This window comes from Temnothorax nylanderi, unplaced genomic scaffold, assembly GCF_030848795.1.
Source record: "Temnothorax nylanderi isolate EJ_2023f unplaced genomic scaffold, tnyl_v1.0 TNYL_tig0016_pilon, whole genome shotgun sequence".
Lineage (NCBI taxonomy): Eukaryota > Metazoa > Arthropoda > Insecta > Hymenoptera > Formicidae > Temnothorax > Temnothorax nylanderi.
This window is the reverse complement of record NW_027249078.1, coordinates 1-1,104,767: the sequence shown is the minus strand read 5'-3', so window position 1 is coordinate 1,104,767 and position 1,104,767 is coordinate 1. Positions and strand designations below refer to the sequence as shown.

Genomic DNA, 1,104,767 nt, shown 5'->3' with positions numbered 1-1,104,767 from the left:
CAGCTTAGGGACCTTTTCGAGGATAACGCGCGAGTTCCGTTATCGCACGGCATCCGTGCTGCAACCGTTCGCCATGACACTTTCCGCATTATGCGACGATTCGGTAACGTTTAGCTTCGTGTTTCCACTGCGATCGGCAAGGAGAAAACCTCCTGTCGAGCTTATTTCGCTTTCGAATTAACACAAAGGTAGATTAACGCAGTGTTAGACCGTAAAATGAAAGACATTTAAGATGATAATCGACAATTTGAATGTGGAATTAGATTTAGAATAGTCTTGGAGCTTGTTAATCTTTCAGTCGTCAAATAGGCAAATTAATAGCTGTGCCAATGAAACCCGCTTGTTTGTTTCTTGCGTGTCAAAGAGGAGAATACATTTTTGCTAATGCAAAAGTTGAAAGGACGGGACCATCTCATGATTACAACATTTTTGCTTTCAAGACCGCTCGCCTGCCTTTTGCTCAAATACGCTTTGTGCGAACGAACTTTCTCGCAAAGTAAACCTCTCGGAGGATCGAGACGGGAGAGACAAAACCGCGACGAAAGTTTTCTGGAAAAAGGTGTAATTTAACTCTTTCGCGGCGAGTGCATGAATTGTCAACGGAAATACAGAAACTTTTGGCGAATTTCTTTTAGACGAGACACGCGAATTCGATTTGCCGCACAGACAATTTTGCTCTCGAATTTTTGACAATTCCTATTACAATTTATTTGTTAATCTTATAACTAATTTTGAATTTTTCTCTCGCAAAAATACATCGCACGAAATGTAAGTTGCGTGAAGCGAATCACGATTATTTTCACCTCGCTCCGCGTTTATGATATTATGCTATACCGATCTTTCGTAGGTGGTAGGAAACGCGTGACTCATTTCTTTTTGTTCACCGTGTTACATAAATATTACATCATACTTCCATCATACTATATGACAGCGATCTTTTCTGTTCTGATTCGCGCGACACATTGTTTGCGTCGCACCAATACTGTGATAAAGTAAACAATAAATATAAAAGAAATTTAAAAAAATTAGAATTTATTATAAATAAAATGATCGAAAATGCATAATACAAATGGGAAGAAGAGAATTACTTATAAAAGAATAAAAATAAGCAGAATAAGAGACAAAGAGAATAATTAATTCATTTCCCGCATTATTAAATTTGAAATTTCCAAAATCAATTTTTGCGACAAAGAAAAATTATTTTAAGCTTTTTATTTATTGAAATCTCCGTTTTCATTATGTATTTTATGTATGACTTGATGTACGTTCCGTTTTGTTTCTAACAAGCTTAAGAATCATTTCCTCGATGTTTTTTTTTAAAGAGCAGGAGAGTGTAATTAATAAAAAATGGTTAAATATATACATTATTTGTTGCGTGAGTCGGTGCCGATTCTCTTACGTTAGCTCAATTCAATATACAGAAATTAATAATGAATTAATTTGCGATAATGGAAGCGAATAAACTTCAGCTTTCACTAGTTGCTACGCCGCAATTGATTCGATACCTTCGAACTACCCCTGTTCGACGTGCCAATAATGGCTCGCGAGTGGTCCAATTTCGGCAGTCCCGGCCGCTAGTTCAAGCCAAGTCGATCGACAAAGGTTCGAGGCACTCCGTGCCTCGACTTCGTTTGGTCGAGATCGAATAACGGGCGACGTGACTGCCAAGATTGCTTCCTCGCGAGATGAAAACTGGAGAAATAGGGATAAGCGCGTGTCGTCGCTCGTGCGAATAAAATCCGTAAAGGCGTAAAGGAATTCAAATCGCTTTTGTCGACGATATCATACGGCCCCGAAATGCCTATCGCGAACCGATTTTCGATCCTGCCGGTTTCGAGAACGTGCGGAACGTGACTCGATGTAAGGCGGGCGACATTCGTCTCCAAAATAACGTGACCCGAAACGAATAAACCTTCAATGTTTCTAGTGCGTTCTTCTTCCTTCATTTACTATCTAAATAAGATCACGAACACTTATACTTAAAACATGAATTTTATTCTGCATTTCATTAATGTTTTTCTAACAAAATTTTACCGGAAATGATTTAATAACTATTTTGCAGCATCTGAGTTGAATCTATAGATCCTAAAAAGTCTGATCTTTATTTTTCTTCTGCTATACAGAAATAATGTATTTTTGTTGAAACATGCATGGCAAAACGTTAATCATCTTTATCGCACAAGAAGAATTTCTTGCGTTTCTTCACGGTTCTTCATCATGAATTCAGATGGCAGTACTTGGAGATGTCTGATTTAATGTCTTTCGCTACTTCGCTCTTATATTGAATAACGTCTGCTTATTTTTGTCTTCGGAAAGTGTTAATTCGCGAATAATTAAGGAAGAAATAATTTCTTCTTTGTCATCTTTATTTTATTATTTTTGGAATATATTTTAATTTAACACAGAAAGTTTTATAAATTATTATTACTGTTAATGCTATATATTGTTCTATTCGTTATATCGAATATTAGAGCATGTGTGTGAGTGTGTGCTTGTATATATAAAAGATTGAAGATTGGAAAATGGTATTATTGTTAATTTTTATTATTAATATCTTATTTATTTTATACTTTATTTATTTTAATCTTTCTATATTAATACGTGACGTATTTATTTGGTAACAACTTCTTCGTAATCAATAACACTGTCTAAATCTTATAAAAGCTTTACTTATGTTAGTCATGTCACGTCAACACCTCGCGTCGAACTTAAGGGTAGAATTCTTTCAAAATTCGACAACTCCGTTGAAAGGTTGATGGCTATTCGCGAGAAGCGAATCGTATTTCAGAGATTTAGGCCAACACGCGAGAATGGAAGTACACGCGGTACATCAGGTTGCTCTTTTACCAGATTCTAATGTCGTCACGGCGGCATCGTACGTGATCGTCGAAACAGGTCGGGAATTATAGTTTCCATTACCTCGCGGCTCAACGAGACGGATAGAAATTAACAGGCTGCCGCGCGGATGTAAACGCAAGTTAACCAATTATATGGCCGTGACCGACCGCGTTCAGGGAAAATGGTTTTAAGCACGTTCTCCATTTTTTTTTCACAGCATTCACCGAAAGCTTCCAATGCAGAAAATATCCGCGCATCGTGTGTCGGTCGTAAATTCGTTATCAAGCTCGACTGTCTGCCCGTTCATCACAACATTAAAAATTTTTTGTTTGCTCGAACACTGTTTTATGAAGCATCAAGAAAGTACTACGGGAATCGTAAATAGGAATTATAATTTTAATACTATATGTGAGAGACTAATGACGTTAATGTGAGAAAAATAGCAACGTTCATCAGTGATGAATGTAATAATTTACAAGATTTACAGTTAGTTTACGTGCGTTGCATTATACTCGATTATACTCGATTATAATGCTTTTATTATTTAGTTCTTAAACAGGGAACGCTGTTTTTAGGAAAATTTACAGGGAAATATTTCTATGCCAGAGAGATTTCTATAAGCATTGTGTCGAAACATAATAGAGCATGACTGAGCATAATTGAGTAATTTTAGGTAGCCACAAAAACGAATCCTTATATAAATAATAGCGCGATATTATAACAAAATATTCCTACTAATAATATTCATTATTAATATTCTATATTCTAATAATATAGAATATTCATAATAAATAATATAAAGTATGATGTGTGAAATAATATAATATATGATAAAATAATATAATATGAGAAGCATAGAATTAAAGAAAATATGATATATTAATCACGTGCGAATTTTTTCTTTGAAATTATCGCATTGAGCTATAAAAGTCTGTAATTTCCGAGTTTGAATACAAAATCTGACCAATTTTCCTTCTCCACGCACAACCCTTGCGCGATCTCAGTTTCTAATTTAAATTATTACATCTCTCGGAATGGTAATAAATATATTTATCTTGATTAAAATTTGTTGCGCAGATTGAGATGGCTTCTAAAGCACAAGTTCCGCGATGCGCGGAATTCGGGAACTTTGCGCGAGAAAAGGTTGCATCTATTTCGGTTTCCGCTGTAAATTCTCTCTCTCTCTCGCTCTCTCTCTCATTCATTTCTTTCTTTCTCTCTAAAGTCGATTCATTCTTCCATCGCTACTTCTTCCTTTCCTTAGTCTCTCTACTTCTCGTTCTTTCACAACCGCGATTCTTTTCTCTTCCATTTCAATTTGCGCCGCTTTTTAACAGATCTGTCTCTTTCTCCCCGTTTGTTCTTTCGTTTACGCCATTTTTCGTTAGTTCCGTGTCCGTGGAGTCGAGGTTGGTCGTCTTAATCAGATTTTATTCGTTCAAAAAGGAAGAGGAAGGAAAGGGAAATAATTAATGTGCACAAGAGTGGGATCTTTTCCCAAGATAGTCTTTCTAATTATCCGGCGCCCTTTCCGAGTACGCGTTTATCGCGCCTCGCTCTTCGGTGGATGCTTATCGTTTTCTCGATTTCCTAAGTGTTCGCCCTTCTCGTCGCATACGCAGAAAATAGTGCGGCTACGAGTGAAACCGTTAATCTTGCAGTGAGTGCGGGTGAACTTTCGTAGACATTGATTCTGAAGTGTTTGCCAGTTAACTACTCTCTCTACTTTACAAAGCATTTAATATATATTTTAATATAACTATTATATGTGACATAACTTTCCTGTTATGAGAATCTGAAATACTTATAAAGACACATGAGTTTCCGTTTCGTTAATAAAGGTTGTTTGTAGTACGAGAAAATATATAGAATGCTTTTAATAAAGAATTCCTATAATTACTGGCACACTGGAATGCGTAAATGGGCTTTCACTAGAATGCTGCTCGTGCTTATCGGATAATGACATTTTTCTAATTACGATCTTCGAGAATCAGAAAAGGACTCTGAACGATTTTTTTAGCGTAGAAAATTCGAAATCCCAGGTAAATCTTTGTACTCGTGTAATATCGTTTCATCAGCTTGTGACTATAGATGCGGCAACACGCTTATATCCGTAGATTGCGTTTTGAGATGGAAAATGTATGATGTACTGAAGATAAGCGAATGGCCGGAAAATGAATGGGATTTGTCGCCGTCGAACGCAATGAATTTTATTACCTCGATGTTGAGATGTACGCGACCTACGTTTCTCCGTCGTAAATATTTGCGAATCGCGAGCTGCAAAGCAGGCTTCCGAGAGGGGAAAATTGCAGTTGTTTGGTAGCCGGCATACCACGGAAGCCTTTGTGCTGCGCGCCTCCATCGCGATTACATTCTTGCGTTTATAACGCGCTACCTCTCGAAAATTACAAGTTACAGAACAAATGGAAGATCGCGGTCGCATAAAAACGATTCTAGCACGAGAGAATTAACGTCGCGGTTATCCACCCTTTTGCGATTCAATCCCTTAACTGCGAACGCGCCGCACACGTATAGTCCAACAAGGATTGAGACATTTGCGGTTAAAGAAAGTGAATTCAGAGCGATGGATTAAGGAGTTTCTCGTAACTCTCTCTAAATATAAAAATAATAATAGTGTTTTTCTGAATAACATGAAAATAATATCGATTGTCGATTAACATGATGGAAATTATTTTATTTATTTTCAGGATTTATATGAAAATAATAAACTTTTGTGGTGGATTTTTATTTCGCTTGTTTCGATAATTAAAAAAAGCTTCGTAATAAAAAAATTAATAATTTAGCATTGCAATTAAAAATCACTGTTACATCGTCATAACTTTATGACTCGCCTTTACTGACTCCAGTGGATTTTTTGGAGCGTCATCGCGATACCGATAATGTTTATAACGAATCTCGCGGTCATCGCGCGTATCTATTCATCGCTCCGATGCTCCCAAATATGTTTCGAAATTACCGACAACGGGCTCGAAATTCTTCCTGAGCTTTCAGCCGAGAAAATTGCAGCTAACGAAACGCCGCGCGGCTTTTTGTATCAGCGTTGCGATATTTCGTCTCATCGCGCTCGCTCTTCAACGAGAACGCCGCGGTTGTTTGCAACGTCCGCGCATTTACGCCCGCGCACGAAAACAAGAGAGTTATTCGCGGAAAACGTGCAGCTTATTTAACGTCGGCCTTCCGAAAGCACGACTCGTTGCTCCACGAGATTAGCCCGCTCCGATTTAATTTCCCTTGAACGATAAGGATTTTTTACACACGCAAATATCCGGCACATCGTTCGGGATTACGATAATTACGCGGCGCACGTCTGCGTAAATTCCACGCGAGTAGTATGCAGCTATAGATATCGATTATGTATTTATCTTTCGGAAGGCGGGACATGGAAATGCATTCGTTGATGCGACCACGAATATTTGAACCTCGACCCACGCCCACTCGAAATAGTTTGATCTATTCAGACAGTCCGAAGGAGACTCAGATAGGGCGGGCCGGTCCTCTATTCAGAAGTCAGAACTATTGGAAAACTGCTCGAACCTAATTGAGTATTCGATTTGGTCTCCGATCGACAAATCGGCAGTTCGCGTTTGCAAACGCGCGAGCTACGCCGTGCATACCCACGCCATCGATTAATCGAGTTATTAACTTTGCTCGGGGGGAGAGATGACGATGCATGAAGGTACCGAGACTACCGAGGCTCTTGCTGTACAGGACATCCTAGAACCATACCACCGGATGTCCTTTTCATTGAAGATGTTTTGCCCAGTGCACTCGAGTGCGTATTTGGAACCGGTATTTTCTCGACGAATATCAAAAGCCACTTGTAATTTTTTAAATCAGTCTTCACTTAAACTATTTTCTGCCTGGATAATCATGGTATTGAGTTTCGCAAATATATACGTTCCATTAAGAATTGATTTCTAAAATGTACCAAGAAAGATTACTAGTAATGTGATCAGTTCGTATTAAATCAAATAAGATAAATATTCGATTAGAGTAGTTGACAGAAATTGTTTAAAAACAATATCTTTAAAGATATTGTTGATGACATTTCGGAAAGCTTATTATCTAGAAATAGGAATCCCTCGAACGAGAACTCGAGTGTGTAGACGTTGGATCATCTTTTATTCTAACGAAAATAGACCGGCTCAAGTATATTATTCTATTATATTTTAACGTATGTCCCTATACCTTGGAAATATCTTTAGACCATCCGATATTGCGGACGGTTGAGACATTCGAGGTATTTGAATATTCAGGTATTAAGATGTTATACAGACGTGTTAGAGACAGGACGAAGAGACGAAGGATTATAGACCCGTTCAACTGACTACATATATCCCAAGATATGGCAGCTCGATATACGCGGAGTACATACCTTCGCGCCGCTAAACTACTAAACTACCGTAAAGCGTTTAATAGATCAGAAGTTATATGCGAATTGCTTGGGAGGTTGGGAGCTACCGTGATTCCAACCGTCCGCGCGTTACGGCTCGCAGATATGTATTCAGTTATTTAGTCTATTAATTTCGTTTATGTTTCGCGATTTATTATCGCCTGTCCCGCAGTGTCTCCGTGCCAAATATATTCGTCGCATCGCAATCTGTTCGTCTCGTTAAAGAGCCGCGACTCAAAGAAAAGTACTCGCACGTCTTTTCCCTCCGCAGATTCAACATCGTCTTCAGTAAATTAATCTTGATCCATGTGGGACGAACGGGAACGGTCGCGCTACGACGACGGCGACCGTGTTCGCATTTAGAACGATTATCTTTAATGAGAAACCCAAGAGAAATCGTGGAATAAGGGAGAGTCGCTTTCCGCGTCGTCATTCCACCTTCGAACTCGATTTAATGCGTTTTGAGATAACGCCCGTGTTTCCGATAAACAGGAATAATAACGGCGCTGAGGCGAGAGACGCTGACAGCGAGTGGACGATTAACTCCTTAGGGAAGCTGTAAAGCGAATCGACTATACGATGATACTCCACTTAACTTTCTACTTTTCAGTCGCGGTAGCGCGCCGCGGGCAAGAAACGGAAATGGGAATTTCGTGCCAAAAACAAAAGCGGCGCTGAAGGAAGCTCAGATGTGCTCAGCTTCCCTATTCTCTCTCGAAACTTCCTGCAAAGACGTTATATTATATGCACATCCGCGTGCATTAGTGGCGCTTGGAGTCGGCGGTCAATTCCTCTGTAACATTTAGTCCTTCCGATAGTGCATTTGCTTAGAGATTTGAATTATTTCGTGCTAGAAATAAGATGGTCGGAATATCGTCAGATCTACAGAAAATATTAAAAGTAAAAAATATACTAAAAAGTACGTGGTTTCTTTTGTTAATACATCTGGGTGGTGAATCAGTCTCTCGAAACCAAAGACTGATAAGTTTCGTGTTCGTGAAATCTCTCTTGTTTAGCACCGCGGGTATCGCTGCGTGTCGCTGCGAAAGATACGAGAGAAGCGACGAGAAGAAAAAAATCACGTTCGTAGGATAACATTTTCAACACGCGCGAGAAGCAACGCGAGAATCGACGCGAAAACGATTCGGGTAGGAAAAAAGTCGTATTTCGGTTTAAACTGGGCGCAAGGCACGGAGGAAAAAGGACTACGCAAACCAGTACTCTGTATCCGCGTGGGCAGATAGTAGGTAAATGGACACGAGGCTGTCGACGGTGATATCACACGAGGGATATTGCGGATTATATATACAGGTGCACGTGCGATACTCACCGTTTCCGGCTGCTCGCCCCCAAAGTAATGTACACACACTAACACGCAAGGCGCGCACACCATCGCGAGTGGTACAGCGGCGCGATATTACGTTGCTTTTCGATACTCCGAGAGGGGCACCTTTGCAATGTGCGCGCATACCACGTTGCACTCCCGCGCGCGAACAGTCTCGTGCGATTATTTCACCTTCCAACCAGCTTTGAAGGGAAACGAATTCGCTAATATGTTAATATTTGACTCGCGCGTGCTTCGCGCATTTTTGTTTTCATCGTTTATGCCCGTGGTTTTATATATTTCACACGTTCCAGTTATAAAATTTGATGGTAAAACCGTGGTATCATTACGAGCTTTAAAACTGTAATTCGTTTTTAGTAGCGATCACATTTTTCGCATATTTTTGTATTTTTTAAATTAAAATTATACATATTTCATCTACTGTTTTAATTCGTTTAAATTGCTAACATTTTCCAATCTTCTAAATATACAGTTTTATTTTAAGAGCTGTACTCCATAACTTCCAAATTTCATTTCTAGTTTTCACTCCTGAAAATGTCAGATCAGTCGTGAGACAGGAAATTAGAAATATGATTTATGAAGGTTTAACTACTAATCTCATTTGATAAGAAATCTGCTTTTTCTCTCCAAATTATGATCAACAAGTATATCTGTTATAACTTTAACGATTTGCTGGCGACTTTTAGCGAAGACTTTCAATCTCGTGTGTCTGTTTTGTTACAATCGTCAACGAGAAAATAAGATATATGACGCGTAAACATCATATTTTGTTCATTATTACTCGCGAGTGTTTCATTAAAACGCAATGAATCGATAATCGCATAGTATAATTCAAGATACACTTTTAACGACCATTAGTGATTGCATTTTCGTATCTGAATTTCTATATTTGTCCGCAAGTTTGTCGAGTTGTTCTACCTAGCGGTCGATTGGTCGACACGAAAAATTTATGAGAGCCAGATTGTCTTAGCACCCGAAATCGATGCACACCTCATCAACGTACTTCGCGAACAGCTGAAGCGCGCAATCGATACTCATAGATATCTATCGCGCGTATCATTCACCGCATTTATCGGGCAACGAACTCGTGCAAATGTCTTTGTTGATGGATGGTGCTCGCGATAACGAAGACAAATCTGCGAACATTATGAGGGGATAACGCGTGGGTGTTACATCGGAATCGAGATGCTGATGCAGGAATTTGGATTATACCGCGAAATGATCGGGCATCCCGATGGGACTGCATTTGCAAATGCACTTTATTCCGTTGTGTCGGTATCAGGCTATGCTGGACCAAGCATATCAACAGCTAGACTAACAGCACTAACAGTTGCGATTTCACCGGACGTGGAATAAATTAATTCGTACGATAGCGAACTGTGGAATATAACAGACTATACTACATAAACGCGCAGATGTAAAGAAAATTCTGCGGGGTAGTTTAGTATCAAAATCTAGATGGTGGACGAAATTTAGACACAGAACTGATGCTAGGCGAGCGATCTCTTAATAATGTGTTAAAAATCGTGTGTCTCAAACGAGGTGTGACGATGACGGTGGTGGGAACGTCAGTCGTTCAATTTTTGGGAATTTATCTTGATCATGAAATATCCCGGGTGCATGCGTGTGCCAATGCGATAACGCAGGTTATTGCATTTTGAAAAATTGGAGAAACAGCTGAGGCGTGATGCAGTTAAGCCGAAGTAGTAACAAAAGTGGAATCACGGATTATCGTACGTTTTCCATCACGCGATCGAAGTGAGCGATACATGATATTTCGTGTGATTTCAAAGTCGGTCGCGCACGCCACGTTGAATACGCGCGGATCCATAATTACTTATCTCAGCTAAAAAATTCATGGTTACGCAATGTGACCGGTATAATCGAAAATTCGTTCAGCCACGACATTTCGATTTGATTCATTAATGACCAATGTCTCATATTGTTTGAACTTTATTATATGGATAAAATTATTTTATATATTAATATCTTCCAGAGAGAGATAATCATATATTATTTAAAAAAGGTTATCATAAGCGATACCTAAAAATTTTATCTTGAATAAAATTATATATAATAAGTCAAGAATAATTTTTCTCTCGTGCATTGCAGTATATCATTTTTAAATGTATTAAAGTTTACCAAAGGAATATATAATCACGCATTTTTAGATATTTTTCAAAAAATTGTGCTAGAGAGACAATATTTGACATTTAAGCCGGAGGTTTTGCCGCGGTCAAACTTATACGATATTTAAAGTATTTAGCTTGATCTTTTTAATTGGTATTAAAACGGAAAAACAGGTTGTGCTATATTTAGCGCGGAGGCGAAAATATGAAAAGCGAAGGATGTATCTCGCGTATGATTTTATTATTACCCGATCGCGCACGCATCTTGCAACTTGCTGATTATAATTATGCGGCGTTCTATACATCCGTTACATAAGAGCATATTATACTGTCGGGATTACAGAGTCTATTTACGCTCGTTTTACTGACATATTTACACGGATATTTGTGTACCACGGCGCTAATAATATTCGGAGCTTTATTGCGTCTGTAGATTTTCTCCGTGCTGGGATTTATTCGTGACACTAGGATCGCATTGCTTGCGAAATGCAGGATGAAAATTTATATTTTGTTTCTGTCGCGCCATTGTTTTTAACTCGCCGTTGATATGTACGTTCCGATAAAGCATAGCGATGCAGCATAGCAATGCAACAAAATCTGCAATGTCCGGAGTAACCCAATTACAGCGCGCGCGCGCGTCTCTTTTCTTTTTAGAATTTTCCGCGTCGCTTTTTTCGACCCGGTTTTACCATTATCCGTTTGTTGGGTAATGGTTCTTATCGCATATATTTCAAGAATTCATCGTGAAAATATTCAAAGAATTCGGAGCACGAAAACGAGCTGCATAAAAGATCAAAACAAAAGTTGTTTTTACCGTTAATATAATCGGTTTTCAATTTTGAAATCTGAAGTGAGCGAGCACGAAAATTCCGGTGTACCGTTAATGCAATTTTTTTCTGGGTGTATCCACATTGCGCCGCGTCACGCTATGACAAACATTTCCTTTTTTTTATTCACGTATCTGATTTCGTACCGGTGGAGACAGAAAACGCGCAGGAAGCACGTAGCAGAAGAACAAATGCCACATCGAAATAAAAACTCAGTATCACGGTTTGATTAACGTTTCGCCTTCAATGTCGATTTTTCGGTCGCTGACAATTCGTGCTATTAAAACGAACGAGAACATTATCTTATACGCCGCGAAAGTATCGATCCGACACGAAAAACTGGATCTCGAATCGTTTTTCTGAACTGAACGAGCTTTCAGGTCCGCCCTTGACGGTGATATGGGAGCGGTAAGTTTTTCGTTACGATTTTCGTTGCACATCCTTCCTACTCTTGTCCTTTTTTTTCTCTCCTTCTCTTCCTTCCCGTTCCACTTTTTAATCGACAACAAGCCATTGCAGGGGTTGCACAGCTCGATCGCGGCTGCAGTTTCAATTGAATTACGCAGAGTTCGAGGGTCCGATCGTTCGGTACGCGAAAAGTTTCGCGTGCGGATTGAATGTTCATGCGGGTGCGGTCGGGGGTGTATCAATGTATTCCCCCGCGCGGATGTTACAATGGTTAACTAGCGGTGGAAGCGACCGTGAATACACCGAATTGCCTTCGCGATAGATTCCATCGCCAAGAACGGTACGGCCGGCGAGAGGGAAACGCTGTTCGTTTCGGGTTTCCGATTTCTTTGCGCTCCCTTTGTGTGTACCGTCGTCTTCCGCAACCCTCAACGGATACCATAAATTTTGTTAAGCTCTCGGTACCGCGGTCTAACGATCCTATTTAAAAGAACTCATTAAAATCGGAAGATTTATAAGGGAATGTGAATGTAACTGCGTTTTATTCTTTGTATTTCGCTGTTAATTACGATATCGTTTTTCTCTTTTATGCCATGGGATACTCGAGAAATATTTTATCATACTAATTATCCATGCGTAAATTATCAGCACAAGAAATTTATTCGTGTGTACGAAAATCCGAATAAATTGTTGTTCTTAAGTTAAAATTGAATACTGCAAATTTTGAACGCAGGCTACGTAAATTAAAAAAAAAAATACTTCTGTTTGTCGTTACGTAGAAATTTTGGCGGATATTAATGAAACGTGTAAGACATAAAAAGTGAAGAGATGCGAGAAAATTTTAATCATACCGATCTGATTCGATAAAATATCAACGTCTGTCAGACATCTCTCGAATCCCTTATTTCGGGACTCAGTGGAGGCACAGATTTTCATATCGTTTTGCAGTTCGGCAGGTCGCGAGATTCTTTAGTCGGCATTTCGTGGTATTTCGCGGTCGTAGTATATATTGTTTTTTTCTTTCGATCTTATGGAAAACTAATAAATCCCCGTATGATTGCTCGCATCTGCATCTATGCTCGTCTCGACGGGCGACTCGCAATTATTGCGCTCCGCCGACCGCAACCGACTTTCAGCATCGCAAAACTTCGCGAGGTCAACGATCCCGTTTCCCGCTGCATCGCAACGCCGAGGGTGTTATACAGGGTGTTACCAAAATTCATGAACTAACTTTCCAGGCGTACCGTTGAATCGATGGAGCAATAGTTTGCAGGGCCTCTTTTCTTTAGCGAAAATAATAATTATTACGAAAACGCCGAGATGTTAATTAACCACCAAATTATCATCGCGAACGGAAAAATCCGTCTAAGAATTTTAACAACAATCTATACATTCGTACGACTTGTTTTATCAACTGAGTGATAAACGTAACATATAACTGAAAATATAACCCAATACCGAGAAATAAATGAAAGCGGCGCAACGGAATGATGGCTTTAGGATGCGGATGTAGAATGAGAAAGGGGATAGGGGAGAAACTGGGAAATAGTTCCTGTCGAAACCACGCGACAGGAACGCATATCATTGACCTATCCTTTCAATTTCTCATTTTCTCGGCATCGTGAGAGGAATCGATGACTGCGAATAATGCCATGTCGACTTCTCTTATACGCGTGTCAAGGGGCGTCGGGTAGATTTCGAAAGTATCGTCGTTGGCACATCTCTTCCTATAATTTACTTTCTCGAAGCGAATATTTTGGCGACGGTGAGAGAACTTATGATATCCGTTTAAAATTTGGATACAAGCAAATGTTCCGACAGTACTGCGTATGAAATTCACGTGACGTAAATCACGCACTTTTTCGTGTCAAAAGAATAAAAAAAGTGAACCTTACGGAATCCTACCATTATGAAAATGCAATCCCCCATCCGAAATATGATATGTTTCGAGGTGTTATTTACCGCTTCTTTTCGTATAAAATATATCACTCGTATATATCCGGCACAAAATTTGTCTACGGTGAAGGATTAAAAGCGGGACATTTTTGTCAATTTAAATAATAATTGCGAAAATACGGACCAGTGATTTTTGTATTCAACTAACAATATTGCGGTGGGTTTTAAAATTTCGACGCGGCACACAGCTCCGCGCGTGTGCTATCTTTAACGTTGAAAATAATTCCTGCAAAACAGACTCGTACACACGCGATACCACGCGATACGTATGCAGATAATACGCGCGCACAGTATGCAGCTCACTCGGAAATCCGAAAAAATGTGTCTACAGCCGCGTTCAATCATAGATTAAAAGCGGATAAGGGAACGTCCTACTTTTCCCTCGCTCTTCTATTATCTCTGTGTAAAAATCGCGCGATACGAGCTTCGATCCATCGAAGTGAACGTCAATTAATTAAACCTGATTCAATTAAATAACGACGATTCATTCGCGATACATTCTGCGACGACAGGGGGATATATAATAATTTCTCTGTCAATGTTAATTAATTCCTGTACTAATATATTGATTATTGTTTCGCACGACTGGTTCGTGAATTAATTCACCGACTGTCCTTTGTAAATATAGCTGAATAATGTAAGCACGCGTTCGGATGCGAAATACGGTTATACGGAGGCCTGCGAGAATTTTAACTTCTAACTCTGCTATATCTATCAAGCATGCGAAAAATTTATGATTGCCAATAACAACGATCCACCGCCGAGAGACACCATACTGGAGTTGAACGACGATAGCGCGACAAAGAGGAGTCGTGCGAAAAAAGGAAAAAATAAAGTGTCGTTTCCAGGATGGCTCTGATGAAGCTTTCCAGAGCATCTGGCACTCTCGTTAGACCGTCGAGAATTGTTCAGCGCGCGCGTCCTCCAAGACCGAGCCGCGCGCGTTCTGGGTTATTGGTATTTAAATTTCTTCCATTTCGCGGGAATGGCGTTGTCGGTTGTAGGTTGTAGGTTAATTACACACCTACGTGGCCGCGTGGGACGTAGTAATTATATTGTCGCCGTGAGCGCGAGCGGCTTCGAATGGCGGAGATAATAATGGGGCCCGCGGCACGATGTCTCGCGAGCGAGAAAAATTGCTCGCGTATTTGTAAAGCGGTCGTACGAAGCGATGAAATTAGAGCAATATGTTTCGATTGCGAACGATTGGACTAATTGTCTAATTAGTTCTGTCGCGTAGACCGACGTTCGCGACTTTAGAGAGAGATTCAGTAGTATAGGAAAGTCGCGGGTCAGACGTACGAGGGCTCCGCTGAAGGATTAAAGTCATTTTCGCTGCCAGCGTTCTTCGCATTATGGTAGTTGTTCTACAATAGATATAAAGCTGTCAAGATTTCTCTCTGGCACAAGTTTTCTTTTGTGCGTACTTAGCAACAAAGAAACGCGACATTGTTAAAACAGGGAAGACCTGTACATGTACTTATATTATCATTCCATACTACGAGATTTAACTCAACAAAAGCTTTTCATAAGCTGTTTTATATTTCTAATATAACATTACATAATTATATTAGATTTATGTAAATTCTTATAAAATTATAAAACTATCGTGACTTGTAAGAATCGTGTAATACAAAATTTTTGTAATTAAATTTCTTTCTCAAGAAGATTTATATTCGATTTAAAAGTAACTACTGCACATTTAGCCTATTGTAATATAATATTGTATTTTTATAAAGACTCACATATTTCACAATTAATGGCTGATATTTACTGCCAGCAACTGTCAGTACTGAAAATCCGTAGTATACATGACTTAAAATATAGAAAAATATAGATTTTTCAGTACTGACAGTTGCTGATAGTGAATATCGGAATGCAGCCTAAAAATTAAATAATCTTTCATCTACTAGACTATTTTTGCGATTTATTCGCTAGTACATTTTTCCCTCAAATTTCTGCAATTTTTTTTCGTCAAAATTTTTGAAAATTCCAATAGGAGATATCTAAATATTTTGGCACGAAAAATCTTGTCTTTCCTACGTTTACTTCGGCAACGAAAATATTTGCAAGGGAATCGATAGCGTTCATTTTGTGAAACGATATTTCGTCGACGTTGCGCGAAAATACACATTACGAGATTAAAACAAACGGCCGGAACAGATAAAAATGCACACGCTTGTGCACTCTTTATTTCGTTCGGCAAACAAATTGCGTAGTGATACTTTCGTGTAAACAGTGCAGAAGAAAACACAAAAAAATAATCGATCTCAACTGCACTCGGCTTGACACAGTTCGAGAGGATTTCTCCGTAGTTTCTTAGCGACAAATCTTTTTTTGAAATTTTTCTAGCAGAGCCGAGGAGATGGGTCAGATATGGATCGATATTTGTTGGAAACGCGGAGAGACGCGTCCTTACATATTGTCCTGCGTTATCGTCGAAGTTTCCCCCAGCGTTTTCAATTCTATTCCGCACGTATGCATGCACTCGTATATCGGGTGAACAAACGAAAATCCAAGGAAAATTTTACGCGACTCGAAGTGCTTACGTATCTGGAACGAATTGAATCTTTATATTAAAAAAAATATATATATATGTATATAAATTGATGCTTACGTAAAAATATGAGCTAACAGCGAAGTAAAATAGAACAGCGTACATACAAACTTGTTCTTTACATAATATCAGTTATATTTTACATTTCAAATGCTAACACATTCGTATAGCGCAGCTACAGAAAAGTAAGCAGCAGAGAAGTTGTGTTCTAGAATCATGCTTTTGATAATATTACGATTATATGTTAGAATACAATCGGTTAAGAACGGTTTCGCGATCGAAGAAATGTTCCAAATAAAAGTTTTCTCAAATCTCATTCTCTTGGAATTTCATCCATGCTGTGCATACCAACGATATGTGCGGTCTATGTGCGGTCTTCGTTGAACGAATCTGACGTTTCTATCTGACCACCCGGTATCAGCGCAACGGACGAAACTCGGAAGTCACAATCGGGACATATTTTCCAATGCGAGATCGGTCCGGGGATGTCGGCGTACATTCGACGAAAACTTTTGCAGCTCGAGCGTGAGCGGTCTTTCTGTCTTGCAGCGTTTTCCAAAGTACCGCCAGCTATCAGGTAAACACATCCGTTGGATCGACCTACTTGCCGGGATTTAGGGGACGGTTTACTGCGATCCATCAATACGGCGGACACTGTCCGACGGATAAAACACTAACGAGAAACAGGGGAAAGACGTGTGAGCGACGCGATTCATCTTATGTGTAGACGACTTAAGGGCCTATGCCAATTTGTGATCTAACAATCTAATTACTCCCGCGGGTCCAATATGTCGTCGTCGAGTCAGCAATCACGGTAGATCGATAGGCCGACGAGTGATTTGAAAAGAATCGCGGCGAACTTGGAGAGTGATGGTACAACTGTACGTGATTTTTGTGAGCAAGAATAATAACCCAGCAATAAATCTATCAACCTCCGGGTATATAATATATATCCCCGATTTATATAGATACGATATTAATATATACAACGTTGATTAATACTTCGAATCCGGAGAGCATTTAACATCACGATGGAATTTGCAGTACCCCCACCGGACTCAAAGTGTTAATTATACTGAACGACACGGACTAATGGGAGCTATTATCTCGAGGTATGCGAGCATTAAATTAGCGTTAATGATAATCAACTGTCATAACTGATATATGATCTATTTTCTCCTCCTCCTAAGGATTTCATCGTTAAGATTCTATGCGAGTCTAAAAAATAAAAGTCCGAATTTGTTAATCGAACTTTTTTGGAAGAACAGATCGACAAAGATTAATTTTGAGATGATTAACAGTTAAACATCTTTGTTTTTAATAAACCAATAACTTATAAGCGCGCGGATGTATTTACGAGCTCACGCTATCGCAACGCAATCGAAAAATCGCCGATTCGGGTCGACGTCGAAAGCACTCGACGGCTCCTCGAATTTCTGACCAGGCGAAATCGCCGTTCAACATTTCTCCGTTCATGTTGTATCGTCCTCGCGAATCGGCGCTTTCTGCCGATTGGCCACACGGTGCTTTCTCAGCATCGAGTCACGCGCTTTCCCACATTTCGACTGACATTTACACCTATCCCTCTATTCACTCGGTCCAGGGAACCACCTTTACGCGGTATCTTCGCGCAGCATCTTGCTCAGTTACCATTTCTTTTATTTGGGCAGCTGAATTTTTCGCATCCTGCCACCCATCCTCTTTTCGTCTCTTTTCATTGTTACTCCCGCGTCTCTTTCTCTTGTTTTAGCGAACGGACAATTTTTCCTTTTTATCACCAAACTAAAGTAAGCCAGGAATTAATAAGTGCTTATCTAGCTAAAATGACTTTGTTTATTAATACGAGATTTAGTTACAAAGATGGATAATTTGAAAATTCTTCATTATACTAGTCACATTTTCAAAACAATTTGTGCGTATGTGTTCAAGTTACGTTAAAATAAAGAACGAATAAAGCGAAGCAGGAAAATATTGCAGTGCTTTTTCAACACTGCTAGGATAGTACGATAGTTTTTTTTTATCTTTAACGTTTCTCATTCATTTTATAAACGAATACATGTAGAAAACTCTGAATAATAACTATATTTGTATGATACTCTTTTAAAATGGTTCTCTCTCTCTCTTTCTCTCTCTTTTTCTTTCTCTCGCATCTCATATCTCTTAATGGAAGAGAGTAAAAAACATTGTTTCTTTTTCCCCGAGCATATCCCTTCGACATAAAAAATTGAACATTCGGCATGGTCGAACCTGCGATACGGTGTCGTGATCGCATTTCTTCATTGGTCTCTCTGTTGGTATCGATCGACGATTCATAGAACGTTTCCCGTATAGATCAGCGGCCCTAAGAACGCGCTTTGCATTAAGGGTTTCTTTCGCTCTTCGATCGCGGCTTCGCTCAACAATTTTTCCGCGCTTCTCATCGCTAATGTTCTGGCTGGAGGAGTAAACCTGAGCGCAACCCCTTCTCGTGCACCCCGCGTGCACACCACCACATCCCTCCGTCTCTCTGCGCCCTCACCTGTGTCCCAGCGTTATACAACGACAGACAGACAGAGAGACAGACAGACAACGATAGGCACCGACACGAAGAACAACCCTCTCGCACCATCGCGCAACCCTCTCTTCCTCCTTCGGTCTTCTCCCTCGACGCGCGGCTGCGCAGAGGAACGGCGCGAGGCGTCGGCGTCGACGTCGTCGTCGGCGTCGGCGTCGGCGTTATGCCGGGGGCGTCGCACCATCGTCGTCGGCAGCGAGCGTCTCGACCGAGCGTCGCCTCGTCTCGCCAGGCTAGTATCAAGCCGAGAGCCGTCGAGAGGGTCGATCCACCTCCGGGAATCGGTCTACCAGTCGCGATCAGCAGTAGCCACGACGAGAACGGCGAACGGGATTTACGTGGTTCTCGCGCGCGTCGTTCCAACGTATACGTCCGGTTTCGCCAAAGCCTCCGGGTGGCGAGAGAAAGAGCGAGCGAGCGAGCGCGCGCGCGAGAGAGAGACAGAGAGAGAAGGAAAAATGGAGCGCGCGGCCGGATCGATCGCGATACGAACGGATGGCTGACTCGAGAGTGAACCGCGAGCGAGTAACGTAGTCGTTTTGACTCGGCCTGACGAGCGGGATCCGTGCCGTGCCGTGCTGTGCCGGCGCCATTGAACGTCACCACGAGCTTGCCACGGGGAAAACGGCGACGTCGCGAACGCGCCGAGTGATCATCCCCCGGCATCTCTCGCGATTCTGCGTCGCGGACGGCGGAGAGGGAGGGACAGAGCCTGGTGTGTGGTGAAAGTGCTCATCGCGTGATTAGGTCGAGGTCGTGTCGCTCGTCGCTGGGACCGCTCTCCTCTCTCCATCCCGGTGACCTTCGCTGCCGGGGATGAAGCGCGAAGTCAGGTGACGGTCCACGCAATTTGGATTTTGACTTGCTCGCGTCGAGCCATTCGCGGCGAATCGCTCGCAATTCCGAGACGTGTATCCCGCCGAAGGAGCCGCGGTGAAAGTGTGTCAACGCCGCGACGCGACGCGTCGCGACGCGTTACGAGACGACTCTCGAGGTTTGGATCGCGACTTAGGCACCCTCGACACCAAGTGTCGATATCTCGATATCGTAGAAGTTGTCTATGCATTGCTATGCGCAACCTATCTAAGGATTCTCTAACAATAAAATACGGAAGCTCTGAGAAACAGGAAGAAATTGAAAGTCGCATCAACGATCTTCTGACAGTTATTGAATTTTCCATATCCTTACCTTCTCGATAGAGACTGTCCAGTCTAGACTCGAATACGCAGTTAAAAAACCTTCTCAGCAACCAACGTACGCACGTGATTTATTTTGTCATCGATTCCTGAAGAGCTAACTTCTTCCTTGCTGGTTATGTCATATGTTACTGACGGCGACTCTATCAATGGAATGAGTCCGAAAAAATAATTGGTCATCTACTCGAAAATCAGAATCTTGGAGAAAACAAAAAAGCGTTAAATGTGTCCTATGATTGATTATAAAGAAAGAAAGTCTGCTCTGTGAGACATCTGAGCAATACGTCGATATTTCTTCCGCCCCATCAAATATACAGTGACTATGATTGACATCGATTGGTTTTCTGTAAAAATATAATGTTGGTACAAGGAGATTGAATTCTACTCTAGTCAAACCAGTGCATTAAGCAGTAAATTTAACTGGTGTTCTTCGGAGGAAAGTACATTATCCTAGTCTCAATCTCTGGTTGATTTTAAATCATACAGAAGTAATATAATAAACGTGTGACTAAAGCACTTGTTCCTCGAGAAACTTTTCGTTGTCAATCGATTGGTGTACATTATATATACGTACATTATAGACAAAAAGGTGTGGATTCTTTCGTTGCGTTTTCAGTGCTTTTAGAGTGAACTCGGGAGGTAATTTACAAATCTTGATGCGTCCAACTAACAGACTGAACTTGAAATTGAAAACATATCCAGAAATATCGACTTTTATGAAAATTAACGAACGAATCTCATGCTAATTGAAATAATTTTATTGGAGATAAGGTTTAAAAGGGTATCATTTTATGAATAATTATTATCGAAGTTTTCATAAGCGTTTATCGTTGTAACTTATCTCGAAAGAGGGATCCTACAATTTAATAACGAAGATAAATCACAATTTGGAACGAACGTGACCGATCGTTATCAAGTTCATTAATTTTTCGAAACGGTATTGGAAACGACTTTCCCGCTCGACGAGTTTGTTCAGTAAGAGCTTACGAGAAGCTCAAGGAGCCGTCAATCGAAAACACATAGGTACGCGGAAAAAGGAAGAAAGAGTAAGGGATATAGGAGTACGCACGAGACAGCGCGTACGCTCACAAAATCGCATATCACACCCAATCCACGCACGATTCGCGCGTGCGTGCTCACGTGCTCACGGATGCAGCCGGGTGGTGCAACGTGGCCAGCGTCACGCACCCACGCCTCGAACGCCCACGCGAGATGTGTATGAGCGCGTGACGTCCTTCGCGCGCGTATACGAGAACGGCCCGACTGAGCGAATGAACAGGATCTAGCGGGAGATTTAGTCCAAAGAGTGAATCATGCATCCTACGCATTTGCCGACGCCGCTTCTGCTGGCGGTGCTGTTCGCCTGCCAGGCGGCCCGGTCCTTCCTGCTGGAGGGCTCCGCGACGAGCTACGCGCAATTTCGCAAATGGAACGCCGGCCTGAACGGCACCCTCGAGTTCGAATTCAAGACCGAGCAGGGCAACGGGCTGCTACTCTACACGGACGACGGCGGCACTTACGACTTCTTCGAGGTCAAACTGGTCGAGAGCGCTCTCAGACTGAGGTACAATCTCGGCGGCGGGGCGCAGATCGTCACGGTTGGCCACGACCTCGGCGACAGTCACTGGCACAAGGTGCAGATCACCAGGTGCAACGAGAATACCACCCTGACCGTGGACGGGGTCGGCGCGGTCTCGACGTCGCGCGGCAAGGAGTTCGAGTTCGGCAAGCTCGCCGGAAACTCGGACGTCTACGTGGGCGGTATGCCTAGCTGGTATAACAGCAAGCTGACGCTGTTGGCGCTGCCTAGCGTGATATTCGAGCCAAGATTCAATGGATTTATTAGGAATCTCGTGTATGCCGACGGGGAGAATACTGTGCCCAGGAGGCAGGAGATGAAGAGTCGAGACGCCAAGGTATGCGAGAGCTCTACCCATCTCTTTTTACCCCTATTTCGCTCGACGTTACGATGTTCGCTTCTTGATTTGTTTGCACTAGGGGATATTTTAGCGCGAAATTCTATAAAAAACTACACAGTCCTAAAAGTGGCGATTTTAAATCCAGATTCGTGCTGTCTGCGAATTCTCCACGCGACATAATTGATAAACATGATAATAATATTAATATTATACAAAATTACATTGTGTTCATGTCTTTTCTTTATTGTTTTCCAAGTTACTTATAATCTATTATATACGGCCCAATTTTTTCGCGCGCACTTCATCGCGAAAGGGCATTTCCGTAATGTACGTGACCGAAATAAGAGAAAGGTTTGTTCGCTTCGAGATCGAAGGTCGCCGGCAAATTGGGAGAGTGCCAATCACGAATTATATCGGACAGTCCGATTTTGTTAATCGAACCGCACATCCTACCGGCGCAATTATACTGAAAAGGAAAAATATCGTCTAACCCAAGATTCGTCATGTGGAACAAATCTGATATTTTTCCAATCAGATGAATTATTCTATCGAGGAGCATCGAGGCGCATCTTCCTCTCGAGAATTGCATACGTTTATTAATTAGTATGGTAATTGTACCAAGCGATGCTTTATATATTTATGACGCTTTCGTTATTCTCATCAAAAAGTATGATTATTAAAGAAACTTACTACCTACTTTTTACTCGTTTGTACATATTTTTTAATCCCCTTTCTGATTGCAATCTATATTAACGTTATAACAATATGAAACGCGGATCGTAAAAGTTGTCGTCTTGTATAAAAAAAATCGATACACGGTAGTCAGAACAATACACGTTGCACGTCTAGCGGTGTCATTGGCCGTGTGCAACACCGCGCGGCCGATAGCTGAGTCAGGTTCATCGAGAGGAGAGATTCTTCTTGACGCGTGTTACGCGAAAAGCGCGTGCGTGCGCTCCGTCAGCATAAAGTCGAGACTTTCCCTACCGCGAATCGCATACACGAGGGACTAAAAATAAATCCCTCCCATTTAGAGAGAAAGAAGGCCCCTCCCTTCTTTCCTCCCGCGCTATTTTATCGCTCACTTCCGACGATCGATACTCCCTCCATTGTCTGAAGGCAACATCTTCGAGATAACAGTCTTTTCTTCTTCAATTTTTGTGCGTGCGATAATTAGCAGGCGGATAATCCGTTCTAAAAGTTTGCCTGTCCCCAGTCCCCGGAGAGTTTCGCCAAGCGCTTATCTACGCAAGGATCTGTTTAATTGTTGGGTGTATTATTCAAAAGTTGAAAAAGTATTTATATATTTTTTATAATGTAAAACATTCTGCTGTCTAGGTCTAGTCTAGATATCGACTCTTCAGTCTGTCTAATTGTAAGTGAATTAAGACGAGTTCCTTTCTTTTTATACTATATAATACATTTCATTTCAATGCGTCTGTCTGTTGGCACCCCATGACAGAATTTATTATGTGTTACCGTGGAACCAAGTTCGGTTCATATTTCTCCCAATGGCCGTCTGCCAAGAATTCCTCCATCTACTCTTCGGGAATGTATCTCGGCATCTCGCTTTGTCCAAGTATCCCCGGAATCTTGTATTCTCTTCCGAAAGTAATCTTGTACTTAGCAAATAGCGGTTGGATATGCTTGTTATTCTCGCGACGATGGTCGACATCTCGATATTGGGAAATATAGATTGATATTTCGTTTTCATGCATATGAAGATTTAGAAGATGCCGAGTGAAAAATCCTGCCTCTCCTGCCAAGTATTTTAAAAACGCGGAAATTAATTTTAAGACAGATTTCTAATTTGCAATATTTCTATTAAAAAGCTGTCACAACTAATTTTACATGAATTTTCTGTCTCAGGATTTAAAATTCAGAACCTATTTTATCTGATAGTTTTAATAATTAACAGAGAAGTGCAAAATATACTTCTACAAAATAAAATAGTTTAATTTTTCTTGAACATTTTACACAGTACATTTTATGCTTATAAGTATCGGTTTAACTCTTTGAGCAGTACAAAGATACATTTATGTATATTTTAAATTCTGTGCCAAAGCAGTATTGCTCTTATAATTTACTAATAAAGATAATATTTAAAACAGCGAACGAAATTATGTAACCTAATTTAAAAAAATGTCATTTCAATACGCGAGAAAAGTCACTTCAGATATTCGGCTAGCACTATGAAAATTCGGTCGTTTAAAGGGTTAAATAAGGCGTACGTATTCGTAAATTTAGTCACCTTGCTGCTCGATTGGCCACACGCGGTTACGAGGCGCGCATCCGCTTACGATTAGATAAGGCGACAAATCGAGAATATCCGTCAGGAGGATCGCCATGCGATTGCCAGTACAACGATGTAACCCGGTCGACGTTATCGTTCTCCGTACATCCATACGTGACGTTACGGCAACGCTGATAGATAACCCAGATTTATCAGTGCGCAAGAAATTGCGGACAACACATTATTACTTAATTACTTCCTCCTCGCGACTGTAAATTACAATAATTTCTGACAATTATTGTGCATTTGAAATTTATGAGCGCATTCTAATTAAATTAACAAGGCCATGTAATATAAGCAGGGTCCTGCGAATTCATCATTTCCGAGCTCTAAATATATGAGGAGATTCGCACGAGAAGATTGTAATAGAATATGTGTAGCAGGAAAGTTCCAATTATTATTCTTCAATGGAACCTTTCTTTTAAATCCGATCTTGATTTTCTCATTACGGCGCTCGTTTTACATTGTCTCCCATTATATACGAGCAGAGAAGATAAACGAGTTACGCTCGGTAGAAAATCGCCATTTCCGCGCGAAATGCCTCTCCAACTGCGGTTGCTTCGTATTAATATTATTTTTCTGTCGTTAACGTTGTAATGCACGCTCGGCACGAAAAGCGATTATCAGACGTACGCGGAGTAAGCGCGATCGTCTACGGGCTACTACAAATGACTGTCGTGGAAAAAGCAAGCAATTACTCGTAGGAAGCAATTATTTCGTACCTGTTACACCTCCACCGTGACTATATCGCGCACAGAATGAATTAAACAGTCGCCGAGTAAATAGAGAGAATGATGAAAGGATTATTTGTAGCACTGTATATGAAACTTCGAGGATTTCGAGCAACGTCGCTTCTATGTCAAATCATAGAAGAGTTAGTTCTCACAATAATCTACACTATTATTGCAATTAGTAACATGCTATATGAGACAGGGTTTGATTATTCAAATTAAGATTGCTCTAAAAATGCATATTGAAATGTGTAATTGTGAAATTTGTTCAAATAAAAAGGTGCTGTCAAGTAATACGTTTTAATAACGTAACAAGCGTGTCTTTAGCGCTTAGATATATCTACACAGCTCGAGCTGCCGAGAGAACAAGCGAGGCAGTTACAGTTCGTCGCCGTTTAGGTGATTAAACGGATTAAACGAGAAGATAAATTAATTAATTTGCACGGGGAGGATACTGCAGTAGCGAAACTGTGAAATTCGTTTCGCGGTAACATTGTATCATTTCAAGGAATGCATGCGTGTCTCGAGCGCAGGTGGCCTTAATAATAGTTGCGTTTCAAAGAACGGAAAGCAGTCAAGATAGATCTTTATCGGATAATAATGTGGAGCGACAACTCCGGTGGACAGTACAAATTGCAGGGTAGACACGCTAAAGCGCACCGTCACACTCGAGCCAAAACGAAAATAACATATTGCTCATGCACGACAAACACAATAAAGCCTGCATATACCAATGAAATGCATAATAATTATCGAATAATTACTATTACATGCATATAATATATAAATATTGGATAATTAGAAAAATTCGATCTCATTTTCGATAAATCTGTCTTCGTTAAAAGTTGTAGCAGTATTGTTTAAAATATTTTATACTGTAGTTCGCCGGTAACAAACTTTAATTGTCACTGGAACTAGTTTGCTTTGCCTGAGACATAAAATAATTAAAATGATCAAACTGAATCTTGGAAAGCAGTTATAGATAGCTATTCTATCTCGAGTTATTTGAATTATGAGAAGATTAAGCGCTTCTGCTTTAAACATCTCCAGTTTAAACAATTATTCGACTGCAAAACGTGAATAGAATTACGTGTTAGAAAATAGGTTCAAAATTCAAAGGAAGTAAATTTAATCTTTCCGATCTCGATCTGCTCTTCAACATTACATATTTATGATAAATATTATTTACTGAACTCAAATCCATAAATAACGATTCAAGAAATTGCTGACATGATGAAAACCGATTTGATTTTTTCATGTAAAAGGACTAAATTAAATTTTTGCAATTATCTAATAAATAAATATATTAATAAGGTATTATTAAAATGTGATATTTTTCGATTACAAATATAAAGGATAATATTAGATAGCATTAGTAAAATTATGCAAACATTATACATATATGATTTTAATACTTTATTTAACGCCTAAAGGAGTTTTCATTATTCACTGCAATGTAGAAAAAAAATATCAGTTTGGGATGACAATTAATTCGCGATTATCAATCAATGTCGAAGAGAAACTTATTATAACAGCAACGCTATTCCTCATCGCTCTATTAATCACACTTATCTTTTCTCTTTTTGCTTTTCGATTTAGTATCCTCAAAACCGCGACGTGAATCGAAAGACGCGAACGTCTAAGCAACAAAAAATATCGCGTTTAATTAATTATGCTCGCTTGACGTAATCGCGGAGTTTTTTTGTCGCCAACCGTATTTCTTCGTATGTAATCATGCGTTGAGTGACGTAAATGACTACACACAACGTTTATTACGTTGACTACCCAGGATTAATGAATGCGCGGATTTGTAGCTAATGAGATACGATATCACATTTCGCCGCCTCGCAAACACGATTCCCGACACAAAATATGCCTGCGTTGTAACGGTGTCGATATAATTTACATTAAGCATACCGCAACAAAAATTATTATGCAAAAAAGTACCTGTTAAAACGCCCTTCCTATATTTGTACATTGAATATAGATTATGCAAATTGCAATATTCGACAAGGCATCGTGAAAGATATCGTCAATGGTTGTTACATCTCTAAACTCTTCTAAAATCTTAATTTGTCGTATAACTATCGAGCACAAATCCGTATGGAAACATAAAAGACTTAAATCTCACCCCAGTCAAAAGGATACGTTTAAAATTTGCTGACGCTGCTTCCCGTTTCTTCGATGTGCTACAAGTTAAAGTAAATTATACCCGGACGCAATGATATTTGGTCAGACGTATATGAGCGAGCTGAAACGCGCTGCGATAATTAATCGAGAAACTCGTTAATGAGGATGGCTGAACGAAATTCCGCACACATGCTGAGATAGATACATTCACGCACACACATTTCTGAAAATAACGAATGTGTGGTCGAGACGATGTCTCGCAACGAGAGGAAGCACATACATACATAGGGATAAATTAGCCTCATCGCGAAAATGAGAAGCGAGGAATGGATTTGCCCGTTGCAAAAGTTTGCGTCTCTGTAATGATCTGCGCCTAATTAATTTTTATTGCATCCTCGAGTTATCCGCCGGCGGTCGCCAATAAAACATATAAGCGGCCTTGCATATTTATCAATTTCACTATCATTTATTGTTTCGATATATTCGTGCGGAAATATTTTACACGAAGAGGAAGACTACGCGATGTAAATTTCTATCAAGAGTTTCGATACATGAGAAATATACGTATTAATTTTGATTTAGGCAAAATATAAGCTCAAGAGTAATTCTATTTAATATATCTGTGTTATAGTCTTAGTATAGTAACATTTTAGAAATGTAATTTCCGCTGACCTTCTTTGCTAAAAGATTTAGCAAGGATAATAAAAATAGACAGATATAAAAGCTAAATTCGACATACCGCTCGTACAAGTATTGATTTATTTATACACGTCGAAATGTAAAAATAAATGATATAATCGTATACTATCAAGTTTAATCGGGACACAGTTCACATTCTTGCAATCGATATCCTCGGTTTCTTCTTCATCCCTGACTCGATTCTATACTCGGCGTCTCTCGTATGTAGTTCCTACGATTTAGTTGCTGTTAAAATCGTTACCACGAGAATGCACATATTGTAGCAAAGTCATTTACATATTCCCAAGTACGTAATAGCGGACAATCGATGACATAATTAAGCGGCGGTGCTGAATTCAATTGCAAAATTAACAGGAAATCTATAAGGAGACCCACGTTCGGCAATTGATTAATTACTATGGAAAAATTCACCGACACGATTTCTACGTGAAACGAGTAGATTTAGCCTGTTTGCATACCGAAAATACGAGAGCAGCTCTCTTTATCTCTTTTCCGTAATGGGCACACCTATATATAATAACGAAATATCCGGAACTGCAAATCCGACCATAATAAACCCGCGCAATTAGAGTTCTTGTGTATATAATTTTTTTTGCTTTAATTAAAACAGTATTTTCGTCTTTTATAGCGTGCACAGGTCGCGGTTACTGTCCATCCCGGATAGCAGACGTGCATTTAAACGGGCGGTTTAAACGGGGCACTCGCTGGTCGGGGCGGGGGGGGGGGTGAGGGGTGGAAAGCGCAAATGTAAGAGGAGTGGTTGTAAAACTGAATTAATTTCTGTTCCGAGCGCGGGGTAACGACCGGCTATTCCCGTCAACTGCCAAAAATGAAAATCCTCGCTGACACGGGGCCTTTCGATGATTTACAGTCAGCGGGGCTGCGCCAATCGAGAGAGTAAACGTTTCACGGTGACGCTGCTCGCATTAATCGGCTACACTGTAAATTACTTATGGTTTGCACAGGCCGCATTTATGGCGTCGGGAATTTGCATTGTGACATTTACATTATTATTCAGGGCGTTATTATACGCGGAGAATTGTGCGAGAGAGAATTGTGCGATCGATATTCACGTTCACTTAAAAACGAATCGGAGCACGAAGTAGCAGTGACAGCCTTTGTGCTCGAAACTTGAAACGCAATGTCAATGTCCTGGTCTGTTAGACGATTTCGCTGAGGGAAAATGTCAGCGATTGGACGTACTGGCGGAGCGTTGATCGGAAATCGATTCGAACGTACGCCGTAATCTCGCCTATACAATCCGATATTTACAATCGGTCATTAATATCACGCGAATATTTTATATTAAGTGCATATTTTTTAAAGTGTCATAATGTCGAACATTTTTATTCTGGCTTTGTTTTCACGAAAATTCTAAAATAGCATGAATGGTTGTATTTAGATTTTATTTCTAGGTTGTTATTTATGTTTGTGCTTTTATTTATATTTTATAGAGTAAAAAAATTATGCTTCTATGTACACTTTATTTATATATCGAAACAACGTTTATGATTAAATAATTTCAATTTTTATTCTAAAATTGGTAAATCGATATTTGTTTTACAATTAAAGAAAAGATTTCGCGCGTCTACGAAACAAAATCGAGCCGTTTAAATGAATTTTTTACACTTCTTTATCATGCTTATATTTGTTACTCGTTTGCTGAGGGGAAAATGGTGTTGCGCGAATCGTTTCTTAGCCTTGGACGCGCATAATAATAAAAGATCGCGTAACGAAGGGCAAAGAGAGCGACAAGAAATAGCATTCCGACGGCTTTAGGTGGCGAGAACGGACGAAGACGTATCGATTATCCTGCTCGACTTTGCGCAAACGAGACCACATCGCGCCGCGAAACGTGATCGAAGATAAAACCACGCTTCGGTCCTAGACGGGAAGAGGGAGTTCAAGTCTTCATTGTGAAACTTTTTTCCATCTTTCGAGGATAAAACTCCGGGGACGACTTAATCATCGCGAGAGGTGGATCACGAACGGATAAAATGCTGTTCTCCCTTCTATCGGCCGTGAATCTGTCGGTAGAGGATCGGATTGTCATTCTCCGAAATTTTTATGCGTGCTCTCTGTATATTAAAGATTTATCATACAATGCAAATTTAAATGTAAACAAATATAATGAACGTGATAGCTATTTTTTGTAAATGAAGGAGCCGTGGGTTACTTTTTCATTTATAAAAATTTAATTTTCTTCTGAGATATTTAATTTTCTAATTAATTCTGATTAATGTTAGCCACCTCGATTTATTTATCGTAATTATTTTACATTATAATTGTCAGAAAGACATCTACAGGGATTTTAAATTATCTGACGGAACTAGAAACACGATATATATGTATATATATATAATCGGAAGTAGCATGTCCTGGGAATATGGTGGGAATTTTGCCGGAAGCGGAAAGCAATTCCATTCTTCCGCGTCGCGACCGCTCGGCAAATCATCGACAAAACCGAGCGTCCTTCCTTCACGTCCTTCCCTCGTAACTCGTCCGCCATCCCGACATGTTCCGAGTTTCTCAGGTCATATTTTTGACAGGAATATTACATTTTCCCAGAACAATGCATACCGAAGTAAATTTCATACAAATTTACATAAGTTTGTTTTCAACACAATTGTTTTATGTAAAAAGAGCCATGTATAGAAACAGAATCATGTTCTATTTTTTGAAGCTGCTTTGAAATTTAAGGCGAGAAGGGAAGAGAAGGGAAGCATATTTATTGATGAACTCTACTCGTACTGAAACACACTTTTAAACAGGAACATATGTATTCGTGTTTTTTAAATAAAAACAGATTAATTTAGTACTAAAGAACTAAATTGAAAACTTTTACGAAAAATATTTATATAATGTGATATTCAACATTATTTTAGCGTATATTTAAGTATGTATAAACGTTTGGTCTCGATTTAACTATAAGCAATGGTATAAAAACAGCTTTTTATTAAAGTTATTGACATGTAGAATGGAAATGCACTGTAATTACGAAATACCACTCCCGTTTATTACTTCCATATTGAACAGCAGAAAATAACGATGTCATAAGCTAACAACAAGAAGCCTTAATCGATTAATCACTCAAAATTCTATACTTGCTTTTACTGCAAATGTGTATACTCGCTTTCTCCTGGACGCGCATACATGATGGCGTCCGCAGTTAAACAACTGAAAGGGTTAAGAGTTAAGATCCAACATAAAAAAAATAGTCAGCGATATTTCCACGTCGCTTCGCTTGGTTTGTCCGCGCATCGTGTTTGTCGCATACACGCAAAACTCAGAAATCACGTATGAGCGCTCGTCACTTTTATGCCCGTCGCGATAAAATAATAAACCGCATTTGCGGTATCGCGGGTATGGTTGCGCGAGCCTCTCGCGTTTCGAAATGACGGCTTGTTTCGGCCGTCCGCGTAACGAGGGGACGGAAAAACCGCGCGGTTTCCTACCATCGTCAAACCGTATGCTGTAATAAACAGACGAGCTGGATGAGAGAGACGCATCGAATTATTGCCACGCTAGCGAGTTCTGGGACCATTTTGTAGAGACGATATTTCGAGTACTTTTCTTTGAGACTATAATGATGCGTAAACATGTTTCGCGGAAGTATGATTCAGTAGCGTTTTGGTGGATGAAACGATCGGAATTATTCTTCCTAGAGAGAGTTCGTAGAATATTTCTCACGTAATAGCAATAATATTTCTCAGTTTATCACTTATCTCTCGATAATTAATAATAACAATCTTCTAAAAATCCTGTTAGTTAAAAGACTTCTTTTCATTTGCTTACGTAAACACACTTTGCATACAATTATCATTATAATTTGCGCAGAACAGGAAAATTAAAAAAGTCTACATTACTTGTCATATTAAATTATGATTTAAATCAACAGGAATAGAATTATCCACGAGTCCTGTATTGCAGTTCAGAATTCCCTTGATTTGTAAATCTTCTCTGGTAATATTATGCATCTGCGCATAAACTATTGCAATGCACGTACAACACTTGTAATATATTATGCGAGTTAATAGTCACGATGTATATAACTTCCGTAGCTATGAGTTCCTATGTATCGATCGTTAAGTTCTTTCTCTTTCTTGACGAATACGATTCCATAAAACTGCAAGTTAATACATTTTTCTGGTGAACGTTTCATGTTAGTAAAACAATGAACTTTCTGAAAAAGAAACTATCTTGTTCTTTTTCCAATTTTTACTATTTCTCTCCTTCTTAGATTTGATCAAATTTCATTTCGACTTTTCTCAATTATTTGCTGCACTCGCTCGCAAAAGTACGTGTATATGGGTGTGTATACGATGTGTAGATATATATAAGTGTCCGCAGTTGAGCTCGGGTACGTGGGTTCACTAAACCCAAATGACTGTGCGAATCAGTCACCCCTGCGAAAGTCACAGCGTTTGCAGTGAAGACTATACGAAGATGGTATCGCCTCGAATGCAGTTTATACTGTGCCATCTACCGTTTACTCTACCATAAAGCCAATCTATGTCACCTATATCTAGCTCTTCGTGCATAAAAATATTTTTACAGCTACAGTCAATACCGAACGCAAAATCTCTGACTGCGAGAATCTTTCTTAACGCTTCAAATTTGTTAATGGCGATTTTAGCTATTTGAAGTACAGTTGTTAAGATATTCTATTAGTATTATTATTAGTATTATTATTAAACGCAATTAGACAAGTACGAACGAAATATTACACAGTACATTTTATGTTTCAGTGCGGTGGCTTTCCCTGCGTCGAGAGCACCAATAAACGCAAGTCGCCGAGGGTGAGTAATTAGAACTTCTTCTAACAACCCTAGGATATAACCTAGGATATAATATTAGATCAGCATGTGTAACGCTAGTTTGCGAATAGAATAATAGGATTAAAACAGGCTTAAAGAGATAAAATAACGAGTTCTTCTCGCTTCACCGAAAATCGTCACGTGCTGATAAATTGTCGGGTGTTGCACGATAAAAAAAAACGCGACCACGCGAGGCAATAAGAATTGTCGTGGGATAAAGAGTTATTCGGTACGCCGCCGGGCTCTTTTTCATTTTTCAAATGGCTGCGCCATGAAACTACGCGAGCGATAAAGCCGGCAAACAGATTTCATGCACGAGCGAATACGCCTGCCTCGCGGGACCCGCCGCATATCGGCTTCTCGATCGGGCGTTGTTGTACAACGATTTTTGTTGTTTTCACCATGGCGTTACCAATTCTATTGGTACCTATTCTACGTGATGCGGGATGACCGGGTTATGGCTAATATCTCGTAAGACAACCGTTATATAACCGCGAATATAGGCTGTATGCTGTGTTACGTTCAATCAAGTGCGCTCCGAATTTGTCACTGGCAAACAACATGGTTTCCACGTACATACGATCGTTAATTACGATCGTGTGCATACAGACTTTGAGTCGCTGTCGCATCGATGAGCTACTAATAGGATTCAGGTAATTCGATTATACGTAACGAAGATGTCGCCAAGTCGATCATAGGTGAGAAAATACAAGATATTTGCCCAAGTTTTAGCCAAACTTTCTATCGGCGTATATTACTAATTGCATTAAAAAAAAAAATTTTTTAAACAGAAAATATATATGTTTCCGACAGTGTATTTGTTCGTCTGCCGAAAATGTGCGCGCTCTGTCGCGCGGTGTTTTCGGCGGAACAAATAAGCGACGTGGAACATCATTACGTCAGGGCCAAATCAGAGCAGCGCAAAGCTAGCGAAACGACCGCGACGTATCGTTATTCCTTCCCATATAATGCGCGCATTGTACGCCGTGTAACGCAGTTACGTATATTATGCAGCGGTATGCAAACGGTGTACCAAGCCAGCCGTCCTCTCCATCTCTGTTATCTCCTCTCGTCTCCTTCGTATTTCGTTCCTTGTCACTACATCTCGTGAAAGTCGAGTCTCTCTTAATCATGTAGCGGTGCGTATACATCCGTGGACGTATTACGAGCTGTTATGCTGCAATCGCGGCATGACAAATCCGCAGAAAGGGCAAGGAAAAAAGAAAAGGAAAATACTAAAAGAAAGTACACGCTGCGTTTGCTTTGGTCCGGAGATTCCGCTAAACGTTATTTTCTTTTATAATTTCAGATTTTTTAAGTGAATACCTCGACGATTTAGCTTCAAATTACAATTAAAATAACGTCCGCTTGTAACTGAAAGAAGAGTTTAATGTAAAACTTATTTCTAATTTTGTTGATAAAAACGTATTTAAGTTTGACATATTGTTTAATTTTCTGTATTGTGACACAGAAGGATTTACTGTAAAGTGGATATTAGATTTTATAACCTAAAAGAATTATGACATACGTTATAAATTAGTAAAAAAAAAAATTATGTACCATCTTACAAGCATCTCAAGATATAATGTATAATGCATAATTTTGTTGGTCTTACAAGCTTCTAGACCTAATGTATAATGTATTACGTAATCCTAATTTTTAGGTCATGAAACTTTATATGCGGAGCAGAGTGCAAAGTTGCTAAAACAAAACTCGATGAAATATTTATTAAAAAGTTTAACGTCCTGGTTTTTTCCAAACTTTACGGAACATATGCCGTGGTAGCGTACGGGAATGGGGGGAAGATTTTTGAACACGCTGCGGCAGCTGTCTACATATCGTTCGCTCAAATGACAAATCTTCGCTGTTAGAACCTGATTCTCATGGTCCCTTTGTCGAATTGACACGCCGGCCATTTCAGACGACGTCGCATCGTCCGAGACGGTGGAAGCCATTACGCGCGTTTTCCAGCTCGTTCATAATCGCGTTACAAGATTCCTCGGGAGCCGTTAACGTTAACGCGATCGATCGCGCCAAGTGAATCGCAGCGTTCTCGGTGGGGTCTCGAATTATTCGTCGTCTGTGTAGAAAGTGGGGCGCAGGCAAGGTTGAGAATCGTTAGGAGAAATGAAAATAAATTGCCTGGGTGGGTTCTAAGTAGGCCGTTGGCGATTTGAGTGAGATCGGAGAAATGGCGCGCGATAAAAATGCACAGTGTTTGTTACGTCGTTAGACGTAATTGACTTTGCCCTCTCATTAGGTTAACGCACGTAAATTCACTTACCTGTTTTCTCGTTAAAAAACAAGAACCGCCTTCCCAGTTGTATCGATTAATCTGAATCCAATGGGATATCAAAAAGATGGTATTCCCGGTGATTTCGCGAGAAGCTTAAACAATCTTCATTATATAAAAATTATAAAAAAAAAGTCTTAATGTCGCGTGTATAACGCAAGTCGGTGACAATAAGCTTCGTGATTACGAAATTGCAGTCTCGTTTGTTCGCGGGAATAGAAAACAGAGAAGACTCGGGATATTTGATATCCCTTTTCTCGCTATAATCTCGTCGAATTTCAAAGTCGAGGACAGTTAGCGAAACTGGCAAAAGAATCTCGGCGACTTCTCGAACATCCTTCACGCGACTCAAGGAGACGGATGTCGAGAATACCTTTCCGAGGAAAGTTAAAACGCAAGAGAAGGCCATCGATATCGAAGATATTGAATATCCGTGGATTATGTTTTGTTTAAAAGACATCGCGAGCTATATAAGCTCCTTTATTTCATGGATGAGTTCGTATTGGCTAATAATTCAATTTTTGACATTTTATTCTTTCTCTACTGCAAAAGCCGAAGATTGAAGAACATAAAATATAAACATATGTTTGTACGGAGAAAGATGTACACAGTGACAAAATTGATGTGCAAAACGCACGTGCACGTTTTTAAAGTTGTATTTAGTATATAAATCATTTTTATAGATATTTTTTTAATGATGAAGACTCGTAAGAGTATCGAAATAATGAAGTTTATCGGAAAGTCTGAGTGCATTGAAAGTAATAAGCTATTTTCTATCGCGAACTTTTCAATAATAAGAAAGTCCTTAATGCTGGCTGCCTTTTCTCCGTTTAAATATTCATTCATGCTCGGTGAAATCCCCGGGAGAAAGGGCCTCTCAGTAATTTAGCGAATCGATTTAATTCCCGTCTCCCAAATATAAATAATCTCGCGAGATTATTGTTCGTTCGATAAAACTGTTAAATATTAAACTCAATCCTCGTACAATACGAGATTCTCTCGTAAAGCTCCCGACTGGATATGTCCTATACAGATCTCACGGGACAAATAAAAACTCGTTAAGTAATGTAGTAATATCCAAATGTCAATTTTATGTTTGACGCTCGTGTCACAATTCTTCTCGCGTTTATTTTCATGCGGAGAAAAAGTTATAGATACACAATAATTATCGTGAACAAAGCCATTTCGGCAATCGATCGGCGTAAGTCTCTTTTGCAGCTGACAATGAGCAACCGTTCATGACCTATCGCGTAATGGGAGCACCGAAATCACGGTTTCGCGTTTTGTCGTTCTTTTTCCTTTGGCCTACAAAGCGTGATCGCGAAAGAGGTGATGTACCATGCCGGATGAGAAAATCGAATATCGATATGAAATTCCCCATTCAAGCCTACGCTCGTAAGAAACGTGCGATTTTATCTATTGGCCCGGAATATAGTTGGATTAAGGTCCGTGATACCACGAATCGAACTTAACGTTCCCGAAGAATATATCGTAATATAATGGAAAGGTTTCGCTGCGTTATCAATTATATATCGCTCTCGTATAAATATTTCATTGTTTCTTATACACCCGTCGTTTAAAGCCATCGAACTGCGAGTGAAATCATAAATCAGCTGCATATTTCTTCATCGTACTGATATTGACGTACTTTTTCTAACTGCAAACATAAATCGCGAATTATGATATAGGTAAAATAATTTGATGAAAAGTTGGTAAAACAATTGATCAAGTTTTATATTAACGTTACTTCATTGTTAATTGAAATTAATATAAAATTACATAGAAATTTTATATATTTTATAATAAAAAATTCGAAACAGTGAAAAATTTCAAAGCGAGATTTTTACGTATTATTAGAGCTATAGGCTAAATTAAATTTTATAATTCATAGGAGTACATATCTCAATAATAATTAATTGTGAGCCTATTATTCAATTTTGTTTAACCTATTATTAAATTGCGTTTAATCTTCTTATGCTTGTAATTGTAATGATACCTACATTGATTTTAAGCAACATCGCGATTTTAACGCAAAGAATATATCAGGTGTAACGAGGGTTTCGGTTTCCCGCGAAAGTTATTTCTATATTATCCTCCTGCAAAATATGCCCACTGATGGTCGATGCGACAGAATGACTTCGGAATTCAATTTGCGAGCCGACTGCAACGGTGGCGTTTTAAAACTGCACTTCAAAGTGGACACGTAATATCCGCTGGATCGATTAACGTACATTTTGTGTGTGTGTGTGTGTATATATATATATATATATATATAAATCCAATTCTCTTACATATATACATATATGTGTGTACACACACACACACACACACACACACACACACACACACACACACACACACACACACACACACACACACACACACACACACACACACACATGTGTATATAAGAGAATTGGATTTATCACGTAACACCATTCGTTTTAAACAAACTGGATCAAGACTGTCGTGACTATCTTTCGCGTTCCCATAATCATCGAACTGCTGATTGGCGTAACACGATAGCTTATCGATCAAAATATCTGTGGATGTTGCATAGATGATAGTACATGGAATGTAATACTCGATAAGTTAATTCGATAATATTCCATATCGATATCTTTCCTCTTTCGAGATATCTTGCCTGTTACAGATGGAAGAAAATGGAATATTTTATTCGTATTAGTAGCGAGATACGACATCAAGCGTTTTTCCTGACGCACGTTTCACGATAGTGAAAACCTCGAGTTCTTAAATCCTAAAGTCTTATGCTATGAAAAATTCTACTCGACATCGGTTAAAGAATAATCTCTACCGCGCTGACCCGGTTTCGGTTAAAAATAAGAAGGTCCACCGGAATACGCGAAACTTTAGAAGACGACGGATACGAAGAAAATCTCTGGATCATTCATAAATCACTTAGCTATCAGACTGGTCCATTTTGTCACCGATGCGATCGGGCCTCCGTTCACTCTAGATTGAGATGAATCTCAAGGCGGCGCAAATTAAATTCATGCTTCATTATTCATCGTAGACGGCGGTGCGGCTCCATTAAAAACGTATTAGAGTCGTTCCGCGTACGCGAGCGCCGGTGGAAGAGATCTCCTTGGACAGATCTCTATAGAGAACCACAAATTCATTAGTGTGTAATCGTCGATCCTTCTTTTTAACTTGCTGAAAGTAACGCGTTTGTCATGTCATTCGTATCGGTGAATTTTTTCCCGCGGCGAAATATTGCACGTTGTACGCGCGTTTGATTAAATAAATGAACGGAAAGGTTTTTCTACTTCGATTACCGATTAGCGCGCGGATTTGCGCGAATTGATGAACCAATAATATATGCAAGGAAAAAGATGAAATAAAATCACGCAGATTTATACAATCTGCAAGATTGAGGCGAAATCGTTCTGCCTATTTTCTTTCGGTCGTTTTTTTAACCTCAGCCGTTATATCGTGCAGTTTTCACGAGAAATACGGATACAATCTCTTGCAATCAAGAAACGTAATTAAGGTACTATCCTCAATCATTTGATTTGCAAGATGCGATAAAATAAGAAAGAAGAATCGCCAGATTTTTCAACACCAAATTAAGATCGAAGTGGACGCGTCGTACACAATCAAGAGACCCGTAATATTAAACAAATTAACGTGCCAATTTCAATTTGCCCTTGCGAGTTTTCATTTTAACGTGTGTTAGAGTTATCTATTAAATCATAATAATTGGACAATCGATAAGAACAAAATGAGAAAAACGAAACTTGTGTTCGTATTTTGTGGTAGATATATGCATGATGAAAACAAGAAAAACGATGAAGAGAGAGAGAGAGAGAGAGAGAGAGAGAGAGAGAGAGAGAGAGAGAGAGAGAGAGAGAGAGAGAGAGAGAGAGAGAGAGAGAGAGAGAGAAAAAGAACGGAATTGAACAATTAAGGCATGTAATATTTCTTCCACGATCAAAAACTTCCTTTTTCTCCAAACAGATGTTGTTAATGAGCATGATATATGAGCATGAGTGTAGTTTGCAGCTTCTTAATACTGCAGATGTTAGTAATAAATCTAACGAAAGGAGGTAAGACATGTACATCATGTGTGCAAATGCGACTGCGAGTTCACAGAGAATTGAGGCTGATTCTACAGGCGTTTGCTCTATTTTAACAGGCACTAACCGCTATTTCATTAGCGCGCATTCGGTGATATATGCGTGCGTTGCGAACCTGAGAAGAACGTATTAATTAAGCCACACAAGGAACTTAAACGCATCCAAGGCCCAATCAGTCGAAATTATGCATTCCATTAATAAGGAGTCGAAATTTCAGCGACTCGTTCATTAAGTTTGCCTTTGTTAAGATTATACCTTTGACATGATTATACATATTAAATGAAACGTATACCTTGTATGGTACAATATATAATATATCAATCTGTATATGGATCTGTACAACAGATCTATTTTACACTGGTTCTCAATTCGTGCAGAATTTTGAATACGTTATGTTACGTTAAAAATATTATTGTAATAAGTGATCAATATATCAAAAACGATCTTCTATTACTTGAATTATTCGATGTTGCAATTCGTATGTTACTCTGCGTTCTTAATTCGGAAGTAACATAGACAAATTATAACGAAAATCGACGAAAAGTTAAATAAATCGAAAACACGATTAATTTATTAAAATTTGTTTTTGTTCTTTTGTTGCCTCTTATATTGGGCGTATTTTACAGTTCTTCCTACGTCTATCCCTTCTTCCTACATTATATAATCCTGATTTCTGCTTTCTTGTCAGTGATTTATCCGCGTCTCATCCTCAGCATGTGCCAAGGAGAATACTATCACCGGTGCTTTATGCAAACCACCGGATCCTCAGCATAATGTGCCTTGTAAGCTTGTCTACGGTTGTCTTACCTCTTACAGAAAACGGTGGTTAGACGTTGTATTTGTTCTCCTCTGCAGGATAGACATTTCTTGCACTTCCGACGTTATAGTCTCAAAAGCACCGTCGTGTTTCTCGAACTATCATATTCGAGCTTTCCGACGAATGATCGTAGATGAGTGATCGCGAATAGCTATAAGCACGATGTCTTATTATGTCGAGTTGATTGTGCTCGGTGTGCGAAGTTGGTACGAATTGTCCGTGAAGTGAATAGGGGCAGTCGCTTCACTGTTTCTCGGCGGGATCTTCTATTCAATATTAATTTATAGCTTCTTTAAGATAGATAGAATTGTTTAGGGATTTAGGCGAATAAAATAATGATTTCTTAAAAATCTAGTCTATGTAAAGTGAATGCTCTATCTACGAGAGTGGATGTTCATCTAGCACCCTCATTATCGAGATTCACTTTTTTAATTATCGAGGAATTTTTCCGTTATCTATGAGCATAGCGTTGCATTGTCCAGCTGGAAGAGAGAAAAATGGATGGGTGCATTGTTTTAACCCGCATCAAGATCCGCAGTATTCGAATATAGCTTTGACAAATCGGAGGAGCGTTCTTTGAAAGTACCGTGGCGAGAATCGAGCGGCCGAGTGAGGAGCCGCGAAGAAGTGGAACGGGGTGAAGGGACGGTGATTCCACTCCGTGGGTTAAGGACACTGAAATAGAGGACCAAGACAGTGGACCCGCGACAATGGGTCCGTCAAGCAATTGTGCCAGCCATGCCTCTTCGTGGGAGTTCACGAGATCGATAGAGACCAGGTCGCCTTTCATCGAAAGGAGGTCCAGGTTGAATATCGCATCGCCCATCGCACCATTATACAGAACCGAATAGTCCGAGGCAGTTTCGTGATTCCCGCGTGCATCGCGAGCTCGAGTTTGACGTACTTGAAATTAACGTCGCGTCGCTCGTATGTAAAATGCAAAGCAGAATGTGTCGGAAAGTTCGCGCGTGTTCTACTAGACGACGGTATTCTCTTAAATGCATATCGCACAGTGAGTTGCAAATTTATGCAAGAAGATCTACGTTCTTCGGTGATTCACGGTTTTTCCATTTCGCTAGTCATCAACACTTAGTTAGCAAGGAGGGCGAGGAAGGGGGGGATCGACGAAACCGTCGCAAATGCGATTATCGCACTTTTACTCCAAAGAAATATTCTCGTTTAATATTTAGTACTTGTTCGGTTTAATATCTTGTTAAAAAGTTTTAACTTTATTATATAATATATTAAATCTATTTTTACGCAATTCTTCTTTTTTAAGGATCAATACTGCCAGACAGTTTCTTACTGAAAGTGCAAAGATCGCACACTTCTTGCTCATTATGCTTGGCACTTTTCGAGTCAAACGCGCCTTATTATCGCTTCAAGAGGAAGCCGGAGATTTTCGCTCTTCCTCTCCTTTCTCTGCAAGCGGACCTGCTCTCGAGAATTACTTAGAATCGAATTGTTGCGTTTATCTCCTCTCTTTGTGAGATAATTCCCTCTTCGAGGCTTCCTTGTATCGTTTTGCTCTTTATCCCGCGATCTTTGTTCTCCCACTCAATGAACATTCAGTTGAATGCTGCAAGTTGTCAGCGTCTAACAGTCATTGTAATGATATGGCTTGTTGACCGAATTGAAAGGCTTTATAACAAACTACGTATTCCAATATCGAAGTTTTGTTCCGCCAGAGCATTGAAACTTTTTACAAAGAAGTGTCTCATCAAAGACGTGATTATTATTATATATTAATTTATGTAAATGTCACGTAGGTCGAATAATAGAAAATTAAAAATTACATATCTTAGCCATATTATTTACAGAACGTTATGAAAAATATACAAAGATATATAAATGTAATTTTATATTGTACTTTTAGTAATTAATAATTTTTAACGCACATGTAAATCTGGTCGAAGAGTTACATTTAGCAAATACTTCACATTGATTTTAAAATTCACTTTCATTATTTCTTTTATCAGTTTATCTAGTAAATTTGCATAATATAGCGACGAGTATCATGGATGTGTTTCTCGCGAACGCAAAGGAAAATGCAAAACGATACCGTAACTCTATTAATGCCGCGTCCCAAGTCATCCTACAGTCCTCTTTCAAGCGGAAACGCGGCGAAGAGGTGCCTTGCGGAGGCGCTTCGCAGAGGTAGATCGAAGTGAAAAGGAGATAAGCAAGTTAAGACGAAGAAGAACACCTATCCGGGAATGGTGGGAAAAAAAGAAAGATAGGAGAGTGCCTCTTCTCTCCGTAGACGTCGGTTCCTTTATACCATCCAACTACTCCTCCTCCGTCGGGTCGTCCCGCTTGCACTCGCTCCATTGTCTTCGGAGCACCGCAAAAGGGTTCCCAAACACGCCCCATCCCGGCCGACGTCTACTCGTCTACTCTTCTAACATCTCCCCGCCTCCCTCCTCCGGGATCCAAGATGAAAATAGGTTGATGCTCGAGAGAGATCCGAGGAGGTCGCGCGCGGCTTGGAGGAGGTCGTAGGTCGTCGAGAAGTCGCGAGCTTTCAGCGACGTGTGTTGTACGTGTGTGCGGGTGTATACGTATGTCGTGTGTGCGAGCATGCCGCTTGTGGATTATCGTCGTACCGCTATTTTAACGCTTGTCATAGCTGCGCTGATATATATGCCGTTGTCTTAAAACTCTCCGAAATAAAACGGACGATCTCTACTTGGTGTATCTCACGCGAGCAACTGAATTATTGCATCAATTAAACTTGCGAAATAAACTTATAAAGACTAATCTATCATTTTTTTTGTAGTTACATGCACGCTATACATGCATTTTTTTGTACTTTAGTATTCAAATTAGAAATCAGGAATGATGGACAGAGAACATGTAAGTTTTCGTTGAGAAAGTTGAAGCGCGTTTTTGGAAATATAAGAACTTGCTAAGAAAACTTGTTACATTGTTCACATTAGTATGTTGATATATACAATTTCGATTACACGACAGATTATGATATACACAGCTGCCTGACGTTATAACGGTAAGACGTGATAATCTAGCACTCTCAGAAAAGTAGCGAGAATTTTATTCTCTTATAAGAATGTAAAGTAATGGGGAGAACGTGGCGAAATTGAAAAGTGACGCTACACCGTCGGCGAAGGTCTCTCTTAAGAGGGAACTCAAGCTATCCTGAATCCACGAAAGAGGCGACGGATATACGTCCGTTGGTTCGATTCTGCCGGTGGAACGTCCCGGATATGAGTTACTGACCCGTGCATAAATGGACGTTATGAATTCTTCCAAAGAATATTCATCGGAACCGAGGCATGGCGCGGAATCGCCGTGGCGTGTCGTATAGAGGAAATCGAGTATGAGCCGAAGGGGCGATGCGCCCCGACGGCGTTAAGGTACCCCCGCGAGCAGCGGAGGGAGCTTTTCTATCTTGCCGTGAGATCGAGAGGAAATCTTCGGATCGTGGAAGACGGGGGGGGGGGGAGATTGCCACCCTTCCAGGACGGGAATCGGCGGGAGAGATAGGCGACGGGGTTGCGCGCCCCTCGTCGAGGCTCGTCGATGAAAATCGCGCGATTTACCCGACCGCCATGCCTCTGCGGAATAATGGATAACGTCTGGAATCCTCCCCTCACAATATTCGCTCTCGAGGCGTGCTCACGGCTCGAGGAGAATAATCAGGCGTATCTGAATGCGCCGGCGCGGCGCGGCGCATCGAGTCGGTCATCCGACCAATCGAACGTTTTATCGACTTTCATTTCTTTCGTGGATTAACCCTCGTTTAAATAAAAAATTGCCGAAAGTAAAACACCTCGGACATACTTGCGATTCTTTATTTTCTAAGGGGAGAAAAAGGTATTTAATTCTTTGCATGGGTGACGAGATCAATTCGTCTTTCGCGAGAATCTTTCCTGGAATCTTTTCTTGAAATTTATTCCATCCAGCCGGAAGAGTGGTTGGATGAAATAAAGAAGTCGTCCTCTGTCTGCCGCTGTCATCTTTTTGTTCCTTCTCGCGTGTACTCGTCTTCTTAACTCGCTTATCTCCTTTTCTATTCGATCTGCTCCATTCACAAAGGGATTCGCGCTTCTTCCGTTTCCCTGCTATATACGCTCTCCCAAATCTTCTATTCCACGGTATTCTACCTCACGGTGTATCGATCCTTTTTCATTTTTATCTCTCTTTTATCTGCTATGATCAAAGAAGTTTCGAGGTTCTCTTGGGGACTTCCGCGCATTTTGCTACGTCGCGACGAGACAGCGAATACTTAATATCGTTACTGGATATTCATAGATAAATATGATCGATGAAAAATGTAACAAGTCCAATTTCATCTCAGTTTAAACAAAAATGTTTGACAAAAAAAACTGGACGCAACAAAAGGACTACACGAATCTTTTGATTTGTGTTTTCTTCTAGTTACACAAACTCTTCAAAATGTCATATATCTCGAAAAGTGTTTAGAGAAAGAAGATCGACGTCTTTATCTCGAAATTATGCGTAGCGAAAAGCTATGAGAGATATTAGATGCATGCGTTACATTACGGGATTAGAATCGGTATTACAGTGACATTATCGGGACAAAGAATACGTCCGCGATTACGTCGTTCCAGCATATTGTTTCGTACAGGCGACAATCTATACAATATTATATGAAGTTAAATCGATTATGCGACGCTTTGAGCGGGGTATTATTTCATCAACACGAACTAAACGCTCGTCGTCATTGTGCTTGCATGGAAGACCATGTCAAAGGCGACGAGGGCGATCACCTTAATTAAGCGGTTACTGGATTGGAGCGATAATACCTGGGACGTATAACCGTGTATCGATGCATCAATATCCTCCGATGTAGCGTGATCGATGGTGCAGTGAAAATCTACATCAAAGAAAACCCCGTAACAATATCTAATTAACGTCATCTTTGCATGCAATGCAGGTGGGCAACCCAAATTTCCTCATTTGCTTGCTATTTTGCAGCGTGAAATTTGCCCGATATTTATCCCTTTGCGCGCAATCGGATAAAACCCTTGTATCCTTCACCACTAAGAGTTATGCGAAGTAAATTTTTTATATAAAATAAGCTCCCTAATTAATATCACAAGCTTTCTAATTAATTACAAACTAATATCCTGCCTTTTTCACAGTAAATTTTTTCCGAGATACTTTTATAATGAAATATAGCTTGCGTCTGTATAAGTTATACTCTCTAAATCTGAATCAGTGAATAGTCACTGATATCAGTTATAAGTATACCACTTTCATGAATCAGTGGTATACTTATAACTGATATCAGTGGCTATTCACTGATTCACAGTACTGATTCAGATTTAGAGAGTATATTTTTAGACTAATTTACTTCTACACTTTCTCTAGCGTGACAATCTTATAAAAAAACAGCATGTTCTGGATTCTAATATTTTATTTTTCTCACCATCTCCCCACTTCTTCGTCAAATTCTTATTTTCACACGTTAGACAGTATTCTCGTTGCTCGTTTTCCAAGGACGATGTCCCAAGTATCGTTCAAAGGACTCAAGTCGGTTGTAAGGACGCCGTCTGAAAGACCGCGCTGCGGCGGTCTGTTTCCCGGTCTTGCCGGTACGCTAAGTTCCATTCAGCCGTTTTCTTTCAGCGCGTCGAGCCGAGGCAAGTTTCGCGAAGAAGGGAAACTGGGAGCGAGCAGCGACAGCAACGTCGGGAAACTTTCAATTACGTTCGCGTAGCATGTCGGTATATCCCGATATCCTTCTGGTCCCCCGGCTCGAAGTCCTTTAAGCTCCCTATCCCCGGGGGATCAGGTCCATCTGATTACCGGTAATGGGGTTGTGTTTTAAGCTACCTTCGTAGTCACGCGGGGAAGCGCGGGGAAGCGAGGAGCGAGAGGCGCGCGTCTTTCTTGCTCAATAAGTCCCGGGGAGAGTGCATTGTTCTTTTTCTCGCGTTCGCCCGATGAAATTCCAATCTAGTTATACGCGCGATACCGATCGCGAAGCGTGACGGAGGACGATTTAGCGTCGGCACTATGTTGCGCCGGATTGTAGATGCATATTGAGCTACGTTAGGTAATGATCTTTTGAGTTCTAATATTTTAAAGAGAGCCTCGCTCCATCTTCTGCATTTGTCTTCTACACCCTGGTTACAAAACGTATTACGTAATAAAATTTCGTACATTATACGAAATTTTATTTCTGGTAGGATGATGTAGAGAAAACATAGAACAATATTATAGGCGCGGAGACTGAAAGCAATTACTATCCGATCCTGTACCTAATTACTTTGAGCCTGTAGCGCCGAATCTGCCGACGTTCGCCGAAAACTTGCATCGCACTGTCGAACTGCCAATAAATAAACTGGTTCTCAATTAATTTCATCGACGCGCTTGTGTGTGACTCACATGATCGCCTATTCGTTCACGTCGACGCTCACGTTTCATTAACGCGAACTTCCGTGTCTCTTTTACATACTTTTTGCCTTTTTCTGCTGTTTTTTCGGCTTTTCCTATCGCTTTCTGATTCATTTTACGATACGTTAGCCAATTTCGCGGCCAAATAAGCGGGAGGAATTTTTCGTCAATTATACCAAAATTATTACCACGAATATTCGTACGATATAGATTGAAAATCTGCCGTACTTCACAGCACATTGAATGCTTTGTTAAACGATTCACTTTTATAAATAAAAGTGATATAAACTTTAAGTGGTCGTACGTACAAAATGGCGCAGATAGAATCGGCATCTTTCTGACCCATTTAGCTCCTATTTGATATTTTGCATGAATTTACAATTATAATTTTGTGAAATTTGATAACCAAAACCTTAACGAAAATGCAAACTTTTGAAACCGCAAAAATCCATTAATTTCTATTAATCGATTAATTTATATCAATCTCTTGGCAATGTAAATACATATAAATCCACACATTGTATTGAATTAGTTTTCTGCAGTTCTCATCCGGTTCTATTCTGGAATGAATTCTATTTTATTTTACATGTAACGTAAACGAGCAGGTATGATATATCGTAGAATAATACAGAGTACTGGTTTCAAATTTCATGCCTGAGTGAACTCTGGTTGAAACTTCGCTATTCGAATAACTGTCTCGGGAAATGTACAATTGGAAATAATTCTTAGGACATTTGACAATTGGAAATTTCAAATGCAATACTAACATGCAAGAAGACCTTGTTTCTTTTTCGGAGACAAAATCTTGCTGCTCAGTTTCGATGAAATATTGAAATCATTTTTCAATTGCCACGAGAATAAAGACCGCACACCTTCGAATGTGACGTTTTTAGTTATTTGTATCCTTTTGAGAAACGTACAGAGATACTGAGAAGTACGTGTGCTGTCAGTTTGCATATACAATAGCGCAATATGCGGTTTGCGAACAAATATGCACTTCAGGACAGACAGTCGACGCGAAGCTTTATGACGTACCAAGGACCGACATTGCTGGTTTGTTACATTCAGCGACTGGCTCGTTAAAGATTTAATCTTGACAGTTACGAAATATTCTTTAAGATCTGCTTCGCGATGACGCAAGTAGTCGCGTCTTCAAGGATCACTAAAGAATTTCTATCGACTGTCAGTTTTTTAACACGTTAACAACCCACATAAATAAAGATCTATCACGATGTTTCACTTGATATGATTATTTAAAATATCTTGCGGATCAAAATTTATTCTTTTTGCGAACCAGTTATATCATGCATAAAGCTTTCAGCGCATTAAACAGATCTAATTTCAACGAGAAAATATATGTACCTGTGTATTTGCACAAAAAGAAATGAAAACATATGACAATTTGTTATAAAAATTGGCTCGGCTAATTGTACTAATGAGACAGGCGAGGAACATTTTCATTTTAAACATGTATGGCGTATATAACTGTTTACGCAACTATAATGCATATTCTCGTACATGGATACATGGGTTTGCATAATGTTGTGTATTAAACGACTTTGAAATTGCCTGCGGATTAACGCGGAGATAACGACCCTATTCGCGACTTAATCCGCGAAATGTCTTATAACTGCGATAACTTCTCGACGTCATATTTATTGTAGTCGCTCGGACTCCGCTCGCGCTCACGTGAAAAACACCCGTAAACAGTGTTTAGGGCAGTTCGTTTTTCGCATAACGGTTTTCCCCGAGGAAAATAGCTTCCTTAAGCGCGTTATGCTGTAATTTCGCAGCAACGTTTTCATCCTTATTCTCATCTCGCGACATTTCGCGCGCCGCTTCGAAACTACGACGGCCAGATTATCCGTGAGCCATTTATTTACTTTTACGAGGAACGAGAGAAAATTCATTGCGTGCGACTACCGCCGATTCTTTCCGTCTACCGCGCACCGTATGCCTGGAGTTCGCTGAAATTGAATCGCGTTAATTAACTACGAAGAATCGGCGAGTCGCCGAAGCTCGCATCACGAGCTTCCCTCGTTGGCGTACCTTGTTAGCGGCCGCAAACGAAAACACTGGGCGTTATTAACACGACGGATTTACGGACATCCTGGAAATATTGTCCTTGTCGATATCCGCTACGTCGGAAGTGCATTTTCCCGATGAGCTCGCTCGAGGACTTTTTGCTTCTTCGGCGTCGCGACGGAGTAGAAATTACTACGGGCTCGGTTTCACCGGAAATAAAAAGATCGCTCGCGAACACGGCGAGCCGTACCCGGTGTTGCGAAATAGTATGTGCGATAGCGGGTGTACGTATATGTTGTGCACGTGTGTGGCACAGCGGAGGCGGTAACAGGTGGGGCAATGCGGCGAAAATCGTTGGCGCAATTCCAAAGCGGTTTTTACGTCCGTCCCCTTTTCGCTGCCAAAAATGATTACACGGCCGGAGGGAGAGATATCGTTCGTTGCATCTAAGCTCATTCTTAATTATCGTTTATCGGGATCTGGCAATCCGTTGCCTGAATAAAAAGAATTTTACCAGCTCTTCGCAGTGATTTTACGTGAGGTGAAAGACAGTGTCCAGTGTCATACTATACAAACGTAGTTCCTATATAAACGTAGAATTTCCATTTTCTTTCCGTCTGTAAGAAGCTTGTCTGAAATATTATTATCAATTTACCTTTTGTCCTATAAATTTTGTATGATTCATGCTTCTTCTTACTACTTTTGTGCTGACAAATCACGAATAAAGATAAAGATCGCAGTAATTTCTAATAACAAGAAAGAATTCTTTCTTCAATAAAGCAGAAGGAAAATAATGTTCTAGTTGTCGTTATATATGAGCAGTATTATTATAATCATTATTCAATGTGTCTTTGAGGAAATATTCAGCCCTACCGTGAATTACAAAATCCTCGTAGGTGAGAGAAATTAACCTATGTAAACGTACGCTCAACAAATTTGCGGTGATAATTACGACGCGGCCGGGCAAAGATGAGTTTATCAAAGGAATCGTTCGTCGCTGAAGTATAGGAAATGTTACCGCATCAATACAAAGGCGTGCTACTCGCTTGATCATACGCTAGCAACTGCCGCCGGCGGCTTTGCTGCTAGTGCATGATTTGCATGTAGAGTACGAATGGAGCTCGGTAGATGAGTATACGTTCGTGCATCTGCATACGATTATGCGGCTACGTGTTGCTCTAACTGCCGACAGTGCCGACAACACTGCGGCGTCTGCTTACCATTTTGTGCGTCATTCCAAAAACTGTCAGTTATGAAATATGTCGAATGGCAGCCAGGATTGTTTCATTCTCAAGATGGAATATCGATGCGACAACGTTTTTCTTTTTACCCGTGAGTAACATTCAAAAAATTCACTTTTCACACTTTAATGAATAATTTTCTTATTAAAAAATATTTTTCTTTCTAATTTTATTCATGAGAGCCTAGGATTAAAGTTAAAATTTTTGACCGCTTCTTCGTGAACGTTGTAATCGAGAAAATTAACATTGCGGTTCACCAGACCGATATTATCCTTAACGACGAGAAAAAACATATTACGTCCGGAGGGTTAAATTGAATTACTTAATTCAACGGTCGGATTTTGCTGCATAATGCAGTCGTCGATTCAGTGCACGTATTAGTAGATTAGTACTTCAGCGGTTCTCTAGGCGAATTCTGCATAGGCAATAGTTAATACCGTGTGATCCTGCCGACGATTGCGCTTTTCTGTTTGCGCTCGCATTACGTTGCGTACACTAATAGCTCGCGCGCGATTTTGTAGTCGAGTGCGTCAGCGTTTCGCGAATCGTGCCACGAGCACCAATAGAACGCCCGACAATATCAGCGAAAAGCTCTCTGCCCTCTCTGCGATAAGTGAGAAAGTGTGTTCGCGCGATATCAAATACGCGTGTTTCCGCCGTGGGCCCGTTCAATCCGAGGAACGACCGATGGCACGCTTCTTTTGTCTTTTTAATGCGCTTTGTCGCGGATGCATGTTCCGCGATATCAATCGCATAAATAATGCAGCTTGCACTCTCGATACGATGCGCTCGCAAGACCGAGACTTTTATCCATTTTTCTAGAGGCACAAGACAAGGCCGAAGTATTAGCTTTTCAGTAGAGTAAATGGTATTTCGCGGAATTTATTTCATCAATGTGTTTGTGAAAATTCGTGTATAACTTGAATATAATTCTTGTTATTTGTATTTTTATTTTTAAAAAGTGAGGAAGAGAGAAAGAGTCTATTTTTATTTTATATTTCCATTTCAAGCATCTCTTGTGAGAAAATTATTGCAATAAAAAATATAACAATTTTTTTTATTTGCCAACTGAATTGTTGTAACAAGTTATATTGGTCGCATTCACGGATATAAAAATTTTCAGATTGCTGAACTTCACTACTCATCTCCGTAAATAATTGGCATGACGCGTTAAGTGAAGTGAATTGAATTTTTTTAAAATTATTTTTCTCAAGGGGCAGAATTTAACATGATAAAAAATCAGTTAGCTGTAATGTCGCTTTAACTAATATTTTTGTTTAATCACACGAGATTTAAATTATTTAGTTATCACAAGCTATCACATATAGATATCGATGCAGCATGTGTGTTTGTCGATATTTTAATTCGCGCATTAAATGATTTTATTCAGTTGATAATCGACAAAATTGACGCTCGTGTTTACAGCGTAATTATATACAGACAACGTTATTTCATGCCAGATGTCGGTTGCCACTCACAATTTAATTTATGAAACATAACGCGTGCATTCAGGTTGACCTGTGCATCTGCCGAACAATATAGATAATTTCCGCGAATACGTATAAACGCGCGCGTTCTCTGCTCTCGACGCTGCCCTCGACAAAAATTTTGAGCGCTAATTGTTATTATTACTTATAGCTCGATTATTATTACTTTTTCGCATTATTATTACTTAATGCAAACAATGCATTGTATCGTTATTTATAATGCGTACTGTTGGTAGAGCACGTTTAAATTTAGTCACGTTGATTCCTATTAATTTTCTGCTTTGTTCGTACTGATGTTACTGATGAATTATTAACTATCCATTAACCAGTTCAATCAGTTCTATCAATTTCAATTGTTTTGGGAATAACTGGTTTATTGGATATGTGATTCTACACCATTTCCACTTTCCTCACCTCGCTGCAAATATTTGTATTTATAAATTGCCGTACTATATCAAATCAAACGCTCTAAACAAATAGAGCGTATATTATAGAATTGTAAAACGCTCGAGGAATAAAAGCGTCGATTTAGTCTAGCTTGGCTCTTGAGAGGTTGAACGCAGCGCGTCTCGCATGTGACAGCATGTTAATACGAATGAACAGGACAGCGGGAGATTCGTAGGCTCTCCTCTCTTTATGCAGATGCGCGATATGAAGTTTTAATTAAGGGAATTTATGAGCCGCGCCGCGACGTTTAACGGTGTCACGGAAGTTATCTCTCGTTTTCCCCGCACGTTTTGTTCCTCCTCTTCGCTCTTCAGCTTCCCACTGTGATCTCAGACGTTCATTCCATACGTCCATGTTTTCTCGAGACCTACTGTCTAAACACGGAATGATTTTTAGAGCGGATTCATAAGATACTTTCGTAATGAACATCAATATTCCAATGAAAATTAAGTACTGAATTTTGTTACAATACTGTATAGTATATACAATAGTTATTCAATTCGAATTATATACATCACAAATTTTTCTCGAGCAACATTAGTTGCTAAAAGTTAGTATCACATAAATTTTAAAATCATAATTAATAAAAATTTCATTTCTTTTTTCTCTTTTCCCGTCTTTTTTTCATTTCTCTTCTTTTCTAAAAGAAAAATAAAAGAGATTAATATGTTTGTTTTCCAGATTCAAATTTCTTTGTTACAAAACTTGGTCGGTTTAATTTTCCGCTTTCTATTTTTGCTTTTATTTTAACGAAACGCGTTTTCCAATAGACAGTCACGTGGCATGATGCTCTGACAGAATGAGGGTATATATTCTGCTAGCTTGTCAGGCGTAAGAACGTGGGTCTTCGAGTGAATGTCTACGAGGCATAACAAGGATACGGACTGGAAGGAAAGTGGGCGTGAAGCAGACTTTGATGTAGAGAGGGAGGATTTCGCGGTTGGCTTGGATGGAGCAGGAATAACCACTGTTCTCCTCTCTTGTGGCATCTTTAAGCTAGATCTTATAAACTTAAATATAATAATTAATTTACATTTATATTTTGCTGCACAAATATTTTTAAACTGTAAATTTTATATTTATGTTTGCTAAATATATTTGGTATTTTAAGTTTTTATATTCAATATCTATGAATAATTTTCCATACGTGGGACAACACTCTTATAATTTTATACGTTTTATTATATTTTTCATTATATAACTTGAAAAATGAATTAGCGAGCTTATCTTTTCATGCAAGTTGCTACTCTTTTACCGAATATCGTTGCGATTAGAGATATACACTGACGAGATTTAGCTTTGAAATTTTTTAATTAAACATAACTATATTTATAATTTTACATTTAAGTTAAAATTTCATCCGGCAAAAACGAAACAACTTATAGGAGCCCTCTAAAAATTTAAATCGGCTGTTCTTTTTCCTTTATAATCATGTATTTTTTATTTTTTATTTGCTTATTATGTTTTATAAAATTTATTTTACATCAAAAAGCAGTAGAAAAATTACAATATAGAACAGAAAATACAATAAAATATTGTAGAAAATACAATACAGTCACAAAATGCAATTTAAAATATATATATTATTTTTAAATACAGTTAAAATGCGTATAATAATATAAAATTTTTACGGTTTATATATGAAACATATCTGTAACTGATATCAATATATGAATATTAATTACATTTATTACTATTATATTTCGAGCTGCAATAAAGCTTATTAATAAGCTTTTAAAATGTAACGTGAGAAACCGCGAAAAAATTATTAATAAAATATCGACTTTGTTTCTCAATCATAGGAGAAAAATACTTTAAATATTAGTGTACTTTACAAAATTTTCAAGAGAATTCAATGTGCGAAAAGATAGGCAAAGTTTCGGTGTAAGTCAATAACGAAATAATAAGATGAATCACAATTTAGTTATAAAATTCACTCGAGCAAATGCAGCGAATAATTCGAACGATGATACTAACGATACCTGATTACAATATGGGTAATTTTTATAATGTATTTTCCCGATACGAATGAGTCCTTCATAATTATTACTGTCCATCGCGATAATAAATGTGTTTCGGTAAACATTGAGCGAGTTTCTGAATCTCTACACGATCTCAATAGTATATCGAACAAACCGAAGAATCGATCATGCATATGACATCTAATATCCGCTTTGACTTCTACGGGCTTCAAAAATCGCGAGAAATGATCGAGTTATCGGCACGTTCAGTGGAGGATAACTGATCCAACGATTTGACGAGATCAAGTTTCCTCCGCGCCAAGTGGCACACCAGTTAATATCCGACACAAAGAGGAACAACTTTCATGATAGAGAACGAGCTCAGTGTGCCCTGTTTCGAACCTACATCGTAGAATTAATCGGAGAAGAAAAGTTAAGCGATCCGTCAAACGTCAGAAACTCCGCTGCAGGAGGGACCGAATCCTAAATCTTCCGGACTGCTTTCGTCAGCGGTCATTTTGGCAACAAATTAAAACGATAATCTCAATTTTCCAAATCTTTGCATAATACAAATATTATGCAATTATGCTGAATATTTTCACATTAATTTAGTCAATATTCATCAGTATTTTTTATTGTACGATCAAGTTATGCGCGTGAAAATACATCTACATTTGAATTAAACAACAATACTGCGAAACGGATTTGGCAGATGGCGGAAGAAACAAAGAAAAGAATGCGGGTCTCATGAATTCACGGTATAAGGATGCAAAGTTTAATTCAGGGCACGAATAAATGTTTAAATTTTCATGCAAATGTTTAAATTTTCTGACGGTCATTGGTATATTTCGGCATTTGAGAAAAAGAATATAGTATAATGAAGCCGTCGTTTTCGGCCGCGCCGGTTCAATATTTTACGTGGAAAGAAAAGAATCGATTCGAGTTTATTCATTTCCGAATTTGAAACGGATTAATATGAAGGGAGGTGCGGAGATGCTAAGAGATACGGGAAGCTTGGAAAACTTTAGCGATCTAACCATGAAACTTGTTCCATAAAGATTCCCCTCGAAACTTTCTCATTGCCGTATAAAAACTCAGAACTGTCGCGAAAGAGAAACGGGCTGGATACAGGATGTAGTTAATATAGTCGTCCGGTTTTGATTTATAAGATGAAAAATTAGTGACGGAATAAATATGTGACACGTAAAAGCTGCGAGATTTATTTCGTAAATGGCAAAAGGATCGATTTTTACTAAAATTACCGATGTTACTCTAAAAATAGGATACGAGTGGCCGACTTGTCCATTTCGTGGTAGATTTATCTTTGTCGCGCATTGCAGCTTGCATAGTGGGAGAAAATAGAAAGCTGATGGTAGAATTCATCGATCACTTTAAATAGATTGATGTGGTATGATGAAAAAAAAAAATGATAAATCCAAAATATCTTTATAAAAGTATGAACAAATATGTTATCGAAATCTTATTATAAAATCGATTAATTTGAATTAAAGTAGATCAGAATTTGTGGAGTTGTAAAGGTATCTCCGAGTGCCATTGAATTTTATAAACAAGCTTAGTTGGCTATAAATGAATAATCTGGAACGGAAACTAATCTAAACTCGAGATTCCAGCGCAGATGGATTGTGTTGGAAAAACGAGCGCAGTTACGTCTTCTAGAAATCGATTGGCAGGCGAGGGGAATGAGAATTCCAGCTACGACTCCGGAATATAATGTAAGGAGAACCGCAGCGGTCTGGTAATGGGATGATTTAATCTGTGGTCGATGGTACGAGACGAGGAAACTGGTGTGACCAATGATATTGGATGGGGAATACTCCGCTTCCTATTCTCGAACTGCCGTATATCGACAACGTGATATTTGATATCTTTCGCCTTGTCGAGACGTGAATTAAGAATCCTGGCAGTTATTACCATCTTATATTTTTCACAAAAGATTACAATATAATTATTACATAAAACTGTTAAAATTGCTAGAAAATATCTGTACGTTATTTTTAATATCTTTCATCGTTCAAACTGTGTAAGAAATTATATTACGAGTGATGGAAATTTTCACTGGTATTGGAGAAAAATATTCTCTCTGACTTTTTTAAGTGGCACCTAATGTTAAAAGGAAGCGAGAGATTTGTACTGTTAACTTATTATTCTTAAACAAATATTTTAACGGAATTGCGTCCTTTTGAGAATGATTTGCATAGCGTTGGGTTGAATTCTCTATTAAATCGTCTCTGAAATTAATACAACGCGCCATGACTCTTTCCCTTCCCCGAAAGAAAACTAAATTAGTGAAGAAAAAAGGGACATTTTATAAAGTTGTAATTAAACCTGTAATTAAGTCAGTGAATTATCTTTTTTATATAAATTTTTGCATATAATATAATATATTATAAAAAAAACTATATATATTCGCAAATCTTTTGTTATAACATAATTTAGTAGACAAGTGATTTGTTATAGAAATAAGTTATTAAAATTTATATAAACTGTTCAGGAATAGATCTAAATAGATTTAATATGCATGAATGTGAAATAAAATGCTTCCTGTTTGATTAAGTAATATAAATGTCTGGGTCGCGTCATCTCAAAATGGATTGGAAATAAAAATAATTCCGCCAGAGACAGACATTGATTTAATAATTATTCAATTAAAATTCCACTTGAATCGAACGAATTTGCCACTCGCTCTTTTACCGTATCCTATATTTGCAGAACTGGACGAATGAGGCATAAAAGTGAATATTCCGATATCGCGAAGTCTGCAAATTGATTAAAGTCACTCAATACTTCTCGTTCTCGTTCTCGTTCTCGTTTCCGCTACGCGTTATGCGCGTGCTCGAGCGCTTACTTAATTCCGCAGTCTGAGTATTTCGCGTATAGTCCGACTCCTGTGGGCGCGAGCCGCCGCATAACGAACGAACTCAACTTCGCGATATATATTCGGAAGTCGTGCCGGCAGTTTCAATTTGCTCACGGCGGGATAATTCACGCGCGAAATCGCGGTGGCCCATTTTTTATTGCGCGCGAACGAACTTGCGCGCGCCATTGTGCAAAGTCCGCCAAGGATTTGCAACTTTCAGGCGGCAAAAGCCGCGGTCTGACTTCCTTGAAATGTCTCGCACGTATATCCAGTCGCAAGTTCTTCGTGAGATCGACAAAAGCTCCCGAGGTGCATATATATGTATGTGTGTACCGCGTACGTGTTCGCCGGCAACAATGAATCACTCTTAAAACGTATTTTATTCGAAAAGACATTTCTAGCGAAATGGGCCAACTGTTAAAAACCTCTGACATGAATATAACATATAATTCTGACATATTGCACTGCATAGAATAAAATGAGGTTCTTCTTCACGGGCTGTCTATGAGCATCCGCATTTTCTTTTAACGCCAGGTACCATCCAAAAAGCCAGAGAGAATATTTTAAGGTATAAGCTATGCTCACGCGCGTAGCAACCAGCGAAAATTTTTGTCGCTCAATGACATTGTAATTTCGTACGGGATTAATGAATTATATGTTAGAATTAAAAAAAAATAAATTAAATATTGACAGAACATTCATATTAAAATATATATCGCGATAACTGTACAGGTTTCTTCTAAAATTGCTACAATATTTTTAGTATTTTAGTATTTTAATATCATTTTACATAACAAAAAAAAATTGTTTTTTTTTTCGAACAACTATAGAGATAAGTCTTGTTAAGACAAGACTAAATAATGATTTACCAATAAATAAATATCGGTGACGCTTGAACGATCGTCATGTTTTACAAAATAAAATTTCCTAGTAAACTGCATCAACCATCTTTTTACGAAGACGCGGGTTGTTATCGTTACTGTTACAGTTTACTCGCGCATAAAATGTTTGTCATTAATTTGTTGAAAGTTCGCAAAGTTACACTGCCGTATTCCGCGGTAAGATTTTTTCTTTCGCAAAGTTACGGCGACGGTCCTGTTTCTCGGAGCAGCTAACTTGGCAACAAACAATAACCATTATCTCTTTGCGAGAGATTATAAATTATTATCATTATCATTATTATTTTCTCTAATACGCCATAACACGGCTTGTCGGCGCAAAGTTGCACGATATTGTGTTTTTTTTTTCCACGCGATGGTCGAGTTTCTCCGAGTGGGAAACCCAACAAACAATGTCGAGCAACTCTCTCCACGGTTGTTGCCGAGCCCTTAGCGGCTTTAAGGGTGGAGGCGAGTCGTCCTTCCTGGCAGCGATGGTATACTCGAAACGTTTGTACTCCTGTTAAGGCCGTGGAAAATCTTTCTCGACGGTGGTGTCGAGCGTAACGAGGGGCGACCCTCTCAACCCTCTTCGTCATCAGGTACGAAGGCGTTCTCCAATGCTCGCGTTCTATGCCAAGCGCACTGTAGCTTTTCCGTGTATCTCAAATAACCGCAACACGGTGAAACTGACATCGATTGTTTGTACGTTTATATAATAGATCATGAAAATTTGTAGCGGCGAGATGACGAATTTTTTTGCATTTTTCGGTCGTTTCGTTGCGCGGCTTGCCGATTAAAGTCAAAAGCGTCGCGATTTACGAGTATTAACGAAAATCCGATGTGCTACAAACGAAAAGCAATTAAAAGCTCTCGAGTTAGGTATCTCGAGCAAGACTTGTGTCTAAGCGTTGATTCCTCTTTCCCGAAGACGTCACAGTGATCGAGCCCACTCGAAAACTACTTCAACGTATCGCGCAGCTGAGGGAGTTCAAATTTAATTAAGTTGACGAGTCACACACATTATTCGACGATGCTCGACGGTCGTTAATCCCACGTATCGAGATGCGGTGCCGGATACTCCAAGAATCTTGTGCACTCTAAGTTGCGCTTGCAATCCGCAGTAGGATTGCACCTATAGAAGCGCGCTCGAGAATCTACTGAATTTCCTGCCGTTGCTTGATTTTCGAAAATAATTCGCTTTAGAAGCGCAGCTGTGAACTATTACTAATTGTAGCGAATCTAAAGCGTTGTAGCGTGGCAGCGTTGTAGGACGATTACAAACGAGTTCTTGTAATTATGAAACAATTGTGAAAATTGTCTCATCTAGGGTAATGCTGTTTGCATTATAGAAATATGATATCGTTACGGGAGATTCCGCAGACGCTTAAATCCCTATCTAAACAATCTACGAGAAAATACTTTGTGCACGCTGTATAATGACGCATGATAAAAGGCTAAACGTTAGTACATATGTATACATATGTCAAGTAATACTTTTACTTTTTATACAAAAATAGATTCTTAACAAATTGAATTTTTCATATATAAAATTTTTGATACAGGATGCTAATGAGAGAAAAGGTTTGAGTTATTGTAATTGTAAGCAACCCCGTGCTTTAAATTGCGAAATTGTTCGAGGCCGATGTTCGAGGCAGGGGTCGTTACATTCAACCGCAGGAGCGCCGGGGATAACCGATCCTGCAGGATTCCCGGGATAACCGCCGGCTCTCCGACTATGCCGATTAGTTTCGTGTTGACATAGCCGACCGCATCGATCGTTAAGCTCTAACGACCGTTCCCGATTACGATTTCTTTGCGATGTAAATGCCGTAGTTTTAACGAACGCGCTTTCTTTTAATGAACGACTCGGCACAATCGTTGAAAAAGCTGACTTTTAAAAATATATAGATCTTGTTTATCAGGATTATTATCATTTAGGAAGAAGATTTGAAACAATAAGTAATTAATGCGCAACAATGACAGATTTCAAAAGTGAATATCTAGACATGATTTAAAAAAACTTGAAACGATAGATTTTAATGACCCGTCTGGTGTGCATAAATAAAACAGTGAATTTAAATAAAAAAAATGGTGTCACTAGCAGCCACCTTCAACACGGGGTCGTCACGTTCACCTGACCCAAACGAGAATATCGTGATGTGGGCACTTGCCGCATCATAAATCCGTTCTTCGCGTCCAGCGTTCCGCCCCGGCGACACTCGGTAGCCCGCGTCGAATTTCACTGTTCATCGATTTTCTCTTTTCCGGATCGTGCACAAGAGAAGGAGAGAAAGAGGGGGGGGGGGAGAGAGAGAGAGAGAGAGAAAGAGAAACAGGGATGTGGAGGTAGGGACTAGGGGTGCATGATGTAGTCGAGCGGCTTTGATGCGCGGTGAGTGTGAACGCGGCGATTAACCCCATATCACCCCTCTTATCAAGCGCACCCCTATCCATCGCATCTTCCAGCCCGTCTCTTTCGCGCGGCGGAAGCGGCGCGTTTGAGCGACCTACGAAGCGTGTTGCAAATCTTTCTGTCTACATACCTATATATTTTTTTTCTTTATTTCCATTTCATTCGCATTTCCTACTCTGCCTCTCGTCCTTCCTTTTGCTGCCCGTATATGCAATGGAATTTTTAAATCTTTTTTTTGTCGAAGCTTTCAATATAACAAAGGATGTTTGAAATATCGGTTAAAAGCATCAAAATTTCTTCTTTTTTTACACTGATACATAAATAAAATATCTTTTCGAAGGTTTTATTGCAATATTACGATATTATTAACAAAATTTTTTCTTCTCTGTAACGACAGATATACTTTAGTTTTCTTACTTTAATTAGTTTCTATGTAAAATAAATAAAAATTAAACTCTTTTCTTTTCTTTAATCATATGACATATAATCTGATTAAAATTTCTGCGTCGTTTAATATCATAGTAATTTTGAAAGTTATCGAAATAAAATAAAAACGATATTTCTCCATAAAAAAATTAAACAATACAGGTAAAGTTTTTAAGTGAAATGTTTAAAAATAATTCCTTTGAGAAATCGACTAATTAGAATAATAATATTAGCAAAGAGTTATTAAATCAGGAATAGTAGTAGTGTAAATGGTACTATTGATTATGGCACCATTAATGGTTGTGATGAAATAAAAACTTTGACGGAAATATAAGTGATAGAAGGCAACAGCAAGTACTGAGAATGAACATAATAATCAAGGGAACACAATGGGAGCCAGTAAAGCGTTTCCGCGAACAAAGCAGTCGATAGCATTCGCTTTATCTGACCTTTACCTTTGCCGCATATCCACTACTACTACCAGCACCATTTTCAAACCACCTCGCGTTCATCCATGCATGCAATCTCTCGCCTCCGCTATCGCCTCATCCCTATCCGCTCTTTCTTTGTCTCCGTTCCAGGGTTGGAAGGGTGGAGATTGGCTCGTTTTGGCTACATGGGTCCAAGTTAGAACCTGAGAATCGACCTACATTTACCGGCAACCTTCGAACCAATGCAGCACACAGTGGTGCTTAGGCGAACAAAATCTGAATTTCTCGAAGTTTAGGAAATATATAGAAAAATATCGACAAGAATAAGAAATTGAGTATAAAGTAAATATCATAAATAGGGGGGAGGGAGAGGGTGCTATTAAGTGGAGAAATAAATTTTGTGTCAAAAATTATTATATGTGAAATTGTAATTATATGTAACAAGAAACTGAAAATAATATTTTTTGAAAATATTATTTAAATATATTGGAGTGCGAAGTCACTGCTACGTATGAAAACAGAAAACCAATTTAAAATGATAAATTATTAAATTTTCCCGTTTTGTGCAATTTGGCGCTCATCCTATTCATGATACTTATAACAATCTATATATTTTAAAAAAATTTAAACAAATAGAAAATGACATCAAGAAGTACGTGTCGATATAGAATCTGGATATTATTATAAATTGATATATTTTTCAAATAATTAAAAGATTGCAAGCTCTTGCAATTCCTCTTCTCCTAGGCACCACTGCGCGCGTCGCTTTCGTGTTCAAGCGCAAAAATACGCTTTATCGTTTTTCTGCCTAAATGTGCGCCATGGCCGCACACGCGACCGAGGCGAAATGTTAAAGTACGCGGATGCATTTCCAGCGATAGTCGGCGGGCTGCGATTAATGCTTCGCGGAAGGGAGGCGTGACTCGCGGAGAAGTAGACCACGGCAACCCGAACTTCGAATGGGTAAAGGCCGCTTTTTAGCGGCTATTTTTAGCGATCCAAGAATGTAATACACAAAAAAACACATGCAGGAACAAATTTTTCTGGAATGAATTTTTTGACGTTTTGTCTACCTCGATGTCACTGTACAACACTGATGGCACGTTGTCACGTAAGTAAACTATATTCGTGACGCTCACCGAAATTGTGATACGCTATTTCGACGGATAATCGCGAAAAGTGAATTGCATCGGCGAACCACTGCGCAAATTATGCAGCAGGGACAACTTGACTAGCGTACACTCGAAACGTAAACGTAACGTAAACGTGTGCACTTAGGTAATGTTATTACATGTATTTACATAATGCGTCGAGACGTGCCTCATGTATGTTTAGTATAATGTTGTATACCTGGCTGGAGTATTCTCGTGCTTCAATATGGATGGATGGATTATCACCGTGTGATAATTCGTGTGCGAACGAGTTCAAGCCGCATGCGAAAATGTTAACAAAACTTTTAATTATACGGTTATATTAAAATTTTTTAAGCTGGGATATCACTTTTATTTGTAAAACTCTTATTTTTTATGAATTAATTTCTGCAATAATTATACAGTTAAATAATATTTTACACTTTGTATCACAAATAAACATTTCCTCGTTCGTAAAGAAAAAAAATTCTTGCTTACAGAATTTGACTTAAGTTTAAATGATTAAATTAAAAAGATTCGGCACCATCTGCATAATTTTTTATAAATGCTTTAAAAAAATTGTTAATGCATCGCTGTAGAAGAAACAAAACGCATAATTTTGCAATTGATCCGGTACCTGCAGCAAATCGTGACCTTAAATATTTTGCGAGGAAAAGCGAAGATGAGAGAAGCCCTGATGATCGCAGCAGTCGGAGGAAAGGGCAGCAGCAGCAGCGGTGAAAAAATTGAATGTCTCCGCCGGAAAATGTTTTGCCGCGCGGCAACACCATTTCCGCGCAACCGGCAGAGATAAGCAAGAAATGTTGTTAAGAAGAAGCGTAGTTCCTGATTTCGTGGCGCACCTCTTTCAGAAACAGCGCCGGAATAGAATTGTTTTCAGGCTTGTGTATTTTCTTCTCGCTCTCCCTCTTTTATTTTTTCATTTCCCCTCGTTACATAACAGGGCTGCAGTATCAGGGGAATGAGAGGAGCGGGGATGACGGGGACTGGAATGGGACGGAAATAGTTTGCGATATCGATCCAAGTCCGCCCGATGCGCGCGAATCTTAATGTAATTATTTTTAACTAAATGCGAGAGTCGAAAAACAGTACCGCGATAGCCGTGGCTGCAGCGCTGATAACGTTGCATGAATAAACGCGTTTGCTCGGGCGCGGCGGAGGTACTTCGTGATTAATTTAAGCAATTCGTATCGTGTGAATCGATTTAAAGACAGTACACGTTCGCTACGCGCGCGCGCATATTTAGATTTCTCGAAACCATGCGACGTATTCCGCTCGTATCCGCGAAATGCACAAGTCGAGGGTAAATGTTTCAGCTCTTGCTTGCATAGAATAGAATAGATCGTAGATCGTCTGACGTGTATTCATTGAAAAATATTACGTTCAATGGGAAGACTATAACGTGTAGGGCTGCGACGCAGTAATATATTAAAAATAGATCGAACCGCGGGATAAAATGCCAGGCAACGCGCATATATATGTAGGTATGTGGCATTCTTTATATAAAATAGAGTGCTTCCTTTTATATTTATAATATATATATATATATAAAACATTTTTCCGCGAAATTTTTATACATATAATTTATTTGGGTTTCTGTATTTGAGTTTCAATGATATTTTGTATATATTATGATTTCTGCGAGTTTTCGATAAGTCAATTTCTTGTATATTTTAAATAAATGTATATATATGATTCTTTTTATATTCTCAAAGACTGTGGCCTAGCCTATCGTTAGCCATCGAGAACTCGGGTATTTCGGAGTTACTAATCCCGTATTCACGAATGTGACCTCTAGAGATAGTGTCCTAGAATCGCCGGATATCTTTGTAACTGAGTTTAAAATTAAGGTGTTACAAGATCTACTTAAAGTTAACTGAAGGTTATAATTTTGTTACTTTTTCTTGATCGTGGAATTTAGTTTACCAGAAACTCCTTACTTTTAATCCTTCATTACTTGAAAATTATAGACATTTTTATTGAAGAAATATTGATTTTAAATCGACAAATTTCAATTTTCAAGTAATCTAGCGAGAGTAACGAGAAAGATATTTGATAATTTGTATTTAAATATAAAGATACAGCGTATAGCTCGTTAAACAATAAATGTTCTTTATATCTAGTTTATTATATCCCGTATATCCCGAATATCTAAATATTCTGAACTGCGCTTCTTACATTAGTCATTCTTTATTTAGCCTTAATATTCTCATTTCCGTATTTTTTCAAAGTAAATAATTTAATTGCAAATAATATGCCTTGAATTATTTATATTAGATATACATGATATTATATTTTATTGCTATAGATACATATAGTCTACTAATAATTAATCTGTCTCTCTATTAAAGCAAATATAATTATCACGAAGAAAATTGCAGATATTATCAGTAGTCTTTTAATCACACTTGGAATGTTATGAAAATATCCTGACATAATTGTACGAGTCTATTTACCATAACGTAAGTGCGGTAACGCTGTAAAATAACGATGTTATTGGAACGACGCGACGTACGGAATTAGTCGCTAAAAATTCGCTTAGGAGGAAATAATGATTCTTTCGTTGCCACGTCCTTCGTCGAAGTGGATCATTATCTTCGCCCAAAGGACTTGTTTTATTTGCACGAGCTATAGGGATTCCGCGATCGATGTAACGGACATTTCAGGTTGTTAAAGGTCAGCGGTAAAGGTAAAAGCGTATAAGTAAAAGCGTAGTGTAACAATGCAGTATACCTGAGTATAATCGACTAGCCGTTGCTCGCGGCCCCCGTTGGCATTTCCGTTTATGAATTACGAATACCCGCATAAAATGCACGCCATCCCATGCACGCGTAAACTGCGAATTTATTACGCGGACCGCTACAACGAATGAATATCGATAGTCAGATTAATCCGTCTATTGCTCCCTTTGTGCTATTTATTGTTGCGTATTGCGTCGGATCTCGATAGGTCCTGGTAAACAAAAATGACAGTACACTGTCGTGCATATTTCGAGCAAAACTGTGATAGCGCAGGTGCATTGATGACTGCAACCCCAGCTTCCTGTTTCGAGAATTGCCTCATATTGCAAAATCCATCTTGATTTATGCAAACAATTCATGTTCCGTAAACGGGACGATTTTAGAATTAATGGAGACTTACGAATTTATATATAGATATATGTAGAGGGGAAAAACGAGGAAAAAGAGAGAAAGGCAAAAATGCTATTATTTTTTTCATCGTACTATAAATCCCACATTGTTGAAAACTTGGCTCGCAATTTCCACTTCACTGAAGCAGAATTCGAAAACTTTTACACATAATTGTTGCTATCCACAAGCCTCTTTATGTGACGATTTAATTACTTGTTCGGTATCTGAGCTCGATTCGTGGATGGCTTCTGCAATTTCTCGTCGAGCTCTCACCGCTAGACGTGCAACGAGATATCGTTTCCTTCCGCCGTCTCGTTCTCGGCGCGTACCCGTAATGCCTTTTCCCACACTGACGTTCGTGACTGGAAAACCGCGCGGCCGGGCTGGAAAACCTTGGCTGGAAACCTTTGACGTCAAGAAAATGTCCACCCACTCGTTGCCCCTGCCGTTTCCTCCTCCTTGCCGCGTTGTCCTTCCCTTCCGTGGCATGCGAGTGAGGAATGCTTTATGAGACGGAGAATTTTGTTTCCCACGTTGCAGTATGTTATAGATTTTTTTGTACCGTGAGAGTAGAATTAAAGTGCGCGAGGCGATAGCGTTCGCGCTTCCACCGAGTCAAGAGTTTCTTTACGCGTTTAGAAACGTAACGTGACTAGTCTTCCTCCGAGTCAGCGGCTCCTTCAGTTTTTAATTTACCTCAACTCAGCACGTATCGTCAAAATAATTGAATGTACATTTTGTCTTTTTTTTTATTTACGCAGACGGCAATCAGCGAAAAGAACGCTGATTTGTGCTTCTAAAATTTTTTACTTTGGATTTGAGCAAGAGCATTCGTCGCAGTTAGATTCGGTGCGAATGTTTCTCGCACACAGAAAAATCTTTCGCAGCGACGAGATATTTTCGAAAGCGACCGATGGTCAGAGTTGACAAGAACGTAATTTGAAGGGGGTTGGCAATGTACTTCGGCTGGCTATTGTTGAATCTACCGTAGTACATTCATCACGGGAATTACTCGGGACGAAGGCTCCACTCTATGGACGATTTTTCAAAGGAGACGCTGGACATTTCTACGTACTCACCTGCTGGTAACCGTATATGTCGTACGACGACTGACGCATCGGAATAGCTCTCCGAAAGCGAAGCTTCGTAGTTCTGGAACAGCAACTCCGAAGCTTACTCGATCCGAAAGACATCCCCAGCACCGTCCCATCATCGTGAAATTACGTGCGCCGATCAATCTAGATGATTTATTAAATGCAACGCATCGTCGGCTAATACATGTGCCGTGCGGCGCAGTTAAGCTGAAATTTCCATCGCATTAAAAGCATAACCGTATGTAGTAATCGAAACTGGAAATTTAATCCGTCGCCGACCCGCGTGTTTTTCGAGTTAATCGAATTGAAGACCCGACGGCACAGAATTAAATTTCATGTATTTGATTAAAACGAGAACGAGCGTAATATTGCGATTAATCGGCATGTTTTTGCCTTGAATACTTGCACATTGATGTTAAATAAAAGAATACAGTTATTCACATTAAAAAATATTACGCTGCTTTCGTTATGGAAATAAAGTAGGTATAATCAAGTGCATAAAAAATATATATATTGTTTAACAATTTGATTAAACTGTCTATTTCGTATATTTTAATAATTTTTCATTATTTATGATCAATACACAACCATAATGAGTAATGTAAGCTGAAATTTCTATTTCTCTCTTTTTCTTTCTCTCTTTGCAGTAGAAAAATAAAATTTTATAATAATTTTTAACAAATTATAATTTCCTGTTTTATAAAATCTTTTGAATTATTAAACTAATGATATTGAGTAACTACGAGTTCTATCTACTTATTGTCACTTTACAATTCCGATTGTTTTCTCACTAGCTATTATAATTACTCGTGCTCAGTGTTTCCTATTGCTCTTCCCTTTATTAAAAATCGATATCATCCATTATATTTCGATTCTTGCTAGTTGGAAGGGCACGATACATCTTTCGCACCCATATCCACGCTAAGATAGACGCGGTAGTTTGCCCGCAACGTTGCCCTCAATTAATCTTTGCGCTTGACGTATCGGCGCGTTATGTTGGCATTATCGAAGAAATCGTAGGGCACACTAGAAGAGGGCACGTATCAATAAAAGAAGGATTGGTCTATGATATTTGCGCCGATTTTTTTCGCGCTGATCCGAACGAAATATATCGTTATTTATCAAACTTTGCAAATAATCGCATCGATCCATCACAGTTTCCTCATGTCGCTAGACGGAATTTGTAATTTGCCGCACCGATTTTTTGCGCAAGGACGCTTCGTGCGTTCAGAATTGCAAGAATCTTTGTGCTTTTGGTGCACAAAGTAGAACTTAGCTAAGTCGTGGCGCGCGTCGGGTCAAACTCGGCGAATTCGGAAATAATGGTCGCGAAATTCCGCGCCGCATTCCCAGAAACTTCCCGGCGATCTTTAGTTTCTATACGCGTGGTGTTTTCTTGGTTTCTATATACTTCACGAAATCCCAACAATACATCAAACTTCGTTAACGGCTGGTTATTAAAGTCCGTGCTCCACTATTGCCACATTTAGCTGCCTGGTAGTTATTGTTTCCTCGAAATCGTGATATTGATCCAATTTGTCAGTCGCTAGTAACGGGCATTTCACTTTACTTTAGTTGTCGTTGTTGCAGTTGAAAGTTTCTAAAGGCAGTATCTTGCCATTTGTGTCTCTAAACTGATATGATGGCTTGAGGAGTAACAAAAGTAACTTACGATCTTGCAATGTTTCTAAGTGATCTTTCAATGTTGCCAAATGATGATCTTTTATATAGAATGCCCGCGGCAGTCCATAGAGTTCTTCCAACTTTCTGTTTGATCGCTACCGTCTCGGTTTACTGGTCCAAATGTCTCTTTTAATATTTTTACTTGCTAATTCTCAGGCGTTCCTCATCTCTCTTCGTCAGACGAGTCTCTGCACAGGTCACAAGTCCGACGACGGTTCTATAGATTCGGAGAGTTTCGGTCTTCTAGATAGTTGTGAGGGGACTTGAGTATGGGTTAGCAACGAAGTAGTTTCTGTTTCCGGCAGTTACTCGGACTTTGAATAACCATTATTGAATACGGCACTCTATTATTGATAGTGGTAAAGTATCTAAGAAACCGTGATAGCTTGTATTTAATGCAAATCGAAATGGAGATGGCATTTAGACGATAAACTCGTGCTTGAATTTAAGAATTTTAAATAAATACAATTTATATAATATTTTGTGAATGAGAGATATCTTTTGGAAATGTGTCGAGATATGACAGTTATTAATATAGAGTATTTAAGTGCAGCGTTAAATAAATAATTATTTCCAAACCGTTTTATATCTATATTTAAAGAAAAAAAAAAACATAATGCTTATACAAAGATATTACGAATTCTGTATTGTTTTCACGTAACATGTAATCTATATTTTTTAGAAATGGATGATTTAAGGAGAGTTTAAAACTAAATTCTTCACTTGTTCTACTGCATTACGCAAGCATTTAATTCTTATTAATTTCTCGAGAAAAAGTTTCAGAGACTAGCATTCATCTCTTTAACGACCATCCTTCGCCATCTAGTATGACCTTTAAATTTTTTAAGAAAATTGCATAGCGATGAAATGCACAGTATGCTTCACGACCTTTTGGCAACCTCTAACCTTTCAGAGACTAAGAATTCGGTCCGGAAATCCAGGATCAAGCCTCATCGATAGGTCGAAATTAATCGGGGCACACCGTGGGTTATTTTTTTCTATCTCTCCTCCGTACCGAAGCGCATCGATGCCGCGAATTAATCTGATCGTAATCTGTGCCTGTGCACTATCAATCGTCTTTTCGCTTCCACACGTTTAAAATTTAGTGAGCGTTGAAAGAATAATAATCGTATTCATTATTAAATCATTTATGTGCGATTTAGTAAGCGAAGATAAGTTTTGCTTCTATATTAATTAACTCGATAACTATGTACTGAAATAAAAAATCGGCTAATAATTACAATTTATATAATTATTAGTTGAAGAATAAGATCTTATTTGCATCCCCAAAACACTTACAAAGTAAACAAGACGCAATATAACAGCATACTAATGTTTTATATTGTTATTCGTTTGAACACGTTTAATTTTAACATACATTTAAAATAATACTCGTTAATATTTTTGCATCCTCAATTGTTAAAATATCAGATTCAATATTCTGTTGATTGTTTTCGAGATAAAAAAAATTAAAACCTAATTTACAATGTTCATAATTTACACGAGAAGTAATATATGCGTCAACGAACATATACGTAAACCAGGTACGAATTGATATAGCGTATAATAGAATCTTGAACGATTTATTTCTACAGCAACTTTTTTACAGCAACGTCTGTTAAAAAAACTGTGTTATTAGCTATTTAAATAGTCGATACTAGACTCGATTTCGAATGCGGAAAACAAATCTCTGTGACAAGAGAACTCGATAAAGGGAGCTATTAGTCGGGTGGAAAGGGATTAAGTAATTGGCGAGAGCGGCATCCCTGCAATCTCGTACAAAAAGGAAATACAAAATTGGAGTCGCGAAAAACGATCGGGAATCACGGATGTACTATTGTTGGGATTTTGTAGAATAGCTTGCTTTGCAACTAATGTCAAAAGGGGATAGCTGCGAGGGTTTCTAAAGCTATAAGGGTGAGAAAGCGATATTACCGGCCGTTGCACGTAATGCTCGGGAAGGCATCGATCCCTTCCCTTCCCTTCCTTTCCCTTCCCACCTATCTCACTTTCTTGGAAAGTACAAACAGGAAAGCGAGTGGAAGATAAAAGATGACGCGTGGGAGGGTAATAGGGTCGAGGAGGAAGGAAAGGGTCGAATGCATGACTGTTGCGTTTCTTTAACCCTAGCCCTAGGATGTACGAGTGGAGTGGTTTTTTCCCAAGCGCAATATTTAATATTTCTCTCAAAAATAAAGAAGAGTTAAAATAAAAAGTTAAAAAATTGATATTTATTTTCTTATTTATTATTTTGTTATAGCCAATGAAATAAATTCACTCCGACCGGGGATGGGAACATATTGATAAAACAAATAATATATCGTAGGGTTAAAAAATATGCAAAGAAAAATAAAAGACATGGTGTTTGTATGCAAAACATTGCAAATGTATATTCTTGGCACAGTTTGTTTTTTGAAAGAACTTCTATATCGCGGCGGTGAAGAAATGGCATTTGCTTATCAACGTCTGAATACGAAAGTGAACGAGGATAAAATGCACAGAAATATTCTTTAACCTGACATTTAACTTATCTAAAAGACATTAAAAGACGTTAACTGTAGCAACCTATAGGATCTGAAAATCCTTTTCAAGAAGAAAAATATCTCTGCGTTGAACCATTAACACTCTGTTTACATTGAATAAATTTAGCTTTCTTCTCTTTCAAATATAATTTATATTAATCTATGGATACTGTAATTAACTACTAATTGGGGAATTAATATAATGCAAACTACGATACACATTATTGCGAATGACAAACCATACATCGATTAAACAATCACGATATTTGGACAATTTGGCAATGATATAGACAGTCCTCAATCTTAAAGTTAATCAATTTTTTGTAACACTCACGTCGCTTCGTCTGTCAACGTGTTTGAATGTCAGGACGCAGAAAATTGTCAGGGGAAAAAGACGCGGCAACGTCGCGGTAACGGCTGCAGGGGTGGCCGAGACGCAGTAGGGGTTGCTGCGAAGGGGCGCCGATCAATATGGCGGCAGGGGAGGGTGTGGCAGGGGAAGGAGGGGAACTTTCGGAAGACAGGGTGGAACGGGAACCAGGTACGCGCGATTCTGTCGCGTTTCAGTGACCTTGAGCCTCCTCCTCTCCCGAGAGAAACTCTTTCCACGGCTATCTGTTTCTACACATACACACACACACACACACACACACATTTATCCAAAAATTTAACCGATATGTTTTCCGGACACGCAAGGGATCTAGAAATGTTAGGGAAGAAGAACTGCATTTTTCAATAAGGTGATTTTTTTTCAATTAGTTATTTCGCAAGGGGACGGAAAGCGTAATGTTTCAATGCAATGCAATATCCGTTACGTCTGCTAACTTCGGCAGTTAGGAACTTCCGGTGCAGCCATGCCGCGAGAATTTCTGAGCAGCAGCTATATAGAATGTTCTAAGAGCGACACGATTCTAGTTTGAACGGGAAATATTAATATCATAATACATTAGTATTACTCTCCGTTATTATGATTTATTATTCTACACCACACACACAGCATGTTTTATTCATTAGCTGTAGCTACAGGCATTAAATTAGCAGAGACAACTTTTATATCTGCTTTCGTTTTGTAACTATACTATTATTATTTCTTTATCACTAATATTAGTATTGATATTGTTAGTAATATTATTTCACTAACACAAATATGCCATTTTCTCCTCTAAAAGATTCTTTTTAAACATTTCCGTGAGATTACAACCATATCTTTCAAAGCGCCCTGTATATATATTTCGCAGAGTGAGCTCTAGCGCACCAGGATAAAACACGCGAGTATTGTATGCTTACTTTGCGCTGCAGCAACGTTGGTGCCCTGAAAAAATAATTTTGCAGCTAGACTGTCGTAAGTCGCGATAAAGCGTAAGAGAATGAACTGTGTGCCGGAAGTGGAAACGGCGACGATATACGCTCTACGCAACGATACCGAATTCCACCCTCCTCCTCATCAAGTCCTTATCTTTATCTCCGAAGCCAAGCTCGTTTGCTCTGTTCCTGACGGCGCTTCCGTATTCTACCCCGGGATGATAAGATATTTCAAAAATGTGAAGCAGTAAGTTTTCGAGCTTTTCCCGAAGATAAGATAATAATACTTGATATTTTATATTCCTTTTACATGGTACATATATTAATTACATTATATTTTATATGGTATTTTGGAAATTTAAAAGGTTATTCTACGAAGCGTATGTGTGTAGCAAATATTAAAATAGGTATTCATAAATTATTTAAAATTAACTTTAACATTTATATGAAAAAGATAATATTTGTATCATCTATTTATAGTTCTCGATACATTTATTTGTAATGTATCGAATATTTGTAATGCTCAAATACAACTGTATGTTTTATTGTAATATTTTTGCGCATTGATAAAATTTTATGATTGTCTACATGATACCGTATCCACTTAGTTGTAATTTTTTAGTCATATTTTGCTTCGTCACAGCTTTTAAAATTTCCGAGGTTTATATTTTTTCGCGCTTTCATTATCTTTCCACATTCGCAAATTTTTCATTTGCAAGTTATGTTTATTCCGTCCTGTTTGCTATGTGCTACGTTTCGTCCGTTTTGTTTCAAGAAATAAAGCGTATGTAGGTAAAGGAGATATTTGTTTTTGCAAATTTTTAAGTATGGAGGGCTGCTTTTTACTGTCAAACATTAAAGTAGAAAAGGGATTTTGGCTACGGAAATATCGTCGAAATTCGGCGACACCGCACTGCCAAGTAGTATGAGTCAATATTTTGTCGGGTCGTCGTTCCTCGTTTGTCGAAGCTATCGATTGGCTCGTCTTCTTTCGCCGTTAGCACTTCGCTGACATCCAGACTCGTCGATGTTCTCTTCCTTTTTCAGGAAAACGACGTTCCTTCGCCCTACGAGTTTACAGAGTCGCTCGATCGACCGTGAATATATTTCTGGCTCTCGAGAACGAGAGTCGTTTCGGGCTACGAAAATTGGAGGGATCGTACGTTATCGGCCTAAACGAGCGTCCTTTTCACCTTGTCATTTCACGACGTATAAACACTGTTATGTTTCGCGTTACTCAAGTGTATAAATCAGTACTCAGTAGTATACCTTATTTGCTCCTACAAGGTGGTCAAAAAATTGCTGCAACGTATATAATGACAGATATGAAAATAGAACAAGTTTCATTTATGTGAGAATTATTTCCGTTTCAGTTTTCTTGTGAAAGATTTCACACTATCTTTTATTTCAGTACAAATATTAGATCATTGTTATTTATAATTTTGCAAATGCAGTGAATATTATAATTTAAAATTTTTTTAAAAATTATTTTGTAAAAAAACAAAAATAAAATAAAACGTGGATAAAATTTACCTCCAAAAATGGCAGTGTATCTAGTTGATATTCATTTAACAATGTGAGAATTTTATATGCGATGATATATTTCATCGATTACCATTTTCGATGTTATCTGATCGAACGATATCACACAGAGAATAAACGATCGAACGAATCATAATTCGTGGCCTTACCCCTCCAATTAGAAGCTATATGCATGACTAGATTACAGAAATGCAAGCACGATTTCAATTAGTACAAACTTATCGATTGGAAGAATGTTACCCTGTCGGGATGGACGATAAATTCGTTAATTAAACTAACGAACATCGAAATTCCGCGCGGCACGTGAAGAAAAGACGAAGTTTAAGTTATCGAATTAACGAAGCTATTCAGCCGACAAGAATATTCCTAATCGCGTCCTTGATTTCAAGCGTAATATAAACTGCCGTTCACTTATTTTGCAATCAATAATGCCTGATGCGGTTCATCTGCGCCTGTGCATAATTTTAGTAAGGAAAACACACGACACCTATGCACCGATGTGAAATCTAGGTCCTGACTAATTAAGCTTCAAGTGTTCAGATGAATAACAAGAAAGTCAAATTTAGCAATTAATTTCGAGTAAATTATTTTGACAGTAACTTAATTCAAGATTTAATTTCCGAGATATTCAATAAAGATAAATTAAATAGTTAATTTCTTTATATCTCGAGCAATGAATAATGAGTCAAGTCATTGTTGCTAAGGAAACATCTCGATTGAAATGACAAATGTCACTTCGTTTCTTTAGCATGTCTATGTATCTCGTCTCGTCAACAGTAGTCTTTTCTAAATATTAGGATACAAATTATGGCTGTCTGTTCGAGATGAGACAGCTTGTATAGTCATGTATAAAACGTTGATGGCAATTTGCTGAGGGAATGTATACCGCGGTTTAGGGGGTTAGATTTTGAAATTGCTGGCGGTTGTATGAGATTGCACGAAGGTAGAAAGATGATATTGAACATGAAGCTGCTTGTCCGCGAGCTTACGCCTTACGGGGGTCAGGAGGGAAGCTCTCGTGACCGAAAAGAATCGCCGTTTCCACGGGCAAACGAGCTGCCATCATTTCCACGAGGTAGAATCTTGCATGGAACGCGCCTAGATGGAAGAAGGTCAGGTGGAGGAAAGATGGAGATTCTCGGCGAAAGGCTCGAAGCTTTGCGATCGTGTTTGCTCGGACTTTTCGCGCATATTTCATACCTAGACTGCGTCTCCTACCCTTTTTACCTTTTCTTTCATGTTTTCATGTCTTGCGCAACGTTTGCCGTACGTAGAGCTTTTCTCTCATTGTCTCGTTCGCTTATTTCACCAACTTCGTAAAGCAATTCCATCGAGAATACATGGCAGCTTTCTTGAGCCGCGCGCGCGTTTATTATTAATTTTTTCAAAAATACTGTTATTGTTATACTAGTTTGGACGATCATGTAATTGTATGTAATCATATGAATAAGTAAATGCATATCGCTACTCGAATTTAATATTAAAATATTTTTAAAGAAAGACTTGATGGTATTATAAGAATTTAATTTTATTTCTTTAAAGAGAAGGAGAAGAATGGAGAAAATGTGTGATTTCAATAATAATGAAATTTTTATTTTATTCAATATTAACGTTTATCAATTTCGTTGTTATTAATTCGGGACGCTTGATTTTTTTGCATAAATGGTCACCTGGAGTGATTTTTACAATATGTAATACATAAATTTACTTAACATTTTCTGAATCAAGTAAGGGAAAACCAAAACAATATTTAAAAAACGAAAGAAGCACATTAAAATTACTGTGACGTAATTAAACCTTTATTTTCTCGATACTGAGGTAAAAATCCCCGCGCTCGTTCCCGAGTTAATGCTGTTTAACAATATGAATAGTACTAGATTGCATTGGTAGAGGTATTTTAATATCGTATTAGAGCAGCAATATGTATCTTCTAGGGCTTGCTGCAACTGACGATAATTATATCTGTTACGAATAACGTACTATCCTACATTATTTGGCAGTGTATCGAATCACATTGCTCTCACAATAGTATGCAATTAAACGATATCATCAATACAGTCGAATAAATTGCAATGGGGAACTTAGGATAAATAAACACATGGAGGAAATTAAAAGTAAATACACGACTTATCCGTTCGTTGAATAATCTTTTAGATGAAATGCAAGATGTTAAACTAGAAATAACCTCGCTATTATTTCCTTGACATTTCGAGTGTCTGACGGTTATAAATTTTACGATTATTAACTTTCTGATGACCGTGCAACACGCGTTTGAATTACAGCACGGTTGTTGTAGTCGATTTTGCATTTTCCGTATATGCAATGCCACGCCACGCCGCGCGCCGTAGTCGACATTATGCAACACAACCGTATGTACGATTTCGGCTGAGACATTAGAGTAATTCGCCCGCTGCGGTTTGCGGACAACGAGGTGTGCTCATGACGCTAATTATAACGAATGCCTTCGAGTGGGTCATGCTAACGCTGCGTTGCGAGGTGCGCACCGAATATTGTTCAGAAACGGTGCCAAGTCATATGTTTTAATGCGGCATATAGTCCACTATATAGATGCAAATTTTATATTACGCATTCTGTCGGACAGCACAATCGAGCGTGTTGAGAGGAAAATTTCGGTATTCATTAATTAATTAATAGATCTCGGCGTGAAAGATTAATCGCTCTTTCATTAAGACCCGTTTTCAAATGGACCTTGTTGAGCTTTTTAGAAAGTAAATCGTAAAATATCCTTGTGGATAAAAAGAGATGGAGTTGAATTGGATCGAATGATTCTTCTTAATAAAAGTTACTTCGAAACTGAGCGATTTCGTCGTGGACTTTATTTGAAAAATGCGACAAATCTTTGCGCCAACTTGATAAAATCTGCAAGTTCACAAGTAAGCTATATACAGCAGGGAGAATAAGGTTAAGAAACAGATATTCTCTCGGTTCTTTTCCTGTCGATCGTGAGACCGGCTATCTTCCGAGCCTGCAGCTGCGAAGATAACGGATCGAGAGGCGGAATTTATGACGGCGAGTGGATAGCGAGCCAAGGATGCATCGCATTCATGTCGTCGCATGGCAATGCAAGTGACCGTTGCCACTGCAGCTCTAGTTTGATATTGTGTTCAAATGCGCGAGGTTGTCTGCCACTGACAGGCAGTAATACTGCGTGGCGACATGTTCCAAACTGTTTTGTGAACAACAAATGTTGTATCGCTAATTAAAACCGAACGCTACATTTTGAGCTATATAAAGCTCTACAAAAAGGGTGGATGGGTTCTGTACATTGTTATTTCGTGAGAATTGCTTTTGCATCCCTATATCTATCTCTTTACAGATAAACTAGTATGAAACCTTTTAACACAGTTAACATAGTGGTGACGAACAGTTTAAAAAGGATGAAAAGTGCCCGTATGATATTTTCGGCTGGATTTTATATTATTATCATGTATCTTCTAAATCTTCTAAAAAGATACATATCAGATTAAACTAATAGATTCGTTTGTACATTTCTCTCAGTGAATATGCTAGAAATTTGATTTATTGGGCATATAATCCATCAATCTGTCTCTCTCTTTCTCTCTCTCTCTTTCTCTAAAAGACTTAAGACCATCCCCCTGATTATGTTTTTACTCTGAAGTCGGCTTCTTTCAACCCGGAAATTACTTTCATCCCGCCCTCTTCCTGTCCCACCCTCCATGCTCACCCGCTCCCTGTCGATCCTTTTTCCTTCTTTTTGTCCGTTTTATCGCAGATTTCCCGGAAGGTAATACCGTTTTATGCCCCTTACGACCCTCGTTGAACGACTATCCGGCTACAGATAATCGAGTACTTCGACTGCCAGGCAAATAAGTCGAGAGAAGGGGGGGATCTTTGAAGGTATGTCAGTCTCTGTGTTGTATCCAGATTTGCGTATATTGAAGTTTTCACAAAGCATGTTTGCTCGCGATATGCTATGCGAATCGATAAACTAACGTATTGAAATCGGAATGTGATAAAGTCTTGCTACAAATTCAATCATAATGTTAATCGAAAACGTATAAAGCTGCTTTATATTCAAAGAAAGATGTAAGACTCTGAAATCCAATAATCTCGACGACAGAATATGAAAAATTAGACAACTACAAACTTCAAAAGTTGAACCAGCTTTAGAGCGCCAAGACATCGAAGTCTTTCCTCTAAGTCCTAAGATATCGAAGATATAAAATCTCTCGTCATATTTTGTTTTATTGTTTATAAAATGAGACGGTAGAGTCTCGCATATATAAAGAATGTAATAAATATATAAATAATGTAATAAAATCAAATATCATATCATTTAGTCTCTTCCATTTCATTATTAATATATTAATCTCTTTCAATGCCGTGTAAATTGTTGAATGGCATCTGGCTAATTATTTATTGAAAATACTTTAATCGCAGTAAATTTCTCTCATTTTTCAATCAACGCTACTATCGGGGCGTTTTGCAACAATATCTCGATAATACTCTCAATTTTACACGTAACATTTACCTGGGTCGCTAAAAAAAAATCGGATTAGTGTGACTCGCGTTCAGAATACCTCTCGTTACACCTAAATATTATTATACTCTCCTCGTTTCCGCTCCAATTGCCGACACTTTTCACGCTTCGATTTTCACACATGCCGCGCTTCGATTTCGAAGGTAAACCGACGGCACACACACACGCACGCACACAGACACACACACACACACACACCCTGTTCCTTCCCCTTCCCAATCTTCTTTTATTCGCCGGCGGGCGGAATCGAAGATATATGTATGTATTCCGCCTGGCTTCATACCGGCGGCCTTCCAATATTCCCGCAATATCGTGACACCACGAATTGTTGCCCCGCTTCCTTATTTTCCTCATGCAAATGCGTATATGCGGGATCATCGTGCACGCACGTTCCTTGTGATTTTACGGGATATCGCTCGGTTGATCCAATGACATGCAAAGTCGACAGCTACTCGCAATATGACATTCGTCCTTTTTTTCTTTTAGCTTTTCTTTTCTGATTTTTTTGACAGACTGCGACGTGTTCTTTGAACGTTACAATTTACATTGCAATGTTAATATTATTGTAACGTGAAACGTCTAATATTATTGGTACCGGTATTACATGTGAGGTTGATAGTTGATGCCTATCGAAATTATTAATAATGTTCATTTATACAACTAATGTAAATAGTATTTTGATTATTTTCTTTATTTTGGTTTATTTCCGCGATTCAGACAATTAATTTTTTTTATAATCATTGCCTATCATAATCACGCTCTGTTTTTACTTTCTCTTTTTCCTTTTTCAAATAATATCGCAATAGATCAATAATATATAATTATAATATAGTGAATTTATATTTAATTATTATTTCTCATACACAACAGTATTATTTACATCAGCTATATCATGCACGATTTTGTTTCAAATATTGAATATCATTACTGTTATATCAACATATTAATGTTAAGTATCACGTATGAATATGATATGAAATGGAATATTATTATATAGGCTTATGAAACATTTGCCTGAGGCTTCGAGACCAGTTCTAGAACAGGATTGGTTTCAATATGTAAATATTATTATTTTTTTTCAAATTTTGCTAACTGTTGTTAAAAATAATATTTCACATTGTTACCTTAATGTTACCTTAATCACTAGATCGAAATAGAGCAGTGTAACGTAACTGATTTAAAAATTTTGAATGTTAAAAGTACAAAAAGCGATAATTACAATAAACATAAAACAGTAATAAAAATGTATAAAAATACTATCCGCTACTAAACATGTATATATAACGTAATTATGATAAAGTAATTATAATTAAATCTGGTAAAAAGATGCCGTTCCATTTTATTTTGATGCGAAAGGAAGAATGTAATTTATTTCGCTTTAGAGGGATCATTGCTACTTTGAGAAAATAAGCGCCGACGGAATTATTTAGAATTTCGTTCGCTTTAAAATGAAAGTATCGGGGTTGTTTGCCGTATGTACACGAGAAAAAGAGAAAAACATAGCGAGAGGGAGAGAGCGTAAAGATAAACTCAATAAATGCTGCAGGCACGTAACGGATCCGTTGTACGCACGAATGTTGTGGCGGCTGAATCTTCATTACTTCCGATCTCAGACACATTTCCACGATTCCTTCCAAGACGGAGCCGGAAGAAATAACAAGTCCGGCGTCGCGATGAAGAAATCCACGAGATTTGCCGTGTATACACAAACAGTGTGGATACGATGCAGCCCCCACAATGTAGTCTCTTTAATAGCGCCACGATCTTTATTATTTCGATGTAGAAATTGCGCGCGGCGAGCTCGTGCGAGCAACGCTTTTGAAGATGATCAAAGCCCGAAGTTGTTTTGAGATTACACAAGGACGCTCTGATATCGCGATATTTGTTACGACGAGAACAAAGAGCGATTGACGATCGAGTTGCATAAAGTGATAAAGAATGTAAAAAACTTTCTCAGAAATGAATCCTAAATTAGCCTCTATCAATACTATCAAAAAGTATGATTGGGTGATGACAGAATACTCAGTTAATTTTCGAATACAAATATCAATATTTTCTTTTGCTAACAATTTTTGTTGATTTCTTATAAAAATTCAAGTGATAATAGTTCATGTAAATGATTTATTTGATTTCTTGATGCTTGAATCACAACTGTAATGATTAGCGAGGAAATGACTTAGGATGTTCTCTTATTATGCCGTCAATCTCGATCTTGTCGCTACGGTGATCAACGTCGAAAGCAATTCTACGAACGCGGATATATATTAATTTGACAGGAACTACACGCCTCTCTCTTTCTCCTTTCCCTCCTGTCTCTATCTCTCCTTCTCTCCTTCTCTCTCTCTCTCTCTCTCTCTCTCCGTTGTAATTTGTTACGTGCCAGACTAAAGACATCGTATTTCCACCAGGAGCTTCATAACCGCATCTCTTCCCACCTGTTCGTTTCTAACTCCAGCTTCTCCCATGTAATTGAGTCACTGTCAATTATATCGCCGTTTAATTGGGCCAATTTCTCGAACGAGCGGGAAATTTCGGGCGTAACGCGAATTTTCAATCTCTCCTGCTCTGCAGATGGTCCACGGGACAGCTACCGGCATAAGATAAACGAGCGAGAGAAGCAGCCTACCTAAGCAGGATCCTGTCTGCGGATCGCGATAACGACCCCATCCTCGTTATTCGTCGCTCCTTATTATATCTCTAGCACGCCATATGTCACTGTCGGATCAATTTCTGTATGTGCTCGCGCACATGCGAGACGTTCGGTGGAGAGAGAGAAGACTCGAATAATTCCTTGCACACAACGTGACGCGGACGAACATGAAAAATATTATATGTTTAATTCAATTTCGTGCGCACGAGATGTATTTCTGACATATTACATGACGCAAAAGTTGAACGACGTATGAGTACCGTATATCAGCGAACGCGAAACGTGTGCCCCACAGCATATATCCCGGAAAAATAGAGTTTTCCCGTTGCTTTGATAAAAATTTGGCGAAAATATGTACATATATAAGTGACATTATTAGAGAATTAAACTTTTCTGGGTAATTTAATCTCTCACCCTCAACGCTAAATAGCTCATTATTTTTTTTTATTATTTTGAGAGTATTCTCAACTTAGCGTTTCTAAAGACTTACCATTTTAAATACGAAATGTTAGAAAAAGAGAAACAATATTAGTCAGAAGTTGCAGTAGAAGAAACTGAGTATTTTTCTTCAGCAATACATTTACGTGAGAAATTTTGTAGAACATAAAATCATTTAATATTATTATGAAACATATATAATAAAATAAATACGGTTTTAAGAGTGGAAGGGAAGTGTGATATCGCGATAAATGTAAAATAAAAAAGTGTAAATGGAATTTAATAAATAAAATAAATTTTGGGATATAGTATATCACAGAGAGGTATTAAGCTTAAAATATTTCTATTTCTATAAAATCGTTATTGAAACATTAAACATTATTGCTGTGGAAATAGCAGCATTATATTCACTTTTTGATCCTCATTTTATATAGATATATATGTTTTCGCAATATCTCTTTGGATATTTATTTATTAGATTTAAATTTCAGATTAACTAAAAATAAATAATAATATGACAAAGTAAAATATAAAGAATATAAAGAATAAAATATAAAAAATATTTGTAAGAAAACTTTTGTTTTCCTCTGTTTTGTTTGCAATCAATTACGTATTGTACAATCAATTTGAAGATCGAAAGACCAAGATTGTTTGCGGAAGTGTACAATGTGCATGGAACAGATGCACAGAGACGCACGGTTACAAATGCGCGAGGAACTTCATTGTCGATGGTGCACTGCGGTCGGACGATCACGTTTCGCGGCCGTGCCACGTGTTATGTGTGGCAATCTGGCATGTGCACATGCACCAAACTTCTATGCTCGGACACACTTTCCCCGCTTCCTTGTCCGCGTTTCGGGAAAACGTTCGTGCCACGCGAAAGTTCATAATAACCGCGGCGCGACGGTAATTTCATGTCCCGCAGTTACAACAAATTGTAAAAGTTCTGCGGAAGCTGTCGAATTTTCTATCACGATAGCCCTTCGCGCGAATTTTCCACGTAATTTCGTACACCCCGACGATTAACTGTCGAGTAATTCATCAGCGGGAGTTGACGGTTTTAGGCAATAACACGCAAAGATTAATATCGGCTGTAATTTCCTTAAGATTTAAATGTCATAAGTCAGCGCTGATACCGCTGATCGTTTATTCGCAATATTTTTATCCTAATTTTCTATCAGTCAGTAAAATTTGAAATTACATAGATACATTTGGACAAACTCTCAAAAGTTTCGATTTCGTTCGGCCATATAAATATGTATATGCATCGTCATACGACGTTGTCTATGATGTATGCCCAGAAAAAGGATGCATGCAGAGCCGTAAAGTTCTGACGATGCATACGGCTTAAGTAATCCACGGACGTACCGCATGCAACCGCCGTTATAGCAGTCGTCAGATAAAATATGCAGCGGTCCAGATGCTATCGATCTATCTCTACCCGTATGGTATAGATTCTACACTAGTGTAGATGCATATATGCACTCGTATACGGAACAGCGTGTCAATAAAATATCACATTGTGACTGGGAACCTCGATATACACGGAATTGATATAAATGGAGGCTTTTTCTCGAATATCAAGAAGCCAAATTTTTCATTTCGGATCTTCAGAATTGCGCGAGAGAGGAATAATTTTAACTGCCATTTCAACTGCCAAGCGTTTTTCATATTTTATTACAACAGTTTTTTTTTAGGGGCAGTTACCGTGACTAAAAGCGAGCAGTTAACATTCATATTTTTGTTCTATAATTTGAAAACAATAGCTTAGTTATCTATTCAAAAGTTTCTCGAAATGAAAGCAAAAATTTCCGGTTTGTTTCGACATATCGAGATAGTTAAAAACAATTCTCTGTACATTCGTTCATTTATGCCGACATCATCGGTTATATTGAATATCGAACGCTTGTTTCACGAATATACTTTCAATTCATATTATTTCTCTGTGCACAGGTATTACTGCATTTAATGTAAAAATCGATGACACGAAACTGAATTTCAAATAATAATCGTGTAATTACATCGGCTGCACATCTTTTGTATTAAAAATATAAAACATTAATTCTATCTAATTTTGAGTACGCTCTCTTTCTCTCTGTATGAGAGAGAAAAAGAAAGAGAATTATTATAACGTATAATAATTAACAGCGTAAATGTCAACGTGTCATACAGTTTTTTCATGCGCAGTAACTTGCATCTATATACTATCAAATAAATATAATTATAATATAATTTTTATACACTGTCAATTAATTAATTTAATATTATAAAGTATTAATTTCTTTTATATGCCTTAGAGTCGTTTCGCTACTGGATAATTAATTAATTAAAAGAACGTGTGATTTATGCTCGCAATTGAATCACAAGTTGCATGTCTCGGCGTAAGATTCAGGCTACCTTATGCGCTAAAATCGACTGCTGTCGTCTAATAGATTGCGACAGAATCCGCGAGACAGCATTTTGTAATTACAGCGAAATTATCCAACTTCTAATCGCAACGCGTAATTAAGCAACGCTGACGAGCTATGCCGACAATTGAGTCAGAGCACAATCTACAAAAGAAACCTGTCACTCAGTCTCACGATATCCGATAGACGACACGGAATAAAAGTGAACTGTAGTTGTTTATTGCTTTAGAGGGAGCATGCAAAGTCCATTTAAACTACGTTGTCGCATCGCAGCATTCGTTGACACTCAACAAGATTTAGGCATCCAACCTGCCATTCCTTAATTACGTCAAACTTCGATAAACTTAATAAATATCGACGACAAAGTCGGCAAACAGAATTATCTCGAGAGAAAAGATAGCCCAGCAAAAAGTGTCAAGTCTGCGTTGCAAATATCGTCAAAGATTCTTCGTAAATTTTCGTTAATACATATCTGCGAACATTTTTACCGTATGCAACATATTTCTAAATACAAATATTACGGAATTTTTCATTAACTTGAATTTAAAATTTTTACACAAACTTGAATAAAATATTATATTTTTTTGTAACTTTTTATGGTCTATTTTTAAAATAATTTTAAAGATAGCTAACTTGGTTTTTGATTTAAAGTAGTTACATACCGTAGCGAAGCACAGGCATCAAGCTAGTATTGTATAAATTAAATTAAACGTTACGAGGAAAATTTATTTTCATTCTTATCAATCTCACTCAATAATAAATATTATAATTATTAAAAATCGAGCCACAATTTCTACCTTCCAGATTTTAATCAAGTAAATTTATAAAGAATCGATTTGTGACTCAGGAAACGCATATTTTCAGAAAATAAAATACAAAAATATCGCTCCTTCCTTCCTTCCTTCCTTTTTTTTTCATCGAGATTGGCTGGAGACAAAAATGCTTCGAGAGAAAGGATCCGAGCTGATAATTTCCCCGGCGACAGTGAGAAAGAACGCTCGTCGATTGTTCTTTATCGGGAAACACGGGCTAGTGGTTACAACGCCGATGGTTCCTCATCCATCTTGACCGCGGCCGTGGTAGACAAAAATGACAGGAGGAAAGAGACGATAAAAGAAAGAATCGCGAAGAAGAAGGAAGTGGGGAAAAAGAATCGCAAAGAATGCGTTGCTTGGTGCACCTGTGGAGAGAGAAAAGCAGGGAGCAAGGAAATGTCCGCAAATAATTACCAAGATCATCCATCAACGGATCCCTCACTTCTTTTCCCTCTCCTTCTATCTTTTCTTCTCTCTTTCGTCTTCTTAATTTACGTCTTCCCTTTTTGTCAGTATCAGACATTTTCTCGAGGCGAGGAACCGCGATAGTCTCGGGAAAAGGACATCGAGGAGGAGAATAACGGAGACGAGTTGGGAATGACAAAACGGTGGAAGGAAATGCTTGTTAAGGCGTCGTTGTATACCGGTATCCTTGTTAAGTTGTGAAACTGATGTCGGATATTAATCACATTTGTAATTGAAACTGGAATAAAATGCGTAACAATATATGCATTACCAGCCACTAACAAAAGAATGGTAAAAAGTTAGAAAGAGGATTACCAATAACAATAGGTCTGTTTATTCTAACTACATTTTCTTGAACTATCTGCATTTGAAGTAAAATGTATATTTAAATATTATATAAAGAGAGGAAAAACGAGAGAGGGAGAGAGGAGACAAACAAAAATAAGAAAATACAGTTTAATCAACACATAGCAAGTGTGATATTATATTTTAAATTTTATTTCACTATATAATGGCGAATTTTATGGTCCTATTCGTGTTTTGCGTACAATAATTTTAAAATTTTTTACGTCAAAATTTAATAAAAATATCGAGAAATATATATTTTATTATACAGTCATAAAGTATTTTAAGTTTGCCATGTTTTTTAATCATTGGATGTGGAATTTTATTGCAAATTATTATAAAAGGTACTTTAATAAAAAATTTATTAAAGTTCCATATGCGTATATACATTTCATATACATATATACTTTGCGTAATATTTTACTGGAGGCATATTAAAATTAAAATTAAAATAAAATTTTGGTCAGTAAATAATAAACATTTAAATAAAACCGCTCGATGAAGAACCTGAGAAAAATTTAGAAAAGAAATAGAGAGGAACGGTTTTTATATTAATATAGATAGATATATCACACATATCGCACATATCTATGCGCTATACCTATAAACGGTATACGTTTATCTGCACGAAACGTATCGACCTCGGCGCGTACAACCGAGCGAGAATCGAGCGAGAAGAGACAGGGGTGTATATGCTCACGTAAAAAGGAAAAAAAAATAGCCGGGCAAAACGACGAGTAGTCGGTAGTGAAAAGTGCAACAACAAAATGCGAGCTGCGCAAAAAGAAGCTTTAGCTATCGTACGAAAAACGTATGGCTCTATACCTGGTCGCGTCCTCCAATAAATCGAATGTATTTACCAGCACGTGCGCATAGGCGCACACCTACGTTACCCGACAATGCATATGTTGTTCGTCATATATGTGTAGTTCACAATGCACATCGCGTTTATTCGTCGAACAACCGCGGATCTATCCACTTTCATCCGCGGTTTACACACCCACACGCTCGCCGGACAACACTCGGAAGCCCTTTTTTTTCTCTCGTCCACATCTTTTCTCGATATTAAAGCGTTTAATATCGAGAGGCGAATTGCTATGAGGCCAGATTCCGCGTGGCCGATCGGTTTTACCGAGTTGGGAATTTCGGAGTAAATTCTTCCCGCGCGAGCGCAGTCGTTTCGACAAATCGAGAAGATGTTCGTCGTGATTGCCATTTGCTTTTAGTCGAACGTTATTGATCGCAATGACATCGTACACTATGAATAAAGCGGAATCACACGAGTTCCATCTTTCCGTCAAATAAACGACCACCTCACGCGAAATCTTGTGAAATAATTATAAATTCGTATAAGTAGCGTTTTTTTTATAGTGAATAACACATAAGAAAAATAAACAATTGAAAAGCACATCCGGTATTAAAAATCTGAAGAACGCGCAAGTTTGCTCGAATAATGTTTATAGATTGTGTGACAGTTTTCATTTGTGAAACCATCCGAGTAATACGCGGATAGAAATTTCTCCGGAGACTCGTTCCATGGAAATTACAAACAAAGCCGGACGAAGATGTCTTTTCGAGAATAGTTGTAATTCCATGGCGCGCCCACGAGCAAACTTTGCTGGTTGAAAAATAATAAAAGCCATGGCTCGCGATATCAGCGGGTAGTACCGGGAGGAGACACGCGACGACCGAATTTGCTCAGAAATAGCAAAACTCACCATTCCACTCGAGAGATAGTCAGCTTATGAATATTTACCGGTTGACCCTGCATTCTTCTGAACGCGTCCGAAAATTTTGTTTCAGACTGTAGAACGCGAAGATCGAATACAATTTCATTAAATAGAAACGAGAGAAATATCCACACTTACATAATTTTCATAGCCCATAACTTCCATCCCTTTTCAATCTCTTGCGTTTAGTATTATTTAAGATTTATTTGAATATTAAGCATCCTGAAAGGTGAAGATAAGAGCTTCAGGGATGCTGGATGAATACGTAATATAAGAGATTTAGATAAGCTCTATTTCACATATCCTGTTACAATTTAGACAGAAACATCTTATGAGTTAACTAATACATTTATGAATCAGTACAAACATTTAGACATACCTATACAAATATATATTGTATAGAATACATTTTATAAGAGAGTAATATTTATATCCAGAAGATATTTTTTAAATAAAATGTTTGATAAAAGGGTTAAAAGATAAAATTTTAAAAAGAGAATAAAGAGTGATGATTTTAACCTCTTCCAACAAAAAAAATTTCCGAAATAGATTCTAGAGTGAGATGAAAATTTTTATCACCTATAGGATAAAAGACATTAGCGTTATACCGTGATAAGTACTTTCGCATATAACTTAATGATACCCGCGGCGTGTGTGTGTGTCAGGACCATCCATGGACAGTAGAGCAAGTATAATTCGCGATAATGCTCGCCTCTCAGCTGAAAATTCCAATTTGGGTAGGCGAACGTGCGGCGAGAAAAATTGGTGGCAAAAATCCGCCGCGTTCGAGATTGTTTTCGTCGTTGCGCGATCACGACGCGGATGGAATTTTAATAACTACTCGGTAGATTTCCCCGGTGTACCACTCGGCTCCTTCGCGAAGAAAAAAAGGAAACGGCCACGTCTGCGCTTTATATTCGTTTCCGGCGATTCATGCGAAGGCAATTCGCCTTGCGAAGTGAAAACTTGTTCGGCGAGAATAAATCGCGATTGAAATTTTACCATTCGAGCAGGAAAACGTTGAATTTACATTTTTCTAAAAATTATCCGCCACACAAAACATGGCGAACAGAATATCATTATCGAACTTTCGTTCGAGTCGTTTATTTGAAAATTTATTAATTAAATCTGTTTATTCACGTACACGGAAATAAGATCAGCTGTAATTTGAATACTCAGGTTAACATATCCTCGACTTTGAAAATCGCTTGAACGGAGAGAGCAATAACAATAAATCAACAACAATCCGGGGGGTTATTATCATTCCTTCTTAGAAAAAAAGAAACTGCGCCTGCTCTCATGTATTTTATATTCGTCCTGGGCTGCTTTTGCTCCAGTTCGCGGGTGCTGCGAGTGAAAACTCGCGGCGGACGAACTTGCTATAACCGCACGATTGAAATTTTATGGCTGCGATTACCATATTTATGTTATGTAAAGTTATTCATATAGTGCTGGAGACTATAAATCGAAACTTATCGTTGTTATTACTGTGCTTCCACTCTTGGCTTTACTATTATCTCGTATAACTCGGTGCTTAATAATTTAGGTGGTTAAATATAATTCGTCATATTATTTTTAATTCACGTGGCGTTAACGTTAACGCAATTTCCGCGTTAATCCGGTGTAAATAAATAAATTTCGACTATTACAGGAGCAAACCTTACGAAATATTTTTACGGGAGTAATCTAGGTCCTCTGTCTCTCCTTTCTCCAAGAAAGTTAGAATAAGTTTATATTTAATAATATAAAAATGTTTTAGCAATTTATTAATTAAGAAGATAGAAGAATAATGGAACTAAAATAAGTGTAACGTTTCATAAAAATGAGGAGATAAATAAAATACAAAATGATATTGAGATTGACATAACGAATAATTAAATCAGATTTCTTTCTCTTCTAAGATATTTTTTCGTGATATTTTCACAAAACGTCTTTTTTACACGTAGTGTTATTTATTTAAAATTTTTTAATTAAAGAAGAAAATAATAAAATTTTTCACTTTTATAACGAAAGAGCAAGCGAAAGAGTCTTGTTCAGAGAATATTCAAGTCTAAGCCTTAATATCTTTTTGAGGGAGGGAGGAAGATTTTCATAGTTCAAAGTTTATATTACTTTTGGCAACTTATTAAGTCAACTAGTGCAAACACGTAAAAGCAACTTATAGAGTATAGACGATTGACGTATCTACGAGTTTTTTTTTTCCAAACCTCATTGTGTTAATACTCTTATTTAGAGATAAATAATTCTGGCATGTAATTTTCTGCAGTGCACGTGTAAGTAGAAAGCTCGACTTAATTAAGGGATTGCAGTCTAGTCTTCCTCGCCGCGCCCTACCATCCCCCCGGTTTCGACCGACGGCTACCAACATTATCTTATTTTCAATTAACTTCTTTTGTTGTCCGATTGCCACCGTCTGGCAGTCGGCACGCTCGAGAAAAAGAGACGCAGATGGAACAGAATGGCGGAATAAGCCGTCGTTGGATGTATCTGCAGCTGGTCCGAGGTTAATCTCGCCTATTACGAACCAGAAAAAGCGAGCTAAAACAAAAAGTATATCTACTCCGTTAACGCTACTCTACTTATTTATTTCATGCTGTAATATTCGTAGCGTTTTGTTCAAAGTTCGGTTTCCGAAGACGGATATCTTATTGATGACGAAGCCGAAAGTTGCAATACTATAATATGGACAATATCATTTATGAGAGCGGACATGATGCGGCATAATTCTCTAATAGTTTGCCACTCAACCACTAAACTTTAGATCCTAATAGTTTCCGGGTTCTGACCTAGCGATTTTGCTAGTTCACATCGAAAAACAGACCATTACGTAATAATAGTTATCCTAATAGTGGACGGAATTGTTTAAGCAGTAAGGGACCATAGAATGTTATTTATAGCAAAATAAGGAGAAGCTTCCATAATCGTGATATATCAAAGAGGAATGTAGGTAAAACTAGGTGAATCAAACCAGGTATCTGTCCATTTTCGTGAGAGACAGAGAAACCTAATATCTCGATTGAAATGGTAATATTGCCACGATTGCCCTATTTTCAACGATGGATATATACTCATTGCAAGTGCAAACTAATTGTTACGTAAATGGCTTTTGTAGTAATATAATGCTGTATAAGTGGTATTGCGTCAATAAGGGGATATGATTGTAAATCTATTGTTATAACATCCGCTTATTCACGTAATATCACTTAGATCTAAGAGAATGATTGTTAATATGTAGAATATTCGCAATCTTAATGTGCAATATTAACCATAAGATTATCTAATGAATTTGAAAGGAAATTTTCGTTAACAAGGATATCGGAGTATCTATAATTTTAAAGTTAGAAATTATTGAAAAAGGATTTTTCGCGAACTAAGCTTCGAAGAAATAAATATACCGTATATTCTTTACTAAATTTCGACATTACTTTTATAGAATTTTATCAGGAATTCAGTATCCCATCTTTAAAATGATGTCCTGGTTTGATTCATCTGTCCCGTTTCTATCTTCCTGCCATCTTCTTGCTGCAAGCTGTGATAAACTGAAAATTAACTTTTTCACTAAAAGGGTCTCGGCTTTGCTGCTATTACGTCATTAGCATGAAGAACATTGGATATCACCTAACTTCTCACTCGGATTGAATGTTTCAACAAGAGAGATACCATCTTAGATTCGTCGCGACTAAACGTGACCCATTTCGTAGCCTGGTACCTTGCGATATGTGAAACATTAATGAATCTGAAACTCTCGGCCGCGGCCTGATACTTCAATTAACGTAATAGATCTATTATCGTCGGAAGAATCAGCCAGTGACTACCTATCTTAATTAATATTCGAGGAGAAAATAATCTCTAATTCGCAGTATGCAATTATAAATTGTAACATTTATTGTTAGTGATCAACTTTTCAAATATATCCAATATTTTACATATGTTCGCATGGTCAAAATTGCAATATAATCAAAATAATTAACATAGCGTAGATAAGCGATTGTGAAATTTACTTAATCTGAGGAAGAAAAAATTGCGATTACCTTCCTTTTAAGATTATCTAATTTAGCCCCTCAATTGAGCGCCTATAATCGGACAGGATACTAGCAAATACCCTTGTACTAGCAAATACACCGTCGTTTATTTTCATTTATTTCGCAAAACAACGGAACTTTTGCGACGATTTAAGTAAGGTGAACTCGATTTCCTCGGAGCGACGTTTATGGCGACAATACGAGCGTTGCAAACGAGCTTCACGGTTGTTTCAGTCGCCCCGCGGAAATCGTTCGGAATTATAGTCAGCCCGATAAAACGACACCCTGAATACTCGACTGCCTTTATTCTCTCACGAGCGCGGCATACATAAGCGACATGCGCATTGCAAAACGTATGGTTCTTACGTGCGTTTCAATTCGCAATTGCATGGAGCATGGGTCAATATTTGTAATAAAGGTTAGTTGTATCCATAAATGGATGTAGTAAAATTTGGCATTAATCGTATTTGCGTTATACAAAAAATACAATGAATCAGAGGAGAAATAATAAGAGTCGTGTTATGTAGAATTACACGTATAACATGACTATAAATATAATCAATCAACTCTCTCTCACAAATCACATAAATTATAATTTTAATTAATCTAAATTTAAATATTTATAATATAAACATGTTTAAATCCCTTTTCCTCGCACGATTTTAAAGCGTTGAAGTTTGCTCCAAATATCTGATTATAATTCTTGTATTATTATAGAGTGTTTCTTATTTGTGAATCATAATTACATTGTTTGTCTAACAATCTCTCTGCCTAATTTAATACCAAAATTATCCTTATTTTAATTAGAGAGAAAAATATTGAGAAACAAAACGACTGTGTAATAAAAGACAGTATATATCCAAATTTTTATTGCGAAAGGATCATCTGTGAGACTGTCAACAAAATCTGAGCAAAGTGAAATAGCTCTGGGACATGTATACGCGCTGAGAAGTTGCACAAGTTTAAACAGGAAGCTTTTAAGCTGACGTACGTGTACACTCATACCGTTACAGTGCACGCGTGCTTCAATTTGGATGAACCTTAACTGTGTCATTCCTGTTATATGTACACATTCTCTCAACCATCCATGTATATAACCATCTGCCCTTTCGTGCTCACCATATTTGATTCCCTTTACGTTTGACCTATTGAGCGTCTAGGCAAAGCGGTATTTTCATCAGAACTCTAGTAAATAATTGTTTACGTGTCTACGTCAAATGAGATGTTCATTTCACGTGCATGCAGTAGCATTTCTACACATTTTGTTAAAGCTATACTAGAATCGAGCTGTCATGATTAAATAACAACAATAGTGAGATTGCAATAAGCTGATATTGCGTGAAATAAAATTTTATATTTAACTTTTCTTTGGAAGTATTGATTTTCTTCAACTAAGTTTTTGATAAATAACAACTGAATGTTATACGGATATTATTATTTGATCACGTATTTAGTTGAAATATAATTATATCTATAAATATAAATATAATATATAAATATAACATATAATATTTTTATATTTTAGATAAATATATTATCTTTGTACATTATTGTTTATTGTAATTTTATTAATTACATGGCTTATATAGACGAAACTTGTTATTTGTGATTTAGAATTGCGGTAAATGTCATGAAAAAAATTATTTCTATAATTAAATATATATGTATATATATTTCACTTATATATGCAAGTGAAATTAAACTTCTATACCTTATACTTCTATAACTTTTGATTCGATCCTAACTAGACTTAAAAGTTCTAATTACGATGACCAAAGAACTTGATGAAAACTGTTAACCGGCGCGTAAGTGCTGAATCAAAGGCTAAGGATCAATAAAGTTTCCTAAAGTTGCATGAAGACCAGGTCGAGCGGATATTTTCGAAAATACGGGCACGAATGGATTAATATCAAAGGTAGATTCGGGTTCGCGTGCCTCGAATTTGCTGCAAATTAGAAGGTCCGAAGTCCTGATTAGTAAACGATCAGGTTACAAGGCATATCTTGGTGTGTAGATTTTGATAATACTGCGCACGGTACAGACACCGTGGCGTATCTCTAATCATTCCGATCTTAATGGGTCGAACGATAAGCTAATGTTCAAGGGACGCTCGATTAACGGCCGATCATAATGAAGTCGCCCAACGACGTGCAGGTTCAAGACTTGACATCACTCAAGTGAATGTCGTGCCGAGTCCCGCATGGAATTCTCGTGATTCTCGCATTTAAAAATAAAAAAATAATAATCGCGATTTAATTAAATATATTTTAACTTTATTTACATGCTTTTAGATTTAATTTATGTAAGTTCTTTATTTTCTTTGCATATTTTTCTTATACCTTTATTAGTAGAAATATGAAATATTTCTATTTACATATTAAAATTAATCATTTGTAGGATAAAACGTTTTTAAAAATAGAGTTTTTATTTAGTTTACATACATTATCCACGTAAAAGCGTATTTTTTCGGTGTGAAAAATTTTGAGCGTGTGAGGCTTGTCGCGCTCGATATAAATTTCTTTGTTAAAGTTGTACTCGGAAGTCTGTTCATAGCGCCAATAAATCAGAGTGCACGGGCATACTGAAAAGTTAAGCGCAATAAAAGTACTTCACACGGAAAGGCACTTACGATGAGATATTTAGTCATAGCGGGTCGAGTAACGTAATGTAATACTTAGTTGCATCGTGCCGCATTGCAGTAGAAAAAAATGGGTTAGCTTCGACGTCGAGTCTATCTACCACTCGAAGATGGAGCTCACCTGCGGAACCATCAATCCCACGGTATTACATCGTCCCGTCGGGAGAATGATTACACTGTCAAACGAAGTTACACGACTTCACGCCGACGTGGAAAACGAGCGTTGTCGATACGATACAGGCTTCATTACGATCACCTGTTAACGAAGCGTCACCCGCCGACGTTATCCCACAGGCATGGCTTTATCTTCCAACTCGTATTAAAGTACGAATTCACATTAGGCTGATTGGACCTTTGAGACGTCTAACGACCCACATAAGTGAGCTTCTAAATTCTACATCGTGTAGGGATCTTACTTATAGATTTATATGGCAGTTACTTGTTAGAAGCAGAGAAGAGATTGTAATTTATTTTTATATGGCAATGTCACGCCATTCGCATAGATTTATCGTTTTAATTGACTGTTAATGAGTGGAATTCTCTAACCACAATTATCTTTCTTCTCAACTGTTTGACGAAGTGTGAAGGAGCATGTGAAAATAAACAGCGGAATAAAATGCAATCCGAAATGCGCACCAAATAGGCGTACGTGGGTGTATAAATACTTGTTGGCACGGGCGCGGGAATTCACGTTCGTGGAAATTGACTAAGTTTCGCGGGAAATTGCGCGGCAATTTATAGCCGCACGATTTAATAACCAGCCCTGTTGGCGACGATGGGGACGATGTTTAAACCTCGCTGCCACCTCCCCGAATTCGTGTCACGGCGCCCTTGATCGCGCGGGGCTCATTTTCTGATTTCATTTCCGTGCTTATAAATCTCGCCAGTTAAGCTCGCTCGCGTAGAAACTGAGTCGCGTATGATAATTGTCGATCGAAAATATTAATGCTTTGCATTCCCCGATCTGAAGAGCTTACGAAAAATTCATTTTATTCATCAAAATATTAGACTGCAGCGTGCAAATATGGTTAATGTTGAATAAATATTAGTAAATTTACGTATATGTATTATTCGCAACAATCTTCGTCCCTAGATACTCATAAATCAGCAATACTCCTATTTAATGAGCGCCACTTTACCTTGTTAAGTAAATATGTGCGCGCCACGATCAGACGAGGATCTACCTCAAGCTTCTCCCTTGGGTCCATTACTCGTTACTTACTAAAAATTTCTAGAAGCTGTTACATACGTAATAGCGTTTGCATTTTTAACGCGGTATAATTAAATAGAGTAGAGTTAATACACTGTTCGCGCAACAACAAAATAAAAGGAGCGATAGGTCAAGGAAGACTCGCTTCAACGTGGAAAAACTCGAACTTTTACCTACAAAGTTCCGGTAGCTTATAATTATGCCGGCGCCGGCGCCGCCGGTGCCGTGACTGAAACAGTATCGCCGAATTCCCTTCGCGAAAACGAGTCTTCCAATCTCCGTCCAGTTTAAGAAAGTTCTAGCGTAGCTCCGGGCGGACACCTCACACGATTATCCCTTTGAGCCAACTTCGGCCGAAGCAGAACCATTTAATCAAGTTGACAACTTTCGTAATCACGCCTGTAATACGGCCAAGCCATGTACAGAACGAAGTTAGACGCTCCCCCCATTGAATAAAGATACCGCGAAGAGAGCGGAAAAAAAAGATTGGCCGTAATTAAAATTTGTTCAAGCATTACGATAAGTCCAACCGAAAGTTACGTTATAACTGCACGATTAAATGTTAAGGTTTTTGGTTTCTACGATTGCAGGTGTATTGTATTTGTCAGGTCAGAAAAGATTAAATATTTCTATCTTGCATTGCACGTCGAAATAAATTAGTTTATTTGCATGTTACAATTTGAATTCAATCGATTTATACTGGATTCTTTTTTCATTTTGTAAATAATTAATAAATAATTGCAATTTCGACTATTAGTTCTAGATGGAAATGTTGATTTTAGATGGAAATGTGGAATAAGTGTTAATGATGTAGAATAAGTGTTAATTAAAAATTAAATAATACAATTATCTAATAATGAACTTAACTAAAAAGAGATCTTCTCGGCATTTTTTATTAATATGTGCTACATATCGAATATAATTAGGAGCAAGTGTGAAATTATATAAAGCATTGCAGTAATGAAATGCTAAAAACTTTAAGTGGTAAAATTCATATCGTGATTTCTAGGGATCATAAATATTATAATTATATTAAGAGTAATACAATATCAATATACGTTGATTGAAATACAGTAAAAAAAGAAGATAGAAAAAAAGAATTTTGTTCTATCATTTCTCACTTCTTTCACAGACATATCACCATCAATCATCCGATCACGGAAATCTTTGACGGATCAAAAAATTCACATTCGATAGAAAATGCTGCAGCACGTTCGCGACAAAATGAATATATAATGAACTCTCAATGAAATAATGGAACTCGTATTTGTTCGAAAACTTTGTGTCGCTCTTCGCGGGAAACGTCCGGAAAGCTAATAATATCGATTGTCCGCGATAAATAAATCAGAAGCCGTCGAAGGATATTATGCGGCATAGAAAAAGATTCGATATCGAACAGTAGTTATTTAATTGCAAACAACTGACCTGAATAATGACTTTTTGTGAAGTAAATTTTTTCTACTTTCGGAAAGACTATTCTTGTTTCTTCGACTAGAGATCAGAAGAGTTAAAACTCCATAATAAAACAGTATCATTGAATAATGGACCATTCGCGTAAGAATTACACCACGTTAAATTAAATATTACTTCTCGAAGCTATAGTGCATTCCAAATTCGTAAAAACGAGTAATGGTATTACGTTCTCGATCAAATCTGCAACTGTATTTCAACGTCGCGTTTCTTCCTCAATCAGGGCCGGGAAATGGGCGATAACGGCTGGTAATATTAGACAGTAATATTCATCAGGTGCGCGGCGAGAACGGCGAATGCACGCCTCTGCCCTACGCGAGAGCCTGTAATGGGCCGCAGTAAACGTATTTAGTTTCCGGCCTCCTCCAGTTATTCTCCGGCTGGAGGCTAAAGTACTTTGCAGTCGGGGACGGTTGTTATACACCGCAATCTCTGCAACTCGTTAAAACAATTTTCACATGCTACGAGATTCTCCATAATTTCGCGCGGATAATGACGAAAAAAAGGGAGATACGGTAACGGCCCTGACAATCTCGTTCAACACGCAGCGAATCTTTTCATCTTTTTCTTTTGCGTCGCAGTTAAAACCAATTAATAATAATGACTGTCCAGGCTGTTAAACGTAACTAATGTGCTTAATTACGTTTCGATCCGACTTGCGATTGTACAATACAGAATAAAAATAATGAAGTCATATACTTTCGAAAACGTGTCTCTTATATTTTTTTAGTTCTGTGATTTATTAATCTTTATATGTAGCTAATCATCCATGCAGTCGCATATGTAATGCTTTGAAAGAAGGTCAGATGAAATTTTCATTTACAAAATACAATATTTAAGCGATAATTAAAGTTTTTTCGCAAAAAGGTCTTTAATGCACTCACTGCCAAATTCTTTTTGGAAAAATGTGATATTATATATTTACAAAATGTTTTATATTTATTTTATTAATTCTCTGCGTCGAAACCTATATCTAATTTGTACTGGAAAAATGCATAAGCTTAAGACATATTGTCCAAATATCTCACGTAAATTTTTTATTTGACGTGTAATAATATTAACTATGAGGGCTAAAACTAGAAGTACACAACAATGATTAGAATGTCTTCAATTCGATCCCACTAGCGTGGAAACCCTTTCCAGAGTCCTGACTGGCCGGTAAATTTCGTTGCGCCATCGGCAACATCTCGAGGAAACGAGATGCCGGCGGTGCACAGGAATTGGATGGAAACTACGGGCAAGAGGTGGGGATATATATCGTAAACTCCGTGACAAGTCTCGGAATCGGTTTGCAAACTTTCGCCATATCCCGTGCGTGAAGGATCGTGGGCCCAAAGATTTACCACGTATTCCTTAATGGAAGCCGACGACAAGGCTGCCTAGGAACAAATCCGCGAATTCGAGCGGCTAGACTGCGGTATCGAAGCTTGGTGAAACTCGAAGCACCGCGACATTGCGTTCAGCTGTTATATCGTCGAGAACTCTGCGAAACACTCGCCTAACATCTCAAGCAACGTTACAGCAGTATATACGCGTTTGTATTTCGTGCCTCTTTGAGCGCGCAATTTACTATTAAATTCGAAATGCACAATGCGGTGAGGCTAAATGTTCTTTGCTCTTTGTAACACAGATTTTATATGAATGTGCGCACATCGATCGTATCAATGTGGGTATCGTTAAATAAATTTCGTATTTATAGTACAAAGAACGGTTTTGCTGAAGTATCTAAAAATTTAGCTAGATACAGATCTAAAGATAATTTTGTTGGACCATCAAAATAATTATGTAGGACACTTAAACTGATGCTAAAATGTCAAAACTTTTTACAGCATTATCATTATATTTCAGCGACCTATCATAATTATTTTGATGGTGCAACAAAATTATTTTCAGATCTATATCTAGCTAGTAGATACTTCAGCAAAACTGTGTATTTGTAGAGCATATATTTTTAACAATAGATTTATGATGTAGAATTTTTATTTCTCCATGTAGACTTTTTTGCGGTTTTTTAAAATAAAATTATGAGTTTATATTAAGAAATCTTTTCGAATAAATACGGTAAATTTATGATGCTACTTACCTATACTTAAAAAAATAAGGATTTTGTATTTCTAGGTACTTTTTTTCTGTATTTTTAGCGGATAAAAAGCAGCAGATAATAGTAGTCGATAAATAATAACTATATAAAGGCAAAAATATATTGCTTGAATGCATTGTGCAAACTTTAATAATTCTTCAGAAAACATACATTGTTCATTGCATTGTGATATTGCGATTTGATTACGGTGTGCATTATATTAATTAAAATGTGTAAACGAAGCAAAGATTTCACGTTAATGTAATATGTTATATGGGTTCTCGTATGAAATACACGTATTTTTATCGAATAACATCATCTGCAAGATTTATACATCAGCCTGTTATTAATGTTATGTTACGATGTTTTCAAACATCTCAAATAGTCGCAACCATTGCATATAGTACGCATTCAGAACTTTAATATGAATTTTTATTAGGACCGCGTCAGGGAATCGGTCGAGTTTAATAGAAAGATTTAAAGTTTAAGACGAGTAAAGTTGCAGACTTTTCCGATTTTAGTCAAAGTCAACGTCAACTTCGTTATAGACCTTTATATGTTTATTTAATCGAATATTATGAAATCGTTAAGCTGTAATTTATATCCTCTAACTTCATATTTTATGTGTAATGCACAATAACTTGCAGAAATCGTGATGAAAACAAATTAATAAACATGCTTGTATATATCTTTGTGTATCTTTATATTGTAATATGTGATATCGGCTAATAATAATTAATGCTACTTTCATAATTAAAATAGCAAGTTCTTGGGGCATTTTTTTCATTTTGATTTAAAATCAAATAAAAAATGATAACGACGATATTTTTATCTTTGTTACGAATCAACTTTTTGTGGGAAATTAAAGGGAGAGTTAATTTTGTAGATGTGGTACTTGTTCACGGAGCGACAGTAATCAATGAAGTAACGAATGAATTATGCAATCAGCAGGTTGGCCCTATCGCACTGCATTGATGCTAACGCGGTTAGCCATCGCGGTTGTTAATTCGATAAACTGCACCGCCGAACCCTCCCCGAACTTTGGCGAACGAGCGAGTTCCCTTTGACGCAACTTATTCTGTATCTCCGCTGGTTTATGCCCCGAGGTCGCGCAACGCTTGTCCGGGATTCTCATGTTCGCGGTCAAAACCAAATAGCGCAGTTTTGGCACGGCGCAGTTTCGTCGGCATGCGGAGATGCAGTTTGCTCCCGCAGTTGCGCGGAGGGTGCCTTATTTATTGCCTTAGTTTCTGTCGACAATCTGACGGGTCGGGGTACAAGACCCCTTCTTCCGACTTTATCAGAGTTGCTGCGGCCCGAGTTCCCCGGCGTATTTCGCGGTACGCTCTGCGGTCGGAAGAATGCACATTGCACCTGGGATGTGCATCCTCGGAGTCCTCGGAGACAGGATGACTCGTGTCGCACGAAAATTGTATCGTTCCTGGCGACGCATACGTAATCGTTCTGCATCTTACGACTTACGTTATACGTGTTTCACAATAGTCACGTTCAACGCTTTGTGGAATCGCACGTGCACGCACGTACACGGAGAGAATTTACCACGCGCTTGGTGTGTAATAACGTTTCCGGGAGTGATAGATTTTCGATTCATAATCATCGTAGGACAAAAGCTGACTGCTCAGTTTTAAGAAGATTTACCAAATTTACGACCCGTTAATCTATATAGGTATGGGTAGATTACTGTTATACATGTCGGAATAGAAAACTTGCCGACATGAGGATGGGCCGATCGCGCCGTTTAATCCCGTCGAAATTAAATCGCTTGATTTATCTGAGTACCTACTTTCCCTCGCGTTGCGGTCGGTATAGCGCGATAGACATACTTTGCGCAACTATGCTGCGCATAGTTCATAAACATCATGCAGCTTTTGTCTTTACCAAATTCCGTCGTGCACGCTGGATTAATTGCAGTTAATTAATTTTGTTCCAAAACAAAGGAGATAAAAGAGCTAGTGAACCAAGCTGGATGTATAATACGTACTAGATATACATATATTATAAATTAAATGATGTGACAAACGTCGATCTGAAATAAGGTCATCTTTAGTGCGCGATCATGAAAACTGATTTGTATAAACCGATTTTGAAAAAAATGTAGTTATACGGAAGGCTGATTTGTGAAAGAGCAAAATTTAGAAAATTATTTTCATCATCTATTTATTATCTAAATCTTTAATTGTAGGTACTAGGTACCCTTTTCTTGAATTAAACGAAATTAAAATTACGTGAAAATAATTTTATACAAAACTTTATTTTATTCCGAATGAAAAAATGGTATTACTTGTTCTTCTCTAATCATAAATTCTCAATTTATTACTTTGTTACCTTTATAAAATAAAATTCTAATCTTAATAATAATTAATCTTATTATTTAAAGCTGAAAGTAATATTTCATTGCAACGCAAAAAATTAAAACAAGTACATTTAATTAAAATAAACGACCAATTAATATAATATATCTGGTCCGGAGCGCCGAAATAATCAACTGTGTTATTTTGCTAACTACAGAAAGGGCAGGAACGGCTAAGCTGGGGTCATATCGAAAATGCAATTTGCCGCGACTAGACGTCAATTAGCTTTTCTCGCAGGAAATCTCGTTAACAATCCTCTGCGCCGTGTGGTCCAATATGATTAATGCGGTCGACTCGTTAAGCAGGCTTGGTGGCCATATTCGTGCAGTCTATACTATACTCGTTAGTCTAAGTTTTTACCCCTTTATACCTTCGCGCAAAAACAGATATATTAGACAAAATTTCACAATGCTCAATTTTATTTATTAACACTCGATTGAATTTGTAATTAAAAAAGAATATTACTTATCGTATAATTTTCTATTGTCGACATTGTACTGGATAATTAAGCTTGAAATTAAATTTCTATTAAAAGCGAGCGTGCTCAATACTACAAATGCTTGCAAAGAAAACCAATTCAAATAGAATTGCGCGTTTTGTATAAAACTCATGCACTGTAATATTCCTTGTGCACCATCTATCTCTAAAACGGTAATGTCTGAATTTAAAGCTAATACGTATTCTTCGATAATTTATGGTTAAGAAAAAAGCCCAATTTCTTCATATATGTATATGCTGCCATTCACATGTTCAATGCACGACGCAGTTAACCCATATCGTCTTCTTTCGTTTCGCGTCATCGCTAAGATTACCATTTCGTATTCTGCAATGGCCATTTGCCAATTCTCGAACCCAACCTGGCCGCGATAATAGAGCACAGCGACGCGATTGACCCCGTGACCTGACACATGCATCCGCATCGCTCCACTGACTAAATTCCTCGCGATCGAGCCATTGTAAAAAATGTCGAGGAAAATTTTCCGAGGGTGAAAGATAATTAATAACTCGCTGGCTACTAAGAAAAGCCTGCTATTAATTAGACTAATTAGGCCATTATTTTCTGAAAAAGTAAGAGAACAATGCAACTTGCACTTACATTAGCAGTTAATTTAACCACAAACGCGCGAGTGATTTTCTAGCAAATAGAAATTACGATGCATCCTTGAGAGACTGGTAGTTCAAATATTTATATCCGCCGGCCAACAGGTACATACCGCCAACTTCGCCGGTGGAAGTTGGCATCGCGAGCGAGAGATGAGGATCGTGATCTACGTGGTTGTCTTATCAGCCGGATTTGCGGATGTTTGTTGCGCAAAGATAAATTCACTCGCAAGTTAGACGCTGTTTTCGCGAAAGTTAAGAATGTTTCATCTGACCCTTAACCCTTCGACGGAAATACTGACGAACTTTTCGCGAAGATAATTAGGGATATTTTATCAATCGCTGCGAGATCATCTTCTTCTATGAAATATCTGGGAAATAGTGTAAAATTTCTAATTTTAAGCCGTTTTAAATAAAAATTTTCGAGTTAATGTGAGTGTATTCGTCAAACGTAGCTTTTGTGCATAACAAATCGGATAAATAGACAACTACAAGTATATACATAAAGATTATGTTGTAGCATGTCCTGAATATCGAAACCAGAAATCTCGTGCAGTTTTTGGAAATTAGCTCACATTGAAGTAAAGTGATCCGCGGCGAATTCCTTCTATCTAATTCTACAAACTCAAATCGAGTTGGGACCAACGTCTAAAGAACTTCAAGAATAAGATCAACGTCCCGCTTATTCTCAGTGCAAAGAGCATCCATAAAAGTCGGTTGCGGCCGGCTCCTGGGAGTGAAAAAAATCTCGTTTGCGTGACTTAAAACGCGACGGCGCGGTGCAAAGTGAGTTGCAGTGCTGAAAGTGCGCTGTCAAGATAAATGAATCGTAAAAAAAGATGTTTACCGCGGCGGCGCGTTCCGCGTTCGTTTATTATTCGTCGCCCCCGAACAACAGCGCATAAGGTCGCGAAATAAAGATAAATGTAAATTAAAAAAATGCGAAGCTCTTCTTCTAACTAAAGTACGTTATTTTTCTACCTTCTCTTTAATTTTCGTCGCTGCGTAATATCACAATGAATATTGCTAGCGATATTGCAAGTGAGCGTATCACACAGATATATTATCTATTATTTGTTACACAAAGGGAAAGATATTTTTGCAACAATGTTGCTTAAATAAAAATTTTATGTGGAGTATCATTAATGCTTAAGGAAAATTTATTTAAAAGTATTTATCACACTTTATATGAAGAGAGTCCAGTAAAAAAGCATAATTAGTATCTCAAAAACGAGATTTATCTTAATGCATTTTTAAATATTTAAATATGACCGCGTCAGCTGAATGTCGAAATACTGCAGCAAATATCGCGTAAAGCAGAAAATAAAAAAATTTTACTTCCATGCCCTTACCTATACTTATTGCACTCTGAATCTTTCTCGGATTCATGTTAAGAAGTTATATTTCTAGCTAATATATCCGTGCCAGGAAATCTGTCTGCTGCATAATACGACGCGAAAATTGTAGCGCGCAATAGTAGGAATAATTTCAGAGCATTTGCATTATATAAGACATCTTTAAAATATACTTATAGTTTACTTATTATGCAGTTTTTCTGTGATATATGACGCAACACATTTAATTAGATAGTGAAAATAGGCTATACTCTTTTCTATTTTTTATTTCTCACATTCAGTTGTATTATACGTTAATTTAATTACGCTTGTATACTAATGCGTATAATCATAAATATAGACAAAAAAGTTTTCTTCTGCGCGATGAATTTTTTAAAATCATACATAGCAAATATAATTTAAATTAAATATTCTGTTTAATGTTCGACGTGAATATTCCCTCGACGTAATGCTTGCACTGTGCAGTTGCTAATTTGAAGTTAGAATTTTACTACTCATGATCTCATTAAAAATCTCATCACGAAAAAAATGTATCGCTATTTGAATGCTTCTATTAATAATTTGGATATCCAATATTTGTTGTAACGTTATGGTTTAATGTCTGTTACAGAGTTTACGCAATATGGCGAATACGACGGATGCTTGCGAGACTCGCGATCCGTGTCAGCACGGTGGCATTTGCATTTCTACGGACAGCGGACCGATCTGCGAGTGTCGCACCGGCGATTATGAAGGCGCATACTGCGAGAAAGGTTAGTAAAATTAACTTTTAATAGTCTGAATTTCGAAACTAATTGTAATAAAAGAATAGCTTTATATTATTAATTATATTTTATGTTAAAAATTAATTTATATTTTGCTAAAAGAACTTTGTTGATGTTAAGTTTAAACTTTTCTAATTTTTAAAAATACAATATACGTGTATGTTGCCGTGTTGATTATTAACATTAACGTACATTTAGAAATAATTAATTTAACAATATTGAGACTATAGGTGAAAAAATATATGGATTAAACTACTACTTTTTCGTACACGTTTGCGAGTCATACTTTTTATGATTAAAAGAGCATCTGTGTACATTTACACTTAAAAATGTTTGAACAATACGAGAAAAGAGAAGTAAACTTTTCCTATGTCATCCTTACGCATAAAAACAAAGCATAAAATCGTTGGTAAAAATGCAAAGTAGAAACAAGCACACATTTCCATGAATTCATTTGTGTGCATTGAGCATAATATAACTGAACGGAGATACAAATGATTTGGATTCGTTCGAAACTATTTCATATGTATACACAGCTTTAATCAAAGACAGAGTCTAACAAATAAATCTTGATAAATCAAATAATTAATTACTATTTACAGATTAGAAGATTGAGAATAATATTCAAGATGCTTTAGTAAAACAAAGTTTAATAAAACAAATTTAAAAAATACCTTAATAATTATAATTTATAAATGATGAGAATTAAATTATCTTCATCAATTTTAAACTGTCGAAATGTTTGGTTGGCCACAAATTATTAAAAAGGCGCTCCATATCTCTCGCCAAGGCTGCAATTATTTATTTCACTTTTGGTATTTATCCATCATACAAATTAATTTTGTGTGGTTTTGATATTACTTTCAGCAATTTATACATTTCATTAATTTACGACCTATCCGCAACATTCTTTCAATTTTTGTGTTCTTAAATTTAAACTGGTAATTTATTAACGTCGCAGAACGTGTTCCACTAAATTCAATATTAATCATTCACTCAAGGTTTGTGAAAACGGAAAATATTTCCTTCGAATATTTATTTCTTCATATTTTACGTTCTGTCACGGAGCAAATGCGGTTACTTTAGCCATTGCCGTTTTTATCCTCTTTTCTCATATTCCGCTCGATCGATCGTTGCCTTCAACAATAAACTGCTTGGACGCAACTATACGGGCGTGCATCTCTCGTTAATTCCTACGCGTACTTATTTGCGAGAGAACGCGCGTCACTTAATGAGGCGTAATTGTAGACAGCTGCAGAAGCGAGATAGTGTTTCTGGAATGATTTTTCCTTCTCGTAAGCCATTGGCAATTAGAGAAGCCGAGCAAGTCGGGGTCGTTCCAAGACGTTTCACCGATAATTACAATCAGACTTCTTCCCCGTTAATGAGGTGCGCGCACAAGAAGTCATTAACGGAGGCGGTTCGGAAATCGCGAATGTGCAGAATGGCAAAATATATGAAAGTTTATGCATTTGTTCCTGTCACTCGAAGTGGCTAAAAGAAAACTCGGTCGTTAGAAAAAAAAAGTTCGAGGTCAGTTTTAATAATTTACGGAGAATTTTCAAGCGTCTGCATTATAGAGATGTATTGGAATCTAAATCGGAAAGATTTATTTCAGCATGGATTCTCGTGACGTTATTGCAATGAATTATATATAATTCATTGCAATGATATACAGCGCAAACATTAATTTCAATCGATTGCAAATATTACAACTGGTTTCAAACTCTCCTACGCTATCAGCAAAAATTATTTTTTTTTTCATAGTGTCAGTAAAAAGAGAAATATAATATTATTGTATTAATTTGCAACATACATTCTGACGGGACACGGATTTTCCTTCTTACAAAATTCAGAAAGCCGTGCACTCGACAGGTTTAATAGCGAAAAGCGAGATTACATTTCTCGCGGATAAGCAACACACCGGATCTATTTTAATTACGATTTACTCTCTGCGATAAAATTCTGCATTTTCTCGAGTTTTCATGTTGTTCAACAAAAACAACCTTTTTGGACCATGCATTAGTGGTAATTTTATACTACTTGCGTATTTTCCATTACTGCACGTGACAGATACACCGTTTCAAGATATATTTATGATGTAAGTACACTGCAAAATCGTTTAGCAGTAGATTTTCGCAATCTCGTGTAACTAACAAATAAGCATGCAAAATTATCATTTATGTTTTAATTGATTAATTAATTATAATTTTATTATGCATTATTCTTTCCAATGATGGAAGAAAGTATTAAAATTCATTTATATAAAACTGTTTTTAAATAATATTTAAATTGTTCGATTTCTTCCTTTCATTACTTGATGCAATAAGCAAATATACTAAATAAATTGGATTCAATTCACGATATTAAAAGTTGAGAGTTCACTACAGAAAAAGGGTCTCTTCATGCCCCGAATAAACAATCTTCCTTTATCGAAAACTGCAGCGTGGAATGTTTATTCAAAGGTTTACTTCACTGATAATTGCGAATCTTTGCGAACTCACGGCCGAGTCTTTTGTCGCTACCGAGACATCGTCCAGAAGAACGCAAAACTTCAAAGACGATTCTTTGCCAAAGGAACCAGGACAATTTCATTTTAATTCCTCTCTTAACAGCTTTTTGCAGGCGCGATTGTCCTCGTCGTGCCTGACAGGCGCAGTCGTTATACGCGATATAATGTAATTTCCAGCCTTAATGACCATGTTGAAACGAATGGAGGAAAAAGAAAGAGGAAAATGGGAGAGTGCAGAAAGGATGAGAGTGTTACAGACGCGCAAGATAAAATAGCGAGGCTAGAAATGAGGGCTGGAACACAAAGAAAAAGGGGGTTCAGAATTTATTAGGGTCAAAATAATCAATTTATCAAGATTTCTTAACAAATATCGCGAAAAATTGAAGGCTGCGAGCACTGAGAAAAAAGAAAGTATGCATATGTATAACATGTACATTATACATGAGAAGAAGGGAGAAGAAAAGAAATTCGATAACTGATATACATTGCGTCGCGTAGCAAGCTTGTAATTAATATTACTTTTATTAATGTCAATTCAATATTAATATAATTAATATTGAAGTAAACTGTAATATTGATTAATATTTAAAATTATGACTGTTTAAATTTTCTTTAATTTTACAAGATAAAAACGTAAGTCGAGAGACTAATCGTCGAGTGAATATAAAACAAGCTACGGTAAACCACTCGTTTCGCATTATCTATTTCAAACTGTATAATCAAGAGTTTATGCTCGCAGCGAATCGTTATCTGGACAAAGTGATTCAACTTTGCATGGCACTCCGCACGGAGAAACTTCGTTATTTAACACTCGATATTCACGTTAGAAGAACTGTTACTACAGGAAGGTAATTTTATAACAATCGCGCAAAAGTTTTTCAGCGTTTAAATTACCGAGCGGGACTCCGTTTCTTTTTCTCTTTTTTTTTTCTCTAGAAAATGCATAAGGATCTTTTCGCGAATGATCGAGGCATGGTTCGGTTCTTTACTTTCGTTCTTTCTTTCTTTCTGTTCTTACATAGAGGCATGGAGCACGGTGCTGCCCACGGCGGGTGATGGCGATTACTGGGCTTGGGATTACAGTGAGTGTCTCACTAATTACAAAACCAAAGTATCCACAATAACGTGGTATGGCGGTGGTAGAGATATCAGTACGAGTAATCAGTAGATCGTAGCTCTAGTTAAGATGTTTCTATATATAGACCCTTTGAGCACCACTGAATAGATTCTTTATTAACGCGAAATTGAATGCAAGTTAAATTGTTATTAGATCATAATTAGTCCCTGCGTAATTTCCATTAGTGCATTATAAAAATAAAGTAAGATTCTTGTTATAATGAATGTAATCGCCAAACCTCATCACAATTTACCCGCTATCCTATCTTCGAATTTACGTATTTAAGTAATTGTGTATCTGTATCTAAATGGAATAATAATGAAACCGCCGTAAGGAATAAAAATCAATAACAAACATCCGATATAAATCAATTAAAATGAATAAACATCGTTCAGCGATGTCATATCTAACATTAACAACGTGGAAATGGAAGAAAAATCGGATGACATATCCGAGACGAAGTAGTTATTCAAATGAATAATCATCGACAGAAACGATTACAAAATCTTTATAAATTTTAATATCAATATAAATATCTCGTTACTATATTACCTCTTGTACACTATTTTAGAAAATTAATTTTAATATAATACATCATGATGATTAAAAATTTTCATCTCATTAGTCTATATTTTAATACATTTGACATGTAATCAATTAACTTTAAGATAATTTATATAAAAACCTCTCTTGGTCCGCAATGAAATTTTAATTTAGATCTCATATCATTTTATTTTGTATCAAATGACATTTGATACTTAAAACATTATTGAAAAAATATAAATAGGCTATGGAAAATCAGGTGAAATGTGCACATTTTTATAATAAATATTTAATAATTATTTATATGTTCCTAATTAAATAAATTAGTTGGAATGTGCAAGGCGATTATGAAATACTCTTTAGCCTCCTTTTATTTATGTTGTATGTGTATAGAATTATACATATATGTTAGATCTCTTTGAATATATTTTTTGTGCCATTTTATCTAACATTTAATCCTGGAAGGAAGCCAAACGCAGACTTCAAATTCTATTAAAATAATATTGGAAGAAGGAAAAAAGGGAGAAGATAAAGAAACATAATTAAAAATGAGTAATTATTTCCTGTTGTATATAGTACTAATTTATATTTATTTGAAATATACGAATATCATAAAAATACTTAAATAAAACTTTTATTTTTAAGAAACATCAGTAATTGATTTCTCATGATTCTATTTCATTTATTTGTCTATTCTCTTATTTTTCTATTTACCTAAATAATAATTTATTAATCCAAGTAATAAACTCTAAACTTTAATTAATTATAATTTACTTGCGACGAATAATACACTGATTAAACCGACCCAAAAGATATATCGATAATAATAAGCTTTATGAGCTTCGAATATGTGCATTCTTGCATGCACAATTGATTGACAGTTGTATATGTCCCAGGATTAAATGTTAATGCTAATCTGCCCTAGCCCATCCATTTATGGTAATGGATCTAATTATAATATCCTCTCTTTTAAGCCTTTCAAATCAATACTAATTCAATATTTTTTAGATGTGATAACATGACATATAGATTACATAATGTAAGAATAAACTAATATATACATCTAATACAGTTTTTTCATAGATCCATTACCTTAATATGAAATAAATAATTTAAAAGCTCACAGATCTGACGCGCAGCAGCGGAGTTGTAACACAAACGATGACCTGTAAATTACAAATATATTCAGATTACAACTGCGTTCCAAATAATTAAAATTAACAATTTTTCAAATAGATATTTCATATTAAAAATAAAAATAAGTATCTAACATTTATTTAAAAATTGTGCCTGATTTCTTAAGAATGCTTAAAAAATTTATATAAATTTTTTATTAAATATCTTCTCTTTAAATCGTCCAAAAGAGCTTTTTTGGACATTGATATAAAGTGGCGCGCAGAAAATGAACGAGCAACGCAATCATCGGGGAAATGAGTTATTTGTTCTGCATGTAATAAATCGTGACATATAACATATAATAAATAAATAAATATTACTCACCATACACGGTTGGTTGCGCTCTTCCAAATTTATTTTATGCCAAAGGAACGGCATGCTGTTGCACTTACAGCCGAGATTATCACATCGCGAGATAATATATAAGTACCTACGAGTAAATGCTTGAGTCAAAACCAGAGACAAATATCTGCGGAATGTAGCATCAAAAAATATGATTATCAATTGATCGCGCAATCCGAATTACAATGAGACGAATCTCGTGAAATACATGCCAGGACAAATCATCACCGGTATATCAATGCCGTATTTATGCCACTCGGCTAACAAATATTGAAACGCGGGACTAATTCCGATCGGTTACTCACTAATCAAACGTGTCACGACGCCGCCGGTCGCTTGCCTCGACCGATCCGCTCCGTATTTGCGACGCTGCGCAAGTGACCGAGAAGTACGAAAGCCTCGCCGGCATTGATCTGAAAATACACAACATTAAATTGAGATACACAATGATGCACTATGAGCGCGTAAATCCCGCTCAAGTGCGCGCCATTAAACAACCATGCATCGCGGATTTCCGTTACTTGAACCCCTCGGTCGGAGCAATTCGCGCATTAATCCGCGCCTGCGGTTCGGAAAAGTATCGGGCGAATTACGCTTATCGACGGGAAACTCGGAGGTATGTACATACATCTGAATACGGGCGTCGAGGAGAAATGATAATAAATCAACGAATAAACCAACACTCGTTCCCCGGCACTCTTCGACGAGTTTCTACGACGAGGAAATGCGCGCGAGATATATATCTTTGGGCGAATAACAATTACCGGCCACGGTTGCCCCGCTGTCGCCCGATGCCTCCCAGGAGTCCCAGGCCTCGTCCTCCTCCGTCGGCCCGTTGTCGCACTCACTTCACGACAGTCACGACTCATGACGCGGTGCGGCGACGATGTTCACGCAAAAATCAGCGATATCGTCGCTTATGATCGCGCGACACTTTGCACGGTATTTAATCTCGCGACACGGCGCGTACTTAGTTGCACGGCAACGGAAGAATTAGACGCCGGAGAAGCTACGAACGATCCGCTTGACGTCCCGCAGGCAGACAGGTAGACACATGCTAACATGGCGCGGCCGGCGCTGGCCGGCGCGGCGGAGTCGGAGTCGGCGGAGAGCAGCAAGTGTAGCGTCCTCCCTCGCGACGTCGCGACGGTTGCTCCTGGCGAGTGAAGTTGGCCGCGCGATTTACGAAATTCGCTCCGCCATCTTAGCGTCTATCTGCGAGACGCCAAGCGTCATGGGCGTCAAGCGGATCGTTCGCAGCTTCTCCGTCGTAATTTTTCTGTTGCCGTGTCGCGAGATTATTACCGGTAGTGTCATACAAAGTGTCGAGAGTGTCGCGCGATCATAAGCGACGTTGATTTTTTCGCGTGAACGTCGCCGCGTCGTGAGTCGTGAGTCAGTGCTCCGACGGAGATGCAATCAGATGCAACAACGGACCGACGGAGGAGGATCGAGGAGAGAAGGACGAGGCTTGGGAGACATCGGGCGACAGCGGGGCAACCGTGGGGGGTGCCGGGTGAGTATAATTGTCGATAATTCTCGTTTGCGCGCTTGGCCAATTCGCTTATCGCTCAAGTCTTACTCTTATCTTCTTAATTGTGTTTCCTCTGCTACCGTTATTTAAATTAATATTTCTCGATACGTGGCAATGCGGCATATTTGATCTCGGCTGTACGATATATTGGGTGTTTTGTTATTCGGGAATGAAATTTTTGACTAATATCAGGAAAGGAGAGCAGGAATTCATCGCGCTGGATCGTTAAATTACGGCTCGGTGTTAGTCCCGATCGCGATATAAGCCCCTCGGCGCGGAAATCAGATCGGCGCAATCACGTAAATCACCAAGAACATACCGAGAGTCGTGCATCGTGCAGCGAAACATGCGGTAAACAACGGATAGGCGACGGCGTGAATCGAACGGCAGTTTGGCCGAGGCTAGGTCGGCCCTTCGTATCAATAGCGGTTCTGCATCAACAGAGAGTGTTTAGTCCGCTAATCCGCATACCTTGCGAGGTAACAATGCATTCCACTTGTCCGCCGGTTATACCCGCTCAGAATTAGGCTCCCGTACGACTCGGGTACTCGGCGCACTCAAGAGTCCGAACGGTTTCGCAATGACTCGCGATATCGCAGGATCGAGTCCACTTCCGTTATCGGAGCTCGAAGATTCGTTCGCGATTGAGGAGAGATTACGGAAACGATTCTGACTCTATAGCGGAGCGAGTGAAAACTGGATTAAAAAGCCGCGAGAGCGATTTTACGGCTCTTCTTTCGGCAGAGAAACGTCTGTATAACGTTAGAGTACCTTTACGTAAATCGAAAGATTCACAAGTGGACGAACGTGGTATTCGCTTGCGAATAATATCTCTCGGTTTGCGTGAAAGCCATCGTCTCTGTTGAATGCAACCATTGCAACCGGCGCGGCGCGGCGTCACGTGGCGGCGAAGAGCAGCCTCGACCAACGAGGTTAATAACACGGATTACGCTTCACCGCGTCCCTTGGCGACTCTCCACGGCCGTCGTCGCCCAAGGTATCACCGACAAAGAGTTATCCGCGTCCGGTCGGAAAATCCATTTTCCAACGGCATCTCGTCCGAGACGAGCAAAAAGCCCGTCAGGAAATAGTCGGATACGTGCAGGCGTCGGGTCGTCGGGTGTGGACGGAGGGGGAGGGATGATAAGCAGGGGGGGGGGGGGATGGAGGGTCTTCGACGATAGTCGGAGTTAAAGTTCTCTTCGTGGCTACACACCGGGGGAAGGTAATATTCTCTCTGCGCCGGATTTATGCCGCGGCGCGGTCGCTCACCGTGGTAGAAGGTAATTGCGACGCGCGAGGGATCGCGTTGGGAGGCGGGCCCGTCCTCGTGGATTATGAACGGCCGTTTTGTCGCGTTGTTAGCAGATATCCGACGCAACTACGAGGCAAGAGACGCTAATTAAGTTTTTCGCGCGCGGCTTCGTGCGCCGCATCTGCACGCTGCGCCGCGCGCCGTCGAGATCCCGGGGGAACGAACCTTTCGTCGTTTAACAAGATACGAAGAGACCTTCTCTGGTGTAAGTTTTACCTGACGTATTTCGTATCTAAAGATTCTTATGGACGCAATATACGATAAAATACTTTACTCTCATTCGTTTTCCCTCCTGAAATTCATTTCACTAAAAATCTCTTATTTTTAACATTTAATTACTTGAAAATCAAAAATATCTCAATACTTTATGAAAGAGAAATCGATTTCGTACGTGTCAAAAAATTGATGAGATTTGGAAACGCTCTGAATATACCTGAATTATACGTCGCTCGTAAAATTGATGCCGGTATTAAAGTATCGCGACCGCGGTTTTAAGATCCTTCGAGTTGTCAGAACGACCGACGGAGCGACGACGAGGAAAATAAAGTGAGGAGGGACTTGGAGCAATTACTCGTACGTTCTGGTTGCGAAGAATTATGGTCTCCAGTGCGGCAAACTCGCGACGAACTTTACCCGATCCTTAATTCCTTAACGCCTCGACCGTGCTAAAACTGTGTAAGAACGATATATAATTCATTAATGCACTCGTCGTCTACCATTCCGTTAATTATTAATGAGAACCGAAGTCAGAAAACAAATTTTATAAGTTCGAATTGCGTTAGTTCGTGTTATAACGATAGTTTGATGAAAGTTAGATTAGAAAGAAAAGAACTCCGGTGAAATGTATATGCCGCAGGACAATCCGATAATTCGCGAGTAAATAGTAATCTGATAGACATCAAAATTAAGACCCATTATATTAGAAAAAACTGTGAATCGCAAGATAATGTGTTTCATAAATAAAACTAATTCTAAGTACAATTGCAGTAATATAATTTACAAGTATATAGAGAGTAGTTGCTTTATAGAGTAAATATATTTGTGAAGTATACAGGATGGATAGTAATTATCGCCAAGAACACATTTTTTATTTAAGAACAACATGGAAATCCTAATAAAAACACATCAAAGCGGTAACTTTTAAGATAAAAAAGAGAGATTTTCTGGTATAACTAAGCTTCGGAAAATGACTTCAAACAGATAATGAAATCTCATTCTCTATTAAATTTTAAACTAATTTTATTCTTAAACAAGTTTATAATTTAAAGATTAAGTATAAAGATATTTAATTAAATCAAAAACCCGCTTCAAATTTAAATCATGACCTTTTTTCTCTGAGAAATATTCGACTTATCAACAAGTCAAACAATTCAAATAAAAGATAACTTGCCCAGCGCGTGTCTAAAACGTATTTTACACTGAAATATAAATGAAGCTCGTATCTTCTTGTTGGTTGATGACACTAATTTGCAATGAACATTCCTTTCGGCAAAAAAGATTCGTCCATCTTTTTTCCAAGAGACGAGACTTTTAGCTTAGACCAGACTTTTTTATTACATTTAACAGTCTAGGCCACTTTGCGCCCGTCGCATCAACTGGGTCACTGGATAGAGGCGTTTGAGGCCAGTGAGAAAAACGGTTTTATTAAATTTTGGGGCTTAGGCCAGTTTTACACGTACAGTCTGACGATTGCAATTTTCCGCTGCAACGATACAAAGAGATGCTGCGAAGAGGGTCGTTCGGCTCCCACTTCTACCTATAAACGAATTGCTTGCAATAACTGCCGCGCGATAAGTAATCCATATTTATGGAACGTCCGGAACGAGAAAACTCGGCATTCGGTGATATGAGGTGCATAGTAAGCAAAATTATTAAAGAGCCGCGATAATTAACGGACATATCTGACCGAATTTTCAACATTGTGCACGGTCTGTTACGCATGCATAACGTACGGTATTATACATATCGTATCGAGTGGCAGACTATACAGAATATTCGAATAATTCATTCACATTCGGTAAACAGAATCATAATCCTTATCGAAAATTGAAATAATTTTCTCCCAATAAAAGCCTTAAAACAAAGTGACCTAATTAAATGAAATTATTAGTATACAATTATTAGTACTTTTTAGTTTTTCATAAGTTGCAGACGAAGACTATTCACGTTAGATGAAAAAATAATATTGATATTAACAAATAACCGAAGGGCAAATTCCTATTATGCATTAACAATTTATAAGTATGTAACCAACGAAAATCATTTTGAAACAATAAGTTTGATTTGTATGAAACATAATATAGCTGGATAGTTCAATTACATCAAATTTGTTTGAAATTAATTTACTCCGAACAACCAAGTTAAAAACGAGACAACGAGCCAGAGAGAGAGAGAGAGAGAGAGAGAGAGAGAGATTTTCTTCTTTAAAATTTATGACAGTTAATATGACAAGTACAATAAATAATATAATTTTTTGTTTGAAATTCTGCTAAAATGATTTATGATTTTGGCTACAACCGTTCAAAAATTTTTACATTAAAAAGTTTAGATTTTTTTATTACATTTTTATATTTAAATATCTCTATACATTTTTCTATATGCTACCGTGCGCGCGACGCACTGAAAATGTGATATAAAATATAAATAAAATATTTTTATGTTATATATTGTGGCCTTTCAACTTCAACTGGAATATTTATTTGCACCTTCATTTGTGTTCTACCGACGTTACCACCTTTCGATTTTCGCATCGTAACAATAAACAATTTGAGCTGAATAATTTACTGCTCGTTAATTAATGACAATTATCGCCGTTTCTTGTTACCAAATTCATTAAGCGAAACTGTTTTCGGTGTTTCATCACAACAGTTTCGCGCGAAATTTTCACTCTTCTCTCGTCTCGCACACTTATGTTCCGAAAACGAGCGACGCTTTATTCCAACGCTTCGCTTCTTGGAAATACAAGCGTCTCACGTGCAGAAAAGAGAACAACGAATTTCAGCGAGGTGGCGTCACAGGATGCACTACTCCTGAGATGAGAAAAAGTCTGTGTCGTTTCCCGGGGGATCTCGTTACTCCTCGAGGCTCTTCGAGAGATTACTCGGCTAATCCCGCAGGGACGACGACAACGTCGAGCATGAGATCGAACGACAGCGTTAATGCCGCTTTTATCGTGCTGCAAAAATTTATTAAATAGGTCGCCGCAATACTGCGCACATACATAACGTTCCGACTTCATGATGTTTAAACTTGGAAATAATTTTACAAGAAAAAACAATTTTTAATCCGCTTTATTTTGCTTTTATTTCTTCTAATATTATTTAATATTATATAATAAAATATTTACATTTTATCTATTTTTTTTAATGTTGGCAAGAAGCACAAAAAGAGAAATTAGTATTGATTTTTTAAAGTAACATTTGTCATAAAGTAAATTCATTTTAACGTTTTTTCTAAGGAAAATTCGACTCTCTAAATTGGCCAAAGAATTTATCTATTCTATTGAAAATATTTTATTCTGGAATATAACATCTTGGAATATTTCCAAGATATCCGAAATATTTTCGATGTATTCTATTCGCAACAATTTTTATATTTGAATTCCTTGATTCTCAATTTTATAAGAAAAATTCGGACTAAAAAATTCGTAAGGGCAAGTCTCGAAAAAGTTAAATGGCTTTGCTCGAAGGCTTGCCGCGTGCGCAGATTTCGTGCTACGCCCAAAGAGATCCTTGTCGCAGGAGTTTTATAGGCTCGCGGTATAAATCAGGCTAACGCTTCCGCTTCGTGGAAACTTTTGTAATATTCCATCGCGCGGCTGATGACAAGCATTATTCGATAGATGGCCTTCGGTCGCGCGAGCGGCTCGGGGCACTTACGTAATTTTATATCCAGACGTCTGGATTCAACCATTTTTCGCGCTCCCTTGAGAAAGCTTCTCGACGTGAAAATGACCAACCACCCGTAAGGTATCGTGGGGCTTGTTTACCTTTATTGGCTGCTTATACTCTTTACTATCGTCGTGCGCGCGTATGTATCCTTATACGGGGATATTCCCGGAGTGTTCTAGCAGACTGTAAAAGGCGATAAGTCGCAACGAAAATTGCACTTTATTGAAGCATGAAAAATACGATCTGTGTACATTGATGGGTTTTCGTACGAATTGATACAAGATGAAAACTGCAACGTCTGCATTTTATGGCAATTTTTAAAGATATTTACGATTTAATTAGGGATGAACTGAAGATCCTCTCGCTAATCAGTTGTCTTAAATAGAGAATCTAATGCTTTGATTTGTTTACTCACTAATTGCCGAAGGACGTTGCGAAGCGTGCGCTTCAACATTTGCGCAGCTGGCTATATTCGTGTTTACACGAATTTACCCTTTATTGACAGTTGTATATATACGTAATATTTGATTAATGTTTGTAGCGCATCGCTCATGGCGGTTTTAAAGTGGCGACGAGAGTTTGAGCCTCTCCGTGGTAGAAATTATTACAAAGATTTTTATTTTTTGCGAGAGAAAAAGTACGTTAAAAATTACTTTTATAAGGAAAGTGATGAATATCGAGTCTTGTCGAGCCCCGGGTTAGATTCGCGTCACGTGCTCCAAGTTATCTTGGAAGCGTTCTCGCGGACGAGCCCAGGATTTCGATTCGGCTGCATCCTCGCAGGATCGAGCCTTGAAAGACTTTGGTCGCGCGTCTGTTATGCAAGAGAGTTCCCGGCCCATTCTCTCGCGGTTATGACGAATGCGCCCGCGCCGGGAACGGATCGAGGGAGTTCCACGCCACTCGCAGAACTCGATATAGCCGGGACTCCTAAGCTCGAGCGTACAATTGTCCGGATCCGCGCGCCAGGGTACCACGACTGGTAATTTCCATCGCGTTCTCTGTGTCGACGAATGTGTAGCGCGACGCCTCTCGTCACGCGCTCATGCGTGGAATTGGTGTTCCGCCGCGTCGCCTTGCCCTAATAACTTGTTCTCGCACTTTGTCTCGACGCCGAGGGCTTATTTAACCCCATCGCAGGCGCGACCGAATTCGGGATTTTCTTCCTCTGTTTAGTTGTGGAACTCTTTAGGAACAACTTGTTAGTAAGTTGGTCTTTATAAAAAGAATCCGGAAATTTACTTTACAAATTATATACATTATTGTGTACACACTTTTTAATTTTTTGTTATAAAAATTGATAGAATAAATATATAAAAATTATATACTAATAAAAAAAATGCATATTGCTTAAAATAGAATTGTCAGGAAACTTTGATTGTGATAATTGATATCAAACTATATATATTTGGTATTTTGATTGTGATAAACTATTATACAGTCTACATTATTTTCTCTTTACTTTTTTCTTCTTTTTATTATATGACACTATTGTTAAAAATTGCTGACCGAACGGGACGAATAAACTCAGTTCGATTTGCGGAGTTGCGAGACATTCTACACAGTTCGCAATGTCAAGCATTTTGCAAAATCCTTAGGGGATTAAAACGCGATCGGTATTTAGACCGATGTACTAAGGATGTAATTTTCACGTTTCTCGCTCGGGGTTTCGAACGTACATCTCCACGCGCCAAGTTTCGCGGCGAAGCGACGATATCCCTTTCTCAAACGGAGTCACTGGTTGAAGCTGGGCCAGGAATGGCCGTGCATTAAGGAGCCCGGAGCGCGCAGGCCGCAACGGAGCATGCGATAGTAAAACGACGGCTCGTACCACCTTGGTAGTTTCCGGTGAGCGATGTCATCACGTGTCGCGCCGACGTGACGCAATATACATGCTAATACGATAGCTTGAGCTGGTTCATGAGGTGGATACCGGTGGAAAATGCCGCCGCGAGATTCTCTCTTCGGCCCTTTGACGCGACTACGAAAGACGCCGCCGGCGACCGGCCACTCGCCCATGAATTTCAAGCGGCTCTTTTCTCTCGTTTTACTGATTTAAGGAAGTTAGGAAAAGACTATCAGTCTCTATGAAAATTTCTCACAGTTCATTCTAATGCAATCACGTGGCGTAACTAACGCTGTATGGCAAGAATAATTATCGATTAGGCAAAGTGTTTTGTATTGTAGATCATCCTAATGCATCCCTTTTGCTTTTGTTTTTGCCAAGAGAAAGAAAAGTAATGAGAAACTTTGTAAATGTTAGGTTTATGCGGTATAATTTACGATATCACATATATGTGCGTCTAAACCGCCTCGACTTGCTATACATATATGTATATATTCGTACTATAAAAATAGACGACTGTTGATTTCACGTTATACCCGCAGCTATCAAAGTATCATCCAATTTCCCTCATGTTGCGCTCACAGCATTCAAAAAGGTAGATACTTTTCCCGGTTTCAGCTTTAATACCGAGAAACTTTTCAATGGCGATAGTAAAAGGCTTTATTGTTTTAAAGGATTTCCGCGTGGGCTACAATATTCCCTACAGTCAGAAACACAGAAAGCCGAGGTCTCCGGTTATGTTTACGATGTGAGTTGTAAAAGCGAAAGCGAACCGTTTTCCGACTATAATTAAACTGCTAGTAAACAAGCATGTTTATTAATGTCTCAAATTAAATTTTGAGAAAAAGTATTATAAAATTAAATAAAATTTGTGGTTGAGAGCGTAGAGGAAAAAATATAATGAATAACATGTAAATATATACCTAATGTAAAAAGCGATTTTCGCAAAATTAAGTTTATTTATTCTTATTTACAGATTAGTTTCATTTACAATATGTAAATATTTTGTAAGATTTTAATCAAATTTATAATTCTTTTACGAGAGACTTCAATCGAATTTTCTTAAATTCAACATAACGTTAAATTGATGATTTAAATTTAATGTAATGTAACATTAAATAGTATTGCTTTAACGTAATGATTAGATATATTGTCACTCTTAATAAACTTATATTATTCTACGTGAAGAGATTGTCCAAAATTTATCATAACTTTTACAAATGTTATGCAACAATTTAAATAATGTTGATAAAATTATTGATTGTTAACTTTTTTAATCTCGTTATACGTTTACGTTAAATTTCTCTCCCTCTCTCTCTCTCTCTCTCTCTCTCTCTCTTCGTTTATTAAATATTTTATATTTTAATATGCATTTGCGTTGTGGTGAAGGATTGCAAATTACTTTCGCCGGAAGCGCTTCTCGTGCAGCAAATTGTTTGCGAGGATTAACTCGGCAATCCTTTAAATGCAGGGAGAATACCGACGTAGAAAGATTCGAAAGTGCAGGAACTAAATAAATCGGACGACGTCCTTAGCACGCTTTTATCCGCGTGAGCCGTCGAGATTTATTAAACCTGCATATACTTCCGCATCCACTATCTTAAGCTGAAGCTTCGATACGGTTTATTTTACTCCGGCCAGCAAGTTTCCTGAAATTCAAGCTAAACAAATGAGCTTTAACACCTGCTCAAGAAAAACAGACGGTTTTCCCTCTTAGACGCCGGTTGAATATTAGATTAAATTAATACAATGTTTGTCTTTTGTATTTTGATAAAGATTGTAATTCGCCCTCCAACGCATTGTTAAATCACATTATTTAATATATGTTTAATAAAAATTAAGAAAATTTCAAGTTGTTGTTAGTTTTTAATTCAGTACAGTTAAACAATAATAAAATTATAAATAAAAAGTAATTTATAAATAGAGTAAATAAAACTAAATTATAAATAAAACGTACAAACAAAATGTAGCATAATAAATAATTTGGTATTATAGAACATGCAAGAATTATATGTAACCGGCAAATATTGTTTGAGTTACTTCTAAATAATAATTAATACTTTTATTAAATACTTGCGATTTAATCAGTACAATAGCTCATTACTGAGCAATTAATGCTATATGAAATTAAAAATAGGAATACAAAAATTAACATGTTTTTGAATAAAATTATAGATGTCTAACAACGTTGCGGCCGTTATGTAACACCGATACCTTGTAACGCATTGCCTGATATCGGCATTTTCCCGGTTATTTTTCTTCGCCAATGTTATCGAGTAAAGAAGAGATATTTCCGTCTTTCTCTCTTCAGATATTGATATTTCCAGCAACGACGTAACCCATTAGACGTTACGAATATATTATTTTTCCTCTCTTTCTTCTTTTTCGTTTTTTTTCTCTTTCTGCTTACTTTTTCCGTCTTTAAAATTTGGACCGATTGGAGAAAATCTCTTTTTCTTTTTCTTTCTTTTCACTATTAAATGCGATTAAATACTTGACAAACAAAGAAAAACAGGACGACAAATAAACTGTCGACTCTTAATTTTACGATTTAATAAAATCCTTATTATTTACATAGATTCACCGATACAATAATAGTATGATTTCCATGTAGTTTTATAACTGACATAAAAATAACAAGTCACACGCATTTCATATACAGTTTGAATTGTTTTCTATTTTGTTGCGAATTGCACCGTGTGCTTCTTGTTTCACTGGAAATTTAATTTTCAGAAAGATGGGGCGATTGTTTAACTCGCGGAGTAATTACGCGCGGCTGATGTTAATTATCCGGTGCTTGCGTTATATGCGCGAATACTGCGAAATCGGCCGATCGATTTAGTTGAGACGCCACGGAGTGCCAAATGATCCCCAATGGAGCAAAAACAACCCCGGCAACACCAATCTGCTGGATATCGCGTAATTATCTAAGCAGAGTAATATGCACGCGCGAGATGCCACGTTTTATGGTAATTACCTTTCATGCCCCATGCTACTTTGTGCTCAACAGACATTGCCTGTTCTCGATAATACTGTTCTAGGAAATTTTCAAATGAGCCTGTAAGAAAAGTCTCATTTTCCGACGTTTTATGATTATAAAAAAGCACTAGTACTTAGAAACTTTCGTTAAGAAAACTGATTTCAATCATTGAAGAATTTGTCATTTTAAATATAAGATAGCAGTTGTAAGAGAGAAGGGGAGAAAGAAAGAGAATATTATCAGTCTTGTATTACACAGAACTGATTCACTCGGGCAAGATGTTATTCTACCAATCGGGAAGTCTTACGACTTGTTCCTTTTAACCAATACCTTCTTGTTTTGCATCTTTTATCGCGCATAGAAGAATACGTTGACAAAGTCGCGCATAAATCGTGGCTGAGTGCGCCTTCGCGCAGCCAATACACGCGCCTCCGCTAATCCGTATTAATCGCCAGCCATTCATTAGGAAGTCAGCAATGGGTGCCGCGTAATTCTGCACCTGGTTCACTCTCGCGATCAATCGCGTGCGTTCCCCCCTTACCATAAATCTTGCCGCTAAACTGCCGTTATACGCCCGCAGAAGACAATGACCAAGTAAGCTCAACGGCTGCTGAAGCACCCGGTGTATCCCTACAAGCCAGCTGAAAGAAACAGAGAGCGATTGCGTTTTCTCTTCGAGATAATCAAAGCGGACTTCGATAAATTTTTATTAAAGAGTATCGCTATATACGTATTAAACACGTACATTATCGAATATTTTATAAAATTGTATTAGATATGTGATAATTAAAAGTGCAGAGAAATACACAAGCTAAATTATTTTTAGAATAAACTATTTATTAATATATTATAATACTGGTAATGTTTCATTAAATAAATTGGGAAGTGTTGATCGTTTCTGTACGTTCTAGAAATTGAATGCGTGTTTTCCGCTTTAAACGCATTTCAAACCTTCCTTCAGCCTCTTTGTTAAGTGTCAATATCGGCTTGTTACGGATTCGTTATCATTTAAAGTGCTACAAACAAGTCCCGACGCTCTTTATTCGATTCGACGAGGACATTTAATCGGATTTTGAGATTTCGCTCGTGAGGGACCGGTCGCGGACGGGCTCCCCGTTATTTTCCATCTTTCATTGTTATCGCGACGAAACAAAGGTAAGCGCGGTCGCGCAAAAAGGCCGTAAGATGGGCTTAATGGTACTGGCACGTCGCCAAATCGCGCCGCGGGGTCGAATGCACCGATTGAAATGTTCATTACCGCCGCAAATCATCCGGCAGATCCGCGTAAAGAAGAGCCGTCTGTACTATATATATCCACCACTTCGTATCTCTTTCAGCTCGCTCAACTGCGCTAGAAACGAATTGCCACGATAAATCCGCCCGCGTCGATTTTTCTCGAGAGGCGCGTCGTTCCCAAGATGATGAGTTGGGATTCTTGGCGCTTATTACTGTGATTCGCAAACTTCCGAGAGAAGACTGAGAAATCTCGTCATTTAACACAATCTCAGAAAGATACAAAAAAATATTACTCTTTTTCCCTATTTGTTGATAATAGTTTTAAAAGTATAAATATAATTAAATAATAAATATATTTATATCTCTTTATGTGACAGTCTGTTATTGAAACAATTCGTATCCAATAATTGATTATTTAAATTAATAATTCTTCCGTTATTTTCAACAAAATTGAAAATATTAATTTCAAAAATTGTATAAATGGATAACAGATTAATAGGTACAATAGATAACATATTTTTTGCAAAGAGGGAATTGCAAAGGGAGTTCCAATAAACGAGGATTTATTTTTTTTAGTTTGTACCGATAATTCGCTAAGCGAGTCTATAGCGAAAAGCATTGTGGTGAATTGGCCGATTTATAAGCTGGTGGCCTTTTTTTGTTCCAGACAAAGCTCCTTCGGAAGCATCCTTCAGAGGGACTGAGTATCTCACGATAGATTTGAGCAAAGGAGAACCCGTGCTCAGTACACAGGAATCCATAAGCCTTCAGTTCAAAACGAGACAGCCAAATGGACTTCTATTTTATTCCGGTAAGTACTTCCTGTGTTCATGGCGAACGATTTCTTTTGTCAATTATAATAACTTTCCTCTAACAATTTATTTCCACTTGCGGATTTTTTAATTTTTGAATGCGTTTTCTGGCAATTAAGAAAACAGGTCCTTGATAACGGGAGATATTCGTATATCCGGTGAACAATTAATATGTGAGTACAGAATTAGAAGCGTGAAAATAACAATTGAAAATATGGATTAGCATTCAAAATTATTGCAAATTTTCTGTCCTGGAAACGATCAGTCGTGGTACGATTAATTGAAAACAATTCGAGAAGACCAACAATGGATTCGCATATAATCGAGTAACTTACGGATGACCGGATATCCTTTGAGAGAACGTAAATAGACAATGGAACCATCTTGGACAATGGTCGCATATTAAATCTTTATGATTGCTCCTCTTCCCTCGTGGCGACATTATAGCCAATTAGAACGTTTCCGTGGTTCGGATACCGGACGTACGGCCAACCAAAGAAATTTTGTCTCTCTCTTTTTTTCATTTTATTTAACATCCTTTTCTTGTTATTCCTTTTCCCCCGCTATTTTAAAACGGTGTTACATAAGATTTTGTTCGACCTATATTAATCTCCAAAAATGTTTTATTTAACGTTTCCTGAGAGCAGAATAGTTCACGGCATGTATACGTTATCACTTTAGGATATCGAAAATCGATAAAATTATTTTATTTATCTGTAAACCTGCAAATACACTTTGTATCAACAATTGTAGGATTTCTAACTTTATGCTTAGCTACAACATAATTTCGAGAACATATATATATTATTCAAAGCAATAACCGCAAAAATGATTAGATTCTACATTTCAATTATAGTTGATTAGAATCGATTCTTTTTAATACGGAAAAGAACGATAGTTTTATGTGATAAGTGTTTGAGTTTGAAGAGTTCTTTTAGCAAGTTTTAGATAGTAAAATAAATCATCGATGTTGGTCTTCGATATTAATTTTAAAACTTTAACAAAATTTTAGTTTGAAATTGAAAATGCAAATTTGTAAAAATACATATAAATTAAATTTAATCAAATTTGCGCAAATTTGCTTAATAATCATAGTAAAAGTAGCTGAAGTCGAAATAAAAGTTTGTTTCTTACTTGCATTTCGGTCAGATTTCTGATTTATTGTGCCTTTAATATAGTTATCTGGCATATTATGGCTTCTCCTCCGATGCACATGAACTTTCAGTTTATAGTATACTTGCGTAATGAACGGTGGAATCAGCGCAAGATGGCAAGACTGCACCATCCGCAGTAAAAGGAGGAGTTTGCACCTCCGCTGCTCCGGTTGCAGCGGCAACTCGAAACCTATATACCGGAGCCGCAATGCCGTACCCCACACACACACTCACATGTGCGATCACACGTCCGCATTCGCATATCCGCACCCACACAACACACAAGATGCATACGTAGCATTCGTTTCCCTCTCTCGCATCTCCGCAGCGCGCTCACACCGGGTTGCTCATTTGTTCCCGAGATAAGCTATAATATAACCGCGCACTCGCCGTGCATTTGAATTGCATCTATTTCCGGGGGGCATAATAATCGTCATGCCACGCAACTTTTATTCTTCCAAATCGCGGTATCGTATCGCGGAAATTCCCTCGCGAAGCGGTAAACGTAACAGCTCCGCTTCGAGAGTCCCGCCGCGGCCGATACGTGTCTGACCATCTTCGTCTTTTGCTACTTGCGCCGTTTACTTCCACCACTTGGTTCGCTCACGTGCCGAGCTGCGTTAAATTCGCATTGGAATGATTTCGCCTGCTTTCAGATAACTATCTGCAATACGATTATGCAAAGATATTTCTCAAATATAACGGGATTTGCAGGGATAATTCGCGTCCAGGGAATAATTAGGCAAAGTACATTCAAATAACGAGCGAACAATGAATAACAATTCCGTGCATGCGTTCGTGGATGTATTGGCGACCAACGACTATTATTCTTGATTCTAAAAATTTTGTTTGCTTTACGGTGATTAAATATTCAGTACCGTATGCGCAACGTTGGGAGAAATGCGTCACCTATGGGAATTTCGACCAGGAGATATAATCATGACGGAAACGCGCAAGAGCTCTCGCTGCCGATTTCTCACCACGTATCCGCCACGCAGGCGCTATCTTCGCGGCGCGTAGCGCGTGTTATCGTATTTGTTTTCCGATAGCGATCCGCGATGCGCGACGCGCCGGCGATAGTAGTGGCTACACGAATAAAAGCGCGATACGTAACACGCGCGTAATGCACTTAGGCGCATGCTAATGCGTCGCGCCGGCAGCAATTAAGCCCGAAGTACTGTCTGCATCTTTTATACGCTCGAGTCCCCGGCTGTCCGTGGGATAATTAGTATGCGGTCGCGGCTCGATTTTAAAGCGACTGCGGCAATAACCAACGGTGGCGTTTGCGAGATTCACGAGCGTAACGGCACATCTCGTTTGCGCCTCTCTCGATGTGTCTTAAGCATCTAATCTACTCGCAACGACGAAAATTATAATTTCGGCTACATAGCGCACATATTAATGCTTCTTACATTTTTTCTTATTATTCGCTACACGCACCGAGTAAATTAAAAAAAAAAAGGCTCAAAAACTTGAACCTTTTTCCCTTTAAATTCCGTAAATTTAATCAAATGTAACAGCTTGAAAAAAGTAAGACACTATATATTCACATAAAGGTGTTTATTAAGCATCAAGACTGCATACTAAGAGAAATTTTCGTTAGTAATGAACAATTTTTTATTTTTAGTGAAAAATTAATTTTTTGTAAAAATAATGAATTTTTGTTTCTTGTTTTTCTCTTAAATTGTATATTTTTATATTCTATATCTATATACAAGAATTTTTTTATGATACTATATAATCGCATTCGTAACTTTTAATTGCAAAAATTGCCGTTTCACCATCAGAATCGTCTTAATCCTCCAACTCGTTACAAGTAATAACATAATCCGAGGATTTCCTATAGTGAGCCCGGTACGACGGACTCACTATAATTATTAACGACGAACGTTTTAACCGGTCACCTGGATACTAAGTGCCCCGAAACTAATGGTTAAGCGGTCGTAATCGATTTATATGCGTCGCATCGCGCTATAAATCCGGCGGGCGAGCTCGACGAAAAATGGAGCGAGCGAGGAAAACCGATGGTGCGACGTCGCCGCGGGGATTAAAAAGTTGCGTCGGAATTTGCATGCGCCGCTGCCGATCTTTTTTTTCTGCAGGCAATGCGTGCGACGTTAACGCGTCACAAGGGTTCAAATGGGCAGTAATGTCCCGATCGTATCAACACATACGCAACTAAAACGTCCGTGACGGCTGCGAGCGTTTTCCGTTTTCGACAATCTCGCGTCAGCCACGATTAATTCAGCGGCATTATTTGCGCTTCAAAAGCGAGATAAGAGTTCATTTGCCGTGCGATGTATATTAAGCACCTGCGCTCACGGCACTCTCCACGACTTCATTAGTCCCGTTTTTAATTACAGGAGAGGGCGATGATTATCTCACCATATCGCTGAGAGACGGAGGTGCCGCGGTCAGTATGACCCTAGCCAAAGGAAGATTGGATCTGCATATAAAGCCAACCAAGCTGCGGTTCGACGATCACCAATGGCACAAAATCGTTGTCCACCGGAAAGTTCAAGAGGTAACGATCATTATTATTTTAACTGTAGGTACATCCGCGAATAAACGATGTGAAATAAGCGTTAAATACGGAAGGGTTAAAGACAGAAATTCGACTTGGGAATGAATTATCGTAGGAGATTGGACATTTTCCAATATTCATTATATATATTTGATACGCTTAAATCGGTATATACCGTCAGCTCGCGTTTCGCTTTTAAATGTCTAATTTTAATGAGCGGAAGGCGGAAAATCCATCACAGTACGGACGTTGAAGGCGTTAAATTTTCACACTGTCGCGATTCAAATGGATCGGCGAACGGACGTGAGAGCAATTTCGTTAATGTCGTGGATATACACTGGCATTTATTGCGCATTACGCGCAGTAGAATAGATAACGCAATTATTTGTGCGCTACCATCGCGGGTACCGTGAACTGCGGAATGACGTGAGTTTATCAGTTTATCGCCGCGAAATATTGGCATCCCTTGTCGAATTGTAACGCATACTGTGCGAATTGGCTGCGATAATTAAAGTAAGCTAATACTTGTTCTGGAATGCGTTAATTTTATAACAACTGATTGTTAATTAAAAACACTGTTTCGTTCGCATATCTCATTTTTAACGCAAACAACATTGAGGCGTGCATTAGAAAGTATTAAAGTTGGACTGTTAATTTGATATTTTAGACATTCTCAAATAGTTTGAATATACATATATTGAGATAAAATTAGAAAGGCATAGAGAAAGTTTTAAACTAACCGATGCTGGTAAAAGCAACTATTATATGGATATAGATACGCTTCATTATGCTCATTGTGCATAGAGTAACTCGAACAATGAGAATAGCGTCACATAATTGAATGCATTAAACATTAAAGTAATATATATATATAGTGAAAGCTTAAGCTTTCAAAGATAAATTTAAATTTATCTTTTTCCCATTCAATTTATATTATCTCTATCACTCTCTGACCATTTATAAAATGTCTGAAACGCAATGAATCAGAGAATCTTTGGTACTATTATTTTTTATCAAGTACATTTTCTTTGTGCTTAGGATTCTGAAAGTTTTAAATTTTCCAGAGAGTCTTTTATTCTCAACATCAGTTATAACTAAAAGAGTAATTTGTTTGACGTTTCTGCAAAGAAATCCAAAATAGATCAAAAAATTTGCGGTTCGAGGGAAATCTGCTTGAATGACGCGGATGAATACGTGGAATTTTCTAGGTTTATCTATTTCTGACCAGCCGTTCATTATCTTACATCAGAATCGGAATGCGCCACTCCGTACTACATATACAGTTACAATTTAAGGGCTGCAGATGTGCAGCGCATCGAGAATTAGGTCGAGAATAGCGTATAGTCCGACTAATGTCCGCCGCTGCTTTGGATAATTTTCCTGAGCACACGTTGTTCGTTTGTGTCACTTCCGCAGCTGTGTAAACGAGAAATCGATTCTCCGAACATGTGCTGCCGAAGGATCGTCCTCTGCGCTGCGGGGCTAGACCAGATAAATATTTATCCAACATTGTAATACCAAGATTTCTCTGTTTTTTTTCCTGTGAGGAAAAAATATTTTTAGTATATTTTTAGTATAATTTTGATATTATAAACCATTGGTTTAAATATCCTGTAACGATAGCACTTCTCCAATGATGATACTTCTTGTCATTTGAAGCTGAACTCAAAGACTAATAAAGTATGGTTCGTGTTTTCCTCCACGATTCTGACTCTTGCGGTATGCTTGCTTACCAGAAAGCTGTAAAGGGTTTCAACGATCCTATCGTTCCGATTTTAATCATTGACTGACGTAATAATAAATTAATCAATACCTTAGTCACGAGCAATCAGGAAGGTATATACGACATGTATGTCGCGTTCAAACGCATATTATTTATTATCGCGCTCCAGTTATCTCTACTTACGCGATGAGTGGCGATATCTCTCCATGTGGCGTTTCAATATGCGTTGCACGCGCACATCGTGCGATATATGCAACTGTTCCCATCGCGTTACAAAGCGCATGTTTGCGACATATCTCGGGCGCAGCTCAAAGCGCCAAGTAATTGTGCACATTTTCAATAGTGAAAGATAAATAGTAAATTGCGAATAGAACGGGGTGTATCGGCTGTGTATGATTATTTCCTGGGTTTGTTGTTTCGCGATGCACAGTTATGGTGGCACGCGGTCTCTCGTTATAAAAAGAAAAACTATTCGAGTTTATCTCGAGTAAAACACGCACGACGCGTTTCCCGTTCAATATTATATGTCGGCTTCGCGGAAAGTACTGACCCGGTGCTACTGACATGACTTATAATTATACTTAGCCTGGAATTAATAATAATTAATAATAAAGATAGACTATACCAGTAAAAACCGTCAAGTCATCGTGATATTATAAGATATTAAATTTGAAATTACTGTGCCAATTTTTTTTAGAAATAATATTCCGCGAAAAAAATCAATATCTTGCAGCTCGAAAATTATCTATTCTGAAGATCTCTTCAATAAGAATGGATTACGAATTTTACAAAAAATTTCTGCTAATTTTAGGATGGAATATAATTATGATATTTTTGGATCATGTGAATAACTATAATGTTTTTTACTTTTCACACAAAATATTTTAAATATTTATCTAACCAAGATCGTTGTGGATAAAGAATAATCTACATCGCGCTTTTAATAGAGACCAAGCTTTGTGGACAAGAGTAGGAAGTAGGAAAAATATGTATTCAGCGAGATTAGTCGTTGCCCCAAACAAGGGTTCTCACGCGACGCTCTTCAACCCTTCTATTCTACGAGCGGCGTGACTATGCGCGTTCAAACAGCAAAGAGGGATCCCGTTCACTCTCGAACATTGTCCTTCGACCAGTTACTATCGCGATACGTGTAAAGGTTAATACTGTCGAGAGAAAGGAGGAAGGAAGGGAAAGAGAGTAGGAAGGAAAAGAGATTGGGTGTCTAGACACCCCTACCCTTCAGTTAAACTTGAGCCCTCGAGGTGCGAGCTGCGAGAATCGACTTGCAGCGCGGATTGCCTATTACGTTCCTCCCGCGAGCGTTTACACCCGCCATATGTTGCCCACACGGACACTATTATCTCGCTGATGGTTTAATTGCGCGATTACCACGAGCGCTTTGCCGTTATATATGTTACGCGTATATGATAGACGAGTATAAGTGTCTTTTACTTTCCACAAAGATTTTATTGAATATTTTATTTGTCTTTTAGTTGTTGTAGAGTTTTGATGGAATACCTTACTTGTGTTTTTTACTTTCTGTAGAGATTTTATCGAAGATTTATCGAATATCTTAACTCATCGTAAGAGAAGAATAAAACGAAGTTTATTTATTTTATACCATCCAAATATTGATAAAATTTACAATAAAATCAAATTAATTAGAATAAAGGAAAAGGGGAGCATTTTGCAACATTCCTAAATTCTTAAACTCCGTTGATAGCAGAGAATCTTAGTATACATTTTTAGTATTTTTAGAAACGCTTGTCTTTCTCGAGATATCTCCCTTCCTTTCTCTTCCTCTCTATTCCCTTCTCTCGTATATAAAATATAAAAGGGAAACTCTCTATCGCAGGGTAGAATAGTTAATTTTAGATTCACGTTTGTTCAGTAAACAACTGAAAGTTTCCAATACTCGATGTATAAACGTTTTACACGCTTGTTGGTAGAGAATGCGAAAGAAACAATTTACAATCGATTCTAATTCTATATTCAATTAATTTATCTGTAGTTTAGCCTTTTGCTACGTACTTTGCCATCAGCTCCATTTGTTAATGAAAGAAAAAGAAACGGTTAATACGAATATAAACTTTTGTTTCTATTCGTGGTGAAGGCTTATGCTTATATATAAAGGTATATTTTAACCGTTTTAACGTATCCTGGATTCGAGTCACGTTACGCAATCGAGCAAGTGGTCGGATTATTTTTCATACTCAAGAATGCCTCGAACTCGGAAATGCAGAGAAAACAGAAATTCAGCTGGCTGACATTACAATGGCACGCACGAGTGCACTTAACGCACGACACTTCGCGGTAACGTTCGTTAGTATCGACCAACATGAATATTCTGATGACGTTCCGCATGCGAACTTCTGAGATTTCAATCGATTATGTCACCCACGAGCGCCATAAATTAAGCCCTTAAATACAATTCCCGACTTCCAGCTCCGAGATAAGCTTTATCGGCTAATCACGTAGGTTTTATTAAATTTAAGATAATGTATCGCTGTAAATGGCGGTTTAAAGAAAAAAGAAAATAGAAAAGGATACGATCCAATAAAGACAGTACAATATTTTTCATTATTGCTTTCTGCTAATTGCTAATACAAGCGTAAACGCATTTATGTTATTACATTACTTATATCTGCCGCAATTTCATTCTCGTGGTGTGTAGATGAAATTAATCTAAAAAGTATATGTAACGTATGACACACACACACACACACACACACACACACGCACACGCACACGCACACGCAATTATAAATTGTGGTTGAGGAAACTACACTTGTATTCCAGACACTAAGAGTTATATTCTTCAATGTATTTCGCGAGTAGAAACGGAAAATAAAATCCGGTCTGGCATCTAGCACGAGGGATGCCTTAGAATGAACAGGGAAAACGCACGCGTATAGTCGATTCGAAGATCCTCAAAGGGCGAAGCCTGCCACGATCGCGCGTGCTCCACCCGAGAGATTCCACCGATCTCTGACAGAGAGATTTAACACCGTATCACCTCGGAGCGTATCCATTCGCCGCGCTCGGTGCATACCTATGAGGGCAACCCGTTCGTTCATCGCGTTCCACCTCGCAACGAATTCTTCCCGCTTTTACACGCGCGAGCGAGCACGGAGTGACGGAGGCAGATCGCGTCTCATCCTTCGTGTGTCACTAGATCACCAGGTATCCCTTAGGCACGAGTACTTTCATCTCTCGTTGCCACACCCCCGATTTTTCGTGACGACAAGTGCATCGACCGGAAGGCCTGAGCCTCGTATTCGTGAATGAACAGAGTGTCTCGAATACGCAGCGATAAGATGCTTTTTATTTAATTTATAGAATTTGCCTATAATGCAATGTTAATCGACATTCGCGATTTAAGATTTTCATATTTTATCGTAAATTTTTATTATATCCATGAAAATGAAATTTGTCGTAGTGTACTTATACTTGTAATGTTAAAAATGAGGAGAGTGCGATAAATAATGATCTACTTGACATTTTTCCTAAGGAAAAGTCGTCTTTAAACTAACCGAAAAAGCTATGGTTACAAAAGAAATCGGGCCTTTTCGAAACGTACTCGATAAATTGAAGTTAAATTAAAAACTTCTGGTAAAGACGTATATCCAATTCTGGGTAAGAAAAAAAATTAACTTTCTTTTGAAACGGAACTTTTCTACTGCTTCTTCTTGAGCCACCCAGTACGCGACTTGAGCGAAGGGATTCGGGGTCGTATATATCCTATATACCATAAATCAAGATTTCAATTCGTCGCCTGCCGGATCGAACTTATGTGCATCGATAGCGCCTCGCTTCTCTTGTCACGCTTGGCTTTCACAACGTGGAGACTTCGGGAATTTACTATCGAAGTATGTCATCTACGATACGTTTGTTGACGCGATCGATTCCTGCTGGAGGAGGAAACAGAGAATGCTAGTGTAATAGTGCTCGTTGAACGCGAGAAAATTTGTGCAATGCGGACAGATTAAACGCGTGCGTGCGCATGCAAAGGGATAAAGAGCATGATAACGAGAATTGTTTGAAAGGCATAGAGAGAATTTTTGTGGGAAAAATTACGCGATAAGGAATACGCGTTAATGCGCATATTAAACACGCATTATTTATAATTATCGTAGTACAATTTTATTAAAAAATGTTTGAAAAATCGTCTTTACTTTCTAAATTATAACGTCGCGTGATCTACAGTAGGCAAATGCCGTATAACGTTCCAAATCGGAGCCTCGAGGAATGAATATGATTTGTTAGTCCAACGTTTGTGAAATATCCGGAGAGAGATCATCGCGAATTACGGCGGAATAGAAGGATCTACGATCCTTCGTTTGCGGAATGTTTGGCGTATACGATCTAAATCCACGGCATTAAATCATTCTCGTGAGTGAGAGAGGCTTGCAACGCATTCGAGCAATTTTCCGGGAAACGTTTAATTCGTTACGTATGACTCAGCTGCGCAAACATTAGTTTATTCGAATCCGGAGGGCCGGAGCTTTTCTTTGATATGCTGCTGGCGCAAAGTAGTCTTTAAATTCACGACGTTTGGTGAAAATTTCACTGGAACCTCGGGTCGCGTAATGCCAATTTTATGTAAAATTCGTTGCCCTTCATAGATTTGATATTAAGAGTATCGTTGCAGTATCATAAATGATGTAAATTGTAGTAGATGGATTATTTTAATGCATCGTAAATAATGTAAATTGTAATAGATGGATTATTTTAATGCATCGTAATATAAGTAAAATATTGTACATTAAAAGTAAAGCTGATACTTTGTATCTCATATTTTATTCCACCATCTCTAACATAATAAATTATAAAATGCCTCTTAAAACATTGACTTCTCGTTATTCGTAAATTTGCCCAACTCTGTAACTCGCGTGGACCCAGAGCGTTAAGCTTCATGGGACAAAGCTTATACCGAGTTCGTCGTAATCCCCTTGTTCCCTATTTTTACTCGGCAGTATACTCAGCATATAAATCTCATCGAATGTTACTCGCTTGAACCCAAGGGCGATCTAAATCGAAAGCCAATTAAGCAGATAACTGATGGGCAAACAAAGGCAAACATAAGCGTATCGACCTAGCTTGCCGAGATATTAACATAATGCCGAATCAGAAGCCATTCGTACATACGGCTGACTGTAAGCCTTTGGAAGCTATTGGTTTGCCAAAACGATACAATCCTCAAATTGACTATAATGTATTAAATTTGATACATTATTATAATAATTACATGAAACTGTATTCTCAAGCGATGTTATATGTATAATAATATATTGTACTTGTCAACTGTGTTTCGATAACACGTGCTTTCATAATCTATTATGTAATTTTCGCACAAATATTACGCACAAGTAATCTGACGAAACATATTGTAATAAGTACAATAATGAGTAGAATACATATTAAATGTACAGAAATTTATATGAATTATATTATTAATTATGAAATATACACATAACGCAAAGATAATGGACTAAATTTAACATAAATAAAATAGTCAATCGTACATAATAAAAACGTTATATAAGTTTATAATCACAGTGTATCGGTTTGACGCGCACGCAACTGCACTTAATAACTGCAAACGACAAAGAAAGTCGACAACGATCGTTCGATTCGTGCTTCATTTAAAAGTTCGTGTGCATGGCACGCGGTATATAATCGTCATATAAGGAGAGATACGTGTGCGTATGTTTTTCGCGATCATTTCGGAGCGCGCAAAGCAAGAGCTTTGTCACCGGCTTTCTCTTTCCGGCTGTTGCCCTTCTGTCAGTCGTTTAATCGCCGCGTGATCAAAGAGATTCCTTAATAAGGCTCGCACACAACCCCAGGCTCGCAAACCGCCCGCGTTTAGAAAGCAAATGCCCTTTGTGTTACACGCACGTTCGAAGCATATCAATGATGGGAAATTTTACGGGTGAAATCTTGAAGTTCTTTAACCGTTCACCTAAAAGCGATCGGAAATTTTCATCTCGTTCGCAAACCCGCTGGAAGGATGCAATGAGCGGAAATAAGGTAAAATGAAAACGAAAGGAATATTTTTCGAGCTATTTATCTTTCATGAAAGCTATCTCTTTTGAAATGAGAAGAGCAAGGAAGAGTATTTTTCGAGTATTGCTTGGATAGCGATTTCACAGACTGATATTGCATTATTACCATCTGAAAGATGGTAAGATGATTAAGATCCTAATGAACTTCTGCAAAAAATTCAGATTCCGAGCTTGACTCGTACCGCCAGGCGGAAGCTTTCGTGCATCAAGCTGCGAGCCTTCCTCGCGAGGAAATGAAAATCGGTGAAGTTTCTACAAATACGTAAAATACGTTTGCGTTTTTCTCGAGCGACGTTATTCTCGCGGCGTAGCTATTCTCGCATTAAAAAAGTTCTTATGATAATCCGGAGGAAAAGTTTCGCTCGGCGTCGAATAGCTCGCGAGCTCTCGCGGCGATCAGCTTCGAAAGCTTCCGCACGTCGGACAACTTTTGGACTTTAATTGCCGGTGTCGCTCGGAAACGCGTAAAACTGTACACTGTACTCTGTACTGATTGCACATTTATGCTTTCTGTTTCAGATCTCTTCAATAACCAGCTTTTGCAGGGTGAGTGTATGATTTTTATTGTACCGCGTATTGTATGCATGAAGCTTTGATGCGGCCAATCCATTGTTTCGATGCAAATATTATCGCAAAAAAAATACAAAAGAAAAAAAACAGCGAGCAAAAGAATATTACGGTCATTCCAATTGGATTTGCATTATTTAATTGATTAATCACGATTCTCTTCTCTGTGTACTTTTTTCTATAAAGCTCTGTTTTACACTTACTAATTGATATTACTTTTACATTTTATCAAACGACAGATTTATTTTACTTCAATTCGATTCAATTGTTGCTCATAATTCCTATGTTTTACCTATAATTATACATTGGTATTATATTTGCGGAAAAATACAAGTTTTATTCTGAGAAGAAGTCATAGAAATTCGTTTAATGAAGGATATTCCAACGGAATCTTTTTTATTTTAAGTCAATTAAATGTTAGGCTTGATCAAACCGTTCTTTCCGCTTCTATCTTTATTCCTGCCAAACCTCTTGCAAAGCAACTTTGCAACGGAGGGCGTGAAGTTGCCTGCATCCCAGAGAAATGTCGAGGCATTTTTAACAAGAGCTCAGTCATCCATCCGTTTAGGTCCTCCGGCCACGTCCTCTTATTGCTCCACTCATGTCCTACCGGGACACGCGGGTGATCTCGAGATCTCCATTCGAGTCTCGTCCTCTCGCCTACGTGAACGTCGTTGTCTCGCCCACTGTGCTTCCGGGCGGAAGGAATCCCGTGTGAATTTTTTATTGAAAGTATTTCCACGGGAGTGGCATACAGAAATAAGTTGACAAATGTTCCCGTATTATTTATCCTAGCTCAATGCCACTAAACTGTAAAATATGCGGAAGGCTTTTACTTTATAAATGATGTTATGCCGTGACAAGAAATTCTTACATTTTGGTCTGACTGAGGAATGATTAATAAATGGTAGATTTTTAACGAAACTTCAAAACGTATCATAGTTATTAATTATAACTTAAACGACCATCATGCTTTGCTTCTCTCGAGATTGAAGTAATCGAGTTTCTAAGAGAAAAATTTTCCACAAGAAAATTTCTAATTTGAAAAAATGAAATATTTTACAATTTATATTAAAAATATTACAGCAAAACATTATAAATTCTGTTTTATAATTAATGTATAAATATAATTAGAGAGAGACAGAGAGGTGTATACTTAAAAGTTTTTTTATAATTTTAATAAATTAATGATTTAGGACGATACATATTTTTTATACTGTAACTAAACTAGGTGACTAAAACCAATTTTCCACACTATATTTTTGTAATGCCGACATCTCAATTGTTCATATAAGAAATAAATTACTTCATATATTGTGAGCTGAATAACATTTCAATAAACGATGAATTTTCCATCGCCTGTCTGTCTCAAAGAAATATACCGACGATTTCGAAGAGACGACGGAAAAAGTTGCAGCTGATGCATCTCGCCTGCACTTGACTGCTTTCAAGCGAGGAGTCGGAAAAAGATTCTGAAATGCAAATGGGCGCGAAACCGATCGATTGCATAATTTACGGTGCAGCCCGCGAGCTGAAAATACTGACGTTATCACGAATTTCTTGTCACGTAAACGTAAATTACTTCTTTTACTTATCGCTGACAATTTCCCATTAGCTAAATACGAGTATTTCCACCTCATATACTTTTTCTTCAATGAAACATTATAGCGATAAACATTGATGATCTTATTAAAATTATGAAAATTACAACGTAACATAAAATAGCATTTTTAATTTTCAAAAATATTCTCTTTAAGTAATCTACAATTCAAATGACTATCACAAATATAATAGTTTCCATTTTGACATTTATTTTTAAAATATAAATAGAAATTAGTCTATGTTACAAGGCTTTTTCACTTCCTTGAAATTATATTTTATGTCATATTGACACGACGCTATCGCTCTAAAAAGTAAGAATAAATCATTCTTGATGCAAAGAGCAAAGAGATCTCGTCCTGATACTGCCTTTTTCTTCTTTAGTGAGTAGATGCGCGTAGAAGTTTTCACATTTCCCGTCTTTTCACCTCAATGTTTGAGTCTGAACCGCTCTTAAGACTCTCGCGATGCTCCAGTAAATTCGATGATGACGTTTCTCCAGTTTTCCCCGGTTTCCCACGAATCTTTTTCCTTGTTTTTCACTCATTCTGCAGGCAGCCTTTCAGGGTGTCGGGTATAATTTACGATCTCGTTAAAAACGTAGAAATCATTTATTTCCGCGGTACGACGTAATGTAGAAAAACGATCGGCGGAACGAATGAAACCAATAGTGAAACGGGATCATTTTGCAGCTTCCATTTTTAACATTGAACAACATTGCTATTAGTTACGCATAGAAACGTCGGATTTTAAAACAGATTGCAATTGTAAGCATTGTTAAAAATATTATATTAGATTGTTAACATTTATAACATTTTAGTATCAAATATTTTAATAAGAAAATGTAATTAAGATATTATTTGAACATTAATCTTTGATTCTATAAAAATTTCTACAAAAATTTCTATTTCTTGGTTTTTATTTTAGTTTTCAAATTTAGTTAAATTTTTTAAATCTCTACTTTTAATACCTAATGTCTTTAACTTTTTAAAACACTTTTAAGTCTATAAAAATTTCCAGATTTTTATTTCATAAGATATATGATTTTTAATGCAAGTTTTTTATCACGTATTAAAGAAGCAAAATTCAATAGTTATTTTCTTACATTTTATTTTATTTACGATGCGATTTGTGATAGACTCACGAGGCAAAATCTAAAAATCGTTAACGACAACAAAATGTGATGCACTTTTGCGTCCCCACGGACGCGTACAAATGCACAATGTCCGTCATCCGTGAGCGGCTAAGTAGAGCTCACGTCTGGTTGTAATAAATAGTCTACTCCATCCCCTTGTCACTCCGTTCGCTCCATATTCGTCAAACGAGGATCAGCATACTCGTTGCAAGAGGGACCCTCTCGCGCGTACGTTTCCTCCGGTGGGTTTGCGGCCCACTTTCCCGGCTACGCTTATTGTGTTGCCCCAAATACGTTGTGCACACAACCGAGGAATGTCTCCTGACGCTCGGTGGCTCACGATTATCACGAAGCGGGGAAAAAGGTGCTATTAGAAGGCCCGCTTCCCTTAAACGAAGTTCGCACGACTTCTTTCCGCGCCAACGTTCATTTAGGTTCTAAAGTAATATGTATATTATAAAGAGTTAATTTTAGTTACATTGCATGCGTATAAAATCTTGAGATGTGGAACTTTCTTATATGCAAAATTTTATTTAAAATATATAAAAGTTTGTGCTATTATTTTATGTATTATCTAATCTTTTAAACTGTTATATATAATGCAGAATTAATAAAGAAAACACAAGAACTCATAAAATATTAATCACCGAACTTATAGCAAAAAGTGACAATAACAAAATGCGCATTTTATTTTAAAAGCGACGGATCATAAATTATCATGCTAGCTCAATTTCGGAGAAAGAAAATAGTTGCCTGTACAATGAATTGCCAGTTCAGTTCACATTGGGACACTGTTATAAATGTTTAAGACGACCATTAGCACGAGTCAGCGAGTCCAGAAGCGGTTAATGAAGATGGAAAATTAATTAAGTCGGAAAATTAATTTCTTCCTCGTGATAGAGCGAGATATTGCGGTTGCCCGATTCAAATCAAAACTGCAAATTTTGATTTACTTTGACTTAATTAAATTTCCACCTGAATTAGCGATTCGCCAAAATGGGCTAATCTACCGGCGTAATATGAGCCCCGCGGGAGATGTAAAATTAAAAATTTATAAAGCCAAGTCTATATATTTAAGATAAATAGGTACATTTTCCCTATATAAAACAATTTCATTTTAATAATACCTCTGTTAATGGTTCTACAAGGAAATCGGTGATCGATAAATAATAATCAGAAACACATAACATAAACGAACATTGAATAACTTATTATAGGAAGCGATTTGACTAATAGTGGTTTGCCATTCATAAATTGATCATGTAAATAATTAAGCATGTATAAATTTATTATTTATGACTACGAATATTATTTTCATAGGAAAATATTATGCGCGTTTCTTATTTAAAGTTACACATTTCAACTATGCCATATCGTTTCGATCGGGACTACTATAGTAAATTTTGTCATAAATATATGCAATTGTGGTTAAGTAATGACAGAAGCGCATTAACGTATCTTTATACTCTTTATGCAAAGTACGCTTTACGGTGCGGAACACCGTTACTCGCAGACAGTTCCTTAATTTCATCGCGATGAGCTTGAGATCTATTTGTTCACTGAGAAGCATCGGAGATAAGGCCTCGAGGATTATGAAGGAGATTGCTCGACTGCGGTCCAAGGAAGCGCCCTCGACAAGAGAGCTACCTAATTACGATGAGGGAAGGCGGAAGCGCCGAGCAGGGCCGGCCCTATATACGGCTTTAATACTTCACGTCATATTTTCGGAGCTAAATTAATTATAAAGAAATTATTTTTTACCTTATTTTTCAAAGTCTTAGATCTATCTTTATTATAGTTTTATTTTATATTTTGTTTCACTGCTTTGTGTTACATCTTCGTTTTTTAAAACTACGGATTTAAAACAATTTGCACTTAAGCAATAATATACTTTATTGTTACAGAAAAAATTAATAGTTTTATATAATAATCTTATTCAGTTTGTTTATTATACAGTAATCCATTTACAATGTACTGGCCGTTATATAAACGAATATAACGTTTATTCTATTATTAAATTCACACAGTCGCGCATTTGAAGATTTTTAATTTTACATTAAAATAAAACTTTCCGTTCTTATGTTATTATTAAATTAAAACAACGAAGTTAAATTAATATTTTTACTGATTATTTCAATTTTGTATGAAGTGTAAATATGTGTAAATTTTCATGATTGCATTAAACAAAAGTTTACATTACAAGCTCTGTAACAATTAACATTTTGCATACAAAACTGTGAATTGCATATAAAACTAAAGATTCTAATTTTTATATTATATCTATATTTTTAAGTACGTTTAGTGTAAAATTTAAGATGTTTGAACGTTTTATTTTGTATATGTGCAATTGCTTAAACAGAGAGTCCCAAGATTTATTATTTTTTGCCACTAAAAATCTCGCGGCTGCATCGTGGCGGCCCTGGTGGTAAGCGAAGATGAAGAGTAGTAAGAGGATAGTATCTTCCTCTCAGTTAGATACCTCTGAGAGGTACGGCGAGAGGACGTAACATCCTAACGCTTTAACCCTGCTCGTTCTACCCGGTTTCCCTTTCTGTTGGTTAAAGCGTATAGACGAAAAAGGAAGCATATAACCGGGAGATAACGTCTATCGACACCACTGCTAAAGTCGTAACGAACCGCTCCTCAAGAACGGCGCTTGTCTAAATGCTAAACTTTACGGCATGCCCGCATGATCGTTCCGGAAACTTTAGCCGCTCTTTTTCGGAGATGTGGAAGCGCGTTACCGACGTTAATGCTGGTTACTCTTTCGAAGAGCAAGATATAACGACGCTTGCAATTTACCGATCCGGCAAAAAGTTACGGGCGGAATAAATAAGCCTTTATTTAAGAGATGTAGACTTTTTAAATAAAAGATTATTAGAAAAATCATGAAATACTTCTACAGCGCAACAAAGCGAATACAACTCTTAAAGATTATGTTAAAATTATAAACATTTATTTTTTAATTCGAACGTACCAATTGCATGCAGAAAACAAACTAAAGTATAATAGAGTTAAATTTAATTCCATAATTCGTCGTGAGATGGAATTTTTATCATACCGCTCTTTTTCTGTTATAGCTTTCTGCTATTGTCGATGGGATTTACGCTGAGCACGGTCATACCGCGGGAACGTTCACACATTTGGCGAGCGATCGACTTCTCGTTGGTGGCGGCGCTGATGCGAGGTCCTTGCAGGGCGCCAAAGGGATCAACAACTTCGTCGGATGTCTGAGAAAGGTTGGATTGGCAGCATGATTTATTTATACCTTCCAGTAACTTTTCCGTCTTTACACCGCAAATAAGCTTAACTGGAATCAAAATTGCATAAAGCGTAATAGAAGCCATTAACCATTTTAATGCTAGCTTTCTTCACAATCTACGAAAAGATTACAGTTTCAATGTTCTGCAAGAAAATAATGTAAAAAACTATTGGTGAAACTATTTTTAAACGTTGGCTTTAAAGAAAAATCGAAGATCTTAAATAACGACAAGTAATATAAATTCTACATAAGATAAAATTACTATCTCTACTTTAAGAAAAAGAATAAGTGATTATAAAGCAGAATGATAAATAATTAGTGATTAAAACAAAACGTATCTTGCAGAATAAATTTCAAAAGAATAAATGAATTACAAAATTATATTCTTTAGTCCAATTTCAACGTACTTTATTTAAAAATTTTTAATTTTAGTTATAAAAATAAGCTATGTTAAATGGAAAATTGCATTAAGTGATGATCTTTGACATTTTCGTTGAGAAGAATTAACTACGAGCTTTGCAATAAATTTATAACTAAAATTTGATTCATTTATTTTAATATATTTCGTATTAAGTATCTCTCAATCTCGTGTTAAGTATCTCCCAATCTGACCTGATCTCTTTTTTTTAATTATATGTTAACGTGCTGAAAATAGCTTAATTATAGGTGACTGATTCATTGTGTGCCCTTTTATTTGCTTTTATCGCAAATGGTTATTTTTCCGTGCGAGAAACAATAATAGCGATGACAAACGAATCATACTGTCGTCCGTCGTAATCACGAAACTGCCATTTTGTGCTCTTTTAATCGAGCATCGAATAAACAACTTTGATACCAAAATTACACTGCCGATGGCAAATCGAAATAGTACGTTATTGAACATTTGACGAGATACATAGTGCCAGTAAAGAGAACAGAGAACGTAATCATATAGACTCGCCGAGTTCTTTCGAGAGCATACATGTTGCTTAAGCATTCTGCGCTATAATAAATTTGATTAAAAGAGTAACTCTTATATATACGTAGTATAAAGGAACATAATATGATGCACTTATAAAATAACGAGATTCTTGTTAACTTTGCACGAATGAAACAAAGCTCAGGAAAATGTTTGTCAATTCTTTAAGTTTTGATTATACAATGCGCTTCTAAAATACTCATTTTTAAGAATTAACATAGCAAATAATGTGCGTAATTACGTATGTAGTTTTAATAATCTGCAGAAAGAATCTAAGCTTTGTCAAAGTTATCGAAACTTTTCGGTGAGCAACAGTAAAAGTTGGAGTGATTTCTATAATTAAGAGCCTTTAAGTAAATGATCATAATACCCATTAAACTTATTAAGTACTACGTAAGAATATTTTTAACTAAGAACTTTCACACTTTAAGCTCTCGAAAACTCTGGAATTATTTCTATCGGCTAGGACGACGCGCATGAACTTTCTGTATGAACCAATAAAAATGTCCACCCAACAGGGTGTCAACGTGGTCATCGTAACGCAATGAAATATTCATACCAGCAACTTACTTGGGGGAGTTTCGCCGTGAAGTAAAGTCGAACTAACGCGCCATGGGTGGCGACAAAGAAACGCGAATGAAGTGATAAAACTTGTCACAATATAAAACGCATCACTGAGGCAAAAGGTTAATGGCGACTGTAATTTGCTGACTGTTTGCAGCTTAAGCAATGCGATGCGAATCGCCTGGTGAATTATTCCTACGAGTTTTATTTACGAGCGTACGCGCGCCTGCGATATGTAAATTGTTCGGAATTCCATCGCGGTAAAGTTTCGACTTCTATCTAAGGCTCTTACCCCCCGTTGCAATCATACTGCATTATGACGTTAGAGGCGAAAAATCGTATACATTTTTCTCTTGCGTTATACGTCAAAATAGATTTGTTTTTTCTTTTTTTTCCCACATTTGTCCACTATCCATATTTGCAGATCTTTATTGATTGAATATTTTTTACTAGCATATGTTTCCTTAAATTATTCGATCAGCCTGCAAATATAACATAAACACTCAAGTTTTCTGATTTTATATAGATTAAAATATTTTTTTTTATGTGCATCAAGTGCTTTTGTACATTTCTTAATGAACAGTAATCTTTATCAAAAGTAAGATATTTCATGTAAGATAATTTTCCATTTCTTTGCTTATCTGGATCTTTCTTCTGAGAATAGTTTGTCCCTAGAAAAACGAGCATGATATGTATGCAGCTATGTGTTACAAGGACTCCGGCTGTTTATATTGCCAGTCTAAATAAGGAGATATTTGTAGAAGATCAAGATTTGACAATAATTTCTCTTTTCCAAGCGCATACTAAAATTTAAACTAAAGCATCTAATTCCGAGTAAAATTTTAGAATGCTGGGCACAGCTCAATAATTAATATAAGAATTTAAATTAGGAGCGTATGCTACGTTTTAAGAGTACTTACAGATAAATTTAGAAATTCAAATTACGTTTAAATCTTCGGATTAAAGAGAAAAACAATAGCCAAAACGTGCACTAATTCTCGTGACCATATGTTCGCAGGTGGAGTTTGCCGCGGAAAGAATCAGAATGGAGCTAATTGAGGCGGCCAAAAGCGGGGCGGCGGGTGCCGCAGCTTGGGGAAAGATGGATTTTCACTGTCGCGAACCCAGAACCACTGATCCGATCACGTTCACCACCAGGGACTCGCATCTCGTGAGTATACTTTAGTTATTTGTAGTGATATGTAATGTCCTTAATCAATACCTGTATACGCACACTCATGTTGCAATGCTAATTACTTATAAAAAGGAAAAGCAAGACTATCTCCTGGAAGAATTTTTCTTATTCTAAATACAGTAAACCTACAGACATATGAGAAATGATTTTCTACTCTTAAAATGTCGTAAGTCTTTTAGAGAAATTTGATAAAAATTCTCTTCAAATCGATGCAGCTTTTAACGCTTCTCCTTTTAGACGAATGTGAATCCACATATTTTATGTATAATCTATATTAAACTTAAAAGCTTACAGGATATTTAGAACAGAGAATCAAATATGTAACAGAGTTTTTGTTACATATTTGTGAATCGAACGTATCTGCACCATTCTGGAATCATTGTTTTTGCTCAAGAATGTAGACGGATCCGCGGCAGCGCGGCACTTAAATGCACGTGTCTCTTAAATAATGCAAAGGAGAAATACGATCCGATTCCATTATCGAGTAGAATCGTGACGATGGAAATATCCGATTAAATCGGGAATGCACTCGAGGAAGTTTTTTGCGCGAGTCAAGCAAGCTGCAAATAGCCGTTCGAAGCAACGGCGCAGCTCGCTTTCGAGTTTTCGCGAATATCTCCGAAAGTAGCGAGGTCAAGGAAACTTCGTGAATGTCCTCGTTCTAAATTACTATAGGTCTTCTTGACTTTTTTTTATATTGGGGGGCGTATTTGAACTCTTGCACATAGCGCGCGTAGTCGATTGCCGATGCGCGGTTTGTAAGTTTCGCGGAAAGAAAAAGAACAGTAGAAGAAATATTAACCAGGCGTATAAGCAAATACATGATCCAATACATGTAATTAATTACCTGAAAAAAGTACACGTTTTTTAAATCACATTATTGAGGTATATAAACATAAAGAAACAAAATGAGAGTACGCCATGTAGGTTTCATACTTGAAACTGTCTCTGGCATACCAAAACTTCGATATTTCGTTCTTTTCTACCTATGCATTACTGCTATACAGCGATATTAATGTTTTTTCGATAAAGCACTGTCGATAATTTTCGAGCACATCCCTCGCCGATACTTATAAATAGACGCAGGTTACCTACGTATAAAATTTTCAATTCTTTTTAAATACATGCAAGCTTGAGAATCGATTCTTTGAATGTTACCGATATGAAGAAAATTCGACGTAATACGCCGATTTTCCTCGTTACAAAAATTCTTGTAAGTCTTCTCTTTTGTCGTATCCCCGAAGACACTCGGACGTGTCCGTGTTACTCCTCGTAGAGTATTAGAGCACTAACGCAAATGCTCTGCGCACAGCGCGTCCTCTTATGCGCTTTTACAGGCCACGAAACACCGTCGTTACCATTGCAAATCCTTGTTACACCGGCCATCACGGTGTCAAAAGCCAAGAGGACGAGGGCAAATGTACGTGCCCTCTAAAAGCGCATTTCGCTCTCGTGCAGGAACTTGTTTATGAGCATGACCGTTCTTGCATTGCTCTCCATCGCCGCGGTTTACGCAGCCGGTGCATTAGTGTATCCATTCTAGGATACGCTCTTTTCCCCTTGTAAGTCCAAATGATGCGGATCATCTCGAAATCACGACGCCCGTTGTTTTGTGTATCGACTGTAATGCAATATAGAATATTATTCGCAAATTATGTAATAATTCATATAAATGTAACCGACCTAGAAAAAAATCATTAATTAATCGGTTTTTCTTTAATAAAGTAATATTCTTGCATTGCTTTAGATAGACAGAGCTCTTTAAAAGTCATTTATGTTTGGTAGTTAATCACTCGGAAACTATTGATTCATTGCTTTTCTTTAGGAAAAATTAATTCCAAATAGGTCACTGAATCCGTAATGAAAATTAAATTTGGCATTTGTAGTTTTTGGTCACGCTGTCTAAGCTTCAAGCCACTATTCTATCGTGCAGCTTTTTATCATGCATAATGTGCACACGATAATGAAGCCAGCGCACGTGATCCTCTGCAACTGCTTTGGGTCATCGAGATTTTTAATTTAATAAGAAATTACCCTCACTGGTACTTAACATACGTAGTATGTACGATACCCATGAGCCACTTTAATGTAAAATACACCGCACCATTACTTAGAGTTAATGAATCAATGCTTCCGAGCATAGGAATATAATTAAATCATTATATAATATTCAATATAATTAAACATATAATTCAATCAGGATGCATCTTAATGTAGTCAACGATATCAGATAATATTTGATTAAATTTAAAAACATAGATACCAATATAAAATTAATTCAGTAATAAACAAAATAAATAAAAAAGATTTATTCTAATAATAGAACTGTTAAAATATAGCTAATATACGTATGAGTAAAATATATCAGAGCCGATTATAAATAATACAATATTTTTATCATTTATCATTGAAATTACGCATTGTAATTTTAATAAGCGTAAAAGATCATCTCCATCAATACGATAACGCAATCGATATTATCTTCGATCGCCAGATAGTATCTACGCATTACAGTCGTTACGGCGTGCAGATGGTTATTCAATGCACTCGCATTCGTGGCTCAGTTATGTTATAATTAATATCGATATCGGCGTACAAGTGCAATTATCTTCGGCGCGTCCCGCGCTTATAATCGTAATGCTGCATTTGCACCAGATTCCTGTCCATTTGGCAATAGTAAGGGAACGTATATAAATTATACGAATGCCGGTATTGTTGGCGCGTTCATAATTAGATCAAAGGCTTCGATGCCTGCTGCGTTCAGATATCGACGTTACATCTCGAGTTACTCTCGAATCAAGGACCAGGTCACGGCCGGGCGGGGATATATTTTCGTATATGTATATAATACTCGCAATACTCACGATGGATATTGCATTTGCAATGCTCTATATACCCAGATTAAAGCGCTGTAAATTATTCCATGAGCATATGTATCAGCAATAAAATTGAAGAAGGATCTTTTGCGATGAAAATTTTGCTAGTTTTTTCTGTTTCAAGTGAATTAAATTTTCGCGGATCTCGCAAATATTTAACATTTGAAACGCTATCGTTACGTATGTATACGTAAATATATTTAAAAACTGAAATTAATTATATCTACAATATTGTTTTTTAGACGTACAGACCTGAGAATCGATTTATCGCTTCATTATAATTACTCATTTCGTAAATTCACGATTTCTTTGCCCAATGGGTCTTTGATTCTGCATGTTTTCCGTTTGCCGCACCTCATTAATTTTAGAGTTCATAGGATTTTAAGGATCATCGAATGACATTTTACTGCACTTTATCCTCGTTCGCAACCGTTCGCGACATTTGAAAATTAGTGTTGAAACATCACAGCGACCACACGGTGGACTATTTTAAGGATAGTAATTAGTAGATGAGACGTCTGCGAGAAACTCCCAGATCGAAGCGCTCGTTTGCTGGATGGCGCAGTAGTCCAAGCAAACGTCAATGCAGACGTTACAGTGGTTACGTTTTAATTATCGAAAACTGCTACAGCCTTGCTCGGGTGTCCTCTAAAGTTATTCCCAGATTCGTCGAATATACTCGTATTGAGATTTTATCGTGGATCTTTCATTTATATTTCTTACTATATTTTCCAAGAAACTTGTTACAACAAAATATGTATATATAGTATGTATGTGTACGAGAACATGACAAAAAAACTATTACTGCTCACTAATATCGAAATAGTTTAAAGTTATATAAATTTGAAGTTATTTACATATTAATTTAACCGTGAAAGGGCGCCCGTCGTCATTTATAGCTCGGTTATTTTAATTGAAACTCGTTATACTCGAAATTACTCCCATCGCACAGTATCTGCATTATCGCATTATCATATTAATTCTGTCATTTTCATTTGTCAAAAGCAAATTGTACTTGCTATTAACAATTAAAAATGACATTTGATCGATTTTCCGTAATTCTTTTCGGGGTATTACAGAATTACAGTACAAAAATTTAAGAATAATTTGAGTGAAAAACGTGAATATAATTATCTTATGTCATTTAAGGTTAAAGTAAAATCGATATTGTTATGTGGCGAACACTACAGATTACAACGACAATGCAAAAGCGAAAAGGGTTTTGCGAAATCTGGCATAGAATTTTTTTTACATTTTGCGGCGTACGTATACGGCCGCGCGCGGTGGGTTCTTGTTCCCTCTGCTGCATTACGTGCACCGAACACATTTGCAGTACGAGCGCGTTGGATGCATCGCTGTTGTTACACGCCGATTTTCCTCGTCTACACGGCAACGCGTCCCTGATTTATTCTACGGAACTTCCCGTGTTCGGCCATCTAATGTACCATAGAGTCATATAGCTATCCCGTTTCCCGTTGCACACGTGGCTACATGCATCAGCTAACTACGAGGCTGCACTTTTTCATCCGTCCATTCCCTTCCGGCTTCTACGAAATTAGTGTCGTTAATAACGCACCTTGATTTATAATTAACGAAACGGGCAATTTCCATAAAATAAATGTTCAATTATGGCTACTAATTTTTTTAATATTGCCAAAATTAATTATTTTTATAACGAATATCGTCCTTTAGTTTTCTTTGAAAATTATTAATACAGTTATTATTTATACATAGATAATATATGAATTATTGTGTTAAATTTTTTTTTAAGAGTTCGTTAAAAAAACGTATAGTTTTACATGCCGCAAAGTTTGCCTTACGTGCCTGCATAGATCATGAAAATTCGTTGTCGAGGAAGTCGAAAGCTGGACGTCCCGATTCACTTATTTACTGCAGCAACAGAGCAAGCGCCATTAGCGGAAAGTTAATTCCAGTTAAAGTAGAAAACTCGCAAAATTACCGCCGAGCTGGGCAACATATTATTAACCAGGTTGCAGTCGTTTTCGCAATATTACATGGTTGCTTGCGGTACATGTTATAAATGCAAAATGCACAGAATGCCAGCAGCAGAGTCATTCTTCAAAAATTTCTTAGATTTAATTTACGAGTGTAGGATAAAGAAGCAACAAACAGTAAAATATAATTCTACTTGTAGTAAATTATGAGAGAGACTCTTTTATACAAAAAATATCTAAGTATTATTCGTGTTACTGTTACAATTCTTATGTCAGCAATAAGAATGGTCCAGGAAAGATAAAATACTAATCTGAAAAGAACGAAGAGAGAAATAAAACATTTCGCAAATGTTTTCTTATCACTTGTACAAATATACAATATTTCAAGCATCCCAGCGATGTAATAAAATTAGTTAAAGTCTTGCAAACGACAAAGACTGCCTAAGCTAACTGCGTGACGTCAATAGATGAAATTGCTTGTGTTGGCCGGTCGTGTCAAATAGTCAAATAAATTTAATCTTGTATTCCGCTGCCACAATTCCCGTTTTCGTCTGCGTTTCGCCGCGAAATACAATTTAATAATAAGAATTGTTTCCGCACGCCACAAAACGACGAAGCTAACGTGGCAAAAATCGGGCGCCCCATAGCAAGAACCCCGGAAATGCTCGGCCGACCGGGAATGCACGGTATGCCTTTATAAGCAAAACACTGGAATCTCCAGTAATCCAATTAGGCAAAGACGCGCGAATTACCGCGAATCCCCTTTCTCGGATTCACGCTTGTTCCTCGACACAATCCCTCTAGCTTCCCATTCCCCCGGTTAACTCGAGAACGATTCAACCTCCTATTTTGCAACCCTCTGCCTATAAACGGCGGGGCAAAAAGCTTACGAGTCTCGAGTGACTCTCCGGATTTGACGAATGCGACACGTTTGTTATCGATTCAAAGCAGAATGTGGATTTTACACCTCAGTTACATAGAAAAACCACTGATCTTTTTTACTGGAGATTTGTGTAACTCAATCTGTATTTTCTTTTTTTACACACTTTTTGTTAATTATTTAAGTCGTACAAAGTGATAGATATTTTCGTTCAGTATCTTGTATCTAAATTATACAAGAATATTGAAATTATGCTGCCAAGATTTGATTTAAATAATTTCGAAATATACTTCACATCAATTGAATTTCTTTCTTTTGCATTTCCTCCGTTTCCACTCGAACGAGACGTTAATCCCATCGAGATCAATCCGCGCAGCAATCTCGCAAAGATCTCGCAGCATTCGCCCCCACCGCAAAGGAATTGAACAAGCATTTATGATTTTATTCCGTGGCTTCTCACGCGCACAGTTTTACGCTTGGCGATTTACGATATCATTTCTATCAGGAAGGTATAGGGAATCAACCGTGTCGCCGTTACGATGGCGCAAACGTCGTCGTTATTCAACGAGATTAGCCCTTCGGTTTCATTCTCTCCGGTATTCTTTTTTTCCTTTCTCTCCCTGCATTGGTCTCACTCTTTCTCCCTTCTCGACCGCTTTTGCTCGTCCTTTCCAAACATTTTCGCCCGGATAGACGACGAATCTCGGCCGGCCGGAAAATATACGTCCCTGCTAAATAAAACATTGTCGGGACTGGGTGCGAAGTGCACCGCGAGGATAAATGGACGAGAAAGCTCGCGACGGGGTTATATCTGGGAAAAGTGTCGGGAAAGAATAGTACGGGTGTACCGCTCGTCTCGCCTACATCCCTGATTTCTCCCTGTCTCTCCTCCTCTCCTTCTACTCTCTACGCTTTCACGCGCATTTGCTTCTCTTATTCGCACAAGTTTCCCACAATGCACGCGCGATAAGCCGATTTTATCTTCGCTACATATTGAGGCTTTTGTGCCTTCGAAACAACGATATTGCAATTAAGCCGCGTATCATCAAAAGTTCACTGAATTATTCTAGAGTTTTTGTGTATATTGTCGGTAATTGCATGGTAATGCTTATTGATTGATGTTTTATGCATTAAAACATTTTTCTCTTTAGTTGCTATAAATAAAGTTATTGATTTAAATATTCTCACCTTTTTTTCAAAAAAGGCAGAGTTTAAAAAGCTATTTTCTAGAAAAAAATATATTAGTATTTAATGTGATTAATTTAGATAAAAATTGATGAAAATTCTGTTTCTAATTTAATTAAACGAATGTAATGAACCTTCTACATCAATCTAATAATGTATATAAAAATTATTCAATTAAAGATTATAAAACGTAACTTATTAAAAAGATCTGTTGAGTTAGCTAAATAATATTATACTTTCACGGATCACGCTGCTCTTTTTAAGTAATTACATGTTCGCATTGTGCAATGTAGGTGGTTCACCTCGATCGATAGTTACCTCGTGATACGCTTGATCGAGAGTTACGAGTCACGATTCTCGGTGGGTAAATCCAGGCCGCATTCGTAAATTTTGCGCTCAGCTCGGGCGGATATAACGATTTTCAGGGAAATTATGATTTCGCATTCCGTCGACAAATCCACGCTTTTGATAAATCAGTCAATAACTCGTAAAATGCTCTGTTTCTTTCAGTCCGTTGCATAATAGGAAATTCTCCAATAAAACACTCTTCCTTCCTGAGTTATGAAGAATACTCGAAACTATTTTCCTCAAATCTTTTATTTAACAATGAGTAGGAAGAACAACTCTAACAAATAAATCTTATTATAAAAGCGATCTTAAAATAGGTCGCCAAGCTTTAGGAGTGCACTCTTTGACAGATTTTTTTTCTTTAAGAAAAGTTTAATTGGACTCTACAGTTTTTTCATAACTTTTTAATTTTCAGCATTAAATATCCTCGAAGTCCACTTGATACTAAATCAAAAATAAAACTTTGTTATTTATCATTAATCCGAAAATATTTTTCGCATAAAGTCTTTTTTATTTCCACTTACTTTTAACTCGTAAATTATTGACATTTGATTATTTTCATCGAAATAAAAATCTATACGGTTATTTAAAAAGATGAAATATGTTATTCAGTAATTTAATTTACTTATATCAAGAGGAACACTTTTATCTTTTATAACCCAATAACCCAATTTCAAAAATAGTTATTTTTATACAAATAGAGTGAACCTGATAATTTGTACTGTATTATTGAATTATTTTATTCTAAATATGTCTTGACTCAGAAATACACATATGTGTACAAGATACATGTACGTTCAAACGCAGAGAATATTATTTTATTATTTCATATTAATAAATCGCTTCCTCTCCTTGAATTCTGACGTTAACAGCATTTCTAAATCAATGCTCCATTTGTTTCTTACGTTCCATCTTTGAGTAGCTTGATCTTCCTTGAAGGACTCGCAGCCGAGTACCGTACGTCCCTTCCGTTTCATAGTGCCAGCAATCAGGACGGTTGTAAGACGCTCCTTCCGCCTTTTAATTAACGCGCCAGCCGTTTTCGGTACTGCTTTAATTAACCGAGTGAACTTCTCTAGAGGGCGACCGAGTTTCAAGAATTAATAAGCGCGAGTGTAATGTTTACAGGTAGCATAATAATTAATTTCTACGGTGACTAAATTTCGCGGCACTGTCGAATGCGTTGCGAAACGTTATTCAAACAAGGGATATTAATTTGTTGAATATATTTGTCGTTAATGATATCCGATATATTATTCTAATTGAGGAGTTTATTTTGAAACATGGACAGTACACATGTACAAGCTCTTTACAATTTTAATACCGAATAATATCCATTTTCTAAAAGTATTAAAACGGTTTGAGAATAAACGCACTTTAATTAAAAATCGGACGTACAAATTAGACGCCAAATGTCAGAAATTGAAGTGTCGAAAATATTTATCCTTTCATTATGTTAAATAATGCTTTATGGATAATGATATTTCTCACATGGGCTGTAAATGATACGCTACAGCGCTGTTGTCCCACTTTGGGATATAGGGAGATAAATTTATTCATATTATTTAATAAATAATGTTATGAAAACATGGTTCTCGTATTGTCTTCGATTATTAATGAATAGCGGTAAATTATCATCGAACTCTCTTCATTAAATGTTCAATAGTCTTTTTATGCATATAACGATTTTACTTGCATATTATGTGTTGATTATAATTCACTGATTAAATTGTAAATACATCTGTGAGGAGAGCGCAATACAAATCGCTCGGGGAAGAAAGAACTAACCTGAAATCTACGTGTACGAGTTGACGTGTACAAACTACATTTATCGGTAACGATCGCTCCCGTTCGTTAATTAAACATTCCGCGATGTTAATTCTCAACCTCAGTCAAGTTTGAAACTCCGCAACAGAATAAAAAACCTCGCAATTATATTGAAGTATTTTGTGTTTAATTTACCAAGAAATCAGTAGCGTTCTGCGCCACTTAAGGCACATTTGTAACTTTACGATCTTCCTGGAAAGACGCGGAAAATCGGCGAACGATGAAAAGGATGCGCGGCGAAATTTTCTAAAGACCTTCGCGCAAAATTGGCTGGTATCTGGGTTAAGTCGGATCCAGGTATATTTTCTTATTCATGTGCGTGCTCGTCGAATAATCCGGCATAATCTGTCACGAAATCGCTAAGCCTCGAGTAGCTCGAGCTTACGTGACGTCTCGAAAGCGTCTCGACGAGAGATGGCCGCGATATTAAATCCCCCAGCACAGGTGTATTTTATTCCACCGCGGTATACCGAAGGTATTTCTCGTGTACTTAGATTCGACTCCGGAATGCTCATATATTTCCGTCGATGTTTTGGTTTTTAATATCGAGAATCTTGATGCCGGGACGTATTAATATCGATCCGATCGTTATCGCTCTCACTTTCCCGCCGTACTTTCATATCACGTTGCTCCACACATTAAACTCATCACGTTATTTACGGACGGGAAGCGCCGTCATTCGTTTTCCACCGGTAAATTTACTCGCGCTCGCGTAATTTCGCGACGCTCTCATTTTGTGCGCGAACTCTGCGGCTCGCTGCAGAAGTTTTACGGGTATTCAAGACGAACGCGTGTCTCCTCATATTTATGACAAGCACCTTAATGCCCGGGCACGATGTGCCGACACGAACCCCCTGCCACCGGGACTTTCAGCGACTTACTCCTCTCGTTATACCGCCCGAAAGATAATTCTCGTCTTAAAGTGACGCATTATACCCCGCGACGTGTTTAACGATGCGCCTTATACTCGTTTCGTTCCGGAGACGGCTCGTTGCGCGCTCCGTCCTACAAAAGGTTGCTTAGAAAGGAGCTAAGTGCGCTTGTCGTGCTTTCGATGGTAGTAAAAATTTTTAACAAAGTATTCTTCATATATAATTTAAAACCGCTCTCTTTTCCGCTAATTCAACAACGGGAAAGTTAGCAAAAAAAAGAAAGCGATATTTCGTCATGTATTTTTTCGCATACTTCTACATTTCTATTCATGATACTTGTATAAATCGAAACACGAGAGAGTGTTCTTTAATTATATTTTATCAGAAATATTTCAACCTTAATTTTATGTCAGTTCTTCGTTGATTGCTTTAAAAATTCAAATTTTTCTCAATATATCGCTATACCAAAGAGTGTTTCAAAAGTAACTGAAAGTATAATAGTAAAAGTTTGACTCAAATCTCATGATATGCATATCTTTTTGATGGGCGCAATTATATTCGCAAGGGTTACTGCGTCAACCCTTTCTGCGAAACCTCGCGAACGAAAGTTGCGCTACCTCCAAGGATTTATTCGCCAGGGATGTGCTCAACAATAAACGTTCTTAAACTACTGTTAAAAGTCGTACTTACTTTTATACCACTCGCGAATGAAACTTTATAGTCTCGTCCGCAATTTATTCGTTCACAAAGCAACTTGGCAGTCAACTTATTTAGAATTTAGCATTCGGCTCTGCGTAAGGTAAGAAGTTAAAAGTTTAAATGAGAATATATGTTAAATAGCCGCCTTCTTTTCGCATTCGTTTCGTTTGAATTACGACGGTTTTATAGAACGCCAAATGCGGAAAGGGGAGATAAGATCTCGCGTCATTCAAAGCAGATAGGCTCGAAAATTAATTCCCTTGTGGGAATATTCATATAGGAGAATCGGTAGGAAATTACGAGTATCTCTCATAAGTCTAGACGAAAATGAATTTCCGAGATCGACTGTCAATGTCGCTGTCAGTCACGCGTCCCGGCTTCCTTCCTCCCGTCGAAAAACGAATGGCGTACGAGAAATTCATTTGAAACGCGGCAAGAGACAAATTGGTAGAAAAGAACGAAATATTGAAAACGTCGTTCACGCCAAAATACATTCTCCGACTTTGCAATTTTCTCTCACGTCGTGAAACTAATATTGCGATGTGAAAAAATAAAAAGGATGAAAATCAAATTTTAACTCACACTTTGCAATCTATGTATATAGTTATTTTCTTTTTACTTATATTTTGCATAAATATTAAATCAGCCATTATTTTATAAACACCGAAACAATGTATATTTTCTGTTTCGGACTGATACACGCACTAAGATTAATTGCGTAAATAGAAGCGAGAGATTATTAACATTTTTCTAACATAAAACTGGCACCGACGGTTAAGAACCATGCACCACGCAATGAACGCATACGTCGCGCAAAAAAAAACGCATGCGACGCCGATCATTCTAAAATCGATTCTCGATGTTGCTGACCCTCGTGCGCCCACACGTGGTCGAACTTGGGCCAACGCACGCTATTGGACTGCCATTTTAAAGAAGGCCGGATCAACGGCAAACAGGCGACTCCACGGCGCTTTGGTCACCTTCACCAGCCCAGAGTCCCACCTGGTAAGCCTCAGTATCCAAAAGCTTGAAAAAAAAAATCAGCAAGTGAAAGAGATGAAGCTGAGAGCTCAGCTCGCGAGCTCTCGTTTGGCCCGGACACGCACCTGTATATACCTAATTGGCTAACTTTCACGCGAGAACTTAGCTTCTTAGAGAGGAGTGGTCACCAGAGCACCTTCTTCTTCTTCTTTTTCTTCTTCTCCCTTTTCTTCTTCTTCTTCTTCTTCTTTATCTTCCTCTTCTTCTTTTTTCTTCTTCTTTTCTTCTTCCTGTGATCGATCTTCAAAAAGATGCTGAATAGTGACTGAATAGAAAGATAAAAATGTTCAAATATATTTCAAGATTTTCTTCGGAAATACATATGTATAGACGTGTGATGTCACAATATAAGATTAAGAGAATTTCTTGTTATTGAATTTCTTGTGGCATGTTGTTGATTTGTAGATAAAACAAAAATACCAAACGTGCACGATACTGTTTCTTATGACGATAATAATGGTTTCTTTAAGAAAACCGTGTTTTCTCTACGAAAGAAGCTTGTACAATATTGCTCGGTTTAAAAATACTACAAAAATACTTATACGAGTGACGTAAATTTTGCAATTCACAAATCGAAAAAGTAACAATTTTTTGCTACGTACAATAAAAAATTTTTAATAACTTAATTATGCTAGATTTTATGAATCGTTCATTTTAATTGTGTTAAATTTATAGTGTAATAATTTGATAAAATAAAATAATAATAGATAAATGACAATAAAAAATGATAGGAAAATTAGGCAAATTAATGAAATTAAATTTAAAAAGTAGGTATATGTATTTATATTATACAATATATTATTGCAATTGCTACGTTTATAATTATTCGCTGTCAATATATTATGAATTAGTACTTCAGTTATTAATATATGGATATCGTGAGTCTTCGTATACATATAATTTTAGAAAGTCACGTGGGATATTGGAACGATCGAATGTTTCAATATTTGAATGCATCTATCCTATTTATTGATACGACTCTCGTCCTACGTCCAACTTTATTATTTCTATTTCTGCTATTCTCTTTTCTCTTCTCTTTATTTCTATCAAAAAGACACGCAGCTTGTGAAAAGGATGATTGATACGACACAGAATCTTTTGCTGAGTTTGTGAAAATCTTTAAGACAACAGAGAGAGAGAACGAGAGAGATACTTTGAATCGCTATTATATATTACATCTATAAACAATAAGATATTTAATCGTTAGCTGCTACGAACGTATATGAATACATAATTTCAAAACATAGTGTTGATTCTTGAATTATATAATTAACAGCGTATTTTCTGTTATACATTCAATTTTTCCTTTAATCGTCGTATCGAGATAATCCTTTTCATGAGCTCTTTCTTGAGAATGGTTAGGAGATCAGCCACAATATGTACATAGCTCACGCGTGAATAATATACGCACATAACACTTAAGCTAGCTCTATAGGTACACCACTGGTCATTGCACATGCACGCAACAATCTACGTTCCTCTTACCATCATCTCTGTCATCAACGTGATCTGTAATATCTTTGCACGCGTATGATACGATCTGATTCGGAGCTAGACTGAAATTTTTTGTTATTCCTCGAAAGAAAAAGAAATATCGTTATTTCCTTTTTTAAAGAAAGAAGTAAAGATATAGATAAGCAATCTTCTTGCAATAAAAGTATTTTCCGCACGAGTTTATAAATTAATTGTCGATCGCGACTCGAATCCATTTTATCTACTTTGAAATGACTGTGAGCGCGATTAATAAAATTGAATTTCTCGGAGAGTGTGATTAACATTTAACAGATTAAAGCTCGTTCTGGTTTTAACTGATCGGTAATGAATAGTGGATCATTTCATCGAATCATCCTCTCTGCCTCACGGAATGAGTGATCAATGAGCGTCTGACAATTGCCTTTAGCTCGAGCACCAAGCTGCATGAGGAAAGGAGAACGAACGAAAAGCACCCGCCTGCATGTTGACGCCAAATATTACGTCTAATTGTATTTTCAGGACGAAAGAGCAGATCGACGTCGATTGCCCCCCCCCCCCCCCACTGTTACCGGTTATGCTGAAATATATTTGTTTCACGAAAAACATACACTAAGAAGCAGATTGAATTGAGTCGAGTCTTTTAAAATTATAAGATTTAATATTACAAATCTTAAAATTTTCATCTTAAAATTTGTAACATAATGAATTATTTCAGACTTTATAGTTGTTACGTTTATTTGTAATTAAATTAATCTTTACGTAATTATTAAATTAATTTTTGTCTAAATATATAATAAAACAGACATAATTTTTCAAAGCATAGATTTAAATATGTACAATTATAAAAAAGTTGTCTACATCACGTTTATTCGATACGCTTTATAATTGCAATGCATATAATTTACGTTGTAGCATAATAAAATTTAATAAAGTTAATATGCAATATAATAATGAATAATGTAATTATAATAAAAATTGGAAAACACTTGGATATTAAGTACAAACGTGTAGACATTTTCTTTTCTATTGTTATATTTATAATCGCAAAATAAAAATAATCTGTAATAAAAATTATAAAGATCAAGCATATAGACAAAAGATATTTAATACATATATTATCATCGATTATATTATTAAAATATATAAGTGGATGTTAAAATATTAATTAAATTAAAGGTTTCTACAGTTCATGGAATTTACTACGTTATCTAACAACGTTGTTAGAAACTTCAAATCTGCTTCTAACTAATTGTAAGTTACACAAATATATCATACTGTGTCTACAGTATTAATCACTGTATCAGCATTACTCGGCAACAATGGGAAAAACGCGTTATATTATCAATATAATAATGTCTATCGAAAAGATACGGAAAGAGAGAAAGAGAGGGAAAAAGATATGAAGTGTGTATGTGTATGAGAGAGAGAGAGAGATGTTTCAAAAATCGATCGAAATATACCATAATCAATAATAAATTCCAGAATCAGTCTCAGCCCGTCTCACAGTCGTTTCACACGATGCAGACACGCAACATACACATACGTAACATGATCGTGTACACGTTCCACTTTGTTTCTCCCATCCCTCGCGAATGAGATCGCCCTAAATTCTCGTCTATTTAGCCTCGTCGTATATGTATGCCGCGCACACTAACCACGACACCAATATCGTAACTCTTGCGCAGCTGCAACACGGTGGGGCTCTGGGTAAGAAAACACTTGGAATAACTTTGAATATATATTTTTCGATTACTCCGTGCCAAAAGTTCCTTCACCCCACCTCATTCCGGCAACAACCCCCAGGGTACTCGTCTCTTGCCCTATCTTTTTTCTCTTTGAGATTTCTTCTTGAACTTATGAGATTGTATTATACACGTTTCTTTTATCAATATATCTTTGGGCTTCGAGTGGATCTTCTTTTTAAACCTGAATCGAACATGTTTATTTATTTACTTAAAGATCGATACAATTGGCAAATTATTTTACCAATATTTGATTCTTCCAATCCTTTTTACACTTAATAAATTTTGACCCTTATACTTATCCCAAATTTATTTTAAACAATTCCTAATTGAGAATTAAATTTAGGATTTTATCCATAATTTTACATATCATATTGTAACCATAATAATCATGCACAAGAAAATAATGTTACATTACTTGTGAATTATAACTATATGATACATGTAATTACATGGCTGCACACATGTGCTGATTTAGATTACTTCTCATAGATTTTATATCTAAGTCTGATTCCATCATCTTCTGTATTATACGACATATCAAAATTATATTACATATATATAGTTCTGTTCTAAACTTTGCCGTAATTTATAGATCGCTTAAAACGAGCTTTATGCCGAAATATGACATAATTCTTGCTTCTCTCGGCCAATATTCAAATGTGTGTTAAAAAGTGTTAAAAGAAATCCTTGCTCCCAAGTTTTAGGAGAAGTCCCGTTTTTTTCCCTCGACTCAGTCTTCCCGAGTTGTCTACGATGTATTTCAGGATTCTTGATCGCTCGCGTGGACCTGCTCTTCATCATCGATGGAGCTTGCAGGTGAGAGATCATTTAATCGATCTTTTGAGGCGGGATACGAGCCCCGAGCGTAAACACTTGACTTTTAACAAAGCCACCGTGTTACGGAGCACGACACAGTTACTGCGGTTGTAAGCCGGGCTATAACGTTTCGCGCATCAGACTTGGAGTAGCTTGCAGGAAGCAGCTTGCGGTTTCTGAACTCTGGATAGCTTTGCTCGGAGCTCGACAGGCAAACACAGAACGTGAATTAATATGTACAAAGGCTGTCATGTGTGACGTTTAAAATAGCGGATAATTGAACCGCCAATCGCGTATATCGTTATCCCGATTATCGTTATGAATTAGTACATGTTATATCAAAGTGTAACATTTATTGCCTGCATTCCGCGTACGTCATTTTGATCAGTTACCTTTAATTACTATTCGTACCGCTCTGTCCACGAGCAGTCGGAATAATTCCATAATTTAATTTACAATTTCAAAAAAGGAAGTTCAATATCTGTCGCATTATCTGAAGAGGTTGTAATACTGTATGAGTCATGAGCTATATTTTCCTACCGTGAGATTCTCCTGAAAAAAATTGCGATGCATCTTTAATAACCTACGAGCAATTAACATATGATGAAAGTGGCACAGTTAGCTAGTCCGGCATAATTAACTTCGCAATGTACACGACTAGGACGAAATAACTCTACATATAATCGGACGAGCGCGACGATTAGTTTAGATGAGTACGCCAGACGATCCACGTTGACGTAGTTGGGGAAACTAATCAGCCAACCTACGCGTATATGTACCAGGCGACCTTAATCCGTCAGAATCGGTTCGCCAAGAAGGAGACGTTCCGACATGTTATCCGATAGCTCCCGATATTGCCTGCACGCTGACACATTTCCATTCGCTGGAAATCCTCGTGGGTCGTGTAACGCAATCAGATGGCTGGCAGGTACTCCCACGTGGACATGACCTACCTGCCCGCACAACAGGTTGTCTATTTACTTTTCTGGATTGCGTCCTGGACGCATTTTTCTCCTTTATCAATCCTGAAAGCACCCTTTTTTTAACCGTTTTGACAAGCTGCGCTTCGCTTAAGATTCAAGTGCAGCGTTGTCGTAAGTGATTAATTAACTTCAGAATTTCAACTGAAACTTTTAATGTATTGATAATTATTGTATACTGCTTTAGAGTAATTTCACTAATTTCATGATATAAACTTTTACGATGTCCCTTCCGTATCGCACGAAGAAAAGATCTCTCCGAAAGACTCTGAAACAGCCGAAGTGCTCACGGTATAAAAGCTAATCGGCAACACTCGCCATAAAACCCGCATAATCATAATTGACATTTGCTGACAGACGCGAGAATTCGAGAGAATTGGTGAGCCGTAAAATGGATGGGGCGCACGAAAGGGTATCACCCGCGGATTAGTAAATAATTTATTTCAGAAAGTAATTTAACTTTTCTAATTGATCGTCTACTCGGCCGAGAGTTTCGCGGAAAAGGTGAGGCGTAGCGGGCAGGCAGAAGGGTGAATGGAGGATGTAGCTAGTTTCGGGATGAAATATCCTCGACGAAGCGCCACTTTGTGCAGCGAACTAGCTCGAGATGAATTTCTCGGGCGCGACTGCCTCGGTCGGATGAGATACCCGGTATCTCCGCATAATTCTCGAGGAATGTCGAGATATAACGAGATCCATGATCGAGCCTACGCGTCCGTGAACAGAACGTGACGTGTGTGTGTGTGTGTGTGTGTGTTCGTATATGAATATTATTTTTAATAATTGATGCAATATCCAGTGTCGCAAATATTGGCAAATGGCTGATTGACACGTTGATCGTCATTCGATCGATACGATATCTGATACTGAAAAAATAATCAGGGTATCTCTTGGATTGCGACATAATATGCTGCGGATATCTATTTAAATTCTGTTATGAAAATTTATATGACTACAATTACACGCCGTGCTCATTTTCGTCCAGAATATACGGATATCATTCGCGATGCTGTTTACTGTTAATTTATATATCGGCTGATAATCGGACAATAGATAATTTATATAATTATGCAAATTGCACGAATTGCACGTTTTACGCGCAACATTATTGTAACGCTCAAATTTATCAGTTAATAAAACGATGCTATCGATCATAAAGTAATCGCGTTCCGGGTCACAGCTCGGCAGTTCGCTTGTTCGTTTGTTAAGAGGGATCATGGTTGAAAGCCGTTTTCGACGGTAACGCGTGTCCTGCGGAAACTTGTTGAAAGCGAGAACGAAAAAGTCCCGGAATGAACAAGAGAGAGAGAGAGAGAGAAAGAGAGAGAAAGAGAGAGAGAGAGAGAGAGAGAGAGAGAGAGAGAGAGAGAGAGAGAGAGGGGGGGCGTAGAAGTACCGTACTCCGGCGCGGTCTTCGGAGTTGTTGTTCGGAGAGATATTCGCTCCGGCGCGGCGGAAGAACGTAAGAAGTACCCGAAGAAGAGTCTCGAAGATATGGCACCCGAGAACGAGTCACCCGAGATCGATCTCTTCGATTCTTCAGGGGGAAAAAATTTAGGAAGATTGCCATGAAACTTAAAGGAGATTTACCGCAGTTATATTTCGTTGTCGTCATAGATCTTTTTGCCACTGACCGTCCGACCTTTGCAATTTTGTGGTTTTCTACTCCTCCTACGACCGCGATTAATATAGTTACGAACGTGCTTAAGTCCTAGTATTCGCGTATAACGTTGATGACGTATTCCTGAAATATTCATTGTTACTCAGACAATATTACTGCGGATGTTACGCCGCACATCGAATATTGATGCAGAAGTTAAAGTGAAGATTCCGCGTTTATACATTCATTGACGGTCCGGTTGGTTCACCAACCGGAGAAAGGTGATAATTTTACATATAAAAATAATTCGAAGATGTACAATGTACCACATAAAGAACCCAAGGTCTGTATATGATCTTTGACATTTATATTGGGACATGACATTAATAATTGGGAAGTTCGGTGCAGAGGCTGTGTACCAATATTAACTTTACAGTAGTATCTACTAAAACTACGCGGACGTTTTATTGTTCTCGCGTCGGATTTCCACACATCCAGAGGAAAATCATGCATAGAACCTGTTTTCTTCTTCGTATTGCAGGAGAAGTTTCCAGGTTCAAGATAACCGTCTCAAAGTCTCGCGGCAAGTTACGGGTTCGTTCCCAAAGGTGAAATTGGAAAAAGTTTTTCCGTTTGCGTGTGGATGCTTTTGCGGGCAGTATCAATCTCGCGGACTTTCGGTATTTCAGACTCTCTGGAATCTCTATACTGATGTACGTAATGTTCCAAGTATTTTAGTAACTGATTTTAGATCGGGGTTGAGAAAGCCGGTGGTTATTTTAATATCGCTTTATTTGAATCGCTTTTCGACTGTTTATCTATTATCGCGTATTCTTTCGCCAAAAAGAAGATACGCTTGTTTATTCTTCTTGAGATTCTTCTCTGCGAGTATGAAATTTGAGCGTCCGGGGAATATGCGGATTTCGTGCACACACTGGAGGCATGAAGTGTAATTGGAGTTTCATGACAGCGGGGCTAATTTCCCTGGATGGAAAGCTGGACCGAGAACTCTCGGTGGCGGGACTTATTATTTATTTTTCCTGCCATGTCACGCATTCCCATGTCTCCCCTCTCCCTTTCCTCTAATTGTGACTCTCACAGTTGAAATATAGCATGCAGAATATTTCATTACTAAGTGCATTTTATTCAAAATTTTTTGCGAAAATTAAGAATATAGAAGTATTTTTTTTTACAAACGTTTCTGTCAAAAATTTCACGCGAGAAGGAGAATCGTGAATTAAGAAAACGTCGATACTCATTTTGCCATGCTCATTTTGGGTCACGCTTTATGTGCCTTAAAACAAACACGCCGTTTATCTCTGAATTTAAATACACGTATTACATATAGCAAGTATTTGAAGAGCGACATGGAGGGATCGAGCTGAGCCACGGCCATCTCATTGGCCGTTGATTAACGGCGACGGACGAAATCCTTTGTTCATTTCTGTTTCAATTGAAAGATATTGCTGGCCGTTCTTTGTTCCGCAGATGGCCTGTACGAAGTAGCCTAATTACCGCATGGCATTTAAACCAAAAAAAAAGAAAGGGGAGGAAAGAAGAAAGCCGGGAAAGTAGCCAGCCCGTTTTTTCCGACGACTCTTTTAGATTGCAAATATCTCGCCAGGTGCCTCATTTAATTATGACAGAGGCAATGCCTCTTCATACGGGCGTTGTTTTCGCCTTAGTTGCAAAAGGAAAGAAACAATCGCTCTTTGTGTGTTATTTCGTCGTCGTTATTTTTTAAACTCTGATCTTCCCTTGGCATAAGTTTATAAAGTATTATATCTGCACTCTCTCTTTTCTAGGCCCGAACAGCTTTATTTCTATATCTTCTTATAAATTTTTATATTATTATCAACATCTTTCTAAAAAGTTTAATAAATATATTGTCTGCATATAATTAAACAATGCCTCGAAACAGGCATTTAACTGTCGGATGGAATGACCAGCGTTTTGTAAAAGTAAATATGCATTTAATTTTATGCGAAAATGATGAGACATACATGTATATATGTAATTGTTCTTTTATAAAATAAAGCAACAAATCGTTCGGCATAAGAAAACGCGAAAAACAGACGTATTCTTACGACAGCATCTTGCGGTTGCTTATGCTGAATCTTTACGGAGCTGAAAAGATAGAGAAGAAGTATGAGCTACAACGGGAGGGCCCATTTCGTCTGATGCTGATTCATAGCGGTTAGGCGTGCTCTGCATTATTCAAAAAGCGCACCTAACCGTGTAACGTCGCGCGACTTTAAATATGGCTGCATCACTTTTGACTGTCAAAGCGGATAATGTGGCACGTCGTACACTTTTCTCCCAGCTGCATCGATTGCTCGCCAAATCGAATAAAGGAGATGCCACAGGGCTTATGAGAGACAAAACGAGGCGGATTTGTAGCCGGTGTATTTTATTATTTACACACCCCATTTGTTTTTCTATTTATTGCTGCTAATTAAAAACGTTGTTCTCTACAAGACTAATTCGGGAATTTCGTATCACTCGGTAGAAAGAATAATGAAATAGATAAAATAAAGGAAATTTTATAATAAAAGAAGAACAGCAAAGTATCTTTACCTAGTTTAGTTAAATTTACTAGCTTATACTCGCCAAAAGAAACTGAATCTTTTAAATGTTTCGGAGATTATCAGATAAGATAGTAAGGAGGAAACGAATAATAAACTATGTTCTAGATAGTAATATTACGTACTGGCAGTTACATTTGCATTAATGAATTAGTATCTGATTAGAAATTAAAACAAAGATCATCTAAGCTAATGAAAGGTTTATAAAACCCATAAGACGTAATTGCAGGACAAAAGTAGTATAAGAACAACGGGATGCTTTTATTTAAATTTGGATATAGAGTTTATTCTCGCGAATGTAGAAACGGCTACACATACTCCGCGCGCAATATACGAACGCAATCCTCTATTTCGACCAACTATTTCCGGTCTTTGCGCGATACTGTCCGTGCAGAATGCGACATATTTTTTTTCCTTGTTTTCCCCGATTTCGTTGAAACATTCTACGTGTGGGCGTGTGTATGTGTGGGTGTGTATCGCTCGCTTCGCTACGGTAGCAATTCTGTGATTTTCTCGAATTTTTCTTCACGCATGTTTGTCAACGTTTTATTATTTCGCAAACTGTTGACGCGCGGAATGAGTTTTATACTTGGAACTGGCAAAGATACATTTTTTTATTTTTTATTTCGTACAGATAGGAAACGCACGTTTCGCTCGGGCATTGTTGATTCTTTAAACAATCGCTGTAACAAGTACTATGTAAAAAAGAAGATATTTCTCGTTTCAAATATTTTGTTTCTCGAAAAAAATATTCTCACTATACACAATTGATAAAGGAAGGGCTATTGCATTCGGTAAAAGTGCAACAGGCAGATATTTCTGGGACTATTTGAAATATTGAAGGCAATAGGTAAAAATTGGTAATTGGAAAAAAATGTCCAATAAAACAAATCTCTATATTTTATCTCTATATAGTAATCTGAAGTGTAAAAACATGTGTGTGTAAGTGTGCGTGCATGCGTATGAATTATGTTTTTAGCGGCTAATCACTAATCGCTTAAAATAATTTATACATAAAAGATCGACTGTGCTGTATGTATTCGCAATTTTATTTACATATGTGATTAAATGAAAGATTATCGTCACATTGTCAGCTTTAAAGTGGCAATTAAAACTGCAGTCAAAATCTTTTAAGTCATAAGATGTTAAATATCAATTACAATTACCCAAATATTGTGATTGGATATTTGCACCGACTGAATTCATATAATAACGGCTATCTTAAAAAAAGATAGATTTAAGATATCTATTTGACATTTCAAGTAAGTAAACAAACGTCCGCAAATTGTCACTGCAAACATTATACCGATGGCGAAAATTTCACCCGCGCGCCGTCGCTCATGCCTAAACGAGTGATCTGATTCTTTCAAGAGCTTTATGATGAATGGCGGATTCGTAAGATTGCACGTAGAGATTGCGGATGCTGGGCACGACAAGGCTAGCTCGTCCATTCTCCTCGAGGACGACGCGGCTTCTTCCGTTCCGCTCTTCCACACCGCTTCTTTTTTCTCCTTAGGCCCCGGAGCGACGTAGTAGAAACCATCTGTCTCATTTGTTTCAGGTTCTGCCACCCTGGAAAGCCGCCAAGTCCGGAACTATATCCTTCAAAATTCGTACGAACGAGCCAAATGGATTGATCATGTACAGCCGCAGCGGAGCGCACACGAGGGTACGTCGCCTTATTCAGCTCCCTTTTAATTACAATAATCATTGTGACGAGAAAATCAAATGGACAATAAAATATTAAAATTTTCTCTTAATGTATTTGCGAAAAACGAGTAATTTGTTGTGCAAAAAAAAAAGTGGAATAATACAGAAGGACTTCGGACAATGAAACCAAATATGGCTGTCAAAGTGCGATTACGCGTTCAACAATTATTGGCTACTAAAAACGTTTTTCGAAATAACAACCCGCTTTTGTCCCAAAACTCATTTCAGTCGCGGTTGCACACTCGACTGACAGTAATTTAATTATCGATGCACAATTCCACCCTCCTGTGACACTCCGACGATCGATGAGTTCTGGCGGTCAGCGACCTTCGCGTCTGAAATTTACGATTATTTTATATTTTGAGACATTTTCCAAATACTAAATACCTAAATTCCTTTTAATGTATTATAAAATTCAGAAAACTGCACAATTTTTATAATTATTCTTTTTTTTAAATTAAGTTAATGGTTATAGCCGGATGGGTATAGATGCAAAGAATAAGCTTGTAGAGATAAAATAATTTCTTATTATAAAAAAACAAATAGATGAATATTAAATAATTTCTAGAGTTAGATATAATTGAAATATTTTATATAATTATTGTATATTTTGTATTATATATTTTTTTTTATTAGAAAGGGTTATAGAGCATTGGATTTCTAAAAAAATATGAACCGGTCTGATGTTATTTATCAAACGTTATTTACCAAAGTTGACAAGTCTTTTTCGATGGTTGGTAAACTTGGGTTGCCATAATACATCTTCATTTACCCGTAATCCTATTAACAACAATGATACGCCGACATAATATATCTTCATCCATCTAGCTAGGGTAACAGAAACTCAATAAATTGCGACAATGAGCTGTCCTTTTTATTTTAGACATTATAGATGAAAAATAAAAATCTCACATTTGGCTACAATTCACAAAATATTCAGGAAACCTTCTGTTCCATTTTCTCTTTGTACGAAGTATAAATATACTTTGTCAAATTGATAGTTCCATTTGTTAATTAAATCAATTTTTACTAAAAAGTCAAACCGATAATAAAAGTAAATACATTGACGTATTTTGATCATAGGAAACTTGTGTGCACGCAGGAATGGTTTACTTTACGTTCAAGTGGCAATATAATATAATATAAATGGATCCGTTTCTACTTATTACAGCAAGATCTGTTTGCCTTCGAGATTCTTGGCGGACATCTTTATCTGCACGTCGATCTCGGGAGTGGCCCCATTAAAGTAAGATCGTCAAAGACACGCGTGGACAATGGCTCTTGGCACGACGTTGTCCTAAGGAGAGTCGAGAGAGATGGTCGAGTCACTGTCGACAGCAACACAGTCGAGTTTCGTACGCCAGGTAACGAATGTAACTCTTTCTGCCTGACATCTCATCTTTTCGAGATATATCACCGAACTCAAAAACCGCAAAAAAAAAACAAAGTTCTTAAAATATAAAACATGTATGAGTATAAATTACGTAAGATAATACTCTGACTTAAAAAATATATTAGTCGCGATTTCGTAACGTAATATTATATTTCGCAGAAGGCAATTTATTAATAATTATTTATATTTAATAATCTCTTGATATTATTTATATTTCCGGAACAAGAACGTTTAATACCTCTCTTAAAACACGAACTACACCATCGATGAATTGCCGATGCTTATCGCAGTGTATTTATGCGTGCAGTAGCAGTTTTTCAAAAAGAGCTATCTCACCGTATACATAAAGTGTCTAACCCGGCCTGGCAGATAAGTGTCCTCGAGCGTGTAACTCTGAATTATGAGTGGCTCGGCCCGCTCAGCTCACCGTTTACGTCGGTGGACCACGATGTCCAGAATTTACTCACCGCACCGTGGCTAAGTGATAAAGCACTACGTATGTACGGCCGCAAACACGTGAACGATACCGCAAAAACGATAAAAGGAATTTCATTGAGACAGCCAGGATCCATATATCCTCTCGCAGATAACGGTGACTTAGCTCGCTGAAGATATTACTGTAGTACTTATTGTCGCTGGTTCCTTTTTTAAAAAGATTTAGCAAACTTGAAGATTAATGTGTAATACCAACAGAGAAATTGTGTTGAAAATAATAACACAACTAAAACAGGTAAAAAAGCAGAAATGAATAAGGAACTTTTGATACACACTTCAATTCATTATTTACACAAAACAAAATATCTAAATATCTAAAAAAAAATCCTTAATCATTAATTACACAAAAACGATAAGTGTCTCGATATATTTAGACAGAAAAAATTTATTCCGATTCAACCGTAGAATTTGTAGCGACTGTAGCGAGACCGGATATCCGATGAATCCAGAACAGCTTGCATATATCCACGCATATTTCAACGTAACAAACATGTACATGTATTCCTGTAATTGAAATGCCATTGCATTTAGAAAAGACCTTGCATTATGCGGCGATAATACATACCTCACTTTTTTAATTGTATTTCAATAGAACATCTATCTGGCTGAATTAAATGATCAAACATTCTTTGTTATTTTCGTTACATGAAATGTACACGTGTTTTTATAATTCTCTGGTAATGTCAACTTTTGCCTAACTCAACTGACTGTCTAAAGTCAAATATTAATTAACGCATAATAAATTATTAACTGCGCTGTACAGAATAGTGGTAGGTTTTTTCTCTGAAATTCACCGAGCGAAGGACTAAGTTATCCACTTGTTTCCGCTGTCCTGTTAATTCTGTCGCTCATCAGCAACTTCCCTGCACTCTCTACATTTTCCTCTCAATTTTTTTTTCATGTAGGTTAAAACAGACAATTTACCATTGCCACACACTACTACGTGTTAAATGTCAAACTCAATAATACTTTTATATTTGAAACAATCTCTTGTGTCAGATAATCGCAGAAACTTTGTGCTATTTTCATAAATAGATCAATACGCTGTAAAAGAATATTGTGAAATCAGAAAGAGTATTATGTGTTAATCAAACACGTACATTCGATAACCTACTTTATTAATTGGTTTATATGTCACGTTTTATTTATTACATGGCAGATTGCATTGAATTGCGTTGTTCGAGGAAAATTATCCCGAAATACGCAATAAATTTCTCCGTCTCTTTCTGTCTTTCCATTTATATACCTATTTGCCTACCTCTCTTTCCGCTCTCTTTCACTTCTCTCTCACCGAACACATTCGGTGAGAGATAAATTTATAACTTTAGTCAGACTGTCACCGTTTTCATCTTACCACGACCAGAGCCTGTCGCGGTTAGCCGAATTACACGGACGGTTAATTCGCCGACAAAACTCTCCTTTGAATCATACTAACGTAGCTCGGAGCAATTCCGTCCTTGCGCTCCTGTAAAACCGCGAGCAAATAACGTGGATCACTGTTGAGCACAGAAAAAGATCTTTGGCTTCCGCGTTCTCTACGAAATAATTTGTTTAACCGCGATATAAAGGAAAACAAAATCTGCACCGAGATTTTAGAACTAGGAGAATATAAACATAAGAAAAAGGTACAGGGGATATACATATAAATATGTCAAAACTGTTAAATGTTAAATTTAATAATTTTAAGGTTTTGATATGACACGAAATGTCGAAAGTTTCAAATATTAGAAAACATGAAAAACTCCCAATTTAGTCGACGTTTCATAAAAGTTCAGAATCGATGTTGATGTCACACAGTGTATACATTTTTGCACTTTATTAAATGTCAATCTTAATTGATCTATCGTGCTCGCTAAATATATGATCGACACGCTGCATAGATTGTTTCTTTATTCATTATTTGTTCTGTTCCGGTGATTATTGAAAATGATTAAAATTTTTCGTATAACGCTTCCAAGATTTTTGTTGATTTCTTTATTAGTTTCTCTTAAGTATATAGTTTATTCTATATCTATACTTTAGGATTATGTCACGCAAGTAGTCCATAACAATTTACGTATTATTTTCAATATTTAAATGAATACACATACTATGTTATATATTTTCTGATTTATAGTTTTTGATGGAACGCGTATTAATAATGCAATTAATTGCTGACAGGAGATTCCACGCAATTAGATTTGGATGGCTTGTTATATATTGGTGGTGTGGGTGCGCCTTTTGCGCCCTTAACTGTTCCGCCCGTTTTGTGGACGGGCGCCCTTCGACAGGGCTACGTGGGCTGCATGAGAGATCTCGTCATTAATGGACATCCAGTAGACATCGCGGGATATGCGCAGCAGCAGGATTCGGGTAAGCGAATTAAATTTTGACATTTATTCTTAAAATGATACGAAACTAGCAAAAAAATTCTCCGCCAAAAAAGAATAACGATCTGACTGATGGCAAAAAATAATACGAAATCTACGTAATAATATTAAAATTGTAGTTCTTGATTACATTTATTAGATAACATTTACAACAGGATTGTCTAAATATTATCTATCGCAGGTTATTATTAATAGATATCATTAATTATGCAGGTTTTTTTTAAATATAATATCTTTAAATAATGTTTAAATTAACATAACACATTTATTCGAGAGCACTGATATATAATAGATCTGGAATAACGTAATTAAAAGTAACAATCAAACCATAGTTACTTGTTGTTGAAATATTATTCTGTTCTACACGAGATAACCATGTTTGTTAACTATTTATTACTAAAAACATCCTGCGGCATGCGGTGTTGCTAATATTTATACAGGACGAGTAGAGGCGATTTTTTTATTATCGGAAAAAAAGGTTCGTTGCAGCACATTCAACGCCTGACAGGCGTTATCTAATTTTTTTTTTTTGCATTTCTCGATTAAATACACGATCAGTATTTTTAATTATTATAAGAATTCAGAAATATATTTTGACAGAATAAATAAAAATTTTGTTTACTTCTATGTGAAAACTTTTAAATAGAAAATATTTCCGGATAAATCGCATAAATTTGACTATTTTCTACTGTTTGTTCTTCTGTATTGATATTTAAACTGCATTTTTTGTTTGACACAAAAAATTATGAATACGCGATATCAACTAATAATAATTTATTTTGAATTGTAAAAGTTCCTAATTTAGAATTGTTTGACTAAAGTAACGTACACAAATGACTACGGTATGAGTAAACTTTTAATTATTTATTACTATAGACAATAAATATACTCTTTTGCATTGAGTTGACTAATTCTTTAATATTTCTCGATGTTTGTTCATACATTTTACAGGTGCAGTGAGACCCGCATGTCACATTCAACCCCCGCATTGCACTTCGAAACCGTGTATGCATGACAGCACTTGTCTCGAAGGTTGGAATCGATTTCACTGCGATTGCACTGGCACGCCTTTTACGGGACCCACCTGTGGCAAAGGTAAATATATATTTTTTAATTATGTATAATTTTCAAAATAGCTCTTTGTCTCAAAATGAAAATATCCTCTGATATGCTTTCAGTAAATTCGGCTTAAAAAAAAAACTTAATTATAAAATAATAATCTGATAAATCTGAGATATCTTATGCATCTGAAAGCTGAATGAATTTCGCGAGTTCGTAATTTACGAGTTTTCTAATAAGTACTAAGTTATTATATTTTGTCGCAGATGCGTCGACATTGCATCTGAACGGCACGCAACAAATGACGGCGTTGATGCCGGAGGACTCTAGAACGCAGGCGGAGGAAATTGTCGTGCGATTCAAAACGACGAGACCGCGCGGGCTTCTATTAGCGACTAGCTTCGAGAACAGCGCCGATCGTTTGCAGATTTATCTAGATGAGGGCAAGGCGCACTCGCTGATTCACATCGGAGATCAAGAAAAGGTAAGATTATTCAGAGATATTTAGCTATAATCTACAAGATAAGAAAATTAATTCGCGATAAGTATTTACGTTTCCTTCAGAGTGATACAATAGACTGTTGGATATTATTAAATGCAAAAACTTTAAAGATGATTTTCTTTGAATTAATTACCGTTTTATATCTTTCTCAACAACCGTCTTATTTCGCCGATTTATAACGTCAGTTTAATGTCATATCAGATCGGACATTGCTAAGAATTTTTTTGTGAACGCTAAGTTTTATTATAAATGTTATTTAAACAAACCTTATCGCGCGAATAAAGACACGTTGTTGAAAAGACAAGATATTGGATTTATCTTGGACAAATTCGATCCACTTAATGTCAACGAGCATCAGAAGTTAAAGGACTTTGCGTGGTCCATGAGGATTTACATTCCCGAAGCATCCCCGATGTTGAACGTCGTCCCAATATAGTTGATGTAGATCGTTCTCCCGTTGCGAACAACATCATGACGTTAACTTAATACGTCACCCGCAGCAACATCCGCCAAGTAAACGGCTGGCGGCTCTCATCTCCGTGTAACGGAATATTCTTTTTGACGGTAATGTTGAACGCATAAAACGTATTCCCGGCAATTGCTCGCGAAGTATAGAATAACGTGCAATGATTTTCACGCTTTGCTACATTAACTCTCTTTTGGTCATGTAACAGAAAAGATTTCATAACTAAACACAATAATACAACCTACCTAAGATTCAGGAACTTTTATATTTTTTAAGAATAATGCTATTCCCCAGGATAAGTAAATCCGCGAAGACAATTATTTAGTAAAATAAGATTACGAATAAAATATTCAAGTAATTTTAATAATCATCATGCTAGATACATAGTAAATCTGTTATAAAATTGTTATAAAATATTTTTTCTCAGGCAATTAATAAATTTTATCTAAATTTCGAAGAGTGTTATCTCAAGGTCGTGAGGCGCGTTTTCGTGCTGCTCCATCGATCGTTTTCCCGGGAGCCAAATGCATTTCTGAATGCATCCTGCAATCTCTCGTTCACGCAATCTCCAGCACTCCATCCCTCCCTTGTACCGTCCGCATATACGTGGAAATACATAAGCAATTCTACAATCTCGACGCTTCCGGTCGAACGAGCAGTAAATCGGCCGATTCGATTTCGCAGCTATTTCATTAGATGATGCGTAAATGTACTATTTATTTTCCTCTTTGTCTTATCTTCCCTTACATTAGCACTTCCGAATATATTTATTTCTCATGTGTGTGAAATATTATATGTTATGTTCGCCATTGATTGGTTTGACTGGTATTTAATAATAAGACGAAATATGAAAAAAGAATTGAACGTAATTGTACGTCTATAATTGTAGCCCGAATATACATATATGACTAGTATAACACAAAATTGTTCTCATATAGTTATAGTTTTTGAAGTTATATAGAGCTTAATTCTGAATTCTATCTCGGAATTATGGATCATCTAAGCTAAGCGTTGAGGAGACCTTGTCAGGAAGCAGTGATCAAACGTGCGGCATTATTATTACGGGTATTAAATAGATATTGCGCTAATCTAGAATTAACAATCTTGGGTCGAAGTCATTTGGAACTCTCGTATCGCGCGCGGATGAGCAGCCAACGTGCAAGGTCTACAAGTACACGCGTATAAGCGCGAGCGTACAAGGCGCACGGTAATTTACGGTAATGTTTCAATCTCTGTACCTACACGGACTCGTTAATTGGACGGAATAATTGATACGATAATGCGGCGCTCGATTAGTCTACGGAAAACCAGATTTCCGCAAAGTTCCTGGGAAGTTCGAGAACATTTCAACGAAGATTTCTATCGCGGCGGCTTCGAACCGCAAGCTTTTCTCGAACGCGAGATTATCCGCGATTTTCGATAATTTATTAATCGTTTTTATTGAGGGCAGCAGGAAATTGTATAAATCATGATGGTAAAGTAGGTATTTTATTAATTGAAGCATCACTGTTACTTTTATTATAAAAACATTATCACATTTATCCGGTTATTCGATTTTTCCATTCTATTATTCCGATATAATTACTTTATTCAATTTTAATTACTTTATTTGACTTTGCCCATTATATCCGCGTTGAAAGAAAGATAAAATTTTACAAGCGCATTGTTATTGTCCCGGTTATTAAAGCAGTTATTTAGTGGCACAGTGTTGTATTTAATAACATTCTAAATTAAAAAATTATTTATGAAATCTATTCTGGTGAAATCTCTTCCGGGAACTGTACTTAATTTTACGATCTACATAACATTTGTTACGCATATATGTATATTATCGTGTTCTACGTTACATAAAGTTAGATTTGTCACTTGATATACAATTCGACTTTAATTTAAATAAAGCTAGGACAGTTTCGAAGACAGCGCGAGAGAAATAGTCTGATAAAAATACTGTCCAATTTATGAGGTCAATTTATCATGTATTGCAAATTTCGTTTTATCCACAAAGACTCGGACGAAAGTTAAAATTGATTTCTTTTGGAAAGAAAATTTGATAGAAAGCTATTTTAAAATGTTTACTTATTAACCGTAGAGCAAATATTTTTAGCGACTGACACGAATTAAACGATAAGCTAGTACTTGTGATAATGTTCGACGGCAATACCAGCGATGCATAGATGACGTTAGATGACAAACGTGCGTCAGGTGTCACACAACGCGTGATATCGTATATTGCAATGGGGACTGTGCCAGATAGTGACGAGTTGCTTGGATTTATGGGACTTGGCCGAATGACAGGCATCTCATAGAGGTAGTTTATCGATAGCGTTAAACCTGCGACACGATGACGTTGCCACGTTGTAAAAATGCGATAAAATTTGGAGACCTCAGTGCGTATACATATATCTACCGACTTTGTTTCAATAAATTTTTAATAAAATAAAAATAAAGGAAAAGGAGAAGGATTCTGTTATGACAAAAATATTATAATTACTGAATTTTCTTCAAAACTTTTTGTACAAAACTACAATTACTTTAACATTTTCTTCTAAAATCAGTATAATATAGTATTTATATTTGATATAAAAAAAGAGAGAGAGAGAGAGAAAGAGAGAGAGCTTTTTATTAAATAAAGGGTGCAATAGCTTTAAAGATATTATTTTATTTCAGTTATTGACAGCTGGGCAAGGTCTCAATGATGACTTGTGGCATACACTGAGGTTCTCCAGACGATTCAATTCACTTAAATTCCAGATCGACAGTGAGACTGCAATACGAGGTATGTATGAATAGTAGGATATCATACATGAAATGATATCACTAACAATAAGTGCGATAGCGGCCGAAGAAGCATTATATTCCAGAGGAACGTATACTTTATTAAAGCCAATAAATTACATCGTTGGATACGCAATGCGTATTTTCGTAGGACGAGATTTCAAAACTCATAAAGCGGTTTATTGATGCCGAACGTGCGTTTTGTATAGAGTGTTAAAATCATAGTAATATCGAGAAATAAATGGTTTTGTGCAAAATATAAATTGAAAATTTAAAATAAATTTCTTTTACATGAGATTTTATTTTTGACAACTGGAAAATGAATAACGTTTCTCCCGCAATTTAAATTGATTTTAGACTTGAATAAACATATATTTATATATATTAAGATTTAAAAATTTTTGCTACAAATTACTTAATATATGTTTTTTTATATTTAATATTTTACCGCTTTGTGCAAATATGTATTAAAGATTTTCGAAAAGAATTCAAGCATACTCTGTATAATATTATTGCTGGAAATAATTTATGAAATAGTTGAACGTAAAAACGACAAAATATTAAAAATTGAAAGAAAAATCGATAAGCTTAAACACGAACTACATTATTACGGGAACAGGATGCCGTGTAAAGTGCAGCAAATTGTATGTCGGTACCAGATGCAAAACAGTTGATTGCTTTCGTGCTGCAGCAGTGCAAGTGGCGTCTTCGATCGCAAGGTGTGAGGAATAGCGAGAGGAAAAAGACGATTCTATTTCAGAACATTGATGAAAGAAAGAAAAACAGAGAGAAACGCAAAAGCCAAAAGTGCTTATCAGTTTCCGATTATGTAAAAAAGTATCTCTATACGTTAGATGTTATATTGGAACAAAAACGTGAAGTTTTTATTTCTTTTATTATTCATTGTTAATTAATTTTCTATTTCCGTCGCAAATGGTATTTTCAAGCAGTTTATTGTTTAATAGATATTAAGAAGAATGAATTGTCTTTTCAATGTGTTATTGTATTCATTAAAATAGAATTTCACGAAATAATCACTGGCGGAAACGCCAGGATAAGTCCATTTAAGTGACGCTCTTATAAATGCTCGAAATATGATGGATGATAGCATTTACATTTATAATCAATAGACCGTTTTCTCGTACTTAAGCTTTTACACGCGGTTTAAAGTTGCCTCGTAATTAAACCTAAATTCGTAATGAGCTTAAAAGCGAGTTATGCTTCGAGAAAATTAGAATTTCTATATTAACTTTCCACGGTATTCTGATCCTTTAGGAAACACTTTTCAATTTGCAGACAATAAGTTGTGATCGTAAAATGAAGCTAATGCTTTTTATTTGTTCAAAAGATATTAAAGAACTCGTTTATTCTTGAAGCTATAAAGTGTTTAATTTTACTAGTAAGATTATAGCGAATACGATGAAGATAAAAACATTGTTGTGGTTGAATTATTGATACGCTATCAAGATAGTGTAATAGCTTTTGCTTTAAAATACAAAACAAGTGGTCGTTTTATTGCAAAATCAAAAGACTATTCATTCGAGATTGCTCTCTTATGCTTCATGCTTTTATTACACTTCCATTTTTTACTTTATGCTTTTACCATGCAGGATATGCTTTCTCTTTTCGCCTCTCTTTCTCCCCCGTATTATGTGCTTTTACTTCAAAATAATTACTTCCTTTCCCATCTTTCACAAAAAGCATTTGCTTCACCTTTTTTCCACATTACAGTAAAATGAAAATCTACAATGTATATAAATCTCTGTTTTTCAAATATTAAAAAATTCGATATATTATTTGAAATTTTAAATTTATATTTTGAGATCGTAAAGAAGAAGCATGATTTTAAAGCAGATTGATATAAGTTTATTCAGTTCTAAAGTAAAAGTTAAAACTAAGTGTTAATATGCAACAAGAAAGTAGTTGTTTGTGAAAGTTTGACAGTGAATCTCTTCTTTCTATCTTGTGAATTATAGTCTTCTTGTTTTTAATTATTTATAACACAAGATTAAGATTACCTCTTTCATAAAAGAAAAGTTAATTCAAGATTAATCAATAAATATTCGAAAAAACTACATTTAGAGTATTACCTCATATAAATCAATTTTACAGCGATGCGCCAAGTTATCGAAAGAAACTTATTATACGGGGACGCAGTAATTTCTTTCTCAGCGATAAATCAAATCTTATACGGCGTGTTGCAAGTTTCGAGGGGGAGGGGAATTTCCCTGTCATGACATTTCGAAACGGGGGTACTTTGCACGTCGCATCGATTGCGCCGGCTCGAAGGATCCTTACGTATCGTTTGCATGCGCACATTCGAACTTCTCGCCAAAGCGAGAGCCCGTGCAAGGGAGCAATATCGTAGATATTTCGAAATCCCTATTTAGCATAAATATGTGGCGGCGACCGCGAAAGCCCCGCGGCGAAAGTCACGGAGTGAGAAAAAAGTCGCGGAGAAATATATAGAGATATAAGGACACACATGGAGACTAAAGTCGACAGATGTATATGAGAGGGATCACGTTTAACACATTTTAGAATACGATGTTTTCAATCGCGATATATCCAACAGCAATATTGTACGGCAAGATTGAAGGAAGGAAAAATTATTGATACAAATTCCGATATTATTCAGAATATATAAATATAAACGAAACTTTTATTTTTGTAAGAAATTATATATTTGATTGTTCGCTGTTTGCTTTTCGCTATTTTCTTCAATTTTTGTCAGCAATTCGGAATGACTTTTATATAATCTTTACATGTTTACACAGTCTTCAAAATATTATTCGAAAAATATTTTTACATGACAAAAATCTTATCGAATACTCGAGCATACTAGAGAGATAATTACTTCTGTAGTAGATTCTCTATTAAAAAAAAAAAAAATTACAACCGAACATTCACGCGGAAAGATAAGCAAACAACGATGGATGCGAATGCCGATCTTAATTATCTCGTGGCAGAGTTATGGCGTCCTCGAAATTGGAAAACAGAAATATTCGGCTGGAGTCGAGTATACGCGCGTACGTGTGCCGGTGTATGCCCGGCGAGAAAGCGTAGAGTACTAGGAGAGGATAAAGAAGGGAAAGAGATAGGAAGAGAGAAAGAGGGTAAGGATTAACTGCACCGTACGACCAAAATTGCCCCGGGCGTATAAATACAGGTGTACACGAGGCGAGGGTGGAGTCGCGCCATGGAGAATTCCTGTCCGATAATCAATTTCCAGATCGAGATTTATCAGTCGGTGGATTCACCGCGGCGGGATCATTCGGTCTACCAAGATTTATGCGAGCGCCGTACGACGCGCGGCTGTGGCCTCGCGCAGGAACGACGCGCGACGCTCTCGCGTGGAAAATAATTTTCCGCCTTCTCTCGATCATCGCCCGCCGCGCGCGATCGCTCGCCCGTGCCCCGATATTAGTGTTGTTATTTGTCGGACCGACGAGTCGGGGAAATTGGCACGGCGAGCATTTCGGAGCTAAATCGTCCCGTCGTTTTCGACTATCGCTGTTGGCGATGATCGAATGAGTCATTAGGTGTGACAGTTTTACAAATCTTTCCCTTGTTTTGGAAAATCCAGGAGAATTCGCGCAAATTATTAACGTAAAATCTTTTTTATTTTTATATATAAGGAATATAGTTATCTCGTAGTTCTATAAATATAATACAATTGTATTCCGTTTATCTTTAGGACCCAACTTTAAAACGTCAAGAAAAAATTTTGTCGTTATTTTTTATGTACAATAAAACAACATGTAACACCTTAGATTAGTCTACATACTTTTTAAGTCTGAAATTGGCAGATGTTCTTTTTTCATATATGTGAAATATAATTATGTAAAATTTAAGTCTCATGGAGTATTCTTAAAAAATATTTTTACACATGAAAGATATCTTCGGATGGTTCGTCAAGCTACAAGAGTAATTGCGTCAGTTTGGTCGCTCCATGGATCTGAATAATTAATGAAAATCGCTGAGAAAGTTTCGCAAGATCGACGAGCGGGCGCACGAAATTAAAAATTTCTCGGGCAATTTTTCACGTAAGTTTTCGAGACCTCTCTCATCGCCACTCGCCTCGTAAGTTGTGTAAATGGGACAAATGGCAAATTAGAAACTACTAGTTTATTGCAAAATACTAGTTTCCCGAGACTAAAAACTTGAGACATACGTTACGGCTTATCTGACACTTTAAACTGTCGATATAGGCAATATTACAAAACTTAGAGAGATTGATGTCACTCTATAGTAAAACGAAGAAAAAAAAGAGAGAGAAGCAGAGAAATATTTGAATACAGATTTTTCAAGTATTTTGTATTTTTATATACATAAAATATATAATATGTATTATTTATACTTTTTTCAATAGAACTGCAAGCTTTTATTCTTTAAATAATATAAATTAAATAGTATTTGTTTAATGCTTATAAAAATTTAATACTGATTATTATTGGATTATTCAATAATTGATTACGAATAATTGATTACAGTCGGTTGTAGTATATTCTGAATGTTTATCTAAATTTTGAATAACATATACGAAATTAACAAACGATTATTTAACGATAAAAATGATTTTTTGCTTAACGCGTATCTGACAAAGAGAATCACCGAATTGCATTTTTCTGCTATGCGACATTCATATGTAGATTTCATAATTTCGTTGCACAATCATTCTGAGCGAATTAATGTGTAATTATAATAAAATAATTAATTATACAGTCTCCCGCATATGCAAATAAGAGTATGTAATTAATATAATACAAATAATTACCAGTTAATGAATAGTTTCCTTTGTGTGCTTGATCAATTTCAAGAAACGGTTAAAAAAATTGCACTATCCTGTTCGTTTTTTAGGCATTACTATATCGCGGCTTCAATTTTGATAGAGCTTAAAACTTCACCTTTTCCGATTGCACTTCCTCTATCGGATAAATTACAAGTTTCCCGCGGGTGCTCTCGCGCGACCCTCCTGCAATCACAAATTCAAAATGCATCGCGCAGTGCGTCCGCTTTTGCATTCCGTCGGCGACCCTTCGAATCGAGACACTCTTATGAATGCTAATCGAAGATTTTCCAAGGCTGCGATTGTTATTGCACCTAGTAGTCGTGAAAAATATATCAGCAGACGGAAATTCTGTTTGTAAATGCTAGAGATATGTTTGTCAGTATCAGTCATAAAGCACATCGCTGGGGCGATCGAGCGACAAAGTACAATGAATGAGATATATAAGGCAGATTAATTTTTAAGTAGGGGTAAAAAGACATTTTATGAGTGAAGGAGAATGCTCCTGCTTAGAACCTCCTAAAAAGTAACGTCCCCAAACTCAATATTTTTATAATGAACCACGGAAGTGAAATTTTGTGTAAAAAGAAGTTTTACTCTATACGTTTTCGGGTATATTTTGCGCCACTCCGAGCAAGCGTATGATCAATAGCAGAAGCACGCGTTTTCTTCCATAGATTCCACCTTCCACCCAAGGCAAAGAACTATTCTCGTCCGTGCGCGCGAGCGCGTTTCCGAGACCGTCGATTTTTCTCTGTTTACGTCGATTCGCCGATCGTATTATTTACGAGCGGTAGATACGAGTCAGTGCCATCGATTTTCCGACATCCAGCGAACGGATTACAAATCGTGGGCATGCAAATGCGCTTTTTATCGAGCCGACTTCTCGAAATGCTCTTCACGCTGCCGCCGGCTGCGCAACGAGAAAAGTGCATCCGGAATCGGCGCGATGCAATGGCGGGGGTCGACGTCTGCGACATTCGAGGCACTCCGTCGCAAAAGCGACGTTTCAAGTATAAAGTAAATTATATCCCCCGCGCGATTCCATCAACGATAAACCGCTTCGCAGAAATTCCTTCGGGACTCTCTCGTTGCGCGCAAATTCCGCGGTTAGCGAACGACGGACGCGCTATACGGATGAGCAAACAATATCGATATATCGGGGATCTTAATACGATCCTCGTGGGAGTCAATATTTTTGATACCGGTATTATCCGTTCGATAGCATCGTTACAACCGTTTGCGCCTTTGCCAATATCGCGAGCATCGTGTCGGTAAACCATTAAGGCCACTGTGCTTAAATTGACGTAAGACCGTATGGCTCGGGGAGGATCGTGAAGAATCGCTCGGGGAGTATCACACAACCAGTGATTCTATTTTAAATATTCCGCGTAATGTGTGTATTTATGCGAGAGATAATGTAAGATAATGAAAGCAATTAGCGATACTTGAGTGGAAACGGAACGCTGACGCAATTGAGCACATCCCGGTCGTATCTTATTAATATCGATAATATGAACCGCACGTGATTGGCTTACCAATCAGCCTGGCCCGAATCGGCCCCTGCAAAACAACCCCACCGCAGCGGCCACCGTGAAACAGCCACCCTCGCAAACCTGTCCCTCGGATCACCCTATTAAACTGACGGCGAGTGCCGGCAATATTGAGTTAGGTGGCAATAGCCTAAATTGCAGTAGCCCTGCACGGCCTTTACTTCGGCGCAATCGATCGCGCTGGGACGATAATTGCTGCACAGCGAAACACATGTGGTTCCTGTCTTAAGCCCAGCGTGGTTCAATAGTTCACTTTAAACACCAAAGTTTCATGTATTTACAAATCTTTGCAAATTTCGATCAATTTATTCTTCATCAAATTCTCTCGCAAACACTCGAGTATATATAAATACTCAAGTAAGATACAATATACTATACTGTATATCGAATAAAAAAATAAAATCTAAAATAAAAAATATCATTAATACAATTATATGTAATGCATTTTATTGGATTTAAGATTTTCAATATCGAAACGCAGTAATAAAAGAATTAAGTTTGTATGTTTTAAGAATTGAGAAATGAGGTGCGCATAATTATTACTAGCGCAACTCTCTGACATCGTTATTTTTATTTAAAAAGCAGATTTAAGCGATAAGACTGTAAATGTTTTCCAAATTTCGGTATTTTCCACTCAAACTTAATTCGCGTTTCAATCCCTTTCAAATTCAAGTGACGAACTAACTTGTTTGTGCGCGAATCTAGCGGAAACGCAGCTGGGGAAGCAGGGCGTCTTGGAATTCCGCACTCTCCATGTAGGCGGATATCTTCACGCGGGCGAGGACATACCACATTTTGTGGGCCAGCTGCAGCAGATCTGGTTCAACGGATATCCATACTTGGAGATTGCGCGCAGCGCTGGAAGCCATCAAGCCTCACATCAGGGCGTCACGCCCATCATCCGCGTCACCGGCAAGTTTGGGAAGAGAAACCATCCGGTTCACCATCCGGCGACCTTCACCTCCAAGCACACTTACGTAGGTCTACCGGTGCTCAAGGCGTACGTGGAGACCAACATCTATTTCCAGGTGAAAATTGATATTTTTCTTGCGAGTCATGGGCACTAAGCGATTCTGTTGAGTCACCCAGAAAATAATCGCGAAGGAAGGTTTATTTTTTACTGTGTTTTTCCTAATTTTTGGTAAAATCTTAGTTAGCCAGAATATCTATTAATTATGTAAAATTAATTATGTAAAGAGCTCAACGCGCCTTGCAGATGCATCGCAGCAACTAGTAAAACGTAAGATCGTAGGAAATTAGAAATTATTAGATTTTTGCACGTTTAATAATCAAATGATGGAAGTTCTATGTTCAATCGTAAAAAGGATATAATTCAATGAAATTGCAGAGAGAAAGAGAGAGAACTCATTGCCTTACACTTATAAATTACTTTTCAGTTCAAAACTCGCGAAGCAAACGGCTTGATCCTTTACAACGCCGGAAGAGAGCACGATTTCATTGCGGTCGAGCTGGTAAACGGACACGTGCACTACGTGTTTGACCTAGGCGACGGAGCTGTCAGGGTCAGGGACACTTCGAAGTCCAAGTTGAACGATGGCAAATGGCACGCTGTCAGTATCGGTAGACCTGCCTCAAAGAGACACACTCTGGCTGTGGACGATCATGTGACCGCTGTCAACAGTCAGGGCAGCAACGAGAATCTCGATCTCGATGGCATTTTGTATATAGGTGAGTAAAGAAAGAAAAAATAACATACATGTATATAGTTTAATTCTACATTTTAAATATTTACTTGCTGCACAAAAATAAATTTGATTAATATCACTAAATTAATCTAACGATGGATTTTGCATATGAATATAATTGGTCGTTAATATATATAGTCAATACTAAAAATTCTTTAAAGAATATTTCCTAATATTATTAGTTTATTTTTATATAACGTTCAGTTGTGATAATCTGAACGTCGCATTTTCTTTATTTAGCTCACCCGTTATGTAACGCGCGGCGATACAATTAATCAGGATTCTATTCGACAATTTCATTTGAGAGATATTACTACAATAAAATAACAGCGTGTACGCGATATTAATTTAATTTAATTAGTCAGTCGTGATTTACATTTGCAATCCGTTTATTGTGTAAGTTAAATACGTCATTTATGTATTGGTTTCTTAATTAGTTTAATGAATTATATTATAACCACATTCCCATTTAGCTTACCGTATTTGTCATAAAATCTGTTTAGTGATAAGACTGCTAACAAATGCGAAATTCTTAAGTTCTTTAATCTTACCTCTAAAAATGTTGGGTCACTTCTTTTTGTCTTTCATTATTGAACAAAATATTTATACACCGTATAAATATATCGCACGATTTAGTTCTCGCGCTTGGAAACACATTTATAAGTTTCAAAAATATCGATAGTCTTGCTGAATATATAGAATTTATCTTATGTATTGAAAATTACATATACGCGTGCGCGTATACCAGAATTTACTTTTAACTCCTTTTGACAATTTATAAAACTTTTATAACTAATTTTATAAACAAAATATAAGACTGTCATATCAATTAAATAAAATCATATTTGATCTGTTGAATATAGACGCGTAAAAAATGTATTAATTTAATATAGCACTTTATTAATAAAGGCGAAATAGTTGTGTACATTTTCAGTACGATTTTATATATAAGGTAAATACCGGCAATTGGAGAGCTTCAATTATTTAACTGTTTTCCTTTTTGTCTTCTTTCTCTTTGTCTATCTCTTTTACGTCCTATAACAAAAGTATAAAATTGATTATTAAACTCCTGTACCGAACATATTAGGAATTCGATAGTTATATTCCACAGATTAAGCTACTTAATAATTTTCGTATAAATACGACAATATCCTAAACTTTTGGTCATAATGTTTATATTAAAAACTCTGGTCGTACACAATTTAAGGTTTATTCTTTCTTAAACTGAATGCAAATATTAACAGTTTTAAAGTTAAGGGAATTATATTACGCAAACTAAACTTTTAGAAAACAATCCAATAACAGAACATTATTATTCACCCAGTTTTAGTAGAACAATACTTTTAAAATATTTAAAGCCGAGATTTAATCGTTAAAATATCTCATATCGAATATTGACAAGAAGAAATAATTTGTTTCAAAAATCTTTTTCCCATAGCAAAATTTTAATTCGTCAAAGAATTTATCATTAAAATTAAAATTTAGGGATTTCTAATGTAGTAACCATATTATTTAAATATGTATTTAAGTCGTGTATTTTCTGTTGAGAAAATATTACTTTTTTTTGTAATCAAAGATTATCATCAAAGATATATAAAAAGAAAGAGGTTACTCACATGACAGTTCTACAACGTCCTCTACTATCTTCTCTTTGCCCTGCCGGACAGGATGAAGGTAATGCGATAATATTTCTGGATCCAATCTGCGGGATGAACTCATCAGGCATCACGATATTATCCTGATCTCGCCCATTCTCTTCCTCATTTTCTCTCGCTTCCATATCGCCATTCTCAATTCGCGGGATTTTCTTCTCGTCTTTCGTCGATGTCACCTTTGCCGCATCACTAATCGATTTATGACCGTATAAGATTATCCGCATTAGCGACGCTATTATAGCATTAGCGATGTGCACTCGCCGTCGTTAATGCCTTTCAGTTCTGGTTTACAGATTTCCGGATCGAACACGTCGCGTCTCATACATTTTATTGACTAAAAAAAATTGGAATTAATTTTTTTACTGCTTAATTTCATGTTCTGTAACTTGTTATTTATTTTTTTAATCATTTCTTTCAGTCTTTTATGTATATATAAACACTTAAAATATTGAGTTGTCAGATATAGTTCTGAATATATTAGATACGATACATTCGATCCAAAAATGCCTTATATGACGTGTTCAGATTGCGTGACTTATCCCGTATATCGGACACGCGATGCGCTTTCTCGGAAAATCCAATAAACTCCGAGACATCCCACGTATTCGTTCATCGTACGTATCGAAAACACTAGTCTCAGAGTTCTCAACTAATCCATCTCGAGCCAAACGAACATGTCTTTAGGAATATCGTCGTCCATACATACGTACTAGTAATCTTTGTTTGAGTATTTGTACTCATTGGTGAACATCCAATTCTCGTCCGGCGAGACGTGACCCTTCAACAGTTGTATCTCGATTTGCGGCGCTTTAAACTGCGGATGCCCCATTCTCCATCTGTCTGGTATACCTTCCAGACTCCTCGCTGATTCCGGCCAGAGCCCCACGATCAACAATCTCTGCGGCCGGATGACCGACGTTGTCGAGAAACGAACGATCGACATTAGCAGAACGCAAAAGGCGAGATCGCGAGGAGACATGACGACCGATAACTTGTGAAAATAATAGTTATTGAATTTCCGCGTTTCGATTAGTTAGTTATATATCTCGTGACGTGCTGCAACGACTATGGCAACGTGATCAGCGAGTCCGGGATTTGACGAATTATGGCGATCCGCGAGAGTGATAACGTCGCTATTATCTTCTTATCGCGCGCCGAGTGATTTCTGCCGATTCTCGTGACGTTGTCTTGGCTCTTCGAGCTTGATTGCACCGACAAGCTCGATTGACAATTCGAGCGCTCTATGAATTCGCGCACTTTCGATAATGATGCATAGACGACTGCTTGAAAATGATCGGCCCCCGTGATTCGAACTAACTCAGCGAGTCGCACATCCGGCATTCGACCGCAGCGCACCCGCAAATGTAAGATTAAATTTGTGAGCAATAAGACCTGCCGCGTTACTACGGTTTAATGATAGCTCAACCGAGAGTATGCCGTTTGAGATAAAAACGATATTAGCTGATAAGAGCGCGACCGGTCTAGTTTTAATCATAAAAGTATAAAAACGCACTTGAATGTGATTAATCTCTATAATAATTTTTTAAGTCGCTTATACAGGATAGCCTTTTATTAATACTTAGAAGTTATGTATGAAGATGTAAGCCAAAAATGTAAGATAGAGCTTTCTTATAAAAGACTTTTCGAGAAGCTAAAATAACTTCATCTAATTATCTTAAAAGGTTGAAAAATTCAACATTCTATTAAAAGATGTATTAATATAACTAATATAGAATATAACTGAAATCGCTCTATGGATATTTATAAAATATTGACACTTTTATTTTCTTAGATGTACAAATATGCATCATGAGTCACAAAATGTTACAAATATATTCATATCATCTCATATCGTTCTACGTTTGATAAGGTAGCCTTACTCAGGGTAATTATTTATACTGTATGCCTTCGATAATGCTAGCCTTGACATATATTGTAAAGATGTAAATGACGATTAGAATTTTTTGCTTTTACGTCACTGGTCAATTTTCGAAATACTTGCGTGAATCCTCAACATTTTATATTTCTATTTTTTAGAATTATCTATAATACACTACTATAATATATGTATACGCGCCAATGAACCGTGACTTATCTCTATTTATTTTATGAACTCATATTTATATTTTGATTATCGGCGGATGAATTACTGAGCGTTATCTTTGGTGCTTTGTTTGTATAATCGTCATTATCACGAATTTTTGAGCATTATCGACAGTAAAAAAAAAGCTGATCGACTTACCTTATTAATTTAGGTATCAAATGTAACTTGATGCAATTTCTCTGTCACGATAACGTGTACCATTTCGACCGTTTTAATTTTTCATTGCCGTTCGCCGTTCCATACGATGCGACGCGGATAATTATTTATCGTCGGAATTCTTTGCGGTTCTGATGCAACTGCACGATTAATCTGAAGGCTACAGAAAAGAAGTAGACTTTGCGAAGAGATGTCACGTGACGATTATTACCGCGTTGTGTAAGCGGATGACTTTTCAAACAACAAATAACGTAGTAAATCCAAGTGGGGAATTAGTCGATTTTATCTTTGTAATAAACACATCTATGGAACCATTCTGTTATCTACAATATCTTGTCTCATTCTCCATTATTCGCGGTACTTACGGAAAGCAATGTCGCAACTACAGCGAAAAAGCTTATGATTTTAACGATAGATAATACAGTTTGATTTTCAGAACGTCAAGCATCACGATTTTACATAAACGATAATGTCGGCTAACAAAAAAGCGTTTATGATGCAAATATTTTTGCATTTCTAATTAATAGTGAGTAGATCTTTGGATGTATGTCTGGACTAACGATCCGAAATTCAGTTACCGTATCAGCATAGCGCGCTATGAATCACCATTAATTAGCTCCATATCATACCGTTCCCGTTGCTTAATTCATTAATAAATCTATCGATCACCGTCGGGCTGACATAAATTGGCAAATCAGCTATTAATTATTCTTCAATAGCGATTGCCAAACCGCGTCGCGACATCGGTTCCACGCAAAAATTGCAGCTGGAATTTCACTCCGATTGAACGTACATGTTCACTGTCGCATCAAGATATTCATAGTAGCTTCCAAACATAATGCTAGGATAATTCAAAGTTTATTATCGAAATTTATTGTTTAAAATTTATTTTATGTATTTTTACATGTTACAATAGAGAGAAAAAGGATGCTGCGGTATCGCATTTTGTTTTATCCGTAAAACCTCTCTTAAGTACATTAGCATTCTGAATGAGAGACTTTCGTACTGCATACGAGTTGATGGGCCGCGCGGTTGAGTTTCGAAGTTCCTGCACGCGGTATCATACGAGGTATAATGTGTGACCGTCGAAATAATTTTCGGCGATCCCGCAGGATTTATGACGGCGAGATCGACCGGACGTGTGGTCGTCTCGGTTCGTCGGGCACCCGCGGCCCGCGATATCCGCGATTGCCGAGAGGCCTGTGGATATCACAAGGCTGCGAGAGAGAGAGATGATTTCGATTTAACTACCGAATTTCGGTTTCGATATTTTACGTCAAACGCCGACATCCTGTCTGCATTTCGGCAATTTTATCTCCGACAAGCTCTATGTCGCGACTCGCAATGCAAACAGATGTAAAAGGTTTAAATGTCCGTTCTTTTGAGGTTTAATGATTAAGGGATATTTTAAATAAATTTGAAGACATAAACAGATATATTTAGTAAAAAAGAGAAAATTTCTATTTTTTTAAATCAAGGATGATTTCATAAAAAAGATTTAACATTTCTTTCAGGTGGAGTGGAGAAAACGCAATATGGCATATTACCAAAACAGATTCTCAGCCGTCACGGATTCGAGGGGTGTCTGGCGTCGTTGGATCTCAGCGGGGAAAGCACCGACCTTATTACCGATGCCGTCGTGCCGAGTTCCCTCGTCACATCCGGATGCGACATTTACACCAACCTGCATCCGGGCAAGAAATGCACTCATGATCTCTGTGCCAATCATGGGATATGCGTGCAGCAGTGGAATAGCTATATATGCGACTGCGACATGACGAGTTTTACCGGACCAACTTGTAACGATGGTAAAAGAATTGGAAAAAAAAAAGAGAAAATATATAAGGCAGCTCGTACTTGCACTTAAGAGAGAAAGAGAAAGGGAAAAGAGATTATCTGTGCTGTTCTCTTTACAAGCAGAATTGCTAATTAATTAATAGCTAATATTTTATTATGTGTTTATTAACAATGCTATCTCTCTTGATATCTACTCATACAACTCTATATATGTCGTATATATTTTAATAATACGGCCTATAAAGTTACTAAAGTTTGATGCTATTATCGGATTATTCTGTAGTATAATAAATATTACAAGAATGTGAAACTAATTCATAGTTTGGATAGAATCGATTTCTCTTATCGGATATATTTTCCGGGACGATAAATATTTTCCCGAATAATTAATCGCGGTTATTGATAAAACTTAATAAATTTTTTAGAAATTTGTCGAAATAATTAGAACACTTTTCGAAATACACTAGAGTTAGAATGAAAATTTAATTAATTTTAGTTATGCGGCATAATGATAATTAAACTGACAATACTACAACGAAAACAGTCTCAACAGGCATTGAAATTTAATATGTAACATATGAAATGTTATATTTTAACGACGGAATGTTTCTCATTTTGCAGAGGCTATCGCTTTTGAATTTGGAGCCGGAAGAGGAATTATCACGTATACCTTTCCGCCTGATCGTCGGCCGGAAATGAAGATGGATACTGTGGCTTTGGGTTTCGTCACTAGTGTTAATGACGCTGTACTGCTTAGGATAGAATCTGCATCGAGTAACGATTATCTCGAAATCGAAATTGTTAGTATATGATAAAATTGAATATATTATAGAGTATTATTATTTATTATTAAGTATCGTATATATGTGTGTATATATAATTTCTTTTCCAATAGTCACAAGATATATACATATATATATCTATAATTATACATACAATTTAATATGTATATGTATATATAGATATATTATATTATTAGCTAAATTGATTTTTTGTGGCGTATAATTAGATCTGTAATAAGAATTAGTATGTTATATATCAATTATTCAAGCATTCCCTTTAATCTATTAATTTATTTGTTTCTATAAGTTTCTATTCCAATGATTTAATCCGATTGGAATCAAGAACTAAATGTCACTGTAATAGAAATGAATAATTTATTCATGTCGCAGGTGGAAGGTAACGTCTTTGCGGTTTATAATATGGGCACCAACGATCATCCGATTGGCGAGGTTGGCGTGAAAGTTAACGACAACCAATATCACGTGGTTAGATTTAGCAGAACTGGGCCGAACAGCACATTACAAGTCGATGACTACAATTTGCAATCTAATCACCCGTCGGGTAAGTAATTTTTACATAATATATACCGTGGGAACAATACTACGACACGCGTGATAAGCTATCACCGATCGATCGTCTCGTCAAACTTATGTTCGACGTGCGATAAAAGATTATCTGCAAAGTGTCGTTAAATATCAAGTACAGCTTCAAATATTAATAAATATTAATAAGTTAGCACCACACATGACAAAAAGAAGAAACTTCACAAACTTTCTCGATACATAAAAGAGAGAATAAAGTAAGAAAAGCGCGATGGATGATCTCCGCGATTATTACGATACGTTTGTTAATTATGGGCCAATTCCTTTTAGCGACACAAGTCGACACAAACATCGTTCTATCCTTCTTGGCATTCAATGAATAACAAAGACAGAACGACACTTGTGTCGACTTGTGTCACTAAAAGGAATTGGCCCTATATTATTATAGAAATTACAATAATTAACGTGAATAAGCGTGAATAACATTCAGAGCGCAAGAACTGCGTCAAAGTCGATATCGCGCATACGTGCATTAAATGCAAGACGATCCAAACAGCACGAGAACTGCCGCGAAACTGAAGACGAAGCGGTCCCATGTGCTCTTTTATGAGCATCGTGGTGTCGGCCATTGACCCATTCCAACCATGGGAAACGGCCTTGATCGGTCGTTCACGAGGCCCGGCCATTGTCTCCTCCTTTTCACGAACGCAAAGGCCGTTTGCCGCTCCCACGGAAAGGCGTCTTGCTCGTGTTGGGAATGATTTATCGATTGACTGAGAATTATCAGGCGATTATCCGGAAACGCTCCTCCCTCCACAATTGCACTCGAATGCATTGTTGAGTCTGAAATTTATGAAGGTCTACACCTAGCTCTCTCCTTGAAGCTACGTAACATTTTTCGTTGATACGAGTAAAAGATTTAAATATATTTAACTTTAACACATATTTAATCCACTAATTTTTGTTCAATATCGATATTGATTAAATTATTGAAATAAATTAACTATTTATCTCTACATATATGTGCTACAAGAGCTAATATTGTTCATTCCATAAATCGAGATATTGATTGAAGGATTATTCTTAGGAACATTCATCTATTTTAGTAATTCCATTGTTAATATGATAAATACGGGTCTTCTATAATTAACGGATCAATTGGCTGAATATAAGCGTGTAAGTGCAGCTAATAAGCGAATTTTAAGAAATATTTTCATGAATATCATGCGGAAAATATATAGATACCAAATCGAGGTCACAAATTTTACAATCTTCTCTTTCAAAAATAATAATCCGTTTTATTATATCTGCATAAAAGATATTTTCTCACATGAAAGTTTCTTTCATATAAAATTGTCAGATTAAATTTTAGCTTGGAAAATCTGTTTCTTTTTTAAATGCTTGATTTTCTGACTCAAAATAATTATTTATATATTTTTTTTTTATTTGAGTTTATAAAAATCTTGTGATCATTATCACATTTCTATTACAATATTATCTCACACTTTTACAACTGTTATAATTACAAATGTGATATTTTTAATACTTTTAATTATCTGTCTTGATGCGCGCGTAAGATGGCATCCTTTTCGTTCCGTTGACAAGATGAAATCCTGATGCTTAACCAAGTGATCGAAGTTTTATCGAACACAAGCTAAGTTTATTTACTCTTGCAGGCTTTGAAATTTCCATCCATGATATGTTGTCCTGATAACTTGACCTTTAAAAAACGCTTTCGCTTTTCTAACAAGAAGCCTGAGCTCATATCAGTCCTATTTCTAATACCTGCGCGGCCGTTATCCTTTGAAAGAAATAAGGTGAATTAGTCAAATAGATCGATTAACTCTCACCAGTACCTTTATAAACTGCCTACATTAAAAAGTTGATCTATATTATTTTAATTGAAATTTTGTGTGATTATATTGAACAAAAAACATAATCAAGTAATATGATTATGTATATATACGTATATTTATTATATAATATTTATATATTTATATATGTACATCGCAGTTGGAATCTATAAACATTTTGTTTTTTGTTTTTTGCCCATGTTCTGCGCCTGAAACGTTGGAATATTAATTGCATTTTACTCTGTCAAAAATTTAAATAAACGCCGGTGAGCAAATTAATTAATTACTTTAAAGAGATATGTACAAACAGAAAAGAATTTCTACGGCAAACGGTACGTATTTAATTAGCAAACGGCAAAGTGGGATTTCTATTTTCCGTATGCAATTAATTTTATAATGTCGCCCATATATCATGTTTACTAGGAATTGCATTTGTTCGTGCTGCGGCCGCGCGCGTTAATATAATTAAGTGCCTCACTTAGTTATATTACTCAAATTGTTTACACACATATATAATAAACTGTCGGTTTACTTAATATAATTCAATACCCGCCTATCTACGTAAGCTTGCTAATACGGTTTGTTGCACTATTCAGCATTTTTTCTACCAAATATTCTTCTAACATTTTAATCAATTAATATCATAATAAACTGTCGGTTTACTTAATATAATTCAATAACCGCCTATCTACATCTAAGCTTGCAGATTAATACGGTTTGTTGCACTATTCAGCATTTTTTCCACCAAATATTCTAACATTTTAATCAATTAATATCAATAATATCATTTTTACGCGTTGCTTCGTGAAATTACATTATCTTATTTATCATATGGAACAAAGGCTTAGAACGATATTTTATGAGTATCTGTATATCAAATTAACTTGCGCAGCTCTATTGACTGTCATATTTTTTCATTCAACCGTGCCAGACAACTAGATTTACTTCGCCGTGTAATCAGATGGTTCACATATCTGTTCGCGTATTCCCGCACAGATATTAATTACGCTGCAGCATTGCGCGTAATAGACTGCGTTGCACTCGTTTTCCTGACCCAGGGAAATTTATCGTCGACTAATGCACGATGCATTTTCATAAGTGTACGAGCTTTTCGGTCCCGGGAGCATCGTTTGCGCAGTGCGAAACTCTCGCAAATACGCACTTGCGTTTAATATTTAACGAATATTCACCAAATCTCCTGTCTTTAACTCGATAGTATAATTTATTAATGTCGAATGAATAATTTTCACGCGACTAATAATTTCACACATCTAGGAAAATATATGTGAGATATAATTTATTTTTATATTCTTGTTACCCCTAATAGTATTACGTTTTATTGCCTGAATTATACTACTTGTTTGAATAGTTTATTTGTTTTTCTGTACGTTGAAGATAACAGAGTTATAATGCAAATGAAGAACAGATATTGAATTAGAAATATAGATATAAGATTTCTTGATCCTTAAGTGCAAAAAAACCTTATAATTACGAATTTTTTAAAATAAACGATTCAAGTTAAAGAGTTAAATTATTATACACACCTTTCAATATAGAGTGTAGAATATATTTCTAAATAAGCAAATGCTAAAAGTTACTGAGAATCTCTAAGGAAATCGTGTGTCACCTCTTTGTGTGGAATTTTCGTCGGTTAGACGTCATGGGAGACCTTTGACCTCATGGAATATATGCCTTTGTTACATTAACCCTTTGAGTCTATCGCCGCATCTGAATTGCCTGCTTAGCGGTGTCGCACAAGCGAAACCTATCTTCTGACCAACCTTGCTGTCGTGATAGCTTCCTAAGTCATTTGAAATTCTTTAGAATTTGGTAATTCTTTCCTGCTTTTCTAATAAAAGTTAATGACGCGAAGATTTGATTCAAACGTTTTGCAGAATGTCCTGAACAGTATAAATTAATTTCAATTGATAATTGTCAACTAGTTACTTTATAACTGATTCAAACGGCCGATATATTTTTGTTTAATTACTAGAGTAGAGATATTTGCAACGATAAATAATATTTTAGATAATTACAATGCGAGAACTGAGTGCTGACTCGAGAAGGAAACATATTTCAGTAATATCCTCATTTTTATATTTTTAAATTTATTATTGCAATGTTTATTTATATGGAGCCATAGCTTCGCGTGGCATTTATGCAAATAGATAAAATTGTTACCAATAGAGTAATGGTATCGAGAAAGAAAATTGTGGATTTGTAACATTTATAGTTAATAATTAGGGGTAGATTATTTCACGCGTGGTTTCAGATACCTGCGCATAATTCGATATGTCTATCTGTCTAATAAACATAAATGTAAACAATAATTGTACTAAATAACGCATTTATAAAATGCATTTACCCCAAAAATTTACCGCGAAGCTTTCTATACATATTGCGTATGCATTAGATGTCCTAGTCCGACGACTTTCATCCTGCTGCCTTCATTCAGAAATTCGCGCGAGCTTAGGAAGTTCGATCCTTTCTGGAGCACGCACGGTGCCGCGATTCTCCCTCCACCCCATGTGACTCGCATATCATGCGGCTTGCAACGAAAGCGAGAAGAGAATCCTCTTCGCGCTTTCTACTGCTCTGCTTCATGTGTGGAAGGTCGCTTGTCCCCAAGCCACGTATTCTCTCTTACGCGCGTATCGTCTTCTCGATTGTCATACAGGCGAAGATATACGTACATTCCAAAAAAAAGAACATAAATCTTTTAAGATATAGGTAATAAAACATGATCATAGACATCAGACGGCGAAATTGTTTCTCAAGAATACAACAAAGAATAATTATGTTAGATTGATGAAAAATTAAAAGCACTCGAAGCATAAGAATTATAAAACAACGTTCGGGCAATGCAGAATATACTTTAAAGTTTAAAGCATCAGCTGCGTGACAGATAAGTTTTCACTTCAAATTATATTCTTCTCTTGTTTCTGAAAACAAGATATTTCTGTTAGAGATAAAATTGTTTATCTCTCCACTTTCAACAAATTGTTATTCTTCAAAACGAAAGAGAATTCCGAAATATCACCAGAATCAATTTGAGTTCTATTATTCGCGTTTTAAGAAAAAAAAAGAAGAAAATACAGAATAATCGACAATTTTCAAACTGAACGATCGACACGCTGAGAACGGAATATACATTGCTCATTAAAGACATGGTCGGCAATAATAGGTCGACTACCTCAACTGAACCACCCTTTTGAGACTAATTGAAACCAACCCCTTTAGAGGAAAGCTCAGGCGGAACCTTCTTACGTCGCATGCATCTCTGATGGAAAAGGTCACGTGGTAGGCCTTTTTTCTCATTACATTCCTCGCTCTAGTGCCCGCGTGTTCAACCCCTGTGCCACTTCTTACCCTCCATGCTATCCTCGTCGTAAAATAGTTCGAACGACACGTGGTACTTGAATATTAGAATTCTGCGATTAATATTTACTTTTGCGACTGCATAAATAGATAATTTTAGATATGATATTCAAATATATGACTGGACGTGTTAAGGATATTCTTTTACCCCAATGTAGCACAAGTATGCGTTATGAGTTGATTTGTTATTTTAAAATTAACTTATTCATATTGTTGTAAGATTATGACATATTAATAGACGAAACAAGTAAAGGTTTATCGATCACGAAGGTGAGCGAGGGTTGGGAATAAAACCCTCGACATCCTGCGAGGATATCCCGTATATCCTCCTTGATCATCCTATCTTCCTGATATCTAAGTAGATCAACTCGCCTAGAAGGATCAACCCTTTCACTTCTATGGAACCCCGAACCTTCTGTAAACCATGTTATTACTAAAAAAAACAACCTACCGACTTTACTACTCGTAAATTCGACGAAATTAGACAATTCTCATAAAATTCACGCAACGCATCGTTCTTCTTTCAAATAATTTTTACACCATAGCGACATATAATAATTCTTTTGATAAAAAAAATAAAAGGTAGAAATAAATGTATTGATATTCCGCATAATCGAAATGAATCCAACGTTTTTATTCCTAAAGCGCGTTTTGTTATCGCGATAATAACGCGATTTGCGATGATTTTTCAAGTATAAAATTATTTGATAGCCACGCCTAGGACTCGAAGACGCTTCTTCGAATTCCATACTACCCTGGTCTCTAATTAAGGAACTCTATTCATGGTGTACCCTGGGGGTAATGTAATCCGCGTCCCTACGGGAACGCCTATGCATTCTAATGTAGGAATAATAGCCTCTTCTGCCCATTATTTCGCGTCGTTTTAACCCACCCATATGTACCATTGATGCTAAGTGAAAGTTCAACGCCATAAATGGAAGACTTCACCCAAGTACATCTACTTACGAATTTATTGTAGTTAATTACAGCTGTAAAAATGTGATGAAAAAAATTTTTTTTTTTTTTTCATTTCATTTAAGTTTTATTTATGTTATTATTTTAAAAAATGATAAAAATTATCTGATCGTAATATATAAATTTAAATTAAATGTTATGTCTCTGATAACATGTAGCATGCATTTATTATTGATAATTTTAATTAATTTTAACATTAAAATTAATTAAATTTAATTAATTTTTATGTTAAAATCATTGTACCTTATTTTCCATTATCTTATGCTGTTATTATTTGTTGAACTTATCAATAGCTGAATATAGCTACAAGGTACCTATAAAAAAACATTTTATTAAAATGATATATAATTTATATTGCTTATTACATTTAAACAATAGTTTTTAACAGAATTATAGGTTAAACAATTGTTTTATTTTCAATATAGTTAATCTCGAAGAATGACAGACAAGACGATACTCTTCTTCAATCATGGAAATGTCGGTCAGTCATAGAAGTCCGAGGTATTAAATTTGTGTTCGACATTTTCCGTCGTATTCTTATTTTTATTTATACAAATGCGAGCTTCCGTTTTTCTTAATCGTCTCATCAAGCGCGTCTTAAAGTTTCTTCCTGCGTTGCCCTGGTGTCCTAATACCCGATCGACGGAATTTGACCGTGGGCGAGAATCGTTCTCACGCTCGAGGCAGGATCTCGGCGTCCTCGACGAAGGCGTCCTCCGATATAGTCGAGGGGTCGTGAGAGGGTTCGAACCTTGGATCCTCCTTCGCGATCTTCCCTCCGCGCGCGGTATATAGACGAGGACCTTTGAACCCATAGAATTTCATGTCGATAATTCCCAGCACGGTGAGGGAGGCTCGATGTCGCGCCGAAATAATCTACACCGTGAAACAGACATTAAGCGATAGGATACTTTGAAATTTTTCTCTTCGATAGACTGTCGTCTTAAGGATGGGAGATGGGAAAGTCTCTGCGACCCTTCCGATGCGATTTATTTCCACGAGGGATCTTTGTAACATGTAAAATGCAATTATCTTACCAGTACAAAGCGAATAAGATCTGAATTTTTTATGCATCTGTGGGTTATTTACTAAAACGATATCTCTAGAATATGATATCTCTTCGATCGTTGATTGTTGGAATATTAGGGAAAAAATATGTTCATCTAACAGAGGTGACTTATATATAGCACAAAGTTTTCAGAGCTAAAACAATTTGGATTAATAAACAGTTTCTCTTATCATTATATGTCATTATCACATGTTGGATGAAATTCTTTAAGACAAAAAGATTGCGAAATCTTGTCCATAAAGTTCTTTTTAAGCGCACCTATATGACTTTCATGATGTCCACCCTCACTCGTGCTGCGTTGAAAAATCCAAGGTATCAAAGTTCTCGGAAGATACTATGGATCTCTTTTTCTTTTTCTTTTTTTTCGCGGAAAGGCAAAGCCTCATCCGTTAGGCTCGTGGGAATCGAAGGACGAGTCGCAACAGGCGTGAGAAAGCAGCTTCGAAGAGAGATCGAATCTTCTCAGGGTTACTAGGGAATCATTCGATGCCAAGAAGCTTCTTCAGGGCACAGGCACCCGTAAGGCCGTTATTAAGTAATCCCTATTAATTACGCTTCCGTAATTAGCCAGCGCGTGAAGATGAAGAACGTTGTTTACTTGTTGTTAATTTTTTCAACTAAGATTGCTAATGTAATGACATTCACTCGAGATTTCATTCGGGATTGTTACACATCAACATAAAATGCAAAACTTGAAAAACGCGCTTTAATTAATTCTATACATCTCTCTCTAGATTTATCTTTTAATTTCAGTTGGTATTAAAAGTATCAGAACTATAACATGCCAATAACTTATACGAGTAGTGGCGATGAATCATAGTACCCATGTGTATAACTTTAAAAGTAAAAGATAAAGGTTGCAAACGTCTCGAAGAGTTTTGTGACTGCTGAAAGTTTGATAATTCTGATAAAGAAAAGAGGTTTGAAATATTGATTCTCATGCACGTCCCCTCTTATAAATCTTTTTAGAAGATTACTGATATATGCTAGAAAGATATCAAACTTATTTTTTGAAGCAAATTCCTTAGCGTCATATGACTACTGTTGTCCCTATTTTTCTAAATTGATAGTTATCAAGAAATACGATTATTACGTTTAACTCTTAATGAAATATAATTTCTTAACTTCTTTAATAATTATATTTATATATAAATAATCTATATATGTGCGATCCCTCCTTGAAAACCATAATTACACGTAAAATATTTTAATTAAACATTCCTTTTAATTTTTTTAGGAAGCTTCCATTACTAAAATTATTAACTAATTAATGTAATGATTTTATTTTTGAACATTATATACTGAAAAAGTTTTGAAGGAAGACGATTTAATTACGGAAATTTTTCAATTTGCGACAAAATTTTGTTCTGTTTTCTATAGTTTTTTTAATTCTGTTTTCAATAATTTTTATACTTTTATGTTAGAAAAACTAGAAGAATATATTTATGTAAGAAATGCACAGCTTTATTTTAAGGAAGCGCAATTGCACTTTGTAAATTCGGAAAAGGTCGGTTTATAAAAAGATATAGCATTAAGTCATGCAAAGTTTTCCATGATGAATTTTAATGAAATTAATTTACATGATAAGTTTTGCCGAGGTTGTGTTTATGTGACATTGTTTCGCATACAGTTGCACACGAAGATCCTTTCCAAGTACTTCCATGGTATTCTGTTTTCCCAATAAGAATGACACGCTCGACTGATCTTTCTTGAAGAAGCGTCCATTAATTAATAGCTTCTTGTCGAAACCTCTTTAACAAATCAAACTTACCTTCTGCGCATTGTTCTGTATGATATTGACTCTCAATTGTTACCAGTGACTTGAGAGAATGTAATTAAATTAGTGTCATATTCATCAACACATTTTCTGAATGTATAAAGTAATATCGTAATTGTATTGATTCTGAACTTCAATCCATTCGCAACGTTGCGAATCTTGTTACATTACAGACTGACATTTTCAATATACGTAGAAATCACTTCAACAGAGTTACGAAATTTTTTTATACTGTTAATAAGCACAATATAATTTATTATATCGCAACGTATATCTAACGCACATTATTAGATATTAATAATGAGAGATTAAATCGATATTTAATCAATCGTTTATTAAAAAAAAACTTGAGATGTGAGTCATAAATCATCACAAAAACTCGAGAAATAACATTAAGAAATAATATATAGCCAGTCGTGAATTACAATTAAGCAGTCACATGTTCATGAGTCACTGTCATTCAGAATTTATCTTAATTGCATTTATCTTAATCGGAATGCGTGCTGCTATATCGTTCGTGAATCATTTAATTCAATCAAAGATAATTCTATTGATGAAGATAATGCTTTCCTATCTCTTTCTACATATAGTCTCTTCTTTTAACGTTTTAGATTATAATATACATATATATATAAGTAATGTTTAAAATAAAAGAAAACCAAATGTTTTATTCTAGTTTTCCATTTTAAATTTCCACGTTGCAATATTCTACTTGTAACACATTTTAAATTCTAATCTCTATGTAATGTCGTCGAAGGGACTCTGAGAGCTTTCTTGCATTACGTTTGCAAATGAGAATGTTCGGTACCGGCTATGGTCAGAATCCTAACCGAGGGATACCGACAAAAATTCACCTTTTCTATAATATGTGTGTGTGTGTGTGTGTGTGTGTGTGTGTGTGTGTGTGTGTGTGTGTGTGTGTGTGTGTGTGTGTGTGTGAATCGTGTCTCTCTCTCTCTCTCTCTCTTTCTCTCTCTTCTCTCTTAGTATGACGTTCTTGACGTTTCCTGACCTCCTGGTATTGGGTGTTCGATTAATTCGTGTTTACAACGTTCTTCACACCTCGATTCAGCCCTTAACATGTCATTAACGATGTCATTATCAATACGTTTTAATATCAGATGCAACCGAACAAAACGTAATCAATGCGGCATTTCGTATCTGTGCTACGCCTACTGCCGCGTGCGTGGATGGATTTTAGGTGACGTTGCTTTCTCGATGACATGCATACCTGATAGGAGGAGGCTATAAAATTTCCGTTAGCGCACTTTTTCGATATAACACAGCGTTACATAAGATGTATCCTCGGATAAGATGAACATCGTGATTGCAGGATTACAAATCAAAATTATATAGGAATTTAATTCGAATTTTCTACTGGTTAGATATTCACCGGAAGCAATTAAATTTGATATTGGCAGATAAGAATTATGAATAGGATTAAATATATTTAATCGCTTCTTTTTACTTGTGAATATAATAGCAGCAAACACTGCGAATTTTACATACAGTTTTATACGAGCCGAAAGTGCACACGTAGTTCAAGACAACTATGCGAAGAAATAAAAGTTAAAGGCGAGAAAACAAAATATATACGAAAAAATATATATATAATATATAATATATGTATGGCTCGATATGTATCATTAATACTTTGCGGCATGCAAGTGAATGAGATACACTACGAGAGAGAAATGTAAATCCTGCATGCGGACGCGCCTCTTCTAGCATAGCAATTCGTGACCTTTTTCTTCAAGCATTTAGGGCCCGGTCAAGATCGAATTTCGTCAAGAACCACTTCGACGTTTCTGCTAGCCTAATAGAAAATCTTGTACTAATTTATATTTACAATGGTTTTCACGCCTCTCAATGAATTACGGCGGTATAATGAGTCGGTGGCCGTTACGCGATCTTTCTTCGGAGCAATATATTAGCTGACCACAAATTGGATATTATCATTAAGAGTTCTCGCCCATCCCGCGGGAGATTTTTTAACTTTCTGTCATTTCTACTGCCCTGCTCACTGGAATACACGAGATATCCGTTGAAAAATATTGGAAAACGTTTCCTTCAATTCCATACAATTCTTTATTATGATGAAGTATTAAGAATTTAATACTAAAATCACGTGTTTCAGTGAAATGTCAAATATTCGTTAAAATATATTCCACGTAAGATTAGTATAAAATTACTGTTTTTAAATATAAAGATAAACTAATACTAATATTGTTGATATTTGATATTCTTATTAGACGAACAAACTACATCTACATTAATTTCAATTGTCACTGGTACTTGGAAATTTACTTTTAGATATCTTCTGTTAGCCTGACACCATTGTTGACATATGTCATTGCAATGAATAGGCTCATTCAGGCAAGCGTCTTCTTCTTACGATATTCTTAGGGTCCGCACAGACCTAAACCCTCAAAAAGGCCACGAAGAAGCATTGATTCATGTTGCCCTATTCCAAAAGGGGATCAACCGCCTCGGGCTTATAATTTTTTTCCTAATTCTACAGCCAATGCTTCTTTAATAATCTTCTCCATAGTTATATACTAAATATTATTAATATTAAATCTCGTTGTCAGAACTTATGTAGAATTGTAAAACCGTATTTTCTTATGTCAGAAAATCGTGATGTACAATAAGTATAATAAATTTATTACAACAAGTACACATCGTGAGAGTCAGTACACAGAAATACGTGTATAAATATCACAGTCGTAAAAATTAATTTATATAATTAATATCACATGTATATACTTACATGCAATCGAATGATATATCAACTTGATCAAGAAATCGCGATTTCACCCGATTTTTAAATGCGAATTTTACATCGCGCGTTCGTCCATTCAATCCCACCTGCTTGATTACATGGGGGGGGGGGGGAGTAGTAAAAGGGTCGTAGGGGGATGAGTGATGCAAAAGACATCGAGGGTACCCGTAGTGCTTGTTGGGCTCTCATGATACCCTGGTATCAGAAGCGCCACGCGCCTTCGTGGTTTTCCCACGAGCCCTCTCCAAGTTCTCACGCGGACTCCTTCCCTTCGTCCACGTGTGCCTCGGTACGGCCGCATAAAAAAGGCACGAGCGAAGGAGAGGAAGGAGCGGAGAGGGTCGCGGCGAGAATAGTAAACGATTTCCTCGGTCGATCGAGTCGCACGATCCGATATATTCTTTTTTAAGCGCCGCCGAAAATGGGACAATGCGAAGTGCAACGAGCATGTCTATTATTTTGCCTTAAAATCGCACAGCGCGATTCTTCCATTTTCTTCGAAATAATTAGTTGAATGCATCGAAATCGTGCAAGATTATAAAAAATATGAAAAATATTTGTTTTTTGGAAAAGTATGTATTTTTAATATATAGAAATTATTATTCGTTTAACATATAGATTTAAAATTTAAACAGTACAAAAATAAAATAGTAAATTCTTGAACTAATCTCGCTTTTATAGAAGGAAGGGGAATGATAATCTTTAGTTATAAACTTAAAACAACATACGTGTGAAACACATGAGTCCAACTCCTTTTTAAATATTTTTTTGGATATTTTACGGATAGAAAATGTGTCTAAATTCTGTACTCATAAACCAAGTTGTGTCGTAAGATATGTGTTATATTGATTTATTATCTACTAATAATATAATTTGGAGAAAACGTGTCATTAATTAGTAATGAAATAAAAAATAATAATTCGGGACAGGTAAATAAGTATTCAAATATGATGAGAGGGGTGAGAGAGAAACTTCCTAAGAGTGGATGAAGTCCTGGCAGTCCCGAGTCTCGCGTTCTTGCGTTCCTGGAGAGACTCTCCCACGGTGCGATCCCGTGGGAACAATTTAATTGGCTTAAGAAGCCAGCCTCTTGTCCCAAGACACCGCTTTATCCTCCTCCCACCGTGTCGTCCTTCTTTCTCGGTCTCTCCGTCGAGCGGCTGGTCATTTTAAGCCGTTTAACCCCCCGTGTCGAGGATCGTCGACCTCGAATTGAATGCCCCCCTCGTAAAGCTTGACCCTTATCATGATCCATTCCTTTCGGACTTCTAATTGTACGGCTCGGCGAAGTTGATTGTATCGTATACCGAATGACGATTTCCGTTCGCGGAAAGCGAAGGGATTACTCTTATTTCGTTGCGCGCGAAGATAAGAAGACACGTGTGGATTTGTTACACGTGGGAATTGGACATTTGAGTTTCGAGCCTTGAAGTCCGCACGCGGCTTCGATTCGCAAGCTGATAAATAAGAGCACCATCCGCGAAACTCTTTCGCTCGTCTGCAAGCCTACTACCGAACCAGATCGCTTGGCTGGCCTCAGGGACATTCTGTCTCACGTTGCTACGATCAGCCTGTGGGAATGAGCCCGCGTCTGGAATTCGTGAGAAAATTTCAACCGGAAGCTACGCGTGACACTGCGTCTTTTCAGCGGTCGCGATGTGCCGAGAGTGCAAATACGTTCTCTCGAACTTAATTTTAAATGATCTATAAAGTTGTAACAAGATTCGGGACGAAATTTTGGAATCTGTAAATGATTTAAAAAGTCTTATAATATAGAGACTATAGAGAGGATATATATATATATATATATATATATATATATATATATAATTAGAACTCTTATTTATTTTAGTCTTTATAAGAGCATATAGCAATCAAGTTTCTTCTTCAGTATTTAACTCTGCCAGTAAAAATTATTTCCTTCATTTTAAGATAATATCATACTTTAATAATATCGTATTATATATAAATTGATAAATCTATTCCAATAGCCAGAATATGCCAATTTAATTAAATACAATATCTTGCATAGAAAACTAAATATATACTTTATTAAATCTTAACACTTCACAAACAGCTCGTTTGGCAGCTTTAATTAATTTCTGCCGTTTCGTTGAATGAAATATCGAGTTTCTTTACTTATGCTTTAATAATTGCCATTATGAAATAATGTATATCGCAGGATAATTAGGCATTATTCGTGCTCGAAGAAATAAGGAGGAAATTACTACTTCTAGAGTAGAGATTTTCTCGAGAATAGAGGAAATCTCTCACGCGTGGATGGACTTCTACATTTTTCACGTTACTTTCTCATGTAGGGTCGTCGTCGCCAATAACAAATCACCCTGCACGCGACCTCCGCGGCTAGAAGGTAAAAGAGCCTTCCAAAGGACACGTGATAGGAGTCGCTCCTGTACTTTGATACGTGCCTGGTGCACGGAGCGACGATTTCAGCCCCAAGTTCAGCATCTTCTCACGCTCGAGTCTCGCCGTTGTGCCTCCGAAATCTCATTATTTTTTGTATCGGTAAGCGATGAGAAACGCTCGTGCGCGCCATGAGAAAGCCGAAGAACGCGATGCCGAAACCACGCTACGAGACTTTTTTTCTCACGATTTCGGAATCCGTCACCTCTAGGATCATCCTTTTTCCGAGGGGTAGGGAGGATTTGTTAGAGTCTGTTAGATCCAACACACTGAGTTTATCTTGCTCTGGCCACACCTACGCTGCAACATGAAACGACCTAAAAGATATATGACAAGAAACGATCGGGGACATAACAAGAGGTGCATTAAACGAGTTGTCTCCTCCCTTTTCCCTTCTTTCCCCTCGTTTTCCGAAACAAATTGCCTCTTCTCTCTTTTCCCTCGATGATCTAAAACGATTAGAGTAAATCTTTAACAAACATTTATTTTAGTTCACACTTTTGAGTAATATTGGTTTGAAAATTACTAATTTAATAAAATAAGGCGACTAATTAATTGATGTAAATCGTCCAATTTGTCAATTTATTACGAATAATTTATTTTAATATTACTTACTAAAAGTGCCGTTACGATTACTATTAAAAATCGATGAAATTGTATGCATTATTTCGCGAATACTTTTTTTAAAACTCGATACAGTCTGAGCTATATTTCTTCTCATAGACACGATATCAATAGTTTCATAAGATTTTGATTTCGATAGTTTACACAATGCATGAAAATATAACGCATTTTAAAAATCTTTGTTAAAAAATCGTATCTTCCTCGACGTCCATACTATAACACGTTACCAACAACAATAGATTCAGCGGTAATATCCGCGCTTCATCAGACAGGTTAGTCGTTCTAAGTTACATGCTTAGAAGAACCAGGCAAGCATAGCGAGATGGTAGTCGACCTAAGCTGCGCTCGTACGCTAGGAACAGCCTTGGAATCTGAAGGTCGTTCTAAACCTACCAGACAGGATTCAGCGACCGGTCGAGCGCGCCGATTCCCGCGGCGCCTCTTCGCGTATTGCTTTTGTTGGTTGGAGACCGAGACACCAAAGTAGAGGAAGGTTTTACACAAGAGAAACCTGAAGATTCGCGATTCTTATTTTCTATACAGAAAAGTTCAAAATAAAAAGATAACAAAAGATGCACTCGCATTGGTTTTTTTTATTCTCACAATAAATTTTAAATTGAAATTTAGTTGATTGTAAAATACATTTAAATGAACGTGTTTGTAAATTGTACATTAGCAAGCGCGAAGATTATAAACACTTTTGTTATTTAATTTATCATAAACTGTTCCTCGACTGCGTGTCTTCCGCGCGAAAGAATTATCGGATAAATACATACTTCAAAACTGCAATAATCTTAGAAAATTCTAAAATCTGTAATTAACTGCGAATTAGCACCAAGCTGGCTTAACACGCAAATATATGAAACTCGTTTTCTTGAGCTCATTAATCATCGTCAGCTGGCACGTGAATGAAGATGTGAAGATTAATGGCTCGGCAGTAATTAATTCTGATGCAGTGATAACGCGCTACCGGTCGAAGACGATCGAGTGGAATCTTCCGTCTGATTAATGCCGCCGGGACCTTTACCCACCAGCCTGACGAGACGCAGGTTGATTTGCGCAAGCTGCGCGATCTGCATTTCCGATCCTTATCCTCAAATATTTGCCGCTTCTTAAGTGCCCCCTCCGGTAATTACGGAATCGAATGCGATCGAATTGCATTGTCGATTGAAAATGAAGACGCAAACACGTCCCACGATCCGAATCGTGCCTGAGGTTCCCGAGCGTGCACATTTGTCTCGCGCCGCAGCCGGACAAGCGACAAGACCGGCCGGTGTACGAATGAAATGTACGTGCACGTGCGCGGCGCGTTTACATTCGCTGTTCACGTTCGTATACGAAATGCCTGCTACCACCGCCTGGGAATCATCGATGTTTCCCATACCCAGCGCTTCGCCGTTCTCACCGTAAAACCGACGGTTCCCAAAGCGCGTCCGTGAGACTCCGTCTTAAAAATTCGGGCCCATCAATTTCCGCGGGAATTAATTCCAACTTCGATCCCCCCTCCTCACTCCCAGATTAAATGTAATGTCCATCGATAAAAGTTTTTTAACACACGTTTATTTTATTTCTTATCAGATTTGTTATTTTGTACGTACTCCAAGGAACGATGGAAGTTTTTTTTATTGAAACATTCATTAATATTAATAATGACAGAAGCTAATTAATTGTATTATGTATAAAATTTCACACGTAAATAAGCCATAGTTAATAACATTTTATACATTAATTAATAATGTAACATTATAGTACAAATTAATGATTTTCTGAATTCGTTTGGAAACGAATAAATTGAGAACATTTGAGACATGCGTGTATAAAAATAACGAATTTCCCCGTAGTATAAATGTGCGAGTATAAATATGCGAATATCGAGCATTCTCGTCTCCTGATTCCACTTTAGCCGAATGTGCCACTTGTCTAAGCATAACGGCCCAAGTGGCCCAACTCACTTTCGGATTCGGCAACTCCCCGCGCATCATACTTCCCTGTCAGTTTACTTATCAATTTAGATTATGTCGCGAAAGAGCTAATTATCTGAAAACCCACCGTTTTATTTTCGAAATTTAAATACGACAAACTGAAGTTTATAATAATGCCAGAACGCTTCAACGTTTTCTTTTGTTAAAAAATTATGACATTATTTTTTACATAAACAGTTTTAATTTATGACGTTCTTTGCCAAAAATGTATTTCGTTATTCTCTAAAACCTTACAAGATGTTGAGCAGGAATAAAGAAGGAAATTGTGCTAATAGCCGTGCTAATAGGCGACTTATTTTATATCGAGGTCGCTAATTTCGCTGTAGGTCACTTATCTCACTGGTTCTACGACTTCTAAAGATTTGGCTCCGCGCCTCTATTCCACTCCCGGGTGTCAGCGGGACCACGCCCGTCGTCTTCATGCTCCCCTAGTAAAGTGATAGTTTATTGGGCTTCTTCAGATCGGAATGCGGCGTCAATGACATCCTTATCTCGATACGATAGAGAGAGTGAGAAAGGAAAGGGGGGAGGAGGAGAACAAGTCCGAGCAGTTAATTCGCGTGTCGTATGCACATGACACTTTTTATATTACTGCTCGTACATGTGGTCCCGCTTCTCATCACACAAAACTGATTACACGTCGGATGTATCAGCTGCATTTTTATGCCACGCTGGCGACTGACTTATCCCTTTGTTGTACAAATTTTTCTGAATATATCTTGCTGAATTTTAGTATATATACGAGTTTTTGAGGTTGTTAATTACAAATCTGAAATTGAAATTTAATAAATCAAAATGACGAATTCAATATAAAAGTTATGTTTAAAAAAAAATTAATTATGGCTTATATATGTATGTATAAAATTTCATACATAAAAGTCTTTTAGATTTCTGATATTAAACCAATAGCCAGTACAAAATTGCGGATCCAATATCGAAGAAATTTTTATTTTTTTTTAATGGAAAAAATCTTGCTCTTTAATTATCAAGCATAAAAATTTGTTGTACTGTTCAGCAATAATATTACAATGAACTAAGGCAGTACTAGGATTTAGTAATAACTTTCAGTTACATTTCATGACTCACTGCCCTCCTCTCACCGCTCACGCCTTTAGTCGAACGCACGTAAATAAAGGAAAAAGCAGCCTCAGGAGTTTCAAATATAAATATATCGTAAATATGAGTTAAATATAGGTTAGTTTTTAAAATTCTTACGTAAAAATATAGGAAAATTGCAAAGAAATAAGTGTTCAAATATAGGTACACTATATATGCAACAAAGGATCTGTCACCAGCCGGTGCCGGCGAGTATCAACTGTCAACTATTACTCTTCGCTCTCTCGTCGTTAAATCACAATAATCACATGTTTAAAGAACGCTACGCCACACCGGCCACACGCCACGGTCGCCACGTGCTTCTGTTGGAATGTAGAGGGGATTGGGGACGATGGAAGGGAGACAGACGGTATTGATCGCTCTTGGTAGTTGCTGCGTTCGCCGCTACGCTGCGTGCTTTTCTCGTATTTAAGTTTCGACATGGAAGTGTATATAAAGGCTGCAAAATCCAAGAATTGCTATCGCTTCTCGGCAATTTATTGCTAAGATCAAAGTGTAGTATCTGTTCTTATCAGCTTAATATCTGATACAGTCCTCATAGAGGACTCAGAATATTAAACTGATTTTTGAACCTAGGGGAGGTCTGGAGCTTGCTCCGACCACTCCACAGGTCGACTCGGCTTTGCAGTACTGCTGAGTTTGGCCTAATAATACGAATAAAGCATAAAAATTTTTTATTTATATATATATTAATATGCTTTTATACCTACGGTTCGTGAAGTTGCTCTAAACCAAGCGAGAAGCTTGTTTACGTCGTCAACGCCCATGGGGTCTGGCAGACTCGAGCATCTTCATCTACTCATATCTCAGGCAAATATTCGTATTTTTTTATTTCCTTTTCTTTAAATCGAAATGCCAAAGCCGGCTTAACCGAACTGCATAAGCTTCATTTTAAAACAATAAATAGAAAAATAGTTATAAAGGTTTAAAGTAAAGAAAAATTTTTATATAGCCAGAAAAATAATCTTTTCGTCAAAAATATATTATGATTAATACTTATATTTAAAAAGGCTTAAAACGATTTATAGTATCATAAATTATAAGGTTGAAATATTATAGAAAAAAAATGTTTTTTGCTACAATTTAAATAATTTAAATATCATGTGTTTCTTTTTCCGATTCGACATCGCTTAATCTTAAAATTCTTATGTACGCGTATATTATGGAATGAATAAAAGTTATTAATATAAATAAATATAAATTTATGTAATTATATTTATATTTATAAACATAATTTACAATATATTTATAAGTATAAATTAATAAAAATTTCAACTCACAATTTCACTGGCAGAACCTAGGATTTTGCAAAATCACAAGTAAGATTGTGTCATTATTATTCATTCCACAACATCTCGATATTTTTGTGGATTCTCTAAGAATTTTGCAAAAAAAAAATAAATTACATAAAATCCTTGCAACATATACATATATATACCTATTTCAGAAAGGTTTATATATCAATGAGGAAAATTTTCTTCGCCAGTGGATAAATAACAGTATAAGAATTCTTTGACGATAACTGGCAATTTTATACATTTTAATTAAATTGCCAGTTATCGTGAAAGAATTCTTATACTGTTATTTATATATCAATACATAAAGTTAGCGATTAGTTAAGTCTATCGATAACATGAAGAGGTCCGACGAAAATAAATTCAGGGGTTTTATGTACTTCTCAACAGGTCATCAACTGACAGTGTTCAACAGCCAGTCCACCATTCAAGTAGGCGGCCGATGGAATCGCAGCAAGGGCAGAGTGGAACGTCCATTTCTAGGCGTGATAGCCGGACTGGTAGTTAATGGTGCCAGGATTTTAGAGTTGGCGGCGGGTAAAGATGGCAAAGTTACAGCCAGAGGGGACGTGCAGCTTCTGCCGGCCGGAAGTCTTTTAGATCGTGCCCCGCCGCTACAAAGAATGCAACAGGTATGCCCTTTTGAGCTAATCCAGGTTCTAGTAATTTCAATGGCCGTTAATCAATCTAATTTGTAGACGCCCGCGTCCGGTTTTCCCGGCGTCATGGACGACCTCATATTCTCTGGCGCCGGAAGTGGCTGCGCCGGCGACGACGAGGACGAGGAGTGCACTCCGATCTACGAGTCAGGTTCCGGTAAGTGTAAGTAATATTTCCGAAGGCGTAAGTAATCTATTCTGCACGTTTTCCCCGCGAGGGTCTTGTCTTTTCCATTTCAACGTCGAATTATACGCATCTCGTATTAACGAATGTCATTGTATTTCGCACGTTTTCAACGGAGCAAAATATTTTACAAATCCATCTCGATTCCGAAGGCACTTTCTCTTTTCAATCTTTGTCCGAAATATACCGCATGTTTTTATCATTATACGCGGTATTCAATTGTAAAACAATTTGCAGTGTGCATCTAATAATTGTAATTAAAAATTCTCAAAAGTACGTACTACTTCAGCTTTATTTTTTCACGAGTTTAATATTGTATCTTCGTGTAAACATTATTGATCGTTTTGATGTTTATCCATAGAAATAGGTCTAGCATGAAGTAAAGGTTGAATTCTAAAAATAAAAATAAAAATATGATTTTTATTTTAAAAACTTGTCATAATATCATTATTAAAATACACTTAATAAAATATATTTATTAAAATATACTTATTAAAATTCTATAATATATAAATATATATATATTGAATTCACATGTACATAGATAAAATTTATATAGTGGAGTACATAATGATATTTGCAACAAAATTTTCCTTTACGGTTTTGCAAGAGGATTATTAGATCAAGATTTATTTGCAAAAAACTTACTTTCTCGATAGCGCTCGTGAACCAGTCGCTACATATATAAGAGACCGAGTATCGATCTCCGTTGTGTTGTATGAAAGGAGAGAAGTTTAGCACTCCCCTAGACAAGGATGGATTACACATGTACTGGTAGGCACTGTCGTCAGTTGACGGCACTTACCACACATTTTTTTTGCTTATTAATAATATCAACAGTGAAATTTGTTCGATTATGAAGTAGGATATTTTAATTTTTTAGCTCATTTTATTTCTTTATAGACAAAGTGATCATATTTTTTTCTATTGATAAATTGAATAAACTGTCGTAGTTTGTTACAACAATAAAATATGTGGTTACGACTGAAAATTGTTTAAAAGTTTAAAAGTTTCAGATTTTTCGTTTCTTCTGTACATACTAGAGATACTCGGGAATGATTAATATTTAAAATATTTCGCAATTTTGTTTTCAATCATATATAACAAAGAAGAGGAGCTAATAATGAAGAATTTGTCATATTGATGCGAACAAAAAATATATTAATACAAATTAAACTATTAATAAGTAGTTGTGCGCATACAATTTGCCATTAAATAAACCAAATCTAATCTCTCACTAAATAAATCGTATTAATCAACCGAAAAACTTGCTTTCAAACCACTTTAATTCTATATGTTCAAAAGTGAAAATTATATTTAAAAAAACCAAAGGTGTAATCTTTCGTTCCTATAAAATGTACATCTAAAAGAATTATTTTAAATTAAAATAAGAAATAAATTTACTTATTTTGATTGATTAGATTCTGTTCGCAAAACTCCTCTTAAGTTGTCATTGATATCGATTCCTTTTTCCGCATTACATCACGCGAGGAAGGGCGTCCCCCCGTTATACACTCACGCATCACATACTCAACACGCATCGCACGTATCGCTTGGCATGGCCCACCTTTTCGTCTTCATGCTCGCCCGGTTGTATCTTCGATTCATTTACATATTCGCCAGCCGGAGAAATAAAACCTGACTCTGTTTCTTCTTCTCTTTTTCCAACAAACCTCTTGCAACGGACTGAGGCCCCGCTTCAAATTCCTCTCCGACTAACTAAAAACTAAATTAACATCGTCACGTTAATGAGACACGATAACTATAGATGATGGTCGAACGTTACATCCGGTCGCTTCGCAACGCAGCGAGATACGCATCGCGAAATTTCCGCGCGATCCAATTATCCGGGATAATTGGAGAATCCCTCAAAAGGAATTTATACTTTGAATCATTACTTTACACGACTTATTTTTTATAACATCATTATTCTTTATTTTTGGACGGTTTGTAATTAAACGGTGCAAGCGATAGCTAATAACTATTATTTTTTATTATAAAGGATAAAGAATAAATAACATTTACGGTGCAGAATACGAAATTTTGTTGTGTATGTAATTACTGTGTGTCGTGTTACACATTTCGTTCGTCCCTACATTATGATCGTACGTTCATCTTAATAATTGCGTCGTTTCTATTTCCAGATGACATCATTACGCCAGTATACGTGGCGCCCACACGATCGCCGACGACATTGAGGCCGAGGCTACACAAGGAAAATATTCAAGAGCGTCCATCCTGCGACGACGAGGAAGACTGCGAAGAGGGCTCCGGTGATCCCAGAACAACGGAAGAAATTTTTGTCACCTCAGCTACCGGTCCGTATTTCATGAAGATCGTTCTGCCTAATAATTCTAAGTATCTTTCTTTCGGCAGACAGTCGCAAAAAAATCAATGTTTCATAAGTCCTCCTTCTTACATTTCGAAGACGAGACTTCGCACAATTATGAAGAATTTATTTCTAAACCGCTTTAAATTCATGCCTTTAAAAAAATTAATATTATATTGTATATAAATTAATATATGTAACCTATATATTATAGAAAACTCATCATAAAATCACACGTAGACAAGCATCGACCTATCTCCCAGTTATCGGCTTTAAATACAAAGAACCCCTCCTTACGGAAATACGACGTAGGCGTCTTCTTCGTGTTCGTAACGACTTTTTGTGACGCGCGCAACCATCGCCTACCGTGAAAATAACACCACTCTGTTGCCGGGGGCGACATTCCTTTCAGTAATAACATTCGCCCCGTCGAGTCACGACGTCAAACCGGATACTCTGTCCTTAATTCGATCCGAACGTAAAATCACGTGAAAACATCTTTGAAATCCAAAACATTTCGTTTAATACACAGCATTCATAGAGAATTCTTTATTGCGTCTTTTTGCACGTATGTCTACCCGAATTTATAATTTTAATACGTGATTGTGAAATAGTACGTTACTAAAATAGAGTGCGTGTATTGTTTAAAAATCGATACCGAAGCACAAAGCCTAGCGTGTTTAAACTCTAAGACATCCTTATGAGTTTGATATCTAAAGTAACGCAGATATAAAGAGTTCCTTCGTTGCAAGGCAGCAGATAATACAAACATATGGTACAAGTGGTAACTTATTAAAATGACTTATCGTCAAATGTCAGAAAAGATTATGAAATTTGTTTACACCGGACAATAAATCCGTGTTACGTATAGATATCAGAATTAGAGAAACCTAATTATTGCTGCCTTGAAATGTCACTTATGAGCTTCATTTTAAAAGAAATGTCGCGGTACGCGGTAGCGTATCCAGCATCTGAAATACGAGACTATGTGCTAAACGCGAAACATGATCCGCATGTAAAGTACTATTTTTGTTCCTGAAAAAATTGATAGATGAGTAGATAAATTGGCGTGTTACTTTAAGAAACGTTTCGCTCAAATGCATATGTATGATACGATACGTTCCTGACGCCTTCGGGACCGCTCGGCTCGTAACGTTTCCTGCTTACGCACGCGTGAATATTTGCCGGCCTACGCACGCGTAAATATTGCCGCCTCCGCACGTTTCACATCCCGTCCCTTTCGCTTCCATGCCCTCCTCCCTACCTCCTCCACCTCTTCCGCCTTCCTCCTGTACGCCTGTACCATCCCCTCCGCGCGATAGAACGAGGCGAAAGCAGCCCTCTGACGCACTATTTTTTTTCCTACCCTCTTGCTTTCTGTCGCAGATATCAGCTCGGTGACGTACACGACGCCCCGCGAGTACTCGACGAGTCACATCAGCACCCAGACGACGTCGGCGTCGTCGACAACATTGAGCCGCGACGTCGTCGACTCCGTCCAATACAATGTGTCGACCACAGACCTCGAGACCAGCCATAGCAGGTGCGTGCGTCTGTCACCGACGTTAACGTTCGCAATTGAGCGACGGATAACCGGATAATCATTCGCAATCGCTCATGCACATCGATTAGTCGTTACTGGGGGGAATCTACACGTTTTTCGCATTCGCGGAATCGCCATAATGTCCAATTTCCACCAGAATCTCATCACGTGGAACGATTTAGTCTAAATTATTCCCTGATCAATTAATACGTATTCATAGAATCCTTTAAAAGCTTCCCTTTTACGTTGAATATTGGAAAAGTCTCAAAATTGCAGGCATCGTTAACGAGGCAAAGCTCAATTAACGGGATCAATTTGCCTCTCTTAAAAATACATGTGAATTGATACACGTCTCAAGTTTAAAAATTCAGAGTTGTAAAATTTAACGTTAGCAGTTTTCAATCCGTATTTTGATCACGATTTGATTCATCGTAATCGAGTAATTTGCCTGCAAAAACTCATATTTCTGCGCGTTTGAACGAGAAATGTTACTAACATATGTCACGCAGCAACCGTCCATGATTGACGATAGAAAACCGCGGAATTAATTAAAACTGTGGTTTATCCATAAACGTGGTTAATTCCGAATGATAATTAAAATTAAATGGTCGTCGCTTACGCTTTGCAGCAGCGTCGTGACGCATCGATCGACAACTGTGACGACGCAGACGACCACGACGGAAATGACGGAACCGCCGCCACCGCCTCCGCCGCCGGTGTACCCGCCGATTCCCACTCCGCCCAAGAACAACAATAATAAGCGGATCACGTCCGAGGCGGCTGAAAATGCCGCGCTTATAATCGGCATAATCGCCGCCGCGCTGATAGCGATCGTCCTGATCATCCTGATAATCCTCAAGTTTAAGAACCGGCCGGAGACGAGCTACAAGGTGGACGAGACGAAGACGTTTTGTCAGGATCCGAACGCGGCCCTACTGGGCGCCGCGAGCTCCGGCCAGCCCTTCAACGGCGCCCTGAAGAACGGCGCCAACAGCAGCAAAACCAACAAGAAGCGAGAACTGATAGACATTAAAGAGTGGTACGTGTAAAGGGGGGTATCTCCACACTGGGCAGAACGTTGCCTTGTGCTCGAGATTTGTGTACAGGACGTGGCCAAGAACGTCACCTTTCGTCGTTGCAAAGGACCGAGGATTGAGAGAGGCGCAGAAGAGTAAGCGAAACGATTCTTCACGTGTCTCGCGGGTGTGCAAAGAAAATGTGCTCGCTAATCGGAGCACTCTCGGGGAGGACCTTTATTTCAATATTAATCAAGTCTAGACGAGAATCTCCCAAGATTCCAGAGTCCCTAAGGATCTGTCTTGAAGCTCGACGATTCCGGTATAACGCGAAAAGTGATCGAGTATTCTCCGAGAGAAACTTCCTCGAATTGATCATTGCGTAAACGATTTTCATGGAAATGCCTCGTAAAATCCGATCAACGGTGAATACTACGTAGTTGCGCGTGCGAGAACGATCTCTCGGTTACGAGTGAAGAAGAGCACGTTTAGAAAATCCTCGTGATAGCTTACAGGAGGACCGGTGTAAAAAAAAATTACGATTCAATAAAAATCCTCTCGTACTCTTCTATGCGAAAAGGATCAAAACGTACGAGAGACGATCAGCGATCAGGTATCCTCGATAAAGTACGTTTTCTAAGAACTTTAAGATCAGGATCGATAGGTTATACATCTAGAAGAAAGAACAATGTTTGCTCTTCGAGGAAAACATAACGAAATCGGAACTATGCTATCTTGGAAATGCACGAAATTTCTCTTTAATTCTAATGCGAATTAAAGCGAAATCGATCGCACTTAGGAAGGTCGAACTACACGCTCTCGCAAATAGAGCCAACGAGTCGCGAGGTACCGATTAACGATCTAGCGCTGTTCCTCTTGTTTCCTCGACGCGAAATCTCAGAACAAAATTTAGGCACGTAGGCAGGGATCGAGCATCGATCACAAACGTTCCAAAAGGATTTTTTTCTTTTCTTTTATTTGTCGCATATTTTTTCAAACTACATTTTCCGAATAACGCTTGTTAGCACTGCTCGATTCTTTGTCGTAATTAATACTTAATGACAAGGCAATCAGAAGATCAGCATTCGTGTTCAATAAGAGGCAGCTTTTCTGCCTCGATCTAGAACGATTTCCCCACGAGGAACGAAGAGAAAAAACGGACGCAAAGATCGTGGAATTAATCATAGGAATTAATTAAAAAGAAAGGAACGTTGAAGGTGATATTAGCAGTGACTGATTCGGACGAATCTTAGAAAGCAACTTGCACCGATGTAGGTAGGCTATTTTTATTATTTTACGGATTTTACTTCCAACATCCTCTCTGTGAGTGCGACATTAGATCGTCCCCAAGTACGTCGAAATATATTAACTTTGAATTTATGTAATAATCTCTATTTATCCCCATTTTATGGAGTTAAATTATCTATCCATTAAAAGTTAGATAATAAGATGTTCGAAAGTGATTTGTACGATCTTTTAAATAAAAAACAATGCTTTAAGTAAGAAACTAAAAGAATCGTGCATAAATGTTTCATACTGTTTATTACTGTAAGATTTTATGAATGTTATAAAAGCCCGGAAAAGTTAATAATGTGTGGAAAGAGGAAGTATATTGTTTTACATAAAATATTTATTAATTTAATTTAATTTAATATATGAAGAATGTGTTGATGTGACTTGTGCAGATTCATTGATTTAAAATATAAAGAGCTGCATAGAAGAAGGAATATTTTAATTTTTTTTACTGCAGGATTATGTATATTTTATCTAAAAAATATGTTATTTAATTATATTTTTTATAATTAAATATATGTGTATTTATGACCATAAATATTGATAAATTACGAGGTAAATTATAAAATATGATATCCCTAAATATATTTTGTTAATTGGCTAATACATGGATAAAGTGTTTAAATATTATTTATACATACGTAATATTTTATGATAGTAAAATTTAAAATTGCGTTCTATTCTCGACGTACTGTTTATGAGAATAAGATGTTGGAAGTGAAATGTTAGAGACGGAAGCGTGCGTCATAATCGAATGATGATCGCATTCTATTCTATTCATACATTCATTATTGTATAGAAAGCGAGCAGATATATATATGTATATGACACACACATACTTATTGATTATGTTATGCGTGTATAAATTGTTTGACGAATTAAATAGATTTTATTAAAATCTGTTTTCAGTGAAGAATACATGACGCATATAATAAGAGTTCCGTTCTCGAAGAATTCGAGTGTGAAATACATTTATGAGGAATGTCATACCTTTAAATTTATCGAGAATATTTGCATCTCATACAAATATATTTATAATCTCTATTGTAGTGTATGCTTGTAAACAAGAGACACTGGTTTTAACTTTAACCATAATCTTTATATTTCTCCGTTATAAATTCGCGATTATATTTTCAAGGAATAATTTCGTTGGAAAAAATGGGATTCTTTGCATGGAAGATTTTTATTAATTTTACAAAAAATAGATATTACGAAGTTTATTTAAAATAGCAAATTTCATAAATCTATACCGTTATATTCTACAAGTAATAGATTTCTCGTTGATGTATACAAATGTTAGAATAAATTACTTTAGAGGCTATATTTTCTCTGTAAATTCATGTAGCTCATTCGATGTAGCTCATGTGTTGTCGCGTATTAATTAATATGCTCGATATTCCTCATTCACCTATATATTGCACACTCGAATGTGTTTCATGCGAGATTGTACGTAAGTGACTCTTATACATATGGAAAGTATTTGTAAGTAATCCGAGAGGAAGGACAAACTTGACGAATAGGTGATTCATATATAGCATACGCAAATATGCTTATACATAAATACAGGGTGTGTGAATGCAGTATTGCCAGTACGAGTTAGGTGACGTTTGACCGAGTCGTATAATCACGTCGAGCATGATTGCACGGCGCATCGCAAGTGCACCGAGTCGTTTCTACCAAATTGCATCGTCTCCTCCTAATTGAGATTCACGATACGCTCGTTTTTTTTATACAGGTCTACCTAGGTATCGCGCATCGTTTTTTCTCGGCTATAAACTCTACGATATAAAAGTCCTTCGATCAGCATTACAATAACATCACGTCATCTCCATTGAAAAAGAATCCAAGATTCTTGTTGAATTGATTCTTGAAAATTGATAGGAGAATTTATAGACGAGGATATTAGCGGTACTTTGGTGCATCCTGTGTAATAGCTGTATGTTGTTAACTTAGTATTACTATTAACAAGGTTAATCGTTGACGTAGTTGGCGATAATAAAGATTTTTTAAAACCTATTCTGTAAAACCAAGATCAAACAAGATATGTTAAGGATTGAAAGATAATTTATTATCCCTCCATATATTAATGTAGTTAATCAGTTATACGATTAATGTTTTAAAGAACGGTTTATAAAGAAAACGTACGCTCTTATGTAAACTGAAACGTAATTAATCTAATTATTATTATTATTAACATAATTGATCTTTAACACAATTAGCGAAAATGTTTAGTTCATAAAAAACAGTGAAATAATTTACAATTCAACAGACGAAATATTAATAACGATAGGTAATGCAAATTTCCAAACAGATATGGTATAATTTACGATGTTATTAATTTACGATTTTCAAGTAACTTTATTTTTACATGATTAATAGTATTGCCATTAAATTATTAAAAAGAAACTAAAAGAAACTTTAAAAGAAAAAACTAATCAATTTTATCTAAATCGAACTGGCAACAATAGCAATCTTTCAAAAAAAATTAATCACGTTTATTTTTACTTTCTCGTAATGTGTGCATGGTAATTGATTCGAGGTAAAAGAATCGATCGTTACTATTAACGCGGCTGACAATTAACATGGTTAATAGTAATAACAAGGCGACGCTTGTCGCAGATAAAGAAGCAATAAATAAACCGGGCTTAGCATTTAAGCTGATCAAAAGTGCGGCAGCACGTTTGATTCCCGTAACGTCGCTCCGCCCGACTCTCGAGCACTCGTGACAACTCTCCGCATACATGGGAGATCTTGTTCTTTGTGGTTAAATTTTTTTTACGCCTGTCCTCTTCCGTTTTAGTTATGGAAAGCGTAAAAAAGTACTACCGAGAAGAACGGATCTTCAATGGGCGAATGGAACGGAAGAGAGTGTGTGCAAATTGTCATTCAAACGCACCTTCACGCCAGGGATGAGTAAAATACCAAGAGATATTTCCAAAAGAAACGAATATATACCTTTTAAATATTTTTCATAATTTTCTGCACGCTTACTCGAGAAGCATATAAATAATCATTCGATTATTACCTAACCATACAGAGATATTGCATCGGAATTAATCAAATTTAACTGAACACGGTTTTCGGTTATATGTGAAGGTCTCTACCTCTTAATTTACAAAAAAGGTTTGTCGACTTCTGTAAAACATATACGTCTTCAACGTATTAATCATTGTAAGAATTTATTATTGAAAACTCCTTCATTTTATAAGAAAAGAATAGGAGAGCTCATTACTCTTGCGGGATATCCCTAATATTTTGTATTGACAGAATAGTACTGTAGATCGAATAGGCATGTCATTGAAGCGAGCTACCTCTAATATTTGAGGATGGAAATAGTACTTTGCCCATCACTGGTCGAGACTGTCCCTCGGCGATTAATCGAAGGCGAAAGAAAAACGTCCGATTGTTATAAAGTGCTCTCGAATATTTTGTAAGTCGTGATCCTCGTTCTGTAATGCACTCTTCCTACGAGCGAATCGTTCTTCTTTAGATTAGATCACGCTGTTCTACGAGATCTTGAAATCGGTTGCTAATATCGATAGCTTCTCTATCTCTTTCTCTGTCTCTCTCTCTCTTTCTCTGTATCTATATAGCTTATTCGCCGTCTCTCTGAACGGTGAAATAACAGATATGATTAACAAGTCGATAATACGCACGTATCTCGAAGTAACAATCCTCAGGGAAGAACAATTAACGCGATCAATCGGGATTAATCGATTATTGACTATTAGCAGCGATAGATATTTACTGATTGCGGATTTTTTCCAAAAGTCCCTCTATCGAGTACTCTCTGTCAAGTGACGGTCGTTCTGCTTTAGCTCAATTCACAGATTTACAATCCATTGAGAATTTTATTAATCAGACTTGTGTGAGGTAGATAATAATTAATTTTTCAAATTGGTCCGTATCTCTATCTGGCGAGTAAGTCAATCTTCAACGAGATTACGATAGATTCAGCGGCGAAACGCGTACACATTCCTGCAAGCTGACGCTTCAAATAAGCTTCTTTAATCGCACAAAAGCTCAGATCCATTTATGAGGCAAAAAGTGCCGTTCTCGATCATCGCAATCCGCATTTTGCGCGGATCGTTTTTACGCTTAACGAGACACAATAAATCTTAACTATCTCGTCTTCGCTAAACTTGCAATCGTTCACCCCCCACACACACCCTCTCGTCTCATCCCACCTCTCAAAATCATTTATGGATAAGCAAATCGATGTGTGAATTTTGTACATGTGTTTATGTGGCTGAACCTTGCGTGTATGGGCAGTTTTAACGATACATCGCTAACAACGATATTTCGTGTGAAAAGAAAGTTTCTTCAATCTCGCATATGTGCGCTTTCCGTTGATAATCGATTGATTTTTAAGTGATCGACATTTCGTGTGAAATGAAAACTGAACTATGATTGCTGTTCCTTAATGATGATCTTCGTGAGAAAATGCCGTCATTAAGAAAAATCTTTCTTCTTTCCATTCTCTTGTTCCTTAAGAGAACGCGCTCTTTAGCAACAAGAAACTTTAGACATATTGTTATCACTGCCCTCCAATTCTCTATCTGCATATCCTTCGATGTACTGACGACTAACGTTTATACTAAACTAAATTAACTTCTATAAAGATATATTTAGTGAGCAGTGTTACTCTAACTATTAACTTATACACTATGTCGAACTTAAAAATGTGTCGCGTATAAGCGCTGGAGCAGTCGGATTCGTTCGTAACTGAGTATATTAATTTCTATTTATTTTCCTCATTTGCGCGATTCCACGGATAAACGTGAACAAAAGTGAAGCTTCTATCCAAATATTTAGCATTCACGAATATTTCGCAAAAGATATTAAATAGAGAAATATTTTCAACTTTTTTTAAGAAACGAAAGAGACGAAAAAGTATCCCGATTTAAATGAGAGATGTAATAACAACTAACACGTCCAAAACCAAAGATAGGAAGTTATAATATGATTATTTGTTGAAAATAATTATTTATAGCAGTGTTAACAACAAACGAGAAATCTTTTATAATAATAAGAGAAGAAATCGCGTGATTAAACATGAAAATGTCATGATAATTATAAGATATAGTTAACATTGTTTTAGTCAAAATATCTCTGTTATTAATATGATAATAATAATTATTATATTGTTATTTACATAAAATTTTGCTGTCAATACAATTATTGATAGCGATATTATTTATGTTATATATATTATGTGCGTTGTTTATTATTATGAAATTACGAAAATATTCAAACGGCAAGTTGTTCGAGTATTGGCGGCTCTGGCGAACGCTTCACACAAGCTATCGATTATCCGTAGTATGACAAGAGTTGAAATTTTTACGATTACACGAATCGTAAGAAGAGAAAACGGCGGTATCAGATCGCACGAAAATTAATCGCGAATTTTGTAATCCTAACTTTGCTATAGCCTTCATCTAATAAAACAAATATGCATTTTAAAACTCTCTTCGTATATTAAATGTTGCAACAAGTTGCAACGAAATGTAAAATTTCTACTATAAATTTCAAAGAATTATTCTCATTATATCAAAAATACTATAAAAGTTACTTTTATCATTAAAAATAAAATAAAATTGTGTCTTTTCATAAATAATCCGGATCTTTTGAAGATAACTATATATAGTTTTAAGAAGGATGTTAATGAACAATGAGAATAATACTTTGGATATCAATAACTCTAAACAAATTGTTGCAACATTTGATAATTAAACCTAGAGATTACTACTAGAAGTGCATATTTATTTATCGTCGATATGGTAAAGTTGCCCGAAATGTCACCGCTGTTTAACGGACATACAACCCGATAATACCTGGAAAACGATAAGAGACGAAAAAAAAACGCTCACTCACAGCTGTATCTAGAGTTGCTATAGCTAGATGGAATTATATTTTACATTGTACAGTCGTACGTATATGAATGCACTATAAATTATAGATAGTAAACTACATTGGGGCGAGACGAAGAGATAAAAACGGAGAGAGATCGAACTAAGAGAGAGATATGTTATAGCACGAGAGAAATGAATCCTGCGAAGTTCCACAGAAGCGGACACATTTTTGTTGTCGGCTGACTGCGAATTTCATACGACATGTGTATGTATAATAGAGACGTGTATACACACGCAAGAGGCTGATCCGTATCGATGAAAGAAATCCGCCGTCGAGCGGATCGTGTTATGCAAATCGGGGCTACGAGTCACTGCGAGAAACAAGAGAGAAAAAAAAGATATATGCGATGTCCACTACTGTGAAGACATGATCAGGCAAGGATAAAAACTGATATAATTTTGCCCGAGTTCAGATTCGGATAGCACGGGTTCGCGATTATGACGTTCATGATATCGTGTATATCAATATTTGCGAATAGCTGAAACGCAAGATCCTTCCTCGCATATCTGCGACATTGAGAATCGAAGGATTGTGCGCCGTTTTCGATATCTTATAGTTTCCCGGTGTCCGTCGCAATTTATTTATAAGGGGACATTTCGATCTTCCCGGTAAATTTCATCCCCGTAGACTCAATCTCGTATCTCGTTTTTTCTTCGCGAGGACAAGCCCCAGTGCGCTAACACGGTCCCGCGACGGTATCGGAATCGGCCGTTGAACGTTCCAGGTTACGTGAAGTATAGATAAAACGTTAAATATACGGGATATAGGCGCAGTTAGATTTTTTACACGTCAGAGAAGTCACGTTCCGTTGGCGTTCGCGTTTTTAAGCGGCGTATATCCTAAACTGCGTCCCGCGAGAGAGACCGATTATCGCTATTATTTCACCCGGTGTATGGTTTACGAAGACAAACGGAGCTGAGTGAAACGACACACACTATTCTTATATTTACGCGACCTTATAGCGACCGGTGAGCGACAGCGTTTAATCCGATGCTTTCATTGTTATTATGAAACATCCGCGATTTCTTCGCGCAACGCGGGAAGAAGCAGAAACGAGCTGAGTTCGCTGTATCGGTTAAATATTGAAATAGCGCTTTCATCAGTCTCGAGAATGCATTTTCACGTTAATCTTGCAAAAAGAAGGAGGTACGCAGATACACGGGCATATACACACACATACATACACACGCGCGCGCGCGCACACACATATACACATACAGTGAGTACCGTAGTGCGCGCGCACTGACGCATTACAAAATTCTCCTGAGATTGGGGACGTTGTAAATACAATAGGAATAATGCCGTAACTACGAAATTATATGAATAAAGTATTGAAACTGTACACGGAACGCTCCTTTCTCCCTTTCAACATATCGATAATTCTCGAGGCTAAACCTCTTCGTCTTTCCAGATCAATGATCCAAATCCATGGTATACTCTAAAAACAAAAATTCTGCAAAGATTAATAAAAAATTCGTGCACGAAGCGGAGGGATGTAAACGAAGATGTAAAAGCTCACTTTACATCCGTTAAATAAATCTGTTATTTATATCTCAGAAGTAACGGGACGGACAGTTCATGGAGATGAACGGGGTTATAAGAACCATCTTTTGCTATGCATTGTTTTATTCCGTAAGATGCAAATGTAACGTATATTATTTGTTCTATTAAGTCTACGACCTACTGTACTACACAATCACAATCACAAGTCATATCAATTGATAAAAAAGAATTATTTCCCACGATTACATCGTTTTACTTGGCGGTCAGCGTGTGCTTACAATAACTAGATATGATGATATTAACGAGGATGTAAAAGGTGCACGGCGTAACTCGGGCTTTATTGGTGAAACCCTGAAAAAATGCGACGAAAGGAGGACACTTATATGGTAGGTATGTAAGTGGACGATGTGATGCTGCTCCTCAACAGCGTGTCCGAGGTGTGTTGCGCGCCGGAACCCTTGCGAGATGCGCGCTTATGCGGATGAAGATTCAACGGGGGTAAGTTCGGATGCTCGATTCTCGTCGGGGAACTTACGTGCGGACGAAGGGTTCCTCTCTGAATCGTAAGTATCCCTAAAATCACATGAGATTCATTATTACTCTATATAAAGGTAACACACATGGCGTGTCCGTCCAGAATTTGTTTCTTCCATGTAAAAGCTCACATTGTGTGCATACTCATATATTCGTGCTATACGGAACCTCTAATTCGCGAGCTAATTAGCATTAAATCACAGAATTTACAGTTTAGTTAATCTGACGTTAATTAAAGGGATCCGTTATATACGTTCGCTGAAAACATTTTATTGTGTTCTTAAAATGCATCGTTGTGTCGAGGTTGGATTACCGGACTCATTCGGTTCCAGAACGTCGTTGAGCTGATAATATTCAGTCTTGATGGACAATGGTTCCTCGTAATCTACGAAAGCAGTGTTATCAAAAGCTTTGTCATCTTTCGGACGATTTTGCACCGGGCTAATAGGTGGTGGATCGGCATACGTCTAGAAAATTATTAGTTTATATTCACACATGTTCTATACGAAATGGATTCACTTCATTATCTTAATTAGATATCTGGCAAGCAAAATTGAACCATCTTTCATGCCTTATAGAGACGAAAACGTTGATAAGCCAATGATCTCTAAATAATAAGGCATTGAAAACAAAGGAGAATTTTTCTCAAAAGCCAAGTTTTAATGCTAGAGGATAATGTACCCCCATTGAAGAATTTGAAGTTCATTTTTTAATAAATGGATAATAAAGCATTATTCTTCACTTAATTGCGTTTAATTTTACCTCAAATCTTATTTAATTAACTTTCCCATTGACAAAACTACAACGTAACAATTAATAATAGAAATATTTAACGTTTAAAGTTAAAAATTTATTTTATTCTTCAAAAATGTACCTTTGCCAGGAAAGATAAACTCCAATTTAATCAAGAAAAGTCAGAAAGAATAAGAGAATAATAAATAAGCATATCCACGAAAAGGCCCACTGGGGAAATTTTTCTAGAATATTTTGCGCATGAAACAAATAATTGTCGTGTAATACAAACGTATTGTTAGATTGCCTTGAGTTTTACATGTTCGGTTGGTGTAGTCGAACAGGCACGTTTGTGGAACTGCCCACTGCCGATGGTTTCATACGTATGCTCCTCCAGATAGTGCCTCGTGGTCCCGCGTGGGGTAAGGGTTGCCCACATGACTCGACTGTCCTGCATGGTGTCTGCCGCACAAGGGTAGAGCACCGCCTCGTTCTGAAGCCGACCATTTTTCGTCTGCATGCCGGAGGTTGCATTCGGCATGGAGATCACTCCGCCTTTCCCGTTTCTGTTGCTATTATATTTATTGTTTATTTTATTTTGCATTTTTTCACGCACAAGAAAATGACATACCAGGAACATCGCGAAACTAGACTACTGGAATTGTCTCAAATCTGTTATTATTATCACTTTGCAGTAACGTTGATGTGTAGGAATAAAATTCGGCTTTAATTCATTATTGATATCTTTTAAGCATCTTTCAAACAAATATAAAAGTCTTAAAGATAAACTAGATATTATACTTGCTATTTAATTGTTAGCCCGAATTATATTTACTGGTATATCATTTCAGACTAGTTTTCCCTATAAAGTAAAAAAAATACTTACAATTTGCATTTTAAGAGCAACGTCGCGAGTACTATGCCAATAAAAATGACACCGACGCACGATGATATTAGAATCAGGAGCCACGTATCGTCAAAGACAGTCCCTAAAAATTTGTACAGATATGTTTTACATCCAAATTTAGTTTAAACAATTTACATGATTCGATTGTTATCAAAATATCTACAGAATAGTTATCAAAGTGAAATATATTAAATTAAGTCTCGTCTTTTCATCTAAAAGAAAATAGTCGCTTCTTCGCTAACCTTGTTGAGGCATTTCTATATATTGAACTCCTTCGGAGCGCCGGTCGCAGAAGTGCTTGCAGGGACTGTCATTTAAATGCGGTGGGAATGGTAGGATGTCAGAGCTCGGATAAAAGTCGGAACCTTGCTGAAGAATGGCCGGGAATGGTGGCGGGGGTATGTGAAGGATGTCGGGAGGTGGTTCGAGTGTACAGTAAGCGCAAGTTGAATTCATAATTGTGTCCAATGCTCTCATCTGTAAATTCATAAATTAACGAAGCTCGATTTTTTGTAATAATAAAATATATACAATTTTCAACGAGTGCTATATGTCGATTATTATATGTAATATCAATTAGAAGCTTTAGACAACCTTAATACGTCAGATTTCAAAATACAATGTCTTAATACATGTATTTTAATATATTTTATGCATGTATGTGTGTGTATTTTTATTCTTTAAATGTTCTTTGTATTATTACACGGCATATAAAGTTATAAATAAAATTATATACTAAATTCTAACACAAATTGTAGATTGCCTGAAAATGATCTTAATTGTAATCTTTTATTCTCTATGTCTGTGATCCAATAAACATTAATTTATATCAGACTGATAATTAATTCTCTATGCCTAAGTGATTGACAAAGAGTTATTAATATCATTATTGTAAAAATAACAATATCTAATATCTATTTTGAAAATTATCATGCAAATTATTTCTATCAAAGTGTGAATCTTTCTGCTTCTAAATAAATGAAATAATTGATAAACATGCAACAAGTTTTTGTAATAAAAATTATATTAACGATAAGAATGATTTTTCAAATAATAAATATTATTATGTATCTTTAAATATGTGTATATTTCTATCTAAACTTACATAAATAAGTAAAATAAGAGAAATAAAAATATAAATTTAAAAAATAAAAAAGAATATTGTTATAACATGAGCATTTAAACCAAAATGTCTAATAAATTAAACCAAATAAATATATGTAAAACCTTCAAAAGTAACGAGACAACGTTAAATCTCCAGTGTGTCTTTCATTCCGTTTCCTTCCTCGACTTCTCGATTGTGCTTCCGCGTCTACATCGTCGAATCAAGCATCGATCTCACGCAAAAATAAGCCGAGGATGTTCAAGTAAATTCGTCCATTTTCCACACGTCACGGATCACTTCGTACGAGCACAATCAAGAAGAATATGACCGTGATAAGAAAATTCACTCTTACCATTGAGCACTAGCTGCGAGTCTGATAGCCGAGGGTAGTATCGGACCAGTACAGAGCGCACGCGCGTTTTTATTGAACGTAAATGGCAAACATAGCCAGTTACAAGAGTGAGCTATAGGCACCCAAATCCTAAATTCCAATGTAAAAGCCGTTCTATTATACAAGAAAAGTATATTTTTTATTTTACATTTTTTTCGTGCTACTTGTGAATTGATTTCATTGCGTATTTATTATAATATTTGTGTTAGCATTTTATTATTTTTTAGATAAAAGAACTTTAATATAGATTTCATATAAGTTAATAATTCTCTTTTATTAATTTCTGGTAATAAAAATATAAATTAGATTTCCACAATCTAGCAGTTATAATAATATTGTTGAACATAATTAACATATGATTGAATATAATCTTGAGTAATAAATTTTACTTAACGGTCTTGTTATTTTATTATTATTATTATTATAACATTAATGCTATCTAAAAGTGTATAAATATGACGATTTGTATAGTTGTATGTATTAATTGTTGCATTAACTCACGCTATCGTGTCTCTTAATATAATATTAGATACATATATAGGTGTATATATATATATGTTCATATATAAATATGTTCATATATATATATAATTACGATATTTTTCTATCAAGCATCTTACATTTGTTTGTATTGCGGTATTGAATAACACTCCTATTAACAAGATATAGGGTATCTCCGTCAGTATAGAAAACAAGAGCAAAAGTAGCTGATCACAATATATCCCATACTTGAAACAAACGGAAATAAAAATTAAGAAAATATAATAAATATAATATAAGTTTCTTAATTAAAATTTACGTATTGTGTGGATCTAACGTAAGACGAATTACGATAAAAACCATGTTTCTCTACTTTTTCAGGAAGATTACAAATAATAGAAATTATTATATTATAAAAATGATTCAGTTCAAAGTGTCCGCATCATGCAGTTTGAGCTTATTCGGGGAACTTGTGATGAGGTATGACAAATCTATTAGGAGGTCTGCCACGACTCCTTCTAGTTCTATTTGTAAAGGCAAGTTCGTCATCTGTAAGTATGTGTAGACATTCTGATGAAACTATCAAAACAACATGAATACACATTAATGTATAAAACCCATATATAGTCGTAAGTAATACCTCTGAGTGTGTGTGTGTGTGTGTGTGTGTGTGTGTGTGTGCGTGCGCGCGCGCGCGTGCGACGATGAGCGTTTAGAAAATAAGTTCCAATCAGCCATAAAAAGGAACAGCAGTTAAAAATCTTTTATTGCAAACTAAAAATGCTTTAATACGCGCTTAAAAATGGTTTCTATACCCCCTGACTTCTTCATCAAAGCTTTTAAAATAAAGTGACAACTCACTCGCGACAGATTTCTTTGATATCGATCCATAAAAGAAAGAAGCTATAACGCCACGCTTGAAAACAACGTAGATTTTAGGGCATATGTTTAGAAGACCCTCTCTTCCTAAAATAAGCCAAGGAATATTCCCTCAAATTTTCTAACTAAACACCCTGCATATTTATAGTCTATAAGATACAAATTATATCGGGGCGGCAGTGTGGTCTAGTGGTAGAGCGCCAGACTCGTAATCTGAGGAACCAGGTTCGAGTTCACTAGAGCCATGGAAAGTTTTTTCCGAAAGCTGCGCCCTCCGTGCAAGATAGGTCTCTTGTGCGGGGCAAACTGGGCTCCGTCTTTCGGAAAGAGACGTTAAGCCGTTGGTCCAAAGGGTTAAAGTGAGAGGAGAAAGGGTAGTAGTGTGAAGGTTTGGGTAACGTTCCTTACAAAAACGCCTTGCAAACCCTGCGGGGATAAGCAATAAAGATAGTTTATACAAATTATATCTTACATGTCTGCAGATTGCGACCGCGTCTGCGAGGTCTCCCGCGACTACGTGGAGGTAAGTCGTTCGTTATAATATTCTCCAGTAATGGTTCTGAATCCGACTTTGATTCGGCAATAATCGTTGCTATATTAATTAAATAGAAAAGATTAGTAGAAAATAAAAGATCTTCTTTTATATGTTTTAAAATATAGATATATAGGGTTTCTATAAAGTCTGTTGCCACCCCTATATTTTGGAAACGGCTCAAAATTATAAAAAACCGCGAAATACGTGTTCGATCATTTTGAGGGGCTACTCTTTTAAGGAAGATGGAGAGGTTGTCCCCCCCAAGGGAGAGTCCCAGGGGATCTTAAAAATTTCAAATGGAACCCCCCTATATCGTAGTATATCATTTGAAAAGGCATAAAAAAAGAAAATTTTTGAAAATTGGCTTTTTCGAACTTTGACCCTAAGTAACTCCCGAACGGATCAACGTATCGATCTCTGGTTTGCGCCAAAAATTTTCTTTTTTTATGCCCTTTCAAACGATATACTACAATATAGGGGGTTCCATTCCGAAATATAGGGGTGGCAACAGACTTAATAGAAATCCTGTATATATATCATACGATATCTATACATATACATACATTTATAAGATATATATGCAGGCATAGAGATAAAATTATTAGGCACACCCTTTTTTTCTTCTGAATATCTTGGAACGAATGAGTTTTTTGTTTACGTGTTGTTTTCATCCTTATTGATCTCGTGAATTGTTCAAACAGTTGAGGTATAAAGCCTATTACCTATCATTTTAGGGAAACAGCAATATTACTCAGAAAACTGTTTACTTCGTATTTCGACTTTGATTAATACAGACGCAATTATTTCCATTTCACAAACAATTGCTAGACTTTTTGTCTGTTCACTGCCTACAGACAAAAAAAGTCTAGCAATTGCTTGCAAAATGGAAATAATTGCGTCTGTATTAATCAAAGTCGAAATACGAGGTGAACAGTTTTCTGAATAATATTGCTGTTTCCATAAAATAGGTAATAAACTGTACCTTAATTGTTTGAACTATTCATGAGATCAATAAAGATGAAAACAATAAAAAGTTTACTCTTATTCAATTCCAAGATAAAGAATAAACACCGTTATTATCTTAATCGTCTTCTATCGATTTCGTATAATATATCCGGCATTAGTATCATACAATTTCAAATTTATTACAATTTTCCTTATAATTCCTTATTACAATAATTTTCTTATAAATAATATTACATATAATTAAGTAATATGATGTAATATTACATAGTTTTAATATACTCTTTATAGAATTACATATTATGTAATAATTTTAAAATTTATTACATAATATGAATGGTAATATAATAATTAAATAATATTATATAATATTACTTAGCTATAACATATTTGAAATTTACTAAAATTTAATTTATTACATTATCCTATATAATTAATAGTACGAGTTACAATCCCTTCGTGTTCCTACCTACCCGAAGTAATATCTCTATGCATGTATATATTCCCCGCCTATCCATATTTCTATATCTTCATATACCTACCTAATATTTCATATTCCTACCATATTTCTATTTACCTAACGCGTTATTCCTGCCCACCCGAATTTATTAGTTTATTTCGAGGTTTATTTAGTTTTATTATTATTAGTTTATTTTATCAATATTAATTAGTCGCGACCGCGATACCCGAAATTAAAGAAGTAAAGATTTTTAAAGGGAGTTTAAAAGATTTTAAGTTTGCGATTAATTGAGATTAAGCTGGAGACGTCATTTTTCCGTCTCCAATTACGCGTACACATATGTAAAAAATATTACCCTCCCTGTATGCACATTATACACTAAATTGGTGGTGTTCAACACCAACCTACCTTGTGTAGATCTTCTCTCCTTTGACCAGTTTGACCATACCATTTCATGGCCAAATCCATTCTGGCAAAGCCAGAAACAAGAAGGAATACACCTTCCGTTGCCGCCTAATCATAGACGGCAGATGAGCGTAATGATTTTACGCTTTTTCCCACGATGCGCGAAACACGACCGCGTCGCGAGAAGGGCCATTTGTAACAAAATTAAATTAAGTAATTTTAAAATTACTAGCGTTCAAAATCTACTTATTATCGTATAAACCATAATTTACGCAAGTGATCATTTTCTCGATTAAAAACAAAAATGATTTTAATTAGTTATAGAAGCTCTGTTAATTTGGAAAAAAAAACCTTTTAATCAACCGCGTATATAATCATTTTACGAATAATAGAAACTTTAATTTAAATCTGATATAAGCATGCAGGACTTAAATAAAAATGCAAAATGGTAATAAATAACAATATTGACTAACGCAAACTGAAAAAATCTAAGGCCCATTTTTTTCGATATCGTTTCGCATATCGAGTCTCACCTCAAAAGGGTGAGAAATAAAGAATTAATGACGTGAGATCCGAAAGAGATAATCAAGTTTCTGCACAATATTGAGCTAATGTGAATACTTCATGCACTCGAGCAAACAATTTGAATTTTGATAGCTACATCTTATTACGATAATTATACTACTACTTAAAAATCAAGTATTTATATTAACGCGAAATTAAGTAATCAAGTTTAAAATAATTGTTACAAAAAATTTTCTGTTTCGCAAAACATCATTTATTAGATCTCACGTCATATCGCTTTTTAACTAGTATGAAAACCAGTTATCAATACATATGAATAGATCGTGAAAGCTTAGGCTAAAATTGGTGCGTTATAGGAACAGATAATTTTAAATGATGATCGTGAACACACACAATTTTGTTAAATAGATTACGTAAAAAATATATTAAATAGATTGTATATACATAACAATAAATGATTTAAATAATGCAAGGTACTTTTTATATTCAATCGTGATATATGCAGGCTAAAAGCATCTCTAAGCGTATATATTGCAATCTTGCACCAATTTATGTAACACTTAATCCTGAAAAATATTTGGGATGGAATTTACAATGACAAAATGTACGATAAATCAATTTATGTGATTTATCCAGGATTAAATGTTAAATCCTAATCTGACCCAGTCATTCCATTTTAAGACAACGAATCTATGAAACATAATATATGTAATAATTTATTGTGATAACTTGACTCTGCAATATATTTGACGTAATTGTCATAAATTCGTTACCTTAATCATAAAATTTTAATCATCACTCACCGACCGATGCGCAACAGCGGAATTATTCTGCAACGTCGCTACGATGATTCTGTAACAAACAAATGTAGAATCCGAATTAAAGCAGGGTACAAGAGAGAGAGAGAGAGAGAGAGAGAGAGAGAGAGAGAGACAGTCAATATTTCAAAAAATGATTACTATATAAACACTAAATTTTATATTATTGTTTATTAAGCAAATTTAATGAAATAATCTTGTAATTTCTTAAGAATACTCTATCCATTGAACATAAGCTTCTATAGAATTTCTAAAATAATACTCTTTTTCTGTAACTTTATTTTCTGAATAACTATCCGGTTAAAAAGTAAATGACCCATCCGTGTAAGATATAATATACGTATATGTATAAATAAATTATATTTACCGCATGTTGTTCCGCCGGCGCCTGATGCCTCTTCCAGGCCTTCACCTCCTCTCAGGCTGCTCGGGATGTCACTCGTGTTCCCTCGATGCGAAGATGATGCTCCTTCCCGCGCGGATATTTTCTGTAACATAAAAATAATCGAATCGATTAAATACGTGTCACGCGCATCGAACATCTTATTCGTTATTCAGATTAATATTATATTTTAAATTACTTCTTCGAAAAAGGTTTCTACGTTAGAATCAACTTGAATCAAATTTTTCAAAATATTTTTTTTTACTAATTTAAATTCCGAAACACGGTTTAATGTAGGAACTGAATAAGCACAAAGAGGGATTCTATAATAATCTTTAAAAAAAATGAAAAGTAACACTTACCAGAAGTGTTGGTACGCCGATGCCCGATGCCTATCCTAGGCCTCCTCCTCCTCTCAGGCTGCTCGGGATGTCAGCTTCGCAGGATTCCCTCGCTGATCCGATGTCATCTTCTGCGTCGTTATTTTCTGAAACATTCAAATGAACGATTCGATTAAGTAACTTTGTAAGCGTAAGCGTTGACGCGCGACGGACCGTATGAGCGAGCGAACGGTATGAATGTCCCGCGGCGCGGCGGGGGGACACGCGACGGACCGTATGAGCGAGCGAACGGTATGAATGTCCCGCGGCGCGGCGGGGGGACACGCGACGGACCGTATGAGCGAGCGAACGGTATGAATGTCCCGCGGCGCGGCGGGGGGACACGCGACGGACCGTATGAGCGAGCGAACGGTATGAATGTCCCGCGGCGCGGCGGGGGGACACGCGACGGACCGTATGAGCGAGCGAACGGTATGAATGTCCCGCGGCGCGGCGGGGGGACACGCGACGGACCGTATGAGCGAGCGAACGGTATGAATGTCCCGCGGCGCGGCGGGGGGACACGCGACGGACCGTATGAGCGAGCGAACGGTATGAATGTCCCGCGGCGCGGCGGGGGGACACGCGACGGACCGTATGAGCGAGCGAACGGTATGAATGTCCCGCGGCGCGGCGGGGGGACACGCGACGGACCGTATGAGCGAGCGAACGGTATGAATGTCCCGCGGCGCGGCGGGGGGACACGCGACGGACCGTATGAGCGAGCGAACGGTATGAATGTCCCGCGGCGCGGCGGGGGGACACGCGACGGACCGTATGAGCGAGCGAACGGTATGAATGTCCCGCGGCGCGGCGGGGGGACACGCGACGGACCGTATGAGCGAGCGAACGGTATGAATGTCCCGCGGCGCGGCGGGGGGACACGCGACGGACCGTATGAGCGAGCGAACGGTATGAATGTCCCGCGGCGCGGCGGGGGGACACGCGACGGACCGTATGAGCGAGCGAACGGTATGAATGTCCCGCGGCGCGGCGGGGGGACACGCGACGGACCGTATGAGCGAGCGAACGGTATGAATGTCCCGCGGCGCGGCGGGGGGACACGCGACGGACCGTATGAGCGAGCGAACGGTATGAATGTCCCGCGGCGCGGCGGGGGGACACGCGACGGACCGTATGAGCGAGCGAACGGTATGAATGTCCCGCGGCGCGGCGGGGGGACACGCGACGGACCGTATGAGCGAGCGAACGGTATGAATGTCCCGCGGCGCGGCGGGGGGACACGCGACGGACCGTATGAGCGAGCGAACGGTATGAATGTCCCGCGGCGCGGCGGGGGGACACGCGACGGACCGTATGAGCGAGCGAACGGTATGAATGTCCCGCGGCGCGGCGGGGGGACACGCGACGGACCGTATGAGCGAGCGAACGGTATGAATGTCCCGCGGCGCGGCGGGGGGACACGCGACGGACCGTATGAGCGAGCGAACGGTATGAATGTCCCGCGGCGCGGCGGGGGGACACGCGACGGACCGTATGAGCGAGCGAACGGTATGAATGTCCCGCGGCGCGGCGGGGGGACACGCGACGGACCGTATGAGCGAGCGAACGGTATGAATGTCCCGCGGCGCGGCGGGGGGACACGCGACGGACCGTACGAGCGAGCGAACGGTATGAATGTCCCGCGGCGCGGCGGGGGGACACGCGACGGACCGTACGAGCGAGCGAACGGTATGAATGTCCCGCGGCGCGGCGGGGGGACACGCGACGGACCGTACGAGCGAGCGAACGGTATGAATGTCCCGCGGCGCGGCGGGGGGACACGCGACGGACCGTACGAGCGAGCGAACGGTATGAATGTCCCGCGGCGCGGCGGGGGGACACGCGACGGACCGTATGAGCGAGCGAACGGTATGAATGTCCCGCGGCGCGGCGGGGGGACACGCGACGGACCGTACGAGCGAGCGAACGGTATGAATGTCCCGCGGCGCGGCGGGGGGACACGCGACGGACCGTACGAGCGAGCGAACGGTATGAATGTCCCGCGGCGCGGCGGGGGGACACGCGACGGACCGTACGAGCGAGCGAACGGTATGAATGTCCCGCGGCGCGGCGGGGGGACACGCGACGGACCGTACGAGCGAGCGAACGGTATGAATGTCCCGCGGCGCGGCGGGGGGACACGCGACGGACCGTACGAGCGAGCGAACGGTATGAATGTCCCGCGGCGCGGCGGGGGGACACGCGACGGACCGTACGAGCGAGCGAACGGTATGAATGTCCCGCGGCGCGGCGGGGGGACACGCGACGGACCGTACGAGCGAGCGAACGGTATGAATGTCCCGCGGCGCGGCGGGGGGACACGCGACGGACCGTACGAGCGAGCGAACGGTATGAATGTCCCGCGGCGCGGCGGGGGGACACGCGACGGACCGTACGAGCGAGCGAACGGTATGAATGTCCCGCGGCGCGGCGGGGGGACACGCGACGGACCGTACGAGCGAGCGAACGGTATGAATGTCCCGCGGCGCGGCGGGGGGACACGCGACGGACCGTACGAGCGAGCGAACGGTATGAATGTCCCGCGGCGCGGCGGGGGGACACGCGACGGACCGTACGAGCGAGCGAACGGTATGAATGTCCCGCGGCGCGGCGGGGGGACACGCGACGGACCGTACGAGCGAGCGAACGGTATGAATGTCCCGCGGCGCGGCGGGGGGACACGCGACGGACCGTACGAGCGAGCGAACGGTATGAATGTCCCGCGGCGCGGCGGGGGGACACGCGACGGACCGTACGAGCGAGCGAACGGTATGAATGTCCCGCGGCGCGGCGGGGGGACACGCGACGGACCGTACGAGCGAGCGAACGGTATGAATGTCCCGCGGCGCGGCGGGGGGACACGCGACGGACCGTACGAGCGAGCGAACGGTATGAATGTCCCGCGGCGCGGCGGGGGGACACGCGACGGACCGTACGAGCGAGCGAACGGTATGAATGTCCCGCGGCGCGGCGGGGGGACACGCGACGGACCGTACGAGCGAGCGAACGGTATGAATGTCCCGCGGCGCGGCGGGGGGACACGCGACGGACCGTACGAGCGAGCGAACGGTATGAATGTCCCGCGGCGCGGCGGGGGGACACGCGACGGACCGTACGAGCGAGCGAACGGTATGAATGTCCCGCGGCGCGGCGGGGGGACACGCGACGGACCGTACGAGCGAGCGAACGGTATGAATGTCCCGCGGCGCGGCGGGGGGACACGCGACGGACCGTACGAGCGAGCGAACGGTATGAATGTCCCGCGGCGCGGCGGGGGGACACGCGACGGACCGTACGAGCGAGCGAACGGTATGAATGTCCCGCGGCGCGGCGGGGGGACACGCGACGGACCGTACGAGCGAGCGAACGGTATGAATGTCCCGCGGCGCGGCGGGGGGACACGCGACGGACCGTACGAGCGAGCGAACGGTATGAATGTCCCGCGGCGCGGCGGGGGGACACGCGACGGACCGTACGAGCGAGCGAACGGTATGAATGTCCCGCGGCGCGGCGGGGGGACACGCGACGGACCGTACGAGCGAGCGAACGGTATGAATGTCCCGCGGCGCGGCGGGGGGACACGCGACGGACCGTACGAGCGAGCGAACGGTATGAATGTCCCGCGGCGCGGCGGGGGGACACGCGACGGACCGTACGAGCGAGCGAACGGTATGAATGTCCCGCGGCGCGGCGGGGGGACACGCGACGGACCGTACGAGCGAGCGAACGGTATGAATGTCCCGCGGCGCGGCGGGGGGACACGCGACGGACCGTACGAGCGAGCGAACGGTATGAATGTCCCGCGGCGCGGCGGGGGGACACGCGACGGACCGTACGAGCGAGCGAACGGTATGAATGTCCCGCGGCGCGGCGGGGGGACACGCGACGGACCGTACGAGCGAGCGAACGGTATGAATGTCCCGCGGCGCGGCGGGGGGACACGCGACGGACCGTACGAGCGAGCGAACGGTATGAATGTCCCGCGGCGCGGCGGGGGGACACGCGACGGACCGTACGAGCGAGCGAACGGTATGAATGTCCCGCGGCGCGGCGGGGGGACACGCGACGGACCGTACGAGCGAGCGAACGGTATGAATGTCCCGCGGCGCGGCGGGGGGACACGCGACGGACCGTACGAGCGAGCGAACGGTATGAATGTCCCGCGGCGCGGCGGGGGGACACGCGACGGACCGTACGAGCGAGCGAACGGTATGAATGTCCCGCGGCGCGGCGGGGGGACACGCGACGGACCGTACGAGCGAGCGAACGGTATGAATGTCCCGCGGCGCGGCGGGGGGACACGCGACGGACCGTACGAGCGAGCGAACGGTATGAATGTCCCGCGGCGCGGCGGGGGGACACGCGACGGACCGTACGAGCGAGCGAACGGTATGAATGTCCCGCGGCGCGGCGGGGGGACACGCGACGGACCGTACGAGCGAGCGAACGGTATGAATGTCCCGCGGCGCGGCGGGGGGACACGCGACGGACCGTACGAGCGAGCGAACGGTATGAATGTCCCGCGGCGCGGCGGGGGGACACGCGACGGACCGTACGAGCGAGCGAACGGTATGAATGTCCCGCGGCGCGGCGGGGGGACACGCGACGGACCGTACGAGCGAGCGAACGGTATGAATGTCCCGCGGCGCGGCGGGGGGACACGCGACGGACCGTACGAGCGAGCGAACGGTATGAATGTCCCGCGGCGCGGCGGGGGGACACGCGACGGACCGTACGAGCGAGCGAACGGTATGAATGTCCCGCGGCGCGGCGGGGGGACACGCGACGGACCGTACGAGCGAGCGAACGGTATGAATGTCCCGCGGCGCGGCGGGGGGACACGCGACGGACCGTACGAGCGAGCGAACGGTATGAATGTCCCGCGGCGCGGCGGGGGGACACGCGACGGACCGTACGAGCGAGCGAACGGTATGAATGTCCCGCGGCGCGGCGGGGGGACACGCGACGGACCGTACGAGCGAGCGAACGGTATGAATGTCCCGCGGCGCGGCGGGGGGACACGCGACGGACCGTACGAGCGAGCGAACGGTATGAATGTCCCGCGGCGCGGCGGGGGGACACGCGACGGACCGTACGAGCGAGCGAACGGTATGAATGTCCCGCGGCGCGGCGGGGGGACACGCGACGGACCGTACGAGCGAGCGAACGGTATGAATGTCCCGCGGCGCGGCGGGGGGACACGCGACGGACCGTACGAGCGAGCGAACGGTATGAATGTCCCGCGGCGCGGCGGGGGGACACGCGACGGACCGTACGAGCGAGCGAACGGTATGAATGTCCCGCGGCGCGGCGGGGGGACACGCGACGGACCGTACGAGCGAGCGAACGGTATGAATGTCCCGCGGCGCGGCGGGGGGACACGCGACGGACCGTACGAGCGAGCGAACGGTATGAATGTCCCGCGGCGCGGCGGGGGGACACGCGACGGACCGTACGAGCGAGCGAACGGTATGAATGTCCCGCGGCGCGGCGGGGGGACACGCGACGGACCGTACGAGCGAGCGAACGGTATGAATGTCCCGCGGCGCGGCGGGGGGACACGCGACGGACCGTACGAGCGAGCGAACGGTATGAATGTCCCGCGGCGCGGCGGGGGGACACGCGACGGACCGTACGAGCGAGCGAACGGTATGAATGTCCCGCGGCGCGGCGGGGGGACACGCGACGGACCGTACGAGCGAGCGAACGGTATGAATGTCCCGCGGCGCGGCGGGGGGACACGCGACGGACCGTACGAGCGAGCGAACGGTATGAATGTCCCGCGGCGCGGCGGGGGGACACGCGACGGACCGTACGAGCGAGCGAACGGTATGAATGTCCCGCGGCGCGGCGGGGGGACACGCGACGGACCGTACGAGCGAGCGAACGGTATGAATGTCCCGCGGCGCGGCGGGGGGACACGCGACGGACCGTACGAGCGAGCGAACGGTATGAATGTCCCGCGGCGCGGCGGGGGGACACGCGACGGACCGTACGAGCGAGCGAACGGTATGAATGTCCCGCGGCGCGGCGGGGGGACACGCGACGGACCGTACGAGCGAGCGAACGGTATGAATGTCCCGCGGCGCGGCGGGGGGACACGCGACGGACCGTACGAGCGAGCGAACGGTATGAATGTCCCGCGGCGCGGCGGGGGGACACGCGACGGACCGTACGAGCGAGCGAACGGTATGAATGTCCCGCGGCGCGGCGGGGGGACACGCGACGGACCGTACGAGCGAGCGAACGGTATGAATGTCCCGCGGCGCGGCGGGGGGACACGCGACGGACCGTACGAGCGAGCGAACGGTATGAATGTCCCGCGGCGCGGCGGGGGGACACGCGACGGACCGTACGAGCGAGCGAACGGTATGAATGTCCCGCGGCGCGGCGGGGGGACACGCGACGGACCGTACGAGCGAGCGAACGGTATGAATGTCCCGCGGCGCGGCGGGGGGACACGCGACGGACCGTACGAGCGAGCGAACGGTATGAATGTCCCGCGGCGCGGCGGGGGGACACGCGACGGACCGTACGAGCGAGCGAACGGTATGAATGTCCCGCGGCGCGGCGGGGGGACACGCGACGGACCGTACGAGCGAGCGAACGGTATGAATGTCCCGCGGCGCGGCGGGGGGACACGCGACGGACCGTACGAGCGAGCGAACGGTATGAATGTCCCGCGGCGCGGCGGGGGGACACGCGACGGACCGTACGAGCGAGCGAACGGTATGAATGTCCCGCGGCGCGGCGGGGGGACACGCGACGGACCGTACGAGCGAGCGAACGGTATGAATGTCCCGCGGCGCGGCGGGGGGACACGCGACGGACCGTACGAGCGAGCGAACGGTATGAATGTCCCGCGGCGCGGCGGGGGGACACGCGACGGACCGTACGAGCGAGCGAACGGTATGAATGTCCCGCGGCGCGGCGGGGGGACACGCGACGGACCGTACGAGCGAGCGAACGGTATGAATGTCCCGCGGCGCGGCGGGGGGACACGCGACGGACCGTACGAGCGAGCGAACGGTATGAATGTCCCGCGGCGCGGCGGGGGGACACGCGACGGACCGTACGAGCGAGCGAACGGTATGAATGTCCCGCGGCGCGGCGGGGGGACACGCGACGGACCGTACGAGCGAGCGAACGGTATGAATGTCCCGCGGCGCGGCGGGGGGACACGCGACGGACCGTACGAGCGAGCGAACGGTACGAATGTCCCGCGGCGCGGCGGGGGGACACGCGACGGACCGTACGAGCGAGCGAACGGTACGAATGTCCCGCGGCGCGGCGGGGGGACACGCGACGGACCGTACGAGCGAGCGAACGGTATGAATGTCCCGCGGCGCGGCGGGGGGACACGCGACGGACCGTACGAGCGAGCGAACGGTATGAATGTCCCGCGGCGCGGCGGGGGGACACGCGACGGACCGTACGAGCGAGCGAAGCGTTAATAAACGTCCCGCGGCGCGGAGGGACGCGCGAACGGACCGTACGAGCGAGCGAAGCGTTAATAAACGTCCCGCGGCGCGGCGGGGGGACACGCGACGGACCGTACGAGCGAGCGAAGCGTTAATAAACGTCCCGCGGCGCGGAGGGACGCGCGAACGGACCGTACGAGCGAGCGAAGCGTTAATAAACGTCCCGCGGCGCGGAGGGACGCGCGACGGACCGTATAAGCGAAGCGTAATGTCTCGCGGCGGCAGACAACGCGACGGGAGCGCCGGACCCCATTGTACCCTTCACTCCCAGCGAACTGGGAGGAGGGTACGGTGTGCTCGTAGACCCTGTACCTCCCCACCGGGCCCTCCCTTCGGTAAAGCCGAAGGTACTGCCCCAGTGGATCGTTGATACAGGGAGCCCTCTCACCACGGCAAGGTGGCACACCACGAGAGGGACATTTTTTACACGCTTAACTTTATCCGTTGTCCTACCTACCCGTATTACAATTTAGTATTTGTTAATCCATACCTCAAAGTGATCACTTGAGATTTGGGAAACGTAGAATTGAGAGTTATAACGTGCGCGATTGGAATTTAATTGGGGATGGGGATTTTCCAATCTCGCACATATGCGAGAAAATATAAAGAAAATAGTCCTACTTTGGGCAAATAAACTGCTCAAGAAAAATTCCTTCAATGCCGGCTGATTAACAGCGCCGGTAGACGATTATAATGTTGCGGTCGATTACGAATCGTTGCGATCGTTAATAAGCGCGCGTTAATCATATCGGAAAAAAATAAACAACCACGTTGGATCGTTAATAAAATCTTAATTAAGTGACTTAATTTTGCTTTTAATTTTACAATGATACGCGTAATTAATGTATTCGTCCAAGAATTAATACACAGCAGCAATGGAAAGTAAAACAGAATTATATTATCAAGAAATGAAAGAATTTTATGTTAATCGCGTTCTAATAAAAATCGTCGTGATTATATCTCACAATTAGTCACAAATATCTGGATTTCAATAGTACAATGTAGAAACACGAGACAACAGAAATTTAAAAATTAATCGATGACTCGATCAATCAATTATTTATTAATGAATGGACAAACAATGTTTGGTATAAAAGTATAAACCGAATCGCGAACCGAACCGCGAACCGAATCACGAATCACGAATCGTTACTTAATCTCACTTTAGATATCAATTGAGATATTCAGACTAAATGACGTGAGATCCAAAGGGATTAATAATTTCTCCATATAATTAATATCGCAATCAATATAATGAATTCATCAAGTTCTTACGCTGTAACATTTGTCTTTACAAATTCTTATATACATATTTATATAAATATTTCGTTATTATAACGCAAATTGTTATCAAATTTATATTTATAATATGACATATCAAAAATACATATATCTACGATTATATTATATATTTTAATGTAATATAATTGATATGAAAACTATCAATTTTGAGATAATTCTACATGAAAAATGATTCTGTCCCGCAATAAAATATTCACTGGATCTCACGTTATTTTATTTTGTTTTGTTTATACAAAGCCAAGCTACATATGGATAGACTATAAATATCGTCCAAGACTATAAATACGATTAACACTTTTTAGTGTGATCTATATATGTACCTATGTACAATATAAGATTCATGTGGAATATATGCAACGTGAATCAAAATATCTTTTGGTCTTTTTCATTTGTAATGCATGCACATTGAATTTATTAATACATTTTGCTTCTTTGCACCAATTTATGTAATATTTAATCCTGGAGGAATATTTGGAATAGGGAGAAAGAAAGAGAGAGAAAAAAGAAAATGAAGAAACACATTTAAATTTTCTTATCTATATAATCAATTAATTTATTTTATTTTATTAAACCTATCTGTACTCCATCTACAGATACTTATAGCTTTTATTATTTCTTAATTCCATAATTGTAATTAAACTATCTATTGTCTATCTATAAAACATTATTTTCTATTTATTTCAATTGTATATAAAAAATATAAATATTTTTAAAATTTTTATTCTACACGAAAAATAAAAGTCACAAAAAACTTAAATAAAATCTTATATTCGAAAAACGTTATAAAACTTTATTTTAGTTCTTTGTCTTTTTCTGTATTTCTTAATAATTTTAAAAATAAATTTAAAAAATGTAATTAATGTAATAAATCTAAATAATTGATTTTAATATTGCACAAGAAACTAATATCTTTATATATAATAAAATATACATCACCATCATCGTTACTTATTACTCGTGTCCGAGCGTGGTGACTTCTCTTCATATACATGTGTTGCACACGTAGATTATACACATTGTATATGGGACCTACAGTTTAACGCCGATTCCGAACGGCTATGTTTTTTTCAGAGAAGTGTTCGTGGCAAGAATACTCTTCGGTGGTTTGCCATTGCCTTCCGAGAGGAGAACGAGCGAATATAATTTTTCTAGCTCTACCGGGAATCGAACCCGGGACCTTTGGCTCAATAGACCAGTGCGCTGTCTACTAGGCCATGCTCGGCCTCAATAAAATATACACAGAGAAAAAATAATGTTGTATCAACAGCATTAGTCTAATTGGAAATAATCTTGTTTTATTTTATTAAAACAAAAGCATAATGTATTGAATTAACAAGATTATTTCCAATTAGACTCAGGCTGTTGATACAACATTATTTTTTTCTCCGTGTATATTTGCCAAATTTAAATAATTGCCTATAAATTTCAGGCGACTGGTATACTTCGCATGTTCTGCGATACAAATAACATTAGATGCATTAATAAATAATGCATCGACATAACGTATGTGCTTATGGATGCATTCTCCCGTAAGCACAATAAATAATGATGATGCTCCAGGATTAATTATTTAGCATAGTCTGATCTAGTCTATCCATTTTAGAGCAACGAATTTGTAAGAAGTCGCATTTATCTTACTATTATATGGATACAATACATAAATATATCTAATATAGGTCTCACACACAAATTCGTTACCCCATACTATTGTAAAAAATTCGTCACTCACCGATCCGATGCGCAACGGGCGGAGTAATTCGGCCACGTAACTACGATGATACTGTAACAAAAACGAAAGATATAAATTAAAGAGGCGCTGAAAATGATAAATGTTTCAAAAGATACACATAATTTTACGCGCATCTAAATTCGTCTTTCAATTAGATTCACTGATATAATTATCTATTTTCCGGAAAAAATATTTACAAAAATAAATTTTTATAAAATTTTGAATAATTTCTTTTTTTCTAATTAGTTTTAGCTTATCGAAATAAAACTCCGAATAAATGAGGAAAAACTATTAATTTTATGCAGATAAAAGGTGATACTTACCCCAAGGTTGCTCCGCCGGGGCCCGATGTCTCTCTCAGACCTCCTCCTCCTCTCAGGACGTCAGGCCTCCTTCTCTCACCGCACAGGACACTCGCGAGAAACACTCGCGGATAATAAACTACAATCGCGCGCGGACTAATTTTAGTAAAAGTCTTTCTCGCGCGATACTGTACGGCACTCCCGTTTAAAAAAGTCCTTTAGTCCGATTACTTGAACGGCACTCCCGAAGCAAACGCGACGAACCGGCTGCGGTTCGTTCATTCAATTAAATCGGCGGACGAGGGTACGTTAGCTTCCCCGTCTTTAGATTTTTATCCAAGCAGAACGAGAGTTTTGCTTGGGTAAAATCCTCGTACTGGGTACTGGGCCTTCCCACCTCGCCAAGGTTGTACCCATGGGAAGGAAGTACTTTACTCTGTAACATAAAAGCAGGTAACATAGATTTTTCGCGCAAATTTGAAGGAGTCGCGACGCCGATTGCCCCGATTCGTTCCGCGTTTCATCACTGCGTTGCAGTCGCGTTAATGGCGACGAAATGTTCGAAGATCTTGACGCGAGATACTGCGCGAATCAAGTGGACAGTTAGTAAAGACACACGCAGTTGATTAAACCACAATTAAGATTAAATATCGTACGCACATTTTACGGGATCGAGCACGTAAATCTCGCGAATGTAAGTAGTGTAAGAGTACTATTAATGCATGCTTTGCACAACGAGGAGTCGCGATTACGCGGCACGAAATACACGAGTCACGAAAATAAGAAATATATTCATGAACGAGCGTTGTATGTTGCATCACAGTGTGCCATTACTTGAATCACTTTTACTTGAATCACGATACGCGGATTTCACGTTGTCACTCGGCCCTCTTTCCGCTCTTCAAAAAGAATCGGGAATAATCGCACGACAATTCCGGCACAGCACGTTCAAAACACGACACGATTCGAGGTAATGAATGCCATGCACATTCGATAGTCCAAACATATGGCGGCCCGGGACGGGACGAGCGATTATCGCCCGCGAATATCATGACGAAACTGCAAATCACTCGATCACAATTCACAATTACCGTACCTTTGCCTCGATATATGATATATGTTTACTATTGTAATACTATATACATTTCCGTAGAAAAAGATATGACCTATACAGGACCCAAGAAAACACAAGTATATAATATTTCTGATGTGCCCGTTATAGTGCAAGGTACACATATTGTTGAAATAAACAAAAATTAGTTATAGTAATATAATATTAACATGTGTAAATATTGTTATAGGCTCTATTCGATCGTTTGAAAAGCAAGAGGTGCAAGAGAACTCGAACATAATAAGTATGTATAAATATATACGTACAATGGTTAAGGCCATTGCATGTAACAAAATTTTAGTGATAATTGTAAGGCCGTAAGAAGATTGACCAATCATAATCGAGTATTCTCCTTATGGTCGAAAAATAAGATAGTGATTGGTAAATTTTCTTACGGTCTTACGGTTATGACTACAACTTTTTTACGTGCAATGGTTTTTATTAATAAAGTAGTAGCAACATGCATTATTTACATGTTATCTATACGATATATTATTACTTAGGTATAGTATATACAATATATTATTCGTTGCATTGTAGAATACCTGAAAGAATTAATACAGAAGCAAGCAAAGTCTAATTTAATGTTAGAAGACGTGAAACAACGGATAACCAATGTAGAAGAAGTTTTGAGGAGCCGCGCCCCTGTTTCAATATAATATATGTATGTATATATATGTATGTATTCTTAAGCATGATTCGAATATATCGACAAGAGCATGCAAACTGTTTCTTGATTTGAATTTATTTTCTTAAATTATAAATACTATAAATTTATCGTTGTATCCATGCACATTTTACTATTAACAAGTTTCATTAATAGAAAAATAATATTAGTATTACTATTAATGAGAGAACATATTTAATGAGAAAAATAAAATCTTCTCTAAGAATATAATAATTAATTCGGCGGTTATATATGAAACATGTGGTAATCGTTATGGACTTACTGCCAAAACCACTGGTTCCGGAAACTGCTAAGAAAACCTGGGATTAATTTCGTTCCTGCAACGGTAGCTCCCAACTTTCAACTAGACGCCGAATTAGACGTCGCGGACAGATCTCACGAAAACCGACGAGAAAATACTCATCACAATCATCTGACGTGAGGGACAGCGATAAGGCTCATCGCCGAGGCAGCAATCGCGATCACGAACGTGGAAAAAACACGGTGTTCGCATAGCCTTTCACAAATATTTACCACGGAAAGAAATTTTGGAAATTAATTTAGTTCTAAATTAATTTCCTAAATTTAGGAACAAGCAATTTCGCGACTTTTGACTCGCAGCTGACGATATAATGCTCTTGAGGATATAACTCCTAAATCGGAACTATTTTCTCGAATACATTCGCGACTCAGTAAAACGCAGATGTCAAATTTCACGAGTAGAAAGTTAATATTCGATCATTAGCTTAGCATCTTTCAATCAAATCTTTGTATTTTTATTTAGATAAAAAATTCTTATTGTACATTATAAAAAAATTGGCGATAATTTCGCTATTAAAGAAGAATCAAATAGAAAGTTTTAAAAATATATATTTAATAACGTTTTAATTTAGAAAAATTTGTGTTATATACGCGTTTCCAGATTACACAAATTAGACTTACAATTTTGTATACAATTACATTCTATACAATTTTATATACAATAAAATGTAATGCTTTGTACATAATTCTTAAGTTTATATTATTGCACTTTTATAGAAATAAATTTAAATTTCTTAAAATTATAAAATACATTAATTTCTTTTTGTCGTCGAATCTCTCTCATCCCTCCCGCATCCTTACCTACCCGATTTTTATCTAGTTTTTACCAGTATTTCTACCTACCTACATGAATAATATTCCTACCTACCCGTGTCTTTATCTAGTATTCCTATAGTCACGATCGCGATTATCGAAAATTAGAAAAGTGCGCGCGAATATCGTTTTAAATCAGAACCGTTTAGGAGTTTTTATGGGGAGTTTAATTTTTAATTTACGCGAAATTAATTCGGATTTAAGTCAGATTTAGTTCTAGACGGCATTTTTCCGTCTCTGATTACGCGCAACCGCACGTATACAAGAAAACCTTACCATTACCATGTACCTTTTACAAATTGATTGGTGTTATACACCAACCTAAAGTCAATGCGTTAAAATAAGTAATAATAGTTTATGTAAGCATGTACCTTTATGAAAAAGCTAGATCAATAAATTTAATGAAATATATTATGCGATATATATATATATATTTTTTTTTTTATGGTTTGGTAGATGTCAGTACCATTTCGGAGACGTAGTGATACATATCGGGACATTTGTCACATATTGGGTCCGACCCGGTATTTTTTATATTTGCCGAGACCGGTACCAATTTGTTTAAAGATATGTAATGTATAAAACCAGAACCAAATTTCTTTTTATATATTACACATTAGGAGGACCGGTACCAGTATTTTAAATATATGCTTTGTAAGAAAAAGGGTCCTCTCTATATAATTTGCTCCATTGCATTAAATCATACAATTTCTGTTAATTTGTACATTTCTCAATAGACTAATCTCTGTCTCAGATTAATAATGATCTATTCTCTTGTTTTCATACAATTAACATGAGGACAGTTAATATTGGATTATATTTATAATTAGATACTATATAAATAAAAAATGTAGCTATATCATTAATAAATATATTGTTACTTCTTTAATCGCAATTTATACATAATACAAACATTATTTTTAAAGAAAAAATAAAAATATAGCATAAATATGGAAGCATGAACTTAATTTAGAAATATCAACAACGTAACGACACATATGGGGTCCAATTTCTTCGCTGTAATGACAAAAATCGAGATCAGCCAATTGAACTATTACTATTATTAAATATTACCAAGATTTATGAGTTTCATGAGCATATCTTTCTCATTATATACATTGAAGAGTTCATTACCTATTCGTAGACTACTTAAAAATTTGAAGATAACATTTTAAAATGTTGTCTTCGCAAATTTTTATCTAACCTATGAACCAGATAATGAATAGTTTAATTTATATAATGACAACGATATGCTCATGAAACGCATAAATCATGGCAACATTTAATAATAGTAATAATTTAATTGGCCGTTCCTGATTTTTGTCATTATATCGAAGAAATTGGACCCCACATGTGACGTCGTTGATGGAAATTTCTGAATTAATTTCTTGCTTCGTATTTATGATGTAATTTTGATATATTACTTAAGAAATAGTATTCGTATTACACAAATATCGAGATTAAAATAACACACAGTTTTATATGTTTATTATTTCGTTATTATTTGTGAATCTTAGCTTTCAAGCATAGATTAATCGTCTTTTAAAATGTTGTTTTCGACAATATTTAATTAGCCTACGAGAAGCTAATGAACGCTTTAATTTATATAATAAAAATGGTATACCCAGAAAAAGCATGAATTTTGTTGAAAATTATCTAAAAGTAATAGTTAAACTGGCCGGTCCTGCTTTTTGTCATTACGTCGAAGGAGTCGGACTCTGTATGTATATAACGTTACGTCATGAAAATTTTTTTGCTTTTTTATTTATGCTGTACGTTTGCATATACTTTTAGATATTGTATTTGTATTATACACAGATTAAATTTAAAGTAACACAATGTACTTACTTTATTATATTTATAAATCCTAGCTTCCAAGCGTAGACAATCTTTTAAAACGCTTTCTTTGTTAATATTTATAAACAAATGTTATAAATATTTATAAATATTAGCAAAGAAAACGTTTTAAAAGATTGTCTTATACGATTGATGATGATAATCGTAAATTGGAAGCTAGGACTATTAATAAAATAAATTGTGTACACAAACAATGTGTTACTTTAACTTCAATCTGTGAATAATACAAATATTTAATACATAAAAGTATATGCAAACGTAGAGCATATATAAAGAAGAAAAAAGTTTTCATCAGCAAAGTAAAGTCACATTTGTGTTTGACTCCTTCAATGTAACGACAAAAAGCTGGACCTGCCAGGTAAACTATTATACATTTCAATTTATTTTTAACAAAATTTTTGCTTTTTCTGGGCATACCAATTGTATTATATAAATTAATGCGTTTAACAGTTCCTCATAGACTAATTAAATATTACTGAAGACATAACGTTATACACAATCATCTATGCTTAGGAGCTAGGATTCATATATATAATGAAATAGTGAACATATAAAATTGTATTATTTTAATCTCAATATTTGTGTAATACGAATACTATTTCTAAAATAATATGTCAGAAATACATCATAAATACGAAACAAGAAATTAATTCAGAAATTTCCATCAATAACGTAACGTCACATACGGGGTAGGTGAAATCTCGGTCAAATTTAATAAAAGCAATAATTAAATTGGCCGGTCCCGATTTTTGTCATTACATTGAAGAAATTGGACCCCGTATTTGACGTTACGTTATTGATGGAAAATTCTGAATTAATTTCTTGTTTCGTATTTAGATGTATTTCTGACATATATTTTTAGACATAGTATTTGAAGTCATTAGATATGGAAATTAAAATAACACAATGCTCATATATTTATTGTTTTAATATATTTATGAATCCTTGCTTCCAAGCATAGATAATCATTTGAAACGTTGTCTTCGATAATATTTAATTAGCCTACGAAGAGCTGATAAATGCTTTAATTTACGTAATAAAAATGATATGCCAATGAAACTTATAAATTTTATTAAAAATTATCTAAACATAATAGTTTAATCTGCCGGATCTGTTTTTTGTCGTTACATCAAAGAAATCGGACCCCATATTTGACATTATGTGATTGATAAAAACGTTTTGCTTCTTTTACATATGCTATATACCTTTGCAGAAGCTAGGATTCACAAATATATGTTTGTGAATCCTAGCTTCTGCAAAGGTATAGCATATATAAAAAAGCAAAGCATTTTTATCAATCACGTAACGTCAAATATGGGGTCCGATTTCTTCGATGTAACGACAAAAAGCAGAACCGGCAGATTACACTATTATTTTTAAATGATTTTTAACAAAATTTATAAGTTTTATTGGCATATTATTTTTATTGTGTAAATTAAAGCATTTATCAGCTCCTTTTAGGCTAATTAAATAATATCGAAGACAACGTTTCAAATGATTATCTATGCTTGGAAGCAAGGATTCATAAATATATTAAAACAATGTATATATGAGCATTGTGTTATTTTAATCTCCATATCTAATAACTATAAATACTATGTTTAAAAATATATGTCAGAATACATCATACATATAGAAGCAAGAAATTAATTCAGAAATTTTCATCAACGACGTAACGTCACATATAGGGTCCAATTTCTTCGATGTAATGACAAAAATCAGGACCGGCCAATTAAACTATTACTATTATTAAATCTTACCAAGATTTATGAGTTTCGTGAACATATCGTTCTCATTATATAAAGAGTTTATTATCTGTTCGTAGGCTTGTTAATATGAAGAAAAGATTTTAAAACCTTGCACGAAAAATGTTGACTCTGCAAAATTTTTAACTAGCCTACGAACAGATGATAAACGCTCCAATTTTGACAATGAGAGCGACATGTTCATGAGACGTACCTAAAGAATTCGAATGCTATGATTGGTTGGCAACCGGCAATAGGCACAGAATTTTCAACGTGACGGAAACTCTGTGTCTCTATTGCCTGTGTCACTGTTTATTCTGCATTTATACATGATTTCTGATTTCTATTCCCTGTTCCTATTGCCTGTTGCCTGGCATTGTGCAAGGGGCTTTATAGGTACGTCTCATGAACATGTCGCTCTCATTGTCAAAATTGGAGCGTTTATCATCTGTTCGTAGGCTATTTAAAAATTTTGCAGAGTCAACATTTTTCGTGCAAATTTTTAAAATCTTTTCTTCACATTTTTAACAAGCCTAGATCTTCTCTCCTTTGACCAGTTTGACCATACCATTTCATGGCCAAATCCATTCTGGCAAAGCCAGAAACAAGAAGGAATACACCTTCCGTTGCCGCCTAATCATAGACGGCAGATGAGCGTAATGATTTTACGCTTTTTCCCACGATGCGCGAAACACGACCGCGTCGCGAGAAGGGCCATTTGTAACAAAATTAAATTAAGTAATTTTAAAATTACTAGCGTTCAAAATCTACTTATTATCGTATAAACCATAATTTACGCAAGTGATCATTTTCTCGATTAAAAACACAAATGATTTTAATTAGTTATAGAAGCTCTGTTAATTTGGAAAAAAAAACCTTTTAATCAACCGCGTATATAATCATTTTACGAATAATAGAAACTTTAATTTAAATCTGATATAAGCATGCAGGACTTAAATAAAAATGCAAAATGGTAATAAATAACAATATTGACTAACGCAAACTGAAAAAATCTAAGGCCCATTTTTTTCGATATCGTTTCGCATATCGAGTCTCACCTCAAAAGGGTGAGAAATAAAGAATTAATGACGTGAGATCCGAAAGAGATAATCAAGTTTCTGCACAATATTGAGCTAATGTGAATACTTCATGCACTCGAGCAAACAATTTGAATTTTGATAGCTACATCTTATTACGATAATTATACTACTACTTAAAAATCAAGTATTTATATTAACGCGAAATTAAGTAATCAAGTTTAAAATAATTGTTACAAAAAATTTTCTGTTTCGCAAAACATCATTTATTAGATCTCACGTCATATCGCTTTTTAACTAGTATGAAAACCAGTTATCAATACATATGAATAGATCGTGAAAGCTTAGGCTAAAATTGGTGCGTTATAGGAACAGATAATTTTAAATGATGATCGTGAACACACACAATTTTGTTAAATAGATTACGTAAAAAATATATTAAATAGATTGTATATACATAACAATAAATGATTTAAATAATGCAAGGTACTTTTTATATTCAATCGTGATATATGCAGGCTAAAAGCATCTCTAAGCGTATATATTGCAATCTTGCACCAATTTATGTAACACTTAATCCTGAAAAATATTTGGGATGGAATTTACAATGACAAAATGTACGATAAATCAATTTATGTGATTTATCCAGGATTAAATGTTAAATCCTAATCTGACCCAGTCATTCCATTTTAAGACAACAAATCTATGAAACGTAATATATGTAATAATTTATTGTGATAACTTGACTCTGCAATATATTTGACGTAATTGTCATAAATTCGTTACCTTAATCATAAAATTTTAATCATCACTCACCGACCGATGCGCAACAGCGGAATTATTCTGCAACGTCGCTACGATGATTCTGTAACAAACAAATGTAGAATCCGAATTAAAGCAGGGTACAAGAGAGAGAGAGAGAGAGAGAGAGAGAGAGAGAGAGAGAGAGAGAGAGAGAGAGAGACAGTCAATATTTCAAAAAATGATTACTATATAAACACTAAATTTTATATTATTGTTTATTAAGCAAATTTAATGAAATAATCTTGTAATTTCTTAAGAATACTCTATCCATTGAACATAAGCTTCTATAGAATTTCTAAAATAATACTCTTTTTCTGTAACTTTATTTTCTGAATAACTATCCGGTTAAAAAGTAAATGACCCATTCGTGTAAGATATGATATATGTATATGTATAAATAAATTATATTTACCGCATGTTGCTCCGCCGGCGCCTGATGCCTCTCCTAGGCCTCCACCTCCTCTCAGGCTGCTCGAGATGTCCCTCGTGTTCCCTCGATGCAAAGCTGATGCTCTTTCCCGCGTGGATATTTTCTGTAACATAAAAATAATCGAATCGATTAAATAATTGTCACGCGCATTGAACATCTTATTCGTTATTCAATTTAATTTTTTTTTAATTACTACTTTGAAAAATTTCTTTACGTTAAAATCAACTTTAATGGAACTTTTCAAATTATTTCTCTTGTTACTAATTTAACTTCCGAATCATGGTTTAATATAGCAATTGAAGGATAAACGAAAAGAGGGATTCTTATAATATCTTTAGAAAAAATAAAAAGTAACACTTACCAGAAGTGTTGGTACGCCGTCGCCCGATGCCTCCCAGGCCGCCGCCTTCTCTCAGGTCCCTCCATTTCTCACTAGCACAATCGTACGTTCGACGCAACACTCGCGAAAGAGAGGCTGATTACGATCGCGCGTGCTAATTACCGAAGTAACACGCGACACTACGCACTCCCGGAGTTAATCGACGCGGGCTTTACTATCACAACGGAGCGAGAGAGACGTACACGATCGCGCGGGAAGAGAGACACGATCCGCTCGACATCGGCGACGTTACACGAAGTGGCACGAACGTTACGGCGGGAAAGACTCGGAGAATCGCGGCGCCAACTTCACGCGCCACCCGTTTCGTCTCCCGAGAAAAAGGATTGACGCGGGCGTCGCGGGAGAGACGATCTCGTCCGAACATTCTTTCACTGTATATCACACACGAAAACTCGAATACAACTACACGTACGAGGAGATACGTACGAATTAAGATTCGAGTCTGACACCCGCGGCACCGCGGCGCTCGAAAGTACGGCGTCGTGTCGCGCGCGACAGATATACCGGCCGGCTATTTCCTCGCGAAATACGCACTTCACTTTTCGGCGAGCCGCTGACGCACGAGTGCCACAATTGTCTACACCACACGATTGTCAAATCTGACGGTATCGAGTTCACTACAAAGTTGTACGCACCGTATCAGTCACCGTGAAACATCGTCGTGACGAGCGCCGGCGCGAGCTCGATCCGCTGCGTGCCCGCGACGTTCCGCCAATGAACCATCATGGCGCCGTATTTCAGTACTGCGCGGTACTACGCGAGTCAAAGCAGCGACGCGATTTGAACTTCGATATCACTCGCGCGACGTATGACACGTATCTCGATTGAATAAATCGCATAAGTCCACACGGAAACTATACGTACACTTTAACAAGCGATCGACACTTTCAGTTCTTCCTTCAATTCACGTCGTCGTAGGAGCAGCGATCGTGAGAGAAAGACGGCCGGCGCGGCCGGCGTGGCGATCCGCGGGCCGTTTCTTGTAATCTCGAGCGAAATATCTTCTCCGGGAAAACTCGCGCAATGTATCTTGAATAAACGCGTTAATCCACACGGAAAGTACACGCGTTGACGAGCAATCGACACCTCCGCGGCTCTTCCTTTCTCAATTCACGTTGAAGGAGCATATCGCGATATATCGCGAGAGAAAGACGTACGGCGATTCGCGGGCCGTTTCTCGTATCTCGAGTAAAATACCTGCTCCAGAAAACAAAAACGACGTGTTGCGTAGCATTTAGCATTTATGCATGGCATCGTCGAGGAGCTCGATAGTGCGACCGTGGCATCCTTTAATTGCGAAAGAGCGATCGCGCATATCCTCCCGTGAGCCCGTGACACTCGTTTCAGCGGCTCGAAAAATAATCAATAATGCGCGGTGACGTCACGGCCTACCCCTCCTACGCGGCACGACGCAGCACGACGCGCGCGGCCGTGGCCGGTTCAAAAATATCGAAAACTTTCAACGAACAATAAGAGATCAATGTATGCCGAATCTTTCGTTAACTTTCACAGGTTTAACTGGCTGTATTCTACGTTCTGGTCTCGGTGATGTCTAGTCGACGTCGCGTAGCTGTCTCTCGAAACGCGAGTGTTGTATATCGCGAACAATTAGTGATCATTAGCCTGGCGAATAATTAACTCCCACAATCAGTAATTGAGGGGTATCGAGGCGACGGTGGCTGTTTAATCGGAGCAGATATTTTTGCGCGATTTATCTATATTTATATATATTATTTCGCACCAAATCTTTCGTTAACGTTGCTTAAATTTTAGTATAGATATGTATAGAATTTCGTGGCGGAATTTAGGATAGAGTTCTGTTTATAATTTCGTGTACCGTATATTGCGAGAGAAATTTGGAAAATTAAAATACACGCATCTATATAAAATATGTATTAAAATAAATTAGAATACGCATGTAAAATTATGGACAAAATTCTTTTTTTAAATATTTGTGTAATTAATATATATATATTTCTTGAAAATATAAAATTATACAAATAGAATTCTTTTATATTTTCACAATTCTCGCTTCGAACTTTGAACTTTTTATTGATTTTAATGCAATTTCATTTAATTTCATGTACAGTGCCCGTCAATGATTCACCGTATATTGCGAGAGAAATTTAGAAAATTCAAATATATATATAATATATATATCTATTAAAATACACACGTACATTGGAGTACGCATGAAAATTCCTCTTTCTTAATTAAAGAGGCAATTTTTGTAAATTAATATTAATTGATACTAATATAAATTTTAATTTATATTAGTATCAATTAATATATTATTTAATTTAATATTTTTATATATTATTTAAATAATAAATATACTTAAATTAGGTATTATTTCAGTTATTATATATTATTATAAAAATATAATTTATAAATTATTTATAAATTAATTTTATAGAATTATTCCTTGGTAGTATTCTTTATATACAATGCATAAATAAACACTGCACAAATTTAAATAATAAAATAGTTTTATTTACATCGCGTCATCTTAATTTTTTCTACATCACATATACATACACATGTGTAATACATGTGTTATGTGTATATGTATGATCTCGTCTCGATGTAGGTAAAAATGTCAACGTATTATCTACATTATCATCCCATGCTATTTCATAATCGGCGTCTCTTACCAAAGAAAAAGAAGAGAAAGAAGTAAAGAAGTACGCTATTATTTCGTGAGAGGCGCTGATTCACTGATTGTTGATCAACAGGTGCAATCAGATGCAACTCCATCGGGGCTGTTTAGGATTTTCAAATTAATATTGAAAGTGGAAGAATGACATTGTCCTACAGTTACATGCCGGATTATTTTTCTCTGACGGATATTTTGTGTACGGAGGAACGGATATCGTGCAAAGTAGAAGTCATGCTACCTCGCTTGGGTAAGCTTATCGAGATTTCATCACACCTTTCCTGTATTAAAACTAAAACACTGAAACTTGTTTATCGATTCTTAATATAATATAATATAATAACAAGAACGAGAAAAATGAAATGGAATTGTATTCCTTCACAGAAGGAGCGTTTCTGAACTGTATACTTATTGATTAAGCTTTTAGCTTGTAATTATGATAAAAATTGTGATAAAGTTTCCCAATCTAGAGCAGTATTTTAATAAAAGTCAGATATTTTATTCCCCATGTTATATTTATTTTCCACATAGAAAGTAAGAGTTTGTTCTTGTACATATAATTGTTCTACATTGTGTCCTATTGCGCATCCAGGTTTTCTGGATCTTTCTTCCGAGTCGGAGGACCTGAAACCAGGTACAAAGTTGGAACTTCCACTATGGTTGGCGCAACCGTTGAATAGAGTAAGGGAATCAATAGTCAGCGTAGACATACCCAAGACATACAAGGAAGGCTACAGGTGTGTATATATTTGCGAATGCATAGTGGAATTAATTTTTATTAAGATCACGAAAAGAATTCTCTAACAGCTTGTTTCTCATGTGTGTTGCAGAGAAATTTTATTAGCAGACGCTTGTACTGTCGTACTTAATAAATGGAATCCGTATTATTACGAACTGGGAATGTATTTGAGAAGGTTCAACAATCGCGATTGCGAAATGATAATTGACAGTTTGTTACTAGTAAGTGGTGTGCTAACTTTAAGCTGTTCGTCAACTGATTCGTATTCATTATTTAATTATATCCCGTGTCTTTCAGACCTTCAGATCGCGATTTAGACTAGTCATGGACTGGGCACAAAATCCTGTTTCCGATCCCACGCTTAATAGTTTACTGCCGAGATTAGAGAGAGACTTATTCCTCACAGGCAGGAAGGCCAAGTTGCAATTGAACGAATGGTTAAGGAAAGGCTCGAGCGTTATCGAAACTTCACAGAGCGCTGTGAATCTTAAAAAGCGAAAACGAACAGATTACGAACTGGATTGAAACGTGCGCTGCATACGATACATGTGATAAAACAAATATAAAATACAATAATTATATACTTACGCGGTGTAATTTTTTTATACGAATGATTAATAAGCGCGATTGTAATATTAAATAAAATTGTTTGTCTTATACATTGAAACTACATATCCCTTTATTTAAAGATACAAATATATCTGTGTAACTTATTACTTATTAAATAACAAATAAAAACTTTATATATATGTATATATATACATACGTATTTTGTATGGAATCAGTCACATTCGAACTGTTAACAAAATATACTATAGAAAGGATCATACAACAAAAAGTGATAATATCTATTTCACAACCCATGACTAAAAATTGTTAAAATATCTTAGTAGATATATCCAATAAAACACTAATATATTACACTTTTCAGTGGAATATCGTTTTATTATTAACAATGATAATCGCGCGTATTTCTTTTCTCTTGCACTACGTTATACCTTACATTAGACGTTAATGTTTATTAAACTCTTCGTACAAAAATATAAAATATATATTTGCCGGTCTAATTTGCTGTATCTACGACTTATATTAAAACATGTCTTTTTTTATATAGTACTATGTGTTGTGAAACATTGTTTATATATATATATATATATATATGTGCGTGTGACACTGGATACATGTCATGAGAAACCATACAAAATATAGTACCTAATGCAAATATGGTATATTCATAAAATTATTGCAATAAGAGAAAGTCAAATTATAGTCGAATTCAGACAAAAAAGAAGAGATAACAATGCTCGTACAGTTTGCAAATAAAATTATTTGCAGATTTCGATTATTTAACGCACATACATTGCGTAAATCTTTTAGATCAAAGCCCGCTCTTATCAGGCGTGCCGGATATTTTCGAGATGAAAGCGATTTGCTAGTCCGTCTCGAGTCATATTTGCACGAAATTATTCTCATGGTTCACAATTGTTCTCGCGTATAATTATAGCTCAAATCCCCGAGCGATCAATGCATGACCGATATATGTGTTTATATTACATTATAATTGATACTCATTATACTTCTCTATTTCGTTAACTTTACTTGTTATCTGATTATTATGCTATTGCTTTCTATCCGGCCATAATGTCAGTGTTGACATTTCGCTAAAGACTAACACCGCGATAAGATGCACTAGCCATTTTTTGATTAGGCACAGGCCGCTGTGGCAGACCGGCTTATTGCTCGACATTCGCACGCATAAAATGGCCAACCGCCTGTGCATTCCTCATCACTACTAACGGTAAATTGCATTGCAATGGCGCACTTTTCATTTTGCAGAGGACCCGCGATGATTATGTCAGCGCGCGTGTCCTATCAGCTATTTTAAGACTACCTATAACGTTTATATTGATACAGCTAGAATTGGAATGTTATACATATTGTTATTCATTGCTGCATCATGCTATTTACACTATATCACGAACTACAGCGAACGCTATTCACCCAATTCGGACTGAGCAGAATAGTAAAAAAAAATATATATATTTCTCGTTACATCAACGCTGATGTTTCTTATTGTTTCTGATTACTTAACTCGACTTGCAAACATACCTCTGTATGTACAACAATAATAGTCGAATATGGACTTACATTCTATTCTCTAAGTCAAGGTTCGAAACCGATATTATTTTGATGAATTCGAATTTCGATGTCGTAAGATACACCAAATTGAATCTTATTAGTCAGACGCAATGGAAGTGCTGCAATCAATGACAAGGCTAAGAGTTTTTTTTTTATACAAACGAAAACCCATCGTATAGATTGCCTCGGTTTCAGTCCCTGTTCCAAATTAGTTGCTAATGATTATTGCTAATGATTATTATTGTCAATTGCACGATTGTATTACACGCATTATCCTCTAGTCCTAGCCTGGACTTCGGAAACGGCCCGAATACTGTCGCAACAGTAACAGTAGCAATAATAATGGCAAGACACGATCTTATCGCTTATCACATACATCTTGGTCGGCGATCAATCGGTATCTGTACAGGTGCGGGCCTTGGCTAATCGTGAGCCGCAGAAAATGTGATCACAGCATGCCGCGCCGTAAAATTTACAATCATGTAAATCTGGATACTTTCGCGTTAACTCCTCTCACATGTTGCACCATTTGCAACACGTGTCGATCTTTCATCTCTTCCTCACATCCCGCCTTATTTTGCGGACCAACGTCAACGATCACATTTCATTTGATTAACATAATACGCGCAGTTTTATTAATTGAGCAACAATTTTTGAGCAAAATAGCGTCGTTGGCTATTCAGCGGTGAGCTCAGTTCCCGAAACTAGTCAGAAGCTGGTCTCGGGCTCGAGACTGGGCTCCTGCTTGAAGTATCTAAAGTCCTGGTTCGGCGTGAGATCCCTCAGGATCATGACGGGCATCTGATCGGTTTGCGGGCTCAGATTGCCAGTATTCGCCGGCGTCAGGGGGCTGCTGGGGCTCTCGTTGCTGCTCATATAACTGCCTGGCGCGGTGTTCGAGATCTGTAAGGGGGTAGCGGTGCCGTTCATCTCCGACGTGGTGCCGCCCAGGAATATCTCCTGAAGCAGATTGTCAATATGTGCCACCCCGAATAGGCGGACGAACTGGATCTGCTCGACCATCTGCCATGAGATCGACTGCAGAGCGGGTAACATTAGCAGGATATCACCGAAGTGCCCTGGCAGATCGCAACGGTGATCGCTGATATGATTCTCGAGCTTTACTTGGATGTTGTGGCGCAGCTCCCGGACCGTCTTCTGATCGCTCAATCCTTTCGCGTCTGCAACAAATGACGAACATATAGAAAAGAAGCGTAATTGTCCCCGATCGCAGGGAGTGGACAGTTTCAGTTACTCGGAGGTCGTTCGATCGCGACAATTCACTCTCGATTCTGAATCACGTTAATTATAAATTAAACGACGAATGAAAATACGACGATAAAATATTAAATTAATCAGCTTATTAAATCTTGACGTATCCGTTGGAATGCGCAATTTTTTTCACTCTGACTCGCTGATATCTATAAATAAGCGATGATTTGCGTTGTTTATGAAAGCCTGGTGAAATTGCAAGGCATGATTGCCTCAACGAGACCGAATTGATCGCAAGAGCGTAGAGATTATTGCGAGCGAATTGTATTCGATCTATATTAACGGCACGCATTTATTGTCTATTACACGCGGCAATGTTTTTCTATTCCGCTCGATTCCACATGAATAATCCATTGCGAATCGCGGATTGTCGCACGACGATCCTTCGAATGGAGCACTTACTCGGGTCAAAGAACACGATGGCTTTGAGAAAAGCGAACTCCGTGTCGTCGATCTTGATCTTCTGAAACGGTTTCACCAGCTCGTCCATCACCCTGACGCCCACCTTGCTGATGTCCAGGTCCTGCTGATTGCTCCCCTCTACAAATTGCAATGATATTACTGATAGACGCGATACACCGTTGTTCCTTCGTTCGTCTCACAGAAACTGAGTCCGGTGGTAAAAGAAAAGAAAAAACAGTATACCTCGCAGGTATTACTAAGCCGATGCGAAAGTCGTTTTTCCATAAAACTTTGTACCAAATAAAGACAGAAAATCACAAAATTACTTAAGAAAGGGATGAAAAATTTTACCAAACTAAAGGAGAGATTCGCTGAATATTCGTCTTCAATTTTATTTGATAAATATATGGACGGATAAGTAGACTGTCTGCATCAACTTAATAGGTATCGCCAAACCAAACATCAGTGTTCATGCATTAACATGCATTTTAAAGTGACACACAACACACGAATTCCGGACTCAGTCAACCACCTAAGCCCCGTAATCGTGCAACAACAGACAAAACGTTCAGTTAATAAAATAGTAGATTGCCAGCGCGTTACGATTCGTTATTATATTATAAAGCAAGCACAAATTTCCCTGGCACGAATTAGTATTACAAATATAACCAGGGAAATTATATTTGTTCCGATAAAAAAATATTTAAATTATCCAAAATAATTATTATTAACCAATTATATATTTGAATTCATCATAACTCAAATTCATATATTTGAATTATCCAAATAATTCACATTTTAATACTCGATTAGTCGAATTCACAAATTCATAAATTCGGATCCGAATTACAAAAAAATTGAGTAGAGAACTAACTGCAAAATGCAATTCGCCGAAATTTATTGAAATTACACGTAATTTGTTACATACTTATTACATGTATAAAGAGATTGCTTTAATAAAAATAAATACAATGCATTGAAAATTTGTAGAAGCATGAAATTTGAAACTTGGTCAAGCATTTTCTGATTTTGACAGAAACTTTTAAAAGAATACTCATTGATTTACTTGGTCAAATAGATAACTTCTTTCGATTGTAACGATATTCTCCGAAAAACGTTCTTTTAAAGCAGGAACAGCTAAATAAGTTCTAACTGAGCAATTAGTCCTCTGCTCATTGCGCAATAACTCTTTGTTATATCTCTTGAAATGAATAGTTCAAATCCAAATTAATAAGTTCGCAGATTTGGGTAAATTCGACTCTTCGGGTATCAGAATCCGATAATTTATCCAGATAATTTAGATATTCGGAGTTGAGTAATCGCAATAATTAATTTATCCGAAATATCAACCAATTCGGATCTTGTTTACAGTCTGTTTGAATATATCGTTACTCTTCAGCGCAGAGTTGAAATTTAATTGTCGACAATAAGATGATAAGTCCCTTATCCGCGTATTTATCGTAATTAGAAGATTTCGAACTAAACGAGTCGCTTTGCGCGTGACCCTCAACACCAAACCTCTTTTCATTAAGTAAAGTTAATCACAAGGAGAGATAACATATTCTGCCCGAAATTGTTTTACATTGTAAAGTGCGATTAGCTCGCGACAAGATAAATGACGTGACACAATCCATTTATCAATCGCATGTTACATCGACATAATGCAACTTGTCCTCGTAGTGAAACAAAATGGCAAATTTTAAATGGAAACGTGAAGTGTTACATTACGAGGACCACCTATCTGTTTCGCAAAGTTACTCCGACTATAGATATTAGATTAACATATCTGCATAATAATTAGGATTGACAATTAAATGTCTGATTATGAGTCGAAAGAAAATTGCAGGTGTTCAAGTAAAATTAATTCTCATTCGATATATTTCCGTGTTCTTTATTCAGTACAAAAACGCGTAAGGCGATTAGAATTACGTGGATATTTGTAACGCATTATATAAAACTTATACTAACATAACAATAAACAAGCATATTCAAACGTCGATATAATCTCGAACGTATTTGCCACGTATTTCGGAAGGGAATACGAGAAAAACGGAAGACAGAGAAATCTTGTGTGCAAGAGGTATTTTTATATCTCGCGACTCACCATATAAATCCGGTATGCGAGGAAAGACCTACGTGTTCATCGATAAAAAATTAAAATATTATGAAATTGTTGTGGCACACGTGAGTCTTACATATACGTCGACAAGAAAACTATTTGTAGACGAACGAAAGCAATCGCTAGCTCTGGTAGCGCTTTTCGTTTGAGAAAATCTCTCTTCTCCTTCTCTCACCGGCGAGATCACCAATTAAAATTAAAATACCGTTACGGTTTTATTACGGGATCATGGTGAAACGGGATATAACGTTTTTGAAGGTATTAGCGCCACGTCGCGTAAGCGGCCGCTCGACCACGAATAAATTGCGGCCTCCGCGACATAATATATGTGGACGGCAAAATTACGTAAGCAAAAAGGTGAAGGTCGCCGTCGAATCGGCTATTTAGAGGAAGAGGCTCTCTTTCAGGCGTACATGACTGTCGGGGGGAAAAAAATGCTGACACGGGCTTGCGCCCGTGAGGACGCGTCGCTCTAATATCGGCGGCTTTTGTCGACGGCAGTCAAGATATCTTCGCTCGCTTGATAAGAAACCACATATTCATGCTGTCGGAACGTTCCCGTGTGTTTTACGTTTGAACGTTTTACGTATGCGGGAAACGCTGCTTAAATATTTACCAAAAATATCGATCCTTTTCAAGCTTTACTTATCAAAAATAGGAAAAAGGTGAATCCCTTGTTTCTTCTGTAAGCTCTATAAATTTCTTCGAAGCTTTCGGATTTATTGAAGTTTCGAAATATAAAGATTCGAAGACGCGACTCGATGCAGAATCAAGAAACGGAGAATGTGTCTTTAAAATAATAATATATTCTGCTCATTAAGAGACCTCTGTTTTTATACTCACTACAGCCATATTGAATTATGATGTCAGAAGCGAAGGATCACGTGGATCTCTTCCTGCGCTATACGTCGAAATAAATTAATCTTTTCGCATGCCGTCATGCGCCTTCGATAATACGATTTGGTAAAATACATCAGACTCTCTTTCCGATTCGTAGATTAATAAATAGCTGTGAATTTTGATTAATTATTGTAGGATCCATTTTCATCGGAAATAAATAAACAACTGACTGAATTATACGTACATATATATTTGCTAGTAGAATTTTTCGGTATAATATTTTACCGAAAGGATTAATTTGTTTTGACTTAATGTAATTCAATCTGGCTGCAATAAAGAAACGAGAATTTTAAAGATAAAGAATCATCTTTTCCATTACATTGGATTCGCCCGGGTATAAAAACGTTTTTTAGTTTCTATTTATTATTTCTTGCGAATGTTTCATATTTATTTTAATTACTGTATTTTGCACATTGCATGCATAAATAGAATGTCCGAGACGAGATGGATCGTTTGCGCAACGCGCGCCAGAAGCTAGTCAAGATCTGCCTATTATATTCACCTTCGTTCGAAAAGAAACGTTACCAATCTCAAAGAACTCTCAAACATATTCTCCCATGCCCCCATACGCATATTTAATATCGTATCCCCGTTATATTTAACATCGTTATTTAGCGAAGCCGAAACGCGGCATACAAATGTTAGGAACAAGCGTGAACGGAGCGCGGATCGGCGTCGGACGCATTTACGAAACTTTGTCGAAAGGTGTTCACGCGTCTTCATGAACACGAGTCCAAAGAGACGGACGTCTGAAAATGCTGAAAAACCGTGTTCGACGAACCGTCCAAGATATCCTCCTCGCGTACTCAAGATATCCTTTAGGCGTTTATTTTACAGTCAGAATTTTTTACGCTCGACACCACTCGCTCCGTTCGAGGAAAGAAAAATCTTAGGCGCTACAGAAACCGTACAACCCGATAAGTCTGGGAACTCTACGTACCAGGACAGTTCCTCATAATGATGCAATCGTTGCCGAGCAGTAGCACGTCCGTGAAGTTCCTGCTACGTCTCGCCACTCCCAGCAACAGGTGCTCGCCCGCGTGGGCCCTCAGCAACGCGACTTGGTCGTCCAGCGACAGCGCTTTGAACTCGTCGAAACACTTGGCCCACTCGATCAAAATCAGCAATTGCTCCTTCATGCTGTCGCACACGTCGTTTATCCCAGCTATCCGCTTTGTGTTGAGGTCGATTTCGCCGTTTGGACTGTCTGGCTGCTGAAGCTACACGAATGTGACAATATCGTGTTAAAGGAAGCAAATTCCAGATATGCATCGAAGGGAGAGAGAGAGAGAGGGGACTACTCTGTAGTTTGTAATCTATTCTGCAGAGGCATTAATTAAATAAATAACTGAAATATATATATATGGAGGGGTAAAAACCACAGTGGTGTAAGTCAAATTTTTAAAAATATTTTCTCGTGTGCATAGATGCAATTTATATATTGTACAGATTGCACCTATGCACACGAGGAAATATTTTTAAAAATGTGAGTTACACCACTGTGGTTTTTACCCCTCCATATATATCGAAATTTTTTATGCATGGTCTTATTTTACAAGCATAAATAAATCGATTCGACAAAGTTAAAGAGAAAGTATAAAATATTGCGTGTTTATTGTAAACACAGATACACGAGCGAATTTCTGAAGCAGACTACGGAGACTTGAAATTATATTAATATAAAAACTATTAATATAAAAATATAAATTATGCTTCTTTCTTTTCCATATTAAATGCTAATCTAATAAATTATAATAAACTTAAATGGCTAGCCTCGAATTTGAGCACATTGATTAATCACAAAGCGGAAATTTAAATCATTAATTTAAAGCGTTAAAAAAAATGTTTAACAAGTTAAATTCTTTTGGCAAACGTTTAGCATGAGTTTGCAAAACGCGATATCATCACGATTGCTTTACGATTGCTTCACTTTCAATATGAGAAATAAAGAAGTTCGATCATCATCGAGTAAATTTTATAACGCTCGCTTGGCGGATGATGATAAGAATTGCTAAGCGCACAATATTGACGGAATTAAGCGGTGGGTCGAATTTTCATGCGTGTGTTAACGAGCGATTTATAAATATTCAATTCAGCCGGAGGTCAAGCCCTCACCTCTAACCCGCCAACTTGTTTGCTGAGCATTTCAGCGCGTGCATCCGCCTTCACCACGTCCTCCTTCGACGGACCCTTATTCTTGTCAGGCGGGTCCTCATTGCTAGGTCGCCGACAGCTTATCCGGTCCCTTTCGTTTTGCACGGCTGTGAAAATTATCAGGAATTTTTTCCTCAGCTCAACGTAAGCTCTCTACTCTTCAGGTCAGAAGAGTAATAAAGACATGCTCGTAAAAATGAATTCCGCGTAAAAAAAAATCTGCAAAATTAAGGAACGAGTATTGTCACGTATTAACTACGCGACATGCGATTAGATATATACTTTATTTGGAGAAAAAGCAAGGGTTAAAAGATTCGTTTCTACTGTCTTTCGGGAGTAAAATTTCGTAATGCGCGATAGATGACTTTACAAAAAAAAACTCACCCTCCTTCTTCATGCCGGCTCTGTAGCATTTCCGAAGTCGGCAGTACCTGCATTGATTTCGCTTGTCCCTATCGATCGGGCACTTCCTTTGAAATCTGTAAAAAAAGGAAAAGAAAAGAGGAGAAATAATTCAATAATTATTTTCCTCCTTCAAGGAATAGCTTCGCTACGTCATAACTCGAGGCCGCTAAAACGCGCGTCGGACGGGCATTGATATATCATTGAAATATTGCAATACAAGCGTACCTGCACGTGTACGAATGATTCTTTCTAACGGATCGGCGGAAGAAACCCTTGCAGCCATCGCAGGACGCGGCGCCGTAGTGCTTCCCCGTGGCGCGATCGCTGCATATGGCGCATGTTTGTGAGAGGGCGGCGTTGACTCCTGGACCAGGGAGAGCCAGGACGGGACCACCCGCTGCTCCCGCGCCCATGCCCAGATCCGCGTCTGCAACACGAAACAGATAAACATTCTCATCATTTGAGCCTTTTTGACATTGGTACACGCCGAGCGACTTCTTTCTTTTTCTTGAGAGCTAAAGGAAACGATTAACTTTACCGATGAATCTCTCTCAAATCTTTTTTTAAAAAATGTTAAAATAATTCAATCGTGTAAAAATTATTCAAAACTGAAAGTTTCTTAAAAAACCTTGCAAATGCTTTTGATAATTTCTCGAATTTAAAAAAAATCTTCCCTTAGATACTGCTCGAATATTGAGGAATGTCTACGTTAAAACATTCACAATTCCTAAAAATAAATTGTTATCTGTGTCTGCATAAAATGGAAGGCGGTTTGAGATAATAATGTAAAGTATAATTATGAAAGGAAATATACATTTCAAAAACTTTTAAGTGTTCTTTGAAATATTCAAAACTTGCAAGGTTTTCAATAACTTTTCAGTTTCGAATAGTATTCAAGATTCAAGATTTTCGTCATGTATACGAAGTGATTCAATGTGTGTTATTACTAACTTAATTAAAATTAGCATCATAAGTAATATCATTATCAATTTAATTAAAATTAGCATATACCAAACGGAAATGTCCGTATCGGATATCGAAAATGCAAGAAATATGAGAAAATGTCGCGATATATTTGATAGAAATTGATACCTTCTTTTGTACATAATATGCACAGAGTTCGGAAATACATAAGTAACATTAAAAACAGAAAGATATTGAAATTAATTTACGTCATGATATTAAATTGAGAAATTATACGTTAAATATTAAGTTATGCTTCCCGGCGGTGATATTGTGCCATAGTCAATGAATTGTTGCGGCGCAAATAATTCTAAATTTTAATAACATGGATATACTGCCGCCGATACTGGGTCAGTAGGGGTTAATTATGCAAATCATCGCAAACCTTGAGGAAATGCATACGACGATAATGTAATGTGAGTGATAAACCGCGTAGCGAATATTTAATTAATTCGAAGCTAGGATCGATTTGCGCAACACATATTTAAAAATAAGCATTGGAGAGTTCTTTTTTAAATAGTTTTCAAATAATTTGATTAAAAATTCAAATTGTTTTTGAATATCATGTAAAATCAAAGTTTCTTGAAAGTCTGTGAATTGAAATCCAGAAAATTTTTCCCTAAAAAACCTTCGAATATCTATGTAGAATGTAAAACATGAAATTTTTATCAATGTTATTTATGTGTAACGTTGTCGTTTGTGCAAGTAAAATGAAGGATAGATTGAAACAGCTACATAAAACGTTATAAAAGAAAAGATATGTTCCAAACATTCAAAAGACTCTCAAAATTTTCAAAATATTCAAGTCTTTCAGAAATCTTTTGGTTTTGAATGGTTTTGAATATTCAAAACAATTCAAGATTTTCATGATATATTTGATGTGTCTTCAATAGACTACACATACTTCATATTTGCATATGTGTTTTGCAAAGTTTTTCACATTATATATATACGTGGTGAAGAACGGGAATTTTCAACTTCAAATTCTGCTTAATAATATCTGGCAATATTAATCCAATGTAGACATAATGCAAAGATTTATCCATGCATTAAGATAATTTCCTGCTCTTATTATTAAGAATGTAAGAATAGATACTTATATTTATTAAGTAATTTTAATAGATAATTCTTGACAATAAGAAATGATGAGAAATAATATTATGATGATGAAAAATAATATTATAATGAAGCTTTAAATATGTCAGTCGTGATAAAATATTGAAAATTTACAAAAGAATATGTGGAAGGAAAATATTTTCGTAAACGATTTCACGAGCGCAACCTCTTAATTATCGTTCTTTCGACTGTGTTAATTATTATTAGATCACTGCATATAAAATGTTCTATTTCGAAAGTTATATGAAACGCTCTTACAAAATAAATGTTGACCAATGTAATCAATTAATATATATATATATATCACATAAAAGTAGTATATTTTTTCAAAATTTCATAATAATTAGTCAAGTCCTTTTGGTTTATGTCCAATTGTTTTCTGCATTTAAAAATTTATATATTTTATCAATAGGTATCCCGTGGAATTATATAGCTTCTTATTTCTACTAAAATTTCGTAAATCATTATTGATTCAAATAAAATATAAATTCATATTGTTAACGTGGATTCTTACAATTTCCAGAGAACTGTTGACGTAACGTCGATATAACGTGTGAACAACTCAATACTTCACCGCGTGAACGTTTTAATTCTTACTTTTAATTAACTCTCGTGCGTGCCTTCAAGGAATACCGGAGATATAGATATCGCGCGAGAGACGTAGATCCGAGGCCTTGGAATAATTTATAATGTGCGATATAATAAAGTTAATTGATACGTGATATTATTTTTCTCCGTTCTTCTCCTCTCCGGCAGTAAAACTTACTCGAGTTCCTCTTCTTAATTCTCAATTTGCAAAGTATGTAGGCCGGTATTAACAATTGTAAGAATTTGCTTCTATATTTGCTTCTATATAATGCCAAACGAAAGGAAATCCCCAAGACAAGATCGATCAGATTAAAAATCGCGATATCGCCCCTCCCTTTCCTCCCATTTAATCCCCGAGACTTTATTACCATCGTAAGTAGATACTAATTCGTTATTTTCCAGACAGAAGAAAACATATGTCATAAACATACCGAGTTTTATGAATTTTAAATCTGCTCCGTATAACTTTATACTTTCCTTCAGATAATTATATAATTGTCTGTATATTTGAATATGAAGGCCGCATATGATATGCAATAAACAACAGAAGATATTGCTTTTAATGTCAAACATTATACGTATTAAGACTAAGGATCATGTCACTGATAATGTCAAACGAGAAATGATCTTTATTACGGCTCTATTTCCGAGTTTGATTGTCACATGCGAAAATCACATCGCTTATCGTCGCAACACGAGCTAGGAAATTCCTGATCTTATCGGATTTATCAGCTTTAATCTTAGAAGCGCTGAAAAACAACCAAGAATTAGATGAGTTATTAGATAAATTATTCCGACTTTTTGCCATCGCAAAATTGTGCTTCCGATCATATTCTTGATTTTTAAAAAACGTAGCTCGTCGAAGTAGCGCTACATTAGAAAATGACGCAGCAGAAATGCGCGATTAGAGTATAAAAATAGATTTTTTACAAATGTAAATTAAAGAAATGTTAACCCCTAGAGATATATAAGACACAACATTAGATATATGATAGCATGAATAATTGTACCAATAGATCATCCAAAAGAATTAAAAAACATTGATATCTATTCCACAAGACGCAATATGTAGGTAAATATATTGCATAATATGTAAATATATTACAGTGTAAGTATCGAAAGTCAGATTATTCGCTTGTATGAAGGTTTTATTTTTGGTTTTTGCTGAAATTGCTTCAAGTCCAATTTATTATCGCAAAAAGCGCATATATCTCTGTCATTATACTCCTCCGTTTTGCAGGACGTGTCACCCTGTCGCGCGACAGATTTTCTTCGTTCGTGACTCCAGTCTGCGATCTCCGCGCGCGACAGAAAAACGGAGCAGAGCTTTCGAAATCACTTGCGCAACGACTATTTATCGGCATATTAAACGTGTTTCCACAGCCGCGCGAAGGAAGGCAGGAAAACGTAGCGGCGTTACGTAGGCAACCAGGGGGCAATTACAGTTCACAGCGAATAATCACTCGAGAGAAGGGGTACACGGAAAAAACGCTAACGTGTATAATGCGGCACGTGTGCTCGAATTATCGACGCACACATAGCGGATTTATGTGTTGAATTTTTTTTCTGAACGTAATGATTTACATTCACGTCGGACATTCAGCGCTAAATGATTCCACGGCTGTACGATTCCTTTCCAATGAAATACATTACGCTGATGATCAGGGTGATGAAATCTAGGTGATCTTCATTCCTACTAATTAATTTTATTAAATATAATACGTATCAATTCCTACTCAAATAGTGATCTTCCATTAAATCTTTTAGAATAATTTTTAAAAATAACGAAGTCTTTATTCAATAAAACTTGTGAGACGACTAGCAATGACAATTTTAGAAATAAAAGAATAATTCACGATCCCATACATTTCTTGCTAGGAACTCTTTTCATACACTCAAGAGCGCGAATTTCAATAGTTTACAGAAGTGTAAATCAACCAAGAATTATTTTAAGATACAAAAGAATCCAAAACAGCATGAATGTCATACATAAATGAACGCAGTTTACAGAGTAAACTGTCCAGCGGCTCGTAAAGGAGGCTAGACGAGAGAACAGTTCGAGGTGAAAATATCCGAACATAAACACTCTGGGATATCTCTCCGAAATCGCATGTCTGATGCAGTTTTATTTTCTAGTGAAATCTTTTTCTCCACCTCTCGTCAAGATCTTTGAATAGATTCTACAAGCGATTCGGTGTATTCAACGAGGCTTCGCAGAAGCGAAGAAATTCCACAGATTGTTGTATTATATAATTCCAACTCTCGTTCGTTCTCAACGGCAATATCCCTCTTGACATGGTGCTCAGCAGTATTCACACTCGCTCAGCACAATAGCGTTGCACGGTGGTGTTTCCCGAAATAGCTACCGGGTGTGTCTATCGCTTCCGCGACCTTGGCATTAGGGAGGAAAATGAATAATATTATCGGATAGCCCGACACGGTCAGACTGCCCCTTCCTGCACGTTCTCCTTGTCGGCCGAGACGTCGCGGATTCCGGACTTTGGAACGGCGACAACGATGCCGCACGCGGATACCCGATCCTCCGATCCGCCCCCATGATCCCCGAAGACGCTATATCAACGCTCGGCCGCCTAGACCAGACGGAGCCTACCCGTATGTGTGCCAAAGTCTAACGCTCGGTGACCCGCATTTGCTCATACGCGCGCACGCATACACGCAGCCCCCGACCGCGTGGCACGATACACCTTAAAGACACCCCGTTGTTTAGGACGATGATAAAGACGTTTGGCGCGCGCCTCCTCGGCGCGTCTTGCTCTGCTCGTGCGACGCGCGAGTCCACGCATCCCGGGAACGCAAATCTCGGCGATGATTCATGATCCGCGATAGCTGACGATTAAGACCGTTTGTTCTAGGCAGTATCGTGTCTGTCAAAGAGAACTGATGCGAGACGTTCGCGGCTGGAACGGATCCATCACGAATTTCGTGAAACGGAGCGGACGTGAGGAAGCAACGGATAAAAGTTTCCGATCGCGTTGCGAAGAAAAAAAAAACGTGTTATCGCGCCAAGAAAATGATTATCGTGTCGTGCAAAAAAATGCGGCGTCCACAACGAATTCGCGTCAGCTATGTTACGCGTACGCGGTTTTCTGTATCGTCCTGCGTCAGCAGATCGGTACTTTGATAAATTCGCGGTTAATACGATAATCTTGGCCTACTCGAATGTCCGGTCGTCCAGAAATTTCTAAACTTCTGTAGCATAAACTCTCGCATAAACTTTAAAAATATAGATAAAAATTTGCGCAAATTTCGGACTCGAGCTCTTTTCGACTCACTTTCAGGATATCCTCTCGATTCACTGTCTGTCGTCTTCGAAGCTGTTTTGTTAGGATACGAGCGAGGTGCGTCTCGTAAAAGCGACCGAGCTTCAATTGATTGAGAAATGTATGCGCTAATGAGTGAAATTCATTGAAACACACGGTATTGCTCGGAGTTAAGGTCTGTTCCGAGTCGTAACTCTATCTTTCCTCTCGCTCCTGCGTGAGGCTATTACAAAATCGCGCGTATATAACCGGACTTCTCTCTTTGGAACGCGCGCGATCAACCGTGTTACTTGACAATAACCGAACAGGCGAGACAGGTGCCCGCAAACCGTCAGTAACATACGCGGAGGATCTCCGGAGCTCTCGGTTGATTCAACGAAAACATTTGCGCATTTGATCATCCTTGGCTCATCCTTCACCTATCTTCATCTCGAGGACACTCTCGTGAAGCTGAAACCTCCTCCTTCCGCAGAAAAACGCGTTACGTTCGCGCGGATCGACGTTTCACGCTGTGCTTGTAAATATTTCACGCATCGTTTGTCTGCAATAAAGATGCGGATGTCGAACCGAGGACGATCACGGGAAGGAGAGACGAAAGCCCTTCTTCGAATTCACGGAAGCATGTAAAAATTATCGAATATCGAGCAAGACACGTATTTTCCGTGAATAATTAGGAGTAAATCAATGACGTGTTCCCTCTTTTTATCTCACTGAAATTGCATTCTCAGTCCTCATATAAACCGAGATTAATCCACGGAAGCCTTATCGTTTCTCGTGCGATATATTCCGCGACAATGTCGACGCTGTTTGCGTCAGTCAATCACGGAGTTGTCCTATCATTTTTCTAAGAACTGCAGTCGAAGGTAACTTTGCATCGCAAAGTCGACAATGTTTGCTTAACACGGTTCTGACAATTTCGTGCGTACATGCCGAGGAACGAAATAGTCGCGTGAAATAACAGATGATGTGCCTTGCTCAAGATAATTCCTTCATGCTTTATCGCGCGGATAAAGACAAAGACGATTTACTGCGCTATTTTTCAATCACTGGTTTCTTCGAGAAATCATCGAACAGAAAAATTTAGTTCAATGGTAGATTCAGACACGGGTCGTAAAAAAAAACTGAAGGTTTTGGACGAAAGCTTCGATTTTGTCGGCCAACTCCTCCGATTGATGCTTTTCTTTTGAAATTATCTGAGTTCCTTGAAAATCAAAAAACATTGTGCCGAGATCGTTTCACTAAGTTGAAATTAATTAGAGGGTAACTATGATTAATCGCGCGCTGTTCGGCAGCTAATGGGCTACCTTGAACGGACGTTACGCCACGTCAAGCCGCACAAAAAATTCGTAATGACTGAAATATTTTCGCCTTACACGGCGCAACGCGCGTACGTGGAAAACACGGTATGTCTCGAGCCTTTCCTGAATCCAGAACGAAGTTTGCAGCTGTCAGGCGCGAACCTTTTTTAGCTTCCCTTCCGGCTAAGTCGCGTCGGCAAGAAAACCCCTCTAAAAAAGAAATAATCTAAAAGCACACGTTCCTAGACACGAAGTCCTTCTTGTAACGCGGTGGTGGTGGTCGTCATGATAACGTAATTATCTCTTCATGTTCTTTTTCTCCCATGATACCTGTGCGGTGCTTTCACTTTCGTGCATCACTTTCGCTACGTTTACCGAACGCTATCATAACACGGTATGCCAATCCGCTGTTTCTTCTTGAGAAATAGACGAAGTCGTCGATCACCTGCGTGATCTTTGCGTTAACTTCGCGCGCGAGGTCGTTAAAAAGAATTCACGATAGAAGTGTCCTTTGCTATTTCAAGTGACTTTTGCTATTTCAATACGCTTCGCGCATAACGCGGAATCGTAATCTCTTCGAGAAGGAACAGCTCTTCTCTCTTTTCTCCTGCCGTCTCCGTCGACGTGGAGAACGCCTCTCCGACTTCAGATGTCCAATTGATATCTACTTAGGTTAATGCAACGCGACGCGATTACGACACGCGGTAGCCGCGTCGCGTGCGTGTCCTATTATGTTACGTAACGTCTCTCGGTCCCGACCGCGAGAAAATTAATAGATTCCAACTTAATACGTACGGGTTACACGGGAGAAGGAGAAGGTAATCGGCGTTGCGCCGTTCCTATTTTCTTCATATTTCTAGACGGTGGAATCGCGCGCGTACGCTACGTGCTCGTCATAGTGACACTGCGAATCAATTTGCAGGCTATTAATTATTTATGCATGCCCCACCGGCTAAGTAAAACGCTTAAAGCGGCGCGGCGCGACTCGAAGCCGCCGTGCCAAGGCGGTCTTTCCTTTTTTTCTTTACTTTTGTAGGTTTTCAGCGGCGCGCACAGATATATTCCCTAGTTTGCCTAGGCTATTAGCGCAATATTAGCATAGTCAAACAGCGGTAAGGGAGGACACGACGGAAGAAACGAAAAGACGTAATTACTCCGGAGCCAACCTTAAAACGCGCCTTCCTGTTGACCGGTGCTGAATTGACCAGCGACGTTCAATTCGAAACGCCAAACAGGAAACAGAACGTCCATCGTATACTTCCGTATCGTCCTCTTGCCATTGTCTCTTGTTTTGTCGCCGTTTAAATTTCTGAATACGTGAGCTTCGATGCAAATCAAGCCATATTTGCTTCACGCTTTATCGAATTATTCGGTTAATGCGGCTTCGCGCTGTGCAAATGAATTATTTTTAAATCCCCAAAAAACTTCATAATATTTTTGAATCGCAAATATCACGCGCTATACCGTTTAAATAGCGACAGCTAGATTTACACCGTTTCAAAGCTATAAGAAGCTCAGACATGCGATACGCGATTATCGAACGATGTACGCGATTCAGAATATCTGCGTCCCATAAAAATCAATAAATCATCGGCGTCATCGTTTTAATTTTAGCCTTTTCTCAAAAAAAAAAAAAAAAAAAAAAAAAAAAAAAAAAGACTTTATTTGCAACGCACTTTCCAGCGTAATCCTATTAATAATTCATATAATGACTGGTCATTAAAATCAGCATAAGAACATTCTGTAGCGCGATTATCTGTTATGCAAACTCGGAATAAACAAACATTGTTAAATCCGCGTCTTATTAACGATTCTCAGCCTTTTGCACGACTTAGACTGCGTTCGGAAACTTCACTCGGGTGTACACCAGCATCGTTTTATCTTTGTTACTTACTAAAAATTGAACAAGGACAAAACGACGCTGGTGTGCACCCCGAGTGAAGTTTCCGAACGCAGCCTTACGCCTGTCAAGACGCACGTTCTCATCCACGATAATTCAATCCGCTATCTTCCGTAATCTTCAATCGTATAATCGGACAAATTTATCACCATATATCAAATTTGTATTTTTGTTAGTATCCAACCTTGATACGAGCCAAAAATATTCAAGGAAAACCAAACATGAGAGCGATAAGCCTCTGTGAGATTTCTCAATAAAGCCTAGATAAGTTTAACAGAATTTCGATAAAAATCATTTTACTAAATATTAAAAATTAATGTAAAAATATTACGCGTATTAACCGTAGATGACAATATCAAGTAGATTATAAAGTGTCAGTTTTAAATATTTTATTTCGATACGATCGTTAAGTACTTTAATCACGTTTTTCACTCTCCCTTTCTTTACTCCCATTTTTATAATTATGTGAATTCTTGCTATCACGTACATGCTATATTGATGCGTCAGTCACACACATGCACACGCATGTCACGATCTGGCGCCACTCGCAATATGCAGAGCGCACACATGGCACACGACCAAGAACGTTCCATCGAACCAATAAAACCCTAGGATTAAACTTTCTACCTGAAATGCATTCAGCCCTTTACCTGAATTTTTTAAATGCTGCTCAACACTTTCGAAGATATTTATTATATTTGTAATATATATAATGTCTATCTTTTTTGTCGGGGAAAAAACTCGCGTCATTTTTATTTTATTTACAAATAATATATAGTTATTAATTTTACGATATTTTAAAGAAGAAGAAAAGACAAATCAAAGAAAATAAGACAAACACCCGGATAGTTCGTAAAAGATTAATACGTGAAGCGAATTATGTATCAATCTTTGTTTTTAATTTCGTTTATTAACCAAGGGAAACTAAAGAGAAAATTAATAACAATATTTTTAAGTTCTCGCTCTCTTCTGACAGTTTTTGAATATTTTTTCCAAAGGTGTGCCCATTTATTCCAAAGAAATTTTAAATACTACCTTCGGTATTATTAAAGGTCGAAATATTATAAGAGTCGGGGTACTAAAACGCGGATACGCCACTGTCTGTGCACGGTATATTCGCAGTGCGACGCCTCTGACGATAACACGACGACGTGTCAACTGGAATGATAAGGGGCTTCTCTCTTTCTTTCTCTGTCTCCTTCTGTCTCACATCGCAGAGATTTTTAATTGCGACGTTCTCTACTCGGAGGGAGTGCTGCCAGCAAACCGAGACTTGAGATCTGTTTGCTTTAGCTGCCTCCTTCTTTCCGCGTTTAAGATCAAATAGTTGTACATTTCAGCCTTAGAGAGGAAAAGACGTAATGCGTAAAAAGCACGTCTAAAGTGAACAGTATTTCCGGATATGTCTAAAGATGATCACAATGTTTCTTCAAAGCTCTATAATCATATGAAAGATAGAGGGATATAAGCTAAAATTCGCTTTTTAGGCAGAAGAATAATTTCTAAAATAAATTCCGTCTTCAAAATTAAATGAATATTTACAGAAAAATTTAGTCGCACAGATTTGTAAAATAATACATCCTTGACATATTAAAATAATTTCTATTTAAAAAGAGATATACATAAAATCATAAGTTTTATTGCTTAATGTTAACTTTATACGTTATCTACTCTCAACAAAGTGTTTTATTTCGCTATTATTTTGCTTGTTGTCTCTCCGATACGATTTACGATGTGAATGTCGAAACCGACAGCGCTGAGCTCGCTGCCTGTCTCGTCTATTCGGACGTAAAATTATTTGAATTATTGTTCTCTGCCGATGTGACAGGCGATATATTCTAAAATGGAACGGCAAGTCACTCTCGAGCTAGGCTTAATTAATCCAGAGACCGTCGATGCAACCGGACCTCAACGCGTAGCGCGCAGCCACACACGGATGCGGAATGTCACGCGAAAACGCAAGTCACGTTTAGGTCATGGCACAATTAGATCGAACGCGAGCCAGCGGCCGTCACGCGCGCAAACCTTCCTTCAGGATGATCGCTGTTGGCGTTTCTAATCGTCGCGGTCGCCGGAAAGTTTTCGAGCGCGCTACATATCGCGGAGAGATATTCTTTTACGTAACGTCGAATAAACAACCGGAATTGGAAAGCCCGGCAAGATAGAGTGGTCCAGCCGCTTCTTTGAGAGCCAGAGGAATTTAATTTACTAAAGTAATATGTTTTAAAAATATGGAGTGCAGATTAATTTTCAAAGTATATATGCACAGTAAAAAATTTTGTGTCAATGGAAGTCCACTCTCAATTTTGTGTTAAAATAACTCATTCATCGTGTTATTTTTGACATTTAGAAATGTTATATCGACATTTATAACATTTCTAAATGTCAAAAATAACACGAAGAATGAGTTATTTTAACACAAAATTGAGAGTGGACTTCCATTGACACAAAATTTTTTACTGTGTGTATAAACTTAGGAAACGAGTTAAGTTATTGTTACGCTAAATTATTCAATCTGAAAAACTGACCAATTTTTATACGTTTTCTTAATCTTAAATTTACAAATGTTATTTCGAACAATGCGATTGTTGATTTTTATTTCGTGAAGCAGAAAGTTAAATAATGGTAAAATGGAATTTTCTTGATCGTTAGAATAAAAGAATGCGATTTCATAATAGTTGGTACACGTCCATCGATAAGTGTCTGCGATGACTTTTCGCATAATATGAGTAATATGAATATGGACTGTCGCCCATCTATGACGAATTCTAACAGTTGATTCACCAATTAAATTCGTTATACAACAAAATATTCACATTATTTTTAAATCAATTTCAGTTTATGGCTCTTAGCCCACTTTGTAGATCGTCTTATAAATTTCGTTCTCTTTATCAAAATAGTACCTCGTTACGTAATCGCGAGACATGATTCGATGACTTTGCGATAATAACAGAGTGGAGAGTCACAAAAGGCTGTGTAACATTTTAAAGAATAAATTTCCCAAATTTACCTTTATTAATCAATGAGAATCTTTTTTTTTCGTTTTTGTTTCAGTAAAAAATAAAAAAGCAAAAAATAAAAACAAAAAATACAATTACAATAAACGTTCATGAAGGGTCAGTTATTGAAATAAAACGAAACTGACGCGTAACAGAGTTGCTAAAGAATGCTCAACATTGTCGCAATTGGAAAATGATACTTATCCCCTTACGATCCTCCACTTGCAGATATAACAACGGGAATGATACGATAATGTGACGCATGCAACGGAGAGGAATAAAAAGGGAACAGGAGCGCACCTGCCAGGCCCATCGTGAGGACTCTCTTTTTCAACCGGTTGGTCTCCGTGCCGGTCCCCTTCGATCTCGATCAATCGCCACTCTCTCGATCACTATCGCCACGCTGGCGACGTGTTTACTTTCTTACCGGCTACCCGTTCGCGATTCAATTGAGAAGTTAATCCTCGATTAATTTCGCCGTTTCCGTCCGTTACCGATCATTCCTTTTTTTCCCTCTTTTTCCCCCCCTCTCTATCTCTCCTCTCGATGTTTTTCTATGAATACGTGAAGCGCGTATTCATGCGAGATGACAGGAATCCTTCATGGTTCCACCTGTCTCGGAACTGAACGATTTTAACGCGGTGCCGAAAAATTACGGGATGACGAACGGGAACGCGAGCGGTGACGATGATAATCACGACGGCGTTAATGACCTTCGCCAGACACCACGACGGCGGTCCGGTGACGACTGGCAAACAGCTGTAAACGTACGCACGTTTTGCCGTCGTGCCTTGCCACGGTTTCCCGATGGTGGGAGGCCGGAGCCGCGGACGTGAGCGTTTAACGCGATCGTGCGCTTCGTGAATCTTTTCGCGGATCTTTCCGGATTTCAGAGATACTTAAGATCCTGAGAGATTGTGTAACCGATTTTTTAATGGTCCCCCCCTTCCTCCCCCGAACGAGGGGGCACGCAACTCCGCAACTGTCAATCTTTGGAAAAATTCTCAGGTGCAAGATTACACTTCAGCTATGTTTCGTATCTTTCAACGTATCTGTGTATGTGCCCAGAGATATAACCGTGAAATAAATTCAGCTGTAATCAAAAATATGTGGTGATAAGATCGGAACGATACGATATTGACGATCGTTTAATCTCGCTCGTTTATCTGACCAGGAACGTCGATATCTGCGCTCTGCGCTGTAACGAAAAACGATTTGTTACGCGAATGCAAATCGAAAAGTTCTTTGTCCTTGCCACGACGGAGACAAGAAAGCGTGTCGTCGTTATGCTACCTATTTATTTATGACGATTCATCACGGAGCCAGGTGGTTTGTCAGATGACATTACGTCATTGCGTCCTAAGAACTGACGCCTGAGATCAGATGCGCGCAAACTGCATCGTTCTTTTTGTGCGAGAGCCTGCGTGAGCGTCGGAACCGGCTAAAAATACAGAAAATGGGTTTTGCGTTGTCAAAAATATACATATTGCCTCTCGCACATGCATATATTTATCTCATTCATAGATCATGCTATAGATATCACGCAATGTTAAGAGTCGTTATTCGGCGCGGGATGGTTAATTAACATGCAATTCATTAACAGCAATCACTTACAATAGCGACAAAAGATCCTCAAGAAAATGTAAAACGAGATTAAGAATTCACGAAATCCTTCAAGAAAGCTCTTTCCGAAATCTATTCTAAAATATTAATACAAAATAAAAATTTTATAGGTACAAATGTGTACGCTTGAAGCAAAACTCGTTCGTTTACGAAAGAACAATAACTTCCTTAATTTCGTGCATCTGTTCAATAATCAACTCCTTCCGACGTTTTCCCGTGCGCATCGCTGTGCCCGAGCTGATCGTTATTGTTCGTTATTTTTTTCTCCATCGGCACGGCTGACTCCCTATCTGTTACTAGACAGCTGTGACAAAGAGACTGCTGAGATTGCTCGCGATTTTCGCGCAAACACAAGCCACGGAGGACGACGTGTGTAACAAAGCTCCTGCCGGTTGGACATACGCAAAGAAAGAGAGACGGGAAGGAAGAGAGAGGAAAGAACCGAAGTGAGTCAGTTTCCCTGCGATAAAGCACAATACAGAAAGCTCCTGTTCCCGCACCGACGGACAATGAGACAGCTAACGAAAGTGTGATTCATGCCTCCGTTTTCTTCGTGTGTTCGCCTCCTCCTCTTTTCCCCCCGCGTGTCGGGGATATGCTTATTAACGCTCGTGCTTGTGTGCACTTGGTATCACCGGTGGCGGTGTCGCATTGTTCGAAAAATCTGCGGGGGTGACGAGCGACGACCGCGATAATTCCGCGAGCGGGCCGACGGGTACCGAGAAAACAGAAATACCGGCGTAGTGCAATGAAGCCGCCAGTATCTTTGGATGTCTGCCTTGTGTATTTTTAGATTTTCGTATCGTGTCACGCGTGTTGTATACGGCTGATTTGTCGGGCGTTAATTGCGAGATAACCGCGGTAAACGTGAACAACATTTCGCGGTGATATAATCGACGGAGCTATACCCTGCGCTTTTTTTAAACAATTTCATATCTATTAGATAAGCGCCCATCGATTTGAAATCGATTTCATCGAGTTTATTATTGGATGATACACATCAGTCCACGCTCGAGTTGCGTGGGCATTTGGAAAAAGGATTTTTCGAAAAGTATAAACATGTTACACTTTCCAGCACGAATCTGATAAAAAAAAAACAATTAACGGCGCAACATATCTATGTATATTAAAAATCGACAACGTCGACTTGAGAAGTCTAATAATAAACATCACTCAAATGATAATGTAATCGCATTTAACGGAGGAATCCGTAGGGTTAATGGTAGTTTACATCTGCCATTAGATAATTCGTCTATGTGTATAGTTAACGTAAAAAAAATTGATATCTTATCCCGTGTGTAAATAAGATAAGATAAGATGAATAAGATACATATATCTTCTCAATAATATTTTTGGCAAGTTTTTCAAACTGCGGCAATTGTCGATGCAATTTGTTGCAGTATGCACAAGCTTAAATAATAGTCGAATTATGATGATTACTTGGAATATTCGTTATTTTTTCGCCCATGATCGGAAAAGTATAAAAGATTTGTATAAATTTTAAAAGATTAAACATTTTTTGACAAGCAAGTGGTGGTGTGTGGTGGTGGTAGTATGGTGGTGTGGTGTACGTGGTGTATTTTTTAAGATCTCAAAATCTCTCTCTCTCTCTCTCTCTCTCTCTCTCTCTCTCTCTCTCTCGGATACTCGCAACTCGTCGCGTCGCGTAAAAGAGTCACGGTGCGGTCTCGCTTCGCGTATACTTGGCGCGAAACACTACCGAGTCTCTTGATATCGGATCGTTTTTTTTTCTTTTTAGCTGTGTACAAGAACAAACTGTTTACGTCAATACAAATAATTTATGAAATAGAATCCAAGGAATTGAATTGCAAATGTTAAATTCCATGTAATATCCCTGTAATATATCCATTTACGATTTATTTTTTTTTAATAAACACCCATATCTGCAATATTACAATATCCGGCTTTCAGCTTCATTTCTTTTTTTTAAATTTAGCAATCTTAGATTACTGGAGAGAGAGAGAGAGAGAGAGAGAGAGAGAGAGAGAGAGAGAGAGAGATTTCGGTGTTTTATTTATGATCGTCAAAACCGTCGTAAATTATGTGATACGACAATCAAAAAAGCGAGATATTCGTAATCTGTTTGATACCGTGTAAGTACCACTGCAATAATAATTGATAACAGATATGAAACTAGTTAAATGACTAGATAAAAAGATAAACCATTTTCCGAATGAAAAAAAATATCGACTACCTATAAATTAACTTATAATGCTCAGAAAATTTGCTGTATCTTTTAAGCTTCTGTTTCTTTTACTACAGCATTTCACTCTCTTATTTCTTTTTCAATTTTCCGCTCTTTTTCTAGTTACCTATATCATGTAATTCTACTTGCGCAGCATACCCATAACTTACGCGTCAAAGAAATACCAAGACATCTTTGAATGCGATCATCACGCGTGATTTTCCCCCCTAAAAAAAAGGGATCACACTTTCTTATTATTATACAAACACGGGAAGGTACTCACAGGTCCCGAGATATTCACAGGTACCGAAATCCAGATCGGGCTGAAATATGTCGAAGGAAAAGCTCGAGGAAAAGGCCTCGTCGTCGAGTTTCATCGCGGAGCGTTCTTTTTCGCTGCGTTTCGTAGTGGCAATCGTTGCGGAATAACGAGACCACTCTCGAATTGCAGACGAAACGTCGAATGCGCGATCACTACCAGTACGCGTTTCGTAAACAGATCGGCGTATGATGTACAGTGCACTGTCGTCACGCGGATCCTAGACTCTAGTCGTTGACATGACCCGGCGCCGTCACTCGGTATTGAGAGTGTAACTCCGAGAAGAAGCTACGCGAAGTCACGGAGGAGCTCTACACGACGGTTTGATCTCGACGAACGCACTAAAGTGCGGGATAGAATTTTTCGTTTTGAGAGATCGCTGGGGTAGACGGTGCTCGCAGTGGGAAAAGAGGAGGGAACGGGAGGGGGGGAATGACTCGGAACTGATAATCTAATCTTGTCCTGCTCGCCGTTACACTTATGCACATACGATGCATTAGTAGGTTCGTTGGAATGTTTTCCTGCGAAACAATTAAAGAAAAAGGGAGAGCAAGGGGGGAGTGATTGATGGCTGGTCCTCGCAAAGAAGGTAAACAATCGAACACTAATAATACAAATAAAGTCGGATTAACGGCGTAAATATAATACAAGCAAACACTTTAAGAATCCGCATGGAAAGAATTTACTTTTTGCTCTAGAAGAATTTTTCTTTAAAATTAGAGACTGTAAAATGGTTCTTAGTAAAATGTAACTCGATTTTTAACCCTTATTAGAAATGTAGTTTCTAAACACTTCATTAGCCGACCGATACCATCTATTTTTAGCAAATATCATTGTTGAAGTTTTTTTTAACATTATTTTAATAAAATAGATATTAACAAGAATTTGTAACAAGACATTTGTCAGAATGAAAATCATTCTTTAAGAACTTGAAGCACTGTGACATATTGTTCAAATAAGAAAATAAAAATATATTATAAAATTATATATCAATTATATTAGAAATTCTGTTATTACGTAAGAATACTTACGTAATCTCTTGTACAATATTACTTAAAGCAATTTGATTTGAAAATTTGAGGGGGCACAAAAATAAATCCAATTTACTCGAGTTGAAGAAAAACGCGTTTCTTTATTTTTACATACATTTGCAAAGCAATGCGACCCATCAATTTTTTCGAAACAAACGGAACGTAACTACGAAATCCAACTACAAATTACTGAAAAAAGAGCTCTAAAGTATCGAAGTATGTAGTTAGTTCGTGCTAAAGAAGGACACGCGCGTTTTTGGTGTTTGTAGTGCAAGACATTATCATATGTAATGTCAAACATTGTAAAAAGCATCAACGACGCGTATCAACTTCATACAACGACGGCTCGTTCGCAAGATTATGTAAATGATGATCATGCGAGAAAAACATGGCAATCAGTGTACGATAGAATGGCGTCTGCTAGCTGCAACCAGGTCGAAGAAGTAAGTGCTCGTCATGATTTTTTGCCACTGCACACCTGTCATACCAGCTTCTCCTTTGCGACAAAACAATATTTCATTTCTCAATGTCTCTTTGGCAGTTTTTACGAGTTTTATAAGTGTTTCTCCGAAGCGAGAGATCGTTTTATCAATCTCTTCCGTATCCCTCCCCTTAATGTTCCTTTTCCCTCCTCGATCCGCGAAACACTTATTAGCCGAATAAAGCCCCATTTAGACGTGACCATTTCAAAGAGAGCTAATATGTTTTCTTCGCTAAAAATTTTGTATGTAATTGCGGATACTTTTTACGATCTTTTATACGATAACTGCATAAGTTTTAATTGTAAAAATATGTCGCGGTAACAATAACTGTAAAAATGATATCAATGAGTCACGTTCATCCGTATTCGAGGCGTTATACAGCCAGCGTAAGATAAGTCCTTGCAATGATATATCGAAGTGACCTATCCTAACATCACGCATCAACTATAAGGTTCTGGTCAGCGTCGGTTAAAACTGTGATCGACAGCAAATCGACATCGCGAAAAATTAGCAGTAACGTTATATTATACATGTAAATCGTAACTTTCGAGGCAATTTGTCACGTCCTACGGATTATCCCTCGCCGTACTTTTCCAAATGAACTGACGTCATGTGCTCATGTTCCCGTGACAAACGTGTCCGAAACCGCAAATCGCGATACGTTTCCTATTAAGCGAAAATAACGTCAAGTTAGGTATAATAGTCAGCATTATATGCGTAACACTGCATAATATCCGTGAGTATTCTCGGAAGCTGCATAAGAGGTCAATAGGTCTCTTTAACCTTCGCGGTACTTTTTCTTTTTTATTATCGCATATGCGATGTGCTGAATACGTGACGTATCCAAGAGAAATTTTTTAACGTACATAAGTGCACGTTCTCGATAATTCAATTTCTTAATTCTCCCGCGCGAAGAGTTCTCTGCATTTCTCTGATTCAGTAGATTCCTTTACCTCTTTTAGGAAAGGACTCTCATTTCGGATTTCTTACCAGGAAATCCGGTGATAAAAGTACAAATATCGCGGCAGATAACGAGCCACTTCGTTATCTTTGCTGAAGGAAAATAGACTCAAAATAATCAAGATGGTTATTGTTAAAACATCTGTCGATAACTGCGAGATACCGTGTGTGTATAACCCAGGATTTCATGTGACTCTAGCAGTGTCACAGCGTTTTGCATATTTATTTTTTGAACGACGCGCGAAGGACATTAAAGCGCTTTTGTTAGAATGAGGCGCGAGCACGTGTCGAGTGTGTGCTGTGCTCGCATGCAAATTCATCATCGATCGATTATGTGATTAAAGATGGCTGATTCCGACCAATAGATTATAAAAAAAATTATAATGATTATGAAGTCGTAGCGGTATACACATATATCCTGCACTATTACGAAACGGAGGAAAACAGATAAGCCTTTCCAATGAAGTCGTCTATTTTAGTATCAGATCTGCTACACTTTGCAATTTATCGATCACGAGCAGCAAGAAATAATTACTGAGAACAAAAGAGTAATGTACGTCACATTTAATAATGGCTAACACACTGTACTTAGCAGATACTAAACAAGATTATATAATCATCATAGAAAAAAATAGATACTTTAAGTCTAGTGTTAAAAGAAGACGTTATTTTGTTGCATAAGGATTTTATTTCTTGGATATATAGAGAGAGGGGCATAATTTAAAACATATTTATATAAAAATTATGGAGTAGAAATTAAGTGCGCAAGGTGTCACGCCTACCAATTATATTTATTCCTTAACAAAAAATAAGTCGGAAAATCCTGAGCCATTTTTTTCTCTGATGTTTAACGAAGGGAGGTATTATTAAATAAATAAAATCCACCCAATCAGCACTGGTCTTGATGGACATACATCCGTGAGCCGCGCATCTCGTAATGTGCATGAGAATGACAGTGCATCGAACATATGTTCATCTAAACAACGATATTGATTGGGCGCATATTATTTAATATCTACTTTTTTCGTTAAATATTAGAGAATAAAAAGGTTCAGAATTCTTCGACGTGTTTTTCATTAAAAAATATTATAGGCAATAATTAGGGCAAATTATAAAACATATTGTATAGTCCAATAAAAGAAAATTATTGATCATTTTGTAATTCTTTTTAGTTAGGATTAACAAAACAACTTCCAATTAACCTCTTGAAATACCTCTCAGTTACATTTTAAGTGTACCATCAAATTTATTATCTTGAGAATTTGGAACGGCAACTTGAATTGACACATTACACAAAGAGATTCGTATATGATTATACATCTATTTTAATTTATCATTCACGTAATATTCAATAATTTGTATAATTTCGAAAATCTTCGAAACAGTTTTGTGACGTGCAAAAGATATGCGCCCTTATTTTAGTGTCGTGACTCGAAATCAATGAGTATTGTTATATTGGTATTTTTGGAGCATTGGTATTTGTGGTAAACGCATTTGGTAAACAGATCCGTAAAAACTTATTGCTTATATTTTAAGAGATAATTCGCCACATCATCTTCCTTTGGAGAATTCGTTCTCTACATCTGTGACAATTTAAAGACGCGAGTCAACGATGAACGTTCAAAACTTCGCATTCGAGGGAAGCATTCGTAATCTGGCGATAATGGTCTAATCATCAGCGCGATAGCGCGTGTTTATCGGCTCCGGCTTATCTCTAATAAGTTGAGAAGGAAAAATAAGAAACTTCTGAAAACAATAGAGAGCGGGAACCTACGAAGAGTAATTAATATTTCTTAATTTAAAAAAATTAATATCTTTTATCAGCTAGGCTTTGTTTAGTTGCTTTGTTAGGTAATTGTACGACGTGCATAAAACGGATATACACAAATGTACAAGGTACATTTTAATGTATCCCTAAAAATATTTCTAATAAAAATTTCTCAATTTTCAAAAGAGAAATATGATATATGCAGCATTTTTTTAATAATATGCGTAATAATATAATTTCATAAGATGTGTTACCAATGTTTTTTTTTATGAAACCATATAAATCTTTTTTACACGATTTTATTTTCTATACTGCATGTAAAGTAGAGCTATGAAAAATCAATATTTTACGAGATATTTCTACGAGCTTGAAATATTTTTTTTTCTAAAATAAACAAGCGAGATGATTAGGATAACATATTAAAACAGTCTACCCTATATAACTTCTGTCGAATGTTTATCGCGCACAAACACTTTCATTTCCTACATCTAAATATACTGAGATCACGACAAGGACGAATACAGAGTCGTTAAAAGTCTCAATCTTTAATATCGTAAAAAAACATGACAGATATTTCTATGAGTTACGAAAGCAGTGTTTTTTTTTTATTATAAATTTATGCATAAGATTATACGTATAGCTTCATATGTAAAGTATATTCATAATCGAAAGATATATAATTAAGGTCCACACAGATTTAAATTTATCTTGATGCAAAATACCAGAAACTGTATATTCAATGTGACAATAAATAAATGAAATTTTTTACCAATATACTCGTTACTTCATTTAATCATCTTTGAAACGAGATATACAAATTTAAGAAACTGTAAACATCGTAATTAATTTACCGATTTTTAACATAATTTCTCTCGAAAACGCGATGCTTCGTATGTAAGAAAAAAATATAATCTACAATTTTAAATCGTTTGTTTTAAAATTTACTCTGTATTTTTGGTTTACTTCACAAAGAATCGTCTCTTTGTCGATAATACTTCTTCAGACACATCCTGTACAAACCAATGGGACACATTAGTAGCACCGGTTATCAATAAATGCTAAATACACATTATACGCGTCTTCAACGTGTTAGTAGATATGCAATTAATATGTATAATGGTAAAAACGAAAAAATTTCCGCTCGCGATGTTGACTCGCGCAGTATCAACAGATTCTTTCGTTTACCGTTAGATAGGTGTGATTAGAGTACGCCAAATCGACGAGGTTGGTCGATCTCGGCGACCGTCGTAAAACTCGAGCTCTTTCCTCTTTGCTGCGGGTTATCGGCTGACCTCTTCGCGGCGCGATTTGCTTATAACGTTATTATAGCCGCCGATACGTCGAGGAAGCAACCTTCGATTTGTCATGCAGTCAAAACGTGTCGCGATTCACTGACAAGCGAAATCCGTGACCACCGGATTGCCCTCGTCCTTGGACGTCTAAGTGCGCCCGAGGGTACTCGAGGGTAGTTAGGTGAAGTGATACTTCTTTTCTTTGAAAAGGGAAGTCTTCTATACATTCTAGCCTTCGTTTAGCGCGCAGCTTCGCTTCGATTTCGATACGTTTCTGCCGGTATTAGCGTTCGCGAACGAAAACGTTGAGTCAACCATTATGATAGAAAGAGAAAAAAAGGATAGTTCACGAGATACCGTTCGTCTGCGATGAGGATGATTAAAGGAGGACGTGGAAAAAAGAAACATGAGTTCGCGAAGCGCGAGCAACGAGCGTTTTCTTTATATTTCCCTATTTCTTTAGGCGTTATCTCACGTAAACACGCTTCTTCGTACATGATACTCGCCACTCGCTCCCGTCGCGCGAATCATGGAAATAACCACGCGCGGATGCCACGTGCCAAGATGCGCCGTCGATGAATTACCGTTACTCAATTGAGGGAGGCTCGGTGCAATAAAGCAATTATCACAAATTGAAAGCGAAATAAAATATTATTGCGACGCAGTTTGCATTCCAATCGAGCGCGCAAGCTCTATTCAAAAATCCCGAAAATTATCTCACAATAAAAAATCCACATCGAAAGAGAGAAGGTGATAAAATCGGATAAAATTCATTTTAAAAAAATAATTATTTCTCATAATATAATCAGCAAAAAATCAATTAAAACCGAAGGTTCCCAGACATGTTTACACGATAATCGTAATAAGAGTACTTACACTTTCTCGACTTATGAATAATATTTACGCGCAAAGAATTAATATCATCGGTATCTAATCATAACATAATGCAAAAAACTTATCGGTCGGACAAATAGTCTCGCACGTGAATTTGATCCCGGAAATAATATCAAGTATATTATAAAATAACACTTAATGGTGACTCTTCTGCGGGTTTTTTTTTATTTTTCATCATGCTTATTGACGAATGAATAATCATCTTGAAGTCATTTCTCCAGGATATATATAACGCAATGTTGATTACAAAATGATGCACCATCGCTTGCCGTTTTGAAAATTCCTCGATAAAAATAATCTATGATTTGTTTCTAAATAAAGCTACTGCCATTTTGGAATATAATAATCATCACTAAATTACACATCATTATTAGTGTTGATCAACGACTAATTATCTTTCTTTTTTAAAATAGCAGCAATTTACGCGGATGCAATCGATTATCCAAACATTATTTTGAAACACATCTTCATTATTAATGATGAATTCTGAATCTTCACTCGCTTCATTCAGCGTCAACATTTCCGAGATTGTAAACAGATCATTAAGATTTTTTTTTTTTAAGATGCTGACAATTAATGCTTACATACGAACATTATAATCGATTACTGGACTAGCCGGCCGCCATTTTGAGGTACAGTCTTCATCATTAATCATAAATTCTGATTCTCCGATTATTTTATTTAACTTTTCATAGACTTGTGTCAACAGATCATTAAGATTGTTTTTTAAGGTGCCGACGACTCATGCATCGCAATCGATTACGAGACCGGCCGCCATTTTAGTACTGCGCAGCCGGGGTCCCTGGGTTATCTGCGGCCGCGGCATGGCCGTCGCGACCTTATCTCAAGCGCGTCTTGCTCATCCCGCGTGAATTTTTGTGCACAGTCGCCGGCACAGAATGTGCGTGTCTGCAACCGATTGCATAATAAACACGTGCTCCTCCTCGGCTTCGGCCGATTTTTGCGCGCGCGCGCGCGCGCATGCCGACCCCTTTTTTCCCTCCGCGCGATCGTCCTTCGCAATGAGCTATTTGCGGCAATGTAACGAGGCGATATACAGAGAGTTTGCCAAATCGTTGCCGCAAAACTCGCGGGAGTACTCGCTTTGAAACTGATCGAAAAGGTTTGTATTTTGGGCGCGTACCCAGCGCAAAATACGGCCGGTTCTCGTCTCGTTTCGACGACTAAACGCGCGGAACGCGTAGAGAAAATAAAATTACAAGTATTTAATAAGAAAACTTACAGTCATTATATACGCTGTAAATGTTATCAATTTCAAAGCAAAATTTTTAATTTAAATGATAAGTTCTAGGTGATAAGTTCAGAGATAAATAAAATACGCTATTCGAAAAGTCTTAGACATATCTATAGAGTCGCAAAAATCGCATAGATCACTCGTCAATAATCGATCGCTTCGTCACGTAGATCATTCGTGGAAGTAGAAGTACTCACCACCGTTCGAAGAGGAGCAGAGCTGCGGATGTCCGCCCCTGACGATCACGCTGTCCTTGGTGGCCACCAGTTCCTGGATGTCGCGGCCCTCCATGTCAAGGTCGGGATCGGCCCCGCCGCTTACCCCGCTGCACCATCAACTGTCAACTGTCAAGACCGATGTAGATCGATGTGAAGGTCTCGAACACCGTTAGGACCGGAAACCGTCGACGTGACGCCGCGAGTCACCGCGCCTGCCGATGCGCGCCGTTCCGCCTGAAGTCAGGCGCGAACACGCACACCCGGCGCGCTCGCAACACGTCACACCGCACACGCCACCAGGGGGTTGTGCCTTCCCTTCGCGTCGCTCTCTCACCGGCGCGGCGCGGCGCGGCGTGGCGGCCGCCGTCCACGGCTATTTCGGAAATATCACGCGCGTTACCCGCGGCACGACCGCGTCTCCACCCTATCTGTGCGGTTCGCCGTCTTTCAATCGCCGCGCTTTCGGCGAGATTAGAAAACGAGCACCACGGGCGGGAGTGATGGAATGCAGCGGATCGAAGCGTGATTTAAACGCGCCTCGGCTGTTTTCGTGCGTGTCCGAGATATCGATCGATCGATCGCGCACGAGCATCGATATCAGATTCGATCCGAATATTGGACGAATAGAATTTGGGAAAGGCACACAAGTCGCGATAAGACCTAAATTTCGAGAAAATGATTCTTGTAATCGATAACACGCTTTTGATAACGATTGCAACGTTTATACAAAAATACAAACTGATCCTTTTTTTCTGTCTCTCTTTCTCTCCCCCTCTCCCCTTTCTCTCTCTCTCTCTCTCTCTCTCTCTCTCTCTCTCTCTCTCTCTCTCTCTCTCTCTCTCTCTCTCTCTCTCGACATATAAACAGACAGCAACAGAGAAGACGCGATCTAAACAAGTTAAAATTAAAACGCCTGAAATAGTCGGGTTATAAATACGAATCGACTCGCGATTCATCTAGAAAATTTTGTAACGCTTCCCAGTAAATACGTAATATCCGACCGCACCGAAATTAGAAATGCGACGTAACGTCCATAATACTGAACGTTTTAGATTTAGATCGAAAAATATTTCGAGAATCAATACTATCTCAGTTTCCTCAATTATTTTTTTTTCTCGTCGTATCTTCATGTCTGAAGAGTCGTGACATTATGGTCATGTACAGTGGCGAACCACCGTCTTCCAACAATGGCGGTCTTCCGCTTCTCGGAGATTCTTTTGTAGTGGTTGGCCTGTGATATCTTTTATTTGATCCAGCCAGCGCGATGGAGAACGGCCTCTTGGTCTCTTCCCCTCAACTTTCCCCTGTACAATCAGTTTTTCGAGATTGTCCTGGTTTCTACGTGTGATGTGACCAAAGTATTGGAGAACTCTTCTGCGGCAGATAGTGGACAGTCGATCGGTGATGTTCAGCTCCTTGAGAATTGACACGTTCGTTCTTCTTGCCGTCCAGGGGATGCCCAGCATCCGCCTCCAGCACCACATTTCAAACGCATCTATGCGGCGTCTGTCCGTTGCCTTGATGGTCCATGTCTCCACTCCATATGAGAATATAGAGAACACTAGGGATCTCACTAGAGCTATCTTTGTGTTCATTGTTATTTGTTTGTCTTCCCATATTCTCCTGAGGTTCGCCATGGCTGTTCGCGACATTGCTATCCGTCTTCTTATCTCTACTTTCGAGAATCAATACTATCTCAGTTTCCTCAATTATAAAGACAGCTTTATTCGCAAGCATTAGAATCAATCTTCATCGGGAGTCAGTCTATCAAATATACATAGAAATCGTTCATGTTTCATCAAGATTATCTTCAAAGATGAGAACAAACAAATTAATTTAGATAAAAAGAGCAAGAAAAAATAAATAGATTGTTACGTTTTTTCTCTCTCTTCTTGTTGTATTGTCTTATATATTATATTCTCAGTTCGGAATAAGCAAATTCCAATCGAGAAAAAACCAGTTCGTTTCTCTTTAACTGATAAGACATTGATTAGTTTTCGGCTATGTTTACTTATATCGCTGATAATTGCACGAAATTCTATGAACTGATTGTGGGCAATAATCAGAACATTTGGATCTTCCGTTTCTACGCTTATCGCTAATCTCGTTCGGCGCCTTGCTACTTTTGAATACCTTTCAAAAATTTTCCTCTCAAAAATCTTTCAGCAGCAAAAAACAAACAAGTTTTTAAAAAGAAATTGAAGCTGACAGTGAGATATTAACAATATCCTTTTACTTAAAAAGTGATTATTTTAGTAGTAGATATTTGAAAACAAGAAAACAATGCAAAGCTTTGTATAACAAAAGTAGCTTTAAATATCGATCACTTATTAGTAACATTACTATAGTAACTATTTCAGACCGATTCGCGATACTGTCCGGTGATTCTTGTCGCTTTTACAAAACAAGATACAAATTCCTGATACAAAGCGACGCCCACATACGAAAGGCGTATTCACAGAGAACAGAAGGCAGCTCGTTATTTAAAAAATTATTGAGAAAACGAGTACGCAATGAACGCAGCTGCGCGTTCCTATTGTCGCAATCTCGATCATGTTAAGAGGATTAAGTACAGCTATAGAATAGTTGTCGCGCCGCGCCGCGGCGCCGGGACAACTCTATATAGAAAATGCCGAATAATTAACTCGATATGTGTCGCAATCAATCTGAATCTATTTAATCGCTGACTGCTTAATTCTCCTATCAGAAGATAAATAATTTATGAAATGTCTTACGCCCAAGTATATTATTCTAACCAAAAACGTAAAAGTTTCATTTTGAATACGCCTTGAAGTACCTTCTGAAAAGAACATTCGGTACTTCCTGACAATGCTGACACCTTGTATACTCTCTCGCTCGCCCTAATATCGCCGGCACGGTCGGCTTGTCACTCCGATTGCTCCGAACAGTCCGAACGGCTCCATCACATCACGTTGCGCCGACGAGAAAACGAGAGAGATCAGGGAAAGAGAGAAGAAAGAGAGGAAGCGGTCTAACCTGATTGGGCCCGATCGGCGACGGCGATCGCGGCGCCCCCGTTGTCCGTCCGTCCGCCCGTCCTGCCACGCGGCACGCGCACCGTTCTCACTGTTCTCAGTCAGCCACGGCGCCCGGCGCAAGTGACACCTGGACACCTGTTATGCATTTGTGTCCCGGCACACGATCCTTCCGCTCCTTCAGCTTCCTTCGCGAGCGGGATCGCGGGATCGCCACTTCCGCCCGCTCCCTCGCGCGCAAACGGGACGCGTAGAGACGGGAGATGCGGGAGATCGCGCGCATGCGCCCGCTTCTGCACCTCGCGACGGACACGGTGCGCGGCGGCGTCAAAGTCCGCCCGGACGGAAAGCGTCGGATCTACTGCCGCGGGTCGGGATCGCGGCGCGTAGCCGCGTACCGTCGCGTCGCGCGCCGCGCGACGTTTTCTTTCGAACGTTGCGCCGAGAACGTTAACGAGGACACGGTGGACGCGCGCGGGACATCGTTTCCGCGGCGCGGAAACCACCTCGAGGCGATAATCGCGCCTCCCGACGACAAACTGCCTCTTTCGACTTTACGACTGTCACCCGCGGCCGAATAAGGCCGGGCTATATAATTCCCGAGATTACCTGAATAATGAGCGTACAAAAGTACCTTGCCGCGGTTACGGCGGCTCTTTTTGCGGTTTCTTGTTCTTCTGGTTTAACTCGCGGCAAAGAGAAACACTGGTTGAAATTTCCACGATATTATTGACGAGCTTTTCTTGTGCATAGACAAATACGATGATCGACGCGAACGCTATTGTCATGGCTTACATTTAGAAAGATGATAGTTTTATATAAGAGCGCGACGACTGTTCCTTTATCGCGGAAAGGAGATGACTGTATATAATTATCACGCATATCACGTGAGATTTATCGATCAAATCAGATCGATCATAAAGATACGAACTCAGCTTGATAAAATAATCGGAGGAGAGAGAAATAAGATGGCCTATCAATTATTAAAGCGAGTCAAGAGAATCTTATTCTCTCTAAAAATAAAAATATAATAACTGAAAATATTTCTAACTGACAAAAGATCACAAAGTATAAAATAGACATCGGCTTGCTAGAGATTGACGAAAAATTTTATGGAGATGAGTAATTTTTTGAATGATCCTATTTTTCAACGTAAAAATTAAAAAAAGAGCTCGAGAGAAAGAGAGATTTATTATTGCAGAGATTAATCGACGTATCTGCATGTTAGCTGCGACGAACGTGGACTGACGTACATACGTGCAAGTTGCGTACAATCGATCGTTATCGATCGCGCCGTAAATCGCGCGGTCGCAAATAGCAAAGATCGATAGGTTAAGCGCCGCAGGTGCGCGCTCACCTCTTTACGTCACTGTCTAGTCGCTCTTCGCTATCCCGTGCCCCGCCGAGCACATGTGTCGTCATACGAGAGACACGTTCGTTGAATAAACGCAGAAAGAGAGAGAGAGAGAGAGAGAGAGAGAGAGAGAGAGAGAGAGAGAGAGAGAGAGAGAGAGAGAGAGAGAGAGAGAGAGAGAGCATGAGGAGGGGAAGGGGGGACTCAGCGCGGTCAACGCGGTTCGCGGCGCGAGTAAAAACCGAAAGAGGACTGCCTTGAATCGATAAATAATTTTTTGCGCATTTTCTCGGATCGGGTATTAATAAAGGACTCGGCGCGTGCGCGCGCGCTCGACGGGATTGTTTACGTCACCGCACGTTCATTAAAGCATATGTAAAGCCGCGACAACAATCGCCGATCTCGCGCCGCAAGGATCTCTCGATCTGGATCGAGCGCCCGTGCGTGCGCGCGCGCAAAAGTAGTTCAAATCCTTGCGCAATCTTCCGGTGTTGCGACACGGGTGGACACGGGGAACTGCCGGCAGGAAGTCGCGACATTCCTCGCTGTGTTCTCGCTCGACTTATACTAGAATTTAATTCTTTCTCCTTTTCTTTCGCTGATCTCGTTTGCACCTATTATCAAGCGTGTCGAGGCTCGATCTTCGATGAGATGTCATGTCACGAACGTCAAGTTTTTAATATTTAAATATCCTCGAGGCAAGATTATGAGATTACGTGTGAAATCCGCTTGATGCTCGATAAAGAATGTGGATTTTTTTCCTCTTTTTTTTTATCGTGTAGTTCAAAAGTTACGAGATGCCTCGACATTGAAGAACGTTCAGAGAATCTCTAACTGAAATAGGACGATAAATTTCGCAACGACTTATACAACGACAAGGAAAGAAACCGGAGTTCATCGGGGTTAGCGGCTAATCGACATGGAACCGGATATAAGATGTGTTATGATCAATTATGATGCAACCACAATTTCGCGTTCATGTATCGCGTAGATCTCCGCGCAGATGGCACCTGCTACCGCGATAATGATTCTCCTGATAATAAATATGCCAAAAAGAGCCTATTACTGTTCCTATAACTGGCTGTATTTTATATTTTTTATTAATAAAAAAGCTCTCTCCTGGGAAGAGGATTCCCTATATAGAGATAACTCCGTACAATCATATGGATTTAATGCCCAATGCTCACGCAGAACCAAACTTAATAAAAGAAAAAAGCGCCGAAAATTAACATATATATGTACAACTTTAACGCACTGGCGGTTCCTGTTATATAATGGAAGAAGTTTCGGCAAAATTAATTGGTTAGATATTTTTCTTAGCTTTTACTTCAGAATCAATGACAAGGACATGGTAAAACTTCTGATTCTGCTTAAATTTTTTCCTAGATTTTTTTAACAGATCTAGGGTGCGATCCACTTGGCGCTCCAGACGCTCTTGGAAACATTTCATCCTTGTTGTCCTTTATTAAATGTTACAAGGACAAAATGATGCTCTGAAGCGTTTGAAGCGTCTAAATGGATCGCACCTCTAGTAAAACTGGCTTCTTTTATTTGAAAAAGGGGGTTTTAACCGCAATCCCTCGTAGGATCCGGCAGTGCTTAAAACTATCGTGCGTTTTTGCACGTTCTATTTATTCCCCTTAAAAAAACTCAATAACATTAACAATAATAAGCCGCAATGTTTCGCCAGAACGAAACATTCGTTCAGCAACGCCGCGTTGATCGGGGTATATTATACGGAAGCTCTCTGCGCTCTTTCGAAGAAAAGTCGATCCGCATTCGGAACCGTCGATCAACAGATCCCGTCGTTCAAGGCGTTTCATCTCGTGGTAAATTACAATAGTGATTACCCGCGGCTGTTGGTAAAGCGACTCCACGTCGCCGCCACGCGTCAGAACGCGCGCCGCGTGCGCTGATCCGTTCCGTTTTTCAGTTTTTTTTTTTTCTTTCTCTGACCGGAATTCGGGCGGTTGATCGACGCGGCCGTCGTGGCCGGGAGTGCGTTCCCGCGCTCTCGTAATCAGAATATCAGATCGGACTATTCGGACTTGGACGAATCCCCCGGCCCCGATATCGCCGATCGGTACGTATCGCCGTCGTTCAGCGTCGCCGCCGCGTGATACGAGAATATACGAATGCGCTGTATATCGCGGCGAGACGTAACGCACCGTTTCCGGATTCGCGCGAGGTAATCCCCGTCGGCCTTCGCACTTTACGCCGTCGGCGCACGCGGCACGACACGTACCGTACATACGCGCCGCAGATACGGTACGGAGAGCTAGAAGCTAGAAGCCGGAACAGGTAGGATCGTTCGCCGGCCCTTCCTCGACCGAGGTCGGCCGAGTCCATCTGTCTCCGTCTCCCTCGCACATTCCGTGCCTCTTTCTCTCTTTCTCTCGCGTGATCGTCTTTGCGCACGAGGTTCCCGACGTTCCCGTTTCGCGCGATTGCCGTTTGCCGTTTGCGAGAGTAAAACGCCCGACCGATCGTTGGTCGCGAGAAGAGACCGAGATCTCTCGTCGGGGTTGGGGGATCGCAATAACCTCGGTCGCTCCGCGACATTCTGCCATCTGCTGAAACCGCTGCCAATTTCCGCGGCCGTTATCTATTTTCGGAGGAATCGCGTCCAGCCAGTCCGACGAATCCCGACGGAGGACTCCCGGCCAGTTTGGTACGGCCGGATATTTTCGAGGATTGCGTCGCGTGACGTCGATCGCGGGCCGATACGTGTGTCACCACGTCTGAACGTACGGGCGATTACGCGAGATTGTCCACGCGCGACCTCTCTCTTTTTCTCCCTTTATCTCTTTCTCTTACAACCGGACCGTCCTCACCACTGTGTTCTGTTTTAGGAGTCTGTGTGCCGCAGAGAGACCTGTCAGTGAGAACCAGCCGTTTATATTGTCGTAGAAAAGGTCCTTGTTCGCCGTCGAGCAAGAATTTGAACCAGTGAGACATATTTAGTTGCGAAAGTGAGACCGGAGATCTTAATTCCTGCCACGAGGATGTCTGGACACAACGATAGCTTTAATAATAATACCTGCGTGGTGTGCTACAAGAATGTCGACATCTACAGCGTCGGCATGTGCGAGCATCCCGTATGTTACGAGTGCAGCACTCGGATGAGAGTGCTCTGTCGTCAGAACGAATGTCCCATTTGCCGTCAGGATCTGCCAAAAGTTGTATTCACGCGGGAGATCAAGCCCTTCCACAGTTTGACTGGAACCAACCTGCTGGACACCCGATACGACATCTACTTTAAGAGCCTCGATATTCAAGAGAAATTCACTGAATTGTTAGCCAACACCTGCTCGATATGTAAGGAGAAGATGGTCTTTAGCAGTTTCAACAGTTTGAAAGAGCATATGCGACAACGACACGAGCTGCATTATTGCGACCTATGTGTGGAGAACTTGAAGGTAGGATTACGTTTAAACGCGCAATTCTTTTAATTGACAAACGGTACACGAACAATCGCGTAGTATCTCGTATCTACTAATTCATCATTTGCTTCTGAACAGATATTTTCGAATGAAAGACGTTGTTACACGAGAGCAAGTCTAGCCACGCATCGGAGGAAAGGCGATGTCGATGATAGGAGTCACAAAGGTCATCCTCTCTGCGAGTTTTGCGATCAGCGGTACATGGACAACGACGAGCTGTACCGGCATCTGAGACGTGACCATCTGTACTGTCATTTCTGCGACGCGGACGGTCTGCATCAGTATTACAGCTCCTACGACTATCTCAGAGACCACTTCCGGCAGGAACATTACCTGTGCGAGGAGGGGGTGTGCGCGGAGGAAAAGTTTACGAGTGTTTTTCGGACCGACATAGATCTCAAGGCACACAAAGCCAGCGTGCATGGTAAGCAGTTGAGTAAAGCCGCCGCCAAACAGGCGAGAACGTTAGAGCTGGAGTTCACCTTGGCACCGCGCGGCGAGAATCGGATGAACAGGAGAGGTATGCTGGGCGCGTCCACGTCGAGAAGCGCGAGGGATTACAACGGCAGAGATTACAGTTCCAGGGATTACAGTTCCAGGGATTACAATTCCAGGGATTACAGTTCCAGGGATTACAGTTCCAGGGAGTACAGTTCCAGAGATTACCAACAAAGCTCAGTACCTAGCGGTTCCAATTCATTCGTATCCAACAACGAGCCTACCTTTGTGAGGCAGCCGTCCGTCGATGTTCAAAGCACAGACGAATTTCCCACGTTGGGTGGTAGCGCCGCTCCTATCGTTCCCACTTTAGCTCAACCCAAAAGCAGAGGCAACGTAACGATTCGCAGCACCGTGAGAAATCAACCGCTCGCGGTAACGGATGAAAACTTTCCAGCGTTAGGTCCGGATTCGTCCGGTCCTAGTATCTCGAAAACTGTGAACTTTAGCGTTTCCAGCAGTAGCAATAGCACGGGATCCAGCGGCTTGTCGCAGTGTCAGAAAGGTTCGACGTCTTCGAACGTCTCCATTCAAGTGAACCACGAACCCAACGGCACCGTCACCACCAGAGTATCCGGGCCTAACATCAGGATACGTCCCGCACAGTTGTCGATAGATTCCGATTTTCCTGCGTTGGGCAGCTCCGAACCGTCTACCAGTACTGCCAGTTCGACTCAATGGAAGGAAGTCTTGCAATGGACCTGCTCGAAATCAGCATCGGCAAACACGCCCAAGTCTAAGAAAGTCGCGCCGCCGCCCTCGATACCATCGGCGCCGCCCATTCGATCCGGCGAAGACTTTCCGAGTCTGTCCAAGTCGTCAAAGTCGAAAAAGCAATCGGTAATTACGGTAGTACCGTCGTGGGGACAGAACTCGCAGCAGAATAACGTCCAGAGTTCCAGTATTAGCAACAACACCAAAACAACGATGGATCAGACGAAGGGTAAGACGAAGAAGAAAAAAGCGAAGCAGGCTTCGAGCGGTAATAGTTCGAGTGGTAACGAGTCCAGCGGCTCTAAATCGAATATAAATACTGTTATAACGAAGAAGGACATCGAATTGTCGCATACCGGTGACTCGAACAACTTTCGTGTTGCTTCTAAGGAGAATTCGCGAGCCACGCAGGATACCAACAATGCGAGTGCCGATAATAGCACGTCCAAGAATTCGAGGGAGTGGGAACACGCGAGCAAGAAGGATAAGAGAAAGAACAAGAACAACGCGAACGGAAGTTCGGGAATCGCGACCGTTATAAATACGGAATCCGGAAGCGGAGGCAATGGTTCTTCGAACGGGGAGAAGCAGAGGAAGCGCAGCGAGCTGAAGATAGATAGCCTGAACACGACCAACAATAATATCCATCGAACGGAGGACTTTCCCGCTTTGGGTAGCACGAGTAGCAGACCGCCAGGCTTCACGAATCCGCCACCCGGTTTTGCTTCGCCGACCTTACCGCCGCCCGGTTTCTCCATCAAGTACAACAGCCTCGACGGGCTGCACGGTGGCAACGGCTTGACGTTCACAAACAGCTCCGGCGAGAGTTATTCCATCCTACCGGACAACAGCAGCAAGCATGAAGCTCACGACTACGTGTCACCGCCCGATTTTCAAAAACGGAACACTTGTCTGGTGGCGAAGCTCAACGCGGTCCTCGTGGAGCAGGACAAGATCGAGGAATTCCGTTACGTGAGCGGCCTCTTTCGCGGTGGCACCTGCGACGCCCAGGAGTATTACACGCACTGTCGCGAAGTTATGGGCGCCAGCGCCTTCGAAAGCGTGTTCCCCGAACTCCTGGTACTGTTGCCGGACATCGTGAAGCAACAAGAGCTATTCAAAGTGCACAAGAGGGAGGCGGGCGGCAAGGCGAAAGGACTAGAGATGTGCGCCACGTGTGGTCAGGTTCTCAAGAACGGTCTGGATTTTAGAACGCATATGTCCAGTCACACGCTCGAGAACCATTTCCCGGCGCTGGGTAAGAGCAATACGCCACCGCCGAAGAACACGTGGGTACGTAAATGAGTCAATTATCCTCCCTCATCGATCATCGTCGTGTTCGTCGTTCCGGAGCACTTGGACAAGCCGAGCATCCGCACGCCCAACTGCTGAAAACGGTTGTAAATATAACGCTCTTGTTTTTATACCATCATACCGAGATTGGACCTGTTGCGTTTATCCGATACGTAATACGAGCGTAATACGTAATATTTATTCCAAGAGTCAATCGATCCTTAGTGTTAAAGAACGAAATGTGCATAGAACTAGCTCTGACTATTCGCAATAGACTTGATACCTATTGAGTGAATTGCGAGGCAATATTGATTGAAATTAAAAAAAAAAGAATATTATATACCTTGTAGCGAATTCGGGCGCTTGCACTAGTGCACACTGAATGCGCACTAAAACTTGTTTATAATCTGTTCTTATATTTTAAGTCGCTTAAATGCACGTTCAAAAACTTATTAGTGAATAAAACAATCGTATAGATGCTTACAGATCATTTTACTGGTTAAGAAGTATTTCAAGAGATATTTAAGATGATCTGTAAATAAGAATTGCCTAAGAATAAGCCTTAGTGCGCACTCGGTGTGCACTGGTGCAAGCGACCGAATTCGCTATCAGAGAGCTTTTACAGACGGTTATATTAATGATGTCACGCTTCGAGACCAGCGTGATAAAGGGGAGATAAAATATTTTTTTGTATAATAAACTGAAAAAAATATATATATAAAGAGAAAGAGAGAGGATACTGAATATATAAAAAGTCTGTTACAAGTTACGAAGAGTGGACGTATGCGTATATTATATATGTATAGTGACGTCGCGCACTAATGGTTTCAACGATTACCTACTTCTACTGCTGTATTTTAAGACCGTGTACATAAAGTTCGTAAATAGAAGCGTTCCTTCCTATAATTTATTTGCTATTTCTCGGAATAGAGATGAAATAGAGATTGCTGTGCTATATACGAAAGAGTAACACCATACTTTAACAAGTCAAGTTTGATACGTTATACATTATACAGTACTTGTAGCACCACCGTACTGTTTTGTACCGTAACAAAGTTGTACATTTAGTTAACACGACAATACATGATTTTGATGAGCGAGCGAACGAGTACTATTCCTTCGCCGGCTTTATCCATTTCCTTTGTTTTTTTTTGTTTGTTTTTTTGCTGTGTCGAGCATTAATGGAGGTAAATGCAATATCTTGACTTCACAAGGTGGAAAAACTGATTGACGTTTATTTATGTTTTTTATATATGTTTAAGATTTATTGTGACAATGATTTCTAATCATATCTCTTACAATTTATGTGTCTATTTTTATTAAAAAGGAAAATCGCGGTTCGTAAACCGGTAGTTAAGTTTTTTTTTTATTTCCTTTCGCAGCATTAAAGTTAATCGTTTACTTATCTGTAAAGCCTTACGCAACTAGCAATTACTTATCCCAAAAATTTACTTATATCTATTAGAAGAACAGGAAAGTGCAAACGACCTGTGTATAACATCACATAATACATCGTATGTCATTCTTCACGAGTAGCACGGACGCAGATCAAAATAGAAAACAAATTGTGATAACCGACGTGTTTTTTTTTCACGTGTAATAATACATAAATAAATCTCTTCCGTACAGTTGAATTGATTGGTCGAAACGATACTATTGTCACTCGATGCATCGAACGGCAAAATTAGAATTCACTTGGCAAATGATAGGTATGTATGAAAGAACTTAGTACTATGTACAACCTTCGTATATATATATTCTTATAAATGACGTAAGGACCATTATATCTCGATGCTCCCATCCCTCCTGACCAAGTTTCGCTCCTGGAGCACAGTCCACGCGAATTCGAATCGCGCGTACGACGACGAAGAGATGCGGTTCATCAGATCGCTCCTAACAGCCCCTCGATTCTCGCATTTCGCGTAAATTTCTGTAAGCAATCGTGAACGTAGCGACCTGTTTAAACTGTACATGATAGACGTTACATCGATACAATTTGACAAAGATGGAAAACTGCCGAGTGACTCCCCCGCCCGCCTTCTACGTCCATACTCGATGAATGAATAGTCCTTAAGAGTTGCCGGATGCGATGAGGCGCTATCACTTTTTGGCAAGTTCGTTACTCAGCCAGTCCAGGCCCTCGTACAGTCCGTCCCCCTGCGTGGCGCAGGTGCTCTGGATGTACCAGTGACGTCCTTTCAGTGAGTTCAGTCCCAGCTTGTCGGTGAGCTCGGCGGCGGTCATGGCCTGGGGTAGATCCTGCTTGTTGGCGAACACCAGCAGCACCGCGTCCCGCAGCTCGTCCTCCTTCAGCATGTTCGCCAGCTCGCGCTCCGCCTCGCCGATACGCTCGCGGTCGTTGCTGTCCACCACGTAGATCAGGCCCTGGGTGTTCTGGAAGTAGTGCCTCCAGAGCGGCCGGATCTTGTCCTGGCCGCCCACGTCCCACACGGTGAAGCAGATATTCCTGTACTCGACCGTCTCGACGTTGAAGCCGATCGTGGGTATCGTGGTGACGATCTCGCCGAGCTTGAGCTTGTAGAGTATGGTGGTCTTGCCGGCGGCGTCCAGGCCCACCATCAGTATCCGCATCTGCTTCTTACCGAACAGCCGAGTGAGCAGACTGCTGATCGTGAGACCCATCTTATCGGAGGCGCGAGTGGAAACGCCGCGCGGGACCTCGAGGGCGAGCCGAGGGAGACGAGTTCTCCCGTTGTCTTACTGATCCGCGACTGGAGGAGGTCCTGGAGGACCGGAACGGATACCCGGGTAAACACCAGACGCCTCCCAACTACGTGTCCTTTGTGCCGCCCGACGTCGAGTTTCGTCAGCCTGACGTGTTCGTGTGCCTGACGAATCTTTCGCCCTCTCGCCCCCCGATACGGCTCCGGACCTCCGGGACGGCAACACAGTCAACACACCTTCGGCGAACAGCAAACGTCACCTTGCGGTCGGCGTGCCGCCGGAAATAGGTGGCAAGATTCGCCACGCACGCCACGCACCACCCGGGAATCGAGGAGCCCGCCAGGATCTCGGGGATCGTGCTCCGGACGAGATCGGTGCCCGCGTCTTGTCCCGACGATTCGGACGATTGGATATCGCGGAGTACTTCGTATCTTTTTTTTCTTTCCAAATCGCGTCTGGTCCGATCGGGTCAAAGTCGCGTGTTGTCCGTCGGCGGAGGCGGAGATTGACAAAGCGCGGCCATCTTCCTTGCGCACAGCGAGAGAAGTTTACTGCGCAATGTTGCCGGCCTTGCCGCGCACGATTTGAAAAACGGACGTGCATATTTTATTCAATTTTATATTTTTATTCAATTATTATCGTAATTATCATCGATATTATAATGATTCAATTTTTAAGCGCAACCAAACGTCGAGAAATGATAATGCACTTTTTTTTCTCTATATTTAGCAACGTTTCAATTGTGTGGTGCAAGGATTTGTCAAGAGATTTTATTGTAATCATAAATAGAAACTTAAAATTTACTAAAAATGTCAATTTTTTTCTTGCATTCAAAAGTCAAGGCGACTTTAATCAAATTCCGATTAATCAATGATTAATTCAAGCAACAAAATTTCTAGTTATATAATTCGTTATCTCTAATTTTTCTTCTTATGTCAAGTGACAAGAATTAATAACTCTATCCATATTAACAAAATAATATGTAATAATATATAAATAAAACAAAATGTACAATACTTTTAATACCAATGCATAAATATACATAAATAATTTACGAATACTGTAAAATTTTTCGTGATTTCTCGACATGGGGCCCGAGAGACGCGTGTACGTACCTGTCAATGCGTTTTGCGGCCAGCGCTGTGCGATCAAAACGAAAATGGTGGTCGACATGGAGCTGCAGGAAGCTAAGGATGCCGTTCTTCAACTGATGAAGGAGAAAGACAAGATTGAGTCTGATATACGAGCGCTAAAGGAGGTCTTAGATTCCGTATGTATCGTATACTTATTTTTACATCGTAGCAGCAGGAGTGACGTTTCCGCCATGTGTGGAATACCGGGGCTCGTCTCGGGGCATGATCTGTCAGATTTTTCAAAGCTTCGCACTACACTCTTGGCGTAATTGCAGAGTCACATCGGCATGGACGAGCCGCTGGTGGACTCCGAGGGATATCCCAGGCAGGACATCAACGTTTATCAAGTGAGACACACGAGGCACAAAATAATATGTACGTAAATACATATCTTATAATACGAAACTAAACAACGCGGTAACGCACCTCTGTGTGCACGTATTTAAATAATATTGTGTTGTCGTACAGGCCTTAGGAACGATCACAAAAACGTGATGAAGAAGATAGAGGAGGGGTTACACAGAGTTCACGCTCTAGGAGGAGCGAGTAAAGCTGAAGAGTCAATAGCCGATATACCTGACAGTCAGGAGACAGAAGGGCTGGAGCCTTTCCTCAGGGTGAATTTAGTTTCACCTGGTTCGCCAGCGGAGACTGCGGTACGCGTTAGCCTCATGCTTTTGCAATTCAACAATTTATCTAATTCCAATTGAATCTACTTATCATAACGTATCTATTTGCCAATGATTCTGTTATCTTGCTTAATCAGGCACGAGAAATAAGAGCTGTTGCCGTTTATTCTTTCAGGGCATCCAAGTCGAAGACCTAATATTGGAATTTGGATCTGTTCATTGCCGAAATTTCAAATCTTTAACCGACATTGGAAAGCTAGTGGAAAACAGCAGATATAAGACGGTCAACGTAAAGATCAAACGTGGGTCGAATACTATTGTTCTGTCGCTAATCCCGCGTCCTTGGGTTGGCAAAGGCCTTCTAGGTTGCAACGTGATACCTGTAGAAGTAGTTGAGAGATAAGATTCTGTCGGAGAGAAACATGTAACTATTTTTCTAGCTCATAAACTATTTTTATGTATAACTTCCTTAACTAATAATAATAAATGTATCTTTATAAGTTATTACTCCTAATATTTGCATCATTTTATTAGAAGTCTTTTAATTTAAATTGAAATTTTTTATATTTATGATACAGTCATTGACTCTCACAAATAAAAATAGAATAAAATAACTAGAATTAGGATACATTTTTCAGGCGTTACGCTCTTATAATAGACATGCATTTAAAATATTTTTGTAATAATTTAATAATTTTCGTCTTGATTGCACTTATTGCATCTCTGGCGTGTAAAACAAAGTGCATATTTACATTTTAGAGACAGAAGAAAAACGAGATATGTTATATACGTCTCAAGTACGATTTTTCATTGGCTAGATGTAATTTTGAAATCATCCAACAATAAAATCAGACATGATGACAATAAAATCAGGATGATATCAATACGAATAGCGTCCTAGATGTCACTAGTAGCTCGCGACTCGCGACACGTGCGATCGAAAATTGCCAACGCGTATTGTCCAACAAAGTTCCGCTGCGAGTGCCAGGAAGTTTCTCGCAATTTTTTCGCGGAAGTGGAATGACGTCAGGAACGACTGATGCAGATTGCAGACTGATGGTGATGACGCATCGATCAGATCGTACTCCGACAATCGTCGAGCACTCGGAGAGCGGAAAGGAGAGCTGGCTTTACGCAAAAATTATGAAACGATTGCGCAGCAGTCGTGCGCTCTCGAAAATGAGTCGAGGGCACATGAATAAGCGCTTCTCGCTCGCCGCGCGATGACAGATATGATAAAAATCTGCCTCATGTCGGCCGCCGCGATACGCCGCGCGACCGTGCGATCTCGCTTTCGCGGGCTCGGTCGCCGCGAGCGAAGGAAACCGCGCCGGCGATTGCGTCACCTCGGCAATTATGGTGATCGGCGAAATTAACGGTGCGGCGCCGATTCGTCCTGCGTGCGCATCATCAGGTAAACGGCCACCCGTCTGCCTGGCGGGATGACGACATAACCTTCCGACTTCCGACTTTCCCGAGATCGAGTTGTCCGCTCGCGCTCGACGGTGCACCCCAGCTGTGTCGCACATGAGCCAGATCGCCCACGCGAATCTTCGTGCGACCGCGTCCGGAGTCTGAGAAAGGGAGCACCGACGAGGAAAACATGACGACGAGCGACGCTCAGGTGGAAGAGCGCGCGTTGAACGGCGTCGCCGAGGACGAGGACGTCGTGACACCGTGGACGGTCACGAGCGTCAACGATTCCGGGATCGATTATGACAAGTTGATCGGTAAGTCGCTCCTCTTGCGAGAGGCATTCACAATTTGTGATGTCAAACTATTGTCCTTGCAGGCGTATGAAAGGTTTACGCGACGAACGGATATTTAACTTTCCAGGATTTTGTAGGTTATATTCTTGACAAAAGAGCAGAGTGGAGCGTGCTTATAAATCATTTGTACTCTGAGCTTGTCCCCTTGCAGGTAGCCCCAATATATTCTTTTTCTTGCAGAGAGATTTGGAAGTTCGAAGATAGACGACGAGCTGTTAACTAGATTCGAAAAGATCACCGGCAAGAAACCCCATCATTTTCTCAGAAGAGGCATATTCTTCTCCCACAGAGACATGCACACCATCCTGAATCTCTACGAGCAGGGAAAGTTCTTTTATCTGTATACGGGCAGAGGACCGAGCACCGACGCAATGCACCTGGGACACCTAATACCTTTCATGTTCTGCAAATGGTTGCAGGACGTTTTCAACGTTCCGTTGGTCATACAGTTGACGGACGACGAGAAGGCCATATGGAAGAACATAAAGATAGAAGACGCTATTAAACTGGCCTATGCTAATACTAGAGATATCATTGCCTGTGGCTTCAATCCCGAGAAGACGTTCATCTTTTCCAACCTGGAACATATAGGAAACAATTCGGCGTTCTATCAGAACATGATCAGGATACAGAGATGCGTCACGTTCAATCAAGTAAAGGGCATTTTCGGTTTCGGCGATAGTGATCCAATCGCGAAGATCGCGTTTCCGCCGACGCAGGCGGCGCCGGCCATCTCCGGCTCGTTCCCCTTTATCTTCAAGGACGCCAAGATACCGTGCCTGATACCGTGCGCGATCGATCAGGACCCGTACTTCCGTATGACGAGGGACGTAGCGCCCAGACTGGGTTATCCCAAACCGGCTTTGTTGCACGCGACCTTCTTCCCGGCGTTGCAGGGCTCGAAGACGAAGATGTCGGCGAGCGACAACAGCACGGCGATATTCCTCACGGACACTCCCAAGCTGATCAAGAACAAGGTCAACAAGCACGCGTTCTCGGGCGGTCAGGCCACCGTGGAGGAGCACAGGCAGCTCGGCGGAAACTGCGAGGTGGACATATCTTATCAGTGGCTGCGATTCTTCCTGGAAGACGACGAACGATTGGAACAGATCAGAAAAGTCAGTCTCGTGCCAATTGTTTCGATTCTTTCTCGATCTCTAGGGAGACGTACAAATGACCTTTTTTAATTTTTCAGGGCTATACCAGCGGAGAGATTTTAACGGGTGAGCTGAAGAAGGAGCTGATCGGCGTGTTGCAGCGACTGGTCGCTGCGCACCAGGAGGCGAAGAGTAAAGTGACGGATGAAGTAATCAAGCAGTTCATGATGCCCAGAGACCTCGGCTTCGTCTCGAAAACGAAGTAACCGTTTAGCAAGCACGCGCCGAATTACGCGAAACATTGTTTCCTGGATATCTCCCATTTCCGCTGGAGCTATCTATTTAGACCTATTTATTGCAAGACACACGCCGCAACTACAGAACACATTTTATGATCTTTTCCAAGCACCGCCTTTGTTGGAGGATTAAATTAATTTTTCTATCGATCCGACTTGATTATTAAAAGCGATCCCGCATCCTTGTTGAAAAATCCAGAAATTTTCAATCGTCGACTTCGTAAACGGCTTTTTCAGTCGCACGGCGAGATTATAATACAAGGATAAAAACGCTCTGACTTGGACTGATTGTGAATCTCGATTCACTTGATCAGCGATTAATTTAACTGGCAGAATTGCCAGCGCTGCAAAACGTTCAACTATACGATCGTTTCTCCCTATGTATTATTAAGTAACGCAGGAACAGGCCTGGAGGGCTTGGAATTTTTAAACCTCAGTATCGAAAAAATCAAGTTTATGTTACAATAATTTTAATGTATGCTTCTTTCGTTCTTTAAATGTTTTTCTAGTTTCTCCTTACTTTTTTCAGATGTTGAGTAAACAAAAATCTATATTATCATCAAATACTAATAAATTCCAAAACAATATCGAATATATGCAATATGTAATAACCATGACTTTTAATTGGAGCGTAAAAATCATCCTAGGGGTGACCATTTATAAAAAAAAATAAACGCGCCCGTTTCCAAATTAAACGATAAAAATGTTTAACAAATACAGATATTATTTGATCGAAGCCGCCCTCGAAGCGGAAGCGAAAAGGAGAATCTCTGCGTCGCGATCTCTCCTCTCCGCGCATGCGTCGCGCGGGGGAAACTTCTGAATCGCGTGGATTCGAAACGGCTGCCGTTTACGTTCCACTTTCTCACAATTATTCGAAACTGGGTCGTCCGATAGAGGTATATACCCACACCTCTCGGGTGCATATACGTCGCGCGTGCATCCTCGCGCGCGCTAGGAGATCAATGAAGCCGATCGCCTCAATCGGCGTGGTGGCGGGCGGCGGGCGGCGGTCCGTGCTTATAGACACTTATAGATAGGATCGTGTAAGAGAGGCGGACAAACGCGGATTAATGGAGTGCATCTGGCCGTGATAACGCGCAATCCAATGACCCGTTGACGTTCTCAGCCGTAGCGGAATTCCCATCGGCTATTAAGCCGATCAATAAACCGATCCTGGGATATACAAATAATACTCCGGGACGGGGAACGGGACGGTGCGAACGGGGGAAACGCGCGATCCGCCGAATTGGTCACGCGGGGGTACGAGTCGGTCGCGTGACGCGACCGGCCAATTAACGTCGCAAGTAATTATCGGTGACTGCGCGAGATCTATCGGCCGCGAAATCGCGCTCGTAACGCTCGTTTCGCGCGACACCTCGCCGGAGTTAATTCTAGTGCGGAGTGCCTCGCGCGCGCGAGTGCGAGAGAGAGAGGGAGAGAGAGAGAGAGGAAGAGAGAGAAACAAAAGGAAGGAGAGAGAGAGAGAGAGGGGGAAGGAGAGCGAGTTAATTTTACCTCGCGCGATGATCCTATAAAACGCGATATCGGGCGGGCGCGAACGGAAATCGCGCGGCGCCGATTGGCCGGCGGTGACGACGGCGCGCGGGCCGCTATTAATAAACCGGCGCACGCGCGTCGCGCCGAACCGCCGTGTGTATCCGCCATTCATGCGAGGAGTCGATTTCGTTGTTTCTGTGTGTGCAGGCACGACCAACGACGGCGACGGCACGAGCCAGGCAGCGAGCCAGCCAGGCGCAGCAGCCAGCGAGCGAGAAGTACGAGTACGTGATGCGACGGTGATAAGTTCGCGCGCGGCCCGACGAGAATACGATGCGAGCGCATTAACTCCGCGAATACGCTGCGATATACCACGCAGTGGCAGCGGCGGCGGCGGCGGCGGCGGCAGCGACGGTGACGACGGCGACGGCGACGGCGGCTAGCAGCAGCGGCGACAGCGACGGCAGTTTGTCGGAGCACGCTTCCCGTTTAGTACCTGAAACGACGATGATCCTTGGTCACGGTTCGCCGACGTAAGTTCTCCGCTTCGTACGCTCGGCAGCCGCGCGAACAGGAGCCGTGCGTGCGCGCGTGCATGCGTGTGAGCGAGCGAGCAAACTATTTTAGTCGCGAAAATTCGCCGCTGCCAAATAAGAGGTTCCTCGCGCGCGCGTCGTCGCCGTCGCCGTCGCCGTCGTCGCCGTCGCCGTCGCCGTCGCCGTCGCCGTCGTCGTCGGGCAACGGGAGCGCGCGGGGCCATCGCCGCTCGCTCGCGTTATCCGCCGCGCTATCCGTCGCGCGGGACGATATCACGCAGAAAGAACACTGTTCATGACGAGAATACTCGACGGCATATATCGCACCTTCGCGCGCGGAGCGGCCACGCGTGGCGTAAGCGATGGATTTACTCGCGCCGGGCGATAACGCGCGCGCTGCCAAAACGCCGCTCGATACGCGGGCTCCAGTCGCGTCGTTGACGTTCCCGTAACGTCGATCGTCCTCACCTCGGCCTTTGTCATTTGAACCCTCGCGTACGACAAGTAGCTTGCTCGACCGGCTCGACCCGCGTTATCGACGCCCTGTCGTCACCGTGTCAACGATTGGCGTTCAAATTCCATCTCGTAGAATCTGTTCGCTTCAACATCTCCGAGATGCTCGATACATTGGCCAACATTGACGAAACAATAGTGCGGAGCGAAAAATTCTGTTGTAATATAGTAAGGCTTTTGATTTTAGGTAAGAGTGAGACAAGTGCCATTTTGCGGATCGGTAGGAATGATGCTAATCAAATAATAGAGCGAGGAACAAATTAATCAGCTGGTACAATAAATATTCGACGAGTAATATGGGAGCGTTTTTGGATACTCCGAAGACAGAGAAGTGCAACGAGCATGGCACGGGCAACGGTTTGCGGTACGGCGTCGCCAGCATGCAGGGCTGGCGAATGGAGATGGAAGACGCTCACCGAGCCATTCCCTGCTTGGAGGGTGGCCTCTCGGATTGGAGCTACTTCGCGGTGTTTGACGGGCATGCGGGTGCGCTGGTATCGGCGCACAGTGCGGAACACTTATTAGAATGTATAATGCAGACGCAGGAGTTTAAGGCCGAGGATGTTATCAAAGGGATCCACTCCGGATTCCTCAGACTCGACGACGAGATGAGAGATTTGCCCGAGATGAGCGCCGGCACAGACAAGTCCGGCTCCACGGCGGTGTGTGCATTTATATCACCCAAAAATATTTATATCGCCAACTGCGGCGACTCTCGGGCGGTACTCTGCAGGGCTGGACTTCCAGTCTTCTCGACGCGGGATCACAAGCCCGTCTTACCCGCCGAGAAGGAGAGAATTCAGAACGCGGGCGGTAGCGTAATGATCCAAAGAGTTAACGGATCTCTGGCGGTTTCCCGGGCATTGGGTGATTACGAGTACAAAAATCTGAAAGATCGAGGCCCCTGTGAGCAGTTAGTGTCGCCGGAACCAGAAATATTCGTGCTAGACAGGGACGATGAACACGACGAGTTTCTAGTTTTAGCATGTGATGGCATTTGGGATGTAATGAACAACGAAGATTTATGTAATTTTATACGTTCAAGGCTGCAGCTAACTGATGATTTAGAAGCAGTTACCAATCTGGTTGTAGACACTTGTCTTTATAAGGTATTTCATTGTATTATATATATATATTTTTTTTTTCACGTTAGACATGTATCATATGTATTTTTGTGTAAAAAGTACCTTGACTATATCAAAATAGCTATATTTATTTATTTCAAGGTTTATATAAAAATATTACAAATATCAGAAATATTTTAAAAATTATTTTTAGTCTATAAAATGATAAAATGATATACTACTTGTGCTGAACCATATTTTTAGTTTTCTTTATGACTATAGTTGTATGGAATAACTGCAAAAGACTTTTGATAATGATAATTGATATATTTTTATTTTACAAGGATGCACTCAGATCAATCTAAAATTTCATTACAGGGTAGCAGAGATAATATGAGTATAGTTCTGGTAACGTTTCCGGCTGCACCAAAACCAAATTCTGAAGCTCAGACGCAGGAGGCTGTGCTGGAAATGGCAATTGCAAGGAAAATTAAAGGTTCTTTAACTTTTCCATATTTTAATTCATTATATTCTTTATGTTGTTGCATTAATTCAAGATCACGATGCCACTTACATCACGAAAATGACATAGTAAATTAATGTTTGTTGATATAAAATAGATGTAAGATGAGAGATTCTTCCTGATCCATATTTAATAGAAATTTGCACAACTGTGAAGAATTTCATTAGTGCCAAAGCATATAAAAATATATTCTCCATAAAAATATTACTATGAAAGTTGTTATATGAAAAATCTATTTTTAGCAATATAAATTCTTTTATTCTTAGATATTTACAACGCTGCATATACTGCAGCTTAGTCGGAAAAAAAAGAATAGAAAGAGACCAATCATAATAATAGGATGAATGACTTCAGTATATTAGCTTGCAACTGTTTGCATACGGTTACAAGTGGTGTGCATTAAGCAATTAAAAGTTTAATAGAGAAAATAATAGTATTATAATATCGTTAGAACAATGTTGTCGTTGACAAATTGATTTATTATTGTGTTATTAGAGGTGATATGTGTATCTATATTCTAAAAATTAATAGATATATAAAATTCAAAACAGCAATATTTTCAATGTCGCATAGATGTAATCTAATCTAGTCCAAGATCAAGAGTTTTATTTTCAGAATAATCTTATATTTGCAATCTACATATCACTGTGTGCCACAAGATATAACTAGTCCATTACACACAAAGCAATCTTTTACAAAAGTGATAAAAAAATGTTTTCCAGTGTTTTAATGTGCGTACAGTAATAAAATAACAATTTAAAATTCTTTAAAATATTGACATTAACTTTAATTGTGATTTGGAAACAAAATGTAAATGCCAAAGCTTGCACAATCTATTGTACAAATTATGTGTAATAATAACCACGAATGTGTGATTTCCCATTTTTTAACGTTGCACTTTGTGGTTAATAAAGTTGATGTCTCGTATGATATATCTGTCACATGAGAAAACATTTATAAACTGTTGATGTCTTATATCGTCCTGTGTGTGCAAAAGCGCATATTTGTTTCACTTCAATGAATTTTATCACATTGCATCTGTTATATTTTCCAAAATTCTCTATGAGCTCGATACAAAGCTCACCGATTTTCTTATGAAATTAAATTTACTATATATGCATATGATACGTGAAAACAGATGCAATAATTCATGTGCTGAAATATATCTGTATTTCCTCAGATCTCACGTTAAAACTGTGTATACCCGACTAATGTAACACATATCTCAAAGATACTAACTTGTGCTATGAGAGGGCTGTTATTAAGAGTATTAAATTATATTGTAATACAATCATGATTGTTTCCTAAATATTAATATTGTTATAAAAGTGCGTAAGTTACAAAGCTTTAAAGATACGAGTACAATCTTAATGTATAGTAATACAAAAATATTATAAAAATAACCCATATATAAGAAAAGTATATACATATTTATAATATTATTTCATGAGAAAAATATTTTATAGTAATTTTAGCCAACTCTATATATGATTTATTAAAAACGTTGCATTAATGCTATATTTATTAAGCATAAAAAGGGCATAAAAGTTTGAAATTTTATGATGAGTCATCTTATTCGGTCGAAAATGAGTTTGTTTTTCTGTTTTTCCGGCAATATTAGAATAGAAGAACGATTTTATTAAATTAATCGAAAGAAAATTATATATGGATTGTACTCTTCAACACCTCGGCACCGTCCATCTGGAAAGGCTCATCGTGAAAACTCACAAACATCTGTGCCCTATTTATGACCAAATTAAATCAATGTGTTTCATATCATTCTCTTAAAGATGAGAGAGAAAGAGAGAGAGAGAGAGAGAGAGAGAGAGAGAGAGAGAGAGAGAGAGAGAGAGAGAGAGAGAGAGAGAGAGAGAGAGAGAAATTAGTCTAGTATTATAAAATTAGTACATATTATTTCGTCATGTAATGACAGAAGTTATCAATAAATATTTTGCGAAATTGTTGCTGAAAGATGTGTTCCACCCTTGGAGTTGATAAATTAACCTAAAGCTAAATCTCTAAGTAGAAACTATATATATATATGAAAGAAAGTTGTTCCTCTCTTGTTTATGTTTGTTCCTCTTAAAGTTCATCTAAACATAAGGTAGGTGCAAATTTTCTTACGAGACTCTAACATTGTCTATTATATATTTTCGATATCAACTTAAATAGCAATGCATTTCTTATGGAGGAACATTGCAACAGATTTTATTTTCTTTTTTTTCCCCATAAACTAATATCCGAAGGATATACAATTCCAGAGGTGGACAATCATATGTTGAAAGCTCGACTAAAATGTATCTACTTAAGACAAGAGTATGTTTCCATAAGAAATGTAATGTACAATCTACTCTTCCAGTCCTAAGTAGATGCATGTACACAATTGTATTATTGTATGTGCGTGCGTGTGTGTGTTTCGATATTTGTTAATTATTTTACATTTGCTAATAATATTCCTGCAAGCATCTTGACAAACCGCATGTGAAAAAACCATTGTATTATTGGTATCATTATAAATTGACATGTACAAGCATAGTTTATATTTTTCCAAGCAGATTATCAGATTTTTATTCTTATTTTAAAATTATTTATTGTTAATAGAGAGGAATATATATGGAAATATACACTTATATATATAATTACACATGAATGCGTAAAATGACAGTGGTTCTAGAAAGCAAATAATCGCTATCATTACATTTATGTAAAATTTGAATTCTAAATATTGAGTCGTATTAAGCACATTTCATTATGCATATGTTTTGATAGTTGCATTTAGAATTGCACACATAATCTAAGAAAAACACGTAATTAGTTACTATATTATTTATAAATTAAAATTTAATATAACTTTCTAATAATAGATATGAGTTACCTTAATATTTTTCTTCTGTATTTGTAGAAATAATCGCCCAAGAGGAGGATAAGAGTGAATTTGACTACCTAAAAATGCTTGAACTTCTTAGAGGAAGCGACCAAGATTTTCCTTACCTGCCTCCTGGTGGTGGTCTTCACGCAAAGTAAGTTTAGTAATATCAAAATACAATTTTTAGAAATAATATGTAGTCACACTGTTAAATACCTATATAAAAATTCTTAGTAACAAGTATTTTAAATTTTTAAATATTTTTCGTTTTACTGGCAGTCATTGTTAAAAGGGTTAGTTTCTGTACAGCTGAATATTACATAATTTTGATATGAGAAAGATGAATCATACTTACGTAACATGTACACACACACACACACACACACACACACACACACACACACACACACACACACACACACACACACATATATATATATATATATATATATATATATACATACATAATTGCTTTGAAGAAGATATTTTAGAATATATTTAGCATATTTAGTTATATTTGTCAATAGAAACTGAGAATAAACTTTTTACTATCTCCGTGGTGAGATCACGGTAATGTTAACGTTGCTACTACCAAATACAACCGAATCGACAGTCTTCTACCAATTTTGAATTTGGCTAGATTCCAGAATATAATTAGATTTGTCGTGAGAGCCCAATAATTTTATATTTGACCTTCTCCAAATGCATCTGAATGTACTTGCTCTCTTGGAGATTTCATAATGTACATTGACCATATTTATCTTTTTCTTTCAGGCAACCTTTCATCGAGAAAATGTTTCGAGAAATGTGTCCCAGCAAAGCGCATTCTGTAAGTGTTGGATACATCCCTTTGACATAACTAACCCTCGATCGTTTTCTAAACTGCATCAAATGTACAATTATATAATAATAAGACATGTTCCATATTCATATAAAGATGCAGATTTACCGTGGAAACATTTATTTGAATAGTAATCCCTAATGTAAGGAAATCCTATCAGTGTTAAAGAAAAATTACGATGTTGTACTATAAACTGGTGAGTCTTGACAGAACTAAGTTTCGTAAGTCTCGTAAAGCATATAATTAGTAGACTTCTACAAAGTGACCCACGATTGGCACAACGTAAATTAGTGCGTAAATTAATTAAATATTATGCAGTATAAATTAATTAAATATTACGTACTTTTGTAAGTGTTTCTATTCATCTATCTATACTATTTGTTTAAAAACTCAAGCTATGCAAAAATTTCCTTATCCATCGTAACTTTAGTAATCGCAACAGCCATTGAAACATTATCCGGGATTATGTATCTATCTAAGGAATATATTACTCTTAAAAGATCACAAGATTTATTTTAGAAATATGGCTGAAACTTAAGCGCTGTATCGATAATGAACATATTTACTTAACTAAGTTCCACTATTTTGTGCAAATTATTAATTTGCAGATTAAGCCAGTTAATAATTTTAATGGAATAATAGTACAAGTGAAATATCAATTACAAAGGGACTAAGGATAATTAAAAATATTTACTTTTATTTTTAATTTTAACACGCACTACTATTATTTTGAACAATATTTTACTTAGAGTATGAGAAAGTCGAACAAATGAAAAGCTTTATATGCAGATATAAGAAAACATTTTTACAATTGATAGCATATTTCAGGAGAAAATGTAAAGCAGATTGTGTTACATGGTTTACAAGTAATCCCAATTAATTTATAGACTTTTGTCACCATTGAATTATTTTTTATAATTATCACTATTGTTGGATTTTATAAATTTCTTTTTCATTCAGGGAAGAAAAAAATGTTTATATTACAGTTATTATATAAGCAGAGGGTTAAACAGATGTTACACTAAAAATTAGATATACAAGCTGGAATAAAAATGGAAAAACCTAGATAATATAAAAACTAATCAAGGTGTAAGTTTTAATATAATATATAAATATGTAAAAAAAAAAGTAGAGAGCATAATATGTTATTATGTACGCATTTATTTGGAGATACTTAAAAAAAAAATGATGTCCTTCAATATTTAATTACTGTGAAATTTGCACAACAGAGTATACATTTTATACCGCTTGTATGGCTCTTTCACACGCGAACAGGATTTAACGTTACTTTCATCAAGAATGTATTTTCCTCAAAACTGTAAAAAAATTTCTGTATTACAATACATACGTGATACATTATGAAGCGAGATTTTCATGGAACTCAATAAGAATTTAGTAGAAAATTTCTGTCATACCCTCTTGCCATGTTGATAAAAAAATGCATAATATTGCGATATACAATTATATATTTTTGTAGATCTAGGAAAAATTAGCGCTCAGAATATATATATATATATATATATATATATATATATCTCTATCTTCTTCGATCGGTATTTCCTACTCTTCATTTATAATCAGTTTTCGATGTTTATGGAATTATCAGTCCAATGTACTTCATAAACACAGAAAGTTTTTACAGGAGAAGAGTAGGAAGAAAACTGATTGTTTAGTTTTAAAATTATCAGTCCTGTATATATACACACAGAAGAGTTATCTGAGAAACAGTGTACCGATATTTTCGTCAAGTAATTTTAAAGATGAGAATACACTTATAACACACTTAACAAGGAGGCCTTGAGTTTAGTTTCCCATAATGTTATTTCATAAATTTTATATTCGACTTTATATTTGGCTACCCAATCATAATAGATTAAACTGTTGTATTTAATGTATATTTGGAGATAGGGTAAATATATTATTAAACATGCAATTCAAACATATTGTATGCAATTTAATCAACAGTGTTAGAATAAAACATTTACCACCAATACATATATAAATACATAAATCAGCTTTATGAATAATGGAATAACGCATATCAAGCATTAACCCATTTATCTTTAACTTTTGTAATCATTTTCCACGCATATAAAAACGCATCTTTTAAGGCAAAAGTGGAAACTATATATCAAGGCCATCCTCGTGCATACGATGGAGTATACATGTACCAAAGTATAATTACCGTTTCTGGTTATAAAAAGGAATGTCCTGAAATTAACAAAGTTAACACGCAATCTATTACCCTTTTTTTTTAAAGTAATATATTAGAAATAAAAATATGTAAATCTTATACAGAGAACGGATTAACCCTCTATTTTTACTAACGATGTCTCATTAAATGGAAATGTGAAGATACTATAAATATATTTCGCTGGTACTTCAAACTTTTTCTTTCAAATCTAATCAATAGGACGCGAAAGTTTATGACATTCCGCGATGATGTTTTCTCAGATGGACAATGCTAAGATGTGCGTGGAGGTGGTACAATAATATATAATCATTTTCACAGAATCTGAGCAAGACCTTCCTTCCACTATTATTAGTTAAGAAATAATCTTGGATCGTCCGAGCAAGAGTGGCTCACCATGAAAACGTCATGAATTTTCGCGATCTATTAATCACTAATATCGCTTCTTAATTTTATTAACAAAAACTACACGAAGTATTAGATTTTCACAAGATTGTGAATTACAGAATAAATATATTACAGATATACGTGAAGCTTTATAATTTTCTGAAGTGATTGAAGTCTAGTTAGAAACATTATATAGAGTGTATCTAGACTACGAATTTATAAAGATAGTTTGATAGCTGAATATCCTTTTACTAAGCTTTCGTGCCTCATCTAGTGACAATGATATAACGCCCATATTAATGGTATGTGTTTTCACCTCGTTGCAAACAATCTATAGAACTGTAGAGACATGCTTTTTAATGAAAAATTAAATATTTGGTGGCATAACACATAATCTTAATTTGATATTAATTTACAAACACTACTGATCATTTATTGTTAATGTATGTCACTTATTTCATAAAAATTTGAGTTAGAATTTTAACATGGATGGATTACCATCTTTCTGTAGTAAATTTCTGTAATGAATTTTTTAAACATATAGTCCTATTCTGTATATTGAATAGAATTCACATTATTAAGTCGAACATTTCATAAAATTTGAAAGAGAAGCAATTATATGAAAGAGCAATGTTTTTCAAACATTTCAATATTTGCATTCTTTTTTAATATTTCAATATTTGTGTGTATTCTACAGAACCGAATGTTAAGACAAAAAAATTATGTAAAATATATGTTTTCAGGAAAACGAAAAAAGTAGTATTTTATTAATATTATGTTATGTAAAATTATGTATCAGTTAAGTTCAATTGGCATAATCGTAGTGAAGAGATAACTATTATACTGCATTTATTTCTTTTTGTGATCTTTTAATTGTTTTAAATGTTATTCACAATATTAATTATAGGATTATAGAAAATTTGCAATCACTAATTTTATCATTGGGGAATTGTTGTAATGTCGTATATGTATCCTTATATTACAATCATTTTAGACCCTAATTATGTTTAATTCTTTAAATTTCTTAAAAAATTAGCATTAAATAAACAGCTTTCACGCAATATTCACTTATTAAATTATCAGTGCTTCACGAGAATGCTAGATGATCTATGGCACTTGAGAGATCCTTTCTTTTAAATATCAGTGTCATGTTTTTTTCTGATGAATCAAATCTTGTACAATTGTTTTTTCCGTAGCAAGAAATTACATTAAACAAACATTTGTTTAATTTTATTTCAATTTTTGATGAATTTGGAAAGAATGAACGTTTGTACCTCAACACTAATCTATCACAAATTACTCTTTATTCTTGTTAAGTCTTTTCAGCTCTTCCTAATTCTTCTGTTAAGCCAGAGCACAAGTCTGCCAGGGATACACAGATCCCCACTGACCAAGCTTAATAACAGCTGTTAAAATTTTGATACATCACAGCTTCTACTTGATCTTTTTTCTAATTTAATTGTAAGAGAAAATCATAAAAGAAATCATGTATATTATTGTTTTCAAGATGGAAACATTAGAATTAACACACATTTTTATGCGGCGTTTGAAGTATACAGACAGAGTTAAGGAAACAGAAAAGGAAGCTAAGATCTTACAATAAGCGCCTGTCGTATACTGCAAAATTTTTGGCGTTTTAAATGCGGTATAACGCTACTATTTTAGATATATTATTATTGTCGTGTGTAGAGTCGTCGACATGATTGTACAATACCTGTCTATGTTTATTGTACATAATACGCATAATTAAAATGATTTGATGGGAACAAGTCTTTCGTTTTTCGCCATTAATAAGCGTATGTGATTTCTGACGTTTTACCTATTTCCAAGCAATTTGCTAAATATAAAATGTGTCGTTAGCTGTTACATTGCTCCTACAACGAACTTGGATTATTCTGCTCTAATTTTCATGTCAAATAATATGGTTTTATTTATAGTGTTCAGAAAAGGATAAACATGGTAATAATCGTCTGTTATACAAACAGACGAATACGCTGAAAAAATAAGGTTTGCTTGAATATTCGGCGAACCTTATTTTTTACAATAAAAAGTTATGTGTTTTGCACCGTAGTATCATTGTGATTAATTAGAAAACCTTCGTACGATACAGCAGCAGTAAATATGATAAAGTTATCAATTATTACTTCTATCAAAAATAAGAGTGTAAAGAATGGAGTGATCCGAGTTTATATATGTATATAATATGTATATGTAGGTTTTTCGATAAAAAATTTCGAGTAGATTTTTTTTATATTGATATTACGTTCTTCTTTAGTTAGTAAATACGTTTTCCCTAGAAATATGCTATTGATATTATCAATAATTATGAATCAATAATTATTAATAATCGATATGAATATCCGACATCCAATACTTGGTAAAATATTTTCAAAAAATTGTGTTTAACACTCTAATATTTACCTTTAGACAATACCACTTTATAATTATCTAGTATTTTTTGCATGATTGAAATGTGTATTATCTTAATATTATTATCCTATAAGAGAAAGCGATATTTTATTTATTGGAAGAACTGCAAAATAGTATGTTAAGAATTTTTAGAAGGAGAACATATAGAATTTCGGTTCTTTAGGTAAATATCCTATTTTTATTTATTTTTAGTATTATTTTCATGATAAGAAGTCACTTGACAAGATTGTAGTTAGAAGTTTATTGTTGCGTTACACTTATAATAAAATGAATGGAATCGTGATGTTCTTAATATCTGAAAATGATAAATTAATGAAATTTTAATAATAATCTTCTAATCATCATTAATAATATTCCAATGCATGTAAGCATGTAATTTATTTGGAATATTAAGTATATTATATAGTGGTATTGTTATTAGATTTATATATGTTGTTAATATATCAATATAATAAACTTTGTGAAATTATTAATTAAATATATTCGTATTGCGTAAAAATATAAATATGAAGTTCAAGATTAGATTAATAATTGTAAAGTCAAGTTTCAAATCGGAAGCTAAAAATTAGGAAGCGTAAATATAGATATAGATAACATGATATCAATATCATTATTCTTGTATTGTCTTATGTCTTGTAGATAAAAGAAGTTGTGTACAAATATTTCGTATTTAACATAAAACTGTACACAATTACTTTCGTCTACGAGAAATTGTGCAAAATTTTTCATAACATGACAATTTGCCAAATTAGAAGATATTTAATCAATCTTTGAAAGTACTTAATCAAAGGTATATCTGTCCATAAGAAACGAAATAATGTGACTATTAAACCTCCAGAAAAAGATGTGTATGCAAAAATTAAAGTAGTATATAATGATGTGTTTACAGAATTCACAGAGCAGTTAATGTATACAATATGTATACGATTTCATACATGCGAAATTGCAATAGACTGGCCAATCCGAAAGTGGTGAAAATGAGATATCTATCATCAAGAGTCATAATGGAGTACTCTACATGAGCAGAGACTGTGCAGAGTGGTAATTGCATAATGTCAGTTTTTTTTTAAGTCGTTACTTACGCGTAGTTAAAGGAACACATTGTACAAAGCATTTTCTCTTGTAAGAGTAAAACGGAAAAAGATTGGGAAAATTCTCTTTTAATATATATATCTCAGACATACATTTTTTACTCCTTTTATACATCGAATTATACACAAAACATCTTCACGATATGTGTTTAGTTGTAATAAAATTTTATCAGCCTCAGCGCGCAGAGATAATCATAACTTTGAAGTAAAATTATGCTACATAAGTAACTGATAACTATGTAAAAATGTTAAATTATTATAAGATTACTCTTGGTTATTAAATTAGAAATCCAATATATTGCCCATAATGTTAAAAAGGCTATTCTAGGATTTTATATATATATTTCTTTGGATTGATATATGTAAAATTACATTTAGTTTATTTTAATGAAAAAATGAACATAGCATAATTCACATGTAAACACAATGTATATTATGTAACTGTAGAAAATTGATGTATTCTTCACTTGATATTGCTGTATAATTGTATGCATAACAGGCTTCAAGGCGTAGTTAATTTTTTTATATTATGTTTGGTTGTATTGCACTTCTTATGCAATTAAAGCAATTTTATTCTACCCGAAATAAAATAAACCTCTTTGCTTTTTATATGAAAATAGAAACCAATATTTATGTATTCCTTTTTCTATTATACAAGACTTATTTATCTGGCATCTCTTATTCCTTCGATCTGCCTACTAGCTCATTTATTATACTGGTTCAGTAGCATATATACATATGTAAGAAGGTATGCATTCACTTATATATAAATACAATACTAGAAAGATTATTTTTATATGTTTATTCCAAAATATTGAAGATGATACAAAAGATCTAAAATGGTATGGGCATACCGTTATTGATATATTTAAAAAGTATGCGATTTTTCTTATTGATATTACTTAAATATACAGCAATAACAATAAAAAAACAGATCCTAGTTTATTCGAGGTATCACAATGCATCTTTGTTCAGATAAAACATAGCCATTTTACGGTAAGATAAAAACTGTATATTCGCCCATCCACACACGCCCACATACATATGAAATACTTACGCTATTTCATACATTTTATTGTTGTACATTTCCAAAAATGTGATTTAAATTGTTGCGCTTTGTAATTCAAATTTGCCGTTATCTACTCCAACTTAAATATTATCTAATTTAAAATATGTACTGGTAACGCCTGTTTTAATACTACAAACAGCAACCATGTCAAAATAATTACACACACACACACACACACACACACACACACACACACACACACACACACACACACATACATACATATATATATATATGTATATATGTTATTAAATAAGATATACAATTGTGCTAAATTATATGTAGATTTATGTTTGATAACATTTCAATATTGTAATTTGTGAAAATTTTTTCCTCTCTGTCATATGTTTATAAAACGCTGTAACATTATTCAGAAAATTGGATATATGCATAAGAAAATTATGCAGCATTGTAATGAATAAGTATCTATTTGTCTACCCACATCTTTTCTCGTGTTTTTATTCTTATAGCGTCTAAAAAAAATATTCGGTTTATAAGAAATTTTAATGTCTGATGATAAATGTTTCACAAAAAGCATTTTCATCATATAATTATGAAATATATTATGTCTACATTTACGTTGACTTCACAATTGTCAACAAATTATTAACTATCTTCACCCTGGTCTTCAAGACATCGGATAACCAGGAATAAGTTACTATTTCTAAAAAATATGAAGTTCAATGCACTGTACAAAAATAAAATAGGATTATTGTAGATTGACTGGACTAAATATTAAAATTTGAAAACCATATTATTAACTATCTATTTTGTAGAACTGTGTACTAATTTCTTATGGATGATCATATATTCTACAATGACCACAATACTATTTTTATCAATGCTCTCGTCTTAATATACTTAATATAATCAAATCAGTTAACGTAATGTACTTTACAATACTTTTCCCTTATACTATTAAGTATAAAATGTCTAACAAATCTTATTTTTATACTCTACTATGGTAAAAAATATACAATGTTACACAATAGTCTCTCACATATAATAAATAATGTAATGTACGTATTCTTCACAACCAAAAATTGACCAAAATATTTCAGCACTTATTTTAGCATATCAAATAAATACACTGATTTATTCAATATTATTTAGCAACAAATGCATTATGTTATTGCAGTCGAAGATTCTTGTCGCCAACCAAAAAATAGCAAAAGATTAGTTACAATCTTAAGATATGTTCACAAAGACTTTTATACAGATTCTAATACTAATTCTGCATCAAATGAGTCCCGCAATATAAAATATATTAATGATTATTTAATGACATATTTAATAGAGGGAAGCATATCTTACTTGTAGGGATATATGATCGCATGAGCGATGAGCATAGAAAAGGCAGTCATTGCATATTTATATGTTCTACCATAACAAATTCTATATATCGGTATACATCTCTGTGCTAATTAACATACATCTTGTTCTGTAGACCATTAGTATACATTTTAATATATCACAATCTAATTTAATATTTTCGTGTGGTGCAATTGAAATATAAAATGTCCGTAAATTTATTAAACAGCCAGTTTATTAATCCTTCTCTAGTTACTTTAGATTCGAGCTAAGTTAGACATCAGATCTAACGGAATCTGTCACAGCGTATTTGAACTACTTTGAATGTCACGTGTAAGTTAAGAAAGTCATATTTACATGTTGATTTCAAATCACGTCCGTTTTCCCCTATGATATACAAATATTATAATAATATAAATATCATTTTTACTTCGAAGCACCTCTTCGGAGTTTCTGTCCTTTGATTTGAAGAATTTGAAATATACAGTGAATATATCTATATCGAAAGAAACTTATTGGTCAAAAGGAAAAAGTTATTTATTAGTCCAACCTCGCCAAATCGAAGCGATACTGGCTGCCGCACTTGTTACCAAGCCACCAGCGACGCTCTGATGCACTTGCATACTAGAAGATTGCTGACTAACCATCGCACCAGAAGTAGGTACTGCCATTTCGGGACAAGCGATACTTGGTACCTACATAATATACCACCATGAATACAAGCATCCGTCATGTTCCCATTGCTCGAGATTCGTTATAGAGAAGCGTATATAACTTACAGAAGTATGACTTACAGCCTCCCATCCCCAACACAGGTCTTCTTCATCGGAAGCTGAATCATCGCTATTTTCCAAATCAGGAACTAATTGATTGTGAAGTTGTGCTATTACAGACGGATCAACTTCCATTGGTCCAATTCTATAACATACGGTACACAGATATGGTTATCATAATTTTACAAATTCGATTCTATTTATTAAAATCAGTAAAATTCTTGTGAATTACCTTCCGAGATCACTAATTTCAGTATTGAGCAAATGCATCAGGTTTTGTAATGTATGCATGGGGTGTAAAACTTCTATTTTCGTATTTTGCGTAAGACACAAATGTAATACATTACTATTTAGCCTTGCTACTTTTCTAGCGAATTTTTGGTCCGACAACTCATTTCCGCAAAACTCTCTGAAAGAACATAAGCGGGATGAAGAAAATATTACAAACAGCTTTGTTCATACATTATAATAACTAGAGTTAATAAAAATAGACAGGGAGAGAAAAATAAAGAATATATCTGCATGTAGCATATATATAACTCTTGATACATACCCGCAAGTAATTTTGTATGGTAGTCTTACATTAATATAATAGGCAAGAACGTTAACCAGTTGTGTAGCGTACGTCAAAGCAGCACTGATATTATACGCTGGATTGTGCATCGCATTTTCTTTATTCGTACCTGGTACTCCATCTTTATTTGCTGCAACTAAATGTAACACGATTATACTTACGTATTAATACGTATAATATCTTTAATCAATATAGGAATAAATACAATTACCCCAAAGAGAATAAGCGCTGTAGTCTCCTGTCGCTGGTAACGTTGGTTCAACTATACAATGATGAATTTCCAAAGAACTTTCTTTCTCGCTAATCCACCTACCCCGTACATATGACGTACCTGATGCATCTGCTAATGCGCTAGTAAGGATATCCGAAGTGGCACTGTCGCTGTCCTCGCTGTTGCACAAACTATAAATAACATCCAAACTATAAATAACAAACTATAATATATTAACAATCTACGAGATCGAAATTTTTAGTAATTCTATGTCATTGTGTTCTTATTATTGAATCATTAGTTCAATTTATTCTTATTTTCTAATTACATGCATGTAATAATATAAGAATGAGTTAGTAATAAGTATTATAATTAAAATGTATGTGTGTGTGTGTGTGTGTGTGTATATATTCTAATATTAAAATCAATACATTTTATATTTAGAATATCTGTGTGATTGAAGAGAAAGATTTTTGAGATAAAATCTAATACCTCCTATTTGGTTGGACCTTAGATAAGGGAAAAATATACTGAATCAACTGCTTGGCAGCAGTTCTGATAACTTTCTTTAATTGCTCCCTTTTCCTATCCACAGCTTCCTTCTGTTTCTCCTGCTTTACTTTCAAGCCATTAACATAACGATGTAATTTCTCTATTCTGTCCTCGTGCCGTGGCACTCGAAAGCCCAACTGATGATTAACATCTTTCAAAACATTCAAACGTTGCTGGCCTACGTGTCAAAAAAAGATGAAGTAATTAATGGGAGAGGGGATAGCTATTAGATCAAGTATATTATCACTTGCAGATTTTAAATCTTACCTCTAAAGATACTTTGCTTTGTTTCATTTACTAAAGACTGAAGTAGTCTCACTCTTTCTTTACACGTATTTATATCACAAATCTGAAATTACAGGTTCAAAATGAAACGTTGCATCACTGCAGTAAACATGTTGACCAAGATAATATTTTACTTGCTAATTGCACGATTACATGCATTTGTTCAAATTACGTGATAATTTTCTGTACAACAGCTTCTTCGTGCTCAGGTATTAAAATAAATGTGTATCTATAAACAATAACGTCCATTGTCTCTTTACATATGGATATTATTACAGCTTTATAAAACGGAAGATAATTATTATTTCTACAGGTACCAGTTTATCCCTTTGCTTGTGCCTCTCGAGAGCCTTCATGCACTTCTCCTCCAGCTGGGCTCTAGCAGCCTTCAGCCGTACCAGCCGCATCTGCTTATCCGCGAACCTAAATAACATCATCGGTAATTATAACTTACAACCACAGCTCGAGCGAGTTTCCGGAGCAACCTCACTAGACAGCTATAACGTATTCTCAGAAATAACGCGCTCCATGGCCTCGATCGGATCTTAAAGATGTAAAAAAAAAAAAAAAGAAAAAAAACCACTGAGCTGCTCCGTTCGCGGAAAATGTAAGAAGAGAGAAGAGAAACGTAACATCAGACGCACCGTTCGGAGTAGACGGTGTTCGAATGTATAAAATCCCCATTCTGGACGCACTGGCGGCAATAAAAAATCCGACGGCTGTTATGGCACAACGGGCACTTGAGCAGGTTCATGCTCAGGCGACTCGACGCGTCCTCGAGCTCGGACGAGAGCTGGAAGTCCGCGGGCGCGGTGCAGGAGCCGTCGGAGCTACTCGTCGCCATAACCAACAGCAGCGACAGCGACAGCGACGACAGCGGCAGCAGCAACAGCAGCAGACAGCAGCAGGCAGCGGTGGCAAGTGCAATGGCAACGGCAGCGGGAAAACGACGGGCCCTCCTCCTCTTCCTCCGACTGGCTTGTGTTGTGTTCTTGTGTTGTGCCTCATCAGCTGATCCGCGACTATTTACTCGCGCCGCCGCGCTGCGCTGCGCCGCGCGCCCTTCTTCTCTTCCCCTCGTCCCGTCGTTCGCCCCAAAAAGTCCTAAGTACTCCAAAGCTGTGTGTCTTTCGCCCTGACGTCACGCGATGATTTCCGACAATTCCGACCAATGCCGTTCGATGAGGAAAATGTCGCTTTCTTTCTCTTTCATTACTCTCTTCTTATGGAAGTTCCGTCATTTTTCACATCCTCGAGATTATGGGTCTGTTTGAATTTTTCAAAACTATTTCTTCAAATTTTCTGAACAATTTATTGCAGCTTATTTATTTTTTTAAATAGGAATTTAAGGTATTGACGTCGTGTCTTTCTCACCTGACCTGACCAATCAGATGTTGGTTCATCGGAAGCATTACATTACGATTGGTTCGTGCTAAAGTATCGCGTGGACCGTTTCTCAATTATTTGTAAATACGCTTAAAGTTGGCGGCAAAATTTGGAACGAACTCGACAGCTGATAGTGAGCTGACATCCGAGTGAGAAACATGGCGAAGTTAACCCATGTCATGTGGGGCCTGTCTTCAAACTTTGTGGCGAATCGGTATTTCTCTCGATTGTTGGTGTGAGTAATATTTAAATTCTCTCTCGTTGGCACGCTAAATCTCACGCGTTCATGTTACGTAATATATAACATTTTATTACATTATCTTAAACGTATAATCATACATCTCGCAGTATACATATATTTTGTGTAGAGTTCAATATATATAGATATTTTATGTACTTCAATAAAAAATATATTTCTTTTATTAGTAATTGTGTTGAAAAATATTGAAACATTATAAAAAATAAAAATATAATTAATACAAAGATTCCTGATTTATTTCCAGCTCACCATGGTACAATGTATCCATGGTCACATCATCCCGAGGAGTGTCAACGAACACTGCTGTCAAGCCTACAGATGATTTGATCATCAGTGACAGCTGCGTGAAGCGTTTGAAGGAAATAGCCAACGATGGAGCGTGTCTGAGAATTACCGTGGAAGGTGGTGGTTGCTCTGGATTCCAGTACAAGTTTGACTTGGATCCAAACGTACAGGAGGATGACAGGTGTGCGTTCAGATACGCATAGTTTTTCTGCAAATAATGTACGATCGATAGAAACCTCTTGTTTCTTGTGTTACAGAATATTTCAGAAGGATGGCACTAAGGTAGTAATAGACTCGACGTCGTTAGAATACGTGAAGGGATCGACGATAGAGTTCCATACAGAATTGATACGATCTGCCTTTAGAATAACAAACAATCCTTTAGCAGAACAGGGATGTAGCTGCGGTGCTAGCTTCGCTATTAAAGTAGAGTAGACAACGATGGATGTACGCACTGTTGACTAGTAAGAGCGCTGGCTTGTGATTTAATGTAAACTTTAAAACTGTTTACCGAAGATTAATTATACTTTATTTATAATTAATACGCGCAGAGCAATACATACAATTGCTTTGGCGAATATATCATTTTTATCACAACACCTACTATAAACAGTAGCTGTACATGTCTCTTACACACATTCTCTTTTAATATAGAAAGAACGGCTTATAATTTACAATCGTAGTATCAGTTTACATTTTAATTATAAACGGTCTAACTAAATGTCTTATAAGTGATACCAAAAGAAGATTTATGCATCTCTTTGTTAATGAATTTAGATGGTAAAATTTATTCCGTACCAAGTGTTGGTATATTGCTGTAAATAAGTATGAGCAAATAAGAATTATCGTTGCACATATGCAATATAGAAGAGTTAAACTTATAACGTAAACGTCCACGAAAAGAACGTTGTCGATGAGATTTTTATTTTGATTTCATAAATAATGTAACATCGAGTTAGAGAGCTCTTTAGCACCTTTCAGACTAAAGATGTGAGTATGCAAAACCAGTGGTTTTCAGGTATGGGCTATATTATGTACATAATAGAAATTTATGATCGTGATTAAACCATACCACTGAATGGAATGTCAATGATTGTTCTTTGCAATTCTGACCTGGATCACTTCTGTTTTCCTTTTTTACTATTCTGAAAGAAATTATATCCTCGATATTAAACGCTCTCACAAGTGACTGTTCCTCGTATACCCTTGTGCATCTTTACCTTATTAGCTAGTTCAAATTTCAGTTGTTGTATCTCCTCCGTTTGGAAGATAAGCTTCTCGTTCATATTGGCAAGATGTTCGCTCATAGTATTGAGCTGTACCTTGTAATTCACCTCTTGCGCCTCTTTCTCTTTTTGTATACCGTTATAATTGGAAAGTGTCTCTAATAGCGCCGCTTCGCACTTCTCTCTCTTTGATTCGCTCGTATCTAACTGCACGTGCATAACTTCGCTCTAAAACACAAATGACAAATTTTTACATTACGTGACGGAGATACGGGGACGTTCGCACATTTACTAAGAAAATAAGAAAATATTTCTCATTACATTGGCGGCCATAGCTAAGTTTTTTATGTGGTGGACGTGTTTTTCGTTCGTTAATCTCTCAATTTCTTCTAGGAAGTAATCCCTAATTTTTAATTCACGAGCTTCGATCTCTTCTGGTATGGCAAAAGGTGCGCTCAATTTCCCAATCTGTCAACAAAAAAAAGTTGATACATGTAATTTAGTTAAATGTGAAATATATATATTTTTTCAGAAGAGTGGAAACACAGATGATAATACATACCATATTATTCACTTCTATAGGTTCTAATGTGTCGCCATCGATTTGCGAAGTTGCCGCAGGCTCTCTTTGTTCTAGTTCATCATACTTTATCTTGAGTACATGATACTGGGCCTTCCAGTGATTAATTTCCTTCTCCAGGTCACATGATTTTGCATAGAGAAATTCATTACTTTCTTCTTGTGACTTTTGCGGCTTTCCTTCCCCAAGCGATTTCGACGATCTACGCGAGGCAGACGGCGAAGAGAACGGTGACGGTTCTGTCTGACGATGATTCGAGAGCGCTCCTCTCGCATCGAAATCGTAGCCATCGCGTCTACCTTCGTTACTAGACCACGACACGGTCTCCTCCTGTTTCTGCCTGTCGTTTAACTTCCTCTGCAAGTCATTTCTCTCCCTCTCCAATTTGTCTACGGTGCCCTGATACTGACACTCCGACTCCACCTTGGACTTCTCGCAGTAGTCGACCTTACATTCCAATTGCTGTATCCTCTCGTACAGACTTTCAATTTCGCTATCCTTGTCGCTGATCTGCGACAACAATTGAGCATTCTCCACAATCTTCTTCTGAAATTCCTCGTCTAGGATGTTATTCGGCGGCGGTGGCAGAGATGGGATCTGACTGTTGTTCTCCGATGCCTTGCCCTTGCCTTTCTTGGGCCTGTTCTGCGCCTTGTCGAGCTCCTCTTGCAGCACAGTGATACGCTTCGTCAACTGCTGATTGCGAAACGTCAGGCTGTCGATCTCCTGCTCGGCCCTACGAAACACCACCTCCTTCTCCTTCAGCTGATTCCGGATGTCCGCGTTGCGCGCCTGCTCCTCTATCACAGCCTTCTTCAGAACGTTCGCTTGCGCACGAATCTACAAATGGTCATACCTCCTTTTAGGATACATTAAATAAGCAAACGGACAGAGCGAGGGGCCGGCGCGCTCTCCTATCGTAAATAAAACAAAAATCTGCCTTCACGTCTTATACGAGAGAGGTGCCTCACTTTTGAGTATTCCGTGGCGATTTTCTGATACTTGGTCTGCAGCTGACCGTTGGCACCCTCCATACCTTCCTTCCCCGAACCTACCTACGCGCTTCCCGTTAACGCGTTTCTCTCGCGTCTCGCGGGTATCAATTATCAATCACTGACACCTGGACATCCTTCACGAGACCTTGGGGTGTTGCGCTCGCGGCGCCGGGACACGCATCGCGCGCGTTTCCTGGCGATGACGTCGGCGCGCGCGCGGCTCCTTGTTTATCGACGAGTCAGCAGTGTCAGCACACCTCCGGCCCGAGGGGGGTGAGGACTGTGAGGAGGAGGAGGAGGAGGCGGAGGGGGGCGGGGGAGAGGGCAGCGCGATTACGTTAAGCCGCGATCGGCGAAGCCCGAAGCCCCGTAACCGTAACTCCCCATGAAACGCGCGAACGGCGGACGCGGAGAGACGCTGAAGATGCTCCCTCGCGAAGGGGGGCCGTGAAACGTGGACTCTGAAACGAAACGCCCCCGACGAAAAGGAGTAGGAGATATGCACGCGCGCCCTACCGTGCCATACCGACGTTTCTGCGTGCGACGTGCGACACCCGCGATATGCGAACTGACGCGAAACGTCACTTCACGTCGGGAGATATACCGTCGAACGGACGGAAGCTGGCCGCTGGCGGCACGTTTATACTTTCAAAAAGTGTGACTCGCCGGGGGGGGGCGGCACGCCGATATACCGTATCAGTCGCGTATCACGACTATATCACGCAGCTCGCTCCTCGTAGCCGAGCGCCGAGCATCGTCGCCGCGCCTTTCGCCACGCCGATTCTTTCTCTCTCCGACGTCCGATCGCACGCCGCACGCCCGTTCCTCGCCCGTTTCAAGTGCAGAAGGTATAGCCGCGGTGCAGCCGCGGAGGAGCAGATAATTTACACAACGAACGATAATCGCCGCGCGCGCGAGAGAGATAAGGGGAGTTGGAGCGGTTCGTGTCAGGCTTTTACCGCGCGGAAGAGGTCGACGCGAATTTTTAGGTCAATATACTTCTGGCTGTTTCCCGGTAAACAAGAATTTCGATTTAATATATTATAGATGTGAAAATCTTTATTTATTGAGAGATACGCGTCGAAACTTTGATGTAAGAGGAGTACGGTTAGGATCGTCTCCTATTCTTCCCGAAAAAGCGCGCGATCTAATTCTGCGCTATTTAGAATCAATGAAGATTCAGATTTCTGTTCTTCGAGTTATACAAAGAATTTTCAGACACGGGAGAGAGATTTCATGGTCGTAAAAAAGTATCTCGCGCTCCGAATTTGATGGATGACAAACGATCGGTTTAGTTAATTTCGTCAAGAGAAGTTAATTATAAATTCTTGTTGAAGGATATCCAGTATAATTATTGAGAGGACCTAAAAGAATTAGAAAATTATTACTTTTAGCGTTAATATGACTGTTCGATCTGCGCGTTTTATTTGCTCGTGTCGCATTTTAAGAATGTTATTAAATTATTTTAATTTTATTAAATTAAATAATTTAATTTAATAGAAAGCATTTTAATGCATTGGATATAAATCAGATTTTAATCAATTTTAATAATTCTATTTTTTCTGTTTAATTTTCTTATAATTTGTTTTATCGACAAACGAGACGTGTCGGTAAGTGCGCGATCATAATCGACGTGCGATGTTCGATTACGGAGAACAAAGTACGATCGATCGCTTCGAGATGACGCTACCGGTGCAGTTTGGTAGCATTTGAATTGCAGGCTCCGCAAGCTGCTCCTTGTACCTGCACCTTTTACACTTAAACCGAGATAGACGTGCAGTTAGCCATTGGTGCGAGAAAGAGGGAAGATAGATGGTGCAGCTGGTTCAATTGCGAAGAGCGCGGGCACTCGGGCAGCGGACGAGCGGACTTTGGATTTTTCGGCCGAACGTTTCTCGCGTCTTTTTACCCGGCTCGTTAATTCGAACCGTATAACGAAGAGCGCGCGTTTTTCGGCCCCTCTCGAAATGCGCCGACGGTATTGCAAGTCTCTAGTTCGTAACGTGAATTGTAGATTTTTCGCATCGTCAACGTATATATCTCGAAACGCGTCGTTCGAGTTGCGGGCTCGGAACGTCGCGCTTGACGATACGCCGCCATTAGGTGAGAATTCCATGTCTACCCTCTTGTCTCCCTGCGCGATTTATAAACTTGTAAAATTTTAATTGTCTCGACACCCGCGTGGATCTCGGATATCTCGCTCTGACAATACAGTTTAGTAGCTGAACTTATATCTATCTATACAGGTATAAACCGGCGCGATAAAATACGCGAGGTGACGAATGTATATGTAGCGAGACGCGCGGTCGAAGAGCGAGATGGAGATATATATGCGCATAAATTTACTTCTCCTCTCGCAGACGCGCGGAACATGCAGATTCGCCGTCTTTATCTCGCTCTCGAGAATCGGATCGCGTCGTGAATGCGCGATGATACGAGACAAAAATGCTGAAACGCCCCGCGTTCGTCCAGACCCTCTCTTTCTCTCTCTCCCGTTCCCTCCTTCCCCCCACCCCCGCTCCGTTTACCCCCTTCGCTCTCAGCGTGCTTATTATTCTCCGTTTCTTTCACAGGGAAGACGAACGCGACGTATTTGTCGGCGGATGCAGCGAGTCTCTTCCATCGTCCTCTCCCCGGCCCCGCTCCTTCTTCTCAACGTGCCGTACGTCGACGTCGTCGTCCTCGGGGCGTACAGACTCTTGCCGGAAGTGAGGACCTCATCAGGATGGAGTCAGCGGCCGTGAGGGTGAGTCGGTTTTCTTTCTCCTTTCTTCCCTCCTGCCTTCTCGCACCCGTGCCGAGATACGTTTACGTATATCTCCGTATTAGTCACGCTCGTTGAAGCCGCCTTCTTGGGGGTGATCTTCATTCTAAACGCGCGCCGCATTAATTAAGTAGCTCGCCAACCCTGTGTGCGTTACGCACCGTTTCTAAAGCGCGTGCAATTAGTTCGATTGTCCGCGACGGTCCTTCTCGTCCAGCAAACAAAACGCACACATCGAGGCTTTGCATCGGGATTTATAAAGACCATTAGTCTAAATTCTTGTAAATCCGCAATTATCATTTTGCCTGACATATGCCTCTCACTTTGAACATCGTTAATTCTGACGTTATTAAATTTCTAATAAAAATATTAATATCTTGTGTACATTATATTCTACATATATCTGTGTGTATGTGTTTATATAATTATATTGATTATATTATGTATATATTATATTCTATTCTACATATATCTGTGTGTATGTATTTATATAATTATATGTATATTGATTATATTATGTATATTCTGAAATTATTAAGCACAAAACTTTTGGGAAGGGAAATGACTTTAAATTTGCAAGACAATAGTATTATATAAATGGAAAAATATCACAGTATCAATGAACAAAAATAAGAAGTGTATTCTCTTTTATGACTCTTTGACGTAAAGTCAGTGTTTAACATTATTATTTATTACTATGAAAAGGGGTAGTGAACAATATGCATTTTTACCAGTCACATCAGTAAAATTACCATACACAAAAAGTTACATAGGCATTTCAATGCCTATGTAACTCTGCTACGGATATATAAAAACTTACATTGCAACGTTGTAGTCAGTTAATTTGTTACGTCTAAAAAACTGCTACATTTCGAACATAGTGAAACGGACAACTTGTATAAAAGCAACCAACATTCACATCGTAAAATATCCTTTTCACTTTACTGGAATTTGATTACGTTAAATTGTACATTAAAATATATTCAAAAAATTACACAATTCTTTTGTAGAATATAAAATATGATATCTTTGAATAAGAATATCATAATTTCCATCATATAATCCTCAAGTATATATATTTCAGGATAACAAAAAAACTTTTATTGCTACAATATTTTCTCCGTGTCTATAATCCGGTATTTTGTCATATACAGAAATTATTTCTATTTATTACAGTCTCTGACGTTTATATGAATATTATATCAGTTTTCTATGTTTCACGAATCAACAGTTTAAGCGCTTCTTAGTTAATTGACTTTAGGACGTTTTTCCGACTGCGTCACAAAGTTACCTCTGCAGGCACACACAAATAATTCCATCTAACGTTGTGTTGTAAAGAGAGAAATTTAAATACGACCGGGCTTCTTCGGTTACACACGCTGGCTTTCAGTTACGTTTTGCAAAAAGAGCACGTAATGACGCGATGTTCTGAGAAGCGCCCTATGGGCGATGTTTAGCGCGACGCGATTTTTACGGCGATAAAATTACAAACAGAGCGTGGAAAAAGCCAACTTTCGGTGGAAAGCGATTCGGCGATACCTGGTATCGGCGAAGAGGTGTCGAGAGTTCGTGTGTCAAGCGTGCTGACCTGCCGACAGGCGAAAGATGCTTTCTGGAAGTATTCGCGTTAAAGTAGGAAAATCGCGCTACCGCTATCCGACCGCGAATGTTTCGGTTCTTTTTAACCCGACATTGAGGAATCTATAGTCGCGAAAAGAAGCAAGTCAAAGAGTAAGAAAGTCGCGTGACCCAAAGCTCCGGGATAGCAACGCGGGCGCGGCAGAGATGAGCGTTGAGGGGATGTCGTTCGGGGTTTCATCCCCGAGGGCAGGAAGCGACGTATACGAGAAGCGAGTTAGGAAATAGCTGAACTCTCTTTCTATCCCAGTCCTTCGGAGATTTTAATCTTTTTATGTTCGTCAAACATTCGCGCAAAGATCCGCCCATCGCGCGCAAATTTATCGGACAATACCGTACATATCCGCGAAAGGAATTATTGCGACGGCACGAAATTGTTATCCTTCCTATTCCTTTCCGCTCTTTTTTTTACCGGAGTCTGCGGAAATGGCCCGGAAAAAGGTACCAATCCTCGTAACGGAATTCGTATAGCAATCTATTTGGATCAGTCACATTGGTACCTTTAATTCTTAAATTCATGGTGTTCAGCGTTTTGAAATCTTTTGAATATCTATGCAGAATTCCTTGCATTTCTGTTGTGTGTGTTATCTTATCTGAATATAATTATACTTCATTTCGTAAGAGAACTATTATACATAAAGCGTTATTTTACATAAATATATAGTTTTATCTTTCATTAGATAAGAGATTATATATATATATATATATATATATATATATAAACTAGAATGTTTGTGTCTGTATGTTCCCTATTAACTCCGGAACTCTTTGATCACACACACACACACACACACACACACACACACACACACACACACACACACACACACACACACACACACACACACACACACACACACACACACACACACACACACACAAATGCTGATGTTCTAGATATAAAAAGCCCGAGCAACGTCGGATAATTTAAGCTATATAGTTTCTTATCGAATAAAGTAAGACTATACTTATAATAATAGATAACGCTTTATGCATAACAAAATTTATCTACATGTAAAAATATTATATATTTGATAGAAACTGTAATAATTTTGTAATTACGGAAAATTATTGCAGCTTTTTTAAATATTATTTCTAGCGTTTTGAGGTTTGGAAAAAAACGAATGATTTATGAGCCACCGTGTGTACAATCACTATGAGTATGGTCCTGGTTTGTTCTGGTGGTAGTACATCGCAACCTTGTTCCGTTCCCTTCTCATCCTTACCTTACCCCCTCACCGTGGTACTTCCCCCTCGAGCACGGACACACTGTTTGTATCTCGTTACCTAGCTATTTGGTTATGATTTGATAGCGCCTTCCCTAGAACGTTGCAAATACTCGGAGATTGTCAGAGAGAATCGAAAAATTCTCAAGAGAAGTTAAAAGATCGGTGATAATAACAAATAAAATTTATTAGTCTTATAAAAGTCCCGAGTCGAGACGTTTGGAATTTTCGTTTCAATTTTTCGCAGACAATTTAAATAGTTCAAAATGTTTTCGCGACGCATAATGAACATCGCTCATCCGTAACGTAGTTATGGTAGTTTAATGAAAGTTATTAGCAGCCAGATAGATATAATAGAAATGAAAACAGCAAGAAGGTTTCAAAAAGCGAAAACTGCAAATAACTAAATAAGGTATCAGGTCACGAAGACTCTGGTATCTTTACATATTTGTGCCATGAAATTTTAATGCATACTTTACGAATTTAGTTCGTGACCCACATTTCTTCGTAGTCTGTTATTCTCTCGCGCATAACAAGGGAATATTAGCAACAGCGGGAGATTGAGACGATCGAATCGATTATGTCCCCTGTAACGTTATCGATATCGCGGATACGGAAGTGATACGTCGAACGATTTCGATCGCGTTCTCTTGTTTATCGTCAACTTTAGGTCCAGATGGCGAAATGAGGGACCGGGGAACAGCCCCCGATACTCATGGAGTGCTTTCGTCGTGTCTGGCTCCCGAAGCTCCACGTCCGGCGGTCCCGTGTATACGTGCCCCAGGTGGTTATCTCAAATAACGCCACCTAAAACGAGTAACTCGATACCGGGGATCCTGCGGGTGTTTGGACATAGATTGTGTTACGCGTGCCCACGCGTTTTTAGATAATCTCGCGTCCTCGCGAGTAACGAAGCTAGTTCCCGATTTCCTGGTAAAATACCTAATGTGTGTAGAAAGTGCGAAGGATTCAGAAACAAGGGCGAAACGAGTCGATAATTTGCACAGTTCATTTGAGGGCATGACTTAAAATGGATTTATCTTATATTCTTACGTCGAACCATTCAGTTATCTTCGCACGAACGATCCAAAATTAGGTCAATTCACTTTTCTGATTCTATCATATTTAAGTAAGAAATTTCGAATTAACGAGCTTTTAGAAGATCAGTTGTAGAAGAAGATGGTGACAATTGAGTTCTCCTGCATCCGTTCCGTATATTCGCACATCCGATTGGAATATACTCGCGTTTGACAACGTGAAAAGGTGAGACTACGGACTCGCGAAACAGGCAATGAGCGAAACAACAGTTGGAGAAAACGAGGGATGTCTTTGATTTTCTAATGGAATTTCAAAGCTTCTTCGTCGGGAATTTTCATTGATTCTCATTGAACCGTTACCGGTTTCCCTGCGAGTAAAGGGATGGGTGCAAAGACGTCCTCCTAGGTAAAGGGATTGCGGGGGATGTAAGGGGAAATAGAGGTTCCGGCGCACACGATCGTTCGTCGTCGTCGACGTCGTCGTCGTCGTTATCCTCGTCGGTCGTCGAGCGCGGAGAGCTTTGTAATTTTAATTATTTCATTAGTGGAAATCCTTCGAATATACAAAGAAAGGAGGGGACCGGAGGTAGGGTTTCTCGCGGGCATTTCTCTCACGCCCAAAGGAATCCGTTCGCCGTCGTCGCTTCTATTTTTCTTCCGTCGTCCTTCTTCTCCGTTCTTTCTTCTCTCCTCCTTCCCTTCTCTCTCTCTCTCTCTCTCTCTCTCTCTCTCTCTCTCTCTCACACACACACACACACACACACTCAGTACCCGCTCTCTTTCATCTCTGGATTTGTCGACATTTTCACGGCTTTACACCTCTATTCAACGGATAACGTCCTCACCTCTCTTTATCTATGATCAATTTTCGAATGTGTTGTGAACAACGAAGTTATTTTCTAACAGAAAATAAATTCCGCTGTTTGGAAAGAACAATACTACGTGTCCATGTTTCATTAATTAATTCCTGTCTTTAACGACACATTTTTTCATAAAAACATGGAAGTAGATCACTTGCTTAATTACCAATTAGTATCAATTTAACCTACAAGCCTCAAATGAAAATTTCATTAAGATAAAATCCATTTTAAATTGTCTGAAGATCGTGGACTTACGCATTTTTTTGCGGGAAATTCGATACGTCGGAAACTTCTTATTTTTAATCAATAATTACTCGTAAGCTGTCTTAATATCTTCTGTGGAGAAGAGGTAGATTTCAAATTCTTCGAAAAATTTATTATCAAAGTTAAATAAAGGAGTTGCGCAACATTTGCGTCTCTCGTTTTAACACGCGCACACGTACGTCGAATCGATCCGCAGATCCCACTTCGTCCTCGTGAATTTGCGCCGAGTGACGCGAGTCGCGATGCGATCGCCGCAGATGCGCCGCTGTCGTGACATTAGCCCGTAATAAAGCATGACGCAGATAATCGAATACAGGACACGTAACAAGGGTCGAGCATCTCCCGGCGCGACGCGGAGTGTGCAAGCGCCAGTGGTAATTTAGGTACCATTGCCTTGGTCAATAGCCAATTCCTATTTTGGCTCGTCTCCAAGGGGAAGGGGAGACGAGCAAACCGCCGTTTCGCACCGTTTTCGCGAAAGGGCGAAAGGATACAGTTACAGAGATTCGCCGAGATTCGCCATTTCGTTACCGATCTCTCCTCGATATCCGCCGGTGAAAGAAAAACGCGTTCCGCATCTCTTCGCGCGTCACGTTCTCTCGAGTTATTAATTTGTCGCGAATTTTTAAGAGCGATCTCTCTCCAGAAGTCTATCCACTCGGGATCTCCGGTTTCTTCCCGCCGGTTATGCAGAGTACCATCCGACTCGCTCATCCTTTTACGATTCTCCTTCGCGCGGTGGTAACGGTTCTGAAACGTCCTAGGGAAATCGCGTTCGAGAGCTCTCCTTAATCCGACCGCGAGGGCATGCCGCGGAGTGCACCGTAAAATTTGTAATCGGTGCGAGCATTGTCACCTTAAGTACAGTTCGTAGGAAATGCCGCTTTTCTGTCTCTCGAGTCCTTCTTTCGCCCGGTCTCGTTCGTCTCCCATCCGAGCGATCTCGCTCCGGGGCTTCCATTCTCTCGCTCGTCTCCTTATTCGCGGGTCTTTCCGACCCGATGACGTAAACCCTTATCGACCCACTTTCAATCTTAGTTGGAAATATATTTGCGGGAGCCCGTGGTGTAGTTACGGCGGCTATATTTTCCCTTCTTGTCTCCTCTCTCGCGCGATCCGCGCGCCCGAGATGCGCGCCGCGTTGATTTAGCGTCACAACGCAGCGGCGTGGCTCGCTGGCGTTGAAAAATGATCGAAGAAACGAACGAAAGCGAAACGCGCGCGTGAACGTATACGCGTCCATGTATCACGGAAGGATACATCCCGAGTCTTTATTGATATGCACACGCGCGAGAAAGATCTTCCGACACGGACAAAATGTGCGAGAATATGCGAATACGGGGAAACGTATTACTCGTAACGTTTATTGCTCGATCCGATTGTGCGTTCCGATCCGTAAAACGCCGTACATTATGTAATTATACGATGACTCGATAGTTTTTAAATACCTTTGGATAAATATCGCGTCGAATATTATAGATTCGAAAGTGGACCTTGTTGAATTATTAAAATACTGCGCATCGAGCCATAGATAATTGATGCGTGAATTTTGGAATAAAAGTAATTAAACGATAATAACGGGGACACACAAGAGAGGCGGATCGAAAATAAACAGAGTTAAAAATACATTGGTAATAAAATGTAATTCTCCACCTATGTGCACCGTGATTTTATGCTACAGCGCGGTCATTTTTGATGAATCGAGGACTGACAATCGGTTTATCATCGATCAACTGAATTCTAAAAGTAGAAATCTGATGTCACGTTTAATAATAATTCGTCTGAGGTATCATTTCTCTTTCATATCCTTCTCTTTCGCAGTCTCGTCTCGGTGCATATTATTATATATAAATGTCGCGTCGCGAGAGGCCCAAAGGAGAGTACAATTCGCGCGAAGAACAAGGAAAGATTAGGCGCGAGGGTTTACTTCCACCTGGCTGACAGACGCTTATTCGCATTTAATTACGTCTATGGATCTGTTTACGAGTCTGACGAAGGGAACGGGAGACGGGAGGGTCTCGCGAAGGCGGAAGGGGTTCGGGGTATTCCCCGGAGGGCTCGTCGAGCCCGCACCATAACGCTCGACGCGATGTGCCCCGCCAGTGAGTCAGCGACCGGCTGTCTGTCCGTAGCTCATTAAGCCGCGCGCGCACGCTATCATAAATACTATATATATATACATATGTACGCACTGCCTTCATACGCACGGAAATAAAAACGGTCTACTGGGGGTGATACATCGAAGTCGGTGAGGGATGCACCCGTACGCGGGAACTTTGACTCATCGCGCTCTCCGTCCGTACTCGAAACAGCTCTATAAATACCGTCTGTTAAACCGGAGCTACTAAACGGGATATATCAGCAGGATGTTTCGTGACGTTACCGATAAGCCTGCCTTAATCCTCTGTACAATTTGACTTGACACGCATGACTTCAAAATCGCGCGAAACTTCCGCGAAAGCGTTGGATTCTATTTTCTTTCTTTCTTTTCCTTTTTTTTTCGAAGAATAAAAGAGCAGAGAGCCAATGCGGTTTTTTATATGACATATGATAATTTATCTTGGACTATGGTATTTATCTCGATTTTAGCTCATTTCTTACGAAACTGTTCTCTGTATGATGTTATACATTGTCGTAGATTAATTTCAGGTGTCTCGGCCCATCTGTTATAGCTGGGACAGTTCTAAAAAATATATACCTCTATCATTAAGTGAACGTGTTACGAGTACCCACGGGATATTTTCATAGGAGCACTTAGCGGAGACGGGATAACATGTAGGTTTCCGTAAATTAGCAATATTGCGATAGAGAATTACGGATCCGTGCGCGTTACAGAGAAACTCGTTGCGTGATTACATTATTAATAAATAATTCTCCGTAATTATGCCGTGTCCGCGCGAGTGATTGAAACGTTCATTTGAACGACCGTATTAATTCAAGTTACATCGACTTTACGTAACGGGCTCGGTTAGTGTAACTGGAGCAGCCAGCATAATGAACGAGTTTCTCGCGCGCACATCCATTTCGCGATTGCTCGACTTAAGGCACAAAATGGCGAGGCCAGGTATTTACATAATCGACTTTCCCGATTCAGCCCACCGTTCAGCCTGATTATCTGGGACTATGAGAAACACAAAATGCAACCGCTCTTTGTACACTTCACGTGCACGCGGCAAACGAGCCGATGCGTGTTTGCGAGCCGAAAGGCTACGCTATTTAGCGCACGCAACTCGAAAGCAAATTACTTGGCCATGAACCGCGCATTATGCAGCACTTCAATGATCCGCATCAAATTTTCCGTGATTACACGTAGCCGTGCGATACCCTCTATTATAAGATCCTCTTTTTTTCCGGCGTCCGTAAAAACTAGTCTACTTGCTATAACTGGGACGTAACTGCCTGCAAATATATCGCGCTCCTTTTTTTTTCAACCGCAGTCTCTGTTATCTCGTGTAATTGATTCTATCGACCGGCCATCGATAGGATCGCTCAAAATAGAGAGAATTCACGGCCTCTCTTGAATCTCTTTCGTTCCGTTGAGAAAATAATGCCAGTTATCTTACATCGTTGGCACAATCGCGTTTCCAGCGGTATAAGAACCAATCACGTGTATCGCGTATGGTTGACTTTTTTTCTTCGATGAAGATATATCCTGAACTCCAAGAAGTAATTTATTTACGATTTCTTACGGATTATTGTAAACGCGCGGGATATACGTATTCATTTTAATTACATCATTCCCCGTTGCATTTACGGAGATAAGCTGGCGCACGATGGTATTTCGTGCTTTAAAGAATTCTTTTAATGCGCACACTGACGTGGAAACTGGGTTCGATAGCTTAATCAACCGATCACTCCCAGGGGGGTTTTTTCCTTGCTCTCCCCGTCGCCGATATAAAAATCAAGGGGAATATTTTTCTCGTCGTTGCTGATCGGAATTTGTCCGAAAAGAACTTTGCCAAATACTATTCTCGAAGTAATTACTCTTTTAAATTAGGAGTTAAATGTTTTTCAGAGAATATAATCAGATACTATTCGCAAGTCTGGAAAAATATGAGAAAGGGGTTGACTTGAAGGCGATACGGTGCTAGGGGAAAGTGATACAAATTGAGAAAAGATTTTCTCGATATAATATAAATGAGGACTTAATATTCATTGGCGTTTCATACATTGGTGTTTTACGGTATAATTATCGCGTTACCGCATCAAAATGTATGAATTATACACACCCTATATAGCTTATTTAAAGAAAATAGCTAATTAGGCTGTCGCCGCCAGGTATATAAATTCATTATGAGATCACCTTGAGATTAGACCGAGTTCCTTGACGTTGATTAAATTTCGCGAAGGGACGCGCTAGCTCTATAGGAATCTTGCATCGCCGTCACACTGCGCGTGCTATACACCGGATATTAAAGGTCAGTGTACATTGCTACAATGACCTTTTACGCGCGCGCATCTGTCTGCCCGCCGCGCCGGCGGGCATTTGTAGACGTTGGTAACCATTAATGGGATGAAAGCTTACCTGTGCTTAGCTTAGTTGGACAGGATGAAAGTTCCTGTTTGATCAGTAACAACCAACCGGGTGTTTAACATCGATAAAGGCCATATAAGACACGGACAGTTCGAAATGCGCGAGGGAATTGTATCAACAACTTTATAATGCCCCATTCTATGTATTACTAGCCTCTTTTCCTCTTCGTTTCCTAGTCATAGTCTTATTCGCGCAGTAATTCTAAACTGACATTTTCTTTTAGCTGCTTTTAACATTAATCGTAATTATCTTGATAGCAATTATAACTGCTCCAATTCTTATGTCGCGTTTATATCACATTTGTATTTTTAAATATTTATTGTATTTCTATATTAAAAATTGTTCTCCTCTACTTAAAAATCTTTTTATATATTGTGCAATACGTTCTGACATGCATCGCAAATTCGGAGGAACGAGGTCAAAGCAATAAAGAAATTTCTCGCTGTATTTGAATTTATGTACACAATATTGTTGACAGGTTATTAAATATAAAAGGCTACCGAACAAACTTTGGTATCAGAAGTGCAGGAATAGTAATGCAAATATGGAAATAACGATCGATAACATGAATATGCCACATCTTTTTTACATCGTTGGAAATGCGATATTCATGCGCTAACTCTTTTTAATTATTATTTGTGACATTCTAATTTCGTCTTGGATAACCTATTTCCTAAAAAATAAATTTTACTTTCCTGTTATCCGTTAAATTTCCATGCGCGGCTTAGAGCAGTTTCTGATAACTAAATCGGTACATTATTATTTAGATTAATATTAGAGTAGCTCATATATATATACGTAACATTATCGTTGCAAAACGCATAGATAGATAGTATTTCTACCACCATAAATTTTGGAGTTTAGAGCTTGTAAATTATTATGAGATTTGTATATGTATATCACAGCCATGCGCTAAATGAATACAGTTGATATATACTGTTCGTCAAATTTTGTAAACATAAATCGCTTCATTATTAACGTGCAATTATCGCTGGGACAAACTCGCTACGATTTACATAATGTGAAAAATCAATAATTTTATGAAGCATTTGCAATAATTTTTTCGTGTATGAGAGAAAGAGTCAAATAGCGTTAATCACGCAAGTTTTTCGTTCCCTTTTATTGCACTCTTCAAAATTACTCGCGCAGCTGCTTTGACCTCATGAATATCGAGACGTTGGCTGACCTCGTGTATGCGAGCTTTCCCATTGAGTCATAGGAACGTACATACATATATATATGTTAAGTTGTATCCACACACTATATATACACTATATCCACACTATATACGTGTGTCAATGATTGTCTCCCCTCGTCACCCGTCGTCGTCGACTCATTATCTTCGTCAAATCGAGATAGGAGCGATGCGTCATACGTTGAATTTCCATGTAACACTTGCACACATTAGAGACAATTAATTGAGTTGATTTCGTTATATTAGCCGGTTGCCGGGCGAAATAACAGCGTATCTATAAATAGCAGAGAAGCCTTAAACGTAATTTTGGTTTAAAAAATAATGCAACACTAATATAATTGGTTTTTTTAATATGTTTAAATCTCTATTTTAAAAATGTTATATCGATTTCTAACGTAAAGATATGTAGAGCATATAATAAAAACGATTAATTTACAGAATTTACTTGATATGAATCTTGAAAATGACGACGATGAAGAAATCTATGAATGCGGAATGAACTTAAAATTAAATAAAGGGGCAAAAATTTCTTCGAGACTATCTCGTCGAAAATTATATTCTTTTATTAATCAACTGAATATTCTGAATTCTCTTATTAATCAGCTGTTATGAATATTCATTTCCTTCTGAACGTACGTTTGTGTTCTGAAAATAAATTTTGTTATCTCAAAATATTCCGTATATTTCGACACCTGAGAGTTTTACTCTCTGATCCTTAAGTAGTATATATATGAAATTTGCATTTGTAATTATATCGCTAAATCCCTCAGCAGATTTTCCGGACGCATTTTTTTGCATAGAAATCCGAGGATACTTTCGAAAGCAGCGGAGTGCAATAATTATGCAGTATTTATACCGAGTCTTTTGCGTTCATTAAGCCCGCTGAATTTTTTCCGTCCCTTTGGGGATGCGTTAAAAATATCGTTTTGAATGAATCACCGGGCATTAGTCGCGTCGCGCGGTTTACTAGAAAATTTCCGCGAGACCCGTTTTTCCCTTGACGAATAGGGGCAGGACGAGTTAGGATTTTACGCAAACAGCGAGATCGGCGTCGCTCAGAATGTGACACGAACAGCGCGGCGTCGCGATTTCTATGCGATCCCTGTGTTTACGCGCGTGGCTCTTTATTTATTCCTCGTTTACGCCGAATTCCGCTTTTCGCGCCGCTAACCGGCAGCGTAACGTGAATTTGCGCGTTTTGCGAGAAAGGTCTCGTTATCTTGGGGAACGGCTATATCTATTGCATTCGATGCCGCGTGCAAACCATCGAAACGCCGCTCTTTTACCACCTACGTACGAACGAACGCGTATAATGATGAACGGACAAAATCTAACGGTTTATACCGATCTGTGCGTAAATTTTTTCCCGATAGGGCGTTTCTTCGCGGGACTATCGACCGCGTCTCGTTGTTGACGTGAGCGAACGTACGAATTGTATCGAGTTACGAGACTACGAGACAGTAGACAATGTATTTTTGTTCAACCTTTTTGCTCTCAAGCGAAGAAGGCGGACGCCCCTGGAATAAAAGAGAAAGGTTTGAGCACGAAGAAAAGAGGAAAGAAAAGAAAAATGAAAAGGGATCCTTTTGCTCTGTCCGAAATCAATTTATCGAGATAACTGGAATAAGGGAATAAGAATATCGTATCCCAAGTAAAATAAGAATATTAGCCGAACAGACATTGACGGCGGACGGATGTGCCTAATTATCGGATACGCGATGATAAAGAATGCAGAGGGAAAAAGCACTAGAGAGAACGAAAGTGGAGTCGACTTCGGGTAGAAGCGCGGCGCGCGAGGGAGAGCGAACAGACGCGGGAGATGCTTTACGACGCGACTAAACGACCGTAACTCCGCGTTTCTCTCGCGATATCTTCTTATTTTTATCGTTTCTTTTCAACGGCATACTTCATAACGTCTCCCCCTTTGTCATTGCTTAATTTCTTCCTCCTCGTTGGAAAAGCTCTCGCGATTGTTTTGGGTCGTTCCGAAAACCTTTCCTAGCGCCTCTATTCTGTAATTCTTAACGACAGTGTCGTTATCATTATATTATTGTCGTCGCGCAGCTTTTTTTACTATATATTACCACCTGGGCAACGATAATATAACGATAACGGCACTGTCGTTAAGAGTTACAGGCAGAATGATAGTACAAATGTTAATATATTTTTATAAATGCGGAATAATTCAACTCCCTCGCGCAGTCTGTGTACAGCTTTGTTACAGTCTCCGTTCTCCGCCCCTCAAGATTCAGGCTCCATCCATGATTGTTAGATATACGGGAGTAATGCGCTTAAGCGTGAACGACTGCTCGCAATTTTACTAATTTATACATCAGCATTTCTGGTTAATGTAATTTCCTCGGGCGGTAATATTACGAATTGTTTTCGCGGAACTTTCTCTTTGTGCAATCTTCTTCCGGCGCACCTCGAGTCCTTCCTGTTGCCGCCGGAGTGCTAAATTCCATTACCTCTTAAATGCTCGTGCGCGGATCTGTAAATAGTAACGCGGTAGGAGAAACGAGTTTTTGAATAATTTTACAAACAATTGTGGGTTACGTCTCGCAGACATTTCTGCGCAATTAATATCACAGCGGTGAAAACCCAGGATAAAGTCGTCATAGTGTCACAGATCGATTCCGACCAAGACATCCGGCCTTATCAATCCCGGAAATCTTTCGTCAGCGAGGGGAAGTCGTTTCGAAGGGTCATTCTATACCGAGAACCATACAACATCAGGTCCCTTCCGACCGTCCTTAAAGTACGATTACGAATGAGTCATTCGCGTTTAATTGAACAAGAAAAATGCCCGGTCGTAGATATCTGTGATAGAATTCTTCGAAGCTTAAGAGACCTAGTTGTGTACCCATTTCCTTCGAGAGCTATTAAAGGTTACAACAACGAAGACGAATTCTTACAAAGGACAGAAACACACCGTCATCACGAAGACGAATTCTGTCGGGGACATATCCGTGACATCTGTCCGCGGAAAAAATCGATCGCAAGGATCGAAGGTACCCAGGCGATGAGTGACAGTGTCGCCCTTCAATGGTGGGTCCCTCACGGCATCGCTAGAGGGTTCGATAACTGTAAGCCGACACACATTGTCGTTCGTTCTCGCGTCGCGCGTCGTCGGGGGCGAGGTTGGCGTCGCCCTGGGATTATTCGTTGTGGAACTACGCCAAGAGCTTCGCTTCGCCGTGGAGCTTTGCGGCCGCCGCATTCTAGAAAACAGCGAACGTCGAAGTACGTAAGATGGAACGGCGTATTTATTTATAGGACCGTCGAGAGTGTAAGAAGACGTTCGCACCGCCTCTCGTAACTCGGCCATACGACCACACGGTAATGGCGATTTTATGTTGCGCCGAGGTACCTTCTTACGTTGTATGCGTCGCGACGGTGACCCTCTTTTTTCAGTTCTCCTTGCTCCCCCGCACGCCGCTCTTGGCCGTTGTCATCGCGTCTCTCCTCTCTCTTCTTTTCACCCTGTACACCTCAGCCGTTGTCACTTTCTGTGCGGTGTATTACGGACGAAAGAGGGAAAACTTCGAGAATCGGAGGAGGGACCGCGGTGTCTTTCTCGCCCGTCGTTTCGCCCGTATATCCCGCGGGAAGAGGCGCGTCGTTCATCATAGCCCCCTCGATTATCCCACGGGAGGCATGTGCGCTCGCGTGCCAGTTTCCGGTTGACGCAGTTCTTCGCGACGCATCTCGCGCGTCTTGGAATGCCGATACTCTTCCGCTTTTCGTTCTCCTTTTCATCCGGCTATCATGCGTGGGAATTAAGTAAAAGGGCCCAAAGAGCCCTCGTGCGCCTCGTTAATAATCGCGCTCGAATAAATTGGAATAGTTTCCGGTATGGTGCGCCAAATCTCAGCCGAAAACGAAAATTTCGACGCCCTTCCTTTTCCTCTCCTCCTTTCCCTCTTCTCACTTCCCGGTGGAATGTCCGACTCGCGGAGCACGTCTTTGGATTCTCGTCGTTTCGAGATCGAGAATGCGCTAATATTGCCGTAAAAGTTTGGAAGTTATTTGGATGTTTTTCCTTTGTGTTTCTTTTTGAACTCTTAACTCGTGATACGTTATGGTTTTCGCAATCTATGTTCTTAACATGGAGAAATAGTATCGATCGAAAAACGTCATTGGGAAAATTATATAAATAATATTCAACGACGTAGGAAATGAGAGACATATAAGCTGTGCCATGGATCGATATCATTAATAGTGTTGTGTGTGTGAGTCAAGGAGTGTATATAAAGTAGACTAAACTTTCGTGTTGCGTGCTTTCAACACGGAACGTATAATAATGTATTATTTACTTAGTAAAATCAACATTTTGAACAGAGGCTCAGAAATGTTAATAAAGAGATAAGTTTTAATGATTATTAAAGTGATTATATTCGCTCTTGTGTGTTAGATAATCAAAATAATATACGAGCGTAATCCTCAATAATTATAAAGACCATTGTGATGTCACAATTGATGGATATCTACGGCCATTGAGAGTATGCTCATGATTGAGACTAAGCCATGTGGTGATATTCCCATGAGAGAGAATTTCAATCTAACTCATGCAACGTTCCGTATTATCTTGGGCGCTCAAAATTGAATTAAGCTTCGGATCAGATCGTGCCTTTTGTACGCCATTATCTCTATACTCGAATTTGTATATTCATGATAGCATATTCGACGTTGTTATTCTCGTGTTGTTTTAAAGAGAACTATGAACGAAAAGGAGTCTAATATGTATGTATGTAACGTATTCATGCGTGCGCAATAAGACGATGCGTATATATTCTCGTTTCGTTTCGGGATTTCGTGGTCCGATGAATTGTCAAGGAGGCTCGACGAGTAGACTGATAGCCTCTTTTCCTTTTCCCACCCTGCCATACGTACTGTTGCGTATACATGGGAATTACTTGCCGTATAAAAGCCGTATTCCCATCCGGGGCGCAGAAAATATTTCGAAGTCTCGTCGGGATGAAGGAAAGGGGGATAACGTTGGTTTTGTCCGTAATGGCCGTGGACGAAGTGATTTATGCAGCGCGGCTCGGCCGGAGATTCGCTCAGCACGGGGGCGGAAGGTCGACGGAGGGTCGACGGAGGGTGGCTTGATGGCACGGCGGGACGGGGAAGGGAACGGCCGGGCAGGTTGCTGGAGAGAAGAATATTCATGCCCAGGGTGATGCGGAATTCAGTTTCAGTCGACGGTAATTAGAATATCGTAGAGTTGCCGAGAAGTGATATGAATAGTTGAGTATTATTTGTTTGCCTTTCCGAGCGCGCTTTAAGTAACGATTCCGTTGTGAAACGTTTCTTCCTTTTGGCCGGCCGCGACGTGCCCTTTGAATATTTGAAAGGGCCAAGAACTCTGAAGAACTCGTAATCCAAATGTAGAGAAGAAAACGACGACGTTAAATAAATATAAAACTATGGGATTCTCCACGTGTATCCTCGGACTTCTATATATCTTTTTTATATCTAATTTCCGGAGCTCTCTTTTCGTAAATGTATCAATAACTGCAGGAATTCTCAGTGGGAAAGGGAGCTAAAAGTCTATCAATTATATCGAAAGTCCGAGAGCAAGTTCGCGGAGGTGCCGAGGATCGACTTGAGTTAGTATTAATAACTAGCTACCATCCGCTGGCTTATAATCGCTAATCTCTATGACCCTATATAAGTATCCCCTTTAAGCCCTTGACGTCGTCGGGTATTTAACTTTCGCGGAAGTAGCCGAATTAGCATATTAATCGACTTCGGAAACATTCGCGCATGCTCGCGCGCGTGGCTGAGATAAAGTTGAGACGTTGTCTTTCATCAAATTCTTGCATCTCGGTTTACATAACTCGAGTTAAATGCGAGGATGACGACAGGAGATTCGATAATTATTTGCGCAGTCTGACTTTTCCAATGGGCTCTTTAGCTCCGCATTAATCGCAATGCGGGTTAAAATATACAAAAACAAATATGTGTAAAAATACTGTTTCTTTAGATTAATAATCGAATTAAAAATCGTAGATTTTTTCATTGGAAAAATGTTTCAGTTTTAATTTTTAGGTTTAATCTGTACGTTTCTTTTACTTCATTCTATTTAAATGCGTATAATAGAGTGTAATTCTCAAAGACGGTAATAAAGTTAGTGTCTTCTATGAAAGCTCAAATTATTTCCTGCCGTTAATTTCCGTCTCTCGCATTTTATTACGTTCTTCTCAAGCTTATAGATAAATATGGATCATATAAAGGACATGTACGAAATTAAGTAACTGTATTTTTCTTCGGACAATGATGCGTATAGCTGGGAAAAATACCCTGCCCTGCAACGTTCATTATTTGGCCCTATTCTACTTGCCACTGTAATAGATAAGCTGTAATGATGACAAACGACGTATTTCTTATTTACACGAAGGGAGCGCACGGTGCATGAGCTGGAAAGTGCGGGTGTGGCTATAATTTCTGCCCGATCGGGCAACGTGTTTAACGCCGGTTCGTAGGGAGCGGGCAGATTGTTATTACCGGTGTCTCCTTACTTTTATTTAGCTAGGCCAGAGAGAAAGAGAGAGAGAGAGAGAGAGAACGAAACATTAACTGATGCGTAAACGAAGAGAGCCCCGAGTTTGAGATTATCCCTTCGCGCTGTCTTATTCCCTTGAAACTACCTACTCTCTTCGCATCCCGTATCTATGTGTATGTGTGCGCTGTTATGAATATTTTCATCTCGATTCCATATTCTTTCCACAAATCCCCATTTTTTGCAACATTCAACGCTTTGACGCCGGACACAGGTGCTCGCTGGTACATCTGGACGAGGATAAAACTTTGCTTTTTCGCGAGCCTTATATGGTGTGAATACACGTGTCAGAAAAATCAATATTTTCCCCTAATTTTGCTTAATTTAAACATTTGGTAATTGATACGTTAATATTTGTAAAAAGCTGTCTGAAGCAACAAGATCGCGATTCGTCGTGCGCAAAAAACGCAGTCTCGCGCGACGGAACGTCTTGATCGGAGGAATGCTGATCGGAGATAGCCGTAAGTCAAGTCTGCATCGAGTTATGGGGCGCACAGGTCCTCGTAGCAGCAGCCGGCTAGCTCGTTATAGGAACGATTTAACCCCCGTTGACCCTCGCGGCTTGGCCCCGGCGGCCACCGGTGCGATATTACGCGCGCGTCGCCCTCTTTCCTTGTTCATTAAAATATGCCTCGTGCACGCACCATGCACGAGCTAAAGCCGAGTCACACGGTCGACTTTCGACAATCATTTCGGGTGAATCATCCACAATCGGTACGCCGGAAATTCACGCAAAGTGAATTACACATAACTTCTGAAAATGTCTGGAAAGAACATGTTACATCTCTTATATTCTTCGAGTTAACAATATTATATTTAAAAAATCAATATTTATCAATTTTAATTATTTTCCGACGAACTTTAATTTGGATTGTTATCTGATCTGTTTCTGCTCTCTGTTCGCGGTTGATGTATTATTATTTTATATTCCTCGCATATGTGAGACAATGTGTGGACAATATAAAAATATGGAGAGACAACCGCGATATCATCAATTTTAAATTTAAAGAGATAATATTTTAATTCAACTTGAAACTAAATAACTGTTCATAAATGACATACAACAATGATGAAAAAAAATAAAAGAGGAGAGAAACGTGAGCAATTTCTCACATCAATACGAGCTACGAGCTAAATATATACCCACAATATTTTTAATCGTTTTATTAATGTCATTGGAACCTCATCGCATTGTGATCTCTTTATCATTCTTTTTCTCCAGTTTTCAATTATCAAGTCTCTCCGTATTTTCCCGATCTGTTCCGTTTATCCGATAGTTTTACTCACGCTGCTCGATCTTACAACGATTCGTTTCTCTTTTATTTTTTGACTATTATAAAAGAAATGAAGCGTGTGAATTTGCCTTAAGCCATGCACTCCGCTTGCGCCTACGCATAAACGCGTACGCAGAGACCGCGATGTCCGTTATTAATAAGTGCTTCGGTCAAACGATAATTAGATGGACGTTACCCTTACGGGAATTGGAGTAATTAGATTTAATTGATGCGAAGGGGCAGCGTCCCCCCGTCTCCCTCTTCCTCGCCACTTTCACCGACTGAAGCTCGCGGTCGGTGCCCCGCTATTATCTCGCCGCGGCACTGTTCTCTCTCACCACTCTATCGCGATATTAAATGGAAAATAAGGCCGACCGCAAGAACACGTTCGCATATCCCTTTTTTATTTTATTTTTTTTACACGCTGATACTGGTGCGAACGAGGGAGGAATGCATTTAGCCGTTTAAGCACCCACTCCTCACCAAAGACATCATTTTTGATGTCAACTTTTTATGAGTATTAAATAATTTATTAGAATTATCGATAAATAGACAATTTATCAGAATTCCTAATTTGTTAGAATTACCGATCATTTTTAGTTACGTTGATTAAAGGAAATTATATATTGATTCCTAAAGCGATTAAAATATTATCAATATTCTTTTATAAATATAATTTAGAGATAGATTCAAAAAAGTTACTGTCATTTCAAATAAAATTTAAATGCGTCAGTTTTTATCAGTTGCAAGTAAATATAAACATCCAGGAATTGTGTAATTTTTAAATAAATAAAAACGGTGATTAAAGTGTGACGATTAGCACACCTCATGCACTCGATTTGCATTTTCAACGCGAGTTGTAGGCGCGATGTGTTCGATGCGTTACCGTATCATCGTGGATTCGCACAGTTTTTGAAGGTCTTCCAATAGAAACAACTGTCAGATAGCAAGCGCGCGTCGTAAGGCGGGCGCGGATATGTCACGATCTTTTTCTCTTTAAGCCTTTCGAGGAGAGGGATGCAGCGCAATCGGTTCTAACGATCCTCACGACGACATCTGAAGCTAACGCGATCTGATTTATTGCCCCTGCCGGACCGCCTTATTAAATTTGTATCGAGGAGCGCGGCGGCGGACGCGTAACGCGAGATAAATTGCGGCACGATATAAATTTCTAAGAACTAAGTGGTAGAGAGATGGAACTCACCATGAGATTCTTCCTCTCGCTGTCCGAATATTGGATTTCAGCGGAGGCAAGAAAGTACCGAATCCCCCTCTGTCCTCGCCTCCTCCCTCTCGAAACCCTTTTCTCAACTTCTTGTCCTCACTCTCTTTTTCCATCTCCAACCTCCCGCCCCTCTTTATCACGCAGTTCTCAGCCAAGCACAGCCCTCCGCACAGCTCTCTATCCTACTATCTTATCCCCTCTTTGCCTGCCTGGAGTCGATTCTCCACCACGATTCCTTTTACCCCGATACGTACGCAAACGGTAGTAGGTGCGTATCCGCGCACATTCCGAAGAGTGAGCGCATTAGCCGAAACGAAAGACTGCTGACCGTGGGTAAGAACTATTTAAATTGAAATTGAAGCTTCCATCGGCCGTCTCGACGGTTACTCCACGCTGCTTCCTCTTATCCTCCGTCATGCCGTTCGATCCCCTCTAAAAGCGAGTAAGGTCTAAGTAGGAGCAACGCCTCGCACTTTGGAAATTGGCTCCTAAATCGCGGAGAGGGTGATCCTGATCACGCTAGTCCGTAAATTATCAGCCTTCGAGAATCGAGCGACTTCCTCCTTCTCCTCTTTCCCCTCGGCTCCTCACGATCTTTACGATTCCTTTTTTTCTACCGCTTTACAGCACGACACTCGTCACGTTTATATGGCACTTCATATATCCTTTTTTCAAAAATAGTTGGACTAAATTCGTTATCCTATTATCGACAATCAATAAAGATTTTTTATTTTCTAATTCCATGTTTCATTGTATATTCTATAAATTTATTTATAGCGGTTTATATGTCAGCGGCTTATTAAATTCCAACGTCATCGAATTAATTTGAACGAAGTTTCATGATAAACTCTAATTGATATAGACAATTCTAATAATGTCCTTATGCAATGTTAATAGTTGTTTAAATTTCAATGTTATTTTTTGTGCAATGTCAACAGTTATTTCAATTGAATACAATTATTTCTACTACGTTTTTTTTCGATATTTTGAAATCAGAGCAATTGATAATTTGCAAACCAATTGAAAAGAATAAAATATTTGGATATAAAATACTCATTCCACTGTCAAACGGCATAATGTTGCAGCTGATTGATACAATTTAACGGGATTATCGTGTGCTTAATTGCAATTATCTGCTTCCAAGAATATATGAGCACCATATAGTCGGCGAGCGATGACACGTTAACTTATTATTTCGTCCGGTAATCCTCCCACGTGCCTCCTCCGTGCCCTCGTGGGCGCGGCGAGCTCGTGTAGCTTCTTATAGAGTCCACACAATGAGTTACTCGACCGACGGCCTGTATATTAAATTTTTCTGCACCCGCCCATGAATACACACTCGCTTAGGGCTCGCTGCCGCAACCTTAATCCAACACTGTTCTTATCCTCCTTTGAATCACCTCTTTCGTCCCGCGTGAGTTTCGCGTTCGCCACTGTTCTTTCATCGTCGTTCGCCTTCATTGTCTCTCCTCGCTCTTCCTGAGCTTCTTCGCGGCGATAAACAGGAGTCCCGCATGACTGCAACCTTCGAGCATCCCATAAGTTCATATTGTATGTCCGAGAGAGGGTAGACTGAAAATACCGCCTTCTTATTAATAATGTCGAAGCCCGACTGTTGCCTGCCCGGCACGGGCTATATATAATTAATTGCTTGCATGAAAATAATATACAAATCATTTCGACCAATCGATTCCTTTCGGTCAATCCCTCGAGGCGCTATATCGCGACGAATGGAAACGGTCATGCGGCTTAAAAAAAGATGAATATGTAGTTTCTGCTAGTTGTTATTTCAGGGCATTCGAAAAATAACTTCAGAAATAAAATAAATAACGTAAAAGGTATATTTTCGGGACATATTACGTTCATATCTTTACATTCAAAGATCTCCGCTCGCTGAGAGAAGCGAAGTACTAAAATCTTGCGGAGAATACCGGATTAGCTTTCCATATTTGATCATCCTATTTCGTGCCCCAATTAGTCGGGGCACTAATTTACAGCTGGCAGCGCGGTTATACATCTACATACTGGAGGTCGGGACAATGCACTGTGCGAACTGCTGAAGACTAGCTCCTTGAATTTACCACTGTTCTGTAATCTGGCGCAAATTCCTTAACTATTCCTGTCAACATTTCACTCTATATTTCGTTCATTTTTTAGTGCCGATATAATGAAAAGGTCAATATACTGAATTGAAGAATAATTACTTACTGTCTATGTTTCGATCTTCTATCGAATCTATTTCTGACATTTTTCTAACTTTACATCGTGAAGCGTTAAAAAAAAAACAAGTAATTAACAATAAGAAATCCGGAATATCGATAAAAGACATTTAAAAGCCTCGATTTAGCTTTGTTATATTTACCGAAATTTGCGCACTGCTTGAAAATTCACATGAATCTATAACTTTCTTTCGAATAAAGACCAAGTCAATGTTCGCATATAGCTACGTATAACCGTTGTATCCTCGAGAGCGGATGGCGGTAAGTGAAATCTTGACCACTTTCCAAGGATGAGAGCGCTCCAATAAGCCGAGGATCGACCATGTGTGTGTATGTTGGCACGGTCTATTTAGTTTATCGTGACGGGCAGCACCTACATTTATGCGCTCCATTCGCCCTTTCCGTGCAGGGATGGACCATGACCTGTCGCAGCCCGAGCTTAACAATTTTCGAATGTCTCTAGCTACACACAAGCAAGGAGGTGTGCTTTGGTGCTTTACCCAATATACCCAATATATATCTAAAAACTCGCAAGCTTTTTTAAATAAACTTATTATCTGCGTGGCCTCTTGAAAGCATAAGACAGAAGTCTTGACATTTAATATAATGCGTAATTAAAACGTCTTAACAGTAACAACTGACCCGGAATTGGAATTCGGGTTTGATTTATCTTTAACAAATTTAGATTAGATATTCTTTTCATATCTCCTCAGTTTTTAGTTAATTTATTAAGAAATTTCCAGTACAATTAAGAGCACGATAATATTCAAGAATACACGAACATATATAATATTCAGTATAAATCAATCAAGTTTTGTGTTATTATCAAATTACTAGATATTTAAATATTTATTGTATTACAAATCTAATATTTTTACATTTCATTAGATTTTAAATTTATAAGATCTAGCTTAACCGTAAGACTTATTTCTATCTACTTGTATACTTATATTTTATTTTAGCATTAGACTAGAATAAAACTAGGCCTTAAGTTCAGAGATTTGATTCGAATTCATACGATTAAATAATGCATTTAATTCGATTTAATAATGAATTTCGTTAGTTACTCTCATTATAGATAGAAATAAAAAAAAATCGTTTTTTGTTTATTACTTACGACTTGAAAATTATTAATGTCCCGATACTTTTAACAAGATATCTTGGTACTTCTAAAACTTTTTTATTTATAAAAAAAACAGATATCAAATTTATATAGAATTCGACGATTCGATTTAGAAACATCCTACAAGATCCATCCTTATTTTCATTTCTTTCTTCGCAAAAAGACCTACAAAAAGTTGTGCGATAGCGCGGCCGGCTGAACGTATCCGGGATCAAATTATCCTGATTCTATTTAATTTCGACGGAACCGTATAAAATACAAGAGGGTTCTCGAGATCAGAGGTCGATCGATGAAGAGGTCGCGCCGAAGGGCGGAAACGAGTGTCGTGGAAATGCTTATCGTCGCCTTCTGCCGATCCTCTCGTGACGCATAACCGTCATTCGATCTCGCACGGGTCTCCCGCGGTCATTCGATCATAAGTTTCTTCGCGCTGACAACGATCAAGGTCGCAAACCCTCGGACCCATCTTACCCAAAGCTACTGTTATGAGAGCGATACAATTTGTAAGATGAATTTCTTGTTAGCGTCAGCAATCTACGATAATATACAATATTTTTGGAGATTCTTTTTTATTGTTCCAAAAATGTTTAGTATAATTAATTACACACTAATCTAACGATATTAGAGTAGGTGTAATACGATTATTCTCAATTTGTAATACGTATATTTTTATCAACGTTAAATTATACAAAACGTCTCGAAATTGTTCTTTAATTTTAATTAATCGTACTTTAATTATGACGATTAGTCTCTAAAATCTCAGAAAATCTTGAGATTTTAGAGACTAATCGTCATTATTAAAGTACGATTAATTAAAATTAAAGAACAATTTTTCATCAAAATTAGTCACAATAATATCGTGAGTTGGCTGTGAACATGCTTATAATCGCGATCATCCATTATTAATTTTTGCAGTCTACGATATTAATTTTATTAATTTAATGATTGTAGTTGGTTTTACCTTTTGGTTTCTTACGTATAATGTACTACGTATATTATACCAATCAGCTATTCAAACAAATTGATTAGTAAGTTTTATATACAAATTATTTAATCCTGCTTATTATACACATATTACAGATAAACTTTCTTATTATATCTGGAAATAATATCTCTTTTATGAAAATTAAAATATTACTGTTATATGAAATACCTTATCTGTGAAATCTTTTATCTTTCCTTTATTTATATCCAAGATCAAATTTACTACAAATTTTCAGCAATTTGTGCACTTTGTAATTACTATTTTGTTGCAAAATAAGGCACCATTATGTGACAATAAATTATTAAGCTGATTGTCAATGGTGCATTAATAACGATAAGCATTATTTTAGGAGCTTTGTACATATGTATTCTTGTACACAGTAAGTCGGCCGGAAGGTAGAATGGAGAATGGAGGTATATCAATATATTCCGGAGTTAAATATTCCTAATCCGTTTTAGCCATCCATTTCAAGATACACATATAATCGCTTTGTGAAATGTTATATTCATCTACAATATATTTTCAGAGAGATTTGTTACTTCAGTTTAAAATAACATAATTTATTCACCTTGACACGTTGTGCTATAACAATCGCAACATCACGTTAATTTGGCAACTAAAAATATACATTCGTATTACAAAGAAGTGAAAAATTGTTTGAATTAATAAATTTGTTAAGTACTATTATAGTATTGTACGATGGTTGCGTAACAATCCGTAGAAATACGGACAATTTTATGTGATGAATTACGATTTTAAATAACTTGGACAATTCTGCTTAACTATACATTTGTCTGCGCACTGTATTATATTTATCGCGGATTTCGTCACGATGCTACAAATGTAAATTTAGTAATGCAGTAACTTAAATTAATTTCCACCATATTATTCGCTCTTTTCGATTAACAATCGCGAGATACGCGCGATTATCACGAATTGTAGTTTCGAGCGAAATCGATTTCCTCTCGCTTTAGGCAATGGTAAATTTGTCGACTTATGTTGACAAATTGAACGACGTGTAAACAAATTAAGTCACGAAGCGTCGAATCCTGTCGGTGGGATGTAACGCAGAAGGAAGTGACGGGGGGCGGGAGGGTCGTCGGAGAGAAAAACGAGAGGAGAAGTGACGGGGATTTCCAAACCCGGGCTTAAAGTCAATAAGGGAGAGAACCCGACGTGATGAGGCGAGAAAAAGACCTTTCATAAAAGTTTCGAAAAAGTTTCGATAAGTCGCAGCTCGCGCGAACAGTAGTACGAAAGACTTCTGTGCGCTTATAGGCAATTTTACCCGACTATTCTCGAATTCGAATCCTAGTATTAGTTTTACTACTGGCAGGTGAACTAAAAGTGGCCATCAGATGTTACTGATTCCCGGAGATACGCGGTAAATGAATAAATAAACTCACGAAGGATTACGTCCGTTGACATTGCCTTTAAACATTCGGCGAATACAAGAAATTGTACATTTAACTCGATTATCTTTCGTATTTTCGATGGTATTTAATTGTAATAGCGTTAGTAGAACATTTAATTAAATATACACCATAAAATAGGTGCACAGTATTTTTACATTGGAACTACACCTAATGAAAGTTTTTCAACGTGGCATTAAACTTTGAATCGTTAACTGCGTAAGTTTCTTTCGCTATCTATGCAATGTTACTCTTTTTAAAGCAATTTTCGCAGCGTAAAGAAGGTCATAAAAGAGAAGCTTCTCTCTCGGATTGAGATATAAATTACATTTAGCTGCGCCTGCAGGGATATAATCACATTTTGGCATCCGATGAGGCGCATTTGCGAGGCTGCGCGTTTAAGGACGATTTCGGCAACGTCTTGCTTAGGAACGGCCGTAAAGATGCGCGTCTCATTCACCTTGGTGAAGTAAACGAATCAAGGGGAACAAGGGGGAGACGAACGTTCGGGGCAGGAAGTAAGGGGAGCGTTAATTGGGGAACGAGGGGGCAGACGACAGAACAGCGCGAGAAGGGTGGCTGAAGTAGGGAATGCGTAGCAATCGACGCTGCAAATTATCTGCAATTATCCCATCTATATCGCTCGTTCGAGTTCTCGGCTACAGACAGACAGAATGCTAGGCACACTTGTACACTACGCTATATTTCCTACCGAAATAACTGTGAGCGTGTGCATACCAGAAACTCCAATCCTAAGAATGAAACGAGATTGTCTTGGAGATGCGAGGGTAGATTTCAATGATGACAAATTGCAAATTATGACAAATTACTTGAGAGAATTCCGATTTACATCCTTTCTTCTTCTATATTTTTATTTACATACATTATTTGTAATATATATAATGTTTATTATTACAATTTGTAATTTTTCATAATAATCTCTTAAAAATCTTGAAAATTTTATTTCTTTTTTGTTAGCTGCTTAATAGCACACGATGTACGCGCATAGTTCTGTATTATTTATATGTAAGTATTTATAATGAACGATCGTCTGTGCTATCCTGTTGTGTTTAAGGGATTTTATATTCTAGCGTACGTAATAAATTACATCTCTTTCTCTCTCTCTCTCTCTCTCTCTCTCTCTCTCTCTCTCTCTCTCTCTCTCTCTCTCTCTCTCACTTTCTCTCGCTAATTGCTACTTGTAACTCTGCGTTTATCGTTATCGTATTCGGAACGTTATGCTTTATCGCAGTACTTGTTAACTTGAAACTTTCCTGATAGTCGCGATATTTAAATCATGGTTGAAAGAAAGATTATCGTGCGTGTCGATCAAATTATTTCCATTTCGCGACCATGCAGTTGTAAGGTCATATTTTACAATACTTTATTTACTTGATATAAACTTACAGTAGAAATAAATGTGAAACATGCATTATGATTTTAATCTAATCTTACAATTAGAAGCAGACCCTATAATTTGCCACGTGTGCATCTGACAACAATAACAATTATTCGCAATTTTTCTCTTTTACATCGATCACTGAAGCGAATACCTAATTATAGACAAGCGTAGATAGGTATGATTATAGAGTGCATTTTCTTCGCTTCCTTAACGACGATGAAAACGTGTAGTAAAACACGCGTACCTATATCGGAGGACGAAGCGGAACTTCATCGCTTCACCGAAAAGTTTCTGAAGATAGCGAGGACGGAACTCGACGACAAATCGTTCTATATTATTCGGCGATGCACTCGCTCGAATTCCTTCCGTTAAAAGCTCTTTTCGCCATTGTAACGTCGCCGGTTTTGTCAGAGGCTTCGTACATACGCGGGAAATATCTCGCGGGTGTCGAGTATCTCGGGAGTCGACTTAAGTTTCCCCGTGAAAAGCGAAGGCGTTCCACGAATTCCGCGATGTGGGGAAGAGTGGATCGACAGCCCCGAAATACGCCGTCGCGGTTTATGATGAACCGTTTTCGGGCTCTTTCGCGACGGGGCGGATAACGTCGTTTACGACAGGGTACGACGACGGGAGGGACGACGACATGGGCGATCAAAATTACCCGCCCGATCGAGCGTGAAAATGCCTCTGTGCGACTTCGCCGGATCGAGGTTTACGTTTGAATTTAATGGAAATTTCATCTCACCTTTATTGCTCGAGCGTATATATCAGCATGTGCTTTGACTTTAGACAATTATCTCAGTGACAGACTGTGAGAATCCCATCTTATCCACATTTTAGGACAAATATTTATAGATAAGATTAAAGACAATTATCAAAACATAACGTCAAGTTACCGCTAGAACACCTCTCGATAAAACGGCCTATATTATATTTTAAGAGACAGTTGTGCAGATAAAACTACAAATAGCTATAAAATCAACCCCATACGATCGCTGGAACGTCGATCGATAAAAAGATCGCTCCTTGCATTATATATTCGCATTAAAACGATTTAATGGACGACTTATCCACGCGATGAATCACACCTCGCGCGAATTGCGCATACGTAATTGCTCACGCCTATCTCATTGGACGCGGTGGATTTAAGCCGTACCATCAAATCGAGTCGAGCATGTGGCGTTAAGTGCTTAAGATGTTACGCATGGGACGATAAAACGTACGCATATCATGCGGCTATAAATGTCACGCGTGCGTCTATAAAGTCGACCGCCCCGTAAGAACACGCTTTTATTCGATAATATCTGCGGCGATAAAAGCGGGATAATATGGATTGTGTCCGGTTTATCTGTTCTGTGACACGGAGATACAAGGGCGGAGATACACGCAACGCTTTCTAAGAGATCACGCGGAAGATCTTCAATGTTCTTGTAAGTGTCGCTGTACATGACGGCCGAATAATAATTTTCTTCTGGAAGGACTTTCGCGGTATTATTGTATATTAGAAAGAAACGTGTCCGTCGCGTTAGAATTACGGCTTACTGTCCCACTTCCCCCGCCATTAACTTTGTTATATTTCTTCGGAGGTTATACCGGGAGGCTGCTTTATAGGTAATAACACGATCGCAGGTTATGCTCTCGTATTTTATGGGCGAGCTCTGTCTATATTATCGCTCGGTAGCGTTCGGTCTCTTCAGAGTTTCGCTCGTGGATTTTCTCGAGCGACTGTGATATCGGTTTAAAATCGACTGCGGATTCGCCGCTGGACGATATTCCGTTGCATCGGGGAGAACAGCCGCGCGACGAGAAACACCGGGGGTACGCATTTGCCATAAAAACGCGACGAGCGGAGTGCGAATATCAAAGTTAAACTAATCAAACGGAACGTACATTTCCGATGTGAAAATGATGTTGGAAGAACGGGGAAGGAAAATTCCCCCGCGCGCGCGGCCAACTTTTTTCCCGTAATATCGTCGCGTTATTAGCGGATCGACTTTTCGCACCGGGGACGAAGTTCCATTGGTGCTCCCGCGTCTCTTCCCATCGGTATTCTTAACACGTTTGCGAAATATGCACGGGCACCAGCCGGAAATAACGCAAGGCGTGTCGCCGCTCTCCAGCCTGTTAGGGATATCAGCGGTGTATTTGGAGACGATCGTCGTCGTCGTCGTCGTCGTCGTCGTCGTCGACACCTTTGCACCCGAGCGACGTGCAAATTCTATCGTCCCGCCGTTTCTATGCTCTCCGACGTGCTCGTGCGGCGATAAGGGGCCCAATCGTGATATAAATTCGCGACGGGATTAAGGGACGATCGGTCTAACGAGCGCAGCCGGCCCACAGTTGGGATCAGGAGTTCACCGAATGGCGAAACCGCGCGGTAATTTACCCGAATAATAGCCGCTGGTACACCGCGACGTCCACCCCCCCCCTCCCCGCTCGCCTCGCCAATTTCCGTCACCATTCTCTTTCTCTCTTTTTTCTCCCTTCCTTTCTCCTTCCCTTCGAAAATCCAAAAATAGTACTTGATAATATCTTTTATCGCTTCGTACTTCCAAATCTAGTCAATAATGATAAAGAGAAACAAAAAAAAAAGCAATTAAATACGAAAGTAAAAAGGGTTAAAACTAACACTTTCGCTATCGCGCTAGATTCTAAAAACTTTTGCCACATTGTGCCGTCTATTTAAGTTGCTTTAAAATATATACCTATACACGATATATAAAATATAAAAATCTCAAATCATATGTATTATTTATAGTATTATGGTACTTTCTAACAATATCCGATAAGTTATTTTTTAGGGGGGGATATAGAATGTAAAGTTGAATCTATCACATATGACATCGATGTATCATATAAAGAATATAATGAGATTAAATATATGTCTGTTATACACATAGAAACGTCAGTAATCTTTTTTCTACATTATGATCGCTACACTTTATGTCTTTTATTGATTCTTGTTAATGTAAACGGGAAACGTTTTAAATAATAGCATAGTTGACAGCCGAATCGACAGAGAGTTTCTGCATACTAACAGAGAGATAAACCGTTCAATAACATATGACGCCGTTCCGAATACAAATTATAGTGGATTCTATATCTTTCGGCCAGCTTTTCATTCGCCACTCATCATGCTTATTGCTTATCTCCTCTTCTCCCCTTGTGAAAAAAAGTTAAGATCACCATTTCGCGCTTCGCGCCTCTTTCACACACGTCACACATACACAGCGCAGCATCCGCCGAGTAGAATGCTGCACGTAGGCACGCGAGAAAATAGAGGAGCACGGCGGCGCGGCGGTGCGCCACATGGGAAATTCTGGCAAGCATTAACTGTACCTCATCCTCCGGTTGCTCACGAATGCGCCAGGCATCGTCGTCCATGAGCATTCGTGATATAAAGTACCGCCGGCCAGTTGTACACGGCGCATATCTATGTGGGTCTGCACGCCGCGTGCACACGCTGTTCTGTATCATGCTAATCACCGTACGCCGAACACGCGCCCAAGTATAATTCGATATACTCCGAATGCCCTTAATAATTTCGCCGGCCGGAGCGAAACGTTTCACGTCTCTTGCGGAGATGATAACGCTTACATTCGCGCGAAACGTGGCGACACGCTCTTTACAGAACAAAACAGCGAGAGAGAAAGAGGGAGAGAGAGAGATATGAACTTTTGAGCTGAATTGTTACAAAGTAAAAATCTTCCCCCGAGAAGGCGCGATGTAATTTTACGAGCGTGAACGACGTGCCCCCGACTGCGGACACATTACTCAGTCTCGCGTCGGCGTGTAAGATCCTGAATGCGCCGCTGGGGTAAAACGGTGGCGTCCCAATAGAGTAATATGATGTGATATAAAGTAATTTTGTAGCTATTATGTGTGCAAAAGTGTGTGCCCGCTATGAGTGCGCGACGTCGAGGGATCCCGGGTGCTTTATGCGACCGACGGCTCTCGCGAGACCGTGCATATTTTTACATTTTTCGTCAAGCGGCCGCCGAGCGCGAACGAGCGCAAAATGCGATTTAATGGACGAGCAAACGTATCGCTTCTCTCTTTCCTTCTCTTTTTTTTCGCTCGTGTGCTATCTGTCTCGCGCACACCGGCGGAAAACTTAACGTCGCGGGTTGGCTTACTTCGTGCTGCACGTACTTAGCGCGATCTCTCGCGGATTTCGCGTTGCGTCGCGCCTGCTCTCCTCGCGGCAAAGTGAAAATATATTTTTCACCTCGCGCCGTCGCTGCGCGATCTCTGAGAAGCTAATAATTCATCTATGTCGTAGATACGTCTTTTCGGTAGATGCTAGATGTGCTTTTAATGCGTTTACCGCCGCCGGATCAATGCGAGGCGTGTTGGCCTCAACTCCCTCTCTCTGTCTCTCTCTCTTTTTCTTTCTTTCCTCCCTCGCTTTTCTTCCCTCTCGTGCGATACCTCTTTCCTGTGCTGATTGGAAACCGGATACCCAATCTAGGTTAAATCAATAATAACTTTTACTTTAAAGTTGCTACGTTAGCGGTGTCTACTATTTTCCACAAGTTGGAATCGAAGGACCCCGAGGGCGGTGCCGCGACGTTGCAGAACTTTGCGAACGCATATCGTTTTCCAAGTGGGCACGATGCAAGAAATCGCGTCCCTCCGAAAGTGCTTTTGTCCCCGGTGAAAATTAATTTCGCTCTGGCCGCGGAGAGAAAGAAAGAAGAGAAAGGGAGAAAGCTAGTCTCTATTGTCGCGCTGCTCCGCTAATCAGACGGAAGTAAACTTCATGAAAATTAACCCGATTCGTTCTCGCGTTTAAAGAACGTTTCAACAGATTACATTCGTGGGAGAATGGTCGCGAGTTCACGGTTAGTATCCCAACGAGATATTTAAAAGAAAGCGCGTTTTTATTTCCTTATTTAGGGAATACCTCTTATAATCGCCGGCGATTTATTCGATACGAAGCGAATCCTCGGTTGTTCTCGTTATCGCGCCGCTCTTCTTCACCCCGGGAATACAACTGGTCGCGCGATACCGGGCGCCGGGCTCTATTTTATCAGAGATCACGTTAATCACCCAAACTCCCCCATCCTCTCTCTCTCTCTCTCTCCGTGCCCGTTGTAAACGGCACTCAAATTGTTATTCGACGAGATTCCAGGGCGCAACGGGAGGGAGAGGCAGCAACCGTAAGTCGTTACCGTGGCGAGGCATCTCGGCGGTGGTATCGCAGCCGCTCTCGCGGTAGCTCGAAAGTTATTCGGCTCACCGTGCAAACTAATAACGACGTTTAAAAGCTCTAATATTTCCCGCCGCAGAGCTCGCCTCGCGGAGAGGCTGCCAGGTGAGGGGACGGGACGAGGAGGGGCGGAGGGACGCGGTTGCGACGAGCGGTCAGGGGATGACGGCGGAAGGGGAGCGGAAAAGAGCGAGCGGGCCTTTCGTACGCGGAAACTTTAGATCTTATAAGAAAAGTTACCGCTCTCCGCCACGCCGTGTTCGCCCGGGCTCTTCTATCTCCCGTACACCGGGCGATTCTCCTTTTCTACCGCTCTCCTTCTTACACGCAACCCTCTTTCGCAACCCTTCTCCTCTCTCCCTCATTCCTTTCTCTCTCTTTTAGTCCAGCGGCATCGCCGTGGGCGCTAGTAGCACCTTCACCGAGTTTCTCTCTCCCTCGCGAGACTGGCTAGCGGCCCAGATCCCCGCTGTCCTCCTACGCCTCCGTCACCCTCTCTACCCGTTCTCCGGATATAATACACCTTTAATTTCCGGATTATAAAGTCCCGCTTGACGCGCCGCGGTTAATTTACCGTTCTCGGGCGCGATCCTATGAGTTTATATATACGTACACAATGCATATGTACGCGCGTGTGCCCACGTACACTTATACACTTATACACTTTTCCTGCCACGTTAGGATTTCCCGGATACATTCTTATTGTCTATGGAAGTCATGCGTGGAACGTTTTTGCGTTCGAATAGCGCGTCCGAGTGTCGTGAGGCGTTTCAGAATTTTAATCCGAGTTTCAGTTACCAAGGTATCCAAGTTGAGAACTCGAAAGTTCCGAGGGACAGAGCAGGTCGCCCAATGAAATTTTCACTGAGAAAAGGGTCGTCTACAAATTCATCAGAGAACACGCCGCCAAGGTTTAATACAAGCTTATGAAATATTCCGTAGCACGAAAAAGTTATAAGTGCGAAATGAGGATAACACGTACAGACCATAGCGTCTCGGTATATAAGGTATCCTTCGTAATTCTTTCAAGGCATCCACGGATTCTTTGATCAACTTGAAATCTACTTTTTCGAAGTCCACTTTCTTGGCGTCTACTTAGAGAAAATCTGATTGAACACCATCTTGTTTCATATCCTGTTAACAATAAACTCTAAAAATGTTTTTGGAACAAAGTTTCGAATTAATATCCTGTCAAAGGAAAGACGTAGGAACGCGAGGACTGAACTTACAAACTTCAACAACGTGCGAGTAATTGTCATGGCTCTATAATGCCTCACGGTGTTACTCGCAATTATTATAACAAATTTACGAATTGTAACATAATTATTATAACAGATAGCCCGTACGTGGATAATAATTTAAATAGAGGTAACTACGATATGCTGGGCAAAGTAAGTTGGCATAGTTGGCTTGGATTATTAATGTCTTTCCCTGGGGGAGGATGTAAGACGGCCGCGCGCGAGTGCGCGATTTCTCTGTTATCGCGAGACCGGCGGGTGCCGAGAGCGTCTCAAAAACGAGGGCGAAGAAGAAGAAGAAGAAGAAGCGTAACCCGCCTGGTCAAGGAGCCGAAAGTTCGTCGGGCGTGGCTTCGACGGCGGTATAAACTCCAGCGGCGGGTAAGAGGAGGAGGAAAGAGAAACACTTTTATCGAGCGTCGACACTCGGCGAACTTAGCTAAGATAGAAGAACTCTCGGGAACTCGACGCGCGAACTTCGACCATTTAATGCACCCACCAATGTACATATGCAACTAGGTGCAGTAACGACGAAGACGCCGCGGCTCGTGGTAATAATGTCTGTCCCGCGGGAGGACCGCGACGTCGCATGTAGATACGTCGAGCCCGTTTCCATAACGATTCCCGGCTAGCACGTGCAAACACGCGACGTATTCGCGCTATCGGGGGAGAATCAATTATTCGCGCTTCAAATATTTTGCGTCGCCGCCCGGAAACATTTCTTCGTGTTTTTTTTTTTGCCAACTCAACCTGTCGTCACCACCCGTCTAGCTTTGTGGAGATTTCTGTTTAATTACGAATGTCGTGTAACGACGGAATTGGAATTAACTAATATACCGCCTCTTAACAAACATTGAATCAGTCGAGAGGACGATTCGTGACGTTCCATTTATCCCGCAGTCGCAAGCGACCGCGCACGATCGAAGCTTGTACGCCCCGAGTTTGCCTAGCGTCGCAATTCGCATTTCGCGTTCGCAATTCTTTCTGCCGTTCAGATCGACGGTATCAGGCAAAAAAGATATCAACTGAATATTTGCGGCGGCTATATATATGGCGAGCGTGTAGAGCGTGGCGTGTGTTTTCCTCGGCTCCGGGGTGTGTATATCGCCGTTCGCTCGAGTTGTTCGCTTCCCCGTTTCCTGTTTAACATACGTCGGAACTGCCCGGTCTTATTATTCTATACGTGGCGCCGCGGGCAAAGGGGTCGAAGGCACGAAGACAGGTCGGTTGGAATGTGTCAGCAGTCAGCGTGGCGTGGCACGTTGAGAAAAAGATCGGGTCGCGCGCTGCTAACGGGTGCCTCGATGCGCTTATTTGACACTTCGAGCGACAAACGGCCACCTTATTACCTTCCCATCGTCGTGTCGTCGTCGTTGTCGTCGTCAGCGACGGCAGCGGCGGCGGCGTCTCCCTGTCGTGAAAGGTTCCCACTGATCGATTTCTGGAATTTTTCCTTCACGTACAGCAGAGTGAGGAATTCGAGCGAAAAATAAATTTCATCCGGTACTTTGCGCCAGATATTTTCTCCCATCTATGTCACGCTGTCATTTGTTCGGCAGCTTGATTCCTTCCTGTTAACGTACAAGTTTATATAAGTATGTTTAGCGTATCAATAGCCTTTTCGAAAGTTTCAATGTTCTTTTTTGTTGGTCTTTCTTTTTCAAAAATTGCAAAGAAATTCTATCGCTGGCAGAGATATATATTTTTAAAAATATATCTGCTTCAGGTATAAAAGGATTAATTGGATAGATCTCGGTCAGGATGTTACATTCATGGTAGGCTCTAAACCGTGAATGACCCTTAGTTTGAACCTGTTAGAAATACCTATGTTGCTTTTATTTATCCGGTTTTTTTCATTTTCAATGACTTCGCGCACGCTATTGAGTGCGCAATATCGACTCCCATACAAATCGTTTTAAACTACGACTTTGATCAGTACACTTTGTTGATGTTTAAAAACGGAAAAGAGAGATATAGCCGTGCTTCGTGAGATAACGTATCTCTTTAAAGAAGTTATCGAGATAATAAATCTCTACGGGAATAGGAAGCTCTCGAGGTACGACCTAATGCGCATTCAGCCGGTCGGCTGCTCGCGAAATGTCCTTCAGCATTATTTATCGCGAAGATAATTCATCGCCAGACTTTGTTAATATAATAGCTTATTTGCATGGTGTTTTTGGAAAGGCGCCAAGTGGCGCTTACGAGCTGGATTGGGCCGGGTTATCAAACTGACGAAGTCGGATATACAATAATAAATTGTCGGATCGTCGTGTGAATGATAGAATAGAACCGGGTAAAAGTTTCGCGCGGATCGTCGACGCGAGGATCGAATAATTGCGGATTGACGAACGGGCTTAATGAATTTTCACGAATGCGCCGATTCCGTATTCTCGTACGTAATAGCGTCTCTAATAAGTATTGCTTTAATTACGTATGCAAGAGGCGTTGCATATCCGCGCGCACAATCTCGACTCGCGAGGTCGCAGAAATTTCTCCGTCGATTGTGGAACTGATTAACTCATAATTGCTACCGCGGCCGAAGGCTGAATACACGATCATCTCAAATGTATGCGTGGCGTTCTACTTTCCTCCCTGAAAAGCTGTACAAATATATAATTAAAATCAATAAACCGGAAAAACCGACATTTTTTATTTAGATAGATCCTACGGTAAATAGCGAAAATGATACGCGCAGAGCTTTTCAAACGTTTGGGTCAAATGAGCTATTGGATGTATTAGTACAACCTTTCAGCAAAGTACTGCAAACGCAGAATTTTGCACATTTGACTGACTATCGTTTATATTATTTTAGGAGAGTTTACCTTGTAACGTTTAACGTTCGCGTTACTTTTCTGTCGCAATAACTGCCGTCGAAACGATTGCGCTGAAAATAACTGGCTGTCGAAATTTCCTCGCTCGGAAATTATCTTTGAATAACAATTTTGTGGATTGCCAGACTACCGCACAGCGGTTGCCTTGGGATTGGTTAACTTCGAGTTAGATCTACGACGAGTTTAACCGGCGTCGGTTACACCATGTTACACAGTGGGAGCGGGTTAGTTTCGGATTTAGTAACAAGTTATGCGTCACTTAATTCCGGATGTTAATAGCCGCTAACTTTCTATTATTCATCTATGTATAATTAGTCGGGACTGTGATTTATTCCGGTGTAGATTGAGTAATCTAATGCGCCGTTATTCGCCAATTACCGAGACTCCGAGTGTCGGAATTTCGATGAGAATTTCATGAGCGGAGCGCCCACAAATTTTCCGACAACGCGTATAAAATTTTCGCGAGACTTTTGCTCCGACCGTTTCCCTCTTTTGCTGACAAAATATGATCTGAGGACGAGAGAATCGAGATGTTCTCAGCCTTATTATCCATTTCATCACGAACGCCACTCGCGAATCCCGATAGATCGCGTCGGCCCATCGAATCACGTTTGATCCACCGTGCAAGAGTACAATAACGTCCTCTGTAATCAGCGACGGGTCGATTCGGTTCATTGATCGTTCGCGAGACCGGTGATTGGCCGATTTGGGGACTAATTAATTAATAGGTGCTCCGCCGTATTCATCTCTTCCGTATCGTACCGTCGGCGTCGCTCCCCTAACTATGCCGTGAGCGATCAAGTGCAGAGTGTGCATTCGATTGCGGGCGATGCTTTAACCGCTATTCAAGGCTGATGCAGTTTCGATATCGCCTCGCGTGCCACTTTGTATCGTCGACTGATCGACCGCCGATTCAGTTGGATTCCACGATTTCAAGAACGTGCATGCGTGTATTCCGCGCGTCGATTTCGCTACGGTCGACTCGTTCGACCAATCCGCGAAAATGGTGGACGTGTTTTCTCTCTCATCAAAGCTGCCTGCGCGTATTTACACTCCCGGTCTCGATATGGCCATATCTTTGTTTAACAGCGGCGCGTACTATACCTTTGATACAAAATCCTAGGATTGAAAATATAGTAATCGAATTTGATTCACGTATATTTTCAGATTTTCACGAGTCTCCTGCGGATGGATTCGTCGATCGGATGACGGCAGCAATGGTGAGTGGTGAGTGAATTTATTTATCGTACCTGCATGATTATTTATTTACTTTCCTTTGGTGTATTTATTGCTCCAAGAGCAGTAGCGTCACGATATAAGCGCATTCAAAAACAAAATAATTCTGGCAACTCTGTATATATTATAATTCTGAAATTTAAACACCCGCCCCAACTGCTTTCATAACGTCATGAGACCGGAAATTATCAAAAATATAATCACGGCAAAAAAATGTTAATAATTAAATAATTATTTATAAACATAATCCTCATATTGATTAACAGCGCTCCGGAACATATACGCGTTACGCGAAGGATTCTGATCCCTTCCGTTTTCATACTGCTTCCGAACACCGGGGCTGAGTTGTCACACCCAGTATATCCGCTTGCAAAACGTGACAGACTTCGTTACTTCGCGGTGGCTCATAATTAGGCCATCGAGCCTATTAAAAGTTAAACGGGCTTGTTAAACACGCGGCGCGACTATTTCTGGAACTAAGAGGCGTGTACTTACATCGATCGACACGTGTTTCGTCAGGCGGACGAAGTAATCACACGCTCAACTTACGCGTACTTGTTAAAAGATGATTAGCAACGCCAAGAGAAGAAAATTGTTGTTTAAACTATTTAGTTTGTATATATATGTGTATATACTTGCTCAGAAATGAACTCGAAAGATTACTCTTTACCTTCACGCTCTCATTTAAAAATTCTCGAGGCAGAGGTACACTACTCGAGAGAGATTATTTCTCGTGACATTACGTAATATTCCGGAGACAATGTATTATCACACATTTCTCTAATTTCGGAAAATTATTATTCTAATGATGTAAAGAGGCACCTGGCTCTTTCGAAAATAAAGTGTTAAAAAGCTTTTACCAAATAGAGAAGATTTTTACAAAGGAACGTAAAGTAATTTCGTATATTCGCGCATACAAAATTAATCATTTGTACGAAATACAAGCGCTTAGTTTGTAAGACACAACTTACAATTTCGAAGTAATTGAATTACAAAGTTTCTCAAGCTAACCAGGAGATTTTAGCTTTTAGTCGCGACTGAGGAGAACGACTTATTTAGGTGTAATTTAAATTCCGCGATATTATATTGGTTCTTAGAGAAAATCAGCGTGCAATTAAGATAATAGAGTTCAATTTATCTTGCGACGTCACGGGCGAGTAGTAGACTTTTCACGATTTGAAACTGATCATTTTTTAAGTTAAGGAAAGCCGAAATTATCAACGGCACTCGTAGATTATCGGGGAAATTCTGTCGAGTCCGCGCGCACTGTCGCTGTCAGCACGTCGCGGTCAAAGGTGCCAAGCTCATGATAAAAACCGCGATTGCTCCAGTGTAAACCAGAGGCAAATGGAAAAAAGAAAAATATATTTATATATAGATCGGGAAATAAAAGTGGAAAAAGGAGCAGTCGCGCATCGGTTGCGGCCGATTCGGCCGACGCTCGTGGCGATAGCCATTGGCGATAAGGACTTCATTGTCTCGCCGCCGAATCGAAAAACGGACGAACGCGCGCTCCAACAGGGGCGCGGAAAGAGAGAGAGAAAAAAACAGAACAGAAGGAAAGGAAAACCGGAACGGGGGTGGCGACAAAGCGACCAATGCTCAAGGGATGCGAATTTTTCGGTGCGTCTACGTGCACGCGGACGCGAAAAATGCACAACCCGCAAAGTGAGCTTGAAAGCGAGCGTCGTCAGTCTCAGATAAACGGCGCGCGTACAAGCCATAACGCCATTTGTTGTCCGAGAACGTTTGTCACGACGGTTCTGGTTGTAGTACCGGAACTCTGTAAATAATTGGAGAATTAGAAAAAACGAACACCGAAGTATTAAAAAAATAATTCCTCTCACAAATAGATTTAACGATAAAATTCTAATCTTCGTAATTATACATACTGCTGCTTAAAATCTTCACCCGAGATCAATCTTGCCCGGTGCATTTACCCGCGCTCGGCGGCACTATCGAAGTACTTGTGCTTTATTCGATATTTAATTAAATTCGTGTAATACCCTCGTTACAAGCTGCTACCTCCTTGATTTGCGATACTTTTATAATCAGGTGACGATCAGCGAGCCGCAGGTGAAACGATGACGACCTATAGAGAGTCCTGTTGGATTTTAATTTACCCCGAATAATTGAATCTTGAAATTGGAAATAATTATTCGAACACACGATTGAGCGCGCGATCCAGTTTACCTGGCTGGATCGCGACGACGCCGACGCCGACGTCGACGGTATCGCGACGGATAAAGTATCGGCGCGCCATCGATCTCCCCATCCGTCAGTTTCCTACGCTCGCAATTTCCGACTAGCTACAACAGTCGCCTAACCGGATCAATTTTTCATTCAAAGACAAATTGGGGACGGGGACGTGAAGCCACCGGTAGCCGACCGCCTTGCGTGACAGCGGTTCGAAAAGCGCGACAAGGCGTGAACTCGGTTTAGCGCACTACTAGTTTGGCTCGCTCAGCGGATGTCCGCGTAAATTATTGGATTCCGGGCAGCTGATCAGGATAATGGTGACACTTTGTAGTTTCCATCTTTATCCCTTGTGCAAATTGATGTGGTTAAGCCGCCGCAGCGGCTTATGAACTATTTTGGAACAAGTCGCCAATAAAATAATAAAATAAAATAATATTTTCAACAATCATGACTTTCGAAGTAATTAATAATTTTTCAATGACAAAATTTGTTATAATTTTTTAACAACTTCCTAGATATAAAATATTTGTGTGTGAATATCTATTTGCTTCTGATGATTTTGTGATGATGTAAATTATCTTCTTTATTTGATAATAATTGTTCCTTACGATAATTTTTTATAACTATACGAGCGTATTTATCATGGATATCGCGTGTATTTCCTCATCTATATTTGAATATATAAAATAACTTAGTGAGTCGTAAAGCAGCGCGTAGTTTCATTGAACTATAATTAAGCATATGTGATTGAGTGGAGAAAAGTCAGATTAGTTGGAACAAGGACAGATTTCGCAGTAGATCTCGCTGATTGTCTGACGTAATTTCTGTGCCGACGGAGAGAAGTATACGGGAATAAATAGCGTTAATTTCTCACTTTTCGGCGTAAAATTGCGTGATACGGCCATTTCCTCGTGTTCGGGGAGCTTGTAACCGGCGAGAGGGCGGAAGGAAGGGAACGCGGGCGCGGTGGATGGAGGCGCAGCGGGCCACCCGGTAACTTGGAAGCCATATTAATAGTCGGCACTTAAGAGTTTCATTAAGTCGCGACCGCTCGATCACTGCCTACCGTCGCTCTCCCGCCAGCAACTTTCAGGCCCCATAACCGCCATCTCCGCTTTCAGGCTACCTTCTAACCCCTTCCTTAAGCTAAAGTTACTTCCCGCACGTCTGGAAGTCGCGTACGTAAACCGGGGTTCTGTCAATTCCGACGTATTGCATTTTTACCCTGCTAATTGCGAGTAAAATTGCGAATGGAAGAACAGCGGAATTTCTTTTCCATTATCCCTTGTGGTATTTCTTGAACGATATGTGTTCATTCTTCTTTTGGGATGGAAAATATTCTTTGTTTTGTATGAGATAATTATTATTTCTACAAAGATGCGAATGACGATCTGGAACGTATTGATAAATTTTTAATCTCCGAAATAAATATTTACGAAATATGTACATCCAAGAGATAATTGAGATATATAGCGAGAAAGGTAGCTTCGTTAATTAAGACGTGTAGGAAAGAAGGTAACTTCGATCTACCCGCCGCTTCGTCCAGTCATAAGTTTAATCCTGTGATAATAATTAATATTAACGTCGTATAATCCTGTTTAAATGAAGTTTTCATTAGTATCTACTAACATCGTGCGATATTTGTCAACGCGAGCGCGCGTGCGAACACGACATGCAATTCCCGTAGATAAATGTCAGCGTTGAAGCATCGCGTAACGTGAATCGCGATATTTATCGTATGAAAATATTACGAAGGATACAAACTTCTTCGTTAAAGAGCTTGTCAGAGCTTGTCGTAATACCGCCAGAATGTCGACGGATCTTGAAGTCTTCCTTAATTAAGCGCTAATCTGGCCTTTCAATAAGCCGTATTTATAATTTTACGTTCGATTATAATTACTTTTCTTATTAGTTGTTGTATATTTCATAATAATGTACCACTTACAACATTTTTAACATTGACATTATCGATATCTATTTAGATGAGTTATATTATACGAAACAATATAAATTATTATAAAGCAAAATAGTACATTTTATTTGTGCAAAAAGACTTCTTTAGCAAAAATGAATACATCGCAAAAAATATTGTGTCGTTCTGATTACTGAAACTTGATTATGCCGTTAACTCTTTGCTAATAAGGAGACTAAATATTAAGCCTGTATAAGTAGCAGGTGTAATTGATATGCAAGCAACGGCTTTTATAAAATTCTACTTTTATTAAGGAAAATAATTGTTCTTTCAACATGCCATAAATGCGAAACGAAGCTGAAAGATGTAATTGACATTTATAAAAGTCATAAGGCTGGCGATGCGGTCATTAGATTTACACGTTATTCTTCTTTTTGCGCGGATAGGGCAATTTACATTCCCATTCACACGCATTTATCGCGCCTCTAAAGGATATCTTGAGGCAATTAGATGAACGGAAAGGGGAAACGCAAATGAGAATAGCGGCACAACTCGGCGGCAGTTATAGCGGCAGCTCCACTAGCTCCAGCTGCGTATTAATTAGCGTTTCCCACACATTTGGCGGAATTATCCGCTACGATCGGCCGTCGCGAGCGGGTATTTGTCATCTGGGACGGGAGAGCCGGCTGTGCGACAAGGCGACAACTGCTAAACGCTCCCGACACTGTTCCGCAAAGTATACCAAAGTCAGTGCAAACAATTACTAATCTCGTCCGAAGCGTCCGAGGCGAAAACGCGACGCGGTGTGCGGTGCGGCGCGGGACGTGCGAGCGGAGAGAATGGACCAACTGTAAACACCCGGCTGCATTTGCAGCACGTGCATCTCCGCCGTCACCGCCGCCTCTTCTACCACTTTTACGCGAGAATTTATGACCCTCCGTACGCCAGTGATTGAGATGGGCGTATCTAATGGCGCGGCTGTCCGCGCCGACGATCTATGCGAACCGATTCCCGCCTGCACCTCTCTCTCTCTCTCTTTCTCTCTTTCTCTCTTCACTCTTCCCTCTCATTTTGTCTCGCTCCTCTTTCTCCCTTCGGCTCTTTTGTCGGCTCATCTCTTCTTTCTCTTTCCTCCCCATGACCGAACGCAAAAAAGGGGGAAAAGGGAAAAAGCAACGAAAGTAGAGTACGGCGCGGTTCAAACGCCGGCTTGATTTAGACTGTCTATTCGGTAAATAAAACTAAGTTATCACGCGCGGGGGAGCTATCGAAGGGCGCAGGTGGTTCATAGACTCTCGCGTCGTTGATTCCGCGACGGTATTTTCGCAACAACAGCGCAATGATACGAACGACGATGGTGGTAAGACGGGCGAAATTGAATGTTGTATCTCGTATCTAATTTACCGAAATATCGCGCAGCGAATCCGTGTTTGGTTAGTTCTGATAACGCGCGCAAACATGCAAACGTAATTTTCGTTTTGGTCGCCGCCAGCTCCGTGGCTGCTTTCGATGTCGCTAATTATGATAATTGGACGGTAATTACGATACCCTCAAATAGTGCCCGGGGACACATTCGATATCCCTCGTAAAAAAAGCACGTATGATTTTTGCAAATGAGTTACGGGCCGAGGCAGAACAATGTTACCGCAGAATTTCGTAATGGTACACAAGGAACGTGCAATTTGCCACGATAACAGTTGTTCGGCTCGTGTAGCTTTCACCGGGCGGGCCGCGTGGACAGGTAGCAGAATCTGGCCAGGCATGCATGACAGTATTGTCTTGCGGTAACGAAATTTCATTATTCGTGTGGGTTGCCGCGTGCACATACGCTCCGCAACGCGGCTTTGTGCCGCGCGAACAAAGATAACGCTGATGTCCGCTGTCCGCTGTCTCATCTATAGGAGTAATCGTAAATAAAGTCGGCGGCGCGAGAATAATGACCGCGCGGTTTTCCCCGCGCGAGATGGAAGATATCAGTTTTTCCAGCTTGCATTACACCCGGCATTAATCGTGAGATATCTTCCGAATAAAGTTGACGTCTGATTACGATTTACCGAAAATAACTTTGTGTCGAATCAAGTCGTGCGATTCGTAAAATACTGCGCGTTATCGATGATAACTTACATTCTCATGTATTACGATATCTTTTCTGAAATCATAGAAATGTTATTCGATAGACGATGAGAGAATAAGTTTGACTTAACATCGCGTAGATCTCAGTTTGATGGAATCAGGAACATTCGTCACATCGAAAAGGATAACAATTGTTTAAGGCTTTCTTGGGTTCTCTATGCGTCTGTAGCACAGTAGTACATGATAGGTCACGTGTGAAAATTGCTTGAGAAACACATTTTCGTTGCAGAGTTAAAATCAGCAGAGTGGATGTGGGAGCAATCGAGACGTGAACGCTACACGCGAGACGATCGAATGCGTCCGTGGCGATAAAGGGACGCAATCATTGTCGCACGTAGTTCCCTAATTGGCCAACTCTTCGTCGCGTGAACCTGTGAGAGATCATGGCAGCATAATTCATCTCGAGTGGTTCGTCAAGGGGCGCGTCGCGTCGTCGTTATTTACGATTGTCACTTTGTCCAATTTCCACTCGAATCTTCCCCAATACCCGTCCTTCAATTTCTCTTTCTCTCTTATGATAGCTTCGAGGCGAGAATACCTCGTTATATTCGACGTACGCGAATATTTCAGCGAAATGGCTGAAGATGTAATCGCCTAGAGAGCTATATATTCAATTAATTGGTCTTCTATTGTCTTCGCGTGGTTGATATGATTTGCGTTGTACCACGCTACCACGTCGCGTCGTGTCGCTCGCTGCGCGTATACACGCATGTATACACAATGAGAAAGACGGAGAGGATGAGAGAGAGGGAGAAAGACACATTGATATCATAGACTTCTGTATTATACCACTGGCTAGCCGGACCGCGGGACAGGAAATTAATAGTAGGGATGATATCGCGTGCTGTGCCATTTGTACCGCTGGAATTTACTTGGAATACATCATCAAGTTTATGTTGCGTATAGTGCAGCAACAACGTAACAATGATTTACATATATTGCACAATTGTAATTAATAGATATACATCAGTATATATTTGAGATCAAACGGTCAACACTCAATCTTTTAACAGGAATTAACGTCACTTGGAATTCGACTCTCGGTGGTTCTCCAATAGATCAATCGCTCCGCAAACGGATCGGGCTTCACCGATTTGATTCTTATCGTCGAATTGGCATCACTTTCGTGCGGGTTACCGCCGAGATCGTTCAATGGTAGCAAGCCTCCCCCTGGCTCGCGTATTCATGTTCTTGCGTCGCAGCGAACGGAGGAGCGTCGCTAATATGGGCAACGGTAACGCTGCGGCGCGGCGCGGCATTCCCGATATTACTATTTAGTCACGAAACCGCAAGCCCGGACGACCGTTCAAAGCCGCGTGGCGTAAGTTATTGGCTTTAGCGTTGTTCGCAGCGGTGTGTCCGGCATTACGGTGTCCTGCACATACCGGCATCACCGCCAACTGCGCATCGCGTTCTACCGCAGCCTTCGCTGCGGCGACGTTTCCGCTAAATCGATTTCTTCGGGAGCGGTGACGCGCGGTCTCGATCGGAAGGAAGGAAACGCCGGAAATTCGATCTCGCTCGGTCATTGATGGAAGACGCTGGCCGAGGTCCGCGGAGAAGAGTCTCTCGACCGCGCACAGGGTAGCTCTTATAATTTATGAAACTCCTCGAGTTACACCGTAGTAGGAGCTGTGAGAGAGTTAGGCCGGATCGTAAAAAGTAGTGAGAAATCCGCACGTGCTAAACCGACAGACGTACGGTCGTTCCCATAAATACTGGTTAAAGTTAACTGTGGTTTAACTGATTCTCTCCGCCCGTTTTCCAGGGACAATACTTGAGAGCTTGAAAACTTTAGTTGTTTGCAACAAAAACGGAGTAAACCAGTAACTCACTGCCCGACTTGGCCTCTTCTTCCACCGGCTTCGTGTATTCGCGTCATTAAAGCCGTGGTGCAGACAGTTTGTAGAATGAAGATCATATAGATATACGCGCCGAGTGTTCCCTCAATGATTCATAAATCATTGGCTGAGACTTCGGCCGGGGGAGCGCATCGTTATCCCCACGAAAAGCTGCGGCGCTCGCACGGTCGCGGGGGTCGGAGACGCGGGGTGCCGATAGGTATCGATAACCCGAATTTCTCGGTTATAAATCGGTCGCCGGTTCACGGGACGTGATGTACGAAGAGTTTAAGGGCATCGGACGTTATTGGAATTTACTGGTCCGAAAATTGGGACGCGCTAAGCCCTCCGGAATTACATGTTCCTTCCTTCCTGATCTTCCTTCCTCGCTTCCTTCCTGTGCCACCCGTCTCCGCTAAACCGCCATTCTACATCCATTCACTTCCCCCCTTTCCCCCTTCGTCTCCTCTCGACTTCTCTTTTTCTCACGGCGTGCCTTACGTTGTTCGTCCGTCCAAATCCATCTGTCTCTTCCATGTCTGGTACCTGTATATAGGATGTCGGGGAAAGTGTGAAATGTCATTCAGTCACGGACTTATTAGAGGAAAACTTAGAGAATGGTTGCTCTTTAGGGAAGTATTGATAATTGTGAGATTATTTAATGAAAAGTTAAATAATCATTTATTTAAAATTTGATTTTTCGCAACCAATTCCTTGTAGATTTATAAGATGCTTATTTGGTATCAGTAATACTAAATAATACGAAATTATACTTTTAATGCAATAATCGGAGCGTGATTCAAAAGCATAAAATATATCAAACTCAAAATGAAAATTATTACTAGGCTCAAAATTCTGACCGAAATAATTTATATTGTTTTATTTTATGTTATACACATATTGATTTATTATATTTACTTATTAAACTCTCAACTATAAAAATCTTTTAGTATAAAAATTATTAGCTATAAATAATGATCTTCTACATAATTTTTATTAGGGAAAATGTGAGAGTATAATTTTGTCGGAACATAGATAGCTTCCGGGACATCGTATGTAACTGTGTCACCTGAGGTCGGCGAGACTAACTGTAAGTCAAAACGTAAGTCAAAGTGTTCCACGTGTTGCAAACTTCCTCTCTCTTTCTCTCTTTCTTGATGCTCTTTTTCTCTTCTTTCGTCCGTGTTGGTTTTTTGTATTCTGCGTCGAGATCGCGCGATGCAATCCGCGCAAATGAGACGGCTAGCTACGTTTCGTAACGTCTTGCGAGGATCGGCGATTGCCCGGACGCTCGTACATAACTTACGGAGGTAGAAGGAATATACGGTTCGTGGAAATAAAATTGTACGGCAAATAAGATCGCGCGCACCGATGTGTGCGCTCCGGAAGCGCGAAGGACGCGACCTGTCCTGCCTCGCGGGCGAACGATGCGTCGCAATTTCGGGAAGGGTGCGCCGCAGTGTAGCGGTAATATCTCTCTTCCATATCCGTAGCGTCCAGGCCGATGATATATATCCGCGCGGGATATGTATATCGCAGTAATGTACTGCATATGTTATTACTGCACCATATTATTACGCGGCTTGCTTTATTAAATCTTGTTACGCGGCAAAGCCGCAAACTGCTACAGCGTTATAATTCAATTTCAGGTAAAAGCAAATCCATTAGACCGGGCGGCCGGGCCGCACATGTGTGCCACCGAAATGAAAATGTTCGCGGATGCGACGTTATCCGGCTGTCCCTGTGTCCAAGGGTAATTACATATTACGCGCTGCTTATAAACAGTTTACTCCCGTTGCTGACGTACGATATCGTCGCGATACCTATCGCGGCGTTGCAGTTGACCTTACGCTTAATTTGCGTTTGCTTTAACAGACACTAGATTCGAGAGCCATTGAAATTGCAGAGTGGCGATCTAGTACCTCGGTATTGCGCGAAACGGTCTCGAGAGACGGTTCAATGGGCACGGATTTTTCCAGCTTTGATTTTAAAATTCCACTTTTATACCGTAATGGTGGCATCGCCCGAGAGTTAATTCGATGCGGGGGGTCACGTGTGGCGATGATTTGCCATTCAGCGCCCATTCCAGAATTGGCGAGAAAAGGCAAAAAGTGATACAGCAAATGCATTCGAATGCGAGCTCCGGACTCACGCACCGCGAATTAGAATAATTACATACAGTTGCACACTGGCGCCGGACCGCGGCCGTTCGTGTGTATGTTCGACCCGTATAGTGAGTTAACGATATAGCGACGAAAGAGATGGATTATCAAACGAGAGATGTGCAAATGTAGAGTAGACAGAAAAGAGAACTGGCGAGGCTGGTTGAGTAAAAAAACAATAAGGATAACAGGTTTTACAATTTTTAAGACCGATACCGGAAAAAGGAATGTAAACACTTTCATTCAGTTTATATTCGTAGATTTATATTTCTCAATATCCGAAAAATTTTTTCTGTAATATCGATAAAATGCATATATTGTCATGTAATATTGTCTTAATTCTCCATTTATTTATTAACATTAAAAAATATATAACTTGACGTTAACTTTAATATTACACGTGACATTAGAAGTTTTACCAGACGATCGATTGTAAGGACACTGTTGACACAATGTCGAAATGTGATTATCTAATACGCGATGCCGTAAGGTAAAGAGATTGAATGTACCGGACGTTATCCCGCATAAAATGTACAAATCCGCAACGTATGCGAAAGAATAGGCGGCCTCGCCGTTCTTCCTTTTTGACATTCCGAATCAATCCTTTGTGCCGACTGTTCGCCTTTGCGAAGGAACTTTTGGAATTACTTGCGAGCTATGTGCGCGTATCGTACCGCGCACTCGAAAGAGAACGTCTCGGTCTTCAGCGAGACCTTTGCGCCCGTCCGTCCGTCCTTTCTTTGCTCGGAGTCTATTAGTTAAAGAGTAGAATTTAGACGAGAGCGGCGGAATAGATTTTCCGTGGATGGGAAATCTTTACGAGATATTTTCTTTTGCGGCTTTGCTGGGCGGCCGTCGCGGCCGACGTCTTTCTCTAATGAAACATTTTACATTTCGCGCATTAGCCGCCATCGCGGAGCGCCGCGGCTGACTTTCCGTACGTTTAAAGTCGTTATCCGTCTCATTTCTCTCGTCTCGCCTCGTCTCGTCCCGCCAGGGGAAGGACGACTTCGTGACAGAAACCATTTGCCACCGCCGACAGTGACTTCCGCTTCAAATACCTCGTTGCGATGTGTTATTTCTGCGATAACCGCCGGTGAAAATAAATCGAGGAACGTGCATTAAAATTTCTATTGTGCAAATCTGGAAAAGGAATTATTCGACAAGGCAATATCTAATAGGCCTCGATAAGGCGTTCTCCTAAATCAATATCTTTGCGGACCTGTTAAATCGATAATCTTTAATATAATTCCATGATAATCTATCCGTCTTGTCCGGCAAATCTTACGTGTCTGATTGATACTTGAAATCGCATGCATTGTACATAACATGTACGCACATGTGGTATGCGGATGATTATATTGGTCTCCCTTGTCGATAAGGACATCCTACATCCCATTTCCCCTTTGTTCGCCCTCCCGTTTGTGCGGACCGAGAGGCTTACATGTTCCCACCACTAGGCGCGGTTTCTATCTGGAAACGTCGATTCCGGTACCCATGTACATGTATAGTACACGTGCAACGTGCGATCGCGTATGTATGCGAAATGCGCGGGAACGGCGCGCCGCGCCGCGCCGCGCCGGGAGGACTGGGAGACATATAATTAGGGGGAACGAGGGGATGCGGGCGGCACGCGACGCCGGGAATTATCCACAATTATCGCGTGCCTACGCCATCCACGGCACGTTGTCAACGGTGGTGTGACGGTGACCGTCGGCTCGTCTCCTCGACAAATCTTTGCGCGAATTTAAACACAACACCCGACGCGGTGGTGGATCGGCGTCGACGTGAGCTCGGGATCCCGTCCAGAACCTGATATTTTTATTACACGATGATGGAGATCGACTATACGTGTGCGAGGTAAATGACATTTTTCAAAGCGCCGGCGTTTCATTAGTCCCTGCTTTTCTGAGTCCCTCTCTCTTTCTCTCTCCTCGTTCTCTGCACATGGTCGATCGCTCGGTCGAATGTTTTTGACATATCGTCGCCGTAGTCGCCGTAGTCATCGACCTCGTTTCGCATCCACAGAAGTATCAATTATCCGTGCGAGGCACTAGACGACGCGTCTTTATTATTATCCGTCCGTTTTTATTATCGTTCGCATTATACGATGAGTTCATCGGCCTGCGACAATTTGAATTCGACTACGCGACGCCGATAATCATGCTCATTATGACGTTTTTCGTCGTTCGCCGGTAGGTATCGATGTGCGAGAAATATTATCCGTGGACGCAGAACGCACATCCGTTTTGTCCGCGCGGTTTCGATACACGTGATAAGGCGCGCGTGAATCTCCTTTGTACGAACTGTGCAATGTGCAACATGCGCGGTTATGCATGTTATCCGCGAGCGAGAGATAACTATATGGATTAATTATCGACGCGTCCCGTGAACGAACGCTACTTCGCTATGATTTCTTTTGGGGCGTCGCGGTCGTCCCGGGTACTTCGCGTGAAAGTGAAGCGGGAACAGTAAAGCGGAGCTCATACACGGGTCGTTTGGATTGTGGGGCCGTCAGAAAATCAGAAAGCGGCTCTTCGTGGTTCGTAGAGGCGTAATCGAATCGCGAAGTTTAAGGGCACATCAATCTCGGCACACGCTCTTGAATTTAAGCGCCGTGTCAGCGATGTGTGGATACGTAAACGTCTTTGAAACGCGAGCTTAGAGCCTCCTTAACGAGTATTTATTTTAATCCCTTTTACGGAAAGATTACATTAAATGTTCCCTTATGAGAAGAATAAACCATAGGTTTACGTGTCTTCTCCTCATATAAAAATTATTTCCTTCCTATATAATGCTTATCTCAAAAGTTTTATAATTAATTTTAAATATATTAAGTTAGCAACTGTTAACAACCGTTCGTTCGCCAAGACTCGACACACCATCGTTCCGCTGGCTTACGCCGCTTCGCTCGGCAGCTCGGAGGATGAATTGACTCGCTCAAACCGGTAGGTTTATCCGCGCCGATACATTATCCGGACCTGGTTGGGAGATCCGCGCGCGGATATGGGTTTCACCGAATTAATCTCACCCCCTTCCCTGGCTCCTCTTCTCCTCCACCTCCGTCCGTCCTCCGTCATCCATTATGCAAGCTCGATCGTCGAGAAGGAGTTAGCTTGCAAGGATGAGGTACTCGCGGCAGAGACGACGCGGGGGATGGGGGACGTTCTGAGTTGGAGAAACGTGGAGACGCGAGGTACTTGACGGGGTACGACGACGACGACGACGACGACGGTGGCGGTGGCGGCAGTGACGATACAACTACGTGGTGGTAGACGGGAAATGGATGCAGGTATAGAATCTTTAGGTGCGCCGAGCGTCGAGCAGCCTCGGGGCTTGCTTAACGAGTAAAGTCGCTCGCCCCGACCCTACCCGGTCGTACCTTCTCCTCCCGTAGCTCTCGCTGCTCGCCACGCGGATAACTTTGAGACGAGCTAACCAACTAGGTAACTCGCAATAATCTCGTTGCGCGTCCCTTTTAATAAAGCTGTCCGCGCGTAAAAGAAGTCGCCTTTACTCGTTCCTTTTCCGGATTCGATCAACGGACAGATCGTGTCGTATCGCTTCTCCTGTCGTTGTCGAGGAACGCGTTCTATTCGCCGTTACGAGGAAATAATGTCCGTGGTTTTCGTGAAAAGATTTCTAACGTGAGACGAAGAGACGGATGGACGCTTTATATGTTTCTCGTTCAAGGGGCTGGTAACTTCTCGGAATCGGAAGCTAATAATTCGTGGAATTGCCTATAGAAACACAAGCTAGAAGTCGTCAAAAGAAACCTACTCCTCATATTTTATACGTGATACATAATTTAAAAAACTTGATGAGTGTTTTTCCGAGCAAGACTGTTCTTAGCTCTTATTAGACCTCATACGTAATCGTATATCCAAGTACTCACTCTTTATCTCTTAAGTACTATTACTAATTGTAAGTAGCGTATAATCACCCTCGTTAGAACAAACGAACATGTTAATTTGTTAATACTCGCGAACACGGCTATAATCTCGCAAGGTATTCACGCGATGAATATCGGGAAAGTAATTATACCGTTAAACTTACGGTCATCGCTGCAACAAATGCCGGTGCGCAATAGAATCTATAGAGAAGCTCGTAAACGCGGACAAGTTGTTCCTCGTTATTCGGCCTATAAAACAGGCGGAACGACGTCAACGCGCGACGTTAACGGCCCATCCGACTCGTAATAATTCTTGACGTATGTTTTCCGGTTTTTCTTAATAAAACTTGTATCGCGCTTTACGAAATATCGATGTCGCTGATCCGCGTTATTTCCCGAATCCTATCTGCACGTCGCAACAGGATTGTCGAACATAGTATTTAGTTAATATCACGCGAACTGTACTCGTCCACTTGTTACGTAAGCCCGATGTGTAAACAAGATGTTAAAACCAAACTGCCTGCATGCTTTTCCACAATACGCTTCGCTACCGTCGCTGTAAGTTTCGGTTAGATTATCCCGCAAAAAAATAGCATGCAAATATATTGCAAATTTGCTGGTAGGAAGGGAAGCAAGGTTTTCGATTTAATCTTAGAATATGTAATCTCATAATAGGGGTGCAAGGAATAAAAGCAAAAGTAAATTCGCGAGATTAAATTAGGAAACGTAATTTGATGTTATAGTATATTTGAAGATTCTTTAAAAGGAAAAATTTTATCAAAAGTGCAATAAAGACAGAAAAAAAGATAAGGAAAAGTAAATACTGTAATGTCTCGGAGATCCAAAAAAAAATTCTTTCTATATCTTAGTGTTAAAAACGCACATCACGAAGTACGTGATAGAGATAGCGAAGACAGGAGCAGTTAGAAACCGACACATCTCGGTAACGAACGTTAAGAGCGAGGGGGGAGACGAGAGGGGAAGCGAAAGAGACAGAAGGTGGTAGGACACGCTTCGGTAAACTCGTTTGCCGGCTGCACCCGCGGATGTCGAGGAGAACAGGAGAAGCGAACTCCGACTCCGCAATTGGCTCGTATCTTCGCACCCGCCGACTCCGCCGGCGGCGGCACCCTCCGGCACCCCCACGTCCTCCGTGTTCTCTCGTCGTTGTCGTACCGTACGGGAAGGCATATACGAGTCGTAGATCGGCTACGGTAAGGGCCAGGACACAAGGCGCAACGCCGCCGGTCGGCGCCGTCGCCGCGAGAGCGAGAGGGCGATGAATTATCGCGCACGGTAGCCGACTCGAAAGTTCTCAATTCCCATTAAGCGGGGCAGCCGGCCAGAAACCGATAGGTTAGTTGGGAGAACCTGCTGGGAATCCGACGGTGCAGCCCGAGACCGCCGACCGGCCCACCCTGTCCGGTGACTACACGCGCGGCAGATGAGAAACACAGCGGCAAGCCGGTGCCGCGCCCTGGGGATCGCCGTACACTTCGACGGCCGCTTATACTTCCCTCCGCTGTATATCGCGAATATACGAACGATAATGCCGCGTCGACAAAGCGCGAAACATCCCCCGTAAGCATTCGCGTTCTCGCTTTGCCGAGTCCAACCCCCTCCGCACCTCTCGTGGAATACAATCGATACGGCGTAGCTTCGACTCTCGTTTACTATCGTCGACCGCGTAAGCGGGTCAATATACCTGAAGATCGGAAATATCCTGGGGCAACGACGGACCGGACATTTGGCATTCGCTGCTTCCGAAATAACGGGAGAAGATAATTATTAAGCATCTCAATCGCGGAAACAGTCTCGAAGTGAGACATCATTCACTCTCACGAATACTCGTGAGAGAGTCTATACGTCTAGCTTGTATAAGAAATGGCGATAGTGTATTGGGAATTGTTCCGTTTCTACGTCTATTATATAGGGGAATTCATCGGTCGCGACATCCGCTGCCTGCAACTTAACAGGAGTGATTTGACTGTTCAAGTCCGAAGTTTCGGAGTTACTGCGATGGTTTAAGGGCAAAACCGGGAGAGAGGAGTATGCCAGGGAATTGAAATCAACGACCGGAAAACAAGGCACGATGACGTTATATATATATATATATATATATATATATATATTTCTCATTACACGCTTAGACAAACGATGGTTAACTGCATTACTGCTCGCATTTTAATTCACTTTGTACTCCTTTCATTCTTTGTACTCTTTACGTCAGATGATGTCGGCTGTGGTCAAATTTATTCGTATCAAATATAACTCGTATATTTTTGACGATATTACTCAGTTGAGATATAATATCTTATTATCTCGTTTTCCTTTTAGATTGAAATGTATTTTAAAACAAATTAAAATAGAGAGAATAACACAGAGATTTAACATTTATAAACTTAAATCAAAATAAGAGTACTACATTTATCGCAATAACGCTAACTGATTTGATAAGTAAATTAGATTATCAAGAGCAATATTATATATTTTTTTATGTAACGCATAATGACGTCGTCAGTTTGACAGTTGCCTTAATTATCCAGGCGAGACAGGTGATTCGTGTTTTACGAACTTCTGGAACGAGGTATCGCGGCGGTACGTCGAGAGCATCGCGAAGTCGCTGTTGAGCCCCGAAGTCTCGTCTTACGTTACATCGTGTTCGCAGGAGAATATTCATTAATGGTGTATGCTATAGGAGCGTACTCTCTGTCGGGCTATGCAAACTCAAAGTCGTAGGTGCATCCGTTAAGAGAACATTATAAATATGCATCTCGCGTACTATCGTGAATTATCGCGCTTCGTGGTGGCGGCGCGGCGCTTCGGCCGCGGAATGCCGCGGTGGTGCTTGAACGATATTGAAATCAACGAGCGGAAAACAAAACTTGCGCGGCCACGGCGGCGCGGCGGCGGCGGCGGCGGTGGTTCCGCAAGCGACTCGGAACGGAACGGGTCGGAACTGGCTGACATTAAAACCATTCCGGGGGAAAACGGCGGGTGAAATTACACGCTTAGCAAGCTCGCACGCGTGTGTATGTCCTTCTTTCCCCCGTTCCACACCGGATCATGTGTAATCTCTGGATCTAGCGTGGCGCTGGGGCGCGTGCGAGACGCTAAGAAACCGCAAAGGAAGAAATTGGGCGAGTTGCCGATGTGCGCGAGAGTTTACTCGGAGGATTTTGTAACGAGTCGTCGACTCATGTATTTTCATAAAACGGGACGAGCAACGGGCGCGCTGTATTAAGCTTCTCAGTGGGAGAAATTTACTCTCTCAGATCTCGCGTACATCAGTTCACGTTGCTGTGTAAAATTCGAAAGATTTCGAATTTCTATAATTTGACTTGAAGTACGTGTTAATACTCGACGCAATTTTATGTGGTTTTGTGCGATAATTTCTAATTTAAATTCCTGGTCAGTATATAAAACAGAACTTTTTTTCTATGTATATTACTCTTGGAATCACGAGGTAATCCTATCGTAAATTTTCTCGCGAATTATAGACTATGTAAAAGGGATTTAATATTTCGATGCCATTATCCGCCACGATTTCCGATAAATACTCGAGGATGTTGGCTGGAACACCGTATTTTTCCTGTTTCTCTGGGCAGATGCGTGCTATAGTTGAATATTATTCGAATATTATTTTATATCGCTAAAGTTACAATTTCTTCGTGCCGCAATACGCGCGTAATCTCTGTGTATGTAAATTTTACTGGAGATTGCGGCGGGTACGCAGAATATTAAAATTAAAGGGCGCACGCGCGTTTTTACAGACACTTAGTGTTTATGTCCCATTCGTTGCGACCCGATTAAGCTGCACGGAGTGCGCTCCCGGTCTGGCGCTAGTTTGGCCCGTGTAAACTTCAGTTAGAGTTCGTACTTGCGTCCGTGAATACCGAGTCGCACCTTACCGCATGAATACGAAATGTTCTAATCTTATGCGCGAGTACCGAGAGGAGCTCGCAGCAAGATTGTGCGGATGCGCCACCACGAAATCGTCCCGTACGCCGTCCGTTTCCCGACCGAGTATGCCGTCGCGTTTCCGATCTTCCCGAGAATCTCAGCCAGACGGTTTCGCGACGTCGATCGATAGCCAGTGATAATTCTTCGCATTTTCTCATCATCACCGTATCGCCGTATTACCGGAGTATAGTACGAGGCGCGGAGATATTTTTGCGACCAAATAATATAATCCCTGTGATTGGAGAATAATCTTTATAATTTTAATAGTTGGTTTTAAAATTGACGATCGACTGCGATCATTAAACACGCCCTTCTGTAAGGAAAAATTAACTATGGGGCGACATTTTTCCATGGAAATATATCTCCGTCGAATATATATATATATATAGATTCGCGTCGCGCTGATTTTAAGATTACGATTGTAACGCCCGGTCACAATATCCCGGGGAATATCTACGAACGTACGGACTTTCTCGTCCGTGGTATCGGCTTTGAAATCACTGTCATTAGGAAGCGCAGAAAGTACAAGTTTGAAAGATGTTAAAGCCGGGCGCTCGAGACATTTCTATGCCGCGGGAGTTCGTCGCTCGCCAAAGATAGAATTTGCGCTGGAACTTTCCGCGCTTTTAAATCCTCCTTACATTTGTCATGCTTCGGACGTACTAACTGCTACGTAGAAGGGACTTAAGAGAGAGATTCCTTACAAAATTATATTCCCCGCCCATAATTTCACAAGAGACGGGAGATTAAAACGGTTCGACGGCGTTGACCGGCCGCGGGCCCGAGCGGATCCCGGGGAACATTGTCCGCATAAAAATCGCGACTTTGAAAATTCACGGTCTCGCGATGTTCATAGCTTCGTTGGTTCAACAATAAGAAGACATATTTTGTAACTTCGCGTAATCTACGTACGCCAGTGGAATAATGTAGAGCCACTCGACACGCATGCAAACACACACATACACATAACAAGCCAACGAATGATAGGTGATAAATCTATCGTCGTAACGCACGTAGCGAACAATGTTATTCCACGGACTTCTCGTCACGCCTCTTTGTAATTTTTGCAGTTTATCTGTATGCAAGACGTCCTCGTATGACCGATATATGCTACATCAACGATAGATAAATGAAGGATAAGTTAAAAGGAACGTGACTGACGGTCAGTTCGAATCGAGATAATGGGTTTTCGTGCTGTGTAGCATTAGGCATTGTTCGCGGTTTGTACAACATAATCGACCTCGATGCTGGCCACCGATTGAACGTTTAAGCAATTTGCGGAGTTAACGAACACCTCGGCTTTTCGTGCGCGACTAATGAGCGATTATCCTAGGCTATTCAATCGAACGTAGAAAAGACTCGCGACTCAATCACCGCGCGAGAAGATGGGTGCAGAAGATGGAAAGAAAAAAAAGAGAGGAAGCAAAGCAAGGAGAGGAATGAAATATGACGAAGCGTCTATATTTGGTGATTTATATAGTTGTTGTCTGCTCATTCGATATAGCGGGAGGATAAATGAAAGATCGAAGAGGAGATGAGCGTCGAGGACGCGCAGGGGAGGAAGAATCGCTTGCGTGAATCGCTCGACCCGCGAAATGAAGTTGGTATTATCGGAATCTCCATTACGCGGTCATAATAAAGCGGCGATCGGCGCGCCGGCGTATCCGCTCGGTTTCTCGTCACGATTTGCAACATTCGCCGACCTCCTCCTCTTTGTCCGGCGTCTCCATCTCCTTCTGCTTACCCTCCCGTGGTCGCACCCCTCCGATTTCGCTGTTCCACCGCTTGTTCCACCCCTTCACCTTCCTAGCAGTTTAATTAAAGGGACTAATTACGCGACCAGTTCCCAGACTCTCATTCTCCGGCTTTCTCCCGATTTCGTTTTCCCGACCTTTCCCCGCCGCTATTTTCCCCCATTGTTCGGTAGCAAATGAAACGGGGCATATGTTCGCGCGAAGCGCTAAATGCCGAATATGAGCTGTCATCAAAATTGAACCGCGCAAAACCGACGTGACGTTATTGATGAATTCCATTCGAGAGCGCCGCCGCGTAATGTTGAACTCATGCGTCACTCTGGATGATGAAACTGAATGCTTTGCGATAAATCGCCGAAGAATTTTTAAATAAGCGCTCGCGAGGGAATTCCTTGTTGGATGAATTGATTTTACGGCAACGAAAATATTTCATGGCCGACGCCGCGCCGCCGCCGCCGCCGCCGCGCCGCTCCGATTCTTCGGTTATATTTCTGCACGGTCAGTTATATACCGGATCGTATAATAATAAAAACCAATTTGGTTGCCCTCTCATATGTATATATACGCCGCTTTTTAAAGCGATTAAATTATTCTACGCATTAATTACGCGGGTGGAAATTACATCGCTTCCATAATACTGTGCCATGAATCTGTTCTCCAATAGTTATGGAGATATATCCGTTTGGTGGGCGTTCCGTTCGCATGAATCTTCTTATAGGTAGTTTAAATGGAAAACTTACAGCGTGCACGGTATCAATGGGCAAATATTCCGTGTAAAATTAGATGCTGGCGCAGTTGTTAATTGAACCGTTTCTTTAGAAAATACGATAAAGCTTATTTTAGATCATTCGTGTGAAAATTCAGGACGGAACTCTATTTATAATTTTATACGCTGCACGAGAAATATTTGAAGTTACTCATATATAAAATATATATCAAAAAAAACTCGTACATCAAAATACATCGTGTATAAAATCATGAATAGATTTTTATCCTGAAAGTGAGATTATAAATTTCAAGGCCAGGCTTGCCACACACAGTGAAACAAGTAAACTGACATAACGTCGCTGCATTGTTGTAAAACATAAACGATCTTACGCGCTTCATATGGTATCAAATCAAACCATTTATCTGATCAGTGTTAATATTAATATCTTGTTTCTCCTCACGGCGACGTAAACTCGCCGGATCGAGAGTCGGGTCGGAGGCGCAGATATGAATCACGTTCATCCGCGTAGCCCGTCAAGACTCGACTGCCGGCGGCGCGGCTGGATGAGCCGAAACGGTGTGCACGTCGTGTAATTGGCGGAGGCGGAGAGCGACGATGTACTGTCATAAGTAGTTAACCGACAGTAATGCTGATTAAGCGCGATAGGAATTCAGTTTGCCACGCAGCCGCCGTGCCAGTCGGCCGCTCTTCGATGGAATTTTGTTACGAATCGGTCGGTCCTCCATCATATCGAGGATGAGCCGTGTGTTTCGGTTACCTATCCCGCGTAACGGCCAGCAGTCTATCCTGCTTCAATGGCAGCGGGATCGTTGCCTCCTTTGGTTACGCGCGGCGGAAATGGAATTCATACGGATTTGCCCGTAAAGAACGATGTTTCGCAAAAATAAGAGAAATACCCCCTTAAGCCTTCGGGCGCCGATCTCCTTTTTTATTCGCGTAAAAAAGGCCGGATAATCGCCTCTTCGTTATATTCATAAGTTGAAAAAGGATAACTTCTTACTTATTCTTGTTTTTTCTCTTCTTTTATTTTTTATCGTGAAGATTTATCCGCGTGTTTATTCGCGTATAAGCAACTCGCGAATACGAAAAAATAGTGAAATCGATAATATGTGGTTTACTTCGCTCGGGCGGTTAAACGAGAAAGAAATATATCGATGCATAATACTTGTTTGCGCATTTTAAACATTCCTTATTTGGAAACGAGCAAAGTAAACGCTTTTTACGAAAAAAAGCTGGATTTATAAAACGCGTCCTTATTTTGTTCAATTATTTATCATTTCGTTACTATATTTCGCGTAAATAAACTGTCGGTTCTTTTTGTTATCGCATTAACTGTAATAGATGCTAAGCTGAGAATAGTATTATAATAAGATGTATGTGCCTTCATATTCACTAAGTCATTAACTATCGAGAGGCCAGACGTCGGTAATTCGACTTTGGTGATGTAATTATTTCAGATATGTGAATCACTACTACATAAATCATTCATAAGCTCGTATTCACGTACCGACGGTATCTTCAAATCGAATTATGAGTAGCAAAATAGGAGGGGAAAACGGCCGCCATAACGCGCGATCGTGTGTAATGATATCGTCGGCTGACATGCAATCTTTTATTACTCAGCTCTATGTATGAAACGATAATGCCGAATTCACGGCATGGATTAATGTGCGCAGACTGTCCTCCGAAAATCTCCGATTGCGAAACTTCATTTTCCGCTAATCAATCTTCCGCCATCCGTCTCAGCTTCGCGATCATGGAAATGAAAACACCCGGCTTTCTTTATCCTCGCGCGATCACCGACACGGTCGAGCGTACGTAAGATGAATATTTTATTCCTGATACTAATTGACAGCTTAAACATTGTACAGGTGATAACACGCCATCGATAATCAATGAATAATAAATTAGCACGATTACCCTTACACTCCCGGGTCGGCGCTCGTTAATACGTTCCATATTTACGTGAGCAAACGATGCGCGGACTGCAATCAACTGGCGATTGTTTAGCGGCGATCTACCGCCAGGCCGCGATTGCCAATCATCTCGTAGTTTGTCGATCGTAATTGAGAGGCGCTAAAAGACATTCTCATACGTTTCTCTCGCGCGTTCTCCCGCTGTGCGCTCATCGATTTGGCGCGATTGATAGGGAGCAGCGATGCGCAACGCGCGTTTTACAGACGCTGGAGTGTTCCGTCTTACATCCAGTTCGCGGATGCTCGACAGGACTCTCGGCAATAACTCGTCTTCATATCGAGAGAAGAGCTTGAGCCGACTCAATGACACTCGACCGCCGGAACTGCTTTAGAACTCTATGCATTTCTAAGGCAATTATTCTCCGCTCGGCGAATCCTTGCGTTTCCCTGTGTAAGATGTACCTAAAATGCCGAACTTTACCAAGTTTTTAGATATCCTGTAATTTGATAGCAAGTAGATCGCATTTCTGTAAATGCTGGCTCGAACATCTTTCTGGAACTGATCGAGAGATTCTAACGCATAATTGTTAATATGGCGAAATTTAAATGATTCTAGAGATAAGTGGTGTTTACGTACGAGAAGGCATTCTAATGAACTTCTATCATTAATTATTTTCAATGAGCAAAGGAAAAGATCGAGTATAAAACACTTTCATAATCGCAGGCAAATTATTAATATCTTACTTATAATTTATAACTTGGACTATATATTTTTAGATAACTGATTTAACAGTCGACTGTATTAACGTGTAATGGGATTTGACTTTAATAATGAGTTTTATTTTGATTTTAAGATTGACTCGAATAATTCAACTTTAATGAGTATCTCTTAAAGCGATAGTTTACTAATCAGCTTTCTTGACCTCACTCTACTATAACGGTGCCCGGTTAATCCGCTCTAATGCTAACGCGGTCTCTTCCCCGGGACGAAAAGCGACAGCTACCAACGATGTTGGATTAGGTGGATCAATTATCAATGTGGATACAAACGATTAGTGGACGGTAAGCTGCAAGACGCGCGTCTGAAAATCACCCAGGGGGTTACGATTGGGTTGCTACATTAGACCTTATTTAAGGGCGTAATACGTGAAATTCTCTAGAGGAATTACGGATCCATTACCGCAAACTCTGCGGTCGCGGCGCGCATCTACATAGGTACAACGGTAGTTTGTATGCTTTAGCGTGCCGATAAAAAGTGGAATGGGGCCACTTTATCTGGGACGTTTACGACCAATACTATCAGTATATGCTTCGTATACGTAAGACATCGGGCGTATTTTCACCGTGTTTTCTCAGTCACGGCGATGCATTGCATAAATCTTGATGACCCTAAAAAAAGGATGAACCGTGGATGCGTTCCGTGGCGGAATGATCGTCGTATCCTCATAAAAAGGCAACCGCGATAAAAATAAAAAGTATGAGAGAAATTTGGAGTAGAACAAGCCAATAATGGTTATTGCAACATGATTGTATTGATCAATTCCTTTAAGAAATTATTTCTTGTATCCGGGATGAGTATATATTTCGGAGAATCTATCGCGGGACAGCTTGTTAATGTAATTATACGGAAGACATTAATATTACCGTGGTATTGGTTTGACAGCGGCCGACCCACCTTAATGGAACTCTCGTCGAGCGCTCGCGTTCGTGCTCTCCTCCTCGAATCTCACAGCCTCGCGTCTCGATTAAACGGGCCCAAAACAAATCACCTATCTCCGAGACATGCACACAAATCAAGACGATCGTCCGCAAAGGATCGTTGGCGGTGGCGTCTCTATCGGGGACCTATACGAAAGGCGAGCGCACGAAGACACGCGTAAAATCGTGACATGCCGCCCGGCCCTGGTAGATCGCATCCGATTCTCGTTTCGGGCTATCCCTTCAATTAAATCAATCTCACCCGTAAATGACGCTTTGAAGTACCTCGTTCCCGCGACAGGGATACCTTCTACCTTCGGTCTCATCAAGGAGGCGTGCTTGGATTCCTCTCTTCTTTCCCGTTCCTCGTCTTTCCATGCGTAGCTGTTCATCTTGCCCCATCGAGATTACACGTACTCCTGGCGGTAAGCGCGAAATTCGTAAAAGCCGGCTTAAACGAACCTACGATAAAACGGACGGTAACGAACGTCGTCAGTCTCGGGGACTGCATCTTCGGAAATGTTCATTAAGCGGCGACGAAACGTTTCGGAAAACGCTTCGGAAAGTATAGCCGCGGAAAACACGCTTTCACTTTTACCGCAACTCCGGGATGATAAAGAGGCCGGCGTTAAAACTGGTCGGGATGACGATGATGGACGAGCGATACTTTTATTGACCATCGATGGAACATAAAGCGTTCGCTTGCACGCGCTGCATTTTCCATTATACAGTAAGCTGTCGAGAGTAAAGCATTGTACTTATCGCGGTCGAATACGCGCAGTTGGATTTAAAATTTCTGAAAACCGATCACAGAGACGGTGACACCATTCAGCGGAAAGTGAAACGGGAGATAATGTGTCTTCACATTTTTCAATTAATATTAAAATTAGAAGAGATAAAAAGAATTGGACGGACACGGAGGTCGCGTAAAAAGGCAGCGTAGAGCGTTGAAAGCTTGCCAATATTCCACAAACTATCTATTCCGTAGTCAGATTTGCATAAATCAATAATCATCGAGAATTGCAGGTGATTACACGACGTGTAAAGAGGGAAACGTAAAATGAAGGGAAGAGGCATTTATACGTCGATGGCCAAAATGGAACCTCTCAAACGGAGGTTTGCGAAAGTCATTCGCCTTGAGGAATAGGCTCCTGGGAAGGCCCTAGATGGATATTGCGAGAAGTGATTTATGTTAGAAGCGCGCAACCGCATATTCCGGGTGGGCGAACCGCGCTCGCATACTCGTGTAAATTCTTGCGTGACCTTCCGCGCGATATGCTGACGGGTGAAGCATTATGGCTTATCGAGTAAACCGCCATATTGTATCCCGCTGTCACCTGCTGAAAATAATGTGCTGCGTGGCGAACGTGAATCTTACCTTTGATAACAAAATTTCATTAGCTTTAATAGCGCGACTATCGGCCGCTCGTGAGTCGCTGTTATTTTTTGCGTCCTCTGTTTTAAATTCTCTTGCTTTCTGTTTTTTTTTTCCTTACGGGTACATCGACCGTGCGATACGTCTATCCGCCAGTCCTTCTTCGGGGACCAATTTCTACCAACTTCCGAGCTGACGCATGTATCTCGCGCATAGAATTAAGTTCCGACCTAAACTTCCGCGTGAGAAGAAAGTTAGACGCCGAAAACTTGGCATGTCGTTGGCGCGAGGGGATGACGTTGAGAAGTAGCGCGTTTAGATATAGAGAACAGTCGCTAAGTTTGGGCTGTGTAAAAGCTGCAGGCGTTTGTAAAGCATGACCTGTTGGGCGGACTATTGAGCTTGCGACCAATTAATGTGTATTGAACGCGTGATATATCCTGATCTTGTTAAATATTTAAACACGAAATTTACGTGAATTTTTCTATTATTATAAAGTCCCGTAATAATTAATATTATTAGTTGATATAGAGAGAAAATAAGAATGATATATGAGAAAAAGGGTAAGTTATACATCTTGATATTTGTTTTTTAATTTGAAAGCTCATTCTTATTGCATATTTATTACTTTAATTATCTACTATCCATTATACTGATTATACTATGGTTGGGAATTATATATTATATCGTAAAGGTTGTTTATCATACAAGATATATTTTTTATCATAGTTTATTTAGCTTTTATTTATTTAAAAATATTTCTTGCAAGCTATGCGATATAAACGCTCGTTAAAAATATTTTATAGATACGTCATATTCTTTTTTGTTTTATTTCTGTAGTAAAAGTTAATAGTACCTCATTGTAATGCGAAAATAAGAAAAATCACGCATGTTTTCTTTCTTACGAAAGCGACATACGGTTCTTTTCAGAGCTTAAGATTGTAATATGACAGCCACGGAGAAGACTCGCGAATCGAAAAAGGTTGATTGATTGAATTTTATTAACTTTCTCGACTATTTTTTTTAGAGAGAGAGAGAGAGGGGGGGAGAGCAAGAGAGTGACTGACAATGAGTGAGTGAGTGAGTGAGTGAAAGAGAGGGAGAGATCGGATGGCGAAGCACCTGCTTGTCGGTCGGTCTCGATAATGAAATGGATGCCCTCGGGTGTGCGGTAGCCAAGCAGAAGTAGCATAGTAGCAGCAGCAGCAGCAGCAGCAGCAGCAACGGTAGCACGTAGTGTGAAACTCATTCGCAAATTAACCTTACTTATTCATTAACGTTAACGACCTTCCACGAGCGACGTTATCCGGCCCTTGGCCTCTCTCTACCAATCTTCCGTCCCGTTGTTCCGGCGATGTTCCAGCAACAACGCGACAGATGGGAAATCCGCTGCTCGTTAACACTTTATCGGACCCGGTTTGCCGGACTGCAACCGATATGTCTCCGGCGCGAAGCTACCCGTCGTCGGACGTGCTGGACTCTAATCGATCGTCGAACACGGCCTTACCGGATGCGACGCGTCCGAGAGGCGAGATGGTATTTTCAATTAAACGTCACGCGGCGACGGATTTCCCTACGTAGAAAGGACAAACGACAACGAGAAGGGATTATGATCCTCGTGCGTAAACAAATGAAATTTCGCTCTCTCGCGTGGGATGAAAACGTCGCATTTTTCAGTAAGTCGAAGAGGAAGCGCATTTCCTTGTACAATTGACAGCATTAACGCTATTCGATTATCTGCAAAGGAAACATTGTGATATACTATTTACTATTTCTTCTCTTCTTTTGCAAAATAAAATAAAATATTCCCTATATTATTTGCAGTGAAAAACACGTTTCCTAAATATTACAGAGAAATTTGTCCATATGCATAGTAAAAATTATACCGTAAAACCCCGCTCGATATATCGACCACGAAGAAAACATCCTCCAAAGAAGTATTTCTGAATGCTTGCGTTCCGCTCTGACGTAACGAGGCAATCGGAACTTTGTAATCTCTTGTACTTGTTACTTCTGGCTTAACAACCTTTCCCTTCTTTTCTCTCTTTCTCTTTCTTGTATGAGTAGATAATTATCAATTTAAAGGAACACGAACATAAATTCTGAACGACAAATTCTGAAGTACGCTCGTGAAACATTGAAGAAATATCCGTTCAAGAGCGAGTTTATCGCGTAGGCGAGAGAAAAGGCGAGAAGGGCTGATTCGGACTAGACCAATTATCGTCGCCCGAGGACAGAAGAGGGAAGAAGGGGGGGGGGGTTAAAAGAAAAAGAACGGTGGGGACGCGGTGACTAATCGACTTGCTTAAGGAAATGGACGACCGAGTGGCGGAAAGGGAGAAAATCTTAAACAATTATCGCGAGACCGCAAGGCGCTCGAGATATCCGTCTCAACGGGGAGAATGAGCGGACGAGGAGAAAGTTTGTGGTGAGGCGAAAAGCGAGGGAGTAGAGGTGGATGGCTAGAAACGAGCAGAAAAATTGCTTTAAACGGAAAAAAATGTGCCGAGAGACCGCAGAGGCTCAGGCTTTACACTGCCCCTCCGCATCTCCTCTTCATCCCTCTCTTTGCCTCTCTCTCTCTCTCTCTCTCTCTCTCATTCTCTCTTTCTCTCACTCGTTCGTTCCGAGCTCACCGTCGTCCTGTTTCCGCGCAAGGGCGAATTGCGGAGGGGAAGGTAACACGGATGCTGGCTCGTCCCTGTTGGTAATTTTTCAGCCCTCTCTTTAACTCACCGCAACCCTTCAACCGCCATCCACTTGCCTCCATGTCTCACCGGCCTCCTCTCTAAATACCGTTCCGCGGCTCCAGACGACGCCAGCACTCTCGACCATTCTTCCTCCTCATCTCTCATGCGAATAACATCCCAGCCATATAGGTACGCGTGCACTTTCGGAGTAAGTTGTTGTGCCGTGTAACAAGCTTCACCGTAGATGAGTCTTACGCGGCGAAGTACCACTCGTACATTATTCTTTTAAGATGTCACCGTTGTTGTCTGCAAATAAGTGTAAAAAAATGCATTTTTTTACTATCGAGTTAAACGGAAAAGTGGCAGCGAGTGACACTTATGTCTATTTCTACTAATGTATATTAACTTTAATCTCGGTTTAACTTATCTTTTATCTTTTTCTAGTTCTAAGAATTAGAAAGAGATAAGAAGTAAGTTAAACCCAGATTAAAATTATTCTGCATTGGTAGAAATGGACATTATTAAAGTTAATTCGATCTTGATATTACATTCTATGTTACGATGACACAAAATCATATTTATTTGTGATCATAAATAAACAATCAATGTTCATGAAGCCAACAGATTTAACAGACAGCTTCACGTTACTATTGTGAAAGGTAATATGATAATGTTTGCAATGATATCCGCGTATGCTATCGAAATAAATATTCCGTGATGCAGGAGCATAGCGCTCATAATGTTCCGAATAACCAACGAAAGCTCATTATTATGAAATACAAGCATCGCAATTCGTGCCGAAAATACATTACGATTCGATAAAATACAACAATACAGTTGCGTAGAGTATACTTACGATTCACTGCTCTCAACTACATTGTTCCGTGCCTGAATTGGTAATTATATAACCGCGTATTACTGGCATTAAGAACAATGTAGTTCGCGCTATTAATTACGTGGCTCCATTTTCAATTTATAGAACAACGATGGCGATCGGTAAGTCAGGAGTATTGTATTTGAGAAAGAAAAAACGCTTCGATGTTTCCTGATAGCATGACATAATACTCGATTATATAAAGTAAATAAAATACGTATTATGCTTTCAATTATGAAGCAAAATATGAGCTCTGTATTTTTGAACTGTATTAATTTTATAAAAGCCGAAAGCTTCTAGACTTTGATGGAGCTTTATTAATAATTTATTAATAATTGTTATACCAACTTAATTTTAATATGCGAGTGGGAGTTAATATTTTATACGTATACATCATTTGCGATTGTTAAATAATTGATATCATAACGGTCGTGTTTCACTTATTATTATTGTTAAATAATTATTAAAAATATACAATATTTCGCAGTATCATATTTCACACACGTGTGACATTGCTTGATATTATATATTTTTATATGTCCGTATTTTCGTTTTCCATCGATATATTGTTATCTATCTACAATAGTAAGTTTTCAGGCGGGGCGTCGAAGCGTGATGCGATGCCAGCAGCTTTATAAATTGTTTCTAACTCTGAGATGAAATTTATCGTCGCGATGTTTTCGGCTGTGCCGATGAAAAATGGACCGGAGTTTAGGATATCGTGTAAAACGCCCGAGAACCACTGACCCACAACACCCAGGGTTATTGTACGAGGAATTCACTCGAAAGTCATACCCGTCCGCGTGTATTTGACCGCCGTCACTGCACACTGGGGCGGGTGTTCGTGTTACGCATTCGCATATTCGCGTGCGTGCTTACGTGCAGACGCGACACCGGAAATTGCATTAAACGACGAGGCGTAGTAGGGCGGCGGCTATGCACATAGGATGGCAGGTAGGCGCTAGCGTACGGGCACAAACAACAATTAGGCATTCCGATAATAATTATCGTCGGATGCGACATAAATATGAATACGGGAATAGGCGCAACGCCGCCGTCGAATTAATGTGTCTACCGTCGCCGACGTAACTGCGACATGGGAAACATTTAACAGCGCGCGGAACTTTGGTTCAACTTCGGTTCGACGCTCGTTCGTTTGGCCGGCCCCTATCTTGTCCGATTGGATTTCCAAACTCGTGTATTAACCACCCCCGCGCGCTAGCAAATTAGTTGTTTCATAAATAGTACCCCACCGTGCGATATTAAGCAATATCAAGTACTCACAGTGCGAACAATCAGTTCACCGTGCAAACGTATGCTGATTTTATTTACGTACAGACGGTATTTCCGGATCGTTTAACTTTTAATCTCTTACGATATAATATCACGGATTTTTATAGCGAGAATCTACAGAGTACGCGTTCTTTTACGTTTCTTTGTTTGGTTGTCCCCGTTGGCAACTGACGTCTCGTGATGTCTCCCCGACAGTGGCGACGAAAAAAAGTTGGCAACGAAATAAGCTTTCGGCTACTCGGGTGACTATCATAAATTCTCGAAAACGAAGATAAATGCGAGAGATCCTACCGACGCGGCGGCGGCGAAACTGAACCAGATAATGGAGGTGTACTGATTGCTTCGTTCAATTCACGAGTTACCCGCCGCACAAATACGTGACGTTGTATGTACTGATGCCGCGCCGTAGCGATCATTCGAGCCGAGGGCGAGGATCGTGTTGAGCGTGTGGTGTGGTGTGTACCGGGGTCCCAGGTGGATGTCGACGATACGGCGCACCGTGATCGATGCAGGCGACGTCGGGAACAATTCGCGATATCTGGATAATTGACGGTATTTTCCTTCATTAAAACTGCTGATATTATTTCCATCGTTGTATACGCGAGAGTCTCGTCTATATGTTGAGACATTTAGACTGGTAATAATTTGTCGAATTGCTCACGAATGACAGAATATCACGTGAGCTTGTATAATGTCAGGCAATTAGTTCGTAACGTGAAACTGAACGAGAGCTAAATATTTAATATCGAACACACGTTTCAAAGTTCTAGCGAAGGGTTGAGACTGCGAGATGAACGCTGATTCGTTCCGCTAATGGCACGAGATTGAGGTAATAGGCAAATTTCGGCGACGGAGTCCGCTTCAACTAAACAACTTTCGCGAAGGAGTGTCTCTCCTGTCCCCGTCTCTTCCCGGTTATCGATATATCCCGCGTTTCTCCCCGAGCGCACCCCTTCGGTTTTTTTCCCCATTCTGAACCCGCCTGTCTTTCACTTAATCGCGAAAAATTGACACCAAATTACTACCGCCGGTGATGGATGATCGAAAGCATCCAGAACTCGCGTTCGATCTTCATCGTCGACACCCCCGGGCTCGCGCGAGTTTCTTAATCTCGGATCGAGAATGGGACTTTGAATGGTCTCCCGATCGTGTGAGCGAATGGACGTCCTCCGGTTCGATGGTTGGCAATGTAAGATAAGACGGGAGGTCAAAAGGGAGACCGAGTCGTAGGTTTTAGGCCTTTTAATGGCGGGAAACCGCTCTTATAAATCGATACGCGCCTCTTAATATCCGGCGTCTCAACCCAGTCGAACTCAATCGTCCGTCGCGGACGAGGTGGTGACTGCCGCTCGATCGATCATTTTTTATGAGACACCAGAGACATGGTATATCTCGCCTGACGACAAATTCACTACCACCTATCCTCTCGTTTTCCGCCCTCTTCTCTTTTCTTCGCCCTAGATAACTTTTGATTCAACGGAAACCCGACGCTCGTCTACATTTGATATCTCGATGATAGACCAATATTATTGAGACGTATATATACGGAAGTGATTTGTAATATGCCACGTGACGTTTTTTTTCTTTTTCTAGAGAAGCGAGTATGTATGATCGAACATACACTAAATGTTCTTTCGAGTCGCCTAAAAATATCGTCGCGATTATGCGGGGTGGTTGAACGTAATGGAAAAAAAAAGTAAAATTTTCCAATAGCAAGAATCCAAGTAGCTATTCACTCGATCGATTTAATTTAGTCCGCAAAGTACTCCCGTTCGCGTCAAAGAGATAGAGGTTAATGCAAACTTGCGTTTGAACCGTGAGATCGCGAGTTCGTTCGATCACGGCTCACGTACACCGAGTAATTTGTCCCAATTAAAGCAAGCCGCAGGAGAGTTCGGTGGCTCTCGCCTCGCGCATCTGTGTCCCGTGAATAGAAGAACTTGGCGCGTACAAAACGGGGAAATGAGAGAAAATTCTCGTTCCAGGGTGAAACGCTTGGGCGATTCGAGTTACAAGTAGAAATGTGTATAATGCTCGACGTTATTACGCTGCTCGTTGAATTACGTGAATCACGATAATAGATAAAGACGTTCCATCCATGGTCGGAAAGTCTTGGCGTAAATCATAATTCATGGGAATAATGTGAAAATGCTCGTACACTCTAATACCTTCTCTAAAATAGCACCAACTCGTGGTAATATTTATTCCTGCTTTTACGTACGGAAAAGGCAAATAACTCAGCCGAACGTTAAAAACACCATTTTGAGCGGGAACACGCCGCAATATAGCGAGCGGCAAAGTGAAACGATCCAACTCGTGAGGAGAGTAAAATCAATGCGGGACGTTTTCGCACAGGTACACTCGATACCTATTCTCTTCTCCTATTCCCAAGGGGAAAGACTGACTTGAAAAGTACTCGAATCTGGGAATCGGAGACACTGCGAAGCGATTCCACGGTACGGAATTGTGTCAAAGTTCCCGACGTACAGCCACGAGAGCGTCCTCCGCATAGGCTCTCGACCTTTTCGAGGTAATCTTAGACGCTCCCAAGTCGGAGAGCACACATTTGCTTAACCTCGTCGTCTTAGACGTTCTGGATCACTCTGGCCAACTCCGCTCGCGACTCTCAGAGGAACTTCGGCACCGGCATTCAGGGTACCCAGTCGTGCTGCAAGGAGGAGCAGCTGTTATGGTCGAAATCACTTTCCCCCCTCTCCTCGTTCTCGTTCTCTGCGCTATGCACCACCACCACTACCACCATCATCCTACTTCGCAGCTTCTATTTCACTGCCCTCCCGCGAGCCTCGATTACACCCACCTCGAGAGCCGAACGAACCAGACTCCTCCTCGTAGAGCTTCTCCTATAGGCGAGCCCTCGGGAATTTACGCGCCCCCGGCGATATCCGAAATACCGTCGCAATAATCCTCCCTTTCGATTTAACCTCTTGCACTTCGCTCGAATCCACGTCGAACCGTTATGACCCACCGCCGTCCTACGCTGCGGGAATTAGGACACCCCTGTCCACAACGTAATCCTCCCCGGAAAGGAGCGAGCGAGCGAGTTAACGTGGTTCACCGAGATCTGTATCGAGTGACTTCATAAAGCCAAAACCGAGGAAGATTCAGCAATGAGAGTTTGTTGCTTTGCTGGGATTAGAATTATTTATAATACCAATAATATTAGCATCAGTTAATCTGGAATTTAATCGAGTTTATGTCTACTTCTTGATTTTACAATAGAGTGAACGTTAAATATTTAAGTCTTTTAACTGCAAATGTTTTCTATATATTTGAAAATCTTTTATACGTGATATAAACACATTTGCATCTGCACGAAGTTTGTATCCGTTTTTAATACAGATTGTCAATACGAATATAGAGGAAAAACGAAAAGAGCTTCGAGCCACGATACGTGTATGCACGTTACTAATCAGGTAAAGTATCGCCGTTTCCTCCAGCGTGGCTACTAGGAGCCGTTTATTTGTATTCCCAGAATAATCGTTGGCACTTTAGTGCTCGTAAGCGACTTGTTTACTCGTTAATGCCGGCTATCGCGGCTTCGTTACCGCCGGAAAAAAATAGAGGTAAAAATTTGGTATCCTCGTAGATTGTGTTACTTTGTAATGCAAATGTTCATTGATCGGATGGAGGTCGTCGTTCGGTAAAAAATATCGATTCGGATTGGCGATTACAAAATAATCTTGGCTGGTTTATTTCTTTATTTCAACCTAGTTTATCACGTCGATTTTAGAATTTTGAGAGGAGAACGAGCGAGACAACAGAGAGAGAAACATCTCGCTGGAAACATCCTCGTACATTTAACTCATATATTATTCGCATACTCAACCTTAATGGCAGTTACTTATTTAAACCGTCAAAGGGGTTTACTTTCACGAGATAACAAATAATTAGCGTAATGTTGATGCGCCGCGGAATCACAATGATGGAAATGGGCAAAAAAAGACCGCAAAAAAAGACCGTTCTAATATTTGTAGACTGAAGCTTGCTCTTTACCCGTTTGGACAGAACAATGGTCTGAAAGGATAAAAAGTTTCGCGAAAAAACCCAACGTGAAATCTAGCTTTACTTTACACATCGCTGGTGTGTACTTCGTCTCTCATGCATCTTTTCGAAATATGGTGAACATTAAAATTTCACGTCGTACAAATATAATTGGGCGTCAAAAGTGGTACGTTTAAAAAAAATTAATTTTTTATTTGTTTTTGTGCTCGTCAAACGCACCGTAAATTCGCATAAGAGTTCGTTTATGATATCAAAATGTATCTACGCGTGGTATAGTTCGAGTATAATGCATCCATTTCCGACTGTAGCCGAAGAATTTTTGTTCGTACCACTTTTTGACGTGAAATAGCTCCGATGCTGAATAGGCGCGCGGGAAAAATGTGGATGGATGAGCAAAGTGGCGTTTAAAATTGATTTCATCGCGATTCAAATATGTTCCGAGGGCTGATCCGTGCAGATATAAGGACGCGTTATAGAAATTCCTCTCCTTCACGGAGAACAGGGGAGAAGTTTCTCACCGATTTTCGTGGGTTTTCCAAGGACGGAGGAATCGAAGAATTGATCAACCGCGGCTTTTTATTTGATGCCGGAAATCTTTTATATTGGTCGTGGAATGTTTTTATAGTAGGTGTCAGAGGCTATGGAGTATGGGTCGAAGGGTGAGTGTTCCTTTCTCCTATAGTTCCGAGCCTCTCGTCGCCGTCGTCGACAAAAGAGGGAGAGAGAGAGATAGATAGAGAGAGAGAGAGAGAGAGGAGGGAGGGAAAGAGGTGACGAGAGCAATCCCCCGAAGTGTTCGTTACGTACCGGCCGAAATCGGAGATAACGGGTCGTCGAGTGCGCCACCAACTCTAGAGCGATTCCGAAGTTAGAGAGGTATCAGATGTTCTCGATCGTTATTCCGTCAAGATTTCCTCTTTTGCGTGTAGAGAACGCGAAATTTCAATATGCCTGATCTAATTCGGGCCATTTAAAACTTAGAAATGGCGTGTAAATTATTCAAATTCTCTCTCTCTCTCACTCACTCACTCACTCACTCGATGCATAAGTGGTATAGAAGAGATTATAATTATAACGATAATTTTATGTAGTAAAATAGAACGAGATGATGTAATTAGCGTAGAAGCATAATGTAGAAATTATATTGCATCAATTAACGTTATTACAATTAATTAATAGCGCACTGTTCTTTTTTTATATTAACAATATGAAATATTCATCAAAATATAATACTTCTCGTGAGGAGCTCTTCTACTTGTCGTTCGAAATACGCTGAAATATATTCCCTTCCGCATACAGTACATGCAGAAATATGTTTTTGTTACATTTGGTTAGAAATCAATTAAATAAAATGCATGCTAAACGGCTTTTTGATAACCACCATACATCACGGCCAAAAATATTATTTTTGATTTTTTGCAGATTTATTGAAATATTTTTGCGCACAGCGCGTTTTATTTTTACGAAGGTTAGACTTGTTTCATGGTACTTTTATGTAAAAAAATGGTCACAAGGGCGTGAAAAAATGTTCGCGCGCTCCGCGTGTCTCTACCCGTCGGCAGTACTATCTCGCATTTATTAGAGTTTGACTGCAGATAGTAAATCGATACCCGGTGCATTCCGCGGCAAATTCCGAAGCAACGGAATTGCATGGTTACGTCTTGGCTAGTCATGGACACCGGGTTGCGGTATTTCGAGTTTCCAAAGGCTGTCATTATGACAGCGCGAAGTGACGTGGAAGATCTATGGAGAGAATGTCCATTTAATATCCAATAAATATCCCCCCCGGTATTTCCAGGCCGGCCTGAGCCCGACATCATCAATAGACGAAAACGTCAAATTCATTATACAGAAGATCCCCCTTGTTGTAATCGCACTTTCCCTTAACGACGTGAAGATACGCCGTTGTCATGACGACGTTGTAATTATCTGCATTTCCATTGTCCCATTTATTTAATGACATTGATACGTACAAAGAGGATATCGAGCTCATTACGAATCCGTGAAGATGCAAACAAATGATGTTTTATCAATATTATACCGCTGTCAATAAACCACGTCAAGCTGCTGCGTAATATCCTCTCTTGCGAAATAAATCTGTTCGTTTTCATGAAACAAATTCGAAACGAAACAAGATTCGTCCGCGTATAAAGCGCCACTAAAACCGCAATACGAGAACGCGAATGCAGATTATATCAATTCATAATACGTATAGCAATTATCGTTTTCGCATTTTTGTCGATGAAAATGGCATACGAGACGGCGATAAGTATAGTGAAAAGGCGCGGGGAGCAAGAGGCAGGCGGTGCTTGGCAGCCACTTGTATGTATGCACGCGCGTTATGGGACACCATAATCCGGGCTCCTGTTCCAGAGAGGATTCCTTATCCCGCGTTCCTTCGCGGCTCTAACCGTCCTCGTAACGATAATGAGTGGCTCATGTCGTCGTGCCCCGTTATCGCGTATACAAATAATCGCATTAGCGATATTCGGGGGATGCGAAGAGCGCGCGGAGGTGTAATCAATGGCTATAAAAAAGAAATAAAATCTACCCCCCGTTCCTGTTCGTTGTAATCGGGAGAATATAAATGTTAATGCAGAACAAGCGGGGATTTATTTTAGCCTTTGGCTCGCCCATTATCGAACCGGTAGTCCGCGAAATTTTCACTTCGGCCTTCAGTAACATTCGGCATTCGCGATCTTGTTACATTGTAATTAATCGACGTAGTAATCACGTCAGGCATGATGAAACAAATATTAGAACGATGCATCACGTATGAATACATGAATGCACTCACGAACGCATACTGCACGCGCGATATGTTCTCGTATTTTCGAGATTTTCAATCGCGCCAATCGCCAGTCCCGCATGTCCGTACATCTAATATGTATATGTTAATGTTACGTATGTATTACTTTACGCTCTCGATTATTACTAATGGCCGCAGCCGGCAGTTGAAGGCTGATTTTATCGGTTATTGAACCTTCGTGTGTAACGCATGGAAGTGATACAGTCGTTTTTTCGACGATCATCCGACGCGGTGGTTGCGCCTCGCGTTCAAAAGTACGCTCGTACATTTAACGATTGGCCACGCGAGTAGACGGGCATCTCGATAATCGCGACGACGCGGAAAATGAAATAATTTTACGTCAATCAGCGACGTTTCGCGCGAGGTAAATAAGTAGATGGAACGTTTTTTTTTTCGGGCGGAAATTGCGAAACTTTTTCAACGGTGGCAAAAATCTATCAGCGTGCTTGTGGAACCCCTCCGAAGGCCCCCGCGGGAGGCGACGTGTAAACGCGCGCGGTTGAGAAGTTTGCATCCAGCGAAGGGAGAAGATGCTGGGGTAGACGGATGCTTCCGGCGGTGGCGTCGGACGAGAGCTAACGGCCGAAGAAACCGAGCGAAGGCTCTACCCTCGTAAGACACTGTTTCTCATCCGTATCCCAGCGCCAGTTGGCGCATGCATCATCCCGCGGCATTTTCCACCACGTTATTCCATTCCGGAGGCGTAAGCCGCATTCTCCGCTTTACGTTGCAGAAATATCGGCGGAACGTGGGCCAAACCCAGGCCGTGCTGCCAAACGTCTCTCGGACAACCCCGGCGACATACCCGCATTACGGTATTTGCGGTCTTTTCAGCGTCAATGCGATCGATAATAATTAGACCCAAGATATATGCTGCGGCCTCGTGACGCGAATGTTGCTCTTTCTCGAAACTGAAAAGAAATTGATAGCGGCCTTTTTTGAACCCCTGCAGAGCAGGGATTGAGGCCAAGTATTTCGGTGCGCGTTATCTTTGGCGTTGTAGTTAAAGATATAGCGAGCAGATGTAGCCTCGGACGATGTTTGTGTTAATATTGAGTATATTCTATAAATTGTATCTCTGCGGTGACCGAAATGAAGAGAAAAAGAGAATGTTTAGCCATTTTAAAAGACGGGACGCGTCTCGAAAACTGCTACACGCTTTCTTACTTATAACGCTGCCACCGCATCAAGAGGAGGGGAATAATCGGGAATTCCATTCGCGGGCATAAATTCTTTATCCTGGGATAAAGTCGAGATACCGGTCCCGCGTCTCCCGGATACGCGCGCAAGAAGTAACACAACAGCGCCAAATAAAAATGAATGGTCCATTAGCGATTTTTCGCCAACCGCTGGCGCTGTTCTTACCGGCAAATTTTTCGATACCCTCTCCCTCGGCCGCGCCCGCACCCGCGCCCGCGCTTTCGGCATCATCGATGCCCGAACCATTCATCTTCGAGACGCTACTTTTCCTCGCTTTTATCCCTCGTCCCTCTCGGCCCCCGCCTGCGGAAGGAAGGTCCGAGGATGGGGAATGAAGGCGTGATAGATGGCATTAGAGTTACACAATCAACCGACCCCACCGCTCCCGACTACCGACCGCAACGAACTCCGGGGGCGGCGAACACGGCGGCCCCGTTAATCGCCAAAGTCTAAACTGATATTGATATACAGAAGCGGTGAAAAATGTAATTAAACCGCCGACACCGGCAGACCTTTTTACATCGTCCCCCTCTCTTTCGCGTGCCTCGTTCGTCGCTCCACCAACACCGTCCACGAACTTTCCGACGCAAAACTCGTGAATTGTGACGCACTCTCCGCGACATTCGTGCGTTTATTCCGTTTTCGCAGAGGTTACAACGGATTTCGCGTCGCGCTTTTGTGAAACGTATAGGCCCATGAAATGTAACGCAATTTAATCTGTCGCGATTAAATTTGCGCAATGTAACTTCCACCGCGACGAGATTAATTGGATCACAATAAGCGAATGGCATTGCCAGCTCGAATCGGCTCTCGAACAAGACGAATACTTTTATTCTTCCATTTTCGATCATTAACTCGCTTAATTGCGCAAGCAGATAATTAATAAAATAAGTGGTTATTTTGGTTCCCTTGTTAAAGCAGATATTGGAATAGCTAGGTGAAACGAGAATGTTTAGAGTATAATTTAATGCCGTAAAATATATTTGCTTGCCCGTGTACTGTTATGATTAAAATACAATGGAAAACACTGGGTCGTGTTTCGGTTACGTATATATTAAAAACGACATGTGTAAACATTTATATGCATCGGAAGTAATTACTTTTTGAAATCGGATTATTTTTCCGCGAAGCATATGCATATCTTTCTTGTACAACTTTATACATATGTAAAATAATTAAAATGTTCACAAACATTACGTAATCCACTTTTGCCAAAAATGAGTTACGTTAAAATGACGAAAAGGATAATATCGAATATTTTTCCATACATATATACGCTGATATACAGACACTATACGTATGCATAAAAACTGTACATCCGTATTATTCATTTAGTTTGATGAATAATTCAAAGAAATTTTTAGTAGAGTATGAATATCCGCTATCTTATCCGCTATCTTTGTATGTCTGCTGAAAGACAGATTGGAAAGTAAAAGCTAGAAAAGAATGTTATTCTTGCAGCTATTACATACTTTTGAACATGTATTCTCATAAAGGTATAGACCCTTGGCTCGATAATTCTCGAATGTAAGCAAATTACACCCCTTTAACGTGTCTAAAGAGTAAGATTAACGTGCAAAAGTTACCGCTGACTGCATTCTATGGCCGATGTAATAACTCATTCCTATCTTCTTGGCGGACTTAATCACTTTAGACCCACCTGGCATTCTCGCTGGATGTAATATTTATACAAGCTAGTGCGTTAATTGCGCCGAATCAAGAGCAGCGGGATTTAACCCCCGGTAGAGAAGGCTACGCGGGGCTCAAAGATTGTTAATTTGGGAAATCCGTTGAATTTTGGTAGCTGCGCGCAATCAAAGCAAAGCAATTAGCGCGTAAGACCGCACGAGAGATTTTGCTGAACACCTTTGGAATATCGCGCAAATCGTCATCTTACACATTTCGTATCGCTGGGGAATTTGGCGCGCGATATGAGGGATCGAAACCGAGATTAAAGGAATATCGCGTCCTATGTGTACCGTGACGGAAGGACGGGAGCTAAAATCAAATTGAGATTTGCTCGTCGAAAATTTCTAAAGATACGAGGAATCGCGAGGGCGTAAACGAATAAACCTCTTTTGAACGTAATACTCTTGGAAACGCGAAACCGGAAATCGAATTACTTATTTCATAGGCGCGCTCGCGCTCGCGCACGTGCAAGCCTGTTATACACGCACGCTGTGGACTCGTATATATTCGTACATTATAGCATGAATAAGTAATCGCAGCTTTGAAAGCCATTACTGTAGAGGCCACGTCGTTTATTCACCAACTTTAATAATATCAAACAACACCCGACACTTGGTATTGAAATTTTTAAGATCACGCCGTCTTCAAATATCAGACGCAGTCGATGCAGTTAAAATATTCACGTATCCCAAAGACATCTGCGATTTTTCGTGGCCGTCACTGAAATTACTACCGCCAAATTTTAGATCCGTCCTTTTGCAGAAGCTATGCCGAGCGCTCGATAATCCGATACCACGGAAATACAAGATATAAGAAAGCAATGCCGTGTTTTATACAAATAGTCCGTTTGATCACGCGCAAATCTAGATAGCTTAGTACATTTTATGAATGTTCTGTGTCAGCGTCAGGTATATCTTTGTGAGAGTATTTTTTATAAATGATCGTTTTTTATCAATCTTTGCAACAAAAGTTATAAAATTATCGGACCATGATTTTGCCTGTAATAAACATAATATTCCATTTGCAATGTGTTAAAGCATTTATCTGAACAAATTTATTCATACGAATGATATTATATCAATATAATATAATATAAATGAATAAACTCTCATATAAATAAACGCGTTAATCACAAATGGTACATTATGGTTGTTGCGGACAAAATCATGCTCTGATAATTCTACAGTTTCCGTCGTGAAGGCTGATAATTAACAGTTTAAAAACAACACTAATATTTAATGCTATGTGAAATATTCATAGAACATTGCGCGTTATCTAGGAATACAAACTTTTAAATTTCAGTTATAAGTAACTTCGAAGACATATACATGTATGAAGCAACTTATAATACATAATAATTATTAATTCAATTTCTTATAAAGACTTGACACAAACCTTTCTTTATGAAAAAAAGTACATCGAAACCGAGTGAACTTAAAGATCATCCGTTTCTGAATGTGTGACTGTGGACTGAGGTGGTTCAAGCATTTTTTACAGCATTGGAACGCCGATTGGAACGATATGATTTTATATTACTCTGTAGCCCTACATAGTCGCGTACACCCCGATATGGTACGCATATTTCCAGCGCACGCGACTGCCTAATAAAGCTTTACTTGCCGGCGTTCTACTTTATTTACAGCGGGCACCGCACAGAGCAACACGACGTCGGCGGCGGCACCGCCAACAGCGTAAATATCAGCCGGCATTATTAATATCCCGAGGTAATTTCGCGTAATTGAAAATACCTAAGGAGGGTGGCACCAGCATTTTCACCAGCTCGCTTTCTTCCCCCCCGGTCGCGCTCTTTATCGTTCTTCCTCGCGTGCCTTCTCTTCTTTCCTCTTCTCTTTCTTTTTTTCCTCTATCTACATTTTCACGGCTTTGAATTGAACGACTCGCCTTTCTTTCCCGACTCCCCGTTCGCGTACGGGGAATCGATGAAAAAAGCGCGCGACAATATCGTTTTCCATGTAGCAGTTCGGTTTTCCAGCATACGCGCGGCGCCCGCAACGTTTGTACCGTTGTTTTATTTTCCGCGGGAATCGGTGTAAACGAATTATGCGCGTGCAGCAGCATACGGATGCGAATTAGCGAGACATCTTATATATCATGGGCGGGCGTAATTCACTTACGCGGATTTCTGTAAAAAGGTTAAACCATTGTGCATATAATGAGAGAAGCGCTGCAATAATACGCTTGCGAGCAAAAGGGATTTGTTGTCATGAAAAATGTAATGTTCGCCCCGCGCTTTATTCAGACGCGTTTTATGTGTAATTTTCTTCAAGAAAAACACCAGTTAAAGCTCTCGCTAAGCGTCAAGCGCAATTTTCAGGCTCTGCTGCGCGCAGTTCAGGAGAAACGACGGAAGCTGCGGGCACTTTGTTGTCGAAGAGTTAATATGCAAAGCGCATTTTAATGACATTAAAAACTTGCCGATGGAAGAGCGTATACTTTTATGCAAATACGCTTTAACACGTAAACCGATCGTAATCAATGTTACAACTACCGCCGCCGACGAAGCTACGTAAATCTGTGTACAGATTATATATGTGCGCGTAAATGGAAAAAAGGTTTTGGTTTAAAACGTCGGGTTCCTCCACGATCGACGAGCTGGCGCCGGCGATGAGACAGCTTCATTTTTAACAAGCTAGCTCGTTAACCTACCGAATTGCGAAACAGCGAACGTCACGTTGACTCGTGAACTTAATTTGTTATTCATAACAAATGGCGCCACGCTACACTTTTAAATACAGCGTTTGCCAAGGAATGTGAGTGGACGTGTTTTAAGAATTTTCATTATTCACGCGAGCGAACCGATGGATCTTGCTCATTCAGCATTGCTATCATTACTGATACATTGTGTCTTTCGACATAAAAATAAATATACGAGAATCTCTCCGTACAAAGAGAGATTCTCGTCGAGCGGAAATTATCGCGAAATACGACGCAATCCGTACGCTTTGCTCTGCTGAAAACGAGATGTTCCAATGAGATGAAGCGTAATTTCATACTCGCTGGAAAATGTCCAGCACTGCATTCTGTACACATATTTGTCGAAAGATAAATTATACCGTCGTTTATATGTACATATGTGTTTAAATTGGCGTAACACGCTGTTTCAACAATCACAAAGTTATGACAAACGTATTAAAAACGTATTATATCTACGTATGTGAGTAATGTTCGATCGTGACAGACTCGCGAATAGATTCCGCGACCTTGTGGCCGGATCCTGCTTCGAGCGGAACCGCTCGATGACGCGCGTTAAATGAGTGATAAATCGCGTCCCCCCTGATATAAGCTTTTCGTGTAGAAGCACATGATTTCGCAGTGACTGTATTTTCCCCATGATGCATTGAGAAAGCTCGACGCGTCGCGAATGATCGACCGACCGAGGAATCCGGGTCGCGAGGTCCCCGGCTGCAAATTTCTCTGCCTCTTTTCCCTTCACCCTGCACCTTTCACCCTCCCGATGTGCTTTCGCTCTCTCTTTCGTGCGCTCTCCCTCTTCACCTATTTACTTTGCGCTTTATCTCGTTACGCTTCGTATTCACTGTCGCCCGAGCGAAGCAAAATATGTGCGTCTTTTTATCGGCTTTAAATCCCCTCGCATTAAAGTCACGTAAAGCGCAAGAAGAGGGAGTATATACGCGCATCCTCTTAAATGTCTATTGAATATCAAGTGATCACACAGCTATTACGTTTCATGGATATTTTGTCGCTAACGAACGCTGCGTGCGATTCGAATTTAGAGAATTAGGATGTGGAGTGCTCCAATTTCGCCAATTAGAGATTAACAGTTTGATAGGAGTAGGCGTAAGTGACACATCGCATTATGGGTATCGCAACGTCATAGAAAATGCAGGAGGATGCCAAGCCTTCTCCGGCTTGGGATCAGAGAAGTCGTCGTTCAATTAATTAATTACTCAATAATTAATTCGTCCCGCGGGAAATCATCGTACTTGGTAAAGCAACGAATCGAAACGCGCGCGCCGAGTAATTTCGCAAGGAGCTTCGTTCTCCGTGTCCCTCTACCTTAATGCCGCGGCAGTGCACAAGCGTTCGTTCTATCTTCGTCCTCAAGAAGCGAATTTATTCAGTTTGCAACTTCGCCTAAGTGCTCTACATTTTAATAGATAATTACTGGATAGAAATTCGAATTGCTCTTTGGCAAATGCGGAGTGTAGCGCGCGGCAGACCCCGCTCTCTGTGTACACAGATATTTATTTGCGCTTCAACTGTTGCGGAGCTGATTGATGGAACTCCGACGTTGCATATTACGATATTGATTACGTGGAATCAATATCAGAACTTTATTAAGGCCAGATTGCGTATTAGATTTAATTTATTGCTTTACTTTTTTCAACGAAGATAGCACAAATTATTTTATTTTACGAGCACGTTGATACTGAAAAACGAAAAACAAGAAATACAGCACCAAATGTTCTAGAGGCAACCTCTCTACGTAATCCAAAATGCAAACTTATTCAAAATTCCAAAATAATCTTGTTTAAAATTATCTGATTTGAGCGTTTGTAAATAATTACATCAAATCTTGTTGTCTGCCGGGACGCAGACCGCGGTATCGATAGATTGATCTCTTGAATTGATCGAAACGTTTCAATTTCGGCCATTTACCAATTGTCCAGTGATCTAAACTATACAGTCGCCATCCTGGATATCGCGTAGCGAGCAATAGAGAATGGCGGAGCGTGTTCGTTCGTTATCCCGTTTTTCTCCCTATTTCGCGCGTCGGATCACCGGATAGAAATTCGAACCGCTCCTGGTGCCGGCGAATGATTTTTGCAAAATCATTGTGCCGTGCAGAGCCATCCTTTGTCGCGCTGCTGCGGTGGCGTAGGAGCCACCCGGGCGTTTTCAGTGGTTCGCTTTCCGGGCGTCAAAGAGCGATTCTCCGCCGGGCGCAGGGATTTATTTTGCAACAGTTACATGCATCCTTCCTCGCGATTGGGGCGTGGTGCTGCTCCTCGACGAGTCGAATCGGGCGCCTGCGCTTTTATCGATCCCGCCACTCAATTTTGCAGATTTGTTATTATTACCGGCTCGTTCAAACATTTACGCCCGCAAATGCTCAGATTACACAACAATTGCGCGCCGGTGAATTATTAAATCTCGCATGCGTATATCAGCCGGACGTGATATTTTGATTGACGTAGGACACACTAATCTTCGTCACTTAATGCTAATCGGTTTGCGTCCGATCAGGTAATAAAATTATTTCTGAGGCTCATTATCTCGCTCGCTGTTTAATCGTTGTTACTTCCCACAAAATGGTAAATGCGTTATATGAGAATATTAAAATTAACTTTAAATGACTGCAATTGCGAACTCAGGATGATTAATGATGATTATATATTCTTATGTAAATCCGGATAACTGTCGAAGGGAGGAAGAGGATGTGACGCAAGCGTCGTTATTCATTACGTTTCTTAACGAGGTAACCGATATTTAAGTTTCGCTTCCTGACTTAATGATCCAGAATGTCGATGGAATATCGGAGACTAATTAGGATAGAGTGATATTTTCGGTTTTCTTAATGGGACACGGTGATATTTTTACTCCGGCTACGAGAGCGAATCGATGATCTAACGAATGAGATTGTAGTTCTAAAGCCGACGTCGCTAATGATTGGACGTATCTTATATATCTTCTCGCGAACTTTCAGGGCCGCCAAGAATGACGTGCTCGGTATACCGAGGCGGCCGGCAAATAAATGCGCGAGAGAGTCCTCCGCCAAGGAGTTATTATGTCGCTGTCAGCGGTCGCGCGCATCTTGCGAGCTGTCGATCGATTAATAAAAATGGTAATCAGTCTCGTTAAAAGTTGGCAAATAATCCAAGTCAACTCGTCGTATCCCAGCTTAGACTTGCGAGATGGGGATAAAAAAGGAGTGAAAAACTCACATAAACCGTCACGGGGTCAGTCGCGATAAAAAAAAGCGTCGAAAGATTAATTGGTAAAATTTCACGCGTATGGACGTTGCAATTGGCCGACCCTTTCGCAGTGTAATTTCACATGGCGAAAATATTTACGAACAATTTGAAATTTGTTTAACTGAAAAACAGCAAAATTTCAGCAGGAGTAAAATTTTTATTTTTGCTTCTTTTACTGTTATTTAAAAAAATTTTATTGCCGCTTTTCCCCGGTGTATTTTATGTGGGAAATAAATCTCCTCAAATATTTGCGTTGTTTATATAATTATAGTTATAATTTGCTAATAACTAATATCGTAGTTAATTTAATCTGTTTGAACATAAAATATATTGCCGTACATATAAATGGTACTCTGACGCCGATTATCAAATTCATCATTGGTTCATCATCAAATCTCTCCATTTCAATAACCGTTTAGCGATTAGTTCCATATTTCGTACGGTCACGTGTATAGACATTCTCATTTTGCGTGTCTCTTCGGTTACAAACTTTATATTAAATTGTAGCTACAAATAAAGCGAGTTATCGTTATTTGTTGCAAACAGATGATTTGCAAAATTACAAGTCCTTTCATGTTTAAAACTGAATTTTAAATTGCCACATTTTAAATTAACTCGTAACGTCTTTATACACTATGTAATCATATAGTACACATGTATAAAAATGTGACTACATAAATATCATTATCCGTGCAACAATTGGAAAAACGGGAAACCGGAAACTGGAAACCTCCGGTTTTAATGGATGTCGTTTCGGGGCAAACCCTATCGTTAAATATTGAGCTGGACGCGATAAACACGGACACGCGTGGAGCTGGGTTACGCGTGCACGCGTATAATGTGTGTAAATAATCAGATATTTCAACAATTCCCCTCTGCCTACCGTCACGCCTCGTCATCGGGCCCCCGAGCGATACCGTTGTTGATGTGGATAATCAACCGGTTGACTCTTTAATGAGCGCTCGTCACTTCGGAAAACACCGCGGAACGTTCGTTCGTGATTACATTATCATCGGGTCTTCTTTCCGCTCTCTCGATCACTTTGAATTCGCAGACTTTGATTCTACGCTTTCTCGCAGAAGTTTCGATATCGAGTATCTTCGGCCGATGTTATCCCATCGTTCTCCGTCAGTCTCGTCAGCATCGCTGGGTTATTTTGCTGAATATCGAATATTCGAGCGCCGTCGACTTTTATTAAGTTTTGAATGCAGCGTCGCGTTCGACGGATGTTATTACCGCTAATGAGCATTACATAGAAACGCGCGCAGGTAGATAGAGATATATTCTTTTGCCGAGATACGTGCGAGTGCTGGATTACTATGCGGATGGTACTGTGCGGTCGTTTTCACCACCGGATGGGGTGTGCTCGTACAATAAAAACAAGGGCAAGCGGAATAAACGGCAATCCCCCTACGCGGCAAACGACAAACGATACGCCGCGATAAGAACCGAGAATGAACGCGTCGCTCGATGCTCAATGGAAAAAAAAATTATGGACATTTTTGTCCGCCAATGGCATGTTGAGTGTGTCGTAACGAGCGTACTTATGGGCTAAGAATGCCCCCATTGTTGCGCCGCATTCGCGTGTAAAAAAACAATTGCGAGGTCGGACCTGTGTTAATCCCCTTCGACACGCGATTGTCGATTCCTTCGATGCTCTCGACTGACTTCTCGTTGCTGTCGCAGCCGCGGGATTTTCGCGATTCCTCACGCCGGCGCCGCCGCGCGGCCTCGATTACGCATGTACATACCGCATTAAGTATTCCGTGTACGTTCCTCTCGATCGCGTTAAAATACTAGAAAATGCGCGATATCGCCCGAATGCTGCGCCACGCGCGCTCGAACAGTATTAGATTCCATTTTGATGCATATTACACGACGAGTTTGGCGCACGTGGTGCGGCGCGGTTGCGGAGAATAGGAATCGTGGTCGACCGGGAAACGGCAGCGCGAAGCGCATCGAAGCCTATGTATGGCGGATCTAATGCGTATTCCCGTTGACAGCCCGGGCTCGTCAAAGGGCGCGATCACCCTCGTTGTTGTCGGTTGGACGTGGCGGTCTATTATGCCGTTGTCCGACGTTCCGCGTCCCGTTGCGTCGGAAGGGTCGACAACGACGGCGGTGAATGTCTTTGCCGTGTACATCCGGATAAAGTAACAAAAGAGATCATGGAAAGAAGAAGAAGAAGAAGAAGAAGAAAAGGAAGACGAGGAAGAGAGCGGGTGGACGGCTCGGCGGCGCGACGGGGAAAGGGAGGAGAAACTGAACGTGACGATTTTCGTCGGCGCTTTCACGCGCGCGGACGTGTAGGCATCGAATCGGCTGAAAGGAATCCTCGTCACTGTCCACTTTTCATCGTTTTCTCGTCTTTCATCATGCCGTCGTTCGTTTCGACGTGCCCTGTTTCCACGGGATCGTCGAAAAAGAGCAAACAGACGCACCCGGCAGATGAAATCCTCGCGCCGGATATTGATACGATCGAAAAATTCGCCGTCCATCTCGTTCCGCGACGTTCCAAGCGGCGACGATGACAAAGGACGAAGACATATTTGAGAGATTCCTATCGCTAATCAAAAATTTCCATTACCTTCAAAAAGTCTGTCACCCTTCGCGTAAAAATCTGTAATCGTGAGAAAGCGCGCGTATCTTCTATGAAGTGTACCCTTAAAGGATGATAAGGATGAAATATATATAAAACGACCGCACGATGTTCGTATTTCGTTCGCCGCAATGCTTCGCTTTTATGGGGCACAGAGGGAGTAACAACACCCGATTACTTTTGTCGCCTTAAACCTGAATAATCGCCCCGATCGTAAAGTTAAATTGCACCGTCGTGCGCGCGGTATTTTCGCTTTACGCAAATTTAGATTCGCTTTACCACGTTATCGTTTAGGCAAATACGTCAAAATGGTAAACGGTGAATGCGATCATTGCAACCTCGGGGGTCCTTCGCCATTCCGGTTTTCCCCCGACGTGATTGTCTCACAGGGCTGGTTTAATTAGGAAACGGACTAGGGTTTCTGCCGGACGTTTACTCAACGCCGAGCTACGACAAAGCCGAAAACAATTGGTGCCAATGTCCTTCGAGCCCGCAGGCTTTGCTCGAGAAATTAATCGAGCGCCGCGCCAAGGCAAACAGCCGAGCTTCGCGTTTACTCGCGCCTGCTGCCCGCCCGAATCGCGGTTGCTGCTGGACATTGAGAGGGAGAGAGAGAGAGGGAGAGGGAATGAGAGAGAGAGAAGGGGGAGCAGAGAGGTGGAGAGAGAGGCAGAATATCCACGACGACGGTTGCGCTGCAACAATGCGGCCCGGCGACTCGATGCATCGAGATTCCAATTGGCTGCCAGATAGCAATTCGTTTAGTCGGCCACTGCACCACGACCGATTATCGCACACGCATTGAGCCGGATCGAACAAAAAGTGCTTGCGCTTTTCGGATATTTCAACTTTCGCGTGGCGCGCCCGAAACCGGAAAATTTCGTTGTTTGGTTGTCAAACGACGAAACATTCTGTTGCAAATTCTTTTGCCGCTGACAGCTATATAAAGTTGAAATCGACGAGTAGCAAAGTCGTCGCGCAATTTAGTCAGCTTGTTAAAATAGTATGTAGCTGTGAAGTGGCGCAACATAGACGTTAAGAGTAAGAGAGCGAGAGAAAGAGAGAGAGAGAGAGAGAGAGAGATCGTTTGAGAGGGTTAATTAGCTCTCGCTATAATCCCGATGGTTTCGGATCACATGTGCGTGGCTTAATGCACGTTTATTGCATGCAGCTGGAGCTTGCGTGCGCTCTCGTTGCGTTTATCCCCTTTTCCACCCTCTTCTCGCTTCTCGCGTATCAGCGGCTCCCCCCCTACCACCCGTAACTCGCATTCCGCCGTCCGCATATTGCAATCCCTCGTATCCCCGAAAACATTCAATCGGACGTTTTCGCTTTATCCCGGAATTTGCCGATTAATGGCTAATTAATAATATGTCACAACGGAGGGCGATCCAGTAAAATATCGGCCAATCCGTTCGTAATTCGCCTTGACTCGAATCATTTATATATCCTCGATGATCGATGATACCGACCGTACGTAATGCTCGACGCAACTGATTCCGACGCTTGAAAGAGTTCGCGTTACGCGAACTGGTACATTCCGCTTTAAGTTATCGGAATTGGCTGCTTCAGAATTCTGACGTCCGATAGGGGCTTTCCATTCTTCATTCCTCGCGTGTGTGTGCGTACACGCCCGCACACGTCGGTACGAGTTATCCTAGTCTTTAGGCACTCCTTCGGTGATGAAACCATCATTCCTCATTTCGTGCCGTGCAATGCCATTTATGCGAGAATTCTACTTTTGTCGATTCGTGCATCACCATTTTACGCAAAATAATCGAGAATTATTACGATTATCGGTGGTTCACTTGACCTCGAGTTTCCGCGACATTTCCATCACACGATTAATTATTTCATTAATATTTACAGATTATTATAAATTATATTATATTAGATATACGCGCGTACATGACGCACGTTCCTTTTCACAATCGAGAACGAAAACACGCTGATTAAATCACGCTGTCGGGATTAAACTCGTCGGTGACATTCAATTCGATTTTTAAGCTCTCGATTCGCGAGGAAGAATATGACCGTCCGTCTAAATATTATTTCGGGCTTGTTTTTGCGGTGAAAAATAATTTACCTATCTGCGCCGTCACTTCCGAGGGAAGTCGAGCTAAATACACTTGTCGTTAAAAACGAGCCGTAATGGAAACGTGCGCTTGAATTGTTACAGGGCCACGCGGGTGCAGTTTGTCGTTACAGTTACGCGGCTTGCTCTCGAGTCATTGCAGCTTTGTCCCGATATTACTTTCGCTCGTTTTGCCGTTATGATCCTTTCGTGGAGAGGACGGGAACTTTCGTCTCCACCAAGTGCAATCTAGTGGCGAGAAAGGAGCGGCCTGATATGAAATGTGTCATGTAAAGTACAAGTCTCGGGACATTTGCGCTCAACGTGCTTCCCTTCTTGAAATTTTCTGCGGAATTTAATTCGCAGGTATACTATAGGCAGGTATACTATAGAGCCACTGCGAGCTATTCATATGTGTGCTTAATCGCTCATTACTTTACGATCTTCGATCGAAAATGCGACGCGATGCGCCAATGCTCACGATATCTTTTATATTATTTAATATTATTCCGTGTGTTACGAGTCACATTTATATTTTCTATTTATCCTTGCATTTAGAAGATAGAGCCTAATTAATCGTTAGCTGTCCCACGGTCTGTCAGATCGGCGATTCGAAATTTACTTATCGCGTTTCTACAAGCGAATAGAACTCACACAAATGCATCGCATAATTCGGAAGAAGAATTTGCGATACTCTTCACGCTGCCGCTAATTACTCTAATTAATGAGCAGCGAGCAATCTTCCTGAAACATCCAAGTGAAACCGGCTGGAAACAATGTTCGACGGGCGCCGTGCGGCGCGGCGGAGCGAGCGCGGTAAGATTTCTGAACACGATCTTCTCTATCTTTCTCGTCGATATCTCGTCGGGAATCGTTAGATAGCGACGACAACTAAGTTACCGCTGCGAGCGTTATCACGGCCAATTGTGCGGAAATACCTCCGATCGTACGTTACCGACATTGACGTGTACGCGCGTACGCGCCTCGTTCTCACCTCTCTCGCGGTTCTCCTTCCGGTCCCCTTTCACCGCTATTTTCTTTCCCGCTTCTTCTTCTCCTTCCTCCTCTTCCCAGTTACTCCCATAGTCGCTGAGACGTTCGACAAGATGTTCTTGAAAGGCTCCATCTCAGCTCGGTAAGAGCCGCGCATCGGAAAAAGAGCTGCTTACCGCTCTTCCACCCTCAGTGGAAACTGGAAACTATAGTAAACCAGTGATAGAAACGAGAAATCCTATAAGCTTCCCTTTACCATGGCAACGCAATTGCAGATATAAAGGGCGTGACGTGCGAAACAGCACCCTTTTGTTTTGATTTTTTTAACGTCATATCGCGGTTAGCCCTCCCTTTTTCATGCTCCTGTTGTTATTTATTCAAAAAGAGAACGGTTGCGCACTATCGACGATGGATAATAATAACGCACGGTTTTTCTTTTTTTATTATTCTTACGACGAGACCGTGGCAATTCAATCATAATTCGTTTGATATCCGTCAACCTACTTTTCATGTGAAATTCCACGTATTTCTGCTTCTCTCTCATTTGTATATACAGAGTCGTACATCTATGTGTTGTTTTGTAGAGCGATTAGACTAATTAGGAGACCAGGCGCAGGACTAGTCTTGGACATCGAGATTACGAGATCTCCCGCTTTACGTAATTTAAATGGATCTCGTGTAGCGTATATATTCGGGTAGTGGAGGCGGTGGCATTTCAAGCAGATTATAATGTTTTTTGTCTTTCTTGTTTTTTCCTTTTACGTGACACGGTGTTCACGTACGTGAAACGTTTCACCAACGTTTAGCGGTCTATTTTAGTATAAACGAAAAATTGAGTTGAACTCTCGGCGAGTTATATGTCAAAGTTGACGTCAAATTGAAAATAACGTGGCTGGTTGAATTTGATTTACCAGCACATTCATTATTTCGATGATTCTTTCAATGTTTCCCTCTCAGAGTGAAAAAGAACTTGTATACAAAGTACATTATTATTAAGATATGTTTCAAACCTTTACATATTCTCATTTTAATTCTCGATTTGCATAACAGAGATTTGTGGCAATATTCCTAACTCGTTATTGTTGTCAAAGAAAATTTGTATGTTCGTCGAAAGCATTTTACCTACAATTAGAAGAATATACTAAAATAGAAATAGAGTAAAATAGAATCAAAACTATTTTTCAACGGCAGACGAGTGTTATAATTAGTAAACTATAAATAAGCGTATCGAAACTAACTATCGATTGTAGCAGTTTGAATTGATGATTTTTTTATATTTAGAACCTTTCACAGAAGGCAAGAAAGAAAGTAATTGTAAAACAGCACAGAATCTGCAAAAAATGCAATTAAAAGTAGTAAATCTCTATTATCATATTGCTTATACGTATGTAGGTACATATATGTATACTATGTATATATATATCTTAATCGACGTCAGAATAATTGCACATTTTCTCTGGAAAATGAAGTTAGGGATTTCATTATCTAAAGTACAGATAAAGCGGACTGACAGCCTTTATCCACGGATGCTATCTCGCGTTCTTTTGATTGACAGTACGTGCGCCGGGGGTACCTATCGCGGGCATCGTCGACCGGGGGGGGGGGGGGGCACGGGCAACGGGGATACTCAGTGGGGCCCCCGGCCAGCCGTTGCGCCGCGCCGCCGGGTGGACGTCGCCGCTCCCTAGGCAGCGGGGTGGGGGGAGAGAGAGACGAGATGCCGCGCCGGCGGGCGTCGCGACGCTGCTCGGTAGCGCCACGAACTAAAAGTCCGGGCGCCACCGCGCGCCAGTGCCGAGCCCGCGATCGTGGCGAACGTACGCGTGTCTCGTGCGTGCCGTGTATATAACGCGCGCGCGGTGTTGTAACACGGTCCTCGGGTTCTCATCGCGTATCGCGAGCGAGCGGAGCGAGCGATCGATCGATCGATCTCTCGCGGCGGAATTGTTCGGCCGGCGAAATCGTAAACGCGCGCGCGGCAAAAAAAGGTTTTCGTCCCCGTCGCCCCTCTTGCACCGTCCCCGCGGACGACCGCCTCGGGAAACCGCTACGGTAAACCGCTCCAGGATTTGCAAGGTGGTCGGTGTCGAATTTTAAAAGCGGGATCGCCCGCCACCGCGGGGAGTCCCGGGGTCTCGAGGCGTCTTTCTCTCGCCGGGGCCACGTCGTTCCCTTCTTCCCTGCTCCTTCTCCTCCTCTCCCCGACCCCTATCCATCGTCGACGATGAAAAGTCGTGTTCTGACTTTTCTCCGTCGGCTGCATCCCCTTCTCTCTCTCTCGGCCCACCTTTTACCCAGCGCCGCTGTAAATCACGAAAGGTCGATAGTCACGGTGTGACGTGATTCCCGGTGCGTCGCGGGGATTTTTCCAGCCGAGATTCCGAGATTATTGCATCTCCCTTCGTCCCGCTCTCTCTTTCTCGCTTTTTCGATTCTTATTCGACGACGATCCGCCCGCGTATCGGATTGGAGCAGTCGCGCGGCGGCGTCGCACAGTGGCTTAACGAGTTCCGCGGCTTTTTATCGGCCGGCCGTTCGGTGATTGGAATCCGCGTCCCGGCCTGTCCCGGCTGCCCCCGGCCGGGATTCTCGTCGTTTTCGTCGGCGAAACGATCGGCGTCGATGTCGCTTCCACCGCCGGTCTGGAAGAACGACGGGAGGTGCCGACAGGTGTTTTTGCTAAGTAAACATGGCACAACTGGCTGAATGATAGATGAAGCACGTAGCCTCGTGAATGGGGGCTCGCGGGGGTCTTCTAACGAGCGGTACCCGTCCGATATCGATGAGACTTCCCAATTTTCTTCACGACGGAGCAATACGGTCTTCCAAATCGCTAGATACAGCGGACTCGCAGAGGAGAATCCCTTCAAGACGCGAATCCAAGAGCGAGGACTTGAATCGACTACTTTTTAGAGTTCCGATTATCAATTCCTGTTCAACGGAAAGTCAGTGCAAGAATTGAAAGTTACGTGTTTTAAATGGACCATTCGACCGCTTCATTGGCCTAATCGCGGAATTTCGACCATCATTTTTATTAATTTCACTTTTCGTCCTCGTTTAAAGCGTCCTTTCCGCGATAATTACGCGGGTGCTATTTTTGATACTCGTTTGATTAATCCAGCCCGCGTCAAACACCGTTTCACAAACATTTCCGGGCTGCGTTTGTCGCTAGGTTTTGGTGTCCCGCGGCGTGCAGTTTACAAAAATTCAGTCAACGAAAATTTGTATTTCGAAGCTCCGCAAAAGCGTTCGCATGCCGAACCTCGCGGGTACGATAGGTATTCTCGTTAGTGTCGCGAACGCATTTTCCCCCCGCCGATATACGCGTTTAGTTAATCGTAACGCGAATCCCCGCGTGCGGAGGCTGATGAGCGCGTTTTAACGAGCGTTTTCAGTTAACGCGACGGCGACGTTCCCCGTGACCCTCCGATCCGATGCACGGGAACACACGTACCCCGCGTGTCTGCGTCGAGTTGATTCCCCCAGCTCCAGCTCCCAGCTTCTAACCGTGAAACGGATAGTTAACGATTTTTCTCCCCCGGCTCTTTCGCCGACAAATTGGAGCTGGCGTGTCGCGAGACCTTCCGAGGCGAGGCGAAGGCGCTACAATGAAACGTTATCGTTAGCAACGGCTCCTTCCTCGTGCGGCGAACATTGCTCCGGGCGATGGAGCGCGAAGCTATCCGCTTTTCAAACGTGGAACAAAACGCAAAAAAAAAATGAAAACTGACGAACTGACGAGTTCGAAAACCGTGAGGAAACGAGGCGGTAGAAAGGAATCGACGTTTCTCGCGGAAACGTCAATTAACGCGCGATACAAAAAAAAAGGGAAAGAGAAAGAGAGGAAAGAATGCAATCTCATCTCTTGCCGCAAGGTCAGTGAGATTACTTATCGGCCCGCCAGGACTTTTAACTTCTGCGAAAACCGATAAATTCATTGGATCCTACTTTCCAACGGGTATACGCATCCCCCACCCACGGTTCGTCGGCACAAGTTTTAAACTAGTAAAACTCTCCCGGCCTAAAACGTGAGGAGACGTATAAGTAAATTCGATTTAATAGCGTAAGTTGGACCATATATCACGATTAAAGCGGAACCGACTTCCATCGGACTTTTCGTCGAAGAAAAACAACTCGTACGATGTATCGAGGAAACCGAGATCGAAATTGTGAATGGTATCATCGTCGTGTGAGATTCATCGAGGTCAATTCATCTTTCGTGGTATTTTTTACGGGACAGTCATTATCTTTATTAATATTATTGCATTCGAGTATTTTTAAAGGCATTTTACTTATACTTTTACGTTAGAGTCAACTACGAGGAAGTCATATATCAGAGAGAGAGAGAGAGAGAGATGTTAGATTCTCCCGTGGAGTGATGTATTGAATGTTTGAACGCGCGAGAAACCATAACATCCGCAACGGAGGGGAGGGGATCTTACCGGGAACAGGATGCTACCAGATGTGCTGTTTGCCGACAAAATTTCGAGTGAAAAAAATAGATGCTCGTGGAAATTCCGTGTTGTTACTGTTAGCATTCTCTCGAGTTGGAATTTTAAAATTATAAAGAAAGTAGAAAGATGAAAGCATTCTCACAAATCGATTCTATTCGTTCGTAATTTTATTCCTACGGCTACCAAGAGGTCTACGTCTTCGCGTATAGTAACGTAGTAACGTAGTTCAATAAGCAACGTCTACAGGACTATGGACTGTTTTCGCGTTGTATTAATGCGACTTTTATAGTTCGACAAACAATCGAAATGCAGTAGAAGCAATAACAATATCGTTGGAATTCTCTCTACGAAGAAAGGAAGTTGGTAATTCGTACAAAAATGACGTAGCTTCGAGAAAACGTTCCGTCGCAATTCTTTATCGATCGATCTGTCTGACCACAAAACTGTAATTTATCAACCAAAGCGCGGGATACGGTTTCGCGGGATATTTTTCTACAAGCAATATTCGGCCCTTGAAATATAAAGCAGACACTTTACAATGTTTTCTCGAGCACTTCTCAAGAATGGATTTATTTTTACGCGCAATTTGTATGCATTACGAAATTTTCATTTATCTCTTACTATATTATCTTTTTTCTGGCATCGAACCGTCTTTGAGATACGTGTAATATCGTAATATCCGGTGCAGTGTCGATGGCGCGGGAGTTCGGGATTATCAGGCCAGTTGGGACAGGCCGCTCTGTCTTCACGGATTCTTTAAAGTTGCCCGAGCTCGAGATCTTTTAAACTTGAGTACGAAGTTTAAGCTAGGCGGTATGGAAGAGCGCCATGGAGGCTCCGGCAATTAATCACTTAGCGGTTTTATTCAATTACGTCTCCGCTGCGGAGCGGAGACGTTGAGTGCCGTTGAAAGTGGCGAGAGAGCGAGGAAGACGGTAGCGGAATGCATCGGGGGGTTTGGGGAAGACAGTACCGGGCGATCAGCGAATTATCGTCCTGAGCGGAGCTTCCTGGGGGAAGCCTCGAAAACCTCGTAAAAGTGTTATTCGAACTCACGGTCTGCCGCAACGACGGCACGGTATCGCGTAGCGTTGCATTCCTGACGGCAGGCCACCACCTGGCACACATTCTTTTATATGCTCCGAGTTCTCATCGATCACTGACGGCCGAGAGGATCATGAAGCCGAGAGGAACGATCTACCTGCGTCCGTGACGCGTGCACGCCTTTCTTCGCGCTCGCCGCGCGATAAAACGTGCGAGAGGACCAGCGATGCGAGAAAAACGAGGGAGGGGTGCGTGAGGACGGAGGAGGGATCGGGAGGGATCGGCGATGTGTATAGCAGAATGAATTCACGTTGGGCTGATCATTAGAAGCGTATTCAGTATATCCCACTTTTCCTGTGCGACGAGCAGGTTGAGCCTCGCTTCGAGGCGAGAAATAGCGATCTCTCGATCGCCGCTACGTTGACTCTTTACTTCTTCCATCAGCTCCTCGAGCGCTCCTCGCCCGCGGAAGTTTGTCGCGCGGCTGATCCCTCGTGCAAGTTTTCCTCCCCTCGTTTCATCGAGTTTGCCCGGTGCTCTGGTCCACTGCTCCCCTTATCCTCGACGATATCTTCGTCGCGATTCCTTCCGCTTCCATTCCCGCTTTCCGCCGCTTTAACATTCCGCGCTCCGCTCGAGAAATCCCCGTTTGAATCGGAGCCCGCGGAGCGCGAATCCGGAGCCGCGTCCGAGCTCTCCTCGTTGGAGATACGGAAATAGGATAGATTCGACCGGGGGAGAAAGACGCGCGCGGTGCTCGAGAGATCCCGTGACCACTTTGCGATAAAGCCGCATTGTTGCGACTGTTTTCGCAAATCATTGGTTTAGCGAAAACTCGAACGGCCCTCGTTTTGAATTTCTAGAACGAGGGAGCGGGTCGCCGACGAGATCTGCGAATGGGTCATCAGTGAACGGGTGACGGTGATTCATACGAGACACTCTTACCGTAAAAGAGAATTCGTGGAGATCCGTGATTAGACTTCGCGCGGAGAGAGAGAGTCAATCTCTCGCGAAGAGCGGACGAGGGATATAAGTGATATGAGTGCTGAACGCAGGATCTTTCGTGACGTTAAACGGCGATTGAGTGGCGAGCGGTTCGCAGGAAATACCATCGAGTGATCGGCACGCGAGGAAGACCGGACGTCGCGCGAGGATAGCGAGAAAGAGAGAGAAAAAAAAACCGAGAAGGGCGTAATAGCAGTGTGTTTGTTTTTTTGGGTTGCGTGAGGAAAGCGAACCTACCTACGCGTGCGGCAAGAGACGAGGAAAGTGAAGACGAGCTGGAGGACGGCCGGGTGGAAGTAGCCTCGAGGTGGGAAGGAAGGTGAAAAAAGATGATGCGGTGCCATCCGATCGTTCTCCTCGCCGGCCTGCTCACCGTCGTCCGTGCTCAAGGTCAGTGTGTTGCCCGGCATCCTTCATCTTCTTTTATTCTTACTCTTCGTTTCCCCATTATGGCGCAATTATGTCTTACTTTGCGTTCTCCCGATCTCTGCCCTGTTACCCGGTCATTCCCTGACTTCGGCGGTATCTCTCTGTGTACGGCGAGAGACCGTATCTCCGATTTCGGGGATCGCGCGATTTCGTCCTTCTCGAAAATCGCGGAGACGACATCGACGACATGTCTCTCGTCGCGAGAAATGTCAAACGTCTATTCTTCCTGAAAGGGACTTTTCGCTAACTTAATAACGGTCGAATCGAACAAAATACTTTACGTGACAATCAAAGTGGCAGGTTGGTGAGGTTGGGAAGTAAAGTTACCGCTGGGTGGTGAAAATGAAGGATACGGAATTAGTTTAATTGTTTGGCGCTACTTATCTGACGTATAAAAATGTTGTGAGTAAGCTGTGCCAGCACGTAGCGTTTCGCAAAAAGTTTGGTCCTAGTAATATTGCATTACGGTATAATGCGGCCACAAAAGCGGCACCCATTTGCTTTTGTCAAACTTTTTATGTACACATAGGTCTTCTGGCACGAAGTAGAATTCAGGATCCGCGCGGGCGGAGGATGACGCGAATTTTAATTACACGGTTTTCCGTCATACGAGCGGCTATATAAATACCCGTGTACTCTGTACTCGCGAAAGTTTTCAAACGGTCACTCTTTCCGCACGATATGCTGCTGCAAACCTTTTAATAGATAAGCCTTTTAAAAATTATTTTATCGTATGCGATAACTTTTAAACATTAATCTCACGACCGACACGCGGTGACTAATTCTTACATACTAGAAAAAGTTTAAATATAAAATTGGACGTTTTTTTCAGATTTCGTACATATATCTGTCATTAAATATATTTTCTTATAACGGTGCGATACATGCGCACTCAACATTTCACGCAAATTTCTCTTAAAAATTTCCTTCACGCAAATTTAAGGTCTCCCGTGTCCTATACATGATAATACCGAGATTCTCCGTATTACGACGTACGAGCTTATCGTTGCGGGATAAATCACATTTGTCGCCGGTATAGAATCTTGCACGGCGCAACTTTTCATCCCTGTCGGATATTTCGTTCGCGAGTGAAATTTGTTTAACACACCATTCAAGTCTATTTCCCTAACAATAGCGCACGTGCCGACATTCACGTGTAACACCGTGGTTTCACGCGTATCTGCTGACGTCTACCCATTGTCGCGGGCGGCCATTAATCATCGTCGCACGAGGACGCTTCCTAAAAGCAACAACAATATTATTTTACCAGAGTGTCGTGCGATTTTCCCGAGCGCGTTTTTTGTTCTAAACTAACCAAGTTTTTTTACAGTCACGAGCATTACGTGCAATATTGCGCGAAGGTATTTCTCGTCGTTTCTTTCCCCTTTTCCCTCGCGCGACTCTTCTCTTTAATTGCCCGCTTTTGAAGCGAGAGGATGCGGAAACGGTGACAGAAATAAGAGAGGCAAACGGCGGGGTTTACGATGCACTTAGCCCGTGGTCGTTTATTCAGTACGAATTTCTTTTTTACGATGTTGTATTTTTTTTTTGAATCTATCGAATAGGGTAAAACTTTTCCCAGCTTGGAACACGCCGATGAAAATTTTATGATTCCGAATAGTGGGTCCACAGCCAATTATCTCATTACATTCCCTTTTAAAAGCGCCGAATTTATCATCGGCCATTGATAATATACATATATGAACTACATGATGACTAGAAATAACACTCGTATATTTTCACAGTGCACAGTGGTCGAACGAACAGTTATATAAGTGATTAGCACTCGTTACATTTCTCACGGATTACACACTAATAATAAACACCGAGTACCTATCGTTTTCCATCTCTTCTCATTATTATCGACTTTCGTAAACCACATTCGGGATATATGACAAATCAGTTACCAATTATATACCTTCCCAATTTGTAACTCTCTGTTATGTAGAGGTAGATTCAAGATAGTAGTTTACGAATCCTATACTCTGTAATTAATTTCTGTAACAAGTAATTAAAAAATAGTGAATGCTTATGATTTGCAAATTATCAGTGTCTCGACACCAACCGCTTTCTTCTTGGTTTGGCCTTTAGAGTGTCTGTTATTAAAATACTCATATATATCTATATTTATATATATATACATATGTATATATACATATCGGTGGCTACACCTTGTTATATAGCGCAACACAAAGCATGGAGATTATCGGTGGCATTTACAAGTTGGTGCTTTCACCAAATTGATTTTCCGAGGTTTCGTTCGCTGTTTGCACGTTTAATTATGCGCGCCATTATTCCTGCGCTGCAAATAATGTAGCCCAACGCTCATTAACTTTTTACGATACCAATTTTTGGTCGAAAATAACTTTAGCGTAATGCCCATCAATTTCTGGCGGGCGTACTATTGCCGTGTTTCCTTTTACGGCTAAATCTACGGCTTTTAATGGATAATACCAGCAAAATAGCTTATTACTCGTCGTAATTTCAGCGGCAGTCTTCCACTTTCGGTCTATCTAGTTCAGTAATCACTCTGCAGCGTTGAGTATTTACAATTCGACCCTGTTTATTTCACGTGAAGAGTAATGATTTTTAAATTGTCTAAACTACGCTAATTGTAAGAAGATAATAGAATCTCGCAGCGGGAAAAATTGATTCTGCTTGATATTGACAGATCCACGGTTTAGTTGCGCCTATTTCTGACCCTACGGTTAATTCTAGCTTACACTCGCATGGGAATCTATCTTTGCGATTTCCCTCGTGCTCTTTTCTCTTTTTTTTTTCTCTTCGACGAGGGTGGCGGGAGGCACCCCGAGCCGCCACTCGTCGGAGTAGCAGGGTCCCTTTGCGTTAATCGAATTCAAGTCGCACGCGCGCGGGTGGCTTGCGGACCTGCGTGCGCGTGTACGTGCGTGCGTGTACGCCCGCGTGCGTGCCGCACGATCATTGAGGCGTGGTCGGCGAATTACGTGTCCCCGACATATGTCCCCCTGGGTAGCCCGTCTCCCCTCTCTGCTTATTCCTCTCGCGCACCCCCAGCGGATCTTCCGGCCACCATACGGTCACGTATGCTACTCCGGCAGGGTTTCTCGGCCGAGCAGGTTGCCGGCGTGCGCGTGTCCGGTCAGGGTTTTTTTTTTTTGCGACCGGGGACACGCGACATCCCGTTTCTTTCGTGAGTACGGCGGATTACGGCGCAAGGTATCGCATCCGCTGTTCGTCTCTCTTTCTTTCTCCGTCCGAAGACTTTGCCAGTGAAATGACTCGGCGGAAATGCGGTTAGACGTATTGAACCAGTGTAATAAACGGAGTAAACAGAATACTTTGAAGATTCAGTCGTCTTATTATTTAGAAATTTCTGTGTTATTTCCAGTAGCTTCATAGAAGGTTTTACAAAGTGATCTTTAGTTATTATACAGTTTTATTTTACGTTGTTTTTTGAGAACATAGTTTGACATTAACTCTTTCTGAGAACACTTTTTGACATTTATCCAATGCAGCTCAAAAAATTCAAAGATAGCACCTTTCTCACGAAATTTGCGCACGTAAACTATATTGAATGAGAGATGGGGGGTGGGGCACCATGTACAATCCATCGTTTCACGGGTATGATTTAGGAATAGTCAAGATCGCTGGTCGGCGAACGGGTAATTCGTTAAAAGTCAAATAACGGGCGCCTGTCGCGACGCGGATTTGATTCGCGCGCGAGAAATGGCGCACACGGGATTTCTCGCGTCCCCGTTATTTACAGAAACTCCGAAAGCCGTATCGCATTTCACGGCGCAACGACAGTGTAAAATCGCGATATATCTTTAAAGCCTCCTCCTCCTCCTCCTCCTCCCCTTGCCGCCCACCCCTCCGTGCCAGCTATTACGTTTCACGAATTGTGATGCCGTTTATAACCGACGTAACGTCTCAGATATCACGTTTCGGATTATTCGCGAGTACCGTATCGGATGCCTTCGCGGATACAGATATGTCGGAAGTCAAAATTCGCAGACAAATCATTATTGCTCGCGACATCTCTCGCAGGCGTGTCGATAGTTAGGACTGTTATCTGATTTATTTAATTAGTCGGCGACCAGTAGGGCTCGACGCGCCAAATGCCATTTCATAAGGACCGAAGTGGTCCTTATGAACTTTAAGTTAGGTGAACTTTAAGTAAACATTAAACCTATTAAGCGGTTCCGCGAGAGGCGCTCGCCGATTGCCATTTTCCACATTAATTATTTGAATCCTGTTGCATAAGTATCCAATATATTATGCGGACTAAAGAAACTAATGAGTTTTAGACGAGCGGCCATTAAGCGATTATGCGACTTTTCCTCACGTTATACGAGCGATAATGAGGCGCGCGTGAGGAAAGCGCGAGACTCAAATAGTTGCGACGGGACGGAAGGGGTAAGAGGGCGAGTCCCGAGGGTGGATCAATTCTACACGTAGATTAGACCCGACGATGGTAACGATAACAATAATTTGTTCCGTCGCTTTACGCGAATAATGCTCGCCTTGAGTAATTGGATCGCCACGAGCGGCCGGTGCCGGCGAGCGTCACGCTCGCGTAACAAATTATTTTCTTCTCGATATCGAATAAATGAAATATCGTTCCGGGCCCTTATGTCTCCCTGCGAGTGCATATTCGTTGGCGCGAATTTTTTTTCACACAATTTGCGACAAATTATCGCTTAAACGTGAGAGTAACGACGCTTTCTGCGCTGCAATCAGGATAGACCGACGCAAATTATTCTCGACGAATTCCACCGAGGTTCGTGGCATCAGATGCAAGTTACCTGGTTCGTGAGACGAATCGCGCGCAAACGAGGGCGAAAAGCCAGGGCAAGGATAGACCATCTTCCCTCTCGCACCGGATGATAGCGCGGAAATAGGGATGAGATGGGCGTTGCCCGTACCGTCGCGAACTACGCGCGCAACACGGTCTGCCTTATTAAAGCTCTCAGATACCCGGAGTAAGTTTCATGTTCAAAGAGCTCGGCTGCACGGGATGCGCTGGTCTTTGGCGCGCTCCTCGTGCAGACGCGACATTCGAGTCGCGGGAAGGGCCGTTTGCGCGCGTCGTAGCGTTCCAATTTATGTATATAGCATCTGCGCCTACGTTCCTCCCTTTTTTCACATTTGTCTTTTTATCTTACCTTCTTATTAGCATATTTTCGCTTGGCAAGAAGCTGATGAATTTTCACGAAGTAATATAACGTATCGTGAAACTTTATAACTAATATGTATAACCCCCTTGCAAAGAGAGAGAGAGAGAGAGAGAGAGAGAGAGAGAGAGAGAGAGAGAGAGAGAGAGAGAGAGAGAGGGGTCGTTTCGATATCGGGCAACGTTTGCAATGTACAGGCAACTGATCCTCCTTTTTATCGGCATGCGCTTATTTCGCGTGGCGTTTCGCGAACTCTGGCAAAAATAATGCGCATTCTCGACGCGTGTCGCGGATAAATATATCGATCTTTATAAAACCAATCTATTAAACGTCCTATTAACGTCCATCTCACGTCTGCGGAACAAAATGGTTAATTTCAACGATGAATAAAATAATACGTGCGTGTTTGTGACGGAATTAGATATATCATAAATCTCGTGCGCATGGCACGGCGAAAACTATTTCGTCAACGACGACAACGGCAACGGCAACGGCGGTGGCGGCGGCAGCGGCCGGCGGGGGCGACGGCGGCAATTATAACGCGGTGTTGGCCAATACAACGGCGCACAACCCCATTGTGGTTTGCAGGGTTAATTGTATCGATTCGATACAGCTCCGCGTGCACCATGAATTTCCTCCGCGCCGTACGGCGGCCCGGGGTTATCGCCGATTACCGGGATAACTTTCGAATCGTACGGTAATGATTTGTGATCGACAGCGAATTTGCATACGCGTGCGGGCGCAAACTACCGGGCCCCGGGAAGGCTTGTACGGTCGGAGGAACCGCGAGCGCGCGCGCGCGCGGGCAACGTGTTCCCGCCACGACTAAACTAATCGAGGAGAGAATTGTACACGTATGCGCGTTACTGGCACCGCCGGCAGTCACGTATACCTCGGTTCGTATGTGCCGTTCCAGTTTTCCGCAGTTTAAAGCCCTTCCGTGGCACCGATCAACAGCGATAAAGTACACGTATTAACGCCGTTCCACTCGCGATCGTTATACGTAGAAAATCGCCCCGATACCGATCGCGTACGATACTTTATACGGACCCGATACAACTAAAAGCCGCCTGCGCGCACCGTCGCGACGCGCCGACGCCGCGACGGAAAGGCGTCGCGAATGAACGGGAGCGAGAGCGGATAGCGCGCTCGGGATATTTTTCATAATTATATCAGAATATCGCGCGAGATACGGAATCACAATCACATATACGATTATCGGAATCCTACTCTCTCGACATTCGCATTAAAGAGGTAGTGTGAGATTGCTGGGTGACGTAAAAATTGTAGAACAGAATAAGCCGGATTTGCAAAGACTTGTATCCCTTACAAATAGCAGTCGCGTAACATTTATTCCTGCGATTGCTTATGGCGATTAAATACAAGGCGTGTTTACGTACATATATTTAATTGGAAACTCATATTTGATTCAGTAAAAATTTTATATCCGCTACGAGCAAGGTAATCGTATTACATAAACATATGCACGGGCATAGCTAAATTTTCCCATTGTTTACGTAAACTATTCGATATTACCGCGTATTACGCGAATTGTAAACGAGAATGTTATAACGGAGTTATTGGATCAATTACAAGGATAATTTTCGTATAATTCGGACAAGCATATTTCGGACATGTATCGTTTAATTCATTTCGAAAGCGTTGATCTTTAAAAGCTGCGGAGAGAGCGGCGTCATCAAGCATTTATTTCAGAAACGTAAAGCTTTTTCGATAATTAATATATCTACGTCGAGAAGAAATGCTTTTTTGCTAAAGTTTCTAGATGTGTGCGTGTTTTATTGCGACTGAATTTTCTCTTTCTCTTTGAAACACCTTTTGCCTCCAGATGTAAAATTTTTAAATTTAATCGCGAGTTTGGTTAAGGACTCCGCGATGCGGAGGCTCGACCGTGACATTCCGAGCGGTACACGTCGCGGAGCTAGAAAAATTATGTTAAATGAAAAAATGCCAACCGTTTTATTATGTGAGCTCGGCAAGCCCGGTTGTTGCACTATTTTCTCATGCACCTTCATCGTTGCGTTTCCTCGCGTTTTACGAGCCATATACCGTGCGTTACAGGGCGCTCGATCACGCTTCTGCGACTTACGCTTATGGCATTAACCTGAATGGAGAACGGAAAGAAGAAAACAAATTGATAGGTCACGCGACATGCAGTATATGCGTATTATTTTTAGCATGTAGGATGTAGCGCGCTAATATAATACAGGGCTACTTATCGTTCAGAACTATTTTATCATCGAATAAGATTAATTTTAAAACGACGACGTAAAAATAGTTTCCAACGCAAGATCCAAGATCGTCAGATTGAGAAACGCTTTTTGTACATAGATCGAAAGCACCGCCGTATTTATGCGGGGTGAAAACATAAAACTGGCAGCTAGCTACGCGAAGAGAAGTTGAAAAGGCCAAGAGACGGGGGAAACGAGTAATGGAATACGCGAGGGAGAATGTAAGGTCTGACTTTTCTTACGCTGGCGCGGAAAGCAAACCGCCGTATCAGAGCGAATTTGAATCGTCGTATTGCAAGTCCTCGTTCTTTGTCTTATTCCTCCTCCTGCTCGGTTCTTTTCGTCGCGCCGCTTCCTTTCGCCTACTTAACGGGGATCGCCTCCACCTCGCGTCCCCGAGCTCGTCGGTGACGACTTCCGTCTACACGGCCATCTCTCCCCATCTCTCTCTCTCTCTCTTGCCGCGAGAAGAGAGCTTGCGCTTGCGCTAAAGCCCGACAACTTTTCGTTTCAGCATTGCAAATTGTTTGGCACGAGCCCGCCGACGACGGTAGCTACTTAGGTAGCTGGAAGCATCCACACGTTAGAGTTGGGTGTAGCGACATTTGTGGCGTCGCATTTCAATTTACCCTTTTCTCTGTAACCGCCGTCGCGGCGGTCGATGGGGGTCGACGGGGCGGGGGTCTTACAGTCGGCGCCGCTGTACTTTTATCCCTTGTCGCGATTCAAATTGTTACGCGTCGCTCTTCATGTATTTTTCATATACGCTTTGATTTGTTACTCCAATGTCATTAGAATTTCGTGAACTGCAGCAGTTGCTACAGAATTGTCTCGGTTAGCAATTAGCGAGGACATCAAGGTCTAATGATCGACATTTCAATATAGCTGTTGTGTGTGAAACATGATAATTTGTTTTAACTTTTGCTTTTTAATGACGCATATTTCATAACTGAATTCGAGGTTACGCATAGATTCTTGTTAAGCAAAGTTGATGTTTTAGTTGATGAAGAATTCAATAATTTCAAAGTCTAATTCGTAGTAAGCCGAAAACGCAAATAACAAATCACAATTTTCGAGCCGCGAGCTGAAAAATTACCCGCAGTCGCATCTTACTAATCTTAGTTATCATTCATGAATCACTCATTGTCAGAGAAGAGCTTGATTCTTGAGCAAGAGCGTCCGCGACGGTCCGGCGCGCGTCTCGCCACGAAATCGCGGCACAGTTTATTAGGTAACTTTTAATTAACGAGACCCAATAGTTGTGAGAGCTTCCCGAGAGGGAACGAACGGATGGACGTGCCCGGCAAAAACCTGGCGTTGGCCCTCCGGCCGGGGCGTGCGTGGGACGGGTTTCACTATTAATCAGACGTCTTTCCAACTACCCTCGACCGACGTTTACACGGTCCTCTCGTGAGTTACGAACAATTTTAATCGATGGAGTTGAGCTTAATTTTTGGTCCAATTAGCCCGCGTGACCGATCTTCTCGGTTAGGTAACAACGGAGGGGGACGGAGCCAATAAAACACAACGACCGGTTTAATTACTTCTACATTACACTTGTCAGCCGTCGATAGTTGTAACGCTCGGCGTTACGAAATTTCACGTCGAAACGTTATGGCGATACGCGCATTACGCGAATTTAACGTAACGTATTAGATAACATTATTGGTGGGAACGTTGTTGGGGGAATGACGTGCGGAATTATGATGAAATTATTGACAGATTCCGCCCCCGCGCGCGTTCTATGCGTTTTCCCTCTGTTATAACGCAGATTAGATCGAATATTACTAAGTTAGTTATGACGGCGCTTGCTCAAAATATGAAACCGGACATTTCGCATGCCAAATTGTGACGGACGCGTTTGCCTTTACGCGGCCGCGTTTGGCCGCGCATCGGCGCGAGCGAGAGAGTTTTCGGCGAGAGAAGTGAAAACTGTCCCCCCCCCCCCGTCGGCCCCGTCCTCTATCATACATATTTAACTACGTCGGACAGTACGGCGAATCCTTCACCGGTTTTTTCTTTTTTTATTTTTTCCGTTTTTTTTTCGTTTTTTCCCGTCCGCTTTCTATCTGCTGTCGCTGCGCTGTCGGGTCTCGCGCGGCGGCGACAGCGGTGGCGGCGACGGCGGTGGCGGCAGAATATCGGTAGCTTCGTATACGCCAGTTCGGTCGGGGTTCATAATTTAGCGGCACGCCGATCGGCCGGCAGAGCCCCGATAAGATCGTCCCCGTCGACGAAAGGTCGAAATTTATTCCCGCGGGGATGAAATTTCGCGGCGTAACGAACTCTGTCGCTTTATCGGGACGAAGATGACGATAAATTGCGCGACGCGGACCTCTCCCTCGCGATCGATGGCCCCTCCCCCTTCCCTTCACCCCCCCCCGTCGTGTCCCGATGCGACGCGACAACGTCCGCTCCGACATGCCGATTCCTGCCACTGTCGAAATGGAAGGGCATCTCCGCTCGAGAGATAACGGGTTTTCGTTACGCCTGATTTCGCGTGAAATACTGAAACGCGCGACGGATAATGAATTAATAGAAAATGACGAGGAGAATCCCTTTCCTAAAGTGAGAGGTGCGTGTCCCTCAGATGTATGATTCGCAAAGATTAATTCATTTCTCCCTCTCGCACACACGGCACCTCTTGAATTTAATACCGCGTGTATTCAGTACGTGAGGCTTTCCAGCGCAAAATAGGAATTACCGCGGATTAATTAATCAACATGAATTATTACCGATCAGTCAGCGCGCGCACGTGTATGTACACATTTGATAAGTACGATATTTAAAAGATCTCGAGTCGTGCTTTAAATATGCAATCCAATATTGATAATTATATACATATACCGGTTTACTTAATCATTTTTTTTACTTAAGATATTTGACTTTCTACCACAATATTGCGTATTGTCTAATTGCTCTAATAAAGTACGAGCTTTTCTAAACGCTAAGATTACTTTTGTTCTACGTATGCGTGACAAGGATAAGAGAATATATCCTAAACTTCTCTTTCAGAATATTCGATAAGGAGGAAGTGTGATGCCTCAAAGGTGCTTTGTGCAAGACTAACAATAAGATAAGCATTGTTAGCTTAGAGCTACTAGCTATGTCGCCCACGCGTTTGTATGGCCTTTAAATAAGCATCGCGAGTGTCCTGCCTATTTGGAGAATCGATCATTCGACATTTCAACGCGCATCATCATTTACGATCGTGAGAAACGCATGAAAGGTGCATCCAATTAAGGATAGTGCGCGGCTCCGAGAGATTTTCTCTACGTCGGATCGGGGTAATCGCTCCTCGGAGACCCGGCTCGCGATATTTCCCAAGGATACGCGATTTCGTTTCAGCCGATCGCCGACACTTGAGAAATTCGATTCACGGACCACCGGCTTGGAGGCGGCTTGGATTACGATCGGATAACGCGTTCTCGGTCTCGTAGCATTGTCACGTTAGCAATACACCTAAGGCGCAGGTGCCTCGTAATTTGGTAATCAACCGTATCGCGGTACACATGCCACCTACGAAGCCAGGGTAGGCTCATTTCAATGTATCTTACGAAACGTCCGTTACCTGACCTTTGATCAATCGATTACGCCCGACGTTTCGTTTAGCAGATGAGGCGGTGTAATTGCATGAAAATGCAGGTTGCGCGCTGCACAAGCAAGCACTCATGATGAATGATGTAGGCAATCGTATAGTTACGAGTGATAGAAACGTGTGTTTTTACCAACGATAGGACGTGCCTGTGGATCGGAAAATTCATCTTTATTTATTTCTTATTTATCTAGAGACCGTCATACTCGCTGCATATTTAAAAATTATCCTTGTCGCAATGTCGATTTCTTTATCATCGCTCAGTCATTATGTTTACTCGTCGTGAGAGATGATATTTAACAGGATGACAATCGAATTTCAGCAATTGTCAGCGTGTATATTCCGCTTTGAACAATAACGTGATTAGTACAGCAAATATTAATACAGCGAGCAATGGAATTCGACGACGTGGTATTACGAGAAGAGGATTTAGTTTTATGTATAGCTCCGATATATATATTAATAAATATATACCAGGAATTATATATATATATATATATGTTTTACGAAAATTGATTTAGACCGCACCGTATAACTCCTGGCGTATTTATTTATTTACTCGTTTCTGGATACAAGTCACGTAGGACTCCTTACATTCGCTCGAACTTTCGCCTCGAATCTCGCAGTAAAGTTCCGACTTCTTTTCCGTCATTGCTGCTCGGCGCATTATAAAGGTTTCGGGGAATAAACGGCATTGAGTTTCTCGTCGAGGTAGCGAGTTCTCTTATTTTTTTCCCCTTCCCGATCTACTTATGCATCGCATTGCATCGCGTCGACATCGCAGGAACGACGCCGGCGGTTCACGGGGCAGTCTTCGCCCGTGGCCCTTATTCGCGATACGGAGGGAAGCTGGCGAAAGTCGAAGTACTCCCACGTTAATTAAAGAACGTTATAAGCAGCGGAGCGCGCGATATGCCGTGGGCGTACCAAGTTTCTTCGACAGTCGGCGGCACCGAGTAAAATCTATCGTGCGCTGCAAGCAGCGCAGCGCCAGTTTCAAGTATACGTCTAATTAAATTTCTGGCAGGCGTACGGGCATGACGTGTGTCTGTATTAATACTTACCGTACTATCGTAGACGTATATATACGCTCGGTGTACTATACGCGAGCGCATAACGTGCACGCGACGAAACATTTGCCGACTATCGTCGTTTCCGTTGACGTGCTCATCGCTGTCGTCGCCGTCAACAGTGTTGCGAGGAGGCGTTTGTACGAGCACAAATATAACTGAATAAATTTTAAAGAGCAAGGACGACACGAACTCGGAGTCTCTTGGCGGTCTTTCGATGTCACGTTTCGCGCATTTCTTGTTTCTGTTCTTAAAAAGATAATAATAATAAAAATAAAAATAAAAACGAGGAAATATCTCAAATATCAGTATTTGAATATTTCAAATATTTAAATTTTAAATTCCTCTTTACGTCGCCCTTCACCGAACTAACCGCGAACATCCACGTGAATTGCGCATACGCTAAAACACATCCCCGTCTCAAACCGGGCGAACTACGAGAAGTATCACGATGACCCCGGGCTCGTTGGAATTTCCACGATAAATTATATTAATCATTTTATACAATAGATTGACGGCCAGCCGACGCATCCATTTGCCTTCGGAATCGCGAACGTAACAATGTCCTAGCAACAGAGATAAATCAATCTATCGGATGTGGCGCGATCAACGTCAGTTTACTGCCGATGACACATTGAAATGTCTCGTCAGGCTCACAGCCGTACTCATTTAGCAGATTAAACGTCACTCCGTCGCATTTCATTTATTCTGCCCGCGTATTCAAGATTTAATTCTCGATCCGCGTCCGCCGCGCCGCGCCGCCAGTTCTGTAGCTGCCCGGGCTTGACTCTCTCCGAACATCTTCCGTGAATTACCTACCTGCGAAACTTTGCCGATTTGTTTCTAATGCGAAGTGGGTCGGAGTGCAAAGTTCGGCACTCGGAATGATTTTTGCGTCGTCGTATCGAGCGAGCTTGCGAAACTCCGCGAGGTTGAATTTTGGACACGTTTCGTTCAAATGTACGATTGCCAGTGTCGCGCGCCACGATCTAAATCGAATCCTTACCTACGCGAGGAGTTGTCGTGTAGCGAGCTGGAAATTCAACATCCGACGGAGGCTTCCCTGGTCTCTCGGCGTTGTCGTTATTCCCAAGGCCGGAGCCTGTTGGGGGATCCAAGAAATCGGTCGTATCGACAGTTCCTGGCTTAACGAACGTCAAGTACGTTAGTTCCGCGATACGCTTTGGGATCCTAAGTGAATGATACGTACGGAAAACGTATATATATATATATATATATATATATATATGTATATATATATGTATCCAATCCGCGGTCCTCGTTCTCTTTCCTGTGTGATGCGTTACTTTCATCAATAAAAGTCTGCTGAGAAATCCACCTTGATGCCAGATCGACCAGATCGCATTGACCCGGAACCGAAGATTCCGAAGCTTTAAGGGGCGTATCCAGCACGGCCCCGGGGCGAGTACGGGCCGTAAAAGGGTATTGCGGTTTGGTTCCCGGCGGCATCTATTATCGTCGTCATCGTCGGAGACAATGAGTATCGGATAAGCATTATCACGTATCGCGTTCGGAAACACATAGTAATTTCGAAATTACGGATTTATTATTCCGGAATATAGTCGTTCGAATTCGTAAATACGAGAGGCACGAGCGAATCGGACAAAGAGTTTGAATCCCGTTTATAAACATTGCAAATAAAATAAGACAGAAAATCTCTTTCTATAAATTGTTCGGTTTGAATTCGATAGTTAAAGGTTTTTTGGTTGAATTGTAAGGTGATTGAGTATGCAGTGGTGTAATTTCACAAATACGACTCGAAATCGAATGTCATTTTATTGCTCGGAATTTCTATATGCTGCGCACTCGAAATTGTTCACTTGCATATATCGGCGTATACGCGATATGTGTGATTGGTAAATAACTGGGTCTACTTGAAACTCAAATTTCTACCGATTCGAATTTTTGCAAGCCAGATGGTAAACGTATACCACATTTGTGCTAGCGTATTTTAAAATTGTACAGAGCCGGCAGCAATTGCGCAGTTTTATTTTAACGTTTTATTTTAACGAAGAGCATTTCATATATATGCTTTGATCATCCGATCGCTACAATAAAAATGCACAATACGGACGCGGATTAAAAATCGCTCGTTGGTCTACATCGCTCTAAGAATCCGTTTGAAATATATTTTTTGCTCTTTGATATGCGGCATTGTTTTATTTTTTCCACCCGAATGTCGCGATGTATAAATAGAGACATTTCTGTTTTTCCCCATCGACCCGTTTCGCAGGAATATCGGGATTTCTATGTTTTTTTTTTGTATAGCTTATCACGAGCCGTAAAAATATTTTTTTGAAAATAAGAGTTTTATTTAGTTTTATTTATATAACGTTACATTATACTTTGTTAATTATTACGTTACGATGCAAACAAATGGAATACTGTTAAAGAGAGTACATACACGTAGCTGTGCAACTTTTATATAGAACTTTTATTTTTAGCGCTTATACATAGCCTTTCTTACAAGACTTCCGTTCTATTCTATCGTTAATGAGTGAGGCGGCACGTTTGATTAATTTCCGCCAATTAGTAACGTGTGTTTCTAAATGTCGGGCTGCTCTTTATTAGGGCCAGCCCGAGAGAGAGAGAGTGCTGTTTTTTTCCCTTAGATCCGTGGTTTTTATGCTCCGCGTCCCTTTCAACACCTTGCGTGTTCCGTGCACCTGACCTCCCCTTTAATCTCGTTCATCGATAGTGTCTTCGACCTTCAGTGATGCTGCGAGCCGTCGCCGGTTTGTTCCTGAAACGCCGCAAGCGTGTGGATGGCTTCTTGTGTAGTGCATGCAGCGCAATCGATAATCATACGATCTAGTGAGGGATAATTATCCAGTGTGCAGAGGGAAGAGAAAGAGAGAGAAAGAGACAGGGACACAGTCTCCTCTCGCGCGACTTTGTTGTCACCTCTAGCGAGTTAAAGCGGATAACGCGCAACGTGATATTGCTCGCATAGTTTTAAAGACGAAAGACTCTCATCTCATTATATTCACGTTAACGAGCAACGATATTTGATACTCGGAACGCTGGACAAGTATCGCATTCTTGGAATGGTGAATTGCTACGGTAGGAACGCGCGTGATTGTAATTGCGCGGGAAGGGTTAACACACACGAGGCCCTCGAACTAGTCGAACCTGTTTTTATTCATTTCTCTCTAGGGATGACACGGCTAAGGACTAGTTTGTGCGTCCGTGATGGTAGGAAATGAGTAGCCGAGTACGCGGCGCTGAATCAATGTCTTTTATATAAGGAACGTGCCGCGTCGCCTGTAACAAGCTACCGGTCGATCGAAAGATCCAAGACGTATGATAGAAATACTGCATTTATTACATGTATTATGAAGTACCTACTGCATTTATTACACGATTGAATAGCGGGGAAACTACATTTCCTGTTTTAATGTATCGAAACGACCGGTTTCGATCGGGTATATTACGATCCGTACGATAATTTGCCGGTAAAATATTTCCTATCATTACGTGCGTTACTATCTTCCTTTTCTGTGCTGCTTGTGCCTTTGAAAATGTTAGTTCGAAACCCTTTAAATGATTTAGTCAGTATATGTGTGTATACGAGCTATTATACAATTAAACCTCCCTACTTTAGTCTACAGACGGTACACAATAGTTTGTATTACGTTGAACAACATCCGTTAATTAACGTTTGATTGTGATAATGCGGCTCGCGGTGTTTGCTTCATAAACGATACCTATGGAATAAGCTCCATTATTTGCCATTTAAGCTACCCATCGCTTTAAATGTATAGTTAATTAATATTGTTCAATAACCATTTTTTGTAGCTGGAAGTGGCAGCGTGTTTTTCAGCAAAATACAAATACTTACAAAGATATTTCCTTGTTTAAAATAAATTAAGTAACTACACGTAATAATATTTTCTTTCAAAATGCAAAGTGAACAACTTATTAGTAAAATGATAGTTTTATTTCATTCAATATCTTATCTTAATCAGTAATTTCTAACATTGAAGGCAACTTAGAAATTATTTATTTCTTTATCTATATATAAAATTAATTATTTTATAACATTATGTTATTTTAGAAGAGTCAGAGTAGATATTTTATCAACGAGATAAATATGCGATATTCAAGATGTCTGTGAATTTAATTTGATTTACAACTTGCTTATCGGTTTTTGTTGAATTAAATGGTGATAAAATATTGAATTTGAAGATTAAAATCTAATGATAAAACCAATATAGAAATGCATTTTGTTAGTTACTGATTTTTATAAAAATTTTTCTACTATTTTTCATAACAAGCAAATATAGTAATAAAACATTTTATTTGCAGAAAGTATATTTTGACTAATAAAATAATATTATTTAAGTTCTGTATGGGTATGTTTTTCATAAAAATGATATAAAAATAAATTACATGGTTACACGAAAATTTTCAATTTTTTATTTTTTAAAATCTTTATCATTTGTCTCTCGTATCCGATGTTAATCGGATTTAATTCCAAATCGAGTTTAATTCCACATTATTGCTGCTAGATTAATTACAGAAAGATTTTCTGCCGTTCGTACGCGCTCGGAATGAACCGAATGAATCTTATATACGATGTGACATTCTTTCGAGAGGAAGAAAGACCAATAGATACTTTATCAGCAAGACGACAAGTACCGGGCGTGCGGCGCACATCGGTGCGTTTCATAAATATTGTTATTGGCGCGCAGAAATCCGTGTGTCACACGCAGGAGTCATACGTTTTTCCCTTCCCGCAACAGCCACTCCTCCCGCAGAGGGAAATCCTTCTCTTCCTCTTTCACCCTTACTCGCCAGTTTCTCCAACGCCGTGCTAGTCGTGCTACCCACCGCCGTCACCACCACCATTTTTCTCTCTCCTTTATATCGGGCGTCCCACTTTTCTTTCTCTCTTTCCCTCGGTCTTTCTGACCCGTTGTCCCGCTTTCGCGGCGCCTTTTCTCTTCCCCTCCCCCCACAACCGGCGCGTCATACCACCCTCCTCCAGTCTCTTGTTCCGCTCTTTTTCGCGCTGTGGAAATCGTTTGTCCCTACGGCGGACGTGTAGCCATTCGTCGAGGACGATCGAACGAAAAAGGGGGCGTAAACGGTATTTCTCGCGGACAGTACGGACATCGGCGTCAGCGGTAAATTCTGGACGACCGGACCGTGGCGAGAACTTCGCGAAGTACCGCAGCAACGCCTCTCGAGCTTCTCTTCCGGTAGTGGTCGATCGGATCATAGGATAAACCGTGCAGTTATCGGTCACCTATACCAAGTCAGGCTAGACCGTTGCACTCTGCGATTGCTATTTCGCGAGCTTACATTTTCTGGATTCTCGATAGTCTTTCGTTAACGTTAGTTTGACGTATCGCGTACATCTTGGTTCCTTTTTCTTCAATATTAATCCTATCCTCCTACATTATTAATCTATCTTCAACATTAATTCTGCGATAATTGGCATCAAAAATACTTTGGACAAGTAACATTAAAAATCTTTCATATCTTTATTACAAAGCTGATTGAACTTTGATAGGTGTGTATTATTATTTATATATTGTAGATATATTTATATATCGCAATCGAAGATTTTATCTGATTGTTTTCATATGTGACAGATATCGAGATCGATGAATCTATTTCGCGCGATAAATGATGCGCGCGATCCGCTTAATCATCTAACTAATGATATTATAGTTTTGTTTAACGGGTAAACTTTATTCCAAGAAATTAATATTGCCCTGATGTATCTTGAGTCATTGATAAAAAGGGTATCGGAGAATTAATCAATCTTCGTAGAAGTTATGAACTTTTCCTGCTAAAACTTCTTTTAATAAGATTCTTTCAATAAGCTGGTTTTTATGAGTAGATTGATTGGACGAGGATAGACAGTATTTCTTAAATTATAACTTCAAATTTAATTATGTCGATCTGCAACATAGGTCCACACGCACGTACATTTAAATTATTAAGTGAAAAGATTACCCAACTTGTGTTTTACGTCGATTTTATATACTTTTTATTTACATAATTTCACCTCAGTGTCTTCTTCGAGAATAATTTTGACGCCTCAACGAAGTATCGTGCGAGAAGAATCGTTTTATGTATGAATAAGTAAAAAAGTTCGTTACTTTCCGTTACCAAGGCTCTCTATTTTACCCTTATTTTTACAAGATTCGTTATTTTCCTTTCGCTCTTGGGCGAACGATAAATTTCTTCCATTTCTTACACGATAGTCCTGTCATACGACCGATACCGCGGATATAACGCGTCATACGCGGAGACGCGCGCAAATAAACGAGCACGCGCGCGCGGGAGTATGCGTGCGCGTGTATTCCCCCGATACGTATATATAAACCATATTTTATTCCATGTATTATATACTCATACGTGTGTACACACGCGGATGCGCAAACATCGACCGCGAGTAAAAGCTTTCGATGCGATGTTTGTCGTCAAAGACGAGCTTTTTTCAACGAGAAGGCGACTACTCGCGTGTACGTGACGCGACAAAAGCTCCTGGATTTTTCGTGCTTCGGCCTGGCGTTTGGGAGATATTGCGGGAAAAATCGCGAACGCGGCGGATCCGTCGCCGACCGCATATTCGCGTATTCGCCTCCGAATCGTTTCGTGACTCGATCGCGGAAATTTTTCGTTTCGTTAATGAGCTCGCGAAAGCAGCCCGTTTAACAGACATAAATGTTGTTTACGTTTGCGAGAGATGGGCACTGAGTGCATATACGATAAACTGTTTACCTGCGAATGAGAGTACAGAAAGATGTACTCTCGCCGTATGAACCCAACCATTGCCGGGAGCACCTCGCGAAGCTTCAGCTGAAGTTTGTAAAATGTCGACACGCAACGACATTTTACAAATTTATATATTAAAATGACGTGCGCCGGCGCGCGCACTCGCGGATTTGCGCGCGGCTCTTCGCTCGTGTAAATATTTGCCGAGTATTTCCCAGCGAAGGCGAGGGATGAAGATAAATTGTGCGTGACGCGTGCGCCGTGTGACGGATGCCGAGATGGATTTTTTCCTTTGATCATCCCGGGCTGCCGCGTAATTGGCGCTATCGCTCGACTCTGGCGCGCGTCTACCGGTCGCGCTGGCATTTCTTATTCATCCGGCGGAGTTTGGTGCCTCTCGAAGCCGGGAAAGTTCGTCTGTCAATAAGCACGTAGCACGTGCATTATTCACGCGATCGAGCGGTGGACGAACAAGCCCTGTCGGTACGGTCAAAAAGCGGACGTCGCCATTTAGGCATTTATATCGCGAATGTATTGCATTACCGTTTCGGAGAACCGCATCAAGTATGCGCTCTCTATGGCGACTGTTTAATTATGGTCGGAAGTCCGAGTAAATATCCTGCGAATGTGAATTCGAATGCCCCTCGGCGAATCCTGTGTGTTCGCAACGACGGTTAACTGTCGTTTCAACCCCGGCCGTTTGTTCTCGAGCCAGACTAGATTTAATTTCCATTCCCATACGTTCTGCCGTTCTGCCAAATGTTGAGATTCGTTGATAAAAACGCGGCGCTAATATTCATCGCGAATATTAGCGAAGTCTCGATCAGTGGCCGCAAATAAAAAAGTGTATTTGCCCTTTTATAAATAAATTTCTGTAAAATATCAAAGCAGCTTTTCACGAAAAGTATTTTTTATTCAGTTTATTCACGATCGAAAAATCTTGATTGAAAAACTAATTTATTTATACTATTGTCGTCAAGAAGCAAACACTTATAAATGATATAGATTTTTATTTTTATGAAAGGATTTTGAAAGAGAGCTAAATATGTTTGATTTATTAATTTTAATTTTTAAAAAACGGTACATACTAACACGTGGATGTCGTTGAGTGGATAATATAAATCGAAGTGGATAATAAATCAACGATCATTACAGACGATTTCCCTTTAATCCGTTTATAGCGAGGGTACCAAAAACCGTCCACGCGACCCTTCAAAGTACTTGACAAACAGAGTGGGTGCACGAAAATCTGGGTTAAATGCCGAAAGAAGCGATATCGAATGTCCTTTTCCATCGCGTGCGCTTAAACGGGTCAACGTGAATATAATCTGTGATTATTCGCTGGACAATGCGCGCGCGATTCATCGACCCGGACCGGCGCAAAAATCTCACGACTGCGGCGCGCGTACGTGCGCGCTCGGACTCGTTCCGTCGCGTCGTCCACACTTTGCTCGAAAAAAATCGATTCCACGCTTAACGATTCAAGGGGAAAAATTTTCCGGAAATTGGCCGTACAAAGTCCATATATCTAGACTCGTTACCGTAACTCCGTTCTACTCGTCCGCCCGGTCGGCTGGAGCGCGAGTGCCCGACGCGCGGTGCGCGGTGCCTCTCTTTGCGTTTAGATTTTTTTTCCACGGTCGTGACGAGATATCCGGCAGGTCGGTCGACCGAGTTCCCTCTCGGAGAACTGGCCTGGCGCAGTGGATATCGATCGAGCCAGGATTCGAGAGGTTCGCGTGTCACGGGTCAGGTGGGTCGGAGCCTTCGGCAGGAAGGCGTAGGAGAGGAAGGGTTCTTTCGTTCCAGTTCTCGTATATACCCTAAGTACCGACACCTTCCGCCTCCACTGACACCACTGCCATCCCGTTCTCCTCCTCCTCTTCTCCCCCTTTCGATTTTCTCGCGTAGACTGGTGTTTACGTAAAAATACCGAGTTTACGATCGATCGGGGACATCGAGAATCGTTTCACTCGCGTCGCAAGAACGTGGATCGTTCCACGCGAACGTCGCAGGTGAGGACCCAACGGGATAAAAAAAGTTGTAAGAAGAAAAATGTAACAGCACGCAATTACGAGAGAGAGAGAGAGAGAGTCGATACTAAAGCTACATGGTTATTAAACCGGCCGTGATTGGACAGTGCTTTTACGCTCGGAATTTCGCCGCGGCCGAATCGGTTTTGATTTATTAATTTCTCATCAACGACTTGGCGCGCGGCCGCGATCTAGCGCGGGGGGTATCGACAGACGCCGGTAAACATATCCGGGGTAAAGGGGTAAAGGATAGACCCGCATACACGGCAACCCGTAACCTATTTACTAACGCAACCTATTTATACGAATTTGCAGCCGTGGGCATAGCGCTCGGATCGTCCGTCGGGCATACCGCGATCTGTCGGACCGCGGCGCGACCGAGGTTTCTACGTCCATCGACAAATTATAACTGTTTCCCGATATGCCCGCAGGACTCTCTCCGTCTCTCGCACGGTCGTATAATTAAGCCATTTCTATATTATACACAGAACAGCTAGCGTGGATCGTCCGGGCACGGCCCTCCCTGATGCCTCCTCTCGTTGCCCTCGCGCGCGAAACGAATTATACGCCGTGGCGCCTGAATAAATAACAGGGCCGCCGTGCTGGACGCCATCGAACACCCCGTTTACTCAATATTTAATCGTCCATTGTTCGGTGCTCTCTTACATCGGTGTTTCTTCCTTTTTCGAGGCGCGCTCATTGGACCGGACCGGAATAATGGTCCTCGATGTAATCGCCGCATTTCGCCAGCGATATTTCCACGAGGTACCTGACCAGGCGCGAGCGACCGACATTTTCGATCGCCTTTACGTAAGCGTGAATTCGTCGAATATTTATAGCGATCCGTCCGTTCCGATTCAAGAAATATTTATAGCGTAGAATGTCTTTCGATTAATTGAATGGAATAGACGCGTCACTAAATAATAATTTTGCTAGAAAGGCAATTTATAAGGCAATAATAATTTAAAGCGTAATACTTACCTTGTCATATATAAACGTCACGGGAGATCGTTAAAGAGAATATATGCCCGTATTCTGCTTTTTTTTTTTTTAACGAAATTGTTTCCTATTTAAAATATTTTTCGCCGCCTGTTTCCGTTTTGCTGTTACGAGTTTGAAACTTTTCACATTAAGGACGAAATGACCTCTATAATAGTGTTCCTGTCTCGCCGCCCTTATCTTTCTTTCATTAAATGCTATTTATGCTTTTCTCATGGAGACTCATTAATCCTATAATAATATAGCTGATAACGCGATTAGTTTGGCTATAAGGATACTTCTATAAGGATAAAATTGCCACGTCGCGGGCGTTATTTTGCGCGGCCTTAATGTGTTTTTAAGTATTTTTGTATCGCGTATATCCCGCTTCTTTTTTGCAACGACGTTTAGCACTTAATTTTTTCTGTCGCAAGTCGCGCGAATATATACGGCGAAGGGTTGCCACCGCGAAGCGAGCGGAGAGCTTTTTGAAACGATAAAGCTTTCGGGACAAATATCCATTATGCAGTCGCTTCAGGGACTCGGATTTGTCGATAATATCGCACCTCTAACTTCTGCCACCTGCGGAGGGAACTTTTATTAAATTTACATACCCGCTGTGTTCCCGGCCTTTATTTAAATTGGCAGTCGAATCGTGCACAGGGGAGTGTTAATATCGTATCGCGCGGAGGAAAAACAATAGCGAGTCCAATCAGCTTTTATACAATGTCGCGGCGGAGTTGAGATAAAATCGAATGAATTGTACCCACGTTATTACCCTGAACGTGATTACTATACGAGAGTTTATTTTATAAATCTTATTTGGACGGCGGAATAATACGAGAGCGGTTTGTGCGATGTCATTTTACGATAAATCGTGTCGTATAAGTCGGATTAATTTGATGGACATATCGCGAAAGGAATCGATTACAATTTTCCGCGTATCTGCCCATATCTCTTCATCTGCGCGAGCAACCCTAGAAGAAGCCTCGGTGTTATCAACGCGCGTGCGGCAGAAGTTTCTTCAGGAATAGCGCGGGGCGCGATTAAATTAGACACAACCCCGTGAGAACGCATAGATCGGCGATACAGAGCCGGCGGCGACGTGACTGGACTCGGGCGCGCGATGAATTTTCAAGATTTATCCCCCTCGTCGTGGAGGTAACCGCTTAATCGAGTTAGTTAGAGCGGGGCAGAGGGGGGGGGGGGAAGGGTGGGAGGGAACGAGATTTTCATCGTGCCGTTCGCGGCACGTTCGAGCTGGCCTTAATTACGATCCCTTCTCGGCGCGGTATCCGGTGGTAAAGACGGCCGCGGACGCTTTTAGACAGAGAATGTTGGATTAGGTGTTAGCTTCGTGCCGCTCGCTTACGCTTACGTTCCGCCTGTGTTCCGCGCTTCCGTTTCTTGCGTCGAGGAGCGCGAGGCGTACCTACACCGGCCTCGGCAACGTGAGATCCGGCCTTTGAATCGGAATATCGTTTCACCGCAAGGATATCGCGTTCGCGTTCGCCGTAGGTGAGTCAATGCGTCGTCGCTCGCGCCAAACCTGGGACTCTTCTTACCTTTGACAACGATGGCGAAGATCTCGCGATCTTGCGCGTGCGGTGACAACCTAGCTCGTCAAGTTAATACATTTATATTAACGGTAAATTTTTCAATTTATGCCTGACAATGTTGTTTCGTTTCAATTATTACATACCTATAGCGACGGGAATATATGGAAAGTATTTGTACAATAGTTCTTTCCTCTGAATAGTTTTTTGTTTGTACATTACAATGGAAACTTATAAATTAAATAAATACAAAACTATGAGGATTAAAGTTGCAATATTTTTCGAAGTTATTCTACTGATTAAAATAATATCGGAAAACGGTTGTATCTGAAAACGTTCAAAAATGCGATTACGATACAAATATAATATTTTTCATCAATGTCGTCGATATTTTCAACAACTATAGATGTATATATTCATATAAGAATTATCGATGCGATAATCAATTGACACGTAGCGTTGACTTATGACCGTTTCGTACGTAATCACAATCGAAGATGAATGAATCGTAATGTAGTTTCCATAGAAATGTTTAAACGGGAAGCTTTAACTTGAAAAGAAGAGAATTAATTTTTCTTGATCGATACAACGACACAAGTGGACCGTTGAGAATCGAATCACCAACGCTTTCGGAGCGTTGTTTTCTGTAAAAAAAAAGTGAAGGAAGCCATGAGCACGCCCTCGGATACAGTTCCTCTCGAGGACCACTCAGCGACCGATCGAAAAGGCGTCCCTCTAGATTTCACGGTCCCTTCGCTACTTCCTGCACTGTTACTTGCTCGAGGTATGCTCTCTACTCGTCTTACACACCGGTGACCCTTCTCTCTCTTCTCTCTCCCAGAGTTTTCCTTCCATTTTACTCTTTTCCTTACTCCTTACTCCCCTCCGTCAACCTCGTGTCTAGTCCCCGCTTGGTCTACCGCGATTAGACCGCGCCTGAGAGAAATTATACGGCATAATGATTCTCTGACGCTGGTGTTTCCGCGAACATTCACGGCTGCGCGCTGATTGCTCGAATCCCCTTAAATTATGTCCTCAATTTGATCGTCGAAAACAGGAAAACCGATCTGGCGATTTGACCCTAATCAAGACAGTTTTGGTGTTTTGTTTCGAGATACGACTAATACCCGGTTTCTCGTGGTTAATTTCAATCTTCATCCAATAATGGGTGCGCTGTTAGCACGAGCAATTATTTATCGACGAGGTGGGAACGCTGCTCGACTCGGATGGGCCGATTAGAAGGCTTCGAGCGGTTGCCCAATCTAGACAATCGTGAAGAAACCGCACGTCGTATAAGTCGATCACCTCTTGAACGATTAAAGTGAAAATAATTTGCAGGTGCCCGATACCCTCCGAATATCCTCTCTGGCCGACGAGAGAGTTTTGCTCGTAAAATGACCTTTCAACGCCGCCCGCCCGTTATTTATATCCGTAAATTGATAATCAGATCCCATTCGCGCCGTCCCTATTACCCAGAAAATTGATTCGCCGGATTGTACGCGCTCTCGGATATATATCATATATATATATATTTTTTTTTTCAAAACCCTCGTCCTGCCCTGCGCTCCGCCACTCCTCGTCGCTGACGAAGTTCCTGATTGGCAAGTCCTGGCACTTGCGGATCAATGGTGATTTAATTAAAGATTATAACTTGACGAAAATTAAGATTAATCGTGCCCCATCTGCGGACAGAAAGGGGCCGTGAGTGGCTGGGCGCGGGTAAGGTGAATGAGGGCGTTTCGCCTCGACGACCTCGCGGCCAACGGCCTTAATTATACGAAGAGCGACGGAGGACCGGGAGCTCAACGTCGCCTCGTTGAGGCCTACCATGTCAGAGATGAAACGAGGTCGAGGACAAGAGCGCGTATTTTTGCGCTCTGCAACGCTGGGAACGTTATTCCCGTCGCTTGAAAAAACCAGCGAAAACGCTTCCCGGGAAGTATCGGAAACAGCTATGCCGAAGATAACGATCGAGGTAACCGCAAGTAATCGAATATTCAACGCAGGTAATCGTCGGCGCAAGTTGATTTTGTCATTGACAATGAGTTTCGACCGGGAGCGGCGCGAACGTTGAAACACGAAAGACAAACAGTATTAAATTCCATAATATCTCCGAAATGTTTTTTTGGGACAACCCCTGTAGCACTGTTGGAAAGCATGAAAAATGAATTTATATTTCTCTGGTTCAACCAGCCTTTCAATCTTCGGTTATTTCCCGACAACTTTGTTCACTTCAACGTATTATACCGTATGCGTTATTACGATACGATAAAATGGGCCAAATGTATTATACAATATTCTACGTAATTAATTGGCTGTTCACGGATAACTGGATTTCGATAGCGCCGGCATGTAAAATCGATGGACGTTTGTAAAATTTGTGTCACACTAATTCTGGATATTTGGTCATTAGTTGGGTAGCCCTGTTTGTACAAAAGATACAGATAACGCTCCCGAAATATTTATTCCATGTTTGTTACAAATATTAATGGCATATTTGAAATGTTTAATAATTAGCGTTGAAAATGCGCATTTTGAAAACTGTCCCGTAAATATAAAAGTAATATTCAAAATAAACTTAAAACTGAAATTAGTTTAAATGAAACTATTAGCAAGACGCGTCTAATGTAATTTTGGCTAATCGCTCGAAACTTACGAGTCAGTTTGATACGACAATTCCGTTATTACGAATCATTTAAACGTTTAAACAAATGATTCGTAATAACGGAATTGTCATATCAAACTGAAATGGTAGACTAATGAAATGGAATAATCGCCGTCGAACAATCGATCTTAGATATAACTCTGCGTCCGTCGCTTAAGAAATCCGCGCCAATCGTTATTGATTCGGATAAAAAATCAATAAAAAGTCATTTTAACGAACGGTCTGCTTTCATGAGATAAGAATGAGCGGAACGTGCGATTTTCCGGGATAAAATTATCGTTAAATCATTGACAGTAAAGCAAGGGAACAAAGCGTTCGTGCACGATGGCGCAAAACGATCGTAAACTTTACGACAGCTTATTTCAGTTGCGAGTTCGTGCGTTCGATCGTTCTTTACAACATCAGGGCAGGGAGAAAAGGGGAGAGTAGGAGGAGGAGGAGGAGGAGGTCTCCTCCAGTTCTGTACGGATTCGCTTTTATCTCTCGTCGCTCGGAGCGACGAACAACTGATTTCCCGTGGAAAGTCGTACTTGGCGCGATTAAGGGGCAGTGACAATCGCCGTGTCTAATGACATTTGCTCAGCCAACAGCGCGACATTTGCACATGCGCCCTCCGCTTTACGATAGCACACGGTAGATTCCGCATACGATTCTCGGTTTTGTTTTCGAAGGGCAGCGCGCGCGGATAAACTTTTCGGGACAAGAATAACACGCTGTTTTCATAGTCAATATTGTTTTTCATTGTCCCTGTATTTGTTAGGCGCGTTACTAAAATAGTCGAGCAGGTTACCGGGAAACATTTGTCGCGTTTATCGCTTCCATGAGTCTTGTTCGGAAGAGATTATTTTTATGTGTCTTGTCGCGCGTAGAGGGCTTTTGCGTCGCGAAAGTATCGTGCGAGTTTGATGTTACGACGAGTACACCTAATCATGCGGAAAATATAATTCAAATTAAAATATAATATTCCCGGATATTTCGGCAGTTATAATGATAAAATGGGACACGCAACACAAGAAAATGATTCCCCGCGGGGGAAGTTAGCCGTAAAAGCCGCGTAAATCAGACTGTGAAGGATTTACGATAAGTTACTATTAACCCTAGATTTATGTGCCCCACGTCAGCCGGTTGTTTCAGGTCGCTGTCGTTTAAGTCCGTCGAGGTCGTCGCGAAAAAGAATCGCCTGTCACTTCAATTAAGCCGTGATTGCGGTTGCGTGTGCTGTCCCGACGGTAAAACGTGTGTGTTTATCAATTTAAGACAAAAACTACGCGAGCCAGTCGGACGAAACTACGCGAATCGGTCGGACGAAACTACGCGAACGCGGTTGCAACAATGGCCGTTTTCGCGCACGAGGCAAACAAGCTTTTGTGAAAATTCTAATTAATCATTTATTTGTACGGGGAATAAAAAAAAAGAACGAGTGAAACAATATGCTTTGTACCATTCAAATGTAATCTCGCTTGGGTTTGTATCGCATATTTTGCATTAATATGATTATTTAATTTTTAAAATCCATCTATTATATATGAGAATCTTACAGTAGATTTAGCGTTAAATCCGATCGACATACCCGCAACACAGTCCTTGTCAGTTTGTTAAAGAGTATAAAAATAAATTGCTCTTAAAGTTCTCTCTCTCTCAAAGTTCTTCAAGTACAGCCTTCAAAGTAAAGTCTCGAAAAGAAAGATTCGTTCGGTCGTTTCTCTCGTCTACAGGCGGGTTGATCGATTAGACGTCGAGATGGTGGCGGTTTGCCGTTATATAATCGATATTTATGAAATTTGTCCATTTACAATCAGCGTAATAATTTCGACAATGGTAATTCTGTGCTAACGTGCTCGTTACGAGAGAACAGCGATTCCGGATAACCGTGACGTGAGAGTGAAACGCTCGTTTTTAGTTCGCGATATCGTATTACAAATGAAACGAGGCTCGTTTATAAACGTTAAATGATATTCGAAGTCATTCGAATCCGTTGAATAAAGAGTTTCAATTGCAGATGTATTTATGCGGATATGGTTGACGAATTTCAGATTACCATTCGCGCCGGTTGTTGTATGCATTTTACGCACGCATCATGGCGAATATAACGTATAAAATAAACCCGCGACGTACACGATGAAACGCATGCCGGGCTGGCATAACATGACGAATTAATTATTAACCGAACAAACATTTCGTTCGCCTTATTGCAGACACGTAAAATAATTATTGCCCCGTCATTACAGAGCAGTCGCCATTCCTTCTCCTCGTTTTTAATATTTATGACTGAAAGGACATTTTCAGGATGGGGTTCTCCGGGACAAAAATCCCTTATGACAGAACAGCTATAGTGCCGTTTTCCATTTCCGGCTTCCTCACCACATCTCATCCTCGCGTTCCATCCGCATGCCCCGGCATATATATCGGTGTACTCCACTTAAATCGAAAAACTTTGCCATTTGGCAGCGCGCGAGTGGAATAAACTGAATCGAGATAAAATGATAGCCGTAGATACGAGTTGGGATTAGAAACGGTCGAGTTCAAGTGGCGCGGAACTCGGGGGCGTGACGGGGTAAAGAAGGATAAAGAGGGACGCAAACCTCTCGGCGGTTTAACCTTCCTGAAAACGAAGGGCAAGCTATCCGTGGCTCATCGTGGCGGCCGCGAAGTTCACTCGTCTGGAGGATTATGTTCGACGTACTTATATATACGTACGCACCCCCTCACGGGCTAACGCGAGCGTGAGCCCCGAGTGTTTGAGGAAAAATTCAGGAAAGTACTTAGCCAAACGTGAAATTAACTCTACGCCCCCTTCCGTCGATAATTATTGTTGTAGCTGGCGATGCGCCAACAGCAGCGGAGATCGCCGCCGGATACGTTCGATCGCGCCGCGATCACGAAAACGTCTGAACGGATGGGTGTTGGAAAACGGATTGGAAAAACGACGGATATATGAAAATTACGCGTCGCGGTCGACGCCCTTTAGAACGTGCCGTCTAAAACTCGTTTTGCATGGTCGACGAGCAAAGACATCGCGTGACGACCATGTCGTCAAGGGCGCGTCCAACGCGATTCTTACTTCTATTTTTGTGTGTGTGGCCGCCTGCCATTTTTCACATAACTTATCGGAGCATCTCGTGTGAAAAATGTGGGAGGAAACCGTGCATTTTCATAACGGCGGCGTGCAAACTTGCATACGTTAATGACCGGCGAATTTTATGCGCTTGCACACACACCCCCGCGCGCGCACGCGCTCGCGCTCGCCTACGTGCATGCACACACGCGAGTCAAGGTTAACTAATTAATAGATTAATTACTACGTGCCTGTAATGAAAGTTTTACCTTTATCGGCGGCCGTAATTTGGCGAGCGTACTAATGAAATTTCTCTTAATATATCGTGCATAATCATTGATTTCTGTTGCGGAACAAATCTGTGGGAGCTATTGATACAACGGCAAAGTGAAAGGTAATTAATTAAGTTGTGTTTGCGGAGCCGTTCGCTGATTGATTGCGTGGTCTTGCGTGAAATTGGTTTACACAATTATTTCGCGGAAAGAAATTTAATGCGCGCGGTCGGTGTTCAATCGCTACGTTTTGCTGTGTCCGTACATTTTCTCCTTGATAAATCTGATCTCTTTCCGTCTCACATAAATCGAATATACGCGAGGTATACACCATCGAGAGATGTTTATCAAATAAAATGGATATAAATATAACAATAAAATGGATATATTATTATTATATTGGATGCTTATCAAAACAAAATGATCGATAACGAAATCCGTATTTTCACTAAACGCATCTCTGTGCCTTTATTCGGTATACGGGCACGTTATTCGCGCCTCGATAATGCGGCTTCCTAATAACGACGTATAGTGTACGGTGGATAGGAAGTAACGCACGAGAAAAGTGACGCGAAGTGAGTTTGCCGCGGCAGTATCATTAATCAAAGTTGCTCCCAAGTGCGAGCCGGGGCAAAAGGTTGGAAATTATCGAACTTGCCGGCGTGAGAGCCGACAACATCGTTGTTGTGGTATCGACACGTCGATCGATCCCCGCCCGGAGGAGCGAAATATTTTCGGTGAATAACAGTGATCGAATTATCACCGTCGCGGTCGCTTTTAATCGAATCATCCAGGGTGTCTGCGGATGGCTGGACAACGAGCGTGCCGGGGCCGGGGGAACGGCCGCGGCGAGGCGCGAAGAAATCTCGTACTCAGCGCGCTTTCGACGCGCGCTGGCGAAAGAATTGTCCTGCGACGCCGGCGGTGTTCAAGTAGTAGCAGGTGTGACACACTCGAGGCGGGACAGCCAACGGTCCAACGTCTCATAGCACTCGCTGCGCGACGCTTCCTTCCGACCGGTAGAGCATATGTACTTTCGTAAATGCGTTTGCATGCAGTGCCAGATGGTGCAACCTGCATGCTTATGTGTATATCAGTAGTTCGCACAAAGGACCGCGCGCAAGAGACGACTTACTTTTGACGCATCACGTCGTCCTCGTTCATCATGTCTCGCTATAATTCTCGCATGCTGTGCCGTTGTACCCTGCTGCTTTTATTTGGCCTGATATCCCCTGAAAATCGGAATGATTATTGCCTGCCTCGCGTTTCGTTCATTCGTGGCATGACCTCCTTGGATGTACTTGTGTTTGCGGACCACGAGAGATATATATATGGTATTGTTAATTTTATTTGACGACGCGTGTTACGCATATATATAGAAATACGGGATCGATATATTTATTTTTTTGCATTTTTCAATCATACCGTTGTGATATGTCTTTGGTACAGTTTTCGCAGCAAGTGACAATAATTATTGTTATCACTCTGTTTTGTTTTCTCACCTAGATCAACCTGGCATTTCACGAACGATTTTACAGTCTGTCGCGTTGCGTTTTACATTTGGCCTTTATGACTCTATTTCGTTACAAACAAAACACGAAAATGAAGGCGAAATGCAACGCGTAAAGTGACAAGCTGCGAGGTCGCTTTGTCGAATAGGGCACAGTTATGCGCAGTCGCAGACATACTTTTCGCACGCGAATTAGTTTTCAGTCACCCTGGCATCGGTGCGTTTATGAAAAATTCCGTTTGAAAGTACAGGTATAATAAATAAGAACTTTCAGATAGCGAAGCTATCACAAACGCACGGTGTCGCAACTGAAACTGATTTGTGCGCGAAAAGGCGCTTTACTAGATGCCTGATTCGACGGCTGATCGTACATAGGTGTTGTTCTATTAAATCTAACAATAAGTGATCAAAGACGTATTAGTGCCGGCATGTGTTCGTCACAACAATGCAACGACACTTTACGTTTACATGTATCGGTTTATCGATTTAATTTCGTTATCCTTCGATTTCTTGGCAAAAAAACCTTACCAAAAGGCTGCCAAGTAGCGAGCGATGATCATATAGATGAACAAAGTTCCACGGTAAACATTGCATATTCTTCTATACCTTTATTTTTTTACACCAGCGATGCAAACGAATACTTGTTATACAAAATACTTGCCTGGCATTTTTTTACGTAATTAACACTCAAACATGAAAAGCTCTCGTGACGAAACTCCACACAACGTTACGTTTGTCGCAAACACGACAGCATGTATGGAACGTATAAATGTAAACATTTCAAAATTTTAAATTACTTCCTTACATTACTTCCTTAAATTACATTCCTGTATCACTTACAAAGCTACACAGGTAATCACATATCGATTGTTAGGTATGTTTTACTAATTAAGCTTCCAGTAGTAACATCTTTTCCTACAGCGGGATTTACATTCGAGCTTACAGCTTAGGAACGACAGAGAAAGAGAGGGAGACGTCCGGAGTGATCAAAGTCAAATGTCTCTTGTGTGCATCCCGTCTTTCGTTTGCTGCGTAGTTCTCGATTAACGTCGAATTAATTTTTCCTTCCTCGTTTGTCCGTTATGCCGGCAGCTCGTCGCGCGCCTTTTCCGTCTCTCGCATTCTCGCCCTTTATTTCTTTACTTTCACGAACATTGACTACTGTCTCCCGCTCTCTTTGTCTCTCTCTTTCTTCCTCATTTGGTTTATTTCTTCCCATTTCTCTCCCTCTTTCTCTCTGTATCTCTCTATATCTCACTCTCTCTTTCTCTTTCTCTCTGCCTCTGGCGCAAACTAGTCGAGGCAATAAGACGAGAGTACGAGAGTACGCCACCTGTTTCCAAGTGTTATGAGACTTTCGGGCCGGTCACGCCCATGTCTCTCACGTATACTTCGTAACTACATATGTATAACACACAGCGCGGACACGAGAACGCCGCACATTTGGAACCCTCTGCAACCTTCGCTGCACACCTCCGTTAACACCAACTTCCGCCCATCTTACCCCATCGTCACCACACTTTACTCCCGTTGGATTCCCGAGATTATGTTGTCGCGGCAAGGACGTCCTTTAACTGGCTCTTTCCACTTTGGCCACCACCAGGTAACTGCCAGCTGTCCCGGCAGGATTCTCGATTAACGCTTTGACTGGCGTATCTCGTTGCGCCACTTAAAAATGAGATTGGCGTTTGCTTTTCCGCTGGACACTCCTCCTGCCTCTTTTATTCTTGTCGAATACTACTACCAATGTCCCATTTTAATTTCGCGTCAAGAGATACACACCGACTAGAGATTCGACGTGTAACGGGAACGTTGGGGGAGACTCGTGTCTTTAAACAACAGGTAAGACCTCGAGTTTAAGATGTTGCCCACGCACAGCTGTTCTCATAACATTCAGTGAAGTCGTATTACGGGGAGCGTAATAAGTATCGATCGTCGCACAGGGTTGTAACCAGCTGTGCGCACGTATTTATCGCCGGCGTCTGAAATCTTGAGTCTGATTTATTTCCCGCGAGATATATCGTATTCCCGTGAGAGATCGCACTTAGCAATTTTTTCCTATTTATCACGTCGCGTAACCGACGCTGTGTAGCCGAGTCATTTCGGCAGCGTTGCTTTCGTTTAAACAAGTTTCAACGATCCGCCATTTTCCTTACCGCAAAAGTAGCCCGGAGTTCTTTCTTCCCCTCGAAAGCGTGTTTCGATAATCTAATTTCTAATATTATAAACGCTCATCCGACTTTCGTCCGACATTTTATTTCTATTTCGTGAATCGTGAATCTTTCATGTCGCTATTAAGAAACAATTTCAGAATAATCGCGAGCTTATCGAGAATCGTTCATCCTCGTAACGTCCGCAAGGTACAATTTTTCGACAAAAAGGTTTCCATCCGCTTTGCCGTTATCTCGGTGTACCACTTACAATGGGGCCATTATCCATCGACTTTCTCCCACGTATAAGTTACCACGTAGCGCCACCGTAGCGATAGTAATACGCTTCTCTGTATGAACTACCGTAATGCCGAGTGGAACAAAGCGTAGCAGCAGCGAACGGATGGAGAAACTTAATCTTCCGGCGAACGCGTTCTGCAATGTAATGAATGCGAATAATACAGAAAGGGTAAAAGGCACTCTCTCTGTCTCTCCCACCCCCGTCGTTATCAGGTCTCTTATCGCGGTCGCCTGTAAATTAGAAACTCGCTGTATTACCGGTACGGTTACGACGTAGATTGCGCGGAGGAAAAAAAATCATAACGATACTTATTTCCGTTTCGCGTAGCGACACGTTACGACTTTTGCGAGAATCGTTGACGCTGTGGGAGAGATACCCCGCGCGAGATACCGTATATCTCTATCACTTCCGTTATTTTCACACGCGACGTAACCGTCGGCGCATTCATCTTTGATAGAGAGCGGGTGATGATCGCTTTACGCGCGCCGGTAGGAAAAATAAAACCTCCGGATGTACGTATACGTTCGGAAATAAAGGACAGGATTTATTATGCAATATTTCGCATTCGTGCACGCGTACCGAGTCGGCTCCGCAACCGTATGTAAACGCCGGCGTACAAAGAGCAGTATATCACATGTTTACTGCATTTTTTTTAACGCATCAGAAAATAATTGGAACGACGAGCGTACCCGCGAAACATCGTTCGACGCGAAACAGAAAGAGATCATCGGTTTAACATCCGCAAAAATATGTAGATAGAAACAAACACGCTGTATCTCGCCGCATTCTCAATATTCTCGGTACGCTCTGGCTTCTCTCCCGACAATCGGATTTAACGATAAAATAATTATACTCCCCTCATTTCGTTTTCATCTCGATGCGAGAAGTTAAATACGACGTGTTATCCCCGCATTTTCATATCAATTTGCCAGAAATTTATTTGCGCGCCCGCGTCGGACGTCCGTATATTTCGTCGAACTAAATTTACGGGATTGAAAAATACTTATGTATTGTACAATATATATATTTGTCGCGGTGGACGCGTGTACACACGCGCCCTGTGTAATGACACACGTCGCCCCTCCGCCCTCTCCCTCCGCGATGCAACAATTCGCATTCATTTCGTGCCAATTTCGCCGCGTTGAATAAGATCGCACGATCGCGCGTTCGATTTGAGCTGGTTTAAAACCGTGCGGTTGTAGCGAAAGCGTAGCCGGCTATTCGTCAGTCGACCGTGCTTTCGATAGCGGCTAATCGCGGGCGAAAAGCGGGTTTGCGGTGCAAACTTTATTTCGCGCTCAACAGCCACCACAATACATCCCCCCCGATCGCACCCTCCACCACCGATAGTGGCCGTGAAAAAAAAAAAAAAAAAAGTATATAGCAGACTGCGCGTCTGCAGGGGTGTCAAACGGGAGCAGTTTTGTTTTCGGATTCGCGATCGGGCACAAACGTTCTCTCTCCGTACAAACGCTCGCAGTTATACAAGCAAATATATGACGTTATCGTGCGACTAATATTGTTGCGGATGAAAACGTTTGGAATCCGCTCGGTCGTACTCGCGAATGTTAAAGATTTGTTATCTGCGATAATCTTTTCTTCTCTCTGGATAAAAGTTACAAAGTAAAATTTATGATAAGGAATGAAGAAATACGACGTCGATTGGTTATCGCAACGAATATACTTGATGCTCGATGTGACGAAGGGAGACTGATCGCGAGTCAATGCGATTCGTACCGCTGTCAAGCATCGACGCGCGTTTGACACCCCGATAGTTGATTCTCCTCATCTTTCGCTCTCATGTGATACTGTAACATAACGTCTGCCACTCATTACAGTCAAGTAGTTGTTTCTTTTTGTTTCTTCTATGATTTCTTATGATTTATATATGTTTTTGTTACAGGGGTCCCGCGAACATTTTCGGCTAGGCCTTACCGAGGAGGTTGGTTCGTTTGTTTGGTTTGCAATTAGGATTAGTCAGTAGATTTTTTTCTCTAAAAGCCCTAGTCCTCTCCTTTTTCTTTCTTCTTCACGCGTATAGACTTCGCTTTTACATACATAATACTCGTCTGTCTTTCCCCTGTATTCTTACTACTACTACTACTACTACTATCTCTTTATATATATTATATATATCTATCTATATCTCTGTCTTTCACTATCTACCTTTCCCTTTATTCTCTTGATGCCTCGATCGTCGCTCGACCATGCTAACACCAATCACCACCTTTGAACGTTACTAACCGTAGCATATATATCTATACATACGTACGTGCAGACTCGATCCTTGCATATGTGTACTTAGACTCACACGTATCAAGATGTATGTATACGCATATATATGGATATGTGTATATTCGATTATATATATACCGATTGATTTTTGTATATCAAGCAGTGTGTGACTTCACCACCACTCCGACTCGATTGACACCGATTGACTTGTTCTCTCTTTCTCTCTCTTTGTTTGTTTCTTTTTTTTTTTTTTACTTTTTTACGTTTGTCGAAGGTCCGTATCTCTAGCTTTAGTTGATCGATGTTTAGATATGTGATGATTAAGATATGTCCTTATCTGTGCGTGCCTTGTCAATGCGCGCGTCTCCCCCCCCTTTTGTGTATGTACGTGTTCGTGTCGTTACGTAGGGATGACCCGCAATCCCGTCATGTTTGATCGTTCTGATTTATTGATTACTCAATATTTAGCTGTAATGATGAACATTAGATAGCCGATTGGATATTTAGTCTTAATGTTTTTTCTCGAGAAACTACTGCACAATACCAGAGAGACGAATACACCTATCCGTATGCTGCTTTGAGACCATTCCATTGATCGAACCATTACTATCACACCGATGTTTGGACTGAGATACTCGAGAAACGTGACTAACGAGCTCGCCACCTAAACATTTTTATTATAATGCATGAGAACTAATATTTTATTCATCAGGTGTCGAATGAACTAAGATGAAGCTCGGTGAGGAGGGAGGGACGGCCGTCTGCATTGCTGTCTGTCTGCGGTAAGATACGCGATCACAATAAAGTAGACAAGTTTTATTTCAATGTACGTTACGCTTTGTTAACGAATAACGAAGCGTGGCGACCTGCGTCCGATATATTCTTCTTGCTTTCTTTACGAAAATATTACTTTCACGATGATTACGATAATTGTGTCGATAAAATGGCACGCTGTTATGAGTTGTCCGCAACTCGATGACTGCAACAAATGATAATGTTTGTTGCCATTATCTTTGTGACATGGTAGAATATTTTTCATCCGACATTTTACAAATTATTACAACAGTAGCGGCGCATTGTAAATTGTTATTGCACTGCAAATTTATGTCTCTGGTACTAGACACAATTTCCACTTTTCTACAACGATCGCGCAATTTGTCTAGTAATAATCGTCTTAACAGACGAATCGCGACCAATTGATATCTCTCTACTTGTGGCATGAAACGACCAAACGGATTAGTGGTCCAGACGCACTAAACCGATACCGCAATCTTAAAGCCACCTTCGAGACGACCGGTAAAAAGTTACGTCGCGAAGCGGATCTCGACAACGACGTGGTTTTTGCCGGATTGACGTCTCGAGTATCGAGTCTCGTCTCATGTCGTTTCGAAAGTTGAGAGCGGGATCTACGACACCCGTCGATGGCGCCGTCGATGGTGCCATCGATGGCGAGGGATGTTCGCCGACGTACACTGTACATCTCCTACGAAGCGTTTTCATGATGCAACCTCGAATACAGAATTTTATCGCGCGTGAAAGGCGCGAAATGCTTTATCTGTTTGGAAAAGATTCAAATTGGCATTGCGATCTCTCCGCTTCGAGGAGAGAGAGAGAGAGAGAGAGAAAGGGAGACAGAAGAGACAGGAGATTGACTGAATATGCAATTTTCACAGGTTTCTGACAGGTTTTTACTGCGTCAATCCACAGATACGTTACTCGTTAACGTCGAATTGTTATTCTAGTTAACAAAATATTGGAATTCGTTATGTGAGAAGATATAACATATGCGGCACGTCAAATAATAATTGAGTCTAGTTTTGCATGAATTTTGATTCGAATTTGGAGTCTGCTAATTTACGCGATAAATTTTATTTCGCATTGCATATTGAGTAAAATATAACGCAATAAAAATTGTGATGGAATTTTTGTAACTCCGCCGGGAGATATTTCATTAGTTCGCCGTTATCCGAACAAATGTTTCATCGTCGCTGAACAACTTTTGCAGCGATTTAAAATTTGTAATAACTGTGCGAAAGCAGATGGATCCGTCTCGCCGCCATAATAATGCCGCGACCTTATTCGGGGTCCTGAGATAACTGCACCGGGGCGCGGCGCAAAGATCAGAATAATAGTCCGTCGCATAGCGGCTGCATATTAAACGTCATTAAATTATGGGTGGCCGCCTTGGATTACCTTCCGCTTACGCTTATAAGCCGCCTCGGTTTTACGAGGTAAGACGTACGACCGCAAAGATGGAAGGGCGGAGATAAGGGGTTGAGAGGAAGGATGGCCAGACATCGAGGAGGCGGATTATTCTGATACTTAAAATACGCTCCGCGGGAGCCTGATGATACTACAACTATGAGACGGATATGAATGCGTGGATTAGACTGCCACTGCAATAAATGTAAACGCGAAATTTTTCACCGCGCTGCAAAAATGACAGTGGTTTTTTATAATTAAACGAATAGATTTAATTGTCAGGACCACAGTGACATTCCTGCATAGATACGTTTCGGAATTAGGCAGGAAATTGACAGTAATTAATGCGGAATATTACTATCATACGTGAAATTAGAAGTAGCTCGTGGATAATTATATTTTATTGTACTGCGCGATGTAATCATGTTATAATTCGTTCAACTGTGTGTTCATACTTTTCGGTTAATTTTGGCAAATTACCTACGGTCGCTTTTCTATTAATTTATTCATTAATTAAATCGCATGTGTGACCTAATCGAAGTGCAAATTATAATTAGACTCTTTTGTAATAGTAGATTATGATGTGGTTATCCATTATTTTGTAGTATTAAAGTATATTATAGGAATATACGATTTTTGTAGTTTTATAATACATTTTTATAACTAATCACGGTAATTAAATTGATGATATTAATTGTGTGTGAATCTTTTTTTCAAATATCAAAAAATTTTTTAAAGTTATAGAAATATTTGAAATAGCCAAACTATAACAAAATTGTTTAGAATAGAGATATAAAATGTTACAATATGCTTTTAATGACGAGTTTTTTTGTCAATTTGGACTTTGTTAGTAAAAATATTGAAGCGTTAATTATTCAATACCATCAATTTCGACATAAACGATTGAAAAGAGAAGTTTTAGGAAAAAAATTTCAAAAAGCTAAACAACAAAATTATATTTTACGGTGGAATTTTAAGTAGGATTTATTTTAGCAGAATTTTAATTTGAGGTTTAATGACGGAGATATATAATGTAAAAAATTAGAATATTACAATAAATAATGAATCTCTCTTAATGTTTTTACTGAGGAAAGATTGATTTTGCTAGTGATTCCGTCTCTGAAAGGATATCAGATGATTTTGTAAACTCGGTATACACATCATCGTTAAATCACGATATCAAAGTGTATGAACTTATCGAACATCACTATTTTATTGATGTAAGAAACTCTGTGAGAAATTTTTGTTTCTCTCAGGAAGACGATAATTTATTGAACATAGCACGTGGATACTATCGATGGTTCAGAGGTGAGGATAATTGGACCGTCTTCATCTGAGGGAGAAAGAAACGTAACTCTTCGCAGTAAACGAAAAAGCGGTAAAGTAATTTATCGACGATTTATTAATGAAACGAACGTCTTCCTCCTCGTCGTGAGACGTAAGATAGGCGCCGCCGGGAAGGTAAACGAGGGACGAAACGAGAAAAGAGCAGGAAATAGTACAGATTTATGCGTTCTCAAGGCGAGAGTGACGTCGAAGCGCCGACACCTGTGTCCGAATAAGCTTCGTTCGCTTCGCTTGCCGTTGGTCGGAATATCGGGGTTTGAGAAGCTACAGGTTCGTCGTACGGATCTGACATCTTCCACGGAAACTCCGGCTTCCGCGTACGGCTTCTCGTGTACGTCGCGCCAGTAACTTGCTCGATGAAAACTGCATTACCGAGTTACGAGGCGGCGGCACTCAGGCTCGGACAGGTGCAGCGGCACGCATCGCGCACACACGCGACTGCGACACGTGTGCGCCCGACGGGAGCGGCTGCTCGAGCTGCTGCCTGCTCCGACGACGACGTTAAGAGCGAGGCAGGAACATCGGCAGACAACACGGCCGCATTGTTCCGGCGAGCGAAATTCACTCTCGGAGATTCTGTCAACTCCGATCATCGTCGTGCCGAGTTTGAATAATCTCTCGGCTGTGCGTTATCCCATGTACAATGTGGAGTCCATCGCGATAAGCGAGTTTAATTTACGGACGAATAACGCGCATGAAGATATTAAATTGGATTTGCGCCGGACTGCTTCCCAGTGACTTTATAATACAACAATACCTGCGGGAAAATATGTTTCTTTTAGTGGAGTAAATGTTGTAAAGTGCACAATGTCGTGACTCGTGTAACGAGTCACAATAAACACTCATAATACGGTGCTATAAAGTTTTCAAGTTATACAAAATTTCAACGATGGACACAAAGTATGTACGTTAGCTAATGGAGTAATGCGCTATTGTATTAAGGTAATTTTTAAGTGTAAAACTGCAGTTGTGAACAAGTTATTTCTATTATATTAGCATATATCTATTTAAAAATAATATTTTTTTCTGAACGAAAAATAGAAAATTTGATGGAAAAAACGTCATTATTCTTAAGAATGGCGTTATTCTCAAAGAGAATCGGTTATTTAATTTTCACCAATTTTGCACAGAATGTCGAATGTTTGCTTTTTAAATTTATACGGAGATAAATTTAAAACACGTGATTGCTAATCGATAATCGACGAGTCGATAAAAAATAAAATGATAGTGTCTATGTTTGTCCCAACTAATGCCGAAAATATTTCTTTATTCGGGTCACATTAATATGGCTTTGGAAAAATACCAAATGGAAACAAAAACGATATACGAGATATTTTTTATTTTGTTTTCTTGAATTAAAAGATAATAACAGAAAAATATATAAAAAAATTGTTTTTAATTTAAGCTACCATTCAAACACTAATACATATTGAATACATATCTATATTTACGGAGAAATTGTAACGATTATCGGGTTGCACGGCCAATAAAACTGCACAATAATTCTTTCATCGGAGGGAAAAAATATCCCTGATGGGGTGCGCGTCCTGTCTGTTATAGGTATTATTTCCTTAATAAGCGACGCGAAACTTCTGTCGATATGGCAAAACTTTTCTTAGCGGTACGCTCCCCTTTTTCCTTCCGCGTTACGCGAAAGGGATGCGGAGGGACTCCGCGTATATGAGAGCCTTTCCCTGGCGGAGCGGTTCGCGTAAAGCGTGCCATCGACAAATCATCCAAAGGGAAGCGCGCTGCTCTGCCCGGTTCCTACCGTACCTATTCTCCGTTCGCTGCCTACCCTACGGACGATTTGATTTATACATCGGTGTTGATTACAATTGATTTTAGTCCGAGAGCGCAGGTGAAACCCGGCCGCTGTACCGGCAAACGGACGTCGCTTCATTGTCGCGCGCGCACGTACGTTGTCTCGCTCTTTCCGTTGCACTCGTGCGCGAACTGCGAGCGAGTCGCTCCTGCACACATGCATGGACAAACGGGACATGCCGGTGATTTTTGGAGTATCGGCGACAGGCGCGCATCCGAGAAGTTCATAAATCATTTCTTGAATATCGAAACGTCAGCGCGCTTAATTTCCCAGTTGTAGTATATATACGTTTTTATGTGAAAATTTTATCGTGAAAAAAAAAAAGAAAAACTAGAATAACCGCAAATCACGATAACCTTAATCCTCTTCTATTTACGTTATTATCGGTTATCGGGATATCTATCTAGAGTGATAGCAACTTCTCGATTATCACTGTATGTTTACATTCATCCTCATCATCCATTTTTGAGTTAATTGAGAACAAAATTCAAAAGCTATCTGAAAAATGATAGTTTTCGTGTTGATTTATTTTGGAACACCACATTGTCATATACCAGCACGAAAAGAACGGTTTTGCTGAAGTATCTAAAAATTTAGCTAGATACAGATCTGAAAATAATTTTGTTGCACCATCTCAAAATAATTATGTAGAACACTCAAACTGATTGCTAAAATGTCAAAATTTTTTACAGCATTATCATCAGCGACCTATCTATAATTATTTTGATACTTCAGCAAAACTTCTTTCCGTGTGAGTTCGTTATCGTTTTAAAAACATTTTGGCTGCCGATTTAACAGATGTCGGACTCGAAATCGTCATAATCTATATTTTTCCGTTTTCGTATTCGCTTTTGCATTTCGTACCTTATAGGTATGTATACGTAGGTATTCGCCCTCGCAAACATATGAGATCGTTCGACGTAGCACGACGTTACCGTGCTCAACGGGCGAGTACGTGATTTCATTTGCGATACCAACTCACGATCGTTCTACATCCGCTGGAAATATGGGGCCTCACGTTCGTCCGTTGCCGTCGCCGTCGCCGTCGCCGCCGTACCCGTCCGGCAGGGCACGGCACACGGTATGTTCCTGCACTCCATAAAGCACGCCGCGCGCCGGCCTGAACCGCCGCGCCGGGCGTTTAGCACGGAGGAATCGGCGCGTGAAGGACGCTTCCTAGATTTATGTGGCACCTTCAGGAGTCACGCTCAGCATCGAAAGTAGGCACTCGACTCGATCGTTCTTATTGAGCGACATAATTTCCGCGGCAGACAGCATGTTTACCGTCTCTCACGTGCGTCGCCACGCGATAGCCACCGTTAAAAGGTGGTCGGCGAACATCCTTATGACTCTGGGACTCTGGGATGGATTAAATAGAGAGTCATTCAATCACAATCGAATTCATACGCGACTTATTGTTCGTCTGCTGTGAGCAATCTTTACGAATTAAAATCGAATGAATCTTGCAGACGTTGTCGAGCACAATCTTGCTAAGCTGAAACTGGATTCTGTTGATATTTTAATCATACGTGCTATTTGTACAAACGTCGAACACGTCCGAGAATGGTCGTTCGCGCAACGACATCTCGTAAATAGCTTTTATTGCTCAAATATCGTTCCCGGACGTAGAATAGCGTATTTCCGCGTTCGGTCGGCTGCAAACGCAACGGCAAATTCATTTCATTGCGACTTGCCATCTGAGAAGCGTATTCAAAGCGAATAAATTAATACTCGCTCGGTCGCGAGCAGTCGCCCCGATTTTCGTCGGGCGCAATTTACTTCTGTCAGTACGGTCGCGGAACGCTTTATTGAAGCTTTATACGCTTAACTTTTAATTTTACTTCGCTCTCTGTACAGCCGTCCGATACAGCTTCGCTCGCTGCAATACTTAATGGAATAACATTTTTTTCGCGTTATGTTCGCTATTACTTCGACAAGGCTGAGTTTTATTGCACGAACGTGAGCATCTCCGCGACAATGTTGAAGAGGACGACTAAAGACTTCGATCGGATTACTTAATAGGTATAGTGCTGGTCCTTGAGAAAGGTTTTAATTTGCATCTCGTTATCGTTTGAAGTTCTCTCGAACAAGCAAACTTACCGAATCCGCGCGTATCGACGACGCGGACAATGGACGGAAGCTTTATCGTTCGATTTCCGTCGGACCACGCACCCGACGCGACTCCCCCCTCGTCTCCCTTCCTCCTCTCGTCTAAGCGCCTCCCGCCCGACGTGGCAGATACCCCGATAAGTGTTTTCTTCGGGGCGAATGATTGGCGGGTGAATGCCGCGCGCGGCGAGAATTTCCATCACAATGCCGCTCAAGATACATACCCGCCTGAAGGGGTGTGCAAAATAAGAGGGCGACGAGCTCGTGGCCCTACGAGCAAAGGTATCCTACCCGGCTAGACCCGGTACGACGCCGGAGGGTACGAAGAGAGACGGAGAAAGAGAGAGGGACGAAGCTGGATTCTCGATGGTTGCGCTCGAGTCTCGAGTGCTAACGCGTTCTCACCCCTTTCTGAGTGTCTGAGATGCTCTCAGTGGCGGACAACGATGTTCCTACCTGTCTGTGAGGGTGAATCAGACGGAGGTTGGGCCGTGTCGACTCTCAACTTGGCCCAAGAACACTCAAATGACCGGCTATTGTGCCTCGCTAAAGGGCTAAAAGGCTGACCTATCGGCCGGCCGGCCGGCCGGCGGATGGACGGACGTCCGTCCACCCCCTTAACCTCAAGCTCGGATCTCCTCCTTGGGTCCGAGGCACGGTATTTTGTGGCCAACCTTTGATTTTTAAGCCGTTGAATCTTGCTACGCCAGACTACGCGCTCTTTTTCAGATCCAGCTTCTTCCTCCGTAACGGATTAAATTAAAAAACCGTTGGTGTAACTTGATTTTCAAAGTTTTCTCTTTACGTACATTTATTAAGGTATCATTATAAAAGATTGAAAATCGAGAAAGTTCTCAAAATTCTCGTAAAAAAGCGTTATCACTTTTAAATCATATCTATAAAACTCTCTAAAGTGTAGAAATTTTTATATGAGTATGAAACTTCATAATATGAAAAAAATCGAATTTTTGAGACCTGTTCTTTACTCTTTATAAAAAAATAAAAGTTGATGTGAAATTGCTATTCAAATAGCATTAAAGAATACTTTAGCATATAAATAATTTTCCTATTAAAAATTATTTTCTGTTTTCCAATATTATTCTATTTGGTCTCATTACTAATTTCTTTAAATTTCTTTAAACTACAATTTTAAAGTTAAAATTTGTGATCGCTTCTGCGTGAGGAGAATAATTAGAAAATTAACATAACATTGTTTATTATATATCATCAACGTTATTTTAGTTATATAGAAAAAAATTACATTTTGTCATAAGAATTATTTCGACTGATTTTTCTGTACCATTATTTCGTACAATTTTTTTTATTCATCTTTGATATGATTCGGTTTTGTGATGAACTATATTTTCTTCCAAACTATATATATATTTTTTTTATATGCGACACTGATGAACTTTTCCACTGATCGTGATTTCCGACTGAGTAACACGATATTCATAATTTGATAAATCTGTCACGCGATTTGGGGTATTGATAATGCCCTGGTCACCTTGCTATTACGATTCGCGTCGATGATCGATTTCGTGCACCGTTTAGCGAGCTGCTATTGCGATTTTATGGCGCTCATGTAGAATTCTAGATATCGGATAACGGGATAGGTTTGTCTTCTCGTACAATGATTTAGTCGACACGATGCAGCCGGGAGGTAACCCAGTTTCTACTTTGTTAGTTATTTCAATCACCAAAATGTTCGATGTCACTGATAGAAATAGAATGTACAACAAGAAAATTAATGCTTCTATAATATTTAGTGTATTATTCTCGTTACATTTTTTTGTCGCAAATTTATTGACGGAAATTGAGAAATTGGAAATCGATTTTTAGAATATTTAAGTAGATGTCATTCTTCCTACGTTATAATTTACTTTTTAACGAAAATAATATATTCCAACATTCTAACATATCTAATTTTAACATTTTTTTTACGTGAAATTCGCGCGAACGTCACTGTTGATTTTATTACTTATTTGCTTTCCTGATTCTTTTAATGAATAATTCTTCTATTATTACCAATTGTTTATTGTTAGAGAGCAATTATTTATTAAAGAAAGCTTATTTCTGGTGATTATGTATACTTATTCTCTCTCTGTCATATATATTATATCATATACATTAAGGCGAAATTAATATATCAAGCTGTACCTTTCTCAAGTAGTAATAAACAACGCTCGTAATACCGGTATTATTGGAGTTTTGTGAAACTTGTTATATCACCTTCCGACTTTTTTATTTACAACGACGGTCTAGCTGTACCTACACGGCGAATCTAGTTTGCCCAGAGAATACGCAATAAGCTCTTCCAGTTTACGATCGAATCCGGGTACTACAGAAATCTCTGCAGCTCTGATTGCTATTTACTGACGTTTGATCGTTATATTTTTACGTTTGCCGTAATGTGCGCCGATGCTTTAGACTATTAATTAGTATTAAATTAGCGCTGAGGAAACTTGACGATAAGTTTCCACCGGATTATGCGGCGAACCAAAGATTAGTTAAAGCAAGTTTCTACGTATATTCGATTTGAGCATCAACAGACGGAGGATACGAATCTGAATAAGCTGTTAACCGTACGGCTTAGGATTATGCAATGTTCCTTGTACATTCTCTTTCTTCATCTCAACATTTCGTAGACGTGGAAGCCTTACGCAACTAATAACTTTTATGAAGTGTGCGTTTCCATTATTCCGCCAGGAGCGAGATATTTTAGTCTTTGTGAGTTCAGTCTTTTCTTCGTTATCGTTGAAGTTTCTGGAACATTTGAACGACTGCACGTCGCGGGGTTCGTTACGGTATAGTAGCAGTAAAAGCATTGCGCATAGGTAAAATGGTCGCGATGTATGCAAAGAAACGCAGCAAAGTATTGAAAACTCGACCGTCGTTACGAATGGAATAAACTCAAGGTTTCCGCTGTAGCAGAGAGATAAGTGTAGACGGTATGTGCGCGATGAAACTTTACAGCGTTATGTTATTCTAATCCAATATCGACACACTTTTGTGGAATCGTGCGCGGTTCATTATTCACTTCGCAGCCACGAGGACAGGGCTTCTGATCGAAAAACTGTCCTCTTGCGCTAGGATGATCTAATTACTGCTTTTGTCTAGTGTGGAGCTATAGAGCGACGTCCCTTTAAAATCGATATTAATAATCTATCCCTCAGATTGCCGCGCAGTTCATTATGAACTCTCCTGATGCACTTTTGACCAGGCCATTCAATGGCCTTGTCAGTCACTAGTTCTAATAGTGTGCTGGTTCCATTAATTACCTCTTTTGTGTGATCGTTCAAACGTACACTCAAACGTACTTTGATCGAATATTGCATTAAATCTGAATTCTGGACATCGCGATAGAATTATATAATTTTATTACACATATTTCTATTTCTTATAAAGTGTAAAAAAAATCAAAGTGTTACAAGTTCCATCAGATTGTCATTAATATTAATCGAATCGGTAAAAACCCAAGATATGAAAAGTAATATAAAAGTAATAATTTTATAAAAAATTATTTTCTCATAATTAATAATTTATGTTTGTTCTACAAACTGCACAGTATTAACGTTTCATTTTTTTTACTCCTGCGTGATGATATATCATATAATCTTCCATCTCCTGGAAAATCCTCCAACTGCATTACTTTTCGTAAGCGAAAATCATGGCAGAAAGCTTCACCATTAAGCATATATTGCGCACATATAGTGCGGCTTATACCTACATATGTGAGAGCTACGTTTCAGGTCACTTAAAAGATATAAACGTAAAGTGGGGCACCTGAAAAGTGTACGCAGGTGCACCTTAATGTTTCCCTCTGATTTAATAGAAAAAATAAAAAGGAAAGAAATAAAGCTAAATAATTTACGATTTATATTATCATAGAATTTTTTCGCGAAAGAAAAGATATATTGCTTGCGTAATTTTTTTCAGAAACACGAAATTGGGAATTTGATGGAGATTAGCAGATTATTAATAACCTACCCTGTGATTAATTGATTAGATCGAACCTGCGTTCACCAACGACAACGGGATGAGCGTGCGAAGTTGGCGAGATATACGAGGATTAAGGGACGACCGTGGTACGATTGTCTGTTAAAGGACACTGATCCTAGCTGTAAATTGCCACAAGTCCGCGACAGGACTCGTGTACACGTTAACCAGAACTAAGGCGTTGGACGTAGGGCGACGTTTCGTTGTCACGCAACCGCATGAATCCCGCGGGAAGAATCTAAGTCGCAGGATTTCCGAAAACGTGTCAAAAACGTGTCATCAGGAACTCTCCGTATTCAAATAGTAGCTTACTCCTCAGAACTGACGGAATCGCGATTTACGATTAGTAAGTCTGGTTGCGTGACAAAAAGCGCTTCCCGTACTTCACACGAACTGCATTTACAATCTAGAATATATGCAATTTGGATTTATCTACCTCTTTTATTTACTTTTTTAGAAGATTATATTGCCATGATTTTTTTTGTAGATAATACATTTTTGATAATTTTTTTTTATAATAATACATTATTTGAATACGTAAAATATTGTACGTTGATATCGTATTCGAGTATTTCGGCATAAAGAGATTATACGTCGTCAGAGTCAAAGAGCACAGCGGCGACGTAGAGTATGTCGCTAATTACAAGATCGAGTGAAACGGGGTTATATCGATCGCGTGACTGCGTTATATATATCTGAAGCTTATTCGGGTAAGACCTCGTTTTGAAGATTGAACCACTTAAAATATGGTGCAAATTTTACACTTGCTGACAGGTGATTGACACGACATTTGACATTTCCATTTGGAGTATCAAATTACAATATTCCGGTTCTCATTAGCCTATAATGGGATAGTATATTGGTTTTAGCGACAGACATAATCAGTTGTCTGAAATACCATTCGATTCAACTATTATTTGATAAGAAAGTTACTTAATAATTATGTTGAATAGAAAGGAGTGTAATGGTGCAGATATAATTCTTGTTATTACAATCGAGACCTTATTCTAGTATTATTTAAGATAAGATATTTAATTTCCGGATCATATCGTCTTTTCTATATTCCTCCTGTTATGTTAGAAATTCGCGATTTATTTCTTTAATTCATAACCTATTCATAAAATATTATATATGCTGCACTACTTACATCTCTGTCGATACCTGCAAATGTTATATGTTTTTGCGATTGCTTTTGTTATTTGTATAAGTTCTATCTGTAACATTAAAGTTAAACGGAGAACTCATTGTCAGTAAAATTGTCAGTAAAAATGCGAGATTATACATCGGTGGTGCACAACGTAGTCGTTGCGATTACTTTATGTTTTTATAATTTCGCGTGCCAGATAAAAACAGGTTTTTACAAACGATGATGATGAACACGCGAGTCAGATCCGCGAGATATACTTATATCAGTTTTATGATTGCACACGAAATCTCGCAAAAGAGAGAGAAAGGGCACGATGAGAGTAAAAAGGAGGATCGCAAAGGAGGTGAAAGAAAGTAGGTTAGCATAACGGAAATCTGGAAATATCGCAACGGTAAATTTAATCGTTATTACATCTTTTAGTACTGTCTGCAGATTCCGCGTTTATATAGTCAGAAATTTCATGTATATAAAACAATTGCAAGCATCGTTCTAATAATAATTTTTCAACGAGTATCGAAAATTGTGTCTTTTTTACCTATTTAGATATGTAGATACCGCTCTTCTTCATCTATCGATACCGCACTCAGTTATAATTATAGCCGAATGACGCGGGAGAAAAAAAAGAGGAAAATGGAACACACACACACACACACGAGCGCGCGGAGGGACAGAGGAAGAGCAGCGTTCAGTTGCAGCAGGGATTGGGCAAACCGCGGCTGGAAAACGGCACTGCTCGCGCGTAGCCGCGATTGTAAATCAATTAGCTCGCATTGTAAATAAATCACCGTTTTACAACTCCACCGCGTCGCGCCGAACGACATCCGTATGAAATTTATCGTCCATTTTCGTTCGTATCGCTTTGATTTCGGGGCAACGCCGTCGTCGTCGCCGCGTTGGATGGGGGTCGGCGGGCGATACGAGCGAGTGTTCCCTTATTGCCGTCGGCTGGCCGACATAACGATACCTTCCACTTTCATTCGTCCGTTTTAACGGCGGAGCGGGCGGAGGTCATGAAGAAAGCGAAAATTCTCGATAATGAAAAATTCCGCCCGGATATTAAAATTGCTGGAAAAATTGAACGCACATTTATTGCACTATTACCATTATTGTATGCACTTGACAAAGTGCAAATTATCATTAAATGCGATCTACAAATGTTTAATGTAATCAGTCGGGAATGATACTTAACCCAAATGTGTAATCTCCTAGCAACAAAAATGATTTGCAAAATGATGCAGCTTACGACGCTGCGCGTTCTTTACGCGGAAAGATGAATCAACAGAGAAACTTTTCTCGTAGTTGCGGCATAAAGGGATTCCGCAAATCTCTGCTCGAGAGCTAAGTGGTATTAATAAATCGCCCGTTGTCCCTCAGCGTCCTCGCTCGAGCCGTGGTCGCAAGTTAATCGTCTTTTCGTTGTCAGACTCATCGTCACTAGAGATGCTTATTATTAGCCCCGTTATTCTCCGCTTCTCGACGAGCGTGACGCTCGTCCGCATAACCCTTTTCGACATCAGCGAGACAAGGAAAAAGTAAGCATCAGGACGATGAGTAGTCGCCGTAGGATAAGTTAGCCGGTTGACTGGTTCGCGGTTACGATGAAAAACAGAGAGAGAGAGAGAGAGAGAGAGAGAGGAGGAGGAGGAGGAGGAGGAGGAGGAGGAGAGAAAGAGGGAGAGAGAAACGAGGTGCTATTACGTCTTCTGAATGGAGGCGACCTCCGGGCTCGGTTGTAATTTCAGGAAATAGCAATTTCCAGGCCAATTAGTGCGCGAAATATTGCAAAACAATACGGACGAGCTTGACGCGCGTACAATATGGCCGTGACGCTGCGCCACCCTTGCCACACAATGGCAACAACCCCCTTGCCTTACGCGTACACGCCGTAGCTACGTTCGCTGCCGGGCTTGTCGTACGGCAACTCCGATTCGGTCACGGTGAAGTTAGTTACCTCGCGAGACGTGCGAGACCCTACGGGTGCGACTGCGGTGTTTCCCATGCGTATCCCGCGTTTTAGCGTGATACCCGACGCGGGAACAGGTAGTCCGGAATTTTACGTACATCCCGATTCTAGTGAAGCCTCTGAATCTCGTTTCGCGCGGCTACTACAATCCGCGAATGTTATAATAATATTTTATATCGTTATATTGTAAATGGGCACGCTCCACTTTGTCTAATCTGTAACTACTCGCCGGCCGATTGTCCGATCTGTTCGCTCGTCAGGCACACGAGCGTGTTTGTCGAAGCTCGGATATCATAATCGCGGCGCGAACCTGCACCGCGCGTATTGCGCGATTATCAAAGATGCATGCGGACAACCCGCGCCGTTCACAGCACGGACGCAAACCAAATACCGCGTAATAACGATAAATATAATCGCGTTTGCCGCGGTGTCGCCTCCGGCTGATTTATAGTATCACGTTATTATTTATTTATATGCGATTTTAATAATTCCCGTCGCCGCTGCGCCGCGCGTGCACACGTCGCGATCGTACCGCACACATTGTGCCGATACACAGCGAGGGACATGCCAGCGCGGCGGCTACGTGCGCCACATACCTATGTTAACGATGAACTAATTCATGCGTGCGTGGCTTCGGCTCGGATTATGCCGGCTGATCGTTTTTTTTCTTTTCCCTCGATATGCGGCAAAGCGCGCACGCGACTCTCTTTGAAAAATCAAGAGTTCCGATCGGGCCCATACGTGCGGCTGGCTGATTCGTTAACGATCGAGGAGCTTTCCAATCAGCATGACAATAGGGCTTCGCTTGAAAGCCGCTTTCAAACGCACGATCCTCCACTGTCCTGCCCCGGGATCGTTCATTGTCGTGACGAATCTTCCGATCAAGTCCAAATTAAAAGTACGATGTATCGGTTGGCCGGATAATTCTCTCGTCGACGTAATTTTTACATACGCACGTGTGTGTATTATTCCTACGTATATCGATATTCGCCGCCTCGGAAAATTTTTTTCTTCTCCGTAGGAAAGGAAAGTAAATCCGAAGGAAACGCACCGCGAAATAACCAGTCGGGCTAATATAGTGTTTGCGGTCGAGGCAGTTGCTGCCGGCTGGAGGAGCGATAAGTTTCGCGAGATATATGTCAACCTTCGTGGCAATCGACATTGTTATATACGGCCAGTGAAATTCCGACGTGTAACAATATCGTCGACCGTACAAATTATCATCTCGCGGAATTGCCGGAGTGTCGAGTAAGAGAAATATCGAGGAACTGAAGTGTCTTTTTTCATATTTTTTCCCCGCATATTTCCTGGTCAATTCACAATCAGATACGACAAGTTGCTGGGAATTTCAAAAGTTGAGGGTAGTTTTGTTCATGCATGCGACGAATGATCATTTAATAATGAAATTTTGCAGATTCCATTTTTACAATTATAAATGTTAACATCTTTACGCTCCGGTAATATCTCAATTCTGATTTAATGCCTGTAGAGGAATTCGATGTACACAGGAACGATCAGCACACAGACCGAAGGACAGGCAGTGATATTGCGGACCTGTATGTAGGTGTTCATAGAGAACGACCGACGAGGACGGGAACGACAGGGTGGGTAACGTTACTGCCGGTGTCGGCGTTAATGCTAATGCTAATGCTAATGCTAATGTCAATGCTAATGGCGTCGATGTCGTTCGGCACAAGCCGCGATCCACGTTCGCGAATGGACTGGCCGACAGGCGCGTACTGCGTTCTCGTTCGTAATTGATTATCAACGATTTAATACTATCCCGATAAGCGAGTCAATCGAAGCCGCTTGTCTTCTTGTCGCCGCGTTTTCGAACGGAAAGAATTTCGATTTGTTCCGTCGATTTGTCTACGTCGTGACAAAGAAAATAATCGACTCAGTTAAGAGGGCTTGAACTAAAACAATGAAAAAGTGTTTTTAAGTATTTTTTAAAAATCAATTTGTGTTATTCCTATACATATATCTTTGTCTCTTTATGTGTTAGAGTAGAGCTGGATCATATAAACAAATTTAATGTGCACTGTCCCTTCAGCAGACAATAAAATATAGAATAAATAAAAGTAGAAATAAAATAAGTATAGAACAATTTTGCAAATCGTGTCAACTGAATTAAATTGAACATCAGCTTTGTTCGTCTCGAACGCTCCACACTTTCGAGGCGGGATCATGAAATTTACTCCCTTCCAAACACAATGCAAATAGCACGCGTGTTGGTATGTGAACGGGCAACACGTAACAACGAGATTTACGTGGCATAATAATTTGCCGTCATTGCGAATCAATGATAACATATTAACCGTGGTCAGCGTTTATTAAATTTGGCCGATGTAATTTCGCGATAGTTGCTATTTTCATTACCACAAGCGTCGCGCTTGGCGGTGGAGTAATAACGGCCGAGGCAGAGGCGCGTCTTGGAACGTGGCGTGTTTAAAATAGGGAAAAAAAGATCTGAGGGCAGTGTCGAAGGTTTGCGCGCGTAAGGCGGCACAAAGACGGGACAAAGACAACCAACGACGACGAAGTCGCCTTCGTCGTCGCCGACGTCAACTACCGCTACTTCCACCATTATCGTCGTACATTTGCATAAACAGCCGCGACTCAATCTCTATGCTAATCGACTTGTCCGCGTCCGAAAAGTACCTACGTTAGGTACACTTATATGTACAATACACGCGCACAGGGTGTATACACACACACACACACACACATATACATATACATATACATACGCAAGTTCGTGTATATACGTATATACACACGGCTATAACTACTAGCTCCGTCGGATTATTCGCATTGGAGTCGAGTGGCACCTACGTCGCCGATTGGCTTTTAATTAATTGGCTTCGTCGTGCTTCCACCGCCTTCTCAGGTCTATTCGCGGGCTCAGAGGGCGGCGAGCGGGGTCGGTGGTGAAATCGATATGCAGCCTCGCGGACGTGCTTTCAGCGCGTTATTTCGATTAGCGTTCGATTAGCATTCTCTTCCGATTTTTCGTGCGGATATAGCCATCCTGTAATCGAGTTTCCCCCCCCCCCCCGCCCGCTTCGTACGCTCATCCTTGTTTATGAATAGAATTATACCGTATAACTGGAATAATAAAAAACCAGGAATTTGATTACCAAAATCGAATAACTTGATAGTTTCCGAGGAAATTGTCAGTCACTCTTGCAATTTCTATTAATGCCATGTTATTTCTCGTACGGAAAATTTAAATGCATCCGGTTAAAAATTTAATCAACTAACTTCATTAAAGAGTCTCGATTGCGGAGGCAGAAATTTATTTTCAACTAATACGATGATAAATATCTGCTATAGATAGATATCTGTTATGAATCGGAATACCGATATTTGCTGTCATTTTTCTTTGAATAATAACGCTTTTAACTAACAATAAACGATAAAAGAGTTATCAACATCGGCCCTTGGTCAAACAAATCTGGACCGCTGTATGTAGAACTAATCGGTGGTAGCCTTTGTCGCGGTCTCGACAACCCTTTTAACCCTTGATTCTCTCGTGGTCTCGCTTTCCGCGGGCATTCCGCCGTTTTCTTTGTCACGCAGCGTATTTGCTATTTGCCGAAGTTCACTCGTCCGCCTGTAAATTAGATCGGGATTGTATTGAAAACGACAAACAATCGCCGAGGTATACGTTGGGCGTTGTGTCACTTTCAACGTGGTCGCGCTATCGATAATTGACGGCGGATTTGCCGGCCATCGTGCGTTTCCACCACCGCGCTTTTGCTTCACCGCGAAACTAGCACGGTAATCGGCAACTTTGACGGTCAGCACGACGCGCCGCGAATATAGTGTTGATTTTCCCCGTCCCGACGTCGGCGGAAATGACGGACGTGGCCTCGCAGCAGGTTAAAGCAAATAATGCTAATAAATAATCGTTACGTTGCGGCCGGGCGGCCGCAAGAATAAGCAAAAACGGTTAGCGGGCCGAATATTGTTATTATCCGGTTCATACGTTTTAATGGATATTCGGTGAATCTGCGAATAATTGGGGCGTATTTCGTATCGTTTTTATTGCGCTGCGCGTTACGGTGTCGGGGCCAAAAGCGCGAAAATTAATACGCCGCATAAGTGAGACGGGAATGAAACTGCGTTCGCGCTTGTACGCGAGCCGCGAGGTGCCACGATATCAAATATTATTTGTGGAAGAACCGACGTGAAATTAACTTAATTCGCTTCGGCACATATTCGGGCGGAAAATCATATAGAGAGTTAATAGAGCGTTTTGAGAGGGAAAATCGGCATGGGCGTGTGACCGGTACGTTTACTGTTAACTTAGCGACAAGAATTGTTTGACATTGTAATAGGTACTATGGGAATTTAGCCCGCTGTTTATTTTATGCTCCTCTGTATTTTCTGTCTATTGAATTTTGGCGCAATTGTATAACACTTGTACGGAACATTTATTTTGTCTTGAAATAACATTGGGGACGTCGACTTTTGATGTTTTATTTTTCACTGATGTTTTATTACTTGCGACACTGTGAAGAAAATCAAATAATAATCGTATCGGCTATAGCACTTTAAACACTTATTCCCTTTTGATGTTGAAGTGAAGATATGCGAGGAAATTTATATTAATTTCTGTTTGCTATGAATAAATTGCTTTTAATGTGTAAGCAAACAAAACTGGTCTACCATTTCGATTAGCAGCTTTTCGAAGATTTGTAAATATTGCATTGTATACCCATCGCCGACCTTCCCGCGAGAGGCAAATACATGTTAAATTATTATTGCGCCAATAATGCGTTATTACAATTGAATGGTGCGTAATAATTTAACATATATTCACCCCGACAGGCATACAATTGAAATTGTTTATAGGGCGGTGATGCGATCGTTTATATTTTAGCTCTCGAAATAATTTTTTGATAGTTCGAATAAGCACATAAAAGTACCTATACAATAACGCGTTTGCAGCACAATTCAGCAAATTTTTAAAAAACTTCCGATTTAATTTTAAATTGTACTATACTCGAATGTTAGCGACAGTTATTTTCACAAAATAACCACGCTTATATTTTAGCTGTCTAAATAATTTTTTTTTATTTGCGAGCACATATAAGAGCGTTTGCAATATACCTTCCTGAAATATTCAACGTTAACGTTCGTTTACGTTCAACATTAAATCGTTCACTCGGCATCAGCGGCAGGTAGTTTCCAAGTTCCGCGTGCACGTTAAAGTCTCATCGGCGCCAACGAGCCGTTAACCGAAAATAATTCCTCTCGCTCGTCACCATTTTTCGCGGCACCGATGGGAGCTTTATCGCCACGACAATAATTCCGTGTTAGCGAATTTATTGTTCGCCAAACCAAAAACGATCGGTTGAATCGACCGGTGTGCGCGAGCGGAAAGAGGTTTTACCTAGGCCTTCCCCGTGTTACCCCATCGACGATTTTCGCAATTATCATTTCCCTCCCTTCAACGACGCATTTTTTTTTCTTTTGAAAAGGGTAAGAGAGAAGCCGCGCCGAGGAATCGTTTCATTAGAATATATTCAAATTACCGGCGGCGGCGTGGAATCTCATCGCCGATTCGTCGGGGTGGCCCGCAATTATTTCTCAGGTAGCATTATCCCGGGCTCTATCCCTCCATTCTGCTGGATAAACCTGCTAGTCATCTACATTCCTTCTGCCCTTTCTCTCCCTCCTTCCATCTCTATCCTTTCCTTCCATATAGCTGCCCTTTTTCACTTCCTTACTATCCTCCGGTCTCGCTTTCCTCTATTTTTTTCCTTTCTGTGTCGCTTCGCTTTTCCATTTCCTCGACTTCCCTTTCTTATCCCTCTTTTCTTCCTTCCTCGCCAAGTCGTTTCTCTGCTACCCCATTTGATTATTCCGTCATCGCTACGTAATCGCATAATAAAGCATCGGGCGAGTCGGCGCAATATTAAAGCGTCAGCACAAACTTCACGCGAGCGAGGATGATGAAGGGCGGCATACGACCCGAGCACGAGGAGGCACGCGGCGGCTGCAGTTTCTTCAGCTCCGGCTACAAACGGATACCTTATCCCGCTCTCGACGAAGAGGGTTCGAGCGCGATTGTTCGCGCGCGCGCGCACGAGTGTACCCCTTTGCGCCGGGATCTCGAGAACATGAGTAATTCTTGCGTGAGATTTTACTGCGAGTTTCGAGTTACATAGCCCGGCGTAATGCGGGAGACGGTGGCACTTCAGAGTTTGAAACCGCATTTGAATCGCAAACCAGAAGGCGCGAATCTGCCGCGCGGGGGAGACGGGGGAACGCGCGCGGGATCCAAACGGCTCCAGAATACAAGCGCTACAGCGCGGATATGTCTCATTAGGCGGACTGCGACAGCCCGCTCGTAATCGTCGCAAATACGCGTTGTCCCTCCGCGCTGACATCCTGACCGGTGTGCAAAAACAGGTGTGCGCCGACGGTGACGAACGACCGTTCAATTATTACTGCAACGTAACGTCGCGCGGCGCGGTTTTGCGCCGGTGGATAGTTTACCTTTACTTCGTTGATGATGTTTCATCGTGATGAATGGGGAACGATGAATGCGCGAACGGCAGGGAGGAAAAAGGGAGCGACACGGGGAATATTCTCTTCCCGACGTGGACGAAACGCTCTTTTTTTTTTCGACGAGTGAATAACGTTATCTTTTGTAATTTGTGATATTCGTTACGCCGTTCCAGGCGGCGCCTTGTAATTCAAACAGAGGACTCGATTATCCCGCTATCGAGGCGTAATTGCGTAATAATGCATTGCCGTCGAGCATCGGCGGTATTAAAACGTCAGCTTGGTCCCCGCACGCGACCGTACGTTATGCAGGAAGTTGGGAGGAGGGGAAGAGGAGTGAAAAGTGAGACGATAACGCGCTGTCGCGAGTGCAAAGTACTCGCGGCAAAAGCCGTCGAGTAACGCAGTTTTTTTTCTTTAGTTCGTCGATATCCGCCATTTATATTCGCTTTCGTTCGAATACTGCATATTTTTAATGGCGACCGTGTATAGTTGCGCGCATAGCCATGCTATGCACATGCATTAATCAATTTCGCAATATTTATCGTCATTCAAACAATGAAAGAAGACTATCGGAGATAAATGAGTAAATTTTTACGTGCGTTTGCCGAATTTAATCGACAAATATAGAGATAGCGTTGCAAAAAATATAAAAAAAAAACTCAGATTTACATGGATTATGCGGGCGAAAACATATGTCATATTTCCCGCGTGTCAGTCTTTTTTTTTTTTTTTTTTTTTTTTGGAAACCCAGTCTCGTTTTAAAAGCATCAAATGCAAAACATCAAACGAGCGTTATTACCTCGTTCATCAATGCATGCATGATGAAAAATACCCGGGGCTATTACGGGGTAAATTAAAGTTTTAAGAACAATAATAACTCTGTAGCTATGTATGTGATGAGTTTATCTTAAAACGTAGAAATAGATATCGCGTTTTTTGCGCCCATCACAAGCAGAATATTAATATTGAAAAGCCCTTAAAAATCGTTTTCAAATCAGCCTGTACGTTTCAAATCAGTTTGAATATTGAATCTACAACATTAAGCATAGGAATTTAACAATTATTCTGCGCGCGTGTGCAAGGAATTTAATATACAGCGCAGGAATCCTGTATTGACGCACGGAATTTTTCTCGAACGTGTCGTTGCGAAAGTACCCTATGCACGTGGAATCTCTGCTGGTGATAGATCACTGGTGTATTACAAATACACTTAGGAAATCCAGCTCGACCGCTAGCACATTGTATTTTCTCTCGTCGTCAAGTACGAGACGTAGCCGCGTCCGTCGCCGAGACCTTCAAGCTATGAAATTGGATTTCCGAAACGCTTTGGCGTGGCTTGTTTCCGCGGCGAGGAAAGAGAAAACGGGGACGTTCTGATAAGCGGTGTATTTTCAAGATATTCGCGCTTATCGCAAGAGTCACATGCTACTTGTCCGTTTTTAGCAACATCACGAATAGACTTTTTTGCGATAATTGAGTTCCAAATCTCTGTGTAGCGCTCGCTGCTAATTCTTCACGCGAGAAACGTTCTACGAGAAAGGATCTTCGCAGGTTGTACAAACTGGCGCTCATAGCTCTCTAATAGTAATCTCTCGCGAATCCGATGGTATTTCAATTTATCATCCGAGCCAGTGGCAATTCCAGACAACGGCTCGTGAGTTAGCGTGTAATGCGTCGGCTATAAATGCAATAACCCGGGGATCTCGTCTCGACCGGTGGATATGGATTGCTCGGAACTTGTTTACGCATCAAAATATTATTTCGATCAAGCTTAATATTCCCCATTGAAACTGAAACGGGCGCATATATAAGCTACCGCCGTTCGCGAAGTTTCGATAAAGAAGAAACGACACCGTCCGCCGTTGGCTTCCGCGGGTGTATCACGACGGGTGTGTCACCTCCTACTCTCTTACCCCGATCGGAGGTACCTTCTGAAATATGTATGTATCGCATTGCGGATTCGAGACTTCTCCGATCTTTCGTGACATATACGGCGACTGTAAACTAGGATTGACTCCGATATCGAAGAATAGGACGAGCGGTAAGCCAGGATTCGCGTTTTATATTTGATCGAGTTCTATGGCGGGATCTCCTGGCTACGGTCAATCCTTGGGAGCCCTTTGCCTCTATAAGGGGGAGGGCCCTCCGGCCATAATTCGACGGAGATCTTCCTGACGACGTTGACGGCTCCTTCGGGAATGTGAATGCTCGAGATAAATGGAAACTTGGACCGTCGAGGCTCGACGACGTCCCTTATGCTCGTTTCCAAGAACTCAAGGTCGTTGCATTGGCGCGTCCTCGAATAGGCGCTATTCATACAGCGGCTTCGAAGGGGTCTACGGGAGCACGTCGATAAAGAGAGACTCGCATAAAAAGTCATAATCCTCCACTAAAGAGAGTCTGCTCGCCAGGATGGAACGGTCGACCTGACTATATTTCCGATGCTTTCACTTGGAAAAGTATATTCAGACGTCGTTGGAATATCTTTTTTAAAATCACTCCTTAGAAGTGAAACTTTTGACTCCATTAAAGTCCATTTTATTTAAATATGTAATACTTAATGTCTGAAGAGATAGATCGTACAATGAGCCTTAAAGAATATATTTTTTTAAATAAGACGCCAATGATAGAGGATAATACATATTCTCATCTATAAGACCGGCAAATTCAATTATTCGAATTTTCACCACTTTTTCTTCCATTTTTAACCGCACAGCGATCTTCATCGCTGATGCGGCAGTATATTATGGAAATAGGGATGTCGCAGCGCTTGCATTTTTATAAACTTGAACGCTTCTGTTCTTTCTCATAATGACGAAATTATAGACTTTCTTTGCGAAATAATGAGTGCATACTTAGCCATCACTTTCGCATCAGAGCGCTCAACTGTCGTGTCCCGTAATTCTAAATAACCTGCTGTATTAAACTTCAAAGAGTAAGAATCTTGTGAGGAATAATTTTGTTCTTGTTTCTGCTTACACTACATCTTTAACATACCTAAATAGTGCTAGCTGTTTTTTAAAATATTTTTTATATGATGAATTACCTCTATGTCTAATATTTTTGCGAGTAAAATTCATAAAATTGTTTCTGTAGGATGTTAGGTTTTTTTCTGCATTATTTAATTTCTTTTACTTTTGATAATAATTATGATAAAAATTAATTTTTTAAAAATTTATTGCACAGACATTTCTTATTATTTTATTATATCTTTTAATGTCATATCATTTGTTATCTCTTTTACATATCATATGTTTGTGTATTATTTGTTAAACAAAGATCATTAAAAAAATAGTTGCAAAATTTAGGAGCACGTAGCACTAAAAATAAATAGAACAGCACAAAAATGTCCAATCGACGTAGGTCGCAAATCAATCCTGATGGAGATACAGCAATTTATTTTTATTTACGAAAACTGAAATTTTTAAAATATATGTAACTCCCTGCTACAAAATATGAAATTTTCATTGAAATGGTAGGTAGTATAAGTAGTATATCGAATATTATTTATAGAAAATTTAAATAAAAATCTGATCTGATATAAATACCGTAAAAGATGCTATAAAATATCTGAGGCTAAATGAAAGAGTTAAATTATGAAATAGACACCCCGAGAAATAATCGTTATCAGAAGCGGCCTAGTGATACAGATAAGCGTCGAGTCATACCGCGATGGCGAAGTGCGGTCTCGTTTCCGCCTGAGGAGAGGTCAGTTAATCCAGTTAGTCCGGTAGTTAGCGGCCGAATGGACAGAAGGGGAGAGTCATGGATAGTTAGGGAGAGTCGGCGAGAGCGCACGGGTAGCACGGTAGGAGAGTTAAAGGGCTACCTCGTCGCGCGGCGAAAGTTTCAGGACCGCTAGCAGGAATCCAATCGAGCCTTATTTATCGCCTTTCATCGCGGCGGTCGCTTCCTCTCTCCTCATCGTCAGTCCGCCGACAACTTTATCCCGCGGGAGAGGAGCCCGTGGACTTTCCCCGACTTGTCAACGGTCGGACGATGGCGCAAACGGGACGTTGGCAGTTTAAAAGTTTGCGTCATCGGCTCTCCTTTCTCGCGCTGTCGTGATTCATAGGACGGCGGGCGGGGGGGGGAGGGGAGGGGACTTTTTGCCGTCCTCGGGGAATAAAATTCACATTTCCCGAGAAGATGTCGCAATTTCGGATAAAAGACGCGATGACACGATTACTTATATTCTACGCTACATGATGACCTATTATTGACTTCTTACAGCAAACTTCTTTTGACAAAATTGGAAGAAGGAACTTGTTTGAAGCTTATGACTCACATCATTTTTCGCGATGTGCGAATCGTAGCGTTTGAATTAAATATATTATAAAATCATGCTGTAAAACTTTAACAGTCAACTGTATAATATTGATTGCTTGATGATTGCATTTAATTGGTATCGTTAATCAGTTATTTTTACGTTCGCGTTACCTTGCGCAAGAGAGAAAAATAATTGATGATGCAACATTACAGGTACATAGCTCGATGAAATATTCATGAAATAATGTAACACGTAACGGGGTGAAAATCACACCATCCATTTTTTTTTGTTATTAAAGTTATGATACGATATTCGATAATATCGTATTAAATCATTTACATATTAATATCTTCAAAGCTGCGTTCTAAAAGGCCAAGTTTTTTCCGAATTGTGACAATAGCCATCTAAGTAAGTACGTACGTGATTCGTTCGAGAATCCCCTTTTCGTCGCTCTCTTCTTTTATGTTCATCGTGAAGTAGAACAATCATGTCAATGAGAGACGAGAAAACAAGGGGACACGGAACGTTGGTCCTTAATAATCGTTAAAAGCTCTCGACAGGGTGGCACACTGAGTTTGTCTTCGCGGCACAATTCCCGTGGAGGGAAAAGATCTTTGCGAAATAGTACGGTCAACCGCGATAAATAATCTAATTACGCGGGCGTACCGTGAAATCCGTTTAAAGGCTTGCAAAGGGCTGAGAACACACGCTCGTAAACTATTCCGAAGAAAGTCTCGCCGCGAGACTCACCAAACGACGTACTCCGAATTAATTTCATCGCCGAAGTCTCTCCCACGCTTCGCAAATTTTCAAAGCATTTTTAAGAGTCTCGCCCTTCGCACAATAAGGGAAGCGGCGGTCTCAGGAAAGTAGTTTCCGACTCCAATTTGTGCGCGGTAGATCACGGGAACGGGCAAAGCTAGCGCGCAACGGTACATAGTTTAATAGAACTATGAGAACTATTGGAATGAGTTGATATAAAATATCTAATAGGCCGCTATGTGGAGAGAAAACTTATTCATTACTATTATCCATCTTGAAACAGTCATTTCTCGTAAAACAATGTTCGTTTATCGCATAAAATTAGCGGAAATTCCAACGGGTTCGCTCTCAAGCGAGAGTTATCTTTAAGTTATGTATATCTCCTTCTCTGTATATTTCTTACGGGATAAATAATTCTGTACAAGTCAAGAACACGCGGAGAGACGCACAAAAGCTCTTTATTTCAACGAATGGATCTTGACAGTAATGATAGTATAGTTGCCTGACGTAACACTCATCCTGACAACCGATGCTTTTGCTCATTTGAACCTCTTGGACTAGAAAGAATGAGTGCAAAGAACCAAAGGTGAGGGGGTCGCGCATGCAGATGCAGTCTCTGCGTCGACGAGAGTGCGCTCGAATATCCACTTTTAATCTGACAGCTTTCGCTTGGGGTTCCGTGAGTTTGAGAAGCATGAAACGAAGTACTCTCAGCGTGGGAGCAATATGGATACACGGGACGAACACGCAGGAAACAGATGGAGCAGGAGAGCGCGGAAAATCGAAAGAGACGCACTGAAAGAAAGGCGTCGCGTTTCGCCGTCCGTTTTCGCGTCCGTTTTCGTTCCTTCTCGTAAACATAGTTACGACACTTGCGTTTCATTTGTGCAATTTCATCTCACATGTATATCGTTGAATCTCTCTCCACCGAATCGCGACTATAACATTTCGAAAGAATTAATAGTATTTCCTGGACATACGTTCTACTGTCCGTTGCATACGTCGGAAATATCCCACATCACGCGTACATATGCGTGCCGGCGAAAAAAAAATGGTAGTTTCCGACCGTGCGTACTAGTTCGCGAAGGGAAGACGGGAGATTACATTGCTCGTAGCAGCTTGAAAAGTGTCCCGATTCTTCAATCCGGGTATCGCGGCGACGCGACGGAAGGGATATGAATACTCACCGGCGAATGTGACAAAGGAGGATTGGAAGAAAGGGGTTGCTCGCTCGCGCGCGCGCGAAAGGGAGACGTAGATGGTTGTCGGCGCCGGGGAGACGGGTCACTTTTTCTATCCGCCGTGAACAATCTTTCGCCCTCCTCCCCCGTTCCATTTACCTGCCATTTTTCTGGCGGACCTCGCCTCGAGTGCGCGCTCTCAACTCGACGCCGCCCGTAAATTCACCGGACAGACGGCTGCCTGGCGTTTCGCAGATTCTCCTTTTCACGATTCTTCCTGACGCGAGATGCGCGTCTCGCGCAACCATCGCCCAATGTATCGGCGGGGTCCACGGGTTTATGTGCACGGGATTTCCTTCTAAATAGACTAGATGAAGAAATATACATTACATAATATGTTCACAGAGCAAATGCGCGCACGCGTTCATTATCAACGAACCCTGTCAGTTTATTGGCAATCTCTTTTATTCCGGTGGACATGGAATATTTTGATATATTTGTTCCTTTTGATTTTGCTAACTAAATATTGGCCGGGCGAGAGCAAAGATAGAATTAATTAAAATCACTCCGCACAGGGGGGACGCGGGTGAAACGTAGCGCTGCGGGATATTGTAGAAATTTCACATCTGGTTCGTATCCGATAGTCGATTCCGAGACTTCTTTTTTCCCTCCCTGCCTTTTCTTGCATTCATTTAATCGTGCGCGCATCTAAATTTACGTTGATTGTCGATACGAATCAATGCGAATAGAATTATCGGACTTCCATCATGCGTGAAGTTTATGAATTTCCTACTCGCGGCTCGAATACATATTCGCATATCAATGTTACCTTTTCGCGATACTCGGCGTCGCCGTCTGTGCTTCCGCGAAATCCGATGTTTTCGCATTCTCCGGCAATAGCGCCGTTTGCGGTTTTTTTAAATGCATTTAGCATCGCGCCGTTTAATCTGAACGGCAATCGGGGATATCGACATCCGACGTTTTATATACGAGATTACGGCAAGGCGCGCGCGCGGTTGATTTATGAGTTAAAGAAAACGCCGGCGACTCGAGTGGCGCATAAATTTTCAGGGATTTGGCTGCTAATCTCGGTTTACTCGTTAATCCGACGTTACGAGCGTCCGGCTCCAAGTCAGAGAACAGAGGAAGCGTAACGCGCCGCTCGCGATACGAAGAGTGGACGCGAGATGAGCGTGGACACGGGGTGTAAAGTGCGCAAAGTGACTCGAGCCCTTCCTCCCCCGCGAACAGCCCTACCGGCGCGCGCGGCTCGCACATCCTTCTGTCTCCGCCATTTTTCTCCTGCGGGATCTCTGCCTTGCAGAGAGCGCTCAGCGAGAGAGAAAAGGAAAAGGACAATGCGGATGGGGAGAAAAAAAAGGAACGAGAGATTGAAGCGGATGAGGGAAACGGGAGGCGCGAGGAGGCTCTTAGCCCCTTCGGACGTACGCCTGGCACGTGTCCTAGTGGCACGTGACAGCAGCCACCTGGGGAAATCCTGATGGTAAATGTTCCGAGAATATATAGTATACGGGTAGTTACCTCACGACCTACCTTATCTTCCCTCTCTCATCTGCTCTGCGACTCTTTATTTTTGTGCAGCCGGGATCAATGTAAGCGGACGAGACGTCTACTCTGTGCGCGAGTCACGTTAGGATAGAGCACCGCGAACGAATTAATTAGACGATCCGCGAGATATCGATCGCCAGTTTTGTCAGAATGGGGTCCGTTTCCGAGCGAAGTTCGGCTTTTGACGGCAGCATTGCTTGCGGGCGTTTCTCGATTTTTAATTATTTGGATTCCACATGACTCATGATGCTTTGAAAAATACAAATTTTATAGAGAAGTAAAGTGTTGATTAAATGATAGTTTAATTAATATTACGCTTAAATGCGCTCTCACTTTCACTCACAGATAAAAAAGAATAGAATAGTTAGCAAAAATGTGATCCGAGTAATCACATCTTATGTTAGAAATTTTTTAGGGGGACTTAATACTTGCGATTAGCGGTTTCTAAAGTTTTTACCATTCTGCAAGTTGTCGCACATTTCCCGATAGGAGATTGCGACATGAAACGAGGGCGCCGATATGAAACGAGAATTTCGTCATGTATCTGGCCGGATGTTACGAAGCGTCGTTAAAAGAGTTTCAAGCCCCATTCGTTTCATCCTCCTTCTCGTCGCTGCTCTTCGAGCCGCGCCCCCCGGCACGGCTCTTTTTATACCTTTTATTATTTCTCGCGCTATATCGCGCCATTTCGGAGCGTTAATCCCGCCAGCGGCTCCCGGATCAAGAGCCGGTGGGGGCGCAAGAAAAAGGAAGCTTTAGATCTGGCCGTCGCTATTACGCTGCAAAAACTTTTCTCATTTCGACCCCTCCGCCCGAGAATGTGAAATGTATCGCGACGTATGTCCGACCGAACCGTGAGAAGGATAAACATGGGACGCAACGCGAAACACTCGCGGGCTACACAATCGCGCGACACACTTTCCAACATTCGCTATAACGATAAAATAATAAAAGATTTATTGCGATCCGCGCGCACGTGCTTGAAATCCACATTGGTCAGCCCGTCTTATTACGTTCCCTTGCGAAGCCATCCACTATGCGAAGGTCATTTAGGCGCATTGTCCTATCGTGCATGATAACGTCTACGTACGCGGTCGACCGTGATGCCCGGAGACTCAACGGAGTATCCACGCTTACGTAAGTTTCGATTATCTGCATATTGCATTGGGAATTGAGGCATTAATCGCGTTCTCGCACAGTTGACCGGCTACGGTAAGCCGAGCGAATGATAAGCCAAGTGGGGACGCTTGAGCGAACAATGGCACGCAAATACTGGGACAGGACTAACGCCGAAGTAACAAGCAAAGAAATTAAGTAATCGACGAAGAGCTCGGTGGGCGAGAGACGGGAACGTGGATCCCGCGCGCGGAAATACGGGCGGGATTTCGCGCGGAATGAACTCCGAATTATGCGTCAGACAAATGCGCGGCCATGAAAACTAAAGTTTACTTTAAGCTTTGAGCCGGCGTTACACTTTCCGCCACTTACCACCCAGCCCCGTAATTTAGACTAGGCGAGGGCGGTGGCGGTAGCGGTGGCATGGCACCTTCGAGATCGGGGATCGGGGTGGTGGTGGTCGTAGCCGCTCGCAGCTGTGCCCCGGAGCTACCTTTCTGGCGGCGCACGTACTTCTTCCACCAAGATACACCTACCTACGCCCTACACCGTCGTCCGTACTATCTCGCCGTATCTCGGCGCACCTGCATTAACCGGCGAACCCGCAAGGGAGAGGAAACTCCGGGAAAGGCGTTTTCCTCGCCTTGCCTGCGGTCGGAAATTGCGGCGCGGCCGAAGCCAGCCGCGGCGATTGGTCAAACTTACCGGAAGTGGGAGCTCGCGCGCGGATGAGCCCGTTACACTATATCCCAGATACCGCACCGTGGACTCTCTCTCTCTCTCTCTTTCTCTCTCTGATCCCTAAAACCAACTACCGCTCTAAACCGCCACGGCTACGTGAGAGAGTTTCTACAACTCGGTTTTGAGGACAGCTCGCGCGATCGCGTTACGTGTCCGGACTCGTGTTTGCGACGAATAGATATAGATAACATCTGTCGTCCGTTCTGCGGAAAGCAATCACAATCGTGCCCGCGGGCAATCTGTTTCCCGTTTGCGTTCTAATCTGTTTTTCATCGCGGCCTTTTAATCGGCCGAAGCGAGATCGAACGCTCGGCTAAAGTTACGATATATCGTGAGAATAATTAAACAGCACAAGATCGTTGATACTGATGAATCAGCGCGAAAGTACAAGTGCGATAGATTAATGAGATAGCATTATCTGGAATTTTTGACAAGAACGAAAGTTGCATTTTTACGCTTTTACGTAGCAATTATCGAGTAATTACGTCGCACGTATACGAGAAGAAACCACTCATTAAAAATCGTTGTTTCTTGATCAGACCTAAGCAAAGAGCTTCCACTTCACTGAGATGGTACCCAGGGAGCCGACGATCCTAATATCTGAGAATCTTGTGTCAACATGACCTAAATACGCAGAGCTGCGAATGGGCCATTTCGGCGTTCCTGCGCAGACGTCGGAATTGTCGACATACCGTGTCTACCGGGCCGGGAAGGGCGGATACGGGGAATCGTGTGCTGTAACGTTGCTGTAATACAAGTCGCCAATTATGCCGGTGTCGCTGCCGACGAGTAACGCGCTACCGCCAGGAAATATCTCACGCGGGCGTGTCAAAGAAAATGAACGTTCGAGCATTCGTCAACATCGCGCTGCGATAAACTCATTGTTACATCGAAACAGAGGCTTCGCGTCGCAACTCGTATAATTGTCACGAGCATTACGGGATCTGTTTTTTTTTAGAGTTGCAAACGGTGATCGTATCGTAATCCTACGAGGTAATTAGTTATTTTGCTGACTAAGGAAATTAAAACTTTGTTAGATCCACACGTGCGCAACGAATAATTGCCATAGATTGCCTGGTTATTAATATCAGTATGGCCGACCGACACGCGATCCCGATTTTTGGAAAGATTCGCTAGTGCCACTCCCACGGTAGCCGTGCACTTCGTTTCATTAATCATCCATTACATGAACTTTACGTAATATGAAACTGTCTTATCGGCCCTTAATCGATACCCGTCAGGCCTCAACCTGAATTTACTTTTGACATTGGTTAATGGATGTTGCATTCCGTCGCACGCGACAAAACATTAATTAATGCCAATTAAGCCGCACGTTATTTACTGCTGGTCATCGTGCACTTTATCTTATCTTCTACGTGCTTGCCGTGCGAAATTACAACGTTGAACTTTTCCATTGTAATCATTTTATTTGCTACTTAATTTATTCGTAATTGCAATTTCGTCAAATTGAGTGATATTGCTTAATTAATATTAACGAATACCAAGAATAACGCTGATTAATGAAAATTGACGTTCGTTCATTTTTTACGTCTTCTAAGTTTCCCATATCAAACTCGGGATCATAGATCAAAAAGAAGCGGGATTGGCAATTCGCGTGACTTGTCGAGCATCTTTACAATTACGTTTACGGTATGAAGCCTGAGGCGCGATGTCACGATAAAGTCGCGAATATAACCGAGTGGCTGGAGGGCTGACTGATATTATTTAGAAATTTTAATGATAAAGAAATTTAAATGTCGCTCACCGCAAAAGAAATTTTCTGTCTCGCGGTAGTACATTTTCTTTCGGCCGAAATTGATTGCCGTGGAAATAGGATTTAACGCTATTGCCGAGGCAGCTCTGAAAAAAACTTGCTTATTCCGCGGCATATCAATGTATGCAATATCCGGAGGTGCGTTATTTTTGATACACCTGTCGATAATCTCATTACTCCAGCGTCATTAAATGCGGTTGTTTATCGGCTTTACTTCTTTTCTCGACATGCAAAAGCATCCGCATTGTTTGCCTGCTTTTATATTACGTGTTAGAATTGCAATAGATACAAGGATTTATAGATGAAAATAAAAGAGAGAATGTAAATGTAGACAGGCGGTGTAAAGACAAAGATTATGCAAATCGGGAACTTGCTTGTAAAGACTCACCATCACCACGGACTGCAAAATAACCGGCGCATACATATATCGCTGCAAAATGTTTTTATATTTTGCTCTCCGTCTCTCTCCTTTCTCCCTCTCGCTCGTCTTCTCTTTCCGTCATGTTCCTCTCTTTCCGACCTGAAAATATTTCGGGTACTATTGTAGTATACAATTTTCATGCTGAATTCCCCTATTCTTCATAACGTCGCTGGTCAGTGATTGCATATATGATGCCGCATCGTATATGACAGCCGGCGGATGATGTGAGAAAGGGAGACTAAAAATATCGAAAACACGAATCGAACGTGAGGGGAATAGGGCACCTTCCGCTCGCGGATAAAACGGTATGAAAGCTAGTGAAAGAGAAAAAGTAGACGATGACGGTAATATCTCTAGGATAATCCTTTGCTGAGGGATTGGGGTCAGGAATCTTTAATCTCGCACCGAAAAGAACTCAGCGGCCTCGAGCGCGCTGCGGAGAGCAAAGAGGAAGATTTCGCAAAATCGAAACCGCCGAAGAATCGGATAGCCGGCTCGCATATTTGCCGTAACGTGAATTTCTTGCGGGGTACGTAACGATCGGAACGTCCATTCTTTTTTTGCATACATGAAGCTTTGCGCAATTTATTTATAATTAGCTTCTTAACATTAATGGTGGTAAAATGGCAATTAAAATTTTCTTATATCTACTGACAAACAAACATGGTGATAAAACAGATAAATGCGAAACATATAAATAGAAATAATGAACAAATATATGAAAGATTACCTTAACAAACTTGAGCCAATAGAAAAATACGGCAATTCTCTCGCTTTCGCAATGTACCGTTTAGAATTTCAAATCGCAGTTACTGCTCGATTAGCGGTGTTTTTATCGATAAATTATACCGGAATAACACTTCGAATAATGGAACGAGGTGCGGCGCTCTACGGTGGTAATAATCTCCTGGCGCATCTCTGCGGTCATTGGAAAAAAGAAGAAAAGACGTTAAAAATGCAGAGAAGACAATAACTGGAACTAAAGATCGGCGCGATAGAGACGAAGAGGGAAGAGAGAAAGAGAGAGAGAGAAATCGAGAGCGAAGAAAGAACAAAGAGGGAGAGACAATCGCGAAAAATGGAATGGAATAGTAACGGCAAATGTAAAGCCAGCCGCAAGCTGCCGCCTGATCGCTATCCCGACAAACTTTCATATTATCCGATCTCTCAACCAAATAATGAGAGGCGAGTGTGAGATTGCGAAAAGAAATTGCCAATGGGAATTTAGCCAGGCTCTTTTTTTGTCAACGAGCATAAGTTAATCTTTAAGTCAGCCTTTTCTGGTATACGGCGGGTGAATGGAATTGCGGGAGAAATTGGACTTTAAATTAAAAACTTTCTTATTGATTCACTTCCACTCGCTTGGGCTTACTCCACTAATCCACCTGGTCGCCAGGAAGCAGTTACTCTTATGACCAAGCGCTGTACTTTCCGCGGGGCGTGAAGTTTTAACTCTAATCCGATTCATCTTCCGGCTTTATCGAGCCGGCGTTGCTATAATCTGGTACTTTAGATGGATGATAAAGAACCTATTTAATCGTTATACGTTCTACCAATACTTACGATGCTATTTTTTTTCATGATAAACGCATATTAAAAACAATTATAAGTTATAAAGAAACAGAGAGAAAGAGAATAAAATAATTTTTATATGTTTTAATTAGCCTTAGCAATATAAAACTATTATATAATAAAAAAAAGTTTGCGTGTTAAATTGAACGTTAAAAATAGAAATATTAACGAACAATTAAGTAAAATGCGCGATATCCGATCAGAAACGATTCATATTGTATTTCTGTATCATGCAGGAAAATACCCGCTGTTATTAATCGTGATATACTGGTATAACGCCGCGGTGACCAATTAAGCGTTTATCTGTTCTTCTTTCCGCCGCGCCCGATAATAGTGCAACGTAAAACCTGCCAGGCCGACGCCATTCGTTCGTACAAATCGATCCCAAATGACCGCGCGTCGCACTTTTTCACAAACATTTTCGTCGTCGGCCGGTGCGCGGCAGATATGTAGACGACTGCTATGTTACTCTACGTGTACTCCTCGGTGTACTCTATGTCAGGCGCTTTTGTCTCGTATACGCGCTAAAGTGGATTATGCATGGAAGAAATAGCGTCAATGTTATACCTAACCGCTGTATACACGTGTGACGGCGGCGGCGGAGCGGTGTTCGCGACATTCATTTAACCGCATTTCTGCGGGACTGACTAAAGTGCCGTGCTTTCGTTACTGCGAGCCTTGTTTACAATAGACGCGGCAATCGCTTTTGCCGTCATACGCCCGTCCGACCGTTGACTAGACGGCAATATGATACGATATTAATAATACCTGGGCCCAAGAGCCGGCGCACGTTCATTTTGCCCGTTTAAGTAGAACAAGTGTGCGGCTGACGCGACGTGAGGCTATTTACCTTGCTTTTTGATCAGGAAGAATTTAAAACCGGTGTGTATATAATTCTCTTTAACAGAAAATTGGTAAGAATTTTTATAGAAATGTTCGCTCTAAAGATATCAAAATGAATAATGTCAAAGTTGGTTGCAAGATGATTAATTAAATTTCAATTACAAATATTAGTTCAAGAAGCAAATTTCGTACTGGAAGATTTCCAAAATCGCTTAAGCTGATCTTCTTTTCTATTTTCTTAACACGGCATAAGTTTGATTCGCGACAGAGAATTAATAATGATATCTCGGTCTATCTTCGTCGAGCGTGGAGAAAGATTCAATCGTGCGGATCGTGCAGCGTTCTATCAAACTGCCGCAATACCGCCGATGGAGATGAGGTAACTTTCACGATTCCCGAATTGATAGGAACAGAAAATCGTGCCTCGCGCCCGTTCCAATTCGCACGCCCGCCGCGTGCGTTTAATCAAAAGGCACGTGCACCTATCGTCGGCCTGTGTTGCCCGTCTCTTAATTGCAATCAGATTTTACCCGGATTGATCTGTGACAGGATTTCACGCGATTCGGCCGACCGTTCCGGACGGCTCGTTTTATCCATTAAACCGCCAGCGGTAGCTGGGGGAGATATTTTCGTTAGAAGCTGTCACACAACACGTCGCGACCTACCGTCGCTGACAATCGCTCCTCTTTTTGAACATTCACTAATTGTAAGAGCTTAGCTCAATTAACTCTTTCTCTCATATATTTTTCCAGTTACATACGCCTGCAGTAATATCTAGATAAAAATAAAATTTGCTCAGTATCATTACATTGCTCATAAATTTAATCATACCAAAAGTGTCGCATATTTTGATACTTTACATTATTTTGTTGCATTTAGTGGAATCGTCACAATTATTTGGTTTCTGATGATCCAGCTGCAAATATGTTAGCATATGTTCCGCGACTTGAACCTTCGCGTTAAATTATTTTATTTAGGGGTGAACTCGTGGAGACAAAATATTCAACACAATTACAATTTAATTTACAAATAAGCGACGCAGTGTGGTTCATATGTAATGAGTGCTTTCTCTTTCCCTTTCGGGCGCGCGGGCGCGAATTTGCGATGCTTTCAAAGAATAATGACCGTTCTTCTCGCAGAGCGGGCACGATCACTACAATCGTGTTTTAGCCGGCACGTAGTGTCCGCGAAGGTACGGGTGAAAGTTAAAATGCAAACGCGCATGAAACGGCCGGCCGTGCAACAACATAGGCAAATAAAAATGTCGACGCGGTGAGACTTTATTGCCGGTAGTGCCGAGTCGCTTCGAAGCTCGTTTAGCCAATTCGGCGTTAATCTATCTACGTGATGCGATTTTGCCGTGCGTCGCGTCGTGCAACGTGTACGTCAACCTGCTCGGGACGTCCACGCCACCATACTTTTCATGAGCCTGCAATTTTATGTGGGTTATATAAATACAGCATTTCTTCTTGTTTCACCAAACGCGTTTGTCTTACTTACGTATCTTGTAACTCGTTCACTTACTATACTTCGACGTGAGACGACATTAACGATCGTGTTGGCGACGTCAACATTTATTAGATATATATTCTTGTCGGAATTTTCTCACGAAAATACAAATACATAGTTTGCGTGTTCTACGTAAATTTCATTAATGTTTGTTTGATGGATCCTTCTTTTGCTGAACATGAGCGTGGCACTTTTGTTTCATATCACAACTTGCCCGCAGGCGATATAACGAACTAGCTTGCACGATATTTTAATTAGTTCTAATTAATTAGTTCTTTCTCTCTCCTTCTCCCTCTCCTCTTCTATTTACGGTATTATTTTTTACGCACTTCACGTAGATTGTGTTTGCTCGGTAAACAAAATCTTCCTCCTGCAGACACTAGCGTGTTATTTTCGTGGCGTGTCATTACCTGGGAAATTGTTATTGCACTTGTAGTCAGGCGACAGTAAACCACAGACGGCGTTGACTGCCTGTTTGGCCTTCTTGTTATAATCTTTGAGGGTTGAGAGAAGTTGTATTTTATTCTTCATCCATCAAATAAATTCCGTCGGACACGAGCGTGCTGCCTCCGTACTTCCGCGCGGTGCGGCGCGGCGGTTTGGCCGCTAGAAAATTAGTATGCTCCGACGACACGCGGCTCGAGAGACGATTAAGCTCAAGGACGCGTCGCCGCGGACCTCATTTATCGCACGAGACACGCGATCGTTCGCGTACCCTGAGACCACACGTAACCCGATGACAGGGCTATCGTTGCAGCCGGCGATAAGACGATTCCGCTTCGCTCTCGCAGCAAAAAGGGACGCGGCTGGTAGGATCGGTAGACATCAGGCAACTCTAGGTTGCGTTCGGCCCTGATACCGCACTGTGGTTTATGCTTCTGATAAAGTCGACCGTATTATACGGTAGATTATGGGATGTGTCCGGCCGGACGTATTGCTCATGCTTGCACGTGCAAAATCTGGGAATCATACCTTGACTAGATATTCTAGGACTCTAGGTAGTATGTCTAGGCAATATCTGGACGGTCTTCTAGTATATAACGCAAAAAACACAGATAGTGAGAGAAAGAAAAAGAGAAAGAGGGAGGTGAAACTAATTATTTTTTATTAATTATTATTTGATTTTTTATTATTTTTTTCTAGGATTGTTGATGCCTTTAGAAAATCTTAGACAGTTGAAATTAAAATTAGCATATCTACTAATGTATATGCTAGCAACATATACAACATTGATTTAAAGTAATTGAAATACTCGGTGTTTAGTATCAATGGCAGTTAAATAATATTTAATAGAGAAAAGGGAGAGGCGAGTGCATTCCTACACTTGCATTCGCGTGTAAACGAGGAGTGAGGGGATGCGTATGTTACAGTTATCGGGAACGAGTTACCGCGGGATAGAGCGTTTTGGTTTACAGTTTAGCGTTTCACGTTGCGGTCACTCGCGAACTCGCTGGCTCGCTTCGAGATGTTGCGAAATTATTTGCCATCGGGCGCGCGCGTCACAAAGCCCACGTTACTGCGAACACGAAGTAACGCGCCATTGAAATTCTCACGGTACTGCGGTTATTCCAACAAAACCGATGGAAACACGATATCTCGATGACGAATTCTTTACATTATTCGAAATCGATTCTCCCTCAACAGAAATTTCCATTTTCGCGTGTCCTTTATGCCGCTGGGGGTAAAGTTCGCCGATTCGCAAATCGGGAATGGATTTTCCCCAGATTTCATTTTGTTTCACACGTTCAATTATGCGCGCGACATTACTCTTGCGCTGCGAGTAATGCCACGTGTTAACGGAACGTTTTTGATCGGAACGTGCGTGAACTTTAGCGTAGCACTCAACAATGGAGCGTAATATGAAATCGTTGCGCGAGCGCGCCATGAAGCGTTCGCATATTGGATCCTTCGGCTTTCGTGGGATTACAGCACGGGTTCGATAATATCCATAATGCCTCTCGATAGCCTCGATGCTGGTCATTTCGCCGGCATCCCTCTGCCCTGCCCGTTATCCGTCTCGAGCAGGTAATCTACGATGTAGCTCCTTGAGAAACGCTTCTGACCTCTCAGAGCGGGTCACCGTATCGTAATAAGTCCTTACGATTTATATGCCCTCCCGGTATATAACAAAGACACCGTACTCGACAAATAAAATAATTTATCCGTCCTCGTCTGCCTCGCTTTAGCCCCTTCGCGTATCCTAAATTACACGATAATGCACAGGGTCTTAAATTTTCTGCACGGCAGAAACATGGCTGAACAGTAAAAAGAAGGAGTGCTGAAAAGGGGAGAGGGAAAGAGAAAGAGAGGGAGAGAGTGACAAGGGGATGGTAGACAGAGAGCTAGAGAGAAAGAGGTGAAAGTTCGCGAAGGAAGCCGGAGCCGGCTTGCAACTTGCAGGAGTAGGACATGAGAGATGGTGGAGAAGAAAACAACGAGCCAGCTACTCGTTGCTGCTGCGAACAGTATTTCGAAATCTAAAGCAATGGTCTAGTTATGTTACATCTTTTCCTCTTCCCTTCCTTCCTTCCTTCCTTGCTTCCTTTCTTGCTTCCTTTCTTGCTCTTCCTTCCTCCGCATATCCTTCCTTCACACATTTATCGCCATTGCGGAAACTATGATAACCCTCGACATACGTACGTACTTTACTATTCCGTATATTCTTCGGTAAACCGTATCTAATGGAAGGACAGCGATACGGGTATGTGTATGTGTGTATACTTCAAGTGAAGTGGATCCTTCTTTCACCCGACCCTCGTGATTGTCTCGATTTCCTCCTTGCGATGGCCGGATTCATCTCCTCATAACGCAACAGCGCGCCGAGATCGTCCTCAAAATAGCTCGGGGATTTCTAAACTGTATATCACGTTTGAATTTTTTGTCCGCGCGCCGCGCGGAGACAACCGAGTCTCGACGAGATTCATATTGCAGGGTCCGTTTTATCGCGCCGTGGCGCGTTACGTGCCAGTGACGGGGGATGTCAACGATCCTGGCAGAGTCCTTATGCTCGTCGCGTAATACAGAGCTACCCGTTCGTAGGCAGGTATATACAGAGGACGCGGACAGGGGCGCGTCTTCGCGTTGCTTAGGTATCTGTAGCCGGGCTATCCAATATCACATTCTTTTTTTTTCCCCGAGATCTTATTTGCCGAGGACCCGAGACGACGCAACGACGATGAAGAGAACGGCGCCGTACAATATCATCTCTCGTCCATCCAATCCTGAGTTGTATCGGTTGACATCGTTCTTACAGGCGTCCAGCTATCCGTGGAGATCTCGTCGATTTTAGCGAAGGTAGGAAACTGGTCTCGAGGGGAGGGAAAGGGGGGGGGAAGAAAGGACAATCGGTTTCCTAACGGTGCATTGATCCGTTTCGTTTCAAATTCTTTTCTTTCCATTTCTCGCTTTCCCTTTTCATTTGATTCTGCATAAGAAGAAAATAATTTTCTTGATTTATGCGTCTATGCCTTTCATGACGATTTCACGACGTATTCAGCGAACGGTTTGTTCAATGCGTCACACATTAGATAGAATTATCCGAGAAAAATATATTGTTACTAAATATAGGTTACTAAAACCGTGTGATATTTATATGCAGTTATTACATCGAAGCTATTCAACCAATTCATTCGGCTAATTATGTTTGCACGTCCATTTGCTAATACCGCTGTACTTCAAGCGCGAAAATATAATACGTCGCATAAAGCCCTTTCAGTGGCGGTGAACGATTCATTAGATAAAACGCGGCTCGCTCGTTTATAAACATCGCATTGAACATTGAATGTACTTCCGGTTTTAAACACGCAAAAGTTAATACGTGCCGCACTTTGTATCGTATCTGGTAAAATCGTCCTGTATAATGTATGCGATGTGTATCACAATAAAATAATCTTGATGAGGCCAATTAATTGCACGGTTTAACGGTTTAACGGTTTAAACGGTTTCTCCTTGCCCCGATTCACGATGACTTTCGCGGATTAGCGCGAAAGTCGTCGTGAATATAATGTCGATGTGTCGACATTTGCGAGGGAAGAAGCCGCTTTCGCTTATTTATCATGCCAACGTACGTTCCCCTGCTCGGTCGCTGGCCTTGCGAAGTAACAAAGGAATCAATCGATTACTAGCCGTGGGACCGGACAAACGGCGGTCTCGCGTCCAGCAGCGTGCGATGAGATAAGCATCCATCACTATGGTACGTCCCACGATCGTATACCGTGTACCTCTCTCCGCTTTAATGCCGTAACTGCAGCGACGCTAGCAATCAAACTTAGCGCGTCTGTGGAAAGAGGCGGCCACCATGGAAATTGTTATTGCGGAAAGATAACGTAATGCATAACACCGCGAATCGATTGTCATCGAGCGCGTAATGGTGGATCCAGACCAAGCGAGCAAAGACGAACGGTCACGAACGAACATTTATGGACGAACGCGACGAGCGCTTTTTCTTTGAAATACTGATAAAAGAAATGTAGATGTTCGTCGATGTAAATTCGATCTCATATACGGTCATCGAAGTAAATTCGTTCGTTCGTGTTTGTTCGCGCACGCTCTCTCGATTTGGCACTACGCTGAAACATCTCCGATAAACGCCACTTCTCGCTTCGACGCGTCGGATCGTATCATCCCCTCTTTTGCGACGATTTTGCGATTTACGACGGCGTTCTATATTCCCGACCGCACGAATCGACATCGTGAAACTTTTGCATTTCGCGAACGTCATCGGAATCAGAAATCAGTTTAATTCTTTCGTATACCGTAAAAATTCTCGAAACTTCTGCATCGTAAACGAAGATAATTATTTATTCGCTATTTTATCATCGTGATTAATAATTACCATTACCGTAAATTACAATAATTATTATGTCGCATAATTATGTATATAATTAATTCGCGGTGCAGTGTTATGTAATGCGGCGCTAAGAGCTCTTAAGATCGATAAGTTTCTCTACGAGACAAAGTTGTCGCGCGAGGTGAGAGGTAGCAACGACATAAGCATAACTTGACGACGTAAATAATGCGCGCGTGTGTATGCGTGTAGGCAAGCACGATGTAACAGTGGAGGTTCGATCAAACTAAGGAATCGCGGAATATTATTCTTTGTCGAAAGCCGGCTTATAAGCCGGCGTATTGATCCCGACGAAGATATAATCTAATGGGCTCCACTTTCCTACCTCGCATTATACTCTTTACGAGTATATCATTCACTGTTATAGCACCATTTCACTAGTTACGAAGTAATAAGCACGCGTAGAGCAATTTATATGATAGCGACATGTATAATATACACATAATTCGTTTCTCCGCCTTTCGTGTCGGACTATGCGGACAATTAGGATTATTAATCGAGATTATTTCAGGAAGATAAGCATGAAGATCGCAAATTAACATAACGGATATTAATATAAACAATTTTTCAGTGCATTAAACACGTAATTATATGAGTGCTCCGCAAACATGTAAATAAGCGCAATAATTTGTTTGAAGTCTCGAATTTTGTCGAGCACCGAGACTGCTTGTAATAATCACAATCGTGCCACCGCCGGCACTGGCAGTCCATAAATACGTTATCTCCCATGAGAAAAGTCGGTGTGTCTCTCTTTTTCTTTCTCTTTCACTCCTTGTCTTTTTCTTTTGCAGTCCAACTATTTTTCCCCAGAGTGGTTTGGATTGCCCGCTATTCACGATTCGTTCCTCGTCTATCTGTTGAATCTGCGTCCGGTTCTTCTCTTCCTCCCATTTCCACGTCGGACGTGGAAAATCGCTGTCTATTTCGCGGCAGTCGTTGCATTCTTTTTCACCGAGTTGTTCCCGGCATGCATTTTAAGATTGATGGATTAATTCGATAATATGTACTTTTTAACTCGTCGAAATTCCAAGTATACACGCAGGCAAATAACGTTCGAGTGAAAAATGCTTGGGGGTTTTAATCATAACAGATTAAGTAACATATCTGTTTTGTTTTATAATATTTATGAAAAAATCTGTTAATAGATGTGCTGTTACTAAAAAACCCTGGTACTCTTAGAATTAAAGTTTAAAGAAACGTGGGATCCTACAAAGTATGGAAATTCACGTAAATTCCGGCGTGTTTCTAATTTTCGCGAAGGATATGTGAGAAAACGCACTCATTCCGAGAGGAGAGAACAGGCAAAGGGGATCGATGCATTACGTGACCGAGCCAATTCTTAAAACTAGTTCCTTACCTCGCTCTTGTTTGTTTCTTGCTTCCGGAGCGTACGCTTCGAGGCACGTACTTTCCGAGTCCTCGTGCTCTTCTCCGTTTGTCCTCGCGGACTCCCGATTTGGTCCAAGATTTCCTTCGTCTTCTCGTACGGTCGAGCACAACCGGACAATTCAGCGCACGTTCGCCGAAAGGCAGAAGGAACGGAACGAGGCTCGTGCCAGACAAGTAGGAAATCGAGCTAGAAAAACCAAGAGACAAAACAGTGAGATCAGAAGAGGAAGAACACGATCTGTGAGGAGAAAGAGGAGAGGGAGAAAGGAAGAGGACGAGGATGTACGGACAGAGCGACGCTTGTATCGGTGGCCACGAAGACAAATGATGATTGCGACAAACATTTCGGGGCGTCGGCGTTCGTCCAATCCGGACGGAACAATCCTGGCGCGAGGAGAGCGCTCGATTTCATTTTCTGAAGAGGCCACCAACGAAAGTTGTCCGCTCTGAATGTAGAACAGGACGAGATACACTCGTGGAACGCGGCGCGATGCAATCCTTTCCATTCCCGTCCTCCCGTTTCCGGAACAAAGAGATCGATAGGGTGTTGCCCCACCGAAAAACCGCGCTGCTCTCGCTACGACATCGCGGAGGTCTTGCTCGATCAAAGACCAAGTTCCGGCCGCGATGGAGTTACCATCGAAGAAACATCACGCCACAAGACCTTTAATTATCTGTAGCAGAAGACGGAGAAGAGAAAGAGAGAGAGAGATAGGAGGAGCTGATACTCTACCGAGGATAACACGCCTTTCTCTACGCCTGCAGCGATGGATGTGGTTTCCGTTAATTATCCTCGGAGTTTCTCCGTGTCCATCCAACTCTTTTATTTACATTTGCAACGTGGCCTCGAATGTATCTTTCGCGTTGGATTACGATCCACACAGTCAGCGATTCATTTCATTACGTACCTTTCTTTCAAGAAGAAAAGAAGAGAATTTACTGGTCTATAGTTCCTTCGGTATTGAGATTTAAAAAGCGGTAGAAAAGGGACAGGACACCTTTTAGACAATTTTATCTGACGATCAGATGGAAATAAAGAAACCGGGCGTTAAATAATAATCATCGAGTCGCGACGAAAACTGCGTCTCATCCAATTTGCGCCAACGACGCTCCGGAGGAGCCAATGTCGTAATTGAATAGAAATAATTACGCAGCTCTCGAGCGGCTCGGCGGCGGCGCGCGGCGCGGCGGCTCGACTGCGGTCGTTCCAATTTCCGCGCGGTTGTTCCATATTTCTTGATAAGACGCGGTCTGCCCCGGAGACACCATAACGCTCGCTCTGTGTATATAGTGTATATACGCGCACTTCGCAACGCGGTGACGTGTAGGAGGGGTTACGGCACTCTCGGGAGCCCGGTTAATACGTCTTTCCCCCGTACCTCAGGTCTACCTCTCTGTCACTGCTTTCCCTCTCTCGGTCCGCACCGCCAGCCCTCAACCCCTTTGCGCGCTCCTCTCTCTCTCTCTCTTTCTCTCGTGCTCGTACCTCATCCAGCTCGCTATCCTCATCTCCGCCATATCCGGAAATCCCCTGCACGTACTGCTGATTTCATAATTTCGGCATCTTGCCAGGTCGAGCCGTACGTGACCGGTTCTCGTGTCCAAAGAATCGTAGGTCGACCCGAATATATCGTTGACGAACATCGTCATAAAGGACAAATGGATGCGGAATATAAATTTCACGCGTACATAATTACACATATTAGTTAAATTGGGCTACCTTGTAATGTATTTGAATATTATAATTTTAACATAAAAGTTAATAACACATAAAAATTCAAGTTGCTTAAAATAAGATTTGAAATCGAAGTTCTTGAAAGTTTCGAATGCCTAGAAAATCGTTCCTTAGAAACGTTCGCAAATCTAAAACATTTAAAGTTTTTAAAATTATTACCTATGTGTATACATGACATAGAAAATAGATTGAGACAGTAACGTAAAGTGTTGTAAAATAAAAAATATATTTTTGAAATATTCAAGACTTTCTTAAGACTTAAAAAAATGTTTTGGTTTCGAATATTTGAAACATTTTGAAATTTTTATGATATATTTGAAATGATTCAAAGTATTCATGGTTAACTATTTATCTATAATTATCTCTGTAAATCTCATTATGTCGATTTGTTGGAAGTAGAAAGATAAAAAAACAATTTTGATAATTATATTGATAACACGCTGAATTAATAAATGTAATATTATTTGTATTCTTTATTTTTACATACAACATGCTCGCGTATCCATTAGCGCGTGTGGTGTTTGAAATTTCTATATAAAATTGACGATAGATCGTTCACCGAAAGTAAATTGTAAAATCAACAATCCAGATTGCTGCACCAAAAGTTATCTTATTGATTCGCAATCGTACGTACATATACATCGATACGATGCAAGCCTGTCAATATTTTTCCGGATGAAATTCAAACGTACACACTGTCGCACTGCATTCTCTGTTTTTATTTCGCCAGAGCTCAACGAGAGTGAGGATTCGCCGTCGGTCCCGATGAGCACGTAGTACAACCGTAATATTGCACCGACATCATCACACCGCCTTTGCAATAATGTCCGTCATCATTTTCCGCTCTCGTGTAAAAACACGATGACGTCCTGTAATATCCGGTAATGAAGGAAAGGGGAAAGAAGCGTTAGAATAATTAATGAGATAACCTGACCTGGGAGCTTGTCGAGAGGGTGCGAGTAGATTGGTACTTACTCGTCCACTCTCTCGCTTTCCCTCCGGGTATCTCTCTCAGACTCTCACCCGTGTTCCACTCAATATGGAGGTATGATTAATGGTGGTAATATGCCCGGACCGTTGTTTCTGACTGGAGGGCATACGCGCGAGTTCTGGCCTCCGGAGTGGCGCCAGAGATACAAGGCGTCATACATAGAAGCATATAGGATGCGTACAGGGGGCATAGAAGCTCCGTTTTGCGGACGGACGAGCGGAAGACACCGAACGGAGCTCCATAGTTCTGTGACAACGCTAAGGAAGCCGTTGCCGACTGTCGAACGGCATCAGCCAATCGGCATATCATCGTCGTCGGATCATCCGATATGTAGGAACCTGCCGGCCATTGTCGCGCACGGTTATAACGTGCCGACCGCGTATATCTATGCACAGGCTCCGCAACGACAGACTAGAACTGCCATTAGAGAGACGGGGACACTCGTGGAACATGCGCTCGTACACACATAAGTGCACATTCGACGGGACGGATAGGCCAGGTGTAATAGTGTGGGTGTTGTGCGCGTGTGCTCGCGGCTATTAGAGGGAGAGAGAGAGAGAGAGAGAGAGAGAGAGAGAGAGAGAGAGAGAGAGAGAGAGAGAGAGAGAGAGAGAGAGAGAGAGAGAGAGAGAGAGAGAGAGAGAGAGAGAGAGAGAGAGAGAAGGGGGAAGGAGGGGGACAGAGAAATGGCTCAGAGCGTTCGCGTACATACAGCCGGCCCGTTGTCTCTGGAGAATGCCAAATGGAATCTCTGAATTCTGTCGGTCGAGCTTGAGCTACGCGAGAAATACCGGTATCAATACCGGCGTTCCGTTGCTCGCTTCCATGCCATCCCGACGGGATGCGCCTACCCGTCATCGTCACTTAGCGCGTCCATTGTACGAGCCGTGATGGTCTCTTTGTCGTACCGCCGCCAGTAATACCCCGAGCCGAGTATTATCGGCATCGAAACAAGGTATCGAGAGGCATTACTCGTCTCTTCGGTATTAAGTAGTAGCGTTTGAGATGCCACTTCGTTCTTTTCTCTGACAGTGGCTGTTTTCCTCCGCGTCGCCGCGGCCGATCCAACGGTATACCGACGAGACGCGCCAAATTGCACCATATTTATTACTGCGCTTTTAAACTGTCGATTAATGAACGAAGATGTATATGTGCCATTTATCTTTCACCCGCGATCAAACAAGCGGCGTTTTTCTCTCGATTTATAGTTCATGCCACGGAAAGACTTCCGCACAATGGAACGTTCTTTCGAACAATACCGGCATATCGCTTTGCCGCTCGCGGAGAAAAGATCGTCGGGTTTTCTATTATTGGCGAGAACCGCGAGACAGGAGAGGGAAAGATCGCGTGACAGAATGCATTCAATCGTTCCGTACGTACGCTGAACCCCGTATGCGAGAATGACATTTAAGACAAAAGAGATAAAAGCGGAGGGGGGGTTGGAGACAAATATGTGGCTAAGAAAAATTTCATGAAGTAGATATCGAACGGGAGAGCTAATCGCGCGCACCTATTTCGGAAGTAAAGAAACGATAGGGTGCAACTTTCTCTTTCTTTTTATTTTTTTCCTCTTTTTTTATGGAACATAACCGTCTCGCGGAAGAAGGTTATTACCTCGCGATTCCCTCGGGACGAACTAAAAACTTCATTCTTTCTGAGAGAGAGAGCCGTTCTCCAGTCCGCTTTCTCTCTCTCGCCGGCGGGTTTTTGTTCTTTCTCGTTTTCTTACCGTTTCTCCTTTCTCACGTCCACCGGTACACCGCCCGGTCCGTTCCGGGGCAACACAACCGGACGCTTCTCTCTCGCCGGCCCCTCGCCATCTCCCCCGGGCTTTCTTCCGTTCACCCCCTCCGCGAGAGACGAGAGTTACACGGAGCGGCTGCGCCAGTTTCGCCGGCGTGCCCCGGCAGCAATTTAAAATAAAGATACAAAAATCCGCGGGAGGTAAAAACAGAAGGAAGCTCGATAAGAGCCGTCCCGTTTCTGCATTCTTCGCGCACCTACCTCACTCCCCGCGCCCCGTCGCTCCTCTTTTATTCAACTCTGCGGTGAAAAAGAGACCGGGCGGACGAGAAGGACGGCCGATTCCTTCCGGACGTTTAACGCCAGAATCGCAGACTCGCGCAATTCTTTTCGGCTCCGGTGACGACGACAATAACAATAAGGATAGCGGGGCGCTCTTATATTTCGCATTAAAACGTAAATGTCATTGGCAAAAGAAGTTCGCGTTGTACGATCTATTAATAGCACACCATTGCTTTACTTTTTTGGACTAGTTAAATCTGCAGATTGCATCTGTAGCATGCAGCCTGCATCAACCAATACAAGTACTCCGTTTAACCAATCTTCCAAGTTCAGATAGAAAAAACTAGATTAGAGACGTGAATTAGAACCGCGGCCGAACATTCCGAAGCTTTGGTATGCCTGTTGCACGAACGCACGCAGGGGATTACGCTCGTTTTAACGAATCATTCGTGTAACTAAAGCGAATTAACAGCTAGAGACGAGAAATGCACGATCAGGCGTGTAAATGCAGGCAGGAAAATTAGATCATGAGCAGTACAGCGCGAGAACTGCGGAAAGTACTGACAGAAAATGAGAGACAGAGAAAGAAAGGGAGATAGGGGAGGAAGAGCAGTACTCCGAGATAGAATTATCGAAAATTACACGAAGCAATATACGAACCACAGCACAGGCATTTAAATTACATTTTATGAGTGCGCAATTAAATTAAAATTATAAAAGTTTACTTATTGCAGTGTGTAAAAATGTAATATTTACTCGACAAGTACAGCAGCAATTTTCTGGAACTTATTCTATGTTATTCTGCATACAAAAGTTGCAAAATAGAAAATGAAGAAAAGAAGAATTTTGCGAAATAGACACAAGGATATAATATTCGAAAGGAGCGAATACTTTCATTGGACATTTATTCAACATTTACTATTAGTTGCTGTGACGATTGTGTTTATGGTCATGTTAATAATCGTAAATTTTCTTGATATCTTTTTGATGGGCTTCAAACCGCCGAGTGGAGGTAATGGATCGAGAGAACAGGGGGAAAGAAAATGCTCGAGCGCGTTCTCACACGCGACTCATTGTAGGAACAAGACGAGACAGTAACAATGATAAATTAGGCTATCTGCCAAGAACAGCGAGCACGACTTTGCGAATAACGTCCTGCTCCTGTTCTAACTTTACGAGCTTGCTCGCGCCTTCGGGATCACCAATTAGATGCATTTCGTATACCGTTGGCTGGTGTAGCTGTGGCGCAGAGTAACGTGGCTCTCTCGCTAGCTGCCATCGAAATTACTTCAATTTATCAATTTACGCCGGCATTACCGTAACCAATTATTATTTGCTACAGCTACTACCCTTCCTCCTCCCCCCCCCCCATCTCGTCGAAATATATGTATTTTCGTAAATTTATCTCGCGGATGCGCTGCTGGTAATATTTAATGGCAATTCAACAAAGCAAGATAACTTGCAGGTGTATTAATATCGAAAACATGTCAAAACTAATGTAAAACAACATCGTTCGAGATCAACGGATCCAAACGCGGAATAAATCATTCTCATCATAGTCTGAATTATAAACCTCAGAATTTTATGGACTTTCTCGTAGATATTCTATTCGCACGGCTGCCTAACGCTCTTTTTCCATTTTTGACCATTTTCGCTGCTTCAGGCGATTTATCTCTCGTTTCACACCACGCGAGCTCGCACTCGATATCTATACCTTGCGGGGTTTCGCACGCGAAAGCAACATTATACCATAAAACGTAACATGCTTCTTTGCCAACGTGTATAACGCGCACTAGAAATTATTTATATACATAAACGTGATTCTTTCTCAACGAGTATTGTTATGGCGTTGCAATTAGGAGTCCTTTTTTCCGAACCAAACACGCGCGGATGTACATCCGCGCACAATTTTGATATCCGACTTTTATCTATATTACCGCGCGATCGTATCTACATAATTTTATTAATCTGTTGCCGATGGTATTCATGCGGGAAATATTCATTGACACATCGCCTCGAATGTGATACGACGTATTATCCGATTCAATAAAATCATAAGGCGGCTGAGAAGCACAGCCTGAATCCGAAGTAGAGCGCGGTCGAGATACTTCTATCGATCGCATAAATTCATCTTCTCCCTTCCTGAATTCCACTCGACCGAAAAATGCTGTAACGCGGTACGTTCCGCATAATGCAATATTCCTCGTATAAGCGAAATGCATCTTGCATGTCTCGGTGTCGATTCTCCGGCGGATATTCGATTTACTTTATTACATTGCTGCACGTACATTTATAATGTACCCCCGAGGGATAACGATCTGGTCGGGAATAATCGACCAATAAGTACCCCACATTCTGTAATCTTTGCAGAGCCTCATTAAAAATCTTTTTTTTTATTCTCTCCAGTAATAATCGAAAGCTTTTTCACGATCTCTTATGATATCTCGCCTCTCTTTCACTATCTCTGACTCTCTCCCGTTTCTTCTGCTTAGGCAGCGGCAGGAATTAAAGTCCTTATTTTTCTTCGTTTTTTTTAAATTAAACGTGAGGTCCTCCGATATAATTTAGGTCGAGACCTACCTGCGAGAGTGCAACGCGAAACGCAGACTCGCCGGTTTTACGTGTATCGTGGGCAGAATTTAAATTGAATATTAGCAGTAGGTGGGGTTGACAAAGAGTCCACTTAACGTTAAACCTACTCTTATCATTCAAATATTTCGGCCTTCATACGTTGGACTTCGCATTTCCGGTAAGATGGCACGATGACGCTTTATTCGCGTCACGATAATTCCACATTTGACATGAAAGGGATATTTATAAAATGCGAAATATGAGATTGACATCGGGCATGATATCAGATACGATCATCCTGGTTTGGATGATGGAACGATAAATTGCGTTTTATCTCTGAAATGATAAAATTATACCCTTTCATTCATCAATCACCTACTCCATTATATATCTATCTTATTATTAGCCACAATCCATCTGACTTTACGATATTTCACATTTGTAAATGGTTTAATTCAATTATTCTTCACATACGAAGATCTCTTGATTCATCTGTATGGCATCCCGTAAATAAAATAAAACAGTCAATGTATATACATTTCTATAATTACTAAAGTTCAATTATAATATATATCTTTTCATATATATATATATATATATATATATATATATATATATATATATGTTTATATCCATTAAATGAATAATATTATATACATATTTTTTTATTTCCACGAGGAGAGAAGGATCGTATTATATAACAAAAAAGAAACACTATGTACTTATTGACCGAAGTCAGTAATCACTGTTAATCTTACTCCCTTAGATTGGATATGTCCTTAGCGATTCTCTTCGTGTCACATGGTTTGCCCCGAATTCTATGTGGCTGTCGTCCGTGCGGTTGCCAACCACGAGACAAAGGTCGATACAGAGGCCGGTCGGGATCTCGCAGGATTCCCAGAACCTAACGGCCACGAGGGGATGAGGGATGAGCCAGCTATGCGGGAGTTCGTGGGAGGGTGAACGAACGAGGAACGGCGGATATATTCCATGAGATATCTATCCGTAGGCGGAGGACTCGAACCGGTTGGAAAGGTCATACGCCGGTCTAGGTGGAAGTAGGACGAAGTTGCTTAAAATGGATGAGATCTCGGATCTTCCGGCGAGTGGATTACCCGCGCGGTCGAGCCAGGCTATTCGTCAAGTCTCGCCGACCGCCGGTGAAGTCGCGTATTTGACCGCTAAAACCTTGCGTTCCCGCGAAACGTATCGCGGTTATTACAACGGTACTGTACGGACGAACTGCCAGCGACGTGACGTCCGCGGAACGCGCGGTGTAAACAGCTAGTTCTTGGATAACCAGCGACAATTTAGATATACAAGACAATAACTGAAAAATGTATTTTTAACGTTCTAGCGAATAGATCGCATCAGGCTGTTACCTCTGTTCCATCATTTGAGCGTGAAGAAAGAGAGGAAGTGAAGTTAAATCTTACTTCACCACTTTGAAATCTTTGTTCTCGCTGCTGTTTATTTATCTGGAATAAATCCCTTGTTGCCTCTCTCGCAACACGTTATTCTTGTTGTCGCGGGGAAAGTCCTGCTTCTCAATGTAGCCCACAGATCGCCGTCGTTTCTCTTTCTCTCTGTGCGGAGATTTTTACGACGATCTACGTTTGTAGTCCCTGCGTCGGATGAAAAGCAGGGCGGATAGGAGTCTGTCTGAAGTTAAAGTTTTCGCCTTCTGCTTCAACTTCCCGCAACCGACGTTGTAAATGATCTACCCGCGAACGCAGGAGGGAAGTAAAAATAGAGGGGTAAAATAGTGAGGCACGATATATAGGATGTCGAGGGAGAATGGTGAGCTGCGGAGTCGAAGTCGAGGGTTGAAGCAGTTTGTGTTTGTTAGAGTCTGAAAGGTGCCAAAGCGAGGAAGACGGACTTGGAGACGAATACAAAAAGCCGCGCTCCCTCTCCCCGAGACTAATCTTGATAAATATTTACCACCTTAGTGCATATACCGCGCCACGAGAGAGAGGTGTCTTTACCATTAAGCCGATGGGGGAAGAGCACGGCGGTGTAGCGTCGTCGTCGCTTTCAGAAGTTCCGCGCGCGACGATTCAATCTACCCTGCGGAACAAACAAGGTCTCTTTTAGATCCTCAGCAACGCGATTTTCTCAGTCTCCTTCTTTCGTTGTACTATCACGATCCTTCCTCTTTTATTCCGCCACTTTCTTATTCTCCAGGAGCATAAGACCTACAAGAACTTTGCGATAGTCTATAGCAATCTGAATAATTCATAGTGTACTCTACGCGCAAGAAATAGCTAGATAAATCCATTATTACGGGATGCTGTAACATTTTACGCCAGGTTAAAGATCGATTATAATGCAAATCTCCGTTTGCGAGAGATACACCCGGGTTTAACGAGAGCTCTCTAAAGCCGCCTTTTAAACCTCGGACGTTACATCCTCTCGTGACGGACATATTTTCCGACACCGAGTCGATAAGCGCGCCGGAGGATTCTTCGAGAGGATACTGTGTTCCGTCAGAAATTTCACTCGGCCTTCGGAATATATCGAATATTTCATAAACGAGCGGCGCGGCCTGAATTCCGAAGGTGCGCGGACGTCTCCGCTCGCACCTTCCTTCCTCTCGGCTTTCGTCGTACGTCACGGTTCCGTTCCTTCGGTTACGCACGTGCCAAAGGGCCTCGCGAGGATCAAGACTCCTTGCTTCCTTCCGTAATAGCGAGAACGATTCGTATGCCCGGCGCGGGACGGGATATTACGTCTCGCACGTGCCACGCAGCCGCGATGGCTCCTTGCCTCCTCTCGGTACGAGCGTCGAGGATATAGTGCGGAAATAAGCGTGTTTAAAGGGCCATTTTGAATAAGTCGAATCGTGCGGCCTTTCGCATTTACGCTAAACGTCGTGGATCGGCAAAGCCGCGCGCGAACGTTAAACTTACGTCACCGTAACCGCGATGCGGTTTAATTTTCGACCGAACAAAATCAGAATACAGAAGATTTTTTTTTAGCACACTCAATAATTTTAAATCTAATACATAATTCACTGATCGACTTATGTCAATCGTAATCAAATCGCGTATCAGTAGTACTTTTTATGAATGTTCCACGTTCGCTCGATTTTATTTGCTATAATAGTACGACTTGTATAATTTGCATCTGTCATTTATCCATCTAAAATTACAAGATGAACTTTATTTAAAATTTACCTGAAAATCAATATATCCTAGAAGACACTCTAATGACAGTATAAATAATATGATATGAAATGAAGCAAATTGTGAAAATAGAATTACATTTACAATATTCACTTCTATTTTACTGAGACGTTTAATTAATCTCGAAGTTTAAATGGCTCAGCTATTTCCACTTGAATTACGAGTTGAAAGATTGACGTGTTTTTCTCAGAATAATAAATAAAGCACTTATAGGAATGCATGCGCATTCTGACGGGTACTTTAACACTTTAATTTGTAAAGAGCATTGCAGAAATTACACACATTTTTTGCGCAAGTGCATTTCCATTCGTTTGTTTTGATCGCGATAAGTCTTTAGGGATTAATGTCCCACTTTAATCGTATGAAGATCGTGTGAAAATTGTTTTCCTCGTGCAAATTGTTGCCGCACACGCGTAATGCATGAGCTCGTTCTTTAAACTGCTATCACGCTGTCTCGAGCCGGAAGATAACCGCGGTATACAAGTTCTAGGTGCAGTCGGGACATGACTTACAAAGTGAGTCAAATCTGACTAAATCCTTACGATCCTACTACAAAGATAGCATTCATGATGGTTACATTAAGTCTTGACTTTATGGTCAGATATGTAGTTAAAGCGCGTTGGCTTTAAAGTAAATATAAATGTTTAAGCTAGTACTTTGTAAAATGTTTAAATTAGTATTTCGCAAATATTTGTTGAAATGTAAAAATATATAAAAGAACTGCTACTGAGTGAGTATTTGCACTTACAAATCGGAGGAAAATATTGAAAAAAGTATATCTATTTAACTACTCTTTCTGTCATAAATCATGACATATTTTATTTTTGATTTGAGTATTAAAAATTTCTTCTTTTAGCTCTATCTGTTCGCTTATAAATATAGAAAAAAAAGATACATTTTAAAAGCATATTCCCTTTTTTAATATATACGTCTCATTCGCATCAGGAAATCAGCTTACACCATTTTCGAAATGCATGTTTTATTAATTTTATTTCGAAATACCCATAATCGTTCGAATCGAGGAGGGACTTTTAACTCGATTATCAATTAAGTGCGTCACATTTCGAATCATTACCGCCCACGCGGATTTTCGTTCCGTGGTCATTCTGCACGGCCATTGGCGAGATACGCCGGCGATTCGGCGGTTGCACGAAGTATGGATGGTGTACACGAGGTAATGATTTCGAGTGACACACGTGTATATGCTCGTTCGGCGCGCTGTACATATTCCGATACGATCGGCGAGGCCGCGCATTATTAACTCGGATATACCGAGTGGCAATGCCACCTTCGCAAACCGCCACCAACACTAGTCCCTCTCCCCCTCCCTCACCCCTCCCGTCGTCGGCCAAACGGCGGAGTCATGAATATCGACATGACCGTAAACGCTCGACCGGCTCTCGTCGCGTTCACGCCGAACCACAAGCTTCGAGAACGCGTATCACTGCCGCGTATATGCGGAAAATATCGGACGCGAGTCGCTCCGTGCCGTAAAATTTGTTATAAAAGTTGTCGCGGGGTGTCATTAAAGTTTTATGTCTCACTGTAGCGGATGTACTCGATACGTTCGTATACCGTAGCGCTCGAAAAAAGTGTAGATTTTTCCCCTGATTTTACCTTAATTACTAGGCGAGAGATAATGCTCTCCCTTTCCCTCGCGATAGACTACAAATTATCCTTAACACTGAAAGGGACAAGGAGTTGCCGTCTACCCGGGTGAATATATTTCCCATCTTGTTGATGAGACGAAAATAAAAATCGCTCCCCGTGCTACGAAAAACACGAGAATTTCCTCGCAACTTGCCGTTAATTCTGATTAAAAGTTCGTAAAAGGTATTGGATTTAACATCATTTAAAGACTACTTAACAAGTAAAATAATAAATTCTAGTTGTAGAATGTAAACATCAATCATTGCATTCGAAAGTTTCCGTAATAGAAGCATCAAAAGTTGAGATAGTTTTAAGCCACGCTAATATGGAAATACGGCGCGTAACGTGGTGAAATGTGAAGGGGATCGGAATTTCTTCGCGTGCGCGCCATCAATAGTGAATCAAAGACACGAAGTAGTAAAGGCGCGGACTCTAGACTGGAGAGAAATGTATACTTTGGTGGCAACACTCGGCGCTCTCTAAGTCTATTTCTTTCGAAGTGGCAATAACAGATTTAAAAGTATATTGGAAAAGATGGAGGTTCTCTCTCTCTCTCTCTCTCTCTCTCTCTCTCTCTCTCTTTCTCTCACCCCTCTCCTCTCCCCTCTCTCTCTTTCTCTTATACACGAGGATACTTGAGAAACATATCTCAAGTATACTCTTTGAATTCTGCGAAAGAAACTTTCCTGCAGAGAGTCTTCCCTCGTCTTCTACTTCTTTCTTTGCATTATGCATCGATATTATGTTATATATCGGAAAGTTGAATATCCTTCACGAGCGCCGCGTTCCGATTCAATTATCGCAAGCCTTTAATAACGGGCGGAACGACCGTGCCACTTTTTAGAATATCGATCAGTCTCTTTTCTGTTTCTGTATACAATTAATTCTCTGTTTATATGCACAGCATACAAAGGACTGATGTATTCTGCGAAAAAATAACTTTTAGTTTCAACGCGTCAAAGTTACACGAAATATGGATGCCACGATATATTGGACTTGCCTCGACGTTCATCGCGATCGCAACTAATCACTAAACTTCGCTTTAATTTATTAAAATATAATTTGTTTTTGCACGATATTCATGACATTCGCGACATTGCGATGGAACATTTTATTCCAGATAGATTGAATATTTTATTTCGCCGGCTGATTGTCCATCTTCCCATCACGAATGTTACTGTTGCAATAATATCTTTTTATAATCAATGACTCATTAATATTTTCAATGTTTGTGGCGTTCGTGCGACGTGCGATAAAACAGAATTTTTTGATCAAAGCGAGTTTCTCTATCGCAAGGAAAATTACAATAAATAATTAAACTCATTTTTCTCATTTTTCCGCAACCTCGATATCGAGTGGTGGAACTTGGCAAAAAGTTTGAAAGCTCTTTTTGCGCGAGCTTAACTTGAACCGTAGTTTAATTTACTTTCCTTAGTCTTTTTCTAATCCTACTTTTGGCAAGAAAACAAGGGTTCGGTTAAAGGCATAGTTAACCGATGTTGGAGGGATAGGAAGAATGAAACTGACCTTAAGGAGGATTTCGAGACGACGGCAAAAGAAAATAAAATTAAATAGATATATATATATATATATACTCCTACCGAAAAATCAGTTTTCTCATGTATCCTGAAAGTCACATACATACCTACAAGCCTGGATTTCGCTGGCACCGATCGCATGAGCGACGATACATACATCCTCAATGGGCTGTGGGTCCTAAAAGCTCGGCTGAGAAAACAGCCCTTCCTGTTTGTAGCCACGAGTGAATAGATAAAAGGGCCGGCGGATACGGCAGTAAGGAGAAGGGGACGAGAGAGAGAGTCCAGGCTCTTTCGTGCCGGACAAGCGGCTTAAGGCGGACGAGAACGGATCCTTCGATTCGCGAAAATCCTGGCGCGCGCCCGACGGGAAATTGGAGCGTTAGTAAGAGATGGGACCTGCCCGGGCCGGGCTGTAAAAGGAAGAAAACGATCTCCGTGAGAGAGGACGTTGAATCGGAGGCGAGCGGTAAACCTAGCGGTCTCCCGAGGGGGATATCCGCGCTGAGCGCGGTTCACCGGGCTCCATGTATCTTTCCCGGTGTATTTACGTGTACGGCCAACGGACACGTGAATACCGCAGGTTGAAGGCGCCCCTGACTCGCCTCGCCACGCGCCCCCCGACGCACCCTCTAAACCTTCCTTGCGGCGGGTGAGGGAACGACGCCGCGATCCTACGTATTAACGATATCCTCTTCCGTTGAATACGTTGGAGGTTCGGCGCGGTGTGCTCGCTGTCAAGCAAAGGAAGAGGGATAGAGCTTCCCGCTCTTCGGCAATATGAATATGGATGACATGGCGTAATGTTCTCCCTTCAGTCGCCCGCCCCGCGTGTCGGTCATACGTCTAACATTACAACATCGTCGAGACGGGAACGGAACACGTATATGGTTTTTGGCGGATAATGCCTCGAGAGACGGTGGCACCGAGGGTAAAAGCATACTTTTGCCCTTCGTGCATGGTCACCCCTCAACAAAATTTGTCACATAAGATATTAGAAACTTTATTTCGTTTGCAATAAAATTTGACAAGTTACTTTAATAGAGAGATGTAGACGCTCAGTTGAAAAATTTCACATTTTTCCACTGAAGAGAAGTTAAAAGTTCAAGATATTACGGACTTGTTTATCTTGAAACTATATTTATTACTCGAATATCTGTAATTAAAAATGCTTACTTAAATACTTCTGTGTTAATAGCTTCTGTAATTATCAAGATGTTCTGTCTGCAAGAAAATCGAAGATCGCCTTTCTATTGTGCGAAACGAGGCAGACGTTAAGCGTCTGCTTAAGCACCTTTCATTATTCACTCGCGGAACGACGGACGGCGAGCGAATTGGCAAAGGGGCTATTCTCGGAGCGGGCTTTCGTCGAAAATTCAGCGGCGTTTGTTACGGTGCCACCGCATTATAAATCGCACCGGCGCGATTGACGCTGAGCGAATACCATTAAAACGTATTCCGACGTACATAACGCCGATCGCTGCCGTTAGACGAGGCCGAGGGTGTCGTTGTAAATCACTCGATCCTCTTTACGAGGACTAGGGAAAGCGATAATTCTTGGGGTGGTCTTCCCTCCACGAGTCTGGTCTAACCACCCCCTCGTGACCACCTTTCGGTCTCTTCGGTCCTCTCCCGCGATCTCTTCCTTCCTCTTTCCCGTCAACCTTCTTCCTTTCTTTACTCTCTCGGTCTTTTGCCACGCGTTCTCTTCTCAATAGCCATTAGGTCCTTCCCACTCCCTCTCCTTCTCTGTCTCTCTCTTGCTCTCGTCTAGCACGTCGCGGGTGGTAACCACCGGGACGACCCGAGGTTCTAACTCGACGTAATTCGGTCTCTCGGGCTTTTCGCCGGACAATGGCTAATAATTGTCGGCAGTCGGCGTACAGGAAAACGCCGGGAACGGGCGGAGGCGGCCGAGATGGGCGAGAGCGAGGGGACGAAAGCGGGCGTTGCTCGTTGCGAAAACGAAGTTTGCGAAACGGGGACGAATCTCGCGGGTATTGTCATCGCATCTCTCGAAACGACACGGGGAGCGCGAATTAAAGGAGGAACCAACGGGGGCGGGGAAGAGGAAGCGGTTTCCCCGTGACTCCGATTTCGACCTAACTTTCTGGACGTAAGGGTGGCGTGGTTGGATGAAAACCCACGTTTCCCTTCCCAGCCAATGATCCAATTTTGATATCGATGTCCAATCATTATCGCGCATTGTGTACTCCTGTTCGTCGAGTTTATTGCGCGAGTAATAAGATAGATGGACGCCGCTTCTCTTGGAAATAATTAATATCTGGAGCGCGACTGCTCATCGATTAAACGTATTCTACGACGCTTCGCCAACGAAGATTCTATCGGCGTTGACTTCCGGTATCGCCGTCCCCGTCGTCTCAGATATTACGATAATAAATCGGCCTCTCGAATAGAAGTCGTTAATCGTGGAGTGTCGCCGGGAATCACCCCACGTCGTCCGCGACTCGGTCGGAACTTTATACAGCAGTCGCGCGCGGCGTCGCACGATTTGTCATAACTTCCGACCGTAAAGGCAAACGAACCGTGTCCCTTCACAATTTCCGTATCAGCTCGTACACCGTGCTTCTTTCGCGACAGCAAGGCATCACGTGACAGCGTTAAACCGCTCTCTCTCGTACGTTACGTAAGACGTGGAAATAAAACAACGGCGAGACGGAGAGCTGGGAAGGAATCGGGAAGGAACTGGGCCGGATCGAAGTCGGCGGAATCGATCGGCCGTTATGTCGTACGATCTGTCGAACGAGGCGAACGAACGAACGAACGAACAAAACGAGTTCCGCGAGAATACCGAAGGATCGTGGAAAACGATTCGACGTGATCGCGGCGATGTATAGCGCGGCCTGCGTGCATGACCCGGTATATCGGTGGAGATTTATGCCGCGACGGGGTTGATTCTCGTAATGCAATTCATGCGATCCGTGCAATTCGCCAAATTGGACGGATTATATAGTATCTGGAATACAGTGCCTTGCGTCGCTCGCGCTGAAGTGACCGGAAGACGCGTGTCCGCGCAACATTGTTTCTACGGGGTGTCATTTTGAAACGGTTTCTGTAGAGTTTATTTAGAAGATCACCGTCGCGCATTCGACGTGACAAGTGACACACGTGTGTCACGATAAACGCCGATACGCTTCGCTAACAACACTTGCGCTATTTACGAGCGACGGGCCGTCACTTTGCTATGCTGTCCATTACAATCACGCTTTTCCCATTTTCATTTAAGGAACTATATTTGCGGCCGTTATCTATTTAAAATTATTTCACACTATACAGCAGTCAGTGTATATGATGTATATAATATATCCGTTATATGGAAATATTTTTGTGCTTTTATCTACATATAATTGAAGGATGAGAAGCCGTACAACAAGCACCTATTATGATTTTGCAAAAAAAAATGCTGAACCGTATCGAATAAAAAAGAAAAGTATCGAGTCATCTTCCTGACGTCGATGTTCTTATTCTATCTATATAAAACGCACACGTAGCTCGGCTGCGGGGCGAGCGAACGGGCATAAGCGGTACTCGTTTCTACCTACCTGGCGAGAAGAAGATAAAAAGCGGGAGAAAGAGGGAACGCGGTGAAATTTGGGAAAGGGAAAGGAGCGTTAGCGCGGATCATTTTTCACCGCGGGGCGGACGAATGAAAGCGCGATTCCATCATCTTCCGGGCATGAAAAGCGTTCCGTGATCGCTTTAAAATAAGCTATTCTTCGGGGTTTACATATGGAACGCGTCTGTCTTCTTCTCTCCCTCCTCGTTCTCCGCTCCTTTATTTCACGGTCGGGCGCGCTCCGGCTCGTGAAGTACAGGTGTACGCGCGTGTACCAAGCGTTGTTACGTGTGCACAAGTGCGTGGGGTTGATGCGTGTCGGTCTAAGCGCGCGCGTTTACATTCCCGTCGGCCGCTGCCACGATCCTCGCGTACATAAATATGTCCGCGACCTCGTAAAACACGAGCTCTGTTTGCGCTCGTCTCCGCCTCCTGAACGACCGAGCAGGTATCAAACGACGATATTTCTCCCTCTGAAACTAACTGGAAAACGTTCGCATAAGTCACATTAGGAAGAACCATTTGGATATGCACGATGTAGATAAATAATCCCCTTTTCACGAAGCGATGCGCCTACGATGACGAAGAATTCCGGTCGGTGGGAGTGGCAGCCGTACTTTTGCGTCTGCGATCCTAAAACTCTTACGACTCGTAAGGACCAGCGGAACATCGTTGGCTTTATGGGCGCCGCGACGCACCTCGCGGGCCATACTTGCTATCGGATAACGACGACAGCGACGACCGCACGAGAGAGCACTAGATCCTAGTCCGCCTAGGTCATTGACACCGTGTTCTTTCCGTGCGACTGAGTATCGAGTTCACTTCCGTGGTTGTACTCTCCGCGGAAATATAAAAATATATCGCGGGAGAACCAAGAGTAGAAATATTTAAATTTCCCTACAAAATACACCTCGTATGCGAAGGCAAATTTTCCTATTGCGGCCGCTAAACAATTCAAGGGAAGCGAGCACCGACTTTGTCTTTTCGATTCTGAGTGCATCGCATACTCTATATTCGCATCGCCGCGAATCTGACATACGATCCAATAAAAAGGAGCATATATTCTTTTTTTTCGTATTCTCCACGCTTCGTTTCTCCCTGTACTTTTGTCAGGATTGATCGTGGCGACCCGGAAGACGCCAGCTAACTTACAGTGCGATATATCTTTCGATATCGCGCCTGTGCACACGAACTATGTCATTCTCTTTATGTACTAACGAGACGTACATCACGCTAACAAACAATAAAAGTCTCAGTACCCTAAGATTAAGAATGGCGCGAAAAAGAATTGTTGAATCATATAAATTTAATTTGTGACTTCGTGACTTATTTATTAATACATTTGAGAATAATTATTTGTTTGTGAATTATTTAGACAGTACGAGACAAATTTTCTTCTCTGAATCTCCCGATAACCTGACTTTAACGTGTCTCTGACCGCGTTTTTGTATCTTTTGTACGAACTGAAACACGTACTAGAGCTGCATCGGCAGAAAGCGACAGAAGAAGGGCGACGGGAATGATAGCACGAAGTGAACGATACGCCGCCGACGACGGTTGACGGGCCTGCGATGTTCACAATAGCCCATGTCCTGGGAATATTGCACATAGAAGATTATAACGAGCTATCGTTCCTCATGCTCGCCATCTGCCCCACTTTGCTTCCTCTCTCTCTCTTTCTCTATCACTCTCTCTCTCTCTCTCTTCCTTATACTTGTCTTTTATACGTACAGGGTTTTCCTCTTATATTCTTCGATTCTTCATCTCGCGTTCGATTACCGCCCGCTGATCAAACTCACTGGGGCTCGGCTCTTCACTTTTTATCTCTTCTCCACCCCTTCCGCCCCGAGGATCGCCGCCACTCCTTTGATCCTAGTTGATATAATGAAAGCGTACTGCCGGCAAGGCGGTCATCTACCGAGGACGTCAAGGTGAAATGTGACTCTGATTCGTCATGGTGCCACGACGCCGGCGTACAGCAGGATTGGCTATTTCTTTCGTGTCGCGCGATTCCCGGCTCTCTCCAGAAATGTTTCGACGACATACGCTTGTCCCCTTATAAATATTACGGTTCTCACGGACAAGAATCAAATATATGCACATGTCATTTGCGATCAGTTTCATCACTTGTTCGGAATGACGGTTTCAATAATTGAGTAAGCGGAATAATTGTAACGTTCCGTAACTTTCTGTTTTCACGATATCGATTTCGTATGTTTATAAATTAAAATTCAAGCGTTTATATCTGGGGTGCCACATTTGATATGGATCAAATCATTTGTCACATACAAATTTGCTTGCTCGATGGTAATGATAAATTATTATTCGCGTGCCGGATAAATTATTATTCGCGTGACGCTTAGCTGTAGAGGTGAGCTGAAATGCTGGAAAGGAGCGATTAGCACGGATCTTGCAGGATTCTCCAGGAATCTGCGGACGACCTATTATGCACGCGCGCGCAGACGAACGACACAATTCTCGCGCGATGTGAATCATTGTCACTGCGGCAGTTTCGTGTTTCTGGCTCACGAGGACCTATAAACGGTGGCTCTTTGTACTCGCGCTATACTGGTGATCTTCGCTTCAGGACTTACGTAACAAATCCGAGGTGAAGCGCGTGACTTCGCACGCGAGAACCGAGCTCGTGTACTTGCAAATGTACTTTGGTTACCGCGATCGAGGGAACGTTCGAATTCTGGGAGAACATGTGGAACGTGCCGACATTTCGACATCGGAAACCGCGAGGTATCGACTTATAGAATATACGAGAGTATCGGGAGGCATTAGGATTATTTCTTGCTTTTACTTTCGCATATCCCACACACCTTGTATAATTATTTATTATTGCTCTCTTGGAAATGTATGCTAATATTACTCGCACTGGTAGCTTCTTAGTTAATGTTTCTCAAAGTTGTTCCCATAATTTGTTAAAGTTAACTAAAGTTTAACTGATTCTCCCTGCTTTTCTGGAGATGGAACTAAAGGGAGTTAGACGGCTTAATTGTAACTAATATTAGAGACTTATACTGAAAACTAAAGAAATTTATATCGCATTTACTGTATATAACAAAGGATTCTACAGAATATCACTGCTGAATCACTATGTTTTTCACATATATATTTTGGTTTCCATTTTCCATTTTTTTATGCTTTATTTTTTATTTGTTCTCAATCAATCACTTTCCGGTGTACATTCCACCGATAAATGTCAAACTGTCAATACATGGATCTCATCACCAATTCGAATTTCCGCGCTTTTTTAATACGATTAACAGCATCCCGGAAAGCAACAACAATACTTAATGAAATATTCTTTTCAATGGATCGAATCATCTCTTACATTTTTATCCCCCCGTGTCCTTTTAAAACAGAACTACCTTGCATTTAGATGAAGATCAGATTGTAATCCACGAACGCTCGGGCCCTCGCTACTGCGATGAAATATGCAGATTGCGTTCCGCTGGGCAGATATTCCACAGTCTCCAGCGTTACTTTATGTTTACTTTTTTCTTTCGGGGCCTTCCCGTTCGGAGAGTAGCGGCGTCCGAGCTTCACTATTACCCGCGTATTACCCTCCTGCGAAAATTCCGTCGGTCGGGGCATGGCAAGAGGGAAAACACTATCGACGGCTCCGTAATTTTCCGCGCCATAGAGCACGAGGCACAAGCTGCCGTGGGGACAGGGTGAGAGAATAGGGGAGAAGGATGAAGAGAACATGGAGAGATGGAGGAGCGGTGCGGTATGTGCTTTCGCACGCGATACCGTCACCGGTACTGTCGAAGCAAGGAAGGATAGGACGTCGTTCCTCTTGTCCTTCTTCTCTCTGTCTTTCTTCTCCTCTCTCTCTGCCTGCTCGGTTCCTCGACTGGCAGAAGCCACGTCGTCTTTATCGTCGGTGGCGACTAGGCTGGGTAGGGGATTGGGATAGATAAAACCTGGCACGACCTAAAACGAGATCTCGCTTCACGTACGCCACCAGCGAGTCTAAGGGGAGACAGTGTCTCAAAGAAGAGATAAACCACGAAGGGTCAGCGTACGTGATGAATCCCTGTCCGTTGGATCTCGAGTCAAAAACGCGGACTTCTTCCGTGGAAAGAAATATTAATTCGACTTTTCGGTGATGCATTAACCTATTTTGTCGCCGCTAGTTTGCTGTGATTGTAGTGAGACTCGATAGTCTCTAATATTTATCTATCTTTGATTTATCGATCTATGTAACCATTAATACAGGATATGTCCGTTACGATTAAATCTGCAAATTCGCAAGACTCGCATGAACGTGGTAAGAATAGCATTGTGTTTAATCGGCTAGTAAAATTCGCAACGCCGCTTCTACGTGTTCATCAATCTATGAAACATGATAATTGACGGAATAAATAAGTAATTAGTAATCAGTCTAATCACTGAATAGGTGCAATCACCGAAGATTTGCACAGATATGATTGATATAGCGACTAATATCTCTGACAGTCAACGGGAACGATATGCAATGGCATTTGTCGGAGAGACAGATTCCTTCAATTCACCGCTCGCACTTCGCGTCGGACCCTGTCGGCGCGACATAATACACGAACCACGATACTGAATGCCACACCACTTGCGAGCAGTGACAATAATGCGTTCGATATTTCTGCCTCGTAAATTCTATTAAATGCCACCGAGGGCAGGGCGAAGGGTAACTGTGACACAAAGGCGCCAAAACCTCGTCGAACACTCCAAGGTACTTACGATAGCTGCAGCTTATGCTCTATACATCGAAATTATTCTCTTGAGATTCTCACTCGCGACATACACACGCACGCGTACACATTTTACGGACATCCCGTCGAGCTATTATTCGCATTGTCCGAACATTTGGCTTGGCCAAGCAAAAATATTGTCGTCGTTAATTTCACAAGTTCGCCACTTCGTTTTTTGCTCCGGTTCTCGACGAGCATTTGATACAAACTAGTGGTTCCTACAATGGCATCCTCTCCAATGCGAATGCATAAAACATTTTTTAATACTTAACAGCTAAACTGTGGAGTATCTCGTATCTCAAAAGTGCTTTATACCAATGCGAGATATAAAAATTATGTGTGTTATAATTTCTCCTCAACATTTTTCCTCTAGAAATTTAATCTTAATTACCATAGTTTAATATAAAAGATGATAATACATAAAAATAACGATAATATAGACACAATAATGAAACTAATAATAATGTAGAGAAAATTAAAAAGAGTTATGTGAAGATATAAATCTTTAAATGTTTTTCGTATTTCACTCTCGACATTTTCCTTCTAGAAGTTTAATTACTGCATAGTTTAATATAAAAGGTAATAATATATGAAATTAATGATAATATATACGCTATGGTGTATATGGAGCTAATAATAATATAGAAAATTAAGGAGTTGAAGGTAGAAGCCTTTAAATGCTAATTTATTCTCTACATTTTCCCGCTTAGAGTTTAATCTTAATTATACGCATAGTTTAATATTGAAATTTATAATATGTGGAATTAATGTTAATATAAACCAAATGTATAAAATTAATAATAATTTTAAAAAATAAGGAGTTCAAAATAGAAGCTTTAAAATACTTTGTTCAATATTCTCTCAATATAAAATTAAGAAAAAAGTGTATAGTACAAATCTAATAACAACGTAACGAATGGAGCAGTCAGAATAAAAGCATTAAATTAAACAATGTAATTGACATTAAATCGAATACGCATATATTTTGCGCTGATGAACGTCTGCTACGGTTGCCGTACAGTTTTAATGTCGTTTAGAAGCCTTCGTCAGTGAGCCTTTAAAGGCCGATCTAAACGCGCCGGTCGACAAAGAGGAACAACGCGCCGAAAGAGAAAGGACTCAGGACTATTCTCTCTTGGTAGGCGTCAGTGCGACTCAAATTTCGAGTGTGCCAATTGTGCGCGTGTGACAAAGGAGACAGGCCACGCCTAAGTTAATCACATTTACACCCAGCCCTGCACGTGCTGGCAATTGTCAAAGAACGTTGCCGTAGAATCGTTTATACCAGCTGCGGTATTGGGGAATTGTAAACGTTTTCACGCGCGCGTTGCGTCGGTGTGAACGAATAAATTAAATGATTCGCCATTGGCGACGCGAACATATGCCACGTATGTATGTCATATTAATTATATATGCATATAATTATTTTGTTATGTATTTATCGCGGAGACAACAATTCGATGCGTCAGGTTATCACGGTGGCGCGCGCCCAATACGGTACGAACTGTACATTACGTATAATGTGCCCCTACTTATCTCGCTCGCCTGTCAACGGAGTACTCTGTTAACGTCACGGCGCGACGAGCCAGAAGCAAAAATCCATCGACGATAATTAATTTCTCACGGCGAGCGTCCCCGGGGAAAGAAAGATCGCCGTCGTCTACCATCGTCGGAAAAAAAGGGGAACTAGGAATAAAGAGGCTGTTTGTTTGTACAAGAGGAATACTGTGCGGTAAAGTATCTACGGGTTTTCTCTCTCTCATTCTCCGTCTTTCTCTTTCTCTTTCTCTCTCGCGACGGGGGTTTAAGAGGCGACCGTAATGGTCGGTGGTTAACGCCGACAGGGTGGCAAGAGCAACACCATTGTCCATAGTCCCACGGGGGTGACCAGGCTAGACCAGGCCAGGCCAGGCCAAACCAGACCGTCGTCGACAGTTGGCGAGCCGTTCCTGTCCGAAATTACACCGTCCGTGTCGAGCCGTGTCCCCTTTGGCGGACAACATTCGGGGTGCTACACGCCGGTATCTTTTGACGCTCGTAAAAAGATGACAAACCGTATGTCGGCTATTGATTATCGGGAACAACTGTGCATATCCATGTCCAAGATACGCGCGCGGTTGTCAATACCGGTGTGGAGATAATCACCCACCGGAAATGACAGCGGGTGATGCCTGTCGCGTTGTTGAGGAGTCATCAATTTTCTACGTAGATAGCGTAGTGTAGATAGCGAATAATGAATCTATAATAACGGTACAATTGGAAAGAATGATGAATATTGAAGGCAATTGTTACAACGATTGTAATAACGACGATTTCCGTTCGTCTTATCATTACATAAAACAAAATTATCATAAAAACGAATATTTAAATTTTGTATGGGGACATTTATATTATTTAAAAATTAATGTGACAATTATCTCGAAAACGTTCTGAAAAGAGAGGATAATAAATTAACATCGATTTTCCTAATATTAATATAATCTATCTTCGTGAATCATTAAGATACTCTAAATAAATCATTTCGATTAATCGATTTATATACGTTTGCATTAAGCCGAATCCAAATCAAGCAAACGAATGCGAACAATCATTGAACCTTGTTACTAGTTCGCTTGAATCCAGATCAAACTGATAAAGACGAACGATTTTGAAAGAACATTTATGGATGAATGTGAATGAACGTAGCCAGCGCATTTCCTTCGATGTACTGTACAAAGGATGGAATGTACTCGTCGATATAAATTTGAGCTCATTCGTATTCGCATTACCTACGCTCATTGGAGCAAATTCGTTCATTTATTCGTGCTCATTCAGGCTCTTAGCTCGGTCTGGATCCACCTTTGCATTGGATGCCGATCACGAGCGACTGCTCGTCACGAACAACTCGAAATCAAAAGCTTCTCTGTGAACGGGGTACGCCCGGCCGTGTCTGCGACGGTGTTAACAAGCTTCAGCAAAGCCGCGCAGCCAGGCTGATATAGTCTGCACATAGAGGAGCGTATAGCGGATATATCGCGCGCAACGTGCGTAACGAGTTTGACGCTCCGCCTTCCTGTACCAAACTCAGCTCGTTAAACCGATAGCAGCCGGGAAAGTTAATTTGCGTATTACTTACAGGGGGGGGGGGGATATTACGAAATTAATGACGCTATTATCTAAGGATAAAGTGTTACCTTGATAACACTATAGATATCCGTTTCACGTCGTTTCAATCACTCAGAACCACCTTTGCTTCTCGGGCTAAGTTATAAAGGTCGTCATATATAAAAGTCGAGATCATATATAAAAGTGTAGCTCGTATATGGTTTCGCGCCAAGTTTAATTTTCGTAAATTATTCATTTCATAAATCCTCGACAATCGTATTTATCCAGTCACCCTGCTACATCGCCAATTGAACTTTTAAATCGATGATCTGAGAATGATGTAACACGATATATACTTATCCACTTACTCCTTTAATTAGCGGAAGAGGGGGGAAATCTTTCAGCGGCGAGGAGGAACAAAATTCAATTATCTCATCAACCGTTCTCCAACTTGCCGCCGAGAATTATCGTTGATGGCATTAAAGTTACGACGATCCAGCCAGTCCGTTACGCCCGCGACATTTTCATCATTTCGTTAGATGCTAATAAACGTCGGCTTGTGGCTCTTTCCAGCATTGCGCGGGGACGGGGGTCGAGGGGATTAAAATTGAAATGAGAAAGAGCAATAGTGCTTTAGTCGACCCTGGTGTAGATGAGGCGAGCCAAAGCGATTCGGGCTGAATAATTAAAGCGTTAGAACGCGAGTTTCGCGAGCCAATTTTGCGAAGGTTCGCCTCTCGCCGACCATTACAATGGCGTCGACTCTTTGATGTCTTTCGCTTACGGTCCCGTTATCCCACTTTTTTCTTCCGTCTGCTTTCTTACATTTCTGCTTTGTCAAGAACACGATTGTTCTGAAACTGAGAGCAACACGAAAAATTTCTCCTCCAAATCTCGCGTTCTTTCTTTGTTCGCTCCTTTTTCGCGACAAACGTTCTCGGCAGCTCGAATTGGCGTGCTAGTTAACGAACACGGACACGCCCGACGGATCTTTCTGCGGATCAGGCGTAGATTCTGCTTTTACTGTTAAAGTAACCCGAGGCAATATACCGCGCGTAGAAAAAAAAGATCTATTTTCCGTTATTAGTATGAACAAATGAAAATTAAAATGTGTAAGATCAAATTTTTTATCGTTTAAAGCTGTAAGTGCAACTAACTAACCGTGAGTATCAGATGCTTTTAAATCGCTACGTAATAATCCCCCGACTGAATCCAGATGTTATCATATAATTTTTGCGGCCCCACACGCATGACGCCTCAAGAGCGTGTCTAAACTTTCCACGTCCGGAGCGGTAGATTAAATATGTCAAAGAGCTGCCTGTACAAAACACATAAATTTCTTCATAGGTCGGGGTTTCGTTCATTATGAAACTCTCAGCGGCAGGCGCATTCCCCTTCGCTTCCCGCTGCAGCTTTTGTTGGCTATTGTCAACGCCGTCGATGGCCAGTTCGATGAACGCGAAAAATATGTCGGTAATAAAGTCGTAAGGCGAGGGTCCATAATAGACGTGTCGGTCTATACGATCTTACAGCTGACTGCTCGCTTTACGTCGTATATACATATTTGTATATGCGAGTCACTACGCCGGCCGCCAAGTTTCACTTGGAGGCACGGCGTGCGTTGGTCGCGTGTCCCAACGACGCAGCGAACCCTCGCAGGCATGGCCAGGTGGACCGAGTGACCTGAGCAAGCAACGGCAAAGCTATTAGTACAGTAATATTCCTTCGGCAATATCCACCCCCCGGATCCGTTTACCCACCCTGTCATGTTACGGCGCTTAAACCCCGCCATCGCCGTTGCGACTCTCGAGTTCTAGCCGGGGCCTTCGGGCGTTTTCCGGAAGGTATTAATCGAAATCCAATAACTTCGTTAGCGCGTAGGCACGTATTTGTTCGTATCGAACAACGTGCCACGCAACCATGAAACGCGATGTATAATTTTGCATCGCGCAAATGCGACTTCGGCGAGTTTAAGTTCGTATCTTCGCGGTATGTTTCATGGTTTGCTCGCTGTCCCGCGAGAGTTACAATCGGTCGCTTGGAATACGACTGAACTGTGCTCGTTGTTATCGACGCTTTGTACTCACATCGCATTTCATTGGACGTTCGAAACTACATTAGGCTATATATACCTAACGCATGATATCTCAATTTAGAGATGAGACTCGCCGATAAATATTAAATGGAAAATAACGAGATTTAGAAACGAAAGGAGGGAACGAGAGGAGGGAGCGAAATAATTCCTGCGTTTGTGCCGGCATCACGAGCGAGGATAAATTAAATCCCTCCTCGGTAATATGTCTAAATATGACGGTATTTTCGAGAGGCAATCTATCGTATAAAGAAGCTTATTTTACGATTGATCGCGCGAGCGTATTGGCGCTTGAGTTATATCGCGGATATCGTTGGGAGTCGACTATTAGAATTCTCGATATAATTCCAGTACAAAATCATTCTCGGAGATTATAGGATTATGCGAGCGCGGCTGGATACGAACATCCTCTTCTGTATATTGAACGTGTGCAAATTAATATTAAGATATCTCCGACAATAGGAATACTGATAACACAGTTATTAATACGGAAAATTATAATAAAAGAGGAAGTCTATTATACATAGCAAAAAATATATATTATATTCATCAATTTAATAAATTTTATAATAAGCGCTCTTATTTTAAAATAAAAACTTTACTAAATTTTAAGATTACTTTCTCTTTTTCTTTCTTGTGTATTTATTTATCTATTTTATATAATTACGTATTTTTCTGTTCTTTCGAGGTACTTTTAACGAGATCGTAGTCGCAATAAACAATTCTAGTTACACATTTACGGAAGGTGGATATATGTCACGATAAACGATTCCTAACGATTCCTATGCATGCGGGAAAGGAAATGGGGGGGGGGAATCTCTGTATGCTTAGAGTGCTGGCACATTCGCGGAATTACCAACGGGAGCATGCTATTAGCAGCGAGGACGCCATTATGGTCGTCGTAGTGAATCGATTTCAATTCCCGATACCGTTACCTGGAGGCAGTTGGAAACCGATTCTAGTTCTCTGGTCGAATAGTGCAGTCTCTGGCGGTTAACCGGGGAATCGATGAGGATAGCGATAACGGTCTCGAAGGAGTTGGATGCCACGGACGACGCGTACCGCTTTGTACTTTTGCCGATCCCTCGCCGAGAGTTCAACGCGTCGATAGCCCTGTACCGGGTACTCGGCGTACGCTCGTTTGTGTAAATGTGGGAATAATGTAGTCCGCGCACTTTGGGCGACGAGCGAAAACAATCGAGCCAAGCGGCGAACAATAGGCGCACACGTTGAAGATGCAATGTCCGTATATCTAATAAAGTTAGACATCTCGACGAACAAGTACATACATTTTTTAAATTTTATTCTTTACTCTCTAAAATAATTTTTATTTTCCACAACGTTTGAAGATGTTTTAATTTATCGATTCCTAAGTGAGACGTGCAAGATTTCATTAAAATCAAGATCCTCGAAATAGTAATTGCGTTTCGCGTTGAAAATGATGGCTTCTACCGTCTGCGAAATTCAACGCTAAGTTGATCGGTGCAAGTTGTTCGCGAGAAACGTTCGGGTAAAACGAAAAATATATGAACGGTGCTTCGAAGTCTTCAAGTAACTACCGTCGCGATGACGAGGACGGAGCTCAGCTTCGTGTCGCCGTTGGTCGACGACGCAGATAGGAAATATCGTTGCGGCAGCTGCGAAATTTTCTAGTCTCGGTGCCTCGATAAAATTGAAACGCATTCAGATTCAGATGAGCGTCGACCGCGGGTAGACTTCAACGAGGAGAGGCGCGCCGTTCGCGTCGCTGTGGGGACGGGTATCGAAATTCAGAGAATATTACGAAGTGCAAAAAGAAAGGAGAAAGGTGTGATCGAAAGAGAGAGAGAGAGAGAGAGAGAGAGAGAGAGAGAGAGAGAGAGAGAGAGAGAGAGAGAGAGAGAACTGGGAGGGAGAAGAGCTATAGGTCGCGGCGGGATGAAAGCAGAGAGAAGGAGAGAGAGAGAAAAAAGACTGGAGGGTTGGAGGATCGATGGTACGAAAAAAGATGGACCGCAAAAATGGAAGGAGACGAAACGCGAGCGACCGTTGCCTGCATCTCGTTGTGTGTATGCGGAATACGTATGCGTTGCCGCGTATGGAAGAGATATACGACGCACGCGGCCCACCGGCTGTGTATGTTTTATGCCGCGCGTTACCTCCGGAGAGGGTTTCCTCTCGCTCTGTCCCGCCCGCGCTTTCTCTCGCCTTCGCATGATTTATGACGCCCGGAGCGGCGCGCGAGTACGAGCCTGCTCGCGTAGAGTACACACGGCGCGCGCGGTCGCGGGCGGATACGATCGACTGCGCGCGAGGACGGCCCAGCCGACCGGACGGCGTTTACGTAAGCTGAGATTTTCCACCGCGGCGAACGGAAATGCCGGCTGCGAGAGGTCCTTTCGTGGCATCGGTCGCCGCTATCGGCCGCCCGCCGCAAAACAAATCAATTTTCCGTTTCTCCGGTCTTGGCGTCGAGTCGTTTTCCCTCGGCTCGGAGTTCAGGAGGTCGACGGAACGCCGGAAAAAGGTGATATTTTTCGAATGAAAGGCCAGCGCGTTCCGCTTCTTACCTGCCTACTTGCGGACTCGTTTTCTTCCGGCTGTGGCGATCGATGCGAGGCGACGGGCTCGGTCGCTTCCCGTTACCCTATAGCCTTCGCGCTCCACGCTGACAAATATCCGCGTCGGTGGTTTATTTCGTGGAAGGTCGCCCGCGTCCGTAAAATGTCCGATTAGTGGGAAATTTTAAGTGCCCGCGGTAGACTTAGCGGCGCACATAATTCCTACACGGATAAAGTCGGATTTGTCGGCTCCGCCGCACGCCGCGTGACACACAATGCGAGTCCCGTATTCCAACGTCCCGTACCAATGTTTAATTTTTTTCTCTTCATGTTTTATGTCGTTATTCGCGACGCGTAGGTCACGGAGAGCCGTATCGTGCGATAAGTCTTTGAGTACACTCCACGGTCTCTCCGTATGACTGAGACTTATTCCTTAATCCCTCAATTTGCAATGTCACCGGCGGATTTTCGTAAACTACATGAGATATTTATACACCAAGTCTGTGTATCTAAATATATCATGAAAGCAGCGATTACTCTAATTATATCATACGTGGTCGTACACCCAGGAGGTCGTTGACTGTCGAGACAATAATTATCCTGCACGATTCGCCGATATCGGTCGGGTTGATAATTTGTAACTTGAGCACATTTGTTCGTTACGAGAATTACTCGCGTTCCATAATTTCAATATATGGAATATCCCAAATCCGCATTCGTTCTCCGAATCATATTGTTCCCCGAATTGTTCGTGCGCATTCTCGTAGCGAAAATGTAGCACCATGGCGATTGAGCAAAGCGATGATCTCGCAGTTTGATAGTAATCGATGCGAGAGTGCATTGTTAGTATTTTCCATTCGACAGTATCCATTATTCAAAATGTCAGAGTATTAATAGACATTTCCACGCGGATTTATAAACTGTAAAACTAATTGCCTTAATAACGTATTGAAAAAATAAATCGCCCAATTAACGAGAAAGTATCAGTTTACAAAAAAATATAGAAATATAACAATGTTTCTCCATCGAAAAAGCTAATAAAAAATTGTTGCATGATTAGTCAATTTCAATAAAGATATCAGTGAGACAGGTATTATTATTTTTTTCATCTTTTCTCATCTTATTATATTGAGAGAAAATAATTACAAATTCGTGAAATGCGAGCTAGTTCTTGTATTTGCTGAGATAACGCAGATCCACTTTCACTCCGCTTAATGTCGACGAATATGATGACAAAGAGAAATCGAAGACCAAATCGAAGACCGGACTGAAGCGATTTGCGTGCTAAATCAGACACACACTGTCTTATTCAATCTCACGGGGCGCAAATAATCCCATCAAGCGCGCCGTTTCCAGCTTAATGAACCTTCGCATGGGCGTCGGCCCCGCGAGCAACGGTATCACTTTCGATGTCGGAAGGAATATCCGTCATAATCAGTAAACGCCCACGTGCGTGTACGGCCGATAAATTGGAACGAGCCTGATGTATCCGAGATGACGTTTGGAGCAGTAAGGGGAGACTCTCGCGAGATATTAACGCTCCCGCTGTCCGCCGCCGCCGCCGTTCGTAGCCTTAGGTGCACGTATAAGCACACGTGTCAAACATTGCGTGCATCATGTTATTCAATATGCAATTCTCTAACATGGCCGAAATGGTGTCTGTGCGGGATACAGTTACGTTGCGCATAGGTCAAGTAGTGAATTAAGAACAGGAATGAAATTCTTTACGAGATAATGAACCTCAAGTTTCAAGCCAAATGTCAAGATAAATTATTAAACGTAATTATGCATCATTAAACGAAATATTCTGAGAAAGAGAAATACATATATCCGCGACAATTTCATAAATTTATATTTACACTCTCTAGTTTTTTATTCCTTAAAATTATGATACGATGCAATATATCAATTTAAATGAGTTTCAAAATTATATTTATATGTAATTTAAAAAAGTTAAATTATATATTAATAGAAAATTAATAATTTATATATATATTTGGAGTTTGCAATAATTTCTGTAAGCATCTCACTACTCGCCTCTCCTATTTAAATTAATTTCATAGATTCTCGAGACGATCGACACTCACGTACTCGCGTGTTATTGAAAAGCGGCGGGCATGAGATAGAAAAGAAAGAGATGCGAAAGAAAGGTATCCATAGATAGATCCTTCTTTATGGGAAAATGGATCTTGAGGAAGAACCGATAAATCTTCCTGTCGGTCAGAACGACGGCCGGATCGTTTATCTGGATTTAATCGGGCCGAACACCTGGCATGCTCGAATCCACGATATTTTAATTTTGTCTTTCAGGTTTTACTGTCTTCGAGATGCTTGATTTATGAACGATCGTCGGAGACGCATATCCATAATTAGAGAGCTGATTGGTATCTTTTGCTAATGCACTGATAAAATATAAATTGGTCGAAAAATAAGACATATTTTCAAGTCAGAACATAAGCTGTAAATTTGTATTATTCAACGGGTTTTTTTTATATGCAATGTTAGTTTTATTCTTTTTAATTTTTTTGCGTTTAAAATTATATTTCAAAAATTTAATCTTTATTCCGCCAGAATTTAAAGTGTAGTTTGAATTGTCTATATGTTAAAAGTGCGAATACGTAGAGCGATAAAGTAGAATTCGCATACGAAGTAAAATTTTCACTTTTTATATATGCGATTCCAATTTTTCCCCTTCGTGCGATATCCGTTAGATTTAACTAATTTAATTGACGTGCACTTGATTGACGCAAAATTCGTTTTTTTTTGCCAATTATTTACTATTGATCAGTTATAATAATTGATGCGTGTCGTTTGCGCAGCATAATTGGTCCGGTCATTATTTGTCATTGCATATTTCGCGTTGAGAAAACGCGAAATATCAAAAATGAATATTCCGGTCGGACGGCTAGAAGATATTCCAATAAACCGCTGTGTTGCGGATTAAATCTCATTCAATATACCTTCAGTCCGTCGGGTTCCCGATAATCCTCGGTCAGGTCACGCCGATTTCAAGAGCCACGAACGGCAGCGGCGCAATGGAAATTTTCTGCCGTTGCCTCACCTACCTGTAAGAAAGCAACCATCGCACTCATTTGGCGGAATCGATCGGTATTGTTTTTACGGGGTAGTCACCTCGCGGAAATAGATCTTATGAATATCAAAGTGGGGATACGGCTTTTTTCTGCCGAGAGGAAACCGATTGGATCGTAAGCTCGACGTGCTTGGAGTGACGTGGGAATCATTTGTCTGGATTAAGTCTCGAAGTCCTAACTTCTTTTTACAATCGCGCATCTTCTTCGTACCCACCCATTACACATATTACCACTTCTTTTCCACTTCGTCGCAGGCGTAGGTATATATTCTGCATTTTGCAAGTTAAAAATGGACGATTTGAAAGTCCGGCTTAAGCTCTTTTTACAAAGTGCCAAAGATACATTATATATACACTGAGAAAAAAATTTGTTAATCTGAAAAAATATTTAGTCCGATATGTGCAACTAAACATGTTAGTTAGTTAACTAAACATTAGTTGTTTCAACAATTATTAAGTTGCACTAAAAAAGGTATTATAGTGCATTCATGTCAACCATCAAAATTTTTTAATCAAGAATTAATTAATTCAACTAATGTTAGTATCGGACGTATCGGACTAAATATTTTTTCGGATTAACAAATTTTTTTCTCAGTGTAGTAATCCACATAAAATTTATTTAATATTCTATTTATCTTAAAAAATTATAGAGTTCAGGTTTTACAGCGGTATTATAGCCCCGTGATTTAAGCTATATGCCTCATTTCGCCATGATACATCGGAGTTCCGTATTGCGTTCTGCAACATATGCGTTGTAACGCGCAAGATGTTTATTCATTAAATGCCGCCGCGGTTGCTATCAGGTCGCCGTGCTTGGCGCATAACTACAGGCAGAGGGGCATTTTTTTTCCTCTTACTGGTCGGGCAACCCTTTAACGCGAATACGCGGGAGAATGACATGCGCGAGCTACCAAAGATAGGCAACTTTCATCATCCGTATCACGAAGTTTACTAACAATTACCCCGGAGCCGATAACAACGTAATCCCGTAATGGACGCGAAACCTCCCGGCGGCGGTAGGAAGGGGCGAAATTGCGACTGCGGTAAAAATGCAAATCGCCTACGCTGGTGCTCTACCCGGTCGCAACAGGTACACGTACCCCGATTTATAATCATATTACGCGTTCATACACGCGATCTCGAAAATGTTTGTAATTTCGCGAACGGGTTTCTGTTCCTCGAAAATTGTCGCGGTTTACCCTCCCGCTATATATATCCGACCCTTTTCAGTCGATATCAACCACGCTATCCGTCCGCGTCAGTCTGCGTTGAAAATTGAAATTTACAGCGGAAAGTTGTAACAGCGGTTCTCAAAAGAGGCGAGATTTATTAGATACGCTGCAAGAATTTAGATCGTCGGTAAAAGGAACTTCGTAAATGATTTTATTTAATATTAATATTATTTTAGTTCGCCACGCATAATATAAGGGTAAGACGAAAAACTTTGAGAGTCACTGACAATGAGTTATAGCCCGGCACGGGAATGGCTTATAAGTAATTACGCGAATTTGCGAGCATAACGACGTGATTCGAGAATACGGTCACGAATACGAGTCAATCATTCGCAGTCGCGGCAATTTAGATTGCCTAATCAAGTGCTCTTTCGAGAATCACGAATTCGAGATTATTGCGCGAGACGAGAGTTTGGGGGGAAGTCAGCGGGGGGATCTCGTTGTTCCTCGAAAACGCGTGATAACCGACACGATCGAGAAGCGCTATGATATTTCACTTATTTACATACGTCCAACATTTCTCATTTAATTTCCCATTTCTGACGCGTATTCTGTCTCCTCGCTTTCCCGTTTGCATATTAACGTAGCGTTTTGTGCTCCAGAACAGAAACATTTGCATAATTAGTCAATTTTATCCTTTACGTCGGCTGACAGATCTCGGTTAAATTAACACGCCCCCTTCGGCGTTGCGTGCTAATTAATTAATGGTCGTTACAATTAACGGATCGACGAGATAAATGTTGAACGTCTCCTACGAGAATCCTTAAGAAACACCTGAGCCGGTCGAAAACGTGTGAGCGATGTTCCTTCAATTTACATACATCTAACATTCCTACCACCCAACTTTCCCATCTCTAGCCCACTCGTTCCCTTTTCCCCACGCTTCCCGGCTTCTCGTGTGCGTGTGTATCTTGGATATAAGTGCGTGCCGAGAGCGGCGGTCGGAAAGAGAGCACAGGAGACAGCCGAGAGAAAGATAGATAGATAGAGAATTTGCATATATGTGCCAGTCTACGGCTGCATCCCTGTGGAATTGCATCCAAGAACCACGCGTATATACACCCTCGCGCGCGCATGTACACGTATATACGCGGCCACACGTACATATACATATCCGCGAGCGTTCCACCGTCGTGTAGCCTCCCAAGGCGAGGCTATGCTAATTCATATGAATATGCATCGATGACTCGAGACTCGTCGCCGCCGCCGCGGCGAAAATAATTCCGCGGATTTATCGACTTGGAATCTCGACGAAGCCGTGGGTCTCGCCTATGCCGACGCGTACGATACGTAGGCTAATCCTCTGGATTCCGGGGACATTCAAATCGATGCGTTTTTGTACCTCGCGTCGCCCGATGCAACATACTTTAAAACCGTTGTATCTTTCGTGTTGAGCATCAACGTGGACGTTCGATCTTCAAGCCCAGCTGACGTTTTTCACCGATCACGAAAACCCGTAAGATCCGATTCTTGCTTCACCCGCGTTTTCCCGGGAAAACGTCTTGTTTTACATATCTGATATATCATAGCATAGTGGCGTTTTTTTATGAAATTGTCGCCAGCGAAATGCGATTACAGTTAGATTGGTTATTACTTTCCGGGAAATGAGCATCGATTAGTTTTATCAGCACTTTAACATATTTAGAAGAATACGGAAACGTCGGAAACAGGCAAAATTAGTATACACAACAGCTGCAATTTTTTCGTGAGTTTAATAATCGACTATCCTTTATACCATGCATAATTTATGAAGAACAATGTGAGAATCAAATAATGTTTCAAATGTACTGTAAAAATCGGTACTCTTTTGAAACTTTTTTACTTCCGAACTTTTAACAGCAAAACGTAAAAAAATACTCATATTGTATTCGTGTTTTTTACAAGGAAATATTTAAATGAAAGGTTTTGTAGAAAAAAAAGTACCTCGCTCCTCGATGATGCACGATAATTTGCTTAACATATTATTAAAGAAAACAATATTAGCTCAAGATATAAAAACGTAATCCTTCTCACGCAAGTAGCTTTTAAAAATCACTAAAAGTGGTCTTTCAAGAATAATACGACGATAAGTTTTTCTCGCCATAAAAAAAGCTTCGAAAATTCAACGGTGAGTCTCGCTGAAAAATAATACGTGAAGCGAAGAACATCGAGTTCCTTAAGCCTTTCGTGGCGGTCTACATTCGTGCTCGAGTCCGATCCGTCGTGACGGCTATAGATTACGCGTCGGGCAGCGATTAATTTGCGCGAAACGCTGGTAACACACGAGGAAACGCACCGACGCGGCGCGTTTTCATGGCTATTAGCTGGCGAGAAGCATGAACCACGGGCGCCCGACTGATCTGATTATTGCGGGATGTCCGGAACAAGCGGCCGCGAAAGTGCGAATCGGTCGGCGCGATGAGACGAGGATGAAAGAGAGAGAGAGAGAGAGAGAGAGAGAGAGAGAGAGAGAGAGAGAGAGAGAGAGAGAGAGAGAGGGGGTGGGGAAGAGGTATGTGATGTGAACAACGGCGAGCCCTTGCTCGCGTGCCGATCGATTTCGTGTCGTCCAAGCTCGCCGCGCGCGCGATGATTTTATCACTAGCCCGATTCGATCGACGACGAATACGATGCGACGGAAATTAATGGAAAATTTAAGATGCGGCCGGAAGAGAAGCGGGTACGCACCGCGAATTCCCGTGAATATCTCAAGCGCGGCCCTTCCGAGAAAAACGCTCCGCGACACAAACAATTCACCTGCGTGTGAAACGAAAATTTTCCAAGTCCGATGTACGTAACGATGATACGTTACGCGACACGATCTCGCACTGATATAACGCGACTACAGTATACGTGAAAGATTTGGGAAGAGCGCGGGGAGCGGGGCGAGAACGTCCCTTTCAGAAAAGCCGGGCGAAGTAATCAAACATATATAAACCGTCTATTAAAACGTACAGCACTCCGTTTATTTACACACGAGGTTCACTTTTGACAAATAAAAAGAAACGATTGCTACTCACCTGCGTATCGTCGACCCAGAAGTCCACCTGCCGTCCGCCATTTGCAATGACCGAAGAGGTAGATTCTGTTGCCGTCGCCTCCGAATGTCACAAGACGTGTTTATCACGATCGCACGGACCATCGGTGCACTCGAGACGATCGCCCGTCACTCGATTCGACACTCCCGACACTCGGTCGCACGCGAGATTCACATCCGACGGATAAAAAGACGCGAGAGAACTGCGAGAAGTGCGTGGCGACCGCGACCCGCCGTCGGAGCCGCGCACTACGCGATCGGAGTACCAGACTGAATACAGCCGTTTAGTTTAAAAATCGGAGGAAGAGGGGAGGAGCGGTGCGTTCGTCAAACGTTCACGCCGCGAGCGGCGCTCGGAAATTTTGACATCTCCGACGGGAGATTCATTCTCGACGAATAAGGAGACGTGGATTCGCCGATTCACTCGTGTTAAATAAGATTAAACCTTGTTAGATTTGCGATGACACTTACGAGAAACGCGATCGTGTGGATTTATATACGCAACAAGACGATCGCCCGTCACTCGATTCGACACTCCCGACACTCGGTCGTACGCGAGATTCACATCCGACGGATAAAAAGACGCGAGAGAACTGCGAGAAGTGCGTGGCGGCCGCGACCCGCCGTCGGAGCCGCGCACTACGCGATCGGAGTACCAGACTGAATACAGCCGTTTAGTTTAAAAATCGGAGGAAGAGGGGAGGAGCGGTGCGTTCGTCAAACGTTCACGCCGCGAGCGGCGCTCGGAAATTTTGACATCTCCGACGGGAGATTCATTCTCGACGAATAAGGAGACGTGGATTTGCCGATTCACTCGCGTTAAATAAGATTAAACCTTGTTAGATTTGCGATGACACTTACGAGAAACGCGATCGTGTGGATTTATATACGCAACAAGACGATCGCTCGTCGCTCAATTCCGACCCTCGTTCGCATGAAAGATTCATAATTGAGGGTTTAAAGAACGTTGAAGAACGCGAGAAACGCGGAGCGGGCCTCGCATTAATAATACTGTCCCGCGGGCGCGACCGCGGCGAACCGCGACTGGCGCGACTGTGACTGTGGTAGTGTAGGAAAAATTTGGAAAGAGTGGGGGAGTGGGGGTGCGTACGCCGCGTCGAGCGTCTTCCAAGAAATCCCAAAAAACGTAAACAACCTCGGCGAGCCAAAAAAACGTAAACGGGCAGCTGCGATCGTCCGAGGCTCCTCGGCGACACGATTGGCGGAGATGGAGTAAGGCCAGTAAGGGGTAGGCTGATTAGACGAGGGGCCGAGGGGCCGAGGGGCCGCGACACCGTTTTGTGCGTTTTGGCATTCCTGAACGGCAGTTGAGAGCGACGGCTCGCGAGCGACGCTTCTTAAACTCCGCGTTCAATCTCTCCCTATCTCCCTACGAAGTAATAAGATAAATGGAAACTGTTTTTCGGCGCACGGCGACGAGTGCGAAACGTCGAGTGATTTCGTGGCTAATTTCAGCGCGCCGACATGTCTCTCTCTCTCTCTCTCTCGCGCGATTGCAACGCGAAATTCATACGCGGAGTGCCTTAACATATTATACAAAAGTGAGTTAATCCGTTTTGAATACGTTAAAGCGTTATTTCGACTTAGCTGCATACGTAAGTCATTTTTCGAGAAATTTTGCGAGTTTACTCCGTTTCCGCGTAATACCGCTTGTATTCAGTGAAGCTGGCCGCCGGTCGCGGCGTGAATGTTTAACGAACGCATCGCCCCCTCGCCCCTCCCCTCTTCTTCCGCGTAGTGCGCGGCCGGACGGCGGCGACGGCGGCCGCTACGCACTTCTCGTAGTTCTCGCGTCTTTTTATCCGTCGGATGTGAATCTCGCGTGCGAACGAGCGTCGGGAGTGTCGAATCGAGCGACGGGCGATCGTCTCGAGTGCACCGATGGTCCGTGCGATCGTGATTAACGCGTCTTGTGACATTCGGAAGCGACGGCAACAGAATCTACCTCTTCGGTCATTGCAAATGGCGGACGGCAGGTAAACTTCTAGTTCGGCGATACACAGGTGAGTCGCGATCGTTACTTTTTATTTGTCGAAAGTGAGCTTCGCGTATAGGATAAACGGTTCGGAGCGTACTTTTTGATAGACGGTCGGTTATTACTTTTGATTATTTCGCCCGGCTTTCCTGAAAGGGACGTTCTCGCTCCGCTTCCCGCGCGCTTTTCCCAAATTTTTCATGTATACCGTAGTCGCGTATACCATAGTCGCGTTATAACGGCGCGAAATCGCGTCGCGCCTGCTCCGTCGCGTCTCTCACGTCTTTTCGCCTGTCAAGACGAAGTTTTGCGCGCGGACAAGTGTCCGGAGTGTTGGAATCGATGGGTGATCGTTGCGTGTAAATCTATCGTGATTAACGCTCATGGCGACGCGTATCAATTAGAAAATGGCGGCAAAATATCGCGCCACTGAGCGGATTGCGAAAGTTTCGATTTCGCGGGGGAACAACCTCCGCGCATCAGCGTGAAATTAGGCACCCTGGCGTGACGTCACACGGCATTATAACGATGGGTCGGTTCGCGTCGAGTGGCGGTAGGCCGACTATGAGGTACACCGAATCACGGGAAGCCGCGGCTCCATTTCGCCGACGATGCTCCGCGTCGCTGCTGTAATAACGTGCAGCACGCGCGAAATCGCACGCCAGGTGTATAATCGACAAAGTTGGGATGGCGTCGGACGGGAGCGACGGGCCACGGCTATGTGAGTCAACGTTTATTCGAGGTACCGCGCTATCGATGAAATTATCGCCGAAAATTGGCGTTCTCTTCGATTAACTGCTTTGATTCCGGCCGCGCGAAAGCGTGTCGCGTCCTCCTCTTCTCCCTTCTCCCTCCGTGTGTTGCACTTTGACACGCGCGCGATAAACAGATTCCGAAATTCAAAGATAACCGCGGACACAACGCGCTTTGATCTCTTCCCACGGCGAGATACGGTGGGCTTCGGACAAATAACTCGCGATGCCCGCGAAACATACAGTGAAATTGATGAAGTAATAGACCGCGCCGATTTCAACTTTGCGCCGTAAGAGAATGGCGCACGTCCGACGCGGGATGGATCCATCGAATTTAATGGAAACGTCGGTGCTATCTCGCGATCGCGCGTTCAATCCGCGATTTTTCCTCGACACGATACGAATTTGCAACCAACAAATCAGCGATATCAAATCCTGCGCGATGCGCGCTACGATATATCGTCCGGTGCAACGCTCGCTTTTAGCGAGCGAAGCATCGCGTATCGTGTACTCGCCGTGTCGAGATCTAGCTGCGATAACGAAAAAAGACGCGTAAATACATTCGCAGCGCCTATATTTTGCCATTACGCACGCACCCGATTTATACGTATTTTTTAAGCACGGTCGTGTGGAGCGAGAAGGGAGGAAAGGTCGAGGAGAATAAATGAGGGTTTACGATCGCTGATGGCCGTCCAGGAAACGCCGCGGCAATTCTATGAACGACCTTTTATAAGAGCTTAAAAAAGTTTTCCTGTCCGCTGAGAATGCACCTCGCGAATAAATACTAATAACTCCGCGAACGGGAGAGGAAGGGGGAGGAGATTATTGTCCGTAGCCTCCGGAAAACGCGAAAGGCCACCGATATTGCTTTCTCAGGCCTTTTCGTCCATCGTAATCCGTTGCAAGTTCTTAATATCGGACGCGTGAGCCACCGCCACGAGCCATTGTGATCCTGCGAATCCTCGTGTCGAGAGTTGTTGGAAGGATTCCGCGCGAAATGCACGTGCAATCGCGAAGACTCGTTTAACATGCTCTTATTATTTACGTATCTCACGAAGCGAAGTTTTGTAGGTTCCAAATTAGATCGTCTATCGCGAAACTTGGCAGATATTTCACTTTAAATCACGTATCTGCAACGCTCGAAGAAAAAGGGTTGTGCTCGCAACGTTCCCTTAAGCGAGTCGACATTAGTAACGTAATAATATTAATTTTAAATGTTACTTGCGTTTAACTTGATTGTCTCGAGCGCGATATTCAGTTAGTAAAAGCTACGAACCTCGTCGCGACGTAATGTTCTTTTGCGATTCGAGATATTTCGCAAACGCCGCCATATCATAATAACGAACGAGCCATATCGTAATCGTACATTAACCCAGAATGTGTATTATCTGGAAACGTCACGATAACATTACGCGTGTTTCAAGTTCCAGCTTAAGCGCGCGCGCATTTTCCGTTTTCGCCCCGCGCGATAGCACGGGTTACGTGTAACCCGTAGAGATCAGCACGCGATGTATTTCGCTCTCTCTGTCCGCGATGCTGAGATTTTCCGGATTGAAATAACGCGTTTACAAAAGAATTCCGTCGCCCCTTCGTTTTCGAGCGGGAAAACGGTGAAATTAACTGCGCAACGCCAATGGAGCTCCACGCCCGGTATGGATTGGACATTGAGAGTGTTCGCACGAAATTCCCTTTTCCCCCCGAATAAAAATAAGCTGCCGCAACAATTTTCCCCGGCTAACCCGATTCGTTGAAATCAACTTGACGCGATTGTGTTGAAAATAATCGCGATTACATCGCAATTAATACCCGCGCGCGGGCGATGCGGATAATCGGTTCGTGGCTCCGCTTTATTATAGTCGTAAACGTAATATCAATGCGACCGAAAATAAATAAAAAATAACGGGAAAAAAAAGGAAAAAGAAATATAAACCGCGGTGGACCCGATAATCTGTCGACATTTTTCCCCGTTCCTAAATTACCTCGACGAAAAGTTGATTATTTTATTGAAACTCTATAAATTCTACGCTCTCCTCGTTACGTGCATTCTACCGGGCGGACACGCGCGAATAGTGTAGTCCGTTAATCCAGGGATATAAAAAAAGAGAAGAAAAATAGGGGGGCGGAAGGGAGGAGGAAAGCTAGGTTACACGAGCCGAGCGCATGCGAAAATTGATTTCGATGGCGCGGCCGCGATCGTATATGCCAAACAAAGCACGAAAAATAGAATTTCGGCAGCTCGTGGCTGCTGTCGTTCATTGAGAGTATCTGTCCGGGACTATCCGTTATTTGTTCGAAGAATTTAACCGCCCCGAGAAGCGCGGGGCGTGGCGCGCGCGGAGGGACGAGCCTCGCCGGGGAAAATTAAATTGATTTACCAATTTCGAGCGCGGGTTTAGCCTGGCTTTCAGTTGTTTTCCTTCCTTGCGGCGCGGCCGGCCGTTTATTAGCGTTAAATAAATACTGATGCACCCGAGACGCGGCCTTATTCAACCCCTTTCGCGCGCAACCCGACTCTCCGTTCCCTCTCCGCGGAGGATCTTGCTCCTGAATCCCCGAGTCTCGTCTCTCGCTCCCGCGCTTTCTCGCATATATGCTCTCGCGCGTAAGACCGGGAAAATTCGCCAGACTGACGTCCTTCGAGCTTTTGTGTATTAAGAGCGTTGTACCAGGCGTTACCCGGCGTGACGTTACGCTCGCGGGGCTTTGAGGGAAATTTTTATCAAGCGGGCGCGCGACGTTGTCTGTTTGTAAAGATTTTAAGGGGACTCGACGCGCCCCGTCGGAAAAATATTTTCGGTAAGATCGCATTAGCTCCGCGTACGCGCGCCAAGAGAGATACGGTGTGATCGCATGCGACGTATGTAAAATCCGTGTCCGTTGCAGGTAACATTTACACATACGTACATATTCTACAAGGCACATAATATGTACCTATACATATTCTACCTACGTGCGACCTGCGCGACCGTATTTCTGCCTGACGAGAATAATGAAATAACTCATTGCGGCGAAAGCATGTAATACAGCCGTAAATAATTCCGCGTGTTGTTAACTTAAACGTTTTCAATTTACTATGAAAACCGGTTTGGCGCCCGTCGAGGAGAGGTCCGGGTGGGGAGGGTATTGCCGCACTTACTCCGTCCGCTCTTAAACAAATAGCCGTCGAACGAGCGATCGTCAGCGATGCGTCAGCGGTATTTTGACAATGTGCGAAATAAACGTTCCGGGGGAGTGACGGACATTTATCAAGGGGTGAAAACCAATTCTCGAGGACTTTCGAACCGTTGTACGCGAGTCTATCAGCCGATAGTCCCGCGGCGCGGAAATAGCGATATCAAAGGTGCAGCGTCGCGTAGGTAACTGTCGAGGAGATGATCAATGGATCGCTAATATCGCCATAAATTGTCGCGCGGCAATCTGTACATCTGTACACCTGCGAACGCCCATAATCAACCGCGTGCGCGCGCTGCAGCGTTAAAACTCCATAAAGAAAAGCACGCGTTCGTTTATTTGCATACGCGTGTATAATATCGCCGGTTGTACGAGCAGAATCGACCGTCGCTGATACTTGTCGGCGGACAGCGACGAGAAGACTGCGCTGGAAATCCGTGATATAATGACAAGGAAATAGAGAAGGAAGCTCGTCAAGCGGAAAAGATTTTCTAAAAGTCGTCACCGTCGCGTCGCGGCCGACGGATATGTGAACGAGGTTTGTCGTTATGTAGCGAAAGCAATCTTTCGGAGAATCACTGGGGAAAAGCTCGTTCTCAGGCGGTGGCGACGTTCGAGCAACAAACTGTCAATACCTCTCGTTTCCTCTTCCCGATATTTATACTTTTCTTCCAACATTTCACCCCCACGCCGATCCGTCGCGTCCTCCCGTCCCGAATGATCGACTCCTTTAAAATTCTCTCGCATGTGTGTAGCGTAGTGTGCAGTAACAATAATCTTACTACTGCTCGCTTGAAATTTAGACTAACGAAATATCTTTATCTTTCTGATTGCAGGTGAGTGTTTGTCGACTGTCATCCGGACTTTCCGGGCGATCGGAGTTGTAGAGATAAGTCCAAAGAGATAAGTCCAAGAGATATATGTATATATGTATATGACAATCGAAATTGTTGTAACTAAATTAAATGAGCTATTATTACGTAATGAGAGAACAAAATGAATTAAAAGTGAGAATTAATTCACGAAGTGAATTAAATTTCACATTGTAGAAGGAATTCGTTATTTTTATTAATATATATTGAAAAAAGATATACATTATATCTCTATCTAAAAATGATCTCGTAAAAATAAATATAGAAAGAGCCATTTATTTCATCTGGCTGATTTGATTCATTTCATTTTACCATTTATTATTGTAACTTTATTCATTTATAATATTTTTATCATTAAAATAACGGCTTATTAGTTTCAATAATTTGCCGATTGTCATTCTGTACGTTACCGATGAGATATAATGTCTCGTACAGCAAGATCGAAAAATCAAAATCGTTTCTACGTTTGAGGCGAGTGTGGCTATGCATTAGTTCACATGATATCAATCGATGCGAGTGCATCGTTGCAAAAAGTAATCCGTCGCGATTGCTACGGTTCGCATTTAAATAAAAACGGTCTTGCACGAGCGCGACCCATGCACAAGGCGCGCGGCTGGTTGATACACTTACCACCATATTCGGTCTAATCTGCAAACAGTATGCTCGGCAAATCCGGATATAGACATAGCTGATAGATTAGTTAGTTAAGCTATGTCAAACAGGAATACCAAAGTAAGCTTGTATAGATTTAGTATGGTTGGCGCTATACACCTGCACGCGCGTTTGCACGCCACGCGCCAATGTGTCGAATGGAATGGCAAATATTGTTTTGCTCGAGATTCTCCAAAAGGCTAACGAGATTGGCCTCCCGGATTCCTGGATAATAAATCTTAGCTTACATTGAGGGTTAGATCATCTTTCTTGCCGTTGCGATTGAATTCTCAAAAGCTGCGCCACTTAAAAAAATTGGTTTGTTATGCTCTCTTCCAATCAAAATCAAACACTTATTTTTAAAACATATAAATTTACAGATAAATAGAGAAGGTTACTAGATCTTAAATAAAGTATTAAAATTTAAAAAAATTTAAATCATTTTAATATGAAATATTACAATACTTTTACTTATCTAGCGTAAGTTTGAACAGAATAAACAGCGAAATACGTTTAATATCTTCAAATAACACACAAGTGTATGAGATATCGTAAAAACAAGTTTAAATAGCAGGATTTGTCGCTCAAAACTTTGTCGGAGAGAATCCTTTTTCCTCCGGATAATACAATGCCTCGTAATTTAGACAATGTAAGGTATAATCTGCGTGTCATCTGTCAGCAGTGTCCTTAAAAGACCCTTGGGAACCTCCAAAATCCTCTGCTACAATGGCACGATCAATTCATCCTCCCTGCACTCGCTTTTTCGACGTCGTCTGCCGTCTACCTCGTCGCCGGCGCAACCGCGTTTCTTCGCTCGGGAATCTTTCGTTGCAGGTAGAAGGAAAAGGGAATAAAAACGACGTAAAGGCTTGCACGCAGAAATGAGACGGGGGTTAAGCCTATAAAAAGTAGATAGGATCATCGATCCACGGGAAGCGGGCGAATGCGAGAGCGGCGCGTACTCGTTAAAAACTTGCGTAGCGCACGCGACCGCATTATTATCGTCGTCTTATTTAATCTCTCTCGGTATACGAATATCGCCGCTACCGTCGTGTGTTAGCTTTTTATTGCCGTAATTTTTTAAGACGTAAAGTCCCTCTTGTCGTATTTCGTACAAAAACAAGGTTACAGAAAATCTTAAAGACCATAACACTCAATCACAAAAGGAGGGAACCTTAGCAAGAATCGAAACAATTAAGAAATATTTAAAATAAAGAGTTCAGTTAGAGAATATTGTAAGTGTATAAAAGATATAAATGTGTTATCGCTCGAACATCTGCATTTGTAAACTGATATCGGCCTGGATTTTCTATAATTTCTATATAAACAAATCAATCTGTTGTTTATTTTATTCGTTTATTCCGTAAGAAAGAGATATGATAATCATATTAATCGTAATTCCATCAGATTTTCAAAATGTACGCGAAATTTCGCGAAACGCGTCGACTCTGAATTCGCTGTTGATGAACCGGAGAGCCGCGCTATCGAAGAGGTTATCGACATTTCGTGAGTCACATTTTCTTGCGGCCGTCCTCTTAAAGGGTAAAATGATATTTCTAACGATTTCTAACTCAATTCCGCACGTCAATGGCGTCTCGGGGAGCGAGGTGCTCGTTCAATTGCGCTCGAAATACTCTTTAGCGTTACCTACGAGAGCTTCTTCCTGCACAGCTCGCCTTCAAACTTAAAACTCTCCTCGCCCCTCGCCGGAGGAATTCTACGAATGAAGGGCATGAAAATCGAAACGTCAGCTTCGTGTTTGTCGGGTCACTTTCGAAGTGCGGCGGATCGCACCGCCACCCGCCACCCGGAATGGAATTTTCTCGAGGATTTTTCACGACACACATGTCCTGAGAAAGGGGTCTCAACCTGACCGCCGTGTTCTGTAGCCTCGCCGTTGCGCATAGTCATGTGGTACACACGTGCGAATCGCGTATGCGGGTGTGGTCTGCGTGTACGTGGACGTGCGAGGTAAACGCACACCCAACGTGCCCGGTATTTGCGAAAGGCGTCGGGAGGACAGATGGATACACGTTGCGTCATACGTAAGAAAGAAACGACGGAGGTGGGGTTGCCCGCTCGCTCAGAAAAGGATAGTGGGGTAGCCGTGAGGTCGGAAGAGACGGGGGGTTGGAAATGGGAAATATGGGGTCTTGCCGGGTGTGGGTGTACCGGGCTTTCGAGTACGCGGCAGATTATGATTGCGTCCACTCCCCGACGCCAGCGGTTCTCCGACTCTCCCGCGTCTGGATCGTATTATCCTCGAGTATCGCCACGACAGTTGTAAGGCTATTAATCTGTCAATACCTTAGAACCAGATCTGCTTAGGATTATCTGGGGATAAAGTTTTTCTTTAATTTATCGGGGATTCGTAACATTATTTTTTGTGCACTTTTAGATAGATTTTATATTAATAGAAATGTAATTATATGCCACTTTATACTATTATTTGATACTGAAAATTTGAGAATCGTAAAAATGGCCGCTAAAAAAGCAGGATTCAATATCCCCTCGCTACTGTTATTCGAGTTTTTTCGGACATTTCTGTGTAACGATTTCCGTGTCGATACGATGACGATCGTAACTCTATTCCGCATTATCGGGCTCGCGCTTACCATTCCGCGCTCATAGCTTTCAAGATAATACGTTACGCCAGGAATACGCTGGCGGCGTGTGCCCCACAGGACACCGTCCTGTTTTATGTATATGACCGTGTACGTTCTTGCACCAGCTCCGAGACGGTTTCACCGCTCGTCTACAGCTCCCCGATGTACCCTGTCGGAGAACACACTGCTACGCGGCTGCTACCCTGCTTTCCGCCGCAATCCGATTCCGCCGCCCGTTCCTTCGGGCGAGATTACGTTGGTCCATCCTTCCCCTATCCCGGTAACCCGGCCAGACACCTCTCGCCGTCGTTGGCGTTGATTTTATCCCGGGGATGTCGGTGTCTCAGCGATAAAAATATATAAGGTGACATTACTGAGATTCGTTTACAATCGTAATTTCATACGATGTTGGCTCTCTCTCTCGGCAACGCTGTTATTTTCCTCGCGAAAACAAGAGCTTTACCTATTGTTACCAATTACGCAATTGTACGCGAGCGAATTTACGTGCCCTCTCTTTCTCCTAAAATAACATCTGATATTTTTGGATTCCTCGTATGAAAAGTACACATTTACTTTTTGCGGATTTAGACTAGAAGGGTTTTAAATATTTCAAATATAATTTCATGGATATTTGATTGCTATATTCTCCGCGAATTTAAGAGACGCGCACGTCACTCGGTCATACCCTGAAAACGGGATTTACAAGAATGATAATCGCGAATTTCGGGGAATAAATGTCGCATCTCCCAGAGACCGGCGCGTAATTCCAGCATTACGATCCAACAGTCGGTCGCTCGGTGGAACTGTCGTCTCTCTTTCGTGATGCCTGGTGCCAACTCGAGCGGCAAGTTTCAACGCAGAATCGCGCCGGCTGACGTTTCCCTTCGGACCTCATCGCGCTGACCGGCCGATCCGGCGATTACCCGAAATTTCATTCACCGACTCGTCGCAACTCGAGGATAAAATGGCAGTTAATCGCTTCACGACGCAATTTCGGAAGTTGCGGACCAAACTTGCCGGGAGCGTTTGCGCGTAATTGTCGCAATTATACCGAGAGAGAAATGCCTCGCGTCTAGAACGAATGGAAGAAAATAGTGGCATAGTGCGGAAGAAAATAACTGATAACGTAATAAAGTATATATATTCTCGTAATTAAAATTAATTTTCGATAGGAAATAGATAAAAAGCGAATGACCTCGTTTAAATACGCAAGAAGTATTATTTTTAAAATTATTACTTATTTTAAGGGGTTAATGAAACTTGAACGATTTAATATTTCAATCAATTTCCTTTCTTTCGTCTGGATAGCGTATTGCGTTTCATACAAAAATAACTAGCAAAAACTGGGAAATAGCGCGAAAAATTTTCTTTGCGAGGTTATATAAACATAACAACATAAGAAATACTGTTACATCGTGAGTCCAAATTACACTTTGAATTCAACCTCGCGGTATACTTTTGTACTTTCGCCCCTCCCACCCCTCTCTGTTTCTTCCGTTCCGCTAGTATAGTAAAGTTCTTGGAGTTGCTGCAAAAAAGTTTATCCATTCTCGCGTATCCGGGCCTACGTTTGCTCCCTTCCGTTTCGCTTTATAAAAGTCGCAATCCGATTCCGGAATCCGCCACGTCAGATTATGCCGCGACGTGTGCGTCTCTTCGCGCGCATCGCGATATCGTATATGCAATGACAGAGATGAGAGACGAAAGCCTTGAGTAGCGAATTCTTACCGTGGTGTTTCTATCACCTCCCCCCCTCCGCAAAGAGATGTCCTCTGAAACGTTTCCGTTCTCTGATGCAAATTTCTCAGAGACGATATCTTCCCCCCGTGATATGTCTAGACTTCTAGAGTTACCGGGCTGTTTTCCAATTCATCATTTAAACACGCGCTCGTTTCTTGCTCGTTACATCTGTCGGCTTCATTAAAGCAGACCCTGATTACTACAATTAATAACCATTCTGTCAAGAAGGACTGGATCAATTAATCAGATCGTTCAAGTTTGATAGTTGCTTATCGACTTAACATCGCTCACTGAGCGCTTAAGCTAAACCTGCTTATCGCTTATTAATTAACTTAACACCTGGTGTTTTGGCAAAAGTTTAATCAATTTAACCGCAAGTTGGACGATGGTGCGATCGGGGATCGCTTACTCAAACGTAAACTTGGCTTAATTGAAACGTCAACCGCAACTTCATATTCAAATACTATTTGTTAAAGAATATTGCCAAGATTGCAATGATTTGTCTCAGACAAGAATCTCATCATGAATACTCAATGTATCTGTAAAAATCTATAACAGAGCAGAAAGATGACAGTTTCGGAAACGGAGTATTCGGTAAAAATTATCGTTAGATGGATGGATATTTATTGAATAATCTGCGACGTTAATTTATCTCTTTAGGTTTTGTCGTAAACGGGACACGTTATTTGCCTTTTATATTGAGCATTAAATAAATTAATTCCCAGGTCGTTACTTCGCTTTGCTTCACCCGCGAGGTGAAAGGCAAGAGGGCTTTGTACAAACGGCGCCTTCGCTCGTCGCTCAGATACCAGGAACAATGGCGGTAACATAAATCCAACGATAGGAAATTTTCTCGTCGTGAAACTCAGCGCGCCCCGCGAGAATGCTCCGTGATTTCGGAGGCCGTCCCATTTTCCGTAGCCACTCGTTCACCGGTTTACTATCTGACGTTTGAAAGTGACGGGGTTAACTCCTCAGCCGTTTCCTTTCCTTCGAAAGTACTTGAAATGAAGGCACATGACTTTTGCCCACTGTCGACAGGCGATGATGAGAATACGTCATCGACACTTCCGTCGCCACTCAAAGCAGTGACGAGAGCCGCAAAGACCTCTTTCCGGATCTCCGCATTTGTGAAATAAACGCAATAAACTAAACGGGATGTGTTATATGTAACAGAAAGAGAGATACACGATTATTTAACAATCAATTAGCTAACGAGAGATTAATTATCGTATTGATTTAAATACTTAATACAGGTGTTATAAATGTATTATTTTCGATAATAACAGATTCATGCTACAATTTAGGTGGCATATAATTTTAATCTTATTAATTGGATCTTCATTGATAAATTGCATTAAACGGAGCGGAATAATTACGTACAGATTGACAAGCATTTCACAATATCATGAAATAGCATTATTATTTAAAATTTTGTAACATGATCTTTTGATCTTCAAATCGCTTTTTTAAAAAACTTAAATTTAATTTTTGTAACTCTTTAAATTATGAATCACATATTGATTTTATTTTATATTATTGTTAGATAAATTTTATTTTGTTATTGTTAGACAAATATGTCTAAAGAGTAAATTCAATTTCAATAATAATAATTGATTGACATATAAACCGAATTCCAGCACTGCTTCATTTTTTTGTATTACTTTTCTCCTCATCGCGCGTGCTTAATGTCTTATTCAACATTTTAATAAGCCCACGCCTCTCGATCGATTTGTTTACGCCCGTAATCAACCATGATAACAAGCCAGCATTGGAGGCACGCACATTTAGTTCATCGATACCCGTCGATGCCGCTTGTTAGAGAGATTTATGCGCCACTTTTTTCTATCTTGTCATCGCCCGTTCATTAACATTGGCTTCCCAATCAGACCCTAATTTCGATTTCCTAATCAATGCCTCATACAATTTTTAATCAAGATATCCAATTATTGCTACGTATTCTTTCCTCTCCCCGTATAGATTAAAACGGATTGTCCATCAATAATAAAGTTTGAAGGTATAAATAAAACCTTCAAACTAACGGTAAAAAATTCCCAATGCATACCTAACGTATATTAACACAGTCTGTCATGTAAATTAACTCAGAATGTTTATTAGGAAGTTCTCGATATAGTTCTCATTTAGCGTTTATTAAGATTGAGGTCAATTGATTCATTATTCGATACTATAAATACAAAGGAAAGAAACCTATTCTAAATCAATTATTGCATTTTCATCGGTAGATTAATCAATTATTTTGATAGCATCAAAATATAATCTCACAGCAAATTAATGCCAATTGCAACGCGAGCTGTCATTTTTAGAAAAAAGTAATTTGCGAAGTTCAATCAACGTAACATTGTAAAGATTATTTCGTAATTTATATTTTATATATATTAAAACATTACGATATGCGCATAACGATAAGCTAAAACTCATTTAGCGCACGAATTAATTCAGAGCAATTCTACGGCGAATGCTTTTAGAACGACGCTACATTCTCGTATCGTTCTAGACGTTGTAAGAATAGGAGGGGCGCGTTTTTCCTAATAATCAAACAATCAAAACGTTAAGGGACACCAATCGAAAAGCGCTTACACTCGTGGCAAGATTTCAGAGCTCATCGAAGCGAACGAATCGTAGTCGAGTTTGTAGTCGATGCGACGCCTCGTCCGACTTTCCGCCACCCGGGAGATATCCAGGTGCGGTAAATTCTTAATTACTACGCAAATGAGTTTTGCATCCTTCATGAGACTTAGAAATTGGAATGCGCGGTGAATTTCGTACGTGCTTGGGTGCGCTTAAGCGTCAGCGATCGGCGATGCGAGAGAGCTTCGGATAAACCACTGGGTACCTTGTTTGCCTCGTTTTCTCGCGTACTGCATCGTGATTATTTCGTTCCAGATCGTCGTACGTCTATAAACATCCTAGGCAGAAATATTTTACCGCTCTTAATGCTGTCATTTTTTCTATCCCTTGCTTGACTAGATACATATTCACAGTTGAGTTCAAGGACACGAACATTCCGCATTATTAATATTCACACATTTTTAACAAGGTTTAAGGATATTATAAGTATGTCGTTTATAGATTTTTCATACATAATTTAGAGGAAATTTCGATTAAAAGTTAATTTTAATCTCATAAATCGTAATAGATCAAAAATTATTTCAATGAGTTATAATTCATTTTCTGGGATAATCTGGGAAAATCGATAATACACATGCTCTTACCATAATAATAAAATTGTACTCAACTTTAAAAATTTACCTTAAAAATAAAAAATCTATATATTTATTTTTTATTTATTTTGCTATAAAAAATGTATTGTAATTACGATACGCGTCCACTAACGGCATATTGGTGGAAATATTTGGGGTTCGCGCGTTTGTAAAAGGGCTAAAAGTGTTTTTGAAAAGATTGTTGGTAAAGGGCTTAATTTGTTTGTAACGTATACATGTTCCCTCTCGTGTTTAGCGGTAACTGCAGGCGCACATGTGCGTATCTGGGAATTGGAGCAGCCCGTTACCAATTCGCCGAGCGACGGTAAATCCGTGCCAAATTTTTGCGGCTTTTTTTTTAACCGCGCGCGAGCTTTCGCGTTTCGCAGCTGCGCGCGGTGGTGGCCTACGATTGTCACATACGCTTTATGAAAAATTAACGTCGCTACCATTAAGATAACGCGGTTTTGCATACGTACGTGTGAGATGGGACCGGTGCGCGCCTGTCTCGCGCCACTTAAAATATTACAGCGTAAAGTAATGCATTACTGTAATATAGCCGCGCCAGAGCGCGTGTTATGCTTTTTATAATATCACATTACGACGATAAGACAGTAATTTTTCTTGCTTTTACTACCAGTAATATGACTAGTGCCTGATAATATCGACTATACTGACCAAATATACGAATGTACATGCGTAGCGATCGTATCTTACGATACTTCAGGCAAGGAAATTAATCCAGTGATAAATTAAAAAGGGAACACGTAAAGCGTGTCTCAGAAGATCGTTTGTATACCCTATATCCTTCTGAAGAATTCAGAGAAAACTTAACTCAGAAATTCGACTAACAATAAGCATCAACTTTCTTCGCAATTTTCCAACTTTTGATATTACATGCCGTCAAGCGAAATGGGAACTCAAATTTAATATTTATTAAAAGCAAAATTCAATAATTCATAAGTTTGAGATTATCATGGGATGATCTTGTTGCCTAATTTTGAAGCGCTATTTACCGAGACTCTTCAATTCTTATTAAATAACTGTTATTAAATAAGCGTGCAGTTAAATTTCTGCCACACGAAAGTCGATATCACATTTTTCACAGCAAACATCTCTCTCGATGACTGGTTGCCGCATTACCGTGAATATAAACGTCTCGCGTATATACCATCGAGCAAATATCACGATATTATCATTACAAGCAAATATCGTTAAGTTCGGTAAGCACGAGTTATATCGGTCCGCTTTAAAAATGGAACACACGATTAGATCGACCCGGAGATACAGTCTCGATGACCGATGCATCGTCGTAGTATTCATCGGCTATTCCGAGGCGCAGTCTGCGAAGGAAAGCGAGTATACTCGCATCCATTTCATCATAAACGTCAAGATCCATACCGCCGTACTTGCCGCCCTTGCCTCGCGAGAGCGCGAGGGAAGGGGGGGGGGGAGAGGGTGAGACCTAAATGACGCGTGCTTTGTGATTTAAGGATATCTTCGTCACGCCCCCCGAGCCGGCGCTCACTTCAATTAATCAGCTCTAAGTTGCACCTTGATTACTGATTCGAACACATACCCTTCTTTGCTTGTACCATTCTTACCTATACACGCTCGTCCGACATAAACGTAACGGTGCGATCACTCAAGCGGATTGTGAAACAGAAGGCACGCATGCAAGATTCATATAAATCGCTAAATAACGGGGGACTCCTGAAACGTCGTCAAATATTTATCTTACAATCCATCTGGAATTTGTCATTGCTGTTACTTATGCATGACCACGTGGGTGGTCGGTTTGTTCTCGTTAAAACGCTTCCTATATATCATATCGTACATATCTTTTTACATGGTTTGGACATAACGCGTGCAAAAATAATACATGCCTTGTCGAAAGTATATTAGAATTTATATCTAGTTTGAAATGATGAATATACAGGAAGTGAATGTGAAAAATACCGAAATGTGACTTCCATTAGGCCGCGCTTTGCTCGAAGCGGTTATACAGTAGTCATTTATTCGAAGTCTTGATTTTAGTCGAAATTAAGTATATAAAAATTATTTCTCAGTAGTTATTTTTTATATAAAAAGTAATGTAGAATTATATATATATAGTTCTATATACATATATAAGACATTAATTATATAAGCAATAAATTAGTACATTATATAATATATAATATATATATATAATTAATTAGTACATTTTATATGGCGCAATCTTTATATTAACGTCAGATTAAAAGATTGAGTTTTTTAAATATTACGATTAAATCCACAACATTCTAATTATTATATAATCATATCCAAAACTCATATTTTCTTTTGGTCTGTATAACAGATGTATAGCCAATTTTTTAACTAAAACAAGAGTAAGACTTTCGCTCATTATTCCTTCTTGTAACTACGTGATTATCAACAATAAATCTCACGTCTATTAGCGATAGTTTCTCCGTGTAGCGCCATTAAAGTTTCCATCTCGTTCGTGCGCTCAAAGAGTACTTCGAAGAGTAAGAATTGATTGGGTCTGCGAACACGGCGTTAAGGGATGTATCTTAAAATCGCGAACGCGATAACACAGCATCCGACGATTCCACATTAACGGGAGAAGGATCTCATCGGCGATCATAAATTTTCCCATTTATCTCGGATCAGAGAGACGGGATTCTTTTCCGCGGTCGTCTTCACTGTTCCACCGAGGCGCCCGGCGCGCGGCACCTGAGGTGGTATTTCCGTTAAGGAATAGGGAGGCTTCGATAAGAAGTCACGTTCGTATATATCCCTCCGGCAGCGATTCACAAATTACCCTGTCGACGGTTCGACCATTACCGGTGGCTTCCTTAGGGTTCCCCAGTGTACCTCGAAATCTTATGGCAGAAGATACTAGGTCGTCGTTTCCTCTATCCCAGTACATACAATCTCCGCGTGGCGGAAGCCGGCTTGATCCTAACCGTCGGTACGTAGCCGCAGAGTCTGTAAGTTTGTATCTGCGTGATGATTCCTCTCTCTCTCTTCTCCCCCTCTGCCATAAACCACGGGGCAGTGGAATAACAAATGCCTCATCGATTCGAGGACTTGAAATGAACAATCGCCTTGCATTTATCTTGCGAACGAAATTAATGAAGGATTAGTTATTCGACCGAAAAGCCCAGCCCGCGTCGCGTCGAAAAAAAGGTTTTAAAAGCGCCGCCGTCGCCACGAAGCGGAAAGTGATTCTTCGTAAACTCAATATACAAGCCCGGGGACGTCTAATCCGTCCTCGTGTCCCTTAACCGACATCTATGTTCCGGAAAATCCTTTGTAATTTGAGCGGCCACGCTCAAAAGATGATCATCGGTCGCCACGGTTGCATGAAATGTTAGCGACGTTCGAGGACGGATGGGGCGCGGAGAAGGATGGGCGGATAGGTGAAGGCTGGGCGAAGGTATCGATCCGCTCCGAGACGACAGCTCGGTGTTTACATCGGTGCCTCACGTTTGTTAGGATACGTGACGGCGGTTATATAGGAGCGAGTGAATTATTTCGATTGTAACCGGGCCGACAGCCAGGCCGTCGTCGTTAACAATTGCTCGGGCACGAAGTGCAAAGCCGCCGCGGCGTCGTTAACGCCGACCATGTCGATGGAGTTGACTTTCACGGTGTCGGGAGAACGGTCCGTTATTACGTACTATCGACGATACAAGGCTGCAACGTGTGCTTGCTTTACGATCTCGGGCATGGGCTACATTTGAGTTTCCCCCGAGATCTTCGATGGCACGTTTCGCCGCGATCACCATTGATCGGATGCATTTTCGGTTGCGGTACTATTACAGCCAGCGATCATTCGAAGCCGTTCTGATAACGCGTCGCAAAATAGTAACATCGAAAATATCCGAATTTTCTTCATATATATATCCTTTTTTATTTTTATCTTGTCAGTTTTTATCATTTAGGTCAAATATTGAGTTCAGATGATCATTGTGCTGCTTGTTCATCTGATTTAATGAAAAATGGAGAAACTGTAAAAAAAGAATATTGATAATTTAATGGAAAAAAATCCCTTTTGAATTAATTAATTCGTGATTTTATTTAATCAGAATATAATGTAAATCGATTTTAAAGCAATATTTTATTATGTTATCTGTATAACGCGTTAATGATAACTCCTTTGTTAAATATTTAAATTGACAGCTTATACGAATAATATAACAGCTCTCACACAGTAACGTTTCCAATTACATTTGCATCCAAAATTTTTATTTTTGTCCACGTACAAAGTATGACACTTCGAGCGAAAACATTTCGTGGAAGATTTTCTTTTATAACGCTGGCGAAGTCGATGGAGAATCGTATGCCGCGCGTTTATATCTAAATATCTCCGGAAATTAAAACACTTATACTGTTTCGCCGACGGAATCGTTTGCAAAGTTTCTACTGATCTTACGACGATCTCTATAGAAATACGATCAGTACCGCGAGTTCAATTTAAAAGACACGAATGAGCGTAGCTAGATAAGCACGCAGTAAGATATGGAAAGCGCGATCAGAATTCGGCGAGAGGAAAATGGCTTACGTTCGCGAAACGTCAAGTAATTGTCTGTCGAAGATATCGCACGTTTATGAAAATTGTTCCTTTGCATTAATTCGGAAAAATGTTTTTCTTCGAGCTTTGACGAGGAAACTGCCAGGTTAGATTCACTGATACATGAGACTACAAAGATTGTTTTTACGTCTCGATCTAATCCACGTGGAGCTTTTCGACTCCGACGAAATAAGATGCTTCGCACTGACACGAAGATATCGACGTAGCTTTACACTCGCGGAAATCGCGTGCACTTTTTCAGCGCGCAGCGCGCGATTCTCGCCGCGCCGCGAAAAGCGACCGAGAAGAAAAAGCACCGATGGCTTCCCGCCGCCATGTGAATTTACCCTTATCAACGTGTTCGTTTTTCTTGCGAAATTTCCTTTTCGCGTTTCGCTTAAGCGAGCGCGCAATGGCGAAAGCGCTGTGCACAGAGGTAGCACGAAATGCGAATGTACGAGCTCTGACTGTTCTCGGAAATCAAGTTGAAATCCTTTCAGACTGTCGGGAACCATCGGGTGGAAATCATTTCCGAAAAGAGAACGCAGTCGCAAGGCGGCGCGAGCGATTGTAGTAATCGAACGACCGGCCGTATTCGAGAATACGTATGCACAGGCAGTCCCACGCTTGGAAGATAGCTACTTGCTTCTTATGTAGATCCTAAGAAAGTATACGTGTGAGATATCGATCAAACGGACCAGGTCATTTCGATGTCGAAGTATCAGTCAGTATAAAGTTATCGAACACATTAGCGGTATTGAGTATAAAGAATTGAATAAGCCTTCGTCAAAGAATTTCAGAGCAAGAGACACGTGTAAAATACTTTGAAATAAGTACACGTACATAAACATCTAAGTACATCACGCTTCAACTTATAATGTATAAACACGTTTTACGGTACGCGAAACCTCCACGTGTCCCAACGTTTTGCCTTCATAGAGCCGCGCGTTTGTTTTGTACACGTGGTGCGCGCAATTACAACGGGCGCGTGTACGGACGGAGGCATGGGGTTTGATGAGAAGGTCAAAGCGCGCGGGAGAGAAAGAGAGACGGGGGAAGGGAGAGGCCAGAAAGAGATAGAACAACAGAAAAGTCGTGAAACGAGAATGCTGCGGGCGCCAGGTTGAGACTGAGAGAGCGAACGTGCGGGAAGTGCGGAGAAAGCTCGGCCCGGAAGCTTTAAACCAGCCTCGACTACCCGGGACTTTGCCGTGTATGTACTTTGTCGAGTAGATACGAGAAGGGATATACTCACTCGGCAGACTGCCGCAGTCGGTATTTCCCCAGGTTTGGTACGTGTACGACCGACAGAGGCGTAGCCAACTTGGTCGTGGAATGGCTGGTTGCGCGAAATCCTTCGATCGCACGAAAAACAGTCCCTTTTGCCTTTTGTCTCCCTATCTTTTATAATTCCGCAGTGTTTATCAACGATCAAGCTATCTTGTTACGACCGCCAGGCTTTCTTAAATCTTGCAGTCGATTAGAATGTTTCACTGCAGCAGATGTTTTTTGCAATGCAATTAGATGACGTTCTATCATTCTTTATATATATAATGTATTTCTTAATCATTTTATTCAAGTCAAACGAGAGCGAGAATTTGTAAAAAAAGATCTTAAATGAAAACTCGCTACCACCTTGCTACGCCAATGATAGTCGCTCCTCATTGGCGATGGTAACATCGAGCAGTTCACCTTCTCCAATCTACTTCGCTGGAAGTGAGTGCTATCCGAGAGAAAACAAGACGTTCTCTTCTGGTAATGCGTTGAATTTCCTATCGCGCTTCCGGTTTGGCACACTGTCCCCACCGTCCCCACGGTGGGTTGAGACGGCGGTTGCGGCGGTGGTTAGGTAGTAATCCGAACGAGATAATTAGATAAGCTTAACTGCACGAGATTCCTGCGGCGCGGAAGTAAACTTTTTCGATAATGAGTAAATTCGATCGAGAAGACAAATACTCGCTAATATAAAGCATTTAAGCTCAGGAAAGTAATTTATTATAGATGGACAATATATAGATATGTTGCATATCAGAAATGTCTTAATAAACATTGTATTATATTCCAGCTCGTTTATTTAAATGGTAACTTATCAGTATATCTACACGCTAACTGAATTGTTTTTTTTCCAAATTTTCTCGCAACGTGTCTCATCAGATCGTAGTTGGTTCGCACTCTTATCGTAATTGATCACGATTTAACATCATTTCATCGCGCTTTGTACCTCTTCCTCCTCGTCGCTCCATCTGCTCCGCGAGCAGATTCAGCATTTTATTCCGGAATTATTCATAGAATCAATTATGTGACCGGGAGTGCACTGAAATCGCGATTAAATTGCAAGCTGCATTTGGTGCTGACGCACTTCGTTCTATAATTTGCAAAGCAGGTAGCTTGAAATATCTTGAAGGTTGATATACGTGCATTTCTTATCTCTGAAAGTGCATAGACGATTTTTATAGGCAACGTATAAATATACGCGTTTCATATTTTTTAGAATATACTGTAAAAATATAGAATGGCTAACTGTCACAGCAAGAATTAAATTAACATTAATTAACATTAATTACTAAAGAATGACCCATTATAAAAGTAAGTTCAACATATTTAACATGTTCCGCCATAAAATCGCCAGCGAATGATATTTTTCAGTCAGTCGTTTATATAATGCAAAGAAAGAGTCTTAAGCCACGAGGGAATTGCATCATCAATATTTCGATCTGTTAACCGTAAGCGCATGGGAGTTCCTCACAAACTGCAGTCCTTTATATCTGGATACTTGAGTGGAACTTAAACGAATTTGAGGAGCGATAGAGAAGCGTACATGGCGCTGGGCTCAATGAAAGGCCGAATTAAAAGTTCAATTTGCGGTAATTGACTCCGTGCGCCAGTGCGTCGTATTTCCCGCCTCTTTGAGCTCTCTAAATCCGTCGTTTGGAACGTGCCTCAGCGCGTGCTTGTACATACGTAAACGTGAACGAAGCAACAGCGAGAGAAAGAGAGAGAGAGTTAGAGAGATAGAGAGAGAGAAACATCGCCTACGTCTCCATTAAGCTGTGATTTAACTTTTAAAGATCGTTCGAATGTATTTTTAATGTAAAATTGCGCTATTTTTACCTCTCTGAATTTTTGACGGAGATCTTTTAGAGATATATCTAGACTAATCATATCCGTTCGAAACTTTCATGCCTTCTCAGATAATCACAGAATATTGTAGGTAAGGGAGAATATCTCTCGAGAGAGTTAATTATATAAGTAAAGTCTAGAAAAATGGAGGCGAGGATTCGCTTCAGATCTCGTGCGAGCTCTCCCGGCTGCATTATAACCGACGGTCAAGGAGCGTTATATGACGTATAAAATTATTATACGAGGTCCAGACTTAAAGAGCGGCAAACGCGGCGGCTCGTCCTGGCGGAACGAGCCGCTCTCGTGAACAATTACGTGGGGTCCGGCGATTTACAATCACCGCCGGCCCGACAGGACGTAAATCCGCTCTACGACGTAAGGTCGAAAGTTTTATCGCCCCGTGCGTCGTCGTTGTTCATTAATAATTACGCGGGAGCCTGAGGCCGTGCGGTTCGCCCGGCATACGGCCGTTAACCGCGGATGGATCACGGCGCGTCGCGCCATTATACTCCCCCGGTTTTCTTCTTTTTTTTCCCTCTCCCTCTTGCGCGCAGTGCAAAGCGCGCGCGGAAAATACTGCGGGAAAAAAATGCCACCGCATCCGTTCCCATTCCCGCCTCGACCGCACAATGTACACGGCAAAAACATCCCCTAAATATCGGCGTTTACGGCCCTCGACGCGGAGAGAGTACGCGAGTTAAGCCTCCGTGGTCATTTTGCCATTTATCCGTATTCGCCGTACTCTTTTTCTCTCTCTCTCTCTCTCTCTCTCTCTCTCTCTCTCTCTCTCTCTCTCTCTCTCTCTCTCTCTCTCTCTCTCCCCTCCCTCCCCCTCCTCCCCCGTCCTCTCTTTCGCTGAATACTGTCTTCTCGCTATATCGCGCTTTTTCGCTTCCTCCTTCTCAATTAGCAGCGAACGCATACTCGCACTCTTCTAAACCGACTTCCCGCTTTTCCCGCTTCTTCTCCGCTGACTGTCTCTCTTATTCCATTCTCATCCACTTCGCGCCGATTTTCCGGCTTCCTCGCCCGCGCACGCGAATGCGCTCAGCTCTGCCTCCTCTCGCTGGAAGTACATGGCGATAAAAGGCACCGCCAGCAAAAATATTGTCCGTCGCCCGTGGAAACGGCACAACAATTTTAATGCAAGTGCCGGGCCCACTGTCCCCCGCCTTCGATTTTCTACCAGCGACGCTGGTCGAAGTACGCGGCATTCGCGCCAGCATGCAGTCAGCGGCAATACCATGATTTCTTTTGAATCTTCTCACGTACTTCACTTTCCGCGCTCCACCTTCTTTGCCCTTCACTTTGCCGTTGTCCGGCATCTCGCCTCTACATTTCGCGCGAAATTTTTCACACGACTCCCGGTGATCGCTCAACTCGTCCAGCTTTCGCCTCCAAGCCTTGACCGCCAGAAACCAGCATGTTTCGCGATAATGTACGCGATAACGTATGCGATAACGTACGCGATAATGTACTCCGTTTAAAGCGGAGCAGTAGGTCAAAAATGCACGAGCAAAAAGCTCTTGTGTCGAAAGGGACCAAATGTGGTACGCGAAGAGGTGCGCGATCTCGCGCGAAAGCGCACCGAACAAAAATAGCGACAATTCAGAGGTGTTCAGAACACGAAAAGCCGGGATTGATGTAAAGAGCAGCGATTAGCGAAAAATGTATATGATCAGTGTAACTGCTGGTTCTGCGGTTGATTTGTGTGGCTCCAAAGATTTCAAATAATAATTGCCTGATTTTGTGTGAAATTCCGTTTGCGTGGATTAACATCGATGTTTCCCAACGGCGTTTTAATTAATTCTCTCAATTCTGGTATGCTGTACGCGGCGGCATAGCCCCGTTTTCCCTGTATGCTTTTGGTTTAATTATGTTCATTAGAATTTAATTTTAATTAAAAACAGCATTTTTTCCATTCCCTTCCTATTTTATTAAATACCTTGTCGTACGCGCGAGTTTCATCACATCCGCACACCGTAACTTTTTGTTTGAAATTCAGTTATTACGATACGAAAGAGCGTGGTGGGCGAATAAAAACACCGCGCAAGTCTTCCTTGTCCCATTTTTCAGTTTAGCTTACGCAGCGTTATGCAAATGAAATACGCGACACGCGATATTTATATATGTATCTACCTACACATCTCGACGCGGATTTTCAGACATAATTGTTGTTCATTTTATTTCAAAGCCGAAGGGAAAAAAAGATCGAGCTTTAAAATGCAGCTAGGTAATATCGGAACTGAGAAGTAAGCGTGATAGTGATCAGAAACATGCGGAACGCTCTTAAATATTTCGACAGCTTCACTCGCGTAAAATTCTGCCATACGAGGGTGTATTAAATGCGCGCGCATTTGGGTCAACGAGATACGCCAAAACGGGGATATCATCGTCGAGATAAGAAAAGGGTGATATCCGGCATGAATCCCCGCGCCAAAAGGAAGCCCGTAGTAATCCGTGTATCCCTAGGCGCGCGAAGCCCACATTACTCTTGGTTTATACAGACACGCGCCGCTCGTTTCTATTATTTTCTTGTTACTTCGCAGGGGAGGACGGAGGGTGAGGTACAGCAGGTTCCCTTTCGTACCGCGATATTACTGTTACGACCACTGTTTCCACCCTCTCCATCTCCGCGACTCCGTCTCTCCCTCTTTTTCTCTCCCTCTCTCACCCCTTCTATTCTCTCTTTACGTGTGTCTCCCTTCTTCCGCCTCGTTCGTCGTCGCGTCGGTGTGTGCGGGACGCTTCTGAAAAATTACACGTCCAAGCCACTATGACCCTTCTCTCCGGCTTCCTTCCACCGCTTACGGTAACGTCGCCGCTCAGCTTCCGCAGAGAGCGTGATTTTTCCGGCGACTTTTCGGCAGTGGCTTCATGACGCCAACCAGCTCTCGTGTCGGCATGGAGAAGCCCTCGTCAAAATTTCAGGACGCTTACGAGGACGGCTTTTCGGTACGGCGTGTTTGTTACAGAGGTCACGCTAACGGCTCTCTCTCTCTCTCTCTCGCTCTCTTTGCTTAATCGAATAGCGTCGAAGTAAAACGGAATTCGAAATAAGGTTCCTTACTCCTGCGTTATATCGAAGATCGATAATGTTCATCGTGAAATTTTAATTATTCGCGCGAACCTACGTTTGCTCTTTTTCGATTTGTCTTGCTGCCGGTTTAACGTAATAGCGAAATGTGTAAATAGAAAATACGCGCCTAATATGCAGAAAAGAACTCAACACGTAATATCATAGCTTTGTATATTTGCAAGAATATGAGAACAATACAGCTTATAAATTAATTAAGCAAAAAGCGAATGACGTAATGAGATATATAAACGTCAAATAAAATTCCGAGATATTTATGCAGCAGTCAGTGCTTTTAATGGATGTAATGAATAAATTAGTTATTTTAAATTGTCAATCTTAATTTAATTGATAGAACATATGAAAATATACGGAAAATTACTGATTGTCGATAAGAGTTGATTCCTTTCGTCAAGTCTGTCAAAGTATAAACTGGACGTTTTATATATATGGATGGGTTAAACGATTCTTTAAAAATATATGCTGTGAATATTTTATAATGCTCAAATATACTTGTGAACACTTGCAAGAGGATAACATTTTATAAGAGAAACAGACTTCTCAGTTTCAAATTATTTTTAATGTGTTGGCGATAAAATTCAGGAGCTCTTTCTATTGACTATGTATTTCATTTTTCACCGTCGTCTGCATTTTTATTATGATAAAAGCCTTACATAAAAATTTTGCATATTAAAATAAATTCGATGAATATGTATGTCACAGCCTTATCGTTCGCGTATCTCGTAACTTTTATGTTTTATAATATAAATGTTTGTACTGTAAACATTTTCCATAAATATGGCGTTTCCGAGTATTTCCGAGAAAGCACATTATGAATTTAAGCATCGGCTTGGGAACTATTATTAAATACTGTTACCCAACTCGTACTGGTAATATCGGCTTTAACTTGATATTGGCAAAACGACATGAATAATAAATCCACTAATGTAAGTGAGATTCTGCACCTCATGAATTATGTTTATGTTTTGTAATAGCAAACTACGAAAATGGTGGTTTGCATCCATTTGCAAGAAAATTTGATTAGAATATGTTAATGATGGGGGTCCAGCAATCTGTGCGCGAGATTGCGTTATGCGAAGCAACGGGACCTTAAAATACGTTCGATCTACCTCACGCGAAGTAATCCGAAAATCCATAATTTTCGTCGCATCCCTATCTTGCGGAAAACTAAAAGGCGAGTTTTCCGACCGCGCAGAAATCACGCGCGGACCCCGAGAATGTTAGATTATAAAATATAATCTTTTAAAGTCCTCGAACCGCCCCAAGTTTTCTTTATGCGCGAAAGTTGGAATCAGATCTCCCTGGAGGAGAGCTCCGCGGAGTTTATTGAGCTATCGGCGGCGTAACTACTTCCGAAGGAGAAGAAACGTAAAACTCCCGTATCCCAGGCTACGCCCGACCCAAAAATCAAACGTCTTTAATTTAGAGGGACTGGAACCCGTTGGGCCGTTGGCTCGCCGGCTTGTGACTGGGAGGAGGGAGGGAAGACTAAGACCGACTCTGGCTGTCCCCGGGAAATCGTTACCGAAGAACTTCCTGACTGCAACCACGCGCTCGCTCTCGTTTCCCTGTAAATTGTAGCTCGTTCCTTCCGTTACGAAGACGTCAAGCGACTGCGGACACTCGATATTTCAAAGTTTCGAGTGACTCGCGTATACGTAGACACGCTTGTCATTAGAACTTTCAAAGGAGTATTTCTCGTGCCAGCCATTTTTTTCTCTGTCGCTCAAACTGGTTTTTATTACCTTCCAATCACTTCTTCTTAATTATATTAAGTTTGTAACGGAATATTTTTCCCCCCACATTAAAAATATTGCTCTCCCTTATACCTTCAGCTTTTAAAGTTCATTATATACTTATGTGTATCTAGGTTTATATATGTCCAATATATAAGCCACACCCGCACACACACCTCTTTGACAAGTTCTCTGAGCGTGATAGATAATACTTATCTATCTATCTATATTCGTAGGTAAACATTTCTTTACCAATCTATCATCTGTCGCGAATTATAATTGCACATTACACGCATGCATGATGCACGCATATTGATAGCTTCAAACACGTTTGAAATTTACGATCTTTTCACATGTTCATTGTAGAAAATATCAGCATTTCACATTCATCATTTGATGGTAAATTTAGATATGCGATCTTCATCGCAATTAAATTTGTCTTTCATATTGGACAGGTGGAAATCAAAATTAGAACGTCACATTTAGCCCTAATTTTTCGATAAAAATAATTGATGACAATTTATCTTGTGATTTAATCGAACGTGCACTGCTTTGTCGCGAGTGATCGAAAAGATGTCAAAAGTATTGATTGTTCTTCGAAGATACCATCTGATGATGGACGTAAGCTGCGATAGTTCAGTTTTTAACGACGTACGTGCGACAAGTGTTCGATCAATATTTGATAGCTTGATTAAAAAATCTCGCTGGAGTGTATATAAGCATTCAATATCGTGCAAAAATTGTGAATCTTTTGTATCAAGTTTCTCTGTTGCAATTTGCATCTGCAATCGGTCGCCTGATTAAGCCCTTGAGAATTACTTATTACAGGAAATTTATTAATTATGGAATATTATTATAATATTGATATTTAATTAAATTGACATCTTGATATTGATAGTTTAATATATTGACATTTTGACATGTCTAATAAAACAAAGTTATTATTAGGCATAAAATTCTGCTTGATGAACAATATTTATTTTGTTTCATATATATAGATTGCTATTTATCTATTAAAAAATATTAATTATCTTTAAGAAAAATCGGTGTCTTCCAACTGATTATACACGGTAATCGTAACTAAGCTGTAAGAGAAACTCTTCAAGGCTCAGCAAAATTTACTTTGTGTTTCCTGGACACTTATTCGCGGTGCGTCCGTATCGTTAAATACGTCTTGCGGCGGATTTATGTATGCCGCTATGCATGCAAATAGCTCGAGTAGTCTCGCGCATATCGAGAGAAAACATAAGCGAAGCTCGCGTGGTTTCGCAGCGAGGTATCATCGTACTTTAGTCGTTTCTCGGTGTGCTTCCGCGTTTTAGTTTCGATAAAGTGGAAATGCACGGAACGATCGAGGCAGCAAGTAAGAAACAACCTTTCGCAGTCACATCAAAGGACATCGGATACACTTCGTACGATCGCGGAGCTAAGAGTGTATCCGCAATTTAACTGCAATAACACGCGGAGATACGGACACTTCAACGACTCGATTAGAGATAAGACGTAAATATGTAAATAACAGAGTGCTCGCAAAGGGAATCCTCTCCTTGCATACGATTCGATAAAATTCGCATTCGAGAATAGTCTTCGTCTCGTTAGACAAGATCGAGAGGAGCACGTTTCTGTATTCGCCATCACGAGAGGCGTAACGAGCGAGTTTCTTTGAGATTCTACGAGATTATTAGAAAGCCTCTCTCCGAATCTTCCGTGTTTTAAACGAAAAATACACGCGGAAAATAAATTCATACAAGAGTCATTAAATTACTTTTTTTATTTTTATTTCTCGCCGTACCTTCGCCTTCGTTATAGTTTCGCGCGATTCAGGTTTACGACTTTCAACCGCGCCGTTTTAATATATTTATTAAAACCTATGCAAAAATCGGAAAGCCAACTCTCACCGACGCGGGCGTGCCGGTGTGCGGTAGCCCGTCGTTAAAGTTATTAATAAATTAATAAATAGTATATTGCGCGCGGGCGCGCTCTGATGAATATATACCGGATAGGAACGATAAATGTCGATTTAATGAAGTTATCGCACCGGTGGCACAATGCTCGGCGATTTATCGCCTCCCTCTCAGGTGCGATAATTGAAACACACAACTTTCGGCGCCGTGACCGTGTGTGGGCTAGCGGTCGCAACAAAAGGAACATAGCTACCTTGGTCGAGCTAAATGATAGATTATACGACGAGCCGTATATTTTACCAACGTACGAATATGATCGATGCTTATTACCGAGCCAAACCAGAATAATAGACGGTAATTGATATCGTAACGTTACACTTGCCGCCACTAGCGCGGGAATAATTATTGTGTCACGCGATGGTAGTAAACGTATCTTAATAATTTTGGTTACAGTAATTTCATTCGAGCCGATGTATCTATATCCAGTTTCCAAGATTTTGCCAAAAAGATTTATATCTTCCTTCATCTCTTTAAAGTACGAGATATATTTTGACAGTGGAATTGCATCGATAATTCAACTGATTCATTATACCTTAATGCGAGACCAAATATACGTATGTCGGAAATAAGTGCTTAAAGCTTAAGTAACAGCTAATTTGATTATGATGATTAGTTTGTGTCTAATATGATTTTTTATTACACTTTTGGGAGACGAGAAAGGTTGACGAGAATATAAATAGAATAGTGTTGTCTAAAATTTCTAAAATAACAGTTTCGTTAGAAATAAATCTCATGTTCTTTTACTTACTTTTTATTATGTTTTCTTACAAATGACTCCTACTTAATTTAGTACCGTGTATATTTTTGGAGTTACGCGATTAGATACATTGCAATCTCTTTTATTAAGAAGGTTTCAAAGAATTTCATGGTCAAATGGAATTGGCAGACATCGAGTTAGGGCACAACGGTAAGAAAATCGAAACATGAACTGCAGTATAATTAGTATAATTACATTAATGATTTGGATCGCATAATCTAGTCGCGGAATCCTTCTGTCAATTAAGCGGCTAATTAAGCAGCTTGTGTAAATTCCGCTCGACAACGTGTCGACTTCGTTTTTGTTCAATACTGATTCCGTTCTTCTCTTCTGTCATTTCGATATTGCCGCGCTGATTCCCTGACGACCAATTTCATACTGCAAAACGGCAGTGGGCTCAATTAGAAAGGACGGCGGATCCCTTTGTTTCGCGATGAAGGAAGGGTGCCGGGCGCCTTCGTTAAGCGAGATAACGAGATGAAAGGAGAGAATGAGGAATTAAAAGGATAATTGAGACATCTGTGCTTGGAGTCCGTGCCTTTGCTGGAGGGAACACGTGCCTCGGTGAAACGAACGCGAAGCAACGTTCGTTACATATCTATCAGGAGAAAGATACTACTCTCTTTCGGCGAAAATAAATTACGCGAGATATAATACGGTTAGCGTAACTTTCCGATACATTAGTTTAGTTCGGTACCTGGGATTTATCGACCCTCGCAGCATCGACCGAAAGAAGCTTTTTTAGAATTAGCTGTCCTCGTTTTATACGACGCGCAACGAGGGAAGCACAAACTTTTGGTTTGTAAGGTAACCTACTACGCATTTGAGAATAACTTTCGAATTTACAGTCCGTTGCCATTCGATTAATCATTGAGAACGGTAAAACTTAAAAATACGCAAGAGCTTACATATGTGTGTATATGTACACACGAAATTCCATTTGCAATCTCGATTTTTTCTCTCTGTTATCAGCATCCGGATCCTTTTGATGTTATACGAACGAGACACTCGAAATGACTAGTCTCAAGATGAAAGATATACAGATGGAGAATAACGTCGGAGCCGCGAGCAGACAGGTATTGTAAGTCGGATCCTAAAAGATGTAAATAAGGACGATATCCGAGATAGTGGAATACTTTCACGGTGGAGATCTTCGCAAAATCGCGGAGAATTGGAGCGAATAAGAGAGGTCCCCGGGAAACCACTGTCTCGGCGTAATATTCCCTTTTCAACGTGCGAAACGTTTATCGATGAAGCGCGCGCTCGCTTCGACGTACGAAAAATCTCTGTCAGACACGTGCGTTCAATGCATATATTATGAAGCCATGTGGAACGGCGGGAGCGAGATCGACGTCCTTTCATATTGCGTGCCTCCTCGCGTGAACGCGAGTTTTCCCCAAGTTTATGTTTGCGTTCCTTTTCGCGACATGTAGAAACGTCATGAAACAAACTTTTAAAGACTCATTTTAAAAACAGTTATGGATTTATATGAGGAAAAAGATTTATGTTAGATGAGATTAAATTATATCAAAAAAGAGAAAGGAAACGGAGAGAAAAAAAGTATTTGATAAGCTCACACCCACCGGATGAATAAAGATTTTTGAGAGGTAATCTAATATTCATTTTTTTTTGTGTATTTTGCAAGTATTAAATGAGATATACTACAGATATACTGAAAAATGAGATATATTGAATATATATATATTTTTATCTTAATGAATGTAGTAATGTCCATTAAGAAATTCTGCCGTTATCGTCACGAGCGCATTACAGAAATCCCAAGTTTAATCGAAGCATCGCAGCTTAACAACGATGAACACCGGGATTTCGATGGAAAGACGGGACGACTTTTTTACTTTTATTTAAGACAATTTTTCGCGACGGTTTTGTTCGTATTCGCGGACAATGATAGTCGATCTTATTTACGCAGTCGCGGCGGCAAATAATTAGCGAGACAAACGGGCGAAATTACTCGGCCGCCGACAGGAAATAAATCAGGCGTTCTTCGCCCCGTGAAAGTGCAGGATGGCTTTAGACGGAAAAGCGAGGGGGAGCAGATGGAGTTAAGGAAGTGTAAAAGAAGGAGAGGACGGAGAGGTGTGGTGGGAGCCGGATAGATGCCGGGCAAGAAGAGGGAGCCTAATGAAATAAGGGTTGTTAATGAGAAGCCGAGGGAGTACGTGCGCCGTCTTTTGCCTCGAACCCCTTGAGATTATGCCGATACATTCATCTGCGGCGTCCGCTTGATCCACCGCCGTTTTTACGGCGCTCCAAAAGCGATAAATCATCCCTCTTGCAAAAATCTCGCTCGCGGTAGATAAGCGGAAACAATAGACGAGTATAAATAGGGGTGCAATCACGATCACACGCGCGCCTTAACGCGCACGTATGTGAGCGCTTGTCACGCTGCAAAAACGAAATCTCATTGTACGACGGGAAGGGGCAGAGAAAGCGGTCTAATAAGACTGCACTTCATTACCGGGGCGTAGTAAAGCGTTTTATATTCAAAACGCAATGTTCGTGCGAGTTATCACGCCTACGGTCAAAGAGGGGAGAACCGGGGCGAGAGCGCATGCCGAGTGTGCTGTTTACTTTTTCCTGGGGAAAAGAGAAAGAGAGAGGGAGAACATTGTATCACGGGGAATATCATGATTTATGGAACTTGGAGCAACCTTTACCGGGCTTTATCGAAAAGCCATTATAACCCCATGGATTTATGTAGTTCCCTTAGATACTTACCAATGTTCATTGGACATCCACCCCGTCGCGCCAGACGTCGCTGACATAAAACTAATATTAACCAGGTGCTATCTGTAACGACGAATCTTGTAAAAGCAATCGGTCAGATCTTGCGTGACACCCTGTGCTTCATCCTAATGTGTACCTGTCCTGCTCGCATGTTTTTCTCATTAAATATTTACGACCAATTTGAATAGGGTACACGCGATTTATCACATTTAAAAGTATCTGATACTCCTTGATTGTTTATGTATGGAGAATGACGTGCAGTATGCAGTTTTACGAGGAACGTATAATCGTTTCAAGTTTCAACCGCGATGTATTTTCTTTACGTATTTCATTTATCACCTTCCACTTTAATATATTAATTATAAATTTATTATTTAACGTTATCTCGTATACCATTTCCTGCCGCGGTATTAATTTCAATGGCACAGTTTCCAATAAAATTTAGATTTAAAAAATGTAAATTTAATTTAAAATGAAATTTAAATTAAATTTATCAAAACATTTCTCGATCTCTTATTTGCAATAAACCTGTATCGCGTTTTGAAACATAAAACATATGCGTGAAATGTTATTATAATGCGCGAAAATATCTCGAATTACCTTTTTACCTAGATATATTTGACATTTGCGAAAGATTTAATTAACATTTATTTTTCACGTCTGATTTTAAATTTAACCTCACATCTAATCCGTTAGAGCGTCGCTCAACAATTTCTCAGTTGATGTGTCCGCGATTTCATTCTCTATTATTATACGTCCGGAGAACAGAAAGATAGAGCGCTTCCGGCGACGTAGTGCAATAAAGAAGGATTCTGTTAATTAAAAGCGAGTACAATCTTCGCGTTTGTCCGTCCTTTCGAGACTAAGTTAATACATCTCTCCTCCGCGTACCTTTCCGCACTTCGTGGAAAGTTTCGTAAAACTTACCGGCAATAAAGCCGGTAACCATTTCTGAAAATCCTTTGGATATTGGCTCCGGCACCGGTTCGCTCCCAAGTTGTTGCTACGTCGGTGCAGATGTTGTCGTCGCCGCCGACTCGACAACTACAACAACGGCACCGGAAAACGAGAAAGAACCTCATTGAAAATAACGAGTCCTTAAGCAGTTTCGTAGGACATCGCGCAACTTTCCACGCACACTACGGAGACGTTCAACAAGCCTCGAAAGTCTCTCGCCTCAAGCCCGGTTATTAAAATCAGGAGTAATCTCCGAAAACGGCCGGTGTTAGACGGCTTAAAGTCGTAAAAAAAAGTTGCGTCTTTCGTTCGTCGTTCAAGGGAAAAGCCACCGAAGCGCAAATTACGAGAACGGTACTTCCGAAGTATCGATAATGATTTCTCGCGAACTCGCGGCGACCAAGGTGGCAAGTGGCGAAAGTTACACGTTCGAAATAGAGTTCCGGAGTACCGGCACAGACGAAGTCATCGTCTCGTGTCGCGTTCGACGGGAAACGTGCGCGACTGACTTTTGGCATGTCTCCATAATTGATTCCTCTCTCAATGCGACGTCGCCGCGTCGCAATGAGAGCTCATTACCGCACGCTTTTATCCCGCTGCGAGTCGAAGTTTTCTTCGTCTCTTTCTTTTGACTGCAAAGTACAATTGTGACTTCTCTCATCGTAAAATGTGGTTTACTTTCCGCGGCGAAGATCGTCCGCGGGAGCGTAAAATTATGTAAACGTACTTTCGCACGTTCGTTTCCAGAGTGCACGTCACGAAAGGGCGATATGGACGGCCCATCCGTTGTGATCAAGCTGGAAACACGGTGTCTCCGCGGCGAATAGGTTTTTACTGTGATAGGAATGGACTTTTGAGAAGTATACTTACGGATTTTTTTTTCTCAAGAGCTCCAACCGATCTAAGTTTTGCTTAAACGGTGTTAAGCAGAAATTCAGACTGATGGACCGTGTTTGTCACCGAATTTTCGTTTGCCAATATTTATTTCATTTTTCGACTAAATGTATTTCACTGAATAGAATATAGAATGAAAATAAAATTAGAGTAGAGTGAATAGAATTCGCTTTTATCTTCTCTATACTCTCGTCTACTTATTTTATAATTCTTCCGATTTAGCGAGTAGTTACTTTCATGTTTTATCAATTTTTTCTCTTGTTGGTAGGTTTTCAGTTTTATTTTTGGACATTTTATTACTCAAACATCAGAACGTGAAATAAACGCTAAGCGAACGAGGGATCCGGAGGATCAGTGATTCGCGAATCAAGTTGTGGAAGTGGTTCCGAAATAGCTCCGGGATAAACTATCTTTTGGTCTGCCATTCTATCGAGTTTAGAATACAACCACAAGTTTTCTATTGAATTTCAACGGTGCGCTGTCAGTTTCAAAGCTATTATTATCTCATCGAATATTTCGGCGGTCGTTGGTCGGAATAAAATTGACGTTACGAGCTTTCCGGCGCGACTGAGTTTATTAAGGTGTCAGTCTTGTTTGGCTAGTAATGTCCCGGTTTCCAGCGGTAATCTGCATTCCGTTGAGAGATCAAACGATCGAAAGACGGAAGGCGCCCTCGATTCCGCCGGATATCCAGTCGCCTGAAACTTTGACAATCCGGCGGTATCTCCGCTTTGAAGAATCCATAAAGTCTGAAGAGGTCTGGAAAAGCTACGTCGTGAGCGGCGTGGAAAAGGGACGCGAGGGAATGAGTTGCAGGTGAAATGAGAGCAACGGTGGAAAGGGACAGGAAAGGGAAAGGGAATAGGGCAGGCGGGGGAAGGGGGAAGAAAGATTGTCCGAGAGAGAGGATAAAAGCGAGCGCGCGAGCGTTGAGAGAAAACACGTGGGATTTCTTGAGGCATGTCGGTCGGTGGCGAATCGAGCAAGTTTCCCCGAATTGGCTTTCCCGACCAGCGTAGCCGAAAGATGGCTGCTGATGGTGACCCCGCTGAAAGTTGGAGGAATTTCTCGCGTTCTCACTCCTTTCCTCTCTCCGCCGCCGCCGTCGCAGCCGTGTATCCCAGGCTTTCCGCTTGTCTTCGCTTTTCGGAGGGAGATCGCGAGAACTCTGGGATTCCGTGTCGATTCAATCGCGTGTGCCGATGAATCCATATCCCGGCTCGTTGAATTTTTCTCACGAACATGAACAGTTACAATGTAGATACATATAGAGTATGTCCGATCAACCGCAATCCTTTCCTCGCGACGAAAACCGTACGCTTGAGATATTTCTCCTTTCGCACGGAGAGATATGAAAGTTAACTCGCGTTTACACTCAAGCGCGTGATGTTATCGGGTTGTCGCTACGATCGTTCCGAGACATCGCGAGTACGATATAACGGAAAATAACAATGCTCTTAGCGACGGTTCCACGTGTAATGCTACTCGGAACGTGAAGTGGTTTGTTCGCGGCTTATCTCCTCGCTGGGAAATGGCACAAATCTTCGTTTCTCCATGATAGGCGGTTTTATCGTGTACGAGCAGACACGACACGGCAGAAACGACCTCGAGAGATATGAGATATGGAACGCACAACGTGTTAGATGAGGCGTTTCGCATTGTCTATCTGATGTAAGATTTACGTAGTACGCCATGTGTCTCCGCTGCGAGAAAAGAAGATCATTCCCCGAGTATTCGAAAAGTAATGCTTTGCGGAGAGTATCTTGAACATCTTCACGTACTCGCGGCACAACTTGTGACATTTTGCCGCTGAATATGCCGTTGAAAGCGAGACAGACGGCAAATTGCGAAGGCTTCACATCGGAGTATCCCGCGCGGGCAAAATCCGCCGTAATTAACGCGAGATTCATATGCGGCGGCGGCGGGTATCGTCGCGCGACGTAAAAGCCCTCGTTATCCCCGTCGACGACGATTCCCGTCACGTTCAAGCCCGTCACGCGCGCCCAGCGCGGTAAGACAGCGGCCGCCCCGCGTCGCGTAGCGTCGCGCGCGAATTTTCGCGCGGATTCCAGGCGCCCATCCGCCGGCGTCTCCCTTTGCGAGTCCCCATGCGTTAAAATTCACTCCCCGCGGGTGGTAGCGGCAACCTTACCGCCCCGGGGCGTCGCTTCCTTCCATTATGCATTCCTTACCATTGTTGTTGCGCCGCGCGGAACAGAGTGCTCCTGAAACAGGTAATTTCAATGAATTACTGCAACGCTTTGGTGTTGCCGGCACCATCGGTACGCTTCCGCGGCCCCCGCGTGTATATGCGCTACATTTCCAGGTGGCGGAGTACGCCTCGGGGCGGTTACAAGCGGCGCGACGTTCCCTGGATATTACGCGGATCTACTTGTCAAGCATTAACGGGTCTCAACTACCGAAGTTTTGCCGGCTAAGGGTTCGGCGAACGGGAACAAGACTGGTGCCCGTATAAATAGCTGAAAACTCGAGGAGATAGTACCGTTATAACCGTGTAATATATCGTATATATATATATATAATATGCGTTACGTTAATAATGTGTTTTGTTCCAAAATCGTATCCGGATGACGCGGAGCGCGCGAGCCGTTTGCTGGGTGATTATACTCTTGCGATATTCTTGTTGTTCGCACAATTAGATTAATTTCTTACGTATTATTAAACGAAGAAATAAAAGAAAAGTATACAATGGAGAGATAATTATATTATGACAGAATATGACGAGCGTTATTTAAGCGGCCCGTGAGAGATAATTGCGTATTCCTTGAGTGTATTTTCCGCAGGGAAAACCTGGGATCTTTTTACACAAAACTGCAAACGTCCGTAGAAAAAAAAATGAATGCATGCAGGAGGGATTAAATTTGCAATTCTGCTGATGGATGCACACACCACCGTCGCGTTCCGCCGCGAAAGGTTTTAATTATGAGAATAAAATTAATTTACGGTATCGTATGAGCAATTTCAGAGCGGCGGCGCGGCGGTGTGTCGGCTTGCCTTGAATAACGCGACGTCGCTTTTCTTCCGTTTTACCGCTATTTAGGGGTGTAATTGCGGCGGGGTATGCTATCGAGGAGGTCCTTTGAACGTTTGTAAACGTGCGATTTGTACTGTAATATTATTCGAGAACAACACGGTCGATTATTCTGCGCTATTACGCGCGGTGTGTACAATCACAGAGAGAGCATTAGAGAGGTTTCCTTCGCTACTACGCGCCGCGCCGTTCAATGCCGTTCGATGTTTAATTTTCTAAATGGAGCGGGGCTCGCGAACATCTCCACTTACTGCCACGCTTTACTTCGCATCCCGTTGTACCTTTTTGCACGCTACTTTTCTTCGGGCATAATTGAACGCCAACTTCGATAATTTGTCTCGGAATCTTTAATGAGGCGTTAATCTGTCGAATCTTTCTCTTTCGTCAAATAGAATTCCGCTTGGAGCGCGATTTAATTTCTACGTAATTTAAGTGTACAATTATTTAATCGTTGGTGGGATAGCCTTTCGCACCGTTAACGTCCTCGTTTTGGAACTGAACGCAATCATTAATTCATGATATAAAACTACAGCGTTACGTCTCTTCTCGGAAACGAACAGCCGTCTGTCGTTTGCTGTCATTACCCCTTCAGGGTGACTGTATCACGTACCTATACGTATAGTTTGTCTGTTTTGAGTCCGATGCGCGATATTGAATAAATATCTTTTTTTATCTGCTTTACATAGCGGATGCATGCGGACGATATTGCTTTTCAAGAATTGAAATTATCCCCCGGATGACACACAGATGTCGCAGAATGCATCATCGATGGATATACGTGTCGTTGAACAAAGGTCAGTACGGGCCCGGGCTCGGTACGTGATAAAAGGAAAAAAAGAACACTGTGTGTTTCGCATTCATCGAATCAGCATAGAGCAGCGCCGGTAAAACGCTGGAAAAAACTAAATCTACCCTTCTATGTGCATACCGAATTCCATTATTCTGAAAGCATGCTCGTCGTATTTCACGGCAGTTCGCACGCGAAGCACCACGGGACTATATAAATTACTTCGATGTAATTGATTAACGTCAATTAGTTAGATCACGTACTTCTTGGCGAGTTATTCCCGACAAGCGCAGGTATTTAGAGCTATGCGCTATTTTGCTGACAAATACTGTTGATTTTGTGCTATCGGCACACGTTTTTATAGCTTTTTACAGCGAATGAGTTTTAACTGCATCTTCGCTTGGCGCAAGTTAAACGGAAAGCCCATTTTCCGATAATTTATTTGGAATTATTTTTCGCTAAGCGGAAAAGACGGCCGAGAATTGTGAGAGCACTTATCGTTAATTGATTATAGTAATGGGAATTGCGAGACAGGCCGCACATTAATTAAACACGAAAAAGAACGGCGCGATAATGAAACGGATGCAAACGAGTGACGCGCTAAATTTATGATCGAGTTGAAACTTGCCGGATATCTTCGCCGCACAGCGCGTTGCCGAGAAAGATATCATTGTTTTAACAAAGTTTTAATCGACTTATATCGATGAGCCTGTAAAGCTTGCTTTCGCACCCTATTACTTGTTGTTTAGCTACTACTTTTACTATGTCGGATTTTTAATCGACATAAGAAATAAGCCAAGTTCCGCGTGTCACGCTTTCAAACTTTCAAGGCAATGGTCTGTAATCTCCGGAGGTCTGGGGGAACTCTTTTTTCCTCCGCTGTCATTAAAACTTTAAGGCCTGCGGAGATCGGCCGGTGTAATTAAAGCACACTTGCCCGGGATGTTCATTAAAGGCGAGGAGTTAAGGTGCATTTCATCAAAAGTTGGTGAATGTCTCACGGTGACCCCTTTGTATACCCCGACCTTTCACTCGCGAGTTATCACGTAAATAAGAGAAGCGCTGCGTAAGCTGTATTCTTTTAAGAATTCCGCGATCATCCATCGAATTACATCACTCACAATCAGTTCGGTAATCGCTTTATTTGGAACGCGACAATTTTTTATATAGACGTCGTACGAAACATTTCTCAATTTCGCGATATTAAAAAAAAATGAATGTATTTGATTAAAATCATTAAATCGTTTAAACATACGAGGCCGTTTAAACTCGGACATATTAGGCGCGTGCAAGAAATGAAGAAATTAATAGGATTGTGTGAAAAGGCGCGTCATTTATAAACTAAAATTTATTGCGGTTAAACAATACATGAAAGAATGTTTTACAGAAGAACTTTGGGGAATTGCTTTGTAGTTTATTGTCAAATTTTATCCTAGCATTTTTTATGGTATTGCGCAATCGGCAAGAGAAAAATATTCGCAATCTACGCAATATCCTTCATTTAGAATGCATAGCTTTTGAATCGTGCATTATAATGAGTTACGCGTAAAAAAGAACTCAAATATGCCCGGTTTCGTTTGCTCTCTTTCTTATCACGGGACACGATTCTGTGTTCCGTTACGATTAATTCTATTTAACGTTTCATATATTTGAGTCATTCGGTGTTTTTACTGGAAAATATTTATTTTACGGCACTGACTTGAAAAGGTAACGCAAAGTACGTACCACTTAATGTATGAATATTTCTGCCATTGCCGAATGCAATGAAGATTTAATCCAAATGCAAATGCATGTCCACACTCAAACGCGAATGTACATTTGCATCGCAAGTTCTGCTTAATGATCTTTAATTTACATTTGCCCGTTTTTCATGTCATAAAATCTACTTATTTGCGCGCTGCACGTAATCATTAAAACATTATCCTTCTCAAGGTACATCTTAGTAGACAAAACGCATTTTTAACCAGCAATATGTCATGTCCTTTCTCATTTTTAACGTGCGTTGATTTTCACCGATCATCGATGGTTAACTGTAAATCTTTGCGCGTGAAAATTGCATTGATATTGCTAATTGCAGTAATCAACAAATCGAAAAGTAACGAACTGTAAATTTTCCGTTTAATTTTACAGATATTGAGTTTGAATTTTTAAACGATAATCATTTTAATGAATTAATCAACGAACATATAACGCAAATAAAATAAACGGTGTCCTATACACAGCAAGATGGAACAAATTTGTACGATAAATTCGCAAAAAAATTATTTTTTTTCTTTTAACTTCTTTTTTAACGACCTGACAAAACGATTTGAGATCGCATTTCGGACAAATTATCACGCTTCAGGTGTCATAACGGCCAATTTTATTTCGGATTTATCTGCGTTAATTATGAATACGTCCTCTTATTCGCCCCGGACGGACGACGCGACGGGCGACGGCAAGCGCGCCCGTCCCTGACGCGAAATATATTCGCGGCATTTCCGGCACGTGCGCTACGTACGGGATTTATGCTCGTCGTTCATTTGCCTGCCAGATTTAAGTTCTGACTCGCGTGTCCTCAGGATCAGATGCCCGGCGGGTCGGATATCAACGTTAAAGAACGGCCCCCGGATGCTGAGAGCCAAATCGCGCCGGGAAATTACGCGATCCGTCGTCCTCTTCGGTGACGACGTCCCCGCCGCCACCGCCGCTGCCGCCGTCGCCGCAGTGGCCGCCAGGAAACAGTTGTTAGAACGGCCATTTCCTGTGTTGCGGGGAAAAATTAAGCGATTTCGACGGAGGATGGAATCTTCTCCCCGTCGTCGGTTAAAATTCCCAGCACGTTCTAACGCTCGATTTATTTCAATGCCCACCTCCTGTCGGAAGCTTAATAGAAAGCTCGCCTCGCGATCTTAATGGGTTTTCTTTGTGCGTCCGATTGCACTCCGTTCCTCGTTCGCGCGTTCCATCGCGAATAATTTCGCATAAGCGCGGTGCGACGACGATGCCGACGGATGCGAGACGCTTTCTCCTCGCCGGGAAATACGGCGGCTCCGTCGAGCTCCCCGTGAAATTGTCGTGAATGGAGCGATGCTCTTCGGAAATCGGTAACTCGAGAGAAAAGTACACACTCACTCTCCCCACGTACAAACGGTGCGAGCTATGGAAATTGTTATTACAAAATTTAGTCGTTATTTAAGCATATCGTGTATCGTTGACATATTTTAGTATGCTTAAAATAATAAACAAGAGAGTGTAAATATCGAGTGTGAAAACATTGAAGTAATCGGAGCTTAAATACAAATGTATGATGAAATAATATATTTCTATCACGGCGTTTATTACTCGCAGAAAAAGCTTGCGAAGCAATGCATGGATATGGATATGGAGAGGTGATTAACGGGAGCGCATGCGAAGTTTAAAACCAATTACGTAATGCCTCGTGTAATAGCGCCGCGTCGTCGCTCTGTATATATATATTTATATATAAAACGGGGGCATAGCTCCGTAATAAAATAATAATAACGGTCAGATATATAGGGAACACAACGCGAGATAGGAGTTTCTGTCCCCGCCATAAATTCGTGACCAGCCCGGGGAGAGCTCGCTCCGCTTTACGCGCGCGTCTCCGTATAAAAGTTGCGTTTTTTTCCGCTGTCTCGGCAATCTGCGGGCGAATTGGGAATGCGTCGCGTCACGTCGCGTCATCGAGGGGAGCGTAAAACATTCCGGCATTAAACATGTAAGACAAGCGATGACGCTAAATCTTCCACAGATGTTACACGACTTAAACCACCAGCACCACCATCACCCTCCCCCCCTTCTCGTTTCCCGTCCCCGTCTTTCCGTTCGAAGATCTCTCGACGTCGATTTCTCGGTTTAGCCGCAACGTGCCGCACTTACCCGTGGCATTCTACCCCATCTCGTTGTCGTTCCGGCGGCTACACCTTCGCTCGCCTCTCCTATCCCTTCGCCCACCGTTCCACCTTCCCGACACTCTTTTCTCGCACCGTTCGACGATCCTCTCGAGATTTACTGCCTACCATACTCGCCCTCGCTTCCTTGCTCTCCTCCCGCATACCGCGACGATGTTCTCTTCCCCGTCTCACTTTCGCCCTCCCCCCCCTCTCGCAACCCGTCGGCCTTTCTCTTCCGCGAAGCGTCGCAATTCCAAACCTGCCAATTTTGATTTATATCCACCCGATCGCGTGTACCGGCTACGACCTATACGTCGCTGTTAGACGGATCGCGACTCTTCCGGGCCTCGAGCGTCCATCTCTTCTAATACGTTCCCCGTATCCCGGGCGTCTCGATACTTCGTGCTCGATGGCGCGCGACGCACGCTCGTTTCGCGCGTCCCATGAAATTCCTACGAGTCTGGAGGGAGACGCGCGGTATTAACCCCCGAGACCGCAGGATAGCGGACGGACGATGGACCGAAACGCCGCGTTTGCTCCCTTTCCCTCCCCCCTCTCATCCCTAGCCTCTTCTTCCCGTCTGGACATCGAACGAAATTACGAACGGTCCTTTTACCCACTCGTCCTGATTTATCGTTTTCCTTCCAGAGCTATGATAACGCATCGGTTTATATATCGGCTGCACGAGCTCAGGTTTATGTACGTGATTTATGTGATATTACCCAGAAAAATCCTGCGCGAGAGTAATTTTTGTGTATTCAGTGCAAGTACGCAACGAACAACGATGTTGAGTTTCGATAGCGCGCCATAAAATGCGCCCAATGAGACAATGTGTATAAATTAAAGGCGACAAATAATATGTAGAAACCGCGAGCTCGCTGGATGCGTATATCGCGAATGTAAATAGATATATGTATACTGTATAGTATACGAGCTCTGTTCGCTAATTGTGCGTCGTGTTGCGATATTATTGTTGTTATATTTCCCTTCATATACAGTTCGCACTCTCTTTCTCTCTCTCTCTCTCTCTTTCTCTTTTTCAAACAGTCTATTATTATCGAAAAGTTGGGAATAATCACTAGTTGTAGGATTACAGTTATAAGTATAACACTAGAAATAAATGAGATCTCATTGAAGAAATAATCAATAATAAACCGTTTCAATCAACGATATTAAATTGCTGGAAATAGTGGCTGCGAACAGTAAGCTTGACAGCATAAAAAGTGTATTATATGAACCTGAGTTTGGACACTAATTACGGATTTCATTCCACAGGTACGAGGATATCTCGCTATTAATTAGCAATCCAAAGTAATTAGCAAATCCATTATCTGTAATCAATAATATATAATATCCAATAATATATAATCAATAATACTATTAATCTATAATAATTAGCTAGTCTATAATTTACAATCAAAAATAACTATCTCAGATTAGTAATCCGAAACAAATAGAGAAAGCTTTAAAAGTTACATCTTGCAAATATTCTACTACCCATAATGAAATAGTACAAGACGGAAGGAGAAAGTGTTAATGTTTGCACTTAAGACAAATGAGACACTTATTCACTCCTCAATGAAATTCCATGTTGCTCTGTTTCAATCAGTGAGATTTTCATCGATTCAATCTAAGAGAGTGCGTCACTTGCGAAACGTAAGTAAACCGCGCGATGCATGCGCGAGGAAGTCGGTCACTTCCGCGAAATGAAACGTGCCGACGAAAAATGCAGCGGCGGTATTCGCGCGGCGTATTAATTCGTATCTCTCCTCCTGCACGTTGCAGCATTAACGTTATTATCTTCGCCCGCAAGTTCCTTCCGCCGAGGCGACGGCTGGGTGTCGGAAGAAGTTTACGGCAAGGGGGAGCTAATTCGCAGCAATAATTCCGCCCGCCTTAACCGCCGACGCCTGAATGCGGTTTAACAGGATGTATAAGCGTCTCTTACCCCTGTTTGCGCCGCGGAAGGATTAAGACTAAAGACGGAGAGGGGTGAGCCACGTCGGCAACGTCGACTGAGAAAAGACGTTTAACAGATAGGACACATCCTCTTCCCTCTCCTCCTTCTCCTCCCCTCCGCGCTCCGTTTGCCCAAAGGGCGAGAATGCATTCTCCTGAGATATTGATCTGTGCATGTGCCCATTTACATGTACAGTGGATACACGGTGTCCCCGAAAATAGATGCGTTATTTCATGCCTCGGTGACATTTGCAGTCGATTTGTGTCGACGAAAATGTCGAGGAATTAATAGTCATTTCTTTGGAATTAGATAAGGAGAATGAAATTAAGATTTCGCAGAAATTAAATTTCTGAAGATATAACGAATCGAAAATTATTCATATTAAAGTGGATTCTAAAAGTGTCTATTTTCGACTCGCACCGCGCAACGACGGCCGCAGTATGATTTTATCGATTTAACTGGAGAGCCTTTCGCGGCGTTGAGGCCGAGAATAAACGCCGATCAATAGATTATCCGCTCGATCAAATACACGTACAATCTAATTTTCGTAACGAACGCCTCGGGTAATAACTTTCTGTAGCGTAGGACGTTCTTGCGGATTCGGCCGGAGACGCCCGGCCACTCCGACCTCCCCCGATCGATGATCAATAATCTCCAGTAGGTACGGGGCTTTCGACCTCACGTGTACATCCACCGTATCACGCGGCCATAACTTGCGCGCGGTAATTGCTTTGGCTAGAGACGATTGTCGTCGTTATGGTAATATTCCTGTCGGACGGACATGTGCTCCAATCATCTCTCTCGTGCACTTAACTCCTCCTCCAAACGTATAATCGCTCGTACTAATAGCAATCGACGAAACTGCCAATTACCAACGAATATTCTTCGTGCGAGCCATTCAGTCGCGTTTAGCTTAGCAGGATGGTCGAAAAGCTGGAAATTTCGCTCCTGGGCCATTCTCTCTCTCGCCTCGGCGAGAAAAAGAATGTTTCAACTGATACTGGGCCTTTATGGTTACGCGCCGCTCGTAAATACAGTTCCTCTTTTTTACGGAAAATAACTGGATGATGCCACCTCTTCGCCTTGGATGTATAGCATCATCATCTGTAATGGTACGTGGTTACGAGGTGCGTTAGCTCGAGATTTCATCAAAAAAAGTAATCTCTCTATTTCGTCGAGCGTCTTCATGTTACGTCTATGTTTATCTACAGTATCGTTAGAAACAAATAAACAGATCCAAAGTGATGATGATCGAAAAATCTTAACGAGAGCTTCGAAAAATATTTTGTATTTATGGAACTAATAATCACACAAGAATACATCTGCGATAATCTACAAATTGTCTAATTTGTTGCACGTTATATTCTTGCGTGTAACAATCGTTCTGATTCTGGAAGCAATCTTGTTACTGTAGAGTGATATGAGTATGCACTTTAATTTCCGAACAGAATTACTTTTTTTTGTTGAGAATAATTTTCGAAAAGTCTTGTTATGTGTGCGTTCGAGCTTACGCTCATATAATTGTGTTATTGTTAGACACTCGTATTTCATTTTATATTTGTTGCGTTACCTGACAAATAAAATACTTGTTGAACTATTACATTTGACGAGAAACGCGACGCGCGTATTCAGCAACGTAACCGACGTGCTTTCCAAAGTTGGTTTGCTCGACCTCAGAAAGTTCGCCCAGTAGAATAGCACTGTAATTCAACTAACAATTATTCGTGGTCTACCCCTTAAGCTAATTCCTCAATACGCACACAGGCACAAATTAACCCAGCTGCTAATTACCTAGGTGATCCGTTCGCGAAACACGTGAATGTATATCGGGAATTCTATGTCCTACAGAATTCTAGTGCGAATATCTTTGTGAGAAATAATGTCCAATGGAGAAATTTAGAAAGATATCCACTCTTAAAAAAGGCATATTATCTGAGTGAATTTATTTTTTATCGAAGAATTGAGACCTTTTTTCCTTCGTGAGCATTTGTCATCGCATACTTTGACAGTTTTGTGTATCAAGGGGTTAATAGTGTAAAATGTAATAGTAATAGTATAATATATTAAAGCTAAATAGCGCGCGTCTGCGGTGTCAAGTAATATAATTCTAATCTTCTCGGACATCTCTCATATATATCGCAATAATAGAAGCTTTCTCCTGTAGCGAACAATTTGTATCCGCGGAGATTTTATTATTGATTAAATTGCAATCCTGGAAAGTGGAAAAATATTAATAGACGTAGCTTGAAAATAGAATGTCGTACCGTGAGAACAGAATTTTATTCGAGATTTTAGGATAGATTCTCGAAGACGTGCCATTTTAATGAAGACGAATAAAAATAGTATGCATAAAAAAAAGATAAAAACCAGAATAAGAAAAACCTGAAAATAAAAAAAAAACAAAATCAGAAATTTTTTCAAGCGAATTTTTTTCGGATGTATTCACAATATACCTCGGATAAGAATTTACCGTGCTCCTTTACATTATTGAGTATACGTAGCGTAATCTTTGCGAGCTTGGAATAGGTTTACGACACGCCATATACATATAACACTATAATTCTAGTATGGATGATCCATTTGAGGGGGACTGGGGTGGGTTAACAAGTTGATTCCACCGGGGGAGTGACATTATCAGTCACAAATTATAGCACGAGGCTGAAACCGAACTTGTCACACTTCGCGGATTCGGGGGCCTCCGTTACTCCCCTCATCCTTGCTTAACTGACGTTGACGTACGCACGGCTAATTGTAAGTGTGCTTGATCGCGGCGCGCGTGAGATTGCGATTTATAATTTGCCACGATGTGTTTTGTTATGCGCGACGTTGATATTTAACGTCGCGTTCCTTGAAACAAATGCTTGAATAACGTGTTGCAGTTCAAAGTGTCGCATACGTCTAAAATATTCTCGACACGAATCGCAAAGCTAAGTTATAGCGTGCAACTGGAAATCACGCCACTTAAAAATGTACCACGCTGCAGAATTTGGTGTATTGGAAAGCCATTATATTTGGTTTGGCTGTTGCCATTGGACTGCTGTTTCCTCTGCAGTCTAAAAGAAACGTTGATTATAACCAATCAAAATTGCTATTTTTAAATTAAACATTTAGTTTATTTCTTTTTAATAAATCATTACATATTATATGAAATGCTCCTCGTATTGATTTGTATATATTCACTGTATAATTTTACTTCTTCACGATAACCAATTTCGAAAATATTTTTGTTTTTCTCGAGAGACAATAAAATGGAAACGCAAATAGACAGCGATAAAATTTCACGAACTAATCATAATAATAATATTAAATCAAGCACAAAACAGAGAGCGAGAGAAGAATTTTAATTCGCCACGAAAAAACCGCGAAGACGGATAAAGAAGAAGCGAATATGAGCAGGTGATCTGCTCTAGAGACATTTATTTAATTTAGAAACGCCGCAAGCAAAATTTAATCTTATTTCAACCTTTCGTTCTTAATATTCATGACGAAGATTGATTAACTATCGAAAAATTTGCGTAAGCGCGTACCACAACAATTCAAGCATATATTCTATTTCGCGCTAATTGCACACCCGCTATATGACATATTGAATGTAATTCATGTTCTCATGTACGATTATAGATAGTGTGTTTGCTCTCGCGGAAGTAAATAACCACAATAGCAATACAGATGCCGGAGAATACCTGTATTTAATGTTAACAGAAAATCATTTAAACAAATGTACTAAAATAAACTTTCAATATGTATGCGAGCAAACTCATTCTATCTATCTAGTGTAAATTCAGCCTCATTTTGCGGAATTCAATCGTATTTACATACAAGGAACTATCACGGGAACAGTAACACTATGAGATATCATCTTAAATCACACAATTTGAATTGCCTTAAATATAATTATATAATTACAGCTGTAGCTATAGTTTATATTGGTAAAATAGTGCCTCACAGGTTAACGTAAAAATCACATCGAGAATGAAAACAGATGATCGTACGATAAATAATTAACTAGTGTAAAATGGGAAAAAATTATAATCGTAGCATTGCGAAACATTTACATCTTACAATGTCGGAAAGCTTATAACGTACATTACAGTAAAATATAATCTCATAGTAAAAGAAAAAAGGAAAGGAGAAAATTTTCATAATTATACTTTGATAAATACGTTCTCCAAATTACCTTTTTGTGACATAAAGAAAAACTCTATTTTGTTTTTCTCAATGGGGGCCAGGTACTGTAAGACTTAAATGCTGTGTACGTCTGGAATATTCTTGACACGGAAGAAAGCTGTGATATAACGAGTGACTGGAAATCAGGCTGCTGCAAAATGCACCACGTTGCAGAATTCATTTGGGCGCGTGAACTTTGCCTTACACGTGCCGAGCAAAACTGCCATATTTGGTGTGGCTGTTGCCAAGACAGTTCTCTGTGAATAAAAAATGTTAATTATTACAAAATTAGGTTAATATTTAATATTTATACATTAAAAAGGAGGTATTATTTTGCTGATATTATAATTATATTTAAATGAATTATTTTCGGTAACAAGATTATTATCGAAGGAAAAGCTGCGATTATTAATTTACCTGTTCGCGTATTTGTGACGTCATTGAATTAGTACAAAAGCGGTTATATTTAAGTCAACAAACTTCCGGTCTTATCGTCTTTATATAATCTTGGTGGAGTATCAAACCGCGGGCGCTCTTATCGCTGGAACATAATTCATACTCCAAGAGGTTAAACGAAATCTACATATCGAACGCGAACCATAGTCAGTTAAAGCCAATTGCGGGAATTTACATACCATCGGAGGCTGAAGATTTAACTAACCTCATTGCAAGAACTATCCATCCAGGAACGACTTTAATTTCCTTCGTTACGTTGGTCGTCAATAACGGTTCCCTGAAGTTACACTTTTTTATAGAGAATTATAGAAATAAACTTCGAGGAAAGAGTTCCTTCCTTTTATATCTCCGCTGAAAAGAACAGAAAAGGCAGGGAGAATGGAGAACAAAAAGACCAAAGGTAAATGAGAACATATATGTATATTGAAGCGAACTTTCCTTACAGCGGAAGGCAGGAATCAAGAAAAATGCACGCGCCACGCCTTCGCGGGCGAAACTTTCGTGCGTGAATAACGTAGCTGGAAATGGTCAAAATTTCTGTGATATTTGCTTCTGCTGATCTATTTGTCATTCACATAATTATATAATGTTATGTATAATCAAGCAATCTGCAGAACGCATATTTTAACGATATCGTTTCCGTCGTACCCATCTTACACATAGTTTAAAATATCATTCGTGTTATACGACTTAATGACATAAATTTCTTTAAATATCTGTCGATGTATAACTATAAAAGTTTTGTATCTTGCATGGAAAACGCCTCGTCGAATGAAACGGGAAAAGGGCGACCGAGATACGATGTAAAGGAAAGCGTCGTCTTCTTCAAAAGAAAGACGAGGTTTTCTAAGAGCAACGGAAATGGAACGCCTACGATGCCCATTATAATGTCGAATCCAGGAGCAGCAGGTTATCGTAGGTATCTGTCTGAAAAGGAGGACGGGACTGTCTAGGGTAGAACTAAAGTGGAGGGGAGAGAACATCGAGTTTTAAAGCCGCCATTCTATCCGGGCTCCGAACGTCGACTGATATATCTTCAGAATGTTTCTTAGCGGCTCCTTTGCGCGGTATTATCGAGCTTCTCCTCGAAGATATCGGAGTGTACGATGTTGAAGCTCTGATACCGCGTCGGCGTCTCCCCCGCATCTTCCCGCCGCGCCGACGCGAGATCACGTGTGAAATGAAATTATCAAACGGAAATAACAATAATGGATATGAGCGTGGCGTCAGGGGCGAGAGACGCGTCCATAATGTATCCTGTTGCTCTCGATACATTGACTATTCCGTCATTCGATTGAGGAATAATGGTTGTCGCCGACGCCGGTAATCGGTAATCCGTGTTCCCTATTAACCTTTGGTGCTCGAAAGGGATTATACATGAATTGCTATATTAACAATCGTGTTCTCAGCCAGGAGTACATATGAGGTATCTCTATCTATTTGCTTTTCATCTTGCGTTTGATTCGGCAATTCTGGAAAGATTCGCTTAATACGAAAGAGAAATTCCGAACGCTCTCGTCGTATCGCTTCAAGATTATTTGCTACATGGTAATAAGAAGATGAAAAGATATACTTTTTCCTTTCCGTACCTCTTGAATATATATTGAATAATGTGATTGCATGCATATAACTTCGCGGCATTTTATCACAATTTTATTACCCGAGCGCAAATTCATATTTGCGATACGCTATTGGCTTTAGTGTTATCTGCCTCGCGGTACTTGGTCTTTTTCTTCAATCGTACCCGTGGTTATACAAGTACATGGGGCTCTCTCCCTCATCTATTCGGAGAGCCTCACACCGGGATCTACTAGAATTCTCCGCTGCTATCCGCAGGCGATTCGAGAAGAAACAGACAGTGGAGGGTGGAAGTACGTTCGCGATGTATCGCCTCGGTATAATGGCCGTTGGTGCCTTCAGAGCCCTCTTTCAACCACTAGAAGGCTCCTCCTTTGTGTCACCCCGCGCTGAAGAGCGGTACACTTCTCCATCCTACCCCATCCCTTGGCTTTCCTCTTCTTCGTCGACCTGGAGGCGAATTTGTGAGCTTAACTCAAACGGAAGCCCGCCCTTTAGATCATTTCAACGCGTTCCTATGTTTTCGCTCCGCTTGATGTACAGTCGAAAAGCTCATTCCTCCTTTGCCCCGTCATCCCCTCGGCATCTGTTTCACCTTCTTCCTGTTTAGATGCGGTGACTCAAGTCGAGCGTAGCCATTCCGATTTTGTTTCCCGTCAAAACTCCTTGTCAAGGACTCGCTACCGAAATACTACTCGCGCTTTATTTCTCTCTCTCTTCTCTGTTTTTCTCTCACTCACTCACTCTCGCTGCCAGTGTAATGAGGGATATTTTTCAAAATGAATCGCTTGATGGAAATACAAATATAATTCCTCGATGACATTAACTGCGAGTAATGAAATAATCAGGGTAATTGTACGAAATTTTGGAAATAATACTCGGAGATTTATGACTGTTATTTACGCGTTCTTTACACATTTTGTTCCCCGAGATAACCTGATTTTCTAATTTTCCAAGTATACCTGGCAGGTTTAATTGATTACTCCCTGTTATAGCGAAGCTAACGAATTACATTACTGTAACAGTGCTTTTTATTAATGCGCATAAAGATTAAAGACTATAATGGACGCTTAAAAGCGATGTATTATCTGACTAAAATGAAAGACGGCAGATTCGCGATAATATCATTGAAAAAGATAGAAGCTACTAATATATGGTATAAGATATAACGATAATGCTTGTATCGAGTTCCACAGATTTTCGCAGCCGTGAATCGATCGCGAAAACGAAACTAATCGGCGACGCCGATGAGCGCTGACCGGATTTTTCGTTAAAGAGCCTAGAATTCCCGCAGTGGACGCGAACAGACGAAATCTGTACTTTCGTCCTGTAATTTGGGATTTACGAGGCTTGGCCGGCGGCCAGCACGGGTAAGGCATCCGGTTACACCACCGTCGGCACCACCGTGCGGCCTGTGCGACTTTGTTCCACCGTGATGTTTCCTTTCTTTTTCTGTCGCCGCCCTCCTAGGAACGCGCGCGAGGCTACAAAATTATCGGAGTATCATGTCGGACCACGCTTTTGTGGTCGCTCCTTTAATTCCGCCCTGTCGGCCGCTTTTTACGAGCCTGTAACACGGAGCTTCCGCCGAGCTCGGGGCTCGGGCCGCACGGAGAATTCCTATTTCGGTTTGCGTTTGCCCGTTGTTCAACCACCGACAGTGAATCAAAACAAGTCGTACGTTCTTGTTAGGACGGACGTGCAAACATTCGGTTGCCGAGCGGCGACTCACCCTCCGAATCACTCACCCTCGCTTCACCCTTTCCTCCCTCCCCCCCCCGCTTTCCGCGCGTCGCATTCCATCCGATATCGTAATAATTCCGCGGAAAAATGGTAGCGCCCGCGCGCTAGCGTTTCAGTTATAGCACGAAGGATGCGATTAAGCCGATGAAGGAAGACTTATGACTTTTCTTGTCGGTATATCTCGCGCGCGCGGTGGATGCACGAGCGCCACTTGTGATAAATGACTCCGACACGTGAACCGTCTGATGTGAGTATGAAAATGGTGCCTTTCTCTCTTGATCGATTCAATGTTTATTCCGCGTCGTTTTATTGCGGCGTTCGCGCGGGATGATGGTGTGGGCTCGCAACATGGGAATACCATTCGTCAAAATACAATACGTTTTCGCGTCGCGAGCAGACGTCGCCGGTTTGTCGATTTAATTCGATCTCGACGGCGGAATTCGATGCGCCCGGAAAGCTATGCCCCCCCGTGTTTCAGCCGTTCACCCGACCGCGCGTGTCGCGTCGTCCTCGCGAGGGATAAAGCTCGATCTCCGCTCGCGCACGACATACAGGCGCGGATCTCGGTGATCGGTTGCGGGGGACACTCGAAATCGAAAATCGAGACATCAGTTGGGATGGGAGGAATACGGAAAACAATGGGTGATCTTATCTAGGGATCGTGGCGGTGCACACATTCGCGCAGGAAGCTATGTACTTGACGCCGCATTGTACATCCTCGGCGATGCACGGTGATCCTCCGTGCTGAGCGTCTTCAGAAAGTCAATAAGTCCCCCTTAGACAAAACCGCAGGAGGAATCGATCAACGTACCACCCACTCTCTGTCTTTGCGAGAGTCTATCCCATCGGTTCGTTGTCCCAAGCACGAGCGCCTCCCCATCGTATCCTACCATTCCTACTCTCGCTTCTCTCCACCCTCGACCCCTTACCCCGTCACTTCGGCGTGCTTCTACCATCGACGTCGCCTCAATAGATGAACAGACACGAGTCTCTTTCGAAGAACGTTGTACGTACCATGCTTGGGATCTTGTTCTCAAGACCCATCAAGAGTCTATTCCGACGTTCTCAGATTGCGATTGAAGAGTACGCGAATCTCAGACAACGAAAAAATCATCGTCTCTTCTAGGAAAATAATTAAATGGAACGTGGGTGGGACTTCTCTGGCGATAGAACGCGTACGAATAGAATTATCGCTTTCCTGACGAAGGATATATTGCCGACGCGCTTTTGATCGACGAGTTTTTCACGACTGAGAGAAAATAAATTCTCGTTGTACAAAATCACATTAAGCTTTTCTCACGAATCTTTCTTTAAAAAGAAACACAAGACGAGTAGTTGATGCGCTAGATTTCGTTCGATTCCCGCGTTATTATTGAGCCGTTACGAAATATCGAGAAACGTTAAAACGAATTGTAAAATCCGCGATAAGTAACCGCTCTTATGAAATTTTCCGCAATGCAATCGAAATTCCGTGCGATCGATGTAGCGCTATCGCACCGCGAGCTTTACTCAATATACGGCAATCGAAAAATAAAAGACGACGGAAGCTATAAGGGCGGGGAGAGAAAAAGGATACAGAAGAACGATGAATGGAAGTAAGACGAACACTGAATTCCTCTATCTGCAGCGCTCTCTCGATGAAGGTATAAGTCGATCGAAGGATTCCCGCCTCTTATTTTTCATCCCGAGCGACCTTTTCCATCTACCTACGGGCCCTTGACGGACTTGTCCGGCTCCGCGAAGGCACTTCAACTCCAATTTCACCCTATTCCTCGCCCGTGAATGAACGCGCGAATACCTCCCTGACGTCTGACAGGATCCTAGAACGAATCCAGCCATCCGTTAGAAACTTAATCAAAACTACCTAGACTTTGGATGCAGTTTCAGCATGCCCGATGTGATGAACGTCGCGGTAGTTTTCACGTCGTTCTCGTAATTAGCAATCTGTTATTCCGACCTATACACCATTATAACTCCCCCGCGTGCGCGGAAACTTTCCTGAATTACGGGGTGACATTTTTACGTGCTCGATAAGCCGGGCGTCGCCGAAACATATTCGCGAAAGCGAGTGTATAATTGCAGTTACACAGATTCAAAGTTTGAAACTTTCATGAGCGGCATATTTATACTACTGTTTGTTATTTTATCGTACGTTCTCTCTTTTTCTCTTTTTCCTTTCCTCGTGTCTCTTTTTCCCTCTCTCGTTTAACCTCTTTATTTCTTTTTCTCTTTCTTTTTCTTTTGCTCTCTTTGTCCCTCTCTATCAAGCGCATTGTTTCCAATTCCGCGTGAGTGTTCTGCGTTCCCGGCACACTGTCGCTAATCGAGAACAGTTACGAAGTCAGAGTTGCGATCACCTGGTTCCTCCAAACTAGGAAGCCTTCGGGATGTAACTTCCAGAGGTCATTTAACGATCGCCGTGTCATGCATGGCTTTCCATATGAGCTTTGATCATCGTTTGCGAGGTTATTGCGGTGACTCGGCACGTTCTACCATATATATCAGGAACGCATCTTGTATTCGCGATGCCTTCCACACTTTCATTATATACAAAGGCACAGGTATGGCTCGAGTTTGAGGAAGGAATGCGGCGCTACATTGCAGCCTTGGGTTATTTGTATTGCATGTAAGAATGATGAGAGGAACACACGACGAAAAGCGTGAGGGTACGTATAAAGAAAAAATTGAAATTCAAATACAAAACTGTCAGAGCGAGAGCGATAAAAGAAAAAGACGCTATCTTCCGTATTACAAAGTTATCGATTAAATTAATCGTAGCCGCGAACGCGTAAAAATTAGATGCGTTTCGAATATCATTGTGCGGGCAGACAAGTATTGACGCGCATATCTAAAATCGAAAGAGTTCAACGATGATAACAATTTTCCGCCGGAACAATCGGCCCTGTTACGAAATATTCGGCACTTTGTCCTTTCTCGTACCCCATCGCCCACTTCCACGAGAATGAGCGGAAACGCTTCTATCGAGAAACAAAGCGCGCTCTCGAGAGGCAGCGCAAGACCGGCAAAAGCGAAAGGTTGAAGGTGGAGTGCGCGGTAAACACGGGGAATGCGTTTGCCAGGTAGTAATTCCATTCGTAGCCGGGGTACGGCAGCGATAACGTCGCGACGCAAGTTACGCGGTCTCTGTTTGTTTACCGGGATCATCGCCTCGAGCGTCTCGCTTTCGTTTGAGGGGCGGCCTTTCCACACCGCGACCGTCTTTATCCGTTGGTCGCCTTCGGCGGCAGCCACCGGCGCTTCGCCACCTCTGATAATCTTCTTATGCGAGAAAAATGAGCGGCGAACGGACACGCTTTGTTGCGAATAGGGCATGCACGCACGTGCGAAGCGCCCACGTCGACGATTTCGCTTCCGCGTTCGATGCTTTCACTTTGCGCTGCCTCCTCAGCGACACGGGAATTGAAAGACACGGTTTTTCCCCGTGAGAATAATTCGCACATTAATACCTGTACTTGGGCGCGCTGCAAATGCATCTGGCTTTCTGATAATTACGTCATTGCACGCGCGAGAGTCCCGGTATTGTGTTCGGCTATTCTCGATTCTTCGCAAAATGCACTTGCATAATGGCTCATCCACTCGAGAAGCACGTTGGAAAGTTGAAAAAGGAGAAAGAGAGAGAAGAGAAGAGAGAAGCGAGACGAGAGATATGCTAAGAGAACTCCAGGCACGAATACAGGGGCCGATGCTTGATTTTTTTTTACGACAGGAAATTTGCATCGCGAGTTGCCGGGACAGCTCGCAGCAGCGAGAAGAATAACAAGAATAGTTTTCTTTCATTTGTGTGTCCTCTTTTTGAGGCTCTAGTGCAAGTGGCGTTCAAATCGATTTGTTCAGCTGTCACTTTTTGTTCTATATTCAACGATAAAATGTAAAAATGAGGTGAAACGTGTCGCTCGTACGTAGTAGTATGTAGTAGTACGTAGTAGCTCGACGCGAGTTCATAATATGCGCGAAGCTACATATCGAAGATTTTAACAACATGCGCAATACCGGTGCGATTTCTTTTTTCTATTCTATTGTATTCATTTATTTTTAAACGTTTCTGTCCTCTTTTCAACACGTATTGCGAGAAATGGGTTTGTTTTATTACTTATTCACTCGTTACTTGTCACCGTTGTGCTGAAATTGAACGGCGCATAATGTAGAGTGTCGTCAAGATTTTTATGATGCATTGATTATCTCATTTCACCGTAATGTATATAATCCAAAGTCTCCCTTGGATTTTCCGCGAAGAGAAAAGACGATGTGATAAAAAAAAGCGGTAGACTTTAAAGAGCGAGGCAATAAGTATTCCAAGTGGATGAGAAGAGGAGTAGAAGACGCGATAAAAGAAAAAAAGAGAGAGAAGTGCGCGGAACGGTACGCGAATGAGAGACGGTACATGGAAATGATATTATTCGCGGAAATCCTCGTAACCGTCCGCTCGAAACCGCGAGAGAAGCATGATTCCATCCGATGGTGGCGAGTGGTTCTTAGTTTCATTTCGCTTCTATATATACTGCGCGGAAGATGATCCGCGGAAGCAGGAAAGTCTTGGTGAAACCGGTGGATAAGGCAAGTATTTATTATATAACCAAACTGCGCGGCCCTCGGAAAGGACATCACGTAGTGGCGAGTTATTATTTCCGGCGGGTCCACAGCCTTTTACCGCGTGACGAGAATTCTTGGCCGGAGGACATTCGCGTATTAGAATTCGCGAGAGGGCCGGGCCACATGCTCCAAATATCCCCGGACATCGTAAATCGATCCAGTCGATAACTGAAATAGCGAACCACCAATATCTAATCTTGCAGATGACTCGAGTAACTTATACTGTGTGCTATGATGCTATTTCCTCTGCCGTTCTGGTCGAATAAACATTTCTGTTATAATTACATATAATTAATTCTTGGTTAAAGACTTTTCTTTTTTTCTTCCTATATTATATATTTCTGTATAGATAATTACATTAAACAGATTGGATCGCTCCACTTTCAAAAATATCATTTCTGAAGTTTTCTATATTCGACTGATCTTTTCTCAGTTATGCTTAAAGCAGCAACTGTATTATGGAATTTCTAAAACATATCAAAAGTTGATTTTAGAACTATACAGAAATGTAAATTAAAATTGATATAAAAAAATGTGGCCGTATTATCTTAAATATTATCAAAATATCAGAAATATTTGAACAACTATAAGGTTTCAAAATATCTAAAACCACATCTATAATTTGTTTTTCTCGCAAGCGACGGGAGCACAACATATTTTGACATAATAACTCGATTTCTTTTGACAGCATGTTATTTTGAATTTGTATTCCCGTTGCCATTTTGGCATGATTCTGGACTGTTGTTTCTACTGTGCATTGAAGTTTAACTGACTTATTCTCAACAATGCAAACCGTATTGCTAAGAACACAACTGTCCGTAATAGCAACATCAAAAAAATAAAAGGTACAAGTAAAATAGTTTACCTTTCCTCAGTGTATTAACTTTTTCTGTTAAGGATCGAGAGCGAACCGATGAGTCCCAGTGTATAAAAATCGATACTTTGCATACAACCATAATATTCGATCGCGCGTGTATCTTGAATGTTTAACATGTTTAACTTCAGCACTGCCGTATGTGTATATGTATATACATATACAAGCGTATATATGTATATGAATATATTAAAGTGCGCCCACATATGTATGCGTGGGCGCGCATGTACAACGTATGCACCAGTCGGGACGGAGTAATTACGCGCGGATAATTACTCGAAGAACGCGGAGTGCGCCAAGTACGTGGAAATTGTGGAATGTCGCGCCGTATAGAATTCGTTGGCTTTCGAGAAACTGCTCTGATTTCTGGCGCATGCCATGTTATAGGCGAGATATTTTTTTCACTTCGGCGACTTCCTTCTTCCTTCCTTCCTACTTCCTTCCTTCCTACTTCCTTCCTTCCTTTCTTACTTGCTTCCTTCCTTCCTTCCTTCCTTCCTTCCTTCCTTCCTTCCTTCCTTCCTTCCTTCCTTCCTTCCTTCCTTCCCTCCTGTCTTACTTCCTCTCGTTCTTGTCACCCGCATACACAACTTCCCAACGTCGTCGACGATGGGTTTCGTGCATCGGTGGAGGTGAAAAGGGAGAGAACCAGCCGAGACACGAACGGGGTGAAAGAGAGAATGAAAAGCGATCGACGAGGGTAATTAATTTTCACCAAGGCAGGGTCGCGCTGAGAGCGGTCTTCGTCCCTCAAGAGAATTATCGTCTAAGTGCTGATAGTTTGGAAAGTTCGACGTGCTTCAAACTTCCGTATACGGCCGTACGTCGCCCCTCTTGCATAAGGGCCAATCATCTCCCGAAATGCATTCACCCGATAAAAGCGCCGTTGCTGATCGTAAGCCAGCCAGCCAGCCAGCCAGCCGGTATTTTAATGTCTTGTTGCGTGTAAAACGCGCACAGATAACGACAATGACTCCCATGTGCCGTCTGCAAATTGTAACGATCGAACGCCCGCAACTACTCTGCGCATTCGCTAATCGTAAATTGCTAAAAGCAAAATTTGCACTTCTAAATTACATAAAAACGCAGGTATAACTCGAAAACGAGAACAGCGCGTACTCGTCGGGCGTGCACTCGGCTGTAATTATCCCGGCGAATTAATTCGCGCCGTCTGTCATACAACTCTAATCGCTTTCGGAAATACCGTTTTCACTTTGAGAGGCGCTCGCCTCTCTCCCCTTGTCCTTCGCCAAACTTTTTGAGTGCTCCGTACGCCTCGTCGTGAATATCGCGCGCCGGAGAACTTCAGCGCCGAAACGCCTCGAAACTAACCGCAAGACGTTTCGCATCCCTTTCCCCCGCCCGTCGCGGGAAAGTGCACGTCGCTCTTATTGAGAGTTTCCACAGCGATCTAATGTGTCGCAGCAGCTATATGACACGACATCTAAAGAGGCGAATGCAGGTGCAGCTGATGCAGCTGTGCTACGTTCGCGGGAGCAAGTTTCCGTTTTATGCATATCTTTTTGCGCGCCGTCATTCTTACACGACGAAAAAATATGGAGCAAAAATATTGCTATTAAAAGCGTGAATTTATAAACAAACGTTATTGCGTTTCATTATCGATACCTATTATGCAAATAATAATAATTATTTATCTTCGTTATTATTATCATTACTATCATTAACGTGTTTAATTTGCGCTATAACAAAAGCTGTAAAACCGAAGTTCTCGGGGCGTGCAAACGAATTAATGCATGCACCTTAATTAAATCTATTAGCGTACCGAAGCGTACATATCTCTAACGGAACCGCGTGACTGCGATCAACAGCTTTAATTAGTAAATTAATAAAACTGAAATATACATAGAGTACGTCCTTCTCTGGGACGTTGAATTTTATAATGTCATAGCAAAATAGATATTGTTCCGCACGGTGGGTCAAATCAAATAAGCTCGAAAAGCTGCCTAATTAAACATTAAACTTCTGTGTGATGCCGTAACAGAATATTTTCGGATGCAGATCATTAACGCGAACGGATCAGAAGCGTTCGGCCATCATTATAATTATTAAACCATGCAATACACAGTAACTACTTATTAATTTGCGTATTAGCCTGGTAATGCATTTGGACACATATAATGCATCTTTCATCAGCATTTTTGTCTCTAATTAATGCATGTAGATTATATCCAAATTATATAATTTTGCGTTACATATTTACCATATACGAAGATAATTGACTGCCGGCGAAACGAAATAATTAACAATGCACTATTCACGTATGCACTTGCTTTTCATTTAAGAATAATTTAATTATTATCGATTTAAAATAATCACGCATAAATCCTATGCTTTCTAGTTGTATTTCAGTTATTTGATGCAGGTATAATCTAATTTAATACTCAATCGCATACCCCCCCCCCCCCCGCTTAGTGCAATCACGAGATTAAGAGTTAAACAAGAGAGACGTAATTGATTTAAATCCAATATCAAGAGCGAATTTGATTTATTGTCCGTTATTTTCCAGGTCAGGCAGTCTTGACAATAAATTGCACGAAACTATTACACAGCGCTTTCCACCGTAAACAACCTGGTTCATACTGCCGTATCCACGTATTCGCAGGAATACGTTTTTATTGCCAATACGGAATCGCGCGGGGGGGGGGGTATATATGCTTTCGCCGATACGTACCGTCGAATGAACAACCGGGCACCCGCTAGATGTGCGCGCAGACGTTGTACATCACTCACAAACGGCCTTTAAAATTGGCAAGCCAGTCTTCCGTTCCGCGGTAACCCTGATGGCTTCGGTGAACGGCTATAGGAAAGGCATTTGTATGCAGAGGACATACGGCGCAGGACGTTCCCTCGGGCGAGATCGTTCTACGGTTACGACCTGGCACCTTCCGCCCGCGCTCTCGTTCCCTCCCTTTTATTCATCATCCTTCCTCTCCCGCGGCATTTCTCTTTCGCCCTATCGAGAGTGAACTCCGACTCGGCTCATAAGTAACTCCCGTACGAAAAATCGCACCAAGGTATACGCGGATGTTGCCGATCACCAAGGAGCCGTTTGTAGCCGGCGGTGGAACGTTCGGTATTCCTATTACTTCCATTTAAGAGAAAGGGAGGTCTAAAATGACTAAAAAAATCTTTAGAGATATTTTTCGAAACATCGACTACAAGAAAGGGAGCCTAGTTTATGCCTCGCTTCTTCAATATTTAATTCAATGTCATTAATAGGTTCTTAAACGGTGAAGGAATAACCGTGTTGCATGCTGCTATTTGGAAAAAAAGTGACGAGTCGGTTTTGTAAGAAGTTGATCAAATTTTAATTACTTCGTCGTTATCCACCCCTGCGACTACTTTGCGAGAACGTTAATGAGACCTTTAACGACCCCATTAACGGCCCTTCGGCTTTAACGGGAGAAAATCTCCGGAACCTAAGAGAATACTCGTGAACAAGGGGAGAACGGAAAAAGAGTGCGAGTACGTGCAACAGCCGGTATTTCGTAGCAGACAAAGGACTGAATATATGCGAGGGTATAGTGAGAATGAGAAGAGCGGAAAGCAGATTTTCTCACCGACGGCGATAAAAGAAGCATCGTGAAACGATAAAGAACTTCGTTACTCATTAGAGGGCATGCTTACGTTTGACAAAATCCACCATGCAAATAACGAAAGAAGCAAAGATAAGGACATAACAGCAAAATCGAGCTTATCTTGTATATTTCGCCACTGCAAAGTGTTTACGATGAATTGAAATTCATGATTGTTTAATTAAAAATTTGTTGATATATTTTATTAAGTTTTACACACACATAAAATGTTTTATTTGTATAATAATCTACAAATTACCCTTATTTATCTCAACACTTTTAATCATTTCTCTTTTCACTGTACAATTGTTACACGTTTCTATTATATGAATTCCATTACTTCTTTTTTCACTTATATTCAAAACCATCTTCTTAGCGTTTACATCGCTTTTGCCTTTTCAGTCGACAATTATTAATGCTTAAAAGGCCGAGTATCTGGAGCAGCTATGAAAAATAGAGTGCTTTATTAAGTGCATTCGTTCTTTTCCTTTTTCACGCTAAAACAAAAGCATTCCGCTCGAAATCGTATTGCCTTGTCTATCCTGAAAGCATCCGGAGTCCCTCGAGTATTTTCTAGTATCTTCGTCTTTATCTTTACGAGTGAGCTTATCGGCGGTGAATCGAGTATGAATCTCCCGTAAACTCACTCGGAAAACCTCTCGATCCATTATCCTCCTTGAAAAATGCGAGCAGAAACTAGATTGACATACTCAATCAGCGCTCAATTTTTGCATATATTTCTATCGCGATTTCTATTTGGCTTGTTACATATCATATTCAACAAAAATCTTAAATGCGATTTCAGTACTAGATTTTGAAAAGGATCTGTATAAATATTTTTATGCCGAAGCATTTTTAAAAAAATTGAAATAAGAGAGTGCGTTATGGTTTCACTTGTATAATATTATCGACGACTATACTGACTGAATAAAAGCTCCACACATTTCTTTTGCTAAATGTATATTCTTTTACAAAATATATAATTAACATTTTATAGACGACTTAAAACTATTACTACGAGCATAATTACTACGATTATTTTACTCTTTTTTTCAACATGTTCTTATATCGTTACTATTTTACTGCGTTTGCTTTCTATTAGCAAAATGTCAGTAAATATACGGCATCTTTTGTTTCTTGCTAGGGTCTAATTTATGTGAATGAATCACAGGTCAGGTTTGGCACGTGCGAAAACAAGCACGACAATTTGTGGTACTACAAGTTCGTAGGCTTTTGCATAGTGGATCAACGGGTAACGGGTGTATTCTGCGCACCGCTTTCTCCATCACATTTCCCTCGAGTAAACTCGACGCGTAAACGACAAGGTTGGTCGAAATTGCCCAAGCTACAGGCTTTGATGTCGAGTAGCGAACCAAACAAATAAAGAAACAAAAACAGCTGCCGTACGCAGCATGTTATATCTTTTTTAGTGAAATATACTGCGAGATGATCAAAATATATAAAATAATAAAGCTATAACTTGCAAAGCTATAAAAGTATATAGAGAGAGCTGCGTTATTACTAAATTATTTTTTACAATTTTTAAAATAATTATTGAGCCCATTATGCCTACGAAACAGAAACATGCCACTTATAAATGTTTTTTAATCACGATTTAATATTAGAAAGTTGTAGTTTAAAAAAAATCTCTCAGCTTGTTTTTCCAAATGCTTTAGCAGTTAATTACTTTCGTGTGCGTGTCTTGAAAGTAAACCTGAGTATGTTATTCGGTTTGACAGTCCGCGGGTTGCGAAATCAAGTGTGTCCATCAATTCATGCGGGATATCATAGGATCACGCGCGTGCCTTCCTTTGTCCTCTCTCTCTCTCTCTCTCTCTCTCTCTCTCTCTCTCTCTCTCTCTCTCTCTCTCTCTCTCTCTCTCGTTTCACGTTTTCCTTCGACAGTATCCGGAGCTACAGCCGATCAAGAGCGGCTAAACGTCACGCTTTGAAGTGGAGCATCGAGCGAGAGGAAATCAGATTGCAAAAAGCATGATACTAAATATACGCTTGGTCGCTTGTATGAAACCGCCACCGTCTATCGCCGACATCTTTAGATATCTGGACTAGACGAGATCTAAGATGAATGTTTCATATTTCGTATATTAAAGATCAACATAAGCAAGCGATTGACCCAGCTTGCTGGACGCGAAGAGATAAGCTTGCTTTTATTTATATTATTTTGTGATTTTCACACAACTTACAAGGCCATTTGTTTTCCGTCCACTTCTATAAATCAAGATATTCGCTTTTAATGCGAAATGATTACTTCACAGAACTGAATAATATCTGTATGTGATATCTACATCGCGATGTACGAACGTATTGCAATTTATCGAAAAGGAGGCGATAAGTTCCGCAAAATAATTTTGTCTACCGCAAAGAGTACCGCATTACGGAGAGCGCCCCGTCCGCAAAAAGTCCCTCGCGAAAGATTCCTCGTGTTCCCAGGATGAGAACGACAATGAGGACCACATACGGTACGAATGGAAAAAAGTTCCCAACGGAATCGTGGAATTACGGTTATGATGATATTGGCGAAAGTTTCGGGGGAAATCGGGACACCGCCTTGCGGCCAGCCGTTGTCACAGCTGCGAAAACCCTAAAACTCGACGATATTGCACGCTCGGAGCAACGTATATCTTCGCCTGCGCACACATATACGCATGGGAGTTGACGTTTCCAATTTTATTATTCGAATGCTCTGACCGGAGCGATCTGATGACCACGTGGTCATCGGAAGGAAATGACCTCTCTTCCTTTCTCCCACGCAATACGTGACACACGTGGCGCTCGTTCCTGACAATTTGACACGGGGACGGTTGCCCGGGCGATTGATCTCGATTAAACGAAGTTCTCACAGTTTACTTGTTTCTGGGTTGTTTTCCCCCGTGAGCGAAGAAGCTACAGAAACACCTGCGTGATTGGAAAAACGAATAGATCGGATTTTCGGTGAACAGCATAATCGATGTCGACAGGAAAGTAGAGTGAGATTATAACATTTGAAATGGAAAAATGATCCTACATTTTTTTAACTTGTGTGAATGTTATGTACTCTGTATTTGACTTGTGTGATGTGTAATACAAATTTTAAAATAAACTTTTGTTTAACATTCTAATTTCATAATACAAAAATTTAGATCTTTGATTTTAGCATTCGGTTTTTACTTCTTTTTTTATTATATGCTAAAAAAGAAGAAAATAGAGTGAAATAGAGTGAAGTGCAATAATCGTAAAATATGAAAGCTAGTAGTGAGATTTGAAGAATTAAATAAATTTTCTATTCTGTATTAAAAAAGAAAGATATAGAATATGATGGAATGTAAAAACGAACGATTGGAACGAATTTTCCAAGTTGAATAAAATTTCAATTTAAAAATATACATATTATCTTTCAATTGCAAGTATAATACATTAATTAAGTGAATTTTAAAATAATGAAATGCTGTTGCGAATAATACGTAACCACTGATGATAAAGTCGACTTCAATATTAAATGGATCTTCGATCATCAAATATCGTATTTGCCCATCTTCTCTTCTGAAATTACGCTAGTTGAACCTTGTTGCTTAAATTACCTACAATCGAAACCGGCGAGCCGCGACATATATCGACGTGTCTTCGATTATTAAAGACTCCGCGGAATCCTCGTATTTATTCTCCCCTAATCCTCGTCTTCGCTCAGCGGCGATCTTTCCCCGCCGATCCGATCCCGTGGAATCGCCCGAGAGTAAATTGATTTCTACGAGGTGTGGCCAGAGCGCAGAAACGATAGCTCCCAGCTAACCGCAGGTTTCCGTGGACGGCCGTAGGGCACGGACGACCGAGGGGTAAAGGACGGGGCTAAGCAAAGTTGTACGGCTTCTCGACACTGTCTGACCCGCGGATTATCGGCTTAGTCGGATAGCCCCCGTTTGGGTTATTTCTGCGCGTGGTAAGGGCTTGCCCAGACGAGGGTAGCCGTAACACTGATTTCCGGCCTCTAGCTTCGGCAGCGCGGCCACCGCATTCCTGTATTCCTTATCGGCGAGATATTCGCGTATCTTGCTCCCTCCGCAACGTAAAGACTGCGAAATATGCTATCGCGCTAATCAGTTAAGCAAGATAAATTAGCAATCGTAAAGTACCTAAGGGAATTGTGTAAGGCATTAAAGTGAATTGTCATTAAAGCTAGCTCGATTATTTTCATCGTGTGCGCAAAGCTGTAATAAATGTTTTTTATTTGTTACCGGACAATGAAGAAATTAATCAAAAATAGAAAAGAATTCTTCTACTTTGAGAATCTTTCCAATTTGACTGGTACATCGTCGTGATATTTACATCATGCTGTGACTTAATAATTATTGCGGGTTGCAATTGCATATGCACATATCGATCGTTAGCTCGCAAATAGCTCTTAATTTTCGTTGTTGCTGCTTTAATGCTTTGGAAACTATCGTGCAAATTGAGATCCTTGTAAATTAACGCTTCGAATACATTACAGTTATACAGGATGTATCATAACGTGCGGACCCGTATCAGGGAAGAATTCATTGACAAATTTGGAGTCTGTTTTTCGTTACGCTTTTGAAACAGGTTTCGAGAGCAATTTGGCTGCAGAGTTTTTTATACGAACAAAATGTTTCTCGCGCAAGGACCTCTATCGTTTACCATCGATCTTTTCGGATTTTGGCACAACCTTTCCTTGTTACTCATTTCCTCCCGAAGCACATGAAACTTGTGTAAACTCTCGTACGCCCGTGGGCCAGGTACATGAAAACCGCACCGTCGATTCAGCAACATTTCATAAAGAGCGGCTTTTCCGCTGCGTCGACGATATCACTTTCCTCCCGGCGCCGCGACATACGGCAGGGCCACGTTACATAGTAAATATCCGTGCTGGCGGTGTACACTTTTCCGACGAAATTCTCCGAAAGAATCGTCACTTTGACGTATGTAATTCCACCTATTGGCAACAGCAACGTTGTGCAATACGTGGCTGGTCGATACCTCTCTTATGTGTGTATATTTCACGCAAAAATTTGAATTATCAAAAAGATACTTTTTATACATTTATATTCCGAGCATTTTCATATCAATACTTTATGCTATATATTTAGGCTAAATCGTTAAGAATATTTTATATTTATTGAAAAATATATTTTTACATAGTTCGCGCCAGCCGCACGATTACATCTCGGTTGACGTGATTCACGGCTCCCGAAGATTAATCATTGGGACTGCGATTTTCAAAACTTCGCGAGCTAGTTTGCTACACGCCGTGTATTAAATTTTCGAAATTGGATCCCCGGGGAGGAAAAAAAAGAAGAAACTATCTCTCGCGCGAGACGGGTAGTATCACGTACGCAATGTTATTCTTTCTCGTCGAGGCGGAAATTCACTCCAACATGCCTGGCAACGTGTATAGAACGAAAATTTTGTTTTTTATCGAGGTAGAAGCCCAATTTCGAATCAGTTTGAGAAAAGGTGGAATGTTTCGATATAGCGTCGATAACGGAATAAAAACCGCGTGATAATTTTTTGCAGTAAACATTTCATTAATTCCAACGTGACGATTTCTGCAAAGCGAAAGTCAGAGTGTAAAAATGCTCTCTCTCTCTCTCTCGTCGGGATAACGATACAACTTCCACGAATCTCCACGGGCACAATGCTCGCCCGTCGTTGAAAAAATCATCAATGAAACGCGAAACCTATGGAAGAATTCCTGCTCGCGCGTACCGGCGAAAGGGATCGCACCGGCTCGCTATTCACGCTCTCGCGTTATCCTTTTTTTTTTTTCAAAAGTATGTCAAATAGGCAGACGGCGCGTCACAGGGGCTCTCGTTTTTTTCAAAACGCTTTTCAGCGCGATTCGCGGCTGTCGCGCGCCGTTTGCCTCCGGGCAGGCAACAGAGGGAAGATCACGCGAGGGACGGGGGACAAGGCACACGACGGGACGACAGGGGCGATCCGCAGTTGCCCGCTACCCTTCAGGACACATAATGCACCGCGGGTAGCCCAAGGGAAATTTAGCGGACGCCGTGAAAACCGTTGTTTTGTACGCTTATACCGGCGTACACGCGAGACCGGATCCTACGTACGTATACGTAGATACGTGCGGTATAGGACAGGGTAGGATATAGGGTAGGGGAAGTAAAAAGCATTCCCGCGCGTTCCCGGCGCCGGATAATACCGTTAACGTTAACTCTATGAGCTACGGGGACGCAAGAAAAATGGAAGAGCACGCGGTAAAGATGTCTGTGAGGCGCGGACCTCCCGTCTCTCGGAAAGTATAAATGTATAATACGCGAAAAAAAGGCGCACACGCGCGGCGGAGTGGTGCCACTTCGGTTGCCTGCAAATTTAATTAGCGTTTCTGTCTGCCGGATGCATTGACCCCGACGCAACGGGATTACTCTCACCTGATCATCCGGAGGAGACGAGTTTGTACACGCGCTCGCGTATATCCCGCGAGATCGATTAATAGAAATTTTGAATACGGATGATTTAATCAAGAAAATCAATGCGCTCTCTCTCTCTCTCTCTCTCTCTCTCTCTCTCTCTCTCTCTCTCTGGCATGTAAAACCCTATCGCGACGAATCCCGAGGTGTGTACTTTATATCGCGAATACGCCAAAGGGATTGGCGCCTATCGGCGCGCGCTCCGGCTTAAAATCTATAGAGTGAAATTTCAATGCACTTTTTCTCTATCCGCCTGATACTGCCCCGGATTTGAAACTAGGAAGAATTCCATATGGTGTGACTATACAGGTAGTTTCAACGCTGTGTGTTGGTTTAAGCTATGCGATTTATTTGCACTGGCTAGAGAACATTTCGGTTTACATTTATAAAGGTTTCGTTGTATAACCAATGTGTTCTACATCTTCTTGGTTTCGTTACATTTTGAAACTAATTTTATTATTATTGACTTTGACGTTTTGATGTAATTAGTGAGGAGTAAATTATAATTTTTTAAAAATAATATTTCTTTAAAAATTTTTTATACGTACCAATATATAGATTTCTTTTAATGGAAAATTTTGATTTGTGATAGTAATTCTATTGTGTCTTAATGAATTTTCAATTTTTCAAATCCCATCGTACATCGTGTAATCCCATATGTTAGTATTTCTATGTTAATATGTTATTTTTCAAACTGTATGTTTTGTGCATGGATATTATTGTAAAAGAAGAGAATCGCAGAAGATCTAATTAAAAATAGTTTTACTAGAACATTGAAAAGTTTGAACATTATCAAATTGACGAGGCGCGGTTTAAAATTAATACACATCAAGTGACCCGAAATTTTGATAGTCAAATTTAATTAACTGTTATCACTCTATGTCAATGATATGCAAAAGGTACATTATCATAATGAAAATACATAACAGGGAGCGATGTAATTAATGTGTGCCTCCCCTTCTATTACAATTACAAATATAATTGATTAAATATTAATTAAAGCCAATGCGCTGTCTTCTAATAACGTTCGTCAATCTTGCGTTTAAATTCGGACGTATCACCGTCAGCCGTGGGATGTTCGAATAAACGGTGAAATAGACACCGCCGAGCCTTTCCATTTGTTCATCCGCGTAAACTCGTTTCTCCGTTCTGCGAGACTAAAACGACCAGCTCTTGGACGGTAAATTAGGGACTGCATAATATATTCCCTCCCGTGACGGCGGCACAGAGTGAAAATTCTGCTTAAAAATTCAAAACTTGGAACGAGAGACCTAATATGCGCGCCGTGCGAACTATCGCTCATGGGGCTGAAAATGTAAGGAAGAGAAATGACTCTTATGACAGAAACTCAGAAATTTGGACGAGGTAAGATAAAGGTTTCGCCAAGTTTGATAATGGAATGCCCGCCACTTTTGTTTTGCATATCATATTGTTTCTCTGTAAATGAGGGAAGAGTTGTAACATTTTCGAGAGTACCTATACAACGAAAATAATGAATGTTATTTTACGCTTTTAAGATATAAAAGAACTGTTGTTCTCCATTCATTTTTACTTTACAAGATATTTTCTGTTGAAAATTTTCAGATTATTAATTCTTCTCCAAAGTATTAATTTCCGTCTACATGTGCTTGCACATATTATAACCTTCAGAAATTAATAAGAAATTCATGATACAAAACAAAATAGATATCACATAATTAGTAGGAAAAAATGTTTTAAAAATGAAAGAAATAAAATGGATTGTTAGGAAATATTTTAGGGAATAAAAACATAATTTTCTAGCAATTCGTGCAGCTTTAATTTGAAAAAAAATTCGGTACTCTTTTCAATACGACATCCACGAATATCACACAGCGGTGTTTTACAAAATCAACAGCTCTAAAAAAAAAGTGAATCGGTAATAACCAATCGGATCTCTCTCTCTCTCTCTCTCTCTCTCTCTCTCTCTCTCTCTCTCTCTCTCTCTCTCTCTCTCTCTCTCTCTCTCTCTCTCTCTCTCTCTCTCTCTCTCTCTCTCTCTCTCTCTCTCTCTCTCTCTCTCTCTGTCTCTCTCTGTCTCGCATTCAAACGAAACTTTGAAATAAGTTTGATCAATCATAGAACGCTCGAGAATCTCAGCGAATCGCTTTGTTTGACGTTCAATTCGAAAACTGAGAGCCGAGGAATTTGAAAAAATCCAATTCGAGTGAGAGAGGGAGGGAGAGAGAGAGAGAGCTCACGTACGAGAGAATTCGCGTTTCCTCTACGGTCGACAGACTGGAAAGGAAATCCATTCGCTATTCGCTCAGTTTTAATACGCTCGGACAACCGGCATATATACATCCGTTTCCGTTTTCCGGCGCGCCGGCCGACCGGCCGGCCGCGTTGTCCTCCCCTGGCATCCTCTTCCGTCGCCCATCTCCTCCGCAAATATTCTCGCCGATCCTTCAATACCTGACCCAGACCAAATGCTGTCCAGTGGAAACGGCGTTTTCTGGAGCGCGAAATTGTGACGTGACCTTTCTCCGTTCTGCATAACGCCGATATCTTCGCCTCGGATTCGGTTTTTTCCTCGTTTCATCTCGGAAGCATTCAATCGTCCATCTTGAAGGGAAAGAGGCAAAATGTTATCACAAATTTCGTCGGACTTGACGTATAAATCGCTGAATTGTCTCTCAGCAACACTTGCTATTATTATTTTGCGCATCATGAAAACAAAACCGTGTCTGTTTTTTAAATCGATTAGAATTAATAGATTAAGTTGTTTTGAGTGATTGCCATGTATTTGATTCAACTTCATCAAATATGAAATAACTACAGCAATTTCATGTTTAATTGAAAAAATCGATAATAGTGATGTACTAATTTATTAAAGTATTAATTTGTTAAAGCTTCCTTAACCAAATCGTTGATTTTCTAAAATTCTGAGATCCATATCTTCGCAGTAAGTCGCGTAATGCGAAAGCATTAATGTGAAAGGATAATTTAGAAAATTATTGGAGTTGAAATGTGATGTACGCTGTGTGTACGGTAACGATAATAACGATAATAACGATAATACGCGACCGTTTCTTGGTAAAGAACAGGGTTCTCTATGAAACGCCATCACCTTTCGTGTCGCACCTACGTCAGTCAACCCTGTTATTTGTAAGTAAAACGGATTTCCTACGTCGCGGAAATGACCACTCAAAGTTATCGGTAACGCAATGTAAGGGTAGTAATAACGCGGATCTTATTGAACATGAAGCTCGTTGTGTCACGATGATGCGATTACTCGGCATCGAATTAGCCATTACACGTGTCGGTAAAAGAAAATAATTTCTTTTTATTCTCGCATTTATATAATTTTTCAATAAATTAAATAAAATCTCAATAAATTCTTCAATAAATTAAATGTATCTATTATTTTTTCCTTTTATGCGTGAGCCTGATGGTCGTTTGTATTAAATTTTTAATTAATATTGTAAAGAACATTAGTTCTTTACAATGTATTTATGAATGAAAACAACAGAGAGAGATTCGAGAAATGCGTTAACGAATGCATTAATAATATGTGTTTATTAAAAGCAATGATTTTAAACAACTGTCGCTGACAGTAAAAGATCTATCGCGTAAAATTCTTCCGGTCGTAGAATCGACGGGAGATGCAGGTGGCAACTATTCGATCAAGTATATTTCGTGTTCTAGGGCCGCCATTGTCTGCAAGAGCGGTCCTCGGTGGAACGGCCGAGCTGCCATGCGATATTCGTCCACCTCATTCCAACGATTCCGCTATCTTGGTCGTCTGGTACAAGAGTGACGTCATTCCGATTTACAGGTAAGCTCTTAACTCCTGCTTTTTATGGTTCTTAAGCAAAACTCTTGGGAGTTAACTCAGTTAACGTACATCGCATGCGAGAAGTCGTTGAATAAAAGAGATACGTATAAGGTCATAATTTTTGCATATCTAGCATTTTTTCTGTTTTATTCCGATAAATATACTCTATATGTAATTTTGTAATATCAATAATATTACTAAGAACTCTTGGTAATTGATATTGTCTCTTAAAAAATCCTTCTAAGAACATTTTCCAGACTTTGGTAATCAAATATAATATTTGAGATAATATATGAATTAATAAGATTTTATTAAGACACACACCCAAGAAAATGTTCTCTCAGATTGGAATCTTTGAAATAACATTAATCTTTAATGAATTAATTATATCTCGAAATCAAATTAAAAATAACGAAATTAATTTTCGTTAACATGTTTTCAAAATGTAAGTTGTATCCACATTTAATGTTGTATTTTTAGTTACATATCTCGTTCAATTTTGTTTAAATAATAGATGTATACGAATCAATGAGAAAGAGAGAGAGAGGCGGAGAAGGAGGAGGATCCAATGTTTTATTCAGTAGTATAATGATTAATTATTTCTTCCTATCGTCTCATTCGTCTACTTTTATCATTTATCTTTTTTTTTCATATCGGAGTTAGATTACCATTACTGTAGGATTGTATAAAAAGTCAGTATTCTAAATGTACGACGTGTTTTCAAGCAAGCAAAGACATAGCCTCAGACATAGCATTACGTAATTATCGAATGTTATAACGAGCTAGTCGTGTCATAGAGTCGCTGTGTTTCATTGCATGGTGGATAATTATTTCTTCCTGCTGGCTCATTCGCCTACCTTTATCACTTATCTCCTCGTTCTGTATCGGAGTTAACTTACCATTGCGGTACGGTCGTATAAAAAGCGAGCACCCTGGATATACAACGTGACCTGGGCTCGTTAAATGTCACGATAAGGGCGACGATAGGAAGAAGTCCCGGGCGAGGTTGGTCCACGTAAGCGATATTCACGCGTGCGGCCACTACACTCGCGTGTAGCGAAGCAGGGCCGGGGGTCCGCTTTCGTGTGCGGGCTAGACGTCGATTTTTCGATGGCAGCACCCGATACCGGCCGCGGCGGCCAGCCAACCGCTTTGCGAAAATGTGAGCTCGCCCGAGCACGAATCCGACGAGGCAAAAAAATATACAAACTGGGGGTGGCTAAAGATGACTTTCATATTTACGGCCTCTCCACAAACATTCCACCGGTCGAGTAATCATTGTGGATGTATTATACGAGGGGTACCCGAATAGACCGACTAATGAAATTTAAATTATAAATCCGTTGTTATCAAGAAATAACAGAATAGTTCTAGTCCAGTTTGCATGTATGTACGTCTAATAGAAAAAATATAGAAAGAGTATGGGCCACTCACATATATTTTAATATCCAAAGTTGCATATGTCGAAGTTTCAATATATGTATACACATCAATGCACACACATATAGACTTATTAATTTTTTAGTATACTATACATTTTGCGTACAGAAAAAATAAAATAAAATATATTTCCTTTTTGTTTTTTGATCATTTTTCTTTGGACTATGTAAAAATAATTAGCGTTAGTACCCGAAAAGCCATCATCCTAATGGCAAAGTAAATTCCTCGCAATCGCATGAAAATGAATTAAACGCAATTCCGCGAAATATAATCAAGCATCTCAAACATCAACTCCGGCATCGGTGTAATTAACTCTACGTTAGCATAAAACAAATAGTAACTGAGTTACGAATCGGTTATACTGGGACTTCCTAAACTTTCCCTGAGTCGATTACGAAAGCTTCAAATCTAAATGTCTCCTGCGTCTTTGATATTATATAAACTGATACGAAACATAAATATATAATGGTCTAAATATAAAATGGATGTTTGAAAACGCGCGCTACGCTCCTAGACAACTCGCGAATAGTAGTTTGAGGGCCATTTCGCGTTACACGAAAAATATTGCAAATATTATTCTTCGATCGCACGAGGAAAAGCACTCGCACGAAAGCCAGGCTACTAAAAGATTGCTCGTTGGTACGTCGGTGCTGGATAAAATCGTCGGATCGCGAGTCACAATTCACAACGTGGAATTGAAAGTCCGAATGAAAAAGCGATGGACTGTTTGTTACATTTTCCTCAATACGTCAACCGCAATCAAATCGGCAGGAGTACTCACTCGTCAGATAGATTTCTCTATTCCGTTGTCGGCATACTCGGCATGCAATTCGCTGTCTGTCACTTATGTAAAGTTGCCGACAAGACGAACGCGCACCATTGTCAGATCCATTCATTTTCGCGCGCCTCTTTCTTATATATACTTTTTACTTAAAATAGAAGAAATATAGAAGGATAAATTCTAAATTCCATTTCCTGAAATCGTGTATATCAAAAGCCTTAAAAACGAAAATCTGTTTTCTTTAGCTAAAAATTTAATTAATTTGAACGAATGAGCTTCACAAAATTAAAATATTTCCTCTCTTTCGAGCACTTGTACATTTTAAGGTGCGCGGATTTGAAATTTGGAACGTATAAAACATTGCCGCACATTTAAATTTCAAAGTAGCAGAGATGAATAAAGATAGCTGTAGATAGAAAACACATGTATTTAAGTAGAAAAGATTAATTCTGTAATATGAAAATTGAGCTTGTCAATATGATCACGAATTTTTGAATGGAATCTCTGACAGGATAAAGAGCTTTAACTGTGAAGTTCATAGCTTCGGCTTGTGAATCATAACGGAAACCACGATTGATGCTGTAAATACTAGGTTCGACGTATACATCCGCAGATTAGTCGGTAGGACATATACATACAAATTAGATCTTGGAATCTACTGTTTACAGTGTCAAGAGTGGTTGACTCTCTCTGTTGAAGTAACTGTTTTCAAACCAACAATTAGAGTCCATAGTTGCGGTTGCTTGTTCTAGATTCAATGTCGCTTCGTTGCACGACAGAGTTTTGCACTTTCTGTTTGTCGTGTCTAAGTCTGAAAGGGGTCGCGGAACGCCGCGTCAAGCTACGACATAAGTGTACATGCCCGTGCCGAGTGTTGTGTCGTTAAGCGGCCGTCCTCGCGGTCGCTTATCAATTTACAGGCGATTGAAAGAAGCCGCGCGATCTTAATCAAATTAATCGCGCCTCGAGGTGTCGGGGAGATCCCGTCGCTCTTTTCATTACGGTAATGCGAACGTCGCTATCAACTAATGGAAAACGCGCCCGGGGCAGCCAGTGGGAATTACAATGTGCATAAAGCGTAAGTAAACATCGATGTACCTCCCGCCGTTAATTCCAGCGACAATCGTAAACCGTTCATATCCGTCTACGGTCGCTGCGGCTGTGCTGATGCTCTTAATGAATTCTATCGAGCCACTTGCCTCGAGAGTATGTCGTCTCTCGCGGAATTGCTTCGCTATAGCGCAGTCGAGAGATAATGGAGTCGCATGCTGCGGAACTCGTAAAAGGGAAAGAGCTAGACGCGCGAGAAAGGGCGACAGGAGAGAGCCGTATAGAAGGCAGGGCGGAAGGCGGAAGGGCGCCAAGACGTTCCGCGAGATAATGGTGTATCGCGCCGGTGGCGCGATTTAAGGGAAGCCGCTTTGTCAAACGCCGGTCATTTTTCACGGTCGCGGTATGTACGTTATTCGTCACGTAACCGATTTTCTGTCTATAACAGCTTTCGCCCGGCATTGAAAACGTCACGAGAATCCGCCTCGTAAATCACGTTAGATTGTAAAATTGACGCAAGTCGATAAATATATATCCGGACGATGACATTGTACGTCTCCGTATGTCGTATCGATCACGTCCGAAGGGAAGAAGTTCGCGCGCTTTGTGGAAAGAGACGTCGATCGTTATATTCGTCGCGCATTTAACCGAACGTAAATACCGCGGTAAATTTTACGCTCATCTTCCGTTGACGTCAAACGCGACTCGCACGTTTGAAAAATAAAAATCAGAATAACATTTCTACGTTAAACGCAGGTATGGAGTGTAAAAACTTTGATAAGTATTTCTTACTTATTCGTCGATCGACGAGAGGATTGGGGAAAGCGCGCGAGAGAGTAAAATTTCAGCTAGATTTTAACTAGATTTTAACTAGATGTTAACTAGAATAGCAAACGAGCGTGTCAACGGGTAATATCTTCCTGCCTCGGTTAATGTATTTCAGTCTCGAAAATTGCTCTGTATTAGCTATTATCGGCTTTATTCATGGATACGTAATTTGCCAGTCACTTTACTTCAGACATGCCGACAAATCGATACTCCGATAAGGACTGCCAGATAAGTTTAATTAAAACGATATTAACGGAAAGTCGATACAACTGTGCACCGGTCCGCGAGCATAAACATTAATCTTCAAAATCTCGATATCGCTTTTATATTATTTGACGAGCTCAACGCAGGGCGTTGAGCATTGCACGTGAGACGCTTAAAGTAAATTGTTATCAATTAAAGATACATTGCACGCGCGCGCGATCGTGTAATGAATATTAGATGCAATAAATTACGACGTGACGTTGCTATCGCGCTAACGTTCAAATTATGTCGTTTAATCATTCAGTCCTCTCCTCGGCCACCTTTTAATGATGTCGAAAGGCTTGAAATTCGTTCGCCATAAAGTTGGCTTAACATGGGCCGACCACATTACGCGTTATATTTACATTACGCGACCGCGCAATTCTGTTTTGCAACCCGCAAACTTTTAAGCACCTTGTTATAACGCCGCTTTGGCGAAGTCAATATATATTTCAACGTTATTAAAATGCCTGGGAACCACGAGAGCCATGGAGTCTCTGGAAACTTTGATCTTTTATATGAATACTTTACTCTATCCGATTAAAATATTTTCGTTATTTGCAAGATATAATTTCGAATTTTCAACTTCTGGTCGCGAAATCAATATAACGGTATGAATAAAAATGGAGTGCTTATTGATTCTCCGAAACCGGTTTGATTTGCCGGTTGAACAAATTATCTTGCAACTCCGTAAATATCTTATTTCTGCGGTACACTTAGCGCAAACATGTGTTGTATCCCAATTTCTGATATTGCAACCTCATTTCACGACGGCTATTTCGCTGTAGTCAGCCAGCTCTTTGTTGTATTTTGTCGTGCCGTTCTCTCTGTGAAGTCACGAAATGTCATAAACGAATTCAATTTGAAGTTGAATTGGCGTACGCGAGCGTTTTCATTAACGTCAAATCTCCTACATGCGCGCTACATTCGTGTACGGACGTGTAGCGATCGTTGCATTTTGCGTTATTACGAGACGCGTTTCGTTATGTATCTCGTAATCACAGATGATATCAACTTGCCTGCTTTAGAAGTGTCGGGGTTGACGTGGGGCTATAACATTACATTTAACAATCGTGCCGCTGCCAGACGGATCAAAATACATTTTTAATTTCGAGATTACTATTCATCGAAATAAAACGTCTACAGATTTCTTCACTTTATATTACTTCCAAACTCTCTTGAGTTGATTTGCGGAAAAATTTATTATAGACATTTTTTAATACTGCACTAACATTAAAGAATTTTAAAGTTTAGATGTAAGAGACACTCAATTTTTTTTTGAACATGATATCTTTTATATTTACACAAACGCGAATTGGTAATCTCCATTGCGATTAAAAATAGAGATTTCTAAGGCTATAGCTTTCTTCCGAGCGTCTGTTATAAATATCGGAAAGCCATTATACCGTATCGTGCAAACGGGGAAGAAGCGTCAGATCTCGCCCAGCCGGCGTACGCCAACATGCTAATCTATCGCGCATTTGCATTACTATTTTACTGGTAATTATCGTCGATCTCGTTCCTTAGCCGTTACACGTGCGATCGTATACACCTGAATGTTCGAAAATAGAAACAAAGGCGGCCGCTTCTAGACAGAGGGATTGACGTTGCAAACGAAAGACGTAACAATTCTTCCGCGATGCATAAATATTGCATAAGAACTACGGTTGCTACATTCGAGCGTGCTGCAAAATGGAGATGTCTGTTATTTTATTTAACATCTTACACGTCCTCGTGCGGAAGTTTGCGATCGAATTAAAATTTTGAAACTTTATAACGTGGAAATCAATTGACGGGAGTGCCGCATACATAATGCCTATTGTGTGCCCTCGAAAAGAGGAAATTCATAATGAAACGAACGGAAAGCTAACATTGACGTTACAAGTTCATTATATTATGGTTAATGTATCATACTCAAGCAAGATACTCAAGGAAATATTGACATTTCTATTCGCTGCGCGTTTCTCGAGATGTCTAGTGGTTTTATTATATTTCAGTTATATTTACTCCATAAACAAAGATTACATTAGTATAACCGTCATTATCGTAATTTCTTCTTTCTATTTTTGTTCTATTATAGATTCATATTTAAAGTCGAAACTGTTCAACAGCTGATCTATTTCAGTACAAGAACCTATATACTTACTAGAGTTTTTTGAAAATGGATAAAAATAAAAAAAATTGATTTATTTTACAGTATCAATCGATATTTTTATATATAAATAGGGAGAAAACGGTCATCGTATCATCTATACTTCGTTAAAACGGCTGACCTTTTCAACATGCAATGTTATATTATTTCAAAAATACCCACTAATCTAAAAAGTTATAAAAAAATGTCACGCTACATTGTTATTTTTGTACGATTTTTCTCATCTTTTTACAAACGTATATGTTTGTCTAGTACATTTTGGTTACGTACGTGCAGTGTATGTTTTAGTAAAGATTTTGGCAGTAGTAGAACCGAATTTCAGGCAAACACAGTGATGCTATAACGGATTGAGTCAGACGCCGACTTTGGGTAAAGTCCACCAGACAATGCAAAATATAAGTCTTAAGTCTTTAAGCGTATTGATCGACCACATCGAGCAATGTTTGCTTCTTCCGATGTAGGACCGAAGTGTAGTTGAACGTAATTGCAAAATCGAACCTTAAATCACTCTGGACTTAAATATCGTGGAAATACGAGAAAAAGTTCTCAAATTAATTTTAAATCAATTTGTAATACATCTATATTTTTTAAATTAAAATCTTCTTTGACTGCTTCAAGTTAAAGGAAATAAAAGACGCTCTACGAAACTAGACGCAAAAAGACTTAAAGAACTTTTAATTTCTGTTTACGTTTTAGTTGTCTTAATTAAACGTGCAAAAAGAGAGCACGTTTATTTGTGTAACGTTAAAAACAGAAAGTAAAGTTTTACAAAGTATAACCAAGACTCTGGCATAAAGTAATGGAATGAAAATAATAAAGTCTGTAAATATAAATAATGAATAAGACAGTGGCATATTACGGTGGCGATATACGTCTCTCTTTTTTTTCGATACATCTGTTGTGCCATCGCTGACAAAATCGTTTAATTAAACTCTCAAACTCTCGGACTCTCGAAACTCTCGGCGAAACTGCCCTGTCGATATTTCCAAATGTAACTCCGGGAGTCTAACTCCTCCTCTAACGTCATTTGGTAGTCTCATCACGTTTTTTCAGTTACGCTGCACGGGGCCCGGGCTACTCTCGTAACTGCTATTAGCTCGGCCATGCTTGTCCGTCTACGAACTACCAGTCTGTCCGTCTAGCCGTCTGTACACGCACGGAAGCCGTCGCTTCGGTTCGACGGATTTTGATTGAATTTACCATTGAAGGCCTTTGATAAAATGCTCCGCGCGTAATGGTTAAAAAATCTCCGGTAGAAGAATTCCTTGTGAAATATCGTCGATTCACGAAGGTGGCGGGCGGTAATTTTACGACGCTTCGCATTACATTGATACCGCCGAACGTGGCACGTAACGCGATTATTCGTTCCAGCTTTGCGACGATGACGTGACGTGCATCACGCGCATCGAGGAGGGGGGGGGGAGAGAGAAGGGAGGACCCTTCTCTCATGGACACTCGGAAAAAGTACCACAAATTGGAGAGAACGTACGTAAGTGATCAAAGCAAAGTCCGCGCAAAAAGTGTAGCGCAAGAACGGCTGGAACGATGGAAGTTAGAGCGTAGTACGGCATATCTGCCGCTCGCCTGTTTGCTTTCCGGATAATTACGGGACGGCGGAGGTCGCGCTATCGCGTAGCACCGGCCGAGCGCAATTACGGTTTTCGCAAAAGTCACGGTTATAGTTATACTCGACGTCCCCTCTCTCCCCCCCTTCCACCGTCCGCTCGATTTACACAGAGGCGAAATATGTAATCGCCGCTCGCGAGATAAAACGCGGCGGTCATTTGGCATAATGGAGTTATGACATTGGAACAACGGGGTGTAGTCGTTACGCTTATGCTTATACATGTGGAAGCGTAACGTAATCCGAAACCAGACCGAAACTGGGTGAACTTGGAGGGAGAAAGGAGAGAGAACGCCAAGAGAAACGCATCCGGAGGAATGGAATCGCGGGACCAAGAATTGCGACGTGTCGCGGTCATCTCGGATGCGCTTGGGATTCCAGGACCGCGAGAATAAACGATATTCGCGCGTGTACGTCTTCGGAGATAATCCGCGTGATAAATTATTATTACCGACGTTCGCATCCTAGTCCGCACTTCCGGCCGATGCCACGCAGGCCTAATGACCGGGCCGACCGGCCTGACGACGCCGTCGTATCCGCCTGCGTTACGTTGACATGCATATTTATAAAGGCCGACCCTCTAGCCGGGAAATCGGAACTTCGTCGCGGGGAAAAAGAGAGAGAAAAAAAGAGAAAGAAAAAAAAAACAATAAAAATTGCGGGCCGGCGCGGCGGCGCGAGAGTTGCCTCGTCACCGGCGGACCGACGTCGTGTATTTTCACGCTCGGTTAACGAGCGCGCTGAAACACTCGGGTTGAGAAGAGCGTAACGACGCGACGTTGTCAACGTTAAGCCCACTGTTCGGATCGGCACATGGACACGCGCGCTTTATGGCCCGGATACGGCCGCACAGAGGTGCAAAAAGTGAAACATTGGCGGTTATCTTCGGCGGGGACTCTAATCCGTAGGTCGCGTTGACGAACAATGTCGCGCAACACATGTCTTGCTCCTGAAGTTAAAAAAAAAAGCTGTCACAGAGCGAAACGTTTCGGCTTTGAGATATGTAAAGGACTGTTATGACACGAAACTGGTCGATTTAACAGCTGGTGACCACCTCTCTAAAGGAAAGAGGAAAAAACTACACGCATTATACCCATGCAACATTTTACGCGAGCGTAATCCAACTCGCTATATCCCTCGTAATCATTTCCAGGTTGACTACGAACCAGCAGCGTCCCCGCCGCCCCCGAGGACGGGTGTGCACGCGAAACACCGTCGAGCGGCACGATGGCATCCACGTCGCAATCTAGTTTTCTTGCGTTCTCGACCCCCGTCCGTCGGCCCCGCCGGGAGTCACGAAACAATAAAAGTTCCACGACCGCGCGCCGAGCGTTGTTAAATAAATTATCCGGCTTCTAATTACGTGAAAAACAGTGGAAACTGCAGAGTCGGTCCCAGCGGTGAGCTTGTAAGCGACGAGTATGCCGAGAGGACGACGAGACGACGACAGAGGGGCAGGGAAGGGTGGGACGGTGGTACCTGGAGGCTCGGAGGGTATTGCGCGAGGGAACGAAAGGGGGATGGACGGGGGATGAGCAGCGAGAGAATGCGGGCGTTACGATGTTTCACATTCTACCTACAATCTCCTTCAAGCGCCCGCTCGTATTCCGCGTTTCTTCCTCAACTTCTTCCACTCGTTGCCATTTGAATAAGACAAATGTCTTTTGGTGGCGACGCGACGTTCCAGTATCCCCCCTCTTCGTGTTGCCCTCTAGTAGAGGGCCTCTACGCTGCCGCCGTTCTTAAAGACCCGTTTTTGTGTCTTAATAAATTGCTTTCTCGCGGGACGCGGACAACGGACGCCCCGCGTGTTTATACTTGACGAATCACTGCTGCGCCCGCGGACGCGAGCCAACAGGGGGTGGTTGCCGATAACGACGAAAGCAAGAAATCGCGTCCCGCGAGGGATGGGAAAGCGAGGTCTACGAAGGCGTCCGTTGTTCCTGACAGCTCGCGATTTTGTCGTGGTTTCGATGTGTACTTTTTGCGCGTACTTTTTTTAGTCATTATATATACACTGTCTCGGGTTAGGCTCTACCAATGGTCGCATTATTCCGTTATCTGTATAGAAGCAAGAGAACGCAAGGAATCTGAAACATCACGTGTAGCGTCCAGGCGATTCCAGCAATTTTGCAATGAAAATTGTTTCGTGATGGAGATGTTGTATGTGTATGTGTATCACGTAAATCTCACTGCTTGATACTTATTTTGATGCTAGATAATTATTTGAGCTTTTATCACGTATCAGTGTCGTTAAATACTAATTATATTGTAAATTTTGCGACTTGATTTGACTCATCAATTGACTGAAGTTGTTCGCCTGTCGCGCGAGCATTATCGCAACCTCGACACTTGGGTGTTCGAATTTTCGTCGTCAAATCAAGGGTCTGTCGTTGAAGATTTATGCGACGGTTCTGGAACACCCTGCGGGATACTATCCTAACAAGAGGAGTTTGTGTATCTGCTGGCTAGCTCATTCCTAAAGATAATCGTAGGTCTGAGGGGACGGGAAGGGTTGGCTGCGATGTCAGCCGCGGTGGTGGCTGCGTTGGTGGAGTCGTATACTAGGTAGCTCATAATGAAAGCAATGTGTCTTCATTTAGTCGGTTGTTTCGCAGCGACGCTACCCGGTATAGGAACGGTATAATAGAAGGTAACGGCGCCTGGATCTGTAGCATGGTTGCGAGAGCGCAAGGTGGTAGGTATACCCCCTCCCCGCTGTCACGCGACACCCAGAGGGAAATGGGGAAGGAGTATATTATACCGTGGGTTAGTTGCATATAGCCGAGGGACAATGCTCTTGTCTCTATGCCTTGTTTGTTACGACTAGCTTCTTCACCCCTGTCTCGCACCACCCCCTTCGCCATCCATTGCCTGCACCTGCACCGTCACCGCAACCGGCATTACCCTCGTTGGTCCTCTTTAAATCGTAATTGTACGCGGAAATACGCCGTGCGCGCAAACTGCACAAAAATTGAAAAGAAATCGATATTAATCTACTGCTGCAACCTACATAATTAATTGTTACAACCCTTTTGCGACCGACTTCGTTGAAGGCTCAAGAATTTTCAATTGTTTCGGTCACCACTTCCCATCTCACATAAAGACAAGGTCCTGGTAAAGTATTCTGGTAAAAAAAAAATTTAATCGCGCGGCAGGTGCTGCTCTCGATTCAGACACGAGATTCCCATAAACGGTTGATATGAGCATAAAAAAAAACACTTGAGTTACCCTTCAGCTCGACTGACTCCAAAGTATTTCTCTTCGAGAATAGTTTCCCGAGATAACGCCCTGTCGTGAAATTTTGGAAAGAGGGCGATATCCCGCATAAGAAGAAATTTCTCATAGTGGCTATAATACGAAGGAAGAGTGGTTTAATATCTGCTATTCGCGATTATCACGCATCATCGGATTTTCGGTGGCAACCGCGTTGAAAGGGACGCGTTGCCAATCATGTGTCATTTTCTTCGTGAGTAGAAGGAAATTCGACACGGAATCGATTTAACGTTTCGTTTTCGTCGTCATCTTCATGCGAATTCGAGCGAGATGAGACGAAGGAACGCGTTGTCAAAGTTTGTAGCACCCCTCTCGGGTACATCTGCGCTATATGGTGCAATTTGTAACAAAAGACTCTAAACGTCTTGGAATGGAACAACTAATTTCTCCGGCGCGCGTATAATCGACAATTCACTTTCGGATCGTTTATCGGTACCAACGTCTCCCTTCTATATACCATTTGTCCGAAACGCTCTGTGGACTTTAAAGTGTTCCTCATCCCTCCTTACCATCTTTTTCCTTTCCTCGTAGTTATAAACCGGCGGCCCTTGGAGTCGACTTGGAACCGCGGAAGTTCCAGCGTCACGGTCTCGTAATTCGTGAGTTAATTACCAGCCATCGTATTAGGCGTGTAAATGGGTAGAGGCGGTCGAGTGGATGGCGAAAGGTAGAGTAACAGAGAGAAGAGAGGGAGAGAGAGGAAGTTTCCGGGTTGTCCCCTTCCATTCGCATTCGAAATTAAAGGCTCAGTATACCGACCGCGATCAAAAGGGCTACATCATCCTACCCTCCCCGTATTCCTTCTCGCACTTCCTCGCTTCCTTGGTTTCGGAGTAATCGCGAACTTGGCGAAGACGCTAGCCCCCGGAATCATAACTACGCGGCTGTTGGTCACAGCAACGAATAATCGCACCTTTATGCCTCATTCCCAGCAGCTGTTGCTTCGGGATATTTCGGGCTAATTTCCGCGGCGATTAACCAAACACGCGCATTTTCCGGCAACAGGTAAACGCCGCGAGGTAAACGCCTCGCGGACGCAACCAACGGTCGACGATATAACGGGCTTGAGCTACAACGCGGATTCGCTATTAGTATGAATTAAAGTCGCGCAAACCGATTATTTTGAATACGCCGGTCATATTCCCGGGGAAACGGATTGATCCGAAACTGAAGCGCGTATTTTCCAGCGGAAATATATTGCATGATTGAAACTACCTCGATTTTTCGAGCCCCCAGCGGATCAAATGCCATTTCATGTTTATATCAATCAAATAGGGAATTACAATCAATCACGGGAGAAAGAGATACTCAGTGTTTTCACAAGTGCCTTTTGCGTCTACTAACAATACGTGCTAGATAATGGATTAATTATGTGTCAATAATTAATGAAAATAATTATTATGATTGAACGTCAATAACGATCGAGTTGGAAAAATAATGTCAAAAGAATAACAAAGAGATATTTTACCAACTAGTGATCTAATATTTAAACACATAGGGAATAATATTTATCAATAATGTAAGCAGAAATCTGTTTAATCTGTCCGACATTATCGGCACAAGTAATCGGAGCTTTCTTTGTAATCTCACTAGTGTTTCTCAATCCGCGAGATATCAACTTCATTGCTAGTTAATATGGTTAATGACCAGATTACTAATATCTTTCTAACGCGTGAGAGAAGTTAAGTAGATTAAAGTAGATTAAGTAGAGGCCTTTTTAAATAGAGATATATTACTCTCTGCTTGAGGTTTCGAAAATTATCGATTTTCGTGCAGTCTTGACTAATGGTATATGCATTACATGATTACTATTTGAAAATGAGCGATGAAGACAGGGACAGCGAGGTAATTCGAGTCTACAAACCGAGTCTGCAGACAGCAATGAAGAGTTAATCACGGTTCCACCGCTCGTTGTTGAGGATTATGAGTGTTCTCCGCGGCGAGGACGAGTTCGGGGACGTATCAACTCCGCGGGTTGATGACAGGACCGAAGTCGACGTGTTAATGTGGCCAGAGAGTGGCGGCTTAACGATCGTCCTCGAGGACAATGTGGGATGGCGCGCGACGATAGGTGGAAATCCTTCTCCCGACGGTACTCGTCCCTCTGTATGGGCATAACGACCGTGTGCACACAGACGTGTGCATTCGCCGACGAGCTTGCCGAAAGCTCCGAAGAAACATGTATACGCGGTATGTGCGCAATAATTCGAAAGTTTCCAGTCGTTTACGACGCGCAGCGAAGAGCGGCCTGCCCCTGTGGTTTCCGCGCCGCATGAAAAGGTCCTGTTTCGACCACGAAAACATGACTGACGTCCCAAACTACTCGTAAAAGTTTGACCCCGCACACCTGCATACTTCTCCACGACATTATCTTCCACATTTGTCAGGGAAGGCTAATCGATGGAAGAGTTTTAGGAGGAAGTTGGAGTTTTTTTGTTACAATGCAGCAAATAAGGTGTTCCATTTGTCATAGAAAAAAAATATAAACTTGCATCAGTGGATTGATGTTAATAACTATGATGCTCTTGATAAAAAAAAATATTTTTCATCAATTATCACATATTATTCACGTATTCTTCTTCGAAATATAGGATATATTTTTGCGTTACATATTGGCCATTTATTATAACGGAGTAAAATTAAAAAGAGAATCCCTGGCACATTTTACAAATATATTGTATCAAACGAGAGGGCTGGCATGCGAAAAAAATATGTATCATGACGTATATGACACAAAAAAAAAGAAATATTCTATCATATCAGATAATTTAGCATGACACGGTAGTGATTTGTCCAAAGTTAAATAATGGAGAATAAAGAGCAAATGGTCGATGTAAAGTATCCGAGTCAACCGCGTGCAGTGCATTAATTACATGTAAATAAATATACGCGACATGTAAAACAAATCATTTGTCATACGCGTAACTCGGGCGAAACAAGGACTCTCTTTTATGTTATAGTAACGTAATAACGTCGGCCACTCGTAGAGAACATAGATGTAATAATACCTGTCCGAAAGCACAATACGAACCACGCAAATGCGCTATTATTATTATGCAGCATGGTATGGTAACGGCACTAACTACAAACACCAATTTTACCGTAAAGTCCATCTCTCGTGCGATATAGAGAGCGTGCCCTAAAAACACGCGAGTGAATTCGCCTCGGCAATTCGCGTTACTCAACTCGAGATTTTAAGGTATATGTGCGCGATATTAATAAAATACATCTTGTTTCATAAAACGTACACGTAACTTTCCTACAATATAGCTATATATATTGAAGCTTTTGATGTTTTTATAATTACCGAGCAAATATTGGGGTGACGCATTTTAATATGAAATATTAATTTAAATTTTAAAGTCCTTTTTTTCGCGAACATCGTTGCATTATTTCGAATGGTCGCATTGCGATTATTTTTCTAGCTTCTTTTTTTTATCGGACAATAACCAGGCTTTTTTCGAACGTGAGTAGAAACGAAAGAAACCGAGAAAGAAAGGCGTGGATGCGTCGTCGGAAAGTGGAGAGTTATTTGCAAGATGGAAAGTGGCGATGCAAAAATAGGTATGAATAATGGGCGTCGCGCTGTATGCTGTATGGGTTGTTCGACTGCCGGCAGGAACGAAACATGAGAGAGAGAGAGAGAGAGCGCCGGGAACCTGGCGGAAAGACGAAGAAGAGGCGGCGGGAAGACATAATAGATAGATAATGCGGAAGCGTAGGAAATGGGATTGCAAATGACAGGCCGTAGTTGCTCATGATCGAAAACATGGTTGAGCGTTATCAGCGAGTACTTATGGCCGTCGTGATCGTTCCCGCATATCGAACGGATGCTCTTATTATCTTATGAACCGTAATACCGCGGAGATCCAGTCTCTCGCGATTGCAGCCATGCATTACGCGACGGGAAAAGTGTCTCGTGCCACTTGAGTTTGTCGAAATTATCGTAACAATGCCGCGACAGCTCGAACCGTGCATCGGCATTATTTACGTCGAGTTACCTGTCGAAGCATTCGACATATATCGGAAAAGATAATGCATTTAATGGTCTTTTCAATTTATTTTTCAATTTACTTGGATTTGACATGGCATTTCAGCAAAGTTTTTTGACGGTTTTAACTTTTGCGCATATTTTGATAGAAATTTCTTGATATCGAAAAAAGTAATAGAGATGCAGAAATCGATTGTCTCATGAATCTGTATGCGAATGGTATAAACGGTCTTGACATTTTAATTCCCTTATCTATTTGCATTCATCTGCTAGAAATCTGTTTATCTGTTACCAGATATATCTCTCATTTTTAAAGTTTATCAGAGAGATGCTATATCGAGGTTAATTTAAAGAAATCGATAAAACAACGACTATATCTCCTATAATTTTTGCTATTGTTCTTATGATTATATTATTGATTATCGCTAATATGTTGATGATAGTATCACTTTATTATTAAATTTGTTAGCAACATTAAAATAATATTGTTAGACAGAGCAAATTTCTATCTTCTTTTTTCATAACTTTTACTTCAGTTATCTTTATTGGAATTGTTATCACAATTTACTAAGAATTTTAGAGAGCTTAATGTTTGAGAATTCTTTTGTTTATTTATCTAAGTATTCATCTTTCTGGTATTCCTGGGAGCTTGATGATATCAGTCATTCGCCGCAATGTCGTATTCCGTGGACGACAGCGCCCACGGGCGCACATTTATGCGCACTAACGACGCGAACGACGATCCCCCTAACAGCCGGAGACCTAGTTTACAAACTATTACACCGGTGGCATTAATATTCAGTTGGCTCTTATTCGACGGGACGACAAGAAAATGCATAATTCGGCGCTGGTGCTCGCCGACTGCCATCGTGGTAGAAGTCTTACGGCTAGAAAGCCGACTCCTCTCTCTCATCTCCCCTTCTTTCCTCGCCCTTTTCTCTCTCTCTCTCTCTCTCTCTCTCTCTCTCTCTCTCTCTCTCTCTCTCTCTCTCTCTCCTTCCCTCCCTCCCTCCTTCTCCCTCTATCTCCCTTCTTCGCTTTTTATCTCGTGCTTTCTCGTCCTTGCGCCCTGTGCCATCCCCTGCCACCTCAGTACCACGTTCTCCATTTGGCACGCCCCGCTCTTTCGCTTCACTTTCAAACTTACTTCCGGCCGCCGCCGAAGAGAACGCGATACGTACAGCAACTCTCGAATTAATTACGAACAGAGGTGAGCGTTCGTTCGAAAGGCGTGGAGCCGCTTGCAACGTCAGGCCATAGGAGATAGAAACGTTCTTACCGCGCCATCCTAAGCGCAAGTACACTGCTGCGAACATACATTACTTGCCCAAAACGGTCTAGCGATGCCTGGGCTAGCAACGGCGGATCGAGTCGTTATCAACTTGCGCCAAGTGGCAGCAGTCCGAATGCAAATACGTCTTAAATTTCGCTCGTTAACGACAGACGCGCTTGGTACTAGACGGTCGGTGTTCTTATCGGCGACGACAACCCTTTGGCCCTTGCCACCGTTACTCAACTCGCTCTCCACGCTCGTCGGACGTTACGCGTTCTCCATCCTCCGTACGAAAACATCCGCGGGCGATGCAAAAGTGTGCTCGGTGTGAGACGAACGGGTGCGAAGCGAGTGGTTACTTATATGTAGGCTCCGCGGGTGTTTAATGAATATGCAAATTGCTCCCCCGACTCGCTCGCCGTAGTTGCCCGAAGGAGAGAAGATAGAAGTGACGTTCCCGCTACTGGCGCTGCTGCTGGCTGTTACTGCTGCCGCTGCGCTGGTGACACGACGATGGTAATGGTTGGCGGCTGTTGCTGCCGCTAACGGCGACGCCTGCAAAATTCCTGACGCCACTACATGGCACTCCGACAACACACGAATGCTCGAAATTGTCCTGAAGAGAGACCGTCGTGTTACATAGTTTATACGCTGTCTCCTAATCTCACTTCGTTCCGACGATAGACATTGCACTGCGTGAGTAACGAGAAAATTATGTTGAGAGAAATCTGGACTTTAGCTGTTTGTGCGTAAATAATGAGCGTGCCGAGCGAGCGACGAACCTTAATCCTTTCCTCGTCAAAAACTTGTCGAATCCGTCGTGTTCCTTGGAGCGCGGCTTGACTTAAATGCTCACATAGCAGGTGCGATTGGTCAGAGACACTCAATGGATAGTCGATAGGAGTTTCTTGATCGAAGGCAACAGTGGCATCCAATACCGGTTTAATTGAAATTTCTCGACGTTCGCCAAGCAGTGCCGTTGCCACAGCCCGAGTACGATCAAACGTCTGTCCCTCGTTTCGCGCGGAAATCATGAGAAAAATCGAAACGCTTAATCTGACCAACTATCGAAGCAATTAAAATTCAGTGCAGCGTCGTTAATACCAGATCACGTGCGCGGCATGCAACATACTTAAATGTCAATATGTCTAAAAGCAGTCTTTATGTTTTTGCCCTTTTCAGATTAGCATCACAAGTAGTGCCCCTCTCGCGATTATGGTTATAGCACGCTTGCATGTCTGATAGATTTTAGTGTGCCTCTACTTGATTCTCATACCTTTCAAAAAATTTTTTACGATAAAGCTTTTCTTCGTTATAAACACCTCTCTCTTTCTCTTTTTTCTTTTTTCTCTCTTTATATGTAACATGAAAAGTAACATAATTCGTAATTTATTGATTGCGTAAATTTGGTTATGCATTAAATCAAATATATATGTATTTTCTTGAATTTAAATATTATTAGAGAATATTCTCTAACAATATTTTAATGAAAAAAAAAGTGATATATTTTATAATTTACTGATTTGTGTAAACTTGATTGCTTTCTATTTAACTTTGCACATCAAATCCAATATATTTTCCTTGTAAATTTATTCATTTACGTATTATATAATGATTCAGCGAAAAATGGCACAATTCGTAACTTATTGATTTAGCTTGATTTTTATTTGACATTGCAATAAATTAGATATACATTTTCTTGCAAATATAGATAATATCCATATATCATAACAAAGGAAAAAATTTTATTCTGGAATTACACCATTTTTCTCGGAATCGCGCCGGTGTTATCTCGCTTTCGCAATGGATTGCCCCCGCAAAACTAGTTTTTGACGCGTGATAATCCGCAATGCTTCCTACTTGCGTTGCGGAGGGCGGCGGGACACGTACCTAATCGAGCGATTTCGCAAAAATATGAATCTCCGAAGGAGACGTGCGAGAAATATGTACGGAATTCAGAGCGCAACGAGTTCATTTCGGCAGAAATGGCCTCGATTTATATCGAAGCTGTTTCCAGATGAACGGAAGCGATACGCTTAACGCGCCTCGGCAGTCGATGAATTCCAAGGCCCACCCCTCGACCAGCCCGCCCGTTCGTGCCCACCCTCCCGATCGGAAGTAGTTCGGCCGAGAGAGTGCCAGAATACCGATCGCGCGCGCGCGCGCGCACCCGCCCGCACGAGTAATGTACTCTCTCCGTCGACGTTAGCTCCCGAAGTTATCCTAGCTATTCAAATGGATACGAGAACGCGGAAATTGCCATAGACCGGCGAGCGGGGCGAGCGCGCTGCCGATATCACTGAAATCGATAAGAGACGCAAGTTGTGTGCGGCGGCATGCGTGCATGCGGCGCGTTGCGATGCGAAGCGCTGGGGCAGGATAGACTGCACATCCAAGCGCGCCGTATATCTACGCGTACGGGCGTTTGAGCGACCCGCTTTAATTGAATATCCGGTAGCACCGCGGTGAAGCGCGGCTCTCGCGATAAGGATCAATTTTTACGAGCTCGCCGAAGGGACGTCCGAGAATAATGACTCCGGGCCGCTGGAACGGCCGCTCCGCTCGCGAGCGAGACCGGCACATCTCGTGGCTCGTGGCCGAGCGTACAGCGGATTTAAATGAAAACTAATGAGATCTAAGCTTCAAGCCGTGGAGGAAATAATTTCGCGCGGAGGAATTTGCCAATTTTTCAAGCCATGCATTTTGCGTGAAATAGAAGGGCGCGTACGCTCGAATTGTTTCCCGTTTAATTATGTTACCGTTGTATATTGCTGAGAATTTTTAAACTTACCAGCTTTATTTGTGGAAGAATCGTCTGCCACTGACGTTGTATAACATAAGAATTAATAGCAGGAATGTGATAAATTTGCAGGCGCAACGTGTTCTTAATGAAAATTTAAATGGGCGCTTCGTTACGGATTTATTCGCGCTCTACCGAATTTGTTTTTAGAACTGGCATTACTCGATTGATGACTGGCTAGAAAACCATTCAGTTTCCAAAATCGAATTATTCGAAATAATCGAAAAGACAATCGTATTTTCGACTATTTCGATTAAATTTAATTCATTGACCTTTTCGATTTAATCGGATTTTCGATATATTGAACGATGTGGTATTCAATAGTTAGTAAAGACTTTTCATATCGATAACCGTTATCGCGACAATCCTGTATAAATAATAAAAATGTGCAAGATTTAGGCAGGCGTCATTTTATAAAAATAGAAATATCGGCCGATAGTTCAAAATTTAATTATTGCTTGTAATATTAAAAAAGTTTATATATTATTATACACGTAATGTCTTAGTACACGCGACCCCCAAGATGTTTTATCCATTACACACACATACAAAATAATTCCGGAAGTCGTGTTTCCTTGCATGCATGCGCAAAATCTCCGCTCGATACGCGCGCGATTGGTTCGAGCATACGAAAAGAGTGGGACAATTTGGGACATCGGGAGGTTCGGCACTAAAAATGATTAACATCCCCTTTGACCTACGTTCCACTTTAATCTCGCGAATTACATTTCCCAAGATCCCCGGGCGCGATATATCGTCCAGGCCTTTATACGCGGCCGGCATCAACTTCAATTAAACCGTAATATGGCCAAGGTGAATGCACCTTGCGCAAGGGGTAAGGTAGGGCACAAAGGGAGCCGGCTGTACGTGCGCGTACCAATCAATGGGACGCGTCGAAGCCGACGGCGCGATGCCAGCCAGCTTCCTCCGCCAGAGAAGCCCTCCTCATTGTCTGCGCATTCTATCGGATTGGCTTCCGGTGTACGGGTACAACGGACAGCAGCCCGCCACGTCCTTTATGCACTGGCCAGCCACGCACTAGGAATGCACGATCGTCACGTCCAATGTCCATGCGGTGCAACGCGTGCAGAATCGGTGCGCACGCCACAAGCCCATGCGGAAAGAGAAATGAGAGGAAGAGAGAGAGGGGGGGGGGGGAGAGAGAAACCGGACTTCCGACCGGTCGCAAATGCCGGCGGCCCCAGGGCCGCGAGTTATCGCGACACGTGCCGTGGTGGCATTTCGTATTAAGCCGGAGCGCTAATTAACTCGGGGGATCTTCGGTTATTAATCCGCGCGCGAGTCTGCGACCTAACCGGCCGGACGCATCTGTCGACGATTTCCGTTTAATACCCCCGGATGGGATCAAGCGGCTTTGACGGAACTGTCCTTGCTGGATCGCGGCATACCAGGATATATATATGTATGTACTGTTGGCTAATAATACGATTTACGTGGGAGGGATGTAATTTCGAACAAGGACGGATTACGTTGCCTTATTCAATGGATATTTTAGCTTCCCTACACGATACATTATCGACGAATATTTTCCTTGGTGTAAAAATGTGATAACGGAGCTAAGTGAGTCTTTTTAAAGTATCAATTATTTTTGCTGTAATCTTACTAAACAAAGATGATGAATTTTCCAATATTTATTTTTATATCTCATATAAGCGATAAAAAACATCTATAACCTATACTATGAATATCATGTTATAAATTACGTAGAAACAAATTCAATATTTTTTATTTAATTAAAGATAAATTTTAATGAATATTATTTTAATTTTCTGACGATATACAGCGCATGAATTGAAAATATATCTGCGAATTAAAAAACACGTGCTCTTTATTTCGTTTTGTAAGGCCGCAGAAGTTCGGCGGTTCAAATGGACGAAGCTTCTCATTAATAATGTTGAATGGCACGAGTACGCGCGATCTTTTCGTTAGCAGTTTGCTGTATAATTTTCAACTGTCCAACGATTGCGTGTTGGTGAATTTCGCGAAGGCAGCGGTGTCTCTTTTCAAAGCGCGGGATTATAAATTCCGGCATTACTTATAACGCAGAATCATAAAATTCATAACGACGTACAGCGCCGTAATAACGACGAACGAGCATCGGGGCGTCGTAGCGCGCCGACCTGTTACAGCATTTGTAGGAATTTACGACGAAACGCCGCAGAGCTGCAGCTACGGGGCTCGGCCCGGTCCAACACCGTTACCATTGCAAACTGCCTTCCACCTCCTACGTCAGCTCAAAACTTTCAAGGTAGTTTCGGAAATGCCGCGCACAAACAGACTCCACTTTCCGCCGTCGGAACTTCTTGCTGCGCGCTATAATAAATTTATACGCATTAAATAGTCGCGCATTTTTGTAACGCTTCCCGGCGATGCTTAAACTTCACGCGAAGCCGATGGTGCGTCTGCACTGTAAAACTTTCGGACATCTTGAAAATTAGAATTTACAGTTTACAAAGAACCGTACATGATTCTCGGGAAAAGGCGACGCTGCGCGCTGCTGTTAACTCGGATTCGAAATGGAAAATCTTCTGGAAAAAAGTTGTCGCGGTACCTTTTATCAAACACTTTCTTATAATAAGCTGATTATGCCTATTAGTTTCAAGATTTTTAATATATTTGCAATTTTTTAAATAATAAAAATAATATAAAACTTAAAAATTAAATTTCTATTTTAAAAATCGTATTTAAAATTTAAAGTAGAAATATAGGACGTGAAGTACAAGCATAAATCCAACATAAATTATTATACGGGTAAACGACCGTGCGTGACATGCCGGTAAACGTTCGTCGGTGTCGTACGCTTGTTTCTTTTCACCGTATACTATAATCACACGCTATGCGGCTATCGTGTCTCCTCTATTAATATACTGATTTCACATTCCGAAGTGTACAAAGTATACCGTACGGCTATATATCCGATGGTTGACAGAGCTGCAACGCGATCTCATTTTTAAGCACGAAGATTCAAATTGCGAAGGTGCACGAGATCTCGTTTTCAAGTGTGATCGAAGGGGGTGATTTATCATTGTTCTGATAGATATAGAGAAGAAAGTATTTAGCAGCGCGAAATGTATTTCGCCTAAACGCGGTTTGTCCCTTTACTACCAATTCCCACAATTCTAGCTGTATTTTGCTTATACGCAGGATTGATCTCAAACTCCCGGCCAACTTTCTTGCACAATCGCGGTGTACATGCGCAACTGGAAACGTTACATAGTACATTCAGATGGAGAGGACGAGATGTTGCGCTATAATTGGTCGCCCTGGCTTGTGACAGGCATAACCACGTCCCGATACGGACGTCCGACCACTAATCTGTTATACCTCGCTGTATCATATACAACGCCGTTAACACGACATCGCAATGCGTTGCAGTATCTGGTAGTCAAGCATTTAACCTTACGAATATGTAAATAAAAAAATGCTATTAATTATAATAATTATTGTTTATTAATTAACATTAACTTCTCGATTTTTTTCATGCAAGAAATATTTTCATAATTACTTTCTCATACAATTTATATAATATTTATAATAATACATTTATACATATATAATATATTATTATATTCACATAATCGTTTGTCATTCAACTTCTTGTGAGATATAAACATGTTACTTGAATTAAACAGAGATGCGAAGGGTGGACATCGAAAAGTCCCGCTCACAACGCGCATTCAATATCCTTAAAACCGTTGCCGTGTATGTAAGTACTCTTGACAAATTCAAAGAGTAATATACGCTATCCCTTGGTCCGCTTGCACGCCCTTACTACGCTCCGTAACTTTCGAACGACGTGCTACGTGCGGTGCAATTTGCAGGCAACGGCGGCGCACCGAGCTGTATAAGTAATCGTTTTCGGCTGGTCTATCCCCAGCAGACGGTTGTTTGGAACCCTCGACCCCGGCGTTGCCCGCGATCATGTACGGGAGGGTGGTTTCTCGCTCTATATCTCGCCGGGCTCGCGCCATTGCGTAGCGCCAACTTTCCCGTTTCGGTTAACTTTCATCCGCCGCTTCTCCGCTCGCCGAGAGCGAGCGTGTGTAAACGCGCGCATACACGTGTTACGTCGCATACGTGCTCTCTGATGCAACTAGCGGGGGAATGCGCGCCGCGTAGTACCGGCGCGGCGGCGGCACTGCAGGCCAGGGGGAAGAAGGGTTGTTGTTGTTCGGTCCAGCATATGGAGAGCATGCGATCGCGCGGCGGGTATACGCTTTGCCAGCTGGCGGGTTGTACCGGCTCTCTGGTAATACACCGGAGGAATGTACACCCGGCGGCACCCACCCCCGCCCACGACGCCCTAACCGCGCCGCTCATCCCTTCGCGACCATCCTCCTCTGCTCGTCCCCCTCCCCATTTTGGTCCTCCGTCATCCATTCCAACTCTACGCGCGGCCGAATCTGGTACCAGACGAGGCACTCGTGGTATTTCCGCAAATTCGATGCTCACCCGATGTCTCGGGGGCGAGGTATGCGTGGGTGGATCGCACTGCGGGACGATCTGCGGTGAAGCGTCGAGACGGCTGCAAGCGCAGCTCCCTTGTAAAACCGATCCGTCCGAGTGTGGAGAACGACCAGCTGGTCGATACATTCTTAATTAACACCTCGAGCGTACACGATTCATGATTTTTATTGTGTCGTTTTATGCATCATCGATGACAAAACGAACGTAAAATTAATTTCATTCATTTATTTCTGAAAATAGGAAATTAAAAATTTGGGGAACGTTCAAATATACTATAGTCCGACAATGTTTTAAAAAATGTATAATAATCTTATTCAATAATTTATCGCGTAATTAACTTTGTCATGAAATTATAAGATCGTAGCCTAAAAAAAATATTTGAAATAAATTTGTTACTGATATTATTCAGCGTGACAGGAATAATATAATATAATTTATATAATAATTTTAAATGTGAAATTTATCTCTCACAAAAGCGGACTCATATCGTATTAAATTAATTAGTGAAATTATGCTCTTCTCTACTATGTCGTACGTGTCCTTTATTATCCAACTTCGTCGTCTACATCAAATATGCGCGAGGCGTTCAGTGCATTAAAAAATGGAGAGTTAACGAAATTCTCTTCCTGTCGCAATATTAGTTCTGAAGTTTTGCATTTGTTTCACTTTATTTTCCATCGTGATCCACGCTACTCTCCGGCGCGGAATAGCAAAAAACATAAAGCGACATATGGCGCAGTCATGCCCGAGCACACGTTATTCGTGAAGCGATTTTCGTTTATATACGAGATTGCACTGCAAACACTACGCGCTTTCTCTAGATTACCGGACTCTCGGCAAAATTTTGTCTTAATCCTATAATAGAAATGCGAAAGAAATGTTTAACCAAGTTTGCAACCGAAATATTCGAATAAAATGTTCTTATAACAATATCGCAGATTTAAGTTTCGAGTTAAAATCTTTCAGTCTCTTTTGAAAATACGATTATCGTAAGAATCTATCCTCAGAAAATATGGCATTGATACAATTTGATATTTTATTATAATGTGTGCAATCTGATTAATTTAGAGATTTTAATTTAAAAAATTGATCAGACCACTTGGGTATATCGCACACATCTTATTCTTGTTTATAATCAAGATGACATAATCTCTTAGAATACCTGGTTAGAAGCATGTATCTGCATCAACGTCAATTTGCAATATCAGATCTATACTGTCACATTTTTTGTCAGATTCTCACACCTGTGACAAATAAGGAATGTAAAGTAAGTAAAGGAAATATCTGTTTCAGTTATGATCTGCGCGGCAAGCACTCGGAAAAACCGTTGCATTGGCAGGATAAAGACTATCTCAGCGATCGGGCGTTATTCAGGACAACAACGGAACCAGCAACTTTGAGCGTTAACCACGTACAGGAGCAGGACGAAGGCGAATTCAGGTGCCGAGTGGACTTTACTACAAGTCCGACTAGAAACTCCAGAATCCAGTTGACGGTGATAGGTTCGTATCTTGTTTAATAGCATATATTATATCAAAATATAAATCCAAAATTTTTTATGTTAAAAAATGTAAATGGTGCAGAGCATTAATATGTTATTCTTTTCTACTTCTGAATTTTCTTTCAAAGTTTAATGAGCATGAAGTAAGATTGATAAGCAATAAAATAAGGAGCACGAAAAAATAAATATATTTACGAATAATCATAAAGATCAAATTTACCTTCTAATTAAGATTAATCTGGTTTTCTGTGTGATTAAAAAAATATCTCATTCTAATTATTTTAACATAATTTATATTACGTTCTCTCTCGTCACTTATTTTGTAACGATCATCAAAACTTTTATCGCGTTTCAATGTTCACTTTTACGCCAGCATGTCATTGATTCAACCGTCATGCGCAGAACACCGTGTCAATATTTTAGATAGCTCGACGTGAATCGATTAATGCGAATGATCGCACGAATAAATTGCATTTCACGTATTAATGTAATTTCGTTTAATATTTTAAAGTAGATTTGTGTAGCTAATAATGAATAACTTCATATCGCGATTATTGAAGAATATTAAAATGATGCTCTCGTTATTGTCAACGAAGTTATAATTTATCGATCGTCGGAACAGAACTTCGATACAATTCTATTATGCCACCACTTGTGAAAATTCATACTCAGTGGAAAACAATGTGCAAGCAAATTCCGTTAGTCAGTTTCACATAGTTAGGATAGTTGAGCATGCAATCCTCGTTGCCTCGTTGCCTCGCCTTTTTCGTGCTATATCATTCGTATTTCTTAACTTCTCATATATGCTAAAACAACTATTATTATACCAGACTCGAGAATTAAGTTTCAATGCGTTTTCTCCGTGCAATTAACGAGCGTTATAATATATACAAGTTTCATCTAGCGAAGTCAGTTTTCCGACATCGTGTTGCTCTGCATATTTCTTATCCGACGCTTCTGAAAGAGTAATTTCTACTGAATTATTTTAATTATGAAGATGGTATCGGGTAACGCGTTTTTACCATTTTATCTCCGTTCACAGAATAATCGACGATTCATCCCGTGACTCTTATTAGGTGTAATACAGTGTAATATTTAGAAAGAGAATTGTTTTGTTGGAATATTGAAGAAGCCTATTTTTCTACTGTGTAAAAGAGAGAGAAAGAGCGTGAGAGAGTCTCTGTAAAAAAAGATATTGTAGCGCCTCCTTTATATTACAATTCACTTTTCTTTTATAGTCCTTTCTTGTAGTCGTTGACGCAACACCATTTATGTTACAAAGAACGTTTGATCTCCGTTTAAAGTGTCGACTATACACTTTGAGAAACTTAATGTATCCTGGAAAGAAAGGACACGAGATTTTACAAAAGCGACGTCCACCTCGGAATTGGACATTTCTTTCGGCAAAGGGCACTTCTCCGTGCAAAGCGCACTTTTCTAGGAAAAGGACTTCGTTACATGATTCCTCAATTTACTGGATGTTCGTTTCACGTAGTAACCCTTCGGAAAAACTACTAGTGCGGTCACTCCCTGGAGGAATCTTACTGTTGCATTAACAGATAAAACCTTTTTCGTACGAAACACTCGCCGTCGGGACAATATCAGGCCATGATAAATTAAATATTAACTTTTTGCCAAGGTTCAAGACTTGGACAATGCGTTTATATATGTACCGTGCTGCGACAACGCGTATTTTGCGTGTAAAAAGCCATTCAATTAATAACATGCTTGATGCAACTTTTATCAAGGGGACATTTGGGATAAAACGTGTACAACGAATGGACGAAAGCACTGAGCAATTAGGTGCTGTATTAAGTTGGTCAACTGAATGTCGAATTCCGGCATTAAAGCTTGCGTGAAAGGAATTTATCTTTTGGAGCAACGTGGAGTAATTGCGATTTCTTGTTCCCGCGGTTGCTCGTCCCGAGGCAGAAACGTATCTTTGTATTTTCGAAATACTCGTATCTGCGAATGATACGCTCTAACAATTTCTCTTCCGTGTCACGTACCAAACATCATGACTCGCGAGGACACATCAACTCCCGCCGATGTGAAACTTAGGTGCTACAAATTAACCCGTTAAATTCCAGCATGTCATTTGTCACGCGAAAATGTTCGTTGGAAATGTTCCGTTCTTCCATGAAGTTCCCGAACAATGGAAACAGGCGCCGTTGCAAAACCATTTCTCAAGCTTCGCAGAAATTAATAAAATGTATTACATCGTTTCACAAAATATTTATAATGAAAAATAAAAAATTATATTTCAAGTAAAATTTAAAGATACAAGTTCAATTGTTATACGGAAATCTTCTGGTTAAAGAAGCTACATGACGTAATCCCTAATTTTAATTTGTTTGTGGTCAAAGCTTTCATAAGTTAAGATGATTATAAACATTTTCGCAAACGCGTAACTTTCTGGCGTAACTCTTGTGTTAAATCTGCTACGTTGTCAAGGACTTAGTTTTCTGATTAGCTTCCCTAGCGACCGAAAGATTGCTCATAGAGAGCTTACCATGTATTATGTTAGATCACTCGATATTATAATGGTGCATTAAGTTAAAAGCGTGCAAACAGAGCCCTGTTTATTATGTTCTCGCGTAATCAATTATCCGGCCGTTATCCGCGGCACAATCCGCGTCGCTTGCAAATGCGAGAGGTCAAGTACCTCGTAGAGCACACGTTTTGATAATTTAGTTCGCGTTGCCGTATGTTAAGTTGATATTTTGTGGGTATTATAAGAGAGAAAGAGGGGAGAGAGAGAGAGAGAGAGAGAGAGAGAGAGAGAGAGAGAGAGAGAGAGAGAGAGAGAGAGAGAGAGAGAGAGAGAGAGATTGCGGTTAATACTGAAGGATCCGCTAATATATCGATTACACTCGATGCAAAATATAGAGGGTGCGGTAATCCTATTTTCAGAGGTGCTTCACTCGTCGTTATTTCCGGATGGTATCGAGTAACGTTTTCACGTCGGGACTTTCTCACTTGCATGATATCGTGACCAACGGCTTAACTTTGCGCATCCGTGTTAATCCAGTTTATTTCCCATTCGGTTCACCGGTTCAATTTTTTCTGCGAATGCGTTCGTCCAGGAGAATAATTATATGAGAGAGAACGGATGAACTTTAAGCTCAAAATATCTAGGGCCTTTACGGGCCTCTAAGGCCATGTCCTTAATTATATGTAATAATTACATAAAAACGCGACTATTGCGTAATAACGCATCATATATAAAAGAACTGATTACGTAACACGTCTCAACTATAGATCATAAAATTCGGTCAATTATAAAGTGTCTTATAAAGGCAAATTTTAGGAGTTTCGGTTAAAATTGAATTTGTTAAAAGATTAAAAGCTATTCTGGCGTTACGGAATCAGGTCGGGTTACCATCGATTTATCCAGAGCTCGTGAATTTTCATAGGGCAACCTGTTTCGTTTGGACGGACATCCGACATCCCAACCGCGACTGCAGCCTATCTTCGAGGCAATACGCTCGCCACTCACCTTCTGACGTTCCGACACGCCGCTATTTCCGATATTCAATTGCCAGCGTTTACACGCCACGATAGACCGACCCTTCCACCCATCCGCATGTCGGAACGAACTATACACGACCGGGGGATTCCCGCGTGACCCCCCTTACGTGCCCTTTTGATACCTCGCGGCGCATTGTTTCCTTGCACGCAAAATGCTTTATTGCGCGCGGTAGGTGTACGGATTACCGACATAATAAGAGGTTGCAAGTTATCTCGGAAGGATCGTAGCTGATACCAGTCCAATTACGAAGAGCGCTCCTCTCGTTTGTGTTACAATATCTGAAATAGTTCCAGAAAACGGCATAAAAATGTACACGTTGTTAATTAACATATATTATTAACACAGTCGAGATATGAGATGACCGGGTGGTGCAAAAGACGCCGGTCTCGCTTTGCAGCTTTCATCTTGCGGTACCGAGATTTGCTGAAATTTTCGTCAAACTATCCGGATCGCGCCTTCGTGCTGGCTCGCTCGTCCGCACGAGTTTCCAGTGGTTACCTGTAACACCTGTACACCTGCTTGCTCGACTATTCGTGCGGCGCTCTCGTGGCACGAGTATCATGAATTACTCCTCCCCGGACGCCGCTGACTTACATGGAAAGTTTCCTATCTGTGCTTAAATAGCTCGTAGTGGTGTCAGAGGCGGTCAAACTCGAAACCGCTCAAACGATTGGCTGCGCCGAGCGTTGTACCTCGACTGGAGAAAACGCGGTCGTATATTGGCAAAGGCGGTCAAGTTTCGAAATAACGTGGATATCTTTTACATGAGTATCTTTTCATCGCGATGAACTCGCGATGTGAAACTAACTCGCGAAATGAAAAATGAAAACTTAATTCAATTTGTCAAGTTTTTGTAAATTATAATTATACTATGCTTTATAAGGAATCTATCGTTTACCGATATACATCTCAACGCTGTAAAAAGATAATATTGTTAAATTTTAGATTGGCGTATACGAAATTAGATGATTTTATGGAATTGCAGTCGAAATGCATTATATTTTATACGATTGATAAACGAAATTTATTATTTAAATTATTATTTTATTATTAAATAAAATTGTTTATAAATTTTCTTTGCATTTCTTTAAGTATTAATAGTCTAAAGTAATATTCATAGTTATTTGTATTTATCACGATATTGGCATTTTATTATATTCGTTTTTTTCTCTTGCTGTTACAGTACCGCCGCAGAAGCCGAACATTATCGACGAACGCGGAAAGACCGTCCCAGCGGTGGCCGGCCCTTACGAAGAAGGTGGTGACATGAGACTGCAGTGCCTCGTCTCTGGTGGTAAGTCCTACTTTCTATAATGAGAGACAGGCCGAATGAAAATACGTCTGAGTATTCTCTTTCGAAGCTGCATGCCCTCGTAAATATACGCCGCCGGAAGAGCTGGTAGAATAATTGGTGTGACCGATGGGAATGGACTCTGTTCTGGATTCCTTAACCCGTTCTCTCGCCCGCGCATGTAAAACAGCCCACGATCTCGTTCATCCCGGAGTCGTGTTATTCTTATTGTTAGTTATAGCGTCTAATTTTAAGACTTCACATCACGACCGTATTCCGATATTGCGGATAAAGAACGTTTCTCCGAACTTCGACGGTGCGGTCGCGAGAAGTTCTAAAAATTGCAAACGTAACCTTTCAGCGTTTTGTATTCTTTATCTCACGTCTGATAATTCTCTCTTTGATCTCACCGCAGTCATTGTAATAGCTCGATTACATCGTTGTCGTTATGGACGAAAACATATCGGGATTTGCTGCGAGGAGAACGAATAAATATCATCTTACTATATTACTACCATATAGATTTTCTGAAACGCCATTTACCCCTTTCGCGCGTTTTATCTTCATGTAAATACAGAATTAAAAGAGTACCATTGCCCAGATCGTTAAACGCTTCGACAAAACGTCGAGTGCTTTAACAGCGGTCGCGGTGCATGCACTCGTTCGGCGCTCCCCTTTATTCTATTACATTTTAATATCCGGGCGCGCGCTGCTGTGTCGGCAAGGCGAAGGCAATAACGATAATAAATTTATTTTTATTACCTCGCATGCCGCCACCCGAGGGACACGACAGTGCTACATGCCGCTCTTATACCGCTCTTCACCACTGCCTACAATTCCACCACTTTGCTCCTACAACTGGCTCCTACCTCCCGGTGCCACCGTTCGCGCAATCCCCCTTCCGCCCTCCGCTGCCGCGCGTGTTTTTCTGCTTGTCCCTCTCGAACAAAAATAGGTCCGGTAAAAAATAATGAGGTCGCTCCGGTACAAGCTAGACCGCCCCTCCGACTCGCCGCTTCCCTTTAACGGGATATTCACCCTCGGGGGATTATCCGCACGCAACGACCATTATGAATTATGAATTAACGCGCACCGCGCAGCCTACACCGATGTGGGCGGGCAAAGAGGGCAAAGTGTACGTATATGCACGGAACTTGGCAAAGTCTCGCGGACAAGTAGTAAGACAGAAAGGGGCCCGCGTGATATGTTGCACTGGATAGCGTGGCCGACATGTCGATGCCGTTGTAACGTGGTTTTCTGGCGAAGAGAACACCAATTCCAAAATTTGTATATTCTCGGGAAAATTGGAATCAAAGTAAATGATATAAAATGTCGCACTTAATAAAAATTTCACTGTCTCTATTAAGAAGATATTATCTAAAGGTAAAGTTGTTATTATAGATACACGTACCTATATATTTTATTGAAATTTATATTAACTCTATAACGTGATATTTTCCAATAATCCAATATTAAGCGAGTACATATCAATTGGTACTTAAAATAGGGAAAGTTGAAGGCATTATAAATAATTTTATTTTATATGTCTAATTGTTCGTTTACGATTGCAAGCGGTAAAAACAGCATTCTATTTTAAATACGCATATATATCTTCATTATTATTCAATTAGGTATAGAAAACGATGGAAATTAAATATTAAAAACTATGAACTAAAGTTAAAAAAATGTTATTAAATTTTAACACACGAGGGTATTTGAACTTATCGACTTTTTATTTCTGACAAAACTGATGAATTTTATGGTGATTATTTTCAGGTCGCCCCGAGCCTAAAGTGAGATGGTGGCGCGGAGAAACGCTTTTAGATTCTAAAGATGAGCCGGGCGAGTTTCCTGCTCTTCGTAGGAACACCCTAGTCGTCAGAGAATTGTCAAGAGCGGATCTTCATGCGGTGTTCGATTGTCAAGCATCCAACAACAATATCAGTCAACCCGTGTCGACATCGGTAGCGATTGAAATGCATCGTAAGTATATCATTTATCGCACAGCGTTTTTATCACATAATTGCTTCCATTTTTTTCTTAAATAAACTAGAAACCGATTTTGTCTCGGTGCGATTTTGATGATATTTATTTTTTAATTTCTCGCGCGACTTTTCCCAATGAAACATGCACAACTAATAACGCATAAATATGAAGAAATTGCGTTCATATTATTAAATTGTGAAATATTATCGAATAAGCACATCCCCCGTTTTTTACGCGCAAAGCTTAAAGGGCGGCAGATAGCTGAAACTCACGGAGCTTCGTAGTTTCTCGTTGTTGCGCCGTAGTTACAAAGTGTAACACCGCCTGCGGTCTCTCAGGAGGATAAATCCAAAGGGTACAATCGATCCGCCCAGCCGTGCCCGCCGCTTTCCTCTGTGAATCGGCGCAAAAGGAATGCATTTGCGAATCGGGCCAAAGGGAAAATCTGCGTTGTCGAGTAAACGAAGCTGAATACCGAAGCGGGAAAGTATTTAACCCAGAGCCTCGGCTCCGGCTCTGCAATCCCGTTTATCCCGCAGCCACGTGCCTCCAATTTCTTCTTTCTCTCGGTTTCGACGTTTTGGTCACGAAGAAGAATCGCGGGGCAATCTTAAATCAGGCAGCCGAACAAAAGATAGTTAACTTAAATTTTTACATGATGTCGATGTATCTCTTTTCGTCTTCTTTCCTACGAACTGTTATACTTTTGTGATCGTATAAAGTATGCAGTTGTCGCGGATCCGATACTATTTTGAGCTTAGACTGAATTATATATTATGCACACGAAAGCATATAGACACACATAATATTCATGTACGAGATTGATTTAAATTAAGACTCAGCTAGTCAATCTTGGCGATACGACGCGCAATTAATACGTTGACCGAATAACAAATCCCGAATAATAAAGTGCCTTGTATTATCGATATTTATATAACAAATACTTCGATTCCCTCGAAATAGTCAAGCTAAGCACCGCTCAGCGACGCAATTTGTCTCGAAGTTACTCGAGACGGGTGAAACATCTCGATGAAATGGTGATGTGGTGAAGAGGGGAGAGAACAAGAGAGAGAGAGAGAGAGAGATGCACAGAAAGGCGAGAAGCGCGATAGGGAAAGTGAGGCGAAATAGAATCGAAGAGCGATGCACCGAAGAGAGAGTCGAAACGCATAATGTTTCCCGGTGGAGCCCAGCGAGCGACGACGGGTTGGGAGCTCGATTCCGGAAGCTCTCGGATTTTTATTAAATTCCGAGGAGAAAGAGGGGCTTCGGGGCATCGGAGGTCGCGCGGAAAGTCATCGCGGTTTCCTTCGCTTTACCTCGTTTTCGTCGTGAAGCGACGAGCCGCCCCTAAAAGTGGCTCACCCCATTTCGCTGATGCTCATCGACAGTGTCGCGGCCTTATTATCTTTTCAGAATTGGATATTCCTTCCGCTTTTCTCGATGTTTCAAGCTCAACGGAAAGCTACTATCGCGTCCGCAAAGAGAATTAGTGGTTCTAGTAGAGAAAAAGCTCTCTCTCCTCGTCGAAGGTATACGAATGTAAGAGCAAAATTCGTATCATTATAACGCGGAATTTTTTTCGCATAATTTCGTAATTCGCGAGGGAATCCTTTCTGTAGCAGGAATGCACAAGAGAATGTAAATTTTTCGAAAAAAAAACCTTAAGCGCGCATTTGGAAATGCAGGAAACAAAGACGAAACAATGATAACAATGAAAAACTTCAGATTTACTCTTTATATAACACGCGAAATAACGAGAAAGCGACGACGCGGGCATAAGCGGAATATTAGCGGTGACGTTCGTTCACATATAACACCGTACATGACGAGGACGGTAATAAAAATGTCGATGGCACTCTTTGGCAAAGTGATAATACGTGCTCTCCCTACCTTAGGAAAAAAAGAAAAAAAAACACGATTTTCATCGAGGAATGGAATTTACGAGAGGCGGCAAAGTCGAATGTTGGCGGACGTCTACTGCATTCGGGAAATTATCGAAAATCCATCCTTCTTTTTGTTCGCGAGCGAGTGGATCCTTTTTATAGGGTGCGTGTATTTAACTGCGTCGTACACGCGACTAAACTGCGAGACGCGGACGATGAACAAAAGCGGGCGATTATTACGCGTGCGGCGAACGGTTTCGCCGACGAATGCTGCAAGCACAAGCACGCCTCAATTATCATTTCGTCGTTTCGCGTTCACGGACAAGCATCCGGAAACCGCGCGCGCCGGCGGTCGTTCAATTAAACTCGGGGAGACCCAATTTTCCATCGTGCGTATATATGTACGCGCACCTACGTCCGCCACGCAATTCAACGTTGCTCAAATATTCGAGTAATGGCGCGTTAGTGATGCGACGACCCATTATGCGTCTTCCATCCCGCGCCGATCTTTATCGTCCATGATTGGCAGAGTACCAAGCAACGCGTACCAAGCCGGCGTTCTCGCGGTAAATGAGCGACGAACGAACGATAGGCCCGGCACCACGATCGATAAGAGCATCGGACGTTCTTTTTTTCCCTTCCTCTTTCTCTCTTTTTTTTTCTAGCCCGCAAGAGGCGTAAAGTATTAACGGCAGACTCCCCGCCGCGCCGTAACGTCATTCTGTCTAGTCGCGTACTGCGAACGCGATCGATGAGCACTGAATCCGCAACGTTGAACGTCACTGCAAATTGTTGCATACCGTGTTTTAGTGGTGATTACAATAAATCGCGTACGAGCACTTCGCTTTTTCGCGAAGTCGCTTTTATCGCGCCGTCCCTCCCTCCCCTCCTCTCTCTCTTCCCTCATTTCGGCATAAAAGCTCGACACATGCCCGCATCTTTTGCCGTATATCCGTCATGGCCGAGTGACGCATACTTGTCGTAAAAATATAAAGGCACGATGATAAAAACGCGAGGGCGTTTTTAGTGGAGTGCGCGCCTTATAGTCCGCGCGCATAATTACGAGCTCCCAACACAAGCCGTCTAAAAGTTGGCGAATTAAAGCGGATTTTGCATTCAATTATTTTTAATTGGGCGAGAGGAAGCTCGCGCTGCGACGTGCCCGCGGAAAAAAAAGCTGCGATGCGCGCACGGAGGCAGGGAAGTTACGTCCCGCGCGGGATTCGGATTATTAAGTGAAAAACGGTAACCTCGCGCTTATCGATATCGAGCGAACCGCGGGGGAAGAAGATTCGCGCCGGACTCGCGGACGATAATTCGCGATTGTACTCCGCGGAACTGTGAGAGAAGAGGAAGCGTCACCTCATTTCCAAAATCCGTCGTCTCGCATCTTTCGTAATTCATCGATGCGTGACGTGCACACACTCAATATCATTTACTAACAATAACAGTTTCTATCAGAATAATGTTCGCTTAAATTATCACGTGTCTCCATCCGTCCTCGAGCTAAATACACGCGACAATGTCAAAAATACATACTGGACACGTAACTCGTACCGCGGCGATTTAACTCGGCCGTTATGCAAATAACTCCTCGCGCCGATTCCGCAAAATGGAGAGACACGAACGAAACGAACATAATTATCTGTGCCGGGCTGTTACCCGGTCTATCGGCTTTAATTTCCGCTTTACGTTTCGCCGAATAACGCAGGAAATAAGTGCACCAACCTCGCCGTGCACCTACGGGGGGGGGAGAGAGGGGGAGGGCAGGGGAATATACGTATCTCTCAGGTATTATACTCGCGAGGCATCACACTCGTATAGGCATTACGCCACTCCACGGGTTTTATTGCCCGGCGTTAAAGCCCGCTCTTTCGCCGTGAGGCAGAGAAGAGCGCGAGAGAGCGGGCTGGCTTTCTTCCTCCGTGCACTTTGAACCCGGCGTCTCCGGCGTGCGGCCCCCGCCGTCGGGGCCGGGCCCGGCTCCACCCATCCCCTTAAGCCGTCGTATGCCCGTGGCATGGGGACGAAGGGGTAGACGAGGGGGAGCCGCCTCTCTTGGATTCCGCAAAGGATTAAACCTCATAAATTCCACGGAGCACTCCGTGGAATTATCGGTATGCGGCCTTACGTCCGCCTCTCCGCCGCCTTTTACGGACGACTCGACAAACGAGAGCGATTTCCACGCGACTTTATGCTTTCTATCCCCACCCCCCTTCCACCCTCGCCCCCCCTATATCCAATCCCCGTCTTCCTCTCGTCTCCGGTTAGCCGGTCGTGCGATTCTTATGAACATACGTTCGAGGTGTTATTTGCATGACTGCACGCCGGATGGATCGCGAATCGCGGACGAACGAGAAAGTATTAACGCCGCGAAGGTTTTCACGACGCGGAGTGGTGCGGAAAATGCAATTTCCTAGCCGCGAAAACTCATCTGGATCCCGCGTTGTTGCAACGAAAGATCTACCAGCATTCTATAACAGATTGAATTATGCGCGCTAAATTGATGATAGATTGGGTTTTCTTTGTCCGGCAAGAGAAAATAGATGGGATATTGTGCGATCTGTTCCAACAAGAAGATCAAATGAAGGAAAGTGGAAAAAATATATTTTTTAACTGAGTTTTATAGGGAATGCTATATAAATGCCACGCATTTTTTTTTCTTCCAATATAAAATAGTCCATATCTCATAACAAACTCAATTTTTAGATACAAAAAAAGCGAAACTAATATTCTAATAATTGGATAAATAACAAGGGATTCTCGATAACAAAATTAACAAGTAAAAAAAAGCTTTGAAAATTCAACGCGATTGACGGTGCGCAAGTCAATGTTACACCTATCCCTAACAATCAATAAGCGATGCGGTAACAATTAAAATGATCTCACGCTCTCCGGCGAGAAATAAATGAGTAAATTCAAAATTTGGTGGTCTAAAAATAGCGTGATTTTCCGCGAGGAAATCCAAGTAACATTTATAACAAAATTATGCGTATTGTTTTTAGCATAAAATATAATGTCAATGTTGCAACGTTTTGATATTATAAGGGAAATCAAGGCATCCACGTTGCGACCGGATCCGTGCGATTTATGGACGAAAAGCATTTCCGACATGCCTATCGAAGAGTAAATCGATCTGGCCCTTCGGTCAGCTAGCAAACGTTTCATAATAAATAAACCGCGGCCGTTAATATGAACCGTGACAGGAGGGTGCGCACGAACGTTGCGAAATAAATTATCAAAACGTACCGCGCGCTGAACGATGGCCGTGTGTATAACGCAGTTTAATCGCGGATCATTATTATTTTACGGTTCATCGAGTCTTTCTGCGCAAATTCCGAAGTACCGACCGCCAGTCGGTACATCGCGTGTCACATTCAGTTGTGTACCGTGGTTTTGAAATCCCATTATTCCGAGAAAATTAATATTTAACGCTTGCGCGCTCGAAAATCGTCGCATTTACAAATGGAGCGCCCGGTAATGGCATATTTTTCCCCTGCAGGGGTTTATCGCCCGAATTATTTTCACCGGGACGCACATTCACTGGCAGCTGTGAGAAATGGAAATAAACCGCGCGAAACGTGAAGGGGTGGCCGATACGACACGCGGCGCGAAATTAAAATAATTGCGAATATTTTTCGATTATTCCTGTCGCGCACTAATGCGAGCGTCGCGCAGTGAAATCTCGTAATGATAATTTTGTTGGAAACTTCTTCACCGTCTTCGTGCGGTTTTAAGGGAAAAAAAACTGTATTCATTATTCGTCGGAGTAGTCGAGAAGTTCGAAGCTAGTCAACCGAACCGTATCTTTTTTCTGCTAGCCAATCGTAAAGTACGGCACCTTAAACTTATCTCTTCGCCTTGCAGAAGTAATGCTTTTTCGTTTGTCTTAGGTTCCTTACGAGCGAGCTGTTCAAATGTTTATACGCTTTTTAAGATATCTTGAATTCGCTTTATCTAAAAGTATTTACGTTGCGTAAATGCGTAATGCTCTACTTGCAAATGACATAAATATATATTGAATATCTATGTATATGTATTAATACATTTTTTAATATTCTATATTTTAATATACTATTTTTATATTTGGAAAGATAGTATTTATATTTTATTCATACGGCTACTGCATGGCATTTTCTACACACACACACACACACACATAAAAATATTCTTTATCTGACATTAATAATGCATATCCGTAATTAAAAAGGGAATGATCCCTCCTTTCACAATTTTAAATGTGGGTAATCCGAATCGATGAAATCGGACGTGAGGTGAAAGGTTTCAATCTTGCTTGCGGAAGAAAGGTCAACCTTTCATTGGGAGGAAGGGTGAAACTCAAGAAGATTAATGTAATGAATCAGTCTGACTAACGTTTGATTGAATCTGCCGTGATATTCTGGGCTTACAGGGCTAAGTTGATACTCTTGTCTTAACAAGGGTCGATTCTTTTTCCATTTCACACAGCTTTTATCTGATGAAGTATGTACCTCCGACGGATCTTATATAGAATGGATCATTTTCGACATATGAATCGCGTTAAACGAGGTTAATCGCGCGAAATTAAACCTTCGCGATTCTACATTGGACAATATACTGAATATTTAGAGTAACGATATTAACCGTCTGTATGATCACCAACTTGCATATACACACATTCGAATTTAATTAGCTGGAGCTATAAGCGGTCACTGCACCAAAAAGCCGAGCGTAATGTCGAGATGCGAGCGCAATACAAATGAGGGATTATCAAAAGCGAGCGAACGCGGACAGCGGACGAAACGAAATCACATGTACGTTTTATCGCTTCATTAAAACGTGAAACGGAGGAAAGATAGCGAGAGAGGTATAGGGAGAGGGAGATAGAGTAGAATTACACGCGACAGAATGGCGTCGCCGCCACAAGCGAGGATGGAAACAGAAGAGATTGAGAACGTATAATATGGAGGTGATAGAGATTCTGAAGAGGATGAGAACGATCTTGGGATTGAATCGGCGCTCTCGAGGGGAATGGAGAACAAACCCGACACTAACCTACCTCGCTCGGCCCGGCCCGGCCCACCCCAACCTAATCGAGCCTGACTAATTAGAGGGCAGGCTGGTAATGGAGTCAGCCAGCGAAATTGGGTAACGGTGGGCCTGATTTACAGTGCGAGAGACTTGGAAATTGGGCGCCGAAGGGTGTGAGGGTAAGAAGGAGCTCGCGACGAGCGGAACAGAAAAGCTCGAAAGTGGATCGTGGGTAAGGCGGAAAGAGAAAGGGAGAGAGATGAGAAAAAGAGAGATAAAAAAATCGGGAAAAAGATTGGTAATATCGACGAGCGCTAGCTTTTGGATTGGCCGTTGGTGATCAGGTCGCTTTCTACGACACGGCTCGAGCATTCAGCCGCGCCGAGCTGATCTTTCAGGTCGTGACGTGAGGCGGGTGAAAATCACACCGAGCGAGCCCCGGAAATCCGCTGGAACTTTTAATGGAATCGGTGATTTTTCAATGCGGCTCTCCTTCCTAGAGCGCGGCTGATAAGTCGCGCGAGACAAAAAGATCCACATCGATGGGATTCACGGTAGCCATTTTCGGTAGGGGACGTCGCGCTCGCGCGCGCGGCGAGTATTCATGGAATTGAAAATTGAGAAACTCTTCGGGGAAGAGTTTCGCTGGGAAGCCGGCTCCCGGGAGAGGAGATGTGCCCGTTTTACTCCCCCGTCCGATCAGCGATTGTTCGGTCGTTTTTGTGGCTCTCCCGGGCGTACTACGTCGGCGAGAATCCGCGATATCATTTTCTGAGATTAGGCGCGATTTTTTTTTTTATTCGAGTCTCTTCCTCTTTTCGCCCTGACGACGTTACTTTTTCAGGGAAACTTTTTTTATTTCTGTATAAAGATGATATTTATACGGACGAAATGAAATGATAGTCAGAGACAATAATAGTATATATTATTTGTCCAAAAATACCAAACGCTCTGTTTGTTAATCCATTTATATATCTATTTATGTATTTAAAGTTCCCTCAACATAGACAAATATAACCAATATAGAAGAGTAGTGGGATGAAATTTCAGCTATTCTATATTTGTTTCATAAATTTTACGTTTAACAAACGTTTCCCCGAAAACCGCGACTAAATTAAATAATAAATGAATTAATACAGGTTTTATTAAAAACTCTATTTCGGGTCTAGATCTGGACGTAGAGACGTAAATAAGCGTCTCTATAATTATATCGTTTTAATCGACTTAAAAGTCATTTCCTTCTTAATTCCTCGTATTTCTCTGTCTAAGCTTAATACAGTTCGTAATCATTTCGAAATCAGATTGCCGCAGCATCAAAACTCGACCTTTTACAAAGTTCTCGGCTCCGTTGGTAGCAAACGACGTTACCCACGAGAAATGCATAGAAATTCACAAAGGCAGCGGCGGCGCAACCGCGTCGAAGGAACGGGAAAGGAGCCGTACAAAGGTAGTGAGAAGGGGATAAAAGTAGAAATACGAGTCGTGCGCGGATAGTTAAGGGCCACTACGAGATGGCCTCTGCGTTTTCCTCTGTGATATCTCGTAGCGCGAAACGAGACCGCGACGACTACCATGACGACAGGACGCTGACGGGGGAGGGTAAAGCCACCGATGGGAACGGAAGGATAGCCGAGCAAACCAGGCGAGAAGAAAGAGACGGCGGGGAGGAAGGAGCGAGAGAAAGAGCGATGAAAGAGGCGCAAGTCCTCGAACTGGGCTGGAGGCCTTGATTGTATACCGGAGACGGTGCTTTTGAAGGAGACGGGAGAGCCCTCTCAGACTATGACTGAAGTCGAGTGAGTCTCGTGTGACCTCGGGACAAGGCCGCGTTACCCGTGAACAATCCGCAACCGTAGGAATGCGCGGGCGTATATACGAACGCGCATACAACGACGGCCGTGCATTTACAAATGTTTCCCTCGGCCCGACCCTCGCTTCTTCCTTCTCTCGCCGACCTAACGAGAGAGCCGTAAATGTTCCGAGAACCGAGGATCCGTGCAGGATCGCCGAGCGACATGCGGGCGTGGCGAGGAACGTTCTTGATTAATGTTATTGGTGATCATTGCTGAGCGGGATAGATGCTGGTCCAGAGGGAGCATGGAATTAAGGAAAGTGGTTAGGACACTCCGGACGTTCCCTGCTGCAGGTTTGTCACTGTCGCGCCGACGGATCGGCCACCGACAGCGTCTACGTAATTGTTTTTGATCCCCGGGAACGCTGCGCGACACGCACGAGGACGAGTTTCGGGTCCTACGAAGAAAAAAAGACAGTGAAAAACGAATGTTATAACAATAACCGCCAACGTCTCCTATCGGGATAAATTAGAAGCGTGTTCACACATACGATATCTGGGACGAAACTTCCGCGTAACGTTAAATTCTCGGGTTTCTCGATTTATAGAACGTACCGTGCGTACCGGAAAATACTGCGAGATAAATAAATTACACAGGTGTAACATCGATACGCGCGTCCGTGGGAAACTTACACAGGCGCGCCCGCAATCATTTCACGGATGAAATAACGAGTAATTGGTTTACGAACTCGGGCATTGAACAAAGTTTCTAGAAACTCCCGCGTTTTCGATCGGCGTTACATAGAGTTTCATAACACGCGCAATGGCTAATGAACGCAAATAAAAGCGCAGCCGCGACGACGCTTTTGTACGACCCGGGCGAAACGCATCCGCCGCCGCAGCCGCTCGCGTGGCCTCGTCGCGAAACTTGTCTTCCCCGGAGTTTCGAGCCGGATGGGGCTTTAGACAGGGGGGCGGACGTATTTCGGTGATCGAAATTGCGCTGCGATTCAGGTTCACAATGACCGCGATTCCTTGCAAACAGAATCAGAGTCGCCGCTATTAATTTGTCCGCCGGACTCCCGCCGCTCCGCTCCGCGCTGCGCTGACGCTATTTCGCGGACTCTTCATCTACCTAGTTCGAGTTAACTTCGTCTTCCACTCTATTCAAACAGCGTCCACGCTCAGTCGGTCTGCCTCGCCTACTCATTAGCGTCCCTCCGTCCGTTACTACTAATGCACGAGAGTCGGCCAACAAATTTACACGACGCGTTGCTGGGAGTTACTCATTAGAGCGCCAATGCGCACAATGTAATATTGCAATTCCGCAAACTTCAATGCTAATTGCAGTCTCTCCGCGCAGTCGTGTTCATACATAAAAACGGTGTAATTAAAAAATCGGTAATATCTTCTCAGCGCATCGAAGGATCACGTTATCACGATATCAGTTATTGTCTGCGAAATATTAAGCGTATACTGACAAGGTGGATACGTTATTTTAAAACAAAATGGCTGAGCTTTATGTTTTTATATAGAGTGAAAAAGCAGATGTGTAAATTTCGAAATGTTTCCCGACGTTTAGCGATGCGTAGCTTAAATGACGAAGTTTAAAAGGCACGGTTGAATGGAAGCATTTTAACATGCATCTTTCATAGTGCGTCATGTTAGGACAGCGTCCTGTCCGGGGATGACACACGGTGTTGCCAGCCTCACGTTGAAGGGGGATTGTTTTGCATTTTTCGCGGCGCGGTAAAAAGCCAGCGCTCGCCGCGGTCGCGCGGAGCCGTTTCGGTCCATCTACGTAACATTATTCGCTCGGATACGGAGCCTCGCTCTGTTTTTCCATGCGTGCGCCAGTACATTTGATACCTACAATCTTTTTGTCTGTAACTTTGCATTAATCCGGGAAACGTAATAAAGCGAGTACGGATAAACAGAGAGAGGATGGCGCGGCGGACTCGCCAAAAACTACCGATGGTGGTGCAGGATGTCCGGGCGAAAGTAGGCAGCCGGGATATGCAAACGCGACCGTAAGCCCCGCCGGATTAAGCACGGACGTATTTTCAATTCGCGATAACAATAAGTTCAACCTCGTCCGCTCGTTCGTTACTCACCCACTCTCTCTCCTTCTCTCTCTCTCTCTCTCCCCCCCTTTGTTTTTTCCTCATTTTCTTCCCCTCTGTTCTCCACCCTTTTTCTTTAACCCCTTTTTGCACCCCGATCTCGTTAGTATCGTTTTTATTCCGTCGTTTCGTGCCTCTTACCTGAAACGTGTCGAATCCTTTTGCGACTGCCGGCAATCCCAAAGAACAATCGTCCTTGACGCCCATCGGGCGTTTTTATTGGCGTTATTTACAGTTTGTCTGTCTAAGCAACTTCCAGAACTTTGTAGGTATGTGGGGATATTATACGTTTATTATTATCGTAAAAATAATAATTGTCAGAACCGGAATTATCAGTATTCTTTAATATCGAATAAGCATTCGATATTGCATTCCGATAGATACTTTACGTTATATTATCGGTTTCTTATAATAGTCTATTTTCTCTTTTTCAATGGGTTCCAATTAAAATTTTATTTTATGAGATAAAACGAGATAAAGTCTCGTTTATATTTGGCCGAAGATACAGATTCATTATGGAAATGATACAGAATTTTCTGATCGAAAGTATAATACTATTAAAACAACTATTAAAAGAGCTCCATTTTAAACTAGACGTTATATGCTTGAATGACATTTTTTTCTAAATAAAATTTATCAATTGTACGATATTAAAAGATTACTAGTTTAACATGAAAAAAATCCTAGAATTTAAATATCAGCTTGAACAGTCGTCACATTTAATCATAATAAATCATTTCTCATAAATAGATACGTAGTGTCTCATAAAACGTGAACGTCAGTAAGTGTGAAAATTATTAACCACTAAATTTGCGGTAAGCGAAAAATTGTCTAATGAATCTATAGGAAGGCGGAAACATTATTTGTTATAAATCTGATCCATGCGCGAAACGCATCATCCATCAGACACCCATTAGACCATCGGTGTGACCACGACACGTTCGCATGCTCGATGGGCACTCAGTGGTCATCTAATGGACACCGCCGACGCACTTTTTCGCACGGCGCTATTCGTCATGACCATCCGTCGCGTGTATACAATACAACCGGGGAAAAAGCTGACGAACGTTTATACAACGTGAGAAGAATGTTGCTCCCTGGTCACGTCTCTTTCCTAGTCCACTCACGTAACGACGAGAAAGCAAAAAGCGTGCACGTTACTTTATTCGTAATAACGAAATAATAAACATGAGAAAAAAAGGGGACGAGATAAAAAGACTCGACTCACATAATAAGCACCGTGCCAGAAGGGCGGATGAAGGCGAGTACTAATTTCTGATTAGCTTGCAAAAATTAAAGCCGAAAAATTCTCTCCCGTATTAAAAGAAAGATTTGCTAGATATGAAATCGCGATCGGGAGTAAGATACAGCGTCGAAGAGGCCTTGAATATCCGAGAGTCTAATGGTATTTAAACAAGGTTGAAGATCGGAAAATTGAATAGCGTTCAAGAACGGAATTACGATGCCGCATTCACCGCATGAGCACGGAATTGCGTGATGCGAATATGCAACACGATTGTATAGACGCTCGAGTGCCGGCGGCTTATGCTGGTAATCGTGCTTTTAGCACCAATGCCGATTGAACACGATGAAGCGGCGAGCGTGATTGTAGCCGGTAGATTAAGGTAGCGAAGGTGAAGGTAATGGTGGACGCGGAAGAGCGGGGAAGAGAGGAGAATTTTTCATTGGAGTCAAAAGTTCGGCGTACTGAAAGTTTAATTCCAGACTCTCTGGGCGTGGTGCGGCTTGAATGAAAAATCTCTCCTCTGCCTTTACCGCCCGCCCCGCTCTCCTCCGTCCCTGTCTGCCTCCGTCGTGGCCGTCGCGCTTTCGCGCTTTTTCCGTATCCCGGCACGGCGAAGAAAGACGTTCCTTTGCCGAACCGTTGCCGATTAAATTCGATGGAAGGGCTTGGTGCGAGTGATTTAGCCGAGACTTATTTCGCGGTTGAATCGAGCGACTAATACATCGGCACTTACATCCAGGTTTCCCCCTCGTCGAGTTGTCAATACCGCCACTTATCGTGACGCCTTTGCGAAGGCAATTTAATGTCTCGTAAATATTGCTAGTGTGCGCTTCGCTTATGAGATTTTTAAGTAACTTGATTTCTTGTCCGAAATGGATTTCCGTTAAAACGCTGATTTCCTAGTATTGAAAACACCGTAATTTTTATTCGTTATAATTAATTATTTATATACATTGCTTCGATAAGATTTCTTACATGTATTTCCTTCGAGTCTGGTTAGAAGGAGAGTTATTAGCTTACTAGTATAATCGTGGAGACAGATATCGGAGCGTTGGCAATTACGATTTTGTAATACCCTGTGATTAGGCTAAAGATTGATGTTTAACTCCATTTTGTTCGCACTATTCAATACTTGTCTCAATTAATCAACGTGAAACGCCACACGTACGCCCACCAGCCTTAATCTATGAGAGGTGCGGTCCGTGCGAACGCGCGCGCCACTGCCCTCCCTCGAAGCTATCAGAGTGTAGGTTTTGCGGCAATACGTTCGGGGTGGTAACTGCAGCGGTACCACTCGTTTAAAACGCATTAGGGAGGGGTAGGGGGCGGACGGTGGTACAAGTCCGTGGCCACTCTAAGCACCGCAATTCCGCAGCTGCCGCAATTCTTGTTCGTGCTTTTTGATCAAGCGCCATCAACGCCCTCGACCGCTCTACGCCCATCTCGCCCTCGTACGCTTTTGTGATCGCGCGTCCTTTTCCTGTTTCAGTGAGGCCACTGAAGGTGACGATACTCAGCAGCGAGCACGCGCCCCTCAGCGCCAATCGGAAGTACGACATTAATTGCATGACAGTGGGTTCAAGGCCGCCAGCCAAGCTGTCCTGGTACATGGACGGCAGGAAGCTCACCAATTCCACGGAAAGGGTAAGTCTCTATAGCTGATCGATACGTGCGATGTAGTTAGAATCTAAGTCTTCAGGGAAAAGAAATTCTCACTTATTATTAGATCCTTTATTTTACGACTGCACTTTATTACAAATAAAGTGCAGTCTAGACACTTGTAACCTTTCAGTGTATTTTATATAAGAAATATTTTCTACAGATGTAATACACATCTGTTTCTTTTCCGAGAAAAAATAATTAATTAGTCTCCGAAGCACTTAAAAAATTTACTCAGCAAAAATGTTAACTCATATTTCTTTGTACAATGACCACTCCATTTCGGCATTCGGTTTCACGTAACCGTTACGAGTGCCAAAAAACGCTCGATACTCGATACTCGTTTCGGATTCGATTGATAAAACGGTGGTTCCGCGCGAGTAAAGTTGTGTCGCGACAAGTGTCGTCGGCGCAAAATGGTAACAGAAAGGGAGACAAACGACTCGATCCGTGAAATAATTTCCTATTCCGCCTTCGCCGAAGCGGAACAAAAAAAACAAAATAATTCATCGTGGTTTGCACGGCTATTTCCTCTTCGCCATTTAATTCGCGCTACGCTAATGGTATCCGTCGATAGCGAGGCGATCGATCTCCATTATCTCCTCTTCGCCGATCTTCTATTTGCAATATCGCGTATTTCGAAATATGCGAAATTCTTATTCAGCGGAACTCTTACTTCGTCTTAGGGACGAAGTCACGCCAACCCTGTCGCGGAATGATTCAACGTCGGCGAAAACACGTCGCGTCCCACATAGCATCCGTTCCCCACGTATGAACGAAAAGATGACGCTATTAAAAAAGCAGCATTCCGTTGAGAATTAACGGTCTGCCGGGTCGAAGGAGAGACTCAAAAACCCGCGCGTCTCCGCGTCCGAGGGGTGCGAGCTTCTTCTTCGATCTGTGTTCTCCGCGAAATCACTGGCATTAACGCCGGTATCGGTATTTGCATCGTTGCCATTAAGCATCCCCTCTGACACGCCATGGCGCAATTACCGGATAGCGGCGATGCTTTCGTGATCTCTCGCTCTCGCTCCGATTCACCTCGGGGCTCGATGCCTCGTCCCTGTCTCGCGCGCGCGTGCCCCTTTCCTCCCTTCCGCCTCGATCCTCGCTCATTCCGGACGACGCGGAAACTCCTCCGTTATACGTACTCGAACTCCGGCGTACGAACATCGATCTACGCCCTTCTTGCGTTTCCGCGGCGAACTCTTCCTGAAACGTGATTCTTTGATTCGCCGCGCTTCTCTCCCTCTCACCTCCGTTAAACTGCATTTCGAATTTCGATACACACCCCGCTCGTCTCGGGCGGTATGTAAGTTTTAAAGTGTTCCGTTCAGACTGTAAACGTACGTAATTGAATCCGTCATTCCACAAAGTGAATCGACTTATTTTACGAGCGAACAGAAAAACTTAATTGCTCTTTTTCATAGCATAATATAGCGTCAAAATGCATATTATAGTCCAGATTACATCTTTTGGCTTTAGCAAACTTAGGTGCAATGTATTTCATAATGTTATATTGTAAAAATTACTTTATAAATGTAATACACTTTTATATATTTTAATATATGCAATCGAGCAATTCGCGATAGAATTGCGCGGTGGAATCTCCGTTTTTTATTCTGCCCCAATTAATCGCACAAGTCGAGCAATGATAAATGCGATTTCGAAATGGCGTTAAGTAAGCCTCTTTGACCTAAGAGCAGGACGAAGTTATCTAATATATAGACAGCATAGTACATATGTAGCTGAAGTGATGGCTACCATCCATCATCCCACTACTTGTCAATAGTTCTATGACAGATCTGAATGTTGAGAGAGATATATAGTAGCGGGAATAGAACAACACAAGCGCGCACGAACGTATTTTACTAGTTTATTATTATTGCTCTTCCTTCTATTTCTTTCACGATTGAGTTTTTAGCTCGTTACTGCAAAAGATAGTAATCCCAGATTTTATTAATCGCTGACATTATTTCTGTAAACTTCAAACCGATAGTCGTTTCATTAGATTTAGAATGTTCTTCCGGTTTGATATTTAATCAACCTTCGTTAGACTTCTGAGAAATTCCAAATTATTCATAAAATGGAAAATAAAGCTTATTTGGATATACTTTTTACGTTAATCATTTCGTATTGAACACAATTCTAAAACTTATCGTTAAAAATGTACGATTAAGTCAAAAGCATCACTTTTTATCTGGGTCGTTTCGCGCAACGATGATGAAATTGCCATTGTACTTGAACTCTCGTAAAGCATCGATTTATCATTATATCTGTTGAACGCTTTTACCAGAAAATCGTTCTAGAGCGCAATTCGTCGGATGAAATCGAAACGAGCCCTGGAAAGTTAACTGTATCTACTTCAATTGTTCTCCTCTGTCATTGTCTTATCCATGATTCTTTGGAAAAATTCACAGAGATTTCTACGAACGCGATTTCACGCGCATTATTTGAACATATTTACATTGACAAACAGCAGTTTTGTCTTCTTATTGAATTTACGTAATAATTTGCACAATTTTAAAGATATAAAAGCCATGAAAAAAGTGCGAATTGTCCGATCGCAGAAATTCGCAATAAATTATGATGGAAGAAAATGCTAAAGAGATACACGATCTCCGTGCACGGAAATTTCATGTAACGTTATTCTCTCGCCGGCCGGCTATTTCGTGCATAATCGAGATGCAGTAAAACCTTCCGAATGAAAAATGAGCGCAGGTACGCGAGAGCTCCGGTTACGCCGCCGCTCATACACGTGGATTTTGCAATAACGATTCGCCGATTCGATCGGTGTCGCGCGACCGGCCATGATCGACGATGATCCGCTAGTGGCGGAGATCCAAAGGGCTGATATTTTCCGCCGCAAATAACGATCACGTTGTTGGTCGGTGCTAGGCAGGCGGCATCCAGTTCTGACACGTTCGCGCTATCTCGCGTTATACGTCATAATATCGCGGTGTCGAATGAAGTTCGGTACCGGTAGACATATCGAGGCGAACGCAGGGAGAGAGAGAGAATGAGAGAGAGAGAGAGAGAGAGAGAGAGAGAGAGAGAGAGAGAGAGAGAGAGAGAGAGAGAGAGAGAGAGAGAGAGAGAGAGAGAGAGAGAGAGAGAGAAAGGGGAAGGGAGAACAAGGACACAGAGGTGAAGCACGGTGAGAGGGACGCAGAGAGGGAAGTCGCGGCAGGGGTGGAAGAGAGGGTGGACAGTACAGTTGGCAGTGGGTGATTCGACTTCGCCGATTTATGACCGCCGCACGAATTTCGAGCCAATTTCGTTCTGGGCTTCGTACGTACGTACAATGCGGTCCAAAAGTTTCGATCTTCTCGCCGGGACAATCTGCTCGTCGAGATCGCCGTATCTTCTGGCGAAAGGTATCGACTGGAATGCGCTAGGAATTGCAAAACTGCAAGTACGCCGAGTGAGCTTTAGTTGCGTGTTATAAATTGGAGATAGCGATAAATCAATGCTCTTTTCCTTCTTTTTAAATGATCTCGCGCTTTTGTGTCACGCTTTTATTACAGTCTGTTTTCTGGGGAAAATAGCTGGAATGTTGCGTGCTTTTTCAAAAACGTATTAACATGATTTTAATCGCGCTCTTGAGAGAATTGCAAGATTGTAAATTTTTATATTTTTAATGGTACGAGCTAGCCGTTTTATTAACCGGCGGCATTTTTATTACGCGCATGAAACCATTATCTCTTCCTTTATTTCTAAAATGCAAAATTCTAAGTTTATGTTACACATGCTCGGTACATTCGCTGAATTTAGAACGATACAAATTCCATTAAAACGACTGATGTTAAAGAAAGACAAATGGTGGAACGACCTGACAAATACGATAAGCGTAAATGTAACCTGGCATATACATATGTGTATATCTGACACAAGTTGTGCATTACATTTAAGTTTCCCTAAATATTATGGAATATTAAAATTCTCGAATTTTGAAAAATTTAAAGTATGGTGAATCACGCGTGGAGTTTTTATACGGAAAAATGTTTGAATACAATTTTTTCAAAGTTAGAAATATTTCATGAAAATAATTTCAGATAGATTCTCTTCGTCCCTTTTTTACGATAATTTTATAAATAATTTATTTTTATTTCCATAAAACTCGTATTTCGGAGACGAAATCAACATTCGTAAATTGAAAAAAAAAAAATTTACATAGCAACGAGATGTCAATATATTTTTAGCCACAACTGAAATTTCGAAGATCTTATTGAGCTTAATATTAAATTCAACAAATTTTAGTTAATTTTTATTTTATAGTTTCGGCTTTATTCAGCCACATTTCAATAAGAGAGTGGCTTAAATTATTGGCAACATCATCAGGAACATTATTATTTTGCTAGGAAACAATTAGATTTGCCATCGAATTTACAACGATTTTTATAAATGACAATTTTTCGTGTAATTTTACGTACGCACCGATATTCAATATTACATCAAAATAAAATTATGTCCTTTATTCTACATTCGTTACAATATATTATTTTAATTAATATGTATTACAGTACGGTATGAGAGCATCATTTAATATAAAATCAATTAATTGTACTAATCGTTGTGCCATTTATTGTCGTTGTAATGTAAAGAAATGAATTTCCTGTAGCAGTAACACATTTCATATTTCGTACTTCCTTCCTTCCACGTTTGAATTGAAATGATGATATCTGCAGTCAGTCTCATTTCCAGAGTTTAATATACTTACTAATCCAATTATATTGCAGTGGAAAGTTTTAACAAATCGCCGGTACACAAATATCGAATGTATATATGTCACACGCGATCAACAAATATTAAAATACGAAGTTAATTACAATAGAACTAATTAAACGCATCGTAACGCCACTCAATTCGGAGTTGATCCGTTCCATACCCGCGATATTTCGTTAATAACGAAAAATTTGTAAATGCAATTTCACTCTGATACACAACATATGATGCGATTAATAAAGCTTATGGCTAATTAAGACTCAATAAACCGTCGTAAAATACACATTCAAAATTTTCAGTATTGTCCGCGCGCATTGTGCATTAGAACACATTTAGAACACACGTATTATTAATAAACGATCGATATACGCCAGAGCTTTTCTGTTACTTGGATTACTCGATCCGGCAAGTTGCGCATTACTCCGCGCTTTCAATCCGAAAATACGGGCAAATTACAGATAAATGGACGTAAAATTTCGAGCTTGGAGTACATTCGAGTTCAAGCGTCGTTAAAGAAATAATTATCATCCGTAAATCGTGCAATTAAACAATAATATATAACCGTCTCGATTCCTGCTGCTAAATCCAGCAAGAGATCTATTTTGAAAAATAGCCTCGGCGTTAATAGCGAGAAGTAATTAACCTCACGGTAATCGCTAATTGCTCATAGAGAATGATCGTGTTTGGTATCTTCTGATACTTGATCGCATTTCGAGGGGTAATGCGATGATACATCGCGGCTCGTGTCATCAGTCATCATCTTACCCGCTCGAGTTTCATCACACGAATGACAGCAAAGTGACCACATATACATAACATATGCTAACGATATTATTACTTGAATCTTAATTCGACAAATGTGCTGTAATTTGATTGATTTATATATATGATAAGTACATCCGTAATATAAAAAAGGAATTCAAACGTCCAATTTAATCTTTTTTAAATAAAAATTTGAATAATTGATTAATTATTTTATTTGAAAATAATTTTTACAAAAAATGTTAATGTTTATTTATAAAATTTATTTGCGCTTTTATTAAAGAAGCAGTTATATTAATTAATTTATTATTTTTATTACTTTTTTCCCAATTCTTACTCTTCAAAAGAAGCAAAATTGTGTGATTTTAATAAACTAAGAAAAGGCTGAAAATAATTATAAAAAGTCACAAAAAGTGTAGCGATTTTCTTTTTTCTTTTTAATTGATTAAATTCATACAATTTTACTTCTTTCAGGAAACGTAAATTGAAAAGACGGTAATCAGAAATTAAATTTTATAAATATTTTTCGATTAAAACGTAAATAAATTTTATTTATGCTGATGATCAAATCAGCGTTGAATAGTCAAAATCAATATTAATTTCGAAAATCAGTAACAAATCGATAAAAGATGTCAAGACGCATAAATGTAAGCGTAATTAAAAACCTGAGGCGCGCGAATTCTGTGCGATATTATTCTCTAATTTGAATGATTTATAATTTAAAAACTATTGTAATCCAGAGATGTTTGTAATGCGATTGTCCTTGATTAATTTCATGGTACAAATATTAAAATAATGCATTATAAGTATGTGTAGTGTAAAAATATAATACGCCGTTTACAGGGTGTAGTGAGGAATTCTTACATGTAAACAGAGCGAGGTCGCGCGCATCAAGGAGTAATCGTGCATATACCTACATGTTTGATAATTACATGTTTTCTGACGAGACACCTAGCTCGCGTACATTTGCGTAAATACAGTAGGCGGTTTCGTGCACGTTAAAGTTGCGTTCGCGGTAAGGGTGAAATGTACTCTACGTGAAAGCCAGATCCTATTACACCACCCGCAAAGGTGGGTGATAAACGCCTCCTGAACTGACTCGTCCGGTCATTAAAACTTATCGCTGGATTAACGCTTGGCTTATAAACCTTCAAACGCATGCTGCCTTGCGCGAGTACGAATAATTATACCTACTAGAGCTATCCTTCTGAGGGCCGAAGCTACCTTTTAGAAATTAGGACTGCGCATAATTTATGAATCTGCAAAAAGGCATTTAAAATAGCTTATCTCGGTGCGATCATAATGTGCGATCATTTCTTTCCTCGTAATGAACATATTAAAATGCATGTATCACATTTCTACATTTGTCATACGCGATATCTGGCTCCGACACTAATTAGCAACGAAACTTTAATGAAGCGCCTGCAAATTAATTCTCGCAACAATATGCGCGAAATATTCAATAAAATGCTGATGCCGTATCGTAGCTGACAATGAATGGATATAGCTGCTGTTGTTGCAGATTGTTCATTTATTGTTATTCCGATTAACGAATAAATAGTATTTTGATATTAAATATTAACCAATATTACAGTACACATGATTTAATTACTCGTACTTGCATGCAATGCGCACTTTAATAGGCGTGCTGTAGCAAAAAATATCGGGAAAGCAATTAACGGGCGCGATATAAGGCGCATATGCCTTAAATATGTAATACGTAATTATGATTTCACTATGGTTGATTATGGGAATAATTTTTTAAAAATCCGATAATACTAAAACTCGAGATTGTTGAAAAATTTAATGTAATATTAAATTAACAACTTTTAATATGACCTCGTCTGGAGATAAGACCCAAACTGCTGTAATAGCAGAAAAACCGTATTTAATATTTAAATGATTTTGAGAAACTGGATATTAAAATATTAACGAACAGATTTGGTTCGAACAGATTTAGACTCAATAATTCCGACTGTAAATAATGAAATCGAACTGAATCATTTTCAATTTTGAATGATCTTGCGATCATAATTTTCAATTCTCGTATAAATTTAACTATTCAACCGCTTACATGAAATTGGAACAAAGTTAAATTATCTATAGATATTTATATATTTTTTATAATTATATGAGCGAAATATATTTCTTCTTAAATAATGATAAATAATATTGTTAACAACTGCATTAATAAAACGGATATTGCGATTCGATTGTTGCAGGTGTCGCAGGATGGTAACATGACGAGTTCCATCTTGTCGTTTCAGCCTACTCTAGCACATCACGATAAAGTTATCACGTGCAGGGCTGAAAATCCCAAAGTCCAACGTGGTATAGCAGAGGACACATGGAAACTGAATGTTTTTTGTAAGTATGCACCCTCGCTGATGTACAACAGATATAAGATAGAGTTACACGCAAACTATCAACGAAAATCAGAGATTTTCCGGCGATTTTCAATTATAACTGCGATGGCTCGATAAGGAAAACGATATTCAGCGACTGTATAAATTACACCTACATACAAACGATACATTTTGTCTTGTATATATCTAACACATAACAATAACGTAATTTGTTTTGTTGGCTATTATTCCGAGAACATATTGCATGCTATCATATGCATAATTGGAATAATTACGATCCACTGCATATATGATATTGGTACACGCAGTAAAATAAAAAATTGCACGAGGATAATATCAGATCGCAAACCGATGGCTGAGGTAGACCACGAGTTTACATATTAGTAATAGCAACACGATATGCTCTGCAGAGCCAGCATTATTATCACTGATATCATTATTCATTAACACACCGTCATCAATATTATGCAAGCGAATAAACAGTACTCGATCCGTATTAAAGGATAATAACGAACGAGTGGCCATTTTCCCTCTTTTACGCTTACCGCGCGATAAAATATGAATAAGGAATATCTCTTGGCGTAATATATATTTAATACTTACTTTTTTATTTTTATACGACTATGAAGATAAAACATTAAGTCCACCGGGGATAAAATTATATGCGTACTATAAACATTTATCTTTATCCCAGAAATTTCAGTTCAACAGGCTCACTGCGAATATTTTTCTGGAATTTTTTCCTTTATAAGAGAAACGTAATAGATTTTTTAGTAGGAAAGTTGCCGGGGATACGGACATTTCAGAGATTTAAATCAGAATTGTCGCCCATTAAACGCCGCGCCGCGCGCATCACCGCGCAAAAACAAGCTGGCAGTAATTCATCAAAGCCGTAAACTCATAAGCGGAGCATCGCGCGGGTGTCGTCTCTCCGTACAATCGACACATCGGAAAATTCGTGTGCGCGGCATACGTCAACGCGTGCACGTGTACATGCATAACGGGATACGGCCGGGGCCGACCGTGCAGCACCATACGCCGTCCGTATGTATATCGAACGTGGTAAACGGGTTAAAAGCTTGGCAGGCCGAAACAAGGCCGTCGATATAGATTACGTTCGCGCAAACGCGAATGTAATCACAATAACGAGACGTCAACGACGGGGCCAAAATGGAACGTTCGGCGTGGCCGGTGGCTGACCAGCGCGACCCGATTTATTTGCCCGCCGCGGCATCTCGACGCTCGCAAATTCGAAAGTTCGCTGCGAGACAAGTTCCACTGTGTCGTTTTCGACGAACAAGTCGGATCCTCATGAAAGATGATTATGTTATAACTCGTTAGGAATTCCATTCCGCTAATTTAGATATTGAAACTGAAGGGATACTTTCGCACTTTCTAGTAATAATAACGAGAAATTGAATTTAGATAAATTTAATTGTAATGCCTACAGAAGGTCTGTTTCTTTTTCATTATTTTCTTCATTAAATTAAAACGAGTGCTTGAACATATCGACTTGCGTTTACACATGCAACATATGTAGAGTTTTCTATAAATTACAAACGCTTAAATAAATATCGAATCGATTGTTTCAATCTTGTTTAAAATCATGCGCGCGATGCAATGTAGCTAAAACTAATTTCTCTTAATAATTGAAACTAACTACAGCTTCTTTTGAAAACATGTTTATCGTCGAAACACTAATTCGAGCAAGACTCGTGAAATAATCAGGAACGTCGTTTTTCTTACAGTTGTTCCAATTTTACACCTGCAACTCGGCTCGAACATGAACCCGGATGACATCGAGGAAGGCGATGATGTATACTTCGAATGCAAAGTTCACGCGAATCCGGGTGCCTACAAAGTCGTGTGGAAGCACAACGTAAGTCAAAATTGTCTTATAGTATATATCAAATATGAAACACAGAGTACGAAAGTATGAAATAGAAAAGCTTTCTGTTGTGAATACATCCGTATTCGTGTATACGTCGTTAAAAATGTTAAGCACGGCAATGCGAAAAAGCCGATACCGAAACTTTTGTGCGGGACGGAATCGTGGATAAAAATGCATTATTCGAATTGGGTAAAAGCCCAGAGGTTTGAGTTTGAACAATGACCTCTGGATTCTCTCGCGAGTGATATATTTACGCTTGAATAGTTCCTAAAACTGTTGGCTCAGAATAATGGCTATTGCAGCCGTAACCGACAAATAGGAAACAAACTTTCCGCATGCCTAAAACCTCTTCCTACCTCTCCAAATATTACCCGACTCGCGAAGTGGAACGCAAACATAACACAATTACGCAAAAGAGTATCCTTTGATGTAATCTTAAGTGCATCTATAAAATTAGACTCATCCTTTATCTTAATTAAATTTCTATTTATGCAGTGGACGTACCGTTTTCACTGACCACTTCGCGACTGTTTACTTAAAACGGCTACAACGTGATTTTCCGAATGGAACACCTAGTAATAAATTTCGTTTCGATAAATTTTATCTCGGGCGTATCGGGGTTTTCCTTTGCATGTAGCACGAAAGCTTGATCTTCAACGTTACTCGAAGACTCCGCCTCCGAAGGTGTACCGTAGCCGACGCTAAACGGTGTACCGATATAAATGGTGGTATAATACTCCTTCGCTCCGCTGACGCCGTTTTTACATCGACGTTATATTCGCAGATCTCATTACGCGTCGTTTCTCCTTGCATTTCGCCGACAATGTCTATTCACGTTTCGCGTCCTTTCTACCTCCAACGTCGCTGACGTCATTATGTATTGTTTAATATAATACGTTATATTATGGCACGGTGTCCATAAATGCTTTGTAAATACGCGAAATGTCCAACTTTACCGTCGTCGTCGTTGGGGTAGCCGTTAATTAACTCGATATTAATAAAACCCCATTTAATTAAGTAAAATCCCCGTCCCCGTCGTCCTGAGTGAAACCCACCTATTGCAAAGCTACTTTCACCTTGAACATGAATTTCACCTGGACAAAGGTTATAAATTATTTCGTGCTTTGTGAAACCCCGCAATTCCCGTCTCTTTGTTTCTATAAGTATATTTAAGTATTTATCAATTAAAGCGTTTGATCCAAGCACACATTCGCACAAGAATAAGTCATGAGTTATCGATGACAATGATGATTGTATTACCATGTAGATTGGAAATAATAAAGACACTAGTCGAGAGATAGTAACGGCATTTCGACCTAATCGCGAATGCGCATTGTTCCAGGGAAACGTGATTCAGAATAACGCGAAGAACGGCGTGATAGTCCAGCAATACGATTTGGCTCTCAGAGAGGTGAATCGGTCCCAGGCCGGAAATTACACCTGCGTCGCCAGCAACGTCGAAGGCGACGGCTACAGCAACATCGTGGAGCTCAAGATCATGTGTAAGTGTTCTATACCATCATTGATATTATATATAGCATAAGATATCCGTCGCGTAGCAAAAATGTATAATACCTCTCGTTTGTGCAGAAAAGGAATCTTGTTTCGAACAACTTTAAATTTTCTCTCCGACCTTTTTTGCCGAAAATATCGTTTCTGCCTTTTCTCTTGGTCTTTACAAAGCCAGCCTCGATTATTTCCCATTTCCCGCCCAAAATCCCCGTAATTATTTTGCCCGTCAAAGCGGTGCTCAACGTCACAAATATTTCAACGTAATACACTGTAAACGACACGGCAATGTAACCGATGACTGACATTTAAATAGCGACGTTATTAAGCGCCTTCGAGGTGACTTTAGGGAGAATCGCGATAGTCTAGCCGCGTAATTGGTCACCGGGTTTATGAGGCTTCGGGGATATTATTCGTGAATAAACGTCAAATATCAAGATGTCGGCATGATTATTCATTAAAAACACGTTGAAAATGGGCGTAGGGATGAAGGATGGGCGAGGGGGGTGGCGGAAGAAAAATAGGGCGATCCGCAGCGAACCAACAAATTATTCCGAACCGGCAAACTGGGGATTCCCCCATACCTCCCGTTCGACCTTCGTTTACTCACTCCGCCGCGAAAAAATGGGGAAACTATTCAAGCGAGCGAGCGAATAATGCCCATCGATCTCCCCTCGAAAAGCCGGGCGGTGGTCATCCCGCTTCGTGCCGCGCACCTCTCGCACTTTTAATAAATGCGCGTAAACTTCTCGGTTCTCGGTCTCCATATCGTATGTTACGGTTATCTCTGTTCGCTGTATGCGCTGTAAGAATCGACCGTTTTGATTTATCAACAGTAAATTTTTATACTCTCCGAGATTACTCGCTAGCCATTACATTTAATACCTTGGATTTCGAACGTTCTGCCACGACGTTGAGCCACGAATGTGTTAAAGTCGAGAGACAAAGTGGAGAAAACAAGAGAAATGTACATTTGTCTTTATATCAACGTAAACGGATAGATATATATAAGAATAAATACAATTTAAAGAAGCTACACCAAATACGTTTAGACTCTCAAAGTTTGGTAAATCAAATAGAACAAAAGCCACTCGGGGCCATTCGGGCTGATTTAATAAAGTCGCTCGCGTCCGTTCTTTTCCCAGACAAACCGATTTGCGTGCCGGATCAAAAGCGAATCTACGGAGTGGCGAGGCACGAGGACGCGCGGGTGATATGCAGGGTCGAGGCGTATCCGCCGCCGGAGAGCTTCCGTTGGACCTTCAACAATACCGAAGAGATGGAGGACGTGCCGCAGGCGCGTTACAAGAACTCGACTAGACATACTCAGAGCATCCTCACATACCGGCCGGTCACGGAAATGGACTACGGCACCGTGCTCTGCTGGGCGAGCAACACGGCCGGCCAGCAGAAGAATGCCTGCATATTTCACATCATTCCTGCGGGTAAGTATACGCACGCGGTGTAGACCGGTAATGCCCGCGCTCCGACCTCTCGTGAGTCGCTAAGGATTTCCGGGAAAAGTTCCGGGAAGCGTTCTGCGAATCTGCATGCCGAGCAGTTTCGCAACGCCGCGCCGCGCCGGAACAGCGTAGTCTGTTGCTAAATCAGTATCTCTCAAATAATTTTCATTGAGATGGAGAGACAGGGAAGGAGAGAATTGTAAACACAATGTTAATGGCGCGTGCAGGCAAGCCGGAAGCGCCGTACAACTGCACGCTGACCAACCAGACCACCGAATCTCTCTCGGTGGAATGCACCGCTGGTTTCGACGGTGGTCAGCCTCAACACTTCCTCCTTGAAGTGTTCGATCAGCACACGCAGGTCCTGCAGGCTAACGTCACATCCAGAGAGAATGCAGCTTTCACTGTGCAGGGCTTGGAACCGGGCAAGGTGCTGAATATGAACCTGTACGCGGTGAACGCGAAGGGAAGGAGCGAGCCGGCGCTGCTGGAGGGTTTCACGCTCAAAGTCGCCGAGAAGCAGACTGGTAAGTTGTGCTAGAAATATTTCCTTTCATCGGAATCCGTAGAGTTGTGAAAATATGGGCAAAAAAAAACGTTCCTTCCGCGATTAGTATTACTTTGAATGACGAATTAATTACATTGCTTAGAAAAGTTTAACGTAAGTAATTCTATTAGCGCGTAGAATTCGCAATAAGACAATAATCCATCGAGAAAACTTTATTCCTGCGGAATACGAGAGACGATGTTACCTAGATCCATAATTGACGTTAGTCCGATCGGGATTAATGATGATTGACAATGTCGGAATTAGACAACCAGTCGCTTCGGGCCCTGACGCTATCGATCGCGTTCTGCATCACCGAAATAAGTAATTTGATAGGAGTATACGTATACGAATTACCGGCGCAGCGTCGCTCTATAAATTATGAGAGTGACCGGAGGACGCCGGGGGTTAATCGAATTAGCGAATTAAATCGAACGGACCCGCGCGGATTGTCCGTGTAACGTTTTAATCCGCTCATCCGATCCGTATCCCCGAGTCGAACTCGATATACCGGCCCGGTCGTTTCTCGCAGCTAAAGAGCACTTGGACCATGCGAAAGGTTTCACCGCGAAAATTGAGCATCTGGGTCGAGAAATTCAATCGGCGGAGCCCGCGCACACATACGCACACATACGTGCGCGCGATCACCTGGGTGGATATTACGTAAGTTATATCCACGTCACGTGTACCGGTGTATGTGGATTGTTCTACGGAACGGCCGTCCGCCCGCCGCGAATGGTAATCTATTCCGACGTTTTCCAATCCACTTACACGAAACGGTTTCGGCCAAAAATTGGCGGCAGTTCTGGCGGTGCGTAAAACGCTACTGGCCAGATTTACTTCGTGCTCCTTCGAAACACGAATGCCCCTTCGAAACGTGGCTCGTTTGAACCACGGGGTGCCCGGCTTATTTTTCTCATTCGATACCGCGGCCAAGGAGGCCAGGATTTCCCGCGCCTCGGTAAAGACTGAGAGAAATTCCATCCTGCCGAGGAGAGGAGATGAATAATATTTGCGAGGCGCGAGTAGTCAGAGACAGGATATATCATGAGTAATTACGAGAATTAATCTCGTCGTCCACCTGTAATTACGAAAGTGGGAAAGATCTATGAGAGTGACGCGAAACTTCCCGCAGGCGATATAATCGTCTCAACGAACGTCTCTGTGAGAGTAACGCGCCGATAGAATCCTCGCACGATTACTCACCGTAAAATCGCGGAAAATTGATATAACTTCGCAAGGGAATCTCTCGATCGCACGAGAACTCCCTTGACAAACCTCGCCCCTTCTCGTGAACATTCATTTGCATATACCTAACTCTCGATTCTCGCGCGTTCGGCGCAGCCGAGCGCACTAGACGTACATCGTATATTCCGCTACAGAGACAAAGGGATCTCGTAAACGGGGGGCGAGGAGGGGTACGTCGACTTACGTGTCCATAAGAAAGGCGAGCCGCGCGCTAGCTGAGCCACCACCGACGAATCCCACGCGGTTGATCCCGGTCCAGACGCCCGAGAGGATGAATCCCGTCGAATCCATCCCTCGCCCGGCGCATTCATTCCGTAGATTTCTGGGTGGTAGGATCTCGACCGACGCGGAGAGATTCAGGATCTACTGGCTCTCCTAGAACGGATATACTCGACCCGGGCGTGCATGCACGTATGTGTGTGTGTGTATGCGCGCGCGTGTACATATGTATATCTATATATATCGGTCCGGGACGAATTTACAAGTGAAATTGCTCTCTCGGTCAGTTTCCACGGTGCGATTCAGGCGAATGCACCCGTCGCGCCGCGCACTACCCGTAGTGTATATACACCGGGTATATAAACCGGGGTACGTATGCGGGCGGAGTAGTCGGTTCGAAAATCGATCCTCTCGCCGCGAGAGCCGGGCGAGTGTGAAACTTTAATAAAATTCCGGGATCAGCCACCTACCTTGGTCGCCCGTGCACCGTCGTCGTCGCCTCGCTCTTGCGCCTCGTACGCGATAAACGCAGGAAGATCTCGCGATCCTCCCCGTCCGCATGAACGCCTGACCACGGCACGGCTGCGCTAACTGGAGCAGCGCTTCTGAAATCTCGGCTCGTCGTCCACCGTGCTCCCCCGATATTGCGCCACGGCGTGAAATACAAATTAACACGTTGCGCGTAACGCGCGCAACCCGCATATACATGGCGATACAGGCCACGCGCGGATTCCTATATGATGTAAATAGTAAATACGCCGCGAAGAGAGAGCCGGCCAGCTCTCTCGCCCGAGATCTCTCTACCATAGTTTTTAATTTGATCGGTCCCGGGAAAAAAAAAAGAAGGCGCGCTCTATTTCCGCGATACGCAAATACTCGCGACGCAGGCGAGCTTAATTCCATTTACCGCGTACGCAAACTTCCGCGATGTGCAAATTTCCGGCTTACGACTGTACCGCACCGTATCGCGCGGTTCGGCAAATATTATTGGTGGGAGTGTGTATATTAAAAGTTCTTTCACGTTACGAAAAATAAACAGGATTCGATACCCACGGGACAAAAATTGTAATTTATAAATCGTCACGTGCAGTATCGTCGGTTTTAACGGTAACCCCGCGGTATTTGTTTTGCAACTAGTCGAGTATGATTTTCCTGCGGAACGACATTCCCCGCGGAAAGTCAAATAACGAGCGACAAAATAACGATTGTTGTAAATAAAACTAACAATTTAAATCAATCGAATTGTCAAATTAACCGAATTTTCGAAAAACAAAACAATGATGAATGAAGGAAAAAACATCCTCAACAAAATATCGCTTCTTCTGTAACTCAACAGGATTTAATTTATCGAGAGAAACGAGCATCCTTGCAACTGAAATAGTAGTCAACTATATATTCTCTCTCTACGTGCAAATTGATTTTACTCATCTTATTATTCCAAAATTTGAGCATTCAGTGATATTTTTAAATTAAAATCCTTGTAATTGAAAAAATCTCATTTTCTCGCTCAAATTAAAGTAAATATGGAAATTATGGAAAATTTACGAGTACAATTTACAATTTTCTAAAGTCCACTCGTCAAATGTGTCAAAATTATGTGGCATATAAAATTACAAATATTCTATCCTGAAATACCTTACAAGGAAACTACAGGGACAAATCGCCGAACAAAAACACACATGTAAAAATCAACTAAAGTTAAGAACGGAAATAGGGGAAAAGCAGAGGTGACGAAGGTAGATGGCGGGTAAATATCATGGGTGCCCCGGTGCACTTTCGCCTTGATTAAAAATTAACGTGCACTTTGGCTGTGCATCGGAGCACGGAGTAAAAACACTCGGTCGCTCGTGACTAAAACGAGTGGCAATTACGAGCGATGTCTCTCAGGAGGGTCCGGGCTAAGGAAAGAGATTAAAAAACGGACCGGTGGAGAGCGGGTATAGCGAGCGAGTGGTGTGCGAGCGCGCGCGAGTACGGAGGGAAGACGTGGCGGAAGACGGCCGGCGTGGAAAATTAAACGTCGCCCGGGAGCGGTGTTTAAACGTGGAGAGATATCAAAAGGATTCGAATTCATTAATCTTAGAAATGGTAGGTAGGTAGGTAGTCAGATGGCTCCATTCTCGCGCGGGCCAAATATCTCGAATCTTTTTACGGCGTAATGTGACTTTAACTCGTTTAACCCGTTTACCCTCGCAGCCCGTCCGGAAAATTGTCCCGCCCGGTACTTCCCTCGGAAGGCTGGTTTATTGTTTCGCGCGAATGAAATATTTTCGGGGCACAAAAGCGTTTCGCGCACAAATACACGAGACGTATTCGCATTATTTACCAAACATATTGCCGCTTGCCGCCACACTTACCCGTACTTTATCGATCCCACCGACGCGTTTGGATAGATTCTCCGAGAGAAAGGCTATTTCTTTTTTTCAACGTAACCGCAATATTTCAATATATCCGCGCGAGCGGAAAAACTGCCATCGACGTACTTGCACGAGAGCAGTGCGCGTTTTGTTCACAGGTACTCCGGTACCCTTCGAGTTCACTCCGTTACTCGGGAGCCTGATCGGCGTGGTCGCCGCACTCCTGCTCATCACCGTCGCCATCCTAGCCGCCCTGAAAATGAGGAGCGAGAGGCGAGCTCAAAGGCCGGGCGATTTACCTCTAAAGAAGGCTACCGCACCGAGTTCGGAGGACCTTTACGACGCGGACGACAGAAATCCGGACGTTGTGCCGACCAACAAAGGTAGGGGACCGTCTTTGTACGAGAACGTGAATGGTTAATAAAAAAGCGAACATCAAATGCTTTGTGTACCCGAAAAATTACATGACATTGATCAAACGTATCACGCCTGTCGGTTTTTATCACCGAATTGTTTAATATTTGCGTTGTTTGATGCACGCTTTATGCGAGAAATGCGTAAATAAAAAATTCGGAAGTATCCTATGCATATCCGACGCGGAGCGCACGGTTGCGAGAATTCGAACAATGCACGAAATTATTTGGCCGCGTAAATCGCGCGCGGTAACGCAATGCTCGCTGTATATATAACGACGAGCAACGTGTAACGCATATCGCTGCGCGATATACGTCGATTGACGCACGCTCAATTCACGTTTGCTCTGAAAATATTTAACGCATGTATAGGTATCCCGCGCTCTGCGACTAAAGACAAGACATAACGCGATGCAAGATTACTTCTATCGACACCCTGTCTTTTGAATGGTAACGCGAAAACTTCCACTCGTACAAAACAAATTCTATATTTTTATCACAACTTTTCTTTCTTTTGAAGTCGAAGAATCGCACGTAAATTTATTACTACGTAAATGATCGAGAAAAATGAGGTACAAATGACGTCGAGAGAAACTCTCAATTTCGTGCCGTCGATAATAATAACGAAGTACTATAATCAAATCTAAAAATTGTACGTGAATAATGTTTCAGTTTCCTCTGCTTTATCCTCTGTCTTTAAAATTAGACGCTTAATTACTCTCATCATATGAACGAGATAGTGTCTGGTTATTCCACTTTTCTTTGCGTACGCTTTAGCGAATTTACTTTAGACGTACCAGGCTTTCAATTTGTATTGTAATTAAAAAGAGTCAGTCAAAACGCGATTTTTCTAACTGTTTAACCCCCTTGTTCCTTTTAGATCTTTTTAATCTATCTTTATTTTAATAAAACAACACTGTATGCGTTGCTCCTAACATTTTAAATTTTTTGATTTTATAAACTATAAATTTTTAAATATAGAATTTTTTAATGAAATTTTTTTATTTTTTTATTATAGAGGTAAATGATATCCGGTTGGAGTAATATTAGATCATATAGAGAAGTGCAGTTTTACTCAAACAAATTTTTACGAAAAAAGAAAAAAACAAGAAAGGAACCGGCAGGGTTAACGTTTCTGTTCCGAGGGTTCGACTCGACATGGGAATTTTATCAGCTACATTGCCCGCCGGTGGCTTTCAAGCGTAATATCTGATTGACAGCGATCGAGAACACTTGACCAAGTGTACTCGGGACCGGAAATTCAGCGGACTCTATTGCGAACGCGGCGCGATTCGTTAACAGCGTCAGCATCGCACAGCGGTATGCTATGCGTCATTACATCGCTCGCAGTAATACCGCGAGAACAGCATTGCCGAACGCGCGGTTATGGTTGAATATACAGCTGGTAACCATAGAACTTAACCCCGGACTTGTTAATAAATTACCCGATTACGAGAGAGACTTGTTCATCGTGCTCGCTTATGCGAATCCGATACACAACGTATTCGAACAGTTACCATCGCGCTGATGAGCTTTGTTAAAGCAATATTGTGAATAAATTCTTTATTATCTTTTTGATATTAAATTTTTTATAGACGCATATATTTTCTCGGTTTTTTGTCGCAATCAACAAAATACTGTCACGAATTTCTCTTAAAAAAAAGAAGGCAAATTATTTCCTTTATAATTATCAGTCATTTTATATTTGTAACTGAGACCGAAATATATCCGGGACGCTAATTTGTCGTCTGAATGAGATACATAGTATTAACTTAATGAAGAAAATTACTCTGGACGCGATATTACTTAGTTAATTATTTAATAACGATCGAAACGATATCTGATTATGTACAAATTACTATTTAATTAACATATCGCATTAGCATACTGCTCCTCGATGAATTAAGCCGGGTATCGATATACATTAGTAATGCCTCCTAGTTATTAGTTTATTACGATAAAGTTCAGTGCGTCATCACGAAATGAATTAATGATTCAACTAGTTTAATAGCATAACGAACACATTATATCGCGGTTTTCTTTTCAATGAATGATACAGCAAACTCTATGAATAATTCGCGTAGCTATAACGCTTTACAATATCTAATTCATTTTTAATGAAATAGATTAAATTATTAAATCTTAATTGGAACTAGCACAATTTGTTATTATTAATTTATGGAGTGCAGAATAAAAATGTTTTATTTCTTACTTATATTTTTTGTATAAATGTACATATATGATTTATTTAAATATTATTTATAGGAACCAAGAGAAACCATCATATTTATTCTGTAGTAATATATGTCAAGGATAAATTTTTATTTTTAATAAGTGCTTTTCGTACAACTTTACCATGTTATTTGAAAAGTTCACGTTTACTTGCAAGTTCCAATCGATACGTCGAGATCCCTTTGAAAAGCAGACGTGAACTTTTCAACAAGAGCATACTCGATAATATTTTGCTGCAAAGCAAAGTGGAAATTTTTAATGTACTTGAAACGAAAGATTCAGATTATCAGCTGACCGGCTCGACTTCCGGCACACCGTTAGCAACGCAAAACACACCGGACGGTCTTCCACCGTCGTCCCTTCCGACCCAGCAGACGAATAATCATCTACAAGGACTTCCCGCCTATTCGCATAACGACTATAACAATTATCCAACCTTGCCGGTAAGTACCGCGTTCTCTTTTTAGAAAAATTGATTAATTTCCTCGATTTTATATCGACAAAAAGACTAATTCCCAAAGATACATTGTATAATACACTATAAGTATTTAACCCAAATTTGAAAAATTATTGGTTAACTACAAAAATGCATGTATAAACGCTTTGTAATTGGTAGTAAAATTTAAAAGAGTAGATGCAATATAGCTGATGGGAAAATAAAGGTAAACAAAAATAAATAAATAAAATTTATCGTAATCTTATAAAAATGCATATGGGATTTTTGTAAATTGCGTTGATGTCAAATACGAGGGTTTAAATTTCAAAATTCAAAATGACAGATGCAATATGACGGACGCGAAAATGAAAATTTCATCAAAATCTCATAAAAATGCATATATAAAATTTTTGCGGTCATTGATGTCAAATATGATTAAATTTCAAATTTACAAATCCAATATGGCGAACACGAAAATGAAGAATGTCATTGAAATTTCATAAAAATGCATATGCCAAGGTTTTTCAAATCACTGAGTTATACTCCTCCTGTGCATATACATAGCTATACGCAAATAAATAAAAATAATATATTATGTATCTGTTTTTATTATATTGTGTTAATAAATATTTTATAAATTGTATTTTATATATATATCGATATATTTTTTATGTTCATTATTTTATATCTATATTTCAACAATTTCTTCTGTCCTTTTAACGTACATTCGTTTCTGTTTCTCACTTCTTTCTCTGTCCCATCATTCACGTGAAATTCCTCATGATTTGGAAGATGTTATATTTGGTATAACTGTATTTTAAGCCAATTGCCTTAATATTAATACATTTTGATATATAAGATATATAATATAGAAATTGAATAGCGTATAATAATCATACGAAACACTTTAGTGAATAACCGCCAAATGCAAAAGCCAATTCTCTAACAAACTCTAACAATTCCCTCCAGAATCTATGTTAAATTATACTTTGTTGTCCCGCCCGGTACAACTATATACCGTAGTATAGTTGCTACAGACATTACATGTAAAGGGATGTTCTGATTTCATGAGAGGGAAATGAATGTAATACGAACCGCTTGCAACAAAGAGAGAGACTTTAAACAATTAAAGTCGATAGTTTAAATCACGAGAATTTCGTTAGACAAGCGAGCGAAGGACGTTTTAATAAAGTTAATAGGTTCATCCAATGAGATGGGAAACTGAGGAAGTGGAGTGCAAAGAAATGGAAGAAGCGAAAGCAGTTCACCGAATCGCGCCGTTGTCGTACTGTCGCGTCGTTTCCTTTTTCCCTTCGAGCTTCGCGAAAAGCTTCGGCCAACGTTTTCAAGAAAGTCCTCCAGCGGTGTAGTTTGAAATAACAGTATCCATCCGGGGAGGATGGCGGTGCGTAAAGTTTCAACCGGAAAGCAACGCTTCCAGCAGTTCGAAACTAGAAAATTGCACTGTCCACGTCTCTCCTCTCGATTTTGGGATACATTCTGAGGTCGGGGAAATTCTAACGCTACGATTACGCAAATAACGATCCTCTCGAATGAAATTATTTTGCACACGGCACGATTATTAACCGACGGGTTGTAAACGCGAAAGAGAAATTTTACATTCGTAACTCGCAACGACGAACGATCAGAATCGAAATATCGCACTCTCCTCGTTACGTTCGCGCGGACTCCCTTTTCAAATTCTCCCCGATTTCCTCTTGAGCTCTTTTCGTCACGATTCGCTGCAACTTCACCCTCAATTTCACACCAAATTAATTGCTAATTACCGCGGGGATCTAAAGTTCTGTTAGTAAAACCTCGGCAGGAACAAAACTCCAGAGTGGAAAACTTTGATTATCGCTAAGGATTTTCGTATTCCGTTTCCCCTCGGTTAATTGTTGCTTTTTCTTTAAATACCGATTGTTCAAATCTTTTCGCTGAATTTGAAAACGTTTTCAGAATTGGCGGTATGGACGATTATCGGCGTTGAATCCCTCCTTAACCTTAAGCACTCGTGGAAAATTGTTGGAGTTCGCCAAGTCTCGATAAAATATACATTTCCATAGAGAATGTAGGTAGAAAGCCTGATGTATATAAAACGCGATACAGGAACCGGTTTACGCTTTGAAAATCTATAGAATTTGCGATTTCTTCCTGATCCTTTACATGATAAAATCCTGACTCGTTCCCGTGGACAATTTCGTCTGCATCGTACTTTTTCCCTGAATGTTCCATCGCGAGGAAACATTTCCCGCGTTGTTTTGCGTCCAATTTATAGGAAATGGCGTCGGACACTCGAGGGTTGCCGTCCTAAACAGTCGAAGGAACTCTCGCCGTCAAAAGTTTCCGTAATACGAGCCAACTAGTCCAGGCGGTCCCTCGAGAATATTCAGGAGTGAAAATTTCGAAAGTTAGACCTGTCCGTATTATCTAAGTCCTGGAACCGGAGGAAATGCGACGCGAGAACCGTCCCTAGTTTCTTAGGAACGCTTTCCGGCTCTATCGCGAAAGTTGACCGTCTCGCGGACGTGGGATTATTTAAATGTCCGGTCGTACGCGTCGCAGTACAATGGTTGCATTTACTTTGGCGGATTACGCCTCGCGCACACATCTATAAACCAACGCTAATGTATTGAAATTGGTTTAATCTCCTGTTACCCACGTGTCATTAGACATCCGAGCGGACTTGTTGCATAATACGCGGCAGATTCGATCGATGGAAACAATACACGTACTTAATCCCTAATCGGATTCAAGGCTCATGTAGAACCCGGCGATTATCGTACGTTTCCATAAATCTCATTCAGTTGGAGTTAACAGAAAAGTGTCCTGCTCGCTAACGCATACCTGCTAGTTCATAACTGAAGTATACATAGTTACGTTCCCATCTACGTTTTAGCCACTTAGCTAGATGATCATCGCTACAAATTAATCTCGTCTCGTTAAAAAAGCTTGCAAGATTTTCTCTTGCAGCAACAGCCCCTTTCATTTGCATTCGAACGTTCTTTGTGGATAGCACGTCCTAAATTTCCTCTTTCAGTTATCCGGGGAGGTAACGTACGCCGAGCTGTGCCTAGCGAGACCCACCACTCTGTCGACCCTGGCGACTGACCCCAAACTGGCTAGTCTCAGCGGCGGAGTTGGCGGTCTGGGTGGTCTTCAGGGCTACGGCAGCGGTCTCGGGGTGATCGTAGGCGGCAAGCCGTACACGAAAGAAGCCACGGTCTACGCCTGCATTGACCACAACGCCAGGCCACCCAAACTGGACGTCTCCAACGCGCCGTCATGCGCGACCACCCCTCTGTCGACGGCGAACGTGCTCCAGGACTCCACTGTCGCCACCGTGATGAGCGGCAAGCAGCATCACCCGGCGAGAGAGGTCGTCACCGTCCGCACGCCCCTGATCTCGACCCAGGAGAGCTGCGTATAGGGACGCGACTCCGACGCGCTCAACGTCAACGAGTACTACGTCTGATATGGCATACGCCGGCTCGTGGCGATCGTGCGCGTCTTCGTGGTGCGCGACCTTTTGATTCCTGGACTTGCGGCGCTCCCCCTGGTAACGTCCTCGAATTCTCGGGAAAAGGTAGAGTATGGTGGGGCAGGTTGGGACGGATTTTTTGTTTGGGCTCATATTTCCTGAACTAAGAGAGGTAAATTAAAGATCGGGGTATCTATAGATAGAGGGATCTTTTGTGTACGTGAAAGTAATTTTTAATTAATTATCTTCTAAACTCCTGCATTTGTCTCAATGTGCCCCACCCATGGGGCAATCTATAATAATGACTCAAACACCATTTTTTTAACATATGACTGTCTTTATTCAGAACAAAAAAAATTTACACAAAGAAGCCAACATAAATATTCATAAAAAAATATTTCTTTTTACTTCTCTTATTTTGTAGCACAGCCATAACTTTATGCATTAATGTGTACCTAAATTCAGAAAAACGTCGACAGATCAAGATTTAATTAGATCAGTTCTCACGTGACATTTTAGAATTTTAAGTATTACACACTATACAAATGAAATTAATTATTTATGACGTTACGTTACGATAAAACCGGAATTGTTCGCAAAATTGTATTTTTCAACGGAAAATAAAATCAGATGGTAATGGAAAAAGGACAAGAACGTGTCCAACATTGAGAAAATCTTCACGTCGGATTTTCGTAACTGTGCTTTATACGATGCACTTGTTTCGCGTCGCGACTGCCAGCGCGGAAATATTTTGCGGATTTTCGCGGAAATAAGTCGATCTTTCTCTCGCGGCGCGGATCTTCTCCGTTCTCGGTTCTCCGTTCTCCGAAATTTACCGTTGCACTTGACGCGATGTATTCGGCGCGATACGACACTCCGAGAGAAAGGGGGGGAGGGGAGAGAGAGAGAGACGGAGGGAGCATATCGTCGATAAAGACGCGCCGTTCTACGAAAATACACTCAACGCGACGATCTTCTTTATCCTCATACCTATTTTGTAATACAAAGTATACCTACTCTCGGGATAGAAAATCTACATTCGCTGTTACGAGACATAGGTACATCGATTTCTCCTCTCTCAGCCAACACAGGAAGAACGCAAGATCCGACGCCCTCCTCCCCTACGGGGGATCACCAACGAGAGAGCAGTGTAGTCTAGTGGCATAAGTGCCAGACTCGTAACCGCGAGGATTCAGGTTCGAGTCCAGCATCTGACCAAATATTGCTGGGCACTGCTACGTGTGGAGAGGTATATATGTATATACCGCATTTGTCCTGGTCTCCCCTACATATTAATAGTTTAGGTACATATTAATGCCATAACATAAAGTTATGGCTGTGCTATAGAAGTAAAAAAAAATATTTTTTTATAATACTTTATGATTTTTTAATGAATATTTATGTTGGCTTTTTTGTGTACATTTTTTTTTGTTCTGAATAAGGACAGTCATATGTCATATATGTCAAAAAATGGTGTTTGAGTCATTATTATAGGTTGTCTCAATGTGCCCCGCTCATGGGGCACATTGAGACAAATGCAGGAGTTTAGAAGATAATTAATCACACTCGAATGGGGTTTAACATATTAAAAATTAAAAATTACTTTCATGTACGCAAAAGGTCCCTCTATCTATAGATATCCCGATCTTTAATTTACCTCTCTTTGTTCAGGAAATATGTGCCCAAACAAAAAATCCGTCTTAACCTGCCCCACCATACCCTATGCCGCATATTATCGGAAACTTTCAAGGTAAGAGTAAATTTGCTAACTATAAATTAAATTATCCGGACTATCGATCTTCTCTTTCGCGGTAACGATGGAAGGATAAAGAACGCGCGGAATCTGTTCTTTGTGTAAATCCTTCCATCGTTACAACTTTCTAGTCTATTTGCGCGACTTTTCGTATATCTAACCGCGCGACATGTGAACGGAATGATATTCGCGCGGAAATTTTAGCGAGAGTCAAAGTTTTAACAACAATGCGGAAGGAGAGTTTCTTCCAAGATTACCTGACGTACATCCTCATATCCGTAAAGCACTGTAAATAGCAACTTTTCCTCGAGGAGACGAGGACACGGAGTAAATTTAGACTATTATCGAAATTACCGTGTGCGTTGATAAAGAGCCTGCTGCGCTCCGAAAAAATGTATATTAATTCTAATTAACGTACCTTGTACATTGCGCATCGTTCAATAGCGACGTGCGTCCACGCATTACCCGTAATTACGTTTCGTTCGATCGGAGAATATTTTGCGACGGGATCGGGGACAATAACGTTGCAGAACTGTTAAATTAAAAGCGGCTCGCCGACGGTAAATTATATCGTGCTATATTCTTCGAAACTTAATTGGAGTTTGAACTTCATTGAGATACCTCAGTCCGGAATAATGCTTTTTTAATCGGCTATCGGTTTTTATATTCCTACCAAGACAATCTTACTTATATAATCGCTTATATTAAAACTATACTGACTATCCAAATTTGCAATGCTAAAAGAACTTGAATTCTACGATGAAAATCATGAAAAAGAAAAGAAAGGCTTGAGAATAGATGAGAAATAAATTTGAAAATATAATTTATATCAAGTCGCGGCATAATAAACGCGTGTAGTTCACCGTTTAAGCGGCCGATTTTTTATCTTCGCTTCCCATTGAACACGCAGACTGACGTGACGTAAAATGAAATCTTGTAAAGACAAATGTGTATCCTAGGACTGCCAAAACGCACAACCCAACTGCCATGTCGCGCTCATTTTAAGTTCGCCATCGAGATGATGAAGAGCGATCGAAAAGTATTTTTCGCGCGTCGCCATACGTTGTGCACCGTACAAATATACACGCGTGTACATCTTAGAGATATATATATATATTATGCATATATATAGGTCCTCGTCGCATTTACGCAGCGGAGACAGACTGTAAATACCTTGTACATAGGGAAAATCGAGAAAAGAGAGACTTTATTTGCGAGATGCCCGAGGTGAAACCCCTACTTGTCTGAGGGACGACGGAACAGGCACGAAGGATCGTTATCGACGAATTCGTTAACGACATTACAAGGTACGTTCGCAGGGAAATCGTAATAGTAGCACACGAGAAAGGAATAACGATCTTGGCGTGCAAATCTTCTCTCCTTTAAGTAATAGAACTTTCCGAATTTCCGGGATTATTGTTCGGCATGAATTATTATTTAGTTTCTTATTCTAACCGAGTATATTAATTACATCCTTACTCCGGTATTTCGTCGTTCTTTCTCGTGGCTAATTGACATCAACGTACCCGACCGTAATTGACCGTTATTGACCACCGTCGTCGGTCGACGAACGCGAAGAAAGTCGACGTGACGAGCGTTCCTTCGTGTAACGCCCCTTCGTAATTTGTAAGATATATGCTCCGATGTACAGCGCCGAGATATTTTTTCAGAGTGTGCGTAATACATTACCTCCGCGTATATCGTGAAGTCTTTGGGCGCCCAATTAGGCGGGGTCCATTTAAAGAGAGGGCGGAAACTGTATAATTAAACGATTGGATTACGATTAATGGTCAGACAAGGAAATAAAGATATATGTATATGTACGTGTGCGTGGCGCGCGCGCATCTGTATGTGTATATGCGTATGTGCCTGCGTGAGCGCAAACACGTGAATTTCTCACCGTATGTACGTTAACGTGATTGTGGTAGCGATCTGCGATCGAGGATTAAGAATAATTAAAACGAAAGAGATATATATGTGAGTATATGCGCTTGCTGTTATTTCATGATTTTCTCGCAACTTATTGCTGCAGAAAAACACATTGATTCCTCTCTATCATTTTGATCTTACAAGAAAATATCTTACTAACGCAGACAGACATCGAAAGTCACGTTACACTTGAGTTATTTTTAGAGTATTCAAACTCGCTTTTCTTTCCATTATAGTTAGAGTGTCGCAGTTATTTGCGTCGCACTAAAGGATTTTCAAGAATTCACGAAAGGATTGAGATGAGACCGTTCTTTTTTTATATTTTACGTCCGGCTGCTCGAACGAGATCGAAGTGGACAGAGAAAAGAGAATTATACCTCGAGTGCTCCAATTGAGTCTCCGTAAAATCGATTTTTCTCCCGGAAAAGACATAGAATTGTTTAAACTGTTGCTCTCTTTTATATCTTGTTCTATTGTACTGAAGATAACGCATAATCTTCTATTGTTACCTCTGTAGCAATACCATTTTCTTAATTACGTATTTCTTCGTAGAAACAAAAAAATCCTGCGCGATTGTAACTAAATAACGTGGATTCTTTATTTGGATTTCCAAGTTAAAATTCTTTCCATTGTTTTTGATGAGATCCATAATCTTACGCTTTATTGCTTGAAATATCTATGCACACGTTTGGCCACAATAATGCAACCCAGCCTGATAAGGTTATAACTTATCACTCGTATCACGTACGGTGCATACAATAGCTGCAGTGCAGTAGCTGCAGTGGATCACCCGGTACGTATACCGGTGTGCCTGTGTACATATGTACAAAAGTTCGATTGGCGGGAGTCCTTCCGGTTTCGCAGGTATTTTAAGCACGCGCTCCGTTAACGATCGCGCACGTTTCTCCTCGCGTCTCCTCCCTAAATTCTCGCTTCTCGCATGCTGCAATACATTCCACGTTTTCTGTCAAATACCGTGTGAATGCGGCCGGTTCCGCTAACGCCGCGAAAATTTTGACGGTAATAAAGAAACGATGGCCAACGTCGCGTTTCGCGACGCGACCCAATTTCCGCGTTCGTGCGGGAAACGAACGCGCGTAATGAGCAATTACAGGCTGATACATGTCAGTGCTATTTTGTACTTCCGACTAGTTAGTTTGATGTTTAAGTAGTTTCGAGTGTGCTAAATTTCCATTGCGTTAACACGTTTCAGATTATTCTTTAACAGATTGAAATATCACAGTAATGTGATATATCATGGTATAAATAATCACATTTTGCAAAATAAATGTGCAAATATAAAAAAGGTTTTAGTTATTGTTGAAATACTGATTTGTCATTTCTGAGAATTCCAATATTTAAATAGTCAGTTTACTATCTATTTTCTTTTCCGATTTTTTAAAAATATATTTTACTCTTAAACTTTGCTTTCTTTTTTCATAACATCCTGATACAATTAAATAATTTGATGAGAAAATTCTGATAGAAGACGCACTTTTGTAAACGAATCGTAACGAATTATTATATAATTACACTTTATCCTTGTTCCGGTTAAAATCGCACTTTTCAATCAATGACGCGGTCGGAAAAAGGAGTAGACTGTTCACAGGGAATTCCGCAAATAAGAACTGCCCGTTAAATCGCCACGTTCGAACGGGCACATTCGTTTCACCACAGCTTTCCAGTTGCACTTTGTACAGAGTCTGCATTGCGGCGTGCATGCACCCGTGAGAAGCCTCTTGGGCGGCTAAATGGTGATCTGCCCAGAGCCGCGTTTTCGCCCAGTTTCAAAAGAAGCCCCTACATGAAAATCTGCATCGGCTTATCAAATCTGAAAGTCAATTCCGAACCCCGGCGCCTCCGCGGCTGGACTCCGCGGCACGAGTCTATTAGCTTGTACCGGAAGCACCAAAAGCCTAACCCTAAAAAGCATCAAAAGTCACTTTTGTAACGGAATATTCATCGACGCTTACGTATCACTGCCACCGATAACCGCCACACAATTCCCCCGACGTCTCCAAATCCGTAATCCATCCCCGCAGCACAGATACCCCATTCAAGTTCTTTTGAATATCTATCGGATATCGAAGTGTACCACAATGTCCGAATTTTGGAATACGGAATAAACATTAATTGCCCATTTACGTGGTTGGCACGATACAAAATTTCCTTCGTCCCAACTCTCGAGCACATTCGAGGTTCACTCGTTCCTCGTTCGTTCATCCCGGATATGATATTCATCGTAATCAAGTACTTTGCATTTACGTTACACACAAGATGTTATTACAATTACAATTCAATTGTCATCGTTATTATCGACGAGTAATTAAAAAGAAGAATATCAATCAAGTGCGAAAATTGACAGCTTAAAATACTAAACGGTGCTCTAGCAAATTCAAAATTCAAAATTTTTTTATTAGATATTATTTTTGAAGCTTAACTGATATTTGATTTTTACCCTTCGATTGACACTGGCAAAACTGTGACCCTTTCTATGCGTAACGAGAATTGCGACAATGAGGAATTGCGTCTATATTCAATTGTACATAATCTTTTGAATGAGTAAACGTGTGCGTGTTTGTTTGTACATTCTTCTGAGGTCCGCGCGCTTGTATATGTGTATGTGCGTACGAGTGAAATTCCATCTGGTGTGCCTGACGAGAGAAACGTGAGTGTGTCAAAAATTGAAATTGCGACGACCATACTACGTGTATCTACAATAATTATAGATCTCTCTCTATAAATATATACACACCTCAACGTAATCAGAATAAACGTGTTGATATAAAAACCGACAGGATGGAGAACCGCTGTCGATCTTTGGATGGCTTTAAAAACTTTAATCTGGCCTGGATTTTTTTTTTTAGATATCTGCGGTATCAATTATGGCCAAGTGTCTTTCTACCTTCTCTTTCTTTCCACTTTCATGTGTCCGTAATTTAATTTTCGCAGTTTTTAAAGTCAACCAACGTTTGCCAGAAAATTAAATTTTTGCGACCCTTATATATAGCTCCGTGAAAATGTACATCTTTAACATCTGACATAATCCAGTTACAGGTAAGTGTCATCGATATTATTAACGCGGTTTATCCTTGTAACGAGCGTTTCGATTCTTTTTCAATTTTCAAAGAACGACTCTTCTGGACGTGCAACAAATAATAGGATTTTGCCATCCAGCCAATTACGTAATGTACGCAGTGTATATCTGCGTTAGACATTATTAAAAACGTGGCATAATAAAGCATGCAAAATTAATACTGTATATTACACTACGGCGAAATTAGAAACGGTGTCACCGTAACGAACACTTTGTCGCGTTTCCTCCTATTAATTACGCGGAGCTCGAAGCACGAAGAGCCAGAGACGCCGAGTTTCATTATTTCATTTATCATGCAACCTATATGCGCGCACGCGGTAATGCGCGACTCCCGGGAAAGGCAGGATTACGTGGATGGCGAGGTGAGAATTCGCAGAGCCCCCGAAAGAGATTCCCTCCCTTCCACGTATATATATCGGCCGAAACGACCTTCACGTTTCTCGCCCCTCGCCCCTCGCCACCCCCCCCCTCCCCCTTTTCCGCCAATCCGGTTTCCCCGACACGTGCACCGTGCGTCCCGCGAGTCCTCCGGAGATAACATAAATCCTGGGATCGTTCCGACAGGCATCTCCGTGCGCCAGCCTTTCGTCTCTCTTGCCAATTGTCTGCCGGCCGTTCTCGCGAAATGGCGTTTACGTCGGGCGGAGACGCGAGATTGCGAGCGAGTAATTAAAAAATCGTCGGAGAAAACCTCCACTTTCTCTCTCTCTTTCTCCCCTCCTCACCCCCTCTCTTTTTCGCAGTGGCAGCCATTCTACCGTGGAAGAAGAAGGTAACGGAAGGTACACCATTTCACCCCTCTCTTCCCTGCCGTTCCCTACCGCAACTTTATTGCTTCTGGGATTTACAGAGAGCAATGGTAGATAGCAGCGTTTGATTATCTCGGTTTCGTTGACTGCTCGCCGACCGAGATTCATATTTCACTGTTCCGGCCATCACCGGCGTCGCTAAAATTCAACCGGCGTAAAGGTAGCTTCAACGCTATGATCTCACCTGAGTTCTCTCCCTCATAGATTTCAAACGCGGATATACGTCACGTGATTTCCACTCGAATAATCCATCCCGGAGAGGCTCCCCACAAAACTGCCACTTATCGTCAATATTGCGGATATGCATTACATCCACGAGCGCTACTTGATGGTTCGTTAAAGCAAATTATTTCATCGTCGAAAGAGATACTCCCGGGACCATTGAAGGGCTGAATTTTCAGCCGGCTTCTCCAAGCGGCAGTTTCAACAGAATCAGAACTTCGCTATCGCTTCGCGATTTAAAAACATCCTGAGTAAATTCCACTTGATAGTTATTGCCCGCCTTGCCCGGGTCCCGACTCGGCAGTTATTAAGATTACGCGTTCTGGCGCGAGAGGAAGGCTTCAGCGGAGTAGGAGGGTAATAAGGGCACTGACGTGGCAAGTCGGGGCGAAGTCAAGCGTCTCGCTACGGAGATCCGAGCTTCGCGGTTATTACCGAAAACTTATTAAGTACACGTCGGATTTCTTTACTTACCGCAACGACAACGCGACGAGGTATTAAGTTACCCACGGTTCCGCCCGCTCGCCGTAGAACAAATTATTCCGAGCTCGGCTTCTACCTGAGATTTAGCTATCGAATTTTTTTTGTTTCGCCCTGTCAAAAAATTTCCTACGTTTAATGGCTTTTTTCTTGCTCTTTTACCGTGCACAATCGCTCGCATTACATTATCGGAGTATTATCGGATCGTTGACCGAACGATATATAAATGTTGAAAATCGACGTAAATCTTTCGGTGCACCGATTACAGCGTGTTCAACGAAACTTTTTTTGTTCCCCATCAACGAGCATAGAAATTAAGCGTCAAAGGATTTTAAATACAGGCAGCCTGCCTGACAGTTTGTCCGTGCGCACAACGTAATTGCATCCGAAGTATAAGCGCAGTTACGCGCTAAATAAATAATGACACTTTTTAATTAATCTTGAAGTGCGACGCATCCCGGGAGCGAAAAAACAGGACGCGATTCATTATTCAATTTGAACAGCAGTTCACACCGAGGGCTGAGAGCGGGGGGTATTCTGCCAATTCGGCGAGAGAATCGCGTTACGCGAATTTGCAATTTATTTTGTTAAAACAACAAATTGGGTTGCCAGATGACAACACTCCGCTTCTTGATACAACTATATGCGTCCGGCTATACGCCGGCGCTCTACAGATCGGTAACAATCATATCGATGTCGTTTTATTCGCTTAATCGACAAATATATTTATTTCACAGGGAATAGAATTGTGGCCCTTCCCAAAAAAAGTATATAATATTTTATAACAATATGCATTTCAAGTGTAGTCAAATTTCCTCTAGCGTTTCTCTTAATTTTGACGTGTTCAAAAACCGATGTTGGGAATACGCGAAACAAACGCGTTGGACACAAAACGACAATATAAAATTTGATATCCGTGGATAATTTGTTATTTGCGTATTGATATATCGTAAATGAATTATATACGTTATTGTTAGCAGTTAGATTTATTGGATTTTATATTCATAGATAAAACAATGTAGGACAACAAAGAATCACTCTATGATATCGTTGCGGAGTGTTTGTATATTTATTGACCGTTTGCATTTTACCATAATTATATGAAACGAGATACAAATATCAGAGAACAATGTAGCGCGGTTAGCGGTTATCATGTTTATTTTAATAAGCAATATTTAATGGGCACACAAATCTGCGTGTTACTCCACTGAAACTCGAAATAAATAAAGAGAAAGATAATCGCCTATCTAGCTCAGCAACATTCGCGGCTCTAGAATACCCTTATCCTTTATTTGTCTCATTCCGGCGCATTTATAATCGCTCAAGTGAGTTTCGCGATGCTCCACGCAGCGCAAGCCGGCCCCGGCCTGTGTAAAAACCCCGACGACGCTCTGGAGTTAATTAATATGCCAAGATAAAATACGCACAAGTCATGAGCCAGTTGCACGTACGTGCCGTGTCGGCCAAGTACCGATAATTCGTGGAGGAAGTGGTGGAAAGAGCGTTCACTCGAGATGAAATATGTCGCTATCATATCGAGGGCGCTCCAAATTATGCAAGTAGCCTTTAAATTCCGTGCCTCGCACGGAACCCGGCAAATAAGGCTGCAAGTAAAACGTAAGCTCCAGCACTTATACGACCGAGCAGAAAGCGGCGCTGGATTTTCTTTTAAATATTATTTTCAATTTTGAAACAATCAACACGAATAGGAGGAATATCGACGTATGTATTGTAGTTACATATTTTTCTGAAAACATATTTTAGAAGTTGCATTTAATTTTATTTATGTGATTATTAATATTACTTTTTTACATTTGATTAAAAATAATATTATTAAAACTTACGTACGAAATTTAAATTAAAATTTTAATTAAAAATATATTACGTTTGCACTGAATAAGGATGCATTATGTAAATTATATTTGAGAGAACGGTCCTCGCCATAGTCTTCAGAAACAGTTCGTAGTCTTCATCGTTATGTTATGAATGAACCAGTGCATGCTAAAATAATATGAAAAATACGCATAATGTGCGTTTTAATTGCCACTTTATAATCAAAATAGAATATGCATTTATGAAAAAGAGCGCGTGTTTTTGTGAGCTTTCTGTTATTATTTTACCACATATGCGCTTTACAAATTACACAATTGTGCAACTCTGACTAATTCTTTATATTTTTAACAGTTAACAACATTAAATATTTCGAATTTTAGGGAAATAAATTATATAAAATTATATATTTTTCCGGATTTAATATTAAATTGCACTCTGTGCTTAATACATATGGCCCATATTATCATTATAGAACCTATGAGTTGCAGACAGTTCGCACTGAAAGCTCAAGGATACCTCTAGGATTAATACCTAATTTAACCTGATAAAATATTTACAGATAAGACACCGCATTCGCTGTAATTTCCGCCAAGTCTCACGCGATGTAAACCTCATAATATAAAATTTTTAATGATGAGCGATGATAGAGTCGGGGCCCCGTCCCTCCATTTTCCACGGCAATTTATTTCCTCTATTTTTACGAAGATTGCACAGCCGGCCGGGGTGCGAGGCGGCAGGGAGCGTGAAACTTCGGGTGATGAGTATATTCTTACGACGTGCTGAATTTTTTTACGACTACAGAAGAACGACCGGTTAGAGTAATGCCTCTATTACGTATCTAGCCCATCGTAATTGGCGTCGTAAGCAGATCGATGAATACGTCGGCTATCCCGGGCGCGGTAAAACTCAAGAACAAAAAAGATCTGTCAATTTTCCCTGCAGCGCTGCAGCGTCGACAGGAGATAAATGTTTGTCAATTTTTTTCAAGACAGCAGATATATCTGTAAAAAGCAGCGCGTTGACCACGAAAGCTTTTTCATAGATATGAAAACAGATTGAATAATATTTTCGCTTTAATATTGCTTTAGCGAAATTAATTTTAGATATAACTTTACGAACTCAATATAATGCATGAAATACATATTATCATACGGAACAAATCTATTTATATGGAAACTTTTAATGAATTTTAATTGAGCCCTTATTCTGAGCCCCGTAGTATATATTATGAAACTTGTACCGTTGGCAGAATGTCTGCTAACAAGCATAGCGAATAGTTTGATGACGCAATTCATGGTTTATTTTAATTCTTCCGCGAATTGCACGGTATAAGCGACAAGTATTTCAATGGTACAGTGTAATCTCGCTATTCCGGGAGTAAACCGCCTATTCCGCTCTCTGCTAACTACCCATTAATGTCGCGAGGTATCTCCAACGCCGCATGATTATCATACGTTTGTATTACTGCTCGTAACAACGCGGCGACAGTCGTGCCTCCGTGTACGTCGTTTCTGACTGTGGGGCGCGCATGATTTAAGTCTTAACGCGAGCGTATAACGCGCGTCCATGTCGGAACGCGGAGCGAGGGATGAAAGAGCCGCCGGGGGTTGTGGAACGTTGCCGTTCGTGAATTATGCCCATCGATCGGCGCATTGTAACGTCGTTAAGGGACCGCGGATAGGCACGCGAGATCGTTCGAAGAGATGGCAGAATGATAAAAGATTCGATCGGGGGATTCCCGTGCGATGGTGGTGGCGCGGCACGCCGGTGCTTTTATGGAAATGTGGATTCCGGACCGGCGGAACACGACGAATATACAAGACGATCGACCGGGGGCTCCGGAAGAGCCGAATGGTCGTGCTTTTAGAGACCGTGAATTTTTCACAAGGATAATACGGCTCAGCCAAGATCCCCCTATTAGGTACAGAGGAGGAAGAATATTGTTTCCTTCTTCGGGCAGGACGAGCACCGAAACGCTTCGTATATTTTCGTACAGTGGCGAACCCCACGGCACAGAATTTTCAGGATCTCCATGAAATTATCAGTAACGCGCTCTCCGCCATGCGTTTCCATAGATATTTCCTAGGGAGTGACACAGGACCAAACATCTTAGGACAAGTAAATACTCTGAGAAAAATTAGGCGGCTCTTCGCGGCAGAAGTTTGCGTGAAACTTCTTTCTACGGAAGTTAGGAAGGAAAGTTTTCATGATGTGTGACCTTTCGGAGACCGATCGTGACCTTCTTACGCGTCGTCAAATGCAGCTTTGACCTCGACCTCAGCTATGTTTAACATTATCTTCTCTCTAATGCGCAACGAACAAATTCGTTTTAATATACCTTCCGTGCAATCGATAGCACCGATTTAAAGCCGTTCGAGAGTCTGAGTATAAATTTTTAATTGGCACAATTGGCGCGCCAAAATGTGCTAGTTGCCAGGGGCTATTAAGGAAGCGAGAGCGTGCTCTCCTTCGCGCTCGCTGCTGATTTGCGTATCTACTTATTTGCGCAAAGCAAACATGCGTGAGTAAAGTGCCTGCTTGAGATAATGGCATCCTTTCGTCGTATCTCCAACGACGTACGAAATTGCAGTGAGATATAACAAATGGCAAAGGGAAGACTACAATAAGTAATTTATTTTTGTCATTTTGCTGAATTATTCGCAGGAAATTATCATACATCTTGCAGTCCATTGTATAAGCAAGGCAAATTTTGTTTGCGCGATGACTCTTATCGGAGTTCACTTATCTTACTTTTGCGCGAAGCGAAATTGGCTGATTTAAAAAAGAAAAAGAAAATACAAGTGTGACAGGCACAAATAATAAATATCTCTTGCATATCTGACTGGAGAATAAAACCAATAATTTCATAAGAAGTGAAAAACTTTATACTTGAACATTTAAATATATCAGTCTTAAAATATAGTTTATAGAATATTGATAAAAAGACAATTATTTCCATTTAGGTGCTTTAATCTTAAAATATATCACGAGTATGACATGCCTCTTTCGTCCACTTGTTCCTTCAATTACGAAAAGAGAAGAAAAACAGGTCAAGAACTGAAATGGCATCATTTGACAGGATAACTCCTCTCTTCACAGTTGGCCGATATCGATTGCGCTAACAAGATAACTCGATCGCCGTAGTCAGACCGCGCCAGTAGTCAGCCACCGCCATTAGTCAGACTCAGAAGCGGTCTTCGCGTCACGGACGGGCCAATAAAGTGCCGGCCAACGCCAACGGCGCGGGATCCTCACGCCTCGAGAAACGATTTTTGTAACGCGATCTGGCGTGACGCTCGATTACCTCGAGGCGCTTAGAACGAAACGCGAGAACGAATTGGAGCATAATTCAAAGAAATCGCCGATCACGTGCTTAAACCCTCCACTAGCCGTCACAGTTTGACATATGTATCCGCCATCGTTGGTGGATCAGAGCTGCAGCGTTTTTAAGCGCAATGTGTGCGCGCTGTAATATACGCGGTATAGAAAACTTTAAAATATAATCTTAATCCAATGAGAAACGAAATAATGTTAAAATCAAATAATGATTAAAAATTAATAATCTTACAAAAACGGATCTGACATCTGTAGCAATCCATTTAATTAACAAAATGAATTATAATCTTGTATTTCTAGAAGAATTCATTAAATTTGATAATGCTGCAGTGCCGAGAGTTGAAAGTTTATTTTCACAATTTCTTGTTCTACTTAATCATTGATTAAACGCCTAAGGAAGGTTTCATGTCCCTATTTTTGTTCTATCGATTAGTTCGGCAATGTCCACCACAAATTCGATTGCGGGCAAACTTACGACTAGCCAGACTCGTTTTGCGGATAATAAATCGAGGGCGATAGATTCGCTGGCGGATTGCAGCACGAACTGGACTGGCTAGAGAGAAACGAGAGAGGTCGATACATATTTTATTTCGCGCTAGGTTTCCTTGGCACGCCGGTGATTTTCCATCTAGATTTTTCGAACAGATCGTTCATCGGATTAAACAAATAAACTAAAAAAATCTCAGATACAAAGGAGAATCCTCGCAAATTATGACGCATTTATCTCTTTTGTATGAAATTAATTACAAACTACAATATATGTTTTATTTTCTCTCGCTTCCTCCCTCTATCTCTCCCTTTCTGTCTGTCCCTATCTTTCTACCACCAATTGTGATTACAGTAGACTTCCCAGTTTTGGTAGTTACCCGCGGCACAACCTACAACAGTATCGGATTACGCTACCGACTACACTAGCACTCTGCATAGCCACGGGCAGTAATGTTTACGTTAGCATACTAATAATGACGTGGCTCCCGGACTCTCGATATTATACAAGCGCGAACGACTAGTTAGTCGGTGGTCCATTCTATTTTAGAACGATTCCGGAAATTCGCTTCGATAGTAATGCGGTGGTAAAATTGTAAAAATAATCTCCCTTCCTCTTTCCCTTTCTCTCTCTCTTTCTGTTTTATCCTAAGATACAATAGCAGCGGCAATAACGATAAATAACAAAATACGACACGTTTCAGTTAAAAAATATGTATTTATAAGCATGTCAAACAAAACGACGTTAAAGCATATGCCGTTTTTGTTTCTTCAGGCAAATGGAGCACGTGAACTTATTCGCGTGGAACATAGTATAACAATGTAGCGTAAAAGATAGCATATACAACATTGAAGAAAAAGCAAAAAAAAGTTTAGTGTACGTTTTGCATAATTTCTACGACTAGGAAGATAATAAAAGGAATGCTAAATTTCGTTACACGCAGCAGAATATTGCAGGACCATCACGCATGGACCAGGAAATGGCGCGTCGCGTTAGAAATGCGTTGAAAACAGGCACAAATAAAGAAATCAACAATTTTTCAACAAACTCACAATTTACAAGCGGCAATTATACGATAGAACATGGAAAATTTAATGGAGTAATTAACGTAAAATATCAAAATTTTAAAGGTACCGATACATTTTATATGCAATTTTACTTCAAATTATACGCAAAACAATGTAAAAGCTGATATAAACTTTGTGCGAAAGCAGATATGATATTGCACGCGCGATATTTTCCGCGTGTAAAATATACACAGAAACGAGAGAGTAGCGTGTCTCTAGAATACGCGCTGTGAATATATACGCAAATAGAGATATCAAAAATTCGTCGACAGGATTATCAATTTACAATACGACAAACGTTTGGAGTCGCAAACAGCGGCGTAAAAGAATTATGCGAAACTTACACCGTAAATAAATAAATACAGAGAATTATATATATTTTGCGTAATACTAGACCGAATAAACGTTAAATATTAAATCTGACTACACAATGTATAAATGAAAACTTTATGTAAACGCAATATTTTACGCGCGGGAAAATAAGTAAAAAAAAAAAGACAGAAAAGACACGAATAAAGAACCAGCGTGTCCCGATGCTGACGACGCGCGAAAGAAGAGACCAAGAGTTTTCCAAGCTGGTCGATTTGTCAAGTGGAGCATGCCTCGATACGCAAATATAGCGTAACGGGTGTAACGGGAGGGCGCGAGAGATTTAAGGTACGTGTAAACAGAGACGCGAGACAACGGCAGGGGTGGGAAGGGAAGCGCGTTTGTTGCCGGTATTGTAAAGCAATCAGTTTCGTATTCGTCGCGCTGACGCGTCGCGAATTCATGCCCGGCTTGCAACGGGCTTACTTTACAAAGGCGATTTGCAGTCAGCGCGACTGTAACGAAAATAGCACGTTGCCAAGATCTCGGCGCATGACAATTCCGTCGCAGTCGCGGGGGGCGCAGCTTGCAGTTTTACCGGTTTTGCGATCCTCTTACGCGCGTAAATAGCGCCGACTCTCGAAGGGCTTTAACGATGAAAACATTTGGACACGTGGCGGTACGCGCGTGCGAGGACTTTCGCGAACACGTTCGGCCTTTTAAAGCGCAAAAACGCATGAGGCATTTGCGCGAGAACTCTATGCACGAGTAGCGGGGAAGTATAAATCGCGAAAATCACCGGTCACGTACTTAGAGTAGATTTCCACTTTCCAACGAGTTCGCTGATCGTCCAGCGTATCACGCGTCGAATGAACCAACCGGGGAAGGGAGGGGAGATCTAAGAGTTTTTCGTTCGCGAGATAATAAATCGCCGTGGAGGTGCTCGAACCGCGACTACTAAAACGAATTATAGTACGGACGAGCCGGTCGGATGGTCACGTAGAGGAAAAATTAGTGTTTCACGGGCTACAAACTCGCCGAACAAATCGCTCGCCCAAGTTTCGTACATTATTTCAAATTATTCGACTTCCGCCATTAGTCTCGCCGTTAGAGCTCGCGAGCGCCAGCTCGTTTACCTCTAACTTTTCCGGATTACTTCCTCGCCGAGATGCTCCTAATTGGTATAGCGATTAATGGCGAATATATCGGCGGGGTCTAGCGGTCCTTTTTCACTGGGAAACACCGCCGTACTTTGAGGGCAAAACAAAACTGAATGTTTAATGCGGTATAAACAAAATTAAATTTAATATCCGTGTGTGTTCCATATGTGTGTTGCATTCTGAAACGCGAAAGCATAATTCATATATGCTTACATACAAAATATTATCTATCAACTCAATTTCGCGATCGCGATTTGCCGACTTCGTTAAATAGCGTAATTCACTGTCAATTAGCACGACAGCGATAAATCTGTTCACGCTCTCCCGCTCTCTCTGTTATCCACTACTTTTCACCGTGTCATCCAAGAATTAACATCTCGCGCGCGACATATATCTGAGTTTGTCTCGCGATATAAATGGATGTAGCGCCTATCGTTATCGTGGCGCGGAGAGGAGAAGATAAAATCGGAAGCTGCGTCGGAGGCGGAGGCGCGTATCCGGCCGCACTCTTGTAACTTAGCCACGCGGAAATTTGCGGCGGCGATGAATCGATTCATGCGAAATCAGCTATCGAACGCAGTCTTTCCACGCCCGTCAATCGACGGATATACGGCCGGCCAATGGTGTCGGCGGCGTAGATTCACGGTGGATACGCATAACGTGCAGCGATGACGCCTAATTGCATAAATAATTCAACGGACACGAGCGCGGCAGGTATAACCGGGTAGGTGCAGTTATTGTCCGCGTATAACGAAGCGTTAGTCTGTTATCCGTCGGTTATACCGTCAGGCGGGGGCCATCCCGTTGATCCTCTCCGAAATTCCAAAACATCGACCGCGTTCTTCCCGCGATCGTAGTAATCTCCCAGAGAGCTCGATAATACAACCGAGATCCGCTCGTTGACGCGACAGCTTTTCGACGCTCGCGAATCCACCCGCCGCGCGCCGACCGAGATCTACCCGCAGTAGATTTCATCTAAAATTATAATTTCGCTATGTGTACGCGATGTTTGCGCAACAACGCTGCATAGATTTGTAAGAAATATAACGTACATCTCTCAATGTGTGTGTACCATATTAAGAATAAAATCAGTAAAAATATATGACATTTATACACGTTAAATTTTGCTCCGATTATTAGCGTGAATTTTAAATTATTAAAATTTAATTTAATTTTGCAATTCTTCGTAAATCGTTGTGTTTGTGAACCGTATCTCCTGACTCATTGGTTATTCCATAATTTATATCCCGTCACAATTCACAATGATTTATATCAGACTTATTTGCTTTCGAATATATGAAATCAGCTTTTTAACACGATTCTTAAAACTTAACGTGCTATCGAATCTTATTATCAGTTTCGTCCCATCTTGAGATGAAACTAACGCACGAAGCGAAGCTATTTTCGAGTTTGGAACCGGCAGGAGATGCTCTCAAGTACTCTTGTCCACAGCAGCTGCTTATGACACCCTTTAGTTACCCGATGATGAAATCTCAACGGTGGAACGTCGTTGCAGACGTCCGATGTTGGCCTGAACTTCGTCGTGCAAAGATTACGTTATTACAAATCATTAATCTGTAGATAGGTATCCAATTTTTAGCGATAATATAAATAACTTCTTTCCTTCTTAGGATAGGATGTAGTTATGAAATCATAGAACAAAATATGGCTATCTGTCTTCACGTTTCTTTTTTTCATATGATGTATTTTTGTAACAAGCTCTTTCCTAGTTTTAAATTATGTTTTGCAAAAAATTAACTTTTTTGAAACTTTGATTGCTCGTAACTTTTAATAACATTATAATTTTTTAAAACTAAGCGATCAAATCATAGTCCGTTCATCTCCGAAGAGATTAAAATAAACTTATAAAAATTGGCTTAGTGTACTTTCCCCCAAGAAAAGGATCAAAAACATAATTTTATAGGAAAGCACTCCAAAAGTTTTAACATAATAATATATTATAAATGTAAATGTACAGAAAGGTATTATAAAATAACAATTTATAATTTTAATTTTATATAATAATAATTACAAAATGGTAGTAACGGCACTAATAATTTAATGAATGCGACATATTGACTGAGAGCAGAACGTATCTGATATCCGTATAAAACAAGCAGTATTTTGACAATATCTGATTACTCATTGTGAAACTTCAACTATATATATTATGGCGATATTATTTCCCCAGGAAAAATATATAAAGGTATTATATTTCACATAGCGCAAATAGTAATGTAACTGTAGTCTCCCAGAATTATAAACGTGCCTTATAATATTTATTGCGCACGTAAACACTTCCGAGCATCCCTCACACCTTTGATTCAGGATATTATAAGTTATTCCACTTAGTCCGCCTGTCACATTGTCCATCATCATATCGCAACGCGTCACGTTACTCACATTCCCATTATGTACTGCACGTGTTCGCACAGATACACGACAGGTTACTTCAGTCCATTTAGTCCAGCGTAGCTCGCAACTTCAATTGTTTGATACGCACCGGCTCAAAATGATTAATCGTGTCATTCGCGTTGCAGCGCGGACAATTAAGCTAACAGCGCGCCGCTGCCAGCTAATACACTTGATACGAAGTTATACACCAATTTCGAGTAAAACAAAAATAATGCTGCGCTGCACAAGTGCGCGATAATTGCTTGTAAATATCTGCGCTGCGCACTGGAGAAATATTAGGCCGCGTTTAATTACTCTTTTCCAGGATAATTATCCCCGGCGAGTGCCCGATATTGATTTATCTCATGTATCATTTATCGTTTTAGGTATAAATATTGAATAATGGAAATACCAGACAATTTCGTTTCCGTTTATCAATACGCGAAATAATAATTCAAATCCCAATGAGGATGCATAATACATAATACATGTATACAGGATAATACATGATCTTTTACATGTAGAATGCGCATGGAGATCATTTAATTATATCAGAAAAATATATTCGAATATATCTCTTTATAATCAATCTTTAAAATATTGATAAAATTTATTCATTTACTGAAGCAGAAAAAAAGATTAATCAATCGTCAAATAACATCGCATAAGAAATAATTGTCATCTCTTAAGCGTATCAAGTTTCTGGAAAATATTTCACGATGTGGATCATCTATTGAAGATTATATAAAATGAGACAATTATATTTTCCGGGAAAAGTATAAAGTAAAGCTAAGGCGTTAACACTGCAGAGCAACGGCTCTGTATTAATACAGTTTTGTATAAACATTATTAAAAATTACGAGCTCGAGGAATTTTAAATAGAGAAGGAAACCAGCAGCAAGAGAGCGCGCGTGCACAAAGAGGTAGATACCACCTTTTAAGAAGCTTTTTCCGCAGGACGGTGAACCACGCAAAGTAGAAAGAACGAACGAAGGAAAAGGGGGAAAAAAGTACCAAAATAGTGGTGTTCTGGCGGAAAAAATAACGAACGCCGGCAAAGAAAGAAGAGCATGGAGAAAGAAATGCTTTTCCACCGCAAATACCGCGTCTGACTCTCGCAACTGCACAAGTGCATTCAGAGTGCAAACGCGAAAGCGCGAGTAATCGCAAGTGGATACCGACATTCGCCACGCATTGAGTACGTTTTTCCCTCTCTCCACGAGATAATCGTCGAACATATCCGTTTTTCTCTTAGCGCGGTAAATTTTCCGTGGGTCGTTCGCGAGCGCAACTTCCATGCGCTTAACATTAATCTCCCGAAAATAATTGGTACTTGAATCAAGCCGAGGACCAATAAAGGCTCGGGAGCCTTGGAGTGTCACTTAAGCAAATGCGATTACGCGGAAAACGCCGTCTACGTCGGATTAATTTTGGGCGCATCATCTAATTTAAGCTAAAGGGCACATCCGGCTTCTTGAAGATTCTCTTAATAAACATACGCGCGTGTGCGTGTATATGTGTGTGCAAAGCTGCGAGGGAGGTCTAAGAAATATAAAAGAAGATTAACATTTTACGTTATCTTACAGCTTAATTAAAGAGAAAAAACAATTCAAATAGAGGACAATTAAAGAATTCAATACAGATGGATAATAAATCTATTAAAATTTGAAATTTATTTTACCTAAGTGTAGCAATTGGGTGCATTAATGGTATCTGCGCATTCTCAAAAATGCTTCACGAAGCAGTTGACTATGCAATTGACTATGTAAATGAAAAAAATAAGAATTACAGATAAATTTAATCACTGAATACAAGCGCGTCGAACGCGTTAATACATTAAATTATATCTTAAATAGATCTTGGAATTAAGAGCACATTTCATTCTTCTTTCATCCTGCACAAATCGACGCGAGCTCGCAAAGTAAGCGGAAGACACAGATACACCGATGGATAAAACACGAGTGGATGGAATGCCCGCGGTTTTGCGAATTCAAGATCGCAGAAGCGGTAACTGTCGAAGAAATCTTGGAGATGCGCGCGGATGTGTCCGCGCTACGCCCGAGTGAATTCGTCGATTCCTCCGGTTATTCTCCGGTTGGCTTCCGCAGCGGCGGTCTCTCTATCTTTTGCAAAGCGGCCTTTCGCGAACGGGAAGTGCCCTTTACCGCGCGAACGAGAGAGAGTGCTTCAATTTTCCCCTGGAAATTCGAAAGAATGAAACCTGGACGACGCCTTTGTCGCGGGGCGACTCGGTTATTTCAGAATCTATGGACCCGGGCAGAGCGAATCGTCGACGAGTTGTATTGGCTCGTTGGCGATTAGCATAATGTTCCACGTTGCGAGATACTTGGCCAAAGCCTTACGTAATCGCTTCCGGTCGCTACACGCGAATAAGAGAGCCCCTGTGGGAAGAGCTTACGCGTGGAAACCACCGAGAAACAAGAGCGAAGAGGTCTAACGGAATATTATAAACACTATACCTCAAAATTGTGCGAGATTGAAACTTACTGACGTCAAAGGGGGCTATCAACTTTTATCGTTGCTCCGTGCGCATTCACATCCAGCTATTCTGCACGGTACATTACACTCGTTTACTCACGCCATCGACGTTCCTCCCAGCCGCCGCGTCAGTCGCTGCACTCTCGAAAGTGGATCGAACTTCTTCGCACAATATTTGAATGCGCGACAAAAATGCGCCGCACTCTCCGCGGCAATAAAGGAGACAGAGGTACATACGGCGAAAAAAGACGACACGATCGGAGAAAGGTGAGGAGAAGCGAAAAAGAAAGAGACAGAGAAAGAGGAAGGGAGACGAGAGAACGGTTTTATCGCCCGCTAATGCTTTTCCATCCACTTCCTCTCTTTTGCGGGAGGAACACGAAAAATCTAACGTTTCCATCTTCCGCTCCTCCCGTTCCTCGCTCCTGGTCCACCCGCGCTAACTCTTCAATCTTTCCGCTCGTGCTACGTCCTTTTTTCCTTCTCCGCTTCTCGCGCAATATTCCCCGCGAAGCGGACGGTGCGACGTCGTCGTTCCTCGTGACAAGTTCCTACAACTGGAACCTGCGAACGACGGGCACCGACAGGTACCGGTTATTTGGAAGGGATAAATCCTATTTCTCCCCGAGCACTGACCCCAACCTCTATTTTCCATTTGTCTTTTCCTATCCCTCTCCCACCCTACGATTTGTTCCCTCTTTTCCTTCCTAGCTCTCTCGCGCTCACGTATCACGTACGTCGCGATGAACATGTTCCATACGCGAGAGTACACGTAAAAGAGGAATCTCACGGAGCGCGAGAGATTGCTTCAGTCGCCGCGTGGTTTCCTAGAATTTCCCGAGTCGGTGCTGCGCGAAATATGAAGAGCGAAACTATTGACGATTCATTCTACGACATCAGACTGGAAGTGTCAGCTTCCGTCGCTTAGCGAGCGGTATCACAGGCGAATGTAACGTTGCAATAGACACAATATTGACGGTAGATACCGGCGCAAGCCGAGGATAAATTTATATGCACCACATTTGGTGCTTGTGCAACACGTTTGACGGACGCAAGAAATAACAGGATTTTTCTCTTTCCCAGTCGCGTTAAAATAACATTTGCCTTACATTCAATTTTTATTTGCCTAAAGGATGTTAAATGACCGTAAGTCAGAGCCGATTGCCCCTTTTCTCACAGCCGGTACCGGATATAAACCATGTGCGACCTCCGCGCTTCTGTCTACCCTGTCCTCGTATATATTTACCCTGAATTTTTCTTTCGTTCGCCGGGACGCTTGCCGAGGCGGCGCGACCGCGACGGCGAATCCAGCAAATCGATTTTATGCAAATTCCTCCCTGTTTTTATTTCCGCTGTCTACACGTATGCGCGGCGCAAGACAGTCCGGCCACTCGTTTAATGCGTATTTCGTTATGACCGTGTTGTAAGAGAGGGCAGAACGTTTATTTCCCGTTTCGCGTCCATACGCGGTCTTGCTCTCCGCACCGTGTGCCCCTTTAAAAATTCCACCGATTATGCCTACGGCGGCAATTTCCCCGGCTACGGTCAAATTAATTTAAGCCCCGCCGTTGGAATTGCAAACACGATCGTGGACTGGAATTGTAATCGCGTTGTACGCACATAGCGCCTAAATGGGCGCTACGATAATATCGATAAAGCGAAGCACTGACACACTCGACGCCGTAAGTGCAGCTTAATGGACATTGTACTTTACGCGCGCGGCCTCCGCGGCAACTGCGCGGACACACGCCAACCCGGAGTTCAATTCCACCTTTCTTCGATCGCCGCAACGTTTCTCGAACTGTTCGCCATTTCGAGGAGAAAAAAATATATATATATTTTCCTTTTATCCGTTTCTTCGCTGCAGCGTTGACTCGCGCAACGCCGGCATCCGTCCGGTCGCGGGAGAGACACGTACCGCGCGGATTCATCTTGCGTCGATCGAGATAATTCTCCCCAGCTCCCCCCTTTCTTCCAATCGCCTTACCTCCCGTCGCGTTTACGGAGAGAAAGAAGGAACATATATTTGCAAAATGGCTGGCCGTACGCGCGTCCGGGCGAGCATTTCTGGTCGCGAAAAAAAAACGCGCATCACGCGCGCACGCCCGGCGGGAATAAACATATCGAGTTCATCACGTTATCGGCTGCTCGCGAAAAAATATTTTCGTTTAACGCACGGATCGCCCGGCCGCGTCCCATTTTAATCTTCTGTTTTTCGTTGACTCCGCTTGTTTCGCGAGTAAACACGCGCCCGTCCGCTCTATCGATTCCATTACGTCCGAAATAACACGGATTTACCGTTGCGCATGCATCCCTCCGTCATAATGTTATCCGGTCGGTCGATCGGGCAGCATCCGGTCGGCAGAGACGAGAACCGCGCGAGCGAGATTCTTTCGCGCTGTGTAATCTCGACGGAAAATGCCTGGTTGACTGAAAAGAGGACGAAAGGTTTTGTTTTATCATTGCGGCGCATCCCATTCACCGACCGCCGTTGTTCCCCGTAAAATAGCGAGGCAGACACGATCAGCGGCATCATTGAGGCCGCATCCGATTCGACGAATCACTTCCCGGTCATTCGGGGACTACAATATCGGAGTTCCCTTTTACGGGCGCTAGGGCACCGCGCGGAAAGCTCGACTGAGGCTTTCTCCACGCGTCTCTTCTATTTTTTACATCCACGTGAGACCGGCTGGCACGTAATCCCCATTATCGTAGAGACGTCGGAGACGTTAGGAAACCCGTAAGCGAAACGCGAATTTTTCATAGAATATGAGCGAGTTAAATCCGCTCGTGTTATTCCGATCATAAAGTCGAAAGAGCACGCGAGTCCTTTATATCCGTGGACGTCGTCGCTTTGATCGTCAACGATCTGCATATGGCAAAATCGTTTGCAAATATTTTACCGTCTCGAGCGTTTCTTTCTCGCGGCGAGAGTGACTTCGGCTTGACCGAAATTTTAACACTAGAACTACCGAAGATTAACCTTATTTCTTTTCTATCAAAGAGATTAAAAAAAAAACAGAAAAAGAGAAAACAAATTTATAAAATTAATTATTTGTATAGTTCAATAAAAGTCAGAGAAAATTTTAGAAATTGTGATGTTTTAAAAATAAATAATTATTTTAAAAAATGTTAAACAAGTCACTTTGATCCCTTTGGTAGTTCTAATGTTACTTGTATAGCTCTAATTTTCATAACTTTCCACTAACTCGTAATAATTCTAAAAAATAATCGAGTTGAGGTTTTCTATAATCTGTAAATAATTACGATCAGCGGAATACGAAACCTGCTTTTTCCATCTTCGTTGCGATTGGAGAAAGGCGAGCGGATTTAGAGCATCTCTCCGCTCTTTTTTTGCACCCGTGGGATAAATTTTACTCGAAACTGCGACCGCGTCACGGATGGTTTATTTTCCGAGACAGAGATCTCCCCGTTGCTCATTCACTTCTTCATCCTTCTTCCCCTTACTATCCACGTCGCTATTCTGCCGGCCACGTTTGTCAAATACAGAAACGAGGGCGGGGTATACCTATTCCGACTGATAGAGAGGCCCGCGGGACAAGCAAAATGATGGCGGAAGCAACAGCGAGCAACGTGGACGCGAATAGAGAAAAGCCTTCGCCTTCGCTCAAAGATAAGGAACGATAAGGGGCAAGGTATTACGAAGGATTAAACGTGTTATGCATTTAAAGACCCCCAGCTCGACCGGTGGTAACTCGCCTTTTCTCTGGCCCCAGCTTTATCCGCTTCTTAATCTCAAAGAGGAAACCGAGTCATCTTATTTCGTCCTTTTCCATTTCTTTGTCCTTCTCGTCTCTCTTCCACCTGTCTCTTTGCCCTTAGCCGCGATTAACTCCGTAGGAAAGCTGACTTAAGTATGACCAAAATGCCACGGTTTTTCATCGTAACGTATAAATAAACTCAGATTTAAGGTTCGCGACTTGTTCCGTTTTTGAAAAAGCGGATAGAAACAAGAATCCACGATAAGATATCTCGTCGTTAGCAATACAGATATTTACAATCGGTTCGGTACTGAGGCAATACTGGCACGTGATTGGCTGGAAGTCGAAATGATAACGATGGACCTACCGTCAACGTCAACTTTGTCCCCCCGCATTGGCAACGAATATCGGCATGGTATCGGCAACCAATATCAGTGCATTATTAGCAAGAAATGTAGACAATACGAATATCGGCCACTTCGCCCTGATAGCGGCAACCGACATTGTCTTGATATCATCACGATATCTGACGGTCTATCAGCGACCAATCTCGGGGATAATCCGAGAAAACGAGATACGTATACGTTGAACTTATATCGAGCAATTTAAAGATACCCGTTCAAGAGAACATTGCAAAACGAAGGAAAAGACATCGCGCTCTGAAAACCTAAAGAATAAAAACCGTATCAACCGTATCTTTAGATTATACGCGTCGCCTTAGGTTTATTTATTTTTTCGCTGTGCAGATAATTGCATTGAAACTTGAGGGACACTTCGTATGTTCTCGTTACATAACAGCGATGATCCAAATCGGAAATACGCTTCAATAGTTATGAAAATATTACTGAATTGCATTTCATTACAGGCGGCAATAGTCAGACCCTCCCGTCGAAAACTCTCGGCGCGGAACTACGACCGATGAGAACGAATGTTTTAAACTGGGAATTATGCTTCTCGCTTCTTCTGTTCTAACGAGCTACGAGCGAAACACTACGTTTTCTGACCGAGCCCTGGATTTTCCTTCCCTTTCCTGCGGCCGCCGCAACGTCTCGCTCGCGCACGCCTGGACGACCGGAAACGGAAGCTCTCGTCGGAGTTCTCGGCGTTCATTAATTTTCATGGCGGCGACGTAGAGAATGCGCTAAAGCAGAGCGACATAGGCGGTCGGTCGGTCAGTCACCTAGTCCACGAAAAGTCGCTAGTCGATAAATTTTCAGTATGTGCTTTTGTGATTCGGAATAAACTTTGGTGGTACGCAATTCGCGCGCGTGTGTTTGCTAATTTTTTTCCATAATAAAATTGAAGTTGCCCTCGTTTTCATTAAATCTCTGCGCGACGAATCTGTGAGATTTTTATTATTAAATAGGCATGTAACAATAATTAGATAAGTCGCGAATCGATGACGTATGATTTGACTCGTATATTCTATAGATACAAAAAGATTGAAATTAATTTAATATAATTAAAAATAAATAAAAAAGATAGATTAGTTTGCGAATTATGTAATTTAAGTATTTTCGGTGAATATGTATTAAAGTTCAATTTTTAAGACATATTTCAATGCCCTGCACATTAAAATGTAACTGTAACGTTGTTTAAACATTACATATTAAAAAGAATAACTATCAGGTTACAGCCGAGATTAAGCTAAGTAGATTTGCCGACAAGGTTTCCCTCTTATCCGCCACTTACGCGGAACAGCTGAGACTCACAAAGTCATCCGGGAAAGTCGAATGCGACCTTTTCATCCTCTTTACTTTTCCTCCGTCTCCACCTTCGTACCGTCGAGCCACTAAATTTTTAGCACGTTAAACTTCCTCGAAGATGATACTCCGAGGTACATGGCGGAGGTGGATCTTAAAAGAAGCGCAGACAGTTTCAGGTAAGAATTACAAAAGTACATAATTAAAGTACGAGAGCGAGCATTAAAAAGCAATTAGAAAAAGAAAACATGAAAGTAGAAATTGCAAAAGACGAATATATTTAAAAAAAGAGATTTATTTTACCTCCTTTCCTCCGTTTTCGCGCTCCTCCTTCGGATCTTTAGCAAGTGGACACTCGTTTTACTGCTTTCATTACTAAACGCGCTTTCTCTCTTGACGTTTTTGTTAATACGACGCTCTCCCGCCGACTGGTCGGGGAGCTCGCCATCAAAGCGGTGGCACGTGATAATGTTCCAAAGTTCAATTACCGAACTCGATATCGGGGTGCGCACCGCGCAAAAGTTCCAGCGTTATAAAACGACTCGACAACAGGACGCGATCGGAACTTTCCGAACAGGATAAGTTTCATACGGATGTGGAAACAGGTGGAGGAAACACGCGCGGGCCGAAAGGACGCGCGGACCAACCTTTTCCGAGCACCACCGATGTGGATAACATTCCCGTTCCCCTTCCCCTTCTGCAGCCATCCTCCTGTCCAAGTCCCTCCACGACTGCGTCCCGTCGCGAGCGTCGAGATAGTCGCCTCGAGAAATTAAAGTTACAGTTGTGACGGCCCGGACTGCTCTTTCAACTGTATCCCCCCCGAGACGGGACCTCGTTCATCCCTTTCGTTCGTGATGAGAAAAACCGACCGCGCATTGTTCTCCACCCCCGTGAAATACGTCCAAATGTATTGCGTGCATGTGTATGTGTGTGTGTTTGTGTGTGGAGAACGCTGCTGCTAACCACCGTAATAAATGATAGTAATAGCGATTTTGCACGCGGTCATCAATCAACACTGATCATGGCGCTGAGATTAAGACACTTATTAAGTCACGAGCGCGGCTTTCACTGGAGGGGAAAGTTCAAATATAGCAGATATGCAGCCGTACGTGAAAAGTCATTAGCGTGTAACCCTTTAAATAAACATTAATAGGATCTCTTTGGTTCACAGAAGAGCTCAGGAACAGAAGAGAGAAGGGATGTCTCTCCGATGCAAAGGCTTAAATTTCATCCCCACGTCTCTTCCGAGCGATACATTTATCGGGCGTTCGACCAATTTTATTCCCTTCCCGGAGCATACTGGCGCGCTATGTTCCAGCGTGTTATCACGATAGGTTCCTCTTGGCACCTCGCCATCGGTCGATCAACGCCGTGGCTGGTAACACTTGCTTCGGAGCCTCCTCCCCTCGCACGCTTACATGACCGTCGCGTAATATTTGCACGAAATGCAATTCGGGAGAATTTTTATTACCGGAAAAACCAAGTGGTCGTAAAAGAAAAAAAATCCACGCGTCAAGAAAAGGACGGCAGCGGCACGTGTGCGTGACGTAAAATTACAAGACCGACCTATTCTGTTTCTGTTTCCATTTTCCATTTACAACCCCCGGCTCGTCTTTATTCACAGAGAAAATAGCTAACGTCTTGTTCGAGCCGATATTAGTTATCACGCTCGCCGGTATATACGCCGTATGGCTGTCGACCGAACAGACCGCGCATCGATCAACGGCAACAACGGCTTTAAGGTAATATTTTCAATGCAAAATGTTTATTTATCCGAAGTACCTCTTCCAAAGTCATCCATCACAGCGCAGATACGCGCGGAATCGATTATGCGGCGACGCGATGGCCGCAGCGGTTTGTGTGCGGAACACGTGAAACGCGAGAAACAATAACTACCGCTACCTACTCTGTACGCGCGAGCCCCCGCGCGTGTACAGAGAATTAATATTAATATTTATGTTTGCGTAATAAACAGACCGGCTGTAGGGACGATATATACGAGACGCCGCGCCGCGCCGGCTGTCGACGTTCGCGTCGCGCGAACCTCCGCGGGTAATTGTCTCGCGAGAAAATGAAGTAATTCGAGAAACAATGTGACATTTGAAGTGCAACGATTGTGAGTTATGCCGAGAAAATTGCGCACACGCGGAAGATGAATTCAAGCTTTAGACTAGAGATTAATTTTGTTGGGAAATCTCGACGGGGGAAGAAAGGGAGAAAGCTTCGCGGCATCGCGGAAATAATATCATGCTTGTTAATAGCGACGCAACGTCTAACGAACTGACGGTGGCCGTTAAAATATTCTCAGTCGTTAAAAGAAATTATTAATTAAACGTCTTCATCATGCCAAACGATTTAAAACTAGTAGTAATATTTGAGTTGCTCTAATGCAAGGATATTAATATCGTATTAATATTATTAATTAACATTCACATACAGTATTTGAATTTATGTTAAATAAGTTAAATAGTTAAATAACATAATAATGAAAAAGACATTTCGGAATTAAGAAACTGTCGGACGATTCAGAATAATCATCTTTAATACATCACTATTCCGTTTTTTCGCATTTATTTAAGAACATGAAAGGAGTTTCCAACAAATAATAGAGTTAGCCGCTGTTGTTTGCGATTGTAACACGGACTGAAGTTTCAGAGTTTCTGTTTATGTTGTTACTAGGCACGGGCAGTATATATTTCGTTTCGCGTAGGAAAATACCGAAGCACGAAGATGAAATAGTACGTAACTTGGTATCTCGAATTTTTGCATTTTTCACCGTGAATTTTTATTTCCGATTGCGACCGAAACCGTTAACAGAATGTACATCGACACGGATAATGATAGAAATATCATTAACAAACTTGATAATCAATATTTTAATTAGGTGTACACTCGAAGAAAAAAAAATTTTCCCCTCCTTTTTTGCAGCAGTAATTTGCGAGCAAATATTATGAATTCGTGCATACATGTACACAACAATAGCTAATGAACTTATAGTCTATATTTGGCGAACAAAGCTGCCGCGAAGCTATTGAAGCTAATATACAATGAGCGATCAACGATAGCATAAAAGCTTTAAATTAAATTACCGTTTATCGCGTTCCTATTATTTTATACTATATTCATATTTAATCGGCCTCTGTAACGCATTGCCATTATGTTTTCATTACCCGCGATATAATGCTCGCGATCGTAACAGCAAAATTTTTATAAGTCATTAATGTTATTTGAGGTAATTATTTAAAACGATATTATAATTTAATGGTGCATTTGTCGCACATGACAGCGTACATTATTTATATTAAAAATTATCGAGGTGTCTTTTATATATGAACAATAAATTGTAAAATTATCTATACATGAAGATATAATTATCCGAATAAAAATGATGTATAGAACATGAAAATCGTAATGAAATATAAATGTCAAAATTGAACTATTGAATCGTATATTCTTACGTTTCGATACGCTCTGCTCTTTGTTGTATATCATGATTTCGTTTCACATAAAATACTTTCGCTACAATGAAAGCCTTTTATGTTGACTATCGATAGGAATTTTCAATCGAATTTAAGTTGTCCCTCGGTGAATATATATCTAATCTGATATAATAAAATCTTAACAAACGAAGTAAAAGTTTTTATAAAGATGCAATTATTATATTTTATCGTATTGTATTCCAGAGTCTGTTTCTAATGCCTTCTTTCTCTACGTACTACGATAGCAACAAGGGATATTAATCTAAAATTTCTCGATTTAAAAACCCGTGTTACCGCGCGCAAATTATCGCTGGAAAGTTTCATAAAAACAAAGCTGCGATTTGAACACGGTGTGACAACACTATCAATGCTTGAGCTTCCTTTACGGTACTGTATATGTATATATATGTATATACATATATACATGACGGCCATATAAATTTGCCGACCGGCCCATTTACAGTGTCGAAACACGATACGAGTCTGGGGCCGCGCAGCAGAAGCGATTCCATTTCCATTTCCACGAGCGAAGTATATTGCCACGAATGCACGCTTACTTCGAGGCATCCCCAGTCGCATGTATATGTATGTGCGTGTGTGTTGTGTGCGCGCGCGTATGTGTACGGGAGCGTATAAGATAAAGAATGGACCAAGCCGCATACGTTTTACATCCATTACGAGCGACGCTTCTTCCCGCAAACGGCGGGGGAGGCGGACTTAGGTTCTTGCACAAAAGCTCCGGATGGCGAGGTATTGTGTGTGTGTGTGTGTGTACGTAATGTATACCTGACGATACGTAATTCTCCGCGTATATGCGGGCATGTACACGCAAGCGCAGACGAAAGCGAAGGTCGATGTATCACACGAGCGTGGCGGATGTCAGATTCGCGCCGGTGGTAGCAAATTTTCGCAGACGGATGTCTGAAGTTCTCTCCATGCAGAGAGAACGTCTCTTTTCTCGACGATGCTTTCTCTCGGGATTCGTAATTTAACATTACGATACAATTAAGGTCGAGAGAATGATGGCTTGTATGCGAGCGCGGTGAGCGATATATTCTCCTTGGTTCCCTCCCTTATGCTACCCCCTAAACGGAACGGGCGCTCGCCGAAAGTGAATACGCGATATCTGACTACCTGAGTTGCCGTCGAACGGTTTCTCGCGAAGGTATAGAGAAAAATGAGAAGGACTACCGCAACGTGGCACGCAAATTGAATACGGCAAAGTTGGAGGAAAAACTTATGAGAATTGCCGTCGGGGACGTAACCGTGAATACGAATGGGCACGCGCGGCCATTTCTACACTTTCGACTGCGGAGAGAAAGGTCGGATCGATGACGACGACGTTGAAATGACGGGGAAGTGTTTCCCCGTCACCGAGGATACCGTTCGGGTCGTGATATCCGTGAGGAATTTTTTAAAAGCCCGTTGGAAGCCGCGATTAGTCTTTTACGGGCCTCAAATAAAACTGAGAACGACGAGTCGTTTGAAGTTAAATTGCAGTCTTTCTAATTCTCTCCGTGTACAAGGGATGCAACATTTCGCTTAAAAGCACTCTGATATGCGGCGAATCGTAAATTAGGACACGTTACCCAGGACGCAGGTGTTGTACGAAATTTACAGAAACAGAACGAACTCGTTTCCGCGGAAATAGATGCACATCTGATCTTGAACGCGCTGTTATGTTCTCACTAAGAGACACTTCGGGTCGCGCTCACTACCTGAGAAACCTTGGAAGCGTGTATTCGTCGCCTTTTGTGTACCGAGAGCACTCGGCATTACTCTCTCGCTCTAAGTAATTATGTTTTATGCAAAGGAAAACGGCAGCCTACCTCACCGTGAAAAGGCAGCTCGCAAAGAAGCGCCGCAGCGCGAAATGGCTGTTCTCGCGTTACCATTTATCAAAGCTACAACGTGTCTATATTGCGCCGTACAGCGTAAGTGTTCGTCCTGTTGTAAGAAATTCTAGAAAGTATCGTTGCATTACGTAGCCGTTCAGAATATTCGCGCGAACCGTAAACCGCGGGAATCGCTCAGCAAAAAAAATCAAACGCTCAATCGACGAACGAACTGTCTGACGAACGTCGCGTTTTTATTCAGCTATCATCGATTTATTTGCTAAATTGCTGATAAAATATAAATGAAAGCTGACCACGTATGTTGCTCAGGAATATTGCCAAGAAATTATTGGAACGTAGCGGCGATTCGAGATTAGAATATACATATAGACAACGATATGAGTCCTCTCTCTTTCGCGCACGGCGCGGCGAAAAATAGAACAACTAGAACAAACGGCGCCGCTTAATGAACGTCATGGCTGATTGACATTTAATTCTCGCAAGAATTTCTCTCCTTTGTGCGACGGTGGATGTGGGAAGGGGGCCAACCTCGAGCGCGCAAAAAGCTAATTGCTTCTCCACTATCCCTCCGCACCCGACGGGCGCGCAGTCGATAATTAAAACCACTTTTTGGAGTTAGGAATTCAATCGAACTATCGCCCGCACGAATGACAAACACCTAATCACTTTGATGGTGCGTCGGTATTCCACGAACCGGCTGTTTACAAACTCACGACGACAGAAACCGGCGCCGTTCATCAAGGGTATGGTAATCAGAGCGTCTGCTCAAGTAAATGAACGCTCGCTACGGAGCTGTGATCTCCGCCACTATTGTAAATAATTGTAATAATATTTGAACAGGTGCCCGCGTATACACGCCAACGTGTGTGACGATTTTAGCTCGAAATGTTAGCTCATCTTCGATAATTTGCATTATATCGTTAAATTAGATATTATTACCGTCAAAATAAATTAGAGTAATGTATATGGATTTTAATAAACTAAATGCATGACTTTGAATTTAATTCGCATTTAATTCGTTTTATTTGGTTTCATATATGCGGAAACATTTGCGCGAATAAATTATCTAAACATTGAACCGTTAGTTATATCAGTGTAATTTATGCACGCTCGCTCCGCGTAAAAATATTTCAATTTACAATAAAAAAGCATATGATATTTTTTAAAGAATAGAGTTGGTCAATGAATTGTGTCGCGATTAATTCTCATTGGCAGGAGTATAATTTGTAAAATAATTGTATTACTTTTATTACACAGAAGATATTTTTATGTATCTTTTGTAAAATAGTAAAATTAATTCTCTTCAAAGTAACAAAACTAGATATCTCTGTAAAATAATTTTAAATAATCTTATTAGATAAATGAAAGTATAACGATATAACAAAATATTTACTCATTTCACTTAGCCATTGTTCTTTCTTTCCTGTAATTCGAACAGTAATTCGAGTGCAAACATATCGTTACTTTGAAGAATATCGATTTAGACTCAAACGCTAACAGTATCAATAACTGTCGCAGTGTGAACACGTTTGTGAAATGTTTAAACACGGTGCGTTATACGCTTTCTACACGCCATTGATCTGTGTAGCCAACTATCAGGCAACACCACCGTCTTTCCCAAGCACAAGCCGTATACTTGAGATAGGTAATATCAGTTGTAAACTCGATATTCCTCCATGCGAGAGGAAGTTACACCAGACTGGTTACTTCAAACAAATCAGAGTAGAGGGTATTTTCATCGCGTAAAATGCGCATCATATCGGAAATGATCTATCAATCACTTTCACGATCATGTTAAGAGATATTTCTAAGGGCACTTAAACTCGTCAATGAGAGTAAATTTTTCACTAATCACATAATTTAATACAATTGATTTAGATAAAAATATTAACGAGTTGTAGGGAATTTCGATAGAATTTCAATAATTAAATTCAAATTTCATTAAAATTTGAATATGAAATTAGCCACATAGCATTTGCCATTTTTGTCACTTAGATATATTAAGATCAATAAGTTTGATACAAAAGAGTCAGCTTGATGTGTGAATAGGGCAGTCGGCAGACCGGTAATTGTAACACGCAAATGTCTATTAAACTAAAATTTGGGCTCCAACGATACCGCACAACCACACTACCGGCAGGGGGGTAAGTTAAATACGCAAAAAACGCAACACGCAAACGTGATTCAACTTGGACTTCTGCTATTGCCACATTCAACCGCGATGGTGGTTTCCCAATAAAGTAATATTTATATTCACAAACCACGAGAGGGAGAGACAGAGAGAGAGAGAGAGAGAGAGAGAGAGAGAGAGAGAGAGAGTGTGTGTGTGTGTGTGTGTGTGTGTGTGTGTGTGTGTGTGTGTGTGTGTGTGTGTAGAAATTAATCAACTACACTTGACAGATCCGAGAAGCTGAATATTTATGCGGAAGTAGGTCGGTCGAAAATACCTGGCTGCATACGGAGATAACGTCGGAAGCTAACGGCGCCGTCAATGAGAGTAAGCTGCGACAATATACAGAAGCGACAGGTGCACCGTTGATGTTAATCGTTATTACACGTACATATAAGGTGCGGTAAGGGGTCGTCTTCGTAGTTGATCGCCTTTATCCGCCCGCTTTCCCCTCCCGACTTGCCTTCACGATGCGGCATTCCATCGACGAGACATGACTGGAATTCCTGAAGGATCCTCTCGCTGGAAGTTACCTCGTAAAACGACAACAGAGTAGCAGATTGCACGAACGACGATTTATAAAGCAACTTTCCCGCGTTTAGCGTGCAAACGGAACTCCGATGATTATTCCAGCTCGATGCGATATTCTGATGAGTCTGGTGCGATATTCACGTATTTCTGTCAATTTCAAAATTTCAATTTTTTTATTTTATCATAGTAGTAACTAAAATAGGCAGAGGAAAGTTACGACAGAAGTTAAGAAAAATGTAGAAATATTACAAAGATTTTCTCATAAATTTCTCATGATTTTCTTTCACTGAAATGCATGTAAATTTGTTTATGTTCTTGATTTTTTAAGTTTAATTTTCGTAACGTTTATAGATTTTTTATGGGTTACATATACTTCGGGATATTTGTCGGGATCCGAATATGCGTTAAATTTTGCAATTTTATCGTTGCGTGTCAGGTTTACATTCATTTTACGGCGTGTCCATATTCGCGCTTGTCGACGAAGTTATCGTTTCGTCAAGCTTATCCTGTTTTAACAACAGAATCCTACGCTCCGCCAGCGAAGCATCCACTAGATCCGAGACGAAACTGAAGACATTGGCGGCACATCGCGTATATAGATCTTTCTTGCGAGTTCCAGCGAAACAAGTTTTCCCGTCTTACCGGGCGAGGATAGTATTTCATTGTAATAAAGATTCAGTTTCGCTTGAAGGATGGGCGACGTTCGCGCCGTGGAAAAGGACGTTCTCGCCCGTCGTCGCCCGATTGATAGTCGCGCTTCTACCCGGCGGAAAATTAATTGCGGTAACGCGAGAGTCTCGGCAATTTCGGCGCGATGGACGAAAAAAAGAACAAGACGGGAAAATTACTTGTCTCGCGCGTAAAAAAGATCGCGTTACTAACGAGATAGCGGCTTGACTCGCGCGTTGTTCGCGAGAGAAGAAAAGGGAAATTGAACGGCGTCGGCCAGGGTGTGTTTTCCGCCCGGGCTGTGAGAAAGCAGCGGGAATAAGGATCCGTGTAAAAGACTGACGGAGGAAAAATAAAACGTAACGAGAAATCGGAAGCAGAAGAATGGCGGTCTACCGGAGGTCGTCGAGGAAACGCTCTCAAAATCGGACACGTGTTCAAAATGCTTACGATTATTATCTCCGGAACAAGAAAAAGAATATTCCGTACTCTATCTTTTATTTTAATGGACACGACGACTAAGTAAGAGAATTAGTTTTAAATTATCATGAAAAAGCATTTATATTTTTATTTGAAGAAATGCCAAATATATATTGTAAGATATTTTATAATTAATCATTTTGCAGATAATTCGACTTGTGTTTTATATTTTTTATTTCTAATTAAATAATGTAAATTACATATAATGTAACCTGCCTTACAGATAATGTAACTTGAGAACTAAATATTAGAGAAAAGAAAAATCGATAAAGCTAACATTGAAAATATTTGGTAACGTGTAAATACATGCTAATGAATAATTATTTATCTATCATATTTATTCAGCATATAAATTTACGTAGCATCTGAATGTATCGCATCATTAATAAACGATGGGAAATGAAGGTAAACGGCATCATAACGGCAACACGTCGCGTCGCGTAATACGTATATCACGTTATAGCTTCTGCCACATACCCGATTACTTCGTTAGCGGTATTACGCGAAGATGATAGCGACGCCGATCACGAGCCCTCGATGAATTAGCGATTACGCCAACATGATGCGCGCGGAGCGCTTTGAAGAGACTCGGCTTTGGGAAGGTTATTTCGGATAAGAGAGAAGCGCGAGGAGAGAGAGGACAAACAGAGAGGGGAAGAGAGAGAGAGAGAGAGAGAGAGAGAGAGAGAGAGAGAGAGAGAAGCGCGCGAGTCCGTATTCGCGCGACGATTTAATCGAGTACAGCGTGCACGGCTGTGTCCAATCAATCCTGGGGAAACTGCGATCGGAAAGAGGAGCCCGCAACGCGTAGTGTACACCCGGGGGTGTACATTACACAGCCAGCCTAGGTCGGCAGTCACCTGGCTATCCGACGTGCCGATCGCCGTCGTCGGATATAATCCGGTCCCCCGTCCAGCGCAGCGAGAGAGACTGCGCTCACTCTCCCTCGGTTAATTGAAAATTAACCAACCGTCGTCCATCTGTGCACGCGGCCTCCACCCGCGCTCTAATCACGTTTCTCCCGGTTGCACGTTCTCTCGTTAACCCGATATGCATCATCCGCTGCCTACGACCGGGCCCTCGCAGCGCCGATAAGTAAATCGGGCTTACGCGTCGTCGCAGATACCTACGTGTTACGCGATCCGGCTTCCATCTCGATGATCAGGGATTGGCCTCCTCTTTCTCCCGTCATTAACGAGATACCTACCTACCTGCCTGTTTGTGTATGTGCGCGCACGTGATCAACCGTAGAAATATTGTGAGGAGAAAGTTATACGGATGCTCGGCAATTTTTCGTTCGTAGAACAAAGGACAAATCACAATTAAACGCCAACCAACAGTCTAATAAGAGAAACGTATCAAATTTTCAATAGAAAAGTCGTTAATACGATCGATATCACCGTAATAACTCTCTCGTTCCTTTTTAAACGATTCCCTACATGTGTCTAAATATACTTCTTGTGTCCTAAATTTTATCATCGTTATGCGAGTCTATTTTTATATTTTTATTTATTTGAAAATTTATTTAATTCCTCATTATTATCTTTATTAATTTAAAATTTTTTTAATCTATTTTTATTATTACAATTTATTACAAGAATAGATATGTCAGTAACCGCACCAATAATTTATATCAAATAGTACAGAATAGCAATGGCCAATGCAGTATTTTATCTTCACATTTCTACATATACCTACACATACATAATGCATACATACATACCCTACATATATACATAAATCTATCTTCATTCGCATTTGTATATGACGTACGAATGCAATATGCGTCCAATTTATAAAACAAGCATAACTCTCTCGGATTAAATAATAGAAATTACTTTAGGAGCAATTACCTCTTTTTCTCATCTTCATCTGCGCGATTTTTACGTGCGAGTTCAGCAGAGACGAACGGATGAAATACAGGATTAGATTTCAAAAAATGACGACGACTTCTTCTCTGCGAGGCTAAAAGAGATTTTCTGCAGCAGGAAAACGCGGGATATGGCGTGTCGGCATGTCGGCGAACTTTTTCCTTAAAATATCCGCTCAGCCCCGGGAACTCGCGTGGAAATCGCTACCGCGAGCGAACGACAGATGCGGCAGAATACCCGTTGCTCGCTCGCTGCAGCAGCAGCAGCAGCAACAGCTCGTGAAATTGTGATGGACCGCCATCCTGCCCATTCGATCAGACTTACCTCACTCAGATCGAATATACATTCCGCGACATTCCATCCCTCCCTCGTCCTCGCTGCGTCGTCTACTTCCTCCATCCCGCCTCTCCGGCCTCTCTACCTTGCCCATGAGACATCTTCCGATACCGAGACAGCGACCTCATGAGATTTTACGAGCCGACGATGCGATTCCGTCCTATCTAACCCCCCCCCCCCCCCCATCCACCCTTGCGCCCACGCTACACCATGTCGCGCTACTTTTGCATCGTATCGTCGTCGTTGCATCCGAGACTTTCAGGATTATATCGCTCGCATCTTCCTCCGTAAAATGCACGCTGGTCTTATTTCGGCCACGCGGCTCGCATGCAGCAAGTTTTTCAGAGCGCTCTTCGACCGTTGTCGTATAAGTTTTTCGAAATTCTTCATATAAGAAGTAGATAATGACCAATATGTGTACATAATACAAAATAAATAGATAATTTAGGCAATCGATTTTTAATCGATTGCCACTAATATTAATTTGTTCTGTATGTGAGAGAATTTTAAATTAAACACATTAAAACCCATTATTACTCGATCTTATAATAACAACCCTCTGCTAAAATAATACTTCTCACATAATTAAATCGGTATTAATAGCCAATGTGATAATTTGATGTTAAATTTTACTTGAAATTCTCTATTATTGGCGACAAATTTATTGCAAAAAATATCTTTGCCAAATATTCTGGCATCTCAAATTCCTTTACTTTCCGACACGAGAATTCTTCACACACTTCTATTTATAATACTTTACTATCGACTTATCAGAGAATTAGTAGATATCTCTATTAGAGTAGTTCGAGATAGTTAATCCCTCTAGTTCGAGATAGTCAGTCTATATTTGTATATAAAAACGTTTTGAAGGCAGACTAAGTATTTTTGGCTGTTTGTATTTTCAAATTTATCGTTAAAATATGAACTCTGTGGTTCTTGTTAAAAGTTTTGCCGACTAATTTGATATAAAATGAAAATAGAAAAATTGTTACGTTTCAAATATCGTTTTTGACATTTCGCAGTAAAATCTCTCCGAAATGCGAAATTGTCTTCGGTCAACGTCGTTATAGATAAAAAGATGCTGTACCCTTTACATGTAACTGCTTCGACATTATTCATAATAAAGATGAAAATAGAGCTCGATTCGCTAAATGTCGGCGCGCGCGATGGCGAGTGACAGAACAAAATTAAATCAGTCGTCTGTTCGGTGTATATCGGTTGCTCTGCACTATATTTCGGGCTCGTCGCTTCGCGTCAGACATTCGAAACGCTTCGGATAAAAATTTCAGAAGCACGAGTGACGACTCCGCGATTTGTCTGTTTTCGCAACGAAATAGGGACGATTCAATTTCGAAAAACCTTTACCGCGAGCGAAATAAACGAAGCAAAGGCTTGTACGACATGCAGTACTGTCGAAATAGATACGTGGATAGCACGCAATCAGAAATTGAATAATTAGAGCCTCGAATGTCTGTGATTTAAATAACTTTTTGTATATACACATATGTGCAAGCGTATAATAATTATTATGCAATAAAAATAATATTATGTAATTACAAAAAAATAAAGTTATTTTACTTGCTTGTCCCTTCGAAATTTACCTGTTACATACATTTTTTATTCATAATTTATAATTTAGAAAAATAGAATCTCTTTCTGAAATATTAGCTCATTAAATGTCTCACAGCCAAGCAGAGTCAGTATATAATATTTTTATCGAAATGTTTATACCGTTTGCCGCCACTGCCTTTTCCGAAAATTCAGGCCAAGAACATAAATTCCATTTCTCAAATAATTTTCTAGTGGGCTCGACGAGAGACGCTTTCATATGAAAATCTCACGGCTGTCAGATCGTCGTAAAAATTCATGTCACCGGGATGAACGGTGGCGTTAAAAACAACCCAATATTTTCAACGCGCCGCGCGTTTGTCCCAGCGATTCTCTATATCCACAGGGAGCACACCAAATTTGCGCAGGCGAACGAGTGCGCCGAATGAAAGCTAGAACGATAAAGTGTTCGCCGGACTACTACAAAAGCAGCGTAAAAGTTCCGTCCGGCGGGACTTAAAAAAAGCGCTCTATTCTAAATTTTCGAAATAAACGCGGCAGTAAATGCTGCGCGCTCTTGTAGGACTCCGGGTATTTTAACATCCGTTCGCAATGGAACATCCTTTGCATCTCCGCGAAAGAAAGTGCCACTTAAGCGCGGTTACTCCTTTCTCCTTCCATCCCTCTTTTTTCTCTTTCCTCTCTCTCTCTCTCTCTCTCTCTCTCTCTCTCTCTCTCTCTCTCTCTCTCTCTCTCTCTCTCTCTCTCTCTCTCTCTCTCTCTCTCTCTCTCTCTCTCTCTCTCTCTCTCTCTCTCTCTCTCTCACACACACACCACTTCGTTATAAATAAATTATCTTCAGCTTCTTGTGGCGTTATAGTGATAAATTAACGGCGGAGAGATATGACGAGAATAAAGGTAGAAGAGCTTTGCACGTGTGTGCACGGGAAATATTTACATAAAACAGGAAATATCCGTGATATAATTTAAAAGTGGCAAGGGTATACCACTTTTAAACTTTTACGAGAGAAAAACTATCACAATCAGATTTTACAAAAATATTAATACACTCAACTCTTTTTTTATACGGTAGATACGTTCCGCGTGAGAAGAAATCGCATTATTTATGGAAATTAATTTATTATTAGGAATTAATATTAAGGTCTATATTACATATACACATGAGAAATTAGAACAATTTTTCAAAAACCCGCGTTATTTAAAAAAGCTGTATAAAAAAATCACGTAAAAAACGTACAAAAAATCGCGTAAAAAGGGAGTATGTGTATAGTATGTATGAGAATAATGAGTCTTGAAGATTTTATTTCTCCCGCGCTATTTTGTCTGCATTTCTCGCTCTCGAAAATGGCGAGGACTTTCTACGGTTTTCCCTTTGACCGATCAATCGTCAGTGAGCGCATTTTCGGATCGTTTACGTTCTACAATTCTACATTGGGCGAAGAGGAAAGCACCACTCGACATTTCGGCCCGATAAATGGGGCGACCGGACACAGGGAAAATACCATCTCAATTTGATTCGATTAAACAGGAAATAGGCAGCGTGTATTTCCAATCTATGTGTGGTATATATTTGCAATTGATTAATCGCCGTACGGCCCGGCCGCGAAGCCAAATTGTCTAAACGCCGGAATCTATTTTTCCAACGGGCGTGCGAATCGCCGATTACCGGGCCCGCCGTCCAAACTCTGAAAATAACGATCGTCGAAGCGCGCGCGCGCATACAAAACATGCGGTCGTCGTGTATGCCCACGAAAATAGTAATAATTTAATTAAAAATTTTGTCTATTAGACACATCTCAATCGATATAGATACATCCGCATCGCTTTGACACGCGACGACGCGATAAATGATAAAGCCAGCAGACAAAGTTTCCATTTTCACGAAACTGATCCGTCTTACGGTGTAATACATGCGTTTTTACGACGCATAAGTAAGGACAATATAAAGAAACTCTCAAATAAAAAGTCGCGAAATTGTAAGCCGCGAGTTACGCAATATCGTTCTGCGTAAAACTCTCTTTTAAAAAGGCGTGACTGGCACTTCTTTTCTTTTACGATTCACCGACATGCGCCAGGTACAAGATACATTTTTCAGGGAAGTGCCTGGCACGGCGCGCCAAAAGAAATCGAAAACGCAAAGATAAGTCGTAAAAATGATATTTATTACTTCTAATGGCCGCGCGTTATGAATACTTCAAACTCGAAAGTAGAATGATGTAATGAATATGCACCGAGAAATGCGCGAAGTATCCGAGTGCACATCGAACAATGTTTTAAACTCAAGATAGATCTTGTTGGTGCATATTTACATTATTCTTATCATTCAATACAGCTTTACTTTGACCCCTTAGCTTTAAACGCCTCTAATGATTTAGAGTTATAGTTTTTCTTCATTTTCATTTCTTTTCTCGCTTTTATTTATTTGTTCGTTCCCAAACTCAATAAATATTCGCTAAGTTGAGACAAGCGTCACATCATGCGGACACGATAACGCATGTTGGCGTAACAATGTTCTAATTGTGCGTGACAATACAATGTTAAATCCATTACACGTAAATGCAGCGCATTTGAATTTGTCGAATATTTGACAAGTGAACGCATTGTTTGGAACCGGCTCCGCGCGCATTCGCGAAAGTCATAAATTCCGCTGACAATTAGAGCGCAAACGCATACTGTCTATTCGAAATATGTATACATGTATAAATACACGTATAGTACCACGAGAATATCCGGCATTGCGTGCAGAATGAAGTTGTCATCTACGTCGCCATAATCTTGGATAAATATTTGCCTCGTATTTAACGTAGAGAACGACCAACTCTCGTGCAATCATAACATCATAATGTGGCAGGGGATTAAGATGTGTGCAAAGTATGTATGAGGGTGTATAAGAACCGTTTATCTCGCTGCCGTATATCGCGGGCGATAAGTTTTATAATTTGGTTAAAAATAGAGAATTTAAAGTCACTTTAACATTTTCACGATACACACCTATAATTCTATATTTCTTCTTGCATGTATTTTACTAGATGCATAAACAACATAATATTTTAAACATAAGACCAGCATTATCGATAAAATCGAGGGAACAAAGCTTTCCCGGTAAAACAAATTACATGCACGAATTATAAATTAATGCCAATTATATTGTTTTTGGTTATAAAGATATTGCCAAATTCATTGTACACTGTATTATCGGTATCAGATAGCATTTAATATTATACTGTAATAATTTATTATATTTGCCGAATAAAAGTTTGCCTCGGCAAACGAATAATATTTTGTGCCAGGCGTAATTGCATTTCAACAGTCGAGGCCGATGGAAACCTTTTAATTACGAAAGATACTATGCGAGCCAGTTCCAACGCTGCAATTGCGTTATCTTTTATTCAAATAAAGAAAGTTTTATTTCTTTGCAGTTGTTTATATTTAAACAAATATATATACCGCATTTGAAAAATACATGACGAATATTCGCAGTGAAGAATACTAATTCGCATAATAATATAATTACGAATTATACCTTCTTTTCCTAATACCATTATTTGTTACAATAAATCTATTGTTTAATTTATATTATCAATTTGACGATGTATCGCATTTAAACGACGAATTGGTCGCTGAGCAATTAAATTGCTCATTGGGTTACAAAACGTTCCGTTAACGTTGACAATACCTGTGGTATATCGAGTTTGCGAAATGGGTTAAGTGCACGGGCGACCCGTTTCATTCGCCTGATATAAAAACAATTAAATCGCCCTCATCGCTTGCGTTCGCACGTAAAAATTTCGAGGGAAAAAATTGATATTCCGAAACATCTATATCCACATCGCGCTACGCGATGGACGTGGGGGCCCCCCAGACGATGAGAATCGAAATTTCAATGTTCAATCAGACTGCAAATGTACCCGACTGAAATTTCGTTAAGCCTCGACGTGCGTCGTCAGCCAGTTATATAGTTCGGATTAAAAACTTGTTACACCGACGCGACGCGACGTAACAATCGACGGATCGAGCCAATTCGCTCGTTTCGCCGATCGGACGTGAAGATTTCTTCTGTCTTTCATCTCGTATCGCATTCGGGTTACATTCACCGCACGTCGGCGTCGTATCGATTCATACGCGTATTACGTGTACGTTGTACGTATACGTACGTATCCGCGAACGCACGTAGTTGTATCTTTGCATGTCGATCGCATCAACGGAGACAACGGAGTCCCTGGAAACGTAAAATAATCGAGCGGGCAGTTTACATCATGGAGGGAGAAATACGCGAAGCAAATGCGGAAAGAATGACGGGGAATGAAAAGTTTCAGGAGGTCGATACCGAGCGGGAATACAGATACGATGACTATTTCGAAGTGGAACAATCTCTCAGCTCGGGGGAAGAAGAACCTTGCGAGGAGAGGGAATGGGAAGAGGAAAAAAAACCGCGTAGGTTATATAGTCTCCGAGAAAAAATTTGACGTAATAACCATGATGAATATTTCACGATGTACATATTTGATATCAACGACGTGGGTATGTGCATGTTTCTTAGACCTATACCGGATGATATCTTGATGCACACGTCTATTTACTTCGGTATTCTCCGACAGGAACTAAAGTTAAAATAACACTAAATAAAGGTTTGGGAACGTTCCTCAAAAACGCCCTTTAAGGCCCCCTTGGGGCAAATAAAGTAATCGTTCAATTCAATTCAAATAACACTAAATACGAAAGCTGTGAGGCATTGTGCAGTGTATTCTTTTGAATTTGCATATAACAAAAAGATTTTGTTTTGTCAACTCGAAAACAAATATATCCTTTAAATCGAAATACGCTCTGTTGAAATACAACGCGCTGCATTCGAAGGAACAACATCGATAACGTCGAATGTAAAAATATTGAAACTTTGTAACGAATGGGTTAAAATTATGTACCGAACGAAGACCGATGATGCATACGGGATATACGCGTGTCGGGTGGAAGTACGCACTGTGTTAACAATAAAACGTAAACTTAGCCGAGCGTAAATACGTTCAAATATGAATGACGCGATTTAAAGCAGCGAGTTGGCAGAAATAATGAAAGAGATTATTGATTTTGGTTTGTTAAAATGTGAATCGTGCGAATCTGATAAATATGTCGATTGATGTATTTAAATAACCTATTAAAATAAACTGGCTCAATATCTTTATTATTTTAATCAATCTGCCATTTTAAAGTTTATTAGTCAAAGAGTTCTTAATATCTCGTTATACGACAACATAATTTATTTATTTAATAAAAAAAACCCTGCTGTATTTTATCGTAAAAACTGGAATTACGTTTGTCATAATTTTTCTTATTTTTGAAAAATTACTCGTGAGTTACTTTATCTGTCTTATTATTCTGTCAGCTACACAAGATTGGGAAAAAGAGGCGAAGAAGAAAATCCGTATAGATATGGATGATCCATCAATGCGAAGACGGAGAACTATCTATGATCTCAACTCTTACGCTTCTTCTCGACCGTCAGTAAGCGACATTTGGAAATTTAACACGACGCAGATAACCGCGGAGCCATCGAAGAAAATTCGATATTCCGCGTCGATGGTGAATATTTCAACATGCCAGCGGTTTATTCTATTTTCAAAACTTCGAGTTATTGAATTGTTCTATCAGACGTAAGACTTTAAAGGAATTCAACGGAAGTATATCTGAATAAGAATTAAGCCTGAATAAAAAAAATAGTCATTAGTCTTAAATGCATCTAATATATCGGCATTTATATCGAGTAATTTTAATTTTTACAATATTTCCATAAAAGGGACATCTCTTTCAGAGAAAAAAGAAGAACGTATATTGATTTAATCTTAGGGAATACCGGGAATAGCGAGACTCGATCTGTCGCCGCTGACACAGAAGATCGTCGGCTGCATCATTGGCGAGGACGTAACCGCGGAATATCCATGGGTGCACGTTAGGAAGGATGTTATAGAGGATAATATAGATTTACATTCTGAGAGCAGCGACTTCCTGCCGGTGAAGGACGAGATTCACGCATTTCCTGATGAAAAGGTCTTCATCGGCTACGCACCGTCCCTGTCCGAAGAGGGCCAATTCTACATTGTCCTCACCGAGGAGGGTAGAGACGCTATAGTGAAGCACATACAGGAGCAAAGGGAGGATCACGAGAATCGCGTAAGGAACGCGATCTACAAATCTCCTGGCCGATGGCACGACTTGGGAAGCGGTGCCGTGGTCGATGCCAACGTCGTCAAGGACACAAGGCCATTATTCGAGATTGAGGTTTGCATTAAAGAATCATAGTCCGATTCATTAAAGAGTCATAGTTCTGGTTTTCGGTGTTAAAAGTTACAGTTGCGGTTTGTTATAACATTAAAAAATCATAGTCTGGTTAACCTTTCACCACTTTCAATTAATTGCGATTGATATAATGTGCAAAAAATAATATCCTAATAAATAATTAGAAGATTTAATGCAATAATATCTAATTTAATATCTTAAGAACATTTTATTACTTTTGAGAGAGAGAGAGAGAGAGAGAGAGAGAGAGAGAGAGGCGAAATTAATCTTAAACTTTGTAGAAATTAAACTTGAACTAATCCTTTAGTAAAAAAAAGTGGATGCAAAATACTGCATCCACTTTTCTTCAGTTGTTAATAAACATTATATGGATGGGACATGTTACATATCGCATTCCTGACTCGAGTGTTCTCTCGTAGCTTTCGTCGAACGACGTTGAAGCGACTTTTCACTCCGCCGTCGTCGAAACTTTTCGGTCGCGACTTGCATATCTATTCGAGCAAGTTCATATTTACATTCGAGCAACATAGTCCGTGAATTTTTGAAAATGTTTATTACATTTCGACAGCGCGCATTACCAACGCATGAACTCGCGCGTGTGCGAGAGTGGAAATTGATAGTTTGCATTCGTTAATTCTAAGCCGCAGTATTAAACTGATTATCGTAAATTTCTACTATAATTCTGCCTCTATAAATACTAATCTCGGCGAATTGACAATAATATCGCAGCGGCATTCACAAATCACAATAAATAAATTAATCACTTTATCCTGATTTCGATCGGGCAAGAAGCAGTTTATAAATCTCGCGATCGTTTAATCGTATTTGCGAGAGGTATGTGATATGTACAGCCCAGCCCACACCGTTTATGATGTACCGAACGATCATATCTTTCGCATTTAATTACAATCAGGTTACATCTACCGCCGATTTGCTGAACGTGCCGATAAATCTAACGGACAGAAAGGCGGACGATCAGAGGGACGGATATATCGAGCTGCTACCGGATAACCGGCAAATATTTGAGAATGTACGGCGTAAATTGGTAAGCAGCTATACGCAAGTGACGCCGATCGTTCGACACAACGAGGCGCAAACGGCGCCATCGATACCTGTCAATTCCTGGTACCAATATCTGTACGAATACGAGACAGTCGATTTGTCTACTTACACCGAGGAAAAGATAGAGTCCTTGAAGGATTTCTTGGAACGTTACACCAGCAAAATGTGCGATCAGGTAATGTTACAAATTTATTGATTTTTACAATACTTTAAATAATAAAATATAAGTGTAATTGGGATATAATATATATATCTTATCATAATTTAATTATGAGCTAGACTAATTATTAAAATATTTAATTTCTTTTAAGACACGAGCTTAATGGATAGCAAATACTTCTAATTTATTTACTGTCTTGTCACAGATTTTAATGAACTCCACGTGGGATATATATACAAATGATTATGCAAATCTGGTGCTTAATGAAAAGGATACGCAGGCACCGGTGCCCATAGGTTACGAGGAACATCAGAGCTACTACGACGGAAAGCTCATTGCAGACAAAGTTATCAACGATCTCTGCTGGCATCCATTCTGGACCGGAACGGCGATAGCTACTTACACGCAACATGGGAAAGGGGAGCATCTAATAGGTCCCAAAACTTACGACGAGGTTTGCCATTACCCTGCAAATTACTTCTAAAAATTATATTTATTTTGTTCGTAAGGTTGATCTAAATTAATCTTGAAGAACATTTTATCATTAATGCGGAACCAGCAAAACGTATTTTTTTTTATTTACGTAAATACACGCGCGTAATAAAATTATTATAATTTAATATAATTTAAATCGTATTTCTTATAAATAGGTATTTTTAGCTTGTGAAGGCAACAATCGCGTCCTGATATGGTCCTTCACTGACTGTTTGTCACCTAAACTCATCCTCGAATGTCCAAGAGAAGTAACATCCGTTTCCGTCTGCCCTCTCGATAGCAGCATCATCATAGGTGGCTGTACAAATGGCCAGGTGATGAAAATAAATTCTATTTTTCCCACTTCAGCATACGTTTTCTTTTTTGCTGTCGTAGAATTAAGAAGAAAACAGAAATTGTGAGATAATTCGACAGTAAAAGCGGATATGAATATTTTCCTCATTTCACAGACAAACGGCAATCCACCAATGTCGATTAACTCGTTACTGCCGATCCCCCGCGATACACCCCGATGCATTCGCGTTCGCTCGACACGTCATACCCGCGAATGAATAACGCGACACGCGCGTTATTCGTAAACAAATTCTTCCGACGGACGTTCAATCCAAATGGAACACGATCGATATCAATCACGTATATCGAAAAACACATCGCGTGGATCTGCCCGGGTACTACCCCCGACTTGTCACCGCGTGCAGAGTTTCGGACGTGAAAATTCGAAAAGTGCCGAGCATCGGCAATCATGGCAAACGCGAACAACGAACGCAACGTATGCAAGCGAATATCGTATGCAAGCGGGATCACCTGTCTCCATTAATCCATCGCGACGATCCTCCCACCGCACCTCTCGATGTTCCACAATGTTCTGGATATCAGATGACACCCGGGACACGCGTTTGATCGGGCAATCGAATATCGTGAAACACGTGTATTAGAAAACGTCGCGAGACGACGAACACGAGTATCGGGAAATGCGCTTATCCCGGTTGCAAAAGTCAAAAGAAGTCAAGTCAAAAGAAACGGTGAAAATGTCAAACTTTTCATATATTTTTTTTAATAGATTGTTCCCTGCACATTTTCCAGCTATATAAAGTAATTTTTGGATATGTTTAAATTTTAAATACCTAAAAAAAGGGATTGAACACGTAGTCTTCGCGCGGATCAAAATAGTTAATGCCATGCGATACAATAATCATCTGCAATCGTCCAAATATCGAAAAAGATTTTCTTGTTTATGCAGTATTTAATTATGCATATTATTAAATTCTTTATGCTACTATTTATGCTCTCAGTATTCGTTCTGACTTTAATCCATAAAGATTTATATCAAAAATTTAAATAAATGAAACTAAAAGCACACTAAAATTGTGCATTCTAATATAAATAATATAAATAAACTAACATACACGCTGCAACTATAAAATGTTAATAAAAATTTAAAAAATATTAATAAAAGTGACAAACGGTTTCGAAATTAGTATGACTCGTTTTATTTAGCGTTTTTCTGCGACGTACGGCATTTTATTAAAATATTAATAAGAATACTAAAATAAGATTAAAATAGATTATAATAAAACATTACATCGCATTCGAGATATTCTTCTTTAATAACTTACAATGCGACGAACACAAAAATAACAGTGCAGAGTTCGACTTACTAGTCCAGACTTACTTTTATTATTAAAGAAAATAAAATTTAATTTCTTTTATTATAAAAAGATATCAATTTTTATTGAATTTATTAGCGAATATTACTTTTTATTCCTATTTCTTATCAACGCTCTACTATTTTAATTAAAAACTCTATGCGCATCTTGTTAATTGCCTGACACTACTTGCGAGCTCAAATTAGCAAATTTTAGACGAGAAGAAACGTCTCCGAAAACGTACGGGAAAACATCCTGTTACAAGCTGCGACCGTGAAACGTAAAAGTCTAGGCTGTAGTGAAACGAGACGAGGGGCGGACAAGCGGATGACGATAAAATCCATCCATATCCTTCCCGTAGATCGCCATCTGGCACATTCCTGGCAAAATCGAGCAGGTGGAGACGGTGGTGGCGCAGACGGGCGCCCAAGTGAAGTACAGCATCGCGATGAGGAGCTTGATGACATGGATGCGCGAGACGACGGCAACGTCGTTGATCAGTCCGGCGGCAATGTCCGCCCAGAAGTACAGCCAGAAGGCGGGCATCACCCAGATAGTCTGGATGCCCTCACATCACAAGGTCGACAAAAACGGTCGGATCTCGTCTTTGCCGGAAGACGCGCCCCTGGACAATCTAAGCTATCAGTTCGTAACCGCCAGCCAGGATGGCACGGTCGCCTTTTGGGATCTTAAGTAAGCATCGCCTTTGCCTATTGACTTTAACACATTTATTATTTAACAGATGCTATTAGTTCTTAGATATAATGGTCTTTAGTTTTGAACAAGTCTTAATCTACCGATGAGAATAGTGCTTTTTGTATTCAAGAGCAATGCGTAATGAAATAATTTTAAAAAATAAAAAAGGACGATTTTTTCAATCAGCAGAAATAATTGGAAAAAATGTGGTGTAAAACGCATTTTGAGTAAATATGATCTACATCTTTATAATAAAGATATCAAGCACATGATTCTACCACGCTTGCAACAAGTTCACTTGAGAATTTAAGAAAGAGACTTTAAATCTTTAAAAGAGAAAAACTTATATGTATTACTTTTTGTTACTGAGTAAAATTTTACATTGCGGATTTAGCATTATCAACGGTCCTGTGAGAATCAGAAGAAGGATATTGATATTCCTGTCGCGTTGCTCGAATAGTTCCATCGGTTAAGAATTAAACGTTAAGGAACTAAACGTGACCGTCGCGGAGTCGCATCGAATCAATGTCTCGATTCGGACGAATTTTCCTATGAAACTACGACCTACGACGCCATTCGATTCGCAAGAGTAAGAAATAGAATATTCAAGAGATCCCAACGTATAGTCGGAGAGGATCCGTTTTCTTTATCTTTCAATTTCGCGACACCCGACATCGTCGTCCAGCGAAAACGTCACGTCGTTTTTCTTAAAAATGCCAAGAACAACTCGAACGGCTGGCGCATGACGCGGCCTCCGGTCGATCTCAACCAGCAATTGGTAACCACGAGAAAGGTAGACGGTGCCGTCGTATCTCCCGAGACTGGAAGTTAGCGACTTCGAATGTTCGACGGGCGCGAAACTTGTCGCAAGCGAAACGTTAAAGAGCGAGCACCGTCTCTTGCCTTTCGAGTCCTCCTTTCCGGACGCGGGACGACGAACCGCCTTCCGCTTCCTCCCTCCCCCCGTCTCCTCGTCATCATCCTTCTCGAGAAACTCTCCCGGTCTGCGGAACCGTAATGGTCCTGCGACTTGACTCTCCGTCGCTCCTCGATTCTCCGAAGTTGGCGTTTATATGGTCCGAAAATGGATAGACCATCCCTCTATAATCGTCGATCGGTATTCAGTCCTCGCTCCTAACCCTTCCCCGCCGTCCCTTACCGTCCAGAGTAGTCCTCCGGACCTGCTAACTCCCAAGCTCCTTGGCCTCGTCGATCTCTGTGCGCGCCCAGTGGGGTGCAAGAGGGAAAGCGATCTTCATTTCGGCCGTGCCACAATGGCTATGTAGATGCTCCAATACCAGTGAATTGTTTCCTCCCTTGATACGAAATTGGTACGATATTTACGAGATTACATCCTATTCTGTGCCACGCCGAGAGAAAGGAGCGTATTTGCGCGAAACTGCGCCGGTGGAGATCAATTTCCGCGCGGACAAAAGATTAATGAAAATCTTATAATGGATTTAGAGTTATTTAGTAACCATCGATCATCAAAATTCCATTTTTCCTTTATGCATAATATTTAAATCAATGAAAACACATCGCGCAAAATAATCTTCTAATAATTAATCTATTTTTATTTTAACGTTATTTCGTTATTATTAACGAGATAACGTGAGACATCTTTTTTATCTCTGACGTTGGTTGGTACGAAAGATCGCAACCCTCGGAGAAGGACATTCGACAAGTTCGTAGACGGAAGAAGATTCGTGCAGATATTTCGAAATCCATGGCGCAGCCGGCGTCGCCCTTCAAGATCCTCGATCGCATCTTCAAGCCCGACTATATCCTCGTGATTCAATATCCGGACGAGAGCCGGCAGCTCGTGATAACGACTCTCAGCATGTACAATCCAAAGTTTCGCAAGGAACAAGTCGAACCGTTCCCGGTGGCGAGAGACGACCTCACAATTAGAAAGTACTACAAACCTATAATCGAGAAGGCGAACTACGTCATGGAGCCGAAGATGCTCGTCGGAACCGTCGAAGGTAAGACGACTTGTATAACGTTTTCCCGCGACTCAATTTCCGACCGTTGACGTCTACGGGGCTGAGACACGGCACGATTACATCCCGAGTTCATTAATGTTAATGCAATTCAGATGCACGCGATTAAACACAATTAATTATACTTAAATCCCCCTGAATAAGATTGATCTAATTTAATATCAACGGCGTAAAGTGGATTAAAGCGTAAATGACGGCAACAGGTGATTTCGGGTGCATAACGTGGACCGGCTACGAATTCGCCACCGACGTGAGCGTGAATCGCGAGACGGCACGTTGGCTCTGGATGAAGAGGCTGCACGACGGACCGGTTACGCACTCGGTCAGATCCAATTATTACCATCAGGTAGTGGTCACGATAGGCGGGAAGATCTTCGCCGTATGGAGGGACGATTTCGGCGAGCCGCTCGTTTGGAAGAAGTCCAACGTCGGGTGGGTGGAAAAAATCGCGCGCGGAACTATCGTCCGACTAGAGCAAACTGAACTTTCCCTCCTGCGTCAAAAATAAACGCCGGGAGCTAAGTGATTCTTCGCGGAAAGGAGAGAATGGCGGAGGAGATAAAAAGAGAGGAAGCGACGAAGAGCTGTTCGCGTTGAAATAACCGCGGACGAGCGAGATCGCGGGAATTGCGCGCTGAGAAATTACTCCTCGAGGAGAAACGTCAATATCGCGAGAGTTAACGAAACATGGTCATGAATATACATAAACGCGGCAGTACGCGCGGCTCGTTCGCGTTTCGTTCGCGTTTCATTGGAAATAAAAATAACGAGCGAGGCCGCGCGATAAATTGCCGCGGTGTACAGCATGTAATTGCGACGATAGCGTTTCTCATTGCCCGGCGCACACGAGCGCCGATGACCGCTCGCGCGCTCATCGCTGCTCGCGTTTCACGCGCCGCGCATAGTTTTCGAACGGCGAGAGTCGAACTTTCGGTATGATCTGCATGACAATACGATCATAACTTACATTTACAGCACCCGCGTGCTGTTACTACTCCGTTAATGAAAGCTATTTCCAATGTATGGCCGCGCGCGGTCGGCCCGCCGCAACAGTCATTATCGAGCGTTGTCGAGCCGATGCTCTCGCGATTCGAGCACTCGACAAACGGTCCATTCTGTCTCATTAACTCTATATATTTTTATTGATTTTGGAGAGGGAGGGAGAGAGAGAGAGAGAGAGAGAGAGAGCAACGCATATCTTGCATTTAAAATTATCTCAAAAATCAACTCTCCAGTATTGTGTAACATTGACAATTAATAAAACCGCTGTATAATTAACGTACAAAGACAGAAAGCAACATCGGATTAGTGCTGATCATTTTTAGATCATCGATCTACTTTTCCTGCTATACTTTTTTTATTAAACGCAGATACTCGGCGTGCTCATGGGGAATTATACGTCCGACCGTTTTGATCTTGGGACGAATGGACGGCACCGTAGAAATTTGGGATCTCATAGTAAAGAGTCACGAGCCGAGCTTCGTGCAGAGTCTATCCGGACGGATAATTACGGGTATCTACACGCACGAGCTGCCGCTGGAGCCGCAGTGTATCGGATTTTGCGACTTCAACGGCTCTTTAAGGACGTTCACGGCGCCGCGTGTCTTACTGACGTACGACGTGGGCGACGTCGAGTGGATGAAAAAGTTCATCGACCGACAGGTTCAAAGGGTGAGATAAAAAGGGACGCGACAACGATAGATCGAGAGCGATATCGATTAAACGTCTAAACGAAGTAACTCGAAATTTATGTTCCGGAAGGCAAATATGTCTTTATTAGACGAAAAGAAATTACATTATATATTTAGAACAGTAAAGACAATAATCATGCTTGTTATCAATCTAATTATTCCGTTGCAACAAAATGTTTTGGAACAATTAGCCGAATTTTCATTCACTAACAATACTATATTTGAACGTACGAGAATGTCATTTCACACAGCATGTGAATCTCTATACGCATTCGCTTCGTGAAATTTTCTGCTTCTATAAGACGAAAATATACCGAAACTTAATGGGAGTCGTGTTCGTAAAAAAAGATCCTCTCTCTTCATTTCTGTAGTAATTTATCGTAATTTTACTACTAACGGTAATAAAAATTTCTTCATTCCTTCTATCTATAACGATTGCCTATTTCCGCATATGATCAGATAAGCGAGTTTCAAGCCTGGCAGGAAATGTGGCGCGAAACAAATCTCGAGGATATCGAGATGAAGAAGAAGCTCGGTAAAATGGAGGGGGAGAAAAAGCGCTTGGAGGCCGAGGAGAAGATTAAAGCTGACACGGTCGAAGCGGCAGGTCGCGCGACTACACCTACGAGATCCGCGGTACGACCACTCTGATATTCCACATCGATAAATAATTCAATGATTTTCGTTCAATTCGTAGCCACGCTTCGGTCGGCAATTCGCACTACGCGGATAACCGCACCCGAACGAGTCGAACGATTATATAGTCACGTAAATAACGGCGAATTCCCGGTTCAGTCAGGCACATCTCGCGCGGAGAAGAAAACCGATCTCCCTTTTTCTGCTAAGTTAATTTCGTACTATTCACAGCGTCGGAAACCCTGGCAGTTCCTCGAAGAAGCCAAGGAACGGTGGATGTCAATGGAAGTAAAGCGCATGCAACGACTGATCCTGGAGAAAAAGGGGCTCAGAAAAGATGTCCTCGAGAGGCAGCGCGCGCCGATTCTCAGGTTGCGGCAGGAGGCGAGGGCAAAGAAGCGTAAGATACGCGAGATCTTGAATCTGCAGGACAAAATCTTTGAGGAAACCGTCGTGTACCTCTTCCCGGAGCAGCAGCGGCAGGAGCGCAGAGAAACTTTGTTGCCGCCTTTGCCAGTCTCTGCGGCCGACAGACGCTTAACGATCGACGAGTTCATTAAGAAGGAAACCGCTCCTCGAAAAGAAGTACGTCAAGGGAATCAATTAATCTTACTGCAATCCTTTGCAAATAATTAGTACAGTATTGTAATATAAAAAGCATATACGCTCGAATAAAAACATCACGATGGAAAGTGATAAAATATCGATATAATCGATATTTTTTTAAAATAATAATGTTCTTTAACTGCTGAGTATACTTATTATATATGTATACTTCATTTGTTTAAAATGGAAAATAAACGGTACAAAGAAAAGTATTTTAATCTCACATCCATATCGTCAATGTTTCTTGCGTGTATAAAAGAAAAATTTATAATATATTTTTTCTAGACTTTTATCTCTTACGTAAAAATTGCACGTATCAAAATGTTTATCTCCATCAGATACAAAGTATGCCAATGACATTAGATACTAATTATTCTCTCTGTTAAAGGGCGTTTTTGCCGATCCTGAGGAAGAAATTATATACAATTTTCTGGAAGTGCAAGCCGAGGCTCTGGCCAAATTAAAGAGCACGCCTTTCGAACGCACGTTCGACTGGCGCAAAGTACTTGCGCAAGGGAAGTCAAGGAGAAGATCGATGGACATCGAACTCAAGAAGTTAAACAGGCCGAAGAAGACGTGCAAAGTGGACGGTGCTGTAAACGATGCATCACGTCTTGCCTGCAACGTATAAAACATGTACAAAGATACATCTCTATTTTACATTTTGACTTGTGTTTTTCTATTTCTGAGATGCCAGATTTATAACTCAGATTTATATAGACAATTTTTGCTCATTAGCTTTGCGAAGAGAAAAGAATTTGCTGCACATTAATTTGATTGCTGCAAATTAATTTGATATTCTAACACACAGCGAGTTCTGTACAACAATTTCGATAAGTTTAGATAATTACATATGTTGTATCATAATTCTGTAATGTTATTTCACGAATTTTCAGTCGTGGCTTAATATATTTCAGAGCTATAACCATTTCTTTCTGCCTTTGACTTTGAAATTACATCCATAATTTTGATTGCATTTCTGATAATGCATGGCCTAACGTAATAACGCTGTTGGAAAATGAAACTACGTGCCTTCGCGCGCAGCGTCATATAAGTTTACTCTTAGAGGTTCATCCTTTTAATTCCTTTAATCAGAACCGTACTACTCGCGGCTGTAATGGCCACCTTTGAAACAAGTAAAGCCCAGGGTCCGCAAATATAACCTGATTTTATAAGTTTACCGAATGGTATAAAAGCACTATAAGGAAAGAACAAGGTATTCTCGGCCAATTCTCTTATCGCTATATCTGAAGAAAAGGGAATGCGTTTATATATATATATATATACTTTCGGATGTCGCAGGATCTAATGTGCACGTCATCAAAGTAATTGAATATGTCGATAAACAGGAGATATACATGACAGCGAAGGAAATGGAACGTCTGGATGAGATAGGGGGATAGAATATTTCCGTCAACATTCACAGATCTTAACATTAGATTGTTACACATGGAAATTCAACTCTATATTATCTCATAGATCTTAAAACAGTTTTAGTGAAAGAAACTCTAAATGCGTTTAATTATTGCAAATTTTACGTCCTCTACATTTACATTTTTATTTATAACGATCTATAATAACACTTATACACTGCAATGAGCATGAAGTAATTACAGTAATGAGACGTCGCGTGAGTAAAAGGAAGAAAATATGGCAGTTAAGGGAGACTGACGATCTTCGCTTCGGCGATAAAAGTGACGCAAAGGAATGCCTAGGTGCAGAGAAGACGAAAGGATGGAAGGTAGGTTGGTAGATAGGTCGGCAGCACTCAACGATTTTTCATAATTAAAGCGGATTAAAACTCGGCAGCGGGACCGTAAATGAATTTGAAATTTCAAACTAGGTGCGCTCTCTCCTCCGCTTATCCGTCGCGCCCCGCTTTCCTTTTGTCATTCTTTCCCGTCGTAAACGGATCTGCGAGGGACCGTGACCACCGGCGCAACTTGCATAACGAGTTTACCTGCTTTTATTTCCCCTGCGTAACACACTTCTCCGATTTAATTTACTGCGATGTCCACTCTTTTGGCACGAATGATACTTTTCACATCCAAATCGAGATAGGGATACTTTCGCGGTACCTTCAAAAATTATTTAAGAATTGTCGGAATTGGAGAGTTAATCGCGATCATTATAAAAGCATAGAATGTGCTCTAAAAATAATATCTATAATTGCGGACGGAATAAACTCCCATACTGTGTAAAAGCTTACATCTCTATTGTTCAAGTAAAACCATAGATGTGTTTGTACAAATTGTAAAAAATAATCTCGGATAAAAAAACCTTGCAATATTTTTTTTCAATATTTTCTCTCGCATTTATTTTCTGTATTTGTATCGTTACGTAAGATAGCCGGGTTTAGTAGCAGAACAATCTATGTGTTTGAAACGTTGCAGTGACGAGTATGAGAAGAATGAAAGCGATTTTCGACAGAGGTTGAAAAAAATTTTGTACAGTGAGGCCGAGTTGTAATTATTCGAAATAGCGTCGCTTTGTTCTGATCCGCGCGTCAGACGTCGCGCAATGTCGACTCTCATTTCGCCGACCCTTCTACCGTTGGAAGGTGAGGTTGCACGTGCTTCCCTAATGGCGATAATGAATATAAAAATTACGCCGCGGGTGAAAAACAGGGAGGAAACAAAAGGGCCCTGACCCTACAGGAAATAAAAGGATTTTGTTCCACTTACAATCATACAACTTCACGAATAGATTAATAATTAATAGATTAATTAACAAAAAATAATTATCATCAGTTTGAAGCATATTTGGAGCATATTGCCGTTTAATTTTAGACGCACGTGTAAATATTTAAAAACTATATTCTTTTATTATCTTCAACGTGCAAGCAAATAATGAGACTCTTCTAATTTACTTTTTTGTGAACTCTATAATACTCGGGAATTTGTTACGACCTATGCGCGAGTTTCTCTCGACTGCTTTTACCAGACGAAGGTGAGAAAAGCTAGGAGGACGGAAAGAACGGACGCGAATCAAGAGAATAGGTTAATAAATAGCGACGGATTATTACCGAAATGTAGGAGCCGGAAAACGGCTGCTGTCGCGCGCGCAGCAAGTTTCCGAAACTATCCGCACGACCTTCTGCAACTGACTGTCGCCTTATTGCCTAAGTTTCTGAACATCCCAGAGGGTGGGTCACGTTCGTTCTTGCGTACAAGTGTTTCTCTATTTTTCTCGCGACACAGCCTCTCTCTCTCTCTCTCTCCTTCACCCTTGCCTGCCCGCTTCCTTTTTGGAATTCGCTTTGTCCTGAACGATCAAAGTTTCCTCAGGCCGGTCATGAACAGTATGCGCCGTGCGGGACGATCGTTTTCGCAACTTTTCTCCCGCGTCGCTTCCTTCCGCCGAGCACTCGGCCAGTTTATCCAACTGAAAATCATCGGCGATGCGGAACATATTCGGCATTAGTTCGAATCTCACGTTCGTATAATCCATTGCGCGGTTAAACAACCGGATATACGATATTCTATAGCATATAGAAGAGAAAATCGAGGAAGAATTGGCAAGAAAAGATAGCTCCGTATGTGCCAGTAAAACTTGTTCCGTTACAACGATCAGCGCGACGTATGCAACTGAATGCGATGATGAATTGGCCCATGCATCACTCTTGGATCGAATTACGTAAGAAAATACATCTGCTCCATTTCTTCGAGTGTCACGCTACTTGTCCACTTACGCGCGTTACATATTTCTATTACAGCGGGCTCACGTGTGTCCGTAGAAATATTTCTGAATTTTGGGATAAAATTTTAATAATGTTAAATGTGTCATATAATTATAACATGGTCTTTAAAATTTTAATCATTCTGCGAAAATTCTTCGCTGCCCTGAGAGAGAATTGACTTTAAGCTCGTTAAAAAATCCATTGTGGAAATATTTTACTATCTTAATTTTATAATATTATTACAAATGTAATATTTTTGTATGGGTATAAATGATCCAACATATCGATTTCGAAAGACGAATTACTCAACGTAGCGCGATGGTTTCGAAGAAAAAATTATTTTAATCGAAATAAAAAAAAGCGCTTTCTTCTGTCGTGATATCGATGCTGACAGCGCGACGGCACTTTTGATTCTCTGCCAATTAATCTCTCTCGAATCCATGAATTAGTCCCGGTTCGGAACCACAACTCTGTCCGTGGATGGGTGCGTGCAAGAGGAGGCTTTTCGGCGATACTGTCGCGTCGGCGTTGGTCCGCGCGAGTGATAACGAGGCTCGTAAAATTGCTACGGTGAACGATGGGCACGTCGATTATTGACGCATCTGGGATTTGCCTGATACCAAAATCCGGTGTAAAAACCGTCGATCGTTCTGTTCACTTCGTCTGGCATTTACTCCGACGGATCAATTTTTAACGACACTCTCCGCGAATCGGTAACGCGGGACGTATCATCACAAGGAAAAAGAGTATGTATATCGTCGATCGCGCCGAGGATTGCATCGATTTTTTCTCCGATATTTCGCCGATCTCTACTGCAACAATTGAAATTTCCCGCGAAAATATTGTGGAAGATCCTTGCAAAAAGTCGCAATACGACTGGCCCTTAACAAATATATGCTTGTTACAGCGTTCAATTTTATTTATAGATAAGTAAATAAAATAGTAAAAATTATTTAAAATTATCTAAAAAGAGAGGTGTTTAATTATATCTCAATTGAAGGAGAATTATCATCACTATACACTGAGAAAAAAAAGCTGTTGCTTCAATTAAAGTGCTATCACGAGGTGCCAAAAACATAAGTAGTTTATTCAATTGTATTATTATTAGACCCAATATCTGGATTATTAAACGAATAATTAAATTATTGGTTTAATAATCCAGATATTGGGTCTAATAATAATACAATTGAATAAACTACTTATGTTTTTGGCACCCCGTGATAGCACTTTAATTAAAGCAACAGCTTTTTTCTCAGTGTACATTTTCTTATTCTTGTGACACACTAAATCGCGGTTTTATTACTCAATAAATTATAACAATAATCTAATTTTTTCTGCCAACCTTTTTATAGTTAATCAGCCCAGAAAAAGTATAATTAATTATTAAATATATGTGCTAAATACGCGATATTTTAAATTATGTCACACTTATTAAATTTAAGACAGCATGCTAAGAATACGAATCTTTCTTTTTGGCGCGTGTTATTACATTATTACAGAAATACTATTTTACATGAATATTTTGAACTAAAACTGACGAACTTATTTTGGAGCATCAGATTGTGGCTTGAATGTTTCTGCACGGCGCGGCGTCGACATAGAAGCTCGGTATTAACCTTGGCGTCGTCGTCACCTCGTCTGGATCATTAACATTTCACACGTATCGTAGCAGCAATTAACTCCCCAAACGAGCTCTATAATTAATGAAGAGGGATGAAGGAATTGTACTGGCTCACTCCTCCGCGCAATCGACCACGGAAAAGAGCTCGGTCACACCCTTCTAGCGGCGGATTTCCATGATTCTCTTAAATACAATCAGTCTGCACATTTGTCTTGCGCTTGACAACGCGAAGCGGATTGTTGCCGGGATAAATTATTAACTCATTCAATAACTATATTGCTGCATGTGAGTTACTGCGTTTAACCAATTGTATCGAGGAAATTACATGCAATGCTAATAAAAGAATGAAAATAACAACATATTTTTTAAAAGAAAATTGCATATTCGCTATAATATAAATGTATATGTATACATATTTATATCAGATGTGCAATATTCAAATAAAATGCGATTTGTTGAAATTATTTTTAAAAAATTTAAAGGTTGCAATGTTTTTACACGCAACACGCGAATGTATATATTACGTCATGTTGAGCCTCCGTTAGAACGTGACTTAGCGCCGGCTCGCAGCAACCTAATTAATTCCAGGCGCGAAAAAGATTATTTAGGAGGGTGACACTGAACGTGCCTCGCGCTTAAATAAGATGAATCTCAGATTTACGAGAGTGGCGAGCGCGATATTTCAACGATAGCGCGGGCTACCTCATTTTCTCATTGTCTCTATTAACTACCGGCATATAGCCCGGAAATTTATAACTCAGGAGGGGAAAAAAGCCGCCCACAGTGGTGAGAGGAGGAGGCCCGTGCCCGCTCGCTCGGCTACATCTTTTTTCTTAATTCATTTGCCGGGGATTATTCATCAGCCATTACGGCGCTAACGAAACGCGAAACGGCGCAAAACCGTGAGGAGAGAAGCAAAGTGTGTCATCGCGATTGCCTTTCTACATTTCGAATGAGAATTTTACGGCGAGCGGTGCGCGACTTTGACGAGAAAGGAAAGGAAGGAGGGAGGGGAGAAAGAGGAATAGAAGGCCCTTTCGAATTGTTAATGCGCAAGAAGCTGCCTCGACTTCTTTCCATTAACTTCAGTAACTATGTAGCTGAAGATGTACCACCATCACCCCGAAGAGAGAGCCGTCTCCCTCCCTGCCTCTCATTCATCCCCCTCGACTTCGTACGTCTCCCTACCATTCTTACTCTCGTCTTCGTTTGCACGGTGACTCGTGCCAAGGACGTTAGATAGGACGATACGATATCACGAAAAACCATCTGCGCCGCTGCACCCGATCGACGTTGCATTGCTAATGCAATAAAGCTTGGGGAGAAAAGTTCTCTGGTCGATTATAAATGGCGAAAGTAGTGTTATACGTCACGCTCCTGCAATTCGTTTTGCCGCATGTACGTGACTCTCCGTATCAGAATTGATTCTTGTAAACAATGAGAGAGAATAATGATGCCGACAATTGAAAATGAAAAATTCTTGTATCTCTTATATCCACGAGGGAAATGTGAACATTAATAAATTAATATTTTGAAAGATCGTGCATATAATATACATGTATATAAAATTTAACTCGAGATGGCATAGATCATTTATGTTCGTGCCATTTCATACCTTATAAATTTCTAAAAGACTCTTTTAGTGATGTGAGTAACGCCCTTCTCTAAAAGAAAACTTTAATGCAGTGAGGATATGAGCGGGGAATGGCGATGCGAAGTTACCTTTCAAGCAGCGAAGGAGAAAAGTTGCGAACGTACACGGGCGACTCCGTGTGTTGTCGAAAGGAACTATCTTAATAAATAAATAAACATTTGTAAGCTAAATCAATATCGCGGTTGTCGCCCGATTAAAATTTAATTTATCCATTCGTATCGTTTACATATTTACGCTTCTTAAAGCTTAATTGCCCGAAAGCTTGTTCGACGGCGCGTACGAAATGTCCAAACGGCACCAGTAACATTTGTACTTCGGTAACGGCAGTCTCGCGGAATCCAACCGGAAGGATAGTACATCTCGCGAGGACACGCGATAGCTTTGGTACCCACAGCTGTGGCAACAGAACAATGGTCCGACACAAGAAGGACGAGCGGCGCAGCGCCCGTCGCGTCCGGCATCGTTGAATTTCAAATCGCATCGCCTTCGTCGTAGGTACATCGTGCCGTTCTTCCGTACACACGTACAGGGAAATTCGAAGAGAAGGAAAAAGTATATATAGCTTACGGCGAAAGAGCGCGTGGGATGCAAGGAAAATTTACGTGCAACGAGAAGAAGAGATAATACGAACCGGCAGAGAGAGAGAGCGGAGACACAGAAATGGATCCTAACTCAAGTGTCTGATACTTTTTTCAGACTCTCAATGGGAAGTAACTAGCTATATTTATATCGACGCGCTTTGCAAAAATATAAAATCGCACCCTCTTTGTGGAATTAAACAAAACAAAATTTAAGCTTTCTCAGGCGTCCCAATTTTGCATGTCCGAAGCAAACGGAGCATACGCTTTTTTCTACTTTATCTCGCTTGATATACATAAATTTCAAATATTGACATTGTAAAGCTCTAAGTTGTTTCCACATAGATCCACCTCTGTGCGGTGCGAAGGAAGCGAGGAAGATGAAGAGTTTAAAAGAGGAGCGATAAGGTAGGGACTGAGTGAACGGGGCGCGGAAAAAAAACCTAAATTTCCATCGGCTGCGCCGATGTCGTGCTTGGGAAACAATGAAGCGGAATTACAGTGTGCGGTCTTGCCGTCGCGGCGTCGCCTCTCTTGCCCGCCATTGTCTCGTGAATTTACAAGTGAATTTCTTCGAGCCTCGACGTCGCGCACGCACAGGCCCACGTGTTTATTAGCCGCATATCGAAAGAAGAGCATATCGATAAAAATAAGAATAGATAAAAAAAATAAGATACATTCTCTATGAGATCGTAAGTTGATCTAGGAAACTTTACTGGAAAAAAAACGAGGGAGATCTTGATATAACAATTAAACATTCCTGATAATTAAGAAATTCATTATCACGAATATCTTAAATAAGGATTGTAGTAATACTTTTAGTATCAATGGCTATTTTTATTTAAAATAATTAAAAAGATATCGTTTCTCTACATTTTATATTTTCTTAAAGTTTGAACTCGTAAAACGTATTTCTAAAATACTTACTAAATGAAAAATTTACAGAGTTATAATATTCTTTTAAATAATCTACATTTTTATCACTGACAACTAACAAGATTTTCACCAAGTTTTCCTGAACCTTGTATATAATTCAGCTTTTAAATTTCTATTTCTATTTCTTTCATTTTTCTCGTGTAATTTATTGTTAGTAAAGTCAGTGATTTCTTTCTTTATCTTATCTATACTGCAATTTTAAGCAACGTTATAAATGATCTCCGTTATCCTACTTCTTATTCCATCATAAGTAGCAATATTACTTTAAAAGTTTAAAGTCAGGCATACTCGTGGCGATATAATATGCATTTCAAGTCATAATACTCGCGACAACAAGTAAAATAACGCTGTCGTACCTATAGATGTGGAGGATTGCGTCGAGAACCGTCGACGTGAAACGTTTAACCGTCGTTCCTCTTACGTGTCCCTTAGGGACAAGCAAACAGAAGGAACTGAAATTCTCCCCTGGCAGCACTTTTCCTTCGTTTTTGCGAGAAACGTCGAAGAAGCGTGAGTGAGTTCGGTTTCCTGTTTTCTTACGGGTTTCTCCATGACGGAGCGCGCGCCGGGAGTAAGAGGGTGTATCCAAGGCCGTCATGTTCGTTTTTCCCCTATTTTTCGCGGGTCCGCCCTTTAAACCGCGCGTATATAAATCGTCGTGATAAATTTTCTGTTAATCTGCGAGCGTTAAAGTGCGGACCGATTTTTGCCGATTCCCCCGAAGCATCCCGAGAAGATTCCGCCGCAGCGAATAGAATTTCACGTGACACCTTTATCGAATACGAAAAAAGAAAGAAAGGAGAACACATTTTGGATTAAAATGCAATCAACCGTCCAGAAAAGAAAAACTTTTTGAGAATAAACAAAGTGCAATCCAAAATGAGGCAATCAAAACATGAATTGTTACATTTGAGTCACATATTCTTATTTAGTAGCAAAGATTTTTTTATTTTACCGTTAATTCTTATTATTAAAGCGATATTATCTTTTTGTAAAGAGAAGCTACACGACTTCTGAGGTAGTTTGAATATTATACCGCGATCGATTGCCGGGCGATTTACTGGTTTGCACTTGAATGTCGATCTTGATACCCTAGGTGATGCCCATTTCGCGAAACGTAAATGCGAAACCGTTGAGCGGAACAATTCGGGCGATCCATTGCCGGATCCTTGCGTCCCATTGCATTGCTATTTGCTGAATTAGGCGGAATATTAAACGGGGGACTCGCAGCAGCTGCTCCGTCGTCCGACGTCAACTTACAGCTTCGCCGCGGAACCCGTGGGGGTTCCACAACCTCGGTGCCCCTCTCTCCCTTCTCTTCCGCTTTCAATTCGGGTTATACAACAGCCCGGAGCGACGTGAGTGTTGGTACGTGAGTGTGTGCAATTTATCGGTTACCTAACGGGATGGCTATCGGTTATCGCTAATCGACGATCGCTCGGCCTTATTCGATTACACGCTAATCACTGGCTCGACCCGATCGATTACGGCTAGTCTGCCGCTTCCGAACGCTCTGTGGCTATCGGTGCCCCCAGCGCCGCGTGCGAAGATAAAGGGTGGAGAAATAAATATGTCTACCAGCCCCAAAAAACGTACGCTGGCCGTATGTCCTCTCTCTTTAACCCCTTTAACCTTTTTACTGTACCAAGAGAAGCAATAAAATCGCGCGAGAGCAATTTTTCACCGTGCTTTAATCAAGTAAGTCACTTTTTTGTGACCTCATGAACCGATTGTGAAAGGCGCGGGTATAAAAAAATATAATAGAAAGTTTCCGAGCGATTCATATAACAAACATTACGCAAAACTCGTATTATTAGTTTTTAATAAACTGAAGTCGCTAAAAATACTTATTTATTAACATACACATAATCGCGAAATACCTGTTTAAACAGTCAAAACGAGAAAGATATATACGAGATACATGAGACATCAGTACTCGTTGTATCATAAACTCGCTGAAGATATTACAGAAAAGGAATTGCTCCGCGATGTAAATGCAATGTTTCTGTAATCGCCGCGAACGAACTGGCAGGACTACAACGCGCGGGACTATAAGCAGCGAAAAGAAGAGGAAATATCCGCAAAGGGACCCCGGGACGAGGAGGATCGCGCAAGATAAGCGTCTGTGACAAATGAGTGGATTAATAACAGCTGCTAGAATACTGCTGGCGACGTATTCTTGCCGTTCATAGTTTCTCTCCCTTGACGAGGGATGAATGCGCAATAACAAACGGTACGTTGTTCTCCATGTAATATCGCGAGATTGCCCACTTTGACGGCAAACATGTCGAGACAACGGAGATTGCCACTTTATCTTATCTATGTCTCGTTATCGATGATTAGTCCTGCAATAACAATATACTTTGTCACAAGTCAAAATATTTCATGTTTCTTCAAGGTAAACTTGGTTATCTTGCTGTTTAGCTAATGGTTAATAATGATAATTTATGAAATAATTAAAATATTTTTCTATCGTCATCTTTTCACTAATTTTTAGAGGATTGTTCGATAAAAAAAATTGTCGCATTTTATTTCTACGTTGGATAAATTTAAATCAAAGAAACATCTTTACCGTATTATGTCGACATGCGAATGTACACGCTAACTTTTGTTTGTATCCGCGACGCTGATATCGATGTCATTATCGATGTTACGCTCAAGTACAAACAGCCTCAAGTAACGACTAATGGTCGTCATATTTGAACAAGTACGGTGCTCTGCGAAACGTGGAATTTCCCTTTGTTTCACCAGCTATGTCGACTGTATCGTTACAACGGCGACTGTTATCGCTAAGTTGGCGGATCGCCGTGGTATCGACCGCGCGATTTATTTTGCAAGCAATAATGCACCGTTGCAATAATGCGACGTTGTATAAAACTATATTCCCCCCGTACGTCGCGTCGGCGAGCGAACCGAAGGCTCGTCGGGGCGCAGCCTCTTTCGAGAATATTGGAACGGCAAAAGCCGCTTAACCGGACAATCTGTCGTAAATATCCAGCAAACGCTCGGCTTACGGGTATAAATATATAATGCGGACTCCCCTGTATATACACATACGCCCAACATAGACCGACCGACCGGTGTCGGACAACACTGTTTTCGGAAAAGTATATCATCGCGCTCGCGCCTCTCGCCCCCGCGAAGCGAAGAAAAATATGAGAAACATATTGGTACCGTGCGTACTTATATCGTTGAGCAAAGCCTATAAACAGCCTGGGCGCAAGATGCACGACGCTTAAAAGCCTGGGCGAAAGCGCCGGGTTTGAGAGCGGCAAATGTACCTACATTTCTTCTCGCTCCTTTTGCATAATATTATGAAATATATGTAGACAGAGCACACGTGGATATTACAAAACGAGGAAATAAAGCGCGACTCGAACCGCGGGCTCCTTTTCGGAGCAAAGAGCGCTAATGCGAAACAACAGTCGGATCGGCGATGGACCCAACTTAAATCGTTCATTACGTTCGAGCGAATGACGCTGTCGCGTGATTGCTCCACCATTTCCACGAATATATTGCGGTCAAATTTACAAGCGCGCTTCTGCCCGTGTCGCTCGTTGCGGTGGCGAACGAGCGTGTAACGCACCCCCTTGTCGTTCATAATACCAGTGTATACGATTCCCGGTGATTCATTCACTACAATCCGTTGGAGCATCGCCTGAACGTTAATCGTGCTCAATTTAACCCCTTCGCGATACCGAGTCCTCGTGTCTCCTCCCTTGTCGACGTATGCATGTACGTGTCAAATGTATAAGCCATAGTTAATTTTTCTTTAAATTTGGTCGTCAATTATATTAGATCTACCCTTTTGACTTGAGATTTTCAATCAGCGACCCTAAAAAATTCCACACACTAAAGATCCGGCAAAATATATGTTTTATATAAAAAAATGTGTGCAATGAAGGGTTAAGCGGGATTTGATATTTGTATGTTTAGTCGGATGTAAAAATAAGCTTTTAGTTTGAATTAAAAATTAATCGGCCCGTAAAAATTAATACCGCAACTTTGTTTTATAATGGTTTGCAGAATGTTTGTGACACAGCTACATTTAAGCTTACAAAGTCTACCGTCTGTTGGCGAATTGAGAAAGTTGTTGGCGTCGAAAAAAGGGATTATTATTTTAGCCGGTTGAGAGATAATATTAACTTCTAGAACTTCTCTAGATGCACAAACTTCTAGACATTGTTTCTGAAATTTCTTCTTTGTTTCACATATTATCCTCAATGTATAACTTCGCATGCCGTTACGCATTCAACATTTTTTTTTCACAATATATTAAAACCGATTTGCTCTAAAGTACATTAAAGATCTATTTCAAAAACGATCTATTAAAATTAAAGATTTTTTTTCTCGCGCGATTGCGATATTGCCGAGTCTTTGTCGCTATCGATTTCAGGTGCACCCGACAAGGCGATTAAAACTTTTTCAACGTCAGGGAGAAAATATTGACTCAATTACTGGGAAAGAGTTTCGCGCATGAAAATTTCCTTTGGGGGATAGCTATCGAGCAATTTCAACTACGTTACCGCGGATGCGCTCGCGGGTATTTATACAACGCAAAAATCTCTATAAGTTCCACAAAGAAAACCCGGAAATAAAGAGGTGAAAAATAATCATTGTTCGTAGTGACATTCGTTAGCTTCACGATATCAAATTCTCATATATTCATACGATATAACAACCATCTCTAAAACGTATCAATCTCTAAAAATAATTACTTAAAAAATTACTGTTCTATAAAATTCTTGAAATTTTTTCCCTTATAATAAAATTTGACGTCAACTTTTTAAAAAGCCATAAGGGGAATGCGAGTCAAGCCTCTGCTATCGTTCGAAAATGCGAGGAAATTTTCACCCTCCGACAGAATCATGACGCGAAAGGCCGAGAAGGGTAATGGATGTATCTCGGGACGATCGGCAAGCATTGACACGCCGTTCACGTATAAGTAAACGACAGTTTCATTGGATTGCATCGTCTTCGTGGTTCTCGCGACTCTCGTGCGAAGACTCGAAAGCGCGGGCACACGACACGGGGCTCTCATTAATCGCTCCATTCTTCCGGCTTCCGGCTTCCGGCTTCCGTCGACGACGGTCGACGGCACGAATTTTCGAAACACGAGCGTAATTTATCGAGCACGTTGCGCGGCTCTCGCGCCTTTTTCGCGGCGCTTGTTAAGGACTTCGGGAAAGCTGAGATGTGGCTCTTATTCCATTTTTCCTTACAGACGCTTAAGCGTACTTAGCGGCGCCGCGGCAACTTAATTTTTCCGTCTCCCTCCCTCCCTCCCTTTCTTTCTCTTTGCCGGTACTTAAAAAATCTTACATAATGGAAGCTCTTAGGCGTTCTTAAGACCCGTAATGAGAGCGCCACACCTACTCGAAGTTCACAAGAGATTCATTCAAAGTCGGCCGCGGCCGCGTAATTAAATTTTAAAGAACGCCCGGCTTACACCGTAATGTGAGCTGCCACCGCGTTGGATAATGTAAATGGCGGGACAACGACGTAAAGTCGTCGTCTCGTGTGTAAACATGTATTAGACCCCTTACCACGTAGCCGGAACTTCAGTGAACAAACACGGCCATTGGACGGCCGAGTAAGTTCTTAATGAAGCTTAGGCTTGGGTGTTGGGCTCATTCTGCCCGCCGTACTGGCTTCTTAGTGCATTTACGCCACAACGAGCCAGACTCGCGTAATGGCCGCAGTCTCTATCTTGCTACTCGTGACCCAAAAATGTGTATACGGAATTGTTAATAGGCGACCACCACTATTACACGAGGAAACTTTCCGTCCGCAACTTTGCGGATGCTGCGCATATAAGGAGCAATAATGCAGTACCGTTCAAAATACTGCGAGATTACCGACCGAAAGTTTCTCAAAAGAGCTTTAATCTTACAATAAAGTTATAGCGTATAATATATATACATTAAATTCAGATATATGTTTATGAGCAGAATAATTTGAATTTTTATTCCATTTTTCTTCTGTAAATTAATGCTCAAGTTTCAAGATTAGGCTTCAAATCTTCAAGATTCTAAATTTACTTGGCTACAACCTTTCATGATTCATCTTTTGATATAAAAAATACATTTATCTATGTTAAGTTCTACACGACAGCTATAAACTCTAGACTGCACTGATCGATTCGTGAAAAAGCTCACGGTTCTTTGAAAAAATCTGAAGTTATCTATGACGCAATTCATTCCCCATTCCGATGTGGAAAAGGCATGGTGTACGCATTCCGTATGTGTTTTCCACCGAAGGTTTGTTCGACTGGCGGTTAGCAGGAAATTAAACGCTGACAACATTTCGTACGATAAAATTCCGCGGTCGGCCGTCGAGCGCTCGCATGCCGCTATATAATTAGCGATGTATCGCGTTCAGTAGTTCGAAATTACAAGTGGACGGACGGCCCGGCCGGCCGGCCGGCCAGCCGTTCGATTCTCGCCATTTCCATTTTCTAGCGGGCGAGTTATGTCGTCGCTCGCTAACCGCGTTTGTCGTTGTCTATACCGAGACCCGCCAGCTGTTTGTGTCGCCTCCGCGCAACGCCGCTACATCCATTAGTAACTTTATACTTAAATGCAACGAGGCGGCCGCGCCGCAACTCCCATTGAGAGACGGTTCATCCCTTATTTGCGCCGGCCCTTATGTCACCTCCGCTACTACTTGCGGAACCCAGCCGCCGTTTCTTCATCTGCCTCTCGCGGGGTTAGCTCCCTTTTAGCGCGACTAAACTCGCGTGAACTTCAATTAACCCGGCGACTTCCGCGAGTTTTCTTGCATCTCGTAGAAATCTCGAATACACACGAAAAAAAGATTTTTTTGAACGTGCCGTTTTCTCGTTGTGCGCTCTGCTGATATTTATATGCATTATAAAGACATAAAAAATTTTTCATTTTATAACAATGTATAAAAGTGTAGAAATCAATAAAATAATTTTTTTTTAAGTACTTTGTGATCAACTTTTGCTTATAGTAAAAGTGAATAATCGAGCAAAATGTTTAGCAAAACATTGTATCTAATAAAAGAAGAATAAGAAGAAATTTAAAACTTGCATTAAACTTTCCAAAACTTTTAAAAAATTTAGTCCTTCTTTGTGACAAAAAATCATTATGTAATATAATTCGCATATTGTCCTTAAATGGATTGTCCTTATTTAATATGATATTATAAATAGTGAGAGCCAATAATTTAGAATTCCATGAACCTAAATAGCTCAAATAGATTTTGAGTTATTTCTGAGTAGACGAAATATAATTAGATATTTACATAATATTAAAGTCTGATATGAGTTTGGTATATAATCATAGACATATATAGTGTCGAAGTGGTATAATTATTTCAAGGGTGTTATAATTTCAATTGTCACACTTTTTATTAGCACAATGAATAATCTGGATCTAGTAATAACTCGCAGAATATCAGGGATAATTTAAAATCAATAATTTGATTAAGTGGCATAATTTTCACATGAAAATATCTATCAAAAATATTGACTAAAAGTATCGTTCTGGACGTAGCACGTCTCTAAAAATCTATAGATATAGACCTTGAAATTAAAATTATGTTTAAATTGAGGAAGAGTTTAATTAAATACATAATTAAATAAAATTAAATTAGCTAAATAAGTTTAAGCAATTGTAAAATTAATTCACTTTTACGATTATAAGTGATTCAAACTTCGACTAGTAAAATTTTTCTTAAATTAAGTAATGGATATTAGGATTAAATAAAATGCTATTATTCTTTTAATTGGAAAAAAAGCACATTAAAAATAATAAAAATTATTTAAAAAATATCAAAAGTTTAAAAATATTTTTATGTTATTGCAGACATTGTCGCATGTGACATCAATTTATGAGTATAATAAATGCTTTCCATTTATCGTAAGCTATTGACGTGAGCTAATTCAAATAGACACAAGTGTCGCTAAAAGTCATTTAAATGAGAAGAGCATCCATTACGTTATAAAATTCTCATAAGTACATCTCTGTCAAAGCTGCGCGGATTTTTTCGGTTACGTAATAGTTTTCGACGGCGATGTAACGAGACAAAGGCGCAAAGGGAGTCCACGGTACAGAGAGAGATTATTAATCCCAATTGCAACAGAGCGCTTTCAGCAAATGGGATATCAAGTCACAATAAAGAGCTTAGTCATGCGTATTTTACATTTAGAGAAGCCGGGCGTGCAGCAAGCTTGAGGAAGAAGCTGGAGGAGGGTACACAAAAGAGCTAAATTATTTAACAAGATTTCAAGCCACGGTCGGAAGTTCCCTAGAAGTTCCCGTGTGTTTTGTTGCCCCATGCGGACTAAGCGTCCCGGGCTGCCTATTGCACGCTTAACAAGAGCAAGCCGTGCGCGCACACATATTTTTGTCTAGCTCGGGTAGAGAGTTTAATATAGTGATGTGTCTCTCTGGCTCATGACTCGCGCGAGAAACGCTCGCGACAACGCGAGTTGTCGTTTTAAAGCATACACGTTACACGTACAACACGTTGTCATCTTTGCGTTGCTCGCCTCGGCGCTGCGTAAACATTTGGAAAACTCGAGCTCAAGAAGCTCCGGGAAATACCCTGACAAAGTATCTTGATTAACATTATTTCGCGTATATTTAGAATTCTCTTTCTCTCTCTACGCTTTTTTATTAAGATCACGAATTAAACTACAAACAATTATACTGCTCTACGAGTAACTATATATTCAGAAGATTTAACCATCTTTAACGGCGCCTTGGTCATAATTATCTTCTTTATCAATGTAGCAAGATCTCATTAATAATATAAGTAATATAACTTGAGTAATAATTAATTCTATTGTTCTGATTAATGTTGATCTCATCCGTTTAATTTCTCCGAGAGAGAGAGAGAGAGAGAGAGAGAGAGAGAGAGAGAGAGAGAGAGAGAGAGAGAGAGTACTCCCGCTCGTGATAAACGCGAAAGAAATCGTAGCGCGATTTACAATTAATTTTCTTCGTTATCTGATTAAGACAGGCGCGCGAGAGAGAACTATTAGACCCTCGAAGACAGACAATTAAACCTCGGTTACTAAACTGGTTTTTGCCGAGTCCGACGCCGAGTCGTGCGAGTACGTCGTGGTCTGTCTAGAGAGCTTACCAAGCGCGAAATTACAGCGCTACGTTTTCTTCGTCCGCTTCTTGCGTGCTTCGCTCCCCGGCACACAGTCGCATCCTCTTTAATTTTCCTTCCGAGCTGCTTTACACCGGGGCGTGAAATTCACAGTAACTTTGGCCAATTTAGTTGCTTCGCGTGTGAGCACGAGATCCGTCATCAACCGGAACGCGAATGCGCGCCGCGCGCTATAAGCGTGCTTATTATTGCGCGGCGGTCTCTCTATTGAATCTCGGTTGAAATTATTAAAATACGTGAAGTTTAGCGGAGTTATCTAATTAGCCACGCCTCCGCCCCGTAGCTCCGTGAAATCACGATAACAGTATTCGCTAGTTTATATTTGGCCGACGCATATGTCACGCTTCTGCTTCGTTATGCGCGAACAATACTTTCGTTAATCGCGAGAAATACTTTTAACTCTTTCGCGATCAATTACCGCACATATTTCATTAATGCCGTAACGACGCAAAATAAAAACGTTTCCCTCTGTTTCTCTATGTATATATATTCTGTTAACCCTAGTCCTATTAACTTAAGTTAAGTAAGAGTCTGAAATGAGGGCCCATGGGACAGGCGGGGAGCATCTTGCGGAAAAACTTCGTAACGGCGCAATGTTTACGCTTGATCATGGAACGTAAGCGGGAAATGTGATTGCAAGAAAATATGATTGAAAACTGCCCGACAGATCTTTATAAAAAGGAAGGAAGAAAATTAAATAACTTTACTAAAATTTTTAATGACTAACTAATAATTTGTGACTAATATCGGAAGTAAGGTAAATTAAACACACATATTCAAGATCGTGAGACATATCTCTATCGATGGACAAAAATCGCTAATATAATTATGCCATCCAGGTTGTTAGTCAATCATCCAGTTTATGGACGCAATAATCCTAGCGCGTAATATATTCCAGTAGAAATATGTGCATTCAAAAGCCAGCCATGTAGCTATACTGGCGATCAATAATCGAGACGGCGACACGAGAATACGCCTGCTTTATTATAATCTAACGATCATTTTATACGTAGCTGTCGTCACGGCGCGAAATTAATTCCAGTCTTCGTAATTAAAAGTTTTACGGGGGTAAATCGCGTATTGAGTACGCGCGCACCAGGTTCAATGGGGAGAATACAGTCGAGAACGCGCGAAGGTAGATTCCGGGGGATTGCGGAGGAAAGTCTAGCCTTAATATTAAACTGCACACACAGCCACGTCGCGAGCCCTCCGGTCCGGTCTCTTCTTTTATCTGTCAATATTTGCCATCGTCCTTAGTTCCTCCACCGCTGTCACCTTTACTACGCTCGCGTACCTTTCTCGTATTTGCGATTAATTATGTCTTATAAAACGCCCGAGTCTCGAGCCACCTCGCACCACATTGCACGCGAGAGGTAAAACGGTTAAGAACGGGATAATCCGAGGACACGCGTGACTTTTACGTGGCGTAAGAAAATCCATGCAAGCAATTCGCTTCGCGATGAAACAAAAAAAAAGTCACAAGCATTGATCTTATAGATGAACGTGACAAGATGTCGAACTTGGTTTATTGGTTTCTAATTTAACATCATTATGACGAGTCAAACGGCGCGAAACGAAAGACAGCACGATAACATCGTTATTTCGAGACATGTACCTATTGGATGTCAAACTTTGTTACATCGGACAGTGCTATTAATAATTCGTATGCGTTTTAATATTTGGCGAGATCATTTAAGCGAAACAAACGCGACGTTTGATTTAACTTCCATCGTCAATAATATACTTCCAAACACGCTTGTCGATACGGACATCCGGCTGCTAATGATATTTACGTACAACAGACAGAAACTCCTTATAAATATGAAACTTTGCGTTTATCATGATTCACTTTCTGCAGCGTTTATACAGAAACTAATAAAACTTAAGCTTCAAAGCTACTGTCATGGAATAACGCTCATACAGAAAGACCGAAATATATATATATATAGATATATTTATTTTAATGTAAAACGTTGCATAAAGGATAAGAGAAAATGAGAAATACTTAAATACCTTGCTTGCACCGGACTATTGTTCGCGAGCGAGTAATCGGTGTGATATGATGATTTTGAAAACAAACGCTTCTAATTTTAATTTACCGTACAATTTTGACACTGTCTTTACATAAAATTATTTACGCTATGTACGCAAAGTTAAATAAATACGCGATACAATACGAGCAATTCTGTATTATTACAAGAAATATCGAATATATATATATATATAAATAGCGTTTTTTTTATTGATCAATCAACGATCGTGACTGTGTAAAAATACGAATAAATATCCTCCCGGTCACTTTAAATTGTTCAAATCTAAAAAATACAGTCAAACAATTCGAACTGTTTGTTTAAATAAGACAAAAAGAAACAGACAAAAGCCATTTATTTTTTCATATTTTTATATATTATCTTTACTTAAACTATTTTTAATATCCCAGCAATTCAATCGCTCAGTTTTCTATTCAATCGAACAGACGGACCGTCAGCTCCGTTCGAACTTGAAACTCGAAACGTTCCTGCTTCGAGTTCAACCAACACGGTTTATTCTCAAATCTTTTATTTGCATCTTAATAGCAACGAGACAGACTATAAATTGCTCGAATTTACCCACGGTAAAGGAGATGTCTCGCATACAGCGTCGCAAATCCTCGGCGAGAGAATAAAGCCTTGAGCGTCTCGCAAAATTCCGGCGTCCTTACGCGAGAAAAATTCCAATGAAGCCCGACGTCGAATTTATCAGACGCTTAACGTTGTAATCTATACGAGTTACTCCGCTTAGTTTTGGCCCCCTTTACCTTCGGTCCACCCTCTTTATCGGTGAGAGCGTACAGCCGAGCCGGGGGGGGGGGGGAGGTATATACACCGGCCGGAGGAAGCATCGTGATTTTCAAGCATCTCTAGGGCGGCTACGTCGGGAATGAAATGAAAGGGGAAAGAGAAAGGTAAAGTCCACGTCGACCTTTCTTGGCGGAGATCTTTCTTGATACGTCCCTCCTTAATCCTCATAAGATGTACGTGCGGCACATAGTAATTTACTTTATGAAGCTTTTCCAGCGCGCGGCGCTCGAGATCATCACTTTCTCCCTTTATATCGACCGGCGTGTGCGCGCCTCCCACCGACGCTCATAACCCGTAATAACCGTGAACGACGCCGAGGCGACGAGCGGCGTCGACAATGATAAACGTCTTTACTTGCCGCGCCGGCGAAAAGACCGGGCCGGCACGGGGCACCGATTCGCCTGGCCGTAGGCACGAGGGAAGCGTAAAGATATCGCGCGAGCCCTCCCTCTTATACAGTCGATCGAGAGGCAGGGTAATGCGTCGACGATAGTGGAGTAAGTTATGAGAGTCGAACGGGCATCGATTGCCTCCCGGAGTCAATTACGCGCGACACCGGCCGAAAGCAGTGATGAGAATGAGGCCTCGGATTCTCGGCAACATGAGTGGCGGGATGGAGCGGGAGTAGGCTGACCAGGCACGTGTGTGTGCTCAGTTTTATTCACATCAATTATAAAAATATTTTCTAGGCAATGGATTTGTAAAAATTATATTACGTAAAGAAAGTGTATGTAATGAGAAATGAGATATTATAAAAGAGTTATGAACAGTCTTTTTCTAACAATTATTAGACGCTATATCAGAATTTGTATTTAAAATGATAATTAATGTGGCTGTAAAGTGCTCTGTATTAATAACTTAATCTCATGAAATATCTGAATATATTATTTATTCCTACAGTTATTACAGAAAACAATTAAAACATTAAATACTGAGAGATATATAAATATATTACAAATAAACTAATTATATTATAATCTATTGCCTCGAAATGAATAGGAGCCTAACTCTTTTATATCTCATTTCTCATACATACACTTTCTTTACGTAATATAATTTTTACAAATCCATTGCCTCGTTAAAATAAGATAAAAAAAATCACTCACCGGCCGATGCGCAACAGCGGAGTTGTAAGTTGTAATCCTGCGTTGATCTGTAACATAGAAATATTTTCACATTAAAGCAGCGTCCAAGAGAGTCGATAGCAAATAATTATCGCGCTCGTGAAAATTGTTAAGTTATATTACGACCGTGCGAATAAGGGCCATTCTACAATACGTCGCAAACGCACCGTCGCCGTCGCCAGTCGCGAAGGATGGAAATTGCTAATTGAAAAGTGCTATTTTCTGATTCCCGATTGCAAGTTGCTGTCGCCAGAAAGTTAAAACCTCACCAACTCTCTTTGGACAATCACAAGTGTCACACCTGACAAGCGCAACCGAAAATAACACTTTTCAATTAGCGGTTGCCGTCGTTCGGGACTGGCGACGGAGAACGGAGCGTTCGCGACGTATTGTAGAATGGCCTTAGGACAGAAGCGACGTTCGCGACATATCTTTCGTCGCATATGCGGAGATCGAACTCCGATCGAAATTGCGCCGGAGTTAAACCGCGAAAGTGGCGGAATCCGCCGCAGGACTGACGGGACAGCAAAATAAAACGAATACCATAATTATACTCACCCCACGGTCGCTCCGCCGTCGCCCGATGCCTCCCAGGCCCCCTCCTCCTCTCCTCCGGTCCTTCTCCGACGCACTCGCTCACTCGTTCCCTTGACCCGTTCACGCACGAAAATATCATCATTTACGATCGCGCGACACTTTCGACATTATGCACGGCACTCCCGGTATTAATCTCGCGACGCGGAGCATACTTAATCACACGACGACGGAAGAATTACGTCGGAGAAGCTACGAACTTTTCTATACGATCCGCTCGACGCCCGCGATGTCCCGCAGGTAGACGCTAAGATGGCGGAGAGCATTTCGTAAATCGCGCGGCCAACTTCACTCGCCAGGAGCAACGTCGCGGCGTCGCGAGGACGCTACGCTTGCTGCTTGTCAGGCGATTTTGGTTACCTGCAATTAAATCATCGATTAATGAACAATATGAACACTGGGTCTATCACCCACGATCGCCAAATATCGAGACACGATAAAATACGAATTAGTTAGACGTACGGCGTTAATAGAGACTGCGATCGTTAATTAATACGTCGCGGCGTCACGCGACTCACGGTCCGCTCCTTTATCCGTGTTCCCCGAAAGTCCGTGTGCCGTGTGACGTCATTCCGAAACCGCGCGACACGACGCGAGTCAAGTTGGCGGTTGAGATTCGAAAAGCGTCTCGCTATGAGACCAATCATCCGAAAGAATGTAATAGAGAGTATTATCGAATGCGATATACCTCGGCATCCGTATTAATTCCGTGAAACAAATGTATTAAATAATTCGATGTATCACAATTCTTCGTAATCTAAACCGCCGCCGTCGATTCGTGCACTATACTCCGCGCTGCGATCCGAGAGCAAGTGATGCCGGGATGATTGCCGGGCCCCAGGGGCGCGTCCCGAAACATCACCCGAATGAAAATCCTGCACAGCATATGTTATGTGCACTATAGATTTTTAGCACTTCGGGTGATGTTTCTGAACGCAGCTTGGTCTGACATTATTCATTGGACGAAAGAGATGCGCTGTGACGCATCGTAGGTAACGATGTAGAATCGTAGAGCAACGCGGGCCATGTGCCCCAGCTTCCAAAGGCCGCGCCGCATCTCTCCGAGAGAGATCACATATAAAATATGGAAAAATATAGCGGAACACGGAAAATTTCTTAAAAAAGAAATTGATTACATTATTTATTCTCTTTTTCTTTAATTAACAGCGATTATTAAGACAAAGATATGGAGCTAAATACAAGAAATTGAGGAGAAATACTAAACTGCCGATGTAAAAATACTGACTTACTTGTATCTACTTATATTTATCGCGAAATACGCTTCCGCGAAAATCTTGTAATAATTATCAGATTAAAGAGAAAAAACGAGTTAATATCTGAGCTTCAAACGCGTTATTGTTTGTAATTAACGTGTCAAGATCTTTCAGCTCGCTCGTCTTTCGCGACCCGCGTGAACGCCGGGGTCATGTACGCCTATTTAAGTGGGCTGTTTGACCATTCAATGCCATACGGCGCATAATATAAACTCGCGAGCCGAGTACACACCTTGATCAAACAAACGTCCGAAGCTGTCGCGATCACGCCCAGCTCGCTCGACATTGTCGCTCGATCATTAACCGACGCACATGAACGCATTTACATCGAGATTGCGTTTCACTAATTAATTATACAGCTACACAGCTATCCGGCCGCGAGTCAATCATCGAGTCATGCTCGCGCGGCTGTCTCTCGCCGGACGGATTAAAAAGCGCTAACAAAAAGATGTTGTGTTTCTACGGCTGAAAGCAAAGCGTAACATTGATACTGATTTTTTTTTCTCCTCGCGCAAAAAGTGTAAATTACCTTGACAAAAAAGACAAGCACATACATGCATATTTAAGTATGCGAACATGATACTCGATAATACCTAAAATTACCTTTTTTTTCTTAAGAATAGCATATCATTGCGTGTTATGTTTCTCTTGACTTGTGACATAACGATACAGTTTTCTTGGTGTTTTTTTAACTACAATCGATAGATTTTACTTAACAAGTTGAGTTGTGTTGTTGTTTTTCATTTCTCGTCAATATTTATAGCGTCGATTGACTCATAATATTCGTGCCTTCTAGCTTGGAATGAAATGCATGAATTTATAAATAATCTCAATTCGTAATCACAGTCGATATGAAAACCGATCATTTTTGCCGCGAGTCAAAATGAATTAGCAAGATTGTGCGTGTCGCTTCACGCGCCGAAGAATGACGCTTTTTGCGGGACGTTTCAGCGAAACCTTGGCGAGAGAATGCGATAAATAACTCGTCGTAAAAAAGTGCATCGTGCACTTTAATGTAGTTCGATACCGTCGTAAACAATGGCAGAGCGTCTTCGACGATACGGTGAGATTGCACCACGCACTTGACGAGTATCGATGCCTCGTGGCTTCCGTACGATAATTAATCGATAGGAGAATCGTTAGCGGCAAATTTCTATGAACTGGACAGACAGGACAACATCATATTATCGTAATTATCATAAGAACGTTTGCTTCAATTGAAATATATAATTATAACTCGACTTCCACGCGTCATACAAGAAATAGATACATTCGAAGCGTATAAATCATCAAATGCTTACGTACTTCTGCGAGAGATACGATTATTTTTTAAAGAAAATTTACTTTCGAGTTGAACATAATTATGAACGATTATGAACATGAAAATATTTTTGTCCTACTGAATTCTATAAAGTAGAGTTACGCGCGCACGTTTTGTGGTCTAAATTTCATTTAAAAAACAGTAAAATAACATATAGATGCGAAGTTTGTCGATAAAAAATATTTCATCGAAAAATTTTGTTATTTATCAATCTTACGTGCAAAAATTAATAAGAAGTTGCTTAAATTCTCCAGAATATCTTCGATTTGTATAATTAGCACGGGATTCATGATCTTCTTTATAATGCTATTCTCTGTGATTAGTCTACAGATATTATCATAATTAATAGAAAATAAAGCTGATCGCCTATTTCATATTATAATCACATTCCTTTAATCCGTTTCACCCTCTGGCAAAGAATTCCATTTAAAGATCAGTCTTGTTGACATAACCGTACGTTTAAGTGCGATATAGAAATAGAAGTAATGGACAATAATATTACAATCATCTTCATAATTATTAAAATCGTTATCGTTATCATTATCGTAATAGCATAATATCATGTTGACACAGTGATTTTAGGTAAAGTACCAGTATACAACATCGAAGATTCTCATTTATTCAAACAGTTTGATGATAACTCTCGCATTGCCTAAAATTATCGTGCTCATTTCGAAATGGAACATCAATTTGGGTTGCCTCGAAGTATAATAATACGGTCAACAATTGAGACGCTTTTTTTAGACCATCAGAATTGCGTTGAATATCCAACGAGGAACTTTCCATTGGTTGCCGGGCGATCAATTCAGCGAGTCGAAAAGAAAAGAAGCTCAATCATGTACACGCACGTGTAATCTACGTACAATTTTATATACCCTCATCACGTAACGCTGTTTTTCCTCGGATCCTTCCAGTCGGACTCGCCGATCCTTCCACCGCGCCTTGGCCGATACGAGGCAAAGCGCGACGCGGACGCGGGCCGAGAGCGCAGTGTCGACGTTGCGCGCGAAACTCGCGTAGTTCGCGCGTATCAACGAGACTATTTACGCAGTCTTTGCGTAGAAACCGCGTCAATTACGAATCACGTCGGTGCCTCCCCGCGAATTTCGCTCCAACCGCGTTTTTTTCCTCCACGTGATTCCGTTTCGTCCCGATCGGTGCGTTTCGCGATGACACCTCCCAGAAGAGGCATTCCGCGTCGTCGCGTCGGAGAACGAGCGTTGTCACGCTACCGTTAATACCGGAAATACCGTATAAATATTCAATCGTCGCACGAGTTTCACGTCGCGCGCTCGTAGCAGGCGCGGATTCGCACGGACGATCTCCGGAGTTTCTCTTTTCTTTTCCTTCCTCCCTTCTTTTTTTATTTGTTCTCTCCCTCGTCGGGCGAGTATCGGCTGAATGACGAGGCGGCGCCGGCGGGTCGAGAGAATCGCGCGCGAGAGGAGTACGCTTCGGAGATATGTCGCAGGATTTTAATTCCTCGTCGTTGACGTCGTCTTCGGAGTCGGCGGACGACGCGAGGGACGAGTACCTCGCCAGGTGGGAAATCGCGGTTCTGACCAGCATATTCCTCATCACCCTCCTCGGCAATGCCCTGGTCCTGCTGGCCCTTTACGTCCGGCGGCGTTATCAGCGACGAAAGTTCACCAGGATGTACTTTTTCATCTTGCACCTGAGCGTGGCCGACCTGTTGACGGGTCTGCTCGACGTTCTGCCGCAGCTCGCCTGGGACATAACGTTCAGGTAAGCTGCATTGTCATTCCGGCTAACCTTGTGATTCTTTAATGAGCTTTCGTTGACCAATGCGTAAATTCGTGTCGAAGGCGATAGGCAGGAAGTACACCGAGCGCGTTTGTTTATCTGCAACAACATACGATGTCAACTATGATAGTGCACTGGTTACCACTTCTTTTAGATATATTCATCAATTACTTTATATTTAGAAAAAAACGCATTTGAAAAGATGATACGGGAACTGTAAAAATTAAAATAATATCTAGCTATGCAAAACAATGATTATTTGATTACTCGAATCCAAGTGTTTGAATTATCTATATCATCTAAATCTGGACATTTAAAAAGTTGCTACGAGAAATTGGGCAGAAAACTAATCGCAGAATGTAATAAAATTTATCGAAATTATATAACTTTCACATATCTATTGTATGTACACATTACATGGTGAAATTATTATAAATATAATACATATTAGAAATCTTTAGAAACAAGAAAATTAATTAAATACTTTTCGACTTTGAGAGAGAAAGAGAGAGAGAAAGGAATATTAATTGATTTATATACTCGAACGATGAAGAGTTTCTTTTAACTGTAATTATATTTTTCGTTGTGGAGACCCACATATTTTAGAGCCGGTGTGGAAGAAACGGTAGTGGTGGCAAAATTAATTTTAAAGTTGATATTTATAGCTCTTGATGAAAGAATACGTGATGTATACATGTATAATACATATAACGACTAAAATAAATCAGAAATCTTTTTTGAGTCAAGCTTAATCAATGATTGACGGCGAATAACCATCTTAAAGTTCTAAAATCAGGACGGACCTTAAAAAAAGCAGTATAAGCACCTGATATTTTTCCCAGCATAATCGAGTATATTGACACTTTGATTGATGTTAGAAAATTATATTTATCCATCAAGATATGATGAATGATAGGATTAATCCAGATAGGAGTCTCTCTAACGTTTAGCTTTCACTGCCCAATATCATCTGCCATTTTAATCAAAATCTTACCGTAAATACTTTATTGTTTTCACACAAATATAAACTTGGCACGATTCCAATAATCTTGAGAAGCAAATAACAGAGGTAAATAACAATCGATGTAATACACTATAAATATATGAGACAGTTTTCAGTTATCGAATAGGTATTTCCGACCTGATATTGGCCTGTTAATATTAGTTCTAAATATTGTAAAAAATATCATCTCAATCAAAGATCAAACCTAAACTTCTGTACCTACGCTTCATATTCGCATTTTTATCCATTTGACCCTTTTTATACACAACTTCGACGTATCTTTGACGTACAAATTTGTGTAAAGTTCTATCGCAGAAATCTGCTCTCATCTAGAGCAGCGCGATTAAACAAATTTGATGGTACGGCCGTCAGATTTCAGGGTGGAGCGGCGCTCTGTAAACTGATCAAATTCGGACAGCCGTTCGGCCTGTATCTCAGTTCCTATATCCTGACGGTGATCGCGATGGACAGGTATTATGCCATCTGCCACCCCTTCAGTTACTGCAGCATCACATCTCGAAGATCGAAAATGATGGTGTACGGGGCGTGGGCGCTTGCCGCTACACTGTGCGTACCGCAGGTCCGTTGAAAATTTAATTCGCACCTCCGTGAGATGTATTCCGTTCACACGATCCACCTTGCCTCGCGCCCGAGGGTGAATCGGTTTACTTGAGATATTAATTTTTATCCTATGTAGACAGCGGGCGCAAATTCAATAGCGTCGACACGCTAATTTATGAGAATGCTTGTATGGAACTTGTCGCTTATAAATGCATTATGCGCTTCACGAATTTCTTGACGTTTTTGATAAATGTATCTCGGGCCCGCGGCTGTCGGACAGTTGTAAACGTCGTTATCTTTGTTGCGGCAAATTACAGATTTCTTTTCGTTCAATAATTTTAGATTTTTATATTCTCGTACACGGAAATATCGCCCGGCGTTTGGGAGTGTTGGGCCACCTTTTACCTGAAATATGGCGAGAGAGCTTATATTACTTGGTAATATCCACTCATCCATATGGTTTACATTATATTTTAAAATATATATATTTTAAAATATATATATTTTTTCGTAGCGTTTAATAATATCGATAGACTTAAGCGATGTGATGTCTGGATTTAATTATAGGTACAGTGTTACGCAGTTCCTATTACCCTTCATAGTGCTCGTGTATACTTACACGAGAATATGCATATCGATATGGACGAGCAGTAAAATGTCGGGTGTCGTTGATCTCAACAGAAGTAACAAGGCCAGTTTTTTTCAACGAAATCGAGATCCCCTTATCTCCAAGGCGATGATCAATACTGTAAAACAAATGATCATTGTGGTTAGTTTATACATCATCACCAATACCCCTTTTATCGGGTGTGAGCTATGGGCAACGTGGGATCCTAAAGCTTCCACTTCATCATTTCTCACTGGTAAATATCTTATCAAATGCAGTAACAAATTGTAACAGTATAATTAAAAAATACTATTAATTAGAAAGTGATATTGGTCATTATATAATATTCAGCGATTCGAAAATTCCAATTAATATCTTTTTAATGAAATTACAATTAATTGATTGCACAATTCATAACGCTTATAACAATATTAATTTATTATTATATATTATTGGCTTAATTTATAAATTTATATTGTTATAGGAAAATGTGTAAATACATATGCGAGAGTAGAAAACGGAATTTCCCGTATTTATTTTTCGGATCTAATGTTTCTCTAGGGCATTAAATTATTTATTAATTCTTATCTCATTGTACTTGTACGTGTTATAATTTGCAGGAGCTGCCTTCACTATTCTAAGTCTCTTAAACAGTCTCACGAGTTGCGTTAATCCTTGGATTTACTTTGCATTTAACAAGGAATTACGCGCGGCGTTGACAAGTTTTTTATACAGAAAGAAAGATTATTCGTTGACTTACGGTAATCATAATCTGTCACTTTGATTCGCTCTACCACGAGTACCACGTGTGTATTTGTGTTACGACCGTCAAACATTTTCGCGTCGCGAGAAAGTATAAAACGTTATATTTATATTGCCATTTTCTTTCAGATATAGATGCACGTCGGAACGCGTCGGGTGTACCCTCTTCAACATCGTCGTTTATTTCTAGAATCTCGCGACTTGCGAGTTCAAAGATATTCGGGTAAAGTGGAAATAAAACAAAGTTTGCATTTTGAGAAGGACTGTTTTGAATATAAAGAATACACCGCGAATATAGTTGATGCATATATACATTCGCGGGCGTGTAAATGCGTTCAGTACGAACAATGTCGGAGCACATGCAATTTCTTTCTATGACGACTTTTTAATAAAAGTTATTTATGGACAACCTATTAAAAAATACCTGCGAACAAAGAACCTCGCTGTTTTACAGAAATATTTCCAGGATACAGCCAGCGATATAGATATCCACGAAATGTAGATATCCACAGAAAGATTGTCACTACAAGAGTTTCGATCACTTGAAAATGTATACACATACAATATCTGACTTCGCGAATCCGTTTTACAAACTGAACGAAAGCACGGTGCAATTTCAAAAAAATTTTTTCTCCTCGCATTCGTAATTCCCGTCGCATCTCTCCACCCACGTGTGCGTCATTCTTCACGATCTGTTATACTTGCACCGTTCCACCTCATTAGTATTTCCATCGGCCGGGCGTCTATTATGTTCCGATGTTTGTACTCCCATTTTTATCCCGATCATCCCAGAGACTCTCATACGCATGCTAATATTATACACCAGGTGCGGACACCCATATCTAACGCCATTGCTACCTATTTAATTCCTTTGGGAGGTAGAAACATTTTTTTAAATATTTTTTTATTATGCGAGCATTAATAAGTATGGTACGATTAACGCGAGTTCTCCAATTTCGATCGTTGCTCCAAAGTAACCAAATTCTATACAATAACGTATAATATAAATAATTTCATGCAAGAGCTGCAGATAAACATTATTATGATAGTTCTGAAAATTAGCTTAATATATTCCAAAAAATAATGATCATTTGCTATATTTACAGAAAATCCAATTTTTGCGAGTGTCTATGTTTTCTTGTCATATTAATAATAATTTTCTAACTTTCCGTTTTACTTATATGGCAATCAAGTACTTTATTAAGAATAGTATAATCGCGATACACTTTGGGCAGGGCCCATATGATATCCGATACATTCCTCTCTTTACCTGGTTGCGACAAACTGAGAACCCCCGGCGCGGAACACCTGAATACTTAATAAACGGATAAAATTAACATTAATAACGACTGTCTGTGGCTGATCCACATCTTATCCGAGGACAAACCCAGCCGACTAGACCTACGTGATAAACGCTTTCCGATACTTGGTCGGGAAGGACGTCAGTCGTCAGTTTTTCACGACGTTTCTCTTCGGCACGTCGATGGGTGACATCAGGGTTAACGAAGACGTGCTATTTGTGCTCGATCGGGTGTCCGGGATGGAGCAGAATTCGGAAGAATATCGCGCCGAGCCGGCGAAGAACGAGGTAGAGGCAATCGAAGTGCGATGCGACACTATCGCGAAAAATGTAACTCCGCAATATCGCCCAATAATGCAACTGATAGCCCCGTCATCTTCTTATTTACTTATTTACTTTGCGCACGAGTCTGGGCTCAAATACCGATGTAAACTTTTGTGACGGAAAATATTCTTTCGTACTGCGTATTTTGAATCAAAATTTTCTACATTTATGTATCTTGCATTTTGAGAAACGTGTCTTTTCTCGCAAAATAATATATATTTTGCGAGAATCTCTTATATGTTTCATCTTTATTTTCAGTCTTTTATAGTATCTTGTATTTATCTTGTATTTTAATTTAAAATACACTGTTAAAACAACTTAACCAACAGTAATTTGTAATACCTATTAAACGATTATTTTACAACGCTGTATTCCTGAAAAACATTTTAGTGTCGCATTTATCTCGTGTCGCGATTACATCGATTTGTTTCGTACAATATACGAAGAGAAGGTCAGCGCATTAAGAAACTTAAAGTCTCAGCACAAAAGAATAGGAGAAAAAGAATGAGAGAGAAAAAGGCGAATTTATATTCCAGTCTGAAAACGAGAGCAACGATGAAGATTACGCGCGTTCGCCGGTGTTACTGGATTTAGACGAGAACTCAAAGCAACAGCAACAAAAGGCAAGCTCGCCGAGTTCCGCATCAACGGTGAATCAAAGATTGGCGGCAGGTACGCATACGAGGTACTTGAGCTTGTACTTCAAAATACGAAGGAAGTTACTAATTCTTATTACGTATCAGCTAAACATATCCCCAAATATTATCAATGACATAATTGCTCGATTAGTTTCTGACACGTAAATAGTATAATTAATGGTAAGTGTGAAATCGTGTTATTAACTGTGCGTATATCACATTCCCATTAGACGAAACAACACGACCGCAGGCCATAAGAGACAGATGGCAAGAGACGAGCTTCGAGACGCGCGGCCAGCAGAATCCCGAGGGAGTGCTCGTGATTAGAGTACCGGAACCGGAAATAATTGGCAGCCATCCGCATCTCGAGATGCTCCACGAGACCAACATTAAGTCGGTGCACCGGGAGCCGTCGCAGACTGAGAAAGGTGCGGCAATGTCGAATTGCTCGTTGCCTGGTGAGATCACATCCACGATTGAACTAATCTACATGCCTTAGGAATGCCGCGCGAATAGATTGGCGATCATATATATCTGTCATAGATACCCTTAATACGTTCGCGTTACCACATGCTAGAGTTCAAAATTTTCTCGCCACAGGCCATCCCCTCTACGTCGATACCAATTAGTAAACTTTATTTGTTTTAGACACATGGAATTGCAAAATTCTGGCTGTCATATATGTAGAGTTGAAGTAAATCGTAAAGCGAACGTGTTAAGACGCATTTGTGAGAAGATCAAGCTAAATGATCCATGAAAGTAAATCTCTTTCCAAGTACCAGTTTTCTTACAGCGAGAGAATTAACAGAGGGGGCTGCTTAATTGCCGGACGTTAACACCGCCGTTCCCAGTTAGGCGCGCGTCTCTCCTAGCAGCCTTGGGCAAACGTGTGCACAGCTCCCGCTCCAGCAGCATGACCCGTAGATTTTTGTCACGTGTCCGCTGTATCTGTCGCACGAGAATCGAGGGATGATGCTGCTGCTGCTGCTGCTGCTTCTCGCGCGGCTTATTTTCCGTCACGGCGTCGTGCCGGCTTCCCTCGTCCCTGCGCGAGTACGACATGGTGCATGAATATCAATTCGGCCGGAACGTACGCACGTATTTCGGAAAAAGGACGAGATATTTTCGCGTCACGGCTGCACTCGATTTTAGGCATCGCTGGCACATTTTTATACCAATGCGTCGCGTAACGCGTTTGAAATTATTTGCAGACGTGCATGCGTATCGCGTCGGACAATTGTACATAATGTAAAAATCGCGTGTACAAATCAGTCAGAAAATTCATGACTCTCGCACTTTTGTAATCAATTTTAAAGCTTGCAAATCGGGCGGAAGTCTCAAATGCATGCCGTGTACATAGCACTTCATTTTTGCATGAACTTGTAATAATGAATCATGCGCGATATCGAGCTTTAAATTAAATTTTCTTTGATCTTTTTCTTTCAATTGACAATTTTTCTCTACCTAATTTCTCTCCTCTAAATGTTTGAAGTTCAACACTTATATTTTGATTGATCAACCACCTTCGACGCTACTTCCCAGCTAGTAGAAGCTTATAAAAAACGTCTACGCTCTTCAAAAAAACACTTAAAAGACGCCTGAAAACATATATCGTCTTTTGATGTCTTTAAGACGTCTTTTAGAAACTTTCTACTAGCTGGGTTAACTTACAGTTGCTATTTAGAGCTGCAGAATTTCACTTTAGCTAAAATTTTGTTTTAAGTTCTGACATTTCTAGAATTTTTAAACAACAAGTATACTCGCCAAACCATCATATACCTATATACGTGATTCGCAATGTAGCCGTTGTCGACTCGCTTCAGCCGTATACCCCTATCGACGTCTCTTCTGCATCCGTTATGGCCTTTGCCGCCCCTTGAGACACGCTTGACACGCTTGCCAGGTTGCTTGCCGGTAGGTAAGACGTAGCCCGCCGGTCCTCTGGCGCCTATTCCGCCGCGTTTCCCCAGGATCTTGGCGAAAAACTGCAGAATTGTTTGGCCGCCGTCCCTCCACCAGCTACTACCGCACTTCTCTTCTTCTTTCTCCTCGATCTCGACGACGCGATCGCCGCAGCTCCGTTTCCGGTCGACGCTCTTGCAGCCGCGCTCCACCTGCCTTCGCAATTCTTGCGAATTGCACACGACCTTCTGCACGGTTTCCCGACGATCATCCTCGGCATGCGGAAATTCCGCAAATTTCTCAGAATCGTCCTGAACGATCGATGGAACATCTTCCCGCCGCGTTAGAGATGATGGATCGTTGAGAAGCCCGATAGTTTCGGTTTCTACGCAAATGTCCTGACGGCCCTCCTTATCTTCGGAATAGGGACATGTTATACATTTTATCAACTGTATAATTTATCTTGTACATCAGCTTATAAAATTAACATACAATGTCAATTCATAAATTTATGCTCATTTTTTAGTAAGTTTGAAAGGCAAATAGATAAGATAAATGTTATCATTAATTTTCGAAACAAGTTTTTGTTTATAAAATTAATGATAAAAGTTTCTTCATTTGTTGTCACCTATAGACAGCTTTTTTATTCAATAAATTAATAAAATATCGTAATAGCATATACTTGATTTGATCGATTTGATAATTATTCTTCTATTTGATGTTCGGATTTATTGAATGATCGCGAGAGAGAGATGCTTTATACCTTCTTACTTCTTACTTTGATCAACGCCTTCGAAGCCGCTGCACGTCACGAGCGCTATTTCGACCGAGCTCTGCTTCGATTCCAATGTCTTGCCGTGATATCGGATCTTCGTTCCGAGTCCAGTATTCGAGCTCATAGTCGAATCCTGAACCACGTGAAAATAATTCGTGTCCGCGCCTTGAGGCATCACACGTATCACCATCATCCTCTTACGCGTGTGCGGCAAAGGCAATCGAAAGTACCGCGCGTCGTTCAGTCGCATTCCTTTCAGTAAAGAGCATTATTTTACAGCTGTTTTACATGCACTCTACATATCTTTTTACTCGTTTTATCTTATATTTTTATTTTATTATTAGTCTGTGTATTTTACGCGAATCACGCGATATCTCTTGAACGTTATAATACATAGAATATATAAAATAAAATATAATTAGATTACTCCGAATAATCACCGAACTTTCACCCCTTGTTCAACATCCTGAAATTTAGAGGAACAATTAAATATATCTTATTACACAGACTTTTTACGCGGAATTGTACATGTAGCTGCAGCTACGTAATATGCGCATATAATCCAAATGGAACGTCATGCTAACATTGATTTCCGCGAAATAAATTAATTCAGCACATCTCGATTAACGCTGTTTGAACATCTGACAATGAGAGATGAATAATACAATCCATTTTGCGTCAATTGTAATAATAACCGGTAATATCTATAACCAGTTATCTTGAGATAGATCGTGATCTTAATTACTTCCACATGATCTTAAATTATTGCTCGATTTTTTTCGCGACGCACGCTGTAGGAGGATAAGCTTAGGCATAAATTACAAATAATAAACAAGACTGTACGAGATTAATAGATATACAAGCCACGAGAAGTTATAAGTTCATGTTACGAAAAAATATTTGCACAAAGATTCCTTTTATTTTTATTTAATATATATAAATTATATTATAATTAACATATATTGAATTAGATATATATAATTTTAACTCTAACCTTTGCGACTAGCTTTGATGTTCGTCATTCTTAAATATTTCTCCCGACCCCGTTTCAAAATTTGCTTTCATTTAAAAGAGATTACTGGTAAAATTTTGTCTCAATTTTATTTTGCAATTTGTTTCTTCTTTTGACATTTTTATAAGATAAATATCTAAAATTTATATTCATTTTTATTAGTCATATTGGCCCTTTTTTTGTTTTTGCAACAGGAATGTCTCGCGAATTACAAGATAGATGATTCCGTAAATAACTTCTCATACAATTTTATACAAAATGTTACAGTATTGTCCTATGTCTTATTAATTCAGCACAAAACAAATAAAAAAAATATTATTTTGTAAGGGAAAAGATTATGCTTTTATATACCATACATAAATTAGAAAAAAAATTTGCCCTATTCGCAAGAAATATATAAATATCCCAGTTAGCAGAAGCTTCTAAAAAAACGTCTTAAAAACGCTTAAAAGATATCTGAACAATTATGTCTTTTAAATATCTTTGTGATGTCTTTAGACGTTTTTCAAAACTTTCTGCTAGCTAGGATGACTAAAATCATGAAATTCCTTCGAAAGCCAAATTCCTTCGCCTTAAATCCGAAATTTTCACATGTAATATATCAGCGTCTCTACATGAAGCTAAAGTGCTTTTCTAAAAAGTTCGATTTTAGCTTGTCCGTCCTGGAAAAACACCCGAACCGATTCGTTCCATCATTCGGGCAGGTCGTTGTCGCGCGACAATACACCGACAACGACGACGAGTGCGCGCGAGCAAGAACAGTCGTTAACCCCGACGTAATTAACGATTTCAGACTACAAGAAGTCTGCCTGCGATCGCGAACGGACCCGAATGCGCGACATGAACCGCGCATTTGAGCTGCTGCGGTCGAAGCTGCCGATATGCAAGCCGCCCGGCAAGAAGCTCTCCAAGATCGAGTCGCTGCGCCACGCCATCACGTACATCAGGCATCTGCAGAGCCTGCTGGAGCCGCAGTACAGCTATGTACCAGGCATGCCCGATCGTGCCGGCGGCTATTACGCGGCTCCACCGGGTCCGCCGACGTCTTTCGAGGTGCAACATCCGGCTGCAGCCCGATGGGAGTCCCTTTACTACCGATACGATTACCACGCGCCCTTCGCCACCCCATCGCCGCCGACTTTGGTACCGCCTCTGCAGCCGAGATTGCCGGTTGATCAAGAGGACCGACAGTTCTCTTACGAAGCACGTCACTAGCTCATCGCTTCGAGAATGAGCCCTCGTAAAAAATTGATGAATTAAAAAAGTTGATAAAATTTATTTTGTAATATTATGGATTTCTAAGAGCAAGACGTTAATTCTTTTAGAAGGAATAAACATTCATGGTCCAAAATACAAAATGTTTACCTTCAACAAAGGAATTAGAATTGTTACTCTAAACTTAACAATTTTTGCCTCAGATTTGAACCTATTGACTTCAAGAACATTTAAATATTAAGAATCATATAAATAATTATTTTATTAAAATGTACATGTATCTCGACATGTATGCATTAGGATTAGGAATATTCAATAAGAGAATAAGAAAAAGAAATATTAGAAACCCATAATATTATAAAATAAACTTTTATCAATTTTTTTTTAATTTATCAATTGTTTGCGGGGTTTATTTTTATTAACTGTGACTTTTTACGAACGAAGGAATTAGAATAGTTACTCTAAACTTGGCAATTTTTGCCTCAGATTTGAATCTATTGACTTCGAAAACATTTAGATATTAAGAATCATATAAATAACAAGCAGTAAATATTTAGATTTTCGAGAGAAAAATAGCAAAGATAAGATTGCAGGAAAATGTAAAAAAGTACAGTTAAAAAGAATATTCTCATGAATCATGAAAAAGAAAAATTTATAGAGAATGTACATTATTTATAAAGATTAAGGTAGCCTGTTTATTTTTCTTCGTCGCTGTGTAATATATCATTTCTGCAAAGTCATTAGTCTCCGAAGAAACCATCACTCCGAATAGAAATAAATGCTATAAAGTCAAAGATGCTATTATAAAATTTATATATCATAGATACAAAAGTGCTCAAATTATTCTAACGTTTTTCTCCTTTATTACATATAATTCTTTTTTATTTATATATACATAATTATATGAAAATATATCTTCCTCATATATAATAAATTATCATACAGAATACAAATTTTCTAAACTATCATGGAATAACAATAATCGCATATCTACCACATAAAAATCATGAAATATCTGACTGTAAGTTTAAGTTATTTTCTGTTGATTGCACCTGCACCAAAAGCACCGATACTTCGCTTCTTTTATGCGCACTGATTAAATAACATGCATATATGCTACGTTATGATACCTATATGACGGTGTTGTATTTCGTCTGTTGCGCCATGTTCGGCGGAGTAGTGGTTGGATGGATATGCAGTGGAAGATCCCAAATCATCGTTTCGACATCCAGAGTCGAAGGTCCGTGCCAGCTTATGGTGTTCTCACCGGGCATGTCCATCAATTTCGGCGTTGTGACAAACTCGAAATGCAATCGCCACTTGAGCGTTACCAAATCGGTAGTAAAATCCGGTGTGACATGCAAGGGTATCGGTAGCACCAGATGCGAATATTTGAGACCGAGACACATCTCGTGATGCTTGTTGTAGCTGATCAGGGTCGGCGTAGCGGTCTTCCCTCGCTTGTACTCCTCGGACACGTGTTCCTCTGACTGTAAAGACACAGACACCTGAACGCAGGATACAGTCGCGTTCGAAAAATCGAAGGTTCCGACAATGTCCTCGCCGAGTTTGTAGGAATTCTTGAAGAGGCAGAACCGCACCACGCGCCCACGGCCGTTCGTCACGTTGTAAAAGTTCGGACTGCGTCTGGCTGTTAAATTCTGAAACGTTGTAGACTACACAGTTATGTTAGCACTATTACAATTTTTAAATCAAATTTAAGTGCAAGTACTTCTTGAGATTACACAAAGAATAGCGTATAACCTGCAGCGTTTGTAGAGCGATATCTAGTGGAGTTTCCCTGTTCTGCGTTTCCATAAACGGATTGTTCGGACTCAGATCCACGCTATCGTTACATGCTGTTATTTCTGGCAATTCTGTAAAGTAATATATAAATTATATAGACTTTATATCACAGAGGTATTATCATTTTTCTATACAAAATCCTTTAAAATATTACCGCTTAAAGAAAGCACCCTAAACGGTACTCGCAGCAGTTTTATAACTGTATTCACTCTTTGTGTTCCAATTGTGATCTTATAAGAATATTTCACAGCCTGTCCTCTGTATGAAGGTGGAGCGTCACTTGGTATTGTCTCACGATAAATATCTGTTTGCAAAAGAATTTAGTAAACTTAAAGAACACAAAATATACAAGAGGAATTATTAAATAGAAATATTTAAAACACAATTCCAAATATTAAAATTTAATTAGAATAATAAAAAACTTACAGGTTTTACTTTCTCCAGGTGACAGTCTTAAGTCGCAACACAAGATCTTTGGCTTTGTATTCAGTACTACGTGTCCATTGTCTTGCTGCCATGGCGCAAAGGTAGTATCTGTAACAAAGTCGTAATAAATGTAGACATAATTAGTAAAAATAAAACAGAAAGGATTAAAGGTATTTCTTCTAAATTCGTACTTGCGTTAATTGCCACTGAACGAGCTGCAGTATTTATTTTCTCTGAAAGGACCATTTTGCTGTTGATTGTACACTGGCAATGGACCTGTGCACTCGCCCATGCGAGACTCTCGAATAAATCACTGTGAAAAAGCAATTGATGTTACGAACAATAAGTTCATTGCCTACAGCGTTATCATTCTTTACCTGTGGCTTTGTGATATTTGATGATTTGGGTTCGGGGGATTAGTGAACGTGACCAAACATTCTATAATCTCCCCGGAAAAATACACAGGGCCTCGAACGAGTTTTGCCGTGATTTCTATCATATTGGCTCTCTTTTAGATAGAGACATTCGTACTTTTCCCAATCATGAGATGACAATCTTGTCATTGAGATTCAATCTTCTCGTAATCCATCACATTCATTCAATCGTCTGAGTATCTACATATTTAAATTAAATCGATATATGTGTCGTACCCCTTCGTCAATTTATTCACAACTCGCTCCAATTTCATTTCTAAATTCGTGGGGAAAATGTTTATAGATATTTCATTAATAACCTAACCCTACTGACTTCACTGGCGTTTCTTGGTACAAACAGAGAGAAGCCTGAGAGAGGCCATCCCGGCCTTTTTCCTGGGACCGTCGAAAGCCCCTGTACACTACCGCCAGTACATCCATTATCGAAATTGGTACTACGTAGCCACGTTCATTTTCCGATACTGCCGATAAAACATCATTTTGTTGTATATATATATATATATTACATAACATTTGCGATGTAGCACGGACGCGCACTAGAATGATGTTTTATCGGCAGTGTCGGAAAGAGAAAAAGTGTGAGAGGGAGAGAGGGCTATCACTATTAGATATTAAACATACAGATAATATAAATATATAAAATAAGTTAACATTTATCGATACATGTAAGATATAAATATTAAACTGATCCTCGACCAATTACAATCGAGAATATCTTACATGTATCGATAAATATTAACTTATTTTAAATATTTATATTATATGTTAAATATCTAATAGCCCTCATCTCTCCCTCTCTCACTTTTTCTCTTCTTTCACTTTCACACTTCCCAGACAGCACAATATCCAAAATCAGGACATAAGACGTCTTTTAGACGTCTTTTAGCCATCTTTTCGTAAGACATCTGAAAGACCCGCTTTTGGACATGTATGTTGTCTGAGTTATTTCAAGATATATGTATCTCCTATCAATTTAAAGATCCGAATACGAGACAATATAGGCCTTTATGGACAATTTTGTAAGCAAAACGAATAATATTTGGGGAACAAGCAACAGGGAATGTTTTATAATTTTTAAGTATCTTGACGATGGTTTATCGTCTTTTATGGAATTTATGGTATGCGCGATCACCGCGCTGCAAGAACGATCGCGACGAAATTTTTACAAACGATACATATTAATGTTAATTTTCTACAAAGTTAGATTAGGAGCACATACAAATAAATTTGAAACATTTGTAAACGTAACGAATTACGTGAATTACGTGAACGAGCAAATTACGTGTCTGTTCTTGAACGAAAAACGCAATTGTATTCGCATACACACGTTTGAGCTTGTTAATTCGCACTCTCGACTCTCGACGCTCATACGCATTTTGGAGCAAGCTCGCTCCTTCGTTCACGATCGTTCGCGATCGCGACAAGCAAAGTGACATAACGCCAAACGCGCGATCATTCTCTTTAATTACTTAATAGATTATTAATTCCCGTGCTTAGTGAGAGATTCGAGCTATTCACCGAAGCGTCTTTCCACGCGATTCACTCATTCGCGAAGTAGAAATCGAAACGGAGGCAAAAGACACGACACGAATTCCGAGGTTATCGTCTCACTGCGACACGCGGGACAACGATTCTATTAAAGATTCGGATGTGTCGCGCTTCGAATCATTTGTCTCTCATGCACAATTCACTTACCGATCACGGCACATTGCAGGAGACCCGTCAAATCACAGCCGGGAGGAACGGGAGGGTGATACGACGTACGGGCGTCCTTTCGGCCATCCCACTCGTTGCAGACGTTGCAGTCGACACGAGAAGAAACAGAATACAGAATATTCGGCGTACATTCAACTTGCAACACACACACACACACACACTGTAACCTGTGAGGATTTCTTTTCGTTCACGAAAAAGAAATTACACGAGCAACAACGTCTCGCCGCGACCGCCGCGTTAACGTATTAATTACTTGCGTGCGCGCCGCGCCGCGCGGCGAGTCGAGCCGGGAGCCTTCGAATCCGGCCGAATGCCGAATCACGTTCGGCCGCTCTCGCCGCCCGCCGGCGCGCGTCGGCGAGGCACGCGGCACGCGGCACTCGGCAGTCGGCACCTCGGCCTCGGCCTTGGCAGTCGCAATACCGCGACCGCGACCGTTGAATGAGTCCGCCGATTTCGCAGCAACGTACGTGCAAAGTCGGCGCGCGGACGATCATTTCCATCGGCGAGACAGCCTTGATACTTGTTTTGCCGACGCTCGGAGTACCCTCACCTGCGGATATTACTCACAATCAGTCATTCTCCCGATAAATTTCGAACAGGTGTCAAGTGTTTGTGCTCCGTGCCGTGGGTGCTGATTCGGAACGCGCGCTCGTTCGTGCGATTGGCATTCCTGCTCCTCGTTTCGCGGGAATAATCGACGAGGCGCTCAATAATTTGCATCAAGTGTGTATCAAGTGTCGTGAATGAATTAATGTGTCGCTCGCTCGAGACGGAGATGTCGAGGGCGTCGAGGCGAAGGTACCTCGTACGGCAATTGCGAGTCGTGACGTGTCGTGAGTGATTTGTAGTTTCGTCGTGATATTCGCGGGCGATAATCGCTCGTCCCGGCCCGGGCCGCCATATGTCGCTGGACCATCGAATGTGCGTGGCATTCATTTACGCGGCATATCTCGAATCGTGTCGTGCTTTGAACGTGCTGTGTGCTGTGCCGGAATTGTCGTGCGATTATCCCCGATTCTTTTCGAAGAGCGGAAAGAGGGCCGAGTGACAACGTGAAATCGTATCGTGATTCAAGTAAATGATTCAAGTAAATAGCACGCTGTGATACAACGATACAACGCTCGTTCGTGAATATTTCTTATTTTTGTGACTCGTGTATTTCGTGCCGCGTATAATCGCGACTCCTTATCGTGCAAAGCATGCATTAATAGTACTTACCTTCGCGAGATTTACGTGCTCGATACCGCGGCGTAATGTGCATACGATATTCAATCTTAATTGTGGTTTTGTTTAATCAATCTATGTTACCTGTTTTTATATTACTACAGAGTAAAGTACTTCCTTCCCATGGGTACGACCTTGGCGAGGTGGGAAGGCCCAGTACCCAGTACGAGGATTTTACCCAAGCAAAACTCTTGTTCTGCTTGGATAAAAATTCAAAGACGGGGAAGCTAACGTACCCTCGTCCGCCGATTTAATTGAATAAACGAACCGCAGCCGGTTCGTCGCGTTTGCTTCGGGAGTGCCGTTCAAGTATAATCGGACTAAAGGACTTTTTTAAACGGGAGTGCCGTACAGTATCGCGCGAGAAAGACTTTTAATGAAATTAGTCCGCGCGCGATTGTAGTTTATTATCCGCGAGTGTTTCTCGCGAGTGTCCTGTGCGCGATGAGAGGAGGAAGCCTGACGTCCTGAGAGGAGGAGGAGGTCTGAGAGAGACATCGGGCCCCGGCGGAGCAACCTTGGGGTAAGTATCATCTTTTATCTGCATAAAATTAATAGTTTTTCCTCATTTATTCGGAGTTTTATTTCGATAAGCTAAAACTAATTAGAAAAAAAGAAATTATTTAAAATTTTATAAAAATTTATTTTTGTAAATATTTTTTCCGGAAAATAGAGAATTATATCAGTGAATCTAATTGAAAGACGAATTTAGATGCGCGTAAAATTATGTGTATTTTTTGAAACATTTATCATTTTCAGCGCCTCTTTAATTTATATCTTTCGTTTTTGTTACAGTATCATCGTAGTTACGTGGCCGAATTACTCCGCCCGTTGCGCATCGGATCGGTGAGTGACGAATTTTTTACAATAGTATGGGGTAACGAATTTGTGAGACCTATATTAGATATATTTATGTATTGTATCCACATAATAGTACTATAGATAAATGCGACTTCTTACAAATTCGTTGCTCTAAAATGGATAGACTAGATCAGACTAGGCTAAATAATTAATCCTGGAGCATCATCATTATTTATCGATTTATTGTGCTTACGGGAGAATGCATCCATAAGCACATACGTTATGTCGATGCATTATTTATTAATGCATCTAATGTTATTTGTATCGCAGAACATGCGAAGTATACCAGTCGCCTGAAATTTATAGGCAATTATTTACCTCTGTGAAGTTAGCACCTCATCTTTCAAAAAACCATTTTTTTTTTTCAAGTTCTGAATGCACCCCGAAGAGTTCTAGAGTTCCTTATTAATTTTAGAAATAGTTCTGGCGAATAAAGCTAAAAAAACCGTTGATGAATCTTGGGGGTGCTAACTTCACAAAATGAAATCACTAAATCAGCGATAACAATAAAAGTATTAAAAATATTTAATTTTGTCATTAGGATTTCTTTTAGAACTCTTGAGGTGCTACCCAGAACTCTTAACAGAACTCCCAGAACTTGAAAAAAAAATTTTTTTACTTTACTCAAAAATCGAATATATCGAGAATTTTTTGTATATAAGTCTCAGAGCTTCGGGCATTAACAGTTATTGACAGAACTCGAAAGGTGCTACACAGAACTCATAGCAGAACTCCCAGAACTTTAAAAAAATTATTTGATCAAACGAAAAATCGCGAGAACTTTTTATATATCGGTCGTAGCGCTTCGAGCCTTAATAGTTTTTGGTAGAACTCGTGAGGTGCTACCCAGAACTCTTATAAAATTGCCCGGTTTGCTAAACAAAAATTTTATCCCGCGGAACTTAGAAATTTTTCGACCCGACATGTGAAAAATCGCGAGAACTTTTTATATATCGGTCGTAGCGCTTCGAGCCTTAATAGTTCTTGGTAGAACTCGTGAGGTGCTACCCAGAACTCTCATAAAATTGCCCGGTTTGCTAAACAAAAATTTTATCCCGCGGAACTTAGAAATTTTTCGACCCGACATGTGAAAAATCGCGAGAACTTTTTATATATCGGGTCGAAAAATTTCTAAGTTCCGCAGGATAAAATTTTTGTTTAGCAAACCGGGCAATTTTATGAGAGTTCTGGGTAGCACCTCACGAGTTCTACCAAAAACTATTAAGGCTCGAAGCGCTACGACCGATATATAAAAAGTTCTCGCGATTTTTCACATGTCGGGTCGAAAAATTTCTAAGTTCCGCGGGATAAAATTTTTGTTTAGCAAACCGGGCAATTTTATGAGAGTTCTGGGTAGCACCTCACGAGTTCTACCAAAAACTATTAAGGCTCGAAGCGCTACGACCGATATATAAAAAGTTCTCGCGATTTTTCACATGTCGGGTCGAAAAATTTCTAAGTTCCGCGGGATAAAATTTTTGTTTAGCAAACCGGGCAATTTTATAAGAGTTCTGGGTAGCACCTCACGAGTTCTACCAAAAACTATTAAGGCTCGAAGCGCTACGACCGATATATAAAAAGTTCTCGCGATTTTTCGTTTGATCAAATAATTTTTTTAAAGTTCTGGGAGTTCTGCTATGAGTTCTGTGTAGCACCTTTCGAGTTCTGTCAATAACTGTTAATGCCCGAAGCTCTGAGACTTATATACAAAAAATTCTCGATATATTCGATTTTTGAGTAAAGTAAAAAAATTTTTTTTTAAGTTCTGGGAGTTCTGTTAAGAGTTCTGGGTAGCACCTCAAGAGTTCTAAAAGAAATCCTAATGGCAAAATTAAATATTTTTAATACTTTTATTGTTATCGCTGATTTAGTGATTTCATTTTGTGAAGTTAGCACCCCCAAGATTCATCAACGGTTTTTTTAGCTTTATTCGCCAGAACTATTTCTAAAATTAATAAGGAACTCTAGAACTCTTCGGGGTGCATTCAGAACTTGAAAAAAAAAATGATTTTTTGAAAGATGAGGTGCTAACTTCACAGAGGTCAATTATTTAAATTTGGCAAATATACACGGAGAAAAAAATAATGTTGTATCAACAGCCTGAGTCTAATTGGAAATAATCTTGTTAATTCAATACATTATGCTTTTGTTTTAATGAAATAAAACAAGATTATTTCCAATTAGACTAATGCTGTTGATACAACATTATTTTTTCTCTGTGTATATTTTATTGAGGACGAGCATGGCCTAGTAGACAGCGCACTGGTCTATTGAGCCAAAGGTCCCGGGTTCGATTCCCGGTAGAGCTAGAAAAATTATATTCGCTCGTTCTCCTCTTCCGGGAAGATATAATCACGACGATTTTTATTAGAACGCGATTAACATAAAATTCTTTCATTTCTTGATAATATAATTCTGTTTTACTTTCCATTGCTGCTGTGTATTAATTCTTGGACGAATACATTAATTACGCGTATCATTGTAAAATTAAAAGCAAAATTAAGTCACTTAATTAAGATTTTATTAACGATCCAACGTAGTTGTTTATTTTTTTCCGATATGATTAACGCGCGCTTATTAACGATCGCAACGATTCGTAATCAACCGCAACATTATAATCATCTACCGGCGCTGTGACACGCGGCGCGACCTCCCCCCCTGCTCGCTCGACCGTATAAATCGGCGCGTTGTCTACCGGCGGCAGTGACACGCGGCGCGACCTCCCCCCTTGCTCGCTCGACGCGGTGTTAGGGTCACTCGTGGTGGTTTTAGCCGGTAGGCTGCGGGGAAATGGCGGAACTTTAATGTTCTGCTCTCCGCAGAATCCGGCACTCCTCCCGCCCCGCCCCGGGGAAGGGGGGGTCTTCCTCCCGAAAGGGGGGTCACTGGTCACTCAAACCCCGGAAGAATGGAGGCACTCCCCGACCAGTGGTGCTCCCCGATCGGTGGCACAGCCACCGTGACTGGTTGCCACTGCTGACGGGTTGCCTCCAGGACGTCGTGGGGATTCCAGTGATGGAAGATTTCCACCACGTAAAAAGAAAAAAAAAAGCTACTTAGTTAAAACGTAGGGAATAATTTTTAATTCCTTTCAGCAATTACATTTCCATTAAGCGAGAAGAGTCAAGAAACATTTTGACTATATTGCAAAAACGTTGTAAAATTGATGCAATATAGCTGAAATGCTTCTTGATTTTTCTTGCTTAAGGGATGAAGTCACACTGCATTGCCACGAGTCTCAATGTGGCTCGAGTCTGCAAAAGACATCACGCTTGAAAAAAATTAAGCGTGTAAAAAATTTTGTCTGCTAAAGACATCACGCTGATAAAGTTAAGCGTGTAATAAATCTTCCCTCCAGGGGGTGGGGGGAGTCCTCCCGGACCCTTTAGGGGCACGGGGGAGCCCTCCACTACGGGTTTTGCGCACCCGGAGTACCCGAGCACACAAGTACCGCAATCTACGGCAGCCCTACGGGTCTGTCGTGGACCGGGGAGTCCTTTTAAGGACTCGCGAGGTAAGCGGCCTCTATAAAAAGTCCGCTCGGCTGGTCGGAGCCGTGAGAGAGGAGCTTAGGCTCTCCTAACCGACCTAAGGGAAGGAAAACCCTGACAGAAAACCTCCTAAGGGTCTGCCTTCGGCGACATCACGCTTTTCTCCAGTAGTGAGCGTGTAAAAAGTAAATCCTCCTCCTGTCTGCCTTCGGCGACATCACGCTTTTCTCCAGTAGTGAGCGTGTAAAAAGTAAATCCTCCTCCTGTCTGCCTTCGGCGACATCACGCTTTTCTCCAGTAGTGAGCGTGTAAAAAGTAAATCCTCCTCCTGTCTGCCTTCGGCGACATCACGCTTTTCTCCAGTAGTGAGCGTGTAAAAAGTAAATCCTCCTCCTGTCTGCCTTCGGCGACATCACGCTTTTCTCCAGTAGTGAGCGTGTAAAAAGTAAATCCTCCTCCTGTCTGCCTTCGGCGACATCACGCTTTTCTCCAGTAGTGAGCGTGTAAAAAGTAAATCCTCCTCCTGTCTGCCTTCGGCGACATCACGCTTTTCTCCAGTAGTGAGCGTGTAAAAAGTAAATCCTCCTCCTGTCTGCCTTCGGCGACATCACGCTTTTCTCCAGTAGTGAGCGTGTAAAAAGTAAATCCTCCTCCTGTCTGCCTTCGGCGACATCACGCTTTTCTCCAGTAGTGAGCGTGTAAAAAGTAAATCCTCCTCCTGTCTGCCTTCGGCGACATCACGCTTTTCTCCAGTAGTGAGCGTGTAAAAAGTAAATCCTCCTCCTGTCTGCCTTCGGCGACATCACGCTTTTCTCCAGTAGTGAGCGTGTAAAAAGTAAATCCTCCTCCTGTCTGCCTTCGGCGACATCACGCTTTTCTCCAGTAGTGAGCGTGTAAAAAGTAAATCCTCCTCCTGTCTGCCTTCGGCGACATCACGCTTTTCTCCAGTAGTGAGCGTGTAAAAAGTAAATCCTCCTCCTGTCTGCCTTCGGCGACATCACGCTTTTCTCCAGTAGTGAGCGTGTAAAAAGTAAATCCTCCTCCTGTCTGCCTTCGGCGACATCACGCTTTTCTCCAGTAGTGAGCGTGTAAAAAGTAAATCCTCCTCCTGTCTGCCTTCGGCGACATCACGCTTTTCTCCAGTAGTGAGCGTGTAAAAAGTAAATCCTCCTCCTGTCTGCCTTCGGCGACATCACGCTTTTCTCCAGTAGTGAGCGTGTAAAAAGTAAATCCTCCTCCTGTCTGCCTTCGGCGACATCACGCTTTTCTCCAGTAGTGAGCGTGTAAAAAGTAAATCCTCCTCCTGTCTGCCTTCGGCGACATCACGCTTTTCTCCAGTAGTGAGCGTGTAAAAAGTAAATCCTCCTCCTGTCTGCCTTCGGCGACATCACGCTTTTCTCCAGTAGTGAGCGTGTAAAAAGTAAATCCTCCTCCTGTCTGCCTTCGGCGACATCACGCTTTTCTCCAGTAGTGAGCGTGTAAAAAGTAAATCCTCCTCCTGTCTGCCTTCGGCGACATCACGCTTTTCTCCAGTAGTGAGCGTGTAAAAAGTAAATCCTCCTCCTGTCTGCCTTCGGCGACATCACGCTTTTCTCCAGTAGTGAGCGTGTAAAAAGTAAATCCTCCTCCTGTCTGCCTTCGGCGACATCACGCTTTTCTCCAGTAGTGAGCGTGTAAAAAGTAAATCCTCCTCCTGTCTGCCTTCGGCGACATCACGCTTTTCTCCAGTAGTGAGCGTGTAAAAAGTAAATCCTCCTCCTGTCTGCCTTCGGCGACATCACGCTTTTCTCCAGTAGTGAGCGTGTAAAAAGTAAATCCTCCTCCTGTCTGCCTTCGGCGACATCACGCTTTTCTCCAGTAGTGAGCGTGTAAAAAGTAAATCCTCCTCCTGTCTGCCTTCGGCGACATCACGCTTTTCTCCAGTAGTGAGCGTGTAAAAAGTAAATCCTCCTCCTGTCTGCCTTCGGCGACATCACGCTTTTCTCCAGTAGTGAGCGTGTAAAAAGTAAATCCTCCTCCTGTCTGCCTTCGGCGACATCACGCTTTTCTCCAGTAGTGAGCGTGTAAAAAGTAAATCCTCCTCCTGTCTGCCTTCGGCGACATCACGCTTTTCTCCAGTAGTGAGCGTGTAAAAAGTAAATCCTCCTCCTGTCTGCCTTCGGCGACATCACGCGGCGTTAGGGTCACTCGTGGTGGTTTTAGCCGGTAGGCTGCGGGGAAATGGCGGAACTTTAATGTTCTGCTCTCTGCAGAATCCGGCACTCCCCCCGCCCCGCCCCGGGGAAGGGGGAGTCTTCCTCCCGAAAGGGGGGTCACTGGTCACTCAAACCCCGGAAGAATGGAGGCACTCCCCGACCAGTGGTGCTCCCCGATCGGTGGCACAGCCACCGTGACTGGTTGCCACTGCTGACGGGTTGCCTCCAGGACGTCGTGGGGATTCCAGTGATGGAAGATTTCCACCACGTAAAATAAAAAAAAAAAAAAGGACCTAGTTAAAACGCAGGTAGGGAATAATTTTTAATTCCTTTCAGCAATTACATTTCCATTAAGCGAGAAAAGTCAAGAAACATTTCGACTATATTGCAAAAACGTTGTAAAATTAATGCAATATAGCTGAAATGCTTCTTGATTTTTCTTGCTTAAGGGATGAAGTCAAACTGCATTGCCACGAGTCTCAATGTGGCTCGAGACTCCTATCTGACCCAGAGGTGGAGGTGGATTTTGCGGCCGGAACAGCATGAAAGAAAGTGGTGAGTTTAATTGATTTTTACGTACTATGTCACTTATGTCCAAAAATTTTCTATCTCTTCTGTCTTTACTTAATCGAATCGTTCATTTGAATGTTTCAGAAAATAACGACGCAGAAGGTGACATCGGAGCAGCGAGGGAATCCTGCGTAGCTGACATTCCGAGCAGCCTGAGAGGAGAAGGAGGCCTAGGATAGGCATCGGGCATCGGCGTACCAACACTTCTGGTAAATGTTACTTTTTATTTTTTCTAAAGATATAGAATCTCTTTTTTCGTTTGTGCTTATTCAGTTGTTACATTAAATCGTGTTTCGAAATTTAAATTAGTAAAAAGAAATATTTTGAAAAATTTGATTCAAGTTGATTCTAACGTAAAGATTTTTTTCGAAGAAGTAATTTAAAATATAATATTAATCTGAATAACGAATAAGATGTTCGATGCGTGTGACAATTATTTAATCGATTCGATTATTTTTATGTTACAGAAAATATCCACGCGGGAAGGAGCAACGTTGCTTCGCATCGAGGGAACACGAGGGACATCCCGAGCAGCCTAAAAGAAGGTGGTGAGTGTAATTGATTTTCACGTACTATGTCATTTATGTCACAAATTTTCTATTTCTTCTGTCTTTACTTAATCGAATCGTTCATTTGAATGTTTCAGAAAATAACGACGCAGAAGGTGACATCGGAGCAGCGAGGGAATCCTGCGAAGCTGTGAGGTCGTATCTTACACAATTCGAGGTCGATTTTACACAATTTCCGGTTTTTCTGCTTAAACGCTTAGTCAGGCAACCCCGAAGCTAAATGTCTACATCCTATCTTGAAATAGATTACCAAAAATGAATTAGTTGTCAAAATTTTCTCGTATTTTCTCGTATTTGTAGATACGACAAATTTGCACTTCAAAATTATAATCAAATAATGAACAAGATACGACATATTTATTTTTAAATAACAATAATAAATGTTATTTAAAACTAAATATGTCGTAACTTGTTTATTTGATTACAATTTTAAAGTACGTCGTATCTATAAAAATTGCGTTTTTGCGTTTGTTTTCCACGAATAATATCAAATTAAACAATAAAGCTGTATTTTAATTCCAAATCACTATACTTTTGAAAGTAAAGCAAACTATCTTGTTTGTCGCTTATCAACAAAACAAAAATTTACGAATCCTGTAAAGTGACAGTTTTTAAGATACGACCTCCCGAAAGATATCAGTCGATATACGATAGAAACAATAAAAAATATGAACAGGAAAAGATTTTGTCATTGTTGAAATGGAATTCGAACTTGTGAAGATCTATAAACGACAAAACATTTATGTTATTGAGTTATTGATTATTTTTACTGCCTAATCTATTGTAGGGTATATGCAAAAGTTAAGTGAAAAAGCAAAACAAATGTAATGCGTTAAACATATTTTAATGTACGTTGCTTTTTAGTATTATATTAAGTGTTATTTGCAATTGGGAACAAAGTTCTTTGGAAATTTTAAACGTCATCGCAGGTGATGACCATTACATGATTATAGGGAAGATAAGTATAGGAAGATTTTTCAATTTTAAAATATTTATTGTTATTTTATAATAAAACATTACATTTACATTCTCTCACTTTATGAGATTTTACATTATTTTATATCACGTTTCACTTTATTAATAATTGGATTTGCCACAAAAAACCCTGTCTATTTTAGAACTATTTTAGGTTAATAAGCATATTAACAATAGATTGCGACAATTAGAAAATAGAAGGGACTTGAGTACTAATTCCGAACGCGACAGCACGTTTGATGTACGCAGATGTGTGGTGATCCCTTATGTGAAGGGCTTAAGCGCGGGCATACGGGGTACTCTTGAGAGAGTCCGCTGTGACGTGGTATATAAGATACCGAAAAAACTCAGTGCTGTCATCAGGAGGGGCAAGGACAGATTAGCGACTAACAAGGAAACTAATGTGGTTTACAAAATTGATTGTGAGAATTGCGACGCGTCTTACATTGGGCAGACGAAGAGACATCTCGAGACAAGAGTGAAAGAACATTTCAGCGATATTAAAAAACATGACAGCAATTTCTCTGTCGTAAGCAAGCACCGGATACAGAATGACCACAATTTTAAGTGGTCAGATCCGAAAATATTACACAAAGAACCTCACTTGAAAATGAGAGAGATCGCTGAAATGTTCTTTATAAAGAAAAATAAGAACACGATCAATTTAAAAAAAGATACGGAGAATTTAAATACGATATACGACAGTGTCATCATGTCAGTTTGATTGTTTATATTTCTACCTCGGGACACCTTGTTTCTTTCTTTGTCCGCTCAGTCTCCCAAGTACTCGCATACATGTAACATGTCGCAACGAAGAACTAGTCATACGCGAAATTCTATTATGAGATTCGTAAGTTTTTCTTGATCGTCGCTTTCTCTCCTCATATATCATTGTTGCTACAAATTAAGATTGGTCCACAGCTGACCTTTAGGGCCATGCGGGAACATGCTCGTGAACTCAGGAATCTGTACTAATTATGTGACGAGTCAATAGATGATAGGTATTGCTCAATATTTAATAACGTCGTTAACTTAATATTGTCTCGATTTATTTATATTGTTTTTCTTTTTCGCTGTTCCTGTTTCAGTTCGCACTTGAAAAGGGCTCGAATATAGAGCCGAAACGTTGTGCATTTTTGTATATATTGCGCCAGTTAATCGAGTAATAAATTGAATTGCTATTTTAGAACCCTCGCGTCTAACAACGAGACTTTGCTAAAATAAAAAATTATTGTTAGAGGATCAGAATATTCTACAGACATAATCCTCTAAGTCGACATTGTTTAGAGATACACTTTCTGAAACATTAGAAAAATATACTATATAGCATTCTTTCATTTGATTTCTCGGCATCCAGGACTTTTCTCCGTGGTGATAGTGGTAATGGTTACAATCCATTATTTTGAATATCCCTGACTCACATCCAGAAACTTGCAATTAGCTGGATCAGTAGTAACAAATTTATTTGTATAAAGTACTTCAATTGATATATTAAAATAGTTTATTATCCGTCATCACAGGGAGGTGCCTAGGATGTCGAAAAATCGAATGAAACAAAGCCATTTCGTACATTTTTCTAATTTTTCAAAGAGTGTATCTCTGAACGGTATTAACTTACAATAAAGGATTATGTTTATATAGAAATATTTCGATTCTCCAACAATAATCTTTCATTTTAAATCTTGTTACTAAACGCGAGGGGCCTAAAACCTTTATAAAAATGGGCAAAGTTCTTTGTAAGTGAGTTTAATGCCAAATTGGCAACAATTTGCTATTAATTTACTTACTGGATTATAAACACGCTGCTGTGTATTACAGACGGGTTGCAATCATATCTACCCATTAGAGAATAGATATTTTGTACTCTAAACGGTAAGATATAAATGCACCCATGTGCACATATGGGTAGCAATTTACTCCATTTGCACGAATTCTTGTATGAACACAGTGCACAAGATGACACTAATGCAGATAGATGAGCGAGCGTATATTTTATTTGCACATTATAAACAGCGCTAAGCGCAGAATGCATTTTGACAGTAGTCACTGCGGCGAGCGCAGAATGCATTGCATTTTAACAATAGTCACTGCGGCGAGCGCACAAAGTTTGAAAACAAATGGAATATTCAAATTTTATATCACGTACAATCATCGATAATTTCGAGAATTTTCTTTCTCTAAAAACTATAAATTTCCTTCAAAAATTAGTTATTAAGACTGTATATTTGACATTAAATTAATATAATATAAGAACGCCATCAAGTCCGAGCTAGGATCTAAGTAGCAAATAATTTCCGTGTGAATTTCTAATACTATTTCCAACTAAACTGCGCGCCAACGAATTGTCGGTCTTGAAACACAGTTTTTTCGTTAGAACAGTAAATTTACTTAAATAAATCGCAAATTGATTTAATTTTTGATGCTGATACAAATCGTATCTAACATCCCCCCTTTCCCCGAATATTACTGTAAAGAATTTATTGCGAAAAAATATTATCTCAGTCAGGGTTTTTTCGCAATGAGTTGTTATGTAATACATATAAACTAGGAAAATTATTTGACAATCATTAAAATTATTCGCATATTTTCTAACAACTTTAGAAAAGTTAACGATTTGCTAATAAAAAAATAAGAAATTATTTTCAAATTACAAAATAAGTTTTCTTTATTATTATATAATAACAATAGTATTGTTCATTAATCTTCGGTCTCGGCTTCATATATATATATATATATATATATTTTTTTTTTTAATATTATATATTATATATATTTATATTTATTTATTTATTTATTTATTTATTTTATATATATATATAAAATCAATAAATATCATAAGTAATTAATAAGTACGACAAGACCTAGGTGCGCGCGCGCGAGCGTGAGCGTCGAGAAGCCTAGCACGATTCTCACCGGCTCGCGGCTGACCGAGCGTCGAGCATCTGACATCACTGCTGAAATCACCGGAAATAAGTTGGCGCTGGAAGTTCATATTTTTTAATAAACTATAGCTCATACGATTGCTCCCTAATTGCTCCCTCAGAATCAACAATTGCTCCCCTTTTAAAATTATTATTTTTTAAGATATTTAAAAAAAACGTAAAATTTATAACTTTCACTCAAAAACATATTTCTAATAACTCTATGCAATTAAATCCGGCATAGAACGATTGCTCCTTATTGCTCCATCATTATTTTAATGATTTATTGCATTTTTATTGAAAAATTAACAAATTAATCATTTCACAAGTGACGCCGCCGCCACTTATCGGCCGCCTATTGTAACTATGGCTCGGCAGCCATTGGTGGAAATATTTAACTAATTTTAATCAGTTATCTAATAATAAACTAAATTTTATTCATACCTAATTTACAAAGCATTCTTAAAGATACTGCTACAAAAGTGGTTCTTTCAATGCAACAAATTGTCAATCCACAACATCTTCAACACCTTCCATATCTTCATTATCTAACGATACAACTTCTAATTTCATTGACGTTATCCAAACACCGAGCCATGGCTACACATAATGTCTACACTATAGTGCAGACATTAAAACGAAACCCTGGCGTCCCTCGAATCGGATCACGCGGGAGTATTAACGGCGATCGGCCGCGAGGCCTCACGCCACTCTGACACGCTTGGCTGTAGAACACCGTGACCGCCGGGGCACGACCTCGGGGCACGCGCTCCTCCTAACCGAGTAAGTAAGGAGGAGGACTGATGGATGGCCGATGGATTAAACGCACGCCGGAGGATGGCTGGTGGATGGCCGATGGATTAAACACACGCCGGAGGAGGGCCGGTGGATTAAACGCACGCCGGAGGATGGCCGGTGGATTAAACGCACGCCAGAGGATGGCTAGTTGATGGCCGATGGATTAAACGCACGCCGGAGGATGGCTGGTGGATGGCCGATGGATTCAACGCACGCCGGAGGATGGCTGGTGGATGCCCGATGGATTAAACGCACGCCGGAGAATGGCTGGTGGATGGCCGATGGATTAAACGCACGCCGGAGGATGGCCGGTGGATTAAACGCACGCCGGAGAATGGCTGGTGGATGGCCGAAGGATTCAACGCACGCCGGAGGATGGTCGGTGGATTAAACGCACGCCAGAGGATGGATGGTGGATGGCCGATGGAATAAACGCTCGCCGGAGGATGGCCGGTGGATTAATCGCACGCCAGAGGATGGCTGGTGGATGACCGATTGATTAAACGCACGCCGGAGGATGGCTGATGGACGGCCGATGGATTAAACGCACGCCGGAGGATGGCCGGTGGATTGAACGCACGCCGGAGGATGGCTGGTGGATGGCCGATGGATTAAACGCTCGCCGGAGGATGGCCGGTGGATTAAACGCACGCCGGAGGATTGCTGGTGGATGGCCGATGGATTAAACGCTCGCCGGAGGATGGCCGGTGGATTCAACGCACGCCGGAGGATGGCTGGTGGATGGCCGATGGATTAAACGCACGCCGGACGATGGCTGGTGGATGGCCGATGGATTAAACGCACGCCGGAGGATGGCTGGTGGATGGCCGATGGATTAAACGCAAGCCGGAGGATGGCTGGTGGATGGCCGATGGATTAAACGCACGCCGGAGGATGGCTAGTAAATGGCCGATGGATTAAACGTCGCCGGAGGATGGCTGGTGGATGGCCGATGGATTAAACGCTCGCCGGAGAATGGCCGGTGGATTAAACGCACGCCGGAGGATGGCTGGTGGATGGCCGATGGATTCAACGCACGCCGGAGGATTGCCGGTGGATTAAACGCACGCCTGAGGATGGCTGGTGGATGTCCGATGGATTAAACGCACGCCGGAGGATGGCTAGTGGATGGCCGATGGAATAAACGCACGCCGGAGGATGGCTGGTGGATGGCCGATGGATTAAACGCTCGCCGGAGGATGGCCGGTGGATTGAACGCACGCCGGAGGATGGCTGGTGGATGGCCGATGGATTAAACGCTTGCCGGAGGATGGCCGGTGGATTAAACGCACGCCGGAGGATGGCTGATGGATGGCCGATGGATTAAACGCACGCCGGAGGATGGCCGGGGGATTGAACACACGCCGGAGGATGGCTGGTGGATGGCCGATGGATTCAACGCACGCCGGAGGATTGCCGGTGGATTAAACGCACGCCTGAGGATGGCTGGTGGATGGCCGATGGATTAAACGCACGCCGGAGGATGGCCGGTGGATTGAACGCACGCCGGAGGATGGCTGGTGGATGGCCGATTGATTAAACGCTCGCCGGAGGATGGCCGGTGGATTGAACGCACGCCGGAAGATGGCTGGTGGATGGCCGATGGATTAAACGCTCGCCGGAGGATGGCCGATGGATTCAACGCACGCCGGAGGATTGCCGGTGGATTAAACGCACGCCTGAGGATGGCTGGTGGATGGCCGATGGATTAAACGCTCGCCGGAGGATGGCCGGTGGATTAAACGCACGCCTGAGGATGGCTGGTGAATGGCCGATGGATTAAACGCACGCCGGAGGATGGCTGGTGGATGGCCGATGGATTAAACGCACGCCGGAGGATGGCTGGTGGATGGCCGATGGATTAAACGCACGCCGGAGGATGGCTAGTGGATGGCCGATGAAATAAACGCACGCCGGAGGATGGCTGGTGGATGGCCGATGGATTAAACGCACGCCGGAGGATGGCTGGTGGATGGCCGATGGATTAAACGCACGCCGGAGGATGGCTAGTGGATGGCCGATGGATTAAACGCACGCCGGAGGATAGCTGGTGGATGGCCGATGGATTAAACGCTCGCCGGAGGTTGGCCGGTGGATTAAACGCACGCCGGAGGATGGCTGGTGGATGGCCGATGGATTAAACGCACGCCGGAGGATTGCCGGTGGATTAAACGCACGCCTGAGGATGGCTGGTGGATGGCCGATGGATTAAACGCACGCCGGAGGATGGCTGGTGGATGGCCGATGGATTAAACGCACGCCGGAGGATGGCTGGTGGATGGCCGATGGATTAAACGCACGCCGGAGGATGGCTGGTGGATGGCCGATGGATTAAACGCACGCCGGAGGATGGCTAGTGGATGGCCGATGGAATAAACGCATGACGGAGGATGGCTGGTTGATGGCCGATGGATTAAACGCTCGCCGGAGGATGGCCGGTGGATTAAACGCACGCCGGAGATGGCTGATGGATGGCCGATGGATTAAACGCACGCCGGAGGATGGCCGGTAAATTGAACGCACGCCGGAGGATGGCTGGTGGATGGCCGATGGATTAAACGCTTGCCGGAGGATGGCCGGTGGATTAAACGCACGCCGGAGGATGGCTGATGGATGGCCGATGGATTAAACGCACGCCGGAGGATGGCCGGTGGATTGAACGCACGCCGGAGGATGGCCGGTGGATTAAACGCACGCCGGAGGATGGCTGATGGATGGCCGATGGATTAGCGCACGACGGAGGATGGCCGGTGGATTGAACGCACGCCGGAGTTGATTTCAATTTGTTATCATTTTATTGTTAATTTTGCAATATACATATGTATATATCGCTTATGCGTACGCGTGAATTATTTATACATATGTATCACACATAAGCAAATGTTATTAATAAGTACATGTTAATATAATGAACAATACATATTAGTATTAAATTGTTATTAAGTAAAATACATTATGCATTCGTTGACACGCTTGAAAGATGATAAAAATTATGAAAAGAATTTTAAATTGTGAGAAAAGCGAGAATCTCGAGTTTGGAGTCGTCTGTAATTCCTCAGAAATCACTCCTGTTACGCGGGAAGCATGATGAGCAAGAGGTTGCGGCTCCAGCTGGCTAGTTCGGACACGAACCATTAGCACGGACGCAAACCATGTGCAGTTACCGAGCGAAACGACGTAGTTGAGTTGCACTTTCTCAGGCGGCGCGTCGGAAAATGCGTCCCCACGAAAAAGGCCGGGAGGCGGGATGGCCTCTCTCAGGTTTCTCTCTGTCTCTGGTAAGAAAAAGAAAGAGAACATAAAGCCCCTTGCACAATGCCAGGCAACAGGCAATAGGAACAGGGAATAGAAATCAGAAATCATGTATAAAGCCTTTTGCACAATGCCAGGCAACAGGCAATAGGAACAGGAAATAACCAAAAAATCGTTAATTACAACCTAAAAAATTCGAATGCTATGATTGGTTGGCAACAGGCAATAGGCACAGAATTTCCAACGTGACGGAAACTCTGTGCCTATTGCCTGTGTCACTGTTTATTCTGCATTTATACATGATTTCTGATTTCTATTCCCTGTTCCTATTGCCTGTTGCCTGGCATTGTGCAAGGGGCTTAAATGCAGAATAAACAGTGACACAGGCAATAGACACAGAGTTTCCATCACGTTGGAAATTCTGTGCCTATTGCCTGTTGCCAACCAATCATAGTATTCGAATTTTTTAGGTTGTAATTAACGATTTTTTTGGTTATTTCCTGTTCCTATTGCCTGTTGCCAGGCATTGTGCAAGGGGCTTTACTGTAGCGCGATGTTCCTGACCAAAATTTGATTGGCTGTCGTATTCTTCGGCCGCCATTATGCGCAGTGCTACACTTGTCTTCCTACATCCAGAGAGAAGGATGAGAGTGGTCATGCCCGCATTTTAGGTGGTCCCCGTCCATGAGCGCCTCTATGTGCACAAAACGTGCACATTGAACTACGTAGCCATGTCCACGAAAATTTCTGATGGGTAACGCGTTATGTGCACGCTCTATTGGTTCTGTTCCGTGCTATGTGCACGATCTTTTGGTTCTGTTCCGTGCTATGTCGAAAGCGTCGGTAATGCATAATACTTGTATGGAGGGGATGTGCTGGCCGCGGCGGCCGCGCTCGACGCTCGGCAACACTCGGCAAGCTTCGAGCCAGTTCGAGCGAAGAGAGAAGGACAGACATACGATCTGCTGTCTCCTTATTATGATGTAGCTGTAGCTGCTTAGCACGCATTTCGGGTATCGCGTCTCGCGTCTCACCAAGCGTCGAGTCTCGAGTTGGCAAATCGACGATGCGTTGCGTTACATTTATGTTTCCACTTACGAATTTTAATTGTTATGTTTATAAATATATATTTATTTAATTATATTATATATGAAATTTATAAATATAAAATTTACAAATATAATTAAATAAATATTAACAAACATAAAAATTAAAGTTTGTAAGGATAATGTATAAAAATAGCAATCCTTGTTTTTGCCCATACGCTTTTTTATCTGAAAAAAGTCCTACATTAAAAACATTAACTTTAGCACAGTATAGCATAATATTTAAAAATATTTAAATGCATAATAATAATTAAATAAATATTAACTATCGAGAAAAAAATTGTAGTGTTGTTTTTACTCTTATTAAGTATATAATTTTAGCTATCCATGTTTAAACGACCAAATCACGAGCGCCAAAAGAGAGATATTGGATTAAAATAGAAACAATTTATTAAACAAACAATACACACGGTTAACGTTTCGACTGTACTTATAGTCTTCTTCGGAACGGATTGCTATGAAAGAAGAAAATAAATATCAAAAAACATGATAACGTGTTTAAGTTAACATTTTAAAACATTAAACAATCTCTTAATAATAATATAAATAAAATAAACAATCTAATTCAATCACAAATATAAAAACGCAGAAATAATCGAATAAAACGATGACAATATAACTATAAAATTTATTTATATTGAGAAGTAAAGAAGGTAATCTCTTCCATCAGAAAAAAATGTAAAAAATTGTTAAGGAGATATTCTGGTTTGAAAAGTCATAAAGAAAGATATTTTTCAGGAATTTTTTGCAGGGAAACGAAAAGAGCGAATAACGCTAAACTGTATATACATGTTTATTTAGCCTTATTTTGAAAATATATTTTTAGTTTTAAGTAATAAAAATGCTCTTCTTTTCCATATTATATCCTGTCATTAGAAGGTGTAAATGACAGACGCGAGACGGTGTAAATGATTCTAGCTGTTCTAAGTATCTGAAACGCAAAAACCAAAAATTTTTTTATTCAGGAGAAGTGTGGCTATCGTCTGAACTAGAACTGAACTAATATTTCCATTCTGGCGGCCTTTTTATTAAAAATATTATAACTTTTTTCGAAACTTTGGAAGTATTTTATTAAAAGAAAAAAAAACTAATAAACGTATAATGTTTATTCTAGTTCAGACGATAGTCACACTTCTCTTCTGAATAAGAAAAATTTTGGTTTTTGCGTTTCTGATACCTAGAACAGTTGGAATCATTTACATCGTCTTTCATTTATACCTTATTCTAGTGACCAGGATATAACATAGAAAATAGAGCATTTTTGTTACTTAAAAAATAAAAATATATTCTCAAAATAATGTTAAAAGAACATGAAAAGTTTAATGTTATTCGCTTTCTCCGTTTCCTACAAAAAATTCATGAAAAATACCTATTTTTACGAACTTTCAAATCAAAATACTTCCTTAATTTATTATTTGTTATTAATATATATTGTTGGTAATTCATATATAAGTAATTAGAAAGCATATAGTACAAAATAGTTTCAATATTCAAATTATTGCAATAATGAAGAAATCAATTATTTACAATATATTTACATTTTCTTCTGTGTCTGTATCGTATGTATTATTGCAGACAAGTTTCTTTGCACGTTTACATTTCTTTTGCAGATTTTTTACAAGCTTATCTTTCACAAGTGTGATATGTCAAATACAGACAAGATTTTTGCACGCTCATCTGTTATAAGCGTAATGTCAATTGCAAGATTTTCATAATCAAACGTTCAACATTTTCGACATTTTTCTACAAACGAGGGACCAGCAATATCGTCCGCAGCATGTAGCCTCATAGGCCAGTCAATTTACGGTTTTAATCGAATTTGAATTCGGAAGTTTAATTTATGTGCCATTCGATATAGTAAATGGGACTGCAGATATAAACATATCAATTTTGTGCTTTGTAAAAAAATAATAATAATAAAATATAAATTATAAAAAATTGGTCCCTTTCGACCTTTTACTCGAAACGCTGCGAAAACCGTTCGAAATACAGCAAAATTGCACAAAGATAATTTTGTAGAGAATTAAATTTCCTATAAAAAGATCCGGGAGGAGGGCATTTCTCTTGTAAAATTAATAGCTCAGACATGAGCCGAAGTCGCGCGATCAGGAATTCGCCAGTCGCTAGCTCTGGTTAGTTGTAAAATTCAATATCAATACTTTAGCATTGAATGAAAACTCTCAAAAAATTCAAGGCTTAACTAGGTAAAATAGGAAAGCTATTTCTGGGTTCAAACATTTTTTTATCGATAAATTCAAATTATGACAGTTGTGTGACAAAAATTTATTTTTCGTTCGATACTGTATAACTTTGATCGGCTATATCTCGGAAAGTATTAACCGGAGTTCTATTCTTCCTCTATGAGAAAGCCAAATTAATAAATACTTATTATGCATCAAATAAAACACAAGAGCTTTCTCATAGAAGAAGCTTTATGAGTGAGCGAAATCAAATGGTTGATGAAGCAACGTGCAAATTCTTAATTTGCACACTTAACAATGGTGAAGAAGCGATGTGCAAATTCCTATAGGAATTTATTAATTTTGAATTCGAAGTATAGGTTCCAATCGAAATCCGCATGAATATAGAAACCGGGCTAATTAAGAACCAGCGCGGTAAATGATGCGCGAAAGTTTTATTTATATTTTTATTTTACATATTTTCCAACCTTTGACTGCGTGACGACTAGATTTGCCAGACTTGAAACACAGAACCTGGAAGAAAGTTCCAGGTTCGAACCCCCTGGCAGAGGTAATATTTTTCGCAATGATTTCTTTACAGTTATTTAGATGCATATAGCATCAAAAATTAAATCGAATCGATTTAATTAGGTGAAGGGGGGGATGATTTTACTACTCCAACCGGAGCTGTGTTTCAAGTCTAACAAATTTAGTCGTCAAATGTTAAATGTAACGCAACGCATCGTCGATTTGCCAACTCGAGACTCGACGCTTGGTGAGACGCGAGACGCGATACCCGAAATGCGTGCTAAGCAGCTACAGCTACATCATAATAAGGAGACAGCAGATCGTATGTCTGTCCTTCTCTCTTCGCTCGAACTGGCTCGAAGCTTGCCGAGTGTTGCCGAGCGTCGAGCGCGGCCGCCGCGGCCAGCACATCCCCTCCATACAAGTATTATGCATTACCGACGCTTTCGACATAGCACGGAACAGAACCAAAAGATCGTGCACATAGCACGGAACAGAACCAATAGAGCGTGCACATAACGCGTTACCCATCAGAAATTTTCGTGGACATGGCTACGTAGTTCAATGTGCACGTTTTGTGCACATAGAGGCGCTCATGGACGGGGACCACCTAAAATGCGGGCATGACCACTCTCATCCTTCTCTCTGGTACAAATTTACAAAACGTAGACGTTGAACTACCCGAGTAGAAATTTATTCAGGCGTGCCTGTTGTCATGTACGGCCCTGATCAGGTATGAATGAGGCATGCCTGACTACGGCATGCCAGATCAGGTCCTGACTGGTGCCATATCAAACATGCCTGGTTATATATAATCAGGCAAGCCTGATAAGGCAATAATCAGGACCTTTTTGAGTATCCCCTAATACACAAATTTTCGAAGGTCAAAAAATCTGATATATTTATTAATATATAATATTTATAATAAAACATCGAGGGCCTTTTTTATTTGACTATTATTATTATATTGTAGAAAGTACAATTTGTCTTCTTTCATTATATAATATTAAAATTTGTTTTTAATAATTATATATTTGAATTAATAAATATAATATATATACAATAATAATTAGTGTGTAGTAATTATAAGTATAATTATAATAAATTATATATATACGTACTGTATGAGAGAATTTTTTCTTATTGTTAATAGATTAGATATGATAAATATAAGGTTAGGTTAGGTAACCTAACCTTATATTTATCACACATATTTTAAAATAACTTGGGTTCTTACCGTGACTACAATACTGTCAAAAAGTTAATGATAGACAACTGACGTTATATAGTATTTGGCTGGGTTGTCCGTCCGCCTTAGGCATGTGCAGTGTATTAATCTCATATGTACAGATATATAATACACACTGTGTTACTATTATAGAATAGCTGTTAATCCACCGCTATCAGAAATTGTGTTTTTTATATATCTCGAAACTCGGCTTCGAAACTATAAACTACTGATGATTTCATCTTTTGTACAGTCAATCTTTTTCTAATTGCACAGGTGAGTAAAAGTACATACATCGTATTTACATCAATATATATGCTGTTGAAATTTTATGAGATTACTCATTTTCTTATTCCTAAGAAAATGAGTTTACGGTCGAATGTATTGTATATATATTGTTTAAATAACTGTTTAACAGGACATGAGTGACAATAAAAGAAAACGAAAGCAAGAGCTAACACGACTACGGGTGAAGCGGCATAGAAAACATAAAGCTTATTGTAGTACATCTGAAAATGGAAATAAATCTGACAGTTCATCTGCTTCAATGGCTTCTCCTGCTGCTGCTTCAATCTCAAATGAGCAAGAATTCTTTATGGACATCGAACAATTTGATTCATATGATGAAAACACTGCAGTGAACAATAATAATGAAAATTTAAACTTAACGCAGGATTCCATGAACAATATAAATGATGAGAATATTCTCAGTGACAGTATTGGGGACAATGATCAAGCTGATTTCGAAATGGATGAACACAGTAACACATATGAAATGGATGAACATAGTAACACAGATGAAATGGATGAACACAGTAACACAGATAAAATGGATGAACACAGTAACACAGATGAAAATATAGATTTATTAGAAGCCAGTATAGATAATGAGGATGAATTCTATGAATATAACGATGAATTTGATGAGATCACAGAGCTACGAACTTGGGCATTGTCTGGAAATCCTACTATACTCACACACGACTTGATGAATTATTGCGTATCCTGAGGACTCGTTTACTTCCAAATTTACCAAAATCTTCTAAAACTTTTTTAAAAACAGCTTTTCTTTATCCTGATAATGTCCTGAATATTATGCCTAAAAGGGTCCTCATGAATTCGGCTGACATGGTCCTTATTAGGTAAATGAAATCCGGTCCTGAACATGCAATGCGTTACACATCTTGTCAGGACCATGTCAGGTGACTTTACCAGGGCCAGATTATGTATTATGGCACACCTGATCCGGACCTGTTCAGACAGTAACTGAAATTTCTACTCGGGTACGTAGCCATGTCCACGAATATTTCCAACGGGTAACACGCTATATCCACAGTCGGTTCATATAGAAGTTTGCGTGACTATTAAAATTTAGGTAGCTAATACGTAATATAATACTAATCTTATGATTTATTATTATTCTATTGTTTTATAAACACGTATGTACGCATATTTAAGGCCTGATAATATTTTAATTTAAAATATAATTTTATTATCATCCGGGTTTGATTATCCATCAAGTGATAACTGTTATCATTGTAGAGAAAAACCTTTCTCCGATATAAAGCACACTGGTGTTTTCTAGGACATACAGGTGTCATATGCATCGCAGTGTCCAGGTGGCTAGGTGCGCAAGGATTGATAAAGCGCATGACAATTCGGTCGCAGGTGGATAATGGTGGACGACATACGTAAGAGAGGTTAATGATTGTTCGCTCGTATTCGTCATGAGGGGAATTCTGTGTTTACTCGTCGTTCTCGCGAACTTATGCGAGCGATACGTAATAGCGGAGCATGAGGAAGACGCGTCCACGGATTTGTTTGTGATCGAGGGGAAGGTGTTCCCCTGGGACAACGCTGCTTCCACCACTGGGTGGCAGCTCATGACGCATGTGATGGCAAACGGAGGTGAACACTATGGCTTTCTGAGGTAATGTAGCTATGCGCATTCGGTGCGGTACGAACTTGAACGAATTCACGCGCACGGACGCGCTATATATGTTAAACGAGCATGTTTGATTTCAGGGAAGATGGCACGTTTATAATCTCGAACGTCCCGTCTGGGTCGTACATGGTTGAAGTAGTAAATCCGAATTACGTTTATGAGCCAGTCAGGGTCGAGATCAATTCTAAAGGGAAATTCCGAGCTCGAAAGGTCAATTTGATACAGACGTCGCAAGTGATTCAAGTACCTTATCCGTTGAAAATGAGGCCTCTAGCACCGTTCCGATATTTCCAAGTTAGAGAGCAGTGGCGGTTAACAGACTTCCTGTTCAATCCCATGGTAATAGAGCTTTGGACGAAGCGTAGACAATGCATGTGCTTTGATTTCCTCCCTTCCTTTTGTTAAAGTCGTAATATTTCTTTTCCATTCTCCTCAGGTTTTAATGATGGTTCTGCCACTTGTACTGATCATGATTCTGCCAAAAATTATGAATGATCCTGAAACTAGGAAGGTAAGAAGACCTAAAGACCGGCCAAAAATTATGAGTGATCCTATAGACTAGGAGGGGGTTTTTTTTCTAATATCTAGAAATAAATGAAAGATAATACTGTAAGATACACTCACCGTCTAACATAAATTACCACGTAGTTTATATATTCTAGTCCTTGACAAAGTCATAAACTAAATGCATTTTGTAGGAAATGGAGCAATTAAATAATCTCACTATCTATAATATGCCAGAAATGTCTGAAGTAATAACGTCTTTTCTTTCTGGAGGAGAAAAACAAAAATCAAAGGCTGTAAAAGCTGCTAAGAAAAGACAATAATGTATTAGTTTAGTTTTATTATCTGTAGATGATTATATGTATATGTTTACTCTAGTCGTTAAAAATATATTAAGATACGACGACGAGAGGCGAGAAAAACGTTCCAATTCCTTGCATCGAGTATCGCGTAAGATTGCGATTATTAATACGTTAAGCCTTTAAACTACGACTACTTGAAAGTGCTTGATATATTCCTACAGTTTCATAATTCACCAAAATAATTCGCGTTTCTTACATCAAATAAAGAAACGATAACAACGCCAGCAACTTTCTAACTTGTTATTCGTCTTTGTTTTATGTGGTCACTTTATACACAATTTCATAAATCAGTAGAGAATATGAATATAAGTAAAAAAAAAAAATCTGACCTAATATGATGTAATGACACACATAATATGTAATAATATGTACAATATAATTGTACTTCGTGTCACAAAGACATTATTTTGTTACACTTTCTTGTGTCGGTCACTCTCTGTGATGTCTAGATTAATCCTGTCTTATGTAAGGTGTCCAGGCACAAGATACAATTTTCTAAATCGTAAAAAGGCATGTATCTATAATACCACAAATAAACAACAATTATGTATAAAATCTTGAACTATGGGCTTCCAAAACGAATTATCATCCATCTTATATTCCTTCACACTCCCAATCCTCAAATTTTTCTCAATCAACTTCGGTTAAAACCGAGGCAAATATATAGGATGAGTGTCTGGATCAAACCGTCGACTACAAATCCTAACACAATGATATATAATTTAATTTTATAATGTCCCATTCTTTTGTGATTGTCTGTTATTAATCGATTTTAATAATTATTTCGTACTCATCCTACAAAAAAAAATATCTAAAACGATGTAAGAAACTAGTAGACTTAAGATATTTCCAATTTAGCATTACGTTGAGAAATTGTAACAAATGATAACGATGGCTGCTCATAAAATGTTTAATAAAGAATCGCCAATCAAAGATCCTTGTTCTTCTGAGAAAAGTTTCTACATATAGTTTAAAGAATCTCAAACATTGTATAAAATTTCTTTTAAAATCTTTATCTAACGTTCTCGAAAATATCGCTCTGTCCAATATCGACGGATGATTATGATGGTGTGCTTTCTTATCTATATACAAAACTATACAAATGAGAAATTTTATAATTTTCCGTTTAAAATATCTTCCACAAGAGCATTACGTGTGAAAAAATAAAATTATGTTTATACATCGTTTTAATTTGTCACGTTAAAGTGACCAATGGATCTATTGTATAACTCGGATTGTATCATAGATAAGGAAGGACATAAAAATGTTCTCGGAAATGTTTAAGTCATAGCATGACAAAAAACCGGCTGGCACAGGATGCGACATTAAATATATATTTTCAAGTATGATTAACACGCAGATCTAGGTCTCATTCAGGTCGACAAAAAAAAATCTACGCACATCTGTAACTCGCACTGAAAGCAAAAAGCAAACGTGCGGAAATTCTACAGAATTCTTTCCTAACGGAGTTAGGACAGGAAAACGGGGGATCTATAATTTATAACAATTTATAACAAAAAAGATCTTCAAACGTACAATAGTGGACCTTAAAACTTATTGCTTTAAGGAATATTTTCAGATATCGCGAGATAAACTCTGCATCATCTCTGTAACGCGATTTGTGATAAATTAAAAAAAAAAGTTACATTATTCAGACTTGATTAACGCCAGGAAGCGGGATCGCACCGTCCGTGGGAATTGACAAAAACGAAAAAAGGGACATGAGTAAAGATGAGCAATCACAAGCGTGATTCAGCGGTCGACGATGCACGGAGCCCGCTCGGAGCAACTTGGCCGAGCGAGAGCGGCTGAGTGTACCGCTCTTCCGGGAATCCATATTTCGCCAATCGAGTCTCTGGTTTGGCCGTAGTTCGCCTCCTCCCGTCCGACCGATTTCGTTTCATTCAGGTCGACAACGACTAGATCGAAGCATCGTCTTGCGACGTGATATTACGCGATGTTGTGTTGTACCACGGCGATTAAGTTTTTTTACGTTGCGAGAAAAATAATTGAACGATCGATCGTGCGATCAAATAATTACTTAAATATTCGTAGCCAAGATGTGTGGAAGAAGAAAGTTACGGTGAATCTATATACTGTATATTTATAGTATTTAAAGTGATTAAGTGCAATGTGAAAATGAACACGAGCATCGATCAGTCGATTAAGGCGCTAATTCGGCGAAGACATCTCGCCGGACTTACTTACGAGATGTAATTTTGCTGGGAACCACGTTTCGACGCCGAAATTAGGTGAGAATGCTCGACGTTACTCGATGCGAGATGGCGACGATAAATGATCGATTCACGAAGAAAAATCGTGAATTCCTTCGTCGAATTGTGGACATTTCTCAAGATTCGGACACTGTGCATCAGATACCATCTGAAATGACGGACTCTGAATCAAATTCGGGATCGAAGTCGAAATCGAAGAAGGGTAGTGATAAGAAAACACAAGTGCCCACGAGCTGCAGACAAACTCGTGCGATGCATTCGCAGGTGCATGGAATACTCAATATTGAAACCGTGGAACACAAAACCGTGTCGGAAAACGACGAGAAAAACAACGATGAAGATCCCGATAACCGTCCCGAATCTGAGCAAATTATGTTGCCGTCCGGTAAATATCTAATCGGCGAACGATGTGTGAAAGCTGTACCTCTGACTCACATATCAAAGTATGGGAAATCCCGATAATTTCGGATCCTCGTCTTTCAGATCCGTCCAAGTGGAACTCGAGTCACATAAATGAATGGCTTCTATGGTGCGGTCGGACATTCGCCATTAGATCAGGATCCATCGCAGCGATACTCCCGTCGACCGGCGAGGAACTGTTGCGATTAACACTACAAGACTGGCAGGATATCGGCGGGACGGCAGGTAGTATCTTAGCGAGACATTTGGCTCATCTTCATCTACAAGCCACTGGCGTGCGTACTCCGGGTTTACTGCAAGAAAACGAAAATAGTGAGAGAACTGGTGAGTCTAAGCTCAAAATCACTATTTTCTTATTACAGATACTATTAAAGATTATAATGATTAATAAGATTGATATGTCAGTAATTTGAACCCAGGTCCAAATTTACATTTAAATTTAGATGTTCGAAATAAATTCAGGTTTTCTGAAAAATCAAAATTTGACTCGTTGGACTATTTGGGTCATCGAAATAGTCCTAATAATTTTAAAAAAAGTTACTTTGGATAGATAAAATTATTCATATTCCATTTCTAATTCGGATTTTGGATTCTTCCAATATCTGAATTTTGATATCAATTACTTCATCTAAAAACGACAGGATATAGTTTAGTCTTTTAAAATTATTTTTAGGTTTAATGTTTATATTTAGTTAAATATAAATAACTCCTTAATAAATTTTACCAGAATATTAGTTTTCAAGATCTGCCACTGTGTTATCTATTCCTCACTTACTTCTACATATAATGTACGCTTAAAACAGGTCGTAATAACATTTTTTCTCTTGGCGATAATAACATCTTCGCGTCTACGCATATTAATTGCAAACATAAATCCAAAGCGATTCACGCTATAAATCTAAACGGTAAAGCTTTTAGGAAAGCTTAATAGGCATTTGGTCTTGGACCTGTCACGATTGAATGGAGAGTGACCGGAAAAGGCTAACCGTTCCCCAAGGGCCGATTCTGGTCCAACTGGAGCTTATCTAAAGCTTTAACGATGGCGGCGATCTATTACAGATAAACGCGGTCCGGCAGGAAAGTAAATATCGGTATCGTCGAACGGATAGTTTCGCCCCAGACTTTCTTCACCTCTGTCGCTCGCATGACCCGAAGGGGAAAAGCAACATATGTGCCGAAACGTCCGTACATTTTGTATAAAATCGAGGCGATTGAATAGGAAAGCGATAACCCGAGGAATAAAAGAGAACAGCCTACCAAAATCGAGCCAAATTTCATTTCATACGAAAAGAGATTTCTACGAGGGTGGACTGTGGTATTTAAGAAAACATTTTATATAATCATGTTAGAGCCAATTTCACCAACCACGATTAGCTTAACCGACGGTTAAAGTTAGCAAGGTGAATTCATTTCTATTGGTCAATCCTGTTAACTTTAACCGTCGGTTAAGCTAACCGTAGTTGGTGAAATTGGCCCTTAGTAGTAACAAGAGTAATACAATATAGACAGTATAATACATTATATTAGAATTGGTCTCGACTGCGTAGAGTCACAATAAAGAAGCACGAGAAAACGAGGTAAAAAAAAGAAACGTAATTTCCCTTTGTCTATGCTCTATTCGCCCCTCTTTTTCGTATACGGAATACACTTTCGAGCACCATCTCCTCGGACGTAGAGGAAGAAAAGCGAAAAGTGAGAGGTACCGAACTGTGGCAGCGTAAGCCTCCGAGATATATCGTCCGTTTGAATAACGTTGCAGCTCTCTTTCTCTCTCTCTCTCTCTCTCTCTCTCTCTCTCTCTCTCTCTCTCTCTCTCTCTCTCTCTCTCTCTCTCTCTCTCTCTCTCTCTCTCTCTCTCTCTCTCTCTCTCTCTCTCTCTCTCTCTCTCTCTCTCTCTCTCTCTCCTTCCCTCCTTCTCTGCCTCCCTTTCTCTCTCGTTTTCAATGTGTGCGTCGGCCCATCTCGCCCCGGCAGCAGCCGTTTATTAAACGAATCAGTGTTATCGCGGTGAGAGAGTCCTCATGAATAAACCATCGAGTGTTTAGGGCAGCGGAAAGGTGGTGCCACGAGGGGTTACGAGCTTGCCGCGCGACCGCTTTTACCCCTCTTTCAGCTCTCCTCCGGGGGCAGGCTCTAACGGGCTCGGGGGTGGTAAGCTCGCCGCGGGGCGCGACTATATTGTTTTCGTGATGAGCGGCAAACGTTCTCTGGATCTTGAATGTAAACGGGATAATTTTACGCGTCGCATCTCCGTCACACGTCGCTTAAACTTCTCGCTTTGTGTGTGCGGCATGCACTTTGTATCCAAGAATACATACACACGTGTAAAATATGTGCATCCACGATATCCTCGAATGAATCCATTCGAGCCTGCCCGTCGAGCACTTTATGTCATCTTTAGCACAACAGTCGAATAGTGAAATAAAATTTTTCACATTCTCCCTTCCTCTCTTTCTTTCTTTTGCGTATCATAGTCGGGTTGGCGCATCTGTAATATATGAAAGTGTTGTATATACGAATCTTTTTATATCGTTACAGTCCTTTGTTAAAATTCAAATTTCGCACCACGTTTCCGTATGTCTTTCTATTCTTGTCGATTAGTCTAAAATGCAACGTAATTCTTGGCAATGCACGCCATTGTTCATTAATGTTACAGAGACTGGAAAATATAAATATCTTCTAAGCTGACTCAACTAGTATAGACAATAATAGATGCGATAATATTTAATATGAGAATCTCCATTAAAACTTCTTTTATAATTATAACATAAGCACCGACGTCTATAAAGAGCAATCACTTCAACCGAGAGTTCTGTGCTAGATCATTTTCATAAAAATGTACAAAAGGATTTTAAAATATTTTTTTGTGTTCTGTATCGAACGAAAGAGGAGCGAGCATATATTGTACACTTTTAGTTTACGTCTCCGTAAGTCAGATGAAGTAATATAAAATAATAATACGAATGTACGTAATCTATTCAAAAATTTTCCAATTCTTTTACAACAGCGCGTCCACACAATTACCACGTCTTTCTATTGTGATTAATTATCATGCTACATCGAGAGAAATTTCTTTGGGAGGCACAAGTTTCTTCGTTTTGGCGCAAAACTCATAAATCAGTATTGATGCATGGACGCGTTATCGCGATGGAGGACTCCGGATGTTTCTCCACAAATATCTCGGACCTTTTTCTCCTGACATTCTTTCGTAGACGTTTCACACAACACCTCAAGATAATACTATTGATTCACTATTTGTTAATAAGCTGCTGTGTGTGTGTGTGTGTGTGTGAAACTCAATCATTTTGAAAATCGCAAAACACATACAAGCTCATATACAAAAAAAAAGCGATACAGTACGATGACTAATCACAACAGAAAGACGCGATACAAGGGAGATTATTTATTAAGACCGCTGCTGTAATAGACAGCACCGCTTATCGCACTTATCGGCGTGACGATAAGTTGGCGATATATTATAAAAGTTCAGAAAATTTTTAAACAGACGACGTATATCCAAATTTTTGCAGAAATGTGATCTAAAAAGAAACGATTGCTCCGAACAAGCACTTGAGAGACCCATTTACGAGAGAAGAAATTTCGAATAAATTTATTTAACTTTGGCCATCTCGCTCGAGATCTGGAAAAGATACTTGAGTAAATTTCGAAAGAGAAAAAGAGACGACAACTATAGGTAAGTACTCTAAAGCGCAGTACGTCAGAAGAGGGGGTGTAAAGGTATTCCGTTCTTACCAAGACCAAGAGTGGGGTGCGCGAAGGGCTGAAATAACCAGGGGCAAAGGTCGCTCAGTCGCTCTCTGCCCACTGACTGGCGGGGTTTTATTCCAAATGCATTTACCTTCCGTTGACGATTGATGTTGCATTGTGGCGTGCGTGGGTGTACTTGTCTGAGATGTGTAGAACGTCATCGATATCAGTGAAATGAATCTCAATTGATATTCCCTGATTTGTATCCATTATTTTGCGAGACAGTTGGTTCGCGATGAAGCTGTTCGTGCTACGTTCGCTCGTGTGACCGTCCGAGCCCCTGTAAAATTAGTTTCTATTATTATTCCGCCGACACGAGAAATCCATAACGATGCATGCTCTTTCTCTTTTCAAATCAAAAAGATGTAAAATCGCGATAAACATTAAGACTGCAAGATGATCGTCATGCTGAAAACGCAAGAAAACGAATCCTCAATGCGCGGAATAACTCTTCAGAGATGATGGGCTTGTCGTTTATCGGTTTCCGAAAGCGCACAGGATTAGGCTAAAATAGTTTAATTCGGCGCGTAATGTGGAGAATTCAGACGCATCCTTTACATCTTCAGCAGGACACCAGATTGCACCCTTCGGCCGCTGCGATTTTTTATAATGGTAAATTCAGAAAGACAAGAAATTAAAAATTAAATTTTTGAAAATACTGTCGCAAGCATATCATCCCCGTCGCTCTGTATTTACGAGTAACGTTGCAACGCGTTCAATGTGTGCAGAAAAAAAATTATTTGCGCGCAACGAATGCAATAGCTATTTAGACAGTATAAAAAATAGAATATTATATATAATAAAACTTTAATGTAGAGAGAAAGGATATTGAAATAATTGCTCGGCTTCTCATATACTCTCGCGGTAAACTCTAAACCGATAATCATCGTAATTCTGTCTCGGATCTTGTAAACATGACGGAATATTTACGTGGACAATACGGAAATACAGGATAAAAATCCGTGTCAGTCAGAACGAGAAGACAAGTGTACTGGGGAAAGCCGGCGATCCATCGTTCTGTCTCTCATGGTCTAAGCGACTCGATCTCAAGAACGCCTCGAGAACGGGGTTTGGTGCATGCGTATTCCGTTTTCTGCTCGCAGATAGGTTCAGCCTCCTACAACGGACTTGCTCGCTGATTGGATCAACGGCTGGAGCCAGTGCCTCGGGGGCGGTCGGAGGCGGACAGGTTCAGCTCTGGCAATTCCTGCTGGAACTGCTCTCGGATTCGTCTAACTCGTCCTGTATCGCGTGGGAGGGCTCGAACGGGGAATTCAAGCTCACCGATCCGGACGAGGTCGCGCGTCGTTGGGGCGAGCGCAAGAGCAAGCCTAACATGAATTACGACAAGCTGTCACGCGCATTGAGGTAATTGCATAAACGGATATATGACACAATCGTACATATCATATCGTTCACCTGTCTTTCCTCTTCCACATATCTCATAGATCTCATCTTCACCAGATCTCTCTCAAGATTCTTGTAGATTCAAAAAATTTGACCGCTTTGAAACATGCTTTCCCACATGCTACGCAGCGCTGTTAAGAAAGAACATTGTTATTTCGCAGATATTACTACGACAAGAATATAATGACGAAAGTTCATGGTAAACGTTACGCTTACAAGTTCGATTTTCACGGTTTGAGAATGGCTTGTCAGTCACAGGCCGGCATCATGTTGGAAGCGTCAACGTCGTCGCGTGTAACAAATGCGAGCTGTCATCCTCATCATCAGACTCATCGCTTATATCCAGTGGGATCTGCTCAGCACTCCGTATCGTCCTCATTACAAACGGAACCGTCGCCTTCCAATCAACAGCAGCCGCCGCCACCACTGCCACCACCGCACTATTGGTCATATCGATATTCATCACCAAAATAACATTGTCTTCAATCATTGTTAGATATAAGATTATGTTGGCCGATGTCAACCTGAGTGGATGATAGCTCTTTTGATTCCTTCTCCTCTCTCTTTCATTCTTATCTTGGACATATTGCCACTGTTTTTTCAAATTTTGGACTCAGAAATGACTAGATATACTATACAAGATTTTTATTGCCTGAAAGACAATAGAAATCTTATAAAAATATTCACAATTAAGCAATGAACATAAGTACCATTATAATGAGATCAAAGATGACAAAAATATTAACCAGTAATGATTGACAGTGATATCAACGATTCGAATCTAATCATTTCTAGCTGAGGAATGTTAGAATGACACATTTAACTTCGTCTCAGTTCTCATTGACAATCGACACGTCGTAGGGACGAACTGTACATACATGACTATTGATGATAATAGTACACACGTGAAATATTTTAGACCTTTAAAGTCTGGCAATCATTGGGATTGCCTCCGTATTCTTTCACAATCATGCTCCGAGATGTGCGAACCTGTAAATATACATACACGAAGCAATACAGCACATTCTTATTTCCTCGTTATCACGACTACTACTCTTGTAGGATCTACTATATCTTAGTAGATTCTATACTAACTCGTTATTAACTATAATACTTTTATAGAATCGTATACTCGCAATGTATATTTTGTAAACACGACTTTCTATCTAATAAATATAATGTAGAAAATAAAAGTCTCTCACATTGTGCAAACCGATTGAAAATAAAGACGTCGAGGCATCGCTAGTTAAGTCTGACTGCTCGTGCTCGTAGAAATCAAAAGTAAGGTCATCTGGCGCAGATCTCAATTCGACTCCCTGCGATTACCTACCCTGCAAATAATCACTTATGATTACGCAATCGCGAGAAGGCATGCCGTAAGCAACGAAGCAATTCTAAACGGCGCTAAATTGTGATTAATAAATACCGTTTTGGAGGATGCAATTTGGCTCGACGCGATCCGAAATATTCGTGTGATTATCACTGTTGGCGCGAACACGTAACTCTAAAGACCGTCGATAGAAAGCGCGACACGCTTTCGACCAATCGTCGGTAACTTTGCCATCTCTCGGGCCGGCCGCCGGACCGAGTCGGGTCGAGTAGCTGTGGCGTGGCGTCGCTCGTGGTAGCGCATGCTCAGATCCCGCGGTTCCCGATAACTCCTCTTCGCTCCGCCAGAAAAGGTAAATCAGACCACGCTGGATGCTAGCGATTAAAATCCATTCGTTGCATTACGATCGTCACGTATCTTGCCCGCGAAAACGTGGGAATGTGTTTCCTAGAGCGAGAATAATAACGTCTCATATTTATTTCCAGCTCTCCGGCTCGCTCAAACATGTCTGACGTGGAAAAGTGAGTACACTAGGTGCCTTCAGCTTCTCCTTGCCTTCCCCGTTTGTTGCGCGACTAGATTTGGTAGATTAACAAAATCACGAGTGCACAAAGCTGCACGGACTCGCAGGAAATGTTTAGTAACAGGGAAAAAAGTTTCACGTGTAGTAAATGCACTTTACATTGTATAATAATTGGGTAAACTTTCATTATTGAGAAATATCAATAGCAAATTTTTCAAGCATGTAAAAATATATGCATAGTCTATGACAAACGGGGATAACAAAAAAATTATATGTATATTCATCTATTGATAAAACGAGCTTTGAATAATATTGTCACGTTCAATAAAATTATAGCGACGATGTGCCATCCGCGATGACAGCGGGTGGTAGTATGGACGTTAATACTGCGCTGCAAGAAGTTCTAAAGAACTCTCTTATTCATGACGGCGTTGTGCATGGGCTCCATGAAGCTGCTAAAGCTTTAGACAAGTAAGATACAAAAATATGAAGATCGATTATAATAGAATATAATTAGGGCTGCGTTCGGAAACGTCACCCGGGTACACACGGGTATACTCCCTTCTCCTTCTAACTCGCTGAGATAGAAAGAGAAGGAAGTATACTCGTGTGCACTCGGGTGACGTTTCCGAACGCAGCCTAGATGTATGTATGGGGGGGAAACAGAAGCTTTTTCCTTTTAAATGGATCTGATTGATACATTCTGTTGTCTGCACCTTTCTGCTCTAACACATAAGACAAATATTATGTCATAAATGTTAAATACAATTGTTTTAATTATGGGTCTTTTGTATTCCAGGAGGCAAGCCATGCTCTGCATCTTGGCAGATAATTGCGACGAACCGATGTACAAGAAATTGGTTCAAGCATTATGCAATGAACATCAAATTCCGCTGATAAAAGTAGATAATAACAAAAAGTTAGGTGAATGGGCTGGCTTGTGTAAAATTGATAGCGCAGGCAAAGCGCGCAAAGTTGTTGGCTGCTCGTGCGTCGTCATAAAGGTAGGTTATATTGGAACTTTAAAACTTTTTTGCTCTCCTTTCTCGTAAAATTTGTTGTAATTAACAGTACATTAAAGAGATAATTATAAAACATATCGCACATATGATGATAATTGGGCTCCCTCTACTGAGTAGAACCCATAAAATAAACAGACCATGCTGTTATTATGCCTTGCTGATATGGTTTTTGTTAACGTTTTCTTCTCTGTCATTGTTATTCCATTATTGAGTAAGCGTTCATTGCTTTTAGGATTTTGGTGAAGACACACCTGCTAAGGACGTTCTAATGGAATATCTTAAACAAAGCGCTGTACATTAACATCTTTTAATAAAATATTTGACATAAACTAAAATATGATACATTTGTTTCTGAAATTTTTTTCTTAGAATTTCCGTTAAGATATATTATAAGTATAAAGATTGCAACTATTTTTTTCCTAATAAATTTCAAAATGCGCAAAAAATGTGAGAATATCCTCGCTGAAAAGTGTTACAACCTTTATGTCCATATGATTATAATATTACATAATTTAAAAGAGAACATATAAAGAGATATATGTCATATTGATGAATACATATATTCTTAGTAGTTAAGACTCTATATTATCACTGTTTAGTTTCCGTTATCATATTGCAAATGCTCTTGTGATTTTCCCAATCTTTCACTTGACATTCTCTACAAGAGAAAGAATTATCAACACTATCTCTTGAATGCGTTTAACGTAACTTGTTAGTAAATCCTCAAAGTATTTCCCATATACCTGCTGCAATACCAAGCTTCCTTGCATCTGGAACATCGTTTCTTAGACGGTTCTTGACATAACGAACACTTTTTCGCTTCTATACGATCTAACTTCTCCAAATCGTAGACGTCGCTTAAAATTTTCGCAGCATCTTTGATGTAACTTGTATCCGTTGTAAATAGGTATTTGGACTGATGCCTAGCCAATTTCTTCCACTTTTTATGATATTTTTCCAAAATAGTTGACTTTATCTATATTTAATGTATTTAATCTTGTATAATTGATAATCACACACACACACACAACAAAAGAATAAGAAATAACGAATGTACCTGCGGTATAACTTCCACACGAACCGGGCAGGTTGAGTCTGAGGATGGCATAGCCGGCGATATGTTTAAGTAGGATAACCATCTCTTAAGTTCTATTAAAGGAGCGATTTGATCGAGTACATCTTCATGCAAATGTCTTTGCAACTAAGACATAGAATTAAAAATCCTACTTAAAATCGTAAATTATACTTGTAATATAATTATCGACATAAGTATCGAGATGATAATTAGTACCTTTGATAGCTGGGACAACCTGTGCTCTGTGATTTCATAGTACGGAGAACATTTCGGATTAAGAAGTAATTCTCGCAAACCGAACCATACCTGTCCCTCTCTCTTATTTATTTTTCCAATTTCATTCGCCTTAATTTTCCTCCAGCTGGCTTCATACGTCATCGCCTCACCTGCACGAAGATTAATGACAACTCGGCTATTTATCGTCATATTTCGTTAGGACACGCTATAAACGGAAAATAGATGTTATTACCATCCTCATTTTGTTTCTTCCACGGTTGACTTTCTATCAGCTGCGCCAATAAGTACGGAATGTCGTGGATCGCCAGCATACGCGAAACTGCGCAAAGGGGTAAGCTATCCAAAATTTCAATTAGATAGTGAAGAATCGAGATACACCGCATCCCAATGTCGAACTCGAATGACTTCTGCTTCTCCACTATTTCTTCCAAACAAGAACTGGTGGAAAACATGCGTGATCAACAAGTTCGGTAGTCATAAAAATTTTTTATATACACTGTAATATGTGCATAAACAATACAAATACGCATTCTCTGCCAAGTTTATTTTAGAATCTGCTGTATCTGCAGTTAAAATAGAGAATAGTATCTTACTTAGCGTCTTTGATTTCAGATCTCTCATATATGTCTATGGTTTTTCCATCAAGGAGTGTCGTTACACGTTGAACGGTGTAATCGATGAGATCGATCACCATGTCGTCCACCGTTTGCGCACCTTCGCAATGAAATAATATATTTTCCAATAACGAAACCACGATAACTTCGTGATAAAGTACACTGTACAACATGAATGTATTTGTCGGCTCGTCATTGAGATCGATCAGAAGCGGAAACACCTTATGCTTCCATATGTCGATTTGTATAGCTTCGTAGACAAGAATAGGAATCTAAAAACAGCTCGATTCAAAGAACTGATATCGTAACAGAGATAATTGTGCCGAAATATAATTTCCCGTGATTTGCTTACATAGAAAGAACAATTATAATTATTCTTTCAATGTATTATAATTATAATTATATATTATTAAGTATTATTAAATTTATAACTACAGAAAATTGTATTTCGGCACATTTATCTCTCTTTTCCTTCTGATTGCGATGTATATATACAAATATTGCTTCGCTCGTTGTATTTTACAAATCGTTGCTCCTAATTATTTACTTTCTTTAACGAGATAAACCATTCCATGACGCTCTCCTCGCGCAGTCCAGTTATCTCAAGCACACTCTGCTGATTTAGCAACGCCAGTTTCTTATGGAACTCCAGCCAGCTGAAAGATACTCGTGCGTTTTCATATTGATTTCTAAATTGTACCGAATGACAAGAAAATATGCGAAAATGCGAATTTACCTTTTGGTACCGACGTTCTCCAAGTCTGAAACATTCAAGCTTTGCACGAAGGCCTCGATTTCCCACGGCGGTATTATGTATTCCATCTGATCTGCCATTCTTTCGGGAAGAGAGAACGGCTTCGAATATCCCCGCGTTCAGATTTCAGAATAACGTTCTCCGTTTACTGATGATATCTCGCGTGCAAAAAATAAGTAAGTCTTCTCACGCGTGTAAGAGTACGTTTGATCAATAAATCGTATCCATGTATTTTTATGCAGAAATTGTATATCTATTTTGTCTGCAACTTCGCGGCAGTGATGCGAAACACAAATAAGGTAAAAGTGAGAAAAAGATATCCTGTCTCGAGCTAAGATCAAAGCGCGTAACATTATTTTGTTTTTATATTATATAAATACATAAATATTTACAACGTGTAATAATGTCTACTCGGAGGGGGGGGGGGGTCCTGTCCCCCGGGGTATTTCTCTGTAAATAAATAATATAAGTGTGATTTTATTATTTCAATTTGTATCACGAATTTTATTTACGTGGTTTTTTATTGCTTTAAAATTTTTTTAATTTCGCGCTACATTTGAGGCTAATATTTGATTGGCTGCTCCGTATTCGGTCGTCGTTGACAACCTCTGCGATAAACTCAAGTAGTTACGAACAGACTGGAGTAGCGAGGAGTGTAGCGAAAAAAAACACGTGATAGTTTGTTAAAAATTAGTCTTTCATTAATAAAATATCCGCTTTTATAAAACTTTTCAATTACAATAATTACATAAATAAATATTCCGATTGTCGCAGATTTCGTTATCGCCTCACGACGACTTTTATCAATACATCTTGTTTATTATTGTTCCTTGTTCCTGTGTAAATCTGAAGTATAGCCTGCATATTACGTTCTATTCTCTGCGAACATTGTATCTCCAAAGGAAAGCTTTTCTTGCTGGGTAGTATTCCTTCCGCAGGAACGACACTGAAGTAATCTGAATTTGACAAACTGGTCTGGAATGTCTCGGCCGTTTTGAAAAAGCTAAAAACAGTCACGGTTGCTTCATTCTGTATCGGAGGATTAAGAATGATGGTGGACGGAGTTACAGTGAATTGATTTCCTTGCAATTCAGGATGTTGAGTTTCATGTTCTGCGCAACAAAATATAAGTCATAAGAGATATGTATATATTAGAAGAAATATACAGAGATACCACGAATGGATAAAAAATCTCTTACTGAGAAGCGAAGTAACTTGCTCCACCCGCTTCATCCATATCAGTGATGTCGCTTATTAAAGACTCATACATCGCTGATTCATCAAATAAAAAAGTATCATCCGCGCGCACTTCCACCGTAAGCATTATCTCGGATTGATGAACCCCGGTGCATAGATCGCTTAGATTTTGCTATTTAATTAAATACGCATTGTTATTATTACGTAAACGGTAATGAGGATAAATAATTGTATATACTTACGATAGAATCTCGAATTGACGTTATAGCAGGATTTAGTTGCTCGCCGGGAAAAACTTTGCATATAGGATGCACAATACTCTTGAAGGCCTCATTTTCATTCCTCGTTGATTCACCTGATTCTTTTATTTCGTTATACAATCTGAGAAAAAAGATATACATTTGCCAGCGTCGAAAATTAACGCCAATAAATATCTGTTTCAGTGGTTGCGTTCGAAAACTTCACTCGGGTGCACACCAGCGTCGTTCTATTCTAAATCCTTGTTCAACTTATAGTAAATAACAAAGATAGAATGACGCAGTGTGCACCCGAGTAAAGTTTTCGAACGCAGCCAGTATTTAGTGTATCTCTTACCTGCGTATTCGCCAGCGGGTCGGTTCATCACCATAGGTAACATTTATCGTCGCGACGTGAGACACTTTCGAACGTTGCAATAACGCGAAGTCTTCTTTCTTCGGATGAAATTGTATCGCTATTTGCTGAGATTCTTTAGCATTAACTATCACTTCTTTTGGATTTACGTACCAACTGGAGTTCATTGTTGAACAAATACCTGAAATATATGAATGCGTTATTTATCTCTTTACAATGTAAAATATGTGATATACATATAAAGAGAATAGAGGAGCTAGTTTAAACCTTTCGGTATAACTGTGATCTTGGCGAATGAACATAAGTCGCCGCTGTTATCCAATCTGATATTTGCACTCCAAGTTGTAGTTTTGGAGTTCAAATTCTCGAGTGTCAACCCCATTTTTCCACTAATATCTTTAAATGTACCTGCAATTTTGACTTTGATGCAGCCACCGTATCCGTACAAAGGTATCTGTCAATTTAAATCGTAAATATTTCCTCTCCAAATTTATTAAAAAGTAAGTTAAAATATTTAGAAGGGGCATTAAATATACGCACTTTTCTGTACTGTTGAGAATCATTACTTTCTCTTGTATAATGTTTGATAGTAATTTTTCCAACTACTGGGCCTACGCAATACGGACTGAACACAACTGCGAGTGTCTTGCTCTTTCTTTCTGTTGCATTTCCAGTACCATGCTTGTATTGATAGTCTGTTTATCTCCGAGAAACTATAATGTAGATGTTTATTAATATAAGTTTCATAAACTCCTTTTTAGATAATACGATATATATACACATTACACAATACCTTAAAACTCTTACTATCGTCACATATATCTATTTGGATTTTAATCTTGTTATTACTCGTATTGCGAATTGTAAACTTCTTTATTTCACTTTCTTTTGTTTTTATGCTATTCCACGCTAGGGCAGCATGTGTAGCTCTGATTGGAACTATATTTCCTGCTACAGCTATACTGGATACCGTACTGATTGGTGAATTTCTATCGAAAGGTCCAGATCTATACATAAAGAGATTATTGCTTATTATTATAGTAGAGGTCATTACATGCGTATCAAATTATAAACTTACCTATTAGAAGTTATACTTTGAGGTGACGTTGCTGGGCTTAGAGATACAACATTATTAGGCGTATGGCAACGCAAATAATGTTCTTTTTCTGACTCTAATGATCTTTCGGTACTTATGATGTAGTGGTAAACATTGTTCCCGGCAACTAACTTAATCTGTGCATATCTGAAGAAATAACAATAAATAACTAAATAATGAGATAGATAAATAAATTTGTAATTACAAATTGACCATCACCTTTCATCATCTGTACAATTTGCATCTGAAAATTGTGGCTTATATACAATTGCAAATGAAAATTTCTCTCCAACTTGCAAGAATATATTATCTGGCTCATATGGCTTTATAGAAAAATCCTGCGTCGTGTTTGGATGCCCCTCCATTGATACGATAGTAGCGGACACGTGGGTCGCCACATTTCCCGAGTTAAGGATATTCACAAATTTCCCTTGCTGTCTTGGAACAACTATAGGTATTTCTGTGTCGATAATTTGGATTTTACAAATACCTATTTGTGCGTAAAGAGGCACTTCTTTCCTAAGTAATACTGTGTCATCCTTGTATTGTACACATACAATTAATTTACTCTTCCAATGTTGTGGCTGTCTCTGCGGAGAATCTATTCAACAAAATTTTCTTATCTCTAACAGAAAAACATATGTATATAAAGAGTACATCCAATGTGAAAGAGATTTTTAACTGATGTAGATCGCGGTTTTTTACAACTTATATTAGTGGTAAATTTCTCAAATGGTTTAAGTACCAGATGCGTTGGTTCATTAATACTGAATATTTTTGATGCATCCTATGATAATTAAAAGCATATTAGTTTTCAGTACATTAATCTAATTAAACTTTAGTAGATTCATATCTTACAAGTAGCATAGAGAGCTTCACAGGCACATTAACGTTGTTTTTGTTATGAAGAGTTATAGGTAAAATTTTTGTTGTTTCTTCTGCAATATATTGAAAATCTAATTCCTGTTTGTCAGTAGGATATATGATGTCAAGTTCAAGTTCTTCCGGAATAATGCTCGTAATATGTTTCATAGACCATTTTGATTTTGCTACCACGTTTGATAAATGTATATTTAATACTATAGATGCTGGTTTGCACATTTTTGTTACTTTCACTTCAATCTAAAATAAATAGTCCAGATTATCGATACAAATAAGATTCATTTTTAGCTGATTACCGAATTATACCTTTGTTGATTGGCATCCACTGGGTTTTATACGGTTATATTCCGAAGGTATATTTAATTCAATACTTTGTGTATCTCCTAACACTTTGCATAGTTCAATGCTGTATGTCAACCATACAGCTTCATTGTTGACAAGTTCAACATTTATTTCATGTGGCAACCCAACAATGCATATATATAATTTTTTTGTATTCTTGCCAAGAACAACATTCTCTGAAAAATTAAGGGAAAAAAAACATTGTTATATCTATCACAGAGAGAATGAATTAATAATTAAATAAATTGTATTAGTTGAATCAGACTGTATTTCTGTATTTGTGTTTATTGAGAGCGATGAACTTATCATACTATTAGAAATATCCTTTTTCCTTATCACTTCTTTACTTTGTATATTTAAATCACTGTAGCTTTCTTCATTATAATTCTTTTTGTTCATTTCAAATGATATGTTGGATGCAGTCAATTTGTCACTGCATGGTAACGTGGGATTTCGTAAAGAAAACGTAAGATCTGATGTTGACGATACACCTATATTTGTTAAAGTTATATATTAAAATTTTAATTTATCCTTTTAAATATTAAAATTGAATATATCAATGTTAGCTATATCATAAATACATTGAAATTGAAATATCATGCAATAAAATTAATTTTAAAAAATACCAAATATATTAAATGTTTCACAGAGGTCTCAATACATACCTAAATCATGATTGAACCAATACAGATTTAAATCATGATTAAATGATGAAGATTTGTCTTGTATGACACTATTTTCGTCTACGTCTCTTGTTGTATTAGGAATAAGCGTATTCTCTTTCTTTGTCAATTCCGTCGACGACGCTGTTGCTACAATATAGTCTCTTGTATACAAAGATTTAATTTAATTTAATTAAAAATTGTATAATTACCATCTGTCATGATAGTCGACTCAACTAATGCTGGTAATTTGCCGGTTTTTACGGGAGTTTCCGAGACAAGACCAAAACTCGGTCTTACTTTGTTATTACTTCCTAATATTCGCACGCCTCGCACAGTTCGCTCGCCTCGTCGTTTGCGAGTCGCAGGCACAGTCGCAGGTCCAGGTTCGCGACGGGGATCGCGAAGTAGCCAGCAGCCTTGTCCTTCACCTCACTCGAATGCTGCCTGTCGCCGAATCTGCTCTCTATCCTGGAAGCAAAATATATCTTCGAGATCCATCCCCGTGACCCCGTACATATTATCCAAACTGGTCCACGTGATTCTCCAAGGACGAGAATGTTATTATCTTTAAATCAACTACATCAAGATATACCCGAACAATGCCGAACATACCCGAAGGCAGTGGAATAACAAACATGGCGCGAGGCGCGAGCGCGAGTCCGTCCGTCTGACCTCGAGACCGTGGTCCTGTCTCGTTTAACCTGGTTTAACCTTCCTTCAGTTCCTTCAAACTTGCATGTCTCGACCCGGGACAACGTCGTCGGCGGTAAACGACGTTACGCTTGACAGGGACGATGCGTCGCACGTAGTATCGGCGTTTTTTCACCGCGACAAACGTAATGGACGCCGCGCTCGTGCAACATTATCGTCGCGCGACGAACTCGTAGCGGCTACGAGCCCGGAGTCGTAGGTCGTGGGATGGCGGTGCGGGAGAGCAAGATCGAGTCCGTGGCGGATCCCTGCCCCGTCAATCCCCGTAGGATCGGCCCGCAAAATGTGGTGCTGCGCCTCAGGCGTAGGGAGACGATGGGCTGCCCGTACCCGGGCACCCACGTGCACTGCGCGAGGCAATTCTACCAGAATGTCTTTCCCAACTTCACTGTGATGAACGTGGAGAAACCGCCGTGTTTTCTGCGCAAGTTTAGCCCGGACGGGAGGTACTTGGTGGCGTTCAGCGCGGATCAGACGTCGATCGAGGTGTACGAGTACCGCGGAGCGCCGGCCGCCGCGGACTTGTTGGCCGACTGCGAAGGCGAGTACATCGGCCACAAGAACGACGACTGTAGCTTTCACATACGAAGTAATATCTTCGCGCGATTTTTCAAGGTACTGGATACTAACCGACTCCGCGCGGCCTTTACTTTGCGGATTGTAAAGTTTAAGGAAAAGAAAAGAGAAAGAGCGAGAAAGGGGGGGAGGGAGAGAGAGAGAGAGAGAGTAAAATGGAAAACCGGTGAAATTGGTGAATACCAGCTCTGAAACATATTTGTAGGTGAAGTGGATGATAAATGTAGTAGAAAGCAACCAGCAATTGAACAGAGAATGCAGTCTTTTCACCGATGACGCTCGATACGTAATCGTGGGCTCGGCCGCTCATATCCCTGAGGACTTGAGGCCCCACTTTTATCAGGTAGCAAAAGATTCCTAATTACTTTCACGTAGGATTAGTATTCCTTCTTGAAAAGGAGCTTGACCAAATGTTATTTCTTTTAAGATTTACTCCAACAACGAGGCACTGACACCAAATCCTAGATCGCCGCTTGAAGATTACAGCTTGCACCTCGTTGATTTAAGGGGCGGAAAGCTGTGCGATACTAGACATTTTAAAGTCGACAAAATTTATTTGTCGCATAATCAAGGTATACGAACGATATTTTAATCACTACTTATCTGACCAAATTGGATTTAGCGTTAGACGAATGTAACTTGCCAAAAAGAGCAAAGATTTTTAATTACTTAACTACTTTTGTTAAAACACATAGGAAATATTTTATTGCATTAATGGTCAGCTAAACGGTTAACAACGTATTGAGCTTAGGAATATATTTCTTTTTCTACACAGGTCTGTATTTGTACAAAGATATATTAGCAGTTTTGTCTGTACAGCATCAAACTATACATATTTTTCAAATCCTTGATGGCATGTTTATAAATGTCAGGACGATAGGAAGGTATATTGAACATAAAGTTTATCTTACTAAACGTTACAATTATTAACAACTTGGAGAATACGATACAAATGACGTATGTGTAGGTTTTGCATGGAAGATGATGCGTATTTAGTTACAAGTGCTTTTCCTGGGACTAATTGTCGGCCATTTAAGGACGTTGCAATAAATAGTCTGAAGCACAGATTACTGGTATACTTGTACAAAAGAGCGGAATATATAAGCTATGTAACGAACGATCCTTATGAACTAAGGAGATTCTATCAATATTTCGATCAGGTATTCGAAGATACTTTTATTTTTTGTTACTTAAACTCTTTTACGATTGCTGATAGGTAATTTGCCAAGCAGCTAATTGAATAAAATGCTTCAGCTAAATTCACTACGAATGTGGAAGATGCAGCTGTTAGATACGAATCATATCCTGGTGAGGTACGCGAGCGAAGAAGTAGCGACGTTGCAAGCAAACGAACCAAACGCGCAGCCGGCTTTGTTAGTGGTTTACGATATGGTTATGGCGAAAATTTTGGCGGCTTACGATAACGCGTCGACTCAATTGTTAACCCAATTCGAAAACTTTAGCGACTTCTTCAGAAATGCCAGAATGAGCACGGATTGTCAGTACATGTGTTCGCCTTCTAATAATATATACGCCAGGTATGTGACATCTTGCATTTTGATATTAATACACACGTGCAATACATGTTCGAACAATTTAAATCAAGTACCCCTTGTTTTCCCAGATTGTTGCAGCAGAGATTCAAGCAAACGATAATAAGCGCTAGATACGGAGGCGTTACCGAAGCCACGAAGAGGCTGCTCGCTCAGTTACCAATATGCGCGCAATCCTACTCGAGTTCTCCGTACTTGGATCTGTCGTTATTTTGCTACGACGACAAATGGGTGTCTATGATGGAACGTCCCAAAGCGTGCGGGGAACATCCAATACGGTTGGCGACTCATTTTTACTCTGGCGACAAAAAATTATTTGAGAAAACCAATTTCTGCCTGTGTGTTATTGCTACTTTCCTTTCTCTTTGCAGCTTCTACGCACGCGACTCGGGTCTTTTAAAATTCAGGATGTACGCCGGCATGCTGGGACGAACAGCACCAACGGCTGCGAGACGATTAGTCGCATTCACGTTCCACCCAACGGACCCATTCGCAATTTCGGTGCAGCGTACTAATGCAGAATATATTGTCAGTTTTCATGTTAGGCACGTCTAGGTCTTCCCTTTCTCAATATACATATTTACTAACGTACAAACGGATTTCTTACGACGTTTCGCAAGAATTGTTAAGATCGCTGCCGCTAAAGTACAAAACGGAGTTTACTTTTCGACTAAAACTATGTTACAGCGCGATCATGCAGAGTTAAATAGATTCAAAGACTATCACGACTATTAGTGTGTAAGACGATGAAATGTAGTTTAATATACTTTTAATACAATTGAAAATCGAGAATTGAGATTCTTTAAAAAATGCAAGACATTTGTGTTGTAGCATTACTGTTGTAATTGCAGTATTGCCCATGAAGGAAAATTTTAGTTTTGTCCTTCTAATCAAATAGGGTATAGATATGCCCTCGTAATACAAATGTTTCTTTTAATCATATCCTCCTCTTTAATCGAGGAATTCTCTCTTAAACAAAGGTATATATATTTCTTTTTGATCCAGCTCTTTCCTTTATAATCAGGGATGCTTCTGCTTAGACAAGAAAAATGTGGGATGAAGGCCGGATCGGAATTGAATCCAGAACCGCGATTCTGTAACTCGTTATATATTGGCGGGAAAATCTTGATTACTTTATTATTATTTTGTCAAAGTTTTACTGAAAAACATTTTATTGAAAATTCTGAGAGTCTTAAGAATTTTATAAAAGTTCTGATTAATAATTAGTAATATGAAAAATTCTAGCATTTTTCCACTAAAGGGGCACCAATATATAACGATCGTAACCAATCAGAACACGCGCCGAGAACGCACTATGGCTGCCATGGCTGATATCCATTGGGTGCATTCAGAGGATCGATTGTGTATCTTGCTTCTTGAAATAAGGTGAAAATTACAAAAGTGAACAGATTTACTAAATTTCAACAAATAATAAAATCGCAGATATTCTAATGAATTTCCTCACTTTTGTAATTTTCACTTCATTTCAAGATATACAATAGACCTCCAGCTCTCGGTCTATTCGTAGTCTATGGCGATGTCTGCTAGCATTTTCACTACCGCTTACGCCATTGTCCGTCCACCATCTCGCAACACTATGCACCATGGGATACGTGGACACGCGAGAACAAGTTAAAACTGGACGTGTATTTATCTACCTACGCGGCGTACAATTGACCGATTTCCGATTCTCGTGTCCGATTTCGAAGTAATCGCGTCGCGCATATTACCACCGGCACCCGGAACGCCGGTGGCGAGAGTGGAACGCACGTTCGCACGTTTCCAGTGTGATTTTTCAGAGTGGATCGCTCACCAGATCCCGACCGCTCATCGCGGCCACATTGTGAAGATTCGCGACGAGGAGCCCGTTTCCCCATAAGCAGCAGCGCAAAATCGTAAGGAGATATCTTTAAATGCTATCGTATTTCTGATTAAACGACACTTTCTTCTGACGCGAATTCTGCTCTCTGTTTATCCATTCATCCTTTTCCGATCGGTAACGTCCTCTCGCTCGATGTCGTCTATGTATGTACATACAATTCGCAGGATAATTTAACTCTTGGCATATTATAAGTACTCGGTCTTTTCTAACAAACTAATCCTTATTATACATTTACGTTAATACTAAAATGTTTTAGTTACATATATTTATATAATTACATATTTATTGTATAATAAAACTATTTAAAATACAGTCGTAGATACATAGCAAATAACTTACGTGTTATTCTTTAAACGATCCCTTTTTTTTTATAGGAAACCTTCGCAAGAAGAAAAGCACAATCTCGGATACATAATCTCCATAAAAAGACATCACAGAATAATCCTTTCGTGAAATACACACTCTTATCTATATATGTGTATATTTCCATATGTGCATTCTTATATATGTATGACTTAAGTCATACATGTTACATATGCAGTAATAATTGCACTTGAATGAGCGGATATTTAGAAAATATGAAAGGCAGCAATAGCAAAGATAGTGCCTTGAGTCCAGAACATGACATAATTATAAATCTGACGTCGCCAACTGAAAACAAGTTCCTGCCATATTCATTTAAATTGCCCGGAGCGTCGATCAAACAGTATCCACGGAAAAATAGATTTCGATTTCAGTACAAAATGAAAAAGTTCTGCATTGTTGGTACTGCCAATACGGATAATTCGCTACACTCGCCAAATTCAAGTTCAGACGATTCTTGTGATATATACAAGTCTGATTCCAGATCGGCTAAGATAATGAGAGCACTTAGTTCGAATTCTAGTCGGGAGGACTTAGGAATAAGAAAATTATTGAACTTTGACTCGACTCCGAGTCCAAGGAACAGCAGTTACGAGAATTCCAGCAGTCCCATTAACGCTGATACATCGCCATCCACATTAAATTCAAGTTTGACTGATTCCATCGACAGTAATGTCCCGACTGCGGAATCTATCGACGAAAATCAGAATCAAACGCCTCAACATAATCGGAAACATATTAAAACATCGAGCAAGAGAACTGATATAAAAGAAAATACGATGTCAAGATCATCTCAAGTAATGAGGTTGCTTCCAAAGGATGGAAAGGAAAGAACTGACAAGGATGCAAATCACAGAATATCTTTACATCCCTTTTGCTCGTTAAATAGTGGATTGAATAGGCCCAGCCGTGTTATAACCGCGAGTACACCCAGGAATCTGTCTCAGGAATTTAACCAGGAAGTACACGATAGGCCACATACACCTGAGAATATAATAAACATAATTCCGGAAAGTATAAGTGCCATCAAGAAGAGCCACAAGAAGGTATATACAATTATATTTCATTATTGCCTTATGCATTGCTGTTCTTATTTTTAAACTATCTCTTGCAAATCTTTATATGTTTTATGATTTTACACGTTCTCAACTATCATCTTATTAAAATAGATTCAAACCAAGTAAAACTAGATACAAGTGTAAATATCTTTTATTCTTTCCAAATTTTATAACAATCTATCTATTTTTCATTCACAGGAAAAATTGTATTGTCATGAAGAACAATCATCTACTCAACAAAAGGATGTTTCCGTAAAAAATGATGACTTCCATTCAAAAACAACAGAATCTTCGGGAAGAGATGTAATTGCTGAAACTAGTGCCACTTCTGAAAGTGAATCTCAGAAGAAAAATAGAAATCCTAAGAGAACGCTTATTTACAATTTCGATGATGAACGTCTCGATATTGGATCAGATTTTGATTGCAGTATGCAGGAAACGACGGGAACTGATTCGTTGGAAAGCGGATTAGACCAAATACAAAGTGATGAAACGCAGGATATTGATTCCAACGATTGCGTGAGTCATGAAGAAAATATGCAAGTTAGTATACATCTCACAGGTGACGATGAAGAGGAAAAAGATCGTTCCAAAGAGAATGTTTGCAATGAAGAAGCAAGTCCGCTATCTTTGCAGAAAGAATCTTCAGGTATTTGTAATGTCAATGCGACGAGCGAAAATAGAATGGCATCTCCAGAATCTAATCCAATTATTTCTCAAGACGCTAGCAAAGTAGTTACACCCGAAAACCACGTAAACGTGTTGAAGCACGTGTTAACAGAATCGATTAAGAAGTCGCATAAGAAATTGAAACATGGAAATAGAAAGACATTGTTTAAAACGAAAGATCAAGAAATGGAATTACCAAAATCTGAAATGTCACTCGAGGATGCTTGTGATGATGATCAAGATAAAAGTCAACCGGCTAATGCGATTTGCGTCTCGAGTCCGCAGAATTTCGAATTCGATCGACCAAGCACACCCGAAAATATAAATTCAAGTAGACTCTTACTGCTTGGTTTTAATTCGGTTAAAAAGTCACATAAAAAAGACAAACGTAGCAAAAGAACTTCGAGTTTTGCTGAATGCCATTACGAATATCGTAAGAGAAGTAATGATTCATTACAAAGTAGTCGACATGAAGAGGAAAATATTGACGGAATCTCACGCAGGAATGAGTCTCTTGGAGTAGAAGAATCTCCTAGCATGTCGCCCGAAAAGAAGAAGAAGCCAAGGAGTATGTCCCTACTGAGTAGTACACCCAAGATGCCAAGCGCCTTCGTGTCTTTAGGATGTAAAAGTATAGATGACGAAGTTCAGATTTATACTCCTATTAAAAAACCACCAGTTTTGCTCACTGTCACGGATCACGTTCTCGCGGACGAGATGTCGCAGGAGAGAGATGAATCTGCGCAAGCAACGTCGAACGAAATTGATTGTTCCAGATGCGTGACACCAGTCGCACGTTTCAAGGAATTGAGAAAAAACGAAGATCTTGCATCGAAACGCGATAATGCTACAGAATTTGAGACTGATGTAAGCGTTTTGAAAACAGCGGATACTGTCGATCTGAAAGACAAAAATGGTAGATCAACCCCAATAAATATGTCGACGGTGGAGCTACTTCATAACATAGATTCTATTAAAAAATCACATAAGAAAGATAAGCATAACCATAGCAGAAGACCAACTTCAAAGAAGAAACGATCGTACATTCAAGAGAGTAGACACGTCAGTTTCACAGATAGCGAGAAGATGTTGGAAGAACGTACAGCTTTGTCTTTGAAGCATCATGTCGACAGTCCTTGCGCCGAAAAGGAAATATGCAGTATTATGTGTGAAAAAGAGGAAGAGAAAGCTTGTAAAGAGACTGATTACGACGATCCTCAACCGTCCACAAGTCGAGGAGCAGATGATGTTCAAAGTGTAAAAAATACCACAGTATCCAAGTTTCTGAATACGACACCTCCAAATAGCTCGAACGCGATCAAGTTCATCAAACTGCAGCATAGGACTTCCATTAAAAAGTCCCACAAAAAGGAACGTGACATGAACGCACAAACCAAGTACATTTTTATGAGCCAGGAACCCGAGTCGGACGATGGATCGATATTCGACGAAGAGGATAGATTGAGTTTTATGGCTATGAACGATAGTAATACCGAGATAACGACGATACAATAGATAAATAAGTTTTATTAGTTGATGATATTATCGCGATAAAAAAACAAATATGATTCACAAGATGCCTTAGTAATACACGTAATATTTTAATAAGGATTTTTTCTTACGAGTATTGAAGTATATTATCTTTTTGATAAAATGTAACATATTTCAATAATATTTTTGATAAATTTTTCAATTATCAGTATGAGGTAACTTTAACAGTAAATTCCGAATTAAACTTAGAAATTAAGATTTAGGATTATCTTCGCTTTTCCGCACAATTTAATTCAGGAGAAGTTTTTGTTTCTAACGATTATTGAAATCTTCTTGAGATAGGGTGTTGGATGTTTTTTCAAGTAAAGCGAGTACTAATATTAATAAATATTGTCTGTATTTAAAATCGTGATCATGTTCTTTTGTAGACTTTGCTTATAAGTTTAGAAAGCCACTGAACATGAAAGACGCTATTACGAAGTGTAGCTGATTATTTTAGAATTCTGTTCAAGCTAAATCAATCGAATGTACAAATAAGCGCGGTTTTTTGTGTTTTGAACAAAGGATCCGATTTGAGTCGCATTTAACGACTACAGCAAAGAAAGTGCGACTATCTGATTTTAGGACATGGATTAGGACAGGAATATCTTCCAACAGTACATTAGAATTCATTGCGATTTCATGACTGACATACTAACAGTATTCGGAATATGTACAACTTTTTCTATAATTCTCACGAGACTTGTCTTGTCAATGTTAAACGTAAATTTAATATTCTCTAAGTTTATTAATATCTAGACTGTTTTTTTAGATTATCTTTACGTATATAGATCTGTTACGTTACAATAATAGCTCTTGTAGATTTTATACCGCATTTTTGTTATATTTTCGTATATAATTTATATCATATAAGATATATATATAGATAACTTTTAGGAAAAATTGCAATAAGAAAAAGTGTTATCAACGACACTCGCGGTTATTGAATATTACGCTTACATTCATCATTGATTTGACATTGGATATCAATTGTAATGGCTACTAGCTAGAGTAAGTTTACTTTATGTTATGTAATGTACTTTACGAGCTATTTAGTTCAGTCGATATGAAAATGTAAGTACTATATATTTAAGTATTACGAATTAAGTTTTCTTTACTTAAATAAAGACAATTAGTATATAAACGAGTCTCCATACGTAATCCATCCTCTTGTAACATTACATATAAGAAATTAAAAGCGAATTTTCTATCGGTTAATTTAACTTGGATCTTTGCTTATTCCAGTTTGCCATATTAACTATACTTGCTGATTTTGTGATATTCATTTTAAAGTATTTTTCCTTTTAATCAACTACGAGTAAAAGAATATAGAGATCCGAAATATCAAATAAGATAATCTGAGAGACCCACATCTTTTGTAAAGACTCTTGGCGAGAAACTCGAGACCTGTTCATCTGGCTTCTTTTTTATCTTCATCTTTTCGAAAGGATTCAGGATTCAGGTTGGGTCTAAGTGCGTTTAACTATTTATTGGGTACTGATTATTCGACACAGGACTTCTTAAACTATTATAATCTTTAATTATCGTGGGAAAAGGGCTCACAGTGTTCGTAGGAAATCGACGAAAATCGGAATTGAACTTGAGATCTGTCAAAATAAGTTGGTCGCTTCTGAACGGAGCCATATAAATTGTACAATAGTTTATTTCAGTCTTATTTTTCTTCTTTCGCTCATGGCTTTATTTCAATCGAGGAAAAGGCAAGGAGAATTTCTAATCCTCTTCAATCTGAGGAATTGAGGAATCCTTTTCCTTTTTTACTTCGACACGTGCGGACACGTGCTCCGACATATGCTGCAACCTATTCGTAAGAACCGTAAACTAAACTTTCGCGTTCAATCGATAATACAGCTGACGAAGACGAGCGTTCCGTACAAAAACGTCAGTGCCAATGAGATGCCGACCACTCAACAGCTGATTGGTCGATCGCAGTCGATCCCATTCATGGACGAACGGAATAAACGTATTCGCGCCCATCTAGCAATCTCAAACCCACGGCCGTGAAACGGACGTGCGTTTCCCTCTCGGCTCTCTCGCTCTCCCTCTCGACGTTTGTGCTTTGTTCTCTTCGCGACGACGGGGGTTGCTAGTTATAGTAGTTGCTAATTCTGCGCGACGGGAAACCGAGAGAGCGAGGGATCCGGAAACGTGTCTCCCGCACACGGACCGGGGTGCAGGGTTTACGTGCGCGTGTGGGCCGCAGCGCCGTCCGTCGTGGAGAAGTCTCGCGAGCCTCGCCGAGTCTCGTCGCGGCTGGCGCGAGAGAAAAACGTCAGCACCCGCGGGTGACGCCGGCCGCCTTTGGAGTCCTCGTTAGAGGTCTCGAGTCACCGCCGAGGCCCCGCGCAGGCCTCGCAGCAAACGCGCGACCAAGGTAAGACCGCAACCGCCGACGTCCCGTCTCACACGGACAGGACGCGGAAACACGATAACCGTGCCGACCTGTGCCAGTCCCCCCCCCTCTTCCCCCTCCCGTCTGGCTCCCCCGCGCAAAGCGCAAACCCGCGAATGCTACCCCGTACCCACTTGCACGCACGCATGCACGCATGTTCACGCCCACGCGTGTTCCTCGCGTCGCAGTCTGGATTGCAGTAATCGCGAACGTCGCCTTAACCTTCCGCTTTAACCTTCTCCGCGCGCCTCGCACGGAGATAAGCGTGTATCTGCGCTGACGCGACAAAGCGAGGTACTGCATGTCGTCCCTGAGAGGAAAAGCTCCCAGACAGTACCCTGGCGACCCTGGCTGCGCCTTTTACCTCTCTTCGTAAACAGAAATAAATAAACAAACTTGGACTTGAAGAAAGAAGACTTGATAAGGTATTAGATGGATCCTGTGTCCTGTGTACGCTACACAAGATCTGTTTAACGTGGAACTAAATGTAAGAAGTTACTCCCCCCCCCCCCTCTGTTTGTTTGTTAATTACGTGTATCATTACTGCAATCGATACTGTGAATCCTTTGACGTTTTGTCACCACACATGTACACTACGAGTTCTCTTTAGACTTCACCAGGAATTAATGCTCCTAAATAATTAATGCACCTAAATAAATCATCGGAATCGTCGCAATGGCAAAGTTTAATTCTGGCCCGAAGGTGAACGAGAAGAGAGCCTTGAGGTATAATTGCTTGGAGAGTACAGTCTTCTCTTTCCGAAGAGCTTGTATTAACAGAGGTTACCTATTACAATCTTGATTAATTAATTGAATTACATTTTGCCAAAAAACAATCATTAATGTGATTAGGATATGCCATCATTGAAGCTTCCTTCATGTTTTTGTCCGTTCATCTCACCCTCCCGGTCCTGTCCCATTTTCTTTCTCTCCCCCATAGGCCCAAGAAATATTCTTTCAGGTTGAAAGTTCGTTCGCTATAGTTTCGCTAGTGCAGTATTTAAAAAACGGTTCGTGGTTTATCAGTACTTTACTTAGTTTGTGTTGTGTTCAAGTTGAAAGTTTACGACACTAAAAAGTTCCGCGCAAGAAAAGTCCGGCCAAAAACGGCACGAATCGCATATGTGAGCAAGCGAAGTTCAGTTTAAGTAATAAAGTATTAAAGAAAAAAAGTTTCGAATAAAAAAAAAAGAGCGAGAAAGTCGAAAGTTGTGATATAAGAAAGTATGTTCGACACGATATGGATCGCGCGCGTTGTGCCATCAAGAGCGAATACTTCACAGACTCTGATTGACACAGGTAAGCTCTGTGATGCTACTGATGCAGATTATTCAGTGCTACATACGGTCGGTACGCCTTAAAAAAATACATAAATAAATAAATAAAGGCTTAAGTTAACTTACCAAATAAGAGAGAGATTGGAATGGGTTACATTTAGAGATCTAATCAAGACATTCCCCCGTTCCCGTCCGTTTGAAATTGTCCGGCCGCCCTTTTAACGAGTCTCATTAATTTACAGGCTGAAATAGAGTCCGACATGTCCGACTCTGGTACGGACAGTTCCTCAGAGGGATATGACGAAGGCAGGAATCGGCTTCCTTCGGCCGGAGATGAGGTAACATCGTCACACTACTCGCATCACTCCTCCGGATCGGAGCGACGAAAGTCCGCCGCGAGTTCTATCTTCTCCGGCGGGAAGTCTCCTCGATCGCCGTTGTCAGGCGACGAGTCCAAGTCGCCACGATCCACCCCGTTATCGCCGAAATCGCAGCGATCCGGGATAATGTCTCCCAGTGAAGAGGGCTCCCCGAGGTCGATCCGTAGTTTGTCAAAGTCTCCACCGCTGTCACCCTTATCGCCTTATGGCCCGCCCAAATCGCCGGCATACAACCCAAACGACTCGTCCAACCACTCGGGAAATAACTCTCCCGCTTCACCCCCATCGGATCGCAGCTTGTCTCGATCGCCCGTACATGACAACGGGTCGTGTCTCTCCCCTTCGAACGATTCCAAGTCTATGCGCTTCGGAGACACCGAGTCGAAGGCGTCTGACCTCGAAGCGGATACGCAAAGATCTGCTGACAATTCATTAAAGTCATACTCGTACAAGAATAGCGAGTCCAGGCAAAGTTCGCCAAAGTCACCCAGATCGGGTGCGAGTTCCGTCAAGTCCTTAATATCGGCGAGGAGCTCGCCGAAGTCGTTCAAATCCGGTCCGGCGTCTCCTATGGATGATCAAGAATCGGATAAACCCTCACCGGCGCATTCAGGTCCTCGGTCTCCCGAAGAAGAAAAGAATGGGTCATATAACGAATTGGACGGCGAGCAAATCTCGGATGGAGATATTGAGGACGAACCAGAGCCCATGTCTAAATCTAAACCTACACCTATGACTCATGGCGAGGATTTGTCGGACGTATCGGATCTCGAGAGTATGGACGGTGCTGAAGAATCCGCTGAACAGAACGCAGAAACAAACAAGGCTCAAGAACAGGATGCCAAACAAGAAACCAATAATGACGAAGAAAGTACAGGAAAGGAAGACAAAATTGCACCAGTTGGCTTGACAGAGGAAAGTGAGCAACTAGATTTTGAAGCCGATGGTCAATGGAAAGACGAGCGTGACGAAGGTAAATATATTATAAATTTCAAGCTTTAAATCCATTTTTTAAATTGAAATTGCATAGATATCTGAACATTATAATATTCTGTAAATGTTTCGTTCAATAAGACACTTGTATAAAATTACATTTACTGTAATTGATAAAATTATAGGTGAAACTGAGGCGCCTATTGCAAAAGAGACTAAAGATAACACAGAGAAAGATAGCAAAGATAAAGATAAAGACAGGGATAAGGCGAAGTCGAAAGAATCTGGCGAGACGAACGATAAAGAAGAAGGGGAAGAAGGGGAGAAAGAAGAGTCTGAATTGGAGGAAGGGGAGCTTAGCGATGGAGATGATGCACGGCCGGAGGAGACTGAGCCGAGACCAGTGTGTCGTTTTTATAGTCGGGGCCAATGTACATGGGGCGTTAGCTGTAGATTTTTGCATCCAGGAGTGACAGACAAAGGTAACTACACCATGTTCGATATGGTGAGGCCTATGGCATATCCGCCACACGCCGCCGCGCCACACGAATATAGATCGCACATCGACAGACCGAGTATGCGATCATCATTGCCCAGTTACGGTGCTCCTACACATGCACCTAAGGTCGAAGAGACGCCGACTGAATCTGCCTGGGAACGCGGTCTGCGACATGCCAAGGAAGTAAGTTACGCGCAAGATCTTGCGCATGGCACTATGCATGCCGTTTATAATATTTTATAAACATTCCAATCTAAAATCGAATTTCAAAGAAGATTATTTTCCTACCTGATTACCTAGATGATGCGTAAAGCCAATAAACGCAAAGAATCGGACATGGATTTCGAAGAGAAGAAAATGAACCTGAGTTTAGGACAGGATGAATTAGATAGAGAGGCGGGATACTATGTGAGAGCCGCTAGTCCTGAGCCGCCGGTCGAAAGATGGCCGCAACGGGAGGTACCACGCAGGGTATCATCTTCTAGACTTACACCAGAAAGATATGTTGACGAGCCCGAAGGATATTATCCTCCATCCGCGTCAACCGACTATTACAGGTGAGAACGAAACGATCGTGTATGACCAAGCTCTAAAAAGATTTTATTTTTAGCTCTAAAAAGAAATTATTTTTATATTGTATATCAGTCCTACAAAATGCTTCGCAATCAAACTTATTCTCACTTTTATTTTCAATAACCAGGCGAGTGCACTACAACAAAGAGTCTCGGGACTACCGGGAACGTTTTGATTATCACGCGATTCCTCGTGGTGCGCATTCGGTTTCTCCGCCACCGCATAGTCGCGATCGCGAGAGGGAACGAGATCGTGAGCGCGATAGAGAACGTGATTATTATGAAAAGTACGAGAAGAAGCATAAACGGCCATCGCGGGAAGTCATTGTAGAGCGTATTCCTCCGACGAAACCTTGGCGAGAGGAAGAGCCACCTCCTGCCGAAAGGAGTAGAGGCGACGAATGGGCAGACCCATGGATGCGACGCAAGTCCCCGAGCACTGTACGCCGCAATACATCGTCTCGTCGATCCCGGCGGCAGTCTTACTCTTCCGGCTCTTCATATTCTTCAACGAGGTATTTTATGCGTATTCGTATGCAATTCATTATTATGTTCTGTTATATTTTAAAGAGCGCTCTATATATAGAAATTCTCGGAAGATCTGGAGACTTATTGAGAACAATACATTCAATAGTATTTCTCACGCAAAGAGAAAGAAAGTGAGAAAACGAAAATAACACATTAGTCAAGAATTGCGTGCATTTTTTTTACCTAAATGTTTACTGTGCTACTTTTTATATATATAAAAACGTACAAGAGTATCGTCTTTTTAGTTCTAGCCGTAGCTCCAGTCGTTCTAGCTACAGTTCTTACGACTCCCTATCCAGGTCTCGCTCACCCTCCCCGCCATCTAGAACCCGTTCTGCTGGCAAAAGCAAATCCGCTGTTCTTACTTCACCACCTTCAAATCCCCCGGCTGTCCCCGCAGCCACACCTCAACGAGGTGCTATGCTAATGAATCCTCCCGCTCCCTCTCCTCGCCCACCCAAAGGTTCTATCTCTCCTACGGGTACGTTGCATCGACGGGCCGGATTGAATCCACCTGCCCCAAGCCCGCTCTCATCTCATCGTCATCACGAAAAAGCCAGGGAGCAAAAGGCTGCTATGGCTGCGGCTGCTGTGGCTAAGATCATTAAAAGTCGCTCTAGATCTAGGTAAAAAAAAGATGTCTTTTAAATTACAAGTAGTTAAATTTTTAAAAATATGAATGTGAAAGATATAAATCTAAAAAATTCTCATTTTTTTGAGATCATACTAATTCTGACACACGCAATTCACTGCAAAGTTATCGTCAAAAACTTCTTTTGAGAATGTAACAAAATGAGTTATGACTTACTAGATCAGCGAATCTAAATCTTAGGAGATGTTCCTTGATTTATATTGCATTTATTAATGTTGTATAAAGAAAAAGAAAAGAAAAAAAATATATATTTCAGGTCATCTCACAGTAGCTCGGGATCGGAGAGCAGCGGAAGTAGTAGCGACTCGAGCGAATCGAGTTACTCGTCGTCCTCGAGTGAGGCGCGTAGAAGAAAGGGTTCAACACCGCCGATAACGCGTAAAGACTCCAAAGGCATCGACGCTTTGAAGCTGAGCGGCGCGAAGCAGCAGATTAAGCTAACACTGAAACCCACGAGCAACACCACAGCGGTGAAAAAGATCGACCGTAGTGCACTTATGGCAGGTAAAAAGCGGAGTATCGAGTCACCGCCGTTAATCGACAACAAAGCGCAAGTGGCCGCGGCGGCGGCCAAAGCCGCCAAGAAGGCGAGCTCGCGACGCGAGGAATTATTAAAACAACTAAAGGCCGTGGAGGATGCGATTGCGCGTAAAAGATCGAAAGTTTAAAATCAATTCGATTGATGTCAGCGTGCGGTCTTTATGAACAGGGATCGAAAACGGTATAACAAATATCAGTCTCATGTATGACGATAACCGGAAAAAAAAGATTGATATGAATTCTGACATGACATATAATCTGTATACCAACATACAGATAATTTTCCGGTAAAATTAATTAATTAATTAAATTTGCAGCACGCTTAAATATGTATTTTGCAAAAAAAAATTTGCAAAAAATTATTATATATTAAATATCGGGATATATGTAAAGATCTTTCACATACCTATTAATGAAAAACTAAACTCACCGAAATTACAGATTAGTTTCAATTTTTGAAAGATAATACAATTGTAATTAGATATCGATATACAGTTACTAACGAAATCATTTCGTTTTGGTATTCGATCTCTGTTCGTGAATGTGGATAAATACGTATGTATTAAATGTTATCTAAGTACACTGTATAATTAGCTGCCATCACCATCACGAAATAACGAAATATGTGAGGCCTGTTAGATTGTGATGGTATATATAAGCAAAAATGTTCTCATTTTTACAATACAGGGTTGAATCCCATTATTTACGTTTTATTTCTTCACTAGACTTCTCTTTTTCTTAGGTAGACGCTTGAACATAATAATTGGTACTGTACAGTCTCGTCGCGATTTTGTTTAAGTAACACTCGAGTGATTATTTTTATGTAAAATGTAAAACATAAGAAATACATTACGCATATCGAGGAGGTATACAACTTGCATCTTATTGCACATGCATAATTAATTATATCCATGTTAGTTAACTGAATTTTCGTTAACACATGTGCGCATAATGAGTCTACAATCGCGATGAGTTACGATTTTTCTAAAAGCAGATTAGTGAGGTGATATTAACCGATGTAAATTGTATCTCTGTACAAATATCTATTAACAAAAATGTCTACTTTTATTCTAATGTCAAAGTATTAAACACCGATTGTCAAAGATCTCTATGTTGCCAAATATGAGAATTATTCTGCTGTACTCGTAGGCAAGATCAACAATAGAAAATTCATTTTGTTACAATTATAATAGGCAGTGCTGCTAAATTAATGTCATTTTTCACAAAGTAAGCACAAGATGACTTTGCTAATACAAGCTAATAATAATCAATTAGAGCTGATCTGATGTTGTCACTTTTCATTAATGTTTCAAGAAGTTTCGATCTGTAACAAAAGGATGAATTTATTACAACAAATATTGCAAATTATGTATTTATTTTGTTATCACGATTTTTCTCTGGAAAACAAATTGTTATTTTTCATGATACAATTCAGAATGTGGAGATTTTTATTATTGCCACATTAGAAGCGTTTAATAAAAATGATTAGTGACCTGCTATTAGACAATCTTCCGTCTAACAATGCTGAAGAATAATTTCAATAAGAATATATACTCTCTTAAATGTAGCGATTGTACCACACGCAAGGGGAGAAAAATAGTTTTCATCACGAAAACTTATATATATTTTGTACTTTTCTTCCGTGTATAAATATAGCACGGTATATAGACGCTACGCTTATTCCATGTCGTAAACAACCTGTGAACTTAAGAAAAACGGACGCTTTGTTAACAACAGACTTTATTGAATATAAGTTACAAAACAAAATTCAGAAGAGTGTTACCGAAGACACTGACTTTAAACCCTAAACAAATCAAATCAAATCTTTTTTCTTCTTCTTAACAACAATCCAACAACCGAAAAAACAGGCGCATATTCCTGTTTATCATTCTATAATTATAAATAACTTAAAAGCACGAAGCTGCTCTGTTTAGGGGAGCTCGATTATCTGTTTACCTAAATCAAGGATATCCCAATGCACACGCGAGTGTGCATTTGAAATTCTTTATTTACGTATAGGAAACCAAAGGAAGGCATCCTTCAGACGAAATTATATTTTATACTATTCTTACATTCGAATCGACCTTTGTACTCAAACATAAGGGAACCCTATATCCGGATACTTATTGAAATATCAATGACCAAACGTTTAAGTACCAAGGGAACAAGAATCGTGAAAGCGATTAGTTCGTCGAGGGCGACGCGTTTTTACAACCTCGGAGCAGACATCGACACGTCGAGATCCACTTGTCTAGGCGACGAGTTTGGTTCCGCGGTCTCTTGCGTCGTTCTGATAATAGGCATTCCCATGAACCTCGGCTGATTGGTGCCGTTCAACGTGCTGCGTCTCACCCTGGCGCTGATTCCTGGATCCGGATTCGTCTTTACCTCGTTGTACTTGAAGAGGCCGTCACCGGGTGCCGGGAGGCCGACCTTCGGCAGTTTGTACCACCATTGATACGTGACGTACCACGTGACGACCGCGGCTACGCCACCCAAGAATTTCTCAATCATGATGTGATAGTAGAGCATCGTCGACACTAGCATAATGTCCCACAGCAACTGCTGCACCGTCATCACCAGAAAGAGGCCACGTAGATACGGCGTGAGCGCTCGGTGCGCCTTCTTCAGGAACTCCAGGTCGTCTTCGGAGAGATATCGCAGTGGACCGGTGCTGGTCTCAGTCGGCACAGACCGTGTATGTTCTTCCCGCATTATCAAGTCCTTGATACCTTCCCATCCCACCAAGGAGGAGCCTTCCTCAGCGAGGATCAGGCTCGAGTAGATCAAGATAAACGTGTGCCCGGATATGTCGAGGCCGCTCCAGAATCTACCCGACTGCAGGCACCTCGCCTTGGACTGCATCTGGATGTCGCGGGTGCCCAGACACCTGCCGTAATTAGTCTCGATGTAATTGAACAGCTTCGTCCAGACAAGCCAGGCGAGAGTGGCGAGTACGATGCGGGCCAGATGGCTCAGCAGGATCGGCCGACGGCCGCAGCCGAGCGTGTGCGCCGTCAGGACGACCCAGGGCACGATCACGGACAGCAGCCAGCCCCAGCCCCACTTGACGAAGTACTGATTCAGGGCGTTGTCAGACCTGGAGAAGTAGGTGCGTGGCATAGCGACGAAGTCTGCGATCAGGGAGACGATGAATATCGTGCCGCAGTAGATGGCCACCTTGAGCCGGGTGTCGAAGAGCAGGGACTTCTTGCACACGTGCAGCAGCATGGTGACCAGGATGAGGCCGATCGAGCTCGGCGCCGCGGTCGGTCGGGTACCACCGCGGTCCTCCTGCTGCGCGCCGCTCGGCCGGAAGTTCATCCGGCTGGTCAAACGCGGGCCGCCGGCGCCGCCGCCGCCGCCGCTGGTGTAACCGAACGCACCGGCGTTCCCGGAGGACGACGTGTGGATGCTACGTCGCTTACCTGTCGCCATCGTCGCGTTTCGAGTTCGGTTATCGACGGCCGACGTCACCTAGAATCATCGCACTGGGCTAACCTCTTGGATCAGGAACACGCGCACCACTGTGTCCCGTGGCGTGGAGGTCTCCAGCGCGGGGTTGACTGTTACAAGGGTCTCTGATTTCTCCAGTTACCGCGGACTCGGGACAATCTGCTCCGTCATCCACTGGTTGACCCTCTCCCCACCTCGGTACTCCACATCACTATGTGTGCCATGGATATGTTCTTTGCTCCCAGCCCCACAAGCCCAGACCTTTGCACCGCTATACTTCCTGCTTCCTGCACTTATAAAACGAGATTAGTGTATGTACATATACATACAATTAGATACAATGTGGGGGGAAAAGAGAGAGAAGCTTCTTCTTCAATATAATGGATAATGGCTCCCGACCTCTACTATAATCGATTCGGCCATGATTCAAAGAGAAAAGCTGAAAAGTACATGCAAAAAGTCAAGAACGAGGTTCATGACGTTCGCCCATGTGGCTATGTGGTGACCGTAGGCGTGATATAAATAAATGTAGGCTCTATTTCAATTTATTTATTCGCTATTCGACCTTGTCAGCCGTTTTGAAGTAAGTACAGAGATATTCCGGAAGTATTCCAAGTCTTATATTTTGTCGGATCCTAATCTTGAATTTTACGTGAAATGATCATATAATAAGGTAAGTATTAGTTGAGCTCGAAAACTATATCAGAATACCGTCTTATGTCGAAAACTTATACAGCGATAAGAGGTTTTTTTTTTAGCAGCACGATATCACAATTTTTGCGCTTAAAAAGCACATTTATAATTAAACGCATGACGTATGTGTAATTAAAGAGAAGAGAAAAGATGAACGAAGCTTCAGCCGCAAAGAACAAGCTTATGCGTATGTACGCGACATTAGTGCGTTTTGAAACTCATTCTCGAGCTCCCTGGTACATCCACGAAACTCTCGCGTTCCCCTCTTGTCTTCGCGCACTTCATGGACGGTTTATCCCGACGGGAACGATCGGTCGGAGCCGTCGGAGCGGTGGAAGAAGGGGAGGGGGGGGGGAAACGCCGCGACACACGCCGGGACGCGGAGCGGAGATTCGAGCGAACGATTGTGGATTGTGCCCGAGTTGTTTGCGGCTCTCCGTTGGAATCGCGTGTCGCCGAAAGAGGAGAAGGTGGAAGCGTAACGTCGTCGCGACGACTCGCGAAAGGGATTAAGCGCGAAGTGGAGAAGAAGGTGGTGAAAGGAGAGCCGGAGAGGAGTAGTAACAGGTGGAACCAGGTAACAACAAAAGTTGGTTGCTCGTGCGTCTGCGACGCGCGTTCGCGGCCGCCTTCGCGTCGCTCGCGGAAACGTTCGCTCGATTACGCGCGGACCGTTCGCGCCGTTCGCGGTCCTCGCCTTGTCGCCTTATTCCGACGATCGTGCAGCGATCGCGGAGTCGACGTTTATTCGCGGATCGACGCGAGGCGACGCGACGCGCGGCGCAGCCAGTCGATAGCCGTCGCTAATTCGACGCGTAGACGGCGTAGACGGTCGGTCGGCCGTCTCGCTCCGACCTCCCCTCGCCCGTACGTGGGAGAGCGACGCGGGGCGTAGCTCTCCGCGCGAGCGGTGATGACTGATGAATGAGGGAGTCGAGGGAGATCGCGTTGACAGCTTTCCACGGCCGACTTGGAACGAGGACGGAAACTTCTCCGCGCGAATCCCGCGAGTGGAGTAGCTGACGTTTCACATTTGTTTACGAAGTTTGTGACGTATCGTCCAGTGATTAATACGAGATACTTGAGATAATGTTAGATTAAGAGATAATTGTATTAACTGCGCGTCGATTCTCTCGAAGGTGATTATTCTCTTCCTCGTCCAGGGCGGCATACAGATCTTAGGGATTTAGGCCTGTAAGCAGCGTTATTGCTGATGCCTCGCCACTTGATATCCAGTTCTCCACAATACTTTTGTTTCCGCGTATAAGATTTCATGTCATTTGCAATAAAATTATTATTATTGAATTTAAGATAAATCTCGAGTCTCTGGTCTTAAGTGGTCCTTAGATTCCATCCAATCAACGAGGTGACTGTATAACATCTCGAGGTCGGACTTAAAACGATACTGAATGCCCAGATTGGACTATGAACACTCTTAAGACATTAAGAAGCCGTAAACGTCAATTACGATAAGCCAAGACTTTATGTTCGACGGTTCCGGGAAAATTCTGACACGGCTGTAAAGTCAAGCGTTGGGGAAAGGAAAGGGAGCCAAATCTTTGGAAATCGATCGATCCTCAGTCCTCGCGACGGGGCGTCCGATATGGCGTCGCGTCCGTCGAACCCCGCCACCGGGGTTCTCTATCGGCGTGGGTCGCGTCGTCAGATTCGTATCCCGCATCTCGTTGCGACAACAATGTTAGTCCTCCACCCACACGCGTTGCATACATTCCATCCCCGCGACACCCACCGATATCTCCCTGCAGCCGTGAGATGAGACGCGGTCTCTCGCGCCTTTGATCCGCAGTTCTCGCCTGGAGTAAACTCCGGTCGGCCAAACTCCGGTTAATTTAATCTTCGACTAATCCTTCGTAATGCCTTGCGACTTGGAAGTTACCCGTATACCTAAACTTTTTAAGTCTTGGTGATTTAATCAATTTTTCCATTTAATTCTTTTACTCTTACTCTTGGATAATTTACTTACTTTACTTACTTGGGTAACTTTTTTTTACGAGAGCAAAAGAAATCCGGTTATGGAGGATTAACTCGTAGACGCGACGATTTTTTTGTACAGTTCGAAGTTTTGCCGCAAGCGATTCTGCCGGCTGAATCGATCATCGTTTCCGTCATCAAGCAGGATTGCCTGGATAAATCGCATTGTAATTTTACCCCGATGACGGAAAGGAATTTACGTTATGTTCGTGACGCATGAATAACAATATAGCGGGATTCGTCGATGAAATGTGAAATATGAGATTCATATAATGTGGAATATGAGCCATTAATAATTCAAAACCAAGTTTTAATCAGAATTTTGGAAGATTTAATTTAATTGTGCGTCGCATGCCAAAGGACGTGATAATTTGCGACGAATTTAACTTCGTAGGACCCCTGGTATTCAATAAATTCTTTCCTTTGAATTAATTCTGTATGCGCTGTGCCGAGTTACTAAAAAGATCGTCTTCTTATTATAAAGATATGACAAGATATTAATGATGCAATAATATTTATCATATAATTTATAGATACTAACGGTAAGTCTCGGTGACTTTAGGGATCAACGACGACAGGACGCATTGTGCACGCTCGATGAAGCGCGGTATTTGCCAAATTTATCAACGTTCTCGCCCTGTCTTTCCCACCCGCGTCGTGGGAAGATTTTAACGACCACGTGCATGCACGGCCGCACCTCGGCCGCGTTGTCGCTCCGCCGTGAACTGTCACCACTCACCGTCTATTTCCAGTCGGAATGACCTCACGCTGCGAGATTAAGTAATTCCCGCGGCACGCGCCTCGAGTGACATAATAAAGAGACGCCGCGCCGCGGTCTCTAACCCGAATCCCCGAGGCGAGCATCTTCGAGATGTTCGCGATCTCTCGGGACGGCACCGCTTTCTCGGTTCGCTCGCAAGTACTCTTTTCAAGAGCCACTTAGATAAAATGAAGAGAATTGAGCGACGTCGCTCTGGTTACGTCCTTCTAAGTTCTATTATAAAATAAACGATTTTTGGGAAATTATTTCAGCAACGTCACGACTGGGGATCACCAGACGCGTCGATTATCCGTGTCGTTATCGTCGACGCAAACGCGTTTACGCCTTTTACGCCTGCACGATAGCCCCCTCGTAATCGATCCGCGTTTTCATTTTCTCCGTCCCTCGGCGTCGATCGCGGTGCATTATCTCCGGCAACCAGCGCCCCCCTTCCTTCTCCCTTCCCGCGCGTGATTTCACATTAATTGAGCGTTAATTGTGGGAAGCGCGAAAGAATCGCGTGTTCAGGTGCGTGTGTCCTTCGTGTATGTATCGAGTCGATCGATGCTTGACCGTGCCGCTGAAACTTTCAGATTTCTGCGATTTAATAGCATTTTTCGAATTATTTATTGCATGAGCATTTCGAAAGGTAAAGTGATCAATAAAATAAGATGTAGAGAAAATTGATAAAGGGATAAGCTCAATGTGCTGTGGTATTATTGTTAAAAATATATATATAAATTCTATTTAGCTTTTGAACAATTTTTTTCTAATTAAAAATATAAATAAAGATGAGAAATTTATAATACTCGTTTACTTTGGTTTTTAAAAGGCTTTAATAAAATAATATATAGTTATATAGTAAAATAATATATTCAAAAAAAAAATATTTTATTTGTGAGAATTTAATATTTGATATAGAAGACACGTGTAATGCAAAAGATTTCAGGGAATGTTTACGATGAAGGCCGAGCGATCGTCTTAGTTTGTCAAAAGTGGACTAGAAGAGTAATCTTTTCCAGTAAAGGAAGTCGTGAATACTCGTGAATCAACTAGATGCAAATACTTACACAAAGGCACGCATTCGTGAGACGTCGTGCCACGGTGCGTTATAATTATAAATAAACAGATGGCAAGTTGTTTGGGCACAATCGATAGCGCCGGTTACGATAGTAAATATCAGAGCGTGTGCTATTTTCTCCGACATCCGCGCGAGGAGCATCCCCGACGTGAAAGTTGCATAAACACGCCCTTCGGATGTTTTTTTGCAGAAATAACTTTGCATCTCAAGTGGTCAGTTTAGAAAATATATCACTCACCACTCGCTCTTTTACTCTTCTCGGGTTCCCGATATCAAATATCTTTAACTAAGGATCGATACGTTATTCACACCCCCCCCCCCCCCGTGGAGCCTACATTTATCCAATTTCCTGAAATGAAATCCTCGGGGAGAACAAGGCTCGAGGAGGCGAGCGCTTTTTAAGCGCGTTGGCCTCGACACGCTTCGCGTTTGCAGATCTAGTGCGCGTGTTTGACAAACGCCACCGTCGGCGGATCTTTATTTTAAGGTCCATATTTTCCTCATCCCCCTCGTTCGCGCGGCTCGGTCGATGCTCGGTCGACCGTTCCACTTGAGACGCGCCCTTACGAAGAGTCGCCGGCGTCCTCGCCTCCTCGCGCGTATCGGATCAGCGTGACGGCGATTTGCAAAACAGGCGAGGTGTATCGTGTACTACGTATTATTGCGTTACAGTTTTAGAATAACCGGAGAAGATGGATCAAGGTTTCCCGGGGCAGCATACCACCACGACCACCGTGACGACTTCCACCACGACGACTCAGCCCAATGTGCGGTTCGATCCGTCATATGCGAGGACGTTGCCTGGTATATTAAAGATCGTGCAAGTGGTGAGTGCTGCGACCTACGTTTATTCGTTGCTTGTACAATCTTGTAGTAATTCTGTCAAACAATTCGCGAGAAATATTTCAATTGCTCGGTCCCAATGTTGTTAATAAAAGATTCTGAGTCATAAGTTAATCATTAAAGTCCAACGTGAAAGATGCTAAATATAAATCTCTTAGAATTAAACCTCTATTGAACATATAAAGAAAATGCTCATAGATAAAAATTTTAATTAGTCGAAAGATTATCAAGAACTAGAAAATCTATTAAAAACCAGCACGCTTGGCCCGTTAATTATACGCAGTGTAAATAATTTAATTATGTACAAAACGTACATGTTTCTACCGTGAATTAAGATTACGACGGCCTGTATAAGGTACCCAGGTTGCGTCACGGGCTATAATGGATTCTTAAATCTCTCACGACGGTTGCAAGAGCGAGGCTTTGTATTTGTGCACAATGCATGCTCGCTCAGCTGCGCAACAGAGAATTTTCATGAATGATAATCGCGCCGGGGTCTTCTTTCAGGTACTGAATCTCTTGGGATTTATATGCATAACGGTGTCGACTCACAGCAGCCACAGCCGGGGAGGATGGTTCAATACCGTGGCCATGGGCGGCTTCTGGTTCACGGGGATCCTGCTCGTTCTCTATCTGTTCCACATTGTGGAGAAGTTCGCCAGGATCCCTTGGCTTAAGATTGTAAGTCACTCGTCGTTCTCACAGCGCGCTGTTAATCGGCTGTCTCTTGGTCGCAAGATCCTTTATCTCATTTGCGTAAAGGCGCGCTTAAAATAAACGCAAATAAGAACATAAGTAGACAGTATAGAGAACAGGTTGTATTCGATAACACCGATGTAACACGAATACATGCGTGTAATAAGAGCAGGGAGTGAAAGCCCGCTAGAAAGTTTCTACGCGCGTAGGAATGTAAAAATCGACCCGCCACTGCGGACTTTTATGCTTACGGGTGAACGATTGATCGCGACGTAACGAGGGCGGTCACCGTCGATGCTGTGCCGAAGATCGTTCATAATCAGGTTGACCTTTTAAGAATGTCGGGGTTACGTCTGGTATTACGTAGGCGTCTCATAATGTCGCGTAACATCTCGACAGATTGCGCGTTTTACGAACTTGACTGCGCCCGAACTCAGTTTTATTACCATTGAGAACGCTATCCATCCGTATGCTGCAACTTAATGCATGTAATTTCAGGAATTTATATTCTGCACGATATGGACCGTCTTCTACTTGCTGGCCGCTTCCCTCGCAGCCGACTACGCACGTTACACGGAGGCTTTCGGTGTTGCTGCGGTAAGAATTATTTTATGTATCTTTTGGATATTATTGTTATGTTCTGTCCCGGTCAACGTAACGTGTCGAAAAACATTTGGCAAAGACATTTAAATTTTCTCGTAGAAATTAAAAAGAAGACATAAATCGCCGCAAAATAATATTTTAAAAAGTATAAATCTTATAGTTTGTTTTTAAAAACCATTTTTGGTGTTTAGAACTTTTTTTTATCAAAGTAGTAGGCAATTGGATACGCTCTCTGTGATGTTTAATACTGAGATCTATCCGCAGTTCTTCGGGTTTTGCGCAATGGTGGTGTACGGCTACGACGCTTGGCTGAAGTTTAAAGCGGCGAAGAGCGGAGCGTTGGCGCAGGGCCAACACACGCCGAAACAAGTGTCCGCCGTCACTAGCCCGGCGTATTAGATATTCAGGAGAGAAGAGGGCCCACAGCGGAATGGACCACACCGGTCGATCGATTCGGACCGATCGATCGATCGACACATATCGTTACCTTTGTGCGGGGCCAGCTCTTTTTGTAATTCCGGCGCGTTTCTCTCGTACGTTTCTCTCATGTGAAACGTCAATGCGACACGCACGATGCGCGTGCGAGGCGCGTGCTCGTGCGTATGTACGCTCGTTTATCCACGCCCGCGCACGTACACCCGACTTTCTTTTCGTCTCTTTTTTTTTTGTACTCTGTAACATGGCAATAATCTTACACCACGCCGTAGTATTAACTTACATTCTAACGAGAAGAAGAGGGCGACGCGGCCGCGTGCGCGCGTTATCAGCCGTCGAACAACGATTGTTAATATTTTGTAATAATATTTGCCGCGTCTTTGCTTTCGATCAACTATTATTTATGCGATGATGTATGTGTACATATATATATCTATATACGCATAACAAGTCTGTAAACGTTGTTGAATCCGTATCTTAAATTATTGTTGGAACCGAGGCGACGCTTAATCATCGCGGTGGTGGTAAACGACGATGCTCGGGCGCATTTTAGCGCGAGATCGAATGCCGTTGCGCGCGCCGCGCGAGTGCTAGTTCTATTTTAATCCTCTAGGTTCTTGTTCGCAACCGGGCCGATCAATTTCATCTTCAGTGATTGTTTTCTATATTTCTACTAACGAAACATTTCCGGTTTCGTGGATCTCTATCCAAAAATTTAAAGAATTGAAATTTGGGAGAAACAGTTGAGTATACTAGGTGTTTGAACTTAATATATATAGAGAGCGGTATTTCTATATAAAATGACCATCCAATGCGTTCGGCTGTTTGCAAGCAAGAACAAAGCATGCAAAATTAAGATGCTGAGAGAATTTTTCCTCGTTATTGTCGTATGTAGCTTCTATAGACCGTCGTTTAGATTTCTTAGATTGTTCGATATTGCTCTTTGCAAGCTCCTAACACAGAGGGAGGGATCAAGAGTGCAGCTATGACTGCGCGATTTGTACAGGGAAACGCAAGAAGATAATGTAGCATGATTACATATATATATACATATATATATACACACACAAATAATAGACGCGTTACTTGGCTCGCGACGAACATATCTGCCGCATTTGTCATATCGGATCGCGTTACTCGGCACGCGTAATCTCACAGAATGATGCTTACGAGATTTTCTCTGTCACAAACGAGAATAACTTGTTACGATATATCGAAGAGTAGTAGACACTCTCTGTTGCGATTCGCGTAAACTGTATATATTTATTAGTTTGTTACCTTTATTCAGAATCTCGAACCTATACAGGTACAACATCGATATGTACACAACACGGTATACACTTATATTTATATCAATGTCTAGTTAAAAATCTGACGAGAGATCTGACGTGGATATTAGTATGCATAATAATGATCGGCGAAATAAAGTCTCAACGTCGGTAAATGTATTCAACGAAATAAATGATTGATTGTTGTTTCCTGGATGTGGAATTCGGTTTGCTAACGATCCCTTTTCAATGTGGGACGGATGCATTTGGTCAAGATGTCTGTAAAATATTGCGGACATATCACGAATAAGATCACGAGTTATCTTTGTAAATTAATTTTTAATTTCCGATAAGGATAAAGTACTGTTATCTCGCGCGAAAGTTTTCGGTTGCTTCACTTATGTAATTCCGTTTACTTCTATCATCTTGACGAATATTGTACAACGAATATTGACGAATATTCATTTAGATTAAGCGAGTTTCTTATATAGCGTGGCGAGCTATATTATGGAGAATCGTCTCAAGCTCAATGCGCTTTTGGAGATACGATCATTTTAAGCTGATGATATTATTAATATCTTGGTTTATTATTTTATTTATTAAGCCTAATTTACACTAAATAATCTTACATAAAATTACGCCTTATTTCTATCACTAATCTCTCGATATCTTAATTTATTTATTTAACTCTAGTTTAGTCTAAGAAACGTATGATTTTATGAGTTACGATTACGCATTAAACGCGACAAGAGCGATGGCGAATGTACGAAATGCGAGTCTCGATTTCCTTAATTTCTGTATTGGAACTGCGGCCGGCGCGCCTGCTTCTTGCCCATCGACGAGAGATCTATGGTCTTCCCGTCTGGGAGCACCAGCTTATTCTCCTGGTAATCCACGAAGCCGTCTTCCTCCTCCTCTCGTTGCTGCTCGTCGCACTTGATCCCGGTCTCGTACGTGTACTCGCGTCGGAGACCGTCCGGATCGATGTATCCGTATTTACCGCTCGTTATGCAATCCTGCCCGATTGTCTCTTCCTTGTACGATCCGTCATCGTTTTCGAAGCCCCATGTGATAGAACCATCCGCATTGTCGTGCCGATATCGCCTGATAATCTACAGAATATTATTTGTTATGTCGTCAGTTGGAAGATTTTTCTTAAGAAAGAATTCTGATGTAGATTTTCCTATACCGATATCTATGGCATATTATGAACTCGGTATGTTAAAACTACTTTAGAAGATCTATAATTTGCGTCAGATTCCAGAATAGAATTCTATAATTTTTATTTTTTGATGTGACGTGTTGCATTCTGATTCTTCATTTTTTGTACACAGCGTATAACATAAGAATAATAGAATTCTATTCGGAATTCTGATTGTCCGAGGTGGTCTTAAGACTCGTTTATAATGAGCACGTGAAAAACATCGGGCGTGTCACTTCACAAATTCGACTGGAGAGCGTTGCGTAACGGGCGCGAACAGGTTTCCTCTGACCGCGTTTATGAGTTATGCGACGTTATCTTGGGATAAAAAGGAGCACGACGGCCAGACGATTCCGGCTTTCACCTTTCGATTTCAAAACTCTATCAATCTTTTCGTATACTTTCGGATTGTACCAGCCTCGCTCGCGTAATTCGCGATTCATATTACATACTTATTCCTATCAATATCAAATTATTTAATTAATTCCAGGATAAGAGCTTATCTTACAATTAGTTGAAGCTAATCAAGAAAATAGAAATTTATTTGCGATCTTGCGGGATATGTTCGGTAGTGGGCCTACCTGCGCTACCGGCTTCTTGCCGCGGATTTCGTAAGCCTGGGATGGTTTCACCGGCTTGGGCGGCCTGATCGGTTGCTGGAACGTGATATCGTCGATGATCTGCTTCCTCGGGGCTTTCGTGGGCTTCTGCGTTGGGCGGTACTGGATAGGCGGCGGCGGCGGCGGGGGTGTCGGGCGATATTGAATGGGCGGTGGCGGCGGAGGTGTCGCGGGACTCACTCTGACGCTCGCCGGCGTCACCGTATGGAGTGGACGGTATACCTGCGGTCCTGGGGCCACCGGAATTACCCGCGGTGGATTCGGCGCCGCACGCGGCACCTCCTCGCTCAAATCCTCCTCGCTGTCCTGGTTCCTGGCCTCCTGGCTCTGGTCGCGCGAGTCCTCGTCCTCGCGGGTGGAATCGCGCGACAGGTTCTCCTCATCCTCGGGTTCCTCGTTCACCGGCTTCACGTGATGCGCGAACGAAGGCGCGGATACCGGCAAATTCGGCCGAAGGGGACGGAACGTCCCGGGCGCGTCGTCTCCGAGGCCTCCCCGAGGCCTGCAATTTTAGCGACATTAGCGGTTTCTTCAATTAACGAATAACATGTGGCTATGCACTACAGAGAGACGTTTACGTCTAGTTCTCGGAAGTACTTCATCATTTTCAGGTAGCTGTCAGATCATATCAGACACACTTTTTAATGACGTGGTAGTTTACTTTTTCGCTGGAAAATGCAGAAGGTGAAACACATGAAAATGCCAAGACTATTTTACTCCTTACCAGTTACAACGTTACACATGCATTTACATATTTGCTGAGCCCGCTCACGTGGAACGGTATTCGAACTTTCTTGTTTTAATTTGCAAGCCTGATCAGAAGCGGTAGATTTGTACGTCAGTATTGCGTAATCCGGCTATTCTTAAATACGGTAATTTCGCACTTCCTACTTGTAATGTTCGCGAACGTTGCACGAAACTTGGATCCGTTAGATTAATTAACAACGGCATATGTAGGTTCATTCTGTACCTCTCGAACAGATATGCGCGTCGCCCGGAACTGGTTTTCCTGCCTTTCCAATAGCTCGGATAGTTTGCTCGAGTAGTCAGATTACGCGATTAACTTTTAGTACGCGATTTATTTATATTCGTCGTTAAATTTTCCAACAAGGTCATATTTTAATCGGACATATCGTCGAAAAAAGGCAAAAGATCTTCAGAAATTTCGCGAGCTTATACGGGATTATATCCACATTTTCGAAAAACAAATTTAGGAAAAGAACTTTGTCAAAATTAACTTATTAAATCATGCCTGATCAAACTTTATTTTCTTATTAAATTCTCCCGAGTTCTACACAATCAACTATCCCACGTTCGGATCAATTAAGTGCATGATTGATCGAGATATTATTTGAAGGAGATCGGTCGACTTATATGTCACGAATATCGTGTTCCTTAAGAAGAGACAAATGCAAGAAAAGAATCTTGTCAAAATTAATTCATTAAAGCAAACCTGAAAATCTTAACTATTAAATTCTCTCGAACTCTACGTAATTAATCATCTCTGTATGATTAACGATCGAGGCATTACTTGAAGGAGATCGGTCGACGAAATCGTTGATTGGGGAATGCCGCCGCCGGTCCGGTACCGCCCGGTCGGAGTGGTAATCTCTGATAGCGAGTCGCTCGTATCGGGATCGGTGCCCCCCTCGGTCCATCCTGGATCTGTGCCGTGCAGAGCGCGGCGACGCACGCCAAGAACTGGAAAGAAAGATTCCTTAAATTATACAATTTCATTTCTCGATTGCAAGTTTCCGGCCGTGCTCCAGAACTGCCGTGGAGTAATAAATAATAATTAAGGGTAGACGTTGGCACATTTTCATCGTCTAGGATTCTGTGGTTTAAAGACTTTAAAGTATCTAAACCGTGGCCGGCGGACCTACCTGTTTTTGTACGGTTCGCGTAAATATTATTATTACATTTAGAGTTCGCCAATAAATAATTTGTGAAAAATCGTTTTTTTCTCTTGTTATATACCTACTACGTAATATTTTCGATATTTTGCCTTTTCGCCCGCAAAGCTTAAAATATTTAATCAAATATAAAATGTTTAATAAAATATAATCTGGTGCTCAAATAAAAAACTGCTGATTTCTGATTTAATTATAGATATACCGCGCTGTTCCGAGAACCATCGTGATACTCGCCGAAAAAAGAGTATTATGATGAGCGATAATTGCTCGTACTTCCGTATCGAGGTTCTCGACGTCATTTTCTCGGAGGAAACGCGATAATGAACTACTATCTGCCGTGCTCTTGAAATCGCATGCTAATCATCCGCTCGTGTCTCGTTTCTCGATTTCTCCAAAGAAAAATAACGAGGTATACCGCGGGCACCGATAGCGGTCGTTAAATCTCTTTCCGAGTTTTCACCGATAATTCCGTCGGAGCACGAGCGTTTTCATGCAGCTACCTGAGCTACCGATACGACGCTAATAAGAACGATCATTATTGAAATAAAAACAAAAAGTTTCGTACGATATCGAGATATTGGAATCAATGAACGGCAACGCCGAGCGGTGTAACGCGTTACGCGAAACCAGATCGCGCGGCATTATTCCGGTTTGCCCTCCGCGTTACGAGTTACGAGCACCGGCGGTGCCGGTTGCTCGCGTACGCAAAATCGGCCTCGTCTCGCGTTCGAGAGAAAAGAGAAAGTGATTCGATTCGGCCTTAAGTCGCAGGTAAGCTGTACGCAGGCATCCCGCATAAGTAACGCGCGTAACTGTTTAGTTTAATGTATGGCATGACATTTAAGCGACGACCGCGTCAACCGGCTCGCCGAGTTGACGGAAAGTGCGAAAAATAGACGGACGTTACGCGCGTTGCGTTGAAAATTAGAAACAGCAATGGAAATTCAAATAACTGTCTATCGGCTGTTTCACTTTCATTGTTATTCTCATCGCAGAATCGAATTAACTCCACTTGCCATATATAGACATGCGTGAAGCGAAAGAAAAACATTAAATAATAATTTTCATTTTTCTTGTTGTGATATGACATAACAAGATAGGAGAAATCATTCTTAATATTTTTTACATAACTTATAATTTCTTGCTAAAACTTCTCGTAGACTTTGGGCACACATCTGTGATATGCTCTAGTTCTATTTTATTATTAAACGAAATAAATTTGTTAAAGTTTATCATACGATTTTTATAATTCTCTTTAGAATTCTAGATAGAATTCACTTTAATTAGATTAGATTATTAGTTAGAATTCACTTATAATTTTATATGCCTTATAATTTATTATATATGTGTGTATTCTGATAAAAAATATCAAATATCTTCCGTATTACACGATATTACAAATAAAATTCAATCCTGAATTCTAATGTAGATGGTAGATCGTTTAAGTCAGGTTTACAGGGGAGATAAAGTTATAAACATAATTTCACGAGCTTAAGCTTAATCGTTAACGTTAATTCAATCAACATCTATGGAAACGAATGACCGAGCGTATCCGCCGTATCGGCCAGAAATGATGCATTAAGCAGATTTTAACAACGTGTGCGGTGCGACCACGTTGGAATGCACGGACGGCGAGACGCGAGAGGCGGGCCGAGCCAAGTCGAGTCGGCGAATTCGTTTTTTACGCCGATTCCGAGTTGGGGCACGCGCGCACCGACTCGTTTACGCGGAATACGGCGAAATAATCTGTCCGCGACTTTCCTCGCCGGGCGCTTTCACTCGCGCTCGCCCAAGTCGTTGACGATTTTCGGCTTTCGCAATCGCCGATCAGAGTGCGCGAACTCCCGGTCCGGCCCGCGAGAGACAGGTGAAGGATTGAGTCGCGCGGGCGAAATCCGGCAATGGGAAACATCAGAGTCGATGAGCACCCTTCGTCCCACGCAAGACACCCCTTTCATCTACGTATCAGTTTTGCGTGATAAATTTTTTAATGACCCGCACAAGCGAACGATCAAAGCGGTCGATTCAATTGCTTAAAAGTTCCTGATTACTTCTCCTTTTTCTTAATATCTTTATTTATATTTTTTTAAATTCTAACTATAATATGTTGTTTTTTAATTTTGAAAGAACGTTCAATAAATGCGCATAATAAATCAAAATTTATCTGTTTCTCCCTGAATTTCTCACTCCCATTTAAAGAAATGACAAGTTAAAACGTATTCTAATAATGTCGAACATTCGCGTTTTGCGTGTAAATTGAGTTGCAACAGTCCCTCTCTCCTTCGTCAATTATTTTGCTTAAAAAGTGCACGTGAATTATCAGTCCGAATTCTGCGTACTTGACATACTCGTGGTGCCAGTATTTAAATATCCGTCGCACAGCCTGGCACCACTCACACCGCTGAAATCTCACCGTGCCACTTGAGGGTTAAAAGATGAAAGTGATCAGAACAGGTGGGGTCACGCGCGAAAGAAAGCGAGTATAATATCGAGTACGATGCGAACAAAAACAAAACGCGAGGAAAAAATAACCGCTGCGGGAAAAGAAATCGTTTGCTCCTTTTAAAGGCAAACAACCTGTTGTTTTTAATTATTTTATATAATATATGCCGTATCTAAAGATAAAACTGTCGAACGTTATGTAATTTATTTCGTGTCGTGGTTCGAAAAGGAGAATCAACAGGTGTTAAATATGACACGTTTGTAATAAAATACCATGTTACGTAATAAAAAATTTGATAGATGTATTATGTAAGATTTGATTGCGTGAAGTAATATAATATATCGCTAGTAATATAAATATGTAAGCGACTATATGAGTTGTGCAGTTAACAAGATGCTTTTAAAAATATTACTGCTTAAGCGTAATGGTATGTTATATTAGAAATTATAAAGAATAGTCTAACAATAAGAAAAAACATAAGAAATAGTTATGAAAAAGCAACTCTTGTAAACTGTGTAAAAAATAAATTATAAAAAATAAGAATTAATAAGAATTTATTTTGTGAATAAACCAATCGATGTTTAAAAAGTTTTTCGACTTATAACCCATGAATATTATTAAATAATTAAATTCTTGGATTAAATTAGAATACAATACCTAAATATCTTTCTATTTCACTTGATTACAACCCCACATTTTATTCTATGGAAAGATTAACAAGATCTGATCTTATATGAGAAATATGGTGCTAAAGAAGAAAGGGATATGTCGAAAATAATTAGACTGATTGTGAGAGACCGAGAAAGAGGGACATTCAAACATTCGCAAAGCTAATTCTGATTTTGAAGATCAGAAATTCAAGCTCGTGGAATAGACTTCTTCACGATCTAATCATCAAGTTATTTTCGCGGGGTGGTAGCGGCAATCGGGATAAGGGACGCGCGCGGTTGGAGAACACTTTGACGCCTCGCTAAGTACTCACGATCACCGCGACGCGCATGGCCGGGGTTCCTGTTGTTGTCCCTTGCTGTCGCAACGATGGGTACGCTGGGTGTGGTGCCGTGGCGCGTTTGTGCCTCACACTACCGCGAACGACTCCCCGTCTCCGCGTTCTTATACTTATATCCCCGTTTAAATTCCTATGGTACGGCCGGCGGGCAGCATGCAGGCCAACTTTCCATCCAGCCGTCCAGGAATTGTGTTCCGCGCTCGCGCCCGCGAACAGGCGCGAAACGATCCACCACCGCGACGACGCCGACGACGCTGACGGTACCGCGATCCCGCCGTCACCCCGCCGCTCGTCGGCTCCGCGAGATCGCGGAGAAGACACTCCTCTTGCCCGCGAGGATCGTTGATCCGAGCCGATGGCAGATCTCAACGTGCTCTAATTCACAACGTGAATTATTATTATTACTCGAATAAGATTGCCGCTTGCGAACTTGAATTCCCCTCGAACTCACCCCTTCCGCTCTTCCCCACGCTTAATCCTGCATTGCTCAAATAAAGGAAATGAGGATTAATGTAAAATCTCTCTTATTCGCGTGTCGCAAGCGTACTGCTAGTTGTTGCTAATTTATGATGACATTTGGGTTCCCCTTCTTATGTACGCCATAAATAAATCAGAAGGTATATCTATGTAAAATTTACATAGATATATACCTTCTTGAATAATTGATGGATCATTGATGATAACACCTATCTAATAGATGTAACGGTTTCTGACTGGCAAGAGGATCACACAAATGAATGGATCGGTAATGACTACTGAAATCTCACGACTAGCGCGCACAACATCATCAATCTTGCCGCCAACTGCCGCTTATTACTGTGAATTTGACATAGATGCGTTTAAATCAGTGAATTTTCTCTGTCGCCAGAAGTCAAGGCAGAGATTAATGGGAGATCTTGCGACACGTAGAAATGACGATCGCTAATTGAGGTGATGCGCAACTGAAGGGATCCCTGGTCCATCGTTGCGTGCAGAAAATTTCCACACTCGAATCAGTGTTGGATAGGTATTAGATGTATAATATTGGCTTTCGTTTCTTCCGCGAGGATCTGTCACGGGGATTCACACAAATGTTATTTCGAATTGAGATCTCGCGCGCGTCGCGGATAAAACGATTTGGGAGATTGTCATAGCACGAGCTGAATAATTTGTCGCAACAGACGTTGAGGGCTAGTCAGCTGTCACGTAAAACTCATATATGGATGTGAAGGAAGGTAATGATTATGCAATATCCTGTCAACTTTATGCCCCGCGCGAGAGTGCCATTATAGTATATCGTTTTTTCTAATAAACGGAACTGGTTTCTGTATGCAATAAACATTTATCGCAGCTAAAAGATTGAAATTGGCGATAATCAATATCATTCTATCTTGTATTCTCTCTTTACATCTAAAGAATTCTAATACTCTTTATATTCCTTCCCTATTTACAATTAGCTTTGCCAATAATTAATTGGTACAAAGTAGACTCGGTGAAAACTGATATCGCAGATAAATAGATATGACTTATAATAAAGGAAACCGATTTCTGTTTAGAATGAACATTTATCGTAGTTATAAAATATTGAAATTTCGATAGTCAATATTATCTGAAAAATATTTTTTATGTCTATTTCTTATAAGTGTGATTGAAATTGATGATAGCTAATTGATACAAAGTAAAATCGACAAAAATTAATGTCAGATAAATCAATACGATTGATGTGATTTTTTTTATCTTCCGTATTATAAAACTATGACATAATTGAATTTGTTGTAACTTAATTGTCAAATCTTGACATTAAGAGGGCTATTATTTTATTTCGTAGATTACCTCAAGCGAATATTTTTCAAATGATTTTTTTCGTCGAGATTTATCGTTACCGGGAGGCGATCGGTGGATGAAGAGCATGACTAGAACTTTTTGTGACTTTGTATTCTTCAGCAGAAGTTGCTAGAAACTCGTCCTGCACTCTCTTTCGCAGGGGTGTAGTCGAATCAGGATGCACCTGGTACCAAGTCGGTATTACGTTTTCAGGTTTGACGTATATCTCGCATTTTCTTAATTCGAATGCAAATTTTCTCGAGATCTTAATTTGCTGCGTTTTCATAGACCACATAACTTCACAGAGTCACAAGAAGGATAAGAATACAGCACGTAAAAAGAAAAACGAAAACCCTTAAAACCTAGCAAAATAATTCTGTCTAATTAATAATATTTACACGTTTAATTATGTTCTTTAATTGAGCGATTAAATAAAATTTCGAAAAATATATACGTTTTATTCTTCAAGTGCGCTCGCTGATCTTTATAAAGTCCGCACTTTAGACGATCTGTAATTTCGACTGAAATTCAGCTAGATTTCTATTTATAACTTTATATGCCATGCAATGTAAAAAACAAAGAATTAGAATACATACATACCAAAATGTGCGGCATATAAAATTATAAATAGAACTCTATCCTAATATCTGACGCGAATTGTATATCGTCTGAGTGGGCTTAAAAATCGCAATCTTGAAAATATTCAGTTATCGAACTTCTACATTGTGAGTTATCTTTTATAAACAATAATTGTACATATTTTTAATAGCGTGAGAGCTTGAAAAAAATTTTAGATTAAATAACTGCAAATCCCGCAATTTGTAAACTTCCATTCGATATTGGCAAGTAATTTTCGAGAAATGAGAAAAACCTAGCTCTCCTCTCAATGCACAAATAATTTTTCTTATCTTCTCTACATTTGGGAGTGGGACGAAAATATTGGTCGCCGTCAAACGAACAGAGAAATGGTATACACGCGGCAAAGAGCCACTCGGCCGCTTTGTACGGTGTCGCGACGTCGCGGTCGCGAGTGCAATCGTCACAATAGCAACCTGGTGGTAGCTTTTTCGGGAATACACCCCTGCGCTCCTCCACCGCTCGGTGACGACGAAAGGAGCGAGGCGTGCTGCTTTTAAAGCAGCTCGCGTTTACGGCGCGCCCGGCGAGCCTCGAAGGCTCGCGCGTCCAAGGTCAGTGCTGGGGCCGACGAAGCCGGCCGGCTGGCTGGCTGGTCGGTCGGCCGATCGGCCGATCGGCTCTCCGTCTCCGTGCCGATCCGTATCCTCGCGGCTGGCAACCGCGATGGTAAGGCGCACGTACTATGCGCTTATCATCCCGCCGCGCCGGTGCAAGAATGCAACTCACTCGCGCTCGCTCGCTCGTTTGTTCGCTTTAGCAAGATTCGCGCGGTGCGCGCATTATTCTCGCGACAAAGAAATCACAAAGCGAGCGGGTCGAAGTTTTCTCATCCCGCTTCCCTCTCGTCAACCATTGACGACGCGTAAATCGATGGCTTTTGTATACCCAGCATTTTGCATATCGTATCTGCGCTCGGTTTATCTTTCTTTCACGGCTCCTCTACGACGACGACTCGACTGCTCGTAGCTCATTAAAGTTCGTATCGTCGCGCCCATCCTTCATCGGGGGATTCATCAAAATGTCAGGGCGGTATGTTGAGATTACAGCTTGCGATACGTTAGACTCGAGGGACATTGTTGGAGATTAACGTGGACCGAACGTGAATGTTTTACGATATGGAATTCCTTCGTTCCCTCAAATTAGGTTTTTTTAAATTAAAGATAGACTGATAAATAAAACTGATTTAGAAGACAGTATGCTGAAGGGAAAAAATACAAATCTCTATCGAAGACAGATTACAGGGAAAGATTTTACGATTTTACTTGCACAATCTCCGGTTTAATGCAATTTCGACTCATTCCGTTTTTTTCCTCGCCACTACGCACCATGAAACCGCAGAGAGTTTTTGCTTTGGAGTACTCTCGCGTCTCCGCCACAAATATCGTATCTAGATGAGAGAATGCGGTGCAAAGAAATGGCTAGTGCTTTAAGTTAAAGTGCCTTTGAGTCACGTTTAAATTTCGCGACGATATAAAGATGTTGCACTGACAGTTCTACTGGTAAAAGAGTAGCACAAGCTTTATTAACAACATTTGTCAAACTGTTACTCGAAGATTAAAGAGATACTTCAGTCAGAAAACCAACAAGATGATATTATGCGTTTCTTCAGTCGCATATCTCATAAGAAAAAAATTGTAGAATGTCTATGTATAAAATAAAAATCGCGGTGTTGCATTGCATCCGCAGTCATCACGAAATATCTCCGGCGAGACTGCATCCCTGTATCCACTGTATCCATGCGAGCGCAGCCTATGCCCCCTTCGTGAAAAGCGGCGGAGTCTCGCGGCTAGGAATTCCGCGAGGGCCCCCTTTGCGGCCGAAGGCAGGCAGGCAGGCAGATATGGGCGGACAAGCGGGCAAGGAGGCGCAGGCAGGCAGGCAGGCAGGGAGGCAGGCAGAGCGAGCAGGTAGGTAGGTAGGTTGGTAGGTAGGTAGGTAGGTGGGTAGGTAGTGCACCGGAGCAGAGGCATTCTCGCGGGAGGAGAAGTCGAGCCGAGTCAGCGGCGGCAGTGGCGACGGCGGCGACGTCGACGACGACGATAACGACGACGACGAGGGCAACGGCGACGGTGGCGAGCAAAGCTCAGACAGATCACGCTCGTCGAGTTGTCGGTGGGCACGAACCCCCTCCCCCCCCCCCCGCAGAACCGGTTCTCCGCGTTCGTCCTCTCCCCCTCGCCCTGTCCATCCCGCGGATCCCTTTTTTCTACGTGTCACGGTCGTCGTCGTCGCACTGGCGTCGCCCGTTCCTGCACCACCGTCGCGAGAGCACCGTCATCGATACACGCGCCGGTACCCTCGCGCGCCTTTTATGATTAATTGTCTGTGATTCCTGCCGGCGCGGCGCGGGATAACCGGCAGAAGCGTAGTGACGAAGAGAGAAGCCGTAGATGGCGGCGGAACGCCCGTCGGAGTGTGCCTGCTTCGGGGATTCGGGGAACTCGACGCTCCACCGTCGCGGCCGGTCGCGGTCGAGGCCGCGAGTGCAGCGAACGCGCCGTAGTGCCTCCACCTGTCTTCATCATCGTCATCGTCGTCGCAACGGTTTCGCGATCGCGTCCAACGCTTCCGCGACGGTCTCGGCCGAGTGACATTGAGTGCACACGGGTAGCCTCGACTTCTAGGTATCGTAGCTTGGAAAATGTTAGAGTCCGACGCCTAAGTCAGGGTTTCCCGAGACCCGCTGGCGGCGTCGAGCCGCCGTCGTTTCTCGGAACTCGGCGTCCCGAGAGGGGAACGAACAGGTGATGTATAGAAAAGTCGGGGCGCAGTAGTAATAAGTTTCTCGCTGTGCGTTCGCCGGAAGCTATACGGTTGCCAAGGAAGGATATCGTCGGATTAAATCGCGCGCCGAATTGGTCAATTTAGTGCCGAGAAGAATGGGCGCGTTTCTTTTGCATGTGAAACGCTGATTTAGATCAAACATATTTGCGAGCTTTCTCCCGACTCTCTCGATTTAACCTAACGATTTTATACCGTTTGCAATCGCGTTTTTTAACAAACGTTGCCGATAGTGCTCGTAGCGCTCGCTCGGCGTTTTAACATTCAAGGTGGCGTCCGGCGAAACTCACATTCGCGTCACGCCTCATGAGCTCGGTAATGTTGTAAGAATGATAAACTAAATTAATAATTGGTATCGCTCGGCGGTATCGCATCAATCAATTTGCCGAGTGGCTTCATGACGTTCCACCTGTCGCCGGTGCAGCGGTGCATCGTCGTCGCCTTCTTATCGTTATGCACATCGCGCGACAACGGTAAGGGGACGCGGTGGAGCGTGTCCTGCAATTTCACAGGAATGACATCGTCGAGTCGCCGGCGTAAAGTCCGCTGCTCCCTCCGCGACACTCTCGCAGAAGTTACGTGGTATTTTCACCCCTGGTCTCTGACATACTTAAACTTTCTGTAACGATGGGAATTACCCGTACAATCTATATTTCTTAAGTCTCAATGATTTCAATAATGATGAATTGTGTAATTTTCTTTTGTGACAGAAAAAATCCGGTTATAGAGGGTTAATTTAAATTCGCAATAAATTTGCACGCGTCACTCGCTGACATTTGTTCTCCCTCTCTCTCTCTGACGACGATACACGATATGCATACGCGTTACATTGTAAAAATGGTTTTGCAGAACAACGAATCGCTACGTTTCGATCGTCGCTAATCTAAAACTGGCTCCTGCTTGTATCGGGAGGACGAAATTAAATTTTATCGAAGCGATCGAATAAAAAAATAATTGGGACTTGGGACTTGTACGTCTTCGTCGCGGAGTCTTCATCTGACGTCTTCATTATTGAAATTATGCTATGTTTCTCCGCTACTTTTCGCGAGGAATCTCACGTTCTTTTCTTCGCGAGAGATTTACGCTACCCTCCATTTCGCGGACGATTCGCGAATCCAATCGGATCCCTTTTCGCGGCGCGGCGCTCGGCAGCCGGTCGAACGTTTAGCCGGCCGCGCGGCCGGTGCGGCGGGTGATCGTGCCGATTCCTCTCATTGGCCGAGAACCGGCGGGTACTGCTTGCCCGCAACAAGACTCTTTGTTCCGTTTTTCGTTCGTCCCGACGAGCGACCGCGACGCGACGGGACGAGACGAACAGCGCGGCGGCGGCGACAGCGACGAGCGGCGCGGAACCGGAGCCGGAGCCGGAGCAGCGCGCCGCGAATTTGCAACGGCGAGTGCAGTCGTAGGTCTTTCGGTCGTCGCGCCGGGTGCAATTATCGCGCGGGCTCGCCTTCGAATCCGATCGTCCGATGCCTCGGCGTGCCGATGTGCGTGCTTGCGTGCGTGCGTGCCGGTTGCTATACTCTACTCGGTATTGTATCGCGCACCGTGACGGATCCCGGGAGTCTACATTTGAGGGATCGTCGCTAATCCGCTCTAAAGGTCCGCGCTGTTTGATAGCGTAGACCGATCTCTCGGCTTTCGTAATAACGCCCTTCGGTGCAATTATTAAGGGCGACGAGTATCGTCCCATGTCCAGGCAAGATCGAGTGTCCTCCTTCCTCTCGTCGCCAGCAGTAAAACGAGAGACTAACAGCTACAATTAGTAGCCGCGCAAGGTATAATGTTGATAAGGCCGGCAATTAGGCAGGTATGTTTAGCGCTAAATGTGCGATGTGAACAGGAGCCGCCTCTCTTGTTCCTTCTCGGTAAAGCTAGTTCAGATTTCGAGCGCGATGAAAAGAAGTTGGACGAAGAGCGTCGGAGTACATTGGATGCAATGCGAGGGAATGAATCATACATTCGTATTTTACTCCTAGTTTATGTGATGTCAAAATTGTGAAAATATGGTTAAAAATTTTAGAAAAGTTTTTAAAATTAAAAGAAAAATTTTTCTGATATTTCATACGTATATCTCCAAGATAGTATACGCTAAATTACTAATCGTTCAATAATTTAGACTTTGTTGGACTCCCTCCCCTAAGTCGATCAAAGGGAATACTTATATACAATGTAGATAAAACGAGCCTTCGAGAATAAAGAATGAAATACGGACATTTGGTAAGCTACGTCTAGAATTAAGTTGACAAATTAAACAGACGATATAATCTTCGATAGCAATCGACATGTTTACTTCCGACGACAGAGAAAGAGATTAAGATTTACAAAAGGAATATAAAAGTTACTCGTCAATAAGAACTTAAGTATACGGAATTATGTAAAATCACACGATTTCATCTTCTTACGGTGTTTCTTGTCGTCTTAACGCGCCCTTGACTTACGCACTTGACTCAAGCTTCAAAGGTAGATCGAAGGGATTCCATTCATATTAATATCTGTCGAAAAATCTTTGTTGGACGCGAGTTGTGCGAATCGCAGGGAGCGCAGGTGAGAGCGGTGAAACCTGTTTCCGATCGTGCCACCCGGTATATGCGAGACGGTTCTATTCTCCCGCGGGTCTCGACTTCCTGCGACGACCTTCAACGCCGTATCACGAAGTCGGCGAAGAACGTGCGTTCGAGAGCCGCGCCGCCGCGCCGGTGCGGCTTTTACTTCGCCTTGTCTCGCCTCGCTTTCGCGGCCGATCTCGGAAAAATCGGGCCCAGACAGACTTCGCCCGGGCGAAGGGGGCGGTCGTCGGGCGACTCCCGATAGACGCGAAGGGGAGTGCCCAGACTGACCTTGACCTTGAACGTTCTCGCTATTGTGGCCCTTCTCACTGCCGAGACACGTCGCGCGGGTCCTCCCGGTCTCCTCCGCAGACCCCCTAACGACGGGAGGAACCTCCCTCGATTCGCTAATTAGTAATTACGTGCGGCAAATTAGTTGGCTCGGATCAAAATTTCGCAACCAGATTCGTCAGGTGGCGCGTAACTCTTTCCTTTCTTCGTTACATACATCGCCACGCCATCGCGCCAGCCGCGCGCGAGAGACCTCATCGTGGTCTCTACCGATTCGATTAATTATATCTCTCCTCCCGATGTAATTACTTCCCGTAATTAAATCCTACCGAACCGACGCGCGACGTCCGTGCGCAACGCTCTGCGCGGTGCGCGGTGCGTGCGCGAACGCCTCTAGAATTTCTCCCACGGCGTTTCCTCAACTTTCCGAAGCGCACGCCGTTGCCAAGTGCATGCACGTGCATACACGACATGCACGTTCATCTTCGATGCGCCAACAACTTGGCTGTTTTCTCGAGTATCACTTTTCCTCCATATAAATTTGACATCTCCCCCTCATTTCTTTTTCTCCCTTTTCACGCGGAAATAAAACAAGACAATGAAATTAAATCCGCGCGCATTTTTCGGATAGAAGGTTCATCTCGCAGGGAAAATTATACCCTCCGCGCGACTTCCGCCGCTCGTCAGCTCCGCGGCTCTCGAAGCGCGCTCGAAAAAGTCGTCCGTATCGAAAAGGAAATCGGCTTCGAGACCGGCCGAGGGAATGAGGGAATGGAACCCCTCGGCGCGCTAGACGGACGCACGTACGTTCGCCTCGTCTCGCCTCACCTCGCCGCGCCGCGCCGCGCCTTGCCTCGCGCGCGGACACCGCTTCGGTCAAGGTCGCAGTCTGCGCGCTTAACGTTCTTTTTGCACGTTCTCTTTCCCCGCCTGTACCCGGTGTCCCAAGTGGAACCGATCGGCGTCGGTCCTTTTCGCGGATCCGTCGTCGTCGCGCCGATAGAAGGGCCGGGATCGTCGGCGCGCGCGCGCGAGACGACGCGAGCTTGACGCCGCGAATTACGCTTACGCTTACGTTTCATTCCGCTTCGTTTCGCGATCTGCGCGGGGATCTGCCGTCGCGCGGAAAAACGCCTTTCTCCTCGCGTTAATTCTAAGGAAGCTTTCCGGATGCATTTCTATCGTCTCACGCGGTTTTTCTTTTATGCCAGCTTTTTCATACGTCGCGTCGCATTGTCAGAAAGTAATATCTGCGATTAGGCTTCTATAGCTCTAATTATCTCGTTGGAATTATAATTTCACATAGTAAAGCTTGCCGGTTTAAAACGGAGCGGTAGCTACATGAGCGAGATTGTTAGATCGTGAATGTTTGCATACGATATATCGCGGTAAAAATTTGTCAAAGATCTCGCGGACTAAGATTGAGGTATATCTTTTGACACAAAGAGCCTCGCGAGTCTCGCCATGAGCGACTTCCGACGCCGCCAAGGCGTAACGTCGCGTATTGTACCGCGGCGCGGCGGCGATATGAGAAATGAGAATTTTTTCACAGGTACAACGAATTTTAATACGCGTCTCAAGGCCTGCGCCGACGAAGGCACTTTGTATAGGTACATAAAGCGGGATTGTATACGAGACTATACGCGGGATAATGTGCCGAGGCTTGGTAACTCCACCACCGTTGGCGGAATTCGACGGCCAATGGGGTACGAGTTTCCTTCTCTCGGCGCGAAAGGCGGCTCATATTACATATTTACAATACGCGGCGAACGTTAAAAATCCTCCCAAGAGCGCCGTGTGTCGCTATCGCGTGCGCGAGAGTCCGCGCGCGGAGGACGTAAGGTAGGTAAGTATTGGCCATCGGGTGAGTATGATCCTTGAGTACGCCGTACGCGGCGAATTTTTCGATGTCGCGACTCGCGTACTCGCCGAGGGACGCGTGAGGTAAGGATACCCGGCGACGAAACCGCTGGTTAACAGCAATAACGTGTGCATCGATCGATGGAAAGGTAAGTCATGATAATGATTAATCGATTAATGCATCGTCATACAAGAAATAAAAGAAATGATATATAAATCGACAAGCAGATCAAGTGTCCGTTACCAAATTGATGTAACGAAGCCGGTCTAATATTTGAATTCATTACGTAAATTTCACGCAGCGTGCACACGAGTCGATCCTGAAAATTCCCGGTTTCGTAATGCCAAGTTCTATTCCTAAATCGCGAATCAATTTTTTGTTCTCGAAAAAAAGAAACTATTACCAAACCGCAATTTTATCTTTCGACATGACTCCTTTCGTCTGCAAATATATTTTTTATAATTATGTTCATATTTTAAAGTTGAATTCTTGGTTTTATAACGCCAAACTTGGTGAATAATTTTATTATCTGTCTATAGAGAAAGGAAAAAGAAATTACTGTCATGCCGTTTTCTATTTCTCGATACTCCTGTTATCTATAAACATATGTTTTAATTTTATTCATAATTTAAAAGAATTAAGTTATAAATTCTACATTGTATAATGTCAAATTTAATAGTTAAATTTATCTTTATATCTAAAAAAATTATTATTATTCCATCTCTCAATATTCCTTTTCCTTATAAATATGTCCATAATTACGTTCGTAATTTAAAATAGTCTGTGAGAATTATTCATCTTATAAATGATCAAACTTCATAAATTCATTCTTTATTTCGAAAAAGAAATATTGTATCACAGTTCTAATTCTCGACCCTCTTTTTACTATACTATCTACAAATAATATGAAGCAAATGTCTCTATAAAGAAAATTAATTTAGTTTGCGACAAATACGAAGAAAACCATGTGTAATAAAATTAGACACTATCTCAATATACAACTTTTCTAGCTTTTAAAATTAAGTATTAAAAGAGAGACATAATTTTTTTTGATTAATTAGACACGTTGCCTCAATCCGTCACTTTTTAATCTCGATGTTAAACACAAGGAGAGGCGTTTTTTTTTACATATGTTTATGGGGATTTTGTAGGGGCTTCGATCCCGACTTTGACATATTTTATGTACCGATTTGACCGATCGAGCAAGCGATGATTTACCCTTCGCACCTGATCTTCGCCTGATTCTCCTCGCAACCACGAAGGCGCTGGCTTCCCGCTTGCCGCTCGTGAAGCCTGAAGCCGCGTGTTCCCACACTTCCCACGCGATCGTCACGATCGCGTTGCTATCAGTTTGCGAACGGCGTCAGCGTTGACAAGCGTGAAGCGTGAGCCGCGAGCGTTTTGTGTGTGTATCGTCGTTGTCGTACGCGACTACGCGACGGCAGGCATGGCCAGCGCCTCGACGTTCTGTCTCCTGCTCGTCGTCGCACTGGCGGACTCGGCTTCTTCCACGCGGCGCACAGTGAGTACAGTAGCTCGGTCTGCTCGGTCTCGATTCTCGAATTCGCGTTTGCTGGATGCTGCGATTGACTGGCCGCGCGTCGCGTCGCGTCGCGTTGCGCGTCGTCGTCCGCGGGACGCGGGACAGCGTCGCGCCGTCAAAGCGGACGCGAATCGCGTGCGCGTGATTCATCGCGCGACTTTGAACCTCCGGGCGACGTTTACATGGATCGCGTAACGGACAAAGGATCGCCGACCGTCAATATTCGGGGCCCGGGGGGAGGCGTGTTGCGAGGCGTTGCGCCCACGAGGTTGCCCCCTCCTCCCTCCCGCAACTCTTCCCGCGTCAAGCTCCGAGCGCGCTTCGAAAGAAATCTCGCGACGGAGACTTATCGCGATAAATTTCTTTCGTCGCTAAGCAGGTGGATTTATTGATAAATTGGCTGCACGCTCGCGTACTAACGCGATCGGCTGATCGGATAAATGCATCGACGCGGCCTAGATTGCTCGCGATCGAAGGACACGGTCGATCGTGAGTCGCGCGATCGGCACGTCAACGCGTCAAACGTCAAATCGTTCCGCGAGCGTTCGGAATGATTAATCGCGCGGATGTGGATCAGCGCAATATTTTTCACTGTCAGCTTGAGTTTTAAATTTCCTCGGTTGTCACATGAGCGTGCATGAGTAATAATACTAATAATACGACGCTTTGACGCATTAAATTCAGTCCGGAGCGACTCATTAATCTAACATTAAAGATTAAAACAAAATAATTAAAAAGTTAATATGATTATACAGAGGTTAAGCTAATATAATAAGTAAATTAACATGAATTAATAATGGAACACTTTGTTTATCTTATATTTTATTTTTACCTCTCGGTATTTTATTTTTTCACCAAAAGATCGTATATGTACGATAATTATCTTATCGATACATACCATACGTGACGTTAAAAGAGACCGAGTTCGTTAATTGTAAACACCGACGTAAATCATTAATGTTTTAAGGCATTCGGAGGAATGTTCGATACGATCCGTGCTTTGCATACAGGTCTAGTATTTTAAATTTTTAATAAACTGGACTATCGATCCTAGCCGTGAATTAGTAAATAAGCGTAGAAGCAAACTGTGCGAACCTAGATATAATGCGTTTGAAAATAGAACAAAGAAATCTATCGCGTTTATTCTACCTCTTTCGTTATCGATGCAACGTGTTAGGAATATAACTCGCAAATATTAAAAAATAAAATGTCTTCATAATTATTTTAGCGTGATGCGGGAAAATTCCGGATTTTCCTTTCAACGGAGTCACGGAGAGAGTATTACGACTTACGACGGAATAGCCGAGTGTATCGCGCGTACTTTCGCGAGCTCTTTTTCAGAATGAACAAGAGGAAAAACGTAACTTTCGTCACTTCACGGTTCGCAGATACGAGATACGAGCCCGCACGCCGCGCGTTAGCGTAACGGTGCAACGCCGTTTTGTGCGATAATAATCGCACGGGGGACTCTCGTAGGAACGGCAAGGCCGCCGGTCGCACAATCCGGCACTGATCTAGGCCATCCGTCCGTTAATACGACGTCGTTTAATCTGCAACGTTGCATAAAACGCCCGCTTTATCCTGCCTTAGCTGCGGTCGTGGGTGAACCCGGGATGCGACGAGCGGTGCCGCGAGCGAAACGTGACGACGCTCTACCTGAGAGCCGATGGCCCGAACGACACGTTGCATTACCTGTGGGATTTCGTCGGCACCCCGTCCGTGCTGTTGGCGCTCACGCCGCCGTCAGCCTGGCTCAACATCACCTGGGATGATTATCTCGCCAGAAGGGAGAACTCGCTCAGCTTCTCGGAGAAGCCCGCCTACTCTTTCGGGATAATAATAAACAAGGTAACCCTCCCGAAGGTCCTTTTAACGGCTAAGTCAATCGTGAGTTATTTGTTTAAGATTTGTTAAACGGGACAGTCGACCAAATCTGACTTATTTTGTCGATGCGACAAATAAAACGTATCAAGAGGCGAATAGAATTAAGAAAATTATCTTTCATAGCTAAGTTTTGATCGAAATTACTAATTATGTTATCTTTCGAGATTCGTGTTAAATAAATTATCATATAGGCGAGTGATCGATTTTAATTTTGCTGAGATGCACGAGTCGAATGTAACAAAAATGTAAAAATGCAACAACATAGATATAAGAATATAAAAATAGTGCGTTAAAAATGCTACAATACTTAAAATACATTACTCTGATTATCACTCTGATTTACTTCCACCAAACGTGGACGTAAATCCGAGTGAGTGACACAAATCCACTCGTCACATTCCCTTACCGAGTGTAAAGGATACATCCGCGGTTTCTTAATTAAACCTTCGCACTCGACAATGTCTTCATTTCGTAGAGCCTCTCTTCAAACCGAGTGTTCAAGCCTCTCTTCTCCCCGAGATGAGAATGCGCACATATCTTCGTGACAATTTCGCTACGTTCAAGCATATCTCAGCACAGCAAAATAATATTTTATGTAAATCTAATAATTTATATTCTTGCGTCATCGGAATAAATTTCTCATTCAATAAACACTATGCAACATTCGCGGAATTAATCCTTTGTAGAGCGCGTAATTGACGATTGACGGTTAGTTCGTCTTATTCGGTTGAATTAATGGTCACGTACAAAGCTATGGAATTGTTCGCAGCAATGGACAAACAGATTTCCGCGCCACATATCGATCGACTGCATCTGACAGGAATTTCGGGTACGACACGTCAGTGTCGACGAGATTGCGGTTTAATTCAGTTAATTTTATTGCGCGCTAATGTGCAATTACGCGGGAGAAATTGCGATTTGTATTGATGTAGGTTTAATCGCGCAGCTGTACCGTCGGGCGACCCAATTTCGTCATCTGTTATGATTTCTCAGCGTTTGCATACCTATATCACGTTGAATAATATCAAGTACATTACGTGTTACAGATTATCGAATTCAACGACGTAAATGACACGGCACTGATTGATACTGCCGACGTCACTAATACGAACTTTTTACGTACCGAGTATTTCAACTGGCGGCGCGTGTCCCTATCGCAAAAGAGCGAATTCGTCTACCTGGATATGGAGGGTAACTCTTATCACGATACAGCTAAGAATATCAGCAGATACGGGAGTATAAAGCTTTCGGTAAAGTATTTTGCAGCATTGAAGAGAAAGTATCGGTAGTACGTAGCGACGCATGCGAAAATAATCTCAATGGCTCGGTTAAGCGAGAACTAGCTTCATCTTGAGCCTGAACATCACTGAGCCCACACACATATATTATATATATCTGGCTTCTTTAGTCCCCCTGTTTGTACCTAACACGTTTAAATCTCTCTCGTTCGTTTGTCAGCTCCGAGGATTCTGCACCATCGACCACTCGGATATGGTGCCGCACATGTTGCACACGGAGAATTCTACGCAAGTGGACATCATCCTCGACCACATTCAGACCAACCAAACCTTTTCCAACAGCAGATTCGCTATTGAATTGCTCGCGGTTGGCGGTGGCGATCCCGAGATACCGTTGTTCGTTGATCCGAAAAAGAGTCTGGACGACGAGCACACTCCGGGCATATTCGAGGTAACAATCGCGGACATTTATTGCTTCCATATTTCTTTCCATATTGCTTTCATATTTTGATTGATAATATCATCTTAACCTTTCGTCTCATGGTTTTCTTTAGGTTGTTGAAGTTAGAACGCCTCCCTACAGAGAAGTGATGGATGCGTTAAACGCCGGCTCGTATTTACAATGGCGGCCGGTGTCGTACAATAGCGCATCGCGCGACGTAACCAGTTCCACGGAGACGATGCAATATCCACCGAAACAAGTGTTCAATCATACGAGCGCCATTAAAAATTCGATGCTCTATTGTTACTATGGAGAAGCTGTGGACGATCTTCTACTGCAGAAGTTAGTAGTTTCCTTGGGCTCGAAAGGAGACGGTTTCTACAAGAGGACGAGCTATTTGACGTGGTGAGTCGTCAGTTACCAAATATTATTTTGAAAATTTCATGAATCATAGAATCTAATTCCCTAATCTCTTTAATTAACGAAATGTTACGTTTTGCAGGACTTTCATGATCGGATACGGCACACCACCCGAGGAGAGGTTCTCTTCTCTAGTCATTATGATTATTTCAATCGGTCTTGGCCTTCCTTTGCTCATTATGATCATCACCGGCCTGTATCTCTGCATTCGCAGAATGCCGAAACAGCATGGCAATGTTTATTTAAGTCGATGAGCTCGTCGCTCGTGTGCCATGTGGTTTCTTCGTATGTCGCGTGTACGTTTAGGTGCATCGCAACTACACAACCTATTGTTCTTCACAAAGAGATATTCCTATATTTATACAACACACATATATATATATATATATATTTTTACACGAACTATTAGCTCGGATCTGATAGTGTGATAAGCGTGAGTGATAATTCGTTCTCTCATAACGTATTTAACGCTTAGCGCTTAGCGCTTAGCGCTTAGCATAGTCCTCTAGTTCTGTTTTAATGTTTTATGAGGATATGTTGTTTGTTGACACTAAATAAAAAAAAATAAATAAAAGCAATCACACTTCTCTCTAAATATGTTATGAGAGAACGGCATGTTAATTTGTGCAACGAATGATTGAACTTTTCTAGGCAATTTATAATTGAACGCTGATTGTATGCACGATTTACGAAATATACTCTACGATAAGTTGTACTACATTTTGTATAGTTTTCTTCATGATATTCGTTCCCTGTACTATGATATATCTCGCTATATTTTCTGTGTATTCACATATTTTTATATTTTTCGCAAATATATGAAAACTATGCATTTATCTTCATTCAGATCTTAATTTTTAATATTAATTCATCATCTTTCCATTATTCTCTCACTCTTCTCATTAATCTTTTATTATTATATGTGTCAATATATACTCCGTATTTAAGCGTACATCTTACATCTTACATTTCTCAATTCTGAATTCTCAATTCTCAATTCTAAATTATCAATTCTAAATTCTTTCTAAATTCTCAATTCTAAATTCTAAATTCTAAATTCTAAACAGAAAATAAATTTCTTTGGCCAAATGCCATCTCTTACGATCACCGATTACAGACTTCCGATTGCCTTACAATACGCGTATGACTATTTCTTCCGACTCTCTTCCGACATCTGACTAACGACTAACGACTCATTGTAGACTGGCCATTATATTAACATGTTAATATGTTACTTATATTTATTTTTTATTACACGCAAAGCTCATAATATTTTTTCACCTTAAAAAAATCAAATTGGCAAACAGTTGACATTTATATCCTATCTATAAATTGCCATTTAGTTGATTAAGTTAATTCAACAATCAACGTGTTAATAATAATAGAAAAAATGGTTAGTACAAACTAGAGTATAATCAGAGTCTGGCCAACTTGCAATTCTGGCAAAATTCTACGAGAGAGAAGAATACAAGAGAGAAAGAGAGCGATATACATTTATATCGTTTTCTTTTTCTCTTTTATATCTTTTTCTCTTTCCGTTCCTCTTGCTTTTGCCAAGAAATGGCGAACCAATCAAAAGTTGCTACTGTATGGACAGACTCTGATTAGAGGGACTCTAGTACAAACCATCGGTAACGCGGTAACCGATTACATTTTTGACGCATCTATTATTTTAGCAGGCGGTTAATCAGCTACCGCATTGCTTCTTACTGTGCAGAAAGCATTTCCGTCTTTATATGTATCAAATTTTGTCTGTTATTTAATAAAAAATTCGCAAGAAGTTCTTCTGTGCAATAAGAAACAATGGGTCTGTTTTCTATTGCTGAACTGGCTGCACTAGTTCAGAGTTTATCTTTTTCCTTTTAATGTGGAGTAAAAAAAATAAACTTTATGAGGGTCGATGTACTTATCTTTTCCCTTAGGACGGAAACGTGAAAAGTGAAAAGTTTCATGTAACTATCTTTTTCTATTGGTGTTGAATAGAAAGAGATAGTCACGTGAAACTTTTCACCATTGAAGTTAATGGCGAAAATTTTCACTTTTCACATTTCCGTTCTAAGGAAAAAGATACACGATCGATACAGTGTAATAGTTATTGGAATACAGTAAATAAATTTTTAAAATACTAAATCCGAAACATTTTGTTGAAAGTAATAAATATAATTGGAAAATTACTAATTAGTAAAAAATAAAAATTACATTTCAATAATCATTGACTGTATTGCAGTAAATACTTGTTATAATTAATAAATTATTTTCTTTATTAAGAGAATTATGTTTTTTAAATAAGTAAATAAGTTTCTTATTTTAAAAAAATACGTTCACAGTTGTATGCAAACTCGCCATTTACTAAAATTAAGGAAATTTTCTTTTTTTTTAAGTATTTTTTTTTTCAGTGTATCTATATATATGTACATATATAAAAAATGTGGTATAATAGGGCTACAAGCGAAGGTCCACGTTAAAAACCTAACGCACTATTAGTGGCACCTCATAGGTAGTGCGGAAGACCACTTGTAATAATGAATGGTTAACTTAATGTTATCTTTATGTCTAATAAAGCTCCTCTTTTAATTTTTATTAATTTAATCTTATTTAATCGTTTCGTTTTAATGTTGATGAATATTTTACACTGTTTATTGATTAATCGAGCAATTGATTAATCAAGTAATCAGAATTGATTAATCCAGTAACCAAAAATTTTTATTCCGATTACTTGATTGATCGAGTAATCAAAAAATTCTTATTCCGATTACTCGATTAACCCTCAGTTACCTCACCTGGGTCTGAGAGACCCTGCACATTGTTAAAAAACGTGCAGGGTTTTTAAAACATTCATAAAACCCTTGTATCTTTTTTTAGTCAGTACTACATTAATTTGAAAAAAAGCAAATTTTTTCGCTTTTTCAGAAAAACACGTCTTCCTTTTTTTTAAAATAACATTTACATTTTTTAACTTGGAATAATCTAACTTGCACAGTCTTGTAGATCTTTAAAAGACGCATCGATTAAAAAAAAAAAGACTTCAAATTGATGCATTTGTCTTGAAGATACAAGCTGGAGAAAACGGCAGGGGTCTCTCAGACCCTGGTGAGGTAATATCGGGGTGTAAAAACGTAAGGTAACTGATGGTTAATCGAGTAATAAAAAAATTATTATTCAGATTACTTGATTATATATATATATATATATATATATATATATATATATATATATATATATATAATCGAGTAATCAAAAACTTCAACTTTCCCTATAGTTGCAATGCGTATCGCGAAAGAAGTTTTTCAAGTAACAATGAGTTAAAAATGGTTTTTCGGAAAGAGAATCCCTTATTTCATAAGGTACACAATTTCATGGGAAAGAAAAATTCTAACCATTTGAAAAAGCTCTTCAAAAAATAAGCTTTGTTCTTTAAAATGCTGTTTTAAAATTGATTAAATTTTTTTTGCACACATTAAAACAATTAAAAATGTGACATTTGTTGGCGAGATAAAAGCATTTCATAACTTTTTTGAACAATGTTATTAAAAAGTAACGAAAATAATTGTCGAAGTAAACATATAACTACTAGATTTGGCTTCGGATTGGAGCCATGTTGTACTTGATTTAGAATCCGACATTCTGTGAATATTTCAATTTATTAAATTGTTCGTCACCCTAATGAAATGAACTGAAATGTTCACGAAACGTACGATTCTAAACCAAAAAGAACATGGCTCCTAATCCGAAAGTCAGATACAGTTTATTCACCGCGATGAAACATCGCAAAAGCCAGAAATATCAGACATAACTAATTTTTGGAAAACAGCAAATAATAAGAAATAATTTATTTTGAACGGATTATTACACGAGAGAAATAAATACATAGCGATACATGAGAAATAAATTGTATTTTACCTCTGTTGTTTTCAGTAAATTACTTATGTATTGTGTATGCTGTGTAATTTTCAAACTATTTTCACTGACAATATCATTTAAAATATTATATTACGTGAAATATGAACGCTTTATTAAATGTAAGCAATCGCGCGCGACACTCTCACTGCGCGCGCATAACTTTTCCTTTTCAATGTATTAGATATACACTATTAGGAAATATAAACATACAGTTGTTTGTTTAATATTGTGATAATATTAATACCTACTTGTGTATATTCCTATGCACTATAATTGCAATATGCTTTACAATTGTGTAAAACGTTATTTTTGAATTATAATTTTTTATTAATTGTCGAATTGTCAAATTAACAATTGTTTAAATTTTTTTCATAACGGAAGAGATTACCGTTTTTCATTTAGAAAATGAAAAACAGAATTATTATTGTAAAAATAATATTTTTCCTATATAATTTTACTATATTTATTTGCTATTATCAGAGTAAAAAGTAGACAAATATACTCTAAATATACTAATATATATACTAACAGAATATTTTCTAATTTTCTATTTGGGACAAATAATTTAATTTTTAATTCAATTTTTCTTGTATTAATTACAAGTTATTTTTCTTAATTCCTAACGGAACTTTGAAGAAAGAGGTAGACATATGTTGGCAAAGAGTGTATTTCTATTATTCATTTATCATTTACGCTTCTTCTATTCTTTATTTCTTTAATTATTTTACATCTTTTTATGTATAACAGAATGTATTTCCATTTACAGATTTATTTACAGGTACGAAAAGAAACATACGAGCGGCGAGTACGATTCTCGCGGCTGGCGGCATTAGCTATAGCTATAGCGAGAAAGAAAGAGACAGCAGAATGTATGTCTGCATTCTTCTACCGCCGAAGCTGGTAGAAATCGGTCCGAGTTTCGGTTTAAGCCAATCAACTTGCAGCTCTTACAGAAAAGCAGCAGTTTCATTGGCTTAAACCGAAACTCGGACCGATTTCTAGTATCGTGTACACAAGGCTTTAGTGAGGTACCACAGTGAGGTACTTTCGCTCGGACTTCGGAGTTATGCTAAATGCTGCGTTCCCGAGATTATTTACACGCTTAACTTTATAAGCGTGATGTCATTTATAGACAAGATTTTTTACACGCTTAACTTTATAAGCGTGATGTCATTTATAGACAAGATTTTTTACACGCTTATTTCCCCACGCATCCCTACGTTAAAATTCACCGACACCGATGCGCAGAAGCGGAGCTGTATCTGCAACGTTGCTACGATGATTCTGTAACAATCAAACATATAATCCAGATTAGAGCAGGGAAGAAAAGAGACAGTCTTTATTTCGAAAAATAATTACCGAAGGTAAAACACGGAATTCTATATTTCTTTTAATTAAATAAATTTAATAAAAAAACACGTTTGATTTCTTGAAAGTATACTCTATTTACTGAACACAAGAATTCAAAATAGAATTTAAAAAATTAAACTCTTTTTTAATTTCTACTCTCTGACTATCTTTACTATTCGATTGAAAAACCGATTGGTTAAACTTTCCGCGAAAGACACAATATGTATAAACCAATTATATTTACCGCATGTTATTCCGCCGGCGCCTGATGCCTCTTCCAGGCCTCCACCTCCTCTCAGGCTGCTCGGGATGTCACTCGTGTTCCCTCGATGCGAAGATGATGCTCCTTCCCGCGCGGATATTTTCTGTAACATAAAAATAATCGAATCGATTAAATACGTGTCACGCGCATCGAACATCTTATTCGTTATTCAGATTAATATTATATTTTAAATTACTTCTTCGAAAAAGGTTTCTACGTTAGAATCAACTTGAATCAAATTTTTCAAAATATTTTTTTTTACTAATTTAAATTCCGAAACACGGTTTAATGTAGGAACTGAATAAGCACAAAGAGGGATTCTATAATATCTTAAAAAAAAAATGAAAAGTAACACTTACCAGAAGTGGGGCGGCAGTGTGGTCTAGTGGTAGAGCGCTAGACTCGTAATCTGAGGAACCGCAGGTTCAAGTCCACTAGAGCCATGTAAACATGGAATGTTTTTCCGGCAGCTGCGCCCCTCCGTGCAAGATAGGCTCTTGTGCGGAGAAAACTGGGCTCCGTCTTTCGGAAGAGACGTTAAGCTGTTGGTCCAAAGGGTTAAAGTGAGAGGAGAAGGGTAGTAGTGTAAAGGTTTGGGTAACGTTCCTTATAAAAACGCCTTGCAAACCCTGCGGGGATAAGCAATAAAGATAGTTTATGAGTTTTTTACCAGAAGTGTTGGTACGCCGATGCCCGATGCCTATCCTAGGCCTCCTCCTCCTCTCAGGCTGCTCGGGATGTCAGCTTCGCAGGATTCCCTCGCTGCTCCGATGTCATCTTCTGCGTCGTTATTTTCTGAAACATTCAAATGAACGATTCGATTAAAGGTGCGTTCGGGGAGACGCTATTAGCGCTGACAACGTCATTCTATCTCTGTTACTTACTGAAAGTTGAACAAAGACAGAGCACGCTTATAGCGCTAAAAGCGCGCTCCCCGTAAGTAACTTTGTAAGCGTGGTGTCGTTCCGCAGACAACGCGACGCGATAAGTTTGTAGCCTAACTAACTTTCGAAGCCGGGGGTGTCGCTAAGCAGACACGACGCGACGCGATTACTTTATTGTAGCCTAACTAACTTTCGCGGCCGGGGGTGTCGCTAAGCAGACACGACGCGACGCGATTACTTTATTGTAGCCTAACTAACTTTCGCGGCCGGGGGTGTCGCTAAGCAAACACGACGCGACGCGATTACTTTATTGTAGCCTAACTAACTTTCGCGGCCCGTGGGTGTCGCTAAGCAGACACGGCTTAATATTAGCCTAACTAGCCCGTGGGTGTCGCCAAGCAGACACGAGTTTAAAATTTATTATTTTCTAACTAGCCCGTGGGTGTCGCCAAGCAGACACGAGTTTAAAATTTATTATTTTCTAACTAGCCCGTGGGTGTCGCCAAGCAGACACGAGTTTAAAATTTATTATTTTCTAACTAGCCCGTGGGTGTCGCCAAGCAGACACGAGTTTAAAATTTATTATTTTCTAACTAGCCCGTGGGTGTCGCCAAGCAGACACGAGTTTAAAATTTATTATTTTCTAACTAGCCCGTGGGTGTCGCCAAGCAGACACGAGTTTAAAATTTATTATTTTCTAACTAGCCCGTGGGTGTCGCCAAGCAGACACGAGTTTAAAATTTATTATTTTCTAACTAGCCCGTGGGTGTCGCCAAGCAGACACGAGTTTAAAATTTATTATTTTCTAACTAGCCCGTGGGTGTCGCCAAGCAGACACGAGTTTAAAATTTATTATTTTCTAACTAGCCCGTGGGTGTCGCCAAGCAGACACGAGTTTAAAATTTATTATTTTCTAACTAGCCCGTGGGTGTCGCCAAGCAGACACGAGTTTAATATTTATTATTTTCTAACTAGCCCGTGGGTGTCGCCAAGCAGACACGACGCGACGCGATTACTTAATTGTAGCCTAACTAACTTTCGCGGCCCGTGGGTGTCGCTAAGCAGACAAGACGCGACGCGATTACTTACACGCCTAACTTTCTAAGCGTGGGGTGTCGCTAGGCAGACACAACGCGACGCGATTACTTACACGCCTAACTTTCTAAGCGTGGGGTGTCGCTACGCAGACAACGCGACGCGATTACTTAATTGTATAGCCTAACTATAAACTATCGAAGGCGGGTGACTGTCGCCAAGCAGACAGAACGCACGCCACGCGATTACTTAATTGTATAGCCTAACTATAAACTATCGAAGGCGGGTGACTGTCGCCAAGCATACAGAACGCACGCCACGCGATTACTTAATTGTATAGCCTAACTATAAACTATCGAAGGCGGGTGACTGTCGCCAAGCAGACAGAACGCACGCCACGCGATTACTTAATTGTATAGCCTAACTATAAACTATCGAAGGCGGGTGACTGTCGCCAAGCAGACAGAACGCACGCCACGCGATTACTTAATTGTATAGCCTAACTATAAACTATCGAAGGCGGGTGACTGTCGCCAAGCAGACAGAACGCACGCCACGCGATTACTTAATTGTATAGCCTAACTATAAACTATCGAAGGCGGGTGACTGTCGCCAAGCAGACAGAACGCACGCCACGCGATTACTTAATTGTATAGCCGAACTATAAACTATCGAAGGCGGGTGACTGTCGCCAAGCAGACAGAACGCACGCCACGCGATTACTTAATTGTATAGCCGAACTATAAACTATCGAAGGCGGGTGACTGTCGCCAAGCAGACAGAACGCACGCCACGCGATTACTTTGTAGCCTAACTTTCGGAGCGACGGTGTGTCGAGCCGCAGACAACGCGAGCGCGATTACTTAAAGAGCCTAACTTTCGGAGCGACGGTGTGTCGAGCCGCAGACAACGCGACGCGGGAGTCTGGGTGGCCGAAGCCAACGACAGACTCCTAAGCAGGGCAGCCGGACCCCCGGTTTTCTGTCAGGGTTTTCCTTCCCTTAGGTCGGTTAGGAGAGCCTAAGCTCCTCCCTCACGGCTCCGACCAGCCGAGCGGACTTTTTATAGAGGCCGCTTACCTCGCGAGTCCTTAAAAGGACTCCCCGGTCCACGACAGACCCGTAGGGCTGCCGTAGATTGCGGTACTGGTGTGCTCGGGTACTCCGGGTGCGCAAAACCCGTAGTGGAGGGCTCCCCCGTGCCCCTAAAGGGTCCGGGAGGACTCCCCCACCCCCTGGAGGGAAGATTTTTTACACGCTCAACTTTTCCCCGCTACTTCCCTCTCTACGCCCTAGCTTATTATTGACGGCACTGGTCTGTTTTTATATATTGTCAAGTTTGCCAGTTTAAATTTTACCATGCACCGCACGGCTCTGACATGTTCCTCCGATACAAACAATTAACAAATAATGCCGTTTAACAAGTATTTTACCGTTTTGATTTTGACGCACAAATATGTAAGTTTCTGGTTTATATAATTTTTTATGGATTTTTATTTATATTTATTGTGGAGTGCTCAATTTTTGTCGTTTAGTTTTTAGATTCGGCGTAGTTTGGGCATTATGTCAGACAAATTAATATTTGTGAGTAGTGTATTACGCTTGAAAAGGACCGGAATCTGCGGTCGAACGTACCGTTTTTGTGATCAATAAAATTTGGCCAGTTGGATCGATCATAATACCTTTACTAATTTTTAATTATTCACTGGCAACTCAAGTTCTCAGGTTTTCTTTCTTATTTAGTTCAATATCCTAAAAAACATGTATATGTATATAACAATGATAGGACATTTTCTTGAATATAAAATATTATCAACAAACTTCCTTGACCATAACTGGCAAATTTATTAATAGATAAAACGACGTTTCGGTTCAAATTCGGACCCTCTTCAGGTGAATAAAGCTCTTACAAATACATTCAACAGGCAATTCATGACACTTGACACTGTGCTCGCAAGTCAGAAACTGAAGACTAGAGGCAGAAAAAGAATTTCCCTTTTGTATTGTGATAACTTGAATAAAATAAAGGAAATATAAAATTAGAGTATCTAAGTAAAACTTACATGATTTGTGCATTGTTAGTGTGAATATGAGTCATGAATTGCCTGTTGAATGTATTTGTAAGAGCTTTATTCACCTGAAGAGGGTCCAAATTTGGACCAAAACGTCGTTTTATCTATTAATAAATTTGCCAGTTATGGTCAAGGAAGTTTGTTGATGTTATATTATATATATATATATATATTTATATACATATATATCAGATTATTCGACATAAATAAATATATAAAATATAGTATTTATATAAATATATTTATTAACGAAAATATCTCATACGTATATATAGAATTTAATATTTCCAAGATATTAATTAACTTAAAAGTATAACAGTTACCGACAAATCCAATTTCTTACAAATATTACACTCGGAAATATTAATTGTAGGCCAAACAAACAAAAAAAAACGTGTCTTCTCTTCTACGGAATTTTTTTCGGAAAGAAATTGTCAAAATAATAGGAGTATAGGTCAAAGCATGAAAATTTCTGCAAGAGTGATCAAGAAAATTTTTTACTACAATTTTTTTATGTTTATTAATTATTTTTACATCTCTACATTATTCCATAGATCGCTCTTTGATTATCGTGCAACGGCAACTCAGATTCACGCCGAGATACAGAGAAAGCATTTCCAGCGTAAAAACATCGTCGATCGCGTGAGCTAAGTGAGAGCGACAAGGAGGGACTGGAGGGAGTAATATTCTCCCTCTCGCTCGGCACTGCCGAGCGCTGCCGACACACCGATAGACCGAGCGTCACTCTGGCCTAGTTTACACCGATCACTTGATACGCGTATTAAATAGTAAATAACTAGTAAATTAGTTTGATTATTGGCTAATCAGCTCAAATATACTATTTGATACGCGTATCAAGAGATCGGTGTAAACTAGGCCTCTGTGTACAGCGTAGTGCAGCGTAGTGGTGGCTAGGAGGGGACGCCTGTACGCCGCCAGCCATCCCCACCCCCACCAGCGATGCTGCCGTGCTGCCCGGTCTTCCGAACGGCAACTCTGTCAGGTGCGGGTGAATGTTTTCAGGCAGTGGTTGTAATGCCCGTATCACACTATAGCGATTGGCGTTTGCGTCTACGTCTCTTGACCAATCAGAAAGTAGCTGCTGGCGATTGCGATTCGCGATTTCCGTTCTGATTGGTCAAAAGACGTAGACGCAAACGTAAACGCAATCGCCAATCGCTAGTGTGATACGGGCATAAGAGTGGCGCGGTATGGTACCGCGTTTCCCTCCGTCGCGGAGCGTCAAAGGGTGGCGCGGGGCCACGTCCACGACACCGAGGTGGAGGGGTACGTTTTCATTGATCCACCCCGTGCTACGGAAGCGCACCACGCAAGCACTTACGAGCCCTGAACGGAGCATTGATCTCGCCCCGTGTCGTCTCGGTGCCCTCGGTGGTACCGTCGTTTCGCCACCCTTTGGGAAAGGCTCGCGTTCTCGAAAGGAAAGGAAAAAAGAGAGAAAAGAAAGAGGGTGCTACCCGCACCCTCGCGACGATTCCGTTCGCGGCAGTAGTGACCGGTGGTGGTCGCAAGTCGCAACGTCACCTCGGTCACCCGCCAGCCAGTTCGAATCGTCCTCGGGGGGATTGTCGCGCCGCCGGTCTCGACTCTCGGCGCGGACTTGGAATCGCGGCTTTACAGGGCGCAAGGTGGTCGACGGAGTGGCGGGGGATTGGTAGCAGATCGCGAATGAGGTATAGTGGTCGTGGAGCGGGGTGCGGGTGCGGGTGCCCCGTGTCTAGTTTCCGCGGAGTCCGCTGCGCGGAAGACTGGCGCGTGGCGATGCAGTAACGGTAACGGTTCGCGTCGACTCGACTGATCGCGACAGTCGGCACCGAGGAGAAGTCGCTTTCGCGGCACGAAGTAGGCACAGCGTAGAGGAAACCCGGGGGTACGAAGTACCGCGCGAGAGAGTTCGAGGGGTGAACTCGTCGAGAGCGAAGGTCTCGGGCCTGGCGTTATCAGAGAGCGACCCTTCGTGCCGGCCGCGTTGCTCCGAGGGTGAGACGTTGAACGTCGGACACGCCGAGGAGGTGCAGGGACAACGCCAGCGGTGACGGTGCGAGGCAGAGGGTGAAGGAGGGTCGAAAGAGAGAGACGGAGAAAAATAGAAGGGGAGGAAAGAGTGGGCGAGAGTGAGCGGTGGTAGGTGGTAGTGGTGGTGGTGGTGGTGGTGGTGGTGGTGGTAGAGGTAACGAAGGAGGACATAGCTTCGAGGGAGAAGGAAACACGGCCACCGAGGGAGAGTTGAAACGAGAGGGATAAAGAGAACGATCGTTCGTGCGCGCGCGCGCGTGCGTTCGGCCGCGTCCGATTTCGCGTGTGTTAGCGCGCGTGTGCTTGACCGCGTGTCCGTGAGGCGTATGCACGCGCGTGCGCGCGCGCGCACGCGTGGAGCGTGTGTGTTGCGTGTGTACGTGTATGTGCACGAACGTGCGGCGGTGAGAGTCGAGTGAAGAACGAAGGGAGTGGAAAAGAAAGAGCCGTCGCGCGCGGTTCCACGGCTTAGGACCGGAGCTAAGGGTGGTGCAGCGCGAGAGAACGGCGGCGCGAAAAGTGATAGCGGACGTAGCGCGAACGGACCCGGGTGTGCTAAGGAGAGTAGCCCCGCGTCAACACGGGCGACGCGGCGGCCGGACACGGACACGGACGCGTCGACGGGCGACGGGCCTGTCCCCCGAGGAAGGGACCGTCGCGCGCAACGCGATCAATTTTCGTTGCGGCGCGCGGGCGGCTTAGACCGTAGGACGGACGCGAGACGAAATGACGAGGAAACCGAGGTACCGATAACCGGCCGGATAATGTTGTCGCAGAGCAAGTTTTACGCTCTCTTCATCCACTACACGTTCGTGTAGCGCGACACGGGGCGGGTCCTTGCCGCTGCGGTGAAGAATAGAGACGGAGGAGAAGAAGGAAGAAGCAGAAGAAGAAGAAGAATACGAGAAGGAATAGGTGTTGACAGTGAAGGAGAATAAAAACGAAGACGAAGGAAGAGAGAAGGGAAAATCACTTGAAACCAAAGAGCGCCTCGTATCGCGGTCCGCCATCGTCGCCCGAGGGCCGAAGGAAAAAAAGGGAAAGGAAGGCGAAATTCGTAGCGTAACGGAAGAGGAAAGAACGGAGAGGGACCGTACACGCGTGTACACACGGCGGCACGCGTCTACGCGCGCAAGTGGAGGGACATCGCGCGCGAGGCAGAATTTTTAGCGCCACACACACGTCTCGTCGATCGTTCTTCTTCTGCATCGTTGGTGTGAAAGTGCATCTCAGTGTGTCGTCTTACGGTGCTCGGTTTGCGTTACCTTTACATCTCGAGCAAGGCCCGCGTATCCCAGAACCCGCCCCCGCCCCCGCGCCCTCCCTATCTCTCCGCTCGACGTCGCAGTGCCTCTCTTCTCTCCATATCGCTACGTTGCGCTTCTCTTTTACGTTCGCAGCGGTGACTATCTACGCTGGAGAGTGTTCGACCTCCTCAACCGTAAGTGTCAACTCGAGTGTACATGTGTGTCTCCATCTAAACAACAGGAGCGTCCGAAAGTCGTCTTGTTCTTTCTTAAACATCTCCCGAACGTCTCTCGTTCATCTTTCGGTTTCGGAGTTATTTAGGTTAATTCGCCTCCACGTAACTCGTTCTACGAATCGTCAAAGTGACTCGTGCTATCTCATTCCATTTGCCAAAGTTCGGAGTGTCGAGCAAAATTTGAGGATATCGCATTTGTCGAATCCTATTCAATTAAAAAAGTTTGTTACAGATAACGTGAGAAAGTCTGACCTGTTTATATGTTTTTCCACTTAAGTATCCTACCGTTTGGAAACGGTTTGCTGCTTTCCTTCAATCAGATCGTGCGAGTTGTCCGTCTCGAAACGAATAATGTGATACTAATTTGTGATATCTGATATCGAGAAATACGTTGAAATACGTGGCAAGCTTTTGGTGAACGGATTTTTTTTATAAAAATATAAAACGGCATCTTTCCGTTTTGCTCAATTATCGTGGCAACTGTTTTGTCCTATTGTTCAGAAACAACGATTTATATCATTTAATATGAGTTATCGATAATCTTCAAAGTCTAAGAATATCTAATCAGACGTCTAGTATCAGCGATGTTACACACGATGGACTGTTTGACATTCCGTAGGACCACGGGCGTAGCTACCGTAAATATAGCACAAGTAAGCAAGCTGTAGAGGCATACGGGGGCGTACATTATAATGATACATATTAATGAGATAATCGTTGACACGTAACGTGGGAGTAATGATGGGAGTAATGATGTATTTCTCTCTCTCCATAATACATTTAAAGTGGCACAAATCCACGAGTTTGGCATTCGATGTCAGTAAGAATATAGGAAAATCTATTAGTGGCCTCTGGTTGGAGAAGAGAAATTGTCTAGAATAGAATTTCCAAGCAATGTTAAATCTCCGTCAATCTGGTTATTTAATCCTGTCAGCAACAACGGGCTGTTTTTTTAACTTAGCTATTTATATCGACGTTAAACATTGGATTTTAGTACTTAGACATCCGACAAAATGTTGAGAAACAGTAAATTTACATCTAAACGAAAGAAAGTGCCATTTCTAAAAAAAAATACGACGTGATACTCGCCATATTATTTTTTCATGTGAAAAGTCTACCTTCTTTAAACGTGGTGGTAAAAATATGTTACGTATTAACGTTGTGTAACGTTATAGCGAAAAGTTTTGGATCTGACTATAAGAGTCCCTATGATGATCGAAGTGAAGCGTGTCAGCCGTGAGTAGACGCTATGTCTGACCAGTCGTTGATTCGACCACTTCCACTGGCGCGTGCGACGCGGCGCTCGCGACGCTCCATGCAGCTCGAGGGCCTGCGTCGGCTGCGTCGACCAGCGGTGCGCGTCGCCGTTTACATCGGTAACCAGGTCTCGATTACGACGCGCGATAGGACTGGCAATCGAATCGCCAAGGTGTGTGCCACACAGGTCCCGCGTATATCGTCGCGTATACGTGTAGCGTGACGCGCGGCCCTGCCGTGGCTGCCATTCCCGATATATCGATTGACGCTGTCGCGGTCAGGGATCGGCCCGACGAGCTTGCGGGTGACGGTGATCGGCACGAGGACTATGTCCGACGCTAGGATGTACAAGAAGATCCTAAGCTCGTGCCATCGCTCTCTGACGCTCTCGAAACGATGTCGGTCAATAACGCGCGCGCGCTCAAATCTTCTTTTTGGCTAAACTATATAATCTGTCCGCAATAAAAGTGACAGGTATAAGCGATTTGTTTTGTTTAAAGACAAACTCTTTTTATGGTTCGTATATAAAACGAAACAAATATGTACTTTAGCTTTGGTGATAGAGATAGAGAAAGAAAAAAGACCAGCATATAAAAAAAGCAATTAAAAAAAAAACCCTATTAATAATAATTCATTTTTAGAGACGTACTTGTGTATAGTATATTTTTTATAAATTAATCAGAAAATTTTTGATTATTTCAGCGACAAAATATTTTTCAATAATAAGTGAAACAGAATCGATGTGTGTGTGACATACCTACAATCAATATTTTTACCAATAAATATCTAGAAATTTGAAAGTTTTTAGCAAAAATGCTTTTTTATAAACAAGTCATAGTATGTCTAATTTATTATATTTGGAAAATATTTAGGATTTGTAGTATTTAATAAAAAATGAATAATATACTTATATTGAACCTGAATGCTGTAAGATTGCTTATCTGACCAGTACATCTCGGGAACTATTGCGTCCCGAGTGAATAATGATATACGAACGATAAACGATTTCTGATTAGACATTGATTTCCGTCATAGGATTCTTGATAACAATTTGCATCGAAATTAAAATCTATCCTATCTATGTGTGTAATCTAAATGACCGGATAAGTCAACGCCAGAAAATGAAAATAGGGACGTAAAAGAAATATCTTAGATTTCTATATGGATTAATGTTCAAACACAAGGTCCTAGTGCCGTGTGCGTCCCGCTACTCGACGATATCTCGAAAATTTTGATTAGCGACGCGGAACATATCGCTGTGCACGGTTAATGAGAGCAACAAGGCCGGTTAATGTCGTTTCGATCGCCGCAATCGATCGCGTCGCGATTACGGCAATGATTGTGACATGTCTGCTAGCTGGTGACCTTCCTCCGCGCGAAAATTGTCGGTCAATACGAGCTGCACGATCCGCTTGAGAGCCGCGCGATGGTATCGATCACCGCGCCGTGCACGACGACGCCTCGGAGGACTTTCTCCCGCGAGGAAGCGTGCTACTTGCGTTGTGCTGTAACGATATATATTATACATTCTCTCGAGCAACAGACCACAGCCGCCCATCACTTTCACTCCCGTGTCGCTCACGCGCGAGTGACGCGAGTTTTTATTATCTCGCGCGATCGCCCGTTTCCTGCCGGGCGTCTCGAAGCAGGAAAAAAGGCACATCAGCACGTGTTAAGCGATTTGCGTTCCGATACCCGCGCGGTTTTTCGCTCCAAGGGCATCTTTAACTATCCGCTTAAAGTGCATTAAAAAGAGGATTTTTTTTTTAAATTGAGCGTGGAATTAGTTTGTGCGAGGATGATAAAATATTATATAGTGCTGGTCTACAACCTTGCTTTAAAGGGTATTTAAGCTCTAAGCCGTAAGAAATTGACCAATCACAATCGAGTATTCTCCTCACATTCCATTGTGATTGGTCAATTTCTTACGGCTTAGAGCTTAAATACCCTTTAAAGCAAGGTTGTAGACCAGCACTTACGATGAATAACGTTTTCCTGTCGCACAAGAAAAAAAATCTATTTTTAAATACATTAAGGAAACTCGTTATCGAAGTATGCGGTGCGATAGATTTGGAATATTTTGTGAAATGTGCGATTTTTCTCCTCGAAGTAAGCTACAATTTGATTAAAACGGGTTTAACTCGCCTTAATCGTTTAATAACGGTATCGCAATGATGGTGCCTTTATCTCACAACATACTTGAACTTATAGCAGCTCGATCCGCTGCGTAATCGTGCGTGAGCAGACGTAACTTACGTCATCGTCCATTGAAGGCGACACAGAGGCGCGAGCGCGCGTCAACTCTCGGCTCCTTTGTGTGATACGGCACTGATATTCCTATCGACGTACACCTCCATACACGCGTACACACACACGGGGGCGAACACCAGGCGGATTCCTTGATTCCGCGCATACTCGCGTGCCGTCTCGCATTCCGCGCGTATAAATGTACGAAATAGGCGAGACGTGAGAATAATTGATACGGCGCGGCGGCCGCGAGATAGTTCCTCGAGATCCCTTAAAGTTTGATAAATCATCCCTCGGCATAAATAAACGATCGATAGGGCATAATGTCAAGGGTCGCGTCATGTGCTCCGCGCGATCGCCGATTCGTGCTAAAATAGGACTTAGTTCCGCGTTAAGAGCGACACGCTCCGAGAAAAAGGGGAGCACCGGGATAACCCGCCCTGGCTACCCGCTCTCCTTTTAACGCGCCGAACGCGGCGTGGGAAGTGCTCGACGAGGATGAGTCCGTATGTAACGTCTTGCGCGATTATATAAAACTGTTCGCTGACATTTTATCAGCTGATATTATTTTTGTTTCCTTTTTTTACCTCCTCATTGCTATTTATTTTCATTTTGAAAAAAAAAGAGCGCGAAAAGAACGATTGGTTTCCATATGTTGCTAAAGTGCACTCTACGGTCAATCTCTTGCTTGTAGCAATCTTTAATTAAATGTATTACTTTCTGAATATAATTATATAAAGAATTCAGAAAGCAGATGTTAGATTCTCTCTCTCTCTCTCTCTCTCTCTCTTTCTCTCTCTCTCTCTTACTTTCTGTCTCTCTTTCTTCTCTCTTCTCTCTCGATGATTTATTAACCGTAATTATAGAAATATTACATTCGAATTATTAAGAAAAACTATTTTCTGTTAAATATGACAGACCGAGGGTGATTCGCGTGCACGAAAGCTTGCCCTTTCGTTCGGGATAAAAACTCGCCTAATTTCTGTGATTACAACAGTAGACAGTAGTCAGTAGACAGTCTTTCAAAAGTGCGCGCGCGCAGAAAAAAGGGTGCAGCAGCAGCGGGAGGATTAGGAGGGAAGAGGGGCAGGTTTTACGGGGCGAACGAACGCAACAGGTGCGCTATGCTTCCCTTCATCCGCGTCGTCCTCGAGTACAAGTGTACTCAGACGAGTACGAGCGCACCCGGGAGTGGACTCTCGCCGATTTCGCGAACGTCAATAATCTTTTATCCCTACCCCAGGGGTCATTTCGTTCTGACCGATTTGAAACGGTCGGTGCCTTATCATGTTGTTCTACCCCATTAGCGGTGAACTATTAATAAGGGATACGATGCATGTCGAGATGTGTTAGATATATCCTCACCTCTGCGCTCGCCGTTCAATGAATGATGTAAATCGTTTCTGCAGGCAACTCATTCCCGTTCGAATACATATAAGCGATATTATTATTATATGATTCAAACTTGATATATTAAATTTTTTTGTTACAAATGTAACGATTTAACGCAGATCATGGACTAAATTGAATATTTTTTACTTGGGAAGAACGGGAGGTTTTATCCATATGAAAATTTTATTTTAGAAATCAGACGATAAAACAGATATAATCTCTACATTATGATATTAATACAATTTAATATACTCCGAACGCGTGTAATAAGAATTTAATCCCTTTTTATGTGTGAAATAATCGGCTTTAGTGGGTCAAAGAGAAAGATAGAGATAGAAATAGATAGACTGAAAGAGCGAGAGAAAGAGAGAGAGAATGAGAGAGAGAGAGAGAGAGAGAGAGAGAGAGAGAGAGAGAGAGAGAGAGAGAGAGAGAGAGAGAGAGAGAGAGAGAGAGAGAGAGAGAGAGAGAGAGAAAGAGAAGAAAAAGAAGTGAAGAAAAAGAAATAGGTTACGAAATACTAAAATAATGCATTATGCAGGCTGCTTTCTAAACCGTGAAATTCCTCGTTATCTACCATTATTCTGCACTCAGCACGAGTCTATTGTATCAATCATTTAGAGAGTTTAAAGTGCCGCCATTTGTCAGTGCAACCGAAGATTTATCTCCGGTCAAGACCGCGTTATCAGATAAATCAGATATTTATTTGTAACAAAAAATCTGTAGCTATGACTAGCATTTATTATAATCCCGCATCACGATATCATTCATGATAATGTAACAACAAAAAAGATGTATCAATGAAACTTACATAAAAGTTGGGTAACATCAATATTACATCGATCTCTCTTCGATATCGGAGCAATATTTATAAATAAAAATAGAATTATTCCCCAATTTTTGTTCAAGTTAAAGTGCAAAGGATTAATCTTTTCACTCGTTCATTAACAGAAAATTCTAATTACTTTAGCTTTCAGCTTTACGTTAGCAACATTCTCCTCGTGACCAACATTTTCCTGTTTCAACTGCATCCAGTATCCTCATTAATTAATTAACTTCATTCTGTTTTCTCTAGCTGGGGAGATTACAGATGACATGTTCTGTCGCGTAATTAAAAACGAAACGACGAAATGCAGATTTCATGCGTGAAAGGGTGAGAGGGTTGAAGACGCGGGGTGGTAATCTCCCGCGGGAGGGAGTGGATTCTTGGAAGCGCAATGCCGAGCCGAACCGTCAAGAAAGTCAAGCGGGCAGGCAAGCGGGCAATCGATCGATAGCCCTCGCACGAACGCATGGCCCTGTTTCGTGCTATACTTCGCGTCGCGGTATACTTCGTCTTTTGTGGGTCGCGCCAGTGCAGAACGTCGCGAATGCAACGAATATCCACATGTACGGACGTCGTTTCCACTTCGCTCGTGCGATACAACACACAACGACCGAGTCTACTGCATTTCGAGATATATCCTCGTAACAGATTACGTAGAGATTTTCATATCTCGCGTGCCTACGCGACCGCATGAAATATTTTTCTTCCTTTTCTTCGTACTTTTATGCCCCATCTTCCCTCTCGTTTCGCGGAGCCTAAAATAGAAATAAATAACGCTAATACCAACACCATTTTGTACGAAAGAATATTTGATATATCGCATTTAATGCGCCGCGGACTTTTGTTTGTTTGTCTGACCATAAATAGCCATCACTACTTGGCGACCGTAATTGCTTGACGTGAATACTTGTTTGCCGCGATCGAAAATATTTTTCTAAAGTATCAAATGTTACTTTTCATCACTATTGCAAATATATATAATAAAGTTATTTAAACTGTATATAAAATTAGACAAATCTATAATCTGCGTATATTTAATTGATTTAAATCTTTTATAAAACTTATCATGTGTTTTGATACATGATAATGTTTTATTGGTTATTTTGGCATTTATTTCATCATATTCTTAAATGAAAGCGTTTGTAATTGGAAGTTATATTTATGAGAATTATAATTGAACTATTTGTATAAAAACTGCTCTACAAGCATTATATATTTATTTAAAAAATGCAAATATAAGTATATTCTTTGAATGCATTTGTTTTGAATTGTCCCACGCATTGATTTCTTCTGATGAATTAGGCGTTTCGTCGAAATCGTGTGAGTCATTTAGACGGACAACTCATCTAGACGATCTAAATAACGCCGGGCACACCCAGTCAACATTATCACTGTCGCCACGTCAAGCACGTCGGCGCGAAGCAATTTTCCTTCACTGTCGTTCTCTCGTCCCGGCTCGATCGGCTAGCTCTGTAACCATCTTCTCAGCTACATATAAGACAGTTACTGGATATCGACATTTCACGCATGTAATTGAATCATTGTTTTATGGAATTATATAGGAATTTAAAGTTACAGTTTACGTTATAAAAAATATTATAAGGAGATTAAATTTTTAATACGCGACTTGTAAGTAATTTCTAACAAATGCCTTATCTTTGCTAAACGAAATTGAAAGTAGCACGATGACTCGTCTCTTATTCAAGATATTCGTCGCGCAATTACTTTCATAGTTGAAACCTGCGGCAACGCAAGTTCTCCAAGCTTCGCATTTACGTAATTGAATAACTGATCTTAACAGAGCGCTTCGCTTTCCGTGTCAAATTTTTTATTCGACGGAAACTGTGAGCCGCTCTTCAGCGGAATAAATTACGTAAATATGAAACCTCGGAAACTTGTGTCGTTGCTCACGTTATTTGTATCGTATCGCAAAATCCTACACTACATTTACGCGAAACGTCATCGGTTTACTGTCGTACGTTGTAGATATTTCAATTTGGGCGACTTTAATAGCCACAACTCAGTGTAGTGAACCTCAAAACACGGTAATAAATCTTAAAAACAACGATCATTCCTTATCGCCAATCCGACATGCCATAAACTTCTTTTATTCGCGCGGTTGTTATATTTCAATATTTATCTCTTTCTCACGCCAAAGAATATCGAAGTCGAAGAACCGCAGAAGGATATTATCGAGTAAATTACTTGTCGATAAAATCCACTGAATATCTAATATTCGAAAAAGTTTAAAACATCTTGTAGGCGAATGGTTGACCAAGAGATTAGCGAGTGTTACTATAAAATGGGTACGCTAATCGATAATTTAATACAATTGATAACTTTATACAATAAATTTAATAATTTAATAGCTTCCTATTCCCATTGATACCTCAGCAATATTCCGATTTATCCGTAAATCTAAATGCGCGTGGGATAATTCGCGAACAAACGAACAATGCTCTCCGCGTGTGAAAAATTGAGGACGCAAAGAGTGTGCGCGTTTTTTAACAGCAACCGGGGAATTTCCGCTCGCGAAGCGATTGATGTTCGGATATCCGGGCAGCAAATGGACTTGCCTATTTTAGCGCATGCATCAATTCTACCCCTTTGGAATCCACGATTTCCATGCCGATTGCGAGTCAACGACGCAAATTGCATAACGCATGCATGTACAACTCCTACGACATTTGCATTTTTTTTATTTCCCCCTAGCGCTTTTTCCGATTGCGCTGTCCTGGCATTGGCGGTGGCGGAAGGCTCGGTGCGGCGACGACGACGGTAGCGTCAGCGGTCGTCGTCATGACAACGTTTTTCCGCAACGTACCCGGCCTGGTTCGTGACGTCACGCGACGTCGGCGTCGGCGTCGGCGTCGGCGTCGCCCCACCAACCGGCCAGCCAGCCGCCGTCGCCAGCAACTGGAAGGGTTTTCCTCCACTCCAGGGGTGGTTTCTGGTGGCGCTACCGTGTAGGGTTCACGAATATGGCGTTGCGATTACGCAGAATTCCAGACTAAGCTGGCTGGATGATTCATGTTCGCCCACCAGCGAGCATCTCTGAAACGTCCGGTATCGAGAAAACATCCAATCATTGGAAATCGACAATTTTGTGGAATTCGTTTCCCATTATAGAATCATCTTCCTCCCCATTATATTTTTTGTATGTTTTTTTTACATACTTAAGACTGGTGGCACCCTCCGATATCTGAATTGTTGAGATTTTCAAGAGGGATGACTGACTAGGGAATTGTTGAAAGAAACGCGTCCTCCCTTATTTTATATACGTGACTTTAAAAGATTGATGAAAATTTTTCGATAATATTATTCCGCGCGTGAAACTTTGTGGCATCACGAATTTTCGAAGTTTCGAACTGCTTTTTAAAGCTATATATATTCGTATAAACATCGCAATTCGAAACTTTTCAATATAATTTGTCAAAGGTTTGTTCTCTCGATGCAATAAATCGAGTACTTTGGTAGTTCCTTTTTAAAGAGAAAGCTTAGTGTAGGATACAAACAACTTGCATGGGACAGCTATTTATTGTATCCTTAGCAGAAGACGACACATCTTTCGATGTAGTTTAAAACAAATCGCGAGAATGCAAAGATATTGAATGCCGAGAAAAATCTTAAATTTAAATCATGCAAGATTGTCACTATTATTGTACTTAATTCGTGAGTATCATGTATGTCAATGGATATGCAGATTTTCGATAATAAAAATTTTTTACGATGTATATACCAGGATGAATCAAAATTCGCAGAAAATGTTACACAGGGATGTACCATAATTGCGAAAACATTGAAATTTAAGATAAATGTTCGAGATATCTTCGCTGTCAGGTCAAGTGCGTCAACCCAGGCTTTCGAATTGCAAGTTAACGCAATCGATATACATTCTCTGTATAAGAAGAATACATTCTCTGAATACTTAATCACTAAAAAATATTGTGACACTAATTAATCGAATAATATAAAAAGCAATTAAGATTTCGCCAGTGTCTGTTTGTGACTATTTTACAATCTACGTTGAATAGCTTGGTATACTAACATTAAGAAGAGGAGAAACATGCATTTCTGTGTTACATTTTTTAGATTTTTATAGATTCTGTGTTACATTTTATAGATTTTCTAAATATTTTTTTCCAGCCGCTTTTTTCTGACATCACATACCGAAACTCACAATCAGTGGTATATATCGTAATGCTATACGATGCGATAATTGCGCGTATATTAATTTACTGAAAATATGCCGACGCCCGAGATTGTTATTAGAAGAAACGTCAAGGCTGATTGGATCGCTGATAACTGACTCATCTGCGCCGAACCGTCTCATTTCCGCATGCATGACAGAATTGAAATGGATCGCGCATCGTTTTGTACCGACGCCGCGGATGTATGCACTATGGTGATTTATTGATCCGCAATCCGGGCAAACGACGCACTGAAAAACTGTTTTGGTATAATGCTCTCGCGTTCCGTTTGGTATTGATCCATTTATGATCATAAATCGGATTCTGTAAACTCCCAACTACCCAACAATTGCGATCACATCAAATTTAGACGAGTTATTTTATACATATAATCTTGGATTTAATATAAATCACGAACCGGTGTTACATTTTTATTTTTCAGCGGACAATTCTTAATTTGCATGAACTACTATATTAAAGTGTTTCTCACTCGACATCCTCTTCATCTTCCTATATTAAAATTCTTGATTAAATATTCCCTCCTATTCCATATTCCATATTCCGCACTGATTATATTCTAACTTTTACAGTTAATATTTTATATTAATTCTTGAATTTTATATTTTTCCTAAATCTTATAATTTTTCTGATCATATTTAAAGCTCTTTCCGCTATGATATATACGCGTTTTTTTTTACATTTAAATAAAGTTGCAAAGAGTAGACAATTTTTGCAGAAGCGTTACCTCGAATAAATTGAGAAGCCAATTGGTTACAAACGTAAAACGAAGTAAAGAGCACATTTGCGCTTTGATTAGTAAATGCGAAGAGTCAGAAAGGGAATCGGGAAACAGTAATTTCTTTCAGAAATATTACTCGTTAAGCTTGGTGTAGCCGCCCGTTTCAGTTACCGCGTATAATTTCTCGATGAAGGCCGATTTGTCGCAGATATAGTTGACCTCGTTTCTTCTTGCTTCGCACGCTGGCAGAGCGCCGCTTTTTATTGCATTTCTATATCCGTGAAATACAACCTCCGTTCAAGCGTACATTTGATTCATATCGGGGAAATTGGCTAATTATTTCGCGGCTTCTATATAATATCACTTAATGAATAATTAGAAAAATCTCTCTCGCCATTATCCCGTAATATATTCCAAAAGGCCATAAGTCAAGTTAATATCAAAATAACATTAATCCGATCTCCTCTCGATCAAACGTAAGTGTACGATATTCCGATATTGAAATATGTACAATTTCGAAGCTTCAGTATAATAATTACAAAATTGCGCTTTCAAATTTATATTAGTAAAGCAGGAAAAATTTATATTATTAAAGCAGCAATAATTCATTCTCTTTTCCTAGAAATAACAGAGGAAGATTTAATTTTAAGCGTGTGTTTTTGCAGCGTTTTTATCTTTCTCGATCTTTTGTGTTTTTGTAATATTATAAAATAATAGTTACGATTTAGACATAAGCAAATGGAGAGGTTGGGCGCTGTTATGGTTTTGAACATTTCATGGAATTTTATAATGAGCGAGTAAAATCACATACTTTGAACACGACTCCGCGAATTTCACATTACGATCTAAAGCAGCCATATGGTAAAGGAAAAAACATGCATTAAATGATTCGAGACACGCGATTTGCGCGTTGGCCATCTCGTGAAGTTGTAAACCATCGATTTCCTTCGTAAACGGGAAAACCACAAAACAATTATATAATACAAAGTGCGATATAATGTATTTAGATTAAAAGTAACATAATTGCTCTTGCTGCTGCATATATGTATATGAACGTCTAATTAATAACGAGAATATCGGAATGAAAGACGTGCTATGCGACCCTATCTGTCATTTTCTTTTTTTGTCGTAGCTAGAAGCAAGGTATAACTTGTTCCATTTCTGCGATTTATTCTGTGTAGGAACACGATATCATTAGCCGAGATAGTCAAATGTGACGTTAATTTAACGAGACAAATAGAAAATACTTTTTGATTTATATTCACTCTCGCAATTAGTACACGATAATTGGATTAACAAGGATGTTAGAATCTCATGTCCGTTGCGAAACTTTGCTATTAAATCTTTCCGACAAGATTTACAGAAGCAAATTAATAGTACGCGTTTATTTTACTTGAAAATTATAAAGTACGAATAAAAATCGTATGAATCAGTTGTACACAGATTTAACCATTTAATTAACTTATCTGCTTTCGATGATCAGTTACGTAATATCCATTGCTATACATGTTTCTGTACTACCGCTTATATCGGCCATTTACAATACAAGGGTATTATGCACTTAAATAGGTCGGACTATACAAATATTGAAAATACTGCCTTGCAACGAAAATGTTCCACATAGTAAGTAAGAAATATAGTAGTGGAGATTGGTATCGTAAGTCTCGTGAAAGAATGAATTTAAGCAACTCATGATTTTATGAATAATCACGATTTCTTGTTTAATAAAGAAAAATTCGTTATTCAAAAAATTTGTTATACTCAAACAGCTACACAAGAAAGATAATATTTACATCACAAATACTCCCAATATACTGCATTCTTCTAGCAGTTTTGATCAGATTTTGACATCTGTATATAATAATATAAGCTCACCAAAAATTTACATTTCGTCCTTAATAAAGATAGCGAAACGATAAAGAAAAAAAGAATGACGGCTATACCACGTAACCATTGCGACTTATGGCGTGTAAATCCTCACGATTTTCCCGAGTTGTCTATGAACACGTGGATCTGCTCGCGAGACCTTTCGCGGTCTTTCCTTTCTGGCAAATAAAAGCTTTGAAAGCGCCGAGAGAGTCAATAGAAAGAATAGCACATAAATAACTATAAATATCGGCGAGAACTTCCGCGTGTCGTACTCGGACGATCGACGTGGTACCGGCCGACCCTATATGCATGTGCGTGTTCCACTGGCGAGAACAACAGCCCTTCACTCTTACTTTTCCTACGTTGCGTATCGCCGGGCCGGGCGCTCGGTGCCGCGCCGCCACCGCCGATGCATAAGCGCATGTGACCGAGTTTCGGCGGAATATGATCGACCGCGCGAAACTCGGTCAAAGACCACCGACACCTTTCCGCGACTCCGCCTGTATAGGGGTGCCGGCACGATCCGCGCGAAATTCCCTCCCCGTCGTGCGAGCGCGCGGACGTCCGCAAACGCGATCGTTTATCACTTATCACTGCACGTGTTCATCTTTGGCGATTCACATCCCAATCGCAAAAATCACTTTAAAGAGATTGTGTTTCATGTTTCCCCTTACCGAATTAAGGAAGATTAAGCTTCTGCGGCAGAAACACGATCCTTTACGCCATTAGCGCGAAGAAGGATCTTGTTCGTAAATGTAGAGATCAAGTGTCGATTTAATTGGTATTATAAATAAGACTCTGTGTTACATTGTAATACAACACTCACGTCGCATTGCGATATGTTTACAATAGAAATATTTTGTATCCAATATAGTTTTATAAAATATTTTTAAACAAGTTTAAATATTTTACACAAATTTATGCAGATTTCGTTGCTTGTACGAAGTGTGTTATATCAATTCCAAATTTTTTATGTGTGACATTAATTAGAGGATTCAGCGCACTCATCTGGCTTCTCTGTTTTTGTTGCAGATAAAAATCGACCGACTCGAAGACTAGACTATGTTATTTCGGATAACGGATTGATCGCACCCGTCGCTTCATTTACACGTGAGTATGCATTTTCCGAAAGGGTGGTAGCCCATTTGCAGGAGTAGCTCGTTTATTCGGTGACGTTACTCACTAATGACTTCCACGAGGCCTCGTGATATTCCGAGAAATACTAATTGAAATATCAGAAAGAAATACTAATCATGTTTCTATAATGAAGACTTACGTCAGGTTGGACATATGACCTTAAAATCGTTTCTTTCGTAATTCACGTTGAACTTTCATAATTTGTACCAAAATGTCAAAAAATAAGCCATTAACACGGTATAATATCATTTCACGAAACCAACTGGTTATTCGTTACACTTGCGCTCTCCTGATAACATCAGAATTACGATATCTTCGGTCTTATCGCAACGCAGCGCTTGCTCGACTCCTCTTAGGTCGGACATGAAAAATCTTGGTTCGCGTTGGACGGTCCCCGACATAGCACGCACTGCCGCAGCGCGTTCGTCATTTCTCGTCGCCATTTCGTTGGAACGAGATTCAGGTAGCAGCAGCAGCAGCAGCAGCAGCAGCAGCAGCAGTATCAGCAAGAGCAGCATCCGCAACAGGAACAAAACTAGAAGTAGCGGTAGCACCAGCGACTGCAACGGCGTTAGCAGCAGCAGCAGTAGCGGCATCAGCGGCAACAGCAGCAGCAGCAGCAGTACTCGCGTGACGGCGATCGACAAGAAGAGGGAGAGCAAAAGCAGCGGCAGATCGGCAACCGACGTGCTGCACGGAGCGCCCTTATCCGTCCGACCGTACGTAACGGCGTCGTGTGACCGCATCGTCGGCACGACGCGCCCGGAATCGACGACGCCCAGGAACCAGCCGGTAGCCGGCAAGTCGCGCCGCTTTCAGCACCGGACCCGTCGTCCCCGTCAGCCGCAGCAGCAACTTTACTACCCCCCCGCGTCGTGGGACACGCGCACACTACACTTCAGGAACTGTTAGCACCGATCAAAAGTGAGTCCGGTTTACCAATAGATCACATTCCATTTTTCATCTTCGTCTTGTTTCGTATAGTTACTCCACTCTTACTTTATTTTCTTCGTAATTATTTAACAGCTTCGCGGATTCCACATTTGTTGTCATCGTTCATTACTCTACACTATCTACAGAGTGGATAATCGAGCTTCGAATGCTCAGAATTACTTTAGATATAACGATTTCGATTTACCTATGTTGCTTTATATTATTGTTTATTCTTCTTCTATCTTCTATCTCTTCGTTTTCTCTCACCTGTTCTTATGTTATCTAGCGTAATGTGTGATAGTTTCTTCATTGATCGCGACTCGCATTCGCAGGAAGGTGGCTCAGCTGTGCGCAGCCTAGACAATGTCCGAAGATTCTTACTCTCTATCAGAGGAAGAAAGAAGTTTGTTCCGTCCGTTCACGCGGGAATCCCTGGCAGCGATCGAGGCTCGCATCGCCGAGGAAGAGGCCAGGCAGAAGGAGCTTCAGCAGAGAAGAGCGGAAGGCGAGGTATGAACGCGACCGTATGCGCGATCGTCGCACGATCGCGTATTTCTAATTTTCTTCGCGCATTAACTACATCGACACATAATTCGTCATATGCGTACTTCGTAGGATACCCCTTAAGTAGCGCCAAATAAATTACGTGGTCGTTCCATGACGATCGCGTTCAGGCATTCCGAGATCCTTCCGAATTATTTCACGGAAGTCTCGAAGAGATATTATTTGAACTCTAAAAAGATGATAGCGGATAATTCCAAAGATATGCTTTGCGTAAATGTTCGTTGTACATATGCTTATTGTTCTCCAAACTCGCTATTTCGAGTCTGTTGTTATCCGTTGTATAATTTTTCAGTTAGTCATATACTGATTAACGCTAGCGGGTACATTTATCTGACGCTGCTAACTTTCCTGCCAAGCTCGATTGTGCGATCGATTAATTTTCTTGTATAATTACTGTCCTTTTTGTACATATTCATGTGTACATACCTATTCATACGAGACGAGCAATGTAACAATAAAAATTTAAAAGTCTTTACGAAAAAGATGTAACATTAGTTTAATTTGAAAATCCTATTGCACAACAAATTATCTTAGAGCTTTCGAAAAATTAATTTCTTAACTGATAGCTATTGCGCCCACAGGCGCTTGTGTAAATGCGCTAAAAGTTTCGCATTAAATGCTGCTCATACTTAAGATTGTGTTACGTTCATTCTTATAAAAGATCTTCATTAAAATTTCTTCTTATAAAACATTTCAGCGAAAAAAACATTTTTAATTAATGAAGTAAGTACGCAGTCAAACAAAACAAGTAGAGAATAAACAGAATATGAAACGAATAAAATACGCTTTCGAAAATATCAAGAGTAATAAAACAGTACCGCACTTTTTAAATGCACTTGATATAAAATTCAATTTATTTGAATAAACAAACAACGAGATTTAAGGTATAATATACATCAATATTAACAAAATTTTAGATTGCAGTATTCAATTTGAATATTTTTGTTCTGTGAGAGATATTATGTTCTTTGATATATTCAATTTTTTTATTGATTGATCTTAAGTATGAGTTGCCTTATCGTTAACTTTCCTATGCCTATAGCTGTAGCGCCGTATGTGAAATCTGTTCTTTCCCATTCTTCTCTTACATATGTCAAATTGCAACAGATTCATCTGTTTCCCTCAGCCATTCGATTGTCCCGTTGATTGTTCGCTTGATCTATCGTAGTGAGGATGTAACTATCTCTCTACTGACGACTATTTAAACTCATTTTTTTGTTTATACACACATACATACATATATCTGTCGTCGAGTACTGTGTGTGTGTTACGAAAGATATGTCACGTACGAAGCTCGATGTCTGCAGTGCCACTCATCTCTCTGTGCCTACTTATACATAGATACATATATAAATATATACATTATTTATATGCGTGAATATCGCTCATGTATCGTGGCCACCCCCACTCTTTCTTCTCGTCGCACTTGCGTTAATGAATAACGCGCGAGTGCCACGCGATGGGAGATGATTATCACGGAGAAGTGTATTAATGTAAATCCCCAACGAATGAGTCCCTTACATCCTTATAATTAGCGATCCTAATTTGCCCCACGGCTATAACAGCAACGCCGATAAAAGGAGCGGATTTATTTATTAACCTTCCTCCTCCACGGCGTCTATCGTTCAACATTGATCGCCCTGTTTGAAAATTACTTTCCCAAGAGGAGCAAATCCTCTCCTTTTATTGCCTCCTTGTATTATACTCTAGCGATGAAAGGTCAAGGAGAGAACGAGAGAGAGAAGCGAGATCAAGACTGGATTATCATCGATCCCGTCTCTCTCTCTCTTTCTGTAATAAATCTTCAAAATCTAAGAATATATCAACTTTCTATTTTTGCATTTTTTTTTTAAATATATTGCAAAGAGTTTGTGAATGAACTAGCATATTTAGACAGATAAATTATTGCATTCCCCTATTATTGTAGCAGAAACTACGTTATAATCAAACGTTTGAAGAATATACAAAGTTTTAAAGTTCACAGACTAGCAAAATTTCCCAAAGTATCTTAAAATAGTTGACAACGACTCGGGCTATAATTCTCTGTGAAAAGTATCTCCTAATTCCCAGACGAACCGTGTTTTTCCAACAGTTAATCCAGTCCTGATCAAGCTTCATGTGCTTGGAAACCCTCTTTTCGGCTTGTCTAATCCTATGTATTTCCTGTCGTGTATCTATGTCGTGATGTAACATTGTGTTTCTTCTCCCTTCCTTGCCATCTATCCCTTTAATCTCTTTCTCTCGCTGTCTCTTTCTGTTTTTCTTTTCTGAACTCGCTCGATCCAGTTGTTACTTTCCCGAAAGCTACGGACTGATCCCATCTTATCGCGCTCACCCCCTTCTTACCGCATATTGGCATATTGGTTTTTTTTTCTACTCTGTTCATTCACCGATTCTCCCCCGTATTCTCTGTATCTCTGTGTGTAACGACTGTTTCTCCATTTCTCCAATTTCAGGGAGGTTATGGACGGAAGAAAAAGAAAAAAGAAGTAAGACGTTACGTCACGCTAAGTAATACCACTCTGTCTATCTCACATCCGACTCTTCTACCTTACTAACATATACACGTGCACATTTACACGTCATATATGCCGACATACATATATATATATATATATATATATATATATATATACATACAGTACACACACATGCACACCGTGAACGTGAACACGTGCGCAAACAGACACGCACACGATCTCACGATTTTTCCTCACTCGGCAGCATTTGGCCGATCGATCGACTAGACACGCGTCACTCACTCACTGTCCAACGCCACACATACGATACAATACTTGCTTGCATTTTGTTTGCAGGGATTGAAAACAAGAATAATGAACTTTTCAGTTCCTCGCGAATGTCGAGGAAAAATCGATATTTTCGGTAATAGTTGCGAACGATTCCACACCTTCGTAGCATATTCGAAGCTGCATTTACATATATTGAAATTTTACACAGATTTTACTTATGTTAATTATTAATTTACGAATTATTTTATAATCTTATTGGTCCCTTTTGTTTCATTTGTTAATTAATTTTTGATATTCATCAAGTATTTTCCCTCATAACATTTCCTGAGGGCAAATACTTAAATATCAAAGATTAATGAGCAAATGGAACAAAAGGGACTAATAAAATTAAAATAATATTACATAACCATTTATTACTGTTACCTTTGAACTATAAAATAAAACAAAATAGTATATTTTTTTAAATGCTATCTTCCGCGAATTTTTCTGGCGCAATATCTTTTCTGATATCTTAAATTGGTCGTAACAATCTCGGGAACTTTTACGATTTTTAAATCTGATTCTTTTTCGAACATTATAATTGAGTAAAAAAGAATTTGTATTCACTGGATTAGATGGTCGCAGTCGTAAAGGTTTCAATCCCTAGTTTTCTGCGTGCCACGGTGTATATTGATTCCCGAGCGTCATCATCCCAAATCAATATATCGACCAGATACCAAAGATGTGCAAGTTTAATCCGCGAGGCATTGAATTCGAAACGTTTTGATTAATTAATTTGGGGACTATTCTTAGCGGGAACAGGCGCGATTCGCCTCCGTGATATCTCAATGTCGAGTATCTTTCTTATCGCGATCGCGAATATCCCCTCTTCTGGATATTGCATCGTGGCCAAGAACATGATGAAGTCTCACGATTTGCACACGCGCACACACGCACACACACACACACACACATACACACACACGCAAACACGCACACGATACAAAGCAGCGTGCTTTTGTATATTGCCCCTTGGTTGTTTGCAAATACACGAATATACGTTCCTTGGCAAGTGTCTTGACGTCTTACAATCGAGAGCGAGCTATGCTTACGCTTTAACGCGCGGCTTTCCCTCGAAATATTTGTTGCTTCCTGCAGAATCTCTGTGCTTTGAAAGCGCTTTATAACACGCTCGTAGGAGAGAGCTTGGGATCAATTGTAACGGGACGACATAATTGCGCGATGTTTCGAACTCTCGAATGCTGTAAACGCCGAGAGAGATGAGTAATTCTATATACATCTCTCGCTAATGTACCAAAATTCTTTTGCTTTTGACAAGCGAATCAACATTTTATTAAAACTGTCACAATTAATCCCAGACTCGATCACGCAATGATTCAAGGGATACACGTTAAAGATGCATTAAACCTGATATGATCTGATTTCAAAGACCGCTTCCAGCGCACCTAACTCGTGCATATTTGCGTTCAAGTAATAAATTAAAATACGTAATTTCTGACGAGATATATGAGCGCGGTCTTAAAAAGTTTCGCTATCAAGAGACGCCTACGAAGTGGCAATACGGAGATGCGCAGTATAACGTACGACATAAATATTTCGAGCGGAGGTCGCGGTCGCCTGGTGACGCTTACACATATCGTATTGCCATACGTGCAACGCTTACGCTGACTTTCTTAATCCTGTTTTTTTTTATTTCTTGATGAACCAGCGCGCATTGTCTCAGCTGCCTTTAAAGCAAAGTGCGCGAGTCGCGCACAGCCACGCGGTGTGCATTCTCTGGAATCGTATTGATTTATAGTTGGTCGCGATAATAAGAAGTTCCATAAGGAGAAAACTTTGCCATTCTCCGGCGGATCGGCAGACAGCTCGGAACATCTTAATCTCCGTCGGCGCCTTCACGGCGTGTTTGTTATTCCCGATTCCCGACGAAAGTCAAGTTCGCGCGAGAACGGGAACTCGATTTCCTGCGTTTCTCGCGCACTACGCTTGTATGCTTCTCCTAGCCTCGTGGTCAAATCCGATAATGTACGGGGTCAGACTCCGGCTCGAGTCTCCCTCGAGATTCGACCACGAGTTTCGAAACTTTCGGCACGCACGAGCACGAGTTTAGAGCTTTCGCGCGCAGGGCTCGGCAGACACTTGGCTTGCGCAACTTACAATTAGACCTAGTCATCTAGACACGGATTTTAGCCTTTTATTTAGGTATAGGACACCTACCTAAATTTCTGACACGTAATTCTAAAAGGAACCGCAATTGCGATGCATCACCGCATCCCGAGATCGATTGAACGGATCTCATATCCATCATCTGCGGGATTTTGTCGCATTTTACGGCTTTTGCGAAGTGAACATGTCGGCGACGGATCGTTTAGTGGTTAAGGTCTTAAACTCACCGCGCATAAATTTACATAAGCGCATAAACATAGAATACGAACGAACGCTCCGGGGTCCATGGGGAGAGATATACCGAGCGCTTTATTTCGGTTGAGACATTTATTTGCCATGCATACGCTTTTATATCAATTTGTGCGCGACTGTGCCCTGAATAGATGAAGACTGGTTACTAGTGTTCCGCTACGGCGGAGATCGGATAGAGACTAGAATAGAGCTATTGTATCTAGAGTCTAGAGCGTTAGGCAAACTAGTATCAGTCGAGTCGGCATAGAGAAAAAATAGGAATAGTATCTCTAATTAAGACTTGTCAGAGATTCGAGCCGTAGGAGGGGCCAAAGTCGAGCAGATCGCGTGGACCTTCTTCAGGTTCGTATGTTCACGACCCGTTTTTAGCACCGATCAAATTTGCAGCGTGAATACATGAGTATTCTACTGGCTTCGCCTTTCACACTGCCGTGATTTTATTGTGGCAAGCTATTAGCTAAAGTACAATAATTAACGTAATGATAATTTTCCGAGTTTTATCAGCGATCACGGGACTCAGTAAGTTTGCTTCGGATATCTGGCCATTCTGAGAATAACGAGATTTTCCACTCGTTCGGAATATGTGATAGTCGGCACGCAATACGCTTACTATACCGTTTTCACTAAATCACACGGTTGAGATTTTGTTTTGTGATGCACAGGCAAACGACGATGCGGTACAACGCATTGAGCTCATCTAAAAGCGGGTTATGAATAACTGGTGCACTTAGAAAAGTACACCGATGAATATTTCCAAAGAAGCGATTTGTTCGAATATTCATACGACGGCACTGAATATTTCACGTTCGCGTTCTACATACGCTGCCATATGGTTTCCGTCCTTCTATACGGTCAAGTTTATATTTCTAGCCGTGCTACACAAGCCGTGCTCGTAAATATATATTTTAAAGGCACATTTTCATGAAAAAATCTCGCATCAAATATTTTACAATATAAAAGAATACTAAGATATTAATTACAAAAGATTGCGCTTGAGTTAACAAAATTAGTATTTGACAACGATTAGTATTAAATAATTAGTATTTATATATAAAAAATATATAGACATAATTGTATTAAAATGTATTTATGTAATATTGGAGAAAAGCTTCGGAATCATATTCGTAATATGCATTTCTGTTATATCTCGATCTTTTACTTACGTTATATACGAGATTCTTGTGTCATGAATAATGAAGAATTACTCTGAAATATTTGAAAATTAAGTTTTGTATTAGATTCTGTATTACGCGATATGTCATCGTTGAATGTAGAAATGCAACTGTGCATATAGCCATACCTATTGTCCGTTTAATTACGGTCGAAGAAATCGCGGTATTTTGGAAATATTTATATCATCGATTGCTCGATTATTTTTACTTTTCATGCTCGAATATGAAATGTGATATATGCGATGGCCCAATTTGATTTTCTATACGCGGTTTTAATGTGAAAATAATGAAACGCATTAAAAAGAATTTTTATCAAATTTTAAGTATGATAAGCGGGCGAGATCAGTTTTTTTTCTTGTTTATCGGCATCATATATCCTTGACATATTCGCTTCGATAAAAGGAATGTTTCAATCACTCAAATAATTCTGTTCTCTCGATAGAATTTGAATTACAATGATATATCTTTTATATTTTAATTACTTGCGATAATATTTCTCTGCGAAGATTCTAACATAATTTTTGCTCAGGCAAAGTGCCGCGGCGTAACGATATGGCGAAAAAATACGCGTGTAGAAATAATCTTACGAGCATCTCGTTCGCAGGTACGGTATGATGACGAGGACGAGGACGAAGGTCCTCAGCCGGATCCAATGTTTGAGCAGGGAGCGTCGATCCCGGTCCGAATGCACAACGATTTTCCAGCCGAGTTGGCCTCCACACCTCTCGAGGATATTGATACCTTCTACCACAATCAAAGGGTACCAGACATTGACGCACTAATTAGCTTAACTCTCTTTTAGAGAAAACTGAGTTTTCGCGAGATGCGGAACATTAGAGTGGGTTCTAACGAGCGGCCGCTCACTATGATTGCATCTGACGTAGCTATTTTGAAACTTTAGCTTTCAAGTTCGTAATTGCTTTATATAACTATTTTACGGTTATAATGGTGCGTTAAAAGCCGTACATCTATATCGAGATCTTTTATAATTTAAGTCTACAAGCGCGTAGAAGTCGGAAGTTGAAAAACTCATGTTAAAATAAATAAAAAAATATATTTTTTGCGGGTCGATTAATTATCTTATATAATTGATCGTACATTATTATTATGTTCAGAAAATCTCTTTATTTATTATCTCTTTATTTGTTATCTCTTTATTTATCTCTTTAGTTAAACCGAGACAATTATTTTAATACGAGATCTCATTGAAAGCTATATTTTTAATTAATGTCTCTACTTTTAAAGCACATTAAATCCGCAACACTTTAACACTAATAACGATTTTCATAAACGATTATCCATCTATTTCTGGACTTTTACTCGTAATATCTGACCGAATGAATTTTGTGATATGTGTCTGTTCGTAGACCTTCGTCGTCATTAGCAAGGGAAAGGATATATTCAGATTCTCAGCGACGGACGCGATGTGGATGCTCGACCCGTTCAATCCTATACGGCGGGTGGCCATATATATATTGGTCCACCCGCTCTTTTCCCTCTTCATCATCACTACAATATTGGTTAACTGTATACTCATGATCATGACCGCCACGCCCGCCATCGAGTCCACCGAGTGAGTATCTCTCGCAGTTTTTATTTGCGAATCGTGACTTTATCGACGATGATGGATGAGCGAGTACTTGTAACAAGCGGAAAGCCAAACTTTTTCGCTCTTATCAGAAATAAAACTATTGAAGAGACTCTAATTAAAAGTTTTAGACACTGGAATAAATCTGCAAAGCACACATCTGGACAAAATTAAATTCCCATTTTCAATTGATAGTAAATATGATGAAGTATAAATTTACATAACTCTGCGAAAAATAATGACCATTTTTTAGAAAAACATTTTAAATCTAAATTCTTAAAAAAATCTTTAGAATCTAGTTAAAGACTCTTTTAAGTCTTTAGATTTTAAAATATTCTTTTGAAAATGATTCTACGATTATTCCTTGCAAAATTATATAAAATTGTATTTTTTCTGTCACTGATTTGAAATGATTTTAATTTTGAGTGTATTTGCTTACATATTACAAATTAATATCACATTGACGTTGTCAACCCTATTTAATATTTACAACAAAATACGCTAGTGATTATTATGCAATTATTTAAATATCGCTCAATATTATTCATCTCAATGGTGATATTGAATTATCCATCTAATTAGATTTTATTTATCTATTTTCTTGATTAGTTTTCGAATATCAGTTTTCGAAGTATTCAATATTTCGAAAGAAGAAAAAAATAAGTTCAACAAATGAATTTCATTGTCGCATTTTGCAAACGCAAACGATACGTAAGAAAAATGAACAAAAATGTTTTTATTTTCTACGATATATAAGGATTCTGCAATGACTGGGGTGATACACACTTAAAAGCTTGTCATTAAATAATTGTAACTTTATATAGCTTAGTCTACCGACATGTGCCTAAGCTGGAGATGCGTTTATCGTCGTCGGTTATTTATTTTTGAGTTTCAAAATTTAACTCGTCTTTTTCACTGCCACGTTTAGCTGTTTCGATATTTATTTAACTAGAAAAAATCTCATCGAAGGCTTACGGCGTGATCACCTGTGTTGTATAGATACTTGAAGAAATGTTCTACATGTTCTACATGTTATAGCTCTAATATATGAGTAGAGACTGTGATAAATTGTATTCCGTTGGTAAGTTTTGTATTAGTCTCTCTAGAGATAGCACACTAGGCGACGGGTAACAAAATCGCGCGAACGATTCGACATGCAGTGTACTGCAAATTTGCGGATATCATTGTCGGGAATGTCTCAAAATTTGACAGAACAATACGTAAACTTTTTAGTGATAAATAACTATTATATGTCAGCATTAATGTTAAATATAAATGAAGAATTGGAAACCTGACTTTTATTATTTTATTTTTTTATATTTTCATATTTCTTGCGTTTAATTGAAATATTACGGTTAAGTGTGATAAACTATTTTTTTTATTGACTATTTCTCGCGTGAGTAATTCGTTCGCGTGTACCGTGCCTGAGATGCGAGTATAGTAGTTAATCTATACAATGAAATATAGATGCCAATAGATTATTTACAGGGATTAAATAGATGTCAGAAATTAACGCCGAGTTTAGATGCGATTAGTCTCGCTGGCAAAAGTGATCATGCTAATTAATGTGTAATTTCATCACTAGCATGTTTCTGACAATGAGTTTACTGATAGATTAGTTCTACTGCCGTAAGATTTACACAATGTAAATATATAATAGTAAATATATGTTTGTAATAATTAGGAATAGAAAATAATTCGAGATGTACGGTGGAAATATTTTAACGAGTTGTAGTATTATGGCTATGATCACATTTTTGCGCGAGAGTACCGTTCACATGCGATTTTAAGCGTGTTAGGTGGTAGAGAGAATCACATGAGGCGCATTTAAACAGCTGAGTGGTGTGTTTGTTGTTTTCAGAGTGATATTTACGGGCATCTACACATTTGAGTCCGCCGTTAAGGTGATGGCGAGGGGTTTCATTCTGCAGCCTTTTACCTATCTTAGAGATGCATGGAATTGGCTCGACTTCGTAGTTATAGCTTTAGCGTGAGTAGTTAAAACTTATTCTTCTTAAAGAGAGAAAGGCAAGAAGAAAGAAAAATTAAGAGGAAAATAAAAAAAACGGAGTATACGGTAGAGTATGGTGGACAAAAGGATCGTCGCCATTTTGTCGAGAAAAAGTCGTGGAGATTCTGTGGATACTAATGGAAGTGCCCAAGTATCGCTCTTATCTTTTTATAAATTATACATCGTGCTAATTACTTCGACCTCGTAAAAAGAAACGTTATTATGAAGACTAGAATTTATCGGACCCTTATTTCCTTCGGACTTGAAATAATTTATGGCATATACGATGACTTTTACAGAAACTATTTATAAGTTATTTTAACAGTGTCGAATTAAATGAATCAATTGGCTCTTAACAGAATAGAAAAAGAAGTGGATTACTAAATCATGTTACGACGACAAATACGGTAATCAAAATCGCAATTTTTGAATTGGCAATTTTAGATCGGAAGTGTATACTGAAGAGTTATTCACGAAACGTTAATTAGTATCAAGTTAGATCTTTCCAGGTTATGACAGTAGACTTCTCCGCTAGATCCGTTGAGTACGCTAACGTAAGACTTTCGTAGCATCGATTATATACTTATATATATATATATATTCGATCTTCGTTCATTACCTCACAATCCACGCAGACACGAACGCGCATACACGCATACACGCTCTGAGGTGTACTTATATATATATTTTAGGTACTTAAAAATTAATTCATCTAGATAGGGATAGTATTATTTCTTGTCTCTTTTAGTGATCTTAAACAAGGAGTTCTTAATTGCCATTCGTAATACGTTGATTAGACATTAGTACTCTTACGTCGAGTCGACGAGTCAGTTGACTAGTTGTTGTAGTTTAGTACATATCTATATACATACATTCTTACTTCAGTAATTGTTCATAGATGATCGATACGTGTATACGTTTCACTCGATAAACGAGTACTCAACTGCGGCTCGTAACACAGCCGAGATCGCGTGCCACGAGATTCAGCACAATCTTTCATAGTACTTGAGATATCGTCATTATTTTTTCTCAAAATATCTACTTTTTTCATTTTGATGACAAACCTAGAAAACAAGAATCAGACAGATTTTATTCTACTTCGATGAGTCGAAAGTACTTGTTAGAGCAAATTCTTGAAATTTTTTTAATGCGGTACTATATTTTTCAAGTGAGAGAACTAGAATTTGAAAGATCGTTTTTTTGCAAAAATAAAGAATAATATAATATTATTTAAATTAAATATACATAGCAGTGCTAAAAATAATCATTTAATCGTATCTTCAAAAGAGAAAAAATATTGACGGAAATAAATAAGCTTGGGAGATACGTTGGAAAAACAATCTCGAAACCCGTGGCAAGTTATACGCGGCATGTTACATTGAATCGTGCATGCAGTAATAGCTACCTTACGATACACATTGCAGTTCGTGCAGATTTTTTGGTAGGAAATAGGAAAAGTAGCGAGTAACCGTTTGCGTAACTACGTAACCCCCGCCCCGATTTTCTCTAACTTATTTTATCTTTTTGTTTGTATCACTGTAATGTGTGTGATGTTCGGGTGTATTACAGTTATGTGACGATGGGCATAGATCTAGGCAACCTTGCCGCTCTCAGGACATTTCGAGTCCTCCGAGCCTTGAAGACTGTCGCTATTGTACCAGGTATGCTTAGAATATAGAAGTGGTCGTAGACGCAAATACATAGTGGTTCTAGACAACACTTGTGCGATCGCTGTGTACGTCTTCCGTATCTCATCACATATCTACAACAGTTCCATTTTACTGCAGCTTGTATCGCCCTTCGCATCATCGTTCCGTTTGTCACCCGGTATTTTTACAGTATACGTCCGCCCGATATTTATCCCGACAAATTCGATTCATTTTACATCGGTTTGCTTTCTCCCCATTTTCCCTTATTTTCGCTCTTCCCACCGATTCCGCGAAACGAACTATCGAACTCGATGCACGAAACTGCTTTGAACGTGGATGGAGACAGAGAAAATTTGATCGTATATCGTATCAAGCGATTTATCGTAAAAAATATGCTTTTGATGGCCTTCATGTATTTCATTTTTCATCTTGTAAGCTGTAGGTTGTGCATTGAACGGGTCTCTCGTCTGAATATAATATTAGACAAATTTCTATGTCGCTATCCATAAAATCGCGTGCGTCGTGATGCTCTTCTCCATTAAAAATTTGATTTTAAGTTTAAAATTGTATTTTTTTTAAATCAAATCTTCTGAAAAAGATGTTCATTTCGCATTTTATCCATATGCCTGCCTCGATTAAACTGCCTTTTCTCGCACGACAAGTCAATCGGTACTTCTCCAGGTTGCCGCCGCTATTGCTGTATATTTTCACGCTACGAATCTACTGTTATTCTGTTCTCGTTGTCTAGGTCTGAAAACCATTGTCGGCGCTGTGATAGAATCCGTGAAGAACCTGCGCGATGTGATAATCCTGACGATGTTCTCCCTCTCCGTCTTTGCGCTGATGGGTCTTCAGATTTACATGGGGGTCCTCACGCAAAAATGTATAAAGAACTTTCCTGAGGACGGCTCCTGGGGTAATCTCACCCACGAGAGTTGGATTCGATTCAATAATAACGAAAGTAAGTCGCGGTTCTTCGTAAAATTAAATTTAAAAAGAAACACAAGTCTAAAGCTTGTAAAAAAAGGAATCTGATTATTATTTGCAATAAAAGAATAAAATCTTTGTGACGTTGGTCTCTCAAGCGTTTTTATGATTGACGATATCAAAATATAATTAGCAATCTAGATTAATTCAACTATTACAATATAATGCCTCTTTAAACAAATGCAATAAATAAGCTGTGTTTATTGTACTAAATGGTTGTTTTAAATTTTCGATAATTGATTATTAAATCGCATATCTGATTATTAAATCGTTCCCTTATACAGGTAATTGGTACATGGACGAGGCTAAAAATATACCTTTATGTGGAAATTCATCGGGGGCGGGGTAAGTTGATAATTCGCTTTTATTTATAATAATACTGTTAGCTAAACGAATTTAAGATTAATATATCTATTAAGAAAGAACCAACGTTAGTGGAAAGAGTTCTTCCGGAAATATACATATATTTGCGATACCGATGCAAAGAGCACGTGAAAAAATAATATTCTCCGAATACAGGCAGTGCCTTCCTGGATACACGTGTTTACAAGGATTCGGTACTAATCCGAATTACGGTTACACGAGTTTCGACACTTTCGGTTGGGCATTGCTCTCTGCCTTTCGTCTCATGACTCAGGATTATTGGGAGAATTTGTATCAACTGGTGCTAAGATCGGCCGGACCGTGGCACATGCTCTTCTTCATCGTGATCATCTTCCTTGGATCCTTCTATCTTGTCAACTTGATCCTCGCTATTGTCGCGATGTCGTACGACGAGTTGCAGAAGAAAGCGGAAGAGGAGGAGGCTGCCGAGGAAGAAGCTATGAGGGTAAATGATACTGGAATCGATTTTAGAAGAAAAATGTTGAGATACCAACTGAAGCTTTTCATCGACTGAGGATGAAGAGTCTTTCTTGAGAAATAAATTCATTATTTCGCGAAATTAGGCCTAAGATTCGTGAATTGTTAAATTAGAAGAATTGACACGATCGATTAATGTTAATAGGAAGCCGAGGAAGCTGCAATAGCGAAGGAGAATAAGCTCGCGGCGAGGGCTGCAGCGCACGAAGCTGCGGCTGCAGCGCACGAAGCTGCGGCTGCAGCGGCGGCCGCCGCCGCCACGGAAGCTGCAAATCAGATCGTCAAATCCCCGTCGGAGTTCTCGTGTCACAGCTACGAGCTATTCGTCGGCCAGGAGAAGGGCAACGACGACAACAATAAGGAGAAGATGAGCATACGTTCGATCGAGTCCGCCGGCGATCAGAGGCACATCAAGCAGATCAACAACAACCACAGCGCTGCCAATAAAGTGCGGAAAGTCAGCGCCGTAAGTATCCGGCTGGATAATGTACGACATATCGACCTTTTTACGCGTCGTAATCTATCGTGGCCCTGTTATCAACCTCACGATCTTCCCCCCCCCCCCCTCCGACCTCGCTCCTACGAGAGCAACTTATGCGAGGCTATTCAATCCGACTCGACTCGTCGATAGTCTGCGATTGAAATCGCGAATATCGGAATATCGGCTGCTTCAGTTCGAAATCACCGCTTTCCGGGACATAGGACTCGAATGATGATGCATTATATTTATTAGCCCGGTTGATAGAGAGACTTTTTAGGTCATTAGGACAAACTCGGTGAATGGCGAATACAAATCTAGGCAATTAGGCGAACTTGGTAATAATTTATTACTGTTGGTACGCAGATATCAAATAGATAATTGAAAGCAAAATACATTCAACAGGATTGTATATCCCTCCTAATTATAATCCTAACGTATCTTGATTATTTTTTAAATCATATGTTTTGAACACATAAAGAAAGAAAAAAAAATCGCGACGAGTCGAGCCTTCCTATAACATCCGCCGCTCTGTAGCATGCTTGGCGTATATAGGATGTCCCAAAAAAGTCTACCAATTTGGGAGTTGTAATTCGAAGAAATTTTTTATCTAGATCTTTATCAAATGTACAAGAAACATTAAATTCTTATATCCACGTAATTACTCTCCATAATTTAATGATTGAATTTTCACTACTGCTATATTAATCGAATTTTGACGTAGAAACTGTTAATTCCCGGTTAATTCAATCAACGCTCTGCTATTCATATAAATCTTTTTTGGGACTCGCTGCGTATCTCGATTGCTCGTATTATGATGTCATAACCCTTTTGGATAGGTTGCTTTACGCATAGAACCTGTCACTCTCCCGTTAATCATTCGCCCTAGTTATATCGTACAGTTTCAATGTGTCGAATATCGCTGCCTCGATCCTGCGTTTGCGGGTACTAACGCGCGGGACACTGAATTTCGGCCGTATAACGACACGGCGCATACTGAACATACGTTTCAATCCTATTTTACAGAGCCATGCATGCAGAGAAGTATATGCTTAGTATATACGATTAATAGAGTTAACGGAGATACGAAATATATCGGCTAATTGCCTAATATCGATGCTCGAAAACGCTATTTACCTGACACGAAAATTTCAATGGACTAATTTTTCTATTTATTTCTCTTTATTTCTCTTTATCTAACAAACAAGCAAGTCTCGAATTAAAAGGTAACGTGAAAAATTGACAATGTTTTCAAGTATGCTTATATGCATCACTCTAATTGACGCAATTCGATCGTGGACGTAACCGCCGATCTTCGTGTCTCTACACATTTACTAGACCTTTACTATATTCGATAATTTCTCCACCCACACAATACGATAAAAATATTCTTTTACATAGCCGTATTTTTCTTTCTTCTCTCTCTTTTTCCACCTCTCCATCTACAATTGTGTTATGTGTGCTTCTGCAAGTGTTATGTGATACTCCATACCTATTTCGAGTGCCTCGTTGGTGTACACATTAGATCACGTTACGAGCCGTTTGGTAGGAGATATCTTTTCTTGTTTTTTTCTTAAGGTCCCTCGCGCCGCTAATGGCCAGTTTACTTATGCCTACCAGGAAAGCCTGCGGAAGGTACGTGTGTCACGACGTGTGTCTGTCAGCACCGACCGTACGTACACTAAATAGCACCATAGGACCCGATCACACGATCTCACCATCTTCGAGACGCCATTCATCAATATCTCGCGCGTTACGACTCGCAGCTTTCAGGCGATGTCTTGTGAATCGCGCATGTTATCACGCGCCCGTTCATCCTCACGGATTTCCATTCCTGAGTCGAGACAAGCGCGGATCATCACCGATGATCGATCGTGTCGCGTCTTTTATGTAATAATGATCCACCGCGAGCAATTTCATCGAGACAAGTCTCGTTGAGCGATCAATCTTTTCTCTTTTAATTAATTACGAAGAACGATCAATGTCGCGCGTATCATTGGAAGAATTAATTCACGGTTTACTTAGAAAGACAACCAGATAGGCAGCTCAATACATATATATATATATATACTACCGGTCAATCATCGTGTTTCGTAACTGATTAGTTAAAGTAGGGAAGCGGGATGGGATTGTTCGAAGAGTTACCTGTTGTATTATGTATAATCATCCAAAAAATAAATAAATCTTTTAAATTTCAAAATATCGCTTTTACATTCAGCCAATAAGACCATGGTCGAAAATCTGTTATTCTATTTCAAACAATGCCAGCAAAAATCTTCACGTATCACAGCTCGTGACTCTTCGATCCATTAAGCGCGATCAATTTCGCGAGAAATGTCACAATCGTCCTAAGGGAATCACATCGCCGAGGACAGAGAAGAATGTCTTTCTGGCTGGCCCTCGCCTCGGTTGCCAGAAAAGAGGGCCGAGAACGGAGAGGGAGAGAGAGAGAGAGAGAGAGAGAGAGAGAGAGAGAGAGAGAGAGAGAGAGAGAGAGAGAGAGAGAGAGAGAGAGAGAGAGAGAGAGAGAGAGAGAGAGAGAGAGAGAGAAAAGCGGTGGTCCGCTTTGTTGTAATTTCAGGCAAGCCTGAGCCTACCCGGCTCACCGTTCAATCTACGCCGCAGCAGCCGTGGCAGCCACCAATTCACGATACGCAATGGTCGTGGCCGATGCTTCGTACCGCCGGGCGGTGACCGGAAGCCCCTCGTGCTGTCGACGTACTTGGACGCCCAGGAACACCTGCCCTACGCCGACGACTCGAACGCGGTCACACCGATGTCCGAGGAGAACGGTACGATCGTGGTGGCGGGGTACTACGCGAATCTCGGCTCGCGTCACTCGTCCTACACTTCGCACGCCTCGCGGCTCTCCTACACATCCCATGGTGACCTGGCCTTCCCCGGTATCCGCGGAATTGACAGCATCGGCAAGCAGATCACCAAGCAAGAGCAGATTCTCAGGAATAGAAACAACAAACAGACTACGCCGGCCAATGGCCATCTTACGGACACCAATCAGAAAACTTATCATTTCGTAAGTGATTTTTAAATTTGAGAAACTCGCAAGTATGATAATCATACAAAATAGAGGGAGAGATTTGTTCGGGGAAATAGACGACCTAATTGAAGATAGAATATTTCGGAGTTTGCTAAATTACAGAAACGTTAAATCTTTGCTTCGTAAAAAATACGTCTGTATTATTCATAATTGTATAGATGCAGAATATATTCTTATCAGTTTCAATCCTTATTGCAGACTAATAGTATCGATCTTAGCAATATTTTACGTAAAAATGCCGCAGTTATCAATGTACAAAGATTGATGCCTTACATCAGATTCGAACGCACGGCGCATAACGTAGCGATCCAGGTGTTTACAATTTCAAATTTTCAGGAAACTTCCGAGGAAGATCCCATGGGCAAGACCAAGCAACAAGACAATCCGTTTATCGAACCGTCTCAACAGCACACCGTGGTCGACATGAAGGGTGAGATTGCGAACTAGTTAGCGAATATAGCTCCAGGCTCTCCCGAGCAATCAAACTTACTTCGATCTTATCATTCTTGCGCAGATGTAATGGTGCTGAACAACATAATCGAGCAAGCCGCCGGTCGCCAGAGCAAGACGCCGGAACAAGGAGGTAATATCGCGTCCCTTTCCGCATCTTTCATCAAGTTTCCTCAAGTTTCTCTCTTCTGTTCATCCCTATCGCAAATGTATATATCTTGATTATCGTGTGAGCATCCTGCCGTTCGATGTACACTGTGGTTTTAAAATCTCTCGTCATACTACTCCCTTGCGTTGATATACTGTTTTGCTGGACATTTCTGGGCCGCGCGCCTTGTACATAGTAGAACGAACAAATTTCATTTTTGATTTTCATCCCAGCTGGCGCAGCTAAGATCATGCTCGTGTTCCTTATACATACTTTTGTTTACGATTGAGCATGGCGTGTAAATTGATGCGGTTCGCTACATACGATGGATCGATACACGTCTCAGCGATTGCTAAACGGAGAACAAGCATTTAAATGGCGAATAATATAAATATAAAAAGGATATTGTCTCTCTGAGCAGCGTGATGCGACGAGAAAAAAAGACACGATTGCGGCCCGCGGGCCCTTGAGGGCGGTGAAAGCATTTTTTGGGGAAACAGAGTTTGCTCGTTTCCTGCGATGTGACACAGATTACCACTTTCGCCGCAGCTGCACGATCCTGGTTGCTTCATGCTTCAATTTTTTTTCAGATTATCTCAATCGTCGATAAATCATAAATAATGCTCGGTAATTTTCATTTTATTTAATATATTATATTATTTTAACACTTAAATTAATATTTTACATATATATATATTTATAAAAATATTCAATATTAATTTTATATTTTATTTAGTTTATTTCATCCTTCCTTCTGTCATTCTTTTTCTTTATGAATTGAAAGGAATTGTAACAAAATTTATTTTTTTTATAATTTTAAACGTTCTTTTATTCTCATCGATGATTGAGAAATCTTATTTATCTTTGGTTTTCGATTTAAAACTGCAGCGATTTTGGTTAAACTCAATATTTTTGCACCTGCATCATCACCGCGTTGAAGGGCACTATCGTGTTTGTCTCGGGTGCACAATACGGCAATATCAGCATATTTCGAAAATAGAAACGAGTATTTTCATCGACGCGTTATTAGTCTTCGCAAAAGATATTTGATCACCTGTGATGTAGTTTCGAATTTTTGCACGTAAAGTTGTAAGTAAATCACTTTTGCTACATCGCTACGTCTGTAAATTTCGTTGACGTAAGCATCCGCGTAGAAACAGAGAATATTTTCCTAAAGACCGCATATAACACCACTGCTTTGTTTGAAAAATGTACAGCCGTGCGTGATATTGTTTGTTAATTGCATTTTGTTGTAAAATATTTGAGTTCAGAAGAATTTCGCGTAATTACGTTGACGTTTGGTCGTCATTAATTGCTTATATTAGACATTTAATTCTTTCGCTGCAGAAGCATACCTTTTAAAAACCTAAGCAAAATTTATATCTTCTAACTAACAAGTTTAATAAAATTGTTCTTGTATAATAATTTTTTACTGCCGATTTTAACAGCTAAGATTATAAGCTTTTAGCTTATAATCTTTTATGTGGCGAAAGTATTAAAATAAAATTACCTCATTTTTTGTGTGTGTATAAAACGTAATAATTGTAACAATGTTGAGTTCGCGCGCATGCTGTAATGTAGTTATATTATGTCGCATTGCACATTATTCGCGCCGCTAATGCACGATATTTGTTTAAAATTTATCATTTTTCAGTTTTATATTAGCGACTTGCGTGAATTTGCATATCGTACGAAATATATCAATTATAATTTATTAAATTGTATTAAGTTGTACAGTATCAATTTTTAGAAATAAAATAATCCGCATTTTTTTTTAAATTTGCAGAACAGCATAGTGATGTTAATGTAACGATGTCAGTATTTACAAAAAATAAATAAATAAAGAAAGAAAACATTAAGAGATATTTTACTTTCAGATATTTTGCAACTATAGTATTAAATATTAAGTACGTTTATTCAGATTTACGCGATTCATTATTCCGTATGTGCATATGTCATTTTTAATTTCTCGCCACGCCTTCTGCTTGTCTGCCTGCCTGTAAATATAATCTGTGATCTCGAAGAATGAGCCTGACCAAAGAAAAACCTCTTTCCCCAAAAAGAGTGGTGCCAGACAAAATTACTAACGCGCGTTACAGTTTCGACCTATTACTTTCCGACAGACGACGATGAAGAACCTACGTTCAAGGACAAGTTATTGGCCGGAATGTTTCGTTGTATCGACATCTTTTGCGTCTGGGATTGCTGCTGGCTTTGGCTCGAGTTTCAAAAGTACGTGTCCCTGTTGGTCTTTGATCCGTTCGTAGAGCTCTTTATCACACTCTGCATCGTCGTCAATACGCTCTTCATGGCATTGGATCACCACGACATGGACAAAGATATGGAAAGAATACTCAAGTCTGGCAATTACGTGAGTATTGCCATACACGTAAATACAGTATTGTTATAGAAATTGAGAGATTGTGCTGATGATCCAATTCAAATTCTAGTTCTTCACGGCGACGTTCGGTATCGAAGCGACTCTGAAGCTGGTAGCGATGAGCCCAAAATATTATTTTCAAGAGGGCTGGAATATTTTCGATTTCATCATCGTCGCTCTTTCACTTTTGGAGTTGGGTCTCGAAGGTGTACAAGGCCTGTCAGTATTACGATCCTTCAGATTGGTGAGTGTCACTCTTTTATTACGTTATTCGATAAGCAATTATTTTAAGAGTAATCGTACGAGTTATATCGAAAATGTGATCTCTTTCAGTTGAGAGTGTTCAAGCTGGCTAAATCGTGGCCTACGTTGAATCTGCTGATCTCCATCATGGGCAGAACGGTGGGCGCGTTAGGTAATCTAACGTTCGTGTTGATCATCATCATCTTCATTTTCGCCGTGATGGGTATGCAGCTCTTCGGCAAGAATTACACCGATCACGTCGACTACTTCCCGGACGGTGATCTACCCAGATGGAACTTCACTGACTTCATGCACTCCTTTATGATCGTTTTCCGAGTATTGTGCGGAGAGTGGATCGAGTCTATGTGGGACTGCATGCTGGTCGGCGACGTCTCCTGTATACCATTCTTCTTAGCTACTGTCGTCATCGGTAACTTGGTCGTAAGTACAAAAAAGGCAGAACAGCCTTTTCAATAAGTTTTGCATAAGTTTTCAAGTTGATATTATCTTTATCATTTTATACGTATAAAGCAATTGCAAAACACCGCAAATTTGTATTAAATTATTCCGTTTGCCAAGATTAATCGTGTTATGTTTCCACGAAATAGGTCCTGAATCTCTTCTTAGCTCTGTTGCTCAGCAATTTCGGCTCATCGAATCTATCGGCCCCGACTGCGGACAACGACACGAACAAGATCGCGGAGGCGATCGACCGAATAGCGCGTTTCATTAAGTGGATCAAGCGAAATATCCTTGCTTTTGCTAAGTTGATGCGAGCCAAACTCACCAATCAGATATCCGATCAGGCGCCAGGTGAGGGACCGTCCAACAGTTGGAAAGAAGGTTTATATCCAATCAGATCGCTTGCTGTGTGCGCTGTGTAGTTCGTGGCACTTGTCTTTCAGTTTTTGCTTTACACTTCTTTCACACGTTTTGCTGGTGCCAGTCGGCGACCGATGTAACAGTAAATAGATTATTACGCGTAATGACGAGCTATGAATTACAACGACGAACAGAGCGGACGACAGATTTGATATTTCGTATCTTTTGTTGTTCAAAATTACTTTTAAACAGCATTTGTTTATTTTTACATCGTTTTAGACTTTCTCATTGATTTATCGTTTTTCTAACAAGATTTGCTATCAATTCTAAAACTCGTAAAGCATATATACGTCGACTGGTACATTCGATTTATTATGCAGACTCAATAAATTTTACTTGGTTCGCTATTATGCTCTATTAAAATCGTCGTACTGCATTATAATGTAATTTCATTTATAATTTAATACGAATAATAAACGCTCTTCCTAATTAATTACAATTAGCTCAGATTCGAATTTAATCATATTTTTGATTCAATAAAATTATTTCGAAAATAAGGCAGAACTGAATAGTTCGATGTATTTAATGCACGGTGGGATTAAGCGCAAATTAAGTTTTGTTTCGCTGATTAGCTGCCTGGCAGTTATACGTTGCTATGCATTTTACTTTGGGAACGCATTTTACTACGTAACTTCGATGGTGATGAAGTTCGTCCAAGATGCGAATTTACCATTAAGCAAAATAGACACATACATGTACATAAGAAACCGCATGATGCGTGCTGCATTTCTGCTCATAGCAAATCGCTGTAAATTTTCCTGATTAAAATTCTTCGGTTAATTAATTTTTCGTTCGATTTAGTATAAAAATGGAAGCATACAAATTGTAGTTTTTTAAATACACATATATACATACATATTCTCCACAAAATCTTTTTAACAAATGTTGAATTATGCAAGCAATTTTTAAATATCTTTCACGTATCCTTAAAACTTGCTATATTCAGGTGATAATAGAGCAATTTGGATGTTTATTCCAATGAGTTTAGCTGTTTCACAACCACCATTAGTAAAATTAATATCAAGTGTGTGTCTATGCAGCAAGTATCATGCACAAAGCATCTACATTGTAAATCGTTGACACCGTGTCTCGAACCGGATCGGGTCACTGGTGATATCACTGGACATAAATGACACCATATACGATTGCATGCAAACAACATGATCATGTTACTAATTTGATCTGATTCCTCAATTCGACGTGTTGGGAATTGCGACGGAAAACAATCGCGCACGTGTGTGTATGAGATGGGCCTGTATATACAGCGAACAGATTTTTATCTGTACAGCATTTCGTATAATTTCCAGCGCGTTCCGATTTGTTTTCCGATACGAATTTCCTAATAAGGGCGGGTTAGAGATTTTATATGACTGTGCAGATGGGATTGATCGCGATGAGGACCTAGATCTTGCAGATGGAGAATTGGACGCATACAGAGACAAGAAGAGCGCCAAAGAGCTTAATCAGCTTGAAGTTGCCATTGGCGATGGGATGGAATTTACCATTCATGGTAAGCGTATCGGAAACAACAAAAGTACAATTCTTTGTCCATAATAATAATAATAATAATAATAACCCGTATTGTACAGTTAGCATCTTTAGCTGAAAGAGGTATAGCACAATGTGCCAAATTACATATTTGGCACATTGACACATGAAACCACAATAAAAAATGATTCATTTACAATCATTTTTTAAAAACTGTTGCAAAAGATTGTAAATTTTCTTTACAATAATTAATTAAAAGATAAAAAGTAAATTATAAAAATTTAAGAATATTATTCAATTTTTTTTGTTAAAGATTTAGAGATATGTATGTTTTATTATTAATTACATTTCGAAAAAAATAATACTGAATAGTGATTAATATATCGAATTTGATTTCAAAGGAGATCTGAAGAACAAACTGAAGAGGGGCAAGCTGTGCATGAACAATACGAAGGTTATCGCGAATTCAATAAATCACCACGATTATAGATTGGACAACGATTATATTAATCAGAACGAAGACGACACTATCAGGTCGGTTAGGCTTTTTATAAAATGCTCACCTATTTCAGGTAATATCATTAAGAGCGTACCTTACTCGAATATCCTTTTAACAGTAACAAATCGTATGGTAGTCACAAAAATCGCGCATTTAAGGACGAGAGTCATAAAGGCAGCATGGATTCGTTATCGAACGGCGAAGAGAAGAAAGATGCGAGCAAAGAAGATTTGGAACAGGAGGAAGGTAGGACTGACAGTAATAGCGATCGCAGATTAGAGAGACTTTTATTATCGAACGTTTCAAGTTAATAGTGGAACTACTTCTATCCAGACCTAGAAGACGAGTGTGAAGAGGGGGAAGAAGGGGATATACTAGATGTCCCCGACATAATAATCGTGGATGAGGATCCTCTTCAATCGGATTACCCGGCCGATTGCTGTCCAGAAAATTGCTACAAAAAGTTTCCATTTCTGGCCGGCGACGACGACGCTCCGTTTTGGCAAGGCTGGGCAAACCTGAGATTCAAGACCTTCCGGCTGATCGAGAACAAATATTTCGAGACTGCCGTCATCACTATGATCCTTCTAAGTAGCTTGGCCTTGGTAAGATTGTTACTTAATCTTTTTATATACCCAAAATTGAAAATATATATCGAGGAAGTGATCGAACGAGCGAAATCGGATGGCTTACAGGCTTTGGAGGACGTTCATCTTCAATATCGACCTGTTCTGCAGGACGTATTGTATTACATGGACCGAATATTTACTGTGATCTTCTTTCTCGAGATGTTGATCAAGTGGCTGGCTCTAGGATTTAAGAAGTATTTCACGAACGCCTGGTGCTGGCTCGATTTTATCATCGTCATGGTAAGTCACATATTTTTCTTTCTGTCTTTCCAATATTTCAATCCGATTATTAGAAATGTTTGATTTAGTACAACGTGTGCAATTGAGCGCTGCGAAAGATAATAACTCTGTCTGACATTTCAATGATGATTTGGGCGTATGAAATAAAAATAAAATAAAAGTTCGATTGCACGCTTGGCAAGTAATTCACGAGAGGATCTTGTCGTTCTCAAATGACTTCGTACGTGGATCAATTACTCGCCGTATTGTTTTCGCGTCGTTTGTAAATTTACGTCGCTTCGAAGAATCGTAACACACGTCCGCGTCGTAGCAGTCTTACCGGTGGCACGTCACCTGATCTTGAAAATGAACCGAAGTCATCAACACGAATTTGCAGAAAAGCGTGTCCATCCGTGTTTCGATAACGGGAATTAAAATACTTATGGATAAAGATTAAGTATATTTGATGATATACAATTTAATATTCTCTAGATAAAATCAGAGTCGATGCACGGATGACTTTTTTCCGAACACTATACGCGCAAAGAGAAGATCTCTCTCGTTCTTACATTTTATCTCTCCCCGCTTTCTTTTTTTTCTCCTCTTTCAATCCTTGAACAACTAATGCCGACGTGCGAAGCAATGTGGGAGCCGAGCGTCCGGTGGATTTCTCTTAAACGATCGCCATTAAGTATTATTGTAAGAACTGACGCATATTATGTCCCGTCTGATAAATATTTGATGAAACTAGCTATCACTGATCAACATGGGCGCTACCTGGGCTGGCGCAGCTGACATCCCGGCCTTCCGTTCCATGAGAACACTGAGGGCCTTGAGGCCTTTACGAGCAGTCTCACGGTGGGAGGGCATGAGAGTAAGTCATCGGTCGACGAGGACTTAAGCGAACAATAATGCAAAGAAAGCCTGTGATTCGGCCTGTTATCGCAACGACGTTTGATGGATCGTACGGAGCTAACGGATCGATCACGTTATCATGACAGCACGTTTAATTTGTCCGCCGCGCGGACCTCCGATTGACGAGGGACTGCCGGTCATGCATGGATTGTTCCTTTCTCTCTGTCTCTCTTTCTTCCTTTTAAAGTAGTGACAATGTCGTGGTCGGGAACGAATCGAGACGTGTCGAAGTCGTTTTACAGAATCCAAGATTTAAGCGTTGACTCATGCGTCGATAGCGATATTAATAAGGAAAATTATTTATTCCTGCTGATGCCAGATATTTCTGTATTTCTTGTATACACATGTATCAACTTCTCTTTACAAAAACCGACTTTTATCAAACATATTTGTTTATATTTTTGTAATTTTCTAAAAGTTATATTTTTAAAACATTTATTTTCTCTCCAATCTGCTAAAAATTCTCGCATAAAAGCAACTAGAAAAGAAGTAATTCCGTTTATTAATATTGAATGCGGAGTCAAAGCGAAAATCAGCGATTCCTTAAAACAAGCTGGATCTATTTCGGTTCGATCCCAATCGACTGTGGATTCAACGATTTAGATAGAGTACGATATCGATCCGTTGGACGCGGTACGAAGCTTCGGCTTTTGAAATATCCGTTGTGGTAAATGGGAACGAGATGAAAAACGAATCTTAAGAGGCTAAGCGTGAAGAACAGCTACGGCGAGGGTAGCTTGTATTACGGTGTATTATGGTGTACTATGGTGTGCTTATACCGATGTGCAGAGATACACTGGCGTCTCTACTTGGTGTCTGCACTGATACCTGGAGTCATTGTCGTATATTACTAGCTAAAGTCGCCTATGTACGCCTTTTTTAACAGTCTTTTGATACCATGATCGTTGTGCAAAGTACCGAATATCTATACATGATATATATATATACATATATATTATATAAATATGCTTTTTGTGTAGTGTAAAAACTTCCTCGTACGTATGTGTGTGTGTGGGTGTGCGCGCGTGTGATGTTACGTGCATCTACACGCGCAATATGTAATATGTTTATCAAGATCTTTCTTAGAGCGTCGCGACGTCTCATCACGAATATATTTTTCCTTTCGTTGACAAATAATTGAGACGTGAGCTAATTTCCTCGTCTTAATTGATATAATCCTGATTATGGTATGTATATCTTTCGCGTATAAATTAAATTAAATTAGGACTCGTGTGATGCGTCGCGATCGCAAGTATGACAAACCTTTTCGTCTGTTTCAGGATGCAGCCGATAGTACTTGCTCGTATAACGATAATCCCTACCGAGCTGTTTGTCGTTCTATCTATCTCTGTTTCTGATTGCGTGTGTGTGTGTCTATATATGACTACATATGTATCTCTCCACGTACACATGTAAAAATATATATGCACATACACACAGTTATGTATATCTCCTGATTATTGTTAATTGCTATGTGTCGTACCTGGAATCTATTGCCTCTATCTCCCTTGTTTATATAATTGTCGTATTAATGTAATGTGTCTTCTACTCTGTAAGTACCGTTACCGAAATCTTTTCTACGACTCTCGAATCTAACAAATCATTTTAGTTTACGTTAATTATTATCTAGAAGTTTCAGATTTTTATAGATATATTTCATAATAATTTAAATATTGCTATCAAATATTACTTTGATTATCTCGGTGCTTTCTAAACGCATATATTATTTAAATTGCTATCTAAAAATTATTCTTGAATTAATTTTTACGTAAACTTTCAAAACTGCCTACCCAAAATAATTTCCTTGTCATTTATCAGACGTTTGAACATCGGGAAATGAGATGTAAAAGTGCAAGAGAAGATTGTTTTCGCAAAATTGCATTAATTGTCCATTGAGCAACCGATACGCTCCCTCTTTTTGCACGAATCCTCGGAAGTGACGGTACTTATAGAAGGGTAATACAATAATGTACATATGAGTATATACATATATATATCTATAGATAGAGAAATATCGAGGCTCTCCACAGATCGACAGCCCCTCGAATTTCGTCTTTGTACAGATATCCAAATGTCTTAATCCGTCGAGGAGTTGAAGGAACGCAGTAATACGTCGATCTCGCCTGTCTTTGATTTCCTTCCCTCTCCTCTTTCTTCGTCCCGACCTTATTCCAACGTCCGTGAATCGTCGGAATTGATCAAGTCTATCCCTCACACATCTGTCTACCTTTCGCTGTGATTCGCTCTCGTTTCTCGCTCGCAGGTATCGCTCATTAACTTCGTAGCGTCGCTCTGTGGCGCTGGCGGGATTCAAGCCTTCAAAACTATGCGGACCCTAAGGGCCCTAAGGCCGCTCAGGGCGATGTCTAGAATGCAGGGGATGCGGGTATGTAGCCCACCGTCTCAGCAGACCTTGTCGCTTGCTCTACGTCTGCCGTGGAGAAGACGGCAGAATCGATCCCCTATGTTTAATCCCTTCAATACCGGGGAGTATAACAGTGTTTCCTAATTTTATAATTCTCTTTTGAAAATTCATGATCTTTTATATCGAGGGGATGCAGGAAGAACGTTTCTTTATACAAATCTCTGCTTATAGTCGTCATAAACGAATTTTATTTTACTTGAGCTTAATTTATTTTAAGTATAAAATATATAGCAAACTATTACATCATAGAAAAGTTATTAAATATTATGGAAAAGATAAAATTTTTTTAAAATATGGAATAATCGTAGAAAATACCCTAGTAGAGTTAATATTAAATTATGATTTTTTATTTAAAATTGATACGCAATTTTGAAATAATTATTTGATTTATATTTTTTGCAAAATTTAAAAATAAAATTTAGAAACATGTTATATTTCATACGAATTAAGGGAAAATTTATAACATTATGTTCTTGAATATATTGAAAAAAGTTTGTTAATCAAATCTATGTAATTTTTTTTCTCATGATGCGTTACCTCAGCTCATCAAACTATTGACTATTACGAATGGATCTTTATCTATAATCGTTTCTAAATTATTAGATTATATTGCCATCATTTTTTTCTCTCATATAAACGATATCGATATGTACACATTATCTGATTCAATTCTCGCACTAGGAACAATTCCCAGATTATATGGACTTGAAAATCATCATCGTTTCCCTTTTTCTCCCACGAAATTCGACCGACTATGTTTATCAAGAGCCTGCATCGTTGTCAATTACCATTTTAATGTAGATCGAGAAAAGAAAAAATCTGTGCTATTATCCCCATATTCTTAATATATATATGAACTAAATATTAATTGATTCTTCAAATATGTGTTACTGTATTTAATTCTAATTCTATTTTTGAATGTTTTTTCGTGTATGATTTATATAGAATCGATACTTTTATAAATAATTCATATATAATGCAAATGCAAATGTATAAGGTATCCTATCAAGATATTATCTTGGTAGAATGTAAGCTTTTATGTAAAAAATTATTTCATATAAAAACTGTTACAATTCAAAGATATAAATCTGACATTTGGCGATATTGACTCTTGAAAAACAAGATCGGTAGTCTGGAATCGACGGAAACTCAATATTATATCTCTTCCTGTTGCACGGGAACATGCTAAAATAGAGGCAGTCGCGAATGCACGGCAGAGCTTAGAAATGCGAATGCGTGAAGCAGCGCGTAGATAATTCGTCCATAATTGATCAACACTACACTAATCGAAAAAACACGCACCATATAGAAACACGCGCTTATTTCATCTGTACATTGTCATTGATACACGAGTTGTACCATCTTATCTTCGCGAGAAAATGTCTATACGTAAAATATTTAGAAAAGTGCATTTGAACGCGAAGATCGAAGTGAAACATCGCGGATATCTGACATTGTAAATCACGAGCTTAATAATAGTGCGTGTGATAGTCTTATACGGATAGTCTTACGTTCTAGAAACTCGACATACACACACACACAAAACTACTAGCCACATAAATCTCTATTCATATCGCATTTAGGATTAAATAACCGAATTTTGGAATATATTTATCCGATACACATGTATATCGTACATTGTAAATTAATATTATTTCTGTCATGGACAGTAAAATTTGCGGTCGAATGTGCGATATGAGTACACAATGGGATACTTGACTCATCTCTCGTAACGTGTAGTGAAGGCTCACGACTTTATAATAATCGCGACGAATACGAATCTCCTCAGATACTCCTTCATACTTATATATCACATACTCGCAACACAAGGTCGCTGAGACACTGGGTTGTAGTAATTACTGTCATGCCCACGCCCTGACACTTCTTCTATTTTACAGTAGCTCGCTGCAAATCGCTCCTCGGAGCGCTCAGTATTTTATTTCTTACATTTTGCTTTTGCACGAGACCACGAAGGTAGCAGGATCGATTGTTTCTGAATTTACAAGATTTATATGTTTCCCAGGACCTCTAATTCGTATTCGTGCGTAAATAGAAAAGAGAAACTATTTCATAAATAATTCGCGTTTTGCGAAAGTAATTCTGGGAAACATATTAATCACGCGGATCGCGTAAGTTATCTAGAATTCTAAGTTACTCCTCTTCATTTTCAAATATTATATACTGAATGTCCTGAGAGAGGAGAAAAAGCACTAAATTAAAAAAAAAAACAGAAAAAAGAGGCTAGATTCCTAATAGAAATTTTTTATCCAAGATATTTAGTGGTTATGGATCGTCCTCTTCTCGTCATTAAATTAGTAATTATTTCTCGAAATTAAAAAGATAAGGTCTTTTTATCGAATAATATATAAGCTGCATAATTTGGCTTGCTTATTAATGTATGCTTATTAATATATGCCTAAATGAGAGCCCGCGCTACTCGTATACATACTTTTTGTGGGATATTCTGTATATAAATTGCTTAGACGTAGCATTTGCAACTGGATTGCTTAGTAGACGTGAAGTCCGAATGCTTGCTTGCTTTCGTCAGTGCTTTTCGTTCGTGCTGCAACTTGCGCTTGCTTTACATGTTGAGTTTGCCTATGGCTACTTTCTTTAGTACACCTGAGTATGAAATTTGTAGATATAAAATTACACGATACGCGTATCATCACTGATCCATGATCAATCAAAGTCATAATTACATTTAATCAATTATATTAGTTGTAACTTCCCACTTAAATTACATACACACTAATGAAAAATATATTCAAACTACTGCTTATATAATGCTTATATAATTCGTGCATTATTAAAGTAAGAAAATTATTTAATAACAAATGTTATTTTTCAATGTAATAAGAATCTTTTAGTGTGTATGTAAATCGAGAACCGGAAAATATTCCTCTATTCAAATTTTAATTTATTTGTAGACATTTGCTTATAATAATCATACGTTATATTTTAATTCGAACGATCAGGACTACTTGCTCAAAAGCGCTTGTAGAGCCAAAGTATTACGCACAAAATTAAGCTACTGCACAGAAGAACGCAACGTATAAATAAATATTATTCGTGATTACACAAATTTTTATTATTTTGTTTGCAATTATTAAATAAATATGTATATTATATAAGCAATATATTGAATTTCGAGCGAATATTATTTTATGAGAAAATTTTAATATGTATCTAGTAAAGAAATCGTTTAAGTACTAATAGAATAATATTTTATTTTAAAATTTATTTAAAAATGTAAAATTATGGACACTTTAAAAAATTATAAATCTCTTTAGAATGAGCCTATACATATAATTTTTCTACCAGAAATATAAGATAGTTATATCAGATTTATTTTTATGGGATAAATAAGTTTTCGCGTTTTTAGTCCTAACCCGAGCACATTATGCGTATAGCGCGTGACACAGTCGCATATATAAACGCATAGACGCAGAAATTCTTAGCGAAATGTTACGAGTCTGATATCGCGTCTAATCAAATTTCGTCTCTCATAGGTAGTCGTCAATGCCTTGGTCCAAGCCATTCCATCCATCTTCAACGTATTGCTGGTATGCCTTATTTTCTGGCTTATATTCGCTATCATGGGGGTGCAGCTGTTCGCTGGCAAATATTTTAAGGTAAACATATTTTTTAAATATGCGAATAGAAATTGATAATCGATTTTTCAGAAGATAAGTACTTATTATTCTTTCCAATTTATAAAAATATTATTATAAAAATATCATTAAAAAAGTAAAACACATCGTATTGTACAATTTCATTTCCGTAACAGTGTGTCGACGCGAACAAGACGACGCTCAGCTACGAGATAATACCGGATCGTAACGCTTGCAATACCGAGAATTACACGTGGGAAAATTCACCGATGAATTTCGACCACGTCGGGAAAGCGTATCTGTGCCTATTTCAAGTGGCGACTTTTAAAGGATGGATCCAAATCATGAACGACGCGATCGACTCTAGAGAGGTGAGTACGGCCCTACAATCCCTACTTTTTTATCGATGTACATATCGTAACACGTAATTTAATCGTTTACAGCTCAATAAACAACCGATTCGCGAGACGAACATTTACATGTATTTCTATTTCGTATTTTTCATTATATTTGGATCGTTTTTTACCCTCAACCTGTTTATCGGAGTTATCATCGACAACTTTAACGAGCAAAAGAAGAAAGCCGGCGGATCCCTTGAGATGTTCATGACGGAAGATCAGAAGAAATATTACAATGCCATGAAAAAAATGGGCAATAAGAAGCCTCTAAAAGCCATTCCTCGTCCGAGGGTAAGTTATACAAATAATAAAGATATTATACCATGTATAACAAGGCACATTTTTCTCTTTTATGCCAAGTCTCTTACATCTTTTAAAACATCTTGATATAAATGTGTGCCACAATATTATATCGATCACTTATTCAAATATCGAATTTTGAGTTCGAATCATCGGCAACGAAAGTGATCAAGACCAATTATTTATATCTAATTATTTCCCTAACATTTTTTCTACTAAAACATGTTGATGAACTTACAATAATTTAGTTAATTTAGGTAAATAAATTTCCCACCCGAAAAAATAACTCATAATTAATTATATATAAAATCTGTATTAACATCGTTCTTGCTAAATAATAATATCGGGAGCTTTTATAACGCATAAAGAAATTGTACTCACGTAAATTTTGCTGGATAATTTATACAGAAAAATATTTATATTGGATTTCACATCTCACTTGACTTTGTTTCAAGTGATGTAAAGTCAAATTGTCAATACATATGAATGGGCTATGAAAAATTAAGATAAAATTGGAAAATATTAGAAAATTAAATGGAGATAATAATCGTTATGGTGTATTTTTTATTAAGTAAAGAGATATACACAACCATGAAATATTTCATGTCTTTCACTTAAAATGACATGTGCATATTGAAAAATTTCCAAGCATTGTCTTTTTACATCATTTTATATAATATTTAACCCTGAAAGAATATAGGAGAAAGAGATCAGGATTCATGCTTCTCAAATTCATATCTCAGATTTTAATTTAAAAAAAGTTTAGGAAAGAAACAAAGAAAAGGAAATCGAGAATCTAACTTATTCAGAGAATTAACAATTTCTTATCTTAGAAACCTATCTGACTGTACAAAGATATTTAATCGCGCCAAGTATCGCGCGATGATAATGCTAGATTTTACTTTACTTTACTAAATATTTAGAGAAGACAATTTTTAATTTGAAAAAGATTATTCTATTCTTTATTTTTTCTTAATAGATACACTTCTGCTATTTTAAATCTTTTATTTATATTTGCGTGTTTGAATGTTCTATAAATTTTACAAGATTTGTGTATTTTGTATAATACTCTTTCGTAATGCATAAAATGTACAAGTTTACCGATCAGTGCTGCGCAGATAATAAGATCTGCTTTATCTCAGTTCCGTATATGTGCATTTTTGTACGCACAATAAATTAACGGACAGTTATTACATACTACACATAGTTCAGGGTTAAATATTTACATTAATTTATCCTAGCCCATCCATTTTAAGGCAATGAATCTATGAAATATTAAATTTATCTATATTTTAATTAACATCAATTTTTAATTTCTGTTTTAGATGTTACAGTAGATAATGAAATATACATATACATCCAAGCACAATAACATTATTAAAATAGAAAATAAAATATAAAATTTATTATCATCATCAATATTAATATATAAAAATTTACCACGAGAAAAAAATTGAGAAAACATTCTTAATTCTTTGGTTATTTCCAGATATTTTTATGCATAAATCTTTGGTAATTTTCATAAACTCATTGCCACAAGATAAAAAAAATGATTTAGCACTCACCGACACACGATGCGCAGCAGCGGAGTTGTAGTACAGAAGTTCATCTGTAAAATACAAATATATCCAAATTATAGAACTTCCGAAATAATTAATATTTCAAAAAATTAATATTTCAAATAATATTTCAAAAAATAACGATTTCGTGGATTAAATTCGTTCGTCAGTGAAATATTTCAAAAAATCATTAATCGCCGAAAAATCTTTTTAAATACAAACTAAAAATTTAATTTAAAAAATCAAATTTGCAATTCCTTACAAATAATTCAAACGATTACGAATGTTAAAAAAGTTTTCATATCTATCTACTTATAAATAAGTCTCTCTTGACATAAAAAAATATTTTCTATTATTTTACAAAACGGTAGATAAAATGCGCCATTCGGTCGTCGCGTCACGTAGCTGATTAATTTCGTAAGAATAATAAATGATAAATAAATGTTACATTACTCACCTCAGGGTTACTCCGCTGTCGCCCGATGCCTCCCAAGCCTCCTCCTCCTCTCAGCTTCTGTGTCAACGTGTTCTCCTTCCTTTCGACACGACACACAGACACTCGCGAGTTCTACTATGCGCGATCGCGAATAAGTCAATCACGATAATTGCGCGACACTTTACACGACACTCCCGACGCTAATCGCGCACGACACGCACTTTGTTACTTTGTTTCGACGGGGTTCTGACGGCGAGAGTAACGCGAGACGAAAACAACAGCGCGGAATTACGATCCGCTCGGCACCCGCGATGCCTCGCAAATTAACGTAATGGTGTATCCCAAACGGCAAGTTGCAGTTGTTGATCTGTAAAATATAAATATATCCAAATTATAGAACGCTCGAAATAATAATATATATAATTAATATTTCAATATTATAATTAATATTTCAATTAAATAAAATAAAATTTCGGAATTATTACGAACCATATAATTTAAAATAAGTTAAAAATCTTGTAATTTTTAAATGAGACATCAAAAGAAGGATTAATCCCGAAAAATATATAAAAATGATAAATTACTCACCTCGTGGTCGCTGCGCCGTTGCCCGATGCCTCCTAGGCCTCCTCCTCCTCTCAGATTCCGGTATTGCGATCACACGATAATTAAACCGCGCGCACCCTAATCACGATAATCGCGCGATACTTTACACGGCACACGGCACTCCCGACGCTAATCGCGCGCGACGCGCACTTTTACTTGTTACATTCTGACGGCGAGAATAACGCGAGAAGAGAACAATAGCGCGGAACTACGATCCACTCGGCAGTCTCGGCTCGCGGCACCCGCGACGTCTCGCGAATTAACGTAATGGCGTACCCCAACGGCAAAGCGAATTCGAAGATCGCACGGCCAACTTCAGGCGCCGCTAGCCGCGGCGACGCTACACCTGCTGCGCCAAATTACCGTACCGCCAAATTTTCGTACATTTTCCGCGCCTTCAATGATACGTAGCGCACGATCGCATTTCAGTCATTTCAGGACGATTATTTACTTCGCTTATGTATTATAATTATAACATAAGTGAATGAACTCGCGACTTCAAATCTGAAACGAATATCCGCGACGGTTGACGCCGACCGCGACGCTTTGTCGGTTGCTCGCGTGACCGAATTCGAATGAATAAATCTCGCGAGATACTCGCGGTGTGACGAGAGAACTGGCAACTGCCGATACATATGACGAGCTTACCGATACGTAGTTAATAAATATTAGATACAGGATTAATCAAAGTTACGTTTACTGATTAAATGCGTCGCGTCGCGTCGTCGCTCGACTCCGAGACGATCCATTCCGTAGCTGCGGCGTGAATGATCGATCGATAAGTTCGAAAGTGAAGTTGGCAACTTTGAGGTATCGCACGTCGCACACGTCGCGAGTCAATTAATGGCGGATCGAAACGCGATCAACCGTCCAAAAAATATGCGAACGAAATTCACGAATTCACGGGCGACATTCTGAACGCACAAATCTTAACACGCGCATCAGTAATAAATAATATAATCGATGTATCACGTATCACGGCTTTTCATTATCTCGTCTCGATTCGTATATATCCTCGTGCTCTCTTGATAGGCAAATTATATTCATTCAAAGCGACGTAAAATTCAACGTACGATGCGAAACGTATTCGACTCGAAACATCGTTACAGAAATAGCTATCGTCCGCGCAAGTATTACTACGAAACGACGATAATTTACGATTCCCGTCCGCCGTCGCCTCGATACTTGCTCCAAATGAACGAATCGCGCAAATATCTGCTCCGATACCAAGCCGTCGCGTCGGCTGGATATGCGTAAAAGTCGTTAATCGTGGGAATTACATGATCGCGCGATTGATATTATATATTCTTTAAGCATTTGTAGAGAATTGCGTTTGGAGCTTCGTACCTACTGTGGTCGCGTTTCGAGAAATAATGTGACGTACGCGGGTCACGGGACGCCAGCGACGCCGCTACCCGCCTGCTCGAGTGTTGGAGCGCGAATGCGAGGCGCGAGCCGCGAGCGCTCCGGCTCCGGCCTTGCGTAGGCACGGCGCGGCGCGGGAAGGGGCGGCGCGCCGTACGGCGTACCCCGACGTAAACAAATTCGAAGGCCGCGAGCCGATGTCGACGGTTGACGCTACGAAATCTCCAACTTTATAAAAACGTTATAAAATAAAATATACCATGTACCATGTACCGAATATTTTATTCTTTGCGTTTTACATTAGTTTCGACGAATTGACCATTAGATTATCGAGACATATTTCGCGCTTCGTTTTGTGAACTCGTTAACATCATCCGATTAAAATTAGTATTATCCAATGATTAATTCCGCACGATGAGGGCGTTTTGAAAACTTAATGGATTTGTTACTTGAATTCTGATATGGATATACGTTGCAATTTGATATGTACTGATAGTAAAATTTAACTCCGCGCGTCTCCGCGAATAAAAAGAATTAAAAAGAATTACTACATTTAATATTTATTCGAAGAATATCTATTGATATTACTTTAATCTAAATTTTTAAATCCTGAGATCTGAGATAAGCAGGAGTGAAATTTTAGATTTCAATAATTCAAGAACGAAATTAAATTCTCCGTAAAAACGTAGCGACGTTTAATTTATGTGTGACAGTTAAAAATTTATTGTAAATAATTAATTTGTCGATTGATTCTGTTCTCTATAATATATAATAAATTTAAAGATAAATTTAAAGCAGCAGCAAAATAAAATGCAGTAAATAAAATTCACCCTTGTACTGTAAATATAAAATAATATATTTTAAGTGCGAATTTTATGCGCGACATTATTAATTATTTCGATATATATACATAAATTTCAAGTCACGTATAAATCGGCATAATGGATTTTTCGACTGTTCACAGTGGCGGCCACAGGCAATAGTGTTTGAAATAGTGACGGACAAAAAGTTCGATATGATAATCATGCTGTTCATCGGGCTGAACATGCTCACGATGACAATGGACCATTATCAGCAGAGCGTAACGTTCAGCAACGTTCTGGACTATCTCAACATGATATTCATTGTGATATTCACCAGCGAGTGTCTCATGAAGATCTTCGCTCTTCGCTACCACTATTTCAAGGAGCCATGGAACCTCTTTGATTTTGTTGTTGTTATATTGTCAATATTAGGTAATGTAACGTAATGGTTGCTTTAGTCGTATGACCCGAGCGAAACGAAAGCGAAATGTGAAAAAGTGGCGGGCCTGTTAGCTTCCCTTCTCGCTGCTCGATAACGATATCTCTTCGCCTAGTCTCTTTAGTATACTTTTTAGACTAGTATCTCACGACTCACACGAGCGAGGACAAATCGGCGCATGCCACGCTGTCTTGTTTCTCCGCTATACTTTTTTATGCACGCAGAATCTCTTTTCTCGATCAAGCGGACAGGTCTAACGTTTCGCTCGTGTCTCAACGACTGATGGATATCATTACGTTACGTAGCCTTACATTGATGTTGAATTTATTTCCCACCGTGTCAAACCTGTCCTGTCCTACAACCTTATTCGTGTCCTACCAAGATGTTGTTTGGTGTCCAGAGTCGAATTGCCATGCTCAGCGTTACTTCGTCTTGTATCTTAAATGAGAATTAAAAGTAGTACAATGTAGAATTCTTTTCAGAATTAACGATTATGGTCAATATCGAAGAAATTGAAATCAGAATAAATAACTATCGTGACGTGACGCTTTGCATGAGCCATTCGGCACATTAATCGATGTTGCAACAATTATTAAATCAAAGTGTGTTGGGTAAGATCGGGTCTGTATAAAATAGATTTTAGGATTTCGCTTATTACCCGAATATATAGATCGATTTATAGAACATCTCTACTTTCAAATGACAGTAGTGAAAGAAATTTTTAATATATTTAAATTTATCTTTCATAAGGCACCGCATAACTTTAATTAGATTATATATGATAGAAAGAGCTTATATATTTCAATTATTTTCGCTTTTTATGATTTTGTGAAATTTCCAGCCGAAAGAATCTAATATCTAAGTCCTTAGAACGCGCATGAATCTTTTAACAATCTATTTTCGAAGCATTATAACACACACATTTTCTTGGAGTGAAAAACATAGAGTGTCAAATATGAACGTTTGTATCTCGCGGGAGAATTTATATATTTTTTTTTATCGAAAAGGAAGATTTGACTTTCAGATATGATTTTTCGTATGATGCAAAATTTGCATTGCAAATAGCTTGAAAGAAAAAGAAATTTTTATAGAAACGTTTATTTCAAGTCCTGTCTTTCGGAATCGCACCCTCTACTTTACTAGTCACACTATAGTTAACAATAGTTACATAATTAGATGATCCAGACGCATGATCTCGAACCCGTTAGCTCAACGATGCACGAGAATTTCATGAATTATGAATGAATTATATCATTAATGCACCATAAGTGATATCACCGCACCCTCGCTTTGTCCTTGATGTTAATTCGAGCTCGAAGGATCTCGAGTTTGCTGAAATGTAAATTTTTATTCCGGCAGGTCTGGTGCTCAGCGACATTATCGAGAAATATTTCGTGTCGCCGACTTTGCTTCGTGTAGTGAGAGTGGCAAAAGTCGGTCGTGTGCTTCGACTCGTGAAAGGTGCCAAGGGTATCCGAACCCTTCTCTTCGCCCTGGCGATGTCGTTGCCAGCCCTCTTCAACATTTGCCTACTGCTGTTTTTGGTGATGTTTATCTTCGCGATATTCGGCATGTCTTTCTTCATGCATGTCAAAGACAAGAGCGGACTGGACGACGTGTACAATTTCAAGACATTCGGGCAGTCAATGATACTGCTATTTCAGGTAACTAAGCTATATCGATCTTAATTTTTCGCTTTTATAGAAATTTTATATGTTTACTATTAGTTTACTACTACTATTACTTTATATCATATTTTGAATTATATTTCTTGACGGCTTTTGTAAAATCTTAATGATGAAAATCATATGTTACGTTGATATTAAAATAGAACACATGCATACACTCAATATATATTTTTAACGATTGAAGGCGCAGCCAAGGATTTATCTTTTTTAAGTATTACTGAAAATCCTGTCTTTGACATATCATTAATCATAATTATGTATTGACAGATGTCAACCTCGGCCGGTTGGGACGGTGTTCTCGACGGTATAATAAACGAGGAGGACTGCCAGGAGCCGAACAACGAGATCGGCTATCCGGGCAACTGCGGATCCTCGACGATCGGGATCGCTTATCTGCTCTCGTATCTCGTCATCAGCTTCCTGATCGTCATCAACATGTACATCGCCGTGATCCTCGAGAATTACTCGCAAGCCACCGAGGACGTGCAGGAGGGTCTGACGGACGACGACTACGATATGTACTACGAGATTTGGCAGCAGTTCGATCCGGACGGCACGCAATACATCAGATACGATCAATTGTCGGACTTCTTGGACGTATTGGAGCCCCCGTTGCAGATACATAAGCCCAACAAATATAAGATTGTGTCGATGGATATCACCATATGTAAGGGAGACCTTATGTTTTGCGTGGATATCCTCGATGCCCTCACCAAGGACTTTTTCGCACGGAAAGGCAATCCGATCGAAGAGACGGCCGATCTCGACGAGGTCAAGACCCGGCCCGACGAGGTCGGCTACGAGCCGGTCTCGTCCACCCTGTGGCGGCAACGCGAGGAGTACTGCGCCCGTCTAATACAGAACGCCTGGCGGAAGCACAAGCAGCAGCGTCTTGGCGGGCCGAGCGAGGAGAGCGACGATCCGGACACCGACCTCTGTGTCCGGCAGACCAAGGTGCTCGTCGAGAGCGACGGCTACGTCACGAAGAACGGTCACCGCGTCGTTATACATAGCCGATCGCCGAGCGTCACTTCGAGAACCGCGGACGTCTGATCGCCATCGTCGTCGTCGCCGCCGCCGCCGCAGCAGCTACCGTCGTCGCTATCGCCGCCACCGCCGCCGTCCGTGCGCCGCAAATCGCTCCTCCGCAGCAGCCGCAACAGGAGCAGGAGCAGCAGTAGCAGCAGCAGCAGCAGCAGCATCGTCGACGACGATGATCACTCACCATTAGCCGTTCGCACTGCTCGCGCGGAGTAGTGGCCGGGCGGGCACCTCGCGTGTGCTCTCCATTGACAGCCTTATAGTTGTATAAAATAACATTCCTCCAAAACGAGTTGCCTTTAAATCGACTTTTAACGAGCCACGACCGTTGGGAGAGAGAAGAGAGAGAGAGACGAGCTAGTTAGAGACGAGCGTCCGTACGAGGTACACAAGGAAACTGTGATGATGAGATTCATCGATTTTGGAACCGGAGGTGTGCGTGCCGTTTCTCGCCGATTGCCGAACACACGGCTTTCGAAGATCGGATTTTATTTGTTGTGCCGTCCGGATCGACAGGAAGAGGCGCGAGAGCGCCGCGCGGAATTGGAACTCGAGAAGAAGGAAGAGGAGAGGCTGAGACGAAGACGAAGAGGAACAACACGGAGGCCGAAGCGTCGCGACGTCCTCTCCGAGCCGACTTCCCCACACCGAGACTCGCGAGAGCGTAACGTTGCGACGCGGGGCAAGAATACCCGAGATCTCCCGAGATCTTTTCGCCTCTGTTCCTAGTTGTTCGACCGTAGTGATAGCATCGACGGCGATTCGCGCGTCGGGGCGACGCGCGAGCAGATCAGGCAGCGTGACCTCTTGTCTACACCATCTTGTATCACGTTAGCTCAATCTCGCGAATCTCCATATCCGCCGTTTGGATTTTTTACACCGTTTTACAGCAGTACTCGCCTACCCGCCCGCGCGACGCCTCGGGTGCCGTCGTCGAGCCCTGTCGCGGCGACATTCGCTTTGGAGAACGATATGTAATCGCGATACGTAAAATGGTAGGATCGAAGGGAACACAGGCCCGAAAGGACAATGATGACAATGACGATGACGATGACGACGATGATGATTGTGTAATGACGATGATACCGACGTACGATGATCACTTTCGATTAACGACGAAGTAGACGAGCGAAAGAAAGTTCGCAGGCGGAAAAAGGACTCATTCTCTCGTGAAATAAAAATGTATTCGCGGGTAGTAGCTACTACATTCGCTCGGCTTGCATCTCTCGCGGAACGGTGCGCGAACGCTTGATCGTGCCGCTTTGGTTCCACAACCTTCTCTCCCGCCCCTTCCAGCCCCCGTTTCTTCTCATCGGTCCCGAAGGGACCCGCGGGCAACCAGGTACGCAAGTACCGGTCGCTTCACGCGACGCGAATGTGACCTCCCCCAACGATGTTCGCTGTGAGATACTCCTCCAACCCCGCGCGAAACACATCCCGGGGTTAATATCGACTCACGTCGGCGACGAGTCCGCGTCTCCCTGTCGCGTTTTTGGCTTTTTTACGATCACGTTTGCCATGTGTGCGAGACTTTTGTATCCCGATGGAGGGGATTCATTGTACCGTCGTTCCTTTTTCTTCTCTTCGGATTCTTCTTTCGCGGACTTTTTTGCCTATTTATCTCAATCTACTTGCCTGTCTGTGCCTCCGCTCTTTCGCCGTCCTTCCCACACTTCCCTTTCGACCCTTCCGCGTCGCGATCCTCTATCGCAATTAAATACAAGAAACGTGCGTATTGGCAATTAAAAAAAAAAAGTAATAATCAATGAAGAAAAAAGAGAGAAAAAGGCGACGCCTTTTAATGTTCTCGATGAACGGCTGAAGGGGTCGGAGAGGGGGAAGGGCGCGATTCCGCAGATTCATCATCAGCTAGATATTTACACATTTGCAAAACTTACACGCAGTCTTACACGACGTAGTATAAAACGCGCTTCGGAATAAATGAATTAATACATTCTAGTGTATCGTTATTCGAATAATCGCAATCGATCGCCGCGCGCGTAAACCCGTCTCACGTCGCAAATCCCGCAACATATTGATACTTTAAATAGAGTTGTAATTATTATATATATATATATATTGTGTATATGATGCACAGTACGGAGCGCGAATTTTATTCGCCCGATTCAGCTGGCGAAGTTTTTAATTACAAAGAGATACTTACTGTTATGTAAAATAGTTTGGTCGCTCCGAAATATATTGCTCTTTCAGTAGCGAGAGTGTTTCACTTCGAATTCTGAAGTCGCGTATCTTCAAAAGCCTGAAACAACACAGGAAAAATGTTACAGAAAGGGAGGCTTCCGCGTAGAAAGAGCCTTCTGTATATATGAGGAAAAAAAATTGGATCGTACAGCATTCTCGCTAATTGGACAATGAGAAAACCCTACGTTGTGCCTTTTGAATAACAGCAATCTTAAGCAATCTGACTTCGGTTTCCCGTGCGATATCGCATCATTAAATAACCATTCTCGACGATCCCTCGGGATCGTCATCGCGCGCATTCGCTCGAAGCCCGTCGCTTTGTTCCCCGTAGCGAAAGCGAGCGTATTCTTCGCTTCTTGTTTCTCGGTACCGAGATATTTTTAACCCGCCGCGTCGGCGGATGTCAATAAACGCAGAATTAGACGGGTTTACGCACAAGACTTCGCGCGGAATCGCGTACAGATCCACGTCGACTTAATCGCGCTCGTGTCTGTCAAAGTTTCGCGATGCGTCTTCGATGATCGTCGGCGATCGTTTATCTCGATCGACGGTTACTACGATGGAAAGAATACGTATTCGGAAGTCCATTTCTTTAAAAACTCTTAGGGGCGGCTCTCCCAAGGGGAGAAACGTCCGTCCTGATCACGAAAACAATTCCCCCTCGCTTACCGAGCGTCTCGCGCCAGATTTTCTTAACTTCGTTAAGGACATGCTGATACGTCGTGTATTCTTTCTACCGTGTCGTTACCCCCGCAGTCGTCGTCGTGATTCCGCCACGAAGCGAGTACCAATCATTTGGCCTCCGCGCAACCTACACCTACAGATCACCAAAGCAAATTTTGAACGTGTGTTAAACAATTTATACACGGAGCATCAGAGTTTTATTATAACGCGTGACGACGATGACGACATTGCTGACTTTGCAACGGCCATGTTCGTAAGAGATATGTTACATAGTGTATATATATATATAGAGAGAGGGACAGATGTACGTGCAGGATGAGACGAGCAGAGCGCCCGCGTCTTTCTTCCTTTGACATTTTATTAGTCGCTCGAATAAAATTGCTGATTTTCAAGCGTTTCACTCTCGAACGCTGCATTTTTCTTCGGACGCTGGCTATCGTTTCCCCTAAAATGTCGGTCGGAGGACAGTTTTACGTGAGCGCGTCTCGCCTCGCACGCATGCACGCACGCACGCACGCACGAGCGAACATTCGTCGTCACTAAGTATAACGAATTAACGAGAGCGTTATCGCAGTCACGCGGCGGCGTAAGCTTAATTTAAGTAGGCGGCGAGATAAAACAAAAACAAAAGAGAGAGATATATAATATATGTATATGTATGCGTGTATGTATATTCAGTGCGGATTGCGCGATCGTTATTTTTCTACGTCTGCATCCGCGATCCGCGCGTAGGGTCGGTAGGGCGGAGGAAAGGGACGCGGCGGGTCTCGAGATGGGCAACGACGAGGAAGCCGGCGTGTGCTGTTGCCAGCACTTGAGAGGCGGCTATGCTCGTCGACAGGAAGTCGACGTGTGGGAGGGTGACGATCGCTGAAACTCGGAGAGAGGGAGAGAATGTTTTCTCGCTGGTCGAGAACGCGAGCGACGAGCCTCGTAACTCGCTCGGCAGAGGCCTTTAAGGATGAGGACAGCGACGGACCTGATAACGAGAACAAAGGCCGTGTTCAGCAAACGTTGTCACGGTGATGTAACAGTCTTGATGCAATTGAATGTGATTGGTGGATTTACGAGCGGAACGCACTGAGGATAGAGGATTCGTTAGGATGACATCGTCGTGAGTTTGTGTCTCGCTGCACGTCCAGCATAATCGAGCTACGGGTAGGAACACGAATATACAAATGGGAATGCATATAAAATATACCCATTTTTTAAATTAGCTTTTGATCTACAAAATTAGACATTTAATTAATTATTAATTTTAGAATATGTGGTATATTTATGCTTTTAAATTTATATGCGTTTCTCTCGGTGACATAAAAATAAAATGTATAAATCGTCATGAACATATTTTTATATTTCTATCTCATGTTCTTGCTTATGCTGTTCTCTCTCCGTCAATCAGATTCGATTGCTATTCAAACCGACTGTTGGATCCACTGAACGCAGCCACTAATGACAGTGACAGTGCTAATAACAGTAATAATGATTAATGACCATTGCGACGACGATGACAACTGACAACAACGACGACTAGAACATCGAAGCGCAGAGATGTCGTTGCAGATGACACAAAATATTTCGAAAATAACGCGTCAGAGAAAGACGTTCGCTACCTTCACAAACGACGAACCGGATGAGCACCATTTGGAAATTATTGTACAAATAATTCACCCTATCCTATCGACGTCGAATTCTCGCTTTGACGAAGCTTCTAGGAGAGTTTTGTCCGACATTAATGTTCTCGTAGCTTTTCTACGTATACCTATTATAACTGCAAATTCACGAATCTCGTCGCGGTTTTGTCCGACGATTTCACACCGGCGAGTCCGAGACTCTGAATCTGAAATCGCTTCAAGACGTGCCGCTAAAATTAAACGTTCAACTCCAAGAAGTCTATCTGTGGAAAAGTAAAACATAATGCAAACGACACGAAGGGCACACGTCGTCAATTCTGAATTTTCTCGAGACACATTTGTCGCTTTTAATCTTTTAAAGATTGCGTTTCGCCGCGTTAACGTTGCTTTCGCTTCGCGTTGGAGGAACGGTCGGAGGGAAGTAGTTTTTATATCGCGCATCTGTAAAAATAGCCCTTCGACGGCACGATGCGTGCGTATGCGCGCAGCTGCGTGCCCGCATCTCGTTCGTTCGGAGACGATCATCGTTCTCCGTTGCGTTTCGTATATCGCCGGCCTTCCCCTCCGGTTTCCGAGCACCCCGATCGGGATCGCGTCGCGCGATCGATCGACCGGGTTTCGCGCCATCGACGTTGTCCCTCGGAATCGCGGCGTCTTGGAAACGCACGACGGACGACGACGACGATGACGACGCATTAAAAAAAAAGTCAGACGAAAACCTTGCTGGATAACCGTCGATCGTTCTTATATAACGAAGTACCACGAAAATATCCGATGGTCCGTCCGGCTTATTGTCCCGTACCTTCGAGGCCCTTTCCTTGCTTCCTCTTCCGTTTGGCCTCCCTTCCCGTTTCCCGTGTTGTAATATGTGCAAATAATTCGATAATAATCAAATCGCTTGTACTCGTAATAATATATATTTTCGATACTACATTCGTCGAACGTGAGTAACTGTATTTATGTAGAGAGACGGTAAAGAGTGACGCGAGGGTACGTCGCGTACAAATCCACATCGGAGCCGGTAGACGTTGCGCGTTAGTTAAAATAAACCTACGTTTAACTCCCTTCCCAGCGATTCCAACTGTCGTTTCTAGAGACAGAAACGGAAAAAGGCAGATGTAATCTCGGTTAAACTAACGGTTTTTTCCCCCCCAAATAACGTTAATGAAACGTTTAACGTATATAATATTATCTCGCGAAACTTTACGCTGGGCGTTTAATCGACGTTTGTGCACGTGTTCCGGGATGTAGATTTATACGGGACAGGCGACGGACAGCTCCAGCTGAACGAACGCGGCCGCGATCTCCGGAAACGCCTCCTTGGCGATTAGCATCGCGAGTGCATCGTCCTTCCCCGATGGAGGCGCGCGACGGAAAGACGCGCCGGTAAAGGCGAATTTGCAAGGCGGTTTTCGCTTTTCACGATCGTCTTGAATGAATCATCCAAAGTGAGGGGCGGAGAAAAAAATTGAATCACGCGAGCAACGACGAGAGGAGTAGAGGCATCTTCTATTTCTGCGCGCTTTGCTTCATCATCCACGATAGATCTATCGCGACGCGTATTCGACGCTGACTCATCCGCGAATAATTGGGCCGTTGGAACGTTTCATGGAACCCCAGTTTGCACAATTATCGTGATCATAAAATGATGTCGTAGACATCTGTGATTTTGAGATTCAAAAGATCGCAGAGATTTTTTCGGATCGTCAAGCGTACCGTGGACAATTAGGTACTGGCGAACAATCGGTTATGCAATGCGTTCACTTTGAAGGACTTCTTTTGAGATAATCTCGAAATGCAGACCGCCGTAAATCCGCTTTAGGCAGAAGTAATGTCGGCGATGCACCGATTTCGTCGACGGATGGAATGTTAGACGCCGCGCATTCAATCACGACTTCCTCAATAAATTTGATCGCAACGTGTGTCGATTAACGTTTCGTCCGTGATATCGAATTGAAGAGGACTGCGAGAGGACTGTCTTACGAAAGATGAGATAATACTCGTCGAAGATAGCGCCCAAATGTCGAAAAGCGCGCAAACATTTCCAAGAATTTTTTAAAATGTTCCGTGCTCTCTCACTTTTCGATAAAGGACTAAATTGATTAATTATATGTCATATCGCGCATCCACATTGTACAAAGTAATTCAGATATCAATTTCCCTCCGATTTTTTATCGAGATAAGTATTTTTTATATTCTCTATTCAGTTGACAATCTTTTTTTTAGAAGGCAGTCTTGTCGGCGTTCTTTTGTATACGTGTCTCGCGAGGGTTACTTGAGAATCGATTGGCAATATCGCGGGGAGGATTGGGGGAGGGGGAGAAGTTTCATATATGAGATAAAAACGAGTTTGTTTGATCAATACGTTGCAACGACGAGATTGGTGACAAGAATAAAGACAGTGACGAAGACAACGATGATAACGACGACGATTACGACGACGACGACGATGACAATAACAATGAAGGCGATGTCACAAAGGGGGAGGGGAATGGAAGAGTGTGCGTGGTGTGCTTCGTTGACTTTCGTTAATCTTTTCCAAAATGTACATTAAAGATATCAGCTTTTGCGCGACGACGGCTGTAAGATATAACAAACAAACAAAAAATAATAGGGCTTTCCTTCGTTAAGCGAGGTAAGACGAGGTTTAACGTACTTTCTCCGAGGACGATACTGCCGTTACGCATTATATAAAAGAGAAACTAAGTTAACTAATCGTAAATGCACGAAAATTTTCTTAAACGGATAGCAAGAAAAATGGCTTTGTAGTGTCTCGATATTCTCGAATCATTAATCCTACGTCGTGAGATAATAAATAATGATATTAATGAAATAAAAAAATAATTAATTAATTAAATATGAAACAAAAATCCTAGAGCGCTGGGCTATAAAGCATTGTAAAGTGTCAAGCTACGGAGCCTGTCGGCCAGTATAAATGAACAAGCAACTGCCATGGGTCATCAAGCTAGGTAGAAACGTGCTAAGAATCCAATTTTAACGAAGAAGCTAGCTGTCGAAATATTTAATGAAAAAAAAAGAAAAAAAAATGCGCGAAGGATCGTCCATTAAAGACAAACAAATCTGCGGTACGTGTGTGTGTGTGTGTGTGTGAGTGTGTGTGTGTGTAATACGCGTTCGCGCGTGTCGTGCGGACACGCGGTCGCGCGCGCACGCAAGACGAGACACGCGCGAAAACGAGAAAAAACACAGAGAAGCTCCTCCGTTGAGAATACGACATTCATTACTTACACTTTTATTAACAGAATAAATAACAAAAAAGGAAATATATATATATATATATATAAATATAAATATATGGGTTATTTGCACAATATTATAAATAATTACTATGTTTACTACGATTATTAAATTAAAGAGCAAATATAATAAGAGGATAAAAAACTGTTGTTAAATAATTAATACAAAAAAGAGGGGGGGAGTGAGCGAAAAAAAATATAATAAAACGATTTACGCTAACGATCGACATTGGGTCAAAACGGGAAAGCGAAAGGAGGACGCGATGAAACGAAGATACGATGAGGGAGAGAAGGAAGAATAAGAAGAGAAGAAAAAAAAAGGAGGAGGATACGATTCGTTTGTTATCGATTAGTTAACGATCCTTACACATTATATTATTGTAATTATATAAAGTAAATGATTATTATCATAATAGTTACAATTAACAAGTTGTTACCGCTTTGTTATACATAATATAATTAATAATAAGATTAAATAGTAAGCGAATGCATCGTTGATTCGTCCTTTACTTATGTAGATACTAAAAAATATCGATCGACTATATTGTTTTCAATGTCTTCACCGTATCTCTTCGTTTGCTACCCGATTTCATTTCGTTGTCGAAGATTCGGTATTGTCGGCTTACCTCGCCCGGCCACAATATACACACGTTTTACAGAGATATTTTCAATAAACGAAAAAGCTTAACACTCACACCGTTGTATTTGTTCACTCTGTCGTCCCTGAGATTCGAGATTCTAATCACCGGCTGGTATCAGCGAAAATGAACGTGACAGTGACAATATAAGTACTTGTGTCAAGTAGAAGCGCATATATTTTATATTATCTCTTAAAGATTAGATATTTAGCGAAAAAAACTTATACGATCTCTAAACCTGTTTAAAGAAAGACTTATCAGTTTTAGCGAAATTAACGAATATAAAGAGCTCGGCGAAATATGTACTTGCGGAAATTTGCGAAAACGCTAGTTAGAACGCAGTGACATTCGTTTCTCAATAACATTGTTTCGCAGCTGTCTGGAGGAACATTTAATTACAAACGCAGCCGATGCAGGTAAAGGCCGCTATTTCCGAAAACAAATTAGTTATTAAATTATACAAAGTAGCAATAAAGACTTTTTATCAAACGACGTTTCGATTGTCGATAATAATTAACAAAGATAGCCAGTTAGGTCGAATAAAAAATCTTTTAATTATTTACTAGCAGAGTAAAAGTTTCTGATTTGGTTTAATTATACAAACTAACTTATAACTACGAGCTAACTTATAGCCGAATCGCGGATAGCGCGTAAATATACACTCTGAATTTAATTTACTCTATCTTTTTGTGCGATATCTTCCGACAGATTGTCACTATCATTCGAGTATTACGACTCTACCTAACTGATTTGAGACGAGCTTCCTGGAGCTGGAGAGGGAATGCAGGGTTAAGAAACGCTATCATTAACGCCGTTCACTGTACAATCTTGCAGACGTGGTGCGGCGACGCGTGGGTGCTCGCTCGAGGATTTTTACACGAAGATCGTGCGCGGAGAGCGAGCGAGCATGGGTGGGGTCTCGAGACTCTCGAGGACGAATCGCTGCCAGTGCCTACACTGCCTACTGCCTCGTAAGTTCGGTGCGAGCAGCCGGTCTGGACGGTCTGGTACCGTCGCCGTCGCCGTCGACGCCGTCGTGCCTTTTACGAACGCTGGCGCGACGCTCGCCGAGTAATGGCCGTTCTGTCAGTTCTGTGTGTGCTGCTCCGAGACTCGGATACATACTTCCTCCGTGCGGCGAGTCTGCGTAAGAAAGATGGACGTTTCGAGGTCACTCGGGCCTCCTCGCGGGCTCTGAGAGAGTTGTCGAATCAGTGAAATTGGAGCGGCGAGAGGCGTCGCGCCGTATCACGGATCGGAGTATCGGAGTCGATTACGCGCGGCACGGCGCGGCACGACGTGGCGCGACGGCGAGGCTGTCAAAGATCGCTCGCCGAGGAAAACGAGAGAGACCGAGGCCGAGGAGCGACGGCGGACGGCGCGCGCGGTTAATACGACGTTCGTTATCGCGGTTATCGGGCCTCCCCGACGGCGACGACGAGCACTGACCTCGCGCGCAGCTGCAGCGTCGCCGCGGACCGCGGGCTCGGCGGGCTTCAATGATCGAGTATCTGGCACTCGTGACTCATTGTTCGCGACTTGGCAGGTCCAGGCTGAGGAGGAAGGAGTCACGTCGATTTCGACATCGAGGAGGTTAGCGCACAGCAAGGTAGCGACGCCGCGACGATGTATTTATAATCGGAGCGAGAGAGCGCGGCGAGTTTCACTTATCGCGAGGCTCCGACGTTTTCTAAGAATGCCGAGCCGAGTAATCTCTCAAATATGCGTGTGCGCGCGTATCGTACGAAAGATACTCGTTGCTAAGTTGCTTTATTCCGTTGAAAAGAACGTTTAGCACTATGAGATTTAAAGGACGACAGTACTGAACACGTGGCCGTCAAGTTTGCACTGTATACTCGGCGAGTGCGTTCGTTGAATACAATATATGGGAACGTATGAAACTTTAATAAAGTCTTGCACTATCTATATTCTTCTCGCAAAGTGTTCCGTGCGCGCGCGTTTGTTCATGATTTCCTCAATTAGCATTACAAATTAATTTATGAAACTAGTAATTTTGATTTTTTAAATAAAATTATGAAAATCGTGTTATAATATATCATTGCGTAGAAATTAAATTGTGAGATAAACCAAATATTTTTCTTCTAGGTATTTTAGCATCAGCGAAGCTTGGTGATATCTACTATGGAGAAAAAGGGGCTGCGCAAGAGAGATATGTTGAGGATGGACGGTCTCCTGCCTCCAACTCGGCGCGTGCCAGTTTGTGACGCAGTATCCAGTGCATCCGATAAGAAAAAGGACAAGAAATGGTCTATAGGTGGACTTCTGCGAAGAATATCTTCGATAAAGGATTATGACAGTTCCTCTAATGATGAAGAAATCGTCTATTGTAAAAGAACACCGAAAAAACCTAGCAAACTCAGGCACGTCGACGGTGTTGTTCTTCATTCAATAGAGAACAAGGCAGAGCCCGATAAACGAATAAAAATCGAAAATAATGTTCGCCACGTGATGGATTCGCCGCATTCGTGTCGAGACTCGTTGCATTCGCGTAGCAGCGACGGTTCGTTGGACGGTTTAGGAAAGAAGTCTCGAAGGAACAAACTGAAAGCTCGGGCCGAAGCGAAGAGGGATCATTTGTGCGCTGGCAGCAGTTCCGACGAAGACTGTCGCAGATCCAACAGCTCGTTAAACAGATTTCACGTCGCGGATAGCACGCAGAATGGCCAGAAAAGCAATATGTGCAATAGGAAAACTCGTGCCGCTCGAACGGAGCGTTACATCAAGCGCTTATCTCGGGACGAGGGCAATGGCAGCGGCGATTTGAACGACCTATATAACAAAAGGTGTTCCTCGGACTATATCGAAGATAAGGAACGCGCTGTTTACGCCGACACGAATGGATTGTGTCGCCCGCCGATACATCCGCGTCGATCGATCGTGTACTCGAACAATCGCGTGTTTCCAGCTCAAAAATCTTCCGTGGAAAGTCTGAGGGATGCGGAACGCGCGAATTTACCGTATTCCGGTGAAACTTTCGGTGATGTCAGGAGATATTCTACAGGTCAATACATCACGGACTTGAATCAGAACAACACTTATGGGAAGATCTCGCGACATCACAGCGGCGACGTGTACGCGGACGGCCATCGAGCTAGGAATTTCTTTACCTATCCCGCGAAAAACGCATGCCATTACTCGGAAACGTTCGACTACAACGTTGATCGCCGATTAATTAATTCAGACAATCAGCCACCCGTGCCACCTCCGAGGGATCCTCGTTATCGCGCGTTCGGTTACGGATACAGTTCCTATCCGATGAACAGACATCAAAATGTGCCAAATTACTTCAAACAAGAAGATAATAAGACTAATGTTGCAAGAGGAGCATCAAGACCCACCTGGAAGAATATTCGATCATACGGATCGAACAACGAGATCGCCTGGCGCGATACGATGGAACGCGAGCTAGGAAACTCGAGTTCTAAAACAGAGTTTCGTAATTCGCTGGAGCGCATAAATAATAAATATAATTCGAGCCATCACTGCGCGAACGAGTCGGCCTACAGGGAAATCGAAACGACGAGACGCAGAAACATTCGCAACGATCAGCTCAATCGCAACGACGCGAATTACCGCGTGTACAAGGCCAAGAATAAATCAGCGAACTTCTGTGAAACAAATAAACATTACGAGGCGATTTCATCGCACGCATCTGCGTCCGATTGGTCATCTGGGAGATCTCCCTGCGAACAACATATCACGCGTACCATTACTCCGTCGACATGTAACATCAATTATCGTGCTGAGGAGAGCAAAAAAGAGAACAATAGAGAAATGACCGAGGAAGCTCTGGAGAGACGGAGAAGCTCGAAGAACCTCGAGGAAGCTTTGTCAGAGCTGGAAGCGATATACAACAGTCTTCGCCTCGGCGACGAGGATCTGCTGGATCGCGCGGAACGCCGAAGCATGGAGGAGTTTAATCAGAAGCAAGGTAAAAACGAGGTCGACGCGATTGTGGTTACCCCGGACTCGCCGGACAGGACGAAGGACGACATGGCCTACCGAAGGATGCATCCCAAGGAGAGACCCACGTCGGTCTCGGATATCGCGGGACAATCGACTCTATCCAGCATCAGCTATCTCATCGCCTCGCCCGTCCTTTCGCGAAGGGACTCGGCGGATGATCTCGTGCGCTTGCCGTCGGCCTATCCGTCTCGTCGGGACGAGCCGGACGTGACTCGCGACGACGTGCTCTTCCGCAGTATAAGTCACGCCAACAACACGCTCCGAGTGATCGACCCGCAGCCCCCGTTCGGTATACCGCTCGGACCCGTCACCGCGGCGACCGAGAGCGATTACCTGCACACGACACCGACGAAATCGGAACAGCCGCGCTCGTTGTACATACCGCAGTGCGAACCTGACGTGATCACGGACGACTTGGCTTACAGATCCCTCAGGAAGGACGCCGTCGCGGCGCGGGGCGTCACGGAGAGCAAGATCGACGTGTCGAAGGAACAATCGGAGGCCGTTACTCGCGGCAAGAAACGCGCCGTTAGATCGCTATCGGCCAATCTTTACGGGCTGATCAATCACGATCGGATTCACCTGCGACGCGAGCCCAGTCTCGACGCCATCAAAGATGAGATCCAAGATGTTACGAGGAACCTTGCCGCGATGCCCGAGCGACCAGAATATCTCAGGCGCGTCGTGAGCGACGGCGAGTTGTCGGATAACGATGCGCATAGGTGGAAAGAACTAGCGGTAAAAGGTGATATCGATATCAACGGCAACCATCCGGCGGCAGGCGCATACCGGAAGAAGATATGCGCCTACGTATCACCGGATACTACGACGACGACGACGACCACGCGAGAAAGTCCGAAGAAGGAGAAGGAGTCGGGTAACGCGGAGCTATCCGACGTCATGCTATCTTCAAAGGCCATCCTGAACGACGGATTTTGGCACGAGTACCTGCATTCGGATTCCAACGTTTCGGCAGCCAATAGCGGTCACAACACGGAGACGGACTTTACCGCGTACAGTCGCCTCTGCCAAGATTTAGTTAATTTGATAAAAGACGACGATGACGCGGCGTCGCCGATCGAATCGCCGAACGCGGACGATCCCGTCGTTGCCGTCGCTGCCGATAAGTCGAACGACTTCGGCGTCGAATTCGAGGTCGACGAACCTCCGACGAGTATACGTATACGTTCCCTGGGTAGCCATTATTCGGACTCGCAGCGTGCCAACACTGCCAACAACGAGCGGAATGTCGGGAGCGAGAAGACGGCGAGCCCGACCGATTCGAATTCCACGAGGTCTTCGTCGGACTCGACGCCGCCGCCGGCAGCCAGCAACCTTGATTTCTATCTTCGCGTGGCGGATGAGAACGTCAAGCTGATCGCGGAGGCTTTCGGCAACGTGGCCGACCGCTTGCGCGACAGTCAGCTATCCGCTCGCAAGAACTCTTCGGTGTCCCGTGGCTCCGAGATCGAGGACCAAAGTGGTAGCGCGCGCAACAGCTCCACGCCCTACAGCCAGGACGAACCGACGAGCGACGATCGGCCTATCGTCACTCCGAGACTCGAGGAAGTTGCTCGTGGAACTTCAAAGCGCGATTCCTTAACGAGCGACGAGGACCAGGGGGACCAAGGTGATGCCAACATTGCCAACCGCCTCGAGGACGCTTCCACCGCCGACGCGGAGCTGGACCTATCCAGGGCCGTTCGCGACCTGCAACTAGCTGCGGCCAGTCTCTACGAGCACGAACAGGAGATCGAGGACCTGGCTACCAGACGCGGAAGGACCGTCGCGACCAGCGCGGATGAGAGCGAGGACGGCGCGATCCGCAAGATCGGCTTTATCGGCGACGCCCTGAGGCAGGAGCGGGAACGCGATCAGGAGGAAACCGTGGTCCTGCCTAGCGGAATCGTGGCGCGAGATGGAGACGCGCGAAGCGGGAAGAGTCGCGAAGGTGAGCGCACAGTGTGCGAGCTTGATCGCACGAGATCGCGGCGCGCCGGGGACGACGGGCGCGTGAGGCGCGTCCCCCGTGTCACTAACCTCTTAACCGTCCCGGTAACGACACGCACCATGCTCTTGCTCGCTTGTCTCCTTGCATTGCTTTTAGCGATCGTAACGGTGCCCGTGAGGGGCTGCCCGGCCGATCATTAGCGCGAATGGGATTTTATGTGCTCTCTCTGTGTGTTGCGAGTTGCGAGACGAGGATCGCGGCCGGAACACGCGCGTCCCGTTCGTCGCCATCGTCCGCATCGTCCGCATCGTCATCGTCACCGACGGTAACGCCTCTAATCTCTGTGTGTTTATTTGCAAATGTTACTAATGTCGCAGGTCTCGGGTCTCCAGGCGCTCGCTCGTTCGCAGTGACGAGATCGTCGCCGAGATGCGCTCCAATGCGCTCGAGCTCGAACTTGGACGTTGATCCGGTTGATCGGCGGTGGTAGGGTGACAGGTGACAGGTGACACGAGGCAGGTTGATTTTTTTGTAAGAAACGAGAGAATAAGAGGGAGAGAGAGAGCGAGAGAAAGAGCGAGAGATGCAGTTGCCGCGGGCTGCTTTTGAGGCACATCGACTTTGTTGTTGTTGTTGCTCTTGTTACTCTATTGTTGGTTTTAATAAAGTTTAAATGTTAATCCTTCCAGTAATTTCACTGTAGTTTTACTGCGCACAAGTATACTCCCGCGCTGTGACGCAATCCATTCCAGATGTTCCGGTTCCTCTCGATTATTTTCATTTTGTTACAATATTTATGGGATATTAGATACAGAAATTAAAAAAAAAGTGTTGCTTTTAATGGACAATAGGGTAAACGTTTCCTAATTCTATTTTTGTTTAATATAATGAGTACTTATATATAATATAGTATTGTGTAAATAATTATCCAACTTTTTTCAAGTTTTTTTATTCTTTCGTTTCCTGAAACAGTCATTTTTATTGATTTTTACATCAAGTCTATCTTATCTTTTATCATTCGAGAAATCGGGCCGGCAACGATTCAACAATATATCTTTAGCCTACATAATTCGCATGGATATCAGATTTTTTTCGATTAACATTTAACCTCCCGCGAGCCCAAGACGCAACATTCGACGATTTCTTTTCACGTACGTATGATAAATGATAAATCTCGCGCGCCGTCGATAAATATACGTGCTGCGGTATCTCCGCTCGCCTGATAAAACGTTTGAATAAAAAAGCGCGGGGACGGCATCGCTCGATGGCCCGATTCCACCGAAAGCGGGCTTCGATCAATTCCACATGGACGCGATCCACTCGGCGGATTTCGCAGTTCGATTGACGCCGTTGACGGGAGGAAAAAATCGTGATACGTATGTATGATACATACCTGCACAACGCATATGCCATCGATCGCCGATGCATCGCGCCAACGTGAAATTCGTGCGAGCGTAGGGCACGCGAGTTTCAAGTTATCGATCGCGGGCCGACGGGCGCGTGACGTCACCGAGGATCACGCCACATCCCCGCCCACTACGACTCGCCGTCCGATTGGTCCGCGCGCAGGCCGGCCGTCTATCGTCTATATCGAGATCCGCGCCACGGCCGCCCGCCGCGTACCGGCTGTTCCGCCGAGTCGGGCTGCCAACGGTCCGCGAGCAAGTACTACGTTCCGGACGCGCGTTGTAACGTAGTGGCGATGAGTTTCGTCTGACACCGACACACACCGACCCACTGGAACGAGTTTAACTATCGCGCGGACTACCGAACCGAAAGCCGAAAGTCTCAGCATCGAGGGCGCCGTAACGTTTTGGACAAATAAGGTAACGCAGCCCCGGCGGAGATCTCGCTTCGCGAAAGTTGAACGGAGTCTGTTACCCTTATTCTACATAGAAGTCGTAGTCGTGAGTTGTAAGAAATTGACCAATCACAGATTGAATATTCTCTTCAACTTCGAATGTGATCGGTCAATTTCTTACAACTCACGACTACGACTTCTATGTAGAATAACCTTTACGCGCTTAGAGGCTGCGGTTTGTTGATATCGCCGAATAACGTTTTGCGCCACGTTGAACGGATGTAGCGACGTTTGCCTCTCGTTTACACCCTAACGACGCTAAACGACGCTAAACGCTGCTAAACGAGAACCGTGGAACGTTTCACGGGCATTCGAGGTAAGAAGAGCCCCAGCGGAGATCGGAATGTTTACCGTTTCGACGTGCACGCACGTTACCGTATGGAATGTATGATACTAACGTGTATCTTTGCAGGACTGCGTGTATACGAAACGGTAGATTATTATAGATTGACCCAGTAACGATAATCGCTTGAGATCGTTGTGTATTAACGCGTAGATTGTTGCACGATGTATATTAATTGCCCGCGTAAACAAGTGACGCGCATAAATGTTCCTCCCTCGCTCAAGTATCGCTTTCTTTTTCTTTTGCGGTCGATTTTAAGTTCAACTCGCAATGCGGTATTTTCGGCGCCTGGTCGCCGTTTGACCAGCACGTGCTACATGCGCGACTTTCTGAGTGACCGGCACGAATGCACGATCGTATTGCGGCCCACGCAAAGGGGACACGACCGATGCGATACAATACCGAAGAGAGAAAGAATAGAAAGGCATCCATTTAAAAATCACCCGCTTTTCCTTCGACTTAGGAAAAAAAAAAAACGAAGAATTGTCTTGAGTTAAATGCTCTGAAAGCATACGTGAGAATCGTACTTTTCTCTCATTCTCTTTCGTTTTAAACTTTAAAGATGTACGATTTTCCGAACGTTTTCAATGGGACGCTCCGATTTTTCAAGATTTAGATCCGAGTGTAACGAAAGAGCGATCGTCCACAGAAAAAAAAGAAGTGTCAAATGAAACTTATATATTCAAATTAACGCGTTTATATTGTTTCGTATATACGTAACAATTTATAATCTTATAACAGTATCAACCTTTTATTTCAACTTTTTTTCTTGGTTGAATTATATAAAAGACATCATTCTATTTCACGATTTCCACTATTTCCATTACCATTGAAACTGAAGATACTTTCAAAACAAAAATATCCTTTTTTTCCCGTGTATTTACGCATTAGCATGCGCGTTCGACGAGTGTTTTTGAATGCCGGATCGGTGTTTGGCAAGTGCTGGGCGCGTGTTACCGTCGTGCGTTGAATATTTCAGCTCGTCTTGTTTGTATATTAGTGAAAACCAAACACGCTGTACGTACGATCTCACGCGCGTTTTCGAAGCGAGGTCAAGGGTGACGGTGCGAGACGGCGATACAAATCAAGGATCGACCGTTTTCGAATTAACCGTGCCGCAACGAGGAATTCTCGGCGAAGGGAGCGCGGGGGAGCGCGGGGGAGCGCGGCTGTTCGAAAGAGGAGTCGTTGTCGAGATCGGAAACTCTCGCGAGTGGATCGCGAGACACGCCTAAGGACTAATTAGGTCTCGTCTTAGGACCTTTTATCTTTGTAAACCGTGTCGGCTGAAAGAAGAAAAAGGGAGAAGCAGCTGACCGAGAGAAGGCCGTGCCGTGCCACGCCGCGCCGCGTCGCGTCGCGTTATGCCGACAGGAGACGCTCGTGGCGTCCCATCGATCCCGCTAGTTTCAGGCGGCAAGATGGCCGCGTCGTTGATCCCTAGGTTGGTCCGTGTTCCGCGTCGGCGTCGTCAGTGCGTACTGGTGCCCGAAGCCGGTCGTGCGGCACGCGCGTGATACGACGGGTGTCAGGAGTTCGTCGAGACGCGCGCGGAAAACGGCGTCGAGTGGAAGATCTGGAGGATCCAGTGGCGGCGATGACGTCGCCGATCGAGCGTCATTGAGGATAGATCGCGTCAACGGAAACCCGAGGCGGAGGCTGCGGAAATACTCCGACACGTGACGCGAAGATCCCCCGCGAGACAGGAAGCCCTTCGCCGCGCGACGTTCCTCGGCCACGACCCGCGATAATGTAAGCGACGTTTTCGTGATGCTTCGATATACAGGGTGATCCGGGAAGAGGTACCTCGCCGTCGCATTTTAAGACCATTTTTAAACGGAAGTGTCGAGGTTTTTTGACAGTATCTGATAGCATCTGATTTTTTAGATAGGGGAAGGGATTGACACATAAATTGACAAGTAATGCACAACGGATTTTACACAATTGTTTATTAGCCGCTGAGTATATTCTCTGAGCATATTTTGTGATAGTTGTCAGAGCCAGAGTTGCTCTGCAAATTGGTGTTTGTAATTAAAATCTGAACCCTCAGCTAGTCGATGAACATTGAAAAAGTACTGAGAAAGTGATTGAAAAATTGATTGAGACGTTACAAGTGGGTCAAACGTATGCTGACCTCGATGTAGCCTGAATGGTCCAATACAAATAACGACTTGTTATGAATACTTGTTATGCTGACAATGAGTTTTATCCGTAATGTTTCATTGCGAATCCTTCATATTACGATTCTCATAAAATTAACGCTAAATTCTAACGTGTTGAAAATGAAATACTATTTAGATGCTAAAGTTCACTTTGTTGAAATCACTTCGAAGTATTCGACAGGTAATTAGATACTTAATAAGAGGGTGGCTTAATGTTAAGTTAATCTTTCATAAACAAATAAATGTCTAATATATAAATTCGAAAAATAAACACTAGAATTAAGTGCTAATTAAATACCTTAAAAACGTCATTAGAATATGTCAAAAATAGTTTATTTGTAGCATCAAATTTTCGAACAATTTTGGCATCTAATTAATTTTGTAATATATTAAAATTTATTTAGCAGGTCGGGAGTTATTTTGATGAGGGTCACGAGTTTCCTTTAAAATTAGCTGCCTAAAATCAGTAAAAGATACCTGCGTTTCCTTTTCGTCCCTCTAGAGCAGGTGTGTCAAACACACACGTGGCACACACCACTAACAAAAAGGCTGTAGCCAACGGAGACTTTTTGTGTGTGAAAGTTATTTGGAATAAATATCAATTATTTTGAGGTAAATGAATTAATTTCTATTTGCATGCAATTTAGTTGGAATTTTGCATTTGAGTAATTTTCAATGCAGTCCTTAACTTTGTAACTAAATATAATAATTGTAAAAAAAAATCATTTTATTTTTTGAACATTGAAAACACGCTAATGTAAAGTAGCTTATGTGGCCCGTGATGCAACACTAGTTTGATACGTCTGCTTTAGAGAATGATGACGATGATGACGTTACGGCGCGTGCAAGCGGATCTTGGAATACTCGTTTCTCAGGCTTTTAGCGTGGCGCAGTATTATTGGTGCTCGTAGACGGACTTGATCTAGATAGTTTGGGACGTGGAAGCCGGAGCACGACCGTGAGGACACTAAGGCGCCGACCTGGTTTGCTGTGACATTGCATGTGTCACTATTACTACGGTGAATCGGCATATCGATTATTCGACTGCCTTTCGCTGTAATCAATCGTGACTCCATCCGACTAATAAAGTGTTACGCGATTCAGAAGTGGTCGATTTTAGGAAAAAAATCAGCAATTTCTCGATCGAGATTCTGATTCAGCAAGTAGCATTCGTTCAAGATCGCTACGAGTCGTTAGCAACAGGCTTTCGAAAGTTCATCCGGGAGTTTGTATGAAACGCGGGAAAGCGGGACGCGTGACGGATTCGTCTGTGAGCGGTCGGGATCGTCCGTTCGCCGACGTCCGAGTCCCGGGTCCCGGGTTCAGCTGTCCTGGCGCCTCGTGTGCACGTAATTTCCACCTTCGATCGTCGCACGGCGTTATCGGGCGAGATCCCAGGGTCCACGCGCGGTCGGTCCACGGCCAAAGATCAAAGGTAAATCGGGAGGCGCGATGCCGCGATGTGAATCGCGTCGGCGTGTGTCGTCGGTGCGAGTTCAGTCGTTCGTCGACCGTCTCGAAGCGCGGTGCCGCCGATCGCCTCTCCTCTCATTTTACGCGACACGCACACCCCCTCATCCGTCCCTTACACCTCGGTGGCCACGTACACGGCACGGCGCGCGGCGCGCGGAGAACGGGCGGTGTACGCGCGAATCGCACGCACACACGCGCACACGCGACACCCACACCATTCTTGAACCAACACCCTTGAATCGCGCATAGTGATAATTTCCTCTCGCGCGATCGCGCGGTGGGAAACGCGAACGGCGACCAGCTGGAAGCGACAGCGATCTCGGTGAGCAGGAAGGTGCCGAGGAGGAACCGACCGTTGCGCGTTGTCGCGAGACTCGTGAGAGTCGTGAGGTAAGCGATGGGCTCGGTTTACTGTTGTTTGTTGCGAGTAATCGTCCACTACCTGTGGGCGTCAGAAGCTTGGAATTTGCCGCGCATTCTTCGATTCGATGTACCGTAACGTCTTTTACGAATAACGTTGCAAAAATCAATGTTAAACTCTCCATTCGTCTTGCGTGCAGGATTTAAGCGTTACACTTCGTCGAATTTGCAATTTATCTGGCTGGATTAATTGGATCCATATCGGTGATATGATCTCGCTGATATCGAGCGGAAGCGTACATACTTCCTCGAAAGACTCGTCATTATTTTCCTCTTCGCGTCAACATTTTCTCGACGATTCTGAATCAACCGTTGCATAAGCTTCCTGTTTATTAGGCTTTATTATACTGGGTTATTATATTTGGTTATTATACTGGGTCTATTCTGTAACTCTTAACGACAGTTTCGTTACCGTTATATTGTCGACTTTTTTACCATCTGTAATATCTGCAACGTAAATATAACGATAACGGAACTGTCGTTAAGAGTTATAGCATCAGCCCCCTGATCGGAAAACCAAATAAAAAATCATTTGCTTACCGTTCGGTGTCAATGCATACTGATCGAATTCAATCGTTATTAACTCGCGAGTCTCTTATATCATTTCGCAGCAGAACAATAATTGATTTTGCAAATTCACGGTCAACATCGAACGAGGTCGACGGTGATCATGTTAGTCGACGCCTTTATCAATGAACGAAGGATTTACGCAAATGAATATGGCACTGTGCCAGCCTGCAAATATTTATTCGATCTTATTTACAGCTCCAAAAATGCGTATCGCTATAATTAGAATTTTGCACACTCGTCATCTCATGATATTACATGTTATAACTTGTTTATGAGCTTTATGAGAGATTATTGTAATTTAAACGTGTGCGGGAGCGCAGTGGTGAAAATGTAAGATTCACATATTGGTTTGGTGAATTATCTTTATACAATCATATGCTAATCACTTCGACATTTTACGAATAAACACAGATGTAATCGATTGACAAGATAATATACCTCGGTTCTTTATTGCTTTCCGCACACGTGTAACAGATTACATAGACTTTTTTATTGTAGCAAAAAACATGAATAATCTTCGTTGATATTGAATTAATTTTATTTTAACAGAAAAATGGAGAATGTCGTTTCTTATTTCTATGATAATTTAGTTTTTGCAATTTTTGTTATATTATTTATTAAGTAATTTCCATCTTTATTAAGATGAAATATTAACTTCCTTATAAACCCACTCAATCCACTGGTTAAAATACTGCCGGTATTTTCTTATCATTCTTTTTATGTTGGTTTTTTTTGTTTAGCTGTAAATCACCTATGCCATGTTAGAATATATATGAAGACGTACAACAACAAACATTAATGATGTTAATTCTCAATGTGTTAGAAATAGTACTCGTACCGACTACAATAAACATTGCGCAAAACATGGTCGTAAATCGTTTCTTTGTTAGCTATATACTTCCGATGAATTCTAGAAGACGATTTATTATATTCGGTGATTTATGATCACGATTCATCAATCCGTTTTGCAAAGCAGTTTCTTTGCCTATTTTTAACTATGTATATTTCATGTATATTTGTCGACATGTCCGCCAAGCATTAGTGAGATCGGCCGCATCTGCGAATCGCGAGATCATAAGTATGACGCGTAGTGCATTCGAGTTAGACGGACGTGGATGATCGTCTAGACGGAAACAATCCGTAAAGTAGTACATGGTGGTTTCATCGTTGGCCGCGCACGAGGTTATTAATAATAGCGATGTAGCGTGAAATCTCTTTCCCCTCGTGGTCCCTCTTCCGCTGGTTCTCTTCCGCTCTTGCGGCGGTGAAACCGGTTTTTTTATTCCAGACCGATGTGATTGTGAGTTCGAACTACTTGCCTTAGTAAACGTATAATCACGCGCAAATCTACACATTCTGATTTCAAACGCGATAATTTAATATACGTTCACGATCCGATAACACTTCCTGATCGAGCCGTTTCTATTCAGGTCACATCATTATCTAAAGGTAAAAAAAGGCAGTGTCTATTTTTAACGGCTAGGAGATTGTTAATATGGATACGCATGCATGAACATTAGTGCACATACTTCAATGCGACCTGTTTTGAAAAACAGAACAGATTTTTTTCTTTATTCAAATCGTATTAACGTATTTCTAGGCAAAGAGAATATAGTAATTCTCAAGAAGCCTCACAGCGATGAATCAGTGACACGATTTACAGTGTCGCTGCAACCTGGTTGGGTGTGACCTGGATATCTTCTATATAATTTCGATAACGCTTTAGAAATTCTTCATGTTTGTGTCTAATTATTCAAGATTAGACCGCATTTTCTTAGAGCGAAAGTTTTATTAATCGTTCTACGAGCAACAATAAAAAAAAGTTTTTAAACTTTTGAATTACATTTTCTATGGAACTACCATGTATAAGATCACCTTTTATTTTATCTTTCTTAGTCTTCTTCTAACCGCTGTTTTCAGGAACTTGTTTTCCCAGGTACTCATGAGAGTTCCTCTTGCAATTAGATCGTACTCGAACGCGATTTTTGTTCGGCCCTAGACCACTATTTGTAAATGTGACGTGGTCGGACGGAAAATTAAAGAGTGTGAAACCCGGGATTTCTCTGTTTACCGACTCCAACAGTTGATCCGATCTGGAATCTAGCAGCAATTCAGTTTATAAACGCATTATGTGCGGTATAGTGGCGTGTCAAATCAAACATTTGCGACGGGCAGAGAATTTTCTCTCGCAGTTAAATCGTGATCACATATCAGCGCACATAATCACTTTCGCACTTGAACGATTTAATTAATTCAGCGCATTCTGTATTTTTCCGTTCTTACGCTCGCAGGACCGTCACGATTGTCATTGATACCGCGTGAATGTAATTACTTTACGTAACTATGGACAGCGTAATAATGCGCGTTAAAATGTGATTGACTGATATCAAAACGCATCGATCAATTATTTGAATCTTGATTCTTTCGCCTTAATTGGCGAAGTACTCTATCATGAGAAACTTCCGTAAAATTTGCTACCGTCGTTTGTACGGTTTTTGTGTGTACACTGCTATTTCTCTGTTTATATTTGATTGGTATAATCTACGAGGTATATTATAGATATACGCGCGCGCAAACGTCAACACAATTTTCTGAAATGTCCTTGAGGATATTGATCGCCCATTGAGAGTGATGGGCTCTCTCATCAATTACTATCGTCAACGTACTATCAACAAATTTTGTCAAACTGTCATTTCGTTAATACGATCCTACCGATAATACAATCGATCTCATGTCCTAAAATTTTGAGAATCGTCGATCATGTAAAACGAAGAGATAAACATGTTATTTGACGAGATATTTGAGCAACTTATGGTCAATTATATTAGATTATGGTTTAATATAATTATCTTGATTATAATATTTATTATTTATTTAAACATTAATTGCGCAAAGAAACAAGAATTGCGCATTTAACGCTACTTTAACGCGTTTTCTTGCCGACGCAAGGAGGATAATACTAACATATTCTGATTGAGGATAGTCTAGTCATTACATAAGCGGCGCGATAGACTATTATGTAAAAACCAGTTCGAGTCCCATCTTTCTTTCATTTGCATACGTGAAGCAGTATCATTGAAAAAGTCATATGTTTTATTCTTTTTTTTATATAGGTTCCTTGGAAGACCTCCATTACAAGATATTGACTTAATAGAATCATATATGTGGAATGTGATGATATTAATTACTTGAATGTATAAATATTTTCAAAAAGACATAATATTGTTTTATTCATGTTATCTTCTTTAAAAATGGATTTTTAATGTAAAATAGACTTGGATTTATTATTAACGAGTGAGAATGTCAAGAAATCGTCGAATTTATCGCGTATATATAAGTTATCAGATCAAAGTTCAGGAAAGTAGTTTTGAGACGCGTATTATCAGATTAGATAATAGCAGTCACACATACGCAGGAGGTGAAGGGGGGGGGGAGTAAACATTGTCAACATATAAGCTATAAATAAATAAATAAATAAATAAAATAAAACAAATTATCTTAAATATCGATACGCATGTTTTAAGAAACATATTTAATTTACATTTTATATAATCATTTTAATGTATTTTTTATATACCTAATTATTATTTTTTCGCAATAAAATATTAATAATTTAACAAACAGTTCACGAATGCTTTTGATGTAAATAAAAAGAATGAATATAAGCATTTATATCCGAGAGAAACATAAATGCTGAGATCATTGGTTTTTCTAGTGATATTTATCTTAATGTAAATTTATGAAATGATGTAAGCTCAGTATCTAATTTAAAATTCCAGTCCAAAATTAATATGAGCGAATGTGATCCTAGATATTTATGTTCTCCTTGAACTCTTTCCATAAATAATTATTCTACCAACGATATACAACGAATAACAGTGAACGTTCGGTTCTGTCTTATTTGACTCGTGTTAAGTTACAATCCTTAGAAGCTTGTTAGTGCGGTGTCGAATTATCTTGCATATGCGATTGTGTCACGTTCGCTAAATGCGTCGTGGAGGACGGGTCATCCGTGTGTTGCGGATATGAGTGCAGTTTATTTCTATGTGCTTTAAAGTATGTGTGTGCTCGTAAAATTGGGTCAGTAGCGTTATTGCCGATACCCGTTTTGTTGAACGAAGTTAATCAAGGTTGGTGTAGTACGTACGTCACGGAAGGAAGAACGATATCTGTTCGTGACTCTAAATGCGCTTATAATATAATTAGCGTGAACGTAAACCTAGAGATAATTTAAAGGAAAGCTTATCTTCAAAGTATGAATAAAAACAGTGAAGTAAACGACAGTATTTCTTTAAAGAGGGCAATGCCTTTTGCGATTCTCAGAAACATGTGATGATTCATAGGAACAGTCATTAACGCTCGTCACAATTCATATTAAAGCAAGCTATTTCGTGCCCTTTTTATGACTATTTCAATTTATTCTACAATAAATATACAACATAAATTTCAACCCTTTCGTTTTTAAAATGTCTATCTCTAAATATCGAAGCGGAGATATTTTTGGCTGACATATAGTTTTCAAAAATAATATAATCAGTTTAATTTGATTATTTTTATGATTTCTACACGAATACATAGCTATTTAGTACTGTACGAATATAATGCGAATAAATATAGGTACAAACAATACAAAAAAAAAAATACTTTGAGACTAACTCGTGTCGCTTAAAACGATTTGATCTTTATCCAAAATAATAACAACGTGGCACTTACGTTTACGCAAGTTAAACAATATTATTCACGCGTTGATTTTAATTATGTTAATTTTTAAATTAGTTTATAAATGTTGAGTGTCGGGAAGTATAATCGATCGCAACGTGTCGCGAGTGTGCGTCGTGATGACACAACGGTGAATGACGGCCACGAATACAAGTAATGACGCAACGCGTGGAATAGTGCCAGTAGACGGACCTTTATCGGTATTACGACGTCCTTTCTGTATGTCTTCGCTCGTACGATATCGAACTTCGGACTCGCCGATAAAACGAACGAGTGGAAAGAAGCCCAGACGCGCAAAATCTCGCCGCGAGTAGTTGCGTTACACAAAACCTGATTACTCAATGTTTTGAAATATAATTATGCTCAGCGGACTTTAATCCTCGAAAGACACAAGCTGATATATTGAATTTAACCTTTTCACCAACTTGTTAACGACTGTTCACACGGAGCATAAAAATAAGACTGTATAATTAATTGAGAAAGCATATATGTGTGTAAAGCGTTTAAAATAAAACTGCTGATAAAAAGACACGGGAAGTTGACGTAACTTCCCATGTCTTTGTGTCAGCATATGGTTTCTTTGAAACGTTTTATACATATTACACTCGGTTGACTCTTTTTTCAGAAAAGTAAGCAAAATGAAACTCCGAGATGTATTGATAGCCATGACACTTTGTGAATTTAGATTCTTGTTCCTCCTATACGACGAATCCTTGCGGCATTGCGAAACGTCGTCCCGTCCACATTCGCGAAAAATTCTTCGACATTGTTCGCGATTTGCTTGGCGCGTTTAGATTTTTCATGTTTCTATATGTAATTAACGTACGTCAAAATTAATTACATATCAAATGTTTATTTCTGATTACAGAAAGATAAAGTTGTGTGTTGGTACCGTTGTGGTAATAAATTTCATGCAATCTCGCGGAGCGGATTAAACTTGAACGGGCGCCGCCTATCATCAACATTGTCCTCGTTCTTTGTACCGTCGATTCTTATCGGCGAGTCTGAATAGTTATTTGCGTCAGGAAACGCGAACTTTGGATCGTAATAGTTTCGTAAAATGGGCCGAGCACAAGGTACGCGTTTCTTGCGATAATTATAATGCTTCGTCCATATTCATTGCCCTTCGAGATACGGTCGTAAAAGTAGCAAGGAGATACAAAGTATCGTGTCGGTTGGGTGCGATAGGGGGGAAGAAATGCTTTGTCTGCGATTTTTATACTTTCTGTTACATTATCTCAGTTATGTTGTATATGTATGTCGTCAATACCATCTGTCTTATTTTGTCCGTTTCGCGCAAAACATTTCATTTTATGAAGAGATTTTCTCATCCGATCTAAATTCGATAATTTTTTGACCGGCTGCACTTTGCACCTTCGTGTCGAAGATAAGAATTCACGCGTAATGTATAGTTTATGCAAATCGAATGCGAGTTAAAACGCGGTTTAGGAAAAAATCGTGTTTGGACTTTACATTACACGTAACAGAATAAAGATGAACTCAGTGCCGCAGGGGTTGAACCTAGGAAATCGGCTAATCGGCTGATCGCTGTCGTCATCGCGCAACATTTTGCGCTCAGGTTTCGACTGCAATGCGTGCATTCCGCCACGAATTGACACGTGCAGGCGTGTATCGGGGGCAAAGTGCACTTGACCGAGTCATCAGTTGCCGCGCGGTTAACGGACCGTGAAGAGCGCGACGGGCAAATTGTGGACGATATCGAAGAATCCTTCGCGAACGTGGCGTTTCGTGTATCGGAGGTCATTCTTCGTAGGGACCGATTCATCTCATTGCCGTCTCCTCGGGTTCTGCATTGCGTAAGTGCACTTCGGAGTGCTATAACGATACATAAATGATACCGCCTGTCAAAGCTCACGCATTGTTTGCTAAACGGGCAAAGCGACGGATGTAATTCTGACCTATCAAGCAATATCTTGATTATACTTTTTATAGCGCGAAAATTAATCGCGCATTTGCATATTTTTTTAAATCAGTTTGTTATATGCGACTTATTAACTTACGTCCAGTTGAGCCTTTCTGTTTGCATTATTCATAAATTTTTTTTATGAATAATTAAAACGTTAAATATTTCACTAGTGTTTTTCTTTCTTTTTTTTTTACATTGTTTGCATATGTGTAAGTATAAGTTGTTACATATGCAGCAGTTCAACTTGACGTGTACGTAACACGATTTATCATGCAATGTAAGTTTGCTACATAAACTTATGGTCTTGTTTTCTGCACTTAAGAAAATAAAACAGCCGAACAGATTTTGCGATATGGAATGTTATCGTCTGTGGATGCATTTAAAACACGTAAAGTATTGACGTTTTGAGTGTGTTTCTTCCAACTTTAATATGTATTTTGTCACCTTTGCTCCAATTTACTGGAGTTTATAATTCAGCAAATGGTCTTTTCGGTATCGTCGCAAAACTAATTTTTTATACGTTAAATACTCCAACATTTAAAAGATTTTAGACAACATTTAAAGATTACAATATACTTCGCATTTGCGATCGTTTATACTGCAATAAATCGCCTCCAGATATTAACGATTCTCTTTATTTGTCGTTCTTAACGATCGGCGAGCGCGTCACGATAACGCCCCGACAGTACGAAGGTCGGGAGAACGATCAAGAAGTCCTCTCGACATATCTGCCAAGACGATCTCGAGGGCTCCTAACTGTCGTGTCGAGGGCCATTTCGACGACGAAGAGCGTCGAATGCACCCCGCACCGCATGCACCCCGGAGATCTCACTAACTTTTGTCGACTTTGGGAATGGTTTTTCTTGCAGTGTCGATTAATCCGCATCGCATCGCGCACAGCGAGGCACCCCGCCGGGTGAAGTGTTGATCTTGGAAGTAAGAGCGACCGGATAGAGAACCGCCACCATGATCGTGGACGATAAACAGTGAGTCGTAGCGTAAACGCACGGGATATGCCGCGCTGCGTAGCTCGTAGATAGTATATGAGCCTGCACCGTTATGCATCGCGCGTCATACGCTGCAAACGCCCGCATGAGATCTCTCTGCTGTATTTTCTATCTCGCTGTCGCTTGTACTATTACGACTCTCTGCGCCCCCGGATGCGAACGGCCCACGGATGTTAACATAAACGTGCTGTGGGTCTTACACCGTCGCATGTAGGACTTCTCGAAACGCATTCGATGAATCCCCGAATTTCTTGAGTTGTCTCGCCTCGCCGTAATGTTCAAGCACGTTTTTTTTTTGCGATTCCCATCTATACGTTACAATTTAAATCGCATCTTACATATAGTCATATTTTCCTCTATTTATATATCTGCAATCTTCTCGTTCTGATATTTTTATCACACTTATTTTTAATTTTCTTATGTCGCCGTAGAATTCTGTGGCGTATTTTGCAATTTAGTCGCTAGTTGAACGGCTGTTGCTATTATTTTAACTATTTCTGTCGCTTTGATTATCTATTTCTTATTTCCAGCATGACAATTTTGTTCTCGATGTAAGTCGATGTTACCGGCATGCGATATGTGATCATGTAATAGCATAGATCGTATGATAGAAAATATCATATATATCAAGTACTTATAAAATGTGGCTGCGTGATTCTAATCTGTCATTCAAATTAGTACAGACATGTTACATAAATTCAGAATTACCCTGCTATGTTTAGCATTGAATAGAACATATATTTTGTAAGTATACCTTCTCCATTTCTTCTCAGAGATATTTAGGTCAGCTATCGGTATAAAACGATAGTAAACACGAAGAATTTGAACAATCGATATTATTACAAGTTCGATTGTGATTCTCTTTGGAAAAATATTTTATGAGTTTTTATGAGTGATTTTTTTTACAATAATTATTTGCCTGAATACAAGTAAGTTGTCAGATTCAACACGACTGCACTGTTGAACTTTGGACTAAAATGTAATCACTTTCTACGTAGTTTGTGAGCTTTATCTATGGTAATTTTTAAAAATAAATTTTGTATTCTGCATGATTACATGTATTTTAACATATCATTTAATATATTAACTGCAGTATATTAATATATCAGATAACATGTTAAAGTATGTTAATTGTTAAGCTAATAAGTAAATACATTACAAGAAATAGATTTAGCCTGCATCGATTTATGTTCTCAAGGAAAAAGCCATATGTATAAAGATAATTTATTTTTAATGGACTCTGCCACTCTCTTCTTTGTATTAATTTTTAATAAAAGTGCGATAGGAGACCGTGTTTGAATCAAATCAGTAATAAGGCATCATTACTTTAACATTATACTTGCACAAGTAATGCAAAACTTTTCCATCCGAATGCCGAAAGCAGACTGAAATAAAAATGACCTCTTAATCGCCGCATATGAGAGAAGAGAATGAATATTTCATGATACATCGATTTCTCATCATTGTAGATAGAATGAAGGGTGACTGTAATATGAGTTTATTTTATTTTTTACTATTGCCTACGTTGCCATGTTGTCTGTGTTGATATTTCTCCTGCAAAATTCAATGGTCTAGTCTTTTTTAATTACAAATTTTCGTCTTAATATACTTATAAATAAAAATCAAAGTTCCTATGGATATATCTTTTCGTCAGACGCATTGCAATTAGAATAACAAATCATAGTGTAATCTGAACTCATGTCGTAACTCCTATTCGTTTTCGTTGGACTTCGTCCGTCCCGCGACCGCGAGGGAAAAGTTTTTATTCGGCTTACGGGGGTGTGTTGCGCGCGGGCAAATCGGTAAAAAAAGATAGACCGCGAGATCTCGAGAGCTCCGGACGATATGCTCCGGCATTTGACCGTGAGATGCCTGTTACCGCACAGCTGGTACCCCTTCGTCCCCCTTTAACTTCCGCCATACGCACGAGACCCTTTGGATAGCATGCTTGCAGATAAGGCTCGAGAGACCGGTTGGCTCCATTCGTCCGCCGCGTGCAACGTGAACTCGCGACGTTCAAAGTCCGTAAAGATTGAAATCTCGATTGCGTATTCTCTCTCAGTGTCTTCCTCTATCTATAATACTTACAATAGATCTCAATTTTTTGATAGTTATACAGGACGCTCTTCAGTATCATCAAATGCTTTTCTAATCATAAATTTTATGACGTAGACAGTTTAATGAAATTTTTTTTCTCATTTTTAAACCAATATAATACGAGACATGAGCTATAGTAAATGATTGCATTTGATAATAAAATAAAGCTACATCTATTTACAACTTAATTTTGATAATTTAAATTAATTTAACATATTGTAATATATTTAATGAGATCTTATTTTTAATAGAATATAGAATTTACTTCAGCTTACAATAGCTGGGAAGGGTTACATGAAAAATTTTTCCTTAACCACACTCGTCCATCCGCATTTAAAACGCCTTACTACCTAAATGCATATCATGACTACTTTTATTATAATTATTATAAACCTCTCACAGTTTTATCTTTGGCTCTAATTTGTTTTTTCCTCTTTTAAGGTTTTATCTTTAAAACAATCGTTATTTTTTAAAAATTAGTTTCTTGAGTCAAAGAAATATTCAGTCTTTATATCGATTATATGAACATTCCATAAAATTTTCAAAAAACAATTTAAAGACTGGCTTTATACGTCGATACCTCGGCTCTATTTTTCTATTTTCCTTTTACTTATAGGCTGCGGTCCACTTAACACTACAAATGCTTCGAAGCATTCCTCTTCTCCTTTCTTTCAGTGAAGAAAGAAGGAGAAGAGGAACGCTTCAAAGGATTTGTAGCATCAATGGACTGCAACCATAGATTCATCGAATTATGCAATTATGAAAGTGCTGTTTTTTCTTGTACGACTCTTCATGTACATTTAATTTCATATTGTCTTTTTTATATCGTATGTTATCGTATATTTCATATCTAATGTTTTAATGCTCTCACGACGGAAACGATATAATCGGTTTTAGCTCCATTTGCAAATTAGTATAAGTAGTGAGAATTTTCGGTATTACACATTTGTTTTGTTAGTTGCTTTTAAATCATAAAATAATTTTCTCTTTGCAATGCGTCTGACATTTATTTGAAGACATTTTGCAACATATGAACTTTGAACGTCGCTGTGACTACGTGACTACTATCTGCGTTTTATACTTGCAACAGCATTATATTTTTGCATATATTAATAAGGTGATTACCAAAATACACACGATACACAATTATTTGCACTGTAATTAGCGTTCAGACGACCAAATGTAAATACCAATAATATCGAAGCAAAAGATTAATGTGATAAGAAATAAAACAACAGTCAGTTTATACTGTGACAATAAAAGATGAACATGATTTTTCGAAATTCTTATTAAAAACATTTTATCTAATTGTAAGCAGGTGTAACTTATTGACGAAAAAAACTGTTGTTTGTTGCTTCCGGTATATGCTCTTGCAAAACTGCGTGATATCAATCAAAGCTTGCGTCAGACCTACTTGCCGTTTCAAGTCGAATTGCAGAAACTGAATGTGACATAACTCATAGTTGCTTCTCGTATGCAATATCAAGTGAGCTGTTTTATGCGGCGTGATATGTGTCTGACCGGTACATACGCGATCGATACAATAGCGAGCAAAATCAAAAGAAACTTGATTAATAACCATGCAGTGTGAAGTAAGTATTGACCTAACTATAACGTATAGGAGGAGAGAGGCGAGAGAGACATAAGTGCGTCGTATAAAGTTCAGGGATGGTCGGTATATCGCGAATACGATATGGCGCAATCAATAGCAGAATAAAACGGAATCAACGGAATCGATATATATGCAAGTCCACAGATCTAAATTGACTTTGTGGCAATCGTGGCTCAGCGCGGACTGATATTTTATCGGAACCGGACTTGACCTCACGAAACCTATGATCGAAGCGGACTTGAGAGAAATTAACTTTTTAGACTTATTTCTTTCTCGTGAATATAAACACTCGTTATTGAGATCTCAACATCTCGAGTACTCGCAACTCGTCGCGTCGCGTAAAAGAGTCACGGTGCGGTCTCGCTTCGCGTGTACTTGGCGCGAGACACTACCGTGTCTCTTGATGGCTAAATCTAGCATTTGGGTATGTCGTAAAATTATCACTCTTCTTGCTATATTAGTATGAATCTTTTGTAGCTATATCAATTGTTTGATAAATGACAAAGAGAAAAATGTAAAAATTTGTAAAATGTTTTCTTCACAAATTATATATCTTTTGCAACAGGTAACAAAATCCTTAGATATTTAAGTATTGATTAGATTAACTCTCAAACACGGGGTGTCTTATCGTAAAAAATATCGTCAACGTGTGAGATATTTTCTTTTTATTAGCGGCGTGAAAATCGTTCGCCGATGTATGTCACACTCGACATTAAAGGAGATATAATCGAACATTTTTTACACTTTTGTTGATTAAATGGAAATATTATGTTTTGCATCAGCATCGAAAAACAGTAATGCGGTATTTTCGCACTTCGAGGCGATGCGCTAGAGAAGTCAAATTAATTAAATGATATGCTTTTCTAGTTCTTCGCTACAGGAGTACAATTACATTCTTATAATTGTTGATGCGTACCGTCGATACGTATGATTGAATTTGTATCCTATTGCTTCAATAGCTTGTTATCCTATCACTTTATCGATCTTGATAGATATGTTGTGTCTCTGAGAGCCGCTTCTTCTGTCTTTCCTGCGCACGTAGCATGATAAGTGTTATATCTAATGCGATCATTCTGCTAAAATAGATAAAAGGCGCCAGTTCGTTGATAGCCATCCCACGAAGGAATTAATCCCGATGATTAATTTGCTTATCGGTTGCTTATCCCGCATGTGCAAGATAATGTTCAATTATTATTGAATTATGTTTGCAACGCATGATTCCGACCGACAGCCTTTACTCTCGTTTATGCTTCAGAACTGCTTACTTGAGTAGATAATTTGCTTGGATAAGCAGAACGAGAGATAATACTGCTGTGTCCGATAAGACAATTTCACGAGAGTGTAGATAACCAATATTCAAACTTTTCTTTTCTGCAAAAGTTAAAGCACCACGATTGAATTATATAATTGTATAAATTATATAATTACAATTATCTTTTTCGAAGGTACATGAAAAATAAAAAAATCCATTTATTAATGTATTTATTTATCGTACATTTTTGCACTTGTTATAATTTCTCTGCTCTCAAGTTGCACAAGCACCGAATATTACTTCTGAGAGTATCTTAATCAAGTAATTCCTTTATTTAACAGGGAAATGGAAGGGTTCTGGATCTACGGCGCGATCCACGCGATCAAGGCTCTGTCGTACGTGTACGACTTGCTGACCTTCCCCGTGTATCTCATACTTCAACGACCATGGGAGAAGCGTAAGGCCTCCAGGAGAATCAAGGCCCGTCCGATCTCCAAAGATGAAAATCAGATCACTTACAGAAGCGTCGACTCCCCGAAACCGATGCACGTCATGCTCGAGCGCGAAAAGGTCGATACTCTGGAAAAGGTGCTTCTTTGGGTCGTTAAGATGCACGGCGATAAGAGGTGCCTTGGTACAAGGCAAATCTTAGCAGAGGAGGATGAGCCTCAACCTAACGGCAGAATCTTCAAAAAGGTAACATAGATATTTATAAATAAATCTTCTAACGTCTCTTACTGTGAAACGTTCTCTATATGTTGAGAAATAAAAATTAAAGAAAATCGTAAGAAAAAGAATTCTTAAAACGCACCAACATGTCTGTATACTTTCATTATTGTGTTTAATACCAACATCGAAGAGAGTTTTGTATCGTTGAATTCGACCTGTTTTTCAGTATAAAATGGGAGATTACAAATGGAAATCATTTAATGACGTCAATAAGCTGGCTTCTTCCTTCGGCCGAGGTTTGGTAGAACTTGGTATGAAGCCACGTAACAACATTGTCATCTTCGCTGAGACGAGAGCGGAATGGATGATAGCGGCACACGCATGCTTCAAGCAAAATTTCACCGTAGTGACGATCTACGCGACTTTAGGCGACGAGGCTATCGCTCACGGTATCAACGAAACTGAAGTAGACACTGTCATTACCAGCCATGAACTTCTACCAAAGTTCAAACGGATGCTGGACATGTTGCCGGAGGTCAAGAAAATTATCTATATGGAAGATCAACTCAAACCGACTAGCACCAAAGGTTACAAGGTACATTTTAAATATTAGTTTTTAATATGAATTGGCATTTAAATGACTTTAAACGTTAAATCATAAGTATACAGAATTTTTGTTCAACTTTCCTTTTGTATAGTTACATAATAGTGTTAATGAAATAGTTATCAGAAAACTAATATTTCGAATAACCGGTTATTAGACGTGTTGCGCATAGATCTGTTGGCAAATTTCCTTCTGAAAACTAGTTCTTGCTTAATAGCTGTGACATTGACTGTGATTGACTGTCATTACGTTATTACATAAACGTTGATGTCAGTACTGCCACTTATAACCAGTACGTCGCTTTCTTAGTTCTTTTAGGTATTCTTTATTACTTACTTTTGTTTCAGGATGGAGTGCAACTGCTACCATTCGCCGAGGTCATCAAAATGGGTGATAAGTCAACTGCGAGTGCTACTTCGCCGAAGGGCGATGACACCGCTATAATTATGTACACGTCTGGTTCGACCGGAGTTCCGAAAGGCGTCCTTCTCTCTCATAAAAATATCATAAGCACTCTAAAAGCATTCTGCGACGCTGTAGAAATCAAGTCAGACGATTTGTTTCTCGGTTTCTTGCCATTGGCTCATGTCTTCGAGCTACTGGCTGAGAGCGTGTGTCTTTTAAACGGAGTGCCCATCGGTTATAGCTCACCGCTTACGCTGATTGACTCGAGTAGCAAAATTCAGAGGGGATCAAAGGGTGATGCTTCCGTCCTACATCCAACTTGCTTAACTGCAGTACCGGTGAATATCTTTGCAATTTATTCAATTTCTTCTTACTATCTAGATTTTTCGCTTAAAAAGAAAATTGTTCTATCACTAAGCAAATGTTTTTATTATTCAATTTATAAATAAAAAAAATTTGTTTCTTATTTCATACAATTATTACAAATAGTGCTAAGTATAAAATTGTTTGTTTCAGCTCATTCTCGATCGCATCTCCAAAGGAATAATCGAGAAAGTGAAGAAATCTGGCCCGTTCAGGCAAGCTATCTTCAATTTTGCATATGAATACAAACTGAAGTGGACGAAGCGAGGCTATGAAACGCCTCTCTTCGACAAATATATCTTTGGAGCCGCGAAACAAGTGCTCGGTGGTCGCGTTAGGCTCATTCTTTCTGGAGGCGCTCCACTCAGTCCAGATACTCATAATCAAGTGAAACTCTGCCTATGCGTCACCGTAACTCAAGGATATGGTCTCACGGAAACGTCTTCTTGCGCAACCGTTATGGACAGTATGTATTTTTAAACCGCAACGTATATTTGATGTTTATGTTGTCATGTCGTACATCTTTTTCAGTGCACGATAGAACCACAGGAAGAGTCGGAGCACCCACTACGGTTTGCGATATCCGTTTGGAGAATTGGGAAGAAGCTGGTTATCGAGTCAAAGATCATCCACATCCCAGAGGAGAGATCGTAATCGGTGGCGACATAGTTTCCGCTGGTTACTATAAACTACCGGATAAAACGAAAGAAGACTTTTTCCAAGAGGACGGCAGACAATGGTTCCGAACCGGCGATATTGGCGAGATTCATGCAGATGGTTCCATCAAGATTATTGGTAGGTCACAAAAAAATATAGCAAGCACAATAGCTTGTTATCCCTATGAGACAAATATAATATTCACACGTCAGTTTCTTATTTTTGATATCTCGCCGATGATGAATATTTATTTACAGACCGAAAGAAGGATTTGGTTAAACTGCAACTCGGAGAGTACGTTTCCTTAGGCAAAGTCGAATCCGAGTTAAAGACTTGCCCTGTCGTAGAAAACATATGCGTCTATGGCGATGCGAATAAAGCGTATACAGTGGCATTGGTCGTACCTAACCAACATTATTTGGAAGAAATCGCCAGTAATCTAGGCATAACCGGAAAGAGTCTTGAAGAACTCTGTAGTAATCCACAGATCGAGAAAGCGGTACTCCAAGAACTTGTTGAGCAAGCGAAGAAATGTACGTTTCTATATTTTTTCCTATTTTTGCTATTACCAATAGAGTTCATTATTATTATTTGACTACTTCTGTTGCTTGTAGGTAAGCTCCAAAGGTTTGAAATACCCGGTGCGGTGAAACTGTGTGCAGAACAATGGTCACCCGACATGGGTCTGGTTACCGCGGCATTCAAACTCAAGAGGAAAGCAGTTCAGGAACGTTATCAACATGAAATTAATAGGATGTACGCTTCGTGATGTTCCGCCATAGGATGCACTAAGTGTTGCGTTTAATGGGGATCTAAACCTAAGAAATCACCTTGTCCAACAGACGGTACCTCGATAATTTATAGATACATGTAAACTTTGTCATATGCTCACATTTCACGCTGGTCACGGGACACGTGCCAAGCTCGTGGCAATCGCGTGTGTAATGATAATCAAAAGATCTCAGCATTCTTCGAGTTTTCTCGGTTTATCTGAATTAATAGCAATCTGATCCGCTGACAAAGATCACCAGATCAAATTGTTCATTAATTCACTTGATTGAACCGGGAAAATCACTCGGAGAACGCCGAGATCTTTTGATCCAAAAATGAAAGTATCGCTTTTTTGAAGGCATTTCTTCATTAGGTCTTCCGAGCACGACAAATTTTTCATAATTTTACATCGATATCGATTACACACAAGTCGAGTATTCGATTTTGTGACACGAAGCCGATGAAATTTTCTATGTATCACTTTACGTATCATCTTTACGTATCAACTTTATCGAGGGCAAATGGATACCGTAAGATGATACCGTAGCGCGATATTGGAAAAAAAGTAAATGGTACAAGACGATTTTCCGCTGGGAAAATTGTTGTCGTCCTACTCCCTCTATTTTTATATCATTTTTGATTACGTCAGTCGATTCGTCGCGCCTGTATTTCAGTAGTGCACCTATCTAATTATTGATATTAATGAACCAGTCACGATCTTTGCAAACAAGCTGGTTTCGGTTAAATTTACAACTCGTACGGTGTACTTATTTTAAGTATTATTCAAAATTGTCGAGTTCGGTCTTCGGAGGGGACGAGATGTTTGAAAGAGATCTTCTCAGAGAGCTTTTTGTTTTCTTATGATATATCATATGTATATACATAGATAAGAAATGAAAAACGAGGCTGTTGTGTTCGACACGCATAGATCAATTTCAAGACAATTTTAATAATAACATATTGTGTAAATTAAAATTTCTCTCTCTCTCATCGAGATACTATCACTTAACATTATACTCTTACATCGTCTGTCTAGCAATTTGTCGACATATTCTGCGCTTACTTTTTTTGAAATATTAATTCAAACATCACAATATTTCTCCCAGCAACAGAGAGTATTTTTGTGTATATGCGTATACATTCGAGTGTGTATATGCGCGCGAGGGTGTTCGATTTTTATTGTTATATGCTTGAATGCACATATATGTCTATAAGGAAAAGATTAGGAAGTAAAACGTATGTGAGCTTATAAAGAAATCATGTTTTACAAATATACAATTGTTCTTTACTGTTAATTTTTCGCGCGCGTGTCTCTGGCGGCTCGAGTCGTATGACTAAATTTATTCACATTTCGAGGCAGAACTGCACGTTTAAAATATTTAAAAATATTAAAAGATGTAAATATATCTTACTGCTTAATTTGCCTAAATAAGTGGAACTTTGCTACACAGGCGTCAGAAAGTCAACTTTTAAAATTCGCCATATAACTTATGTATTTTCTTTCTTTTATACTCATATTATATTTTTCAAATATTAAACAGTATTACCCGTCGATTGTGCTTTCTTTTTTTATTTACATGTTTGCGCATATTTCGGCGTATAAATACGAGCCGACAGAGAAAACAGCGCAGTATCCAGAAAACTTATACCATACAAGATTTTGGCGCATAAAATGCGCGTGTAGCAACTACGTTAATATGTGCGTTTACACATACAGAAGGGCTCGATTCTTGAATTTATTCGCAAGAACGTATGCGCAAATGTTGATCCTACAGAAAAGTTGCAAGTCGATGGCTGTCGTATAGCTTTTAACCAATCAACTTGTAACATTTCTGTTGAGAGAAGAATTTTCGCATACGGTTCTCTTGCGAATAAATTCAAGAATCGAGCCCCAGACACAAAGCTTAATGTTTTTCTTCTGTTTTGTTTTATGAAAATGAAAATAGCGGGAGCTAGTATCAGTAGTAACCGAGCGAGGGCACGAAACGATGAGCGCTAATGAGAGTTAATGATCAGAGGCAGCTCACCTTTCTTTTTCATTCGCCACGAGAGTTCCTGCGATAGCTAAGTGTATGAGAGAGTTGGTACTAATTTGTATTAATTATTAAGCGCTGTACATTACTTAAGTAGGCATGGTCAATTGTTTGGTGTTATGGCATCAAAGATACAATTATTATTGATATGATTATTAGCAATTATCATTATTTGAAAATAATTTGCAAAATAAATGTACAAAGATGTATATCACTGATTTAAACGTCATTGCAATACATCTCTTTCATTATCACTTATTCCATTTCCCAGATATGAGCCATAACTTTTATTTATTTATTTATTTAAATTCCTAAAAAATGAACGCATTAATGCATTTTTTAGTAATTTTCCCTTATTCCCGACTGTCACATATGTTACAGTGAGTCCTCAGTAGTTCAATTCGCAGTTTCTATGCTTAGAAATTATGAGCATCTTTTAAGACTCATTCGAAATATCCAATCCAATCCAATTAATTAATAAAGCGTACCGGGTAAGAAAACACAACGAAGTTGAGTATGATATAATAGTTTATTCATTACAAATGAAGTCATTAATACATCGATCTATCAAGTTGGTCATTTGCAGTAGACGTAAGATGGAATGCCACTCTTTTTCTACTTTCAGTAAATATACAAACTATAAAGTGTATACGGTCGTGGTGTGCGTGGTGCTGCGCGTTTTAAATACACACTATATTAAAATCTATAATATACATACGTGTACATATACATACATGCCTATATAATATGCTGCGCGCCGGCCATTGATGCGGAACGAGTTCTCTCGACAATTATAAAATACAAACATACATGTACATGTCTAAAGTCCACAAGACGGTGGATCGCACGCGCGGAGGAACATTCATCTTTATCTGCGAGGTCACCGGTCATCAAGACAGATCGCTTGAATTAATGATTTCGTCAATGACAATTGGATCTTTCTCATTGTCTCGATTGATTAAACGCGAAATAGAGACTTGTTATTCACAGCAGCGCGGACTTTACACAATGGCTGTGGATGCATTTTCATTTACCGAAGTAAATATGTAAATACTTAAATCTTGCTGTAAAAATAAATAACGAGTTTGTAAGTTTCTAGCTTATATTAGATTGCAATATAATCAACAGTGCAACCTCGCAACAATAATTGGTAGTACGAACAGAATTTCTGAATTTATATATTAATTTTACCGACATTATTTATGTATCAGCTGTAACCGACGAGAAAAACGATGCTATTAATAACATTCTTTTTTTATATCCGAGGATAAAGTGGGTAAACCGTGCGATGACCGTCGGATATTTTTACAGATGACGCATAGATATTATTACACGTTTAAGCATCTTCTATTTTTATTATCTTTTGATAATTGGCCGTTTCGCGTTTACCAAAAATTTTTCTTGTACGATATCTACACATTTCTTTTAGTCACATCACAACACATATATAATTTTCTAACATAAACTGTTTTGCCAGTCGTGGCCAAGACTGTTGGCTATATACGAAATATTTTTTAAATTGTGACATATTTATTTAATACATTCACACACACCTTTTACGCGTATAGGGACGTCTATAACAAGTTTGCAATCGATCTTAGAAGACCATTATTTGCTCTTAATTTTCAACAGGATGTACTTTGTTGCGCAAAACTTCCTGACTTCTATTTCGCGGAGAACACGCTTCGGAAAAAATCCGTTCTAACAACAAATACCCGTTGCTTTATAATAGTTCCTCTAAAAGTCGATATCTCTTCAGAGATTGAGCGCCGAGTGTAAACTCAGCTCTGAGAAATATATTCTAGAATTTGGTCAAGATTCTTACGTTATACGGAATTAATCGTAGCCTCGGGACTATGTAGCTAAGTACCCTATTAATTACATAGATGCACAGACGAAGTCGAAGTTATCTAATGAGAGTACGATCTACGCGATAGAGAAAAGTCGTTTGGACGTATTACGGCGCTCGCAAGAAAACGCCCGAGATAAACTACGTGCTCGAAGTTGCTTTCGACTCTTGGCGCTCGTCTTAACTATAAATATTTTCTTACGGCAAACACACTTCGCGATTATTCAATTTATCGTGTCGTGAGATTGAATAATGCCATTTGCACGGAAATATTTTGGCGAAAATTCGTCTTCCAATATCGTTCGAAGAACGAGAAGCTGTCTGCATTCAGAATTTCTGGCAGGACTAGTAAACTTCAAAATATATAGCTTAAATCACATTTAAAAAATGGCGTTTTTAAATCGCAATCTATTTGTGTTAATTAGATAATTAGCTCTTTTTAATAAAATATCTCTTTAACAGTTTGTGTAATATTTCTTTTAAATAATAAACATTTGTTCCGATCGAGCTCGAAGAAAAAGTTGTACGAAGCGTAATTAAAACTTTTAATAATGTAATTAAAATTTTTCAGAGATTACACGCGTTGCGAATAGGCCGGAATGTACGTTTTCGTAGAAAACGTACGTTTGACGGAAATTGCATGGCGCCTGGGACTACCGTCAGCTGCAAGAGGCTGCCCAATAGTACGAAGTGCTATCGAAGTATCGACCGAAGCAGGAAGGCGTGTAAGCGAACGATTTCAGAAGAAAGTTAAGCGATTTTCTCTAGTCGCCGGAAAGGAAGCGGGGAAACGACGCGGGATTGAAAGTTTATCGCAACCCGTGGCAACACACGTTGCGATATAAATGGATTTCGAAGTTTTAGATAAAGTTAATTACGGGGAACGACGTGGGAGAATTATTCAGCGCAAGACTCAATCGATCGCTTGCCAATAAGGCAGAACTGTATTTATAGAACCACGTGATCAAGCGGGAAACATAAAGCCGTTCCTTTAATGATCGGTTATAAGATCTGATGCTCCAGCTTCTAATTTACGGCACGATAAAGGATCTAATCGCGTGACAACGTGAAAACGCTCTCGTAATAGTCGTAAATCACCGCACTTTCATTTGGAGTAAGAATTTTCTGCTTGGGAACACTTTGATGAGATACTTCCATTTGTCCGAGTATAAAGCGGATGAAAACAATTCGAGGCGATATTATTCGTGATGAGAATACTCGGACAATTCTGAAAGGCGTCGAAAAGACGTGTGAAAAACATCTTAATCTTTTAATGGCTTCTTTCTTCTGTTACTTGGGTGAATAATTTGTATACGGATTAAAATCTTTTGAAAACATTAAGGAATCTTATGAAAGAGCATAACATTTACAATAAAATATAACGCAAAATAATTTAATTTTAATTATATATAAAATCTGTTGTACCAATTATTATATGTACTTTACACGAAAGTAATATTCGTAAATTATTATGTATTATTCATGAGTCTTGAAAAATATTAATATGTAATTCATATTCAAGCAAAACAGGCAAAACAGGCAAAATTAAAGAGCAATCAAATAGAAGTGCATTTTACTAAGCCGGGATAATGCTCTAATGAGATTATACTTATTAAAATTAGGATTATGCGATATATTTTTGTAAGTTTTTTTCGATTTTATTCTTGTCTAGTCTACAGGTGGCAGATATTTAAATTTGAAAATTTAGGAAATGAGATCTTTCCACAGAATCAACATACATTAAAGTTAATTTCTTTTACCTTTGAATTTCGGAAAAATTAGGATAACGCTTTCTCGGGAATAAAAATCGTATCATTAATTTTACTTTATCTATACTTTAAGCAGTCGGGTCCTTTCCATCTAGTAGTTAATTGCCATTTACTTTGTCTGTGCAGTGCACTTTAACTAGTTAGGCTGGCATCCCGTTGCGTTGCCTTTTAGAAACGTTTTAACACCGGAAAGCTTTTTCGAGGACACGTACAGGCGCGAATGAGAATAATGGTCCATTGACTATACTCTCGCACGTACACACACACACATCACCCTACTGTCTAGATACAAAGCTCGGGTGCGTTTAGAAGAAATCACAATTTGTTTAACGTCGGAGAGCTAGTTAAAGTGTACCTCGAATAGTCACCGTTGCGCACTATAAATCAGTGTTGACTACTTGTCCCATTTTAGATAGGAGCTTTAAGCCTTTAAGCCTTTAAGGCAATGTTCTTCCCTTTCTTGAGAATCTTTATTCCCTTTAGTGTGCGTAATGATGCGAATATTGCTCTCTCTCTTTCCTTCAAGAAATGTGCTCTGGCAATAGCTCCATAACGCGTGATATCGCGTGAACGCGTTCCGCGAACGAGATACTAAGTGTGTTCCAAAGGGAGTATATACTGATGATAAAACTTTATGTTCGAGGAAATTTGAAATCGATTTTCCCACAGATAAACCGTATCCCGTCGCTCCTTAAGGTTTAACAATGCGCGCGCGACATTATTTTCTCTTCCTACACTTTTATTTTAACCGATCTAGCTGTTCTCGAGTTTCAATTAGAAAATCCTTTTAATCTTTTCAATCATTTTTTTTTTTCAAGTGACTTCATTTTAGAGAGAAAATAGAATCAGAGATTTATGTCATAATCTCCGGATTTTCCTGATTAGAAAATCCGTTTTTTGTACGCAACGTAACTACGGTACGCTAATGTAGAGAAAGCCATGCATTTTTCTTTTACGTTTATTCATATTCCGCTTGAAATTTTCGCGCTTCCGGGGCTTTTTCCGCGGTGAGGCCGTGAGAGAATTCAGACGGTGATGTAGTAAGCCCGTGGTTTACCCCTTGACATGGTTGGACTGAAAAGGATTCCTGGTGTCGTCGGGCTAAATGACCAGGACGCCCACGAAGGCGGCGGAAACATACGTCATGACGTGTAGTATCCTTCGTGCCGTTTGCGACACTTTTCACGGGCGATATAGCAGAGTGCTATGGTGATCAAGATCGCTATGGTGATCCCCATGCCTATGCTGATCCAGATGATCTCTTCGTTTATGCCACTGTAGCCCTTTCCTGAAACGAGCCTGGATTTATCTCGCATTTCTGCATGCATATGTTACATTTAAATGTCAAATGGCATTCCACCCCCGTGAGCGGAAAAACTTTTAGATAAACTTCTTTACATATATTATGCCATATATCGCAAAACCTTGTAAAATTTATTAAAAAACGAATCCCAATACATTGTTAATGTTTTGAGAAAAAAATTATAACGATAACACATTTTCATAGTGACGTAAAAGTGCACGTGTGTCTCAATATTTACATAAATTACTTGCAAGCTTAATTGACAGGCTTAATTGACAGGATGAAAGAGCGATTTGTAAAAGCTTTATTCTCTCAGAACCTATATATGTATATGTATTATTTCCAATTTTCCAATTTCCGCTCGAAACGGTTCATAAAAATAAGACTCGCGCAAATCGCGTTTTCTATCAATCTTTCATGTCTTTTAAGTTTTGATTATAAATATAATTTTGTGTTATTATTAAAATATACAAACCTTATAAAAGTATCGATATAATTTTTTTTTTCATAATTGCGTTCTATTTAATCAGAAATTTTACGTTTAAAATCCGCCTTCTCTGTTTTTCCGCTATCTTTATAATTTGCCGCTATAAAATCTAGTTTTCCGCCTGTCGAGGCAAATACGTCTGTTTTATTTTAATTCGTGGAAATAAATTCGTGGAAGATCGATTTAGGAAGATTTATAAAGCGCAACATAACTACGAGATGTCCCACAACCGTTATACTTTAATAATATATTTTAGAATAATTAGATGTAAAATCCTAATATGAAAATGTCAAAATCGCGATAGCTTTCGAGGTATAAAATGATTGAAATTGTTGATTGTAGTGTCGCGTAAAATTGGCTTGTCCAGGTAAATAATTGCGCACATCTCTGCGTATCATTTATTATCGATTTTTATAATTTAAATTACATTGAACTTTATTGCCTAACTGAATTTTACGTTAATTAATTTTTCACCCTTGCCTTGGCCGATTTATAATTTGCGTCAAAATTTACACTTGAATTCCATTTATAATTTTATATACCGTATATATATTGATTTTATCTACTATGTATTCCATACCATGTATATGTATGTTGTATATATATTTATTCTGATTCTTTACATTTTACGTAAAGAGCACAGAGAATTATAAATAAAACTTTATCACGAATAATATATTATTTAAAGAGAGTTTTATATTCAAATATAACGATCACAGAGTAATCAACTGTTATTGACAAATTGATTGCTGGTAGCTAATTTAATTGTCGTATGCAAATTATTTAGTCCTTTCTCTCTTTAACGGAAATTCTTTGTCGAAAGTCAACCATTAATTTAGGCGCCGAGTTTACGAAACGATGAGGGACGCGTAAAATGAGGATCGACAATCCACGTACGTTGAAATTTAAAATGTATGGGAAAAGAGAGAAAAATACTCGGTACAGTTATTTTGCGAAGTTTCAAATATTTCGTATTCAACGGTCTTCGGGGTTGTTTACGCACAGCGACGTACGGCGCGCCGCCCCTCCCCGCGCCGCGCCTTACGTACCCAAGGCCGCCGCCGCCGCCGGGCCGGCCGGGCGCGGCATTCGCGCTCCAACACTCGAGCAGGCGGGTAGCGGCGTCCCGCGTACGTCGCCTTATCCCTCGAAACCTGACCACGGTAGGTACGACGAAGCTCCAAACGCGATTATTCTCTACAAATGCTTATTAAAGGATATCAATCGCGCGATCCTTTAACTCTCATGATTAACGCGTATCCAGCCGACGCGACGGCTTGGTATCGGAGCAGGTATTTGCGCGATTCGTTCATTTGGAGCAAGTATCGAGGCGACGGCGGACGGGAATCGTAAATTATCGTCGTTTCGTAGTAATACTTGCGCGGACGATAGCTATTTCTATAACGATGTTTCGAGTCGAATACGTTTCGCATCGTACGTTGAATTTTATGTCGCATTGGATATAATTTGCCTATCGGGAGAGAGCATGGAGTGATATATACGAATCGAGACGAGGTAATGAAAAGCCGTGATACGTGGTACATCGATTATGTATTACTAATGCGCGTGTTAAGATTTGTGCGTTCAGAATGTCGCCCGTGAATTCGTGAATTTCGTTCGCATATTTTTTGGACGGTTGATCGCGTTTCGATCCGCCATTAATTGACTCGCGACGTGTGCGACGTGCGATACCTCAAAGTTGCCAACTTCACTTTCGAACTTATCGATCGATCATTCACGCCGCAGCTACGGAATGGATCGTCTCGGAGTCGAGCGACGACGCGACGCGACGCGACGCGACGCATTTAATCAGTAAACGTAACTTTGATTAATCCTGTATCTAATATTTATTAACTACGTATCGGTAAGCTCGTCATATGTATCGGCAGTTGCCAGTTCTCTCGTCACACCGCGAGTATCTCGCGAGATTTATTCATTCGAATTCGGTCACGCGAGCAACCGACAAAGCGTCGCGGTCGGCGTCAACCGTCGCGGATATTCGTTTCAGATGTGAAGTCGCGAGTTTATTCACTTATTATGTTATAATTATAATACATAGCGAAGTAAGTAATCGTCCTGAAATGGCTGAAATGCGATCGTGTGCTACGTATCATTCAAGGCGCGGAAAATTTGGCGGTACGGTAATTTGGCGCAGCAGGTGTAGCGTCGCCGCGGCTAGCGGCGCCTGAAGTTGGCCGTGCGATCTTCGAATTCGCTAATTCGCTTTGCCGTTGGTGTACGCCATTACGTTAATTCGCGAGACGTCGCGGGTGCCGCGAGCCGAGACTGCCGAGTGGATCGTAGTTCCGCGCTATTGTTCTCTTCTCGCGTTATTCTCGCCGTCAGAATGTAACAAGTAAAAGTGCGCGTCGCGCGCGATTAGCGTCGGGAGTGCCGTGTGCCGTGTAAAGTATCGCGCGATTATCGTGATTAGGGTGCGCGCGGTCGTAATTATCGTGTGATCGCAATGCCGGAATCTGAGAGGAGGAGGAGGCCTAGGAGGCATCGGGCAACGGCGCAGCGACCACGAGGTGAGTAATTAATTATTTTTATATATTTTTCGGGATTAATCTTTCTTTCGATGTCTCATTAAAAAAATCAGATTTTTAACTTATTTTAAATTATATGGTTCGTAATAATTCCGAAATTTTATTTTATTTAATTGAAATATTAATTATAATATTGAAATATTAATTATATATATTATTATTTCGAGCGTTCTATAATTTGGATATATTTATATTTTACAGATCAACAACTGCAACTTGCCGTTTGGGATACACCATTACGTTAATTTGCGAGGCATCGCGGGTGCCGAGCGGGTCTTAATTCCGCGCTGTTGTTTTCGTCTCGCGTTACTCTCGCCGTCAGAACCCCGTCGAAATAAAGTAACAAAGAGCGCGTCGTGCGCGATTAGCGTCGGGAGTGCCGTGTAAAGTATCGTGCGATTATCGCCGCTTGATTAGTATGCGCGCGGTCGTAATTATCTTGTCGCTAGTGTTGTGATATCACAATGCCGAATCTGAGAGGAGGAGGAGACCTAGGAGGCATCGGGCAACGGCGGAGCGTCCACGAGGTAAGTAATTTATCATTTCTGTCAGTAATTAATTAGTTTTATATATTTTTTCGAGATTAATCTTTTTTTTCGATATCTCATTTGAAAATTATAAGATAAGATGTTGAAGTTATATATAGTTTTTAATAATTCGGAAATGATACAATTTTGTTTTATTTAATTAAAATATTAATTGTAAAATATTAATTAATATTGAAATAATTATAATTTTGAAATATTAATTATATGTATATATTATTATTTTGAGCGTTCTATAATTTGGATATATTTATATTTTACAGATCAACTTGGGTACTGCAACTCCGCTACTGCGCATCGTGTCGGTGAGTAATAAATCATTTTTTATTCATATTGAGGCAATGGATCTGTGAAAATTATATTAGACATGAGAATTACGTAGAAGATGTATAATATAAAATAAAAGATATCAGGAAAGTTATTAAAAGATTTTTAAAATAAGCCTTTGCTCTTGTAACACTGATTGGGATACAATTATTTAAATTTACATTGATAAGAACTGCAGCAATAAAATATGCCAAATTATTTATTTTTGTGAAATACTGGATAACTAAATTCTTAATTTGTTGTTGTAATTATTTACTCATTTAAAAGGGAAATTGAAAATTCAAGTTTTGAGTTATTATAATAATATTATAAAGATATAGTTGAAGAATTTTATAGATATTTATTGCCTTAATTGAAATGGATAAACTATGACTGATTAAACATTTGATTCCGAATAATGTATAATTGTCTATCGATTTATTGTGCACACACAAAAATGCATAATAGTAATAAATGTTTAACATCGAAATGACTTTTTATGTATTTTACTGAAATTAATTCCGATATCAGAAACATAATAATGAGATATGAAAATTCATAAAGACATCTATCGCGAAAATGTAAAATATTCATATCGTGGTATTAATTCTGCGAAAAATCTGATGGTAACCATTTCACATTTTCACTTCATCTTTCGAGAATTACCAAACTTGACATATTGAACTTTGCATATTATAATGAGAAACTGAACGAAGTTTATTTCGGCTAATGAGTTCTGTCTATTGATTTGTGTCTCTTACTTTCGTCACGTCTTCTACTGCGTTTATCTCTTAGAGCCAAAAAATGGCACATCAATTAGTCGCGAATTAATATAAGCTAAAAATGGTACGTACATAATACAATAATCATAAAGACTTAAAATAAGTAGCTGAAACTTAAGCATGCTGGTCTAATTAATTGAATAGTGAATACAAGCGACGCTCGAAAAAATATCGCCATTCAATTTTACCTGATTCTGAGATTGTCAGTGTTGTTCTGTCTTTGTTACTCGTTGCGAAAAAAGAGAGATAGAACGACTTATGGACGCTTGTTGGAAAACGCACATTATTACCTACTGCAAGAAAGTCGTTCTTACACCGCAAACTCGAACGGTTTTTGTTTCCGCGTAATTTAACGCTTGTTACTTGACTATCGCGCTTAAAAGCGTTCTCTTGGATCATTACGGTAACGACGGCGAATCTTAAAGTTTGTTGTCGACGAATTGTAGTTGCGTCGGTATTCGAACGGTGCTTAAAACTTAGTCTGAATTCGAACTACGTGACTTATAATGAAACTATAGCTACGAAATGTTAGAATTCTGTAGGATATTTTTTATCTTTTTCCGCATTTTAAAACTTTTATTTTATTTCCGACAGAATAATGCATTTTCTTCGCACTGAGTAAATATATTCTACGCTCCTCTAAATTCTAAATATCATCGTGGCAAAAATAGAATGGATAGAACTTAAAACTCGATGCTGACGGTAATAAGCTAACTTTTCTCGCAAAGCTTTTTCTCTCTGTGCACGGAATTTTCCTGGAATATAACAATACTCGCTTTTTAAACATGAACGGCAAAGTTAAAAAATAATTATGCTGTACAAGTAAAAAAAATTTGTCTTTTAGAATAGTTTTTTTAATATGGTAATATTTAATGTTAATGGTATATTGATATGAAAGAAATATGAAGAATGAATCACAAATGAAATGATGGATGCAATAAAAATCAATTATTCAGTGAAGTTTACATAAAATCAATTTCTACATATGTAAAAGTGTTCGAAGCTATCTTCTAAAGCTATTGTGATTTCGACATTCTCTCTTCTGTTAGCAATCTCTATTCTTATTAACCTCTATTAGAATACATTATTAAAGTATTGTTTGTTATTTGTGAGACATCACATCATATTAAGTCTTAACTTTTCAATCTTGAATACTCTTCGTGTAGTTGTTTCTGGATAATGATACTGTGTTTTTTGCCAAATTTCATTTAGCAAAAATATCAGTAAAATATTATTAAATATCAATTTTAACTTTAATAATTCTTTTTATCGATCAATTTTAGTTATTATTTGTAAAATTATGATCAAAGGAGATTTGCGCTGCTCCAATCTTCTTTGAGCCTCTGTACCTACTCACGAAGATTGATATAAGTAATTTCAAAACAATATTCTACAAGGGAGTTTCTTGGAGGAAACTCAATCGCGAATAGTTACTGAAGATCGATGTAGAGAATTTTATTTGTAAATTATGAGAGGGCGGCTTTACTGGCGGTTAGCCCAGGGTCAACATTTTGGTAAATTTCCCGCTGTGTCCGGTAAACATTAGCACAATTCTGGTCGCGTTATTGATTTCACCAACAATTTCATATGTCGCTGCCAAAAATGCGCCGTGTGTTTGACCATTTACGTATTGGGATCGTGTCATACGTGCGCAATTGTCTGACGTTAGAGTGGCGTAATAAAATCAAAACTCGATCCACATTCGAATCTTGTATATATATTTGGTAAAGATAAATTTGAAACATTTATGTAAAGATAGATGAAAAATAATTTTTTACTTCTTTTTATATAACAATCATGTAGAATATTGTAGAATAATATTTTGCGTAACCAAAGTACATTGGCAATCAATGCAGCAAAGCTTTTTCATGAGCAAAAAAGGAGATAACATTTCAAACGAAGGCTAATAATTTTGTATAAACGGTTCGATTATATACACGTATAAAACATAATAAAAATAAAATAAATGTTAACATGTCACAAGAATTAAGAGGTAACATTAATATACACATTTCTTGTCTGCACGAAAGGATTTTAATTCACTCTCGGAAAAGAAAAAAATTTTCTGTTAAGAATATGAACTTATTTTTTATATAATATCATGAACATAAAGTAAATTATACTGAGATTATGGAGAATTATTCGCTACGAGATGCGCATCGTAAATAATCCATATGGAAGAAAAATCCTCTCGGCGATTTGTTACAGAATTACGCCACTGATTGCCAACAATGTATTATGCCACAATCATACCGAAGCAATTTTTATAACTTATTTACACCAATATCTACGGTACGTGTGATACATGTGCTGCAAAACCAACACCAAAAAATTGCTTTGGTGCTAATGTGGCATATCCATTCATATGTACCTAATAGAACCATATCCACATCCATATTACCATTGTAGTGAGAGCTATAGATCCCAACTTTACCCGCGACCCGTCCACCACCCGGCATGTTTGTATTTTTTCTTCTCGGGGTTCGTCACCTGAAAGGGAAATTCCCATACTTTATTACAGGCAAAGCCTTAAAACTAAAGACAATAAACATAATAATGTTTTCCCTTTCTTCTTCCTCATTTTCAACTTTTTTATATTCTTTCATATAATCTCTTTTTACTATTCATCCGCTTTCTCTACCATCTTTTTCCTTTATTATTATAAATCCTATCATCTTCTTTACAAGCGTAATATGATTTCTTTACGGAGATATAGCTCAGTTTATTAAGTTAATTAAGTCGAGGTTATTGAAATATTATTGTCAAACACGAGCTTTATGTTATTTATAGCATTTAATTTTTCTAAAATCTTATAAGTTATATAGCTCCTTAAAATTTAGGTCTTTATAAATTCTGCGCTCTGTGCAGTTAAAATGAAAATGTTCTCTATGTCAGATATTACGATGTATCGCATAGAAATTGCATAATATATATATACATATATACATACAACTATTACAAGTCTGCTCTTATCGTGTGAATATGAGAATAACAGTAACTGCAGCCGTATAATACTTTAAATTTCCAATTTTATCGACAACAATATTGCAGTCGTTAAATATTCGTCGTGCACACTTCGGCGCTGTTGAGCTCCATTTTGATGGAGGAAACGAGCGCACAAGTCAGCGGAGTGACAAATCGAGCAAACGGCGGAAGACTTTCACTTGCCGGTTTTTTCCTCCGTTCGATGTTGGATTTTTCCAACGGGAAAATTGTGATCTCTTTCCAATTTGCACGCGTGATAGTAATACAATTTAAACTAAATTCTAGTTATATATATGTAGATACTACGTATCGCGAGAGAACAATTTAATATTTCATCAATTTCATCAAATTTTACGATTGTGAATGTACCTAAATGCATAAAATATGGTATAGAGTAATAAATAACGCCGATACTCGCAATAATATTAAATATTCCTCTGAGATATAGCAAAAAGTTTATATAAATTATAAAAAATTATATGAAAAGTTAATTCATTCGATGAATGCAAATGCATGTATCTTCGAAGTTCCTCTTTTTACAGATATTTCAGAAATATTTATAAAATTAAACTGTTTGTAATTTAGAAAGAATATTTCATATTTCACAAGGAAAGCTAAAAAAATTGTATATACTTTTTGTGAATAAATGTTGCGTTAAAATATCTATATACATTATTTTTAATTAACGTATTTATTTATCAGCTCATTGCATATTCAGATGACTAATGAATCATAAAAGAATACACACAGAGATAAATTAGAGATGATAAATTCTCTCCTATTTTTGATTTATTATTCTTTTTTTATTTATTGCTTGCGATTATTTATTATTTATCTTACTCTCGAGAGTAAATGTATTGGAGAACATACATTTGCATAGATTACTTTTTGCTATCGTTTTTTTTCGCGGCTGGCTGATGCCGTCATACGCACAAAGATACGAAGGGATGTAAATCAGGGATGGCAAGAGATTTCTGATTTCTTTGAATTTCTGGATATGTCACTCTCTGATTTCGAGCTTTTCGAAAAGGCTTTTGCAACGACGAAGTTTTGCGGCCCTGAGGCGACCCGACGTCAGCATCGATCAAAGAATTTGCTTGTTAGCAGTACACCGATAGAAGTGAGTCTGCTATGTGAGAGGAAGGAAGGGGATCATTTCGTCATTCTCGTGTTTCTCATATGAAGGGGAGCATTAGCATTGATGTATACCTTAGAGACTCGAAAATAGGGTGCTTCACGCGCATCTCTTCAACCCCGCCTAATCGCCCAACATTTTCCTTTTGCGATCCGCATTCGGCCAAGCTGCAAAAAGAATTTATAAATTATAAAACATTGCTTTATGTAATACGCGAATAGATTTGTGCTCTGAATCGAGCGAGCAAATACGGAATAACAGTGAGAATTATAGCAATAATATTCAAATGCATGAAAACATAATTATTGTTTTAGAGCATCTATTGTATAATGCGGTCATTATTATGCAACTGTCGCATTACATCACGTTAATTAATTTATGGATATATGTACATTTACATTTGGTATTTGTATACTTGAAATGTAAATATATACATTACATATATTTTGAATGATATAGTATATCCTTTTATCAGATAATAGAAGAAAGAGAATATCTCTCATACATAAAAGTTCTTTTATTAATATAATGAAAAAGAGAAAGAGCCGAAAGAGGACAATACTTGGAGAGAATAATACGTACAAATGTCGCTATGATTCTTGCTTTTATACAAAATTAGAATCCACAATTGTACTGCGAAATTTTTTTCTTCCGATTGCACTGAAATTTACCACTCTCTGATCTAAAGAATAAAGCGGAAGGTGTGATCAAGCGTTCTAATGCAATCTCGCGTTCTTTCAAGCCGAACACTTCTTTAAGCTCGCCAAAAGCTGCTTCACGGAGCAAAAAGATTATTGTTGATGATTCCTCGATTTGTGATTTCTACGATCGAAGGTTCTGTAAACACTTAATTGAAGAGGCAGACTTTTTTCTTTTATTGTTATTTGAAAAACAACGAGATTCAATCCTGGACATTTTTGTTTTTCTGCTCGCAGTAATATCAAGAAGATCACAAAAATTATACATATATTAATATAAAGAAAAATGATACATATAGTAATATAAAAGAATCACCAAAATAAAAAATCTTCGTCGCTAAACCGTTTTAAGAATTATTTTTCTTAATAATCGATAGAAATGTTTGCGTAAATGTATAATAAAAGAGATCTTCCCGATTTACAAACTTTCTTCATGTTTTTAAAAATTTTAATGAGGAAAACTTATACGGAGGCTGCGTGTAATTATCTATTTTTAATACCTATAAATATCGATAGCTTGTAAAAATAGTAAAGAGGAAAAATAGCATTATTTTCTAATCTATTTTATCTTGTATTCATGACGAACCTTTCACGAGCTTTTTGCAAATTAATTCTAATCTCGTCCAAAACTTGATATTTCTGACGTTTGACTAGCACAGACATCTTTGGTATTTCACCTTCAAATTCTAGAATCCGGGGTTTGCTTCGAAATGGCTATGCCATTCCAGAATTCAAGTTTCGGCGAATATGCGACTGAATTCAAAGCGCTCTTTTGCGTTAAATATGTAATTTTGCGTGCTGGGTCCACGATGTCACGAAATCCGTTGACATCACGGCATGATTACTCCCCGGGCACTTCTTAATAACGCTCTTCGTTTAAGTGAGATCAACAAGTTAGTTTCGTTACACGTCGCGTACACGCGTCGCTCTCGTATGCGCTCGAGAGGTCCTTTGTTTTGCACAATTAAAACGAGTCGTGTCGGCACACCAGGCCGGTATTCACAGGCTGTCCGACTGGGGACAGCAAGCTTTTGTCCCGTGGAGCGTTTTGTGCGACGACCACTACCGTCGAACAAGCAGTTGACACTGCGAGCTGCAACGCTGTATCCGGCCTGGTGTCGCGCTTTGACGCGTCCGCAATTAGGCGCGATGACATCCGCGTGCTCGTGGTTTATTAATTAACGATGGTGGCATTGTTTCTGGAAAGTGTGGTGCGGATTTAGTGGCGCGGTCGGCCGTGATGAAATTGCGAGTCTTGTGGTCTCTGCGACGGGAATTGCATCGAATATGGATGCTATTATCACTTGGCCGTACATGACTGACGTCGAGTTTGCACGATTGTCTGTGAACATTATTAGCAGAGCCATTGAAACGTTTGCATAACTATCGAGCAAGTAATTATCGGGAAAATCAGGTTTTGGTCCGAAGTTATATGAAATTCTGGTATATGTATTCATAATTTCTGAGATTTGAGGAAATTGTGTTAATTTTACATTACATTTATTTTTACATTATTATACAAAATATTATGGAAAATAATTTTAATGAAACGATCTCTTTCGTCATATTCTTAATCTAAATTTTAATATTATCATTTTAATGTAATAGTATTTTTAAATTATTTTTCTGTTTTCACAAGTCTCATTAGCATTTATCAGAGAAGCATCTTTGCTCGAAGCAATTACAAGTTTGATTATTATTTTGCGTTTAATACGAAGTTAGTTATTGAAACAGCGACCGCTCTAATTAGCAAAATTAGTGAAACTCCATTGCTCGAAGCTACAATCAATTTTTGCGTCTGTGTGAGTTTGTACGTCAGCGTAGTTTACCCCGGCGACGCGATAAAAAACTATTTTGGTTGAAAATGGAGACAATACTTATTTACAATATTGCACAAAATAGCTAAAATAGTTTGTTGAAGATTTATTATCATGTCGCAGCATTTATGCCTTTAAAAGCATGCTAGTGATTGCGCATAAATGAAGATCTATTAAACTTTTCCGCGTATTATTCTTTTTACAAGAAAAATATTTTTCGTAAGCGGACATTATTCGCTTACCAATCATTTGCAAATATTAAAATATTTGCAAAATTTAAATATTGTTCTCAATAGACATGTTAATTAACAATTTGAGATGAGTAGGATTGTTTCTAAAGCCTAAAGTTCAAACGGACACAATTAACCCAAGCAGCATTTCTCTTTATACATCAAAGCATTATTCGCTCCGGACTTATTTTATGTCTTGACTACTATTATCAAAGGCTTCAATAACTAACGTTGTTACCACTGAGCTTTACCACGTTTATCTTTCGCAACCTTTGCTTTATACATACAGCTGCATTTTGCTGAGATTTAATATTTGCATAAGTTTCAAAATAAATTTACACAATTTCATATAATGAAGGATCCATCAGAATACCGTGGGATTTTCACATAGTTTTGGTATAATGCTAACAATAACTGTCCTTAATCTCCCGCTGTGATTCGGTTGCCGATACATAAATGTCAGATGCATGAATTATACAGTGCTCTACTACTTTTCGCACTATCGAATCTTTAAATACGCAATGTTTGCGAAAGATCGTGTATAGGTATCTCAGAAAGAAACAGCGTGACAGTGTTGTGTTTTTTAGGACAATTCGACAGTTGTCCTATCCGTAATTATACGGCAGTCTATAGGCTTTTCAACGCTATCAAGACACAAAGAGAAGGCGAGAGTCTTTGTTTTCGTAAAGATGCACGCCGTTAATGAGTGAACAGTACGCGGTTGTCTCTGCACGGCGGAGGATACCGCTTTTGTTTGCTGCTCACTGCGTGCCCTCGCTAATGCAATCGACAAAGCGCCTCGTGTTATTGTTCCTCTCGTCAACGTCATTGTCAATGATGAACGGCGCCGGCTATTCACAATTTCTATTAGCACCGTATCTGCTTCTGCGTGATTGACCGAGTGCGATACTTCGCCGAAACTGCGATTTTGCATCGCTTAATTCTCTAGTGCTAGTGAACGGGAATTTTATCGAAGATTTCGTAAAACAATTAAAAAGTTCATTCTATGCGTTAGAAAGATTACCAATCCCTTTAGGAAAATCAATTTTAGACTTTTGTATTTGTTTTAAAAACCACGTTAAAAATATATGCACAGATAAAAATACAATACCAAATAAAAATTACTTTTTGGAAAAAAAATATTGTACGAGACAAGTAAAGTAAAAAATAGAATTTAAAAACTGAAATGTTTCATATTTTTGTACATTTTGTTTCAAGTAAAAGAAAAAGAATAAAATGTTTTAAAACTTTTTTTTATTTATTTATATTAATGTATCTTATAATTAGCAATAAAATTCAATCTTGGATTTTATGTTCTAAAAACAACATATAATTAGCAGCTTAATTATACATTGAACGTCGTTTATTTCTGTTCTGTATTTATTTTGAATGAATGATAGAACTATTCGAGTGAACAATAGAGTAAATAAGGGGTTGTTGCTAAAAGGAAATGTTTTAATCAACTGCATCCGCTGGCAGATTGTCCGATTCTGTAAATTATCCAAATAATGTTTTAAAAATTAATCTGCGGAATGCTGTGTAACATTTTATAAATCTCGTTTATTTATTCCTTCATAGACAACTAAAAAATTTATTTGTCATAGGGACTACATCAGGTTTTTATTTTCCTCGTAATTAGATTTTGCATATAAATGTATGATATATACGACGCTGCATCCGATGGCCGCGTTTCCCGTATTTAAAATCGTACACACATATAGATAAGAAGGCGAACCCTTTGAGGAGCCGGCAGCTCATTCGCACTGGTTAATACGGCTCCACCTCGGTGTTGAGATCGAATGAATCAGTCTCGCAGAAACAGCTCAGCTCTGATGCCTCCGTCGGCCCGTTCGACGTCGAGTGTTTGATGGTGGAGGAAGGTGGCTCTCTCTTAGGGCACAATCGCCCCCTTCGAGCCGAGGTGCATCGCCACCCCTCCACTGAGAATACACTCGACATTGAGCGGGCCGATTGAGGCTTCAGAGCTGATTGTGAGCTGTTTCTGCGAGACTGCGAAGGGCTCGCCATCTTATCCACATGTGTGTACGATTTTAAATACGGGAAACGCGGCCATCCAGTGGTGACAGGTGACATTACTTTTCGCGTAAATAGAGTAGCGCGAGGCGTTCAATGTTTTGATTTCGCGCGGTGCGCTATTTTCTCGGCGAAATCGCCTATCGCCTCGGTCTCCGGCGCGATCTTATACGCATATATAATTATTTGCATTTTGCGTATATTAATATTTTATATAAGTCAAGCGGGCGAATGTGAGAATGCATTTCTGAATGCAATTTGGTTAATAAAGTTAATCTCTTATATCTCTCAGTAGATAACCGGGAATACATTTAGTATTACGATACATGCTTGGATGTAGCTTTGCGTGCATAAACAAGATCTGCAGATACGAGGCACGTATTTAAACTTTTCTGTTCAACTATAAGTAGATAACTTCGCGTATACCTTTCGCCATCACAAAGGCACGAGGTTCACAGAGTGGAACTATCATTTTGCGGTTAGACGAACTTTACGGAAATTCATGCTATCGGCAGATTTATGCTTGAGAAAACGAGATTTTGTTAACGTTTAGTATTTATGGAGGATGTAAGAAAGCTTTTGGAAATATGCAACGTTACAAAAATTAGCATCTATTATACAAAGACGTATATTGATGATTTTGATATGCATAGTGTCCTGAAACTATCGCGTCTTTTTATGAGTTTAAGACAATCTTAGCACTTAGCTAGTGATAAATCAAAATCTTTGACGATCTTATTAAATCGTCAGTATTACCGAAATTTGGTCGTTATAATGGCGTGATACAGCAATTGGAAAATTTCCGTTTATACTCTATAGTGTGGTCAACTTTGATATTTATCTTTTAGAGTGAATTAATAATAATTCTCTCGATACTTTTATCTATGTTAGACTGTTAAGATAGGTCACACGATGTCGATATCTGATAGTAATAATGGTGTGATACGGTAATTGGAAAATTTCCGCTTATATCAACTTTCATATTTCTTTTCGAATGAATTAGCAGTAATTGTCTCAATACTATTATCCACGTTGGACCATTAACGGAGACTGCATATACCTACATATACCTCCATATACCGATAAAAACTTTTTCCAATATCGTGTTTGTCATATATAAGTGTCACTCGCGGTATATAGGTATATGTAGAAACCTCAATAATTCGGTTTATTTTTACATGGAGCTGTTCTGAAACTTTAGTGGTTCATACGTCCGTTTCGCGAATATGCGATACCAAAGCTCCAGTTGTGCAGTGCCATGAAATTCGTCGCAAAAAGTTCGGCAAAGAGATTTAATTTTGCTTGACTGAGAAACATTTTCGTAACCAGAACTTTACGTTGTGCTAATATTTATTTCAATTTCCAATTTCAATTTATAGATTGCTTTATTGATTCATTATTTCCTTTTGCCGTCAAAAAATATATATATTTATTTATTCATACCTCGCTAAAATGCAATAAAGTTTAATCTTGATTTACGCGATAAAATTGAAATGTTACAGGAAAATTTGATATTATTTTTTGATGCGAGAGAAAAATGAATTAAAAATTGTCACACGGGTCTGACGTTTTTTTAAATTCACACAGTACATTGCATGTGGACTAGTTTGCGATAATATTTAATGTCTAGCGCAGCGTAGTTTTTAACTAAATATGTCTCTCATTTTACTAAAAGCAGACCGAGATATGAAATTAAATAACAGCATTCGATGTCTAATACACTCTACTACATAAATGCGGTATGCAATTAAAACAAAAAGTACGCGTGAAGTTATCTGAGGCATCAAAAAATAATCCCAGTTAATATTACGAAAGTTGGTAATAAAATAAAAAACCAGAATATATTAATTATTTCTCGTGCGCGCGGAAAAAAATTATCAAACTTCAGAACACCTATACGCTCGTGTAAAACTCATTTGAAAGCATAAATGATTCGCGATAAGATTGAGTAATATCACGAAAGACATTCGGTTAAAAGCGGCGCGCTATTATTTAAAAAGATGTTAAATTATCAGAGAATAAATAATTATTGAGAATAATGAGAGACTTTTGACGTCAGAAGGCGTCATCTTATCTTACATATTTTTAGTAATTATTTCGTCTCACGGCGGCCACGCCCTGTTCACCTTTAGTAATCTTTGCTTTCCTTTTTCGCGGAATGTCTATTTTTATCGCACTGAGAGGGGAATTTTTACCCGGCCGACGCCGACGTCGAGCTAAAAATGGTGTAGCGTGGCGTCGCTTGACGAAGGCCAAATCCACGGATTTGCACAGATCGATGAAAATTCAGAAACGAGGCGTTGTCTCTCTGGGTTCCGGGCAGTTCCGGGCAAACTGACGACGACTTTATCGCGAATATACGCGCATTACAGGCTGAAATTACAGGCGTATCGTTGGCCGGTGCCGATGAGTCGATCAGCCGAGTCGGAAATTCGCCGGAAATACCATTACCCTCCGATTTTTCTGTCCACCCACCCCTGCCTGTCATGTCGTTCGCGCGTTCTACACTCTCATTAAACAGCTCCACGAGCGACTAGCTTGGCGATTTTTTAATGCTCACGTATCCTTTCACCTCGATAAATCAAATTTAATAGCCACGTAAAGAAAACTACAATATGTAATCCTCATCGGACGTCAGTGTCAATTTGACCCTTTTTTGAAATTGATCCCTTTGATCTCTTTTGACCTCTTTTTGTCACTCTAACCTAATAATGGTATTAGAATACATCAAATTACAATATAAATTATTACTTTGTCCAAATTTTACAGATACAAACCCTTCAATTTGGGTTTCGATTTATCTGCAGTGTTAAACTGACCCTAACATCGGATTTGAGTCTTGAAATGAACGTTCGATGAGAGTTAATTAACTTCGTACAACTACAATATTTAATTGGTTTCCACAAAGCTCAATGTCGTCAGAGAATTATTGTACATAGACTTATTAATTCGACGGCTAAAACGGAATATTAATATTTGCGAATCTATAAAGAGAATCTGTATTGAATTAAGTAAGAAATTTTCATCCGAGATTTCTAATTATAAAAATTTAATCGTTGTTAGTATTTATTAGATCGTACTTGTTATGTTTTGGTTATCTTTGTAAAATCTTTATCAAATGGAGTTGTGTAATACAGAAAAACTTATGTAATGGAAAACTTAAAATTCTACCAGATTTGCGTCTTCAACGTATATTGGATTCTAAAATTCCAGAGGTGACAGGCCTGCGAATAACTTGCTATAAACGTTGGCCTATCAGAATACAGTTGCTAGTATTGTCTCCAGGGTGATATTCAAACTTCCATGCGCGTTCTCTCCGGATCTCTTTTTCTGGAGTGTTGTTCCGCCTTAACAGGATAAAATAACGGTATCGTATACAGCTTCGAGGGAATTACGCAAAATCCTAATCGTAAATTTTATTTATCCAATTGTCGCAAAGTTTTAATCTATTCAAAAATTCTTGCCGCAAAAAATATGTTATTGGACATGTTATTGAACAATTATTAACAAGCTTCTCTCGAGATGATAAAAAGCATCGATAATGAATATCCACGTCATTAATAATTCAACTAAAATCAGTAACTAACATTATTATTAATAATTCGTCAAACAATTTTTAGATTTATCAGCTTAACAATTTCGATAGGAGGTGAGTGAATGATTAATTATTTATGTCTGCTGTGAGAAGCCGTACGTGAAATGTATATTGTAAAATAATGAAAAAGTAGCACTCATTCGACATAATTTTTTATTTATGAAGGAAGTAATGACTTAATGAGAAACGGAGCCAAAATCACGTTAAGTGGATATCTTTTGATCGGCAAAAGGGAGTCAAGGTTGTTCTGAACAGATCGATCCATCTTGATCGGATGGAGGATGGACTGTATTCGCGCCAAGTGGATCGTCCCACTACTTGATCGGACAAGAGTCTGGCGACTGTGCGCCAAGTAGATCGCATAGTTTCAGTCAGACAAAGGGAGCTACATATATCACGCAGTACAGTAGCACGCCTTTTAGTCAGACCTCTTAGCGATAAACACCAGAAACGGCGACTGTTGTACTTTCGCCACGCGTTCCACAGTTACTGAATGGATTAAAATATTATATGAATCCATAAACTCGATTTTTGACAAAGATTCCAATCTAAATAATTGTTTTTTCAAATGCAAAATTTTCATAACTCGTCAATGCTGTCGTTTGCTTGCCGCTTAATATATAAATGTCAATTTCGAGAAATCCTTTGAGGATTAAAATACGTAAATAGGGTATTCCAGAATGGCTCAGTCCACTTTGGAATTCATTACCGTGCACCATTTTTATAATTTATGAGACAATTTTCATAATTGTGCAATCCGCACGTGGATGTAATTGAAAATTAATATTTATTCCAGAGTTATTTGACGTCAGCGTACGATGTCAGCGACAGAAAAATCGGCACATAAAAGCTCGTTGAAATTAACTTTGCAGTTTTATAGTGCTCCATATGATAAAAAATAAACCGATATCGACCGTGGTAGCAGCCAATTGTCCGCGGTTGTCGGAATTATCGTATATTTAAATTAGTATTCTGTCCTACGGATAAAATATGCATATTCTCCATTGGATTTTACTATGTGCTCGTATATCGCGTTTTACGACTCAAGACGAAATGTAAAAATTTGTTACAGCGCCGTTAACACAAGTATTGACGTCCTCTTTTTGCTCATTATAATTGAAGTGTTAATATAAAGTTTAGATGTTAGATCCGTATTCGCGTGTTATTTTAATTTAACGCTGAATGTCTTGTATCGCCATTTATATATTTTTATAGTCTGCTGTATTTAAAAAACTTATGATATATAAACTAGACGAGAAGCACCAGGAGCGACACCAGGAGCCCTCACATCACATTATCGGGCCAATTCGAGATCGCGGACGAAGCGATCTATATCTGGCTGCCTCTTTGGTATAAGCCCCGAACATATTCGCCCCTACTACTCTCGTAGCGTCCCTCTCTCGCGGTTTCTCAAATAGATACTTGACGAGTCAAGTCGCAAGACGATCATCGAGTTTTCCAACATGTCAAAACACGATACAGTTGAGCAGACGCGTAGTACATACAGCTTCAACTGAAATATAGCCACTATCTACCGCTGTCATAAGAATAAAGATATCTATATCTTATTGCTCCTGTGTATGTAGAGAAAGAGGGATCAATTGTAGAATATTAAAGGATTAGAAAGCATAGCGAATTTTATTAATCACATACTGAATGAGATGCATATTCCCCGAATTTTTCTCGTGTTGTTAAATTAATTATTGACGAATAAAATTAACTATTGACATTTGAATATATACAATTCACAATAATTTTCGATTATATTTTATATAAATATTGCTCGATATTGCTAAAAAATTGTACCATAATCCATAGCACAGATCGTGTTGAGATAATCTCTAACGTTCCATACAGATAATAAATGCATCAGAGTTTCAAGTATTTAATCTTTTTCATAATCAGAATATTCATGACACGTAAATTTCTTGCACGCGACCTGAGTTGTCGAGTTTCCTCTATTGTGTAGCGAGAGAAATATTGCTAACATAAATAATGGATTACAACAACAGCTAGATAGCAAACGGAGAAAATTTTACATACATATAAATGCTTAGCACGATCAATGTAGCACGTATATATGAAAGCGATTATTATTTCAGATTTATTAATTTGTTAAATTATTCTCATTGCTTCAAGTTTTTTTTGATTTAGCGATTCTATATGAAGAAAAATTCGTATTCAGAAATAACGAGTCGTTTCAGGTGCTTCAATATAAGCTTTATAAATTCGTTAAATCAATATTTTTGTGAAATCCGATATCGGTAGCTTCAATGACCTCATATGAACCGGCATAACCTGGGAATATCTGGGAATATCTCTCACGGCGTAGTACAGTACGCGAATAATTAATGCTTAACGCAAGACCGATCATCCTGTCCTAGTTACTAATTTAATATCGCCGAGATCTAACGTGCAGGATCTCAGGGTTATCGTCGTGAATCGATTGCGACCTGGGGTGTTCACCGTATATCCGGCCGCGGCGTTTGCTACTATACAAAGGGTGAGGGAGTAACGAACCATTTCGGTTGCTCAAGCGCGGGAGACGAGCTCTGGGATTTGAGATTGCTGGATCGAGCAAGTACTGTGTCCTCGGGCGATTCTGGCGTGTTTAGGCAGCTCAGGAACTGGACGATCCTCGAGTGACGTGGGAGGGATGTGGCGCGCCACGATGTGCTGGGGTCACGGTACAGCGGTCCAGCCGACGCTACGTGAGCCTGGACGCGGGTTGAACGCGATGCCGACTGAACGCCCGCGCCCCGGTGCCGCGCGGCCGTTATCGTTGCTCTGACGACGGCGGCGCCCGAAGCTGAACGGACCACGGATAGATAGGGTGGCTGCCGAGCGACTGCCACGGGGTGTGATAGAGAAACCGCGAGAGACGCTACGAGAGGGACGCTACGAGAGTTGTAGTGGTAGGGGCGAATGTGTTCGGAGAGAGAGAAAATTATTGGCTGGGAGAAGGGAGCAGCGAAGGAGAGAAGTGGTCCAGGGTGAGGGCTGACGGTGAGGAGAAGGGTAGCGAGGTGGGGAAGGTGCGTGAAGGGATGGTAGGGAGCGAGGAGTGAGCAAGAGAGGAACCATGCGTAAGCAAGGGTGAACGCGGCCAAAGGCGCAGGACAGATAATTATTAATAACATTTTCGACGTTAATAATTTTGAGAGTGCTTTAATTAAGAGAACAATTTAATTTATTCTACAACGGCGAATGAAAGTTTATATTTTTTACTTTCTATCATTTTAATACTGATAAATTAAGTAATACTGATAATTTAAGTTTTCTTCTTAAGTTTTTGTAATAAACTGAATTTTTCTAGTTGTATTAAATTTCGTAATCTTCTTGACTATCGATAAATTGTCCAAAACTTTTGAATCTTGAAAAATCACGCAATACAGGTAATTGTATATTTGCATATGTATCTCCCAATATCGACGCCTATGGAGAGTGAACAACGATCGAAAAGAGAAAGAGAATAAAATGAACGAAGAGAGATGATAAAAGAGAAGGATAGAGCATTACACATACATACAAAAGGGAGGCGGAAAGAGATAGATAAGTGGAATGTTAGCATCAACCAGAAAGAGACGGTCACAGGAAAGGGAGATGCGACTGTTGGCCGGGAGTAAAGGCAGATCAGAGAGAAAGAGACGAGAACAGAAGAGAGGTAACAGCGCATACTTGTATCCGGCGGATGCTGCGACAGCGAGCAGGACAGAACTAGAAATACGCGTATGAGCGACAAAGGTACGAAGAATAGAAGAAAAGGAGGGCGAAAAATCGGAACGTGGTTGAAACAAAGACGAGAATATTTTGATCGAGGAAACGACAAAGATACCAGCGTATAGGAAGAAGTTAAGCTAGACCGAGATTGGAAGTATGGGCCGAATGATAGAAAGAAGAAGAACGTAAAAGAGAAAAGGAAAGAAAAGGATAAAACTAACGAAAAAATGGAAATGAAAAATTTATGAAAAGCACAAGCGAGAGAGATAGCCGTAGCTAAGCCTTATAGAAAGCGGGATACATTCAAGCGTGTGCGTGGGTTCCAGAGGGAGAAACAACACACGAGCGCGATCTTGTGGAATAAGAGGGCGGATCGAGAGAAAGAGGGGATGAAAGCACTAAAGTGGGGAAAGGCGGAGAGGTGAGTGAGACGGGAAACGTACGGGACAGAAAGACGGGTCTACGTGGGTAGGAAAATGTAAGAGTTTAATGTGAAGGGAAGTCAGGGAAGAGAACAGGAGCACAACTCTACGTGCGATAAAAAGAGAAAGAGAGGATACGTGACACCTCTGAATGATATATATAGGTGTGAACAAAGCAAGAAAATTTGAGAGCGAGAAGAGGTAAAAAGAAAAATTCGAGAGAACGGGAATGATGGACGGTAGGAAATACACACGGAGAGTGAAATGACCAGTGCAGAGAGAAGTACGAAAAGGGTGGAAACCAAGGGATGAGAACGAGGGAGACAGCGCTCTATCGAGCGGACAGTGGACCGCGAGGGGTGGGCGGATCCATGTCTCATATGTAGAGAGGCAAGAGGCCTCGTTTTTGTTTCTCGTAGGTACGCGCGAAGGGATGCCCGAGGGGAACGAATTCAAGGGAGTATGTAAGTATGTATAATCGACGCGAAAAGTATCGGGACAGGTGAATTAATCGATAGAGCGACGTGAATGAGGGTAGAGGACGTTTTTAGTTTGCCGTGGCAGGATTTTCTATCCTTAAGATTGATGGGACTTTTTTCTAAGTTTACTTCTTGCTGTCCAGAAATATCATTGCATAGGTTTACGTAAAAGTAATAAATACAAATTATAAAATACGGTTTTAAATAATGATTTATTACAGGTTTTTTTCACTTTATTAGAAGTAGCTGTAATTACTGAAAGAATATTATTTTACTTTCCTATTATTTTATATTACATAATATATAAATACAGTATACAAATTGCAGAATAAATATATAGATATAAATAATTATATAGAAATGTAATAATGTAATAAATTTTTCATTATTATGTTGCTATTATTGTGAAACACATTAAACAGTATAATTAAATAACAAAATATATTTTAAACAAGAATAATAACTCGAAGCGTAATAAATATCTAGTAATCAAAAATAAGTCTTTCACTGTGTATCATATGATCGGCATATATCAGGTTCTAAAGATTTTTACCGAGGTATAATATTTTTGTCAGGGCGGATAGTTACATGCCGTTTTGCTATCTGATGTCGGAGATTGTAAAATGGAATCTATCTGGCATAAATCCTGTTCCAATTCCATGGCTGTTCGTATCATAACAAGGTTCCATCCGTTCGTGCTTTTTATTATGCGCGGAGGGATACAAGGGCCTGTAAAATTCGCAATTTGATTTCTAGATTTACGACGGCTGTACGGCGCATTGAGATCAATGGTAATGCTTACACGAGAAAAATCCTATTAAAGACATTTACGATATTAGTACATGCAAGATTTATTTTCCTCTTTATTCCTCGATGATATTTTACTGTGAAATACCTCGTATCTATGCATTATTCCGAATAGCGCGTCAATTGTGCATCGGGAACATTGAGTAAATATCACAGATATTTGTAATAGAACATTTTTCTATCAATATTCACTACCATGGAGATCTCCGAGCGTTATAAAATATTTGCGATTTATTTTATACTTTGTGAGATATTTTTTAATTGCATAAATCATCAGTTTGTAGTTTCTACACATGTAATTATCTTTTTCAAAAGTTTTGCTAACGCAGTTTTAATTTGTTAATTTTGTTAAGCTAGAACATTCTGCATTATAAGTATAGAATTTCTTGTTTTTATATTATGCAATTACGCACATAACATGCTGCGCGAGTGTGCGACTTTCTTTAACGCAAGAAGATCTCTAGATACCTACCTCTAACCGTTAGATTGCTTGGCGTAGATGAAATTATACTAACATCAATTAAGACGAACTTATAATATCGAACCCTCCTTGTCTCTAGAGAATATAATAGAGACTGTCGAAGAAGCCGATACTGATATTCTTCGAGTCGCATTAACCAGTTTTCCCAACACATATTTACCTCATGTTCAGAATTCAATTCTGAGTTAGTATATCGTATATACATGTTGAATAATACAATTATGTACATGGTCTTCGCTACGGTTTTCTCTCTACCTATCTCTATCTCTATTTCCCTGATATCTATCTGTGTTCAATAGACTATATGAACACAGGTATACTGCTTAAAGATTGGAGGAGGGTTCGCAATAATTTACAAGTTAGTATTAACTACACGTTATACAGCTTTACACTTACCACGACAGAGCTTCTAAAGATTAATATAGATGGGATTTAGACGGGATATTATAGGTGGTAAAATCGACCGCTAGTAGTATATTATGTTGATATTGTATGAATATAGGTTCAAAATTGATATAAAAATAAATCAAGATACCAAGTTTTGCGATAATGAAATAAATCTATTTATTAAATGAATGGATTTACAAGATAATTAATAAAAAATCGAATATTTCGATACCTCTTTTCAATCTGGAAATACGAAGGTAGTTTGAAAACATAGTTTAGAAGGTTTTCCTGAACGGTTGTTAGTAATTATAACAAGTCAACTTAAGTCAACTTTTAATTAACAGTTAATTAATTAAGCGAGAAAGAACTGCGTCAAACCGTAACAGAAAGACATACAGCTGACTAAACTTTGTTTACTGAAGTCTTAAGTTACGTAAGAGTTTAAGTAATTTAAGTAACTTCAACAGTCCACTTTACATGGATAATATATTTGGTAATGCAATTTTCTTGTAAATCTTGTCGAGATTCTAAGAATTCTTTTCAATATATTTTTAGAATACTATAAACAAATAATATGATATACTAGAAACGTAAAATTTATGCAATAATGTGCATATTCCGTAATAAATACGGAGAAAATATTTTAGTACAAGATAGCTTCATTAAGATAGTCTCACAGGAATTTCGTGTTAATGATTCTACGTGGAATACAGTGTTTAATCTCAAGATGGTAAGAGATATCTTTTAGAAGTTACTAAACTATCTGGCCAAGTGGTAGGAAATTAAAGGCGAGGCTACCAGAAAATAAACACAGTGGCGCGAAATCTTGATACCATTGTTGTGTGATAGAGCAAGAATACCAGTCGACATTTAAAATTGTGTTTCTCACAATTCCGTGCTGGATGGTTCCTTGTAGATAGTATGAAGTTTAATTTTCTATGCAACTGTGTGCGAAAATCGAACTTATTCGCTAGAAGAAGTATTTCTATATCGGGGAAAACTTGAGAACGGGCATTGATTTTGTATGATTGCTATTTTCCTATGCTCGAGGAACTTTGCTACGCAGTCTCACTGACAAGGAATTTTTCCTGACAAAAGTCTTATTGGCTTTTTGAACTATTCTTTGCTCGTAAAGGAAAAATAACTTTGAATTATGTGCACATTTTTCTATAAATAAATCGAATATTTCAAAGATAACAACATTTCTAGGGAAATGTTTTATTTAAATATATTGTAAAAAAAAGTTAATTATATTCCTTTTTATATCTTATATTAAACATTACAAATCATTTTCTTTTTATTTTTTCAGAAATATTAGATACGAAACTAGCGACGAAATTCTGTTTTATTCTTAAAATGTTTATAGGACGAGTGAGATACCGCTATCGTATCGTTTAGAGAGGCAAGAAGCAACATGTTAGGTCAACACTTACGCGCGGAATGATCGGTTTGACATTTGACCGAAACATTTAGTTCTATTTAAAAAATAATGATAAGCTCTTTGCGCTTACCAGAGAGGATTCGGTAACGATATTTCATTCGTCTCATAAAGAGTTCTAACAAAATTTAAAACATCAGCAAAGAGTTTCGTCGTTATCTCCAATAGCAAATAGATAGCTTGTAACTTTACATGGATTATATTACCTGCATATTTATAAATTGATACTTGTATTTATATTTTAGTGCAATAAAAACAATGATAGAAAAAATATTTTTATATCTTTAATATTTAAATTGATCGAAGCTCTGCAATATTGATATAAATTTTAGCGTAAAATAATTTAAAATTTAATTTTAAATATTATACAAATTTACTTATAAAGCAATTAAATCCTTTAACATTTAATTAATGGAAAATTCATCTCTTTTTACGTGAAATAAATTATTTTTTTACGATACATATAAATATATGTATAATATAATCATTTAATTCGTCGGTATCAAACTTTCGATACAAAATGAGAATAAATTAAATAGTTTATCGATAATCTTATACGTAACAAAAGTAACAAGTAAAGAATAAAAATTAAGCAGTACCTAAGAAGTTTGAACTCATATATTTGTCCATTAACTACTGTCAAGTGCATAGATAAGTTGGAAATAAATTGCCCTCTTAATTTTCATATAATTTAATAATATTCCAGACAATCAAACAGTTAGCGGCATTTAAAGACTTCCCTTTATATTGCAGTTCTAATGAATATTAATCAGATGCTTCATCTCTCCGTCCTACATTTGCATCGATCTAACAATAAGAGAATCGCGTTTATTTCTGTTTTAAAAACAAATCATTCGACGCTGCTATTAGTTTTCTAGTAGAAAATTTGTACTTGGTTTTGAAAATCATGTGACTTATAATACATCCTAAAATATCGCGAGTAATAATTTATAATTTAAAAAAGTTATTATTAAAAAAGTTATTATGAAATGTACGCCTATGTACATACGTGTCTTTTGAACACGTTAAATTATAATATGCTACAGTAAATAAAATGTTTTATGATCAATGTGTATAATATCTTAATAATATTCTTCGAAGTTTAATTAGAGAGAGAGGGTAAAAATTTTAATATAAAAATATTTAATATAAAAAGTTATAAGTGTTTGAATTCTAAGCGATCGAAGTTGACCGTCATTAAAGAGTTTATTAATTTATTTTTAATAAAAATTGACCACATTGCAATGGTGAAATAAGGTAACATGTAAAATGATTATATATATATATATATATATATATAATTTATTTATTTACTTATTTATTTGCCCCAAAGGGCTATCTTCTCTATATTTTCTCGCATAAGTGCGAGATTGGAAAAGCCGCAATTAAATCCCAATCGAGCGCGTGTTAGAACTCCCAATTCCACTTTTCTCACATCTCAAGTGATCGTGTCACTTGGAGATATTTCGTTCATCAGGTATCCTACTAAAATAACCAACAAATCAGGCCCCTTATAAATCGTGTCGCGGTCTTCATTAATGTTTTGTATATTAGATTATAAAACTGATAGGTAGGAAAATGGATATAGGTAGGACTATAGATCGGAATACGGGTAGGTAAGGATTCGGGTAGGCAAGGACAAGGGGATTAAATTCGATAGAAAAAATTGTAAACAAATATTAAATAATATTAATTTTTATATTAGAAATTAGTATTTTATAATAAATATCAATTTTTATTTTAAATAATACCAATTGTTTATACATAATTGTATTATATTGCATTTTACTGTAAATATTATGTAATTATTATGTATATATTATATATGTGTATCCTGTATAAATTGTGTACATTATGTAATTAAATTATGTATATTGTAATAACTCTTTTATAATGTTGTACATTATATTATTATATTGTAAAGTAAATTGTAAGAGATTGTTGTCTGCAAAAGAAATCAAGCTTGAAAAAAATTAAGCGTGTAAAAAATCTTGTCTGCTAAAGACATCACGCTTATAAAGTTAAGCGTGTAAAAAATCTTGTCTGCAAAAGACATCACGCTTGAAAAAAATTAAGCGTGTAAAAAATTTTGTCTGCTAAAGACATCACGCTGATAAAGTTAAGCGTGTAATAAATCTTCCCTCCAGGGGGTGGGGGGAGTCCTCCCGGACCCTTTAGGGGCACGGGGGAGCCCTCCACTACGGGTTTTGCGCACCCGGAGTACCCGAGCACACCAGTACCGCAATCTACGGCAGCCCTACGGGTCTGTCGTGGACCGGGGAGTCCTTTTAAGGACTCGCGAGGTAAGCGGCCTCTATAAAAAGTCCGCTCGGCTGGTCGGAGCCGTGAGGGAGGAGCTTAGGCTCTCCTAACCGACCTAAGGGAAGGAAAACCCTGACAGAAAACCGGGGGTCCGGCTGCCCTGCTTAGGAGTCTGTCGTTGGCTTCGGCCACCCAGACTCCCGCGTCGCGTTGTCTGCGGAACGACACCCCACGCTTCGAAAGTTAGTTAGGCTTAAAAACTTATCGCGTCGCGTTAATTGTCTGCTTGGCGACACCTCCGGCTTCGAAAGTTAGTTAGGCTAAAAAACTTATCGCGTCGCGTTAATTGTCTGCTTGGCGACACCTCCGGCTTCGAAAGTTAGTTAGGCTAAAAAACTTATTGCGTCGCGTTAATTGTCTGCTTGGCGACACCCACGGGCTAGTTAGGCTAATATTAAGTAATCGCGTCGCGTCGCATCGTGTCTGCTTAGCGACACCCACGGGCTAGTTAGGCTAATATTAAGTAATCGCGTCGCGTCGCATCGTGTCTGCTTAGCGACACCCACGGGCTAGTTAGGCTAATATTAAGTAATCGCGTCGCGTCGCATCGTGTCTGCTTAGCGACACCCACGGGCTAGTTAGGCTAATATTAAGTAATCGCGTCGCGTCGCATCGTGTCTGCTTAGCGACACCCACGGGCTAGTTAGGCTAATATTAAGTAATCGCGTCGCGTCGCATCGTGTCTGCTTAGCGACACCCACGGGCTAGTTAGGCTAATATTAAGTAATCGCGTCGCGTCGCATCGTGTCTGCTTAGCGACACCCACGGGCTAGTTAGGCTAATATTAAGTAATCGCGTCGCGTCGCATCGTGTCTGCTTAGCGACACCCACGGGCTAGTTAGGCTAATATTAAGTAATCGCGTCGCGTCGCATCGTGTCTGCTTAGCGACACCCACGGGCTAGTTAGGCTAATATTAAGTAATCGCGTCGCGTCGCATCGTGTCTGCTTAGCGACACCCACGGGCTAGTTAGGCTAATATTAAGTAATCGCGTCGCGTCGCATCGTGTCTGCTTAGCGACACCCACGGGCTAGTTAGGCTAATATTAAGTAATCGCGTCGCGTCGCATCGTGTCTGCTTAGCGACACCCACGGGCTAGTTAGGCTAATATTAAGTAATCGCGTCGCGTCGCATCGTGTCTGCTTAGCGACACCCACGGGCTAGTTAGGCTAATATTAAGTAATCGCGTCGCGTCGCATCGTGTCTGCTTAGCGACACCCACGGGCTAGTTAGGCTAATATTAAGTAATCGCGTCGCGTCGCATCGTGTCTGCTTAGCGACACCCACGGGCTAGTTAGGCTAATATTAAGTAATCGCGTCGCGTCGCATCGTGTCTGCTTAGCGACACCCACGGGCTAGTTAGGCTAATATTAAGTAATCGCGTCGCGTCGCATCGTGTCTGCTTAGCGACACCCACGGGCTAGTTAGGCTAATATTAAGTAATCGCGTCGCGTCGCATCGTGTCTGCTTAGCGACACCCACGGGCTAGTTAGGCTAATATTAAGTAATCGCGTCGCGTCGCATCGTGTCTGCTTAGCGACACCCACGGGCTAGTTAGGCTAATATTAAGTAATCGCGTCGCGTCGCATCGTGTCTGCTTAGCGACACCCACGGGCTAGTTAGGCTAATATTAAGTAATCGCGTCGCGTCGCATCGTGTCTGCTTAGCGACACCCACGGGCTAGTTAGGCTAATATTAAGTAATCGCGTCGCGTCGCATCGTGTCTGCTTAGCGACACCCACGGGCTAGTTAGGCTAATATTAAGTAATCGCGTCGCGTCGCATCGTGTCTGCTTAGCGACACCCACGGGCTTCGAAAGTTAGTTAGGCTACAAACTTATCGCGTCGCGTTATTGTCTGCTTAGCGACACCCCCGGCTTCGAAAGTTAGTTAGGCTACAAAGTTATCGCGTCGCGTTGTCTGCGGAACGACACCACGCTTACAAAGTTACTTACGGGGAGCGCGCTTTTAGCGCTATAAGCGTGCTCTGTCTTTGTTCAACTTTCAGTAAGTAACAGAGATAGAATGACGTTGTCAGCGCTAATAGCGTCTCCCCGAACGCACCTTTAATCGAATCGTTCATTTGAATTTTTCAGAAAATAACGACGCAGAAGATGACATCGGAGCAGCGAGGGAATCCTGCGAAGCTGACATCCCGAGCAGCCTGAGAGGAGGAGGAGGCCTAGGATAGGCATCGGGCATCGGCGTACCAACACTTCTGGTAAATGTTACTTTTTATTTTTTCTAAAGATATAAAATCTCTCTTTTCGTTTGTCCTTATTCAGTTGCTACATTAAATCGTGTTTCGGTATTTAAATTAGTAAAAAGAAATATTTTGAAAAAATTTGATTCAAGTTGATTCTAACGTAAAGATTTTTTTCGAAGAAGTAATTTAAAATATAATATTAATCTGAATAACGAATAAGATGTTCGATGCGCGTGACAATTATTTAATCGATTCGATTATTTTTATGTTACAGAAAATATCCACGCGGGAAGGAGCAACGTTGCTTCGCATCGAGGGAACACGAGGGTCATCCCGAGCAGCCTAAAAGAAGGTGGTGAGTGTAATTTATTTTCACGTACTTACGTCATTTATGTCACAAAGTTTCGATTTCTTCTGTCTTTACTTAATCTAATCGTTCATTTGAATGTTTCAGAAAATAACGACGCAGAAGGTGACATCGGAGCAGCGAGGGAATCCTGCGAAGCTGACATCCCGAGCAGCCTGAGAGGAGGAGGAGGCCTAGGATAGGCATCGGGCATCGGCGTACCAACACTTCTGGTAAATGTTACTTTTTATTTTTTCTAAAGATATAGAATCTCTCTTTTCGTTTGTGCTTATTCAGTTGCTACATTAAATCGTGTTTCGGTATTTAAATTAGTAAAAAGAAATATTTTGAAAAAATTTGATTCAAGTTGATTCTAACGTAAAGATTTTTTTCGAAGAAGTAATTTAAAATATAATATTAATCTGAATAACGAATAAGATGTTCGATGCGCGTGACAATTATTTAATCGATTCGATTATTTTTATGTTACAGAAAATATCCACGCGGGAAGGAGCAACGTTGCTTCGCATCGAGGGAACACGAGGGTCATCCCGAGCAGCCTAAAAGAAGGTGGTGAGTGTAATTTATTTTCACGTACTTACGTCATTTATGTCACAAAGTTTCGATTTCTTCTGTCTTTACTTAATCTAATCGTTCATTTGAATGTTTCAGAAAATAACGACGCAGAAGGTGACATCGGAGCAGCGAGGGAATCCTGCGAAGCTAACATCCCGAGCAGCCTGAGAGGAGGAGGAGGCCTAGGATATTATTATATTTATTAATAATTAAATAATTGATTAATAATAAATTTGTGTATCGAACAAAACGTTTGGTATTTATTTCATAGTGCATTGGGTAATAAAGAGGTAGATAATTAACGCAATCAAATTGACCGGCGCTCGTTGTTCACTTCTTGAAGCATTAATTTTCATTGACTATATCTCCTCCCCTGGATACGACCTTGAAAAGATGGGAGGGTGTAGAAACGAGAAGGCTCACGTAGCCATCGCCGTCGATTTAGTTGAGAAAACGAACCGCAGCTGGTTCGTCGCGTCGCGCATTAAATTCGGGAGTGCTATTACGTACAAAGTGACATGCAAACGTGATTACCTGCGTTTTCGTGAATGTAACTTTTTCGAGAGAATAGATGATGACAAAGCTGATATTAATCTAACATAAGAGAAGAAATAGCTATTTTAGAGTGAGTACAATTGATTTTTACATGCGTAACATTTCTTCAAAGAAATATACTACGCACTACGAGAAAAGAGTTCAAAGGGAATATAATGCTAAAATTGATTTATGTCTTAATTAATCAGTAACTTGACTCCATTATTCGAGCATCGTATTGTCCAATATTAGAGTGACGTTGTCGATGCTATTTTCGAATTTTTTTAAATAATCGTTACTGTTATATTTTTGACTATTATATTTTTGAATGGAATCTAATGGTATATTACAATGCTTTTACCAAGCAAGTACAGTCCTAATTAATTTCGCAAATGTTCTAATATTTCTCAATTGCAAGACACAAATTCGACATTTATACATAGATGAGTCTTTTTAAATTCTTTCATCGTTAGGGATTCGTGTATTGCCAATTCGTGAAATATCACGAATGTGGAATAAATCGTGATTTATTCGTGCAATTATATCTTTTTCGTCTGTTATTCTTCGTTTTAATATAGTAAAGTGCGCATGTTAATTTTTCGTCTTAACATAATAAAGTACAATTAATATCGAGATTGCCGTCGGTGTACAAAATTCTGCGCGGACGGTGTATTTTGATGATTAGATTTGTATAAGTGCGTTTGCATAAGAGATTATTTTAAAATACTTGATAATATGAAATAATCTGATTGTGAATTGATATATTTTTCAATTTATTAAAACATATACTCACTGAGCTGGATATGATATACATGTATAACTTAAATAAAAATGAAATATAATCGGAGATAATAGGAGATAATCCGAGTCATAGGTCCCTGTATTCTCATTAGAGCAATATTTTTATGATTTTAAGGGCCATTCGTGTGCCATAAAACTTATAAATCGTATATCCAGTATTCTTGGCTAGAATTTCTCTCATTACTGTTTTGATCAATCTCAAATAAAGTTTTAATTGTTTTTGAAAAATATACGAAACAAGCTTTTCTAGTGTACATCAGTTATAAAAGAGTAAAAAATTAAAAAAGTAAAAAATATATTCGCATATATTCGCAAGAGATAAAAACGGTTTAAATTTTGTAATAAAATTTTTTTTCATTTTTTAACGTTAGTTCTGACGTCAAACGAGCTTTGAAATCGCACATGAATATTCACATAGGATTGATACTGCAAAGAAAAAATATTGTTTCAAAGGAAAGCGAAGCAGGAGATTTGAGAAGGTTTGTGGTTCGATGGTAGCAAAAACGACGTATTTAAGCTCTGCTGCAAGCCTCTTGAAATCTGTGATTTCAAGCGGCTGTTCGGAAAATTGTCGAGTCAGTGATTTTGCGATTTTCAAGCTACGAGGTGCAGTCAGAGACACGGAAAAATTCTTTGACGATTTATTTACAATCTCGTAATACAAAATGATGATCAGTGACCAGTTTCTGCGCGACGGTTCTCGTGTTTCTGCGAATACGAAAGATTTTAATGCGAATCCTGTTTTACATTGCCACAAATTTGTAAGTCTCTTTAAATAAACTCATAGAAATAGGAATTTAATATGATTCGAATGCACATTACCGTTTTATTACAAAAAATAAATCAGAAATCGTGTACATGACGGCAAGAAAAATCAACTAGCGCATAAAGTAAATACTTTTAGAAGGAAAACAGCTCTCGTAGTTTAACTACGCGATTTGTCGTGGTATACATACCGCATGCATCATTGAAACTGCGCAGCACGGTTAAAGATTAATTACACCGAAAAGCCAGGAAAATTCTATCTCTCTTTATTTTCTGATTACGTCCCATGAATATTCATTTTCCTTCCCATTGGGCACATTTGCATACGCTTACGGTAAAATGTTAATCGGTGAATGTTCTACAAGCTACACTCAATTCAATCTCTAATGACACGAAGTCGATGTTTGTTATTTACACGAACGGCTTTGTTTACCAATTAAAAATAGCTACATAAAATTACCTGCAATGACGCATATCCGCATTCTCTTGCAAAGTTATTCAGGCATGTAGTTTTTGTCACAAAGTATTTATATCGTTTGCTATAAATTTGTCTGTCCAATCGAAAGATATCCCTTCTGTTCACGTAGCATCGTAGTCAGACACGTGAAAGCACCTAACTTACTACGAGAACGTGTATTGTGTACTTTTAGAAACTATCCGACAGTAAATTATTTTTCGATAGATCGTGAAAGATTTTCTTCGCCATTTATCGCGAGTAATCTCGTGATATATAACGCGACTCGAATTTATATTTTACATTGTTCGCTTTATGTGATAGTGTATCTTTTCTATCTTTACAACAGTTCGGAGACAAATGTTTTTCCAATAAACTGGCCGCCGTAAAAAAAACACCACTATCGCCACGACAATTAATTATTTCGAGGCGGAAATTAAGAGAGCGCGGTAATCACTTTCAAGATGTGCGATGAACGAACTCTCGTATCGATTAATGGCGATTGTTTTATTATTTTATGAATTGTTTTTTAGTCGCAACACCCACTTTTTCCGAAATCAATTAAATTTTAATTGAGAGCAGATAGGATATACTGTCATCTGCATATGGATCTATCATCTCGATATTTCGATACACCTATCGCGACAATTACAGAACGCTAATGTGTGGTCCGAATATAACCGGTGGCGATATTGGTATTTTCTATCCACGTGCGCACATTTTGGAACCGATATTCCGTTTCTGCCTCGACTGCCGTTGTCGAGGCGCTATAAATTCGCATTCGATTGCATTGCCACATACACGCGCATGAGAATGTGGATACGTTCGGAGTCAAGTATATGTGTGCGTGTACGCGCGGGCACCAGTATGCATTTGCCTTATTTGCACGGAGCTTCGGGTATCATGTCCATCTGTAGATGCGATGGCGATATTCTCCGTAGTTTCCACTGACGCGTATCAGGAACATTCATGCCTGATATTGGTTAAAGCGTCAAATTGGTATGCGTTCGTTACTTAGATATATGAGATAGACTGTGGCACGTATATACCGATAGGATGCCGTTATTAGCTCCGTAATCATTTCGTTTATTTGGGATTTACAGAATTGGAGTCAAAGATCTTAAAATCCGCGTAAAAGAGTAATCGAAAGAAGGGTTTATAAGATGAAAAAATTAAATTTAATATAAGAAGGAGGCTTTGCCAGTACTTACGCTGAGTCCATTTTGATGAATAAAATTCTAATAAATGATCGCATAAAAGATTTTAGTTGTAGATTATCTTTATCGTTTCATCATGATTTACTGTCCAAAATTTATCCTCGTTACGGATAATCTTTTTCATTATTTTATTTTTAATTGTTAGCTTGAAAATCATAACATGTAGAGAAATTGCTGGCTGTATGAAGTTTGTGCTAGCCCCGCATATTAACCTGTGGTCTGAAACCGTATTACTTAGCAAGCATAATATGCATGCTAGTACCTGGAGAGGAAGAGAGAGAGAGAGAGAGAGAGAGAGAGAGAGAGAGAGAGAGAGAGAGAGAGAGAGAGAGAGAGAGAGAGAGAGAGAGAGAGAGAGGAGAGAGAGAGAGAGAGAGAGAGAGAGAGAGAGAGAGAGAGAGAGAGGAGAGAGAGAGAGAGAGAGAGAGAGAGAGAGAGAGAGAGAGAGAGAGAGAGAGAGAGAGAGAGAGAGAGAGAGAGAGAGAGAGAGAGAGAGAGAGAGAGAGAGAGAGAGAGGAGGGAGGGAGAGGTCTTATTACTGGCCTACAATCCCTCGACGAACTACCTAGGCCAAGTCGAGCAGTATCAGGTGTTCCCACTGCGTAATAATAGGAAACCGACGGAAAGTGCAACAGGAAGGCAGATGGTAGGCAAAACCATACATAACTTTGTCCAAGTTAACGATTGATTATCAATATACCACGCAAGTTTCCACTTTATCAACCAATAGTACGGTACATTTAACATTTAAATCGCGATAAATCCTTAACAATTGCAATATGCGTCCTCAAAGAGAATTATACGCAGTTGAAGTGAAAAAGAGTACCTTCTTCCGAGACAAAACTTAACAAAGTACTTCATAATAGCTTTTGTATATGATCTGTACGTAATTATACATTTCTTTACATAAATCTTTATATGAAAGGTAAAAAAATACATTTCTTGAAATATTTGTATATTTATCATCTACTTTCCCATAAACGATTTTGAAATATATTTCGCGTGTGCGATTAAAGTTTATTAGGTAAATGGAAGAGCTAGCAACGCGCGATTTCTCTTACTTATAAATTACTTATTATGAAATCATAGAATTGTTAAGTGAAGTTGAAACTGCGTTTCATGCGGTATCCCCATCTATTTGCATCACTAATCACGCGGTTAATCAATTCAGTGATTATACGTCAAGTGAGGTGAAACGCGATTACTCAGACGCCGCGATTGGTGTGTATGAAGTTAGCATATCAATTGTCAGCATATAAAAAAAAGTGGAGTTTTCTTTGCATACAACCGAGTTCTATAGTTCCTGATAAATTTTAACAATAGTTCTGGTCATTTAACATAAATAAACGGAAGTTGAGAAATGATATGCTAACTTCCCGCGAAGTCAGCATATTATATCATTTTTTCGAAATTTACTCCAATGAATTTGATAGTTTTTGACGAGTTCTATAGTTCTATAACATAGTTCTGACCATTGACCATCTTTAAATAATTATTAACCATTATTATGAGCATATCACTCGTACTACAGTGATATGCTATGCTTCTGCGATAAGTTCTTGGCTCGTTCGAGGTTTTAAACAATAGTTCTAAACCCCCTGATGATAGTTTCGTATAGTTCTGACCACTGGCTACCTTTAAATAATTGTTAATAATTATTTAGAGATGGTAAATGGTCAGAACTATGTTATAGAACTATAGAACTCGTCAAAAACTATAAAATTAATTGGAGTAAATTTCGAAAAAATGATATGATATGCTGACTTCGCGGGAAGTTAGCATATCATTTCTCAACTTCCGTTTATTTATGTTAAATGACTAGAACTATTGTTAAAATTTGTCAGGAACTATAGAACTCGGTTGTATGCAAAGAGAACTCCACTTTTTTTTTTGATATGCTGACAATTGATATGCTAACTTCACATACACCCGCGATTGCGTGTCGAATTCTTTTACATTTTTCAAGCGATTGATAATTTTACATTTTGAATTTTCGTCTGTCGATTATGACATCTTGTTTTTTTTTAAATGTTTTCCGAAATATGACATGGCAGTAGGCCAATCACGGAATTTGGACCAGAACGAATTTTATATGCTGGACCGCTCAAGCAGATGAGGCTGGCTATTGAGCTGAATGATATAATTTATCGTGGATTCGTGACTAGCATCAATTTGCGGTATATTTCATTTCCAATCATTTTCATTTTACAAAAAAAAATTGATTTAGGAGAGTTGAATCTTGCAGTATCGATACATGCTTATAGAAAAACTTCGAAAAATTCCAATTGTTGGAGTATACAGTAGATAATTTCGGTCAATTGCGCCTATTATTATCTAGAATATCTAACAGAAATACAAACTTTCAAAGAGCTATTAATAGAGAGAAGAATTGAACATATTTATAAAAAATTTTTGTTAGCGATTAAGTTTTTAATTAAGCAAAAAGTTTTTTGCGAGCAAGTTTACTTTTATTTTTTTTCTAATCTATAGACCCTTTTAAAAATGCGTGTTTGCCTGCTTGAGGTTCATATTGGAGAAGGTCGAGCTCACAAGGATACTCGTGATCTTCTATATGTAATAAGGGTGCAGTACTAACCTACGCTAACATGCAACACCGGTGCTTTGAAGGGTGCTTTTCCTAAGTCGTGGGGATCTTATGTATTTACACGGCAAAAGGGGATTTAATTAAGTGGCTGAGAACGCACATTATGATGAATTACGTTCAGGGAACTATAATAACGTATGTTGTCATAACAAAGTAAGTAGTAGTGTAGTAACAAAGTATGTAAGAAATAAAAACCATAAAATTCGATGTTGTACGCCGGAAAAATGTAAAGAGAGATCGACACATTTTCTTGAATTATTCAGCATGATACTAAAAGATTGAGCGTTTCACCTACACCGTTTAAAACCCGTACGGTACGTGACATGTAAAGGTGCCCGAAACATTGCTAAAAATAATACGTATGTCCCATCGAATATAATTTTTCTCTTATTTTCATGGCCTTTATAACCGACGCAGGTCGTTATGGAATTTTAATCGCACTTAGCACGCTCACGCTGTTTTTAAACTTTGTATGAAAGCATCGGGCAGGATGTTTTAGTCCAGTAATGTAACGATATTATAAGGCGTCACTTCATGGTTTTTTAATTCGTATCCCACACAGCATGCATATCAAAAAGACGTCCAGAAGATATCCCGAAGATGTATTTAGGCGATAGGATATCTTCGGGATATCTTCTGAACGTCTCTTTGATATGCTTGCTGTGTGGGATTACATCGAGGGGACAGAGAGACCGTCTACCATTACATAGATAGTGCCAGCTCTGGAGATATCTGTCCATAATTAAAATATTTCCGTAGGGATGATTGATCCGCAGCCATTTGGGCTTAACGAACTCACGGCTCTAAGCTTAATACACTACGGACATTCACACATCGTGTACACCAACATGCACACGTTTTTGCGAGTAATAGCAACGAAAAAAAAGAAATTTGAGGAAAAGTGCAAGCAAGATGCAACCTAATTATATAAGAATAGTAAGAAGAATAAAATTAAGACTAGGAAGAATGAGAAATTTATAATATATTTGATGCAAATCGAATAAGATAGCTCATTTTTTATTTATATTCTTTAATGTAAAAAGAATAATTAAAAGAAAGAAACACAGAATTTTAATAAGAGTATATATTTTTATTACATTTTGTCGCGATTAATCTTTTGTCGCAGACGTGCCAAGAAATTCGATGAACCGAATCAGTTGCAATGTTGCGGTTTACGTAACGAGAGACGTAGAGTCCGGTCTCTGTAATTTTCGAACGTGTTATCTCACCCTCGGTGTACTCTCGGCGGTATGCAACTCCTCACGTGAAAGAGACGAAACGTGCAAAGCTTCCGGAGTTAATCCGCCAATCTGCTTAATTGCAAACGGTCTGTTTACATGTACTCGTTGTTCGCATCGAATTGAACATCACGATTGCACTTTTTGCTCGGTCTCTGACGTTTATCGCAACGGTTTTCGATGCAAAATTCGAAAAAGCGCCTGATAAAAGAGCGTCCTCGGCTCTGCGGTCGTAACCTCGCGTTGCGTGGGTCAGTATTACAGTTTGGAAAATGCCGTCTGTAGGTAACGCTTGCGGCTAAGCATTATACGCGCACGCGTTGAAAAATGCATAAAACTTTATGCACCATAAATGTAACGGGTTTTGCATATTTATGCCAACCTGTACATGCGGATGCCCACGTATCTATTATACGTACAACGCCCCCTTGGACGTCAATACCTTATAGAGTTATTTTTGAAACGTAGGAGATACATTTGGAAGATACACAGAGAATAAGACCGCGCAGAAAATTTTCCTTACACAGAAGAAAAATGTTATTTATAGGGTAAACTCGGGTAAGATGGCCAACCCATGTTTATTCGATATTAGATGATGAGTTAGATTGATAGAACATGGGATGGCCATCTTTCCTCTATAGCCATCTTATCCGAGTTTACCCTAAAAGAAGATATTCTTTCGTATTGATCGTTGGAATCAATCGAACGGATAAAGCAGTGATTGAAAAGTTACAAATATAATTCTTTTTTAAAGAGAATACAAAAAAATATATTACATATATTTTCCCGATTACTGAACTTTACAAACAAAAGCATAATAATAATCGATTTTTTGCGTAATAAAATAAACAGTTTATTTCTGAACGACAAATGGTCAGGATGATCATTAAATGGTCAATTAGCGATTTAAACAAGGACGAGGCAAACATTTAATAAAAATGTTTTTAATATTGCGAAACAATAATGATAATAATAATTAGTTAATCACCATACGTTAATATTTTTAGCTATAATAATAAATACAGTAGAATGTACGTAAGTATTGGATTTTGTGCATGCATTCCTTTAAAGAGTAAGAAGTATAAGACTAGAGGTAAGTTAATTGCCAGTGCTCAAAGTTAAGAGTATCGGATTTTGTTCGCGGAAGATCAAAGCATTTACGAATAATTCTGCATACAGTCGAGTTAAAGCGAGTCAAAGCGACGGGTGCGCGTTTGTTCGGGGTCCTGCAAGGGGTACCTTAGGTCGTAAATGTCACGCAGTGAGTAGAAAATGGCTGCGTAACAATATATTACAGATAGTCTCTCTCTCTCTCTTTCTCGCAACATGCAACGCGTAGGCGAGCGTTACAAGCCATCGTAAGTGCACGCGAAGTTGCACCACTCTTCGTTGTTTGAAGCCTTAGCCAAGATATATTAACATGCATTAGCTTGTTTGTGCACGTGTTTCAAAGATCGTGCAAAACATTTAAAGATAGGTCAGATACGTTGCTGAACATAGAACATCTGCTGTCCTGATCAGAACGCTTCTATTTTCATGCATTGTTATTATTTGATTTATATCATTTGAAAATTTACAGCAACGTCAAAAGGATTTAGACTCTCTATAATTCACATACGTCAGTTTTCATAGAATAAAAATTCTATATAATTCGATGATTTTACATATCGTGTATTGTGATGTACAATGTATTTTAACACTTTTTTTGTATACATATAATATATATTCTGATACCATATTTTTCATATTACATAAAATTATGAATAATATTCTATTCTGAGTTTTATTTTGATTCTGATACGAATTGTAGATTGTTTAAAGCAGGTTTTTGAAAGGTGGCCAAGTAAAAATATTAGCTTACAGTCGTCACTACCGTGTCTCTTGATAAACTGTCCCTTAAATGCATATACTATCTCGGGATTTAGGTAGTTTGCATAGGACCCCTAGCGACCTGTACAATGCTCTTGAAACCTTAATACGCATACGCGATTGCATATATGCACTCAGAATCCTCCATTAGAATGATATTAATGTAATTGTTTACGTCCATTACCATATCTTCAGTGTTATTACTGTAGTGGTTTTGAGAGACTGATGTCTATATAAGGTTCTTTATCAAGCTTTTTCGAATTAAAACCCGGCGGAAATTGCATTGTACACGAGTAAAAAGTCTTAAACCCACGCCAGCGCGCGTATAAATGTCAGTGTGTAGGCAGGTAGCGCAGGCTCGCGAAAATACTCGAAGCACGTAGCGAGCGAAGGACTAAGCAAGTGGATGGGTAAGACGACCCTTAGCAGACTCATGTAACCCGACGGCCTACGAGCGCAGGAACAAGCGCAGACAAGGACGTCACGGAGTAAAAAGACTCGCATGTTGACATTTGTGAACAGCTAATAAAGTTTCGTTTATATTTTTTATAGAATATAATGATGTAAAATATTACAAAAATATGTTTGGCACTCAACTTAAATGAGACAACAACTTTTATTTTTAAACTTTTTTTGAGTGAAATTATTAAATCTTTATTTTTTACAAAGAAAAAAAATAAGAAATTACATAAGAGTATTTTTAAACGTTTAGAAAATTATCGACCTATACCTCTCTATATATTATTTATACGGATTATACGCTTCCGCAATCAGTCGCTACGGCGCGTAATCGCTTCCGCTTAGCGCGTTCCGCTCGAGACCCGTCAACCAGATTGACGCGATTAGCCTGATCTACGTGGATGCGCCGCGTTAACGCGAGTATCTCAACGTCATTAACCGAGGACTACGTCAGGAAGGGGCGAATGCGCTCGCGTGCCTCTCAGACCACGTCACCGCGGATAATTATGAATAGCATGCACGTCTTTTCTGAGATATCGGCGGGGAGATAGAGGTAGGGGCAGGGGCAGGGGCAGGGGCAGAGGCAGAGGCAGGGGTACAGATAGGGGCACAGGTAGGGCAGACAGGTAGGGACAGACAGGTAGGGGCAGGTGGACAGGGTAGGTTACTCTCACGTATCAGCCACCCCGCGAGTAAGCAGGAGCAGGCGAGCACCGGCAGGCTGCTGAGTAAGGAAGACAGAGAGAGGCGAGGCGAGTCGGCGCGCCAGGAAAAGAGACGGCGAGCGTGCGGCGCCTGCGTGCTTGATTCTTGAGAGCGAGCCCCTCATCCGAAATCCAGGATCCCAGTCGCGAGCGCGCCGCCGGTACAAGCCATTCGCAGGACACGGGTACGACGGTCGCCGACCTGGCCTGGCCACCCGGCGGCGAGTGGCGCACTCCACCCACCCTCGCGAGTCGCGACACGTTACTCCGCAAGCCAACAAGTCAGCATCCACGAGGTCCGACACCGGCCGGTTCCTCTGTTCGTCTGTTCCTTGTTTCGCGCTCAATTGTCGTTCCTGGATCATCCGTAGTCATCCCCGCGTTACCTCGATCACGCTGGATCCTGTGCGCGTGAAGATCGGAGCCGGATAAAAGTTCATCGTGGACCACGTCGAGTTAGGTGATTTTTCATCGATCCTTGATGAGATCGACGACTTCGATGATCGAGGAGAAGAGATCGAAGAGAGTCCTCTACCTGGCGATTATGTTCAAGCGCGAGATCACAATATCGGTTGTTGGAAGGAATGAGACTGACAATGAGTTGATGATTTTGTTTAACGAAGAATGATTGAGGTGGTGCGCGTTAGACAAAGAGAATTTTCGGTGAATCAAAATCGCGACGAAGAGAGGGAAAGTTGATCGGTGATCGGCTCTTTGTGAAAATCGGGAGATTCATGAGAGAGGAATAAAAAATTTAGTTCTGGTCGAACGGTGAGTAGATTCGAATCGGTAGGACGAGACAGTGTCGAGAGAGAAGACAGTCGGGCAGTGGCCGGATGTCAATGAACTCGCGTGAACGAAGCACGTTGGATGAGAGATGAAATGTAACGCAAAGATCGAAGAAATGAGTCATCGAGGGATTCAGACTGTTTTTCAGTGGATCAAATTAACTAACAGGTTTTTACGAAAGTAAAAACTACATAATTATATCCAATGATCACAAATTGGCTCTGAACAGAAGCGAAGGCACCGCTTGAGGACCGACAAACGAAACTCTCCTGCGACTCGAGACGAAAGAGAGAATGATCAAAAAGAGATATTGCGAAGAGAATTAAGCGATATGATAAATGCGTCGTATTGATAAATAAATTACGAAGAATCGATATTGCATTATTGTCTGAACGGGGTTACTTAAGAGGAGAATTCAGGAGTCCGCAAGGATCGAAGATTAGGTGGGACAGGTGAGATTCCGACATTCATATTTAAATAGAGGAGAATCGAAGATGTGGAATTCAGAAAATATGAACTATTTACAAATCAATGATATTGGATGGAGCATATAATATATAATTCATCGTGTGCGATAAACTTATTTTATTCGGTTTCGTATTAGATAGGTCACGGAAACGAGAAAGTTAAAAAATATAATACGTTAAATAATTCTGCAATCTTATCTATTATCGCTATTGCGTGTATTTTATGCGTTTAAATTTATATAAAAACGTGTAATCTTATCGACGTTGTGAATCGTAAATTCTCTTCAAAGACTTGTTTACGCTCTCTTAATTTTTTTCTTTTACAAATTACTCTTGATAGAAAATCGAATTATTAAATTTATTAAGTGTATTTCTGCATGAAGGGATTCGGATGCACCGGAGTGGAAGCGTTTCGCCTCGTTATTCGTCCTGGCCATTGCAAATTTACCACTCGGACGGTGATCACGCTAATAAGGACTGTCGACATCATACCGGCAACCGCAGCGTAAATTAATTTGTAGAAGCGTACACATATTGGTGAGTCCATATTGTTTTGTGAGATCGTTGTTTTATCATTTTCATCATAAACTGCTATTCCTCGGAGAATTATTTAGCGCTCGTTCGAGAATGACGAATACTTCTTAATTCTATTAACGGGATAATTTCCACTCCGTGAAATTATGTCGTTATTTATCATTATTATCACGAAGTTCGTGGCGTAATCTAATTTTTAATTTGACAAGGAAGGGACAGAGAGACGCGCGACGATAATTGCATGCGCGTATCTTTTGGTCGGGTGTGTGTAATACTTCTCGTATTCATATATTATTCTTCCAAAGAAGAATGATATACGAGGCGATAACGTGAGATTTCTCATGGTCCCTTACGGTCAAAGGTTAACCGTTTCCGATACAAATATTCTATTTTATTCTGGTCACATGGCGAGGCATGCACATCTCGTTTACGTCCGATATCTTCACTCTATTGGCATTTGCCACCTACTGTCGTCAAATATCACAAGCTGCGCGATTTCTAGAAACGAAAACACATTTAGACTCTTGACAGATTGCGATAAAAGGTAGGATAACTTAAGAATTGTTTGGAGTACCTGAGAAAGGTTCCCCTAATAGTACGTTGCACGGTATCAGTGGGTACAATTCAATCGTATATCTAACTGTTTTTTTTACCTTTTGTGTTGAATCGGATTTTGTTAAAACCGTAGAATTAGGGCAACGCGGAATTAACGTACGTGCGAATGTACAAACAACGTGTCCATGCGTGTCCTTACGTCACTCCGTGCCACGCGTATAGTTTGCGATAGGATTAAACGCTCAAACTGCGTGGTTATCGATCGCGCGAGCCAATTAGTAAGCAACAAAGTAACTTTGTCGCGACCCGTGCATTTGTGTACCGAGTACGCGGGGAAAAGTCCGGAAAGAGGGTGACAACGGGAGATAAAACGGGTGGAATTGCCGCGAAGGAGTCAGATAGGTGTTTTTTTTTTCTTTATTTTCCCTTTGGATCGTGACAATTAGTTGCGTTCTTTAATTGGCTCCTACGAGGGTCGCCGCGATATATCGGCTCTATCGCTTCGTTCCCGCTTCGTACTTACGAAGCAGATTTCTTGTCGACGGTTTTCCGCCGTCGATTAGGATACGCGTGGCAGATTCGGTTGATCATTACTTTTCTGTAATTTGCATAGCGAGCGTGGGAGCTGTGTAATGTGTAAATAATTAATCTGCCGCACACGCAACCGCTGTACTTTTTACGATGTATTCAGCGACACGAATCTGAATGCAGTAGCTTGATGCGAGAGGTGTCACATATTGTCAAATGAAGTCGAAAACAAAATTTCAGCAAAATCCAATTGTCGCTGTAGATTTTAACATATTCTTTTTTTCTTCTAAAAAGGAATTTATTTCTTTCTCAAAGAACTTTTTTCTAATATTATTTAATACATAGCTTAGATAGAAAAACAACGAACCTTTTGCCAGACTTAATTAATATTTGATTACATTTAGATAATATTGGAAAAGGAATGTTCTGTAATATATACAATTTGCAAAAGTTTTGTGATTTTAATAGGAACCATTATATACTATAAGCAGATAGATGTTTGCTGTTACTACGGACAGTGATATAAATGTTCGCCGGAAGATTAATGTTGACAAACTGAAGAAAAATTATTTTCAGAGGCATTGTCGCGCTAGAAAAATATCTTTTTAATGTCATTATCATTCATACATTAAAAGCTTTTATATGTATCTTGCGTAATTAGTATATAATGTGTATATATAATAAGAGTGCCAGCAATGCGTAATGAATTAATTATATAAACAATAATAACATCAATAATTAGATCTCAGAAAATCATAGGCATATAATAGATAGAAAAATTTAAGAAAAAACTTAATGTACCATATTCTCGAATTTCTATACAAGTCGCGAGAAGTTTATTTCGCTATATCTTTTTGATTATTAAATTTATCATCTGTCATCTCTTTAAAATGGAATGTGCGAACAGGCGAATCGATAGAAAATGCAGACAAACTAGAATGCCTTGTGCTCTTCATCAAATCGAAGAATCGCACTTGGTCTAGCATGATAATAACATATACCATTCTCTATGCCTACACTTGAATCTGTCTTTTGCATAATGGCCAAGATTATTGTGTAGGTTGCTGAATGTGTTCTGAGGGAAATTTTGAGAGAAAGGAGGATAGGAATTTGGTATGCACGACCCTCAATTTATTCTCAATTCCAGAGAGAGAATAAGGATTAAAGATGAATGAATGCAGGCGTAATTCGGCAGCTATTCGGTGCCAGCATAGGCATAGATAATTCATTAAATTAGAAGAACGTTGGATAATAAATTAGAGCTCTCGGAGATTTGCGGGTAAAAATATTACGATTTTGTTTCTCCACGTGAAGAATGAATTCCTTTTTCGGGAATTATGCATGGAAATTAGATAAATGGAGAACGAATTATACAAATATTATTATTAGACGAAAGAGGAAATTGCTCCTATATGACGTCAACTGCTGTTTCAACACTGAGTGTTTGAAACATTTGCATTTTGATGGTTTTCGCCAAAGGCTAGAAACGTATTGAATATAAATTTCTTATCGAAATTTTTCTCTTATATAGAAGTCATGTTATTCAACATTTCTCTGAATATTTCGCCTCTATTACTCATTCTTTACATGTGCACGTGTTCTAAGCGCGCAGCGTTCGAATATGGAAAAGTTTTCGACATATGTATATTTCACTTCGAGAAAATAAATTTGAGGGAAGAGAGCGAGTTTAAAAGTTTATATCGAGCATCAATACGTGATGGATTCCGTTTATGATACCATGTGTCTCCCGAACTGAAATTAAAAGCGAAATTTTCTTGCGACCGTTGCAAAAATATTTCGAGGTCAGCTGTAGATAAGACGGTGTAATTTCTTGAGATAAAAAGATCGGTTTATTATCATAAAAATAAATTTTTGATTTAAAAAATAAAAATATTATTTTATGTTTTGCATGGAAGAACACGACTTGAAATATCACATCGAGAAGACAAATAATAGAGAAATATTGTGTTGGCATGAAAATACGTTTACGAAGAGAAGCTCCCAATCGCAAACAATCGGTTCTGAAAGGATCAATAAAAAATTCAGTAGCGCCAAACGCGATTATAGCCCGATGTTCGATCTATGCTTTTTTTTATTGATTGAAGCTATCGTGTTCCTTTTTCGGCTTTTCACGAGCTGAATACAAGTGCTGGATAATGATACCGTAACCGGTCTGTACATCGACAAGTTCGTGCGTGTTGGTGTATAATCCGCCGGATTCGTTTGTGATTTATAGATTTGCTTCGTGTACCGCGGTTTAAAATTGTCGAAGTACCTCCTTTGTACGCGTGTTACACCTATAAGATGAATATGTAACAGTAATTTTTGCAGTGTAATGGAAAGCTTTACATGCCTTGTGCGATCTTTTTTATTCCAATCTGCCCGTGTATACACACACATGTACACACAAGGTGCATTTTACTCCATCGAGGTACAAAGTAATAGGAAGAACGTATGATACGCTACATTTTTCACCATATTGCATTTCCAAGAATACATGTTTACACGTAGAAAATACAATAAGCTTTTCACGTGTGTATGAGAGGTGAAAAATAACGGAAGTACATTCATAAGCAAACAAGTGTGAGGAGAAACAGAGCAGGCGTAATCCGTGCTGAGGCGTCGCGCCGCGTCACGTCGCGACGGCGGTCGCTTTTGAACCACCGCCTTTATTTCCGCTGCTTTTTTCTTTTTTCCCCACATCGCCGTTAAGACGCGGCACGATACCGAGTTTCGCTAAGCCGTTAAAACGGATATAACGCGGCCGCAATAACTTCGTCGGCGCTTTCTTGGCTTTCGATAGAGCGAGGATGTCGGCGGCGTCAGTCTTTAATACGGCAAGTGGAACGACTCGATGAATAAGCCGTCGCATCGCCGCGCGCCGCGGCCGTGCAACGCGTCGTAGCGTTTCTCCTTACGAGTAGCTTTCTCGTTAGCTGAACTACGATTCCGGTGCAACGAGGGATTTGGGAATACCACCTCCGTGCCCTTTCTTAATTTCTTTTGCCGTACCGTCCGGCTTCACTGCCGAAAGATTACGGAAATAAAGTGCTCTGAGAACATCACGATGGAAGGGAAGGAAAAGGTACTCTTCGCAAATTTGTATTTTTATAAATTGAAGTCTGCATGTTAAAAATTTTACGTAACATCGTAACCGATTGACATGCCGATATGATCGTCGCGAGGACACGCGAGTGAATTTATTATAAGATAATTCCATTAGAGAGAGGATTCTTTTGAATATTTTAGTGGATTAGCAGCAGCGTATTTTTATAATACATCTTTTAGTTTTTACGTGTGATACAGTGAACGTGATGTAAGAATAGATTCGTAAATTAAATACTTTGACAATCTTAATGAGGTGAATATCCTCTTGTCACGTTTACGACAAAGTTATTTATTGACAAAGCTACAACCGTAGTAGTCGCTCCGAGGGTTAATTACTCTCCGGAGGTTAATTTGGGCTATTCCGGAGCTTAACGAGTTTGCACTTGGATCCGATAAAAACCACACCATTTTTTCAAAGGCGATATAAGCGAGACATCCAGTGCATATCTCATTTGAAAAAATTGGAGGAGCATTTACATATAAAGTATTATTTAATAAATATAGGTCTAATATCTAATAGTATAATATCCGCAACACAAAAATATATCTTAAATTTCGCGTAAAACGTTTATATTGGGAGTAGTTATTTAATCAGTAACTTTTTGTTTTTAATGAGTTTGTTAAACTGGCAGGGTTATTTAGAAGTTAACGTTACACAATTTTCCGATGAGAGTATCATGTCACATTTATATAATTATATGCATGTCATATAGTGTTTCTGTTTATGTTTTCGCAAGTCTGCTTATTTTCAACTTGCTGCTTGAGGAAATTATAATAATGCATGTCGGACCTCGCTATCGCATTTCGGATGATTATATTCCATGGAATATAATTACTGTCGGACGGACTGTAATAAAGTTTTCCATTACATTCTGTTTCCGAGCAGTTCTCCTGAAGAATTTCAAATGAAGATATTACTGAAAATTCCCTCGGTGCCCTCCCCGTATCTAAATACGTCGCGCGTCGGCCGGCAAGTTAGACGGGCTACATCTCGGACGCGATTTTATAAGCATTTTCCGCTCAGGCGCGAGAATTCGTGGATTTAACATTCAGGATGACGTTTTGGAGCTGCGGAAACATTACACAGCTATGGCGTGCAGATTCGTGCATTTCCAACGTGTCTTTGTAATCCAGTCAAGCTTTCATAACCGACTGCTCTTGTATGTTGCCATCAGTCTGACGAGTTTCACGCGAACGCTTTCTCTCTCTCCCCTGCTCTTTCTCCTTCTCTTCCTTCTCTTTTCCATCGTCTGCTTATGCTTATATTCTATTTGTCAGTATATATTTGAATAAATTTGAATCGTAGCGCAGTCAGGCGTGCAACTGCGAGTTTTTTTGCTTGTTAAACTTTTTTTTAATTAAACATTCGTGCAAATGATCGCTGCAAAGTTGAAGAAATTAATGACTTCGCGCACCTAATGACCGACGATAAAAACGATCGAAGGGTGTGCGAGACGTTCTCCTTCGCTTTAAGTTCTTAAACATTTAATTGCACGAGTCGAGACTTTAGCGAAGGTGAGAAGTTTGACGGCGCGGGCGTGGTATGTGGCGCGCTCTAATCTAAATAATTCTTAATAAATCGCGTCAAATCTGTTTTTCCCTGAAAAATATATCTGCATGGAATATATCACATAATTTTCTCTCTTTTTTACACATATTTCAATTTTTTATTTAATACGAATATTTAATATGGTTTATATCCGATAAAGCTGAAAATTTCTTTTCGATAACGTGAATAAAAAATTTTGTTATTTAAATTATTTTTAATCATGAATATTAATTCCATCACGCTTTTTAATACGACGTATATAAAATTTGATAAATTTACGAATGTAAGGAAGAATACGAAAATTGAAGTATTGCGAGAACGAAGTTTTGCGTGAAAGATTCGAAGGTTATTCTTGATTATTTTCGAGCCGATGTACGGGTTTAACGAGTCCCTCTATTTTCGTTCCTTCATGAGTATTTAATTTATCCGTCACTTCGTGGACCATTAATCAAGCTGACGTTGCCCATTAATACATTAATATACGCCCGTGTCAAAGTTCACGGGGCAGCTGAAGTATCAAAGTGTCGAAGAAGAACGGTGGCGTGTATTGTGCAGGAAATTACAAAGAAGATGTTACATCATTTCACGTTTCGAGAGACAAGCGAAGAATAACGATTTATTATTTTTCTCATACCTTTCCTACTCTTATCTCCGCTGCCATCTCTCTGCTCTGTCACTTTTCTTATCGCCATGTAATGTTTAGTTCATTTCTCGCCGTCTGAGAAAAATGCAATGGTCGCGTCCGCTCGATTTAACATGCCTAGAGAAATGTTCGATTTACGTGCGATTGCTAGATCCACTTCCGGCGTAAATAAGTTGCGTGAGTAGAGATCCGCGAAATCTCTCTCTAGACGTGACGCGCATAAATCAGTTCAATTGGCCATCAAGCTCGTATGTGGCTGACTATTAAAATCGCGCGTTCTGATAAAAAAAAATGCATCGGTCGTATATTCTGCATGACCGCTCTATTTTTATTACGCGAGTATTTGTTATCGATTCACGCATTCGTAAATATTTGGGTGATCGAAATCAATGTGCCTGGCGCGAAGTAAATCTGTTCTCGGTCATATATACACGGTGCCATTAAGGCGCGACACGCTGTGGCGTGAAAGTTTTATAAATGACGCGGGGGAATCGAGCGGGCGTGTTGTAATTAACGGTCGACGACGAATTAAATCTTCAAAAAACAGCGCGCGGGTCAAGAGATCTTTTCCATCTTCGGGGGACGCTTGGCACAATTACTTCCAATTATCGCGGATTTCTCGGAGCTAGGGAGAGGAAGTTTCTCGTTGCCGATGCGCTCGATACGATTCCACAATTCTCTTTATAAAAGTCCCTGGAACGGAATTTGTAGCGTCAATAACGACCAATTAGCTGCTGTGTGCACGAATAGTAGAATGGGGTGAACCTGGTTCCATCAGAATCGCATCGTTTTCATCGCATATTCATTCACAGAAACAATGTATACGTATACACAACTGTGCGGGATATAAATAAATTCTCTCAAGGAGATGAGGATTCCGTGCGTCCTAATAAATTACACCTTGGGTGGTGCATACGTTTGTTATTGATCATCCGCTCTGATTTTATATAAGCCAGAGAATATTTACGGCAGAAAGATCAATTGCATTATTTGCTTTTGACTTATATTTATTCGTTCGCTGCAGTAATAGTCTCATCGATTAACAGTCATGCCTCTGAGTTATACAAACGTATTAAATTCTTTAGTAATCTATTTAGTAATCTTATTTGCAAATGAGAAATGGGAGGAGTAAAACGGTGACGTAAGATGACGCAGCTTTTTGTTAGCCAACACATTATTACGTAAATCCTTTGCTGATTAAATTAAGCTTTTTATATTAGTTTACTAAAGAACAAGGTGCGAAATCATGTTGGTATTAAAACGTGTAAGCTGAGAAACTCGTCGTTTTTTTCGGGGGATATAATCCTGCTTTATACAGCATAATCTTTCGGGAATGTGCGTTTCCAAGGCAACACTCCGCAGGCAGCCTGGTTCGTTGATAAGCCTTGTTATTTTTTCGTTGGATGATTTACTATGTACACAATGTTTAATTTTAATTTTTATTCCAGAATCTTTTTTGAAATGAAAAAGATTCATACTGGTGCATCAGTTCTCATTCACATAAACAAATAGCTTTTGAATGTTGATCCATATATCAATTAGTCTTTCTAATATCTTTTCATAAGGTAGAATTTGTCACAATTTATTTCTAATAAAATCCTGCGAACGTCCGGACTAAATGGACAAGGTGTAATGCAAATTTAAGGGAGAGTTAATGAACCGACATCGAGAGGGCAAACGACGCATCTTCGTTCGCGGAGATAAATTGAGGAGCATTAAGGGAGACCCGACTCCTACGCTTTCTTTAATGATTTAACCTGTCACGCTCCTTACTGCCCCTAATTGTGGAATGCACGCCATTTAGGAGCTTCTTCGTTGCCTCATTAAGGATAATGTCGTTTAAATTTACGAAATTATACGCGAAAAATTTTACGCCAGAAAAACTAAGAGAGTTCTCGAAAGAATGAATCTCCTCGCACATAAAGTGGTCTAATAAAGACATAGATATAAATCAAAGATAAATAGAGCAAAAATGTGCAGTCAGGCAATTTAATAATATCAACATTCGTTTGTTCTTATACTTTTCATATTGTCTAATCTAATATTATCTACTATTGAAAATTTGCAAATTTTCTCTTTCAAGATTTTTATATTATACAATTTTTATAGACTTTTTGATTCGATTATAATTGCGTTTCTCTCTCTATACCATATTCTTCCTGATTTATCTCTTATTTAAATATTTTTCTAAAAGTACATATTTAAAAATATGCGACTTTAGAAAAGAAATACAACAGACGACTTGAAAACTAAAATGAAAATAGGGAGTTTTTGCAATATCGTCTTTGAGGTACGGTAAACGTTATCTGAATTGTTCAGATACATTCACTCTGTATCTGAACAATTCAGATACGGTTACCGTATCTGAAAGACGGTATTGCAAAAACTCCCTAATAGTACGAAGAACCGGGTTCTTTCACGAATATGCACGTTGTTTTGCTAAAAGCTAAATAATTTAACTGTGAAATACGACGCTGTATTCTGCAGTGAATTTTTTCATCAAATCCTGCGCGAGATTGTGTGTTGCGCGTTCTGCAGACTACCAAATCGTTAATATATTTTCCAGAAAGGCTGTGCGTATATATGGTTTCGTGCGCGGTATCATTCTGAAAGAGAAAGAAATTCGTTCCTTAATTTCGCAAAGGTAACGAAACCGCGAAACAGTAATAAAATTTTTCCGTTGAAACATCGGCACACGTATAGTTTCATCGTCGTGAATCGGCGAGAGTGAATCTGTCGGCTCGTGTACGACTGAGAGAAAGCCTGCATGCAGTCGAGAAAGACTTTTCACGGAACGAAAGAGGCTTTCAATAGACGTGCGAAGACAAAAATTTCTCGTGCACTTCGCGGAAGCGTTACCGCGTGGTACGTCATCTTCAAAATCGGAGGTAAATGTTCCTAAAGCAAAGAACGGGGAACGGGAAATGGGAGAACCACCAGAAATGCCCGGGAGTTTTTCACGTTCGGCTGAGCGAGCGACTCATTTCTCTGCACCGCAAAGAGTATCAGTTTTTCGTGACTAATCCATTGTGTTTCTTTAACAATTTTCATTCATGTATTCGCTGCGCGAATATGTAGCGATATATGCATTAGGTCTTTTTCGTTTTTCAAATTTTTTTATATGTATACAAAACGTTTTGTTTAATATTCCAATTGTATGTCTTGTAATTATACGAAGTGCAACTTTGAAATTAAAAGAACATCTTTAATATTTTAAGATATATTATAGACAGGAAAGAATCATTGCAAGAGAAAATAGCTTGACAGTTTTTCTTTTAAATGAAAACTTTTCTCCAATTAGAATCTTGTAGATCTTTCTTGAAGCTTTTATAAAAAGTATATGTGCAACTTTTTAAAATTTTAAATGTTTAAAAATATCCAGAAATATTACTGCGCGTGCGAATAAATATTATTGCTCAATAAATGCATCTTGATTTGATACGCGATTACTGCTTATATATAATTGCTATAGCAATTTTCCTTCTCTCTAATAGAGCTTTTTTGGCACATATTCCATGGTCTCTCCGATATATTCTACGATGTTAAAAGATCAAGTTTTTTGCTGTAATTATTTAGTAGCTGCCAATAGAAAACCATAATACTCCCCTGACGATCATTAAGGCACATAGCGCTTGATTACCGACAAATAAAATACAACTTCACAAAAGCATGGGTTGGCTGAATCAATACTTTAATCAGAGCTATTTACCGAACCTTTGATATTTAATAAAATAACAGTATTTAATAAAGTGACAAGTTTTAACGATATAAATGACTTTATACAACCTTTACATTTATGAGTTAATTTGTTTTAGTTTTAAGTTTTATTTTTCGATTTATCGTTTCTTTTTTATCGCGGTAATTTTTATCCGTTCGAAAAGTCGTCCCACGTTTCGTTCTATACTCGTAAGGTATATTTTTAAAATCAAATGCATGGACGGATATAATGGGATAAAAATGAACTTCGTACGCGTTCAATATAAAAGCGTAAAAAAAATTTTCGACTTTAAAATGTACATCGGCGTCCTCTGCAGTCTAGTAATTAAAAATTCGTGATGCATGTATTTCTTTCTTATCCTCTTGGGCAGCCGCATGCTGTTTGTTCATTCAAGAACAGAAGCACGGAAGAATTTATATACTCTGTGATTTACTATCTTTGCTTATGAAATAAAAAAGAGATCCCTAGAACGGGGGACGCGCTCGAGACCAAACACCGTTCAAGCGATGCTCACGTTTAATCATCGAAATTGAAACTTCTTGAAAATGTGTGTGTATATATATATCATATATATTTAGAATAATTTATAGTTTAAAAGTTTTGTAAAAATATTCGCTCTTTCTAGTTGAAAGATATTTACGATTACGAAAAATTGCGGTAATGATCAAAGACAAGTGTGTTTACTCAACAATCTATAGATTGACCTATTTTTCCGATTATTATTTACATTTTTCCATGAAATATAATGAATATTGAAATTAATATTTTTGCCTTGCTGCATACCGGCTATCTTACGCGTTCTCTATGCCATGGGCAGAGCAAAGGGATATACGTTGAATTCATTTGATCAGAAAATTGACATTCCACTCGAAGTGCTGAAAGCACCATTATTTTTTTTTATTATTATCATCCGCGCGGAAGAGGAGATTCGGATTTCCGCGTATCGCAATTTCATCCGCGTGGAATATTCATACGGCGGAGATTAAAGCGAACGGAACGCCGTAAAACTATATGAAACGCCGTAAAGCATGTGTTAAGCGGCGAGTATAATAATATTTATTAAAGGAGCCCGGAGTTACGCGGGATTCATTATCTTTCTGTATCATCGAACAACACTCCGCAGGGGTGTCCCCGGGAGTACCTAACCGAAAATCGAATTTTGGCACTCCGCCGCCGATCGTGCAATATTGCGACGAGGACTCGGCCGATCAGCGAGTCGAGATATCACAAACTTCCCCGACAAATCTCTCGCGGTCCAAGCGAGAGATAGAATTTCAGGTTCATCGAGCGTATGATCGCGTGGGAAGGGATGGGCCGATAGCTGCAACGTACAACTGACGATTAAGCATCTGTCGATTTTATTCATAACTCACTCTTGCACGAAATGGACTCTGACATGACACGTTTATAACGTTTGCATAATAACAGTTTCCAAGAATTATTTTTGCAAGTAACCAAAGTAGCAGATAAAAAATATAAAAATATGCAATAATACACGTGTATATTTATGTATTTTATTGTGGTAGTTACTTTTATTTTATGCAAGAATATTTATTAATTTTTGTATTTTTTATACATTTAGTCTAGTTAGTTCAATGATTTATCTTAATAATCTAGTCTGATCACTCGCAATGAAATGTATTGATTGTTTTGCATTTAAATTAATTAAGCGAAGAGATACACAATGTTTCTTTTAAATAAATAACAATTGTATTTGTATACCTACCGTCTTTTCCTCAAATAAGCATTCTCTAAACTGCGGAAGATGAAAGATCCTCAGTAACTTATTTCAGGCAATTAAGAATTGAGCGGGACTATGCCGTGAAACAGGAAACTTTATTTATTAATATCATTACCGCTGTTCACATTTACCACTTTATTCGAAATGAGTCTCGCAACATATCTACCGCTACATATCACCGGTGTATACTACCTCTCATATTTGTCTATAAAATGACGGTGTACAAGAGAGCGGAAATTTTATCTTGAATTCTATTTCCGATTTCTCAAGTGCGAAGATTTATGAATGGAGTTTTTGATGTTTCGATGTCCACGTCTTATTCGAGTTTGTGGCCGTAATAATTTTTTTTCAGATAACGTGGATAATTCCAAAGTGAAGAACTATCCTGAAAACAAGGCACGTAACGCTCTTGTATTCGATACGTGCAAAGAACACCACGGCGAATTGAATCAGAAAAATTGAATTAAGACTTTCAGACGGAAATTATATCTCAGCGGCTATATCCGGTAAGATTTATACCACGCTCATAATGAACAACTCTGCCAGACTTCGCATTACAATGGATAAATTAGCACAATATAAAAGTTTCTTTATTAATATTACCTCTGCAGAAACTTTTTAGTAGCGCTCGGCGGGTAATCTTCGAAGGCATGTAATTCTAGTTTATTAATGCAAACGTACATATTTAATGTTATCTATGTATATGTTCGCGCGCAAAATATGTTATTTTATTGCTTTGCGGAAAAGGGCAAACGTTATTGTTGAAAGAAAATTCATGCGAAGCTTGAAAATGTCATATTAAAATGGAGCGCCTCGTGTGGAAATATTAGAAAACAACGTGTTCTATTCATGTATTCGGAGGCTAAGGTAAATATTTTTCCAATCTATCAGAGATCTTTTGGCAGCTCGCCTTCCACAAATGCTATATGAATATTCAGCTTATCGCAAATATTTTTCCGGCGCGGAAAAATGCACGCGAGAGACAACTGCGCGCCGCGTAACGTTATCTCTGCATTTATTCGGGAAAGTGTAAGTTGTGCACAGAACCGAATAGCGTAAAGATTTGTCAGCCCGGGAACGTCGGCGTACCTGAAACTTCCTTGATAAATCTCTGGTAGCGATATCGGAAATGGAATCCGGAATAGAATTTCACTTTCGTCGCGATCGCGAGCGCATATGCATGAGAAGTTCGCGTGCGTGCATGTAAGATAGTTTCGAAACAAGGGACCGAATTAAGTGCTAAACGCGAATCACGCCGGTGGATCGATTAAACTCCGTGATAAGGAATCTGCGCTCAACTTTAAACCCCCGTATTCCAAGCACATATTGCCTTGTAGATTGTTGTAATTCGCTTTAATTGATATCAACGTTATAATTAAGATGCGCTATAATTACGCTCTGCGGAAGATATTAACTCAATATATATCTTCATAATTTTTCTTTGTAATTCTTAAGAACACGTACTATCTCATCTATCTCGGTGCGTTTTAATTAACTCGCGTATTGACTCACTCCACCTTATCTTTTCGTACTTTAAAATGCAGCTTTTTAAACGTCGTTAAAAAATTTGTCCCTTTATTTCGATTCAAAGCAAATTTAATTACTTACATAAATTTATCTATTATTTTATTGATCTTATTTAATCACGATAAGAACAGAGTTGATACTCTATCGATTACGTTGATTATAATCAATACGGCGGGTTTTCTCATTCACAAGTCGATATCCTGTGTCTTGATTTGAAACTTCGGTTTTATATGTTCGCGAACTTCAAAAGCGCGACACGTTGCCCTCCGAGCGATACGAGTTGCCTTCGAATAACGCGTCATGCATTTTTATGAAGTTCTGCTGCCACCGTTGTGAAAGAACCGACTAACAACGTGTCGAAGAACGCCAAATACTTTCTTTTGAATCTTGCCCTATTAGGAACTGCCGCGTGCGACTTTTTGATCTTCCAAGATCTCGCCGGTCGTGACGTGCTGGTTCTTTGCCAGGTTGATTTAAAAGAAGAGAAAAATCTTGTTAGCGCTCTGCACGCTGAAAACATTGCGGCCAACCGGTCTCGCGGAAGTATAGCAGATGCCCGTATCCCGGAAGCTATGTATGCTTCTCGCGCGTAGCTGCGAATTGTGTATTCCAACTTGTAAGAGTATACCGATAAATAATGTCGCGAATAGCCACGCGAAGCCAACTGAGGACACCAGGTCGAGCAGCGAAGTTACTCGCTTTTACGTTTCTTATTACTTTCCACGTTGAAAGAAGTAAGGGAGTGACATGCTACTTTACTCTCCTCCTCTCTTTCCCTGAAGATTTCCAACGTGTAAAAGAACAGCGAACATTAAGATACTCCATTTTTTCGTGTCGTCTAGCGAAAAAGAAGTGGATTTAAAAAAACACGATTTTTTTTCTACACCAGTACGTCAGTCGATCTTTCGCATCTGACGAGCGACAGACAGACGGCGAAATCAGCGTTCGAAGCTTCCGCGCAGATTTCATTATGCAATTCCATCTATAAATAATAGCTGAGATACTAATATTAATCCTCTTACGGTCGTTACCCTCCGTAATGAATACGATTGTAATACGAACGAATAATCGACGGGCGGATTAAAGCCTGCGAAAATCGCAGTGTTATAATCTCGTTCGGTAACACGGTTTCGCGAGCACGGGAAATATCAACAACCTCGTCGAGCCCGCATGCATCTATCACGTTTTGCGCAATACGCAAAATGTGTTCGCGCTACATAACGCCGATGTGCATTTTAATAATGCACTCTTGCCATGTCCAAGCGCATTATCGCGCGCATATGCTATAACGCGAAGTGCTAAAATATCAAGAGTGTATCAGTATCGATGTGCTCGAACGTCGTATGCGTATACGAGAGTTTCCTTCCTTTCCGAGAAAGAATGCAAAAGAGACAAAAATTATTTATACGCAGTATTCCGATGGGAAAAAAAAGGAATAGTCATTAGACTATATAGAGTCTATTTATATCGAAATCATTCTACATAGGTAGACATATTTCGATATGCATTATCAACCTACGTAGTAATAATTAGTTTGTGTGATGAAGCGTTATATATTTCGTCATACATTTTCCCATAATGAGCTTTTAGACCAGTCTGAATTGAATTACTCACGCTCTTTGCGCGTGTCTCTCGCAAAATATAACTCGCATCCGTAATTTAATAATGAGTTAATTATGTCCCGCGGGTAGCTCTGCTTGACGAGAACTTTACAACTGTCAACGAACTTTAATTAAGGACAGATGAGCTTAAAACTCAAGTATATATAAGCGATATAATATAAACTGCGGTCGCACGCAAATAAACTCGTCTTATCGGTCTTGGGAGGTCGTAGCTTGCGGAAAGCTGCTATCATTCAGATCGCGAGAAGGAGAATCCGTCCCGCAAAGGCAATACAGACGACAGCTTTGCGACCCTCGTTGCGAAGGGATACTCAAACGTGAAAACGAGAGAATTATCCAAAGCGCTCGCAGCGATATGGCAGCCCGTTAGTTTGCGAGCCACGGTCGCGAACTTCCACCTCTGCCCGCTGAAATGGCAGAATTTGTCAGCGGTTGCCCCAACGCCGCAACTTTGCCGGCCATCATTTTTGGCTCGGTCTCCCGCGTATTTTCCATCGTAAACACGCTCGTCTCGACACACGTCTCGTTACGCGATTTTTTCCACATGCCGCGTATGCCCGCAAAGTTTCGATGGGTAGCTTTAAGTAGAGCCAGTTCTGCTTCCTTGGATAAATCGCGCGCGGATCGCGAAATTGCGAGATTACTTCGGCGTGCGCGCCGGTTTTAATCAAACTCGGCGCAGATTTATAGCGAAACGCGAAAAATGAAACACAATGTCCCCGCGGGGAAGCTTTCGACAATTATAATATTAATACTCTCTCTGCGACTTCGTATTTTCGATATTGGTATATTTTATCTTCCACGTACGATGTGGATATCGATTAAATTAAATATAACTTTAATTTAACTTGCATATTTCTTACATCGCATTTTATGTAATTATCCTGTTTTGATCTTTATTAATTTATTTTGGAAACCTCTTTCTCAACTTTTCTTTGCATGTAATAAGACGTGTAAGAAAAATACTACGCTACTAGTTACGAGAATTAATTCATTAATTCATTATTTCGAAGTGGCTTGAAAAAGTAATCAATTCTCGATTAATTTTTATGCAGCTGTCCCGTCTCGATTCTTGAATTATACAAGACTCCTTTTTTATTCCCATTTACTTGCTGTCTTGTAAATACTTAAGTTTGTAGCGCTTGGACAATATAAATTCGCTGACAATTTTCTTCATGACTCGGCGCAGAGATAAAAATGCAACCTCGGCTAGAGACGCAGTAGACGCATAAAGAACTTGTGTGAAAGAAAACCGAGGAAAATGCAGTATGAGAAAAAGCCGGGTAAAATTATAATGAGTCCGAATAATTTAGTTTCATACACGATACTACTACTAATGGTACTGCTTGTGCTTTAATATGGGTCTAGAATAATGTTTTGCAAAAGTAAACATCGCCTTCCTCGATTTATGTTGAGATGAAGGTACATCGAGACGCGTGAATACGCAGCGTACGAATTCGACATATGTACATATACACGTGTAAAGTTTGTCAATTGGGAAATATTCTGTGCGCTGTGCGGTTACGCGAACCGCTACAACTTCGCAATAAGCCATTTGAGTCTCTGGAGAGCCACTCTTTACGACAGTTGAGAATTACAAGAACTACACCGAATCACTCAGGATAAAGAATAAAGTCCCACAGTTCAAATGAATAACCAGAGTTATATTTATAGAACTTCTGCTACGGTACATACAGAACTTATTCTCTATAAAGAGCTCGAGTTCATCAAACATTGTTTTCTTTATCACTTTCCTTTGTAAATTGTAAATAAGTCATGTGTGTGAAATTGTCCTGTATGTAATTAGTCATTTTGCTTTACTTTTATAACGTTTTAATTCTTTACTTTATTGCAATTTTAACATAGTACCTCTTAAAGCGTCGTATTTATATCGTTTGGAAATGTGTTAATAAATCATCGTCATATAAAATGAAAGAAAGAGGAAACCGTAAATAAAACGACGGAGCTTTAACGTGGCAAACAAAAGCACCCAGGACAGAAATAAAAGAAGCAACATTGCTTTCAGAAAAACAATGATTTTTCACAGCTTGGCTTTCCGTTGAAAAACGATGTCGGATGGTAGACCGTTGAAACGACGAGTTTTGGCGAGCTTTATTGAATTTTATCGAGCAATTATTTATCGACGTTTAAACAATAATTTGAGAGACACAGAGGTAAGATACGCGTATACGAAATCACATTAGTTGTCACGCGGCTCAAGAGATCGAGACTTCAACCGTGTACTGACAAATGTCCAACCAGAGGTGGAGATGAAATTACATGCTCGTTGCTCAAAGCATTCTCGACGTGACTCCCAGCGGGAGTAGCAAGTTAGGGATATCGCGCCCATCTCGCTGTGATCCGCATAATAATTCGTGAATCGCATAAACCATTGTCGTTCGCACGTCGCCATAAACGACGCTCTACAAAATACTCATTCATTGATGCAATGATAACGCGAGGCATCGAAGTGTATTTCAACTATTCTGCCAACTTTGCTTCGCGCCTGACTGCGATTAATCCCACGGATTTCACGGGATTTAATTTCTGAAGTTTAAAAATCGCAAAAGTTGCGCGATCGATTGAGCTCGATTTCTATCCGAAAGAGACCGTAAGCTTCGTTCGCGAGAAACAGTATATGCCATGTTCGAAACTGTACTAAAAAAAGGCGATACGTAAAACAAAAATGAACATTCACCGTCGACGTGAGATCTGTGTTCTCTTTTTATTCTAAAAGAAAGTTACTAGTATATTGATAAACGCATTTCAAATTCACGGCACGTATTATGGAAGTTTTCGGAATGGATTCTGATCGGAATTATTTCGTTTTCCATAGAAAACACAATAGAAATCTAGAAAATAACTAAACAATTCCGATCGGAATCCATTCTGAAAAGTTGTTTCGTAATACGTGCCTAGAAATACAACAAAGATTATGTAACAGAATTACACACGGATGCTGATTGAGGCACATTGCCAATACTTGGAGGTGTTATCATGAGGATGTCGGCATGAGAAATCGCAAAAATATATAGACTTGTTTATCAATATGTTACGAAGTTTTTCCAAAAAGGCATATGAAATTATCCTGAAGTCTCACGATTTCAAAACGTACTTGCATTTTGACGCAGCGCTCTCTCCATAGGAACCTTCGAGTTTATTCAATTTAAGTTAGACATCGAGATCGTTTGCGAATTCGACTCACGTAAATTCTGGGCTCCGTGTCCTGCGGCCACCCTGCGGCCACAAGTCACGTTGCAGCGTGACATTTTAAGTAACGGGTGTCAAATTTCGTCACCGAGATTCAACCAAACGACGACGTACATCGGGATGTTAGACAGTTAGACTACAAAAGAATTAATACCACCAGCATCGACATCCGATCGTCTCCACGATGGTTTGTTTTACGGTTTTTCTTTATTAAATTTAGTAAAATAATTACAATGTTCACGTAATGCCGTATTTTTTCAATAAAACCAAGTCCTGATAAAATCGCATTAAAAAGTAATAATTAATTAATTAATTATCGTGTTATTATGTATTGTTTCGTACGGTATTTATAAACATTTTTTTCTTAACTTAAAGTACATGATTCAGTGCTCTTTATACTTATTTTATTTATAGCGATGAGCATTGTCTATAATATTGAACGAGACATTTTATATATGGATCTTTTTAATTTACTATTTTAAGCGTGCCAATGTACGAAATCAATCGTCCTGGATTTCCATCTAACTTTTCCCTCTCGTGTTTCGACCCGTCGTGGCATGAATTTCGCCTACGACCTGCGAAATAGTCTCGTCCAGGTCACTCCAGGTACGCGAACCAATTTGCGAATACGTAAATACCGACAGTCATTTTCGCGGGCGTCGAGCAGCTTGTCGGAATGCCTTTGCGACTAAAGTGCGCTGCAGTTAAATCCAGAGCAAATTAGTAGAGTGGAAAGGTCGTCTCTCGCGCGGCACTTGCCATTGTTAATTGGCGAGCGGACTGAGGGGCTAAGAGTACCGGGGATGATGCTCTAATCTTTCCCCATCGGATGCATTCAAGTTTAAAGGTACACGCACGCAAATCCCGCCCCCGTTGTTTGCAGTCTTCGTCTTTTATGCTCCTCGAAGAACGCGATCTCGCTTGGAAATCAAATTCGCTTATTATCCGTTATTGAGGCGTTCTCGTATTTGGCTTATTTTGGACCATCATGATTATCGACTACTGAATTACTGAATAATACTATACTTTTCATGGATTATCTCTTTCTCTTCTTGGTTTTTAGATACAACGATGACAGTTTCGAAATACCTACAATATTTTTAAGTTCTTTCGTTTCATCTCGTAGCGTAGGAGTTGTTGTAGAAACTATTTATTGTAGAAAGTAGAAGTCCTTCGTGGAAAGTTTTCTTCCTTTTAGAATTGTTATTTCTAAGTAACTCTATTGTATATTCGTTAATGTCAATTAAAGTAGCAGTTTACTCAACTACAATACCTTACAGTTATTAGAAAGTAAGATATGATAAAATGGAAAGATATATTCCGAAATTAGATACTTAAGACCATTATTTAATTTTAGATATATCTATGAATATATTTTATCTTATCATTCCCAGCATAAGATAAAGATATTTTTTTAAGTCATTAAGAAATAAAAGAATTAAAATTTTTTAAATTTAGAAGATATCGGTCTAAAAGCCAATGTTAATTTCAAAAAATGGAGATATTTACTTTTATTAAGCTTAGTTACACAATTGTCGTGTGCAGCAATTTAAGTGGATTGCATGCACTTTTTTCTAAATAATGAAACCATAACAACATGACTCTACTAAATGGTCTCTACATTAAAATATTATTGCTTCCTGCTGCTTAGCTCTCTTTTTGTGTTATTCGCGAGACTTTAATTATTCGGGATGTGTAATTTCCTACCGAGATAAGCGTTGGACACACGACGAGGGAACTAAAGCGAGCGAACACGGAATCTGCCTTCAGAAATTCTTCATGATCTCCCCCCTGTGTGGCCTTCGAGCTTTTATTTTCACCGCCTATTGTGACGATGAGGTTCGATTTTTGCGTTATTGCCAATTAAAGAAAATGACATGACAGAGAAAGGATGGTCGGCCGTCGCTGCGTTTCTCGGTTCTGTCAACCGCATAGTGATAGTGCAAGAATGGCTGGAGATAAAAAGCGAGTCTTTCATGAAATTGCTCATAAAAGGTATCGGCTCGCGTCGCGTATTCTGGTGGCGATCCGTTATTGTCCGCAGGACATGCACGATGTTCCGTGAAATTGCTCGCACGAGATGGTAGCCTTAGCGGTGGATCGAGCTATTCGTTATTTATCGTTTATCGGCGGCATTGTTTAGACTAGTTTATCGTATCATTTCGTAGGAAAGTTTTCGCGGAGAATAATATGTGAGGCGATAAAACAGATACTATCACGCGTCATATCAGTTTGCGTTCTTAGTCAAATTGAAAATAAGTAAAATATTTGCCTGGAAACAGTAACAGTCGAACAATGATAGCTTTTTCTGCTGCGGGTTAAGTAATTTCATTAATTGATATTAATATACAACTTTTGAAGTTACTTTAATACATCATTGCCATGATATGAACATCCGTTCTGACTTCGTTTGGTTGTTTATCAGGCCATTTATCGGATATTTTCTAATACAGATATTAATCTCTAAAGTACTCTAAACTATCCGTTATTAGGACATATTCAACAAACATAATAAGGGACGTTTGAAAAAAACAAGTATTTTTAATTTCATGCATTACATTTTATATTTCAATTTGCAGTTCAATGCATACTCTACAAAATCAATACGGAACATAATTTTTATGCTGTGTAAATTTAATTAAAATTTTCAATTATTTGAACGTGCTTTTACAAAAGAGTAGGTAAACTTGAAAAAAGACGAATAAATTTCAAATAGAACATGCAAAAATGCCTTTATAATTAAATTTTTAGGTACATTATCAACACAGTAACTGTTTTAAATTCTTATAATTGCAACATATTTGAAAATCAGGAATATTTGGAGAGAATTTAATTAATTTCAGTTTATAAGACCGCAAAAAAAACAAAGGTTAACTCGAATTAACTAAAACTCAGTCTAATTACGGCGAATAAATCGGATAAAAACTCCAAATATTGATACATTCAGTTTGCAGTTGAGCAAGAATGGAAAAATTTAAATAATCTCATTCCTATTCCTATTGTTGAAATCCTATAATATACATATCACTTCGTAAAATACAATCGGTGAAATATACTTTGTATATTTCCCCACAGGCATTTTTACGTGTTTCTTATTACGACATAAGAGAAACAAAAAGTGTCAAGCGGGAGGGAAGACGGGACTTATCATTTTACGGTTGTGATCTCTTGACTCGAAGAGCTGCTTCGGAGAAACAGCGATCTGGACAGTAACTTATTGAAGTAATAAAAAGTTATTGCTGTACTTTTCGTAAATTGTAATTTAACTGGACAATTTGGCGATGTTACGGAGCGAGTTGTATTGTCTCGTGGCGCATAAGGCATAGGTCAATGGGACGCTATGATGGCTCACTATCATTCATTGATATGGACGTGCATTAACCCGTTTTAAGCCACATGGTTACACAATCGTCTTTGTGTTTTTTTTTCTCGCAACAAGAGAGGAGCATTATTTACGTAGATATATCAAAGATGAAAATCTCTATTTTCATAATATTTTTGATAAGTAGATTGAGAAATACATTCATATTTTTGAGAAGTAAAAATTTTTAGAAATCTGCATAGTTTTCAGCCAAGAATTTCCTGATGCTCGAGAAGGAACGTTTAGATGCACAAATGCGCGCATTAATAGATTAAACGCGCTTAGATGAATGCGCAGCGCAATTAACGTGGCGTCCGAATGGGATGCTCCGACAATTGTAGGAATAGCGCGGAACTTCGTTGCGTTTCGGTGTGATTAAGTGAGAACTCATAAGCGCGCACGGCTATTGCCTACACTTTACGTAACAGACCACAACAAAATGCCAAATGCCGCATGCGCGTACATTACTATTACACGAGATACATTGTAACGCGAAGACCTGGTAATGCGCGATGGAGTGAATATACCTGAGTTATTATGGCCCGGGAACGTGATTATTAATGACTCCATGTAATCACAGCGCTTGATTGTCAGGTTGGCGCTTGTTTAGTGTAAGTATAGACGAGTGGACTGATTTATTCGTTGTTTATCATACGTGACAGATAGGAATTTTTCCCCGCTACACCATAAGCATCGTAGGAAGTAGTGCAGTTAATATTGCTCGACGTGGAAATAGCGGTACTTTTAATATGGTTCTCTATGATCAAAAAGATCTGCATCTGCTATGCAGGTGTGACAGAGAAGCTCATATTTTTCTCATTAGTTTCTACGTCTATAAAGAAACTTGTATTTTTCTCGTTAGCGTCTAGAAAGAAGCTTATACATTTCTCGTTAGTGTCTGCGTCATGATTTCAATTTAACGAAGGAACCGCTCGAAGGCGATAGTGTTCTACTATCCACCTGCCACCTGCGAACGACATAAATGGCCGCGCACGCACACGCAGATGAATGGCGTCGCGTGAAAACACAATGGAATCCTCCAATACTCCGTTCAATTGAGAGCGATTCGCAAACACGGGATACAGTAGAAATCGCGCACAATGGTGAACTTCAACAGTACCGAGCTACGTGGCTACGGTATAAGGGAAGAGGAATAATCGAATTTCCCTATATGACGAAAGGAGACGGGTAAATCCCGAGTAACTTATTGCTTCAAATCAAAATTCACCGCGGCTCATACAAAGCGTTCTGTCGCGATGCACAAATGCCATTGTTAAACGTGAATTTCGCCTGCATAATTCATGAACTAGAGTCATCCACCATTGGCGGTAAACATCGAATATATTTTCATCAATTTGCGACGCACGTCGGAGATATTATTCGGAACGGATACGGTCGATTATGTAGCAATAGCGTGCAACGTCTGGGAGAATACGCATGCTTTTACAGCCGCAAACTCTTGTGAACCCCCGACCCGCTCTTCGTATACGTATCGCCGCGATATTAATATCGAAGTCGAGAATATAAAATGCGTTGCGTTCGTTTCCTCTCGTCTGCGTACAATTGGTTGGGATTCATAAACGCTGTGCGGTGCGCGAGCGGATGAGAGTTGGCTACAGGTGGTCCCGGGCAGATCAATATGGGTACGTGTGTTTGGGTGAATATATACGATGAATACCCCCGACGTTCCCTCACGACAGGCGGACTTTACGATCTCAGCGACGGCATTGTCGTATCGCGAAAAGCCTTGTCCTTTGCGTCATCACATCCGTATGGATTTCGTGTTCTCTTTTTTACATTCTCCCATTGGCGAGACGCGCGTCAGATATCTCGAAAATGGTATTTTGCGACCGGCATTTCCCGCGGTCTCGGGAAACTCTCGAGGCTAAATTGGAATGCTACGTAAGATGGATCTCCAGACGGAGAGAAGTTTTCGGAAAGCGGACAGAAAGCGAATTCACGATGGAACAGCAAATGAGCAACGAAGATGTTGATCTCGAGCGAATCTCGTATGAAAATTGTACGGAAATAAGGAGAGGACTTTAACGGGCAGAAAACAAATAGTTTTTATTATAGAAAAGCATAAATAAATTACAATATATTTAGTAACAGTTGGTCATATACTGTATACAAAAGTAGAAACAATGAAATCATATATAACAGTTAATATCATATCGATAGATATCGGATGTAACGAGAATTAAATTTACATGTGTACATGAAGTACAGTTAAGGACGTTCTCCGGTCCTTATACTAGAGAAAATCGATTTTCTTTAGATTTTCTTGAAACTGTGAATATACGTTAATTTAGGTGTGCTTTATGCGTGGTATAAATTTCAGTACCTCTTCCGGTATAAAAAATAAAGATACTGAGCCTCAAAGTTTCAACTTTTACTAATGAAAAGGTTTTCCAGGCCAAACGGTAAGAGATACGAGGTTGGTCAAAAGGACAAAAGTTGCTCCTCTCGTCGAGTTCTATAAGGAAAAAATGCCAAAATTAAAAAAAAATTAAATTAAAAAATTTTTTGGGTAAAAATTGAAACTTTGAGGCTCAGTATCTTGATTTTTTATACCGGAAGAGGTACTGAAATTTATACCACGCATAAAGCACACCTAAATTAACGTATATTCACAGTTTCAAGAAAATCTAAAGAAAATCGATTTTCTCTAGTATAAGGACCGGAGAACGTCCTTAATATGAAAATACTATGGTAAATGTTTCGCTATTCTGCCAAAAATACTAAATGATGGCACGGATTATTAACAAATAACAAATATATATATTTTTTTCTCTGTCTACATCGGATCATCATCATCGAACACCTCATCATCTTCTACGAGTTCTTGTGGATAGCCGACGGCACAATAATGTTGTGGTGACATAAGCGTATAAGGCGTGAGCTTAAATAATGTGTAATGGCCGATACATTCTACTATCCAATCCACAAGAATGGCCGCTGCCTTGGCAGTTCGATACCAATGTTCTATCAGGCAAACCGAAACATAAATACTTTAATACGTACTTTCTTCATGAAATTTTTTCGAATTTTTTTATTCGTGAAAATACCGATAAATAAATTAGCATATTGCATAAATATCGACATATGCGTCAGATCCTTTTAAAATATTCGCACAAGAATACATCGCGCATACGTTTATTTATTTGTAGCAACTTACCGATTGTTTCCTCGTCGTGAATATTATCTTGGATCACAACGCCCTTCATCCCCCTTATCTTAGCCAAAGCATCGAGGGAATCGACCACTGTGGCTCCGGTAGCGAGTAACAAGTCCTAAAAACCAAAAGTATTTTTACATGATGGATCTGGACCGGGTCCAACTTTAAATGCCGCGGTTGCGACCAAATGTGTAAATAAAAATCCTTCCGGTCTAGTGACACATACAACGAATTGGTTTTAATTACAGTCTAAGAAGCTCTGTCGCGTTTTCGAACAGAAATTAACAGAGTCTACGAGGAAGATTAATGTCCCAGCGATTCTGGAGGCGAAACTCGGAATGCGATGTCTCTAGTTACCGGCCGCGAAAATTAGGTCCGAACACTGACCTGATATTGGCTTAGTGACACGTTGTCGTACGGTCCGACGCACAGAAACGTGAAGTCCTCAAAGAGACCCTTCTCGCGTAGTCTCGAGTTACGAGGTCCAGCGCCATTAATGCCAACGTTATTCTGCGTGGTAGCCTCGTAAGGAACCTCGTCCAGCAGTTTCTGCTGCCTGATACAGTCCTCGATCCATCTATAGCTGACTATCCATTTTCGGTGAGCGATACCCTGTAGATACTTCAACGTGCTCTTCGCCGCGTTCTGCTCACCGGTAGTCGTCACGATAACGTGCGTCACGTCACGGTCGAACTGGTTTACGTATTTCGCGTTGTACTTCGCCGCGCATTCCTTCACGGTAGTGATCTGGACCGCAGACAAGCTGCTGCATACGAAGCACAGGTCTCGCTTTTCAGGCTGCCGACGGACATTCTCCAGCGTCTTCGTGTCCACCTGTTTCGCCAATAAGATACTCCCGCTTTCTATACGCTCGGTCCTCTTGCTCCCCGCGAATGCGTCAGAACGATTGATGGAGTTGTGCGCTACCATTGGCGTACTGTGCGAAGATGGACACATTTCGAATGGATTCGTAGGTGTGTTCGCGCCAGCCAGGAGAGAACGAGCTCTCTGATTCGGTCCCGACGTATTTGGTGTCCATTCGGAGGTCATCGAGATCGGCGATAAAAACCTTATCTTTGCACTTCCTCTTGACTCGATCGTTTTATTCCCGCTGCAACGTTACAATATAAATATATGTACCTCGTGCATGTTCCGAATTAATAAGGAAATATTTAGGATTGCCCTTTTCGATTTTCCAAATAATCGCGTATTTTACATATTTTAACGCGTATTTGCAGGCAAAACTGTTTTATTCCGATTAGCGTTACTGTAAAATAAGTATATAAAGAATATCTAGTAGAAACTATACGTCTCAAGAAATCGTCACACGTTATTTACATGCATTATTAAATTATTATTTTGATTTTATTATTTTTAACTTTTTGCCTATATCTTTTTTTTACATACTGTTCAAAGTTTGGAAAAGCAGAGGGACAGTTCCCACCTGTTTCTTTGTGAATCACGTAACAGTGTACATACACTATCGTATTTATGACCACGTTCAGGCATAATACCTAACTCGCAGAAACATTTAACGAGCACGAAGAGTGTACGTTAAAAGAGAAGAGCTTAAAGTACGAGTACTTACTTCTTCATCTTTTTCTCAGGAGTGTTCTCCACCACGTCGTCTTCGTCGGCGGAGCGTTCCTGCGTTCAAAAGTGTTGTGATCCTCGTTATATTGTACAGTGAGAAGCTTTTGTGCCGTAGAATCAAAATATATCACATATCATAATTTCGTAATAAATTACTGACTGAATTAAATGAGATTGCAAATAGCGCATTTTGTAGCACAAGCTTGTGAAAGATGATATATATACGGGACAGACTATTTCATAATGCATTCGCTGCTATTTCTATGTAAACTACTGTAAATGCTACACAAGACCGACGTAAAGTGCTCGCTCATAAAGCGGGCTGTAAAAACCCGTTGTGACGTTTACGAAATTTAATAGAATTTAACATGTATATTACTACATTGTTACATTTAATATTACGGATCAAATTTTGACCTTAAACTTGCATTCGCGAGAAAGTTAATTACGCGTATTATAATTATTTCGATAAGATAGAAATTTCCTTAAATTTCTATAGCCAATAAGCCCCAAGGAAACCTGCTTGCAATGCGTTTCTCTTGCGTTCCCCACGCGTTATCAAATTTACGATAACTATACGAATATATTAGACATAAATTTTACACTTGCAGCTATACATTCAATTTTTTATAACCGTAGATTTTTTTGTAGAAACTCGATGTATGATAGGAAAATACCAAAGATAAATTTTTGCGAAAAAACATACATAAATACTCTAGTATTAAAAAAATACTGTTATTTAAAAATTATTTAAAAAATAGATAAAAATAGAAAAGATATCATATAAGGACAAATATTTACCTCTGGCTCCATATTTTTATCTTGAATATTCTGCTTTCTTTTCCTCGGAGTACGTTGCTCCTTTGGGGATGGATTCTGCGAAATCATTTTTGTCACTCTTGCTTGATTTCGGGCCGCGATGCCGAATAGATCCTCTTCCAACATTTGCAGTTGAGCTTGTTGCTGCGTAATATTCATGAGCGAATCATGTTCGAAAGTATCATCCTTTGAATTTGATATGTTGCCAGAAATTGTGGCTCTTTGCTTTTCGCTGTCATCAACGTGAAGCCGATCCGCCGATTGTATCCAAGTATTACGCTCTTCAAGGAACTTTTCCTTCTCTCGCGATACATTATGCTTCGATACGATTTTCTTATGAGAGTCTTTGTCAATCGCATCGGCGTTTACCGTTGCATCTTTTCTACCTTTTTGGTCACTCCCGTAACCGTGTCTTTTTTGACTGCAGGCTACGTTCTCCTTGTCAGAATTTCTTGAGCTGGTATTCGTTGCAGGTGATTTCCTAGCGTTTCTAGGAGAATGGTACTCGAACATGTCGTTCGTCGATGACGGAGGTACGATCGGAGTTTCCTGCATGGCGCCGCCGCACGATTCATCTATCATCGCGAGACAATTCGACGTTTTCTGTTTCGCCGACGGGTGATTGGGATTGCGATCTGGCCGTTCGGTACAAGGTATAAAATCCTCGCTTTGTGGCTGCTCAACGCTGGCGATGATCTCGTCAAAATTGTCCTGTAACAAGTATTCCCTGCTGTCCTTTTCTCTTTGCCTTGTAATGTCGTTCCGCGGGGTAGAACCTGGCGGTCGACATGCGTCGGGATTACTTCGCGATCGATCGATCTGCAGCACTCTGTTTATGATGTCGTCGTTAGAAGAGTCCGCAATCTTCTTCGATGTATTATCGTCTGCGTTCAACTTTGGTTGCTGCTGTAATATATAATCCAGATTTTCCGAATTGAACAAGCTATTGCTCTCAAACATATCCGATTCTTTCGCGGAACTTTTCTGGCTTGACTTTGTGTTCTCTGGCTTCTCTATCTTGGGCGCGTTACTTGAGCGAGACGATTGATGATCCGCTGAGTTTTCTTCGGGCGGGCTTCTCATTGATTTGACGCTATTCTGGCTAGTTTTGCTTTCTTTCAACCTTTTTCGCGTCGCGTCATGTTCATTGCTCCATTTATCGGTTATATCCTGAATACGGTGATCTTCGTTAGAATCCTGCCTCGCCGAACATTTTTTCGTAGTTGTGTCCGTAATCGATGCGTTCCGTTGGATACATTGATCGTCGCTGTGTCTTCGGAGAGAAAAAAAATTATGACAGTATAAATAAAAGAACTATGACCATTCTCGATGAGAAGAGTACTTTTCTGAGATTAAATGCGCAGCGTGCTATTTTTCGCTTTGTTGCATTACTTCGGCTAAGAAGTAACGGTAATAACAGCGTAACAGTAATCGCTCAAAGTAGTTGCAAAAAGTTGCAAAGTAATTAAAAAAGAAAAGGAAGGAAGAAAAGACACATTCAACTTCGGATAAAACAGTTCGTTAATTATGTAGATTTGTAGATAAAAATTGTGATCAATAGTAATAATGATAGGTATCTCTACAATCACAAATAAAATTAAAGTAGATACTAAAAATATAAAATGTGATCATAACAAGAAAGATGAAAGGAAAAGAAGCAACGTTGAAAGTAGAGAAATAGGAGATGACAAAATACTGATTTATATAAGAAACATATGTAATAAGACAAATAAGACATAATTTTATTAATACCTCTTTAAATTTTTTGTAACATGGGTCGCCGATTCCGTGTCCGAGCTAGACGTCTTCAATTTTTTCTCGGGCACATCCTGTTCTTCAGAAGTCGACGAGATTACTTCGACATCTTGATCGTCCGGGGAACTCAAACGACGTTTTTTATTCGCATCCAAACGACTCGATCTCGTTTTCTTAGATAATTTGCTGCCTCTGTCAAGTTTTATCGTAGTTCGACTACTGACCGAGTCGTTGGAATCGTCGTTTCCATCACTGGATCCGTCCACGAATATCTCCCTGTCACTGGCGCATCTCATTCTTTTCTTCTTCTTACAGAGGCTTTCGATGAAAGGTTCCTGTGCCTTATCTAGCGTCGACGCTGCGAGGTGTGAACTTTTCATCTCAGAAAAGTTGTTTCCTTTGATAGCCGACTTACTCGGGTAGAGCCGTCTCAACTTCTCATGCTCGCTCATTGGGGAGTCTATTTCCAGAAACTTCAGCTGCGAATCTTTATCCGGTGACAGCAGTTTAATAGATTTTGACGTTCCTGGATGAGTATGCGAGATCGTCCTGTGAATCGCGCTCTTGTCCGCACGAGATACTTTATGAAGAGATCGCGCGCTTTCCTCAGCGACTTTCTCGATCGACTTATCCGATTGAGGATTTGATGCCGCCGGAAATTCTTTCAAAACCGCTTGATTCGAATTCGCGTTATTTTCCAAATAAATATTCTTCACCACGGAATTGTTACTCGAGTTTTGCGAATTATTCCACGGATTAAAAGATATATCTACGTGCACCTCGGATCTACTGGCCGATTGCTGCATATTGTACACGGGGGTAACTCCAACTTCCGCTGGTATCAACTGTTCGTGTTTAGTCCCGCCTAGGAACAAATATTTAACATTACGCCGCCTAATTAACGTACCCAATTGTATAAATTTCACGGGAGATCGACGTCCTTGATTCGTTATCTTGAAGTTCAAGTCACGTCTCACAACTTTCAATCGATCAAATAGTTCACCGTCCATGGATACTGGCGAATTGACGCTCTTGCCGATGTCTTCTCTGTGTTTGTCAATTCTGTACAACAGCGGAAGTTGGCTTAATGGCGGTGAATCATGGCTCTTGTTATCGCTAGTCACCAGCTTTCTTCTCAAGGATAATCGAGACTTGTTCGGCGTCGAAGATTGAGGAGAAACAGCGCCACTCGATGTCCCCTGAACATTACTGGTCTCTCGAGGTCCGGGAGTCCGTTTTTCGGCCGGCAAGCAGGACGAACTTCTAAAGCTGCCGGCAGAAGTTTGCGATACGTCACGGACTGTTTCGTGTATAGATTCGTTGAGTTTCTCCGGCGTTAATACGGTTAATCTTTTTTGCGGCGTTAGCGATAAATCAGCAGCATTTTGAGATTCTTCCGCGGCATTTTCAACGCCGATAATTTTGCTCATTTGATCATTGTTCAGGTTCATTATGCGTACCTGCCTACCTTCCTCCAGCGTGATATACGATGTGCTCATCGAAGGATAAGATGATTTCGAACTGTCGGTCATATTTTTTTCATGTAATTCCATCTGACCTCTTTGATCGGCCTCTTTTTCGCTTTTATTAAAAGTCGTCACAATTCTAGACGAATCGTATTTGCTATTTGGCGAGAGCTTAATGTTTTCAACTATCCGAGGTACGTTTTTATTTTTCTCGGTGCTCACGTTCAGTTTCTTCACTTTCCTCTTTGTCGCGCGTTTCATCTCTTTCCCGAACTCGATCACACTGGACCAGTTCGCGGTGGATTGCTCAGTGGTCGTAGATGTGTTCGTCGCACTCTGACTCGTAGCTGCGATCCGATCGTGCGCTGTTGTCGATGACGAGTTACCTTGATTGACTGTTTCCGACTTCAACCTCGCAGCCTCCTCACGGCTTTCCTTTGCACGTATTCTGGCGTGAGAGGCCTTGTATTTCAATCCACTCGCAGCAGAATCGATCTCTATTACTTCGCCAATCTGCCTCGCCCCTTTAGTCACCTGGGACAACGCGCCGTCCTCGTCGATACGCTTTGAGCAATCCGTACTCCGTTTTCTATCTTGATTTGACCTGCGACTCGCGTCGATCCCGTCGTGAGATACTTCACCGGTCTCATTTGATTCATCATTGTCGTCGGATATTGGGTTCATCGGCCTAGCTTCGTCTTCGAGTATTTCGTTTTTCGCGATCAAATCATTGGTGTTCAGGTTATCGGGAAACGAGTGTAGCCACGTGCGAATTCCTTTGAATTCCGGTGGGTTGCGAATCGCATTGTCATTTTCGTCGCCGGAGAAAGCACGGGAGGAGCTCGATGAAGTTTCCGGCTTCTCTTTTGACACGTTCAAACCGTATCGCGGATTATCATCGTCAATCATTGTTCCGTGACTTGTCGACGGCTTATCGGTTTGCTTGTTCGCGTTTTGATTCAATTGGCGAATGGAATTGGCGAACTTTCCTTTCTTAGACGATTTTTCTTTGTTAGAGTCTCGGTTAGATTGTCTAGCATCCGGATAAGAGCAGCTTTCCTTCGTATCACGCGGCTGCTTCGAGTGCGATAGTACTGCAACACGGATATTATCGGAGCTTTATCGCAGATATCGGCGAACCCGTCTCGTCTTATTTGCTGATATTGCTAAAGAAACTATACTCTTACATCTAACTTATGAAAAAGCAGATCAACTTGAGTACAATCACATTTATTAGCTTTATACAATTGAAGACAATTGTTCGATATTCCGCGTTAATCAATATATTTATTCAGGAAATAGTTACATATAATTTAAAACAATGTCATTAATTCTATTTCATCTTTTGTTTATTTTATTTCTAGAATATGGAGCGTATTAATTAATCTATGCAATTGAGAAATTTCAAGAGAATGTAATTCTGAGAATTGCAGTGGAAACCTATGAATAATCTTGGTATACTTTTAATGTGGAAACTTATGAATACTCTTAATATATCTTATCTTATCCAATTTTCGCGCGGAAAATCGTAATAGAGATAAAGTAGTTTTGATAACAATATATCATAACGTATTACTACGTATTAATGCCTAACGCGTCGATAGAATTATTGCGCGATAGGATATGAATTATTATTCAGAGAAGCGCAATTTCCATAAAACACGATACGTTTTAATTTTTAACGTATATATTTTATAATCAAAGCGTGATAAAATTATATACAAAATCACGATGTGCCTGGCCATATCCATTTTTGTACCAATCATGTATTTTACCATATATATATTTATTTTTACAATAAAATAAAAACAGTTTGTTTTCTACATAGTCGGTTACGTTACACAATTTTTCGTTTTTATAGAATGTATTTTTTAAAAATCTGATTACTGCACCGCGTATTGCGTGATGTTAAAATAAAAAACGAAAAATACGGTCAAAAGCAAAAGGAAAAATCTATAGTAAGGACATTTCGAATATTCAACGTAAGGGAACTGAATAACGTCAGGAAGGTACGTGATACCCAAACTCCAGGGCCTCATAAAACATTGAGGCTTTCTCTAAAACGTATAGCGTGAATCGAGGTACCCAAGAGTATCGAGAATTAAATTTTTCAGGCCTCCACCATCCCGCGCGCCGCGAAGAACGTAGTGCTGACCTCACTTAATGTACTTTTACGGCGGGGCATCTACCGTGCCGTGCTTTTAACTTTCGTTCCCGGTTGAATAACACAATAGCGGATCGCGGATCAATAGTTGGCGTAAAAATTACGATTATTATCCGGGCAGTAATGATTCTCAATATCGTAGCGTTCTGGTAGCGTAGCAGTCGTTTCCCTGAGGAAACATATCCTAGCTCTCTACGCTTTTCCTCTAATTGTGGATTAACCTATGTACTCCAGATTCCCAATTGATTTATATCGCATTAATTTGAATTTAAATTGAATAAACTCAGATCAATTCAGGAAAGTAAACATTTTTTTAATGTACTCACTGTCGATACAGCTGTCATTGTCGATGGCAGTGATAAGTTTTTTGAACTTCTCGATACAGATTTGCAGATGATCATCCTTGGAAATGTTGCGTCTATTGAGACTCTTCTTACACAGCGGACAACTCGCGTTTTTCTTCCGCAAGACATTTCCTATGCAAGATTTGCAGAATGAATGACCGCATCGTGTCTTGGTAGGTTCTGTCATGAGCTCCAAGCTGAAAGAAGAAACGACTATATAAATGCTGTTTTGAAAAAAATTAATCAAATCTCGATTCACGAGATGATTCACAAGTGATTGATAATTTGTAAGATAATTAACTTCACACACATTGTTTAAATAATGGTATAAACTTATATTTCTCTGCTCTGCTTAGACGATAAAAAAATCTACAAGCGAGCTTAACACTTAATTAAAGTACTCAAAGTTTACTTAATGTAATGTTTCTCATGACTGTTATCTAATGACTACCTATAAATGCTGTTCTGAAAAAAATCAAATCTCGATTCACAAAAGTGATTGACCACCTGGAACATAATTAACTGCACATATATTATTCAAATAGCGGCATAAACTTATGTTTGACATGCATTCCTTTGTTAACATACTTCTTTGCTCTGCTTAGACATTATATAAAAACATTTCCTAGCGAGCTTGATACTTAATTAAAGTACTCGGAGTTTACTTAATGTAATGTTCTTTATGCAGAATCAGTGAAAACTGTCAACTGGCTCGGTGTGATTCATGATTGCCTGCGAGCTACGCTGGACACTTGTTGCACCGCTCGAATCCTAACCTATATCTGTCCCAGTCATCACGCACGAAAAAAACAAGTTGATCGCGCGGGTACCGATCTGTTCGGGTTTCAGCGACGTAGTGACTGAACGCGAGTGATACGCGGACTTACCAAATCGTGCATACCAAAGATTTCTGGAGGCTGTGTATCGCCTCCGAGAGCTGATCGATGCCGTTCGGCCGGCTTTGATCTGCCATCGTTTCGCTCAGTCTCGAATCTCGATCGACGGAACGTCAAGGTTCGTTATCGCGCGAATTCGCGAACTACTTTTTCCCCGGGAATACACGGTCCTTGGATAAATTTGGGAGGACAGATACTGACATCCTCGTAAACGCGTTTCTCGTTTCGAACTACAAACAAGAAACAAGGCGGACTTGACAATGCGCGGGAACGACGCGGCGGCCGTGGCGCCGCCATCGATTAAATGCGCCGACTCGGAGTGTCGGAGTAGACACCAGTAGACACTCGCTCACGTGGTACGATCGAGATCGATTCTTCATGTAGGTGGTGCTCGCATTTTATATTTAACAAGATCATCTGAAATTGGATCTTAAATTTCATTTAATGTTCCATCCGGCCGATGAAATCGTCCAAGACGATTTTAAACGTAAGATCGGAGAGAAGAGTTTCAGGTTTGAGTAGACGAAGGATGATTCATAATCATGCTTTTCGCAGAATGTACTAGTGCTGAAGCTGAAACTGGGGCACCGCCCTTAAGAGTGCGCCAGTGTGCTATGAATCGCGCGCGCTGCCTCGACCTCGACCGCCTGAAGTGAGCAGCGCGTCTGTATTGGCGGCATTGGCGCGCGGCGTTTCACGCGATTCTCGAGTGGAGCCGTGCGAGGAGCGAGGAGTCCGGTGTCGCGATCATGGCCGCGCGACAGCGATCCGTTTCGCGTTTTGCGAAATTTCGCAAGATCGTAAACCTCGCACAATTCCAATTTGCGAGATCTCGTCGACATCAAGCGTGGACAATGACGATCCCGATTACGCCGCGCTCGACTAGCGTCTTTCAGGTAATTTCCTTTCTCAGGATCCTTTTTAACCCCGCGGCCCGCAGCAGCGTTCGATGACTCTGATCGAAGATGGCTTCTTGAAACCAGAATAGAATCTTTTTGCACTAAATATGAATTTTACATAAAAATCGCACACACACGCGTACACACACGCCTGCACACATGACGCATGCACACACGCAAGCATGACACAAAATATATCTCTAGAATGAGTCTGACTACCACACAAATTGCTCTACTGTGCTAAAATTTAATTTTGAAAATAAATTATAAATTAAATTCAGGAAACACGATTTTGCTATTAACAGATGTTTCTTCCTAAATTGCTTTTTTAATATAATTGACAACCTTAGTTAGCATGTTAATTAGAAATATCTCTCTTATTCTGACAAGAAGAAAATATAATGAAGAATAAATTTATAATGAAAAATTGTATATCCTTATTGAGGCATATTATTGTTAAAGCGTACGTCCAATGGCGATTATTTATTGGCCATATAATGTATATTTAGGGGATAACATAATTTCATTCATTAAATTATTCAGTAAATTATCACGTGGAATTCTATTAACTATTACTGATAATAGTCTCTTACAATTTCATGTACTGAATTAATAGAATGCAATGAAACTCAAATGCCGCATTAATTATCATATTTATTAAGTGGTAAATAATGCATTGTATAATATATTATATATGTCTTAAATTTATGTATAGATTTTTTTCTCAATGCAATTTATTACTGCTATTATGTGGACAAATTGATAGATTAAAGTCTATAACTCTTTGAGATTTATTGTTGAAACTGTCTCAGCTGGTGTAATACTCGAAATTGATATATTTCGATTAAAATGGTCAAAATACCTGCGTGCTATTTTTGACCATTTTAAAAATATCACGATAAAGACTGCAGTAATATTTATTGTCCGAGCATAGTGTCGAAAAGTCATTTCAATTAAAGCGGATTTCGATGGATTAATTAAGAAAGGAAAAGAGACCGTTTCTAGCGAAACGGTCAAACAAATGATGTATCGTAAAATTAACGGTCGCAATAATATACGTGAACGGTTTGGCTCGATAATATCGAGCCACGATATGACCACGGTATGGTTCGTGCAGTAATTTTACAATGGGCAGCGCGACGTTTCGCGGTGTTCTCGCAAAGAGGAATATAATCTTGCCTGCAGCCAGGCAGGATTCATACTGACGCGCTCATGCATAAGCCATTTACTGGTTTACGGAAATGTCGAGAGCGCTGCGCGACTCGCTTTCGAAAGCGAATTTATACATTATTCGCTGGCGATTATATAGGACAGCGGATCCTGCGTTTCGCGGCGCGGAGGCTGCTCTCGACGTTGGGGGTTGTTTCAATTATTCGCATGCTTCCGTGATGCAATCCGCCGATATAGGCAATTTTCGACCTTCCGTAGTGTAGTTAATCATGCAAGCGTCCGCAGCCGCCTTATGAAGAAGCTCCACGTGTAGATATAGGTCACAACTGCCATTTTAACGTGGGTCAGGCAAATGTTTAAGGCAAATTGTTAAATTTAAAGAAAATAGCTAAATTTTCGAAGCAGTTATTATTATATTACAGCATCTTGGTCAAATGTGCATTTGAAATTATAAGTCTTGTGTTTCTTATTTCTTTATTAATATAAATAGAAGTACAGCAATATTCGCTGATATATCAATATCTATTGATTTAACTATCTCTCAGCCTGGCGCTCAGCATTAGATTTCTCAATCCAATTTCCGCTACTTTCAACTTTGCCAGTGAAAAATAAATCTAGAATAAAAATATTCTTGCTCTTTTCTATCTTGCTTCAAATATATATTTCTATCTTGCTTCAAACATAATTCTAATATGAAATTTTATCTTTTTTTTTTTTAAGGAACCTCCGTTCCAATGTGCAACACTAGCCACTGACGATTTCGGCGTACGCGTGAAGTTCAACGATGTAGCACGATTTTTCACGGAACGACCTGTTGATGAAGTATGGGGTGGTTCTTCCTTGCCTGTATTTTGTTGCTCTCCTTATGCGGTAAGTACTAAAAGCACAATTCTCAGATTCTTCAGATAGAAGAACATGTGTATATTATCAGGATATTACTTCTACGATTACGTAGATATTTGCAAGCGTCTCAATGAAACATAAATATATCATTACGAACTCGCAATACATTTCGTATTTTGCATAATTTGCGAGAAAAAAGCTGTTTAGCAATTTCATTAATTTATACTAAAATAAAGTTTGAAGATGCTCAAATGCTGCGCGGATTTTCGCGCATTTAATACAATTTCGCACTTGATAATTGATTCAGTGAATTGTAATGCATAACACGTGTTAATTTTAGAAATTACAAAGCATTAAAGTTCAACTTGTTTATAATTATTTGTGAAATTATGCAATCAAAAATTCAAGCGGCACCAAGAACAAAACAGTGACATAGGTTTTGTACGGAAAAAGCAATTTCCGTGATGATTGGTTAAAACAAAATTTGGTTACAGTGCGGATTTAATAACTCGCTCAATCTCGATACAGATTGCCGCAGGTTGATCCTAAATTATACTTTGTTTAAAATCGATTTTCTATTCGCGGTTATAAACTTTTGATGTTATTCCTCGTACCGTGACGATCAAAATTTTAATCTGCATATGCAGATTAGTCGATATTACCGAAGTAGTATAGCAAAAGAAATTTCCTTCATAAAATTTGCATTCTTCATGCCGCTAACTCGATTCTGCATTAAGGGTGCTGCGAAACCGTCAATCACATTTTTCGCAAACCTGACGGTAAATTAATTTTTTTTACGTTATGTTAAAAGAAAAAGAGAGCCCTTTTGACACTCTTGGCACGAATGCATGAAAGTGGCACTTAATAATCGTTGATTCACGTTTCAGTTGAAATTATATTGTATAATTAAATCCTCGGCGCGCGTAAAATACGAATCTAAGTATGTACTTAAATCTTTTGAGAAATAGGTAAAGCAAACTCGGAATATTGATGAGCGCATTTAAGTAGCTGCGAAATTATATAGAGTATTAAAATTAAAAGTTACAATTATAATCATAAATTCAAGCAAGTTTGACGATAATATTATTAGCACGAGTAAATTGGAATTTTTAATCCTTCCTTTTTTTATTATAATCGCGATGATCGATTGCCTGATATACAATACCGTTTACAATGAGCGGAGTGTAAAATGCAATTTTGAAATAAATTTTGATGTATAATTGCACATATAGTTTGTGTTCATATTTTCTGAAAAGTGGATTAAACGATTTACGTGCGACTCATACGTTTTCTATATTTTGCACATTTTTTTTAATTTAAAAAGGAGCCCATTAATTGAAAAATTATATACTATTAGTTTTATATTTATTTTAACTAAAGATTCTTAACTGTTACATGTAATTTTTATATTCTATATTTATGTGTCAAAATTCTCTTAAGCAAATCTGAATATCTATCGTCTGCGTCACATTGAAAAGACACGGTTCGCTAAATTCGTTTTGCAAAAAGAACGCAACAAGTTTGGCAACCATCAGTGAACCTCAATACTCTCGTATTCAAAGGAACAGAATTATTGAACAGACAAAATTGGTATTCCTAGTATTTTTCTCTACGTTAAAGAGCAAACCTCGCTTTTTTTCCATGATTATTATTCTCGAAAATCAAATATTAGTTAATAAAACTGATTCTGATATTTTCCACAATTCTAACTACAATTGATATTTAAATATAAATATTTCGATATCAGAGAAAATGTATATAAAACGCAATATAGAATAAAAATCTTTTTCTCATTTATTTAATATTCTATTATTTATCGATTTTATATATCGTTGGAGAGACTTTAACGCGAAGAAATTTTTGTAATTAAAATGATAGATGGGCGCGCCGTGTGGAGTATTACAGACATTCAGACATTGCAGTCTTTTTCCTCGCGACAAATTCATTACGCTCACTTAAATATAAAGGAGTAAATACACTAAGGAACAAACAGTTATCTGTTTATAAATTTACTAATTCAGAATTTAATTGCAATATTACTCAGAGATAATGACAAATATAATTATTGTTTAATACATTATATTAATTGTGCAATTATAGAGTTGTGTAATTAATAACTACGTAATTATAACAATTTAGCATATTCAACAAAATTATATTTGTAATTATAGAATTTCGATTTATTTCTATCTCTTTATCGTTATAATCGTCATCGTCTGTCCACACTGACAATGAGTGGTGCTGAAAATGCGATTCATCATTCATCTCTGTAAATTGGTCGTCAATCCATTTACATCAATGTCACTCCTCGACCCAATAGCGGATTGAAAGCCTCTCGACCTTTAAGTGTATGCATTAGTTGTGAGTTAGGTACCTCGCCGATATAGAGAGAGGAAAATATCACTTTGATGCTTTTACATTCTTGATCCGTTGTTATTGAATTGTCTCCTGTCTTCTATTGATTACGATTATCCGTGATCGTTAATTGAAGGGGATAATCGGGAATAATCGATAAAATATTAGTGGAAACCTATCCATCGCGAACTTAGCGAAGCAGTTTATATGATCCTCTGATCTCTTTGCATATTCACCTACCTGAAAAATCCTTCGCATGGATACCTTCTGCTCCATTACACCGCTCCTTCGCATATCTAACGCTAAGATCGATTCTCTCAGAATTCTAATGAGACTTATCCTATATGTATGTTTGCGCACATCGAACAGCGCCGGCTTTGGATAGATCGATTTCTTAAGTGAGATATTTTTTCTTACTGTAAAGTAAAACTGTTAAACATTATATATATTATTTAAGATCGAACACTAGATCAAAGACAGTGATTTATCAAAGAAATACATGAATTTTTTTTCATTCACATTTGCAGTTTGTAGTCTTTCGAAGAATTTAAATCAAAGAGTAAAAATAAAGTCAACTGTCAGACATCATCTTTTTGAAATAACGACTATAACTATTATAATAATTAATTATAATTGCTGCAGCTCTCTCTATTCCGAATGATTTTCGTTAGATAAGTAAAGGTAGACGAATCGGAGGAGGAGCGCACAATCCACCATAAAACCCCCATTAATCGATCGAACGTGAAGCGATAGTTTAACGGCGCGCACGCCCTACTCTGTCCATTTCATGCTGCTTCCTGGGAATTTCCGGGTTGGACGAAAAAGCGGCGGGAGCGCCGATGCCACAGAGTACTGGGAGCGGCCACGGTCAACCGCAGGCCGGTTCGTCGCCGAGCACCCCGGGCCCCGGCGGCGGTGTTTCTACCGGTGGTGTTACCGGAAGCGGCGTCGGCGGCGTCGGTGGCGGAGGAGCTACCGGTTTCTCCACCGGCGCTGCCGGGGCTGCCTCTTTCGGTCTCGGTGTTACCGGTGGGGCTATCGGCGGTGGGATAACCGGAGGTGGAGCCGGCGGCGGTGCCGCTGCTTCCGGGACCGGCTATGCCAACAAGGGGCCTGCTCGTCGGGGTCGAGGTTGGCGCGATTGGCGTCGCGGCGATCCCACTCTCATCAAGGGCCTGTGGAAGTCAAAGGGTCCTCTAGGTAACAAATTCACGCCATTCTTCCCTGCTTGTGTGATCCACATTGTTCGCTGTATAAATGTTTGTGTTTGTGAAACGGTATTGCGTGATGGAACCTCAAATCGCTGATATTTTTCTTCTTAAGATTTTGTCGCAGAGACTTTGGAGTCATTAATAGCGTGACTATAGGCTCTTCATTCGTGAAATGTGAATTCGAATACGATTTCAAAGTCTTTATCTTCCTTGCACTGTTTTGACTTATAGAGATTTCCCACAGACATGATATTTGTAAGGCTTGTTGCTAATTATTCTCGCACTATGTCTCGTACACTTTTTATGTAACCGTTTACGTAGAGATATAATAGGCTTGGTTTATAATTGTGCTATTTTTGCTATAATTAAATCTGCTATAATTAAAACCTTGCATGAATGTATTTTAAATTTAGCAGGCAGCTTCACGCTTTCTTTGTTTCACGTTTGCGATTAATTTTTAAACGTTATACATCTAGAACTATAAATACTTACAAGCTATAAACGCCACTAATATCAAATAGTTCACACTTGTAAATATTTTGCTTGTGAAAACCAACGTCATCGTAAATTGTACACGCGCATATGACGGTGACATAACGCGGATACAATTTATATCATATGCTCGTCGACTTCCACATCAGTTCCATGTTTATGGCCTCAATTTGTTGAGAAAAGTTTTTTTGGGTTTGCCATCTCGGCATAACAGCATCTGCCACGAAATCTCATATCATGATAGTCGAACCATAAAGCACGACTTGTGGCGTGGCTTTGCAATTTTATGGAAGATAGTTTGCCCGCCCGCGGTTACGTGTACGCTTGAATGCTACGTAAGAAATTTTTCGTACATGTCGGTATAATTACCGGAATCTCAAACGGAGTCACGTCTACGCTTATCGTAATCTTCCTATTCTTGAAGTAAAACTTTTCAAATTGAGATTTATACGCGTTATGGATATAGATAATGCATATTCACCGTTCAAAGTTCAATCATATCGCCGCGCTGCACGAGTTCAATTAAGTTATTACAACGGAAGTTCGAGCAGGAAACTAGAGTCATTTAGCAAATCGGATTAGAGTCTAATTAATACGCGGACGCGTTTGAATTTTACGGGAGAATTTTTTATCGCCTTTTTATCGTGAGCGAACATAACACATGACGGCAATACGCTTTGTTTTTCTGCTGCTGCCGCGAGTACCAGTCGTTCACCTGCCTCGGTGCTAGTATAGGGATAATAATGGCGACGGCTGTGAAAAATTCATGAAACGAACAAACGAAACGGTATCGTTTTTCTCATGTCCTCCGTTGGCTCAAGCCTGTGTTTTAACTTTCAAATACGACCCTGGCCGCGAAGAGCCTCCTCCGCTTTGGAAATTTCGAATTTTCATCGCAGATTAGGTCCCTATCGAATCGCAAAGTTCCCTGACATCTAAAGTTGCTTGATTTTTCGAAAAAAATTACTGTAATACAATAGGTTAATTGACAAAAATAAGCAATTTTTGTGTCAAACTTGTAAGTTGCATGTATCTTTGTATTTATTCATAAATTAGCCGCTGATATTGTATAGTCTGAAATTAATTTTATAATTGTCATTACAAAATTATTTATGAAATTATGCATTAAAGTATCAAAATAAGAGAAATTATTTTATATTAAGTAAATCAATTTCTTCTTTTTTTCTTATAACAACACTGCTAGAGAAACTGATAATATTTCGTAGGCATATATTATGCTTGCATAATTACAATATATGTTGAAATATAATATATTGTATTAATGTGTTAACATTTTGTTTTTATCGAGTAATCAATGAATTTACAATCCGCCAGCCAAACAATCGATTGGTTAAACGTCCAATTAATTGAAATTCCAAAATGTTACTGATCGATATACTACAATTACTACGGTTCGAGTTTACTGTCTAAATTAACTAACTTGCTCGCATCTCTCCTGGGCCCATTAAAATAAACGAAAAACATTCACGTCGAACAGTTGTATATATATAAAAGCGATTTTCGGCTTTCTATGTGATTTTTTTCCATGTAGCTACATTTTTCACTGGGTTCATTTGATTTTGCTTTGATTTTGCAAACTCCATCGTGCATTTCCCCGAGCGATGTGTAACGTCTGACGTAATTAATTCACTCGTACCGTATACGCATACTCGAGATAACAAATTATACCTGAAGGGGTTGAAGCAACAAGCATGCATTAGCACCTAAGCGACGTGCGCACTGGTGATCCTCCCACAATGCATGCGACCTTTCAGCCCTGCAGCCGTTGAGCAAAGATGCTTAATTATCTCCTTGACCGCACGCACGTTTGAAGCACGTGGTACGTGTCGAGTGCGTTTCACGAGCACGTTTCGTGTCCTGTATGTAAGCAGATTCACTGGGACAGGCGGAGATCTACATCATCGTGGCTCTTTTGATCGGCTTCTTCACCGTGGTGATCGGTTGCTGGCTATCCGACAATTGCTGGTCGCCGGAACCGGAAGGGGTTGTCACCCTCGCATAGCCTAGTGCCGACTTCCGTTCCTCCAGGCGATAACAACTACTACTACGCCCCTCCTACAGGATTCTTCAGGACCTCGGCCGCTATTCGGATCATCGTGGTAACGCACCCGGCAACGCCAGCGGCAATCATCGACCGTTGCTCGACATCAATGACAATGACACGCTGTTGCGCGTATGAGAGCCACGCACGCGGCACCATCCTCATCGAAGAGGTATCGCTCGATCGACGGCATCCGCGAACCAACCTCCTTCGCAAGTTCCTATTTCACAAAAGACGAGCTTTCGAGCAGGGTCGGTTCTTGAGCACGAAAAGAGACGTCTGAGAAGGAAATAAAATTGAACGAACGAACTATGAGATTTTTCGCTCTGTATCACATATCGATTCTCAAAGTCGCAAGAATGCGAAATTTGCTTGTCGTTTCCATAATGACAATCGAAAATTGACGTATTGGATTAAACTAAACGAAAAGATATGTTGCGATATTTCGTACGAAACGGATGATGGTGTAGCTTATTTTATTCCATCGAGATGATCTCCAAGACTGACTCTGCAATTGTAAGTCAGTTTCTTTCGCCTCGTTATAAACGATGGAAGAGATTTTTTTAAACCTAATGAGAAATATGTATACGCACAGCATGTTTTGATTCGAACCCAGTCGGTTTTATTAGAGATATATTGTACGTTCTATTATATATATGTATATATTTAATCGTTAATTTAATTAATGCCTAATTAATCGGGCATTAATTGCGCGTTGTTATGGAGTCCGGAGTACTCGCGATGAATATCAATATTGAGGCTATTATCGCTTATTACGCAATCAAGGGACAAGCTCTCAGACTTGGATAATTGATTCCTCTTGAAGCAAGGTACAGCATTAAGGGAGATCTGCCTGATAATAGACGTCGAAAGAGAAAAAGAGATCTCTGAAACATATATCTTGAATCCATTTTTTATTTAATATAAACGCCATTTGTTATAATACACGTCGAAATATATGAATGAATCAACGTTCTCAGTCCATCTTTTTACTTCTTTTGCGATCAGGAAATCTCGCCAACTATTAAAATTCCCAAACGCGACTCCGAAGATTCGTCCTCAATTTTTATCCGCGAACTCGCGGATTCCTACATGGAATCTTCGACTCGAATGGCCTTTATGACCGGCAGAATTGTCTTTTTGCAATTTTAAGGTGAGGTAAAGTTTGAGAACCTCCGTCTCTCCCCTTCCGCTCGGACATCCGCTCGTGAAATTCGATCGTGTTTCCCACGTTCGTATGCACGAACGGAACGGATGGATTACGGGAACGACAGGAGCCAACGAAGTTCTTATTGCGATAATACGCGAAGTTGCTGCAACGGACGGCGACGCGCCGGTGGCCGCAACTTCGTTGCGGCCGTGCGCAAAGTCCGAAATGGGTCAACAGCCGTGGTCACCCCTTGCTCACCCTCGCTGAGAGCTCGCAACATCATTAAAGCGCATCGTATCGAGATGAGCGGCGAGAAACGCCCGCGCTCGCCGACCCTCTGTGCATGCAGCCCATATAGCGTGGATAACGACTTCGCCCACATGTCTTAATCATCATGTTGCACGTTTATGACGTCGACCGCGAACCCGTCGGGGACTGTTCTGATCCGTAGTTAACTTTCGATGAACCCTGAGCGAGTTCCCGTCCGACATTTTCTCGAATTTCGACGCCGTTCTATATTAATTTTGGCTTTAATTTCTCATCAGTCATTAATTGCTTCGCCCATTGCTCCATTATCTAACATATCGTATCGTTAGAAGATTGCTTTTCTCTTCTTGTACATTGTCACCGATGAAATTTGATGAGTTCTCGTGTAATGTTTGAACTTTATTACTTTCACTTACAATTGAAAATGCAGCAATAATTGTGTATTGAAAGTGGTTGATACATTTTCTAATGTTAATCTGATATATGTATTTTAACAATTACGAAAAATTCTTATGTCGGACATGGATTGCTAGAAGAGTTACTAATTACTTACTAATTTTAGATAAACAAATCAAATCGTAATGATGATATTCAATTCTTTTTTACCAATACCAAAAATTGACTTAATCTGATATTCCTACACGAATATATCGTGTATCACGTATAATTCGCTAGAATTTATTTACGTTATCAGATATCAATTACCTCGTTACTTACTTCGTTACTGGAGCGATTAAAATATCTTAGGTGTATATCGGTTATACACTTAATCGAACTATAGGAGTTGTTAATTACTACCCTATAGAGCTGTAGGATCGAGTATTGACTTAACGACGCCGACGTCGGGGATGGCTCGGTACGATGAACTGAGGATGCCGAGACCGTATTGGTTTTACTTTATAGCACACCTTACAGTGCGTATTATGCAGCAGATATACTAGAATTGTTTGAACGATATATACCGTTGTATTAATCCAGTAAACGAAATACAATTGACGATTGTTGACAACGTTCAGTTGACAGCTTCTGCTCAATGAACGTATTCTTGCGACCCATGCTTTGTTCTAGAACTCGGTATATTTTTAATAATAAGTTCTACTGTTCTTTTATTATCTCAGTAGATTTTTAATTTAACTTTTAATCCGATTTTACTATAAAACATTTATTGATACTCTTTTCTATTCATTAATTCGTGTCGAGATTTTAATTTAATGAATAATTCGCTGAAATTTTCTTTACAACGATGCTGTTATATCTTCAAGATACGTTTTTTCAACTTTAATAAATTAATAATGTACCTGGTAAACACATATTGCAAGCTCTAGATCGCTTGATTAGCTCTCAATGGAATCACTGCAACGGCAATAATACGTATCTAGGAAAATGCCGCGTTGCGAAAGAGGACGAATCTTGTTGACAAGATATCCGTATGATCGTGGTTTCTGCTACACGGTTTTATTAGCCAGGACGACGATGAAATCGGGTTAGTGAAAAAAATAAACCGCGAGCCGTGCTGGTTTCAGGTGTAAATGTCTCTAAGCGACTCATTTCAGAGAATCCAAATCTTTACAATATAAATGTCACATAATTATGGGAATGGTTTTACACGAACAATTACGGGATTATGGGAATGGATTTACACGAACAAAAGTAATAAACAAAATGCGATTTAGTCAAATCCACGGTTAAAATAAGAGAGGCGAAACATACTTTGTGAAGTTTCTTTATTAATTATTTAAACGGACACACAAATCTAACTAATACTGCAATATCTACATTGATTTAATTTTTTTTTATCAATTACACGTCACATTTTAACCAGTTCTTTTATTATTAAGAAGAGATTACAAGAATCTATTGTGAATTAATTATTAAACGTTACTTTTACTTAACGCGATGCCGAAAAAAAAACAGTAGAACTTTTTAAATTAAGTCAGTTTTCCAAGTTGACAAAAATTTGTGTGTAAGTCTATTCAAATCGTTTCGGAAAATAACGCTGGATTTCCAAAAATTTGATATAGTCGGCACCGATGAATAAGCGATTAAATACCGCGAGACTTTTTTTCATTCAGGAACTTGCAGCGAATCGCGACATGTTAATATCGCGCTTTCGGTCTAACAGAAATATTGGAAAAATTCCGCGGTGTCACGTAGATTTGATGCACTCGGGTATTTGCGAATGCATGCGTGTGACGTAAACGCGAAACAACGAACAAGATGCAGATATCTAGATGCGTGGCACGACAGTAGCAGACAGTACGATATATCACGCCATTCGGAAGGGACGCGATTGCCGTCGAATCAACCGTCCTGCTTTTTTTTCTTTTTTTTTCCCCCCGTATATTGTCCCGTGCGGGGCTAGCGGGCCGCATTGACAGGCTAATTAACCCGGAAACCTCTCCACAGCTTCCTCTGCGCCGCGTTTATTTTATCTGTCGCTCGAGCCCGCGGGCACGTATACACGCTGCACGTTTGATCGATTAATTGAATATTGATGCGCTCCGACAGGCGACTGATGATCTCAAAGGGCAAAAAAATTGCGTTTCGGGCTGAAATTTCATTAAAATATTAAAAATATACGACAGTCGCATTAATTCTTCGAAGAGAGACGGGCAACATGCATTTTTCTTTGACGTCGAAATATAATGTTAGAAATAAATGTATCGTGAAAAAATGGTAATGATAATACTGCCGGGCTTTTTGGAAAAAATTCGTTATTCGTTGATCTCATTTATTTTTACATGTTTTATTCAGAAGTATTTGCTTTGCCATGGAACAAAGCGTAGTATAATTTACTTTTTATATCACTACTATCATATTATTGAGAATTTACATTACCTAGATCATTTTTGTGAAAAGATTGATATCTTTATTTTTAAAAAATCTTTTCCGATCTATGTATATAATAGAATATATTTTTATTCTGACATTTTCAATTTGTTCGTTTGTTTTATGTGTCTAGCCGTGATAAAAGTGCAATATGACTTATTGTTAGTTTTGAAATCTTACAATAAATTGCGATATATATATACGTTAATACCTCTATATTATCTCAGCTGTCTGAACTATCTTTATAGAAAGATTAGTATTTTTATTTGAGAAAGTTCAACCTCTCTTAAAAATATACGTAACAAAATAAATTGCAATTTTGTATATTTCAATTTGAGTATGACATTTTCGACCTGCTTGTTCAGCAAAGATCGTCGAGCATGCAGCGCGGAATGTCTCGACGGTATCCGAAAGAGCTAACAATCGGGACCCGCCACCGGGGCTCTTCCGCCGATGAAGATCCCGGTGGCGTTTCCAGCAGGCGACGTGAATTATAGCGGACGGTGTGGCCAGTGCGAACCGGATACGATCGTCGCTGTACCCGTGCTCACGTATCCGCGCGAGGGTGAGAGCGTAACGCGCGGGTTTGCTGGCACGAGCCCGCGTGCTTCGTAAATCACCGCGGACAGTGGTACCGTCGCGTCGGTCCCTCGCGTACTCGCGCATATGCTCGCCGAACACGCTCGGACAATGCGCGTTCCGCGCGAACTGCCGCGGTCCCTGATGGTCTCGGTCAGATAGCCCAAGTCCAGGAATCCTCCCCGAAGCGGACCGCGACGCGCGATTGCTCATTCCGTCTGACATCCGTAATCCTTCGCTAGAAAGGGAGCTTATTAGTTTCCGTTAGGGAATAAATATCTTTTTTTGCTACCCTTTGGAAAGCGCAGGCTTCGAGTACGGGTTCATCGAGCGTCTTTGACATGTGGAAAAGACTTGATTCGAATATACGTGAGGAGACCATTTATATAAAAGTAACTGTATTAGTATGCTACATTTGCAAGCGAATGGAACTTTAGGAATAGAAAATACGCAACGCATATATATTTTTAGTTTTAAATTTGCGTTGAAAAGTACTCAAGTGTATCAACAACTGAGCTTCAGATTGAAGATTGAAGCAAAGTTTTAAATTACATGAAGAATAAGTTTTTGTTATATGCACCTTTGAAATTTTCTTTACCGAATGAAATGTAAAAATGTTTCGTTTCAATTTTGCGAAAGCGAAAACGGTTATAAATCCCATATACTTGCAAATTTGGTCTTACTATTTCAGCTACTTATTATGGAAATCAGATAGAATATACATTCATAGAAACCAAGGTGCTAAAATATAATTTGAAAGAGAAATAATTACTAATTCATAAAGCGAAATTTAAGTCAGATAAGCGATTTGGAAGTTGAGTAATCTAGCAATGCGAAAGTGATTTCAAAAAGTTAAATGGCAGGATCTTGTATAATAAATGTATCAGATATACGTTATTTCGTAGTATATAAATCAACTTTCGTTAAATTATCTTGCGGCTCACGTCGAATTTGCTTTGAAGGCTTGCGAGATGTGCGGAGGAGTGTAGAGGAAGGAGATATGATAAATTGGGGATACAAATTGCTGGGCTCGATTACTATCTACATAACTTGGTTGATTTATCGACAAAGGAGCAATCTCTTGATGTCGGGGTGATTATTATAAATTATCCAAACATTACGGATATTTATCTTAGATTTCTCTTCACTTTCCATAATAAATCTAACGTGAACAGAAGTAGGGAATAAAGCTTAACAAGCGAAGTAAAATTTCTGTATAGATGTAGGTCGCGATTGAGATCTTTCGATTTGTCGAGCAATGGCGAGCGACTGTCTGCAACGTTCGCTCGCACAATTGCCAATGCTTTCAAACCCTGCACATAAAAGGAAATAATAGCTGCATGAAGACTGACAACTGCAGAAGTGCTGCGATTCAAATCGCAGTTCGATTAGTGACGCAATGTCGAGGGGAGACTTTGTAATGTTACCAATTATTACTAGATGCGAATCCAATTTTTGTGCGATTCGATTACACGCAAATTTCCCTTACATTCTACTTCTTTACAAATTTTTACGAAAAACTTCCGTAACCTTCTACAAGTACAAAGGCTTGAATTAATATTGCAATACCAGATAACTTGGCATTATTCTATAAAAGAAATTGATTTGAGAATTTTTAGGATTATCTAAACCAGTAATTACAAATTTTTATTTCTATGTCTAAAAGCTCGCTATGTATTTACTTTTTTTTAACGATGAGAATTTCAAATATATTTGCGGATTTGGCGTAAAAAGTTATTCCTACAGAACTAAAAATCAACTGACAATGAGTAGTTGTATCGCGACGAATTTTCGCAAAATAAGCGCAACGAACCAGGGATGAAAAGAGTCGGGCGTTTTTAGACTACCACGGTAGCGACGGACAAAAACGCGGAAGTAAATGCGCCGGATAAGAATAATAAAGGCAAACGGGAACTCAGGATGCAAGTCGACCGCGTTCGCGAGTCTCCCAATTCAAGCAACGGTGAACGCCGCTCGCTGCGATCGTTACATAGTAATTGCGACAAGAAGTTGTCTCGAAAGAAATCGCCGTGCTTGGTGGCGGGGTCCTTGAGAGGGATGGAAAAGAAATCCCTCGTCCGGAGGCGGCTCGTCGTTGTTACTTATCTGGACCGGAAGTTTTCCTCGCGTTCTCAGCGAGCGGATCTTTTTTGCGAGGCGCGACTTCTAATTTCGATCGTCGGGACCACGACGCGAGTCGAGAGTTTCGCTGGCGGATAATTCGTTGCCGCGAGTCAAATAGCAGCGAGACTAATCCACAAAAGTATGCTCGTGGAATTAACGTTAACGTGGAGGAGCATCTCGGATCTTGTATTCGATCGCGATGGTCGAATACGCTCACTCGTCGCCGGAGAACGTTCTCAATCGGCTTTGCCTGCGCGAAACGTGCGTATATCCGCTCTTCAGGTAGAATTCTAGTTTAGCTAAAGATTTTCTTCTCGCAAGATGCGTAGGTATTAGTGTGAACGTACTGTGTATATTATAAGTCGCTTATTCGGCGAGCAATGGAAATCCGGTTATTATCAAACGTTTCCGACAGACGCGAATATTATCTGAAGAGCTGCCTCAGTAGGGTTTTGGAGAAACAAGTCAACTAATGCTTTTGAATATACGCGTAAATGAATTTTCCAGTTAAATGAACTAAAGAAAAAAATATGCGAAAGTAGGATACGCCTATACGACAACTTGGGATCAAAAAGTAAAAGACACAAGCGACATTCCATATCTAACAACATTTTTAGTATTTCATGTAGAAACGGAAATTTCGAGTTTATGCGTAACTGTTCTTGTGAGGCAAATCGAGATTTATCCGTGTGATCTTTAACTGAGTTGCGTTCTATATGTGTTCGAGTGCAGTAAAGGAAGAAAAAATTGATATCGCGCGACTTTCATAGCGGCATGCTTGAATTTTTCAGATATAAAGGGTAGTAAAAACCTTCGCATGCTTTCGCGATCAAACGCGCGCAATTACTATGCGAACTGAGCCCTTCACTGCGTACTTTGCTCCGCAGTATGAAGATCGTTTCATAGATAGCTTTTGCAGCATGGAATATCGTAACGATTCGGCTCGTATTTCGTACGTAACGCTGTACGGAAGAAGATAAGATTAGAACAATGTTCCATGCGTAGCTGGCTCAAATAGGTTCATAGTTTATGACACGCACGTCGAATGCGAGATTTTACTGACACGATAAATTATTGATTTATATCGCTCTTTGATGGATATTTCTGGAATTGCCACCTCTCCTGTCTTTCTAACTTCAGAAATATACGTTGGAATAATTGTGTTGCTTCATTATCGGAAGTTTAAACGAAACTATGACTTTTTTATAATTCTAATTTCTGAGGCATTCGTGATTGCCCATTTGATAATAAATAGGCGCTCGACAGGTTCTTTCCACGTCGAAATAAAAGAGGCATTTAAATATCATTACAGAATAGACATTTAGACACGCGTACATCGTTCATACGTGCATAAATTTCGAGAGGCGTTTTTTCACGCTTTAAACGACCAGTCTTTTGCTCTCACTTGTAGTCCACTTGTAGCAAGTTCAGCAACTAAGCTGGGCCACTTTTAGAACCGTCAGATTCTCGCGAAAGAAGGTAAATCCAGGTGAGAGGCTCTGGAATACCGAGCATCTCAGACAGTGAGAGATAGTAACGAACTTCTCGCCCCGTTGGGAGTGCCAAAAGCTGCGTTTCTCAATCGCATCTTATACCGCGCGATAAATCGCGGTTTTGTCTTTCTTTTTAAACAAAATTAAATTTTAAGAGAATTGCGCGTTTGAGATAAAAGAGAATAGTACGTATCTTGCCTCGCGCGTCATGTTAAAACCATGGTGCTTTTTATTTACGCGAACATAAATATCGTCTCTCGCTCTGTCTGTCTTTACTTTATGATACATCTAACTTTTGACATATCGAGTTCGATACGCGATTACACATAATGCAAGCTTGATAGTTATGTAGGTGCGATTTTGCTTTGCCGTTCTTTGTTTACATTTTAATTATTGCGCTCAATGGCACAGACCTCTCATTATCTCGTTTATTTAATGCACACGCAAGTGATATTATTACTATTTTAATTTCCGCAACTGGTGAATTGCAATCAGTCTAGCATGATTTCTAATAACCGAAAATATTTAATTTATATAACAATCTTATTTTCAATCTTGTCTGGATAATATTAAGATCTATAATATGTGACTTTCTATAATTTGAAATAAACTTTTTAAAGCTTTAAATTATTTACTGAAATTTATAATTCGACGAAGAAAAAATAAAATTTTTCTGAAATGACATTATTTATGATGTATGATATTTTGGTTGATAATGCGGAGAATAAACCGCATTTCTCATATTTTATAGATGGAACGCGTAGTCTGTTTTTTCACAAGTTATTAAAATTTGCAATATCACATGTAAATTTCATTTATTTTTCAATCTCTCTAACACGGGCTTTATTCGATATTTTTTACATCGGCGCGGAAATACTGCGTAAAGGTTAAATGTCGTTTCCATTTTGTGTCTTTTAATCACGATTTGTTGTATCAATACGAGCGATGGGTTAATTCAACGCGCGGAACACGTAAATAATCGATATACGATTAATATTTGCGACGTGTTTGCACTTTGGCATCCATTTTAACGGTCGATACTCGCATCGGCGCGGCGCAGCGCGGCGTGACGCACATTACGTTTTTACGGACGACGAGCGTCGCTCGGCGTCGCGAGCGTCGTGGTGTCATTATCTCTCGGAAAGTAATTGCTGTTCGTTAATGACGTCCTGTGCACCGTCCCGGCACAAAGGCGTCACTGGGACGACGGGGACCCGGCGACGTAAGGAGGACGATTATATATCGTAGATCGTTCTTCTGGAAATCGGATAGGCGTAATTAATGAACTTCCGACGAATTAAGGTGCGACGAATTCATTTCAAGCGGGAACAACGAACGCTATATCGACGGTGACACCCGCCGAGAAAACGACTCGTGTTTTTGATGTCATCCATCTGTGGGAATCGGAAAATCGATGCTACTCCGTGACACATCGGCGCGTTCTTACCTCACTCGCTCTCATTTGAATTAACCGTATAATAGAAGTGATTTGATGTAAATCGCAATGGCAATGCACGTTTTAATTTGGGATATATTGAACCAGATAAACTTTAACAAGTAGAATTCAGAGGCATCGACAAATGATTTCTTTTGCCAATGGAAAATTCATAATAATTCCCCTGGATAATTAAATATACATCATGTGAATCGGATATACTGTCCGATGTGGATATTAAGATCAAATATCCAAGTGCATATATTTGTAATTTATATTATTTTAAATAACGAGAGCGTGACCGTTATTGAGCAACTCTCTCGAATTGTAAAATACCCCTGCTAATGCGATTAATGTATCGGATTATATTCTCCCTTTGTGATTTATGCATTTCGTGGTGATACGATTAAAAGTTTTGCGATGCAACTAGGAAAGGATTTACAAACCGCCACCCGGAATTAATATCGGTTTTCGATTCCCGGCTATCATCCATTTGCGATCGTAGCGAGAGATCAATGTTACTCTAGACTTCAACCTGTTCGCGTGCGCTCGCAAACGCGACGCACGCGGCATCGTACATTAATAAAAGGTGATAATAATGTATTAAACTAAGTGGACCAACGTCTCAAAGCCACATATGGAAATTCTAAAAAGGGTCGTAGCATAGGGAGACCCGCTTGAAAGTGTTATAAGTGCATCGCGTTAACCAATCGGCCGATCGATCGTCCCTTGTTAATCCCCTTCGCGAAGAGCCATTTACACGATCGAAGCGATGACGTGTGAAAAAGCGACGATTGTCGAGGTAAGAGATTCACTTTAATGTGCGCTACTAGATTAAGTAAGTACAGTTTGGCAGATGAGAACGTTAAAGAAAAAAATTTATTGGACGTTAACAAAGTGGTAGATAAAAGAGAGCAAGAAAGTTATTAGAAATTAAAAATTTAATAGTTTTAATACGTTTAATGATGTATGTTTAAGAATTCTAGATTTCAAATAAAGAAGGATATCATATATATTATGACAAGCATATTATGTCCTAAATCCAAAATGAGATCTATAAATGTTATAGAAATATAAATTTTGGATGTTAATGTAAAATTGTACATTGCTCTCTTAGTTTATTTTATTATTGATCAACTAATTCAGCACTGTATTATCTTCAATTGTATGTAATTACATAATATTAAATATTTTATCGTGTTGAATTATACACAATTTTATATAATGTATAATAAAATATATCATTCCATCATGATCGTGCCTAAGTTTGCGAGACGACGTTGCGTTTTTCGCTTCAATCGGAGAAATGCATTACCGGTGCTGTATACAAGTTATGAGTGTCATGACTTGCAAATCTCCCCGTGATGTAACAAAGATTAATGCACTCGAACGCGAAACGTATTGTGATCGGACAGGCCGATTGGTTAATCGTTAATAGGCGTAGATAGTAAAATATCGATATCAGCTTGAGCTACATAACACGTACCACTGTCTAAAAAAATTAAACGTACGAAATATTTCCATAAATCATATACATATATAAATATACATATATATATATATTATATCTGTATTTATATATATGAGGCACTGCAATTTTTTTTTCTAATACGTTTTAAACTATCTTTTTATTCTCACGAGACGTTACCTTTTTTATATTTTTACTAAAGTACGAAACGATGCATGGTGTGTACACAGTGTCGTATGAACGCATCACGTAGACATCTCGACTAGATGAAAGTTGTATTCAGGACACTATAGACTGAACGTATTATTATAAAAGGACTAGTCGTACACTCTGGACGAATTTTATTTTTAAATTCTTCCTGTAATGCCGAAATGTAAGATGTGTATCGTCTGGTCTGTATATATGCTTGCCCCTCATATATAACGGTGTCACCAGCTAATTAAGCTATTCGCTGTCATCCTTTTTTTTAAGACACAACCGTATGAAAAAATATAATTAAATAAATTAAATATTCCTATCAACAGTATTATTGGCGATATGTAAACTCTAAGCGGTTTAATTTAAAAACCGATACACGTTTGTTTCGAAGGCGTACATACGCGAAAACATAATAAATACGCCGGATTGTATACCGTACAATTCGGACAATAATATTCCGCGACAATTGTGTACAGAACACTGCCGCGAGTTATTGAAATAAAATGTTGGGAAAATAAAATTTACATTCTCCAATCAACGATATTCATTTCATTTTATTTTTTTACATTCTACGAGAACAGAATGAGGTATTGAAATTTCATATGAAGGCATCGTTTAGCAAAACCAGCCTGATATAGATGGTAGTCCTCTGATAAAAAGATAATTAAATGTAAGAACCGCATTCGTCCCTTTGAAAAAAAATATATATCTATAACTACCTTGCAGTCGCATTCTCCATATAAAAATCCCATTTTCCTGGTTGTAATAATTAATCTTTCAAGCACATAATCTTTAAAGGTGCCTTTAAGTTCCGCGTTTCACGCGTTGGCTTGGTTCACTTTTGTCTCCGCCTCTTAGAATATTAATGGCTCTTCCCAGAGACAAAGACACGGAGACGATACGACGAACTTTTAAAGCGACTAATATCCTAACTTTTCTCAAATGAGTGATGCGCTTTTACATTCGTTTTTTTTTTTACTTACGATTACATGCACGTATTTTTGTTAAAATAATCACGTGAGTAAGTGTGTTATATATGACGCGGCGATTCGCGCTATGCATTCGAAAGCCAGTCATCGCATATAAATCATGTAAATCATGACGAATGATTTTCTATCAACGTTAGTGGATAATGATAACATCGTTTCGGATAATATCGCTATTGATTAATTTTTTGAGTCACTGTCGTTCGAAAATAGTGGTCATTCCATTTTTGTCGATACTAACTTTTTGTGAGTCGAGATATGTTGCCGATATTTGTAGATTTGCAGTGCAGCTCAAGTTAATATTTTTCGGAATGTGGCTAAATTATTTAACAACTAATTTATCTAATATTCTAATATTCTAATATATTAAATTTTCGCAGTTTTGTCGGCTGATATCGTCTCCTTTTATCGTTAAGTGTGCGAATCTTCAGCTTTGATATGCGATTGCCGATGTGCGTGCGATAATTAGCCGCGACGTCCATGTCTTTTGCTCACTCGGCGCAGCTGCAGCAGGTGTAAATATATTACATATATATACATATATTTTAGTGTGCATGTGCCTACTTCGTCTTATAGTTTGATACTGTTGTATATACGTGAACTGTATGTACCTCGAGTTACTGTAAAACACTTTAACTGTCAATTATATGGAGTTTTACGATATACACAAAACTTCGGCCAGCATAAATTACATACCGTAGGCATATACATACATATAACATGTACGTGTGAGTACGTAAGTATGCGTATAGTCGGTATATAAATGTGAGATGACGGCCTGTGCATAATTCTAAATTAGGTACATTTGAAGTAAGGCCCGTACGTATGTATTAATTAAAACGAAGGGAGAGATGTGTAACTTGATTCTAGGGAAAGAGCAGTAACTTCTAAGAGTATCGAGACGGGTAAAATACTGTCTCGTCCGCTAATTAATCCTAGAGTACACTCGAGTATACAAGACCGTACCTAGAACGCTAGTTTCGCAGGGCCTATTCTGTACTTGGATCCTTTCCGCGCCTTTGAACGCGTATATATCACAAGGTATTGTGAGTACAAATTGTACTGTACATTAATATTTCTTGTTAGTTTTTAATTGCTTTCTTTAGAATAAGTTTGTTTTTTGGGGGGTAGGGAAGAGTTGGACAAAATTGGTAGACTCTGCTTCTGATACGATAAAAATCCAGATACTTACCATCGCGTAAGAGAGTATTCGTATCTTTACAAATCCATCTTCCAACTTGTCTCTTTAAAAGTTTCACAGAGAGATCGCTGTGCTTTAGGAGATTTTACTCTTGCGTTGTAAAGGAGATATCCCGAAATAGTATTTTACTTGTTGACGATTATACGTATGTAACCATTCGCCGTAACTCAAATATAGAGTTGAACGATATTAAACGAATTATTAAATCAAATGGTGATTACGATGTTTCAAACGATGTTGTCTTATTAATGTGCGCTTGGTCCTTTGTAGCTTGAAGTGTCCCTTAATTTCCAAGCGTCGATTGAGGTAAGTTTTAGGGTGCCTTTGTGCTCTTTATTACGTTCCGCTGCATTTTATCTAAATAATCCGATATATTTATTTACAATATAAAACGATTATATATATGGATACATATAAATAATGTAAGAACAATGAACATATCGATCGTATCGTTAAACGTGCTCGTGTTATATAATATATATGCTTCCAAATATATATATTTTTTGTTTAAGATTTGATTTTCTCTGCATATGAATTTTATTCTTATTAATTGATTTTTATTAATTGATTGGTAAAGTTATATTACTTAGAAAAATATAATAATTATAGTGCGTATTTCTTAAATTTTAATCAAATATAAAAATATTAAGTTAATATACATATATCGGTATACAAAGTACTTATAAATACAGGATTAGGCAGTATAAATCTTGATAAAAAATTTCTGTTTGTAATAATTCAATCGTAATAATTCAGTTCAGTATGACAGTTTTTTCAAACTTGTTTCTAATCCCTAAAAAATACGAGGCTTTTACAAAATTAGAAGAATCGTACTACACTTATAACAATAATTTTTGCTAAATTCCCTAATAACTTTAAAATATCTTTGCTTTTTCTTCTTATAAAATTCGAAAACGATTTTCTGCCCAGGGGATAGTACTGAAAGTTCTATCCTACGTATTCATATTTACAATAATCTCGTTAGCTTCTTTATTCCGATGTCGCGAAAAGTAACGACGAGAAATGATTTAGGGAATGATCTCTTAAATAAATACACAATGGGATGATTCGCATGCTTACACTAATAAGGCGTTCCCAATGATATCGCTATATTGCCTAATTCGCGAAATTTTTACTTTTGGTATTTCCTCTTTTACAAATAACCTAACGTAAAGATATAAAATGAACGTATACGAATGATATTACCGCAGGAGTATAATTTACTTTTTTACAGATATTGCACACGCAATGTCCTGCCGAGCTTCCTTTCCCAGCACGAGAAAAAGCGCGGTTGCTCCACCGTGAGTTTCATCAAGCAGCAGCGCTTTTTCTCAGACCCTTCTTGCTTTGACAAATTATGCTTAATCGTTATCCCTTTGTTTCTCTAATATCTATAGTTCTATAGGAAAGTATGGTCGAAATGATGATCGTATGTTAGAAGCGCTCAATGCGCTCCCAGTGTTTTAACTTTTTACGACGTAAATGACAGCGCGATGATAATAATTTAGGAGCGAAATTAAGTACGTAAGACTACGGTACATGTAAAGTATGTAAGTTCCTTCAGTCTCTCGAAACTTTCTACGTTTAGCGTAATAGAATGCCTCGAGAAATCTGTAGATCTTTTTCCGACAGAATGTTATTTTCTTTTGAAATGTAAGTTTTCCTACGAAACCATTTATTACCGAAAACAAATCCTGAATGTTTTGCTTCTCGAAAGAAGCTCATATGGGAAGCCCCCTTACGATCTCCCATTGCTCCTCGAAGCACGGAATTGTCGATCGCGTGTGTTACGATTTGATGACAGTTTGCTCGCGGCAGAATGATTTACTCTGAGTCGTTAGTTCTTTTTCGAGAGCTCTTGAAAGAAGGCCTCGATAGGTAACGTCGGCTCGTCCGTGGTGATCTTGAACTGCGGCGAGACGAGCCTGCTCTCCGGCGAGACCGCCTTGAACATGCCCGGCTTGTCGTACAGAGCGGAGGCGGAGCTCGTCAGGTCCGCCACGCTCTGCGACGCCTTGGCGAACAATTCCTCTTCGTCGGATCGCACGTCGAACTTCGTCGTGGTCTCCGTGGCTTCTGGCTCTCCCTCCCGCGTCGCGTCGTCCTCGCTTCCGGCGGTCGCGGAAGCTTCCGGCTTCTCGGTTCGACTCGTTTGCTCGGTCCCATCGCTCGAAATCCGTCCGCGAACGTCTTCAGCGAAGGTCGCGTCGGTCGGCGCCGCTCTTGTCTCCTCGTTCTGCGAAACAGTCTCCCCTTGGTTTTTGCTCTCCTGCACGCCGAGTTTCACCGGATGGCTGTCGAGTGACGCGGCTTCTCCCTTCTCGCTAACGATCTCGTTGCCCACGAGACGACTGTTCGACGAGGCGGTTGAGTAGAAACTGGTTTCCTCGGCGGCCATCTCCGTAGGCTCCTCCTGCCGCTTGCTGTCCGGATACGCCGTTGCCGCGTTGTTCTCCTTGTGCAGCCTGCTCTTCATGACCGGCCGCCTACGTATCGATGACGAGTACACGTTCTCGGGTCGCACCGAGCTCTGCCTCGGAACATTCGGAACGTTCTCGCTGAGCTGAGATCGTGTGGGACTGGTCGTAGTAGAGGCAATTCTACTTCGGTAAACGTTGCCGCTGATCGGTCGCCTCTTCGGCACGAATTTATTCTTTTCGGTCGTAGAGGATACGCCCTCCTCCGAGTATCGTTCTTGATCTCTCGCAGTCGCAGGGGACGACGTAGTAGTAGTACGATAGTTTACTCTGGAGACGTATTTGTATCTGCCGGTAGTCTCTCGAACGGTATCGCCCGTTAATTGAGCCTGTTGACTCTTCGAGCTCGACGTTCTCTGTCTGGTATGAGGACCGCGCGTCAAGGCTTCGCTGGACGGCGTCGGTGCTACCTCCGTCGTCGAACTCTGAGATAGTCTGTTCTTGTAATCCATGCGGCTCTTGTAATCCTTGATGCTGAAACGCGGTCTGGTAGCATTACCGTATCTTAATGGGCGAATCCTGTGAGATTTGGACGTAGAAGTGGCGACCTGAGGAGCCTGCGTTACGGGTTGCGGGGTAGTTGTCGTCGTCGTCGTCGTTGTCGTCGTTGTGGTGGTTGTCGGGCCGTCTGTTGTCGCGCGATCGTAATAATTACCGTCGGTCTTTACGTAGAGATCTTCCAGCGGTATGCTAGTGACGACGTTCACGTTTTGCTGACGAGTATCGGTGTTATAATCCTCGATTTTGCCGCGGTTGATCTCCGTGTGATATTCTGACACTTGTTCTGGCACGATGCTGTCATCGCGATGGTCCTTGCGTTGATCCTCCTGGTATCTCTCATTCTGCTGCGAAGAGTAATCATAATATTGATTAATTGGCTGGCTTGTTCCGTATGAAACGCTCGGCTGATTCGTCGCGAATTGGTTATTCTCATTGTAGTTATTCTGATTGTAGTTATTCTCATTGTAGTTATTCTGATTATAGTTATTCTGATTGTAGTTATTCTCATTGTAGTCCGGCGCAGGCTCCGTGGTCTGTCCGTAAGAATTTAAGGAGGCGTACGCATTCTCCGTGACGATCTGCGTGTCGTACGACTCGTCGTGGCTCACTTTCGTTCGATGACTTGGTCGTTTCCTGACGTTACCTCTCTTCTCCGTTACCGCTTCCTCGTTGTAACTTGCCTGGGTGGGCTTTATTCGTCTTCTTCGCGAAGAGTCGTGCTGATTGTGCTGCTGCACGTCTTCTCTATTGTACTTGAGGTAGTCTTCCTCCGGGTAAGACGTCGTGACGGGTTCCTGCGTGGTTGTCGCGGGCTTTCGTCGTCGACCCGGCGCCGCCGGACGACGAGTTCTGGATCTCTGTGTCGACACTGTTGGCGCGGTTTGCACTTCCGGTGCCACCGTCGTCTGAATCGGTACTTCCTCTGCGTACAGGGTCAAGGGAATGGCAGTTTCCGGCGGCTGGCTCGGCGGTTCCGTCGGCGAGAGTTCGTGCGCAACGGTCGTCGGCTTTTTGCGGCGTTGTGGATCGCGGGACGGTTTCTGCGGACGGTACGGTCGCGTCTCGGTTTGAGGCTCACGGTAATTGACCTGTTGCTCCTGATAGCTGTTCTGGTAATGCTGCTGGTATTGATAATTCTGGTTCACCTGATTTTCTGGGATCTGGGGTACCTACGACAGACAGTTTAGAATCGTTTTTTTATACTTTGTAGGAAAGAAATAGCTATTTATAATAGATAATGAGTTATTAAACATACAGTTAGATTGTATTAATTTACTTCAAATAATGTACTTCAAATAATATTATTAAATTTTTGTTGAAAGAATTTTATGATTTAATATTTTATCTACTCGTCTTTTTTTTGGTTTAATTTTCGTGGTGTTTAGCTATTCATTATTTAATTAAAGCGGCAGGGCGATCAATTATAAAATGAGGTATTACCTGAGGCTGAAGTCTCAGCTGTTCAACATTGTAAATACCAGGTTCCGACACCAGAATATTGCCATCTGTAGTGACCTGCGGTTCGAATTGCGCCAATTGAATTGTGTATGGCATATTGGCCGGGAGCCTCACGATCTCTTGTGACTGATTCTTCGCGGATTCCGCGGCAAGTCTAGCTGCCTCTTCTTCCTCATTTTCCCGTTGCGCAAGTTGATTGAGCTGTTCCTGCTGTTTCTTCAGCTCCTCTTGCTGCTGCCGTTCGATCTCTAGTTTCTGTTGACGCTCCTGCTCCGCCAGTCTCTGTCGATCGCGCAGCAGCAATTGTTGCTGTAGCAGAAACTGTTGCTCGTTAAAGTGCTTGAGAGAGACGCTCTCCGGTGTCTCGTAATCCGGTATCGGCGTCGGTGGGTAAACCTCAACAGGCTCGAAGGAGTTCTGCGGTCTGTGGTACACGTTCTTCGGACCCTGTGTGATTTGATTCTGGTTTACGACCTCTTGACTGAACTTGCTCGGTGGATTCTCCTTCGGCAGAACTTCATTGATGTCGGACGTGTATTTGCTCTTCGGCCACGTGGGGGGTGTAAGTTCCTGATGTTCCGAAACGTAATAAGTGCTCGTAGTTCTGGGATTAGGTAATTCGGTTTGTCCGCCTTTTTCGTGCTTGTTACGCGTATCCGGGCGTTTATTATAGTGCTCCCGAGCCGCGTCGTTAGTCTGGCCGAATTTACTGGGATTCCGCGTGACGGCGGTGGTAGACGGTGGCGTTGACGAGGGCGAGTAGACCGCGGGTGGCAACAGAGTCTCGTACGGCAACGAAGGGCGGAAGCTGTACGGGTTGTACGATCCGGGTGGCGTCACGTAACTGATCTCGTGACTTTCGTGCACCAGGAAGGCAGGATCTCGCTCGTAGGTGGACTTATAATGATTCGAGGGATGGTTCACTTGACTGTAGAAGTTACCGCTGCTCGCCGAATTTAGTACCTGCGAATTGTGAGATTGCGCTTGGTATCTGTCGTATACATCGCCATCGTTGCCGCTGATCTTCTGCTTGCCGAAGTCACCCGGGATCTCCGCGCCGGGCGGCTGGAAGTACGGTTTCGCGCTATTAGCGACTTTCAAGGATTCGAACGGTTTCTCCGGTTGGCGGGGTGGCTGCAACGCTTGCGATGCCTGCAACGCCTGCATGGCGAACGGCGGGACGTAAGGACGGTTGCTTGGGATACCCTTGATGAAATAGGTCGCCGCGCGTACGCTATCCAGTGGTTGCTGATGGACATTCTGTGCCGCGTAGGCTGCCTGCGGCGGCTGTCTCGGCAAGTAGCTACCGCTGTCGCGCACGACCGGCTTGCGGTGTTGGCTCACCTCGAAACGATACGCGTCCTTAGGCGGTGGTATCAGGAACGTATATTCCCGGGTCTCCGTGGCCACGTGTTTAACCGGCGTCTTGATCTCGCCACGCGCTTTTGTCGCCGCGTGTCCGAACACCGTGAAACTACCGAGTATACTCGGCGGACTGTATTCGTGAACCGGCGGCTTGCCCTTTCGCAACGGCTTCAGCTTTTCCGAAGTCGCCATGTGCTCCTGAAACTTGCTCAGGACGGGATGCACCTGGACGTTCTTCTCCAGGTGGCTCGACGGCGACACGTTAGTGCCGATCGTTTCCTCGTAGGAATTGGTCAGAGGTCGCCAGCCATTCGCGATCATCGACGATCGTGTTGGTGGCTGCGGATCAAAGCTTGAGCTTTAGTTATCGAAACAGAGATTCAGGAATATATATATATATATATATATATTGAATATATCAAGCGCCTAATCATTGTAAAATTAAATATACGAGGATAATTAAATCAGTAGTATTTGCGCGTATTAATCTTACTGCCCTAACTTCGGGATAATTATATATCTTATTTTAAAAATACTTTTTTTATATAATTAATTCTCTTTATTTATTTAATTCTATTTATTCAGTAACAAAAATTGTTAGATAATGATCCATTAGACTGGTATATCGCGATGGAAGAATTTTTTATATAGCCTTATAAAGCTTTCGTGTATATTCCCTACACGGTGCATCAAACACAATTTTCGTTCACGCCATAGCGGCGACAACAATAGTAATGTGATACTCGAACTTCCTGGAGAGGTTAATGGAATGGTTCCTGTTCCAGTTTTCACCGAGGTCCGAGAAAATCGTAAGTGAGACTGTTATTCTCCGCCATTGGCGGCAAGCGGTGGTCTGTGTAATCAGAAAATAAGTGTGCGAGGCCTTAGGCAGCACGCTATTTCCGAATTACTTTCCACGTCCGTGTGTTCAGAGACGATAAACCACGAAATTTACTCACACCCCGCTAACATTTCTAATAACGGTGCGAAATCAAATCTAAAGTTTCGGAATATTCCATCGACGAACGTGCGTGCACCCTGCGACGCTCGTAAAGCAAGGGTAATCGTCCTTGGTAGAGCGAACTATCAGCGATTTCCCAACTTATTCCGTTTCTACAGCAGTAAATCAGAATCCTCACATACTTCCGATTGTCGCATAAAACGTCAATGAAATGAAAATGGAGAGAATTCATGACTCGATAGGCAATAAAATACATGACTAGCTATGGCTATGCTATAAAATTGCGCTAATAAGATACTAACTTTATTTAATAACAATAACTTTATTGCGTAACAAAAGATTGGTATAATCGTTCAGGTAATTACAAAGAACATGAAAAAAATGTATTCGCAAAAGGTAAGGCGCCAGTAAAACTACTATTATGATGCCTACCCGTAGTAAAAACAAGAATGATTGAAACACAAGGTGGATAGATTATAAAATAATAAGATTACGAACACATAGAATAAAAAAATAGATATATAATGTAATATATGTATGTAAAATATATGTATAATACTGATTGATATATAAAAAACGAGATTCGACAAAACGGATAGCGGTGATGGTGCGAAAAGAGAAGAATGAAGAAAATTTAATATCAGAGAATGAGTTAAAATATTTAAAGACAATTTTTCGTTACAAAGGATTTCAAAGAATGCTATTGTCATAACTTTCTGTTCGACTATTTTAATATCTTGGCTATTAAACGTTGATGCGAAAGAAAGTAGTAAGAGTAACCCATATTATGGTGATAAAATGTAGTAGTATTATTTATAATTAACAATAAATAACGATAACAACTTATAACAGAAATTATGCGAAACTTTTTATATTAGTCATACTTACGGTTTTAATGTCAGCACGATCTACCGATACGGTAATCGCTCCTATGGTGACAAACAGCCACGCCGTCAGAACACCTATATGGTTTGAATAATATAAATTAAAACTTGTACGCGCATGTCGAATAAAAAATTTTGTGAATTTAGATCGAAAATTATACTTACAATTCAATAGTAATATTGACGACATCGTGGCAGACCATGAGGTCATTTACCAGAATTCTGCAATAAAAAAGTCAAATTATTAATAATATTATATCCGACACGTATCTTACTTAAAATATTCTTAATAATAAATAAATTATTAATAAATGCGAGATATAACACATTACGTTAGTAGAAAGTAAAAACTTCTGCATTTGAAATAAAGATCTCTCTTTGAAATAAAGATCTCCATTTACGACATCAAAATGTTACTTTCTGCGGGATAGAATCGGCTTGACGAAAAATAGCATTTATCAACATCCGAGATATAAGTAGAGCGGCCCATATTTCATCTCGCATCAAGACAAATTAACTATTAAAACATGAGCACGAGAAAAGTGTAACGTATCGCGCAGAGAAAGGAAGGATATAGAAAGCGTCGTGAATCTATCATAATCTCGCGGATCGTTTCCGTGCTGTTTTCTCATTTTTAAATCGCGGTAATAGCGAAATCCATGAAGGAGGGAGAATTTCTCTTTTTACGAGCATTTGCCGTGATACGCAGATATCTTTTGTGCGGCGTGCACTTTTGTGTAAAGTACGTGAAACGCGCGCGGGCCCGATTCTTGTAATTTCGAATTACTCAGGTATTTAATTTTGACTTTCCAGGATGTTGCCGCGTTGACAGTTTGACGGGTGCACGAAAAAGACGCGATATAATTTCGCGCGTGGATATCGGGATATTACAGAGTCGTTAGTAAACGTTAATATTCATGAGGGTAACGCAGTAAATCGCTAACTGCCCCATTATTACCGCAAATGTTTGACGTAACGGCCGAGGCTGCCGCGGGTTATGAAATTGCAACGTAAATTTAGATACAGTTATGATATTGTTTATTAAACCTTCCGCAAGCATCTGCGTATAACGAGGCTATAATAGGGAAATAAACAAAGGAAATGATGAAGAAAATTATATGAAGTGGTAATGTGACGCATGGCGTTACAACGAGCACCCTTGCAACTATAGTTTTGTGCATAATAAGAAGAAGGAACAATTGTGTTATGTAAAATAGTAAAAGCTAGGCAGAAAATTTGTAATGCAAAAAACACGCCACTTTCTCTTCATTTATTAAGCGTCGGGGGTGCGGACGAATTGCGCTGACTTTGCATATATTAGACCTTCTTACTGCCACATGTCGAGGAAAACCTTAGAACGGGTAAGAATGCGCGATATTTAGTAAGGCGTGTCGCGCAAACGCGTGCCGCTCTTACTCGAACGGCGATCGAATTTTCATTTAATCGATAGCCGCACATTAATAACGAGGCCCCTAGAAATTAGTTCGCGCAGCATCGCCGCGGCAATTCAATTGGCGCAAAGCCATCGACGCCCATCGATTTCGATGTAATTATAAACTCGCGATATGATCGAGCCCCGGCCGTACGAAAATTGCACGAGAACGATATTTCTTCTACCTCGCACAATAATCGCCTGGATATTCGTTTTTCAAGCATATACGGTTAATTACGCGCGTCCATAATTTGTAATTACGAATTTCTATTAAATGTTCGTATATTTCGAATGATTTTCTGGACCCAATGCTATTCGCAAGTAATATTTATTTCATAATTATCGTACGTGACGAGACGTATTCATGGGATTGCAATGTATATATGGAGGGATAAGAGCCACATAGTGGGCTGTAAGTCAAATAAGATATTGACTCGTGTGCATAGATGCAATCTATACAATATATAAATTGCATCTATGCACACGAGTCAATATTTTAAAAAATTTGACGTACATCACTATGGTTTTTACCCCTCCATATGTTTCTATAATCTGTCGATTGTTTAGCATGTTTTTTATTTAAAAAATTCTAAAAATAATATTCAGCTCTGTCTATGTAGGATAACTTCTCATTGTCTTCATCTTTCCAAGATAAAGTTCTTCAGTTCTTTGTATTTTTTACGACTTGCTTATTTAAAAATAGCTAGAGGCACGCTTTATTTCTCTCTCTTTTATCTGAGAAACGGTGTCACAGGTGGGAAATAAAAACAATTTGTCGATTATTGCGCTGGTGTCGTTTGGTGCTGCCACCTTCGCGGTCAGAAGCAGCTGCGGTACGAGAAATCGATAGAGCCCGGTTGCATTTAAATTTCAAGCCGGTTTGCGGATGAATTAATTATAAATGTCGCTGTCTAAGCCTCCCGAAGGAGTTGATGCATTCCATGGCTGGCATGATGAATGAAGTTAAAGCGTTATAAACCGGCGTGCAGTTTGAATAGTTCCTCATTTTTTGTTGCCGATTGCCCCGTGAATTCAATTTATTATAACGGATGCGAAGGAAATATTCTGGACTATTTCGCGTTATTAAATAAAGAATTAGATTCAGAAGGAATTTTCCAACCGAAAGGAACCGTCTCAGACTAGGTACTCAGTTTTTGGAGGATTTCACGCGAGATATACGATGAAAGACAGTAATGTTGTTGCTACGATTCGACAAAACCGTGCATTAACGTGAAATGCAGTTGAAGTTTACGCGAGAATATCCATTTTTCTTCGTTATATGTGATTTATTCGAGTCGAAATTATTCAAGAATTTTTTATTTTGCATAATCTGGTTACGAGTTGATTGCAGTGCGAGAGAACTTGCAAAGCTATTGCCTTTGATTTTTATGACCGTGTATATTTTTCTCAACTGCTGTATAGATACAGCTGTATAATACACTAGCTGACTAGCTGTATAATACACTGAACTAGTAAATTTTAATTAATACAGTTAGACTTTTATAAATTTATATATAAAATCTAGCTCTGTCTTTATATATATAATTCAGATTTATAAGTTAAAACTACTATAACTATATCTTACAAGTATATCTAAGCAGTGAAATAAGAACATTCTATTTTACGAGACAGATGTTATCACACAGTCGTTATGATTTAATTTAATATTCTGTTCGACATGCACGTCATATTCTTGATCAAACTAAATTAATTTACGATGACGAAATTCTCCTTTAACGTTCTTCGTTTCCTCATTCTCAAAATATAGGTGTCGATATTGACAGCCAGTTCTTTACATCTACATGCTGATTTTTCTTACCTACATCCGGCGACCTTGACGTAGAGTTAAAATCGATTTCCAAACGGCAGGAATGCACTTTCTACGATCTTTCGCAATTTAAAGGAGCGGGAGTTCGAGTTCCGTTCTGTCTGCGAGAACCGCTACAATCTTGACATCAATGCGAACAAGCCTTCGACGATTTTTTATCGCCGTTAATTTCTTCTCACGGTGTTACTATGGTGTTATAACGATGTAGCGACCACACACCCGGCGAACTCCTCGCCTCGCCGTGCGCCAATTAATGCGCTCGGAATGCATTGACTGCGAATGCCATGCTCTGCAGCTCAAACGGTGCAAGTGCATTATATCGGCAGAAAGATAGATGCATTAGAGTAGCCTTTTAGCATTAATGGATTGAAATTTGCTTTATGCGCTTGCAGTTTTAACAAGGGGACAGAGAAACCTGCGATATTTATCCGATAGGTTACCATGCTGTCGTTTCACAAAGTAAAGCAAAATCGCGTTTAATACTGTCCTCCGGAAAGCGAGACCGTAAAGTGTATTAACTTGGAACACACGTACTTCCGAAGCCGTACGTGATAACTGACAGAGTTACAACATTTATAAGATTTCGTTCCTTCTTCCATTTTTCCTCGGAATTACCGGTACGGAGGAAAAGTATTAAAGAAACTCGACTCTAGTTCTAATTCGACCATCACCCAAGCTGTATTCCGCTTGGTTTCTTATCAAGCTTTGTATCATTTACTTGGTACATGAATTGATTAAAGTAAATTCGATTTGAATAAAAAATTAAAACGTGAATCCGTAATTTCAGCGAGAGCATTCTTATATTTTTACGGAAGTAAATTATAAATTAGAGAATTTCTCTTCCGATGGTATTTCTTGTTAAAGAATAATTTTTTAAATACATTACTTATCTTACATTATTAAATTTTTTATTAGAAAAATATTTCTGTAATATTTCCGGTTTTATATCGAGCACGCAAATCTCCCATACATAAAACATTCGCGCAACGCGAGTGCGATTTAAAAAATCCAAGCCGCGAACACCACGGAGTTAATGACAAATGCCCGTGCAAATGGCTCGCACCAGCGAGATAAAAGTAAGATAAAGGTAAACGGCCGGTCGGGAAAGGCGTGCAGTGTAGACCGGTACGATACCATTCAGAGGCCGCTTTTTTTTTCCGCGAATAACGCACCCGATCTCACGAAGGGGTCACGCTCTGGTTCGCTCGGCCTTTCGCTTTCCACTCGGTGTGGAAGCAGAGCCCGCGCATTAATTGTCAATTACTTTGCCGTAAAACTGGGTTTGCGTAGCTATTTTAACACGCCCCAAACCGCAGATAAAACCTCCCGCGTTATGCGAACGGATATGACGCTATTGTGCGGTTAATCGCAACAATAGTTACGTTTTAATTCTCACTGATCGTATAGCTGCGGTCGTTCACGCTGTTACTCTCGATCCCGTTTTGAATGGTTACAAGCCGGCAATTATCGGCGATGACGCACAATGCAGTTTTTCCATTCGTTTTATCTTTAACAAAATGAATATTTCCCGATGCACATCATGCCGAACTGTATAGTAATAGAGATATCATGGTTACGATCGTAATGAGAACGGAAAAGTAATGCGAGCTGTGGGAGGCCTCGCCGGTACTCGATGCGTTGGAAAAATAAGTATGTTATAACGGTAATACTTCCGCGAGGATCAGACTTATCAGGCTTACACTTTACTTTCCTTCTTTGAACTAACCATTTTCATGTCATTTTTCTTGTTTAATGTAGGCGATAATTTATACTATTTGTACAAAACTCTAAAAATCTAAATTATTTGTGCTATCTGAATAAATATTATTGTAAAATTAAATACACACATCGATTTTATCGCATCCGAGAGAAAGATTTATATTCATCTTATCTTGCGTAGAATAATATCGAGATGATCTTACGGAGGTGAGGTAAGCAGATTTTCTTTAATATTAACGTCAGATAAGCCTGACGTCGCCAGAGATAAAGGCTCTTGCAAAATCGCCGCGCTTCCGGGACTCTCCTCTCCGGAAGAGGTGAACTGACCGGTGGTAAGTATGATGACACATGGGAAAAGATAAATTGGACGCACACGCAAACAGCAGGACGGAGCGGCGTCCCGCTGTTTTATAAGAAGAAGATGAAATCCGCCTAAAGCGACTGCGTGATCAGACGCTCTTCAAGCAACCGTCGCGCGTCGTCTCCTCGTCTCTCTCGGGATCTCGTATCCCTGGAGATGCTCGCGTGCACGTCGCGCGGCGCGACGCGTCGTACGATAGGCCCGGGAACGCACATTTCGCAACGCGCACCTGAAAAGGCCGCGTTTCCCAAGACTTGAACGTGGGCTAACCGTCGGGATCTCCATCTCGTAACAATGACGAGCAGCGTTCGATGTCTTATTTGCGATAACGGTCTACCTCGTCGCGCATGGCGGCGTCCTGAATGTACGTATCCTGCACGCTCGTTTGCCAATACAGATGGAAGATTAACGGTCGTAAGGCGAATTAAGCCTCCGCTGTAGCCACGGTGTAGTTTCAACGCTCTTGAAAGCGATGAAAATTTTGTAAGCTGGCAATCAGGTCTGGAGAGCGGAAATCTCCGAGGATTTAAATTGGATTCCTCCCGCACAAAAGGTTATACCTAAATCCGTGCGAAAACAGCGAAGTAGACTTACAAAGACTTCTACTTGGAAGGGAAAAAATAGTGACCGTATTTTGCAGCACGAGAGAATAACTTTACGACGTAATAATATGATACTTAGTCTACTTACGCCAATATGCTTTTTCCAATTCTTCGTTTACTTAAGAATTACATAAAGCGCAATTCCCTTTCATTAACGATGACATAAGTACAGAACGGGGCGTGGGAAAATGAATGGAGATTTCCGTCGATGATCCGCAGAATTTCTATGCACGCGCGCAATATCGGATTACACGGGGAATGCGTTAACGAGCAAATAACAGACTACATCAACGAGATAAGGTCTCATGCATTACCGAAGGATCACAGGCAGTTCGTACAAGGGGTTCACGGCAATTCAAAGAGTTTTCCTCTCGAACGGATACTTTCACTGTAACATGAACGCGGCAAGTCTCGTTGCGACAAAATGCTGCACAAACGAGACTTAATATTACTCGTTACCGGAAAGCTCGCTTATTATAGAAAAGTGAAAGGGGGAGTATGCATATGTAAGATAACCAAAATGTCAAGCAAGAAATTCGATAATACGTGAAATGACGCAAGAATTCGATAATACTTGAAATGACGCAAGAAATTCGATAATACTTAACGTAATCGATCGAGCATGCTGACGCATGTTAGATAATTTAAACGTCTTTCTTTTACTAATAGCGAAGATAATTATTTTCGATGTTATTTATTTATTTTATGAAATAAATGAATAACAACATTGCGGTTTGACTAAGTAAATGAGATTTCATTTAGCGATCTCTCGTATCCTGTGATGCAACACGGTTCATGGTAACTTTCCAAATTCAATAAACTGATTTTAATAAACGTTATGTGCCGTGATGTGTACGCGCACGACTTGCGATTTACTGGGTGTATAAATTGGAACATATTTGTGTTATCAAAATCTGACGGCTGTTTAACTTGGTGGCTAAAGCGAGTTGTACGTGGATGTTACAGTTTAGGAGAACTTCCTGATCAAATAGACCGGCCGTCTGCGGTGTATGTTAGAATAGTTAGATCGATAATGGCATATCACGGTTACGTATAATTTATGCAAACGAGATTATTACATCTGTGTCGCCTTCCTACTTGACATCGATTACCGAGGATGTCCTAACTTGTCTAATTGTGACGTGTATTAGTGAAGAAAAAATTGAAAGAAATCGTTGAAATAATTTAGATTTATTAATGAGACTTTTAATATCGTTTAATAATAATTATAATAATGGCAGTAACACATTTACAGTAATAGAATGGAAAAATGTGAGAGAATGGTACGTGTGGGCGGATATCGCGCGAAGAAATCACGATCTTTAGGAAGGAAGATCTCGTATCCGTTTGCGATCTGATAATAAGTAACACGTACAGGATACTTATAATTTGCTGCGTGTGCATCATCTTAATTAGCTTTCAGTCTCTCGCACGTGTATGCCTCGTTATCGAATATCATCGACAAATGCAACTCGCGCTATTGCGAATTCTCGTGAGATTCGACATATTGTCTCACGAGTATAATCACAACCATTTTTGTAGCAACACGCGTCAAAATAGATGTGAACGTGCAAAAAATTTCAGGGAAGATCGCCCATCTCTCGGCACGATTGAGAAATAATAAAATGCTCGTTCAATATATCGATAACAACCCTGGTATAATTTTCGAATCTAAACTCCATTCTCTGTCTATCGATATAATCTCGATCGATTACGAGCAGTGACAACGTTTTCATAGCAATTAGGCGGACCACTATCATCAAGCGCTGAAATTAATTTAATGCGTAATGTCATCGCGAATTATATAAAGCGCATAATACGTATGCGTCGGTTGGAAAATAGTTGGACAGTATCTGATGCAATTACATTCGGAACAGCGTGATTAATTACTCTCATTGCGATCACCATGCGCACTTGGCTTATTTATTCAACAAATGTACCTGTGGTTGCGTGGAAATGCGCAATAATACAGATGTATTTACAACATCAATATTTGTTCGAAGCTGTTATGAGAACCCACTGTTTGAACCACAAAAACATTTAATATATATATATAAAAATAAAGGAGAAAAATATATATAATTTAATGAATTGTTGCACCTTTCGCAATTCTTTTTAACATAAAAAGAAATTCAAAGACCTTCGCGCATTCAGTTATTAATCGGCATTGACCCCAGAACTCATTTAATGATCAACATAATCTGATTTTCAGTCACGAATTGTAAAGAATGTAAGAGAAAGTAGTTGATACAATGCACGCACATTCGTGTGTACTTAAATATCTAATACGCGTGAGAGAAAGACGAGTTTCTTACTTATCCGACATTTGTACTTCTGGTTTTCTCGAAACGCATTCGCGGAAGGAAGGGGTATCCAGATGAATGATTCCGGCATTGATAATGACGTTGCCTCGCTGGTTGGCTTTCTAGCATTAACGTTAACGGGATGTAGCACGCGAGGCGTGTTTCGTAGAAACACGAAGTTTCAATGGGGTCGACAAGCGCTCGTTGTCGACGCAGGTAAAGTAAATGACGATATGCCTAACAACGAAA

General features: G+C 40.5%; 37 protein-coding genes, 9 long non-coding RNA genes, 2 other non-coding genes and 1 pseudogene across 114 annotated transcripts; 30 read left to right on the top strand and 19 right to left on the bottom strand.

The window, feature by feature from the left end:
• Positions 1–19,196: 19,196 nt before the first annotated feature.
• On the top strand, positions 19,197–223,746 carry Nrx-1 (neurexin 1). 4 transcript variants are annotated; one of them, XM_071698595.1, is made up of 25 exons: positions 19,197–22,140; positions 32,745–32,795; positions 103,251–103,392; positions 122,563–122,706; positions 126,225–126,385; positions 134,696–134,722; positions 140,558–140,716; positions 143,280–143,432; positions 155,032–155,103; positions 165,900–166,007; positions 167,220–167,412; positions 170,097–170,288; positions 171,257–171,400; positions 171,631–171,848; positions 175,000–175,108; positions 182,155–182,477; positions 182,847–183,138; positions 188,585–188,878; positions 189,489–189,667; positions 190,040–190,211; positions 209,858–210,099; positions 210,166–210,283; positions 212,455–212,628; positions 214,026–214,182; positions 214,811–223,746. In XM_071698595.1, exons 1-25 carry the CDS (start codon positions 21,538–21,540, stop codon positions 215,229–215,231), a joined length of 4,848 nt encoding a protein of 1,615 aa, XP_071554696.1. In that variant the 5' UTR covers positions 19,197–21,537; the 3' UTR covers positions 215,232–223,746. The 4 variants fall into 4 exon arrangements, with proteins under 4 accessions (XP_071554696.1, XP_071554695.1, XP_071554697.1 ...); XM_071698594.1 differs by having other exon boundaries at positions 210,166–210,289; XM_071698596.1 differs by lacking the exon at positions 155,032–155,103 and having other exon boundaries at positions 210,166–210,289.
• LOC139768431 (uncharacterized) lies at positions 184,035–187,226 on the bottom strand. Its single transcript, XM_071698602.1, has 4 exons — positions 187,053–187,226; positions 185,521–185,801; positions 184,772–184,999; positions 184,035–184,190 (listed from the first exon to the last, which is right to left on the bottom strand). The coding sequence occupies exons 2-4, from the start codon at positions 185,787–185,789 to the stop codon at positions 184,184–184,186; spliced, it is 504 nt and encodes a 167-aa protein (XP_071554703.1). The 5' UTR covers positions 185,790–185,801; positions 187,053–187,226; the 3' UTR covers positions 184,035–184,183.
• On the top strand, positions 208,633–208,825 carry LOC139768563 (U2 spliceosomal RNA). Its single transcript, XR_011717395.1, has one exon. It is a non-coding gene; the product is annotated as a U2 spliceosomal RNA (small nuclear RNA).
• On the top strand, positions 211,022–211,127 carry LOC139768564 (U6atac minor spliceosomal RNA). The gene has a single exon (XR_011717396.1). It is a non-coding gene; the product is annotated as a U6atac minor spliceosomal RNA (small nuclear RNA).
• Positions 223,747–224,012: 266 nt separating the features above from the next.
• Positions 224,013–227,611, bottom strand: LOC139768430 (uncharacterized). 4 transcript variants are annotated; one of them, XM_071698599.1, is made up of 6 exons: positions 227,538–227,611; positions 226,323–226,557; positions 226,060–226,162; positions 225,481–225,745; positions 224,755–224,908; positions 224,013–224,480 (listed from the first exon to the last, which is right to left on the bottom strand). In XM_071698599.1, exons 1-6 carry the CDS (start codon positions 227,538–227,540, stop codon positions 224,287–224,289), a joined length of 954 nt encoding a protein of 317 aa, XP_071554700.1. In that variant the 5' UTR covers positions 227,541–227,611; the 3' UTR covers positions 224,013–224,286. The 4 variants fall into 4 exon arrangements, with proteins under 4 accessions (XP_071554700.1, XP_071554702.1, XP_071554699.1 ...); XM_071698601.1 differs by lacking the exon at positions 227,538–227,611 and adding an exon at positions 227,308–227,531; XM_071698598.1 differs by lacking the exon at positions 227,538–227,611 and having other exon boundaries at positions 226,323–226,981.
• A 16,960-nt stretch (positions 227,612–244,571) lies between these two features.
• Positions 244,572–245,983, top strand: LOC139768427 (uncharacterized). Its single transcript, XR_011717357.1, has 3 exons — positions 244,572–245,448; positions 245,522–245,575; positions 245,872–245,983. It is a non-coding gene; the product is annotated as an uncharacterized lncRNA (long non-coding RNA).
• Positions 245,984–255,898: 9,915 nt separating this feature from the next.
• Positions 255,899–257,459, top strand: LOC139768422 (DNA replication complex GINS protein PSF3-like). The gene is made up of 4 exons (XM_071698587.1): positions 255,899–256,311; positions 256,654–256,798; positions 256,892–257,021; positions 257,098–257,459. The coding sequence occupies exons 1-4, from the start codon at positions 256,206–256,208 to the stop codon at positions 257,323–257,325; spliced, it is 609 nt and encodes a 202-aa protein (XP_071554688.1). The 5' UTR covers positions 255,899–256,205; the 3' UTR covers positions 257,326–257,459.
• Positions 257,460–257,461: 2 nt separating this feature from the next.
• Hnf4 (Hepatocyte nuclear factor 4) lies at positions 257,462–293,752 on the bottom strand. 5 transcript variants are annotated; one of them, XM_071698574.1, is made up of 8 exons: positions 293,382–293,752; positions 290,364–291,044; positions 266,417–266,618; positions 266,171–266,265; positions 265,748–265,893; positions 264,573–264,852; positions 260,614–260,772; positions 257,462–260,120 (listed from the first exon to the last, which is right to left on the bottom strand). In XM_071698574.1, the coding sequence occupies exons 2-8, from the start codon at positions 290,455–290,457 to the stop codon at positions 259,648–259,650; spliced, it is 1,449 nt and encodes a 482-aa protein (XP_071554675.1). In that variant the 5' UTR covers positions 290,458–291,044; positions 293,382–293,752; the 3' UTR covers positions 257,462–259,647. The 5 variants fall into 5 exon arrangements, with proteins under 5 accessions (XP_071554675.1, XP_071554676.1, XP_071554678.1 ...); XM_071698575.1 differs by having other exon boundaries at positions 290,364–290,510; XM_071698577.1 differs by having other exon boundaries at positions 260,614–260,751; positions 293,382–293,746.
• LOC139768426 (uncharacterized) lies at positions 289,550–291,133 on the top strand. Its single transcript, XR_011717356.1, has 2 exons — positions 289,550–290,034; positions 290,337–291,133. It is a non-coding gene; the product is annotated as an uncharacterized lncRNA (long non-coding RNA).
• Positions 291,539–292,021, bottom strand: LOC139768559 (uncharacterized). The gene has a single exon (XM_071698887.1). It carries the CDS (start codon positions 292,019–292,021, stop codon positions 291,539–291,541), a length of 483 nt encoding a protein of 160 aa, XP_071554988.1.
• A 2,818-nt stretch (positions 293,753–296,570) lies between the features above and the next one.
• LOC139768414 (E3 ubiquitin-protein ligase ZNF598) lies at positions 296,571–301,783 on the top strand. Of its 4 annotated transcripts, none has more exons than XM_071698568.1 (3): positions 296,571–296,817; positions 297,587–298,153; positions 298,256–301,783. In XM_071698568.1, exons 2-3 carry the CDS (start codon positions 297,740–297,742, stop codon positions 300,692–300,694), a joined length of 2,853 nt encoding a protein of 950 aa, XP_071554669.1. In that variant the 5' UTR covers positions 296,571–296,817; positions 297,587–297,739; the 3' UTR covers positions 300,695–301,783. The 4 variants fall into 4 exon arrangements, with proteins under 4 accessions (XP_071554669.1, XP_071554670.1, XP_071554673.1 ...); XM_071698569.1 differs by lacking the exon at positions 296,571–296,817 and adding an exon at positions 296,883–297,035; XM_071698572.1 differs by lacking the exon at positions 296,571–296,817 and adding an exon at positions 297,210–297,405.
• Positions 301,784–301,897: 114 nt separating this feature from the next.
• Arf102f (ADP ribosylation factor 4) lies at positions 301,898–303,903 on the bottom strand. The gene has a single exon (XM_071698588.1). It carries the CDS (start codon positions 303,323–303,325, stop codon positions 302,783–302,785), a length of 543 nt encoding a protein of 180 aa, XP_071554689.1. The 5' UTR covers positions 303,326–303,903; the 3' UTR covers positions 301,898–302,782.
• A 478-nt stretch (positions 303,904–304,381) lies between these two features.
• Positions 304,382–305,643, top strand: LOC139768421 (26S proteasome non-ATPase regulatory subunit 9). The gene is made up of 4 exons (XM_071698586.1): positions 304,382–304,637; positions 304,776–304,875; positions 304,969–305,156; positions 305,305–305,643. Exons 1-4 carry the CDS (start codon positions 304,455–304,457, stop codon positions 305,530–305,532), a joined length of 699 nt encoding a protein of 232 aa, XP_071554687.1. The 5' UTR covers positions 304,382–304,454; the 3' UTR covers positions 305,533–305,643.
• Positions 305,644–306,061: 418 nt separating this feature from the next.
• On the top strand, positions 306,062–308,439 carry Trprs (Tryptophanyl-tRNA synthetase). The gene is made up of 3 exons (XM_071698581.1): positions 306,062–306,859; positions 307,079–308,016; positions 308,094–308,439. Exons 1-3 carry the CDS (start codon positions 306,733–306,735, stop codon positions 308,259–308,261), a joined length of 1,233 nt encoding a protein of 410 aa, XP_071554682.1. The 5' UTR covers positions 306,062–306,732; the 3' UTR covers positions 308,262–308,439.
• A 1,236-nt stretch (positions 308,440–309,675) lies between these two features.
• LOC139768420 (protein phosphatase 1B) lies at positions 309,676–323,745 on the top strand. 4 transcript variants are annotated; one of them, XM_071698585.1, is made up of 6 exons: positions 309,774–310,324; positions 311,028–311,949; positions 312,283–312,400; positions 315,330–315,447; positions 316,068–316,122; positions 322,032–323,745. In XM_071698585.1, the coding sequence occupies exons 2-6, from the start codon at positions 311,137–311,139 to the stop codon at positions 322,047–322,049; spliced, it is 1,122 nt and encodes a 373-aa protein (XP_071554686.1). In that variant the 5' UTR covers positions 309,774–310,324; positions 311,028–311,136; the 3' UTR covers positions 322,050–323,745. The 4 variants fall into 4 exon arrangements, with proteins under 4 accessions (XP_071554685.1, XP_071554684.1, XP_071554683.1 ...); XM_071698584.1 differs by lacking the exon at positions 322,032–323,745 and having other exon boundaries at positions 309,676–310,069; positions 316,068–320,481; XM_071698583.1 differs by lacking the exon at positions 322,032–323,745 and having other exon boundaries at positions 309,676–310,075; positions 316,068–320,481.
• On the bottom strand, positions 323,021–328,065 carry Atg14 (autophagy related protein 14). The gene is made up of 9 exons (XM_071698573.1): positions 327,653–328,065; positions 327,326–327,431; positions 326,991–327,072; positions 326,664–326,901; positions 326,172–326,362; positions 325,940–326,096; positions 325,619–325,795; positions 325,393–325,531; positions 323,021–325,308 (listed from the first exon to the last, which is right to left on the bottom strand). The coding sequence occupies exons 1-9, from the start codon at positions 327,850–327,852 to the stop codon at positions 325,147–325,149; spliced, it is 1,452 nt and encodes a 483-aa protein (XP_071554674.1). The 5' UTR covers positions 327,853–328,065; the 3' UTR covers positions 323,021–325,146.
• Positions 328,066–328,476: 411 nt separating this feature from the next.
• Positions 328,477–330,022, top strand: LOC139768425 (iron-sulfur cluster assembly 2 homolog, mitochondrial). The gene is made up of 3 exons (XM_071698589.1): positions 328,477–328,629; positions 328,898–329,119; positions 329,196–330,022. The coding sequence occupies exons 1-3, from the start codon at positions 328,553–328,555 to the stop codon at positions 329,371–329,373; spliced, it is 477 nt and encodes a 158-aa protein (XP_071554690.1). The 5' UTR covers positions 328,477–328,552; the 3' UTR covers positions 329,374–330,022.
• On the bottom strand, positions 329,445–332,584 carry LOC139768418 (uncharacterized). The gene is made up of 5 exons (XM_071698579.1): positions 331,716–332,584; positions 330,727–331,584; positions 330,486–330,632; positions 330,159–330,392; positions 329,445–330,083 (listed from the first exon to the last, which is right to left on the bottom strand). Exons 1-5 carry the CDS (start codon positions 331,776–331,778, stop codon positions 330,057–330,059), a joined length of 1,329 nt encoding a protein of 442 aa, XP_071554680.1. The 5' UTR covers positions 331,779–332,584; the 3' UTR covers positions 329,445–330,056.
• Positions 332,585–398,297: 65,713 nt separating this feature from the next.
• Positions 398,298–768,675, bottom strand: LOC139768413 (uncharacterized). The gene is made up of 5 exons (XM_071698567.1): positions 768,543–768,675; positions 765,049–765,444; positions 764,473–764,519; positions 509,341–509,559; positions 398,298–400,550 (listed from the first exon to the last, which is right to left on the bottom strand). The coding sequence occupies exons 2-5, from the start codon at positions 765,167–765,169 to the stop codon at positions 400,530–400,532; spliced, it is 408 nt and encodes a 135-aa protein (XP_071554668.1). The 5' UTR covers positions 765,170–765,444; positions 768,543–768,675; the 3' UTR covers positions 398,298–400,529.
• LOC139768408 (synaptogenesis protein syg-1) lies at positions 425,560–694,338 on the top strand. 4 transcript variants are annotated; one of them, XM_071698554.1, is made up of 16 exons: positions 425,560–425,807; positions 430,117–430,648; positions 465,934–465,972; positions 618,111–618,240; positions 643,480–643,688; positions 648,403–648,513; positions 650,287–650,493; positions 664,043–664,197; positions 671,922–672,066; positions 673,814–673,944; positions 675,299–675,458; positions 676,611–676,910; positions 677,156–677,455; positions 681,440–681,682; positions 684,221–684,387; positions 687,421–694,338. In XM_071698554.1, the coding sequence occupies exons 2-16, from the start codon at positions 430,588–430,590 to the stop codon at positions 687,808–687,810; spliced, it is 2,748 nt and encodes a 915-aa protein (XP_071554655.1). In that variant the 5' UTR covers positions 425,560–425,807; positions 430,117–430,587; the 3' UTR covers positions 687,811–694,338. The 4 variants fall into 4 exon arrangements, with proteins under 4 accessions (XP_071554655.1, XP_071554656.1, XP_071554654.1 ...); XM_071698555.1 differs by having other exon boundaries at positions 425,560–425,834; positions 681,458–681,682; XM_071698553.1 differs by having other exon boundaries at positions 425,560–425,834.
• Positions 731,918–743,839, top strand: LOC139768380 (dynein axonemal intermediate chain 3). Its single transcript, XM_071698495.1, has 13 exons — positions 731,918–732,059; positions 733,006–733,202; positions 733,467–733,898; positions 734,830–735,153; positions 735,344–735,592; positions 735,789–735,947; positions 737,641–737,972; positions 739,629–739,960; positions 740,182–740,410; positions 741,349–741,649; positions 742,129–742,305; positions 742,537–742,890; positions 743,300–743,839. Exons 1-13 carry the CDS (start codon positions 731,918–731,920, stop codon positions 743,540–743,542), a joined length of 3,471 nt encoding a protein of 1,156 aa, XP_071554596.1. The 3' UTR covers positions 743,543–743,839.
• Positions 768,676–769,141: 466 nt separating the features above from the next.
• Akhr (Adipokinetic hormone receptor) lies at positions 769,142–772,785 on the top strand. Of its 2 annotated transcripts, none has more exons than XM_071698562.1 (6): positions 769,142–769,425; positions 770,819–771,026; positions 771,350–771,444; positions 771,575–771,870; positions 772,235–772,375; positions 772,506–772,785. In XM_071698562.1, the coding sequence occupies exons 1-6, from the start codon at positions 769,142–769,144 to the stop codon at positions 772,601–772,603; spliced, it is 1,122 nt and encodes a 373-aa protein (XP_071554663.1). In that variant the 3' UTR covers positions 772,604–772,785. The 2 variants fall into 2 exon arrangements, with proteins under 2 accessions (XP_071554663.1, XP_071554664.1); XM_071698563.1 differs by having other exon boundaries at positions 772,235–772,420.
• Positions 772,786–772,936: 151 nt separating this feature from the next.
• On the top strand, positions 772,937–780,529 carry Sage (salivary gland-expressed bHLH). Of its 2 annotated transcripts, none has more exons than XM_071698565.1 (4): positions 772,937–773,964; positions 774,537–774,672; positions 774,869–775,066; positions 779,121–780,529. In XM_071698565.1, the coding sequence occupies exons 1-4, from the start codon at positions 773,860–773,862 to the stop codon at positions 779,540–779,542; spliced, it is 861 nt and encodes a 286-aa protein (XP_071554666.1). In that variant the 5' UTR covers positions 772,937–773,859; the 3' UTR covers positions 779,543–780,529. The 2 variants fall into 2 exon arrangements, with proteins under 2 accessions (XP_071554666.1, XP_071554665.1); XM_071698564.1 differs by having other exon boundaries at positions 774,869–775,096.
• Positions 780,383–784,234, bottom strand: LOC139768409 (RAB6A-GEF complex partner protein 2). 5 transcript variants are annotated; one of them, XM_071698558.1, is made up of 7 exons: positions 783,904–784,232; positions 782,152–782,669; positions 781,966–782,087; positions 781,775–781,882; positions 781,503–781,652; positions 781,307–781,419; positions 780,383–781,218 (listed from the first exon to the last, which is right to left on the bottom strand). In XM_071698558.1, the coding sequence occupies exons 2-7, from the start codon at positions 782,271–782,273 to the stop codon at positions 780,673–780,675; spliced, it is 1,161 nt and encodes a 386-aa protein (XP_071554659.1). In that variant the 5' UTR covers positions 782,274–782,669; positions 783,904–784,232; the 3' UTR covers positions 780,383–780,672. The 5 variants fall into 5 exon arrangements, with proteins under 5 accessions (XP_071554659.1, XP_071554658.1, XP_071554660.1 ...); XM_071698557.1 differs by having other exon boundaries at positions 782,152–782,609; XM_071698559.1 differs by having other exon boundaries at positions 782,152–782,464.
• Positions 784,235–791,619: 7,385 nt separating this feature from the next.
• On the top strand, positions 791,620–796,225 carry LOC139768407 (uncharacterized). Of its 2 annotated transcripts, XR_011717355.1 has the most exons (5): positions 791,620–792,006; positions 792,148–792,253; positions 792,353–792,477; positions 792,736–792,816; positions 792,915–796,225. It is a non-coding gene; the product is annotated as an uncharacterized lncRNA (long non-coding RNA). The 2 variants fall into 2 exon arrangements; XR_011717354.1 differs by having other exon boundaries at positions 791,626–792,253.
• A 4,078-nt stretch (positions 796,226–800,303) lies between these two features.
• Positions 800,304–805,539, bottom strand: LOC139768405 (uncharacterized). Its single transcript, XR_011717352.1, has 2 exons — positions 801,348–805,539; positions 800,304–800,806 (listed from the first exon to the last, which is right to left on the bottom strand). It is a non-coding gene; the product is annotated as an uncharacterized lncRNA (long non-coding RNA).
• A 1-nt stretch (position 805,540) lies between these two features.
• Positions 805,541–806,373, top strand: LOC139768402 (uncharacterized). Its single transcript, XR_011717346.1, has 2 exons — positions 805,541–806,101; positions 806,244–806,373. It is a non-coding gene; the product is annotated as an uncharacterized lncRNA (long non-coding RNA).
• Positions 806,374–807,430: 1,057 nt separating this feature from the next.
• Positions 807,431–809,198, top strand: Emc7 (endoplasmic reticulum membrane protein complex subunit 7). Its single transcript, XM_071698538.1, has 4 exons — positions 807,431–807,755; positions 807,851–808,109; positions 808,207–808,281; positions 808,469–809,198. The coding sequence occupies exons 1-4, from the start codon at positions 807,553–807,555 to the stop codon at positions 808,595–808,597; spliced, it is 666 nt and encodes a 221-aa protein (XP_071554639.1). The 5' UTR covers positions 807,431–807,552; the 3' UTR covers positions 808,598–809,198.
• Positions 809,199–810,974: 1,776 nt separating this feature from the next.
• On the top strand, positions 810,975–817,715 carry LOC139768378 (Friend leukemia integration 1 transcription factor; the record flags this gene model as incomplete). Its single annotated transcript, XM_071698493.1, is given in 5 exon segments — positions 810,975–811,016; positions 811,018–811,255; positions 811,354–811,614; positions 816,162–816,426; positions 816,627–817,715. Coding segments are annotated over 5 exon segments (1,119 nt in total), but the record flags the coding sequence as incomplete, so codon positions are not given.
• A 440-nt stretch (positions 817,716–818,155) lies between these two features.
• Rps12 (ribosomal protein S12) lies at positions 818,156–819,680 on the top strand. The gene is made up of 4 exons (XM_071698546.1): positions 818,156–818,316; positions 818,655–818,789; positions 819,118–819,322; positions 819,573–819,680. The coding sequence occupies exons 1-4, from the start codon at positions 818,300–818,302 to the stop codon at positions 819,639–819,641; spliced, it is 426 nt and encodes a 141-aa protein (XP_071554647.1). The 5' UTR covers positions 818,156–818,299; the 3' UTR covers positions 819,642–819,680.
• Positions 819,632–822,100, bottom strand: Zmynd10 (zinc finger MYND-type containing 10). The gene is made up of 8 exons (XM_071698534.1): positions 822,003–822,100; positions 821,814–821,922; positions 821,246–821,538; positions 820,885–821,090; positions 820,632–820,801; positions 820,398–820,541; positions 820,084–820,316; positions 819,632–819,998 (listed from the first exon to the last, which is right to left on the bottom strand). The coding sequence occupies exons 1-8, from the start codon at positions 822,098–822,100 to the stop codon at positions 819,929–819,931; spliced, it is 1,323 nt and encodes a 440-aa protein (XP_071554635.1). The 3' UTR covers positions 819,632–819,928.
• LOC139768404 (uncharacterized) lies at positions 820,843–822,829 on the top strand. The gene is made up of 2 exons (XR_011717351.1): positions 820,843–820,983; positions 821,265–822,829. It is a non-coding gene; the product is annotated as an uncharacterized lncRNA (long non-coding RNA).
• A 165-nt stretch (positions 822,830–822,994) lies between these two features.
• LOC139768390 (uncharacterized) lies at positions 822,995–827,359 on the bottom strand (annotated as a pseudogene).
• Positions 827,360–827,460: 101 nt separating this feature from the next.
• Positions 827,461–830,446, top strand: Abo (de-etiolated protein 1 abo). Its single transcript, XM_071698533.1, has 8 exons — positions 827,461–828,140; positions 828,307–828,444; positions 828,529–828,673; positions 828,877–828,985; positions 829,069–829,261; positions 829,356–829,639; positions 829,726–829,932; positions 830,026–830,446. Exons 1-8 carry the CDS (start codon positions 827,733–827,735, stop codon positions 830,207–830,209), a joined length of 1,668 nt encoding a protein of 555 aa, XP_071554634.1. The 5' UTR covers positions 827,461–827,732; the 3' UTR covers positions 830,210–830,446.
• Positions 830,447–831,170: 724 nt separating this feature from the next.
• Positions 831,171–836,300, top strand: LOC139768389 (uncharacterized). Its single transcript, XM_071698531.1, has 3 exons — positions 831,171–831,549; positions 831,911–832,945; positions 833,156–836,300. Exons 2-3 carry the CDS (start codon positions 832,094–832,096, stop codon positions 835,139–835,141), a joined length of 2,838 nt encoding a protein of 945 aa, XP_071554632.1. The 5' UTR covers positions 831,171–831,549; positions 831,911–832,093; the 3' UTR covers positions 835,142–836,300.
• An 862-nt stretch (positions 836,301–837,162) lies between these two features.
• Positions 837,163–844,615, top strand: LOC139768387 (uncharacterized). Of its 4 annotated transcripts, none has more exons than XM_071698529.1 (8): positions 837,163–837,548; positions 838,527–838,864; positions 839,085–840,195; positions 840,341–840,837; positions 840,955–841,211; positions 841,355–841,741; positions 842,000–842,380; positions 842,663–844,615. In XM_071698529.1, exons 3-8 carry the CDS (start codon positions 839,103–839,105, stop codon positions 843,072–843,074), a joined length of 3,027 nt encoding a protein of 1,008 aa, XP_071554630.1. In that variant the 5' UTR covers positions 837,163–837,548; positions 838,527–838,864; positions 839,085–839,102; the 3' UTR covers positions 843,075–844,615. The 4 variants fall into 4 exon arrangements, with proteins under 4 accessions (XP_071554630.1, XP_071554629.1, XP_071554628.1 ...); XM_071698528.1 differs by having other exon boundaries at positions 838,506–838,864; XM_071698527.1 differs by lacking the exon at positions 838,527–838,864.
• Positions 844,616–844,668: 53 nt separating this feature from the next.
• Fitm (acyl-coenzyme A diphosphatase Fitm) lies at positions 844,669–847,369 on the bottom strand. Its single transcript, XM_071698536.1, has one exon. The coding sequence runs from the start codon at positions 846,382–846,384 to the stop codon at positions 845,155–845,157; it is 1,230 nt and encodes a 409-aa protein (XP_071554637.1). The 5' UTR covers positions 846,385–847,369; the 3' UTR covers positions 844,669–845,154.
• An 85-nt stretch (positions 847,370–847,454) lies between these two features.
• Positions 847,455–854,989, top strand: LOC139768399 (proteolipid protein 2). 2 transcript variants are annotated; one of them, XM_071698544.1, is made up of 5 exons: positions 847,455–847,672; positions 851,601–851,755; positions 852,279–852,452; positions 852,966–853,064; positions 853,335–854,989. In XM_071698544.1, the coding sequence occupies exons 2-5, from the start codon at positions 851,621–851,623 to the stop codon at positions 853,467–853,469; spliced, it is 543 nt and encodes a 180-aa protein (XP_071554645.1). In that variant the 5' UTR covers positions 847,455–847,672; positions 851,601–851,620; the 3' UTR covers positions 853,470–854,989. The 2 variants fall into 2 exon arrangements, with proteins under 2 accessions (XP_071554645.1, XP_071554646.1); XM_071698545.1 differs by lacking the exon at positions 847,455–847,672 and adding an exon at positions 847,764–848,234.
• Positions 851,757–852,972, bottom strand: LOC139768406 (uncharacterized). The gene is made up of 2 exons (XR_011717353.1): positions 852,719–852,972; positions 851,757–852,538 (listed from the first exon to the last, which is right to left on the bottom strand). It is a non-coding gene; the product is annotated as an uncharacterized lncRNA (long non-coding RNA).
• A 350-nt stretch (positions 854,990–855,339) lies between the features above and the next one.
• On the bottom strand, positions 855,340–862,512 carry LOC139768396 (uncharacterized). The gene is made up of 4 exons (XM_071698537.1): positions 861,933–862,512; positions 858,126–858,295; positions 856,556–857,096; positions 855,340–855,885 (listed from the first exon to the last, which is right to left on the bottom strand). Exons 1-4 carry the CDS (start codon positions 861,948–861,950, stop codon positions 855,562–855,564), a joined length of 1,053 nt encoding a protein of 350 aa, XP_071554638.1. The 5' UTR covers positions 861,951–862,512; the 3' UTR covers positions 855,340–855,561.
• Positions 862,513–873,142: 10,630 nt separating this feature from the next.
• Positions 873,143–878,255, top strand: LOC139768394 (glycosylated lysosomal membrane protein). Its single transcript, XM_071698535.1, has 6 exons — positions 873,143–873,408; positions 875,020–875,277; positions 876,360–876,563; positions 876,772–877,002; positions 877,106–877,398; positions 877,496–878,255. The coding sequence occupies exons 1-6, from the start codon at positions 873,334–873,336 to the stop codon at positions 877,665–877,667; spliced, it is 1,233 nt and encodes a 410-aa protein (XP_071554636.1). The 5' UTR covers positions 873,143–873,333; the 3' UTR covers positions 877,668–878,255.
• A 3,746-nt stretch (positions 878,256–882,001) lies between these two features.
• Positions 882,002–942,087, bottom strand: LOC139768403 (uncharacterized). 4 transcript variants are annotated; one of them, XR_011717349.1, is made up of 7 exons: positions 939,735–942,087; positions 939,168–939,513; positions 938,717–938,760; positions 883,596–883,720; positions 883,285–883,467; positions 882,908–883,028; positions 882,002–882,597 (listed from the first exon to the last, which is right to left on the bottom strand). It is a non-coding gene; the product is annotated as an uncharacterized lncRNA (long non-coding RNA). The 4 variants fall into 4 exon arrangements; XR_011717350.1 differs by lacking the exons at positions 938,717–938,760; positions 939,168–939,513; positions 939,735–942,087 and adding an exon at positions 883,810–885,039; XR_011717347.1 differs by lacking the exons at positions 938,717–938,760; positions 939,168–939,513; positions 939,735–942,087 and having other exon boundaries at positions 883,596–885,038.
• On the top strand, positions 904,876–953,559 carry Para (sodium voltage-gated channel paralytic). Of its 15 annotated transcripts, none has more exons than XM_071698505.1 (31): positions 904,876–905,016; positions 905,358–905,535; positions 908,046–908,078; positions 912,534–912,689; positions 913,297–913,502; positions 915,379–915,507; positions 917,098–917,189; positions 917,926–918,138; positions 918,449–918,509; positions 918,684–918,993; positions 919,171–919,491; positions 921,082–921,138; positions 922,085–922,537; positions 922,898–922,991; positions 923,076–923,144; positions 925,283–925,530; positions 925,610–925,783; positions 925,873–926,223; positions 926,391–926,595; positions 928,043–928,174; positions 928,554–928,686; positions 928,770–928,897; positions 928,985–929,256; positions 929,347–929,520; positions 932,678–932,800; positions 936,352–936,474; positions 936,630–936,824; positions 936,897–937,142; positions 942,082–942,352; positions 943,719–944,023; positions 944,315–953,559. In XM_071698505.1, the coding sequence occupies exons 2-31, from the start codon at positions 905,389–905,391 to the stop codon at positions 945,098–945,100; spliced, it is 6,207 nt and encodes a 2,068-aa protein (XP_071554606.1). In that variant the 5' UTR covers positions 904,876–905,016; positions 905,358–905,388; the 3' UTR covers positions 945,101–953,559. The 15 variants fall into 15 exon arrangements, with proteins under 15 accessions (XP_071554606.1, XP_071554603.1, XP_071554604.1 ...); XM_071698502.1 differs by having other exon boundaries at positions 926,391–926,625; XM_071698503.1 differs by having other exon boundaries at positions 925,259–925,530.
• Positions 953,560–954,260: 701 nt separating this feature from the next.
• LOC139768385 (long-chain-fatty-acid--CoA ligase 4-like) lies at positions 954,261–984,595 on the top strand. 11 transcript variants are annotated; one of them, XM_071698520.1, is made up of 9 exons: positions 961,065–961,267; positions 973,786–973,902; positions 979,226–979,580; positions 979,780–980,148; positions 980,505–980,900; positions 981,079–981,391; positions 981,457–981,720; positions 981,840–982,115; positions 982,197–984,595. In XM_071698520.1, exons 2-9 carry the CDS (start codon positions 973,883–973,885, stop codon positions 982,349–982,351), a joined length of 2,148 nt encoding a protein of 715 aa, XP_071554621.1. In that variant the 5' UTR covers positions 961,065–961,267; positions 973,786–973,882; the 3' UTR covers positions 982,352–984,595. The 11 variants fall into 11 exon arrangements, with proteins under 11 accessions (XP_071554620.1, XP_071554618.1, XP_071554617.1 ...); XM_071698521.1 differs by lacking the exon at positions 961,065–961,267 and adding an exon at positions 963,112–963,397; XM_071698522.1 differs by lacking the exon at positions 961,065–961,267 and adding an exon at positions 965,299–965,670.
• Positions 984,596–984,896: 301 nt separating this feature from the next.
• On the bottom strand, positions 984,897–1,009,337 carry LOC139768401 (uncharacterized). Of its 4 annotated transcripts, none has more exons than XM_071698547.1 (4): positions 1,008,991–1,009,337; positions 998,171–998,263; positions 996,348–996,466; positions 984,897–989,292 (listed from the first exon to the last, which is right to left on the bottom strand). In XM_071698547.1, exons 3-4 carry the CDS (start codon positions 996,433–996,435, stop codon positions 989,147–989,149), a joined length of 234 nt encoding a protein of 77 aa, XP_071554648.1. In that variant the 5' UTR covers positions 996,436–996,466; positions 998,171–998,263; positions 1,008,991–1,009,337; the 3' UTR covers positions 984,897–989,146. The 4 variants fall into 4 exon arrangements, with proteins under 4 accessions (XP_071554648.1, XP_071554652.1, XP_071554651.1 ...); XM_071698551.1 differs by having other exon boundaries at positions 996,378–996,466; positions 1,008,991–1,009,321; XM_071698550.1 differs by lacking the exon at positions 1,008,991–1,009,337 and adding an exon at positions 999,472–999,862.
• LOC139768398 (uncharacterized) lies at positions 989,300–1,088,859 on the top strand. Of its 4 annotated transcripts, XM_071698541.1 has the most exons (7): positions 989,300–992,325; positions 992,545–992,870; positions 993,152–993,193; positions 1,068,655–1,068,804; positions 1,069,515–1,069,556; positions 1,071,958–1,072,332; positions 1,074,728–1,088,859. In XM_071698541.1, the coding sequence occupies exons 4-7, from the start codon at positions 1,068,759–1,068,761 to the stop codon at positions 1,074,856–1,074,858; spliced, it is 594 nt and encodes a 197-aa protein (XP_071554642.1). In that variant the 5' UTR covers positions 989,300–992,325; positions 992,545–992,870; positions 993,152–993,193; positions 1,068,655–1,068,758; the 3' UTR covers positions 1,074,859–1,088,859. The 4 variants fall into 4 exon arrangements, with proteins under 4 accessions (XP_071554642.1, XP_071554640.1, XP_071554644.1 ...); XM_071698539.1 differs by lacking the exons at positions 989,300–992,325; positions 992,545–992,870; positions 993,152–993,193 and adding exons at positions 1,030,409–1,031,539; positions 1,031,938–1,032,091; XM_071698543.1 differs by lacking the exons at positions 989,300–992,325; positions 992,545–992,870; positions 993,152–993,193; positions 1,069,515–1,069,556 and adding exons at positions 1,030,419–1,031,539; positions 1,031,938–1,032,091.
• On the top strand, positions 1,018,325–1,019,902 carry LOC139768382 (uncharacterized). Of its 2 annotated transcripts, XR_011717344.1 has the most exons (6): positions 1,018,325–1,018,531; positions 1,018,621–1,018,745; positions 1,019,005–1,019,085; positions 1,019,185–1,019,309; positions 1,019,569–1,019,649; positions 1,019,749–1,019,902. It is a non-coding gene; the product is annotated as an uncharacterized lncRNA (long non-coding RNA). The 2 variants fall into 2 exon arrangements; XR_011717343.1 differs by having other exon boundaries at positions 1,018,325–1,018,745.
• Positions 1,055,692–1,066,148, bottom strand: LOC139768381 (uncharacterized). 3 transcript variants are annotated; one of them, XM_071698499.1, is made up of 9 exons: positions 1,065,857–1,066,147; positions 1,065,421–1,065,476; positions 1,064,952–1,065,166; positions 1,060,993–1,063,555; positions 1,059,223–1,060,513; positions 1,058,417–1,058,475; positions 1,057,216–1,057,939; positions 1,056,829–1,056,943; positions 1,056,422–1,056,635 (listed from the first exon to the last, which is right to left on the bottom strand). In XM_071698499.1, the coding sequence occupies exons 1-9, from the start codon at positions 1,065,866–1,065,868 to the stop codon at positions 1,056,448–1,056,450; spliced, it is 5,223 nt and encodes a 1,740-aa protein (XP_071554600.1). In that variant the 5' UTR covers positions 1,065,869–1,066,147; the 3' UTR covers positions 1,056,422–1,056,447. The 3 variants fall into 3 exon arrangements, with proteins under 3 accessions (XP_071554599.1, XP_071554600.1, XP_071554598.1); XM_071698498.1 differs by lacking the exons at positions 1,056,422–1,056,635; positions 1,065,421–1,065,476 and adding an exon at positions 1,055,692–1,056,126 and having other exon boundaries at positions 1,065,857–1,066,148; XM_071698497.1 differs by lacking the exon at positions 1,065,421–1,065,476.
• Positions 1,088,860–1,089,238: 379 nt separating the features above from the next.
• LOC139768558 (uncharacterized) lies at positions 1,089,239–1,096,463 on the bottom strand. Its single transcript, XM_071698886.1, has 4 exons — positions 1,096,439–1,096,463; positions 1,096,278–1,096,351; positions 1,093,046–1,094,767; positions 1,089,239–1,092,774 (listed from the first exon to the last, which is right to left on the bottom strand). The coding sequence occupies exons 1-4, from the start codon at positions 1,096,461–1,096,463 to the stop codon at positions 1,090,465–1,090,467; spliced, it is 4,131 nt and encodes a 1,376-aa protein (XP_071554987.1). The 3' UTR covers positions 1,089,239–1,090,464.
• Between the last annotated feature and the right edge of the window lie 8,304 nt (positions 1,096,464–1,104,767).

Excerpts from the sequence above, each read along its gene's own strand:
- Nrx-1 (XM_071698594.1), top strand. The coding sequence starts at position 21,538 with ATGCATCCTACGCATTTGCCGACGCCGCTTCTGCTGGCGGTGCTGTTC. Across the intron at positions 143,433-155,031 it reads CCACCAGGGACTCGCATCTC|AAGGCCGGATCAACGGCAAA; the intron begins GTGAGTATACTT and ends GCCATTTTAAAG. Across the intron at positions 182,478-182,846 it reads AGACCAACATCTATTTCCAG|TTCAAAACTCGCGAAGCAAA; the intron begins GTGAAAATTGAT and ends ATTACTTTTCAG.
- LOC139768431 (XM_071698602.1), bottom strand. The coding sequence starts at position 185,789 with ATGTCTCCTCGCGATCTCGCCTTTTGCGTTCTGCTAATGTCGATCGTT. Across the intron at positions 185,000-185,520 it reads TACTCAAACAAAGATTACTA|TGATGCGGCAAAGGTGACAT; the intron begins GTACGTATGTAT and ends TAAATCGATTAG.
- LOC139768430 (XM_071698598.1), bottom strand. The coding sequence starts at position 226,569 with ATGAATTTACAGATGAGAGCATTGGACACAATTATGAATTCAACTTGC. Across the intron at positions 226,163-226,322 it reads TATAGAAATGCCTCAACAAG|GGACTGTCTTTGACGATACG; the intron begins GTTAGCGAAGAA and ends ACAAATTTTTAG. Across the intron at positions 224,481-224,754 it reads TCTGGAACCGAATGAGTCCG|GGATACTTACGATTCAGAGA; the intron begins GTAATCCAACCT and ends ATGTGATTTTAG.
- LOC139768422 (XM_071698587.1), top strand. The coding sequence starts at position 256,206 with ATGACATTGTCCTACAGTTACATGCCGGATTATTTTTCTCTGACGGAT. Across the intron at positions 256,312-256,653 it reads AGTCATGCTACCTCGCTTGG|GTTTTCTGGATCTTTCTTCC; the intron begins GTAAGCTTATCG and ends TTGCGCATCCAG. Across the intron at positions 257,022-257,097 it reads TAATTGACAGTTTGTTACTA|ACCTTCAGATCGCGATTTAG; the intron begins GTAAGTGGTGTG and ends CGTGTCTTTCAG.
- Hnf4 (XM_071698574.1), bottom strand. The coding sequence starts at position 290,457 with ATGGAGGGCCGCGACATCCAGGAACTGGTGGCCACCAAGGACAGCGTG. Across the intron at positions 265,894-266,170 it reads AGCCGGCATGAAGAAGGAGG|CCGTGCAAAACGAAAGGGAC; the intron begins GTGAGTTTTTTT and ends TAATTTTCACAG. Across the intron at positions 260,121-260,613 it reads CATCGTGTTCTTTGACCCGA|ACGCGAAAGGATTGAGCGAT; the intron begins GTAAGTGCTCCA and ends CATTTGTTGCAG.
- LOC139768559 (XM_071698887.1), bottom strand. The coding sequence starts at position 292,021 with ATGGCGAACCTCAGGAGAATATGGGAAGACAAACAAATAACAATGAAC.
- LOC139768414 (XM_071698568.1), top strand. The coding sequence starts at position 297,740 with ATGTCTGGACACAACGATAGCTTTAATAATAATACCTGCGTGGTGTGC. Across the intron at positions 298,154-298,255 it reads TATGTGTGGAGAACTTGAAG|ATATTTTCGAATGAAAGACG; the intron begins GTAGGATTACGT and ends GCTTCTGAACAG.
- Arf102f (XM_071698588.1), bottom strand. The coding sequence starts at position 303,325 with ATGGGTCTCACGATCAGCAGTCTGCTCACTCGGCTGTTCGGTAAGAAG.
- LOC139768421 (XM_071698586.1), top strand. The coding sequence starts at position 304,455 with ATGGGGCCCGAGAGACGCGTGTACGTACCTGTCAATGCGTTTTGCGGC. Across the intron at positions 304,638-304,775 it reads TAAAGGAGGTCTTAGATTCC|AGTCACATCGGCATGGACGA; the intron begins GTATGTATCGTA and ends GCGTAATTGCAG. Across the intron at positions 305,157-305,304 it reads GTTCGCCAGCGGAGACTGCG|GGCATCCAAGTCGAAGACCT; the intron begins GTACGCGTTAGC and ends TTATTCTTTCAG.
- Trprs (XM_071698581.1), top strand. The coding sequence starts at position 306,733 with ATGACGACGAGCGACGCTCAGGTGGAAGAGCGCGCGTTGAACGGCGTC. Across the intron at positions 306,860-307,078 it reads CGATTATGACAAGTTGATCG|AGAGATTTGGAAGTTCGAAG; the intron begins GTAAGTCGCTCC and ends TTTTTCTTGCAG. Across the intron at positions 308,017-308,093 it reads GATTGGAACAGATCAGAAAA|GGCTATACCAGCGGAGAGAT; the intron begins GTCAGTCTCGTG and ends TTAATTTTTCAG.
- LOC139768420 (XM_071698584.1), top strand. The coding sequence starts at position 311,137 with ATGGGAGCGTTTTTGGATACTCCGAAGACAGAGAAGTGCAACGAGCAT. Across the intron at positions 311,950-312,282 it reads TAGACACTTGTCTTTATAAG|GGTAGCAGAGATAATATGAG; the intron begins GTATTTCATTGT and ends ATTTCATTACAG. Across the intron at positions 315,448-316,067 it reads GGTGGTGGTCTTCACGCAAA|GCAACCTTTCATCGAGAAAA; the intron begins GTAAGTTTAGTA and ends TTTTTCTTTCAG.
- Atg14 (XM_071698573.1), bottom strand. The coding sequence starts at position 327,852 with ATGGCGACGAGTAGCTCCGACGGCTCCTGCACCGCGCCCGCGGACTTC. Across the intron at positions 327,432-327,652 it reads AACACCGTCTACTCCGAACG|GTTCGCGGATAAGCAGATGC; the intron begins GTGCGTCTGATG and ends GATGTTATTTAG. Across the intron at positions 326,363-326,663 it reads AAGGTCCAACCAAATAGGAG|TTTGTGCAACAGCGAGGACA; the intron begins GTATTAGATTTT and ends TGTTATTTATAG.
- LOC139768425 (XM_071698589.1), top strand. The coding sequence starts at position 328,553 with ATGGCGAAGTTAACCCATGTCATGTGGGGCCTGTCTTCAAACTTTGTG. Across the intron at positions 328,630-328,897 it reads TATTTCTCTCGATTGTTGGT|CTCACCATGGTACAATGTAT; the intron begins GTGAGTAATATT and ends ATTTATTTCCAG. Across the intron at positions 329,120-329,195 it reads AACGTACAGGAGGATGACAG|AATATTTCAGAAGGATGGCA; the intron begins GTGTGCGTTCAG and ends CTTGTGTTACAG.
- LOC139768418 (XM_071698579.1), bottom strand. The coding sequence starts at position 331,778 with ATGGAGGGTGCCAACGGTCAGCTGCAGACCAAGTATCAGAAAATCGCC. Across the intron at positions 330,633-330,726 it reads CTATAGAAGTGAATAATATG|ATTGGGAAATTGAGCGCACC; the intron begins GTATGTATTATC and ends TTTTGTTGACAG. Across the intron at positions 330,393-330,485 it reads ACTTAGCTATGGCCGCCAAT|AGCGAAGTTATGCACGTGCA; the intron begins GTAATGAGAAAT and ends TTTGTGTTTTAG.
- LOC139768408 (XM_071698554.1), top strand. The coding sequence starts at position 430,588 with ATGATGCGGTGCCATCCGATCGTTCTCCTCGCCGGCCTGCTCACCGTC. Across the intron at positions 648,514-650,286 it reads GCAGTGCCTCGTCTCTGGTG|GTCGCCCCGAGCCTAAAGTG; the intron begins GTAAGTCCTACT and ends GATTATTTTCAG. Across the intron at positions 675,459-676,610 it reads CGTGGAGCTCAAGATCATGT|ACAAACCGATTTGCGTGCCG; the intron begins GTAAGTGTTCTA and ends TTCTTTTCCCAG.
- LOC139768380 (XM_071698495.1), top strand. The coding sequence starts at position 731,918 with ATGACGGGGAATGAAAAGTTTCAGGAGGTCGATACCGAGCGGGAATAC. Across the intron at positions 737,973-739,628 it reads GTCGCCTTTTGGGATCTTAA|ATCGCAACCCTCGGAGAAGG; the intron begins GTAAGCATCGCC and ends TTGGTACGAAAG. Across the intron at positions 742,891-743,299 it reads AAACCGCTCCTCGAAAAGAA|GGCGTTTTTGCCGATCCTGA; the intron begins GTACGTCAAGGG and ends TCTCTGTTAAAG.
- LOC139768413 (XM_071698567.1), bottom strand. The coding sequence starts at position 765,169 with ATGATGATATTTTCGTGCGTGAACGGGTCAAGGGAACGAGTGAGCGAG. Across the intron at positions 509,560-764,472 it reads CCGCTGTTGCGCATCGGCCG|CTCGATTTCCTACTTGTCTG; the intron begins GTGAGTGATTTT and ends TGGTTTTTCTAG. Across the intron at positions 400,551-509,340 it reads AAGAAACAAACAAGAGCGAG|ACAACAACGGTGACATCTTA; the intron begins GTAAGGAACTAG and ends ACTTATTTGCAG.
- Akhr (XM_071698562.1), top strand. The coding sequence starts at position 769,142 with ATGTCGCAGGATTTTAATTCCTCGTCGTTGACGTCGTCTTCGGAGTCG. Across the intron at positions 771,027-771,349 it reads CTACACTGTGCGTACCGCAG|ATTTTTATATTCTCGTACAC; the intron begins GTCCGTTGAAAA and ends CAATAATTTTAG. Across the intron at positions 771,445-771,574 it reads GAGAGAGCTTATATTACTTG|GTACAGTGTTACGCAGTTCC; the intron begins GTAATATCCACT and ends ATTTAATTATAG.
- Sage (XM_071698564.1), top strand. The coding sequence starts at position 773,860 with ATGGGTGACATCAGGGTTAACGAAGACGTGCTATTTGTGCTCGATCGG. Across the intron at positions 774,673-774,868 it reads GAATCAAAGATTGGCGGCAG|ACGAAACAACACGACCGCAG; the intron begins GTACGCATACGA and ends CATTCCCATTAG. Across the intron at positions 775,097-779,120 it reads GTCGAATTGCTCGTTGCCTG|ACTACAAGAAGTCTGCCTGC; the intron begins GTGAGATCACAT and ends TAACGATTTCAG.
- LOC139768409 (XM_071698558.1), bottom strand. The coding sequence starts at position 782,273 with ATGATAGAAATCACGGCAAAACTCGTTCGAGGCCCTGTGTATTTTTCC. Across the intron at positions 781,883-781,965 it reads TTCAGTGGCAATTAACGCAA|ATACTACCTTTGCGCCATGG; the intron begins GTACGAATTTAG and ends ACTTTGTTACAG. Across the intron at positions 781,653-781,774 it reads ACCTGGAGAAAGTAAAACCT|ATATTTATCGTGAGACAATA; the intron begins GTAAGTTTTTTA and ends TTTTGCAAACAG.
- Emc7 (XM_071698538.1), top strand. The coding sequence starts at position 807,553 with ATGAGGGGAATTCTGTGTTTACTCGTCGTTCTCGCGAACTTATGCGAG. Across the intron at positions 807,756-807,850 it reads GAACACTATGGCTTTCTGAG|GGAAGATGGCACGTTTATAA; the intron begins GTAATGTAGCTA and ends GTTTGATTTCAG. Across the intron at positions 808,110-808,206 it reads ACTTCCTGTTCAATCCCATG|GTTTTAATGATGGTTCTGCC; the intron begins GTAATAGAGCTT and ends CATTCTCCTCAG.
- Rps12 (XM_071698546.1), top strand. Across the intron at positions 818,790-819,117 it reads GCTGCTAAAGCTTTAGACAA|GAGGCAAGCCATGCTCTGCA; the intron begins GTAAGATACAAA and ends TTTGTATTCCAG. Across the intron at positions 819,323-819,572 it reads GCTCGTGCGTCGTCATAAAG|GATTTTGGTGAAGACACACC; the intron begins GTAGGTTATATT and ends CATTGCTTTTAG.
- Zmynd10 (XM_071698534.1), bottom strand. The coding sequence starts at position 822,100 with ATGGCAGATCAGATGGAATACATAATACCGCCGTGGGAAATCGAGGCC. Across the intron at positions 821,539-821,813 it reads GGTTTATCTCGTTAAAGAAA|ATTCCTATTCTTGTCTACGA; the intron begins GTAAATAATTAG and ends AGCTGTTTTTAG. Across the intron at positions 821,091-821,245 it reads TCTGAAATCAAAGACGCTAA|TTCTTGTTTGGAAGAAATAG; the intron begins GTAAGATACTAT and ends GTTTTCCACCAG.
- Abo (XM_071698533.1), top strand. The coding sequence starts at position 827,733 with ATGGCGGTGCGGGAGAGCAAGATCGAGTCCGTGGCGGATCCCTGCCCC. Across the intron at positions 829,262-829,355 it reads TCTATCAATATTTCGATCAG|CTAAATTCACTACGAATGTG; the intron begins GTATTCGAAGAT and ends AAAATGCTTCAG. Across the intron at positions 829,933-830,025 it reads TGCGGGGAACATCCAATACG|CTTCTACGCACGCGACTCGG; the intron begins GTTGGCGACTCA and ends TTCTCTTTGCAG.
- LOC139768389 (XM_071698531.1), top strand. The coding sequence starts at position 832,094 with ATGAGCGGATATTTAGAAAATATGAAAGGCAGCAATAGCAAAGATAGT. Across the intron at positions 832,946-833,155 it reads TCAAGAAGAGCCACAAGAAG|GAAAAATTGTATTGTCATGA; the intron begins GTATATACAATT and ends TTTCATTCACAG.
- LOC139768387 (XM_071698527.1), top strand. The coding sequence starts at position 839,103 with ATGTCCGACTCTGGTACGGACAGTTCCTCAGAGGGATATGACGAAGGC. Across the intron at positions 841,212-841,354 it reads GCGTCAACCGACTATTACAG|GCGAGTGCACTACAACAAAG; the intron begins GTGAGAACGAAA and ends TTCAATAACCAG. Across the intron at positions 841,742-841,999 it reads TCTTCATATTCTTCAACGAG|TTCTAGCCGTAGCTCCAGTC; the intron begins GTATTTTATGCG and ends TCGTCTTTTTAG.
- Fitm (XM_071698536.1), bottom strand. The coding sequence starts at position 846,384 with ATGGCGACAGGTAAGCGACGTAGCATCCACACGTCGTCCTCCGGGAAC.
- LOC139768399 (XM_071698544.1), top strand. The coding sequence starts at position 851,621 with ATGGATCAAGGTTTCCCGGGGCAGCATACCACCACGACCACCGTGACG. Across the intron at positions 851,756-852,278 it reads TATTAAAGATCGTGCAAGTG|GTACTGAATCTCTTGGGATT; the intron begins GTGAGTGCTGCG and ends GTCTTCTTTCAG. Across the intron at positions 853,065-853,334 it reads AGGCTTTCGGTGTTGCTGCG|TTCTTCGGGTTTTGCGCAAT; the intron begins GTAAGAATTATT and ends ATCTATCCGCAG.
- LOC139768396 (XM_071698537.1), bottom strand. Across the intron at positions 857,097-858,125 it reads CGTCGACCGATCTCCTTCAA|GCCTCGGGGAGGCCTCGGAG; the intron begins GTAATGCCTCGA and ends CTAAAATTGCAG. Across the intron at positions 855,886-856,555 it reads GCAAGAAGCCGGTAGCGCAG|ATTATCAGGCGATATCGGCA; the intron begins GTAGGCCCACTA and ends AATATTCTGTAG.
- LOC139768394 (XM_071698535.1), top strand. The coding sequence starts at position 873,334 with ATGGCCAGCGCCTCGACGTTCTGTCTCCTGCTCGTCGTCGCACTGGCG. Across the intron at positions 877,003-877,105 it reads ACACTCCGGGCATATTCGAG|GTTGTTGAAGTTAGAACGCC; the intron begins GTAACAATCGCG and ends GGTTTTCTTTAG. Across the intron at positions 877,399-877,495 it reads AGGACGAGCTATTTGACGTG|GACTTTCATGATCGGATACG; the intron begins GTGAGTCGTCAG and ends TACGTTTTGCAG.
- Para (XM_071698500.1), top strand. The coding sequence starts at position 905,389 with ATGTCCGAAGATTCTTACTCTCTATCAGAGGAAGAAAGAAGTTTGTTC. Across the intron at positions 913,503-915,378 it reads CCCGCCATCGAGTCCACCGA|AGTGATATTTACGGGCATCT; the intron begins GTGAGTATCTCT and ends TGTTGTTTTCAG. Across the intron at positions 918,139-918,448 it reads TCGATTCAATAATAACGAAA|GTAATTGGTACATGGACGAG; the intron begins GTAAGTCGCGGT and ends TCCCTTATACAG.
- LOC139768385 (XM_071698517.1), top strand. The coding sequence starts at position 955,646 with ATGGAGAAAAAGGGGCTGCGCAAGAGAGATATGTTGAGGATGGACGGT. Across the intron at positions 959,442-959,818 it reads AAGCGGGAAGAGTCGCGAAG|GTCTCGGGTCTCCAGGCGCT; the intron begins GTGAGCGCACAG and ends CTAATGTCGCAG.
- LOC139768401 (XM_071698547.1), bottom strand. The coding sequence starts at position 996,435 with ATGCCGGGTGGTGGACGGGTCGCGGGTAAAGTTGGGATCTATAGCTCT. Across the intron at positions 989,293-996,347 it reads TGTGGATATGGTTCTATTAG|GAAAGGGCTACAGTGGCATA; the intron begins GTACATATGAAT and ends GGCTCGTTTCAG.
- LOC139768381 (XM_071698497.1), bottom strand. The coding sequence starts at position 1,065,942 with ATGGCAGATCAAAGCCGGCCGAACGGCATCGATCAGCTCTCGGAGGCG. Across the intron at positions 1,065,167-1,065,856 it reads TCTTTGGTATGCACGATTTG|CTTGGAGCTCATGACAGAAC; the intron begins GTAAGTCCGCGT and ends TTCTTCTTTCAG. Across the intron at positions 1,056,636-1,056,828 it reads TCACGACGAGGAAACAATCG|AACATTGGTATCGAACTGCC; the intron begins GTAAGTTGCTAC and ends TTTGCCTGATAG.
- LOC139768398 (XM_071698541.1), top strand. The coding sequence starts at position 1,068,759 with ATGGGGTGGTTCTTCCTTGCCTGTATTTTGTTGCTCTCCTTATGCG. Across the intron at positions 1,068,805-1,069,514 it reads TTTGTTGCTCTCCTTATGCG|GGTGCTGCGAAACCGTCAAT; the intron begins GTAAGTACTAAA and ends TTCTGCATTAAG. Across the intron at positions 1,072,333-1,074,727 it reads GAAGTCAAAGGGTCCTCTAG|ATTCACTGGGACAGGCGGAG; the intron begins GTAACAAATTCA and ends GTATGTAAGCAG.
- LOC139768558 (XM_071698886.1), bottom strand. The coding sequence starts at position 1,096,463 with ATGTCGTCAATATTACTATTGAATT. Across the intron at positions 1,096,352-1,096,438 it reads GTCAATATTACTATTGAATT|GTGTTCTGACGGCGTGGCTG; the intron begins GTAAGTATAATT and ends CAAACCATATAG. Across the intron at positions 1,092,775-1,093,045 it reads AGCTGAGACTTCAGCCTCAG|GTACCCCAGATCCCAGAAAA; the intron begins GTAATACCTCAT and ends TGTCTGTCGTAG.